The 952,122-nt window shown below is 42.8% G+C and overlaps 2 protein-coding genes and 2 pseudogenes across 7 annotated transcripts; 2 read left to right on the top strand and 2 right to left on the bottom strand.

Moving 5' to 3' along the window:
* Window positions 1–1,668: 1,668 nt before the first annotated feature.
* On the top strand, window positions 1,669–928,242 carry ASTN2 (astrotactin 2). Of its 3 annotated transcripts, none has more exons than XM_037797191.1 (23): window positions 1,669–2,243; window positions 119,519–119,706; window positions 196,273–196,657; window positions 254,206–254,358; window positions 308,820–308,927; window positions 354,214–354,360; window positions 388,207–388,374; window positions 419,688–419,772; window positions 420,219–420,293; window positions 421,076–421,213; window positions 527,210–527,360; window positions 565,382–565,548; window positions 579,777–579,965; window positions 645,867–645,991; window positions 649,757–649,861; window positions 652,907–653,086; window positions 717,069–717,334; window positions 764,628–764,761; window positions 766,279–766,427; window positions 864,273–864,414; window positions 913,288–913,388; window positions 915,007–915,190; window positions 927,420–928,242. In XM_037797191.1, exons 1-23 carry the CDS (start codon window positions 1,781–1,783, stop codon window positions 927,655–927,657), a joined length of 4,041 nt encoding a protein of 1,346 aa, XP_037653119.1. In that variant the 5' UTR covers window positions 1,669–1,780; the 3' UTR covers window positions 927,658–928,242. The 3 variants fall into 3 exon arrangements, with proteins under 3 accessions (XP_037653119.1, XP_037653122.1, XP_037653121.1); XM_037797194.1 differs by having other exon boundaries at window positions 421,088–421,213; XM_037797193.1 differs by having other exon boundaries at window positions 254,209–254,358.
* Window positions 266,240–271,498, bottom strand: LOC119505085 (annotated as a pseudogene).
* On the bottom strand, window positions 675,243–692,622 carry TRIM32 (tripartite motif containing 32). Of its 4 annotated transcripts, none has more exons than XM_037797195.1 (2): window positions 692,573–692,622; window positions 675,243–683,785 (listed from the first exon to the last, which is right to left on the bottom strand). In XM_037797195.1, the coding sequence occupies exon 2, from the start codon at window positions 683,697–683,699 to the stop codon at window positions 681,738–681,740; it is 1,962 nt and encodes a 653-aa protein (XP_037653123.1). In that variant the 5' UTR covers window positions 683,700–683,785; window positions 692,573–692,622; the 3' UTR covers window positions 675,243–681,737. The 4 variants fall into 4 exon arrangements, with proteins under 4 accessions (XP_037653123.1, XP_037653125.1, XP_037653124.1 ...); XM_037797197.1 differs by having other exon boundaries at window positions 675,243–683,782; window positions 692,573–692,613; XM_037797196.1 differs by lacking the exon at window positions 692,573–692,622 and adding an exon at window positions 689,130–689,191.
* Window positions 826,602–827,548, top strand: LOC119505086 (annotated as a pseudogene).
* Window positions 928,243–952,122: the final 23,880 nt, after the last annotated feature.

Below are 952,122 nucleotides of genomic sequence, written 5' to 3' on the forward strand. Positions count from 1 at the left end.
GGTCAAGACTCTGGAGTCCCAAGTTCAAATCTCAGCCCCTGGCACTCATTAGCTATGTGACCTTGGAAAGTCCCTTCACTTCCCAGACCTTCTGATTTCAGTTTCCTCATCTAGAAAATGGGAATCATAATACCCGCCTCCTTGAGTTATGGCTATGTGTTAAAGCTAACATATGAATATGTCTAGCACTTGGAAAATATTTTATAAACAGTCTTATGAAGTTCAAGGTCACAAAACAGATTTTGCCTTTTTCCTTATTTTCAGCTCTTTGCCTTTATCCAAAGGCATAAAAAATGTAAATAAAATATGATAGGAGAGAGACAAAGGCAATTCATGTGAAGGGTTAAAGACAGAAAAGGTAACCAGTGCAGAAGAGGGAAGAGTTAAGAAGAGAGAAGATAATGCACTAAAGCCTTACAAAAGTGCAGGTAGGCAAGAAAGACAGAGATGGGAAATGGCTCACAAATTACAGATGAAGCATTTATAAGATTAAAGTCAAGATGAGGAAGAAGGAAATGAGTGGAGAGATGAAAGAAAACAGAGAGGAAAGATGAAGAAAAGTTGGGGATTGGGGAAGCGGGGACAGACAAGTCCTGGAGAGGTGACCCTTCTCTTGAGGCTCGAAGGAAACGTGGATCGGAGATAGAATAACCCAAGGCCAAAGGGGGTATGTGTCTGAGGACCGAGACTCACAGCTCAAATCGAATCCAGGAGAAAAAGTGGGGGTGAAGAATTGGTGAGCAGACCCCTCCCCTGGGAATGAGGCTGAGAATGTGGGAGCCAGGAGAAGACAGAGTAGTAGGTCTCTACCTCGCACCCTTTTCAGGAATTTCACACCGAGAGAGCAGAGGCAGCTAAGTACAGCGGCTCCAAGCTGGGAGTAGGGATCCAAAATAAAAACGCATGAGTGGGCTGGCTGGCTGGGCGACAGCTAGAGGGCCAGAGCAGCCTGGCCCGAGTCAGTCAACTTGGGGGTGGGGTAACCGGGTTAGAGTGTGGAGCTCAATACCCCTCCGCCCATTACGGTTGGTGCACACACGGGGACCTGGGTGTAGGGGAAACATAGGGTCGTGACTGTGGGAGAATGAAGGCGTGATTTGTGGGCAAGTGTGTGGGGAAGGGGCTCTGGGGCTAAAAGGGGTTATTTCAGGGACTAGAAAAGAGTAGGGGTTTCAAGACAGGGCTTGTTCTTGCGCCTGAAGGGAGACGAAGTTAAGTCTTGGCCATACAGGGGCGCCCCTACCCCCAAGAAGATGGGTTCTTCAGCAAGGCTGGGCTAAGGCGCGCCCCCAGAAACAGCCTCTGGGCTGAACCTCGGGTTGGGGCGAAGCAGGGCGATATGAGAGCGCCCCGTGGGAAGGCGATTCGGGGAGGTGCGGGGTGGGGGGGAGGTCCCTAAGTCTTAGGATTTGGAGAAGGATGATGTGGCTGAAGAACGTTGTGGAGGCGGCATTGGGGGATCCTGGGAAAGGGGAGGGGGTGACTGGGACTGGCACGAGGCCGGGCGGAGCCTCCGGAACGCCTGGGGTCTGCAGGGGGAGCCACAGAAGGAGGGCGGGCGGCGGGGCCCCGGGAGGCGGTGCGGGGGGGCGGTCCAGGGCCGATCGGGAGGCGGAGCCCGGAGCTGGGGGCTGCTGGCGAGCGGCTCTCTCGGCTCCTTAGCTCCGGCGTCTGGTTCGCTTCGGGGTCCACCGCCGCCGTTGCCTCCTGTTCCTCGTCCTTCGCCGCCGCCACCACCACCACCGCCGCTGCTGTCCGCAGCGCCGCAGCCCCTCCCGCCATGGCCGCCGCCGGCGCCCGGCGCAGCCCCGGCCCCAGCTCGGGGCTCCGGGGGCGGCTGAGGCTCGGCTTCCACCCGGCGCCGGCGCCACCGCCGCTGCTGCTGCTGTTCCTGCTCCTGCTGCTGCTGCCGCCGCCTCTGCTGGCCGGCGCCACCGCCGCTGCCTCGCGGGAGCCGGACAGCCCATGCCGGCTCAAGACCGTCACGGTGTCCACGCTGCCCGCTTTGCGGGAAAGCGACATCGGCTGGAGCGGCGCCCGTGCCGGGGCCGGGGCCGGGACCGGGACCGGGGCCGGGGCCGGGGCCGGGGCCGGAGCCGCCGCCGCCGCGTCCCCGGGTTCCGCGGGCTCCTCCAGCACAGCCGCCGAGTCGCGCCTCCTGCTCTTTGTGCGTAACGAACTGCCGGGTCGCATCGCGGTGCAGGACGACCTGGACAACACGGAGCTGCCTTTCTTCACGCTGGGTAAGACCAGGCGCCCGCACACTCGGGGTCCCAAGGCACCCTGCGCCCCTAAGTAGGGCCGAACGGACGGGGGCGCCCTGGGGTCTCCGCCCCGGGCAGCACCGAGCGGGGTTGGGTGAGGGCAGCTGAGGGACCCGGAGGGCACACAGGTGGCTGGAGAGGCGGGAGGGGCAGGAGGTCCCGGGGAGCGCGCGGCTGGAGCCTAGGGGCGTTGCTCCTCTTCCGGCAGTGGGACCTGTCTCTCAGACTCACCGTCCAGATGCTGAGCTCTGCCCTGCCCCGTCCCAGTTTCCCGGTAGGGTACCAGGTCCTAGCCCACCGCCCACTGTTCCTCCGGGTCACTAGCCGCCTGCGGTTCCCAGCCTCTCGCTCCGCCTGGACGTTGGTTCTGCCCTTAGGGACAAATTTTCTCGAGAATCCGAGCGGAGTAGTTCCATACAGTAGTTCCCGGCCTCCGAAAGCACGGTTTCAGCATGGACCGAGTGACCTTGGGCACGTCGTTTTCTTTCTCTGGGCCTCAGTCTTGGACATCGATGAAGTGGGGTTGGGGAGGATTGTTTTTTTGAGGAGTGGGATTCTGAGAGGAAGGTCTTCGCTTTCGATTCTTTCCCACTGCCGTTATCTCCTTCGCCTTGCTGACCTCTCCCAGCGGAGAGCAGGTTTGTCCACGCAGCTCATTCACTAGGACAATAATAATAACTTGAAGACAAGAAAAAGGAATTGGAAAGGAAAAGGACGGGGGTCGGGGGCTCAACCGGAAAGTTAATCAGAAAGTTCGCCGGCAGCTTGCTGCCTGCTGGTTTCCGGCGCGAATCCCGGAGGAGTCGCTCCTTCGGTGGAGCTGTGGGAAGCGCGGCTGATTTCCCACCCGGGTAATTGATAGCTTAATTATCTCGGAGAGCGTTTACAAAAATGTTGTTCCCCCTTAGCTCTCCCGCGCTCGCTGCTCGATGGCTCTCCCCTCCCCTCTTGGGGGCGCGGGGCAGGATTGGTTGCACGAGTCTGACCAACAACAGCGCCAAGAAGGCGCCTGGGGTTCGCCCTGAGACTCCTGAGCTCCTTTTCGCCAGGTCCCTGCTTTCGCGGGATCCCGGGCTCGGGCATCGCCTGGGATGGGGCGGAAGGGCGAAGGGCGGGGACCGGCCCTCGCCATCAGCGCTTTGAGGATCCCGGCCTGAGCGTCCGGGTTTAACTCCTTGACTGCCCGAGAAGCCCCAAAGACTACGCAGTAGACGCGACTCTTCTCTCACGGGAGCGCTAATACTGTCTAATGTCTTTTTGTGACCATCTCTCCCCACCCCCACTTCTTGCTGATGGCCTCTGGGGATTTGAGCGAGCGCGGGGCCCTTTCGCAGCGTGAGCTTGAAGCTGCTGGTTTCTGGCCCCTGGGCTCTCCCCAGCTGGCTGTAACCTGAGCGTGCTGAGCTTTCGGAGGGCGAGGCGGGAAAGCGCCTTGCAGGCTCCCGGGGGACTTCCCGCGGCGGCGCGTCTGGCGTGCCACGCACATACACACACGCTCACACCACACCACACAAGCATACGCACGCACACACACACACACCATCAGCCTTTCCCACGTGCACCTATGGGGCTGCTCATCTCCAAGGAAGTGGATGGGGCTGGAGGTGGGTTTCCTTAGGGCACAGAACTAACCTCACCTAGCTCCCAGGGCCTCCCGCGGGGAAGATTCCCTCCCAAGATACTGGGAATGTCGGTCCCTGCGGAGCCACTTTCAGCCCCACCCTTTCCCCTCCACCCTCCCCGTCTCTCCACCCCAGGTGCACTGAGAGTGAGAATATTAATCTCCCCAAGGAGGAAATCCCCCCAAATGGCCATTCCAAATGACAGGCAAAGCGTGTTGAGCCTTGGGTATGACTTGGAAGCCAGCACTTGAGAGCATTGGAATTCCCCAAGGATGTGGAGGACTCGGCCCAGCCAGTATAGGGCATCACCCCAGAATTCCTGGAGCTGACAGTCCCTGCTTTTTTTTTAAACTTTGGCTTTCAGGAAGGGATGAGTGCCCTGGGTGAACTGAGTGAGGAGCTGGGAGTGTTGAATCCCTCAGGACCCGGTCGACAGCTTGAGTCTCCTCTGGCCTTCCCTTGGAGTCTTCTGCCTTTTCTGAGACACCTGCTGCTAAGCCTGGCGGCTTGGAAACTGCCTGCCTTGGGGTGGTGGAGTGCCGTCCTCCTTGGCAGCACTGAGCCCTTTGGATGCTGACAAGAATCGAGTTCCTGCCTCTGTTCCCCAACCTCCCCCCCAGCGCCCTGGACTGGCAGCCCGAGGCACTCCCAACGAGGATTTGGCTAGCGAGGTAGTCACCAGATGGCAGGGTATAGCAGGAGCTGTGTAGAGAGACGTGGGCTTTTTATTTGTGTTGGTCTTCGACTGTTTGCATGTAAACATGGAGTGCACAATCAGCTCTGGGAGGGCCAGGCTGGCTGGAAATGAGGGTTGGGGGCAGGGAAGATGCCATTTATGGCCATGTCTTTCCCAGGGTCCCAAGGCAGTGTATCCACCCCCAGACCTTTTAGCCAACCTTGCTTAGAGTTTGTCTCCAGAGGGGTGGGTTACCCTTTCATTACTGGCTTGTTAGTTCAGGGGATTTGAACACTGTGGTTTCACAGCTGGGCTTGCAAAGTGGATAAAGGCCAAACCTTGCCAGTGGTAGGGTGTGTGGAGCTACTGCTAAGAGGTGATGTCTTCCAGAGCAGAGCCTCCAGCTATGTTCCTGAATCATGGTCCCAGAGTTGGAGCTGTGTAAAATATCTCCTGGCGCTAAGGGGGCAAACGAAGAATTAAAATGTAAAGTCCCCATTTGACTCTAAGCCTGATCAGGGAACCTCAAGGTAATTTGGCACACACTGCCTACCATCCCTATCCACCAAAGTCATCTCCACACCTGGCCCTGCCTCCATCTATTCTACCTCTCTTGGAGTTATCTGCTCTCTTATTGGTAATGCCCAGGCTGAAAAGACTTTTCTTTGGGCTTCTTTCTCTTAATATTTCTACTTTCCCTGTCATTTTCCAGCTTGCTTTATGTAGATGGAAGTTTGCACCAAGTTTCTGTGTCTGGGCCTCTTCTTTAGACTCTGAGATAAGCCAATGGCATTGACAAAGTGAATTCTCTGAAAGTGATTGAGGAATTGCAAGAGCTAAGAGCTTTATGATGGCCTTTTATTATTTAATTCCCATAAAATATATGGGGTGAGCACTACTGTTATTACTATTTTACAGATTAGGAAGTATCCTTAGACAGGTCAAGTACCTAGTCCAAAGTCACACAGTAAGTAAACAGCAGAGCTGGAATTAGAATCCCAGTCTTTTGGAGACATTCAATCTTGATAATTGCCGAACTCTCATCCTGAGCCAAAATGCATGTAGGCACGGCATAGTGCTGAGTCTTGTAGGGCAATACAACAATCATCACCAGGACAAGAACCTTTCTCCAGAGTAAGTTCAGCTACATTGGTTAGCTGCAGTATGAGAATTTGAAAGTAAGGCATGAGCTTGATGACCCTGCTAGCCTGGAGTTCCATGACCCATGGGATGCCAAGGAGCATTCTATTTAATGGTGCCAGTGAGTTATGGAGATGATACACGCTGTGACATCATGGAGGGAACTCATCTCTATAGACTTGGACAAGGCTAGGAAGACTTCTGGATAGGAAAGAACCTGAGCGAGGCCTTGAAAGGATGGACTAGTTTGTAATCTACAAAAAGAGAAGAAACTGAATGCTAAAATGCATTTTGGGAACTAAACATTGGTTAGGATCTGGAAATCTTAGCTCTGCCTCAATGTGACCTTGAACAAGTCATTTATTCCCCAGAGCTTCTTTTCTTTGTGCTGTAATATTTGTGGGTAGATGAGCCCTAAAATAATTCTTTGGTGTAAAAATTCTATGAACTTCCAGTGCCCTGACCCACTCCATGACTCTAATTAGCTCTTCTTGCTTCTCCTTGTCTGTTTTCCTTTGCCTATAATATGGGGGTGTTGGGAGGGACTAATTGAAAAGAAAGAACTTGAACAGGAGGAACTGCCAGCAAAGGGCTTCTGAGGTGAACCTATACATCACTGAGTCCTTAGGTACCCCCAGGCAGCCCCAGAGTCTGCTTGTGGATTTAGTTTTCATGCCCACAGGTAGAGAAATGGCATCCTTCTTCTGGTGCTTGATAGTGGCCAGGCCAGACTTTATCATCAGCCTGGATTCAACACTAAGGAGGGGGAGTGGGTATAAAATTGAGTAACCACTTATTGTCTTACTATTTCTTAGTGATTTGCTTTGTCATGTAAATCAGGCAGTGAGAAGTATGCTCTGTATTTAGGAGATGGAGTGTGAAAAAGGAAAAAACACCCAGGAGTGTGTTTTTAAATGCACCCAGGTGACTAATACTGGCAGTGACCTGAAGATCTGTCCCCAAATAATGCTCTTTTTAGGAAGCTGATTGGCCCAAGTGGAAGAAAAAGACACAGTCTGAAATGCCAACTTGGTTCGGCCAGTACAAGTTCCTTAAAATACAGATAAAAATGGGTACCCAGAGAGAAAAGCCATTGAGAGGGGCCGGGCACCAGATTAGAAGGACCAGAAGAGAAGTCCATGAAGGGCTGGAGGAACTTCCTTCAAACGTCAACACAGAGTAAGGAACATGATTTTTTTGTGTGTATCTGGTTCTAAGGAAAGTTAAAAGGGTGCAAACACTGAGTCTGAGCTCAGCCTCACCCAAGGGTGTGTCCCCTGGAGCTATCCAGCAATCAAATGTGCTGATCCCTTATGGTGATAAGAGCCATGTTCCAGAAAACGTCTGAGCAGATACTATACATCTATTTGACAGGCATTCAGAGAAAGAATCCAAGCACTGGAGACGTTTGCTCTATATGCCCTTTCTGACCTCTGGTTTGATTCTGAAGGTTGATACCTTTCATGTGAAGGAAGGAAAGATGGTTGCAAATAGTCATAAGCTGTGTCTTCTGTAGAGATTCATTAGGATGAATTCCAGTGTTCTTTTCTGGATGAATGAGAGAGAGATACTGGGATGAAAGAAAAGGAGAATTTGATGTCTTCAAACAAAGCTACATTTTAAAAAATATATGTATATTTCCTCATTTGGGGCACCCAGTCCCTTTTCACCAAATAAGGCATTTGTGTGGGTCTCCAACCTCAAGACTCGGGTAGGGGCCTTCAGTGATCTCTGATATGAGTCTTCTCCCCTTTACCCATCTCTTCCCACACTCCATCTTTCCCCACACCTCATGCCAGCTAAAATGTGATGAAACCTACTTCATACTTACTCAGGGCAGAGGAAAATGTGTTGTCTGCCCTCGGAAAGCACGTTATGTTGTTGAGAGAGTAATGGGACAGGGAGAGAGGAGGATTCATTTCAGCTGTTAGAGAGACTCAAATTTGGTCAAGGCCAGCTGGAGTTGTTGTATCCAGGCGTCAGCAATAGCAGCCAAGACAGCAGGGCCCTGCAAGCTTTGGTGTGACCCAGAGCCCAATCATTTTCCTGAACTGGGCCCTTAGGTCGCAAGATCAGTTTATAATATAAATTTACAGTGAGTCCGGCAAGAAGTTTGACCAGACCTCTGGCTGGCAAAGCCTTCTGCCTCTCACCTCCTTGCTTTGTTGTAGACTAGGCCTTGACTGACTTAGGAAAATGTGAGCACATGTGCTGGAGGGATAAAAGGATGGAGATTAACGTCATGAAAACTATTACTATGACCATCAGCTTTGATGGGCCCACAGCAGCACAGACTTTTGGAGCTCACTGAATCTAGCCCTCCTTTTTTCTATGGTAACACTGAGACAAGGGAAGAAACTACCCAGGGCCATAGATTTCAGACTTAAACCCAGTGGTCTTGAACCTCATTCTGTCCCTGTTTCTGTCACACCATTGGCCCTCTCACACAGTGCATCAGGTTTAAACACATCTCAGTGTCTGCAAGTAGTTGAACGTTGTAAAGTGCATCCTCCCCTGGCCAAAAAAAAAAAAAAAAAAAAAAAAAAATCTTCCGAGGGAAATTGCATTTGTTCTGCTACCCAAGTATCCAGCTGGTTGACTTCAATTTCTCTTGAGAACCTGAACTGATGGGTTTTGTACTGTGGGAGGAGTGAGCCTCGCTGCATTTCCCTGCTGGCTGCTTTTGGGGGTGAGTGGAAGACAACTGCTCTTTTACAGGAAAGGAAAGAAAGGGTTGGGTTTAACCTTGGGGTGGAACAGCATTTGGGGAGATCCTTCCTTAACAGAGCTGATACTTCCCCAAGTTCTCATACTGACCAGCTAGTGGCAACAGAAGATTAACTATAGTGAGAGAGATGGTTTTTCTTTCCTTCTAGCGGAGCTTACAGCGACTCTGTTCGGGAAGGAGGCAGACAGCAGTGCTTGGCAGGACTTGCTCTCTTCTCCGTCGCTAGCTCTCTCCTCGCACTGACTTTTCTTATTCTCTGTAATTCTTTTGGGCAAGAGTTCCAATGAAGCTCCCCTCCCGCCATGGTTGGGTGCAGGGTGGGGGCCCGGAACTAAACAATGTAAGATTTAGGATTGGAATATCTATAGTTTCCTTACTGGCACACTAGAACATGCAAGCAGCCCAGTGTATGAATCAAAACACTGACAAGGGTGCTGTATTATAAACTGCTATGGATTTAACCCTGAGGAGGAACTGCTTTTCCGTCCCCATTACCACTGGTGGGCATGGGCCTTAACACTTTTCTCTACTACAATTTCAAGAGGCGGATTCACCTGTCTGCCTGCCTCTAGCCTGATCCTTTCTAATCTATCCCACACTAGAAGATAGAGTGATTTTTTTAAAAGCCCAAATCTGATAATGACTATTCTCTTGTAAATCACTTCACTGTTCCCCAGAGTTCTTAGGAAAGAAAGTTGAAGCTCCTTATTATGTTATACTGGATCCATGATCCGGCTTCTCTAGACCATCCTATACTAAGAGCTCTTCCTTCTCATTCCGTTACTGCCCCACCACTCCCTGGGAAAATTCCTTCTCATCTTTCGAGATTGAATCCAAGTGTTACCTTATCTCTCACATTGGAATTGAGAACACCACTATCAATATTAAGAACCACTATAACAGTAGCTATTTGTTTAAGAAATATTAAGCACCTCTAAGTGCCCGGCACCTGTTTTAGGTGCTTATGATACGTTAGAGAGCAAGACAAAGACCCCTACATTAGAGTGCTTATATCCACGTGAATGTGTGGAGTGTGTGAGTGATGGGGAGGGGACAATGACAGTAGTGGCATAATGAATAAATAAATTACGTACTATGTGGAGGTGATGAATTCTATGAAAAAGTAAAAAAGATGTAACAGAGAAAGGAAAATAGGTTTTGATATTAAATGGTGTAGGCTGAGAGGTGCTTATTGAGAATGGAAGAATGGAACAAAGACTTGAAGGAGATGAAGGAGTTAGCCAAGCAGATATCTAGGAGAGCAGCAATCCAGGCAGAGAACATCTCCTCTAAAAACTTGGAGTTAGAAGCATGCCTGGAGTGCTCATGGGAAAGCAAGAAGGCCAGTGTGGCTGGAATACAATGAGAGGGAAAGAAGGGAAGGAGGTCATGGAGGAAAAGGGGAGCCAGTCACATAGGGCCGTATAAGGTATTGTCAGAGTTTGGGCTTTTATTCTGAGTGATAAGGAGAGCCATGAAGTATGTTAGGTCCAAGGGAGTCAAGATTTGACTTATGTTTTCAAAGAATTTGTCAGATTGCTCTGTTGAGAATAGAATAGAGGGAAGCAAAGATGAAAGTGGGGAGAAGACCCATAGGACTCTGTTCATGTGAGAGGTGATGGTGGCTTGGAGTAGAATGGGAGCAGATCTTATTACACTAGTTTCCTTGTCTGTCCCGCACTACTTAACCATGAGCTCTGTCTTTGTTTGTCAGGTGGCAAATACCACACAATGGGTTGGCTTAAACAATGGGACTTTATTGTCACAATTTTTTTGGAGGCTAGGAGTCCAAAATCAAGGTATCAAGCAGCCAGGCTTTCTCCAAAGTCTGTAGTGTTCTCTAATGGCCGTCCTCCACCACATGGAGATCTCTCTCTCTGGCTTCTTTACATCTGGCTTCTTTTATTGTGCTGACTTCTGCATCTGAATTTTCTTTGCTTATTGGGACTGCATTCATATTTATTAAGGCCACCCTAATTCAATTTGGCCTCCTCTGAATAGGATCTTTGAAGTTCCTACTCATGAATGAATCCATACCTAACTAATAATGTCTTCAAAAGTCCATTAACAATGGGTTCACACCCACAGGAATGCAGATTAACACTTGAACATGTCTTTTATGGGAGGCATGATTCAATCCCCAACACACTCCTTAAGGGCAGGGAACATACCTCATTCATCTCTGGGGCTTCAGTGACTCATGCTGTGCTTGGCACTTCATAGATGTTTAGGAGATTTTTAGATAACTAGTTTTCCCATGTTTCATCCCATTAACCATACTGGGAAAACCATAGAGGTGTTGACATTCCACTCATCCATTAAAGCTGAGCTCAAATGCCGCCTCTTTTAAATACTTCTGTCTTCTGAACTCTTATAGCTATTTCCTCTACCTTTATCTGCCTTCTAATTATTCTGTTTTGTTTGTTTGTTTGTTTTGCAGGTTGGGTAATGAGCCCAGTTTTGATTAGAGGAGAGTGTTGGGTTTGGGGAAGCCTCATCTTGAGAATCTTAGAAGCCCTTTGGATTTGGCAAACAGGAAGGCATTGAAAGTTTTGGGGAGATGATTCACAGTGGTTCTGAGATTATTGAATGTTGGAAATGGAAAGAATTTAGGACATTATCTAAATGAATGCCTTCTATATAAAGATGGAGAACTCAAGATCATGATCAGGTTGTGATTCCAGATCTACTGACTTCCATTCCAATGCATCTTCCCTCCATCCTACAGATCAGCAACCAGGCAGCTGGGGGTTGAGGGAGCTGGCAATCCAGAGGCATAAGGTAACTGACTTTTGTCATCTTGGCATAAGGCAAGCTATGAAAATAGCTACCATTTATTGAACATCTACCATGTCCAGGTGCTGTACTGGCACATCTCTTATACTGCAACACTGAGAGGTAGATATGATTCATCCCACATTACAGTGAGCACTGAGCTCAGAGAAGTAAGGGAGCATACCCGTGATCGTCCAGCTCTTACACAGCTGATCTGGGTCCAGATCTTGATCTGCCTGGTTCCAAAGCCTATGCTTTCTCTGCCTTGCATGCACTGTACAGAATTAGGAGTGTTATTGGGTTTTCATCTCCTTGGTAACCTCTTTTAATTCTTATCTCTTCCTTTTCCTATTACCTAGAAGTTACAGACATTTCTCATTTAGGAACTTCAGGTGTGAGAGCCTCACGGGCTCAAGGGAATGAATACCTCGTTCCTGTGTTGCCAGGAGCTGACTCAGCACCTCCTCAGGCCCTGTCACCTTGCTTCTTGCTGAATTGCCAAGAAAGCACCAGGTCTTCTCTTCTTGTCTCTAGACATCTCTTGTTATCCCTGGCCCTACTTGACAAAGTAAATTCCTATGTTCTGTGCTTTCTTGATTTTTCTTTCTCCCTCCCTTCCTCCTTCCCTCCCTTCTTTCTTTCCTTTCTTCCTTTCCTCTTCTCTCCTTGCCTCCCTCCCAAATTTTCTTTCTCTTCTTCCCTCCTAGTACTTAGGGAGTTACCACCTTGTCTTAGGCAGTGTTATATTAGGGGACTTGTGATCTAGGCCTTCAAGGAATTTATATAAGCTCTATGTCCTCATTCCAGAAGTTGTCAGGGCATCTAATGTTTGAGATACAGTCCCTGTTTGACTAGGTGCACTTTCTTGTCACTCCTTTGCTCAATCCCAAGTTGAATATTGTCCAGCTAGTGCTGCTTAGCAGCATTGGGCAATTTTGTGTCCTCACCTGGAACATGGGATCTATATTAAATCATCTCTACACATGGGATCTATATTATATTATCTTTATATGTGAAATCTATATTATATCATCTGTATATATGGCATCTATGTAATATCATCTATATATACAATATCTATATTATGCAATCTATATATATAGCATTTATATTTTATTGTCTATATATGGCAACTATATTATAATGTTGTAACAATCCAAATAAAGTGTATACTTCTCCCTAAACTATCAAAACTAAGTAAAATAATGCCTTTAAGATCCAACCCAACTCCCTGTTTACCTAGAAAAGGAAATGACACTTTCTGAGGTCCCAACAGCAAATCCAAAGCAAAGTCCAGTCCATAGCCCAACTCCTTTGACTGCAGTGCAACAGTATTCCAGTTCTGAGAATCAAAAATTCTAGGACCGAATCCTGGATACACTACTTCCTAATTGTGGACTTTAGTATGCTACCTCACCAAATCTGTTTGCCCGTCCATCAATAAAGTAACAATAACATATTAATACCTCCCTGGGTTGCTGTGATGATTATTTTTGGAGAGCCCTCCAAAACCCAGATTTTACTCAGTGCCTGGCACTGTGCTCAGTTTTTACTTACACTAAGCCATATGATCCTTACCAGGGAGAGTGTGTGTGCAAAGCACCTAACAGCGTCTGGCATGCAGTTTTGTGTCTTGCCTCTTAGCCACTTGGAATCCTTTATTGGGAGTAGGTGGAGCTATGAATAAATAATGCATGTGAGTTTCTTTCCCCCTCCTCCTCTCTCCACCCAGCAGGCTCTGCTCACCACCACTCCCTCTTCCTGCCAGCAAGGGAAAAGAGGATGAAATTGACCATTGATCTCTGCTAATTCTCCAGGAGCTGGGGGGAGGGGGGATTCTGGGGTTGTCTGAGGACAGTTTGGACAGAAAAGCTCTTAGAGTCTGAGTCTAAGGCAGGTGGGTGTTAGGGGAGGCAGGCGGGAAAGAATCTTCTCCCTTCTGGTGGCGGCTGGCAGACAAAGCCTTGCTCTCATGCACCCAGGGAAGTCACGAGTGGCTTTGCGAGCAGCCGAAAAGGGAAGGAACATTTCCATTAGTGGAATCAGCTGTAAAGAGATTTCCAGTCACAGTAATAGCTGCATTTTGGGGAATCATTTCAGTAGTGGTTGTGGGCATAGGAGGGAAGGGGGCAGGATGGCAAGGAAAGGCACAGGAAACTTCTGTTCTACTTGTGCTCCGAATGAGAACCAGTTGCCAGACGCAGAGTGACAATTCAGGAATGCAGCTGGTCATTGGACAAACATTCTGGATCTCTTACTTGCCTCCAAATGGACAGAGCTCCATTTTAAGTAGTCTGTGTGGGAGGCTGCCCGCTTATTTTTTGCTGCCTTTGCTCTGGTTACCTGGATTACTCTTGTGCAAGATTTTCAGAGCCAGCGGCAACTTCCTAGGCTTCTGGGATTTGTAGGGAAGAATTCCTAGATTGTTGAGCCCAGTCTTTATTAAAGGTGTCTATTCATCAGAATCACCTTGGAGTCCAGGTGCTCACTCCCAGACCTGCTGAGGTACCCAGGGAGTGGCCTGGGAATCTGAACTTTAACAAGGGTTCCAACTCCGTGGCATGTCCCTGGAGGATCTCCGCAAAGTGGCCCCTCACCTCCTGACATTCCTTTTCTCACTCATCGCTCTAGCCTCACGGATGACTTGCAGCATGCACACTCCAATCTCCAGAACGGGCTTGCTGTCCTTTCTGCTTGGAATGCTTTTCCCCTGGCCCTGGTTCACCTGGACAACTCGTAGACTTAGCTCAGGTGTTGCCTCCTCTGAGAAGCCTTTTCTTTCTCTCTGTCAGGCTTAGACGTTCTTCTGAATGCCCACAGCTCCCTGGTAGAGTTGCTAGGTTTAGCAAATAAGAATATGGGATGTCCAGTTAAACCTGAATTTCAGATAAACAATGAATGTGTTTAGTGTAAGTATGTCCCATGCAACATTTGTGATATACTTATGCTAAAAATTGCTTGTTTGTCTGAAATTAAGATTTAACTGGGATTTCTCTACTTCATCTGGCAATTCGCAGAAGCCATGTGCTTCTTTCTGTCCTGGCAGGGATCATATTATGGATATGTAACTTGTCCCCCAAACCTGTTCCATCTGCTTTTCCCCATCTCAGGAAATCAAACTACTCCTTCATCCAATCACTTAAGGCAAGGAGTCATCCTTGATGAATCCTTTCCCTTGATCCTCTTTCTCATCCTGTTGGCCTGCAAAGCCTGTGGGTTTTACTTTAAAATTACTTTCAAATTATTCAAGTTATTCACTTTTCATAATTTCCGCTGTCATCATTCTTACATAAGCCACCGACCATCCACTGATCTTTCTGCTGCTTCTCTACCATGGACTAGCAAACTACGACCATGGGCCAAGTTGAGCCACTACCTGTTTCTGTATGGTCTATAAACTAAGAATGTTTTTTTATATTTTTAAATAGTTGAAAAAAACAGAAAAAGAGTATTTCATGACATGACAATTATATGAAATTCATATGTCAGTGTCCATTAATAAACTTTTATTGGAACTCAAACACACTCATTCCTTTGAACATTGTCTGTGGCTCCTTTTGCAGAGTTGAGCAGTAGTGACAGAGTGTGTGTCCCAAAAAGCTTAAAATATTTACTACCTATCCCTTTACAGATAAAGTTTGCTGACCCCTGCTCTGTACAGTAGCCAGATTGATCTTTCCTAAAAAGCAAATTAGATCTCATCATGCCCCTCTGTAAAATCTTTACTTGCTTCTCATTGCTCTTAATATCAAATCCTAATTCCTTTTCAGCATCTACAAAATCCTAAATAATCTGTTTCCTTTCCAGGTTAACATTCTGTCACTTTCCCCCTTGCCTACTATGCCACCCAGGTTTCTTTTCTTTTTCCTTTTCAGTACACCAAGGTCATTGGTTTCCCAAGGGTTTGCACTTTATACTTGCTGTTCCCCCTGCCTGCAATGCTGTTCCCTGTTGGTTGGAGTTGTTCAGGAATCCATACAACGCAGCGAGTTAAAGTTTAAGTATAAAGTTTAAGGAAGAAAGCAGGTGGGAGCCAGCAGAAAAGAAGAAAAAAGATAATGGCTCCCGCTTTCTATATGAGAGCAGCATTTTTTAATGAAAAAAGGAACCCACGTTGGGTAGGGTGTTTGCTGTGATGTTCTGTGCCTCAATTGGGTAAGTGCCTATCTAGTTTTGGGCTGATTGGTTGGTAGAATTCTGAGACAATATTCTTTTTAGGAAAGCAGCTGCATTGTCTAACTAGGGAGAGCAGGCCTTTTTGGTTGTTCATCTTATGGATATATCTGACCTTGCCTTACCCACCTTTGAGGCACCACTGTGGCTGGAACAGCCTTGAACAGCTTTGAACAGCCTTCTTTCTTTCATTTATGGGGCACCTGTTTTCTGTGAGATAAGCTGCGGGGCCCCTGGGTTAGAAACTCCTTCTACATGTTAGTTTTTTCTTCTGGGGTCTAACATTCCCTTAGCCCTCTTCGTGGCCCACTCCCTCTACTCCTTCAAGTCGCAGTTTAAATTTCGACTCCTCCAAGAAGTCCTCCCTGACCAGAGTAGTCCTATTGCACTCTGCCCCCATTGCTTTCTATCCCATCATTTAAAAATCTGTTTAAACATTTTTCTGGCATTTCCTCGAAGGTCTTGTTCACCTTTACGTCCCCTGAAATGAAAAGTGCAGGGCACAGATAGTAGTGGGGGCTGAGTGGGTATTTCCTGAAAAACTAAACAAAAGATGGGCAGGAATTGGAGTCAAGATTTGTGAACACCACCTTAGGGGGTACTCAACTCCTTGGGTTGTTAGGGTGTTTATTAGGAGATTGCTCCATGAGTTAAAGTGTGTAAAGCATGTGGAGCAGTGACTGCCTCTTAGTAAATGCTACCTAAGTGCTTGTTAAATAAACACAAATAAATAGGCCCTAGTACCACCCCGTCCCCACTGTGTCTTCTCTGAGGTTAGAAGGAAGGAGGGAGTTTAGGACAATTCAAAGGAAGTGAATTCAAAGGAAAGGCTTCGTGGAACCTAAAAGGCAGGGTAACTGGGGGCTAGGAGGCCTGGGTCTTGGTCCCAGTTGTGCTGTGTGTTGTTGAACAAGCCCCTTCCCCACTCTGGGCTTTGCCCATTTCTAATGTGATGACATTAAACCAAGTCATCTGTGAGGTTCTTCTCAGTCCGGGAAGCTCAGCAGGAGCCCAACAGGGAGGCAGGGGTTCTCTCCCTGAACCGCTGAGGCTAGAAGCTGCCGCTGGTAAAGCTGACTTTTACCTTCCTCGCTCTTGGTGTATTTCATGGGGCGTCTGAAGATCAAATCCTCAGCTCCGAATCCAGGTGCGATTGCGTTTCCAAGTCCCGTCTCACACTAATTTGTTGGGAGCCTTCTTCAATTACTTCCTCTTCGGCCTCCCCCAGGGAAGGAGACTGGAGAAGCTGAGGGCCCAGAGTAGCCAATTACCTGCCTGCCAATCACTGGGCTCCTCCTGTTGCCCCCTCCCCCATTTTCTTTTCTCTTTCTGCTTTCTTCTCCTGGCCTCTCTAAACCACCTCTTTCAACCACAGAGGTCCCTGGGGAGTTGCCTCCCCTTCACCTGCAGGGAGCAGAAGGCCTCCCATCCTCCAAGAGAGGCAGCGGGTGGGAAGTCTGGAGGCTGAGAAAGGACAGCAGCCTCTTGGAAAACCAGACAGGTTTTGCAAGTCTGCTAAGTACAAAACTGTGCTGGACTTGGAGGTAAAAACCTTGGAGTCTGCTCCTGGTTCTGTCAAAGACTTGCCTTGTGACCCCATTATGTGACCATCCTTTCTGGGGCCTCAGTCAATCCAGTTAAGATTTAGTTGAGTATTGCCAGATCCAGCATCAGAGAGGAGAAACTTTCCAGTCTTGTTTGTTAATTGCTGGAATCCCGGGTGCTTAGAGTTGAGCCGATCACATAGTGGGCACTCAAGTAAAACATTTGTTGGATGAATGGATGGATGGGTGATGGATGGAAAATGTGTGTGGTCATACTGTCACTCTGCCCTTTTGTATCCATGACAGATATTGCTAATCAATCACTTAATGACAGCCTTCTCAATGCAATGCTCTCATCAGTCACTACTAATCAATTGGGGTTAGCATGAGAGATGAATTCTATTCACCTTCCTAGACTGAACCGGTTCACCTGAAGAACCCTACTCCCCATTGCTGAGACCAAGCCTCTTCAGTCATTATTGAGTGGTTCTTCCATGCAGACCCTGCGTTCCATCCCTGGGGGCACAGAATACAAAGAGCTCACAGTCTATTTGCATTTGTACTTTTTGATTTATAAAACTCCTTTCCATGGGTAATTTTAGTGTCCCCATATTACAGATGAAGAAATGACCCTTCAGAGATTTCAAAGTCAGTTGTACAAGGTCACAGAGTAAAGGGGATTAGCTGTATTTCTTTTTTTTTTTTATCTTCATTTTATTGAGATATATTCACATACCACGCAGTCATACAAAACAAATCGTACTTTCGATTGTTTACAGTACCATTACATAGTTGTACATTCATCACCTAAATCAATCCCTGACACCTTCATTAGCACACACACAAAAATAACAAGAATAATAATTAGAGTGAAAAAGAGCAATTGAAGTAAAAAAGAACACTGGGTACCTTTGTCTGTTTGTTTCCTTCCCCTATTTTTCTACTCATCCATCCATAAACTAGACAAAGTGGAGTGTGGTCCTTATGGCTTTCCCAATCCCATTGTCACCCCTCATAAGCTACATTTTTATACAACTGTCTTCGAGATTCATGGGTTCTGGGTTGTAGTTTGATAGTTTCAGGTATCCACCACCAGCTACCCCAATTCTTTAGAACCTAAAAAGGGTTGTCTAAAGTGTGCATAAGAGTGCCCACCAGAGTGACCTCTCGGCTCGTTTTGGAATCTCTCTGCCACTGAAGCTTATTTCATTTCCTTTCACATCCCCCTTTTGGTCAAGAAGATGTTCTCCGTCCCACGATGCCAGGTCTACATTCCTCCCCGGGAGTCATATTCCACGTTGCCAGGGAGATTCACTCCCCTGGGTGTCTGATCCCACGTAGAGGGGAGGGCAGTGATTTCACCTTTCAAGTTGGCTTAGCCAGAGAGAGAGGGCCACATCTGAGCAAGAAAGAGGCATTCGGGAGGAGGCTCTTAGGCACAACCATAGGGAGGCCTAGCCTCTCCTTTGTAGCAACCGTCTTCCCAAGGGTAAAACCTGTGGTAGAGGGCTCAACCCATCAAACCACCAGTCCCCTATGTCTGTGGTCATGTTAGCAACCATGGAGGTGGGGTAGGCGAATACCCCTGCATTCTCCACAGGCTCCTCAAGAGGGCACTGCATCTTTTTTTTTTTTCCTTGTTTTTCTTTTTTTTTTTTTTTTTTACCTTTCCATTATTTTTTAAATCAACTGTATGAAAAAAAAAGTTAAAAAACTTTTTTAAAAGAACTTTTTTAAAAGAACATTTCAAAGAGACCATAACAAGGGAGTAAGAAAAAGACAACTAACCTAAGATAACTGCTAACTTCCAACATGTTCCTACTTTACCCCAAGAAAGTTACCTAATATAGCAACATTTCTGTGAACTTGCTCCTACTATATCCATCAGAAATTAACAGACTATAGTCACTCCTGGGCATCCCCAGAACGTTAAATAGCTTATCTGTTCTTCTTGGATTATTGTTCCCCCTTCCTTAATTGCTCTCTATTGCTAGTTCCCCTACATTCTACATTATAAACCATTTGTTTTACATTTTTCAAAGTTCACATTAGTGGTAGCATATAGTATTTCTCTTTTTGTGCCTGGCTTATTTCGCTCAGCATTATATCTTCAAGGTTCATCCATGTTGTCATATGTTTCACGAGATCGTTCCTTCTTACTGCCGCGTAGTATTCCATCGTGTGTATATACCACATTTTATTTATCCACTCATCTGTTGAAGGACATTTGGGTTGTTTCCATCTCTTGGCAATTGTGAATAATGCTGCTATGAACATTGGCGTGCAGATATCTGTTCGTGTCACTGCTTTCCGACCTTCCGGGTATATACCGAGAAGTGCAATCGCTGGATCGAATGGTAACTCTATATCTAGTTTTCTAAGGAACTGCCAGACTGACTTCCAGAGTGGCTGAACCATTATACAGTCCCACCAACAATGAATAAGAGTTCCAATTTCTCCACATCCCCTCCAGCATTTGTAGTTTCCTATTTGTTTAATGGCAGCCATTCTAACCGGTGTTAGATGGTATCTCATTGTGGTCTTAATTTGCATCTCTCTAATAGCTAGTGAAGCTGAACATTTTTTCATGTGTTTCTTGGCCATTTGTATTTCCTCTTCAGAGAACTGTCTTTTCATATCTTTTGCCCATTTTATAATTGGGCCGTCTGTACTATTGTCATTGAGTTGTAGGATTTCTTTATATATGCAAGATATCAGTCTTTTGTCAGATACATGGTTTCCAAAAATTTTTTCCCATTGAGTTGGCTGCCTCTTCACCTTTTTGAGAAATTCCTTTGAGGTGCAGAAACTTCTAAGCTTGAGGAGTTCCCATTTATCTATTTTCTCTTTTGTTGCTTGTTCTTTGGGTGTAAAGTCTAGGAAGTGGCCGCCTAATACAAGGTCTTGAAGATGTTTTCCTACATTATCTTCTAGGAGTTTTATGGTACTTTCTTTTATATTGAGATCTTTGGTCCATTTTGAGTTAATTTTTGTGTAGGGGGTGAGGTAGGGGTCCTCTTTCATTCTTTTGGATATGGATATCCAACTCTCCCAGCCCCATTTGTTGAAAAGACCATTATGGCTCAGTTCGGTGACTTTGGGGGCCTTATCAAAGATCAGTCGGCCATAGATCTGAGGGTCTATCTCTGAATTCTCAATTCGATTCCATTGATCTATATGTCTATCTTTGTGCCAGTACCATGCTGTTTTGGCAACTGTGGCTTTATAATAAGCTTCAAAGTCAGGGAGTGTAAGTCCTCCCACTTCGTTTTTCTTTTTTAGAGTGTCTTTAGCAATTCAAGGCATCTTCCCTTTCCAAATAAATTTGATAACTAGCTTTTCCAAGTCTGCAAAGTAGGTTGTTGGAATTTTGATTGGGATTGCATTGAATCTGTAGATGAGTTTGGGTAGAATTGACATCTTAATGACATTTAGCCTTCCTATCCATGAACATGGAATATTTTTCCATCTTTTAAGGTCCCCTTCTATTTCTGTTAGTAGAGTTATGTAGTTTTCTTTGTATAGGTCTTTTACATCTTTGGTTAAGTTTATTCCTAGGTACTTGATTTTTTTAGTTGCTATTGAAAATGGTATCTTTTTCTTGAGTGTCTCTTCAGTTTGTTCATTTCTAGCATATAGAAACATTACTGACTTATGTGCATTAATCTTGTATCCCGCTACTTTGCTAAATTTGTTTATTAGCTCTAGTAGCTGTATCGTCGATTTCTCAGGGTTTTCTAGATATAAGATCATATCATCTGCAAACAATGACAGTTTTATTTCTTCTTTTCCAATTTGGATGCCTTTTATTTCTTTGTCTTGCCGGATTGCCCTGGCTAGCACTTCCAGCACAATGTTGAATAACAGTGGTGACAGCGGGCATCCTTGTCTTGTTCCTGATCTTAGAGGGAAGGCTTTCAGTCTCTCACCATTGAGTACTATGCTGGCTGGGTTTTTCATATATGCTCTTTATCATGTTGAGGAAGTTTCCTTCAATTCCTACCTTTCGAAGTGTTTTTATCAAAAAGGGATGTTGGATTTTGTCAAATGCTTTTTCAGCATCTATTGAGATGATCAATTGATTTTTCCCTTTTGACTTGTTAATGTGTTGTAATACATTGATTGATTTTCTTATGTTGAACCATCCTTGCATGCCTGGAATAAACCCCACTTGGTCATGGTGTATGATTTTTTTAATGTGTCTTTGGATTCGATTTGCAAGGATTTTGTTGAGGATTTTTGCATCTATATTCATTAGGGAGATTGGCCGGTAGTTTTCCTTTTTTGTAGCATCTTTGCCTGGTTTTGGTATTAGATTGATGTTAGCTTCATAAAATGAGTTAGGTAGTGTTCCATTTTCTTCAATGTTTTGAAAGAGTTTGAGTAAGATTGGTGTCAGTTCTTTCTGGAAAGTTTGGTAGAATTCCCCTGTGAAGCCATCTGGCCCTGGGCATTTATTTGTGGGAAGATTTTTGATGACTGATTGGATCTCTTTGCTTGTGATGGGTTGGTTGAGGTCTTCTATTTCTTCTCTGGTCAGTCTAGGTTGTTCATATGTTTCCAGGAAATTGTCCATTTCTTCTACATTATCCAGTTTGTTGCCATACAGTTGTTCATAGTATCCTCTTATAATTTTTTTAATTTCTTCAGGATCTGCAGTTATGTCACCTTTTTCATTCATTATTTTGTTTATATGGGTCTTCTCTCTTTTTGATTTTGTCAGTCTAGCTAGGGGCTTGTCAATCTTGTTGATCTTCTCAAAGAACCAACTTTTGGTGATATTTATCCTCTCTATTGTTTTTTTGTTCTCCATGTCATTTATTTCTGCTTTAATCCTTGTTATTTCTTTTCTTCTACTTGGTTTAGGATTGGTTTGCTGTTCGTTTTCTAGCTTCTTCAGTTGATCCATTAGTTCTTTGATTTTGGCTCTTTCTTCCTTTTTAATATATGCGTTTAGTGCTATAAATTTCCCCCTTAGCACTGCTTTTGCTGCATCCCATAGGTTTTGGTATGTTGTGTTCTCATTTTCATTCGTCTCTATATATTTAGCAATTTCTCTTGCTATTTCTTCTTTAACCCACTGATTGTTTAGCAGTGTGTTCTTTAACCTCCAGGTATTTGTGAATTTTCTAAGTCTCTGATGGTTATTGACTTCTAATTGTATTCCATTGTGGTCAGAGAATGTGCTTTGAATAATTTCAATCTTTTTAAATTTATTGAGGCTTGTTTTATGTCCCAGCATATGATCTATTCTGGAGAAAGTTCCGTGAGCACTAGAAAAGTATGTGTATCCTGGTGATTTGGGATGTAATGTCCTGTATATGTCTGTTAAATCTAATTCATTTATCAGATTGTTTAGGTTTTCAATTTCCTTCTTGGTCTTCTGTCTGGTTGATCTATCTATAGGAGAGAGTGATATGTTGAAGTCTCCCACAATTATTGTGGAAACATCAATTGCTTCCTTTAGTTTTGCCAGTGTTTCTCTCATGTATTTTGTGGCACCTTGATTGAGTGCATAGACATTTACGATTGTTATTTCTTCTTGCTGAATTGCCCCTTTTATTAGTACGTAGTGGCCTTCTTTGTCTCTCAAAACATCCCTGCATTTAAAGTCTATTTTATCTGAGATTAATATTGCTACACCTGCTTTCTTTTGGCTGTAGCTTGCATGAAATATTTTTTTCCATCCTTTCACTTTCAGTTTCTTTGTGTCCCTGTGTCTAAGATGAGTCTCTTGTATGCAACATATTGATGGTTCATTTTTTTTGATCCATTCTGCGAATCTATATCTTTTAATTGGGGAGTTTAATCCATTTACATTCAATGTTGTAACCGTGAAGGCATTTCTTGAATCAGCCATCTTATCCTTTGGTTTATGTTTGTCATATTTTTCCCCTCTGTCTATTAATAGCCTTTATTGTACCCCTACCAAATCTCTTTAGTACTGAACCTTTCTCCAAGTCTCTCTGTCCTTTCTTTGTTTCTCTGTCTGTAGGGTTCCCTTTAGTATCTCCAGTAGGGCAGGTCTCTTGTTAGCAAATTCTCTCAGCATTTGTTTGTCTGTGAAAAATTTAAGCTCCCCCTCAAATTTGAAGGAGAGCTTTGCTGGATAAAGTATTCTTGGCTGGAAATTTTTCTCACTCAGAATTTTAAATATATCGTGCCACTGCCTTCTCTCCTCCATGGTGGCTGCTGAGTAGTCACTACTTAGTCTTATGCTGTTTCCTTTGTATGTGGTGAATTGCTTTTCTCTTGCTGCTTTCAGAACTTGCTCCTTCTCTTCTGTGTTTGACAGTGTGATCAGTATATGTCTCGGAGTGGGTTTATTTGGGTTTATTCTATTTGGAGTTCGCTGAGCATTTATGATTTGTGTATTTATGTTGTTTAGAAGATTTGGGAAGTTTTCCCCAACAATTTCTTTGAATACTCTTCCTAGACCTTTACTCTTTTCTTCCCCTTCTGGGACACCAATGAGTCTTATATTCGGACGTTTCATATTATCTATCATATCCCTGAGGTCCATTTTGATTTTTTCAATTTTTTTCCCCGTTCTTTCTTTTATGCTTTCATTTTCCATTCTGTCATCTTCCAGGTCACTGATCCGTTGTTCATCTTCCTCTAGTCTTGTACTATGAGTGTCCAGAATCTTTTTAATTTGGTCAACAGTTTCTTTAATTTCCATAAGATCATCCATTTTTTTATTTAGTCTTGCAATGTCTTCTTTATGCTCTTCTAGGGTCTTCTTGATTTCCTTTGTATCCCGTACTAGGGTTTCATTGTTCATCTTTAGTTCTTTGAGTAGCTGCTCTAGGTGCTGTGTCTCTTCTGATATTTTGATTTGGGTGCTTGGGCTTGGGTTATCCATATCGTCTGGTTTTTTCATATGCTTTATAATTTTCTGTTGTTTTTAGCCTCGTGGCATTTGCTGAACTTGATAGGGTTCTTTTAGGATGTGTAGACCAATTGAAGTCCTTATCTCTGATTTATCAGATCTACAGCTTCGTGGAGTACACTTCTCTAACTAACCAGCAGGTGGCGTCCACGAGCCACCTGTTCTCCACAAGCCAGTTCTCCCCTGTTTAGCCTTTTTGGTGAGTGGGTGAGTGAGTCTTGTGGGGTCCAATTGGTGTACCAAACTTGCGTGTGTAGTTGGTGTTGCCTGCCCTGTATATGGGGCGTGTTTCTGGGCAGTCAGGGATGGGGGGTGGCTCTAACAATCAAATCTCCCTGGCGATCCTAGAGTTTTAAAGCTGCTGCAATAGTCTAATCCTTCAGTTCAGTCCTGCCACAGTTTGTCTCTGCCACTGACCCACAAGTCCTTGGTATTGGCGTATGGCTCCTGAGACTTGCAAGTGGGCCCCTCTTCCAGGCCGTGCACCCCGGGTCCTGTGTTGAGGGATGACTGTGCTATGTCACAGGTGAGTGCCGTCCCTCCAGGGCAGTTCTGGGCTGCTGGGCTGTGTACGGAGGCTCCCAGTCTGCTGAAATGATGGCTGAATGGGGCTTTGTTAATTCACACTGCTCTACCTTCCCAAGTCTGGGACAATCAGCTGAGGTTGCAGGGAAGGCTAATGTCCACGCCCAGTTTTGTGGTGTGTGCCTGTTATTTGAAGCACTTCTGTCACACTGGGTTGTCTGGAGCAGCTCTGGGTTATGGGGCTGGTGATGGGCAGGAGTGTTTCCTGTCCACCAGGATGATGGCTGTGAGTGGACACCCCCCTTTTCTTGGGAAGTTGTGGTGTTTAGTGAATTTTCTCAGCCACTGGATTATTGCGTTTTGTCTCAGAGCTCTCTTAGCTCTGCTCTTGACTTGACCTGCCCAAATTGCTAGTCTTTGAAGCTTTCTGTATTGGGCTTAGATTTCGCTGATCTCAGCAGTTCCACGTTTTCATGAGTGTTGTATGAAGTATGCCCAAAGTCAGATTGCTCTGTGGTGTCCAGTCCACGCAGTTCCTGGCTTTCTACCTACTTTCCTGGAGGAGTAACTAAAACATACAGCTCACCAGTCTGCCATCTTGCCCCGCCCTCCTCTGGAAGTGTATTTCTTTTTAAAAGGAAACTTTGTATCACTCTCACAACTGAGAATAACTTGCTATACTTGGAAGGCAGTCTATAAAAGTAAGTATATAACTATTGAAGTAAAAAAAAAATCATTCATGTCCCCCCTAAATTCATCTCTCTTATCACAATTTGGAAAACATTGGTCTAACCCAACCACTTAGACAATTTGAATTTCTGAAATTTAAATTTCACCTACTTAATTGCCACATTCCCCAATATATACGTTTTTAGATACCTTTCTTGCGTCTATTACCAATCTTTAAGATCAAGCTTGAATGTCCCCCTTTCTGCTTCTAAGAGTTCCCTGGCTTACCAAGCAGAGCTATCTCCCAAGCACTTTGTAGATTCAGTGCAGACAGTATTTTTGTGGAAATACTGTGATTGCTTAATTGTCTGCCTCTCTTGCTATTCAGTAAACTTTCTAAGTTAAACATCATGTCTCTTTAATATCCGTAACTCTAGCAGCCAGTGCATGCATGTTTATTGAGTTTTTAACCTTAAATATATTAACCAAAAGAATGTATGCTTGCTGTAACAACTTCAAATAATACAGAAATATTATCAAGGAAAAAGAGAAAGCATCCCCTCCTATCCAATCTCATTCCCCAGAGGTGATCACGGGTAACAATGTGCTGGTATCCTAATGGAATGTGGAATAAATATGTGCCTGGACAGCTGTGCTGGGGCAACAAATATATAACAAATATGTGTCTATGTTGGGGCAACAGAGGGGAGTGATTTGTCCAAGGTTGCTCCACAAACTTCTGGCAGACAGATCAGGATATTAATGGGGTAGTCTTTTCATTAGGGCAGTGTTTTTTGTTTTGTTTTGTTTTCCATTAGCGCACTGGGTTCATTAGACCAGGGGAGTTTGAGTGGCTCTGGGCATCCCCTAAAGAGATACGTCATTTTAATCTATTTATAACCTTTGAGTTCCAATTGCATTTCAACAGACGCTTCCACAGCTTTAAAAAAAAGTCTTCCAAGCACTGTACTATGCTTGTATCACAGCACCATCCTCCATGTTCCATGTCTCAATATTGGAAAAGAGATGGTTAATGTTCCTGCCATCTATTATAGATGTAGGGTGATTGGAGAAGCTCACTGGGTTCTTATGATGTTCAGTATTAAGCCAGCTTTACACAACCGCCATGCACATGGTCAGGCCCCAGAACCAACCTCCAGATTTACTCCAGGCCTCATGGAGTCCTCTTCTTTACCGTCACCTGCTGGATTCCTGCCTGTTTATCCGTGCACGAACATATACATACACGTGTATATCTATATAGATACATATGCATATATACGTACATATACATACATATAGATGCATATGGGGGGGGCTATGACAGTGATTCTTCTATCTGGAGAAACAAAAGAAACTGAACCCAGCGAGGGAAGAGCATGAAAGGGGAATGATTATCACAAGGAGTCGGGGGCGGGGGCAGGTGTCTCTTTCTTTCTGGCACAGTATTTGACATGATTGATAAAGCAGTTCTCCTATTCTCCTTCCTTAAACTTTTCACTTGGTTGGGGAGACAGACTGCTGCTCAGGGGAGGGCTACCTGGTTTAGGTTGAGTTTCTAACCCTGGAAACCCTCTTCTCTGAAGCCATTTGGCATGGCAGTTGGTCAGTTAATAGAAAAAGTCTATTAAAGTAGGGAATCATAAAAAAATAATAGATACCCTTTAAACATTTCATTTTAACTTAAAATATGTAAATGTGCATTCGTTTGCCAATTATTTGATGTAGGCCCGAGGCCTATGCTTTGAGTCTGGGTCAGCTGATGGGAGTTCCATGCCATCTTTCTTGCATAAACCATATTCATCATATTCATAATGCACCAGATATGATCTCCAATGTTGGTTTCTTTAAAGGGGACTGAGGACTTAAAAATGCTTGCCAAGTCATTCTTCTAGAGTTTTATGATTCCTTTGTAAGTTTTTATAGTTGTCGCACCTGACCTAACTCAATAGCAATATTTAAGTGACTTACTTGTTTTTACAGTAGAATCATCTTCGTCCTTGTAGAAACTGCTTTCTTTTGGAACTCATAAATTTTTAATTTGCATAATATTTTATTAAATTTTGTAATGATAAGAAACACAATTGGCATAAGTGATTATGAGCACCAAAATGGCTCTGCAAAAATGCTTCTCAACCGGTAGCCATGTCCTGATGTGGACTGGAGAGGAAGTTCCTCAGTATCCGTGAGCATTCGTGGCTTGTGAGCTTCTTTGTTGCACGGAGATAACGCAAAGCACTGGTTAATCCTGCAATTAGTGGAGAGGAGACCAGCATGAAGCTTTTGGCTGGCAGAGGTATTACTTCATAGACATTTCAGTGATTGAGCCGTTTAGATGCCTTCTTGCCCCAAACTCTGATTTAAAGAGAAGGAAACCAAATCCCAGGATGAGTTAGGGACTGGCTAGAGTTTAACCTCATGTCCTTGGACCCTTGGGGTACATGGCTTCTACTAGGACTCTACACTGATATTCTCTTGTTTTGGGGTGAGTGACCTTCTGAGGGAGGCATCCCAAAACTTTTCTGGCTTTACAGGGAGGGAAACTGAGGTTTCCTGCCACAGGAGACAGAGCAAGTTAGGGCTGCAATTAAATTTCCAGGTCACACTGACTTCCATAAAACCATTCCACATATATTTGTATATTCTTTTGCTCAGGGGTAGCTTTTCAGTATACTTTTAGAGTAATTAAACATTGTCAAAGATCTTTTTTCTTTCTGTGACCTCACCAGAACTTTTTATCACCTTGAGAAGGAATTAGGGCAGAGATTCCATTTCAAGTTTCCTTGCTTTCACTATACACTCATAGCATGCATGCACACACTGTTTTATAGGGGCTGTTTGTAACTTGGCCTGTCTACACCCAATTCTCCGGATCATCCTAATTTAGAATTTGCAGGGCCCCCAGGCCTCATCCAGACCAGCTCTCTTCTTACACAGAGGGAGCCCAAGGCCCAGAGACAGCCAAGGGGCTGGGGCTGCTTGAGAATGCAGATCTCTGAACACACAGCCCAGTGTATTTTTGGCCAGCAAGGCCATGGGTTTCCCGGCATGCCTACCTGCTAGGGGAGGGTTGGTCGAGTGATGAGAGGCCAGTGTGTGTGAGCAGGCTGCCAGGAGTTCCTGTGCTTTATGAGGTGCAGAATATAATTCAAAACCCATTTTGGGGACGTCTCGCCCCATAAAGTCTCCTCCAGCAGGAATGGCTGGGAATTTGTTTAGACTTTCCTAGCACATGTTTTTTAAATACCTCTTTCCTCCATCTCATTTTCCTCTTCTTTCTGCTTCCTTTCTTCTACCCAGTTCTCAGGGGCCCTGCTTATGAGGGGACATAATAAATGGGGTGACATTGTGGGGAAAGACCCTGCAGTATGGATTAATGGGCTGGGCTGTGAAAAATCTTACTTTTCTGGTACATGATGATTCTTCCTCTGCAAAGACGTTGGCTCAGAAAATGACTCTGTAGAGGGCCCTGCCTGCCATGATTATAGTTAGACTTTTCGAGGCTGTTCTTATTTTAGGCGAAATAAGGTTCCCATACAGCCCTGTGTCTTATAATCCAATAGCAGCTGCTCCTTCCACATTTCCGTCCTCCATGTCATACCATCTCTCTCCCAGCCTCTTGCAACAGTGCTCCAGTTTCTTCCTTGCAGTAGATAAGTAGATACTTCACATGCTGCCTGAGGGATCAGCCCCAAACCTTGTTTCCCCTTTACTTAGAATCCGCAGTGGCTCCCCACTGCTGACAGAATTAATGGCAAACTCCCCGGCATCTGAGGTCTCTACCTAAAGACCCCACTCACCCTGCATCCTTTTCTCATTATTCCTCTGCCTCCACTTCAAACTGGCCTTTTAAACTGCTCCTGGAAAACAAGCTCCACTTGCTTCTTGCTGACTTTGCTTGAGCTGTTTTCTCAGCCAGGAATGCCCTTGCCGTCTTCCATATCTGCCAGTAGAGTCCTTTCTATCCTTTATTTGTTACTTTGTTCATGGAAATGTTCATTTCTCATTCCTTCCTCCTCTTCCCTTCCTCCCCTAATTCAGATTTGGATACATTTATTCAGAAAACTTTATTAGGTCACTCTTAGGCCACTTCCCTCATAGTAAAATATATATGAAAATTCCCATGTCTTATCTTCTCCTTCTCTCATTGCACAGTTCAGTATGGTGGCCACGAGCCACACATGGCCATTATTTGAACTAAAATTAATTAAAGTTAAAAATCCAGTTCCTCAGTCACATATAGGTAGTTGTTACCATGTTGGCCAGCACAGATAGACAACATGTCTTTCATTACAGAAAGTTCTGCTGGACCTGCTGTCTGTAGATTCTTGAGGGGAGGGACTGAAGTTTTGTCTTTTCTGTTCCTTATTGCCTCAATCAGGGCCTATTTGCAAATAGATGTTCAATCAGTGTTGGTGGAATTGACTTTCTGAGCAAGCTTATGTAACGACTAATTCCAAAGAGATTCAATTTTATTTAAAAATAAATACAAAGCAATTTATTTTTAAAGTACACCAAGGTTTTCTAATAAAAATATTGCTTCCTAAGCTTTATTTGCAAGGTCTGGTTTATCTTATACTACAGTGTGTCTGAGATTAATTCATGAATTGATATGTAGGAATTCTGGATCCCTGGTGGGTCTTTTCTCAGCTATCTCTTTCCTTGCCCACCTCTTTCTCCCTCCCCATCCCAGAGCAAGCCCATCCCATGCAGCTGGGCCCTAGAAAGGGGGGCTTCAGGAGCTCCCAGTCTCTCGGAGACAGGTGTGGACAGAGCTGTCTGACATGAATGCACAGGTTTGTGCCTCCCTGGGTGTCTCGTGGAAGATTTATGAGTGTTTCTTAGAGAGAGAATCCTGAAAATTCTCATGTGTGAGTAATGGGATGAGAGTGGAATGAAGAATATCTCCATTCATTTTTTTCTGTCCCATTGTTGTCTCATTTTTTCCTGCTCCTCCTCAGTTTCCTCTTTCTTCCCACTTTCTTTTTCATGTACTAGCTTTTCTCTGCTGTCTTTTATCCCTTCTCTTTTCTCTCTTCTTCTTCACTGTCTTTCTCTTTACTCTTATTTCTTACCTCTCTGTATGTGTGGGTCTGTCTGTCTGTCTCTTTCTGTCTGTCTCCCCTTCCTACCCCAAGTACCCCTGGGAATCCCAGAGCATGAGAACATGACACTCCTGTCTGCCAACCCCTTGTTGACCAACGTGGCCCATCCACAGCTCAGAGCTGGCTCCCTTGGGTCAGAGCCAGTCCTTCCGGTGTCGTATTTGGAGCAAGGAGAGCAGAGCAGCCAGACTTTTGGCCACGGTGGGCGGGGCCTCCCAGGATGCAGTATAGCCTGGTCTAGGGCTAACCCCTTCACTGCCCCTGCTGTCAAATGTGATTCCAAATCTCCTGAGTGACCTCAGAGGCTTGCCTGACTACTTGGCCCACCTTGTACAAATTTAACCATGATGTTGATTTTTGGAGTGAGGCAGGGTTTTGGGGAGCAGCTGGTAGAGAGGACCTGGATGTCTTATTCCTGTTTTGCTCCATATTCAAAGATCTTTTTCTGTGACTGGTGAGCTCCTCTTTCTCAGCCTCCTCTGCTGCTTTTGTGCTATCCATCACCAGCTCCTTTTTAAAGCTTGTTTCCTCAGGGCATTAGAAACATCTACTAGAGAGTTTCAGAAGAAAAGTTGCAAGAATGATAAACCCTCTTAAGAGCTCATCCCTTCTAAAATTTCAACCCTTGGCTGTAACCAGTAATGAAAGGCATTTGAGCCCAACTAACCAATCCCTAAAATCCCATGAGTACTTCTGATGTGGGCAGAGATTGTTTGACCTTAAGGGCATATACCCAATTAACTTGCAAGGGTTTAGTAGTCCTTTAAAATAGCAATTGGTGTTGGGTTGAGAGGAACTCTTGTTTCAGACAAAACAAACAAACAAAAGAAGAAGAAGTCAGAAAAGAGCAGGCTTTTTGTGCTTGTCTGCAGTGTAGACTGACATTTGCTTCTGGAGCCAGATTGGAAGTATTTCTTGTAATCCTTGGATTTCCCCCCTTGTTTCCCCTCATTTCAACATTAAACCTGTAACCCAAACGTATTGATTCTCCTTCTAACATATTTGTCAATGCCATCCCTTTCTTTTTATTTCTACCCTGGTTCAAATTACTATCACCTCTGACTTGTGATTCAATAGACTCCCAACTGGTCTCTCAGATTCACTCTTGCTCTGACTCCCCACAAAGCCCTCCCCAATCCACTCTCCATATTCTGCTAGAATGGCTTTTAAAACATGTGCATCAAATCATGCCTCTTCTCTGCTTAAATTTGTGATGACTTCCCCATTGCACTTGTAATGAAATGCATGGTCCCTAACCAAGACCTATTAGGTGTTCAACCTTAGTTGCACTTAAATACTCGGGAAACTTTGAAAATACCAGGACCTGGGTCCTATCCTAGGCCAATTAAAACAGAATAACTGGAGGTTGAGCTTATGCATTGTTGCATTGTTGTCCTGTTTTGCTTTTGTTTGTAAGCTCCCCAGGTGAATTAGGTGATTCTAGAGTGTGCTGGGTTTGAGAGCCTCTGCCCAATGGTCTCCTGCTTCCCTCCAACATCACCCATGCTCTGCTTCTCTTGCTTGCCCAAGGACCCAGAGAGACCCTCCCTGGCCATTCAATGTAAACTAGGGTCCACTTTCACCCCCCTCTTCCACAGTCTTTCGCACAATATCCTGTTCTTTTTTTGTCACTCAGTTATCCAGATTGCACATGGAGATTTGGTTTGTACATGTTTATTGTTTGTGGCTCCTCTCGACTCCAAGATCTTTGAGGACAAGACTGCGTCTGTTTTGTTCAATACTGTATAGACCCAGGGATTCTCAAACTGTTTGGTTCACAGTTAGTACTTAGTAAATATTTACCGAGTGAATGAATGGACAAATGGATAGATAGATCCTGAAGTTTAACGTACTCCTCCCTCCTTACCCCATCGTCCAAGTCAGAACAGACCATCTGGCAGGCATGGTGGGGGCTGCAGCTAGGTAAGGTGATGCCTACCCTCTTCCACTCCCACAGGGGAACTATAGAGCACAGAGAAGTAATCGTCTTAGGGACCCCTGAGCATCCCCCTCTGGCCTCTTTGCTCTGAGTCCTCTGTTTAATAAGGGAATGGATGAGTTTAATTTGTCTGTCTCTCTGCAATGAAGTTAGGGATTGCTTGGTCAAACTGCAGCATAATGCAGTTAGACCTGTGTGTTCCCATCCCCTTCAAGTGCCTTGGGATCGACTTCTGCTCCTGGTGGGAACAACTCTGCAGCCAGTGAGCAAGCTGAGACAAGGAAAACCAAAAGCCCTATTTCCCCCACTGCCAACCCCCTTTGCTGCCCCTCTCATATAGGATATTAAATTGCCTTTAGATTGTGAGCAAAGGAAAGAGTGACGTGAAAACAAGGTATTTACAGTTACTTTCTGAAGCAGGGATAATTGAAAAGATTCCTTTAATCTTTGCTCCGGTGGCAGGGAGAGACACACACACATAACATCGGAGTAACATGGTTAGGGTGTGGTTAAGTATTTATCTTGTTTTTGTTTGGCATGAGTTCCAGAGCCTGGCATAATATATGTATTCACTTCTCTGCCCATTCAATAAATTATTTGATGGCCAGTGAGGAGTGACTGATGTTAGATTTATGATGAAGGAGCTCGACAGCAGGATAGCCTGTGAATTCTTTTGGATAACACAGGGAGGTGGGGGGCAACTGTATTCCTGGTTCCCAGGAGATTTAGGGAAAGAGTCTGGGAAGATGAGACAGAACACTAAGGATTTAAGGATCCGGTTAACATGGAGCTGCAAAGAGCCATTAGTCCAAGTAGCCCCAGGCTGTAAAGAGCTCTGATTTCTAAGCTTGGCTACCATTCTAGCTCACCAGGTGCCCTGAGGAAGTTACCTTTCTCCTTATAGTAATTTCAGTTAAGAGTCTTGGGTTGCAAGCAACAGAAGCCAACTCTGTTTACTGAAGCAGAAGGGTGTTCCTGGGAAGGATTTGAGATGGCTCACAGAAGAATGGAAGCACTGAGTAAGCAGGCTTAGAAAGGGGATCCCTGAGATTTTGGAAGCAGGAACCAGTGCATGGTCTCGTTGGAGTGTTACTCCCAGGAAGAATGAGCTCCAAGCATTTGTCCATCCTTTCCTCCTTTGGTTTGGCATTCAGAGCTACTGGAAGCATCTGATTCACCCAAGATGACCCATTCTCCCATCTAGGGAGAAGGGGACGTCCAGATTGACATTCCCTGTAGGCTGCAAATGGTTCGGGGAGAGGTATATTCTGAAAAGTCACTCAGGGGGCTGATACCAAAATGTCTGCTGGGTAACTAAAGTAACACATGTCCTCATCAGGGGCCTCAAGGTTCTCATCTGTAAAATGATAGCGGTTTTCAAAATCCTCTTTTAGCATCAAAAGCCTTCCTACAAATGGGATCTTGGGCAGAAGCCCACTGTAAAAACCAGTGGAAAGCAGAACTGCTCTGGGTGAGAATGGTGTGAGGATGCCCAAAGCCTTTCCCCACAGCTTCCTCCTCCCCTCCGTGAGGGGTCATTGAGACACCCAACCTAGAGCTTGGTGAAGTACAGTTAGAGACCACTGGGCTATGTAAGATCACCAGGGCCTTTTCAGCAATAGCCTTCACAGCAACAGAGAGCCTCTAAGTTGAGGGCTCTATAAAGAGCTGATGTCAAGGGTGATTCATGGAAGTCATTACAGGACTTAGTTACCTCTGATGTGCCTGGCAAAGATGACAGCCTTCCAGTACAGCTCCCATCTGGAAGACTCAGGACTCTGCATCTCCCTCCAGAAAGAAGGAGGTTTTGCATTAGAGAAAGTGTCCTAGAATGTATTGACTTCTGGGTTCAAACTCTGTTTATGTCTCCAGCCTTAGAGCCTGCTGGCCTCCTGGTTATCCTCTAAACTTCTAGTCCCACTGGTCTTCCTTCATTGTCTTGAATGAAGAAATAATTAACCCTCTTCTGCCTCAGGACCTTTGCAGAGATTCTATCCTTTGCCAGAAAGCTCTTGCCTCTGACTCCTTTTGCCTGGCTGACTCCTGCTAATTTTTCGGATCCTAAGTTAAATGTCACTCCCTCTTGGAAGCCTTCCCTGACTTCTCAGATTAGAGCTGGTCTCTATATTATCTATAAACTCCTGTTATTGGTAGCACTTAATCAGAGATTTTCATTATATATTGATTTCTTTTTGATGTGTCTCTTTTCCACTATACTGTAAACTGAGTGAAATGCAGGGATCATGTCTTTTACTGGCTGCTAAAAAGATGTTTGTGGAATGAAGAAATAAATGCGGGACACAGTACAATGCCCCAAGTATTGGTTCGGTTCAGCCAGCCTTTTGAATCCTGTCTGAATACCAGTCCTCTGATAGAGCCTGGGGATGGAAATCTGAATAGGGCATAGATCCAGTCTGAGTTGCTCCTTTTCTTGGGCAGGGGAGTTTTTCTCTTTTCCCATTTGCTTCACACCACTATCCCATGAGGCCAACAGGGTGTCGACTGTGTGGCCCAGAAAGGTCAAAGGTCTGGCCTCGGGACACACAGCGAGTTGGTGGCAGGGCCAGGACTGAAGACTGAGTTTCCTAACTCCTGGCCCGGTGTTCCTCTATTTTTCCAATTTTTGCGGAAAGCAATATAATTAGTGAAAATGGCTTTCCTTGCATACAACACAAAGTGCTGCCCTTCTTTCTTTAGTTTTGGCTAGGCAAGGATGAAGTGTTGGGGTGCAGGAGGAGGAAAATAAGGGCGTACTTGGCAAAGGAGGGTGTTGCAGTACACGTGGGTTTCACACAGCTGCTGATTATACCCAAGGCGGCTGAAGGATTGAGCTGGCATTTCAGAGCGGTGTGCCCTCCGCTGAAGACATGGAGACAGTCGTCTGGGATCTTGCAAGTACTGTGACCTCCCAGAGCTCTCTTTCCACGTCCCATCCCTGCTCCCTTCCTACTTCACCCCACTTCCTATCTCTTTCTCAGCTATATTTTCCTCCAGAAGTGCAGTCTGGAGGCAGGCCTGGCAGAGATTGCACCACCATAGCTCATGCACCAACCTGGTCCAAGCACCGTTGACCCCAGATTGGTGATTCCTGATGCAGTGTAAAGGTGGTACCCACTGAGTCTTGCCCCTGCTGGCTAAAAAGGGCGCCATGCTTCTGGGTCAGTGAGGCTTGCCAGACCGTGGCAGCAGAATGGGCACCACCACCGCCATTCTTCCCAACTTGCCCGTCTTACACCGCATTTAACCTGGCTGGATACTGTCAGCAGCTCTCTGTTAACTGGGAATTGCTGCTCATTTCCAGCTCCCTCCAAACTAGTGACAGAGGGTGGTTCTGGTAAAGGCTTGGTCTTCCCTGACTGCAGGCAGAATTTCTATGATTGTGGGGCTGGCTTTATTATTTTATTTTTGTCTGAGTATGAAATGTCTGCTTTCATTTTTTGCTCCCCTCCTGATCTTTTTCAAAGAGTGGCGGCTTCTCTAATTAGGCAGTTGAGAAGGTAACCTTAGCAACTTAGAGCTGGCAGGGGAGAAAAAGACAGGGTTCCAGGTGCCCCACTTGCCCCAGCCCTGGGCACTCTGGGTAAGGCACCATTGCCCCCTTCATCTGTTACCAATCCTTGCCCAGCTGTGGCTGGCTCCAGAGCTGCCTGGACATTCATTGCTACCACTGTGACTCAGCCTCAGGCTCATCCTTTTTACAGTCAGGTGCCTAGATGCAGAGAAGATACTACATCTCTCTCTGTTCGTTCTCTTCTCTGTTAATCTCTTCTCTCAGTCCTCTTCACCACCTCTTCCTCAGGTTGTCCTTTCCCTTGTTGCCTCTTTTTTCTCTCTTCCTTTTCCTTCTTTCCCTCCCTCTGTCTTTCCTAGGACAGGCAGAGGCTAGAGATTTATGTACTCTTTGTTGGTCCTACTGTCACTGAGCCACCCCAGCCAACCATAGCACTCCTGTTTGCTTAGTCTCGATCAAGCAGTTTGTCTGTATACCCTTTCCTCCTTCCCTGTGTCCCCTGCCCTCCTCTGTGTTCAACCCTGTCTTGCTCCTGCCCATTCTTCAAATCCCTTCTCTGGAAAATCATTTCCATTGAGTCCCGCCCCCACCATTCCCCCATCCTGTCACCGCTCCTCCACACCATTCCTACAGATTTCTTTCTCCCTAAAATTCCTCTTTCAATGCTTGTTGTCTGGACCACGTAATCCTGCAAATGCTTTTTGTTAAGAAAATTTAATTATTTTATTTTTTACACTGCCTGGTTTTCTGGATCTAAGTATGCTTCTTAATAGGTGGAGGGATCATATATTCCCTTATGTTCTTTTCACATTTAGCATATTAATAAGTATAATGTATGCTTATAATTCATGTGTTTACTCTGAAATAAAAGGAATGCTATGGTGCCTTTCCTGAAGCAATGACTTCAGAAGGTTTCAGAAATTATGAGACCACATATGTAGTGGAATTTGTCATAGTGAGTGCTCGGTATATTGGAACTGAACGATGGATAGTAAAAAAGGTGTTGAGATATTGCTTGTGGATGTCCTTCCTCCCATTTCCCTGTTCTTCAATATTACCACATGGCCTTTCATTCATTTTTATATGCACTCATTCTACCATTGACTTATCCATCATCCAGCCAGCTACCCATACAGCCGGATAGCCATCTCCCCATCTGCCCCATATCCATCCACCCATCCATCATCCATCCATCGTCCATCCATCGTCCATCCATCCATCCATCCATCCATCCATCTGTCCTCTTTGCCAAGACTTGTGGGGCCAGTGCCCTTCAGGGATATTCAGGCTAGCAGAAGTAGGGACAGGAGGGATGATTTGCAGTCAACTGTAACCCGAGGCATAATCTGACAAGAGCAGTGAGATCAAATGCTCTGGGTCTTCTGAGTAGGAAAGATCATAGAAATCTAAATCTGGAGGGCCTGTAGGGATTGTCACATTCAACCCTCCCAATGTATGAATGTGGAGATCAGGGCCCAGAGGTGAAATGACTTAATCAAATTTACTCAAAAAGTTAAGTGTAGAACCAAGGCTGAATTAAAAGAACTTCAGAGCTGGAATAATTTGCTTAGGTTAACTGCTCTTCTCTTTTCACAGATGGGGACATAGAGGCTCAGAGAGGGGAAGAGACAAGTACCTCTCTACTCACTCTTCTGGCAGCAAAGCCAACATTGAGCAGAGGTCACCTGACTTGGTCAGGCTCAGGCATGTTTTATTCTGCAAAAGGACCAGTGATCAGTTCAGGTTAAGGTTATGTTAGATTTTACTTGTGTCTTTTATCACTAGTCCATTCCAATACCTGCTGTAACCACAACCCCACCCTATCCCTGGATTTTCAATGATACCTTGAATTCTGGTGTTTGGGTAAAACCGGACCAAGCATCTATCCTTTTCTCTTGCAACCCACAGTCATCCTATGTGGCCACACTGTCCGCTCACCTTCCTGGGACTCTCACTGGTACTCAGCCCAGCTCAGCCTGGCCCAGCAGCCCAATCCCACTGGCCAGATTTGGGCTGTTCTACTGATATTCTCAGGCAGTCTGAGGCTGGCAGCTGATGCCAGATCCCAGGCGCCGAGGAGACAAGGTTCTTGGCCGCCAACAGAAGATAAGTGGAGACATAAACGGTGATTTTCTGGCCTGTGAGCCCCTGTTTGTGGATTTCATCTTTTAATGGAAGTGCAGTAAATAAAAGCCATTTTCACAATATGGCAAGCAACAGGTCAGGACCATCTGAGCTGCTGGAATTGATAGAAGGGAGCTGAGCGTAACAAATCTCCCCAAATTGCACCCGGCTCCACTTGTATCAGCTCCCAGACTGCGTCCCCCAATTATTGTGCAAGGCAATTATTTCTGAGCAAGAGCTTTTGGAGAATAAGGCATGTGGCTGAGGGTATATTTTCATTGCTTCTTGCCAAATAGGAATTTTTTCCCATTTGTTGTCAGTGTTTGAGCACTGATTGAGTCTTCTGTTTTCTCCCCTTCAACATTTCCTTTTCCACCTTGGAGACTGAATTCATTCTTCAGGGCTCATTCCAGTGACACCTCCTCCATGCAGCTATCCCCGCCTCCATCCTCTCTAGCATTTCAATTTAAAGCAATATTTTTAAATTGTGGCTGAATTTACATACAGTGAAATACACTGATCTTGAATGTTCGATGCAGTAAGTTCTGACAAATATACCCACCCATGTAACTAAAACTCCTTTCAAGATATGGAACACTTCTATCACCCCAGAAATTTCCCTTATGACCCCTTTCTATCAGTACTCATCCACTCACAGACAACCACTGGTCTGATATGTATCACTATTGATTAATTTTGTCTATTTTTGACTTCTTTATAAAGGGGTTAATATTGTGTAGGGGTCAGCAAACTTCAGCCCACAGGCCAAATAGAACCCATTGCCTCTTTTCATATAACCTGTGAGTTAAGAATGTTTTTTATGTTTCTAAATGGTTGGGAAAAAAAGAATGGTTTTTACATTCTAAATGGTTGGGAAAAAAAAATCAAAAGAAGAGTAATATTTCATCACACATAAAAATTATATGACATTCAAATTTCAGGGTGCATAAATAGTTTTATTGGAACACAGCCACGCTCATTTGTTTACATATTGTCTATGGCTGTCTTTGCGCTCCACTGGCAGAGCTGAGTATGTGTGACAGAGACCGTAAGGCCTTCAAAGCCTAATGTCTTCTGGGCCCTTGGTAGGGTATCCACTCTTTCGTTTCTGGCATCTTTGCTTGGTATAATGTTTTTTGAGATTCATCTATTGTTGTGTATGTTGGTGGTTCACAGGTGGGCAATTGTAATCCCTTTAGCTAGATGTTTTGTCTTCTTCCTTTGAACTCGTGGAACAGGGATGGCAACTGTGGTGCATTCCCCCCACCCCCATCCCCTCGTCCTTCTGTGGCCACGGCATGCATTCCCATTCAGCCGTAATCAATTTTCCTGCAGGGCCTCGGCTTAGTCTTAGAATTTGTCTCAACTCAGTGCACCAGGCAGTCACTACCAATAGATTAGAACTGGGCCTATGTTGAAAGTCATTTGCCTTCCCTGGCCTAGAAGTGTTACATTGTAGAGCAAAAATGTAAAGAGCTCTGGCATCAAACAAGACTGGGTATAAATCCTCTGCTGCCAATTACCAGCCCTGTCTTACCAGCCCTGTGCGTTTGGGTAAGTTACTTAGCCCTTTTGTCTTAGTTTCCATCTCTAAACAGTGGTTTCATTGGTTTGTTGGGAGGCTTAAAAGAAATGATGGATGTAAAATGCCTTGATCAGTTGCTGGCATATAGTTGGTGCTAGATAAATGTCTTTTCAGAACAGACTTGTTCTATTTCCCCAAATTTGCTGCTCCTCCTGTCTTCATCAGTAAAATCAGAATCCTTCCAGTCATCTACTCCCAAAACATCAGAGTTGTGGCTTGTTCTCTCCATGTGCACCCCCTTTGCACCCTCCCCCCATCACCCTATCTGCCATCTTCTCTTGCTTGGATCTGTGTGACAGGTCACCTTCCACACCCTCCTTGAGTCCCTCCAGTTCACAGTGCACGATATAGGCAAAGTGAAGGTATAATACAGAATCCGATTGTGTCCTTTTCTTGCATATAACTCCCCACCAGCATTCCATTGTTCTGAGGATAAAGACCTAAAGGACCACACTGATCTGTCCCGTCTGTATCAGTAGGCTTATTTTGTGCCACCACTTGCTCTTGCTCTGAAGCTCCAGCCACATTGACCTCAGTTCTCCCAACAAACCACGTTTCTCCTCTCCCAGTCATTTATCCAGTGTCTTTCCTCTGACCAGGACGCTATTCTCATTTTTACCCTTTTCACCTAGTTCATTTCTTTTTCTAGTGTGTGTTTTTATTAAGGTAGAATGTGCATACCATAAAATTCACCCTTTTAAGAACAATTCATTATTTTTTAGTATAATCACAAAGTCATGCAACTATCGCCACAATCTAATCCCAGAACGTTTTCATCGCCCCCAAAAAGAAACCCTGTAACGCTGTTAGCAGTCACTCCCCATTCTCCTCATTCCCCAGCCTCTAGTGACCACTAATCTCTGTTTTGTCTCTATGGATTTGCCTGTTCTGGACGTTTCATATAAATGGAATCATACAACACGTGGCCTTTTGTGTCTGACTTCCTTCACTTCACAAAATGTTTTCAGGGTTCATCCATGATATAGCATGTATTGGTACTTCATTCCTTTGTATTCCTGGATGATATTCCATTGTACACATTGAGCACATTTTGTTTATCCATTTATCTGTTGATGGACATCTGGGTTGTCTCCACTTTTTTTGTGCTATCATGAATAATGCCGCTATGAACATTTGTGTACAAGTTTTTGCATGGACATATGTTTTCATTTTCTCTTGGCTTTATGCCTAGGATTGGAATTGCTGGATCATATGGAAACTCTATTTAACTTTTTGAGAAACTACCAAACTGTTTTCCTAAGCAGTTGCACCATTTTACCTTCCCATTAGCAGTGTATGAAAATTCTAGCTTCTCCACACCCTGGCCAACACTTGTTATTGTCTTTTGATTTTAGCCCTTCTAGTGAGGTAAAATGGTATCTTCTTCACCTCAGTCATTCCTAGGCATCCTTTAGATCCAGATCATATGTCATTTCCTTAAGGAAGACTTCCCCAGGGACCCCACCCCTAGACTAGAACAGGTCTTTCTATACTTTAATTCCATCCTGTGATCCCCAGGAACCCCACCCCTAGACTAGAACAGGTCTTTCTATACTTTAATTCCATACTGTGACCTGTTCCTTCAGAGTAATGATCATACTTTGTGAATTATACATTTAATTTTATGAGGTTAGATTTCTGTGTTGACCCTCACACTCAACTCTAAGCTCAAGAAGAGTAAGATCCTTGGGTTGTCCTTTGAGGTCCCAATGTAGTATATAGCAGATAGTAAATGCTTGAAAAAAATCTGAATAAAAATATGACTGGATCCCCTTGTCTTTCTCCTGAGCTTACCTTCTCCTGCTATATCCAGTCAACACCTATATGCTGTTGCTTCTTGATCTCTAAAATCTTTCACATTAGTTTCTCATCTTTTCTTCTGGCCTCTATCCTTGCGCCATCTCACCTGTCTTACATTGTGCTGTCAGACTGATCTTTCTAAAATAATGCTTTTTAAATCATGCCTTCCCTTCCCTTCACTCAGAAAGCATCCATGATTTTCTATTAGGTTCTAAATAAAGTATAAAACTTTTAGCTGTTGGGTGGAAGTCCCACCCCCTCCCCCAGGTGATAAAGTACTATGGCTGAGCTCAGTAAATCATGCAGAGAACAATTATGAAACTTTTAAAATTTTATTTTTATATTTTTTTCTTGCTTGTTTTAAGTTATTTGGCACAGTTTACTGTTCCTAATGAGCTATAAGCTGCTGGAGGACAGGAAAGTATCTTATTCATGTCTGGACACCCTACTAGGCCTTACAAGTGCTGGTTTTAAAGTAACTGTCAGTGAATGTTTGTTCACTTGAATTAAAGTTTATTATTCCTCCCAAGGGAAGCATTTGCATGCTAACAGAGGCCTGCAAAGACTTAACTGGAAGGATTAATGGTGGAATTCTAGGCATATTAGGCAGGCTTGTTGGGGAGATGCTTTTGGAGCCAGGCAGTCACCATCACGTTACTCTGTCAAGGCCGCCTCTTCTACTTGAACTTGGGGCCAGGTCTCATTGGGTCTCCTTTCCAGCTGCAGATGACCACTGAGTCCTTTTATTGCTCCAAGGGGTGTCTTGCCTCACAAGCCCTTCCCTCTGCAGACCCTCTGACTCCAGATTCCAGTGATGAGTGAGCACATCAAACCCTTTGGGCCTGATGACAGCATTTTTGACCCAAAGACATATTGATTTTTTATCCTGGTAAGTAGGAAGGTCTTGGTGGCATTCAGAGAATTTGGGGAAGTGGAAGTATGGGGAATATTTTCAGATTTTCTCAGATGCTACCAGGTGGGTGAAGTGCAGAGCAGACAGTTGAACCCTAGTTTTGGGACACCCTCCCTGAATTCATCCCTCCACTTCTTCAATGAGTGGAATCCCTCTAAGGAAAGAAGGCAGGGAAGGAGTATTTCTTAGAAAGGTGGAAAGGGAATTAATAGCTGATGGTCATAACATCTCTATGAGAAAGGTGTTGTTATCCTCACATCCCTGGTAAGAAATTGGAGGCTCAGTGGGGAAAAATGACTTTGCTGAGGCCACAAGCTGACAAGTGGCGGAGGTTACATCTTGACCCTGACTATTATAACATTCTCCTGCCATGTGGTCTGGTAGTAATTAAAGCTCCCCTGCTATGCAATGGGAGTTTGTATTCGCAACCTGGACACCTAAAGACTCCAGACCTTGAAGAGGTAGTGGAAATAACTTAGGACTGGAAGCTAGGAGCCCTGGGTCTACTCATAGAACCCACTGTGTGACCCTGGAAAAATACCTCCCTCTGTCTTAGCCCTCCCCACCTGAGATATGAAGGGCTTGAAATTACCTGCCGAGGCTCTTCCTGCTCTGATCCATTTGTGGGAAATGCATTTCATTTTTAAATTTATACTTTTCAAAATTATATAAGTGTATATAAATTAGTTCTTTTTGTAACAATGCAAACAAAATAAAATCAGAGCAAAAAGTGACAGTGTCTCTTTAGCACCTTCATGTCACTTCCCTACCCAGAAATACTGATGACTGTTGCAGTGTATCCTTCCCAGTCATTTTTCTTCTTATTTATATCCCCATTTAGTAAATCCAAATACATATCTATCTTTTCCCCCATACACAGGATCATTACCCCATGTATTATTCTGCAACTTGTATGTGTACGTTTTTCATTTAGAAATATTTGGAGTTCTTTCAGTATCAGAACATGAGGCTATACCTCATTATTTTTAATGACCTTATAATAGTCTGTATTGTGGATATACTATAATTTATCTAACCACTTTCCTATTAATGGGCATTTTTGTTTCTAATCTTCCAATATTAAAAACATGCTGCATGGAATATTTTTGTATATGGTGCTCTCTGCCATGGAGTATTTCTCTGTGTTACATACCTAGGGGTAGCATTACTGGGTCAAAGGATATGGGCATTTTCAATCTGTAGAGATGCTGCTGAATTGGCCTCCAAAAAGGCTCTACTGATTTATGCTCAAAGATAAGAGTACAGGTGGAATTTTGATGTGATGACAAAGATAAGGGGGTTTTTAGGGGTCTGGAACTCTGTTCATTGCCCTTCAAATCACTCTGTGCATGCCTTTAGCGGTTCTGTTTACGGGTGAGGCAGGTCCTGCCCTGAGCACCTTCTGTACCTGGTTTCCTGCAGTTCAGCGCTTGCCTGACTCCAAAAACAGGGCTTCAGGAAAGGCTTTCCAGAATGGGGAGGGGGTGTGATTAACCTCCTGTCTTGCTCAGAGCTCTGGGTTTCCTGAAAAGGTCCCAGTGGATCGCCAAGGGCTGGCAAACAGCTGACTAATAGGGGCTGTGGCATCTGGCCTTGCTCGGAGAGCAGCCAAGTTCCGAGGAGTTCAAAAGACCTCTCCAGCTCCCTCCTCCATGCCAGCAGAGGCCCACCAGTAAACGCCCTGAATAATGCATTGTATTTATCCTCTCTTGGTCTAATAGATGGCTGTGGTTTTCCTTCATTCTCCTGCTCTCCCTCCTTTGTCTGCATCATGTCTCTAAGACTTCAGCCTGAACTTTGAGCACAGGCAAATGGAGGCAGTGGTTGGGTTTTTTGTTTTTTGTTTTTTTTTTTAAACTAGTTGCATAGCTAGAGGTCTTTCTTCAAAGGCAGCCCCAGTGTCTTTGTTTCTTGCTCTTGAACCTGAGTTAGGACAGAAGAGGAGAAAAATAAAAGTGTCCATCATTTACTGAGCTTCTACTATGCACTGGATGCCATGCTGGGCAGCACCCAGGCATCATTTCGTTTACTCTTCCCAAGAAGGCATCTTCGCCCCTATTTTCAAATGAGGGGAGGCCAGTACAGCAAATGTATATAGGCAGAATACTGCTTATGCATATAGGCAGAAGATCTGGGGCTTGAAATCTCTATTTGTCTGCCTCCCTAGAATAGGGTTTTTTTTCACTGTTTGGTTGCTGAGAAGGAGAAATTTTACCCTTATCCACACTCATCTTTATTCAGCTGTCCACCAAACATATATTTCTGGGTGTTTCCAAAGACAGCGAGGAGAGGGGTATGTAAGACAAAGCAGCAGATCATCCACAACCATTTCCCACCAACCCAGAGAGGATTCAATTCTGTTTTGAGGACTTTCCTGATGATTATTCATTATAATTTGGTGGCGTATACACTTCAATCTAACAAATGATTATCTGTCTGTAACATTTTTCTGCAGGCTATGTGCTGTGGGAAGGGGGGAAAAGGACTTTGAAGTTAGGCCAATTTGGGTTCAAATTCTCATCTTGTCCTTTAAGTACATGCCCCAAGAGTCACTTTACCTCTCTGAACTTCAGTGTCTTCTTTAGGAAAATAGGCATAATAGTCATGGTTTCTATTGTGGTGAAGTATGCTTCTGCCATCATGTGGTAGGCTGAATAATGCCTCCCCCCCAAAAAAGATGTCCACATCCTAATCCCCAAACCTATGATTTGTTGTGGAGTATCGTAAAAGGGACTTTGCAGAAGTGATTACGTTATGGGTCTTGCGATGGAGAAATTATCCTAGACTGTCTGGGTGGGCCCAGTGTAATCATAAGGGTCCTTATAAGAGGGAGGCAGGAGAGTTAGAGTCAGAGGAAAGGTGATGTGAAGATGGGCACGCAGAACAACTTGAAGATGCTAAACTTCTGGACCACGGGCCAAGGAATCCAAGGAATGCTGCTCTAGAAACTGGGAAAGACAAGAAAATGGATTCTCCTCTAGAGCTTCTGTAGGGAATATGACCCTGCCAACATCTTGACTTCAGCCTAGTGATACCCAGTTTGGACTTCTGACCTCCAAAGGAGTAAGATAATAAATTTGTCTGAAGGCACTAAGTTTTTGGTAAATTTGTTATGGCAGCAATTGGAAACTAATACACATCCCCACTAAATCGTGGGCTTCTTAAACAATAAGGCAGTAGACTTGAGCTTGACTCTCTTGCTCCTCTATGTACAAGCTCTGTGACCTTGGGCCTCTTTGCAAAATGGGGATAATGATGACTCTTTAATAGGATTGGTGAAGACTGAATGAGATCATGTGCTGAGCCAAATGCCTGGCATAGATGCTCAATCATGAAAGTTGTTGTCATAATCCTTGACTTACAGCCGTGAACTGGTGGGATGGACATCTGTTATGGAAGGTTTGGTCAACTTGTGTAGGAGAGTAGAGAACACATGGCCTTTTGTGCCAGAGAGACCCAATTTTGAATGCCAGCTCTTGGTATTTGCTAACTCTGTGATCTTGGACAATTTTCCAAACCCCTTTTAAACAATGATGAATCTTCCAAACATAAATGAAAGCAACATTAAATGAAAAGGCTAGGTAATCCATGATTTAAATATTCCCCTCTAGAATTAACTCCTAGAGGACAAGGTGCAAGACCCCACCTCACCCTTCTTCTATCCTTAGGACCTAGCACTGTACCTGATGTGTAATTGTGCATGGGGGAGTTTGTTGTATAAAGTGAACCATACCAGGATGGAGTTCAGTCTAGTATTATCAAAGTAAACTCAGATCTTAGAGGGTGGGCTAGGTAAGGACTTGGGATCAGGGACATCCAAGAAGAGGAAAGATTGGCTCTAAAGATGGACCTGCTGGTTGATCAGTTGGAGGGGCCAGAGTGGGAACCACAGAGGCTGGGCAAGACCTGACATTGTGGATTGAATGGTTTTGGTTTGTCCAGATATTCAGGCTTCTGTTGCATCTGACTCATTCCCCCTTTCTGCAACACCCCACACTCACATTTACCTTTTACTGGGTTTCATGGTGAGAAAGGAAACTAATCCTTGTTGTGCCTTTCTTTTTCTGTTAACCGCAGGCTTGCTTCATCCAGGAAGCCTCTACTTTGCCCAGGACCTAGCCCAGGACTCATTGCCAAGTGGCGGGGAGGATTCATAAAATATCTTTGAGACAGAGGGGCTTTGGGTTCTACCAGGCTTGGTGCCTTCCCTTGTATTTGAATTCTTTCCACCATTATTCTTTGTTTACTGCCTTTGAGCTATTTTTCGGAACTTGTAGTTATGCAGCCTCTCCCAGTCTATTTAAATTAATTTTTGAGGAACGTTTTTGAGTGATTGTGGTCCAGATTAAGTCATCTTTTGATCTTTTCATCCACCGTCTTTGTAATTCTATTGAAAAGCTATCATGTTTGCAGGCTGTGATCTGTGCTTTTTTTTATAACCCTGGCCTTATGCAGCCTCATAATTTCTTTGTTTTCCTGGATTGTATCCAAATTGTTAATCCTTGTTGTAGAAGAGCAATAAAAATGGCAAGGCCCTGCCAGAGTCAGGGAGAGACTGGGATTGAGTCCCGGCTTAGGCAATTATTAGCTGCAGTCCTCAGAAGATTTGCTTCCTATCGGGAGTCCTGGCTTCCTGGTCTGGGAATCAGGAATTATCCAGGCCTGGCCACCAAGTAGATGATAGAATAGATGCTTAGGTGAAAATGCCTGGCACGTGCCAATTGGGAAGTTCCCCCCACCCCTTAGTAGCCCCTACTTGGTGTATTTTTCTCTTCTGTCTAAAAGATCAATATGACATTTGATGTTTTTAAAAATTTAAGTCGATGTTCCTCTGCTGTTCCACTGTGACTTTTTAGAAATAACTGAAAGTGTTTCAGTTACTACATTAGCTTGTCCCTGGAACACCTTAGAGTACATGCTGTCCAACCTGCTGATTTGTGTTTTTCCCTAAATAATTAAATATTCCCTTCACTGCTTTCTGTCATAGCTGTTTCAGTGAGATCTTAATTACTTTCTAATTGTCCACAGTTCTTTTCTTTCTTTCTTTATTTCTTTTTCTGGCAAAAGACATTATCAAAGATGGGTGTAGATCTTTAGAGTCATCATTAATTTCCTTTTTCCCTCATTATGAAGGCAGGAGTATATTCCAGTTTGCTGTCTGATTTCCCACCTGGATTCCATCTAAGAACTCTTCTTAATCTCAGCATCTCTGTAATCACATTTCTCCTTCAAATGAGGCCTTTCTGAACCGATGTTCCTAACACTCCACTAGCATATTCCACTGGTTTGCATCTCTCAGCTTGATCTAAATGTTTTTTTGCTGAAATGAACAAAAATACAGTGATGTCAATTAAATGCAAGGCACCAGGTGAGGTACAAGGGAGACAGAAATGAAGATAACCCAGTCCTTGGTTTGAGCACATAGTGGGATAAACTTGTGTTCAAATAACAAATAGCCATGTTAAAATCATATTAGCACCTAAGGGATTGCAAGCAAGGAGTTCGAACAGCTGGGAGTCAGAGAAAGCTATGGAAGTAAGGTTTTACCAGTATCTTAATTAGCCATAATTTATGCATCTGTGAAATGGAAGGATTAACCCTAACTTTTCATTTGGCTATCAAACAAGGCAAATTGTGAAATGCTTGGCTCCTACTTAGCACTCACTAGTTGTGACTGTCTCTTCTCTGCTAACAGTAATGATAACAGACAGTGACAATGTCAGCAACAAAAGTTGTATACCAACTTTTCCCATGTTCAATTTCAGGTAGTGGGACAGGGAATGGCAACATCCCCAGTGTAGAAAGGAGGACACAGAGTCTCAGAGAGGTTCAGTGACTCACCAGACATCATATTACAACTATGAAGTGTTATATCCGTGGGAATTGAATTAAATTCGTCTGGCTCCAAATTCAGGTTTTCACTTGATGCCTCTTCCTTCAAATATGCTTGCAAACAAGAACCTCCTTGATGAATTTGCAAAGAATTCCTCCATGTAGCCAACATCAGCCAAGGATTAGCAGAAAAGAACAGGCAAGCTCAAGATTTGGGACTTATATTAGCCAGTACATATTTTAAAAATTATTTCTCACGATACATGCAGTTTATTCAGCACCTGTTATGTGGCAGGCATTGTGATGTATGTTTTGCATTTATCATATTACTTAATTCTTGCAACTATTGAGTTAAGTACTATTATTCTTCCTAATTTACAGATGAAGAATCTGAGGCTCAGTAAGATGAAGTGTGTTGGCTAAGGGCACTTAGCTAGTAAGCATCAGTACCAAGATTTGAACCCTCCAAATCCAGGATCCTACCTTTTGACTGTGAAACGACCCCTCAACTTTCAAATGTGCATAGGAATGGGGGTCCTTGTTTTCAGGTAATCACCAAGTCCCCTTGCAGCCATCCCACAGGAAGCCTTAGTAAGACTTATTAACTGGTACCTCTTTTGACCCACAGGAGAGAGGGTTCTCTCCTTCCCTCTTCACCCTTTGGGGTAAGAGCTGATGAGCCATCCAAGGATGGATGCGAATGTGCCCTACTGGCCCTGGGGATTGCAGTCTGGCCTTGTGCAGCTTTGGATGGGGGATGCTCAACAAGACATTGGAAATATTGTAGCTGCTCTGCTAAGTAGTATTAAGGATTCCCTGAAAACTGCTCAGCCAAGGGCAGCCCATCACCTCTCACGAGTAAGAGAGGGAAAGTTCTTTTCAGATGGACCATCCTATGGGATTACGGGCTTTGGGGAAAGCTGGGAAAATGCAGCAAAAGACTCCCATTTGGGCATAAGAGACCCGTCACTGTCTGTATGAGTGATCTGGAGAGTGTGGACAGGTGGGGTGTCTTCTCTCTGAGCCTCGGTTTTCAACCTCTGTTGAATCAGGAAATTAGACTAGATGACTCCACAAAAGCCTCTCTGATTTAGCATCCTATGATCCATTGGTATTTTGCCATCTAGAAATAATAATAACAAAATTTTATGAAATGCTTTCCATCTTCCTGATATTGTCTAAGTGCTTCACGTATTTTCTCATTAATCTTCACAACATCCCTAAGAGGTGAGGTATAACTGCTATCCTGACTTTATAGATCAAGAAATTGAGGCACCAGGAGGTTATAAAACTTGCTCAAGGTCACATGGCTAAAGATGCTGATGCTGGGATTCAGTTTTACGTCCTCTGGCTCCTGAGTTTACATTTTTGACCACTGGGCTTTACTTTCCTTCAATCAGCCTCCCTTGGAAACATTGCCCCGCCACCTGGCTGTTGGCAGCTGAGAGGACACTTTTACAGGGATAGCACTAGGGGAATTCATGGCCTTGCTATTTTTGTTCAGGTTTTTCTTGGATGAGGTACGGGAGGCAGGAAGTAATGTTATGGTATTAAAAATATAGTGAAACTTTTAGTTCATATGTTGGGAAGAGCTTGAATTAGAACGGGAAAACCCCAATTGTGTGTGCAGAATGTCCAGTGAAGCTTAGTCTCCGCTCTCTCTTGGGGTCCTCAGGAGTATTTGGTAATGCAGGAATTAAGAGTTTGCCCTACAGGGTCAAAGAGACAAGAGTTCATATCCCAGCCACTTACTAGCTGTGTGATGTTGAGCAAGTTTCTTAATCACGCTGATCCAGTTTCTCATTTATAAAATAGGGATTAAAATAGTACCCACCTCAAAAGGCTTTTGTGAGAATTAAATGACTGAATGTAGGTCAAGTGCTTTCTTAACTGTAAACTTTTCTTTGAATGATTGAAGGTTGCCCGGGATATAGTTAACCTTTTGTGGTCCAGCTGTTTCTTGTCCTGAGCCTCCTCTTTCTCAGCGTCACCCTCAGGAGGGTCCCTCAGCCAAGAGGCCCTGTGCCTTTGGTGTTCCCTGGAGCATTGCGAGGCCGGGGAAGAGAAAGAGTGTGATTGATTTGCTTTGCATTGACTGCACACGATGAAAAGTTGTTTTTCTTCTTCTTTCCTTCTTTAGTCCTGAGAATTATATTTTCTTAGAGTGTTGTTAATGGAAAGCACTGAACCACATTCCTTCAAATTGAATTTGGCTGTGTGAATTGTCAGCTCTCCATCTATTTCCTCTCCCCGCCATTCATCCCCAGATAGGAGCCTCCGTATTTATACTTGTAGTCATTCGTGTGCATCCAAGCTGGGCTGATGGGAGGATGGGGTACAGATGGAAGTAAGCAGTATTTGGGCTTGTCCAGCAGTGTACCATGATACAGCCCAAGTGCATGCTTGCAAGACAAAAAGAAGGCAACCTGGGCCTATGGATGAAAATGAAATCAGGAGTCATAAGGATCAGGATGGGATCCTGTCACTCACTAGCACTTAGCAGCTGTGTGCCTTCCATGTCTCACAACCTCTTAGTGCCTGTTTTAGTTTCCCTGCTGCTAAAGCAAATACCATACAATGGATTTTCTTAAACTATGGGAATTTATTGGTTCACCCTTTTGAGGTTAGGAGAAGTCCAAAATCGAGGTGTCAGCAAGGCAAAGCTTTCTTTCCGAAGACTGTGGCATTCTGGAGTTGGCTGCTGGTGATCCTTGGCCCTTGGCTTTTCTGTCACATGGCAATGCACATGGTGTCTTCTCCTGGCTTCTCTCTCTGTTTGACTTTTACTCTGCCTATAAAGGTCTGCAGTACTCTGGATTAAGGTACAACTTGATTCAGTGAGCCACACCTTAACTGAAGTAACGTCTTGGAGAGATCTTATTTACAGTGGGCCCACACCCACCAGAATGCAGACCAAGACCAAGGACATGTCCAGACGGGAGTGCACAATTCAATCCACCACAGAGCCTCTGGATCCCCATTTGTTAGCAGGGAAAAGACAAAGTAATCTCCTTGCCTCAGAAGAAATGTAAGAATTCACTCACTCACTCATTCACTCACTCACTCATTTGTTCATTCATTCATTTAGCAAATAGTCAAAAAATATCTGTAGTGTTCCAGGCACTGTACTGGGATTACAGCTGGATCAAGGTGCATGTCTTGACTTCAAAAAAAGCATTTGCTCTAAAAGGGTGACAGATACTAGATAGTGGGCAGGTATTTTTAAGATCACATGAAATGCTGTAGTTGGCATGAGAAGAGCCTAGACCTCAGAATCAGACAGGCATGAGTTCCAGTCCCATGTCCACTACTCATCAGCTGTGGGACCTTAAGCAGGTTCTTTAACCTCTAGGAGCCTTTGTTTCCTCCCATATAGAATGGGTGTTACATCCTCCTTGTAGGACTGTTGTAAAGATTAGAGATACTGTGTTTACTGTTCACTGAACAGTGCCTGGCTCCTAAAAAGCACACAATAAATGGTAGTTATTATTAATAATAATGATAATATTAATAATGGATGGGAAAGTGCTTTCTAAGCTACAAAACTCTACACAAATACAATGAATCATTATAATCACGTTACATAGAAGACTCATTTCCCAAGAGGTTCTGAGAGCAATCAGGATCACTGGTGCTTAGAAAAGTAAAATAATATTGTTAGCAACAAGAAGATCTTTACATTTTTGACAGATAACCATGGCATGGAGGAACACTCAGAGGATTTATTAATCTGAGATGCCCATACTTTTGTTGACAAGAATTACCCTGTGTTTGTGGTAAGATTTTCTGTCTTTATTAATAGCACTTTAGTTTCCCCTAAGTAAATGAAAATTTGTATAAATTTGCCCCCTTTCATTTTACCTAAGTTCAGGAAGGACTATTATTTGCCAACACTTGCAACGAAGGTTCAGGGCAGTTCTTAAGCCTTCAGATGATTATTTTTCCTACTGTGTTAAATACACAATAATCCTCCTCAGTGGGGACTTGGCCAACTGTGGCTTTGTGATAATAGGATTTTATATTTATAAACCAACATGTTAAAAATTTTGTGTTTTTTCATATATGAGTTTTGCAGATCTGATCTCTTAAACAGCACATGACAATCATTTTATGATCCCCTGGAAACCAAGGTAGTTATATGAAATAGAATAGGAGAAAAGAGAGCTGTCTGCTTTTATATTTCAGTATAGGTATATATATATGTGTGTGTGTGTGTGTGTGTGTGTGTGTGTGTGTGCGTGCGTGTGTGTGTAGGGCACCTCCATATGCCCTTGACCCAGTGAGACTTGAAAAACTTATCTGTATACACACTGGGAAAATTAAGAAGGGAAATTGAAGGTGTGATCTTAATGCTTTAACCTTCTCCAAGCACATGCAAATAGTTTGTTCTAAAATCTTTAGAATAGAGTACAGACTGCATATGGAATACATGCATGAGAATCTCCTTCAACAATTCTAATCATTGTAACAGTATTTCCCGAAGTGAACAGGTAATTATTTGGGATATTAGCTACTTAGCAGTTTTCTTTTCCTTAACTCTTTATGTCTCTGTTTTTGTTTTAATTGATGTCTTCTTTAGTTTTTATTGTGTCAAGATGTTAAGAGTCAACCATGAATGTGTGTGTGTGTGTGTGCATGCTTATGGTATGTTTCCTGCAGTCCCCTGATTGAGAAGAATTCCAGATCTCTCAGATCTAATCTTGTAAACTCTTGTACTTAACTAGAATGTAACTTCCAGGGCCGATGAGAAATTACTACATAAACCTTACACCATCTTTGTGAATCCTTTGTCCTTAGTAGCTGCTTAAGCCATGCCCACTTCCAGCTCATTAGCTATAGGAAAGCCATTTTTAGGTTGCCCCTCACTTTTCTTGTGGGTACGTTGAGTCCTGGGATTACTGTGCTATTTTACAAATGAGAAAATGAAGAACTACAAATGGAAGTTCTTGTTAAAAGAACACATTAATTGTGGAGGAGAATATTGTCCAGAACTCACTATATGCAAATAAGACAGGGCATGGCAGAGATAACTGTTGCAAATATGGTGTCTTCAACTCCCTCCTTCCTCAATGTTTCTATGTTTGTAACAGAACCTAAAAATACATTGGTGAGAGGTAGCTGAGTTCTGTATGTCTGAGAAACAAGAGCCTCGGTGGTCTTGCACATATGTTCAGTGTCACCATGAACTCAATCAAGTCACATAATAATTGCAAGAGTTTGTAAAGCATCTACCCTAGCCCAAACACTTGATAGACTCTGGGAAATCAGCCGTGAACAAGCAGGGAAGACCTCTGCCTTTGCCAAGCTTCCCATTTGGAGGGGAGGCAGACATGATGTAAGTAGTTCCTGTGTTCTGTGCTTTCTGTTAGCTGGGCCCTCTGCAAAAACTTCATATACATCCTCTCCTTGATGCTTTACAACAGTCCTAAGAGGCTCGTAGCAAGTCCCTGTTTAACAGAGAAAGAATTTGCATCTTAGAGCTGTTCAGGACGTGCTGAAGGTCAAAGAACTAATGAATAGCTGAGCTGGCCCTAGAATCCAGAATTCCCTGGCCCATGCACTTTACCAGTCACTATACTGCCTTTTCTGTCCTTTAATCTCCAGAGACCTCATGCTCCCCCAGGAAATGGGTGGCCCTGCTTCACCCCCAGAGCTGTTACAGGGACTCACTGAGAGAAGTGCATGAGTTTGTTGTAGTTTGTTGAGTTGCTGTATAACTGTGCACACATTGACATGCAAATTGAAGAAGTGATGAGTCTGCATAAGACCCAGGCTCCATTCTGCCCTGAAAATGTCCTCAATAATTAAAGAAGTCACTGAAGAAGAAGATGAAGTTGATGCTATTTGTGGTTCAGAGCAGGTGTGCCAGGGAGCTGGCGTTGCTGGAGCAGGTAGGCAAAGTAGGGACTGTGATGGGTACTGAGAGCTCAGACAGCAAGGCTGAGGTTGTGACAATGGCTCAGGAGTCTAACCTGGACATGCAGGGGAAAATTAGGTCTACATATTACAATAGGGGCCTATTCCTGTATTATGGGAGGAGTCAGGGAGAGGAGGAGAATTCTTATAAAAGATCATGAGCAAGGAATGAAAAGACCTAGCTCTACATTAACTAGCTGTGTGTGTGACCTTGGGGAAGGTCCCATTACCTCTTGGGAACTCTGTTTCCTCATCTGTAAAATAGGGAAGGCAATCTCTGTTCTGCTTCCCATGTGGGTTATGAGAGCATCAAGATAGAGAATAGAGGTGAAACGGAGTTGTAAATTTGAGAGTGCTCCATACAGGTTATTTTTTATTAATATTTATCATTTTTTGTTATTGGCTGACCATAGACATCTTCATTGCTGTCATCATATGTATTAATTGGGACTTCCACGGAGCTGACTAGGCTGACTCCAGAAAGTCATTGGTTCCAGGAAATTTATTCTGTTCATTTATTAAATAAACATGCAGCTAGTGCCTCTGGTGTATAAAGAACTGTGCTAGGTGCTGTAGGGAATTTCAAGATGACTAACACAAGGCCTCTGCCCTCAAGGAGTTTACAAGGAAAAAGGAGCAGAGGCCTTGGATACCTGCAGATAAAGGCTCAGTTACATAATGTGTCAGAAGCACAGAGTAAACAGAGTGCTATGTTAACTTGTCCCTGTCTGCAAATGTGAATCTGCTGCTTGGAAAGGGTTGTGAAGGAGCTCAGCAGGTGTCATCTGTGCACAGCAGGAAGGCAAGTGGCTTGTCCAGGACACATCCAGACTCCTAGTCCAGTGCTTCCCACAGATGAATCCAAACTGCCTCCACCCTCTGCTAAACTCAGATTATAGCTAATCTCTGCATATCGCCAAAACACAGCAGGCTTTCCTGGGACAGTCTGTTGGCCAATCTGTTTGGTCAAGTATTTCTGATTCTTCTCCTTTCTGGGTCCATATGAGGGTTGGACTTGCTGGCCTCCTTCCAATTGGATGGGTTCTGTACTAGGTGGTGAGTGGAAGCAGTGTGACACTCATGGGCCAGAACAGTAACGTATCAGGGGGAGACTCTCCAGAGCTCTTTTTACCTCTTTTTTTTTTTTTGGTGTTTATAAAGGGATTTTACTAGGTTACAAATTTATGGTTCTAAGGCCATAAATGTGTCCACCTAAGGCATCACCAAGGGGATACCTTCAACGAAGAAAGGCTGATGGCATCCAGAACACCTCTGTTAGCTGGGAAGGCACATGGCTGGCATCTGCTGGTCCTTTGTTCCCAGATTCTGGTTTCAAAATGGCTTTCTCCAAAATGTCTCTGGTCTTCTGTCTCTCTTAGCGTCTCTCTTTCAGCTCCTGTTCATTCTTGCTTGTTCTCCCAGGGCATTTCTCTCTAAGCATCTGTGTGTCCCATCTCTTAGCTTCTCCAGGGCAAACTCTAGGCTTCATCTCTTAGCTTAACATCTCCAAATGTCTTACTGTCTGCATCTTCAAACATCTGGGTCTGTGTTGGTCCCTGAGCTCTCTTAAGGACTCCAGTAAACTAATCAAGACCCACCTTGAATAGGTGGAGTCACACCTCCATGGAAAATACCGAAACTAAAGTTCTCGCCCACAGGTGGGTGGGTCACATCTCCATGGAAACAACCTAATCAAAATATCCCACCCATAATAAGACTGGATTAAAAGAACATGGCTTTTGTGTGGGTCATAATAGGATTCAAACCAGCACACCACACCCATTTAATGAAATTTAAAAACTGATACAAGAATAAAATAACATGACAAGATAAGTTCATTCCAGGAATGCAAAATGATTTGACATTAGGAATACTTCATTGTATTAGTAGTTTTTTTTATACATTTTTAAATTGTGAAATTTAATTTATATACACAACAGTGATAACTTTCAAAGTACAATTTAAAAAGTAGTTAGCAAATTTCAAAGAATGTTATGGGTTACAGTTCCACAATTTCAATTATTTCCATATTATGAAATATAATGTATATACAGAAAGGTGATAACTTTCAAAGTACAATATAAGGAGTAGCTATAGGGCAAATTTCAAAGAATGGTATGGGTTATAGTTCCCCCATTTCAGTTATTTCCTTCTAGCTATTCTAATACCCTAGCATCTAAGAGAAAAAAATATTTACATAAGGATTCAATATTCATAATCCTTTGTTAAATCCTATCTTGTCTGTTGCTATCCCTTCCTCTCGCTTAATCACTTTCTCGATCTTCAGGGATGTCTAGGCAGTGACCACCTTACCTCATTCATATTGAAAAGGGATATCGACATTATGGAGAAGGGGGCTGCATCTGGTTGTTATTTTTTAAGAGGCTGTTGCCTCTGGGTTTTAGGACTTGTCTGTCATAGGCACACTCTTGTGGATTTAAGTTTCTGAGAAATAAATTTAGTGAGTGAAACCTTTATAGAATCTCAGATAGGGAACTAGGTATTTGGGGACTGCTGTTGGTTAGGGCATAGCGTACTGTGGCCATTTGGGATGTCTAGCTGGAGCTTGCGTAAGAGTAACCTCCAGGATAGCCTCTCGACTCTATTTGAAATCTCTTAGCCACTGTAACCTTATTTTGTTACCTTTCTTCTCCCTCTTTTGGTCAAGAAGGCATTTTCAATTGCTTGATGCCAGGGCCAGGCTCATTTTCTCTCTTGCATGGAGGCTGGCAAGGTTTGAGATGGTGGTTGCTCCATCTGCTTGGGTCACTGAAAGACTAGTGTAAGCCGAGGCGCCTGCCAACCAGGGATGAACTCGTAGCATGAGTGAAATATCAGTCTTTATTGTTTAATCCCCTGAGGTTTGGGGGTTGTTACTGAAGCATACTGTAACTAGTGCTAGCAGATAGACAGAGAATGCTGGGACAGTGGGGAAGAGAACACAGAATGCATGATGTTTTTCTTTTGTTAAAATTGTTTGTACCCGTTTATGGGGTCCTTGGTGCGATAAGAGGACACAGAGCCCCTCATACATTTTCATAGCCCATGTTTAAGCCCAGCTACTTCTGTAAGTCTAGGATGCTCATCTTGGGTTTACTCACTAGCAAAGTTACCATTTTGAAGCTGCCAGACTTAACTGCCTCTGATTCTACAACCACATTTTATTTCTCGGCCCCGAGTTGTTTATCTTCCTCTGTAATCTTCAGCAAGGTATCTCATCAACAGCTTTTGGAAAAACTAAGTAAATCATGCCTGCCTTTTATTTTGTACTTGATTAAACTTGTCAGAGAATTCAGGTGAGTTCGAAAGCCTCATATTTTTCTTTGCTTTTAGAAAGAAATACCCACCTGGCCCATTCCTTGTTTCAAACTTCCATCTGTGGTGCCAGATGGGGGTATGCAAACTACAGCCCATGGCCTGCAAAGGAGCCTTTGGCAAGGAGTTCTCAGAGTGCACCTTTACTGGGCCGATGCCCTTAGGGAGCCAATAGTCTGACTTTTCATAGGCAAATTCCTTGCATCTTATTTTGACAGAAATCTCTCTATTGCTAGAACCTAGTTAGATACCTAAAATGTGCGTTACCATTTCTTTTCATCCAGAATTGATTGAGTAAAATATACTTATTCCAGATATAATAGATCAGTTTTAAAGATGGTGTTTGCCTTTCTTGAACCCATAAAAGGGAAGAATGTCAAGTTTATACGTGGTTTTCCTGAACACAGCCGTTGTTCCTATTGGATTGATAATAATAATCATTCATTGTATTTGCATTGCATATGGTGACTTAAAGTCAATTTTTGCTTTCTTTGATCTTCAAAGCATCCCATTAAGGGTTATGCCCTTTCTTCCCATTTTCCAGATGGGAATCTGAGCTCAGTGGTGTGAAGGGACTTTCCCCAGGCACAACATTAGGAAGGAGTAGAACTGGAGCCATAATCTAGGGATCCAGAATACATGTTTGATACTCTTCCATTAGCCAGTGTTTGTTATTGAATCTCTGACTTGTGTTGCATAGAACAAAGGATGGAGAGACATGAGGGACCAACCAGAGGTTTTCTAACACAGTAATGATGTGTTGGATGGAATTCAAACCATGCTTTAACTTTCCTCCAGTTCACAGGTGATGAAGATTGAAATTCCAGGATGAAGGGTGGTGGGAGACTATTGGAGAATGGTGGGATTTACAAAGGGAAGTTTTGAAGGATAAGTAGAATGTCAATTGGTAGAGATGGGGAGAGACATGACAGAATGAGAGAAGCAGAGGAAAGGAAACTGAAGATTTTGGGGGGAACTGTTGGATGTGGATGCAAGTAGAGGAGAGTACATTCCTCTAGCAACCTTGTGAGCTTTCTTCATTTCCTTGCTCCTGGGACTACTAGAAAACAGATGCTGAGAAAGTCACTTTCAGACAGACACTGCCTGTCATAAATAATATGATAATTCCTATACTCCATATCTGTGCCACAAGAGGCTGGTGGTCCACAAGTTTGTGATTAGAAGTGGTGCCCAGAGTGATGTAAAGACAATTGCCCCCAGTTTAGTGTTGGCCCTTTTCTCATTCAAATGATTGGAAATGAAATGGGATTTCCCATTCAGCTGTCATGCCCAGAAACAGAGTTTGCAACCCCAGGACTGAAATATTTGTAATGTGATAACTCATGCAAGGGATATAGCCACCCTTTCTAACCCTGTACTGTCCTAAGACTTGAACCTGGCATTGCCCCTGATTTGTTCTGTAGCCTTGGTATGTGTATGTATGTACAATTTTGTGTATGTATGTATATGCATGTGTAGATATCTATGTGTGTGTTATATAACCCATCTGACCTTAACTTTCTCTACCTCTGCAAATTCTTGGTAATGATACTAGCCTGTACAGAAACTCATAGACATATCCTGGCTTTTGAATAAACTAGAAGAAGGCTTCTTAAACACAAAATATGATCATCACTATAATACTGGTTTTACTCTAAGGGAGTGGTGTGTGTTTGGGTCATTCATAGATCTCATGTGTTCAGTATTAAAGGGACCTTCAAATTTACATATGCCAGTAACTCTCTTTTCTCAGGTAGGGGAAACTGAGGCCTAAAAGGGGAAATAACTTGCCCCAGGTCACATACACTTTAAGAATGAATTGTTGCTACAGTCCTTGCTTTCTGATAGCCATTCAAGTGCTCTCTCCATCCCTCCAAGGGAATGGGGTACTCAGACTGCCAAAAGGACCTCATTACCAGGAAAACTTCACAATTATTTAAAAAAAAGCAACATTTGTAGATTTTCAGTCTTAAAAAATTAAAGATTGTAGCTAGAATAGGCAGGGTTTGAGGTAGGCAAGAAAAACCTGTCTTAACAGAGACTGCTTATTCATTCCAATCTCCAGGGTATCATTAGATCCCAGGGACCTATAATAAGTGTGATTCTTGAGATGGAGAAAATGAAAAAGCTAAAAGGTACTTTAATTCAGCCTATACTGTCCAGCATAGCCAAAGGGGAAATGCCCACGTGCACCCAGGAGGATATTTCTAATTCCCTTGGTAAAACTCAGAACCTTACTTCTCTTCATGATAACCCCATGTGAGAGCTCATCAGAACGTCACAGAACAGTCTGCCCAACCCCCTTAATTCTCATTACCACATTTTCACTCCACACCCAAAATCAATGCATATGGCTCCTTTATGACTTTTGAAGGCCCAGGCACTTCTGCCTTTGTAAGCTCTTCCCCCCCCTCCTCCAAAATTGTATTTTACAACTATGTTGGCCTAAGGATGACTATATTAATATTATACATTAATATATACTCTTTGGCTTAAAAGTGCTTTTTTTTGTTTTTTGCTTCTGAGTTGAAGAAAAATTAAAACATTTTCGTTAGCACCTAAAAGTAATTTGGGCCCTGGGCACTGAGCCCGAACTGTAAGTCAGTCCTGCTAGCACATGCTTTGTATCCCATTCTTTTATCTTTCCCAAGCTGTTGTGGAGAGAGAACTTCTACTCTCTTATTCTCCTTACCTTCCTTCAATTTTTCTCTAAATGTTGCTTTCCTAATAATTTTTGACATAATCCAACTTTCTTTTCATATTTGAAGCAACCATATTTTACATGGCAGTCCATTAAAATTACCCCATGTCAACTGGCACACTTTGGAAATCAGATTGAACAGAAGTGGTGCCATTGTCTTTATGGTAAAGCAAATCCTGGCATATTGCTTGAAAGAGGGTAAAAGAGGTACCTTTCTTCATTGCTTTCCTTCTCAAATTCTCAGCAATCTCAAAAACTTGGGTCTGGTTTTAAATGCTGTCCCTGCCACTTTCTGTAAGTGATTTCATCTCCATGAGCCCCACTCAGTTTCTTCATATCAAACATGGGAGAATAATCTGAACTAGATGGTCTTTATGGAATGCCTACTGGAGCATAGTAGCTGTCCAAGAAAAATCCAGCTCTGTTTTCATTTCCCTGGGAAAATCCAACCCTCTCTCTGTCTTTTGAGATTTTGACCTGATGTTGGAAACTCTTGCTTTGGATTGCAAGATACTTTGAAAGAGAGAATCAGGCAGAATTGGTTTCTCATCTTGGCTCCACCACTCATACCTTGTAACTCTCAGCAAGACATTTCCTCTCTACTGACCTAGATATGTACGTCTATGAAATGGGGGTTGTAATAACTGCCTCAGTCGGGTTTGAGGGGAGGATCTAATGAGAATGTAAATTGTAATGCTTTGTAACCACTCACACTCCCTGCAATTGTAAGGGATTCTTCTCATTACACTCCAATTCCACTTCCTCTGTCGCCTGCCACCTGCTTTAGGCTGCTCCCTTTCTCTGGGTTCTTTGGGGGATGCATTTTTGTCAGCAGTGCAGGGAATGGACAAGTCTCCCACTCTAGCTGCAGCCTGATGCTGAGCTGCTCCCCTGTCCCCCAGTGTGACCCCAGCAGCAGAGCAGCCTCTGCCTCCACATTTCCAGTTCCAGCTGCCCAGAGGTAGCCAGAGGGTGTTTGATTGCTGACAGACTCTGGCATCACAGCAAAATCCAATCAACTCCCTTTCAAAGGAAGAATCTCCCTTAGATTGTAATCAGGGTCCATTCTGTCTCTCCCCACCCAGCTCTCGTCCCCAGGAATCCTGAGAATTTATTTTGCTTCTCTGTCCTGGCAGCCTCTCGGGCTCAACTCCCTCTTAGCCTCTGCGTGGGAATGTCTGATTGGCCACTAGCTTACCATATTACATTTGGTGGGCTATGTCACTTCGCTAAACCCCATTTCCCATTTCTAGAAGTGCTATGTATTATCCAAAGCACAGCATTGTTGAAATAATAAGGTGAGATAGCAGACTTGAAAAATATTTGGTAAATGAAAAGAACTGTTGTCATCATACTTAAAATTACTATTTTTATCTTCATTTGCAGCAGCCTCTTTAATCTGAAACTGCATATGGAGCTGAATATTTCTACCATTAAGGAATGGAGCAGTCCACTTGTGCAAGGATTTCTGAACTTTTCATTCATTGTTATTCATTCAACAAATACTGAATTTTCTGACCACCCCCTAGAGAGAAATAAAATTGCAGTAATTTCACAAATAATTAGTAAGCATCCACCGAGATTCACAAATTATTTCATTTAGTCAATACGTATATATATATATACTAAGAACTTCCTAAGTGGCAGGTACCATGGATAAAAGTGGGGGGTGGTGGGGGAGGGCAGGACGAGAAGTTCTTACACCCTCAAGGAGGGGATAAGAAATAAACAAATGGTCTCACAATTATTTAGAAACATTTGTTGGAAGGGAAAAACCATTGAGTATTTTGAAACTTATAAAAGGAGCTTTATTTTAAGCTAGGAGTTCTGGAAGTCTCCCCTAAGAGGTTGTGTTTAAGGAGTTTGAGTTAATTGTGGGGAGAGGGTTCTAGCAGGAGGAGAGGAAAGGTGTGAACCCCTCTGGCAGGGAGGCCCTGTAGGCTGTGCCTTCTAGCATGGTGAGAAGACCAATGTGGCTGTGGTGAGGGAGAGGGGAGTGACAGGACAGGGGGCTTGGGAGACTTCCTGAGTTCATCTCAGGCCAGGCCTGGTGGGGATGAGTAACATCCTGAAGAAACCCAGAGAGGAGAGACAGCTCAGTAACAAAACAGTGATAAAAACTGTGATAGAGCTGATTATTCAAATATGGGTACACAAAGGAGGAAGTGGTTAACTCAGTTTTCATGGCCCTTAATACAAATAAATATTAAAAGAGAGGGATTTGGGTATTGAAAGATATGAAAGTCTGCCAGGCAGTTGTAGTAGAAAGCTGAGGAGCCTTCAACTCAGAAGGAATAGCATATGTAAAGGCCCTTGTTGAGTTTAGGGAGCGGACTGTTCTGGTTTGCTAATGCTGCCATTATGCAAAATACCAGAATTGGATTGGCTTTTATAAAGGGGGTTCATGTGGTTACAAATTTACAGTCTGAAGGCCATGAAAATGTCCAAATTAAGGCATCAGCGCAAGTATACTGTGCCAGTTTGAATGTATTGTGTCCCCCCAAACGCCATTATCTTTGATGTAATTTTGTGTGGGCAGATGTTATCAGTGTTGATTAGATCGTAATTCTTTGAGTGTTTCTTTGGAATGCGCCCCACCCAGCTGTGGGTGATGACTCTGATTGGATAATTTCCATGGAGGTGTTGCTCCACCCATTCCGGGTGGGTCTAAGTTGAATCACTGGAGCCATGTAAATGAGCTGATGGACAGAGGGAACTCAGTGCAGCTGTGAGTGATGTTTTGAAGAGGCGCTACAGCCAAGAGGGACACTTTGAAGAAAGCACAGGAGCTGCAGATGAGAGACAGTTTGAAGACGGCCGTTGAAATCAGACTCTTGCTCTGGAGAAACTGACAGAGGACAAATATCCCAAGTGCAAGTAAGAGTGATATTTTTGAGAAACTGTGGCCTAGAGGGGAATGTCCTGGGAGAAAGCCATTTTGAAACCAGAATTTTGGAGCAGATGCCAGCCACGTGCCTTCCCAGCTAACAGAGGTTTTCTGGACACCATTGGCCATCCACCAGTGAAGGTACCCAACTGCTGATGTGTTACCTTGGATACTTTATGGCCTTAAGACTATAACTGTGTAACCAAATAAACCCCCTTTTATAAAAGCCAGTCCATCTCTGGTGTTTTGCATTCCGGCGGCATTAGCAAACTAAAACATATACCTTTACCAAAGGAAGGCCAATAGCATCTGAAAAATCTCTGTTAACTGGAAAGGCACATGGCTGGTGTCTGCTGATCTTGGGTTGTGTTACAGCTCCTCTCTCAGCTCCTGTGCATTCCTCAGAATGTTGCTCTTGGGGCATTTTGTCCTGTCTTAGCTTCTCCGGAGCAAACACTGGGCTAGTATCTCCAAAAAGTCTACTTTCAATGCCTGTCTCCAAAATGTCTCTGTAAGCTGCAGCTGCTCTTCAAAATGTCACTCTCAGTTGCTCTGAGGTCCTTCTGTCTGTGAACTCCTTTATATGGCTCCAGTGATCCAATTTACACCCACCCTGAATGGGTGGGGTAACACCTCCATGGAAATTATCCAATCACATGTTTCACTCAGAGTTGATTGAGGCACATCTCCATGGAAACACTCAATCAAAGGATTCCAATCTAATCGACACTAATACGTCTGTCCCCACAAGATTGCATGAATGATAATGGCATTTTGGAGGACATAATACATCCAAACTGGCACACTGACCCTTGAGATGACTGTGGAGAGGGAGCAGTGAGAAGGGAGATTGGAGATGGGTAGGGGCCAGTTGATGACAGATGTCCTGAGCCATGGGGTGGTGAGTTTTAATAGTGCTTTAGTTGTTAGTGGGGTTTTCAGAAAGTAGATGACATGATCAGGTCTGCTATTTTCAAGGCTACTCTGTGATGGGTGGCATTTAGGGTATCAAAAATGTCTACCACTTCCACAACACAACTTCTGACACCAACTGCAAATACTGCAGTAATACAATCCAATTCAATTCAGTTTCTTAATTACCCAGAGTTAGGCCAGACTCCAGAGGTTAAGGACAATTCTCTCCAAGATTGTCCTTCAGTCACAAGTCACAATTTTTGGGGGGCAAGCCACTCACACTTCTGACCAACTGGCTACAAATTCAGGGATTCCTACCACCTCCTTGAGTTCAGTAATTTGCTAGAACAACTCACAGAAGTCACTGAAAGTGCTGTACTTAAATCGTAGTTTTATTACGGTTAAAGGATACAAATAAGAAAAAGCCAAAAGAGAGATACATAAGGTGAGGTCTGGGAGAGTCTCAAACACAAGCTCTAGGTAGAGTGAGGAGCTAGAGCTCACCAGGCAGAGATGTATTTTGTCAACCATGGAAGCTCCTTGGAGCTTCAAGTAACCGAAATTTATTTGGAGTCTCATTATGTATGCATGGTTGATAGAATCAGTATCCACCTGGTTGAACTCAATCTGCAGCCCCTCACCTTGCCCAGAGATCAGGGGGTGGGTTGATATGATGTGGTTCAAAGCCCCACCCCCAATCACTTTGTTGGTCTTTCTGATGTGGCCACCTCCCACCCTAAGGCTGCAGGTTTGGCTGGCCCAACAGGTGCGCTCCTAGGTCCATTATGAAGAACAAAAGACACTTCTATTACAGGAGATTCCAGAGATGCAGAGGTTTCTTCCCCAGGAACTTTGACAAAGATTAGCCAATTTTGTCCTTATACCACAGGTGGATTGGGAGTGGGCTGTGGTGGTAGTCTTTGGATCTTTGGGTCTACAATTGCTAGAGTGTCATCATTTTGATATAGTTAATGACTTCTTAGGAATTTATGTTTTGACTCTTCCACTTGACCTGTGCTTTCCAGTGTGTGGTTATTATTTAAGTTTAAAGTGGCTAAAATTGAATAAAATTAAAATTTAAGTTAAAAAACACTACTCATATTTCAGGTGTTCAATAGCCTCATGTAGCTAGTGGCTCCCATATTGGACAGTGTAGACGTAGAATATTTCCATTATTGCAGAAAGTTCAGTTGGATGGTACTGAATTTAAATTTTTGAGTATCTCTTTACAGTTGCTGGAAAGATCATGGATTTTAGTCAGGCAGATAAGTCTCAGACTGCTGTCAGAACATTTATTAGTGACAGAATTTTGAATATTCTACTTCATTATCTCTGAGTTTCATTTCAGTATGGTGGGTATGTTAGTTCTTAAACCCTACCATTATTGTGAGGATTAGAAGACATACCAGAGACAAAAAACTTGGGATAAAGTTTCCAGTTCAGTAATTGTTAATTGTCCTTCTGCTTTGCACCCACTGCGATCTGCCACCCTCTTGGTACGTGGATCCCTGTCGCAACAACTGTTTGCCAATTGCTGATTCTCTCTGGGCCCATTAGCTCAGCTCTGATTCTTCGAGTGTAAAATGTAAGGAGAATATTTTATTTGACCTCTGCGTGCTTAATGTGTGGGAGGTTTCAGGTTGGTGGAGATAATACCTCTCGAGTGTCATAAGCCCCAGGAAGCAGATGATGGCCCATGTTTCTCATTAAACTAATACTCCTCTCAGGGAAAGCGCAGCAACAATCATCACTTGACATTTAAAGGTCATAAAGAGATGATGACTTGGCCTTGGGCAGCGTTTCTTGGGTCAGATTAGAAATACACATGAGAGAATAATTGTTTTCTGGGGTCAGACCCATGGTGTGTCTAGCCCAAGGCTGCAGGCATGACGCTAAGGGACAGTTTCTCTGATGGAGGTACCTTGAGAAAGCCAGGTTTTCCTCTCCAAATTGTACTCAAATGTTAGGAAAGCCTCACATCAATTCAATTAAAAAGATACTGAGGTGTGTCTTACTTAGGATACTTTTACTTGTGCTCTAAGGGCTTAGGCAATGAGGACATTTGATTATTTCCTTTGACAAAATGTCTGGAGATTAAGGGCTTGGAAGTTCAAGATGTGAGTGCCCTGAATTGTTCTCTCTTTAGATGTCCTGGCCTTCTCCTTGGTGTTACAAGATGTCTGTAGCACCCCAAGATTCATGACCTAACACATCATCTAAAGCAGGGATGAGCAGGGATGAAGGGAAGGCAGGCAGAAAACAGAGCTCCCCTTAGGAGCATTTTTGTTTATTGGAAGAAACATCTATTCAGGAAGTGCCTCCAAAGATTTCACCTTATGATGCATTAGCCGAAAGTGAGTTACATGGCTACCTCTATCTGCTGGGAAAGTATCTTGCTTTTTCATCCTTTAAAGGAGGGGTTAGGTATGGAAGAAATGGGTAGGAAGTGGGTATTGGGCAGCCAACCAATACTACTTACATCAGCTGTGGAAATGCAGAGACTGATGAGGCATGGTCTCTGCCCTCAGGGAGACATGTATATCCCTGTTAACCACAAAAATAGTAAAATGGAGTAAGTCCTAAAAGAGATGAATGAAAAGTTTGGGTTGTAGAAACTTGAAGGGAGGAACCATTGGAACTCTGGGTAGTCAGGGAAGCCTTCATGGAGGCAGTGATGTGAGTGAAATATTGAATGATAGTGTAGGATTCTGGCTCAACCAAAGGAGGCTTAGGCTGAGAAAACAGCTTACACAAAGGCACAGGAATTAGATGTTCAGGTTTCTTTCCTTCCTTCCTTCTTTCCTTCCTTCCTTCCTTCTTTCTGTCTTTCTGTCTGTCTGTCTTTCTTTCAAGGTTGGAGTACCTGTAGTAAAATGTAACAAGAAGGGAAGGGAGATTTAAAGGTAGTTATAGAAGAGGAAAATAAGCCATGTGTACAAGGCTATGGTGTTTGGACTTTACTTTGTAGACAGTGGGTAGATATTAAAGGTTTTTTAAAGGTTTATTAAAGGTTTCTGAATTGAGATTGCCATGATCTGTTCACCCAAATTCTGTTTGTGACTCTGTTTCTTGGTTGCACCCAATTGCTCCTATCTTTTCTCCAATGCCAGGTTGCTTACTTCTGGTAAAGAGAATAGCAGAGTAGATGTGGTTGTGAGAGGAGAGCAAGTGGGATTCCACCTCCATGCTGTCAAGTCAGAAGCATGACAAGCATTCCACTTTCTCCTGTCATGGAGTCATGTCCAAGCAGGGCCCACATAGTGATTTTACCTGCTGTTTTCCCTACTTTGTGATTTTAATACTGAACATGACTACCTGGTTGTCTTTGCCAAATCTGACTTTTAGACATTTTGTTCATATCTGACAGGTTTCTCTTCTGTAAATCCTTCACTGACTCATTAACCTTCTTAGCCTTAGAAGGCTCTTTATGCTTTTGTCTCTGTTTTCCACCCTCACTCCCCTTACCCAGCATGCTTTCCAGCCACGTCAAGCTATATAAGGTGCTACGAACAAATTCTTTACCTTCTGTAATTGTTTTCCTCTGACTGCCTTGGCTTTCTCTGATTTCCCTCTCATGCCTATTAATCTCTCAAAACCCTTTTTAAGCATCATATCCTTTTCTTTTTTTAATAGACTTTAAATTTTGGAATAGTTTTAGATTTACAGGAAAATGGTACCGAATAGTACACAGACTACCTATATACCCTTTAATGCCAACATTTTACATCAGCATGGCATATTTGTCAAAAAATCAATGTTGGTACAACTCTACTAAAGACTACTCAGGTTTCACCAGTTTTTCCATCAATGTCCCTTTTTCTGTTCCAGGGTCCAATCCACATTGCATTTAGTCATCATGTTTCCTTCACCTCCTCTGGTATGTGACAGTTTCTCAATTTCCTTTCCTTCCTTCCTTCCTCCATCCCTCCTTCCCTTCTTTTCTTCCTTCTTAAGAGTTTCAGAGAGCACTGATCAAGTATTTTGTAGAATGTCTCTCAGTTTGAGTTGGTCTGTTGTTTTCTCATGATTAGACAGGTTGTATGGATTTTGGAAAGACCACCACAGAGGTGAAGTGCCCTTCTCATCATGTCTTGTCGGGGAGTATATGTTATCAACCGGCGTTGTGACATTGGTGATGTTGACCTTGATCACTTGATTAGGGTCTGCCAGGTTTCTCCACTGCGAAGTTACTATTTTTCCCTTCCTTAACTTTTCCATTAGAAGTGAGTTACGAAGGAGAGGGTAATTAAGCTCCACCTCCTTGGGAGGGTGGGCAGCCGTCTCCTTTTTAAAGCCCTCCTGGCTCTTTAAGATTAGTGGCTCATTCCCGCTCATTGGGTGTTCCTCTGTCAATGACATGAGTAAGTTCACTTCTCTTTCTTTCCTCCACTAAACAGTGGATTTCTGAAGGCAGAGAGCTGGTCTAATTTACCTGTCTCCTCAGAATTTAGTCGATGATAAATTTTCAGCAGCAACTTTGACCTAAACTTAACTTCTCCCAAATAGGGAGGCAAACCATGCATGCTCTCTGGCCTGTATAGTTCCCATTTAATAAATGAACAGGTTGTACTCAATGACCTTTGAGGCTAGGCAGAGATGGTCATGTACTCCCCAGTCCTTCCTGGGACTTTGGAGGGGCTGGAAAGGGGAGGACTGGGTCTCCGTCAGCCCTCTCAGCCTCCTATCTGCTCCCCCTGTGTGTGTGCACCAGCTTGCCATTTGGATTTCAGGACGGAAGATAAAATCCTCTTTGACCCAGGTGCCTGATGATTAGTGGGCTCCCTGGCATGCTTCACTGCCCTCGCCTAGCTCTTTCTATGGCACCAGTTGGCACTCAATAAATCCATAAAGAGACAACTCAATTGTTTTGACTTTCGTCCACCTTTTCCAGTGATTCTTCTTTTCCAAGTTAATGGGGCAGAGGGAGGGAAGGCACACAATTAGAAGCTACATGCATTTTCCTTTGGACAGAGACAAATGCCTCTATGCACTGACAGGATCATAAAACATGAGTTAGGAGATCAGTTATTAATGAAACACTCCAACCTAATATCGGAGCAATGAAGCCCTTGGCTTTACACAAAGTGTTTGGCACTTATCAAGTAAAAGCGCAGCTGTCTTCCTTCATCTCTCTTTCTCCCACCGATAAAGTAGAGCTGGAAGAGTCTAGGTCAGAATTGCACAAGCTGTGGTCCAGAATAAACTGTGGACAAATGGCCACCTGCACCCAAACAAATACACACATTCACAATGAAGATTCACAGTGCAAATCAGCATATCCAGGGATCTGAGGAGCTTTACAGTAAATACTCTTTTCTCTTTATCTCAGCATTCCCTAAATTTATTTAACCACGGAACACCTCATTTTGGCCACAGAACTTCTATTAATATCTGATGGATGCAGTGTTCCTTGGAACGCATTATGAGAAATAAGCATGCAGCTGACACTACCCAACACCTTCTGGATCATGTCTATGCAGACTAAGAGTGGCAAATTGAAATAAGTATCTGTGGAGTTAAAAGGGAGATACAACCATCTCCTAATATATATATATATTTTTTGCCCTCAGTTTTCTTACTTCTTCAGTCAGAGTGGTTAATTTTAGACTGAACTACTTGGAAAATTGCCTTGAATCCCTGCTTCATTTTCCCTTTAGCCAAATTGTTAATTCTCTCCATCATGGGAACAGGCTCAACATGCCCTCCCAGGCCAGGCTGAGCAGGCCTCCCCAATTACCTACCTACTTACTTATAAATAGATTATGCTCCTCTCTGCTTTTAAGCTTGGCACAGTGTTGGTTGAAAAGATTAAAAATAATGAGAATATAAGGTAAGTATAATCTTCTGATCTGGTAATAGACTCTCTGATCAGCATTTTGTTGTTGTTGGTTGTTTCCTCTAAAGTCTGGCTAAGCTACACACACAGGGCTTTGGAGTCTAAATGACTATGCCATCTTAATCTTCAGAAATCTGGACATATAGTCCCTAGGTCCTTTGGCCTTTGCTGCCCTTTAGCGTACCCACTTGTCCTCTAGTGCGAGGACTGCACAACAAGAGGTGTGAGGTCAGAGGCATCTTTTTGTTCCCTTTCAGCATTTCACACCTTCTCTGCCCTCCAGAGCCTGCCTCTGTCTTATAGCTACTGTTTCTCAGTTCCTTTTTATTACCTTATTTCTGATTTAAGAAATATATTTATAATTCATATAAGGAACAGAAAGTTGGGTATGGAAAGGAGAGTTTCACTAGATAAATCAGAAAAACTTACTGGCTAGCTGTGTGATTCTGGGCAAATTCTTACCCTCTCTGAACCATGATTTTTTTCATTTATGAAGAAGGGCTAATAATATGACCTATGCACAAGGTTGTTGTGGGAATGTCATAAGACTCAGTAGAGTGCTCAGCATATGGGATGCTTGGTGAATATCTGGCTCTCAAATTATACGGACAACCTCACAGGTTGCTGGTAAGATCAAATGAGTTACTGATCTAGGGCGCTTCTCTCATTGTTCAGAACCACATGCCTCTGAATTGTCAGTATAATGCACTTATGTGGCAATTCCTAAAGTGTCTCATTCCAATAACTCACCTCTCCATGAAACCTGCTGGTTGTTGTAGAGGGTTTCCTCGGTGACAGACTCCTTAATGACTTTGGAGAATTGTTGCGTGCGCCTTTTAACCTTGACCTCTCCTCTTTTTACAAATTTCACAGTTTCCACTTCAGGGCCCCCACCCTTTCTAATGTCCAAGGGTACTGTGTATACCAGGCCATCCCTCTCCAGGTAACACACAGCACTGACAGCAGCGGATACATTTTAGGTTGTAGGTTGAAGTTAGACTAGTAAGCCCCTGACCAATTTGATGACTCTGACTCTCATCAGTATCTTACATTTCCCTCCAAAGTCAAGGGGAGTCCACATACATTGAGCACGGATTATTTGTTAGGTATTATGTTTGGTTTTTCAAATGTCTTCTCATTTAATCCTCATAACAATTATGGTCAGGTTTCGCAGTAAAGAATTTGAACTCAAGGCTATGTAATTCCAATACTCATGTACCACCTTGAGAGAATAGAGGTGACTGAGGGCAGATTCCTTCACACCGCTCTGGGGAGAAGAAGGAGAAGAGCTTCTCCTTCACATATGAGGGCAGAGTTATTTTTCTTTGCGTTTAATTGCGTTTAATTGCTTATTCCTGTTTGATAATAAGTATCAGGAAACCTGGATTCTGTCCTCGGTTTGGTTTTACTTCCCATGTCTGCAAAATGAAAGGATTAAACAACCCTTCCTGCACTAAGACAATAAGATTCTTTAATAGGAGCAAAAGTGAGTGTGTTAGGAGTTTGGTTGGTTGGACAAATGCTCTCTAAATGGATGGTCAAGTTCTAGATTCAGTAGGATATAAAGATCTGAGTTCTACTTGGGGAGCTAATAAATGTTGTATTTGTGATACTCTGTCTTGTAGTTTTCTATGCCTTACCTTGATGTGAGATCTGGAAATCCTTTTAAAAAGTAACAAAACCCCCAGTGGAATAGCATGATGCACTGTACAAAGAGTCAGGACACACAAGTATTGCCCATGGAACTTTGGGCAAATTTCTTAATGCCTCTGAGCCTTCACAGGGGGTTGGACAAGATAGTATCTAGAAGATGCCTGGTGTAATCCTTCCCATTTCTCCTTCTCTTTCTCTGCCTCTCGGTTTACCTATCTGTAAAATGGGGATTAAAATATAGGCCAAAACTGGATTTACAGAAGATCTGAATTAGGGGTGGAATTAAGAAACGGAAGAAAATACAATCTGCAGAGCTGCATCTGCAGAGTTTGAGGATGCTGGTGATGGAGAGAGGGAGAAAAAAGGGGTGGGGTGGAAGAGAGAGAATGTAAAGTAAATAAGAATGGACAAAGGACACATGTATGGATTCCTGAAATCATCTTTTCTCATGTTTTACACGGGGCTGGCTTCTCATCTGCCACCTTCTTCAGTTTAAACGTCACCTCCTCAGAGAAGCCCTCTCAGACCACCTTGTCCAAAGGAGCTGCCTGCCCCAGTTATTCTCTGTCACTGTGTCCTGTTCATTTCCTCTACAGCACTTAACCTCAGTTGTAGCTACGCATGTGTTTTCTTTTGTTTTGGTTTATTTTCGATAAGGGTATGGGTTTTGGAACTAGCCTGCCTCAGTTTGAAAACCCAGCTCTGCCACCTACCTGCTTTGTGACCTTGGGCAAGTTCATGGTCTCTTTGACTCACACTTTCCTCATCTATCACCTGGGGATTATAATAGGAATTTGTGAGGATTAAATAATTTGTTTACGTGTAACCTGTTTAGAATTGTGCAGGATACACTGAAGCATCTCAAAAATCAGCTGTGCTTGTGATTAATACTTATATTTGTTTGCTCCTTTATGTTGTAAATCCGTAAGGGAAGGGATTTTATCTCTTTTCTTCTCATTCGAACACCATGGACCTAGTCTACGTCTGGCATGTATAGGGTACTCACTATATTCTGATTGAATGCATAAAAGAATGAAAGTAAAACAGAAACCAGAGTAGGCACCCAGAGCAAGCCTTGCAGTCTGGGGGTTCCAGAGCCCCAGAATTGGCTTCAGATTCACCTCCTGGGCTCCTTTGTGCTGCAGAAAACTCAGCTTCCAGTAAAAACAGAACTGTTTTATTCTGATGGCTGCACGCACCCCTACCCTGGCTTCCTGAGGGTTCTGAGCCCCTTCATTTAGTCACATCCTGTCCATGTCCCAGAAGAAAAAAATCCCCTTCTCTTACAGGCATGTATGTCAGTGCCGCTATCCACATTCTGGAGGAAAAAAAAAATAAAATTAATATATGTTTGGATGAAAAATACACTGGGGCCCTTCGGAAAAATGAGCGATGGGAGGGCAGCCTTGGCATTCTTATTAGCATACAATACCTTCTCCCAGGTGCTTTCCCTCCCCGGCGCTCCTCTTGCCTCACCCTTTTCATTACTCTCAGGTCTAGAGTTGAAACCTGTGTTCATTCTTTCCTCTTTCTATAGCTTTAGGCTCAGGAATAAAGAAGTGAAAACAAAATAAATCATTGCAGAGTGGGGGAGGGAATTGCATAGAGGAAACCCTGCTTCCCATACCGGAGAGGAATGTCGTCTATGATTCTGTGTCACTCTATGGGGTGTGTGTGCCTGGGTTGTGTGTGGCCACTCCTTGGCACTGCTGTCTTCCAGAAACGGTACGTGGGACCGAGATTTAACAGAGCCCTTTTCTTTTGGGGGATGCCAGGTGAATAAAGCTGGGGAGGGTCTCCAGGGAGGGTCCTGGGCTCATTTGCTTAGCAAATCTCCACATTGCCTCTGCTTTCAGCAACCTGAGCTCTGGGCTTTCTTGTCCTCCTCACTCCTAAAACTGCCTGCAGGATTCATTTCCATATGAAGTGGGCTTTGAAGTCTTATTAGCTGTGCCATGGTGTAGGATTTAATTTTCTCCTGTTAATGTTGCTTTGGGGGATGGGTTTTTCCCTCTGCATGCATGTGTGGATGGTTGTGTTGTTTTGCTGGCTTTTTTTTTTTTTTTTCGGTCACCCTATGCTAGTTGGTCTCTCTTGCGCTCTCTCTCTTTACTGGAATTAATGATGGCGCCACCTTGGGAGATGCTTTTCCTGCTTCAGGAAATTTTGGAGTAACATCTTAAGAGGGAGAGGTTCTGGGTGATATTTTCTGAGTATTTACAGCTTTCCCCACCCTCCTTCTTTCTATTGTCTACTTCCTCTTGTCCTCCCTTCATCCCTTAATCTCTTTCTCCTTTGTTTTTTCTTTTTATTTCTTCCTCTCATCCTCCCTTCATTTCTCATTTATTCATTCGTTTTCTCATGAAAACAGGGATCATGCCACGTGCAGGAGGGCTATAAACACGCAGAAAGCACCAGCTCTGCCTTTAAGAACTGTGCTTTCTAGTAGGAAAGATAAGCCTGGTAGAGAACTAACTAATGTGAGGTAACATGGGCTTAGGAGAAAGGCAGTGAGTAGGAGAGTAGACATTGTAGGCTGGGTTGAGAGTTTGGCTCTTGGAACCAAACTGGCTGGAGTTGGAATGCTCTTTCCACCCCTTGCTAGCTGAGCAATCTTGGGCAAGTTACTCAACCTCTCCAAGTCTCAGTAGTCTCATCTACAAGTGGGTGTGAAAATAATAGTATCTACTTTGTAGGATGCAATGATATAATTCATGTAAAGTATTAGCACAATGTCTGGTCTTATTTAAAAAATCATCTGTTATTACTATTGTTATTATGTGTTGATAACATCATGGCAGCTCAGCTCATGTTTTTTGTGTCTCTCCCAGGGAAAAGTTAGTTTAGGCACTGGGGTGACATGAAAATAACTTGGGTGAGTTAAGCTGGTCCTTAAGAGTAAGTAGGTTTTGTACAGGTGGTTTTTGTGGTGAGAGCAGAGTGTAATTTGAAATAAGGGTGGCTGGAGACCGCTTTTGACGTCTCTAGAATTTAATGACATTCCCTGGGTGATGATCAGGTGCACCTGTCTTTATCTTTGAGGTTTGCCCTGTGACTGTGAATGAGGAATAACAACGTGGTGGACTGAAAAATGGCCCTAAAAGATATCCATGCAGTGATCTGTGGAACCTGTGAATGGTACTATCTATGGAAGAAACACCTTTGCAGGTGTGATTAGGTTAATGATCTTGAGATGGGAGGTTAATCTAGATCATCTGTATGGGCCTAAAACTTACCATAAGTATCCTTATACGAGAGAGGCAGAGGAAGATTTTACTTCAGACAGAAGAGGAGAAGGCAACATGGTTGCAAAGGCAGAGAGGTCAATGATGTGGCCACAAGCCAAGGGATGCCGCAGCCTCTGGAATCCGGAAGAGGCAAGGCACAGATTCTCCCCCAGAGCCTCCGGAGGGAGTACAGCCTTGCCAACACCTTGATGTTGGCCCAGTGAAACTGATTTCAGAACTGTGAGGGAATACGTTTCTGTTGTTTTAAGCCACCAAGTGCATTGTAATTTTTTACGGCAGCCATTAGAAACTAATACAATCAGTAATGATTTTTGCAGATGTTTGTATTTCCAGCACAGCCCAGGGATGGCCCTTAGTAGATGCTCTGACCATGTGTGGGGAATGAAGCAGCAGTGGACAGGGCTCCTGTTGGCTGTGTTTTGTTTTTGGAAGCATTGAATTTCTCTTCAGGTCTCAGGGTCTTGGTTTTTCTGCAGAGACAGGGAAATAGCAACAAGGGGGGACTGTCTCTCATCTCCAGCTTGATCAATAGCCAGATTTGAAAGCTAGGTTCAGAAAGGAGCTGTCCACCAGCGAAGCTCCTGAAACTCCCACTCTGCTCTTAGTCTTTGGCTGTGCAGAATGTCAGCATTAGACAGAACCTTGGATGTCACTGAGGCTGTGGTTTCTCAGTGTATTCCAAGATGCCCTGATTTCCCCAAAGGAGTCTTAGCTGCCACTGCAGGTAGTCATAGGCACCCACCTTTCATATCCACTCTAATGTGCTATGCATATTCTATTTCTATATTAAGCCATGTTTGAAGAAAAGATCTTATTCTAAAAACAGAGTTGAAAATGCTAAATTCTATATCCATTCTGACTTCCTCACTTTTTAGGCAAGGAAACAGGGCCCAGTGAGGTGAGACGAATGACCTAGGGTTCTTGTAAATGAATAGCAATACCAGGAGTAAATTTAGGTCCCTGGAGCCCTCTTCCTGGCATAGAAAACCTGACGCTCTAAGTTCCACCAAATTGCACATAGAGGAAGGCAGTGCAAAAATGTCTTCTCTTTGGGAAGCTCCAACTCCTACTAACTGGCATTTCCAAGTTCTCTATAATTCCCAATAGGCTTTTCACTATTCTTGCCACATTAAATTGAATTATTCCAATAAACACATTATTTTTGTTAAATTTTTTAGCTGACAAAACAAAGTTTCAGTGGGGCTAAGTGACTTGCCAGTGGGCAAGCAGCTGGAAGTAGCAAAACGGGGGATTCAACCTCCTGACCTTCTGGAGCTTGAGCCTGTACGTTCTTTCATCTCTGGACCTGACTGTCCCAGGCACAGAACAAGCATAGCTCTGTGGGTGTGGACCTTTCAGGGACCTGTGTGCGGTTAACATCAGCTAATGAATAGCTGTGTGCTGCTTTGTGATCTACGATGTGAAATGGAGATGTTAAATATTATCTCTTCAACCATGGGGAGAGGTGGTCTTTGACCAAGTCTCCACCTGGCCATTCATAAGAAAATAGCCATGGCTATCACTGCAGTTGTGGTCCACAGTTCAACTTGAGTCAAATAGCTCATGTTCTTGTTTCCCTAAGTGAAGGATGCACTCAGGCAATTGAAAACAACTTCGGGGACAATCTTGTTCCATTATGTCTAATGGAATTGAGTGTATGTGGCACACAGTGTGTGCTAGTATTTTGCAGAAACAAGGCAGGATTTTCCCATTACTCCGAGGATGGATGAGACATGAAATGAACTCCTCAGAGGCCCCTTGCTCTGTCATAACAGAGCTAGTGAGTCACTTTAGAAGATTTGGGGAACAAAACACTTTCTTGGTTCCTGCCTTGTATCCTCCTTTTTGCTCCACTCCTCCCATTCCATGCGTTTCTCTCTCCACTAATGAATTTGGTGGCAAGAGGCCCATAGAAAGGGATTAGTTGTGCTGCTTAATAAGATGTCAATGCTGTTTGGAATATAAAGAGCCTGATCTGAATGTGGCGTTATCTTCTGCCTGATCTTTTGCTACTTTATGCATGTTTTTTCTTTCCTTTTCTTCTTTTTGTTCTCTTAACCTCCTGCTCACAAAGAACGAAGAACGGGAAAGTTTCTGCCTCTCACTTAGAGGCTGTGTCTGCCTCTGTGTCTCACCATCTGTCTGTGTATCTCCATCTCTTGTGTGTAAAAATGTTTTGGCAGCTCATCCCTGTCTCAGTGAATAAACTGCCCATGACAGAACGGAAGGCAGCGACCAGAAAAGAAACTACTTGATTCACGAGCATCTCCTTTCTCTGGGGTCTGTTTCTACCTGGACTATTTCCTTCTTTCTTTCTGTCCTCGCTTTTATTAAGTTGTTTTCTCCTCAGAGCATGACATGAGATTTTCCTTGCTCAAGGACATTAAGAGCCACAAAATGTTAGTGCTACAATAGTTCTGAGATCGTCCAACCCCTTATATCTTTCCACCCCGATCTTAATCAAGGAGAGTCTTGGGACCCTGGAGAAGCCAGCACTGGGATGGAGCTACCTGCCTGCCAGGACTTCTCCTCAAGTCTCCTCCGGGTTTTCAAAGTACCAGCCCATGCCATGGTCCCAAGGTGGTGTCCGGTGGTCCAGGCTGGCAGTGCCACCGAGAGACAAGTGGACAGAGGGCCTCGTCCTGGGTCGCAGAGTGGGAACTGGTGCCCTGGCCTGTTGCTCTCACTTTCCACCTCATCATGTGGACAAGGATGGGGATGCCTTACAGAAACAGCAACATCGCGCCTTTCATAGCACTTCCCAGTTTATATTAGAAGCTTCCCTGCCCATGATCTCATGTGACCATGGTGGCAGTGCTTCTGTGAGACGGGCAAGGGCTGCTGTTATCCTCTCCTTTTCACGGAGGCAGGAGGTGAGGAGCGGTCCCAGGCTCCACATCGGGAAGGGGCAGAACCAGACTGTTCCTTCTCCCCCTACAGGCTGCAGGTGGTGATGGGAGACAGCGCGGCCATTGGGCATGACTGCTTCTTTAGAGGGGGAGGAAGAATTTACCAGGGACATGGAGCCTTATTCTTTTCTCATCACTCTTCTCGCCAGCCTGCCTCTCTTGCCCCCCGACGGCCACACCTCTCCTCCTCTCCCATGTCACTTTCTCTAGGCGTGGAGGGTGTGGGTGGGGAGGAGATGCTGTCCCAGGAAAGGAGCCATTTGTACTCCCCATTTAGAGGTCAGCAGTTGTGCTCCGGGCCCGCTCTTTTCCGCCACAAGCCTCAGTTCTCTTCCTTCTCAGTAAAATGTTACAACATCAAGTAGAGCCACTTACAAAAAATTGTTTTTGGTAAAAGAGAATATTTCCTGACTTAACAGATCAGTGTATTAAAATCCATAAATATTTGATTAGCCTGAGGCTGTTGCCAGAATAGCTGAGTGGGGGTGTGTGCCTCTCTGCCCTTTCTTCTCCCCACTTCACCTTCCTCCCCCACCCCAACCCCAAACATTTGGGTAATCTATTTACTAATGAACTCAATATTAATGTATCCATTTTTCTCTGTTAGTGTCAGATTTCATTAGGAAACATGGGAGGCCTGACATTAATCGGATGAAAAATGGGTCTCAGGGAAGCTCTTAGGCTCTTGCTTCTTAACTGGGAGAAAGTTTTTTCCAGGAAAAGGGATGGCGTTTCTCTTCTGTGCTCTTTGTAAGTGCGGCGTCAGGGAAGGGGTTCCTTTTTTGGCATCAGTTAGATCAGCTTATTTGGTGATATCTGAGGCACTGCAGCAACAGATTGTGTGTGTGTGATCTCACCGTACACACCTCCAGGCGTGGAAGTACGAACCACCTGTCTCTGCAATACACAAACCCTCTGTACCTCACATCCTCAAATCATGGCTCAAATGTGGCGTGGCTTGTCAGAAAGCACCCTCGTGGTGGATTTAATTTAATTTAATTTAATTTAATTTCCTGTCCTGACCATGCCACCTAAAAGCTACGTGACTTTGAACAAAATCCGTTCCCCTTTCTGAAGCTCGGTTTCTCACCTGCAAGATGGGGACTACTAATACCAGTATTTAATAGGAAGATGGAGGATTTGACTGTATTGTAGCCAAGAACCCAGGGATGGCAGAATCCAGCCCTACCCATGACTTCTCCTCCTTATGGGCCCAAGAGCACCTTGAGGATACATGGTGCCGAGTTCAGGGGAAAGCAGGGATGAAGCCAGCAGCTTAAGCAGCAGCCCAAGTGGGTTCTAGAAATCCCCCATCACCATCCGCCGGGGTCTGTCTGACTGTTCTCTGGGTCACTTCATTGACTTGTGATTGATTAGAGAGAAAAATCAAAGCTAATGACCGAATTTACCCACCCACCTGTGAGGTCAGTAGAGGTAGATAAGAGAGTTCCCGTGGATGGGCATGCTGTTTAATTCTGTGCTCCAGCCTGAGAGTGAAGGTGATCAATCATTATCTTAAGCTCTGATCATGCCGTTTAAGAGTTAAAGCTTCATAGATGAATGGTGGTGATGGGAGGGGGATCAGAAACTCCTTCCCCTCTACTTATCTCCCATGGCTGATTTACTCATTGCGAAAAAGTAAGTAAAATGATAAACAGAAGGTGTCCTGCCACATAGTGGGTGTTTAGTAAATGAAAGAGCTCTCCTGCTGTGAGAGCTGCTTGATCTCTTTCTCCAGGTTCTGAACTTGCACCGGGACATGACTTTATCTTTACCCCTTTTGTCTATATCTCAGAGTATGTTGTAAATATGATCTATTTTCCCATGTAATTGCTAAGCCTCTGGAGGAATGGACCCCATCTCATGTGTTTGTATATCTGTTATGATTCCCAGCATAGAACAGGCCACCTGAAAAAGGGTTTGGAAAATTTGCAGATGGGACAACGTATGAATGGATAGATTTGACACATGAATGGACAGGAGCTATAGGGCCGACAAGGCTTATATGCTGAAGGAAAGGAGTTTTTAGTTGTAGATCAAAGAAGGTATAGAGGCTAAGGTGGTTTGTTTTATTTGGGGGATGAAAAGATTTGGAAGTCATGTTGAGGCTGGGGCTGGTTTGGGAAATTAGCAGTCCTGAAGGATAGCTTGGATATAAAATAATTATGCTTTGAAAAGTATCCAAATATTGCATAGAGAACTGATAGTCTCACTTTCCCATTTGCAAAATGAAAATCTTTACTATTCTTCCTAGTCTCTTTGGGTATTCTAAGAGGATGAGAGGGTGATTGGGAAGTATTAAACACTGCAAAATTTAGATAGATTAGATAGATAGAATGGACTTCATAGATTCCCTATTTACCTTATTTGTTCATATGAATAAGAACAGAATTAGATTCAGATAAATCCATAGGGTATAGATTTTTGGTAATAATTCTTGCGTGGTAAAGCATGATCACATCTGTTACTTTGTTTGCTGTGTGAGGAAAAGGAGCCAATTTTTATACCCATTTGACAGGTGAGCAAGGTGACACCCAGGCTGTTTGCCCAAGGTCATGAGCACTCACTGAGCCCATTAGTCTCCCCATACCTATGCGTTGGATATTATATTAGTTGTGCATGTACCTGCCTTCTTCTCTTGGCTCTGAACTCACTCAGTGTGTCCCACGCGGTTTTGCACTTAAAACATGGTCTATACGTGTTGGTTCTTTGAAGAGGAGTCCCCCTTTTCCCTCATGATGCCTTATTATCTGATATCTGCATCATGAAAGGAAATCTCAGCAGTAAAAATTACATGTTGCAGAATTAGAAAAATGCATAGAATACACTCAAGACTTGTTTCACTTCCAAAAAGTCACTTTCCCTCTCTAATCCTCAGTATCCTCGTCTTAAAAATGAGTGTACTGCTTTTACTTCATGGGATTGTTGTCAGAATTGAATGAGACAAATCTTGCAAATTACCTAGTCTAGTGTCATGTACAAGATCATGTGCAACATATGGTAGGTAATAAAGAGATGAAAATGACCTTCCCTTTTCATTGCTCCTTGTTCTGCCTTCTCAGAGATCATTAGAAGAGCCTGGGTGTGCAGGAATTTTGATCTCTGAAACCTAGAAGTCACAGGTAATGTCCTTGCAACTAAACAATTTTAATTCCTTGGACAAGCCATTTAACTTAGGACTCTCCTCTGTGGACACATCTGTAAAATGGGAACTCCCCACATCTCTGAAATTTTTTTGCAGCTAGCTAGAGGTGCCACAGGTATACATATGATTCCTTGGGTTACTCATATTAAATGTGATTGGAATATAATGCATTTTAAAACTCATTTTCATTAATTCATTGTTTGCATTATTTGTTCTTATTTGTGTATTTATTTATTTGTGTTATTCCTCTTTCCAGAAATAATGTTGTATGGTATATTTATTCATACAAACAGCGACAGCAAACAGATACACAGCTAAGGAAGAAAAGAAAAAGGAAGGTCATTTTCAGTCTGAATCGACTGGTGTTTTGCATTTATTTTTAAATTTTTATCTTGCAGCTTTTCATAGTGGCTAAAGCTTCCAGTTGTGGAGGAGTGGCCTGATATGGCCTCTCTGAGAGCACAGACCACGTGGACCTGGAGCTTCTGAGTAGAGAACAGTGAGAGTGGGAGGAGTTTGGGGAATAGCCCTATACTGCTAGAAGCTATTTGGCTGGAGGGCAGAGATCAGAGACATCCTAGGTAAGGTCAGGAGCATTGTAGAAGACTTAGGCTGGCTGGGACTTTAATGGGGGCATACTGTTGGCAATTGGTGTGGTGCATGTAAAGCACTTAACATGGACCAGGCACAGAGTAAATATGAGCTATTATTATTACTTACCAGGATCTGGAGGCTGAGATGGACTTCCTCCTTGCAGACAGGAGCGTATGTGATCTCCCCTTTGTCCGCGTAGGCGGGCGCTGCAGCAGGTGCTGATTCCCCAGGCTTCCAGCCCCCGAAGTCCTGACTTCCCCTTTTCACCTCTTGGAGAACTTTCCTTAATTCTTCTGCGATCTCCCCAGTTGAATGTCAAGGAAACAAAGAGCAAATTAATCCCGGCATGAGTGGGGTAGAGGTTAATTTGTATGAAAGATGAGTGACATCTTACGAATGGATTATTCCCCATGCAGTCTCTTGGGAGTTGTGTGCACACACGCACACACACACTCCATGATGTCACCTCCTTCAAGATTTTACCATACCCTAGCACCTCCTATCTGTGCCCTTGTTTTACAGACAGACTTAGAAAAGAGCAGAATGCAAAGATTTTGTGTGCCTGGTGGTTTTTTTTTTTTTATTATTTCTCTCTCCAGGCCTCCTGCCTCCTTAAGCTGCCTCCACTTGCTGCCAGTTTGTTCAACGAAGCTGTCGTGTGTTGTTAATACTGTCAGGATTTATGAGCATTGCTAAATGTGTGCCTGGAATAATTTCTTTTCCTTTTCTGTTTTTCTCCAAAGAGCAGCCTAGAGGGGGAATAGTGAGATTCCATATCTGGGTACAAATAGACCTAGGTTCTAATCTTAAATCTGCCACTGCCCTACTCTGTGATCTTGGGGAAGTCCTTTTTTCTCTCTTGCCTTGAGTTCTCCATCTATATTATCAGAGAGGTGATTTCTAAGTGGTCTACTTCTATGATTTTATGATTTGATCAATTTAAGAGGTTCCTCATTCAACGAGGAACAAGGCCATGGGAAAGCCCACTCTCCTTTTTGAGCCTCCATTTCTCCATCAGCAAAATGGAAGGAGGGGTGGCGTTCAGGGAGCCTGGCAGGTCTCATTTAACGTAGAGATTAATTAAATGACCTTCCTACAGTTTGGGTGCAATGCCAGCTCTTGGCAATCAATGTCATTAAAGACCCAGGTAATTCCACACACAGGATGAAATCTCCGCCTAATTGAGGGAGACCTCATTAGTTTGACCTTCCTAATATGAGGGTGTTTGTGTTATATAAAGGCCTACGAAGTCTCAAACATAGGTGCTCATGGTGGAGCAGGTAATTCAGAAAATGATAGCAAACTGGCTATCATCATTCCTTCCTTTTTCTTTCAACAAATATTTAATGAGTACTTAGCTTACTGTTTTCCAGGCACCATTCTTGATTCTAGAAAATCAGAATGATCCAGTAAGATCCTTGTGGAGCTGAGAAGGAAACAGACAATAAGCTAGTGAATAGATACAGAAGTGATGAATCTCAGTAGAACTTTCAACTTCTATAAAGCCCAGACTGCTTGGAATGGCTTCCCAACCTTCAGTTTCCCTTTCAACCTCCAAAAGGCAGTCGCTCTTTTCTTCCTCTCCATGAGACTGCTATTCCTTGCCCATGACGTAAGGGATTTGCCAGCACTTTCTTCTCGTGGCTTGGTCCATTCCCTCTGTGCCTCTCTGGCCTGGCCACCCTTGCAGCAGGTGATGAATGGCTGGAGAAAGGCTCATGTTCCAATCCTGAATCAGCCGCAGCCCGGCTGTGTGACCCCGTCAAGCTTCAGCCCCTTTCCGTGCCCATTTCCCCTGGATGAAAAATGAGGCCACTCAGCAGTTCCTGCCAGGCACAGGGGTGGTGAGGGATTAATTAATAACAGTCATCAGGAAAGTGCTTTTCCAACAGCATATAGAACACCCAGAGAACACCAAGGAACTCAGTAATTAAAATAATGAAAGTGGTAGCAAACAGCAGTAGCCATTCAGCCTGGTTCTGGAAGCTGGCAGATCCAAGCTTAGCAGTTCAGAGTAGCCCCTAAGGTTCTTGAATCTGGCTCTCCTCCCCTTCTTTTTGGCACTTGATTTTCCAGCTACAGAGATTCTGCATATTCTAGACTCTCTCCCTCTGTCCCAACTTTCCCCATATGATTATCCTTCCATTCCATATATGTCCTTCATGACATAGAACTTTGGAACTAGCTCAAGTAGTCCCATTTTGTAGATGTGAAAACTGACCAACCTCCAGGCAGAAAAAGGGGATTGTCTGAGGTTATATAACTTGTACAAAACTCAGGACGGAACCCCACAATTCTGATCTAAGAATCAGAGATCCTTCATCTCACCATGCCTCTTTCCCCTTAGCTTCTTCCCATCTGTTCCTGTCTCTGAGTTCTCCTGGAATTACTCATGGTCAATCTTTTCACTCTTTTCCTTTGGGCCTGTTCTGTTAGGTGGAGTAAACACCCACTGAGCACTTACTGTATGCCAAAATCTGTGCTCTACTCTGAGGAAAGTCTTTGTCCTCCAAGAACGCATGTATGTACAAGGTGCACAATAAATGCTGAATGATTGTCTTATTGAACGTGGTATCCTCACGTCCTAGCATGGGACCTGGCAAATGATAGTTGTTCAGCAAATATTTGCTGAATGAGCGAACTCTTAGCAATCTCCCGAGGGGCTTCTGTTTTAGCTCTTGTCTTCCAATTTACTGGATACATACCGCCAGATGAATACTCCCCAGACACAACACCCATAGTAACACCAAGCTCCCTTCCTTGCTCACAAACCTTTAGCAGATGCCAATTTCCTACCTAACAATATACTTGCATCTTTGCTTGGCACCTTTGGCCCTCTTAGATCTGGGCTTCTCTTTCCTCTTCACCCCTTCTGGAACAGACACTCTAGGTACAATGACCTCCTCTTTCCAGCTACATACACTCCCATGCCTTTCCATCTCAGGCGTGCTTCCTGGAATGCCATCCATCAGGTCTCAGAATGTTCCAATCTTCTCTGTCCTTGAACTTATGTCATATCCCCTGTACCCCCATCGACTGGTAAAATATTTTCCCTTCAGACGCCATCTCAAGTGCCATCTTGTTTTTGAGAAACTTTGTCTCCACAGAATCGACTCCCCTTTTCCTTGGCCCACCCCGTTTCCTGAATATACTTTTTTTTTTTTTGGCACTTGTAGTACTTTATTACCCATATAGACATGTGGGTCTGCCTCTTCCAATCCTGGTCTATGAGCTGCTTAAAAGTCGGAACCATGCCCATATCCCAATCTCAGTCTCCTAGTATGGAGGTGGGTGCTCCAGAATGTTTGTGTTGAAACAATAAATGGTCCAGTCCCTTTTGAATGAAGCCTTTTGTCTACCCTTCCCCTCCCCAATAACCAATACTTAGAAGTGATTTCTTTATTTCTCTCTGCAGAATTTTCTCTGTGCTGTTTGCTATTTCTATTTGCACTTGGCAGTATTATTTATGCGTCTGTTTTATTCCTATGATTTGTGATCAGCCCCCTGTTTTTTGTATTGGGAAAGGTGGGAGGATGGGGAGTAAAAGCTCTTTTGAGTCTTGGCTCCATCATTAACTTGCTCTGTGACCTTGGGCAATTCCCTCTTCATCTCTGAACACACATTGAGTTTCCATGTCTTATAAAGAAAGTGTTGGACTAAAATTAGAGATCATAAACCGGCTGCCCAGAAGCCACATCTGGCATGCAGATAGCATTTTTGTTTGGCTTGTAAAATATTTTGTTTTAAAAAGAGCGGGTAGGTTTCCAAAGTGGAAATAAAAAAGAGAGAGAAATTTCACGCAACAGCTGGATTTCCAGCTTCTCTTGAAAAATGAGAAGAGCTGCCAGAACCGGGCTTCCTTCTTACATGGCAGTGCGCTGATGGCGCTCAGTTGTGTTATTGCTTCTGAAAGGGGCAGGAACCCTCTAGTTTTCCATAGTCCCCACCTGTCCCTCACAGAAACTCCCTAAGGCTGATGTCAGTTGTTCTTTATCATCATGTCACATTCGTTTTGTTGTTGTTCTTCCATTTGTCTCTCTCCACTTATTTATACTCCTGGCCTGATGGCTGAAGTCTTTGAATTTGGGATTTCTCAATTGGATGATCATTAAGGGTCTCTTCTTCTCTGAAATGTGTAGCCTCCTTCCTTTTTCCATCTCTCTTTACCTTACTCCCCTTCCAGGTTCTCCGTCTCTAAAGCTCCCAAGTCCTGCTACAATAAGTTAGTGTTGTAGAGGGGGTGGAAGGAGGCGGTATGACATTATCTCGACAAGGGAACATTTTTCCCTCCCTGTAATCCCTGCATGTCCATCCTAATTGCTTCCTTATCATCTCCATGAGGACATGCAGCAGGTAATTAGTGGGCAATTGCTGATACTCTTCATCATTAAGGAGTCTGGTGGGAGGGGAAAGGTGAAGAGGAGGCTCCGAATCCGGGAAGGAGAGTGGGGTGCCCAGGCCCAAGCACCCGGCTCCTGTGTCACGCGATCAGTCCGGGTCTGCCCAGGTCCGACCTGGGACTGGCTGGGCTCGCGGCTCTATTGAAGAACAGCAGAGAGGAGAGCCCGTGGGATGGAGGAGACGGAGGAGGCTGTGCTGTGTGCCTCTGGTAGGGCCAGAAGATGAGCAGTGAGCCCCTGCTCTCTAGCTGAGAAATCCCCAAGTGGACAGTCCGGAACAATCTTGTACTCTCTGGAAGGAGGAGGCCAGATTCAGTGCTGGACAGGCAGGAGTCGGGCCTGTCGTCAGCCTCTCCTTCAGGGCTTGGGGCCAAGAGTCTATACCTCAGGTGGCGTCTCTTGTCTGCCTGTTTTCTTAATAAATAAGTTACACGGATGATGCCACCATCTCTTGCCAACCAGCTGCTCTGGCAGTGTCTAACTCCCATTCTCTCATGTTCCATGCTACTGAAACACAGCACACAGTGTCTCAGACCCACTGCTTCTCAGGATCCCCAGCCCATCCCTGCCCCTCAGAACCTCCGGCTTCTGGAACCCAGGACAAGTCTTTCTTCATTCATTTAGTTTCCCTCCATACCACTCCCTCCCTCCCCTGCCTGCCTTTAAGTCAGATTCCTTCCTTTTGGAGGTAGAGAGAGGGACAGTCTTCCTAAGGTACATAAAACCCTTCAGCAGCTCTCCTTGTATGTCAGGGGAAATTTCAAACCCAAAGGAGGACCTGCAAGGCCTGGCCTGATCCAGCCCCCACTCACCTCTCTTGTTACGTCCTGTTCCTGCTTCCCTAAGTATAACACCCTCTATGCTGAATTTTTTCTAGTTTTTTGAAGGGATCTTATTCTCTGTTGCTTCCTGAGTGTTCATACCTGTATCCTCTGGCTGGAACACTTCTGTCCTTCCTTTTCCCTGGAAAAGTCTACTCATCCTTTAGCTCTCAGGATAGACGCCAAGTCTTCCCATGAAACTGCACGACTGTGGCTGGTTTGGATCTCCTCCTTGGGCCCTGGAGCTGCCCTGTGCTCACCCCATGGAGCACTTTTCACATGGTTTTGGGCATCAGAAAGGCTGATTCGCTCATGTTTCTCCCCGGTTAGGACGGCACATGGCCCTGTACATCCTGGTTTTCACTGTGTCCCAGTCTAGCGTGGTATCCAGCTGATAACCACTCTGTAAACATTTATCGATTGATTAAATGATGGCATTAAATAGACATAGATTGAACTCAGTTTCACTCTGAATCTTTATTTCCTTACCTAGAAACAGTATGTCATAATATCTGCCTGGCTACAAGGAGGATTAAAACTGAAAGTGTGCATTAAAGAAAAAATAATTAGAATGTTTGCACCATGCTTCCATAGGAGGGAAGAGAGTCCATCCTGTAAATAGTTCACACTTCAAGCATTGCTGATGTCTCATGATGAAATTCTTTTTGTGGTCACTGAGTCCTCCCTGCTCCCCAAACATTTGGAATGGATTCAGGGCTGGCGATTCAGGGCGAGGAGAGTGAGAGCAGGAGGTGGGGTGGTACCTGCAGGGTGTGGGTGGGAGTGGGCCCCTCACTGCAGACATTGGGAGGTTCCTAGGTTGGCAAAGCCATGGACCATTTTGGACGCTAAGGTCCATATTCTTGGAAGAGGCTCTGTCTGGGAAGGGCCAGAGCCAAGAATTTGAATCCAGAGTCTGAGTGAAAGCAGGTAGGATAAAGTGGTGATGGTGGTGGTGGTGGTGGTTGGCAAGAGGGAAGGTCCTACAATGTCAGTTCACGTTTGGGGTGGACTGACTGTGCCCAGATCAATTTAATGCAGCTGATTTTCTGTTTTTGAAAAACAGAGTGTGCATTTCGAGCTCTGTGCATGTATGTGTGTGCATAAAAATGACTCGCTTATTCATTGCACTGGACCTGTTATGGGAATGGTTAGATTTCAGCCCCCAGGACTGTCAATCTAACATCAGGGCTAAAACTAAATTAAAAAAAAAAAAAAAAAAACAAAAAAAAAACAAAACCTGCAGAGAGTAGAAGTTGGAATACCTTAATATTTTTTCCCTTTATTAAATTCTGGACTTGGCTCTAGGAGAGTAGGGGGAAAATGGATTGTTTTTATTCCAGCCTCCAAAGGTCCCCATTAGTGGGTAGGTGGAAGGAGTGTAACAGCACTGCCAGAGACAGGAAGATGTTTTAAAATTTTCCACAGTCTTCTCTTTTGGTCCAGGGTGCTGTTTGGAGAAATCTCCCTCATCCTGGGTCCAGCCTGCCTGGCTGAGGCCGGGCACAGATATTGAAACCATTCACATTGGCTGCTGCTTTTCTTCCCGGAGTCAAAAGAGATTAGGGGCCCATTGAGGAGGAAGCAGTGTCTGCACTACAGGGCTCAGGGGCTGAAGGCAGAGGGCTCTGTGGTCGGGCAGCTGTTGGAAGCAAGGTGGGGAGAAGAAAAGTGTAGCAGTGTGGGAAGGTCAGGGTGGCAGCGTGGGAGCCACACCGACTTAAGGTTTTGTGCCCAGCTGTGCCATGTGCTGCCTCTGCGATGGTGGAGGAGTTATCTCTGCTCTCTGGAAGTCAGTTACTCTCCGGAAAGTGGGGGTAATAATAGCATATGGTACAATATCAACATGAGGACATGCTGAGATAGGATGCCTGGTGGGACTGACACATAGTGGGCAACCATTGCATGTTGTTAGTGTTTCAGTCAGGCACTTATTTATTCAGGCACTGCGCTAGGAGCCAGGAATTTCAACATGACTAACGGAACCCTGTGCTCAGTGAATGCAGGGTTTAGTTCATGGGGGGCAGAGGAAGTAGCGCAATGTAATGGAGGGATGCAAACTTGCTTTCAAACAGAGGAGGCTTTTATCTCCCACCCATTTTAGGAAGCTCTGGAAGCCTTCACAGAGGAAGTGACCCCTGAGCTGAGAAGCTTAGGCTCACCAGGTGGTGAGGTGGGAGGGGAATAGGTGGAGAGAAGGTTCCAGACTGAGGAAATACAATGTGCAGGGCAGGGTAAGAGACATGATGGTGTGTTCAAGAACCTGGAGTTCATTCTGTATTATGCAATTGGCAAATGAATTTTTATTGTTTTCATTCTAAAACAATGGTTCTCTACAGGGGGTGATGCCCCTTCCCTAGGGAATATTTGGTCATGATATTTGATGCTATTGGCATGTGTCAGGTAGAGGTCAGAGATGCTGCCCCACATCCTACGATGCACAGGAGAGCCCCCACAACAAAGAATCAGCCCCTAATGTCAGTAGCTCTCATGTTAAAGGACCCTGTTCTAGAACATCAGGGCAAATAAGGTGGTTATCTATTTGATTTCAGATTAGGCACAGAACCTCCCCCCACTGTGGGAGGGGAGGACTATTCCCTAATCCTGCCACAGTGCTGATCACTGCCCATTTAGAATTTAATGTGCATGACAACGAGTGAAATACAGATGCTGTCTGACACTTGGTTCCACCCATCTGGACTTGTTACTAGCAGTCATTTACACTTCAGCCTGAATCACTTTGTCAGATTACCCAGTCATCCAACAAAGAACTGCAAGCCTGGGACACAGAGCCTTGCATGAGGGCCTGGAAATTTCTGGAACTGGGTTATTTAGAGGGCAGAGAAAGTCAGAGAAGGGCCTTATGATCTGGCACTAATTCCTGCAACCAGAGATATTTCAGTGGTTTTCCCAGGGACAAAAATATTTTGTTGAATGTTAGGTCTGGAGCTCGTACTGTTCTAGGCATGTCTTTACATAATCTCTTACAAACCCCATGGTGACCTTATTAATTCTTCCATTCAGTCCACAAATACTCACTGAACACCCACTGTAAGCTATACACTGGGTGAACTGCTGTACTGCATGGTTTGACTGTTACCACCCTATTTCACAGGTAAGAAAACTGAGGTCCAGAGAGGGGACACCACTGCAAAGGGCACAGAAACTGGACTATCATCAAGGGTCCCTGATTCCCCATCAGATTGCCTTCCCATGGAGTGGGGTAGCAGTGTCTAGAACCTTGGTTTGGGTCTGTCTGGGACAGCATTAAGACAAGGAAGCTATCGGAACAATGCATGTCCCTGCTGGACGGAGTGGTGTTTGAGATATGCATTTTTATGCATGTAGAATGTGCATGAGCAAACAACAAGCGGGAACATCAGGCTGTCCATCTACCCAGGATGCTTCTGCATGTTGCACATTTTAATTTCCAAAGGCTTCCTTGGATTCTTGCTGTTGTGTTTGTCCCAGGCAGAGATGTAAAGAGGAGATGGGATACTGCTCCCCGATTGGCTGTACTTCTGTCATATGAGGGTGGGTGGCAGTTAGGGGAAAATGGAGGGTGGAGGCAAGAGACCACCTCTGGGGTTAGGCTGTAGGTAAAGAAATCAAAGAGCTGTGAGCGTGGCAATTAGCACATCTGACGTTGTCCAGAGTCTGGAAATATAACAGAGGTTCCTCTCCTCCAGCTGCCTTGAAGAAAGGCAGAAGGTGATGGCTCTAGTCACTAAGAGGGGCAGAGTGACGTTATGGAGCCAAAATGGACTTTAAAGCTAGACCAACCCAAGGTTTGGAGGCCAGAGTTACCACTTTCTAGCTCTGTGACCTTTGGCAAGGTTACTTAACCTCTCTGGGCTGTTCCCTTACTGGTGGAGTGAGAATAATAATCCTTACCTCTCAGATTCCATATGGAAAGAGCCTGGCCTATGATAAGTTCTTTTCATTTTCTCCTTAAAGACCCATGTAGAGCAGTTTCCTTCAATGATTCTCAAACTTAAGTATGTATAGAAGACACCCCAGGCAGGCACTTATTAACATGCAGAGTCTTGGGCTCCTGCCAGAGTTCCTTTTTGAATCCATCTAATCTAGGTCCTGGGAATCTGCATTTCAGTGTGCATCTTATTTTCTCAGTGGTTAAGAAGGAAAACAATCCTTAATAGTCCTTTAAATTCATGCATCTCTTCACTGTTTACAAAGTAAGCTGACTTGGTTGCTGTGGGGGTTTGAATCATGTCTCCTGCAAAAGGCATGTTCGGGTCCTAACCCCTGGTCTTGTGGCGTGAACCCCTTGGCAAATAGGACCTTTGAAGATGCTATTAGTTAAGGTGTGGCCAAACTGAATGAGGGTGAGCCTTAACCCAGTGTGGCCGAAGTCCTTATGAGCAAAGGGAACTGGACTTTGGAACTTTAAGAGAAGGCCACAGGAGGAGCTGGAAACATGAAATCAGCAGAAACTTGGAAGAGAATGGAAAAGACATCACCATGTGGTGGGAGAGCCAAGGACCCCAACCTGGGAGGAAACAAGCCTTCTAGCCTCTGAATCATGAGCCAGTGCATCCTTGTTGTTGAGCCAACCCATTGTGTGGGTTTTGTCTTAGCAGCCTGGAAACTGAGACAGTTGTTTAATTTGACTCTCCCAGCTACCCTGTGAAGTAGGTATTGTTATTGTCTCCATTTTGCAGATGATGAAATAGGTTCATAGAGTGATTTAATACATGCCTATACTTGAATCAGCTTTCAGTGCCTCAATTCCAGTGTTACTAACTGGAGCCCATGGTGAAATTATGGGGCTGGGAATCAGGCCCCATTAAATGTCAGGTGGGTCCTGGGCTTTACCATCTTTATGTCCAGATCTCTGGGCCTCACTTTCCTTATGTATGAAACGAGGGCAGCTGACAGGGAGTGAACCAAGAGAACTCCTTTAGTCTTCATAGCATCCTGGGAGGTAGGCTAGGAAGAATTTCTTATTCCCATTTTATAGGTGAGTAAGGTAAAGTAACTTGCCTTAAGTTCATAACAGTTATAAAAAAGTAGAATGCAGGTTTAATTATTATTATGCTTTTTCTACTGTGCTAAATGCCTCACTGTATTACTGGAAGGACACACTGGGCTACAAAATATGTGAAAGCTCTTGGAGTGTTAGACTGTCACATGGAAGGCGTGACTGTAGGCTTTGCTCTATATTTAATAAAAAAGCAGGTCCAGAGGGGAGCACAGCCCTTAATGACTGCTTCAATCTTAACGGAATAAATGCTTCTCTTAGAGCAAGTGGCTTACCCCTGGAAGAGAAGGAATTTTTCCCAGGAGCCTTGGGAAAAAGCAATTTTATAAGTGGTGCCCTGTATAAAACAAATGTCCCTTAATTTGCCTCCCACAGTGACTAGTGAGTCCCCCCGGCTTGGAGGAGCAGCCAAATCAGCGCCAGGCTGGGTCCTTCTGGAGTAGTTTATTTTCACAAAGTGCTTTATAGCAACAAGGCCTCGGGACCTCTGTGGCCCAAGCTAGCCCAGGGCAGCACTGTGTAGGGGAAGCAGCAGTGTGTTGCTGAGACGCAGAACTGAGGTTATTGCCCAGCGTGGGCACAGGCGGGTGACCACAGGCTCACCCCTTCCCCACCACTGGGGGCTTCGGTGTTCCACCACGAAAGGAGGGCATTGGATGTGTTCATTGTGAAATCCCCACCTCAGCTTCCAATTTGGTGGCCATGCTAGCTCATGTCTACCTGCACCCTGCCTGGGAGAGCCCCAAGCTGGGCCAGCAGAAAAGGGGCCCCTCATTCCTCAGAGAGCACAGCATGGCTCAGTTAGCCTCGACTTCAATTCCTGCCTTCCCTTGTACCAGAAACTTTTCAGCATCTGGTGACTTTTCCAAGTCTTCCTTCTCTGGGCAGGAGAAAGAAAAGTCTAGATGGACCAAGCCTCATGTAAGGACCTGGGGAATTTAGAATAATCTGAACCATAAGATGACTGTGGTTATGGTTGGATTCACAGGCTCGGTCATAGTAACAGCTAACATTTATAAAATGTAGATTTTCTGCCAGATATAATAATGTATGTAATTCTCATAATGATATGGGCATTATTATTACCGTCATCTTTCATATGCAGAAACGGAGGTTTAGGGAGCATGAGCAGCTTTCCAAGGGCATATAAATTAGAGAGTGGACAAAGTGGGATTTGAACCCAGGTAGGCTGGCTCCAGGGACCACACCTTTATCTGTGTGCTACATTGCCCCACCAATGGGACTTGGCAGTATAGCCCCTTTCTGCTTGCATTCCACTGTGGCTCAATAAGAGTCTAAAAGAAAAGATGAGTTCACTCTGGGAGGGACTGGTAATTTCGGACCCTTGCATCTGATGCCCTTGCTGGGTCAGCACAGCTGACCAGGCGTATGACTGCCAGGCCTGCTGGCTCTCTGCCTGCATCACAGCTGCTCTCTGGTGTGCACAGATCAGGGCTGGCACTTGTTCTGCCTCCCTTGTGAGTTGGGCCCTGCCAGTGGTGTGGCAGATGAGGGCTACCCATGCAGCAAGGACTGGGTTCCCTGGGGAATCCTCAAATTAGTTTCCCAGGTTGGCTGGGGATATGATCAGGCCATCTCTGCTGTGGTGTTAACGGTTGGCAATAAATGGATGTGCCCTCCTCCCTGGAGAATCTGCAGGCTCATAAGGTGTTTTCAGTGCCTCAAATGAAAGGTCTAGTCTTGACAGTCCTGATGGTGTGGGGAGTGGGAACTGAGCTGGGGGTCAGGAAATATAGGCTCAAGTCCTGGTTCTGCTGCTGCTTTACTGTGATCCTGAGCAGGAGTCTTCGCTGCCTTGGAACGTTGATTTCCCCGCCTATAAAATGTAAGCTCTCTCATTCATTAATTTATTAATCCAACAATCCATATAGAGGACCTGCTATTTCCCAGGCATTGTTTTAGGCTCATCTGACTCAGAATGGCTGAACAGGGCTACACCAAGTTATCTTTCAGTCCTGGCATTCGAGAGGTCCCTGGTGTAAGACAGACCCTTAAGGTGGGCAGGTGGGGAAGGTATGCAGAGGCAGGGATATGGGGAGACTTCCTGAGGCTCTGAAATCCCATCTAGTGATGCAAGGCCATTTCAACAATATAAAGGGCCCAAATTTGTCTTTGTGTGTGTGTATGAGAGAGATAAGGGGCAATTACAGAGGAGGGGAAATGGAGCAAAAATAGGAAAAGGGGAAGGAAGAGGGGAAGAAAGGAGGAGGAAGTAGCAAAGGGGAGAGGTGAGGAGAGGAGAGAAGAGGGGAGGATAAAACAGAGTCATGGGGCTCTCTGTTTATGCCCCTGGAGCACAGATTTACCCAGAGACAGTATCCTCCCCATCTCCATTCAGCCCCACCCCATCCTCCATGGACTCTGGGACAGCTTCTGAGCCCCTGTGACCCCAGGGCCAAAGGGAGTCCCAGGCCAGGTATCCACCTGGCGTTTGGATGGCAGGAGGCTGCCCGCCCCCCACTGGCTGTGGTTTATTTCCTTCTCCACAATGCCTGCAAGGAAACCTGAAAGTGGGCGGCCCAGCTATGTTCTGATTTGGGGAGTCAGAGTGTTCCAGCCGTTCAGTACGGGAAGGCTGGGAGGGACACAGTCCTCAGAGGGCCCCCAGGCGGATAGGGTATCTCCCCTATCTTTCTCGGGGAGGGCTCCCACTCCTCCCTCCCCCCAATGCCCACCCCCAGCTCCCACCCAGAGAGGCTGTAGGGAGGCAGAAAGTAAAGATACTGTCATTTAGCGAGGCTGCATCATGAGCCAGCTTATTTTTCATACACCGCATTGTGTTTTCTTTTTTAATCCTTAATACAGTCCTGTGACTTAGGCGTAATTATCCTCAGTTTATAGACAAGAAAAATGAGGCACAGCAAGAGAAACTGACTTGCCAAGAGGCCCTCAGGTAGTCTGCTTTGGAGCAAGACTCATCATAAGGCTTCCCAGTTCCCAAAGCCTGAAATCTGATCTAGGAAGCCAGAGGAGTGGGTAACTGCACAGCTGGACAGACAGACCTGAGTGATGCCTGAGCTGTGCAGTGGATAGTTAGTTGTGTTTGAGCCCTTGAGTTTCTTCATCTGCAGAGTGGAATTTTGTGAAAGTCACACAAGAAGGTTCACTTGGGTCACCTAGAAGAGTGGTTAGTTAGCACATGCAAGCACTCTATAGACTTTACCTGTTATTATTGCCATCTGCCTGCGATTTTGTGTAGAGTAGAACACCTAATACACACATGCCTAGAAATTTACTCCTTATAGCTCTTTTATGTTCAAATGATGTTAGCATTTTGTAACATTTTCCTCGTAGGGAGAGGGAAATGCAAATTAAAAAGTCCTGCAGAAAGAGATGAACCTCAAGGGGTTAGTATCAGAGGAAGAGCTGACCCATTCCATGATGGCTGTATTTCAGAGACCAAAATTTAAACATAATGAAAAGTTCTGCTCATGTGTCCCAGAAAGCAGTTGCACAGAATTTTGAAGAAAGGAGCCAGAGAACGAACATTTACTGAGAACAGCTCTGTGCCAGATTCCTGAACCATGCAGAAGGCGGCACAATTATCCCTGCTTTATAGATGAGGAGACTGAGCCTTAGAGAGTTAAAGTGATTTGTCCAAGTTCACGCATCTAGGAAGGAGTCCAGCCGGGATCATAGTCTGGGCTGACTGCAGAGACATGCACTTGCCATTTACCCATGCGTGGTTATAAGTTGGCAATTGGGAAGCTGGCAAGGCAACGCACCTTCACTGTTTTAACAGTTCAGCTAAGTACATAGATGCCTCTGGATTGTTATTCTTGAAGAAACTGTAAGGTAAGTGCTGCAGTTTCATTGCTGAAGATTTTATAAGGACTTTTTAAACATTACTGTGCATATTCCTTGGCAACGCACCTTCACTGTTTTAACAGTTCAGCTAAGTACATAGATGCCTCTGGATTGTTATTCTTGAAGAAACTGTAAGGTAAGTGCTGCAGTTTCATTGCTGAAGATTTTATAAGGACTTTTTAGACATTACTGTGCATATTCCTTGGGATGTAGAAAAGGGGAGAAGACAAACTTGCATAGGATTTTAAAGTTCATAAAACTTTTTTTACATACCATGGATTATTTAGGAAGGTGTCCCAGCAAGGCTAGAGAATCTAAATTCAGGGGATTTTAGCCATAAACAACAGAGTATATCAGAGTAAGTTTTTGGTTTTGGAGTCATGAATATGCTTTGAAGGGACCAGCCCAAAGGTATCCTGCTGAGAAATTCTTCTCTCATGGGTCTGCTGTTGTGTCTTAATTCCGTACCACTCATAGTTCTTTCTATTGGGAAACACTTGCCAAGAATGTTCTTTACTAACACAGGTGGACTCAGGAAATTCTAACGTGAAATGTTAATCAGTAAAAATCTGAGCCTCCACCTATAAAATATCAAAGATTAGGACACAGGAAGGGCTGGTTTTGACTGCAGGTAGAGAAATTACCTACCAAGAGAATTATTCATTAAATGAGGGGTGAATACTGAGTAGGGGGACACATTGAGAAAACCCAGGCAGTTAAAGACGGCAGCCATAGGGTGCCTGGTCCTTGGCTCAGTGTTTGTAAAGGGGAAGAGGGTTATATTTGATCTTTGCAAGACCAATTTGAACTGAATTTGGGGAGATGGAACTGCCCCTCCAGGTTTGGCTACAGACTCCCAGTCTCTGTGCCCTGCATCTTTTTTTGCTGATAGAGGCCCTGGTCCTCCCGGGAATCTGTTTCCAAACGAATTAAACTTTCCACCTCATTGTCACTTCACTTCAGCATTCAGGAGGGGGGGCACGTAAAGTAGTTCCGTGTGTATCTACATGCGAGTGAAACAGACATGTTCTTAGTGGTATTTTATGAAAACAATAAAATCTAAAGCCCCAATAACTGTGGATTCTTTATTCTTTTCAGTTCGATGTCCTTGGGGATTCGGGCCTCAAGGAGTCGTCTAGCAGTGCATTAGAAATCTGTTAAAAGCCTCCGCCTGTTAGTTAGGGAAGTGATACATAGTGCTTTTGTTTTGTTCCTGAAAAGGAGGGGATTTGTAGGAAGTTAGAGGTGAGAAGGACAGCTTTGGAAAACAGGGACATAAGTGTCAAAGCATAAAGGGGAAAAAGAGGTTCAGGGAAAATTTAGAAGTCTAAAGAAAGACAGGTCTCACTGGGTCTGGTTTCAAGGTTTCCTATACCCTTTTCTACCCTGCCTTGTGACTCTGAGCTCCTGCTCGTTGCATGTCCATGACTGTGTCCTGAACCGGCTGTTCACACGTGGGCCCCCAGGTGAGTCCTTCCTGAGTGTCAGATGTCGGCCAGGACTGGGTGGGGCTGGAAGTCATGGCTTGGAAAGGTCTGGTGGCTTTACAGTGCCCCCACCTCTTGAGCCAGGGGCACCGAGTGACATGTTTATCCTCAACATGGAGTTTCACACGTCCATGCCCAGAAAGCTTTTCCCCACCTTCACCTGGCAAACACCTGCCCATTCTTCATGACTGTCCAGGGGACCTTCCATCATTGCCCCTTCAAGCAAGTTCATCATCCCCTTCTCTGTGCTACCTGCCTGTCAGGTGCACATACCACGAGCTGCACTCTCCTTGCTGCGTTCTGTGTATTTGATATGCTGACTGTCCCTCCCACCAAACGTGGCATCGTGAGACAGGTGGAGATTTTGATGTTTCCTCCTGACTCTTGGGCATACATGCTTACAGGCTGCCTCAGAGCTGGAGCTTGGCAAATAGGAGATAATCCAAACAGAAGAGCCAGGTCAGAAGCAAAGTCCAGGTTTCCCTTTTCCTTAGAATCTGCCATAACCACAAATGTGTCCTCCCTGAGGCTCTTTCCTTCAAAGCCTTGCACCCCAGACTGAAGTGCAGACAGGGAGGGGGTGAATGAGTTTGAAGGTGCCACCACCTATGTGTGAACATCTTGAGTGTTAATAATGAGTGAAGTTTCTAAACTGGCTTTATTTCCTTTGTCAGGAGCTAGGCCCGGAGAGGGGAAGCAACCTAAAAAGTGAAACTGTGTTAATAAATAATCGGGTGCCAACAAGTCTTGGGAGTTTGCAGACTTTCACCTGGGAATGAGACATCATGGAGACAGGCGGGGCGGCCTCGTGGGCTTGATGCATTTCCACGGGTTTATTAGTTTTCTTTGGCATCTTTCAAGGATTCAACATATTTCAAAGCTGGAAGGGCCTTAAGAAGCCTTGGACTTCTGATCCCTTCATTTTAGAGCAGGGGGGACCGAGACCCAGGGAGGACAATGGGCTTGACCCCGTCATGAGCATGTCCTAGGGCCCTACTGAAACAAGATGAGGCTAGAATTTCAGGGCCACTCTCATTATGTTGGCCCTATCTTCATTCTCTTTTTTTTTGGCTTTCTATTTTAAAAGTCATATTCGTATTGTAAAAAGAAACCTTAATATCATAATGGTAAATGGAAATCCAGCATCCCTTTCTAAAATTAGAAGGCCACAATAAAAATAACTACATGGAAAGCAAAGCAGTGCTACTACATTTTAGCCGGCTGGTGCTAGCAGCCAACCTGGGTTTTGAGCCGCACGCCTGCTCTCTCTGGGTTCTAAAGAATGATGGGCAGTAAAAATCATGGTAACACCTGCTCACACTTTCTCCTTTATTTTAATTAAAGGGCTGCGAGAGACTGGAAAGAATGAACTTTCTCGATTTGTGATTCTCTATTAATTCTATGAAATGTATGCAAGCAGTCACCCTCTACCCATGCTAGTGCATTTTCCCACACTTTGGACAGTTTCTTATAACATGGTAGCAGTGTGGGAGAAATCTTAGGGGCAGGAGGGTCTTTTTATTCTTGTATGTATCTTTTTTGCCCCAACAACAGCTAACATTTATCAGTGCTCACCTGGTGCTCAGTGCTTTACATACTGTACCTGCTTTGATAAATACTGCCAGCTGTCCCCAAAGATGTGGAGACTGAGGGGTAATAACCTGCCCAGGGCCTTTCGGGGACTTACGAGTGGAGCTGGGGTTTCCCTTGGCATTGTGGCTCCAGAGCCCCCCCTCCTACCCAGGCAGTTCTCATCGTAACGGGGGCAGGTGCTGAGGCCCTTTAGAATTTATGTTCTCCTAGAGGCAAGCTAGGAAGAGCTTTAGCAGAGACGCATGATGAGGGGCCTAGAAAGAGTCAAACACTCAGGCACTTACTGTGTGCCAGGCACTCGCTGTTCTAGGATCCTGGAAGCTGGTGGTGGAGGGGTGGCACAGCTGTGACCCAATCAGGCAAAAATCCCTACTCTGACTGGGCTTATTTTCATGTGAGGGGTATTGGGTGGAGGGGGCAGGGAGAAGCAATTAAAAAGAATGAATAAATGAGAAAATGATGAGATTTATTTGGTGAGTGGGTGGCAGGCTACCTGATTTCTTGTTCTGGTCTTGCCCTTCATATGCTGGGTGACTTTGGGCATATTTCTGACTCTCCGTTTCTGCATCTGTAAAACAATCAGTCATAAGATGACTGATCCCCCAGCTCTGAGATTCTGGGGGATTTGTGCTCCCTGCCTGCTGATGAGGACAAGAAGGGAGTGGGAGGCAATTCCATCAGCTGGGCTGGGTTCTTGGAGCCAGAGTGACTGGCATCTGCCTCTGTTGGGAAATGGGGCCCTGAGAATCATTCCTGACTGGTCACAAGCAGGGTCTGCTGGAGATGATTTCATTAGGAAGATAAATTTAGAAATCAATTATAAATGTTCTGTCGTCTTTCTCATGTCTTCTCGTAAAGTGGCTTTTTTTTTTTTTTTTGGGAAAGCCTACCAGTTATTGAGGGCTTGCGTCTATGTCTGATGCTGTATTAAGCATTTCACATGCATTATCTCAATTAAGCTCACAGCGGCCCAGTCCTAAATTGGGTTCCCCAGAAGCAGACCCTGAGATGAGAAGATGAGTGCAAGTAATTTATTTGGGAGGTGGTCCCAGGACACCCCCGGTACGGGAAGTAAGGCAGAGCAGGGAAGGGAACCCAGGAAGGTTATATAATTGAGCAGGGGTGCTTGTGATGGCCTGGAGTTACATAACCTGGGAAAAAAACGTGTTTTTAATCTTAACCTGTTCCTGTGGGAGTGAAACCATTGCAAATAGAAACTTTTGATGAGGTTATTTTGTTTAAAGTGTGGCCCAGTTGAATGAAGGGTCTTAATCCTGTTACTGGAGGCCTTATGGAAAAAGCCACAGAGAGAGAAGCCACAGGGAGCAGCCAGAAGTCAGAAGTGAACAGAATCCAGAAGAGATAGGAGAAGATGCCACCACATGTACTGTCACGTGATGGAAAAGCCAAGGAACCCCAAAGATTGCTGGCCAGCCAGAAGATACCGACCCTGGGAGGAAGCCAGCCTTCTAGCCTCTGAAACCTTCTAGCCAACAAGTTCCTATTGTTAAGCCCACCTACTACATGGTATTTGTTTTAGCAGCCTGGAAACTAAAACAGGACTGCTATGGGCAACTGGGGCCCAGTTGCACGGGGAATTCTGGAAGACAGTACAGAACATGTTCAGGATTATTCCAGGCTGGGGACTTTATCCTCCACCCCCTACCTTTCCTTGGCTGAGGGCTCCTGCTATTGGGGGGATGGGGGGCATTAAAACTCCCTGGCATTTCTGGTCTGCCATGCCCAAGGGCTAGGAAAACCTTTGCAGGAGAAAGCTGTCCCAGCCTGTACTGGAAAGGTGACTACCAAGGACAGTGTGGGCAGGGCACAGAGAGCACCAGTTACACACCCTGCAAAGTTGGCACCATCATTAGCCTCATTTCAAAGTTGAGGAAATTGAGGTTCAGGACAGGAAAGCATCCAAGACAGGACCACCTGCATAATTTTCAGGGCCCAAAGCAAAATGAAAATGTGGAGCTCCTTGTTAAAAAATTATTAATTCTGGTTCTTTCTGATGTAAGGAAAATGTTCAGAGATAGATTGTGGTGACGAACGCATAACTATGTTATCATACTGTGGACAGTGGATTGTATATCATGGATGATTGTATGGTGTGTGAATGTATTTCAATAAAACTGAATTTAATAATAATAAAAAAAAGGTAAGCTACCCCCCAAAAAAAAAAAAAATTATTAAGATGATGACACCAGAGCATTAAACTAAGCCTGGGGCCCTTCTAAGCTTCCCAAGACATACACCTGGGCAACTGGCCCTGATCACACAGCCCAGAGCTAGGAAATGGCACTTCTGGAGCCACTGGTCTGCCTCTCTCCAACACTCGGGTTCTTAACCTCCACGTTCAGTTGGTTCCAGTGCAGGTCAGAGTGAATTCTACAGAGAGGGACCTGGATTTTGTTTGAGAGGCCTGCCCTGCCTTTTGGTTAGGCAAGTCCCTTCTCCTTTCTGGGCCTCTGTTGGATGATCTGTAAAATAGAGTTGCTAATCCTGTTTCCTCAGAGATGAGACAGGTGCTTTTTCTCTAGCACCTTCTCCCTGACTGGGGAGAGGAGAACTCGGGGGCATCTCCATTCCTATAGCTGCCTTCCTACCTGCCCAGGTCTGCAACCACAGGTGGCGAGTTTGCCGTTCTCGAAAACACATTGCCTGCCATGGCACCTTCTAAAAAGGGCGCTGATCTTGGGGCAAGAGGCTGAGTCCTAGTCCCAGTCCAGACACTTCTATACGGTGACCTTGGCCAAACCATGTCACCTTCTGGACCTCCGTTTTGCTATCTCTGGAGTTTTTCTCAAGGTCGATCCAGCTCTGCTGCTCCATGCTAAATAGTCAGTGTTGTGGGATTGGACAGCTTCCTCAGTGAGAAACTGTAGCTCCAGGAGGGGAGGAACACCTCAGAGCAAGGACCCTGTAGTTAGGCTGTATGGGTCTGAATGCTGCTGTGCTGCTGTGTGAGCTGCACTAGTGTCTTCATTTCCTAAGCCAAATATGTATGTATGTATATATACATACATATGCATGCACACTTATGCATATATGCATACATTTGCACACACATGCATGCACGAATAAATAATGGGATATAATAATTGCCTTAAAGGGCAGTTGTGAGGATTATGTGGGAAAATGTGTGTCAAAGTCTCGATGCATAATTAGTGGTGGTTGTTGTGAGGAGAATTGTGGTAGGGGCTGAGGTATGTTGGAGGTCATTTTTCCATCTCTCTTTCCTCATGGATTTGAAAACTAATTATGCAAATAGTTTTAAGACATCTGGTCCAGCTTGAACATGCTCTATGTAACAGGCATCAGCCCCTGGTCTCGGAGTTCCCCGTCAGCAATCCTGTCTTGTTCCCCTAGTTACCACCTGCATGTCTTACAGACCCGGCACAAAGAAGGGGCTCGGTGCATGTCATTAGAACAAAGAAGGATGACCATGTTTGCCCTCTCTTAACGCTGTTTCTTTACTTCTCCGTTGTTTCTTCCTCCCCTCTCCTCATCACATTGCATTTTCCTTGCTTTCTCTTTTCTTCCTATTGTTCTCCAAAACTTTCTCTCCTCTTCTTACCCAGTTCCTTGTTTGCTGATCAGGCTGGGAAAATATTTCTGCAGTTTACTTAGTCTTCTTCTGGATGTGCACTTGAAACAAGGAAGATTCCGGAGGTTAGTCAATACCACATGACTGGCCAGCCTCCTTCCAATTTTCCCTGAGCTTTGAAAAGGCTTTGGAGACAAGCCGGCCTGAATTCAAACTCCATTTCTGCTCCTTACTAACTGCAATGCCATAGACGAGTGCCTTCACCTATGGGAACTTCACTTTCTTTCTCTGTAAAATGGGTTTGCCTGCAGCTCCCTTGAGAGTGTTCTAGGGATCAAATGAATTACAGTGTGTGACCCTGCCGAGCGGTGTCCAGTCAAAATAGAGTGAAGGATATTAACTCGTTATTTCTGCTTTCTCTGGCCCTGGAGTCCAGGTCCCTGGCATTGGCTTTTTGGCCAGGCTTCCTGCAGGGTACTTGGGAGGCAGAGTCCCATGGGAATGTCCCCAAGGGCCACCTGGGGCCTGGCATCAGAGGGCCTCTTTCTGCCTCGTTTCAGTCTCTCTTTCAAGGACATCAGACTTAGGGGATGAAATAGCAAATCAGTGGAAAGTTTTCCCCCATAATAAAATCAGAAAGGATTAAGTGGATGGACAGCCCGGGAACAGAGGCTGCTCTCCTCTCTGCTCCGTGACAGGCTGTCAGTCATACTAGAAGAGGGGAAATAAGCTCTCAGAAGATTGCACAGGAGAGGATTTGGTCTTTTTCTTTAAGTGTAAAAGGAGGCCTTTTGGAGGACAGATCCAGAGATATTCTAGGGGACTCAGAGGGACATTTCCTGGTGTCAAGGTGTGTGCCTGTGTATGTGAGTAAATAAATGAGGGCTTGGATATGTCCTTGGTTAAATGTACCTGTATCTATGGACGTGTGCATGTCTGGGCACACATGTATGTCTGCCCACAAATGTGGCCAGATGCACCTGTGGGTAAAGACAACAGTGGACATATATGTGAGTTTGAACATGCATGATGGAACAGACATGGTGGATCATACATGTCTGAGCATATATGATGGAGCATGCATAGAAGAACATGCGTGACAGAGCATATGTGATAGAGTATATATAGGGTGAATCAGGGATAACACACTCTGTGTGTGTGTGCATGTATGAAGGTCTCACATATGCCTGTGACTGCTGTGTTGTCCATGTGCCCACACAAGCATGTGTAAATGTGCATGAAGATGTGTGTTTATATATGTCAGGGAATACCTCGCTGTGCATGCATGCATGAATACTCACAGTATCAGTGTAAGGAAGGGAGCAGTTTTGCAGACATGCATATGTGAGGTGAAATGCAAAAGCACATAGTTTCCAGCATTGATGTCTGCATCCCTAAATGAAAACTTTGATATGCTCACTGTGCTTTGGAAGCACAGGCTTATCAATGTGTATACTCTCCTGGCTGACATCCTTGCAGGTAGAGGGTGTGCAACCATGACTTCTTGTGTACCTCTGACTTACCTGGCCTGATTCTTTTCATATGCTCTCCAGAGATGGTTTGTCTGAAATTAGCCCTCAAACTCCTAATGCCATAAAACGGCCTGGTTCCTCTCTGATAGGACACCTTCCCATCACAAAGGCATTCCTCCTCATGTCCGGTGACAGGGTACCTTCTAGTGCATTCCATCCTGCTGTGGACAGGAACCTGGTGTGGTGATGGTTGTAGGAAGTGCATTAACAAGTGGTAAAGAGAAATATTTGGAAGTGGTAAAAGCCTGTGATGGAAAGGTATGGGGTGAGTGGGTGGGACATGGTGGGTGTGGGCCTTGCCTCTTCCAGCTCCCATTTACAATGATCAAAAATGTGATGGAACTGATGTATGTGACTGAGCTACATCTTTCAAACTGGTGTGCAAGTCCTAGTTCTCTGTGTTCTCTGATAGCATGATACTTTTCTTTAAGATAGAGAATAAGATCAAAGCGCTTTTCCTGATAACCTGCTGCAGATGGCATGAGTGTTCCCATTTTGCCAATGAGAAAAGTGAGGTTCAAAAGCAAAGTATATTTCCCACAGTAACACTGCAAGTCAGTGGTGGAGACAGGAGACCCCACAGTATTGGACAGCTAAAGTAGGAGTCTGCCCTTGAGGTCACAAGGCTGGATTCTCGACAGCCCCAACCCAGACTTACTGTGTAATATGGGACAGCTCTCTGCCGTCTCTGGGTTTCAGTTTTGCTGACTCTGAATAAGAAGTGGAGACTCAGGGAAGTGATGCCTGAAAGCCTCCAGCAAACGGTCTGTTGCAGTGAAGTTTCCCTAGAAACATTTGCTGAGTTGACTCATCTAAGTTTAGAGTTTCTGTGGTTCTGGAAGTGGAGCCAGATTGGGGAGGGGGATACAAGGGTTCTGAGGTCATGATCCCCCAACCTGACACCTGAAGACATTACTGTTTGTCTCCTTAGGGCCACGAAGAAGGCATTCCCCTGTCATGTGATTCCTAGCCTCTAGGAATTTATAACTGAAGAGATTCCCTGGCACTTTAGATCAAGGGATCCTGTTCCGGTTTGCTAAAGCTGCCGGAATGTGAAATATCAAAATGGATTGGCTTTTTCAATGGAAATTGGTTAGGTTACAAATTTACAGTTCTATGGCCATGAAAATGTTCAAATTAAGGCATCCAGAGAAAGATACCTTGATTCTGAAGAAAGGCCGATGGCATCTGGGGTTCCTCTGTCACATGGGAAGGCACATGGCAATGTCTGCTGGCCCTTCTCTGCAAAATGTCTCTGGGCTTCTGTCTCAGCTCCTGTGACAGAACAGTCCCTGCTTGTTTCTCCCAGGGGCAAACTCTGGATTACATATTTTAGCGTCTCTCTTTAAGCATCTGGGTCTGTGTCAGCTTTGAGCTCTCTCTCTCCCTGAGCTCTCTTAAGAACTCCAGTAAACTAATTAAGAACCAGCTTGAATGGGCGGGGTCACATCTCCATGGAAATAATCTAATCAAAGGTCCCATCCACAATTGGGTGGGTCACATCTCCATGGAAACAACCTAATCAAAAGATCCCACCCACAATAAGTCTGCCCCTACAAGAATGGATTAAAAGAAGATCGTCTTTTCTGGGGTACATAACATATTCAAACCAGCACAACAGTAAAAGTGAAGCATGGAGGTGGTGAAGTGCGAAGTGGTACACTTCACTCACTGCTGCAAGCCTTATTGACTATGTGTTGGTGCCAGCCCTTGTGCTACACTTTATTGTCATGAGATTAACATATGCAAGCAGCTGGGAACAGAGCCTTGCACATAGTAGACACTTTAATAAATGCCATTCTATCAGGTCTTGTTGCAGGCACTGAGACGCGGTGATGAATAACACAGTCCAGTTCTTGCCTTCCAGGTGCCCGCTCTCCAGGGATTATTATGACATCACTATCCCCAGTTTATATGCAGAAAGTGAAACCCTGAAACTTCAGTGACTTCTTCAAGGTTACTCAGCTAATTCATAGAGTGGCAGGAAAGGGAACCCACGTGGTGTGGCTTCAGGGATCACACCCTGATCTTGTCCTATACTGGGGAGGCAGGGTATTAAAAAGTGGGAGGGAGTTTCAGCTTTTCCCATTGAGCCACTCGGTTTTCAGATGGTGAGGCATTTTCCATGAGGTTAATTAGTGTTAATCAGAACAATGACTTTCTCTTAGAGACCACTTGATTCAAGGCACTTTCTCCTATATTTCTTCCTCCATTGATTCAAGGCACTTTCTCCTATATTTCTTCCTCTATTGCCTCCGATGACCTAATGAAGGAGATGGGAGGGATGAGTCCTCCCACTGGACAGATGAGAAGGCTGAGGCCCAGACATGGAAAGTGCTTATCCTAGGGTCCCAGAGCCATGAGAGAGTGGAATTTGACTTTCCTGGCTGCCAGCCTGGCAATATGGGAACACCATTCAGGCGTCTCGCCTGGGCAGAGAACCTGGCACAGAAACTAGGGACGAGGACTATGGCCCAGGGAATAAAAAGCGCCCCACAAACAGTCACATTCCCCTGCCTGACTCTGTCTGAGGAGGTTGTGACTTGCCCTCACCCAGGTGCTCAGTGTCCTGGTGAGGATGGACATTGGACAACCTGATGGTTTTTCTCGTCCTCCTCTGACTCAATGAGAAAATCAAGAACTCCCAACCCCCACCCACAGTCTAGCATCCTCTAAACATCCGTTCCCTGCCACGGGACACCATCTGTGGCCGGTCTAAATTGGACTGAACGGTGTGGAATTGCAAGTCAAAAGGGTCCTGTAATCATTTCATCGATAGCCTGGGGCTCTGTGCTGCAGCGTCACGTTATAAATAAGAGTAATGGAGTGGAGGCAGAATTATAATCAAGGCTGCTATGAAGACACTGAAGAGGCACTGAGCTTATTTAAGGGCTATGGAGGCATATTATGCTCCTGAAGCAGTGCAGTTGGAGCCAATCAATATGCTCTCACTCCCTCAAATCAGGCCACGGAGACTTTGATGATGAGGAGGAGGAGAGACTGAGGGAAATAGGATAGAATCCCACCTAGGAGAAAGCACCCATTTGTTCTTTTCTGCTTGTGTCTGTTGAACACTGATTCTGAGCCAGGCGTTGGGGAGATAGTAGACAGCTGGGGAGAGGAGGCCTTTGAATTGCAAGGAGCTCACAGACTTGGGGCACAGAGAGCCAGGTAAGGTGTGACTAACTAAGGCCATGATTACAATACAGTGTGATAAGCCCAGTAGTGAAGGGAACCCAGCCCAGGGACACCCTGTCCTGACTTGGGGTTAGGGAGGCTTTGCGGAAGAGGAGATACCTGGGTTGTTCCTCCAGTTAGCTATTGCTGGGTAACAAACCACTCCAAAATTTTGTGGTGGAAAACTATTCAGCTCACAATTCTGTGGGTTGGTTATTTGGGTGATGCCCAGTGGGCATCTCTTCTTCTGGTCTCAGCTGATCTCTGCCGCGTTCTCTCATGTGCCTGCTGGTTGGCAGGGTGACATGGACCACTGGGCCTTGCTTCTGTCATCGTCTGGCAGGTTAGTCCAGGCTTCCGCACATGAAATTTTCAGAGTTCCCAAGAGCAGCAAGAAAAGGCAAGCCTCAGTTCACACACACTTTTCAAGCCTTTGCTTGTGTCATTTTTGGTATTTGCCCATTGGCCAGAGTAGTTCACTTGGCCAGCTCAAATTCAAGGAGGAGAAATAGACTGACCTCTCTGTAGGAGGATCTGCAGTGGCATATTACAAAGGTGTAGATGTAAGGAGAAGAATTGCTGGCTGTATGTTTAGTTGACTTACCGCTGAGATTGAATGATTAAGAGTTAGGCAGTCAAAAGAGGAGAAGTACAGCCTAGTTGCACTCACAGAATACTGTGAACAGGAACACGGAGCTACTCGCATAAAGGCAGGGGAACAGGGAGGGATTGACACAATGGAGATGTAGGCAAGGCATGGGCATGCTTGTTTGCCATGGTTTGACCGTATTAAATGCCATGTCATCCAGGTTGGTGCTTTTTGGATCGATGCTTTGGGGGCTATGCAGTAGGGTGGGGTGGGGGTGGGTGGCAGGTGGCCCCATGGGTTCTTATTCTCATGGGCTTTCATCTGGTTCCCACCACTTCTGGATCTTGATCTCTCTGAGTACCGTTTCCATCCACTGCACCTCGGTATTCCCATCTGCATCCTTGGAATCTGGAGTCTCACCATGCTGCCTTTTCTTTGGCTTCTATTTTAATCTTCTAATAAGTTTATATTTGAGAAGCACATGCTGTGGGAAGAAAAGCTAAGCTATCTGTCACAGCCCAAGAGGGCCATGCCAGTCCAAAGGCCAAAGAAGACAACGAGCATTTTCCTGGTACATGAACTTTTATTCAGGGCTTACTTACAGGGTGAGAAGTCGTGGAGAGAAAGGGCAGAGAGCCTTTTATAAGGGTTTAAGACAGAGGCCCTCCTAAGGGTAGGGGAGCATAGATGCAGGAACAGGTTATTTTGACCTGGGAGGTGGTGCAGGAAGGACTAGAATAGCACTTGAACAATTACATTTTGCTCTTTTTGTGAGACTAAGAGTCTCACTTCCTACCTGCTTGCATAAAGTTACATTTTAAGGTCAATTTACCTTTTTTCTCTTTACTGGCTTAGAAAGAATAGGTTAAACATTTAGCTGCCTAAATCATGCAGACTGCTGTGCACCAAAGATCTGCAGGCCTGTTTTGCTCAGGCCACAGGTTGCTATGCTATCTGCTTTTACCTTTCTCAGAAGACTGTCATGAGTTAACCAAGAAAGTGAGACCTATGTGTGGGTGAGATAACTGAATGAGGGAAGGGAACAGAAATTTGCCAGAGGAGTTTAGAGCTCAGAGGAAGGAAAGGTCATTTTGGGTTGAGCTTTTCAAAGGGGGCACTTCAGCTGGGGTTTCAAGGGTGAGTAATGTCTGTCTCTGCAGAAGAGGAGATTTGGGCTTTCCAGGCGGGATGCACAGTGTTAACAAAGACTCAAGGACCAGCATGCTGCTCATGGCCAGGGGACTATGGCATGGATTACAGATGCAGTGGGTTCAGTCCAGTTGCTGACATTGGGGATGAATTCTTTACATAGCGGTTTTCCTCCAAGTCCAGCTTCTCCTACCTGTCTATGAATAGTTGGTTGAGTTGGTGCCCGGTATGTTCACTCCCCTAGTCTCCATTTGGCTGCTGGGATTTACAATTTCATTTTTCCCCACCATGCTGCATAGTGCCATGCTCCCCTGACTCATCATATTTTATTACCTGTCAGGTCTGAATCAGATGTCGAGCCCCCTGGGTTAGGGTGGAGGATGGGGGCTGACAAGGCAGACTCAGCAACAAAGACAAAAGGAACCCTCTTGGCAGCATCTTCAAATGAGGCTGAGGAAGCACTGATATAAAATGGGACCCCTTCCCCGACTCCATTCTGCTAAATCAGTTTTAGGAGTTCAAAAGATTCTGCCCCTCACCTCTCTCTTGGATTCTCTGTGAATCCTTGCCTGTTACAGGAAGGCAGGAAAAGCACAGGATTATGAGGCTATGTGACTTAAGGCAAGTTACTACCCCTCTCTGGTCCTCATTTTGCCCATTGACACAATGGATGGGTTAGATCACATTCTCTTTCTGTTGTGGTTTTCCATGATTCTGAGTCATAGCTAAGGGGGATACTTTAAAAAGTGGGGGACACTGTGGACCAGGTGGAAGGGTCTTGGACACTGTTTGCAAGTGAAGTCCATGTCCAGGAAGTTTCATCTCTGTTAACCTCTCCTTCCTTCTCCTTTATTTTCAGTACTTTATCTATGCCTCCCCTCCCCATCCCCCATGGCTCTGAAGACAACCTGATTCCTCTCTTCTTGACAGTGGTGAGATGGAAAAGAGTGAAGAGAAGACGGACAACTGACAGTTAGGGATGCCATATGCTCAATGCTAGCTCCTTCAAACACTTTATCTACCTTAATTCTCAAAATCACAAGAAATTGATTTTATGATTCCCACTTTACCTATGTAGCATATGTTTACATATGTTTCTCTCTCTCTCTGAGGTGAAGTGACTTTATTAAAGGTCACTGAGTGAAAGAAGGAGCAACATGACCACAATCACGCATTCACTGTAAGGGACGTGTCCTAGGCCTCTCTCCCAGGATATACATGCACGACCACATGGATGGAACCTGAAGACATCACATTGAGTGAAAGAAATAAGACACAAAAGGACAGAAATTATATGATCTCACTGATGTGAAATAATTAGTATGTACAACTTGATAGAATCAGAAACTAGAATACAGTTTACTGGGGGCTGGGGTGTGGGTAGGAAATGGGGAGTTAATATTTATTGAGTACAGAGTTTCTGTTTGGGGTGATAGAAGAGTTTTGATAATGGATGGTGGTGATGGTAGCACAGCATTGTAAATTAATTAACACCGCTGAATTGTCTATGTGAAAGTGGTTAACGGGGAAAATTTAGGTTGTATATGTGTTACCAGAATTCAAACAAAACAAAACGAAACATAGGCCCGTACAGCACAAAGAGTGAACACTAACTTACTATGGAGTGTCATTAATAGCATAATTATAATATTGATACATCAATTGTAACAAAATTGCCACACTAATGCAAAATGTTAGTAAAAGGGAAGACTGTGTTTGTAGGGGTAGGGTAGTATATGGGAATTCTGTATTTTCTGAATGATTTTTCTGAAAACTACAACTACTCTAATTAAAAAAAAAAATAAGGGAGAAAAAAACCCTACAGGGGACAACACTGAACCATAGAAAATGACTTAATCGTGATGGAACGTGTAGACGGGACTTGATTGACCCAGGAGGATACCTGTCTCAGTGCTCATTGCATCACCACCCCCCCACCCCCACTGTGGATTGGTACTTCAATGTTTCTATTCAGATGTGCCTAATCCTTTTCTCAGCCCAGTTTGTACAGCAGTGAGAGCACTGGACTTGGAGTCAAGAGTCCAGGGTTTGAAGCCACTCATTAGCTGGTAGATCTTGGGAAAGTCTAGTCATCTTTTGGGGTGTCCAATATCTCAGCTGTAAAATGGGTATTCTGCTATCTGTCTTAGTCCCAGGGTTTCTCATGAGGGATAAACAAGGCAATGAAGGAAAGCCCCTGGCCCAGTGCCCGGCACATAGGTAGGTGCTGCTGAGACATGTTAGCTCTTGTCCCCATTCTTTGAGCATCCTCTCTGTGCCTCAGCTTGCAATGCTGTGGGGTTGGGGAGGGGATGAATGAAGAAAAACTCATTGACTGTGGAAGTGCATTAAACACACACACACAAATACAGACACCAGCAAAGACAGAAAAGCCAAGGGGAGGCTAAATGAAAAAGAAAGACCAAGTGAAAAAATGCAGCAAGGAGGGAGGGAAACGGTTCAGGGGAGAATAACTAGGAGTAATGAGAATCAATTCCATCAACCCTCCGTCTATTTTCAAATCTAATCTGAAAAGAAATGCTTTTCTCCCTTGCCAATATCTCTTAATTCTTCTCTTCCCCTCCCTATTTAACTGGTATAACTGTATTATTTATCTCCACCAAATGGCTTGGGAAAACAGTTTTGTGTGAAAAACCCAATTCCCAAAGGAGGTGGAAATGGGTAGCTGGGAGGCAGAGGCAGAGGGGCGTGCTGACAGCGGGGTGGTTGGGTGGGGGGAGAGGAGGCGGGGCCTGTGGTGCTCCTGGGAGGCTCCTCTCCTGCTGCTGCGGGGCCTTGGCTGTGTCACGGCCCTGCCAACCCTCCTCCTCCTGCACAGCACAGGAGTGCCGTCGTCCTGCAGCCATTCAGCCTGGCCTGCCATTAGGATCCCTTGGAATTACAGACTCTGTCTGCTTGCTTTGTCCAAAGCCCTGATAAATGCGGTGCATTAACTGATCTCCAACACGTGATCCCAATAACATCCTATTTTGTGGCTAGTGCCACTTGATTTTCACCTTCGTTGATTTTACTTTTTCTGTCCTCCTAGACTGTAATTTTCTTGAGGGCAGGGAAATCAGGAAATGTTCTTTCAGGGATGCATTGATTCAATACATATTTGTTGAGCACCTACTGCATGCCAAACAATAAGGATAACAATGAACTAAACAGACATGGTCTTCTGCTATGAATGAATGAATGAGTGAAAGAATGAATGGAGAAACTGAAGCAAGGGAAGAAGCTGCTGCTGTTTAATGGGAACTAAAGAAAATCCAGACCAGACTGGAAGGCCTGTGAGAGTAGCGACCATACTTACCTTTTCCTCCAATCTATCTTCAGTATCTAAAATTGTCCCTGGCACATTTTAGACAGTCAGTAAATATTTATGGAAGGTATATTGTTGAATGCTGAAGGTAATTACTGTGTTTACTTTCAGGACTAACTGCAGGATTTGCAGATTACTAGGCATTTTCTATCTTTGGCCTTACTTAGTCTCTCAGTTCAACATTAGACGTGATTTAAGTAGGGTGGAACATGAACCCCATTTTAGAAATAAAGAAGTTCATAGAGACTCTATGATTTGCCCTCAGGTAAACCAGTGTGCAGACACCACTGAAATCAAGCCTCTGGACTCCAAATCCAGTGTTCTTTCCACTAACGCAGGCTGTTTGATTATTGATTAGCTCAGAAAGATGAGGCTGTATCCGTCCATCCATCTAACATCCATCCAACCATCTTGTTTTAATTTATGGCATGTGGAGGGCTTAGGCTCTGAACTAGGCTTGATCTGATTGCATGACGGAGCCCCAAGAGGGACCTGGCACTTCCTATTAGGCTGCAACGTGATGGTCTGTGAGTAAGAAGTGGTTGCCCCTTTTCACTTTCCCCTCTACAGACTTGATATAGCAAGTCTGTTGCTTCTGTAATGAACATGCTCTGTATTTGCTGCTGCTTCCTGCCATTGCGTTCTCCTTGCCTTTGTGCCACTCCTCTCTCTGAAGTGCCCCTGCTCACCTGACCGCTTGCTGATTATCTTGCCCATGAGTCCATGAAGATGTGACTCAATCAACTAGGCAAGACCTTTGATTGGATAATTTCCATGGAGGTGTTGCCTGACCCATTCAGGGTGGGTCTTTATTAAATCACTGGAGTCTTATAAAAAGAGTTCACAGAAGGAGCTCTGAGCAACAGAGAGTGACATTTTGTAAGAGCTGCAGCAAAGAGAGGATAAAACCCCCCAAGAGCAACATTTTTGAGAACACCATTTTGAAATGCAACCAGGGAGCAAGCAGACACCAGCCATGTGCCTTCCCAGCCAACAGAGGTTTTCCGGTTGCCAATGGCCATCCTTCAGTGAAGGTACCCTGTTGTTGATGCCTTACCTTGGACACTTTATGGCCATAAGACTGTGTCTTTGTAACCAAATAAACCCCCTTTTGTAAAAGCCAATCCATTTCTGGCATTTTGCAAAACGGCAGCATTAGCAAACCGGAACACCACCCTACCTCCTCTAAACTTCCTATTTTGATATCTGGCTATTTGATATCCTCCTGTTTGATATCTAGTTATGTCTTCTCAGCTCCTTGGACTGAGCTCCCAGGGTCAATATCAGGTCTCCAAAAAGATAGCTTGAATCAATGGACATTTAAATCAGGCATGTATTTGCACTGCTGTATAGATAATATATGTTTATTGTAGAAAAATGAATCAGAACATGATTAAAATCACATCTGATCTCACCTTTAAAGAGTAGCATTTTTAATCTCCCAATGTATTTCTCTCCAGCCGAATATACACATACTTATATCTAAAGATCACACATGATATTGTACATTGTCTAAATAAAGTTCCTTTATTTCCATGAGAGTGCAAGCTCCTCAAAAAGTAAAATTCTTTCTTTTCATTTACATTCTGTAGTGTGCCTAACCTTGAGCTAGATCTTAGATATTCTGCAGAATATCTGTATGGGAATCAAGCCATCACCGAAGTCCCTAACTTGCCATCTCTTCCCTCTGTCCTCTGGAGATGCTCATCTGAATTTAGATGTAAGGACAGCTCAGTTCAACTTACTAAACATTGACAGAGCCCTCCTCTGTGTTTGGCACTCAGCCAGGCACCAGGATACACAAATGTATCTGATATGTTCCCCTCCTTAGAGTCCAATGAGTGAGGTCAGCTGTATAAACATGTCATTTTAACATATATAAAGACGAAAATAGTGGTAAAACAGGATGCTATAACAATGTATGTGAAGTAATAGGTAAGAAATGTATCTGTGCAGTGCTTACTAACAATCAGGACCATGTTGAGAGCTAATTTGTTTGTGGTACATCATTTGATTCTCCAGATATCCCTGTGAGGCAGGGGCTATTTTACTTGTTCAATAGATGGGGAAACTAAGGCACAAAGAAGCTAAGTAGCTGGGCCAAAGACATACAGCTTGAACACGGTGGAGCTGGTATTCAAATTCAAGTAGTCAGTCCCAAGAGCCTGTGATCTTATGCACCAGGCAATAGTTCCGACTTAAGGAAGGACAGAGGATTGCCTAGATCATGTGGGAGTCTGGGAAGGCTTGCAGAGCAGGGGCTTGGTGGAGCCATTGCAGGCTGAGAAAACGTATCTTTGAGACACTGACCTAGGAAATAGTATGTATATGGGAAATTATGTAAATATTTTATCAGATTTAAGATAATAGTGCAAGGTAAAGCATCTGAGAGGTGAGTCTGGGGAGAAAAGCAGATCCCGGGTCCTGAAGGGAATTGGGAGCTATTGAAAGGTTTTAAGCAGGGGAAGGGCACGGTCAGATTGACAAATTAGAAATTTCACCATGGTAGTCATTTGAAGGATTGATGGGGAGAAGGAAGCCTGGAGTTGGTGATTCCAGCTGACGCCTTCTCCTTCAGATCCACTCTCCACTCTCTTGCACCCCGCTGTGTGCCATGGAAGGCTGACCTGTATGAATTGCTGCACTTGGGCACCTTTGGGTGTTTGGTTGGCATTGGCCGGTGTGAGGCACCTGCCCGTGATTGGAGGTTGGCAGGGAAGTGGGGTTGGGGCAGTGACTGCTTTATTCTACTGAAGGCCATAGCTCCTGCCCAACTCTTCCCTACAGCTGTGGCTTTCTCTGGGTTTGAGAACCACTCCTCCCCCTCTGCCTTCAGGCCTAGAGTAGTGACATCTCCCTGTCATCGCCACCCCTGGGGTCCTTTACCACCCCTTATTGATTTGCCTTAACCCTGCCCAAATGTTTGTCAATGGTCTCTTCATTAAGCACTTCTCATTGACTCTGCTGAGTGGGCCATGTCTTTCCTAAGAGACCCTGACAGCCACAGAACCATTTGCAACAGTCCCCAAGAGAGATGGCAAAGTTTTGAATGAAGGCAGCCATAGAAGAGATTAAAATGAAGAGTGAGTATTTGAAATATATCTCATGGGCCCAATCAGCACAATATAAGGCCGGGGCAAATGGCTTCAGGTAGAGCTCTGCCTGTGAATGCTGGAACAGCCAACAGCAAGCATGACTGGAGCCATGTCACTGCGTTTCCCAATTCCAGCCTAGGCGGTGAGTTCATCGCCCATAATGTCCACTTTGCTCCCACTGAGGCAAACCTCACCCGATGCACCCCCTGACCTTCTGCAAGTAATGTGCTGGAAGGTCAGCTGCTGTTTGGAAAGAAGAGGCAGGTTAGTTAGCCACTTGGGAGATGTTACCAAGACTAGTGATCAGAAGAGCTGCTTATTTTCATAATGCCCTTCAAGAATTAAATAAAAACATGAGTGCTATAAATTAGTTAGAACAAGCCAATTAAAAGCACAACATGGCTTCGGGATATTTTAGTTCTTTTCCAGGAGGCTGAGAGGCATCAGTGGCCATGGAGGCAGGGTAGCGGTTTACCCAGAATCACTGATGAAGGCTGAATCCTCTCGCTTCGATTAAGCAGGCGGTTGAGGAGATTTGAGCCTGTTGAATATTTTACGAGTTGCAGCCCATGGGGGGAGAACAGTGGAAGGTGAAAAGGCAATCCCTGTGTTTCTTGATGATTCCAATATAAAGCCGAACCATTCGGGGTGGGAGGGAGGCAGGCACTAGAGTCAGCCCACCGCTGGAAGGCATGGCGCACCAATTCTCCCACTTTAATATCTGCTGTTTCATTTTATATTCATCATGTCAGCATAATCTGCCTTTATGGGAATCGTCTTGGTTCCCGACCAAATGCATTTAGCCCCCTTTTGCTTGAAGTTTGATTATAATATGACTTGAAGACTTCAATGAAATGTTTATATGGAAGGACTAGAGGAAGAGAAAAGGGAAAATGCAATTGGAAAATCAATCAGCAGGGAGTTTTAAGAGCTGACCTTGGTTATACTACTGTTTCTTTGACCTGTTTTTAATGGACACTGGAGTGACTCTCTGATCGAGTGTACTCTCCTGGTTCCCCACTGCATGATGAAAAGAGTACATTTTATCCCAGGCATTCAAAGCCCTTAACTGTGTCCAAACTTTATCTACAATCTGATATTTTGCTGCTTTCTTACCTGCACATGGGGCTTCACCGCCCTGAGATAACACACTCAGGTCAATCTGTAGATCTCCTTCTCTCCTCTTGGTGTCTACAACATACCTGCCCTCGACAGTGCTCAGGCCACCACCTTTTGGGAGTAGTTCTTGGTCTTCAAGCTTGGAGGATCCTCTCTCACCTTTGAGTTCCTGGTAGACCCTTCCTTTAATTCTCGAATGAGACATAATCCTCTCCACATCCCACTTTTTACTTCCTCCACCATCTTATTGAAGCGTGTGTGTATGTGTGGGGAAGATGTACTGCACTGTATCCATAATAATTAAATAATTATCTGTTGAGCACTTATTATGTGCCAAGCGCTTTTAAATGTGCTTAAGATATAGCAGGAAATAAGATGCACAGGTTCCCAGCTCTCCTTGAGAGGCAGGCATTAAACACATGTACAAGAAAATACATACAGTAAATGTCTAATAGTGATAAGTGCCATCAGAAGTTTTGAAAAGTGGATATAATCGAGAGTGGCTGTGTGGGTGGAGAGGAGTGCTTTAGCCGGAGGGGCCAGGCAAGGCCTCTCTGAGCAGGTGTCCTGTGGTCTGAGAGGCAAACAGCCTGTGAGCTTTGGACGGGGAGTTCCAGACAGACCAGACCAAAGTACTTATGTTCTGAGACAAGAGGGAGTCTGGCCTCTTTGAGGAGCATTTATAAGCCCTGCAGGGTTGGAGCACTTCCAAGGGGGCGATGATGGGAGATGCCCAGTCTCCTGGGCCATGATCAAGGGATAGTATGCATGTGTGTGCACGCGGGGACACAGGGGGACACGGGTGGACTTTCTTCTCCCAAAGGACTGTGAGCTTCATGAAGGCAAGACCCAGTTGCATTTCACTCTGCATTTTGAGCTTGTAAGTGGTGTCTGGAATTGAATAGGTCCTCAGTAAAGTGTATTAGAAGAATAAACAGACAAACATATGAACTCATGAATGACTGAGTGAACGAATGATCAAGGCCTTTTGCTTCCACTAATGCAATTTTCTCCTTGAGGTCTCACATCTCCCCCGCCCCACAACAATTTCTTTTCTCTTCTTTGTAATAGAGTAAGTCCAGAGCTATTTTCTGTGATTCAATATTTACTGTGTTTCACACACTGTTATTATCATTTAGTGTTTACTGTCTGCTGACTGTGCACTCATCACTGTAGCAAACAAAGAGCTCAATCTAGTTTTGGTTCATGGGGTAATTTAGTCAAGAAAAATGAGACAACGTAAAATCTACTGGCATAGTAGAAATTGCACGGACTGGAAATCCACTGGGTCCAGGTGGGTACAAATTCACTAGTAACCTTGAGCAAATCACTAAGCCTCTGTGACCCTTTGCTTTCTAATCAGAAAATGGGGAGCGTAGGCTCTTTACTGGTGGGGTTTCAGGGACAGGCTGGGGAGAGCTCCAGGAGTAAGGAGCTCAAATTTTGGGAAGCATCCCTCTGCATACCGTGCCTCTGTCTGTGACAGGCTGGGTCAACCAGGATGTCGTCTGCCTTGGGGCTTTCTCCCAGTGCCACTCCAGGGGCTTCTCAGCATGTCAAGTGCCCACCCAGCCAGCAGCACATGGGCCCTCCTTCTTGAGCTTCAGAATTAGACACAACTATTTCCAGGGGCAACTCTCAGCCCTGGGTTCCCTGGGCCTCTGGTTCTGGGCTTGATGCGCTGAATACAAACTGAGTTGCTGAGCAAGGTCATTTACCATAATGTCATCACCTTGCCTTGTCCCAGCTGGCTGATGGCCAGAGAAGCCAGTGCCAAGGCCTCGGGTGCTGAGGCTGAAAGGTGGGGTGGTGGGGTGAACAGATCTCCAGGGAGGCTCTGGAAGGAGAGAAGGTGCTCGGGAGAGATCTGCTTCACACACTGGGCACCCAGCCAGTCTTCACTTCCTGGGCACGGCAGTGGGTTCTCAGGTCCCTTTGGGGCACATATTCTAAGAGCTGATGAACTTCAGTGATGATCTGTGGCCTTTTCAACTATTTACATAGCAAGGCAAGTCCAGGAATGTTTTCACTTGGACTGATAACTTGCTGTGTTCCAGCTACCTTGTCTTTTATTTGGAATGAGGTAGAAAGACATTGGAAGGTTTTGAGCTGAGGAGTGATATGAGCTGACTTACGTTTTGGCTGGTTTCTTCTGGCTTCTGGGTTGAGACTAGCAGAAGGGGGCAAGGGTGGGGAAAAAAGAGCCAAGTTAAGAGATACTTGCAGTAAGCCAGGCAAGGAGGATGGTGTTATTTCCATACGGTTGCAGTGGAGGAACTGAAAAGGGTTGACTTTTGGATTTATTCTGAAGGATTTGCTGATGGATTGCAGGAAGAGTGGGAGAGAAAGTGAACAGTCAAGGATGTCTCAAGGTTTTTTTCAAGGCAGCTGAAGGACAAATTCAATCCTGTCCCTATTAGTAATGATAATGATAATAAATGTTAATAGCTAACACTTTTTAGCATTTATTAAGTGCCTGACACTCTTCCCCTAAGAACTTTTAGTCATGAGCCTCAAGGAGTCGGAGTCTGTAGCGAATGTGTGATACAAGAATAATTTGTTAGAATTTGGTGAGCAAACATCATCTCCTCAACTCCTCAATGCTTGATTCCTTTTCTGGGGCTGCAGTGGGACATAGGGAGAGCTGGATTGGACAAGGAGTGTTTTTAACTCAGCTTGCCCATCAATCCTCTTTAAGCATGTATGTGTGCACATGAGGCCTCTGGAGATATAGGCATGCTGTCTTCAGGTCAACTCCAAGTCCCAGGAAGGGGGCTCAAAGTTCCAAGCCTTAGCCACTATGAAGGGTAGTTGTCTATTGATGGATTGGCTCTGTCTCTTATGGAAACTCTCACTTGGTGCAGATCTGATAATTTACCAAGAATTCCACCACCCTTCTCCTTTGTTTAGAGAAAGCATTCTATTCACCTTGTCCTAAAAGGACAGAGACATTATCCCTTTAGTGGAGGGTACTTTGAGAAGATCTGTATGATCTCCATTCAATGACATTTTGTTACCTTATGCTATAACCCTTCTTACCCCATAAGAGACCATACTGGTGTGATAATAGTGAATACGATTAAAATGATAGTTATATTAAGGCCTTTAGAGAGAAAGACAGCATAGAGGCAAGAGTTAGGAACCTCAGGCCAAGCAACCTAAAGTCCTAACTAAACGTTGGTCATATGAGAACACTGGCAAAGTGGTGGTGAAGTGGCTTTTCAAATATTTTTATGCTACAGGAACATTTTTGCTATCACTCTCTTACTTGGTAGTGCAGTATATAAGCTACAAAAATGGACTGCTCTGATAGAAGCAGACGGAGGGGGTTCAGAACAACCTCCTTGCCAAGCTTCCTTGTGGTGCAGGATGACATGAGGTACCTCGGCTGGGTTGGGTACTCTCTTGAGCCTTTTCAACTCTGAGATTCTGCAGTTCTGCCGTGAGTACTTCCATCTCACTTTCTAAGGAATTCAAACTCTGAGCTCCCATTCATCTTACTAATTTCCTCCCTTCTTCTTCTTCTAGTTCCTTGGCCTCAGAAGACTGTAAGCCCTTTCACTCTCTTGCTTCATTTATTTCCACTGTTTGAGTAGAATGGTTTATCTTATAATGCATGATGCCAAAAAAGGGGGGTGGGCAGACAACCATTTGGCACCAGATCCAGATAGATGTTAGTTCAAATTCCGGGCTCTGCTGCTTACCAGCTCTGATACTTGGGGTGATTCTTGGCCGTAGTTGATCCGTCTGTAAAATGGAAGTGATGATCCCTGGTTCATAGATTTGATGGAAGGCAAGGCATCTGGCCCAGAATTGGTGCCTTATGTACTCCTGATTACAACAGGGCTCCTTCCTTCCCCAGAGCACCAAGGCCAGGCATGCAGCTCACCCAGTGCCTTGGGTCTTGTCTTGCAGAGATGTCTGGCACGGCGGCGGACATCTCACTGGTGCACTGGAGACAGCAGTGGCTGGAGAATGGCACCTTGTACTTCCACGTCTCCATGAGCAGCTCTGGGCAGCTGGCCCGGGCCACCGCCCCCACACTCCAGGAGCCCTCGGAGATTGTAGAGGAGCAGATGCACATCCTGCACATTTCTGTGATGGTGAGTGAGTGGGACATCATAGGAAACCGGGGGTTGGGGGTGAGGCAGAGAGATGGAGGTGGGGGATTTCCTGCAGATGGAGAGAAAGAACTGGCTGTGTGTGAGAGGTTAGAATGATAAAAAGAAGGTCAAATGGATTCAGTGGTGTCACTTGGACTGATACATACCCATCCATCATCTGTCAGCTGTGACAAACTAATTGTGCTTCAGAGGGAGAAAATAAAGGGTCTCCAACTCCTTGGCCTTTTGGCCGACATCTCTGGGAATAGCTGCTTAACATCGGTCACGTGCTTGGCCTGCCTGGCGGGGGACAGAGGTTCAGTGCTCCAAAATATAACTGGCCTTTCCAAGAATGACTGAACAATCAAAATTGGAACGGGCTGCCCTTTCCCATGTGCCCTTTGATGTGCTAGCTGCTTTAACCCTCACGATAACTCTTGCAGTATAGGTACTATCTATAGGTCTCTGCATAGCCTGAGCATTCACACATGGAAACCTTCCATTATTCTCACTTTATAGTCATGACTACTGAGTCTGAGGGGCAAAGATAGTTGCCCAAGGTCATAGCTAGTAAGAGATGGAGGGCTCTTGAGTATTCAAACCCAAGCGTGTCTGGTTACAAAGCCTGAACTATGTCCTCTGCAACCTGTTTTCTCTCAATGGAAGAATTTATTGAGTATCTACCATTTGTCAAGCACCATGCTGGGCTCCTTTTGGATGTTATCTCATTACACTTGGCCAAGTTTGCGTGTACCTGGACATTTCACCTCCGTGTTAGAGATGTGAGCACAGAGAGGTGAAGTGGCCTTCAAGCTTTAGAACTCTGAGTCTGCTGCCTCCTCAGAGAAGGCTGCTAGGGCTGAAATCATTCTGGTGACAGTCCAAAATGTATCTAGGCTCATAGTAATGGTTTCTCTAAAAGCTGTAATTAATGGCTTTGCATGGTAGATAGAAGAAAACAAATTCAGTGTGCAGAAAGTACAGGGACTATTCAGTTCAGCAAGAGACATGGTAATAGGTGTCCTGAATACTTTTCACTCCTCAAAGCCACTCTTACATTATTTTCTCCTTTTCAGCACAGTCACGGCAGATACACAAGAGTAGGGACTCTTATCTCCAACCTAGGTGTGTAGAAAGTACAGCTTAGGTGGGTGAAATGATGGGTGAAAGGCCACTCAGCAAAGTGGGGTTACCTCCCGACACCTTCATTTTTTCCTTCCTTTCAACAGTCAGCAATATTTATGGAGAAAATCTTTGTTTTAGTCTCTGTTCTTGTTCGTCTTCAACTAACACTCGGCATTAGACATTCTGATTAGGGCTGAGTAAGAGCTTGGAAGTTTTCTCTTTTTGGAAAAACGCACACATACTCCAGCCCGACAGCAACGTTAATTTTGGACCTAACGCATGCTCATCACGTGGAGGAACAAATCAAGGCCTTTGTGTTATTCATGGAATGAGTGTGATACACTTTTTCCATGTATATATTTAGCGAATGATGCAGCCACACATTAAGCCAAATGGGTGCCTGCATGCTAACTTTTGAGTGCAAGTTGATAAGCACCATCTTGGTGTTATGGCTGAGTCCCTCAAGAGGACCTTGGCACGCCTGATGTTAAGAAAAGTCAAGGTGTCTTGGCTGCTCTTCTTCTTCTAAAATTTGGTAGTGAGATGCCGTTTTGACAGATATTTATTAAGCATGTTTGTTGTTCCAGGCACAGCATTTATTTGCATATATCTTCCATATAACCCAGTGATCTAAATAGTGTTATCTCAATTATAAATGAGTCTTGAATGGGCCTTCTCTGCCTCCAGGCCCAGTGGTAGTTCTATGTATTGGACTTTCTCCCCAGGACTGTAGACGTTCCTCACCTTTCCCTTCTGCTCAGTGAGCTCAGTTTGGAAAGAAGAGTTCGCTAAGACCTGGCTGTCCCTGAAATTCCCTGTAATTCAGATTTGACTGGCACAGTTGGCTGGGTAGAGCTTGGCACACTCCAGAAACTTGTTGCTCATCTGCTAAAGTGGCCCAAGACTCTATCACCTTTTGGTTCCACCAGTTCTGCCCACCGTCAGGGTTCCAGAGCCCTTACCCTCAAGGGGACAGAGTGATGTCTGGGACCCTGGCCACCAAGGTGTCTGTTGATAGAAGCCCAGTCTCTCGGAGGTGGGACATGCCTCTAAGAACACCGTCCTCTGTCAGAGGCAGGAGGACATGGAGGTCCTGAGTGAATACCCTGGAGCCCGAATGCCTGGGTATGAAGCCCCACTCTGCCTCTTAAGCCTCTGGGTGATCTTGGGCAAAGCACTTAACCTCTCTCTGCCTTGTTTTTGTCACCTGTTAAATGGAAATTGTACTGAATGTATCTGGTAGGTATACCAAGGATGTAGATCATAGGAGCTCAATATGTAATATTGCAATGGTGCATATAATATTATTAGTTTTTATTATTAGGGGCACCTCATTTGAAAAATTTGAGATGCACTGATTTATTACACCCTTTTATTTCATAGATTGATAAACTGAGGTCTGAAAACAGGCTAGGACTTAACCAGGATCTCAGAGCCAGTCAACTGAGCTTGGCCTAGAGGCCAGGCTTCTCACCCTATACTTGACATTCTGTCCACAGACAATTGAGCAAGAACTAGAGTGGTTGCTTTTTTTCCCTAGAGCAACCATTCAAGATGGTATTGAAGGTGGCTGCGAGCTGTCTCTCCATTTCATAGGTGAGACATCTGAGACTCAGGGAGTTTACCTGACTTGCCCCAGACTCCAAGGCTAATAGTAAGACAGTTCTGGCTTTCTTCAAGACTCCAAACATAGGTCACATGGTTGCTCAAGACATCATGGCTCTGATGCTGCCAAATTCCCCATTTTTTTTCATCTTTGGCGAAGACTCAAATCTCAAAGAAATCTGGAACCAAGGTCGATAATCCTTTATTCCCTTTTTGCAGCACAAATCTCCTGCCTGTCCAAGCAGTGAAACCAGCTCCTTGCTCAGGCCCTGGAACCTGCCACAGTCCCTGCCTATGGGAGTGGAAACAGTATGCTACTGGGGGCTTGTTAAATCCTGGGGTGGGCAGCTACACTGTCCCAGATGGTGGCATCATCTGACTATTAATATCTGAAAGGCTGATGCATCAGGGAGGTAATCGGTGAACCCTAGGCCAGAAAAAGAGAGTGGAGTAGCCCCTACCTCAGTTTCAGCTACTCCAAGCCCTCTCACTGCAAAGGTGAAATGATGCAGTGACAAGAGCAGAGGTTTGTGACAACAGACCTGGCTCTGAATTCAGGCTCTCTTGCCTCCTACTTCCTGATGGTTTTGTCCTGGGCAAATCCCTTCACCACTCTGAAGCTCAGCTTCCTTACCTGTGGAAGGAAACTAATTATACCAATTGTACAGGATTGTTGAGAAGAGTAGAGGCAGAATATAAATAGTACCTAATATCCATCCTGGTGCATCATGTGAACACTGTAATAGGGGTTCTTAATATTACCCCTGCACCTTAAAGGACTGCCATCTAGGAGGAGGAAGACATGGGCTTAGTCTTATTTCTGGTGTATTCTTATGTTTAATCTAGAGATATAATGCCTAACCTTAATTGAGTATTTATTCTATGCCAGGCACTATTCTATATTTTTATGTATATTATCATATTTAATCCTCACAACTTATCTTTCAGTGAATATTATTATTGTGTTCATTTCATAGATAAAGGAATTGAGATGTTGATAAAATAAATAGCTGTTGATGTGACCTGGGTCATTCAAAGGTTAAATGGTAAAACTGTATCTCATTCTATATAGGCTGATTCCAGGGACTCTGTACTTCATCTACTTGGTAGACACCACTTTTCTTCTCTGTGCATCAGTTTAGCTTAAGTCATATGATTTTATGAGTGGATTCTTACAAAGACTCACACCCTTAAATGGAATCCATGTGTATATTAAGGGCGTTTATAACTTGGAAGTCAACAACAAGGTCGAACAATTCCTCACTTGCTAGCTTTATGACATTGTCCAAATTAACTTCATTATCTGTAAAACTGAAATAATATTCCTCAAATCTTAGAGTTTTTCCAAGTGTCAAGTAAGGTCACACATGCAAGTGTCCTGCACGATGAAAATAATCCCTGAGCTTATGGAGGACTCGTGGTGTGCCAGGCACAGTGCTAAGTGTGGCACATGCATCATTCCATTGAATTGTTCTAAGACACTAGGTACAGCCATTGTCCTTGATTTTCAGATGCGGAACCTGGAAGTTGGTGAAGTTATGTAACTTGCTCAAGTTCACATTATCAATGAGTGCTGATGCTGCAATTGCAACTCGTGTCTGTTCTAACTGGGTACAATTCTGCCTGGCATGGTACCTAACATTCAGTAAGTGCTCAAAAAGAAGTGGCTATTATTTAAAAGTTAGCTGTACAGGGCAGTTCCATCATGCTTGTTATTTATGGAGTATTCACTTGGGGTGTGCAAAAGACTTGATAGAACTTGGAAAATTATCAGTTAGTGAGAGAGGATTTGCTATGCCAGCAATTTATAGATAGATAAAAAGAAAATCAAAGGGGCTACGTGACCTGGCTATGGGCACAGAGAGTCAGAAGAGAACCTGTGGTCGGAATCGTGTAGATGTTCTTTGTATTGTTCAGCAATACAAGCTGTCCTGGGCATCTCACTGCCTGCTAGCTCAATATGGAAGCTAAATATGCAAATTTGAGTAGTAGAGAAAGAGGCCTCGTCAGTTTCTTTATTTAGAAAGTGGGGAGAACTTATTTGTTTCAGAAAGCAGTGAGGTTAAATGCAAAGAAATCCTAGCAAATGTGATCAGAGCTGCTTATTTCTTCTCTGCAGTTGGGTGTAAAAGTTTTGGGTTTCTGTGGTTGCTGTGGTTATATTGATATTTCAAGATATGTTTTACTTTAGCCTTTATCAAAATTTCTTTCAACAAAAATAGTTATCGCTTGTGGCTCAGAGTCATAGAACTCTACACCCTGGTTTTTTTTTTAACAGTGAGAATTATCATTTCATATTAATATGGGTGGATCTTGTCTTTAGAGATTCCCACCAAAGTTATGGGATAGAAACTTCCAATGTGGCCCCTTTTCTTCCCCTTTTTGTCTTTTTGGTGATTAAATGTTTTAAGAAAGGGGATGAAAGAGGAAATTTTCTTAAAATGGTAGAAGAGAAGACATTTGAGGACACATTTTTTTCTTAAGGGCCATTCACACAAAATGCTGCAGATTTTCCCTGGGGGCTGTAAAAGCTTTAAGACCAACTACAAACTTAGAGAGAACAATCCTCAAAACTTTCTCACTTTGTGGAAAGAAAAACATTCTCAGTTTGATAATTTGCTAGAAGAGCTCACAGAACTCACTGAAAGCTCTTATCCTCAGGTACTGTTTATTATAAGGAAAGAATACAGATTAAAATCAGCCAAAGGAAGAAACACAGAGGGCAATGTCCGGGAGGGTTCTAGACACAAAGCTTCTCTTGTCCTCCCCCCGTGGAGTTGGGATGTGTTACCCTTCTGGAATCTGTGTGTGACGATATGCACAGGAAACCTCACCCAAGCCTCAGTGTTTAAAGTTTTTTAATAGGGATTCCATTAGGTAGACATGATTGATTGATTAATTGCCCATGTGGTTGATCTCAGCCTCTGGGTCAACTGATATCAGGCAACCTGCAGTTCCCCCACCCCCCAGCTCACATGGTTGGTCTTTCTGGCATGGCCAGCTTCCCTGCTGTGATTATCAGGCATGGCCCTCCTCATCCTCACTCCAATGTCTGGTGTGTTCAGCCCCTAAACCAAGACACACCTATCATGTATGACGTAGATTAACCTCCCGAAAGCTGAGGGCAAAGGCCAGACTTCTCTTTTGGGCAAGGCCAGATTCTTTACTGCAAGGGACCCCAACAAGGATGATGACAAGGGACCAAAATTCTGATCCATGGAAGGACAAACCTTTCGAACCGTTTGAGTTGTCCAGAAGTAGAGTGAACTAAGACAGCAGGGAAGGAGAGTGAACTAACACAGTAGATAATGAGTAATTTGTCCCTGGAAGCTAAGGCTGGAAGCCCTGTTCATTGGTATTTGGAAAGAAATTCATCAAGTGAGTAGTTAAATTAGATGACAATTGTAGTTCCTTCAAATGTGTAGAAAATCTATAATTCTATGATATAATAATATAGAGAAAAGTACTTTGAGGATTATGAAATGCCACCTAAGTGTATGATACTGGTGTTACCATTCTTTATCAGTAGCTTTGTTTAAAGAATCTGCATGAAATTGGGGTAATGCTTTCTAAAGTTTTCTGTGAAAGTGGCTTTAGATCATTTCCTCAAACATTACATTTATTTATTCCCAGCATTTCACTCATTCCTTCATTAATTGATTCAGTCATTCAACCATGCAAAGGTTTACCTTCCTACTAAACCTAACAATAACATTCTAGCTGCTAGACAAAAAGAAAAAATAACACAACAGCTTTTTAAAAAGCAACTAGAAGTTCAGAACAAGCCACCTATGGGATTTGACTGGTAACAATGGTCCTACATTTAAAGTTGCATTAACAGAAAGACTGGTTTTCTGACTAATAGAGGTTCTAGATGAGACCAGAAATACTGTGTGTACTTCTGAAGGTTACATATTAAGAGAAATGATAAGTAAATAGAAAAAGTTATAAGAAAATAATCGAGACAGTGATGATTATTTAAATAATAATGAGGAACTCTGTTACAGTGCTTAGTACATTTTAAGCACTTGACACATTTAACTCATTTAATTCTTACAATAAATCCACCTTAATTATTATTGTTATTATTATTACTGTTATACTGTTGAAAAAGCTATGCGCAGAGAATTTACTAACTTGCAAGAAATATTGGACTTGCTGTCCGGGGGTCCACATTCTGACTTCATAACTGTGAAATCAGAGGCATTTTCTCTCTCTGCTTCCATTTCTCCGTCTGCAGTGGGATGATGATGGAAGTGCCTACTTCAGAGGGTAGCTGTGAGGACTGCCCAAGATGATGCCCATAAAACACATAAGCTAGTGCCTGATACGCAGTCAGTGCTTTGCCAGTGTGTGACTCTGCAGTGTATAAGTTATATCACCATGTTATTTATGAGTAATATTATTGAAGGGCACGCAGGAGGCAACCAGGGCAAGGAGAAGCCAAGAAATTATAGGCTGCAAATCCCGAAGACCTTTCAGAGAGAAGGCATAGTAGTGGAAGGACAGACCTGACCAAGAGGGATTAATCTTAAAAGGAAGGTGGCAGAAATACAGTGGTAGAGAAACCATGTGATACACATAGCACCAAGACCTATGGCCTGGGGCCCAGCTGTCCCAGCACTACCACTGGTGTGCTCCATGACCTTGGGCAGGTCACATCCCCTAAATTAAGACCAAGCAGCTTATGGCAGCTAAGAGACATGATGAAGTCTGGTGATGTGAACATCCCAAACACATTTATACTCCATAAATCTCATTTACTTTTTTTTTTCAGAATGTGCATGAATTTTGTGACTTGGCCTTGACTTGTCTCAACAACAAGGATTCACTAAAAGCCTACAGGGTCCCTAGCCAGGCTGACGGGCAAATCAGGAGAATAAGCCATGACTTGTGCCTATAGAGGACACGGCTTCTCTCCCACAACGTTTAGTGACATAGCATAGGAAAGTAGAGAGAGTGTAGTGTTTGGAGTTAGGAGGCTGGGTGTCTGGCTAAGACTACCACATGCAGCTGTAAAGGTTTGGACAAGATATTTCACCTCTCGAAATGTCTCATTTGGTCATTTGCAAAGTAGAAATAAAATTAAAATTGTAACATCGAACCGAGATAATGCACTTGAAAGCATTTGGCTAAGTTTTTCTAAAAGCAATAGAGCTATAAAATATGGTCGGAATGTTAGAGCTGGCAGCACCTTAGACCTCACAGAATCCAGCTCTTCTAGATTAGTCAGCATTTGCTTGTTTATTCTACACAAACCACCGCAAATCTCAGTGACTGGCCAAACAATGCTTTATTTTTCATGCACATTATATGTCAGCAACTGCAGTTGCCATGGCTCAGCTCTGCATGTTTTTCATTTTGGAAGTGTTTGGCTGAAGGGGCAGCCTCAGTCTGGGAGGTGCAGTTTTCATGGTGGAAGCAGAGCAAGAGCGCTGGCAGAAATCCAGGATGCCTTTTAAAGCTGATGCTCAGACATGGCTTCTCTCACATTCCATCAGCCAAATCACACCATATGGCCGAGCCTAAAGCTAATGGCAGGGTATGTGGTCCTTTACAGAGAGTGGGGCTATGAACAGTTGCAAAACTAATAGACTGTACCTGATCCTCGTTTTACAGATGGGGAAAATGAGGCTCAGAAAGTAGATTTGGCTTGCCAGGAACAAACAACAAGACAATGCCATAGAAACCAGGGTTTCTGATTCCCTGGGGCTGAATGCTCTTCAGTTCTAGTTCTGGACTACCTTCTCCTCATGGTCTCCATCTGGACCCTGCTAGCCCGGGTCAGTGATCAAACCCAACCATATAAAGGATTGAGCCAGAGTGGGGTGACCAAGTATCCTGGAGGTGGACGGAGGCAATTTGGGGGAGACCTGAAGGCAGTTCCTTTGAACCTTCTGGCTGAGGCAGAAGTGTAGGATAGGAGCGTGTTTAGGAAACAATAAATCTGCGTGATGGGAGACAGAAGGAGGCAGACATATGGACAGGAAAAATAGACATGGGCCAATATTTATCGAGCAACTATTCAAGTCTATGTGTATAGAAATCACCAGAGATGGAGAGAAATGAAGAGAAGCCAAGAAAAAGGGGAGCCAAGGACAGTGAGATAGATGTGGAAAAATAAAGGGATATGGGCAGGAACAGACAGAAAAGGATTTAGCAATAGAAGCGGAGTCAGAGAGAGGAAACAGAATAATAAAAAAAAAAAAAACATGGAGGAAGCAACACACAGGCAGAGGTGTTAACAGGAAAAGAGAGAAATGGAGCAGACTAAGATGGACAGTCAGATATAATCCAGTCCAAGAAAGAGTGGTGAATGGGCCAAGGAGGAGGCTGGAGCAGGAATTAGGGAAGACAGAAGCAGCAACCAGCAGAGGCCAAGTCCAGGGGCATGGGGAGTGGGCAGCTAAGGGGATCTGGAAAGAGACTGGGAAAGGATCTTGGCCTGTGCTGCAGCACCCAGCCCTGCAGAAGGGAAGGAAGAAGGGAGATCCAGAGCCTTCCATGTGGCAAAAGGGGAGAGGCCAGGCAGTTTGGCAGGAGAGTCAAGGGAACTTGCCCTCAGTGGCCATTCCCCGCTTGCTCCACTGCAGCCTCTTGTTCCATATTTTATTTTCCTTCAAGAACCTGGGGACTTTGTATGTTATTCTAACAACACCACCAAATGTAGTGGTGTGTGTGTGATGTTCTGGATTCATGCTGTTTATTCCCTTTATCATATGCCCTGGGTCAGTCCACAGTAAAGATTGGCAGTGAGCTTAGTTTGGGACATATTTGAACTTCCACCATCTCCTTCAATTAATCCCCCCTTTTCCCTTCTCCCTGATGCTCAGAAGGCAGCTTGGTTTGGTGAAAATAATATGGTTTGGGGACAGACAGAGGGAAATTCAAGCCATGACTCTTCCTCTTATTGCTGTTTGTCTTTAGGCACATAACTCAAACTCTCTGATCTTCACTGTCTCCTGAATTTTAAATGAGGCTATTGATACTGAATTGATGGGGCTGAGGTGAAAAATAAATGATTAAAGGCACGTGAAATGTCTTAGCACCCTGCTCAGTGAAGGTTCCTTTCCTGTCCTTTTGCTTTTAAGAAAATTCCATCCTCGTCTGTTCTTGTGCTTTGCCTGCACAAACATCTTTTGATCTTTGCTGGCCAGAAGTTATTAGGAATATTGACTCTAAAATACTGATATAAATAATTGACTAAATAGATAAGTGGGTAGAAACAAGAGTTCTTTCTTAAAGTAGAATTCCAATAATCAATGTAGAAGGAAAAAGGAAACTAGAAAATCACCATTAGGGAATCACCACAGCGATAAGTACTCCAGACAAGATCCACAGTGGGTGAGACTTTGAGGAGAAACAGGAGATTTGCAGAGTTTCAAAGTATCCTCCCTGCTAGCTTTCATTAAGTACAAAAGGAGAAGTGTATCTATAGAGTGGAGGAGTCTGGCAGATACCTCTTTTCTTAGTTTCCTAGGGCTACTGTAACAAATTAGCACAAACACGGAGGCTTAAAACAACAGGAATTGATACTCTTGCAGTTCTGGGGACCAGGAGTCGCTGGACCCCACTCTCTCTGGGGGCTTAGAGAGAGCCCATTCCCTGCCCCTTCCAGCCTCTGGTGGCTCCTGGCGTTCCTTGTGGCCACATCACTCTAGTCCCTGTCTCAGTCTTCACATTGATTTTCCTCTCTGTCTTGGCCTCTGTGTGTCTCTTATAAGGCCACTTGTCACTGTATGTAGGATCCAGCGGATAATCCAGGGTGATCTCCTCTTCTTAAAATCCTTAGCTTAATCACATCTGCAAAGACTGTTGTTTTGCAAATAAGGTTGTATTTGCAGGTTCTGGGGATTGCAATGTGGGCATGTCTTTCTGGGGGCTGCATTTCAACCCACCGCCCCACCTTAGCCAGTGATTGAGGTTAACATCACTAGTCATAAGACACATCATCATCGAGAGTCCCCTGAGATGGTGCGTCACTGTCGGGGTGCATAACCTCATTCCAATCATGAGAGAGCATCAGACAAGCCCAGAGTGAGGGGCTTTCCACATAATCAAGGACCAGCACTCTTCAAAACTTCTGTAAGAGTCATAAAAGACTGTTCCAGATTGGAGGAGGCTAGGGAGACATGACCACTAAATGCCATGTGGATCCTAGGTTTGAGCTGGGCATAGAAAAAGGACAAGAGAGGAAAAACCGGTGAAATTTGAATAATGAGTAGTTAACAGGATTGTATCAATGTCACTTTCCTGGTTTTGCCCATTTTGCTGTGGTTATGTAAGATGTTCACGTTCGGGGAAGCTGCGAGAATCATATCTGGGAACTCTCTAGACTATCTTTGAAACTTCCTGTAAGTCTATAATTATTTCACAATAAAAGGGTTAAAAAATATCACCTCTGGAACCAGACTACCTGGGTTGGAATCCTGGACCCACCACTTAACTTGCAGTGTGACATGGGTTAGGTAACTTAACCTCTCTGTGCCTCAGTATCCTCCACTGTAAAATGGTGAAAACAGGGTGCTTCCAGCATGGAATTACAACGAAGTGCATCTGTAAACTCTGTGTAACTGTTGGATCATTAATGTCACTGATATTTCTGCTGTTATTGTTCCTACTTCACATAATGAAACTGAGTCCCCGAAAGCTGAGACGACTCTCTCCTAAGATCCCACAGCCAGTTTCAGAGCCCAGAATAAACTTAAGTTTCTGATTCCAGTGATTTCTCAACTTTATAATATTCCCTGCCTTCCAGGGGCAAATACCTTTTAGAAGCCCATCTCCATCATCAATCAATCACTTGGAGTCTGTGTGTCGTTAAGGCAGCTCTAAGCCCGTGGAAGAAAACAGCCATTTCTTCCTGGGAATGTTTAGAAGTGATGGAAGCAGAGATTTCTAGTAATTCTTAAAAAAAAAAAACTTAACAACCAATTAGTCCATTTTAGAGTGAAAACAAATTTAAAAATGAAAGCAAACTATCTAGAGCTCAGAGTGATTTGACCAAGGTTTTGTAGCAGGTCAGTAACAAAGCTGGTCTCACCCAGCTGTGTGTGTGTGTGTGTGTGTGTGTGTGTGTGTGTGTGTGTCCCACGATATCACACTGTTCATTTCTCCTCCAGCTGTGGTGTGCACTCAGCAAAAAGCCTCTTGCTCCATGCTGCAGGAATTGTCGACAGTAGAGGCTCAGCACAACTATATTTCACTTCATTGTGGTAATCATCCTGTCTGCAAATCCACCAATACAGTCAAACAATTACCCAATTCAAACTTCTTCTGCTAATGTTCCCCAGCTCAAGGGCGTCTTTAATAGCAAAATAATCCTTGTTTTTTCTTCCTTCTCTTTCTGTTTTTTCCTAATCTCTCCCCAAAGAGACATAACATTAATTACAGCTGTTAACAGAGATTCTGTCTCCATTACTGCCTGCCACCTTCTCCATCTTGGCTTCTGCCTCCAAAATTTCTCTCCTGAATGAAGGAGGAAGATGGGGGGATATGCAGATGTGTTATTGTATTTATTTGCCTTTTCTCTGCCTACCTCTTCTGCACTGAATCTTAAGTCAAGTAGGATCAGTATTTTCTCTGGGGGTGTGCATGAGTGTGAATGTGTGTGTGCTGTTTGTGTGTTCCTGCTTCATAATCTAGCTGTCATTTTGAGCTAATTGTGTTGTTTCCTCTTGTGTGGAAGGAAATCTTATCTGTTTTGGATTAAAATTCAATGAAGGTCATAGCGGCTGGAAAACTTACCAGACTGCTGCAATTAATGTTCATTTGGCTTTGATAAATTGGAACGTTCCCCTCAATAGGACTGGAGTGGATTTCCGAAGCAATAGTTCTTCCATTAATTCAGTGGTTCTGCCTGTGATGGAGGATCTTGTCCTGCTTTTGTTTGTCATCTGTCACTTGGAGGAGCTCGGCATATGTCGGAGCTGATTTACCATGATTGCAGCGTCTGCTTGTATCAAAGCATTTAAAACCACTAATTATTTTTCCCCCTGTAAATTGCTTGATTGAACACAATTGAAGTTGGAATTCAGGTAAAATAATTTGTGCCCCTGTTTTCACCCCTGTGTATCCTTAGTTCTGGGGTTATAAGAAGTTCCTTTCAAGAGCTAGGTGAAAATGAATCTATCGTAGGGATGATACTTAAAATTTACTATATGCCAGAGAACATGCTGAGTGTTCTACCTGAATTGTTTTACTTAATTCTTAAAACAATCCTGTAGGGTAGTTGTGTCCATTTTACCCGGGAGGAGATGGACGTCCAAGCCATTAAATGTTTTGGCCGAGCTAAAATCAATTGTCTTGATTCTAAAGCCCTTGCATTATCACTATGCATTAGAAATTTTTAAAAATTGTCCAGTATTATTAAGTAGTAAGTTCACTGTCGATGTTTTGCAAGATGTGGAGCAAGTGTTTGTTTAAAAAGCACTCCTGGGCCCCTTCCCAGGTACCTGGGCTCTGAGCTTCAAGTGTGGGGCTCTGGGGAATCTGCATTTTGACAAGCTCTGCTGCTAACTTTTCCATTCTCTAAAGGTGGAGAATCAGTACCCTTCAGCTCATTGAGCCTGACAGTGGGAAAGACAGTTTCAGTTGCTAATTTTAAAAATTACTGTTTTTGCATTACTGATTCCTTATATACATGATTGATTGCACTTAATTCTCACAAATCCCTTCTGGACAGACCCTGCTATTTCCATTTTACAGATTGAAACATTGAGGTTCACAGAGTTAAATGACCTTGCCCAAGATCATAGCTGGTGAGAGGCTGAGCTGGGATCCAGACCCTGCATTTGGCTCACTGGCTGCAAAGCTCTTACGCTTGCCCACTAGCCCTGTCACATCTGCCTCTGTCTCTGACCTTCTGTTACCCCAGCTCTCCCTTTTTAAAATTTCTGCTGGGGCACAAGCAAGAGCGGCTCTCGGCTTTCCCCATGGACACCCTCTTCTGTTCCTATTTTATCACAGTCCTTATGTGTCCTAATGTTCCCCTAATGAAGCGTCTAGAGGCCTGCCCTGTCTCGGCCCTTCTTAATAGGGAGTGAAATATGGTGGTGGCTGTGCCAGAGGCTTTGTTCTGATGGTGCTCAGAGCCACTGAGGCTGTCTAGGGGGAGGTGTGGACAGCTTCCCCGCCTCCTCACACCCCCCCCCCCCCCCATTGCAGGCGATCTCAGGTGAGTGAGGCTTGCCTGCAGGGCAGGTCTGGGCCTTTGCAGGGATAGTGGCAGCATGGCTGAAGGAAGAAACAAGAGTCCTCTGGACCTGGAGGTGTCAGCCTTTTGCTGACTTTGTGATCTTGAGCTAGCTACTTGCCCTCTCTGAATCTTGGTTTCCTCAAATGCAAAACAGGGATACCAATAATACCTCCTTGCTAAAATCTTGGTGAGGAATGAAAGCATCTGTATTAAGCACTAAGCCTGGTGTCTGATAAATAGCAAGTTTGCAGTTAATTGTTGCTGTCCTTAAAGCCCAAACACCCTTGACCCACTAAAATTAATAGAATGATCCCATTTAATATCTCATTAAAACCTCCTGACAATATATTAATTAGATGTTCTTGTTAGTGGCAGATGAGAAGCCATGCGCTTGGAATCCCTGCCTAACTGGGTAGATGGGGCCATCGGTGGACACTTCCTTAAAGTCCTGTAGATGGGTAGCTTAAGGTCCAGGGTGCTCTTGGTTCTGAGACTGCTCTTGCTTCTGAGACTCAGAAGGACAGGGAATTGTCATCAGAACCTCCCCAACCCCAACAGCTGAGAATACATCTCTTCCTTCTAGGCTTGTCCCCTTTTGCTCCTGGGATAAGGGGAAAAGGAGTGACAAGAAGTGGAAAGAGAAAGTGACAGCAAAGCAGGAAAAGAACAAGGTGGAAAGGAAAGAAAGGTGAGAGAGACCAGAGAGGTTTTTAGACAAGATAGGAACTGCTGGCATGTAATAGCAGCTCAAATCAACTGTTAGATGAACGGATGGGGAAATAGAAGGTTTGATAATCTTGTTGCGTTATATTTTATAGTCTTTTCCTAATCCAGTAGTATTGAGGTTGCAGGAAAAGGAACTGATATGAGCCTCTATTTAGTTAGAGCACCATTTTTCTTGGAGTGCTATTTATGCCAGCATGGTCCTTCTTGCATATGAAGTCATTAAATTTCATAAAATCCCTGCCTTTTAATGCTTATTCACAGATAAGGTATGTAAAAATATTCCCATTTTATGGGCAAGGAAACCGAGATTGCCCAAATTCACACAGCTGCCCAAAACCTGAGTCCTGAGTTTCTGGAGCCCAAGTTCTTCTCACTAGCATATTGATTAAGACCCCTATGGATAGGAAATCAGGTAACCTAGAGGATAGGGGCCGATACTTTGTTAAGTCTCTCTTCCTCCACTTACTACCTACCTGTATGATTGGAAAACAGTTCTCTGACCTGTCAGAGCCCCACAGTGGTGGAGTGAGACCTCAGAGATGTAACATGAGTGAAGAGCCTGGGAACGTACCCCATAAAAGGCAGCTCTAGAGCTATGGAACCTTGGACAATTCTCTTGATATCTCTTATAACCTATCTCCTCAACTTTAAACTGGGGACAGTACCTCGTACCTTAAAAGTCTGTATTGAATGAAATGAGATAACTCCAGGCAGAAGGCCCAGGATAATACGTGGCATGTAATAGATGCTCAGTTCTTGGCAACTGTGGTTATTACCTGTGGCTTCCCAAACCCCCTACAGGTTAGAATCCTCAGCCTGGGAATCTTTCAGATCAACCAAAGACCAAGCCCATGTTATTCTGGCCTGGTCCACCCAGGCTGCCACGGGGGTGCACTTGTGTGGAGGAAGGCCTGCAGCCAGGGGAGGTGACAGCTGGGGTCTCAGAGCCTCCCAGGGACCATCTCCTGCTCCCCGGAAAGTGACGGCATGGCTGGCCTCACCGAGGGGTGCAAAGTGAAAAATGAGGTTGTGAAGCAACCACAACATCTATCTGCATCAGGAGGTCAACTGGCTTCATAAACTGGGCTACTGCCAGAGTGGTCTTTGTTTAGGAATTAATTAGGAACAGCAAAGAACTGCTGCTCTTGCAAATTTCTGTATCTGGAAGTTACAAAAAGCAGATGGATTTAAAGCAAATGCATTTTTTGCCCTTGAACACTATGTGAAAGGGCATATATTAGAGCAGTGGCTCAGAGGAAATGGACATTGAAAAGGGACACCTGAACCCTCCTGCTCCACTTTGCTGCACCTATGGACATGGCCCCATCCTTTCTGCAGCTAGAGTTTGGTTGTGTGTTGGTAAAATTTTGGTATTAGTAATAGTGTAGTCTATTGAATCTTTCTATATGCTAGGGACAGTGCTAAATTCTTTACACACCGTTACCTCATTAAATCTCCAAAACAGCTCACTGAGGAGGCTGTTAACCTCCTATTCTTGTGAGGAAATGGAGGGTCAGAGGGAAAAAGTCTTTTGCTGGACCTGACAGAGCTCGGACTTGAACTCAGGGCTTGTAAGTCTAAGATCTGTGCCTTTAACTGATGGGCTGTTGCAGTGTTTCCTCACCTTCCCAATAAAATGCTGCAAGTATTCATTTGAAAATATCTATTAAAAGCCAAGTGAGGGGTTTCAAAAATGGGCTCTTGTAAAACTTGGGGATTCTCATATGTGGGCCAATGAGGACCATTTATGCTTTCATGAATCAACTCCATTTGATGACATAGAAGTTACCCTCAAAGAGGGCATTCCTTCTGAGCAACCATAATAATAACTCTAGCTAATATTGTACAGTGCTTGGCAGTTTCAAGACAATAGTCATACATCTACTATTACATTTTATTCTCAAAGTCACCCTTGTCTATTTAGACATTGATGTTGTAGTTACCATCATCCTCCTCCTCATCATTATTGTTGTTGTTTTTGTTGTTGAGCCTGTTTTAGAGAGAGGAGGCTAAAGCTTAGAGAGGTTCAGCATTCCAACATCACACAGCCACTCGATGGTAAAGCCATACTCCTTACTGCAGACATCTCAGCATTCCCTGGGGATAATTGAAAGCGTAGGAATGACCTGAGGTGGCAGATAGGGAAGACCTTATGTCAGAGAAGCTCATAAAATCATGGCATGTTAGAGGTAAAAGGGATCTTCAAGATCTCTGCTTACAAGATCTTCATTTTGAAAAAGAGGAAAACCAATGTCAAGAGAAGAGAATTCACTTCTTCAGACTCACACAGCATTGGGGATGAGACAGACCAGTTTGAATTTCAATCCCAAATTTCCTAGCACCTCTACAGGTGACCTTGGGCAAGATAATTAACTTATCTGAGCCTTGGTTTCCTCTTCTGTAAAATAGGTAAAGCACTACCAAACGGACAGGAGGATTCAAGCAGATGATGTATGTGGAACTAGTGGCCTAATATGTGGCAAATTAGTGAAAACTTATTGGGACAGAGGATAAGGTGGGAAAACACTGGCTTGACAGACCAGGATTTAACTCCATGCGCCTTAATTATTAACTAGTGACCGTGGGGAAAAAATCACTCAGATGCTCCAAACCTTAGTTTCCTTCTATGCAATTAGAAATAATTTATGAGAAGGATCCTCCCAGGGCCTGACCCACAGACAGCCTCAGCTCTCTTAGATCCCAGGGTGTGCAGGGCTCTTCCCATCCCATTGTTTTCCCTCTCAGTTAGATGTTCTTCAAGCAAACAAAGAAAGCCCCTGGCTGCTTCCCTGAAGCACCACTGTTGATATTTTTTCTTTGGGGCCCTGGAGCTGAGAGGCAGTTCTGAATTCCAGCCATTTCTGGAAAAACCTTCCCAACTTTGTGGGGTAATGCATCCCCTGCAAACACTGAGCTGGAGGGAGAAATGGCATTAAGTGTAATTAAATATGCACTCCTGCCTTGAGGGGATGCGTTGGGGGGATTTGTCTTTAAAGTGTCATTCTTTTAGCAAAAACACCTGTTATGCTAATGGTGCTTCCTTAGTCTCTCCACTGGGGGCCTGGCTGTTTTCTTAGCAGAGGTTCTGTGAATGCATTACGCTGCATGCTGCACTCTGTGGTCTCCCATCTTTTTCCTTTTCTCAAATGTAAGCACCTTGGATTCTTAATTTGATGTCTGTAATGAAGCACATACATGGCTGGGGAGAAGTGCTTAAGTTAGTCCCCTCACTGGAGAGACCACCTAATGGGAGAGACTGGCAGGGAAACATTTCTTGAGCTATTGCTATGCACCAGAAGTTGAGCTGAATGTTTCTCTGTGTTCTGCTATTTAGTCTCACCACAGCAATGCAAGGTGGGTATTTGTATTGTTCTTTTACGGAAAAGAGACTGAAGCTCAGAGAGGTTACATATAAGTTGTTTATTCAAACGCATATTTGAATTAACTGTTTGATTAACTAATTAACTAACTAACACACTGTGTTGTCAACCCCCTAGTATTGCTAGACCCATAGTATTGCAATTTGGTAATGTGGTTTATCAACTTTATTAACAAACAGGCATACTTGAGATTGAAGGCCCAGAGACTTTAAGCATGTTGTCCAAAATCAGAGTAGATTTTGATCCCTTTGAAACCAGGGGACCTGGAAAATACTCATTCTCTCCTTTGCATGCATTGGGTAGCTCATATGCAAAAGGCATTGTGTGAAGCACTGCAGAGGATTCCAAGAAAAAGGTTTCCATGCCCTAAAGGAGTTAACATTGGGGTAGGGGTGCTGAGACAAGTACTCAGGGAATTCTAGGCAGCACTGTATCAGAGACACAAACCAAAGACAGTGGGAACCCAGGGAAGGAAGAGGTCACTTCTAGCAGGAGGGGCCAAGGAAGGCTTCCTGGAGGAAGGGAACTTGATCCAGGCCTGAAAACGTGGCATGGATTTGGACTTGGACATCAGTCACTCATTTATAACTAACTACTGACTCAGATACAGTCTCTTTCCTGTAGCTGACCCTGGTGAGACTTTGGGGCCAGGCATGTGTCCCATCCAATTTATATTCCAGTGTTCCCACTGATGTCCTCTTTCTGTTCCCAGATCCCATTCAGGATACTCTATTACATTTACTTGTAATGTCTCCTTAGTCTTCGCCTCCTCAGTCTTTCCTTGGTTAGTATCATCTTGACAATTTTGAAGAGTCCTGGTCAGGTGTTTTCTAGGGTGCTCCTCAGTTTGAGTTCATCTCATGCTTCGATGTATCATGGTTAGCCTGGGATTGTGGATTTGGGGGAAGAATACCACAGAGGTGAAGCATCCCTCCCTTTGCATGGTATTGGGGTGCAGATGTCCACATGACTTGTGACCGCGGATGTTAATCCTGATTTCTTGGTTAAGGGGGTGGCTTCCAGCCTGGTCCACTCTCAAGTTATTCTTTGTCTCTTTCCATAGTCTAATCAGTAGAGATGAGGCAGTAAGTCCAGCCTACCCTCAAGAGGAGGAAAATTAAGTTCCATCTCCTCAAGGAAAGAGTGTCAAAGAGTTTGTGGACATACATGAAAACCACCACCGTAATTAATAAATACTAGGAGAAGATTATCTGAATCTATACAAATATCCTGTATCTCCGTAAGTTTTGCCCACTAATTTTAGCATTAATCTGTGTCTCTTGCCTGCAATGATTTATTACTGTAATGGAGAAAAGGGATTTTTAAAGAAAAACAAAAACAAACATACAGTTGACAAAATTTGAATGTGGAGTGTCGATTAGATAGTAGAATTGTTATTAGTGTGAAGTTTCCTGATTTTGGTTATTTGAAGGAATGTTATTGGGACATACATACTGAAATATGTAGGGTAAAAGGGCGAGATGTCTTCGTCTTTGTCTAAACAAACATATAAATATATATATATATAAATATATATATGGAGAGAGAGAGAATGATTGATGAAGCAAATGAGGCAAAAATATAAATACCTGGGAAATTTGGGTAAGCCATACATGGGAGTTGTACTATTCTTGCAACTTTTCTGTAAATTTGAAATGATATAAAAATGTAAAAGTTATATAAGAAAGCAAAAAAGCAAAAAAAAGCAAAAAAAAAAAAAACAAAAAAAAAAAACCAAAATATGCAAAGGAAATATTAAAAAAAGAAGCTAAGAAAGGAAGAAGAAGAACAGTGCACACTTGTTAGAGCCAGACTCTTTTCTAGGTGCTAGACCTGGGTCAGGGTAGGTGTCTAGGATAAAAGGGCTGCACTGTACTTACCAGCCTGGCTGACCTCTTCCCAGCATGGGGGCCTTCTAATTGGCATCACCATCTCACTAAGGAGCACACTTTGATGCCGAGAGAGGCTCTTTTAGCTCTGTTAGGGAAAGGTCCATATTGAGCAATGCATTAACATGTAACTTGTCCAGTTTTTCCAGATTTCATCTTGAAATACATCTAGTTTCGGAAGATGATAAGGATATGTCTCTTCATCTGATAATTTCTTTACACTTCTGTGTGCATGTATGTCTGTGTTTCCTTTTTGCTTTGTTAGTATGTTTATTACTGGGTTCTGTGGAGGAAGGGAATTACAGATCCTTCCGTTGGCTGTGTCCTTAGCTTGGAGCAGTCATTTAGAGCAGCTTGAATTCTTGGCAAGGTTGCATAAGATATTGATGCTAAAACATAGGCTGACTCCAAACTGAAGGATAAGAATGCAGAGCAGTGTACATACTGCCAGCAACTGGCACAACCTGTGGCTATCTGGGGTGGATCACTGCTTGTTAGGCACATTGGGCCAGCTCTCATAGAACAGGTGAACTTTCAGATGGTCCTTGAAGGATTGAATTTTCAGATGGTCCTTGAAGGACTGAGGTATTCCAGACAGGGGACAGAGTTAGCATGCAAGAATCTAAGACTGTCAGGAAAGTTCTTACCCATTAAAATGTTAGGGAATTTCATTTCTGATTTCTGATTATGAGGAACTATTGCGTAGGTGAGTGGCTGTTTACAGCTGCTGTAGCATGACCAAGCACTTGAATGTTCTCTCTGTACCTTCAACATCTTAGGACACCAACATAGTTGGTATCAGTAATTGCTTCTTACTTGTTTTGTGTGTTGGTTGTTGGTTAGTTGGTTGGTAGATTTAGGTTTATTCAGTGACTCTGTCTTATTAACGTTTGTATTTTGTAGCAGATGCTTTTGATGTCCAGTTTGTATCTTCTCAGGCCTTAACCCTTTCTGTAAATGCTGGCTCATTCAGCGGCCAGTACATAAGATTCCTTGGCTAGGGGCTCTCTCTGGCTGCTGGAATTATTGACCCTTCAAGGACAGGGCTTAACTGATGATTGTTGGGAATTGGTTAATATGTACCTCACCACCCCCTTGCCACCCCAGTAGAAAATTGTAAGGTATGTTTCTTTTCTCTCCAAGTTCCCCAGCAGAATTAAACCTCTGTTGTGCACAATAGTATACAACTTAATAACATATCTTGTATTGACTTCCTTTCCTTCCCTGCCTCATGTCCCCAATCCCTATCTTCTGAACTGCTTCCTAGAAAGACAAACTTAAATAGCCCTCATCTAGCTTCTTTGACCAGGGAGTCTGGCCCAGAAGTCAAACAAAATGACCCCAACTTCTAGCTGTGGCACTGAAGCGAATTTGATGGGTGAAACGGGGCAACGCACTTTTACTTTCTGGACTTATATACCTTTCTTGTCTGGGAGAAAGATTGGCTTAGGTGTTACCAAAGCCCTTCCTGAAGTTTTAGTTCTAGGGTAATCAACTTTCAGAACCTTCCTTTTCCCATTATGTGTATGATTTCCAGGAATTTATCTGATGCTTTCTTAAGGACATTTTTATGCTAACTGCCAATCGGGTCCCTTCTATACAAACTCTTAAGCTTAACGCTTCCTATATTAAGGAGGTTTGGACATAGTGTTTTCTAGGAGTTCTCTTCTTTGACTTTGGTTGTAATCCCAGAATATGGGAAAGGCTAGTCAAGTTTTCATTCCTCCTTTTCTTTTTTGTTCCTTTCCCTGCTCTAACTTCTCTGCTTGCACGTTTGGAGGAGGACCATCCTGAGATGAAAAGCTCTGACCTGTTTGTTTTTTTTTTTCTGACCAGATGTAATAATAGGTACCATTTTTTTGAGAGCTTATTATATGCCAGGCACTATATGCCAAGCACTCTCCATGCATTATCTTATTTATCCCTACAAGAGTCCTATCAGGAAGGTACTATTACTATCTTATCATGAGGAAGCCAGGTTTGGAGGAGTTTATTTAATAGCCCAAGGTCATTCAGCCATTAGCGATGAAGCCAGGTTTGAATCCAGACTTGCCTGAATTGAAAGCCTATATTTTACTCACTACCTACCTTTCTATATGATGAAACTCAGTTGGTATAACTCACAAGACCTATAGGTAATTTAAAATCATGATTTGTAAGAACCGAGTGAATGTAGAGGGAGGGGCAGAGAAAAGACTCAGCTGCACCTAGGATAACACATGTGGATTTTATTGGACATTAAGCTCTGAGTGAAGTAATGGTGTCATGTAGATACCAAGAAAAGTTTTTTTTGTTTTTTTTTTTTAATTTAAATTTCATCAATATGTGTCCTACCAACAACAGGAATGTTCTCTCTGGTTCATCATTTCTTGGAATCTTATGCTTAGTTGTGTTATTATCTTTAAGGAAAACATGATCAGAATTGAGTGTATCTAGAGAAGAATAAGCACATGATAGTGAAATAAATAGTTCAAACCATACCACCATAACTCTGAAAATAACTGCAGGATTTAGCCTGGAGAAGAGAAGACATGGGGACGTCGATGGGAATTGCTACTTCAAAGCCTGAATATTTTTCCAAGAGGAAGTGGGAGTTGAACTTGACCTGTGTGGTCTCAAAACATGAGACTCAGTGGGTAGAAGCTTCATGGAAGCAGATCTCAGCTTTATTTTAAAGAGAAACAATAACTAAAGGATCCCAAATTGGCATGGTCTATTTCAGGAGGTGGTGCCTGTGTTAGGATATTTTTTTATTTGCAAGTGACATAAATCCAACTCAAATTGGCCAAAGAAGAAATAAGATCTTTTTTCCCCCAAGGAACTGAAGTCTGTAGGGATAACTTTAGCTTCAGCTACCATTAAATCAAAATGTCCACACAAAACCATCAGGAATCTGTCGTTATTCCTTGGCTCTGGTGTCCTCTGGGTAGATTTCATTCCTGGACAAACGCTCCTCCAGCTGAGATAAGATGACTGTCTATGGTCCTATAGGCTTAAAGAGGCTTGTATTATACCAGCTTAGCATCTCCAGCAAAAAGAGAAAAAAGAGAGAAAAAAAAAAAAAAAAGATGAGAGAGATGAGAGAGATTGATTCTTATTTTTAACCAAAGTTCCCAGGCAAACTGTTGCTTGCTCATGTGTCCATCCTATATTGGTGTTCTATTAGAGCTGTAACAATGTAGCTTAGTGACGTAAAACAATACAGATTTACTAACTTGTAGTTCTGTAGTTCAGAAGTCCAAAATGGGTTTCACTGGGTTAAAATCAAGATGTTAGCAGGGCTGTATTTTTTTCTGGAGACTGAAGGAGAGGTTTCCTTGCCCTTTCCAGCGTCTGGAGGCCACCGATGCCTCATGGCCCTCTTCCACCAACTGTCAACTCAGCAGCAATGGGTTGAGTTTTTCTGATCTCCTGTACTGCCTCCCTTTTCCATTTTTAAGGACCCCCGAGATTACATTGGGCCCACCAAGATAATCCAGGATAATATCCACATCTCAAGGTCTAATAACTAGTAAAGGTAATTCAATCTGTAACCTTAATTTTCCCTTTCCACAAAGCTAACATAGTCACAGGTTCTGAATAAGAGCATGGTCATCATTGAGGGGTGTCATTACTCTGCCTACCACAAACCCTGAATAATTACTATGATGCTCAAAATGGTCAACTCTGGATCAGGTCTAGTCCTGGACTTGGACCAGATGGACCCAGATCATTTCAACTGAGAATGTTGAAGGAGCATCATCTAGTCCCTCAAAGAAAAATTAGGTCCTTGTTGCAAAAGAAGAGGGGAGGGGGGCTAAGGAGGTAAAAAACAACCAACCAGTGTGCAGTTGGGTTATTCAATATTAGGAAGGGGATGGAATAAAGACTGCTCAGACTTTTTTATTCATGTTCTGATGTTTGAACACCATGTTCTATGGCTCTCTCTAACCACAGGGAAAGCAAAAATAGCTGAGTACCTCTAATGATATAAGTTCTCCCCTCTATTCCTAGATGAGGCCCTGTAAATTACTAAGTTCAGATTTACGATCTTGTTTATGTGGTGTTCTGATTCCTAGATCATGGAGGACATTAAAATAATGCTCATCAGAAAAAGGGTTGAAATAAAAATAATTTAAAAGGGCACTATCTTCCACGCTAGAAAAGATTATTTTAAAGGCCATTTTCCAAATGATTCCCTGAGAGTACTGGGCAAAATAATTATAGATGGGCAAAGTTCCTTGGGGGAACAATGACAAGAAAAACCCATCTTCTAGAACTTTGCTTTGAGGAAAGTAGAGAATATGGGGCTGCCTGTAACCTAATGTTTTCCTCTCTTTGCCTGCTGCTAGCTGAAATTGGATGGGACCATGAAATCCTAGCCAATTTTGCTCCATCATAAGTACCTTGAGTGATACATTTCCAGTAAAATGCAGAGTTTAGGGCTCCAGAAGGTAGAAGAGATAGAAAGTGGAGGTAGGAAGGAGGAGAGAGTCATGGGGAGTATTTTAGGAGAAGTGATGTAGTATTATTTTTTTCCAGACATTAGAGTCCAAAGTGTTCAAGCAGAAGTTTGGCTGGGCACTTATTGGGGAATCTATTGCCTATGTAGGTGAGCCCCGAACAATTTATCCTTGAAAGTGTAATCGAGTCCTGAGTACACACCTTGAGAGCTTTGAAGCTCTGTAGGGTCCTTAGGCCCAGGTCAGAATGAATTGATCAGAGGCCCCAGCAATGCCTGAAGCTGAGCTAACCACTGGGGCGCTGTCCCAGGTGCTGAATCAGCACCTGGCCTTCCTGCTGTTTGTCCTGATATCTGCTGGAGGACACATCCTCAACTTGCCTTGGTTCATATTGGCGATCAAAGACTTATCTCTAATTATGTCTTCATAGCTGTATATTGAAGCCCAGATTTCCTTCTTTGACTCCCCAGAAGTGATTTTTCTCATCACTAGAATGTAAGCTTCATGAGAGCAGGGACATGAATATGTTCACTGCTGTGTCTGCAGTGTGAGAGCAACATCTCAATTATATGAAACATGATAAATTTGGATCAGAGAGTCTTTTCATCCTATTTTGCTCACTTTCCCACTTGCTGACTGGGATAACACACACACACACAGACACAGGCATACCCACCAATAATCAAAAGAACCACATGGTATTTCTATACACCTTTTGTAATGTATGGATTACTTTCATATTCAGTCCTCCTAGAACATGTAAGCTTTAAGTTACTTGTCTCTGCATCTCTGGTGCTGAACTCAATGCCTGGAAGGCACATGGCAGATGCCCAGTATATTTTGCTGAGCTGAACGAGGCTAATTTCACATAAGAGAAAATGAAAGTAGAGGAAATGACTGAACCAAGGTGTTGTGGTTAATTAATAATGGAGAACTGTGGCATTTCCCCTACCTCCCACTCTCTGGACCTTTCAACTTCCCCTCCTTGGTGATTAAATTCAGAGACTACCTCAAGAAATCACAATTCCTGACTTTTTGACTCTTTCCAACATTGCTATTTCAATGATCACAGGTAGAGGGTCGATCCTTTTTATATATATGATTTCTGATGATTTTTCATTTATGTGCTAGAGGATATGAACTGTGTTACCAAGAGGTGATGTTTGGAACTGAAACTGCATTGCTCCAGATCAGCCCTCAACTGGTACCTGTTTACTAGGAGGGAGAGTGGAATGCTGAGCTGTGTTTTTTGTGATGGATTTTTAGAAGAAGAATAACAGGGATTCCCAATTCCCTTAATTAATAATAACCCTCTCATCCTCTGTTCACATGGCAGGCAGTTGGCTCAGAGGAGTTCTAAGTCCCCCACCACAAATAACAGTTGGCAGGGGTAGAATCACACAGCCTCCCTGCTTTATAGTTATCTGTTCTATGGAGGGGTTAAATGACTCCAGAGTTGTGTCAGGGTCTTCAGAGGTTGAGATAGGCTATGCCTAATCCCCTCTACCCAAGGCTATGAGAATTCCAAAAAGGAATTGGTCAGTAAGAGAAGTGAAAGAAGTCAAGAAAAAAGGAAGGGTAGGAAGTAGAAGAGGCATATGAGATATAGTAAATAAAGGTGGAAAATTTTAAGCACCCACTCTTTATCTCATCCTATGAGAGTCACTTTCACATTCATTGTTTCAATAATTTGCATCTGACATATATATTGAAAACAGGAATGAATGTTTTTAATCTTCCCATCATCCTATGATTCAGTATCCACTTGTGATAGGTTGAATTCTTCCCAACATATGCGTTATTAATCATTATCTGTGTCCCATTGGGTGTGAACCCATTGTAAATAGTAACATCTGAAGATTTCAGTTTTAGTTAAGGTATGGACACCTGAAAAAGTATTTTTTTAGAAAAATTCAGTTTTATTGAGTTATATTCACATACAATACAGTCATCCATTGTGTGCAATCAACTATTCACAGTACCATCATATAGTTGTGCATTCATTACCACAATCAATTTTTGAACATTTACCTTACTCCAAAAAAACAAGAATAAAAATAAAAGTAAAAAAGAACACCCAAAGCATTCCAACCCCCACCTCACTCTAGGTTTCATTTAGTTTTTGTCCCCATTTTTCTATTCATCTGTCCATACAATGGATAAAGGGAGTCACAAGGTTTTCATAATCACAGTCAAACCATGCTACACAGTTATGCAATCGTCTTCAAGAATCAAGGCTACTGGGTTGCAGTTTTCACAGTTTCAGGTATTTCCTTCTAGCTGTTCCAACACACTAAAAACTAAAAAGGGATTTCTATATATGCATAAGAATACCCCCCAGAGTGACTTGTCCACTCCATTTGAAATCTCTCAGCCACTGAAACTTTATTTTGTTTCATTTTGCTTCCCCCTTTTGGTCAAGAAGATTTTCTCAATCCCATGATGCCAGGTCCAAACTTATCCCCAGGAGTCATGTCCCTTATTGCCAGGAAGATTTACTACACCCCTGAGATTCATGTCCCATGTATGGGGGAGGGCAGTGGATTTCCCTGCCAAGTGAGCTTAGAGAGAGAGAGGCCACATCTAAGCAACCAAAGAGGTTCTCTGGGTGGAGACTCTTGGGCAAAATTATTAGTAGGCTTAGCCACTCCTTTGCAATAACAGGCTTCATAAGGGCCAGCCCCAAGATCGAGGGCTTGATCTACTGAATTGGTGGTCCTCAATGTTTGTGAGAATAACAGTAATAAATGCATTTCTGCATTTTCCCCCAGTTCCTCAGGGGGGGGGGATGCAAATACATTTTCATTGTCTCCCCAAATTGCTTTGTTATGTAAAAAAGGATGGGTTTTAGTCCATATTACTAAAGAGAAGAAACTGGGAGCTAAAGTGAGAGAAACACAGAGTAGCAAGAATTCACAAGTCAGCAGAAACTGAATGATACAGAAGAAAGTATTGCTATGTGATGGGAGGCAGAGATACACATCTTGGAAACCCAAGGATTGCTGGCAGCTAGCACCAGAATTCTACACATTTTGGGGAGAAAGCAAGCCTTTTCAGTATCTTGATTTTGGACTTCTTCCAGCCTAAAAAACATGAATCAATGCATCCCTGTTGTTTAAACCAATCCATTAATGTAGTTTTTGTCATAGCAGTCTGCAAACCAAGGCAGTTTTTGGTATCAAGAAGTGAGGTGCTACTATTAAAAATACCTAAAAATGTGGAAGTAGTTTTGGAATTGGGTAATATAGGTAGAGGGTGGAAGAATTGTGAAGTGCTTGATAGAAAAAGCCTAGATGGCTTTGAAGAGAACATTGGTAGAAATATGGGCATTAAGGGTGCTGCTGATGAGGCCTTAGAAGACGATGAATGTGTCATTGGAAACTGGAGGAAAGGTAATCCTTGTTATAAAATGGCACAGTACTCGGTGAATTTGTGTTTTGATGTTTGATGGAAGGCAGAACTTCTAAGCATGGACTGTGCAGCCTGTTTTCTCCTTGCTGCATTTGGTAAAATGCGAAAAGGAAAGGATAAACTGAGAAATGAACCCTTATGCACAAAGGAACCAGCAGTTGATAATTTGGGAAATTCTCAGCCTATTCAGATAGTGTGCTCTGAGACAGGGCCAGAAGTGGCTCTTTCAGGGCCCTCTCTAGCTCCTGGGAGGTGAGCTCCATGCAAGGGTTTGACTAAACAACCTTTCACTGAGAATAGGCATATGACTTAGGGACCCAGTCGGCCATCACTGAGGACGTCAGAACTGGAAATGCATTTGTCTAGGAAGGCTCTGTGGAAAATCCTTTTTGTCTGATGATTTGGACCTCCTTGGACTGCGTGCAGAACCAACAAGGTTTTTGAGAATTTTGTATGAGCAGAAGCACTGCCAGTCTGGACTGAAAGGGACAAAGATGGTATCATAAAGTGAGGTGCTACTATTAAAAATAAGAGAAAATGACTTTAAGGATAGAACCATGGGGTCAGAAGCCTGAACTTCAGAGGTCTCAGATCAAGGGAGAAGGGCTTCTACTTGCACCTTTGGATGTGGCAGGGTTTCTGTCCTAGTGCTTGGAGGGGGTAGGCCTTCCACCCCAGTGTTCGGGAGGAGTTCAGCTGCCACCCCAATGCTTGAAGGGGTTTCTACATATGACGAAACTGAGCTACAGAGAGAAGTTCAGGGAAGCTAAGTGGAGGGTTTTGTCAGTGTGAGATTTTCCACTGACAGTTTCCCCCAAGAAGGGCTCTAAAAGGCACTAGGAAGGTGGAAGGGTCCGAAAGGAAAGTGTCCTTCATTAGTAGCCACAATATTTGTTAGGAGCCAATTTTATTATTTTTCTCATTTTCTAGCTGAGAAAATACAGCATCAGAAACTTGAAGTGTTTATCTCAAGTCATTCATTTGTTCATTCATTCATTCATTCATTCTACCTTTATTGACTACCTACTGTGTGCAAAAGTGAAATAGACAAACCCTGCTCCTTAAGGATCTGCTAGTTTGGTGTCGCCTTTTTCTGGAGCAATACTGGCCTGTGGATTAAAGGACTGCAGATATAGGTGAGATGGGGAGAGGAGGGCAACAAGCAAAGAAAGATATTCCAGGCAGAGGGCATAGCCGTTGCAAACACACGGAGGCTTCAAAATGCAAGGGGCAGAGTACGTTGTCAGGAGTGGAAGTAGTTTGTTGTGTATGTTTGGGGAAGCTTGGTGGAAGGCAAGGCTAGAGAAGATAGATGGTAAAGACCTTGGCTTTTATACTGCAGGCTCTGGATAGTCAGCAGGTCTTCATTAGCAAGGCCAAAGCATGGGCTGTAGGAGCACGAGTAGAAGGTGGCAGAGCAGTGCCCATTCTGGTCTTTGGATGGGCCTGTGTGAATTCTTGCCACCACACTCACAAGCTACCTCCCCTGCTATAAGCTGTCGGGCAGACAATGACCAGGCATGTGCTTTTGAATGAGAAAGAAAATGAAACAGATGAGTAACCTATTTGAGTCTGAGCTGTGGTTGAGAGGCTGAGTCGCATGGTAACAGTTTTCAACATTAAATTGAAATGGGGTCTGATTGGCTGGAACATATATGGCCTACGTTAATGCTGCAGGAGACTTTCCGGGTTGGATTAAGCTGCAGATTTTGCTGGGCCCTTCCCAGTGATCCATCATTATTCATGTCAGCACCAGTGCTGTCATCCTCCCTCCACCACCAAAATTAATGACTTGAACTCCATGACCCATACATTTGATGGGATGAGAGTCTCTAAGTCAGCACAAGGCCATGGGGACGGGCCATCATTGTTCCTTTCTTCTGATCTCCAAAGGAGAGGCTAAGTTATTCCCCACTCTTCCTTTTACTTTCGCCAGCTGCTGAGCTGGCATCAAGAGAGGTGGCAATAGGACACAAGCGAAAGGCAAGAAGAAATACCTAGAACTTGAGAATTGTAGTAGTACTTGGGGGTATAATCCATAAGGCTGTCCTGGGAAAACAGACCATGAGAATAGAAAAGAGCAGGGACTAAAATGAATCTCTCATTTTCTCTGTCTTCCTGTACTCTTTTATACCTTGATTCTTTTTCTGATCTGCCACTTCACTCCTCATTTCCCCTTTTTTTCTGAAAATGGCAGAAGGTCTATAGCATCCTTCAATTTGCAAGTGGAACCAAAATTCAGCATCTCTATTTTTTCCACTGAGTTGTATGACTCAGAACTCAAAGCCAATATTCCTGTGGTAGCTGCTGTCATGGGGTAAAAAATGAGCAGAGACATTAAATTGTGTCTCTGGACTGGAAAGAAACTAAGAAACTGCAATTCTGTCTACAGTATCTCTATCCTATCAAGTGATCTTCAATCTCCAGCTTTCATGGCTCCAGTGACAGGGAACTCACTACTTCCCAAGGCAATCTTTTTATTTTTGGACTGTTTTGTCTATTAGAAAGACCTCTTTATGTTGACCTAAAATTTGTTTTCATACAGTTTCAACCCTTTGGTAATAGTTCTGCCATCTCTAGTGGTGGAGCACTTATCTATTTATTCCTCCATGTTGGAGGTCTTTGGATTGTTTAAGCTAGCTGTCACGCTGCCCTGAAAACCACTGTTTTTTTTTTAACTCCCAAACTCCAGTTTTTGACCCATAAGTAAGATATATGAAATCCATTTAATGAGTCAGGGACAACATTTTCTGCTACAAAATAAAATTGATTCAACAGAACAAAATAGAGAATATCAGAATACATTGTAGAAAGTAAGGGTGAGCTTTGTTTCTAAAACTGTTGATGTGTGTTTGCGTGTGTGAGTGTGTGTGCATTGAGACCCTATGAAAAATGTTTACTTACCATCAATGATGCTTAATATATTTCCAGGAATACTGTTCTAAGTCTGTTCTTTTTTAGTGAAACATCTTTTGTGTTGGGTACCATTTCAGGATTGTAACTGACCACCCCATCCATGCTTTTTAACAATTAACTAATTTTGTTGAACCTCAGTCTCCCCAAGTATTAAGTGGATAGATAATGACGTGGGTCCTCTCTCCTTCACTGCATTATTTTGAGGCTCAAATATGATGTTGAATGTGAAACTCATTTAGAAATTGAGAAGTTTTCAGTTAAAATATTAGGAGTGGAATAGTAGTAGACTTGCAAGAAAGAGTAATAATAATTTGTCTTCCTCCTTTATTTTGTTTTCTTTTTCTTCTTTTTCTCCTCCCCCCTCCTACTCCTTTCCCTTCTGCTTCTACTTTTTAATTGTTATTTTTGTCCAAGTCTGGATTTTTCATTATCATATCTTAAATCAAGGAGCATTATGATACGGTGAGATGGCAGTGGGCTTTGTGAAGAAACAGACCTAAGTTTAAATCCATCCTCTTCCATTCACTGGTTCCATGACTTTGACCAGTATTTTAACCACTCTAAGCCTCAGTTGCTTTATCTTTTAAAATGGGAATCCCATTGCCTAAACGTTAATATGGTTTCATGATTGAATGTGTTATCCAACATGCATGGCACATAATAGAACTCAATAAATACTCAGTCCCTTTATCTTCTCACCCCACCCCCAACTCCTCATCCTCAGAAAGAAGCTCATCTACTCATAGGTTGAAGTCGATTTCTTCATTCAGGACTGGGCTGAGTCCAGATCTACTGAAGGGAAAGGGAAATGTGTCTGAATCTCTCTTTGGTGACAAAGTTTCTTTCTGATGCTGTTTGGAAAGTGTGGCATTTCTGAAGCATGTGTCAGTTCCAGGTGTCTTGGGATTCCAGGAATCAGCATGTTGTACTCCCTCTCTTTTGTAGCAGCCCCTCTGCAAGGAAAGGGGAACAGATTCCCAGAAGACATGGGAAGAGGGAGCACAGGGTTAAAGCGTGAGCCCTTGGTGAAGTTGCCCTGTGACTTGGATCCTGGCACCTCCTGACACCGAGTCTCTTTCTCCCCATCATCAAATAGAGAAAATAGCCATCTCTGCTCTCCCTACCTCACAGGCCTGGAGTGAGCAGCAAATAAAATAGAGGATGAGACAGCGTTTTGTTAGTGACCCAAATGGCAGGATTTTGTATGTGTGGACACCATTTTAATTCAAACCAAATATACTTTTTATTGAATTGATGGCTATCTCTAGATCTGTGCTTTCAAAGAAGTAATTTTTTCCTGCCATGAACTATGCCCTTTTCACATTGCAGCTGAATCTCAGTCTCTGCCAGAGAGCTGTCAAACCTGCCCCTTTTGTGTGTGATTTGCCCTCAGAGCACCCAGCCAGCCACTGCTCCTAGAGGATGCTGTGTCTCCATCCTCCTCCTTTGACCCTGATCTGCACTGATTTCAAGAGCCACTGAAATTCTCTCCCTGTGCTCCAAAGTTGGTTCATCCAGGTTCTCCCAGCATGCCGTGCAACTCCATCCTTTTTCTTACAGTTTTTTCATACTATTCTGCTTCCTTCCTTCCTTCCTCCCTTCCTTCCTTCCTTCCTTCCTTCCTTCCTTCCTTCCTTCCTCCCTCCCTTCCTTCCTTCCTGTTTGGTTGGGGTGGGGTTGCTTTCCTTCATCCCTGCAGAGAGATTTATCTCAGAAACCACCGCCTCTGTGAGCTTTTCTCAGACTCTCCCAGCTAGAAGTACATAATCTGAAATTTAAACAGTATGTACAATAAACCTTACATTTATCAATGTGTACGACCTTGAGCTACTTCCAAACCAGTTTCTTTATCTGTGAAATGGGCATAACAGAAATTGTCTCTTAAGGGGACAGTGGGGTGTAATGACGTGATGTGATGTATATAAAGTACATTAGTACATAATGGACATTTGATATGCATTCAGTGAGCACAGGAATCATCTTGTTTCCTGCTGGGTCCCTAGCCCAGCATTGGGCCCAAAATACAGTAAACATCTGATAAATATTCACAAATAAGCTGTATTAGTTAAAAATGTAAATTATTCCCCTTCTGTCTTTCTTAGAAGTGCTTTCTCTGGAAGCCTAAAGGGGCATCTTTGTAATTAAGATCAGCCCTAAATAGGCCACACCAATTCCTAGGGGCATGGTTGGGGAGATGACCAAGCAGTCAAAAGTCTGGGCCCCCACCCCTCTTCATCCAGAATTATTCCATTTATTTTTGTTTAAGATATTAACGTTTGCTGGATTTAATTTCAAGCGAGTTCCCCAGCTGTAAATAATTTGAAAACAACTTCTTTATATGAGTATTTTTTTGAGTGGTGGGTTGATGCCATTTAATGTATTATGAAATATTTAGTGGTTCATAACAAGCATTTTTAAGTGAAATAGAGAATAAAAAAGAATAAGGTGGAATGGAATGGAAGATTTGAATCGAATGGAATAGAAAGGAACAGAACATTTTGGAATACTTCAATTGTCCTAAGGGCGAATTTGAATGTGAACTTTTAAGTCAGTTATATATACATACATACACATATGTACAACTATATGTACTTATTAAATGCTACTGTATTACATCATGGTGAGTCAGCTTTGTTTTTATTGCCCAACTTGATAAGCTACCTGAGCAAGACAAGGACCATAATTGATCCCCTTCTGGGTCTCCCCATCCCCTAATCCTGTTCCCGGTCCTTCAAAGGAGGAGCTCAGGATCTGTTGGTCAAATGGAGTGGCTGAGGAAACACTACGCTGTGTGGCAGAAGCCCCTATGAAGATGTGATGGCTGAAGCGTACAATGGATGTAAAGAAAAATATTGATAGTGAACACCACCAGTACCTGCTATCTAAGGACACTGACCACTACTTAAATGTTTACAGTAGGGCCTGGCACACTGTGGGGCTCAGTACCTGGCTTCCTTCACATTATGACTTCATTTCCTCAGTGACTCCCCCTTCACAAATGCCTACTGTGTACCTACTATGTGCTTGATTTCATCTTGACATTTGTTCCTAGCACCATGCTTCTGAGGCAGATATTAATACCCCCAGTTGACAGATGGGGAAAGCTGAGGCTTAAAGACACAGACTCATGAACCCAAGGAAGTAGAGGCAGAGCTGGAATTGGACCCTCACCCCACCCTCATCCTCTCTGCCAGACTCATGAGCTCATGCTCTTCAAGCAGTTCAGGAGCCTCCCCAGTGCAGGTGAAATAGGTGGGCCTTGAGTATTCAGAAGCCACCAGAAAGGCTTCCTGAAGCTGGCAGTTCATTCTGATGACTCTGGGTGTGTGGCTGGAAGGGGATGGGGAACAGAAGGCATGGGAGCTCATCAGGCAACTGGATTTCCAAGGCTGGTCATCTTAGCAGCTGAGCTCAGCTTCATTCCAGGGCAGGAGGGCAGCAGAGGGGAACTGAGGGTCTTCACAGGCATGCCCCCCCATCATGCCCTGACTCCCCTGTCACAGTCGTTGTGACATTGACAATGTCACATATTGGCTGGCCGGCAGAACAGAGGACAAGCAGTAACTGTTGTTGAACTTCTCTAGCTTCTGGGTCCTTGTTCTTAAGTGGAGCAGGTAATCCCCATGTTTTAGAGATGTGATGAGAATAAGAATGGGAACACAGACAAAGCAGGAGGTGGAGGCCCTCACTGCATGGGGGTACCCTCACCCTTTGGTGGCAGCGCCTAGCAGAACCGAAGAGTCTGCATTCCTGCTACCCCCACTCTTTTTCTAGCCCAGTGGGTCCTTACGGCAGGAGGGAGATGGCCTGGAGGGTGGCCATGGAAGGGTCTTCGGGAGTGCCCCCTAGCCTGGAGCTCTGATTGCCACAGGGCATTCTGGAGGGCACTGCTGCTCTTGCCCTTATTGCCCAGATCCAACACCCACACTGCCTTCCCCTTATTGCAGAGAAGCTGGGGATGGCAGAACAGAGCTGCGAGATTGACAAGGGATTGACAAGGGCCTCTGAATCAGTAGATCCCAGGTGTGGGGAGGAATACAAGCCTCATCAAGGGCCCGTCCTGTGTCCAGCTCCAGGTTTGCCCTCCAGCTGCAGGTGCACACTTCAGTGGTGGTTAGGGGCCCTGACCCTGCCACCTATGACCACCCAAAATGCTGGGCAGCAACTACATCATCTCTTTAAATCATCGTAATTCCCACCAAAACTCTGTGACCTGTTAGTGTTCCCATTTCACAGAGGAGGATGCTATGATATGAAGCATCTTGCCTATTAATAATATAGCAGCAGCAGCAGATGACATCATAGGTATTTACTGAGAGTCAGGCACTGCCCTAAGTCCATCAGGCCACACTGTGGGGAAGCCAGCATTCAGGTCAGGGCTGTCTGACTCCTGAGTTCAACATCTGCAGAGGTATGAGACTACTTTGGCAAAAACATGACATAGGTTCAAATCCAAGCTCCCCCACTCCAGACTGCATTGTCTTTGGCAAGTTCCTAAACCGTTCTGAGCCTCAGCTTCCTTATTTGACAAACGAAGGTGATGGTAATTGCCTTAGAGTTGCTGATAACATGGTACAAGACATGTCATGCCCTTGGCAAATATATACTCTAACAGCATAATAGATGAGTTTTTAAAATGGGCCTTGTGCAAAGAACATGGTCGGGGGACACTGGGCCATTTGCACCTTGGGGATAGAGACTGGGTCTGACTCTTCCCTCTTCTGTCCTCAGTGGTTTGTGCTTTGTTTGTCATCAGTACTTATTAGTTGAATGACTGCTTTATGGATTGATTGACTGAAGGAATGAGTGAGTGAATGGCAGCAATTGGATATTTGCAGCATCTTCTTTGTTTCTGCCCTGGCTTTTTGGGAGTGAGAACTGCCATCTGCCTCTCCAGACCTGGACATAGATGGGCACGTATGTGCACAGAGCAGGAAGGCTGCAGCTGCTGTCTGGAGCAGCCTTCTATCCCTCAGGTTCCAGGCTCCATCCTCAGAGAAAGCTGCCTCTCTGACTATCAAGTGTGCCTGGCCTTGACTTCTATATGGTTTAGGCATCTATTTAGGAATTCATCCCCATCATCACTAGCAATGAAATAATTTCCTTTTTATTCTTTTCCAAAGACACCTCTCCTCTAACCCAAAGAGAATATAATTTTATTTGAGATTGTTCTGGAGGAATTTAATTTGAGAAATCATTTTAACTGCTTGCATGTGTAATATTAAGAAATAGGTAGAAATCTTCTGTCCTGGATCAGCCAGTCCTTTCACGTCCCCCTTACTTGGTCTAAGTGTGGGAAAGGCACAGAAACAGCAGATGGGACCTCCCACTGGGGTCACAGACTATAAAATCTCTCATAGCAGTGCGACATAACCCCACGGTTTGAAGACCCAGGGGACATGGGAGGACATTTCAAGTCCCAGGTCATTGTGGGACAAAAAGTCTGAGAAAACGTGGACAGAGACTGTTTTTCTAGCCCTGAATCCAAAAGCCCTTCCCTAAACTTTGAGGTAAGCAAGATTAGGTTGCCATTTTCTTGCGTGGGTCATGGCTGGAGGACTGGGTCAGCTGGGGGAGTCTGCTTCCATAGGTGGAGTCCCGCATTGAGCCAGATTTTAGCTGGCAAATTGAGGTTATAGCAGTCCCACAGTTTCCACTCACCTATCCAAACACAGCCTGTGCTTGGAGGCAAAGGAGCTTCTGAGGATGATTAAGTTACCAAACAGTGCCATCTTCTGGGACCTCAAGAAGGTGCAATGTAATTGAAACACTTTCAAAAAGATTCTCCAGACTGTTTCTTAGGACCACAGGAGGTGGTATACATGCCCTGCATGCAAACATGGCCCTGTTTTGGCTGAGAAATATGGACAACCCAACTCTTAAAGCATGGCTTTAAAACAAATCCAGGTCTTGGCTGGCCAGCAAAACCACACCACTACTGGAAGCCTGCATTTGTTTTACCATACACAGTGAACTTGCTAGGGTGTTCTGATCCCCATGGCAGGCTGCGGTGGACACCTAAATTTGGGGAAAAGATGGAGGGGGTGAAGCTAATCTGACAACTGGCCCATGAGAGAAAAAAAGAACAGCTAGAAATCAAAGACAAATAACAAATATCCGTAGGCAAAAGAGAGAAAATGACCTCTGAAATAAACTAACCAAAAAATGAGATGACTAGACAGCAAAAAATCATGACTCCCACCAGAAAACATGAAGATTATGGCCCAGTCAAAGGAAGAAAACTAACACCTCAACTGACATTCAGGAGCTGAAATGGCTAATTAAAATGTTCAAACAAATCTTATAAATCAAATCAATGAGTTGAAAGAAAATGTGGCAAAAGGGATGAAGAATATAAAGAAGACACAGGGTGACCATACAGAAGAACTCGAACACTTGTAAAAAGAAATGACAGAACTTATGGGTGAAGGGCACAATAGAAGAGCTAAAAAACATAATGGAGACATACAAGAGCAGACTTGAAGAGGAAGGAAAAAGAATTAGTGTTCTAGAAGATAGAACACTGAAATCCCTCACAAAAAACAGAAAGGGAGAAAAATGGAAGAATATGAGCAGGGTCTCAGGGAACTGAATAACAACATGAAGCACATGAATATATGTGTTTTTATTGTCCCAAAATTAGAAGAGAAGGGAAAAGGGGAAGAAAGAATAATGGAGGAAATAATCAATGAAAATTTCCCAATTCTTATGAAAGACATAAAATTACAGGTCCAAGAAGTACAGCCTACCACAAAGACAACTGATTCAAATAGACTTACTCCAAGACACTGATCAGAATGTCAGATGTCAAAGAAAAGGACTGAATTCTGAATACAGCAAGAGAAAATTGATCCATCACAAACAAGGAAAGAGTTATAAGACAGAGTGCAGATCTGTCAGCAGAAACCATGGAGGCAAGAAGGCAGTGGTATGATATATTCAAAATACTGAAAGAGAAAAACTGCCAACCAAGAATCCTATATCTGGCAGAACTGTCCTTTAAAAATTAGGGAGTCACCTAGGTTATTAGTGATATTCTCACAAACATTGAGGACTACCAATTTAGTAGGCCGAGCCCTTGATTTGGGGGGCTTTCCCTTATGAAGCTAGTTACTGCAAAGGAGAGGCTAAGCCTACTTGTAATTGTGCCTAAGGGTCTCCCCCAGAGAACCTCCTTTGTTGCTCAGATGTGGCCTTTCTCTCTCTCTCTCTAAGCCCACTTGGCAGATAAACTTACTGCCCTCCCCTCTACATGGGGCATGACCCCCACGGGTGTAAATCCCCCAGGCAATGTGGGACATGACTCCTGGAGATGAACCTGGACCCGGCATCATGGGATTGAGAAAGTCTTCTTGTCCAAGAGGGGGAAGAGAAATGAAACAAAGTTTCAGTGAGTGAGAGATTTCAAATGGAGTCATGAAGTTACTCTGGAGGGTATTCTTATGCACTACATAGATATCCCTTTTTAGTTTTTAGTGTGTTGGAATGGCTAGAGGGAAATACCAGAAGCTGTTGAACTGCAACCCAGTAGCCTTGATTCTTGAAGACGATTACATAACTATGTAGCTTACACATTGTGGCCATGTGATTGTGAAAACCTTGTGGCTCATACTCCCTTTATCCAGTGTATGAAAAAAAAAAAGAAATGTAAACAGTTCTACCTTCATGATGTATCCTTCTTTCTCTCCCCCCTCTTCTCTTAGTGGGATCCTGACTCTTGGGCTGATGGTCTAACTTGGGGGCCTTTCCTACCAATCACTCTTGCTCCTACCTTATCTAGGTCATTATCATCTCTGGCTGGGATTTGAGTAGCTGCCTCTTCATTGTTCTCGAAGATTTGCCTCTCTCTGATTCATTCTCTGCATTTCCACCAGCATGGACTTCCCAAAACCAAATCCTGTCATGCTGCTCTCCTTCTAATAATAATTAAAAAGTTAGAGGCTCCTCATCCACCACAGGAATTCAGTATAGCTTTGAGTATCAGAACAAGGGCTTTATATAGATTCAGATAAATTTCATTCATTCACTCACTGACTCATTCATTCATCAACATTTATTGAGTTCCTTTCATGTACCAGGCACTATGTCAGCAGCAGATATATAGCATGAATAGAACCAAATCTGCCCTCATGGAGCTTATGTTTTAATTAGAGAGGAAGACAATGCACAAATAAATTTATATTATCCAACAATAGTAAGTGCTGTGAGGAAGAATGAAGTAGGATAATGGGATAGAGAATGACATGTGGTTCTATTTTAAATATGGTGATTACTTCTCTAAGAAGGTTGCATTTGTTTGAGTCTTAAATGAGCTCAAACCATGCAGATATCTGATTCGGGGGGTGGGCAGAAGGACAGACTGGTTGCCCTTCTTTATCCAAGGTCAGTTTGTGACCTTGGACAACACTTCATTTTCCTGTTTTTTTCCTTTGTAAAATGAGGATGCTGCAATAGTTCCGACTTTTTTAGCATTGTTTCCTGCGTATTCCTGACCCAGCCTCATCTCAGCTTGGTCCAGCCACAGTGAACCACTTGTAGCCTCTTAACATAGCTCTTTACTAAATCTGGATATCTTCTCCTTTCCTCTCTCTTAACCGTAACCCATTCCCTTCATTGGAACCACTCCAGTTCAACCTTCAGATATTAGCTTACCCATCACTTCCTCCTGGAAGCCTTTGGTGACCCTTGTACCCCAAGGCCAGGATGAGTATCCACAATGTGCTTCTGTATCATTGTGTTTCCTCTGTTCATAGCATGGCCCACAGGGTTGATTGTGTCTTCTTGGTCTCCCATGAGGCTGTGAGCTGTGTGACAGCTGTCAGAGCCCAGCATTTGGCCCAGAGTAGGTGCTCCCTGAGTGTTCATAGAGTGAATGAATGAATGGAGGGATTGATTTTTGGTAGAGGGCAGACCAAATAATGAGTAGAAAAGTCTGTTGCAAAAAAAGTATATATTAATAAATTAATAGATAGACAGAAATACTTGTGACTATTAACTGAAATTGGCGAAATCTGTCCAGTGGAAAATGACAAATTTACCAAATTACATAATTCCTTACTTGCATGAAGTACTAGTCCTTTTGCCTCCCTTATCTCACTTGGTCTCCACAACAAACTTGTGAGACAAGAGGGGAATATTTAAGATGGTGGGGGGTAGGTGTGTGTGTATCAAGTAGCAAAGACACTAGTGTCCAGCAAAGATCTGCAAAGTTGAAAAAAATGGAACCAGCACTAAAAACTGGTCTTCTGACTCGTTGCCCTGCCAGTTTCTTTGACCTATATTACTAAAGACTACAGACATGAGTATATGTGCACACACATGGTGGGGGGTGCACAGAATTCAGAGGAAACCTTCTGTTCCTGCCTTGGCTCAGAATTCCTGCGGGGGTAGCAGGTAATGGAAAAGCCCCAGGCTCTGAGAACAGGTCTGCCACATTAGGTGAAGCTGATACATCGCCTTCCATAGAGCAGGGCTGGCACTGAGTGTGGGCGGTGAGTGAGTTGATTCTCTAAGGAAAGGGAGAAAAGAGATGAGTAGGTGGTGACAGTCTCTGAGGAGAATATCAACTTGCAGGAACTTGAGGCTGGGGTCTCAACAGGCTGGGACAAAGAAAGCAGATGGGACGGGGCCTATGTTTTGGCCCAGGAACCTACAGACTGGAAGTTTGGTCCCAACTCTGTTGTTTTCCAGAAGTGTGACTTGAGCAAGTGTTCTCTTCAGTCTGGTTTCAGTCTCTCCATCTTTAGAATGAAAATAGACCAGGTCAATTGTTTTTTAATCATGGTCCTTGGAACTTCAGGTGTTCGTGGCTGTGCTTCAGGGCCAAGGGGAAGAGGTTGGAGGACTGAGGAGAGGAGCAAGCACACCAGGCTTTATGTCCTTACTCTTATGGAAACTTTCCCTTTAGAGGTTTGTGTATTGGCCTTTGAGAATAAAATTTTATTTGAACAAAGGATTCTGCTATGCACTAAAGTTTGAAAACCTCTGGGCAAGATGATCTTAAGCGGCTTTCTACTTCGGACAGTCTGTGAAAGGAGAATCAGAGTGAGAATAAGGCCTTCAATTTCAAGTGTGCAACTGAGGAAGGGAAGAGGACAGGCCGCAAGGAGGCAGATGTGGGATTAACAGAAAGGACAGAAAGAAACTGCTAGCATTCCTGCGGCTTCGAGATTTAAGACTTGAAAAAACAGACTCCCAGGGAACCCCCATATTTCTGTCTTTTCCTTTAGGGTTTTATTGCATTTTTCTTTCTTCTTCTTCTCCTCTCCAAGCGGCTGTTTGAAGAACTTTATAGGACTTTGGTAGTTATAGTCACCAAGCCATAGCTAAATTCTTTCCTTCTTTTACAAAGTGACTTAGAGAAGTTGGTCATGAGCACAGATGCTTTAAATACTCCCTGGTTCATTGGAAAGTAGGATTTATCACATGCCAGAGGTGGACGCAACCACAGAAAGCTTTTGGACCAATCTCCCGTTGTACATATGGGGAAATTGAGAGCCGTCTCAGGGAAGAGGCTTGCCTAAAGTCACATCGTCAGTAGTGACGCAGTCCGATAGTCATGCTCCCAGGGTCAGCCCCAACTGGAGGACACAATACCAGATGGTTTGCAGGAGGTTGTGGGAGTTGCCGAGCTTGGATTTAAATGCAGATTGTTGGCACTATGGCTTACATGTTTTTGAACTTCTCTGCCTGGCCTGTTTGGGTCTGCGCTATATGCTGCCTTCCTGCTTTTTGAACAAATGCATGACTGTGTAAACTATGTGCAAATTCTGTTCCTGTATCTGGAAAGGTGTGATTGACAGGCGCCTATTCCTGTCGATGTCAAGAGCACTGGACAAGGGTGGAGGTGCCAGCTCAGTCACTGAACACACACCTCTTTCTATCTCTGTCCTGCTTGGAATGTTCTAGTGGCTCCCATTCCCTTAGGAATTACATCCCAGCTCTTTGGCCTCACCTCCAAGACTCTGATCCAAATCAGGAAGCTTCTCCATCCACTTCCTCTCCCTGCCCCTCCTGGTCTCCTATTTTATGTCTGTTCTAGATATTCTGAACTTCTCCCAGCATCTCAGATGCTCCATGATGTCTTAAGCATGGATCTAATCTTGTGCTGTTCCCTTTATGTGGAGCACTCACTCCTCTTTTTATTGGATTCCACTTAAGCCAAAGTAACTACTGCTCATTGTTCAATGACTCAATTCAAGTCTCAGCTCTTCCTAGGAACTGTCTCCACCGACTGAATTGTACAACCCTCCTACATGTGTATAACCATCTCACGTTTATTTTCACCGTAACAGTTAACTCCATCTAGTCAAGTGCACATCTTCCTGTCTGTAGCCCCTTGGAGCAGGGAACGTTGGCACATTGCCTGGCACATAACTGTGTGAGGTAAGTAAATCTGCACACGATAGCCTTGGTGAATACACCCATGACACTTTGAGCCTCACTTTCCTGGTCCGTGGAATGCTAAGGCTAGTATGACCATTGGGCAGGTGTCTCTGAGAGGAGTCAATGAGACTGTATGTTAAATGGCTCCTAAATCGTGCTTCACGTGAATAAAGGAGTTGTCAGTATTAAAACTCACACACATCAGTTTTGTCTCAGGAGCACCCAGCTGACCCCAGGGCCTTGTGCTAGGCCCTGAGTCCTCCAGGAAGAGGATGGCATAGTGTTATCTGACTCCTCTACCTTCCAAAGGAGGCTCTATGTTTTATTACCAGAATGGTGGCTCACCAGCTCTTGGAATCTGGCATAGATATGTGGGCAGCTCCTGGTTATATCCATGGTGCTGCCTCAAATGGATGGAAGGAGCTAGCTGCTCCTGTGATTCTTCATTTGAAATACATCAGAAACCCAAATTAATGCCAGGCCTCCAGTGGGGCAAATTATTCCATCCGCAGGACCTTCACATATGGTTTTTCTTGCCTTCAATGCTTCTTATCCATCTTCTGGTACAAATAGGTGGAAAAAAAGGGAAATACCAGTTCAGGGAGCTGGAGGGAGAAGAGACTCTAGCTTACACCTTTACCTACAATTGAAACTCCCCAAGGAAGGAGAATAAGAATTCACTATCTAGTGGAAAAATTATTTTTATTAGCGACGTCTTGCTCTTTAACTAGCGTGTGGCATGTGCTCTTATAAATGAGAAAACTGAGGGGCAGAGTGGTGCAATGTTTTTCCCAAAAGTGTGTATCACATGACTGGCAGAGGAAGGATTGGCACCTAGGACCCTGTCCCCAGCCCAGAATACTTTTCTCTGGACCACAGAGGGTTACTGCTCTGCCACTCATTCACTGTGGGCTTTGGAGCAGTCCCCCTTCCCATCCCTGGACCTCAGTTTCCCCTTCTTGGAAAATGTAGAGTTTGATTACCTGGTATCTGAGATCTGTTCCTGCTGCACGCTATGGTATATATCTCTGTGTTAGTTCATTTTGTATGACACTAGTGGTTTTGATATTAAAATATGCTCCCAGTCATGCATTCGTTGATTCATCTTCTGTTGAGTATCTACTAAATACCATGAACCATCCTAGGTATAATGATGTCCAAGGCAGTGTCCTGCTCCTCTTATGGAAAAAACTCTACCAAGCTCCAACATGGATTGATTTTAGATCCAAACAGAATTAGGATGACCTTAAAAATACTGACAGGCCAAACAAACAAACACAAATCACTGAGAAGTTTGTTTTATGCTTTTATTTTAAAAAACAGCCTAGCCAAAAGTGTTGTGTTTGTACTATGGGAACATTTTTTCATATATTCTCCTTTGATTATAATAAAGGCTCCTTGTGAAGTCAGCAGAATTGAGAGAATTTTCCCATTTTACTGATGAGGAAACCAAGGATTAAAGAGATGAAGGCATTTTCTTTAGGTCGCCACAGGTAATTAATTCTTGGCATAATAAGGCAGAAACACAACTTGCTTGATTTTTATTTTTTATTGTGAAATAAATCATATATACAGAAAAGTGATAACTTTCAAAGTATGGTTTAACAAGTAGTTATAGAACAAATTTCAAAGTATGGTATAGGTTACAGTTCCACAATGACATTTATTTCCCTCTAGTTGTTCTAATACACTAGAGACAAAAAAATCTATATACTGATTCAGTAGTCATAATCCTTTGTTAAATCCTATCTTGTCTGTTGCTACTCCTCCCTCTCATTTGATCACTGCCTCAGTCTTCAAGGATATCTGGGCAATGACCGCTTTAATTTGTTCATATTGAAAAGGACAACTTACCTGATTTTTAGAGCAGGTCCAGATGATGGTACAGGAGGCAGGAACCATTTAGTGGCCAGCTAGGCTTTGGGAACAAGACTAAACAATAAGACTCTGCCTGCATCTGTCATCAATGGGAAGATGCTCTTGCAAGACATAGGACCAGCCTCTGATCAGAGCTCCAGAAGCTGGCTGTAACTGGGACAGAAGAGGTGCAGGTTAGCATGAAGACCCCAGCTCTCAGCAGGACCCAGGCTCTTCCCCTCTCAGCCTCAGGTCTTTTATCTGCATAATAAGGATGATGCTTCCCTGCCTACTTCCCAGCACTGTTGAGTGTCCAATGAGACATGGCAAGCTTCTTGAGTGTGACTCTATGCAAAGCATCATTTTCCTCCATGCCCATTGCAGAATAATTATTCAGTGTTTTGCTGTGCCTGGGTCAGGAGTTGGGCACTGAGATGGGAAGAAGGACAAAAATGTTCTCCTCCATGCTAGGCAGTAGATGAGGTATTCTTCACATATGCTTTGCTTGGACCATCCCTTCAACCCTGTTGCTCTCCCTTTATTACAAATGGAAGAGCTAGAGATCAGAGAGGTTGAGTAACTTTCCCCAGCTTGCTCAGTAGGGATCCAGCAGGGCTGGGATCGGAATCCACATCTGTCTTCAGTGATAGTCTTCCTGATAGTGACAGGGAGATCTGTAGGTTTCTGTCCTACAGGCGGGAGTGCAGCCTGAGTGATGAATGGGGTGGACAGTGCTTAGCCCCAAAGGCCTTAAGATAAGGAGGCAAGCCATTAATCCTTGCTTTCCCTGTCTTTATCTTTACAAGTTTCCCATTAGACCTTATTTCCTCACATTTTCAGTTAACATTCTTTCCTAACACCCTTTTATTTTTCTCTCCTTTTCTGTAATCTTTTTCTTACGCCATTCTTCTCGCTAAAATCCTGGGTAAACTCTATTGGCCTCCTCTTGTGATCTCCTTACCTATTTCCAGAGTATTTTTTGGACAGGTAAGTCATACTGAGTCATTCTCCTGCTCAAAAATCCATCACCAGATGGAATCCATGTCCCTTTGCCTATTGCAGAGCTCCTTCAGGATTGGATCTGGCTCATTGCTCCAGGATCATTGTCCACCACCCTCCATTCCAGTAGCTCACAGCTCCATGGAGATATCTTGCTGTGCTGTAACCATTCTTTTTACCTCCCTGCCCACTGTCCCCCAGTCACCAGATTGGAAGGTCTTTGAGGGGTGTTCCGGTTTGCTGCCAGAATGCAAAATACCAGGAATGGATTGGCTTTTATAAAGGGGTTTATTTGGTTACACAGTTACAGTCTTAAGGCATCAAGTGTCCAAGGTAAGGCATCTACAATAGGGTACCTTCATTGCAGAAAGGCCATTGGCATCCAGAAAACCTCTGTTAGCTCGGAAGGCACGTGGCTGGCGTCCACTTGCTCCCAGGTTGCATTTCAAAATGGCGTTCTCCAAAATGTTTCTCTTGGGGCATTTTGTCCCTCTTAGCTGCAGCTTCTCTTCAAAATGTCACTCTCAGTTGCTCTCCAAAATGTTACTCACAGCTGCACTGAGTTCCCTCTGTCAGCTTGTTTATATATCCAGTGATTTAATTCAGACCCACCCCAAATGGCGGGGTAATACCTCCATGGAAATTATCCAATCAAAGTCTTTCCCACAGTTGATTGAGTCACATTTCCATGCAAACAATCAATAGGTTCTAACCTAATCAACACTAATATGTCTGCCCCGCAAGATTGCATCAAAGATAATAGCGTTTTGGGGGACATAATACATCCAAACTGGCACAAGGGGAGACTATACTTTATTAACCTCTTATTCCTAGTCTCTAGCGTACTGCCTTGCACATAGTAGATGCTCTAAATATTTACTTAATCAGTGATGAAATTTATCAGACACCCCACATTCCCCTTTATCTCTATCCTCTTCACCAGGATTTAGGGATCTGAAATCAGAGTTCCAACATCCGCTGCCTGCATGGGAAGATGCCAGCAGAAAGCTATTGAGGTGACACTTCCATAGCATTTTACAGATCACAAGTCATTTTAGACACATTAAATCCATTTGGTTGTTGCAACAATCTTATGAGCTCAGCGATGGCAATTTTTATTCCATTGTACAGAAGAGGACACCAAGACTCAGAGAGAGGACACTGAGACTCAGAGGAGCCCATGACTTGTCCAGGGCCACACAACTAGTGTGCCATGGTGCCAGGATTTGCACCCTGCATTCCTTCTGTTGCTCTAGACCTTGGTTTCTCCCCAGTGAAGACATTCTGTCTTAATTACAATGAATGAGGGAAGGAAAAGCCTGAGTAATTATTGGTGACACATTGAGCAAGTGTGAAGCCCTTGGAAGAATTGAAATGCCTTTAAAAAAAAAAAAAAAAACAGTTTTATTCACGTACCATTCAGTCCATCCAAAGTGTACAATCAGTGGCTCTTGGTATAGTCACAGAGTTGTGCTTTCATTACCACAATCAATTTGAGAACATTTTCATTGCTCTAAAAAAAAAAAAAAAAACCTATACCCCTTATTGCCCCCTATTATTGACCCTTAGCATCAGTCTGGCACCTTTGTACAATTGATGAGAAAATATTACAATATCACTGTTAACTATAACCATAGTTTGCATTAGGTGTATTTTTCCCATATACCACCCTATTATTAATACCTTGTAATAGTGACATATATTTCTTCTAGTTCATGGAAAAACATTCTTCTATTTGTACTATTAACCATGGTCATCGTCTACAACAGGGTTCACTGTATTTTACAGTCCCAAGTTTCTTCCTCTGGCTTTCTTTCTAGTGACATACATGACCCTTAACTTCCCGTTTCAACCACAATCACAACCATAACCATAATTCAGGGCTGTTAATTACATTCACAAAAATGTGCTACTGTCACTTCTATCCATTTCTAAACAGTTGCAATGACCTTATTAAAAATTCTCAAAATGCTTTCTTTTTGTACTGTTTCATTATTCCTAATTCTTTACATTTGTCTATCAATTTAGAGGTTCATAAAATTATTTTTTTAATCCCAGATTCCATTTGCCTCTTGCTCAATTCAGTGGAATAGGTGAAACAGGACTTTAGTAAACACACTCATATTTTGCATTCTGTAAGCATCAAGGATAGAATCTTGAGCAAGTTAGATGTGACCTCTGCCATCCTGCAGCTTAGAGTTGAATGGGGGTGGTGGACTAGTGAATGCATAGTTACAGTAACGTGATATTCATTAGGATCCTGGAAATACAGGATTCTGTGCAGCACTGGGAGCCCTAGGCAGGGGTTGTCTGGAGAAGTTTTCCAGATGAAGCAGAGCTCTAAAGAATAGGAAGAAGTTAGCCTGGCAAAGAGGGTGGGACAGAATGTACCAGGCAGGGAGAGCTTGTGCAAATACCAGGAGGCAGAAGTAAGTTTGGTGCAAGATTATTGTGCCTACTTTCCAAATGAGTAAATTGAAAGCCACCATGGGGATGGGACTTGCTTGAGCCACCCAGCCCCTTAGAGTGGACCTGAAACCATAACCGAGTACTCCTGCTTTCCACCCTGTGCTCTGTTCTGGCTGCTAGGAGGGTCGCTACCTCTCAGGAAACAGAAGGGCAGGTTAGAGGAAGCGCCCGGGCCACCTGGTTCCAAACACAGAAGGGGCAGATTAGACAGAGCAGGTTCCAGCTGCCGAGACCTTGGCACCCCTGAGCCCCATCCCTCTGCTGCTCTGCAAACTGGGCCTCCCGCCACTCGAAGATTAGTCACAGATGCTGCGATAGCATTCACAATATTGTGTCAAAAAAGCCGTGCCACTGCATTCAGATAGCCGGCTTATTAGCCTGTTATTATCCATTTACACAAATATTCTGAATAATCAGCCTTCAGATGGGCAGGATTAATTGGTTACAATCCTAGCACTGGTCACGTCTAATTGAAATGGATGCCTTCGCCTTTCAGAAAGGACAGCTTATCCATTGCCATTACACAGAGTGTATGCCCCTGCTGTGGATTTCCCTGTCGGGGCTGTTACAGTGCAGGCCTCGAAAGGATGAATGGAGCCCCTTTCTCACTTTTGTTTGTGGCTGTGGCCACCTTCTCCTTGGGTCATCATTATCTGTTGGCTGCGTATGCATGTCTGCTACAGAACTGTGAACTACACGAGGGCAGATCTGTTTTAGTTAACATTAGGTTTGACTGCACATATTGAAAAAGCCAAAATAGCAGTGCCTTAAACAAGATGAAGTTTATTTTTCTTTCATATAATAAAAAGTCTGATGATAGGAAAGCCAGGGCTGACATAGGAGCTTCACTGTGTCTTCAGGGACCGGTTTTCCTTTCCCTTCCCTTCCCTTCTCTTCCTTTTCTTTTCTTCCCTTCTCTTTCCTTTCTTTCCCTTCCTTCTTCCCTACAGTTGTAATGTGTAGTCTACATTCTCATGGTCCAAGGTAGCTGCAGGCAAGTTGGCCATCATGATTGAGTCCCAACCAGCAGGAAGGCGGAAAAGAAAGGGTGAAATGGGGCAAACCTCCCAGATGAAGCAGCTCCCTTTAAGGAATTTCACCAGAAGTTCCTCACAACATTTTTGTTTGCATCTTACTGGCCAGAGCTTACTGACATGACTGCGATGCAGTTGTCAGCTGGGAATACACCAATTCAAATAAAACCAGGGACTGTTTCTAAGGAAGAAAGGGAGAGTGCATATTGGTTTGGCACTTTGAAGTCTTTGCCAGAGTATCTGAGCCTGATTCAGCTTCGTTATCCCTCATGAGGCCTTCCTTGCACATCACAGGTTAGGGCTAAGAATTGGGGTTAAGAATACAGGTCAGGTAAACAGTGGTATAAATGCTGACTCTGCTATTTACTAGCTGTGTAGCTTGGACAAGCTTTGTTTAACTTTTTGAGCACCAGTTTCTTTGTTATGAAAATAGTCACGCTTGCTTCATAGGATGGTTGAAGATTAAATGAGTGAATTCTATTAGAATGCCTAGCAGGGCTCCTGGCATATAGGGAGGCATTAATAATTGATCACTTCTAGGATTATTAATGGTTGTCATTTTCATTAAAGGAACCAAAAAGGTGGGTAGTATCTTCTATTTTAAAATGTTCTGGCCTTGGAATGGAAAGACCAGTATTTGAGCCTGCTTATTCTCTGTACGGCCTCTGGCAAATCACTTAACCTGAGACTCAGTCTCCTTTCTGTAAAATAAAGATAATTAGATTTGCTTCCAGTTATGAGAATCAAAGAATTACTTTCTGACAAACAACAAAGCACTATGCTATTATGAAGGTAGAGTTGTATAGTAAAATAACCATAGGCTCTGCCATTTATTAGATTAGTGACCTTGGCCACATCATATGACCTTGCTGAGCCTCAGTTTCCTTATTGGTAAAAGAGAATAGCAATTTTTTTCCTTGCAGATTTCCAGTAATAATTGAAGGGAATTATCTATGCAGAGTGCCTGAAACAACACTGAAGACTGAATAAAATGACAGTGATGATGGTGATGATGATGATGATGGTGATGATGATGATGATTATGATGATAATTCACTCAGTATTTATTGAATGAATAAATGAGCAGACTACTACCCTGGAGTTAGGGTCCTTCCTCCACAGAGTTACACACAGGAGATACACTAGACCCAAGTCTCCTGTGGATTCCCCAAATTGGCTTCCGTTCTGGGCCGCCTTACTTGGCTGGTTCCACACACCTATAGAGACTGCATGATGTGGGCTGAAGAGCTCCCTTAGGGAAGTCTTCTCATCACGATCCTACCCAAACATCACCTGCAGTCATCCTCGGGCCCTCTCACCACCTCCTTCAGAATCAACTCCCGGCTACAGCTGGGCCCTCAGCTGTGTCTCCAGGCCACCTGCAAGGATACAGCCAGGCAGAGCACCATAAAGCATGTATTACTAGAGGGTAATTTGATAACATTACTTGTGCTTTTTGCTTCTAACAAGAGGCGATAAAACTGTTATTGTATCGGCAGCCCTGTACATCCCTGTTGTGTTCCCGTGTTATTCTTGCTTTTCCAAACTCCCTCAGACTTTCCTCCATTGAGTACATCAGGTACTGCAGACTCACAAAGCTCATTTGGTACAGGGAAAAACTCAATTATGTCCAACAGCAGAGTGTAAAAGGAATGGATGTTTGAGATATATTTATAGGTTATAGCCTTCAGGTGGAAACTTGCCAATTTTCAGTCTGGCAATCTATAGGAATGCTTAGGAGGAGGCCGTCTAAGACCGGGGGAACCTTTTCCAAATGGGAAACACTCTCTAAGAGGATTTATAGTAATGCAAATGCCAAAGTTTGCTCCAAGTTAAATGAAACTAATTGGACCCTATAGAACAGAGGTTATAAATAGGGGGAGGAGTGGGCAATCACCATATTTGGGCCACAGAGGAGTCGCATTTGATCTATGTTTGGCCTCCCAGTTTAAAAGAAAAAAAAAAAAAATTGGTTGCCCCAAATTTGAAAGTCAGATTTCATATGAAATTGCAGATTGTTTTCTTTTTCTTAAAAATTGCATCATCTGTCTACAGTGGGTCTACATTTCTAGAAGGCACCAATCAGCTAGAACTGAGTAGCTGATACCCCTTTAGAAAGATCACTTGTGCTCTAGTTTGCCACAATCCCCACCACTCCCTCAATGGCCTTTTGTTGTATTCCACTTACTTCCCTATTTATATTCCCTGTAGGAATTTGCATTTGGTTCCCATGCTGCAGCTTCATAAGGTGCTTCTGCACACTGCTTGCAGTGGTACAAATGTCAAAATGACTTCCAGGTGAAACCTGGTAGATCCTTTAAAAGATACTCCCAGTTTGTAGGAGCGCAGTTGTCATAGTTTTTTCTAGCTGAAAGGGGGCTCAAACTAATCCATGAGAAAGAACTCATGAGTCATGCAGACTCTGAGCATCTAGTGTGTCAACTCTGAAAAGCATCAAAAGGACAAATTCACCTCAGTGGAGTTTCATTTGTTTGGCTCAGTTGTTGTCAGCACTGATGATCCCACTGGCTTTGAATGGCCTTAGGCTCAGACAGAGCAGCTGGCATAGAGAGAATTTCCTTTTCTCTCTCTCATCTGGAGTGACTCTTTTTTGACGGACAAAGGGGAAGCCCAGAAAGGCTCAGGTGGAAAGGAGAATTGTGTCCAGGACTCCGGAAGAGGAGACTTGCCTTATGCTAAAAGCTCATAATGTGCAGAAAATGTGGGCTGAGGGAAGATGGTGTGGAGTGCTGAAAAGAATGTCAGCCCTGAAGGCAAAATGCCTGGGTTGATTCCAGCGTTATATCCCTGATGCACCATGTGGATCTGGTCAGCTTCCTTCCTTTCTCTGGGCCTCAGATTGGGGATTACACTAGAGAAGCCCAAGAAACTCCTCCAAGAATTCTTATCAGAGCTGGAGAGAGGTGTACACAGCCAAGAAAGGTGTGGACCGAAGGCCAAGTCTGGAAGATTTGTCTAAGGGGAGCCCCGTGTCTGATCTGAATTTACAACAACCACACTTGATTGTTCTCATTGCTTGGCTCTTGGCCCTCCACTCTGGCTGCTCATCTTCTCCTCTCCCCCTCCGTCCCTCTGCTCCAGCCACACACCCTCATGTTCTGGGGACATCGAGGGCGTTTCCTCAACCTCCAATGCTCTTTTCTTTATCTTCTCTACCAGGAGGAGTTCCACTTTTAGAGGCTTAGTGCCTCTTCCTTAAGGCTTCCCAATGCCCTTCCACCATCCACACATCGTCACACCCGAAGTTGCCTGGCTTCGAAATCCCAGACACAGCTTCACATCCAGGCTCTGTCACTTACCAAGAGTGCCAAGAGTTTGTGGGGGAGGCAGGGCAAGGAAATGGGCGTCCCGACTCTTTATACCCAGGCCCTGACTTCTCACTCCACCAGTGGCCCATCTCCGTTGCCGTGGTGACCAGAGAGGGCTTACTTGACTTCTCTGAGGCTTGACTTCTGCATCCATAAAACAAAGATGAAAATAACACTTCTCTTATAGTGTCGAGAGAATTAAACGAAGCAAGCTTACAAACCACGTGGTACTCTGCCTGATATTTAGTAAGCATGCATTAAATGCTTTCTTTAAATATAAAGATAGGGTTGCATTTGTTTCTGGATTCACTTACAGCTCATGCCTGATCCTGGCACACGGAGGGATTACTAGTTGAGGAATTGTGGAACTTTATGTTAGAGACCTACCCTCCCCCAGCTCTGTGATTTGGGGGAGTGGCTTAACCTCTCTGAATGTCAGCTTTGTCTTCTAAGAAAGGGAAATGTTTCTGCTCTGCTTCCAGAAAGCTGCTGTCTGCCCCACTTGGGCTAATGAATGGGGGTGGGAAGGGGTGGGGATGTCTCTTGAAACAGAAGAAAGCACTGTGCAAATGTTAGCCCTTTTTTATTATTCCTAACAGCTCCTTTTCTCCACCAGCATCCCAGAGCCACTTGCTGCCCCGACAACAGTGGCACAGATGTTGTCAGCATCTGTCTGCTTCTCTGGGCCTTTTACACAGAGAGAAGGAACAAAGGAGTGAGGGAGGATTGTATTATAGACACATGTGGGTGAGATTCCCCAACTCCTCCTGCTGCCCCGCCCCTAACTCTAGCCACCTGGGAAGATGGACCACTTATAGTTCATCTCTGTGCTTCAAGTGCTCAGCCCAGTGCCTGGCTTTTGGAGATGCTGAGAAAGGAAGGGCTGAGTTGATTGAAGGGACCCAGGGCTGCCTTTTGCCACTGGGGTGATGATAATCAAGCCAAGGGTGGCAGAGCCAAAGTGGAGATATGACCTGCTTAGAATTCAAGAATCCAGGGTCTGCTGCTGCTTTGCTGGGTGACCTTGGGCAAGGCAGATGAACTCTCTGGGCCTTGATTTCCACACTGATAAGACAACGCATCTGTAGATCTATGCAGAAGAACTCTTTGATCCTTAAGCCTTGTGGGACATCAGACATCTAGAAAGATGGAGCAAATTTAAGGTCTGCATGTGAATAAAATATCTTTTTTTTTTTTTTTCTTTTAACTGTTCTCTTTTACTTGGGATGGTGGCAGCTCAGCAACTTGGAGAATAATAGCCAGTAGTTTTGAGTTGCTACTGGGTGCCAGGAACTTCACACATTAGCTCATTTAATGTTTATAACAATCCTTGGAAGTGAGCAATGGCATCCTTATTTTTCTGATGATTAAATGGAGACTCAGAGAAGAGAATTCACTCTCTTAGGTCACACAGAGAGTCAGTGAAAGAGTCATCCAAAATTCTTTCCAGATTGCCATGCTACCAAGAAGTAATGTTTTCCTTGTCACTGAAGGTGCTCATTCCAAGGCAGGAGGACCAGTTGAGGATGTCGTCGAAGAGATTCAGCCAGGGACTGGGCCCAGACCACAGGTACTGGATTCGCCAAGTCATAGACTTGTGAGATGTTGAGGGGGAGGAACTGGCGACAGTCTGGTGCAATCCCCTCTTTTAGATGGGGAAACTGAGTCTCTGAGAGTGGAAAGGATTTGACCAATGCCACTCATCACGGCAGCCTCCCTGATTCAGGTAGACCTGGGTTTAAATTCTGTCTCTCTCGCCTGTACCCCTGATATCCTGCTGTCCCTCTGTGAGTACCTTGCAAGGGAACTTAGCCCCTTCCCCATGGTCATAGGCACGCATGCCTGGGCAGGGCGCCACGGGTAAGTACTGGGGAACCAGCGGGGCCTCTGTCCAGAGCCTTGGGAAGCTGAGGCCTCCGCAGGTGTGCCTCTCCCCTTCCTTCCCGCTTTTAAAGGTCTAGCGGCTGGTGGTGGGAGTATCTCTATTAAAATACCCTCTCCCCTCCTTGCACAAATCTGGGTTGTAATTGAAGCTGTGTGGTACAGTGGGGTTTCACTATGTTGCATCCCCTGTGCCCACCTTCCCACAGCCATGGCCAGTGGCAGCCTCTGGCCCGGGGTTCCTTGGGAAACGCAGTTCTGCCCCCAGGGTGAGGGAGCAGCCCCTGCATGTTGGAGAGAGGAGGCACCCTGCACCAGCATCTCCTCTCCCAGCGCCGCATAGGCTCACGGGCCCACGGAGGGGTGGAGTGTGGAGGGAGGCAGCACGGCACAGCTGTCAGAAGGTGGCCTTCAGAGATCCTTGGGTTCATTTACAGGCCCTTCCCCTAACAACCTTGAGCAAGTTACCTAATCTCTCTGGGGCTCAATGTCCTTTATCTGCGAGAAGGTGTTAATAACAAAACCTACTGCACAAGCTTGTTTAAGGGTTAAATGAGGTAATGTATGCAGAGTGAGTAGGGCAGGGACTAGCAGATGGAAGGTGTCAGACAAGTGGTATTCTCCCTCTTGGTGGTGCTAAGCCTTGCTCTGCCTTTTGTAATCTAAAGCCAACCATCCTGTCTGCACCAATGTCAGATGCAAAAAAGAAGAGAGCAACTAGCTATAATTTGTATGCATTTCTGTGCTGACTTTCCTTATTGACCTTTTGCCCAATGATCACTAGCACCTTACTGGCCACTTTTTCAAAGACTTGATATATATGAACTCATCTTACTTGCACACACCCGTATGAGGAATGTACTATTATTGTTTTCATTTTACAGATGATGAAACAAGGCACAGAGAGGTTGTCTGGGATCAGTGGCAGAGCTGGGAGTTAGATTCAGGGGCTTGTGCTCACCCCCCTCTACTGATTCTTAAATTGTTAGTCCATCCATCCATCCACCCATCCACCCATCCATCCATCCATCCATCCACCCATCCACCCATCCATCCATTATTGAGTGCCTACTGTGTGCTGAACACTGTTTCAGGTACTGGAAATATACAGCAGTGAACAGAGCAGATAAGGCCCTTGCCCTCATGGAGCTTACAATTCAGTGCAGATTGAGAAGCCCACGTCAGGACCAGCTCCAGGACCTCACATCCCCTCTCCTTTGCTCATGACATTTTTTGGACAAGTTTCTGATCATCCAACAGCCTGAAGTTTTTCCTCTGCCCACCTAGTGTCAACTCGAGCCCAGGGCAGCAACCTTTGTGATTTCATCAGGGTAGTATTGGACAGAGAGCCTGGTTATCTTTACTGCAGGACCCTACCTATCCAAGGGTCACTCATCACCTCAGTGCTTCTGCATGTGATTCGGGAACATTAGAACCCTCACATTTTGGCAATCATGGGAGGCAGTATGGGTGTGGGGGCCTGTCAGAATTGAGTTTATTTCTGAGCTCTGCCACACAATAGCCTTAGGTCCTTGGACAACTCATTTGGCATCTCTGGTCTCCATATTCTTGGGTCCGTCATGGGACTTACATCCATCCCCACCCCCATCACACCTCCATCCCAGATTACCAGGGCTGAGAAGCCCACAGCTGGACTAAGTAGAGCTCAAGACCTGGAGTCAGAGAGGCCTGCCTTTAGTGTCCTGAAAAATGTTGACATCTGAAACTCACTTTCCTCATCTGTAACATTGGTACAAAAACACTTTCTCTCCTTATTTCAGAGGGCTGCAGACTGCCAGGACTAGGATGAGGGAGTGAGTGCCTTGCTAGACCTTGGACACAAAATTTAAGGGGCATGAAAAAACCCGGGAATCCAGATTACTAATATTTTAATGCAATATCTTTAAAAATTAAAATTAATGCCAAAATGCGTGATGAACAAAATATCAAAATTTTAAGTAGAGACAGTCTCCAGTGAAGCCAGGATGAGGATGAGGTGCAAGTGCAGAGTCAGGTTCTACCATTATTTAAAATTCTGATATTGTTGATCATGATTACTGAGTTTTTTGCATCCAAGGCAATTGCCTTACTCTAGTCTCAGCCTATCCTATAATGCAGAGCTTCTCAAATGAGGTACTGATGCAGGCGGGAGGCTTTTAAAAACAAGTGCTTTGCACATGGCACTGGCTTATTGCGGTGGTTGTTTGCTTCATATTGCTGTTTGTATTTACAATAATTCGCTTTTAGTTGAGAGAAAGTTGTTCTGGAGGGTAGGAGAGTCCCTCTCTGATTATCTACTGAGTTCTGCAGGTCTGGCTTCTAATAATGGTTATTATCTTTGTAACCTGGAGCAAATTGCTTAACCTCTTTGAGTTTTCTTATCTGCCAAATGGGTATATTGGCACCAATGTCACAGATTCCCAGTGAGGATTGGTTTAGCTAGATAATGTATTTAATACTAATCAGTGCTAATGAATGGCAAGTAATAGGGGCTTAGAAAATAGGATTTCCTATTTCTTTGTCTTTCTAATATCCTGTGAACACCAGTGACTAACCTAAAACTGTTGAAATCACTGATACATGGATCTTCTCTAAATGGCTTTCTAGCTTGTGTCTGATTGTGGAAACAAGCCTTGGTTGGCAGCAGCCAAGGAACCAGGTTCTAGTCCTGACTCTGCCACTAACAGGGTGGTGACTCAGAGAAGGCCCTTGTCCTCTGTCAGCCTTGATGTTTCCATTTGCAAAATGGAAGAGTGCTTTTATTTCTAATTCTGCTCCATGGAGCTGCAGAAATTTCAGGCCCCCAAACTCCACCTGCACTAGAATAGCAACATTATTTTATGTTTTTATTTTCAGAAATGAGTTTGCAATTAAGATTTTCATTAACAAAAGTGTTCAAAAACGATAATGATAATAGTGACCCTGGCTGACCTCCGGATTTCCAAGCTTCCGTCCATTTCTGACATTTGGAAAGTTGGGATTTCAGTTCAGAGTGAAGAACATGTCAGCCTCCACCCGGTTTCCCTTCAGCCCCCACTGAGCATCTGTTCAGCACGTTCTGAGATCCATGGTCCGCTCGGGGCATTAGCTGGCACTGGGGGTCATGTAGGAGAAAGGATAGGGGGAGGAGTCACAGCACCATGGTCTGGACATCAAGCATGGCTGTCTCATCTCGGCTGAGTTATTAGTCTTATCCTCCAACCCAAACATAATCCATCCATGCCTGAGACTCCCTTCTCAGCCTGGTGGCAGGCAGCTGGGCAGCACGGCCACCTTTGCTGGTTGGTGGAGGAGAGGGGTAGCTCCCAGCTTGAGGACACAACCTCGCCTTACTCTATAACCCTCTCTCCCTGCTACCCAGCCCTTGGGTATAATACTCTTCAAAGATATGTTCCTATTTCAGAGAAATATGGCTCTTCATCATTTTTAGCAGAGAGCTATTGGTCCAGATGGAATCTTATAGGGATCTCCTTTTTTGTGAGATATAAATAGCATTTTATAGCAATGGGATCCTACCCTATGTGCATTTAATTTGCATGAATTAACCAATATGCATTTTTTATGAGAGAAAAGACATACAGTAACAGACAGAAATGTAAGGAGTTAGGTCACTTCCCTCACTGTTGCTCATAATGAGCATCTGTAATCCAGAGCGAATGGGAGATGGGAGTCGTGAACCTGCTCTCTGCCTTGGGGGGCTCAGCGCCCACTATTCAAAGTGAACGCTGCTCTGCCCTCAGTATGATTCTCTTGTTTCAAAATGTCCTTTTTTTAAAAAGAAAAAAAAAAAGCATGACCCTGAATAAAAGCCAATTCTTTCATGTACTGCTTCAAATAAATAGCGAGAGGCATATTTCAGTGGGATTTTGAAGGGCGTGTGGGAATTTATTTAGCAGTTTCAGAATTTGTCTATAATATAACATAGTTTTGAGAGTATTTTAATTAAACGTGCACACACATGCACACACACATACACTCACAGGTACAGAGCACTTAGTAATTTTCAAAGCCTTTTCACATGCATCATCTCATTTGATTCTCCCAACCACCCTGGGCATCATAAGGTAAATTATTGTTGACATTTTATTGATGAAGAAAAAGAGGCTACGGCAGGTTGAATGACTTGCCCAAAATCTCATTAAGAAGATTAAGTTCCAAGTTCCTGGCTTCCACTGAGGGCCTGATACTGGTTTAGGTCCATCAGTTTTCCCGATAGAATCTGCTTTTGAGCAAGGATCGGGCCCTTTCCAGAGAAACTGAGACAGAGCCTTCTCCCCGAATAGCATCCTTTCCTGATGTCTTCAGGATTCCCGTTTGCAGCCTGCCCTCTGCCTCTCCGAAGTACTGTACACACGGCCTGGATCCAGAGAGGCTTGGCGACCGGGACCCAAGAAACACGAGATCCCAGTCAGTCCCCAGAAAGCTGGCTTGTTGACAGCAAAAGTGGCAGCTCCAGAAAGCAGGCACAGATAATGGGAGGAAGAGATTAATGCCAGAACACTTCCCTGAGCTGGAGAATAGAGCAAATGCTCACACTGAAAGGGTCCATCAAGTACCAAGCACGATGAATGAGGAACAAAAAGGAAAAAAACCCACACATAGTGGCATTGTGGTGAAATTTCAGAATTTGATAAAAGGGAGAAACGTAAAAGCTTTCAAAGAGAGAAAAAAAATAACAGTTCTTTACAAAGGAAAGACAGGCAGTGGGGTTTCTGGTGAACAAAATAATAACAGAACAATTTATAGAGGACTTTCTATGGACCAGTTGATGGGCAAGGGATTTGAGGAAGCCCCGTATTTTCTCCACCTGAATTCAAAACAACTTGAAAGATGAAATAAAAGACAAAAGCAGATGGGGAGTAACATTTCATCCTCATTACTGAGAAAGGTTAGTTTGGAGGCTGTGGCAAATCAGGGCACCCCTCTACTCCAGGTAAGTGCTGGGATACGGGTCCCTACCCACATGGGACTCTGTCCCCATGAAATTGCAGGGGGTGGAGGAGCAGAGCAGAGCCTACTTCCGGAGGGCAGCTGGTTCCCAAGAGAAAGAGGGAAAGGAAGGGACAGAATTATAATGTCCAATTCTTTATTCCAAACTCAGTAGTCAGGTGATTCGGAGGCCAAGCTTTACCCACAAAGCTATATTTGGCACAGGTAAATAAGAAACAAACAGGGAAGACACATCTGTAGGTAAATGTGTGCTGAAGAGGGGAATAAGGGCCGTTTTAGATGATTATGCTCTTGGTAATCATAGCTCTCCATGACTAAGAATTCCCATTGTTTCAGGCACTCTGCTGGGTGCACTGGCTCGTTTCATCCTAGAGTAGAGAGTGCCATTAACATCCTTGGAAGATGGAGAAACAGAGGCACAGAGAAAGAGTTGACCTGCCTGTGAGAGGTGGGATCTGAATACCTAAACCTGCTTAATGATAAGGTTCCCTGGAGATACGATTGTGTGGGGCTGGGTAAGGCCCAGGAACAAGTATCTTTTAATGAGCACCCCCAGGTGATTGTTATGATCGGGCAAGTTTGGGAAAGGTGTTATTGGCCATACTAGGGGCTGTGGAACAGGGGATGATCTGCTCCAGCTGGGAGCATCAAGAAGCAGACACATGAGCTGGGTCTTAAAAGATGAGTTGCTTGACAGGCAGGGGGTACCTGTTTATTTGTTTCTCCAAAGCCATCTCCCTGGAATTTCTTCCCATTGGTCCTGATCCCCCCTTCACACAATGCATGCAGTGTTTGCCTCCACTGCCTCAACATAGCCAGGTATGGGAAAAAGGATTTTACTTCCATCATCTCTTTGTCCTTTTCTTTCCTAGTAAACCTCTTTGGTTCACCTGCTATCCAGTATTGCAGAAACTCCTGTATCTAAATAATGGACCCAGACATCCTGCCCACTTCCATGTAGTGTGTTTAATAGAGCCCTCCCCCAAATTCATGTCCTCCTGGAAGCTCAGCATGTGACTTTATTTGGGAATAGGGTCTTTGCTGATGTAATTAGTTAAGGATCCAGATGAAGTCATCTTGAATTTAGGGTGGCCCTCAATCCAATGACTGGTGTCCTCGATGGCAGAGAATAGAACACAGAGCAACGCAGGAGGACAGGCGGCGATGTGAAGATGGGGGCAGAAACTGGAGTTGAACTGCCACAAGCCAATGACCACCAGGAGCCACCAGAAACTAGAAGAGTCAAGGAAGAAAACTCTAGAAACTTTAGAGGGAGCAGGGCCCTGCTGTCTCCTTGATTTTGTACTTCTGTCTTCTTGAACTGTGAGAGAATAAATTTCTGTTTTTTACCCACCCAGTTTGCAGTAATGTATTGTGGCAGGCCTTGTAAACTAATCCATCAGCTTCCTGGGAAACCCAGGACCAAGATGAGGTTCAGAAATTGATACGCTCTAAGATAGTCCCTATCCCACCTGCACTTGCTCCTCCAGGACATTCTGGTTGGTTCAAGATGCACAAGGTTCTGAAGAGACCTGGAACCCAGGCTAGCTGTTCTGGAGTGAGCAAGGCTTCCCACCAACATGGAAAAGGCGTGACTCTGACACAGGCATTGAATCCAGCCCCTCTTCTGTAGCTTAGATGGTTCCTGGACTCTCCTGGACCTTATCCTTCCAGCCTCAGGCTCTAGTAGCCCCACTAATGATTTGTCTTCCTGGGTAGCTGGTTTGAGGGAGCTATCAATGAACTCTCTAAACTTAGACAGTCTAGAGACAGACTTAGACAGTTTGGAGCTTGGGCTTGACCCTGGACTTGAGCTAGGGACACTGTCCAGTCTTGAAAACACAGCTGGGGCTGGATCCAAGGGTGGACCTTAAAAGGACGTAGATGCAGAATCTTAGGGAGGGGCTGAAAGAATAGGATCTGGAGAGCAGCCTTGGGAATGCCATCTGGCAGCCTGGTATGTGATAGCAGGGTCTCAGGAAACAGATTTTCATGTATTCAGTACTCATGTCATTGGAGGAGAAGAGTATCTATATTACATTTGAGATGTTCCCTGAACCAGGAAAGAAAGCATCACCTCCCAGCTTCCCCTGGAGCCTGTACCCTAGGTGGTCTGACCTCTTGGCAACAGTGTAGGGGTCTCTGAATTCAGGGGGGTTATTAAGAATAAAGTGGTAGGTGACTGAGCAGTTCTCTTGGCTGACATGGGGTACTCAGGAAATACTGAGTTCTGGTTTTTAAAAACTCAGGAGACATGAGACATGAGGTGAGGAGGAAAGGGTCAGCCTGGTGGGTGAATCCTGGACACTGACCACTTTTGCTTCCTGTTCCTGCCATTGAGTGAAGCAGCCCCCCTTGGAGGCAACTCTCTTCCACCTCTTCACCACTTGGCATCTTGTGCTTGACTCTCTGCGCCTAGCAATGAACTTTTCTGGTGCTTGCCTGAACAGGTGCGGTAGGGGAGGTTCCCGGTCCATCACAACATGCCTTCTAGACAATTGGCAGCTCTGTCACCCATGCTGGGAAATGGCACCAAAACTGTGCCTCTGAAAGGCCCCTAGTGTGTGAGCTGCAATAGGTTTGGAAGAAATCTGATGGATAGACGGATAGAGGCATCAGAAATACCGGAAAGCCTCTGGATTTGCAGCTTTGCTCTTTGTGGCTTCGGTTATTCTCTGCCCAAGTTACTGCTGGTGTTTGGTTTTTTCTTTGTCTTTAATGTTTATTTTACCAAGCACTTACTTGTTTAGGTGTGTACTTTTATAAACCACTTCTGCAATGTAAAAAGTTCTTTTATAAATATAATTTTCAACAATGTCCTCACACAAAGAGGAAAAGTCACCTTTTATCGTGATCATTTTAAAATTGAGGAAACTGAGGCTTAGAAAGACATAGTGGCTGACCCAGAGCTGCACTTAGTTTGTGCTGGCCCAGAAGTTGAACCCAAACCCAGTGCTCTTTCAGCTACATGATGCTTGTTCCCTTTCTTTCATTTCAAGTTCTATTATTTCCATCAGATAGAGTAATAGACATAGCTGTCAATTTGCTTTCTTTGGAAGGTGACTGCACTTGGATAGTTTGATCTGATGTCCCCTTTACCTCCTTACCCTCTTGCTTGGTTTCTCCTGAATATTTACAGATGAACAGACAAACAAGCTTGGAATTCTGACCTTTTCCCTTTGTCCCAAATTAGCAGATGTAAGTAGTCAGACAGTTACCACATTTGCCTGCTAATGACTCCAGTAACCAGCATCCCCTCCCCAGAAAGAGACTAACAGCAATACTTTTTCTATTCACTGACTACCTTCCAGTCTTCAAGCCCTGGGCTATCTGCTAAGGACTCAGAAGATTCAGATCCAGCCCTTGCCCTTACAGGGCTATCAGGCTGTTTGGAGAGACATCTGTGCATCCACTCATTCTTCCATCCACCCATCTATCCATGCATCCATGCATCCAGCCAGCCATTCATCCAAAAACGTTTAAGCACTGACAAAACATTAAGTGCCATTCTCAGCACTGAAGATATAGCCATGAATCAAATTAGTCCTGGACTTAAGGAACTTCTATCCATTGGGGCCTTTAACAAAGTTAACACCTGAAGTATGGCATAATGGCAGAGAGAGGTAAGTGCTGTAAAGAAAGTAAGTGAAAGCAAAGGAAGGGGATGGAGATCCTGCGGTGGAGACAAAGGTAAAGGGACACTGCCCTGGAGGGGGTAAAAAAGGAGGGTCTTCACTGCCAAGCCTGGGTCTTCCTCGCAGACCAGCACTCCCTCTTTCATCCCCACACCACGTTTTCCTCTTCCTCACCATGCTTTCTAAAGAAGCCAGCATCAGGCAACTTTTATGCTGCCTGCTCACTTCAGAAGCTCCGTGCCGGTTTGAAAGTTGTGTGTGTGTTAAATATCAACCAGGCGTCAAGGTCTCAGTTACCTCTGGCTTCCTATGGAGTCTGAGCACTTCTTCTCACCTCAGAAGGCTCAGTGTTGTTGGCACAGATTTTTAAGGTGGGCACAGTATTAGGGATCTCTCCATGGGCCCGATGGGTCAACATCTCTTGAGAGTGATGCACTGAAGAAACGCCACAGGCTTCACACACCTCCATCTCTTCCAAGTGACCGAGAATTCCAAGATCATTACAGCAGCATGTCGCAGAAGGACTTTGGATTCTGGAATCACTTGTGTGTCCTGACACTAACTGGCTTTGCATCCTGGAGCAAAATTGCCTCCTGGAGGCTGTTTCCTCATCTGTTAGATGAGGGCAGAGCCATAACTAGCACTTAAGTTTTCTGGTTGCTTTCTCAATATGTTTTTCATCTGTTAGAATTTTTTAAACCATTGAGCACTAATAGTGTTCTAGACATTCAACTCAGTTCCTTTTGTGCATTCACCCATTTAATTCCCCAGTAGCCTTATTCACTGCATACTGCTATCCCAATTTTCTGATGAGAAAGCTGAGGCTCAGAAAACTGCAGTGACCTACCCAAGACCTCACAGCTGGTAAATGACAGAGCAGCTACTCAAACCCAGGGCCAACAGCTCCAGAGTCTGCACTGCTAACCCACTATGCTGTTTAATTGGTTATCCAGTCTTTCCATTCTGTTTGGCTGTAGTATACTTGATTAGTTGAGACAGATTCCCCCCACCGCCACCCTACCTTAGGACCTGAATGTAATTGGAATTACAAGGACATACATGTTATTCTCACTTCTATGCTTTGGAACTTAGAAGCTATGAAAAACTCTTTGCTCCTTACTCTGCTTCTCCCTGGCATAGAGCTTAAAGACCTGTGTTACAGTAATTATTGGCTTATTTACCTATTCCCCAAATGGACCATGTGTTCTTTGAGGGCATATTTGTGTGTTACTAATGCCTAGCAGAAGGTTGGCACAGGGTCAGGGTGTAACAATAATAGTAACAATTATGCCAATAACTTACTGTGTATTGCATGTTTTCTGTAGATGAAGGTCTGTAATGCATTTTTCATTCATCATTTTATTTAATCCCCATAACTCTTTTTGGTGAATGGTATTATTCCCATTTTAGAGTTGTGCAAACTCAGTATCACAGAGAGTTGTTTAAGCTCACACCACTGGTGAGTGGCAGAGTGGGAATTTAAACTTGGGTCTGCCCAAGTCTAGGCATGTCCTTAACCTGGTGATTGAGTAAATCAACAAATGAGTGCAAGGCTCTTCCCAGGCCATCAGGTTTATGACTTAAAGACAGGAATAAAATCAGTCCTCTTATAGATGCTTTCTCCTATCCTCTCCATTCATCCATCCTTACAGCATGATTTGAGACAGAACTTGAGAGGGACTCTGAGGATATGGTGTGGCATCCTGATTTGTGCTAAATGGCTCATGCAGATTATCTTTAGCCCCCTCTCACACACATGTAAAATTTCCAGATAGAGGTAGGTATAGTTAAGAAACCTGCCTTCAAAGAGGTATTGATAATGGAGTCATTCATTCAATTCATTCATTCATTACTTTGAACAAGTAATCGAGATCTACTATGTGCCATGTACCGTTCAAATTCATTCAAAAATATATAAAACACTGTCCTTGCTTTCACTCTCTCTCAGTGTAGAAAGGAAATAAACACATAATGAGGCCTACTTGGTGATGACCCTGGGCTAGGTCTTGGGAACAATGAAGATTAAGTATCCACTTAAGGGGACACTCGGGGTAGTGGCAGGATGGTCAAACTGCAATGCTGCTTGCTGTGTGCTCTGGCAGAGGGGAGCACGAGTCAGCATGGGGCCTGGGAAGTGGGCACTTAACCCAACCAGCGAAGGGTTATTGAGAACTCATGACCCAAGAACTGGGGCATGAGGGACTAGACAAAAAAGTGGGGGGATTGCGTTTCAGGCAGAGGGATTGGCATTGCGAAAGTACAGAGGCGTGAAATGGTATGAGGAATATAGGCTGGTTTAGTACATGCTCATATAACTGTAATACCAAGCAGGATATCATAAGAATATATATATTTATATTTCATTTGGGCAAAAATGCAGGTGATTTAACCTTTGCCTTTCTAATATCCTAAAATGTTGGAGCTGGAATAACTATTAGGAATGATCCAATTTCACTCATCCCAAGACAGGGTAAAGGACCTGGTCAATGTCACACAGCTTGGAACCTGTAGGAGGAGAATAGGTGTAATCATAGGAAAGTGTTGGGAAACTGTAAGGAGAATATCTCGTATCACAGTGTAGGGAAGCGGTAGCTTCACCATGATTTCAAATCTAATTTTTCAGGAAATAAGGCTGTTCTGGTTTGTTAATGTTGCCCTTATGCAAAATACCAGAAATGGATTGGCTTTTATAAAGGGGGGTTATTTGGCTACAAATTTACAGGTCTATGGCCATAAAAGCATCCAAACTAGGACATCAACAAGAGGATACCTTCACAGAAGAATGGCTGATGGGGCATCCAGAACACATCCGTCAGCTGGGAAGGCATGTGGCTGGTGTCTGCTGGCCCTTTGTTCCTGGGTTGTGTTTCAGAATGACTTTTTCTAAAATGTCTCTGGCTCCTGTCTCTCTTAGCTTCTCTCAGCTCTCTGCTTGGTTCTCCTGTAGTGTTTCTCTCTAAGCCTCTGGGGGTCCTTTGTTAGCTTCTCTGGGGCAAAGTCTGGGCTTCATCTCTTAGCTTAGCATCTCCAAACGTCCTTCTGTCCACATCTCCAAGCATCTCTGAGCATCTCTGTCAGCTTCCAAACACCTAACGTCTGCAAGTCCTGACTTACCATATCCTGGGGCATTTTCGTCTCTCTTGTCTCCATGTGAGCTCCCTTTAAAGGACTCCAGTGAACTAATCAAGACCTACCCTGAATGGGCGGGGTCAAATCTCCATGGAAACATTCAATCAAGATTAATAAGTCTGCCCCACAAGACTGAATTAAACATAGTTTTGTGGGGGACATAGTATACCCAAAATGGCACAAAGGTCTAGTGTTAATAATAAAGATACGAATATTTCCTGAGGGCCACTACTTGCCAGACATGATGATGTGTATTATACAATGCAGTCTCATTCAATTCTCCCCAACCCTCTTTGTTAGAAGTTAATAACCCAATTTACAAATGAGGAGACTGAGGAAACTCAAGTGACTTACCCAAAGACACAGAACTAAAAGATACTATGTGTTCCAGTTTGGTAATGCTGCCGTTATGCAAAATATCAGAAATGGATTGGCTTTTATAAAGGGGGTTTATTTGGTTACAGATTTACAGTCTGAAGGCCATGAAAATGTCCAGATTAAGGCATCAACATGCATATACCTTCACTGAAAGAAGGCCAATGGCATCCGGAAAACTTCTGTTAGCTGGGAAAGCATGTGGCTGGCATCTCTTGATCCTGGGTTGTGTTCCAGCTCCTCTCTCAGCTCCTGTGCTTTCTTCAAAATGTTGCTCTTGGGGAGTTTTGTCCTGTCTTAGCTTCTCTGGAGCAGAATCTGGGCTAGCATCCCCGAAGTGTCAGCAAAAGTCTGCTTCCAGCAGTTGTCTCCAAGATGTTTCTCTGAGCCGCTCTGAGGTCCTTCTGTTTGTGAGCTCATTTATAGGACTCCAGTGGTTAAATCAAGACCCACCCTGAATGGGCGGGGTCCATATCTCCATGGAAATAATTCATTCAAATGGTTTGCTCACAGTTCATTGAGTCACATCTCCATGGAAACAATTAAAGGATTCCAACCTAATCAGCACTAATATGTCTGCCCCCACAAGATTGCATTAAAGAACATGGCATTTTGGGGGACATAATACATCCAAACTGGCACATTACAATACTATAGCCATGACTCAAACTCATGTCTGTCTGACACAGTGGCATTGCTGGTGACCCAGTGTTCCTTTGCTTTCCCCTTGATAAATTTCTATAGTATTCTGAATGATCTCCCAGACTGACCTGAAGATCTGATGAGCTAGGGCTAGGGCATAGGGGGATGAAAATTTTCCAAAGAACAATTACATTTTTACTTTATTCCCTTGGCATAATCTTGGAGGAAAAAATAGTTTCTCTAATAGATATATAATAGGTAGATGGCTTGTTTAAAATTTTTAAAAAGTTTCATTTTCTATAATGGGATCTCTTTAAATAGGTTACTCTATATCTGTCTAGAGGCAAAGAGATAATTATAGCTAACTATAGACATATAAAGATAGGTGTGTATGTTTATACAGATGTGAATGTGTGTGTGTGTGTGTGTGTGTGTGTGTGTGTGTACTCACACGCAGATCCATATGTTGGTGTGCATTTATCTTCACCTAATTGTATACACATTTAAATGTATCTCTTCACTTGATTATGTGCTAGGATCTTGCAGCAACCTTCTGGGACTTTACCCAGAAAAAAATAAACACACAGCTATATTGCTCTCTAACCCAGTGACAGAATCAAATTTCAGTATCACTGTCAGCATCTTCTTCTTCCTTCCTTTTCCTTGCCAACCAAATACCAAGTCTGCTCATCCTGTTGTCTGTGCTTTATATCTTCCCCATTGTTTCTAAATCTCTGCACAATTGACATTTGGGGCCAGATAATTCTTTGTTGTATGGGGCTATCCTGTGTTTTGCAGGATGTTTACAGGTTTTCTGGCCTCTACCCACTAGATGCCAGTATGACATTCACCCTGAGTATGACAACCAAAAATGTTTCCAGATATTGCCAAATGCCTCCTGCGGGACAAATTGCCCACAGCTTTGAATTGCTATACTAGACTACTGTTAACAGCTACTCGATTGGTCTCCCTGTTTCCAGGCTTCCATAACATCCAGTGTGATCTTTCCAAGGTTAACAGGTGATTTTGCCACCAAACTGGTTAAAAACGAAACAAATAAACAAACAATGAAAGCCTCTCTGCATCTTCAGTGCCTGAAGAATGGCCATGACCTTTGCAATCTGATTTTAACCTGTGTTATCTTATTCTCCAGCTGCTCCCTCAAGCTCTAGTGGAGATGCCCACTCCCTCTGAGTGTGGCCCTGCAGTTCACTGGAAACCTCCCTACCTGGGAGACCTTATCCCGTGTATTTGCTCCCTAGTTGTACGGTCTCAAGCAAGTTTTTCCTCTGATCCTCCACTTTTTCTTCTGTGCAGTAGGTATAATTATCTAGTAGGAGAACTAAATAATGAACATCAATAACTCCAATACAAGGTGGAAAATGCTAAGGCTTCTTAAGTGAGGGTAAGATGAAGTGCTGTCAGAGTTTAGAGGACAGAGGGATTCTTTTTGGTTGAATCTGAGGATGGGAGATTCCAAAAGAGTTGACAGAGGAGGTTGCGTTAAGTTAGTGAAGTCTGGGTGATAATGGAACATAAGATATGCGAGTGGGGAATAAGAAAGAGGGAAGATTCTAGACAGAGGAAATGAATATAAGGTCATTCATGGGACTAGGGAGATCCAAAGTGGTTGGATATTTAGCACCATGTCTGCTATTTAATAGGCACTTGGTAAGGGTTGGTTGTACGGATGCATGAAGCCTACATTTTGAGAAGAATATTAGACTAGGTCATCAACAAAGTGACCAGAAACTTAATTGTCAAACTGCCAGATTCCCTTGCTGAGTCAGTGGGGAGAGGGCCTGTTTCCCCTCTCCATTGACTTAGACATGGATGGGAAGACAAGTTGGTGGATGGGACAATGAATTGAGGATAGTGGGGAAGGAAGATTAAAGTCTGGGTGATCATTCACAGTGTGTTAAAATTATCACAGGTGAAGGCAGAGAAGACTGGACAGTAGGCCGGCAGTAGGATGGAGAGACAAGGAAGGTTGTAGATTGAGTTGTCAGGATTTGCATGATGTTTTAGCAGCTTTGGAGGAGCTACACATTCTGCCTGTAATCTCATTTTAGGATATTCCATGACCTTGATCAAGTCATTTATACCCTCTGAGCCTCAGTTTCTTTATATGTAACACTAAGGGTTCAGACTATTTTCTAAAAGTCCTTCTAGCTTACACATAGACTGGAGCCCAAAAGGGGAGTTGTCAGGGAACTTGGAGCCCCAGCACCTTTTGCTGTTAGCTCCATCACTCAGCAAATACCCACTGGGCATCACCAATCCCCAGTCATCACGGGGCAGGCTGCCAGGGACCAGCAACAAACGGCTAGAAGAGAATGACATTATTTGGAAGAATATGCATGTTCACAGCTCTGAGGATTAAAGGCCCATGTTCTTATCACTGCTAAACAGAGTATTATAAATCCAGTCTTAGAATACCAAATCCCCTTGCGGCTTGGCCATTGTGGGGGAATATTAAAAAGGCTGGAGATAGAAATAATCAGTTTCCGAATGACACATTGTCAAATAAAGCATTTCTCGCATAGTCCCTTTCTTTCCTTTCTCTGGCTCCTTCTCTTTTGCCTGGATATTTTAACATGAAAAATAGAATAAAATAAGGCCTGGGTGAATGATGTTCTGAGTTTGACTTTTCGGAAGGCTTTCCCAGTGTGGTGGTTTGGGGGTGTTGTTTTCTTATCTATGTATTTTTTTTTTTTTTTTTTCAGTTTTTGGTATTGTGTATGTAAGCAAGCCAGCTGAGGGAAGTAGCAGGAGGAAAAAGGCGGAACAACTAAGAGGGTCAGTTGCTAAAGCCCTGTAGATGCTGGGGTCAGAACTAATATAAGGACTTTGGATTTGCATTCCTTTGGCAAGTCTGTTCAAGATTGGAGGCATATAGATATTGGTTAAGCCCCTTCTTTGGGCCAAGCACTGCTGGCCCAAAGCATGGCTGGGTAAATGAGAGAGAATGTGAGAGTCAGACCCCTGCCTTCAGGGAGCTCAGGACCTCACGTGAGAGAGAGACCAACCAGCAGTGGGATCACAGCAGTACATCAGATAACTGCTAACCATGGGGACTTGAAGAGGCAAAGAAGCTCCCTGAGCAAGTGATCCCTCAGCTGAGAAGGCAGGGTGAGTTGGCATCAGCAGGTGGAGGGGATTAGTTTCCTAGGGCTAATAACAAATGACCACAAACTAAGTGCCTTACAACAACAGAAATGTGTCCTCTTGCAGTTCTGGAGGCCAGAAGTCTGAAATCAGGGTGGCGGCAGGCTTGGTTCCTTCTGGAGGCTCCGAGGTTCCATGCTTCCGGTTGTAGCTGGCCATCTTTGGTGTTCCATGGCTTGTATCTGCACCACTCCAATCTCTGCCTCTGTCTTCATGTGGCCTTCTCTTTTTGTTTCTGTGTGTCCTCTCCTCTTCCTACAAGGGCACAAGTAATTGGATTTTAGGGCTTATCCAAATCCAGTTTGACCCCATCTTAATGAATTACATCTAAAAGTATCCTTGTTTGCAAAGAAGTTTACATCTGAAGTTCCAGATGGATGTGACTTTTGGGGGACACTATTCACCCAACTAGAGGAGTTATGGAGACAGTGCTCCAGGCTGCGGGAACAGCCAGTGTGGAAGAGGGAGCACCACACTTTGAGGGAATGCTAATCGCTCAGTGTGGCTTCAGGTCATGCGATGACATGGGCTTGTGGGGAGCTGAGGCCAGAGGAGGAGGCCGGGACTCAGTCATGAAAGGCTGTGGGTGCCGGACTAGGAAGCCTGGATGGTATTCTGAGGGCCCCGGGGAACCAGGAGAGGATTTTAAGCAAAGGGAGTGAAAGGACTTGGCTTGGGGTGGAGGGACAGGAAGGCTGAAGGAATGAGGCTAGTGGTGGTTGGCTGCTGTTGTGGCAGACCTTTTCTCTCACTCCTTTTATTGTGTGAGAATTATCAGCCCCATTTTAGAAGTAGCCCAAGTGTACAGTCTCCCCAGCTTGTCCCAACCCACAGCAAGCCCAGAAGCAGGAATTCACATGCTAGCCTGTATGCGCCACCCCAGACACCTAGCTGCCCCATCATCCCACTCTGCCCTTGACATTTCCCATCCTCACCTTTTCCTGGCTCCACTGGAGAATCTGAGATCTACTGTTAGTGGGAGATGAAGAGGAGTGGGCTGATCCTACTCTAGAGAGTAGATCTAGTAGGGAAGGTGCCAGAATATATGGGGACACACATTCTTTGTCATCTCCTCCCCACTTTCTGCCTGAGAGCTTAGTGAGATTCTTAGACTTGTAGGTGAAGGTGAAACCAATTGCCTCAGACCTGTGCTGCTTGCAATCTCACAGAAATAAGCCCCTAATTAATAGACTGGCATTTTCATTTCTGGAACTCACTCCACTTCGGTTTCTTGGACAGCCATAGAGTGAACACAGCCCCAAGCAGATTTTGCATCTGGTCGTCTCTGAGGCCAGCAGATCCTCAGCCTGCCACTCCTTGAGCCTTGGCCGTGACTTAACTTGCTTTTAAAAATTCATAGTCTTGTCCACCACATCTCTTCCTCTTCCTCAGGTCCCCTCTTGCCCTGCAGCTTTTCTCCCACTGGGTCCTGCATTTGCTCCTGAGGTGACACTGGATGCTCTGGCCCTGCTCACCTCCTGATTGATTCCTCCTGCTTCTCTATTTGCTTGTTGTTCTGAAGGAAGCTGATGAAGAAGTGGGAGTGTAACCCTGTTGTATAGACCAGTGCAGCAGCCTGGGCCGATCTAGGTGGACACAGGATGCGGTTTCTTCTTGATTCTGAGTTACTCACCTGCTTTCTTTGGGTGGAATCTCCCACTAGGTCAGAGCTTCTTTCCTGGTGCACAGCACCCTTGAGTTGCTAAGGTGTTGGGGACTGAATTATGCCCCCTACAAAAGACATATTCAGATTCTAACATGTGTACCTGTGGTTTTGAACCCACAGGACCTTTTGATGATGTTGTTATTATTTGAGGTGTGGCCACACTGAATCAGGGTGGGTCTTAGTCCATGTGACTGGAGGCCTTATAAAGAGAGGAAGCTATAGGAAGAAGCCAGACACCAGCAAAAATCGGAAGAGCCATACAAGGAGAGAGAGTTCACCAGGTGGCCTGTGAAGGGAGGCAGAGATGCAAGTCAAGGAACCCCAAGGATTGTGGCAAGCCAGCATCTGAATGCTGCAGCCTTGGGGAGAAAGCATGGCCTTGCCGATGCCTTGATCTTGGACATTTAGCTTCCAAAACCGTGATACAATAAGATTCCTGTTGTTAAGCCAGTCAGTGTGCAGTATTTGCCATGGCAGCTCTGGCAAACTAAGACATAAGGGATGTCACACGCATTTCCAGAATTTAATTTGCACAACAGCCCTTGTAGGTACCTGTGTCACAGGTTTACCATGTTTCAGGCATGAACTAAGCTCCCTTCATCCATATAGACCTCCCTTTATAAGGAGTTTTGACCAGATTTTGTGGATGAAAAAGTAGTATTTTGGACATACTATTTCCTTTGCCCAAGCTCACCCAGCTTACACTCAGCAGCATGAGATGTAAACCAAGTATTTCTAACTCCCCAGACTGTACCCTTAGCCATATGCTATATTATTCAGTGCATTCTAAGTCCAATTTACAGAAAAATCAATTGAGGATCCAAAGGGGATGTGGGCAGCCCAGGGTCACACAGTGAAGAAACTTGAATCCAGAGCCTTTTTTCCTGCATGTCCTGAGACTACCCAATTCCCCATACTTGACTACGTTCTCAGGGTCTGGGAAGGGAGAGCTGGCAAGAGGGGTGCTTGTGACATAGCTGATATTGGGTGAGGCCTGCTGAATACCCTCCAGGAGTCCAGCTTGTGGACATCTGTTTCAGTAGGTTCATGATACAATAAGCTCCTGATGCTGGGATTCTCCTTTAGCCAAGTTCTCATAATGATTCAACGATCTGTGGCAGAAGCCACATGGCCAGGGCCTCAGCAGAGGTTGGTGTGAGCTGAGTTCAGGGCAGGCCTAGGAGTGAGGCCAGGGAGCCTGTGCCCCAACGAGAAGGCCAGAGCCACTGGCCTGAGCTCATATCATAAGGTAAAGCCAGGGGCCATAGAATCAGTGAGTCATTGAGCCAAAGGGATCCTCATACTCAGCCCCTGACAAAGCAGGGTTCCCTCTGCCACCTCCTTCTGAGTGTTTCCTTATGCTGGAAAATCTCAGCCTGGAATTGCCGAAGTAATTTTGAAGAGGCAGAGATGAGAGCAGGGAGGCGCTAATTAGGACTCTGATGCTCCTGTCCCTTCCCCATCCCAAGCATGGCTTTTGAAGTCATGCTGAAATCAGTCTGAATCTCAGCTGCACAGCCTTGGGTATGGCTCCTGTCTCTTCCTCAGTTTCCCCACTTAATATGGGACAGTGATACCTAATATGCATGAGTGTAAAGGTGCGTGATAGAGCCTGATAGGTCCTGATTGAGAAAGAGTTAGAGAACAAGACAAGTTTCACAGAATAGGCTTTTAGGAGCTGAGAGCCAAGTCATTCATTCATTTACTCATTCCTTTATTCACCCATTCAACATTAAATGTGCACTTGCTGAATGCTGTTGACAGTAATAACAACTAATAATTTGTGAGCAGTTACTCTGTGCCCTATATTGTACTAAGTTCCCTACAAGCATCATGTTTAGCCCTCACAATGACCTGTTTAGATGACACTGTGCATATTGCCCTTCTTTAACCAATGAGAAAACCAAGGATCTGAAAGGTAAAGTGACCTATTCAAGGTCATACAGCCTCTAAGTATTGAACCCTGGACTAAAACGAGATTGGTTTGACCCCAGCTCTTAGCCGCTATGCCAGATACTCCTGGAATACTCTGGGAGCAAAGGAGAGGGCTGTCTACCTTCCAGGAACTTCCAGTGTGGATTTATGAGCAAATCAGTGCAATTCAGGACTGCTGGGCTTTGAGGGAGGTCTTGCTGGGAGGTGATGGGGGCCGAGAGGGCAGTGGTTGTATGTGGATGGAGTTGTAAGACCTCATCTTTTCCAGATCAGCATTGGGCCTGGGATCTGACCATGGGGTCAAACCATCATAATTAGGTTGACAGAGAGGGGCAGGGGCTGAAGGGTTCTGGGACCAGGCACGGCCTAACCTTCACAGAGAATGAAACATGCAATGGTTAGCAAATAGGGAGTTCAGTCATGCAAGAGAGTTCCCTAAATGCAAAAATGGATCAGAAGTAAAGGCATCTCGGAAGAGGCAGTCTGTAGATGGGGCCATTTCATCCTGGATCTGAAAATAATGTTTTCCCTTCTCAGGTCATGTACCATCACCATCTTCTCCTCCTTTCCTCTTTCCCTCCCTTTGGTTAGTGGGAATCGGTATGCTGGATTCAATGCCTTTGGAATGGAGAGGTGTTCAATCATATCTCCATCATTTCCTGGTGCTTTGAACCCAGCTGAACCTAGGATTACATCCTGACTGTGTGATTTCAAGCAAGTTACTTAACCTCTCTGAGGTACTGTTTCCTCCTTTATAGAACAATAATTATAATTCCTATCACATAGGATTGTTTTGAAGAGTAAATCAAATAGCATTAAGAAAAAGAGGCAGAGAAAGGGCCTGTTGCTGCATTTATTAAATGGCAGTTTTCTCCCTTTTCTCTTTCTCCCCTCTCCTATCTTTCTTCTCATTTTTCTTCACCCTCCCTCCGTCTCCTTCCTTTCTTATTTCTGATGCAAAAATATGTACATAAATAAATGTAATACCATGTCATACATGATTTCAAAACACAGAACAGTCACTGTCATATGTTCTGTGGAGGGAGAAAGGATCTGTGATTGATTTTACTAGGACTTAGGAGATGAAAAATTATACATACATGTACAGACATTTTACAGATATTTACAGGTTATACACACTCACGTACCTATACATAAATACACATGCCTATAGCTTAGTGTGGTTTGTGTGCTTGTTTTCCAAGTTCTGACATCCAGAAAAACCTTCCTGGGGATCCCACGGTAGCTCACTGCCAACGGCAAAGCTGGGCTCTGACTCCAGCTCCAGTTTTCTTAGCCATTCCTGGCCCCATCTTAGCTCTCCAAGTTCCTGAGGTGGAGGTGATGAGTTCCAGGTTAGTGAGCTGATGGCCTTGCAGTCAGAACATGGTGGTTTTCCAGGATCAGTGTGTTCAGGAGGAAAGCTGAGTCATTTAGTGTTAACACAGTTCTTTCTGACCTAAACAGGTATCCTTAACAGCGGTCATGTGCTTCCCCCAAAATGGTAGATTTAGGGTTGACATCTGTCATCTTTGCTGGATGCTATACAGATAGTTTTTATCAGAGATTGACCTTGCCTTTAAAGAGATTATAGTTGAGGAAAAACAACCAACCACACAGGTGTAGTAGAAAGAAGGTAGGTATTGCAGACGAAAAACAACAGACAAACAACACACACAAGTAAAATGCACGGCTCAGATCTTGCTCTACTTCTCAGCATCTGGGTTTCCAGGTTGCTTGGTTTCTCTGACCCTCAGTGCTACTCCTTCTGTGCGAGGAGGGTGATCCTTCCCACCTTCAGGATTACACAGCAGAGGCCCAACAAAGTGGCTTCCAATATCCCGAGGGTGAAGCAGTACATAAAGCAAAGCAAAGCAAGATACCTGACAGGGGCCAACACTTGTTCGTGGAGATGTTTCTGAGCACAGAGAGGATAAGGGGGACTAGGAGGAGAAAACTTTCCAGCTCCAGCCCTTGACACGTGCTGTAGGGAATGCAGACATGCTGGGGAATAGTCCCTGCTCTCAAGCAACTCACAGACTAGGGTGTTTCATGAATCGTGTAAAACTGTTAATAAACACTTCAGCCTATTTCAAATAACCTGTGGTAGGCAGACACAATCAAATATTTACAAGTTGGATTTATTAAAAAGTAAACTTCAGTTTACCTTACATTCCTGACTAAAGGGGCCCTAGAAAGGTGCCTTTTTCATTCATTCATTCATTTATTCATTCATTCATCCATTTGAGAAATATTTATTAAGCACTTACCTTGTCCCAGGTCCTTTGGTAGGAATCTCAAAATAAAAGACTGGAGTTTCTGATAATAAAGAAAACACAGACTGTGCAGAAATTATGTTTCAGTCAATAATGTCTACTATTTGCAGCAGGATTGAAGAAAAGCCACTGTCTCTTGAGCTCTCAGGGGACTCATTCTAGAAATGAGGAAATACCGCAGAGAGAGCATGAGCATCTTGCCTGGGGTAACATAGCTGGTGGGAGGCCGATTCCAGTTTCTCTCCTCATCTGTGTGAACCACAGCCCTGGCTCTTCCCAAATCTTAGCCGTCTGGATTGCTCTGTCAGGGCCATCATCTCATTTACTCTTCAAGGCAACCTCCTGAAGAAAGAAGGGCAGGGATTCTTATTCCATCTTTATACATGTGAAAGGTGGGGACAGAGAAGACAAGCTGTTTGCCCAGACACATGGTTTGTTGGTGGGAAAGCTAGGTTTGGAAACCAAACTGGTTTGGATTATTATGTCCCCCAAAATGCCATGTTCTCTGATGCAGTCTTGTGGGGGCAGACGTATTAGTGTTGATTAGGTTGGAATCCTTTGATTGTTTCCATGGAGATGTGACTCAATCAACTGTAGGTGAGAGATCTTTGATTGGATAATTTCCATGGGGGTGTTACCCCGCCCATTCAGGGTGGGTCTGAATTGAATCACTGGTGTCCTATAAAAGTGTTCACAGACAGGAGGAGGTGCAGCAGCCAAGAGGGACACTTTGAAGAACGCACAGGAACTGAGGGTGGAGCTGGAACACAACCTGGGATCAGCAGATGCCACCCACGTGACTTCCCAGATAACAGAGGTTTTCTGGACGCCATTGGCCTTCCTTCGGTGAAGGTATACTTGTGTTGATGCCTTCATTTGGACATTTTCATGGCCTTCAGCCTGTAACTTTGTAACCAAATAAACCCCCTTTATAAAAGCCAGCCCATTTCTGGTATTTTGCATAAGGGCAGCATTAGCAAACCAGAACACTGTGTTTGTCTGACTTCAAAGCCGTAGCAGGTGGTTCCTGAGGTCTGTCAGTCAAACCCAGGGATCTGGGCTGAGTGCGGTGGAGAAGAGAAGCCCCCCGCCACTCCGCCTCAAAGAACAGAAACCCATTCGCTTGTTCTCCTTCCCTGCTCCAGGGCGGCCTCATCGCGCTGCTGCTGCTCCTGCTGGTGTTCACCGTCGCCCTGTACGCCCAGAGGCGCTGGCAGAAGCGGCGCCGCATCCCCCAGAAGAGCGCGAGCACGGAAGCCACTCACGAGATCCACTACATCCCCTCGGTGCTGCTGGGCCCCCAGGCCCGGGAGAGCTTCCGCGCCTCCCGCCTGCAGGCGCACAGTTCGGTCATCGGCGTGCCCATCCGCGAGACCCCCATCCTGGACGACTATGACTACGAGGAGGAGGAGGAGCTGCCCCGGCGCGCCAACCACGTCTCCCGCGACGACGAGTTCGGCACCCACGGGACCCACACCCTGGACAGCCTGGGCCGGCCCGGCGAGGAGAAGGTGGACTTTGAGAAGAGAGGTGAGTTCCTCGTGGCATTCCATCCTCCTGGGGGCATTTTGGGGAGCAGGGTGGGTTGGGAACACTGCAGGGTCTTCTGGGCCAAGCCATTTTGGATTTATGGCCAACCTCCCTGTTGGCTGTCAGAGTTTGTCTTCTTTCAATGTGATGGGAGGAAAAAAGAGCATCAGGGTTCCTGGCATTGGAGTTGTGAGGGACATCATGGTTTTCTGATGCCTCCCTTGACGGTGTTTTCACTACTCAGGAGAGACCCATTACTGTGACAGACACTACTGCTGCCCAACGCCCCGTGCACACATGCTGCCTCAGCCGGGCCAAGCTGCAGGTGGAGAACAGTGGTCATCCCCAATATGGGGAAGGAGGTGGGAGAGGCAGGGCCACCTGTAGTAATCTCTTTTTCTCCCTCCCTCCCTTCATTCCTCTTTCCTTCTTTTCTTTTCTTCTGTCTTTCCTTCCTTTCTTTCATAAGCTGGAAGGCAATACATTATGAAGATAAAGAGTTTGCACTGGGGAAGCAGAGAGAGATGCAGACTTAGTTTCCTTCCCAGTACTACTAACTGTAACTATGGGCAAGTCACACACTCCTTTCCCTTCGGAGGGACGTCAGACTACTGTCCTGCCTCACAGTGTTGCTGGGAGGTGTATACAAGGTAACGTGTGAACTATCTGGTACACAGTCAATGTCCAGTACCATCGGTACAGCACGATGGTTCGGTGGTGTTGTAGTTGTTACCATAATTCAGGCCACTGATCTTCAGAGTTGTGGCGCTGTGCCTCTTCCCCTCTATGACAGACCCTGGGATAGAGGAGAGGAAAGCAGAACTCCTGCCTGAAGTCATCCTGTCAGGAATTGAATGGGGTGGGGGTGGAGGTTAGGAAACCGAATCCCAGATAGAGCCCTGGACCTCTCCGTGTCACCCAGCAAGGCTGGGGTTGAGCTGAGGGAGGAGCCCAGATCCCTGACGCCAAGCCCCAGCTACCTGGCCAGAAAGATCCCTTGCTCTAAGCGGCTGCCACACGCCGAAGGGGCCCCAGCACCCTGGTGAACCGGACTGTCATGTTGGGGATGGGAACCTTCCGGAGCCTGTGCTTCTTAAAGGGCACACAGTCTTGCCGTTTCAGTTGCTGTACATTTTGGCTGCCTGTGGCATCTCTGAGGTGACTCGTGGCTGAGGGGTGGATACCAGACCATTGCATGAAAGAGACAGCACAGGGTGCAGAATTGCGCTGCATCCAAAGGACACCCTAGGCTGACTCCTGAGAAGCAGGGGAAGATGCTCTTGGCATTCTCCCCACCATAGGGTACTCTAGGGCTTGCGTATTTTTAGACCAGCCCCCTCACGTTGGTTTCAAGGTGATGCAGTCCCTGTATCTGCCTTGCAAGCAGAATTCTGTTCAAATGATAAACAAAACCAGGCCCTTCTTCTCTGAAATCTCAACACTGGTGTTAAAGGCACAAAACAGAAGCTGTCCAAAGAGCACGAGTGGTGGGTACATGAAAAATGAGACACAGTCCTTGCAAGGCAGTTGGTGGAGTGGAGGCAGGAGAAGGCAGACTTGAATCCCGCTCCTCTGCCGGCTGCGTGGCCTTGGGCGAATCTCTTAGACACCCTGTGTCTTTGTTTCCTCACCACACGTTTTCTTCTAACCAAAGTGACTTTTTTTTAAGCCCCCCCCCCCAATGGGCTTTAACACAAACAAAGTGAAATTTGGAATAAAACAAAGGAAGCTTAGATCCAGTAAGGGCAGGAGAGGAAGAAATCCACGTGGCTTAGTTTTGCTGTAGTGAAGGACCACAAACTGGCTTAAAACAACAGAAATTTATTCTCTTGCCGTTTTAGGTACCAGAAGTCTGAAATCACGGTGCAGCAGGGCTGTGTTCTCTCTGATAGGTCTAGGGACGACTCCTTCCTTGCCTCTTCTTAGCTTCTGGTGGTGGCTGGCTGTCCCTGGCTCGCCGTGGCCTGTCCCTGCATCGCTCTGCCCTGTCTCCATCATCACACGGCCTCCTCCCTGTGTGTCTCTTCTTATGAGGCCACCAGTCACAGTGAGTTAAGGGCCCACCTACTCCAGGATGAACTCATTACATCTGCAGTGACTCCATTTCCAAACACAGTTACATTCTGAGGACCTGGGGTTTAAGACTTCCACATTTGTTTTGAGGTGGGCCCGATTCAACTCATAACACTAGGCAAGATCAAAGTAGAGAGCACACCTCACCTGATCCCAGGCAGGGTACTGCTTACTCTGGCCATGCTGCGGTGGGTCTTGGGGCTGTTGTCGTGGCCTATGGTCCTGAGACCCTCACCCCCTGTGCCTGGACTGAAGAGGGACAATTCTACTGGCAGATTGCAGCAGGTGGAACAGCGGCAGCTCAGACGAAACTTAGCCCAACAGCTTGTTGTGTTGGCTCAGGTGGCCCTGGGGGTGAGAACCATGAGGCCCTCTGTTATGTGGAGCTCCCTGGGTGTAGTCATGGGTTGTGTCAGGAGTGGGCAGGTATTTAGAAGCTGGGCAACCCACGTAAAAGTATGCCACAGTCCTTTGAAATTATATTGTCAAGGGCTAATTCCACTTGTGCATTTCATACTTAGAATTTGCCTGTAAATTCAAACTGGTTCATCCTACTGGAAATTTACCAACCTGCTTTTCTATTTAGACCTGCAAATAACATAGGGAATGGCTGGAGACCAGAGAGAGAAAGTTGTATTACAAGGTGGCTGCTTCTCAGGGTCCCAGGCCTCAAAAGCGTGAGACTGAGCAGGGCCAACAATCAGCTGATACACACCAGTGTGGATTGCAAGATTTCTTTATCAGTTGGTGAGTAGCTCACTGCCATGTTCCCCCCATTGCTTTCCTGCTACCTGGCAGTCTCAGCCCCTCTCCAAAATCCTCCTGATTTTCCCACTGTCCAGCAGCTGCGTGGCTTAAGGACGCCGCTCCAGTACTGCAGCTGGCGTCCTTTCTACCTAGTTCGTGTCCTAGAAATGGTCAGATGTTTTGCATATCTGATGTCACCTTAGCAAGATGCAGAGAACTTAATTGTGTCAATATGTGAGTGCTCAGCACTCTGCTTTGTACATAATAGAAATCCAATACGTTTTAATTGCAATTCTCCTTATCACCTCCTGAATTTTAGGTGTCCTTCCCTAAATATTATGCATAGAAGTTTAAGGAATGGAGAGGGGGATGGCTAAATGGATGTTGGAGTTTCTCAATTTTGTTTTATTATATGAAAGAAACACATGCTCTTTGTAACAGAAGGAAGGGTGGAGGGAGGGAGGGAAGAAGGAAGAGTCAGAGGTATAAAGCAATAGCTGAAACTGCTACCCATATTTCCATCCTATTCCCACTAATAGGACCCAAAGGTAATAAGGGGTAATAGTTTGATTTAGATTCTTCTAGACCTTTTCCAATATACATATAACATACATATATGAGTATTTGTATCCAGATATACACAAATGGGGCCATCTTACCCACTTATATTCATTCTGCATCAATTTGGTATTTTTAAGTAAACAATGGTTGAATGTCAGCCATGCATCTCTACCTTATTCTTTTGGAAGGCTCTACAGGATCCCATAATGTAAACATGCCAGGACTCATGTAACCACCCTCTGTTGTTGACCCTTATCTCAACGTTTTGCCGTTAAAAGCAATACTTCAATAAACATCCTTGTACATGTATTCTTGCAAAGTGTGAGAATATTTCCAAAGGAGAAATAGATACACAAAAGCAGAATCACTGCATCATATCAAAAGGTAGATCCATTTGCAATTTTGGTAAGATCGCCATACTTATTCATTTTTTTATTGTGGAATATAACATATATACATAAAAGTGATAGCTTTCAAAGTGCGATTTAACAAGTAGTTAGAGAACAAATTTCAAAGATTGTTATGGATTACAGTCTACAGTTTAAACTATTTCCTTATTGTGAAATAAAACATATATTCAGAACGGTGATAACTTTCAAAGTACGATTTAACGAGTAGCCATAGAGCACATTTCAAAGAATATTATGGGTTACAGTTCCACCATTTCAGTTATTTCCTTATTGTGAAATATAACATATATTTAGAAAGATGGTAACTTTCAAAGTACAATTTAACAAGTAGCTATAGAGCAAATTTCAAAGAATGTTATGAGTTACAGTTCCACCATTTCAATTCTTTCTTTCTAGCTGTTTCTAATACCCTAGCAATTAAGAAAAAAATATAAAGATTTGGTATTCGTAATCCTTTGTTAAATTCTGTCTTGTCTCTTGCTACCCCTTCTTCTAGTTTAATCACTTTCCCGATCTTCAGGGATGTCTAGGCAGTGACAACCCTAACTTGTTCATGTTGAAAAGTGGTGTTGACATTATGGGAAAGGGAACCCATCTGGTTGATGTTCTTGAAGAGCCTTTACATTTGGGTTTTGAGACTTAACTGGCATAGGAGCTATCTGGAGGATTTAAGTTTCTGAAAGATAAACTTAGTGAGTGAAACTTTTAAAGAGTCTCAGGTAGGAATCTGGGTATTCTTCAGGGTTTTCAGGGCTAGTGTTGATTTGGGCTTGTCATTCTGTGACCATTTGGCATATCTAGCTGAAACTTGCATGGGAGTAACCTCCAGAACAGACTTTAGACTTTATTTTAAATCTCTTAGCCACAGAAACCTTATTTTGTTGTCTTTCCTTTACCCCTTTTGGTCAAAAAGGCATTTCCAATCCCTCATGCCAGGGCCAGGCTCGTTCCTGGGAGTCGTGTCCCATGTCACCAGGGAGTCATGTTCCACATAGCGGGGAGGGTAATGAATTTATTTGCAGAGTTGGGCTTAGAGAGAAAGGCCACATTTGAGCAACAAAAGAGGTTCTCTGGGGCTGACTCCTAGGCATAATTATAAGTAGGCTTAGCCTCCTTTTTATAGTCATAAGTTTCACAAGAACAAGGCTCAAGATCGAGCGCTTGCAATTTAGTGGGCTGAGCCCTCCATCTGGGGCCTTCCCCTCTGAGGCTAGTTGCTGCAAGGCAGAGGCAACACGGGAAATGACTCCTGGAGATGAGCCTGAACCCAGCACTGTGGGATTGAGAGGATCTTCTTGACCGAAAGTGGGGAGAGAGATAAAGGAAAGTAGGGTTCCAGTGGCTGAGAGATTACAAAGGGGGTCAAGAGGTCACTCTGGAGAGTATTCTTATGCGCTATATAGACATCACCTTTTAGTCTTTAGTGTACTGGAATGGCTAGAGGAAAATACCTGAAGCTGTCAAACTGCAACCCAGTGACCTTGATTCTTGAAGACGATTGTATAACTATGTAGACTGCGTAATGTGACTGTGTGACCGTGAAAACCATGTGGCTTGCACTCCCTTTATCCAGTGTATGGACAGAAGAGTGGAAAAATGGGAAAAAAATTAGATGCAGAATAGGGTGGGATGGAAGGGATGGAAAGATTTAGGTGTTCTTTTTGGCTTTTATTTTTATTTTGGAGTAAGGAAAAGGTTCAAAAATTGATTCTGGGGATGAACACACAACTGTATGATGGTGCTGTGAATAATTGTACACTGTGGAAGACTATAGGGTGTGTGAATATATCTAAATTAAACTGTAGTAAAAAAAGTAAATGAACAATGGGGGAGGAGGGGAATGGGTTGTTTTGGATATTCTTTTTTATTTTAATTTTCACTTTATTTTTGGAGTAATGAACATGTTCAAAGCACATTTGAAAATTGTGATGAAAGCACAACTATATGACGATACTGTGAACAACTGATTGTACACTTTGAATGATTATATATTATGTGATTATATATCAATAAAATTGCAAATAAAGAAACAAAACAAAACAAAAAAAAGATCGAGGGCTTGACTCATTAAGTAGGAGGTTCCGAATTTCACACAGCATATGTTCTGTCCAAGATAAACTATCAGTATCTCACATTATCTGTACTTAGTTGTACAATCATCATCACTCTCCATTTTAAACAATTCCCATGACCCAGAACACCCCAAAGCTCTTAACAGTCCTTAATTATTTATCCCTAGTATTTGTGTTGTACTAGTAAGGTATTTCTATTAATTATAGTCCCTGGTATGCAATAGGTGGTTTTTCCCATATACCAGCGTCACACCTTAGAAGTAAATCTTGCAAGCACTTATTTATATTTGTAGTGCTAATTTATGGGATACATGCCTATAATCAACCTGTTTCAATCATGTTCGCCTTCAATGCAGCTCTGATACTTATAATCCCATTAACGAATTGTCACCCCATCCATTTCCATACTTTTAAGTTCACCATCATTAACATATCTGAATGTATGAGATTGTAATTCCCCCTTCACTAGCTTCTGTCTATCTCTAGGTCCCCTATATTCTACACTATAAGACACTGATTTTACATTGTTCAGGGAGTTTATAGTACTGGTGACATACAATATCTCTCCTTTTGTGTGTGACTTATTTCACTCCACATTATATCTTCAGGGTTCGTCCATGTTGCCATATGTTTCAGGACCTCATTCCTTCTTACTGCTATGATTGGTTTGTTGCTTGTGCTTTGAGTGTAAGGTCTAAGAAACTACCTCCTATTACTAGATTTTGAAGATATTTCCCAAGAATTTTATGGTGCTGTCTTTTATATTGAGGTCTTTGATCCACTTTGAGTTAATTTTTGTATAGGGTGTGAGGTAGGGGTCCTCTTTCATTCTTTTGGATATGGATATCCAGTTCTCCCAGCCCCATTTGTTGAAGGGACTGTTCTTTCCCAGTTCATTGGATTTGGGGGCCTTATAAAATATCAGTTGACCATAGATCCTGAGGGTCTATTTTTGAACTCTTGATTCTATTCCATTCATCAATATGTCTATCTTTGTGCCAGAGCCATGCTGTTTTGACCACTGTGGCTTTATAATAGGCTTTAATGTCAGGAAGTGTAAGTCTGTCCACTTCATTCTTCTTTTTTAGAATATTTTTGGCAATTCGAGGCCCCTTTCCCTTCCAAATAAATTTTTTAACTAGCTTTTCCACATCTGCAAAGTAGGTTGTTGGAATTTTGATTGGAATTGCATTGAATCTGTAGATCAGTTTGGGTAGAAATGACATCTTAATGACGTTTAGCCTTCCTAAACGTTTAGTAATGTTTTGTAATTTCCTGTGTAGAGGTCTTTTACATGCTTGGGTAAATTTATGCCTAGGTACTTGATTTTTTTAGGTGCTATTGTGAATGGATTTTGTTTCTTGATTGCCTCTTCAGTTAGGTCATTACTAGTGTATAGGAAGATTACTGACTTATGTGCATTAATCTTGTATCCCACTACTCTGCTGAATTTGTTTATTAGATCAAGTAGCTTTGTTGTCAATTTCTCAGGACTTTCCAAATGTAAGATCATATCATCTGGAAGTAATGACAGTTTTACTTCTTCTTTTCCAGTTTGGATACCTTTTATTTCTTTGTCTTGGCAAACTTCTCTGGCTAGAACTTCTAGCACAATGTTGAATAATAGAGGTGACAGTGGACACCCTTGTCTCATTCCTGATCTTAAGGGGAAAGCTTTCAGTCTCTCACCATTGAGTACTATGCCGTTTGTGGGTTTTTCATATATGCCCTTTATTGTACTGAGGAAGTTTCCTTCAATTCCTACCTTTTGAAGTGTTTTTCAGAAAGGGATGCTGAATTTTGTCAGATGCTTTTTCAGAGTCTGTTGAGATGATCATTTGTTTTTCCCCTTTGATTTGTTAATGTGTTGTATTACATTGATTGATTTTCTTATATCGAACCACCCTTGCATGCCAGGAATGAACCTCTCTTGGTCATGGTGTGTAATTCCTTTAATGTGCCTTTGGATTTGATTTGCAAGTATTTCGTTGAGAATTTTTGCATCTATATGCATTAGGGAAATTGGCCTGCAGTTTTCCTTTCTTGTAGTACCTTTATTTGGTTTTGGTATTAGAGTGATATTAGTCTCATAAAATGAGTTAGGTAGTGTTCTTTTTTCCTCCATTTTTTGAAAGAGTTTGAGCAGGAATGGTGTCAGTTCTCTTTGAGAAATGTGAAGCCAACTGGCCTTGGACTTTTATTTGTAGGTAGATTTTTATGACTGATTGGACCTCTTTGCCTGTGATTGGTCTATTGAGATCTCAGGTCAGTCTAGTTTGTTCATGTGTTTCCAGGAAATTGCCATTTCCTCTAGGTTATCTAGTTTGCTGGCATACAGTTGTTAGTAGTATCCTCTTATGAGTTCTAAAATTTTGTCCAGATCTATAGTAATGACCCTGTTCTCGTTTCCGATTTTACTTATTTGGGTCCTCTCTCTGTTTGACTTTGTCAGTCTAGCTAAGGGTTTGTCAATCTTGTTGATCTTCTTAAAGAACCAACTTTTGGTTTTATTTATTTTCTCTATTGTTTTTTTTTTGTTTTCCAGCTCATTTATTTCTGCTTTAGTCTTTATTATTTCTATTATTCTACTTGCTTTAGGATTAGTTTGCTGCTCATCCTTGTACAAGTATTCTTACAAAGGGTGAGACTATTTCAATAGGACAAATAGATACGTAAAAGCAGAATCACTGCATCATATCAAAAGGTAATCAATTTGTAATTTTGGCAAGTATTGCCAAATTTATTCATTTTTGAAATGTGTTTTATACTCTCCTGGGAGGCTACATACAGTCTCCCCTACAGAGTCACATAAACGACCCACCACCCCTTCACAGTGATTATTTTTATATTATCATAGACCCTTCCAGTGTATATCCATATAGTTGCCATCATTTTGTATGTGCAGTTCTCATCTGAATTTTTTTTTCTAATTGACATTGGTCCAAATAACTTTCTTGGTCAAAAATCATTCTCCATAGTTACCTGCATAATGATTATTTTGGTGAAATGAGGCACAATAAAAGTTTCCCCTGTTCCCCTATGTCAGCTCAGGACTAGGGTGGAGGGAGGGAAGAGAAATGGCATCAAATACCAGCAGGGGCCGTGGTGCTAAATGGGGAGGGGTCACAGGCTCTCTGACATGGGCCCAGCAGGCTGAACCTGGTGTTGCTCACTGAATGCAGAGCAGGAAGCCTCCAGACTGAGTGGAAACTTTGTTGAGAGGTTGCAGGTAATGGAGTTTGAGGGCCTGTCATTACTCAGTTCCTATCCTACACATTATCTCATCCAGCCAGTCATAATCATCCCCAAAGGGAAGGGGGTGGTTGGAAGGGTTGGCCGGGAAACCAAAGTCACTGCAGCTGCTGCCAATGACAGTTGAACTTTCCTTACATATTACTGTGAGCCAGGTACATGGAAAGAGCACTTTCCATAAATCATGTCATTTAAACCCATTTCCCTATGAGAAAAGTACTAATAGTATGTCCAGTCTACAGAATAGAAGACTGAAGCAAAGGGAGTTTAAGTAATTTGTCCTAAGTCATGCAGCTAGAAAATGGCTGAGCCAAGTTGACAACTGTAACATCAGGGCTTTCGTGGTGAGGGGTAGAGCTGGGATTTGAACACACTGCACTGCACTGAGGTTTGTAATCCTTGAGAAAGCCCGAGTTCTTGAAATTCCGGGGATGGCTAAAGTATAGCAACCATGGCCTTTCTTCACTCACATATCTGGGAAGAAAAATTGGATAATTAGCATCTGTTCTGTGAGGCAGGAAGCTGTTACATAGTAATTCTGAGCTCCTAATTTGGCAGAAGGGACTTTCCAGCAGGGAGATCTGATTTCTTTGCAGTGTTTTGAGTAGTCCCCAAGGGTGCAGGGAACTCATGTTTGGTGTCAGTAGAACTCTTTAGGGTGACAGGGAACTGAGAAGCTGTTTATTAACTCACCCTTCTGACACTCCCTGTGACTGTCAGCTTTGTGCAGCACTTTACCAAGTTTCAGATCACTTTCATAGTCAACACCCCATTTGGTGCCTTAGTGTGGCATTCCAGCTTCTTCACACAGAGGCTCTAGCCTAAGTTTCTAGCTGCCTCATCTTCATCCCTGTCCTCCTGCCTGTGCCTGTCTGTCCCGTCTTCAAGCCTCATCAGTCTTCTGGAATCCCTGCAGTCACCTGTTCCTCACACACCTCCTTATTGATCTTGTTTTCTTCCTGATTCCCTGCCTGCCCTCCCATTCTCCACACAGACCAACTCACAAGAGTCCCATGCTTAAGGCTTTCTTATAGTTCTGCACTGCACTTTGAGTAAATCTTCTTTCCTTGTTACAAGTTTCAGCATGTGATTTACCTCCCCAACTTCACATCATTGCACTTGACCCTCACCCTCTTTGCTCCAGCTAAGTTCTTTTCCACAGTCCTTTGCATATGCCGTGAGTCCCTTGCCTGGAAACCACCCTGCCCACTTTCCTTCCCTAATCTGTCATGACATGCTGACTTCTTGACATTCTGATCTCAAGTTAAATGTTGCTTCAGCAGAAAAAGCTCTTCTTTATGTGTTGTGTGTTCTTCTCTTGTGTTTTCAGTCATTTCCCCTGTTTGCTTACACAGTAACAGTTTTCATTTTTTGTATTTACTTATTAAGCATTTTAATTCTCCTACTGGACTGAGACTTCCATGAGATTGGGTCCCAGGTCTTCTTGGTTCACTCTGTGCCTAATAGGGTGCCTGGCACGTAAGAGGATCTCAGTAAATCTGTGTTGGGGAGTAGGTGAAGGAATGGAAAGTGAATGATGGATACATGGTTATGTCAGTAGCTTTCCTGTGGTCAGTCCATTGGTGCCATTTGCCCAGCCCTCTGACTCGCTGCTTCCATCATCTCCCCTCTTTTCTCTCTATTGAAACTACTCAACCTGCCCTGTCAAAGTACACCTCTATCTTCTTTTCTTAGGACACTCTTCCCTCTCCAAAAACCAAACAAAACGGGGGAGGCAAGATCTGTGTTTGCAAATAGGGACCTTAGAGCTAGCCAGCCTTGCAAATAAACAAACAAAAAACCAAAACCCTTCTACTTTGCTCCCTGTCTGGGCAACACTACCCATCCTTAAGCTGCAGCTTAACACTTCGCACTTCCCAGCAGTCCTGGAGCTGCAGATGGAAGTTCTCAGAGTACGTGGGGAAACTCCCTTATTAACCTCAGCTCATGTATTGACAGCATTTTAAGAGTTTTTAAACCTTTGAGTGTACTGCCAGCAAGAGGAAGGCAGACTGGGCAGAATTGCTTTAACCAGAGCAGGGCTGCTATAAACTGGTTTACATATTGGGGTTCCAAAGAAGAATGTTTTTGAAAGATTAGTCATCAGTTTAAAAAGAAAAAGACTTAGAGATCACTTCCAGGTACCAAAGTGCCCTGATAAAGTGATTCTCTCCCCTCCTCTTGTTCAAAAGACTTTTTGAATGCTGCGTTGTACAATATCCCTTTCGAAAGCCTGTTTGGTGCTCCCTGGACCTCTTCTGCCCCAGGGTCAGCCACCTCTGCAGACATAGCCATCCATATGGGAGGTGGGCTGAACATTTAGTCCCTGCATCTTCCCTTTGGATACACCTCTAGATCATTGCTCATTCACTCATTTCACTTACTTAATAAATGTTTACTGAACACCTACTATGTGTCAGATGCTGTGTTTATTGGAGAAGGTGATAAGCAGAAATGGGAAATAGCCTTGTCCTAGAAGCTCACAGTCTTGGGTATAAAAGTGTAATTGCCTCTTTATTTTATATAGCCCAATAATACTTACAGAATGGCTTCATAAACATTATATGATAAACTCTGTGTGTTACCATACCCTTGTGACAGACAAGGGATCAAAGAAATTAAGTCACTCATGCCATGTCACATAGTGAGTTTGGTGGTGGAGCTCTACTTAAGCCCACATCCCTGGAGGTCCAGTTCACTACTCAATTTGTTTGGCCATGTTGTAGTTATCCCTGCAGCATCTTGAGTTAGCAATCAACTGGTTGTGTCTACATTGCCCACCTCCCACTTATTCATAAAGATGGGAAGCTCCTCATCTTTGGAGATACTCAAAGACTAGGTAGCCCTTTGTCAAGAATGGTGTAACAGGATTTGAGATTAGATGCAATTTCAGTAATCCTTTTGAATTCTGAGATTGCAAAATTTGAGCTCGCACTGCTTCCATTCTATTTTATTCCTAGGGCTTCTTGGAAACAGGGGAGGCAAGATCTGTGTTTGCAAATAGGGACCTTAGAGCTAGCCAGCCTTGCAAGTATTCAGAATTGGAAGTTTTCTTTTTTTTTTTCTTTTACTTGTCTCCCCAACTGAAGGACAGAGCAAAGGCCACTTATAGAAAGATACAATGTTCACTTTTGCTCCAACTAATTATACCACATGGTGAAGTTAACAAGGCCACGCAAAGCCAGGCCATGACTCTGCTGCAAAGCTTCTTCCTTTGGCTTCTCAGCCCTTCCCCTCCTCCTGGACTTTGGCCTTGGTGTCTACATGCCTAGACTTGGGCCAAGCAGAGGGAGCGGCGCCTCCGTCAGAGAGGAGCATCCCCAGACAGCCATCCTCTGTGCTGTCTCCACACTCTCTAAAATAAGATATAGACAGAGATTTGTCATAGAATCACAAACAGGAATGTCACCAAAGCTGTCACCAGAGCCCCTTAAAATGTCACTTCCCAGCATTAATTGCCATGATAGCAAAACAAACGGGCATTCTCCTAACATTTGCTCTTTCCCCCTTCTCCCTCAGGATCCTCTCGGCGTCTCCCTGCCTCCCTTTTCTCCCTATACCCTCAGAGCCCCCACTGCTCTCTTTCTTCAGGGACCCTCGGACATTCTGACTGGATTAGACCATGTCCCGCTGCACAGTGACAGATGAGGGTGAGGGAGGCTTGATAAATGTCAGGGGATGAAGCTCCGGTTCCCTGATTGATCAGCACTGGAGCAATTTCCCAGCAGGCAGAAGGCTCTGCCCCTCCCATCATGGCCTCCCATGAAATGGCTGGAAATCAGCGGGTGGGGGCCTGTGGCAAAGAGATGGCTCAGCCCCACTGTGTCACTGTTCCCACAGGCAACCAGCCTGCCTCTGGCCCTGATACTGTCATCCACCTTGAGAATGCAATAAATTGCCACCATTATCCACAATTGTTTTCCTAATATTTCCTAATTATAAAAGTTGTGCATGTGCATTGTAGAAAACGTAAAAAAAAAAAAAAAAGCATGAAGAAAAAAATTAGCAAGTTTTCAGAATGCCTCATCAAAGAGCTATAGTAAGTTTTTACAGTAACTTTTTAGTAATTTTTCCTATCTTCTTCCCCTCATATATTTTCATATTGAAAGTAAAACCCTGTTTGTTGTTTTAGATCTTGCATTTTTATTTAATATTCTACCACAGGCATTCAACATGCTTATGACAACTTCATCATTTATTTATTAATGGACATTTCAGTTGCTTCCATTTTTTTCTGCTGTTTTGTAGTCAATAGCAACAAACATTTTTGGGCTTACTTTTTCCTGCCATTTTGTATTGTTTCCTCACTGTATATTCCCAGGGGTGGAATTAATGGGTCAAATGATCTGAATAGTTTAAAATTCTTGGTACATGCTTAGCACAACATCCTTGTGTCAGCAAGTCTCAGTAAACACTTGTTCAATAAGGAAGCATATTTGTCCATTCATAATTCAACAGGCTTCAATTAAGTGCCTACTATGTGTCAGGTACTGTTTAGGGCCCTGGGGATAAAGCAGTGAATAGAATATAAACAGATCTCTATTTCCTTTGAGCTTACTTGCTAATGTGGAAAGACAATAAACAAATTAACAATAAAATGTATATTATATCAAACAACAATAATTGCAGTGGGGAGAAATGAAATAAGGAAGGGAAATGGGTGCTCAAGAAAGACCTCACTGATGAAGTGACCTGAGGAACTATCTGTAGTAGATGAAGAAGTGAGCCCTTTGGATGTTTGAGGAAAGAGCTTTTCAGGCAGAAGAAATGGCAGGTGCAAAGGCCTCGTGGTATCAGTGTACTTGGAGAGGTCAAGGAATAGGAAGACGAGACATGACGGAGAGAGCAGGAGAATAAATTGCACATAGGGACATTGAAACAAGCTCATGCAGGGCCTGGTAGACAAGGACATTGGCTTTTGTTGTGAAATGGAGAGATATTGGAAAATGGAGGAATTAATTTCTACCAAAGTGGTAAGCAGTTAGGAATAAAATGGGAAGTAGGGATTTAGAAACAAAGTTAATCATTCAGAAGGGAGGATTCTGGGGAGGCCAGAGAGTACAGGTTGTAGTCTGGACTCTCATGGGTAGAATTCAACGGCCAGATATGATTTTTTTTTATGTGTTTTGATTTTTTGCATACAGAGGTTGTTTTAAATTTTTGAATAAATTTTCAAAATTTATGACAGGAAATTTCACATCAAAATCCATGTTTTGTCTGCCTTGGTTATTAGAAGATCTGGAAACCCGAGGCCCGTTTTCTTGCCTGCCGACACTTGGCAGGAGCTGAGTGGTGGCCGCCTCCTTTGGAAGGCTGCTCTCTGCATTTCATCATGAACCCACTTCCTTAACCAACATCCTTCCTGGCCCTTGCAGGCTCTTGAACGTAACTCTTCTCCCAGAAGAAGGAGAAATTGAGAATGTCGTGGAGGTCTGAGCAGTGGGAACAGTGAAGTCCATGGATCCATAGATCAACTCCCTATTTCATTTTTCAAAAGTGGGAGATGTTAGGATCTCTAGAAATTCCCAGAAGATGTGGGTTCAGGGGCAGGGATGCCCATGTTGGTGGCAGGAAAGGACCCCACATTCTCTTGTCTCCAACAATTTTAGTTTTATGTTTCCAGCCAGACAGAGGCAGCAAGTCCGAACTCAAGACCTTTGAAACTTTTATCAGCAGAGCAGAAAGTAGTGCAGAATTCCTCTTGAATCAGACATACCTTGTCAGGTCTCCCCTGCAAGTCACTAACACCTCGGAGACTCAGTATCCTCACCTGTAAAATGGAGACTATATTACTTTTATTGCACAATTCTTGTGAGAATTAAAGGAGATCTGCTATGTGAAGTCCTTAATACCATGCTTTGATTCAATAAATAGAAGCTATTATTATTATTATTTTGTCTAAAATGTTCATTATACTGAGCAGAGGCCCGGAGATGGGAGGGGATTTATCTGAAGTTAGAGAAGTTATCACTCTGTGTGTAATGGGGTGGGGGACTCTAATATGGATCCTTACTCTCTGGCCAATGTCATGTTATTGTTACCGCACTACTTCTGAAGGGGGCACTATTTTCTATCCAAATCTTGGATGTGGGTGTTGGTCCTCACACATTGTAGGAGGTTCCTAAGGACGGGTAAGATGAATGAATGAATGAACGATTCAGTAGATTTCTGGCTAGAAGGGACTAGTTGGTCCCTGGGGGGGAGTCGGAGAGCAGCTCTCCTGAGCCTTTGCCCTCCCCCGAGTACTGTCATTGCACTTGCTTCCTTTCTTCACAGCCGGGGACCCCCTTGTCTTTCATCTCCTCCTGAGAGGCACTCAGTGCTCAGGAGGTGGGGTCTCCTTTCTGGGATTGTCAGGCTGTCTGTTGGACCTAGCCTTCTGTCCCACTGTCTCAGGCATGAGAGGGGAGAGAGTATCTGGATTCAGTAAGCTGGGTGAGCCCTGGGGGCTGCCTCTGAGGCCCCGGCTCCTGGGGAAAGGGAATCTGCTGTTAACTCACTCAGCCGCCCGAGTGGCTGCTCCCAGCATGGTTAGAGAGGCCACCCACCCTGTGCGAACAGATGATCCCCTGGAGTGCTCCTTCTCCTCCCCATTTTACAGCTTTGTTACTGCAGGCAAGTGGTTTACTCTCCTCTGTGTATGTTTTCTCATCTATGGTAAGAATGACGAAGACAAAACCACCCCCCATACTTGCCCAGGGCTTGCCTGCTTTGGGGGTTCCCTGGACAGGCAGGAGCCTGGTTTCTGAAGATTTCTCAGCCACCAAGTTTCCTCAGTATCTGGCAGTGACACCAGAGTGGGACGATAGGCATCTTCTTAGCATGGCTGTTCTGTACTGAGTAGAGGCCAGCAAAATGGAGAAGAACCCCACTCTTTCCCTTCATCCTATGTTCCCCCAGTACCATCCATTACACTACATGACACCTTAAAAGTATTAAAACACATGGGTGACTTCTGAAAACACTGCATGTGGTGGAAAGGGCGAGAGGGTCTTAACAGTCAGGAGATCTGGTTCAGAATCAAACCCAAACTGCTATCTACTGCGAGATCTTGGACTAATCACTTCATTACCCTGAGCCAGTGGTTCTGCAACACAGATAATTTTGCCCTCTCCCCTCCCCCACTCAGATACATGTGGCAAAGTCTGGAGATACACATACATACACACACGTATGTATTATCATGACTTAGAGGACTACTACTGGCATCTACTGGGTAGAAGCCAGGGACGATGCTAAACATCTTACAATGCACAGGACAACCCACCAAACGAAGAATAATCCAGCTCAAAATGTCTGTGGTGCCACAGCCAAGAAACCCTGCCCTGAGCCTTCATTATCACATTCATAAAATGAGATAATACCAGTCCTTCTGGTTTCGTAAGAATGTGGGGAGAGCCAAACAGTCATGGAGATGGATGCTCATAGAAACTGTAATGTTCTACACAAATATAGGATGCCAGTGTTATTATCAGATTGTTACTTTTTTATCATTGTCATTGATAAGAATTTATTTTGAAGGATCTACCTCAGGGCATTTGCATCACTGTTCTCTCTTCTCCCAGATGTCTGCATGGCTCATTCCCTTACTCCTGCTGGGTCTTTACCTTATCACCAAGGTCAGCCCTGACCACCCCAGAGAAAACAGCACAACAGAATCGCGTGTGCACACCACGCTTTCTCTTCTCCTTCACCCTGCTTTCTTTTTCTCCATTGCCTTTGTCACCTTTTGACCCATCATATGTATTTATGTATCTATCTATTGTCTGTCCCTCATAGCTATGCAACCTCCATGATAACAGGGATTTTGACTGTTTTGTTCAAGTCTGTATGCTTGATGTTTAGAGCATTGTCCAGCACAGAGTAGGCAGAAAATAAATAATTGTTGAGGGAACAAATTAATTGAGTGAGTAATTGAATCAATGAATGACTGACATGGAGTGTTTAAATTCATCTTGTTCAGGTTTCAAAGAATGGGCTGTTTAGTTTGGCTAATGGCGGTTTGTTGTTAGTTGCAGTAGGAGTAATATTAGCTACTAGGTGTGGGTCAGGCTCTGTGATCAGCACTTAATAGATATCTACATCTTTAATCAGTACCTCTGATTGTTCTCTTTTTTTCACGTGAGGAAACTGGAGCTGGGGGAGCTCGGGTAACCTGCCCAGGATCACGGGCCCAGTCGTTTTAGAGCCAGGATCCCCACCTAGGTGTCTGGGACCCCAAAGTCTGAGCTCGTCACTGATATTCTATCCTGCTCTTACTTTTCAAGAACATGGGGACCAGGGATGATCAGAAAACAGGCTTCATGGAGAGCCGTTGTTCAGGATATAGCAAGAATTGGCACATTGTTTTCATTGCAAGTAGTCTTCTTAAATTAATGGAGTGATGTCTTTTCCTCTCTTTTTGAGCCTTTTGCCTCCTTCTGGAGATGACCTGCCATCTCCTAACCTGTGTGTGGTTGATTGAATTATGTACCTCAACAAAAGTGTGTTCTTAATCTTAATCTGAATTCCTGTGGCTGAGACCTCATTTGTACATAGGACCCTTTCAAGACGTTTTATCATTTAAGGGGTGGGCTCATTTGGGAATAAGGTCTTCTAAGATTCTATTTAGGTGTGGCCTAACTGAAGGAAGGTAGCCTCAGTCCTTATTACTGGAGGCCACATAGAGAGGAGCCAGAAGCCAGAACTCAGCAGAAACTAGAAGAGCAGACAGAAGGACAGAGAGAGATCACCATATGACGAGAGGCAGAGAGGCAAGTCAAGGGACCCCAAGGATTGCAGCAACCAGCACCAGAATCCCACAGACTTGGTGACTTCTAGCTTCTGAATCTGTGAGACAATAAAATCAGTATGTGGTATTTGTCATAGTAGCCCTGGAAAACTAAGACACCATGCATGCCCATGGCTGTTTGTCCCCCACAGCCTCTCATACTACCTCCTCTCTATTCCTCAGGAGACTTGCTCTCTCTGTCTCTGCCTCTCTTCCCATGTTTCTTATCCAAATACCCAGAGAGAGTTTGTCACTCTCCAATATTGAGTGTCCTAACAGGCAGATCCTGACACACACCATGTCACTGTCCACAAGCTAATCTGAGGCTGTCAGCCTCCACTCAGGCTTGGAGCTCTGGTCCCATCACCTTTGTCCAGGGTGGGGGAGTCTCAACAAGCACCGCCTGGGCTACAAAGCCCCTGCAGCTCCTTTTCACTAATGCAGGCGACTGCAGGCATGGCAGCCCCTCGGTGCATCACGTCCTGTCCAGAACAGCCAGCAGTCCACCTGCTCAGAGCAGGGCTGGTGTGCCTTGCTTCAAAAGAACCAGGTTTGTGAAATCTCAGCTTAGCAAATAGATGAATCAGGAAGTGACTGATTATTTTCCTAAACGGTTCTTTATTTTACAAAAGCATTTGCCACAGGGTTCCTTTCTCTGTGGAGCACCCCACCAGAGCACTGAAAAAGGGAGGGATTTATGCAACTTTTAGCTTCCCAAAATGTTTAAAGACAAGCAAGTCTATACACCAAAGCAAAACCATGATGGCAGAGTTTCTGGGAAAATGGCAGTGTTTGAGGATGGAGCAGACATGTTTGAATCCTGTTCTCACGGAGTACTTTGATCTTGCACAAGTTAACTCACTTCTTTAAGCTTCAGATTCCTCATCTGTGAAACTGTATAAATAATAGTTTGGCTCTTAGGGTTGTTTTTGAGGAGAAAATGAAATAATATATGAAAAAGTCTGGACAGAGGCCACCAGTCATAAATATTGATGATCTTGGGAAAATTATATCCCCATCCTGGGCCTCAGTCTTCCCATCTGTATAAAGAGTGGCTTAGAATCAGTATTGCCATAGAAGCCCTGCAAGCTAAACTCCTACATTCCTCAGTTTCTTGCCCTTCCTGCCAAACTTCTGGGAACATGAATATACATATGGCATGTAACCAGTGGAAGTAGAGCCAGAACTCAGTGCCATATGCCCAACTGGCATGAATAATGGTATGGGGAGGGAGGAGGAAAAGGAGGGGGAGAGGAAGTTATTAGAAAAAAACAGAGAGCTCTTTAAGAGGAAGGGAGGAAGACTTTCTCTCATGCAGACTCTTATCTATTCATACCTTCTTGGACATCCTGGGGAAAACCAGAGTATGCATCATCCAGTTGTCATAAGGACTAAATGAATTAATTATTATTAGTTATTATTATTTGTCAAGAGTCCTCTGCAAATATAGCAGGCACTTTATATGCTACTTCGTTTAATTCTCACAACTATTCAACAATTCATTAATTCATGCATTTACCAAACATTCATTAAGATAGAGCAGTAAAAACAGTCAATGAGACCCCTGCCCTTTGAGACATTATTTTCTGTTGGGGAAGGAAGACAGATGTGAGACTTGAAACCTGAACCAACTCATCACACACAATTATTAATTTAGTTACCACAAAGCAGCCAGCCAGGAAGGAAATGTACCAAGTGCTCTGTGAGAGGAAAGTGGCAACTTGACCTCAGTTTGGGTATCCTTTCTGGTGAAGGAATATTCAAGCTGGAGTCAGAAGAATATGTCGTGCTTAGCAAATGAAGACCTGAATAAAGAGAATTCTACAAAGGTAGTGGTCTTTGCAAAGAGAGCTTGACCTGTTTGAGAACCCAGAAAGCCAGCATGGCTGGAGAACAGGGAGGGAGACTGGTCCATGGTATTCTATTGTTCCAGTTTGGATGTATCATGTCTCCCACAATACCATTATCTTTAATGCAATCTTGTGGGGGCAGATGTATTAGTGTTGATTAGGTTGGAGCCTATTGATTATTTCCATGGAGATATGACTCAGTCAACTATGGGCAAGACCTTTGATTGGATAATTTCCATGGAGGTGTTACCCTGCCCATTCAGGCTGGGTGTTAATTGGTTCACTGGAGTCATATAAAGGAGTTCACAGACAGAAGGACCTCAGAGCAACTGAGGGTGACATTTGAAGAGGAACTGCAGCTAACAGAGGACAGAAACGCCCCAAGAGAAACATTTTGGAGAACACCATTTTGAAACGCAACCTGGGAGCAAGCAGACTCCAGCCACATGCCTTCCCAGCTAACAGATGTTTTCCAGATGCCAATGACCTTTCTGCAGTGAAAGCACCCTGTTATTGATGCTGTAGCTTGGATACTTTTATGGCCTTAAGACTGTAACTTTTTAACCAAAGCCAATCCATTTCTGCTGTTTTGCAAAACGGCAGCATTAGCAAACCGGAGCGTCTATTCTCTACACATATGGGGAAACTGAGGCATAGCAAGCTGAAGTGGCTCCCCAGAGTTTGCATAACTGGGAGTGAAGAAGCTGGTGGTCAGCCTGAGATGAAGCTTTTTCTTCTCTGCCCAACCAGACTGAATGTCAGGGAAGCTGATTCTGGTTTGCTTTTACAGGGGTTAGGGAGAGCAGCTGCTTCTGAGTTGAGGGATGGTGTAGTCTGAGAACAGTGCCTTGGAAGATGGTGGGGCAGCCCTTGAGTGCCCAGCTGCATTTGGGCCTTATCAATTCTAATTTTTCTAGGGTCACAGGGTAGATTAATTTCAGAGGAAGTGCCCACGCTCCAGGGTTTAATATCCGCTGTGTCCCCTGGGTCCTCCTAGGTACCCGCTGCTCTGTCTCTGCTCAGATCAGTAGAATAAAATGTTATCAGTTTTTCATAATTCTATGTGTGTGTGTGTATGTGTGTGTCTCATTTTCTTCCTTGAAGCATGCAGAGTTCACTGAGGGAAATGGACGGGGCTTGAATGAAATCTTATTTATTTTTTTGGAAGGCATGCAGTACAAAATCATTTCTCTCCCTGCATAAATATGCATGAGGCTGGCCTGCTTTCTGCTCCTCAGAAAGTGTGGGCAGGGAAAAGAGAGCCCCGTGTTACTGGTGTCACACTCTGCCCATGGCTGCTGGCACCCCATTAATCAGGGGGAGCAGCAACATCATGAACTGTGAAATTGGCAGCCCCCTGACAGCTTGGGGGCCCAGTCGAGCAGGGACTCCATTTCACAGCTGGAAGGTGGCAGCATGGAATGGGGAAGGAGGGCACCGAGCTCAGCGGGCCAGAGCATCCCTGGACCCTGCAGCCTTCCCGGCCCTGTGTGGGTCTTGCTGAGAGGACACGTCTCTTGATTAAAGGTAGAGGGGGAAGAGAAGCCAGCAAGAGAAGGGACACGCTGAATGATAATAGCCATCATAATGTACATTTTTTGAGTATCTGCTATTTATTGAGTTCCAGGAACTAAGCGAAGCCCTTTTTATGGCTTGCTTTATTTAGTTCTCATGGTTAGCCTATGTGGTATTCTCATTAGCCCAATTTACAGACCAGAAAAAATGGGTCTCAGCTTAAACGTTTCAGGCACTAAGATGTGGGGGAGCCAGGATTAGACTCCAGAGTCTGCATTTTGTAACCACTGCACTATCCTGCTATCCATCATGCTATGAAAAAAGAAATGGAAGAAGAGGAATGCCACATTCATCTAGGGGCCATTTAGAAAGTCACCCCCCAAGTAGAGAACCATGTCACTGTGAGTTCATGGTTGTATGACAGAGAGTTGGATATTCAGGTCATCACAGCAATATGACATCCTTATGAGAGTGTGATCAGCATACAATCCTGGCACTGCTGTTTACCAGCTGCTTGACCTGGGGCAGGTTATTTAACCTCTCTTGGCCTTGGCTTTCTCATCTGTGAAACAGGTTTATGAGGGTACCTATCTCATGAATTGCTGTGAAGATTACATGAGCTTTTCCACATAAGGTGTTTATAACAGTGCTCAGTATATAGTAAGCAAATGATAAATATTGCTGTGAGGATGCTGGAATGTGGATATGCAAAGGTGTTCTAGGAGCACATGGGAAATGGCATTGAGAAGGGCCAGGCATGCCAGGAAGGCTTCCCTTAGCAGTTTACTTGCGAGCACAATCTTGAAGATGAGAAGTTCACCAATAAACTCAAGGGACAGAGGGAGGGCGTGTGCAAAGGCCCTGGGGAGAGCAAAGGAGGAAGGAAGAGAGGGAGTGAATGGCACGTTCTAGGAACTACAGGAAGTTCAGAGTGACTGGACAAGGGGACATGCCCAGGAACAGCAGACCGAAGTGGAAGACAGGCTAGATTGCAGTGTCCTTGGAATTAATCTTGAAGGCAATGGGGAGCTCTTACAACATTTAACTGGGGAGTGTCATGCCCAGATATTTTTCTTCCCAGATAAAATGATTCAGGTGGCAGTGATAAGGTCTGATTATAGTAGGGGCAGAGAGATGAATGAGAGACCACTGCAGTGATCCAAACGAGAGATGAGTAGCTAGCATGCCCCTGAATTGGTCTGGGAGCTGGCTTCCCTGTGTTTTATTCAGAGCTCTGCTACAGACCTGCCATGGTGACTTAGGTTCCCTACTCTGGGCCTCAGTTTCCTCATTAAATGAGACCCAGTGACCTCCAAGTGTCCATTTACCTCCTACATTTTCTATCCATTAGTAGATACATTAGAGAGGAAGGGAATGTCTGAGGTAAACAGAGAGCAAAATAAAGGGGTTGGGGCGTAGGTTCCTAAACACTGATTTTCAATCTGAAGCAGCGTGTGGAAGGGAAACCTGGGTTTGGGGCTTTAAGACTAAGGCACACCCCTTGAGGAGCCTGTGGAGAATGCAGGGGTATTCACCTACCCCACCTCCATGGTTGCTAACATGACCACAGACATAGGGGACTGGTGGTTTGATGGGTTGAGCCCTCTACCATAAGTTTTACCCTTGGGAAGACGGTTGCTGCAAAGGAGAGGCTAGGCCTCCCTATGGTTGTGCCTAAGAGCCTCCTCCCGAATGCCTCTTTGTTGCTCAGATGTGGCCCTCTCTCTCTGGCTAAGCCAACTTGAAAGGTGAAATCACTGCCCTCCCCCCTACGTGGGATCAGACACCCAGGGGAGTGAATCTCCCTGGCAACGTGGAATATGACTCCCGGGGAGGAATGTAGACCCGGCATCGTGGGACGGAGAACATCTTCTTGACCAAAAGGGGGATGTGAAAGGAAGTGAAATAAGCTTCAGTGGCAGAGAGATTCCAAAAGGAGCCGAGAGGTCACTCTGGTGGGCACTCTTACGCACACTTTAGACAACCCTTTTTAGGTTCTAAAGAATTGGGGTAGCTTGTGGTGGATACCTGAAACTGTCAAACTACAGCCCAGAACCCATGAATCTCGAAGACAATTGTATAAAAATGTAGCTTGTGAGGGGTGACAATGGGATTGGGAAAGCCATAAGGACCACACTCCACTTTGTCTAGTTTATGGATGGAGGAGTAGAAAAATAGGGGAAGGAAACAAACAGACAAAGGTACCCAGTGTTCTTTTTTGCTTCGATTGCTCTTTTTCACTCTAATTATTATTCTTGTTATTTTTGTGTGTGTGCTAATCAAGGTGTCAGGGATTGATTTAGGTGATGAATGTACAACTATGTAATGGTACTGTAAACAATCGAAAGTACGAAAAAAAAAAAAAAAAAAAAAAGACTAAGGCACAAAGGCCCTGACACTAATCTTTGGCCCAGCAGTCTGAAAGTATAGCCACCAGGCCAGGGAATCCCTGATGTCCTTAAGATTGTACTTTTATTTATTGTGGGAAAGAGGCAAGTTAGATGGCCAGGAGGAGGCTAAGAAGGGGAGTCAACAGAGAAGAGGAAGAAGAGACATCCTCTTAGGAGCAAGAAGAACATTGCTGATCCCTTTCCTATTATTACAAATGAAGGAGTCTCTTACTAGGATGGGATCTCATCTTAAATAATACAGTTTACTTCTTGGAGACTCCATTCCACCATATGGGAGATGAAAACGATGACATGTTGGATCGCTTATCACCAGCTGACTATCCCTATAAAATACATGATATTTAGATATATTTATATGTATGGATATATATATATATCACATATTATACACAGACATGCATGCATACATGCATACATTTATGTGATATATATGTGCATAGTCTTGCCCCTCACTGAAATCACTGAAATAGAAAGTGAGCTCTATGAGAATTTGAGAGTTTAGGTCTGTTCGCACACCCTGTGTCTGGTACTTAGAGTATTTCCTGGCACTCAGTAAACCCTGAATACATATTGTTTGAATAAATAAAAGAAATAAGCTAATAGTGTGCAATGTAGGCTGTTGTGCAAATTTAAGTTATTGCTGTTAGTATTTTGGGGGGCTGGGGGAGGAACTGCTTTGCCTACCATGTTTAAAAATAATAAAGGAAGAAGGAGAAAGAGGGGAAAAACCTTTGTACAGAAGACTGTGAGAGGTATGGAGGCAGTTTGGTCCATATTCTCAGTCATCAGCTCCCCACGGAGCCAGCCCTGTCTGTGGGTGGTCCCCCATGGAGCACCTGCTGCAGTGGTGTGGGTATGCTAACTCATATAGTGCCAGTGCCGCTCTGTGCAGCTCAGGTAGACCAAGCCCACTCCCCCTGCAGATGCTGCTTTGTCAATGCTTTGCCCTTTGATTCCCCTGCCTGCTCCTTCTCTGTGTCTCTGCTTATTTACATCTGGGTGCATAGAATCTGGCACCAAGCTGGGCAGGCCATGAGGATCCCACCCTGCCCTGCCGTCAGGGATGAGAGACCCATGCCCCTTCTGATTTAGTCCCCTTGTGGCATTAAGTGATGTTCCTTTACTGCCTGCTCCTCATCAGTTAGGCAGGGGTGTTGGGGAGGTTACTGCTGTTTCTGAGGACTCTCTGTGCTGTTCCCTTGTGTTTGGCATGCATCTTTTCTTGTCCTTATGTGCTTGGGGGTAAAGACAATATACCTTGCAGAGCTGTCAAGATGGAGCACATGGACACGTCTAAAACAGTTCCCAGGAATCACAATCATAAGAACCAGCTAATATCTCTCCCTCTTTCCTTTCTTCTGTTCGCTTGCAGTCATTGAGAACCTATGCTATGACAGGCTCTTTCCAGATGGTGAGGAACAGAACAGTGATCAAATGAGAAAATGAGACAAGTCCTTATCCTCATGGAACTTAAAATCTAAGGGTGGGGGCATGGAGGAGGGAAAGGGGGACATGAATCATACAAACCCATTAATAGACATTTTGATGCAGGGTACTGGTAAGTGTTCTGAAGAGAACTGAAGATGGGGCATGGCGGGGGGGTGTGTCTTAGTTTGCCAGAGCTGCTATACCAAATACCACAGACCAAAAGCCTTTAGCAACAGGAATGTATTTTCTCACAGTTTTGAAGTACAGAAGTCCAAAATCAAGGTGTCAGCACAACCATGCTTTCTCCATAGCCTGTAGCGTTCTAGTGGGGGCATGCCAACAATCAGTAACTCCATCTCTGCCTCTGTCACATGGCCGTCTCACTCCCTGTCTGTCTCCTCCTACAGTATTCAGATTTCTTCTGTTTATAAGGATGGCATCATACTGGGTGAAGCCCCACTCCCAGCCCCCTCCCCTGCTGATTCCATTTAGCCTCACCTAAACTAACACCATCTTCAAAGTTCCCATTTACAAATGGGGTCACGTCCACAGGACCAGAGGTGGGGCTTTGCTGTTCTAGAAAGAATGGGCAGTCAGAGAACATAATTTCCAAGGCTTCAAGATGGGCACACACTGGAGTGTCACTCAACACACACTGGAGTCCCCTGAGCAAGGAGGGTAGTGGGGATGGAGCGGAGTGAGAAAAAGGAAGAATTAAGAGCGACGAACTCGGACACCTAGCATGGAGCCTACTGATGTACCCTCACCTTAGAGGTGATGGTGAAGAGCTGAGATTTTATTCTGTGTGACTTGAAACCATTAGAGGTGTGGAGCAAAAGAGTGCCAGGTTCATAGTTATGTTCTGAAAGGGACCCTACTACTGCTAATTGGAGCATAGAGTGTGTAGAAGAAAAGTATAGAAGCTGGGAGGACAGTTAGGAGATTGTTGAAGATAACAACGACAATCACTACTATAAACACAGCTAGTAGTTATTGTGTTCTCTATGTTAATTGCATTCATAATTCTCCCAAATTAAGGGTGCCTATTGGTGAGAATTGGTATTCATGGCTCAGTAACTGAAAAGATAGTTTGCTCAATCCTCTCTAGATTAGGATATTTTTAAATGTGGGGTTCATGTTTGAGTTTTCCCTTGAATTATTTGCAAAATTTGGGGCATCTGCAATTTCCTGGAGAGAGAGTCCATGGCTTTTTCACACAATCAAAAAGTTCTCCAACCTATGCAAAGGTAATGAGCACTGGTTAAACTGCTCTAAAAATGGAATTGCTGGAAAAACCAGACCATCAGACAGCCACATACCTGGACCACTTTACTTTGAGGTCATGGAGCTGCTTTTGTGGAACTGGGCTTGCTATAGTGACATTAACAGAGGGTAGTGGAGAGACAGACAAAGTACCTAAATTCTGATCCAAGTTTCCCCACTTCATAGTTGTAGGATTGTCCCTCAGTTTCCTCTTCCATGAAATGGGGATGATGATAAAATAATTCATTGTAAGTGCTAAATAAGTTATAAAGCATAAAATGTTTAGAACATTTTAATAAAAAGAGATACTTATTATTTGACTTTGGCACAAGTCACTCAAATTCCAGAGTGGGTGTTGTTGAAATCATGAAGAGCTGACACCAGGTAGGGGACGTGAATGTTGCGGTCAGGAAGCAGAACCAGGACTTCTGTGTTCTCGGGCCTGATGGCTCCTTCAGTTTCAGGCACATCTGAATCTTATAACCATTTTTCTCTCTTTGTGCTATATTCTGGGATGCTCAGAGTCTACTTTGAAGCTGAAACTATAGAAAGTGTACCAGGCTGTGACAGCATAAATTTTGAGTGCAGGTCTTTCCCTTTGCCTCTTTTTTCTTTACGTCTTTTAAAAATAGTCTTCCTAAAATTTATTTTAAAGTGTGAGTTACTAGTGAAGTTGAACATCTTAAGTTTTCTTCTTTTGTGAGTTTCCTGATAAGATCTTTTGTCCATTTTTCTGATGGGTTGTTTCTCCTCTTTTCTTATTGATTGCTACAAGTTCTTTATAAATATTGATAGTAGTCAAAATTTTAAAGTTACATAGCCTTTGTAATTTGAAAATATCTTTTTCCAGTTTTTGATTTATACTTTAATTTTGTTGGGAATCATTTCCTGATTTCAAAGATTTTTCATTTTAATGCTATGAAAGTATTTTTTTTCCTTTTTAGTTTATGCTTTTTGTGGATTACTGAAGAAGACCTCCACTATCCTAACGTCTTAATAATGCTACTGTATTTTTTTCCTAATTTTTAAAAGATTTTGCGTGTCCCATTTAGGTCTTTAACCATAGGATGTCTTTGTGTATAATACGATATAGAGATAGAATCAGCTTGATTTTTTCAGGTTGATACTGGTCTATCATCTAAAGAGATGTCTTTACTCCACTGATTTCTAATACCTCTGTCATGTGACAAGTCCCCATGTGTATCGGGGTCAGTTTATGAGCTGTTTCTTCTTTCAGGCCTATTTATCAATCCCTGTTCTAGTAATAAACTACTTTTAATTATTATTAGCTTTATAACTTCTTGGTAACGGATAGGGCAGGACCTCTTTATTGGTCTTCTTATTTAAGTGCCTTAGCTATTCTTTTCTCTTTATTCTTCCATGTGAAGTTTTGGATAAACTTCTCTTATTTTATGAAAAGCCCTGCTGTGATTGTGATTGCATGAATTTATAGATTAATTTGCAAAATTCATAAAACTCAATCTTCCAATCCATGAAATCTATTTCATATATTAAAAAAAAAAGAAAATATATTCTTTTTTTAGGCCTTCTTTTATGACTTTGAGTAGAGTTTTAAAAATTTTATCTATACACATATTACACCTCTTTTATTTTATCTAATTGCTAGGAACTTCACCACTTTGGTTGCTATTACAAATTGTATTATTTCATTCTGATTACATTTTCTAATTGTTGTTTTCTTCTGTATAAAAATACTATTTTTCTTATATCTTGAAGCCAGATATGGTGATTCATTATCTTATTACTTCTCACCTCTAGATTTGTCCTTCTTTTACTTTCCATGTGGAAAAATCATATTATTTGCCAGTAATAGTCATTTTGCAAATCTGTACATCTTGCGTTTGTTTTATCTTGTGTTATTGCACTTATAGGCTGGGCCTCCCATTCAGTGTTGAATAAAAACAATGACAGAGCGTGTCATTTTCTTGTTCCTGGCTTTAAAAGGATTGGTCTTAAAATTCTGTCATTGTGTATGGTGTTTCTGTTGGTCTTTGGGAGATAATCAAATAGTAAAGTATAGTAAGCTTTGACAGTAAAGACATTTCCCTTCTATTCTTAGTGTACTAAGAATTTTTAAAATCATAAGTTGGGGCTGAGTTTTTATTAAATACACTGTCTGTATCAAGTGAGATGGTCATGCTTTCTCCTTTAACCTGGTTGTGTGATGTATTACAGGAATATATGTTCTACTAGTAAACCATCCCTACATTTTCTAATGTATTTGGCAAGTTTCAATATCAACATCATCCTCGCTACATAAAGCACGAGTTTTACACCACCTTCCCGTGTATGCTATGATGCTATCCAGCATAAATATTTGTATAGCTGTTGTATGAAATGGAGACTATCTCATAAAATTTGCTAGAACTTATTCTCAAATCTCTCTGGGCCTGATTTTTTTTATTGTTTCTTGGCAGATTTCTGTCCTCTGGTCTATTTATACGGTTATTTTGGTTTTCTATTTCTTCTTAAGCCGTTTTTGGTATTTGACACTTGCCCTGAGAATCATTAACTTTTGTCTAGTTTCCCATTTATGGACATAATATTTTGCCTTTTTAATAGTCTCTGCTAAATGTTTAGCAAATAGCATTATATATGTATGTGTGTATCAATATACATATCAATATGCATGATAATTATGTATATGTGTTTATGTGTGTGTATCTGTGATCATGCCCTCATTTTAAACCCAAATATCAATTTACTTGGACCTTGTCTCCCAATCTTGTTCGCATTTTATCTATTTTATTAGTATTTTAAAAGCACTAGCCCATGGTTTGTTGATACTCTACGTTGTTTCTTTTCTATTTTGTTAATTTCTGCTATGTTAATTATTTCCTTTCTACAAACTTTGCTATTACTGTTGTTCTTTTATAGTTTCTTGAATTAATTGTTTAGTTCATTAGTTTAAAATCTTTCTTCTTTACTAATATCTGCATTAAATGTTATAACTTTCTTCTAAGTATTGCTCTATCTCTAGCTATGTCGGACAAAGTTTCCGTATGTACCCGTTAGAAACTATGGGCTCTTACTATTGTAAATTTCTATAGCTTCTTTTTCCTGCTTGATTTTTTTGTTTTGTTTTGTTTTTGTTTCTGTTTAAGACACATTTGTTAAAATCTTCCACTCAAATTATACACTGGTCAATTTCACTTATTGCTGGCAACATCTGTTCCTGTATATTTTTGGGCCACATTGCTAAGTGAATAAAGTTTTTGATTGCTTTTTCTTTGTAAAGAATTGATTTTTATCGTTATGTAATGAGAATCTTTATTGCTAATACTGCTTTTTTAATCTCAAAATCTATTTGGTTTGATGTCAATATGGCAGTACTCACTTTCTTTTAACTAGTATTTTCCCTGTTTATTTTCATTCATTACTTATCTTATAAATGAAAGAGCTAAAGCTCAGACAAACTAGTAGGCTAGGAGGCTCAGAAAACAGGAAGATTCACATTTAGGATTATATGACAGAAAATGGGCAACCCACAGATGCTTAATCGGGTCTGATTTCATACAATTTGGCCAGTGGCCAGAGTCACCTAAGGGATGTGAAATTGGGGCCAGATTGTAAGGTGAGCAGAAATTTTTAATGTAAGCTCCATGAAAGTTGGGGTTTCTCCCGCTTTGTCTACTGCTCAATTTCAAGTGCCTAGAACAGTGCCTGCCACTTAGCAGGTGCTCAATAAATATGTATCAAATGAATGAATTCTTGAATGAAATCATCTCAGCAAGCCATTTTGTGTTCTTTTCCCTGTTGGTGAGTAGAGGAGGCTTGGATGGGCGCGTAGCCTTCCCTATTGTTTGCAAACGATGTGACTGCTCACAAATCATGTCCCCTTCTCTGAGCCTCCATTTAGCCACTGCAGAAATGGGGGCAATAGCAATTGTCCTCATTACAGTGCCTTTAGTTTGTGAAGAACATCTGAGGTTATGCATGTAAATTAATGAAACTGTTGCCTTTGAGGGATAACACATATACAGTAAAGTATATAAATTGCACAAATCTTAAGTGTCTCCTTGATTTTTATTTTACATTTGTGTGCACTCTTGAAACCAACATCCAGGTCAAGATAATAGACTTGGGCTGCTCAGTACATTGACCATGAAGTGCACATGGCTATTTAAATTTAAATTAATTAAAAGTAAAACACTTAAAAATCCAGTCCCCCAGTTTCACAAGCCACATTTTAAGTACTCAATAGCCACGTGTGACTCACGGCTACTGTATTGCACAATAGAGAATATGAACAATTCCATCATCACAGAAAGTTCTTTGGGGCAGACCTATAAGAAAGTATTTTCAGCACCCTTTAAGTGTCCTTCTCATCCATTCCTAGACAATACTCACACCTCAAAGGTAACTGTTTTTCTGACTTCTCTCATCATTAGTTGATTTTCTTATTCTTTACCTTCCTGTATATGGAATCCTATAGTGTATGTTCTTGTGCCTCTGGCTTCTTTTCACTCAACATATAATCTTTGAGATTCATCCATGTTGTTGTAGGAACTGATGATTTATTCTTTTTGAGTGCCACATAGTGTTCCATCATATGAATTTACCAAAATGTATGTATCCATTTATTGGAACACTAAGTAACTTTTATGATAGTTTACTCCAAGCCAGGTGCTGTGTTAAATAGTTACCCAGGTTAATGCAATTTATCCTGACTTCAGTCCTTTGACATAAGAACTGTTATTAACCGCTCCCCCCTTTTCCTAGATGGAGAAACTCATCTGCAGAAGGATTAAGGAAATTTTCCTAAGTCACAAACTAGACCAGGAACCCAGGCTGGCTCCTTCTGGAGCCTCTACTCTTTAAACATGACTCCAGGTCCCCCTCTCTCCAGTACACTGGCAGACACTGTATAGCTGTGAGCACTTCAATTTTCCATTCCTTTTTTGTTGTCCTTTTCTGCTTTTGTTTCTGGTCCTATTTAGTTTGAATCCCTCCTGTGAAGCCCTGATGTCAGAGATCTTTCCAAAGTTTTTGCTCCTGGATGTTGCTGAGAGCTCACATCCTGGTAGAACTCAAGACCCGAGCACAGCTTGGTGGGCACTGAAGTCACCAGTCCCTCTCAGCCAAGCCCTCTTCACGTGGAGCTGGCGGCAGAGCACACAGTCAGGCTTCTGTCTCTTTGTAAATGTATTTGTGGAATCTAATGTGGGCACCAGATATATATCACCTGGCACGGTGCCAATTATTTTTATTAGTGTGTGGGAAAAAGCAGAGTTGTTTTGCAAAACGAAACCATTCTGATGGCTCCCTCCTTCCCAAAGGGCAAAGTGAGAGGTGGTTTCAGATCATGCTCGTGACTCAGAGCATACTCACCTTCTGTTCCTCCTGCAGGGGTGGGAAGCTCTTCCCTTAGATGCCCACCTGGCTGCTCAGTGACCTCTTCAGGCCTCTGTGCATGTGTGCTTTCTCCACAGGGCCCCCGCTGGCCTCCCCATTCTAAAGAGCGTTCCTCTCACCCAGCACCTCCTGTTCCTCCTCGCTGCCTTATCGTTCTTTTTATTGTTTAGCACCATCTGACATAGCCTGTATTTTACTTATTAATTTGTTTATTGCCAGTCTTTCCCCCATTGGAATGCAAACTTCATGCAGGTAGGTTTTGTGTGTGTGTGTGTGTGTGTGTGTGTGTGTGTGTTTTGTCTTTCTTCTTTGTTGTGTCCCAAGTGCCTGTACCAGTGCTGTCACATAGTAGGTGTTTATTCAATGTCTAATGAATGGATGAATGAATTAATGGATAAATTCTGAAGCAGACCAAGCCTGGGACCAGGTAAAGCTGATACACTTAATAGGATAAGGAGAGTATCAGTGATACACAAGCATATTGAAGTTGTGGAGGGGGACTGAAAGGTAGGTACAATTCAGAGTCAAACTAATACTCTCAAACAAAAGCAAGGAAAATGGAAGTATTATTTATTTAGCACCTACTATGTGCTAGGCCCGAATTATTACTATAAATATTTACTCTTTAATGAATGCTCACCTTGTGTCCAGGATTTCACATGAATTTTCATATTTAATCCTTATAATTACCTTGCCAGGTAGGCATTCTCACACTTGTGTCACAGGTAAGATGGCTGTGACATGCCCAAGATCCCTGAGCCAGCTTGTATGGTGCAGGGATTTGAACCTAAGGCTGCCTGGCCCAAAAGATGCTCTCTTTCCTCATAGTGGGGTGCCTCCTAAGGGGGAATCCTTCCTTTCCCCCATCCCAGGGCACTTTGTTCAGAGGACTTTGTCTCCCTTCTTGTATTCTGGTGTTTACATTCGTCAGCTCCCTCCTTTCCCTGGAAGATGAATTAGAAACTGTGTCTGATTCATCTTTGCCATCTTTGCCACCAGAGGTGTCTGGCACAGCCCTCCAGCTGCACATAGTAGGCAACCACAGCATGTTTGTTAAAAATGAATTTTGCCAAGGATTGGCTCTGCTTGAAAGCATGTGTTGGCAATTCTAAGCCCTTTTTTCTGGTGCCTTCCTTCTGCTGCATCATCCTGTCATTGTTTGGGGGCACAGTGTGGGCTGCTTTTTCTGGTCTGTGTGTTAATAATTAATACCCTCTGCTTGGAAGTGAAGTTCATCCAAGAACAATCATAAGCAAATGAAAGCTAAGCTGTGAAATTGTGGCTGGAGAAGGAAAACAAGGAGTCACTATAAATAAACTCCAAGCCCACATGCTTTTTTTTTTCTTTGACTCACACACAAAACTATAAATGTTTGATAAAGCATTTTACTTATTTATAAATCCTGTCACAGCAAACAGAGACATTTGCACTGAATTCTTCTCTCCATAGCAAATAGCTACATTTGGAAGACAGAAAGACCCCCTGGGTAGAAAATGAATGAGAATATTTTTTTTCCCTTTTATTTCTTGTATTTTTTTTTTTTTTGTAACTCCTGCCAAGAGGGATTTAGTTATGCTCTAATTCCCCAATTAACAGCCGCTGTTAATAATCATTACTGTTTGTTGAACATCTATTCTGTGCAGGCAGTCTATTTAGTGCTTTCCCATTAATTCTTAATCCCTTATTTCCCTCAGCTCTTAAAGTAGACATTATTATCCCCATTTTACAGTTGAGGAAACTGAGGCTTAGCAAGGAAGTGCATTTTCCAAGATCACACCAGCAATCAATTGACAGAGCCAACACTTAAATGTATGCTTGTCATTCTCTGAACGGTATTTTTCAGACCAAAATTAGAATCAACCAGGTGGGAGCTAGATAGCATTTGAAAACATGAAATGACAAACTGCAATAAAATAAAATAGACAATAGTAGAGTAGGAGAGATTTGGAAACGTTATAGTTGTAATACATTAGTGTTGCTTCATGCAAGTTTTGTTCAGATGGGTAGCAATATAAACTACATATTTTTATTATGGGTTATAGGCTTGACAAGTTGGAAAGGCACTGCCTGCTCTAATGACTAAATTCTTTCTACCAAATCTGAAGCTACTAGCCTGGGGCCCATGATGGACATCAGGACATATGTGCCTAGAAACTGGTAGGAATTTCAGAAAATAGTCCTGCATGTAGCATTTTTTTTAAAGAAAGGACTCTGACTTTCATTATGTTCTCAAGGGTGCTGAGGTCCCATCACCAAGTATCAGTTAATAACCGCCATAGAATATCAAGTCACTCTTAAAAGACCATGAACATAGGCCATCACACTATTCATTCCCTCATGGAAATGAATATATTAATAAAGGAACTTTATTTCCATTAATTTAAATAATGCACATAGGATTTTCAGGTTGTGAAGTGTTTCCACGGATCATTTTCTTTGTTTCTCCATCCTCCACTTAGCCCCTCCCACCATCATCTTAGCTCCTCCCACCACCCTCATAACTCTAGGTAGCAACTCTGCACCAGAAGAATGACTGTAACCCGCATTTTGAGGTGAGGAAACTGAGTGTCAAAGAAACTGACCAGGTACTGGTCACTGTTAGTCCAAGTCAGATGCCACCTCAGATAAAAATATTCTTTTCTCAGGAGAAAGTTTGCTGATCTCCCAGAACATGTCAGATTTCTCTGTTTTATGCTCATCGAGGTTCCTATGTAGTGCATATCATTTGTGAAGTTACTTATGTTGATGTCTACCTCCCTTTCTAGAATGAAAGTTGCGAAAAAATAAGATCAATGTCTGCCTTGTTCAGAGCCTAGTATATAGTGAGTTCTTAATGTTTACTGGATTAATTTTTTTCCTGATTTTTTTCCTGATTCAGTCTGTTGTGTTTACCACACTTGGGTTCATAAGAGACAATGATATTTCTAGCCACATTTTCAAACTCTCAGAAAGTCATTTCTTGCTTATGAATACATTCCTTGCATTATTTTCAGCGTTTACTGTATTTCAATTTTGGGCATTGCATCTTGTTTTAATTGTGCATTGTATTTTGGAAAGGAGGTTAAATAAAGGAAGAAAAAACAGTGGTTTTAGAAAATTTATTTGAGTCACTCCAAAGTCTGTAAATATCAAAAAAGGACTTGCCAAATAATATTTTTACAATTTAGCTGCAGATGATTTAGGATTATATGGATTTCATTTCTCCTTAAACTCAGAATTATTTAGCAATTAGGGGGAAATGTTTGGAGGGAAAAAAATCTTTGATTGTGCTCAGCATGATATAGATAAATGGATGGATGGATGGATGGTTGGAAGGATGATGGATAGGTAGACAGATTTAGGTATAGATGTATATAAAGAGAGAGTAAGAAAGGAAGGAAGGAAGGAAAGAAATAAAGAGGGAAAGAAGGAAGGAAGGAGGAAGGAAAGGAAGGAAGGAAGAATTAGTGTATTTCACTTGCCAAGGAATTTTTAGGGTTTTAGGCTTCTTACTGATGGGATTTTTCTAAATAAATCAATCTTACCTGGTTATCTTTTGGTTTGGTTTGGTTTGGTTTTACCTTTTCAGGAAATCTTTCTGAGTTTAAAACAAACTTATTTAGGTCAAATATCTGCTGTGTCAATATCAGTTGAAAGTTTTAAAATTACTCTCTCATGTGTGTATGTGCTCTTTTGTCTTCATACCAACCCAGAGTGGCACACAGAAGGGTTGTTACCAATATTTACCTTCTAAGAAACTAAGACAGAGGAAGGAAAAGAGTCAAACATCGTATTATATGCCTGGCCATGTGCTGGGCTCTTAGCCGCAGGCTGTCTTCTTTGATTATAGGGGAGTTTGTCATCTCTGGGTAGAAGACATTGAACAACAATCAGTTATAAGAGGAGAATTAGGTAGTGCTATGGGCCATTTAACAGGGACACTCGTCTAGTCTAGTGGATCAACAAGGACTTCCTTGAGCAGCTGATTAGAGAGCTGATTGGAAAATCGAAGGACGAGTAGCCTTAGCTAGGGGCAAATGAGGGTCTGGAAGTGCCCGACAGAGTATGGAGCGTGGAAAGAACTGCGAGAAGTTTGGTTTGTCTGGGTGTGGATCATAAATGAATGGAGAGTGGCAAGTGATGAGGAGGTCATAAAGGGTCATACGAGCATTTTACTTTGTCCTGTGTGCAGTGGGGAACCACTGATGGTCTTAAGACAGGTGAATCGAAAGATGATATTTGCCCTTTTGGAAGATTACACTGGCTACAACGTGGAGGATGGATTAGAGAGAGTGAGACAGGAGAGGAGAGAGACAGTGGAACCAAACCAGAGCCTTTACAGTGTCAGAGAAACAGCCCCATATGTCCTGGGCTCCTCTCTGAGACTTGACCCTTTAGACTCCACATCTGCATCTTTGTGTTTGGTCTCCTTCTCTCCATTCCAATCTGACTAAATGAATGCACTTTGAAGCTACAGTGTTATGCAGATGTTTGATGTTATCATCGACATATTATTATGAACTTTATCCACAAGACCTAATGCCCAGGTATTGGGTAGCCAGTTAATGAAGCAACATAAGAACTGTTTGTTATAAGTGCTAATAAGCAGATACATCTGTTTTTGGTTTCATCCCAGAAATATGTTTTACTCCATGGTTGTGTTCCAGAAGTTTAGAAACCTCAGCTAATCAATATTCTGTTTCAAGTGCAAATGTTCCTGTGATAATAGCTTTCAAAAAATATTGGATGCTGACGTTGTGTTCAGCATTGTACTAAATACATATAGTTTTTCATTTCATTTTCAAACCAGTTTTATGGGGAAGTGGTGTTATCGCATTCTGATGGACACAGAGAGTAGATTTCAAGAAGCGTCAAGAATCTTGCTCAGCAACTCACAACCTTCAGCTGTGAGTTGAAAGGGGAGATGTTTAGCTAGTGGAATTGTAAGTACCCGTAGTGTGCAGGGTAATGAGCTAAGGACTTGTGGGGAATGTTGAGTGAATGTGCATGGTCCATGCTATCCAGAACTCATGGTCTCATCGCCCAAGGAATTCATTCACGTGAGTTCCTATCAAACAGGCCTGTTCCAGAATGCCGAGTTCCATGAGAGAGGAGCGGGGAAAGAGGAGTGGAAGTTCAGAGGTGAGGGACTCGCTTCCACCCGGGACGATCCAGCAAGGCAACACTGTGGCATTCTGAAAGGAGCCCAGGCCTTGCACTCAGATGCTTAGCCTCGCTTCTTGCTGGCGAGGTGACCAGGAATTTAATCCACCTCCCTGAGCCTCAGTTCCCTTGTCTGTGAGGCACGGGTAGCAATACCTACCTTGCAGAGGGTGAGGTGCTGACAGTGAAGGGTTACGAAGCTTAAGGCTCTGAAGTCAGACTGTGTTAAAATACTTTCTCTATCCTATGTTAACTGTGTGACCTTGGGGGAATTATTTAACCTTCCTCAGCTGCAGCTCCTTCACCCATAAAAGGGCCATCGTGTTATTTATTTACCCCATAGGGTTACTGAGGGACGTAAATGAGACAGCCCAGAGATGCGCTTAGAGCAGTGTCGGCACAGGGAAGTCGCTCAGTAAATCCTCGCCATCACCTTTTGTCCTTCTCCAGATCTGCTGAGAATCAGATGCACAGGTGGGGAGAGGGGACTCCCAGCAGAGTTCATAGCAGGAGGAGCAAGGCATGTAACAGGACAGTTTTACCAGTGTCTGGCGCCCTGCTGCAGAGACAGGGATCTCTGTCTCCTGTGCAGGTAGGGACTTCAACTGCCTCGGCGCAGGCTCATGCCTCATGAAGATGTTTCATTAACTGCCTTAAATCCAGCCATGAATAACACAACTTCAGGGCCCACTGGCTGCCTGGAGGGAGTAGGGGCTGGGGCTTGGGGAGACCGGGTTGCTGGAGATCTGTATTGACTTGATGGTTATTGATCTTTCTCCAAATGTCATGCAACATTAGGTTGAGATGCTGCCTCGTGCTCATTAATGCCAGAGTAGAAGCTTCCTCCAGGCTCTTGTTCACTTTTCATTTACACTTGGTGACAGGCTCACCAGGTGATGCCCCATAGTGTGAATCCATAAAAACAATCAGTTACGCGGGGCCAGAGGGTTCTTTAGCTGGCTCGGTGCAGAGGGACGACTGGACATAGAGGTGGGCGCCTGCCTGTGTGCTCATCCTGGCCTTGCCCCAGATATCATTTGCATTCTCCGGGACTCAGTTTACCCATCTGTGAATGACGGTTTTGAAGATTTCATTTACCTCTAAAAGGTGATGTTTCTAAAACTGATTTTAAAAGCCAATTGAAGCGATTTTTTAAAAAATTGACAATGTATTTTAAGACAGAATTTTAGGCATTAAACTAATCATTTACAAATAGTTACTAATCAAAGATCACTTCTTCCAAGAAGGTCATTGTGTTGAAACGCAGAGTGGAGGTGATGAGTCCCTGATCATTAACTCATTCATTCATTCACTCGTATCAAACATGTAGTCATTGCCCACCATGTGCCAGGCAGTTCACTGTAGAAACAGTGGTTAATTATAGAAACATGTTCTTTGCCTGTATGGAACTCATTGTCAATTGAGGAGGGTAGAAATCGTGCATCATTACAAATATGAAAAGTATTACAACAGCAGGAATCCAGGATAAGATGTAAGCATATAGCAAAAGGACCTAACCCAAGTGAAAAAAGGCTTATTAGTGGTCAATCCAAATTTGAGCTAAAGGAAAAAATATGCAATAATTAGAATCATAAATTGTATGTAGTGATTATCTCTTAGTGATGCAGAATAGTTCATGAGTTTAGAGATGTTGATTTAGTCAAATTCTCCCACTTCCCTGCTGAGTAATTTTCATCTAATGATATCTTATAATGATTATATGAAGTTTTTAAGAAGTTAAATCCCTGAGTAAGGTGGTATAAATGTAATAAAATAGTAACTGTAACCAAAATAGTATTAGGAAGTTGTAAACTAATGTGCTTTACATAAATAATCTTCAGTTTTGTCTCCTGTTACCTCTATTTGTTGAGCGGTATTAGTTTTCCCACTGCCCCTGCATACAAATTGGGCAGTCTCATGACTTTTGTTGTCAGTGTTAGGTAATACTAAGTCCAATGTAGTCACTTCATGTGGCAAAATACAGCCTAAATCCAGAAATGTCCAATGTCATATAATGATCAACCCTTCATTCAAAGGTGAGCCTCCCTGCTGTTCCCTAACAAGGGCTGCAGCTATCTTGGCAGTTGACGAAAGTGCTTTCTTCTCTTTTTCTCATTTACCTTCTCCCCTACTTTTCAGCTACTGTTTCCTTCCTCTCTGGGTCTGGGGTGCAGATTAGGTGAAAGGAAAAGTAAGAGAAGCATGAAAGGTCTTACTTGATGGGCGCTGTCATAACTTGGCTTCCACTGGTGAGCCGAGTAGATGTTATAGGTGGCTCTTGGCATCGAAGCATTTTCAAGGGCTCCTCAGAGACCATCCCCATTGCTAACGATCCCTCCCTTGAGATACCTCAATGTGGTTGGATCCTTCTCTTTTTCCATGTGTTTACTCACTCTCTAAGAACCCAGTGGTTTCTCTAGCTTCTCTCTGAGGTCTCTTGGCCCCTCCAGGCAGCCTTATTCTGCAGACCTTAAGACAGTTTTACTAGCTAACACTTGTATAGCACTTAGAGTGTGCTAAATGCCTTACTTATTTTTTTACTCATTTAATCCTCACCACACCCTATATAGGCACTATTATCACCCCTATTTGACAGATAATGGAGGTGAGCCTAAGATCTCACAGTGAGAATGTGGAAGAGGCAGAACTGAACCCAGGCGGTCTGGTTTGGAGACCTTGCTCTTAACCGTTACTCTGTAGGAAAGCCCCATGCTGATGCTCTCTGACTCATTGCCCTTCCTGGGCCATGCAGGACACTCTGGAGTGCAGCCTGATCCTCACACAGGCACCGCTGCCTTACCCCACCAGAGCAGCGGACCAGCCCATCTCTCGCCCTTTCCATTTCCCTGGTGAAGCTGGGCACCAAACCACTGGGCAGGGACCACAAACAAAGCAGTCTGAGTGGTCCTATGAGAACCCTTCTTACTAGGTTTGCCGATAGGGTAGTACCCCCGCTCCTACATTCCCTCCCCAAGAAAGAGGTGGGGCTCACAGAAACCTTCTCCCAAGGCATCCCATTTCTTCCGAAGTCACTCGTCATTGTCCCAATGGCGTTGAGTGGGTTAATAGTTCACTAGCTCTTTCTTAGCTACCTGCTTTTTCACATGGTCTACTGGGTGATCTCTCTCTAATCCATTTAGATACCTGATATGTGTCATTTTGGGGTCTCAGCTGACATTTCCGTTTCTCATCCCATTAAAAAGTTAACTTATGCTCTTTCTTTGGGCCTTTGTTTCCTCATCTATAAAATGGTGATAATAATTATCCTATGTATTATGCATGGTTATTACAAGGATCAACTAATACAATAAATCTGTAATTGCTTAGAGAAACCAAATGGTTCTAAAAGAAGCATGATAATTATTTGAATAGTATAACTGTTACCTGTGCACTTCTCTCCTTCTATGCGTTTTCTCATTCTGTTTCCCCTTTCTGGGATTTCACTCCCCCATCTCTGCACATGAGAATCTTAAGAGTCAGTTCAGAAGCCACTTCCTCTATGAAGCATCTCATGTTCCCCTCAGATAAAAATATTTCCTCCTCCTTTGAATTCTCAGCACTTTGCTTTACCCCTTACGAAGTTTATCGCTTCCTGTTTTTATAAAAATTATTTTATATGCCTCCCCCAAGGAAAACTGCAAGTTTAGAAAATGCCCGACGTCTTCATTGTCATTGTTGTCATCATCATCATCTTCATCATCATCTTAGTAGCTACCTGTTTGTGCCAGACACTTTAATGGATTATCTCAAAAACTTGAAGCAAAGGCTGTATGCTTGAACCAATTGCATATACAAAATCACTGAGAATTTGCAGAGGTTAAAAGTCCTGCCCAAACTAAATAGCTGGTGAGATATAGAACTGACTCATCAGTATTTTTTTATTCCAAGTTCAGGGAGCTTTTTAATGTGTTATTCTTTATAATTTCAATTATCCTTAGTACCAGTATCAAACCATCACCACCACCGTCACCATCAATATCATCATCGTAATTCAAAAAAATCTTGTCATCTCTTCAGGGAATAAGACAGAAATTAGCTTGGTGCAGGTCAAGTTTTTTGTGTTACATGTACAGGGTATTTATAAGTTGGGTTTCCCACACTTTGTATTTCAGTTTTCATTCATTTGAAAAAGAGATTTGTTGAGCAGCCACTATATCTCAGTCCGTGTCCTAGGTGATAGGGATCAAACAGTTAATGCAGTAGATAGATTTCACTCATTTAATTTATATTTGCTGGGATGGAAAGGAAAACAATAAATAAAATAAATATGTAATCTGTCAGGGAATGATAGGTTTAATGAAGGAAAATAAAGCAGAGTAAGGAAATGGAAAATGAGCATAACAAGAAGCATTCTGATTTTTAGAACTCTGTTATAGGCATCTCAGTCACACTCCAACAGTCTTAGTAGGAAGATGGAGACAGTATTGTTGCCATTTATACAGATGGGAAAAGTGATGATAGGGAGCGTGAAGTGCCTTGCTCCAGGTTACATGGCTTGGTACCACTTCTTTGTCACCACTGCCACCTCCCTTTGACCCCACCCTGCCTTTAGAAACTTAAGCTCTAAGTGGTAGGGTCGTCAGGGTGTAATGGAAACTTCAGAGGATTTAGAGGTATGAAAGCTTGCCTTATTGTTCAGCAAATATTCACTCCTCTGTGGGCAGGGTTTACTCTCCTGTCCCCTTGGTGTTGGGCTCATCCATGTGACTTACTTTCACCACTGAGATGTTAGCAGATGTGACACAAGCACAGCCTTGAGATGGGCTTGCACAGTGCAGTTACCTCTTGTGCCTCTCATGTCTCTGTGGGAACCTTCCATACATAGCCTCCTGGTGCAAAGAGGACGAGACACATGTGAGTAACCCCGAAGCGAGCCTTAACTGTCTGATCCCTACTTCATCCACAGCCCAGCCCAGATAATCTGATCCCTTTTTGACCCACAGACACATGAATGAATAAAATCATGAATAAATGGAAGTATTATTGTTTTAAGCCATTGAGTTTTGGAGTGGTTCTTAAAGACAACAGCTAACCAATACCAGAATCAAAGAGTAAATCTCAGCTTGCCCATTAGAGCCCTTCCTTTTGGTAACTTCCTTAACCTCTTAGGCATTCACTTTCCTCATCTGTAAATGATAAAGAAAAACAAATTTTATGGAGTTGCTTTGATGTGGAAATCAGGTCATGTCTGTGAAGCACTGGCATATAGTCAATGCTTTCTAAATTTCTTATCACCCGAAAGCTATAAGCATACTTCACTCGCTAGACATGGACTCTGGCCAGGTTTTCTGGACTAGCCTGGCCAGTTCCTTGCTGAGACTTTGCCAACCTCCATTCTTCTCCCTCAGTGGTGACTAAAACACATTTTTTTCCTTGAGAAATTACAATAAGCATGGAGCACTTGTTTGATAGTCCATGCTCCGATTTGAGCTTCCAATATATGTTTATAATTATGCCGCATTATCTTAATTACAGTGGTGCAAGAAAGGGAGTTGGGGGGGGGGTGTTAAAAAGAAAACTGTTCAGGAGAACGTTCCATGAAAAATAACCCACAGTTAGTGGACGACAGGCCTGCAATTGTGGTCATAATTGGAAATGGCAATATTAATACAATACTTATTCATTCTATATAATAAAAAAATGGAAGCACTTTTCACAATTACCCAATTCCAAATGAAATTAACATTCTGTGGCATTTCCCATAAATGGTTCGTTTGCACACATCGCTAGAGACAATTAGCTTGGAAATAAATGAGGGCCGTGACTGGAGAGAGGACGAGATAGGGACAGTCAGGCACACCCGGGAGGACAAGGGTAAGAAAGAGATTCAGGCTTTACTGAAAGTGGGCACACGGTGACAAATGAGAGCAGGCAATATGTCTGGTGTCCTGGAAGAGTGGAGAGGCTACAAGTATTGGACTCTAGCCACGGAAATATTCATGATAAGACCATTGAAGAGGTGAATGTGAGTTGTGTTAACCTAAGTTTCAAGGTCAGTTTTCCACAAGCTCTCTTGCTCATTTACCCAGTTCCTTCCTTGGCTGTCAGCCAGAACTCTCCAGTCCTGCCCAAATTCCAGCACCCTGGGTGTGGTCTTATCCCGTAATCTCTCTTTTGATGCCACCTGTCCATGAAGATTGATGATAGGATGCAGATATTTCTTGATGCCGTAACATGTTTTGCTTTTCTGTCGTGAGCATTTTGATTTAGTTCTATATGCAGGTTGATCATGGTCAGTAAAGAAAGCATCGCTGACAAGCTGTCCTTCTGTAACTGAGAAGCAGAACAGTCAGGAGACTTCTCAGTGTTTTGGGGCATAGCAAAGTGAGGAGGACTTAGTCAGTCCCTCAAGTCAGACAGTTATATGGCATTCCTGGAGGAAAACTAGGGTGCTTCTTGACTTTTCTCTTGTTCCTCCAGCTCATATCCAAGTCTTTTCATTCCTGTCTACTCTAACCCCTAATTTTTTTCAAATATATATCCTTTCTTTCTATTTCCTTTGTCATTGCTGTACTCAAGACCTGCGTCTTCTTTTGCCTGAACTTAAATAACCTCCTTGGCCAGTTACTAGATTTGGATGTCGGTTTGTAGTTTGGCTTCACAAATGATGGACCCTGAGGCCAATTGGAAATATAAGCTTAAAGTATTTTTCTACAACAAGGACCTCATTGAAGTGCTTACCTCGTGTGGTTTTTTGATTATTAAATTGGCTAATTCAGGTAAAACGCTTAGCACAGTTCCTAGCATATGCTGAGTAGCTCAATAGATTTCAGCTCTTTTTATCATTATTGCTATCACCCATTCTTTTCCCTAAGATCTCTCTTCCTTGACTCCAGCATTGATCTTTCTTAAATACATCTCTGTCACTGTCACTCTTCTGCTCAGAATCTTCCCATATGTCCCTATTAAAGAAACTAAAGTTCAGATGCCTAGCTTGGCATTCACGCCCCTCTATGATGTGGTCACAGCCTTTTCTCACCCCCACAAGGCAGCATCCCTCCAGGCTCACTGAAATCTAGCCATAAATGACTCACCATTTTCTGAATTGAAGATGAGTTTGAACGTCTGGATCTTTAGATATACTGCCCAAGAAACTTTCTCCTCCTTCTTTAGCATACCACACCCAGCGTCAAAATGTTGGCTCGGTCCCTGTGTTTTGGCAGGTGACTGCTAAAGTCTGCCAGACAGGTAGACGTCTCTCTCCACTTGGCTTTCTGGATAGGGGATTCCCACACTTTCTTCTTATCTTTTTTTCCCAGTGCTTGAGTTGCCAGGTGATTGAAGAATTCTTTTTGATGTCCAGCCCAACTCATTCCAGCTTTCATTTAACTTCGTCTTAGTCTAATTCCTTGCATCCTCATGTTCTTTGAGAACTGACTCTGAAATGCCACCTGGATGATTGGCTTCCAGCAGGTTTTCTCCTGACTTGGATCCATGTGTCTTTTTTCATTCCAGTGGCTAATTGCTAGAGATGTGCATGTCTCCCCTTTGTTTACCTCCTTGGTGTTCATATGCAGCTCACTGGGTAGATGCTCTGGCTGTGAAAAGAGGCAGGAGGGAGGCTGTGAATTTCCCTGCTGTCAGTGTCCGCCTTTCTTGAAGTCATTAATTTATTACAAACCAGGGAGACTTGCCAGTTTGCTACACAGCTGATACCTTGCTATTGTATTTCAGCTTTCTTCTGCCTAGCCAGGTAATGGGTCCATTGTTTCTGAGCCCAGAGGAATGGACACAAGAGTTTCTGTCTGTGTGCATGTGTGTGTTGAAGGGGTGAAGAAAAGGAGTTGGGAATGGCATCTTTCCAATCCTGCACAAGTGAAAACAAGCTGAATTGTTTGTATTTCTGCTAAGGAGAAGTTTCAAAATAAGAATTTTTCTCCTCCACAATTACTAAAAAGCATTTAGAATAAAAATGAGAACCTCAAGTTTTAAATTCACAGAAGATGGACTTTAATGGTTGTACGTGGTCTTACCTGCTTTTAGGCCACCTTTATCTAATACTTGAATCCCTTCCATGTCATTTCTGCAGTGTGTCACCTCTGCCTGATTTACTTCCAGTTTCAGGGGACTTACTAAGTCTGTAGGCTCTTCTTGGTGTATTTAGAATGCTCTGTCAGATAGTGGGAGCATAAAGTAATGATAGTAATTATTATTGTTATGAATAAGATTGTTTTTAAGATCATGGGTCTTGGTGTCAGGCAGACCCGAGTTTGAATCCCAGCCTGCCCACTTACCAACTGGGTTACCTAGGTGCGGTGGTTCTCACTCGACCAGTGGTGATTTTTGCCCGCAGGGGACAGGTGGTAAGAATGCTGGAATCACTTTTGGTTGTCACAGTTGGGAGTAGGGGGAGGAGCGACTGGCATCTGGTGGGTGGAGGCCGGGAATGCTGCTACGTACCCTACAATGCCCAGGACCTCCTCCACAACATAGAATTATCTAGCCCCAAATGTCAGTAGTACCAAGGTTGAGAAACCGTGCCTTAGTAAAAACCTTAACCTCCCTGGGTCATTTTTCCCATCTGAAATTGAGAGATATAAATAGAGTTTGCATCATTGAAATTTACCTGGAGTTATGTCTGCAAAGCACTTCAGCAGATGACTGACCCAGTGTAAGCACTCAGAAATATTAATTCTCGTCATTATAATAACATGTATAATGAATGTATCGTGGTGCCTGGGGCGTAGCTGTGCGTTATTTGAAGTTGTGCTGGAACTCAGCCCTTCTCTTCCCTCAAAGGGTCTTATTGTTCCTCATGTGATACCATTTTAAGCCTTTATATCAAACCATTTTAAGCCTTTATATCGAACCAGCTTCTCACATCTGGACCTGCTCTCCTTTGCTAATCATCTTCTTAATGTGACATTTGGATCTCAACGCAGTCCTCTAGTGTGGTCTGAGCAATGCAGAGTGGAGCTGTCCACATTTTCGTTCTAGAGTTGACACTTCTGTTAATGTGACCTAAGAATACATGTTGCCTTCTCAGCTGTCACCTTACGATTAACTTGTATTGAGCTTTCCGATGCCCAGATTCTTGAATGAAGGTCACATGAGTGAGGAGGGACACCCAGCTGAATGTGTGTTCGTACAATGTACATTATTGGTAAGGACTCAAAAAAACGCTACTTGGATACCTACCTCTAATCAAGGCATATGGTGGCCAATTTCTGCAGGTTTAAATCAGGAGGTGACTGATAGAGAAAGAGTAAAGAGGAGGAGACAGACCCTCAGAGGAGAGGGACAGCACATGGTGTCTCTAATCCTGGACCATTCCCTTATCAGAACAGGGGTGGGAGGGTGAGCCTCCTTCCAGGGCTATCAGAATAGCTGGTGTTGCTATGAGACGAGATGGGCTTGGAGGTTCTGTCACAGTCCCCTGCCCCCTCTGCTTCCTCTTTCTCTTATCACATTTCTCTACCTCATTGTGCACATCTAGCAAAATGAGCACATTCCTCAGGACTCATCTGCCCATGCAGGCAAATGGCTCCCTAGGATGGATCTCTATTATTTTACCAAAAAACATCAGAGGAGGAATTTGTTCTACTCCGCTAAAGACATGATTTCCAGGCCTCTCAGCTGCCTGAGCTCAGTTTTGTGGCTGCGCCCTGGAAAAGGGATAGAGAAGAAAGGAAGTATCTGTAATACTTAGCTGAGCCAATTTTAACCAGGACTGAGTAAAGAAAGAAGAAAATTCAGCATTATCGAGCCATGGAATGGAAAGAGTTCCCGAGACGCCTATGTGACCCCATACTCACATGGCAGACCCCCAGAGATGCTTGAGATAGCCCCAGCACTCTTCAGGTTGATGCCTTCTCTACTCTCTCTGCAGCCTTCATTTGTTCCTCTTCCTATTTGCATCATTTCAGCAGATGGGGATACTAATGTCACCCATTCCCCATGCTTGTGTTGAGTGGTATATGAGGTCACATTGCCTGGCACAGAGTAAACACTCAACAAACATGACTTAATGTTGTCACCATTGTGCTTATTTAAACCTTCCTTGTAAGGTGTCCTTGTCTTTATTTTTTAAATGAAGAAAAACTGTGGCTCAGAGAGGCGATGTCATTCTACCCAAGGGTCAGCAGATGTTAGAAGGCAGATCCAGAATTTGAAACTTGATGTATTGAATAAAATGAATTTGCACCACATTTTAAAACATTGTTGTCTCTCACCCTTTTGCATTTGGACACTACATGTTTGATTAAGACGTGAAGAGCCAAATTTACAACTCCAGCCTTTACCAGCAATAGTTAAGTGGCAATATTTCAAACTTTTATAATAGCCCAGCTTTCCAAATGCTTGAACGCACATCTTACAGAAATGTTTATTTCCTAAGGCTCAGAGAGGCTTAGTGAAATGTCCAAAGTCACATAGCAGCTGAGCAAAACTTAAAGCCTGACCTTTTGCCTCCAGATGTGCTGCGTTTCCAATTCAGGATTCTCTGCTCCATCCCCAGAGTTGCTTGCTAGGTTTCTGCTTGAGGTTTTGTGTGGTGGTAGCATATAATTACGAATAATAAAGCAAGCCTTCTCTTACTGTCACGTAGAAATGGGAAATTGAAATTATAAGTCATTAAATGGAAAACCCCAAGCCTTACAGTAACGCCAACTCAGCCTCAATCCATTATTGTCTATATATTTAGCCAGTCTATTTTTTAAGAGTTTAATATTGAAAAATAGGACATATTTATAATGTGGCTGCATTAATTTCACTCTGAAATCCCTGCCATTTGCTATAGTTGACTTACATATGTTTAAATTTATAACCACCCTGTTGCACTGGGAAGATTTGCTTTAGCTTAAAGGAAATGAGAGGAAGATCTGCCAGTTGAAGTAGTGAGAGTTGTACAAATTCCATATTCTGTTCTCTAATCAGTCCTCCCTCACCCCTCCTGTCACAGAAATGTACCCAAGTCACATTGCATATTTTCCATACCCCTCATCCAGGGTACAGTCAGATACTTCCTTGAAACATTTGTTCATTCATTCAGCAGAAGACTGGCCCTGAACGGTATGAACAGATGTGCATTGCCACTGAGGAGGGGCACTTCAGTTTTGTCTGATTGTCATTTCTGGGCTCATCCTCAGAATTATCACTGATACTGTCTAAAAGAAGCTGGCTGAAAGGTGGATGCTTTGGACCCTTCCTCTCATCTACTCCAGTGTGGATGTCAGTTCATTAAATTGTGTTTATTGGTCCCACTGCAAAATAAGCCATGAAGTAGCATTTCAAGATATTTTTCTAGTTCTGCTGTTTACAAGCTACATATGACCTAATTAATTAAAAATTGACCTCTGTGTGCCTCATTTTATCCATTCGTAAAACGGAAAATAATCTTATGTATCTTGAGAGACTGTGTGTCAGTCAATCATTGCACCAACAGGGATACCTAAGAAACAATTACAGAATCCCAGTGGCATCCAACAATAAACTTTGATTTGTTGTGTGTTGTGCTCATCTCAGTTGGGTTTGCTCAGTTTAGTGACCTAAGCAGCAGGGGCTGGGATGACTGCTTCATGCTGCACTTCTGGGGGTGTACCTTGTGTCACCCATCATCTTTGGACCAGCAGTCTAGCTGGTGGTGGCAGATAGAAATATGTGAGCAGAAATATGTGATGCTTTCTGAAGCCAGGGCTCATAACTGATATGCACTGACTTTCATCCACATCCCACTGGTCAAACTATTCATTTAGCCAGGTAATCACAATAATATTTACTTACTCCTCCCCCAGTGATGCTATAGCAAAGGTGTGGATATAGGAAGGGGTGGAAGAAATGACTCTAATACTTCCATCTACTACAGGTCATTGTGAGTACATTAAATGATTGTTGTGTTTACCTTAAAATAATGCCTGTTACAAGGACAACAGTCTATAAATGGTAGATGTTGTTATATGGCTATTGTGATTACCTGGCTAAAGCAATATTCTTGGTAAATTGGGCTTGGGACATTTAGGCATACCGTGTGAACAAATCAATCGAGGAAGTTCCAAACTACCTCTTTAGGGGAAGGAGTGAAATCAGAAAGAGGTTAAGTGTGGGGGGAGGAAAGGAGTAATTGGGTGTAATAGACTGGTATTCTCCCCTCCCTGCCAACCAGATGCCAAAGAAACAACTTATTCTGGCACGTAATGATGGTGCCATACCTTGGTCAGCAGCAGATACATATATTCCCAAATGTTTGCCACAATATACCTAAAAGTCAGGAACTGTGATCTCTTTAGAGGTCAAAAAAAAATTGATTAACATGACAGAGTAAGTTATAAGAGTAGAAAGAGGACCATGAGCAGAAGCTGTATTTCCAGGAGTAACATTGCAGCAAGATCCTGGGTTGTGGCAAGATCCAGGGTGGAGCCATGATGGGGGCTGGCTGAAGTCGAGTGGAGATGGAAGCCCCTGGATGTCTCAAGGCCAGGGTTGATGGTAACTTTTAAACCTGAGATTACAAGGAGTCAGCGTCCACTGTTCTTACCCAAGAAGAGCTTGGGTTACCTGGAAGGGATGTGAAAGACCTAGTATTTATTGAGCTTTGACTCTGCACAAGGTCCTCTACAGGCTTATCTCCCTTAAACCAGTTAACAATAATGGTACTTGGTTGAGCACTTAATCTGTTTTGGGTCCTGTGCTAAACACTTTGCATATATTATTGCATTGAATATCAATAACAAAATATAATTGTTGGAGGACCTGTATGCTCCAGGTTTTACAGATGAAGAACTGGGACTCAGAGAATTTAAAGAACATAGCCAAAGTCACATAGTGAGTAAGTGATAGACTGGAGGTTCAAACCTTGGTTCATCTGACTCCTACTTTCCACCCACAGGTACCCAGTGTGCTCTGTGTATCTGGGACTACAGTAACAGGCACAGGAAAGGGTGGTGAGGCTGGATAACAGGGATGTCAGAAGAGATGGGCTTTTTGAACTATGGAGGAAGAGATGGAGTCTGGGAAATGATTTGTGTGTAGAGGAGTAGGGTAGAAAAACCTGGCCTTCCTTCTTAGCTGAAAGATGGATTTTCTTGGTAATAAGGTCATCTTTCATTTTAAGTGCTATAAGAACCAAACCGCATGGGATTAGCTCTATTCTCCTTGTCCTTTGGCCCTCCTCCTGCTGTTCTTCATATTGTCTTCCTTACCTGGTCTCACATCCTTTAAGGCTCGGACCAGTTGGCATCTCCTGTGGGAAATTGCCATAACCTGAATACTCCCAACCCGGTGCCAGTGTCCCCACCGTATCTCATCTTGCACTTCTCTTCCTACCTTGGCATTTAGCATACTCTATTTTCATTGTAATCTTTGCCTGTTTTTCCACTAAACACTGTATTCCTTAAAGGAAGGGACAGTGTCCAGTTCATCACTATGTCCCCAGTGCACACCCCTGGGTACAGCACCCACTTATGGTGTTGAACGAAGGACTCCAGTTTGATAACACAGGTGCCCTCCAGTCCCAAGGTGTGCTGAGCCCCATGACATGGCCTTCTGAGAAGTTACAGAGGGATGAATCTTGGAGAAGAATTTTGCTGTGGCTGTTTCTTCATATTCTGTATATACACAAGCCACCAGGTCTGGACCGAAGATCTGGATTTGCTATGACTGATGCTTTAATACCTTTTTGGTGATAATAATAGTAACTTCCATTTTTAATGTGCTAACTGTGCTTATCAGGACTGTGATAAGCATTTTAATATCATCTCATTTAATCCAAAAAGAGCTCTATGAAGTTGAAATAGCAAACCCCATTTTAACAGTTGGAGAAACTTAGACTGTGAGTGGTTAAGTGACCTACCCAGTTCCCAACAGCTGTAGAAATGTGGCTGGCATTCCAAACTGTGGCTGACTCCAAATCCTTTCCATGGCCACTGCTTACCATCACACTGATAATAATGTAACTAAGAAGTCTTGGACCCAGCCTTTCTAGCTACAGTGACCCTTGCTCCCTTCCACAGGAGTTGTGGGACTGAAGTACCAACTCCATCCGAACTTTTGTAAATACCTGGTTGGTTGTGAGGATAGCAGGAGTTGAGGAATGTGACTGTGCTTTGCAAATTGAGGAGTGTGGTTCTTGTGTTCATCTGATTGTCAGCATGTTCTATTTAGAACTATAGGATGATGGAGCCATAAGGAATCTCAGAGACCATCTGTGTCCTGGCTAGGGACTGTTCAACCAGCTCCAGAGACCATGGAGGACATTGTGTTCTTACCAGAACAGAGGAAACTATCACTAAATTTAATTCATTCCATCATTTAACTCAATGCAGTTCTTCCATCAGAAATTATGACCAGCCTACAGCCTGCAGTATTAACTGACAGGCACAAGATCGTGTGTATAAGAAAAGGCTATTCCCAAGTTTTCCGATTTATATTTGTTGCTATTTGTTCATTTGTCTTGTCTGCAGGCACTTGCTTAAAGATAAGCGGTACCAAGCACCAAAGGTTTAAAAAAATGTATGAGAGAAAAAACTAAAAAGTGAGAGAATTCTATCCATCAGCTTTTATCCCTGAGAATTGGGAGGAGATGGCCATTTTTTAGTGTGTAAATGGGTTTTAAATTTCTTCTAGCAGTGGAGCGTTCTTATCTGACTGAAGAACACTAGCTTTTTAGTTTATTCTTTTCTTAGTGCCTGCCTTCCTTCATTCCTTCCTTCTTTTCTTTTCTTAATTCTTTTTTGCTTTCATGAAGAGGAAATGCCTCTATTAGATGGAAGGTTGGAATCAATGATTGGCCTCACAACTTCAAAATAAGATGTTTCTTCTTGTTTATGTCAGGTCTTCTCAGCTGAGCTGTACTAGAGGACTTTGATGTCTTCTCTAATCACCTTCCCGCTCAATTCTGGCACTTGAGTGTACCCTTATTCAAAGCCTATGGCACAACTTGATGTCTGAGATTAAAATTATCCAGCAGTTGAGAAAGCAGGGAGGCATAGTGGAAATAGGAGAATTTTCCCAAGGTTGCTGGACCTTGGTCTGCTGCTGACTTTTATATGACTTTGTCTCTTGACATTTCCATTGTCACATCAGAGAAATGGGGGAAATGTATAACCTATGGGAACATTTCCAAAATGGAAATTTTATAATGCAGATGATGTTTAAAATGAATGAATGAACACATAGATGAATGAATGAATGGAGTAACCAATCATGATGCTGAAGGGTTAGTGGCAGGAAGGTGCGTAATATCTGTTCTTTCTTGAGCAACTTACTATGTTCTAGATTCTCTGTTGGAGATTTTAAACATTGTAACATTTGATCCTCCCAACAACCCTGCAGGCATTTCACAGAAGAGAGAACTCAGAGTTGGAAAAGTGAAGGACATGGCTCTAGGACATGCAGCAGTAGATTTGACATTGGCATCCAGGGGTGCTTTCTCATGTGCACTAGGCAACATGGCCAGGTAATGCCCCACCTGTTGCTTGGTTTTCTGAACAAAGTGACAAGACAGAGCTGGTGAAACAGGACACGAGCTGAGCCTGAGACTTCTAAGTTGGACAGTCTTTCCCATTGGTATTGAGTAAGGTTTCTCTGTTATAGCAGGTCAGTTTCCAATTAAGCCAAGCTGTTGGCTCCAGCCTGGGCCAGATCATCTAGAGCTCCTTGCCCAGATGATGTAAGGAGGGCTGGCTCATCAGAGTGCCTCCCTAGGTCTGGAGAAGTCACATCCAAACTCCAAGACAGCCCAGAAACAGTCTGTTTAGGGTGGTGCAGTAATGGAGCCAGGTGTCGGGATCACTGTCATGGGTTCAAATCCCAGCTCTGACATTTCTAAATGGCATGACCCTGGGAGACTAACATCTGTGAGTCTGGATTTCCTCATCAACTGTTGAAATACCAGGCCCTTTGACATGGCAAGAGTTGGTGCTCAAGAATTGTGAATGTTCTTCTTATGTAGATTGAATAAGTCTTTAAAAAAAAAAGAGAAGGTGGTAAAAGTGATACAGTTACTTGAGTCCAAACCTATAGGCGTTTCTGCAGAAAATGACAGGCTGGGTGGGGAAGGCAAAGCTAGATGATAGTTTTGAATGTAGAATTGTTATGAATCGAGTAGATACAGCAAGCAATGCCCGCCCTGCAGGGGCGAATACCGGGCTGATGCTTGGTATCTGAAATCCCACACACTTCCCTGTTCCTTTGCAAAGTGACTCAGGGTCCACCCTCTTTTCTGCCTTCCCCCTTCTCCTCTCTTGCCTTCTTCTCTGTCTCGTCTCCTATCCTTTCCTGTTTCTCTGTTACCTCTTCTTCATTTTTCTTCTGACTTCTCCTCTCCTTCCCATTCTTTTATGCCCCCCACCTTCCTTTACCCCTGCCCTCTATTGCCAGCAGTTTTCTTCTCCACAGATGTTTTCTCTTCCTCTTCCTTCCCTTTCCTTTTTCTCTTCTTGCTCCTGTCTCTGTTGGCTGGGGAACCAGGGATCCTCCCCTCAGGCCCCAGTGGTTCATTCTCATTAAGCATGACAATCTCTCATCTGTCAATTAGAAAGAGGTACTCCCCCTCTCCCCCACCCCCTCCTGGGCCTGCCGCAATGCTCAGATCAAGCTCCATCTGTTGCATTCATCCAGGCGACGGGGTGAGCATTTTGCTGCTCTGGAGAGGCAGAGCTCAGTGGGTACCAGGAGGTAGCGTGGCTTGTTTGGACAACTTGATAGATTGATATTGATAGAGCAGCTGGATGGGGCCAGGAGGGATGCGGGGGTCCCCAGGATGGCATCACCACAGAGGGGTGGGCACCAGCACTTCCTCTCTAAGCCTGCCTGGGCTCTTGGCACTATTGCCGAGGCGAGAGCTGCCAACCAGATGGACAGGGTTTGCTACAGCTGGGATCAGAACCCCTTGCAGCTCAGGGGAGCAAACTTTCCATCTCTGTGTGTCCATCTCTCCCCCCAGCCAGTCATCAGCTTAGGAGAAAGTAAAGCAGAAACAACAAGATCGGAAGACACTGACCTTTAGGAATTGCTGAAATGTCAGAGCCGTGAAAAAAAAAGGAATGGTGTGTCAGTCAAGGCCCCAGCTGGACAAAGAAGGCACCCTCAAATGGAATTTGGAGGAGATTTCCCTGAAAGGACTATTTATAAAGTGTAGGCAGGTTTAAGAGAACTATCAGGGACAGATGCAGAGGCACGAGGGACAAGAAATATCATGAAGCCAATACTAGCCCCTGGAACTAAAGGGGCAGGGAGAGGAAATTGTTTTATTAGAGCCTGTGAGACCTGGAGCTGTGGAAGAGGGGCCCCCAACAAAAGCTGTAATTGTTGAGGGTCACAGTCTCTATTAGCAGTATGGAGCAGAGGCAGGAAAAGAACAAGAGAAGAAATAGCCCCAAATTCTCTTTGCTCCTGCACTCCCATATCCAGCCAGAGCCTCCTGTTGGCCAAACCCAACCAGATTTCAAAGAGCAGGGATCCAGTCTATGGGATCTGTCTTCAGAGCACTGAGTAGAACAGAATGAATCTGGGGGTAGACGATCATTTGGGAGGTGCAAACGGAAAACAACCAGTACAGGTGAGGAAAGAATACATGTTCTGTTAGCCACCCTGTGCCAGAAGCTCATGTTCTTAACCAATAGGCTATACTGCCTCTCTGCCTTGTTCAAGGAATGCCTGTAGAAAGTTTGCATAGAGCCTAGCTCTCTCTTGAGAGTGGCTGTCCCATATACCTTACTGTCCATTCAACATCTCCACTTAGACATCACAGTTTTCATATCTACAACCAAATTCATGTTCTCCTCTCCAACACAGTCTCAGTGTTCCTCCTCTCACTGAGAGGTACCATCACTCAGCTGCACCACCCGGAAAACCAAGATTCATCTTCATCCTCAATACCTCCCTCTCCCTTTTCCACTTTTTCCAATCAGTCCCAAGATTCTGATGGAGTTTTACCTGCAAAATAACTCAAATGTGCCCACTTCTCTCTCTCTTCCAATCCTACCCTATTCCAGGCTACTATCATCTCCTACTTGGACTTGGGCACTACTGTGCCATCTTCGCAGCCAAACCAGTCTTCTCACTTCCATTCCTGTCCTTCCCCAGTGAATTCTCTCTGCTGCCAGAGTGACCTTCCCTAAATGCTAATCTGATCAAGTGGCTCTCCTCCCCGAAACCTTCAGCGACCTGAAACCATCCTTAACAAGGCCCCAGACGCCCTCCTGAGCTGTCCACCGCCTAACCTCTCCAGCCCTACCTCGGGCTGTTTGCCTTCAGTGTCTCATCCACAGTGGCTGGCTGCTGCCCCACCCGTATCCCTTCTCCCACCGGCCTTTCCCGAGGCAGTTCCTTCAGTCTGTGTTGCCACACTCACCTCCCCTCTATCTCTCCCCCACTACTTCCTCCCCACTGTGATTGACTCATCCTCCTTTCAGACCTTAGCCACACCACCCACTTCCATGATTTCCCAAGGCTGGGTCATGTTCCTCTAATATAGTCTCTTACACCATCATTTACCTCTCCTGTAGAGTACGGGTCACTTACAAGCTTTACATTGATATGTCAATTGTTTCATTAATATTGGTCTTCCTGTCTATATGGAAACATTCATGAGACCAGATGCCATTGCTTTTTTTCCTTTGTTTTTCTTTCTTTCTTTCTTTCTTTCTTTTTTTTTTTTTTTTGCCATTGTCGCTCCTGTGCTCTACACAAGTACATTATTGTTTTTCCGATATACTTGCTGAATGGATGAATGAATAAATTGGTAGAAAATGAATGAATGTTGGAAGACTTTTGAGGGGTCCTGGAGGATTCCAGACTTGGCTTGCTATGAGCTTGTGACCACTGTACAACTTGCCTCTTACAATTTTGGTCAGGTCCCTCTCCTCCCTGGGTCTAATGCATCAGAAGTGGGCGTGGTATTGCTTCCCAGAATCGCACTGTAGATACTGCAGCCTCTTGCTGGAGGGCTCTGTGTCACAGGTTTGGAATAGGGAGGGACTGTGTTTGGACTCTTCTTGGTTCACCTTCAAGTTGAATTAATTGAGATATGTGGGGAACAAGAGAGAAAGAAAGGCAGGAAAGGAATCTGTAATGCCACCAGATGGTTCATTTGCATTCTCAAATGTCTTTTTCTCAGCAAACACAGATTCCCCCAACTTCCCAAAGATGGGGTTTCTCGCAAAGCCCAATGCACAGGCCGGCCCTCTGGGTATGAACTGCCTCGCTGCTACATCTGTCTAAGTTGATAAGCTTTCCTAGAAAAATAGGAGCGCCTTAAGAATTGGTGTCGGGATGTTCAGGTGCCTTCTTTGCCCCGTCTGGTAACCCCCTTCAAAGAAACAGGAATCTTTGGCACATCCTGTCTCTTGCCATCATACAGCATGCAGCTCAAATGGAAGAAGAAATGTTCTAGCCTCTAGAGGAAGAGATGGAAGGAGGGCTGAGTTTGAAGATTTCAAAGTCGGGGCTCTCTCTGGGAATTTCTCAGAACAAAGACACTGAGGCCATTCAGCAAATTTCCTTTTCTTCTTTCTGGTTTCCTCTCCTTGCCCTTTATGTTGCCTCTCGCCTTCCTTCTCAAGCTTTTCTGCTTTGTTTCCCTTTTATCTTCTACCTTTTCCTCTCTGCCCTTCTGACCTCACTCTCACTTTCTCCATTCTCTGGAACTTTTCTACTAGTCTTAACTTTAAAACTTTGTGGAACTGTGGCTATTAACAAATCATATGAGGTGTTGCTGGGACTGGAACGTTGAGTTGGGAGTTAGGAGACCTGCATCCTAGCCTTGACTTGACTCTGCCACTTGTTATGTTGGAGCAAGTCACTCCTTTTTTGGGGGATGTTGGCTCAATCTTCCCTGAATAAAATGGGGATATTGTGCGAAATGGTCTGCATATCCGGAATACTCTCATTCTAATCTCCAACAGTATTGTTTGAACACATATTCTTCTTTTACTTTCATTGTTACTGCCCCGGTTCAGCCACCATTGCTTATGCCTGGCCACTGCAAAAGTCTCTGTTCTGGCCACTCTCTCTGCCTTTACTTGCATTCTTTGTACTGTAGGTCGTAATTGTTGACAAAATGACTAACTTTGAACATGTCCATTTCCAGTTTAAAACCTTTCAGTGATTACATCTTGCATTAGGGTAAACTGCCCATTCCTAAATGGAAATGAAGAATTGCAGCCTTATCTCCTATAGCTCCCTTTTTGCTGCAGCCACAGTGAACTGCTTTCAGTTGCTCCAAGCCCCATGCTCTTTCTGGCTTCCTGGGTTTTTTCCCAGGACACTCTCCCCACATCTCTCTGCCTTGCTTTGCTAACTTCTGCTCCTTCTTAAGGGCCCAATGTAGAAATTGCCTCCCCGGGGAAGCCTGCCTTGACCTCCAGGATGGGAGCAATGACCCATCTTTTTGCTCTCCTATTGCTTCCTCTGAACTCTCCTGTCATAGAATTATCACACAGTGTTGGAATTGCCTGGATATGTGTCCTACCAAATATGAATTTCTTGAACCATGGGTTGTGTCTTAACTTTTCTCTGGCATATATAAAGGGCCTCGGACAGTGCCAGAGAAATAGGAGTTGTTGAATAAATGAATGAGTAAGTCCACAAGTGCATCTGTGTGGGAACAATGCGTTGTGACTTTAATTCATCACTGGGTCAGAAAGGGATTGCCAGGGACTCAGGTGGCCAGGCCCAGACCCTGTCCTCCAGGGCTGGGGGTGGGCCAGACTTTAACCTCAGCCCCATTGCCCACCCTTTAGCAGCAGCTGAGGCGGCGCAGGAGACCGTGGAGTCCCTGATGCAGAAGTTCAAGGAGAGTTTCCGCGCCAACACGCCCATCGAGATCGGTCAGCTGCAGCCGGCCCCACGCAGCCTGTCGGCGGGGAAGCGGAAGCGGAGGAGCAAGTCTCGAGGTAGGCGCTCCCGGAACCCGTTGCCAGGAGGTCAGCAGGCTGTCCCAGGTTCTGAAATTCCTGTGGAGAACCGTTTCCTCTTCTCTTGCTTCCCCATAGACGTAGAACTCCTGCCACTAGCTCCCGCAATGAATCATTTCAGCAGAGACCCTGGAGACAGCAGACCTGTGACCCTGGGTGCAACTAACCTCTCTGAGCCTCATCTGAGAATAGGAATGGATTGTCCATCATTTAGGGCAATTGAGATGGTTAGCAAAAATATGTGGAAATCACCTGGCTCAGGGTCTGTGCACAGTAGATGCACTTTAAATTGTAGCTAATATCATTCTGGAGAGTCCAAGAGAGGCAGAAATTCTCATGGGAGACATCTGCAGACTGGAGCCAGGAACACAGCATTTGGGCCTATTTTTTGTTTTTCCAACTCAGTTTTATTGAGATATATTCACATACCCTACATTCATCCACAGTGTACAATCAGTTGTTCACAGGACCGTCACATAGTTGTGCACCAAAATCAATTTTTGAACATTTTCAATACTCCAAAAAATAAAAAAATAAAAATAAGAATAAAAATACAAGTAAAGAAGACCCAAAATATCCCTTCCCCCCATTATTCATTTAATTTTTGTTCCCATTTTCCTACTTGTCTGTCTAAACACTGGATAAAGGGAGTGTGAGCCACAAAGTTTTCACAATCACACAGTCACACCATGTAAGAAACATAGTTATACAATTGCCTTCCAGAATCTAGGCTACTGGATTGTAGTTCAACAGTTTCAGATATTTCCTTCTAGCTATTCCAATACACTAAAAACTATAAAGGGATTTCTGTATAACATATAAGAATACCCTCCAGAATGACCTCTTGACTCCATTTGAAATCTCTCAAGCCACTGAAACTTCATTTTGTTTCATTTCTCTTACCCCTTTTGGTCCAAGAAGGCTTAATCAATCCCATGATGCCAGATCCAGGCTTATCCCGGGAAGTCATGTCCCATGTTGCCGGGGAGATCTACCCTCCTGGAAGTCATGCCCCACATAGCGGGGGAGGGCAGTGAGTTTACCTGCCGAGTGGGCATAGAGAGAGGCCACATCTGAGCAACAAAATAGATTCTTTAGAGGAGACTCTTAGGCACAATTATAAGTAGGCTTAGCCTCTCTTTTGCAGCAACAGGCTTCCTAAGGGCAGGCCCCCAAGATTGCAGGCTTGGCCTTCTAGATTGGTGGTCCCCAATGCTTGTGAGAATATCAGTAATTCCCCAGGTGGGGAAGTTTAATATTTCTGCATTTTCCCCCAGTTGGGCCTATTTTTTAGTGAGCTGTATAATGTAGTGGTCAAGAGCAGGAGCTTTGTAAATTAGCATGGGATTCAAATTTGGTTCTGCTGTTCACCAGCTATGTAACCTTCGGCAGGTCACTCTACTTCTCCAAACCACTCCTTCTCATGGGTTATCATAATGTCTTAGCACTCTACCCTAGCATGCAATAAAAGCAGATCTTTCCCTCACCCACTTTCTTGTCTTACACCTCTCTTTTCCTCTTCCTACATTATCATCATTTTCTTTCCCTGACTTTCTGTGTGACTTTGAATATGGCAGGAACCACCTTACCATTACCCTATTTCCAGTCTCCATCCTTTTTCTTTCAGTCCACTCAGTAGTCTCCAACTGGCCTCCCTTCCTCCTGCCTCTCACTTCTCCAGTTCCTATAACTCGGTTCTGATAATGGCTCTCCCTTCCTTCTAAACTTCAGTGGTTACCCAGTACCTTCAAAGGTGCTCAGACTTATGAACCTGACATTCAAGGCCACCACAGAGCTCCAATACCTCTGATCTCTCTTCTGAATTCATGTGCTTCCACTTTCCTGCAGTTTCCCATTCCAGATTCTCTGCATGAAATTCCCTATTTGACCACAATGAAGAGCCATTTTCATTTACTGAGTGCTTACTATATTCCAGGCAGCAGGCTAAATGCCATATGCATCTTATCTCGTGGGATCCTCACAACAACCTTATGAAGCAGATGCAGTGATAATTCCCATAACATAGATGAGGTCACTAAGGCATGGAGAGCTGCAGTAAATTGCCCAAGGGGTTACTGCAGTAAGTGGTGGCAACAGGAAGAACCGAAAAAATGAGTCCTGGATCTTCGATCTTACCACACTGCTCTATACTAGGAAAGCCCTACTTACCTTTCCAAGCTTAACTTGAATAACACGTTTCCACAAAGACATCAGGGATTGATCGTCACAGTCAAAAATCACTCTGAATTCTCCTCACTTTTCTTTATATATGTGTTAAGCACTGGTTTCCTTTCTGGCTGTTGTCTGACCCCTTTGTCAGCTAGACAGAGAGATCTTTAAAGGTGGAAACTGTTTTGTTGTTTGATTGATCTTTCTATTTCTGGGCCAAAATCAGAGCCTGACACATGGTGTATACTTGCTATTTGGTGAGAGGCTGTCTAGGTCTTAGTCCTGTAGTGTGAAAACCAAGATTTGCTTGTTAAGCTGGGGTCATAAATGGGGCAGAGGGAGACAGTTGGAGTTCTTTTTTGGAACGGATGTGATAAAACCCGAGGTATGAACCACTGTGTAGTAATGAAGAGGTGGGAAAGTCTGGGTGCCAATCCCCACCCAGTCAGTTTCAAGTTGCATGGCTTTGGAAGTCATTGGACCTCTCTGAACGTCAGTTTCTCCTTCTATGAAATGGGGATACTTTGAGGACCTAATGAGATGATACACATAGACCACCTTCGAATGCTCATCTGGTGTGTATCAGGAACTCAATAAATGCTATCTTGTGTTTGTTTTGGGTTGGGCATTTAGGGATACTCATAATCTTGCTCAACCTTGCCTATCCATCTTTATTCTGTATTCCTCAAAAATCCTTTTCCTGCTTTCTCCCTATATACACACAGAGAGACACACACCACACACACACTTTTTCTATAAACTCCCCCTCCACCACTGCCAGCCTGAAATCATTGCTTCATGTCATGTCCTAAATGTTCACCATTCTAATATTTCACCATCTTTAAATATATTGTTGAACAATATTTCTAATCTTTATGATTATAAACAATGCCACTTTGAACATTTTTTGCATAAAATTTGGCCTTTTGTTACATGAAATTTTGGAATATATTTTCCCATCTTGGAGTAAAATTCCATAATTAGATTATTAATGAAAATCTGTTTGACCTGAACTAATTGAATATCAAGTTATTTTAATCTACAAGTTAGATGGAACCTTAGAGAACTAACGAATGAAAGATTTCTCTTGTATCTCCAAAATGTATTTCAAATTGGTGCTCCCTTTCTTCATTACCATTACTACCACCGTGATCTCTCAGCTGGACCACTGTGGTTGTATCCTCCCTCCTCCCTGCAAAAACCCTCCTTGGGAGTCAGTCTCCCAAAGCAGCCAGAGTAATCTTTTTAGAAATATAGACCAAATAAGGTCACTCTCCTGCTTAAAATCCTTCGATCTTTTCCCATTCTCCTTGGAATAAACTCCAAACTCCTTGCCATGACTTGCAGACCCTGTGCAATCTGCCTTCTGCCTATTTCTCTAATGTCACTGGGTCGACAGTTCCCTGTGCTCTAGCCAAACTGGCTTCCTCTGTGTTGTGTGATCCCAGCAAATGGTTCCCCTCTTTAGAGCCTGAGAGCTAGCCGTTCCTTCTCCTTTGCAGTCCCCCTCTGCCCCCCAGCTGCTCTCCTGGCTGGCCCCTTCTCAGGCTCTCAGCGCAAATGTCAGTAACTCAGAACTGTCTTCCAGGACTACCCAATTCCAAAGTTTTGCTCTTCTCCATTCCTGACCTGCTACTCACTGTTACATAATGTTTTATTTTTTTAACTTCTTTCATAGCACTAGTTTATTCTAAAATTATTTTTGTTTGCTTGTTTACTATCTTCTCTAAAATATAAGCTTCATATTCATAAACCTGATAAGTAAAAGTGCTTAATAAGTAGTTGCTGAATAAATGAGCGTGTTAACACTAAAGGTCATTGGGATGTGTGGCTCTGTTTTATAACTTTCAAACTGATGTTGAAGGATGTTTCCATGGTGAACCCAAAACCTCCTGGCACAGACCTCTAGGGAATCCTGTTTCCCCATTCGATAGAGTCACTGACAGCACATTAAATGTGCTCAAGTGGATGCTGTTAAAGCAATTTTTAGAATGGCTTAATAAATATTGGCTTTACTTCCACCACCGGATAATAAGATTTTTATGGGAGAGGGGTGAGGATAGTATTTGTCAGTCATGCATTTCCCAGTGTGTTTACCACGGGTCCTCAAGATTGTCTTGTACAAAAGGCCTCCGTAATCAAAAATCGTTTTGGAAATTCTGCATATTTCATCTTCCTCTTGAAGATTACCAAATACATCCTAGTCTAGTAAATATCCCAGGAAGCCCTGCAGTACAGAAAGCTGGGCTGCTTTGTTTAGCTCAATGTCTGTGAAACCATCTTGACCACAGACTCTATTTTTCCCCATTAGGCATTTTATTAACATCTGCAGGACAGAGTCTCCATGTACACAGGATTTTGGAAATGTCCCTTTTGCCTGCACTGACCATTCAATATCCCAAATATGATGATGACGTTCCCATTCTTTCATGTCTCTCTCCTCTGCCACAGAGGTGGCTGTGGCCCGTCTGGCCCGGGCTGGGAGCACCTGGCCTCTCTTTGCTTCATTAAGCTCCACGCCCAGTTTGTGGTGCCCAGTGGTTACCAGCAGATGGAATGAGTAGCTGAGAACTGATGTCATGGAACTGAGCACATGGTTAAAAGAGCTCCAACGAGTGTTTACAGCTATGGCTTCCTCTGGAGAGGCCTGGTAGATGCTGAAGTGCATCGTTCTTAGCCAGAGAGAGGAAGGCTGGTGGAGGTGGGGAGTGCACTTAATTTGTGCCTTCGTATTTGTGACAAGGTTTTATGAGGCAGCTGCTAAGTAGTCATTCCCCAATGTCTGCAGGCCATGAAAATGAGATCTTGGCATTCAAATAAAGCAAAGAAGGGTTTGTTTGAATGTGGGGAAGAGCTTCTTGGAGTTAAGGCATTGTAGATAGGGAATTTTAAGGCAGGACTTTAGATTTAGAATTTTACTCCACCATTGGCAAATTGAATAGGAAGCCCTTTTTAGTTTCTGTTTCCTCATCCATAAAACAATGCCAGCATCACAAATGGGTTGTGGTGTAATACATGCAAAATGGTTAGCCCTGTGCCTGGCGTATGGCAACCCTTGATAATGAGTGGCTGCTAGTATTGTTAGTTTTCAGGGTCCTGCCACTTGGCTTCCAGGGTTTCACAAATCCATCCCCTCATTCCCAGGCCCTTGCCTCTGCCTTGGTTGAAATCTCATTATTCCTCACCCAGGTTCCTGCTACAGCCTTTTCATCTGGCCTTGTCACTCACAAATCCATCTACCATTCAGGTGCCTGGAGTGCGATCTTTTGAAAACACACTCAATCTGGGTATGTCAGTCCCCTGCCTAGACCATTTTTCCAATAATCTGTCCCTTGAGTTGGGGGCTTCTCAAGCTTTTGCAAGGAGATCATCCTAAAGGCGGGTGAGAGTGAACATACCCCCACAGGGTTTACATCTGTGTTTGAAATACATCCGTCGTAAGCCCCCAATTCTGGATTCCATCTTAGAAAGATAATCTGTGCCATTCTATTTCATAATTTGAGCATGTTTATTTTAAATAATGTAACATTATTTTTCAGTTTGATAAACATTTGATCAACTCTTAAAGTAATATTGAAATCCAGAGGGAAGCACCATTATGCTGATCACACTGGAGTGATAATGGTGCCCTCTTCGAGGGGTTTCCGTAAGACTGAAGGAGACAGTACCTGTGAAGCCCAAAAGGTGCTTGCTGAACATGTGGGGCCTGTTAATTTACTTTTCTTAGCACTCCTGTTTTATTATTACCCTTATTTTTGTGATTATTATTATTACCCCTTAGGGAAACATTTGCCCAATTTGCCACTGTATTTGGCAGCCTCCAGCACAATGGGCCATTTCCCCATTCCCTCAGCATGCTTTGCTTTCTGTGTCTTTGAGCAGATCATGCCCTGCCTGAAAACCCTCCCTTCCTCCACCTTCACCCTTTCTTCATGCAGCAAATTTCTACTTATCCTTTGAAATCCAACTTCCAAACCTTCTCTGTCTCACTCCCGGCTCACCCTCTGCCCTAACCGTGCTGAGTGAGCCTCTTCTTTCTCTGGGCAGTCACAGCCTCAGTGCTCCAGTGTGATGAGGGCTCCATCATCACATTCCATATCTGGACACATCTGTTCCCCCTCTCAACTCTGTCAGTCCCATGAAGGAAAGAACAGTGATTTATTTCTTTCCCTAGCCCAAATACCTAATGCAAAACTGGCATAGAATAGAAATTGGCTGAGTGGGAGAATTTATGAATAGATGAATGAATGAATGCATGCATGAACGAAGGAGGTAGACGGGAGCCTCACAGAGTGCAAAGGGCTAACGAGATGTGGTACAGCTAGCACCTGTAGAGCACTTAGTATGTTCTAGGCACTGTGCACATCACATACCTTGTGTCGTTTAAAGCTCCCAATAACTCCACAAGGCAAGTCCTGTAGTTATCCCCCTTCTACCAAGGAGCAAACTGAAGCTTAGATAGGTTAGATGACTTGTCGAAGTTTGCTCAGCTAGTAGGTTGTGGGGGTATGATTTGAATCCAAACAGTTTGAATTCAGAGCCCAAATGACTCCAGTACTAGTCTTAGCTCCCTCGCAGAGATCTTCCAGCCATGGTATTATGCCACACTAGTCCCGATACTAGAAGGGAGTGGTTGTAGCTTTGCTTGCATCGGTAGGGGGTTCTGTACATCGGAATCTCAAGAGTTACAGGTTTCTGGAAGGTGAGGCCTCTCCTTCTCTGGGCTAACACAGGGCAGCCCTGTGCAGGCTCTGTCTTGCCCCAGGGTTCCAGTCCTGTGTCCTCAGAGCAGATCCCAGTGGTCATGTGCTCTCTGATGCTCTGTGCCATTTGTAAGGCACTCACCCCATCTCTTTTGCTGTGCCGTACATTCATAGGATGAGCCACCCAGATGTGCCCACCAGTACTTCACGCTGTAGTGGAGGAATCCTTGATTTAAACAGTTGCACCACGATGGGATACAGGAAAGTGATGTCTGCTGGCCCAGGGTGTTTACCACACTAGGAATTTAGTTAAAGACAGCTTTACACAGGAAATGACTCTTGAAGAATGCGCTGGTGCTAACCAGGAAGAGAGTTTGGGAAAACATCACTGGTAGAGGAAAGACATGGGGTGAAACTGCACAGGACATGATGGGAATATCTGGAAAGAACAATGTGCACAAAGCAGATGCTGGTGGGGTGGGAAGACCCCTGATCCACCATCAGAGGCAGGCCCTGGACCTGGCTCCCAAGCTTCCCAGCCATGCCCCCATGGTGGGGAGGAGACATACATTCTGGCTCCTTTATCCACTCTGATAGATCAGCCCCAATATGTTCTTTTACTGTGGAACATTGTCTCCAGTAGACAAGCTTATGCTCACACACATATAATTTTTATTAGTAACTGGTTATAAATAACTCACTCAGAGGAAAATATTCCGAAGTATTAATGGTTTAAAATTATTCATCTTATTGGGTTGTTGCTGTGCTTAAACATTGAACAGGCAGCCCCAGGACTGGTCTTTGCCCTTTTAGCCCCATTCTTGGTTCCTCCAACCCTATAGCCCTCTGAGCAGCCTTCCCGTCCTACCAAGGACTTTTGGGTGGGCTCCCTGCCCCTCTTGCCAAAGGAAGTTTTGAAACTGTATCATCAAAATGAAATTAAACTTGAAGCCATGAGATAGTTATACAGATTGGAAAGAGAACTGGGCGAGGAGTCCAGCTACCTGGAGTCTGGCCCTAAGTCTGTGATGAAATAACCCTTTTCTCCACCTCTGTGCTGTTTCTCCCACTTGATCCCCTCTCCATTGCCATGTGCCAAAAGCCTGCCCTTCTTTCAAAGCAAGGCCCTAAAACACTTTCTCCATGAAGCCTTTTCATATCTTTCCCAAGTGAAAGTCGTGCATACTTCATCCAAGCTTTGATAACCTCTCCTCTATCTTCCTTGTGATACTTGTCATTTATTACCATTACCTTTCATTAGAATAATTTATGGTCACCTTTCATCTTCTCCCTTAATTAATCTCCTCAAGTGCAGCAACTATGTCCAGGTCATGCCTGTGTTGCCTTTGACTAGCCTGGTCCCTGGCACATAGCAGATGCTCAATTAATGCTTGATGAATTAATGGCCAATTAATCAAACTGGCTGCCTGATCATGGGTGGGACCTCTGGCTCCCCAGGCCTCAGTGTCTCCTGGAAGAGGCAGTGTGGCTTTGTGATGACCATCCCAGGTTCTGGAGTCAGTTGGATGTCAGTTCATATCCCAGCTCTGCTACTGTCTTGCTCAACTGAGAATGACTTATGCGCTAAGTCTTCCTTACCTTATCTGCAAAACCCGCATAATTGGCCACCTCGCAGGGAGGTTGGAAGGATTAGAGTTAATGTATGTAAAGTGCTCAGCAGGCTGCACTGAACATAGTAAGTACCTAATAAATCTTTGTTGTTGTTAATTTGGAAAGCAAAGGTGATGGGCCAGATAATTTCCGTAGCTCTCCTCCAAGTCATATAGTCTTGGATTATAAATGTGTCTGAGAAGCGCTGTTTAGTGAGCAGTCCAGAATTTGGAGTCAGAAAACCCAGGTTAGAACCACAGCTCTGCCTAAAGTGCAGTGAGTCTTCAGGGAAGCTGCTTAGTCTCCTCCGGCCTCCATTTCCAGTACGTGGGGACAGTGGTAATATCTGCCATTGGTGTTTCTCAGGGCTGTTGTGAGCATCCTGTGCTAGAATGCTTGGGGGAATGCTCTTTTAAAGCACCGTACAGATAAACTGCATGCTGGAATCAGAGCCTGGGCATCTTCAAAGACAGGGGCTGACATGCATCTTTGATCTGAGAATCTTTTCCCTAGGGCTCTCGATTTCCCTCTCTTGACAGTGGGCCCCTCCCATGAGGCACTGCTGGGCCAGTACTGCCACCAGCACAGAGATCCCCGGGTGTGTTGGACAGAAGCATGGCAGGGCTGTTTTGCAGTCAGAGCACACAGCTGCCTCCATAAATCTTCCCTGACGTGTCTTTCAGAGAAGTTTGCGTTCCTGAAAGTATATGTCTCCTCCAGGCAGTTTTGCTTATTCACCTGAAATATGTCAATTCTGTGTGTCCTGGCGGGGAGGAGAAGCAACCACAAGCCAGAAGCTTAGGACTTAGCAGAACGCTCTGAGACCAGGTCCTGGTGGGGCCTGGGGACCTGACTCTAGGAAATTTCTTTCATCATAAAGGCACAATGATATTATGTCAGTTATCTTTACCTACATAATAAAACATCCTAAAACTTGGTGACTGAAAGCAACAGCCATTTATTTAGGTCACAATTCAAGCCAAGCATTTGGGCTGGGCTCTGTTGGGCATTCTTGTGGTCTGGGGTAGGCTCAGCTGATCTTAGTCGTGCACCTGCAGTCAGCCACTTGCTCAGCTGGGGCCTGGCTGACCACTGGCTAAGAGCATCTTGGTTCTTCTCCAGGTGGTCTCCCATCCTCTGGCTGGCTATCTCAGTCTTGTTCACCTGCACGAGGGTTTGAAGAAAGCAAGAAGAGGAGTGTAAGGCCTTTAAAGGCTTGAGTTTGGAAGGCAAATAGCATACTTTCTACTACCTTCTTTTAGTCAAAGCAAGACATGAGGCCATCATGGACTCAAGGGGTAGAGTCCACCTCTGGGTGGAAGAAGTTGCACATGATTCAGATGATTTTTGCAACCTACAAGTGCTGATATTTTATTGGGTCCCTATTTTATAGGAGAGCATGGACTGATCTTCACAACCCCATGAGGTAGGCATAATGTCTCCCAGTTAGTTGATGCAGAAACTGAGACTCAGCGATGTGAAGGGAATTCTTTAATGTACAGCTGGTCAGGAGAGGACCTTATCCCTAATTTTATCCCTTTTAGAGCTGATCGCCTCTGACTCCTTGACTCTCTTTAATAGTGCTGAAGAGGTTTAGAGTCCAAGCCTCTGTTTAGATACTGAGACTGGGTTGTAGTGCGTGGAAGGAAGGTAGGTTTTGATCTCGATTCCATCCTTGCAAGGAACTGTGGTCTAGTGCTGGGAGCATTGGCAAAAGTTTTCTCTAAAGGACCAGATAGTAAATATTTTAGGCCTGTGGGCCAAGAGGTAAACTCAAGAATACTACATAGGCACATATATAACAAGAGAGAAAACAATTTCCGCAAATTTTTACTGATGAAATTCAAGATATAATAATAATAATAGAGTATCATTTTTGCAATACAGGCCTGCTAAAGAGAAGAATGGAATTTATTTATGGATACTAAAATGTGAAATTCAAATAATTTTCATGTCTTGAAATATCTTCTTCTTTTGATTTGTTTCAATGATTTAAATACATAAAAAACTATTATTAACTTGAGCCATGCAAAAATAGGCAGTAGGTTGGATTTGGCCTGTGGCCCATGGTTTGCAACTCCTGGTCTAGGAAAGCATCTCAGATTTGGAGTCAGAGAATCCTTGTTCTAACACAGCATTAATTGCTGTTTGACTTGGGGTCAGTCATGTTTGCCCCCAGGCTCCTGAGCACACAATGGGGGAAATCAATTCCTTATGTTCTCATAGTCCAGCAGAGATGGAAATAAGCTTCGAGGTCATCCCATCTGACCCACCTGTACATTTGGAAAATAATGGAGAGGGGAGACTCATCTATGTCACACAGAGAAGCTAGCAGACCTAGGAGTGGAATTCAAGCCCCTAACTTATAAAATAGTCCTCTTTTTATGCCCTTTGAACCTGTAAAACTGTGTGGGTAATATTACCATTAAGAACTGATTGTTGGGTAATTTTGATACATTGTATAAGTTAGAAGCTAGAAGTTGTTTTCTTTTCTAATTCAGTGAAATAAGTGGATCATTTAGAAGATTACAAAGAAAAGGCTTTGCATTTCCCCATTTTGAAATGGGTATGGTTAATCATACCGAGAACCTGGGTGGTGCGCATGAGTCATTAGCAGGGGTTTCCAACTGTGTCCAAATAGGTGCTCAGGGAAAGAATGGGCAGGAGTTGACTGAGCAGGTGGAGCTCTATTACCAAGCGCCTATTCTATATTCTAATTTCTCAGTTCTAGAGTATATTTTTAAATGCTGATATAATAAAAGTTTCTTTTCCTTTGCAGAAAGAAAGCAGGCAAGGAGTATAGTAAACTTTCAGCAGCATGGTAGACAAAATGGCACAGGCATCTTCCTTTTCCATATACACAAGAAATGCTGGATAAAATACAATTTAACAACTGCAAGTTCATCTCAGATGTGAATAACAGAAAATCCTCAGGTGTCAGGAATGAGGAGGGAACGCAATGCCCGGGTCATGAGTTTAGGAACAGAAGTCATGGTGACTCTAGGTGGATGGTGGGGTGGAAAGTAAGAGAAAGTAAAAGAAAGTACAAGCAAGGAAAAACAGAAAGATAAGGTGGTAGAAATAAGTCCAAAAGCATCAGTAATCACAATAAATATAATTTGCATGTAAAATTCAGTGTGACGGTTAAGGTTCATGTGTCAATTTGGCCAGGTCAAGCAAGCACTGGCCTGATTGTCACTGTGAGGACATTTCTTGGACTTAAATCCTCAGTAAGTTGATTGCATCTATGTCTGGTTACATCTACAATCAACTGAGGAGATTATCTTCAACAATAAGAGAAGTCTGAACCAATCAGTTGGGGCTAAAAAAGGAAGTGATGACTTCAGCAGCCAGGAGGAAGCATTTTCATCTCTACTTCAGCCAGCCAGCTTCTCCTGGGGAATTCTTCGAGGAACTTCATGGGAGTTCCCAGCTTGCAGCTTGTCCTACGGAATATGGACTTATGCATCCCCACAGTCGCATGAGACAATTCTTATAAAAATTTCAGATATCTCCTGTCACTTGTTTCCCTAGAGAACCCTGACTAATAGATTCAGAGAATCTCAGATGACTTTAAACAAAGTCTAGCTATATGCTGTTTACAGGAGAGCCTCCTAGAATATAAAGATACAAAAAGCTTGGCAATGAAGGGAAGGAAAGAAATACCTAGCAGTCAAATACTAATCAAATGAAAGCTTGTGGAGAAATATGAATAAATAGCAAAATAAAATTTTACAACAACGAGAAACAAACAATCCTTAGGAATACAGCAAGCTATTAATTAATTATAAAAGAACAGTTCCCTAACAGACAAATGAAACTGAACTTGCATACAACTGACAACACAGCTTCAAAATGTATAAAGAAAAAAATGATAGATACAGTGATAAGTTGATGAATACATAGTCAAAGTAGACTTTTTAAAACAGATCTCTTTCTAATAGATCAAGCAGACAAAACCCTAATAATAATAATATAGAAAAAGTGAACCATGCTATTAAAACTATAGTAATAAAAATAGAATTCTGCTCTCAAGAATAAGAGGTTAAAGATTTTTCTCAAGAAGTGAGAAATTCTCTTTATGAGTCTTGACACCATATGACCTCAATTTTCTGGCTCTGACCCAATTTCCTGAATTTTTACTTTATTTTCAGCGATGACTCTTTGCAACATTTATGACTAAATGTGATTTAATTTTTATATGTCTGAAAGACATTTCATCTAAATCAGGTCTGGGGGTAGGGAGGAGAAATCTATATGCACTGATTTTATTTTGTTTCTGCCTTATTTGGGGAGTGGGGTTGCAGGGGAGGTTGTGGTTGAAGGAAGACACTTCCAGAAAAATGATTTCTACCAAGAAAAGTGATATCATTTTGTTTCAATCCGTATTTCTTATATTTCTTCTTTAGGACATGGAAACAGTTCATTTATTCAGAGTATCCTCTGGAAAGATACCGATGCATGATCTAGTTGGGAAGAATTGGGGGTAGCAGCTGTAATCCTGACCTCCTATATCTTTGTCAGCCATGTTACTTTGCCAAGGGAGTTGGCTGAGAACAGAACTGACAGGAGATGTCTTCAGTGGCAACTTTCATAGATTCCTGAATAGGGAAGGATCATGAAGTCATTCTGCTTTCAGGCAGGATGACATGGAACTAACTCCACAGGTTCTTGAGAGAATTGGGCAAAGCATAAAGAATTCAAGTCTAGGTAATTACACACATAATCAGCATCCCAGAATGTCTAGGGTCTCCAGTAATCTTCCTGCCCTCATTCTGACCAAAATCAGCTTCTGTGATCTAAGCACAGCCCATAAGTCAGAGCAGACAACCCTGCCATAGGATGAGAAGCTTCCTAAGCGTTCTCTAGTGCTGCTGCTACCTGATCCCCATTGCTCAGATTCCAGACTCTCCTGCTACTTCTGTCTGAACTGACATCCCTGCCCACGGTCTCCAACCTGACTTCATTCAGTCTTTCAGCTGAGTGCCTAGTACCATGCTAGTTCCTGAGACTGTAGTGACAAACCAGACACATGAAGTTCCCATCCCTATGGGGCTCAGGATATAGAGGGGGGAAATGGGCCATCAGTCAGTCAATCAAACATCCATGTACAGAATTAAAAATTGTTATAAGTGCATTGAAGGAAGTGATGGTGGTGGTGACTGTGCTAGTTGTCCACTGTGCTGGTTTGAAGCTGTTATTTACCCCATAGAAGGCCTTGTTCTCTTAATCCATCCCTGTGGGTGCAGACCTATTGTGGGTGGGACCTTTTGATTAGGTTGTTTCCAAGGAGAAGTGACCCACCCAGTTCAAGGTGGGTCTTAATCCTTTACTGGAGTCCTTTAAGAGAGCTCATGGAGAGAGAGAGTTTAAAAGGAAAACGCCCTGGAAGGAGCAAGAAAGATCCACCGAAACTGAGAAAGCCGTTTTGAAAATAGGGTCCAGGAGAGAAGGACCAGCAGACATCACCATGTGCCTCCTCTTGTGACAGAGGAACCCCAGATGCCAACAGCCTTTCCTCAAAGAAAGTAGCCTTTTAGTGATATCTTAATTTGGACATTTTCATGTCCTTAAAATTATAACTTACAACTTAATAAATCCCCATTGTTAAAAGCCAACCCATTTCTGGTATATTGCATTTTGGCAGCTTTAACAAACCAAAACATCCTCTAAACCTGTAGTGAAACCAGTCAGACTTCCTACCCCATTGCTTTGCTTTTTCATCCAGAAAAGATGGGATTACATCTTCTGTTTTGTTTTGTTAATACCAACTTTATTGTTTCACTGTTGCAAAAAAAAATTGTGATAATTGTGTGATGCAATTTTTTTATGCACGTTTTATTGAACACCTTACATAGGTATGGGGGGTACCTATCAGTGGGGCAGGGACAGCCTCAGTGGAGTCATGGCACATGGCATAACCACCCATGCCTTGACAACTTTGGTCACCTTTTTCACTGCATCTGCAGTCATGTTGGAGTGGTACTCGACACTGAGGTGACGCAGTGTGTTGTCTGCTGATGGCAGCATGGACATGAGGTTGGCTATATTCCTGCCCACTGCTTCGGCAAATGAGTGCTGGGCACCCATCTCAAAGACTGCATATCCTGCACTATGCCAACTCCCCCAACCAGGCAAGCATCCAAATTGTTGATAATGTTCTCTAAGAGATTGGACATCACAAGCACATCAAACTGGTAAGGACCCTGCACCAGCTGCAGGCAGCACTTGTCTATGACCACTGTCTCAAACTTGATTTTGGGGTACAGCTCAGCATCTTCCTCACAGCACTGCTGGAACAACCCACTGCCAGATTTCATAATGTTGGTCTTGTGCACAGCCATGGCCTGGCCCTGTCCCTTCTTGGTGGCATAGTGAAAGGTGAATTTTACAATCCGCTCAGACCTGGTTCCAGTGACAATCTTCAAGCACTCGGTTGTGCCCTATGCACTCTTCTGTTCCAGAGAGCTATATTCCCCTCTGTCTGCTCTTTTATGATCACCTAGTCTACACTGTTGTGTAGAGTCTTGTACCCGGGAAGTGACATCACATGGACCACATTGGTAAACAAGTCCGACAGCTTCAGAGGCATGTCACGGGAAGCCAGTTCCCCCTTGCTCTCCATCGGGGCAGGGATCTTTCCAACGATGGCCACCTTCTTCTCCTTCATGGGACTCAGTTCCTGCTCCAGCTTCTCCTTGGACACCAATTCTGCATCTCACTCAAGTGGTGCTCCTGGAACTCTACCAGGTCAGAGGCAGCCTTCTATACCTCCTTGAAGACGTGCAGCAGCTCAGACTCCACGCCGTCTCCCAGCCTCATGGTCACTGGAAAGTCTCCCTCCGCCTTCCCATCCTCAGCCTGGGGTTGGAGCCAGCAAAGCTAGAACTGGGGCAGGAGCAGGTATCCATCCTGGCTCACCGAGGCACTGAGGCTACCACCATGGAGGAGGTGCCCAGGCCCACCGTGCCCCAGAGTTCGGGATGGCAACTACCACCAGTGCAGAGACACATAAGCCTGTGAGGAATCCTGGTGGCCTTGCCCTCCTTAGGAAACCCCAGAAGGAACCCACCACTCCACCACCTGTCTGCTGCCCAGCGTGTTTCTTTTTCTTTTTGTTTTGGGGGCAAGGAGAGAATCCATGTTTATTATTTCCAGTGCACCCTGCCTCCCCCACTCTGTTCATGCCCCCAGGTTGGAGTGAGAAGAGGGACCCAGAAGAGCCGGCTTTGGGCCACACTCTGAGGGGCAGCAGGCAGGTTTCAGGCCTTGAGTTTCTCTGCACAGGATGGGGCCTACAGCTGGTCCTAGTCCTCTGCGGGCAGCTCGAGCAGCGGCCAGGGTAGGCTGCTGGTGCCATCAGCTCTCTGATGTACTCGCAGCTGCTGGGCTCCATTGTGCAGGTCACCGCAGTCTCCTTGCTGCACAGGAGCTGCAAGACAGTGAGCAGTTGATACCCTGCAGGCAACCCATGTCCTGCTCCAACTTCATGGTGCAGAGCTTGTGGTGGTTGGGGCCAGCCTGTGAGCCCTGCTGTGCCGAGGTTGGTGACAGAGCGTACCTGCCCCCGGTTGGGTTTCTGCAACAGGAGCTTGAAGGGGCTGAGCAGGTAAATGAACTTGACAGTGGTGAGCTGGTAGCGCTGGTTGTACCGATAGGCAAACTCCCCACTGGGGCCTAAGTCAAAGGCTAGGATTGCTATTTGTTTTGTTTTGTTTTGTTTTTTTTTTAATATTTTCCTACTTTTGGATATATATCTAATAAGAAACAAGAATAATTCTTGGCCACCTATTTTGTGCTTGTGACCTAATAGGTGCTTTCACATACATTATTGTAACAGTCCTCCTTTAACCCTTATTTTGCAGAGGGAATTGATGTTCAGAGAAGTGAGGTGAGTTGCCCACGCACACACACTTAGAGGTAGGGCCTGCATGCAAACTCTGATCTGTCGGCTTCCAAGGGTCGCTCTCTTTTCTCCTTCATTGGGAGAGTGCCTGTTTGTAGCATTTGCCTCCAAGACTTTCATTCGCATCACCTTTGCGGGTCTTTGCACATACATAGGCCTTAGAGTTTAGATTTAAATTAGCATGAATGAAGGTAGCAACCAAAAAAAAAGCCCTTTCTTGAATCCCCTAATTATCCCAGTGGGATTTGCATTCGTTTTCTTGCCTAATTATTATTAAGAATATGCCATCTGTGTGAATTAGATTTTGTGGTTTTTGTTGTAAACTTTTGTGCAGTTTAACTTTAAAAAATATTACCTTTAATCTCATTTCATGTTGGAAAACTTGGGTTGGATGTACAAGGTCTAATTGTCCCCACCATGTGTTAGAAATCCAAATGTAGCTAAACATTAAGGTTAAATGATGATATCACAACTGACTCACATTTGCATTTTACATCCAATTGAAAACACAAACCCCTTGCCTCATTAATCTTTTGCAATCCAATTTTTCCCCCCCTAAATGAAACGATCCTTTTGGGACACATTTATATCCTTTTAACAGCCGCCTGACAGTTCTGCTGATGGAGTTTGTATCCAACTTTGTTACTGGATAGTGACAACTTGCCCTGATGGATATGTGTACATAATTATTCTCTCGCAGTTAGATTTAATTAATGCTAACCCTCGTCATGATCTTGCAGCCTGTGAGCTCTCTCTGCAAGCAGTTAATGGCAAAAGGATTTGTTTTTAGCCAAGAGAGACCCCCAAAGGGCTTTGTAAAACTCTCTACTTTTTTTTAATGTTTTAAAAAAAATGCATCCAAGCCTGTTTCATTTCTTCCCTCTCCAAGTTCATGCTACCTGTGAATGGATTTGAGGCTATGTATAGGATTGGGATTGTTAAACCTTATTTCAGACCAAATATAGCTAATATAGGCGGTTCCAACAGACCTACCAGGAAGATGAATATTTTTTAATATCTTGGCTTAGAATCGAGGTTCCCTGGCTTCATTCTGTTTATGTCTCTGTACAAAATATGTGCATTTGTGTTTTTCTAACTGTATCTTCAAATGCCACCCAGAGTTCAGTAATCAATTGCTATGTGAGAGAGTAGATTCTTAAGAAGAAATGACAGGAGGAACAAAGGAAGTTTGGCGATAAGATTTGGAAAGAGATTATTAGGAAGTTCGTAATAAGGAGAGAGATTGTGTACTCATAAATCCCCATTAGATGGGAATACTTTACAAATAATCTGTCCCAGTACATGCTTGTGAAATATTCATGTGCCATTTGCTTTCTGTTACCATAATGGCAATGCTTTGTGTTTGTAGAGAGCTTAACAGTTTACAAAAAATTTCCACATCCATTATCTTGGATGATCTTTGCTACAAACCCTGTGCTCACTACATTCACAAATGAGGAGGCTGAGGCCCACACGTGTTGAGAAACTTGCTCACAGTGACATAGCTACGAAGTAAAATAAACTGGTCTTGAGGTCAGGTCTTCTGATGCCAGATCTGATGCCATCTTCACTACATTTTGCTACCTCCCTTTAACGTTGAAAATGCATATAGGGAAGATTTAAAGCCAGTGACTCAGGGGAGTCCCTGTTTGCCTTCATTTGTCTTGTTAAAGCATCAGCAGAACTCTCAGCTAAAGGATAACATCTGAGCTGAGAGTAATATGATGCTACTTATTTTATAGATTGCATGATAAATTGATGATCATTATTGCTGTGAGTTGTTAGAGGAGATTACATCCAGCAAGACCCCAGAGGCCCCCACTAAAGCGTGGCTGCTTCAGGACAGAATGAAGCCCTCTCTTTCTCCCATCATGTTGGACACTGCTTAAAGGCTTGTCCTTGAACCCCAAAGAAGCCTAAAACACAAAGAGTGAACCCTAAGTTAAACCACGGACTATCGTTAATAGTACGGTTAATGAAATGTGCTTTCATCAGTTGTAACAAATGTACCACACCAACGTAAGTTGTTAATAATAGAGTGATATATGAGAATCCTGTATTTTATACATGATTGTTCTATAAACCTACAACTTTTCTAATTAAAGAAAAAAAAAATCCCAGAAATTAAAGGCTGCGGGTACTAAGATATCATCTCATAGTACAGATGGGAAAACTGAGGCCAGAGGAGGGAAGCAACCTCTCTATGGGCCCTCAGCCCTCCTGTACTGACTCTGTCCACTACACCATAGCTGTAACCGTAAGCTTGAAGACGCCTGAGAAATGCCCTTTTACAGGTGAAAAACTTTGGCCTGGAGATGGGGAGTGAGTGGCTCACCCAAAGTCACATCTTAATCCAGTGGAAGAAATGGACCTGAAATCGCAGTCCCCTTAATTTCTATAAATTCAGTTCAATTCAACAAATACTGCTGTGAGTATATTACATGCCAGACATTATGCTAACCACTGTGGCTACTTAAACCTACAAAAGCACGGAAGGGCATGTTATAGAGAAGGCAAGAGACAATATTGCTACTCTCTCATCTGGCAGAGAGCTTTCTGATGGCCTGTGGGTAGAAGAATATGAAAATGATTTCCAGGGAAGTCCAGGCCCAAATATTAACAAGCTAATCTTGGAGAAGAGACCAGAGGAGCAGTGGGGTGGGGAGAGGGGAGTTACAGCCCAATTACAGAAGGAATCTTTTCTAAGTCTTAGGAGATGAATATTTGAATTGAAGAAGGGCTAGAACTCACTAGAATACAGTGTCTTACATTTGGCCAGCACTTTAAAGTATATAAAAACACTAGCATAATCCATTGTCATTGTAGCCTTATTTACCAAGGGCTTATTACATGCCACACACTACACCTGGTTTTTGTTTTTTTTTGTTTTTTTTTTCCCTGTATGTTATCTCATTAAGTCCTCACAATATCCCTGCAAAATAGCACTTATTAGTAACCCCCATTTTACAACTGTGAAAATTGAGGTTCACCAGGTAAGATCCACTTGCTAAAGGTCACTTAGCTGGTCAGCGACGGAGTCTGGATTTGAATTCAGATCAATATCAAACTCCAAAGCCCAGGCCCTTGACTGTACCTCATGAAGCAGGCTGCTAGAGTGCCATGTTGGAGCCGGGAGTGGCTCCCACAGGGCTGCTTCTGAGTCCCCCACTGGCATCAGTGATTCTAAAGAGGTGGGTCCTGAACCTACAGCCTTAGCATCCACTGAGAACTTGATAGAGGTGCACCTTCTCTGGGCCTGCCACTCTGGGTGGGGCCACAAAATCTGGTTCAACAAGCTTTCCAGGGGATTAGGATGCATGATGAAATAGAGAACCACTGTCCTAGGAGAGACACCCCACCCTGGGCCCCCTGGGTCCAAGAAGACCCTGCAGGTCACTGATTGCAGCCCCGTTTGGAGATCTGTCCTGCTCATCTGGTGCTATTCTGTTTTAAGTGGATAAGCAAAGTAAACTTAAAGGTGGTTAAGGGCTGAGAGCTTTGTGAGCAGGCTCTGCAGAGCTGGGACTTGTTTTTCATGGAGCACTGAGTTGTGGCATGTGTCTGAATCACTAACAGTGAAGGGAGAAATTCCACACCAGGCTCTGGGTGCTTTCTCCTCAATAAACCCACTGCCAGTTGATAACCACGGCCAGGGCTGCCGTGTGGGCTTAAGAGCTGTTGTTTAAGTTGGTGTTGAAGAAGCAGGAGTGGAGATGGAATCATAGAAGCCCTGTGGCTCCCCCTTGCCCACAGAATCAAGTCCCCAACATCCTGACCCCCACCCACCTCTCAGGGCTCCTACCCACCCATACCTTGCTTCGCTGATTATTTTTATAACAGTAAACCACCCATGCCAGGCTGTTGCTCACTTCAGGGCCCCTGCTATGCTGCTTCCTCCACACCTTCCTTGACTGTCTTAACAGCTGCTGGCTCCTCAGACCTCATGCCTGAATCATTTCCTATGGAGAAACTTCTCCAGGAAACAGACTCTGTGACAGGAACTTATATGTAAGAGGTTTGGTGGGATGCATTCTCTGGGAGAATTAGGCAGGATGAGGCAGAGTGAGGAGGTGACTTGCACTCCATTTGTAAGAGGGGCTTCAGCTGATCCCATAGGGCCATTAAGGGTTGTCACAAGTCATGGCAAGGAGAATAGTACTTTGTACTCTTGCACTGACAAGTCTTTGGATATATGGGCTAAACCCTGAGAAGGGAATGAAACCGTGGGCAGTGCAGCTCCATTCAACCAAGGACAATTCCCCAAAAGTGGCTCAGCCAACACTCCCAGCAGGTGAGGGGATGAGTACCTGGCCCTGAAGGGTACATGTGGGCAGCACAGAATAGTATCCACTGTAGTCTACCCCATATGCCACCCAGAACCAGTTGCTTCGTATAGTTGATCTGTTTTTTTTCCTGGGGAAACATAGAAGAGGAAGTTTGTTGGGATGACCCATTGCCATGCTATAGCAGCTGATCTTGAAGCCACGTCTGTTACTTTTTATGCCCCTCCCCTTTTACTTGTGAGCTCAGCCTTGAAGTACCTCTGCTGATCTAGGTGGTTTACCTTGTGGCATGACCCAGATTCTCATCCCTGAGGGGTCTGAGCCCCTGCTACTTTTGTCCATTTACCATCAAAATTAGGTAGAGTCATTTCAGGGGGTCACCTAGGTCTCTGCCCCTGTTGTGTAACAATAGCCCTACTTCCTCTTTGGCTACAGTCAATTGCCCCTGACCATATGGCAACTCCTTTCCTTGCCTTCTGGTCTCCTGGTATGACTTTTCTGCAGTAACCAGGTGACTAACACAGGTTTAATGGAACTCTAAGTGTATCCCCTAGTGGAAGGATTGCCCTTCTGGAAAATAGAACCTCAAGATCCACATAGCCTAAAGTTGTCCAGATAGAAAGCACACATTCCCCAAGTGGGTCACTGGGAATGATAGTAAATGGGCCACTCTTGGTTTCTAGATCCATGTATTGTACCGACTGGGGGCAAAACACAGTGTTACTTATTTAGGGTATATACCACACCCTGAGGATGACACCCCATTCAAGTTGTCTTCTCCAACTTGGTGTCTTAGCTATGGCTTCAAAAGGTCATTCCACCTCTCTGTTTGAGAGACAGAATTTCGGTGGTGAAGCATATGATAGGACCGGCAGGTCCCAAGGTCATAGATCCACTGTATTTGCTGTAAAATGTATACCTTGGTCCAAGGCAGTGTTACATGGGATCTGGCACTGGTATACCAAACACTCTGTAAGCTCTCAGATAGGGGTGATGAACAAGGCCCTGTGCTCAGGAAACGTAGACTTGTACCCAGAATATGTGTTGATAACAGTCAGGATGAATCTCTGCCTCCTCCAGGTTAGGAGAGCTGCAGTATAATCAATTTATTACCAAGTGGCTAATTGGCGTCACTGAGAGATGATGCCATAATGGCACTTCAGCACTGCTCTTGGATGCTGTCATTTCAGACATGTAGCAGCAGTAGGATCTAGTCCAGCCTCGATGCATGGGAGCCCATGCATCACGTCTATATGTGTGCCCCTTGTGCCAGCATGAGGGTTTCTGATGATGGAGGCTGGCTGACATCAAATCATTGTGCCTACTCGATTAATGCCTCTTTTGTGGCAGCTGTTCTATGGTGGGCATTCATAGGCAATGTAGAGATCTTCACTCTTCACGTCCTTTCGCATAACTCTGTCCACACACCTTTTCCCCAGATCTCATTGTCCCAAGTCTTCCAGTTTTTCTCTTTCAAGGCCTCTGCCCAGCCAGTCAAGTCATATATTAATGTATATCTTACCCAAACCTCTTCTCTTTCCACACAAATTGGATGACCAGACTCACCCTTTGAAGTTCTGCCCATAATGCATCAGCGGTCCATTTTAGGCTTGTATCCATGTATAGAGCCAATACCTTGTGAAATAAGCTTGGCCTTTTTTCTCCTACATCAACAGATAATAAGCCCTCAGAGATTCATAAATGCAAGCAGTACAACAGTGGTGGATGACGTAGGACCCAGGCCATCTGCTTGTATAGTTTACCTGTGCCCACTGATCTTGCTTGGTGCCACTTCCATCTTATGAGGAGACTGACATTCTGCCATGTGACTTGGAGAGTCTGACAGATTCAGCTCATCATGGGCAGCTGTGGCTACATGGTCTCTTGCTAGGGCCCAGTAGCATATCAGCAGGTTTTATTTTTTCCAGCTGCATTGTTTTGTGAGGCAGATGGCATGGACTGACTCCAGAAGCTTGGGGGTCTACAGTTTGAGTCTTCTATGGGCACTTGCCATAAATACACACAGTGTCTTTTACCACCAGAGATACCTCTTATAATGTACTTCCACTGGAAGTAGATCATCTGTGCAAGTGACAGGGCTGTTTGAAGTATAGCCTGGCCTGATACCCAGCTCTTTCCTTCCCTGTGATTCCCCCATAGCTGGCAGCCTTCCATGCCACTAGGAAAATTCCTGAGCATGTAATATGGTGCCTCCAGAATCCAAAGAGGTCTTCCAAGCATTCTGCTTCCTTCCTGGTGGTATGAGGTGAAAGATACAGTAATGTGTTCATTACTTTGGAGGAGCTATTCTGGCATGCTAAGACCACTGAATCCTAAAATCTTCACTAATGTGGCAAATGCCTGAATCTTCATAGGATTTATCTTGCAACTTCTGGAGCACCTTATCCAGTTCTTGAACGTACTTTCCCTTTCTTATTCATCTCCTCCAGTTAGCATGATGTCATCAAAATAGAGGACCAGTATGATGTTCTGGGAAGTGGCCATGTGGTTCATGTTCTTTCAGACTATATTGTGACAGAGCTGGGGAGTTAGTATAGCCTTGGAACAAGACTGTAAATGTGTACTAGTGCCCACTCCTTGTGAATGCAAATTGCATCCAATCCTCCTTCCAGATAGGAATTAATAGAAACCAAAACCTGTTTCTCAAATCAATGGCCAAACACTATATACCTGTGGCTATTTTAATTAGCTGTAGCATAGACACTACATGTGACACAGCAGCTGCAATTGGGCTAACTATTTGTTTGAGTTTGTGGTAGTTGACTGTCATCCATCTGGACCCATCTGAATTTTGAACGGACCAGACTGGTGAATTAAATGGGGAGATGATGGAGACCACCACCCTTGAATCTTTTAGGTCTTTAGGGTTGTGACAGATCACCTCCATTATCCTCAGGAAGATATACTGCTTTTAGTTTCCTTTCTTTGTAGGGGATGGGGACATTTTTACAAGCTCCTACTTGACCTTCCCGCTATGATAAAAAAAAAAAAAAGCCAAAGATATTAATGGGAGGAGAATTCTGACAAATATTAAATGTTTCCATTTCAGTTATATCTTTGGGGACTAGGAAAATTACCATTACACTGTGAACCAGAACTAGATGAAGTCTCCATTTTAATATCCAGCATCTGTATACCATCCCCTCAAGAAGGGGGCTATGATTATGCCCTGGGTTTGTGACTGTCCGTGTCAACATGCACGCTGAATCCAACTGCCTTTGGAATGTCTGGCTGTTCCCCTTAAACTAGTGTATGGTTACACAGATACATGCCCAAAGTCCCTTTGGGGAGGGCCTGAGGAGCCATAACTATATATCCTTGATCTTACAGGGTTCTTCCTCTTGGGGACCTAGGCTATTCTCTAGTCAGTGGTTTCAGGTCTGAGAACTGATTAAGGTCCAGAAACAGGGAATATAGTAGATGCTCAGCAAATATCTGCCATCATTATATGATATTTTAGAGGAAGCGTTCAGTGTGTGTATGAATAGGTGGGGTTTTCTGTAGTTCACAAAACTGAGATATGATAAAGTTTTCCAATGGGCCACCATCTGCTTCCATACCAGGATTTTCATCCCTTCTCTGTACCCAATAGGAACCAAGACATTTTGCATTTGTTCAGCATTTCACAATCAAAAAATCTCTGGATACGCATCATTTCTTTTAATGTGTGAGGAAATACTTGCGGAGTTGTGATGGAGTTATATTTTCACGTTCCAGTGTCATTTTATCCATTCATATGTATCTTGTAAAATCTATCCACAGAAAAGTTTCTAAAAGGCCCCACAGTTTCCTGTGAAATCCAGAGAAAGGATATGTCTCAGTGGGATCCCCTAATTTGTGTCAGTCTCCTTCAAATGCCTTATCTCAGAGAAGAGCTGGCAAGGCAGAAATCAGTGCCCCTATCTGTCATATTACCAAAATAAACAAGCAAAAAGATTCAGAGAGGTTAAGCAATTTGCTTAAAATCACACAGCAAGGAAGAGACTGAGTGCAAATTTAGTCCTCTAAATTTTGTTCTTTCTACCTCTGTAAAGGTAGACCATTAATAACTGTGGAATGGACATATACTGATCACACTGTCAAACACAGAAGAGAAGGAGCAAGTTCTGAAAGCAGCAAGAGAAAAGCAATTCACCACATACAAAGGAAACAGCATAAGACTAAGTAGTGACTACTCAGCAGCCACCATGGAGGCGAGAAGGCAGTGGCACGATATATTTAAAATTCTGAGTGAGAAAAATTTCCAGCCAAGAATACTTTATCCAGCAAAGCTCTCCTTCAAATTTGAGGGAGAGCTTAAATTTTTCACAGACAAACAAATGCTGAGAGAATTTGCTAACAAGAGACCTGCCCTACTGGAGATACTAAAGGGAGCCCTACAGACAGAGAAACAAAGACAGGACAGAGAGACTTGGAGAAAGGTTCAGTACTAAAGAGATTCGGTATGGGTACAATAAAGGATATTAATAGAGAGAGGGAAAAATATGGCAAACATAAACCAAAGGATAAGATGGCCGATTCAAGAAATGCCTTCACGGTTTTAACGTTGAATGTAAATGGATTAAACTCCCCAATTAAAAGATATAGATTTGCAGAATGGATCAAAAAAAAATGAACCATCAATATGTTGCATACAAGAGACTCATCTTAGACACAGGGACACAAAGAAACTGAAAGTGAAAGGATGGAAAAAAATATTTCATGCAAGCTACAGCCAAAAGAAAGCAGGTGTAGCAATATTAATCTCAGATAAAATAGACTTCAAATGCAGGGATGTTTTGAGAGACAAAGAAGGCCACTACATACTAATAAAAGGGGCAATTCAGCAAGAAGAAATAACAATCGTAAATGTCTATGCACCCAATCAAGGTGCCACAAAATACATGAGAGAAACACTGGCAAAACTAAAGGAAGCAATTGATGTTTCCACAATAATTGTGGGAGACTTCAACACAGCACTCTCTCCTATAGATAGATCAACCAGACAGAAGACCAATAAGGAAATTGAAAACCTAAACAATCTGATAAATGAATTAGATTTAACAGACATCTACAGGACATTACATCCCAAATCACCAGGATACACATACTTTTCTAGTGCTCATGGAACTTTCTCCAGAATAGATCATATGCTGGGACATAAAACAAGCCTCAATAAATTTAAAAAGATTGAAATTATTCAAAGCACATTCTCTGACCACAATGGAATACAATTAGAAGTCAATAACCATCAGAGACTTAGAAAATTCACAAATACCTGGAGGTTAAACAACACACTCCTAAACAATCAGTGGGTTAAAGAAGAAATAGCAAGAGAAATTGCTAAATATATAGAGACGAATGAAAATGAGAACACAACATACCAAAACCTATGGGATGCAGCAAAAGCAGTGCTGAGGGGGAAATTTATAGCACTAAACGCATATATTAAAAAGGAAGAAAGAGCCAAAATCAAAGAACTAATGGATCAACTGAAGAAGCTAGAAAATGAACAGCAAACCAATCCTAAACCAAGTACAAGAAAAGAAATAACAAGGATTAAAGCAGAAATAAATGACATAGAGAACAAAAAAACAATAGAGAGGATAAATATCACCAAAAGTTGGTTCTTTGAGAAGATCAACAAAATTGACAAGCCCCTAGCTAGACTGACAAAATCAAAAAGAGAGAAGACCCATATAAACAAAATAATGAATGAAAAAGGTGACATAACTGCAGATCCTGAAGAAATTAAAAAAATTATAAGAGGATACTATGAACAACTGTATGGCAACAAACTGGACAATGTAGAAGAAATGGACAATTTCCTGGAAACATATGAACAACCTAGACTGACCAGAGAAGAAATAGAAGACCTCAACCAACCCATCACAAGCAAAGAGATCCAATCAGTCATCAAAAATCTTCCCACAAATAAATGCCCAGGGCCAGATGGCTTCACAGGGGAATTCTACCAAACTTTCCAGAAAGAACTGACACCAATCTTACTCAAACTCTTTCAAAACATTGAAAAAAATGGAACACTACCTAACTCATTTTATGAAGCTAACATCAATCTAATACCAAAACCAGGCAAAGATGCTACAAAAAAGGAAAACTACCAGCCAATCTCCCTAATGAATATAGATGCAAAAATCCTCAACAGAATACTTGCAAATCGAATCCAAAGACACATTAAAAAAATCATACACCATGACCAAGTGGGGTTCATTCCAGGCATGCAAGGATGGTTCAACATAAGAAAATCAATCAATGTATTACAACACATTAACAAGTCAAAAGGGAAAAATCAATTGATCATCTCAATAGATGCTGAAAAAGCATTTGACAAAATCCAACATCCCTTTTTGATAAAAACACTTCAAAAGGTAGGAATTGAAGGAAACTTCCTCAACATGATAAAGAGCATATGTGAAAAACCCACAGCCAGCATAGTACTCAATGGTGAGAGACTGAAAGCCTTCCCTCTAAGATCAGGAACAAGACAAGGATGCCCGCTGTCACCACTGTTATTCAACATTGTGCTGGAAGTGCTAGCCAGGGCAATCTGGCAAGATAAAGAAATAAAAGGCATCCAAATTGGAAAAGAAGAAGTAAAACTGTCATTGTTTGCAGATGATATGATCTTATATCTAGAAAACCCTGAGAAATCAACGATACAGCTACTAGAGCTAATAAACAAATTTAGCAAAGTAGCGGGATACAAGATTAATGCACATAAGTCAGTAATGTTTCTATATGCTAGAAATGAACAAACTGAAGAGACACTCAAGAAAAAGATACCATTTTCAATAGCAACTAAAAAAATCAAGTACCTAGGAATAAACTTAACCAAAGATGTAAAAGACCTATACAAAGAAAACTACATAACTCTACTAAAAGAAATAGAAGGGGACCTTAAAAGATGGAAAAATATTCCATGTTCATGGATAGGAAGGCTAAATGTCATTAAGATGTCAATTCTACCCAAACTCATCTACAGATTCAATGCAATCCCAATCAAAATTCCAACAACCTACTTTGCAGACTTGGAAAAGCTAGTTATCAAATTTATTTGGAAAGGGAAGATGCCTCGAATTGCTAAAGACACTCTAAAAAAGAAAAATGAAGTGGGAGGACTTACACTCCCTGACTTTGAAGCTTATTATAAAGCCACAGTTGCCAAAACAGCATGGTACTGGCACAAAGATAGACATATAGATCAATGGAATCGAATTGAGAATTCAGAGATAGACCCTCAGATCTATGGCTGACTGATCTTTGATAAGGCCCCCAAAGTCACTGAACTGAGTCATAATGGTCTTTTCAACAAATGGGGCTGGGAGAGTTGGATATCCATATCCAAAAGAATGAAAGAGGACCCCTACCTCACCCCCTACACAAAAATTAACTCAAAATGGACCAAAGATCTCAATATAAAAGAAAGTACCATAAAACTCCTAGAAGATAATGTAGGAAAACATCTTCAAGACCTTGTATTAGGCGGCCACTTCCTAGACTTTACACCCAAAGCACAAGCAACAAAAGAGAAAATAGATAAATGGGAACTCCTCAAGCTTAGAAGTTTCTGCACCTCAAAGGAATTTCTCAAAAAGGTAAAGAGGCAGCCAACTCAATGGGAAAAAATTTTTGGAAACCATGTATCTGACAAAAGACTGATATCTTGCATATACAAAGAAATCCTACAACTCAATGACAATAGTACAGACAGCCCAATTATAAAATGGGCAAAAGATATGAAAAGACAGTTCTCTGAAGAGGAAATACAAATGGCCAAGAAACACATGAAAAAATGTTCAGCTTCACTAGCTATTAGAGAGATGCAAATTAAGACCACAATGAGATACCATCTAACACCGGTTAGAATGGCTGCCATTAAACAAACAGGAAACTACAAATGCTGGAGGGGATGTGGAGAAATTGGAACTCTTATTCATTGTTGGTGGGACTGTATAATGGTTCAGCCACTCTGGAAGTCAGTCTGGCAGTTCCTTAGAAAACTAGATATAGAGCTACCATTCGATCCAGCGATTGCACTTCTCGGTATATACCTGGAAGATCGGAAAGCAGTGACACGAACAGATATCTGCACGCCAATGTTCATAGCAGCATTATTCACAATTGCCAAGAGATGGAAACAACCCAAATGTCCTTCAACAGATGAGTGGATAAATAAAATGTGGTATATACACACGATGGAATACTACGCGGCAGTAAGAAGGAACGATCTGGTGAAACATATGACAACATGGATGAACCTTGAAGACATAATGCTGAGCGAAATAAGCCAGGCACAAAAAGAGAAATATTATATGCTACCACTAATGTGAACTTTGAAAAATGTAAAACAAATGGTTTATAATGTAGAATGTAGGGGAACTAGCAGTAGAGAGCTATTAAGGAAGGGGGAACAATAATCCAAGAAGAACAGATAAGCTATTTAACGTTCTGGGGATGCCCAGAAATGACTATGGTCTGTTAATTTCTGATGGATATAGTAGGAACAAGTTCACTGAAATGTTGCTATATTATGTAACTTTCTTGGGGTAAAGTAGGAACATGTTGGAAGTTAAGCAGTTATCTTAGGTTAGTTGTCTTTTTCTTACTCCCTTGTTATGGTCTCTTTGAAATGTTCTTTTATTGTATGTTTGTTTTCTTTTTAACTTTTTTTTTCATACAGTTGATTTAAAAAAGAAGGGAAAGTTAAAAAAAAAAAAAAAAAGAAAAACAAGGAAAAAAAAAAAGATGTAGTGCCCCCTTGAGGAGCCTGTGGAGAATGCAGGGGTATTCGCCTACCCCACCTCGATGGTTGCTAACATGACCACAGACATAGGGGACTGGTGGTTTGATGGGTTGAGCCCTCTACCATAAGTTTTACCCTTGGGAAGATGGTTGCTGCAAAGGAGAGGCTAGGCCTCCCTATATTTGTGCCTAAGAGTCTCCTCCTGAATGCCTCTTTGTTGCTCAGATGTGGCCCTCTCTCTCTGGCTAAGCCAACTTGAAAGGTGAAATCACTGCCCTCCCCCCTACGTGGGATCAGACACCCAGGGGAGTGAATCTCCCTGGCAACGTGGAATATGACTCCCGGGGAGGAATGTAGACCCGGCATCGTGGGACGGAGAACAACTTCTTGACCAAAAGGGGGATGTGAAAGGAAATGAAATAAGCTTCAGTGGCAGAGAGATTCCAAAACGAGCCGAGAGATCACTCTGGTGGGCAATCTTACACACACTTTAGACAACCCTTTTTAGGTTCTAAAGAATTGGGGTAGCTGGTGGTGGATACCTGAAACTATCAAACTACAACCCAGAACCCATGAATCTTGAAGACAGTTGTATAAAAATGTAGCTTATGAGGGGTGACAAAGGGATTGGGAAAGCCATAAGGACCAAACTCCACTTTGTCTAGTTTATGGATGGATGTGTAGAAAAGTAGGGGAAGGAAACAAACAGACAAAGGTACCCAGTGTTCTTTTTTACTTCAATTACTCTTTTTCACTCTAATTATTATTCTTGTTATTTTTGTGTGTGTGCTAATGAAGGTGTCAGGGATTGATTTAGGTGATGAATGTACAACTATGTAATGGTACTGTAAACAATCGAAAGTACAATTTGTTTTGTATGACTGCGTGGTATGTGAATATATCTCAATAAAATGATGATTAAAAAAAAAAAAATAACTGTGGAATGAAAAACTCTGGATCCAGTGGGTGAAGGATTAAGATGAGGAAAATGTTGGATAGAGGGGCAGAGGTCTTTAAATAAAGTTAAATGCATAGAAGTGAATGAAACGCATGTTTTCTGAAACTAAACAGCTGATTCACAGCTTTCTGACTGAAACTTGCACTTCAGCAGTGATAGTAAGTCAAGATAAGTGCATAGAAATCTACCTTCCTATCAGAACACACCGTGAGAAAGCTTGTCCTGTCTTCACTAGGGGTTTCCTGCCCTGCCTACAAAAAACCTTGGCAATTTCATTCCTAAGCCTGAACCATTTCCTGGGAAATCCAGAGCAATATGGGGAATAACATACCTGGCCTAGTAAAATGAGATTCGTTTCTTTCATTTCCTTCACTTCCCTAGAGATTCCTCACTTAACCAAATAGGTGAGTTCCTGCAAAGTTTATGTATTTGCCAGAGATTTACAAAGGTGTGCATAAATCCTTTCCTCTTTGTGGTAAGCAGGCAGTGCTTATAATTTATAAATTTTCCTTGAGCTGTGCACCTTAGAAGTTTTCTGCATTTTTTTTCATGTGCATTCAACAAATATTTACTGTTGCCTACTAAATGCCAAACCCTTAACTGGGCATTCTAGAGTATGGTGATGGAAACACAGAGGCCCTGACTTCCTAAAGATTCTATTTTAAAGAAACAGGCAATAAAGAAAGATATATAATCTCAGGCAGTAATAAATGCTATGAGAAAAATAAAGCAGGGTGTAAGGGGATAGAGAGTGATGGTGGTAGAAGAGGACATCTCAGATAGGGTAGTCAGGGAAGACTTCTCTGAGGAGGTGACTTTTGATGAGAGCCCTGCATGAAGTAGGGAAAGAACATTCCAAGCAGGAGAAAATATCATAACCCTGAGGCAAAGACAAGGTTTTTGTATTCAATGACCAGCAAGATGGCCAGGGTGAGTGAGAAGGAGGGAGGATAAAGGTAAGATTGGAGAAATAGCCTGAGACTCTGTGATTAGTTTCCATTGTGATGACGGTTTTGATGTATTACTCTAAGACTGATGAGCAAGTCATTTGTGATTTTTCAGTCACATGTCAACTTGTCTAGGTGATGGCATCCAGTAGTTTGGTCAAGCAAGCACTGGCTTGATTGTTAGGGTCTGGATATTTACTGGATTTAAATTATCAGTAAGTCAGTCACATCTATGGCTGATTACATCTACAATTGACTGAGAAGATTGCCTTAGCAATAAAAGAAGTCTCAGCCTATCAGTTGAGGCTAAAAAGAGAAGGGATGATTTCAGCAACCAGAAGGAAGTATTGTCATCTTTACTTCAGCCAGCCATCTTCTCCTGGGTAATTCATCAAAAACCTTCAGTGGAATTCCCAGCTTATGGTCTGCCCTGTGGAATTCAGACTTGCCCATCCCTATAGTCACATGATCCAATTCCTATAATAAATCTGATATTTATATATGTTCACTGTTGGTTATGTTTCCTGGAGAACCCTTACCAATTTACCATTGAAGACTTTTGAACAGAGGAGTGACATTTGTAAATGACCTTTCTAGCTAGTGTGCAGAACAGCCTTTGGTAATATAACGGTAGAAACAGGGAGGGGGCAGAATGCTCATGTTGTGGTCAAACAGGGAGAAGGTGGCGGCTTAATCTAAGCTTATAGCTGTGGACGTGGTGAGAAATTATCAGTCGAGGATATGTTCTAAAGTAGAGATGATCAGAATTACATATGGGATCAGCTTTTCTCTAGGAAAAAAGAAAGGGGTCAGTGATGGCTCCCATGTTTTGCTCTGAGTAAGTGGATAATTGGAGATACTATTTTCTGAAATCTGCAAGACTGGCAGAGTAGCAGGTTTAGGAAGGACTCCCAAGAATTTTGGCTTGGCCATGTGAAGGTCTCTCATCTGAACCAAATAGTAGCTTTGAGAAATATATGGGGCAGGTAAAATTATTTTTTCTTTTGTAAGCAGAGAAAATGGAGAAGTTAAATGACTTTCCTGAAGCCACATGACAAGTTCCATAGAACTAGGGTTAGGATCCAGGAAAACTAAATCCTGCCTCATGAGTTTTTCCATATAACTTGGAGTGAATCCATTTGAATGACATTGAAATTGCCTGGCTCTTCTGCCCTTGGTGGAAGGCAGGGTTATGTTTTTTTACATAATAGTTTTTTTTTAAAGGGGTTCCACCTGGATTTTGCCCTCCCTCTCTTAAGATACAGGAATCTTTGGGTAGGATCTTTCACCCAGAAGGCTGCAAAGTTCCCCTTGATTTGCCATATCTAAAGAAAATGAAGGTGGCACCAGTTTTGAAAAGATGCTGTTTTCTTCTGGGATGGAAATGGGGGAGGGCGAAGGGAAAGGAAAAAGCAGACTCTCAGCACGTGGTGGAATATTTCTATTTGAGAAGATTAACAAGGTAATAAATCAGTAAACAGTATTAAATCAGAGAACATCTTTGAAACATCTGCAGCACCATGGGGGGTGCTGGTGAGAACTACCTTCTTGCTTCATTCCTTCTGGCCAACATTTGTTAGTGCCTGTTTTGTGCCATGTACCATACCAAGGGCTAAGGGGAGGGAAAAGCTCCTGCCCACGTTTTGAAATGGTGTGAGGGAACACCATGCCCAAAAAAGCCCCCCCACTCTCCCCCCCACCCATTCTCCTCAGACAGCTTTGGTGGGATAACTCTGAGTATTAGAGCTGCTGCGTTTTTCTTTACCTTGTTTTTTTTTTTTTTTTTTTTTTTTTTGGTCATCCACCCCTCCAGAACTATTTAAATTTAAAGCCTTAAGTTTCCTAGGGAAGAAAAGAAGTACAAGTAGCAAATTGAATTTAGTCCATTTCATTGGCTCTGAGCTAATTAAATTTAACATTTGTATAGAGAGCCCTTCTTGTGGTCACAACAAAGGATAACAGACCTTTCCCAGTTAAGGGGAAACTGACATTCCCTATCACAAATGGGTGTCCCTATCCTATCTTTTTTACCTGCCTGAAGCCCTGATTACTCTGAGAACCTCACCATTATCTCTACCAGTCCCCATTCTTAAGCGTTAAGTTGCCGTCTTGTCTGGAAGAGGTATAGAGGAAGAGTGCTGGGTGTAGAATTCCAAGAGCTAGTTTTGAATTGGCTCTTTTGCTGTCATCTTCGAGACATATGGCCTTACATATCAGTGATACAACATTCTGCTCATCGTCAAGCAGTTAACTGGGCTCAATTAAATGATTAATATGAGAATTCATTTTTCTTTTCTTTTTTTTTATTGCTGGTGCAAAAAAAGGTTGAATTATATACTCCAATGTAGATGTGTTCTTAATCTGCATTCCTCTGGGTATGAACCCATTGTAAATAGGGTCTCTTGAAAATATTATTTTTGGTTAAGGTGGGGCCCAAGTGAATGAGGCTGGGTATTAATCCAGATTACTGGAGTCCTTTATAAGCAGAAAGAATTCAGACATAGTCACAGAAAGCCTCATGGAGGAGCTGGAAGCGGGAACTCAATAGATCCCAAAATAAAAAGTAGAGGGTATCACCATGTGAGGTGAGGCAGGGATATAAGCCAAGGAGCCTCAATGGTCAGTGGAAGCCAGCATCAGCATGTTGCAGACTTTGGGGAGAAAGCAATACTTTGCTGGCTCCTCAATTTTGGACTTCTCCTAGCCTCAAAACCAGGAACCAATAAACTCCCGTTGTTTAAGTCAACCCATTGTGTGGTGTTCTCACAGCAGCCTGGCAAACTAAGGTACCGCCTCTTCAACCTAGTAGACTCAGGTTGTCAGACTTCTTCAGTGGTAACTAGCTGCCCTCAGAGCAAGCCTGCCAAAAGAATCGGGTGAAATTGCATGCCCTTCCCTCACCTAGCCTTGGAGGACACATAGCATCACTTCTGCCATTCTCTTTTGGTCCAAGTGGTTACAAATCCATCCAGGTTCAACAGAAGGAAACCTAGACTCCGCCTTTCAATGGGACATGTGTCAAAGAATTTGGGGCCGTGATTAAACCACCATGGTAACAAAAGAAACAATACATAAACTCAGTGCTGTTTTTACTGCTCCTTAATGGATATATATGATGAATTTTGAATGTACAAAATAAGCCAGAGATGATGCATTGTATCATTGAAGGCCTCGGTTCCCAGGTGGCTGCAAGAAAAGTCATTCTTCTAAAAATACAATTTCTCATCAATTATTGAGTGTTTTCTGTTCCAATTTTGTCTCCAAAATGAATAGAAGTGAGGCGACTTACCTTGGGATTACCTCTCTTAAGTCTGACCAACAAGAAGAGAATTATTTGGTAACAAGTTGGTTTAGATTAAAATGCATATCTTAGTCATACATTTAACCCAGACCCAAGATGCTAGTCTTAATCTGATAAATGCTGTAGACATTTTTTTCAATTTAAAATGATTCATTCACATTAAAGGAAGTTTGTAAAATTACCCAAAGATGAAATAGGAAAATTAAAATTTCCTATAACTCCGTCATCCAAATACTACCAATGTTTAAATTTTGGGGTAGTATCTTTCCAAGCTTATTTATAATTTATGTATAACAAACTGTATCCATATAAAATATAAAATTCAATGAGCTGTGGAAGATATATATACCAGAGTACATTTCCATCACCCTGAAAAGATTGTGACATTTTGTAGTGTATCCCTCCTTCCACCCTCAACTTGAGGCAACCACTGATCTGCTTTTGTCAGTATAGTTGGTTTTGCCTTTCCCAGAATTTCATATAAATGAACTCATACAGTATTTATTCCTTTGTGTCTGACATCTTTCATTCCACATAATGATTCTGAGATTCTTCTATATTGTTGCACATATCAGTAGTTCTTCTTTCATGCTGAGTATGGTGTAGATATGTTCCATTTTGTTCATATATTCACCTGCTGATGGACATTTGGGTTGCTTCTAGTTTTTAGCTACTGTGAATAAAGATGCTATGAACATTCATGTACAAGTCTTTGTGTGGACATACGTTTTCATTTCCTTGGGTAAGTAAGTAGGACTGGGATGTTTGGCTCATATGGTTGTAGTAAGCTTTACTTTTTGAGAAGCTGCCAACTAGTATTTTCAAAGTAAATGCATGAATTTATGTTCTCATCAGCAGCATATGAGAGTTTCAGTTGTTCCAAAACCTTTTCGAAATTGGTACAGCCAATCTTTGTATTTTTTTATTTTTTTAAAGTGTAATAGACCATATTTGGTAAGATGATAGTTGGAATTTACAATAACCCCTGAAAAAAGAATGAAAATTGAATTAAATTGAAAAACCATAGCATCACAGCTATGGAAGCTTGTGGTCTTCTTTACACCAAATGTAAAGTGAATATAATGAATTAATTGCTTTTTAAGATTACAGAAATTGAATCCCTTGCTTAAGCCTTCCAGAGAGAAAGACATATACTCCTTCATTAAAATCAGTAATCCAAGTAGCAGAGAACAGCCTCCGTCCCTAGAGCACTACTCTGGGGGAAAAGAAGCCAGTTTTCATTTCAAAAGTAAATTTTTGTTTTAAAAAGTAAGCTTTAGAAGTTGTTAGGCTCAGTTAGGGCATTTACATGTCCCTACCCATGAACCCCAAATGTTCTGCTTCTGTGACCTGGGAACCTAAAATTGTCAAGGCTGAGCAATAGTGCCACATACAGGGCCAGGCAACAGATGCTGTTTCTCTTCCTCGTTGTACAAAAAGATATTAAATACATGAATGCATGTGATATATTAGTTCCATTCCTTTTCCTAATCTAGGTCTTCTCTTTTTCCCATTTTTTCAAAATTGTGACCTTTAACATATATACATAACCGTGATAACTTTCAATGCACAGTTTCACAAGTAGTTAGCAAATCTCAAAGAACATGATGGGTCACAGTTCACAACTTCAGCCATTTGCATTATTGTAAAATGTAACATACACACAGAAAGGTGTCATCTCTCAATGTACAGCTCAAGAAGCAGTCATATAGGTAATTTCAAAAATTGTTATGGGTTACAGTTTCACAATTTCACTTCTTTCCATATTATGCAATACAAACGTATATACAGAAAGGTGAAGACCTTAAGGCACAGTTCAACAAGCAGCTATAGAGCAAATCCCAAGGGATGCTATAGGCTACTGTTCCACCATGTCATTTACCTCCTTCCAGCCATTCCAACACCCCAGTATCCAAATATATAAAGTTTCAGTATTCATGACTTTTGTTCAATCTTATCTTGTTTGTTGCTACGCCTTCCTCTCACATAATCTTTCTCCATCTTCAGGGGTGACTAGGCAGTGAGCACCCTAACTTGTTCATATTAAAAGGGGGTGTCGACAATATGGGGAAGGGGGCTGCATCTGATAGTTGCCTCTGGGATTTAGCATTTGTCTGGTATGGGATCACTCTAGTGAATTTAAGATTCTGAAAGATAAAACTTAGTGAGTGCATATTTTACAGAAAATCAGGTAGGAATCTAGGTATTTGGGGACTACTTTTGGTAAGGACATGGAAGCCAATCTTTTTAAAAATTTTAGCCATACTAATAGTTGTGTTTTGGTATCTCATTGTGGTTTAATTTGCATTTCCCCGATGACTAAGGAGGTTGAGGATCTATTCATGTGCTTATTGGCATTCAGGTGTTTTCTTTTGTAAATATTTCTTCAAATCTTTTGCCAATTTTTAATTGGGTTTTCTCTCCTTATTATACAGTTATAAGGTTTCCTTATGTATTCTGAATATGTCTTTTCTTAGATATATTTATTACAAATATTTTCTCCCATTTTGTAGCTTGCCTTTTCCTTTTCTTAGTGCTATATTTTAAAGACCAAATAAATTTCCATTTTTATAAAGTCCAATTTGTATATTCTTTATTTTATTATTCATGCATTTGATTTTGTATCTAAAAAAATTTTGCCTGCCCCAAAGTCAACAAAGATTTTCACCCTGTGTTTTCTTCTAGAAATGTTTATAGCTTTAGCTTTTACATTTAGTTCTATGATCCATTTTGAGTTAATATTTCTATGTGGTATTGGCTAAATGCCTATGTTCATTTCTTTTTACATATAGCTATCCAGTTGTTCCAGAACCATTTGTTGAAAAGACTTTCCTTTTGGCAACTTTGTCAGAATTCAGTTGTGTGTATTTCTGAACTCTCTTTTCTATTTCATTGATCTATGTACCTCTCCTTTAGCCAATACCACAGTCTTGATTCCTATAGTTGTATAGAAAGTCTTGAAAGCAGGTATTGTAAGTTCTCCAGTTTCATTCTGTTTTAAAATCACTTGGTTATTCTAGGTTATATGCACTTCCAGATAAATTTTAGAATCATTTTGTCAATTTATACCAGAAAAACAAAAAACAAAAAATGCCTTCTTGGATTACAACTAGTATTGCATTTAATCAATAGATAAATTTGGGGAGAAATAAAATCTTAACAGTATTGAGTCTTACAATCCACAGACAGGGTGTATCTCTCCATTCAGTTATATTTTTCTTTAATTTCCCTTGGCAGTGTCCTGTAGTTTTTATTGAAGAGATCTTACATGATTTTTGTTAAGTTTGTTACTAAGTAATTTAGGGGTTTTTGCCCTATTGTAAATGGTATTTTTTTTTTGAAATTCCATTTCCCAATTGTTTGCTGCTAATATGTAAAAATACAATTAATTTTTATATTTAGTCTTTTGCCCTTCAACTAGGCTAAATGCACTTTTAGTTCCAATAGTTATTTTGTAGATTCCTTCAGATTTTCTTTATAAATAATCATGTTACCTGCAAACAAAGATATTTTTATTCTTCCCCTTCCAGACTAAGCTTTTTATTTCCTTTTCTTACATTATTGCAAGGGCTCAAGCAAGTAGTCTCTGTAAGTTTAGTTTTCGGCAGTCTAAGTATAATGTGCATAGGCATGTTTCTTTTGCATGTGTGTCCTGTTTGGTGTTTCTTGAACTTTGTGAATCTCTTAGTTTATATTTTACACTAAATTTGGTAAATTTCAGTCATTATTTATTTAAATAATTCTCTGCTCTTTTTACTTTGCTCTTCCTCTGAGACTGTAGTAGTTATCTGCATTTAGACCTTTTGATATTATTCTGTGAGTCCCTTAGATGCTGTTCAATTTCTTTTCAATCTTTCCTCTCTCTCTTCTTCAGACTGAAAAATGTCTATTAATCTCTGTGCAAGACCGGTGGGTATTTTCTCTGTCATCTCCATTCTATTAAGCACATCCCATTTTCAGTTCTAAAATTTCCATACAGTATATGTATAGGAGTGTGTATGTATAATTTCCTTGCTAATATTTCTTATGTTTTTTTCAGTGCGGGCATATTTTCCTTTACCTACTTGACCACAATTTTAACAGTTATGTTAAATCTCTCTCTGATAACTTCAATCCTGGGTAATCTTAGGGTTGGCCCTTACTAATTGTCTTTTCCCTTAAGAATAGATCAGCTATAACTGGTTCACCATATGTCAACTAATTTTGGATTGAATTCTGGGTATTCTGGATTTATTGTATGAAAACTCTTGGGTTCTTTTATATTTCTCCAAAGAGAGTTGATGTTTTTGTTTTAGCAGGCAGTTAGCTTGGTTATATTCCAAATGCAAACTGTCTTACCTGTAGTGAGTAACAGCTCAAATCTCAATTGTTTTATTATCTTTAGTTGGGCTGTTTGGAGTCTGCCTTGCACATGTATGGCTCAGAGTCTCTATATAAAATATTAACATTTTTATTAATATGAATATATGTTTTAATCCCCTTTCATGAATTAGTATTGCATAACAAGTATTTTTTATAATAATATTATATCAATCAAGGTCAATTTAATACTCTAATATCATTAACCAGTCCCCTAAAGTTGGACATCAAGGTTATCTCCTATTTTCCAATATTTATAAGTAATATTGCAATCAGTATAATAGTACATAAAGCCTTTCCTGGATTTAGGATGGTCTCCTTAGGGTGGAGTCCCAGAAGTGGGTCAAAGGGATGGACATTTTTAAGGCCCTTTTTATACTGCCAAATTACTTCCCAAAAGGGCTGTACAAATTTGCAGTTCTTGCAGTAGTTTAAGAAAATGATCCTTTCACAAAGCCCTTGCTAGCACTGGATATTATTAAACCAAAAAAATTGCTGATTTAAAAGATGAAAAATTATAACCAAAAATTTATGAACACATATATACATAATGTTTTAATGCCAGCAAAGAGATCTTTCTGGCTCCATGTCTAGAGACAAATGAAATATGGTTGTTACAAAGAAGAAGACTCTGAAAAATGAAATTGTGAACTGAGAATCATAGGTGGTTACAATGAGAGAAGAAAAGGGTTAGCATAAAGGGAGATGTATTTTCACAGGAAACTAAAAGATGGAAAAAATGCCAAAAGTGCATAACAATTTAGTTCAAATCTTTGAGAGTATTCCCAGAAAGGCTGAGACTTCAAATTTGTTCAATGCATGGTGGGCAAATTTGAAAGAAAACAAAAGTAAAACAAGCTTTTAATATTGCTTTTGGAAGAGTAGGAACAAGAAAATGATTGTCCCATTGCATGAAACAACTGAAACCTTATTACCAGATGAAAGTATAAACTAACTTTATTCTGAATCTGCCAGATCTATCATATATCAACAAAAAATCTAAAAAGTAGGAAAGGGAGACTAAAGATGTTTCATAAGGAATGGAGTTCTTACACAGAGAGGAGATAGTAAGTATTTACTTCGATGTATCTGCCTCAATTTAAGTCTCCAGACCCAAGCAAACTACTTTTCTAGGTGCTAAAATAATTTGAAGACATGTTTTCAGAACCACAGAACTAGTGATAATCTTGGAGAATCAAAACCGGCAGAAGGTTTCCAAAAGCCCAAAGAAGGATAAATCTTATCCTGTGTTCAAATAATTAGTAAAGAACTCTTGAAACTTGCTTTTGATTCCCAACAATGAGGTCAGTTAGTAAAATTTACATGGTGATCATGGGAAGGGAAGTTGGGAGTGCTAGAAACCATCATAGATTCACTGAGAGTAAGTAAAGCCAGAAAAAATTGCCTTTCTACCTTAGAATTCTTTCTTATACGGGCAGGACCAGAGAGAAGCCATATACACATGATATCTGATGTCAGCAAGATATTCAACAACATTTCTCATAGTAGTATTAATTTTTGCATATGTTTACCCATATATTCTATCTTCCCAATTAATTGGACGCACTATGATGGTGGAACGTATTTCTTTTTCACTTATCAGTCCATATCCACTTCTTGACACATAGCAAGATCTCAATAGATATTTATCAAATGAACAATGGATTTTGTTTCCAAAGGGGAAAATCATAAGATGCTTGATATTATATTCACATGGATTTGTTTTTACACAATTAAATGTTCCCAAAGAGCGTTCATTAAAGCACCTATATCAACATGAAGAGAGTTCTCCAGCCATGAGCTATCAAGTTATATTTTCAGTCTAGTTCTCTTCAACGTTGATATTCATGCCTTAGGTAAGGACAGACCTGGCATAGGATAATAGGAAAAGCAAGGACCACAGTTAAACTTCTCCACCCAACCCTTCTTACTGTCTCTGTGACCTTGTCCAAGACAATCTCTTCAAGCATCAACTTCCTCATATTTAAAACAGGGATATGAGCATCAAGTTGATTGCACTCATTTGTATTAAATGATTTTGACATACATAAACTATTCCTGTTGCTTGGAATGTATTTTGCCCTTGGAAACTATTCACTTCTTTTCTCACCTCCTTCTCCTTTTCATATTTATCTAATTCATAGAGGGAAGAAAGTCAGGGAACAGTGAAAACATGAGATCACAGGCTTAGGACAAAAAATATCTTGAGAGACTAGAAGAAAGGCCTGAAATATACAGATACAATTTGGTAGTACAAAATGTTCTTTACCTTGGTTTAGGAAAATCAATTCCACAAATACGTGATGGAAAAGACCAGATTTATTTGCAGTGCATATGAACAAAGAACTGAGGGCATAATGAGTAGATGTCAGCTGCCAGGAAAATTGAAGCCGTCCTGGTCTGCATATTATAAGTTTCATTTTCAGAGAAAGAGAGGTGATAATCCATTTCGGCTCTGTGCCAGTCAGATCACACCTGGATTGTCATTCCTAGTACTGAACATCAAAACTCAAAAAGGACTTGAGCAAATTGGAGTATGTTGGAAAGAGTCTAACAAAATGTACTTGGAACTTGCGGTGCATATAAAAATTACTAAGATTTGAAAACAATGGCGTAATACTCGGTGTGAAGTGAAATAGTCACTCTCATATACAAATGATTGGAATGAAATTGGTATAACTTTCCTGGAGGGTAGCTTGACAATGTGGGTCAAAACCCTTAAATGTGTCAATTCCCTTTGGCCTAGCAATTCCTCTTTTTATTCCCAAGAAAATTCTACACAGGGATATATAGGGATGTGTAGAAAGATTTATCAATAAGAATGTCTGATACAATATTATAGTGAAAAATTGGATACAATATAAAATTTAGACAATGTAGAATTGGTTAAATGATGGTACACAGGACACTATTTTACAGTCATTAAAATTATGTTGGAGGTGAATGCTTAATGACATGGGATAATGTTTATGGCATCATTTATTAAACTTTTATTAAATTCCACAAGCAATCTCGGCTCATTTTCCAAAAATTAGAGAAAAAAAAATGATCTCACTATTCAGAGAAAATTACTGTTAACATTTTGGTGGATATAAGTATAGATAGATAGATAGAAAGGTGAATGAAGGTATTAATAGTCACATAGAACTAGATGTAGATCTAGATATGTGTACATATACAGACACATATATGATACATGTTAATAATACAACAGCAAAAGTATCGAGCAGATAGTTGGATCACAATATATACTTGTGATATAAATGAACAAACCAATGTATCATAGGTATTCTTCTACAAAACTCACGTGGTGTATTCAATTAACAAACAATATAACCCAGCTGTAAAAACATGCATAGAAATGCGTGGTTAAAAACTAGAAGTAACAAAAGTCAGTTGCAAGCAACAGTATTTGACTTTATTTTCTTTGTGCTTTTCTTACTATTTTTAAATTTTCTATAATAAATATGGATTGCTTTTGTAATCCAGAAATTCGTAAGTTTTTAAAACATGATATGAGGAATGGTTGAGGATTTGTAGGAATATTTTGCTTGGATGGAAAGATTATGAATGAACACATGAATAATCATCAGACAGCTGAAAGGTCAGATCTTCAGACAACTAAAGGGCCTTATCTTCAGACTGCTGAAAAACCATCCTGTGGGTGAGGAAATAGCTTGACTAATGGTTCCAAAAGGCAAGACTGAATCTAGAAGGTGGAAATTACCGGATACTCACTTCTTAGCCAACTTCGTGTACTCGGATTTGCTCTCTTACTTTATTGTACCTTCTGGATGTCGCCCTGTGTTCTACTCTGCTAATTAATGAGCTATATGACCTTGAGCAAGTCATTTGTAGTGTCTTCGAGCCTCAGTCTCCTTATCTTTCAAATGAGGATAACTGTGTCTATCTTATCTAATTACTAAGAGTGTCACTTGGGTTGCTGTCATTGGGAAGGAAGTGTAGGTGTGGAATGCTATGCAGTGTTTGCTGGAAGTCAATGTCTTTTCCAGTTGTGCAGTAAGTTAGTAACGGGACACGCCTAGGACTTGGATCTCTGCACCCAGTTCATCTTTTCCATTGCCCAGGGCTGTGATATGGGGTCAGTGTGGAAGGAGTGTGGATATCTTTGTCAATGGGACAAGGGGAGTATTCTGGTTACCTACTCCTGCATAATACATCATCCCGAACTTAATGCCCTAAACAGCAACAATCTGATTATGCTCACAGATTCTTGGAGTCAGGGATTAGTAAGGAGCAAAGGGGATATGGCTTGCCTGGTTCCACAGTGTCTGAGCCTCAGCTGGGAAGCATCAAACATCTGGGAGTTACGCAGCTGGCTGGGGCTGGAATCAATGGGAAGCTGCTTCTCTCGTATTTCTGCCACCTGGGCTGGGACGGCTGGAAGGCTGGGCTCAGCTGGGACTGTTGACTGGAGCACCTATACGTGGCCTCTCCATGCTGCTTAGACTTCTTATGGCAAGGTGGCAGGTTTCCAGAGAGGGAGTGTCCCAAGAGCCAGCATTCCAGGAGTCAGGCAGAAGCTGTGTTGCCTTTTACAACCCAGCCCTGGAAGTCATGTGGCAGTTGCATCTTCCTGATTACAAACTCATCCCTAAGGCCAAGCCAGCCCAGCCCATGTTCAAGGAGAGGGGAATTAGACCACACCTTTGATGGTGGTGTGGCAACAGTCATATTGCAGAAGAGCATGTGGTACCAGAGACTTGTGTGTGTAGGGGGCGGGGTCACCTTTGGAAAATGCACTGGGAGCAATGGGATATTTCAGAATATCTCATTATCGTGAGATAATGAGTTAAGCTTTGTTGGAGACTTAACACCTCTAGGTAATTCTTTGAGCCAAATCTTGGGGATAAATTGGGATGCCTTCATTATTGGATGATGGGATGATCCCACTCTGTCTGAGATGGCTAGATTGCACTAAAGTTCAACTGAAGAATAGCTGAAACTGCAGCAATAAAGATGGTTTATTTTAAAAAAAAGCCAAAAAAAAACTTTTGTTATGACTACTAAAATATTAACAATTCATTGGAGGAAAATTATAAAATATAATTAGTAACAATAAGAAAATTGTTTGAAATATTCCAGAGCTTACCATTTAGAAAGTAACTACTACATTGTCTTATTATATTTTTCAGTTTCATATATATATATATATATATATATATATATATATATATATACACTTTTGTATGTATATACACTTTCATTTATATTTTTTTATGTGTGTTTTTGTGTGTGTATTTAGGGTGCTTTTGTACTTACAGTTTTATAATAGACTTTTTAACTTTAGTTCATAACTTTAGATCATGAATACTAGGAATAACTTTTTACTTTTTAAATTAAAATATATTTATTTTTTCATTACAAATACACACATACAGTGGCCTTCCCACCAAATGTCAGCAAGCAGAGATAAATGCTATTAAATTTGGGTGAACAGCTATTCAGACAACTCTAAAAGAGTGTGTATAATTTTGCATAGGGAGAATCTTCCATTGCATTCTTCTCTGTACACTTTTTCACTCAATAATATATCATGGAGGGGTTTTTGTATCAATAAATATAGATTTATATCACTATATTTAGATTTAATAATCTCATGAAAGTCTAATTTAGTGATAGGTCATCATTTTTTTAATCAGTCCCCCATAAATGGAACTCTAGGTTATTTCCGTTTTTTCTTCTGAAATTATAAAGCCATGTTTAATAGTACTTTTACCATAAAAATGAACTTCTGAAGTTCCACATGAATCCCGAGAAAGCTGCAGACTCTTCTTTCCTGGGGAATCAGACAAATCAATACAAACCACAGTTTGGCTGCCTGTCCCTTCCTGGGTATTTGACTGTAGATAAGGACTCCATCTCTTGCAGCCTCTGTTTCTGCATCAAGAGGGTTAGGTATAGTCACCTATGTAAAGGGTCTGGCTTAGAAGAGGTGCCTTATGACAGGTAGCTACTATGATCAAAGCATCTCTAAGAGGTGGATGCTTATAAACGTCTGTGGTTTAGTCCCAGAGCTCATGGCAATTGCAAGTCATATGGTTTAGGGGACATGGGAAGTTTTAGCAGCTTCTGTCCTCTTCCCATTTGTATTCCCTGGGTGCTTGGGGGTCAGATGGGTTTTTGCATTCCCAAGCCACATATTTCTCTATCTGGCACAGTTCTGGGCAATCTAAAAATGCAATATCGCTGTCACCAGCTCGAGGAAGACATGGAGCCTGAATAATTTAACATGTCACCACCATCCATCATGATAGCGAGAGTGGGAGATGGAGCATATGGGGGTTGGCCCATCAGAGGCTGGCAGAGCAGGTCTGTGGATGGGGCTCCCAGACAGAGAGAGTAATATGCAAAGAAGAGCTATGAGTTAACTCTCATAGATCCAGGGAAGACTGTGTGTCCTAGCCTAGCTGCTATTCCAGCCCTCCCCATAATACAACTTTCAAGTGGTTCACATGCCCTGATTTGCCCTAGAGCCAGCCTGGGGGAAGCCACTACATCTCTCTCTCTCTCTCTCTCTCTCTCTCTCTCTCTCTCTCTCTCTCTCTCTCTCTTTCTCTCTCTCTCTCTCAGTTTATCAGCAAAATTGAGATAATAGTTCTGGTGTAGAAGGCTTAGCATAATGCCTGGAATATGTTAGATGCTTCCCCACCAGAAAGTCAACTCTAGGAAGTCAGGAATGTTTGTCTGCTTTATTACTGCTTTATCTTTAGTGTCTAGAGCAACATTTGATAGAGTGGCACTTAATAAATAATTGTTGAATGAAAGAATGAAAAAATGGATGTGTGCTGTTTTGTGATTATTTGAGGTGGACCCAGGATGGACTGAATAGTCACCTCTCAAACACTGGGCTAGGGAGGACCCAGGAAGCCAGCCCTTGGCCCCTTTCAGTGTGGCTCTGTAATGTCTCCACTCTGCGACCCAACTTTCCCTCTCCCTTCCTCTCTCACAGCTCTTCACATGCCCCATGCTGCAGTTCTGTCACCAGCATTGTGCTCTTACAAACAGAAAAGAGGGTTTTTGGTGAGGTGTAGATGGGATATTGTATATAAAGTGCCCAGCTCAGTTCTTATCACATCGCGGTGTGTGCCTAGCCCATCTTCTTGTGCCATCCCAGACCATTTAAGACCAGAAGAACCAGGGGCCCAGAAGCAATGACAAAGAAGATGCTTGTTCCAACAGATGGGTTCCAGCCGACAGATAATCTCTTCTTTTCTCTTGTCAGGCTTGGACCACTCTCACCAAATGGAAATTCCTGAGCATCCTTGTCTAATTAATGGCTGCACTTTAGTGCACTAAATCACCAATTTCATATTAAAATACTGACAGAGGGAGACCTTTTCCAACCATCTGAGTCATCTCCAAGTCAGTCCACAATTGCCCTGTGGCCCCTTCAGAGTATGTGGACACTCGGTACCTCCGTGCCTTGGATAGCTGCCACCTCCCCAGCTTGTCACAGCAGGCAGGGAGGCTGCTACCCACACAGCAGTGCACTGTTTTCTTCTCCTAAGTTCAAGCACTCCTTGAGTAAATGAGGAATGTGCCCTTCATCCCTACTTCCTTGGTCTCTGTGCTAAATATTTACATTGAAATTTACCATTTTCCATGTGAGTTATGAGTTAAATGACCCCCTCTTAACGATGGGTTTAGGGAGGTTATGTGTCATGTCCAAGGCCATACAGCTAATAAGTGAGAAATAGGATTAGAACTCAAGTCTGACTCTCACACCCTAATTTCTTTCTATTGACGTTCATCACCTCTCATGGCTCATGGATTAAGCCAACATAGAAACAAACTAGACTGTAGGTACCTTTTGGAGAGGGACCGTGGCTATTGCCATTTAATGGAATCCCAATTCTATCATTTTTCATCCAAGTCATATTTTAAAAAGATTTAATGTCTTAGTGGAGGCTGCACCTTATTCACCTCTTTCTCCTGTTCCCATATCCTGGCCCTTAAGTGTGGTCAGTAATATTTGTTGTGCTAGTGCCTCCAGAACTGAGTTGTCCAATATGGGGAGCGTGTGAAATGGGGCTAGTCTGTACTGAGATGTGCTGTGAGCATAAATTACACACTGGATTCCAAAGACATTGTGAGCAAAAAGAATGTAATATATCTAAGCAATGATATTTTATGTTAATTACATGATTAAATGTAGTATTTGTAATATATTGAGTAAAATAAAATAAATTCTGAGAATTAATTTTATCTGTTTATTTTTTACCTTTTTAATTTAGAACATTTAAAACTACATGCATGGTTTGCAAGCTATTTCTTTTGGACAGGCTAGTCTAGAGGCATCCTCTCTCAGCCTCAGTTCTACTCTATAAAGTGTAAGTTAATACTTACATGAGAGAAGTGAGGATCAGAAGGAGTTTGGGAAGGCAGGGATGACCTGAAGAAAAAGTCCTCATGTTGGTTGTAGGGCATGATCTTTGTGTGCTTGGAGACATGGAATGATGAAGGAAACATTAGCATCTGGCTAGGCCCAGTTGAGTTCCCATGAATAGTGAATTTGCACAAGGCCCAGGAGAGAAGCAGCAAGAATTGGAAATGTGCCTTGGCCTTGGAGCTCGACAGGCATGTTACTCTTCAGTGGTCAGGTATTAAGTCTTTGCTCCTGACCCCCCTGCACACACACACATACACACATTCCCAGATTATTTTACCTATGAGCTATTTTAGGCAGGTAGACAGGCCCGATTCCAATCCCAGCTCCCCCACTTACTACCTTCCATCACCTCTGTGAGATGCAGTTTACTCATCTGTAAAACAAGGATTGTGATGCCTTCCTTACAGGGATTGTTGTGGATGTTAAACAAGGTATTTAGTCATTATAGTGTTCACTAGCATAAGAACTGTGGAAATAGACCCTGTAGCCACTGGCTGGGTTCGAGTTGTGGTTCTACATGTAAGCTGTGTGACCCTGGCAAATTACTTCCTTTCTCTTCGTTTCCTCACTCATTGAAATGGAAATGAAAGTAGCAACCTACCTTCTATGGTTGCAAGGATTAAATGAGTTAATATATATAAAAGGTTTGGAGCAGTGCCTGGTAGGTAGGCAGTGCTATGGAAGGCGTAGCTTTTATTGTTGTCTTGGAATTGCCTGGTGACCTGACTGTCACCCTCACTCATCTGCCACAGGAAGGCAGGAGTCACGTTTACACATTCACCAAGGCAGGCAAATAAATGATAATTTGTTTGGGAAAGGAAGGAAGATAAGAAGGAAGGAGAAAAGAAGAAATGGAGGATTTTAGTGGAATGTTTAAAAGAAGAGTACATGTGTGGGGTACTTAAAGGGAATGTGGGTAGGGTCTGGGGTGGACTCCTGATAGGGACAGAGTCTCCCTTTTTCCTCTGCTGCCCAAAGCAGAGCAGGAAGAGTGACAGATGCTTCCTGTACATAAGGGAATTACTTTATTGGACGCCTTTGTTTTCCCCTTGACCAAGAGTTACACCAAGATGAACAGAAGTCTGTCTTTCCTTCCTCCCCTCCTTCCCCTCCCTCCCTCTCTCCCCTCCTCCTTCCTTTTCTCTTTCTCCGTCCACTTCCCCACCACAGCATATAGACCAACCCATACCACCCCTTCCTTCCCTCCTTATGTTTTTCCTTCCATTCTTTTTTTGTAACAGTCAAATATTTTGATGACAATTTAAAAAGCTCTGTTGGCCCCTGGGGACATTTGTTTTCCTGACTCTTCCAGGACCTCCGTGGGGTCCCTGCCAATTCCATTTCAAATGCGAGCCTTGAGACTGGAAACTGCCTCTGCAAGGGACTGCAAGGGGTGCAGTAAGGAGCAGGGCAGGCCACGGCTAGGGAAACGTTTGGGAGCAAAGATCAAATCTTGCTGTCTCTTGCACTTCCCTTTCTATTAGAATAAGCTGTCTCAAGGGAGTGGGGAGATGAATATTAATATTTCCATTTTGTGGAGGAAACAATTGAGAGATGGTGTCATTTAGTGGTTAATAGTCAAACTTGGGCATCAGTCACACCGGAGTTCAAAGTCCAGTTTCACTCCTTATTAGAAAATCCTTTTTTTCTTTAAACTTTTTAGTTTGAAGTCATTTCAAACTTATGGGAGGGACAGTTGCAAAACTAATGCAAACTCCATACAGAGAACTCCAACATACCCCACTCGTTGGATACCCAGATACACCAGTTATAACATTTTGCCACATTTGTCATTTATTTATTTATTTAATTCTTTCTTTCTTTCTTTCTTTCTTTCTTTCTTTCTTTCTTTCTTTCTTTCTTTCTTTCATTCTTTCTAGTTTCTGAGCATTTTAGAGTGGGTTGTATACCTACTTTTTTAAACTTTTAATTTTGATATAATTTCAAACTTATAGGACAGTTGCAAAACTAATACAAACCCATACACAGAATTCCAACATAACCCCCCAGAGATCGAGATCTGCCAGCTGTTAATTTTGCCATATTTGCTATATCCATCCATCCATCCACTTATCCATCTATTTGTCTTTCTATGTCTATCTATTTATGTATTTCCTAACCATTTGAGCATAGGTTGTATACATCATGCTCCTTGAACATTCAATACTTCGTGTACATTCAGTACATTTCCTAAGAACAAGGATAATGAGGTATGCAGCCATCTTAAGTGCAGTTATCAATTTCAAGAAATTTAACATTGATATAAAGCTTACTGTCTGTATTCCAATTTTTTCATATGTCCCAATAATGTCCTTTTGGGTCTTTTCTCCTCCCTTATTATATCCCATTCAAGATCACGTTACATTAAATTGTCATTGTCTCTTTAGCTGCTTGCCCTTTCTCCCTCCTTCCCTTCCTCCCTTCTATCCTTCCCTCCCTCCCTCCTACTTTCCTTCCTTCCTTCCTTCTTAAGGGTGGGGACAGATGTACAACATAAACTTTCCCATCTCCACTACTCTCAAACATACCATTCAGTGGGTTTAATCACATTCACAATGTTGTGATACCCTCACCACCATTGTTACTGGAAGTTTCCCATCACCCAAAACTGAAACCACATACCTGTTATACATTAACTGCCCAATCCCTCTGCCACCTGCCCTCTATTGTCTGTCTCTGTGAGTTTACATATTCTCCAGTATTTTCTTTGTGGTTACCATGAGGCTTAAATTTATCATCCTAAATATGTAACAGTCTCATTTAGTTTGATATCACATAACTTGGCTAACATACACAAAGCTTTGTTCCTATATCCCTCGTCTCCCCACCTTTATATTGTTCTTGGCACCAAGCATATTTATACATTATGAGTACAAAACTATTGATTTATCATTACATTTTATGCATTTGCCTTTTAGGTCCTGTAGGAAGTAAAAAATGGAGTTAAAACCCACAAACTCCACTGGCATTTACATTTACCCATGTCATTACCTCTTCATGTGGCTTAGCTCTATTGTCTAGTGTCCTTTCTTTTAACATTCAGAACTCCCTCTGACATTTCTCATAGGGCTGGTCTAGTGGTGACGAATGCCCTTAGCTTTTGTTTTTCTCAGAATGTTATATTCTTTCTCTCATTTTTGAAAGACAGTTTTGTTAGATATAGATTTCTTGGTTGGCAGTTTTTTGCTTTTGGCACTTTAAATATGCCTTCCCACTGCTTTCTTGCCCCATGGTTTCCAGTGAGAAATCCACGCTTACTCTCATTGAGTCCCCCTTGTGCGTGACACATTGCTTCTTTCTTGTGGCTTTCAGAATTCTCTCTTTGTCTTGATCATTTGACAGTTTGCTGTCTCTGCATGGGTCTATTTGGGTTCATCCTGTTTCATGTTTGTTGAGTGTCTGGATGTATATATTCATGTCTTTTGTTAAATTTGGGAAGTTTTCAGCTGTTATTTCTTCAAATATTGTCTCTTCCCCTAACTCTCTTTCCTCTCCTTCCAGGACTTCCAGATGCATATATTGGTAAACGTAGTGGTGTCCCAAAGTTTCTCCAGGCTCTGTTCATTTTTCTTCATTCTTTTTTCTTTCTGACTCTTCAGTCTGAATGATGTCAATTATCTTATCTTTAAGTTCACTGATTGTTTCTTTTGCCAGCTCCAATCATTTGTTGAACCCCTTTAGGGAATTTTTTATTTTTGTTACTGTGTCTTCAGCTCTGTTTTGGTTCCTTTTCACAATTTGCATCTCTCTATTAATATTCTCTTTGTGTCCATCTATAATTTTCCTTGTTTCTTTTAATTCCTTGTCTATGTTTTCCTTTAGCTTTTTGAGCATATTTAGGACCATTTTTATAGAAGTCATTTTAGGGATTCCCAGGTCTGACTTTCTTCACTGATGGTTTCCAATGCTTAACCTTCTTTGCCTGAGCCATCACTTCCTGTTCCTTTGTATTTTTGTAATCTTTCCTTGAAACCTGGGTATGATATTTTAATGTGTTGACACTGGGGTTCTCTTCCAGTTAAAATTATGACAGAGATTTCCTTAACAAAAGAGAGAGAGAGACAGAGAGAGATTGAGAGAGAGAGAGAGCGGGAGAGAGAGAAGGAAATAAAGAAAACGTCTTTCCCGGTCTTGGTGGTTGGCCTGTGTGAGTGCTCTCCCCTAGGGCTTATCCACACGGTGTGTCTAGAGAAGAGCTCCAGACAAAAGTGTAAGGTCCTCCCTGGTCCTTCTGCACATACCTCTTAACCTGGGCGTGTGCACATGACCCTAGGAATTCCTCCATTTGCATGGATTGAAATGTCCCCTCTTCCCTAGGAAACTGCACTTCCTCACAGTCTGAGCACTGCTCTATATGTCCAACAGCCAGCAAATCTTTGCCTCAGGCAGCTGAATTTGAATGTTATCCTGCAGCATTCTGTAGAAGAGCTCTGTGAGTTACTTTCTACACATAGGACAAATTCTGGATGGCAATCCCTTGATAAGTGTCCTGGTTCAGTCCTTCAGGCTGCCACCAGACAGACTGGCACAGACATACATGCTCCTAATACGTCCCTCCGGAACCAGGACCAGGGCTTGGTGGGAGCATGGGCTGGCTCCATGCTGAGCTGGTCAGGGGATTGGGGAGGGGCAGCAAGGGGACCACCAGATCCTACCATTTTTAAGTTCCCTTTTTAAAAATTCAGCACCCACCCTTTTACTGCAGTGTTTTAACTGTTTTCTGGAGCTTTGAGAAAGGTGTTTCTGCCAGTTCTTGTAGGTTGTTCAAAGCTTCAGTGTGGGGATGGAGGCCTGGAGGGTCTCACTCTACCATCTTGATCAGGGCAAGGCATCTATTTTTCTTTTCTGAATCTCTTTTGCCTCGTCTGCAAAGTGAGAATAATGATGTCTCCCTCCTAGGGGTACCGTGGTTGGAAATGAGATCATGCATGCAAAGCTCATCCCACAGGGCTTAGCACCTTGAAGCTTGAAGGACAGTCTGCTCCCCCAGTGTTCCCTCTTTAGTTGTTTCCAGAAGAGCAGTTTGTGTGTGAGAGGTCCAAGTTTGGAGCTGAACAGACTAGCCCTGAACCCTGATTATCCTTCTCATCAGCTGTCTAACCTTAGGCAAGTAACTTTGCCCATTCAAGTCTTAATTTCATTTTCTTGTTTGTTAATTGCACCTCCTTATAAGTATATCATCATGAGGATTATATGTACTAATGTATACAAATCTTCTAGGTGCATAGTAGATTTCTCAACAATGTTGCTGGAATGAGCAAATGGGTAATAACCATACTGCGGAAACAGTGGTTACAAATAGAATTTCTGTGTACTGAATGCCATTTCAAATACCCTACAGGAGAAAATTACATAGTAAATCCTTTGGTGAATTGAATTAACTTTTCCATCTAATGTGTGTTTTCTTTTCCTCAGGCAGAATTTTTGAATAGGTAATACGTTCACATGGTGCTTGATTCCAAAGATTCAAAGGGCTTATAGGGAAAAGAAGCCTCCCTCCCATCACGGTCCTCTAGCCACTTAATTCTCCATCCAGCAGACAACCACTTTTATCAGATTCGTGAATCTCCTGCCAGAGGTAGTCTATTAATGTAGGTGTCTGAAGCCCCAGCGACTAAACCATTTTCAAAACCAGGGTCCCTGTTTTCCCCTCCTACCCACTTGCCCCTCAACTTGTTTGCTCACCGATTGCCCTCCTACTGTGAGCTCTCACATCCCTGTTTCCTCTCTAGGGTAAATTGTCAACGTTTACAAATTCTTTAACCCTGCTTTTACTACATCCTGTTCTTTTTATTTTAACAATTGAAATGAAAATTACCTATACTTCCTTCCTTCCTTCAGAATAATTACTATCATTATTTTGGCATATTGGCTGTTTGCCTTTTTTCATCATCTTTTTTGTAATGAAGTCATAGCATGCGAATGCATTGCCCCTTCCCCCTCCCCTTACCCCCATCCGCTCTACCTCATCTTCCCTGCCCCTGACCTAGCCCAGGCTTTCATACCCTCTCACCTGGGTGGTCACTGAGCCTCCTAATGGCTTGCCCTGCTTGGAACCAGAGTGTCCTTCTTGGTACCCACACATTCCAGAATGATAGTTCATTCTCTTGCTCTGGAACTTTCCGTGGCATGCAACGTAAAGCCCTCAGTCCTTAAGTCAGCATTCTGGGCCTTCCCCTGTAGCTCCAGCATATCCTTCTCAGTCAGTACTTGCCTCGTTGTTGTCTCAGATCTCTCACATACTCCATCCCCTTGGCTTTTGCTTTAGCATTTTCCTGTCCTTGCAATGCCTATTTCTATCACTGAAGCCACATCCATCATCTTTCAAGCCCTGGCTTAAATCTTCCCTCCTCCATAAAGGCTTCCCAGATCCTTCATGTCATATGGATTGCTCTCCCCCATATTCCCATCACCATATTGTGCAGACAACACACACCATGAATTAGGTTTAAGAGTTCTTAGGATCCTATTTGTCCCCTCTGACCAGGATCCCATTTTTCCTAAGGATCCCATTTGCCCCACTGGCTGCCAAGGGCTGGGCTGTATTTATTTTTGTTTCCCCAGAGCCGGGCATATAGTAAGCACTTGAACAAAATTTTGGTGAAATTAAGTTGCTCACAACATTTTGTTAGTGGTAGGCTCATCATACTTAGCAGCAGTAGCTGTCAATTACTTAGTGCCCATTATTGACCAGTTATTTTATATATCATATCTCTTTTAATCCCCAAGGCAACCCCACAAGATTAATAGTTATTATGAGTATTTTATTGATAAAGAATCCAGGGCTTTGCAGGGTGAGGTGTCTTCTCAAGGTCCCACAACCAGGAAGCTACAAGGCCATGGTTGGAACCAAGATCTGCTTCACTAAGAAGCCTCAACTCTTTCCATTAATCGTGTGGCCTCCTGGGTCATTTAGGAGTTACCTAGAGAAGTCTGGAGATGGGGTTACTGATCTGGGGGATATGAGGTATTTAACAAGCCTTTGGAGGCCTCCAGGACTGACTAATGGATTGTGCTTCCTCCCAGGGGGAATCAGCTTTGGGAGAACCAAGGGGACGTCGGGTTCAGAGGCAGATGACGAAACGCAGCTGACGTTCTACACGGAGCAGTACCGCAGTTGTCGCCGTAGCAAAGGTACTTTGGCCTGCGTCCCTACACCTTAGAAAGGCTCAGAACCAGAGTTGGTAGGAGGAAACAGGTGATGTGCTCAGTGACAAACCTGCATCTGTTCCTCTTCACCCAGGTTGCAATCTGGTTAACACTTAGCGCAACATCTGGGTCTGCCTATGGTGGTGATGCTCCTATATCCTTTCCCCCTCCATTCTTCATTTACTTTCTGTCCTACCTCATTCTTCAGACAATTTAGGGGCAATTTTCACAAGTTTATGTGATTTAAGAAAAAATCAGCACAGGAAACGAAATAACTCAGGGAATCAGGTTGAAAGAAAAATACAAATAAGGAAAATGTTTCCAGTTCAGGTTGGGTCCATGCAGGTTATCCATGCCATACTTGTTATGTAGTTCTTACAATGAGCTTCCTAGAAGCCAAAGTGCAGAAAGAAACATACTGAGCAGTAACATATGCAAGATCTATGGGATACAACCAAGAATTTTTTCAGGAAACTCTACCTGCTGTTGAGATCAGAGACGAAGTTTTCCAATTGGTCCCTATTAATAGATCACCACGTGACCTTCTAGACAGTGTCTTCAATAGATGAAATTAGTTCCATGCATAACTATTTCTCAGCATGACATGCAGTGTAACCTACTGTCAAAATGCTGAAGTAGAACTCCAGAAAAGGCTGAACCTTGTGCCTGGGCTCACAGTTCAATGATAATTAAACATGCTCTGAAGGGGAAATATAGCATATATGCAACAATATCCTGTGAATATAATTTCTCATTACTGAGTGTTTTATAAGGATGGGAAAGTGGCAAGTTCCAGGTTGCATACTTGGAAGAGAACCTGGAGTGAAAATGTGTATTCCCATGCCAGTGATGAAGAGCAGATCCAGGGGCTTTGGTCACCAACTGGCAAGAAGCTAACATCCTCTTGCAAACATGCAGAGAGCTAATCAAGGCATGTAGCAGGCTGTTTGGACCTTCCTCCTCTGCCCACAAGTGGGCTGAAGAGGTGCCTGGGGCAGTGAGGAAGTTGTGTGGTATGGGGTATGATCTTCCTCACAAAACTATTTTGCCTGCACTCCACCCACAGAAGAACAGATGATGAGAAAGCAGCACAGATCACATAGCTTCCTTTTCGCTCACCTGGGTACTGAGGGAAGGGAAGCATGAAAGTTAAACTCAATGGCTGTGAGGCCCCTTACAGCTCTGAAAGATCTATGATCCTATTAGGAATAACAAGAGTCTCTCTCGTCCAACCTCACGATAGGGTTTCCCAGATTAACTGAAATGTCTTTGGCAAATCTTAGAGATTTTCATTATTATAGTTGAGCAGTGGTTGAATTGACAAGGAGTTTGGACTACCAATTTGTAAGCTCTGTGTCATAGTTCCCAAAAAAAGCAGCATGATATCGCAGGAAAACGATTTGAGTTAAGAAACCTGAGTTGAAAGTGTAGTTCTGCTGTTTATTAGCTGTAAAATCTTAGGCAACAATAAGTTGTTGCCTACTCCTCAGTTTTCTCTGTAAAATGGGCCTGACAACTACCTCGTAGGGTTGGGGTGAATTTTAGTTATGTAAAAACAATGTATTATGGTGCCTGGTATGTTATACACTAAGGGTGAAATAAGGCAGATATTATTGTTAGTTAATTCTCACTGTTGTTTTCCGTATCTCACTACTCCTGGCTCCTATCACCGAAGAGGCTCCGTGTGGAGCGTCTCCCCTGACACAGCAACTAGGAAGGTTTTGCTGCCTCTGCAGCCATTAGAATAATTGGGCCAATCTCACTCCCTCCCTTCCTGGCATCTGCTGCCTTGGAGATTTAGAAGTTGGTGATCAATGATTCTGAACCTGTTCTCTTCCTTCCCCAAATCGGGCAGCCAGAATTAGGGCTGGTGGTGTTGGTGGGCCCTCTGAAGGGCTGGGCTATTTACAGCTAATTGGAAAAACATCCCTCATGAGCATGCCCCTCATAAATCCGAGTTAAAGTTAAAGAAAAGCAAAAGCAAGCCATGAGGCTGGAGATAAACGATTTGGCCCTGCGCCTCCACACTCCCCAGAAAGCCCGGCTGTGAATCCAGGTTCTGGAGGACAGCAGGGCCGGGCTGCCCGCCCCCATCTCGCCCTGCCTGACCCTCCTGACAGCTGAACAGCAAAGCCGCCTATGCTGTCTGTCCTGGCGCTTCGCACCCCCTCGGTTCCCTGTTTCCACCACGTCTTCCTCTTTCTTCTCTCTATTCTGAGTTTTTTCTATGTTTGTTTTTCTCTCCCTATTTCCTCCTAAATTTTTAAAAATATCTTTTTCTTCTTCCTCTTCTGTCCTCTCTTTGCTACCTTCTCTATCACTGTCTCTACTCTTTGTTCGTTCCATCTTTCCTTTTATTCTCTCCTCTTCCTCTCCTCTCTTCATCTTCTCTCTCTCTTTATTTTCTCTTCTCCTCCCCCCACTCCCATCTCTCCACCACCCTGATCTTTTTTCCAGCTGTTCTCCAGTCTGTTCTTCCCCTTCCTTCTCCTCTCCCACCTGCTCCCTCCCTCCCTCCCTCTCTTCCTCTTTCCCTTCCTTCTGTCTTCCTTCCTTCCATACTTACCATGGATGCTTGTTAAGCACTAACGACATGTCTGACACTCTTCTGGGTACTGGGGACACAAACCAAGCAACAGTTTTTAAAAGTCCTGTTCTCCTGGAGCTTGTGTTATATTAAAATATAAATATATTCAATGGTGACGAATGCTGAGGAGAAAAATACAACAAGGGGGATTGAGAGAGTTGGGGACACAGGGGCCTTGCTCTTGATGCTGCATTTGATGTGCTAAGGTTGTGAGTGTGGCTGCTGCTGCATGGTTGTATGTTGAGCATAGGGCAGGAAGCTGGTACTGAAAGAGCCTCCACTCCAGCTAAGTGACCTAGAGCCAAAGGTCCACATCTGCAGAATCCACAGTCCCCGGGAAAGGGCTGTGGCAATGCTTTGCTATTTCTTTTACCTTGTTCTGGAGTTGGGACATAGTCAGCACTCATACCCTAATGGGAAAAGTGCCTGGCACAAAGGTGAGCCAGGGGAGGTTCTGCAGTCCTTGGGGATGAGAGAGCTGCCTCCAAAAAAAAGGGACTATGAGCATGGATTCTGGTGGCAGCTGCCTGGGTACAAATCCCAGCCACACCCCTTACTATGTGCCGTCTTCAACATATAACTTAACATGTATGTGTATTACTCTTCTAATCTGTAACATGAGAATCATAAGAGTAAATCCCTATGAGGTTGTTCTAATGATAAAATTTAGTATCTGTAAAGAATTCATGTAGGTGTTTAGGAGAGAGAGAAGTTGTTGGGATAGAACTCTACTGCTGAGGAAGGAGTGGGGTTAGGGGTCTGGGGCAAGAGCCCTATCTCAGATCTCCTGCCAGCTTGCTCTGTGACCCTGGTCAAGTCACTCTACTGGCCCCAGTCTCTGTTTTCCTATCTAGACCGTGGGAGAGCAGAGGGGATGAGGGCTGGTTGAACTTGATCTCTGGGGTTCCTTCTCCCTCAAATGCCAATGGGTCTATCTGTGTATCTGTGAGAATCTCCTGGTCTTGAAATGTACCTGATGTCCACACCAGTTCCCTATGCAGAGACTGCTCACTGTGAGGATCCTATTTGCTTCCTTCATACCCAATGCTTCCCCTTTTCCTGCTTCTTTTCCTGGAGAGTGTCTCTACCCCTGAGCCAAGAGTGGCTTGTGGGCCCCTTTGCCTCTGCTGATTGCCCTTTCTTCTCCTCCCTTCACCCCCAGGCCTGCCTGAACCCCTATCACCCCCAGCTCTCTGCCAACCACTGCCCCAGCTCCTTTTCAGAAATGTAGTGAGTCAGCAGTTCTCTGTGGTCTGCTCAGGGCCATGAGGATCGGGCTGGCTAAGCACTATGGAGTGCTTGAGATGGGGGAGGAGAGAGACAAAACTGCAGGGAAAGGCTGATACCTGAGCCAGTTGAGGATGCTAATCTCATAGCACTCAGAACTCCATATTGATTTACTATCCCCCTTCAATGCCATCTGAAAATGGGATATGAGTTCTGTTCCCCAAATCTAAGAACATGGGGTTGGATCAAGGCATTCAACCATTGTGATATCTGAAGTGCTTAGAAGGAGATTAGCTCTCTGGTGTCATCTGAGGATGACAGGACAGTGGTTTCCAGTCCCAGCTTTGCCACCACTTTTCTATATGACTTGTCCAACTCATTGCCAGCCTCTGAGTCTCACTTTCCCAATCTACAAGTATAGGCTAGAGAGGGTTGCTGTAGAGCAATTCATAAGCACGGCTATGTTCTTACAGATTAGGCCTGCACTAGGGTGGATGACATTGGTGAAGATGTTAGAAGACTTTGGAAGACAAAGTATAACCAGGTGTTGGACTGAGTGGTTCAGAGTTTATCAGAGAAGATAACAATCAAGGAACACTAGACAAATGAGGGCTTCCTGGAAGAGTTGAAGCTGGGAAGTGACCTGGGTTCCAGATATGGCTCTGCCACATTGCATTTGTGTGGCATGAGCCAGTCATCTTAATATTCTCATCTTTAAAATGGGGTAGCAACACCCACCTTGCAGGGTAGTTGTGAGGATTAAATAGGATGAGGAGCATCTCCTTTGAAGCTACAACTTGCATCATCAAGTTCTCCCGTTCTCTACTGCCACCATCCTTGTCCCTGTCACCAGCACTCTTTGTTTACATGCTGCTAAAAGCACCTTCTCACTGTTCTTCTCACTAGCTGTGTCCAACCCATTCTCAACCCTGCAACTTGAGTGGTCATTTGAAAACTGTGTACAGGTCATGTTGTTTCTCTGCCTAGAAGCTTTCAAAGCCTTCCCTTTGCATTTTGGATGAAATCTAAACCCCTTACAAGACCTACAAGACACTGAGTGGTCTGGACCTGCTCATCTTCCCAGGGTTCAGTCTACTCCTGCCACCTGGGCCCCTTCCCCAGCCATCTGAAGCCCGTCCTGCCAGGACCTTTGCAAGCATTCTCTCTTGGAATGCTCTCTCCTGCTCTTTGACTAACGCCCACTCACCCTGAGATCTCAACTTAAACGTCATATCCTCTGCAAAGCCACTCCACATCTAAATATGACTTCCCTGTTTTATTCTATACCATCGTCTATGCTCTTCCCTCTTTGTAGCCTTTATCACCGCTTATCATTTTATATTTACTGGCATGTTCTCTGGGTAATGTGGGTGTCTTATACTGAACTGGAAGCTTCATAACAGTAGACACATTGTCATTTGTGTTCAGCTTTCTATCCCCAGCACCAAACCCAGGGAATGGCCCGTAGTGGGCACTGGGTTGATATTTCTGAATGAATGAAGGACCAATGAAGGAAAGAAGGAAGGAAACACCTGGCACAGTGTCTGGATTATTGTAAGTGCATCGTACAGATGCTGCTTTTCTGTCTGCTCCCTCCTGTTTTACCTCACTCCTTCCCCACTTCCTGGAAACGGGTCTAGTCTCTTCACATCCCCTTCCTGCTCCTTGGTGAACAGAACTGAGGCCTGAGCCCTCCCCTTCCTTCTAATTCAAGTTCACCAGGGAAGGACATGTTCAGTACTAATAGAAGGGCCTAAACACCAATATTTGAAAGCCTGACTCTTGAAGGGCTGAGTGTGTAATGTTCAGGGACGTCATAGGGCCAGGAGGCTCCGTGACAGACAAGGATATACCTGGGGCTGATGTTGGGGTGTACATGGAGTACAAGAGGAGAGAGGAACCTTCCAACAGGTTTTCCTACCTAGGTCTTTCCCTTTAGCCTGTCCTGTGAGGGAAATAGAGCTGGCTTTAGAATCAGCCAGACCTGGCTGTGAATCCTGACCTCATCTGTACCCTCTGTATGGCCATGGATACTAAACTTAGGGTACTTCCCTCTGTATAAAATGGAGCTTTTGACTCAGAGTGAGAAGTCTAGAGATAGAAAATTCCAGGGCTCACCCAAAAGTACTCAAAAAATACTTGTTCTTTTCTCCAACCTTCCCCTTCCTAAGCCCCCAAATAGATCAGCTAAAATCCCATTTTTGGTAATAGGATCTATTGGATAAGAGATTTACAATCTAGGCTGGTAATGACCCTGTCTCCCCTGGGCCTCAGGTCTCTATATGGGACATGGGACTGTTGTGAAGGGTTCCTGGTGTGGCCAGGCAGAACCTTGCCCAAAGCAGAGAACTGTAGTGATAAATATGGTTGGGGATGGGCAGGAAGGAGAAGACAAAGGGATTGAAAGACAGATACTGAGAGTCTGAGAGGCACATATATGGTAGGATTCCTTAAATCAGGGGTCAGCAGCCTTTTTCCATAAATGGCTACTGAATGAACATTTTCAGCTTTGGAGGCCGTATACTCTGTTAACACTCGGTTGCAACTACTCAGTTCTTCTGTTGTACCATGAAGACTGCCATGAGCAGGTCATAAATGAACAAGTGTGCCTGTGTTCCAATAAAAATTTATTTGTAAAAACACATGTTGGGCCAGCTTTCACCTGCTGACCACAGTTTGCCAACCCCTGCCCTAAACCATGCTCCTCATATAGGTGGCTGTCACCTGTAGGTCGAGTCCAGGAAGCATGTGTGAAATTTCTTCATGCCTCATGAAAAGAATCTGATCTCATATCTTATGTGATTTATTGCCTAAAAGTGTCTTATTTGCAAAGCAAAGAGGTTCTATTTTTGGTCAAGTAAATTATCATCCAATATGTCACTGGTCTGGGGTTTGCCAATTCTGATGGGATTCTCCAGAATTAACTAATGAAGTAGCTGATGTGATAGGCAGTAGCACTTCACTTTTATTAGGCAGAGATGATACTACATACAGCAAAGAACAGTGGACAGTGGACAAACAATCAGGAGATGTGTGCTGCTGCCACCTGTAATTCAGTGACCCTTAGCAAGCTTGCACCCTCTCTGGGCCTCAGTTTGCCTGTCTGTAAAAGAAGGGTATTTATGTCTTATGTCATTAAGTCTGAAGTTCATTCTGGTTTAACCTGTATTTGTGGAATAAAGTGCCTTACTAAGCATGATGCCCGGCCTCTGGCCTCAAAGAATTATAATCTCCTTGGGGGGGATGTGGTTCATCCAGAGAAGCAATGCTGGTCAGGATAAGCTGGTGTAAAATTGAAGGTCCAGATGAGACGTGCAGATGGCGTGTCAGCCCCAGGCAGCGAGCTGAGCCGGAGCCAAAGCTGCCGCAGCTGCAGGGTGATCTCAGCGATGCGAGCACCCAGCGTGAGCCTCCTGCCCTGGCTCGGCATGGGTGGCCATGTGACCTCAGGAAAGCCTCCCTGCCTCTCTGGACCTGACTCTTCTCATCCTCTGGCTGCTCAGCCAGTTCTAGAAACCCAGGTCTCTGGCTCCCAATGCTGGTGCACTTTCCTCAAAGCCTTGCACATTGGCCCCTCTGCAGAGAGAACCAGGGCACAAATGCCCCCTGCTTTTGCTTCTTTCTTTAGTTGCTTGTTTAATTTGGCAATTCTTAAGCTGAGATTTTCTGTAGTGATAAGAACCCTTGAACTGTGAGCCAGACTTTGTGCTAATGCATATGTATGTGTGAGTTTTTCTTTCATGATTCTCCTTCCCCAACACATGCACATATGTAGAAGGTTTAAATCTGTTTTAGAGGAAAGGAGACAGGTGAGGGAAAATTGAAGCCACCTCTGCAGAAAAGCAGGCTTTTGGGGATTGAGAGTAGGAGATTCTTCTCACAAATCATCTGAAAGTGCTGAGATGGAACAGAGACTCCACGAAATGGGGGTGGGGTGAAAGCTGAGCATCCACAAAAAAGCACTGGTACACTGGGGGTAGGGATGGGGGAGCCACAGTCAGAAATTGGGTAGAGCTCAATCTGTGACTGTGAGAATGATGGGACATGAGCCTGGAGAACTAGGCAGGGGCCACATACCTTGCTCACTGATGAAGTTGCCCACCCTGCCCTTTGTTCATCATTTCTCATCATGCCACTGGCTTTTTTTCAGTCCTAAAGGTAGTCACATCCAATATTCTATTTTATGAACCTAGAAACCAAAGCTCAGACAAGAGCAGCGTTTTTCCCAATGTTAAAATGGCATCTCTTCAAATGATAAAGCACAGGGGGTAAAATGTTAACCATCGTTGAAGCTGGACAAAGGATATATGGTATTCTTATGAAAAGTTTCTGTAAGTATGCATCCTTTCTGTAAGTATGAAATCATTTCCAGACAAAATCATTAAGAAAACAGTATCTCTTTCAGGTTGGATATGGGTTTTTGTAATCAGCAGACATGGGTTCAAAATCCTTGCTCTGCCATTTCCTTACTGTGTCCCAAGGCGAGAACCTCCCTTCTCTGAGCCCTGGTTGTTCATGTAAATGAGGAAAAATCTCATGTCTGTCCTTCCAATCTCCCTTAGGCTTGTTGTGAGGATTAAATAAAAGAACAAGTGCAAAGGAAATTCTGCACCAAGGAAATTCTTCCATGTGATCAGTTCATTAAATAGTAGCAGTTGAGCAAACCACTGCCTGAGTCAGGTGTCACTCCAAGGCCTCTTTCTGATGTGCTGACCTGCAAATTGGTTCTGCTACTAAGAAAAAAAAGATGGATATTTTAAGAAAGAACATGAATTTGGCGGGTCTGGCTTCTTGGGAACATTGTGATATGGCTTGTCCCTTTGCTGCCCTCTGCTTCCTGCCTAAAGACAGCCTCTCTCAAAGACGCATCTATCCGCTGCCCTCTGCTAGCCCTCAGGGCACACACCTAGGACCTGCTTCTCAGAGAAGAGTAAACACTGGAGACAGATAGATCTGTATTTCATCAGCCTCTAAAACCCTTGTAGCCAGAATGACGTGAAGGAGATGTCTTTGGAGGGAAGAAATAGTGTCAGAGATATGGGGGAAGGTTGTCCTGGTGTGGGGGAGATTCAGGACAGAAGCAAGGCTGCTGGGTCCTTATTTCTCTTGCACTTTTTTACCCAACTGACCTGCTTCTCCCTTCTGTCCAACAGGGATCCCTCTGAGCACAGTGTTACTCACGACAAAAGGTCAGCTCAAGACAAAGGGTGAGCTGGAGGCCCCCTAGGTGAACTCATCAGCCCCTTCAGGGAGCTGGGTTTACCTGGTTTTCCTAGAGCCTGGGCATAAAAGGCAGAGGTAGGTTAGGACGGGGTAAAAAGCCAGGGAGAGGGAGGGCTGGGTGAACCTACAAGGAAAGGAGGGAGACAGGGACTGAGGAAGGAAGAGTCAAGCAAATAATATGAAAATACCGGGAGGCCTAAGACTTGGATTCTAATCCCGGGATGTATCCTTGTCTGGATATGAGATTTTGAGTTCTTCTCAGCAGTATGGTTCCAAGATTCCTAGACAGCAATGTAGACAACAAGGAAAGGAGAACGAGGAAAAGAACAGATGAAACCACATTCAGTGCATTGAATTGTCTCTATGCTGGACTACATCCTTTATATGCATCATCTCATGTAATTCTTAACAATATCATGAGGAAGAGATTATTTTTATCTCTATTTTCTAGATGAAGAAACAGATTTAGAGGGGTTACTTTCCTGAGGCTACCATGAGATAACAGAGCTAGGAACCAAAATCTGGTCAGCCAGCTATAAAGACGAATGAGATAATACATGTCAAGTGTTTACTACAGTGCCTGACATAAGGTCCATACTCAACAAGAGACTGGAGGAGGACACACATGTCTCTCCTGGCACACAGAGCCTGGTCAGGTCTCTGAGGACTTCTTAGGTCAACTCTGTGACCCCTTCACATGGGTCAGTGTGGGAGGGTCTGGGACAGGATTTGCTCTCTAGATCCTAATTTTCAGCCGGAATTGATAACCATCACTCTGCAGTTTCTTGACACTTTAGTCAATAGCATGTTGCTGTTTCCATTCAGGAATTTGGCTCCCATTAAGTGTTTTCCCCTTTCGCAGTCCAGGAACTTCAATAAACATTATAAGAGGAACAACAACTTCACAGCAACCATCGGTTGAGTGTCCTTTATGTGCCAGGTCCATTGCAGATTCCCTCATTTTTCTACGAGATCAGTTATTGCCGTTGTCTCCATATTTGAAACTGAAACCAGGCAGAGTAACTTTACCAAGGTCATAGAATCAGTAATTGGCAGGACAGGGATTTGATCCTGGGTCTGATTGACTCATAAACCCCAGGAGTGTCCTCTGGGAGAGCTTTGTAGATCACTTCTCTCCTATTACCAGAGCTCCTGCCCTGGCCCTGGGGTTAGCTGTGCATGATTTGCAGTAGGTGGATATTGGGATGGGTATTTGCCTCCAGAGGATTTTAGTAGCTTACGCAAGCTTTCTGGAGAATTGCTAGTTTTCCTCACTGGGAGATGAGACTGGGAGTTTGTATTCCTAATTCTGAAAGAGCAGTAAAATGCAGAAGCCTAGCTTTTATCTAAACTACATTTGGCCCTATTTAAAGAGACATTAAAGAAAAGAAAATCATGTATTCAGAAATTGTTATGGGCCAGAAAAGCTGCTGTCTGATGTCTCATTTCTCTCCCTTCCCACAAGTCTCAGAGGAAATAAACTGTTTTTTTCCTCTTAAAGGTCCCTCCTGGACTGTCTCTACCCAAACCCACAGAAACATCAAGCAGTCTTGGCAAATGAGGGGTCCTTGAAGGCAAGGGGAGAGTCAACTTCAAAAACTCCCTCCCTCAGCCCGTGATGGTCCCTGAAATATTGTTGACATTGTTTGCAGTTCCCCTCCTTCTATGCGATGCCTACCAGCTCAGCACCTGACAATCCGGCACTGAAGGGAGGGAGACGGCTGTCAGGAATCAAATAGGAGACCAAAAGCGATAAAGCAAACATGTCGTTTTTAGTTGCTTACACTAGCGAGAAGGAATAATCATTCCCTCTCGCTTTCTTGTTTTTCAACTAAGCTCAGCAGGATTTCACCCCCTTTTTGTTAAGATGAGAGACTGTGACTGTTTATTTTCTATCCCAAGGATGAACACTTTGTCATCTCTTTTCTTGCCAATCCTCTGGGATGGCCAGGAGTCTCTTACTCCTGCAAAATCCTTTCCCAGATCAAGAGGCAAACGATGGGTCATGAGCCCCTGCTGCATGTTCAGCACTGTGTAAGGCGTGCTGCATGCATGGCCTTATTTAATCCTCATTCTGCCATTTTTAGCTTGGTTACTCTTGGGTAAGTTACTTTACCTCTGCAGGCCTTGTCTGCACATGACAAGAAATGGGAGAGATAATCTCACTTTTACAAGGTTTTTGTGATGACTAAACGGAGTCATGTGTCAGTAGAGTATACAGTATATGGAGAAAGATGGTGAGGAGAGAACCTGGGAAAGGTGAGTTGAGCCAGACTGGGACAGGCTTTGAATGCCACCTTCATTCATTCATTCATTCATTCATTAACTCTTGTTTATTAAATTTCTAATTCTGTTGAGACTCTATGCTAGGGACCAGGTCTGTACTCAGTGGGAAATAGACTAGTAATGTTTCTCACCTGGTGAAACATTTAGTCTTGCCAGGGGCTAAAGGGAAGGGAGACAGATAGTTCACAAATAACATGAAAAAATGCGTCATTGCAAATTGTGATAAGTGCCTCTGAAGAAAAGGTACTAATATAAGGGAGTCACAGAAAGCCTCATTGAGGAACTGACTTTAAAACTTATACCTGAAGACTCAGTGGGAGGTAGACAGTGCTAAACAAAGGACAGAGCTTGGGCTTGAACCTGTGGGGAGTTCCAGAAGGATTTTGAAGAAAATGGGTCCATCATTCTGTTTCTTTTAGGAAGATCAGTCTTTCCACTGTGAAAGAACTGAAAGCAGGAGAGATTGGGGGCTGGGAGACTAGTTAGGAGGCTATTGAAAGAGAACGGAGAGCTCAGGGGGAGCATGGATAGGGCTGGACATCTGGAACATGTTGAAGGTGCTGTTAGCAGAACCGGATGACTGATTGGCTTTAAGGTGAGCCACTGAGGACTGCTGAAGATGAGCCCGGGTTTCTGGCTTAGGAGCCTGGGAGAATCGCCAAGCCAGCAAAGGGGGCAGATTTTCAGTGAAGAAAGGATGAGCTCAGTTTTAGAGCTGCTGCCTGTGGGACATTCACCAGCCAGGTCAGAGCTCAGAAGTCTGGCTGGGGAGAGAGAGTTGGGTGTCCTCATTGTATTCGTTTCCTATGGCTGCATAACGAATTACTACAAACTTAGCAGTTTCAAACCACATATGTTTATTATCTCATGGTTCTGTTAGGTCAGATGTCCCCAGTCATGGCCTGACTGGGTTCTCTACTCAGGATTCCACTCAGCTGAAATTAAGTATGGGCTACTTCATACTTATTGGCTTCTTCAAAGCCAACAGGAGAGTATTTCTCTTAGGTTTGAGTCTCTTCTTGAAGAAGAGCCCACTAGACTTTACAGGTCACTGATCAGGTCATTCCCACCCAGGAAACTAATTAACACTAAGTCAACTGATTTGGGACTTTAATTAAGATCTGAAAAATCCCTTTGCCTTTTTCATATAACATAACCTAATCACAGGAGCAATAGTCCATCATATTCACAGTCCCATCCATACTCAAGGGGAGGAGATTATATAGTGTGTTAGAGGGTGGGGATCATGGGACCATCTTAGAATTCTGCCTCCAAGGATGGTAAAGAAAGGCATAAGAGGAGGAGATTATCCTGAGAGAAGGTATAGACTTAAAACTGAAGAAGCTCTGGGAGTGCCCCTCAGTCATGGATTCTAAGTTGAAAATAATTTACTTCCCTCAACACTTTAGGTTCAGTTGAACCACTTGAAGTGAGGAAAGGAGAAGCAACAGCTCCGGGGCATTGGTCATGAGAGCATTTCAGACATGTCATGAGAACATGCAGGGCCTAGGGACTCAGCGGGGATCCATAACAGACAGCGGGGATCCATATGCAGTGTCTGAGTCACTGAGTCAAATCCATTTGGTGTTGGACTGGCCAAGGGCTTTTCCTTCATGGCCTCCATTGAGCAAATTTGCTATGCATTTGCCTCTTCTACTTAGAGTAGGCTTTAGAAAAACTGGGATCAAATCTGGCTCTAGCACTAAAATGCCAGGGAATCTTAAGCAGGTCCCTTTGGCTTTCCTTTGTTACACTAGGGTATTCAAATAAATTATCCAAGGCCTATTCATCTCTGAGATTCTTTGATTTTACACATTCAACACATACCGTCGACACAGGAACAATGCTGGTTTCTGGGGAAGTAGGGGTTAAGAAGTCATGGCTGCAGTCTTCAAGAAGCTTCTTCCTTGGTTTCTGCCTGTGGGAAAAACTAAGACCACAGACTCCCAACCAAGCTCATCTCCCCATTGAGATGTTCCAGTCCCATTGGTGGTAGTACACTCATTTTTTTTAACTTTTTTCATTAATGTAAAAATAATGTAATATTACCACTAAAGGGAAATAGAAAAATAGAAATAAACCCAAGCCTTCTAGACCAAAGAGCACATTTCATTCTTTCCCCATCCTTTTTAATATATGTATTCTCTCCCACCATGGTAACTGTAATCAACACACGTTTGTACTTTTTTTTCCACTTGACATTATATCACAACCATATTTTTTACATGACATTATACATTCTTCATGAAGTTTTAGGCCTGAAGATAGTCATTGTAACATTATCTGTAATATTGAAAAATTAGAATGAGCCTGAATGTCCAACACTAGGGGAATGGGTAAGTAAATTATGATGTGTCAACTTGGTGGAATATTATGATGTCAGATAATTGTGAAGAATGATTTTTTTAAGAAGGATGGAGTTTACAAACCACAGTCATTACTTTAAAACAAATAGAACACTTCATTAAAAAAAGTGTCTGGGTGAATCAAAACAATGTGTTGTGTGTGTATCTTTGTGTTTATTAATTACACCCTGCCTGTTCTCAAAATGGTTTTGAGGTGGGTGAATTTGCTGGAGGTAGCCCAGTGTAAGTGTTTAATTTATGGTCTTTGAAGTCAAACCTAATTTTGAGTCCCTTCAGTACGATCTTGGGCAATCACTCTAAAACTCGGGACCTCACTTTCTTCAGCTGTATATTGGTGATACTTGCAGTTACTTCTTAGAAGAGTGGTTTTCAGGTTGGAGTGAAATAATAAAGTAAAGCACCTAGCACAGTTGTCAGGCATGTGGTAACTGTTGAATAAATGGTAGCTTCAAGTCCACCCATTTCACTTTATACATGGGGAATCTAGGTTAGATGATCTCAGAAATCCATTATATCTTTGTGATGATTCAAAATCTTGATAAATGCTGCTCATCGCCCTTTCATTATTCATTCAAACCCAGACCCATTGTGTTCTGGGGCTGGGGATCTCTGGAGCTATGAAAGTATTTCATCTTTAGCAAATGGGGAAAAAAATGAAAATAAAGAAAAATCAAAAACAAATATCCAGGTAGAAATGGCCCTGGGCCATAAGATTGATTTCCTTGTACTCTGTCCTTGAAGCATGATGTCTGAGTAAAGGGCACTTTTCCCTTTTAATCTGGTTCTCTATCTACATAGTAAATACACTTTAGTTCAAAAAACAAATACCAATCTTTGGACCTCAACCTGGAATTTGATTTAATAGGTTTGGGGTAGTGCCTGGGCATTTTTGTTTTTTAGAAAACTTTCCAGGCGTGGCTACAGTTGAGAATCACTACCTTAAACAACTACTCCAAAGATGGGTAAGACTGTGGCCCCTGCCTTCACGCTAGAAAACAGAGCCACAAATAATGAAAAATATTAGATCCATCAACTTCTGTGGCCTCAGGTTCTCTCTGGTTAAGTAGATTATAATTCTATAATGTCCTTTTTGGCTGTACCATTCTGTGATTCTAATTACAATGTACTTTAAAAAAAAAAAAGTAGGATAATAAAGTGTAAGCTCTGTCAATGGCTGGGGAGATATGGAATGAGAACCTTGGGATATATAGGGTCCATACGCCCAGGATGGCTTTCCAGAGGAGAAAACTTGGACGGAATCGCATACAGGAATAATGGCAGAGAAGGACACCTGGAGAAGAGGGGTCTCTTCTGGTCTCTTCGAAGAGACCTCTTGTAGGGGTCCTCCACTTTAGTCCAAGGCAATTTCAGTTCCTAAGACTCCTCCTGAGAGCCTGCTTTGTGGCCCTGGGAAAGCAGGAAGCACAGTCTCTTCCCCTGTAGCTTTCACAGTCTGGAAGGGGGAAACCATCTAAAGGGGCAGTTTACTATCGAGTGTGAAAAGGGCTGTGGTAAGAGGGAAGTAGTGAATTCCATGGTGGCACAGAAACAGAGCATGGAGGCTCACAGGAAAGGGAGATATCTGAGCTGAGCTTTGAAGAAGGTGTGAAAAGCTTATCCCCGACAGGAGGACTGTGTTGATAGAGTGGGATCAAGTCGAATGCCTGGTATACTTAGGCCTTTATTCTTTACTGAATAAAGAAACAATAGGAGGGGAGAGAGGGAGGGAAGAAGAAAGGAGGAAAAGAAAGGAGGAAGGGAGGGAGGAAGAATGGGAGGGAGAGAAGAAGGAAGAGTATGTCCAGTTCATTTCACTGAATATAAAGTTTGAGGGACAAAGATGACACTGGCTCACTAATGAGGACTTCATCGTGATGGCAATGAGAAACCATGAAAGCGTTTCAGGAAGTGGTGTTCTCGTATTTGTGTGGATGGGAGACCACTTTGGCTTCAGTGGAAGCTAGGATGGAGTGGGACAAGGGTTGCCAGAGAGACCAGTTAAGAGGCTGTTGGGATAATTTAGGTAAAAAACACCATCTGGGCTATGACAGGGGCAGTGGGGATGGAGAGAGCATCACCTTTACTACAGGGTGTCGCCACAGGCCACACCCACCTACCTGGCTCTTGTGGTGCAGCCCCATCGCCATAGCAACAGCCTCTTTAACATCCCTGGCCAGAGAGAGCGATAACAGCTCTTACATCTGTTCCTGGAGGTCCTGCATCTATTTTTTTTTTTCTTTGTTTTTCTTCTTTTTTCCCCCTTTGATTGTATCTGATCCAGCCTCACTGGGTAATTGAGTGTTTGAGAGTGAAAAATTATCTCAGCTGCTTGGCCCTTATCTTGACAGCGAAGCCGCACTTTTAATTTAATTTTGTTCGGAGACGCATGGGTAACAAATTTCACTAATCGCCCGACTGTCGCCCTCCGCATGGTAACGAGCCGTTTGTTACCAGGCAGCCCAGCGTCAATACATGTGGGGGAGCAGGCAGAGGAGACAGACAGGGGTTGAGGAAGGAAGGGACAGCTGCCCAGATTGGGCTCTGCCATCGGTGTGGACTCCCAGATGGGGAGCACAAAGAGAGGCGCTTTCGACTCCCTGTGGCTCCCATCCTTGTTCTGCCTCCCTCTATCTGGGCTCAACCTTGAGCAAGCAACTCAAACTCTCTGAATCTTGGTTTCCTTATCTGTATAGTAGGAATTCTAATACCCTTACCTCATTGGGCTGTAGTGAAATTTAAATGAGAAGCTATATAGTAAATGAACAATACTCCTAAGTATTATTCCATGATATTTTCAGGGCTGGTAAGAACCCTATCCCCCCGTCCAATGTTTGAATCTCTTTGAGAACATCCTCCCAAGATTATTGTCCACCTTTTCTTGCATTCCTCCAGCAATGGGCAGCTCACTCACTATTGAGGCAGCCAGTTGCTCTGTCCCTCAGAAGAGTCTTCTTATGCTGGTGTGAAATATGCATCCCTAAAGATTCCATCCGAATTAGCCCAGCCCTGCCTTCTGGACCCCTACAAAGAGTAAATGTGCAGCCTCCTTCGAAGCGAAGTGAGCCCCCTTCGCCCATCTGGATATGGAAAATAATATTGTTTCTCCCCACGCCCAGCCTTCTGTCCAGATAAAAATATCCAATAGAAAACCAATGCCAGAAAAGCCCTTGTAGGTCATGTGGCAGAAGTTTGCATTTTACACATGGAGAAAGAGGCTCAGAAAGAGTAAATGAAGTAAAAATGGCTGTTATTTATTGAACATCCATTGCACATTAAGCGCTTTACTTCTGTTTTCTCATTTAGTCTTTGCAATAGGAAGTATTGGTCTGTTTTTATAGATGCAGAAACTGAGGTTTTAGTTCGAAGTCATGGAGCAGAGATTTGAACTGGAGTCTGCAAGATTTTCCATTATAATTTCTGCCTGAATTTGCACAGCAACTCAGTGTATAGAAATTAGAAATTAGATTGCCTGACTTCTAGTCACATAGCCATGCTAGAAAAAAGGTACATCCCCAGGCATTTCTCTCCACAGGGTGGTCCAAATTCCCATCCTTCCAGTAGTATCTGGACCAGAAAGCAGTCAAGATGGTGAAACAGCAAAAAGAATCAAGTCAGTCTGTCCCTCCTGCCCACCTCCAACCCCCTGCCCCCACATTCCCCTTCACCCGCCCACTACTGCCAGACTCCAATTGATGGGTCCTTGGTTCTAGATTTATGAGCCTTCTCGGTGTCTTTCTTTCTTTCCATCCAAGAGAGCTTGACTCTTCCCTCTCTCAGCTAATTAAAAACCTCAGTCCGGGCTGCCAGCCTTGAGCAGCAGGCTGCCGGGGGACGCGCTGATGCCGCACGGATAAATCACTCTCTGGGGCCGGCGGAGGCAGGAGCCTTTGTCAAAGGGGCTAAGTCCATCCTCTGCTCCTCTGGGAGATCTGGGGATGGTGACAAATGGACCATGTCCACCCCTACTCACCCCAGGAGGGGATTTCATTAGGAACAGGAAGGTAGGAATTGCCAAAGCCTCTTGGGGTACGAGCGGGACTGGAGTCATCTTCTGAAAACATTTGTTAGATATCATGTCGTTGACTTAGATACCTTTGATGGCTCCCTCTTGGCATCATGATAAATTCTAACCTTTGTAGCCTGACTCTGGGTGAGGTGTCGCACAGTATTTAAAAGCATTGCCTTTGTAAATGGACAGACCTGGTGTAGACACTGACTTCACTGCTTACTAACCTTGGACATGTTATCTAACTCTCTTGTTTCATGTTCTTCACTTATGAAATGGGAATAACTCTGTGTGTGTGTGTGTGATATGATTCACCGAGGTATTGTGTACACAGCACAGCCCTTGGCACTCTACTCCCCCAGGGCAGCTACTGCTGTGGTCCCTAGACCCCCACCGTGCTGTTGCCTGTGGTTGGTATTAGCCATCCTTCCCTCTCTAGTCTAACTTCCATTTCGTCTTCTGCTCACACTCCCACAAACACACCCTGTGCCTCTTCTGTTAGCATTGACTGTTCCATCAGCCTCAACCCAGCTCTGTCCAACAAAACCTAACCGTCATTTTAGGCCGAGATGGAATAAATGCCACTACCCTTTGAAGTTTTCTCTAATCCCTCTAGACAAAGTACCACTGTGGCAGTTATGTGTATCTCTCTTATCATTGACTCCATGCCTCTGTCTTTTAAAATTAATTTTATTTACACACACTCCATAGCCACCAGACACACCCTCCCTTGCCCACATCTCCTTGTAACCTCTTGGGGGTCTCTTTTTTTAAATCCTGGTTACTCACGTATGTGTCTGCTCCCCCTGTAGAGAACCAAAGAACAGGGCAGTGATTCACACATAACTTTATCTCTAGAGCCTGGAATCATCTTTGACACGTAGTAGGCGTTCAATGAATGTTGTGAATTAGAATGCGAATCCCGGATAACCTCGTTCCTTGTATTCTTGAGGTCTTTGCTTTCCTAATAGATCAAAATGCCCTACTGCTCATTCATCCTTCTGTCCCAGGCAGCTGAAGCCAGCAGTACCCATGGCCACCTCTGCCTGGGCTTGTGTGAATGGAGTGAGCTGTTGTCCTGCAGTGATGAGTGAATTTCCAGGGCAACAGACCTAACCAGCTCCATAGACTAGAGTCAATTCTTTTGACTTTCATTTTAGTCTTTAATCTACCAGGATAGCCTTTGTTCCATTCTCAGAGTCACCTGGTGAAGTCTGGAAGGATCTCTCCAATTTGATATTCTTGCCTTCTCTGTTTTGCTGAGGTATTGGTAGCAGAGAGAAATTCTACTCTTAGCTGCTCCCCCAGTGCATCCCTGAAATTACCCAAGAGTGCCCCCCAGTGATTGTAGAAGTAATTTTTCACTCTTTCTGAGAGGAGGCATTCTCTGGCCTGTCTATCCATCCAACCGCCAACCCCCCCCATTCATTCATTCACTCATTCATTCATCAGCCATGCATTGGGTGTTTATTAAATTCTTTATCCTGTGATAAGTGCTGGAGATACAAGTTATATCAAACCCATTTCGTGGCCCTGGGAAACTTACGGTCTGTTGTGGGGAAGATGACATTAAAATAGAGATTTACAGACCACTGTGATAAATAATATGATGGGGGATTATGGATGTCATGGGGATACAGAGGAGGGTCTCCCAACCCTGGATGGAATGGAGGAAGAGGAGAGGAAATAGTTTACTGAAGGAGGTGAGATTTTAAAGGATTAGGCGAAATGAGCCAAGCACTATCCAGGAGAGGAGAGAGAAAACGAAAGTATAGTCCAAGCAGCAGGCACCTTCATTTGTCTCTTTTGGATTTTTGCTGAATTATATCGCCTTTGACTTTCCTTTTTTTCCCACACAATCTCTGCCCCATCTTCATATTTTCCATCTCTCCTCTCCTCTTTTGTAGATGCCATCTTGTTCTCCCCCCCACTCTATATTCTTTGTTTCTCTCCTTGGCCCTCTCTAAAGTCTTAACTCTTTCACCTTCCCTACAAAACTTCTGTTATCCATTCCTTCATTTTCTGTTCAGATACCGAACCAAATAGGAAATGGAGCTAGAGAGCCCTGGATTAGAAGTGAGAGTTCCTGGTCTTCCAATACCTTGATATGACTTAAAAGTGAAGTCACTTAATTTCTCTGTCCTTTAGTTTCATCCACTATTGAAAAAAAAAAAGGGACTATGTCACTGTCACCATATTCCACAACTCCAAGAGCCACCATTCAGCTCCTTGGATGCCAGTCCACAGGTCCATGAGAATGGGTCCCCTGAAACTGTGCTACGAGGGCCCTTGAACTGGGTGAACTCTAAAGGTCTATTCAAATTGATGCTTCCCTTGTCTTTCTCCTTCCCCTCTCGCTGTCTCATTCTTCTCCCATCTTTGCCCCGACCCTGGTGCCTCTATTTCCTCTCAGTTCTAACTAGTGCCAGACTGCAAGATATCTGCCTCCAAAGGAAAATTTTTCAAAGTAGAGAGAGTGATCTGTAATTGAAAGACGCTGTTTGGGCAGAAGGCATTTGTTTTCATACTCCCAGCATTACAATTCACAGTGTCTCAAACCAGCTGAGACTTGAGGAGACTAGTATTTGATGTGGATTTAGAGGCCTCCTAAAGAGGCTGAAGACTGAACAGGATAAATTCAAGGATGCAAGCACTTCTGGAGAGGCTTCATTCTTGGAAACAATGGAATGATATTTATTACTCAGTAAATTAATTGGGGCAGTATCTTATTGGGGCCATGGGGAGCCCTTGGATTTTGTATAATATGGTGCTTTAGGGCCATGGGCTTGGATAGTCTTGGGTTCAAGTCCTGCACTCTCACCTACTGTCTGCAAAATCCTGAGCATTTTACTTCTCTTGTCCTGGAGATCTTAATCTAACAAATGGCAATGATGGTGCTTCCCAAGAGGATTTATTGTTTGGTGTGAATTTATTGACTTGTTTAATCTTTTACCTAGACTTAACATATGAGAACTCTGAAGTTCCAAGAGGAAGTGGCAGAATCAGGTCATACACATGGGTATGTTTTGCCCCCAAAATTGTGGTTGTATCTTTGCCATTATACCGTGGTTCTATAATTGGAAAGGAAGGATTTAAAACAAGGATTAAGTCATTCATTTATTCTCACACTCATTCAACAGGTATTTTCTAGGCACCTTTATTGGCTCTAGGGCTCAAAAATAAATCAGGCATGGCCCTTTCCGTGTCTGGTAGGAAGGACAAGTTACAAAAAAGTATTACAGATGCTGAGATGGACTTTATGGAGTTTATATACTTACGGACACCAAGAAGTTTGGGATCAGTTCTATCTGGATGTTTAGTCAGGAAGGCACACATACACACACACATACAGCTGATCGATACCAAAACCGAGTCTTGAAAGAAAAAGAGGTTCTTATCACATGGGAGGGGTGAGGAAGCATATTCTAGGAGGAGGGGACAGCAGGATAAAAGGCTCAGAGGTGTTGGAAGACTTGTAGATAAGGGCCCTAGCCCAGTGACCAAGAGCTCTTGGAAACATCTCAAGGAGCTTGGTTCCTTCGTGCTGGGTAATGCTGGATCACCTCTTCTCTCTAGACCTCAGTTTCCCCATTTGAAACAACAGGGACTCAGCTGTGAAGACCCTTAACATCTTTCTATGTGGATATTCTGGAACTCTGAGACTAAGTCAAAGATTATTTAATGTTCCCAGTAGTTGCCCAAATAGCAATTTGGATGGGAGCTGGGCTTTTAGCAGTTTGGAGGAAACGGAGGTCATCCCAGAGGCCCTTGCTGGACTGTGATAGCAGCTAACACCACTGTTAATCTTTAATTGGTATTTGATTTGATTTAACATGATCTTTCTCTTGTAAAACACCTTGAGATGTTTCTGTGTTGTGAGTGCATCCTGGAAACGCTGGTTTATTGTATTAACAAGTCTCGGCCTGAACATAAAGGGAGACAATTAGAAACAGCAAAGTCCCTTGACACACTTGGGGCAGCCAAAAAGCTCTCGGGAAAACAATCCTTTCAGCTGCTTTCATGTATCCAGGAAAAAAAAGCTGTTGGAGTAGCCCCAGTGAATAAGAGAGCTTGTTAGGGTGACGCGGCGTGCTATTTATAGCTTGAAGTGAGCTCTGCTTTTATTCAGCTTGTGATCTGGCGGTAAGTCCTTGCTCTGTAGCCCCTAGGACCCCAATTTAGAAGCCCATTGGGTTGCCAAAAATTTGTTTTTAAGATCTTCTGCGCATGGGCATGTGCTTGCTCATAGAAACAAGCATATAAACAGGGACAGGGGTTCCATGTTAGCCCACAAAAGTCAATTTACTTTCTAATTGCTCCAAAACCTTATAATACTCTCAAGGTATGCAGGTCTTCAGATGAGCCCCAAACAGTTCTTTAGCCTGAGAAAATGTCCCTGAAATGTGGCAAGGTTATAAATTGTACCTATTTTTAAGAATAGCCCCAGTTGACACTTTACCATGTGATATATTTGAATTAGAACTACATGACTTAGTCACATGGTAGATACCTAATGAAAATCTGCACAAACCAATGTGGTTGGGTTCCAAGCCTATTCCTAAAGATTTTACTTAATCTGGAATGCATCTGAAGTAAGGAAACTATTGAGGCTTCTGAGGCTGGCCCACAATATTCTCTGTAACCTCTATTCTCCTATTTCTGAGGCATGGCAATAGTAAAAGTGGCAATGTGGACCAAGGCTAGAACCCCCCAAAAGTTTTCTGGATATGTAGCCTTCCTGCAAATTGATAGGGTTGTGAACAAGGATTATGTCTCCGGGCTTATCTATGAGCCTAATTAGCCTGTTATATATGAGAAAGATGAGTAGCATTGCTTTGATAGCACATAAATATCCTTTACAAAGTTAATTTTAAAGAAATACATCTTCTGTGTTTCTGTAGAGTGTGCCAGGAGAATGCATGTGCATGTATGCACACACACACACACTCACACACACACACACTCATCACCACCATTGCTCTGGACGCATCAGCATCCACGGCTACTTAAAGGCTTGGCCAGGATCTTGAGCCATGAGTGTATAAAGTCTCACTCCATATTTTTTAAATATTATTGTGGTAACACACACACACACACATATATATAACATAAACTTTGCCTTTTTAACCATTTTTAAGTATATTATTCAGTGGCGTTACTTACTTTTACAGAGCTGCGCTACCATCACCATCATCCATTACCCAATATTCCCTATTACCCTGAACAGAAACTCTGTATCCATTAAGCCATAACTATCCATTCTATAAACCTCCAGTCCTTGGTAACCTGTAATCCACTTTCTGTCTCTGTGAATCTGCCTGTTCTAGATAATTCATACAAGTAGAAGCATACAATCTATGTGGTTTTAAAATGATCTTTTCTCTGATTCTCCATCTGCAAGAACAATAGTAAAGTAGCTTGCTTAAAAATTGGTTTTCTACCCAGAAGCAATAGCCTCTTTAAGAACAACATTCAGATGTAGCCCCTTCCCCATACTATCAACACTCCCTTTTAATGTGAACAAGTTAGAGTTCTCACTGCCTAGACACTCCTGAAGATGGAGAAAGAGATTAAGTGAGAGGAAGGGGTAGCAATAAACAAGGTAAGATTTAACAAAGGTCTATGAATACTGAGACTTTATATAATTATATATATATATATTTTAGATGCTGGGGTGTTGAAATAGCTGGAAGGAGGTAAATGACATAGAATTGTAACTATAACATCCTTTGAAATTTGCTCTGTAGCTACTTGTTGAATTGTGCTTTGAAAATCTTCACTCTTCTGTATATACCCTATATTGCATAATAAGGAAAGAAGTGAAACTGTGGAACTGTAACCCATAACAGTTTTTTTAAATTACCTGCATAACTGCTTGTCAAGCTGTACATTGAAAGTTAACACATTTCTGTATGTATGTTATATTTTACAGTCACAGAAATAGCTGAAGTTGTGGAACTGTGATCCATGATATTCTTTGAAATTTGCTCCCTAACTACTTGAAATTGGACTTTGAAAGTTATTACTGTTATGTATATATGTTAAAGTTCACAATTAAAAAATGCATTTACAAAATTGTTTCTAGGCCCACCCTCAGAGATTCAGTAGAACTTAGGTGATCCCCTGTACTTGCAGCAAGCTCCATAAAGGAGTCTGAGCCAGGGAGCAACGTGGTATCTGCTCAACAAGGCTGAGGTGTTGTTGAAGGAGAACTCCCCTTCAGGTTCTAAGTCTCAGGAGCAGTTCAAGTGTGGCTGACCAGAGGCGGTGGCAAGCCCTGTTCTAAGACAGAAGAAGCTCCAACAGTGACTGGATCCTGAGATCGGCTGGGGGTAGGAGGAGGGTGCTGCTGACGCTTCGGTGAATCCATTGATATGGCATTGGGGGTAGTCTGGGCCTTTCAGGGTTCCTGCTGGAGCTGACCTCAACCCAGGTCATGCTCCTCACTGTGCACAGTTAAAAGTACTGCTGAGGAGAGGACTCAACCTTCTAGCTCAAACCTGGCTTGAAATCCCTGCTCAGTCACATATAAGATCAATGGCCTTGGACAAAGCATACAGTTTCATTGAGCCCCTTGCTTGATCTGTAGGAGTACTGACAGTGTTGTGATGAGGTTTGAACAAAATAATATGGGTAGATATACTATTGTACTCTGAGACACATAGTAGGTTACCAGATATTTCCTTCCTCCCTTCCTTCCAATGTTCTCCTTCACTTCCTCCTTCTCTCCTTACTCAGGGACAAGGCGTTCTTCTGACAACTGTGAATTGGAGACCTTCTGTCTCTCATCACTCTCCCATTGTGAGTACAAGGATAGCAGCATTTATTTCCTTGTTCAGAGAATGTAAACAAGGCACAGCCCAGACCAGAATTGATAATTTATACAACAAATCACATAATGTGCATTTGTAATACACTATTTACAGTCTCCCACTAACTTCAGGATTTACCCATTTGACTCCTTCCCACATGTCAGGGGCTCAGGCCGGACACTTAAGATGCATCTAAATTATCTGTTTGCAAAGATAGCACCTAGAAACAGACAGGCAGCATCTCCCAGATGAGGCTATGCAAATGTTTGAAATAATAAAACTAAACCACAAATCAGCAAAGCAGATTTTTTTGGGCCTATCTTTCCATAAAGAAAAATAATAAATTGAATTGGAATTGGACTGAATTTGCATAAGCCAGAATCCATGATTTGTAAAACCCTGGGGTTCCCAGGGAGGCTGCTTCGGAGGAAAGTAATAAATGTGAAAATGGGCTGCTCCAATCTCATAGTACCACATAGCCGAGTCCACTGGGGTCTCAAAAGAAGTCACATTTATTTTTTCTCAAGTCAGTAACTTGTTGAGCACTTGAAATGTGCCAGATGTTATACTAGATACATATGTCATTTTATGTCATCCCCACAACAACCTATGAGGTAGGTGCGGCTGTTATGCCTCCTTTCACAGATGAGGAAACGGGTAAAGTGGGCTTTAATGGTGAGCTGAAGTGGCCCTGAATTTTGGACAATGCTGACTCTTCTCTTTGCACAGAACGCATGCTTCTTTTAGACAAATGGTTTGACATCTTGAGCCTCAGCTTCCTCCTTTTAAAAAGAGCACCTGCTACTTGTTGTACTTTGCTGTACATGGTTGGTATGTGCAGTTCTGTTTCTTATTCATTTTCATGTCCCCAGGACTTACAAGGCATGACAGGGCATGGAAAGAATGATGTTGCCTGCTTTGTCTCATGAAGCTTTATTTTTAGCTTTTATGTATTTTACACATGTGACATATTAATCAATTTAATCTTTGATAAAAACCTATGGAGTACAAATATACAAATGAGGGCACTGAGGCAAAGAGAGGCTATATATATTGCCCAAAGTCATGCAGCTAGAAAACATCAACCTGGGATTTGAACCCAGGTCTTATGGTTCCTGAGCCAGTGCTCACCTTTCACAAGTTCATCAAAATTTATAGTATATCCTCGATGGTTTTGGTCTGTGAGAATTTAACCTGCATGTAGCAGGTATTTGCTTAACATATTAAATTAATGAAAACTATTGGTAAAGAGTCAAGTTAAGAAAATGGGTTGCATTGAAAGTTGTGAGATCCCTGTTCCAGGAAGTGTGTAAGTGAAGGCTGGATGCTTCTAAGGATACTCAAGACTAAAATGGGGTCAGAGGTTAGACTAGAAAATAGGAAAAAGAAGAGCAATAGTAGTAACAGGTATCATTTATTGAATGTTTACTGAATGCCAGGCACTGTACAAAGCACCTCAAGTATTGTAGTACATATAAATTATCTCCATTTTAAAGGTGGGGAAATAAGGATCAGAAAGGCAATGTAATCATCAGTAAGTCCTGGCTGGCAGCAGGACACAAACTCAGGTCTGTCTGACTCCAAAGTCTATGATCTGGCCCTGAAATTCTTGGAATTCTTGAAGAAATTATTGATATGTGGTTTGTAACTGTGACCTAGGTCTTTGCACATATTTCTACCATCCCTGAACTTGGAAGAGAAGTCTGCAGCCTCATTGAGCCAACCTGATCTCTCCCAGTGATATGCTAGAAAACCTGATTTCTAGAGTGGTTGTGACACTGGTGGGGTGTGGGTAGGGGTAGGGGTGGAAGTATTGGGGGAAGGGAGAAAGACCTATTTATAGCATTTGCCAGTTTCCATGGTGTAACTTCTCTTACCATAGCCAATATCAAGCCACCAGATTTAACAACTGCCATGTGACATCCCTGGGCTGAATATTTAGCAATCAACTCTTGCCAACCAGCCGGGGCCACTCCAGCATAGCATTGTTCCAGCCCCACCAGTGAACCTGGGGTACAACTCATAGGAATGACCATCTTGTCCTTCTCTGTATCTCCAGTGCCTACTACAGAGTTTGGCCTATATAGGAACTCGATAAATGTTTGTTGATTAAAGAATAAATAAACAATTAATGATAAATGAATAATAAAAATTAGAGTAGAAGGTATAGAATACTGTCTTCATGTCTGGATTAAGGACACAAAACCTTTTTACTAGTAGATTCTCTGTACTTAGCTGTATCTCATGGTTCTGATAAGATGACCTGCTGAAGAAACTCTTCCTTGGAGTAGAGTTTGAGTACAGATGTCTAAACACTGCTCTTCTCTTGCCTTACCCCTTCCATTTTCTACAATGTCTGATCCATGACAAACCCAACAACTCTACCTCCAAAAGCACCTTGTGTTTGATGACTTTTCTCCATCTTCAATGTCACCACCCTAATTAAATCATGCCACCTCCTGTTCCTCGCTGTCACTGTGGCAGTGATGCCGTTCTCCCCCAGAATCCAGAGTGGGCGTCAGGATATATGACCTCATCATGCTGCTTCTTTTGTCAGTACCTTTCAATGGCCCCACTTCTTTCTTGGTAAAAGCCAAACTCCTTAACGTGGCCTTCACGGTCTTGCATGGTCCTGCCACCTCTTCAGCCTCATCTCATGTTTCTCACCACCGTTTTGCTACATTCCTGCCTGCGTGGCCTTCCTGCAGTTCCTTAGGTGTGTCTGTCCTCAGGTCCTGTGTACATGTTTTTCCTGCTGCCTGAAACACCCTTCCTTCCCACCATCAGTACTGGGCCTAAACGCCTCTGCCTGAAAAAGGTCCCTCATCTTACCCTCTTCTTCTCCATCCTAGCATGAATCAGAAATACACAGTACCGTATTCATCTCTGAGAATTTCCACTCCTGCCAGGCTAGAAAATTCATGAGTGTAAGGCCATCCCTATTTCTGTCTTGGTCCCTGGTGCCCAGCAATGTCTGACTCAGTTTCTTCTTGAAGAGTTAGCTACGTCTGGAGGTATCCTCTATTGTCTGTTGCCTGGGAGTTAGAGTGGCAGAAGGTCCCAAGAGGCTGCACTCCAGGACCAGACATCTTGGGTTCAAATTTTGTCAGCTCTTTGGTCTTAGGTGATTAAACTTACATGGACTTAATTTTCTGTTTTGTAAAATAGTAACAGTAACTCCGTCACAGGGTTGTTGTAAGGATTTGATGAGTTATTTCCATGTAAAGCACTTAGTTCAGGGCTCAAGACAGAGTAAGCACTTAAATATGGTAGTGATTATTGTTTTTATTGTGAGACCAAGCACTATGTCATCTGAAACTCATGCCCACCTCATCCCCAGCACCAAGGGGAAAATGACTGGGTTTTATTTTTACTTTTGGAAAGATCCCATGCAGCCTGTTCACTCTCTGTCTGAAGTAAATGATTGGTAGAAGGCTTGTCCATTCATTCATTTGTTCATTTATTTATTAACCAAGTATTATTTGAGCTGCTACTCAGTGTCATGTCCTGCATTAGAGAAAATAAGGAAGACCACTCTCTGTTGAGGAACATAGACTGACACGCAGAAAGTCATTTCTACACCCCCCTCTACCTGGTTATAGGACTTCAGTAAATTAACTTTGCAAATGGTCAATTGGAAGATTATTCCGTACAGACAATGAACGTTTATGAATTCTGTCCATTGTACTTTAAAGTATGGAGGCAGGGAAAGGAGTGAGGGAAAGAGGAAGGCACCATTTGGGTAGCCCAGGCTCCACACTAGACTTTGAGTAGGACCCACCTGTTATTATGCCCATATGATAGTTTGAGGAAACTGATATTCCAAAAACAGAACTGATCCACCCAAGGTCATGCAGTCAGAAATTGGTGAATGTGGGAATTTTAACCCTACTGACTTTTGCTATGGCATTTTCCATTATTTGAGCTGCTGACTACTAAAAAACCAAAAAGGAGGCAGCATTGCCAATGCTGGTCCATGTTGATGATTGAAATGGAAGGAAAAATTCATAGTTATGGTTCCCAGGGCTGCTGTTATTTCTACTCTAAGCATACCTACATCCTGATCTCAGTTCTTCTACATTTACACACATATTCATGTCCTCAAGCATATACGTAGATTTCTATGAAATTTAGTAGGATTTCTATTTTAGCTCTTCAGTGTGTTCAGGTGTCGTTATTTTAAAAATAAATGTGTGCTAATTTTGTTACTATTATTGCTGCCCCATAAATTTAGTGGCACCTACAGGAAGTTCCAGGTGTGTGTAGCACCTGAATTATGGTTTCTTAGGGAACAGCACTACCTTGTCCCTACCATCTCGGCCTTAATGACGGCTCGACACAGCTTCTACTGCAGAAGGAATATGTGTCCCTCCACTCTAGAAGAAGGAGCCAAGAGTCCCTCAGGGTGGGGTAGCGAAGCATTTTTATAAATAGACAAGGCTATGCAACTTGGCTGCAACATAGCTGGCCAGTCCTTAGTCTAGAAGGGGCCATAAGAATTTGCTGGTGATAGGGATAATAGAATAGCAGCTGACAATCATTGAACACTCAGGGCTTCACATTGCATAAAGAGGCATAAAGAAGTTAAGTAACTTCCCAGTAATAAGCTAACAATTATTGAGCCTGTCTTACATTGTCAGGCACTCTCCTGAAAACACCTTGCTTTGGTTCAGATAATCATATGAAGTAGGTGTTTTAATTATTCCTGTTTTACAAATGGGACAGTGAAGCTTAGAAAGATCAAATTACTTCAACTAGTAATTGACAGCGCTGCTGTTTCATCCCCCCCACCTTGGTGGTTCTCCAAGGGCCATGTTCTTAGCTCTTCCTTTATATTGACTTCCAAAGTTCACAGTGTTAAGGGATTATTGAGCTGAATTTCAAACTTAATTTGTCTGATTGCAGAGCTCACATTCCTTCCATTTCACCAACTTCACTTGGTGAAGTTGATGTGTGAAATGAAAGTCTTCTGGTGGGAGGATGTCATTGGGTTACAAAATCCCTGCTATATCCCCGGCGCTCAACACAAGGGAGGCTCTCAGTGGGTACTTAACCCATATTGGTGATGGAGTGGAGTGAGGATATGTTTCAGGTTGATAGTGCTGGGCGAGCTGGCCTGGAAGGACTGGAGACATCATATAAGATAAAATACACTCTTCCTGCAAAGGACCATGAAGTCCTTTGTGAGCTGATTCCCACCTGCCTCTCTGGCCTCTTCTGCCAACACCCCACTGTGTATATCTGATGTGTCAGCCTCTCCCATTTGTGGGTAGTAACCTGATTTCCATGGACCACAATCCATTTCTCTACCCAGCTAACTCTCATGTATCTTACAAGCCTCCACTCTTGGGAAGCATTCTTTCACCCCAAGCTGGAGTTAGGAGTCCCCTCCTCTGTGCTGACCTCTGCCAACATGGTAATCCCCCTGTATGCTAATTCTCTGTCCAGGGGCCTGCTATCCCACCAGACGTTGAAACTCTTGATACCTTTGATCTCTGTATCTCCAGCTCCCAGATTGCTGAACTCATAGTGGACCCTCAATAAATATTTGTTGAATGAATTGATTTTTTCCTGTTACAGACAGAAGTCCAGAGAGAGGAAGGGATTTGCTCAAGGTTGCACAGTGATTGATAGCAGAGCACATATTCAAGTTTGGCCTCCAGACGCCAGAACAGAGCTCTTTGCAAAGCCCCAAGGCACTTCTTTGCTTCTGAAGAACAAGACAGAAAGTGGGTCTAGAATGCCCCTTGGGCTAAGACCACTGTGGTCCTTTGGGAGGTGGCATGTTGTACCCCCAAGCCCTGGAAAAGTTTAGGCCCAGGATGTCAGCCAGAATGGGTAGAGGCCTCCATGTGGAAATGTATTTGGGCAGAAATGCTTCACAGGACATTTTTTCCTCTCTTATTTTTTTTCTTCTTTTATCCTCCTTTATATTCCCTCCTCAAAGGTCTAAAGGCAAAGCTGTTTATCTCCAGATGGCTGTTTAAACACAATGCAAACGTGCTTTTGCTGAAATTCTAGCAGTCTGAAGAGGAGGCAATGGATTGGAAAACCAGAAAAAAAAAATGCCCCTCTATTTAAAGGGCTCAAGAAAAGTGTGTTTATTCTCGTAAAGTCCCCAGATGCTTGTAAGCCAGACTTCTACGCCCAGGGGAGAAGAGAGTCCTCTGTACCTTGCAGGGTCCCAGCACCTGGCTTTGCCAGGGTCAGGGTCTGGGCCATGAGCAAGGACCTTGTACTGTCCTAAAGCTGCAGGAGGCCTTGTTGGTGAAGTATCCTGGATATGAGGTGAAAAGAGCACAGATGTGGTTGGGGTCAAGCAGACAGGGTTTACCAACCTGGCTCTGCCTCTGATGATTTGTGCAACTGGGACAAGCTTCTGGTCTCTCCAAGCTTCAGTTTGCTCATTTATAACATGGGGGTAATGGTACTTACCCCATTAACTCTGAGGGCTGTTTTAAGGAGTAAATGAAATAATGTAAGTCAAGCACCCAGGCTAGCTCACTCAGAATATCTGTTTCCTTTCCCCTTTTCTAATGTTTGAATGTTTGCTATATTATGCCTCTCTGCCTATCTTCCTTGCTTCCAGCTCTCTATCCTTGTCCTTCATCTGGTGTCCTCCTCTGACATGCTCTCCAGTCCAGTCCTAATTTCCCTCTTTAGAACATGGACCACTTTGTGTCTGTCCTGTTTAGAGAAGCATGCAGAGCAGAGATGGGTTCCCTTCCCTACTCTGTAACTTATTGGATATGCAATTTTGAGCAAGCCTCTTCTTGTCTCTGAGCTCATGTTTCCTAGTCCATAAAATGGAGCTCTGGGAGTTGTGAGAAATAAATTAAGGGGTATAAAGGACTTATTGCAGGATTGGCACAAAATAGATGCTTTGCATGTATCTGATGCTCCTTTAAGGGCAACTTGCCACCTCTTTGCCACACAGTCTTTCTCTTTCTTCTGACCCTCCTGAATTTATGCTGGTGGTTCTTGGGATACAAGGGTCAGCTGCTACATTTACTGGTCTTAAATTTAGTAATAGTGATGATAATGATGATCAAAGTTACCATTAATTGTGTACATTACTATGCAGCGTATATTATCCTATTTACTCTTTCTAATGGCCCTATAAAGTAGTTATGATTTCCATTTTATCGGTGAGGAAACTGGGACTTCGTTGAAGGTCATGCAATCAAAAAATGACAAAGTTGGAATTCGAACCCAAGTTTCTCTAACTCTAAAGTCTATGTTCTTTCCATTTCCTTAATTAACTATGCTTTAAATTTTGCACCAAACTGTCGAGGTCATTATGTGGGAATATTTGGGTATGCTTTGCCTTGATCATGCATTGGCATTGCCCAAATTATCCTGGTTGGACCCATTTGACACTCAGTTGTTTGTGGGATACAACAGCCATTGCCACAGGGAATAAAAGAGGTATAAACCACCCAGTCTTTGTTCTAGGAGTTAGTAGTTCAGGTAGGAAAAGAAGACAACTTCCCCAAGTGGTGAACTATGGAAGATTGTTCTGGGAGCTGGGCAGATGGGATCTAAGCCTGGCTCTGAGTTATCTGTCCTCCTTGTCTCTTCAGCGTAGTGAGTTAGACAAACTGAACTAAATGCACTCCAACTCTGCTTTTCCTGTTTCCGTGATTATTTCCTTCATGGGGAAGTCAGATAGCAGAAGCTGTGTCTGTATCTGTCTGGAACAAAGGAAGATGAGGGAACCATCCCGGGACCCACAGGACCGCCTTGGAGAGCAGGGATGGGGGTGAATTTGTGGAACTCTCGAGGGCATGAATATGTTAAGCTGATTATGGTTCTGGGAGTAGATTTTCATTCCATGTTGAAAGTGTTCTCATACTGAATGTAGTACAGCAGTGAATAGAGTACAGTGTAGAGAACTTTGGTATCCAGATCTGAATTTGAATTTGGTCCTTGCTTCTCAGTAGCTTTCTAGCCTTGGGCTACACTTAGTTTCCTCATTTGTAAAACGAGGCACTAACAAACCTTTATGACTGATCAAATGAGGTAATGTATGTAAAATATTTAGCACAATGTGCATACTTATTACTCCCAGAAAGGTTATCATCATCATCATCATCATCATCATTATCATTAATGAAATAGGTTTTCTTTTGAGCTAACATGCTCCCAGTTTAGATGCTATTTGAACACAGGCTGAATAACCAAATAAGGAATATTATAGAAAATTACCTGAATTGCATAATAAATTAGGGTCAAAACTTTTTAGTCCCCTGTAATTTTGAGACTCTTCGATTCAAATTAGAACAGATGATGCGTATGATAGGAGTTGAGAGGGATGTTGGGTCCCTGTGAGTCATTACGGTTAGGACCGACTTCCAGGAGGAGGGAATTGTATCTTTAATCTTGAAAAGCAGATCTGCTTTGAAGATGTGGTGGGAAGTAGGAAGGGCAATGTGGGGGGTTAGGGAATGCATAAAGCTTGTTACAAGGAAAAGAGCAGGCAAATCTGATGGCAGTAGAGGGCTAAAAGACAATCAGGCAAAGCCCCACTTCCCATTACGTTTTAAGTACAGTCTGAGAATCAGGAGAGAGAGAGGAGAGAAGGAGGAGATGGGGATTTCAATATACCCCCTTCCATAAGATGCAATGTGATGTAACGGAAGAAACATCGAGCTTGGAGGTCAATAGGTCTTTGTTCAAATTCCATCACTGCCCCTTCCTTTGAGCAAGAGACTCAAAGGGACTTTGAGCAAGTCAATTAAACTTTCCGAGCGTCAGTTTCTCCGAAGTGAAATAACGACAGCATCACGGAGACTTATGATTGACGTATGGAATAAAAAAGGAATTCTGTAAATTAAATGATATCACAGCAGACCTGGCAAGTACTAAATCCCCCCAAAAAACATTATTTCCCTCCTTCTGCGTTCACAAACCTTGGACCAAAGCCCAGTGACGTCTTTTAGGAAAATGAAACAGTGACTTTTTTCTGTATGCTCTGGGAATAAAGGAGCTAGAAATGTGCCTTTCATGGAGATGGGGGTTGGAGGGGTATGATTGGCCCTGAGCCTTCTGGGTAACCATGAGAACTTGTGGCTGCTCTTTTGCTCTGTCCCTTAGCACACACTACTTGCACCCTAACCCCTCTTTGCCAATTCCTTCTGAATCGTTGTTGGGTGAATGTGCTAATGTGTCTAAACAACCTGTGGTTTTAGAGGGCTCACATGGGGATCAGGCACCAGTGTACCCCCTTAAATTTTTTTTAAGTTAGTAGCAGCTGTTGTTCACCTGTGAATATGAAACCCAACCATCACCTTTCTCTCTTCCTTCTTTCCCATCTATTTCTGAGCTTCTCTAAGACTGTAGTTCCTTGAATCTTCTCCACTGTTTTTCACCTGCACATGCAATTTTGTCAATTGAGTACAGCATCATTTCTCTTCTCCCTGATGCTGTCCTTCAGCCTGCTAAATATGAGTCGTAGAGTCTTTAACCTCCTGAACTGGCCTTTCACAACTGCCTCTTTTTCTTCTTTGTACATATTTTTTTGTGACTGTAAAACTCTATTTTCTTCTAACAGTTGGGAAGAAGAGTGCAAACATTGGAATAAGACAATACTGACCATGAACGCTTCCTCGAACACTTCCCAGCAGTTGACTTGTTTTTCCCATTTTTAAGTGGAGGTAGTAATCCCTACCTTGTAAGGCTGTTGGAAAGGTTAAAGAGGATAGTGCACATAGAATTTTTAACACAGTGTCTGGACAGAGGCAGCAATTAATTATTGGGAGCTGTTATTATTACTATTGGCAACCTTTGTATGATTTATTAAACTCGCTTATTGTTTTCTCTATTTTGCTGCATAGTATCATAGTTCTAAAATATATCGAAACCTTTGGGAAACATGAGGTTAAATCCTGCTAAAAAGAATTGCATGCAGACCTTTTCAGAGATTTTAATGCCAGCTACAAAGTCTGGCGCATAAGAAGGGAATACAGAATGTAGAATGTTGCAGAATTTTTTGAACATGGAAAATTTTTTTCAAGATACGTCTTTTTTGTGGGAAATACTGCACTGGCTTAATTGAGGCATTTAGGTACTTTTATGTGAGCACTGGATCAGGAGGCAGGAGGTGTGAATTCTAACCCTAACCTTCACACCCCAGCCCATGAGACCTTGGCTGGCACTTGCAACACAGTGTCATGGAAAGAGCACTGGGCTATGAGTCAAGGAATGTGGCTCCAACCTCAGTTACTCGTCCGTTCTGTGAACCTGAGTTCACCATCAAGTCTCTAATTCCTCATTTACCTATTAGGGGTAATAACAGCACCTACTTCCTAGGGTTTTAGTGCAGAGTGAATGAGATAGTTAAGAACAGTTTGTAAACTATTAAATACTTTAAAAATATGAGAATAAATAAATAAATAAAATGTGACACATTTTGTGTTATATATATTTAAACCCAATTAAAAACAAACATGGGGAGGATTGTGGAAAGAGAGAGTCGGAAGCCCCAGGAATTATTCCCTCCACCAGAACAATTATTAACAGGCAAGAACTGTCTGAATCAACCATTTCAAAACCCTGGAGTCCAGTGAAGCACCACTCAGAATCCAGGGAAGAGCATGAGGAAGAGGATGATAAATTACGGTAACGACCAATAAATTGCTTTCTGGCACATGGGTACTGGTGCCCGTCCCCCACTCTCACGGCAGGCCCCGTGGGGCCTGGGCCCAGGTGTAGCCTACTGGTGCCAGAAAGGACATACAAATCCACATACCCAAGTCCGGGTGGTGGGAGTGGGTGTTGCAGGCCGACTTTTGGTCAGCGACTTCAGGTCCCTGGGGCCTGGCTCTGAGGGTGGCCACTCTTCCAACCCTCCCCAGACAAGGCAGGCAGAGGAGATGTAAAGAGGTTCACTTCCTCAGAGCTGCAGAGGACAGTTGAAGGGCTGCATTTGCCGGCAGGTCGAGACAGCTCAGCTCCTGGTGCCCTTCCCGGCCCCTCCCTCATCCTCTGTCCAGGGCAGTTTGGCACTGGCCGGCATCCCCTTTGTGGGTCACTGGCCTTGTTCTGGCTGGGAAAGACTGACTTGGGAGTCTCCTCTCCAGTGTGTGCCCCTTCCCAGAATTTGCCCTCCAGGCAAAAGCAGCTCGAGACAAGAAATTCAGTGTTAAGAAAATGATTGCAGAAGACAGGCTGGGCAAGGGCTTACCGCTTTAAGTCTGGCAGTGAAACACCTGGAAGAGGGAGAAGGTCGGGGTCCTGGGAAGTAGAAGGAGCACTCAGACGCCTGCTAGTTAACTTCTCATCCACTAGCAAGCAGGCGGCCAGGACAAAACACAGACCCAGAAAAGGCAGGTAAGGACCCAGCACTTTGCATTCACATTCAGCGGCTCTTCCTGATAGGAGGACTGACATTCAAGATCATCTCTGTCATATCACCAGATGGTTACAAGCACACAAATCAGACCATCTCAGAGAATAAATCACAGAGTTAACATTTTAAAATATTAAAATGTACGTTGTGCAACAAAACAGTGCAAGGTAAACAAGGAAACAGGAAACGACAGTCCATCCAAAGGAAGAGGATGAAAATCCAGAAAAAATCAATGAAGGATACCAGACTGTGAATGTACTGAACAAAGACTTTTAAAAAAATGATCTTCAGTACCGCCAAGGAGATGAAGGAAATTACAGAGAAAGAACAAAGGAATATCAGGCAAACAATGAATGAACAATATAAGAATCTCAGTAAGGAGATAGAAATTTCAAAAAGGAACCAAACAGAACTACTGGAGTTGAAGACCACGATAACTGAGATGAAAAGTTCCCAGGAGGGTTTTAACAGCAGATTGGAGCTGGTGGAAGAAAGAGCCAGCAAACTCGAAGACAAGACAATTGAAATGAATCAGGCTGAGGAGCAGAAAGAAAAAAGAATTATTGAAAGTGAAAATAGCCTAAGAGACCTCTGCGACACCAAAGGTGGGACAATGACGAGAGAACTGTGGAGCTATAATCACACAGGGTCAGGACAAACTGAGGTCTGCAAGCAGCTCAGCAGTAGTAGGGCTCTTTCTGTCCTGTTCAGACCACATCTAGCATGTTGACAGAGACCTTGTTGAGGGTAGAGGCTAAGAGGTTTGGCTTTAAAATAGGGCAGTTTTTCATTTCAGCTGTATTATATTTGAGCTGCATGACTCTTGTCAAGTGGTGGCCTCAGCTTCCTCATATGTAAAATGTGGGTCATAATGGCTCCCATCCCATGAAGCTCCTGTGATGATTGAATGAGACACCACTTGCATGGTCTGCACATAATAAATTACATAGTGGTGGTGATGGTAGTGGTGATAAGGATGATGATGAGGATGAGGGTGATTTTCTTTACTAGGAAAGCCATTTCAAGAAAAGCAAGTCTATATAAAGTATCAAGTATAGCTGCCCTAGAGAGGAGGAATTCGATGCATCCTGTTTGACTTGGACAGCAGAACTCAACTGGGAGAATGAGATTCCAGGAATGCTTACTTAGCACATTAGACTGTCTGAAAGTGGAATTGCTATTTGGTAGAGGCTGAGTCTGCTGTCTCTGGAAGTAGGGAAGGAAGGGATAAATGAACACCTGGCATGGATCTTGTCATGGAAAATCCTATAAAATATTGGAGAATGGGAAAATTGCAAGTGATTAAAGGAGACCAGAGATTTTAGAGTCCCAAGGTCAGAGAGCAGAAGAGACTCTCCATGACAAGAACAGAGATGGGGAGAGGTGGAGAGACCTGAGCCCAGCAGGGCAGGAGGGGCGAAAGGAGACCCCATGTCGAGACATCACACTGAAGACGTGAGTGGGGATTCCAGGCCTAAGAGGCAGGCTGAAGATATGGGGCCACACACCCTAGAGTTTCTGATCAAGCCCCAATTTCAAATATTCTTTCCTCCTGCCTCTAGGTTGACACTTGTACTTGTCAGACAGTGTGTGCAAATTTTAGTTTCCAGAAATACTGCCGAGAAGCAAGGAGGGCCTGGACTCAGGTGTGGCAGGAATCCCAAGAGGCAGTCAGTGAGGTTAATGAGGCCTGCCAGCAGTCCACAGTGGTCACCCTGATGTGCAGGCAGATTTTTGGCTTCAGCTACAGCTTTTTTTTTTTTTTTCTTTTCTTTTCCTCTTCTTCTTCTTATTTATTTTTTTTTTTTTTTTTTTTAACAATTATGGCAGGACAGGGTCCAATCTTTGCCAAAGAAAGTGAGTGAATACATTTGAGTAGAAAAGCACCAATAGTAGTATTCCAATACTGACACCTCTTGGTAGAAAAGGAGAATGACAGTCAAATATTCGTAAGTCTTTCAACAGATTTATTGAACACCTACTATATTCAGGCATGTTTATAGGCACTGGGAATATAGCAGGACAGAAAATACAAGGTCAGGCACATAGTAGATGGATATTAAATAACTCCTCATTGAATGAATTATTTCCCAGATAAGTACATTGAAGATCAGAGAACTAGGACAACTTGTCCAAGGTAGCTGGCAAGTAAGTATAAAAGCCAGACTTCCACCTTAGGCTAAAGCATCACATGGACTGCTGATGCCCATACAAATGCGAAGTGTTGGGCAGTGGAGTTTTGAGGATGTGAGAGCCCTAGCTAGGTGTCAAAAACTATTCTCAGTGCTCTAATTAAACCACGCAGCCTCTGTACTGGCTAGGCAGTAGCACTGTCATTTTATAGATTAGAAAACTGAGGCTCTTAGAACTTGGGCAACTTGACAAAGGTTAGACAGCTGTTAAACAGAAGAGTTTTGATTTAAACCCCCACATCTGGAACCAAAGCCAGGCTCTAACTCCTAGTCTACCTCCTGGGCTCCCCACCATGTATCCTGGGTTCCTGGAATCACTGTCCCCCACCTCTCCCAACTCTGTACACCATTTAAAGAAATAAATGCTTTCTCAACCTATGACCTGGTCTCCCATCCCTCAGGGACATCTGGGGAAGGAATCAATGGGAGAATAGCAGCTTTAAGTTTCCCACACACAATGGCCTGATGGGGTTAGATCTATTTTCTTCATTGTAAAATGTGATTGATTCAATTCCAGATTTAACTTAAATTTGATTTTGTTCTCTCAACCTGGCATTTCCAACCTGAGAATCAATCAAACCCCAAATTATAGGCAGCGTGAGGATCAACAATGCTGAGTTATTTCTGGTCGAATTTCTCAAGCATTGCATTCCATGCCGTTCTTTTCTGCCATGAGAGGGGTTCAGGGGTAGGAGGGAGGGGAATTGAAAGGGAAATTAGATTATTAACTTTCTCCAGTCCCAGCAATCGATGCACCCTGGTGGAATTCTATTCCTACTGCACAGCTCATTCCGCTGTAAGCAGTGGGGAGAGAACTGTAAACCAGGACAAGAACCAGGGACAACCGTGACCTTTGCCATTTGAGGATGCTCATATTATTATCTGGAACTATAATTTATTGAGCTCTTTTTTTGGACAATTACATACAGTATCCTACTTAATTATAGACAGTATCTCATTTTATCCTGAGGTCAGCTGTGAAAGGAGATCACTGTTCCCATTGTCTCAGGGGGAGATATTTTGTCTTATTAGGGTTAAATCAATTGACAAGTGTTATATGGAGATTTTCTGGATAAGCAAGAATTTGAAAATAGGTATGTCTGGCTTTAAAGGTCATGCTCTTTCTGCAATTCTGTGAGGCCAGGCTCTCCCTTATTCTCTAGTCCAGTGGAAATGGTTTGATATGGAGGAAAGGATGGAAAGAACTGGTTTTAATCCCGTCTCAGATGCATACAAGTTGGGTGACCTTAGACAAATCACATTTAATCTCTTTGCTCCTCTGTTCATCTGTAAGATGATGTCAGTAACAACAATTTGCTGCGAGTGATTAAATGAGGCAGTTCTCCCCTTTTAAAATGTAAACTTCAAGGGCATTGGCTTTTTTGTTCACTATCACGTACAAAATAAAAAAATTGTTTGAATTTTTAGAGACTGAAAAGACAAGCCACAGTCTGGGAGAAAACAATTGCAAAATACATATCTGATAAAGGATGGGTAGCCACAAAATACAAAGAACTCTTAAAACTCAACAATAAAAAAACAAATAAACCCAATACAAAATGGACAACAGATGTGAACAGATACCTCACCAAAGAAGATATTGAGATGGCAAATGAGCATGTGAAAAGATGCTCAACGTCATTTATCCTTAGGGACTTGCAAATTAAAATGACAGTAAGGGAATGCTGCTCACCTATTAGAATGGCTAAAATCCAAAACCCTGACCACATCACATGCTGGTGAGGATGATGATCCACAGGAACCCTTGTTTTTACTGGTGGGAATGCAAAATGGTACAGACACTTTGGAAGACATTCTGGTTATCTTAGGTTAGTTGTCTTTTTCTTACTCCCTTGTTATGGTCTCTTTGAAATGTTCTTTTATTGTATGTTTTTTTTTTTTTAATTTTTTTTTCATACAGTTGATTTAAAAAAGAAAAAAAAGTTTAAAAAAAAAAAAACAAGGAAAAAAAAATATGTAGTGCCCCCTTGAGGAGCCTGTGGAGAATGCAGGGGTATTGGCCTACCCCACCTCCATGGTTGCTAACATGACTACAGACATAGGGGACTGGTGGTTTGCTGGGTTGAGCCCTCTACCATAGGTTTTACCCTTGGGAAGACGGTTGCTGCAAAGGAGAGGCTAGGCCTCCCTATAATTGTGCCTAAGAGCCTCCTTCCGAATGCCTCTTTGTTGCTCAGATGTGGCCCTCTCTCTCTAGCTAAGCCAACTTGAAAGGTGAAATCACTGCCCTCCCCCCTACGTGGGATCAGACAGCCAGGGGAGTGAATCTCCCTGGCAACATGGAATATGACTCCTGGGGAGGAATGTAGACCTGGCATCGTGGGACGGAGAACATCTTCTTGACCAAAAGGGGAATGTGAAAGGAAATGAAATAAGCTTCAGTGGCAGAGAGATTCCAAAAGCAGCCGAGAGGTCACTCTGGTGGGCACTCTTATGCACAATTTAGACAACCCTTTTTAGGTTCTAAAGAATTGGGGTAGCTGGTGGTGGATACCTGAAACTATCAAACTACAACCCAGAACCCATGAATCTCGAAGACAATTGTATAAAAATGTAGCCTATGAGGGGTGACAGTGGGATTGGGAAAGCCATAAGGACCACACTCCACTTTGTCTAGTTTATGGATGGATGAGTAGAAAAATAGGGGAAGAAAACAAACAAACAAACAAACAAAGGTACCCAGTGTTCTTTTTTACTTCAATTGCTCTTTTTCACTTTAATTATTATTCTTGTTATTTTTGTATGTGTGCTAATGAAGGTGTCAGGGATTGATTTAGGTGATGAATGTACAACTATGTAATGGTACTGCGAACAATCGAATGTACGATTTGTTTTGTATGACTGCGTGATATGTGAATATATCTCAATAAAATGAAGATAAAAAAAAAAACAGGCACACAAATGTTTATAGCAGCTTTATTCATAATTGCAAACCATTGGAAACAACCAAGATGTCCTTCAATAGGTGAATGGATAAACAAACTGTGGTACATCCAAACAATGGAATATAATTTGGCAATAAAAAGAAATGAGGTATGAAGCTATGAAAACACATGGAAGAATCTTAAATGCATATTGCCAAGTAAAAGAAGCCAGTCTGAAAAACCTACATACTGTATGATTCCAACTATACAACATTTTGGGAAAGGCAAAACTATAGAGAAAGTGAAAAGATCAGTGGTTGTCACTGATTTATAGGGGTTGGGAGATGAATAGGTGAAGCACAGGACTGTTTTAGAGGAGTGAATCTGTTCTATATGATAGTGTCTTGGTAGCTATGTGACATTATGCATTTGTCAAAACCCATAGAACTTAACTTCACAAATAGTGAACTCTAATGTGAACAATGGATATTAGTTAATAATAATGTGTCAATATTGGGTTTATCAGCTGTTAACAAAGATACCATGCTAATGCAAGAAGTAGGAGGAACTGGGGGGAAAGGGTAGGGAGGAAGGGTAAATGGCAACTCTCTGTACTTTCCGTATAATTCTGTGAGTCTAAAACCTCTCCAAAAAATAAAGTCTATTTTTTTAAAATTGGTTGAATGTATGAATGGATGGTTCAGTGGATGGATGTAAATGCTAGGCACTCAACAAGCAGAGCATCCCTTCACCGCAGTGCAATACCGAGCCTGGATCGGGAGGGGTGGGCGTCTGGCATGGGTAGTTGTCATCTTCCTCTGTCTGTCGCCCTGACTCAGAGCTAAGTGCCGCCCTGGGGCAGGAATGCTTAAGAAGTCACCTTTGTCTGAGTCCCACTGTGAAGTTTCTGTGAGGTCCAGTTGCCATAGCAACTTCCCAAGCCCCAGCGGCTGCTCCACGGGCATCCAGACTCAGTCCAGGTTTGCTTTGTGCATTTCTTCTTCCTGGACTTCAGAGACAACCGTGGAGAACCAGGCGTTTTTGGAGTAAATGGTTGCCCCAGGACACTGCTCATTCTCACTCTCTTCCACTCACGCCGTCTTCCCTCATTTCACTAGCCTCTCTTCTTGTCTTCAATCCCTGTAAAAAAGAATTCGATTCCTAATACATTCTGCTAACGTGTTGGGCAAAGAGGTAAACAAGTCCTGGTTTGTGCCACCAAGGTGCTTAGGGTCTAGAGAGGATGGTGAGGCAAGGATGTATCCCTGGCTTGTGAATGACCGTTTGCCAAGTTTCGCCTACGGGCCAGAGACGGTGCTGGGCTCTTGACATTCCCTGTCTCACTTCATTCTTACGATGCTCTTGAAGAATTTGTCATTTTGTTCCTATTTTGTAGGTGATGAAACTGAGGGTCAACAAGCTAAAGTGACTTCACTCCCCACATGGGCCCTTAAAGACCCTGGGTCGCTGTGAAGGTTTGGATGACACAGGGCATGCCATTAACCCACCATGGTCCCAGGGGGTGTTGTGCTCCCTTCCATTCCTGTCCTCAGCCCTCTCCCCTAGACCAGCAGTTGGCTCTTGTGGAGCCTGGATGGTATTTCCGGTGGGCAGTTAATTGGTGAAAAGAATGCCTTGGTCACATCTGTTACCGCTGCCATCTGGTCCAGGTCTGAGCGCTACCTTCTCGGGGATCCACAGGGCACTGTTGTTCGGGACTTGCTGTTCAGGGCACCTGTCTCTCCAACCCCAGGAGCCTCTACCTACCTTTCACACCTCATCCTCTGAGTCTGGTTCACCTCCCCAAGAATTTTAATGCTGGACTTATCCTTACATACTTGTCCCCTGGAACAGACTCAGCTGAATCTGGAGTAGAAACTCAGTACTCCTGCTGACTGCTATTTGGGGTGTTTCTGGATTTCTAGGCTTGGAGTAAAACATTGACTTTTTGGGGCAAGATTTGTGCAAGGCACCAACTCATAGTCCATACTCTTTTAGTAGAGAGCATTGAGGCCAACTTGTTTATGCTATTTAGTCACTAAAATATTTATATATTTATGTTACCAGAGTATAAAACAGCTTCTTGTGACACTCGGATAAGAGATAAAACTCTTTTTTTTTCCTGTGATCCTTTTAGGTTTTAGTGATTTCCCATCTCCTGACACTAGAACCATATTTTAATTTTACCTACTTCCATTTAACAATCATTCAAAACCAGCAAATATATGAATTGTCCCTTCTATAAGCCATGCGTTATCCTATAACTGGGAATGAAGAGATTAAAAAATTAACAGAGAGTAGGCCCCTATCCTTAAATTAAGTAATTTCTAAATACCAGGCAGTAAGCTTGATGTGAGAGACACAAACGTGGTGAAGTCGTGATCCCTTCCCTCAAGCATCTCACTGTTTCTTAAGAATTACAGACATACACACAAACAGTCCCAAAGTGGGCTGCCATAAGGGTCCTTCTTCAGAGGGGACCCACTTGTGTGACAGCGTTGGTTGTTTATGTTTAGCATGCTCTCAGCTTGGTCAGCACCTGTGCTGTGCAGGCTGCTAAATAATGTTACTGTCACTCCTGGATGTTAAAATGCTGTGTGGTAAAGGCTGCATTTACTGAGCTCCTACCATGTGCCAGACACTGTGCTAGGCACTGGGGTGCAGCGCAGAGCAAAAGAGAACTCACCTGCTCTCGTGGAGTTTCCCATCTAACTACTAGACTCTAGTATTCAAATAAGGTATTTGGGGAAACACAACAGAATTAGGCAATATGTCTGCCTACAGGGTGAGGAAGTTACATTGATGGTGAATCTCAAAAGAGTGAAGGTGGATGAGGAAATGAGTGCAGTTGTATGCAGAAAAAGGAACACCTGCAGTAGTATTAACATGATGAAGAACAATCATTGATGGAGGGTGGGAGTGGGGGCGCTGCATATAATGCCGCCATGCCAGCACCTGGCTCAGGTGGCGAGCACCAGAGTTATGAGACTAAAGAACATGGATTACATCCTCTAGACAAATGCTGTGAAACAGCTGAAGGGATTCCTCAGAAACCGAGGTGGTCGGATGTGCCTGCACCTCACTCATCCCACAAGCAAACAGTGGAAGCCATGACAATAGAAGTGACTAGGGGAAAGAGGTGAAAATGCTAAAGACATAGAATAAACAGGACCTCGTGTCTGTTTGGAGGCTGTCAACGAGGAAGACAGATGACTGAAAGATGACATCTAGATTTTTGGCCAGTCTAAATGGTTGTTCGTTCAACAAATTGGGGAACCCTGAAAGAGGAGGAGACTTTAGGGGCAAGATAATGTGTCTAGTTTTGAACTTGGATTTGACATGCCCATGGGACATACATAAAGAGATATCCAGGAAATATGAGGGTAAAATAGTTTATTACTCAAAAGAGGAGCCTGGAATTTTATAGTAATTTGGGAGGTATTGCTTTAAAAATGGTAATCAAAGCCTTGAAAATAGATGTGAGTAGCAAAACTGAAAGAATGAGAAACAAAGGCGGCTTACAACAAATTCCATCGAATTTCTTTGCTGGCCCAATGCTCTCTTGGCCATGCAGATCCTATTTAATCATTCCATTGTATCTGTGAAATTATTTTTAATTTTTCCCAAGCAAAACTCCTCTCCCTATCCTCTGCCCTCTCTGCTAGCTCTTAACACAACTTGCCTTGGATTCTAAGTAGCTGTGGATAAGCTTTGGCCCCTAGGCCATAAGCTCCTGAGGAGCAGGTTCTATGCATCTTTAGTTCTGTATGTGTCTCACATAATAGGTGCTCAGTAAGGGCCTGACAACAGGTACTATACATACGTATGCCATATAATTATCACAACAACCCTGTGAGATGTTTATTATCTTCTTCATACAAGTAAGAGAACTGAGATTCAGAGAATGAATCAGGTCATAGCCAATGAGGGCTAAAGCATAAATTTGAACTCAAAGATTATCTAACTATAAAGTCATGCTCATTCTTCTAGGCCCTACTGATTTCAACAACATGGTATATTATCACTTGCTTCTAAGGAGAGTAGAGAGTTTTATATCATCTAATTATTGTCAAAAACAAACAGCCTGATTGGGAGGGGAAAAGAAACAGGAAGCTGTTTCTTTTATCTTTACCAAAAGGAATCATAAGCCTGTTTTGCAGAGTGTTAGAGCCAGACCCAGCAAGGAGCCACTGAGTTGTCATTGTAAGAACAGAGGTTGGAAAACATGGTCTTTCTTTTCAGCTTCCAATTTGGAAAATAACAGGACTCCCAATCTTCATTCCACCTCAGTTACTGGCCTTGTGGAATTATGTGCCTTTGTGTGCTTGTGCTTTTAGGTTTGCTGAAAAGCCCAGTGAACAAGACAGCGCTGACGCTGATTGCTGTGAGCTCCTGCATCCTGGCCATGGTGTGTGGCAGCCAGATGTCCTGTCCGCTCACTGTGAAGGTGACTCTGCATGTGCCCGAGCACTTCATCGCAGACGGTAAGAGCTGAGCATCGGAGATGCCCCAAACCTACTCAGCGTCTTGTGTCCCTGGTTGGTCAGTTGTCCTTCATGCATGCCCAACCTCAGAATTACATTGCAGAAAAAAAGGAGCATCCAAACTCACCTTGGAACAGGCCCTTATCATTTAGAGTCCTGAATTATTTGAATTGAATAAAGGCTGCTTGTATTTTATGGGCAAGAATAAGGTTTGTTTAATAAAGGAAGAGTTCAAATGTGATTGCAGAAGTAATGGTTGAGTTTCTTCAGAGAATCTACTGGTTCTTACAATGCTTCTGGATCCTTTTCCAAACCAACAATACTCCACCCCCTGAAAAGAGTATTTACTGATTAGAAACATATGGTAGGGAAGATAGCATGTACTTGGTTGGAATTTCCTGAGTGTCCTGGAGAGTACTCATATCTCATTTCCTGCAAACGTACTTTACAAGTATCTTATATTCTACCCTTTACTCTTTACCCAATTAATTTGAATTAGTGAGACACTGTAGTTACTTTAGTCATTTGCAAAACATGATGCAATAGACTGATTAAGGTACTTGATATCTATCGCTAAAGTGCCCTCCAGAAAAGTTGTTCCAGTTTACATCCTCCAGCAGGATATATTGGTGCCTGTTTCTCTGAACCCTTGTCCTCACTCAGCATTACTATCTTTAAATGTATTGAAGGTCAGCATAAATACAATAAAGAAGATGTATCTTAAGTGTGCAGCTTAATGATTTTTTACGGAGAAGTCCACCCAGATCAAATTATAAAACATTCCCAGCACTTCAGAAGGCCCTCTTATGCCCCATCCCAGTTAATGGCCTCCCAGAGGAAACTGCCATTTTGACTACTGGTACCATAATAGTACCATTATTTTTTAAATACTTTACTGTTGGAGATATAATGCATGCTTTTGAGATCCTCACCCTATATTTTCAACCTTATCTCAATGTACCCCAGTTTTATCTCCAACTTAAAAATACAACATTCAGAATTCAGTACAATCCCTCCAGTATTTTCTGACCAGAGAAAAGTGGAACTTTTACCCCTTTTCTCTAAAACACCAGAGTTCTCCTAATTCTGTTTATGATTGCTCCTGTTTCACCATCATGAACAAGCCCCTACTTGTTTTTCAGTAGAACTACAAAAAAGTTCAGTGTTTCTCATCTTATATACATTCAGTTGATTTTCTGACTTAAGGACAAGGCATTCGTTTCATAGCAAACATATTGTATGTACACATAAAGCAGGCAGATGTGTGAGTGTGAGATGACAGCAGGTGGGCAGGGGTGGCAGAGGGAACAACCTTCACACAACTAGGTAGGCAAGTAGGTTCGTGGATCTCATGATTGGAAGAGTTCCCAGAATCTGGGTGGGGATGGGGGAGTGGGAATGATGGACACTGACAACAGAAAAAGCAATAAGGCAAATTTTGACAACTATTAATAAGCCTACCTTTTATCCCTCACCAGTTACCATGCAACAGCTACAGAACATTAGGCCTTAGATAATTCAAGTGTTAAATATGTAATTTCATATGTGTAGAAATGGAAGTCGTAAGAGGCTTGCTCAAGGTCATGGTAAGATAGTCTAATGGCTAAGAGCACAGGCTTTGGAATAATACAGACATGAATGCAAACACTTCTTCTGTCATCTGCCACTTCTGTAGTCAGGCAAATGACTTGTCCTCTCTGAGTCTTGGTCTCTGCATGTTTAAAATGGAATAGTAATAATACTTACCTCATAGGACTATTGTGAAAACTAAAACTCCTTTTTCTTTTACATGTTTATCAGATTTTCAGATGGTTTGTAGCTGGGAAATAGCAAAATTAATGAATCCCCCCATAGAAGTCACAAAATGATCTTGATGTCTTGGAAAGATACAGAAAATGTGTTGAGTAAAAGGTGCTCTTTCTCTATGTTCCTATTCTGACTTCTATCACGGACTTAAAACTTTATAATTTCCTGGGGACTTGTCTGCTTCCCCCACTGCTCTGGAAACTCTTGTGCGGACAGGAGTTATAGTCTTTTGGGAAGAATGCTGCATCTTGCTAACACGCACAGTACCTGGTCCATGGTGGATACTCGGTATGTGTTGAATTAATGAATGGAACCTGAATTAAAGCAGAGTTGTGAACAGTTCCATGGGATTCTTCTGCTAGATGTCTAAGCAGAAAGGGAGAAAATTAAGGAAAGCTAAGTCCTCAGAGACTTCATTGAGATCAAAGAAAATTGGAAATAATCATGGGGTAGAGAAATATTGATTTGATGAAGCAAGCATAGCAGGCAGCCTCAGGAGGTGGTAGCCTGAAGGGTGATCTCAGTATGAAGGCATAATGGAATCTCCTGTCCCAAATGCTCTGGTGTCTTGGTTAAGAATGTAGCCTTTGTAATAGAGAAAGGCTTGGGTTCAAATCTCAGTCCCATGGTATAGTTACTGTGAAACCTAGTGGAGTCAATTAAGCTCCCTGAGTCTCATTTTCCTCATCTGTAAAATGGAGGTTATTTTGAGAAGATTTAATAGAGTAACATATATAAAATTTCCATGTCTAAAATATTGTGCTTGCTCAATAAATGGTAACTATTACTGTTAAACAAATTCACAGAGGGAGAGACTTCAGAACCTGGGACATTTCAGGGCAAGAAAGTATAGAAAGCTAAGTAGGTGAGAGTAACTGTTCTCAGGGTAATTCAAGAGGATGTCCATTGTATGTCCCACCCCCACAAAAGTTACTTTCATACTTGAAGATGTTAACACTTGAAGACCCTCAGTCTTCTGAGCATCAACAGGAGTGCTAAGAACAGCCAGTTCTTGAGTTCAGGCAGAGGGCTGCCTTGTAGTTCAGTGAAGCAGGCCTTACCCAGCCTGATGCTAGTGCCTCCTATGGGCAGATACTCTGATGCACTGCTCATGCCACTCCTGCAACAACTCTCCAAGGGGGTCTTTTGACAGATGAGGAAAGTGGGGCTTGGAGAAGAAGAGAATCCAGTCTTCTGTGGGGGTGGAGAAACTCTAGTACAGTCCAATTTCTATGTGTTGGACTAGTGGAGTTTCTAGCTCTAGATTCCTGGAGATATGCAGGTGTTATACAGAGGGGCAAGAGGAAAAGTGATGATGGTGTCTATTTTCCTGAACCCTTATCATCACATGGCATTAATGTTTATAAATGTATTGCAATATAACATAAATGAAGTAAATAACACATATTGTAAGTGTACAATTCAATAATTTTTTACATATATTTGTATACTCAGATCATCAAATAGACTTCTGCCCAAGACTGCTAGTCAAGTTAAAACAAACACACATAATCATCAAAAACATATCACGGTCATAAAGCCTGTCAAGATGAGAGCAACCCCCTTCAAATGGGGATGGTTCCACTTGAGACCAGATCACCTAAGGACCCTGACCATGACAGCTCTCAACCTTTCTCACCTTCCCCCAAGCTAAGGTGCTGAGGCCCTTTCTTAGAAGAGAGAGTGCTTAGCCATCCTGAGTAGTGAGCTCTCCGTGGTGCTGAAGCAATGGAGGAGGCTAAGTAATGGGGCCCTGTCTTCTGGAAAAAAATGAAATCTGCCCTTGTGTTACTGCATAGTTATATTCAAGGCTTACTACTCATTATGGGGAAAGGTCAGCATGACACAACACTTGTCCAGAGCCCAGCTGGCAAGAGCAATACACACCGATAGCAACCCCCATCACAGCCCTTGGCAAATCTTCCTTTCTCTGGGCCTCCTCAAGGCCACCATTAACTTTTTGACCTTCTAAGCACACGGTTAAGAGATGGATATGTTCAGATGCAACTTGCTGGATTTAGTATTGTTTCTCCAATGGTGGTCTATAGGTCATCTACATTTGGATCATCTGGGCTGATGTCACCAGAACTAGTGAATCAGACTCTCTAGGGGTGGAGCCCAAGTAGTAATATTGTTAAAAAGAATGCCGAGTAGTCTCTTAACAATATTTTGAGATCTGTATTGAGATCTATTTAAGAGTTAACTTTCTTCCATCCAGCAGCTGTGATAATTCCTTGAGGTTCCTTGGAGCCCTGATAAGTGCTTTGTTTTCCTCCATTTTTTACTTTCCCGATGTCAACTTACTGGAACTGCCTCATGGTACAGCTCCATTGGCTTCACATAGCATTGAATACAATATGAATGGTCCAGCTGTGAGTTTTGTAACATAGCAGCCCTGATCACATGGGTTTGAACCTCATCAAAATTGCTGTGCAGGTGGCATTATTGATTACTCATTATGACTCAATTTTTTAAAATTCAGTTTTATTGGGATATATTCACATAGCATATAGTCATCCATGGCATACAATCACCTCTTCACAGTACCATCTTATAGTTGTGCATTCATCACCCCAATCTATTTCTGAACATTTTCTTTACACCAGAAAGAATCAGAATAAGAATAAAAAATAAAAAGAAAAAAAGAACACCCAAATCACCCCCCCATCCCACCCTATTTTTCATTTAGGTTTTGTCCCCATTTTTCTACTCTTCCATCCATACACTGGATAAAGGGATTGTGAGCCACCAGGTTTTCATAATCATACTGTCACCTCTTGTAAGCTACATTGTTATGCAATCATCTTCAAGAGTCAAGGCTACTGGGTTGGAGTTTGGTAGTTTCAGGGATTTACTTCTAGCTATTACAATATATTAAAACCTAAAAACTGTTATCTATATGGTGCATAAGAATGTCCACCAGAGTAACCCCTCAACTCCATTTGAAATCTCTCAGCTACTGAAGCTTTATTTCGTTTCATTTTGCATTCACCTTTTGGTCAAGAAGATGTTCTCAATCCCATGACGCTGGGTCCAGTTTCATCCCTGGGAGTCATATCCTGCGTTGCCAGGGAGATTTACACCTCATTATGGCTTAATTTGAAAAGCTCGTCTTAGCTGAGACTTTAGTTAATGCATCCTCTGAGGCTCCTAAGGTAAGTCAGGATATAGTCACCCAATATCCTTGCCCTACAGTAGAATAAACTATTTTGAAAGCAGTAAGCTGCCTAGATTAAGGGAATGAAGTTGTTCCACTCCAGGATAGGCAGTTAAAACTACACGTAGAGATGTCTGTCTTTTATGTTCTGAGAATTGTATTTTGAGGAGGTGAGTGATACATTGGGGCATGTCCAAAGGAGAGTATTTGGTATTCAAGAGATTGTAAAACCATTGTAGACACCTAATGACATCTTTATCAATGGTAGAGGAGAATAATTTTATAAGAAGAGTTGAAGGAGCCTAGATATCTGGCAGTTTTTTTCAAAGCACTTTACATGGATTTCCTCTTTTAATTTTCATATAAAACCTGTAAGGCAGGATTTAGCCCTGTGTTTTATAAACATGGAAAATAGGGCTCAGAGATATTAAGTGATTTGGTCATATTAACACATGGGATTTCATCTCTGGCTTCACCTCTTTGTTTACCTTACCCCCAAATCCAAGGTCCTTCCATGCTCTAAGAGTCAATCTACATGATCATGATAATTATTATTTATCTTGAAAAAGGAACTGGTTTGTTATGGGAGGTCCCAGAAAGCAAAACTAGGGCTATATAGATGTTGAGGTTGGACAGGATTGGGTAAAAACAGAACCTTGCCTGGAAATGTTTTCCTCTGCCACTGGCTGTGTGACTTCATGCTAGTCACTTAAACTTTCTAAGATTTAGTCTCATTATCTTTAAGGTGGGGATAATAGCAATACATATCTTACAGAGTTATTATAAGAATAAATTAAATAATGCCATAAAGCTTTTAGCTCAGTACCTGGGACCTAGTAATGACTCAATAAATTGTATAAATGTTAGTCATTGTGATAATATTTTTTTAATATTGGAAGGGGGTCATGGCAAAGTAATGAGGTCCCCATGGTAGAGAATTTCTTGAGAATAGATGACCGCAATTCTTTGAAGCCATAAAGATAACTGAAGGGATGGGTTTGGCTTAGGTACATGATATTTTGATTCTAAGCCATTTTATCAGAATGCAAATTTTTAAACCACATCTTTTAGGGATTTCAAAATCTTTTTGTATGTTCTTTACTATTTCGTTCCTGAACTTCACATACTCTTGGCCTAGGCTTGGAAATGGAGTAAGACTCAAGAATAGGTGAGGGCCAGGGAGGTCTCTTAAACTCTTTGCTTCACTAAATGCTACACACATCACATACATACACACACACACACATATGAAGCCATTTTTTTTAAATGTTGATATTGCCATTGCATCAAAATACCTATGCCAAAATGTCTCTTTGTTCAGGTCAAGTTAAGCCAATGACATCATCTTTTGAGCTGAGCTAAGATGGATTTTAAGTCTTCTCTGATCCCTACGAATGAGGTATTAAGGTCTGAGGGTTCCTTCAGTGCCTATGCAATCATCAAGTAGAAGTCACCCATTTTAATCCATACATTAGGATGGCCTGGCTCATTAATATGCCACCTGTGTAGCAGCTTTTGAACATAAAATCTTGGTCTACATTTGTTTCCTTCTATTCCCACTTCATGTCTTTTGACCCAAAAGAATAAGCTAATTTGTGGCTTTGTGCTTCTGAGAAATGAAGCTCATAACTGGCTGTAGAATTTGTTTTCAGTGATTTGAGTACATGGGAAGAGTATTTTCAACTCTTAGAAGGGAAAATTATACCACGCCAAAGGTTGCTGTCTAGATACAAACTGCCAAGCAATTTATCTAAAAACAGGAGTTCCCTGGACATGCTGTCCTCTGGAATCATTTGGGGCTTTAAAAATATTCAGTGTTAATTGCAGATCTTTGAGCACCATGGAACGAGCTCAGGTGTGGAAGTGATATATAATCCAGCTTCTGCCTTTTTCTTCCTTAACTCCTATGCTTGTGCATAAAGCTGTTTAGACAAATGGGCTGTCTTACCTTGTGTCTGCCCCACTCTTACTGTGCTGATGCATTGCTCTCTACCAGAGATACCCTTCCTCATTCCTCTATCTTGTATCCCTACTCATTTTCTAAGGCCTAGCTCAATTTTCTTCTTCCCCCAGTAAACTTCCATGAGTCCTCCAGTCAGGAATGATCTTTCCTTCCTCAAAAATTCCACAGAACTGTATTTGTACTTTTCTAATGATTCTACATTCTTCCTTTTATCACTGCTATTGTTATGTGTGTTATTGGAACAACCTCCATAGTCCTGAGAACTGGCCTCCCTACATTAATTCTAACTCCTCTTTTAAAATGAGTCTCAGCATGTTAAGCATCTCATAAAACTGTTCACTGGTTTCTAATTGTACTTGTTTTAAAGACCAAACTTCTTAATGTTGCCTTCAGCCCCTGCAAGGTCAGGCCCCTGCCCTCTACTCCAGCCTCACCTCATGCTACTCTCTCCACAGTGGTTCCTTGAATACCCTCTGCTGCCTCCTGCCTCGGGGCCTTTGCACATGTAGCTTTCTCTCCCTGAAAGTCTCTCCCCACCTCCCCACTTTCTCCTGGACAAATCCAATTTACCCAACAGTGATTGACCTCCCTTTTAACACCCAAGCCTCTATTAGGTCCCCTTAATAATTATTCTCCCCAAATCCTGATCTTTTCCTTTATTGCACCTATCTCAGTTTGTCATTATATACTTATCTTGTTTTTCTTGTTTTCTCTCCAATTGTAAGCACCATAAGGATTTAGATCATGTTTGTTTGTCTGCACATTATCTTTAACACCTAGGACAGTGCATAAATCAGAGTTGGTGCCCACAAAAGCATTCACTGAATGAAAAAATAAATAAATAAAGTGATTTCAGTGCCTAAATTCAAATTTCCTCAAGGACAAGGGCCACAGCTTATTCATGTCAGAACCATCTGTGATGCCTAATGGAGGCTCTGACTCATAGTAGGCGTATAATAAATAGTGTCTGTGAAAAGAATAATAGGGGGAGAAAGAGAGAGAGGGGGGCAGGCAGGTAGACCAGATGCCCCATAAAGGTATATTCTGGAGAATGACAGTGCAAGAAATTTGAGGTTGTCTTTTTGTCTCTAATTGACTTCATTCCCCAAGGCCTTGCTTTTATCCCCAGAAATGAGATACTCCAATCAAACTCACCTTCCTCCCCCAACACCAAAATGTAACAAGCTTTATCCCAGTGCTCAGGAAGGAAGGAGAAGTATAGACTGAGTTGTGATAAGGAACACCCAGGGGGAGGAGGCAGTGAACTACCAATATACTACATTAATATGCTAAAATCAGGAAGAATAGGTTGAACTCCAACCCAGACTTAATAACTATACACAAAAGAATGCAGGGAGAAGACGAGGCAAGACTTCAGTCAGAATTAAAGTGAAATCTGTAATGAAATTGGTGATATTATTATAAACTGTGAAAACTTTGTTCCCTTCTTCCTCTTCTTGCGCTTAATGGGCGACTTAGACAACCATGGCCTGGAACTGGTGCTGGGAGCTGTGAATACCCCCTAGAGTAGAATCCATTTTTTTTTCTCAAACCTCTTCATTAGGAAAGTACATACATAAAATCATGGTAGGAAAAATACTTCATACCATTTCTTTCTCAAATAGTGACTGATACCCAGGTTGAAAGGGACAAGGGATTGGGTGAGAAAAAACCCAGGAAACATTCTAAGTAGCAGAACATATTCAGGCTTTTAAAGCTATCACTACAGCCAGTTGGGTTGGGATTTTTAATGACACTCTGTGCTAAGATGTCAGCTTGGCTTCCTACCAGAATGAATTGTTACTAATTTTCCTCCTTAAAAAAAGGGATAACTGAGTTTGACATCCAAAATTGGAGACTAATTTCTATGTTTTGATAGCAGATTGGGTCCAAAAATATGCTCCTAGGAACTGGGGGCAGAGGATTTTTGCAAGGTGTAGAGAAACTGAATTTCCACCAATTAATAATTCCATTCTACGATTGTGAGTAAAAGTCCACTTTACCTTTGAGACTGAGAGGAGAGAATGCTGAGTAGGGGTTCTGATGAGATGGGGCTTGAGTCTATAGAATGATGTTCCATCATTAGTGACTTGGTGTTTGCAAAGTGGGGTAGGTTTGAGTGGGGCAGTGCATAGGAGAGAGAAAGAAGCATGGCAGAGAGACAAGCACATTGTTCTGGGACCCGAGAGATGTGGGTTCTAGTCCCAGCTCTTCTGCTTTCTAGATTTGTGATCTCAGGTATCATAATTTACCTTGCTGAGTCCCAGCTTCCTCATCCGAAAACAGTGTTAATACTCCCTGCCTCAAAAGAGTGTTAGTGGACCAGTGAGTGTGAAAGCATTTTGTCATCTGTGAGAACAGGTCTGATTATGAGGACGTTATTTTTCCCTTGCTCTTTGTTTATAGCTTGATTATTTATAGAGACAATACAGAGTTGGAATATGGTCTTTGTAGATAAAGCCAGGTAGGTAGAAGGTATAATGTTAGGGAAGCTTAGCTTGGCCAGAAGAAAGAAGCTAAATGGTTAATAACAACACTTCTTAATTCTTATACAGTCCCTCTTTCTTTCCCTCCCTTCCTGGGATCTTCAGATTTTGCACATCACCTTCTCTGTGGCATGCTCAGATGTTAGGATGCAGAAATGGAATCAACACAATCTCTGGCCTTAAAGAACCTGCAGTTTCATGACAGTTGGAAGACACCCAGCAAGTTCAAAGGAAATCCAGTGTGGTAGGAATCATAAGGGGTTTCCAGAGTACTGTGGAATCACTGATGAGGGTCAGCCAAGTACTCTGAGCTGGTGATGGGGAGCAGTGCTCAGGAGAGAATGGCTTGAGGTGGTACTATTTGAGCGAGGTCTTAGAGCCACTAACGTTTGTCTGGGGGTGTGTACTGGATGATTGCAGGCCTTCTAGAGTGGGGCATGGGCACTTTCACTGCATTCACATAGATTCTGCTGTCAAACTTCCTGATGATTATGATAAAAATAACAAGAAGAATAAGGGGCGCACTTTTAGAACACATGCCAACTGCCAGGCCCCATGCTAAGTGCCTTACGAGGAATTTTCTCGTTCATTCCCATTACCTCATGAAGGGGATCTGTTATTACCCCATTTTAAATTTAAGGGAAATCAACCCTAGGGAGGTTATGTGACTGCCTCTGTGTCACACAGGCAGGAAGGGGTTGAGCAGAATTATTTCAAATAGTTGCCACAGGATGTAGTAGAAGGAGAATTAGATGACTAAGCTCAGTTCCAGCTTTGCGACAAATTCACCTTGACTTTGGGCCAATCTCTATCCATTGTAAAATATGGAAGAGGAACAAGATGGTACATAAAATTTCCCCCTGCTCTGACATTCTAAAAGTAGAATGAGAAATACTGAGGTTCCAATCTGGCATCCCGCCTTTACTTATCCCGTCAGCTACAGGACCTCTTAAGCCTTCATGGAACCATCGCATTGGAGGACACCCCCCGCCCCAAAGTCCTCTCTCTCCAGACTCATCAGTCTGTGGCCAGGCAGCCCACTGAGCAAGGATGTTGGGCTCAGAGGCAGCTAAGCAAACCTTTCACAGCCCACAAGTTGCCATTTGAGGAAAGCTTAGAAAGATTACAGCCAAGCTTCTGCAGGATCTTCCAGCTCCCAAGGCTGTCTGGATGAAAAAGGAGGTGGTTGGGAGCTCAGCCTTAGTGGGAAAGATGCCTCCTCATCTCTAGCTCCCACCTAGCCTTAGCTGCCTTCCAGGGGACCCCGAACATCTCAGATTCCAGCAATAGTATGAGGGGAGGATAGTGGTCCTATTTGGAGGAGAAATATAGAGATGAGAGAAATAATTAAAACCTATCCTCCTCCACCCCCAGCCCTGGTAGTCAGCAGAGCCTTGCTCTCCTCCGCAGCCCACCCCTCTGGATTAAACCAGCCAAAAACATCTGCAGCTGTTCAGCATTGGATTTTCTAGCAGCTGCCAGTAGTGTTCTGAGCCTCTGCTAAGTCCAAGGCTTTTCTCCCTCAGCTAGAGTCATCCCCAGGGCCTGAGCCATCCCCTGAACCTTTCATTTATTTCCTCTTCAGCTTTACCTTGGTCCCCATTTGGGCTTTTTCAGTGAATCCATACATTCCAGCTTTCAGCTGACACTTGCTGAGTGCTTGCTCAGGGCCAGGACTCACACTCTGGAACAAACTCAGACACAGTCAGCGTTAAAGGAGAATGTGGTAGGGGAAAGAACACAAGTTTTAGAATAAAAAGTTCTCAGGTTCAAATTCATGCCTTTCCACTTACAAACTACGGATCTTGAATGAGTCACCTCACCACTCTGAACCATCAATTTTCCCATCTACATAAGTAAAGCTAATAGTCCCCACTTCACAGGGTTTTGATGAGCACAAAATAGAGAGTGGTATGAAAATACCATAAATAGGTGCTCAGTAAATGCTAATTTTGTACTCAAAAGAGATTTTGCATGGTATTTAAGGAGATAGGATGGCCATAAAGCAAAGGCTATGGTAAAAGGCAGCAAGTAATCTGGACCATGAGAGACATATAAGCTGTAAGCAAGAGTCAGCAAGTTCTTCAACCTTCCAAGAGAAGCCTGAAGTATTTTCACCCAGGCAGGTATGGGTAAAGCTTCAGGGAGCAAGAAGGATTTGACCTGGATCTTGTACCATTGGAGAAAACTGGACAGGCAGGGATTGGGGATTGAAAGTGTGTGCTTTTGTTGGAGATGGGGGTAAAGAATAAGGATGAGAGGGAGGATCTTCCAGCCAACTGGAACAGCATGGACCAAGGTATGGCAGGAGCAGATAGTATCTAGAGCAGCTAGGGCTCCGGGGACGTGAGTCAGACTAATGGCAGGATCAGAGAAGAGTACTAGTAGAAAGAGGCGAGTCCCCATAAAGAGGGCTACAAGAGCTACTAGGCTCAAAAAGTTAAACATAGAATTACCGTATGACTGACAATTCCACTCCTAGATATAGACTGGAAAGAATTGAAAACAGGGACTCAAACAGATAACTTGTACACCATCGTTCATAGCAGCTTTGTTTACAATAGTCCCAAAAGGTGGAATCAACCCGTGTCCATCGACAGGTAGAAGGATAAACAAAATGTGGAATATAAATAATATTCAGCCATAAAAAGGAATGAAGTTCTGATGGAGGGTACATGGATGAACCTTGAAAACATTATGAGTCAAAGTGGCCAGCCACAAAAGGACAAATATTATAAGATTCCACTGATATGCAATGTCTAGAATAAGAAAATTCATAGGGTCAGAAAATCTTACCGGGGGCTCTGGGGAGAGGGAGATGAAGAGGGATTGCTTAAAGGATACGGAGTTGGGGTGATGAAAACAATTTGGTAATGGATGGTGATGAAGGTAGTATAATATTGTGAATGTAATTAATACCACTAAATGGCATACTTAACAATGGTTAAAACATTATGTAGATGTTATGCCATCTATATACTACTCAATAAATTTTTTTTAAAAAGGGCTGCGGTCCCTCCAAAAAAGTAAGAGCTGTTTGCTTCAGGTAATCCCACCACCTTAGAGGGTAAATAAACAAATTAATTTTCATTAAGAAAAAAATAGCTACCAGGCTTTTTTCATGAGAGCAATTGGGGATCGTGAAATCACTGAAGGATTTTTAAGCAAGTGAGTGTCAGGGTCACAGTTGCTTTTACAAAAGTCAGTGCAGGATGATTCAGATTTCAGGCTGTATATTTGGACATATCTGGGTTCATTTCCTGGTTTAGGGAATTGCTAGCTGTTTGGTGTTAGAAATGTTACTTAACCCTTCTGGATTTTTTTCTTCATCCATAGAGTAGGCATAATAGTAATACTATCACCCCCTTAGGGTTATGAGAATTAATTGAGATAATATCTGTAAAGTATAGGGTAGAATGTTTGACAAGTAGGAAGCACTCAGTAATATCAGCTTTTATTGGCATCATCATCATCATCGTCGTCACCACCACCCAGCTAGTCTAAGTTAGGACTTCCTATTAAATGGTCCTATGATAATGTCTGAGCAAGGGCTATAGAGGTGAGGAGGAAGATATGGAGCCCTTATAGAATTAAAACCAAGGATATTTAGCAACTAATTTCAAGTAGGTCAAGGAGGAGCAGAAGACAATGCTGACTTGGCAGCCTGTCTCTTGGGATCTCTGAGAAGCTGGTGACCCCAGGCATGGAATTAGGAAAGCCCCAAGGAGAGTAATCACCCCTTTTGCAAGGCCATGGAGTGTGGCAGTTGAGAACGTGAATGCTCACTCCTGACAACATGGATTCAGATCCTAACCCCACCTTCTCCAAGGCTCAGCTTCATCTTCTGGAAGGTGGGGACGCTGATTGCGCCTCAACTCCCACTGTTGTTGTGAGGATAAAGGGGTTGTCAAATGCAAGCATCTGGCCCAAGGTAAACACACTCAAGTCTGAACTTTTGTTACTATTCTGCTCACGTAGCAGCCTCCCTATGTGAGATAAAGAATCAGATGCCTACGTCTTGGCGACATTCACAGGAAAAAGAAGGAAAAAATGCAAGTAACTTTGCAAAACACTATTAGGACCTTTACTGACCTTGCTTGGATGAAAATTATTAGGAAAAGTCTTCACTGTGCTCTGTGAGCACAGATCCCCGAAGACTGCTCTTCTGAAGATTTGAATCATTCAAGCGGCATTTCCGGTGACGTTTCACTGTGGTGTTCTGGCCAGTGTGGAGGATGGAGAAAATGATGAGCTCCTGGCCCCCACACCAGTGCCGACATGACCTGTGCGTGTGAAGGCTCCAGGGATGGGCCATTTCCTGCAGAGACTCAAATGCAGCATTAACAGGCTGGACAGAGGACCTACTGCCAGAGCGGAAGCTGGAAGGGAGGCCCAGGGGTCTGTCTGGTGATTGGAGCTGGAGTCACCTTTGGAATATGGAATCAATTTAAAATGGCAGCTTCTACCACCTCCAAAGGGAGAGGGTGGGTACAGAGGTGAGGGCACGCCGTGGGCACGATACAGAGTGACCAGCTTGGCAATTTCCTAGATTGTAGAATGATAGAGATATTTTTGGCCTTATCTTTCCCCATTCCCCAGCTCTGGCTCACACTGGCTAAATGAAATGGTTGTTTCCTGAATGCCCAGACTCTCTTTTGTTTCTTTATGAATATTCCTTTGCTTTTGTCTGGATATACCCTTTGCCCCTCTGCTCTACCTCGCTGCTGCCTTGTATTGGTTCAGCACTCAGCTCAGGTGTGACCCCTTTTAGGAAGCACTCCCTGACTTTGCAGGTGAGACAGGTACCCCTGCTCTGTGTTCCCATAGCTCCCAATTTTATCTCCATTGCAACCTTGATGATGCTCTGTTATAACCGTCTGTCTAGTTATCTCCCAACTGAACCATGTGTTACTCCCAGGCAGGGACTCTGTTTTCCACCTTTATAGCCTCCACAAGTCTCACAGTAATGGCCTTAGAGTAGGAGCTCAATATATTTAGATCCATTCCCCTTCCAAGGCAAAACCTCACAAAATCAGTCTGGAACATTTCATATCCTTATTGTGATTATGATCCTATTGCAATTTGATTTTGAAATCCAAAATTGGGTCACATAATTTAACAATGAGATGGATTCTCTAAAACTACTCTTGAGCACAGCAAACATAAACTGCATTGTCTCCAAAGCTACATCAGGAACAGGATGGAAGACAGAGAAAATAATTCTCACTGAGGGAGATCGCAAAGGACTCTTGGAGAAGAAAGAGGTTGAGTTGAACATTAGAGCGTAGGATGGGCTTGGACAGGTTCACCACCCATCTTGAAGAACTCTTTTGAGGATGGTGTGGGCTTGGTTCATGTAAAACGGAACCAGCTTCAGCCTCTTCCCAATCCCTGACCCAATTGCTACAGCAGCCCTCAGCAGCACCCAATCCCACCCCCTCCCCATTTTCATGCTCCCAATAGGTTCTGTCTATGCAACCACCATATCTTTGTGGCAAGTTAGGGGTTCCAAACACGATGTGAGGACAGCAAGTTGGCATTTGGAGCTCTCCAGTCCCTTTTTCAGTTCCCATCCTTCTGTCTTTCCAGGAAAAATCTTGCTATTAGTATTTTAATTAACATATTAAATAATTATGAAAATAACAGCTAAAGTCAACACATACCTCTGATGTGCCAGGAAGTATACTAGATGTTTTGCCTACATTATCTTATTCAACCTTTACAGAACATACTCATTTATTGAACAAATACTTATTGCCTGCTTGTTATGTGTCCTGGAGTGGTAGAGATGTTGGGCTGAAAAAGACAGACAAGGCCTCTGGCTTCATGACACTTTCATTTTTGGGGAGGGGGTAGGGTGAGGGGGGCAGGCACCAAAGCAAATTGGGAGAATAATTACGTGGTGGAAACATGTGAGAGCTTCTGTGAAAGAAACAGATGGTGAAAAATAATACAACAAGATGACAAGTGGGATGTTGTGCTCAGACGCGGTGGTCAGGGAAGACTTCTCTGAGGAGGTGGCATTTAAACTGAGATGTGAAGAGTGCAAGGGAGGAAGCATATTCCAGGCAGAGGGAATAGCAAATTCAAAGCCCCTCAACTAACAGAGGAACTAGGTCAGTGCCTTTGGGGCAGAGTGAGCAAAGTGGGTTCGATGGGTGAGCAAGGGCCACAGTCTACAGAATAGGCATTGTGCTGCCTTTGCCATGGGTAAGGAAACAGGCTCAGCGAGCCTGAACTGAGGGCATTGCTCCAACTCTGTCTATTTAAGTTAAGCTGATGCACTCCATGTGCATGCTCATGAAAAATTTCAATATTCCAGTTCGGATCAAACCAAAGCCCTACTTTTTTTCTTCCCTCATTTATTGCTGTTGGCTCGTTTCCTGCATCTTCCTGCTTCCTGACCTAGTTTTTTGCTTCTTCTTCTGTGTCTCCATGCTCTCCCGAGAACCAGGGGACAGACTGACCACTTGGTCCTGCCTCCGAACGCCGTCTCAGACACTGCCCCCTGCCCCCTGCCCCACTGCCCACCTGACTCCGTCCACCGGGGCGCTGCAGCTGGCAGCTCCTTTAAACGTCCTGGAGCCCAGTCCCCAACTCCCAGCTAACAGTCGACTTTACCGGGCCCATTCTTTGAGGGCAATTCACATTTACTAAGCAACTTGAGTATTTAACTTTATGAGGATAACTGAATTGGTAAGGCGGAATTTCTGGCAGTGGGTGACATATTCTTTTTTTTTTTTAATTCAGTTTTATTGAGAGATATTCATATACCATACAGTCATCCATGGTGTACAATCAGCTGTTCACAGTACCATCACATAGCTGTGCATTCATCACCCCAATCTGTTTTTGAACATTTTCCTTAACCAGAAAGAATCAGAATAAGAATAAAAAATAAAAATAAAAAAGAACACCCACATCATTGCCCCCTCTCCATCCCACCCTATTTTTCATTTAGGTTTTGTCCCCATTTTTCTACTCATCCATCCATACACTGGATAAAGGGAGTGTGGTCCACAAGGTTTGCACAATTGTACTGGGGTGACATATTCTTTTAAGAGATTTATCTACCACACATACTACACAGAGAACTCCTCTCCTCCCCCGTTTAAGTCTAGTTATCAAAGTCAGTGTCCTTCTGTGTTGTCATAGAAAGTGCTACCTAGGGAATCTCAGGACACTTTCCCATAATGGAAATGAGAAAATCAGAAAGAAACACACCAGCAAATAATGTTCCTTTTTGCCCTGGGATGCTGTTCACGATCATTCCTCAGAAGTGATCTGTAATTGTTTCATCTAAAGAGTATTCATCTCCTTCACTGACGGTCTCCTCACAGAGGCTTGTGAATTGCATCCAGCTATTAGCAGCACTTACTAATTTCCTCTGAGTCTTGCTGGCTGAAGCGCCAGGCTTGGAACAACTTTTAATTTTGTTTTTAATTAAATTTCAGTTGTTTCAAATCACTCACTTTTAATGTCATTTCTCTGCAGTCCTCAGAGGCAACAGTATCTGTGTGTTCTGTTTATGCGCATACACAATCTGATGTGTGTGTTTCCGCGGCATGGCTCAAGACTGAATCCTGACTGAGGTCTTAAGTAGGAACAGGCAATTAGGGAAGTAGAAATGAGTCACAGAATGGGCTTTTGTTTACACTGCTGTTTCTAAAGCTAAAATGTTGCTTAAACAAGGAGTGTTGGTTATTGTGTTTGCTTTTGCCAAACGGTATTTGAACAAGGCAACATTTCTGTTTATTTCACAATAGAATTATCAAATATATTTAGGTAGAAATAGTATAAGAAGAGCTCACATTTATTTAGCATTTATTACTTGCCAAGTACTGTTGTAAGCACTTTACATGTAGTACCTCATTTACATTAAAAGTGAGTAATTTGAAACAACGGAAATTTAATTTACATATATTACCTCCCACATTTCCGTAAGATTATTATCCACATTTTCACAGCTGAAGGACTGGGGCCTATTTAACTGGATCATTATCACTTGGATAGTTAGTGGCGGGGCCAGAACTTGATTCCTGGCTGCCTGATGCAGTTTTCCTGCTCTTAAACACTATGCTAGACTCTCCCTTTATACAGAGGAGCTTCATCATCCAAATGAGTTTAGCAACAACAAAGAAGGTAGGAAATTGACTAGTTCTTTCCAAAAGTGAGATTATGTTAGTGTAAGTTTGCTCTTTTACATGGCTTCTGCTAATGCCCATTCCTGTTGTGTAAATTTGTGAGATTGCAGCATGGTTTTGATTCACAAATTCATGGTTTGGGTATTTAACTGAGCTCTTTCAGATACTTAGCATCCCCAAAAGGACAATTATGTTTGCAAGCAGAAGCTTACATATACACCAGATACCCTTTGTGTCCCCTATTTTACCTATCATCATTTTTTCTACTGTGAGTTCGTACTGAAAACAGAACCCAACGTATTTTCTAGTTTAGCAACTTCACTTTGCAAGGAGCATTCCAGTATTTTGCTACCACCCTCCTTTCCCCACCCTAGTACACACACACACACACACACACACACAGACACACACACACAAATTACCTGTTGGATTTCCCAATAGCTTGTTCCTTTCTCCACAGCACTCTTTTTATTTATATCCATAGAAGTGTTAGTGTGTTTACTTGTTGAATGCTCATTTCCTACCCAGCATTGTACACTGTCTGTGGCCAAGGGCTGTGTCCTTTTTGTTCCCTGCTCAATACCCATTACTTACAATCAGGACTGGCACAAATGTGGTGCTCAGTCAAGATTAGTAGACTATATAAATAAATATTTTCAGAAGTTCAACAAGATAATTATCCTGTTAAAAAGGAAAGTGACAGGAGAGGAAGCCCAGTACCTGGGGTCTGGACATCTGGATTCTAATCTCAAGTTTGCAATTAAATAATTATGTGCAACCTTGGGCAAGAAACCTCCTTTACAGCCTTCAACTGCTTTATGTGTGATATGGGAATGATAATCACTCCCTGGAACATATATACATATACTGAAAATTTAATCTAATTGAATACCAACCACCATAAAAATTGCATTACATGCATTAACTTATTTCTTCCTGGCAGTAACTCTATGAGGTAGTTACCATTATTTTCCTCATTTTTTTCCTTTTTTACAAATCCCAAAGAGGGCAATAAATTTTCCCAAGGCCACACAGCCGCTAAACAGATATGTCTGGTTCCAGAGCCTCTAATATCTCTTGCCATGAGGATCACATGAGATACTGGATATAAATTTATGATTCTCTTAAATGCTAAACAAAAATTGCTGATTATTAAGGCCCATTAGTGAGTCTCAATGTGAAATTTGAGACAGCACTGGAAACTGTGGGAAGAGAACTGTGTGGTTTGCTTCTTTTATTTCCATTTGATAATATCGAAGGTTATCTCCAAATAGTTTATATCATCATTCATTACCTATATGTCCATTAATTCAAAAATGTTTACTAGTTGCCTGCTAAGTGCCAACCACTATGCTTAGATATGGGAATTCAAAGGTGACTTAGATATGGTTTCTCCCTTTGAAAGTTCACTCTCTTCTGAGGTAGGTAACACATCAGCATGCTTATCTGCATAGTGGATGCTCAGTAAGTGGCACTGAACTCAGGTGCATCAGTAGTGACTCTGCAACATAGGAGAGAGATGCCTGTACTATACCAGGCTGTTGGGAGTGCAGTAGGCCATTTCCAGATGAGAGGACCATGTAAAGAAGAGGTTGCCTTTGGCTTGACCTGGGATGATATATATGATGAGGAGGATAGATATGATCAAGGGACAGCCTGAGCGAAGACAAGGAGGTGGGGCTATGAGGACACACATGGGAGGAAGGCAATGGCACCATTTAGTCAATTGCTACCTCCCTTCTCCCCATGCCTCTCCCTGTTCCAAGGGAGAAAGACCAAATTCCTCAGTTGCCAAGAACAAAGAAGGAAATAATAAGTACTTTGTTTGATATAATTCCATAATATTATATATATTCTATGATTTATTTCTATACAAATATTCTGAGGTTGACGGTGTTTTAGTAGCAGAGGTAGTGATAGTAGTGGTGGTGGTAGTAGTATCATGAGACAATGAAGTAAACACTAAATGGCCTAGTGTATTAGTTTCCAAGGGCCGTCATGACAAAGTACTACAGCTAGAAGGCTTAACAAATAGAAATTGATTCTCTCACAGTTCTGGAGCCTTGAATTCTAGAATCAGATTTCTTGGCAGGCCAAGGTTCTACTGAAGAATCCTCCCTTGCCTCTTCTACCTTCTGGTGGACACAGACACTCCTTGGCTTGTAGCTGCATAACTCTAATCTCAGCCTCTGTCTTCACGTAGCCTTCCCTGTGCATTGCTGTCTTCTGGTGTTCTCCTCTCTGTGTCTTTGTGTGTCTCTTCTCCTCTTTCATAGAAGGACACAAATTACACTGGGTTAGGGCTTACCCTCATTCAGTATGTTCTCAACTAGATTTCACCCACAGAGACTCTATTTCCAAATAAGATCACAGTCACTGGTCATGGGGGTTAGAACTTCACCATATCTTTTGGGGGGACCCAATTCAAGTCAAAACATTGTCTTTCGTATTACCAGTCCTTGTCCCTTGGGTTGACAACTGGTTTTGCTGTAAAAAGCCTTCCAGTATTTTGCTACACACGTGCACACAAATGCAAATGCACGTGGAATTGCCATTTGCCTATTTTTTTAACCTAAGATAAGATCCGATATATTCTTTTGCAACCATGGACATCTTTATGTACCTTTACACATAGGAGAGTGTGGTAGATACTATTGTCCCCATTTTGTCAAGGAGGTAGTACGACTGGGGTTCCAGTCACTTCTGTCTGGCTTCAGAGGTGGCTCCCTCAGGCTACACACCACCAAATCCCTCCAGGAACACAATGGAAGAATTCATCCCAAATATATCACATATTAGAAATGGAGATCTCAGACACACTACAGTCTATTTGAGCCCCCACGGCTTTCAGTTGGCCCTCAAATAAAAATCTTATTCTTTCTCTCCTTATCTTTCCAATAATTCCTAGTAGAGTTTGGCTGGTGAAGAGCTGATAGCTGATCTCCTTTATTATGTTGCTCCAGGTACCAATATTATATATTTAGACAGCTGTTCTCATCTGTGCCAGACAGTGAAATCTGTTCCATCACTATGACTTGAATCCTCTGCTTTTTGGAAGCTTTGTCCCATGTAGTCCTTTGTAACATCATAAAACAATTAGATTGAAGCTTAGCATTAATTTGAATTATTGTCCAGTTTCCAGAAAATATCTCCTGGAAATGTCAGGAGGATGTATTACATGTCTTTGGAGAAAATAAGTATTAAATTACAATATTGGGTCACCCTCCCGCTGCCAACTCTCTCCTTGTCTTTCTCTTTTAACGTGGTCTGATTTGTATTTCAGCACCACTATTAGGAGCTCAGTATTTAAATAGCCAGAGATGAACTTTGAAAGAAGCCAAAGGAAAAAAAAAAAAAAAAAAAAAAAAAAAAATCTACCAGTATGAATGGATCTTCCTGAAGCGAGAAGAACCAAAGGCAGCCTGGCGTTATAGACAGAGCCCTGTGTTCAGGGACAGGCAGAACTGAATTCTAGTTTTGAATCATCAATTTACTTGCTGTGTAATCCAGGGTATGTCACTTCAACTCTTCCATCCTCAGTTTCCTTGTCTGTGAAATGGAGATAAGAGGAATGCCTGCCCTCCAGAGTGATTTCTAAGATCAAATAGATTAATAGCAGCAACAGAAATAGCATCTCCCATTTGGTAAGTGTATTCCATGAGTCGGGCACATGCCCAGTCACATTCAGTATTCATGCAAACACTGCAAGGGAAGTTATCATTCATCCTCTTTTAGACGAGCAAGCTGAGAAGAGAAATATTAATCATTTACCAGGGTCACCCAAGTGGTAAGTGGTAGGATCACCTTTTGAATCCAGGTGTGCCAACTCTAAGGACTGCATTCTTCCCACTGATGCCATTTCTAGATGAAGGAGAAGAGAATAGGGGGTAACAGATGCACAGAGAAAGGAACACATGTGAGTGCACACACACACATGCACACTCAGCCCGAGACTACAAAAGAAGTCAGGTGCCTGGGCCTAATTTGATTGTTTGGCACTGAACCCACCCTATAGTAATGAAACAGAGCTGGGGAAGCATTGCTAATATGGTTATTCTTAGTGCTCACAGTTGTGAATTGTCTTTGCCAAAAAGCCCCTAATGTTTGTGCAGATTCCTTGGGAAAGCATGAAGAAATGCTTCTTGTAGACAAGGGCGGGGGGCTGGTGAAGAGGTGGCAACAGGGAAGAGAAAGTAGTTAAGGTAGTGGGTCAGGAGCATCCCAAGATGCATTCATTCTTGTATTCAGTCAGTCCGCCAGTCATATCTCAGCCACGCATTTTGTATTTTCATTCCACATTTTTTTAGCCTAGTATGTGCCAGGAATTCTGCTACAGCATTCATAGTGTTTCCTCAGTCCTGCAACCCATCTTGAAGTAATAGGATCCCCCTTTCCCATTCTACCCATTTCACCCAGGGATATTGTGAAAATCTGAGGAGATGTGCCAAGATGAGCCCTGGGAGTCAGCCTAGCAGAAATGAGCATAACCTGCATAGGTGACAGCAAGGGGCTTTTTTTTTTTTTTTTTTTTTTTGATAAAACTAATATTTCACTGTGCCCCAGGCAGAAATACCATGTTGCACAACTCGAGGAAGTACCATCCACAGAGGATACATTTACTTGTAGAATTATGCATGTTTATATATGTATGTATGTTTGCATAGGTATGCTTAACTACATAGATTGTGCAATTATACGATTATATACACATATATAAAATATTCAGTAACACATATTGTAAGGGTATACATACAATTATAAATAGAATGCATTGTCTGCTGTGTAAATTGTGCTCCCTGGTATAGTACAACACAGAAGCCTTAGCCAAGGACTCTTCTGATCTTAGGCAATTTAAGTGCATTTAACTTAATGGTCCCAGACTCCCTATGAAGTAAGCACTATTTCCATTGTACAGATAAACAAATAGAGGATGCTTACCAAATTTAAGTGATTTCTTTTCCAGAGTCACACAGCTACTTAGTAGACAGCCCAGGATTTAATTCTAACCTGTATGACTCCAGAGTCCAGCCCATTTCTTCCCATATAAACTCATATCATATTGAGAGGCCGACAGAGACGGAGATTTTTCAATAGTATGAAATCAGAGCTAAAGGATCTTTGAGTTTTGGGAGCAACTGTCCACCATGTTCATTCAAGAAGAAATCCCACATTGAGATTGGGTCCAATGCATAAATTCCCCAAAAGAAATGAGGAAACTGAAAATAAAATCAATAAGGGTATTCTTAAATAAAAGTAAATAGCTACTTTCAATCTTGAACTAAAATTCTTCTTTAAAAATTTTGTAAGCGAGTAAAACACAAATGTGAAGCTTTTCATGACTTTGTTCTTTTCCCTGTTACCTAGCTCGGTACCAAATTGTTGAATCTCTAGGGAAAAAATAATATTTTGAAATGTCAAAACTTCAAACATCATTTTTCCAAACTCAAACACCCATAACTCATCTTTGAAGCAAGACCCAGGATACATTAAGGCATGTGGAATTCTCTGGCAATCTGTTCTAGCCAGACTTTGATCACAGTTTGAGGTGGGGAGGATAGAAAACTGTCTGGAACAAATGCGAGTCTGGCACTTCAGGTAAACCTCCATTTGCCGGAGGGGGCCTGGGACTTCGGGACAGCTTTACCTGGAAGCAACTATTTTTCTAAATAAAACACCCCAAATGCCAGTGGCCTGTGCATTCCCATGCTTCTCTAACCAGGACGGCTCCTGATGAGTTCTGCAGTGTTTCTTCCACAGACCCCTTGGTTATCAGCCCATCCTTCTCCCAGTGAGGAAGCTTACTTACTGCCCCCCCCCCCCGCCCCAGGATCTGTCCTTCATTGTCCCTGTGACATAATGGAAGGGGCTCTGAGCTAGAAGTCATGGCATTTGGGTTCTCGTTTGATCCTGGCACTTCCCGGCTTTGTGGCCTTGGAAAGTCAGTTGAATCTCTCTGACCCTCATTTCCCTTGCAGCGCTGAGAGGTTGGGAGTCACAAAGCCTAGGTTATACTTGTGCATATTTCACTAATCCCAGTGGGATTGTGGACATATCCTTCCCCTTTCTTAAACCTCAGTTTCTTTAACTCTAAAATAAGGGGATCTAACTAGAGTATGCATTCTCTATGGGAACTTCATTTCCAAAGGGGCAAAAATCAATTTTTAGGGGTAGAGGCAAAAGATTTTACTCTTTGCATGTATGTAGGACATAGATACATACAGTAAATAAACAAATAAACACTATCTTTATACTGTGTATTTGTGTATTAAAATTTCATGGGGGTCAGTGATTAGGGGAAAAATGCCTAAAAAGGCTGATTAGGGGTTGAGAAACCCTGGGATAGAGGAATTCATTGTCTTCTAATATTCTTTAAAATTAAATATATTGCTATCTTAGCATCATACAATTCTGTTCTATTGTATGATTGTCATAAGAAGATTCCAATCTTAACCAAGTTTCCATCTTCTTCAGAGCTTTAGAATAGTATTTTCATGTAAATGAAAAAAAGGAAAGAAGTTGACCCCCTTTCAAAATAATCCCTTTGGATGAACTCATATTGGAATTTATCAGTGTTTGCTTAGCTGCCTTCTTTCCTTTGTCATTTGCATCTCATTCACACACTTTGGCAGTATTTCATATTATTATAATCACTCTGCTTCTCCTTTGTCCATCCAGTGACATCGAAGTGTTTGGAACCAGGTCAGGCAGCAGGCTGAGCATCTGGGGAATGGATGAAAATAGTTTAGATCATACCAAGGTTTTTATCCTGGGCTCCATGAACCTCATAGGGGTCCACAAATAGGATGATGTTTCATCAATTGGTTTCCTTTTCAATACTATGCATTTTGCTTAAACATTTGAAAATTTTATTTTGAGAAGGGATTCATAGGCTTCACCAGACTGGCAAAGAGATCCATGACACAAAATAAAGGTTAATGGAGCAAATGGCAAGTTTAAGAGATATTTGTTGTCAAATTGTCCCGGCCCGCGGGACGTTCAACGGAGGCTCCGAGTCCTGTGAGGGAGGAATGGTATGGGACAAGAGACACGAGGAATGACAGCAAGACAGGTTTCTGATCAAGCTGCAAAATTTTATTGAAGAGGCAGCGTATATATACTCTAAGGGTGGAGGGAGTGGCTAGTAAGGACGGGTGGCGATCTAGGATTGGCTGCTGCTGTTCCTAGGGTGGAAGGCAAACGTAGGGGGATTGGCGGTTGCTGTTGCTGGGGGTCTGGGATTGGTGGTAGCTGTTGCTGGGGTGGATGGTCAATGGGCGGCTACTGTTTAGGCGGGAACTAGCTATTGCTTGGGCGGGAACTACTGTTACGTTCTAGAAGAAGGCTAATTTTATAGCTTAGGCTGTTTTTGCATTAGGTCTGGTGGCTATGTTGCATGTTACCGGTATCGCTGAAGGTGAATATTATATATGCTACCTTAATTGTCCCCAACATCAAAAGATGCAGAAATAGGGAGAGTCAGAATAGAAGTTTAAAGTTGATCCAGGAAAAAGGTGGGCAGTGGATGACAGGAGGGAAGTGAGCTGGAAGGGGAAGACAGGAGGGGAAGATTTAGAGATGGGTGGCTGATCATCTTCCCAGAGACACTGGTAACAGAACCACCCACCACCAACCTGCACATGATGACCCTAGAGAGTTACTCTCTCAGACCGAGAACTCACAGCCATCCAGGTTGTCTCTGCCCACTCGCACAGACCCTCAAGCTGTTAAAAACAACCCTTCTCCACTTTCGCAGATTTTGGTCTCTCGCTCCTTAAATAGCTTTCCATCACTGGTAGGTGGGTGAAATGTTTTCAAGCCTGACTTGGGGATCTGTGGCCTCAGAAGAGGAGAGGGATGGGAGACGGTGTTTTCTTCATGGGTCTTTTGGGCTAATAGTAGAAGGGGTTCTCATTTCCACTTTCATCACAGTTTGTTTTTCACCCTGTGCCAAGCAAAGACATTTCTCCCAGTCAGCGACCCTGACAGATGGGATCCGGGGGGATACATGATGGAACAGTAGGAAGGGAACCTTTAATCATTTTGTACCCAAAGAAAGAAAAAAAGGAAAGCTGAATGCTCTTGGCCAAAAAAGTCCCTGTGCTTCCTTTGTGGAGACCATCACTCACCCATGCAATCTTTCATTCCTTAGCTCCCCATTCACCACTGTGACCAGAGCCGTCTTTTGAAATCTTCTCTCCATGGTTCTCAGAGGTCTGTCTCATGATTCGAGGTGTAATGAAAGGAATTTGCTGCTGCTGTCTGGCTCTCCAGGCAGTTCTGTCTGGTGATACCTCCTTCCTTGGTATTTTTAGTTCTCATCCATGAGCTTTCTCTTTCTTTGGGGGCTGATGTGCCTCTGGCTTTGCAGAGAACACTGTGAAGTGGCCTGAGCTCCTCAGCTCACCCCTGATCTATGCTGCACAAATACAGAAGCAGGCTTATAATCAATGTAATTGAAGATCAGAGTTAATGAGGACCTCGGTGCCCGTGCAGTCCCCTGAGCAACACCAGGCTTCAGATGCTAGATAAGGAAATGATTGGGCTGAACTGAAAATCCATTTGGCTAATTAGATGATGTATATTCCCACAAGCCACTGGTAGAGAAAAAAAAAAAAAAAAAAAATATATATATATATATATATATATATATATATAGTTTTTTAACTAAGGAAACATGACATATTGAAGTTTAGATTTGGCAGAGATTCATTTCAGAGTCATTGCTCTCTGGGGAGATGAATTTGAACACAGAGCAGATTCTCAGAGACACCCCAAAAGGGGGGATACTTTTGATCTTAAGTCAGGAAAATGAAAGAGTGCAGAGGAAATTTGTGACCTATGGAAGAAGGCATTTTCATTCCTTTCCTACATAGATTTTATTCTCAAAGTAAAACTTGAATTTACTCAGGGAGAGTTGCTTACCAGTCTTTGACTTTGGTCTCTTTCTCTCTTCCTCTCTTCTCCCTCTCTTTTTCTTTCCCCTTCCCTCTCCACACACCCTTGCCCCAAGAGGCTCTAAGTCTTCTGAATCTCTGCTACATTCTAAACACTGATGGTTGCAGAGTTAAATGAATCATGGTCCTTGCCTTTGAGGACTGCACAATCTAGATGGGAGAGTGAGAGAAGAAACAAAGAACCCACTCAGACTTTCCCTTAGGTTTGCCGTCTTTGATATCCCTTTCGAGACCATAAGAGGCATTAGACAGAGACCAGGTTTTGGTCATCCAGAGCCTGGGACAGCACCTGGCATATAGTAGTTGATCTGTTTGTTAAACGAACAAATACACAAATGATTCTTGAATCCAGCATATGTAGGTGCTAGTTGAGTGGAACTCCTAGTAAATATTAAAGTGACTAAGGGGACGGTGGACCAGGTCTTGAGTCAAACATTAAGGGACAAATGCCACATAGGTTGCCGCACAGTGTCAGACAGTTAGTTCATTGTGCCATGCTTCTTCTGTCTCAAACTTCACCTAATTTATTGTTCTCTTTGACATCCTTCAAGGTCAAGTTTAAAGACCAGCTCTTTCGTGACTCCTCTTGGATCCCCTTTTTACTTGCCCTTTACCTTCAAAGGCAATGCCTTTTTCTTGAGGGTTTTGGCCTATTTCTCATTCATCTCTGTGGCTAGTTATTCCACTGGCCAGGGTTCAATGTTGGTGAAGTGACCACATGTATAGATTAAGATTGGTGACTAAAGTTTGCAGAGAGTAACTTCCTGTCACTGTGTGATACCTCCGGCCACATATCCTTGGCCCTCCACACTGAGTCCCTCTACCCGCCTCCCTGCTTTTCCATCCACATCACAGGCCCGTGTGGTGAACAGAGCTTAGGAGACCTGAGAGTGAAGTTTAAGTTTGGGATTGGACCTGTAGAGACTCTGAGAGCTAATCTTATGTTCTGGCTCTCACAGAAGAAAAAAAGTAAAAAAAAATAAACTCTGGGATCAGTGTAGAGGTATTCCTGCTTTATGACCCCACGATGAAGTGAGATGACCGTCCCTCTCTTCGGGCATGTGACTTTGGTTTCATTAAATCACTCAACAGATATTGACTAAACTCCTAGTGTGTGTCGGGCATTTTACTGAAGGCTGAATTGATAAGAGTTAATAAGTCAAGACCTCTTTCCTATTGGAAATCACAGTCTATGAGAGGAAGCAGGAAAGCCCTCAACACTATTGGACAAGGCACTAAAGAGGAATGAATGCACAGAACACCAGAGAAGGGGTGAAAGAACCATAGGAAGCAACCTGTCTGACACCTAAAGCCCCTGAGTCTCAAGACAGCCTGGAGTAATGGGCAGGAACCAGTTTTGGAGGCTGAAAACCCTGGATTGTTTCCAATTTTTTCACTTACTAGCTCCTCAAATTTGGCCAGATCAATTTCTCTCTGAACCTCATGTTTTCCTTCTGTAAAATGGGGTAAATACTTGCAAAGCTGCTGTAAGGATTAAGTAATCAGAATGTATAACACATTCATCTCAGGGATTGGCACAGAGAGGATTCTCAAAGGATAGTGGTCCCCTTCTTCCATTCAGCCAGCAGTATGACTTTGGAGAGCATCTTTTTAGAAAAGTTAAGGATAACCTGCTTTTGAGCCAGACCCTTCCAAGTAGACTTGTGTTTGAGAGAGAGCCGTTAACTTTGTTGCATGTAAAGCTTCCAAGTTCATAAAGAATCCAAATCATAATAAAAATAGCTCCTGTTAATTGAGATTTCACCACACGCCAGACACTTCACATACTGCAGTGGATGCCATGGTGCTGTGCTTGATCCCCCATAGGACCCCGACACTCATTCCCCCCATCACTAGGAAGATTTGAGGTGGCCCCCTCTCACCTGAGCCCTTCTTGGGGAATTGTCCTCCACTGAATGGGGCCACTTTACCCAAGACCATGCCCCCTCCTCAGGGATAGCCCACAGGTTAGGACTGGTTAATGTAGAAGTGCCAAGCCTGGTTCATGTAGAGGCGCAAATCACCGTTGCCTCAACTGGGGACAATTCCAAAGGACCACCCCAGCTCCAGAGTTCCCCATGGAATCAGTTGGGGCTTTGCTGCAACGGCATGGCAGTTGAACTTCTCCCTCTGCCCAATCTCACTTTGCTCTTTCCAAGTGTTGTTCCCTGGAGACCTACCCCCCCCCCCCCCCATATCCTTCTGCATGCCATTCTCTACCTTTGAATGTGTTTTCTAGGGAATCCTATTTAATCTTTATGTTATCCCTGTGAAAGGGGAATTAGTATTCATGCTTTTCATATGAGGCAAATGAGAATTTATTTTCTTGCATAAGTTTAAGGAGCCAGTAAGCAGCAAAGTAAGAATTTGAATCTGTGTCTTGCAGACTCTATTCTATTCATCACTGCACTGTGTATCGTTCTTGAAGTACTGGGATTAGCCAAACTCAGCCCTGGAACACAATTCAATATCCATCCCTTAATCTTTAGTGAGAATAAATAGAAGAATTATACATTTAAACAGCATGGCTGTGCTTTTTAAAATAAAAATATGTGGTTGATACTGATGTTCAATGCCTTATACAAAGATCCATGTCCCATGTTTGTGTTTGGGCCTAGGTCCAGGCAGGGGGAATGTGGTTTTACAGATAGATTTGCATATTTTCTTGTGCCAGAAATTTGAAATACGGAATCCAGCATACTCCTTTTTTTTGCTTTAGCTGCCAGTGGCTTTAGGGCCAACTTCAAATGTGGTCAATTCCTTATCTCAGAGCTTTATACTGTTATCTAATTCCTTCTGCTTCACATAGACTCCTCTTTCAGCCTCACTAAAAATCATGTTGTCCATTGTGCTGTTTCATAAGAGCTCATTCCATGGCATGGATATAAATCACAGTATCTGTGCATTAGAGAAGATACCCTTGTCTTCCATGCCCCTGCCCTTTTCAGAGAAAAGTACCCACCCAGTCTTAGACCTTCAGGTGGCCAAATAAGGGTCCCTGTGACCCCACCTTCCTGACCATTACCAGCCACATTACCTGACCGCACCTGGGCAGCAGACCCTAGAGGATCCCAACCATGGCTCACCCCGCAGAGTCTGATGGGCTCCGTCAAACCCATATGATGCTTATTAACTGAGCCCGTTAGGTCCCTCTTTGGGAAATTTGAATTGCATGCATGGAAAGATTTTGTTGGTTGACACTGAGGTAGATGGAGGCAGACACAGGAGGAGAAGCTGAGTCACTTTAATTATGAAAAACAATTTAAGATCTCCTGCTGCTGAAGTCCCTAGGACTGCCATGAATTTAGAACCATTCTCCAATTCCAGCTTTGTGAAGCCTGGCCCTGCCTGAGCTCTTTTTCTTCCCTCATGAAATTCTGCCTTTGCATTATTGCTGTGTACATGCACTCCCCATTTACCCAGAATGTGCAGACACTCTGGATGGGCATCTATTGCTTGCCAAAAGATGTGTGTATGTGTATGTATGTATGTGTTTGTGCATATACGTGTGTGTATAATATATGTTATCTATATATAGTATATCATATACACATGTATATATAGAAATGTGTATATACATATGTGTACATATGGATTAATGAGAGCATGTTGGAGAGAAGATTGCAAAATGAGGTCCTCTGTTTGCCTTACACCAGCTTTCAAGAGTAAATTTTAGCAATATTTTAAGAATTGGTTGATTATAATAAAAATTAGAATTTTAAGCTTCTCTCAAAGAAAATCAAAACAAATGACAACACAGGACTTGAGTCCCAGGTAGAAAGAACTGGTTGGGGCTGAGTTGCAGATGCCCCGCTATGATAGAGCGTGCAGTGTCCAGTTCACCCCAAACTCCTCCTCCCCCTATTGTTTCCTAACACCAAGGCCTTCTTTTTCCCCAAACACTCCCTCTGACCCCCACCTTCCATTCCCTGGTAACCTCTAATCTACTTTCTGTCTCTGCAAATTTGCTGTAAGTGATATCATACAATATTTGTCCTTAGGTACCTTACTTTTTTCACTGAGCATAATGTTTTCATGGTTTTTCCATGCTGCAGGATGTCTCATAACTTCATTATTTTCTTCTGGCCAAATAATTTTCCATTGCATGTATGTCCCACATTTTGTTTATCCATTCATTTGTTGGTTATTGTTAATAATGCTGCTATAAACATTGATGTACAAGTATCTGTTTGGACCCATTTCTCACTTTCTTTGAGAAATGGAATTGCCAAGTTGTACGGTAATTCTATATTTACCTTTTTGAGGAACTGCCATATTGGGTTTCCACAGTGACTATGCCATTTTACATTCCCATCAACAATGCAGTAGCATTCCTATTTCTCCATATCCTCTCCAACACTTGCTGTTTCCTCTCTCCCTCCTTCCTTCCCTCCCTCCCTCTCTCCTTTTTTCCTATCTTCTTTCTTTCTTTGCCATCCATGTGATTGTAAAGTGGCATCTCTTGGTTTTGATGTGCATTTTCCTGATGACTAATGATAATGAGCATCTTTTCTTATGCTTATTAGCCATTTGTATACCTTCTTAGGAGAAATGTCTAGTCAAGTTCCTTGCCCATTTTTTAATTGGGTTGTTTGTCTTTTTATTGTTGCATTGTACAAGTTCTTTATGTATTTTGGATATTAGAAGCCCTTATCTGATATAAAGTTTGCAACTGTTTTCTCCCATTCTGTAGGTTGTCTTTTCACTTTCTTGATCATTTCCTTTGATTCCAAAAATTTTAAATTTTGATGAAGTCACGTTTATCTTTTTTTTTCTCCTTTCATTACTTTGTGCATTTAGTGTCATGTCTAAAAATCCATTGCTGAATCCCAGGCCTTGCAAATTTACCCCTATGTTATTTTCTAAGAATTTTGTACTTTGTATTCTTATATTTAGATCCTTGATACATTTTGAGTTGATTTTTGTATATGGAGTGATGTTAGGGGTCTAAATTCATTCTTTTGTCTGTGGCTGTCCAGCTTTCCCAATGTGATTTATTGAAGAGGCTGTTCTTTCCCCACTGCATGTTCTTAGCACTCTTGTCAAAAATCAATTGGCCATATATATATGGGGATATTTCTTGACTTTCTGTTCTGTTCCATTGGTCTATTTATCTATCTTTATGCCAGCACCACGCTGTTTGATTACTGTAGCTTTGTAGTACAATTTGAAATTGGAACTGTGAATCCTCCAAGTTTGTCCTTCTTTTTCAAAATTGTTTTGGCTTTGCAGGGCCTCTTGTAATTCTATATGACTTTGAATGTCAGTTTTTCCATTTCTGCAAAATAAGGATGTTGAAATTTTGATAGAGTTTGCATTGAATCTGTAGATCATTTGACAGAATATTGACCTCTTAACAATATTAACTCATCTAATCCATGAACATGGTATGTCTTGCCATTTATTTAGGTCTACTTTCATTTATTTTAGAAGCTTTTTGTGGTGTTCAGTGTAAAGGTTTTTATATCCTCAGTTAAATTTATTCCTAGGAGTTTTATTCTTTTAGAAGCTATTGTAAATGTGGTGTAATGAAATCTCCAACTATTATTTTAAAAACTACAAAAAAAAAAAGGAGAGAGAGAGAGAGAGAAGCCAAAAAAAAATACTAACAAACAGACAAAACAACCACACACACACACTCAAAAAAAAAAAAAAAGTGTACTGCCTCTCCAAGTCTCTTTGTTAAATGCAAGTAGAAAACTAGAAGTTCATGTTGTTAAGGCTGAAAACCCCAGCGTCCATGCTGGTCCCAGAGGGATGTGCCATACCCTCCCCCAAAATCCACAGAAAACAAAAAGAGAAAGGAAAAAAAAAAATGATCACCTCCACCCCTCCCCCCAAAAAGAGTTGTACTGACCCTTTATTTCTGTTAGATGCTGAACGTGAGGCCAGAAGCTGCTGCTGCTTAGAGAGCAGAAGCCGACACTAACGTCAGTGCTAGGCCTTCGGGGATTCACCAGACCAAACAAAACAAAAAAGAGAAAGAAGAAACCTGCCTCCCAGGAAAGGTGCACCAGCCTTTTACTTCCCAGTAGATGATGGTGTGAGGCCAGAAGTCACTGCTTCCCAAGGCCAGCATTTGCTCTGGGCCCTCAGGGATCAGCCAGACCAAGAAACACTCAGAAACAAAAGAAAAAGAAGGTGCAGTGGCTCTTTATGCCCTGGGGGATGCTGGCAGGAGCTGGAAGTTACTGCTGTCTAGAGGGCAAAACCCAAGGCTAACGCCCGCACTCCCTCGGGGATCCCCCACACTGACCTTGAATCTCAGCCCCAACTTTTGGAGGGAGAGGTTTCCTCTGCTGCTCTGCACCCCCCCCCACCCCTCACCTTGGTGGGTCCTGGAATGGGGTGTGTGTCCACTGCCTTTTCTACAGCCGCTGCCGTGGGGTCTGAGGAATGGGGACTGGTCACAGGTCATGCTCTCACTTACAAAACAGGAACTCTGGGCAGCCTCTCGCTCCTTGCAGCCTTCCTGTAGCTGTTCTAAATGTCCATTCTGATTCCAAGGTTGCCACCTAGTCAATTCCAATCTCTTTTCCATCTCATTTTTTTAGTTGAGGGAGAAATCCATAAAACTTCCTACTCTGCCATTTTGCACCTGTCCCCAAGGCCTTTTTTCATTGTACGGGTGCTAATATTTTCTTTACAGATTTTTCCTTAGAGATTCCTTTGGGCTCCTCTCTCTCTTTCTTTCTGTCTCTCAAAAACAGACTAACAACAACAACAACAACAAAATCTAGGCTGAAAGGACTGGCTGCAATTTCCCTTACTAGTCCCATCTCTCTCACTGATGCTACCCACCTGGTCTCTGTTCTAGAGGGAATGCCTGGGACAGGGACATTAGCTTTATCTTTTCTCTTAAAATTTAATATTCAGTCATTTCTTTATTAGAACAAGTCAGGTACCAGACAAGCATTTGGTCTGCATTAATTTATTTCATTCATACTTCAACCATATGAGGTGGGTTCCAGTAATATTTCCCTTTACAGAGCGCGAAGGCATTGAGTGACTGGACCAAAGCCACATGGCTATTAAGAGTGGAGGTGGGATTTGAACCCATGTCCACCTCTGTCCTAGGTCCTGACTCTTAACCACTAGACGGAAGACCTTTTTCTCATGCCTGATTTGTCTCTGTCCCTTTGGGTCCTGACGCTATGACTGGCGTATTGTAAATGCCCAGTAAATGTTCATAGACAAGTGAAGACAGGCCACATGTGGTGGGGGTGGGGTTGCCTTGGATGCACGTGTCTGTTCCTGGCTTGCAGCATCAGCAGTGACACATCAGTCCCCTGAAAGTGGAGAGAAAGTAGCTGTCTTTCTCTCTGTTTACCCACAGGGAGCAGCTTCGTGGTGAGTGAAGGGAGCTACCTGGATATCTCCGACTGGTTGAACCCGGCCAAGCTGTCCCTGTATTACCAGATCAATGCCACCTCGCCCTGGGTGAGGGACCTCTGTGGACAGAGGACGACTGATGCCTGTGAGCAGCTCTGCGACCCAGAAACTGGTGAGCCATGGGGGGTGGGGGGTGGGGTTGGGGATAGCGGGGGTGGGGGTGTGCACTGAAGGATGTCTAAAGAACCATAGATTCAGAGTGACTGACAAGACACCCCACCATGGGTACCCAGGGAAAGAGCTAGAAAACAAGTCATATCTTTTTCTGTAAAGGTCAGCAAGCCAGTTGGTGCTTGCTCCGTGTGCTGCAGGTGCCTGGCAAGGGAGGAAACGTAAAAGACCCATAGAATCTCAGAATCAGCAAGGGAGCATCCAGTCTAACTCTAGCAAAGCACTTGACCTGTCATCAGCCACTCCAGAGTCCAGATGCTATCTCTGCTGCTTACCACCTGGATGTCCCTTAGCAAAACACTTCCTTGCTCCATCAGTCTTGACATATGCAAAGTGAGAATGAAAAAAGCACACAACCCACAGGCCTGTGGTCATGGTTAAATGAGAGAATGCATGGAAAGCTCTTAGCATATTCATTTATTTATTTGTTCAACAGATACTTCTTGAGTACCCAGGCCCTTTTGTAGGCACTGGGGACACAGCAATGAACAAAACAGGCAAAATCCCTGCCCTGATTAAGCTTTCATCCTAGTGAGGGGGTCACTAAACCTGCACTGTCGAGTATGGTGGTAGCCACTAGCCACATGTGGCTATTTAAATTAAAATTGAAATTAACCACAATAAAATAAAATAAAAATTCAATTCCCCAGGCACACTAACCACATTTCAAGTTCTTCATAGTCACATGTGAGCAGTGGTCATCTTGTTGGACAGCACAGATATAGAACATTTCTATTATTGCAGAAAGTGCTATCAGATGGTGCTGCAACCGAGAAGTAAATGCTGGGGGTAGAGAAATAAAGCAAAGTGCAAGGAATGTGGTGTGCTGGGAGTGGTGAGGCGCTGTTAGTACACAGATGGTCACCAGGGAAGGTCTCTCTGAGGAGGGGGCTTTGGGGCAGGCACCTCGAAGGAGGTGATGGAGGAGCCATGCCACAGTCTGGGGACAGTGACGGGGAGAGCTCTGTGGCAGGAGCTTGTGAACGTGCCATGTGTTCAGCACTAGCAGGGAAGCCAGCATGTCCATTTGGGAGTGAGAGGGGAGGAGTGGGGGGTAAAATCAGAAGCAGAAGGTTGGAAGGTGGGGGGATTCCAGGATCCTCATAGAGCAGTAAGGATTTTGCATTTTCCTCCAAGTGAGATGGAAGTCACTGGAGGATACCGAGTAAAGGTGAAACATAATCTGACCTACATTTTAACAGGACTGCCCTGACCACTTCGTGGCGAGTCTTAGAGGACATTCCAGAGCACTATTTCTCTAATATTGTTAAGAGTTGGTAGTGGCTTGGACCACAGTGGTTAGGAGAGGAGATGGTAGGAAAGTAGCATATTCTCCATGTATTTTGAGTGTAGATTTGACAGAATTTGTTATTGGATGTGGGATGTGAGAAACAGAGGAATCAGAGAAGATTCCCAGTTGTTCCGTCTGAACAGCACAAATAGATTCATCCTTTAGTAAGACGGGGGAGGCTGCAGGAGGGTCAGGGTTGGGGTGAGGGGAGTCAAGAGTGCTTTTTGGATATAATAAGTTTGTAGTGACTAAGTGAAGATGGAGAATGGGCATTCGGATGCATACGTTGAATTCAAAAAATATCTTAGCTGAAGGTTAGAAATCTGTGCGTCAGCAGCATGTAGATGGTATTTAAAGCCATGAGACTCTATCTTATTTATAGTAAGTGCTCAGTAAATGGACAATATCTTGTTCATAGTTGTTGCTCTGTAAATGGTAGTTATTGTTACCCACAAATAGGGAAACAGGAGTCAGAGAGAGGAAGCAACTTGCCAAGGTCACAAAGCAAGTTAGAAGCAGAGCTGGAATTAAAACCCAGGTCGCCTTTCTCCCTGTCTCCTGCTCCTCCCACAGTCCCATACTGCCAGGGAGTTTACAATTTATATTAGTTGCTTTTCACCAATACAGATTCCATTAACAAGAGTCTGGCCTACTTGCCTGGCAAACTCATTGCACCAATGTCATAGACACCAGCCCCTGTGTAGAGCCAAAGGGACCCAGCGGCCTGGATCTGCTCCCCCTATCTGAGCATCCTCCACTTCTCAATGGGGTCAGAGTTCAGGAGGAAGGGCCAGGCTGACCCAGGCTGACCCATGCATCTCTGCAGAGTGGAACCAGGACTTGGCTTTCTGATCACCTTCCTCTCTTGTCCTCTAGTCAGGAGCTGGCTCAGAAGCATTTTTGCAGTCTTCACATGGACCTATTAGGGAAAAAAATGGAAAATGCATTGCAGCTCTAGGGTGACACATGACCAGATGGCTGAAACTTCTTTCTCTTAATCAGTCTTTACTCATTTAAAGCACTGTCAGGTGAGCAGATATTTTCTCACCCCCAACACACAGACACACACATACATACATATACACATACACATACATATACACATACACACACATTCATTGTCCTCTACTCAACAGCCATGTTTCTCTGGATCTGGACTCTGAGGTTATGTTCTTCTCCATTGGCTGCCATCCTGGGTGTATAGTTCCAAATAGTGAGTCATCCAAGGAGCAGGCATGTGTTAGTTTTGAAGATGATCACTTCTTCCACCAATGTCACCTAGAATTAAACAGACAGACAGACAGACAGACAGACACACACACACACACACACACACACACACCCCACATACCTTAGACCTGGGAATGTCACTAGAATCCACTGGGTCCCCCTCCTTAATATTATACTTGATGATTTTGATGCACAGAGAAGAAAAGTGACAGGACCAAGGTCACACAACCAGGAGGTGGCGTACCCAGGATTTGAGCCCAGGAGCCTGTACTCTACATCAGTACTTCCCAAGCCTCAGTAGGTCCCCAGTGGGACCTGAGGTAGGTCCTGTATTTGTAACCTGCTGCCAGCCACTGCTGATGCTTCTGGCCCAAGGACTACACTTGGCGCAGCAAGGTTCTAAACATTCTTCCCCCCAAATAGTACTCTCATGTTCTCGCTCACAATAAAAGGCCAACCTGCCAAATTTGTAAATTTAATTGTCCTGGCAGAATCACATTCCTTTCTATCCCCTCATCTTCTGCCTCTGTTTGCCACACACCCCTGACTCGAGCCCACCAGCCCACTGGAGCTCCCCACAGGCACCTGGCTGTCTCATGCCTCCATCCCTTCACGGGTTGTCTCCTCCCCCTGAAATGTCTTTCTCCCACTTCCACTAGAAGATTGGGGGATCCTTCTTATTTTTTCTCATTAAACTCAAAGATCCTTCCTCCTAGAGGCATGCCCTGATCCCCCTACCCCTAGTCCCAGCTGGATTAAGGGCCCTCTTCTGTGCTCTCAGGGCCCTCTGTGCTTCTGTGTGTCATGGGTCTTGTTTCTCTGCAGTCGTTGTTCTTTTCTTTTCTGGATCTATCACCATAGTATAAGCCTTTGGGGGGCAGGAGAAGGGGGGGCAAACCTATGGTTTGCTCATCTCTGTATCTCTAGAATTTAGCATAGTCTCTGACATATAATTAATGCACAGAGGATAAAGAAGGGAGGAAGAAAAGAAGGAATCTTCTCTCCCCACTCTCTTTGAAAAACAGTTTTTTACAGAAATTTTAGTTCTTCCGCTGTGACCACTTGCACATGAGCTCAGATTAAATATTCTCCAACTCTAGATAAATTGGGCCACCAAGCCAGTCATCTGACCTCTAAGATTATCTGGTCTCATCCTGCATTTCATCCACATCCTAAGAACATCCTCTTTGCATTCTTCACTCTGCTCATACTCACAGTTTTCCCCTAAACACAAAGTCTCACTGTCTGAGTCCAGGCTCCTCTCTCTTCCTGAAGTGCCTTCCACTCTTTAATGATCTGCCTTCCAAAATCCTTACCCACTTACGCTTAACCACCTCTCATCCCCTCTAGGTAGAATGGATGACTTCTTCCACAGTATCTTGAGAATTATTTGTGGACTAAAAACTGGATTAACTTGGGTTATTCTTTGGAAATGTGTCTCTCTGCTAAACTGTAATCTCCTGAAGCCAAAGATGGTATTCTTATTTATCCCTGTATCCTTCCCATATTTATGCCCAGCAAAGCCCCTTACTTTTATGAGTCGTTCAGTATATAAATGGATGAGACTTATCTACAGGTAAGAAACGGAAATGGAAACATGCTATTGCTGGATATATTTTCGTGCGGCTTGTGTCAGACCCACTTTGTAGAATTTACTTCAATTTCTTTGATTCAATTCCAGCAAGATTTTCTGAATTCCACAACTCATAAGTCTCTATGTTAAGTGCTATGGGAAATCACAGCCAAATTGGAAAATGTTCCTACCTTCATGAACTTCACATTATCTTGAGAGTAAAAGAATCTGCTCATAAATAGCTATTATAAAAGCACAATGTGGTACAGATTAAAAATTAAGTGCCTCTTATATTTAGGTCTTTGATCCATTGTGAGTTGATTTTTATGTGGTGTGAGGTAGAGGTCATCCTTATTTTTTTTGCAAAAGGAGATCCAGTTTTTCCCAGCACCATTTGTTGAAGAGACTGTTCTTCCCCAATTGAGTGGTCTTTGCCCTCTTGTCAAAAATCATTTGGCCATAAATGTGAGGGTTGATTTCTGAGCTCTCAGTTAGATTCTATTGGCCTATATGTTTGTCCTTGTGCTAATGCCATACTGTTTTTATTACTATGGACTTGTAATAAGTTTTAAGATTGGGAAATGTGAGTCCTCTGACTTTGTTCTTCTTTTTCAAAATGACTTTGGCTATTATGGGCCCCTTTCCCTTCCACATAAATTTGCTGGTTGGCTTTTCCATTTCCGCAAAGAACATTGTTGGAATTTTGATTGAGATTGCATTGAATCTATAAATCACTTTGGGCAGGATTGATATCTTAAAAAATACTTAGTTTTCCAATCCATGAACACAGAATGTCCTTCCACTTATTTAGGTCTTCTTTGATTTCCTTTAGCAGTGTTTAGTAGTTTTCTAAATATAAGTCTTTTACATCCTTGGTTAGATTTGTTATTAGATATTTGATTCTTTTAGTTGTTATTATAAATGGAATTATTTTTTCTGATTATTAATTGCTTGTGTATAGAAACCCAACTGATTTTTGAGTGTTTGTCTTGTACCCTGCCACTTTGCAGACTTCATTGATTAGCTCTAGGAGCTTTGTTGTGGGTTTTTCAGGATTTCCTGTGTATAGGATCATGTCATCTGCAAATAGGGAAAGTTGTGCTTCTTCCTCTCCAATTTGGATGCTTTTTATTTCTTTTTCTTACCTAATTGCTCTAGCTGGAACTTCCAGTCCGATGCTGAATAACATTTGGGAAAAGGCACTTCCTTGTCTTGTTCCTGATCTTAGAGGTAAAGCTTTCCATCTTTCACCATTAAGTAGGATATTAGCCGTGGGTTTCTCAAATATCCTTTATCATGTTGAGGAAGTTTTCTTCTATTCCTAGTGTTCTAAGTATTTTTAACAAGAAGGGGTGGTAGATTTTGTCAAATGCCTTATCTGCATCAATTGAAATACTTCGTGGTTTTTTTTTTCCTTCATTGTATTAATGCAGTGTATTACACTAATTGATTTTTCTATGTTGAACCACTGTTGCATACCAGGGATAAATCCCACTCGATAATGGTGTTTAATTATTTTCATGACCAGAACTGTCTTCTTATAAGAGCCAGGACTATCACACTCATGGAAACAAATGCAGGGAGGCAGCTTCAGGACCTTGTGTTTGGCAATGGTTTCTTAGACTTTACTCCCAAGGCACAAATGAAAAAGAAAAAAAAAAAAAAAACAGATAAATGGGACCTCATCAAAATGAAAAACTTTTGTGCCTCAAAGGACTTTATCATGAAAGTAAAACTACAACCTACACAACAGTTGAAAATATTTGGAAACCACATATCTAATAAAGGTTTACTATCCAGAATGTTTAAAGAAATCCTTCAACATAATGGCAAAAATACAGACAACCAAATTTAAAATGGGCAAAATGCACAAATCTCCAAAGAAAATAAACAAATGGCCAGGAAGCACATGAAAAGATGCTCAACATCATTAGCCATGAGGGAAATGCAAACAAAACCAAAATGAAATACCATTTCACACCAGTTAGAATGACTGCTTTAAAAAAAAACACACACACACAGAAAAGTACAAGTGTTGAAGAGGATGCAGAGAAACAGAAATACTCATTCATTGCTGGTGGGAATGTAAAATGGTTGCAGCCACTGTGGAAGACAGTTGGGCAGTTCCTCAGTGTGCCGGTTTGAATATATTATGTCCCCCCAAACGCCATTATCTTTGATATAATCTTGTGTGGGCAGACACATTAGTGTTGATTAGATTGTAATTTGTTGAGTGTTTCCATGGAGATGTGACCCTCCCAACTATGGGTGATGACTCTGATTGGATAGTTTCCATGGAGGTGTGGCCCCACCCATTCAGTGTGGGCCTTGATTAGTTCCCTGGAGCACTATATAAGCTCAGACAGAAGGAGCGAGCTTGCTGCAGCCAAGAGGGACACATTGAAGAATGCACAGGAGCTGAAAGAGGAGCTACAGTTTACAGACACATTTAGGAGATGGCCTTTGAAAGCAGACTTTCGCTCTGGAGAAGCTAAGAGAGGACAAACGCCCCAAGAGCAACTGAGAGTGACATTTTGGAGAGAAGCTGCAGCCTAGAGAGGAACATCCTGGAAGAAAGCCATTTTGAGACCAGAACTCTGGAGCAGACGCCAGCCACGTGCCTTCCCAGCTAAGAGAAGTTTTCTGGACACCATTGGCCATCCTCCAGTGAAGGTACTCGATTGTTGATACGTTACCTTGGACAACTCTATGGCCTTAAGACTGTAACTGTGTAACCAAATAACCCCCCTTTTATAAAAGCCAACCCGTTTCTGGTGTTTTGCATTCTGGCAGCATTAGCAAACTAGAACACTCAGAAACTTAAGTATGGAATTACCATATGACCCAGCAATCTCATTATTAGGTATATACCTCAAAGAATTGAAAGCAGAGACTCAAACAAATACTTGAACACTGATGTTCATAGTGGCATTATTCATGTTTGCCAAAAGATAGAAGCAACCCAAGTGTCCATCAACTGATGAATGGATAAACAAAATGTGGTATATACATACATGGAAAATTATTCAGCTATAAAAAGGAATGAAGTACTGATACATGTGACAACATAGATGAACCTTGAAGACATCATGTTGAATGGAATAAGCCAGACACAAAAGGAAAAGTATTGTATGATCTCATTGATATGAAATAATTAAAATAAAGTCATAGAGTCATAAACTAGAATATAGGTTAACCAAGGTATGGGATGGGTATAGGGAATGGGAAGTGAAGGCTTAAAATGTACAGGATTCCCAAGTGAAATGATAGAAATGTGTTGGTGATGGCTGTTGATGTAGTACAACATTGTGAACATAATTAACAGCACTGAGAAATATATCTGACTATGGTTAAAAGGGGAAATAGTAGGTTGTATATATGGTAACAGAATTAAAAAAAAAATTAAAAATTCCACGGAACTGCACTACACAAACAGTGAATCCTAAGTTAAACCATGAACTATAGTTAATAGTATGATTAAATAAATATGCTGTCACCTATTGTAGCAAATATTCCGTACTAACATAAGGTGTTAATAATAAGGTATATGAGAATCCTGTATTTTATGCATAATTGTTCTATAAAACTACAGCTTCTCTAATAAAGAAAAAAAAAGCACCTTATGCCTGGAGAACAGGGAGGAAGGTATTCTAGAGAGGGATTTCAAGAGATATATCATTGAGGAGCTGACTTTTTGGCTGAGCCTCATGGAATCAGTAGGTAATCTGAGATAGAAGAGTGTTTAGGTAGGGAGATCTGTACAATTAAAAAAAAAAAAAAAGATAGGAGATTAGAAAGTTTAGAATAATTCCAGGGACTAGAGAGCAGCGGGGTTGGGCTGGCATCCAGGGCACATGCTGGATATGAGGTGGAAACAGAGAGCTGGCTCAGTGGCAGGAATGAGTTTAGAAAGGTGACATGAAGATTGCTCAGAGGAAGATGGGCATCTGAAGACTCTGAGAACCACCAAACCTATGTCAGCCACAGAAACAAAAACTGCCCTCTGCATCTATCTGGCTGTTTATGGAAGCATCTCATGACCTGATGGAACAAATAGGCCTCCCCACTTGGCATTCTAATAGGAATTAGAATTTGAGGGAAGTTAGGGAAAAACCAAACCCTCAAACCTCTGTACACATTCAGGTCTTAGATCTGTCAAGTGACTTAACTTCCCTTAAAGAAGTCCCTCCTTTTGTGGGTGGGTGGCCGGTAGGGTTGGTCGGAGGCTTAGAGTCAAAGCATTGATCGTCATGCCTTAAGGCTTTTTTGGAATGTGCCAATTATAAGGATCATTCCATCCAAGTGATAGGGAAGGAGGACCAAAGTGGGGGAGACGACACTGTGAAGATATATAAGTGCCCTGATGCATGGGTGAACCTGGCCGAATATTCCTGGCTGTGTTTCACAGCCTAGCTCAGGTGTGTTTTTCCATGAGCTTCAACACTGGTACCAACCACAGGGATGACGAGGAAATGGGATCTGTGGTGTGCTGGCCACTGCTCATATGGATTCACAAGAATTGATCGTTAGCATCTCTTCCCAACTTTGTATTCAGTGATGTCACATTGGTAACTTGAAAATTGGCTATGATTCACGAATGAAATGGCCAAATGCTACAAATCAGGGCTTATTTTCTTTAGAAAGCCAGTTGTTAAATAGCACACCACTGAATGGGATGAGAACAAATCAATCAAGGACCAAGGCAGAGAAGGACTTAGGTAAGGCCTGAAAATGTCATCAGAGAGTCACATTATGCTCTTTCCAGAATAGGCTACCATTACTCTTCACCTCTTTGAGGACAGAAAGTGAACGCTCAAGGACTACCTGCTATAATTCCATAAAATGCAGCACCAAACAATTCAAGTAATTAGGACTTGAGTCTCCTCATAGATAATGTCTTATTGTGAAACAGCTTCCCTGAAGTCCTACTATATGTAGTATTGTGCTAAGTCTGTACAGGAAACGTTTCGCAATATGGCCCAATCCACATGGGGCATGTGACAGCAGAACACTAATGTATGCAATCACTATTTCACTATTCCATCTATTTATTTTCAGTCAGCATGAATTAATTAAGCATTGGGTGAGCCAGAGTAAAAGTAGAATACCCTCTGGAATCAGGAAGAACTAGGTGCAAGTCCTTGCTTCTCCATGTACTGATGTGGGACTTTGGACAAATCATTTAGCATATTCAAGCCTCAATATTTTATATATGCAAAAATGAGGGTAACGATTCCTATTTTTCAGGGCTGTTGTGAGAATGAAATGAAGAATAAAATTTAAAATACACTTAGTACAGTGTTTAATATATGGTGGACACTCACTATGTAGTGTCTGATGTCATTTTTGTAATGAATCATTTAGTCATTTATGTGTTCACATATTAATTTAATAACTATTTCACTTTTAAACCAGTATCATCCAGCTGTGTTAGATTGTGTAAGAAGAAAATAAGATATATTTCCTCCCCTCTAGTTGCTGATCACCTGATGGAGAAACTTACAGTATGTTAGACATTCCTAGATACTTGTCTTACATTTGGTCCTGTGTGGCTTTTGAACTGGTACAATGAAAAGAGCCACAAGTTGTCACTCTTGTGAATTTCCCATTCAACCTTGGATGTGTCACATACTGTGAACTTCGGATTCCTCTCTTCAACAAGAGTATGAGGAAAAATGTAATTTTAGAGCTAGAGAGGTCTCTAGGATCATCAAGTCTGGTCTATAAGCAGAGACTGAGAACCACTGAGGCTATGAAAGTTGGCCAGTGTCACTCAGTGAATTAGTGGCAAGATACAAATTACAACCCTAAATATTTCCTAAGATATTTTTCAACTCAAAATTCATGTTTCTGTGGCCTTTTAAGCACTGATAACTCAGAGCATTAAGTATGATTGAAGCAATTTGTAAATGGCATTTAAAGCAGATTGAATTTTCTTTTCACAATTGACATGAACTTCAGGCATGTTCGCCATCACATTCTGTTTATTTTCATGTCTTTAGCAGCCACTTTTCATTTAGAATAGGATATGAAATGAGAATACAGTATGTGCAGTTATGCATATACTGTCTCATACTAAATATTTCTAATGTTTATAGACTGTTTCTATTGTTTGCTGAGCTCTGTGTTACTAAAGTTTAAAAGGACACAAGAACTTTATGAAGCTCCAAAGTCCAAGAATGCACAGGATGGAGGACGTCCTTGGCTTGTAGAATGTTGTAATATGAGAGGTTTGTAGGGAGTGTTGCAGATACGTAGGGTTCAAGTGGGGCAGTTTGTAGGTAAGATGTGCATTCAAATAAACTGAGGTCTATCTATTGAGAGCCACTTTTCAGGCAGATCAGAGAGGAGAGATTTGTATATGAGAATATGAGATTTATAAAGACAAGGACTTACCTTGTTTATTGCTGTATGTCAAGGACTGAAAGAGTTTCTGCATCAATATGTATTTCATTGTTTGAATGAATGCATGCATGCATGAGAAGCAGGTTCCAGGTGCTGAAGCGGGCAGGCTTGGTCATTGTGCCGGGTGTTGGCTGGGGCTCCAGCATCGGCACAGGGATTGCTCCCAGAGGTAAAAGATACTAAAGGCTTTTATCTGGACAGCTAATTCTCTTCTGAAAGTTGTCTCCTCCCCTGAACTGGCACCACTAACTAATCTTTATTGAACCTAAAGAAAGCAAACCCTATCCTTTATCTCTTCAGGTTTAGCCCATACCCAACTTTGCTGCAACTTCCACGGACTTCAACTGGGAAACTGGGTCAGGCTGATGGTCGGAATCCATAACGTCCCCTACCTTCCCATTCCCTGGTCCTGACTGGAAACTTAATCAAGCATGACTCCCCTTAATGAATTGTCAATTGATGAACCTCATACTATTCATTTAGACATATAAAACAATGGAATCAAACCTTTTAAAACAATTTCCAACCAAAGCATCGGAAACACAATGACAAACCAAGATTTTTTCTGCTAAAATTTCATGAAATGAATCTGTCAGAAAGCCCATTTCTCCCATCAGGTTGATCCATTGGATGTACCTTTGTTCTCTCTGTAGAGCAGGTGGTGATGAATAAACAGTGACTAGAGCTTCCATTTAAAAGAGATGTGGTGGAGTTTTGGTGAGATATCAGGAACAGCTTGAATACAGGAATAACAATAGCAGCATCTACAATTTATTATTCTCATACTGTTTACCAAGCACCATGCTGAGGCTTTATGGAACCGTCTTGACCTTCACAACAGCACTTGTCTGTGGTTGTTATTGCCCCATTTTGCATAGAAGAAGCTGTACCTTAAAGTGTTTGATTGACATTGCCAAGGTCATGTGTTTACTAAGTATCACAGCTGGGATTTGGACCCACACTGAATGGCAGGACACTGTTTTGTCGAGCCAGAGTGTGAGAGAGAGTTCACTTAGCATTGAGAAGAGAGAGGTATTCTTCCTTTGATGGACAGTTGCAGAGAATTCTCAGGCAGGCGTGAATCTTTTGGACAAAGAATTCTCAGAATAAGTTGACTTGAAAATATGAAAGGATCCAACTGGATTGGGGACAAAACAAAAATGCAGACCCAAGAGGTGGAATTGTGACAGTGCTTATGAGTTGTGGAACGGTTGTGGAGAAACCGTTTTACATCCCTGTCTTGGGGAGTTGCTATGTTTGGGTTAAATGTGTTGTAGAATGTTCTTTCGTGGAAGAGGGTTGAGGTCCTTTTAAAAAATAGGACAATCTGTGTCAAAGATGAGGTCATAATATTTCAGAGAGCCCACAGTAGCATGCAGCAGTACTAACTGTTCAAAAACTGGGGCGGGCAGGCATGTTAGAATGGGTTACAAAAGAGACTGAAAACTTTTCCTTGTTGGGACCTTGCCAATCCCACTGAAAGTCCAAAGTGATTTTTCTTCTAAACTTCAAAGAAGGAGGTTGTGAGAGATCTGAACTCTTATATCTCAGATCATCTCTGGGGTAGATACCAAAAAGTAGGCGCTGTCAGCTTTCAAGACTAGAGTTTATTATCATAAATATAATCTACTGTCATTTAAATTAGAGACAGTTTATTTATATTCAACAAGTGGGTTTAAAAGAAAAAAAAATATATTGAGTTTCTAAAAGCAGTATATGTCCTACTGTTTTCCTATAAAAATTGTTTCAGGAAGCTTCTGATTATATTTTTAATACTTTCCGATTAATGAATTATCTATATGGGAAAGGAAGATGATGGTAAAAGTATAGGTTAGAGTTTGGGTCTTAGTAGTGTACAAAACTCTTGTTGTGAAGTGTCCCACGCTTGTTAACCATGGGTCATGTTCTCTCCAGCAGGCTTTGCAGGTGCTGCCCCCTGTGCACGGAATGGTCTGTTCTCCACCCACCCCCACTTCTTATAAACGCCAGTCTTCATTTGCCTAACTCCTCTTCTCTTTCATGTTTCAGGTGAAATGTCACTTCCTCGGGGAGGTTTCATAGATCTTCTAGACTAGATTATGCTCCATGTTTTATAAAGATCCGTTATTGCCCTCTGTTTTTCCTTTATACTAATTCATAATACTAGCATTTACTACGTGGCACTATTTAACAGGCACTCTTCTAAGCATTTCACATGTATTGTTTCATTTAATCCTCTCAATAACCCTATGAGGTATATTCAGTCACATTTTAACAAACCAAGCCACAGTTGCTGACAAGATATACCATTATTTTATGTACCACTAAGAAAAAAATGCAGCCATTCAGAAGCGGATAGTAATCATTATAAGATGTGTCTTGATTTCAGGGATGTTAAAATGTGAAAAGCTGTGTGTCTTAGAATTAATTAAATACCACATTATTATCACCATTTCACAGATGAGGAAACTAAATCACAGAAAGGTTAATGGATTTTCCCAAAGTCATGCATGTATAAAGTGGTGGAATCTAGGTTTGATTGTGTCTGTATTATTCACGGCTTTATCTGCAAACCCAGTAGGCTCTTGATATTTAATACTGGAAAATGAGATAAATGAATGAAAGATGAAATAACTAGATTTGGAGACAAATTCTGTGGGCTTCACTCCTAGCTTTGCAATTTACTTATGGTGTGAACTTTGACAGGTCGCTTTGTCTTTCTGGGCCTCAGTTTCTCCATTTACAATGCAAGGGAGTTTACTCTAGATTTTCTTTAAATACTCTCTTGCTCTGAAATTCCATGTACTGTAAATCTGTATTGGAAGCCAGTGGTATTCCCAACTCTGGCTTTGAAGGATGTAGAAAGAAGATGAATGCTTCCTGGTTTCAAAAAGCACCTTTGGCTTATACGCACACACAGGGGGCTGGAACCAGCACAAGCACCCATGCTTGGGCTCTAGATTCAGGTGGACCAGGATTCAAATCCCAGCCCCTCCATTTAGGACCTGCACAACCTTAGAGTGAGACTTTGCTTACCCTTACTGCACCTCTGTTTTTCTCAGTAGTAAAACAGAGGTAATCATATCACTAAAACAATCCTCAGAGGGTTGTTATTAAGGTTGAGCTAGGTAAAGAATGTTAAGTAACTTCGCATAATGCCCACACATAGAGTTCAATGAACATCTGCTATTATTATAGTTGTAGTCAAAACAGAGACTGAATGAAATGGATATTGTAGGATCACAAAGAAAAGGACAGTGACTGTGAGCCTTAGCAGTCATTGAAGGCTTCCTGGAGGTGGAGGCACTAGAATTTGATCGTGAAACAAAAGGATGATTGTGCTAGAGCTATTCTGTCCAGAATAGTAGCTGCTAGCCATGCATGGCTATGTAAAGTAAAGGGTAAATTGATTAAAATGATATAAAAATTGAAATTCAGTTCCTCGATCATACTCATTTCTATCAGACAGTATTGTGATAGACAGTGAAAAGTGGAACTACATTTCATTCATCCAAAATATTTATTGAGTTGCAATGCTGTGCTAGGTACTGTGCTATATGCTGGGATTCAACAGAGTGAAAACCCAGACCCAGTGCCTGGCCTTCTAGAGTTTACATTCTAGTGTTGGGGTCAGAAAACTGCAGCCTGAAGGCCAACTGCAATTTTGTAAATAAAGTTTTATTGGAACATAGAGATGCTAATTAGTTTATGTATTGCCTGGTGCTCTTTTTGTGCTACAAAAGCAGAGTTGAGTAGTCACAACAGAGACCCTACGGCTCACAAAACCTAAAATATTAACTATGTGGCCCTATACAGATAAAGTTTGCCAACCTCTGCTCTAGTGGATGGATTTAATGCCTTGGTATCTGAGTTGAAAGACTGGCTTTGGTATTCATTCATTCCTTCAATTTGTGTTTGTTTAACATCCAACAGGTATTTCTCAAGCACCTAATTTAAGCAGGATGTCAGGCACTGATAGAATAAATATAACGTGAAAATCTCTGCCATCGTGGAGCTCATATTTTAGTTGAAACAGGAGAAACAGATGATTAAAATACATATAATAGTAAATAAATACACCCTATCACATGTTGGAAGATGATAAGTGTAAAGTGTCAGGGAACAAAAATGCTGAAGGAAGAGGGCTGTGATACGAGGAGGGGGTGGTTGCATTTTAAGCAGACTGGTCAGGGGAGGCATCAATGAAAGGGTGGGGGAGCAAAGCATGCTTTGTGGATGTCTGGGGGTAAGTAGCTCAGCTGGAGGGGACAGCCAGTGCAAAGGCCCGAGGGGGACTTGAGCCTCACATATTTGAGGAACAGCACGAGGGGAGTGTGACTAGAAGTCCAGAATCAAGGTGTCAGCAAAACTATGCTTTCTCCCAGAAGTCTGCAGCCTTCTGGTGCTGGTTGACCACGATACTTGGGGTCCCTTGGCTTGCTTCTCTGCCTCCCCATCACATGGTGATTTCTTGCTTCTTGTGTCTGCATGTCTGATTTCTGCTGACTTCTGACTTCTTCCTGGTTGGTCTTCTCTGACTTCTCTTTAAAAGCCCCGTAGAATATGGATTAAAACCCACCCTGATTGTATGGTATGCAACTATATCTCAATAAAATTGCATTTTAAAAAAACACCCTGATTCAGTTGGGCCACACTTTAACTAAAAATAACATCTTCAGAAGGTCCTATTTACACTGTGTTCACACCCACGGGGGCACTGATTAATATTAAAATGTATTTTGCTGGGATACATAAATAATTCAGTCTACTGCAGTGGCCGCTAAGGGATTTTGAGCAGGAGGGTGTCATCATCTGACTTATATTTTAACAAGATTACTCCGGCCATTCCATTGAGGGTAATCTTCAGAGATGGAGACAAGCATGGTAGCATGGAGCGTAGTTAGAAGAGTGGTGCGACAATCCAGGCCAGAGTTGATGGTGGCTTGGACCAGGGTGTTAGCAATGCAAGAGGGAAGAAGTGATCGGAAGCCAGATAACACATTTCACTCATGCCAGTTATTTAGTGAGCACTAATTATATGCAAGCATTGGACTTAATATTGGGCAGGGTGAGCAAAAGAAGGTGCACTCTCTGCTCCTTAGATCTTCCTGTCTAGCAAATTGACTTCATGGTTTGACATCAGAGATGCGGAATCCATGGGCTATGGCCCCGTATGTGTGTGAGCGACATACCCAGTTTTGACATTGCCTCTAAAGATCAGACTCACGAGAAGAGGACACCAACGACTGGGATGAGAGGTGAAGGAAAACAGTGAGACAAGTATGTGACGCAAGTGAGGGAGCTGAATAGAGTTTTGCTGAAGTGTTACTAACTTCATGACCACAGGTTATGCCAAGCCCGGCTGGACCTAGAGTGAACCTGGTGAGCAAAATTTAAGGAGGTGCTCACTGTCAGGTGCCAACCCTACACTCGCATGACCTTGAGAGTGCTCCCTTAAATTTTGCACCCTAAATATGTCTCTCACCTATCCCGAGTCCTGGCCCTCACGTCAGTTGAAATATTCTGTATGAGTCTCTAGCTTACTCCAGGTTTGCGGAGTCTCTGGAGTGGGAAAGATCCTAATTCATGACAGTTGTCTCTCCAGCCCTCCTCCTGAGAGGCCTTCCAGGACTCTCCTGCAGTGTCAAGTTGGGGAAGTGGGGGGTGATGTTATAGAACAAATAGTTCTGGGGCTTGAAGGGAATGCACAGATCATCTAGCCAGATCCCTTCATTCTATACATGATGAGATTGAGGTTCTGGGAGGGTCAGGGCCTTGCCTAGCACCAGAGCAGAGGTCTCCCAACTGCTACTTGGTTTCCCTACCTCTTGCAATCATCTTAAGCAGGAAAAGCATTTTATCCCAGCTGCCACCTAAATCTCTTCCTTCTGGAGTCTTTTACAAAGTGTGAAGGAGGTGTTGGCTTTTGGCAGGGCTTTTTCAGGTTTGTCTTGCAGGATTATGTTCAAAAAGTACACTCTTTCATGCAAATGAACACTGCAGTGCATGGTATCTGAGCATGGCGTGACCCCCAAAAGCCTTTTTTAATATCTTCCTTTCACCAGTATTGACTGAGCCCCAAGGCTGAGCCAGTGACCAGGGAGAGAAACAGAAGGGACACTGACAGCACTCTCAAGGACCTCCTAATCAAGCCATATTTATGCAGGGCTCTGGTGTGTTTTTGGAGATGAAATCAGAGCAAAATGAAAAGGGTTTAGGTTTTGAAGTCATGCAGGCCTGGCTTAAAATCTCAGCTCTACTCCTTGCTAATGGTATGATTTCAAGATCTCCTAATTTCCCCAACCCTCAATCCCCTGCTCTTTTTAATAAGAGGAAAAAGTATTCACCTTCACTGTTACTGTGAAGATTATAATCAGTACAAAGTACCTGCTACATTATATGGCATATACAAGTGTTCAACAAATGGGAATTATTAAATCAGGGGCAGAAAGAACCCCTGAGTGTTGGCAATTCTTAACCCGCAAAAGACTTTGATTGTGATGGAAGGGAAGGCATGATGACAGATTTCTGAGCAGAAGGGGCCTCCACTAAACCATTTAAAACACAGCACTTAGAAATAGCACTAGCTTTTCCTAACTATTTAATACCATGTGTAGGGAGCCAGTGCACTGTATTACCCTATCCTCTCTCCTTCTACTTGACTGAAAGCAGTGTTCATTTCAATGTCGATGATTACAGACCTCCAAATAGAGGAGGGCTGTGTGTGTCCCAGGCTTTTGGTTATGGTGTGGAGTGGTCTCTTAATTAAAACTTAACTAAAGGAGTTTCTATCAGGCAACAGAGGGTGTGCTGGGTTTTATGCTGATGGCTTCAAGACTCTCCGTCAGGACAGGATGTTCAGGAGGCCAGATCAGGCCTCGCCGTCCGGCATGGACAGCCAGCTGCAACCCCTGGAATGGCCGCGGACGGACACGACAGTGGAGCCTAATTCCCAAGTGAAGCCTGGCAGAAGCCATTAGGTCATGCATTGCTTCGTTTTAATGATTACGATTCTCCATCATATACCAGTAAATGTACTGTGAAATGTTTTGTAAAAGAATGTGAGTCTTTGTCCTGGGTCCTGTGCTGTTCTGCAGTTGAATCCTTGCCAAGATGTGGGGGCTGCCTAGGCCCACCAGGGGCCATGTGGGGCTGGGGTGTGGGCTGGGGACAAAGAGAGTGGGGCAGGTGGAAAGGGAAAGAGAAGGGGTGGGAGGGAGTGGGAGAGAAGGGAGGGGAGGGGAGGAGAGGGGAAAAAGGAATGTGAGAGAAATCAAGAAAAAAGCAGAAGAAAGGAAGGAGAAACAGATTAACAGGAAACGAGTGTGTTTGTTGTCCTAAGCACCTTTACATACCGTATCTTATTCAGTCTTAAAGTCAATTTGGATTAGCTAGACTATACATCTTTTATCTCTTATTTGTGGGTTAGGAAATTAAGATGGATCTGGAAATTTAACTCAGGCTGATATGACTCTAAACTCACTTATTTTCACTGCAAGTTGCCATAAGAGAAAGAGAGACAGAGAGAAATGGAAAAACGAGAGGAAAATAAAGACAGACACACAGAGAAAGACAAAGGCAGAAAAGCAGACACCAGAGAGAGAAACTGAGACAGTGACAAAAACGGAAAGACTGAGAAATTAAGAGAGACAGAGAGGGAGGATGAAAGAGAGAACCATGAAAGGAAAGAGGGAAAAGGAGGAGAGGGGAGAGCAAGAAAAATGAATATAAATATAATCAGGAATGAGATTGGCAAAGTGAAAATGAGTTGGGTTCAGCTGAACTTACACATTATGTAAAATTTTATGATATTCCAGATGGAGGGGCCTGGAAATGACAGTTCTCCAGTTTCCCTGGGAAGCTAGCTGTGACGCTGACCATCTGCCTGCAGCTGAGGCCCAGGTCACTCCCAGGAAGGGTCCCCTCCAAAACAGAGTGCAGACCTCACAGTCTATCCAGACTTGCATTTTCCACAAATTTCAGGCCACCAAAAGGCACTGGTCCCACATTTCTCTGGACTCCCTTGCTTCATGCCATTGATAACACGGGCGGGAAATGAAGTTATGGCAGGGAGCACATCTGGGAAATCATGAGTCTTTTTGCTTTAATTTTATAAATGAAATTTGATTTCAAACTCACTAACTTGGCTGATGCTTGGGAAACAATCCAATGAGTCCCTTTTGCAGAGTGAAGAACCCTTTTGCAAAATGAGTAATTACCCTCTGCTTAATTTATTTTGTATATTTCACTTTGCTCTTTCAGGTTTTGTTTACACGGGGTAACAGCTGCATTATTAATCACCATGTGTTCCAAATGGCTTCAGTATATGTTTCATCCTCAGAGCATCCCTGTGAATGAGAGAGGGGCAGGGCTTATGTTCCCTGTCTCCCAGGTTAGAAGGATGAGGTTCAGAGACGAAGTGGCTTGAGCAAGGCCACCCAGCAACTCATAGGAAAACCACCGCTCCCGGGTCACATGATGTTGACAACCACATCCATCACCTCATCTCTTAAAGTTCATCCTTTAAAGTTCAACAGAGCTTTAAAGCTACATCCCTGAAAGCTACATCCCTTAAAGCTCACCAGGGGTCTGGGAGAGGCCAGGTAGGGTCACCAAGGTGGGTCATTTTGAGCAAGACTCACATGAGCTGGGGAGGCTGTGCAGCTCGAGTCAGGAAGACCTGGGTTCAACTCCTGACCCCCATCAGTTTTTGGCAGTGTGAACTGGGGCCCTCATTTAACTCCTGGGGACACGCATTTCCTCATCTCTTAAAATCAGGACAATATTAGCACCTGCTCTGCAGAATCGTTGAGTGGAGTAAAGATGAAAGGGTGGGGATCACATGCATCGTGCAAGTGTGCCTTAGCCTTTCCCTTTTTCCAAGTTGTAAGCAACTTGGCCAAGGGAAGAGACAGTCGAGAAAGACCATTCAGCCAGCCAGCTGTCTAATAGTTGTCGTAGCCATCGCAGGTACTGTTTTTGAAGCCCGGACTGGGAAGTGGGTCCTCTTCCTTGTGTTCAGTGAGGGCAACCTCATTTTAGAAATGAGGAAACTGAGTCTTGGCCAGAAACAGGAAATCTTCTCACATCACAGAGCGTTTAGGTGGCAAATGCGGAGTTCAGAGCTCCATGCCTACTCCAGTGCCAGCCTTCTGTGCTTTAAACTGCCTTTCTCCACCCACAACACTTGGATTCAGCATTTCACAATGACTGTTTTGGTGGAGGGACGGCGGGGTTCCCAAGGGTTGCTCCCACACCCTGCCGAATGAGGGCTGGATTCCTGGTGCCCTGTGAGTCGCCCGACTCTGCCTCCGGTGCACCCCTGCTCCGTAAGCCCTAGGATCCAGTGAAAGGAAAGGTCACCTTTCCCATGTGCCCTGTGACCTGCCTTTGGACCTGTTGTTCTCTGTATCTTCAAGGGAGGCCATCCAGCTTGGGGAGTCCTGGCACAACCTCGGAACAGGCTGGCTGGATTCAAATCCTAGCCGTGGCACTGTTAGCTTTGTGACCTGAGGCAAGCAAGTTGTGTGACCTCTCTGTGTCTCAGTCTCCTTGTCTATAAGATGGGGTTAGTCATACAACCTTCCTGTGTGTGGATTGTGAGGCTCCTACGTGTGGATATAAATAAATAACTTAGAACACTGCCTGGCACTTAGCAGTCTCGCTTTGTGCCCTCTTACTATTATTATTCTCCTCCCTCTCTGGCCTATCCCCTGACCCCGGGAAAGGGTTTGGGGCTCCCTCCTCCAGCTCATGTGGCACTGTGCATACACCCCCCTCCAGCCTGAGGCCTGCCTTGTGCTAGTGCTGGTTTCCTTTTCAGTCTCCCCTGCTTGCAAGCCAGCTGCAAGAATGAGATGGATTTATCCCTCACCTGTGCTGGGCACGGGAAACTGCAGAGAACAGCAGCTGGTCTAAAGGTGTAAGGTCTGGATCAGAGATGAAGTGGGAACCACGTAGCTGGGGGAAAAGGGAGGAACTAATACAGCAGGAAGGTGGGAGGGGACCTGTAGCTGAGAGGGGCAGGGCCCTGCATCCTGGAGGACATGGGCCTGGGGGGCCCGGTCTCGATGACAGCAGCTGAGGGGCTGGCATTGCTGGCATAACAGCAACAATGTTACCGTTTGCCGAATGCAAATGCAGCCCACAGGTCTGACAGGGATAATTGTTGGTAATACATAATCTGCAATCCTCGGGACAGTTTTAGAATTTAGGCTTCAGATCCCTATTTTCTGATGAGGAAACCGAGGTCCAAAGAGGTCCAATGATTAATCCACACCTCAGAGTCAATATATAGCAGACTGAGGATTCTGCTTCAGATCTCTTTGGTTTCCAAGCTGATGCCCTTTCTCCTTCACCAAAAGGCTTCCTGTAGCTTCCCAAGCCCCTCCTAGATTCACCTAAGAAGCTTGGAAAGGCAGGGCTCTGGGGTGAAGGTGGCGGTGGCTGTGAGAGTGCAGCCACTCCCCCAGCAGGTGTGGCTGTGTGCGCCTGCGTTAGGCATCCCCATGTTCACCAGCAATAGCCAGCTCCTTCCTGATTGTTGGAGATGCCTGCATCGGTGTCCACTCCAAGTTGTCAGTGAGTTATCTTCCCCCTCCAACTACAATTGGCCATGATTTTGAAGAAATCATCTTCCCCACATGCTTTTCTCCCAGACTCTAACTTATAGATAATTGCATGTATGGTGCACTCAGGGCTGGAGGAGGCTCAGGAGAGGGGGAATGGAACCAGTGGAGGGGGGTTGCCTTGGCTGAGACCCCGAAGTAGGGCCCCTGGTGCGGCCTGGCTGGCAGCCTCTCAGCAGCTGGGGCCACCCTGCACGACTACCCACATGAGCCGAATCAACACCAACTAGGCCCGGTGTAGCCTTGATTAAGGACTCTGATCTCCATCAGCCCCGATCACCAGCCTGTGCCACCAGAACCTCTCAGTCTCTGATTATTTTTTTCTCCTTGCTCTCAGAGGCATGCTCATGAATGGCAATGAGGGGCTTGCAGCTAAAATGCAAGCATCTGAGTTAGTCTCAATGCTTTGTGAAGAACAAGGCTGAACCATCTCACTCCAGCAGTATAAAAAAGGAAGGGAGATCAAGCAAGCTTACTTAGATGTCATCAGGACCAAGCTCTCTGTATAGATAGAGTAATTGGGTTCCAGAAAGGGATGGGACATGCCCTGGATCACACAGCACATTTGGCTGAGTAGCCTTCTAAAAACGTGTTCCTCACTTCATAAAGGCCCAATTATAGCGTCTTACTTCAGTTTGATCATGGATCTCTATCTCTAAAGACTCTGTTACCCAAAGCCCGAACCCTCCGCCCACATACCCCTGCCTCCCAGTCGCCTGGGAGATGCTGACCTCACATTTCAAGCCTTAGTTAACAGCGGGAGACAAGGCCATATCATGTTAGAGGAAGAACCAAGGATGGAACTTAAACAAGATTTCAAAGGGCACTTGGAAATCTCTGAGTACTACCTGATCATTTTCAGATGGGAAGACTGAGGCCTAGAAAAGGAGAGTGACTTGTCCCAAAAGGTTGCGGAGTTATTTGGGGTTAGAATTGTAAAATTCCTGCCTTGATGACTTTCAAGTCATCACAACTCTCTAAATGCTCTCATTTCCTTACTTAATATTTTGCCACTTAATTTTCCCTTGGCACCCTACTTCCTCTCAACCTCGGGTCCCTCTCCTCCACTGACCCCATCCTTCTCCATTTCTCAGGTACTGCTTTTCGTCAAGGAGTAGGATCAGGGCAGACCTCTTGAAAGATGCTTCATAGCATCTGCAAGAAACTCTGTTTTCCATGTGGGTCTCAAATGACCCTTTTCTTATCCATCAACCCAGAGCAGGTTAGAGCAGGAAAGTTACAGGGAGAGATAATAATTAGTTAAGTTTGGAAATATTTGCAGGGAACAATCATGAAGGTCCTGGATGCTAGACCAGGGTGTATGAACTCTAGCCTGAAGGCTTTGGGGACAGGCCATGGATGCAGCTGGCCTTTGAAAAGATGAGTGGCCGTAGTCAGATCACATGGGGGGTCACTTAAAGCAGGGTCACCAGTGACAAGACTTTTGCAATAGCACACATATACAGGACTGGAGCCAGGGAAGTGGCAGTGTGTAGATAGATACTGGAAAGAATGGATAAGAGTGACCCTAAAGAGGTACAATCAGTGGGATTCAGGTACCATTTAGATGATGGCAGTGAGAAAAATAGGGTTCTTTTAGAGATTTTTCTGGATTTCCAGATTGGGAAGAAAATAAGGCCATTAGTTTGGCTATGGGTTTGGGGTACATTAGCAGTTTTTGCCACAACAAATAACCGCACAATTTCATTGTCAACAGCTAGAAGCATTCTTTCGCTTTTTGCCACATCTATGAGTGGACTGATCTAGCCAGGATTCAACTGTACTTGGCTATAAGCTTGGTCCAAATCAACTCCACGTGTCTCTCATCCTCCTAGGACCAGCTGCTCCCTGTAGCATGTTTTTCTCATGGCTAAATGCAGGAGTGCAAGGGAGCAAAGTCCAAACACCAGACACACAGTACACAGTTCAAGCTTTGGTTCATAGCATGTCCACTACCATCCCATTGGCCAAAGCAAGACATATGCCAAGCATAAAGACAAAGGGTAGGGAAGAAACTTCACTCTACCCACCATCAGCCATGGTGAGGAGGTCAATGTATAATACCACTACAAAGAAATGAGAGCTTGAGACCAATAATTCAATCAATCACAGGGTTACTAAGCTTTCCTTCAGCATCTCCTGACCCCCCTATTCCCATGCCCTTTCCTGCACTATCTTAAAACATTTCCTCTTAGAGAGGTCTCACATGGTTTGAGGAGAGTCAGAGATCTGAGCTTGGATGTTCATTCTTGAGCAGCTTGCTAACCCTCTCCAAGTTTCAACTCCATAATATGTAAAGTGGAGCCAATAACATCTTCCTCCCAGTGTTGTCATAGGTACCAGAAATTATTTAGGTAATTTCAGCATACAGTAGGTGCTCAATTAGCCAGAATTATGATGCTACTTTTGTGGGTCACCCTGCTATCAGGAAATCAATCCAACCACCCTTCATTTCAGTTATGATGAATTTATGACAATCCACACATAAAGTATTTGCATTTGAACAGGGGAAATTGGAAAGAGCCATGCTTTAGAAATCAACTGGAAGGCTGCTAATTTAAATGTGGAGAGATTCGAGGTCCCTACTTCTTCCCTAACTCTCAGCACATGGTAATTAAGTTAATGCTGGCTCTCCTTTTTACAGTTGTCCCTGTGGTTGTTTTCATTGTTGTGATGTTTGTGGTGCCTTAAGAAAACCTGAGCTTTGAAAAGCTGACTCTGTGACCCTGGGCAACTGACTAGCCAAGTCTGAATTTGGTTTCCTTATTTTACAGTGAGGACATTAGTACCTTCCTCATGGTACCAATCATGGGGCGACAGCACTCCTAGCACAAATCAGGCCCTCAGTAATGTTATTTGCAGCCCATTCCACCCTACCACGTGCTGGCCCGGAGCTGGTCTCCAGTGACGTAAGAGGGGGAGAGGCCCAAAGTGGCCCCCTTGGTTAGAACAGGGAAGGATGCTGGGCTTATTTCTCCGAGAACCCAGAGAGATGTCTTTTCAAGCCACAGTGACAGGAAGAGTAAATAGGAAGGTGAACAGCAGGCAACATCCCTGGCCTGTGATGATAAGTGATGACTGAGTTGGAAGCAAGTGAAAATGGAATCAGAAAGAGGATGGCAGGGTGGGAGGAGGGGAGCCAGACAGCCAGGCGGACTTGGGAATAAGACTTTGCACTTATCTAGCACCCTCCTGGGCAGAGGAGGCAGCACGTTCTGGCTGATGCCCTGGTGCATGTCTGTGCTATCTTTAGAGGAAGGAGCCACTGACAGAAGCATTAGGTGTTACTGGTTCTGGGAACATGGGGGGCAGCCTTGGGTATTATTTCATTCAGGTAAATTAAAACCCCCTCGACTTTGCAGAAGTTATACCATGGAATTGGTACCATCCTTCTTCCTAAGCCCCTTTTCTTTGCTCTAAAACAAACTGATGAATTGGCTTCTCCCATCCAGGGCCAATAATATTAAAAACTAACAGCTATGATGTTTTCAGCAAGAAAAAATGTGGCAAAGCTGGTACTGAGTGCTTTTCAAATACGTCACTTGATCTTTCCAGCACACACGTGATATCAGCCTCTTTACAGATAAAGAAACAGACTCAAAGAGCTAAAGTGACTTCATCAAGTTTATGCAAACTCTAAGTGGCAGGTCTAGGATTTGAATCCAAAACACAGTGATTCCAGGCCCCACACTCTAAATCATTTCACCAACTGCCAGCCTTATGTGATTAACATGAAGGCACTGTCCACTTAGAAGTGGTTTAGGAAAGCACTCCTCAAGATAAATTGGATTATTCATAATCCAGAGGTCTGGTGTTTTCACCCAAGAGTTCATGGAGTGAGGATGAAAGTAACATAAAATGAGAACTCAGTCAGTGGGGCCTAGGAGGCATAGATAGTAAACATTTTGAAAGCAACCCAACTTGACTATAACTGATAATTCAGAGTTCCAGTAACCAGCATGGCAAAAAAAGTTAAGTGAATTCCTTGTGACAATCACTTTAATAAAGAGACTAAACTCTTTTTTTAAGTCTGTATTATCAATTGCCTATAAATGTATGTTTTTAATGTGCTCATAGGTATTTCAAATTCATTTTACATTTTCTTAAATTCCTTTTTGTAAATGTAATTCATTCTCATTATAGGAAACTTAGAAATGTCAGAAGAGTACAAAGGGGAAAAAACAATCCTAAAAAAGTCTGTTGGGTGCATTACAGGATTGATGCCATTGGTGCAATGGAAAGGACAGCAAGGCAGCAGTGGAGAGCTCTGGGTTCTTGTCCTGGCTGGCCCAGAGGTCTGTCCAGTGACTTTGGCCAACTTCCTTTACTCTCTGACCTTCTGTTTCCCTTTCTGGAAAATGAAGCTGTGAAGATTTGAACTGGATGGTATTTAAGGGCCTTTCCTGCTGTAATGAGAAATGGAATTCTGTTTTAGACATTTCATCAGTACTTACATTTACACTCACCATTTCCTTGGTGAAGACCTGCCATTGATGTGAGAAAGTTCTTTCCAGTCTTCACCAGAATCATCATCATTCAAAATGAGCTCATGAATTATAGTGTCTTTATATATTCCCTAGTTCCTTTATTCCTCCCTCCCTCCCTCCCTCCCTTCCTTCCCTCCTTTCTTCCTTCCAACAAATAAGTCACCTACCCTGTGTCAGGCACTATACTGATTGTTGTGATACAGAAGTGATTAACACAAGGTTTCTATAATCAAGAAAGTCAGTTTAGTGGGGAAAATAGGCACAAAAAATAACTTCCCTATCTCATTGGCATAGGCATTACTGTTGAGAAATATATCCCTTATTTCTTTCTTCATCATTTATTTACTGAATATCCACTAGGTACCAGGCAATGCAGAAGGTGCTGGGAGACAGTGATGAGAAAGATGGGTGCAGTCCTTTCAAGGAGCTTCCACTGTCACGGAGCTTGTAGTGACAAGACTGAGGGAGCACCGGTGTTCGCAGCCAGTGTGTGGAAACCATGTCTGCATGCTTCTCTAGAGAGCCCTGGCTGCCCTGGGTGTGCAGAAGCAGGTTGAAGGAAGGGCTCACCAGGGAAAGGGTTAATACTCAGATCTGGCTGTCAGAGCCTTTGCATCTTGCAAGAAGGAAGTGCTTTTTTGCAATACTGGAGCATTGGCTGAACCAGCGAAATGGGAAACAGGAGTCAGTAAGGCCAGTGGCCTTGGCGTTGATGTCGATCTTGCCAGAGACACTGGCCCAACTACTAAGAGTGATCACAGCTGTGGCTAAAACAAACAGTGGCCAGAGTGCAGAGGTTAGGGATTCGGGAAGGCAATGCGACAGCAGACAGAATTGATGACCACCTACTCCAACCTTCCATTTTGTAGATGGAGAAACTGAGACCCAGGGAGAAGGAAGTTAAATGGCCTGATGTCCTTAGAGTTACTCTGTGAGCTTATATAGAACTCAGTCTTGATACTATGTGAGCACATTTCAGAACCATCTTGGAATGAAAGGGAAAGGGGAGAGAAGGGATTTATTCATCATCTACTCTTTGTCTGCTTGAGCCATGAGCTTTACTCTTCAGTACTTCAATTTATTCTTACTTTGGCTCTGTGAGGTAGATGCTACCGTTATTCTCATCTGATAGATAAGGAATGGTGCCAAAGGGGTGAAGCGACTTCCCCAGGGCCACACCGCCAGGAAGAGGGAGAGTGAGGATTGGAATCCAGGTCTGTCTGCCTCCAGAACTCATGCACTTTTCCTCTGCCTCACTTCCTGTTCTACAGACAGCCGCAGGAGGCCCCCAGGGTGGATGCCTCTCGTTTGCAAAATACATATTTGTTGCATAATGTGTGTCAGTAATTAATGATCCATTCTGAGGTAGGGAAAATTGCAGAGTAAGCACACAAGGAGGAGAGAGAAAAATATAGCAACACCCTTTTTCTGAATAGAGTTCTTATTCTCATCAATATTCCCAAAAAGAGGGAGAAGGGGAGAAATGAACTGTGCCCTTTCCTCCAGAGACACTGACACCGGAGCTAGGACCCTCCGCCTTTGCCCTTTCCACAAGGAAGAAAGAGCCCCCACCCCCCACCTCTCTGTGCCCACCCCTGCCTGCCAGAGGCAACCACTTTACCTCTCCATTATGAATCACGAGGCCTGTGGCTTGTGGCAGATCATAAATCAGTCCTCGGAGTCTCGAGGACAAATCCCAGGACTTTTAATCTTTAATATTAGACGTGTTTAAAGTGGTGAATATTTCATGAAGGGACTGTTGCATTTCAACACATCGTTAGTGAGTCCCTCTCCATCCCCCCTTTGGTAAATTATTCCCATCCACATCTCAAGGATCTCAGCCCTTTCCCTGCACTTTCTTTACCGCTGGTGGGAGTCAGTCCATGTGGGTGCACACTCCATGGAAGACCCCGCGGAAGACAGCGTGTTGGGGATGAGGGTGACAGGGAGCACTCCTGCTCACAAGCAACCCCTCATTATTTACCAGGTACCCAGAGAAGAGAAAAGGGAGCGATCTCCTCCTCTTCCTCCTCTCCTTTCTCCTCTCCCTCCTCCTCTCCCTCCTCCTCCTTCTGTCTCTGAACAATCATATTCTGAAAATTTTGAATATGATCTCTGACCCCTTCTTTACTCTGTATTCTCTCTTACTACCATTTCAGTCCAAAAAAATGCATTTTTTACGCCCAGGTTCTTTGCCAGATACTTGCTGGGTGCTGGTAGTACAACAATGAATCAGCATTGCAACATATATAACACATTAGAGTGTTTTCTGACACTCGAATGCCTTGTATAAAGTCAAATGTATATAGTTAATCAAAGAAAACAATAAGGTTATTTGACGATGCAAACATTTTGACATCAGGAGTTATGAATGAGAGTTGCAGAACCCATGTTACCTTCACATCCTATTCATTGTCAGGTTTGTTTTGGTTTCACGATGTCGAGAAAATGCTGATCCAGAAGATGTGTAGTTGCAAATAGCATGATTTTGTTAGCACCTCAATCCGCAGTCTCTGTGTCCTCCTCGATGAAACAAGGATGACAGGACAAAATATGTTTTTTTGAGGCCTACATAAAGTAAATTTACCTGGCAACCTCAGGTAATGTGATGATGCATTCCAGTGTCCTCATTTCTGGCATGTAACATCTGAGTGTTTATCCTTCACTTTTATTTTTAAAGAGATTTAAATATACAACTTCTAAAGGGAAATTAAAACCTAAAATTTTCAAAGTCCCTAAATCTCCCCCAGTGCACTGTCTCTCTCTTTGGAGGATTGTTGAAACTCTCTTGGGTCAGGCCAACTGGAATCCCTGTTGAAATCACACTCCTGCATCTGTGTGTGTGCATGATTGTGATCACCAGAAAATGAGAGCTGATAGCCATAGTCTGGAAATTTATCAGAGCCTTAACAGGGAGCTAATTATTCATTCATCTCACACTTGTTGAGCATCTATGCTGTCTAGGTGGTGGGCTAAGCCAGGACAGTTCCTACCAATGTTTCCACATAATGCTAATCTTTTGGATCACTCCACCAGCAAGCCCCCCAAGGTGAGTTAAGTTTGGGAAAAACTAAATACCTATGCCACCCTCATGGAGAATCACGTTCCACTGGTTCTAAGAAGCAGTGCAGTATTTTCCAAACTTATTTTTAGAAACTATTTTTGGTAAAGCATCTGTGACTATTCCAGAAATATGTCTAAGGAAAAGCCAGTAATTCACTGAATCAAAAAATATTCCTCAACCTTACGGACCATACAGTGGAGCAGGATGGATAACAGCCAGGGGTAGGATAGAGAACTTCAGAAAACCACTCCAGGATTCTGAATTTGAAAGACATACTGGGAAGTGGAGCATGTGCTGGCCAACAGAAATGAGCTTGGGCAATGGGAGAATATACTTAAGGCATCACTGGGCCCTGGCAAGCATTCCTGAAATCAAGGATAAGACGTGGTCAGACGTAAAAAAAGATGGATGGTTGGGTGGACGGATGGATGGATAAATGGAAGGGAAGGAGAGGAGAGTGGGAAGAGAAGAAAAGGGAGGATAAAAGAAGAGAGAAAATCTAATTTAAAAACAAACAACAAAAACAAAACAAAACAAAATAGTTTTTCCAAAAGGGGAAATCAAAGGTTTCTTAGAGGAGGTGACATTTGATTTGGGGCTGTTACCGTTTGCTAGAGCTGCTGTTATGCAAAATATCAGAAATAGATTGGCTTTTATAAATGGGGTTTATTAGTTAACAAACTTACAGTTCGAAGGCCATGAAAACATCCAAATTAAGGCATCAACAAGAGGATACCTTCAGTGAAGGAAAGTCAATGGTGTCTGGAAACACATCTATCAGCTGGGAAGGCAGGTGGCTGGCTTCTGCTGGTTCTTTGCTCCCAGGTTCTGGTTTCAAAATGGTTTTCTCCAAACTGTCTCTGGACTTCTATCTTTGCTCCTCTCTCTCAGCTCCTGTGTGTCCTCACTTCTTGCTGTTTTCTCCCAGGGCATTTCTCTCTAAGCATCTGGGGCTCCTCTTGTAGCTTCTCTGGGGCAAACTCTGGACTACATCTCTTAGCTTAGCACCTCCAGATATCCTTCTGTCTGCATCTCCAAATGTCTCCAAGTGTCAGCATCTGTGTTGGCTCTTGAACCCTCTTAAATACTCCAGTGAATTCATCAAGACCCACCCTGAATGGGTGGTTCCATACTTCTATGGAAATAATTTAATCAAAGGCCTCACCCACAGTTGAGTGGGTCACATCTCCATGGGAACAGTCAATCAAACTTTTCCATCCAACAAGATTGGGTTAAAAGATCATGCCTCTCCGTTTGATGTGCTGAGCCCTCTATCATGGGGCTTGCCCTAATGAAGCTACTTATGGCAAGGGAGAGGCTAGACTTGCATATAATTGTGCCTAAGAGTCTCACCCTGAGTACCTCTTTGTTGCTCAGATGTGGCCCTCTCTCTCTCTAACTAAGCCACCTCAGCAGGTGAATACACTGCCCTCCCCACTGCATGGGACCTGACTCCCAGAGGTGTAAATCTCCCTGGCAAAGCAGGATATGACTACCAGGGATGAATCTGGACCCAGCATCATGGGATTGAGACTATCTTCTTGACCAAAAGGGGGATGCGAAATGAAATGAAATAAATTTCCAGTGGCTGAAAGATTCCAAATGGAGTTGAGAGGTCACTCTAGTGGACATTCTTATGCACCTCTTAAGTTTTAATGTATTGGAATTGCTAGAAGTAAATACCTGAAACTATCAAACTCCAACCCAGTAGTCTGGACTCTTGAAGATGATTGTATAACAATGTAGCTTACAAGGGGTGACAGTGTGATTGTGAAAATCTTATGGATCACACTCCCTTTATCTAGTGTATGGATGGATGAGTAGGAAAATGGGGACAAAAACTGAATAAAAAATAGGGTGGGATGGGGGGATGATTTGGGTGTTCTTTTTACTTTTATTTTTAATTCTTATTCTGATTCTTTCTGATGTAAAGAAAATGTTCAAAAATAGATTAGGGTGATGAATGCATGACTATATGATGGTACTGTGAACAGTTGATTGTACACCATGGATGATTGTGTGGTATGTGAATATATTTCAATAAAACTGAATTTAATTTAAAAAAAATAAAAAATAAAAACAAATTAAAAAAAAGAAGATTATGCCTCTTCTGAGATCCATAGCAGTTTCAAACTGGCACAGGGGCTTATGGATAAATAAATCTGATTAATTCAAGGGAAGATAATTCAATTTTCCGGTTATAGTTTATGTGTAAATTTACTTTATCATTATGTAAGCACTTGAAAAAAGAACCTCCATTTGTAGCCACTTGTTAAATCCTGATTCCCTCATTACGTCGTGAACTCTTTGAGAGTCTGTGTTGTACCTGTGATCACTGTATCCCCAGAACCAGGCAGAGAACCTGGCAGAGCTTGTGGCCCTGGCTTGTTGAATGAATAAATGAGTGAATGAGCAAATGAATGAATAAACTCGTCAGTAATCACAGTGGCCTGTGGACCAGAACCCCCTCTTTCCATGGGCCCTTTCTAAAACAAGGCAGCTCACTTTATTTCCCAAGAAAGCAAGGAAGTCAAGGGAGATGCCTGTTTCTGGCAGACAGTATTTCAGAACATTTTCTTTTCTCTTTTCTCTTACAGGGGAATGCAGCTGTCATGAAGGCTATGCCCCTGACCCCGTGCACAGACACTTGTGTGTTCGCAGTGACTGGGGACAGAGTGAAGGGTAAGTGAAAAAGGACATCTGATGCCCAAATCCTGTCTGCAAAGGGGACTCTTTCTCTGCACCATTGTGTTCCTGCAAAACCCGATGGGAAGTGAATCCTGCTTGCCCAATGAATCCATGTTAATACTAAAGGTACATGATTGATGAATGTTTTAGGGAACAAAGGCTAAAGTTTAAATCACTCTCCCAAATAGTAAGTATTTACTATTTGGAATAGTGCTTAATTTACTATTTGGAGAGTGCTTAATTGAACCGACAAAGAAAGAGAATCAAGTTTTTGTACATGAACTCCTAAATGGACAGGTAGATTTTAAAGCAGTGAGTAATATTACTCACTAATTACTTCTGTGAAATTTGGTTGTTTGTAAAGCTACTCTTGAGCAGTGCCCACATGTGGATCCCACCTGCTTCTGACTAATAACTGGCCCCTTCTACTCTCCCAACAGACCTTGGCCTTACACGACACTCGAGAGGGGCTATGATCTGGTGACAGGGGAGCAAGCCCCTGAGAAGATTCTCAGGTGAGTTGACAGTCCTATTGGTGCATGATGCTGGGGAATGAAGAGGGGTCTGATAGGGAGGTGTGGTCCTGCATCCTCATTTGATCAAGGCTGTGGACCTCTGGGCTGCATTGAATACTGGGGAACTTTCGGTAGCATGAGTGCACCCTCATGGCCCAGTTGATGTGGAGAATGTATTCCAGTGTGTCTAGACTTATAGACTCAGATGATTAAACTGGAGGAGACACTACTGAGTATCTAGTCCAGTTGTTTTAAAGTATTGTATAGCCATAGAACCTCTTCCCACCACCCTCATGAAAGCTTGCATGGACCTTCAATACTTAAGCCAATAAAGATATAAATAAAATTAAGTAGCAGAGCTGGGAATAAGATTTTGGTTCAAATTGATTGAGCATCCTTACTCTTAACCGTTTTCCTAGACTGTTCCTGCTCACTTAACAGTTACTTATGGAACTCCTGGTGGATATCAGGACTCTTGGGAAGGCAGAACTGAACTAGCCCCCATCCTCAAAGGGTCCATTCTTTACTAGGGAGCCAGGACTTCCATCCAGGAAAAGAAAACTAGCAATACAAAGAAATGCATGGACCAGATGACTAACAGATTTAAGAAACATCTGTCCAAATCTAAGTAAAGTTGGTCAAAATTGTGCCTTGGAGAATGTAAGAGACTGTTGGGTGGGAAAATGAGAAAAAATCCCAAAAGGACTGGAAGGAGGGGCCCCTCTTTTGTGTTTTCTCTCTGCTTCCCAGGGAGTTGCCCAATGGAAACTCTTACATTGCAGGTCTACTTTCAGCTTGGGCCAAGGCCTCTGGCTTCCAGTCAGCAAAAGTTTCGTGGTTCCGCCTGTGGAGCTGTCCATCAACCCCCTGGCCAGCTGCAAGACTGATGTTCTCGTCACAGAAGACCCTGCAGATGTCAGGTAGGGAGATCATCTCCAGTATCCTGCACCAAAGACTTGTTGGAGCACTGAAAGGCCCTGTGTTTCAATAATACAGGGGCTCTTAGGAAGAAATATTCTCTATATTGCTGAAGTAGGCAGCTGCTTAGTTGATGATGTCAAGAATATTGTCAAATATGTCATGCTTCTCCAAGTTCCCTCCAATGGTGTGCCTCATTGCCTTATATTCCAACATTATTGCTCTCCCTTTGGGTTCACATACGATACAAGAGAGGCCAACAAATTATTTGACTCGTCATGGAATCATTAATGATCTTATCTTATAAAAGATTATTATTAATGGTACATTGGAGGATCATGAAAATAAAAGATTGGAATTCTTTCAATTGTGACTCTGGTTCAAAGCCCAGGTTCTTTGCCAGATAGATACTTGCTAGGTTCTGGAGGTACAAAGATCAACCAGAATTGACAATAACAAATATTGGCAAAGATACAGAGCAACTGGAACTCTTCTACACTGAGAGTGGGAACATAAATTTGTATTAACATTATATAAACCTGTTGAGCAGTGTCTACTAAAGGCAAATATATGCATTACCCTACAATCCATCAGTTCTACTCCTAGGAATGTACCTACCAGAAATGTGTATATAGGCACCACAAATGATACATGCAAAAATATCAATAGTATCACTTACATATAGCTGGAAAAACACAAATATATGTCAATAAAAAAAGCATATAAGTAAATTATAGAAAAATTATACCACATAATACTATTGATAATGAATATGAATGAATACAACCACATACAATATCATGGGTGAATCTCATAAGCATAATATTGAATTATGGAAGCCAGATAAAAAATGGTGTGTATGCTTATATAAAGATCAAAACAGGAAAAAAAAAAAAAAGGTCTCTGATGTTAGAAAAAGGATAAGGATTACGTTTGAGTAAAGGAGGGGCAATGACTGGGGTGGGCGGAAGGAATAAGGGGGCTTATGTGATGCTGGCAATATTTGATTCTTGATCTGGGTGGTAATTACATGAGTGTTTTCATTCTGTGAAAATCCATCAAGCTGTACAAATATGAACTGTGCATTTTTCTCTATGTTTACTATATTTTTATTAGGCATAATTTCATTAGTTCATTTTAAAAAAAAGCATAGGCTATGAAACACAACTGAACTGTCTGAATTCAAATCCCAACTCCACTACTTGCTTTACTGCATGAACTTGGGAAAGTGACATTATTTTCCATAGCTGTGTCCCCTTGTGGATAATGGGAATAGAAGACATTGTATGTCATGTAGCGGAGCAGTGTGGATTAAAGGACATAATGCATGTGAAGCACTGTGTTTGGCACAGGCTCATCTTTCTATGAGCGTTAATTATTATGCTTGTTGTTATGGCATAATGGTTTTTTGTTGTACTTCTAAAAAATTTTTTCTCTTTCTTCTACATTCAATCTATGATGCATCTTAAAATCTTAGAATCGAGGGCTCACATAAAACCCTTTGTTGTGGGGTCTTGGGGAGACTTAAATGGGTATGCAAAGTCTAATGAAACATGGTAGGTCTGGTGGCTTTATGTACATGGGCGTATTTGCAGAGTGAATGAAGAGTCACCTATGGGGGAAATATGGAGTGTGTTGGGGTGTTGGAAAAGGAAGAGGAAATTCCTGACTGAGAGAATTATGGAAATATTTGCTGGAGGGAGAACAGTGGCAATTAATCTTGAATTGTGGATAGGAATGGCCATGTGGAATCTAAGGCAGGAGGGACGTCTTTCGAGGTGAGGGACCAAGGTGCAGAAGAGGGGAGTTCTCCGCTGGGCAGCTCCCATTCACCATCCTGTCCCTGTAGGAAGCTGCTGGGAGTGAGATATTTAGTATTGAAGGCACTAATGATATCAGCTACAAAGGAAGAGGGAAAAAAAAACCAGCTGCATTGCATACAGGTGCCTTTCAATTCTGAAAAGCCTAGCTGGGACCCCCCCCCCCACCATGTGCCAGGCACTGTGCCAGTCCTGCAGGAATGCAGAGATGAATCAGGCCCACCTCTGCTTTTAGGAATCTCACGGTGTAGCAAGGAGCATGAAACAAGAGACTGACTTGAGAGATGAAACAGAAGATACTTGTGGAGAGAGAAGTGTGGCAAACACACACACACACATACACACTTATTGCTACCTACTGGGCTTTCTTTGCAATTTCACCTTGAGCTGGTTCTTCTTATAAGAGTGATGCGAGAATAGTTCTTATAGTTGGAATAATAATCATTCACGAAGCCCTGCTTTTGGAGCCCCTCGGCGATTCTTCTGTGTTCTCAAATCAATGAAAATGAAATGGTGAAATACTGTTAATTCCTGCACAATGTTGAAAGAATAATGGGGATATCAGAATGCAAGCTAACATCACTCACTCGGTGACAGCTTCCCGGTTGAATTCATCTGAATAGAATTAACAATGTGTCCTTGTTCTTTTGGCCTTGCATTTCCAAGCGCTGAGAATTTATTGAACACCTACTATATGCCAGGCAGTTACTGGAGATGCACAAATGGTTAAGGACAAGAGTCTCAGTCTATTGTGCGAGACAAAATTGTAAACAAGATGTCATACTTTGTGACAGTTGAGAAGGATAGAGGGAAAGTTCAGGTTGGAGAAAGAACACAAAGAAAGGGGCGGCCAGCCTCACTGGGAGATAAAGGGCAGCCTCCTGGAGGAGAGGCCCTCTGAGCTGAGTTTTGAAGCCTGGGCACAAAGGCACTAGGTCAGTGATTATCGAAGTGTGGTCCCTGTACCAGTAGCATTGGTTTCGCCTGGAAACTTAAGAAACACTCATTTTCAGATTCCTCTTGAGGGAGGATGATAATACCCTCCCCCCAAAGGAAAAATCCCTGGAATCTGTAAATGTTACCTTATTTGGAAAAAGCATCTTTGCAGATGTGATTCAATTAAATGATCCAGAGATAAAGAGATTATCCTGGATTATCCAGAAGGGGCCCTCAATATAGTCACAAGTGTCCTCGTAAGAGAGGAGCAGAGGGAGATTTGACAGGGACAGAGGAGACCGTGTGAAGCTGGAGACAGAGATTGGTGTGATGTGGTCACCCTCTGAGGATACGCCAGCAGCCAGCAGAAGCTGGACGAAGCAAGGACAGATTCTTCCCTCAGATTCCCTAGAGGGGGTGTGGGCCTGCCCCCACCTTGATTTTGGCTGAGCAGTACTGATTTGGGACTTCCGGCCTCCAGAACTGTGAAGAGGTGAATTTCTGTTGTTTTCAACTATCCAATTTGTAGGATTTTTTATAGCAGCCACAAGAAATTGATACACCATCCAAGACCTACTAAATTGAAAGGTGGAACCCAGAAATCTGTTTTAACAAATCTTCTAGGTGATTCTGATGCCAAGTAAAGTTTTAGAATTACAGCACCAGGTAAGACAGAATAAGAAAAGGTTTCACCTAAATAAAATAAAATTTTATAAGGGATATTAAGGCTCGAAAAACCCAGCTGGCAGTGGTTTGGGGCATAGCAGGGTCTGGATGCTCTACATTGTTATTGGATCTCAGTATCTCTGTATCTTTTCATCCTGCATCTCTGGCTTTCTCAGGGTTGGCTTCCTTTTCAAGCAAACTCTCACCAGCAGCTCCAGGCTTACATCCTCAATTTAGCATTGCCATGGAAAAGAGATGACCTCTTTCCCATTGGTTTCAAGAAAAGTCCTGGCACCAAGTGACAAAAATAATAGCTCATCCTTATGTGGCACTGTTCTAAATGCTTTATGAAATGAACTCATTTAATCTTCATGACAAATTAGCAGTGTTTAATGCATGAGGGAACTAAGGTACAGAGAGGTACATCACTTGCTCAAGTTACACAGCCAATTGTAGAACTAGGATTCTGAAACCAGAGTCTGGCTCCTGAGTCCACCCTCCTCATCTGTAGGCCACAGTGCCTGTTTCTTCTGTATGGGGACATTTTCTGGTGTCCCAAATCAGTACCTGGAATGGCAAAGTGATCTAATTAGCCAGACCTGGGTCACTGACCCACTCTTGAAACCAACATGGTGAAGCAAACCTTGACCACATGGATTGAGATTGCAGGCAAGGTAGTTTCCCAAGGGAAAATCAGAAGAGGAGGTGAATGGATGTTGGGCAAGAGAAACTCATAGATGTTCTCTTCATTGGGAAGACATGGGATCTTGAAATAGTGTGCCTGATCAGGGAGATTCCCGTTCAATTTGTTGGGAGTGCAGTGCCAAGAGGTGAATGGCAGAGCATCTGGCGAGAGGAGGAGATGAGACAGAACGTGCATGATATTTTCTCCCCTCTTGTTTTTCTTTTCTCAGGTGTGGTGAATCTGGACTGGTAGAATCATCAAAGACTCCAAGGGCACTTGAGGATAGTGTATTCACTGCTACAGGGTCCCCATCACATGCTCCCGTGTGAGTGGTCCAGATACCCGAATCTAGCATAGACCCAGGCATTGCTCCTAGGCAGACACAGTGCATTCTGGAAATGTGGGAAGGTGAAATCCTGGTTGTGAAGGAGCTCTCCTACTCAAGGAACACATACTCTGTACTTCCCTGTGTGAGAGGCACTGAGCTAGGCTCTAGAAACATGAAGACCATAAAGGGGATCAGGGATAGGAAAAATAGAGTAGGCTTTGGAATCATACAGACCTGGATTTGAATCCTGGATCCACAATTCATTACCTGACCTTCCTGGGTCAAATCATTTTACCTTTCTGAGCTTCCATTCCCTAACCTGTAAGATGGAAGTTACAAGCTCTTCCTTCATCTGATTGGTTTAAGGATCACATACTATCCATAAAGTACCTAGGATTTGTAACCCATGCTCATTAAATGGGAAGTTCCAGTGATAGTAGGAATTGTAATGCAAATAAGGAGGTAAGCATATGGTGCAGGGTGATGCATTTGATAAAAAGATGTAGTTCACAGTACAGAAGCAGTAGAGAGAAGGGATGAGTGTGTCCTTCCCCTTGATCATGTTAGGTATCGATGGCCGAGGCAAGGGAGTGTAAGAGCAGCAGGATGTGTGGGGTCAGCAAGGGTGAGGCTAGGCCAGAGCAGTTGATGTATGACACTGGGACACCTGGACTGGGTGGTAACTGGGCAGCACAGTTGGGGGAGAAGGTTCTGGGTTCAGGTCTTTTGTTACTTGATACTCAAGGATGCCTCCCACCCACTGGAGATGAGTACAGCTCAGACTTCTTGCCTCTGCCTTCCCCGCAACCTCAGCAGATTTTGTGAGTGAGGGTATGTGTGATGGGACGTGCTATGGGGCAACCTAAATGTGCTCTCCCAGTCCTAGTAGGAATGCTGGCACAGGATCAGGCCTCACTGGGTAGAGCCTCAAGCCCATCATGCTTCCTCCTTCGTTCCCCTTCCTTATCAATTGTTTGCACAAATGTTCCTCTCCCCATGAACCAGAGAACTTCACTAGGCAACCTACTTATCTGCTCAAAACACAGACTGGAGGAGCAGTAGTTAAGTTAATATTGAGGCCTCTAGAGCCAACCTGCCTGGGGTCGCATCCCAGCTCCATCACTTCCTAGCTCACCTTCGACAAGTTCCTTACACTTTCAGGGCCTCAGTTTCCTATCTGTAAAGGTAATGATAATTGCTAGTATATCTTTGGATGTTTGTGAAGATTGAATGAGATAACACATTTAAACTCTTAGCCCCATAGTCATATTAATAATGACTAAAATTTATTGAGCACTTACTTTGTGTCAGGCACTAAGTGCTCAACTTGTATTAATTCATGATTACTCACAACATTCCAGTGACATAGTTACTACTATTTGGGATGAGGAATTGAGACAGAGAGCATTTAAATTCCTTTTCTCATGTAATACTGGTAGTAAACAGCATAACAAGGATTTGAACCCAGGCCATATGATGAGCACTCAGTGCATGTTGGCTATTGTTGATGCAAGAGATTCTCCATGGTCCTCAGTAAGAGAGGGGGTTAGTCTCATTCGGACTTTCTGTCTTTGTCTTTATTGACCATTTAGTATAATGAGTGCGTGTATTCTTTGTACAAGTGGAAGATGAAATATTAAATGGGGAAAGGTAGAATGTGAGTCTGCCTGGCACTCATTGCTGGGCTCCTGGAATTTGATCATTAAGATATAGCTTTAGAATTTGCCCTCTGCCCCCACATCTCTCTTCTATCAGGAGAATGTATCACGCCACCTCAACCCCATAAGTGTTACTGTAAAGGTCTCCATACCCCTTACCAGATGAGTAGATCCATTCCCCATCCATGTTTCCTTACAGCCTCACTGCGTGTCATTCAGCCAGTGGGCCTGGAGACATATGTTTTCCCCTATTTTAGTTTAGCTATCATAATAAAAGTGAAGTCTATTAGGATGAGTTTCTGCCCAGGCTCAGTAAATCTCTTCCAACACTATTCAGCATCCGATTTCTGTTAGTTTTGGCCGCTGGGGAGGCTGTAGCACGCACTGACTGTCAGCTCAGGCTCAGGGCCCAAGACACAGCCTCTGCTAAATGAAACTCAAATGGAGACTTTGGAATATAAATATTGAAGTGACCCAAGTTGGATAAAGGGGAACCAGTTAGCTAAGCTTCTATCTTACATGCAGGAGATGCTAAATTATTAAAACTTTAATAAATGTAATAATAAATATTTGATGTTGAATTATAGAAGGCTTTGCAGATACAGTGAAACTGAGAAATGACTAGTTGTATCTGCATTAGAAGTTAAACATTTCAAATGAGACTTCTGGTGTTGAAACAGGTCTCAGATCTTTAGACTAAAAGAGAAAGAGAGAGAAGGATGTGAACTTTTTTTTTGGCAGGAATGCTGGACTGGGCAGGGGTGGGGGTCAGGATACTTGGGTTTGAGAGTCCTGACTCTGCAAAGAAGACAGTAATGAGAGACATTTTTGACAGTCTATGCAGAGACCTTCCATCCAGCTTCTCAGATGTGATCCTTACAGTCATCTTCTGAGGTCCAGGCTAATTTTGTCCCTTATTGCATAGATGAAGATGCTGACATTCTAAGGCATTGAATAACACAGGCATTAAAGGGAGGAGTTGGAATCTGAACACAGGACTTCTAACTTCAAGACCTTTGTACATCCATCTTGCCACCATGCCTTCCTCACTTGTTGCGTAAAAGCCTTTTCTGCTCCGTATTAGTCAGGGGACAGAAACCCAATTCAAATTAGGTTAGCTTAATGACCTTTGGAAGGATGCTGTGGGAATGGCAAAAGATCAGCTCAGCCAAAGGGATGAGGGAATTTAAGGGGATTACATATCAGGAGTCTGTCTTTTATCTATGCATCACTCTATGATGGCTTCATCATCTTCTATTGTGAAACAACTTCCTCCCCTACCCCTGTGGTAGGGGTTGTAATAATCATGAGTCTCTAAGCCTTTTGTGGCTCTTACCATCAACGAGTGAATGCTTCTCTTCCTTGAGTAGCAGTTTGAAAAATCCTATAGAAAGAATCTTATTGGCCTGGCATGCGTTAAGAGCCCACCTTGGATCGGTCTTCTATGATTAGGGAGGCAAGATTGCAAAGTACAGACACAGCCACGGAATGGAGTGGGAAGGTCATGAGATCAACATCTATTCCCATTCCTGTCTTCAGAATCTTCTCTGCGTTCCAGTATACCCATCTGTCTCGGGTTGGGCTAAATCGGAGATGGCAGCTCTCAGACATTGCATGTGCTAACTCAGTTAAATGGATAGGGGCTCCCTAGGATATTATGTTGGGGAGATTTCTGAGGCTACAGACTCTGCTGGCAAAAGTAGCATAATCATCTCATGATACCTGCCTGGGTATCTGATGGGGAGTTGTGACCCAAAGGTCAGGTATTTGCCACCTCTGAACTTGATGGAATTTATGGGTCCTGCCAGCATTCCATCTGATGACTTGATGGTATGTTTCCCTGTAAGATAAAGGTATCTCATTTGGTTAATGAGATGGAGGGTGAAAGGATAGACATGTGGATGGAGGTATTGAGGATGAATCGGAAGTGGGGCTGTCTTACCCAGAAGTTTTCATCCATTGACCTGTTATCTCAGGGGTATCTTTGGATAATTTCATTTTGATGCCAATATAGTTCCTGAAATAGATTTCTGGATTGTAGCAGAGTTGAGGTCTCCATGTTGGTGCTTCCTGGATATTGTCTGGCACTATGGTTGTCACTTGTATTAAAAATAGAACACTCTAATTTAAGCTCTAAGTAAACCACCCACATTACAGGAGTCTTGAACTGGGTCCTAGAGTTCCACAGATACAAACTACCCACCTGGAAGGGACCTTCTGAATCATTTTTTCAATCCCCTGCCTTCACAATCCTAAACTGATAGAATCTACCCTCTGCCTACAGGGATTTCAGAGCTTCCTGCTGTGTCCCCTGCCATGGTCTCACAGTGCTCCCTGGAAATTCTGGCTCTGGTCTCACCTAAACAGGCCAGGTTGTGGATTAAGCAGACAGCATCTCTGGGGCATCACCATAAAGAAAAACTAAAATGGGGGCTGCATAAGACCACATGTTTCCCTTAGTGTATCTTAATCTGCCAGATAAGTACCAACCTCCACTCCACTGACTACTCGTAACAGACACACACACACACACACAGACACACACACACCAGTCCAGTCCTATCTGGTCCAGTCCTATCTGGTCAGATGATTTGGATATTTCAGTGAGTAATTAATTGATCAGTACATTAGGCTTAACTCCTTTTTATCTCACTAATCAGTGAAACCAGTATCAAATAGGATCCCAGCAGTAAAAGATGGTGTGCTCACCCTGGGAGTGTTTTAAGAGGGGCCTATTCACAAAGTTTGGAAAAGTCTGGGAAAAACAATAGGGAATATGTAGTATAATCTGGCTGGTGTCAGTAGGTCAAGGTGAGGGTGAGGTTATCAGAACATGGAGAGAGAAGTCCATGGAAAGAGATGCCTGACAGGAGCTGTGGCTTCTACTCAAGGGGCACAGACAACCCATGGTGCCCCTGTGAGAAAGGATCCAGGAATAAATGCCTCAACCTCACTCAAACACCTTCCTCCAAAAGTTCTGCTGATGCTGCCTATTGACTGACCCCAAAAGGAAGCCAGTAAGAAAGTCCATTGAAGTCAGCTTCCTGAGGAACAAAGCAGGGTGATGGGAGAGGACAAGAAAAAGGTCAGTCTGGAGGGGCAAATGGAAGAGATCCTGCATAAACCTCAAGTATTCCATCCTCCCTTCAGAATATCCTGAAAATGTCTATGCGTCTCCATCGTCACTGACCTCCCTGACTCAGATCCTCATCTCCAAAATGATTTCCTTGCTTTCAGTGTCCACCCCACCACCACAACCATGCCCAATCCATTCTCTACACAGAGGTGGACCATGCCTGTCTCCTGCTTAAAACCACTTAGAGGGCACTGTTTCTTCAGGATAAAAATCTAAAATCCCTCACCTGGCATATGTTCACACTTGAGGATTTGGCCACCACCCCCTCCGTGGTCTCATCTCCCCCATGTCCGCATTTGCTACTTCCTCAGAACGCCATACACTTTTCTATCTCTTTGCCTTTGTCTCTGCCATCCCTCTTCCTGAAATGCTGTAATACTCACGCAGTCTCTAAGTGTTCCTGGAAATTAAGGATTGACTCTTAACCATCATTTCATTCCCAGTGCTAAGCACAGTAAATGGGTCCAAGAAGGGGTACAGAACATTTTGATGACAGCAATTTGATGTGGCCATGTTGGTACAGTTATGAAAATATTTTGATATTACCAAGAAGTTACCCAATAAACTTCCTTATTCTATCTGATTGTCGCCTAATCCCTTTATATAATAATATCCCTAGCATTAAACAATCCATGGAATTGTACTACATAAACGGTGAACCCTAAGTTAAACCATGGACCATAGTTAATGGTACAATCATAAATGTGTGATTTTATCATTTGTAGCAAATGTATGCCACACCAATGCAAAGTGCAAATTATAGGTTGTATATGGGAATCCTGTATTTTATGCATGATTGGTAAACCCACAACTTCTCTAATTAAAAAAAAAAAACTGTGTAGGATGAGTCAACTTAGTTGGACCATTGCAATAAAAGTTCTGTGTAATTCAAATAAAAGGATATCCCACAAAAATAATAATAATAATAAAAAAAACTTTCAGCCTCACAATGTCTATTGCATATAACAATCCATATCTCAAAGCAGTTCCAATAGAACTAGTACTTAGGGGGTAAACATAACAAGATTTTTTTAAAAAAGAGTGTTCCCCTGTTTAAAAGATTTGAGAAAACCCCAGCATGAATGAAGTAGCAGCTTTCCCAGGGTTGTTAATATGTAAATGAACATCCTGAATCTTTAAGAAGAAAAGTCTACACCCTATAGCCTCCCTAATACTATCGGCTAGCAGCAGATTCAGGACTAAGTTTCCTTAAGACACACTTCAAGGAAATACCACATTAGTCTGCTGAGGCTCAGAGGCTACACAAGTTAAACTAAATATCAGAAAGAAGGATTTGGTATCCGGGGTGCCTCTTTAAAAGTTCACATACATTTTTGGGGAGTGGAAGTGGGGAGCTGGCCCCTCTCTCATGGTGTATTCGTCATGTTAGCTGCTAGGCATCTTCTAGCTCCTGGACCTTGCAGAAGGTCTAGAACCCACATGGGGAATGTGGGGTTTGATATTCCAGAAGGAGAACACATTTTAAACTGGCTTTTCCAGATAGGAATCATGATTCATGCCTCTTTTCATATTCCATCCTCCCTTCATAAGGCTTTGCATTCAGTAAGTGCAGGATGATTAAGCCATTGGAGTGTGACTCAAAGATGTTTCAAAAAGGAATTAGAGCAAATGGAAGAGAATGGCTGGATGGGAACCTGCTTGCCCATCTTAGCCTGTTCCAGCAAACCATGCCAAACACTGAAGGTGTTCTTGTTTTAGGGTCCCTGGAGCAGAGAGCATGGCTCCACAGCACAGCTCTCCCTCCTCCCATATAGAGTACCATTCAGCCCTGCCACCAGGCTCTTAGATAGGCCAGGACTGGGTTAACTGCACTGAAATGGAACCTCCTGAGAGGACTTGTGAAATGGATCTGATTCGCACACTGGAGCTGCACAGGTACTTGGGGACAAGTCTTCTGTGAGGGGCTGCAGTCCAGTGGGAGGAACACGGCATCTAGAAGGCCTGCCAGGAGACAGCTAGGGACATCCATGGTTCTGTACATCCCCTGAGGGCCTGGTCTTGGTGGGGAAAGATTTGGTTGCCCATGAAAGCTGAGAGTACCCTAGGTAAAAAGCAAAATCCTCAGTTCCCTCATCTGTAAAATGGGTTTCATATAGTTGTTGTAAAGATACTACATCTAAAATGGTTAACAGTGTCTGGCACGTAATAGAGGTTAAATAAGTGGCATGTAGATACAACTTTAAAAGCTTTTAAAGGCCAAATTTGAACAGAAACTTACTAGAGTCAAAGCAGGAAGAAGGACCAAGAATTCCTAAGGCATGGTAATAAAACAAAATTGTATGGACCAGACTTTGGCTTGCTCCTTTTTGGAGGTTTCAGTTCCTCTTACTTTGCTTCTCCTTCTATATTACTTCGAGTGCCTGGGGTTAGGGCTCTGACTGAGGTGTCCAAAGGCAGAAGAAGCTGAGAAGTGTTAGAGAAATGCATGGTTGGCATCTGCAAAGTGAGGCAGCAAGTAACACAATGCTGGTACCAGGCCTAGGTCTTAGAGACAGGGCTTTAGTTTGTGAGAGAAGAATAAATGATGAAAAATGGAAATGTATACGTACTCAGCTGGTTTTTGGTGCCAGCAGTTTATTGAGCACTTGATTCATGTCCTCACATCGATTTTTTTCAACCAGGGAGGATTTGCTCCCCAGGGGACATTTGGCAATGTCTGGAAACATTTTTGGTTACCACAGCTGGGAGGGTGCTACTGGCATCTAGAGGTTGGAGGACAGGGATGCTGCTAAGCATCCTACAATGCACAGGACAGACCCCCACAATAAAAAGTTACCTGACCCAAAATATCAGTAGTGCTGAAGTTGAGAAACCTTGCCTTAGATGAAGGTTTGTTAGCCCCAATGAACAGATGAGAACATTGAGGTTCAGAAGATTTCAAAGCCATGTTTTTTCCATTAGACCCTTCTAGAGACGCAGTCCTAGAGGGGCTGGTCAGGTTATTAAGCAGGAGAGTAAAGCATGAAGGGAAAAGCTGGCATGCAAGATGCAGCCTGGGGAGATAGGACCAAGAATTGCTCTCAGGAATCAGGAAGTACCCTGGCCCCAGAGATGAGCATCAACCTCAGGAGTTTGAAACCCTGTGCACTTGGGATCAAAGCGGAGTTCTACAGGGCCTGGCTGCATTAGTCCAGTGGCCCCAGCTATAGGGAAAAGAGGAGCATCTCAGGCAGGAGTCAGCCTAGGCCTGATAGTAACCCATTCCCTAAAAGTGAGCCTGAGATACCCTGTCCTCTCTTGCCGTGACAGATTTTGAACATAAAAAAAAAAAAAAAGTTTACAATCCCAGCCGGGCAGGCATAAATCAGAGCACCTCTGTGCAGCAGCAGCAGCAGACATGACTTATGGCCCCATCACCATGGCAACGGAAGTGCAGCCAGCGCAGGCACAAAAGCTCCGCTCCCATGTGACAGGCCTTTGTGGGGCCCTGATGGAGAGGTAAGTGTTCTGGGGAAAGAATGTATTCTCTGGAACTCATTGCCCATTTGTCTTCATTCTGCACCAGAGTGAGCCCCTTGCTTTTCCCCTCCTCCTCCTCTCATCCCCAGCCAACAGGTTGTTTTCCTCCCTCTCTTCTGCATGAGAAGGTGTTTTCTTTTAACCTGACCCCCAAAGATTTACAGAAACAACCCCCATTAGAGCTTGCAAAGACCCCTGTCGGTCTGTCTGGCTATTCTCCCTGAGCTGGGAGTTATGATGGTAACTGTCACATGTTGTGCATCAATATGTGCTGACACTGTGCAGATATTTCCTCCATAACATTCAAGAATCAATCTCCTCCATTTTCTTCCAGCCTCCCCACTCCCTGCTCCCCAAGTCATCCTCCACAGGAAGCTGGAGCAATTCCTCTGCAAACCTGCTCTGAACTCATTCGTTGCTCCCCATGTCCAGGACCGTGAAGATAAAGCCCAAACTTCGGCAGCATGAAACTCACTGCTCTTGATGATCTAGACCCCGCTGCTCTCTCCAGTCACATCCCCCTGCTTCCTCCTAGAGGCTCCAGCCTTCTGAAGTACTTGTAGTTCCTCATGCCTCTTGTTCCTTCTGCCTGGAAGAGAGGCATCCTTTGCCTCTTCATCTGGTTGCCTTTGTTCATCCATCTGAGCTCAGCACAAATGCCACCTCCTCCAGGAAGCCTTTCCTGATCTCACAATTCCAGGAAGAAGCCCTTTCTCAGTGTATCCCACAGTGCTGCTGCATCCCCCACCACCAGCCACTGCCCAGGTCAGCACATCCTCTCTCTCTGTGCACTGCCGTTACTTCCTCACTATACTCCCTGACTTCAGTCTTATCACTTCAAATTGATTCCCCACATTGCAGTCAAAGGGAGATTATTTCCAACCTGAAACCTAGCTACGAAATTTCCCTGATTAAAACCATTTCATGGTTTTTCCTGGCCCTTATAATAAGCCCAAACTCCTTGCATGTCCCTTGCCTACCCGTCCTGTCTGCATCCTACATTGCATTCTGTGCCCTGGCCAGCTGAACTTGGTTCATTTCTCTTATGATGCATAATGTTATTCCTACCCATCCTTTAGGCCTCAGTTTAAATGTCTCTTCTTCCAAGAGGTCAGGTCTTACCTTCTTAGATTAGGTTAGGTGAGTAGCTCTCAAACCTGGCTACATTAATATAAACTATTAAGCTTTTAAAAATCATGGATGCAGGCTAGAATTAGTGGGTGAAAAATTGAGGAATAAAAGAATATTTATATAGTTTCGAAGCATCTCTACACAAGTTACCTATTAATTACAAAGTGTAAAAATGATAACCTTATAGCAGAGAAACCTGGCAATGACCCCATAACCAGTGATTAGAGTTAACATCAGAAATCCAACATCATGTGCCTCCTGATGTTCTGCAAGGAGAAGATCACAACCTCACTTCTGTGATACTCCTGCTGAAAGTATATAACTTGAATCTAATTTTGAGGAAATATCAGACAGACCCAAATGGTGGGACATTCTGCAAAATAATTGACCTATGTCTTTAGGAATGTCAAAGTCATGAAAGATAAAGCACACTAAGGAACTGTTCAAATTAAACGAGGCCAAAGGGATCATGACAAAGGAATGCACTACATTATTTAGGATTTTATTTTGCTGTAAAGAACATTTGCGAGATACTTGAAGAAATTTGCATAAGACTTGCAAAATAGATAATAGTACTGTATCAGTGATATTGTCCTGATGTTTGTAATTGTACTGTAGTTATATAAGGGCATGTACTTGCTTTTAGAAAATGGACACTGAAGTATTTAAGGGAAAATGAACATCATCTCTGCAATGTATTCTCAAATACATAAAAATATGTGTGTATACCACGCACACAGTATTTATTTGTATGTGCATATGTGTGAAGGTAGGTAGGTATATGGGGGGCAAGAGAAAGAGAGGGGGAGGAAGAGAGGGAGGGGAAGAAGCCAATGTAGCAAATCTCAATATTTGGGAAGAAGGTTATGCAGGAATTCTTAATTCATTTTTTTTAGATAATGACGTCATTGAGATATAATTCATATACCATAAAATTCACCCTTTTAAAGTGTACAGTTCAGTGGATTTTAGCATATCCATGGAGTTATGCAACTATCCCCAATATCTAATTTCAGAACATTTTCATATCCCATATTCATTAACAGTAATCCCTCCACTCCCCTCCCCTAGCCCCTGACAACCCCCAATCTACATTCTGTCTCTATAGATTTGCCTATTCTGAACATTTCATATAAAAACAATCTTACAATATGTGCAATATGTGGCCTTTTGTGTCTTGCTTCTTTTGCTTAGCATGTTTGGAGATTCTTTGATGTTATAAAATTTATCAACAGTTCCATTTCTTTTTATGGCTGAATAGTATTCCACTGTAAGGTATATCACATTTTATCTGTTCATCAATTGATGGACATTAGGGTTGCTTCATCTTTGGGGCTGTTATGAAAATGCTTTGATGACCATTCATGTACAATATTTGGGTGGACATATCTTTCGTACACCTAGGAATTGAATTGCTGGGTCATAAGATAACACTATGTTTAACATTTTGAAAAAACACTAAAATATTTTCCACAGTGGCTGCAGCATTTTACAATCCTACCAGCAATGTATGAAGGTTCAAATTTTTCTACATCCTCACCAGGACCTGTTATTATCTTTCTTCTTGATTGTAGCCACCCTAGTGTGTGTGGACTGGTATCTCATTGTAGTTTTGAGTTGCACTTCCATAATTACTAATGACATTGGACATCTTTTCATGTGCTTATTTGCTTTGTACGTCTTGGAGAAATATCTTTTCAAATCCTTTCCTCATTTTTTAATTAGATTGTCTCTGTATGGTTGGGTTGTAGGAATTCTTTTTATTCTGGATACAAGTCCCTTATCAGATATATTATTCTGAAAATATTTTCTCCCATTCTGTGTGTTTGTCTTTTCACTTTCTTGATGGTGTCCTTTGAAACACAGTTTTTAATTTTGAGGAAGTCCAAATTATCTATTTTTTTTCTTTGATCACTTGTGCTTTTGGTGACATATCTAAGAACCCATTGTCTAATCCAAGGCCATGAAGATTTACTTCTGTGTTTTCTTCTAAATTTTTATATTTTTTGTTCTCACATTTATGTTAATGTTCTATTTTGAATTAATTTTTGTATATGGTGTGAGATAGGAGCCCAACTTCCTTCTTTTGCACATGGGCATGCAGTTGCCCTAGTTCCATCTTTTAAAAGACTATTCTTTACCATTGAGTGTTCTTGGCACCCTTGTCAAAAATCAGTTGACCATTGACAAATGGGTTTATTTCTGGATTCTCAGTTCTTTTCCACTGATCTATATATCTGTCTTTATGCCTGTATTATGCTATCTTGCTTAACTTGTTTTGTAGTAAGTTTTGAAATCAGGAAGTGTGAGTCTCCAATTTTGTTCTTTCTTCTCAATATTGCTTTGGCTATTTGAAGTCCTTTGAAATTCCATTTGAATTTTAGCATCACCTTGTCAATTTTTACAAATAAGCTAGATGGGTTTCTGTTAGGGATTGTGTGGAATGCATAGATCAGTTTTGGGGGTATTACCATCTTAACATATTAAGTCTTCAAATCTATGAACTTCGGATGTATTTCCATTTATTTAGGTCTTCTGTAATTTCTTTCTTTGTAATCTTCAGTGTAAAAATCTTGCACTTCTTTTGTTAAATAAATTTTTATCTAAGTATTTTATTCTTGTTTGATGCTATTGTCAGTGGAAATGTTTTAATTCCATTTTCAGTAATGTTCATTGTGATTTTATATAAAAACAACTGATTTTGTACATTGACCTTGTACCCTGCAACTTACTAATTTGTTTATTAGTTTTAATGTAGGATTTCCTATATTTAAGATCATGCCATCTGTGACTAGAGATGTTTCTATTTCTTCCTTTCATATTTGGATGTCTTGTATTTCTTTTCCTTGACTAATTGCCTTGACTGGAACCTCTAGTGCAGTGCTGACTAAATTTGGCAAGAATTGATACTTTTTCTTACAACGGTTATGTAAGACTGAAATTGTGTTGAAACGAAAAGCTTTTTTTAAATGCTGATGCCAAGGCCCCACCCCCAGAGATTCTGATTCAGTTGGTCTCAGTGACACTCAGGCATTAGCTTTATTTCTTAAGCCCCAGTTGGTTCTAATATACAGACAGGGATGAGAAATTCTGGATTAACCCCTCTCTCTAGAAATTGGTCCTTGTCCTTCCCCTTCATAGCACACGTCACAGTTGATAGTTTTTTCTTGTTTGGCTTTCCAATTAAACAATAAATCCTGCATGAGTAGGGATTGTTTCTCTCTTGCTCACCATTTTATTCATAGTCATAGTGTCTAGTGGAGAATAAACTGGAAAAAATAATTGTCAAAGGTTGCTAGTCTTAACACCTCATGAAATTTTTAACACTGGTCCCACCCCATTTTATAGAAGGAAAACTGAGGTTCAGAAAGGTGAAGAAGCTTGCCCAAGGCAATCATAGAGCAGAAGAGGGTTCCAATCCATGCCCATCCAGATCCAAAGCTGGTAGTGTTTCCTTCTCTAACAGAACCTCAACCATACAGTGCATCTTCTAGGTCCACATCCTTCCCAGAACATACAACTCAGTTTTATAACTACTGGCAAACATTTGTTGGAGTTTTAGAATGACCATAATGGTGGAATGGGATGTGCTAAGTCTTCACTGAGCCTTTGAAACAGATAAGCGAATGACTGTGCAAGTGTTTGGGTCACATTGTATCTGTGCTCGTCTACCACATATGCCCTCAAACTCACAAGCTTCTAGGGTCTTCCATGATGGTTTATACCAGTCCATCTGTGAGTATTTAGAGACCTTTTCTGCCTAATTCTGATGATACTGGTTTCCATTGCAGGAGCACTTACTATGAACTGAGGGTTAGACTGTATGCTTTGTAGGCATCATCTCATTTCATTGACTCAACTTAAGAGACAGACACTTTTATACTCTTTTGTTGTTGCTTTTGAAAATGAAGAAACTGCAGTTCATTCAGAGAGACTAAGCTACTTGTCCATTGTCACAAAACTAGTTAGTGAAAGAGCCAGTATTTGAACACAGGTATGTCTTCTCATTCTGGCGTAAGTGGAAGACACCAGGTCTTGCCTACATTTTGGAAATGCAATCCTTTCCTGGGTGTTCTCAAACTTTATCACACATCAGAATCACCTGGAGGGCTTGATAAAACACAGATTGCTGGGCTCACCCCAATATTTTATGATTCTGAAGGTCTGGGGTAGGGCTCCAGAATTTGCATGTCTGACAGGTTCTCAGGTGATGTTTATGCTACTAATCCCTAGACCTCTGTTTGAGAACCCCTGCATTAGATTATTCAAGGTGGTCAACATGAAAGGACAATGAAAGGGGCTCGTAGAAGCTAACTGATCTGGAAACTATCTCAAGTGTTGTCAGACTATGGCCCAAGTGCCAAACTCAGCCAGCTACCTGACTTTTTGTAAACAAAGTTTTACAGAACACAGCCACATCTACTCATTTATGTGTTGATGGCTGATTTCTCACTACAGTGGCAGGGCTGAGTAGTGACAACAGAGATGGCATGATCTGCTAAGCCTAAACAGTTTGCCATCTGGCTCTTTATAGAACAAGTTTCCCAACACCTGCTCTAAATTCTAGAACCTTGCTACTCAAAGTATGATCTTTGGAACAGCAGCTTTGGTATCCCCTGCTTATTAGAAATGTAGAATCTCAGACCCCAATTTAGATAAACTAAATGGTAAGCGTCATTTAACAAGATTCCAGGTGATGCATCTGCACAATAAATATTAAGAAATATTGCTCCTGAAAATCTAAGTAGCTGAGAACTTTAAAGCCACAGAGGCCTAGGATTGGATTCTAGCTCTGCATTCACTGACTTTTTGACCTGAAGTAAGTTACATCACTTTTCTAACCGCGGTTATCTAATGGGATACAATGATCCTTATATCATGGGCTTGTTTTTTAGGGATTGAAATGGGATGAAACATTCAAAGTACTGACTTATAATAAAAGTTGAATAAAAGGTAGCTGCTGTTATTAGGACTCTTGCTATTTTACAAATGGGGAAACCATGGCCAGGGAGGAGGAAAAATGACCCATCCGAGCACATAAAGTGGACAAATCAATGGTGTGGATCAGTACAAGGGCTTCTGGTTCTGAGCCCATTTCACCACCCATCCCACTTTACTGGAATTGCCCAAAATACCCCACAGATGACAGATGGATCCAAGGTTGAATTAGAGCTCTGCAACTAATAAGCTAGATGACTGTGGGCAAGTGTTTTATTTTTTCTGAGCTTTAGTTTCCTCATCCAAAAATGTGAGCAACTAATTGCACTAGGTTGTTGTGAAGCATAAATGATAGAGAACCCCTCACACAGTGCTGAGTACCTAAGCAGAGGGCCTGGCATGCAGGAGATGCTCACTGTGTCTTTTTTTTTTTTAAGAAAATATATTTTTAAGAAGAAAAAAGAGATCTCATAGGCTGAGCTAGCCCAGAGGACACTGAAAAGCCTTTCAGCATTCTTGGCTAGTTGCCAGACACCATAACTCAAGTCCTAATCAGGTGCTTTGAAAATTCAAACCGGAAACTCAGAATGCATTTCATACTGGGCTCCTCTGGGCCTCCCTATCTTCTTTCCTGCAGAACTATCAGGAAATCGGCTTAGTTAGAATGTCTTAATGGCCTGCCCTCCAGCCTAAAAGAGTCCCAGTGGAAAGATCAAGAGTTTTGGAGTCAAGCAGGTAGGGATTTAATCCTGTCTCTAATGCTATCTCTCTGTGTGGCTTTGGACACCTCGTTTAGCCTCTCTTGGCTTCAGTTTCCTCATCAGTAATCTGTAATAATTATACCTTCTTTTCGCTTGTCCTGAAATGTCAGTGAAATGATTCATTGGTGCCAAACAACTGGCAGTTAATAAATGCTATTATTTGCCCCAGTGGATAGGGGAGTTAAAATCACAAACATTCCTCTAACAGATTTGCAGAGATTCTATTGGGTCAGAGTTGGAAGGGATCTGAGAGATCATCTCCCCCATTCCTTCCTTTTATAATAGAGAAGTTGAGGCACAGAGATGACATGGGGGCTGATCCAAGGTCACACCATGAGATAGTGAGACAGGCTACCTGGATCCCTGTCAAGGGACTCTTCATGTTTTGTTAGGCTGCCTCTCACTGGCCTAGGTCAGCATAGATGTCCCTTCTTTCTGGGTTCCCCTCATTGGAGGTTGTAATCTAAGGCAGCCTTGGGCTTTGGGGAGGCAGCTCCAAAGGCTATTGCTCAGCCAGCTGAGGCAAAGGCTTGAGGCCAATATCAGCGGCTCTGGGCTCCTGACAGCAGGTGTAGATGATGAATGGGCAGCTTCACATTATGGAGCAAATTGATCATTGCATCACTGACCACAACTTATTCATTTCTGCAAAGAGAGCAATTCATTACCCTGCATGTCACGCTGCCCATGCCATCACCAGAGGTAAAAGCCTGAGGCCTCACAGCTTGGACCTCTCATCTTCATCTCACCTCTTCTTAATGGGAGAGGGAGGATGCTGAAATAGAGCTCTAGATGCTGAATGCTGCTCCATGATCCTTCCTACCCTTGTCAAATCCTGGGAGCCATATCTTCTTTACCAGAAAAGGAACAGGGACAAATCCCAAGAGCTTTTAAGCCAACCAACTATAACAAATTAGTTGCATGTTTCAGGGCAATTTCTTATATTGAGAAGGATTCTGAGGTTACATGTAAGTTCAATGAGAAAGAAAGCCAGAATTGATTAGTGATGCCTGCACTGGATGTAAAATGAGTAGTCAGAGATACACTGTGATGACTGCCCTCTTTCGTACAACTTTCAAGTTTTGTCAAGTTGTTTAACAGCATTAAGAATAAACTGAAAGGCAGTTAAAAATATTCTACAGAGTTATAGACAGTAAATGGAATGCTTACATCTTACTGTTATTTCTGTGAAGTTCTTCTCAACAATAGTAGCACAACCCACAGCTTTGTCCAGATCTGTTCTTTGATAAGTTACAAAAAATATAATACTGACACAACTATATGGTGGTATGGTGAACAATTGATTGTATGTGTTGGATGATTGTATGGTATGTGAATATATCTCAATAAAATTGAATAAAAAATGTAATTTAAAAAATATATATAATACAGAGAATAGTCCAATTCCACAAATTGCTCACATTTTCAGTATTTGCAACTCCTGGGTCACAACCAATACATATGTTCAAACAGTGTTTTGATAAATTTCAAAAAATATAATAGTGGTAATAATCAAATTATTCAAGTATGACAATATTTTCTCTTTTGTAGGAATTTTTAAAATGTAGTGGATGCAAAATTATATGTAAAATAGTAGCCCTCACTTGCATTCTGGAATGCTTTCTTGAGTGGGAAAGGGGGGATGACAGTGAACATGCTGATGGTAGCATACTTACAAACCTCACTAGGCTTATCTGTGGGCTCCATCTACACCTAACCCTCTCCCACTGATCTCGAGGATGTGTTCCCCTTCCTGTCTAAGTTAAATTCCTCTGCCTGGACTCTGGAACATCTGCCCTCCAGCTTATTAAATGATCTTGTTCTATTGATTATACCCTCCCTCTCCTCTATCTTGATGATTGAATAAGACTTTTTCAGTCCTCAGTGGCAGAAATCAACCCCAACTGTCTTAAGAATAAATGGGAACCTATTAACAATAAGCAGGAACTCCATGACTGGAGATGACTATGACAGAGATGGGCTCACATTTGGCAGTCTCTGGAGAATCAGAGCTTTCTCTTTATTCCTCCTTCACTTATCTCCTGTCTCTGTTGACCACATTATTTCCAGATCCTTCATAGTGTGGGGTGCATGGATCCCAAGAGCCCTGGAGACACATTCTTACATTTTGAACGTGAAGGAAACTAAGTGCCTATCTTCTTTGTATGTTGTATAAAACCTAAAGGAAGGATTTTGATAGAACCATCTAGGAGCTTATACCCATTCCTGGGGCAATCACTGTTAAAGAGGACCAGGGGCTATGATTGGCCAAGTCCGGCATATGCTATAGTAGAGGGTACTATTTTTGTCCTCATCAGAGTTACATGGGAGGTAATTCTGGAAAGGAAAAAAAAAAAAGAAAAGAAAAGAGTGGAGAGGAGTAGAATGGACGGGGAAGGAAGGGAGGGGAGGAGAGGACAGAGGAGAGGGGGAGAGAAGGCAAGAGAGGAGAGTAGAAGAAAAGGTAAAGGAAAGAAAAGATAGGATGGTGCAACCAGAAAAAGATGGAAAGAGATGCTTGTCAGATGAAAACAACAGCTGCCCATGGCAATCTTTAACTTCTCCTTCAGTATTGGCCATTTTCTATCAGTGTTTAAATATGTTCAACCATATCCTATATTAAATATAAATAATAATAATAAAAATAGCAATAAAATCCTCTCTTATAAAAAAAAAAATCCTCTCTTATTCACACTCCTTCTAGCTATCCACTAATCTCTCTCCAAATGTACTGAGTAGGTGTCTAGTTTTGTCATTTCCATTCTTGCATCTCCTGCTCCTTCTTAGCTCACTGAGAAATGGTTTCCTTCAGCCCACTGATTCTCAATCCTGGACGATTATGCGTCTCCAGTGGACATTTGGCAAGATCTGGAGACATTTTGGTTGTCACAACTGAGGGTGACAGCAGTGCTATTAGCATCTGGTGAGTAGAGGCCAGGGATGCTGCTAAAGATTCTACAATCCAAAGCACAGCCCCACATAACAAAGAATTATTCAGGCCAAAATGTCCGTAATGCTGAGGTTAAGAAACTTGGCCACTTCTAGAGCTCTTTCTTTTGCTCTTGATGGCCTTAAATCTTTTGTAGACAATCCTAAGAGACCATCCCATTGCCCAACCAAAAAAAAAAAAAAACAAAACAAAACATACACACACACACAAACAACAACAAAACCCTGCTATTTATTGAGCATTTACCATAATAATAGGTTAAGTGTGTTTCATTCGCTTGCCATATTTAATCCTCACAATGGTCTTATAAGATAGGTACAATTATTGTATGTAAAGGCACAGAGCTTCCTCAGATGGAAAATGAAGTTTCAAACTCAAATCTGTCTGATTCTAAAGTCCATGCCTTTAACCACTAAGCAATATTCCTCCATAGCCCACGGAACCAGGAAGCTCTCAGAGCAGGCTTCATCTTTCCTCCTCCTAGACTGGCTCACTTGGACATTAACAGTTTCTGGAATTGGGCATGACTGGACCTTGCACCCTGAAAGCTCACGATCATAGTCTCAAGCTACTGCATCCCACAAAGACTCATCCAGGCAGGGCCAACACCTTCATATCAGCCTCCCTCAGCTCTGGTACAGTCTTAGCCCAACAACTCTCTTTATCTTCAAGAGGAAAAGGGTATCTCAGCATTCCATGAAGCAGGAGTCTATGAGTGAGAGAGAGTGGATCAGTACTTCTCTCATATATTTTTACTGATGGCAAATATGTTGTGGAGAATTCAAGTAAAACTTTAAAAGAACATATATTGGTTTATATGTCTCAGAAGCAATAAATAATTCTAGCACTGTGTCTGACATAGCATAAATATGCGCTATACACCATACAAACCTTTTGGATGACCACCAAATGCAGGAGTGTATTTAAGCCTGAGAGAAGTCCAGTGTATGCCAAACTTATTTAACCTTGAATCAGTTTTTTTCACAGAATGTTTATTAACAGTTTACTGGAATACATTTTAAGAAGTGGTAATCTAATTGCTAGTTGTTATAATACAAAAAGCAGCCAAAATATATACGTCTCTCTCTCTCTCTCTCTCTTTCTCTCTCTCTCTCACACATACACATGCACACACCCATGCACACACACATGTACACACACAGAACACAAGTAAAGCTCTGTCTACTGAGAGGGCCTGGGAGCAGCTACCCTCCCCCACCCCAGTAGCCATGAGCACACTTCCAGAACTTGGCTTCTGAATACCATTGTCACTAAAAGGTAACCAGGATCCTTGAAGAAATGACTGATTCCAGGACTTGGGCAAGGAAAATAAAAGATAAGCCTGGAACATCTTGTTGCATCAGAAAGATGAGGATATGTCATAGGACACAAGGACCAGCTTGAAGACGTTTCCACCGTCCAAATTTGGCACAATTTGGACATCAAAATGAATAATTATAGCAACATATTATAGCTCAGTCAATACAGATATAAATTAATAAATTAATACATTGAACACTTGGTAAGGAAAGAGATTTTACACAGTTTTGAAGTACTTCCCCACAAAAATCCTTAATAATAACAAAGGGGGTATGAATTAATACTTTACAGTAGAGAAGACTCATAGACCAGACCTTAATTAAGTGAATAAAGTGAACATGATCAGAAATGGAACAAATCAAAATCACATGCCACCTGATAGGAATCCCTGAGAGAGTAGCGTGGCTTCTGTGATATTCCAAAATATCTGAATCTAATCATAAAGAAACATCAGACAAACCCAAGTCAAAAGAGGTTGCTATAAAATGATTGACCTGTAATTTTCAAAACTGTCAAGATCATAAAGGCAAGGAAAAACTAAGGACATTGTCTAGATGTAAGAAGACTAAAAGACATGGTATATAACATCAACTCATGATTCTGATCTGAATAATTTTCTGTAAATTACATTATTGGGACACTTTGCAAAACTTGAATGGGATCTGAGGATTCCATGACAGTAATGTATGAGTGTTAATTTCTTGATTTTGATGGTTATATTATTGTATTTATTCGGCTGTTAGACTGTTTTTATTTGTAGAAAATACCACTGAAGTGTTTAGAGTCATGGAACATACGGTTGGCAACTTCCTCTCTGATGGTATATGGGATAAGATTCTTTGGTCTCACAATAAGTATCACAATAATATATGAAGCAAAATTTTGTTCTTTGGGATTGAACCTGTTTCTCTACTGGCCACATTTAGGCCAAATAAATCTGTGTCTAGATACCCTCAGTATTAACAAAAAATGCAACTTATCTCTCTCTCATCCCAATTCTTAGCAGAGAGAGTCTACAGAGCTGATGTACACAGTAGCAAAAAAATAGAGAAAGTCGTTGAGATGGAAAATCAAAGTTGTTTACACAGTAATTACTCAGTCAGATCTGCAATGTGTTCCCTTTGGGAAGTGAGAAGTATCTTCCCAGAAGAAATAACAACCTCATCAACTAACTTGGATGTCTCTATGAGACTGCCACATTCATTATCTCATTTGCTTCTCAAAACAACCCATAAAAGCAGGATGAAAAAAGATTATGCACCCCGTTCCACCCAATAAGAAACTAAGCCCTCCAGAAATTAAGTGACTTTCCAACTCATGCAGCTGGCCAGGGGATGGTTCAGTGAATCAAACACAGAACTGTCTGATTCCAAAGTCTTTTTACTCCACCCACTGTCTTCCAAAATATACATCTGATAGAACCTGAGAGATTGAAGAAATAGCAATTGTCAGTCTATATCTTCTGGCTTCATTTCTCTCCTCTTTCCATATCTTGCATTGGCTTACTACAGGTGGAAGAACTTGGTCCTCCTTTTCCCTACCTGGACATTTAAGGCAATCTTATTTTTGATCCAATACATCCCTGTGGCTGATCACTCAGGCTAGTGAAGACTGGGGTCCCAATTCCAGGTATGGAGGTTGGGGGCAATGTGAGGAAAAGCCTTCACAGAGAAAGGGTAGCTCATTAGGCCTCTGGCCAGCATCACTCGGCCCTGTCCTCTCCCCCTCCTGCTCCCTGCCCCACAACCATCTCACCCCAAGCCCTTCACTCTGAGAAGATTGTCCTCTCTTTCTCAAAGGCTCATTCCTTGACCTTCCTGAACAACAGTCCTGGAATAGACAGAGCTGATTCATTCCTCTCCCCATTGCCTTCCTCTCTGTTGCTGCTTCTGTTTTATTGTCTTCATCCTTCATCGCAGTACTTACAGTCCAGGATCATTATTAGAATTTGAGAAAGTTGCACAGCTGATCATTATTAGATTTTGAGAGTGTTGTGTGGCTGAGAAATGTATTAATTTTGCCCTTTGGCTACAGAAAACCAATAATCATGATCAGAGAATTTTAACAGAGAGTGAAAGGAGAGAGGGATTTAAGTTGGGGGTTGGGAAAATAAATATACACCATCTACTTCTGAAATGCTTTTAATGTCCACAGAATCTCTCATAGGCTGCCTTTCCATTTACCCACACCAGGTTCTACATGAACTGGCAAGCAGCCTAAGGTGGAAGAAAGAGACCACTGGGTGCTAGGATGTTCACACAAGGCTTCATGGAAGGAAGAGGTGGGACGGAGCGAGTTGAAGGGAGAAGACTCATGGACACATATGATGCAGGAGGAACAGTGTGTGTGTGTGTTGCTCAGGACTGACTCCAGCACTAAACATAATATTGAACAAATAATTAACCAAGATTTGCTTGGTAAATATGATGTTCAATAGAAGGAAGGGAGGGAGGGAGGGAAATGATCTTCATCTGCAGAAATGTGCAATCACAAGGGTATCAAGAAAATGAGTCTGCCTTCTTTTTTCTTCTTTTAAAGAGCTTTATTGAGCTATAATTCACATACCATAAAATTCATCCATTTTAAGTGTACATTTCAATGAGTTTTAGTAAATTTACGGAGTTGTATAACAATTACCAAATCTAACACTAGGAGATTTGGATCTGGCTTTTCTAGCAATGCAGCTGGGCTATAGATACTCTCTTGTGAGCAGGCCATTTAGAGGCCCAGTCTCATAGATTAGGCCAGAAATGAAGGTGGTAGCAGTAGCAGTGAGTATTTGTCTCTCTCTGTTCCAAGTGTGAGCATTGGAAAGTGTGATCCTCACCTCGCCATCCCTGTCCCAACTGGTGCCCCCAAAATACCAGCCCCTTCAAACTTCCCTTGTCATCTCCCAGTTCCAACATTTGTGCATAATTAATTACACAAGTATTTCCATTTGGCTCCCTCCCTCCAGTCTGTGAGCCCCTTGACATTTATGACGAGTCCTGATTCATCTTTTCCCCTTAGTTCACACCTTACTGGCAACAGGACCTGGCAGCATCGGTGTAAATTTAAGATGTTTGGGAAACTCAAACACATTCATTACAACTCTGGCTTCCCCTCAGCTGTGTAAATGGACTGATGTTCCTGTAGTGTGTATTTATCTATCCAGGACAGTGTATGGAAATGGGACAAGAAAGAGGAAAGTCATGAATACAATGGGTTTGAGTTATTACTGCCCATTTGGCAATTAAAGGTCAAGTGCATCAGATACACAGTCATCTGCTGTCGTTACCTCTCAGCAAAGGTCACCTGGCTGTTCCCTGAAGCTCATGCGTTGTGTTGTGCTAAACTTGGCCGCTCATTCTTTCAATCTTCTTCATTCTGCAAGACATCTAGAAATGTTCTCTAAATGTCACACTACTTGTTCCTAGCTAGCTTCTTCAGTTGCAGAATGGAAACCTATCAGGGATGCTCTCACAAGCTGTTCTTGACAGTGTGTGTTGTGTGTGTGTGTGTGTGTGTGTGTGTGTGTGTGTGCTCATGTGCGTAGCAGCCGTAAGTCAGTGTCTAAGCTTGTGCAAGAGAGGCAGAACTTTTGTAGCAGGCACGTATTTCTAAAATAAAAATGATGATGGGATGAGCAGTTTGGAGTTAGAGGCGGAGCAGGGTCAGTATCCTGGACCGCAGGGGCTATCTAGGTATAGTACCTAAGAGGTCCAAGGCAGAGGCACAGTATGAAAACTGGTAGGAAGAATTAAGAAACCACAGGCCCCAAAAGGAGGCTGGAAGGGCAGGAGCCAGAGTCTGGAGGCTCAGCTGCAGGAGATCAAGAGAGGTGCGTTCAGAGGGAGTGAAAGTTGAACAGACATGGAGGCAGGGATAGGGGCTAGCTCTTGCTGGAGGAGAGCAAAGGCTTGGACTTAACTTACCAACACTGAGGTCTGAGGGCCTCAGTGACAGTAATCTTGTCCAAATTGGCAAACTCTACTGAATAGGGAACTGGACCTCAGAACAGCGAGAACATACTGGGTCAGTGTGTGTGTGTGTGTGTGTGTGTGTGTGTGTGGAGTGTATTCTCCTTGCATTTCTATAGACTTTTCTAGCCCAAAGGGACTTCTGTGGCTTATCTAATTAGATTTTTTTTAGGAAAATAAAGAATCATAACGGTGATACAGTTTGCACAAGGACTCAGAGCCTTTTAGTAACAAAGCCAGGATTGAAATCCAAGTATTTAGTCTACTGGGCCACAGTTCTTTCTACTTCACTTTGATGCTGTGTGGCTGGATACCTTGTTCTGCTTTGGTAGCTCAGATCCACTCGTCCCAATGTGGGTGACTAACTCTGGGCTATTTAATGTGCATAGAGGACATTCTAATGAAAAGGCTATTGGCATACAAATAGAATCTGAGGTTTGGTTAATAGCTATCAGTCCAATGTTAATTTCTTAGTTTTTATAGATGTGCATAGTTATATAGGTTGTTAACATTAAGGGAAGCTGAATGAATGGTTTATAGAAATTCTCTGTACTAACTTCACAACTCTTCTGTAAATCTCAGTTTATTCCAGAATAAAAGACTTGGGTGTTGGGGGAAGAGTCGGGCCAGAATCCCAGTATCCCAGATCATGAAAATTCCCCAACAGAGAAACTCTGAAGTCCTAAAAGTGAAAAAGGGTTTATATACAGTGCTAAACAATCTGCTCCAAGCAAATCCTCTGGATCCCATACTAGTAGCCTACGTTTTCTTCTAGTTGCTAATCACTTCCATCTGAATCAATGCAAAAACTAGCTGCTGTTTTTCCTATTTATTCCTGTCTCCCTGGCACCTTGGGGCTGTGAGCTTAATGAGTATGGGGATGGTATTTTATCTGTCTCTTCCTCTCCAGCACTTAGCCTGGGGCCTTCACACAGTAAACTTTCATCAAAGTTTTTTTTTTTTTTCCCCCATAATTTGGCCAATTTTTTTTAAAAAAGAAAAAAAAAGTGAAATGAATGCTTTTATTTTTGTCCAAAACTGTGTCTGTCTAAAATACACTCAGCCAACTTTTATTGCAAATCAAATGAGTGATGAGCCCTTTGCTAGACATGAAGGATGGGGGCTTACAAAGGGAAAAATCATGCCCTCCTGTTCCCAAGGGATTGGCAGCCTTGAGGTTTGTGGAGGGCCAGCATAGTTATAATAATAATCATAATCACAGTTATTTTTCCTGAGCATTTACTATGGGCTAGCCACTAGGATTTTCCATACATTATCTCATTTCCTCCTTAAATAATGCCATGGGTTGATAGTGTTGTTGCTTTCATTATACCAGTTGAGAAAATTGAGAGCCTGTGAGGTTAGGCCACGAGCCAAAGGATACGATGAAAGTGGCAGAGCTGGGATTTGAACTGTTGACTGACCTGCCAGCAAAGCCTGAGGTCTTTATGACCTTTCTGCATTACTGCACCTTTTCATACATCTGTCTTTTTTTAATAGAATGAGTAGATCCCTAGGGGAAGTCTACCAGCGTTATTCACCTTTGTTTCTTCAAATCTTAACACAGTGCTTGGCACACAATAAAGAAAAGAAAAGCTTTTTGAAAAGAATTAAGGAAATAAAACTTAAGGAGGCATGGAGAGCCAGAGGGAATCCCTTCCTGGGAATATCTTTTTTTTAGTAGCAAGAAATATCTCAGAGCGATGATCAGTTCTCCTCTGGAATTACCCCCCTGTGTACTTAAAGCAATGAATTGTTGCCAGTTTAAAGAAAACAATATTGTGATAATATATTGAGGCCCAGATAACGTGCTGCTGTTTGGGCCAATGTGCTTTCCTCAAATGGGGCCAAGAACTGGCCACAGTCTCCAGGGCCCCTTCAGATATCAGCTGAAAGAGGAGTAATGGATAAGGACCTGAAAACAAACTTAATGTAAGTGCTGCTTGGGGACAGGGGGTTACATAAAGGCCCCCTGGGGCTTGTGCAGCTGCCATCATCCTGCTCTCAGGTGGTGTCATTGATTCTTCCCTGGGAACGAAATATCAGCATTTCTGGTGGGCAAAAAGAGTTACGTGCGTGGGACTGGAGACGCATGGTTTTGTAGGGTGTATTGATAAAGTACAAGGAAAAAGCCCCACCATTCAGGAATGAAACCTGGATTCTATTTCTGTTTGCTTTCATGTATAACCTGTCCACATGTCACCTCACCTATAAAGGTCTCAGTTTTCCTATCTGTGAACTGAAGATTTTATTAGCATCCTTGTCTACACATAAGCAGTGCTGAGACTGAAATGAGGTAATGTGCATGAAAATGATTGCAAGTATACAAAGTGCAATCCAAATGTATTAACAGCACAGTGGAGTGTGAATTAAGGTGGTATAGTAAAAAGAGCACAGGTTTTCAGGCATGTCAATTCATATTTCTATTACTCCAATGAATGATTAAATAAAGGAAGGTCACCAACTAAACTTCCCTGTGCTTCTGTTTCCTCATATTTAAAAAATAGATCAGTTCCTTCCTTGTAGGTTGCCGAGAGAACTAGAAATGATTTTAGAAAAAGCCCTGGTACAAAGTAGATCCCCAAACAACTGTTACCTATTTTGTGAGCTTAGTTTGGTGTATCTGCCACCCTCACTAGATGGTAGCTGAGCCCTGAGGCAGAAAAGATGTCATATTTATCTTGAGTCCAGCACATTGCTAGGCAATTCAGAGGAAGCTGAGAAGTATTTATAAAATGAATTAAATATAGTAGCAGGATCAGCTAGGAATCAGAGAAAAACAATGATTATTAATAAAACAAAAATTTTACCCCAATTTTACTTTTATTTTGTCCCGTAACTTACTTGCAGTTCTTTTGACCCACTCCTTTCACTTCCATCCCCCCAAAAGTAATTGCACTTGTTAAACTTGGAAATGCTAGTTTATTATTCAATCAACCAATTTAATATTTATGAAGAAACCACCCACTCTGTGTCAGGATCCAAGCTAGGTGGTGGAGGTAAACACTACACACTACACCCAGCCTCTGACTTGGAGAGATAATGGAGAGTAGTAGTAACTAAAGGTTTAGTGAATGGCAGATTATCCAGATTTGAACAGACCAGGTGGGCTTCCCAGAGGAAAGTGGAGTCCCAGCTGAGATCTGGAGCAAAAGCAGCAGCTAGAGGAAGCCAAAGGGAAGCAATCTGGCATGTTTAGGGAAATGCAAGTCATCCTGGATGACTGGATGGCAGAGAGGGAGGGAGGGAGGATGAGGGAGAAGGAAGACGAGGGATGATGGTGGTCCAGGGGCCAAAAATGAGTAGCCTAAAAGATGATGTTCAGGAGTCTAGACTTTCTCCTGAGGGTAATTGAAGGTCATCGGTGGATGTTAAGGAGGACAGAGAATTGCTGGATTTCCATTCTATAACCATTGTTCTGGCTTAGTGTGGAAGAAAGAAAGAAGGGGAAAGCAAGGTGGTTGGCTGAGAATTGACTGAGCCCAAGATTCTCCCAGGAGATGCTAGGCCTATGTTTATAAAATTAAGCCAAATTATAAACCTGAGACATACAATCCAAACAATGATGGGACATTCAAGGCCCCTCAATTCTTAGTTTATCTGTCATTGAGTTCTCACATCCAACAATTTGTTCAGCCCTAAGGAGAGAGGCAGGATCTGCTGTCCACCTTTGCTGATCATTCTTCTTTTCCAAAGACATAAACAAAGTGCCAAGCCTTGGGCAGAGCTGTGCTAAATGAGAGCAAGGTGGCGATGTGTGAGGGTTCATTTGTCATCTGAAACCACTGGATTCACCCTTCACATAAGACAAGGGACAGAGATTGATTCTCAGGTGTGCAAGGGCTGTCAGAAACCCAACCTTTACAGCTTGAAAATTCTGGAAGAGATAAATGGCTTTTGCTGAATGTCAGTTATGTGTTTGATGATGTGATGTGTGCTTTCCCAGTTTCGCCAGTCTGATGAAGGGCCCATGAGTGTGGACTTTGGGTCCAGAGAGACCTAGAATCAAGCCCACACAGTGGCCCTTGCTAACTGAGTGACCTTGGGCAGGTCACTTAACCTGCCCACAGGGTCATTAAATGAGTCCCTGCATGTAAAGTGCTTGACCCCTAACCAGTGCTCATTAAATGTGGTGGGGTTAGGGTTGAGATTGTGGTGGTAGCGGTGTGGTTATAATTGTAGTTGTAGTGGTGGTCCTGGTGGCTGTTGTGATTGTGGTGGGGGGGGGGTGGTTGTGGCCACACATCTTGGTGATTAAGAGCACATCCTATATTCTAAATATAGACTATACTGTGATCAAATCACACTAACCATGTGACCTTGGGAAACTTAATATGTCTCTCCGTTTCATCTGTAAAATGAGGGTAATAATAGTATCTACCTCAAAGGGTTGATAGGAAGATTAATTTAATAAATTAAAATTATAAAATGTAAGGACAGTGCCTGGAACATGTTAAGCACTAAATAAGTGTTAAATATCACATATGGTATTTAATGCTCAAAAGAAAAAGGTAGAGTGTAAATTGTCCCAGCCACATAGCAAGTAAAGGGTGGAGATGGAATTTGAATCCTGTTCTGCCAGGCAGCAAGCAAGACTGATGCTTTAGATTGTACGACTGGAAGTCTTATTCTTTGTCTGGCTCATGCCAAAGTACCATTATGACCCGAGGAGTATTTGCTTCTGGAATAATTAAAGTCCCTTTACAGCTTGCATTTATTCATATCTAATAATCACTAAGCCCATATGTTACCTTATATAATTCTCACAACAACCTTGTAAGGTAGGCAACATTATCCCCATGTTAAAGATGAAGACAGTGAAGCTCAGAGAGGTTAAGTTATTTGCCCAGGATCACACAGTTAGAAAATATAAAGGACAGGACTCAAATTCAGGTCTGTAGAACTCTAAAACTTATGCTCTCAAGCACTGGGCTCTCCCAGCCTTAATCCCAAAATGCATTGAATGGTGGGGTGATCCCCATGGAATTCAGTCCAGTATATCTTACTTAAAGTGTGAGACCCAGAAGTGTGTGTTCAACTAGTACATATGTGAAGACTGCTAAGGGGAATCACCATTAATTCACCCCTTCCATAATTATTCTTTGCAACAACCGAGCAGAGTGTCCATCACCCCCTGCCACCTTTACAGATTAGCAAAATTGAGGCTCAGAGAAGTTATGTAACTTCTGCAAGTTTGCACATCTAGAACAGGAAAAGCTTTGAAATATGAGACCATAACAGCCTGACTCTAGAAAATGAAACCTATTTCTCCAACAGCTACCTTATATGAGGGTGCATATAAATGTCAGCAGAAAATAATGGAACAAACATCATTTGTCTGTGCCATGTCTCAGCCTGCGGAGCTAAATGAGTTCAAAACCCATTTTTTTTTACAAGGCCATCGCTTAGGTGTTTATCAGCCTGACTAACTTCATTACGCTTCGAGGCTTACTTGGGAGTATTGCCTTCCTCATAAGGTTGTCTTAATGGCACACTCAGCTCTGTTAATTGCAAAGTGTTCTGTGTGCAGTAGCTGCAGCTGGCATGGCTCTTGATGGGTACTTAGGGCCCTTTAGGGGGCTTGTTAGAAAACTCGCAGAACATTGGCACCTCTGTGACTGTTGAGAAAAGAAATGGGGCTTGTTTGATCCAAGGCATCAAAAGCACCTCTTTGGAGCAATAGCTTCTCTTTTATGGAAGTGGGGCTGATATTCAGCAGGTATGCAACAGTACACTGTGCTGGATGTTAAAGTATTGAAGGGCGTCTGGACCAGTTCTTAAATAGCTGCTGCCCAAGACCCATGTCCCTGGTCACCTTTGCTAGGAATCCACATACCTCCCCAGAATCCAGAAAATAAAGGACTAACACTTGGCACAAAACAGGGCTCCAGAACCCTACCATATTCCTTTTGGTTGGTTGGTGGTGCTATCCAAGTACCCATTTACTTGAATTCTTTGACTGTTACCTCTGCCTGAAGACATTATTTACTCTGAAGCCAGAGCAGTCAAAAACAGTTGGGCAGACAGTCCATATCATCTCTTCACTATAGTTTTTGCCTTTTCTAACATCCTGTACAGATTCATGTGGATTACAACATAACTGGTATGTTCTACCTGTTATATTTAAATGATGCTATTTTAGTAAATGCTGAATTTTTCTTTCTTTTTTAAATAAATAAAATGCAGGAACAATCTTTGCCAATAAGCAATAGCTTCAATAGAGTTGCCACCTCTGTTTGGTTAGGTTCTGTTTTCTCTGCATCTCCTTCTCCCTTGTGAAATGAATGTTCTAGTTTAATTGCTTAAGTGTTCTTGTTTCCAGTCCAAACTTGTTTTGGCCTGCCATCTCATAAACATGAGGCTGGCTCTCGTGACTTCTTTGTAGAAGGGACTGCCTCATGCTCACCTTCTCTCTGACTCCTCTGGATCCTTAAAATGGGCCAGAGAGGTGGCAATGGAAACACAAACAAAACCCTCCTCCCGTCTCATAGACAGCCAGTCTTACCCATGTCTACAGCATCGAGATCAGAGGTGTGGAAAGCTGGTAACAAGAAAAAGCCAAGAAGGGAGCTCAGAGTCAATGTAAGAAATTGTCTTCAAGTATCCAGAGTTACCTCCTCTCTCTCTGAAGTGCTTGTAAAAACTTCTCCCTTTATTATCACTTGTAACTGTTAGGATTCAGTTAGCACAATATCAGAGACCCAAAATAGAACCTGCCTCTGCATGAGATGGAAGTCTGTTTCTCTTTTGGGTAAAAGTTCAGAGGTAGGCAATCCAGGAATAAAGAGCTCCTCTGAGATCCAGGCTCCTGACAGCTTTCTGCCCCTCCATCCCTAAAGTCTTGCCTTCATCAGTGTGCTCCCCAGTTTTGAGTAGGAGGAAGAGCAGCAAGATGTAAAGCCACTGTCTATGAAGGAGAACCATGAAGCTGCTATAATTTTTCCATGTATACTCTGCTAACCAGAAAGTAATCTCACAGACACACCCAGCTTCAAGGAAGGTTGGATGATACAATCTTTATTCTGGGCAGCCAGATTCCAAACTAAAATATCTATTACTGTAGAAGAAGGAATGAACAGCCATTGGGGTCCACCAGTTGTCTGCCTGTCCTTATATTGTACCAGAATACCCAGCTGTATGTCTGTCTACACCATTAGACTCTTGTGAATTCCAAGAAAGTGGTGACTATATATATAGTTCATCTTTGTACACTCACCACCTGGCACTGGGGTCTCACATAAAAGAAGTGCTCAGTGGTAGTGTAAAAGCATGCACATCAGTCATGCCATTCTGCTGTTCAAAACCTACAACGGCTTCACATTGCCCTTGGCATCAAATCCAAGCTTGTTACCATGGCCTCCAAGGTCCTATCACTCCAAACTCACATTTTACTAGGCTCCTCCATCCTTTAGTACAACTCATCCTCATTTCTGTTCCTGGGAATTGCCAAGCTATTTTTCTTCTCAGGTCCTTCATGCTTGCTCTTACCTCTGCATGAAATGCTCTCCCCACATGTTCCTTTAGCTGGCTTCTTCTCATCATTGAGGCCTTGGCTCAAATCTGCCTCCATAATATTTCCCTGACATCACCCAGCCCCACATATGCCTGTCACCCCATCACTGTTGTGACGTCTTCTCTATAGGGACACAGCCTTCATACTCCTTATCATTTTCTGAACTCATTTTATTTATTTACTTTTTTATTTGTTGGTTCTTTGCCTCCCAAATTAGAATATAAGTTCCCTGCGGACAACAATCTTGCCCATTTTGTTGTGCATGGTATCCATGTACATAAAACAGTGTCTTGTACCATTAGTGCACTGTCAAAAACCATTTATGGCATAAATGTTCAGTTAGCAAAGTAGTGAAGTTATGTCTTCAAGAAGTTAAATTCTGTCTTCTTTTTTCTGTTAATTTATTTTCCTACAAAGTTGCAAAACAAAACCTGGAAATCAGCTTTAAAACCCATCCAAATTCTCAAACGTGTTGCCCACTACCTCTCCCAGGGTAAGAATCTTCCTTCGTGCCTTCTTCCATGTGATGGGAGGGAATTCCCCATTTTAGGGAGCGACTCCCCACCTGTGGCCATGTTGTTAAATGTTGCCTTGGCATCCAGCCTTCTCCCCTTTGGTCCCACAGCCTCTGTCTAAATCATCATAAAATGAATGAGATCAAGGGATAGGCAGATAAACAGAAGGCAAAACCTGAAAATGTATGTATATGTATATATAAAACAGCTTTTAATTCTTCAAAATCTTTAAAAGCATTGTGATTACTTTAGGTTAGTCTAAAAAAAATCAGCAGGAATGCTGGGGCTTAGGGAAGAGAGACTCAAGAATAAGGAAACTACCATCTTCTATTTGCTAGAACCTTGCTAGGTACATTAGAGCAGGCTGATGCCACTTTTCAGAGATGATGAAACAAAGGCTCTGAGAGGGTAAGGGTTCCCCCAGGGGCATCGCTGCTGGTGTGCTGAGGAAGAGTCTGAATGCAGCAGAGTGAGCTGGGGAAAGTAATGGGAGATGAGGTCAGAAGGATCACGGTGGTGGGGTGGGGAGTGAGGAACAGTAGTGCAGAAGCTCATAGGCCATCTGAAGGTCTCTGCCCGGAAATAAAAATGAGCCAGTAACTGGCAAGGAATGGAAAGGCTTGGGACTGGAATAGGAGAAATGGAGAAGAGGAAGAGAATGAATTCCTAAAGCGTTGTTGAAGGAGAATCCATGAAACTTAGTAAGCAGTCTGATGGGGTGGGGTGGGGGGAAGATGGACAGTTGTGAAGAAGAAATAAAGTTTGAGATGAATGCCAAAATTGTCTGACTTGGAGTCTGCACAGGGAACTTGAAGTTCCTATCATGCATATGAAGTGTTCAGTAAATATTTATTGAATCAAATCCAATCTCTCTCCCTTCCCTGCCCTTCTACTGAGTGTTCCCTTTGTCCCAGACTAGAAATAGGGCTCCCTGTTGCCCAGTGTGGGGTGGCATCCTCTCATAGTCACCCTCATTCTTGCTAAATGAGAACTGATATCTCTCGCATCTACCACCAGCATGATTGGTGCTGGAGTCAGGCCTGAATCCTAAGGTATTAGCCAGCATTGGAGCCTGAGTCTGGGTCATTCTGAGCCCAGGTCATTTGTCTTAAGATATGTAGCTTCTCATGACTGTTCATCAGTGTTCTGGTTTGCTAATGCTGCCATTATGCAAAACACCAAAAATAGATTGGCTTTTATAAAGGGGGTTTATTTGGTTACAGAGCTACAGTCTGAAGGCCATGAAAATGTCCAAAGTAAGGCATCAGCAATAAGGTACCTTCACTGGAGAAAGGCCATTGGCATCTGGAAAACCTCTATTAGTTGGGAAGGCATGTGGTTGGCATCTGCTTGCTTCCAGGTTGCATTTCAAATGGCATTCTCCAAATGTCAGCTGTCAGCGGCCGTCTTCAAAATGTCTCTCTCAGTTGCTCTCTAAAATGTCATTCACAGCTGCACTGAGTTCCTTCTGTTTATCAGCTCATTTATATGTCTCCAGTGATGAATGGGTGGGGTAACACCTCCATGGAAATTATCCAATCAAAGTCATCACCCACAGTTGGGTAGGTCATATCTCCATGGAAACATCCAATCAAAAGGTCACACCCTAATCCAAAAGATTAACCAATCTGCCCCCATAAGACTGCATCAAAGAACATGGCTTTTTCTGGGGGACATAATATATACAAACTGGCACAATCAGTCACCTCCTCATACCCATCAACAACCAAGAAACTCCAAACACACATCCTGGCTAGTAAGCTCTCCAAGTCCAGGCCAGCAGTGACAAATACTGAACATCAACCAAGTAGGCCATCCCAGTGGTACCCACCTGAAGCCGTGATGCCATTCTGGCTGTTCTCACGTCTGTTCCACTTGCCCATCTCTTTTCACTCTCATCACAGTTTCCCCATTAACTGTAGCAATGGAAGTCACTGACCTTCAATGTACAGCCAGCCAACCGGACACCCTGGACCTCCAGCTAGCCTCTTTCCCAGTACATCCCATCGGTCCCCATTAATATTCGGGGCTGACAGCCGAGATTGACTGCCTCATTAGCAGGCGTCGTGTGGAACTCTGACAATAATTAACAACTCAACAGTCTCATTTGCCGGCCTATCAGAGAAGTATTCAATCAAAAATGTAATTTGCCTGATGCCTTCATTTAGCATTGGAAGACTATTCCTTCAAAGTTTTAAATAGTCTAATTAAGAGGGAAGAAATAGAAGGGGAAAAATTATTAACAGTATAGGTTTAATGTGAAATTGCTGGAGCGAATTAATAATGCAATAACCATTTTTAGCATCTGTCTATCAGTTTGTGGGCCAGCGTAATTCAATTAGTCAGCAAAGGGCTGTTCACATTAGACAGAGGGGAATAAATGCATTCCAGCTCCTGAAGGTGCTGTGGACTTTACTTTGCTGAGTTTGGGAGAGATCCATCAAAACTCTTCAAGACTGCACAGAGGCAATGTCTGGGGAGCAACTGTGCTTTGTGGTTGGAGCAAGCAGACTTGCTTTCTTTCTTCTAAGGGTTCCTCTAAAATAGTCTTGCCTTTCCTCCAAGTGTACTTCCTGGAGCAGTGACTCTGCAGGGTCATCACCCTTGATTCAAAGCAAGCATCTATCCTAGTCAAGCATCCTAGCCAAATTTAGGATTCTGGCCACATCTGCTCCTCACCACCTATTTGGTTTGCTAAAGCTGCCGGAATGTGTTAGACCAGAAATGGGTTGACTTTTACTATGGGGATTTATTAACTTACAGTTTACAGTTCTTAGGCCATGAAAATGTCCCAATTAAGGCATCAACAAGATGATATCTGGACCCTCAAGACAGGCTGCTGGCATCTAGGACACCTCTGTCACATGGGAAGGCACATGGTCAGCGTCTGCTTATCCTTCACTCGTGGCTTTCAGCTTCTGCCTCCAGTGGTTTCCTCTCTGAGCTCCTCTGGGGCTTTTCTCTATAATTAATCTCTCTGGGTTTTTTCTATCTTTTATCCTCTAATAAAGGACTCCAATAAAAGGATTAAGACCCACCTTGAATGAGATGGGTCACATCTCAATTGAAAGAACCTAACCAAAAGGTCCTACTCACAATAGGTCTGCCCCCCAGGAATGGATTAAAAGAACATGGCCTTTTCTGGGGTACATAACAGCTTCAAACTACTATACCACCTAAGACCACAGCCCCCACCAGCCAGTGACTTTTTCTTTTTTCCATGTGTATTCCTCACTTCCACATCTGCATGCCTTTACTCATGAAGACCTTTTTACAGAGAATGTCTTCTCAGTGCCCATGCACTAAAGTCCTACCAGTCCTTCCAGATGCAGCTCAGATCGTATCTGCACAAAGCCTTCTCTATTTCCCCCAAACAAGCATTCTAGTCTCAAGGTCCTTCCGATTCACATTCATCCAATTCCTCTTTCCCTGTAAATAGGGATAAAAAAGGGGATCCAGGTGGAAGGTGCAGACCCAAATGTGAGGAATATCTGAAATGCGGGCAGTGAGTCTAGTGGAGAGAGCACAGCTTTGGAACCCTGACAGACCCAGATTCTAATTTTGACACTTAATGGCTGTGTGCCCTTAGGTTGTTTTTTTCCACATCTCTGTGCCTCAGTTTCTTTATTTGTAAAATAAACATACAAATTCCTACTTTGCTGACTTCTTGTGAAGATGATGGATAATATTTGAAAAGACCATAGTACATAATAGGTGCTTGAAAATGGCCACTATTGTTATTAAGGAACTTATACTACAGTGTCAGGCTTACAGAGTCTGCCCAATAAGTGTCAATCTCCTTTACCCTTCCTTATGCATTCCTTTCAATTTTCACAAGCCTTTGTCTCTTAAGAATATTTTAAAAGTCAGGACTTTTAATACAGCTTTTTTTTCTCCTTTTCTTTCTTTTTTCTCATCTCCCTGCTCCTTCGTAAACTCATGGAGGTTATGATTTATATCATATGCACTTTGCCCCCTGAGCAGAGCACAGTACTTTGTCTCACATAGGAGGATTGAGTATCTCCTGCAGAAACTGGAATTATGTGTGACAATAAAGGAGGAAGAACAGTTACCATGAAGACTTGTGAGTAAATGCAAGATCAGGGGTGTTTGATGGTCTATGAGTATTTGAATCTATATGTACAATTTTGTTTGAGTATCTAAGAAGGTTAATCAGTGCCTCTCTTTGAAGGTAAAATATAGTAGAATGGTTTAACTGTTGGACTGTGATGTTGGTCACATCTGGGTTTGTGTTTCAGCTCTATATTTCAGGCCCATAAAGTCACCTCCCTGTACCTCAGTTCCCTCATTTGTAAAATAGTAATAGATCTACTTATGGGGCTATTGCAAGGCTCCAATGAGGTTTGTCTGTAAAGCATCTGGCACATTGTAGATACTCAGTAATCGGTAGCTGGTTTAACATTATTTGGAAGAGAGAGTCAGTTGGGAGGCCAGGCACGGTGATGGGAAAGAAAGCTGAGATGAGCTGTGGAGTGTCCTGGAAGTGCTGAACTCTAGCAAGTCGAAAGCAAAGGGTTGGGGGGGGGGGCGGGGCGCGGGGTTTGAGGTGGATTCTTGCAGAGAAAACTGTGGCCAAAATTAAATTGGTGTGATTTCTGAAGGAAGGAGGGAATTAGTGATACCAAGAGCCAGTTGATTCTGGCAATAGGGCAGTACCATGGTGTTTGCAGTCACTACTTATTTATTCCAAGAACACTCCTTTAACATCTGCCACAGGCATGATTCTGGGGTAGGGACTATGTGAGGAACAAAGATGCATCAGAAAAGACCCTGCCCTGAGAGACCTATGTTGAGAAGGGGAGAAAACACGTGGGCACTTGCGATGGTTTGAAGCTATTATATCCCCCACGGATCCGTGTTCTTTTAATCCAGTCTTGCGGGTGCAGCCTTATTATGGGTGAGATCTTTTTGATTAGGTTGTTTCCATGGACATGTGACCCACCCAACTTTGGGTGAGACCTTTTGATTAGATTATTTCCATGGAAGTGTGACCCCGGCCATTCAAGGTGGGTGTTGAATAGTTTACTGGAGTCCTTGAAAGAGCTCAGAGGCCAACACAGGACACAGACACTTGGAGATGCAGACAGAAAGACATTTGGAGATGCTAAACTAAGAAATGAAGCCCAGAGTCTGCCACGGAGAAACTAAGAAAGGACCTCCCTGACACTTAGAGAGAAACACTGTGGGAGAACAAGCAAGGATACACAGGAGCTGAGAGAGAGAAGCTAAGAGAGACAGAAGCCCAGAGACATTTTGGAGAAAGCCATTTTGAAACCAGAACCCAGGAGCAAAGGACCTGCAGACACCAGCCATGTGCCTTCCCAGCTGACACAGGTGTTCTGGATGCCATCAGCCTTTCTTCAGTGAAAGTATCCTCTTATTGATGCCTTAGTTTGGACACATTTATGGCCTTAGAACTGTAACTTTGTGGACTAATAAAGCCCCCTTGTAGAAGCCAATGCATTTCTGGTATATTGCAATTCTGGCAGCTTTAGCAAACCAGAACAGGCACGCAGGAAGTTAGAGCCTGATGGAGCCCAGACTCACGCCTTGAAGCCCACAGGTGTCAGAGAGAGGGGTCTCTAGTACAGACTTCTGTTGCAACTGTGATCCTTTCACTGCAACTGTGATCCATTCACTGCAGCCAAGACAAATCCAATATATAGGCTGAGCCTTCCAAAGCATGCAATCTTTGAATACTCACAACTGTGTTATACAATTGTATTACTAGAGCTGGCTGAAGAAGAAACCTGATAACCAATGAAAGCCGGGAAGACAAGCTACACCAGCTTCCTGTAAGTAACAACAAACGTAAAAATAAGAAGCTCCATGATTACGGGGCAAGTAACAGGTCTGCATTTATCACCAGAGGATCATGTGACACACTCACATGCTAAGGCTCCCCAGGCATTATCTCCTTTAACAGTAGAAGCCAATATTGTGGAAAAGAAGTAGAGGGCTCCCTAATGAGAGGTTCTGATGAGGCAGATGATGAAGACCTGACCGAACTCTGGACTAGGTGCTGATGGAAGGATTTTGTAGCCATCAGAGACCGCCTGCCACCTGTGATCTTCAGCTGAGCCTTCAGAGTTTTCTGGACAATACATAGCCAATGAAAACAGTTTTCTTTAGTGTACCTTTCTGCCTGCTCAAGGACAGACAGTCCAGGCTGACCTCTTTCCTCGATTCCAGCTAATTAGTTTACTTAAAACTTCATGCTTCACTGTTCTCAGAACAGGTTTTTGTTCTCTCTTTTCTCCTTGCTCTCTTATAAACCCTGCTTTTATTTCTGGATAATAGCCTCATGGCTGTTTACCTCAAATATAGTAATCTGCATATAACGAACTAAATGTCTCTGGGTTGTTGTCTGACGAAATGATTGGGAGCTTGAGTTTTGGATTTGGCCCTGACTGGGTTCAAATCTCAGTTCTGTCATTCTCTGGTGACTTTGTATGAGTGAGGTTAACATCTTCAAGCTTCTTTTTTCTCATCTGTAAAATGGGGATTAAAATAAAGCACCCACTAAGAGCCTCCTCCCGAATGCCTCTTTGTTGCTCAGATGTGGCCCTCTCTCTCTGGCTAAGCCAACTTGAAAGGTGAAATCACTGCCCTCCCCCCTACGTGGGATCAGACACCCAGGGGAGTGAATCTCCCTGGCAACGTGGAATGTGACTCCCAGGGAGGAATGTAGACCTGGCATCGTGGGATGGAGAACATCTTCTTGACCAAAAGGGGGATGTGAAAGGAAATGAAATAAGCTTCAGTGGCAGAGAGATTCCAAAAGGAGCCGAGAGGTCACTCTGGCGGGCACTCTTACGCACACTTTAGACAACCCTTTTTAGGTTCTAAAGAATTGGGGTAGCTGGTGGTGGATACCTGAAACTATCAAACTACAACCCAGAACCCATGAATCTCGAAGACAGTTGTATAAAAATGTAGCTTATGAGGGGTGACAATGGGATTGGGAAAGCCATAAGGATCACACTCCACTTTGTCTAGTTTATGGATAGATGAGTAGAAAAATAGGGGAAGGAAACAAACAGACAAAGGTACCCAGTGTTCTTTTTTACTTCAATTGCTCTTTTTCACTCTAATTATTATTCTTGTTATTTTTGTGTGTGTGCTAATGAAGGTGTCAGGGATTGATTTAGGTGATGAATGTACAACTATGTAATGGTACTGTAAACAATCGAAAGTACGATTTGTTTTGTATGACTGCGTGGTATGTGAATATATCTCAATAAAATGAAGATTAAAAAAAAAAAAAAAAAGACATGGAAAAACCTTAAATGCATCTTGGTAAGTGAAAGAAGCTGGTCTGAAAAGGCTGCTTGCTGTATGATTCCAATCATACGAGGCTCTGGAAAAAGCCAAACTATCCAGACAGTAAAAAGAGCAGAGGTTGCTATGGGCTTGTGCAGGGTGGGGCATGAATCTGTGGCACACAGGGCATTTGTAGGGCACTGAAACTACCCTGAATGACACCGTGACGGTGGATCTGGGACCTTATGCATTGGTCAAAACCCAGTGAACCCACAACACACAGAGGGAGCCCTAATGAAACCATGGACTTCAGCTAATAACAATGTATCAATTTTAGCTGTCAGTTGTAACAGATGTGCCCCACCTGACGCAAAGGTTAATAATAGGGGACCCTGTGTGTGCAGCAGGAGAGGAGGTTTATGGGAATGCTGTGCTTTGTTTGATTTTTCTATAAACCTAAAACTGCTCTAAAAACCAGTCAATTAATCTTTTAATGTATTTTTTTAAAGCTGTAGCTGTAAAAAGGGAAAGAGAAACTTGCATATAGAGCATGTGACATGGCAATCGACACAATAGGTGCTTAATAAAGAAATAAAAAGCAAAAAAAAAAATTTATAATTATGAAATAATTATGTACAGCATAGAAATAAAAACACATAGACTGATCATCACAATTAAAGGCGTAAATTTAAAGTGTACTAGTTCGTCTTCATATTCCGTTAAACCAACACGTAGGTCAAGAAACAGGTTTGTCCATTGAAACATTTGAGCCTGACTGATACCATGAAACATCTTAACTAGGTCCTTTAAAATATTTAGGTTATCTATAATTGTGCTACACTTATTAAAATAAAAGCAACATTGTAAAAAAAAAAAAAAAAAAAAAAAAAGCACCCAGCTCATAGAGATTGTGAAAGATTTAAATAAAGCAGTGCATATAAAGTCCTTAAAACAGGGCCTGAAGCTCATGAATTAAATGTCTTATTGAAATTTTTATCAGCATGGTCAGGAATATTCTTATGCAAATTGGTCAGACATCTCTTGTAATAATTAAATATAATAGCAATGCCAAAATGATCTACAGTTGTTTTATGACAACAATGGTGTTAAAATGGGACCTGTTAACATGAAGGTAGGGGAGAAAAAGAGGAAGAAGGAGGGAGCAGAGGTTTCTGCAAGAGCCAACGCTATCGAATGTACCAAAGAGAAATATGCATCCAAAAGAATTATCTGATTGAAAGGTGGGGAAACCATGGCAACAGTTACGGCGTCTGCATAAATTATTGGGATCAATATGTATTTTGAGGCAATTTTTGAAACTGGCTCTGAGAGCTCGGATGCGAAAGGGGTCATTTACATCCAAGGCCTGGAACATCATACATGGCTTCCTGGACATTGTGACATTTGAACTAGGCCTTGGCGAAGGGACAGGGGAGGCACTCAGGCAGGGGACATAGCCTGAGAAAGAGCTCACAGGTAGGCCTGGCTGAAGCATGAGGAACATGATAAAGAATAGAGGAAGTATGTTTTGGAAGGCGGGATGGGACTTAATCATAAAGGGCCTGATCAGTCTTCAGGCTAGGGAGTTTCAGATTTACCCTAAGGGCTATGAGGAGGCATTGGACACTTTAGAATGCACGTGTATGCATGCCTGTGTGTGTACATCTGTGTGTGTGTGTGTGTATAGGGGGTGTGTGTATTTTTGTGTATGTGGGTTGGAAAGACAGTGGCCAGTGGTGCAGGGATGGGTTGATACATCCAAGCTGGACATCAGAAAGCAAAATCTCCCTTAATCATGGCCTATAACAGCTACACACACAAAAAAAGACAAAAAGAAAAAGCAGCGGGACTGGATTTGGCTTTGTTTGAGAAACTGAAAAATTTAGGGACTCCAGGTGATGCTAAATGGAGCCTGCTTTTGATATTTCTGTCTGTCTGTATGTCAGGGACCCTATGTGAATAAGTGCATGTATGCATGCAACATACATCTACATTTCCTTTATGGCTCAATTCTCCTATTGCTCCAAGACTACCAGCCTTAGATGATGAGATCTGGCAGGAAAAAGCACATCATCAGCTCCCATTAAAAAGCTACTTGAAAGACAACTCTCATGATAGGCGGGCATTCCTCCTCTCACGTTGAGAGACTCCTCCCTCCTTCCCTGGAGGTTCAGAAGAGGCAGTTATTAAATGCAAAACCCTTAAAGGAATGCCTAGCACATAGTAGACACTTAAGGAATAATTGCTATTCCCTGATGATGACAGTGATGATGATTATTAAGCAGGGGCTATGCGACCAAGCAGAGTGTACTTAAAAAGAAATATCTGATTTTTGGTAATTGGGGAAGAGGAAATGATTCCTTATTTTCATATTGAAGAAGCAAATGTGGCTGTATTCTTTAAGCATGGACTTGGATTTTATGGATCTTCCCAGCTCATGCCTCCTAAATACTTGGGTGACTTCTCCCAAGTCAAAACACTAGTCAGGGGCAAAGCTTCCAGCCTTTTCACCTCCAAATCCTGCTCCTTAGCCCATAGGAAATGGTTTCAGAGGATGCAGGCCTTGGCACCGCCAGCAAAACTTCATTCTCCTCATTAGACCTGTCCAATGATGGAGCACGTACCATTGTGAGGTGCTGAGCTTCCTGGCACTGGAGCAGAATCTGTTGGCTGCTCTGCAAGAAGGCTCCAGAGAGCTCCCTCGTCGGGGGCAGAGGTTGGATTAAGTTGTCTCTGCTAAGTTTCCTCCAACCTCTGCGATTTAAGGATTCCAGTGTGAATTTTTGTTCCCACCCTCTGTTTCCTCTTGAAATGAACCCTTCCTCAGTTGAAAATAGCCTCCCATCCCTGGCCTGAAGGAATTTCCATCCTGGGGTCGAAATCTCAAGGTTGGTGGACTTCTCTGGCAAGCCCTAACATTGAATACCAGGTTAAATCATACTCTTTCTACAGCTTACCTCTTCGCAAAAAAAAAAAAAAAAAAATGCAGATGGCGCCACTCTTCTCCAGCAGAAGTGTCATTTTGCCAGGACATCTCTATCTCTAAAGACAAGGGGATCAAGAGGAGTGGTGAAAGTGCTGGCTTGAGCCATCAAGGAGTGAATCTCTCCCTGTGGAGTTAAAGAGTGTCTGGGAGCAAAGAAACAGAAAGGAAGCCCCTGGCCTCCAAAGAGAAAATTTGGGGTGATAACCTCTGGATGCGAGAAGCAATTAGAGGAAGATACAGTATAGGAAAGAGCTTTGGGGCTCCTGGCCTCCAGCTGGGTGAGCCTGCACGTGACATTCAGCAGCTCCAGGTCTTCATTTCTTCATACAGAAAATGAGGAATTTGACTGGAATCTAAGTGTTATGCTCCTGGGAAGAAGGGGACGAGCTTGAGATTTTAGTGAACACGTTTGAAACTGAGCTTTATTATCCTCATTTGTAAAGTAGCAGTGCTGAACTTAACCTCTTGGGTTTGTGATAGAGTTTTGGGTAGAATATATGCACAGAACCTAATATGGTCTCTGGCAGATAATGGATACCCAATCAATATAAGCTCCTTCCTGCCTCTGCCCCTGTAAGGTCCCTTTCAACCTTTGTGTCCTATGAGTCTATAGTTTGAAGTTACCAAAATTAAAAAAGAACAAAAAGCATTATTGGAATAAAAGATCAGAAATATTCTTCACTCCCCAAACTTACAGCCCACCCAGAAGTACACACTGCTTTACAATTTGATATGCATGCTTCCAGAATTGGTGGCATGAAGTTACATAGGCAAATTTTAACCCAAATGAGATATCACTTGGTAATTCTTTTTCTCAAACTTGCTTTTTCTACTTAACACAAAGTCTTAAAGATATCTCTGGGTCAGTTCACACAGATATGTAGTATTCTTTTTCAGAGCTGCATAATATTCCACATTACAGATGTATTCTGAGCTGTTGACCCCTTCAGCCTTGTGTCTTGAAGTTATTTTATAAGCAATACTACAGTAAATGACCTCTTACATGTATTTTGTGAACATGTTTGAATACTTTTAAGTCCCTTCAAGTGAAAATAATATGTTAAAGAGTAAAACTGTTTTAAAGTTTGATAGGTACTACCAAATCTCCCTCTGAATCAATGATTGCAAGGATGAAGCTAATCATTTATTGAATAAATACTGATTACAAACTGAGTATGAGTCAGGCATTGTGGCAGTTCACAAAATAAATCAGACACGGGGCCTTCCTCAAGACATTCAGAATTTGTTATATACACTTTGTAAACAATAATAATTCCAGTATCAAGTACTCAGGCACAGCTCAGAGTAGATAATGAGCTGCCTCTTGGGAAAGGTGACTTTCAACTTGGTAAAGGACAGGAGGGCTGTGGGTTATGCCATTCTTAGAGGACTCTCGTCTCCCAGTGAAGTGGTCATGGAAGACTTATAGAAGGAAGTGGTCTAGTAGCAAAATGACATGAGACTTGAATAGAGAAGTAGAGAGAGATGGGCATTGTCTGTAGACACATGATGTAAGATAAGGCAGGCTTTGAGGTCTGGATCTACTTCTGACCAGCAACCTGACCCTGGTTAATTATTGTCCATTATTTCACCAAATACTTAATGAATACTGTGGTGGCTTGGAGGTGTATGTGCCCCCAGGGAAAAAAAAAATGTTCTTATACTTAATCCAGTCCTGTGGGTCTAAGTAGGACCTTTTGATGAGGACCTTTTGATGAGGTTACTTCAGTTAAGGTGTGGCCGACCTCAGTCAGGATGGGTCTTAATCCTATTACTGGAATCCTTTATAAGAAAATGAATTCCGACAGTGAGCGGGAAAGCCACAGAGGGAGCAGTCAGAAACCTGAACATCAGCAGAACCAGCAGGAGAAGGGAAAGGCCAGGAGACACCGCCAGGTGACAAACTAAGGACTAAGGATCACAGGATGCCAGCCTTTGGGAAGAAAGCATGGTCTTGATGCCTTGGTTTGGACTTTCTTTTAGCCTTAAAACCATGAGCTAATAAATTTCCATTGTTTAACCCGACCATTTCATGGTATTTGCTTGAGCAGCCAAGGAAACTAAAGCAAATGCATACAAGAGCTCTGGTGCTCATCTAAGAGATGAGGATTGTAGAAATAAATGAAGACCACCCAACTGAGAACATGCAAAGGCTATTTATTCAGAGTTTGCTATAGGAAGGACTCAGCCACCATCACTTGGGCTTGGCAGAAACTCAAAGGCAGGCAGAGGAGCTGAAAAGCTGTGTGGTGGGAAGAAAGGAAGGCTTCAGGAATGCTGTTCTAGTTTGCTAATGCTGCCGGAATGCAAAACACCAGAGATGGATTGGCTTTTATAAAAGGACGTTTATTTGGTTACACAGTTACAGTCTTAAGGCCAAAAATTGTCCAAGGTAACACATCAGCAATCAGGTACCTTCACTGGAGGATGACCAGTGGTGTCCGGAAAACCTCTGTTAGCTGGGAGGGCACGTGGCTGGCGTCTGCTCCAAAGTTCTGGTTTCAAAATGGCTTTCTCCCAGGATGTTCCTCTCTAGGCTGCAGTTCCTCAAAAATGTCACTCTTAGTTGCACTTGGGGTACTTGTCCTCTCTTAGCTTCTCCAGAGCAAGAGTCTGCTTTCAACGGCCATCTTCAAACTGTCTCTCATCTGCAGCTCCTGTGCTTTCTTCCAAGTGTCCCTCTTGGCTGTAGCTCCTCTTCAGAATGTCACTCACAGCTGCACTGAGTTCCCTCTGCCCGTCAGCTCATTTATATGGCTCCACTGAGCAAGGCCCACCCAGAATGGGTGGGGCCATGCCTCCATGGAAATATCTCATCAGAGTTATCACCTACAGCTGGGTGGGGCACATTTCCATGCAAATCTAATCAGCACCAAAACATCTGCCCCACAAGACTTCATCAAAGCATATGGCTTTTTCTGGGTGACATAATACATTTAAACCAGCACAGATGCTCTGATTAGAGGCTATTGGCATGTGGAAAATGGAAGAGGGCTCATTAGAAACGGGCATCCTGTGGGATGCTTTCTCTGACTGGTCCTAAGTTGGAAGCAAGGGCAAAAATTAAGGTAGCTGTCAGTTATTGATTAAGTCCTTGCCATTTAGGGCTGATTGCTCTAGAGATTTGACTCTTGGCTGGTTGCTGCAGGTTGTAGGTCAGGTCCTAATTTTGTATATGGTCTGGCCATTCTCCATTTGTATATTCAGCCTCACAGGATGCAACAGTGAACAAACCAGTGAAAACTCCCCTGTCCTCAGAGAGCTGACATTCCCCTTGTGAGGGTGAAATGAGGTACTGCCTGCTCAAGAGCCTAACAGAGGATTCACCTTTAAGCTATTAAAGGCAAGAACGCTTCATGAGCATAAAGGGGGCTCATGGGAGACAGGTGGAATGTTGACCCAGGATGTTTCCATGGATCCTGAAAGCTGCTTGTTCTCTCTTTTCACATTCTTTTTCTCTTTCCGTCTGCCTCAGTCAGGCTCTTCCCTTTAAAATTATTCTCCATTAATGTCGCCTCTTACAGGGGCTGGAAACCAACTCTTTGGCTTTTATGCCATTAAGATTATTTAGAGCTTCGCCATGAGCAGAGCCAGCTGGACCCGCTCCTCCAAGCCTGGCAGATTGACTCGGGGGGAGGAGGGCAGGGAGAGAGGCTGCTTCTGAGGGGGCCACATGCTCAGGAGAAACGTCCTCCTTCATCCACTGAAACTGCTTCTTTCTGGAGGAGTGGGAGACTGTTCGAGCTCAGAAGGCCCTTAGAGAGCATATGGGCTTCTCCCCTCATGCATAGTACGGTGCTGGCAAGGATACCAAGAACTCAGTATTTGAAACAGGAGTTGCCAATTGTAAGGCCTGAATTCCGAAGAGCAAAGTGGGTGCGTTTGCCAGCTATGGACTATGGACTGCCACACCCAATTCCTAACACATCAAAAGGGCTTTTTTTTTTTTTTACACTGAGACATTCTAAGAAGTTCTCCCAGAATTGCCGTGTTGACAGCAGGGGAGGAGGGACCTTGTAGCTCTTAGGAAGCAAAGATCAGACCCCTGACATCAGCAGAGAGGACAAGATGGAGCGCCCATTCATCAGTCAGCAAACTTCCTAAAGTCTAACAGACATTTCAAAAAGGTCATAGATTTTGTCCCATAGAATATTTGGTGTGAGTATCCTCAGTGTGAATTCCAGGGGAACTGAGGTGTTACATTTTAGACATGTGACAGGAAGTTCTGTTGATGATGGAGCCTGCGTTCTTTCCTCAACATTTGGGGAGGCAGAACTCCAAATACAGAAGGAACTTGCCAAGGTCACACTGTCAGTTAGGAGCAAAGTTAATTTCAAAGTTCGGGACTTCAGATCTGGGACCCCTTCCCCCAGCCACCATTCCTGCCACAGCAGACATTCCCATCCTTTGATTCAAACCTGTACTGAACAGGTAAGTTGGGAATGGATCAATGACCACAGAAACTACTATGTGTTTAACTCTTACTGTCATGCCAGGCTGTATGACAAGCATGTGATGGACATGATCTAATTTATTCCTCAAAACACCCAGTGCAGGATGCATAAACACTGACCTTGCTTTACAGATAAGAAAACCTTGGCTTGGGGAAGTGAGCCAACTTGACCAAAATGACATAGTGAATAAAGGGCACGTATTTTTAATTTGTGATGTTTATTTTTTCCTGTTTTTACAAGAGGTCTCTAGCCATAAAAAAAATAGAGAAAAAGAAAATAAATATATTTCAAAGGTCCCTTGCAAATATAGACACTGATACATTCAGGGGTCTTGCTTTGATTTTTTTTAACTATATGTAGTTTTATTATATATATAGATATTTTAATTTTCTTAAGATTGTAATCACATGTCCGTACAATTTTATACCCTGCTTCCTATTATAACTTAAGTCTGTTTCATGTTATCACCCAGTCTTTGAAAGCATCATTTCCAATAGCTGCATAAAGGCCACATAATGGATGTACCATGTTGATGCTAGGAAGGAAAGTGGTGGAAGAGAGGGAGAGAAAACATAGAGGGAGACAAGAAAAAAAGTAGAATATTGACATATGGAAGCAGAGTGCAAATGAGGAAAGAGCTGGGGAGGCTGAGCAAAGGCCATGGAATTTGGCTGTTATTTGGTTCACAGGATGTTTTAGACAGGTCTCTCAGGAGGGCACTGGCATGCGGGAGAGAGTGGGAAAGCCTCCAGGGTGGCATAAAGCCCTGCATGCCTTTCTAGCCTGGATTATTGCAACAGCCTTCATCGGCCAACTCTAGCCTGGTGACATGTGAGAGGGAGTCCCCTTGATTATGGAGGCAGCCCCTCTCCACCTCCCACTCAAAGACAGTACCTCCCTTCCCCCCAGACCGACCAGCAGCCCCTCCCTCTACCCCAGTAGCTCTGGATGTTCTGCCCATCCAAGCAGATCTCAGGCGCTCCCTTACTTGGAGCAGGCACCAGGTCTATCGGGTTAGTCCCAGGGTCTAACATAGTATTTGGTCCATAACAAGTGATTAGATAATTTTATTTTTTCCTGTTTATGCAAGAGATCTCTAGCCAGAAAAAAAAATGAAAATAGAGAGAGAGAAAGTAAATACATTTCAAAGGTTCCTTGCAAATATAGACATTGTTTGATACATTCTTATTATTTCATTAGCACGGGCTACCTTACTCTTCCACCTTCTTTTCTCCTCCACAGTGCTTATTGATCATTAATGTGCAAATCAGTCGCCCAAGGATCTTGTGAAGATACAAATTATGATTCAGAGGTTTGGGATGGGATCTGAGATTCTGCATTTCTAGAAAGCTCTGAGAAGAAAGTTAAGCCTCTTTAAAGCACAGTTAGAAATTCTTTCTGTTGTCTCCAGACCCAGGCAGGGGTTTTATCATCCTGTGCTTTAATTCATTCATTTATTCATTCATTCAACAAATATTGACTGAGCATTTACCGTGTACCAAGCCGTGCCCTTGGAAATGGGAACTCAATTGTGATCCAAGTAGCTGTGGTCCCTGCCCTCTTAGAGCTTATGATCTAGTGTGGGGAGTGGGGGCAGCATTAATGCAACACCGGACATTGAGTAAGGAATCCTCAGAAACTAAGCTTTCTGCTCGAAAGGAAAGGAGTCGGACGCTGTGAGAGTTCACTAGATCAGGGGATCTCAGCAGAGGTCTCTGAGGAGGTCACAGTTGATCTGAGATATGAAGGATGAACAGGGTTACAAGGATAAGAGGTGAGGGAAAGCATTTCAGACAGAGTGCAAAGTCCCCTGGGCGGCGGGAACATGGCCCACATGTCTAGAGTCTTCACGATCCACAGGAGGGCCCAAGGATCTCTTGATATTTATACAAAAAAAAAGGAAAAAAGAAAAGAAAAAAAATGGTAGAGGAAAAACAAAAAGGGAAAAACAATCCCATAAAGAAATCATCACCTTTGTTGCCCAAATCACTGGGACAATGACATTTCCTAAACTATCAAGAAATCTTGGATTAGTAGGAAAGGAGGGCAGGGTAGTTGAGACAGAGAAGACTAAATCTAGTTTTTCCCTAGCATAGGAGGAAACATGGTGAAGCCAAAAGAGACTCATCCAATGACCAGGATTCAAATCTTGCCTCTGTGATTACCACCTACCTTGGGCAAGTCTTTTAAACTTTCTGAACCTGATTTCCTCATCTGCAAAATGAGAATAATAATCCAATACATACCTTGTAGGGCTGTGATTAGACATTTTTGAGCTAATTGGTACAAAACAGCCCCAGGGCTTCACCGGCACTTTTCATTGTTGGGTGATCAATGGGGAGGAGGGGGATAGGGGAAGCAGGCAACTTCTACAATTAAGGTGACATTTTGAGGAGTAAATGGAGGAAAATCAGCTTCTAACCCCTGTGTTGGAATGATCTTCTTTGAAGGACCATGGAAAAGATTAAATTAGTGAAAATTAAACATCTCTACTGTGCTCTGTCTTCAGAGGTACCATCCTTGGTGTGGTAATGTGACACAGCTGCCAGTGAAGGCAGGGATGTTGCTTGGTCCTGTCACTCAGCGCTGGGGGCTCAAACGATCCTTGTACCTCTCTGAACCACAGAAGTGAACTGGGTCTATCTGTTGGACTTCTGATGATAATGAACAAGATGATGAACCAGATGATGTAGATAAAGCACTTTACGGTACCTGGCACAAGATAGACCCTCTGTCAAGGGTAGCTGTACTGTTTTAGCATTATTGTTGCTATTATTGTTGTTATCATTTAATTAACAGGGACTCAGATAAGCTTACTTTAGGGTTGGCCTGCATGGCCAGTAGAGAAAAAAAGACTCAGGAATTACATGTGTTCTGCTGAAATGGCTGGAAGTTAGAGCTAATGGCCTTTGAGCCACTGAAGATTTACTTGGATCATCTATTTTTATCCTCATTTTACAGATAAAGAGCTGAAGCCCAGGAAAGAGAAGTGTCTTTCCAAGTTCACACGACTAGTAACAGCCTGAACCAAACCTGACTTGCAGTCCAGCAATGTCCTTTCTCCCACACTATTGCACCTCTCACTCAGCATCTTTCTTGGTATCCAAGAAACCTCCTAGCCAAGGCTCAACTTGTCCTTCCAGGCATTCCCCCCGCGCCTTCCCTAACAAGAACACTGCCCCAGCCAGGCTTCTCTACTTACCATTCATTGGAAATCCTGCATGTTTTCCAACCCCCACACCTTTAGCTGTGCTCTTCTCCCTGTCCAGAAGACCCACCCTGCCCTTTACTTAAGGAAACATTGCCATCAGTCTGTTCCTTTCCTCCTCTTCTGAGCCCTGAAGCTAGAGAAACAGCCACAGAAGTAGACCAAGAAAGAGTGAATTTTCAGATCCTACCAAAGCACAAGCCCCCCCTGATTTCCATGAGGCATGGATATGAAGAACCCCAGTCCACGTGGCTCCACTCACCTTCTCGCACACGCCCGAGAGTTACGAGCGGTATAGATTATTTTAATGACAGTATTGCTTCCAACTGCATCTCTTCCATCTGTTCTTCCCCAATTACAAATACAGAAACTCAGCATGTGTCTCCATTCTGGCAGTAGAGAATGAAATATAAGTGCAATAAAAGAGAGTATATTCTTTGAACAATACACTTGGCACCTGTGAAGCTTGCCTGGTGTTTCATACCCTCCTGCGTTTTTGAGAGGTTGCTAGAGTCTCCTTCCAGGAAATGCCACAGCATGCCCGAATCACCCCCTCTCCGCCCCCACCCAAACCCAGAGAGAAACGGCAAAGTCAGTGGGATTGTGTGGAGTCCGAGTAAAAGCCTGTGATTCTTGTAGAAATGGCCCAAACCAAGGTGAGAAGAGACCAGAGTAAATGAAGGGCCTATTTGCCACATCAGATGCAGAAGGTAGAACCTGAGGCTGGGAGAGCTTAGAAGAACAGCCTCCATGATTATCAGCAGAATTTAAAGGTACAGAAGCACGTCAGGCAAAGCAAAGCAAGAGGTATTCCCATTCTGTAGAAGTGGAACCAAAGGCTCAGAAAGGTTAAGTTACCTGCATGAGATCACACAGTGAAGAAATGGCAGACCTGATTTCAAACTCAGCTCCAGTAGGAAGTCCATGCCCTTAATCATGGAGCTCCTAATAAAGTGAACCTGCCTTCCAAGTCCCAGCCCCAGGTAGATTGACAATGCTGCACGCACAGCCATACTGAGCAAAACCCTAGCTCGTATCGCTTACCTCTGCCTCAGCAAAGACAGGATTAGACACAGAAAAGAAAATAAAGAAAGGGCAGCCGAGTCTTAGATTTCAGAAAACAAATCATTCTCTGGGTGAAATTAGACTTCAGGGGGAAGAAATCTTTAAATGTTTTATTAGAGGAATTCAGCAACTACAAATATTAACAGCAAGGCTGTGAATTATTTAGAATTCAACTACCTAAACCAGCCTATAAATTAAACATGAAAGGTTCTTGTCAGAAGGGAAGAGGCTGGGTGAGCTCTTTAGAAGAAAGAAGGACGACCTCGTGTTTACTGAGCACCTACTATGTGTCAAGTGGTCTGCCTTTCTCTGTATCCTGTTTGAGACTCACTCCAACCCTAGGAGAAGGAGAGTTTATCCTATCAGTTGCATTTTACAGATGCAGGAAACCAAAGCTTTGAGATGGAAAGTGATTTCTCTACAGACTCACAGTTAATAAACAGGAGGCGGAGGCTCAACCAACGTTTGCTGGATGCAAGTCATCTCTCTGTGTGTAAAAAAAAAGAAAGCAAAGGAGACCTTAGTCAAGGTCTCATTGAATGCATGACAATGACCCACAGATCCCACTCCCTGCACATCACATAGGAGGCAAAGCGGAGTGAGAATGCTGGGGAGGTTGTCACTCTGTTGTTACTGCAACAACCACTGCTATTGTTACTGTTCTTTCTAGGGAAACTTATTTTGAACTAATTTGAGGTTTACAGAAAAGTAGCAGAGGTAATACAGAGTGTTCATATATACCTCACCCATTTTCCTCTAATATTAACATCTTATATTAGCACGATACATTTTTTGAAACTAAGAAACCAATATCGGTACCTAACTATTGGCTGACTCCAGGCCTGATTTGGATTTCATCATTTTCTCCACTAATATCCTTTCCTGTTCCAGGATCCCATCCAGTGCACCACATTGCCCTTCATCATTGTGTCTTCTTAGTCTCTGCTGGTCTGGGACAGTTTCTCAGTCTTTACTTGTTTTTCCCAACTTTGAAAGTTATGTGTAGTATTGGTCAGGCATTTTGTAGAATGTCCCTCAATTTGAGGACATTGCTTTTTACCAGCTGTGTGACAATGGGTGAGTGATGTAACCTCTCTGTGCCTTGGTTTGCTTATCTTCTTGTGAGGATTAAATGAGATAATGCATGGAAAGCCCCCATCCACATCCAGGATCAATACCTTCAGCCATCACAATCATTATTTCAGTGGATTGCTTTTACTCTTTTGTGAGTGAAAGTGCTATGGAATAATTTTACACTATATACTGAGGGTTTCAGGTTGCTTTACTGTAAAATCACAGAAATTCAGAACAAGAGGGACTTAGAGAATCATTTGGTATGACTTGCCATTGCTGCTTGAATGTCCATTACAAGCCGATACCTCTGGAGACAAGCAGCCCACTCCTTGTTGGATCAGTCTTTTTTATTTTTCCTCTTCCACATCTACTCCAATGTGAGGCTCAGGGGAATCCTAGTCTATTTACTCTATTGCTCTCCAGAATGGCTCTTTCATTCCTTCCCTCTCCACGAATCTCCAAAACAGCTTCCTGCCACTACCCTCTCTTTGAAGGCCCTTACTTCTCGTTGCACTGAGAAACTATAAATAATCAGAAGATTCAAATCTATTAACTTACAGCATCTATACCCTTGTACTCTTGTTCAGTGTTGGGTGCTGCCCCTGCTCCAATCTAAGTCCATCCCCTCTACTCAGGAAGAGGTGGATTTACTGAAAGCTAGGAAGGCCTGAGCTTCAGGGGATTTCACTTTTCTGGCCCATATCAAAGCTGGGGGTTACTGGGGATTGCAGAATGTTTGAGATGGGAGCCAGGGAGCCAGATTGTAATCAGGAACATTAGTATGTAAAGATTTCAAGTAAATTGCCTAAAGTAATGGTACTCAGGGAAGGAGTGCAATGTTTGGAGACATTCTTCGTTGTTAGGACTGGAGGAGATGCTACTGGTACCTAGTGGGTGGAGGCAAGGGATGCTGCTAAACATCCCACAATGCTCAGGACAGCCCCCCAACAGCAAAGAATTAGTTGGCCTCAAATGTCATTCTTGCTGAGGTTGAGGTATCCTGGCCTAAAAAGATCTCACAAGAATGATGTGTGTTCTTTTTTTTTTTTTTTTTTTTTAATCATCATTTTATTGAGATATATTCACATACCACGCAGTCATACAAAACAAATTGTACTTTCGATTGTTTACAGTACCATTACATAGTTGTACATTCATCACCTAAATCAATCCCTGACACCTTCATTAGCACACACACAAAAATAACAAAAATAATAATTAGAGTTAAAAAGAGCAATTGAAGTAAAAAAGAACACTGGGTACCTTTGTCTGTTTGTTTGCTTCCCCTACTTTTCTACACATCCATCCATAAACTAGACAAAGTGGAGTTTGGTCCTTATGGCTTTCCCAATCCCACTGTCACCCCTCATAAGCTACATTTTTATACAACTGTCTTCGAGATTCATGGGTTCTGGGTTGTAGTTTAATAGTTTCAGGTATCCACCACCAGCTACCCCAATTCTTTAGAACCTAAAAAAGGTTGTCTAAAGTGTGCGTAAGAGTGCCCACCAGAGTGATCTCTCGGCTCGTTTTGGAATCGATCTGCCACTGAAGCTTATTTCATTTCCTTTCACATCCCCCTTTTGGTCAAGAAGATGTTCTCCATCCCACAATGCCGGGTCTACATTCCTCCCCGGGAGTCATATTCCACGTTGCCAGGGAGATTCACTTCCCTGGGTGTCTGATCCCACGTAGGGGGGAGGGCAGTGATTTCACCTTTCAAGTTGGCTTAGCCAGAGAGAGAGGGCCACATCTGAGCAACAAACAGGCTTCAGGAGGAGACTCTTAGGCACAAATACAGGGAGGCCTAGCCTCTCCTTTGCAGCAACCGTCTTCCCAAGGGTAAAACTTATGGTAGAGGGCTCAACCCATCAAACCACCAGTCCCCTATGTCTGTGGTCATGTTAGCAACCATGGAGGTGGGGTAGGCGAATACCCCTGCATTCTCCACAGGCTCCTCAAGGGGGCACTACATCTTTTTTTTTTTTTTTTCCTGGTTGTCTTTTTTCTTTTCTTTTTTTTTTTTTTAACTTTCCCTTCTTTTTTAAATCAACTGTATGAAAAAAAAAAGTTAAAAAGAAAACAAACATACAATAAAAGAACATTTCAAAGAGACCATAACAAGGGAGTAAGAAAAAGACAACTAACCTAAGATAACTGCTTAACTTCCAACATGTTCCTACTTTACCCCAAGAAAGTTACATAATATAGCAACATTTCAGTGAACTTGTTCCTACTACATCCATCACAAATTAACAGACCATAGTCATTTCTGGGCATCCCCAGAACGTTAAATAGCTTATCTGTTCTTCTTGGATTATTGTTCCCCCTTCCTTAATTGCTCTCTACTGCTAGTTCCCCTACATTCTACATTATAAACCATTTGTTTTACATTTTTCAAAGTTCACATTAGTGGTAGCATATAATATTTCTCTTTTTGTGCCTGGCTTATTTCGCTCAGCATTATGTCTTCAAGGTTCATCCATGTTGTCATATGTTTCACCAGATCGTTCCTTCTTACTGCCGCGTAGTATTCCATCGTGTGTATATACCACATTTTATTTATCCACTCATCTGTTGAAGGACATTTGGGTTGTTTCCATCTCTTGGCAATTGTGAATAATGCTGCTATGAACATTGGCGTGCAGATACCTGTTCGTGTCACTGCTTTCCGATCTTCCGGGTATATACCGAGAAGTGCAATCGCTGGATCGAATGGTAGCTCTATATCTAGTTTTCTAAGGAACTGCCAGACTGACTTCCAGAGTGGCTGAACCATTATACAGTCCCACCAACAATGAATAAGAGTTCCAATTTCTCCACATCCCCTCCAGCATTTGTAGTTTCCTGTTTGTTTAATGGCAGCCATTCTAACCGGAGTTAGATGGTATCTCATTGTGGTCTTAATTTGCATCTCTCTAATAGCTAGTGAAGCTGAACATTTTTTCATGTGTTTCTTGGCCATTTGTATTTCCTCTTCAGAGAACTGTCTTTTCATATCTTTTGCCCATTTTATAATTGGGCTGTCTGTACTATTGTCATTGAGTTGTAGGATTTCTTTGTATATGCAAGATATCAGTCTTTTGTCAGATACATGGTTTCCAAAAATTTTTTCCCATTGAGTTGGCTGCCTCTTTACCTTTTTGAGAAATTCCTTTGAGGTGCAGAAACTTCTAAGCTTGAGGAGTTCCCATTTATCTATTTTCTCTTTTGTTGCTTGTGCTTTGGGTGTAAAGTCTAGGAAGTGGCCTCCTAATACAAGGTCTTGAAGATGTTTTCCTACATTATCTTCTAGGAGTTTTATGGTACTTTCTTTTATATTGAGATCTTTGGTCCATTTTGAGTTAATTTTTGTGTAGGGGGTGAGGTAGGGGTCCTCTTTCATTCTTTTGGATATGGATATCCAACTCTCCCAGCCCCATTTGTTGAAAAGACCATTATGGCTCAGTTCGGTGACTTTGGGGGCCTTATCAAAGATCAGTCGGCCATAGATCTGAGGGTCTATCTCTGAATTCTCAATTCGATTCCATTGATCTATATGTCTATCTTTGTGCCAGTACCATGCTGTTTTGGCAACTGTGGCTTTATAATAAGCTTCAAAGTCAGGGAGTGTAAGTCCTCCCACTTCGTTTTTCTTTTTTAGAGTGTCTTTAGCAATTTGAGGCATCTTCCCTTTCCAAATAAATTTGATAACTAGCTTTTCCAAGTCTGCAAAGTAGGTTGTTGGAATTTTGATTGGGATTGCATTGAATCTGTAGATGAGTTTGGGTAGAATTGACATCTTAATGACATTTAGCCTTCCTATCCATGAACATGGAATATTTTTCCATCTTTTAAGGTCCCCTTCTATTTCTTTTAGTAGAGTTATGTAGTTTTCTTTGTATAGGTCTTTTACATCTTTGGTTAAGTTTATTCCTAGGTACTTGATTTTTTTAGTTGCTATTGAAAATGGTATCTTTTTCTTGAGTGTCTCTTCAGTTTGTTCATTTCTAGCATATAGAAACATTACTGACTTATGTGCATTAATCTTGTATCCCGCTACTTTGCTAAATTTGTTTATTAGCTCTAGTAGGTGTATCGTTGATTTCTCAGGGTTTTCTAGATATAAGATCATATCATCTGCAAACAATGACAGTTTTACTTCTTCTTTTCCAATTTGGATGCCTTTTATTTCTTTGTCTTGCCGGATTGCCCTGGCTAGCACTTCCAGCACAATGTTGAATAACAGTGGTGACAGTGGGCATCCTTGTCTTGTTCCTGATCTTAGAGGGAAGGCTTTCAGTCTCTCACCATTGAGTACTATGCTGGCTGTGGGTTTTTCATATATGCTCTTTATCATGTTGAGGAAGTTTCCTTCAATTCCTACCTTTTGAAGTGTTTTTATCAAAAAGGGATGTTGGATTTTGTCAAATGCTTTTTCAGCATCTATTGAGATGATCAATTGATTTTTCCCTTTCGAGTTTTTAATGTGTTGTAATACATTGATTGTTTTTCTTATGTTGAACCATCCTTGCATGCCTGGAATGAACCCCACTTGGTCATGGTGTATGATTTTTTTAATGTGTCTTTGGATTCGATTTGCAAGTATTTTGTTGAGGATTTTTGCATCTATATTCATTAGGGAGATTGGCCGGTAGTTTTCCTTTTTTGTAGCATCTTTGCCTGGTTTTGGTATTAGATTGATGTTAGCTTCATAAAATGAGTTAGGTAGTGTTCCATTTTTTTCAATGTTTTGAAAGAGTTTGAGTAAGATTGGTGTCAGTTCTTTCTGGAAAGTTTGGTAGAATTCCCCTGTGAAGCCATCTGGCCCTGGGCATTTATTTGTGGGAAGATTTTTGATGACTGATTGGATCTCTTTGCTTGTGATGGGTTGGTTGAGGTCTTCTATTTCTTCTCTGGTCAGTCTAGGTTGTTCATATGTTTCCAGGAAATTGTCCATTTCTTCTACATTATCCAGTTTGTTGCCATACAGTTGTTCATAATATCCTCTTATAATTTTTTTAATTTCTTCAGGATCTGCAGTTATGTCACCTTTTTCATTCATTATTTTGTTTATATGGTTCTTCTCTCTTTTTTATTTTGTCAGTCTAGCTAGGGGCTTGTCAATCTTGTTGATCTTCTCAAAGAACCAACTTTTGGTGATATTTATCCTCTCTATTGTTTTTTTGTTCTCTATGTCATTTATTTCTGCTTTAATCCTTGTTATTTCTTTTCTTGTACTTGGTTTAGGATTGGTTTGCTGTTCATTTCCTGTATGTGGGGCGTGTTTCTGGGCAGTCGGGGAGGGGGGGTGGCCCTAACAATCAAATCTCCCTGATGATCCTAGAGTTTTAAAGCTGCTGCAATAGTCTAATCCTTCAGTTCAGTCCTGCCACAGTTTGTCTCTGCCACTGACCCACAAGTCTTTGGTATTGGCGTATGGCTCCTGAGACTTGCAAGTGGGCCCCTCTTCCAGGCTGTGCACCCCGGGTCCTCTGTTGAGGGATGACTGTGCTATGTCACAGGTGAGTGCCGTCCCCCCAGGGCAGTTCTGGGCTGCTGGGCTGTGTTGGGAGGCTCCCAGTCTGCTCAAATGATGGCTGAATGGGGCTCTGTTAATTCACACTGCTCCCCCTTCCCAGCTCTGGGACATTCAGCTGAGGTTGCAGGGAAGGCTAATGTCCACGCCCAGTTTTGTGGTGTGTGCCTGTTATTTGAAGCACTTCCGTCACACTGGGTTGTCTGGGGCAGCTCTGGGCTATGGGGCTGGCGATGGGCAGGAGTGTTTCCTGTCCACCAGGATGGTGGCTGTGAGCGGACACCCCCCTTTTCTTGGGAAGTTGTGTTGTTTAGTGAATTTTCTCAGCCACTGGATTATTGCCTTTTGTCTCAGAGCTCTCTTAGTTCTGCTCTTGACTTGACGTGCCCAAATTTCAATTCTTTGAAGCTTTCTGTATTGAGCTTCTTAGAGTAATTGTTTTAGAAAAAGCAAAAAGGATTTAAAAAAAAAAAAAAAAAAAAAAAAAAACGGCCCACCTCAGAGATCTAATGGGTTATTGAAATGCTAATAGACAAAGCAACCAGGGCCATTAAGGAAAGGTGCACAGGGCAGAGAGATCAGCTTTGCTTCGGGATTTGCATATGCGCCTCAAGGCCTGATCTCTGCCCTTCCCCTTTCTGTGTTCACCAGAACTCCAAAAATCCTCTGCTTTTATTTTGGAGTTTTTCGTGTTGTTTTTTTTCTATGCCTGTCTCCTCTCTGCTGGGCTGGCTGCTCTCAGAGTCTCTGGTGTCTGGTCTCAGTCTATCTATGGTTGGAGTTTGAATCAGTAGAATGAGTTTCTGATAAGAGCAGCCACTGCAATTCTCCCTTCTCCTTCCCGGAGCTGACAGCCCCTCCTCCCCCGGGACTGAGCCTGGCAGGGAGGGGCGCGGGTCCCCTGGCCGCAAAAACTTACAGATTTCGCTGATCTCAGCAGTTCCACGTTTTCATGAGTGTTGTATGAAGTATGCCCAAAGACAGATTGCTCTGTGGTGTCCAGTCCACGCAGTTCCTGGCTTTTTACCTACTTTCCTGGAGGAGTAACTAAAACATACAGCTCACCAGTCTGCCATCTTGCCCCGCCTCCTGCCCCTTTTTGATGTGTGTTCTTTTAACATGCAGTGACTTGTTGTGATTTCTTTTCTCATACTAAATAAATATTCAATTCCATGCCTAATTTTGAATTCATGCTGTTGTATTCTTTTCTTAAAGGGGCGTCTCCAAACTGCATCACTCAGTTCTGCAACATTTGAACTGTCCTTGCACTCAGGCACCGGACCTCCATACCAGTGACAGGCTTTTCTCCTGCAGTTTCACCCTTCTACAGGAAGGTCTCCCATCTTACAAACAAAAGCAGGTCCCTTCCTGGACCTCTCCAGCTCCACTCTAATTCACTGCTGTCCTTTAGAGCATGACTTCTCCAAAGTGTTGTCTGTATTCACTACCTCCAAATCTCACACTTCATTCCAGTTGAAACCTCTTCATCCAACCTCTTACCCCAGAACCTCTTTGTCAATTTCCCCAGTGACCTTCCGTCTTGCCAAATCCAATAATTAATTTTCAGTCCCCACTTGCTGGATCCTTTAGCGTGCATAACATAGCTGGTCACTCCTTCCTCCTAGAAGCATTTTCTTTCTTTGGCTTCCCAGACAGCACACACTCTCCTGGCTTTGCACTTGCTCATTCACCAATGCGCCATCCTCCCTACTTCCTGACCTCTAAATGTTAGGGGGCACCAGGACTCACTCCTCAGACCTCTCACTCCCGTGGTGATTTTATTCAGTGCGTGGTTTTAAATGTCAAATAGCTACAGCCCCCAACTCATAAATCCCTCCATTTGGATAGCTAATAGGCATTTAAAATTTAACATGTTGGAAACTAAAGTCTCATTATCCCTCAACCTGCAACTCCCACAGTCTGTCCCGGCCTGGAAAATAGCACCCACACGCACCTTATTACTCAGGCCCAAGCACTTGGAGCCATCCTTGACTAGTTCTGCATCCACATCCACACCCTCACCCTCAGCAAACCTACCCTGAAAATATATCGGTTATTCAAAAATTTCTCAAAACCCCCATCAGCCTCCCTGGTCCAAGCCACCATCATCCCTCAGTTGGGGTTTGGCTGTGGCCCCCTGACTGGTCTCTGCTTTCCCTCTTACCCATCCTCCCCACAATCTGTTCTCCACACCATAGCTGGAATTATCATTAAAAAAAAAAAAATCAGATCATGTCACCCTCTGCTCAAAACCTCCCAGTGGCTTTTCCAACACAGCTGATCCCTGATCTTTCCTTTGGGGCCACATAGAAGAGAGCCTCCTTTTGCTCCCTTAGAGATTTAAAACAACAAAAAAGAGAAAGAGAAAGCATCTTTATCTAAAAGTGGTGATGATGTTGATGATGATAATGATGATGAAGGTGTTTTAGATGATGAGGAGGAGGTAATATATTTATTGAGTCAATTGTATGCCAGGTTCTGTGCTAAACATTAAAAGATCATTATTCCGTGTAATGCTTACAGTAGTTCTCAGAGGTCAATTTTTTTCAGTTATTTCTTTATTGTGAAATATAACATATATAAAGAAAGGTGATAATTTTCAAAGTACAATTTAACAAGTAGCTATAGAGCAGATTTCAAAGTATGTTGTGGGTTACAGTTCCATCACTTCAGTTCTTTCCTTTTAGCTTTTCTAATACCCTAGCAACTAGGAAAAAAAATTATATAAAGATTCAGTATTTGTAATCCTTTGTTAAATTCTATCTTGTCTGTTGCTCTCCCTTTCCTCTAGTTTAATAGCTTTCCTGATCATTAAGGAATCTCTAGGCAATGACCCACCCTAACTGTTCACATTGAAAAGGGGTGTCAACATTATGGGAAAGTCCTCTGCGTTTGGGGACTTATCTGGCATGGGAGCACTCTGGAGGATTTGTTTCTGAAAAATAAACTTAGTGAGTGAAACTTTTACAGAGTCTCAGATAGGGACCAGGGTATTTGTTAGGGTTTTGGGGACTACTGATAATTTGGGCTCATCATATTGTGGCCATTTGGCATATCTAGCTGAAGCTTGCATAGGAGTAACCCTCCAGGACAGCCTCTCAACTCTATTTGAAATCTCTTAGCTACTGAAACCTTATTTTGTTACCTTTCTTTTCCCCCTTTTGGTCCAAAAGACATTCTCAATCCCTTGATGCCAGGGCCAGGCTTATTCCTGGGATCCGTGTCCCATGTCGCCAGGGAGACTCCCTTACCTGACAGTCCTCTCCCACGTCGGAGGGGAGGGTGATGAATTTGTTTGGTACTAGTAAAGTATTCCAATTGATTATGGTCCCTAGTATGCAATAGGTAGTTTTTCCCATGTATCACTGTGTTGTTAACCCTTTGTACCAGTGTCATAACTTAGAAGTATATCATGTAAGTACTTATTTCTATTTGTAGTGCTAATCTGTAGGATACATGCCTTTAAACAACCCCTTTCAATCATGTGCGCCTTCAAAACAGCTCTGTTACTTATAATTCCATTAATGAACAGTCATCACCCCTCCCCATTCCGATACTTTTAAATTTACCCTCATTAACATATCTGAACATATTAGGTTACCATTCCCCCTTCACTAGCTTTTGTCTATCTCTAGGTCCCCTATACTGTATTCTATATTAAAAGACACTGATTTTACATTGTTCAGGAAGTTCATAGTAGCAGTAACATACAATATCTCTCCTTTTGCATCTGACTTATTTCATTCATCATTATATCTTCGTGGTTCATCCATGTTGCCATATGTTTCAGGACCTCATTCCTTCCTACTGCTGCATAATATTCCATCCAAAATGCCACGTTTTGTTTATCCACTCATCTGTTAAAGGGCATTTGGATTGTTTCCATCTCTTGGCAATTGTGAGCAATGCCAGTATGAACATTGGTGTGCAAATGTCTATTCATGTCACTGCTTTCAGATCTTCTGGGTATATACCAAGAAGTGGAATTGCTGGTAACTCGATGTCTAGCTTTCTGAGGAATTGCTAAACTATCTTCCACAGTGGCTGCACTGTTATACATTCCCATCAGCAATGAATAAGAGTTCCAATTTCTCCACATTCTCTCAAGCATTTGTAGTTTCCTGTTTGTTTAATGGCAGCCATTCTTATTGGTGTGAGATGATACCTTCTTGTGGTTTTGATTTTCATTTCCCTAATTGCTAGTGAAGGTGAGTATTTTTTCATGTGTTTTTTAGCCATTTGTATTTCCTCTTCAGAAAAATATCCTTTCATACCTTTTGCCCATTTTATAATTGGACTGTTTGTACTATTGTCATTGAGTTGTAGGATTTCTTTATATATGCAGAATATCAGTCTCTTATCAGATACATGGTTTCCAAATATTTTTTCCCATTAAATTGACTGCCCTCACCTTTTGGACAAAGTCTTTTCAGGCACAGAAGCTTTTGATTTTGCGGAGTTCCCATTTATCTATTTTTTCCTTCATTGCTTGTGCTTTGGTATAAGGTCTGAGAAACTACTTTCTATTACTTGATCTTGAAGATGTTTCCCTGTATTATCTTCTAGGAGTTTTATGATACTGTCTCTTATAACAAGGTCTTGGATCCACTTTGAGTTAATTTTTGTATAGGATGTGGGGTAGGGGTCCTCTTTCATTCTTTTGGATATGAATATCCAGTTCTCCCAGCCCCATTTTTTGAAGAGACTGTTCTTTCCCAGTTCAAAGGATTTGGGGGCCTTATCAAAAAATCAGTTGACCATAGATCTGGGGGTGTATTTCTGAACTCTCAATTTGATTCCATTGATCAATATTTCTGTCTTTGTGCCAATACCATGCTATTTTGACCACTGTGACTTTATAGTAGGCTTTAAATCAGGAAGCATAAGTCCTCCCATTTCATTCTTCTTTGCTAGAATGTTTTTGAGAATTTGAGGCCCCTTTTCCTTCCAAATAAATTTGATAACTAGCTTTTCCAAGTCTGCAAAGTAGGTTGTTGGAATTTTGATTGGAATTGCATTGAATCTGTAGATCGCTTTGGGTAGAATTGACATCTTAACAACATTTAGCCTTCCTATCCATGAACACAGAGTATCTTTCCACCTATTTAGGTCCCCCTTGATTTCTTTTAGTAACATTTTGTGATTTTCTGAGTAGAGGTCTTTTACATCCTTGGTTAAGTTTATTCCTATGTACTTGATTTTTTTTAGTTGCTATTGTGAGTGGAATTTTATTCTTCATTGCCTATTCAGTTTGGTCATTCCTAGTGTACAGGAACATTACTGATTTATACTCATTAATCTTGTATCCCACCACTCTGCTGAAATTGTTTATTAGCTCAAGTAGCTTTGTTGTTGATCAGGATTTTCCAAATATAAGATCATGTGATCTGCAAATAATGACAGTTTTACTTCTTCCTTTCCAATTTGGAAACATATTAGATTACCTTTTATTTCTTTGTCATGACTAATTGCTCAGGCTAGAACTTCTAGCACAATGCTGAATAATAGTGGTGTAGCGGGCATCCTTGTCTCATTCCCAAATCTCAGGGGAAACCTTTCGGTCTCTCACCATTGAGTACTGTGCTGGCTGTGGGCTTTTCATATATGCCCTTTCTCATATTCAGAAAGGTTCCCTTAATTTCTACCTTTTGAAATGTTTTTATCAAAAAGAATGCTGGATTTTGTCAAATGCTTTTTCAGTGCCTATTGAGATGATCATTTAATTTTTCCCTTTTGATTTGTTAATGTTTTGTATTACATTGATTGATTTTCTATTGTTGAACCACCCTTGCATGCCAGGAATGATCCCCACTTGGTCATGATGTATAATTCTTTTAATGTGCCTTTGGATTCGATTTGCCTGTGTTTTATTGAGAATTTTTGCATCTATATTCATTAGGGAGATTGGCCTGTAGTTTTCCTTTCTTGTAGTATATTTATCTGGTTTTGGTATTAGAGTGACATTAGTTTCATAAAATGAGTTAGGTAGTGTTCCTTTTTCTTCAATTTTTTGAAAAAGTTTGAGCAGGAGTGCTGTTAATTCTTTTTGGAAGGTTTGATAAAATTCCCCTGTGAAGCCATCTGGCTTTTATTTGTAGGTAGATTTTTGATGACTGATTGGATCTCTTTGCCTGTAATTGGTTTGTTGAGGTCTTCTATTTCTTTTTGGGTCAGTCTGGGTTGTTTTTGTGTTTCCAGGAAATTGTCCATTTCCTCTAGGTTATCTACTTTGTTGACGTACAGTTGTTCATGGTATCCTTTTATGATTTTTTAAATTTTTTGGGATCCATAGTAATGACCCTGCTCTCATTTCTGCTTGTATTTGGGTCTTCTCTCTTTTTGACTTGGTCAGTCTAGCTAAGAGTTTGTCAATCTTATTGATCGTCTCAAGGAACCAACTTTTGGTTTTATTTTATTCTCTTTATTGTTTGTGGGGTTTTTTTTTGTTTGTTTTGTTGTTGTTTTTGTTCAGCTCATTTATTTCTGCTTTAATCTTTGTTATTTCTTTTCTTCTACTTGCTTTAGGCTTAATTTTCTGATCATTCTCTAGCCTCTTCAGTTATTCAGTTAGGTCTTTGGTTTTAGCTCTTTCTTCTTTTTTGACGTATGCATTTAGAACCATAAATTTCCCCTCAGTACTGCCTTCGCCGCATCCAATATGTTTTGATATGTTGTGTTCTTGTTTTCATTCATCTCTAGATGTTTACCTATCTCTTTTGCAATTTCTTCTTTGACCCACTGGTTGTTTAGGACTGTGTTGTTTAACCTCCTTATATTTGTGAAAGATCTGGTTCTTTGGTGGTTATTGATTTCTAGTTGCATTCCATATGGTCTGAGAATGTGCTTCGTGTGATTTCAGTCTTTCTAAATTTATTAAGATTTGTTTTGTGCCCCAGCATATGATCTATCCTGGAGAACGTTCCATGAGTGCTAGAGAAGAATGTATATCCTGGTTCCTTGGGAGGTAATGATCTATATATGTCTATTAAGTCTAATTCGTTTATCACATTGTTTAGGTTCTCAATTTCCTTATTGGCCCTCTGTCTAGTAGTTCAAACTGTAGAAAAGAGTGGTGTATTGAAGTCTCGCACTATTACTGTAGAAATGTCTATTGTTCCCTTCAGTTTAGCCAATGCTTGTCTCATGCATTTTGGAGGTCCTTGATTGGGTGCTGTGTCGGTTTGAATGTATTGTGTCCCCCAAATGCCATTGTCTTTGTAGTCTTCTGGGGCAGACATTTTGGTGCTGGTTAGATTTGCTTGGAATGTGCCCCACCCAGCTGTGGGTGATGACTCTGATGAGATGTTCCCATGGAGGCATGGCCCCGCCCATTCAGGGTGGGCCTTGATCAGTGGAGCCATATAAATGAGCTGACTCAGAGAGAGGAAACTGAGTGCAGCTGTGAGTGACGTTTTGAAGAGGAGCAAGCTTGCTAGAGAGGAACGTCCTGGGAGAAAGCCATTTTGAAACCAGAACTTTGGAGCAGACGCCAGACACGTGCCTTCCCAGCTAACAGAGGTTTTCCAGACGCCATTGGCCATCCTCCAGTGAAGGTACCCAATTACTGATGTGTTACCTTGGACACTTTATGGCTTTAAGACTGTAACCGTATAGCCAAATAAACCCCCTTTTTATAAAAGCCAGTCCATCTCTGGTGTTTTGCATTCCGCAGCATTAGCAAACTAGAACAGGTGCATAAAAATTTATGATTGTAATTTTATTAATATATAGTGTCCTTCTTTGTCTCTTTGACATCTTTGCATTTGATGTCTATTTTGTCCAATATCAGTATAGCTATCCCTGCTTTCTTTTGGTTGCAGCTTGCATGGAATTTTTTTTTTTCCCATCCTTTCACTTTCAGTGTCTTTGTGTCTCAGGGTCTAAGATGAGTCTCTTGTGAACAGCATATTGATGGGTCATACTTTTTAATCTATTCTACTAGTCTGTGTTTTTTAATTGGGAGTTTAATCCATTCACATTCAAAGTTATTACTGTGAAGGCGGTCTTTGAACCAACCATCTTATCCTTTGGTTTTTAATTGTCAGATCTATTCCACCCCACCTCTCACTTTTTTTTTTCTCTTTAAGTTACCCTGACTAATGTTCTTCATTTTTGTGCCCTTCTCCAGACCTCTCTCTCCTTTCATTTTTCTCAACCAGTAGACCTCCCTTAGCATTTCTTGCAGGGAAGGTCTCTTGTTAACAAATTCTCTCAGCATTTGTTTAACTGTGAAAATTTTAACCTCTCCCTCAATTTTGAAGGGGAGCTTTGCTGGATAAAGAATTCTTGGCTGGCAATTTTTCTCTTTTAGAATCTTAAATATGTCATACCTGTGCCTTCTCAGCTCCATGGTGTCCCTGAGTACTCAGTACTTAGTCTTATGTGGTTTTCCTTGTATGTGGTGTATTGCTTTTCTCTTGCTGCTTTCAGGACTGTCTCCTTCCCTTTGGTGTTTGACAATCTGATTAGTATATGTCTCAGAGTGGGTCTATTTGGATTTATTCTGTTTGGAGTTCATTGGGCTTCTCTGATCTCATATTTATGTCATTTAGAAAGGTTGGGAAGTTTTCCCTGACTATGTCCTCAAATAGTCTTCCTAGTCCTTTACTCTTTTCTTCTCCTTCTGGCACTCCAGCGATTCTTACATTTGCATGCTTAATGTTTTCCTTCATTTCCCTGAGATCCATTTCAATTTTTTTTTTATTTTTTTCTACCATTAGTTCTTTTGTTTGTTCACATTCAATTGCTTTGTCCTCTAATTTACTTACTCTTTCTTCTGCCTCTTCAAATCTATTGTGTGTCTCTAGTATATTTTTAATTTAATCTACTGTACTCTTTATTTCCATAAGATCTGCCATTTTTTTTAACCATAAGTTTCACCTGAGCAAGCCTCAATATCAAGGGCTTGACTTACACAGTAGGGGGTTCCTAAGTTCACATAGCATATGTTATGTCCACAATAATCCATCCATATCTCACATTATCATCACTTAGTTATACAATCCTTATCACTCCCCATTTTGAACAATTCTCATGACCCAAAACATCTCATAGCTCTTGTCAGCCCTAATATTTGTGTAATACTAGTATGGTATTCCTATTAATTATAGTCCCTAGTATGCAATATGTAGATTTTTCCCATACCCTTCTGTTGTCAACTCTCTGTGCTAGTGACATACCTTAGAAGTATATCCTGCAAGTACTTATCTGTATTTGTGGTGCTGATCTGTGGAAAACATGCCTTTAAACAACCCCTTTCAATCCTATTTGCCTTTAGTACAGTTCTGATACTTATAATCCCATTAATAAATAATCATCACCCCTATCCATTACCATACCTTTGAATTCACCATCATTAACATATCTGAACATATTAGATTATCATTCCCCATGCTAGCTATAGTCTATCACCAGGTCCCCAATATTCTATAAGACATTGATTTTACACTGTTCAGATAGTTCACAGAAGTAGTAACATATAATATCTGTCCTTTTGTGGCTGACTTATTTCACTCAGACCTATATTTTCAAGGTTCATCCATGTTGCCATATGTTTCAGGACCTTGTTGCTTCTTACTGTCACATAGTATTCCGTCATATGTATATACCACATTTTGTTTGTCCACTCATCTGTTGAAGGACACTTGGATTTTTCCATCTCTTGGCAATTGTGAACAATGCTGCTATGAACATTGGTGTACACATTTCTGTTCGTGTCACTGCTTTCAGATCTTCTGGGTGTACCAAGAGGTGGAATTGCCAGATCATAAGGTAATTCGATATCTAGGTTTCTGAGAAACCGCTAAATGGTCTTCCAGACTGGCTTTACCATTATACAGTCCCACCAGCAATGAATAAGAGTTCCAATTTCTCCACATTCTCTCCAGCATTTATTGTTTCCTGTTTTTATAATGTCAGCCATTTTTATTGGTCCGAGATGGTATCTCATTGTGGTTTTGATTTGCATCTCCCTAATAGCTAGTGGAGACGAACATTTTTTCATGTGTTTTTTAGCCATTTGTATTTCCTCTTCAGAGAAATGTCTTTTCATATCTTTTGCCCATTTTATAATGGGGCTGTTTGTACTATTGTTGAGTTGTAGGAAGATATGCTATTTTTTAATTTACTCTTTCAAATTCTTCTTTATGCTCTTCTAGAGTCTTCTTGATGTCCTTTATGTCTTTAGCCAATCAATGAAGTTGTGTTGGAGATTTGTATATACTTCTTTGATTAGTTGCTCCAGATTCTGTGTCTCCTTTGGCTTTTTAATTTGGTTGTTTGGCTTGTTCATACCTACTTGGGTCTTCTTCATATGCTTTGTGATATTTTTCTGTTGGGTTTGGGACATTTGTTTATCTTGATATGGTTATTTTGAGATATGCAGTATTATTTGGGCATTTATATATAATTTGGCAGAGCCACAGCTTGCTGGCCTGCACTTTCCCTGTCCTCCCAGCAGACAGCACCCTTGAACCACCTCTCTCTCTCAAGCCAGTTTTCCCGCAACTTCACCTATGAGCTGTGCAGGGTCCAAACCAGGTGAAAATCCAATCAGTGCACCAGTTCTCCATGTGCACTGGGGACTGCCAGCCCTGGGGGTGAGGGGTGGCCCCTGTGCAGCTTGGCAGGGAGTCTGCTTAAGGGCACAGTGAGTCTAGTAATTCCTGGGCCTCCTAGTGGACCACTCTCAGGCTTCAGGGCTGTACGTCTCATACCCTATCTCAGATGTGTCCCGGATCCTGTCTGCCACGTGCCCTCGAGCCTCTGGGGTTGGGGAAGGGCTCCTGGGGCTTCTGTGTGTTGCCCTCTCCTCTCCCCTGTGCACACTACAGGGATTATTATGTGAAAGAAGCATAAATGCAGTCACCACAAATTTGCTGAATCCCAAGTTCCCTCACGGGAGCTCCCAGACATAGGGTTATAAAGGGTTATCTCCCCAGCCTGCTGAAATGGGTGCACAGGTGTGGAAAGCTGCATCCTTTTGCACTTGGCGCCTGGCTCCAGCTGCCAGTCCTGGTCCACACACTCACCCAGTGCTTTCAGGAGCGGTCTGTTCTGGGCACTCTCTGCCCCTTCTCTAGGCCCGTGCTGTATATACAGCCAGTATGCTAGGAGTGAAGATTCGGTCCTCGAGAGGCTGCTGCACAGGTCCTCTAGGGATTTGTTGGGGTGCCTGAGTCTGGAGGGACCTGATGTTTGGGTGAGGAGGGGCCACTGCTGCCACCGCTGCTGCCACCACCACGACTGCAGTGCCAGTCTGGTTCTTGCTGCAGCTGCTGAGACTTTCACAGCAATATCAGTTTACTTTATTTTGATTTATCATTATCAGTAAGGGCTAACTCTTCGCCTCATCTGACACCCGATCCTCAAAATCAGCTGTCTTGGAAGCCAGTCCAGGTTAATATTTTTGTTTCCATTTCACGGATGAGGAAGCAGGCAGGCTCAGAGAAGAAATACAGTGTGCCCAAGTTTCCGGAACAGAGTGGTAGAGCTGCTACTCCTGTTCTGATTTGTTTCACCCCAGCCTGCTTCTGGTTTTACCCTAGGTCCTTTCATCTTTTCTTCCCTTTCTGAAAATGTGGACTCAGAGGTGTTAACCTGCAGGATCTGTGGAATTGCTGGAACCAAGATCCCATCCAGTTCCATAATTTGAGCCCTTTCCATTATCCCACATGCCTTGGCCTGGAAACATTTTTGCTCAGTTTTGAGGTTCCAGAACCAGAGGTACTGGCCATTCAGAATGTTCTGGACATTCACGGAGGACGATCTAGTCTGGTTTGGGGGTGAGGTTGCTCCAAATGGTGCCCCTGTAGCCCTGGGTAACTAAGCCAGATGAGGCCTTTGAGGCCATAGGCATCTTATCAATGGTAAATCTGAGACCCAGGGAAGGCGGTTGACTTGCTCCAGCCCCCTGAACTAGCATGAGAATTGGGGCTCTGGACCCAAGTCCTTTGGACCCCTGAGCTCCAGCAGGACAGGACTTCCTGCAGATCCTGGATGTCCACACCTCTGTGCCACCCCCACCGCTGCCCTCGTCTCCCATTCTTCACCACCTCCACCACATTTTGTTTTCTAGTTCAAATGGTAATGCTCTTGCTCTTACATAGTCCCTTTCTGTCAAATAGAGCCCTGTGCACAGTACAGGTATTGGTAGTGTATATTACCAGCCAGCCATCTTTCTTAATCACACTCTGCTCCTGAAATGCAGCCACTTCTAGGGTGAAATATGGTCCCCATTTAGCCATGCTTTATGCCAATGGGAGAACCCACGAAGGTAGGCCTGCTTTTCCAGACAAAGGCAGCACACACAGAAACAGAGGTCAGAAAATTGCGCTGCATCTGAAATTTGGGTGAGCTGTCACTTCTTGAGTTGGCTTCAGAGACCTTTCTGAGGGGCTGCCCCTCAGTCTCTGGTACCCCTTGGGGCCCAGACTGAAGACTGAGGTGCCTTGGCCCCCCAAGGGATTCTCTGGGCAGAGGCCACCCAAATTTCAGGCCTTTGAGCTTCAGTGAGAGAAGTGCATTGTCTGGTTCTGTAACTTCAGGACAAGGAGAATGGGAACTGGGCCTCCAGATTATTGAATCCATCACCTGCTCTTTTTAAGTAACCAGTAAATATAGGCAGTGGTCTCTAATGCATATTTCACCACTTCATAGCTGAGTGACCTTGGAGAAATCACTTAACCTCTCTGAGTCTCAGATTCCTCATCTGTATAAAGGGAAACATAGTAACTACCTGATAGGGCTGTTTTGAGGATTAGATGAGAAAATGCATGCAAACCTTTTAGTAAGGACCACATAATTGTTGCTAAATAAATGTTGGCAACGACTACTATACTATAAGTCAGTAAAAGACTTGATAGAGCAATGCTAAACAGAGAAATGAGTAGAAAATACTAAATGGAGAAATTTAAACGATTCTATGTAGATATTTATTGTGTTTATTGATATAGTAATAATCGTAATCAAAATAATCTTAGACATAATGTAAAGCTCTCACTTTAAGGTATCTTTGATTTCTCATTGCTGCTTTTTTCTCTCTGGTGTTTGTCCTTTCTGGGACATCTTACCCGCAGTTTTCAAGCATCCCACTAACTGGCCGAATAACCTCCCATAAGTTACTTTGCATTCTGGGCTGGCATCTCTTCTTCAAACCATCTCAACTCACACTCCCTGAGTGGCTGCCATGTGCCAGACTACAGGGTGCAAAGATGATCAAGTACATATAAGCTGTATCCTATAAATTGGTAGTCTATAAGGAATAATGGGAACATAAGCAAATAATTCTTCTTCCAAACTAAAGAGATTGGACCAGAACAACAGTGTCATAAAAAATGGTGATGGGTACACATTATGAATGTACTTAATACCACTTAATTGTACACTTTAAGATGGTTTAAAAAAAAAAGAAGAAGAAGAAGAAGGAAGAGGGGCTTCCCAGAAACCTAGCATTCTATGGAGAGGCCTTTTACCCAGGAGAGAGACAAGTCTGGGAGACTGGGGTCTCTGTGCCCCAAACCCAAGCTGGTGGACCCCGAGAGAGAGCAGCTCTGCTTTCTTCAGTTTCACGTGTCCAGATTCCACGTAAAATGATATTTGAATAGATAATTCTGCTACTCTTATATTCTAGCATTGAACAAAAAAGATTCCTCTGGTCCCTTCCTGAGCTGACATCCTAGGGTCTGCTCCCCAGATGACAGTTTTATATATTGCCTATGTTGTTTGGTCCGTCTTAGCACATGTTCTAGTTTGCTAATGCTGCCGGAATGCACAGCACCAGAAATGGATTGGCTTTTATAAAGGCGGTTCATTTGGTTACAAAGTTACCGTCTTAAGGCCATAAAGTGTCCAAGATAAGTCATCAACAATCAGGTACCTTCACTGGAGGATGGTCGATGGTGCCTGGAAAACCTCTGTTAGCTGGAAGGCACGTGGCTGTCATCTGCTCCAAGTTCTGGTTTCAAAATGGCTTTCTCCCAGGACGTTCCTCTCTAGGCTGCAGCCTCTCAGTTGCTCTTGGGGCGTTTGTCCTCTCTTAGCTTCTCTGGAGCAAGAGTCTGCTTTCAGTGGCCATCTTCAAATGGTGTCTCATCTGCAGCTCCTGTGCTTTCTTCAAAGTGTCCCTCTTGGCTGTAGCAAGCTTTCTCCTTCTGTCTGAGCTTATATAGTGCTCCAGTAATTTAATTCAGACCCACCCTGAATGGGTGGGGCAACACATGTCCATGGAAATTATCCAACCAAAGGTCTTCTCCACAGTTGATTAAATTACACCTCCATGGAAATGCCCAAAGGATTCCAAAATCTAATCGACACTAATATGTCTGCCCATACAAGATTACTTCAAAGATAATGGCATTTTGGGGGACATAATACATTCAAACCAGCACAGCACATGTGTTATTTTAATAGCTCACATGGGCCTGGGTGTCTGTGGGCTCCTTGGAGGCAGATTCCATGCCACCTGCCCAAGGACTGAACCTGCCACACAGGAGGCCTCTCCCTGGATGTCGGCAGAAATCCAAGGCTTGGATGCTCAGTGGAGAGCAGGGATCTGCTCCCTCTGAGTGGCAGTGGCGGGCAGGAGTGAGTAGGTAGAAGAGACGAAAGCTTGAGAGAGACAGCTTTGGGCCCCCAGGCAGAAAGCATTTCCTCAATGTCTCCTCATGGGGACATTTAGTTCCTAGGCTCTTAAAGCCAAAAAAAAACAACTAGGTGGAGAATCACTTAGTCCCATGCTTCCCGGAATTATCTTGGTGCTCTGGGCTCTGTGTACTTTGGGGGTTGCACCTCTGGGCCAGGTTCTGATCCAGAACTCCAAGCCTTCCAGGCTGTTATGAAGGTATATTGGTCAGTTTAGGAGAATAAAATACAGTTATTTAATAGTAATGTGTAAGTCCTAAATATCCATCATAACATGCATTTGTACCTTGCCCTGTGCTCTGTGAATGTTAGGGGCGGGCCCATCTGCTTAGGGAGACAAAGAAAAGCACCAGAGTGGGGGGCCCCAAAAGAAGGCCCACTTGGCCTTCTGCACCTGTTCAAACACTCTCCTCCACACTGGAGGAAGGGCGGCATCTTTGAGAGGATAAGGACTGCGCATTCGGGTGGAGTGATTGGCCGTCCTGCATTCAGAGCACGTTGCTTTCCTGGCGGATTCGTCGGCCCTCTGTCTCCTTTTATAATCCTGTGCATGTCTTGGTAAAGTGCTAAGTGTTTTGTGCCGTTACAAATGCCCCTTTTGTATCACACCAGCTCCTGCTGGTGGCTCCTCAGAGCCTACAATAGGTTGTACATTTATTTCCGCTAGGACTTTTCAAAAGGAACATGCGTCCTTCTGTACAGGGAAATCTGCCTCTCCCCCACTCCTGGCACCCCCAGAAGTAAAGCCCAAGATTAGCTCCCTGGGCGGCCTCTTCAGTTTCCTGAAATAACCGAGGCTCCAGGAGGAAGGAGGTGGCGGCACGAGGCCTCCAAGGAGGGGGGATGGTTGCAGAAGGCTGGTCGTGGCCCTTGTTCTCTGCAAAAGACAGGACCGGGGCCCTGGGGGGGCCTTTATAGGGCTTGGGAGAGGTTGGGGGTGTGGCTGTGGGTGGAAGGAGGGCGTTTGGCCTGGACCTCCTAGTCCCCAAGAGCCGCAAACATGGAGCTTTGACGTTGCCACCAGTTAGAGTTCTGGAACGTACAATTACAGACGTGCTCAAGCAGGATTGAAAGATGTTCATTACACAGCCTGAGACCTGTGTTTATTTTTGTCATCCTGTTTTGTCATGTGATTTTTCCTTTTTTTTTTTTTAATGTAAGTGGCCCAGGCCTCTGCTGTGGGGAGCAGCTACGGGCAGCCCTCTCCAGGTGATCAACGACAGCTGACAGGTCTACAGCACAGAAACCAGGGCAGAGTCTGTTACTAGTGTTTTACATGGATCAGCTCCTTTAATCTCTGAGATAAGTGATGATGTTATTCCCGTTTTTTCAGCTGAGGAAACTGAGGCCCAGAGAGTTTAATTGCCTAAAGTCCTACAGCTAGTTAATGGCACAGCCAAGATTGGAGAGCAAACAGGCTGCCTCCCAGGAAGCAGGGAAGGGTCACGCACAGCACAGCCCCTGGAGTAGGAGCACCTGGTGAGACTTGGGGTGAAGAACTGCAGTCCCACCTGCCATCGCATGGGGACCTCCCAGACTCGACCAAATGAGAAACCACCCCACAGCACCATCAACCCCATGGCAGAGTCAGTCCCATGACACTATCACCCCATAACAGCATCAGCCCCCACCCCCACCCCCAGGACAGCATGTACAGATGGTCCCTGGTTCATCCATTTGTTCCACAATCATTTACTGAGCACTTACTATATGCCTGGCATGACATTAAATATACTGGGAGATGTGGTGATGAATCCAAGCTGGCTCCTGCTCTCAGTATGGTTCATGTACATAAATATGTCATAGATGGGGAGATAAAGTAAAAATTACCATGTGAAAGAATGCAGCTTTGACACACACACACACACACACACACACACATACACACACACAGGATTAGTGGTCCAGAGGAGGGTCTTAGAGTCAGAATTCAGTTTGAATTGCAACCACGGCCAATCATAATGTGTTTGATCTTGGGCATATTTCTTCACACCTCTATCTTGATTTTGAGGAATTCTAGTTAAAAAAAAAGAAATTCTTTGATGTGGTAAATCATTTTGCACAGCCACCCCCCCACCCCACCCCCACCACCTCCCACAAGCCAAATGCAAACGGGGTTCTAAAGAGAAGAACCAGGCTCCTGGTTGCCTCACAAAATAGCTTTCTCATCTCCTCACACTTATTTCCTCTGGATACTGAGAACCAAAAGGAGGTAGACAGGAGAGGGCAAGGAGGAAGAGAGAGGAAGGAAGGAACTGAGGAAGGGAAAGAGGAAACAGATGAGGGGCCGCTGAAGCTGGTAATCAGAGACGACTGTCCCCACCAGAGAATTCACCCAGGTAGCTTGTGGCTCACTCTCTGAGGTCCAGACAAAAGAGGAGCCCCTTGGGACCTTGTGATGGAGATCATTCTAGAAAGTCCTGCATTGTGTGTGGGGTGACTTCCTGAGGCTTTTGCCCTCCCCCGCTGGGTGTAGCACGAGGTGCTGCATTAGTGGCCAGGGTGGGTCCTCCTCATCTGTTCTTTGGGATTCGCTGGAATCGAAGGTGGGCCTCCTTCCTTCTCTACATTCTGGGACCCCTGCTTTGAAGAATGGTTCTTACCTATTACTTTCAATAATTTCACAGGGCTCTCTGTTTTCTCTCTGGCTTGCACATTAAAACTTTCTGTTTCTAAGGTTTAAGTCCTGGGAGCACAGCCCGCAGCAAGGAAAAACCCTGAAAATGATTTCTTTCTCTATAAATCATGTATCACAGGAGCCAAAGATTCCAGGAAGCCATAAAGGTGGTCAATGAACACTGGGTTCACATCCTTCCACATCCTCTGGGCTTTGGTTTCCTTATCCAGAAGATGAGAAGTTGTGTGCTTTGTTCTCAGGATTGCCATGAGGATTAGATGAGATAATAAAGTCAAGAACCAGCATGGTGTCTGGTAACCAACACTGGCCCCTATAAATGGTAGCTATGATCATCATCATAGCAATTGTCATTCTTATGGGGGTGGGGCAATTTATCCATGGAGGCACATGGAGAAGATGATTTAAAGAACATTAGGATATGGCCATGTGTATGTGCAGGGAGGCCTGGCCTAGGTAAAAGCCTGAGACCCAGAGAGCTTACATCTTCCAGTGACGGGACTTAAACCATGCCCTTCTGAGTCAGGGCTATCATGTGACCCTTTGACTTAGACATCACCTCCAGTGTGGTCATTGTGGAAGGGCTTGTTAATATTCTTTGGTACCACAAGCAAAGCAAAAGGGCACATTCAAGTTCAGCTGAAACCTTGCTTAGTTCTAGTGCTGAATGACACTCTGGCAATTAAGACAACATTAAATACCTCTTTAATTTACAGTTCATTAATTCCGATTCCTGATTCCATGGGGATTAAGCAGGAATCTCACCTTTCAACTCAATAAAGGAACGATTTTTTTTTTTCCTTAAGAAACAGCTAAAAAACCCATGCCCTGTTTTCAAGAGAGCAGGGATCAAAGAGTAGGTAAATGCAAATTATGCCCCAGGCAGAAGACACCACAGGTCTTTTCCTCATTGGCACACAGCTTTCTAAGGCCTATATCTCATGTTCGTTTTGCACCTTGGGGTGCAGAAGTTCTTAGAGAAGTTCTTTGCTAGGATTACTAAATCCTTCTCACTCCATTTTCCAAACTCTGTCTGCATTACCAGGTGGCTTCCTGAGTTATCAGGCTGTGTACTAAACTTTGTTTTTTGTTTGTTTTGTTCTGTTTTTGTTTTTACTTCCAAGAATAATGCATTGAATCAATTCAGATTTTATAAATTAGAGCAATGTCACTAAAGCTAAACCCACCCTGACCAGCCCACTCTCTTTTGTCATTGCTAGTCCTTTCCTTCTCTTGTCTTGCTTTCCCGTCACCCAAAAGTAGCCACTCATATACATGTGGTTTTTATCTTTCCAGATCATTCCAAAACAACTTAAACTTAAAATGAGTTTGTGTTGTCACTTTTCGGCCCTTTAAATAATACTTTTCCAGACATATAAACCTCCCCATAGGAAAGCAATGATGCATGTGTGTTTTCTTAAATGGTGTCAAACTAAATATATATATATAACAGTCTGTATCTTGCTTTTTTCAGAAACATTTTTTTGAGCTCTACCCATGTTGACACATACAGATTCAGTTCATTCTCTTTAACTGCTGGAGAACATTCCAGCATATGAATATATAGATTTTATTCAGCTCTGTCCTGATTGAAGAATATTTAGGTCATTTCCAATTTTTTGCCCTTACAAACAATTCCTCGGTGATCACCTGGAGCATATATATCTCCATGTGCATGTCCAGATACCCGAAAAGCTCACACTTAAAAGCAAACAAGTGGAATGCTCATTCTTGATCATTTTTATCTGTGCAAGAAGCAGTCTCCTAAGGGGCCTCTGGTCCTCAATTCTGTTCTCTGACCAGAATCACTGTTCTCAGTTCAAAATCACTGAAACTCGGTCTTGGAGGGAATGTGAGGACCCAAACCCCACTTTCAGGGGTTAGAATACTGATGCCCCAAGAGGTGAAACGACCTCAGCCATGCAGCCCCTCAGCAAGCATCACTGCTTGCCCAGGGCTCCTCACAGCTTCCCTGGTCTCCTGCAGCTTCCCTGGGCTTTCCTCAAGTTCCTGAATCTCTCGGCAGGAGGGCTTGGGGAGCAGTGCCCCTAGGCACAAACCTCAACAAATGAGGGACCGGAAATTCATGGAAAAATATATCCCAGGTCCCTTGCCCCTTGATGGAGAGCTTCTGAGAGCTCTACCCAGTCTCTCAAAGGGCCCCAGGAAAATTGAGCCCCTGTTGCCCACCATGATAACCTGGTCATAAAGACACCCACCCTTCTTGGCTCTCCTCATTTTCCTGTGTGATATCCCTGTCCTTCGCCCAGTTCCTAGGATCACCTCACCAATCAACAACGGGTACCCAAATCCTTGACTCACCACCTGCCCTTCTCTGAACTCATTCCAAGACTCGTGTCTATACATCAATCTCTGAGCAAGCAAAGGGGCTGCAAAAATGAATAATGTATGGTTTTCTGCCCTCAATGAGTCATTTGATCCAGGTCTTCTGACTCCAAATACAGTGCTCTTTCTGTTGGGTCATATCTGTGCATTAGTTTAGTGACATTCTTTTTTGAAATTATTATTTAATTGGTCTTCTCTGCAATCAGTCCAACTAAATTAAGTTTTACTGTAATAACTTAATTCTAATCCCCTTTTAAAAAAAAAATAACAGACCTGACTGAAATATTCATCCTTAAACACAGAACTTAATTGGAAGTCAAGCTGTCGCCCTGATGTTCTATTGGCATTTCCATTTTTTTGATATATATGTTTCTCCTCCCTCTGCTCTGAGTAAATGTTGATATTTGGTTCACCCTGATCAGTATTTAGCTCTTCTGGTCAATTTATCTTATCTATTGACCCGAGCAGAAAATCAATATAGTCTTCATTTGCCATTCTGTTGAATACAGGCAAATTCGATTCTGTGAAAACTAGGTCGAGTCATTAAGGCCTTGTAAGATTACCACCTACCCCTGAAAGCCTTCCAGGATCCAGTGGTAATTACCCTCCCTTCCCCCTCCTTCCACTCCCACCCATTTGAGACTGGAGACCATGTGTCCCCATAGGCTCCGAGCTGAGACTTAATTCCAGGTGAATGCACCGTTTGCTTTCAGAGTGTGCCGGCCCACTGACAGGAAAACTTACACAAATGCACAGGGCAGTAAAATGCCTTTATGATAAATAAATCACACGACTAAGAACACTTCTGAAAAGCCAGTCGCTTTGCATCCTAACAGCTACTGCAGAGGATCAAGTCTTGATTTGTTGTGGGGAATTTTGGCCTGAGATGGCCCTTGGATTCTAATCCCAGCTCCTCACGGATTAACCCTGAGCAAGTTACCTACTTTCTTGGAATTTCTGTTTATTCACCAGTAAAATGAGAATAATAATAGTGCATTTACCTTCAGGATTGTTGTCAGAATTACAGATAGTGTGCATGTGTGAAACTCGCAGCAGGCTGCCATGCTCCCATTGTTGTATGATTGCTGCCTTTTGCTGTTCTTTCTTTTCTTTCTTTGGTTTGGTGTTCTTTTGTTTCAAATTGTAATGAAGGCATTGTCTTTTTAAAAAGAGCTGTTTACTATTATTTTGGCCATGATCAAATATCAACTACCATTCATCCCATCCCTACCCACCACTTCAAGAGGGGAAGAATCCGAATAAGTCCAACCAAGCCCCTGGTCCAGGTTCAGAAAGAAGGCCCAGGTGTTTTCCATGCAGAGACTGGCAGGTAAGCATCGATCTTGGTGAGAGGCTCTCCCTCTGGCTCCAGCAGCACTGGCCAGAGCAGGCGCTCGGTCAGGATCTCCTGTGGTGGAAGGCCGGCAGCCACTGCCCTGGAAGAGCTCACTCGCCGACCGTGAGAAACAAGTGTCCGGGCAATTGTAAAGCAAATGGGTGGGTGTTCTGATGGCGGAAATGTGGGCACCCAAAAGGGAGCTCTAACCAAGCCTGGGAGTGGGGGATGGGTATCAAGAAAAGCTTCAGGGGCTGCGCTGGGCGTCTGGAAATCAGTGGGAGTTAGTCTGTGGGTGGGCTTCGGGGAGAGAGGGAATTATGGCTCTGGGAAGCAGGGAATTCTGGCAGGGTGGCGGTCAATGGATCTTGCCTGTTGGGTAAATAGAAATAATTATTAAAGTGAGGAGAGATAGAGAAGAAGGGAGGAAGACAGGAAAAGAAGGGTGAAACTAGTAACATAGTAACAATTCTTACCGTGGGCTCACCATGGACCCAGGCCCTGAGCTAAGGAAACTTTGCACTTCATTTCACTGAACTCAAAACAACTTGAGGACGCAGGTTCCATTAGCATCCTGCCTTACAACTAGGGGAAACTGAGGCCAAGAGAGATAATGGCTTGTCCCAGATCATAGAGCCGGTAAGAGGTTAGAGCCAGAATCACTTTTAGATCCCTCCAGCTATGGAGTGGATGAAATCTTAACCACCAAACTGTCCATCAAGGAACTAATTACATTTGCAAAAAAGTTGTAATAACCAAATGTTCTCTAATAGGGGATTGGTTATAATTTAAAGAGGGGACTTTGAAGTAGAATATGAAATAGCCAAGAATATCATGGTTTTGAATGAAAAAAAGTGGGTAGAAATGTCCATGGAATGATGTTAAGAAGAAAAAAAGACGTCTACTATATTCTCTCTGTGTGTGTGTGCGCAGGCATGCCGGGTATAAAGGATATTGCCAATACTTCGATTAGTAAAACGGATAAAAATCCATGACCCTGCACAATTTGTATTTCAATGGGAAAAAGCAGAAAATAAATAATAAATATGATAAAATAAATTATATTTGGTGTTAGAAGATGACACGTGCCAAGGAACAAAAAACAGATAAAGGCAATTGGGAGTGCAGGAGGAGGGGGTAGGGGTGGAGATACAGTCGGCACGGGGTAGGGTTGTCAGGGAAAATACTGAACACACAGCTAAGTGTGAATTTCAGACAAGCACTGCCTATTTTGCACATGTTTATACTAAAAAGCATTCATTGTTTATCTGAAATTCACGTTTAACTGGTGTCCTGTATTTCTATTTGCTAAATCCGACAACCCTCCCGTGGGCCCTTATCCGATGACATTGAGCAGGTGACATCTGAGTCACGAGCAATCTGGCGAAGAGTGTCTGGGCTTGGATCAAAGATACCAAAACAACAATTGTGGCTTGCTCTGAGCAGCAGGATTAGCGGATTTGTTTTTCTTTTTACTTTTCAGTGTTGTCTAAATGCCTTACAACAGCAATGCATTATTTTTGTAATAAAAAAATAGAAGTTCGTGAGCTGGACATGATGTGGTACAGCTTGACTCTCAGCATCGCCTCATCCTCCTGCTCCCTTCTGCTTTCTCCTTCTCACTCTCCAAAGGTCCAGCACACCAGGCTTCCAGCCCCCACCCCCCAGTTTTACTTGCTGCCTTCCCCTTTCCCTCATTAAGGGGAAATCATCCACCCTCAGACCTCTGAACCATAAATGTTTGTATATAAGAGCAGCATCTACCCCATAAAACCCTGCCTGTGGGTGGCTTCTCACCATGTATTGCACAGGAAGGGTACTTTCTCAGCTAATTTATTTTAAACAACTGCTTGGGAGGACACATTAGCCTCGATCAGAAATTATATGTGACTAGTTGGAATAAAATTGTTTTATTGAAACGAGGGTGTGAACACAACCAGTATTTCTAAATTTACTTATTTAGTATTTGTGATCTGTGATTTTAAATAGGTATGAGTGAATAAAGTAACATGAAATACTGTACGTAGATATCTGGCAGTTCATCTGCATTTCTAAACAAAGTTCACATATTCAAGCAGATCAAACAACTCTTTAAGAAATCCTCTCAGGAAAATACTCAAGAATGTGTGGTGATGGACTTGACATCCAAAGCTTTTCCATCTTAGCTGTTAGAACACTTTTCCATCTTAGCTGTTAACAATAAATAATAGCTAACATCTTAAGTACTTACAATGCGAACAATGCCAAATGCTTTTTCTGTATTCATTCATTTAACCCTCACACCAACCCAATGAAGATGGTGGTATTTTATCCTGGTTCACAGTAAGAGCTTAGGCAGGCTGGCTACAGAGCCTGTGCATGTGTGTGTGTGTGTGTATATATATATATATATATATTTATATATATATATATATATATGTAATGGGAATTTTCAAACATATACATAAGTAGAAACAATAATGCAATGGATCTCTGTGTGCCCATCAGTTAGCTAAAATGACCACCATCTCATGGCCCAGAACGCAACCATTACTCAAGCGACATCGTCATCTCACAGCTCATCGTGGAGCTTGCCTGCATTCAAACTCTAGATCCTCCACTTACATGCCGTGAGACATGGAGCATGTCTCTGTATTTTGTTAACGCCTCAGTGTCCTCGTCTATAAAACGGGTAACACAGTTCCTACATCATGGGGTTGTCCTAAGATAGCATGTTACATGCCTAGTACCCTCTTTGATAACATCGTTAACTGCTTGATAAACAATATTATCAAATTAATGTTCATCTTCCCTATTTTATGGAAAGCTGCGAAAGGGCTCCCAGCACCTGAATTCCACAGAATAGCGGGTATCCATTAAAATGTTTGTTGAGTCAATGCAAGTGAAATGTCTTGTGCTGCAGCCCGAAAGTTCTACCGTATATGGCTGATTATCTTTCGCTAGAGATATTTTCCTGCCTGAGTGAATAGTTAAAACTCCTCAAAACCTTTTCAAAACATAAAGTCTTTAAGAGAGATTGTTTACTAATGTAAATGTCAAGGTACTGCTGGCTACTGTTAGCAAAATAAATTGAACAATGAATGCATTAGATACATCAATGCCAGGCATTTAGACTCTGAGAACATTGATTTCATGCGAAAGGCCACAGAATTATTTCTAGATGGACTGGAATTGCCTTGTTTATGTGAAGCCTAGTGGAGTGCTGAATTCTTCCTATACTAACCTCAAGGCCACTGCCACCAAATGGGATTTTAGACCAGGCACAGGAGTAAAATCACTCATAAGACTACCAGCCTGGAACAAGTCCTTTCCCTTCCCAGGGCAGGGTTGTCTTGTCTGTAAACCGGCGATGCTGATGGCCATCACGAGGCTGGTTATGAGATTTAATAAGATACTGTATTAGAAGTTTCCCTCCACTCTACAGAGCTGTAAGCATGTTCTCATCTGTTACCTCATGCCTTCTTTGTCAGCAGTGCCGTTGTTTACACTGTATCACTGTTCTCACCAGAAAACTGATGCTCAGAGAGATTGACTCACTCAGAATCACACAGCTTGAACAAAGGACTTAATTTCAAATTCTGCATGCCAACAGACTGTTTTTCAGCTAAGCACTTGCGTGTCATTTAAGGCGGGGCCAGCGAAGAGGATCCCCTTTGGGTCTGTGCATGGAGTTGAGATGCCTACAGTTCGGGGGGAGTAGATTGAAATATGTACCCCAACGAAGACATGTTCTTAATCTTAATCTGCGTTCCTGTTGGTGCAAACCCATTTGTAAATAGGACCCTTTGAAGCTGTATTATCTGATAAAGATGTGGACTCATTTGTCAGTAGAATCCTCTAAGATTCTATTCAGATGTGGCTAAACTGAATGAGGGCAGGCCTAATCCTCATGACTGGAGAGGAAATTCAGACAACAGAGGAGCTGGAAGCCAGAAATCAGAACCCGGAAGAGCAGCCATAAGGAGAGAGTTTGCCATGGGAGGGAGAGGTGCATATGTAGCCAAGGAACCCCAAGGATTGCAGCCAGCCAGCAGCAGAGCACTGCAGGCATCTGGGAGAAAACAGGGCCTTGCTGACACTTTGAATTTGGACTTCTAGTCTCCAACCACGAGAGCAAATTCCCGTTGCTAAGCCAACCAGCTTGTGCTATTTGTCACCGCAGACCTGGCAAACTAAGACACTGGGGAAGTAGGTTCCCGCGACAATATCTTATAGTAACCGGAAGATTGCCTTTTAACTACCATGATGAGCTATTGCTGGCAATTTAAAATGTCTATGTGAGTCCAGACAGCTGATCAACTGGGTGGCAGGTGCAGTTAGAAACATGGAATAAGAAGGGAGTTTATTTATAAAGGGCCTGATGAATCCCCAAAATGTACTTGTCAGTCAACCAAAGAAATGTAACTGAAGGAACAGGAAATTGATGATTGTCCCCCTTGGCAGAGACAGGCACTCGGGATGGCAGGGGTATGATTTGCTGGCTGTCAGCACAATTCTCCTCTCGCCCTGCTTGGTTGCCAGTTATTTCTGTCAATAAAAACTCAGTTCAATACCTCAGAAATGTTGATCAATAAACTCAACCCTTGCTGGTTGAAATAAGCTTTAGCATTACCAGGAAAAGGAGGAGAGAATTGGATTTCTTTCCCCCCTCTTTCTCCTCTCCCCTCCTTTCTTCCACAAACATTTATTACACTAGCCACATGTCAGACCCTCTGCAGATCACGGAGGATGCATAAATAAGTGAGAAGACTGGACCCCATGAACACTTAAACTCAGAGAGATGTGCCTCGGGAGAGATGGAGTCGGAGCGGGGAAGGTGGCAGGTGGTGACAGCTCAGCCTCAGTGGGTGGTGGAGGGAGGGCTTCTGGCTCCACAGAGGAGGTGGTGTTTGAGCTGGGCCCTGAGATGTGAATAGGAGTCTTCCGAATAGGCTTATGAGGAGAAGATCAGAGCCACATATAAAGAGATATAGTGGCAAGAAATGGCATGTCCCCACTCTCCTTGCATTTTTCCTCTTTTTTTTTTTTTTGGTTGTCTCCTCCTTTTCATGAATGAGCCTCTGGAATGACTTTTAACCCTGTCACTTTGAGGGTAAGAAAGTGAAATATGGATATTACATTATTTATATAATAAAATATCACATTATAGTATATAATATATAACATTTCATATCAAACACTAATAACTGATAAAACTATCAGAAGGTCCATGAGGGCAAGAATCAGTGACTGTTTCTTTCTGCACACATCTAACAAGTCTTCACACAGTAAGCATTTAATGAATATATTTATTTTAGAATGAGTGTCAGGTACTTGATATATGTTATCTCTGCTCTCATGACACACCATGTTATTATTACCATTTTTCACATGAATAAATTGATACATGCTATGTTACCTTTGTCAGAATTATCCCTTTAAAATCCCTTTATAATATAAATCATTGCAGTCCCTGCTCAAACCCTTCCCATGCCTTTGCTTTACACCTATAATAAAACCAAAAGTCCTTCCAGTTGCCCCCGAGGCCCTCTATGATCTGGCCTCTGCTGCTCCTTGAAAGGGGAACCTCCCCCCTCCTGCCTCTGGACCTGTGCACCTGCTGTTCCCTCTGCCTTAGCATGCTTTTCCCAGCCTGGTTCTCGCCTGCACTGCCTTCCTGCCTCTGCCCTCCTCTGCCCTGGGTGGTCCTTCCCTGACACACAACCCAAAACAACATCACCTTTCCCCCCAGGGACCACTGCCTCAGCCCCTGCCTGCTGTCCCTTCTCTCATCACTCTGCCATGATAGTACAAATTTATATGCTTGCTTCTGTCTGTCTCCCCTGGCACACAGCTGGCACTCAATAATTGTCGAATTAATTCTATGCATTTCCAAATTTAACTTATTCAACCTATGATGCAGACATTGATGTCCCTGTATTTAGATAAGGGACTTAGAATACAATTAACAACAATAGTAACAACAGGACGACAAGTTTTGAGCAATTGCTCTAGGCCAGATGCTCTGCTGTTCACTCTGTGTTCATTATCCCACTTGATTTTCTCAGTAACCTATAATGTAATGATCTCATCAGAGAAGAGGCCACCCCCTGACCACCTTACTAATCCAGCACACCACTCCTTACCCGGATCCCTAGCCCTCTCTGTCATCTTAACTATTTAACATTTAAGCCATTGAACTCTTTAATCCTTGTTCATTTCTCAGAAGTCTGTCTTTCCCTGCTAGACTGTCAACTCTAGCTGACATGTGACTGTGATGGTCTAGTGGAGAGGACTGTCCTTTTTATACCACCCTCTTCGCAATACCTACAACAGTGCATGGCATGTAATAGATGCTCAGTAAATACCTTTTGATAATTCTGAAATGTCAAATTTTGTCCCCCACCAAAATAGAAAAAAAAAAAAATGCAGGAGGGTTCAGTTTTCTCACTTTGCTTGTGTGCATTCTGCATTTGACATGCTTCACAGGCCAGCACTGTGTCCACCCCTTCCTCACCCACACACTTTCTTTTCCAGCCCCCAGCAGGCCAAATGGTGGTCTTCTCTAGAAAAACCTGACAGAGCAGGCCTGTGGACGGTAACTGTATCTTCACATAGCTGTAGATCTCTCTGACAGCAGGCCTGTGGCCAGGACTTTTTGCTGCCTGATGTTTCAGGTTCTCCCTGATCCTTAGGAGGTAGAGGCAAGGGGGTGATGCCAGAAATGAGGGCTCCACTGCTCCCCCATCCTCCCTGGACAGTGCCACAGAGAGCCTACTCACCCTTTTGACATATGAAAGGACCAATTTTCCTTTTTTTCTTGCACAAGACAAAACTAGCAGTAAATGATAGCAGTAGACATTTGTTGATTAACTGAATGAATGAATGATCATGCTTTCAAATGAGCGAGTGACTCTGTTGACAATAGAAAAACTGAGCCTCAGAAAAGGGAAGTGACTGCTCAAGGACTCTCATGTCAGGAGCAGAGCAGAGAACTTGAACCCACTTCTAGTTCCAGGTTCAATGGCCTTCACCTGTGCTCTGTGGACTCCCTGGTCACACCGGTCCACAGGTTTAGGCCAAAGATTTGTAAGTGATATGGACTTCTTGATAAAGCCTTCCTGGCTAGCTGGTTGGGAGACTGAATTTCTCAAGCAGCTTTATTAACGTTAACCTCAAGGTGCACTCTTTGCTTATTTTTACTCTTTCCCTGCTATTTGCCCCCTGCTCTTCTGGACAGAGACAGGGCCATGATGGAGGAGGCCCTTCCTCCTTTGCCTTCCGCCTCTGCTGGTCTCAGATGGTACCAAGTGGCATTGTTCCTGGTCTTGACCTCCTGGAACTCAGCGTCCTCTCTTAGCCTCTTCTCCAAAAAGCCTGGAACCTTTGTCTGGCTCTTGTGTTGACAAAACTCAGGGCACATTGAACCAACCTGAATGCTCTGAACTGAAGTGTTTCTTAGCAATGTGTAGACAGGATCAATTTTGTCATTCTCCTGTCCAAAGGCCTCCGACAGCCACCCATGGAGGCCCACAACAATGCTCAGCTAAGTGATGTGGACCTACCATGCAGGGCCACCTTGAAGAACTTCCAAGGGGTACATGGGCATGGATAGTTTTGAGAAATTTATTTTCAGATCCTGGAAAAATATCCCTCTGCTTAGGATTCAGATTCCCGGGAGTAAAGATCTGATTGGTCTGGTTGTCAGTCCACTCGTGCACTTGTAGGCCAGAGGAAGGCAAGACACCTCAACTGATGAACTGACAAGGTTGTATCCAATGTATAGGTGTGTAAAGAGGATGGGAGGCATGTTAATTTCCACAGAATTAAATGAGGATGCTTTTACCAGAGGAAGGGGACAGGGATGTTACATAAACAAGTATAAGGGCTGCCCACTTTGTTGTCTCACCCCCATCCACAAGCTTCCAACCCAGTTAAATGCCACCTCCTCCTTGAAGTCTTTTTTCTCCCATTATAGTGCATGTGTGTTTGTGTATATATTTTCTTAGTTCAAAAAATAACAATATTATAAGATAACTTTTTACATATAATGAGCTGTACTTGGAAATCATGATTTTCAATTTTCACATAATATTCTGTTGTGGAAACAAACCATAATACTCATAAGCATATCCTCATTAATGGATATTTTTTCCCCACTGAAGAAAATGCTGTTATGAACATCTTTGTCTGTACAACTTCACCTGCTTTGCTCATTTTTTCTTTTGAATTTATTACTGATTACTGTGGTCACTAGGTCAAAGTATATGACCCTTTCAAGAATTTTGATATATTTTGCCAAATTGCTTTCCATAAATTTTGGTAATTTATACTCCCACAAGTAGACTAGGAAAATGAGCACTGAACTACGCCCTCATAGGTAAGAATTACTGTTTGACAAAAATATTCACTAACTTGGTTGTGAAAACTAGTATCCTCTTGTCAAATAAATGCAAATTAAGATATAGGCAAGCCTTTGGAGAATAGTTTACACTTAAGGTTTTCATTTCTCAAGCCCACCTTGTTTGTAATCTAGTCTCCTTATTTTTTTGCCTTTTGCTCCCCACTCATGACACTAGCTCATACATAAGGGCCGGTTTTCAGCCCATGATCCTCTGCTCCTGCCCCCTCATTTTCCTCCTCTTCCTCCTCCCATAGAACCATCATTGATGTTTTTAAAATAATTTACTTTTGGTTAAGCATATACTCACACACAGTTCAAAATTCAAAAGATCCTTGTTGACGTACACACCAACTCCTACTCACTCCCCTAATCCCAAATTGGAAGTGACCTCCCTTCCTGAACTCCTACAGACCGCTCACAGTCTTTTCTCCATGTCTTTTCTGTTCTTCAAGACTGTTGGCTTTGTCAGGGCAGAGACCACAGTTTATTCCTAGCTGTATTTTTGACTGCTTGTCACACAGGGCTGGGCATAGTAGGTGCTTAGTAAATATTGTTGTGATGGATGGATGGATGAATGGATAAATGGATGGATGGATGGATGGATGGGATGGATGCATGGACAGATGGTTGGATAATTATTTAATAGCTCCTAGAGAAATTAGGAATCATCTTTTCAAGCTTTGGATACCTACTGGTCTTGCAATTATTGATGATCAGAGGGCAATTACCTGGTGATTTTCATTATATAAAAAAACCCATTCATTAAACTGTGCTACAGATAACCCTGATGCTTCAAAGTGGTAATATTTCTTATTCAGCAAATGAATTTACTAGTGTTTAATTACTGTAACTCACTGTCCACTATACAATTTTTTTTTTCTTTGCCATTAGCTGAAAGACTGGACACAGCCTTTTCCTGCCTAGGATTTCTGAGATACAGGATACAATAATTCTTTGTTGGCAGGTAGAGGTGCCTGTGTTTCATACAAGCTGGGGTCTCTTGGGAAATTGCATTTTCTCCTAACCTGTCAACACCATGAAAAGACAGCAACCACTCCAGGTGGTGACTCAGAGGTACAGTAAAAGGGAATTTACACTTGCTGGACTCTTGATCTATGCCTGGCAATGCGTGAGGTGCTTCATATGGCTTACCTCCTTTTGTTTTCATATCAGTCCTAAGAGGTAGGTGCTATAATCTCCATTTGAAAAGTAGGGAAGCTGGGATCAGAAAAATCGAGTGATTCTCACAAGATCACCCAGTAAAGTACAGATTCTAACTCAGTTTCTTTTCACTCTGACCTTGAATAATATTCCTGTGCTCCAAACTGTGTTCTTTCCCCATTTCTTCCTTGCCTTTATTCTAATAACACTTGGAATCGTATCTGTTCCCTACATCCTTGTAAAATAGAAGTCTGTTTCCCAGGGTCCCTTTCCCTTTGCTGGCATGTGGTCCCCTCAAATGCTCTCTTGTCGTCCTTCTGCCACCTTTAAGGCCCAACTCAAACTCCCTCCTCTGGGGAGACCCTCCTGGTTCTGCAAACTGTGGACACTGCCCAAGAAATCAGGAAGTTGTGTTTTAAGCAAGGAATTCAACCTCCCAGAGACTCAGTTTCTTCACCTGTCAAATGGAAACAGTGAGACCAAGGACAACTTTGATAGCCCATTAAAATGATGTCTGCAGCATCACTTTGAAAATGACACAATGCTACCTTGCAGAGGGTCGTTAAAACAACAAGCACTGCACTGGTTAGGGTTGATTTGGCCCTCAATCACAGGCCGTCTGCCATTAGGTAATTTTTGCACGTTGCATACGCTTCTTTCCCACCTAAATCCAAGTGCTTTGAGGACAAGGAACATCCCTGTGCACCTCCACAGGCCTAGGACAGTGCCTGGGATATGGTGCTCATTAAGCATAGCCTAAATGTTGAATGAGCAGGGTGCAGAGGCAGAACCGAGCTGAGCTGTGGGAAGGAGGCCTCAGACTCCTGGGCAGGCCTTAAAAATTTTCCAGGCCCTTGTTCTGAGAAAGTAGGGTCTTCTACCAGCATAGAGCATCAGGGCACTTCCTCCAGGGCCCACAGGGAACAGAGCAGCTGTGTCCCTGCTCCCTCTTGGGGAGCTGCAGCAACTTCTGAAGCAGTTCACCTTGAAAGCAACCTGAGGGAACATTAAGCCCAGCCTTTTCTTCACAGATGGGGAAACTGAGGCCCAGAAGGAGATGGGACTTGCCCCAAATCACAGTGAACTAGTGGCAGAAACAATTTGGAATCTCTCAGACTCTCAGTTCAGTACTCTTTCCACTATTCAACTCTCGGCCAGCTTGCTCCTGAAACATTTAGGGGTTACAAGTGACTGTCTAGTTCCTAAGCTGTCTCTGTTACCCCACATTTCCTAGAAGGCTTCAACCCACTCCCGTCCTGAATCTCTGCTGAATTTTGCCCTGGTCATGTGCACGGCTGTGGCCGTCTACAGTCAGGAGGTAATCATGGCACGAGGGATGGTACTACAAAGCCGCTTTAAAGGACACATGTGAAGAGAGAATGTCCAGCCTGGTGGCTGCTCTCTGAACTGAAGTCTGGGGTGCATCATGACCCTGCGCGTGGCGTGGGAATTACCAGGTCTTAAGGGGCTGAGAGTTTCACACTGATCTTCATTTTCATCATCTCATCTCCCCATGGGGAAGGCATCAAGGATACAGGGCCTTCAGCTCTGGAAAGCTTTGATTCATTTAAAAGCCTATTCACCAGAAAATTGGGCCAGAGGTGGGCGTGAATTCCACAATGTGTTCTCATTGTTGTTTATGCAGCCCTCCATTCATTCAAGCATTCAGTAAATATCTGACACACACACACCCCACCATTAAGTATCGTTGTGCTAGGCTTTGGAGGGGCAGCGATGAGAAACCCCAAACTCTGCCTTTAGAAACTCAGTCTAGTGGGTGCAATAAAACCCCACCCGTCCTCTCCTACTTTCCCCTCCCTCCTCTACCTTTCCTCCTCTGCCTCTTTCCTTCTCTGCTTAGACATCCACTATACCCTTTTCCGGGGCAAGTCCTGGGCTGCCCTTCTGATTGCTCACAGTGGAGCTGGCTTGTAAACATTTACCTTGTGAAATAGGTTGGCAGTAGGGTCAGATAGCATGGAAGTCAAAAGCACCTCCAGCTTCCATGGCCGACAGAGTGGGGTTTGAATTTTGATTAACTCTGTGACCGGAAGCAAATCTCTCACTTCCGAACCTCAGTTTTCCCATCTGAGTGGGGTTGCACATACTTCTTTCCCAGGATGCCTTGCATGAGAGAATGCAGGTGGAGAGCTCCCCATAGTGCAACATTGGATTTAAGGGAATAGTATCTTGCTCATCACCCTGTTATTAGTCTTAATAAAACACTCAACATTGAGTGAGGAGGCTGTGGAGAACATGATTAATTTAGCTTGAATAGGTGAAGAGAGGAGAGGTTTTGAAAGACAGTGGGGGAAGTGGTTTCCAGGCCCTTTATCACCCAAATGAGCCCGATATGCACTGGCCAAGAGAAGCTTATGAGATTGTAAGCCAGAGTCTCTACCTGTCCCCATCCTTCTAAACACCTCGTATTTTTCAGAAACCCCTCACCCCTCCCTCCACCTGACTCAGATGTGGCCAGCAGAGCTTGTACTCTGGGATTCACTGCAGGCCTCAGCCTGTCCCCGGGAGGAAAGCAGGAGCACAGGCCCCTAGCAGTGTCTGGGTGTGAGAACACTCCCCCAGGACCGTGGCTGCTGGGTGACAGCTGTCTGGAGAGCAGGCTGTGGCCACTATTGTCACTGCGCTCACCATCAATGCTCCCCCCATGGACTGGTGGCTGCAACTGGCAGGATAGTAGGTGGGGGGGGGGGGAGGGAGGCAGGTGTGCAAGGCAAGGGAAGGGGAGGAGGGTTGCATTTGGGGAAAATAAGCAGCGTTTGCCCAATTGCCAAAGTTCTATTGCTCAAGCTGTGCGTTCCAGATTCTGACATTGGGTGACTTTTCTGAGAATGCAATCTTTTCTAAGTGGCATTTGTTACCACAACGAGAAGAGAACGTGGACTTTAGAGCCACACTGGCTCCACCTTTAAGAAAGCATGTGATCGTAGGTGTCTTTACTACCTCAGGTTCCTTATCTGTCAAATGGGTTAATAATATCTGCCTTACGGAACTGACCTAGAAAACGCTGATGAAACATCTACAGCAGAACCCAGCAAGTTTCCGTTTCTCCTGCCCACTGCACACCATTATAATGGACTCGCTGCCTGCTTCTCCTCCCTCCTCGTCTCTTCTGCCTTTTAGCCACTCTGCATAGTGACACTTTCTGTGCCTTTCTCCTGCTCCTTCTCTCTCCTCTTCCTTCTCATCATTATCCTCATCCTCCTTCAAGGCCCAAGTCACCACTTCCTCCCCTGGGAAGCCTTCCTCAACCACCCAGGCAGAATTCACTGCTTCCTTTTGGAGGATCTCACAGCTTGTCCTTATGCATCTGTAATGTATTTTGCTCACTGGGCTTCATAATGTAACTCTTTGCTTGCTGTCTCTGCCCACAGTCTGCACACCTGAGGACAGGGGCTTTGTTTCGGCTCCCCCAGATGCTGAGTATATAGCAGAGGGCCTGGCACCCACTGAGTGCTCAGGAAATGTGGAAATAAATCCAGCCAGCATACATTCAGCAGTCCAAGGGATAGGTGGCTGGAATAAACTTCTCATACCCTAAAAGGAACAGAGGGGAGACAAAAAGAAACTAACCTTTGCACATTTGCACAGGTGCAGTGCCTTGCTCTCAGCCAGTCCCCCAGCTGCTCACACTGCAAGGAAATGTTGCAGTGGCACTTTTACAGATGGGGAAACTGAGACTCAGAGAAGGGAGGCCACTCATGCAAGGACAGCCCAATAGCTTTTTAAAACTTTTTTCTGAAACCAGTCTCTTCTTTCACCACATCACATGTGCCTCACAATGTTATTTGGTGTTTTCATAGCTGAGTTTTAATTTCCTGTCTCTTCATATCTGAATCTGAGCTTCTGATGACTTTCACAAAGCAACAGATATTTGGAGGGAAGCATCAGTCTGGGCAGGGGTTCTTCACCGGAGTCCATGCTGGAGGGCCATGAACTTACTTGGGAAAACAATTATATCTTCACTTTCACTCATCTTTCATTGGAAATTAACATTTCCTTCTATTATAAACACGGGCAATCAATGTGGATATGTTAACAGTAACTGTGACTTTGTCGCCAGGAGAAATCACATATAATTCTGTTTCATATTTCATTTGTTGCAAATGTCTGGAAATGTAGTTTATGCTCATCAGTATTTTGAATTTATTGTTGTTATTACAACTGCTCCTAGATCTTTTTATTTCATGTGTGATTAACAAGCATATGTATTATCATATCAAAGTTGGCTTTTTAAATACATATTTTGATAAATGGTTTCTTTTATGTCCATCTGTGAATTGTTTCTTTTCACATTTGGTTTTATGCATCTCAAAGCATTATTCTAAGATGTGGCCCTTTAGCTTCTCCAGGCTGTCAAAGAGGTCCTTGGCACCAAGTTACAAACCCCCTCCTCTGGGCTTGAGTTATTGTTAGCAAAACAGAGACCACAACAATAAAAACCACTGTGTATTGGTCTTTGTTATGTGCTTGGTGCTGAATGGCAGGATGTTTCACGTAAGTTTTCATTCATTCATTCATTTATTCATTGTCCAACAAAGATCTGGGCATCTGTACCAGGTGCCGGTCTCTCTTCTAGGCGCTGGGCACTGGGCATGCCACAGTGAGCGTGACAAAGCCCCTGCCCACAGGGAGCTCTTAGTATCCCATGCAATCCTCACATCAACCTAAAGAGCTTTAAGAATTGGTTATTAGGTTTATTACTTTTTACTCTTAGGTCTAGTATGAGTCCAAGCCTTCTTCATGGTGACTCGGTTGTATTTCTTATTTCCCTGCCAACTGCATAAATCCCTTGATTTCCTCAGGTATAAAACAAAGTAAATAAATTATCTCTCTCTCACTCTCTCTCTCTCTCTCTCTCTCTTTCTCTCTCTTTCCTTATCTTTGAACATGAAATTGACAGTTGGGAACACTGTCAGCCTTCTTGGGAAGCCACAGAATGCTATTAAAAACTTGAGCTGAAAGGACCTTTATAGGTACAAATAGGGAATCTAAGGCCCAGAGAGGGTGGAAGGTCACCCAGAGACACACAGGAGATTGAGGCAGAGCTGGACCCATATCCCAGGGCTGTGTAATACAGGGCAGTGCTCTTCCTGGCCGAGGACATGGCCTTGTCTACTCTTGAACGTTGGCTCTCCCTGCTCAAGGCAGCTCCCGCTGGGGCCCCAGGTTGTCAGGCCACCCCCCTTGCTAGGCAACAGGGTGTACCCCCAGCTTGGGGAAGATACTGGCTTTCTGTGCAAACCCTCCTGAGAACCTCGTATTCTCCTGCCTCTGGAGACCCATCGTAATGAGCTGTTCTCTGAGATGAGAGATGTGAGGCACTCTCAATGACTGCATGTGGGTATTTCATGAATAAATGGCCCCCCGTCCGCAGCATTTGTCAGTGAACCTCTTTTTCTTTCCATTTTTTTTTTTTTTAATAATGACTGGATTTATAAGGGGCAAGAGAAAGGGGGGTGGGTGAAGAGAATTTCTTGAACAAGTACAGGGAGTTGATGATAGCTTTTGCTGGTGGGACGGTGGTCAAGGAGATCAGATTGACTCATGGTTGTATGCACAGCGGAGGGGAAAGGGGCACTTGTCACGGCACTTCCTGGGAAAGCCCTGTTGTGACCGAGGCCACAGGATGGTTTGCTTTCAGAACCTGACACTCCACAGGGAAATTCTCCCCACTCCATACAGCAGATTGGTCCTTCTGCCATAGGCTGGTGCAATACCCTGTATTTTTTAAGCATCTATCATAGTTTGTAATTACAGATATGGAAAGAAATGTAGAGATAGTGGTAGAGCTAGAGCTACAGGTAATCGAGATAGACAAACAGAGGTGGGGCGATGGGGAGGTGTAGAGGTAGATGCAGATACTGTTGAGTGATCCTGTTATATTGACTAGGCTTTAAGCTCCAGGAGAACAAAGTCCACATCTGATTTTCTCTCTTCTGTACCCTTGACATCCAGCCTCCATGGGAAGTTCTGGGTAAATATTTGTTAAATGATCAAATGCATTGACAAAACACAATGGCCCTTTATTGAGGGCCCCACTTTGTGTCCTGCTGTGATGAGGGGCTTTTCCATCGTTTCTCTCATTGAGTCCTCACCATGACCCTGTGAGATGTATCTTATGGTCCCCATTTTGCAGATGGTCTGTGGACACAATCATTTTCTCTTTGTTCCCAAGACCACACAGTTGATGAGCCATATTTGTCACCCTTCCTCCTTCCCTGCCTGCACTTATTCAGGGAACAGCTGCAGCCAGCTCAGGGTGCTGGGGGCTGCGAGCGAGAACTTTCAATACTCAGGGCGCTTCCAAGCTGCTCAAAGGCACAAGACACTCCCAGGGGGTCATGAGACCACTCCGCACAGCAATACGTATTCCTGGCCTCAATTAGTGCAGACCGTAATAGCTAGGGGATGGGGAATTGTGTCAGCTGGCATGTCAGTCCCAGCATCTCCAGGTGGGACGGGATCTTAACGGGGAAGGCAGGATGCCAGCAGGATTGGAGTCACACACCCATGGGGTGGAGGTCTGGCTCCGCCGCCTGGGCTCGTGATGGACACGGAGCAGGTGCCCTCACCTCTGTGAGTCCCGGGTGGTGTGTGTGAACGTGTGCATTTCCTTTTTAATCGACAAAATGGGGATAATAATAGCACCATCCCATCAGCTATGACAAGAATTAAGTTAAATAATCTGTGTTCAGCCAGAGTTCTCATGTCATAAATTCTGAAGCCATTGCTATTGTCCTATCACCACGTTGTTGTACATTCCCACCCTGGAAGCTTGACTCTGCTCCACGACCATCCTGGAAAATCGCCATCCATCCTCTGCAACCCGCAGCGGTCAGCAGAGGTACTTTGGGAAGTAGCATTCCCATTGCTGAATAGATCAGACTTTTGAAAAGCCCAAATCAGCCTGCCTGTGGCTTGCCCCAGCTCATTCCTCTCTTTATCAATGAATCCTTATGAAGCAGTTACCAGGGGCCAGGCAGTGTATTAATGCTTCACCTACAGAATCTTCACTGGTCCCAACACATTTCTTGGCATACTGTAAACGCTCATTAAACATTAACTATTGTTGTTATTATTATGATGATTTTTATAAAATATAAAATCTATGTTCTCCCTGTGGTGGCAGCCCATAGCTCCCAGGGTGAAGTCCAGAATCACCCCCTCAAAGCCTCTTCTCACCTGGCTCAGTGGATGCTGCTCCGGCCATCACACCCCACTTCCACCCCACCACTTCAGCCTCCTCGCAGGGCCTGAAGTTCCGCATCAGGATCTACCTTTTCCTACCTCTAGGCCCTATCACTTTACATCCCTCTGCCTGGAATACCCTCACCCCACACCACCCTCCTTCATTTGGCTAATTTATTTTCATCCTTTATGCTTTGGGTTCAATATTGCCTCCTCTCAAAAGCCTTCTCAGACCCTTTTCTTCCCAAGTTTGTGTTAGGAGCCTTATCTTTCTGGTCCCATGGCACATGTTGTAGTGCTAGGTTAACATATTAGGATCAATGAAAATGTTAAACAATTCGAGGTCCCAGATCCTCCTTCCCTTCCACTTCATTGAGCTCCTTACATTCTCAAGGCACAATATTTGCAACTTAGGGATATCCAGACAGTACTAATTACTATCAGTTATTAGGCACTTGCTATATGCCAAACATTTTACATACATTATCTAACTTAATACTCACGCTAACTCTGCTAGCCAGGTATTAAAATCCCCTTTTTTTCAGATGAGAAAATTGAAGCTCAGAGAGTCTAAGTGACTTGTCCAAGATCACATAGCAAGTGAAGCTGGGATTCCAATGCAGGACAGTCTGAGGCCAGACAAACCTGCCCTCATATCTGCTATTCTACACTGCTGCTCAGGCCCTTGGTTGCTGAGAAGTCTCCACGAACCCCAAGATGGGGTGGGGCAGAGGGAAGCTTGCTTCTTACCAAGCGGCTGTCCGTGGTTGCTCCCTGCCTCTGTGCTCTGCAAACAAGGCTGCCCTTCCTTTCCAGGGAATGATTAGTCTGCATCCATGGGGAGCTTGTCACTGTCTCACCCTGAGCCATCCATTCCCACCTCTGTCTGAGTGACACAGACCTTTCCTGGTGTTTATTAACAGCCGGCCATGTCAGCATCTGTTCCCAGCCGCCCTGCCTAATGCTCACCCTGCGTGGGGCTCAGGCTGACACGGCCAATTGAGACCCAAATGATGTATTTGCACTTGAGCAATCAGGTAATAAGAGGATGGCAGCCTCACCCAGCCTGGTGGGGTCTGGCTGTCTTGGTTATGAAGGCAGCATTATTAGGAAGGAAAAAAGAGAGGATTAGGCTGTCAGAGCTGGAATAGTACTTGGAGAACATCTTGGACAATGTCTGAACTTGAACTTAGAAGTTGCAGCAAGAGAGGCACAGAGAGGCCAAAGCAGAGCCGGAATAGGAAGCAGCTCAGTACCTGATATGCAATGGGTGTGCAGATCATTGCTGAATGAATGAATATATCGAGTAAATTTGCACTGGGTTTTAGAATATGCAAAATTCTTTTATGCATTATGTCACTTTGTGCTCACAATAATCCTACGGGTTTGAGAGTGGGACAGAGTGTTTTTCCCATTTTACAGATGAGAAGACTGAATGAGTTCAGAAGAAACTTCATGTAGGAGATAAAAAGTGGGTTCTGGAGTAGGGCACACCTGGGTCAAATCCCAACTCCAACACCGACTAGCTGAGTGAACTTAAACCTGTGCCTTAACCTCTTGGCACTTCAGGTTTTTCACATGTAAAACAGGAAATGTCAATATTCAGCAAATAGCCTGAGGGCCAAATCTAGACTTCTTTTGGAACACAGCATGCTCACTCTTGCATATTGTCCGTGGCTGCTTTTGCACTACAAAAGCAGTGTTGAGTAGTTGTGACAGAGATTCTCTGCCCTGTGAGGCCTATTTACTGTCTGGTCCTATACAGAAAAAGTTTGCCAACACACATTATGTGGGTGATTGAGAGGCATGGTTGAGAGATGAAAAGTCCGCTGCACAGCACCTGGGGTGGGGTAGGTTCTCCACTAATGTTGGTCTTTTCTCCTCTCAAATGAAGGCTCAGACTGCATGGAAAGTGGCTGCATCTTAACACTTTTCCTAAGATTTTGCAAACCTTGTGTATTAGTTAGGGTTCTCTAGGGAAACAGAATCAACGAGAGATATCTAAGAATGTAAGATTTATAAAAGTGATTCATGCAACTGTGGGTATGCACAAGTCCAAATTCCGTAGGGCAGTCAGCAAACTGGCAATTCCAATGAAGATGTTCAATGAACTCCTCAAGAAACGAACTGGCAACTTTGACGAACTCCTCAGGAGATGAACTGGGATCTTCGACGAACTCTTCAGGAGATGAACTGGGATCTTTGACGAACATGTTCAATGAACTCCTCAGGAAACGAACTGGCAACTTCAACGAACTCTTCAGGAAATGCTTCTCTGGTCAGCAAAGAAGTGAAGGTCTTCTATATGTCTTGCTTTAAAGTCTTCAACTGATCGATTGGATTAAATCCTGCCAACTGCATTCTCTCATTGTGGAAGACACGCCCTTTGGTGAGTCATCAGTCACAGCTGCAGCCAATTGACTGATGATTTAATAAACCAGCCTGTTAGTTTATTAACCAGGCACAAATGTCCTCACAGCAATGGTTAGGCCAGTGCTTGCTTGACCAGACAGCTGGGTATCATCACCTGGCCAAGTTAGCACATGAACCTAACCATCACACCCTGTAAATACCATAGTGGACCATGAAAAGTCAGGGGTCGGAAGGCCGGTGTGCTGAAGGAGCACTGGAGTGAGAGTTGAGGACAGTGCCCTAGCCCTGACTCTGTCCTGTGAGAGCTGGAGGACTTCCTCAGAACTGTGGGTAGGGGTTGACTCTTACTTCCCTCAAAATTCATGTTTGTCCAGAACCTCAGAATGTGACCTTACTTGGAAACAAGGTCTTGCAGGTGCAATTAGTTAAGATGAGGTCATATTGGATTAGGGCTGGCCCTAAATCCACTGGCTGGTGTCCTTACAAGAAGAGGGTGGGACCCACTCAGGCATGCACAGGGAGGAAGACCATGTGATGACAGAGGCAGAGATTGGAGTGATGTAGCCACGAGCCAAGCAATGCCAACAATGATGGGAAACCACCAGAAGCTGGATGAGGCAAGGAAGGATTCTTTCCTAGAGCTTTCAGCAGGAGCATGGACTTGCCGAACTATGAGAGAATCAATTCCTATTGTTTTAAGCCACCCAGTTTATGGTGCCCTGTTATGGCAGCCCCAGGAGATGACACCATGTGGCCCCCTTTCACTCTACCGTGGATTGGGGCTATTGTGAGCTGCACACACATGGGTACCTCTGGAGGTACACAAAAGACACATGGGCTCTGCCCTTCTGGTTCCTCCTCTAAAGCATGAAAGGAACAGACACAGATTCCCACCCACCTTACCGTTAGGAGAACTCTGACTTGCCCAAGGACACAGAGCAAGTTAAAGAAGCTTAATCGTGGCGTGGAGAGCTTAGAACCAGAAGCTAGGCAGATCTGAATGCAAACTCTGGCCTCACTGCTTTGTACCAGGACAAGTGACATAACCTCCCAAAACCCAGCTTCTCTAAGCTGTACAATGGAAATAAAAATGTGGACTTCATAAGACTGTTGTACAAATTACAAGGAACAGTACAGATAAAGGATTCAGCACAGCTCTTGGCACATGTCAGGTGCTAGGGAAGCATAAAGGATGAAGACGGTGTTGGCAACGATGATTATTTCTGGCAAAGCAGGGACTCTTACCCAGGTCTTCTGGTTCCCCACTGTGGGACCATGCCCGCACCCCACCACTGACCCCAGTGCTGTTCTGTTAATCCCTTTGCCTCCTATTGAGGTGCCTCTAAGATCCTAACATACCCTAAACCCTGGATTTGGCAGCTGAATGAGGGATTAAGTCCCCGAGTTAAGAAAATAGCAGCATCTGCCTTAAGCTCTTTCTCTTCTGCACCCAGATTCTTCATTTGCTGGCCTGACACAATCACTTCTCTTGACTTAGTAACAGCCCCTGTGTCAGGTCTTTGCGTTTGAAGTAATGTTCCCCTCATGTAACTGATGTTTATGCAGAATCCATCCTTTTAACAGCTAGCAGCCTCCTTATTTGTGTAGCCTGAGCTGTCTTTGGTTTCTGCTGGAAGGTGACATTTTTTGCTTGTTTTCTTGCTTCACTTTCTTTGTTTCTTTGTGTTATCCTCTGTTTCTGCTCTGTATTTCTTTGTGTGCATTCTTTTCCACTCAATCTTTCTCTTCACTTCCATTCTCTTTCTTCTTCTGGTTCACTCCCATATTCCCTGTGTTTTTACCATGCTTTTCATCTATATGTACACATTTGTTCTCTTTACCTCTCTTTCTCCTCTTTTAATCTCTGCTTCTTACTCCTTTTTCTCCCTCTTTCTTCCTCCTGCTCACTCTCTCTTCATTTATCTCTCTTTTCACTTATTATTCTCTGCCTCCATCTCCTTCGCTTTTAAACTCTAATTTGACTCCTGTGTTTTTCTTTCTTACTGTCTCTGTTTCTTCCTCTCTTCCTCTCCTCTCTCTCCCTCTCCCCCTCTCTCCCTCTCCCCCTCTCTCCCTCTTTTCTCCCCTTCTCTTCACCTCCCCCTCCCCTCCCCACTCCCTCTCCTTCTCACTCATCATCTATCTATCACCTCTGGCTTACTGTGTGTGATCCTGTCTTTCTGTTTCTCCTCTTTCCATGTTTCTCTCTTTTCTTACTCCCTCACTTTCTCAGATCATCTCTGCTTCTCTCTTTGTCTCCCCCTGTCTCTTTCCATTTTTTCATGTCTCTCTAAGGGTGTTAATATTTTAATAGCTTTAATGTCTTCCCAGGACCCTCAGCCCTTTTCCATGATTCAAAAGTGGCAAATCTTCCATGAGCTCCATTTCAGAAACTGTTGATTGTCTCTCCACCCTGCACCTGTTGTACTCACTCTGTACAAAGTTAGGAAGCCAGAGGTTTGTCCCCACATCTCTTGTCATGCCTTCTCCTTTGAATCTACCCCAGCTCTGAACCTGAAGTGTTTGTACTGGTAGCCCAGAGTTGGGGAGCAGGGATCCTGTTGGAGAGACTACAGCCTACTCTTGTTAAATCTGCTTTTTGGTGGAGACTGCAACTCTGCCTTTAGATGCTTCTTTATTTCATTTGAAAAGTACTTACTTAGCACATGCTCCTTACCAGGCCCTGTGCCGGGGGTGAAAGAGGGATGAATACATTTTTAGCCCTACCTCTCTAGGAGACCATAGAACTGATAATTAATGTCATTGAGATCATAGGTTTAGGCAAAGCACTCAAAAGGAAAAGGACTTAGGTCCAGCTGGGGAAAGGAGAAGGTTTCACAAAAGAGGTGACAGTAAGCCAGGTGGAAGTAAGATCTTCGCCAGGTGGAAATAAGGTCTTCATCCGACATCACTGCTGTATCCCACATGTCTAGAACAATGCCTGGAGCATAGTAAACACTTAGTAAATATGTGCATATGAATGACTGAATGAACTAAAATGTGTGAATATATGAATGACATATGAACAGAGTTTGGAAGAATGCCTAGGATTTCATCCAGGTAGATATATTAGAGTTGAATATCCTAGACAAGGAAGAGCATAATTAGGGATTCTGGGAGGTGAAGGGGCACCCAGATCCCCTCTTCAGGGCCAGCCTATCTGACCCCCAGCTGTGAACGTCAGCTGCTGATGGCCCACAGCTGAGTCTCTCATGGGGCATTGCGTTCAGCCACAAGGAACTGCCTCACCCAAGGATATCCACCTCCCAGAAGGCAGCCCTTGGCCAACGACTGGCTGATACGCAGATGCAAAGCCTGGATCCTTTGCCTCAGTTCCTGATATCCTTGAAGGGCTGCCCCAGCTCCAGAGCTCCCCGCAGGATTAACTGAGGCTTCAGATCCAACCACATTGCAGGTCAGCCTCTCCCTTTGCCCAATCCTGCCTTCCTCCCCTCCTAGAGGTGTATCACCCAAGAGGCCACCCACTGTGTGCAACCCTCTATCTTAGCATCTGTTTGCAGGAAACTTGACCTACAGTTGTGTGTTCAGGGGATGAGAAGAGGACTGTGGCGAGCAGAAAGAAAATGGGTGGGCAGGGACCAGATTATAAAGAGCCATGACTACCAGGTTAACATATTAAGATTTTCTTCTCTATGTAATGGGAGGGATTGTGAAAAGAGGTATCTGATCAGAGCTGGGATTTACCAAATTCCTGGCAGTCAGGATGAAGGATGGACCAGAAAGGAATAAGACCAGAGGCAGGGAATGAGCTAGGAGACTCAAACCTGGAGCTCCAAGACTGACGAAAGGAACAAGAGAAGGCATGGAGGATGCCAGTGGAGTCCATGACCTTTCTGAGAGCTGTTGCTACCAGTATTGAAAGTGTGACTTGTATGCAATAGTCTGAAAACGTATATACTGGGATATTAGGACCAGTTACTTCTGTATTCTCTCTGGGCTCTGTTTATAGACTGTGTGATTTGAGGCAAGCACCACAACTTTTTTAATTTCAATTTTATATCCATAAAGTAGCAATCATAGTAATGTGCCCATTTTGCAGAGTTGCCATAGGGAGCTGTTGACTATAGAAGCAGCTATGATGCAAGTTAAGAGTTGGTAAGTGGGAAGAGCTTTGTCTTTGGATCCAGATGGAGCTTGGTACAGACTTTGGTTCTGCCACTTTACAAGCTGGGTAGCTTTTAGCAAACACTTCACCTCTCTGAGCCACAGTTCACTCATCAGTAAAACGGAAATCTAATACCTACCTTCCACAATTATGAGGACAAATGAAATAAAGGGTATAACTCTATCACAACTACACTTAAGCACCATGGCAACTGATGGCATACTGTTTTATTTTTCTTTTTGTTTTTCTTATTATTTTACTTACAAATATTTATTTGTATTGTTTTCCTGATTACAAATATATTTTAAAAAATTGGTTTTAAATGTAGCAAATGAATATATAATTTTTAAAATTTAATTGCTTGCAGATCTCTCTGGGCTTTAACCATGCTCTTTCTCTCCAAGGGAAGAGGCAATGCTGTCCACATACTTTGAAACCATCAATGACTTACTGTCCTCCTTTGGGCCGGTTCGTGACTGCTCGCGGAACAATGGGGGCTGCACCCGCAACTTCAAGTGTGTGTCTGACCGCCAGGTGGACTCCTCGGGATGTGTGGTAAGTGCCCATTGGCCCAGGAACCTGCACTGGCCCAGGTGCCAAGGCCAGTTGGTGGAGGCTCTGTCCTCTGAGTGGGAGCTGGTCAGGGAGGATCATTCTCCTGTTTCTTGCTTGTATGGCCTTTGGCAAGCCAGGCTGCTCCTTTGAACTTCGGTTTCCTCATCTGCAATGTGGGATCATTAAACCTACTTCATGGAATTTTTTGAAGAATAAATGAAACATTACAGATTGAGTACCTGACAGATTGTAGGTCCTTGAGAGACCCCGGCCTCAGAAAGCGTCAACCCATTTGGGAATGAGGTAGGGCATGTCTCATCTCTGTGAACACAATGAGGGGCATCCTGGTGAAAGGTAAATTATATAGAGAGTAGGCATTTTGGTGTGGTCCAGAAGTGGAAGTTTCATTTGAGGCCTAGGGTTTGTAGAAGACTTTCTGGGAAAGTTGTTGTTGGAACTGGCTTCAAAAGCTGGGTTCATTTGCATGAGGAAAAGAGTGGTGATGGCCAAGGCACAGGTGGGGAGATGGGAAGATAGCATTTGTTTGCATGGCGTTTTAGTATCTGATGTAGAATGAGGACACAGAAGAAGATATATAAGTTTCCCATTGCCTACAGAAGGAGGTCCCAAACTTGATGATTGTTCTATAAGACTCACCTAGGGTGTTTATTTAAAATGCAGATTCCTCAATTCTATGACTAGAAGTTTTGATTCCTTAAAGGAGGGTGGGTTCCAGGCATTTGAGTTTTTAACAAGTGTGTCTGTGTGTGTGTGTGTGAGTGTGTGTGTTGGTGTGTCTTTAAAGCATGCTTGAGAAAACCTGCCCTACAGGATAAACTTCTTAGGCTGACATTCAGTGCCCTTCCTAATTTGGCCCCTCCCCCACCTCTCCAGCCATATTTCTTAACCACTGTACTTCATTCTCCGCTAGAGTCAAATGGAGCTAATTAGATGTAGTTCCCTGAATATGTGTGCCTGTTTAATGCCTCAGGGCTTTTGCCCGTGCCATCCTTTCTGCCTAGAGTGAATTGCTTTGCCAGCCCATGTAGCGAACAAGTGGACATCTTTCCAGACTTGCCCCCTTTATGAAGCCTTTTCCCTTTTCCCTTGGAGAAGTGTCCATGCTATTCTAGGGATCATTACTGTATTCTGTACCCACATCTGGTATATCACCTATGACACTTCATAGCACAGACTGGCTCACAGTTAATCTTTCTTAATAAACAGAGGGGTCACTCAGTGACTGTGATTCAGCTCAGTACCCCAACAGTACTCATCTCAGTAAATAAGGAAGAAAGGAAAAAAAAGAAGAAGGGAGGGATGGGGCCAGGGATTGAATCTCTGCTCTGGGCTAGGCTCTCTGAAAGAGATCCAAGGGAAGGAGAATGCAGGCTGCCCTTAAAGCACCTACACCAGCCAGGGAAATAGACAAAGGCCAGGAGAGCAGTACAAAGTTCCTAGAGTATGAGGTGTGTTCTAGTTTGCTAATGCTGCCGGAATGCAAAACACCAGAAGCGGATTGGCTTTTATAAAAGGGGGTTTACTTGGTTACACAGTTACAGTCTTAAGGCCATAAAGTGTCCAGGGTAACACATCGGCAATCAGGTACCTTCACTGGAGGATGGCCAGTGGTGTCCGGAAAACCTCTGTTAGCTGGGAGGGCACGTGGCTGGCATCTGCTCCAAAGTTCTGGTTTCAAAATAGCTTTCTCCCAGGATGTTCCTCTCTAGGCTGCAGTTCCTCAAAAATGTCACTCTTAGTTGCACTTGGGGTATTTGTCCTCTCTCAGCCTCTCTGGAGCAAGGGTCTCCTTTCAGCGGCCATCTTCAAACTGCAGTTCCTCTCTCGGCTTCTGGGCATTCTTCAGAGTGTCCCTCTTGGCTGTAGCTCTTCTTCAGAATGTTCACTCTCAGCTGCACTGAGTTCCTTCTGTTTGTCAGCTCATTTACATGGCTCCAGTGATTTAATTCAGACCCACCCTGAATGGGCAGGCCAACACCTCCATGGAAATTATCCAATCAGAGTCATCACCCACAGTTGGGTGGTGCACATCTCCATGGAAACACTCAGAGAATTACAATCTAATTAACACTGATAGGTCTGCCCACACAAGATTACATCAAAGATATTGGCTTTTGGGGGGACATAATACATTCAAAGTGGCACAAGGTGATGCAACAAAACTGTGTTTCAGACTCAAAGATCAACAGATCTTCAGATTTGGATGGACAATTGAAGATTTTATTGGTTAGCTATCTTAGGGTTACAAGAGACAGAAACTCATCTCGAACTAGTTTAAACCAAAAGAGGAAATATATTGACTTGAATAACTTTGGAAGTCCAGACACTGTTGGATTGAGGGGCTCCGACAATGAAATTGGGACCCTGTCCCTCTCCTGCTTTTAACCCTCTCTACTCAGGGAGTCCTGCAGGACAAGTACACCTCTTTTCTATACCCTCCAACCAGAGTCACAGGATCTCAGCTCACAGGGCCAACTTGGTTCTCATGTCCATCCCTGTGCCAGTGTCTGAGCTCTGAGGCTTGGGCCAGGAGTCAGCTGCACAGGAAGCATAGCACTGAGATGGCCGAAGGCATGGGCTCCCAAGGACTCCCAAGGACTCCCAAGGAAAAGTGCGCTGTTATCAACAAGTAAAGGAGTTACAGGTACTGAATTGGTATATAACTGTGGCTATCTACTTCGAAGTACTGCAGCCCATCTCTTCATTTTGCATATTAGAAAACTGAGGTCCAGTGAAAGAGCAGGGGATTTGCCCATGTCATAGAGCTATTCAGTGACTACACAGGACTCAGAGCATGCCCCCAATCAGTGTTGTCTCCCAAACATGAGGGTGACTTTTCTGAAAAGATTAAGCTGTCTGCCTCTTTCATCTTTTTCCCACAAGTTCTCTTTCCTCAACTTTTTAAGCTCCTTATCCTTGAGGATTTATGTCCACGAAGAACGAACCCTTAGAGTTCAGAGATTTTGTGTTTGTATGTGTGTGTCTAGGCAGGGGTTGCCTCCCCTTCCCACACATTAATTCCATGTCTTCATAATAACAGGGTAACATCCACTTTTACACTGAAATTTAAAAATCCTTTTATTTCTCTGTAGACTTTCCATCATGTCTGCAAAAAGAAACTTAGCTCTCATAGCTCTTCCTTCTAAAAAACAACTCCATCCTTAAGTTTTTATAACACTTCAGAGTTCATAAAGCACGTCCACATCCAATAACATCCTCACCACAACCCTGGACAACAGGTTCTCTCGGTGATTTGGAAACTGGGAGTCAGAACTTCCAAGGTCTCGCCACCAGGTGGCAGGATGGAGGATCAAGACCTGGTCTTACTGCAGTAGCACTCTAAGCTGCTGGGCCACTTTGAGTTGCTCTCTGGGGGGAGCTGAGACAAGATGGCAGCAAGGATCCATGGGACAAAGGCCAGTTGGAGTGAACTGGGCTCAAACACTGACTTTGGTGACTGACTAGCTCTGGAGTCTGTGTTGACTTCCTTAGCTTCAGATCCTTCATCTCTTTCAAAAGGAAGTAACAGCTCTTGAACTTACTGATTTTCCCGAAATCATAGAATATAACTGGCAATGATTTGGAATCTTCAAAGTGTCATTTATGTATGAGATGATGATATCACAATTACTTATGTTTTTATGAGGTGGGAATGATATTTGGGGCCACACTACTTCAGGAGTGTATGTCTAATTTTCTATAGTTTTTCTATAAGTGAATTTCATTTTTGTCCCAATGCATCCATTGGTAGTAGAAATTAATTTTAATCAGTTTAGATTTTCTAAGTTCATCGAAGTTCAAGAGGGCTGATCTCCACTAAGATATAGGAGCTTGGTGGAGGGTGGGATTGGTACTGGGCCATCATCTCTCAATTCTAGTGCCTCCTCTCTCATCAGGACCCCGGCAATCACTCCCCTTCCTTTCTGGCATGTGCTAGGACCTCTTATCCCACCTGATTTACAGCTCTGTAGTCTCCGGCTTGTATTCTTCATCCCCACCACAAAGTCATCTAGGGCCAGCTGGCTCAATCTGTCAGACAGCTTTTCCACCCTTCTCAGGGCATGAGGAGTGTCCTGCAGTTCTTCTGCAACATTCAGAGGCCGTGGGGAGCTGACGAGGACTGTCTGAGGGCCTTCGGATCGTGACATGCCACGCACACATTTGTAGTCATGTGCTTTCATGCCGGGGACGAGCACTTAACTATGCCTGCCATCCACCAGACGTTTTCTGGCAAGTAAGGCACAGATCCCTCAACCCTACCCAATTTTCTGTAATCTCTTATCCTCTTCTATCGCCCTCATGTAATTAGCCTGGTGGGATAGAGCACAGGGTCCCTTTTAAGGCTATTCACTAGTATTTAAAGGGTCATCTTGTTTGCCTTCCAAAATCCCCCTCTCATCCCCTAGCTCAAATGATCTTTACTTCCTTTTGGGTGGAAGGGGGTCTAATTCTTGTACAGATCACAGATCTTCCCATTGCTTTTATTAGTATTTACCTTATTTCTAGACCTCAATTTCTGAAGCCCAGAATAAAAAATAAATAAAATTGACTTTTTCTTTTTTGCTTGGCATTTTGTTTCTGCTGTAATAATCTTCCCCTGGGATGATGCAGACCCCATCACATTGGGGACGGTCGTAGGGTGTGTGGTAGCCAGGATAATCAGACACACATATCGCCTCCTACACTGCTGTCTGTATTCTAATCCCCAGAGCCTATGGATATGTTATGTTACCTTACAGGACAAAAGGAAATTAAGTTTGCCAGTGAAGTTAAGGTTGCTACTCAGCTGACCTTAAATAGGGAGTTTATCCTGGATTATCAGCGTGAGCCCAATGGAATCAGAAGGGTTGTTAAATGTGGAAGAGGCAGACAAGAGGAGACCAGAGTGATGCAACGTTCGTAGCTCAGAAGATGGAGGAAGGGGGCCACAAGCCAAGGGATGCCTCTTGAAACTGGAAAAGGCAAGAAAATGGATTCACCCCTAGACCCTTCAGAAAAAGCATAATTGTCAACACCACAATTTAACCCAGTAAGACTTGTGTCAAATTTCTAACCTATGAAACTGTAATGTGATAAATTTGTGTCCTTCTAAAGCACCAGGTTCGTCATAATTTGCCACAATGGCAATAGAAAACTACTATAAAGTGAAAGATAATATGGGGAAGGGGGTGATACAGTAGGTAATATATAAAAAATTATCCTATCACTTTCTGTTTCATTCATTTCCTGGGAGATCCTCACCTCTTGACCAGGGATGGAGAAAGTAATGATGAGTGAAGCATCAGAAAAGAGAGATGTGTGTTCTCCTTCAGCATCTTAGAGAGTAAAAATTGTTATCTATTGGGAACATTATAAAAGACATGATGATGTCAGCAAGACACATTTTGAGATGTAAGCTACGGTTCCATTTATTGTGTGTGGCAGTATAAACATTGCAAAATTTTAATCAAGATAGAGAACAGAAACAAAGAAAACTGTAAGCACTTAATCATAATACAGTGTGGAGGACGCTGCCACCACCATCTCCAAGTAAATGCTGCCTCCTGACATGTTTCCCTCTTGCTTTGTGTTGTTCTGGTTTCCCAAGCACGGGAAGGAGCCTTCTGATTGACCCAACCCCAAACAATCTGGTGATCAAATCCAGCCTTCTCAACCCCTTTAGAAATATCATTTCACAACTCACTTTCACTGCTGCAGTTATCTATTATTTCGTAATAAACTACCCTAAAACCCAGTGGCTTTAAAACAACTATTTTATTTTGCTCACAATTTTGTGGATGAAGCATGGGGGAAGGACTCGGCTGGGTGGTTTGTCTCTGATTCGCAGCTGGGGTATTTGGAGCTGGAGAATTCACTTCCAGGTTGGACCCTTCACTTCCTTGCCTGGTGCTGGGGCTGGGATGGCTGGAAGTTGATACTCTCTGATTCTGGGACCTCAGCTGGGGCTGTCGACCAGAGTGCACGCACATGGCCTCCATTTGGCTTGGTCTTCTCACATCCTAGAGGCTGAGTTTGCAAAGAACATCCAAGTGTTTCACAAGCCCAGGCAGAGCTGCAGACTTCTTAGAATCTTGCTGCAGAAGTCCCAGAACATCATTTCCACCACATCCTATTGTTTCGAGCAAGTCATTAAGTCCAGCCCAGATTTAACTGAAGGGAACTGGAGTTGATCTGTCAATGTGAAGAGGAGCAAAGAATGTGTGGCCATCTCTAACCTGCCCACTTACCTGTAGTCATGGACTCACAGGTAAGGGCTGCCAGAGCACGAAAGGGCCCTAGGGATCTTCTAACTCAGGCTAGCACCTCTCACATTATACAGACAGAAAAACAAAGGCCTAGAAAGATGCAGAAATTGCTCAAGTTCGTGTAGGGAGGCAGTGATAGAATCAAGATTTAATCCCAAGGTTCCTGCCTCCCAGTTGCACCTTTGTAGTGTATTGGCCTTGTAGCCCCAGCTTTGCCACTGTATCAGTCCAACTATTTATTTAGTCACGTCTGTACAGGGCGTGTGAATGGAACAGAAAGTACAAAACAAGAGCCTGCCTTGTTTTACAAGCTAATTCAGAAGTCAGGATAGCGTTTAGCAGGGGTGTAGTGTGACCTTGAATGTGTCATTTTGTTTCCCTGAACAAAAATATCTAAGAGCATTGTTGTGAGTACAGGGGAGAAGGGAGGTGTGGTAGGAGAGAAGTGACACTCACTGTTCTGGTTTGCTAACACTGCCAAAGTGCAAATACCAAAAATGGATTGGCTTTTACAATGGGGGTTTATTAGTTCACAAATTTACAGTTCTAAAGCCATGAAAATGTCCCAACTAAGGCATCAAGAGGAGGATACCTTCTCTGAAGAAAGGCTCATGGCATCTGGGGTTCCTCTGTCACATGGGAAGGCACATGGCTGGAGTCTGCTGGGCCTCTCTTGGGGTCAGCTTCTGGTCTCCATTGCTTTCTCCAAAATGTCTTTGGGCTTCTGTCTTAGCTTCTTTCAGCTCCTGTGCATCCTTGCTTGTTTCTCCCAGGGTATTTCTCTCTAAGCATCTGGGGGTCCTCTCTTAGCTTCTTCAGGGCAAACTCTGTATTTCAGCTCTTAGCTTCTCTCCTGGTTTTCATTTCAACAGTTGTCTCCAAATTGTCTCTAGGTGTTTTCTCTAGAAGCATCTTGGTCTGTATCAGCTCTCTTAAGGACTCCAGTAAATTAATTAAGACCCACCTTGGATGGGCAGGGTTACATCTCCATGGAAATAATCTAATCAAAGGGTCCCATCTCCATGGAAACAACCTAATCCTAAGGTCCCACCCACAATAGGTCTGTCCCCAGACCTATTGGATTAAAAGAACATAGTCTTTTGTGGGGTACATCATGGATTCAAACAAGCACACTTACTAAGCACCTACTATTTGTTGGTTCACTTACGTGCATGAGAGTTATGTTTATGACTCTTCCTGGATTGGAATTATTATACCCACTTTACAGAAAGGGGAACCTGAAGAGCATCACCCATGCACCAATGTGTGCCATGCCCTGTTCTAAGTGCTTTCCTTACTTTAATTTATTTAATATCCACAGTACTACTAAGGTTGGTAGTATTATTACCTCCATTTTACACTTAAGAAAAATGAAACCGTCTGGTAGGAAGCCAGGGTGTGTGGAGAGGCCTAGTGGGAAAGAAGTCTGGAAGGGAGGAGCAGTGCTAGGCAGTTGAGGACCTTCATACAAAGTTAGGACTGGGGAACGTGCCTATTTGCGTTTTCACTGGAACTGAGGGAGTGACTGCAGCTTTTAGTAATTGTCTTAGTGTCAGTTCCCAGCCATGCTTCTGAATTCCAGACCAATCCCAAACCAATACCACACTCCCCCACCCCCTACACACCACCCACTCACCTTCACACCTCTTATCCTCTTTTCCTTTTTCCATTTGACCTAGAAAGCTGTCTGGCCTCCCAGGTATTAGGAGGGACCATAAGATCCCTGATTGCCCTGAGATGCTGAGAGGCAATTATAGATGCTGCCTTTTTAGAAGTCAAGATGAATAAAGGTAGAATTGTGAATTATTATAGGTCAGGCACCTCTTGTCACTACTCAGAGGGAGGCAAAAGCTGGAATCCAGTTTAGTTAGGGAGAGAGAGGCTGCTTCTCTCCATCCTTCAACCTTTCCCAATCTTTAATGACTAATAGGGCTGTAATTAAAGGAAACAAAACTCGGGAGGAGCAGGGAAGACAAAGGGAGAATCGATGGGGTGAGGAATCACTCTGGAGCATTTCGCAGGCACTGGTGACCAGGGGAACTGACCTCCCCCTGTGTTGGCCTCCAGCCTTCCTGGACAGGTTGGGCAGGTGGAAGGACCTGGGGGGTTTGGCTCCCGGGTGTTCATCATCCCCAGAAAGGGACTGAACTCTTGCGGATTAGTCCATCCCTGCAGATGTGTGATGAGGGGGCGTGATGGATTCAGAATGCCGTGAGGATGGAGTTTGCCAGAATCCAAAATGGGAGGAACGATGCTTGCCATATTTTTCATCTTTTAAATTTTTAGAAAGATGCAGAAATCAGGAGGCAGGCAAGTTTGTGGAAACTGTTTCTAGGATTCTTGGGTTGAGAAACAGTATTTAAAAGATGGGGCATTTCTTACATGGTAGCCTCCTCAAAGTGTTATCTGTCCTCTGATCAAAGTACATAGACCTTTATGTACTTTCATCAATAATACTAGTACAGATATTATTAATAGTATTATTAATAATATATTATACTATATTATAGTATTACTATTATTACAAATAATACCATTATTAATATACTATAATAATTATATAATAGTTTTATATACTTATAAAATTATAATCAACTATGATAATTATATTAATAATGCTAAATAGCTATTAATTGCGGTCGCAGTTGATTCGTCTGGGAGAGGGTGGCGGCCGGTTGCTAAATCCTAGGCTCCCAGGATTGCTCCGAGGGTACCGGCGGCGGGGGCTCTTTCCCGGAGGCGAGGGCGAGGCGGGGGACTTGGCCAGGTCCCCGGCGGGAGGCGTGCAAGTATGGAGGGCGGCGAGAAAGGAACAGGCGGGACACGATTTCTTTTAAGGATGATGAAAACCAAGAGAGAGTTTATTAGGGGAGAGTACAAGTTTATATCGGGCATTTAGAGGGCGGGGTAGCTGCAAGGGTTAAAGGCTTGGATTGGTTCTGAGAGGGCGCGGAGGTTGATTGAAAAGGGGCGGGAGTTGCTCCGGTAATGGGGAGTGGGTGGGCAAGGTAAAGGGGGCGGTTTTCTCCGGCAAGCCCTCCCCAATGGTTTTTACTTTGGGGTGAGGAAATGGGGCCTGCATTCGGCTCCACTTTCTCAGGCCCGGGGGGCCGTGGAGGGCGCAACCACCCGTGCCCCACTACCTTTCCTAGGGGCTGATCAGTTCCCCTGGCCCAGGCCCGCCAAGTCAGAACTCGATAACAGTGTCCCGCAATTAATGTTATCAATAATAATATCAGTACTCGTGTTACCAATGAAGGTACATCCAGACAGTTTTGAGTGCTGATTATGTGCCAGACCCTGGAATAAGAGCATTAAATACATCATCACATTGATTCTTCCCAACCACCTTGTGAAGGAGGCTCTATTGTTATTTTTTTTTCTATCCATGGAGAAACAGATTCACAAAGTTTAAGAACCTTGCCCAAGTCCAACCAGCCACGTAAAGCAAAGCAGAAATTCAAACCCTGTCTATCCAATTCCAAAGTCCATTTTCTTAATAGCTCATTAGGTAGTAACTTCCAGAGACTAAGGACATTTCCCTAGGGATAAAGCAAAGGTCCCCAAGGTCAAGGAGCATAAAAGGAGGTGCACTTGCTTCTCCCTGCCCCCTTTCCATGCCCAGGCTGTGCTCTTCCTCCCCTGAAACCAAGAGATAGAGGGGGAAATGAAAGGGGATGATTACTGGAAAAGAGGGATAGGGATAGTCAGAAAAGAAGGGAATTGGAAATGTGTCCATTCACCCTTTTGGACACAGGGCTCAAACTTTGGGGATTTTAAAGGGAGGGAGTTGGCACCCAGGCTTCACACTAGTGAAAACTGCCATTTGCAGAATGGCTAATGCGGGAAGGGACTCCCAAGAGGGAAAAACAAACCAGAGCCTGACCATGTTGCCTATCAATACAAATTCCACCTAAAGATTTTTAGCCAGCATGCTTTTGCTGGGGGTACAAAAATCCATTCTGGTAAGCCTAGGAAATTGGGGTTTATCTCAATTTGTAGCAGAGACCCAGAAAAACTGGACAACAGAGATAAATGGCCCAACTGCCATGACACAGCTGAACAATATGCATTGACTTGTGGCTTGTTACAGGTCAGCTTTCTCATGAAATGAGATGGAGATCTACATGCAGGAAATTTATTATCTGGGAGTGCTTTTGGGATTGACACCTGTGGGAGCATGAAGGAAACAATATTGGGCAATGAGAGAAGTTGGGCTGTGACACTGTTTTATCGGAGGCTTCAGTTAAGCTCATGTCGAGGTCTGGATTTGAGATGGGCCTTCAGAGTTGTCCTGAATGAGGCAAAGGGACCAGGGCTTTGCACCCCACACCTCGCCTCATCTACTCATTAACCTGTCATCAGATGTGGGTGGCAGCAGGGAGGGGATGTGATTTTGGGCAGGGAGGCTTTCTTCAGCCACTGGCAGTCGCTGGAGGGGAACCAGCTGCAACGTCCCTGCCTTCAATACTCCAGCTGCTGGAGGGACGAAAGCATCAGCCCTGAGTGTGGAGGGGGGATCTGGTGTCACACCAAATTGTCCACTAAATGGCTCACTTGAAGGGGGGTGAGGCTGGTGGTCAGCTATTCAGTGAGGATGATAGGAGAGGAACAATAAAGCATGACAAGCCAGTGTTTGGCACTCAATGGGCATTTGGTAAATGCTAGCCCCTACCCCCACCTCTGTGCAATCACAACTCTAAACCCAATTGGACTTTTGCTCTTCTTTGCTTTTGCTTCTGCTGTTCTACGTGTCACATATGCTCTTCCCCAGCCCTCTCCCTGTCAGCGTCAGACCCACCTATGAAGGTCTGGGTGGGTGACCCCTTTCTTCAGGAAGATTATCCCTGATATGCTGAGGCAGAGTCGACTTTGCTCTCTTCAGGAATTGATTACTCTGTTGTGGCGCTTAAACTTAACATAGTGCCTTGTAGACTGTGTGAGTGTCTGTGTCCATTCCCAACTTCTAAGCACTCAATGAGCCCTGACCAGGTCGTCTTCTTCCGGCACGTAGTAGGTGCTTGCTAAATGTTCAATGAAATGATTAGACTCAAATTGGCCCCAGTGTGTTGTCTCTGTGTCATCGGTTGCTGACAGCAAACCTGCAAGACAGGTAGCCCAGATTTAGAATTTCAGAGGGTCACAGTCAAAGGGCCCAAGCCTGGGGCATACTCAGGAAGTGGGGCAAGCGGAAGGTCTTGGCCTCTAGCTAGTCTCCACAGTAGCCCAGCTCCAGAATCAGAGCCCACCCGTCCCCAGAGGGCCCTCAGCTGGTCCATGAGATGAGGCCCCTACTCCCCCCCCCCCCCCAGGCCTGAACTCAGTGAGGACCGGGCTGATGGGAGATTTGGCCTCAGGGCTCAAAAGGACAAGGCAGGGAAGGCAGACTTTTCACAAGTTGATGGAGTTCCCCGGGAACCATGACTAGTGTCAAAGCGAGAAGGGCCTTAGCGAGGTGGAGATGCACAGATGGAAAACGAGCCCAGAGAGGGCGTGATTTATCAAAAGCTACCCAGCAAGGCTGCCAGTCTCCTGCTTCCCTGCGCAGACCATTTATTCCTCTCCTGACACTTCAAATCCGTGCTTCCGTTCTGGGAGGCACCTGGGGGGAGGGGCAGCTAATGGGGCTCCGGAATAATTTAATACACAAAAGCTTTTACTTGCAAAACCAAAAGCCATGACCTGGAGAGTGGGAGGACCAGAAGTCTAGAGAACATAAATATGCATCAGCAGGACCAGCTACATAATTAATGGAGCCCAGTGCAAAATGAAAATGCAGGTCCTCTTGTTTAATATTTATTAAGAACTTCAAGATGGTGACAGCAGAGTGTTATAACAAATGCATGGCCCTTCTGAGCGTGGTGACCTGTGCACAGGCTGACCCTGCACATCAGGGCACAAGCTGAGCTTAAATGTGAATTGGCTTCTCCCCAGTTCCCATAGAGTCTCCAAGCTTCCACTTGCGCATGCCCAGGCATTTTTAAATGTTTGCTGAGGGTTGCACAGGGGCTGCAGAGGGAATTTGGTACTGGGGAGATTTGACAAGTGTTCTGAACTATGAGCATTTGGTTGCCCAGCCACCCCCTGTGGGACTGATGACTCTAGGTCAGAATATCCTGTTTTCTCAATCTTCAGATAAGGACCCCTCCCTCCAGATTGTCGTTTGTTTGTTTGTTTGTTTATGAGGGGATGGGGGTGCTTAAGCCTCACTCTGCCCCTGGGTTGGGAGCTGCACATTTGCATCTCTCCTTTGTGAACTCTTAACAGACCCCTCCTCCATTCCAGGTGGGCAAAGGGGGCTGTGGTGGAGTTTCCAGAATTATAATGTGTGGCATTCTCAGAAAGCCTGTGCACCTTTTTATGGCATTACATATTTTATTCTTCCCATGACATTCAAAACCTTCTCTCTCCCTCCCTCCTTCCCTCTCTCTTTTTTTCTCATTTCATTTCTTTGGGCCCTGACTCGCTGGGTCTGATGGTATTTCTGGTCAGCTGGATTTATTGTGGGAAATCATTATCTGTTAAAGCCAGGGAGCAGACCTCGCCCTTCCAAAGTGATGGGTTTTACCCTTGGACTCCTGGACTGGTGTTTTGGAAAGGAGGCCCAAATTGGAGGTAGGAAAGGGGAGCTCCAGACCTGGTTCTGCCACTTGTTGGCTGCAGGCCCTAAACAAACCACTTGGGGAAAGGCAGCTGCCTGTAGGTATCTCCTTGGAATCCAGAGAAGGAACTTGGGGCCAGCCTGGAGAGGGGCTAAACAACTGCTGAGCTTCCTTTCAATCCCATCAATTTGTGACTTCTGGGAGGGTAGTGGTTCTAACATGGGGAGAGCCTGAGGGTAGGGAAGGGTAGCAGAGGGTAGAGGGTGGATCTAACTATTTCTAATTTTTCTAACTATAGAAAAGCAAATATTTGGAAAGTAGGGGACAGAAAGATGGTGGAATCTCCATCCTTTTGCCTCTCTAAGCATCTGATCATGGACAATTTTTTTTTTTTTTTTTTTACATTTAAAAGATCTCCTAATTATTTGCCTGTTTTTTTTTTTTTTTTATTTGAAACACTTTTAAACTTACAGGACTGTTACATAAATAATACAAACTCCAACATATCCCTATCCCCTCCACCAATACCCAGATCCACATTTGCTGTTTCCTCCCCACCACTGCCTCTCTTTTCTGAATACTTGAGTGTATGTTGTATGCATCATGCTACTTGAACACTTAATACTGCCATGTACATGTCCTAAGTACAAGATTATTCACTTATGTTATCACCTGAAGTGCAGTTATCAGGTTCAAGAAATTTAACATTGATGTAAAGCTTATAGTCTATATTCCATTTTTTTCATGTCCCATTAATTTTCTCTTCAGACTTTTCTCACCACTTGCTATACCCCATCCAGGATCATGTATTGAATTTAATAGTCATTGTGTCTTTAGTTGCTCTTTTTTTTTAAATTATGGTAACATATATACAATATAAACTTTCCCATCTCAACTACTAGCAAGCATATCATTCAATGGGATTAATCACATTCACAATATTGTGGTATTCTCACCACCTTCCATTACCAAAACTTTGCTATCTCTCTAAACAGAAATCCTACACCTATTATGTATTAACTCCGTATCTCCCCTGCTCCTTACCCCTGGCAACCTATATTCTAATTTCTATATCTATGAGCTTAGATTCCCACAATATATTCTTTGTAGTTACCATGGGGCTTAAGTTTAACATCCTAAATCTATAAAAATCTTGTTTGTTTTGATACCAACTTAACTTCAATAGTATATATAAACTAAGTTCCTATACCACTCCATTTCCCCACCTTTATGTAGTTCTTGTCACAAATTATATGTTTATATACTGAGCGCCAAACACTGATTTCTCAGCACATTTTATTCATTTGTCTTTTGGATCCTGTAGGAAGTAAAAAGTGGAGTTGCAAAGCAAAAAGACAATAGTACTGGCATTTGTATTTATGCCAGTTGTAACCCTAACTGGAGATCTTTATTTCTTCATGCAGCTTCAATCTATTTTCTTTCCAACCTGCAGAACTTTCTTGAGCTTAAACTCCCTCAGCTTTTATTTGTTGAGGAATGTCTTAATTTCTTCCTCATTTTTGAAAGACAGTTTTGCCAGATGCAGAATTTTAAGTTGGCAACTTTTTGCTTTCAGCATTTTAAATATGTCATCCCACTGTCTTCTTGCCTCCAGGGTTTCTGATAAGAAATTGGAACTTAGTGTTATTGAGCCTCCCCTGTACGTAACATGTTTCTTCTCTCTCATGGCTTTCAGAATTTTCTCTTTATCTTTGGCATTTGACAGTTTTATTATAATATGCCATGGCGTGGCTCTATTTGGGTTTGTCCTGTTTGGAGTCCATTGAGCATGTTGGATGTTTATATTAATGTCTTTTGTTAAATGTGGAAGTTTTCTGCCATTATTTCTTTAAATATTCCTTCTACCCCTTTCTCTCTTCTCCTTCTGGGTCTCCCAGGGTGCATATATTGGTACATTTGATGATGCCCTACAGGTTCCTCTGGCTCTGTTCACTTTTCTTCGTTCTCTTTTTCTTTCTGGTGCTTAGACTGGATGATTTTAATTGTCTTACTTTTAAGTTCACTGATTTTTCTCTTCTGCCATCTTCAATCTTCTGTTGAACTCCTCCTGAGAATTTTTAGTCTCTATTACTATGGTCTTCATCTCTGTTTGGTTCTTTTCTATAAGTTCTACCTCTATATTGATAGTCTCTTTGTGTTTATCTATAATTTTCCTGATTTCTTTTAGTTCTTTATCTACATTTTCCTTTAGCTCTTTCAATATATTTAAGAGCATTCTTTAAAGTCTTTGTCTGGTATACCCTAAATCTGGTCCTCCTTATGGAGGGTTGCTAATGCTTGATACCTTCTCCTTTGCATAGACCATCATTTCCTGTTTCTTTGTATGTTTTGTAATATTTTGTTGAAACCCAGACATTTTGGTATTTTAATCTGTTATTGCTGGAATTTAGACTCTGAGGCATCTGTTCCTTAAGTTTGTATCTAGCTAGTATTATGACACAGCTTTCTCTTAATGCCAGGAGCTAACATAAATTAATTAATTAATTAACTAATTAATTAAGGAAAAAATAAAAAGAAAACACCTTTCCCAGTCTATGCAGATTGACCTGTGTGGATGTTCTCCTTCAGGGTTTATCTATACAATGAGTTTAGAGAATAGCTCAAGGCCAAAACATATGGGCTTCCCTGAATCTTTCTGCCTATGCCTCTTGAAGAGCTTGGACATATGTGGTGGCCCTAGGAATCCCCACATTTACACTGTTAAGAGTGTCCCCTCTTCCCTAGAAAGCAGTGTCCTCACAGTCCTGGGCACGGCACTGAAACTATAGCCATCAATCTCTTCCCTATGCAGCATGGCTGCTCTCTCATGGAGTTCTGTAGGCGAGCTCAGTGAGCTGCTTACACACAGGACAAGTTCTGGAATGCTGAATCCTTTAGGCCATCACCAGACAGATTGGGCCAGTTATACATGTTCCCAGTGTGTATCTACTGTGTTCTCTCTGCTGGGGTCAGGGAGCCATGCTGTGGGGGTGGGATGGCTCTGCACTAAGCAGTGAGGGGTGGGGAAGGGCCAGCTAGGATGCCATGAGATGCTGCCTCTTTTTAACTAGACTTGTTCTTGATTTGGCATGTACCCTCTTACTACAATCCTTTAACTGATTTCTGAAGCTTTGAGAAAGTTGTTTCTTCCAGTTCCTTCTGATTGTTCTGACTACTGACATGTTAATTGTGTGTTTCACATGCCTGTATCAGACAACTTTTCATCTTTGGAAAAGTGCCCCCAAAGGCAAAACAACCACTCCCCTGCTTCCCACCCCCACTATCAACCTGGATCGTTATGAGGTCAGTGTAGTGCTTAAGAGCACCATTCCTGACATCAGAAAGACCTGGGCTAAAAGCTAGCTCTGCCTCTCACTAGCTGTGTGACCATGGGATTAGGTACTTAAGGCCTTTGAATCTCAGGTTGCTGTTGAGTAAAATGGGAATAATGATGCTTACCTGACAGGGCTGCTGTTAATTAATTAATGCATACATAATGGGCCAGCTTGTGGCACAAAGATGACAAGCAGTCGGTCACTATTTTTATCTGATATCTCATGCAGGGATGATGATAATGATACAGTGGTGGTGGTAGTGATGAGAGCTGTAATGGTTTGGGTGTTCACTATGTTCCAGGCCCCAAAAGCCTCTGTGATGAGTCTCATTATTATCCATTTTCTTAGAGATGGGAAAACTGAGGCAGAGAAAACTTATATAACTTGCTCACGATTGCATAGCTACTAAGTTTTAGAGTGGGGAATCTAAGACAAGCAGCCTGATGCCAGTGTTCTCACTCACATTCTTCATAAACATATTCATAATGGCTCCCTCATTTTCCATTGAGGGGAATATACCATAATTTACTTTATCTTATTGTTGGGCATGTCAATTTGCTCCAAGTTTTAGACTATTGTAAATAATGTTGCTCTGAGCAACTTTGGGCAGAAGTCTCTGTGTGTTGGGTTATTGCCTCCTGATAGACTCCCAGGAAGTCTGTAAGCGCAGTTTTCAAATTGCATTAGTGTTCCATAATTTGAGTGAAGGTGTGGGATGGATTTAAAAAAAGAGAGGGCAGCATTGTTTTTGGTTTTCCAGATTACTCCAGTTTTGGTGTGCTGGTTTTCTTCTAAGATGCAGTTCAGAGGTAGGCTAGGGTGTTTGGCCTCAGGTGTCTGTGCACACTGGAGTGATAAAGTAGGGAGTGGAGGCTGGGCAGGCGAGCAAGATGCATGTGGGGGAGAGTCCAACACAGGGGATGGTGCAGAGATGAGAAAATGGGACACTGGGGCTGCCATCTCCTTTTCAAGGACACGGGTGGGGTCAGAGACAGTGACTGCCAAGTTCTTAGTGGATGTGGCCACCAGCCTGTGGAGAAGGAATCCATAGGCATTGGAATGCTCATAATTGGACACTTTTTCTTAGCTATGAAATGAAAAGCTGAAATAACTGTTCCTCTTGATTATAATAGAATTTTTGCTTTTCTAAGCTATTTTTCCCCATCCAGCCTTCAGTCTTCTTTTTCTTAATTTTTTTTTTTTTATTCTAAAGTAGTTCATATTTGTCATAAAGTAAAATAAAACAAATTCAAACATGGCTGAAATGCATAAAGAAAAAAATCAACGTTCTCTTTCTCTACCCTCACCCACTTTAGAAAATAGTGCCACAGTTGGTCTATATATATATCCTCCTATATGTTTTCCCCTTATGCATATGCAAATACAAAAGCGTTTATATATGTAGGTTTAAAAATGGGAACATTAAAATCACACAGTTGGAGGAGGGGCAAGATGGCGGCATAGAGAGGAGTGGAAGCTAAGCAGTCCCCCTGGAGCAACTACAAAAAACCAGAAACAACTAGTAAATAATCCAGAATAACTGCGGGGGGACAAACGAGACCATCCACTCATCATACACCAACCTGAATTGGGAGGAATGCCCGAGAACACAGCATAAAATCTGTAAGTAAAACCTGTGGAACCAGGTCGGGAGACCCCCTCCCCCATAGCCCGAGCTGCGGAGCCACGTGGTACCAGAGAGACGCTCTCTCTCAGCAAGCGAATACATCTCAGCTGAGCTCCAACTGGGGTTTTAAGTAGCGAGTGTGAACTGCCCACTACAGGTACGCAGCCCCAAAAAACAGACAGAGGCTTTGGGTGACGACTGACCTGGGAGAGCCAGAGGGTCGCCTTGACTGGGTCTGAAGGGGACTATCTGTTTCTTTTTCGGCTCAGTGGAGAAAGCCCCAGTCATTTTCAGTTTCCAGGGCTGTGACTCGGGGAAGGGCGGAGACAGCACAAGCAGAGAGCGAGACCACTGAAATGCTAATGACCTCCACCTGAGGGGTCTGTCTTCTCTAGGAGGAAAGGGGTGGGGCCCTTTCCATTCAGAACCAGACCCCAGAGCCTGGGGGAACACGGCCATACCTCCTCACACCAGTCAAGAATTATAGGCTAACAGGCGTCACCTGCTGGGCAGAAAAGCACAGTGACCCGAGGCATCAAAGGGTGGAGCAATTTTCTAAGACACACCCTCAGGGAAACCAGATACTGAATATTTCTTCCCTCTGTTCTGGTCTGGGAAAACCTGATTTGGATAAACAGGGAAACCATGCCTAGAGAACAGAAAATTACAACCTACACTAAGAAAAACAAAGTTATGGCCCAGTCAAAGGAACAAACGTACACTTCAACTGAGATACAGGAATTTAAACAACTAATGCTAAATCAATTCAAAAAGTTTAGAGAAGATATTGCAAAAGAGATAGAGGCTGTAAAGGAAGCACTGGACATGTATACGGCAGAAATCAAAAGTTCAAAAAACCTACTGGTAGAATCCATGGAAATGAAAGTCACAACACAAGAGATGAAAGACACAATGGAAACATACAACAGCAGATCTCAAGAGGCAGAAGAAAACACTCAGGAACTGGAGAACAAAACACCTGAAAGCCTACACGCAAAGGAGCAGATGGAGAAAAGAATGAAAAAATATGAGCAACATCTCCGGGAACTCAAAGATGAAACAAAGTACAATAATGTACGTATCATTGGTGTCCCAGAAGGAGAAGAGAGGGGAAAGGGGGCAGAAGCAATAATAGAGGAAATAATTAATGAAAATTTCCCATCTCTTAAGAACGACATAAAATTACAGATCCAAGAAGCACAGCGTACTCCAAACAGAAGAGATCTGAATAGGCCTACGCCAAGACACTTAATAATCAGATTATCAAATGTCAAAGACAAAGAGAGAATACTGAAAGCAGCAAGAGAAAAGCAATCCATTACATACAAAGGAAGCTTAATAAGACTATGTGCGGATCTCTCAGTAGAAACCATGGAGGCAAGAAGGAAGTGGTGTGATATGTTTAAGATACTGAAAGAGAAAAACCACCAACCAAGAATCCTGTATCCAGCAAAGCTGTCCTTCAAATATGAGGGAGAGCTCAAAATATTTTCTGACAAACAGACAATGAGAGACTTTGTGAACAAGATACCTGCCCTACAGGAAATACTAAAGGGAGCACTACAGGGTGATAGAAGACAGGAGTGTGTGGTTTGGAACACAATTTTGGGAGATGGTAGCACAACAATGTAAGTACACTGAACAAAGGTAACTATGAATACGGTTGAGAGAGGAAGATGGGGAGCACGTGAGACACCACAAGAAAGGAGGAAAGATAATGACTGGGGCTGTGTAACTTGGTGAAATCTAGAGTATTCAACAATTGTGATAAAATGTACAAATATGTTCTTTTACGAGGGAGAACAAGCAAATGTCAACCTTGCAAGGTGTTAAAAATGGGGAGGCATTAGGGGAGGGATGCAATCAGCATAAACTAGAGACTGTAACTAATAGAATCATTGTATTATGCTTCCTTTAATGTAACAAAGGTGATATACTAAGGTAAATGCAGAAAAGAGGGGGGGATAGGAGAGGCGTGTTAGACACTTGACATTGGTGGTATTGTCTGATTCTTTATGGTGAGCAATGTCCATGATCAACTGTACAAATACTAGAAATCACTTCATGAACCAGAACAAATGTATGACAATACAATTAGAAATTAATAATAGAGGGGCATATAGGAAAGAACTATATACCTATTACAAAGTATATACTACAGTTAGTAGTATTTCAACATTTTTTCATAAACAATAACAAATGTACTATATCAATACTAGGAGTCAACAATTGAGGGGGGTTGGTTAGGGATAGGGGAGGATTAGAGTTTCCTTTTCTTTTTTTCTTTTTTCATCTTTCACTTTATTTCTCGTCTGGAGTAATGAAAAGTTTCTAAAAATTGAACAAAAATTAAGTGTGATGGATGCACAGCTGTATGAGGGTACCCAGGGGCAAGTGATTGTACACTTTGGATCTTTGGATAATTGTATGGTATCTGAACAATCTCAATAAAAATGAAAAAATGAAAAAAAAAAAAAAAAATCACACAGTTGCGTTTCTTGGGAACATCGTTCTATGTCAGGAATATGTGTTTTTATAAAGAACATTTCCTTTTTCTCTTTTTAGGACAGCCAGCTCCCTACCTTGATATTAATCACATACAAACCCCTTTTCCTTATGTCAAAATTTAAGGATTATCAAATTGAGGGCAAAGAGCATAACAGCTATTCATGGCTCAAACCAGGTGTCCAAATTCCCCATCTGGGACCCTCTCGACCACCCAGTGTAACATCCTTCCTTTATGATGGGTCATGGGGTTAAGTGGATGATAAATGACATCATCACCATTATTGTTAGTCCAAAAAGTGTGGTAGGTTGAAAAATGCTCCCACCCTCTCAAAAAAAGACATCCATGTCCTAAGCGTGTTACCTTATTGGAGAAAAGAGTCTTTGCAGGTGTGAGTTAAGGATCTTGAGATGAAGAAATCATCCTGGATTATCCAGGTGGGCCCAAAATGTCACCACAAGTGTCCTCATAAGAGAGGGATTAAGGGTAATTGCACACACAGAGGGGAAAGTGCCATGGAGATGGAGGTGAAGATCAGAGTGATGTGGCCACAAGCCAAAGAATGCTGGCAGCCACCAGCAGCTGGGTGAGCAGTGGACTCATTCTCCCCTGGAGTCTCTGGAGTGAACACAGCCCTGTTGACACCTTCATTTTGGTCCAGTAAAACTGATTGTGGATTCTTGGCCTCCAGAATTATGAGAGAATAAACCATCTAGTTTGTGGCACTTTGTTACAGCAGCCACAAGAAACTAATAAAAAAAGTTATCCTTTTCCTTGTATTTTCCAGCTTCTCCCTCACGCCTACTTTAATAAGCCTTTACCCTCTAGCCTGCATTTTTTTAGAGACTATTCAGATGGTCCCCAGATGGCAAATGGTTAGTTTGGAGTGCAGAAAAGAGGAGGCCAGGCTTTTGCTACCTGCGTTTATGGTGTAGACCCTGGCCTAGACTGCTGCTTCCCCTTCTTTTTATCTTTGATGCCCACACAAGCGTATTATTTTTTCTCCATCTGGTCCAAAACCTCCCAGGCACATTTTAAATGTTCTCAGGCACAATTTAAAATGTTGCATCTTGAGTTCATCCCTGGTGAGAGGAGAACCTTTTGGGCAGGGGGTGGATGTAGAGAAAGGAAGAGAACAAATGTCTACTTTAAGTGTAACTTTGGAATTTTGCACCCCAGCAAAATAGTATCGGCATTTCCATTTTGTGAGCATGGAAGCTGACTCTGGAAGGGAAGTGACGTACCCAGTGTCACCCAGATAGGAAGTGGCAGCATCAGGATCTGAACTCAAATTTGTAGGACTCCAGTAACCTCTAGATTAGGTTGATGAACAGGTTGACAGCCCTGGTCTGGGGTCAGGTTTTCCAGTGCACCCATCCTTGCTGCATTAGTGAACACATTGGGTGATTACTTATCCGTTTCCTCATATGTACAAGAGCACCCCAACATGGGGTTCCTGTGAGAGTTAACTGGGACTTAGCTCAGTGCTGGCCAGTATTTAGTACTCTAAATGGTAGCCAGAGGACAGGGTCTGACACACTATTTGGGGGGCCTTGGAATTAAAATCTTGAAGGGTCTGTCCCTGGGGCTGGGCAGTTAGTGCCCCACTGTGGGTGGCATGAGAGGGTCAGAGTTGATGCCTGATTGTCAGCACTTATGAGTTTCCCTCCTCCCCGCTTCCTTCTGGAACACTGGACTTGGGGGAACCTTGTTCTCTCTAATCCCCAGAGGGGCCAACATATATGACATCTGTCTCCATTCGGGGACTGGGATTTCTTTTTCTTCTTTCTTTTAAATTGCTCTCTGTGACAAAAACTAAAATATGCACACTGCTCAAAGTTACACTCAACATAAGCTGAATAAATATATACCCACAGAAGCATATGCTCAATGGCTACTGCTCCATGCTTTTCAAAGCCAACTAGCTTATAACATCTTTTCTCACGCAGAATCTGGGTGATCAAAGAGGAGGTGCAGTGTGAAGACGCAGCTTTGAGCTGCAAATTGAGTTTTTACTTAGAAATGATGGGGAAGGAAAACCAGCCAGTGGAACCCAATAGGTATCAAAACGTCATGTCTGATAAGGGCTTGGCCCAGCACCCTGGATGAGTAGCTGGCTACAAGACACAGCAGAGAGTAAGAGGGGAGGGGGTTTGGAGTCAAGCTGCCTGGGTTCAAATCCCAGCTCTGCCAGTTACTATGTAATGTTGGGATGGGTCGCTTTAACCCCCTGTCTCTCTTAGTCTCCCACCATATAAAAAGAGTAGGATAATAGTATCTAAGTTAATGTGGTTGGTGTATGGGAAGTATAGCCAAATGGTTAAGAAAAGAGACTCTGCTGCCAGACTTCTTGGCTCTGCCACTTTCTGGCTGTGTGACCTTGGGCAAGTTAATTAAGATCTCTGCGCCTCTAGTTCATCATCTGTTGCCCTGAAACAAGTCATCTCTCTTCTCCAAGCCTCATCTCCCCATCTCTGAATGGTAATATATCCTTTTCTGAGTGGTTGGGAAGATTGAATAAAATCACGAAGCCTAGCGGTGTGTCTGGCATACAGGGAGTGCACCATGGAGGTTTGTTTCCTTCCCATTACCCTTCAGTCACAAAGTGCCTGAGCCCAAGGGGGAAGGCTGCCAGCACCTTGGCCTTGGCAATGGAGAGGGCTTCTCCACTGAGCCCTGCCATCAGCCTGGCGGGCTCAGCTTCAGGGTAGGGCTGACCTGCCTCAGTTCCACCCAAAACCTACTCTCTGCTTGATCTTGCTTCCTTGGGAAGCCACCTGACATCTCTGCACCTCAGCATCCTCTTCTTCCACATGGGATCTGAATCTCCTTCTTACAGTCATGTGATGTTGGAACAATATAATGGGTGGGAAAGTACTTCATGAGCCTTAAGGTGCAGCCTGGCATGGACTGATATCCTGGTTCTGCCATGTGCTTGCCCTTTAGCCTTGGGGGAACTTACCCCAGCTGCCTATGCCTCAGCTTCCCTCTCAGTAAAATGAGGAGAATGGGAATACAAATGCCATCAGGCTGTTGTGAACATTATGAGTTAATATTCATAATGCATTTAAAACAGTGTCTGGCACACGGTAAGAGCTATTAAGTGTTAGCTATTATTATTATTAATGAGCTATGCAAAGGCTATTTATTATCATCAACAGACAGTTATTGAATAGACATTCTTCAGGACTCCTGGCAGGTTTTCTTGGGAAATCTTTCCCTGGCCTTCCCTCCCTGGGCCCTCGGTGCTTATTTCTGCCATATTAAAACCTCACAGGTCTATAAAAATGTGGTTAACTTACTGATCACCACCCCCATCCCCACTCATGTTAGAATAGTTACTCTTTGAAGGTTGAGGCTGAGGTTTCCTAAACTTGATGGTCCATACCATAGTTCTGAGCAGGTGTTTGTTGAACTATGCAGATTTGTTGTTCCCTTCAGGGTCTGGGGGTAGGGGAGTGAGGAGGGCTCCAGAGTGAAGTGCCGAAGGCTTATTCGCTACCGTGGGAAGGTTGACCAGCTGCATGAAGAGGTGGTAGGGGTGAGCTGCAAGTGCTCTCAAGCTGCTGTGACTTGAGCAGCCCTTCTCCATGGTTCCCTAGCTCATGTCCACCTCCCACCAAAACCTTTACCTGACCTGCCGTAGAACTCCTGTCAGCCTCCCACAAAGCACCAGGGGCTGTCCAAATCAGAGGGGCCCTTGTAGACCAGCTGTCCCCTTTCTCATTGGACAGACAGGAAGACTGAGGACCAGGCAAGGGAAGGGATGTGCCCAAAGCGGGCATCATAACCTGTGTTGGCCAATATCCTGAGGATGCCCTAAAGGGAAAGGCAAGCAGCCGTATATTTTGATATCCATGATCATTATATATCCATGATCCACATGTATGTGAGCAATCCAGCTATGCAGTAACGTATTGCCATTGTGTCATACTTCTTGAACATAAACAACCTTGAATCATGACTTATCTCACTCCTGGGGTTCAGCTAGTCTAGCTTCTCCTTGAGCTCAGGGCCCACCATACTCTCCACTTCTTAGTGTCTCCGTAGGAAAGGCGTGGTGCTGTGAGAGCATGGGCTTGGAGTCAGACGCACCACGTTTGTACCCCAGCTCTTCTCCTCACCAGCTGAGTGACATGGAAAGGCATGTTGGTCCCTAAGCCTCAGTTTCCTTTTCTGCAAAATGAAGCTAATAATAGCAAGCTCACAGAATTGTTGACATTCAGCAAAGTGTTACAAAGAAAGCACCCAGCAGGTGTTCAGATCACTTGAATTTCTTTTCTGGTGTCTTCAATAGCATGTGTTGGACACTGCACAGCTGGCTGGCAGGAGGGAGAATGGGCTGTTGGTATTTCACCAGAATACAAGCCAAAACTAAACAATGTAACCAGCCATTTTATTACATGGCAACAAATATTTACTGAGACCAAATAATGAGTGATACTAATCATAGTAACAATAATCAAGTGTCTACTATGTGCCAGGCACTATGCCAGGTGTTTTCCTTATTAAATGTCTAATGTTTTCTTCCCCAAAACAATTCGATTGAGTGGGTAAAATTAAGCCCATTTTATATTGAAAAAATTGAGGCTCAGAAGTGTTAATGTTATAGCCAGCTACCTTGACAAGGATAGTAACTGGCAAAGCCAGGGCAGGATTCAGGCTCACTGCCTATCTGACCCCAAAGCCACACTTCCCTTGCATGCCAAGTTGTCCTTCTCCCACGTGCCCACCCTGGAGTGGTGCTGAGAAGGGAGGCTGCATGTATTACTCCCCTCTCCTCTATTACCCATTAACTCATGGAGGATAGTCTGTGAGCCCCAAACCATCCCACCTGGCAGAATGCAGTTTACTCTGGAAAAGGGGAATAATCCACGTGGCAGAGAAGGAAAACTGATTCTTTCTGATTTGGGTCATCAAAGGGAGGAGGAAAGACCACCCCGGCATTTCTCAGATGGCACCGAGTGCTCATGGCAGCCCCACGAGGCAGTTATTATCAAATCTATTTTAAAGATGGGGAAACAAGATCAGAAAGGTAGAGTAACTTGTGCAAAATCACATAGCTAGGAAGTGCAGCATCTGGATTAGTTGTCATGCCTTTCTGTCTCCTTAGCATCCCTCTGTTTCTTGGGGTCAGGAAGATATCCTCTGAGGGGGGCTGCCTGAGCCAAAACTTATAGGATAAATAGGATTACTGAGATCAGACCCTGCAGGGAGTGGGCACTGTTGGGTTTTGCTTAAGTGGAGGGACAGATGTGGCTGGTTGGCGGGTTGGATTCTGTGCCTGTAGCTCTGCTGAACCCCTGCTTTCTCCATGCTGAGGTCTGGCTCCCCTAGTGGTGCCTGCCCTGCAGTCCTACATTACCCACACCTATTGATCCCTGTAACCCTTTTTACATCCTAGCCTTCCTTCCCTGTCAGCACTGCAGTCCAGTGCAAATTGAGCAGCTGAATTGGCATGAGTTGATTAAAACTCCCAGTAATTATAGGCTCTCAACTGGCCTGATTGTCCAAATCAATGCCGGCAGTAATAACCGGGTTTGCTGCCTTGTTGACAGATTTGGGCTCCGTGGGGAGAGGGACAGGGGCTGGGAACTGGCTGAGCCTTCCCCCTTCACTCCCATTCCAGGTAGTAAGTAACCAGAGGCTTCAGGGGACAAGGAAAACCAGGCCCACCCAGCCTCCAGTCGAAGGGAGTTCAGCAACCCTTACTTAGCTTGTGTGATTCTCAGTAGCCTCCGCTGTAAAGTGGTGTATCTTAGAGATGTGTGTATTCAAAGAGATCACATATGGGAAAATCAATCAATATCCCTTTCATTTCCTTCCCTCCCTTGTCTCCTTCCCAGTATGCTGTGTCTGATCTGGATATCTAGATTCTGCTGCCGGCAGCCTCTCTGTCCCCCAAACACCCAGTCCTGTCATAACCCATCATAGGGTTCTCCTCACAAGGTTCTCAAGTCCCTGTGTGGCCTTAGCCAGGTGGAGCTATTCCTGGCACCATGTGGAGCAGGTGATGTACATGACAGGTGATATGCATGACATTCACAGTCTAACACTCACCTGCTGTGTGACATCAAAGCAAGTTACCTGGCCTCTCTGGGCTTTTCCTCATCTGCAAAGTGGGCAGGAAATGCTGGTCCTCCCTTAGCCCTGTTGAAAAGAGCAAAGGCTGTCTGTGACAGTATTTTGCCTACTCTTCCCATGTATGTGCTATTCTTTCCTATTTTTTGAAAGCAACAAAGTAGCAACAGCAGAAGTTAACATTTTTTGAGCACCTTCCGTGCGTCCGGTGTGGTATGTCCATGATCTCCTTTGGTTCTCCCACAAGCCCAGTGAAGTAGGAGTGACTGTCTCCAATGTATAGATGTGAAAACCGAGTCTCAAAGAAGCAAGGACACACACAGGGGGAAGTGGCTTGGCCAGCCATCACTCACAGTCATCTGCCTCCTCTGGGGCTGGCCAGCTGCTCTGCCTTTCAAACACAGCTAAACTACTGTTGGCGCTTTGTCTCACTCAGTCTTTACCGTGATCCTATGAGGCAGTAATGTTGTTAGGAGGTAGTACTATTATCACGCTCATGCTGGCGATGAGACTTAGAGAGATCAAATCCTTGCTCCAGATCACACAGCTGAGCAAGCCCTAGGAGGAGGTTGGGCAGAAGTGGAACTCTGCTCTTCGGGCAGCCAGGCACATGCCTTTATCCAGGGCCTGCAAGGATCTGGTTTATTGTCTCACTTGGAGATTGGTATTGTCATTATTAATCTTCCACATGAAGAAATTGAAGCTCAGAGAAGCCTAGCAACTTGCCCAAGATGACACAGCCATGTTGGTGGCTGGGTCCAAGGGTGGCTTCTGTCCTTTACCCCGCCCTGGCTCTCAAGCCTAGGATTATGTAAGAGAATAGACACTGTCTCCCAGGGCCAAGGGAGGGGCACAGCTCATCCTGCTGCGCAAGGAAACCCCCAGGCTTATTTACTTTATGATTCAGTCAGGCCCCAGGAAAAGTTGCTCTGCTTTTGCAATTCAGTTGTTTTTCCTTCCCCCGGCTCAGAACAGCTGGCTCACCTTGGAGACCTGGGGGTGGGGTGGTGGAACTGCTCGTTACAAATTTTGCACTTGGAACAATTTGCATTTCATAATTAATGAACATTAAAATGCATAATTACAAACAGAAACAAATGGCTGGGTGATGAAAAATCTGGGTAGGAAGGAGCAAGAGCCAACGCGGGAGACGGAGGAAGAGACTGGGGAGGGTGGTGGGAGCATGGTGGGGCTAAGCTGTGGCGGGAAAGCTGGGAATCTCCCAGGCACATACCCCTCACTCAAATCCTCAAGGGCTTAAGGCTCAGGGACCCAGGCTGAGCATCTTCCTGTGGCTCGTGGCCTGGAAGTGGGGCAGAATGGCGGGGGTGGGGGTGGGGGATGGGGGTGGGGGTGTGAGGCGAGGCTCTGGAGCTGCACTGACCTGGGTTACACTCTCCAGGTGTCTTATCTACTTCCCATAAAACTGCAGGCAAAGAAGCAGCCCTCCAAGGGATGGGGTCATTATTAGGTGGACCTCCCCTTTCTCACAGGCACTCAAGTCCCACAGAGCCTGCCTCACGAGGCTCCTTTTGTGAACTCTGAGAAAGTGCTTAGAGATAATTGATTTCACTACCTTCAGTAATCTCTTCAAAATAGCAAATCAGATCAGTTTACTTCTCTGCCTCCAAACCACCCAATGGCTAAAATCAGGGATCAGCAAACTTCTATTAAGGACCATATAGTAAATATTTTAGACTTTGTGGGTCACATACAGTCTTTTTGTTTTGTTTTGTTTGTTTCGTATTCTTTTTATGTTTAACAACCCATTAAAAATTGTGCACACTATTCTTAGCTCTAGGGCTATGCAAAACAGGCCTGGAGGAATAGAAGTACTTTTCTCCATTCCTCCCACTCAGTACAACTAAAAAGCCTGGATGTTATACGTAAAACAAACATAAAAATACTGAAAGATGGAGAATAAATATTCTAAGAAAAATGTTCAGTAACACACAGGAAAGCAGGGGGGGGGAAACGAAAACAGAAAGGTGAAAAACAGAGGAAACAGTCAGAAAATGGTAAATAAAAGCACAGGTTTAAGCCCTAACATATCAATGATAATAGCAAATGCAAATGATTGACAAAGTAGATTAAAAAACATGACCCAACTATGTGCTGTATACAAGGAATTCACTTCAAATGTAATAATATAGGTAAGTTGAAAGTAAAAAGATGGAAAATTATTTATCATGCAAAACAAAAGAAATCAGGAGTGGCTATATTAGTATCAGATAAAATATACTTCAGAGCAACAAAAATTACCACAGAGGGGCATCATATACTGATAAAAGGGTCATCAACCAAGAAGCTATGGCAACAGACAAAAAAGCTGGAAAATATGCAAAGCAAAAAATGGTAGAATAGAAGGGAGAAATACATGAACCCACAATTATAGTTGGAGACTATAACACCCTTCACTCATATGAGGAGAACATCATGTGAAGATGGGGGCAGAAACTGGAGTGATGCATCAACATGTCAAAGAACACCAAGGATTACCTACAACCAGAAACTAGGAGAAGGATGTGAGACAGATTCTTCCCTGGAGAATTCAGAAACCACATTGCTCTGTTGACACCTTGCTTTCAGACCTCTAGCTCCAGAACTGTGAGAGAATACACTTCTGTTCTAAGCCATCCAGTTTGTGGTAATTTGTTTCAGCCACTCTAAGAAATAAATACACATGATAGTATCAATTGATGCAGAAAAAGCATTGTGCTTATCTGAATCTGTTATGTACCCCAGAAAAGACTGTGTTCTTTTAACCCAATCTTGTAGGGCAGACCTATTGTAGATGGGAAATTTTCATTAGGTTGTTTCCGTGGAGATGTGGCCCATCCGATTCAAGGTGGGTCTTAATCCTTTACTGGAGTCCCTTAAGAGAGGAACTAAGAGAAACATTTTGGAGAGATGATAAAATATATGATCCTGAGTTTGCCCCCAGAGAAGGTAAGAGAGAGAGCTAAGACAGAAGCCCAGAGACATTTTGGAGAAAGCCACGGAAACCATAAGCTAAACCTAGGAGAGGACCAGCAGACTCCGGCCATGTGCCTTCCCATATGACAGAGGAACCCCAGATGCCATCAGCTTTTCTTCAGAGAAGGTATCCTCCTCTTGATGCCTTAATTAGGGCATTTTAATGGCCATAGAACCGTAAATTTGTGAGCTAATAAACACCCTGTTCTGGTTTGCTAAAGCTGCCAGAATGCAAAATACCAGAAATGGACTGGCTTTTACAATGGGGTTTATTAGTTCACAAATGTACAGTACTAAGGCCATGAAAATGTCTCAGTTACAGCATCAACAGGATGATACCTTCTCTGAAGAGAGGCCAGTGGCATCTGGTGTTCTTCTGTCAGAAGGAAGGCATATAGCTGGAGTCTGCTGGGCTTCTCCCGGGGTTAGCTTCTGGTTTCTGTTGCTTTCTCCAAAATGTCTCTGGACTGTTGTCTTAGCTTCTATCTCTCAGCTCCTGTGTGTCCTTGCTTGTTTATCTCAGGGTGTTTTTCTCTAAGCATCTGAGGATCCTCCCTTAGCTTCTCTGGGGCAAACTCTGGATTTCATCTCTTAGCTTATCTCCTGGTTCTGGTTTCAACAGTTGTCTCCAAAATGTTTCTGGATGTTTTCTTTCTAATCGTTTCAGTCTGGGTCAGCTCTGAGTTCTCTCTTAAGGACTCCACTAAACTAATTAAGACCCACCTTGAACAGGTGGGGTCACATCTCCATGGAAACAACCTAATCAAAATGTCCCACCCACAATAGGTCTGCCTCCACAGAAGTGTATTAAAAGAACATAGTCCTTTACGGGGTGCATAAAAGATTCAAACCAGCACACCCCTGTAAAAGCCAATCCATTTCTGGTATATTGCATTCTGGCAGCATTAGCAAACCAGAACAAGCATTCATAATTAAAAAAAAATCTTTCTGGAAAATAAGAATAGAGAAGAAATTCCTTAACTTGACTAAGAATATCTACAAAAAAACCTACAGCTTATATTGTATTTATGGTGAAAAAGTTAATGATTTCCATTTGATATGGGAACAAAGCAAGGATGTCACTCTCACTACTCATATTCAACATAGTACTAGAAGTTCTAGCTAGTGCATTATAGCAAGAAAAAGAAATAAAAGGCAAACAGATCAGAAAGGAAAGAAATAAAAGTGCCCCTATTTGCAGTTTTGCCCCTATTTGATGTAATTGTTTACATAGAAAATTCCAATGACTCTACAAAACAACTCCTAGAAGAAATGGGTGAATTCTAGGTTACAGGTACAAGATAAACATACAAAAATCAATTATATTGCTATACACTAGCAATAGGCATGTGAATACTGAAATTAAAATTACAATACCATGTATAACCATTCAAAAAATCAATTATCTAGATATATCTCTACTGAAACGTGTATGGAACATGTATGTTGAAGTCTGAAAAATTTTGATAGAAATCAAAGATCTAAATAAATGGAGAAACATATTATGTGCATGGGTTGGAGAATTCAACTTAGTAAAGATATCAGTTTTCCCTAAATTGATATACAGGTTTGCTACAATTCCTATAAAAATCCCAGCAAGGTTTTTTGGCAAATATAGACATTATTTTAAAATTTATATAGAAAGACAATAGAACTAGAATTGGTAAGATATCTTGAAAAATAAGAAAAGAGTGGGAAGAATCAGTCTTCCCATTGTAGATGTATTATTTAGCTATAGCAATCAACACTGTGTGGCAATGATGCAAGGACACATGTATCAATGGAACATAATACGAAATCCAAAAATATATTCATTTGATTTCCACAGAGGTACAAAAGCAATTCAGAGGAAACAGAGCCTTTTCAATAAGTGGTGCTGGAGCAATTGAACATCCGTAGGCAAAAAAATAAATTTCAACTTAAGTCTTGAATCTTATATAAAAATTAACTCAAAACAGATCATGGTCTTAAATGTAAAATGTAGAACTATAAAACTTTTAGGAAAAATCATCTTTGGGATCTAAGACTAGACATCTTAGGGCTTAGGTTAGACTTGACACCAAAAGCATGATCCATAAAAGAAAAATGAAAAAAGATGATAAATTGGACTTCATAAAATTTTAAAATATTTGCTCTGTGAAAGACCATTTGAAGAGGATGAAAAGGCAAGCTACAGAGTGGAAGAAAATATTTGCAAACCACATATTAGACAAAGGACTAGTATCCAGAATATATAATGAACTCTCAAACCTCAAGATAAAGTTTTTTTAGTAAAAGGGCAAAAGACCCCAAAGAATATCTCTTTGAAGATGATATATAGATGGCAGATAAGCACATGAAAAGATATTCAGCATCATTAGCCCCTAGGGAAATGCAAATTAAAACCACAGTAAGATACCACTACACACCAATCAGAGTAACTGAAAAAAAAAAAAAAAAAAAAAAACACCAAATATTGATGAGGATGCAGAGGAACTGAATAACTCATATGTTACTTGTGGAAATACAATATACTGCCACTTTGGAAAAGAGTTTAGCAGTTTCTTTAAAACAAACAAACAAAAGCACTAAACATGCAAGCTACACCACAACCCGCCAATTGCAATCCTTGGCATTTACTCCAGAAAAATGAAAACATGTTAACAAATGTTTATAGCAGCTTTATTCATTATAGCCCCAAACTGGAAACAATCCAGATATCCTTCAACAGGTAAATAAACAAATTGTGGTACATCCAAACCATGGAATACTACTGTGCAATAAAAAGAAAGTCACTGTGGATGTATGTAGCAATCTGGATGAATCTGATAATTATGCTTAGTGGAAAAAAGCCAATCCCCAAAGGGCACATGCTGTATGATTCCATTTCTATAGTATTCTTGAAATGCCAGAAATTATAAAAATGAGAACAGATTATTACTGAATATTAAGGAGAGGGTGGGGTCCAGGGGAAGTGGATGTGGCCATAAAGGGAAACATGAGGGATCTTTGTGGGGATGGAAATACCCTGCATCTTGACTTCATCAATGTCCATGTCCTGATTGTGATGTTTTACTGTAGTTTTGCAAGATGTTACCATCAGGGGAAGCAGTGCAAGGGTACCCAGTGTCTTTCTGTATTACTTCTTAAAATTGCATGTGAACCTACAAATATCTCAAAATAAGAAGCTTAATTGGAAAAAAGAAAGCAGGCCATGGGATGGATGTCTGCCCATCCCTTGCTTAAGTGGTTTGGTCAGTGCCTTTGTCACACAGCTTACCACGTGGTACCCTCGTTTTCCCTGCCTCACTGAGCTGCAGCTAATTGACCTCCTCCTGTTCCAACTTCAGGATCTTCATGTGTGCTGTTCCCGCTTGGCTCACTCTCCCCACTGATACCCGTACAGGATTCTCCACTCATTATTCAGGTTTAGCTCAAATGCTCAATTTATCTCCCTCTCGTCCCCTCCTCACTCACTGGCAGCACATTATACTTTTTACTTGATGACATAATCATTATATCTGTTTACTTATTAATCATTTGTTTCTCTTTAGAATTTAAGCTCCATCAAAGCAGGGCTTATCCATCTTGTTTACTATTATATTGCCAGCATCCAGCACATTTACTTAGAAATGAGTAGGTGTTCAATATCTATTAGGCGATCTGATGAGGGAGTTGTACAGATGGGAAGGAAAATATCAGTTAATAGTTCCAGTTAATTATTTTTTTTAATTGGTGGGGGAGTGGTCATTTGTTTATAATTTGTTTATTCATCCATTCATTCATCATGCCTTTATTGAGGGCCTATTATGTGTCAGGTATGTTTTCTCATTGTGTCTCCAGAAATTCCTCCAAGGGAGGCATTATTATTCCCATTTTACAGGTGAGGAACATCGTCTTGGTGCTCAGTGACCCGGAGCCTGCATCAGACTCCAGGCCCATCTCACTGCAGTCCCAGCTGACTCTCCCATTTAAAGAAAGGAAACCAAGACCCATACAGGTTCAAGGAGTTGCCCAAGATCACAAGGCAAATTAGTGGTGGTGCCTGGGCAAGAACTCTGAACTTCCTTTTTCTCGTACACAGAGGTGCCTCCTTTCTGCTCCAGTCACAACTCCTCCTCTAGGAAGCCTCCCTGACTAAAGCCTCCTGACTCTGATATTCCCTAGCCACTCACATACGCAGTGTTTTCATTTTCCCATTCAAATTGTACTGTACTTCTTCCTGTTTGCTCTATAACTAGTTCTCTCTCTAACAGATGTGTATATTTCTTATGTCTCAAACTAGATTCTAAGCTCTTTAAAAACACCCATAACAGCAATTGCCATTTGCTGTGCCCCGTGCTAAGCACTTACTACATTTTCTCTCACTGTATTAGTTTTCTACTGCTATGTAACAAATTATCCCCAAATTTAGCAGCTTTAAACAACAAGTTTGTATTATCTCACAAAAGGAGGGTTGGCAGTTGGGAGTGGCTTAGCTGTGTGGTTCTGGCTCTTATAAGGTTGAAGTCAAGATGTCAGCTGGGGCTCGACCAGGGCTGGAGGATGCTCTTCCAAGATGGCTTCCTCACATGGCTGTGGGTGGGAGGCCTCAGTTCCTCACTGGCTGTTGGCTGGAAACTTCAGTTCCTTGACACATGGGACTCTCCACAGGGCTGCTCACAGCATTCCACATTCCAGCTTGCTTTCCCCAGAGTGAGTGACGAGAGAGAGAGACAGACCAAGAAGGACGCCACAGTTTTTATGGCCTAATCTTGGAAGCTATATGCCATTCCTTCTGTCCCATGCTATTTATTGGCCACACAGACCAATCCTGGTTAGTGTGGAAGGGAAGGTGGGGAGCATCAGGAGCCTTCCCCCAGGCTGGCTACCACATTCATTTACCCCTTCCCAGTAATGAGTTGAAAATAGGAGAGGCTAGGTCACTAACCAGATGTTACACAGCTTGGAAGAGGTGGAGTTTGGGTTCAGACCGAAAGGTAACACACGGACACACTAAATATCCTGCCTGGCACTCAGCTGGCTCATTCAACAAAGAGGAAGCCAAATGCTTTTCTACTTGTGAGGTACAGCTGAGGACAAGCCAGACAAGGTCCATTCTGTTACGAGGTTTGCATTTTGTTGGGGAGACAGATGATGAGCAGTGGAATAATTGAAATAACATACAAGTGATCTCGGACATGACAGTGCTAGATCTCATCTCCCCACACCCACCCCCAAGTCACAAAGCATGAAGTTAATGATGGAGGAAGGAAGGATTATAAGGGGAAACTAGTATACCCACTTCACTTATTCAGGATGCCTCTGCTATGCTCACAGATCAAGTCAAGGTTTAATTCTAGCCCTGTATTTAGTTTGCTCTGTGATGTTAATCATATCCCTTCACCTTTCTGAGCCTCAGTGTGCCATCTGTAATCATCTTGGGGAGGAGACTGAAGTGTCTCCACTTTCGTCTCCAGCTCTCAAATGCTTTAACCTAAAGCCAGTGGGTGTGTTGGTCAGAGCATGGAGCGGGGGCTCGGGGGACCTGGTTTGCATACTCCTCTCTTCTGCTGAGTGATTTCAGGTGAATGCTCTTCCGTCCTCTGCCCTCAGTTTTAAAGAAAGGAGGTGAATTGGTTTCCTCAGGCTGCCTGTAACAAATTATCACAAACTTGATGGTTTAAAACAACAGAAATGTGTTCTCTCGCATTTCTGGAGGGCAGGAGTCCAAAATCAAGGTGCCAGTAGGGCTAAGATCCCTCCGAAGATTCTGGGGAGAATCCATCCTTGTGTTTTCCAGCTTCTGGAGGCCCCAGGAGTTCCTTGGCTTGTAGTGCCTAACTCCAGTCTCTGCCTCCATCTTCCCATGGACTCTTCTTCTCTGTCTCTTACAAGGACACTTGGCACTGGATTCAGGGTGCACCTGGGTAATCCAAGATGATCACATTGTGAGATCCTTAATTTAATTACATCTGCAGAGACCCTTTTTCCAAATAGGGTGGTCACATTCACAGGTTCTAGTAGTTAAGACCTGGAAATGCTTAGGGGGCTGCCATTCACTCCACTACAGATCTGCTCTAAGTTCTTTCTTGCTCCCACTTCCTATTTTGGGAAACCTGTCACTGCGTATCAGCAGGGTGAAGTGACTTATCCAGGAGGTGGTCAAGAGATACTGAGCCAGGAATACTGAGAAGCCCTGCCCTGCCACCTTGGAGCTGTGTGACCCTTTCCTCAGTTTCCTTCTCTGAAAAATGGGGATAATGATAGTCCCTACCTGTACTAGTTTTCTGTGGCTGCTGAAACAAATGACTACAAACTAAGTGGCTTAGGGCAACAGAAATTTATTCTTTCACAGCTCTTGAGGCCAGAAGCCTGAAATCAAGGAGTTGGCTGGGCCACCCCCAAGGCTCTAGGAGAGAATTCCTTTCTCACCTATTCCAGATTCTAGTGACTGCTGGCAATCCTTGGCTTGTGGCCACATCTCCCTCTACTGTGTCTGCTCATCACCACCTCCTCTGTATGTGTGTGATCTCCTGCTTCCTCTCTCTTATAAGGTCACTGTGATGGCACTGAGGGTCTCCCACACAATCTAGAATAATCTTCCCATCTCAAGATCCTTAATGATCTGCAAAATCTTTACCATATAAGGGAACATTCCAGGTTCCAGGGATTAGGATGTGGAAATATGTTTAGGAGCCATTGTCAGACTACCCCACAACCTAATACATTTGCTATAGGATTAAACATGTAAAAACATTAATGTCTGATTTATAGTACACACTTTTGAAGAAAAAAAGTGGTAGGGAATGAGCAGGAAATGGGAAAGAACTGTGACTGATGGCTGTCCGAGTATCTTCCGTTATCTAGTGAGGTCAGCCTTTCTTTCCAGCACTTCCCTGAGTACCTGCAGACAGTAAAAGCCCAGCCCCCAGAACAGTAAATGGCCCCAAATGACCCGTGACCAGGTGCCCTCCTGTCTGACCTTGCGTGCTCAGAGATAAGCAGGGCCTGGCTCTGAACTTGTATTAATATGTATGGTGCTTCACTCACATGGAAAATTGATTTTTCTTTTTAAGCACAAAATGTAGCAGTTTTATAACCTTTCTGCTGCTCGACAAAGGCCATTTATAACCTACTTTCTTCTGGCACCAGTCTTGAATGTCTCAGCGAGCCCTCCCATGCATTTATAATTATGAGTTCTTCTTAGGCAAAATTTAATTTCCAAGGGGGCTGACCTTTTTGTTGTTGTTGTTATTGTGTGTGTGTGTGTGTGTTTTAATTAATTTGCATGTGTGTGTGTATGTATGTGATTTGTTATTGATGTTGTTCAGGACCATCGTACATTGGGGATAGTACAGTGGGAGGCCATTTTAATCAGCAGTGTCCACTGATGGATGGAGAGGGCTGGGCTCTGGGTGTTAATCTCTGTGGACAGGAAATGCCAGCAGGGAGACTGAAATTAAAACCTACTGCCTCATTTTGTCTTCGGAGAACAGGAGAGCCGGAACGACTTCTCCATCTGCTGGACTGGAAAGATGAGCCCAGCCTCATCAAATGATGGAGAACTAAATTAAATAAATATCCAGTTGTGCCCACAGTATAAGCTCTTCCATTCCTGTATTATTTAGCATGTACCAGGCATGTTGAGAGGAGCATTCCAGCTGAGGACCTCCAAAGTGTAAAGACCTGGAGATTGGAATCAGTGGGCTTTGCTTAGGAACCAGAGGGCAGTCGGTTTGGTTATGAGCAGGAATGTGCACCTGGCTGGGCAGAGACTTTAAACCCTACTGCAGAGGAACTTGACTATCAGCTTAAGAAAGATTCAAGTTGTTGTTGTTGCTATTGTTTTAATTCATTTATTGTCTAAGTGGGGGAGTGATGTAATTTAGAAATATTCTGGTGGCTGATAAGTTTGGAGGAGGCCAAATTGGAGGCAAGCAGACCACTTAGGAGACTTTTGCATGTTCCAGTTGTATTTGGGAATTTCATATAAGGCTCCAAAGACCGATGGAGAAGAAGAGACGAATTCAAGACAGGAAGGGAGGGCATTCATATTTTATGAGTAACAAATTATGTGCCAAATTCTGAAGTAAGGTATGCACCTGCATGATCCAATTTAAGCTTCAGACAAACCCGTATGTGTAGGTATTATGACTTTGACTGATGACAACGTCGAGGCTCAGAAAGGGCGAGGAGCTTGCCCCAGATTGCACAGTGAGAAGGGAAAGAGCTAGGATTTGAACTCATATTGGGAGGGGCTTCTTAAAATATGTCTGGCTTCCTCCCTAATGACCTTTATAGCAGCAGACTCTATAGAACAATAATATTGAAAATAATGAATGGTGATGATCCCAGCAATATCGACATTAATGGCAGTTTTCATTTGCTATGTGCTTACAATGTGAGCCTCAGCGTGGAAGTATTTTGCCAATAGTATCTCCCTTCATTCTCACAACTCTACACGACAGATGCTCACAGAAGTCCCATTTTACAGGTGAGGGCTCTGAGTTTCAGAGAGGGAAAGAGACTTGTCCTAGGCCACACAGCATGAAGTCACCAATCAGAAAGCTGAATCCATGTCTGTCGGAGGGGAGAACGTGATGGCCCCTCCCCATCCCACCCTAACCACCCCCGCTGTAACCACCCTGCTGCCCTCTCTCCGAGCAGTGCCCCGAGGAGCTGAGGCCCATGAAGGACGGCTCTGGCTGCTATGACCACTCCAAAGGCATCGACTGCTCCGACGGCTTTAACGGCGGCTGCGAGCAGCTATGCCTGCAGCAGACGCTGCCTTTGCCCTACGACGCCACCTCAAGCACCATCTTCATGTTCTGCGGGTGAGTCTGCCCCCAAGGCCCCAGCAACCCCTCTCGGTGGGGGATCGGGGAGTTGGGGGAGGGGTGTGTGTGAGAAAATGGGCCTGGCCTTGACTTTCAATGAAATGGCCCTTGGCCTCTCCTGTTCAGCCCAAGAGACAAATGGCAAGAATATAACCTTCTGTTGGGTATTGGGGAGAAAAATGGAAGAAGAAAATTAGTCAGTTAGTTAATTGATTAATTGGCAGGCCCTACCCTTTCTCCTTCTGCTCCTGGAGCCCCCGGGCAGTCTAGGTTTGGAGACACCATTAGGTACCTTAAAGGCAGTCACTAAAAAAGCATCAGGTGTGGTGCTTAAATTCTCAGGTTTAGTCCGGGCTTTGACTTCTTTTTCTGCGGGAAATCAGCAGTGAGTCCAGTGTTGAGCCTTCCTGTGCCCTAATGCTTATAGCTGCAAGGATATTTAATTGGGAGGGGAGAAGTGAGGTGTAAAGGAGACAAGGCAGATAAAGCTTGTAATGCAGCTTCTGGCTTCTGCTAAGAAGTCAAACTGAGTTGTGTTTTGTTGTTTTATTTTTTTAATTTCGAACATAATTATCAAACTGAGTTTTAATATTAGTGTGAGACTGAAATGGGCATGCACTTTGGAGCCAACTTGCTGAGTGATCTTGGACAAGTCACTTCCCCTCTCTGGGCAGCAATTTGACCACCTTTTAAATAAGCTCTTTGGACACTGAGGGCCAGTGTTTCTTCCAGCTGACCTTATTTTGCATATGGAGTATGGCAGTGGGCATCACACCCGCCATCCCCAGCACCTAGCTTGGCAATTGGTCCTCAGCAGTCACACGCAAAAATGGCAGCGCATTTCCTTCTCCCCTTCCTTTCCTTCCTAATTATGACTTCTTATTAGAAATTTCACTCATCTTTTCACATTCTATAACTCAGAAAGATAATCCTGTGGCCCTGTGGGAATGTCAATCATTAAAGTATGTTCAGTGCTCTCTTTAATAAGATAGACCATACTCAACAACCTCTTCAATCCTAAGAATTAAAAAAACAAAACAAAACAAAAAACACACGCCGGGGAGGGTGTCATGGGTTGAATCTCAGTTTACCAGAAAATTAATTTAGCCTGTGGTCCATGGAGCCCAGTTCTCCTTCTGGGCTTATTTTTGGGTCTCCTCCCTACCTCAGTTGCACTTGAGGCTTCAGGTGCATTGGCGATGGTGTTGGAGCAGCTCGCCCGGAGGCTCTAGATATGTTTCAGTAAAATAAATAAGAAATAAATTAGTGTATGCAGACCTGAATTTATAGCGTCTCTCTTCAGCTTAAGTGACTGCAGGGCAGTGTTGAGTAAATTATGCATGGACTTAGATCTGCAGCCTTGCGTACAGAATCATCTGTGTTCTTATCACTGTTATTTTTCTCCTTGTGTATTTGGGGAAGGTAGGTGTCCTTCTGTGAAAATAGCAGCCGCAGCAGCAGCAGCAAAAATGGATTTTGACATTAAAAACAATCACCATCTTCCATCAGCAGTATACTGCAGTGGTTAGAGGGGACTTTGGATTCAAGAGATTTGATTCTATCCTAGCGCTGCCTCTAACTCTGTTAGGCACTGGGCAAGCCTTTCAGTCCCCCGAGCTTCAGTTTCCTTAGCTGTAAAATTTTAATAATAATAACCCACCTCAATATAATGGTGGTTATGAAGAGTGCAAAGTAACTGACATTCAATACTCCACTAAGGTTAAGTAATTTGCCCAAGGTCATACAGCTAGTGATGTAGCTCACAGGCTCCCTGCTGTGTGACCTTGAGCAAGTTACTTAATGTCTCTGTGCCTCTATTTCCTCATGAGTAAAATAAGGATAATAATAGTGTGTGTCCATAGAGTTGTTATGAACTAAATGCTTCAATATTTGTAAAGTGCTTTAAACAGTGCCCAGCATAGAGCTAGCATTATGCGTGTTTGTTAAATAAGATAACTAAGGTGAAGGATGGTGGCCTCCCCACCTGCTCGTGAACTGAAGTGCTGGACCTCTTGGTTTTCAGGTCTGTGAGACCGAGTAAGTAACCTTCTATACAGTAAAAGGTCGCTGAAGGTCTTAAATAAGATTGAATGGGTGACAGTGTTTTGTGAGCTGTTGAAGCCCATCCAAACGCTGATGAATAGGACTAAAAAGAAAATAAAATCCATGTCTCCTAAAACTAACTGAAGTTTCAACACACTTTAGAAATTGTCTATTAAGGATGCAAATGAGAAGTAAACCACACTTGTTAGAAGCACCATAAACAAAACAATGGAAGCTATTAGCAGGTACTTGTGAGAAGTTCAGCTAGAGAAATGGGATGCTGTGTGAATTAATCAGGGAAAACAAACCCTTGCTTTAGGGAACCCGCTCAACTTGCTAAAACCTGTGTGACCTTTCTCAGAGCCCCCTGGGTAGTAGCAGGTTTAGTAAACCCACTTGCAGCCAGGTTGGTAATAGCAGCTAATGCTTATTAGGCGCTTCCTGTGTGCCAGGACTGGCAAAGTGTTTATTTCTCATAATGACTCTTCAGTGATCCCCATTTTACTGTCAAGAAAACCAAGCACAATGACTTGCCCAAGGTCACACAGCTGATAAGTAGGGGCATCAAGATTCAAATCCAGCCAGTGTGGCTGCAGTCTTAGTCAAGACAGATCTGATGTCATTCCCAACTCCTGGCCACTTCCAGCTGTGTGGCCTTGAGTAAATTGCTCAGCTTCTCTGAGTCTATGTTCTTTCCTTTAGAATCACTTGGGAACGTAGCACCATTGTGAGGAGTAAGTGAAATTATGCATTCACAGGAACTGGTGTACAAATGCACTGCGCAAACCTAGTTATAATTACTCCTATAGGTCTGAAGTTGTCTCATGTATTCATTCGGTTATTGAATTGTGTGTCTTGATTACTGCTCCAACCCAGCACCTATAATAGTAGGTGTTCAGTTGTTGAATGAAGCTCGCTCCTTCATTAACATGGTTAAGGAAACACTTCCCCGTCTGACTTTCCCAGCTCCATTTCTATCTTTGCCCCTCTTCCTGAATTAGGCCTCTTGGCTTCAGTTCCTAGAGGTTTGCAAACACTGTTCCCTCTGCAACCCTGTCCCCTTTTAGCATGGACAACTGTTTCATCTTCAAGTCTCAGGGCAAGCATCACCTTTAATAGCGAGTCTTCCCTGAACCTCACAGGGGTACAGGAGCGAGATATGCAGTTACCATGGAGCTGGGTGATAATACCCCAGGCTTTCAAATGGACACTGTTTAAATATTTGTTCAGTATTTATCCAAGGGGAATGGGGCTATGCATAGAAAGAGATTATTTTTTCTTGCTTTATTTATTTATTTGTTTGTTTGTTTGCATTTCTTTCCATAGGGCTCTCTTACAAGGGAGAACCACACTTATATTTTGCCTTGACTTCTCATTTCTCCAGTGAAATCTTGACAGCTCTTACAGAGGCAGCCTCTGGCTAGCTGCCCTGATTGCCAGCCCTTTGGCAGACTAATTCCCTACAAACAGTAAAGTCTCCTTCCTCTGGATCTTGCAGCCCCCCCTGCCATCTCCCTGTGGTAGCCTCATCGCTCTGTTGACTTGACTCCTTCCTTCTCTGTCACCATCACACTGAGAATTGCTCAGGAGCAGGGACTGGGTCTTAGTCGTGTGTCCCCATTGCCATTCCCCATTGCTTGGCCCAAGGGCTTCATCAAAAATTCCATTTTTGAACTAAAGAATGCATCTACCCAAGATTTGTTGCACCTGCTCGGTTCCCAGTCTCCCGCGAGATGCTGAGAATGTGAAGTGTTGAACACAAGTCCTTGCCCTTGAGGGGCAAAGGGATCACCAAGGACAGGTAGCTGAACCTCCTTTGGTCCTGCTTGATATTGATAGAGCACAGATACCCCTATGGTAGAGAGAAGCAGATGAGTTCAAGTATCCAAAATCATTGGATACTAAGATGAGGCATTTAGAAGGAATTTTACAGACCTTGGCAAGTTACCTAGCAACCAAGTTTGTCTCTTTTGTGTTTGTATGTGTGTGTTTGAAAATGTATACCATGCATACTTCCAAAGGAATTTGATTTTATTCACATAAATCCAACAAATAATAAAACTGTTAATATGAAGATAAGATAGGACTGAACTGAAGATGTTTGTAAGGAGGGAAAGGGAGAAAATTGTTTCAGGAGCTTGAAATGGGATAGTTATTGAACTTGAGATAAATTTAGCTCTGTACTTCTTGGCAACCAAAGTAAACAGAAGAACATAGTGGAATAGATAGTTGTCCTTGCCTGAGAAAAGGAAGGTTGCAGGGTTTGGGTTTGGTTTGGTTTGGTTTTCATGGAGATACACACCTTCCTGACATTATTTGCTAGGAGAGTTAGCTCCTGTCCTGTATATTCCTGTGTAAGAGATAGAGAAGTCATCAACCATTTTAAAGTTTCAGGATGTCTCAGCTCATTTAGAGGAGGAAACTGAGGCTTTGAGGGGTCTCCCAACCAGCTGGGAGGTCAAATTGAGGTGGAAGCTAGAGGAATCCTAAACAGCTCTATTCCACATCAAATTAAAATGTATTTAAAAACATGAGTTCAAAATTGTTCTTCCTAGCCTCTTTACGGTCATCTTTATGTGATTTTAGAAAAGGAGAGGAGAAAGTAAATGTGTTCAGTAGCTAACTGGAAGCTTCTTGCTCTTGTTTTCAAAAACAAAAACTGCTCTAGTAATAGAAAACACTGACCTAGAGAATGGAGACCACAGTTTTAATTTTGACTGCCAGTAACCAGTTGCAAAGTTGAGGAGAGGCACTCTGTCAGGCTCATATTTTGTTGTGGTTTCCTAACTTTTAGGATGGGGCCCTCACCCTAGCTGCTCCGCCTTCTTGATGAAAGGAAGGGGATTCTGCCTTCTAATAGTTAACACAGGATATCTGCATGCCAGGTTCTTTGCAAGCATCATAACTTTGTGCTCTCTGCTTGGATGTAAGGAATATTCATGTGCAATTGAAGCATATAAAGTCCATCCATTCTGTTCGATTTGTGTTTTCCTGTGTAGCTTCTGTGGAATATTAGTTCTATGAAATGTTCAAAGATTGGAAAAAAAAAAAAAGGCTCAGTGGCTCAAATGGGAAAGTCTACATTCTGTAACTGCCCCATGTGGGTTCACATGCACCCGAGAATAGCAAAGGCTCTAAGAAGTTTGGCAGTAGAGAAACATCATGCTTCATTGGTTCTAAATAGTCCATATTTTCCACATGTTAACATCTCTGAAATTCAAATGCACCTTACTATCAGTGGTTTGACAGAGTTTAACTGGCAGTCTTTTTCTTTCTTTCTTTTTCTTTTTTTTTTTTTGGTGGTATGTGAAATGCAAGCGTTTTTACAATTATTGGTGGTCTTAGGGTAGATAAGAAATGATATATAAATTAGCACAGAGTCTCCCATGGACTTTTCTTTTTCTTTTCTTTTATTTCCCTTCCCTTGCCTTCCCTTCCCTTCCCCTCCTTTTCCTTTACTCTCTTCCCTCTCCCTTCCTCCCTCCCTTTCTTTTTCTTATACCCTTGAGTACATTACTTTCAAAATGGCTGCTCTAGAAATTAAAGTTTGCCCATGAGTGAATCCAGACCCAGACTATCTGCCGTTGGTCAGTCAGAACAGCTTTACTGAGCTTCATTTGGTCCAATATCAGGACAATCCCAAGGGCCTTCATGAGAAAGACTTCTGTGATGCTGGTTTTCAGAGTTAATGTATCTGAGCGTCTTAGCTGCTGTGTCACAGAGGGTCTAGCCCTGATGACTCACGGGGAGGGACTTCTCACAGGTGTTAGGATCAGCAAAGCTGAAAAAGAGTGTTTCTCTCTTGCCTTGGTGATAGGATGCTTGGGTTCATCCCTAACATTGGCCCAGGACTGTGTGGGGTACAGATCCTAGAGCTATTCTTATTCTTAACTTTTCTCTCATCTTATTTTTTTTCTTGGATTTGAGTCTCTTCCCTATTTTAAAAATCTTTTCTAGTATGCATATGTATAATGTGTATATATAATGTATATATAATATGTTTATATATATAATTTTATTTATTCCATAAACCTTCGAGGAAAAAAATGAATAAAGGAATGAATATGAGAATAGCTACTCCACTTCAAGAATCTGTGTACAAGGCCATTTTGTTCTGGGTCACAGTTTCCTCTTTTGGATATCAAGCCGACTGAAAGGAGTTGGCTGTGCTGAAACGGGACGTGCACTGGCTTGGGGTAAGAAGATCCAAGTCAAGGTCCCAGCTTTCCTAAACTACTCAAGCAACCTGGTCAAGGAGCTTAAATGTCCCATGGCTCGGGGTCCTCATGGCAATGTTGGACTGAAAGTACCCATCTCTCAATAGGGCCATTGGGCTTAAATAAAACATGCTCTTGCCTAACCACACATAAGGTTTTATGGTGCAATCTCTAAAGTGCCATCTCATTCTAGTATTCTCTAAAATGTGGCAGGTGTGTTAAGGGCAACATGTTCGTTGCCTTTAGCCAAAATGCCCAGTTGGTATCTTTGTGCTTATATTTTATGTTTTTCATTTTGGCATATGTATAAATATAGTTTCATACAGATCTTGGCTCGTTTCCTGCGAGCCTACGCGCTTTAGAATTCCTGTAAGAAAATCTCCCAGACGACAGAATGTTCTAAAGGAGCTGTATAATTATATGGCATGGGACAAAAATAAAACTAAAAGAAGAAACCAACAACCAAATAGACCTTTGCATACATCATCCTGTGCCCTGAGGTGGCTTGGGGGAGAGAGTTGCTCATGTTTCAAAACTCAGAGGATCATTTGCCTTTCTGAGTCCCTATTTTTTTTTTTTTTTTTTTCTGTTCCCTGCATCCCCAGGCCTTTTCTCTCTCCCTCCTTTCTCTCCTGCTAAATCCTAATCCTTTCCAATCCCCAGGCAAAAGAAAATCGTCAGGAGCCTACAGTTGGGATGATATGGTTAAAATCATGCAAACACTCACATTTACGAATACTCATATGCCTTAAAATATTAACACACCTTGAAATATTAACTCCTAGGTTTATTTCCACACATCACTGTTGACCAGGTATATCTTCCTGGTTAAGTCACTTAACTTCACAACCCTCAGTTTTCTCATCTGAAAATGGAAGCAATTCCTTCCAGTTTGGGTTGTGCATTGGTTTCCTATAGCTGCTGTTACACAAACTTAGTGTTAAAACAATATGAATGCATTACCTTACAGTTCTACAGGTCAGGCTACCTCAAATGAAGGTGTCAGCAGGGCTGTATTACTTCTAGAGGCATTGATGAGAATTTGTTTCCTTGCCATTTCCAGTTTCTGAGGCTGCCGCCTTCCCTGGGCTCATGGCCCCTTGTGCTGTCTGCAAGGCCAGAGGCATAGCATCTTCAAATCTCTGCTTTTGCTTCTACCTCCCTCCCTCCCTCTTCTCTACTTCCATTGTCACTTCTGCTTCTCTGAATCTGATGCTGCTGCTTCCTTCTTATATTCTTATCAGAACCTTTGTGATTACATTGGACCCAATCTGATGACTCAGGATAATCTTCCAAGCTGAAAAATTTTAACTAAATCACATCTGCAAAGTCCCTTTTGCCATGTAGGGTAACATACTCACAGGTTTGGGGGATTAGGACGTGGGCATCTTTGGGTTACCATTCATTATTCTATCTACTACAGGTTGTATTAAGTTGCAAATCAGATTGTATATTAAAAAAAAGAAAAGAAAACCTCCAGAAGACTGTGGGATCTTGAAGGCAGGAACTGAGCCTTGCATATGCACACACACACATACATATTACATGTGTATAATAATATAATAGTCACAGTGCTGATGCATTAATTGGCTACTATGTGCTAGACGCTATTTTATTCATTACATCTATTACCTCAAATTCTCACATCAGCCCTATAATAGGGATTATTATTAACCCTGTTTAATAGATTATGAAACTGAAGCCTATGGAAGTTAACAAACTTGATCAGGATCATACAGCTGTTAGGTAATATGGCTTCTATTTGAACTCAGGTCTAACTAGATCAAAATATGGACCTTATATCTCCCTTAAGTAAGGGGGCATGAAATCTCAATAATTGCAGTAAATTCACCAAAGTAGAAATTATACAAGCTACATTCTCAGACTAGAATTCTGTAATATTGGAATTAATAACAAAAGGGGAACAAACAAATCTAGCTGGTTAGGAATCCAAAAACAAAGCAAAACAACCTTCCAAGTAACACTTGGGTAAGAAGAAATTAAACTCAAATTGCCACTCTTTAGAAATGGACAGAAGGAAGAAGGCTGCATGACAAGCTCATTGGATACAGGCAAAGCAGTAATCACTACCTCCATGGCATTTATTCGGTGGCAAGGAAGATTGAAAATAAACAAACGAAGCATCCAACTCAAGAAGCCAGAAAAAGAATTACAAAACAAAGTCTAATAAAACAGAAGGAAGGAATTAATACAAATAAAAACTGAAATAAATGAAAAAGAAAAAAGGAGTCTCATCAATAAAACTCAAAAACCTGTTCAAGGGAGAGAGAGAGAGAACACAAATAAACAAGTTAGGAATGAGCTGGGGGCATAATCGTAGGAACACAGAAGATAAAACAAATTTAGTGAGAATATTATGTACAAGTTTATCTCAATATATTTGAAAGTCTTGGTAAAATGCATTATTTTCTTAGAAAATATAAATTACCTACTTTGACTCAAGATGCTGTAGGATATCTAAATAGGCAGATAACACAGAAATAAACGATAAGAAAGCTAAATAGCTACCACTGGAATAAAGATGTTAAGCCCAGCTTTTATAGTTAAGTTATGTCAAATCATCAAGGAATGTATAACCTCTATCTTATATAAACTGACCCAGATTTAAAAAAAAAAGGAAAGGGCATTTTTCTAATTTATAACATATTCCTAGCATAATTCTAATCTCAAACTTGATAAATATATGCCCATCCATAGAAAAATCTGGTAGATATATTAGAACTGATGAGTTCTTTATGTTGGTAGGATGCAAGATGAAGTTATAAAATCAGTAATTGCTTTCCTCAATATCAATAGCAAATTATAAAATATTAAGGCCAAAAGAGATACTATTCCTGAAGTCGGCAAGACCATAGTGATAGAATTTATTACTCTACAAGGGTTTACTACACTCCAGGTATATCTCATTTAATCCCCAAAGTGGCTCTGTGGGATTGGAACTTCTTACAGGTAAGCAAAGGAAGTACAGAGAAGTTAAGAAATTTGACCAAGGACACACAGCTGTTAGGTGGCATAATCAGGAAAGCTTGTAACCTCTAGAGCGTAGTGTTCCATGTAAACGCCTATGAATAAACCCCACAAGACATGGGCAAGACCTTTACAAAAACAAATGTTCTAAAATTTTACTGAAGAGTTGAAAGAACACCTGATAATGGAAATACAAACTATGTTCCTGAATAAGAAGACTCCACGCTGCAAAGCTGCTGTTTTAGTCAGGATAAGATAAGCTACATTGTGATCACAAATGAAGCCCCTCAGACCAGAAGCTTGCACAGAAAAGTTTGTTTCTCATTCATGCAACTTCTGATGTGAGTCAGGCAGCCCACTTCCATCCTGTAATATGCTTTGGGAACACACAGTCTCCAAGCTTGCCATAGGAGGGGAAGAGAGGGCTTGAGAATCACAAAGGATATTTTTTTTTAATTATTATTTTTTAAATTCAGTTTTATTGAGATATATTCACATATCATACAGTCATCTGCAGTGTACAATCAGCTGTTCACAGTACCATCATATAGTTGTGCATTTATCACCCCAATCTATTTTTTGATCATTTTCCTTATACCAGAAAAAGTAAAAATAAGAACAAAAAATAAAAATAACAAAGAACACCCAAATCATCCCCCCACCCTATTTTTCATTTAGTTTTTGTCCCCATTTTTTCTACTCATTCATCCGAACACTGGATAAAGGGAGTGTGATCTACAAGGTTTTCACAATCACACTGTCACCCCGTGTAAGCTACATTGCTATACAATCGTCTTCAAGAGTCAAGACTACTGGGTTGCAGTTGTATAGTTTCAGGTATTTACTTGTAGCTATTCCAGTGCATTAAAACCTAAAGACCTAAAGAGGGTTATCTATAGGGTGCATAAGAATGCCCACCAGAGTGACCTCTTGACTCCATCGGAAATCTCTCAGCCACTGAAACTTTATTTTGTTTCATTTCGCATCCCCCTTTTGGTCAAGAAGATGTTCTCAATCCCAGGATGTCGGGTCCAGGTTGATCCTCGGGAGTCATATTCTGCGTTGCCAGGGAGATTTACACCCCTGAGAGTCGGGTCCCACGTAGTGGGGAGGGCAGTGAATTCACCTGCTGAGTTGGGTTAGCTGGAGAGAGAGGGCCACATCTGAGCAACAAACAGTTATCAGAGGGAGACCCTTAGCTGCAATTATAAGCAAATTTAGCCTCTTCTTTGCAGTAATGAGTTTCATAAGGGTAACACACAGGATGTTTTTTAAAGAGCTAGGTCTGGCAGTGACTTATATCACTTTAGCCCAGAATCCATTGTTGAGGATCCAGGCACATCCCCCCCCAGACCAACTGCAAGGGAGGCTTAATCTACATTGTATGTGCATGACGGGGACACAGTATGGGAAACAGTGACATGGTCTCTGTCTCAGTTGTTGGCAATGCCTAGCACAGAGTAGGCCCTCAATATATAGTTCTTAAAGGAAATTTAAAACTCTCCTCAATTTAGCCTACAGATTCAATAAAATACCACCCAAAATCCCTGTAGGATTTTACATTGAATTTGACATGCTGATTCTAAAATTCATCTCATGGTAAAAATAAGTAAGAACAGTCCAGGAAATTTTGAAATAAAAAATCAGTGGTGGTGATAAGAAGAAGACTTACTATACGATATTCAAAACACACTATAAAGTTATACTAATTAAAATAGCATAAAATTATTAAAGGAATAGAAAGACAATTAAATAGGAAAATATCCAGCCATATATTCATAGTAATTTAGTCTATGATAAAGACGGCATTTCAAATTAGTTGGCGAAAGGTTGGGATGAAAGGATGGTTTTTGGCTAGCCATTTATAAAAAAATAATTAAGTTAAAATAACCCCCTCATCATGCACAAAAATCCATTCCATACATATTAAATAACTGAATATGAAAAAAATATGTAAATATGTTTAAAAAATATATACAGAGGAGTATTTTACCATCTTGTGGTTGTAGTAGCATTCCTAAGCATTGCAAAAAATGCAGAAGCAATAAAGGACCAGTCCAGATAGGTTATACATAAAAGATATCAAAAAGAAAATTAAATGCAAGCACAAATTAGAAGAAAAAAATCCCAATATAAAAGGCAGATGAAGGATAACTATCCAGAAGATATGCAGAACATATATAAAGCAGTAAGGAAAAAAGGCAAAAATCTAAATAGAAAAATATGGGCATAAGACATGAATGGACATTCCACTGTAGAAGAAATACTAATGACCCTGACATGGAAAGGTACTGAGCCTCACCAGTAATCAGGGAAATGCAAATCCAAACAAAAATGAGTTATTTTTTTCCCATTCCATAATGACAATAATGAACATGAAATATGTGGGGAAATGGGCTCTGTCATTCATCAGTGATTGGGTTGTAAACTGGTAGAGCTTCTACAGATGATCATTTAGTACCTATCAAAATTTTAAAACCCATAAAACATTGACCCAACAATCCCTCTGCTAAGAATCTGTTTTATGGAAATGCACACATGTACACAATGATATATGTACAGAGATATTCATTATGGCACCATTCTTCATACAAACAGCTATAAACAACCAAAATGCACATCAATAAGGATTGGTTAAAAGCATTAGGGTGCATTTATACTGAGCAATGCCAAATAGCCATTAAAAAAGATAGCTCTATATATATACTGACTTGAAATGATCTCCAAAAATAGTCTTAGGTGCAAATATGTGTCTCACAACAATGTACAGTATAATTCTGTTTGAGTTTATAGTTATGAATATACATGTGTATGTGTGTGTATTCACATGTATCTAAATGCCTTGAGAAAAACCTAGAAAATGTATAACAATTAACAAGGATGACCACTAGAATGGGAGGTGAGAATGTGTGTGGAGTAGGAAATGAAGAATGTCCACATTTTTATTCTGTAGCCTTTGATAATGTTTAATAATTTACAGCAAAAATGTAGTTATTTCTTAATATTATAGAGAGAGCTCACAAGGTTGTGTGTGAGAAAGGAGAGAGGGAGAGAGAGAGAGGGAATACTCTACCAGTAAACCATTTCTCTGTTTTTGCTGGGAGCCTCCTGGGATAAATGGATGAAACTAGACTTTATTGAGTACTTGTCATAAATTCTGCACTTCCTTATACACTCACTTCATCTGCAGTGCAACCATGTGAAGGGGGAGTTACTTCCATTTAACAGATGCTGAAAGAAGGGAGAATAGACTTGATCAAGGTGCTTCTGCAAGTAAGTAGAAGACCAAGACAGGGCCTCCTTCCATGAGTCATTCAACTGTGCTTTGGCAGGAGCTTGTGAGCATCAGTGCATCAGTGCAGTGCACTAGAGATCAGGTGGCAGTGGGGAGAGACTGACAGCTTGCTTCATGCATGAGTTGTTCCTGGCTTTTCACTAGAGGGATCTTGGGTCAAGCTTTCACCTCTGCCTGTCTCCTTCCTGCCTTTGCTGTGTTCTGTCTTTGGCATCAGCTATTTGTCCCTGCAATCTGGGTACACTTTCTTCCCAAACACCTTGCAGAGCCTCTCCCATCTCCCATATGAGCTCCTGATTCCCTTTGCAGTCAGGCTTAATGGAATCTCCACTCCACCCCATGGAGGAAAGACAAGTAAGAGACTGCCTGCTTCATACTCCCTCCAAACAACACAACCTCCCAGGGCCAAAGCATGCACATAGCAGCCACAGGAGTTGGAGGAGACGGGAGAAAAAAAAGATGCCTTTGTTGTGAAATAGACCTGAATTTGAATGCCAGATCTGCCATTTTCTCACAGTGTGACTTGCTTCATTTCTTGACTCCTCATTTTGCTTATCTGTAAAATAGAAATGGTGATACTTCCCTTTTCTTCATGGTTAGAAAATAAATATACTAAGTGCCTAGTGGATAATGTATGCTCACAAAACAAGCTGCTGTTACTCCCACCACTATCACCACCATCACTACTGCTACTATAATTATTTGGTAAAGTAAATTGCAATCCTTAACTGTTTTCACAGCCAATGTATTATGTTACCTCATAGCAACCTAGTGAATTAAGATAGTTTAGGAATATTTAGTCCACTTTACAGATGAGGAAGCTTGGGTTTAAAGAGGTTAAATAACTTGCTCAGGTTCACACAGGTCAAAAGGAGTAAAGATGGCATTTGGACTAGATGTCTCCAAATGTACAGCCCATGCTCTTGTCTGTCTTATTTATTCATGTGGACTTACTCCCCACTGCCTAGCACAGGACCATGAACTCAGAATTCCAGTTTCTAGATTGATTTTTCATAGGCCTTGTCTCTCTTTCTCTCACTCCTGTCCATCTCTAAGGCAGTCTTTTTCCACTTCAAACATTCCAAATTTGCAAATATTATTTCCACACCCCACTTGGATGGCTGTTTGCTCCTTACAGGAGCCCGTCCCTGCCTCAGAGGCATGTCAAGGGCACTCTGGCTGTCAGGATTGGGTGATTAGAGACCTACAGAGGCTGCTAACATTGCTAATTGAACATAAGCAGTGGCTGCTGTTCTATGCACTGTCCATGGTCCTGGATTGTTTTTGCTACTGTCTTTAACCTTGATCAACAAATCCACTGAGAATAGATTCTGATTTGAGAAACTAGTTGATAATTCCCCGTGAATTGGTCTGTCATGCTTTTCAAAGTCCGTGTGTGCGTGGCCAACAGTTCTTTAAATTTGCTCCATGTACAGATGTGCATCCTGGTTTCCCCTCCACTCCTTCAAGATGTCACAAATGACTTTCCTTGAGTTTAGCAATTTGTAGGATTAATGTGCTTTTCTCCAGACACCTGTGTCCTACATAAACTCCAGCCAGAATAGCTGTATCCACTCCTAAACTCTGACCTGTTTTACAGGTTCGGGAGCCTTGTTTTAGGTCACCCCCAGTGAGGACATCCAGGATGTGGAGCTAACTCTCAGCTCTGTTTTGTCATACAGTTGTGTGGAGGAGTACAAGCTGGCTCCAGATGGAAAATCCTGCCTGATGCTCTCAGATGTCTGCGAGGGCCCCAAGTGCCTCAAACCTGACTCCAAATTCAACGACACCCTCTTTGGAGAGATGCTACATGGTTACAACAACCGGACCCAGCATGTGAACCAAGGCCAAGTCTTCCAGATGACATTTAGGTACGTGGCAGACACTTGCACACTCGTCTGAGTCACTGACCCCAGATCTGGGCAGGGGGAGGAACCCCTGGGCCCTGTGGGATAGAAGGCTGCAGTACTGGCCAACATCTCCCCATACTCACTGATGCCTGCCCTTCTCCCCTGGCCTAGTCCTTATTTTCCATTCCCTATTTCCCTGACTCTTTTCATATATTTTTAAATCCAATAAGTATAGTTAGTGGAATTAAATTTTTAATTAAGTTTTTTCAGTCTATTGAAAAAGGCAAGTATCCTTTCTTGGCTCTTCAGGCAGTTCAAAAGTAAAGTCATTTAATGAAGTGGAAAATATAGATCCCACCACCCAGAAATATCCAGAATTAACATATTCCTGAACATTTTTAGAACACTTCTGCCTCCTTATCTTTCTGTCTCTGTATGTATGTGTGTATGTACGTATGTATGTATATGCACAGACACCACATCCCAGTACAACTGTTTAGAAAACTGCTTTTTCTTTTACTCCACGGTATACTAAATTTGTCTTTCCATCTTAATGAATACATAGGTACATAAGAAATTAAACAATGAGACTACTCTCAGATGAGAGGGAATAGAATGGTTATCAGTTTGCCAAGTTATATTTAAAATAGGAAATGCAGGCAAAGTAGGAAAGGCTGCCTGAGGACAGTTGAAGAGGCTCGGGTCGGTGTGCCTGGAGAGGGGAGACCTGGGGTGGGATTAGTCATAACTCAAAATCTGAAGAAATATGAGAAGGTTGAGTGAGAAGTCTTGTTCCATGTATAAGATAGAACCTTTGAAAAAAATTAATAACTATACTTTTATGCAGTTTTGCAAGAAAATGGAATGGGATATTATTTCTAAATGCTGCTCTCCCTATCATTTGATGTCATAGTGATGGAAGTCTGAACTGGTAAGAAATATCACCATTATAATTGGGCACACTCCCATCCCATCATCTTGTTAATAATAGTGATGACTATAGTAAGAGTGGCAATAATGCCTGCTATTTATTGAGAATTACTCTATATCAACCTTTTTATGAAGTATTTAATACTTTAATATTATTATTATTAATAATAATGATAGTAATAATAATAACGATAATGGCAGCTAACCTTAATTCAGCACATGCCAAGGCTGCTCTAAGCACTTTCTATGCATTAGCTCACTTAAGTCCTACAATGGCCCTGTGAGGAAAGGGCTGTTATCATCACCTTTCTATAGATGAGAAACAGAAATTTTAAGTAACTTTCCCAAGACCATCATCCAGAAAGTGAGAAAACCTGGATAAGGCTATTTTAGCTTCATGATTAGAACCCTTTGAGGCACTGCAGCCTGCTTAAACTTGAAAAGTCAACACCAGAGAGGTTAAGTGACTTCCTCAGGGTCATTACCTAGTGAGACGCAGATTCAGCATTCAAATGTAAGTCTGGCTGACTCCAAAACCTTGCTCTAATTTAACATACCCCTTTATTTCCAATTTTATGGTACTATCAAGATCTAGAATGTAGACGTGAATTCCTCAAAACCACTCATACATGCTTTTTGAGCACCTACCATGTGCCAGGTACCATGCTGGGTAGTGGAAATACAATGGGGATGAGATAAAAATGGGCCTCAGACACTGTGATTCTTAGGTATAGTGACAGGTAGGTTGGGGAGGGCGTGTCTGATGTATTTCCTAAAAATTGTGGTAGTACTCTGAAGTCAGGGTCAGAGTTGCAGGAAAATGATTAATAGTAGAATCTGATTTAGTTAGAACAGAATGGGGGAGGGCATCTATTAGATTAGGAAGCAATAAGAAGGCTTTAGAATCTACTTTTTGGAAAAAGTGTTATTTAGCTAAGATCTCAAATGTAAATAGGGGTTAGAATTGGAAAACATTTCAAGCAGAGAAAATAGCAGATACCCATGTTCTAAGGAGGAAAAGAACTTGGTTGGTTTCAGGAAATGAAGAAAGCCACATGTGGTTAAACTGAGTAAGTAAGGGAGGAATGCTGGGATATGAATCTGGAGCAGGGAACAGTGGCAGATCATGAAGGTCTTGCAGACCAAGTCTCTGCTCTAAGGGCAACGGAAAAACTATTAAATGGGTTAAAGGAGGGAAGCAGGTCATGGGTGCATGGCATTGTACAGCTTCTTGGTGGCCATGTGGAAAGTAGATGGATGGGAGAAAGTGGAAGTGGATGTAGGAGTCCATTGTGGAAGCCAAGAGAGAGTTTGGTGGCTTCAGACAGGATGATGGAAACAATATTGGAGAGAAAAGAGGATTTGGGAAGATAGTGGGGAGACATAATGGACAAGATCTGGTGTATGGCTGGAGGTGAGGGTAAGGAGGGTTCAAGGGTGACCCGAGTGACTGGCAGCCCCACAGTAATTTAGTGGCAGAGTCAGGTTCTCCAGTTCCCAATAAAGGGCTCTTTCAACTCAGATGCTCGAGGAGAGCCTGAATGACCCTTTGTTGAAAAAGCTTTGGGAGAACTTTAAGGACAGCCTGGATGAACTCTAGATTTACTTCAATGCTGACATTCTGTAATGCTAGTTTCTATAATTGTAATAGTCTATGAGACTCTGTCTTGAGCATCATGATGGATAAAACAATGCTGCCTGGAATCCAAAAGAAAAAGTAAAGAAAATGTCCCTGCCTCCCGGGAAAGAATTTACGAGCTTGCAAGATGACATACACATCTGAGAAAAAAAAAAATAAAAAAGGAAAATTTAATTTGCAAAGCAGTGTTCCAAGGAATAGCAGGGTTTCCAAAGAGTTCCTGTGCAAAGCCTTTTGAAAGAAATTAGAAGGGATGATGAAAGGCTTTACAAAGGAAAAGGTTTGTGAACTGGAGTCCGAAGCGATAGCAAAGAAAAGCTCCTCTTGGAATGGTAAAGAACTATAAGGCCTTTTTATTCTCCAGAAGAGCCTGCAGAGGTCCGGATGTATGGATAATCAGGAGGAGGGAGTCAGGAAAACAGGTCTCTAGATACACCCTGCTCCACATCTGCCCACGGTCAGCCTATGTCTTTAAAAGCCTCATCTTTAAAAGGGGGAATTTTTTTCACATGCAGCCGCTATATAGGCAGTGCTTGATTTATGAAGTTGGATTTCTCACAACTTCTATTACTGGTAGATGATAAATGATCTATTGTGTTAGTTCCTGTCTTCTTGTGTGAAGTTTAGTTTGGTCAAAAGAGAGGTTTTGCATAGGTAGTAAGATGCTGGATCCTGAACGGACCTAGGCATCATGGAGTCCTGGGATCTGGTTTTACTAGGGGGAAGGGACTTGGCTGAGTTCACAAAGCACGTCATTGCAGTGCTAGCTAGCCCATGATCTCAGATCTCCTGATTACCCTGTGTGGTTGTCTCCCATGACCAACAGACTGGTCAATAAGGAGCATGGTGCCTTAAATATTGACCTGAGGATGCCCAGAATCAGAGAGAATTTTAACCCCATTAGGAGTCTTTATTCTGCCTCACTCTGCTCATTGTTCCAACCTCTCGATCTTGGGGTGTCTCTGAAGAGCCAGTATCTGTGTACTCTGGATGGGGGTATGGTGAATAGAGCAGTTTTCTTCTCTTGATAACAGCCTCAAGATTTAGGGATCCTTAGACTACCATTATATTACAGTAGCCTATCTCTTTAAGCTCTCCTCCCTGGCCTCAGAGAAACTTTCTTTGCAATTATTTCCATCCCCAGCCCATGTTGCCTCTTGGAGCCACACACTAAGTCATTTGACTCCCCACCGTGGGAAGGTGAGCAGCTTCTGATGAGTCTAAATTTATCCCTTTCGAGCCTCCTTTCCTAAGGCCCACACAGGGGGGAGGCTGAGGCTCCTTTGTCCTCCAGGTTCCAGAAGGCAGGCCTGCAAGATTTTCAGCATCAAAGGCAGTTGTCATTTCTCACCTCCTCCTCCTTCCTTCCCTCCTTGAAGTAATCTCCGGTCCAGCCAGCCCTTGAGAGTAGCCAGCAGGCTCCACCACCAGCCATATGCTCATTTGCTGACAACTGCCTGGCCTGGGATTTGAAAATCTCTACGAGCTAGAGAGTCTCCTGTGCGACAGTGGCAACTCGGCTCTATTCTCCGCCCTGCCCCAGTTCCTGCCTAGACAATACACCCAGCAATCACTGATAAAAGCGAGGTCTGTGTTTTCATTTCCCCTCTTGAGCCTTTGAAAGAGCAACCTGGATTTCTGCTTCATTAAAAGCCTCAAATTTAAAACCAGCGACTCTGAATTAGACGAGCACTCAAAGATTAAATAGTTGAGGCATAACCCCTTATTGTATGGATAGGGAAACTGAGGCCCAGAAAAGGATTTAACTTGCCTCATGCCCACAGTGATTTGGGGTTTCTCCAAGACTAAAACTTGGAATTCCTGACTCTCAAACCAATGCTCTTCTGATTTCTGGTCCTTGGATAACAAATCTAGGCAATTCCTTTCCCACATTAGCATGTGATGAGGAGAGCTACCTGTCCTGTCCTTTCTCTCAGCAGAGAGGCGGGAAGGACTGAGGGGCCACAGGGGTCTGCCAAATACCTAACCAAAGAGGAACCTTGGGCAGAGGAAAAGCCCATGTGAAGCCACCTGCACAGATTGCCACATGTGGCTGGAGCCCATCTCGGGGGAGGAGTAGGTGCAGATGCTTAGGGCCCTTGACCAGTGCAGGGTTTGCCCACCGTGTGTGAAGATTAAGTATGGCAGGCACTAAGAGACTCACACAGAGAAACAGGAGAAGAGAAAACAAAGAGAAACGTCAGAGAGACAAAGCAGAGATGTGGAGAGAGACAAAGACGGAGGAGATGCCAAGAAGAGTCTGAGTGATAGAGGAGGAATGACAAGCGGGAAAGAATTAAAAAGAGAAGTGTCAGCTGAGAAAAGCATTGACGAGATAAGAAAACAGATGAAGAGAGGCAAGGAAGCTGGGAGAGGGTGAAAGATGGAACGTTTGGAGGAGAGAGAAGTAGACAGAGTTGATACCAAAGTCACAAGGTGATTTATTCCTGGGAAGGAATTAAGGGTTGTTTTAAGATTGTGTAGACCCGAGAAAGCGCACTGATTAGGAATCAGGGTCAAATGGACATTAATGGACACGAAAGCCTTCAGTAAAGTGTCAGGTTCTGAGAAAATGTGAGAAACCAATGATCTCACTTCAGAATTTCCCTTGAACTCAGAGCAAGGCTGTTTCTAATCCCTTTGGGTGTCCTGTGTTGGTCTTAATGACCCACGGAGGATCACAATCCGAATCCCCTTCTCTTAGCACTTGATCGATGTGGGAATTGGCAAAGGCAGTTGAAGTGGGAAGTTGGTGGTGTTTGATTTTTTTTTTAAACTCCCTTCCCTCTCCCATCCTCATTCATCCTGCTTTATTGCCATAAAGAGGAAGGGTGAACTTTGGGTATTGATTGCTAGGATTTAGATAACTATCAAGCCAGAACTATTATTAAGCCTGGAGTCTCAGAAATGGCAGTGAGGAGAGGCTGCTTGGGAGTGGGGCTGAGCAAATTACACTGTTGATTTTGCAAAAAGCCTCATCAAAAATAAGACTCTTCTGCCAGCAGCAGGCGTTTGCTCACAGGCCTTCAAGAATGACCTACAAAGATGAGGAATTCGTGAGAGATTTACTAGGAAAGCACTCTGCAATCTGGTCTCCTTATCAGATGTGCATATTGTACAGCATAAAGAGGACAGTTTTGGGTAAAATTTGGGATTTCAGGATTTGCACCCCAACCCATGCCTAATGAGACAGAAGGGCTTGCTTTAAGGATTTGAAGAAAGCTGACCTTTGTTAGTGGTGCTTTCTTCGCCAACTGAGGATACTGAGTCAAATTTTATAAAGTGGCCTTCAAAGCTGTCCTGGCTTTCTTGTAGTTCCTTCCTGGGAAATGGTTAATTGTGCATGCTTCTTCTGTATCCCCATCCCACCCCACTTTCCATTTTATCCCCTTCTACCATATGAGTATTTTTAAAATATCTATTCCTTTATGTGTTTTCTCATTTAGTCTTTCCTAATACCTTCTACAAACAGGGTATTAATAACTTGGCTTTACAGTTCTGACTGAATGTATCAGTCAGAATGTATTAGGTTGTGCCTTGATAATAAAAACCCCCAAATCCCAAATGGCTTGATGCAAAAGAGTTTATTTGTTCCTTGTACCACATGCCCCTCATAAGATGACAGGGGCACATCTCATTCTAGTATTTGGAAATCTGGGCTTGTGGAAGCAACATCTTCATGTTATCTTATAAACACTGTAATGGTGAGAAAGAAACTTGGTTTTCATTACTTCCTCCCAGAAGTGACATTCTACTCACATTTCTTTGGTCAAAGCAAATCCCATGATCATAGCTCCTCTCAAAGGGTTGGGCAGGGAAATGAAATCCTACTATGTGCAGGGAAACAGAGACCTAGAAATATTTGTAGGGCATGAATCATGTCTACCACACGGGCAAAAAGAGATTAGGCTACTTCTAAGAAATGACAGCGCCTGGTTCAACACCAAAGCCCATTTAGCAATAGTGTCTCCCTGGCTCCCAGCTCTCTCCCTCTTCAAATTGCCAACTTGAACACTACACAAGACTTCCTATTCTCTACCTGTCAATTCCCTTCATTCCATTCCCCCAAAAATACAGATGTTATAGCTGGAAGAGATCTTGGAGAACATTTTGCACAAAACCTCCCATTTTGAAGTTGAGGTAACTGAGGCTCAGAGTGTTGAAGTGAATTACCTTAAAGCATGTAACTAGCAAATAAATAGGCCAGCCCTCAAACCTCTAGTCTGTTGGGCTGCACTATATCCACTCTCCCTGAAGACTTGGAAATCAGAGGGTCCAAACCCCACTTCTTACAGATGGTAACACCAAGGCCAAGGGCCCGTAGAAGATTCTGGCATAGCCAGGCCTAGAGGCCCTTTTTCTGCACTCCCACACCTGGGTGCTTTGTAATACAGCACGATCTTATTGTAACAAGAGAAAGCCAAGGAGGCTGGTAGTGGAGAGATTATTAATGGATAGCTGGCATTACCATCTGATTTTCAGGGCTATTTCTGAGTCTTGCAGTGCAGCAATATTCCAAATCTTGGCAAAATCTTCAACCTGTCTCCTGGAGACACAGTTGTATGCTGTCTTTTCTGAAGGACCTTTGGCAAGATCGTGGATGTGGACTGAGAGCAGCAATTGAAGTTGGATCCCAAGAGTCAGAGGGCAATTTTCCCTCTGGCTGGATTCAGAGGACACTGTTTTCTGTGCCTCTGTCTTCCAAGGTTTCTGGCATGTTTTTCAGGGGGTTACAAACAAGGTGTCAAGTGTGTCCATAAGGCCTGAAATCTGAAACCTGAGTTTCTGTTCCTGTTTTGCTGCTTCCTGTTGAATCAAGCTTGGGTATTCGCCCCTTCTTGTTTCCATTACCTTGTCTGTAAATTAATGAGGTTGGGGCAAATCAACGCCACTGAATTGTACACATAAAAATGGTTAAAATGGAAAATTTTATGTTATATATGTTAGCAGAATACAAAAAAAAATGCAAAACCCTCAGTGGCTCCCCACTCTCAAGGATACTAGACAGGATACTAGTTCCTATCCTAATGTTTAACAATAAATATTTGCCAAATGGATCATTGGGACAAAAAAAAAAAAAAAAAAAGGAGGAAGCAGGTTGGGAGTTGGAGCAGAACTTCCCCAAGGACTGAAGGTTTCTGATCAAGAGCACGGTTCTCTTTCTACTTAGCGCATATGGCCAGGGACTTGGTGAAGCCTTTCCTACTCGCCTGGTCATAAGAATCACTTGGAGCTGCAACAAGACCTACCAATTATTTCTTCCCAGCTAGCGATGTGGCAAAGTGAATTTTTCACCAGGATTCCCAGGTGGTTCTTATGTCCCAACAGTTTTGGGATACATTGGCCTGGTGTTTAAGAGCCCACTCTGGAGCCAGAGTCCAAGTTTGCCAATTGTGAACTGTGTGACCTGAGGCATGTTATTTAATTAAACCTCAGTTTTCCCATCTGTAAATTAGGGAAAATATTAATATTGATTAAATGTGATGCATTATCCTATACCCGTTCCATGGTATGGTGGTTAGGTGCATGATTCTGCAAGAACTTGATTCATTCCCTGGGTGGGACCCAAGTCTGGCATGTGGAGTTGTGAAGGGATAACAGGGTCCAAATCCCACTTCTGTTTCCTAGCTGTGTGGCCTTGGACAAATCTCTTAACCTCTTTGAACCTCAAGGTCATCAATTATAAAATGAATTTTTACCTCCGAGAGTCCTCAGAGGACATGGTGAGTATTTAACAAACTAATAAGCAAAGACCCTAGCACACAGCAGGCTCTCAATAAACATTGTTTTCTCTTCTTGCATTTCCATTCGATTTCCCGAAATTCCAAAAGCCATGCAGTAGGTGAAGAATTTTTTTGTTGTTGCTTTCCTCCAAAACTCATCTCTTAACTTGAGCCATGTTTACCCTCTCACCTTCCTCCAAAACAAGCAACACGTTTTTGGTGAACATAATACTATGCTGAAATGCCGGGGTAGAAACAGAAACATAGCCCTCTATGCTTTGTGGGTCTGTGGGTGGTGGGCAGCCGAGCCAGTGGTATGGAAAGGGTACCAGTTGAGGGTCTTCTCCTTGCTGGGTGTTGATCCCAGCCTTGGAAAAGAGATAACCTCTCCAATGTGTGCTGGACCACTGGTGCCCAATAGGACTGCCTCTTTCTGTCTGAATGGCCTATAGTGAAATTCATCTAATTGGGAATGTGGAACTTACATGCTCATGTGTGTTGAGTAGAATTTGATAATGGGTCTGGGCCCAGATCCAAAAGTTCCAGTGGTGTGTTAATCTCCCACCTCTGGGGTGATATATAAAATATTTAACAATTAGCACAGACCTGGTACTGACCGGTTGGAAAGGATGGCATCCAAACAGAATGAAGCCTAACCAGTAAGCCCGGCTAGGCTGAACATCGATCTTGTTTACCTCCTACCTTTCCTGACTCCTTCCCTTTATTATCACCTCATCACATCCTCTGGTCCATTTCCCAGTACCCTTAAAAGTGATTGATACTGTAGAGCTATTTTCCTTTACTCCCCCAAACCTGTCTTTGAGGGGACATAGACAGATTTTTTCTCCTTTTACACAGTTGGAAAGAGCAGATTGACTATCGCACTTTTTTACACGAGGAAAGTGAAAATCAGAGGCATGGCATCACATCCAAGCTCACAGAGCTGGTAATTATGAAGCCAGGATTCAAGACCTGCCCTCCTAGGCACTCTACAGCCCTTAGATAACATATGTGCATACACATGTATGCATATTTATGGTCTCAAGCCATATGATCTCCAGGAGAGAAAATAATAGCTGGTAGTCATTATTTTTATACATAAAAACCCTAGTTAAGGGTACGAATTTTCCCTGTCTTACCCTTTGCTCAGTCAGAACTAAATACACATGAATTACACAAGTGCTTTGCAAACTCTAATGTGCATACAAATCACCAGAGGATCCTGCTAAAATGCAGATACTGATTCGTAAGTCTGGGTCAGGCCTGAGACTCTGCATTTCAAATGAGCTCCTGGGTGATGCCAAGGCTACAGATCCCAGGATGAGGCTCTGAGTAGCAAGGTATTAAACCGAACATTATGCAGAATATGAACTGCATCTACTTGGATTATGTCTGAGACTGAAGAAGGATTGTGGCCCCTTCATTTGCCTGTTTGAAAGCAGAAACCAAGTTCCAAGACCCGTGGCATTAGGGAGCCCTGGAGCTCCAAAGGCGTTTCCCTCCATGATCCTCTCCAGAGGGACTAAATGCAGGAATGTGCTTCCAGTTTGCAACAGCCAGGGTAGACAGTCCTGTCCTACAATCCAACAGGCCCCTCTTGCATAGTGTAGCACAATTTATGCTCTGCGTCTGTCGTCTGCCCTGTGCACTGATAGGGTTGGGGTTGCTTGGAGCATCAGTGACACCAGCTCCTGACTGGTGATCCAAAGCCACAGTTGCGTGCCCAGATTAGAACCTCCTCTATGTGCCCACGCTGCAATTTCAGCCGTCATGGGATGCAGCGGAAACGTGCTTGCCAGTGGTGAGCTGGGCTGCAGTCTGCTTCAGCTCAGAAGTGGAAGACTCACTCCTGGGAAAAGCAGAAAGAAATCCAGTCAGGAGAGGACATCGGCCCAGGTGAAGCTTTATTATTCTTAAGCCCTGACCCAAAGTCTCACACCATCAACCCTCATTAGTTTAACTGGGGTCAGAAAGAAAGTAATACAATGGAGACTTAGTGAAAGAGGCCTTTTATTTTTTGTGGAGAGCAGGGAATTGCAATCCACTTTAAATCAAGCTCTGTCTAATCTTTCCCCCTAATTATAGTAAGAGAGGGAAGAAAAATAGCCACTTTTTGTTTTAATTTTATTCTTCATGCTCATATCTCTAAATATACCAAACACGGTCACTTTATGAGCAAAACAAATAATGCATATCATATTTTGAATGTTCTCAAACTAACCTAAAAATATATCTCTTGTCTGCAGAAGGTGCTAAAACAACAAAAGCAACAAGGTCCATTTCAATTCTCTTGATAGCCCCCCTCCCCTCTTTTAGTTTTATTTTTAATTTTCTGGCTCAAAATCCTTGACTATGTTCTTTTTCTAGGAGGGGGAACACAACTGAATCACTGAGACATCTGAAGCATCTGAAGCAGAGACAATTTTTAAAGAACCGCAATTTCATTACACACAAATGCAGGCAGTAACTCAAGTTGGTGTAAGTGTTCAGAGGGAAAAGTCCACAGGAAACCTACCGAGCAGATAAGGATAGATTGTAATTAGCACAGTAATTGTAATTAGCAGAGCAATTGTAATTAGCACAGTGATTGTTTGTTCATGATGGGTGCTTCCAAAGTGACTCCAGGCAGTTTGTTCTCTTAAGTATCTTCTGCCATTTCCCTGTGATCTTGTTTATTCTGCTGGTGTACTAATGTGCTTAGCAATCTCTTTTATAAATAAACACTCCAAAGGTACAAGCCAGTCCAGCCCCTGGGCAAGTATTATGCATCCTTAATTAATGGAGTCCACAGCACTGAAATTTTACTATATTTGCATTATGCTAAAGCAACATTGGTATATTACTCTAAAAAAATCACATCTCTGGAGTTATTTGTTTTTGTTATTGTTTTGCTAATTATAGGAGGCAGTGTGGTTGTGAAAGGACTGCAGTTGAGGTCAGAGGTTCCAGTTCAGGCTTTACCACTTGGTTTTACTTGTTTTTTTTTTTTTTAAACACATTTTAATTGAGCACATGTTGTGTACTGGGCCTGTATTAAGCAGTGGAGAGGAAAAAAAATGAACAAAATGGTCAGGGTCTCTATTCTTAAAGAAGTGGACCACTGAACAAGGGCGCATTGTACTGTGCTGTGTGCCATGATGGAGCTAAGGGATCAGAGCGGAGGCACCTCAGTGTGGGTGATCTGCAGGGCAGACTTGCTGTAGGAGATGCTAACTGAGACCTGAACGGCATGAATAGCAGTTAGCGATGGGTGGGGTGGGGTGGGAGTGTTCTAACAAGTGAGAGCACAGACAGGCATGTCAAGGTGACTGATGGACAGAGCCAGAGGGAGGTGGTGGAGGTGGATTGAGAGATAAGCAGTGGTGGAGCATGAGCAGTCAATCAGGAAGGGTATTTAAGCACCAAAGAAGTGAGAAAATCAGAAGATACAGTTTGCTCATCACTAAATCAGGGAACTTAGTAATACCGACCTCATGGGAGAATTAAGGCGGGGAGAGAAAGGTGATGGGAAAAGTCATGTTAAAATTTTCTGTGAAGTGTAAAGACATGTACAGATGTTAGCATCCTTTTCCTAACCTGAATTGGATGCTCCATGAGATACCACTTAACTCTGAAATTCTGTGTCGGAGTGCTTATCCCATCACACTCAAAAAGATTGTGTCAGATGCAAATTCATCGTTACTTCCTTTGTATTCCTTCCAGGAAAATCAGAAAGTTAGTCTATTCTAAGCTCACATTAATAAGCCTATGCATGTGTATCAAGAAAATTAATTTTTAGGGAAACATTTCCATTTCAGGGAGATGCCCTGAATAGGAATGTATTTAGTGGCAGCTCTAATGAAAGAATACGTTCAGAGTTCATTGGATGTGAATTAATACAGAAAGCTCCAAGGGCAGTGGCAGGGGGGTTATGTAACATCACCACTGAATAATTGCTATTAATGGTAATCTAGCAGAACACCTCAGAGGTGGCTTTTAAGAGTACAAAATGAGCATTTATTTTTATGTCTCCTAAGATTCTCAGAGGAGCTTATTAAGTGGGCTGTTAATTAGCAGGCAGAAGCGGGGAGCCAAAGCTGCAGGCATTTGGGTAGCCCAGCCCTGGTTAATTCAGTGTGCACCTGATGACTTTGAAAAAGCTTCACCCTGGAGTCAGCCAGCCCATTCTCTGGGAGGTTCCCAGCTCTTCCTGTGAACTTGAAGCTATTTCAGTTAATGTTGGCTGCTTTGTAGACTAGGAGAAAAGAAATAGGATCAAGGAATTGGTTTTCCTTGGCATGCCATAGTTCAGAAAATTAAAGTTGCTCCAAAGGGGAGCTGGGGCACTCCTCCAAGTTTCTTTTAATTCCCCAACTATTTCTTAAGTAGCAGTGAGGACACAGCTACTGGGTATGTTCAAGCCCAGAGGCCATATAGGCCTCTTGCAGCGGTATTTGCAAAGGAGGTAGAAACATAGCTTGAAAATTAAGCTGAATTGCAGTTAAATTCTCCTTCAGCCTCGTGATTCATCCAACATGGTATATTTATCAAGTGCCAGGTTTTAGAGATACAAGCTGAGCAAGACTCCCAAAGTCTAATGTTGGTATAAACATACTTTTTGTGGTATTATCTAAGTTAGTGTTTCTTAATTTTTTCCTCTATGAACCTCCTAAGGAGATAAATTGAATTTAGATTGACTCTCCCCCGTGAGAAATATTAAATACTAAAGAATATGATTTTGTCGGGTAGGGTTGAGCTTTGGAGGGCCACAAGCCATTGCTATGTCTAAGATTTGTCTGCCCCCTTGGGGGTGATAGTGCCTCTACTGAGAATGCGTGATATAAGTGGATCTAAAAGTGCCATTTTATAGATGAGGAAACTGGGGCTCAAAGAAGTTCAGTGATTTGCCTGCAGTCACTCAGCTAGTGTCAGAGCTTTGTTGCCTAGGCCTGTTGGACCGTTTGATTGTCCTCTGCACTACGGAGCCCTTTGCACACCCTGCCCAGAAATTCAGCAGGTGCAGGCAAACATCCTGGCTAAGAAGGACCCTCTCTGGTTCAGCCCTTGAATCTGATAGCAGGTGTTCTCTGCCTGGCGATTAAGAAGTCACTTGATTATGACCTGCACATGGGAGAGAGGGCACCGGGAGCAGAAGCTTCTTTGTTCTTTCTCCTTCCCAAGTGGGGACTCCCCACCAAAAGCAAGCTAATTAAAAAAATAAATAAACTTTTAATTTTAAAAGACTTTCAAGTTTACAGAAAAATTACACGGATAGTATAGGGGGTTCCACATATCCCACACCTTTGTATTAATAGATTAGTATTGCTGGTTGTTACAATTAATGAACCAATATTGATACATTGTTACAAGCTGAAGTCCATACTTAATTCAGACTGCTGTAGGTTTTTTTTTTCACATATAAGACTTTTTCATTTTGTCTGAAATTTAAGCAGATTCTTGGACTGGTGGCTCATAACCATCAGCTCATTCCAGTTTAACACCCATCTCATTTTCAGTTGCTTTTCCAGAACTACTACCCTCACCGTGAAGCTCCATGAGTTTTCCCGATTCAAACTTGGGATTCTTCAGCATTTTTACTTTTCTAACAAACGCATCATTGAGAGGATAGATAGATTGGCAAGCCTTTTCTACATCTTTACCAATGCTGTCTGGAATCCTCACTTAATCCACATAAAACCTCATGTAAGTTTTATTGCCCCTACAGGTGAAGGTTAAATGAAGTGACCTGTATAACTCTTTAGTGGCGATATTAAGCATTTGAGTCTTCCAATTCCCACTCTCATGCCTGTTCCATTACACTCTCCTAGCCAACTGGAGAGGACATGGGAACATCACTTAGTTTTTACCTAATGGTCTTTTTTGATCCAGAATACCATATATGTAGTTGTCTATCTCTTAAGTCTTCTCTTGGCTGTGACAGTTTGGAATGCTTATTTAACTGACATTTTATAGGTATTGCCTTCACAGAGTCCACAAATAAAAACTGTAAAAGACATCCAATGAGGATGTCTTGTTCCCTTTTTTCCCCTTTACCCCTAGCTCCTCCTTTTATTCATTTCTTGGGTATCTTTCCACTGTTTCTTTATATAAACACAAGCAAATAAAATTAAATGTTGTTAGCCCATCATTCTTACACAGAAGGTGCGTAAAATATATTGTGCTGCACTTTTTGTTTCCAACTTAATGATAGCTCCTAAAGATTTTTGCAGAGATGAAAGACTTTTTAACAATAACCCAGAGAGTATTCAGACCTAGGAGCTTGGGCTCTCACTGGTTAATATCATGCCACCAATGAAAGAGTCAAGGCTCCCAGGAGGCAGAGGGACCTGGGTTTAGGAGGCAGCTTGGGCTGTTGGACATCACACAGGTGATCTTACCTCTTTGTCTCCACGTCTGTATAATAAGGGTAATTATATCATTGTGCTGCTGTGAGGACCCCTGAGCTAAGAAATATAAGGAGCCTAGTCCCAGGAAATGTAGAGTAGTGGTAACAATATTAACAATAATAACTACAAATAAACATACGACACCTACCTGCACCAGGCACTATCCTAAGTACCTTGCATTCTTTCAATCGGAAATCTCTACTGAGTACCTGTCAGCCACTCACTGTTCTAGAAAACTGGGGATACACAAAACACTGTTATAGAAAACTGGTGGATACAACAGTGAACAAAACACATAAAATATCTACCCTCATGGGCTATGTTCTAGTGTGGGGGCTGACAATCAACAAAGTGCTATATGCTATGCAAGTTGCACCTGCTATAGTGGATTGCGGGGTAAGGTTAAGGACTGCTGGGCAAGGGCTTCTATTTTGTACATGCTACCCAGGGAAGATCCCCTTGATGAGGTAACATTTGTGCAGAGACCTTAACTAAGTGATGGAGTGAGCTATGCAGGTACCAGGGAAGAGCCTCCAGGCAGAGGGCATAGCAAGTTCAAAGGCCCTTGGAATGTTCCATGAACAAATAGGAGCCCAGGTGTACATAGCATAGTGAAGGAGATGGAGAGAAGTAGGAGAAAATGTTACAAATGAATGGGTAGTGAGTGGTGAGTGAGAGAGTAGAGCAATTTGTGTAGAGCTCTGCGAGTCTCTTTAAGTAAAGTACTTTAGATTTCACTCCCAGTGAGAGGAGAAAGACATCAGTGCATGGTCTGAGCAGAAGAGGGCCATGATCTGGCTTGTTTTAAAAGGATAATTCTGGCTGGGATGTGAAGAATAGACCTTAGTGGGGAGGGTGGAAGCAGGGAAGGCAGTTGTGAGGCTTTTGCAGTGGTCCAGGTGAACAATGATGGTATGTTGGAGCCTTCCGGTAGGAGTTGGTGTGGTGAGAGGTGGTCAGTTTCTGGTGTATTCTGAAGTTAGGGTGACAGAACTTACAGAGGTAAAATGAAGAGGCAAGGGTGGCTGTTAGCCTGAGCAATTGGAAATATGGAAGTGCCTTTTATGGAGATGAGAAAGACCTCAGGAGAAGAAGGCATAAGGGAGGCACATGGAAATAGAAATTTGATTTTGACCATGTTATAAAATAAAGTTTTGATTGTGGAAAATTTCATTCATTTATAAAAGTAGACAGTGGTGTAACAAAATCCCAGGTACCTGTCACCCTGTTTCAATAATTGTCATCTGATCATGTCTAATACATTATCTTCATGGAGATATCAGGGAGGCAGTTGGATATACCAGAAGGGAGAACAGACAAGAAATGCAAACTTCAGTCATTTAGCATATAGATAATAGAAAAGAAATGAGAGGAGATGGACTCAATAGGGATAGATAGAGAAGAGAGCACAGCCACGAACCCAGGCAATCCCATGTTTAGAGGTCAGAGGGATGGTGGGCCACCAGCAAAGGAGGCTGAGGAGGAGCTCCCAGTGACATAAGAGGTGAACCCAGGGGGCAGCTTCACATGTTGAAACTCTTCTGTCCTTACAGCTGTAATCAGAGACACTATCAACAGCCCTTCCCTTAGTTTTAACAGATGAGGACACTGAGGCACCAAGACATATAATTTGCCAACCTCATTCGGCTGGTCAATGCTGGAACCAAGATTTGAATCTAGACAATCTGGCTACCAAACTCATCATCAAATACCATTCCTCTTCCCAATTCCAACCACACGGTCATGCATTCTGCTCCATCCCTTTTGCTATGTTAGGTTGAGGACCTGGAGGTTGATGGTGGGGGATGGGAGAAAGTTAAGAAAACAGGTCCATGTATGATGTACCACCAAATTCCTTTCGTCAATAAGTCGATGATGATGATGATGATTGCTAATTACTGAGCATGTTCCATGAGGCAGGCACTCTGCACAGTGCTTCAAATGCTGTTTCTTCTTTAATCTTAACAACAAATATATAGAGAGGAGCCAATGCTATATCCATTTTGCATATGAAAACGTTGAGGTTTAAAGAGCTTAAAGAGTGGTGGTGAGGGATTTGTTCTGTTCCACCAAAGGCAGTGTGACTGAATTGTACAGGAGCAAAGGGGGGTGTAGGGGAAGAGTGACAGGCTTCAGGGTCAAGTAGATCTGGATTCAAATCCTAGCTCACTGCAATGTGATCTTGATCATTTATCCACCCAAGCCTAAGTATCAGTAAAGAGAATGACTGAGAAACTCTATTCTGGTCCTCATTATTATTTTTCCTCTGAAATAGTTGTGAAAACCTAAATTAAATCATGTTTGTGTAGTTCTGTATTGAGTATCTACCTTCCCTGTTGAACTGGGTCAGGGACCAACTTTGTTCATAATGAAAAAATCCCTGAGACCTAGCAAAGTGTCTACACAACTAAGGTCTCAACAAATGGTGGCTGTAAGTTAGAACGTGATATTGTTTTTTTTAAAAAAAGGCTCTGGATAAAGTATGTGAGATTCAATGGGTCAGAGAAGCTTCTGTGCAACTCACGGACTGAAAGTTTCCATCCATCATCGTCTATACCTGTTGCCCCAGCGTCCTGTCCAGTTGAGCATTTATCCCAGATGAAAATGGCCCAGTTTAGATGATAAAATAAACTGTCTGAGCTCAAAGACTAACAAAAGAAAGATGCTTATTCAAATGAAATTTAATAAAGTGACCGCATGGGGTGTCGTGTGGATATCTGAGTGATTGCAGAACAAACACAGGGACACACATGGGGTTCAGGATCCAGGAAAATGCTTCTCGGGAAGTAATGTCTAAGCTGAGATATGAAGGATTAGTAAGCGATTGTTAGTTAAGGGAAAGAAGAGGCAGACTGTGGGAAAGCAAGGGTGCCGTGAGCTGATAAGAGCTGCCACAAAGAACGCATTGCTCCAAATGCTAATTTGTTGAATCCACTGTCATGGATCGTCATTCCAAATATAACGTCAACTCAGGTCATTGTTCAGAATGTGGCAAGAATATGGGGTCTCTTTCTTGGTCTGTGTTCATTCAGCATTCAGCCAGTCCCTGAAGGGGAGAAGCAATCTCTGATTGACTTTGGCACCCCGCCTTGGTGGCAAAGCTCAGGGAGATGGAAGGAGAATGGAGGTTTGTGAAACATGCACTCCTGGGTTGGCCCGAGGGACCTGTCACAGAGGTGTGAAAAAAGGCAGGGAGAAGAATGCCTGTCTCCCCAAACTTAGCTGCTCTTGAGAAGACAGAGGGTAAGCTTTTGTTCTGACAAAGTTATGTTAATATTGTCAAGTTGGTGCACTGGGTCGCTGAACTGGTACTTGGGGACTGTCACAATATTGATGGGAAGTTTGGCAAGTTAATTTTAAATCTGTCACTTCACTCGTCTACAACTCTTGCTCCTTAATAAAACTCCACAGTGATTGTGGGCTCAGCTGACAGCTGGGGAGTGATCTTTGCGTCTGCAACTGGCATTAAATGATTCTTTCTCCTCTCCTTTCCTCCTCCCTGTCCTCTTCTTTTCTCCCTTCCCCAAAATCCTCAGTTGCCCACCTGAAGTGAGAAATCTCTTTCTTCACAAAAGAGATCCCAGTGTGGAGGGCAGCATGGGGAGCTGGAAAGAGAGTAGGTTTTGGAGTTAGACCAATCAGGTTTGAATGCTGGCTGCCACTAACTAGCTGTGAGACCTTGTGAAAGTCACCTGAAGTATCTGATCCTCTGTTTGTTGTGATAAAACAGAAAACATGTCAAAGTACCCAGTCATGCAGCACATGCCAGCTTTCTTTATTCCTTTAAAAAATGTGCTGGATGTGGACTGCAGATATCTGGTGCTGGACTCAAAGGACAAATGATGAAGCCATCCCTCCCCAAATACCTTTAATAGATCCCATGCTCAGACTGCATCAGGAAGCCCATGGAGGAATCAGAAGGAAGGTAATTATAAAAAATGTGCAACACTTGAGAGCCCCAATAAGTTTCTAATGAGCTTTCTTGCACAACAGGCTAATAACAATTCTAATAAAACCCAACCCACTGAAGCTAAAACCTTCATTTTCTCCATACCCCATGAGCCCATTTTCTCTGCTGGGGCCCCTGGTCCAAGGCATATTGCCAGGAAATTGTGTAAGTGTCCAAAGGATGGAGGCATGGCGTTTGCCCCTTGGGTCTAAGTTTGCTGTGCCCTGTCTAATCTAAGATAACCTGCAAACCTGCTTATGTCCCCAAGTTGGATTCTGTCTGCTCTTTATGATTGAAATTCCTTTTTCCCTGTTTTTGAAGCTACACTTTTCTCACCAACTTTGACTTGGTTTCTCCTTCTGGCTATCACAGTCACTCCTTCCTAACACCAGCCTTCCAGGACCCAACTGGTTATCCTGACAGCTTGGTGGACAATCCTGTTCTGAGGCCCTCCTCTCCAGGCAGTGTGTGAATCCATTTTGGAGCACTTGAATTTCATTCTACAGGCATTAATTTAACAACTATATGATGGCCGTCCCTGTGCTAAGGCCTAGTAGTTAGAGAAGTAAATAAAACAGCTCACAGTCTTCCTGGGGGCAACAGAATTGAAGACAACCAAGGGAAGGGAAGGGAACAAACCTGCAATGATAGACATGCTTGTCTTTACTCATGAGACTGTTCCAAAGCTCAGTTTAGGATGCAGTCCTAAGCCCCTTTTCATTTCCAACCTTCTCTCTCCTCCCCTGGAGGCACAGACTCTTTGATAGGAAGTAGTTACTCTTTCCACTTCCACACTTCCCAATTGCTTCTCACACCTTTTCAATTTGATTTCTCCCACATCACTCCCCTGAAATACCGAAGTCTAAACTGAGGTCACCAATGATATTACCAGTGAATATTGCACAGTGGTTAAAAGCTTGGAGTGTAAAATCGGACTGCCCGGACTTAGGTCTCAACTAAGTCTATTTGCTAAGTAAAGTCTGTTTTGTCATCTACCGAAGTAGTGCTGCAGGTGGTGGTACTTTTTACCCAGGAAGTGAATGTAAAGTAAAATTCTGGGCATGTAATAGGCATGCAATTACTACTGTTAGTTTTTTGCTTTCCAACTTCTTGCCCTCCTCTGCTTTGCCCTGACCAGATAACATTTGCAATTATTTGTTCACTTTGTCTTCTTGACGGGTTTGTGAACACCTCAAGAGCAGAGGCCACATCTTACCCAAATCAGTGTCCGAGTCAGATCCTAACCCAGAGTGATCACCCAGTGAGCATTTCTGGTTGTTCAATGAGTAGATGAATGAATGAATGTGTGAATGAGAGAATTGATTTGTGAATGAAAGATGGTATGATCTACTCAGTGGATGAATGTATATATGGGAGAATAAGTGCATGAACAAATGAATCGAAGAATGGATTAGTGAAATGATGAAGGAATGAATGGTAGAACAGATAGCAAGATTGTGTGCAGGAGCTACTGAGGGGGTGAAAAAATGACTGAAAGAAAAGATAAATGAATGAATAAATTAATTTATGACCTAGCTGGTCCTGGGAGGAGCTAGACCTGGTATTTGTCAAGAAGAACCATAAAAGGCATATGGCTTTGGGGAAAATTTATATTATTCTTGGAAAATCGACAAAAGAGGCAAGAAAATGAGCAAAACTAGTGATGGTTTTTGTGGAGTTTGGGGAACATTAATAAATGAATATTTAGAGTTTGCCATTGTGCTAGGCACTGTGAGGGACACAGAGATGAAAGGTCAGGAAATGGTGGAGAAAACATGAGAAGTAGGTGGAACTGGCACACATAGGGGAGAGCGGTAGGAATTAATTGAGGCTGGGAACTTACGTGGGGCGGGGTCCTGTTTGTTACAAGCCATTTCATTTCTATTGCACCTCACAGTATACAATAGTCTCTCTTTGCTTTTTCCCTCCTGGGCTTCCCAAATGCCTCAAGGGGTGGCTGGGCAGGAGCCCTCACTCATTCCATTTGCACTTAATAGTTCAGATTTAGGCTTCATCTGTGCTCTCATAAAGGAGTTTAGATGAATGGCAACCAATTGCATACATATAGTGAGGTATTTAGAGCAGAGGGATATACTTCATTTTTAAGTTTGATCATGGAGTGATTCCAGGACTCTGAGCTAATAAAATCACTATAAATGGTGCTGAGAAAACCTTATCAACAGTGGGGTATATTGAGCTCAGCTTGTGCCAATCATCAAGGGGGAAAAAGATTAGTCAGAGCTGCATCCCAAGAAAAATTTCATCCCAGGTCTTCCTGAACAGGAAATGTTGAACAGCACCACAGGGCATGTCTTCAGCATTAATTTTTGAGAGGTTCCCAAAGTATTTTCTTGTGGATGTTTTTCTGATCCTCAAATAAAAGTTTGGGCATTAAAGAATAATAATCAAGTAATAATTATTACAAGAGAATAGTATTTTTGTGCATATAAGCAAACTGAGTCTTAAAGGGGTTAAAGAAATTGCTTCAATGATCAAGCTAATAAAAGAAGGGCCAGGCCAGATTTTGAACTCAGGAATTCCCAGTTAGGTCCTTCCTGCAGCTGTTTTTCTCTTTGTTGCATTATGGTTTCTCTACTGTTGGATTCCAGAGTAGACTTAAATTGTGGTGCTGTCTCTCTAGATTTCTCATTTGCCAACATCTTGGCATAGGCATTCGCTACACATGGTTGCAGAAGAGCAGTAAGGACATCGCCCGGGAGCTTATTAGAAATGCAGAATCCCAGTCTTCTTTCCCCAGAAGGTCCACTCAATCTGAATTGGCATTTTAACAAGGTCCCCAGATGATTCATATGCAAATTATGCCTGAGGAATATTGAGCAGTATGGTGTCTGGACCAGGAACATCAGCTTCTCCTAGGAACTCCATAGAAATGCAGATTCTCAGGCCTCACTCCAGAGCCGCTCTGGGGATAGGACCTGAACAATCTGCTTTAACAAGCCCTCACGTTTGCCCCCCACTGCCACAATTCTGGTGCACATCAAAGTTTGAGATTCCCACTAGGCAAAGAGAAAAGTACTCAATCATTAGAATCAGGCACACCTGGCTAGAGCTTCCACTTCCTGTCTGTGTATCTTTTGGTAAGCTACCTGCTCTCTGACCACCAGTTCGATATAAGCAAAAATGATGAAATGATGATGGTGATGGATGATGACAGTGATGATGATTGTGGTGGTGATGCCTACAATGATAGGGTATTTGGGACAATCAATTACTTGTAAGTGTCCCTTTCCCCTTGGTGCCCCAGGATCCTCTTCTGCTTTATGATGTCTCCATTCCTTGTCTGTGGTCCCACTGGCCCTTCTGACAACATGCTCCAGACCACTGGCAGAGGCAAGGAGGTCTCTGGCTCCCGGCCTTTGGAGCAGTGCCATGGACCAGCATCTGATGGCTTTATTCTTCAACCAGATTCAATAGTAACACTAATCCACATGACACAGCATGAACCAGAGGCAATTTGAATTAATTTGGCAAGTTGAACATCATACACAGCACTATTCAATATTTTGCTGGAGCTCAGATCCGTAGCCTTTACTACATCTCCTTCATCCACTAATTTTGTAATTTTGTCAGGAAAAGCTATCAAGTTGTCCAGGATGATTTGTTCTGCATGAGCCTCCAGTGCTTCTTATCGCTCACTATTCTATTATCTGCTGAATGCTTACAGATTTTCTGTGGGCACATTTGTCCAATTATTTTGCTAAATATTGACACCAGACTTACAGGGTAGTGATTTTCAGGATTACCTCTCATTAACCTCCCTGGAAGACCAGTTCTGCATTTGGTCAGTTTTGCTGCCACCCTTCCCCGACCCTGCCGTCTCTTACTGAGACCCATCAACTCCTGTCAGGGGATTTTTGCCATTGTTAGACTTGAATAGCAGCAGTTTTCCTCTGCCCCCCAAACCGCAATAACCAAGGTCATTTTGCATATAGACTCATGGAAAATAAGAGGTGGAAAGCGCCTTAGAGAGGTGACATGTTATGGGGAGAAAGAACACAAGCTTCAAGCCCAGACACCCTTTTATAGCAACTCCCAGCTTCTCCACTCATGTGTTTTGTGACCTGGGGCCTCTCAACCTCATTTTTTATTTCATCTGCAAAATGGGACTGGATAAACCTCAAGTGGAATTTCTGAAAGGATGAAATTAGACAAATGCTTCATGCTTTCATTACTCTGCCTGGCAGGACACCTATGCCCTGTTGTTTCGGTTTGCTAAAGCTGCCAGAATGCAACATACCAAAAATGGATTGGCTTTTACAATGGGAGTTGATTCACAAATTCTAAGGCCATGAAGATATCCCAATTAAGGCTTCAACAGTACAACACCTTCTCTGAAGAAAGGCTGATGGCATCTGGGGTTCCTCTGTCACATGGGAATGAACATGGCCAGAGTCTGTCTCCTCTCCCAGGTTTAGCTTCTAGTTTCTCTGGCTTCCTCCAGAATGTCTCTGGGCTTCTATCTTAGCTTCTCTGACCTCTCTCCAAAATGTCTCTGCCTTTTGTCCTCTCATAGAGGACTCCAGCAAGGGGATTAAGACCCACCTTGAATGGTTGGGGTCACATGTCCATGGAAACAACCTAATCAAAGGTCCCCACCCACAATAGGTCTGCCCCACAAGATTGGGTTAAAAGAACATAGTCTTGTCTGGGGTACAATAACAGACCCAAACCGGCACACCTGTAATGGCCGTCCCCTTCCCCTGCACCTTACCTAACACCCTCCTTTTCCAGTGGAGGGACTATATCTAAATAGAAAACATGAATGATTGCAGTGTGTGATCCCCACAGAACCCATGTCTTCCGATTCCGATCTGCCTTCGGCTCCTCCTTGTGAATTTTATAGAGATGGATGCAGTCCCCAGCCAGGACCAGAGAGTGTCCAGCAGAGTGTGGTTTCAGTCCACACTCTGGGACCCCCATGCAGAGAACAATTGTATATGGAGAGAGACCTCGCATCTTCTTCTCTGGCATGGAAAATTCTGTCTTAAAGCCTGTTCCAACCCTGGGATCCTCTGCTCTGGGCCCCTTCTTTTGTGATGTCAGAATCAAATGTGCCTGAAGTTCTGGCTTGTTTTGCCTTTGCCCTTTTAGGTAAAGACGCTCAGTGGAGGCAAGATGAGCAGGTCTTTGGGGGCATCTCACAGAATCACTGTAGCAAAACAAACGTAAAGGATGTGTCCACGTTAAATTAATCTCATTGACTTTTTTCTTCCTCTCCTTTGAAACCTCAGAGTGTGGAGGTTGTAATTGGGCCGTTTATTATCCTCTGCTGAGGGACTTGGCAGATCCCGCTCTCTCCGGGGGCCTGGGGCTCCTTGTTTACATATCACCCTTCAGAGCCGGGTAACAGATAGTCCTACTTTCCGGCCCTAGTCTCATTCCATTCCCTTTTATTATCTTCCCCACAATTCTATTACTTGTTCACTGTCTCAGTGACTCAGCCACAGTGGCTGCAGTAATGATGGCTTTCAGAGCTCAGCTAATGACGCAGGCACCGAGGTGTCTCCAGACCCAGCAGCCGGCAGAATCTCAATTTAGCAGGATTTGAGACCACAGCATTATGCATTATACATGAGCGCGTGCCCGCATGTGTATATGGGTGCGTGTGTGTTTGTTGGAGGGAGGGTAGGGGGTGCACATTTATACCCAAGACCCTGAATATTGACAATCACGGTAAGGAGAATGAGATGTCTGATCGTGCAGAGCACTTGCTGGGAGATTGGCAGGAGGAGAGGAAAGGATATGTTGGTATATATGAATGAGCTTCCAGCCTTCTCTCATCCCAAGGATTTTTCCTGCTCATTGGAAGGCAGTATAGCAGACTGGTTAAGAGCTGGGTTCTGGAGCGAGATGGCCAGTGATCAAATCCTACTGCAGCTAGTTGGGTTACCTTGGCAGATAATTATGATGAGCTTCCTTATTCACATAATGGGGTTGTAATCTGCTGAGAGCGCTAAATGGAATAATGCAAGGAAAGCTCTTAGCACTGTGCCTAGAAGGGGCTAAATAAATGTTGGTTGTTACTATGATTCCCTGCCAGAAGTTTCTATGCCTAGATCCACATAGCCTGCCTGTAAAGACACAGGACACCTCTTCCTCTATTCTGATGACTATGACTTGGCCACTCTGCAGAAGAGAGAGCTCTGGAGACAAGGGATGTAGGTGCTTGTCCCTGCTCTCACACAGTCATGGAGTAACCGTGGGCAAGCCCCTTCCTGACTCCGTTCCCCAGCCTCCTCATCCACAAATGAGGGGTGGGAGTAGGTCAGACTGCAGTCTTTGGGGAGGCAGGGGCATAGGGCCCCAGGGAGGTGGAATTGGGGCTGGAGAGTGCTGTGCTGGTATCCCTTTCATATGTTGGAATTCAAAGATTCTGCTACAAATAAGGAAAAGAAATGTGGAAAACACTGGTCTAGCAGATCATCGTCATGCTTATAACTTTGAAGGCCTGTGATTCTATAGCTTCCACTGGAAGGAGCCAGACAAGCAGAGGGGAGAGTGGTCTCTCAAACTACAAAAGATGGTCATTTCTCAGGAATCCTGGGGATAGAAGGCTAGTTGAGGGGCAAGGCATGGCTTGACAGTGTGGGGACACCCTGAGTCTGTCCATCTAGCCTAGAGATCTGGTTCTGTTAGGGGGTGGGGGTGGGAGGCTTCACAGTGGAACAGAGCTGGTTCAATTCCAGGCTCTTCCCCTAATTTTCTTGGTGATTTTGAGCAAGATTGTTAGCCTTACTGAGCCTGAGTTTTCTGATCTGCAAAATGGGAATAATGGCTTCTACTGCAAGGAGTGTTGGGAAAATATATATATATATATATAAAAATTTGTATATATATATATATATATATATATATATATATATATATGACCTCATATTGCCTCATATTCAGTGTGTATATATATATGTGTGTGTGTATATATATATATATCATGTTTTTAATTATTTTTTTAATTAGAAAAGGTGTAGATTTACATAAAACTCACATTAAAAAAAGTTCCCACATACCCCCCACTTGACACTTCGTGTTGGTGTAGTACCTTTGTTACAACTGATGAAAGAATATTAAAATATTGCTTTTAACTGTAGTCCATAGTTTACATTAGGTATATTTTCCCCATATACCATCTGTTATTAACACCTTATAATAGTGACAAACATTTGTTATAATTTAGGAAAGAACATTCTTTCATTTGTACGATTAATCACAATGTCATCCACAACAGGTTTCACTGTGTTATACAGTCCCACGCTTTATCTTCTAACTTTCCCTCTGGTAACATACAGGATCCAAAATTTCCCATTTCAACCACATTCGCAAACATAATTCAGTGCTGTTGATTAAACTCACAATAATGTGCTACCATCACCACTATCCATCTCCAAACATTTGCAATCAACCTAAATAGAAATTCTGCACAAATTAAGCATCAGCTTCCAATTCTGTACACCCATTCTATCCCCTGGTAACCTATATTCTAGATCCTAACTTGATGAGTTTGCTTATTATAATTAGTTCGTATCAGCAAGCTCATACAATATTTGTCCTTTTGTGTCTAGCTTACTTCACTCAATCTACTATCTTCAAGGTTCATGTTTTTGCATACATCAGGACTTCAGTCCTTCTTACAGGTGAATAATATTCCATCATATGTATATACCACATTTGGTTTATCCATTCATTGGATGATGGGCACTTGAGTTGCTTCCATCTTTAGGCAATTGTGAATAATGCTGCTATGAACATCAGTGTGCAAATGTCTGTTTGCATTCCTGCTTTCAGCTCTCCTGGGTATATACCTAGTAGCAGGATTGCAGAATCACATGGCGATTCTATACTTTAGCTTCTTGAGGAACTGCCAAACTGTCTTCCACAGCGACTGCACCATTTTACATTCCCACCATCAGGGAATAAGTGGTCCTCTTTCTCCACAACCTCTCCAACAGTTGTAGATTTTTGTTTGTTTGTTTGTTTTTTAATAATGGCCATTCTAGTAAGTGTGAAATGATATCTCATTTTGGTTTTGATTTAAATTTCCCTATAGCTAGTGATATTGAGCATCTTTTCATGTGCTTTTTTTGTTATTTGTATTTCCTGTTTGGAAAAATGTCTATTCAAGTCTTTTCCCATTTTTTAATTTGGTTGTTTGTCTTTTTATTGTTAAGTTGTATGATTTCTTTGTATATTCTGGATATTAAACCTTTATCAGATATCAGGTTTCCAAATATTTTCTCCCATCCAGTAGATTGCCTTTTCACTTTTTTGACAAAGTCCTTTGAGGATAAAAGTTTTCAATTTTGAGGAGTTCTCATTTATCAATTTTTTCTTTTGTTGCTTGTGCTTTGGGTGTAAAGTCTAAGAAGACCTACCACAAGATCTTGAAGATGTTACCCTACATTTTCTTCTAGGAATTTTATGGTCCTGGCTTTTATATTTAGGTCTTTGTTTCATTTTGAGTTAATTTTTGTATATGCTGTGAGAGAGGGGTCCTCTTTTATTCTTTTGCATATGGATATCCAGTTCTTCCTGCACCATTTATTGAAGAGACTGTTCTGTCCCAGTTGAATGGATTTGACAAGCTGTTTCAAAAATCAGTTGGCCATAGCTGTGAGGGTCTATTTCTGAACTTTCAATTTGATTCCATTGGTTAGTATATCTATCTTTATGCCAGTACCATGTTGTTTTGACCACTGTATCTTTCCAATATGCTTTAAATCAGGAAGCATGAATCCTCCAGCTTCATTCTTCTTTTTCAAGATGTTTTTGGCTATTTGGAACCCCTTACCCTTCCAAATACATTTGATAATTGGCTTTCCCCTTTCTTCAAAGTATACTATTGGAATTTTGATTGGGATTGTGTTGAACCTGCAAATCAATTTTGATAGAATTGACATCTTAATGATCTTAAGACATCCAATTCATGAACTATTTATTTAGGTCTTTGATTTTTTTGAGAGCAATGTTTTATAGTTTTCTGTGTACAGTCCTTTACATCCTTGGTTAAATTTATTCCTAGAAGTTGCTACTGTATATGGATTTTTTTTTTTTTTTATTTCTTGATTTCTCCTTACTAGTGTATAGAAATATTACTGATTTTGGCATGTTGATCTTGTATCTCGCCACTTTGTTCAATTCATTTATTAACTCTGGTAGCTTTGTTGTAGATTTTTTAGGACTTTCTATATATAGGATCATGTCATTTGCAAATAAGGGAAGTTTTACTTGTTCCTCTCTGATTTGGATGTCTTTTATTTCTTTTTCTTGCCTAATTGCTCTAGCTAGAAGTTCTAGCACAGTGTTGAATAACAGTGATGACAGTGGGCATCCTTTCTTGTTTCTGACCTCAACAGGTAAGCTTTCAGTCTTTCACCATTGAGTATGATCTTAGCTGTGGCATTTTCATTTAGGCACTTTATCATGTTGAGGAAGTTTCCTTCTACTCCTATCTTTCAAAATATTTTTATCCATAAAGGATCCTGGATTCTGTTAAATGCCTTTTCTACATCAATTGAGATAATCATCTATTTTTCTCTTTCAATTTGTTAATGTGGTATGTCACAGTTATTGATTTTCTTGTCTTGAACCATCCTTGCATAACTGGGATAAAGTCCACTTGTTCATGGTGTTTAATTCTGTTAATGCACTATTAATTTTGATTTGCAAATATTATGTTGAGGATTTTTGCATCTATATTCTTCAGAGAAATTGGTCCGTAATTTTCTTTTCTTGAAGTATCTTTATCTGGCTTTAATATTAGGGTGATATTGGCTTCATAGAATGAGTTAGGTAGTGTTCCCTTCTCTTCAGTTTTTTGGAAGAGCTTGAGCAGGATTGGTATTAATTCTTCTTGGAATGATTGGCAGAATTCCCCTGTGAAGACATCAGGTCCTGGGCTTTTCTTTTTTGGGAGGTTTTTGATGATTGATTCAATCTCTTTACTTGTGATTTGTTTGTTGAGGTCTTCTGTTTCTTCTAGAGTCAGTGTAAGTTGTTTGTGTGTCTCTAGGAATTTGTCCATTTCATCTAAGTTGTCTAGTTTGTTGGCATACAGTTGTTCATAGTATCCTCTTATGATCCTTTTTATTTCTGTGGGGTCAGTAGTAATGTCCACCCTCTAATTTCTGATTGTTTTTATTTGCATCTTCTCTCTTTTCTTTTTGTCAGTCTAGCTAAGGGTTTGTCAATTTTATTGATCTTGTCAAAGAACCAGATTATGGTTTTTAAATTTCCTCTATTTTTTAGTCTCAATTTCATTTATTTCTGCCCTAATCTTTGTTATCTCTTTCCTTCTGCTTGCTTTGGGATTAGTTTGCTGTTCTTTTTCTAGTTCCTCCAGGTGTGCAGTTAGGTCTTTGAATTTAGCTCCCTCTTCCTTTTCAATGGAGGTGTTTAAGGTCTACAAATTTTCCTCTCAGCATTGCCTTCTCTGCATCTCATAAGTTTTGATATGTTGTGTTTTTGTGTTCATTCTTATTTACTGATTTCTCTTGCAATTTCTTCTTTGACCCACTGATTGTTTAAGAGTGTGTTGTTTAACTTCCATGTATTTGTGAATTTTCCATTTCTCTTCCTGTTGTTGATTTTGTTTTGTTCCATATGGTCAGAGAAAGTGCTTGGTATAATTTCTATATTTTTAAACTCATTGAGGTTTGTGACCAAACATGTGGTCTGTCCTGGAGAATAATCCATGTACACTTGAAAAGAATGTATATCTTGCTGTTTTGAGGTGCAGTGTTCTGTATATATCTGTTAGATATAGTACTTTTATAGTTTTTTCCTTATTGATCCTCTGTCCAGATGTTCTGTGTATCGATGAGAGAGGTGTATTGAAGTCTCCAATTATTATTGTAGAAATGTCTGTATCTCCCTTGAGTTTTGCCAGTATTTGCCTCATGTATTTTGGGGCACCATGGTTAGGTGCATAGAATTTATAATTGTTCTTTCTTCTTGGTAGTTTGCCCCCTTTGTTAATAAATAATGTCCTTTTTGTCTTATAACAGTTTTAATTTAAAGTCTGTTTTGGCCACTATTAGTATAGCTACCCCAGCTATTTTTTATTTACTGTTTGCATAGAATGTCTTTTTCTAACATTTTGCTTTCAATCTAGTTGTGTCTTTGGGTCTAAGGTCTATGCTTGTAGACAGCATATAGAAGGAACTTACTTTTGTATCCATTCTCCATTCTGCCAATCTCTGTCTTTTGATTAGGGAGTTTAGTCCATTAACATTCAATGTTATTATAAAGGCAAAACTTCATCTGTTTTATCCTTTGGTCTTTATATTTCATCTTATTTTTGTCTCTCTTTTTACACTTTTAGCTACACTTAATGATAATCTTCATTTCTACACTGTACTCCAAGCCTCTCTCTCTTGTCTTTTCTTTTCAGCCTGCAGAATTCCCATTGGTATGTCTTATAGGGCAGGTCTGTTATTGATAAACTCTGAGTTTCTATTTGTGAATATTTTATACTCTCCCTCATTTTTGAAGGACAATTTTTCCAGATAAAGTGTTCTTGGCTGGCAGTTTTTCTTTCAGAACCTTAAATATATCATGCCACTGCCTTCTTGCCTCCCTGGTTTCTGATGAGATATTGAGACTTAATCTTATTGTGGTTTCCTTGTATGTGATGGATTCTTTTTCCCTTGGTACTTTCAGGATTCTCTCTTTATATTTGACATTTGATAATCTGATTAGTATGTGGCTTGGAGTAGGTCTGTTCAGATTTATTCTGTTTAGAGTATATTGTACTTGCACTTCTTCAACATGTATATTTATGTCTTTCATAAGAGTTGGGAAAATTTCAGTCCTTATTTCCTCAAATATTCTTTCTGCCCCTTTTCCCTTCTCTTCTCCTTCTGGGACACCCATGATGCATTTGTTTGTGCACTTCATGCTGCCATTCAAATCCCTGAGACCCTGATCAATTTTTTTTCCAATCTTTTCTCTATTTGTTCTTCTGTCTGTAAAATTTTGATTGTTCTGTCTCTAGTTCTCTGATTCTTTCTTCTGCCTTTTCAAATCTGCTGTTGCATGCCTCTAGTGTATTTTTAATCTCTTCTATTGTGCCCTTCATTCTCACAATTTCTGTTGTTTCTTTTCATACTTTCAAATTTTTCTTTATATTTAACCTGTGTCTTCTTAATATCTTTTATCTCATTAGCCACATTTTCCTTCATCTCTTTGAATTGATTTAGGATATTTGTTTGAATGTCTTTGATTAGGTTTTCCAAATTCTGCATCTCCTCTGAAGTTTTAATTTGTTCTTTGACTATGTCTTATCTTCCTGTTTCTTAGTATGGCTTCTAGTTTTTTTGCTGATGTCTAGGCATCTGATTATCTTGATGAGTTTACTCTGAACGTCTCTCCCTTGCCTAGGGTTTTATTGTTGATTGACTTCGTTTTAAGTCTCCTATTTATCACTTGGTTCAACTTGTTCTAGAGCTATGAATTGCCCATGTTTACATGATCAGATTTTTTCAGCTCTTCTTTATCTGATTCTTGCCCTTGATATGCAGTGCAATTTTTAAGATTCCTTTATTTGTGCAATTGTTTCACTCCCAGGAGAAAGCTTTCTTTCTTCTGTTCCTTTTCCAGGAATCTTTATCTGTTCTATTTTTTGCTTGTTTGTTTGTTTTTGGTTTTTGTCCCTATAGTCTTTCTTTACACTCCTTTTATTGCCTTTAGCTGCTTTTACTTGGAGGGAAAATTCTGGGAGGTGGCCACTCCTGAGAGGACTTTTCCATGTCAGTATTTCCCAGCCATAACAAGGCCAGAACCCAAGAAGGGGGCACAGACAAGCTCCAAAGAGCCCAGGGAGAGGGTAAGGAAAAACACCAGAAGGCCTTTTTGACAGCTTCCTGACGCTGCACTTTCCTGGCCTGCCCAGCAGGTGGCACCCTTCTGAAAACTGTTCCCCAGAGCCCTAAGGAGGTACTGTGTCTTTAAACTTCTACTGGCTCAGCTTCCTGGTGGGGACAGGGTTGAAACAATGGCCACCATGGTCCCTGTCTGGGGCAGGCTAAAATAGCAGCTCAGAGCCAGGACCCAGCAGTCCAAATTCACTGACCTAAAGCTGTGATCAGTAATTAGCCATGCCCCCTGCCCCCCTTCTTGGGGAAGGGACTTAGAATCTCTCTCCCTCTGCAGCTGAAGCCCCCCACCTTTAGAGTGGGGACAGGCGCTGGCAGCTGCCACAGAGCAAGCTACTCATGGTTCTTAACCTCAGTTTCTTAGTCTCCTCCTCCTGTTCTTCCCTCATCACTGTACAGTGCTCCCCTGGCCTCCAGAGCCCCAGAACAGTTGTTTCCCACAGTTCCTGCCTGTTCAGTATCTGGTTTTGGACGAGGAGTGAGTCCTGGAGTTCCCTTCCCTGGCCATCTTTCCCAGAAGTCAGGGCGGGTATTATTTTCCTCTCTTCCTCACCTGAATTCGGATTTCTGTGTGTATCCCAATTCCTCCAGGCTTGTCCTTGAGTGAAGTGCCCCTTGTGATGGAGGCATGGCCCCACCCACCTTCCCTGTCAATTAGCTGTCAGACCGTCTCTGCAACCCCTGCTCTCCCTCATGACCTCCCCACTCAGCTACATTTTCTCCCTAGAATCCACAGAACTCTGGGGAAAAGTCTTAGTAGGAAAATAGCTCCATGGCGGGAGACTTCCAGGAAGAGAAAAGCTTAACTCTAACAGGTTGGGAAGTCCAAGACAAGCCCCCAAGGACATTACAGGTATATGTGGGCTCACAGTTGGGACCCAGGTCTGTGTAGTGGGAACCAGGTATTTTCCAAAGGCTGAAGGCCCAGATATGGGAAAGAAATTTAGAGATAGAGTTCTAACTCCTAGAGGGAAATGAGCAGGGATCAAAAGAATATTAACTGCTGGGCACATTTTCAAGATAGCTATTTGGGAAAATAGGTTGGAGGCCCAGGTCCAGAACTGTTTCCTAGGATGAGATTAAAACTGTCAGCCAGCCTAAGTTTTTCCCCTTCCATTCTTTATTTTTCCTTCCCTTTTTCTTTCATCCTCACTACTTCTAGGAAAGCCTCAGGCTAGTGGAAAAGATGGGCCTGTAAAGAAATAATGACTGTATCACTCAACGAGTGCTTTAATGGACTTGAGTACAAGGCACTGATCTAAAACTAAGTCCCCTGAGTTCTGACCTTGGAGTTCTTAAATTTCCTCTGATTACAACCAGGTGTCCACTGACTGCAGCCAAAATGAGGCTGCTGGCCAGAGGCATCATGGCTCTGGCGTACATGGGAAGAGAACCAGAGATATGGTGGCTCAGGGGAGGGGCAGTCCTGGGAATGGGGCTGAACAGTTAACCCACAATCAGCCTTTGACTGACGGACACAGTCTTCTGAGGGGTGGCTCACATGGCAGTGCTCTAATTGCTGACTCATTGACTCAACTAGACTGCTGGTCTTTGTCTGACCTGGCAGCTGCTTCTTAGCTCATAGTCACCTGAAATCTAGTCTTTGGGTTTGCAGTCCTCTAATTGTGTTCTTCATCACCTTCCCCAGGGCTGCTGGGAACCCAAGAATCCTGATGTTTCTGAGAAAGGGTAGTATTTCATTTATTTCATAAATGTAATGGCGTGGACACCAGACACACAGAATGGAGCCTGAAGCTGTCAAATGGACAGTTAGTCATAAACAAGTAAAGGTTGTAGCCATGAGTACCCGTGGAAGTTGAGCTCTTGTGCAGAGCCCCCACCACTCCATGTGACTTAGACCCTCCCTTGTCCGCCTGGCATCTTGGCCTTGAACTCTTCTAAGTGGATGTGACTATATTCCAGCTGGGCACAACTGCCACCTCTGTCTGTGGTCCTGCCCGGAGCCTGACGCTTGACCCCATAAATCTCCCAATCATCAGTCAGTCCTTGGGGAGGCCACCTGCCCTTCAAATGAAGAAGATCTATTTTCCCCCTTATCTTCTCTTACAACTTAACAGAAATGAGACAGGAAATATCAGATAATGTGTTTCCCAAGGGCGGTACATACTGAGATGCCTTAGATTCATGGATTCATCTTGTTATGAGCCCTACTGTGTGCCAGACTCTAAGTGATGTGTTAGAGTTAGGGACATAGATCAGATGCTGTCCCTGATCTCTTGGAACTCATGGGCTGGTGGGGAAGATATAAGGAAAAACTAAATATAGTACTCCATGAGAAGTCTTACAATGATAGCTACCATTTATTATGTGCCTAGCACTGTGCCAATTGCTTTGTGTGGATCAACTCATTTCTTCTTCACAGCAACCTTAGGAGGAAGGTATTCACTATCCCCATTCCTATAGCTAAGAAAATAGAGATATCGAGAGGTCAAGTGACAACGGCTATAAATCCCCGAACCAGGTCTTCTCTAGTCTGACTAAAAAGCCCATTTTCCCACTTTCTCAGTCTTTGTCCTCTGCTGATTCCAAGAAGAGCAAGATTCAGGGTGCATCTGATCTAGCCTGGGCCCCTTGGGAAGGTTTCTAGGAAGAAGTGATGCCTAAGTTGAAATGTGTAGGGTGAGTGGTCATTATGGAAGAACTGAAGAATGGATATTTCAGGCAAAGAGATCAGAAAACATGTAGACTGTAAATGGTTTGGCCTTTCTGGAATGTGGGGGTTGATTTTGAAGGGAGGGCTAGAGAGGTGGTCAGGCACCGTATAATGCCCAGCTCTGCCCCCTTGGCTCCTTGAAGGATGTCTTTGATGGCATATTGGTTTAGGGAAGAAACTAGATTGAAGCATGTGAAAGTGTCCTTAGGGAAAATGCACCAGAGAGTCCTGCTCAAGAGCTTTTTACTGAGGAGCCTTGGCTTTCCCGTAGGGAACTCATTATCACCTTGAAAAAAGTGTGTGCGAGTACACATGTGTGCGAGAATCATAAACTGAAACTGGAGGAGAAGCAAGGCAAGTGCAGGGCCTGGAAACAAGGTCCCATAAGGAAGTGTTCAAAGCCTGGAATTGTTTATCCTGGAGAAGCAAGAGTTCGGGGGAGGAGGGGTTAGAATGAGAGCTGATGCCAAATCTCAAAGGTTGTGACAAAGTATAGAGCAGGGAAAAGAGCCAGGGCTTTGGAGACAGATGGGCTTGTGCAATCTTAGGCAAATTATATCACCTCTCTGGTCCTCAGAGGTAAAAGGGGGAATGCTTAACAGTTGTGCTGCACTATCCTGATAATTAGAGATGCTGTTTGTAAGGCACCTGGCACACACCAACACTCAACAAGTGGTGGCTGCGGCTGCCAGTCATTGCTGTCCTGGAGAAGAGGCAGATGAGGGAAAGACTAGTCTTGTCTAGAGCCCCAGGCCATTTTCCTTCCATCCCAGGGACAGCTGCATGTAATTCGAATAATCCATACCACAGTGCAGATTGGCATCAATGCATATCCAATACACCCATGTCAGCCAGGCACTCGGCATTAGTAGACAATTCTCCTGTCCCTCCTTTGTCAGCCCTTTCTGGAGCGGCTCTGTCCTCCTTAAGCCTATGGAGACCACCAAGTTCATCCCCTGCCCCATGCTCGGCTCTGACATCTTGAGCAACAGGTTGGATGAAATTTGGATGACATTGACCAGCCCCTGGACCACGGCAGCCTTCAGCAGCTGGTGCTCAAGAACTTCAGAGCCAGGGAGTCTCGGATCAAGGATTCTCATGCAAAAAGTTCACCCAGAAAGGGTGAAGATCGGAGGTCCAAGAAGTAGTTAGCAGTCTGAGGGGGATGGGCCACATTTGTACAATAAGCAGAGAGAATAAGCGTCTTGTTCGGTAACCTCAAAATAAACAAAAAAAAAGGTGCTGTATACATTCTCTCCATCCACACGTGGCATGTTTGACCCTCACATGCCTTCCTTTAGAGCCCCAACATGACCTCAGCCTTCCTTTCTCTTCCGTCCTCTATTTTAAAGAAAAAATAGATTATCAGGCAGAAAAGGGCGTAGCTTTCAAACCTCCTTCAGATGCACCTGCATAGACATACACATACACATTGTTATACCCACCTCCTGCCTTAGGAAAATAGGTATATGTTCTATTGCCTAATACTTACCACTCCCCTCCCATTGTTTTAAGGACTTGACCCCATCAGTCACCCCCTTTTATCCTAAATGTCTCCCTCTCTCCTTATCCTTTCACCTCAGCCTGTAACTGCATTCATCTCTCTGATCTCGGCCCCTCCCCAAACTTTGAATTGCCTTCTAGCTACCACCTTATGTCTTCCATTCACAGCCAGCCTTCTAGAGAGAGAAGTCGGTGTGAATAGTCTCCCCTTCCTCACTTCCCACTTACTCCTCCACCCACCACAGTCTGGCTTCTGTATCCTTCCCTGCAAAGAAACTGCCTCCACCAAACATGGGCCTGTTCACGGTGGCATCCAGTACTTGTGTTTCATTCTTCACCTCACACCAACTCTTCTCTTCATTTAGCACCATTGTTCACTTTCTTGACACTTCTTCCCTGCCTTCTGTATACACCATACTCCTGCTTTTCTCTCTACCGCTTTGGACACTTGCCAGCCTTCTTGGGGCTGTATCCTCAGTACTTACGTTTTTACCCCTTATACACCATCCCCACCCCGGGCGGCAGACCCACAGGGTATCCCATGAATTTTTATCATCTAAATCTGCATCCCAGGCTGAGTCTCTCTTTAGAGCTAAGTATAACTGAAGTTATAACTCTACTTGTTATAACTCACCTCTCTAAGTATAACTCTACTTGATGGATGCACATGAATCGATGTTGAGTCCCCAACTAACCCATTTGGTAGTCATCAGCATATAGATGATCTTTAAGTCATTGTTTTAGATGAGATTAATCAGAGAGAGTATAGGAAGTGTCAAGGACAGATTATTTAGAGATGGGGACAGGAGAAGGAGCTATCTAAGGTGACAGAGCAGCAGCCAGAAAGGGGGGAGGAAACCCCAGAGGGTGGGATGTCAGGAGGAGGGTGTGGTCATGTGTGTCACATGCAGCCTAAGATGAAGATGGGGAACTAACCGGTGGGTTTGGCAAATCGGAAGCCATAAGTAGCTGTGGTCATTTGGAACGAATGTGAGAAAAGCTTAATTGGAAAGGGTAGAGAATGAGAAGTGAGATATTTGGGGCGGTGGGGAGAACTCTTTTTAAAGGAGGAATTTTGCTAGTAAAGTATGGACAGAGAATTGGATTTGAGGAGTTTACAGTAAATTATACCTGTCTTTTTACTTGTATGACCCCCATACTAGACTCTTAATGGCTTAAAGACAGTTTCTGTTTTTCTGCTTTGTTTTGTTGTATTTTGATCTTTAGTTTATAGGGTTAGTCACAAAGTAGGTGTTTAATAACTTCTTGTCTTGAAAAGAGAATTAGAACCATCAGCAGTTGCAGAGTTTGTCTATGAAGATAATGAGCCCCCCCCTTACTATAGATATGCAAGCAGGGAAAGGAGCCTTTTCCTCTTTCCCTCCTTCCCTTCTTCCCTCCTTCCTTGCTCCTTCCATCTCTTTGTCCTTTCCTCCCTCCGTTCTTCCCTGCCTCCTTCCATTTCTCCCTCTCTCCTCTCTTCCATTCCTTCTTTCCTCCCCTCCCTCCTGTCCTTCTTCCCTCCTTTCTCCTCCCTCCTTCCTTCCTCCCTCCTTCCCTTCCTCCCTTCCTCTCTCCTTTCCTCCCTTCCTTCCTTGGCGAGGTATTTACCACGTGACTCCATTGCATTGTGCTCTCCAGTCTTTTGACCCCCGAGGGTTCTCAAGGACGTACCTGACAGTGTTGGCTTAGGGACCCACCCCTGCTCACAGAGGGGTTCTGAGCACAATTCAGCAGGAGTTTCTCTCCCTGTACTGTGATGTCTGGGGGACAGAAGATGCCAGAAGAAAGGCTGTAGTCTCTGTCTCTGGAGCTGTTCAGCTCACAGATAAACTCCTTATTAGCATCTCCTTGTTACTGTGCTATTAGGAGCTGTCAGCTCCCTCCGTTCCTAATGTTCTCCTCTGCTTTGAAATGTTTTGTCAGGCCTGTATACGCCTAGAGAACAGGGTTCCAAGTTCAACAGCATGTCTCTTACAGTGCATTCTCCAAGCCTGTGTCTGGGTGTCATGCTTAATTAAACCCCAACAATCACCCTGCCTCCCCCAAGCTCCCCTCCCTTTCCTCACAGAGAGACAATCTCTAAGAGCCAGCAAAGAGCAGCTGGAGCCTCTGTGCAGAAGGGCCCTGGGTATGAGCTGGTAGGGACAGGGTGGGTGCCAGTGGGGTCAACTCTGCAGGCTTACCCTTTCCATCTCAAGGCCACGTGAGTCACTGTGGGAGTGTTTGTAAAGGTGTTTATGTGTAACTGTGTTTGTGTGTTCATGGGTATGTATGTGTGCATATGTGTACATGTGTTTATGTGGATGTGTTTAAGTTTATATGCCTTGGTGTGTTTGTGTGTATCTGTTTATGTGTATATGTGTGTGTGTAGAAGTAGAAGGGATGGAGATTGGCCTCAGTTGGGTTAATATCTCTTTGTCATAGTTTTAGGTCATGTGTCCACGATGTCTGCCCTATCCCTCCTATTTTATAAAAAGAAATATTAATGCTGACCAGTTATTGGGGCTTGCCATGTGTTAGGCTGTGTTTAAGCACATTGGAAACATTTTTAATTAAAACTTTCAAAGGTCTTACGTATAGGTTATATCATCTGCTCCCCTTTTCATTAAGGGTTGAAAGGGAAAATGATTTGCACAAAGTCACACATCCTTTATTTTTCCCCATAAAGTTAACATATATTCCTATAGAAAATCCAAGCAATATTTAAAAATTAATATGTTGATCTCCTGAAGTCTTATCTGCTGGTGACCCCCTTCACATTTTAGTGAACCTCCCTCCCAATGTCCCTCTGTATTTGTAACCCCATATTATATATAGAAACATTTACATAACTAGGATGGCACAGTATATGCTTTTATTTTTTCCACTTACAAATATACCCTAAAGATCTTTCCCCACTAATTTATAAAGATCAGCTGTGTTTTTTTATTAATGCCTTCACAGTATCCCATTATCCAGACTTATAATTCATTTAATCAATCCCCTATTGATAGACATGTAGATCATTTCCAGCTTTGCACTATCATCAACTATGTTGTGATATGCATCATTGTAAATGCAGCTGTGCACGTTAGATTGACTATCTCCTTAGGATAAATTCCCAGAAGCAGAAGCTCTTGGGCAAAAGGTCTGCACATTTAAATGTTGACACTCAGTGCTACTGGGAAGGTTGGACCAGTTTACACTTCAGGTCCCTGAGTAGGGGCTTAAGGAAGGCACGGAGCTAGCCAGAGGGTAAGCAGTCCATGTCCTCGGGAGCCCTGATTTTACTGCAAACACTGGTTGGGGGAGAGGGCTTTGATCGCCCAGGGACCCAGGCTCGTCTGGGACCCTGGGGCCAGGAATCATCTACAGCTCAGCTGCGGAGTGCCGGGAAGACAAACGCAGAGAACAGAGGGAGAGCGGAGCTTTCTCTGCAAGGAAAGGTTCATTAGGCTGCTCTGCCACTTCGAGGAGGCACTCAGGTAGAACTTGGCCTCCGCTCAGGAGAAAGCCTCTTGAGCTGAATTACCCTAATTCAGCCCCATGCTGTCTTGGTTCTCAGATTTGCCATTAGCAAGCGTGCTGTAGAGGCATCTGCATTTCACACAGCGTCTTTTCAAGATAAAGAGGATTGTTGCACAATTAAATGAGGAAGAAAAGGGAGAGAAAAGCCAGCCAAGTGGCATGTCGGCTGAGCATGTAAGCACAGGCAGACGCAAAGGGACAGTGGGACAGTGGGGCCTCGCAGAACTGAGGATCAGATCAATGCCTGCTATAGGCCATTATTATTATTATTTAAACTTTATACCATCCTCAACTTCCAATTAAAATAGCAGAGGGCAGTTAAAATGCCCGGATGTCAGAACTTACATCAAGGTGAGGAGATAATTATATCAGAGACAATACATGTAAGTTTATTGGACTCTAAACTCCTTGGAGTCAGGGCTTAGGAAGAGGATCACAATTCTTGGAAGGTGTTTCAAATATTTGTTTTAAAAATGAATGAATGAATGACTTAACTAGTTGTGAAGTTATCCACAGAAAGAAGTTAAAATTGGGAACTAAATAGACATGGGTTCAAATATCAGCTCCATCACTTACTTGCCAAGGAAGCAGAATCTGAGCTCAACAAGCAGGATGCTTATTACAGAGTACCCTTGGGGTCAGCCCATGTGGAAGGAAGGGCTTGGAAGCAGGTCTGGAAGGAGACGTCGAGCTGCAGTGCAGCCCCTACAACAGCCCCAGCTGACCCCACTGGGAGTTCAGGGCTGAAATGCCCTTTGGCATTTCCCAAATTGGGTCAAAATGTCAAGACTTATTCCCCTGCAATGACTAGTCATGGACGCTGTCCATGGTCGAGGCTCTCTCTGCAGCTGAGGCAGTGTCTGAAGTCCCCTTGCTGAGAGCACTTCCAGCAGCTGCGACAACCCTCCCTTCCTTGAAGGCAGAACTGGGTGGTACCTCATAGCCTCTCCCACACCAGCTGTGTGACCTTGGACTGGTCATTTAATTTCTCTTATCAGTTTTCTTATCTGTGTAATGAAAAGAAGACTCCTTATTTAATAGGACTGCTGTAAAGATAAAGAAGTATGCAGGTGAAGTGTCCAGCGGGATGTGTAGCCCCCAAGGGAACCCTAGTAAAAGGTACATTCTTGTTTTCGCTTCCTCTTCCTCTGATTTCAGCTGTAGTTATGTGGTGGTTCCTCTCCTCACCCCACCCAGTGCCCCCACTCCCAAGAGCCCAGACCAGTGCTTTTCATATTGTGGAAAAGGAAGTCCAGAGGCACTCACTGAGGATCTGCTATGAGCCAGGCACTCCCAGACACGTTCTTCACCTCTCATCTTGCTTTTAGTCTTCTCCAGAACCCTGACAACTGGCTTTAACATCCCCATTTCATGGATTAAAAAACATGAAACTCAGAGAGGTGAAGGATCTTGCCCTAGGTCACACAGCAAATCCCTGGTAAACTGGAACTAAAATCCAGGTCCACCTGACTCCACATCCCCAAACAAATACAGTGTGTCCTCTTGCCACTCCACTCTAGTGGATGGTCTCCTGCATGTTGTCAGGAAATCTGAGTCATGGGGTTTGCCTGGAGGAGTAGAAATCCTGGGTATTTGAAAATGGCCTTCAGGCACCCTGAGCCACCATATAGCCAGAGGAAGGGATGGGTGGGTATTGATCGCAGGAGCGGGTGCAATAAAAACAGCAGGTGCCGACTGACTGCCGGGCTGCTGTTGAGAAACTGTGAACAGAGGGTGTGCTGAAGTCTCCAAATTGCTGCGCTTGGGGACAGATTTACACTCATTTCCAAAAAGGAAAAGGAGAAAAGGAGTGTATCTTATAAATTTATGGCTGATCCCTGAAAATGCTGGAGGAAATATGATAGAGCCGATTGGCTGCTCCCAGCCTCGTGTCATGTCCCAAACAGCAACAATTATCTATTAAGCCCCTACTGCATGTCAAGTGCCATGTGAGATACTGTAGAAATAGGGATGAACCAGAGTGTCATCTCTGCCCTTGCATAGCTTGTGGTCTGGTAGGGAGGACAGCCATTGATCCCAGAACTATTGGGTGCCCTTGGGGAAGAAGGAAAATTGGCTCCTTATGGGGGCATCAGGGTGAAGTGGAAAGAGAATGGGGCTTGGGAATAAAGTAATCATAGAATTGAAGCTATTTTCTCTCTGTATCACTTTGGGCAAGTGATTCAATTTCTCTGAGCCTCAGTTTCCTCACCTGTAAAATGGAGAAAGGGAAAAAATCCCTAATTCACAGGGCTTAAATAATAAGATATTTAATGTAGCTAAAGCAGGGGTCAGCAAACTTTTATTGTGAATAGCTATCTAGTAAACGTTTTGGGCTTTGCAGCCATATAATGTTTGTCTCAGTGTAGTGCAAAAACAGCCATAGACAATATGTAAATGAAGGGTATGGGAGTATTCCAATAAAACTTTATTTATGGATGCTGAATTTTGAATTTCATATCATTTCCCCATATCACACAAAATATTACTCTTCTGATTTTTCCCAACCATTTAAAAATGTATAAAACATTCTTAACTCATGGTTCATACCAAAACAGATGGCAGGCTGAATTTGGCCCACGGGCCATAGTTTGCCAACCCGGATCTGAAGTGTAAAGCCCATAGAAGGTGCTCAATGGATGTGAGTTTGCATCCCCTTTCCACCTTATGTTGCTAAAGCTTCATGTTTCTCAAAGCAGTTGAATGTCAGCTATCCAGATTAGTCCTCGTGGGGACTCTGCAGAACCAGACAAGGAATAGAATATTATCCCCGCTTCAAAGTTGAAGACACTGAAGCAGAGAGATCCAGGGGACTTCCCAAAACTCCAGATAGTAAGTGTTAAGACAGGACCTTGAGGCTCTAATTCTTTTTCTGAATATCAACTATGGAAATGAAAGACAGCAGAGTGAAGTAATGATTAGACCCGATAGTACAGCTGTTATTAAATAGCTGATAACTCATATTTCTACAGTGCCTTAAACCTTGTGGGTCACTTTGACACACATTATTTCATCTGTTCTTCACTGAAACTCCATAACAGAGGTATTATTAGTAGCCCCTGAAGCTCAGGTAGCTGAGTTATCTCTGCAAAGTCACAGAGCTAGTTAAATGGCAAAGCTGCACATGTCTCTGCTGGGCCCAGAAATTGTTCCCTTCCCACCCTTCTGGATATTGCATAAGGGCCATGCAGGCTCAATCTGGAGTTCTCAATCTGGAGTTCTCCCCTTACTCATCTCCCAGGCTTCATTCTGAGCCCATTTTAATCCATTCTCCATGTAGCAGTCCAGTAGTCTTTCTCAAATGCAGATCAGACCATGCCCCTCCCCTGCTAAAAACTCCCCATTGTGCACAGGACAAAATCCAGTCTTCTTAGTCTGAGGACAAGGCCTATATACTGGGCCCAAGCTCCCCCTCCCAGGCTTTGCTGTCATCTCTCCCTGTCCTCCCTTTGCCCTCTACAGTCCATTTCTACCGAGCTGCATGGAGTTCCCTGAATTCGGATTCCTCGTATCTCTCTGACTTTGCACATGCTGTTCCCTCTACCTGGAATGCCCTTCCTGGGTCTCTGCCTAAAATGCTCTAATTTGTCCTTGGTTTACATGAAGGGTCTGTCATATGCTCCAAGATCCATCCTTGAACACTGCTTCCCCAGAAAGGCTAAGTGGTCCCCCTCTGCTCCCCTCTCTAGGTGTCTTTAAATGGGGGGCCAGTTAATGTGTCTGTCTCCCCAACTAGGAGGGACAGTAGGTACTTCACGAATAGGCATTTAATAATTAGAGGAAAAAAATAACAGAACTTCTTGAGACCAAGGAATGTCTTATTTCCTCTGTATCCCTAAGGCTTAGCTTCATGCTCTACACACAGTAGGATCCAGCAAATGTATGTCAGGTTGATACATGAATGAGTAGAGGGATGCATGCAGGTGCAGGTGAATGGATGGATAGATGGGTAAAGCCAATGCCCCAACCGAGGATAACGGCAGGCACAGGGAGTGCTGGATGGTTTTCTTTGCCCCACTGTGCCATGCAGAGGAGGCATCAGCAGAAACTTCTGGCTCCCAGCCACCCTTCCAGCAGCTCAGCACATCTCCTTTCCCTAAAACTCCTGAGAAGCTGCGTTTCCCCACCTCCGCGTGCTCCCCTCCTCCCCCCACCCCTGAGAGTAGGTTTGGTGTTCCTACAGATGTTTGTATTCTCTGCAGCTGATGAAAATATTCATTATCTTGTTAGCGGCTGCGGGGAAGGAAGTGCAGATTTGCATTTTCCCAGCTAATCAGGGTGGCGCCAATGGTGCCTGTCACCCAGGCTGGTTCCCAGTCACCCCCCACCCCCTTCTGCAGGCCCTAGAAGGGGATTCCCTACCCTGCAGACTACCTTTCTCCCCTCCCCTTTCCCCAGGCACATTCTAGAATGGAAAAATGGAGCCTTGAAGGCCCAGTCTGTCTACACGCACTGCCAGATTCCCTTCCTAGATATGATCCCTTAGTGTGTCCCTTGGCTCCCAAGTGTCAGTCAAGTCTGAACTGCTTGGCCTGGCTGTTATGCTCCCAAGATTAGGACTTTACATCTGTGTTAAGCTTTATACATCACCAAGTGCTTTCAAAATCATGGCCTCGTTCAATTCTAGCACTTGCCGTCTAAGATTGGTGTGGACATTACTTCTATTTTGCGGAAGAGGCAATCAGGCAAAGTGACCCAGTATCATGTGGCTACAAAGTGGTGGTGCCTGAAAATCTGCATCCTGCCTCCCTGCCCATAAATGGTCTTACCTCAACTCTGACTTTTCTTAATTCTTCTGGGTGGATGGCCTTGGTGCAATCTACAAAACCTGCTGGAAAAGCTCCCTAAAGATCAAGACTCATCTTCTGTCCAGCATTAGCCAAAGCATTCGTCCCTGGAGGCTGACTTACTTCTTAGCCTGGGTGGGCTCTGTCTCCCTCATCGTATCAGTGACCCGTCAGAGCTCGCCCATGCCTCTCCTAGAGCATGGAACTCTCTGAGCCTGGTGCCAGGACTGTGCTACTCAGAAAGCAGCAGCATGGCCTGGTAGGAGGATCCCTGCCTTCTGGTCCAGGGTATACCATAGACTGCCCTGTTCTTTGGACAAAGTTCCTTCCTTAGCTAACAATGTTTTCTTGTTCTGTTACTATTTGCAACAACAATAGCAACTATATTTATTGAGTGCTAAGTATATTCCAGCACTCTTCAGAGAAGTCTACGCATGCCGTCTCTTCCAATCTTGAAACAACCCAATACAGGAAGTTCTTTCTTTATCCCCATTTTACAGATTAGGAAACTGAGGCACAATATGAGAGTGGGCTATATTCTAATCTCTCCAATTTCTTCCAGTTCTGACATTCAGGAACTCTTTGATTTGGTGATTCATTTGTTCATTTATTCATTCAACAAATTCTTGTTGAACACCTGTCATTATGTCAGGCGCGGCATGTACTTTATCTCATGTAATTCTTAACAAAATGCTAGGATGTAGCTTTTATGAGCTCCATTCTACAATGAGGAAACAAAAGCCTAGAAGGGTACATTCATTCAGAGAACCAGTCAGCCATCGTTCTTGGGCACCTTCTGTGTCACACCCCAGCCTGACGTGCTGGGGAGACAGTGGTGGAAGGAACAGACGTGCTCTGTGGAGAGGCCAAGGAGGACATTTGAAGGGTAGTGACCATGGACCGAAACCTACATTCTATCATGCAGGGAGCTTGGCCTCTTTCTGAGGATGCCCATCACTGCCCACATATGGAGAGCCCCTTGTATCCTGGTGTCTGTCCCAGCCGTGAAGCCACCACTATAAAGACCTCATCCTCAGCCTCTCAAATCACCCCTCTCCATGCTGCATTTCTCAGACTCTCAACCACCCCCAGCACCCCATGCCCCTGAACCCCATGCCCTGTGACCCCTGGGCCCACCATGCTCCCAGGGGGCCAGGAGCTTCCCCTGGCTTCGGTAATTAAGTTCATACGTTCCCAAAAGAGAAATAGCATCACAGATGCGGTCGCAAATTTTAGCTAATTAACCATATGGTCTGGATTGCTGACAGAGCAGGGAGGCACTCTGGGTAAGTGCTTGTTTCCTGGGAGGAAGGAGGACTATTAGGTGAGTCACCACATTCCCCAGCGCCAGGGCACAGACACGCCAGGCTTCCCACCACCTGTTTGGAGTCTTCCCATCTGTCTCCTCACTAGGAGCTGCCCTGGGAGAAGGAAGTCCCCAAAAGTGGGAAGGTGGGGGTGAGGGAGACTGGCCTTCTGGACAGCAAACACCTTCACTCAGTTCAGCAGGAGCTAAGGGTGGAGCGTTCTATTTTTGGGTGGAGGGTTTGTGGACAGGCAGGTCCAGCAGGTGAGAAACAGTGAGGCAGAGTGGACAGCACATTGGAAACATGGCCTCAAATCCCAGGGTGGTCGCTTCATAGCTTTGTGACCTTGGGTAAGTTACTCAGCCTCTCTGAAGTTAAGACACTGGGTCTTCCTTACGTGCCAAATAGCAGAACTGGAGTCAATGATCACCATGTTTTTTTTTTTAGTTCTAAGTGTCCCACAAATGGTCAAAGATACCAAGGAATGAGAGAGGGAAGTGGCTGGTACGAATTCATTCAATTAGTGCCAGAGTTGAGTCTTAAAGCATATTTCTCAAGGTCCCCCATAGGCACTGAAGAAAAGGAATCACTTAGACTCAAAATTACTGGAGAAGACAAAACAGTTAATGATAGCTGTTTTGGTTTGCTAAAGCTGTCAGAATGTAATATACAAGAAATGAGTTGGCATTTGCAAAGGGGGTTATTAGCTTACAATTTTACAGTTCTAAGACCAGGAAAAATGTCCCAATTAAGGCATCAAGAGGAAGATACCTTCTCTGAAGAAAGGCTACTGGCATCCAGGGTTCCTCTGTCATATAGCAAGGCACATTGCTGGGTGTCTGCTGGTCCTTGTCTCCTGTGTTTCAGTGCTTTCAGCTGCTGGCTTCAGTGGCTCTCTCAGCTCCTCTGGGGGCTTTCCTCTTAGCTTCTCTGGGTGTTTCTCTCTCTGAGCTCTCTGACTTGTTTCCGTCCTTTATCCTATCATAAAGGACTCTAGTAAAGGATTAAGACCCACTTTGAATTGGGTGGGTCACATCTCAATTGAAACAACTCTTCAAAAGGTTCCACCCACAATAGGTCTGCACCCACAAGAATGGATTAAAAGAGCATGGTCTTTTCTGGCATACATGACAGCTTCAAATGAGCACAATAGCAATCATCATTGTTACTTATTGAGAACATTAATAATCTACTTTATTCCAGAAAGTGTGTTCTTCATTTTATCTGTATCATTTAAAATCTTCACAGTAACCCTAGAAAGCTGATAATTTTATTCCCACTTACTGATCAGGAAATTGAAGTTTAGATAAGTTATATGCCCAAGATCACACGGACAAATTTTGAAGTGGAGATGAAAGCTGAATCCTAGCTGATGCCAAAGCTCATGGTTTACAGGGTTTTTGGAGTGTAGGTTCTATTGACATGTTTCTGTCCCTTGGATGAGCCAGTGGTTAAATGGCTCTCCAGATTCTGCTTGAGAACTGGGTGACTCTGGAGGGGAGGGTCTGCAGATCTGACTAAAGCAAAAATTGTATTTACCCGAGAAAGTACATGTGTTGGTTTCTGATGGCTGCAGTAACAAATTACCACAAACTTGGTGGCTTAAAACAACACACATTTATTTTCTTACAGTTCTGGAGGCCAGAAATCTGAACTGAGTTTTACGGGGCTGAAATCAAGGTGTTGGCAGTGCTTCTTTCTAGAAGCTCCAGGGGAAAATCCCTTCTTTGTCTGTTCCAGCTTCTGGTGGCTGACTTGTGGCCCCATTTGCCAAACTTTGCCTCTATCTTTACAACGCTTTCTACGCCTTCTGTAGTCAGATCTCTCTATACTTCCTTCTTAAAAGTATTAGCATTTTAGGTTTAGCCAGATTATCAGGATAATCTCCCCCATTTTAAGATCCTTAATTTAATCATATTTACAAAGTTCCTTTTGCCACAAAAGATAACATGTGCAGATTCCAAGGATTAGGATCTGGATGTATTTGGAAGGTCATAATTTAGCCTACTACAGCACATTTCAGTTTCAGTGGAGCTCCAGGGGCCAGAGCTGTGGCTGGGGCACTTGGGTCCTTCACTGAAACGAAAACTCAGACAGTGAGGTTTGGGCAGGATGATGAGCAGCAAGGTCAGGAGTCAGGGAGTTCATAAGCAGGATGGCATTGGGTCAAGAAAAGTGGTACATGTCAAAAATTGATTTGGGTGATGAATGCACAACTATATAATGGTACTGTAAACAATTGAATGTACGCTTTGTTTTGTATGACTGCATGGTATGTGCATATATCTCAATAAAAATGAATTATTAAAAAAAAAGAAAAGTGGTATAGAATGAAGACTGAGTAGTAAGATGAGTAGATGCCCAAGTTCTGCTCAGATGTGGTATTTCTATATCACAAAGGGTGGGCTTAATAGGCTAAAGGAACAGCAGACAAGAACAGAGGCTGAGTTTTTTTTTTTTTTGGGTCTAGATTTTGGTATGCCTCTTTTTTTTTTTTTTTTTTTAATCTTCATTTTATTGAGATATATTCACATACCACGCAGTCATACAAAACAAATCGTACTTTCGATTGTTTACAGTACCATTACATAGTGGTACATTCATCACCCAAATCAATCCCTGACACCTTCATTAGCACACACACAAAAATAACAAGAATAATAATTAGAGTGAAAAAGAGCAATTGAAGTAAAAAAGAACACTGGGTACCTTTGTCTGTTTGTTTCCTTCCCCTATTTTTCTACTCATCCATCCATAAACTAGACAAAGTGGAGTGTGGTCCTTATGGCTTTCCCAATCCCATTGTCACCCCTCATAAGCTACATTTTTATACAACTGTCTTCGAGATTCATGGGTTCTGGGTTGTAGTTTGATAGTTTCAGGTATCCACCACCAGCTACCCCAATTCTTTAGAACCTAAAAAGGGTTGTCTAAAGTGTGCATAAGAGTGCCCACCAGAGTGACCTCTCAGCTCCTTTTGGAATCTCTCTGCCACTCAAGCTTATTTCAATTCCTTTCACATCCCCCTTTTGGTCAAGAAGATGTTCTCCGTCCCACGATGCCAGGTCTACATTCCTCCCTGGGAGTCGTATTCCACGTTGAGAGGCTGAGTTTTGACATCAAGATTAGCATGCAGAAGTTCACATTAGTCCAAGAGATGAGACTATGGGACTGTCCCTCCCAGGAAGATGCAGTAGGAAGGATTTCAGCATTTATTAGGTGATTGAACTAAATGACTTCTAAATGTCTTTATCAGCCTGTATTAATCAAGGTTCTCCAGAAAAAAAACAGGACCAATAAAGAGATTTATTATAAGAAATTGGATCCCATAACCTTAGGGACTGGCAGATCCAGCCTCCATAGGGAAGACTGAAAGCTGGAAATTCCAATAAAGGTGATGTTGAAGACTTTAATGTGAATTTACAAAGTGGAGCTGATGCAGAAGTTAAGACAAAATTTCTTCTGACCTCTGAAATCCTCAGTTCTGGCTTTTAAGACTTCCAACTGTTCGAATGAGGACCCTCCCCACATTGCTGAGGGCAATCTCTTTTGTTGATTGTAGATGCAGTCAGTTGATTATATATGCAGATTGCATCTACAAAATACCTTCAGTGTATCAAGCAGGCCAGTGCTTGTCCAAACCTAGCCAAGCTGACACATGAAATTAACCATCACACCAGCCTAACAGTCAATACTCTATAACAGGAGTCGGCAAGCTTTTTCTGTTAAGTGCCAGATAGTAAATACTTTTTGACTTTGCAGGCCAGGCAGTCTCTGTCATAACTACTCAATTTATATTATATTAAATATATGTTTATATTAATAAAAACAATAGTTAAAATTTACAGAGCACACAGTATGATATGCCAGGTGCTTTGCCACATGCATCATCTCTTAACTCTACAACAGCTCAGGAACACTGGTACTATTATTTTGTCCCTATTTCAAATGAACAAACTGAGGCTTAGTAAAGTATAGCAACTTGTCTAAAGTTGCAAGAGGCAGAAGTGGTAATTAAGCCTAGGTCCTTCATGGTAAATAAATAATAATCATAATAGTAACTACCACACATTTAATATACTTGTCCCTTTTAATCCTCATAATTGAGTCTATAAAAGCAACCATGAGTAAATAACTTCCACATGATCACACACCTAGTATGAGGTAGAGTTCCAGATTCCCTCACAGTATGTGTGAGTGGGGTCATTACAGGCAAACCTGAGGCTCTGTGAGATCATGTGATTACATGTGATCACATGACCAGTACTAACCAAACTGGGAGCTAGATCCAGCAGGGTCTTGAACTAATTGGGTCTTAGGACTAGATCCAATTTAGGTCCAACTGCATTTTTTCTTTTTCTTTCCTCCTTTCTCCCTTCTTTCTCTTTTTTTAAAAAATTTTTATTGTGGTAACACATATAACACAAAATGTCCCATTTTTAAGTGTCAATTTAGTGGTACTAATTACATTCACAATGCCTTGCTACAGAACCCCAAATAAATTCTGCACACATTAAGCAGTAATTCCCTATTTCCTCTTCTCCCCAGCCCTGGTGACTTCTACTCTACTTTCTGTCTCAATGAATTTGCTTATTCTGGATATTTCTTAGAAGTGGAATCACACAATATTGGCCTCTTTTAGTTGACTTATTTCACTTAGCATATGTTGTAAAGATTCATCCACATTGTGTCATGTATCAGACCATGCTTCCTTTTTATGGCTGAATACTATTCCATGGTTTGTATATGGCACATTTTGTTTATCCATTCATCTGTTGGTGGACACTTGGGCTCTTTCCACCTTTTGGCTATTGTAAATAATGCTTCAATAAACAGTGGTGTACAGTCCAATTGCATTTTTAATGTCAGATTTCGAAAGGCTGAAAATCATTTTCATTAATTGGGTTTTTGTTTCCCTCAGTCATTTTAAGTCTGGATGTCCATTGGTTTTAAGGGATACTTAAAAACAATTTCCAACTGTCCTCTCACAGCATGCACACTGCACTTTGGTTGTGATGGGAACTGGTTAATGTCCTCACAGACTGGGTTCTCAATTTGGCTGCAACTGACGTCAGGTCTGTTGGAACTGAACAAGGAGGGGTAAGGGAGATGGTCAGGGCTCCTCATTAGCACAGCGTTGCAGAAGGCACGTGCAACTATTGCTGCCTTTCTACTGCCTTTAGGTGTTTTCTTTATTGCTAAAAACTAATAAAAGAGAGAGAGAAAGAGAGAGAGTGGGGCAAGAAAGCAATTGCTATTACATTTTCTTCTGCTGCAGAAGGTTTCTCATTTTCCAAAAGCTCATTAGAGGTGGCTGCCTGGAAAGATTTCCTGGGCAGAATGGGGAAGACAAAAGAGAAGGAGAAAACCTTCAGAGACGTGACCCCAGCCGCAAGTTCATACCTGAACAAGCTGTTCCCCAGGCCATTGCTCTGATTCCAAATTCTACCTCATGGCTGAGTTGTAAATGGTAACATTAACAAAAAGTTTCAGCTTCTCTCACTAGTACCAGGAATAAAATTACAAATGAATTGATGCTGCATGGTCAGTTAAAACGTGGCTTTGATTTTTCCTGTCTGTTGCTTTCAGTTGCTAGGAGTTCTGAGACATGTTTTTTCCTTTAATTTGGAAAGGAAAGTCTGCTGAAGGTTCAATTTCACAAACGTTTGTTGAGCATCTTCCCCGTGCCAAATGCTTTGCTAGGAGCAGGAGAAGGAGAGAGAAGACACACTTAGTCTCTGCTCTCAAAGTGGGAGAAATAGACGCTGCCACAGCATGTCAGTGGCCGTAGGAAGAGGACTGTTCAACCTAGGTGCTGCGGACGTTGCTTTTAGCATTAGCAACTCTACTGGGGCAGGGAGTAGGCTGTGAGGTTAGAAAAAATCACAGCTGTCAATGAACACAGGAATCGGTGACCTAATAAGAACCCCAAATTAGTAGCCACAGATCCTGGGTTCTAATTATAGTTGTATCATGTGATTCAAGAAAACTGTGTCTATTCTTTGGCCAAGGGTAGCGGAAAAAGGATTTGACGTCCGTCCATTCCAGCTCTAAAATTTGCATCCCTCTTATTCCTAATCAAGCCTGGTTTGTTGAGTGTGTCAAATGAAAATGTGCCAGAGCAGTGCCAGAGCAGCAATAGCCTCCATTAGTTGAAAGCCTACCATTCTCAGGCCTTCTGCTAAGAAATCCACATTATGGACTCTTTTTTGGGGAAAAAAAATGTGTAATTTGCCATTTTAATCACTTTTGACTGTATACTTCAGTGAAATTAATTACATTTACATTGTTGTGCTTCTATCACCACTGTCTATTACCAAGATTTTTCATGACCTCAAACAGAAACTGTATACCCAGAAGCAGTATCTCCCCATTCCACCCTCCCCTTGGCCCCTTTAACCTTTAATCTATATTCTGTCTCTGTGAATTTGCTTCTTTTATATATTTCCAAGTATTTCATGTAGGTAGAATCATACAATAGTTGCCCTTTTGTGTCTGGCTTATTTCACTTAGCATAATGTTTTCAAGGTTTGTCATGCTGTGGTATGTTTCAGAACATCATCCCTTTTTATGGCTGAATAATATTCCATTGAATGTATATGCCATGTTTTGTTTATCCATTCATCTGTCGATGGACACTTGGGTTGCTTCTACTTTTGGTTCTTGTCAACACTAGTACTATGAACATCTGTGTACAAGTATCTGTTGCAGTCCCTGCTTTCAATTCTTTCAGGTACATACCTAGAAGTGAATTTGCCAGGCCATCTGGTAGTTTCTGTGTTTAACTTTTTGAGGAGCCATATTATGGATCTTTTTAATCCTCACAGCAATCTTGTGAAGCAAGAATTATCATTTTTCTCACTTTTCTGATGAAGAAACAGGTCCAGAAAAGGTTAACTGTTCTGCCCTACCAAAGCCACACCATGGGTGGGAGTCAGAACCAGGACACAAATCCAGGCATGTCTGACTCCAAAGACTGTTTCCAGAAAGATGAGCAGGGAAACCCAATGTGCCCCTTGGGAGCAGAGGCTCCCCTTCTAGGGAACTTCCTCAGCCCTGCCTAGTAGAGCCATTACGGGACAACCGAGTTACTGAAAGAATGAGTCAGGGCTGACGAGGTGCCAGAGATGGGGCGTGGCTTTCCCATGGCTGCAGTGAGTGACAGCACAGCTCAGCTGAACTCTGGCGTCCTGGCTCCCAGTCCAGGGCAGGGCCGAGAGTGGGTGGGGACTGGAGAGAGGGCAGCGCATGGGATTCGGGTGGGTCCGTGGCCTCTGCCCTCAGACTCAGTCAGCAGGTGCCTTTGAGTGCACCTCTTGTGCTAGACCCTTGAGACCAGACCTGAACTGAGGCCAGGCCCTGCCCTGGGAGAGGGGTGGAGGGGCGCTGAGAACAGAAACAGCCCTGAAAGCCAGATCTGAGGATTCTGATTGGTCCCAGAAAGTTTTTAACCGCCTAGGGCTGTTGGCGTCTGCCCTTGACAAGGATCAAACAAGCAGCTTGACCCCTAGGGGACTGAGAGGTGGGGTGGGGGACTGGGAGGCTGCTGTCCCTGTCCCGGGGCTGGGGGCTGGATGGAGAGGGCAAGGCTCAGAGATGCCCCCCCACACCCCGCCACCCCCACCCTTCCCCCCATCCCATCAGAGAGCTCCGCTGGCTCCTGGGGCCAGGGAATTCTTAACTCAGACCCTGCAGACCTGTGTCAGGAGGCAGCTTCAGGTTCGAATCTCTATTCAGCTGCCTCTTGGCTGTGTGAACTGGGACAAGGTGAATGACCTTCTTGAATCTCATTTTATAGCATCTGAAAAAGAGAGAGAATGATAGCGCTTGGTCAGGAAAAATACAGGGGTTGGACCTAGTGATGTCGAAGGTCTGTCTCCGCCCCCACCCCCGAAGTTGGCTGTAAAGGTGTTGGGGACTTTTGATTCCACCCCTTGAGAACTGAAGGGAAAAGTTCGAAAGGACTCTCCAGAGGTCGCAGCTTGTTAGGACAGGACAAGGAATCCTGGTGCTGACACATTCAGGCAAGGAGATGGAGGGCGAATGGCTGAGGAGAAGATAATGTTTTTCTAGCCTGCAATTTCTTTCAATTTCAGGGATTGCAATTACCAGGGCAAGAGTTAGTAACGGCTGTGCCTGGAATTCTTAGATGAGTTTGGTGCCAGTGGTGGAAGTAGGTCTGCATTTAGAGAGAGAAGACGTGTGTGTATACCTGTGTGTGTGCACATGCACCTGTGTGTGAATGTGGGGAAAGCAGGTGGGACAGACAGGTGGCAGGCGGGACAGGCAGGTGGCAGAGGGAGCCAGACGGCTCAGATGACATCACAGGTGAGCCTAGCAAAGTGACCTTACCTCTCTGAGCCCCAGTTTCCTCCACTCCATAGTCTAGATAATAATACCTACCTCACGGATCAGTAAGATGGATGGAAAGAGCACCTAACACTGTGTATGTTCAATAAATGGCAGCTACTATTAATAATGCTGTTATCCATCTGGGACATGGGTGTGTTCAAGGAATCAATTTTGCTCTTCAGCATTTCATTTAGGGGCAAAAATAAATATTGACCAACATATTTTTTTCATAGTTCTTAAAAACGTGGAGTTAGACTGTTCAAATCCCAGTTTACTAGCTCCATGCACAAAACCTCTCTATGCCTCTTCTCCCTCATTAAAAAAAAAAAAACGAGAATAATAGTACTTACCTTATGGAGTTGTTGTGAGGGTGAAATGAGATATCTTGTGCAAAGTCTTTAGACTAATTCTAAACAATCAGTGGATACTAGCTCTGATAATTATGCATATTATCCTGCATGCTACATGCCCAGGGAAAGGGGAAATGGGTAGGGAGGCAGAGATGAATCAGTTATAGGCTCAAGCCCCACAGGAGGATGATTGCAGTTTTGTAGCTGAATGGGTTTCTCCCCTACATTTCCATTCAGCTAAGAGGCATTCATTCACTCATACATTCATTCATCTAATAAGCACTTACTGAGCCCCAGTGTGTGTTTCAGCCGCTGCATCAGTCTGGATGCACAGCAGTGAATGAGAAGGATGTCATCCTTGCCCTCAAGTGCCCACGGTCCAGTGAGGGAGACAGCTGGTGTCCTGGAAATGGCAGCCCTGGTGGATAGGAATGGCAAAGGACAGGTGCCAGGGAAATGCAGAGAAGAAGCATCCAACTCCCAAACGAAAGGAGGGGGAGCACAGAAGGGGAGGGGGACTGGCCTGGGGTAGACAGAATAATGGCTCCAATGATGGCCACATCTTCATCCCCAGAACCTGTGCATATGTCACCTTACACTGCAAAGGGGAATTAAGGATACAGGTGGAATTGGAATTGATGTCACTAATCACCAGATCTGGAGATAAGGAGATTATCCTGGATTATCCGAATGGGCTCATTGTAACCATAAGAGTTCTTGAAGTGGAAGACGGAGGCAGAGGAGTGGGTCAGAGTGATGTGTTGTGAGAAGGGCTTGCCTTGCCTTTACTAGCTTTGAGGATGGAGAGGAAGGGAGCCACGAATGAAGAATGTAGGTGGCCCCTAGAAGCTGGGAAACACAAAGTAACCTTCTCTCCTCTAGAAACTCTATAAAGGAACACAGCTCTGGGGACACCTTGATTTTAGCCCTGTGAGACCACTGCCAGACTTCTGACCTCCAGGCCTGTAGATGATAAATGTGAACATTATAGGCCACTAAGTTTGTGATCATTTGTTATGGAAGCAATAGAAAACTAATACATGGAGACAATGATACATTTGAATTAGGGCCATTGTTTTAGGAAATCCTTCTGGCCGCAGGATGAATGGGTTGGAAGGGGCGACACTGAAAGTAGAGAGCATTGTCACCAGGCTGTGGCATCGCAGCAGGCCCTTCGAGAGAGGACGGCAGCCTGAACCAGAATAGACAGCCATCGTGTTCTGGGTCTGTGTAGACACCAGCCTCTGGGTATGGGAAGGGGAGGATTCAAAGCAGAACCAGCCATGTCTCTGCAGCAGAGCATTCCAGAGTCTGAGGCAGGAGACGGACATGCAGAGAGCAACCACACCAGCCAGGTGTGGTGATCTGAGCTCAGAGCCAAAGCCAAGTGCAGTGGAAGCAGAAAGACATTCCTTCCCAGGAAGAGGGTCAGGGTGGCTTCCTGGAGGAGGTGACGCAATGAGATCTGTCTGTGAAGCCCCTAAAAGGCTCTGTGGAGGTTGCAAAGATGAATGAGACCCAGCCTGTGCTTTGGAGGTGCTCACAGTTCAGAGGGGGGTTGAGGTTGTGCCAGGCATGTGAAGTCATCGTTCTTACCAACCTTTGAGGACAGGCAAGTGGAAGGATCCCTGGATTAGAAATCAAGAATACAGGTTGCTTGTCAGTCCTAGCCCTGCAAATAAAGAAACAAGCAAAGAACCTGAGAGCCCTTAAAGAAGGCCCTTCTTGGCCCTGCCCCTTTCTCCTCTCCTGCCACGCTGGAAGATTAAGGATCACCATTTCCATGAGGGTCGGCTAAGAATGGCCACAGCCAGTAATGAAGCAACTTCACATCCGTGTTCCTGACACAGCCCAAGAAGTTTGGGTCATGTGCTCCTGCTGCTGCTGAAAGAAGGGGCAGCCCTGAGAGCCTCCATCTAGGGAGGCTTGCACAAAGGGCTGGAGGTCTTGTTCAAAGTCTGGCCCTCTTCCTGTGGATCTCCCCACACAGCAGGTGAACCAGAGTAGGCTGACGGTGGGCAGAGGCCGAGGACTTCTTTGACTTGCGTGATCTGGTGCTTAGCAGTGGGGGCATCTAGGAGAGCTGACTCTCTGGGGTGGGCACAGGGGCTCAGTCTTGTCTGCTTGGGCTCCAGACTTCCTGACATCCAGGCATTGCTGCAACTCCTTCCACTTCCCAGCACATGCAATCCCTGACGGAGACAGCAGGTTGTTTCCCAGTTCCCACTCAAATCTGTGCCTCTTCTCTACATTCTGTTATACAACTACTCCATGGATTCCTGTCGGGGTTACTGCAAAACCTCACAATTGGCCTCCCTCCCTTCAGCCTTTTCCTTTCCCAGTCCATCCTCCACCCTGTAGCCAGGCAGTCTTTCTGAAGCTCCAGTCTGATGGTGTCAGACCCTTTCAGTTGGACTCCTTGCCCTCAGAATAAAATCCACCTTCCTTAGCATGGCTTAGAAGACCCTGAAGATCTGCTCTCCACCTGCCCTTCTCAACCCTTTCCCTGCCTTTCATTCTGAGCTTTAACATCTTGACTTTTGCTTCTTTCAGTTTCTAGAATGTGTATATGTGATTGCTCTTTCCTCTCTCCTCTCTCTGTCTCACTCATGCACACACACACACACATACACACACACACACATTTTCAGGCTTTTGCACATGTTATTCTTTCTGTTTATACCCACCTCCACTTCCTCCTTTCCCTGCCCTTTACCTGGATAACCCCTCTCAGTCAAGTCTCACCTCCTCACCTCCTCCAGGGAGCCTTCCTGACTGCCTGTGTTAGGTGTTCCTGCTCTCTACTCCCTTGACCCTGAACTTCCCCTATTAACCTTTATCACCCTAACTGATACCTATCTGCTTACCTAAGGAAAGGGTTCAAAAACTTGTTCATCACAACGCAGATATACAAAACACTGCAGTTTTCTTCACTTTCCACAGCTGACATGATCTCACCCTTAAGCTTCCATCCTACAGATAGCAACAACAAAAAGAGTCTGAATTGTTCTGTTTAGGGTAAAATAGGGTAAATATTTATTTACTCAATTCAAAGTTAAACTCCCAGCTCCGTCTCTCCCTTATCAAGCATCTCCCCTCCTCTCCAACTCAGCATCAGGATGCAAGTGGAGGCTGATGGGGGAAGGGCTCTGGCAAATGTGATCATCCAGGTCCTTGCTGGTATTCAGTATGTGGTTTCTTGTCTGAACTTGGCTCTGGATCTCTGCGCTGGCATCCGTTATGATAGGGAAGGGCTTGGGTGGTCTTTTAAGAACCATCAGAGTGCAAGTTCTTGAGGTCTACACTCTCTGAAGCCCTCTTATTCTCATCTTAGATATCAACAACTCCTCCACCAACCCTGCCTCCAAGGAGCAGGGTGGCCTCTATGCCAGGAAGTCTCAATGGCTCTCTCCTCTGTACCCTGTGGGTGCAGGACTCGGAGCTGACTTCAGCCACCCTCACCCACTGCCACCCCAACATGGGAGTTCCTGTTGGCTTAAAGGATACAGGGACTCACAAACTATTGAGTCTGGAAAAGCAAACCTCCTTGCCCCTGCTCGCCTGCTCTGAGCTTTTCCCCAAACCCCATCGTGGTATCTTTGGCACTTGTGGGCACTACCCTCCTGGTCGGGGTGAGTGGAGTAGAGGGTTGACTCGGAAAAGGCTGGAAGGAGGGTGATTGAGGCGCTCACATCTACCTTCCTGCCCTCCTGCCCTCCTGGCCTTCTTTCCCCAGCATCTCCTCCCAGAACAAGTGACAGAAAAGAAGGACTTTCTACGTCCTTTTCCTGTCTGGTGGGAACTCCTCTTGGGTCATACCCTGCACCATCTGTACATTAAAATGAAATACTATGATCTGAGTCAGCCAGGGCTGGCTTTTTATAGATAAGGAAACCTTTGCTCTCTGCACAGGCTGGCTTTCATAACTGTCGCCTAGCTGGAGACACTACAAAGGTTGCTTTGAGATGCAAAACTGAGCAATGACTCTTTTTTCTTTTCTGGGTGGTATCTACTCTTCCACTGAAGGGATGGATGCCATTGATTTAGCAGAAGGGGAACCATAGACTGATGTGATTTATGGGGAATGAAAACTGCTTCAGTTTAATATTTTCAAAATCATTCTTCACTTTGCACACATTTGCACACATATATGTAGGAGACATTTGTACACTTGTGTGTCTCTTACCAGACTATGCACAACTTGAGGACAGAGAATGCTGTTTTGTTTTTTAGTTTTTTTTCATGGTAATCCCAGTGCCTGGCACATAATAGTAAAGATTTGTTGAATTAATGAATGAACTAATTAAAGAATGAGTAAGTCTGGGGTGCTTGACCAGAGAATGTAAACTAAGACCCATAATTAAGAAGAACATTATACGAGGACAGAGTTTGTAACTGCTCCCTGAAGACAGAGCCTGAGGATGGGCTCGGACGAGCAAATGCTAGTGTTAGTTTAATCTCCATCAGACCCTGTAGACTCCTGCCCCCACAGATCAGCTACAAAATCCAGCCCAAGCCTCCCAACCTGGGGTTCAGAGAAACAGATATTTTAAAGCAGCCCCCATCCCTCCCAGTTCCAAAAGGGCAAGTGATTTCACTAAACCACACAGTGAAGCAGTGGCGAGCTGAGAGGAGAACACAGGTCTCCCATCTCCTTGGCTAAGGAGGAAAATTCTCAGCTAAAGTCATCCCTCTCAGTTGGCAGAAAGGCTCGGTTCAGTTGGAGGGGCAAGGTGGTGCATGGATGAACAAGGGAGAAGTCCTCATCGGTGTTGGGCGTCTGACAGAATCCTACAGAAGACTTCTGGGCAGCCTGGAGAGAGCCAGAGAGCGGGGCAGGGAGCATGGACCCCTTCCTTCAAACTCAACTCCCAGCCGAGGCTCCTGGCTCCCCCCACTCCCCACCACCACCATCACCACTGAGAAAAGGCTGCAGACAGCTCTGGCTGGCTCTAGGGTGATTTACCTTCCTGAAATACCTCAATTTAAATGCTAATTTCACCGGAACTGAGGGGTGATCAGCTCTTGCCAGCTGGTGGCTGAGTATTAATGTATCCACTACACTCACACATATTCTTAAATGGAGGGGAGAGGAGTGAAGACTTGGGGAAGGGGTGGAGGAGGGTTGGGGAGAAGCCTGGCTCCCCTCGCTTGCTGTCCTTTGTTGGCAGAAGCTTATCATAAGGGAGCTAGTAGATGTGTTCTGTCCTTGGGAGAAATGCTTTGTAGGTTTTGTGTCATTTAGGTTTATAGGCAGTGTGGGGGTTCAAGGGGCCTGCCCCTCGCCTCTACACCAGGTTCAGCAGATGCTGATGGCACGAGGACTGGGAGCCAGGCACTGTGCTGGGCTCTTGAGACATTCAGAGTCTGTTGAAAAGGAACTAACATTCAGAAAAAGGAGCTAACATTTAAGACAGCTTTACGTGAATCATGTCAGTTAATCCTCCTACATACCTATTGAAAGAAAACTTGTTATGCCCATTTTACAGGTGAAGTCAATAGGCTCATAAAATGTTAAGTGACCTCCCCAAGGTCAGACAACCAGAATAGGGGACCGATGTCTATGTGACTTCCAAGTACGTGCTCCTTCCACTGCTAATGCCCAAGGCCACTTCTGGAATCTATTCACAAACAAGATGCTTGAGAGAATAGTGATAGGGAAGATTTATTCCCACTGGGGAAAACGGAAGGTTTCACGAAAGTGGTGGCTTTTGAATTGGGCCTCTTGCTTCCTGCTGGCATCCCTCACCCCTCCTATCCCAACACACATGTACACACATGGCAAATGCTCACTGTGATTGGGAAGGTCTGACCAGCCTGCTCCAGGAGATGTTTTCCTGAGTTCACATCAGCACAGCGGTCCCTGGTCCCTTCTGGCCAAGCTCCATGGTAGCCAGTGTGTCTGAGGTCTTAGGAGATTAGGGGTGGAAAGCAGGGATTTTAAATCCAAATACTCAGTATCCCTTGGACTCTGAAGCATGCTGGGATACTGTGGCAAAACATTGTAAAAGGCCCTATTAAAAGATGTAGGTTGTGGATGCATTATTCTTTCTTAGTGTCATTCCTTCATTCTTTAACAAATGTTCATTGAGCACCTACTTTGCCCCAGGCACCATGCTGGGCTCTGGGGAGACAGCAACAAATTAGACAGGCATAGACATGGCTCTTATGGAACTTATCTTCTAGTGGGAGAGAGAGAGAGAGGAGGTCATCCATGACTACGACTATGGTTAGAAAGTGTGACGCCCTTCATGGGAGAAAAGAGCAGGAGAGTTTGAGAGTGAGTAATGGGGGAACTGAGTCAGGGAAGAATTTTCAGAGGCTGTGCAATCATTTGTGGTCTGAATGATGAGTAGGAATTGGCCAGGTAAAGGGAGGGGGGAGAATTTTCCAGACAGAGGGCAAATCCCAAGTGAGGCTGTATTAGTAAGGGTTCTCTAGGGAAATAGAACCAACAGGAGATAATCTGTAAATATGAGAGTTTATAAAAGTGTCTCACACAACTGTGGGGATGCACAAATCCAAATTCTGTAGGGCAAGCAGTGGGCTGGCAACTCCAATGAAGGTCTCTGATGAACTTTTCAGGAGAGGCTGGCTGGCTGAAGAAGTGAAAGTTCTCTCTCTTCCCCATTAAAAGCCTTCAACTGATTGGGTTAAATCCAGCTGATTGAATTATCGCATTGTGGAAGAAACTCCCTTCTTGATGTAATCAGCTACAGATGCAATCTGGTTTATTAACCAGACACAAATGTCTTTGCAGTAATGGTTAGGCCAGTGCTTGCTTGACCAGACACCTGGGTACCATCACCTGGCCAAGATGACACATGAACCTAATCATCACAGAGGCCCTGGGTAGGAAGGGCACATGTCCCATAAGAGGAATTCAAGGGCAGTCATTATGACCAGAGAAGTGATGGCCAGGGGCAGTGCCTCTAAACATGAGCGGAAGGAGCAGGCAGGGCTAAATCTGGAAGGATATTGGAGACCTGAATGTGGCCTTTGGATTCTCTCCTGGTCTTCATGCATGTTGGCACCTCCTCTGCATTTCCACTGCTTCTCCCAGTGCCCAGAACAGCTCCTAATAACAAGGCAGTTCCTCAATTGATGCCTGTGGAATGAACGAGACATCTCCCTCCCGGAGTTCCCTCTGAGTCCCTGGGGCCCAGGATCTACTTTTTTTAAAATGTGATGAATCTTTTCCATATAATGTCAATTGAGATTGAACCATTTTTATAGACACCTTTTGGGAGATGCTTGTCTAGAGAAACATGAGCCCTGTTGCTATTTGGAACGTAATATTCACATCTGCACATTCACACAGACATGCATGGACAGCCACATCCATGCACAGAAAAGCACAGTCCACCCTGGAGATGAACAACCACAGGACTGCCCAGTTTCATCTCTAAGTAGGTCAGGCCAGCTCAGCGATCAAAGCATGGGCTTTGGACTGATTCTTTGAACATGTGCTTACTGAGTGCAGATGCTAAGCTGAGAGCTAGATAGGTTAGAATATGCTCTTGGCCACTGCCCACTTCCTAACTGTGGACTTGGGTTAGGCAAGCTACGTAAGCTCTCTGAATACCCATTTCTTCATCTATAAAATGGGAATAATAATAGCAGTTATCTCATAGAGTTATTGTGAGGTTAAAATGATGGTATACATATTTAGATACACATTATCGATCTATCTATCATCTATCTATCTATCTAATCTTGGCATAGCACCTAGAACATAGCTGATAGTAAACAAATGTGAGCAGTAAATCTTAATAAATGTTACAGTATTACTCATTCTTCTCCCTATTATTAGGGTTAGTTACCTACTGGTTTTTACCACACACACACACACCCTGAGAACACCCCTGCTTGCATCCCTGGTCACCTTTCTCCGATGAGTGATTCAGAAGCCACCTTCTGGGCTTCTGAGGCTCTCAACCAAATGGAACTTTCCGGACTGCTGTCGCCATCCCTGTTTTGCCTCCTGGGAGAGCCGCTTGATGCAAAGGTCCTGGGCGCCCTCTGCTGGCCGAGGCCATGCATGGCTCGTTTCCATCTTTTGAGAAGCGGTGACGAGGCCCAGTGTCCCCTTCCCCCCAGCCTCTCTACCCTGGCCTGCTATCTCCCACCCTTCCTTCTTCTCCCTGCTGCTTGTGCTGTCTTTCCACGTGCTTCCTCAGGACCCTCCCTGCTCAGAGAGCTCGGAGAGAAACCTTCCTCTAAGAAGAAGGGACGGGCCCCCCCTGAGGTGGCCGCTCTGCTGCCTCTCATTGTCCCTTTGAAGTCAGAGTTGCCCACAGGCCACCAGGCTTTACCAGAAGGCCGAGGGATAAGGAGGTGTGGGACATGCCGCCCTCCTACCCTCCGTTGCAACTATAAAAACATTTTCAGATAAGATTTGAAAGGGAGATTTCAGGATATTAAAGTGAAAAAAACAAAAACAAAAACAAAAAAAAACCCTAACCTTGGGAATCAGATAAATTTGGCTGCAGGGCTCTCTTCCCAAATTTGTTCAGTGTGTAAATTCAGGGGAATCGCCTCAGAACTTATTGTATCCTCTGTTTCCTCATCGGTTAAATGGGGAATGTAATTGTGTCCATCCATGGCTTTGCAGTGAGGGTTCGGTGAGGTCCCGTTGAGAGCTACCCAGAGTCCCTGGTGTGCAGACGAGCCGTGAGCAGCAGGCCCTTCTCTCGGCTGCAGGGTGCCTGTGCACGCTAAGGCTCTTCCAGCTCTGACAGTCCATGGTCTCACAGGCGGGCCTCCAGCACCTCTGCCCCCACACAGCGCTGAGAAGTTGACTCGGGAGCCAGACTGCCTGGGGCCTCGCACTTCCCAGCTCTGAGGCCTCAAGTATTTCCATAACTTCCTTGTGTTTTATCTTCCCCATCTCTATACTGGGGATTCTAATTGCATCTACTTCATAGGGTGGTGCTGAGGACTAAACGTCAAGTATTTGAACAGTACCTGGTACATAGTGGGTACTCAATAAAAAATTATTATTGTTATGCCAGTTCACTAAGGCAGGCTGAGTAGCTCTTATGATCCCCATTTTACAGATGAGAAAACTGAGACTTGAGTGTTTTGCTTCAGGGTACATGTAGTGTGGGCAGAACTGGAGCTCCAGCCATCAGAGACATTGCAGCCTTCTCGCTGTTGTCCTCTTCTACTCATAAAGCAAGTGTGTAGGGTCTCACAAGGAAGGGACTTTTGCCCAGAAGCACAGAGCCCATTCAAAGTTCTCAATACCCCTGACACACTGATTGTTCCCCATGACCAATTTTGTTGTCTGTCCCAGTAGGCTGGCAATATCTTGAGGACAAGGGGAGAATCTGATCTATCTCTGGGTCCGTCCCACTAGTACAGGGCTCCACCCCGAGATTGTGCTCCATGCATGTTAGTTGAATGACTAGGGCATGGGAACACCCCTCCGCCCCACTCCATCTTTGAAGGGAGGGATGCACCCCACCTCACAAAGAAGACATAGGAACTTGGTCCCTTAAACTCTGTTTAGTGTGACGTGGTACTTGGTGGCACTTCCATTGCCCTTGACCAAGCAGGCTGTCTTTTGGGGTTCACATTGCTGTGCCACATTCCCAGGTTTGCAGACAAACCAAAGGCCAAGCACAAATACCCCGGCAGAACCCATAATCACATGTACCCATAGACATTAATGAGCACAACTCCACATACAGACATGGGCGCCCACACACAGGCACATAAAACAGCATGTTTAAATGTACAGGTGTGCACCGTCATACAAGTGTCTGTGTGGCAGAGTCCCAGACCCTACCCCTTTCTAACCAGTCCCTCTTCTCTTCTGATTAGTAACACCAGGTTTGGAGTCAGACAGACCTGGCTTCTAATCCCAACTCTACCACCTGTTGACTTTGAACCTCATTTTTCTCATCTGTAAATGAGGATAATAATAGCATCGTTATATTATTGCGTGATTTCTTAATTTGCCTGAGCTGCTATGACAAACACCACAGGCTGGTTGGCTTAAACAACAGTAATTCATTGGCTTATACTGTTTTGAAGGCCAGAAGTCTAACATCAAGGTATGGGTAGGCCATGTTTTCTCCTGGAATCTGTAGCATTTGGGCACTGGCTTGCCAATACAGCTTGGCTTTCCTTGGCTTGCACCTCTGCCTCCGTCCCATGGTGATGTGCCTCATTCTCTTGCTTGTTACTTCTGGCTTCTCTGACTTCTGGTATCTACTGACTGACTGCACATGAATTTTCTCTGCTTGTGCGGACTCCAGTCACACAGATTAAGGTCCATCCTGATGGAATTTGGCCTCATCTGATGGGATCTTTGAAAATCCTATTCACAAATGAGTCCATGCTTTAGCTAATAATAATGTCTTTAAAGGTCCTATTTACAAATGGGTTCACACCCAGAGGGTGGAGTTTGGGATTTGAGCATGTGTTTATGGGAGGCATACTTCAATCCTAACACAAGGTGGTTGTTGTTGTGAAGATTAAACGGTAAAACATATGTGAAGTGCTTAGCCAGATCCTAGCAAACTGTAAGGATTCAATAAATAACAGAGATGATGATGATGGTGACAATGGCAGTGAGGATTATGGCGATGGTAGCACCTTCCTCTGACTCTGACCTCGCTCGGGGGCAGACACCATGTCTGGGAAGGCTTTGGTGCTAGACATGAAGAAAATGTTCACTAAACGGCTGAATCGCTGGTGAGCTTTGCCGGTGCCTGTTTTTGAACTGCCTGAAACCCAGGCTTCAAAGGCATTGCTCTGGTGTCGCGTGTTTTTGTTTTCCTTTTTCTGATTTTCATTTCAAGGTTACCTATTCCAGGTGGCAAACTAAAGTGATAAAATTCTCCTCCCTTCCTTCTCCTTCCCCTCCTCTATGCCCTCTTCCTCCTCTCCAGATGGTAATTAGTGTCTCCAGCTCCAAGGATCTGTGACTTCAAAGTCATATTTTAATACAGAAATGCCCTTGACAGCATCCACACCAAGTGGAAGTCAAGTTTCCTGCTTGCACGCCACCAGTAACAGGAAGCTCACCATCTCTCTTGGCATCCTGTTCTGTTTTTTAGGCAGGTCTGTTGGCTAGAAAATTAAAGCCTGCCTCTCCCCTTAAGACTACCTTTGCCAAGGGTTCTGTCCCCTGAGGTCATCCAGAAAAGATCTGTCTTCTGTCCCTGGGGTGGCCCTACAGGGAAGGGATAAAAGCCGCTGGAGAAGTTCAGACAGGGGAATTAGCACTAGCCCGGGAGTCAGGAGACCTGGGTTTGAGTCTAACCCATTAGTTGTCCTCCAGCAAGTCACTCCCTTGCCCCAGGCCTCGTTTTCCCATCCTTAAAAGGAAGAGTTTGATCCAAATGATCTTTTAGGGCCCTTCCACTTCAACATACAAAAATCCATTCTTTTAAGCCTTTCTCTCTCCAGCTTCTCCTGCCTGCCTTGTGTTTCAAGTCCTCCTCGCTGTTTTCAGTTTCCTCCCTTCCTGGTTCACATTGTCACAGCCTAGACAGGAAGACATGCAGCAGCCCAATGTACAATTTATAGAGTGTCAGACAGTGTCTTAAGCAATTATCAGTTTTATCTCATTAAGTATTTACAGCAACCCTGAGATCTAAATCTAGTTTATAGACAAGGAAGTTGAGTCTCCCAGAGGTACAATGGTTTCCTTGAGATCATACAGCCAGTATGTGGTGGGGCCAGAACTGCCCCCAGCCCATCTGATTCCAGGGTCCGGATTCACTGTCCGGTTCTCAGAGCCGGGGTTCTGGGAGGGGAGCAGAGGCACCACAGTGAGGCCACCACAGTGGGGCGGGGATCGCTCTGCCCGGGTTCTGTTGGGGTGGCAAGCTCCCCGGCCCCTGCCCCGCAGCCCTCCAGCAGCCTCCACTCCCTTCACGTTGGCAGTCTCTCTGCTCCTCTCCACAGGGAGAACAACTTCATCAAGGACTTTCCCCAGCTGGCTGACGGGCTGTTGGTGATTCCGCTGCCGGTGGAGGAACAGTGTCGGGGGGTCCTCTCTGAGCCCCTCCCGGACCTCCAGCTGCTCACGGGTAAGACAGAACTGCCAGGCCCCTCCTCGGCCTCCCTAACGACACTCCTGTCCCCCAGGGGCATATCCAACATGGGCCCATCTGGGGCGCCCCTTTGCTGGGCAAGGGGCCTGTCATTTCCTGGGTTACAGGCTGTGCCAAACTTGGCAGGAGCTGTCTGGGAGGAGAGGAGGTCTCTCCCGGTGAGGAAAAGCATTTTTCGCCTTTCATTGACCATTTTCTGACTTCTTATTTTTGCATGTGCACTTTTATTATTTTGTTTTGTTGGTTTGTTTTTACATCATTCTAAATTAAAATCAGTGGAATTCCCTACCAGGAGCTTCTCCCAATTGAACATTTCATTTACACAGCTTGTCTTTCTGCATGGCCCCGAAACAGCTGGCAAGGTGGGTCAGATTAGCCCCATTTTATAGATGAAGAATCTAGACTCAGAGAGGTGAAGGAAGCAGGCCCGGGTCACACAGCAAATCTGCCAGGAGCGGAGCCAGGTGCCGTGGCTCCGAGTCCTTTGCCTTCCACTGCACTCTGCAGCTTTCCCCTCACACCTGGCTCCCTCTCTTACCATGAAGCTGTCTTTTGTAGGCTTTGCTGATGCTCTGTTCTTTATGTCCTGCCCTAGGATACTCTTCTGTTCCTCTTTGTCTTTTCCCAGTTCCTCTCCTCCCTTTTCCCTCAGCAACCTTGGAGGTCAGGGCCCTTTCTGCCTTTATGATACAGAAATCCAGTGTCTCATCCCCTGCCCAGGGAGAAAGATGACCCTGATGGGTGATTCTCCCCCAGGAAGACCCTGCAATGTGGCAGACTTAGGTTTAAATCCCTGCCTATCACTTGCAAGCTTGGGTGACCTTGGGCAGGTGGTATAATCTCCATGTGCCTTTCCTGTAAAATGGGCAGGGGAGAGACCCCTGCATGTGTGCCAGGCACTTTGCAGTCAGTTTGCATTTGACTGTGCAAAGCTGTTATTGTTCTCTTACTGGCTCACAAGGTCATGTCACTTGTCCAGACCAGGACCACTTTGCTGGTCTCTAGTCAAGTCAGGATTTAACTCAGTCAGTCTTGACTCTAAGGAGGATGTCATATCCACTCTCCAACATCACCTCTCTGCCCTGTCATGTTTCAAAGAAGGGCCCAGATGTAGAGCACATGAAACCAGGGATATAAAAAATGCTTTGTAAAATGTGTCTAAAAATCATTGTACCCACCTTAGCTTTCATTTTCACAACATCATAAAGTTTCAGAGCTGAGAAGGATGACTGTAAAAGACACCTAGTCTAATCTTACTTACTGATGAGGAAATAGGGTCTATAATATTCCTACTGAGTGATTATCTCTCTTTGGATACCCCCAATGATGGGGAGTTCACTACCTCCCAAAGCAGACATTTTGATGGTCCATGGAGAGCTCTTTGTGCTCTGAAAGAAAGGACTCTGGATCTGTGTGTCCTTGGGCAGTTTCTGTCCCTGAGCCTGTCTCCCCCTCTGAATAAATGGGAGTGTAACTATTATTTTTCAGGATTGTTGTGAGAATTGGAGATCATGGATATAAAATGTTTTGCGGTTCTCTGTGAGTGGTAAGAATTGTTGTAATTGTTTTGAGTTGGGGATATTTAGACATGTCCTAATAAAGGAACATGTCCTAATACAGAAATGCCCTTGACAGCATCCACGCCAAGTGGATTTCCAGAGTTAACTTTCCTTTTAATTACCAGGAAAAATACCTCCCCGCACCCCAGATCTTCATCCCACCTCTAATCGCAGGTAGGGATCTGGGATGGAGTAGAGCAAGGTGGGAGTCAGGGGCAGGTTTATAATCAGCAGTGAGATGAAAGCGAGTGAGGAAGGCCATAGGGATGTTTTGGTATTTTAGGCAGATGAAGTGGAAATAACAGAGACCGAGGTCTCACCCTCAAGAAGCTACATTCCCCTAGAGAAGCTTATATTCCAGGTCAGAATCCAGGAAAGACTAGGGATAGAGGGAAAGGAGGGCAGGAGTGATATCAGTTGCGGGGGAGACCCAAGGATGTGGTGAGGGGAGTTTTCCTTTTGGTCACCCTCCCTTAAGGAAAAGAGCTGCATCAACAGGCAGCATCCAGATGTGCTGCTTTCCTCTCTTGGGGTTGGTCCTGCCTCAGTTCCCAATACTCTCTCCAACCCTGCTCTAAATTGGGGTGAGCAGTAGCAGATGGGGCAGAGGCTGCCTGGCCCTGGTGTCCAGTCCTCCTGGTCAAGCTGCCTGCTGTGCTCCACATCAGAAACCCACACCTCCCCTTCCCTCCCCAGCCTCTGCGAAGGACAGACAGGAGAAGCAGAGCAGAGAAACAGAAAGGACATATTTATAACAAAACCACCCCGCTCCAGTGGACATATCTTTGGGGATCATGAATATTTTACTTTAAAATGAAAGCCTCTAAAAATTATATTATTCCTGAAGAGGTTAAGGAGAAGAAAGAAAAAAGTTGACAGTAATGGACAACTTTAATACTGCAGTAATGTCCAGGAAGAAATCATTTGTTCCAATGAGATTCTCATTTTAATCTTGGTATCAAATATCTCTTTAAGTGCCTCCTCACCAGGGGACAAGAGAAAAGGAGAGAAATGTGCCTGCCGTTTGCAGAGGTGCAAGAAAGCACAGATTCATAACAACAATAATAATAACTGCTGATGTGACTAGCATTTCTTTTCCATGTTTTTTTTGATTGTAAAAGAGAGAGTTTACAATACTTAGGGTAGAATTTTAAAAATGGAGATGAATATAAACCAGAAAACAAGAATCATTCATACACTTCCCACCCGAAGTTAACTACGTGTGCACATTTTGTTGTGTTTTTTGTTTATTTTTTGTCTATACTTGTGTTTCCCAAAGTGCATTCTATAGAACCTACATTCTATTGGGCCCTCTGTAAAGAAGGGATTCCATTGTGAAAGGAGGTTGAGAAATGCTTCACACTGCCCTTCCATGGAGCTTTAAAATGCACATATCCTATAAAAGGGGCTGAGAAACTTTTTTTTTAAATCTTGTTTAGCTTTGTTTAACCAGTACTTCTCCTTACTTGAAATGGGAACCTTGTATGTATATGTAGATGTGTTTTGCATAATACGTAGGAACATCCCATGTTTCCACATTGGAAAGCAGTGGTCTATACCAGCGGGTCAACAAACATTATCTGTAAAGGGCCAGACAGTAAATGTGTTCACTTTTGCAAGTGGTACAGTCTCTGTGGCAACTACTCAACTGTGCGTAGTAGTGCAAATGCAGCCATAGACAATATGTAACAAATGAATAGCATGAAAGCAGCCAAAGACAATCTATAACAAAAGGGGCCATAGTTTGCTGAGCCTTCATCTGCAAGTACAGCATTTCTAGATTTCCAAAGTGCTTTCACTTCTACTACCTTATTTGAATCTCACAACATGCCTATGAACTCAGGTCTGCAGAAATGGCTGCCCTATCAAATGGGGAAACTGAGGGGCTGAGATGGCTAGCATCTCATAGCCATTTGCCAATGGTGTTTGGATTCAGAGGGACATAAATCTGACCTGAGGTTGCTTGTAGGGTGATGGAGACTTGCAAACTGTTGAGCAGAGAGACAACGGAGAGTTGGGGCTGAGCTCAGAGGTCAGGGAGTGGCCTGGGGGTGGAGTTCAGATGAAGTTTTCAAGTGCCCAGGCTTAGGGATCCCGTACCCTCCCAGAGCTGTGGGGTGGGGGTTGTGGTGAGAGCCTCTAAGTGCTGGGATCATGTGACCATCTTATTCCTTCCCCCCAGGAGATATCAGGTATGACGAGGCCATGGGGTACCCCATGGTGCAGCAGTGGCGGGTCCGGAGCAACCTGTACCGCGTGAAGCTCAGCACCATCACCCTCTCGGCAGGTGAGGACCCCTGCCCGGCAGCCAGGGGACGTGGCATCATTCAGCACAGGTTCCCAAGGACCTAGCCTGGGCCATGCCTGGGGCTGGCTGGGGACACTGAGGGAGTTAGGCAGTGCCCTCTCTGCCACCAGGGAGCTCACAGGGAGGGCAGGCGGATGGATGGGTGGACATGTAGACAGACTAATCTATTGATGTGCCGCAGTAGGGTCAACCCAGTAATGGGGCAGTGGGGGCAGGGCAGAGGGAGTCAGAGAGGCTTCCTGGAGGAAGTGATTTCTGAGCAGGGTCTGGAAGGATGAACAGGAGAGAAAGAAGAAGTGACAAAGTCGCATTAAGTTCTTCAAGTCTTTCAGGTTTGTGAATGATAAATTCCTCGCAGATACTGACTCCTATGTTCTCTCCTGGCTGATTTCTTTGCTGCCTATCTCCTACCCAACAAACACACATATTCTCCAGCCTCATTCCTATGCCCTGTTCCCACCTACTCCCACCCCCACATTAGACTCACAGGGACTCTGCTCTAACTGATGGGGGTGATCTGTGGTTCCTGAAACGGGGCATGTTCTTTCATGCCTCCATGACTTCGCATATGCTGTTCCATCTTCCTTGATTTCATTGTCGGGGGAATGTCCCCTAAATGCTCTGTGGCATCTCCCCTGTTACTCATTGCTGTCATGGAGAATAACTCAAGGAATTTCCAGTGCTCTGATCACCTTTGTGAAAGCACTGACAAGAGCTTGTTCCATACCTGAACCTTGTCTGCCTCCCCCACTGCCCTGAGAACTGTGGGTAGTGCGTGGGTCTTACTTATCCCTGTATCCCCAGACACCAAGAGAGGATCAGCACATTGTTGGTGCTCATGTTTGAGGGAGGAATAAAAACATGAATGAAAATGGAAGAAAACATGATGAATGAATGACTGGAGAGATGAGGCCTAGTCTAGAGTTTTCTATTCCAGCTCTCACTCATAACGCTGGCACTGGTTTATCATCTGAGTGTCCCCTAATTGTCATGAGTTCTTATCTTTTTTAGTCTCACTTTGTTCATCAGGAAAATGGAGCTATTTTAGCCTGGAAATTGGAGGACTTCACCCTCTGGGAAGTACAAACAGTAATTATTGCTGACATCTGTCAAGCACTGTATAATATTTTTATATCTCATGACTTACAACAGCCAAAGACATTACTTATCTCTGTTTTTCTTCAGATAAGGAAACTGAGGGTCGGAGAGGTTAAGTGACTTGCCCAAGGTCACACAGCCAGGGAGCAGAGCAAGGATTCAGTTGCAGTTTTGTCTACTTGGATAAAGAGGCATGGGGCATCTCTATGGCATTGTTATTTATTACTTAACAGAAACCATCTCATTATTAATTCTTTCATATTAATTACCAGTTGCAGGAGTTAACAGGTTGATGGAGAGGAGTCGTTCTAATCAAGTGCCCATGCTCTGAATCCTCTTCTGGTGTCCCTACCACCCCCTTACACTGCACCTGTGAGTGATACTGTGCTGTTCCTATTAGAACTAAAAAGGTGTATCTGCTTTAATTAATCAATAATCACACTCCTGAAAACCCCCTTGTAAATCAAATGCTGGCAGATTGGAGCTCATTTTTAACATTGGTGAGGAACTTGCTCTTTTAGAATTTACTTTGATGTGGCACAGAATCGGTTGTTCTTGTAATAATCGTGGTTGGTTGGTGTCTTTGCCACGTCCCAGGAATTGTGCCACGTACTTGGTTGGGGTGGGGGTACAGGGAGGACATGTGTGCAGATTCAGAGACGGGTGAGACAGGGCCTCTGTCGTCAAGGGGGTGCGTGTTTAAGGTGTGGAGATGGGGGCTCCTGCCCGGGGTGATGTGAAAGGCTGCTCGGGGGAGGGGTGACTTCCTGACATCTTGAAGCATAAGTATAACTTGGGGAGGAAGTGGGGATGCCACTTCAGGTGGAGGGTGGATGTAAGTGTGTGTGTGTGTGTGTGTGTGTGTGTGTGTGTGTGTGTGTGTTGGGGTAGAAAAGATCTTAAGTGAGAAGGGGGGGGTGGAAGTACCGGGTGGAAAACTGATTTGGTTGGAGCTAAAGCCTGGTGTGGATGGCTCATGGGAGATGACCTTGGAGGCCTTGAATGCCCAGATAAGGTCATTGGGCTTTACTCAATAGCAGGGAGAGCCCAGGAAGGTTCAATACGCCTGGAAGAAGAGCTCAGCCATGTTCATGTATGAGGCGAGAGGAAGGGGAGCAGCTGTTAGAGAGTGATTGCCGGGCAGGCCCCATGCCAGGTGCTGAGGACTTTGAGGTCTCTTTGGCATAGGATTAGAGGGAAATAGAGCAGCAAGGAGTTCCCTAGCAGCAACCTAGGGAAAGTAAGCACACTAATTTTAGGAAGGCAGTATCAGAAATGGAAAGAGCTGTGCTGTTACAGGAAGTTTAGCTGTACACAGAGACTCTATGCACCTGGGTGAATGGTGGCTCTAGGGCTCCAGCAACAGACTGTTGAAGCTCTGATTTATGTGGTGCAGTGGAAAGTTCAAGGGTTTTGGAGTGAGAACAGAAGTAGGTTTGAATCCCAGCTCCTCTAGCTGGAGGACCAAAGCAACTCACTCAGCCTCGGAACTTTAACTCGCTCATCTACCCGATGGGGATTGTTATTGTCTGGGTTATAGTGTTGTGGCTAAGGTTAACTGAGATGAAGTGGCTGAAACATCTAGCAGTGTACTTGATACACTTTAGCTGGTCAATAGATATTAGCTTTGGCTTCCTGATTGTGATTTTCAAGTCTCCATTGTCTAGGTCACAGAGCATTAGTGGGTAGACTATCTTCTATTGATCCCTTCTTGATGGTGGGGCCTTGTGTGTCCACCAGAGAGAGCAGTTCGTTGATATGTGAGAGTGAGAATGATGTACATGTTTGGACTAGTGCAGCCAGTAGGCTGCCACGATGGTGAGGCATAAGACTCCAAATCCAGGCTAATAAGAGCCACTTGCCTCTTTAATTTCTTGGCCACCAGCCTCACAAGTCTGACACCTCCACCTGCTCTCCCCTGTCCAGGGTTCACCAACATCCTCAAGATCCTTACTAAGGAGAGCAGTCGGGAGGAGCTGCTGTCCTTCATCCAGCACTACGGCTCCCACTACATCGCAGAGGCCCTCTATGGCTCTGAGCTCACCTGTATTATACACTTCCCCAGCAAGAAGGTCCAGCAGCAGCTGTGGCTCCAGTATCAGAAAGGTAAGCCTGGGGGAGCTTTTTGGAGGTGGTGGTCAGGTAGAGTGCAGAGGGAAGGAGGCTGGGGAGAAAACTAATCTCCCTTAAGATCTAAATCCTGGCTGCACCACAGTATAAGCTCTGTGGCCTTAGGAAAGTCCCTGTCCCCCTCTGGGCTTCTGTCTGACCATGGGCAGAAGGAGGGTGTCATACATGATGATTTCTCAGGATTCTTTGAGTTCAGCTATTTTCTGAGGCCCCATGTTGGTGTTCTGGACTCCAGAACTGTGACCTTCTACAGCAGGGTCTTTATTTCCCACTCCTCCTTGAAACAACTGTTGGAAGAGTGTGTGGGGGGAAGGGAGGGGGTAGGGAGGAGGTGCTGTCTTCTTGACACCTTTTTCTCTCCAGGCCCAAGAAGGGCCCCGGTTCCTTGGAGGATACCACCACATTTCTAGAGGGACGGTTTAAAGTCTCTTCCACTGAGAAGCTTTTACCCTTGGGGTTGGGGAGGTGGTCACCAGATCTTACTTCCCTCTGATTCTCCTCTATTATCAGAATTGCTGTCTCCCAGAGCAGGGGCAGGGGCCAGTCGCTGCCACTCACCTTGGGAAGGTCATTTCCCTCCTACCGCAGTTTTCTCTTCCTATGGAATGGACTTTCCTGTCTACTTCCCACATTAAAGGGAAGCAGTTTCTTTAACAGCATTTTGAGAAAGTTAGAACTATTCCACATATGTCTTTTTGCATTTTTAATAGGCTCGTATAGTCATACCTCCATTTCACATGTGAGAAAATGAATCTCAGGCATATGAAGTGTCCATAGACACACAGCTAATAAAGAGCAGGGCTGGCACTGGAACCCAAGACTGGCTGGCTGCAAAACCACAGGTTCTTTTCCTCTTTCGATTACACCTCCTATTGCCATTATCACCATTATACTCAGTTAATTTAAAAGGAAAGGCTCTCAGGTGAAGGAAAGGAGGAGGAGCAATGTTAGAGACTTGTTTGCATCTTCATATAGCCCAGCCACCCTGTCTCCAAGAACTAAATCGACAGAGATTGTGGGAGAGAGAGGGGACTTCAAAGGTTCTCAATGGAGCTCACCGCCCCAGTTTCATGGTCGGGAAGGCTGAAGCCCAAAGGGGAGCAGGAGACTTGCTCAGTCTCACATCCCACCTGGCAGGCCAAGACAGAGCTGTTGGTGGGGAGGGGATGAGGGACAGGGGGTGACTCTCCATCTAGAGCTTTCCGTGCCACGGCACATGCCCGACTGGATGAAGCCCTTGATTGACCTGCCTTCACCATCTCCAGAACCCTTCCCCTTTGCACCCTCAGCCGTGGTCTCACCCCTGCTTGCTGTGTGCAGTTGTGTGGGGTGTGGGGTGGATTATAGGCATAGGGGACATAATTGAGTTGTCTGGAAATAGCTCTGTTTTATGGCTGTGACAATGATGGTCTTTAAGGAAGTGCATTAAATCAATAGAAGTCTCTTTGTGCTACCCTATAAATAACGTGACACATCATTAAGCAGGGCAGTAAGCTTCCGGACTTTGAAGTAATACAATTAGGTTATGTTTATAAACACCCTGCACTCACTATGGCCGTCGAACTAATTTGCTTCATCCCACGTTTGGGGCCTGGGACACCACTGTGATGCCTAATCCTACGCCCATCTCCCGCCTTGAATGCTTCCAGGCTTTTGTTTCACTCCAGGAAATCCTGTTCCTTATCTCATGGATGCATGGAATCTATTAAAAGTAGGACTGGAGGAAGGGCTGGAAAGAAAGCTGAAACAGCTGGGGCCCTTGGTTCAAAACCTGCCTTTGCCACAAAAGTGCTAGGTGAACTTGGTGTGGTAACTTTCCCTCTCGGCAGACATTATTCTTCCTTCCGCCATCCATGCTTGCTCCTATGAAAAGGATGAACAGTAACTTGCAAGATACACTGAGACAACTCAGTCGCTCTGTATGTATTTCTTCCTCCTTATCTCCACCTACCATGCCCACCTAGAGTGTACATCAAGCACTCACTATGGTTTTATTTTTTAGATTTGGGAGTGATGCTAGGGAATGGGGAGGCGAGAGGCTGATAATTAATCCAGTAGAACTGAAAGAACCAGTTGGACTCAGAGACGGTCACTGTCCCTCCTTTCCCCAGTCATCATTGTGTGCCTTTGACACCTGCTACACAAGAATCCATTGGGAACCAGATGTTTTGGTTTCCTGACTGCTAAACTCAAATACCATTCAGTGGGTTGACTTAAACAATGGGAGTTTATTGGCTCACAGTTTTGAGGCTAGGAAAAGTCCAAAATCAAGGCATCAGCAAGGTGATGCTTTCTCCCTGAAGGCTGTGGCATTCTCAGGCTGGCTGCCAGCTGTTCTTGGCCCTCAGCTTTTCTGTCACATGACAGTGCACATGGAAGCATGTTCTCCTTTCTCTTCCGGGTCCTGTTGACTTGCAGCTTACAGCTGCTCCCTGTGGCTTTTTCTCCATGTGTACGAATTTTATTCTGCTTATAAAGGACTCCAGTATTAGGATTAAGACCCATCTTGATTCAGTTGGGCCACACCTTAACTGAAGTAACCTTATCAAAAGGTCTTGTCTGCAATGGGTTCACACCCACAGGAATGGATTAGGTCTAAGAACATGTTTTTCTGGGGTACATAGCTCTAAACCACATCAGGTCAGGATGAATCTGGGTTTGGAGGCTAATAACTGTGGGGCAGAGGAGAGAGAATGCAGTGTTGGAGTGGGACAGACAGGATTTCAAGTCCTGATGCCTCTTCTTACGTACCTGCCATGAAACCTAGGGCAAAGTAACTTTTAAGCCTTAGTTTTTTCATGTCTTAAATGAGGAGTCGTAATTCCCTTGTATGGCTTTGGAGAGGGTGAAATGTGATCATGCAGGTAAAATGGGTAAAATGCCTGGCACATAGTAGGTACATGAAAAACAGTAGCTTAAAATCAAACAAAAATTGTGGACATCATCTGAGGATTCTAGACTTGGCCACGCCCCTCGCACATGTGTGACCTCAGCCCCTTATTTCTCCCTGTGAACCACATACATTCAAAAAGAGGACAGTCCCAGTCCCTGCAAACGTCCTTTCCATTCTGGCAAGGGGTAGAGGGTCCAGGCTCTTTGAAAATCTACATTTAGCCCCAGGCAGTGACTAGGTTTCTCCTGGACCATGTGGGCCAAGGCTGGAAGAGAAGATTGGGGTGAAGAGACCAAATAGGGCATGGATAGCAACCATAGATAGTTGTACAACCTTTATAGTTTACAAATGTTCTTCCTTTGATCCTCCCATCGACTCTACGAATCAAAGAAGGAAGAGTCTTCATGCCTCATTTTATGGAAGGGAAACCAGAAGCCCAGAAAAGGGAATGGACTTGTTGGGACCACACAGTTCATGAGTGAAGGAGATGGTGTTCAAATCCCAACCTGTGCCCAGACGCTTCCGCCACCTGAGATCTGGGGTACCCAGACATCAGAAACAAATGTCCCAGCCTTTCTAGGTTTACTCATGATGTGGGTTTGGCTGCTGTCATGATCAGGGGCAGCCGAGGGAAACTACTAGAAAGCCAAGCAAGACAGGGTGAATGAGTCTGAGTGGAATATCCCCTACAAGAGGTTTATTTTATTCATATTCCCCTTAGGGCTTCTAAGTAATGTATTCCACAGGGAAAAAAAGGACTTGTATGTATCAGTCATTCTTTGGTCCACTGAACTCCTGGGTGCTTCCTCTCTGCAGGTGCTGGGGTACAGCAGTGAATAAAATGTGGGCCCTGGCCCTCAGTAGTTCGTTAGCAGCTGGTCTTAGCCTTCCAACATTTCTCATTTTGTCATCGACTTTTTTTTTTAATCCACTGGTAGGCAGCGGGGAAGAGGGAAGGGGCTAGAAAGCAGAAGGAATAGTAGGAAACACAGTTGCCATGATAAGATGGCCCTCAGGTTCATCAGAACGGGCCAGTTCTGATCCGTTGGGAGTGACTGTTGGAGCACTGAATGGAGAATTCCAAGAGGTCATTGGGATCAATGGAAATGAGAGCTGTGATCATTGAGCAATGCCTTCCCTAGATGCAGACAGGAGAGTGCTGGTCCATATCCCACGTATTTTCTTCCCTGCAATAGGAAAAATGCTAGAATAACAGACCCAGTTTCAGAAGCCAATTCTAGAGGGGCACTGGGCATGCCAAAAAGGTCCGGGAAGATCCAGGCAGGGAGGTAAGGTTTTCTTTCACCAAGAGGGGATTCTGGACTCTCCACCGGTCTGGAGGGGCTAGAGCATTGGGAAGGAAAATTAGATGGAACCTGGCAGAAACCAGGGAGAGCTGGGCCTTAGGAGGTAACTAGAATAGTAGAAGTTATTATCCCCAGAAGCTCTAGGCCCAAGCACTTCGTGAAATTTTTACTCTTTTGTCCTGGCTTAGTACTTTTGTGCTCTTGATATTCTTGTATTTTGAGAAGCTACCTTTCTTCCATTTGGGGTTCTACTTCACCCTCTTGACTTGATATCCACACTCTCTCCCTAGCTGTGTCCAAGCCTCTGTGACATATGAGGTTTAGATCATGATTAAGACTCTCCATATCAAGTCATGCTTCCTCTGCTACCTTGGATAAAGACTTCCTCATGTGGAGATAAAGCACAAACTTTACGGTCATATAGACCCTGGTTCAAATTCCCATTCCACCTCTGACCAGCTGCATGATCTCAGACAGTTCCCTCTCTGAGCTCCATGTCCCCATATGCAAAATGCAGGGTCATTATGTGGATTGAATGAGCAAATGGGTGGGTCTGTGGATGGACTGATCTGAACACTGAGCTAAGCACCTAATTATTATCTTGATCCAACTCATTTCCTCGCCTCAGGGCTGCCAGCCACATACACTTGTATTACCATATTCCCTAATGTGTAGGGGTGGGAATGGGAGGGAGCTTATGGCCACTAATTTACTCCCATCCCTTGTCAGAGTTTATCCAGGACTGAGCACATGGGTGGACTGGCCTGGGTTGGGGAGGGGACGCAGTGAATTTAGTTGCAGGGGTGGATCTAGTGGAGGGAGGATTGCTGCGGAGCTGGGCTAAGTTGGTATCACAAGAGCTCTGTGACCCTGCATTTTTTTCATCCTCTGTCATTCTATACCCTGATAGGATAGGGATGGTGCCAAAGAACTTATCAGCCTGACAGGTTTCCTGAATTTTCAGTTGCCTTCTTTTTCATGGAGAAAGTTACTGTGGAAGGAGAAGGGTATGTATATATATGTGAAGGGATTGTTCATTGTGTGTGTGTGTGTGTGTGTGTGTGTGTGTGTGTGTGTAAAGGAGGGAGAGATAGGCAGAAAACAAAGAGGGATAGACAAAGGCAAACCAAAGTCCACAAAGAGAAACGGAGAGACAGAGAAAGTCTAGGGGAGAGCAAATATAAGCAATTAATACACCTTTTCCATGGTCAGAGTCTTGGTGACCTCTCTGGAAGGATGTTCTCCACTGAAGGTTGCACTACTCCTGAGTTTAGATTGGGAAAGTCCATGGTGTAGAGATGACTCCACAGATAAATGCCTGTTGCCATCTTTAAAGGGTGTTTTTTCTCTGTTATAATTTCCCATCACTGTCCAAGGGAATGAATTTCCATTTGAATTTGAATGTACTTTTGAATGTCAGCTGAAATATTTCTAGATTACTTTTTTTTTTTTTTTTTTTTTTTTTTTTTTTTGCAATCGCTGGATCGAATGGTAGCTCTATATCTAGTTTTCTAAGGAACTGCCAGACTGACTTCCAGAGTGGCTGAACCATTATACAGTCCCACCAACAATGAATAAGAGTTCCAATTTCTCCACATCCCCTCCAGCATTTGTAGTTTCCTGTTTGTTTAATGGCAGCCATTCTAACCGGTGTTAGATGGTATCTCATTGTGGTCTTAATTTGCATCTCTCTAATAGCTAGTGAAGCTGAACATTTTTTCATGTGTTTCTTGGTCATTTGTATTTCCTCTTCAGAGAACTGTCTTTTCATATCTTTTGCCCATTTTATAATTGGGCTGTCTGTACTATTGTCATTGAGTTGTAGGATTTCTTTGTATATGCAAGATATCAGTCTTTTGTCAGATACATGGTTTCCAAAAATTTTTTCCCATTGAGTTGGCTGCCTCTTTACCTTTTTGAGAAATTCCTTTGAGGTGCAGAAACTTCTAAGCTTGAGGAGTTCCCATTTATCTATTTTCTCTTTTGTTGCTTGTGCTTTGGGTGTAAAGTCTAGGAAGTGGCCTCCTAATACAAGGTCTTGAAGATGTTTTCCTACATTATCTTCTAGGAGTTTTATGGTACTTTCTTTTATATTGAGATCTTTGGTCCATTTTGAGTTAATTTTTGTGTAGGGGGTGAGGTAGGGGTCCTCTTTCATTCTTTTGGATATGGATATCCAACTCTCCCAGCCCCATTTGTTGAAAAGACCATTATGGCTCAGTTCGGTGACTTTGGGGGCCTTATCAAAGATCAGTCGGCCATAGATCTGAGGGTCTATCTCTGAATTCTCAATTCGATTCCATTGATCTATATGTCTATCTTTGTGCCAGTACCATGCTGTCTTGGCAACTGTGGCTTTATAATAAGCTTCAAAGTCAGGGAGTGTAAGTCCTCCCACTTCGTTTTTCTTTTTTAGAGTGTCTTTAGCAATTCGAGGCATCTTCCCTTTCCAAATAAATTTGATAACTAGCTTTTCCAAGTCTGCAAAGTAGGTTGTTGGAATTTTGATTGGGATTGCATTGAATCTGTAGATGAGTTTGGGTAGAATTGACATCTTAATGACATTTAGCCTTCCTATCCATGAACATGGAATATTTTTCCATCTTTTAAGGTCCCCTTCTATTTCTTTTAGTAGAGTTATGTAGTTTTCTTTGTATAGGTCTTTTACATCTTTGGTTAAGTTGATTCCTAGGTACTTGATTTTTTTAGTTGCTATTGAAAATGGTATCTTTTTCTTGAGTGTCTCTTCAGTTTGTTCATTTCTAGCATATAGAAACATTACTGACTTATGTGCATTAATCTTGTATCCCGCTACTTTGCTAAATTTGTTTATTAGCTCTAGTAGGTGTATCGTTGATTTCTCAGGGTTTTCTAGATATAAGATCATATCATCTGCAAACAATGACAGTTTTACTTCTTCTTTTCCAATTTGGACGCCTTTTATTTCTTTGTCTTGCCGGATTGCCCTGGCTAGCACTTCCAGCACAATGTTGAATAACAGTGGTGACAGCGGGCATCCTTGTCTTGTTCCTGATCTTAGAGGGAAGGCTTTCAGTCTCTCACCATTGAGTACTATGCTGGCTGTGGGTTTTTCATATATGCTCTTTATCATGTTGAGGAAGTTTCCTTCAATTCCTACCTTTTGAAGTGTTTTTATCAAAAAGGGATGTTGGATTTTGTCAAATGCTTTTTCAGCATCTATTGAGATGATCAATTGATTTTTCCCTTTCGAGTTTTTAATGTGTTGTAATACATTGATTGTTTTTCTGATGTTGAACCATCCTTGCATGCCTGGAATGAACCCCACTTGGTCATGGTGTATGATTTTTTTAATGTGTCTTTGGATTCGATTTGCAAGTATTTTGTTGAGGATTTTTGCATCTATATTCATTAGGGAGATTGGCCGGTAGTTTTCCTTTTTCGTAGCATCTTTGCCTGGTTTTGGTATTAGATTGATGTTAGCTTCATAAAATGAGTTAGGTAGTGTTCCATTTTTTTCAATGTTTTGAAAGAGTTTGAGTAAGATTGGTGTCAGTTCTTTCTGGAAAGTTTGGTAGAATTCCCCTGTGAAGCCATCTGGCCCTGGGCATTTATTTGTGGGAAGATTTTTGATGACTGATTGGATCTCTTTGCTTGTGATGGGTTGGTTGAGGTCTTCTATTTCTTCTCTGGTCAGTCTAGGTTGTTCATATGTTTCCAGGAAATTGTCCATTTCTTCTACATTATCCAGTTTGTTGCCATACAGTTGTTCATAATATCCTCTTATAATTTTTTTAATTTCTTCAGGATCTGCAGTTATGTCACCTTTTTCATTCATTATTTTGTTTATATGGGTCTTCTCTCTTTTTGATTTTGTCAGTCTAGCTAGGGGCTTGTCAATCTTGTTGATCTTCTCAAAGAACCAACTTTTGGTGATATTTATCCTTTCTATTGTTTTTTTGTTCTCTATGTCATTTATTTCTGCTTTAATCCTTGTTATTTCTTTTCTTGTACTTGGTTTAGGATTGGTTTGCTGTTCATTTTCTAGCTTCTTCAGTTGATCCATTAGTTCTTTGATTTTGGCTCTTTCTTCCTTTTTAATATATGCGTTTAGTGCTATAAATTTCCCCCTTAGCACTGCTTTTGCTGCATCCCATAGGTTTTGGTATGTTGTGTTCTCATTTTCATTCGTCTCTATATATTTAGCAATTTCTCTTGCTATTTCTTCTTTAACCCACTGATTGTTTAGGAGTGTGTTGTTTAACCTCCAGGTATTTGTGAATTTTCTAAGTCTCTGATGGTTATTGACTTCTAATTGTATTCCATTGTGGTCAGAGAATGTGCTTTGAATAATTTCAATCTTTTTAAATTTATTGAGGCTTGTTTTATGTCCCAGCATATGATCTATTCTGGAGAAAGTTCCGTGAGCACTAGAAAAGTATGTGTATCCTGGTGATTTGGGATGTAATGTCCTGTAGATGTCTGTTAAATCTAATTCATTTATCAGATTGTTTAGGTTTTCAATTTCCTTATTGGTCTTCTGTCTGGTTGATCTATCTATAGGAGAGAGTGATGTGTTGAAGTCTCCCACAATTATTGTGGAAACATCAATTGCTTCCTTTAGTTTTGCCAATGTTTCTCTCATGTATTTTGTGGCACCTTGATTGGGTGCATAGACATTTACGATTGTTATTTCTTCTTGCTGAATTGCCCCTTTTATTAGTATGTAGTGGCCTTCTTTGTCTCTCAAAACATCCCTGCATTTGAAGTCTATTTTATCTGAGATTAATATTGCTACACCTGCTTTCTTTTGGCTGTAGCTTGCATGAAATATTTTTTTCCATCCTTTCACTTTCAATTTCTTTGTGTCCCTGTGTCTAAGATGAGTCTCTTGTATGCAACATATTGATGGTTCATTTTTTTTGATCCATTCTGCGAATCTATATCTTTTAATTGGGGAGTTTAATCCATTTACATTCAACGTTAAAACCGTGAAGGCATTTCTTGAATCGGCCATCTTATCCTTTGGATTATGTTTGCCATATTTTTCCCTCTCTCTATTAATATCCTTTATTGTACCCATACCGAATCTCTTTAGTACTGAACCTTTCTCCAAGTCTCTCTGTCCTGTCTTTGTTTCTCTGTCTGTAGGGCTCCCTTTAGTATCTCCTGTAGGGCAGGTCTCTTATTAGCAAATTCTCTCAGCATTTCTTTGTCTGTGAAAAATTTAAGCTCTCCCTCAAATTTGAAGGAGAGCTTTGCTGGATAAAGTATTCTTGGCTGGAAATTCCTCTCTCTCAGAATTTTAAATATATCGTGCCATTGCCTTCTCGCCTCCATGGTGGCTGCTGAGTAGTCACTACTTAGTCTTATGCTGTTTCCTTTGTATGTGGTGAATTGCTTTTCTCTTGCTGCTTTCAGAACTTGCTCCTTCTCTTCTATGTTTGACAGTGTGATCAGTATATGTCTCGGAGTGGGTTTTTTTGGATTTATTCTATTTGGAGTTCGCTGAGCATTTATGATTTGTGTATTTATGTTGTTTAGAAGATTTGGGAAGTTTTCCCCAACAATTTCTTTGAATACTCTTCCTAGACCTTTACCCTTTTCTTCCCCTTCTGGGACACCAATGAGTCTTATATTCGGACGTTTCATATTATCTATCATATCCCTGAGGTCCATTTCGAGTTTTTCAATTTTTTTCCCCATTCTTTCTTTTATGCTTTCATTTTCCATTCTGTCATCTTCCAGGTCACTGATTCGTTGTTCAACTTCCTCTAGTCTTGTACTATGAGTGTCCAGAATCTTTTTAATTTGGTCAACAGTTTCTTTAATTTCCATAAGATCATCCATTTTTTTATTTAGTCTTGCAATGTCTTCTTTATGCTCTTCTAGGGTCTTCTTGATTTCCTTCATATCCCGTACTAGGGTCTCATTGTTCATCTTTAGTTCTTTGAGTAGCTGCTCTAGGTGTGTCTCTTCTGGTCTTTTGATTTGGGTGCTTGGGCTTGGGTTATCCATATCGTCTGGTTTTTTCATATGCTTTATAATTTTCTGTTGTTTTTGGCCTCGTGGCATTTGCTGTCCTTGATAGGGGTCTTTTAGGGTTTGTAGACCAGTTGTAGTCCTTATCTCTAATTTATCAGATCTACAGCTTCGTGGAGTACACTTTCTCTAACTAACCAGCAGGTGGCGTCCACGAGCCACCTGTTCTCCACAAGCCAGATCTCCCCTGCTTAGCCTTTTTGGTGAGTGGGGGAGTGAGTCTTGTGGGGCCCAATTGGTGTCCCAAGCTTGCGTGTGTAGTTGGTGTTGCCTGCCCTGTATGTGGGGCGTGTTTCTGGGCAGTCGGGGAGGGGGGGTGGCCCTAACAATCAAATCTCCCTGATGATCCTAGAGTTTTAAAGCTACTGCAATAGTCTAATCCTTCAGTTCAGTCCTGCCACAGTTTGTCTCTGCCACTGACCCACAAGTCTTTGGTATTGGCGTATGGCTCCTGAGACTTGCAAGTGGGCCCCTCTTCCAGGCTGTGCACCCCGGGTCCTCTGTTGAGGGATGACTGTGCTATGTCACAGGTGAGTGCCGTCCCCCCAGGGCAGTTCTGGGCTGCTGGGCTGTGTTGGGAGGCTCCCAGTCTGCTCAAATGATGGCTGAATGGGGCTCTGTTAATTCACACTGCTCCCCCTTCCCAGCTCTGGGACATTCAGCTGAGGTTGCAGGGAAGGCTAATGTCCACGCCCAGTTTTGTGGTGTGTGCCTGTTATTTGAAGCACTTCCGTCACACTGGGTTGTCTGGGGCAGCTCTGGGCTATGGGGCTGGCGATGGGCAGGAGTGTTTCCTGTCCACCAGGATGGTGGCTGTGAGCGGACACCCCCCTTTTCTTGGGAAGTTGTGTTGTTTAGTGAATTTTCTCAGCCACTGGATTATTGCCTTTTGTCTCAGAGCTCTCTTAGTTCTGCTCTTGACTTGACGTGCCCAAATTTCAATTCTTTGAAGCTTTCTGTATTGAGCTTCTTAGAGTAATTGTTTTAGAAAAAGCAAAAAGGATTTAAAAAAAAAAAAAAAAAAAAAAAACCGGCCCTCCTCAGAGATCTAATGGGTTATTGAAATGCTAATAGACAAAGCAACCAGGGCCATTAAGGAAAGGTGCCCTGGGCAGAGAGATCAGCCTTGCTTCGGGATTTACATATGCGCCTCAAGGCCTGATCTCCGCCCTTCCCCTTTCTGTGTTCACCAGAACTCCAAAAATCCTCTGCTTTTACTTTGGAGCTTCTCGTGTTGTTTTCCTTCTATGCCCGTCTCCTCTCTGCTGGGCTGGCTGCTCTCAGAGTCTCTGGTGTCTGGCCTCAGTCTATCTATGGTTGGAGTTTGAATCAGTAGAATGAGTTTCCGATGAGAGCAGCCACTGCAATTCTCCCTTCTCCTTCCTGGAGCTGACAGCCCCTCCTCCCCCGGGACTGAGCCTGGCAGGGAGGGGCGCGGGTCCCCTGGCCGCAAAAACTTACAGATTTCGCTGATCTCAGCAGTTCCACGTTTTCATGAGTGTTGTATGAAGTATGCCCAAAGACAGATTGCTCTGTGGTGTCCAGTCCACGCAGTTCCTGGCTTTTTACCTACTTTCCTGGATGGTTTGGCAGATGGTTGCTGAGGACATCAGTGGATCCTTCCCAAATCCGGTGTTTTACTTGTCCTAGAGGATTCCAGCCTAGTTTCTAGATTACTTTTTAAAAGTCAGTTTTGGATATTTGAAAGGCAGCCCAGGGGCTGTGGGTAGGGGAAGGAGAAGAGAAAGATGTAGTCAAATGTCACCTCCTCTGTTGAGAACAGGTATGGCCAAGGGGCTGATGTAAGCTGGAGAATTCAGAGCTTTTAGTCTCCTGAGGGAACTTGCTTTGAAGACAGAGACCAGATATTACAGGGGGCTATCTCAGGAGCTGATACCTGCACTGATAATGTTTTACTTCCCCAGTGATTTAATTACCTGGGGGTGTTTTCCAGTTCCCCTCTCGCTTGACGTTTCCACAGCTTCTGTCAAAATGGACCATTTCCTACTTGAGGCACTTTTGGTGTTTGCTTCCATGGTGCCAGTTTTTCCTCCCCCCTTCTTGGTTGTTTCTTCTCCTTCTGTCTCCTCTGCAGGCTCGTCCTAGTCTGTCAAACCAGGACATTTTGGTGTATCTCAGGGCCTGTGCTCTAGGTCCCTCTTCCTGGACTGCTTCTGTTACCATTCCTGCACTAATTCCCACTTTTTCCCTCCATTTCCAAGCTGTCCTCAGATATTCACTAGCACACTATCTCCCCTGCCTCCTAATACCCCCACTCCTCCCCACAACTTAGTCCTTTTCATGTGTTTCCCATTTCATTGAAAAACTTAATTATCCGTCTAGACTCAGAGCAAGAAAGGTAGAAGCTGTTCTTGATACTGCTCTCTCCCTTGTCCCGCCCTTTACAAACCATCTCAAGTCCTATCCATTTTAGTTCCCAAGTAGCTCTTGAATTTTCCTACTTCTTCCCTTCTCAAACTGCCACCCTAGCGCAAGCCATCATCATGGCTTGCCTGGAGCCAGCATTGGCCTCCTACCTGGTCTCCCCATTCCACTCCTGCCCCTCTCTACTCCAAACTGCACAGGAGCCTTGGGGATGCTTCTAACATGAAGATCCCATCATGCCACTCCTCAACTTAAAGTCATCATCCTCAGAATAATTCCCAAATTCCTCCCCTTGGTCTCAAGGCTCTATCTGACCTAACCTCTCTCAAACCAACTGTGTCAGCCCCATCTCCCCCCATGCTCTCTGCCTTTCAGCTATATTCCTTCTCTCATGTCCTTTTTTGTCTAGATCACTTCAGATCTCAGGTCAAACTTCATGTCCTCAGGAATCCTTTTATGGAAGCTAAGGCTTGGTCAAGATCCCTTGTTACATTTTCTCAAAGAAGGATGTTCCTTTGTTACACAATACTAACCTCAATTTGTAATTTCACATTCATTAGTGGGATTATTTGATTTACATCTGACTCCCTAACTAGACTATAAATCCATGAAGGCAGGCACCATGTTTGCTTGGCTAAACATTGTGGCATAATGCCTAGGCAGTGTCTGGCACATAGATAGTATTCAATAATATTTATTGAAATTAATGGATGAATTAATAAACCTCAGATGGTCATATATACCTTAGTCTTACAGGTAAAATGTTGTCTCTCTGCATTTGTGTTATATTTGGGAAGAAAGGTTCCATAGCTTTCTTGTAGTCTCAAAGGTTTCTGTGATCCCAGAAAGGATAGATAAACACCACTGATATAAAGAAGCGCTTGGCTGAAGATCTGAGAGCCCTGGCTTTGGGTTCAGATACATCTGGCTCCTCTATTCCAACTGTGTGACCCTAAGCCAGTCACCTCTGAACCTTATGCTCTTTATAACACAGGCTAAGATCCCAGCCTGGCCAGTGTTGGCCTAAGCTAGGGTCCCAGCATTGTGGTGGGAGTTCAGAAGAATCTTTTTCCCCTCTGCCTCGCACCTTGGCTCCTGTGCAGCAATTTGTGGGACTGCACTAGCTCTGGGGTCATGTTTTTTCTTGGCGGGAGAAGGGAGACTAGAGGAGGTTAAATGTGAGCTGGACACTGTAGCTTGCAGCATGCCAGAGGAGAGAGCCAGCTTATTTCTCTTCAGAATCTTGCAAAAAGACGATACAGGATGTGGTTCATTAAACACAAATAGGCCCATGAGACTGCCATTTCTACCAGATGAAATTACCAAAAAAAGCATTTGTTCACAGGTTTAGATTAAGTCCATCTGGAATGGAACACCCTCGTCTTTTTCCTGTTGGTGCACACCAAGAATAATAATCCCTTGCATGTGCTCAGTGCAGTGCATCTTACAGAGCACTTTCATGTACATTATTTCATCCCATTTACTCCTCTCAACAAGTCTGTAAGGTAGTCGTTGCTATCTGCATTTCATGCTTGAGGAAACTGAGGCTCGGAGAGGGGAGGTGACTTGTCGAGATTCACCCTAGGGAACTTGGCCAAGCAGGGATTTGAACCTAGGTTGCTTTAATCACCAAGTCAGTGCCTGTCCAACTATACCACAGCAGCCTGAGAGAGCTCTGTTTAGATGCTGGCATCAAATCCAAGGGCAGCATTATTTGCCTATTTGGTTTCTCTTATCCACGGTTGAGGAGAACTGTAGAAAGCTAAGACTCATATTTTAGGCCCTCAGCTTGAAGCAGGGGTGAAAATACTCTCTTTACTCACTAATAATCTCCCCCTCCCCCATGACTTGCTTCCTAACCCATAGCTTAGGGATGGCTTTATGAGGTAAACCAAGCCGTAAAGAATCAGGGCTGGAAGAGGTCTTAGCAAGCATCTAGACAGGCTTGAGGTTTTTTAAATTTTTGTGTTGTTCTTTTTTTTTTTTTTAATGTGCTAGTTTTGTTCAATGGTTACTGTGGAATACTAGGTTGAATAATACTGATTCTGAATTAGGACCAGGCTCCATAGGAAAGGATGCAGTGATTGGTTGGCAATGTCTGTCCTGGGTGTGAAAGTGGGAAACAGTGACTGGTGTGCAAGGTGTTTTCCATTCCCTTTCTGGGCTAGGTATTCCCAATCTACAGATGGGAATGTTGAGGACAGCTTGTGCAATCAATTAGAACCTGCATTTATGAAGCGCAACTTTTAATAACCAGCTAGAAGCATTTTTTTGGTTTTCCTCATCCTGATAACTTAGAGCAAATTCAAAGAGCCCTGGTTGCCAAAGCTCCCCCTGCCCCATCCTTATAAGATGGCAGACTCACTGGTTGGTGGCCTGCCTATTTGCTTATTTCAAGGCACATGCACAAACACACACAAATACATTATCACCTGAAGCACTGGAAACTGTCACCATTGTCCTTCTTCTTAGGGGAAGAAACAAGAGATTGGCATTGTTGTAAACCAGTTATCCTGATTCCATTCTAAACACACTCGTACTGTTCCCATGTCACAGTCACAGTCTTGGGGCATTCAGAGGCTGAGGAAGCAGGATTGTTAGATACTGCCCTTCTCAGCTGTCTTGCACTGAAGAGTGTGGAATTTCCCTGGAGTAGTATAGAATCTCTGTTATCTCTCTGGCTTCAGCTGCTTAGTAATAACAAAATGGTCTGGAGGGAACACAGAGACACAGATTGAAGCTTTTGCTTTATCAGCAGGTCTAACCTACCAGCCCAAGAGAGGCCTCACTGACAGTTCTCTGAGATACCACACTGCAAGGGTCTCTTTCCCCTTCTGTCTCTCATTTCTTTCCTTCCTCCTTTCTCAACCCTCCATCATTCCAGAATGTTATTTTGAGCCCTAATATATGCCAAATCCTATATGAGGTGTTGAGGATGCCAAGGTAAGTCAGATACTGCCCCTGCTTTCAAGGAACTCACAGTCAAATGGGAAAGACTAACAGGTGAACAAACATTTATAATCACTTTGATAAATGCCATGACAGAGGAAAGCATAAGGTGTGTGTGTGTGTGTACGCACACATATCACAGGATGAAGGGGCAGTGCTGAAAGATGGGACCCTAATCCACCTGGGGTAAGCTGGGATCCCCTCACCTTCGCAGGTGCACCTGAGGATTGCCTAGAAGCATCCTATCTAACAATCCCACGCCCTCAGTTCCTGCATCCCCTAACTGTGACTGTGACAGGGAGTCGTGACCTTGAGGAGAAGATGCCTCAGCAAGGCCTTGGGGGTGGGGGAGAGAGTGCGCATTTGCCAACTGGAGAGGTGGAGAGAAAGGGAATTACAACTCAAGAGGCACTGGATGCAAAGCTGGATGTGTAGGAAAGCCTGGCACCTCTGGGGAATGCTGAGTCCTTTAAGACCAGTTAAGAGCAATAGTGCCTGCATCCCCTCAGCAGCTCAGGTGCTCCTAAGGAATTCTGTTGGCTTCTTTGTTAGGCCATTACATGTCTTGAATGGTTTCGTGCTTCACTTACCCGAGTAGTTACAGAACCTGCCATTGCCTCTGTCCATAGCTGAGAACTGTCACAAATAGGGGAGGCTGATTCTCTAAATACTTCAGATTAAGTTAAAACAAAGGGAGGTACCTGGGGAATAGCTGGAAAAACATCTGGATCTTACAGGGTTGTTATGAAGATAATATGAGGTCATGTGATCAATCCATAGCAGGAACTCAAGCCATGTAACACTGTTGCCCTCTCCTACTCACTGGTAAGTTTCGGCAAATAAGGACACATATCAGGCCGTGAGTCATTTCTCCTATTTGAAAGATGTATGACTTAGGGCAAGGCATTTTATTTCCGAGTCTCAATTTCTTTATCATTAAAATGGGTATAATAATGTTTGCCTCATAGTATTGTTCTGAGAATTAAATGAAACAATATGGGTAAAGTGCTTACCACAGCACATGACATATAATAAATGCTCATAAAATTATCATTTATTATTATTATGAGACATAATTATTTTAATGATTATTATTCTTAATACTCGTTTTGCAAACAAAAAGCAGAATGATGCGGCTCCTTCCAGTCTTGAGTAAACACTACAAGCCTTCTCCCTGCCAGGCTTCTTAAAGTAAGCCATGACTGCTTTTCCGTTGTTAATCTGCCTGCTTGCAAATATGAGTCCCTCCTGAACCTTGATTGGGAATGGATTGGGAATAGAAGTCAAAGTTATCAGAAAGCACAGCTGGGAGCCCAGCAGAGGGGCACAGAGGGGTATGTTTGCACAGCTAAATACCAAGCTTATAGTGTCAAGAAGAATGTGGGTTTGTGTGTGGGGAGTGACAGAGAAGGCAACAGTGACTTAAATGTGTTGAGCTCTTACCTACTATGGGAAAATTAATCACATGAGCTCATATGTTTATGACAACCCTGTGAGATCCAGGTTATTATCCCATCTTCCAAATGAGGAAATTCACCTGCTCAAGGTCCCATGGCTAATAAGAGAAAGAGGCGGGATTTTGTCTGAGGACTGACTGACTCCAAAGTCCACAGGCCTTACTGCCTCCCTATAATAACAGATGCCACGATGTGAGAACCCATGTATGCCAGGAGGCAGGCTGGGCACTTCACATACACAATCTCATGCACAACCTTCTAGAATTTATGCCTAGGAAGCTGAGATGGGTGGTTTATGATACATAATCCAAAGGCATACAGCTGGTAAATGATATTCTCTTGCCTTCTTTCTCTTCTATGTTTTCTTGTTCCAGGCCTCTCACCACTTATATTTTGCTAGTACTTTACCACAGTGCACATGCCAAAAAGAGTGTTCTTTCCAGGAGGCACTTCTCTTCCCCCTGCAATGATTAGAAGTCGTTAGTCAGGAAGAATGAGAAGAGAGGCACACAAATCAGCATGAGTCCAGCCTGCATTATGAAAGCCAGGGCCCTCCAGACCTTTGTTTCCTAGAAACACCTTGATTCTGGTCAGGGTGCAGACTCTGAGCTGGGACTTGAGATTGACTTTTGATTCCTTGGGTTGGAACTGCCCCTGGTTGTTCACATCAAACATTCCAGCCCTAGACCGTATGGATGCCACGTTAGGATTGTTGGGGACTGCACCACTTCTGCTCACTTCCATTCCACCGGTACCCAGGGAGTTGGAAGACTGATTTTGGAGATCTTGGCTTAAGAAGTCCATAAGATCTGGGACATAATAATTATTGAAATTTGCAACTGGAAAGATCCTTAATTTAATACATCAAGTAATAAAGATGGGGGAATGGAGTCCCGGGGAGAGGAAGTAATTTGCTCAAAGGGACCTACCTATAAATTAGCAACAGAATTAGAATTTAAACTTGTTTTTCCCTCTGCCTCCCCCATCCAAGGTGTGTTGAGAGGCACTTCAAGAGACTATGAGTCCAAAGTTATCTTTTCCTTTTCTTTTCCTTTTTGGTAACAGCATTCTTGAGATATAATTCATATACCATACAATTAAAGATATTATTTTGACCCTTCTCTCTCAGAGGTGATTTTGCACCAAGACAAAGTTTGGGTTGAGTCCAGAAGGGAACATGACTTAAGATTATTTTATAGCGGAGAAGAGTCAACAAGGAAAAGCAAATCTGAGGGAGCTACTCCTCCTACTTATCAACCCCACCCTATTTTCTATTGAGCTAGAGTTAGTGATTAAGGGAGACAGCTGGTGGGAGGGACAGGAGGTGGCATAATTAGCTCATACTAAATGTCATCCAAAGTGTTCTCATATGTCAACATATGAGCTAAACTGACCTCCTGCCCTGGTTTTATTCAGCAATAATTTTAGTGCCTGGTATGTTTCGGGTACTATCCTAGATGCTATGGATGCAGCAATAAATTAGATATTGTTCTGCCTTTACAGAACTCAGTCTAGATTGGGAGAGAGATGTCTAACCGGGAAATGACATAATACAGTATGTACATGTATAAGAAAGAAACCAGAGGATGGTTTGGACACCTGACACAAACTACATGGTGGGTCAGGAGAGGCAAGCCAGTCCGCAAGAGCCCAATATAGGTGAGTCAGGAGAGGGGAAGTGTTTCAAATCATGAGAAAAGTATGTCCAAAAAGGCACTGAGATGAGAAGAAAAAAAATGTGAAAGGAGCAGAGTGCTAGGAACCAAACTACACTGGACTTGTAGACCATGTTAAGGGATTTGTACTTTACTAGGAGCAATGGAAGGCCATTTTAAGGTTTGGTGTATTTTTATTATTTGTATTTGCATTTTAGAAATTGACTTTAGCTGGTGTGGGAAAGGGCTGAACTTGGAATGGGAAGAAGAGTATGTGGGATGCTAGATTAGAGTCAGGAGAATCAGTTGCCAAGTTGTAGGAGTGTTCCAGGAGAAAAATAATCCAGCGTAAAATCTAGTAGCCTTGAGGCTGAATAATAAATGGGTATAAAAATATTAAGTTTCTAGAATAATCAGAAATTTATGATAGAATGGAGGTGGGGGATGGGGCAAGGGAGATGAAGAGTTGGTGTCAGGGTTTCTGCGTGAGTGGATGCTGGTGTTCCTTTGGTGAAACAAAGGAAGAGCAGCAGCAGGTATGAGGAAGTTGAGTTGAGTTTTGAATATGCCAAGTCAAAGGTTCTTAAGGGATATACAATTGGCGATAAAGAGTGGGCAACTGGATCACCAGTCTGGTGAGCAAAAGGGAGGTAAAACTTGAAAAGTACAGTTTGGGTACTGAGTGATATAGGTAACTGAAGTCATAGAAGAAGATGAGATCTTCAGAATAAACATAAAATTCCCCTTTAACAACTGGTTTCCATTGGGGGGATAGGCCTAGTACGTAGGAAGTTGAGATCTAGTCCTAGTACATATGAAGTAAGCTGGAGTTAATACCCCCATTTTATTGAGGAAGAAAACAGGCATATGTGCCCACAGTCAACGGCACAGCAGGGAAGAACACATTTGGGGATTTTGCTTAATTACCCTTAACACTTAATTACCCTTCTGTGGAGGGTCCAGAGTATATGTGATCATTGGTATACAATATTTTTCCCAACAAATCAATCAGTGCAAATTTTATTCTCTTGACCTTGAAGGTGCTGCTTTGTGACCCAAGGCATAATGGGCAGGTGGGTATAGAGAACCATGGGCTCAGGCTCTGTGACCACCAGTCTGTTTCCAAGAGAAGCCAAGTACATAGTCAGCAGTTGCACTTTAATGGCTTCTAGTATCAAGGAAGGCAGTTTCTTGCATTAGAAGTCCAAAGGCAACTTCTGGCCATCCTAAGTGGTCTAGAGATTCAAGGAGGCATGAGAGGAAGTTGCTAAAGCTTCTATTGTGAAGGAGTCTCTGGGGGAGTGCCTGTTTGTATTGCAATTTGGGCAGATCCTAGAGCCTTTTGTTGTACGATCCCTAGTCAAGGTGGGCCAGTTTGTAACAAAATGAGATAAGTAAAATTTGTAATTGAGGAAGGGGTGTTGCTTCCAGAACCCAAAATGCCTAAAATTAAATTTTGGGCTTGTTTCAACTTTGTGGGTGCTGAGAGGATCAGCAACTGTTTCTTGATAGTCTCCAGGATGGATCAGCTCTCAACTTATGAAATATAATTTTCAGGAATCTAATTGAGGTGTGGGACCTTGTACTATGCGTGAAGCAATGACTCATCCCTTTTGGAAGCTCTTTTGTGAACATTTGTATGTCCTCAATGAGTGTGTCGAATCTCAGAGGAGGGACAAGGAGGATGTAAAATTGTGGCTGAGAGGCTGTTGAAACAGGCATTGAACATGACATATTAGTCAAATACATGACTGCAAAGTATTTACTAGGTGTTTACTAAATGTGGTCAGTAATTACAATAATATTGGCATGGGGGCTTTAATGGACGTGACCCTAGCATTTAAGTTCTGGTACTCCACTGTGAGTCCCATTCATTCTTTGCAGGTTTAAGAGCAGGTCAAATTGGGCTGATAGATGGCAAAGTGGTGGGATTAAGCATCCTTTCTCTAAATAGGTTTTGTGTATGGGTTTCAAACCTTGAAGGCCCTGTTTTAATTTATTCTGGGCCATATTAACTATTTTAACTGGGGCAGAAAGGGGAGGGAGAAGCCCTTGGGTCCCATTTTGGCAAGCTGTTGTAAATGCCAAAGACTTAATTCAATTTTAATTTATTACTCGTTGAGTTAGAGCATCCATGCTCACTATGGGATATGTTAGGGCAGTGGTGCTATCTATGGGGAATTTAGGCAAGGCAGTAGTTCTGATAGTTAAGGTGAGGCATAGCTGTTTGTTCTCTATTTTATGTCTAGTTAACTCCCCTAAAATTACAGGGAGTATCTTTTCTAAATTTAATGGAATCTCCAGGTATAACTGTAATTTGATTATAGCTCCGGTATTGATTAAGACCATGAAGATTTGCCAATTGGCCCATTTCAGCAGACGTTAAAAGTTAATTCAGAACCCATATTGTAGCAGCACAAAAGCTAATCAATACTGTATTTTTTGTTATATAAATTCTTTTAGTAAATTTTGGCTTTCCAATTGGCTCAAATTATGGATCTTAGTTTTTTTGTTTCTTCCCCCTGTATCCAGGTTTGTTTGCTGTTGTGTTTTTCCCCTTTGGGGATGGGGTAGGGTCCTTACTGTATATACTTCAGGAAAGGGGTTCCTCTCCACCCTGCTCATATTTATAAGTTTCTTTCTCCAGAGAGTTGCAAATTGTTATCATATAGGTTAGGGGCCTCCCCCATGGCAGTGGTTGCTTTATAAAGTCTTAGGACCCTAGGATTAAGTCAGGTTTGAATTAGCTATACCACAAAGGTGCCATGATGTTTCCTCTTTAGCTTTGAGGATCAGGATCATTTTTGGCGACTAAGACATAGGCGGCAGCAGCAGCAACAGCAGCAAAGGCATTTTGTAGACTCCTTGTGATCCATCTGCTTTTAGGAATGTGCATCCCAGCATTCCACATGCTATATACTGCATATATTGCATGGGGTATCAGTCTTTTCTCTGATTGTTTTGTAGAATAGGAGCCAATGCTTGGCTGAGGCACAGAGCCTGCAAAAGATGAGAGTCATTCTCTTGAGCCTACCATCATTCACTTCTTATGCTCGAATTAAGAATCACGATTTAATTTGAGGCACAAAGATAGGTCCAGACTGAGATACACGACCCAGGGCCACTTTAAGGAAGTCCCCAATCCCATATTCCTGTCTCTAAATGACAATTATCAAAACTTCCAAATTAGGTCCATTAAAATCTCTAACAGAGGAATGGCAGGACTCAGTAAATGCAGCACAAACCGGCACAGATCAAACTGCAGGCTTGCCAGCAGGCAGCAACTCAAAAAGCATGCTAGCCAGCAGCAGAGCCAGTTAGCAAACCAAAGCAAGAGAAGAAAGACTCCCAGTGATGGGTCTTTCACCAAGAAACACTGTTCATTGCACCAATTGTTGTAGACATCCTGCAGAGTTGGGCTGAACTCCCCAACCAAAATTTGGTTCAATGATGAGAATGATAATGTCACATATGCAACAAGTCGGTATGAAAAGGTTTATTACTCACATACTGGAGTTTTCTGGGGAGAGCAGGGTAAGTTCCCAAACAGGTCCAAAAATGGCTTGAGAGAATTGGAAAAGGTGACTGGGTTGGCTTTTATGGTGAGCAGGGGGTTGGGCTTGGAGGAGAGTTCCAGTGCTTGTGCTAGGGGTTGTGTCATTTGAACTTCCTGCTGGTACCAAATAAGGAAGCACCTGGACTTTATCAGCTTGCCCAGATTTGGACTGGGAGAGAGAGAGGGGAGTGGTGGATCTTGAAAGCTGTCTAGTCAAACACCAAGAATGGAGTCAGAATCTTTATTACAAAGTCACATCGAGGTTGCAAGATTCATTTAGCTTATTTAGCTTTTTTGGGGGGAGAGCAATTTCAGGATTTAAAAAAAAAAGGCAGAAAAATTTATTTCTGAGAGTGTCATACCAGTGATTCTCTGTCAGGAGCTATATTAGAATATTGGAGGGAGGGGTCATTTTCAAACTGCACCTTCTCGCTCCACCTCATGTTCCTCTCTAACCCTGCCCCACCCCCAGACTATTAAGAAATTCTGATTCATACACCACCATAAGAATGAAAGCCTCACGGACCCATGATGGAAGTGAGTGATGTAGCTTAGAGCAGGAAAAAAGAGAACCACCTGCATTGCTACATAAACTACTTAAAGGGCGGGCCATGGAAAAATAGGTAATTTTTTATTTTAAATTTTCCAGTGCCCCTCAACTAAAATAAACCTCTCATACTTCCCCTTAACATTTAACTTTTGTTCATGATGTTCTACTTCCAAGGCCCTTCAGCAGCTAGATCCTCTCAACTAGAAATGGTCTTTCCTTAAACACTTGGAACTTCATTTCTATCTTGCACCCATTTTTTTTTTTTATTTGTATTATCTGTTTACGAATCTTATCTCTCCAGCCAGACCATAAATTACCTGACTGCAGGATTCATGATGGATTCATCTTTGCCCTTATTATTCACATTATTACTGCTAATAATAAACAGTAGATGTCTTATATGTTTACTGAGTGAATGAATGAATGAAATCTCAGATCTCAATATTCTGTGTGCATTCTGTCTTTAGAGTTATAACCAGGTAAGCTGAGTAAATCACCAAAACAAAAATCCTAGTTGTATTTTGTATGTAAAAGACAAGCATTGGACATTCACACACACTGACACACACAAACTTTTCAGGTTTTCAGTCAGGATTTCAGTGAGTTACTAAAGAATTATCCTTTCGGAGGAAATAGACTTTTTCCCCACCAGTTTTGTATCATCCTTCTATCACAAAAATGAGAGTAACTTTCAAATACATTTAGCTTACTGTAACTTCGAAATATTAACTACACTGAAGGTTTATGAAATGCCTGGTAGTCTAAGTGTTTTAAGCCTGTCATCTCTTCACAATAATGTAATAAAGTAGGAAACAGTATCTTTATATTTCTAATAAGGAAACTGAGGCTCAGAGGGGCTGAATGACTCAAAAGTGATAGAGCTAAAGTGTGTGTGTGGGGGGGGGGGGCGGGGAGGGGGGATGACCAGGACTGAACAAAGGCCTCCCTGCTTACAAAGCCCAAGTTTTAATCACATGTAGTATTACCTACACCCAACAGTGAAACTTGTGGCTTATTTTTATTTTTGTAATTATTTGAGCTAATGAATGTTGACTTGAGGAAAAATCCTTTTAAGTTAGTCATTTACAGGAATAAACATGTATGTTTCCATGTATTTTTAATATATATGTGTATATATACATATATATATTTACCTTGACTCCATTTAACCTCTCAAAGAGTCAAGATACTATTCTAATTACTTTAATCAAATAATTAGCCTTTAGGTTTTATGTGCTGGCTTTCATGGTGGGATACATTGCTGTGAATGAGTTTTGCCTCTGCTTCTCCAGCAATCCCTCTGTCTTTTTCATTAAGAAGCCAAACACAGCTGAATGTGCCGCTGCATCACCAGTCTATGTCTGAAATCTCTTCCAATACTTGAAGAATCTGCATCAGACCGACATGACATGAAAGAAGCCCTTGCACCCTACAAGGCAACTCACATTTTCTGAGCACCTCATATTTTCTGAATTAGGTATTTTTACATATACTACCTCATTGAATTCCTTTTGGGTCGCACATCAGCCTTTTAAAAACAAGCTGTCATTTCCTTTTACTGGATGAGGACACTGTAGCTCAGCAGGGTTACAATGGCTATTAAGTGACCCACAGTCACACTACTAGGGGCAGAATAAGCTACTAGACCAAGATAAAGCTGACTCCAAACTGTAGGTTCTTCTTACTACTCTAATGTAAACACAGAATAAGACTGTACAAAAATATTGGGGGAAAGCTCAACCAAAATTCTATCTTAACAAATTAATTTAAATTAGAGCTAGGAGGGACTTCAGTAATAATCTAGTTCAATATCCTTATTTTATAAATAGGGAAACAGATGTACAGAGGTATGGTAGTCACCTGAAGTCACATAACTATTTAAAGAGACATAGCTGTGATTCAGGCCCAAGTCCAATGACCAGTGACCTTGCAACTAGAATACACTGCCAGTCTCTGAGCTTCCAAGCTAACTCCAGACTTGGCCAGGGTCCCATGAATATTAATGATATTGAGAAAAATCCAAAGGTCTGGAGTCTAAGAATGTAGTTTTGCTACAGCCTCCTACCTCACCACCACCCTGCTTGTAAAATTCATCCAGGCACCTGCTAATTCATATTTGTAATTTGTTCTGAGATCCCTTGAGGGGCTGCATGTCCTGAGTGCAAATCAGCATCCTGGTCAGGTGCAGGATAAAGCCCTGAATTTCGTACTAGGGTCTGCCTTCCATTTCATCTCACAGAGGTAGGTAACATTCAATTTTAAGAGGCAATTAATTAGTTCTAGATTAAAAGTACAACTGCTTGAGCCTTACCTGCCTTACCCACAGGATCACTATAAGACCCAAGCCAAATTTATCCTACTGATTGGAATAATGGAGTGCCCCTCTGCTGACTCAGACTGGAGTGTCCATTAGGGTTGACACTCACAGTTATTCAGACACTTCCTACCCATGGCCTTTGAGGAAGTCCAGAGCAATAGAAGGATACTAGAGTTCAAATACTTCACACAGAAAAGACTGTGAAATAGTTTCAGAGAAAGTAGATACATTAATGACATTTATCATTAGATTAAGATTTTTTTTCATCTCTGATACCTAACATAGTGCCTGGTCCACAGTAGGTGTTCAATAAATAGTGAATGCATGAATGACGTGAGGCAGTCCATCTCATTGGTCCAAAACCTTAAAAGTCTTAAATTCATATATATATATATATTACTCAGAATGACAAATGGGAGAAGAGGCTTAGCTAATCTGTAAGTAATTTGTTTGCCTTCAGCTTTTAGAAACCTTATAAAAAGGCCTGTCTGGGAATCCCTTTTTATCCAAAGTAAAGATGCTGTGCTAGGAAGACTCAGTAGTTCACTGGAGGGCCCACAAACACCATCAAATCAATTAAATAGCTGAGCCAATTAAATAACTGAGGACATACTCTGTTATCAGTCAGGTGCCTGGATGAATGTTATAAGCAGGGCAGTGGTAAAGTAGGAGATTATAAGGAAATACACACTTAGACCTCAGACCTACGGCATTATCTCATCAGTATCTTTATTATTCATGGGACCCTGGGACCCATGAAGAGGAACAGGAGACTCAGATTTATTTGGAGACTTGTGGTCAGGGGAAGGAAATGCCTGAGAGATTCTGATTGCCAACTAAGAACCTGTAAGACTAGAGGGAAGGTATTGTTTGGCATGGCTGGACATCCTCACCACCAGGCACTCCTGAGCAATTCAGCAGGAAAAGGTAATAACAGCGATCATTTACTGAGTACCAACTCTATGCCAGGAACTGAATCAGGTATTTTCACATCTATTATCTCTTACTTCTCACACTCTACACGAAGCAGGGATCATTTTCATGACTTTCCATTAAAGGAAGGGTTAAGTGACCTCTCCAAGGCTCTATGATTAATACAGTGGAACAGGAAGTTAGTGTAGTTCAGTGGTTTTCAGAAAACGTCCTATAGATTCACAAGTTTTGCAATGGTACCACAGGAAGTTAGGAGGTGAGAGGAGAAAGCAACTTGTTCACCAGGCTCAGAAACCTGCTTCAACCAGAGCAGCTGCTCTTTGATCTGTTTTACATGATAGACTTGTATGTAAGACTGTATTTGAGGAAGGTTATTGCTGCTTAAAAAAAGAAACAAACAAAAACTGCTGTTATTGAGCAAATTAGTTTCTTGGGACCATACTCTGCAATTTAGTCAACATGGCTGATAACTGAAAATTGACTACTATGCACAGCCTAAAATATTCACATCAAAGGGGAAAAAGAAATAAAAAACACTCAGACCACAACTTACTTCCATTTTGAGCTGGCAGACACCTAGTATACTTGAGGGCTGAATCATGAGTATGGTCAGATATGGGAATAGATATAAATGCTGAATGCCAATCCGTGTTAGCACTTCCAGAAGCACTGGCAGCTGGAGAACCCCTGGTTTTTTTACCTCAATACAGCCCACAATAACGTATTATATTCATTTCTCAACTGCAAGTCATGTGCCAAAGGCCTCGGCAGTTGTTAATGCCTCAGCAGGTCCTCCACTGACAGCAAAGAAAGATCTCCTGCTGCTGTGTGCCACCACAGATAAAGTGGCTTTAATAACTAGTGGAGTCATTTGTGATGCACTTTTAATTGAATCAATTTCCTCTCAATTACACAATCTTTGAAAACCAGACACAATTTCATAATCAGAACATGGGTTTTTCTCCAGGTGAAAAAACAAACTAGTTCAGCATCACTTTACCTCCTTTCCTATCCTTTGGCAGTTGTCACAACAGAAGAACAAAACAACAACAACAAAAAACAACAAATAACTACCAGTTTTGAGTAGCTCAGCCTAACAAATTATGTTTCATTGAAAGCAAGGGAATAGCTCGTTGGCTTGCCATCATCTCTGCACCTAAAAAGCATGATATGTTGCTTATAAACACCAAAGCCCGAAGAACCGCATCACAAATTCCTTTACCCATAAGCTTGTCTTCTTAAAAGCACAAGGCTCTCTCGCTTTTTTGAACTGTAATCATAAGAAAAAAACAGATGGTGAAGGCTCAATTTAAAACAGAGTGTGTTGGTGATTCTAACCTCCAACGCAACACTGTACACATGTATGTAGGAATGAGATTTGGATTATCTTTATATAATGGTACTTTTGGCTGGCTTTTCATCTGGGTAGATTCCTATGATCTCAAAGAATGCACAGTCAGATAAGGAAGCAAAACAGTACAATACAAATTCTCTCTCTTCTCATCCTCCAAATCCCATATTTAATTAAGAGACATGAACACCAATGGTGAAGAAAGAGTTATCAATTATTTAATGTTAGATAGAGGAATGGAAATAAATCTCAAAACCAAATATTAAGCATTCACTTGGGGGAAAATACAGAATGAGGACCCAGCAGTTTGGGTGGTTGGTTGTTTAGAAATGAAAATGAGGTGTGTCCTACCTCCCAGCTTTGTTGGCCCTGGGCCTATGTTGTGCAATTTCTTAGACAACTCTTAGCACAGGTCAGTGGAGAGATGTAATATGAAAAGTGATGAGCCCTAGAGACCATCCAAGAGTATTTTTGGACTACATTAGCAATCAGGTTTGCTTATTCCCATCATCCTATGCTTTGGCATAATTCCAATACATATGCTCCTTCAAAATGCAATCAATTTCCAGGCTGAAGTTTTCAACACCAACCAACTACAGTCAATCCGTTTTCTGTCATATCTGCAATGAGAGACCAATCCAAGATGGCACAAATCTCCCAAGTGAGAGGCACTGCATTCCAAAAGGACTGTATATATCCCTTGGTGGAATTAAACGAATGAGCTTTCACACTGGTAAGGATGATCACACCTGAGACATCATGCCACAGGGATATGATGTCTGAAATGTCACTGAAAAGTGGAGCAGATCTCATTGGAGCATGCACACTGAATGCAGCCAGAGTTGAAGAGAAAGTGTCACAGATGAAGCACATCCTAATAAGAAGGAAACAACAGACCAAGGACATCAAAGCCAAAAGAGGGGAAAATCAACAAGGAGTCAATATAGGGAATGTCTATCTACCAAAAGGCTAAAGTGGCACTCTCTACTGAAGCCCTGAAAGTGCCTAATTTCTAATCAAACTTCAGCTAACTCCACGTATCATGTATCCTACTGGAGCAATACATCTATTAAAGCTCTAAATTTAGGAAAAATACAAATAAAAAACACTGACAGACAGAGCTTCTAAAATTCTAGGACTAACCAGCTGGAATCAGGACACAGGCTGCATCTACTCTATAGTGCCACCAACAACTAAGGACTAAGGGAAAGGAAGTTGGCTTGAAAGCAGAAGAAACTGCTATTTCTCTTCCCCTAAGGGGTGGAATATCTTCTTAGATGGTAGCTGTAAATCTTGATGCAATGATCCCAACAGTCCAAAACCAGCAGCTGCCCCTTAGGAGTGAGGGCAATGCCCACTGGACAGGTGAGTCCCTCTCGAATGAGGACACTATAGCCTCCACCCTTAGGAAAGTGGAGAATTTCCTTTCGACTACTATCAGCCACGATGAGGTCACCACGGGCATCCACACACATGCCAGCAATGCAGCGGAAATCCTCGTTCTCTGAGAAGAAGTGGCTAATCTGGCGACCCAGCTGCCCATCAGGGCCCACAGAGCCAATGGAGAAGCCACCTTCCAGGTGGTGCTCATTCTGTCGATTCTCCAGATTGAGGCCCAAGCCCTGGGTGAAGTAGACAGTGCCCTCAGCATCACAGGTGACAAACTTGGGCCGCACAGCACTGCAGAGGCAGCTGTATTTGACCACTCCTGCTCCTCGGTCGACAGTGAAACACCAGAGCTTTCCACCTTCCACATCAGTTACCACAAACTGGCCAGATGGCAGGGCTGTGATGCCCCATGGTTTGCTCAGCTGACACCGGTGACAGGCAACACAGTGGCCATCCAATGTGTATACCTTAAGGGAGTTGTCATAGCTGTCAGTCACACCAATCAGCCCTTGGCAGTTCATGGCCACTGAGAGAGGAGTGAGATTGGGCAAATCAGCCCCAAGGAAGCTCAAGACAAAGCTATCAATGCCGCTGGGGCTGCGACGGAGCTCCTTCAAGAAGCCTTTGCGGGTAAAAACCTGTATACGGTAGTTGCCACGGTCAGCGACCAGCACCTCCCCTTGACTGGTCACATAGAGGCTGACTGGAAGGTTGAACATGCCTGGAGTGCTGCCTTTGGCCCCCATCTTCTTGAGAAAGAGGCACTGCTGGATATTGGTGGCAGTCTCAGGACCCCGCTGCTTAGCAGGTGAGGTCCTAGGGCTGGCAACCACTTCCTCAGGGCTCAGGTCCATCTCTTTAAATGTAACAGAGGTGGAGGCAGCAGAGGCTGCAGCCTCCATGGCCCAAGAATCTTCCATGCTGACTGTCCGGGGCTTCTTAACAGCTTGACCAATTTGGAGGGGGCCGACATGGCCCACCTTGAGAAGCTCCACATCCTGCAATGTAAGTTCCCGGGGCAGGCTGGCAGTGAGCTCTGGCTCTTCCTCATCAGCCGTTTCCTCCAGTAGTGCTACATCTGCTTGCTTCATCTTGGCCAGGAAGTAATCGCAGCGAGAAACAGCTTGCACCTCTGCAATGTTAAGCAGGTAACTCTGTTCTTCTACCACTTGACTATTGGACTTCTCGACTTCAGCTAAAGAGCCTGTGAAGAACTTCCGAGAGCGAGCGAGCTCTTCCTGGACCCTGCGTTCCTCGTGCCCATACTCCTGGAGAACTGCTTTATACCTTGCCTGAAGGTCCTTGGAGACACCTTCCAAGGCTACCTTCCGCTGCTGCAGCTCTCCCATAAGCTCCCGCAGACGGGCTAACTTTTCTCCAAAGTCCCGACGCCGCTCCTCAGCTGCCTCCTTGACCAGGAGCGTGCAGTGGCCAGGAGGCTGGTGGTCTGCCTCTCGGCAAGGCTCACATAACACCACACCACAGCTCCGGCAGAATTGCCGAGGCAGCCGCCGCCCACAGGACCGGCACATGAGCAGTCCCACAGCCTCACTGAGCCCAGCTGTGTCAATGATCTTCAGCACTGTCAGGTTGTCCGTCAGCTGGGTCAGGCTAGTTATGCGGGTGATCTTGCTGCAAAAGGGACAGCGGACACCATTGATGCTGCTGGCCAGTAGCTTCTCCAGGCACTGGCGGCAGATGGTATGGCCACAGTGCAAGAGCTTAGGCCGCAACTGCTCCTCTGTGAAGGACTCCATGCAGATGGGGCATTCCAGCACTTCCCGGAGGGCATCCAGGTTCAGGTGAGAAGCTGCTGCTGTAGCCATGGCTCTTCCTTTAAAGGGTCCTGTTAGCACAGCCCAGACCTGAGAAGTTTACCACCTGTTTTCATACCCAGCTGGTCAAATACCTGCTAAAGAGAAAAAGAAACCATTGTTCATTTCCCACTGCCTATGTGAATTAATTCATTCAAGAAACATTTAGAGAATGACTACAGCCACACTATATATTTTATGGGGGCCTAATGTGTAAGGTCATGGTGAAACACAGGGAAACAAAACAGGCACTGCAGGTAAGAATTCAGGTTTGGATATCATACTTCATATACCCCTCCTCTCTGACACTTAGTTTAGTGACTTTAGGGAAGTAACCTAAACTTCCTAAAGCTTGGCTTCCCCATCATCCATCTGTAAAACAGTTTCAGATGCCCAAACTTTCGTAGAGAAGAAAAGACAGGTAGATAAATAATAATCAAAGCAGAAAGTAGTATCACAAATGAAATATAAACTAAGTTTGATAGAGGTCTAGAGGCAGAGGAATTCATTCTACCTTAAACGAAAAAAAAAAAATTTTTTTTGGGGGGTGGGGTTGTCATTTGATACGAGCCCAAAAGGATGCATGGGTAAGTGAAGGTAGAGCAAAGGGAGTCCCCAGGCAGAGGATGCAGTCTTAACAAAGGTTGGAAAGGCAAGAAGTTCAAAGTATTGGTAAGAACACAAAACATTTAATCTGAGTTTTAATTTCCTTTTATGTAAAATGGAAATAATACCATCACAGGGTTGATGTAAGAAATAAATATAAATAAATATTTGTATTGTGTAGAATGCTAAAATTTGGGTCACCACCTAAAAAGCCATAAATGATTTTTAGTTATTTTTTCTCTCATCCTTAGGTTAGAATTGTGGGAGAATACAAGGAGGGTAAAGTAACATGTTTGGAAAGGTAAAGTGGGGAATGATTTTACAAGATTTTCAGAGACACAATGAGACTTCTGAGCTTCATTCTTAAGGGAATGGTGAGGCAATGAATGTTGTGGAACAGGAAACGATGTCATCAAATCTGGATTAGAGTCGGGGGAAAATCAGAGAAACTAGTTTGGAAGCTTCTGCAAAATGGCCTGGGAGAGATAATGGGGCACCTCAACTAGGGAGGAAATGGAAAGAAGATGCCTTTGAGCAATATTACAGAGGTACAATCAGTATGATTTGAAAGCTGAGTGGATTAGGTTAGAGTCGAAGGAAGAGCCCAGAAGGCCAAAGACTCAAGCCTGATGATTTAGGAAGTGGTAGTGCCTTATTAAGACAGTTTATTTCTGGCTTGGGTCACCCCTGCTTCACCTAGTACATAAGACAAATATTCCCACCCTCCTCAATCCACGTCTACTTGTCAAGTAGAACCAAAGAGATCCTGGTGCTCTGCAGCTTACGTCACTGTCAGTTTATACCCAAAATTAGAATGAATAGATCTAGCAAGTAAGGCACATAGATAAATTGAGCACTTTAGACTCAAATCCTACAGCTGCACTTGTGCAGTCTCATGATATCTGTATGGTCAGCCAAGGAGAAGGTGGAGGTGGAGGGCAAGTTAGCTTGGCCCCAAGCTGAGACAAGCTTTGCAAAGGTGATCAACTCTTTCTCCAGGCAAATAGAAGTCAAAGCAAAGATACATATTTTAACAAATTTTCCCCAAATTTAGCTTTGGAATGCATTCTAAAACATTCAGCAATAGACTTGCACAATTTATTTAAACTCAATCCTACCTCCCTGCAGTCTTGACGTATATATTTAATGCCTATTATGTGATGGATACCACACTAGATGCTTCATATACTTAATCTCTTTTAACCTCATAATAACTCTATGGGGTAGGCATTGTTTTTATTATCCTATTTTACAGATGGGGAAACTAGGCTCAAAAAAAACTGGCTCAAGGTCACTCAGCCCAAAGACGGTGGAGTCAACATATGAACCTGGGGTCTTTGTGACCCCAACGCATTGCATTCCCCTTACTCTACAAGCCAGAACCCAAGTCTGCAGTGAGAGCAGAGGACCTAAGTGAAAACAGATAATCTGTGCAGGATTTGAATGTTAATCATCAAAAGCCCCAAGGATTAGGTAAACACCATCAGTTCTGAATACTTCTAAGAAGTAGTGCCAAAGTATATTCTGTAAAACACAAGTCCTTCCCAAAAAGAAGGTGCTTTGGTCAAATAGGTTTGAGAAAACTACAAAAAAAAAAAAATGCCCTTCTTCAAAATGCACATTAGCAACATTAAAAATTTTGAGAAATCCTACAGTACAGGCATCTTTAACTTTGTTTAGTTCAACATTATCTAAAGCCTTTATTTTTTTTTAACTGTCATATAACTTTTAATAACCAGTGTTCCCTAGATCATGCTCTGGGAAATACTGCCTTATAGCATATAATATTCTCCACAAGGGAAAGGGAACAAGAGTACAATTATGAGATTCAGCTGCTAGAGCATGGGTTCAATTGATTTATTAGCTGAGTGACCCACTCCTACATTACCAGCCTTGCATTTATGACTCAAGTCCATGCCTAAACAAAATAACAAATTACCACACATGAACCTACAAGGTCTCATGTGAATATATGAAACTGTGAATGCTGAAATCTTAAATGCCATGTATCTGGGACAATGGTATAGAAATGTTGATAGAAACTTCAACTCAAGATCAAAACAAACCGTCTCAATTCTAAATAGCTTTAGCCCTCTCTTCTATCATCTGAGACACTAAACTGAGGGCACCATTTAGTGTTCAGATACAGAGCATGTTACCTTACAATGCACAGGGACATCTGTTCTTCCCAGAGTTGGCATTGCAGATCAGCTAATTAAACAAGGCTGCCAACTTGTTCTCAACTTAAAAAAAAAATTTACTGTGCCCACATCCATACCCCAAATTATCTCAGCTGTCTGCAGCTTCACCAGGCTGTCTGAGGTAGAAGAGAATGTCAAGGATTCCTGCCTTTGAAGCTGCTATGCTTTTGCAGGTAAATATGAGTTCCCACCACTAAAGCATCAGGCACGTAGACTCAGACCTAGAAAAAGCCAGAAACACTCCTCCCATTACCACGACTTGGGAACTCTGCTTTCAGAAGGATCCCTGCTTGAACTGCAGCTATATGACAGGTAAATGCAGTTGATCTCTTCCAGACATGACATCTGCTCATTACTGTTAATTATTTTGAATGACTCTGACAGAGAGTCAGTTTGACCTCAGCTTCCCCAAAAAGACTAAACAGGTAAAAGGAACTGTCTTACTGACTTACCACATCAAGCCTTTAAACTAGCTGTCCATTTTCTGCCAGCCATACAACCTGCAACCAACCAGAATGAACTTCCAACATGCTCTTCATGATCTTGGCTGCCTTCATTATCCCTTGAACTTCTGTTTCCTATTCTGTACTCTGTACCCTCAACTCCTGATCTCCCACCTCATCTCAATCACCTCAGCTTATCCCTACCCTCACCCCTTAGATCTGATGCACTTCTCATACTGATACCAACCCAGCTCTTCACTCCAGATAAGCACCTATTACCCCTTAAGCTGTGTCTTCTCTGGCTGCCCCAAGACTCAGGAAAACTCTATAATCATCCCAGCCTGATCTAGCTGGCATCTGGCACCTCTGGATTTTCCCAGGCCATGAAATAGGTAACCAGAGTGGTAGGAAACAAACAAAACAAAACAAAGATACTCATGAAACTTGGAATTATACAAAACTGGGTTCAAATCTTGCTTTCATTTGCAAGCTGTGGGCAAGTTACTTAACCTCTCTAAACCTGTTTTCTTAATTTATAAAAAGTTTACTGTGATGATGAGACAAAGTGCATAAAATGGGCTTATCCTGGAAACTGGTAGGTAGGCAATAAAAGATTGCTATTCTATCATCATTTTAGTAACAAACAAATGGAATTTTGAAAGGATAAAAAACCTTTCCTTTTGTGGCATATAAAGGCACATAGATATCAATAAAAGGACTAGTCAGCTTTAGAGGAATTTGACTGAAGGTATTAGATATTCAGGCTAGAAACTAATGGGAAAAACAATTCAGAACTTTTCCCTGGAAAACAAGCTTTTGCAGCTCCTTCTAGCAGGTACTAGAATGGAATGCTAAAATGAGAAGTGATGTCAAAGAGGATCTTACGCCCATCTCCCCATTATATAGATGAGAAAAAGGGCTTATGGTTTACAGCTTATTATCCCTCTTCTGGATAATAAGCCCTCATAAATCATATGGCAGAACTAGGACTAAAAGTAGGAGCTGGGGGTGGGCATTATTTTACAGATTAAGAAACTGGGCTCAGGAATCAGGCTTTCTGGATTTGAATCCTAGCTCTACCACTTATTATGGTGACTTGGGCAAGTTAATTTCTCCAGTTCTCAGTTTATCTATGAAAAGAGGTTTTAAAATAGTACTACTTCACAGGGTTATTGTAAAGATTAAACGAGATTATGTATGTAAAGTACTTTCTTAGCACAGTCCCAAGCCAGACATACAATTAACTGTGCAGTAAATAATAGCTTGTAGTAGTAGCAGCAGCAGCAGCAACATCTGCTACAGCTGCCCAGTCTATGAGAAGAAACAATAGGTACTTTTCAACAGGAAAACCACACGCAAGGCATCAGATACATACCTTTCAATAACAAAAATCCTGAGCCTTTGCTGGATATTGCTTTACCTAATCTTGGAGTCAAAGGATTAGAGATAACCTAAATTTTTAAATCTCCATCCAATGCTTGAGTTCCCACCATGGGGCAGTTCTCCAGATGGCTCTACTTCTTATATTGGTGTCAGCCCCTCAAGACCTAAACCATAAGCAAACCTGTAGAATTTTAATTAATTAAATAAATATCTACTGAGCACCTACTATGAGTTACTGTGCTAGGCACTGAGGATATAACTTTGAGCAAAAACAGACATAAACAGAGCTCTTCACCTAAAAACTAGAAAAGATGTAAAAGCAGTACTGCATTTCTTTTCACAAGACATCCTACTACTGACACACTTCCCTGGTTTGACTGTTTTTTGTTTGTTTTTTTAGCAAGCTTTATCACATTTCCTTTTATGTCACATTTATTCCCCTTGCATTTTAACAGAATGCTAATTAAATACATAACCATCTCCATGCCACCCATGGTTACTCTCCGATAGTGGCTAACAAGACTGACATTAAGGAGATTAGTAAGGACACCATCTGACACTCACCCAATCTTGTGTGTTTCAGAGGATCTTGATGAAGTCTACATTACTCAGAGCATTTAAGGCAGACAGTTAAGATAAACTCAACAAGTAGGAGCTTATAGGGCAACACAGGAATGATTCCAAAGTTATGCCAGTCTGAGACACATAAACAACCCAGAAGGAAATGTATTAGTGAAAAAGGAAACTTTAGCTGAACTCTGTCAATGGCAAGTTAAGTCAATAATAGGGTTTGCTGGGAAAACACATGCCTCTTGCCTGTTCTTTTCTTCCTCTAAAACCGGAGGACTTGGAAAGGTTCCCTTGAATCATCCACAAACACTGGGTAACAACAACGCTGCCAATAAATAAACAGAAAAAAAAAAGTCAAAAGCAAAATCAACAGCCTTCTCTCAAGGGACCTCAAACTCATCTCAATCCACTCAATTCTCCTTCAGTTCCTTTCTCTGCATTCCACATTTGTTCTCAGGAGATTTCGACTAAAACATCAGTAAGCAGATCCTGGGAATGGAATAAAAATGGATGAGAATCTTGGGGAAAATGACAGAAGGCCACCGAATTCTGATAAAGCAACATCCTTCCAGCATTGTCTTCCTCTTATAATTGCTACCTCTCATAAAACAACTTGTGTTTAAGTGTCAGGCACCTTTTATACATTATCTTTCATTTTCATAATACTGTTGTAAAATATGTGTTACACATCTTTAAAAGTAAGGCGATCAAGGCTCAGAGAAACATAAACCTGTCCAAGCTCTCAAAGCTGGTAAGCAATAGAACTGGGTTTCAAATCTAGGTGTGTCAATTCCAAGCCATAAAACCACACCGACTCAAAATACATGTGAGAGTTCTCTGGCTGATTAGGTTGCCATTACCTCTAGGGAGAGTTTGGCTGAGAGGTCAGAAAAGGTACTTAGGAATAATTTTTATATCTGATTGTTCTACCAGAAGTCTATATGGGCAGTGACCTACTTCAAGGATCCTGTGTATCAACCACTCTCCAGAAACAGACATATGGGCTCTCAGAGTTACAAAACCTTTCTAGTAAAGTGTATAATATAACTGTGGGGTCAGACACAACTGGGTCCTCATCCCAGCTTTGTCACTTGCTCTGTAGCCTATTAGTTTCCTCATCAGTAAATGGGGAATAACACCTACATTGTTGGCAGGATTAATTGGGATAATGGACATGATATGCATGTTCTTGGCACATACTAAGCACTCTCGTTAAATGGCAGTTTGCATTTTTAATAGACTGAGGCTGACAAAGCAAGTGCTTGTCCAAAGTCTCATAGTAAGTTAGCAGTAGAGGACTCTGGGCTTCAGGCCTCTGATTCCCATTACTGTACATATTTTCCTTATGGGGAGGAGGGAGTGGGATATCGTAGCTAAGTCTCTGGCCCTCAGATCTGAACTGGCTTTAGCAATGCTGTAGCTAATCTTTGAGTTGACAGGGCCAAAGCTGCTATTCTGTCTCGGGAAAGATGCTTAAAAAAGATCATTCAGACCAAAGTAGTTGCTCTCCTTTTGTGTTTGACTGCCTTCAGCCTCAGTCCCTGCTATGAGGGGTATTCTCAAGCCAGTAGCCTCCAAATCTCACACCTTAGTCCCTTGTACCCCATTCTGCCTCCTAACCTCAAAGGTCCTCCTTTTATCTATCCACTGCTCCTGGTCTAAGAGCAAACCAAGAACAAAGTCCAGTTCTCCCTACCCAATCAGATAGATTTACCTGCCCCCCCCCCTTTAGAATTCTATTTGGTATTGGGTGATCCTCCTTTACACTAGAGAGGAATGGGCTGAAATAATGATGCAGGTCCTGTTATTAACACCTTTTTACTGATGAAGAGCAAAGGTATAGAGAGGTTAACTAACTTATTCAAGAAATCAGGAAAGACAGAATAAGGATCTGAACCCAGAATATCTGGCTCTAGAGCAAGGTTCCTCAACGTCCACCCGATTGTCATTTTGGGCAGATATTTCTTTGTTGTGGAGGTATTATAGGATGTTTAGCAGCATCCTTGGTTTCTACCCACCAGATGCCAGTAGCACCCCCTCTCCTAGTTTGAACAACCAGAAATGTCTCCAGAAATTGCTAAATATCCCTTAAGAGACAAAATGTCCCCTAGTTAAGAACTATTGCTAAAGCTGAGCCTGGCACAGAACTAAATGCTTAGTAAATGTGGGTTCGCTTTTTCTAGTCTTGCTCCCTGCCCAGATACCTCACTGACAAAGCCACTCTCTTTGAGCTGTAATGGTCCTTATATATGATCTCACTCAATCCACTTATTTAGTTGATGAGGAAAAGACAGGTTGAGACAATGTTTCACTCATTCCCCTGAAGGTCTCACATATATCTCTAGAACCTCCACAGCTTAGAGGGCAGGGAAGAGACGGCCAGGATGACCTTGCAGAGCTTTTTGCTTCATCCCTTCTTTGATTACTCTCTTGGTGGACTTGGTGGCAGTACTATGCCTGCCTCCATGATAAGGGAACTTTGGTGAAGGCAATTATGCCTCTCATAGGGAAAGCCAGGCTCCTTTAGGAGCCCTGATCTCTGCAGACTTAGGACTTCATTCCTGAACCCCTGAACTGCTAAACTTCATGTACTCATATATACATATACATTACCTCTAGGTCCTAGGATAACCAGAACTCTCTCTGCTCCCCATGCAAAGACTTCAGGAAAATTCCTTTCACAATCCGAGACACCAACCCACCAACCTATTCAGTTTTTTAATTCTACATCCCAGTTATGACCCTTTTCTCCTCACTCCCCTTCAATCCTCTCCAAATCCTGTTCCCAACCCTTTTACAATACAGAATTCCAACCGCTGGGGTCTATATTGCAACCTTCACCAGTTCTTCATCCTTGTGCTCCAAATTCAACTAACACAGGTCCCTTAATCCCTGCTTCCAGTCTCTGCAGCCTTCAGCCCTGCACGCCTGCTCCTTCCAAACACCCAATCCTCACCTTAGATTTCTGACCTCCCTTAATTTTAGCCCCATCCTCTGCATTCCATTAGATATTGTGTTGCTCCTTCTTCTTATCCACCCCATGTGATGTGTTGCCTTCAAACCTTAGCCAAGTCCCTTCTTTTAGCTACCAAGATACTGCTTCCCACTGATTCCCCCAGAACTCACCCCTCAATTTTTTTCTGAATTCTACTCAGGAAAATCCTCTCTCTTTAGCAATTAGAATCGTCCCTGCTCCCTATGATCTCAGAACCTGCCCCCCCCCCCCAAAATAGCACCCCCAGATTCCCTCAAATATCCTGAGATAATGCACCTCACAAATCTCATCAAGGCCCCCAAATTCCTCCCATTTCCGACATCTGACACTCCTCATCCTTCCAGGGCCCTCAGATTTCCTCACATCTCCCAGATGCCGCACCCGTCTCCCCTCAAGGCCCCCACATTACCTCATAGTTCCCGAGATGCTGCAACACAAACCTTCCCAGAGCCTCCACAACCCCCGCTGCATCTCAGAGCTCCTCAGCCCCATCGAATCCCTCCCGAGCCTGCCCCTCGTGCCCCACCCCCACCTCGGTCCTACCACTCTGATCCGGTCCCCAAACCCTGCTATTTGGACGCGGGCTCGGCCGCTACACGCCAGCACGGCACCTCACCCCACCGCGTAGCCACCGCCCAGGACTCCAGCCCGGGTCCCTCATTCCCGACCCTCTTTCCCGCCCCCTACCTGACCGCCCGCGGCTCCGACGCGTCCACCGCCGCCAGCCCACCCTCCTGCCGCCCTCTGCGCACGCGCCGCCGTGCTCCCCTTGGCGAGCGCCAATTCGCAGAGCCGCCTGTCCGTCATTGCGCCCCGCCCCCTAGGCATGCCGGGCCTTGTGGCGCACAGGCCTCAGTGCTCCAGCCCTGCGGTCTGGCAGGGACAAGTCTCAGCTAAGAACTGGGGTGGGGGCCTTAGGGACACCTTATTCAGCTTTCTGCCCCCGTTGCACAGATGAAGACGCTGAGGGCCACGGGCGAAATGGGCTGGCCCAAGTTCACGCAGTGAGTCGGTAGCTAAACCAGCACTTGTGTCGAACTCCAAATCCCAGTGTCATAAACCCCTTCACTAAACTGACTGCCCACAGTTGTCCCCAGCAAAGACTTGGCAGCTTGCAGAAAGGCCTGTCTAACCCTCAGCTTTCCCACCTGAGAAATGGGCCAAAGAAAGAATGTTACTTTCGATCTAGGGCAGGCAGGGACGCTTACAAGGACGCTGCCTCAGGTCTCATTTATCCCCGTGACACACGTAATACTAGAGACATGTTTATCTGATGAACACTTTGCCCTTGTGAGGGAGTTTTTTGCCTACTCGGCTGAGAGGCAAACAGCAGAGGTAGATATAGAGAACATACCCTGCAGTTCCTGTCCCTGCAGAGTGGAGCTACCCAGGAACCCAAGCCTAAGTCTAGCTTTAGGGGAAAGGGATGGGGAAGGTGAGGGTCTTCCCAGACAGGAGGTGGTCTGACCTGGCTGGCCAGGACATGCGGCCCTTTGGGTTGTTTGGGACCAATTACCTGCCCTGCAGGTGACCGTACTATATAGTTAAGGAGTACAAAGAGGCTTTGAAGTGTAATGGGCTTGGGTTGGAAATTCCGTTTAGTTATACAACCTTGCACAATGATTGTCTCAGTTTTCCAGGCTGCTATACAAATACCACACAATGGGTTGGAGTAAACAACAGGAATTTATTGGCTCATGGTTTCAGACCCTAGAAGTGACTTGTTTCCTCCCGAGGTCAATAGTGTTGTCTCCAGCTGGCAATCCTTAGGTTCCTTTGTTTTACTCCAGGTTTTTGCTAACTTCCAGATTCTGGCTCCTCCATGTGACTTCCTCTATGCCTGAATTTCTTCTGCTTATGAAGGACTCTAGTAATCCAGATTAAGGCCTACCCTCATTCAATTGGACCACACCTTAATATTAAAATTAACATCTTCTAAAGGTCTTATTTACAATGGTTCACACTCCTAGGAGGGCGGATTAAAGTTTTAAAAATGTCTAACTTGGGGTACATAATTCAGTGGACCACAATGATAAAACAATAGACAACAATAGCAAAACCAGCACCTTTAACTTAATGTCTGGCTGCAGCTAAACACTTCACATGCATAAATCACTGTAATCCTTATAAGGATCCCATGAGATAAGACAACTGATGCCCAAATGGTTAAATAACAAGGCCAAAAGCTCATTGGTGGGGCCCAGATTTGAACACAGTTTTGAGAACCCCCCCTCTTAATCCTGTTTAATCTCTCAGACCATTTCCTTATCTGTGAATGGAAATGATGCTTGCCCTGAGGATGAACTGAGATCATGAATGTGTAATGTTTTGCACTTAATAAATAATAGTTACTTTAAAAAATTAAAATGAGCTCTCACACCCTCTGGGCTCCTGTCTACAAAAGCCTCAGCACCCAGTATTTCAGATACTTAGGGCCCCAGGAGGGTAGCTTGGTATGCTTCATGGCATTCTTTCATCAGGCCTGGGGGTTTTGGACTCCTGGGTTGGCACAGGGCTCTGGGAATCTGAGACCTCAGTGATGTACTTCCAGTCCAGGGCCAGCTACAGTTTGAGCAGAGAGGCCAGGAATATGTAGAATGATGACTGGGCTAAGTAGGGAGCACAGTTTGGGGCTGAAGGGCCTGGCGCAGGTTTTGCTCAAAATTGACAGCTGGTGGGTATGGGCAGAACCTACCAGGGTCGGGGAAGGAAGGGTGCTTGCTTCTCCCACCATCCTGGACTCCTGGGAACTCTGAGATGCTCAATGCATGTTCAGAATGTTCCAGGACTTGCAATTTGATGATTTCTTACAAAGTTTGGTTGGCTTTTATCATCCACGTACCTGTGCTATTCTCCATTGGACTGTGAAGGCTCTGAAGATCAATGCCTGTGTGTAGTCACATCTGTTAACACAGAGTCCAGCACAAAAGGGCTGCTGAGTCAATCAGACTCTGTAATGTGACCTAGGGAAATCTCATTCCCTGTCTAGAGTGGAGTTATTTTAGCTACAGAATAACTTGGTGGGGTCAGCCAGCTAAGAACTGCCATTTTTTGAGTACCAACAATATGCCAGGCACTTTTCATATATTGTCACCAGTCATAATCTACTCACCAGATATTCAAGTAGATAGTAGAAGAGCGAACAGAGGCACGGAAAGATTAAGTAGCTTGCTCACAATCACCACCTGCAAAGTGATAGAGCTCGGGTAGAAACCCAGGCCTGTTAGGCTAATGACATGCTCCTAACCACTATCCAACATTTTATGACACTGGCTCTCTATTTTATTGAGTAAGGTTTAGTGTAAGACTCAGAACAGATAAGAAGATGACAATGCTTAGGAAGTCAAGAAATGTGGGACCGTCGTGACTGTCATTAGGACTACAGAGCATAATCCTGTCAAGCAAAGTGCTCAGATGAGCTGTTCTGAGCAGCGGTGCCAGAGAAGAGTGGAAGTTGCCCTCTATCCTGGTTTCCTGCCATATGAGAGACTCAGTGAGAACTGTTTCACCAGCAGGGCCCTAGGGACCTCTCCCAACCCCTGTATTGTAGGTGGGGGGTAGGGCGAGTTACTGTCAAATGGTTTCTTCCCAGCCCTGAGACCTAACTTGTACCCCCTTCTTAAACCAGGTGAGAGGACTTCGCACCCTGTTGCTGAAAACCACAGTTATAAGAACAAAGATATACACAAAGTCTTAACTCAGGACTGTTTATATTTTTATATGTCTTTTCCCCATTCACAGAGGAGAGCTAAGGGTACTCCTGAAAGTCTGGGGATATAGCTTAAGTATGCCATTAAAAAAAAAATAACTCTTTTTCCTTAAAAAAAATAATATCTATGTTTTGTTTGGCTTTTTTTTTAAAATATGAATTACTTACCAGTTAATTAATTACCACACTTGCCCCAAAATCTCAGAGTAAAAATAAACATTCTGGGGAAATGCACTCATTTTTATCTTGTGGCTTCATATACCTTGGCATAATATTAGTATTCTGCATACATAGGGACGTTTTAAAAATACATTGTGGAATACACACACACACACACACATTCAGCACTTTAATATAACGTTTTCTCATCTAACATTTCAACCACCCTATGAACAAGTATTGTTTTCACCGTTTACAAAGAAGATGCCTAATTTAACCTCTCCTTCATTGTCTTTAAAATGAGGATAACTGTAAGTAACTTCCAGGATTGTTGTTAGCAAAATAAGATATTGGATGTAACACGATGTAATGCACTTAGAACTTTGCCTAACATGTAACAATGTTCATTATATTGCAATTATTATTATTATGAATTTGCTAATTAAGTGCACCATTGTGTACATGAAAGAATAAGGGCTTTGGAGTCAGACAGACCTGATATAGAACCCCAGCTCCACCCTCCTAAAAGGTTATTTTGAGGGAATATATGAGAAGATGATCTGAAGTAATGCTTGGTAACTTGTTGCATCTGACAAGCTTAGGCAAGTTACTTAGCCTCTCTGTACCTCACTTTCCTCCTCTGCAAAATAGGGATAATAGTTGTACGTACCACATGGGGAAGTGTTCTAGTTTGCTAATGCTGCCAGAATGCAAAACACCAGAGATGGATTGGCTTTTATAAAAGGGGGTTTATTTGGTTACAGAATTAGTCTTAAGGCCATAAAGTGTCCAAGGTAACACATCAGCAATCAGGTACCTTCACTGGAGGATGGCCAACGGTGTCCAGAAAACATCTGTTAGCTGGGAAGGCATGTGGCTGGTGTCTGCTCCAGAGTACTGGTTTCAAAATGGCTTTCTCCCAGGACGTTCCTCTCTAGGCTTCAGCTCCTCAGAAATGTCACTCTCAGTTGCTCTTGGGGCGTTTGTCCCCTCTTAGCTTCCCGGAGCAAAAGTCTGCTTTCAAAGGCCGTCTCCAAAATGTCTCTGTAAGCTGAAGCTCCTGTCTCAGTTCCAGTGTGTTCTTCAAAGTGTCCCTCTTGACTGTAGCTCGTCTTCAAAATGCCACTCTCAGCTGCACTGAGTTCCTTCTGTTTGTCAGCTCATTTATATGACTCTGCTGATCAAGGCCCACATGAATGGGTGGGGCCACGCCTCCATGGAAATTATCTCATCAGAATTATCACCTACAGTTGGGTGGGGTGCATTTCCATGCAAACAACCTAATCCAAAATTCCAACTTAATCCCCACTAATATGTCTGCCCTACAAGATTGCATCAAAGAATATGGCTTTTTCTGGGAGACATAATACATTCAAACCGGCACAGGAAGATTGGGACTGTTAGCTGATTTAATCAATCTGAAGTGTTTAGAGTGCTGCCTGATAGAGAACAAGTGCTATATAAATGTTAGCTGCCATTGCCATTTTATTATTATCATTATTACCATTCTCGATAAAATATTCTCTTTTTTCCTCTCATTAGCAACTGAAGGCTGAGGAGGAAAAGAAATTTCTTGCTTATAGAATGTAGGGGGATTAAAACTAATATACCCTAACAGAGTTTGTCTGAGTCTAGGAATTTATAATTACTATAACTTTCATATCTACCCATCTATCTGTATTACTTAGCTATTACTGTATGACAGATTACTCCCCAAACTTTGTGGCTTAAAAAAATTCTCACGTATTATCTCAGTTTCTGTGAATCAGGAATCTGAGCACAGCTTAGCTGGGTCTTCTGCTTCATGGTCACTCTCAAGGCTGCAGTAAAGGTGTTGGCCAGGTCTGGGATCTCATCTGAAGACCTGATTGGGGAAGTGGACAAGCTCATTTATTTGATTGCTGGCTAGATTCTGTTCCTCGAGGTTTGTTGGGCTTAGGACCTCAGTTCCTTGCTGACTGTTGGCTGGAGGCCACCCTCAGTGTCTTGTCACATGGTCCTTTCCATGACAGCCTGCTACATCAAAGACAGCAAAACAGCCTGCTAGCGAGACAGAAGTCACAGTCTTTTGTGCCCTAATCACAGAAGTAGTATCCTCTCTATGTTGCCATATTCTATTAGTTAGAAGCAAGTTACACAAGAGGAGGCAATTACACAAGGCAGTGACTACCACAAAGCAGAGGTCATTGGGAGCTATCTCAGAAGCTCATTTCCTTCTTCCCTTCCTTCCTTTCTTCCGATCCTTCCTTCCTTCCGACCCTTCCTTCCTTCCTTTCCTCTTCCCTTCTTGCCTTCCTTTTTCCTTCCCTCCTTCCTTGATCCCTTCCTTCCTTCTTTCCTCCCTCCTTTCCTTCCTTCATTCCTTCTCTTCTCCCTCTCACTATCTGTCCATATCTGTCTATCTATTATGTACACATCATCTATGATCTGTCATTTTTCTATCTGTCTACTTTCTGTTGAAACTCTGACTCTAATCTCCATATGCCTTTATCAATTCCTGTGTGGTTCTCAGTCTACCCTACATCTGGTACATGATAGATGCTCAATAGATGTTTTAAATCTGTTTAAATGTACAACATAAACAAACATTTAAAAAGTCATCTTTTCTACCACTTCAACATAACTGTTTCTATTTTTAAAAGTTCCCCTTTAATCTGTTCATGTTTACTTATAATAGTGCTGGGTATTCAACAAATAAATTTTAATTTTTTATTTACTTATTATGGTCAAGTGCTTGAAGTCATTTTTTCTCTGGCCTTCATAGTGTCATACTGGGTACATAAGAGTTCATCAAGTTGGCAAGCCCATCTTTAAGCATTTAATAATCACAAATAAGATGGCATAAATGCCCTTCTGCAGGGGGGAGTTCTTTTTGGTTTATTTCCTTAAGCTGATATGGAAACCATTGGTTGAGAATTTTGAAGCCTTGGTTTAATTTATTTTTTTACCATCATATATATTTATGTATAACTGGCTAGATTCAACTTATAATGGTTTGAACTAATGCAGATAGGAAAGGTTGGCAGTAATCAAACACTGGGTAAGTAGGTGCTTAGTAGATCTTAGTGGCTTTGAAGACTTGTCCAAAGAACATTTCCTGGGTGTCGACAACCTCAAATCAACTCTATGCTAAATGAGGGCTGCACAGAAATTTCCTACAGGCCTTATTTTTGCTGAGACCCATATCCTTTCTCAGTCCTGGACCAGATCTCCTGGTTCTCTTGGCTCCAGATTTCAGCCAACTTTTCTCTTTTTTGGTGGCTACCATTTTCCATCCCACCGTTTGACATTTGTGTCCCCTAAGGCTGAGAAGGAAACAGTCTCTTTTCCCCTATCACCATCTACCACCATATCACATATTACACATTCTTTTCATTTCACTGCTTTCCCATTTGTTTTAGTTTCCTTGTCTGATAAAGCAAATCATGAAATGGGTTGGGTTAAACAATGGAAAATTATTAGCTCACAATTTGGAGACTAAAAGAAAATCCAACTCAAGGTATTATCAAGGCAATGCTTTCTTCCCAAAGACTGGCTATCTGGGGCTGGCTGCCAGTGATCCTTGCTCCTTGGCTCTTCTGTCACATGGCAGGGCACATGGCCGCCTCTCCTGGCCTCTCTGTTTATTTCTGGGTTCTGTTGAATTTCGGCTTCTTTCTTTCGTGGCTTTGTCTATCCGTCTGAGTTTCATTCTGCTTATAAAAGACAACAGTAATAGGATTAAGACCCATCCTGACTGAGGTGGGCTACATCTTCACTGAAGTATCCTCCTCAAAAGGTCCTACTTACAATAGGTCCACACCCATAGGGATGGATTACATTTAAGAACATAGTTTTTTTCTAGGGTACATAGACCTCCAAACCACCACACCATCATTCTATGTCATCCCCCACCCCCAAAAAAAGACATTTTTATTGCTAGTTTTTATTTAAAACATTACAAGTGGTAGATGGAAGAAGATAGTGGCATAGAGAGGAGTGGAGTGAGTTAGTCCCCCCAGAACTAACTGGAATAACTGCTGGGGGACGACCGTGATGGTCCACACATCATGCATCAACCTGAACTGAGAGTAATGCCTGAGATCACAGAATGGAATCTGTGAGTAGAAACTATGGATCCGAGCTGGGAGCCCTCTTCCCCCACGGCAGCCTAAACGGCAAAGCCTCACTGAGGTAGAGAGCAGTACTCTCTGAATAAGCAAATATATCTCAGTCCAGCTCCAACTGTTGTTTTAATTGGCAAACGTGGACTGCTCAATGCAAGCTGCAAATCCCCAACAAGCAGACAGAGTCCTTTAGTGATGACTCACCTTAAAGAGCCAGGGAACTTCTCTGTCTCGGGAGGGGGAGCCCAGAGGACCGGGGCTATCTCTGGCTGATGGGTGAAACTGGGGGCTGTGGACTGACCCTGAAAGGGGGCTTTCTGTCCCTTTTTCTATCTCTCAACATGAGCAGCTCAGTGGAGAAAGCCGCAGCCATTTTCAGCTTGCAGTGCTCTGCAATGGAGAAAGCCTCAGCCGTTTTCAGCTACCAGTGCTCTAACCCAGACAAGGGTGGAGATAGCAGAGTTAGAGAAACAAACAACCTGTTTAAATGCAAATGAAATTTCCCTGGTGGGGGTGGGGTGGTGGTGGTGGTGGTTCTTCCCTAAAAGGAAACAGGTGGTACCCAGCTCTACTGCCCACCTTCCATTCAGAACCAGACCCCAGAGCCTGGGTGAAAACAGCCACAGGCCACACCTCCTTACACCAGTCAGGAGCTACAGGCTGACAGCTGGGCAGGTTAGGAAAGGCACAGCAGCTTGAGGCCTCACAGTGTGCACCAATCTTCTAAGACACACCCTCAGGGAAACCAGATACTGAATATTTCCTCCTTCTGGGACCTGAGCCTGTTCTTCAAATATGAGGGAGAGTTTGAAATATTCTCTGACAAACAGACAATGAGAGAGTTTGTGAACAAGATACCTGCTCTGTAGTAAATACTAAAGGGAGCACTATAGACAGATAGGAAAAGACAGGAGTGAGAGGTTTGGAACACAATTTTGGGTGATGGTAGCACAGCAATGTAAGTACACTGAACAAAGATGACTATGAATATGGTTGAAAGAGGAAGGTTAGGAGCATGTGGGACATCAGAAGGAAAGAGGAAAGATGAAGACTGGGACTGTATAACTCAGTGAAACCTAGAATGCTCAACAGTTGTGATAAAGTGTACAAATATATTTTTTCATGAGGAAGAATAAATGAACGTCACTTGCAAGGTGTTAAAAATAGGGAGGTATTTGGGGAAAAATACAATCAATGCAAACTGGAGACTATAGTTAACAGAAACATTGTATTATGCTTCCTTTAATGTAACAAAGGCAATATACTCAAGCTAAATGCATATAAGAGGGGGGCATAAGGGAGGGATATGGGACTCTTGGCATTGATAGTGTTGTTTAACTCTTTATTCTACTTTAGTTTAATGCTTTGTTTCCTTTTGGTGCTTCCTACCAGTCATGTTTTTGTTGTTGTTTTGGTTTGGTTTTTTTCTTTTGCTTTTTTCCTTTTCTTTTGTCTCTCCACCTTCTTTTTTTTTTTTTTTGTCATCCTGCTTTCTGGAAGAAATGGAGATGTCCTTATATAGATAGTGGTGAGGGTGGTGAATACATACATATGTGACTATACAGGGAACTATCGAGCGTTTACTTAAGATGGAATGTATAGTGTGTGAACAAAACAGTCTTTAAAGAAATGGGTTGATGAAGAAACCTTGAGGGCACTATATTGAGTGAAATAAGTCAGACACGTAAGGACAAATATTGCAGGGTCTCACTGATATGAACTAATTGTAATGCGTAAACTCATAGACATGAAATATAAGTTACCAGAATATAGAACAAGTCTAAAGAACGGGGAGCAGTTTTTTATTATGAGCAGAATGTTCAACTATGTTGAACTTAAATGTTTGGAAATGAACAGAGGTGATGGTAGCACATTGTGAGAATGACTAACAGTGCTGAATGGTGCATGAATGTGGTGGAAAGAGGAAGCTCAGAGTCATGTATGTCTCTAGAAGGAAAGTTGGAGGTTAAAAGATGGGAATGGATAAAACAGTGAACCTTGTGGTGGACAATGTCCATGATCAACTGTACAAATATTAGAAATCTCTTTCATGAACCAGAGCAAATGTATGACTTTATAAATAGAAGTTAATAATAGAGGGGCATATAGGGAAAAAATATACGTATTGCAAACTATATATTATAGTTAGTAGTATTTTAACATTCTATCATCAACAGTAACAAATGTTCTGAGTTAACAATTGAGGGGGGTCATTAAGGGTATGGGAGGATTTGAGTTTCCATTTTTTTCTTTATTTCTTTTCTGAAGTAATGAAAATGTTCTAAAAATTGAAAAAACAATTGTGATGGATGCACAGCTGTATGATGGTACTGGGGGCAATTGATCGTACACTTTGGATCTTTGGATAATTGTGTGATATGTGAACAATCTCAATAAAAAAAGTAATTTATGAAAAAAATCACAATGAGATGTCACTAACGTACACTAGTTGAACTTAGGTGACGTTAAGAAGTCTGACGACGTAAAGGATTGGCAAGGATATAGAGAAACTAGAACTCTCATATATTCCTATGGGTGTGTGAACTGTTACAAACACTTCAAAAAACTGATTGGCAATATCTACTAAAGCTGAACACGTACATGCCCAGCAATTCTATTCCTGGCTATTTATTCAACAGCAATAAATGCATGTACATGTGCCCTTCAGGTTCACAAATGTTCATAGAAAGCTGTATTCAGGGGAGCCAAAAGCTGGAAACAACTCAAACATCCATTAAACATTAAACATTAAAGCTATTAAAATATTAACACCCTGCTGCAAAGGAGAGGCTAGGCCTCCCTGTAATTGTGCCTAAGAGCCTCTTCCCGAATGCCTCTTTGTTGCTCAGATGTGGCCCTCTCTCTCTAGCTAAGCCAACTTGAAAGGTGAAATCACTGCCCTCCCCCCTACGTGGGATCAGATACCCAGGGTAGTGAATCTCCCTGGCAATGTGGAATATGACTCCCGGGGAGGAACGTAGACCTGGCATCGTGGGATGGAGAACATCTTCTTGACCAAAAGGGGGATGTGAAAGGAAATGAAATAAGCTTCAGTGGCAGAGAGATTCCAAAAGGAGCCAAGAGGTCACTCTGGTGGGCACTCTTACACACACTTTAGACAACCCTTTTTAGGTTCTAAAGAATTGGGGTAGCTGGTGGTGGATACCTGAAACTATCAAACTGCAACCCAGAACCCATGAATCTCGAAGACAATTGTATAAAAATGTAGCTTATGAGGGGTGACAATGGGATTGGGAAAGCCATAAGGACCACACTCCACTTTGTCTAGTTTATGGATGGATGAGTAGAAAAATAGGGGAAGGAAACAAACAAACAAACAGACAAAGGTACCCAGTGTTCTTTTTTACTTCAATTGCTCTTTTTCACTTTAATTATTATTCTTGTTATTTTTGTGTGTGTGCTAATGAAGGTGTCAGGGATTGATTTAGGTGATGAATGTACAAGTATGTAATGGTACTGTGAACAATTGAATGTACGATTTGTTTTGTATGACTGTGTGGTATGTGAATATATCTGAATAAAATGAAGATAAAAAAAGTAGAAGGGATATATAAGTTATGGTATATTCATCAGTGGAATTCTTTATTAAAAAAAAAAAAACATTACCAGTGAAAATTCATTTACAAGAAATAGTCAAAGCAGTGCGTAATGTAGAAGGTGAAAAATCCCTCCCTCATTCCACTCCCCAGCAATAATTGCCTTTACCAATTTTATGTTTCCTTCTGCTAGCCCTCTTTTCTCAATGTTTTACTAAGGAAGATTTCAATCACACACACACAACATACACACACACACATACAAGGAGAGAATGGTATGGGGAATCCCTGTGTGCACATCATCCAACTGTAATTGTCAGTATTTTGACAATTTTGCTTCAGTTATCCCTCACCCCCTCCAAATTTGTTTTTTTGCTGCTAGAATTTTTAAAGCACATCCAAGATATATCATTCCTCCTGTAGATACCTCAATATGTATCTCTAACAGAAAATTGTTTTTAGTATAATCTCAATGTCATCCCACCTAACTGCTCATATTCAAATTTCCGTAACTGCCTCAAAAATCTCTTTTTACATTTGGTGTATTTAAATAAGGATGAAAATATCTACGTGCTGAACTTGGTTGATATGTCTCTTAGGTATCTTTTAATCTACAATGGTTATTCCTTTTAATTTTATTTATGCAGTTATTTGTTGAAAATAATAAACCCATTTATCCTTTAGAGTTTTCCACTTTGTAGATTTAGCCTAGTGCTTCCTTATGGTGTTAATTTACCCTTTTCTTCTAGGGATTAACAATATTTTTTGACTCCTGGACCCCTTGTAGTCTGATGAAGACTATAGATCCTTCTCAGAGTAATGCTTTTAAATGCATAAAACAAAATACATGGGGACTACAAAACACACACACACACACACACACAAATTATATCAAAATATAAACAAGTAGTATCAATATGTGCTGCTTTTTAATGACAATATTTATTGGCAAGTCTAATACTTAACTAAATTTCTAAGTAGTGTTGAGTATACATAGTGTTTTGAGATATTTGTAACAACTCTAATATGATAGAAATATGTGTGAATTCTATTGTGTCAAAATCATAGGAAGTTCTAATACTACTGTAATTTGTTGCCTGCGTTCATTATTTAAGGACGTGCTAATTTTCAGTAAGCATAGTGAAAATGTAGGGCTATTTTTTTTTCTCTCTCTCTGAGTTCCCTGACCCCTGAAAGTTCTATTCATGACCTCTGGAGCACCACATGAGAGGCACTTCATGGCTGGTTGTACTACTTTTAGTGATGTTAAGATTGATCAGCAGGTTCAGGTGCTATCAGCCTGATCTATTCATTAGAAATTTCACTTCAGCCTTTCTCCTAATGGTTTTCTGGTACACTGATAATAGTTTTCTAGATCTATTATTTCATTAAGGATTGGAAGGCAGTTTTCTAATTCTATCATTCTCTTGGCCTTTATTATCTGCAATACTTCCATAAATAAAAATATGTTTACCTGAAATATGGTTCATATTATAAAAGCATGGCTAATGCTTGATTCTTTCCCTTCAGTTTGTCAGTTGTCAGAATAATGAGCTGAGCTCCTAGCAAACTCCCATATGACCAATGAGCTTTGTTTATTTGTTGTATTTCTTTGTTCAGCTTGGTTTGAGGAATATTATTAATTCATGGAAATTTATTTATTTGATCTATTTCAATCAGTTGTGGTGATTGTTCTTTTTAATTTTCAAATTATTCAGTCTTAGGCCAGTGCGAGTCCTCTTAAATTGGCTCCTATGTCCTTTTGAAATGACCCCACTAGTCTTTGACAGCCTCCTTGCTTTTTGGCACAAGAAGATATCCTAAGCTCAGCTTGTAACATATCTGTTCCAAACTTGGAACCAGGAATTTTCCCAAGAATCCATTTTCCTTTTAGTGAGAATTGGTGTTTAGAATACAGAGTCTGGTCATTAGAGATATTTTATTTCTTGTAGGTTGTCATTACTTTGAGGCTTTTCAGTGGACAGAGTTATAAGTTGTATTGCTTTTCCAATTGAGATTTCTGTTTTGGAGAATTTTTCCTAACTTCTTTAACTTTATACTTGTATCCATTGTCTGCTGTGCTGAAAATCTTAGTTCCTAATGACTGTAGCATCATAGCTGTTTTGCTCTAGCCCACAATACACAACAATAGTTTCATAATAACTACAGATACTACAGCCAGAAATAAGACCATTGCATTTAATTTAAGATGTATTTGCAGATCATTTTGTCTTTAATACATTTCTCACTAAGCATGTAAAAGCAAAATACAGTGTTTTAAAGCTATTTGAAATAACTCTTTGTGTGGTTATACCAATACCTTGATATAAAGTTAAACAAGTTTATTTGTATATCATTTTGTAAAGATTGTTTTTAAGTTTCTCTTTTGATTTTTAAAAACTTGTGAAGTTTTCATGCAGTTCCAAAATCAAAACTGTAAAATGAAGTATACACAAAAAAGTCTGGCTTCCATCCTTTCCCCCTCTACACTGTTTCCTCCCTCCCCCATAGGTAACCATTTTTTATTAGTTTTAGTTAAACTTTTCATGTTTCTTAGTGAAAAATATAAAATATTTATCTCGTATTTGTGTGTATATATATAATTTATACTCTCCTGTCTTTATTACACAAAAGAGAGCACTAAAAACACTGCTCTGCACTTTGCTTTTTTCATTTAATAAATATGTTTTTGATTACTCCACATCATCCGTAAATATTGTCCTAATTCCTTTTTAAACACATGGTACCGCACTGTGTGGATGCACCATAGTTTTTCAGCCAATTCTATATTGATTGTCGATAGATTCTTATTTTTTCTTGGTAATCACTAGGATGAAATGGCAGAAGTAACAAAAACTGTGCATACAATTTCCAGTATTTATAACTTTCTAGACCCGAATCTCTAGTAAGTAGCAGAGCAGGAGGCAGGTTCACATAGTGGAAAATGGCTCAGAAATAAGCAGGTGGAGGTGGCCCGCTCACCCGGGACCACTGAGTTCACTTCTGTGAGCTTCCATTTCCTCATCTGTATAAAGCAATAATGAAACCTACCTCTCATTGTTAGGATTTTTAGAGACCAAATGAGGGAATGTATGCAAAGGACATAGCAGGACATCTGACCTGGAATATGTGCCTGTAAAATTGTAGCTATTATTGGTATTAATTTTATTGATTTCCTCAAAGATAAGGCTGAGTATCCCTCATGGGTGCAGCCCTTTATTTTAATTTTATTTAGTATTTCTGGTGGGAGGCTCTTTAGTCCCTCTCCCTGCCCCTAGAAACACAGCTACAGGGAAGAGGGGAGCTCGTGGGAGAAGTAAGTCCCCTTGAACATTTTCTCCAAGATGCCTTTTGACATGTTTGAAGGTGGTCTTTTAATCTGAGTATTGTTAAAATTTTGATGAAAATAAAGAGTAGTGTATAAACAAGGCTGTGAGCCCTCTGGGAAAGCAGTCAGAGGATGATAGTTTATTTGCTGATGGTTCCTCTAACCAAAGCCTCCACAGCCCCCAGCTGTCCCCACCCCAGAGGCTCACTGCCCCCTGAATGTTTGAATCTGGCACCCTCTCCCTGGCCCTTAGATGGCCCGGTATGACTTCGTGGTCTGCTCTCCTGCCTCAAGGTCATGTCCAAGGAGGACCATCAGGTCATCTTCATGTAAAGCAGGGCGCTTGCATCTCAGAGGCCTCTGGTTCCCTAAGCCCTGTCCAGGAATGATTCCTTCTGGACATATCCTCCTTGGCTCCTAACCTAAAACATTGCTGGAAGGAGAAGGAAGGAATTGGGGAGGAACTAATCTTGTAATCTCTCCCTGAGGGGGTAAGTTTTGAACAGTCTTTGAGTAAAACGAGGAATTAGATTTCAGGGAGAAGAAGGCAGACTTCCCGGTAATGATGCATCTGCCATCCCCTTAACAGAGAAAGGGATTTGGAATCAGACCTGAATGCCTAAAGGCCTTTGGCCACAGTCTCTTGCCTCTTAGAACCTCTGCTTCCTCGGTTGTAAAATATGGTCATAAAATTTGGAATATTCCTTGTTCAAAGCACTATTTGGAGGATTCAAAGAGATCTGCAATGCTGTGTGCTTGGCAAAGAATAGAAACTCCAGAAATGTGAGTTTCCTCTCTACCCTCTCCCTTTACACACTGCTTCTTAAAAATAAAGCTGTTTTGTTATAGTAGTACTAGTAACAGTAATAGTAAGAACTACTTACTAAGCATCTGGCATGGCCATACATTAGCTCGCACTGTCATGACAACTTTGAAAATGACAGTGTGTGATAGTCTTTTTTTTTTTTTACTCATTGAAAGAAGGCAGAGGCTCCAAGAGAGCAAGTAGTTTGCCCATGGTCACATTCAGGGCTACAGCTAGCCTGTAAATCACCTTTTGTATGAATTAGGAAAAGGTGAACCCTCCAGATGGATTTGGAGGTGGGGAGTAAAGCTGAGGTTGGATTCAGTCCCCACTTACCTTGCCTTAGCACCCTTGTGCAGTGCACAACTTGCATAACTGTATATATGGAGCTCCTGGTTGCATGCTTCTGTTTGTTTTTTTAAAATATAAGTACATTTTAAATATTTCTTTGGGTTAGACTAGTAATTTAGTTCTGACTTTTTTTAATGCTTTACTCACACTTTCACAAAGAAGATTTCATATATTGACTGACTTAACACTTAAAATCTGTGTTTTTACTAAATTTATTTCAAAATTTACAAACAGTCTGTACCCACCAAGCAACAACTCCCTTTCCCCCTCCCCACATCCCCTGGTAACCTCTAATCTACTTTCCATCTCTGTGAATTGGCTATTTCTAGAAATTTCACACGAGAAATCATACAGTATTTGTCCTATGTGACTTGTTTATTTCACTCAGAATAATGTTTTCAAGGTTTATTCCTGTTGCAGCCTGTAGCACCCTTGGTATGTTTAATTTTTTTTAACACTCCCTCTATCCCTTTATAACCTTTAATCTTTCTCTCTGTGAATTTTCTATTTCTAGTCATCTTGTGTAAGTGATATCATACAATATTTGTCCTTTTGTGCCTTGCTTATTTCACTGACATAATGTTTTCAAGGTTCTTCCATGTTGAGCATGTCTCAGAACCTCATTCTTTTTAGGGCGGAATAATATTCCTTTGTGTTTTTTTACCATATTTTGTTAATCCATTCTTGTGTTGATGGACACTTGGGTGTTTCCACCTTTTGGCTGTTGTTAAAGCTGTTATAAACATTGGAATACAAAGTATTTTTGTTTGAGTTCCTTTTTTACTTTCTTTGGGTATACCTTCAAGTGGAATTGCCAGGTCCTATGCTTAGTTTTGAGCTAACTGAAATTCAAACACAAATCTGTCTGACTTTCAGAACTGGAATTCATCTTCTCCTGTCTCCTTCAAGATGCTGCTTCATCGATTGTCTATTCTTTCTGCCATAACTTCTGTCTCTCCTCTTCTGGCTTTTCCTTCCCATCCAAAAGATTCAATGAAATCTCTATATTTGAGTACCACTAGGAATGAAATAAACCGTTATTCATATTTCCACCTGCCCCAAACCTGGCGCTGAATAGATCTTTCAGCAGATGCTTGTTCAGAACTCTTTTAGTCATTTCGCTAAAAGACACATTTCCTGTACTATAACAAAGCCGTCACTATGCTGCCCATCGCGCCTAGCAAGTTGCTTTGCACATAGTGAACATTGGTATGGAAGGATCAGGACTAATGAATATTTTTCCCCAAGAGCAGTCATCCTAAGCAGGCACTAGAGGGCAGCAGGAGATCACACATTGCTCTTTTTGTTTGTTTTTCAGTCCTCCCAGTGCTTGTCTCCCAGCCTACCTTGTCTCAAGAGGCAGGAGACAATGAGTCTCTTCAGTGCTGACTGCTCCCTGTCTCTGGCCAGGACACCAGCCGCTGGGCTACTGAGTGGTGTCTAGGGGTCCCTTTCTTGACCCCACAAGAGGATGACCTCCCTCAAAAGAATAACTCCCTACACCTGGAGACATGTGTCCTCTTGTAGGTTATATTTTATCACTCTGAACCTCAGTTCCCTCATCTGTAAACGAGGGTACCAATCCCTACTTTACAGGGTGTCGTGAGCACCATCTGAGATCATTATGTGTAAATCACCTAGTGTACCATTTTTCATTTGCTTCTCAAGCAGTGCAATGAGTAATCCATATCCCCATTTTACAGATGAGTAAACTAAGTTTGGGGAGGTGAAGTGACTTGCCCAGGACTGAAATCAGGTAGTCTGACTCAATAGATTTGAATTTAAGTGTTCCATTCTACCCTGGTCTATTGTGTTCCAATAGGTAGGAAGCAAGTAGTTTAAGGAGAAATTCCTGACAGTGTGATTAAAGCACCAGGCAGGTTGTAAGAGATTTACAGATTCATACATGCACAAGAATTGAATAATGCTGAGATGAAGGCCAAGAGATGGACCAAATGAGCTTTGACAATGCTCTGGACGCCCTACAATTTATAGATTCTTTGGGTTCTGGGTCTCATTAATCCTCCAGATAATCCAAGATGTAGGTGGTAATATTACCCATGTTTTACAGATGAGAAAACAGAGCCTCAGAGAGGTTAACCAACTTGTCCAAGGTTGTAAAGTGGCAGAGCTGGGATTTAAACCCATGCAAGTCTCTGTGCTATAGCTGCCCCCTTTATGATTGTGTTTATAACTTATGCATTTAGGAAAGAGGCCATAAAATTAGATTAGATCAGGAGATTAGTTGTCCTAGGGTTTGGAAGTTTTGTAGACCTGTCTTGTCCTTTTTGCAGTCCCCACTATTACCTCCTCTTCTATTCTCCAAATGTGCCCACAAACAAACCCACACGCAGCCACACACTCAGACATATATACCTTATCAGAAGCCACTCAAAAATGCCTCACAGTTCCTGGGATAGGCATTTCATTCACCTCATCTGTTGGTTAATCTTAGTCTGACTCCAAGTAGGGGGCAGGCTTGAGTGCTGCAGAGAGGGTATACAAATAATAAAGTATGTAGCTCTGAGTCAGGGTACAATGCTAAGGATAAGCTATGCAGTTTCTGGATGGGCAGCTAGTCCATGTTTAGTACAGCTGTCCCACAATGGGACTAGACGCTTACACAAAGTAATGAGTTCCACATTATTAAAAGTGTCCAAGATGTTGGAGGATGATCTGGTGGTAAATGAAATATTAGACGGAATTTCTGACCAGGTGACCTTTAAAATGCCCCTATCTATGAGACCCTATTAACCCATGGAAAGGAGTGGGAGAGGCTGGGGGTGTTGTCTAGGGGGTGGCAGGAACAGGGAAGGCCCATGTGTTTGGAACAGAGATGACCCTGTGCAGGAGTGAGACTTAGTGTTGAATAGTTTGCAGAGAGTAAACAAGCAATAAAATGGAGTGACTGGAAAAGTTACTTCACTTCTCTGAGTTACCATTTGTTCATCAAAATAGGACTACCTGCTTTTGGGACTGTGGTAACAAATTGAGATACTGGGTTTGAAGTCTGATATATGTTGTGTGAATGGAAGGGATTAAAGGAAAAAAGGGGTCAGATTCACATATTTCATCTACTCATTAATTCTGATATTGGCTGCAAACTGTCTACACTATGTCAGACACTTGCTGGGAATGGAAATGGTCATTAAAACTGGCCATGTTCCTTGCTCTCATGGAGTACACTGTTGAGTAAGGAAGACAGATAATTCAGCTAGCATCTTAACTCGAATCACAAATGTGATAAAAGCTATGATGATGGTGAAGATGATATAAATGTTGTTGATAACAAATGGAGAATAATCAAAATGTAGTTTATATATGTACATGTGTATGTTTGAAAGTATGCATGTGAGTTGGTTCCCACATTTCCTTCAACATATTCACTGGGATAATCTTCCTCTGCCCAAGATGAAAATTTTAATGTCACATCTACTCTATTATCACCTTTATGTAATAGATAGTGCTATAGAAATTGGGTTGTTCTATCCAAGATTTTAATAAAATTTCTAAATTTGACAGGTGAAATCTCCTTCCCCTTCCCAATGGGAGTGTTAAGAGGTGAGGCATGGTTGGTCTTTATTCTGTTTCTCACCTTGAACTTCTTCCCCTCTCTCTAGGGTCAAAGGAGGAGGAGGGAAGAGTGGTCAGCAGTAGGAAGGTGATACTTTCTCTGGTGTCCTTGTACCCTGGCCCTGCATTCTTCAGTCCTGGCAGATCTTTAAAGTTGGCTCTTTCTCTTGGGGAATTTGTCAGGAGCTTTTCAGCAATCCCATTGCTAGGAAATTCTCGCAGGACCTAAGATGATGTCATTTCCATTTGGCTAGCTGCTGCTGATTCTCCTCCAGCATCTGTTTCTCTGACTGCCATCTCATGGAGGTTCTCACTGAGACCCCTCACGCTCCGTCCTCTTGGTCAGGACTCCAGACAGTTCTAGGCCAGCTTGTTCCCCCAGGAGGCCCACATCTGGTCTGTGGCAAATACTCAAGCATTAGTCACCTGGGCAACCTCAGGGAGTTTGGGCTAATCCCAGTGCCACCCCTTCTGTTCTGCGGCCACAGGCCACTGGAGCTTTTTCAGGGGAGAAAGACACTAGTCCATCATCTTCCCAATTGCAGAGAACACAAAGCAAGTTCTCCAAGTGGTGCCCTTGGGGCCCTCTCACAAAACATGGGGGTTAGAAAGTATCAAGCGCCACATGTCCCCCCTGCCTCTGGAGTACTGGGGATTCCAAACATGGCAATAGATCTCTTCCCCCCCAAAATCGCTAAATCTTCCCAAGCCTCTCTGAACTTCTTTTAAATCCTTGTTCTAGTGGAGGTTTCTAGAGTGTGAAACTACTTAGGACTTATCTCCTTTGCAAATTCTGCATAGAAGGCAGGCTTTGTGATTTCACTTCTGTTATGTCTTGGTGTCTCAGTAGGAATGTCAGTTTTAACATCCTGCCTCAACACCAGCAGTGAAAATTACAACAAGCACAGCAACAGTGACAATCAGAACAAATATTGAGGAGTGCGTAACCTGTGCCAGGCATGTATAGAATCCTCATGATAACTCGCCTAGGTTGGGACTATTATTTATAAAGTGTACATAGATGATGCTGGGCTTTGTCTGTTTGCCTGATAAGTTCAGATTTCACAACACAGAGGTGCAGGCCTGGCCCATGGTGCCTCAGCTGGCCACTTTCCCTTTGTTAAGAGCATTTGTATGGGCCCTTGAGTCAGGCCTCAGAGCAATTGCTTTCCTCCAACAGGAGACAGTAACTCCACCTAAGAAATGATCCCATTTCAGCAATTCCCAGGAGGCCACTGTTGTCATAAAGGCCATTCTTTATGATATAAAAGTCTCACCCTCTTTCCCCCACCCTTGGTGTTTCTAATTTGAGCCCCTCTGGTCCCTGTGGAGCCTTTAAAATGCTTTAAGTGTAAGCCTGTTGCCAAAGCAAGCCTGTCTGACCAGGGAGGCAGCGCCCTGTGCTGTTGCTGAATATTGAACAAACATCCGCACAGCCTTTGCTCTCCCAGAAGCCCTTAGCCTGCGTCCTTTGTTTTGTTTCCTGGATGAGGGCAAGCGGTGCCATCACCTCCTGCCGAAAAGCCCTGGCTGCCCTCCCAACAAGGAGTTGTCACTTCAACTGAGGCTTTTTTTTTTTTTTTTTAGTGGCAACAAAATAATACCCAGCAGGAATTTGGGAGGAGAAAAAAGAGAGTTCAGTTGGCAGATTCTCAAATGAATGGGTTGGAGTGTCATTGGAACTGAAATGGGCTTGAAACCAGACATGATCCTATTTTGGAAGCATTGTTCAGAGGGATGGGAAATGTGAACAGAGGATAAGTCTCTTCAAAAATGCTCTTTATCCTTGGCCCAATAAACACAGGCTGTTTTAACCTAACTCTCCCATTCCCTCAATGGCAAGGGTCTATGTGAAAACCTAGAGGAGGTCTGAACAACTGGCAAATTGATAACTGTTCATCTGTTGACCTTTCAAATGGGAGAGCTAATTTTACTTTGGGAAGAGGTTGTGTCTTGACCACATGCCATCAATTAGTGCAGTCATCCTTGAAATCCACAAATCTTGGCTCTGAGATTCATCAATGCTTTGATAAGAAAATACAGTGATCAGGGTTACAAATATACTATACATTCGGTAAATATTTTTTGAAAATGTTATTGAAAGCCTACCATGTTCTAGGTACTTCGTAAGGCAGAGATGGCAATCGGCAAAACTGACACCGCCTTTGCTTTCGTGGAGCTTGCAGTCCTAGACTGCGATGTCAGAGAAAAGATGCCATGAAGATCTTTAATATGATGCCCTAAGGTAGATTGGTGGCACATGGGTGGAGTTCAGGGAGGGCTTTCTTGAGGACTCCAGCATTTGAATTACACTCTGAAGGATGAGTGGACATTAGTCAGGAGAAGGCAAGAAGGCAGGGGCTGGGGCTGGGAAGTGGGAAAGCACTCTGGGCAGAGGGAAGAGCATGTGCCAAGACCAAGAGAAAAAGAAACAGGATGTATTCAAGAAAATTAAAGGCCAATGTAATTGAAAGGAGAATTAGAGTAAAGGGTTTGGGAGCAGGATAAGAGATCAGGCTGGAGAGGCAGGCAGTCTCTAGATCTCACAGGGCTCATTTGCCTTCTTAAGGATCTTGGTCTTTATCCTAAGAGCAGTGAAGTGCCATTGAAGAGTTCTAAGCAGGAGAGGAATATAGGGTTTGCCTTTTGAAAAGATGATTCAGACACAAAGTGGGTGTTGGGTCAGAAGCAATTAGTTTTCACAATTGTAATGTCTACAGAGGAATAATTAATGGAGTGGCTAATGGTCTTCCTTGCTGTAACTCTCACTCAGGTAATAACTTAGGCATGGCAAAACCTTTATGAGAAGGACCATTATAAATAAATGTGTATGTGACTTAGAGGTAATTTTCCTTCCTGTTTAGGTCTCCGGTTCCTCACTTGTTAAATGATGGGGTTGGACCAAATAATACCAAATAATACCTCTGTTTGTAAAACCAGCCTTTAAGTTCAGTCATGAATTTTATACTGCTGCTGAAGGCAGTTTTGAGCCTGGAGTGTCAGCTTTAAGCTAGTGAGGCAAACTGCCCATTTTCTCCTACTTGTTGGGATGCTAAATTGATAGAGCAAAAGATTTATTGGACAGAAGCAGATTAGCAAAGAACTATAGATTGTTTTGTTGTTAAATGGATGGTTATATTTTTAACCTAAAGGCTATGAGTATTTGTATGATCAAGATAATTTTTACTCCTAACCCTAAGTTACATTCCTTTCCAGTTAAGTTATGTGCATATGGCAAGGTGATATGAAGGGCATGCCATTTGCATTTTAAAATAGGAAATATCAGTAGTTTGATGAATTGGTTATCAGAAGACTGAGTCATGTGCTGACAGGATCACTAGTTTCCTATATTACTTGAAAATTATTTTCCTCCTTTGGAATACAGTTCCCTTTTGTTTAAAATGGGAGGGTGGTGTTAGATCAGAATTTTCAAAAGATTGTTCTTTCAATCAGTTTTGAAAGATGGCTGCCACTGTAACCATAGACACTACATAAATGAATAGATGTGACTGTGTTCCAATAAAACTTTATTGACAAAAACAGGCAACAGCCTGGGTTTGGCCTGTAGGCCATAGTTTGCTGACCCCTGGGCTAGAGTGCAGGCTAATGGATCCTTTATCTCATTTGCAGCTCTCACGTCCCTCTGAACAACTCTGAATGGCTCATCTCTCCTAAGTTTGAAATCACCCTTCTCCAAAACTGTCCCTTTGGCTGGCATTTCCAAAAGTCGACATCATCTTTCTTTGACGTGTCTGTATATGCGACTGTCTCCCCAGCTGCTGAGATGTCTTCTTCACAGCCTTGTTTTGTTTATCTTAGTAACTACCCTTCTTTAATCCCTCTGAAGGATTGGTTAGCTGGAATTCGCCCTGTCTTTCTCCTCTGGAGCCTTTGATCTGGTGCTCATAAGCATTTGCTGACAGCCAGACAGAAAAGGTGGAGCCCAGATCCTGGGCCCAAGGGCCTGGAGCATAATGAATGAAGCCTGCGTTTTATTTGTATTTCTAATTGGCATGCCCATTTCTAGATCAGCTGCAAGTCAGTGCAAGCCAAGAGCAAGGGCAAGAGACAGCCCTTCTCTCCAGGCCTTGGTGCCCAGGGTTCCTACTTCCATTGAGGCAGGAGCTTGCCTTGACTTCACTAGAGAAGGTCCAAGTTCTGCCCCTCAGTACAGGGCCACCCTGTTTTGCCACTTGAATTGTGCCCTGCACAACTTTGAGGATATCATTCACATAAGGTAAATGGAACCCCCAGGGTTGTAAAAATCGCTTTGCTTCTTCATGTTTTTTGATATAGGCATAGAACTCTTTCTTTTGATGAAGTTTTATATAGAAGGCCAGTCTATAAAAGAGATAAAAGTGGAACTGCTCTATTTGAAGCTGAGATGGAGTTTTAGAGTAGTACCTGCTCAGTTTCCCTCTTACCCTCTGGAGGGGTTTCCTGGGATCCTCAGAAGAATTTGGAAGCCATAGATTGGATCATGAGTACAGCTGTAGCTATTAAGAATCCTATCATCTTCTTCTTTGAGTCTCAAGTACTTCCCTAACACCATGCCAGGCACTAAAGTGGGAGCAACAGTGAAATACAGTGGCCCTGGACTCCAGGAGCTGGTAATGTGGTTGGAGAGGTCTGCAGAAACTGGGAAAGGAAAATGAACTTAAGAAATAAGGCCCTATAAGGAGAAATAATTATTCAGAGAAGAGGAGCTAGAGCAGTGAAGAAAGACTTTTCAAAGAGGGTAACATGGAAATGGGGCATTGATGGACGGAAAAGATTTGGAGAGGCAGAGGGGGGAAAGCAGGGCAGTCTAGGCAGGAGTAATTTGATGAGCACAGTAGCAGAGGAAGGAAATATTCTTTATATGGTTTGAGAGAGGAAGGCACCAAATGGACCATGCATGGATCAGATCTCAGTGCACATGAAGAAAGAGGCAGAAAACTAAGTTTAAACAAGGGAGCATGTGAGCAGGGAAAGAAAGGGGAATTGATTTATTGCACATAATCTGTCTCCAGACAGTTAACCTCCTATCCCATTTACCACTCACGGCAAACTGATTCTGTTAGTGTTATTAACCCCATTTTATAGGATTAATTCCTAGAGGCTTCTGGATATTAAGAGACTTTCCCAAGGTTGCAGAGTTATAATGAAGCAAAACTGAAATTCAGACAGCAATGGCTTGACTCCAAAGCTTGTGTTTCCCCTATTATATTGAGGTTCATGGAAAATATAGGAATGAAACAAGTTTTTAAAGGAAGGGTAAGATTTGTGCAAATAGGCAGGAGATAGAAAGGGATTTCTGGTTGGAAATAAATCCTTGAATGTTTAGGTCTTTGGAGAATCATCTAGTTCAACCTACCCATTTTAAACATGGGGAAAATGAGGCCTAGAGAAGGAAGGGAAAATTTAAAGTGAATAGTAGAACAAGATACATTCCTCTCTCTGAACCCTCAGGCTACTGTTATTTCCAGGGCATCGTGAGAAAACCGTTTCCACAGGGATACCAGCTCCTTAGCACATGTTCTTTGTGGGACCTAGAGTTTGCTCTTTTGGGCAATATTGAATTTATCTCTCTCTTCTTCTATCTCACCTATCCAGAGACCACAGAGCTGGGCAGCAAGAAGGAGCTCAAGTCCATGCCCTTCATCACCTACCTCTCAGGTCTGCTGACAGCCCAAATGCTGTCAGATGACCAGCTTATCTCAGGTGTGGAGATCCGCTGCGAGGAGAAAGGCCGCTGTCCATCTACCTGCCACCTCTGCCGCCGGCCAGGCAAGGAGCAGCTGAGTCCCACACCGGTTTTGCTGGAAATCAGCCGCGTGGTACCACTTTATACCCTCATCCAAGACAATGGCACCAAGGAGGTGAGCAACCCTGGCACAGCCACTAAGTCAAAACTGAGTTATGGCCCTTCCACCTTCTGCCCTGTGGACTCTTTGTCCATCATCATTGCCATCGTCACATCATCACCATCATCATCATCTTCATTGTCATCGTCATTGTGATGACTAGCATTTACCAATGTTCTAAGTTTATACATACATACATAACATTAGCTGTTATAACAGAGAAATTCTCAAATCTCAGTGGCTTAATACAATAGAGGCTATTCTCTGTTTGTGTAGAGCCCCAAATAGATGTGTTTGATTGGTGGAAGCTTCACTCTGAAAAGTGATTCAGGGACCCAGCCCATTCCATCTTGTGCTTCATCTACATGATGAAGAAAGAATACAGAGGATTGCATGTGAGAGGTTTAAATGGCCAACTTTGAGAGTGGCTCACCTCATTCTGGTTCCCAGTCCATTGGGATGAACTCAGTCATTGGCCACAACTATCTGCAATGAGGACAGGGAAATATATCCTAGTTGTGTGCCTATGAGAAAAAGAAATGTGTTTCATGAGCATCTAGCAGTTTCTGAGTCTCTGTATTTGAATCATCTCATTTAATCCGCCTTCCAGACCTCTGATTTACTTATAAATATTGGGTTAACTCATGAAATTGCTAATATTTGATCTTTTTTATTTATATAAATGGCAGTTCCTCCTGGTGGTTCAAACTAATATGTCCACTTTACAAGAGGTTTCACAGGAAATCTCAAAGATGTTAAGTGACTTGCCCAAGGTTGGTCTGACTTTAGATCCTAATGCTCAACCATTAACTTATATTTTCTCTTTTCCTGTTTCTGTGCCTCTCACTTTTCATCACAGAATGCAGGGCTTGAGAGTCTGTTTGAATCATTTGGTTCACTGGTTTGCAAAGTCATACTCATGGAACACTTTTTGCAAATGCAATCTTTCATGGACCCCAATCCATAAACCAGGAATAGTGAAGCGACTTTAGTTGCAGCAGAGAAGAGGAAGATGGATAAAGCATCTCTTACTTGGTCCCTACTCTTCCCCTTGCAGCAGCTCCTGTAAAGCCCTGGGTTCTCAAAGACAACAAGCTGGTAGAATACTGATTGAGTCCAGTAAAATGCTATGGATTGTGTGCCTCTCCCATAGAACTTTATTGGACTGAGTCTGTGGTGGAGAGTGGTGAGTGGTCAGGTAGAGCTTCATAAAGAGCAAAGAGGGACTGGGGATAAGGAGATGGAAAGTGTGAGAAACAGAGGACCTGAGGCAGAAGAGAACATGGTCTGTACAAGAACTGAAAGAAGTTCCCCATGACTAAGACCAAGAGATGGAGGAAGAGCAGGAGACGAAGCCAGAGGAGTTGGAAGGAGCCTGATCTTTTAGGATATTATAAGCCAGGTCATGGAGTTGAGACCATATCCTGAGAATAATGAGATGCTGAAGAAACATGATCAGCAGGAGACTAATCATGTTTAGATTTGTGTGGCAGAAGGATCCCTCTGGAAATAGCCCAAATTAAATGAGGGGAGAGTAGTTAAATGAGGTATGGAGTATGCAGCAAATGAAATACTCTACAACAGTCAAAAGGAATGAACTATAGTGATACAGGCCAATGTGAATGAACATATTATTAAGTGAAACAAGTAAGCCCCAAAGATCATGTTACCTTTCCCCTTTTAAAGTTAAAACATCTATGTCTATTTATCTGTCTGTCGGACAGATAGATATTTATCTACCTATCTACATACATATATGGGAAATGGATCATTCATATCCTCACTCAGCAAGTCCTGGAGAGTCCACCCCCACACATCTATCTAATGTGCCACTTTCTCATCCTCACCAACACAACACTGGTCAGACTACCCTTGTTCTTCACTGGAAGCTGCAATGTCCTCCAAACTGACATCTATCTACCTACGTACATATCTAATCTATCTATCTACATACACATATATACACAAATACAGTACCTTTTAGGAATAAGTTCAGATGCAATAAAACTATTTTAAAAGGAAAGCAGGAAATGATGAATATAGGATTCTGGATGATGATAACCTTGGAGAGAGAGATGCAGGGTGATATCATGAGAGAGCCTTTGTTACACATAGGTAGTCAAGTACCTACCTAGTGTTTGGGGTGGTATATTTGTGAAAGTTTATAAAACTATTAAAACTAACTAGCTAGCTAAATAAATGAATGAATTAATAAATAAAGTGTAAGCACACATGTCTCAGCAGTGAGCTTGAATCATGAACCAAGCATCATGAATAATCTAATTCTATGCCCCAGAGGTCCTCAAACCAAGAGAAAATAAATGAACACATACACACACACATCCATACCTGGCTTCAGGGTAAGAACAGATTGTGGAAATAAGAGTAGAAGCAGGGATGTCAGTTTGGAGGTGATTGCACCTTCCAATGAAAAACAAGGGTAGTCTGACCAGTGTTGAGTTGGTAAGGATGAGAAAGTGGCACATTAGATAGGTGTGTGGGGGTGGACTCTCCAGGACTTGCTGAGTGAGGATATGAATGACCCATTTCCCAGCTCTGTGAGCTTGCCCCAACGACTTGCCTTTCTGGGCCTCGTTGTCCTCATCTCAATGTGGCACTGTGCTAGCTAGTCAAGTCTCAGGACTTGCGCAACATGTTCTCGGCACATGTGCGGTAGCAGGGGGCGAGATGATCCCTTACCTCTGTTTAGGAACCAGATTCCCCGAGGTCTGGAGTCTATATCAGTTTCCCTCAGGATCATTGAAATCTTTAGTTCTTTGGAAATCCAGTGGGGTCCTTCTGAGGTAGATTTGTGGTACATCATCAGAGAATCCCCAGACTGTGAGAGTGGTCGCTAGATGTCGCTGTTCTCCTTAAAGGAGACCTGGGGTGCCACACTAGCCATTCATTCATTAATTCAGTATGTAATTTTTAGCACCTACTGTAGGCCAAGTACTGTGTGATACATTGGGAAATTATTAGTATGACAAATGTACATGGTCTTTATATTCATGGAGTTTACAGACTTGGGGAAAAGACAGATATTGATGAAATGATCACAAACATAAGTAAGTGCAGACTGTGCAAAGTGCCACAGTGAAGTCCAGGCCAGTGGGTTGAAAGTGTGTAACTGGGGCCTTGTGTGGTCAGCAAAGGCTTCCCTGAGGAAGTGACGTTTAAACTGCGTCCTTAGGGGACAGTGCATAAAGTGAATGTGGAAGACTGTGTTCAGGGGAGGGAGAAGAGCAGGTGAGCATTCCAGTTTGAAGGCCCAGCTTCTGCAAAAGCCCGAAGAATGAGCAAACCTGGCCTTTTGGGAGAACTGAATGAAAAATAGCATGCCCAGAGCAGAGACGGATAGGGAGCTCCATTGGCAACACTTAAAGAGGCAGGCAGGGCCCGAGCAAGCAGAGCTATGGAGGTTGTAGTGAGGAGTTTGGCCCCAGAGTAATGGGGAGCCATGGAGGAGTTAGGGCAGACAAACAGACACGTGTGCAGTCTTCTCAGCTCTGGGCTCCCTCCCTCGTAGTGATTCCTGGAAATAACTTTTAGAGCCCTTGGTCTAGAGCTGACTTCCTCTAGTTTCTTGTCCCCCTCCTCAGACCCCAATGGCAGCCTTGTCTAAAGTTCCATAGCAGCCCAGGGGCTACAGGATATTAAGTATTTTCAAGGGAGCCAGGTTATGGTAGGTGTCTGGAAATGACTCTGGAGTTAGGAATATGACCACCAAGAGAGGTTTATGTGAGGAGAAAGTAGCCACTCTCACTTTCTTCATCATTTATTTTTTCACCTCTGCTTCAAACCGCCATTGCCCTCCTCCCCCATGGCATTTTCATCTCTTTGCTTTCTCTGCAGCCCGCAGTCCAAGGCCACCTGGATAGAAAACAGTGAGTCTAGGGGCCTGGGCTCTGATGCTGGCTCATAGCGAGGCCTTGGGCAAGTCAGTTTGCCTTTCTGGGCTTCTCTTTTCCCACCTGTAAAACAGATAGGTTGAGTGAGTTTCTTTCCGAGTTTCTCTCGGAGTTTCCTTCCAGGAACCTTGTCTAAGTGGAGGCAGACAGTGCAGGCTCTGTGTTCTCACCAGCTTGGGATGGAATCCTGCCTCAATTCCCTACACTGGGGATGCTGAATGATCTCTCCAAACCTCAGTTCCTACATCTAAAAAAGTGTGGTCTCGTGATCCCTACTATGGGGATCAAAGAGATGGTAAATGCCTGCCACCTGGCACATAGCATGTGCTGAACAAATGTTGTCAGTGATGAAGATCAACATGATGTTTGTCTAAAAACATGCCTCTTCGTTGGCCTATGCTTTCTGTGGTCCCATCTCTTTAAGGTAGTACTTAATAACTTTGCTGATGCTCAAAGGACTATACGGACATGACATTTTTGAGCAGGATCCATACTTTATATGGGAGATGCTAATGGTTAATCCAAAAGGGCAGACCACAAATGGAGGGATTTTAGGAGCATTTTGTCACTTCATAAAGCATTGCCGGAACTCTTGCTCTCTGAGCCAGGGATACCATAGATGGGGTTACATAGGAGTAAGAGGAGTTCCTTCTCTTACAGACCTTCCAGTGCAGAATAGAGCCATACTTCTGGGTGAGAACCTTTGACTTTGAGTTATCTGAAAAACTGAGTCAACTCCTCAGTTCCGTTTTGTGTCAGAGTCACTGCATCTCAGAGAAGAGGTCTGGCTTGCCCAAGGTTTGATGAGAAGTTTTGATCCCAGATTCTGGACCAGGGTCAGGCTGTGCTCTGGACGGCCTTGGGGACTGCTGGGCACTAACTGGCTCCTTGGGTTGGCAGGATCTCCTTGGGTCCATCCCAGTGAATGCATGGAAAAGGATTATTCCTTCAGCTTCAACTGGAAAGGAGCCCTTAATTACACTTCCTGCTGTAGTTTTGAACAAGCAAAGCAGGAAAAAAAGTATTTGTAATGAAGAATCTGATTAATGTGTAAATCTCTTGCCTCCACCTGTTAAATGGCCCTTATACACCCCAAAGCCGAGCTTGGCTCAGCACAACCAATGCTGCTTAATGTATGAGACTTTGTATGGTTATTAATTTAGCCTGTGGGTGAAGAAGAGGTGTAGGGGAGACAGAATCTTTCATTGTGAAAAGGAAGGCAGTGCTGGGTAGAAGCCATCTCTGCCATTTACTATCTGTGTGATTTTACTTTTACTAGTTTGTAAAGTAGGTATTGTAGTATCGGTCCCTATACATTTGGGGTTTGGGAGTTTTCTCTAGTAGGATGAGAGAACTGGGACACCTGGAATCTGAGCTAGGCCCCATTCTTAATTGCTACAGGGCATTGACCGTGATGTTTCTACCATCTAGGTTTCTGTACTTCCACAGAGCTTTGGCCGTGAGAGGGTCAGAACTAACTCTACTCTGGATATAACAAGGGAAATATTGTGAGTTTGGAAGAGGCATCCTCTGGCCTTGAATTTATATCGCATCCAGAGAAAGATAGACATATCTTGTAACCCCTCTCAATGATACAACATTTATTTATAAGCAGATAGGGATATTAGAATCATACCCTGTTTACAAAGAGTAAAACTGATGCCTAGAGATGAGACTTACTGTAGGTTATGCAGCCAAGTCTGGATTTGACATAGTCAGTGTGACCCTCAGAAATATCTTTCATCAATCTGAGACTCAGTTTCCTTGTTTATTAAGTGGGCCATGGTAACTTTTCCTAAAGGGCTCCCAGGTAGAAAAATTAAGAGATCATTAGCAATCACGTTTTGAAAAATGTAAAATACCCTATGGATCTGGATGGTTCTTTTCTAGTCCTCAGGTCTCCTGACTTAGATTCTGTAAGGTTTTTGTTTTGTTTTGTTTTGTTTTCTCTTTTTTTTCTTTTCACTCTGCCCTAGGAATAGGTGTGTATAATTTTGTCATGTAGTTGTCTGGACTTCTGGCAGATCTCGCTCTGCCAGAAAGATGCGTCTGCTCCATTTACACTTCTTGACTCAAACTGACAAGAGAATTTCAATAACTAGTCTTTGAAAAGAAATTAATAGCCAAGGCCCCTGACCCCCTCACCATTATTATGGCACTACCATCACCACCACCACTATCCCTGCCGCCACCACCAGTACTCTGCCACCAGCACTATCATCACCTTGCACCGGTGCTTAATGCTTACCAGATACTGTGCTAGGAAATGTGATACAGAGGGAATAAGACACAGGCTGAGCCTTCAAGGACCGTGCAGTCTAGTGGTTGAGGCAGAAGCACATAAGCAACTATAATCACTTTCATATGCTACAATTATGCGTGATTTATTTAAAATAATACAATAGACATTCCAACAGTCTTAGGAGAGAGAGACAAAGAAACTCTGAGAGCGAGAATCTGGAAAAGATTCTTGGGGCAGGAAAAGTGAGTACGGACAGATAGTTGAACAGCTTGAGGCAAATCTGTTGATTATGAAGATAATATCTACCAGATGTATGCTGTGAGCCAAAAACTGTGCTAAGGGCACATTGCATGCTTTATCTCATTTAATCATCTAAAACTTATGGGGAAAATACTATTATTATCCCTATTTAACAGATGAAGAGACTGAGGCTCAGAGTAGCTTGAACCCAGGTCTGGAAAACTAGTCTAGACCAGAGGTGAGAAACTAGAGCCCCCGGGCCAAATCCAACCTGCCACCTATTTTTATAAATAAAGTTTATTGAAGCATAGCCACACCCATTTGTTATATACTGTCTATGGCTGCTTTCTCGCTATAAATACAGAGTTGAGTAGACATTGTGGCTCACAAAGACAAAAATATTTACTGTCTAGCCATTTAGAGAAAAAGTTGGTCAAACCCTTGTCTAGAATAAGGGATACAGGAAAAGAAAGAGAAAAAGTTACAAAGTCAAATACTGACTATGTGTCAAACATATAAGATAGAATAATAAAACCCAACCAATTACTGAGTGCCACCTATGTCCTAGGTACTTTCAAAAGTGCTTTGTGTGTATTAATATATGTTCTCTCATTCTACCCCCTTACAACACCTTTGAAATATATGCATTTGAAGTATGCATCATTTTGCCCATTTCACAAGTAAACAAAACAAAACTGAGGCTACTAATGTGTAAGGTCAAAATTTGAAGTCAGGATATGTGATTCCAAAGCTTATATACTTAATCAGTCACTCATGTAACAGGCCTGAAAGATTTGAGGGATAAAGCTAGAAAAGTGATATGCAGAAGGCTGAGTTGTGGGCAACATTGAGTGCTGTGTTGCGGGATTTGGGTACTGTCTAAGCAATAGGGAGCCTTTCAAGGCTTTGGATCAAGGGGAGACACATAACTAGATGTGAGTTTGAGGCTAACAACCATGACAACAGTCAAAGGGTGAATTGCAAGGCCCAAGGCTGTTTTTATGGCAAGGGTTATTAGTTTGGAGTCCATGGATCACTGATTTTAGAAGATCTTTGGATAGCCATACTCAGAAAATTTATGCAGAATTTTACATCATTTAATTTTTATTCTGGAAAGCAGATCGATGGCATCACCACATTTTTGAAGCGTTCTTGACCCAAATGTTTTTGAACCACTAAAGTAAGAAGTCCTGTTTATTTGGAATCTACTGCAGAATTTCATATATGAGATGGGTAGGGAGAGTGGGGATTCAAGTCAAACAATTTTATCAAATATTTATGAAGGGCCTTTTTTGGGCCAGTCGTATATCCCCACTCTCTAACTTGTTTTATAGCAAGTTTTCCGCATAGTAAATAATATACTCTATTAGGAGTTGATGAGAAAAAAGAAGAGCAGTATAAAATAAATCAGGGGCACCTATCTAGTTGTAAAGGGGGATCTGGATTTCAGTGTGTTTCAAAGTGAGTCAGAATCATTTGGAGTGGGGATGGGGGAAACACTTGTTAAAAATGCCGATTCCTGACCTCCTCAGACCTGCAGATTCTGTTTTGTTTTGTTTTTTTTCAGGGGTGGGGTGGAGTAGGGTAGGGTAGGGAGGAGCAGTGCTGGGAACCTTCATTTTAACAAGTTGCTCAGGTGATTCTGATAAATGCCGTACTTGAGAACCACTACCGTGAAGCATGATTCATACATCCTTTCTCATTCTTAAATTCCTTCAGGGAATTCCTTGCTCAGAGATTAAGAGAGTCAAGTATTTTTTATAATCTAGCTTAAATCTTTTCTGCTATTGTGGATCACTTCCTCTCAATCTTGGTTTATTCTGAGAAGGAGGTGAACTGGCCAGAACCAGGCGTCAGGGAAGATCAAAGAAAAAGAGGGAGAAGTAAGCCACGTATTACTCAACACACTCATGGTCAATTACAAAAGAGGAACTTAATGCTTGGCTTGTCTGCTTGCCAAACTGGAAAATGTAGCTATTCCGTGGGACCAGAAGACTCTACCAGATTCAGTAAGGCATGCAAGACATACAATCTTAGCAAAGGCAAACATTTTTGCATGTCAGAGAGTAGAGCGTTGCTTTTTTAAAATTTGTTATGGGACATTGAATTCAGTTATTAAATGTGATTAAAAAAGGAGAATGGCAGAATGTATTCCCCTTGTACTTTAAATAATAACAGCCATTCACTGAGCACTTAAGTTGTGCCTGGAACTCAGCTTAATGTTTTACATACTGAGATCATTGTCCCTTGTTATCAACTCCCCATGGTGGGTACTATTATTGTCCCTATTGTCAGAATGTGAAAACTGAGACACGGACTAATTAAGTCATTTGCCCAAGGTCTCAAAAATAGGAACTAGTAGGGTCAGGACTTAAACCCAGGTCTGTCTTGTCAAGCTTTTCCTCATTTTGATATAGTCTCTAAGTAGCCACTTCGCTTCAACTTTTTAAAGTGTGGTAAATGGACATCTAATGTGTACTGAAGGCACTATCACTGAATTCTATTACCTCCTTCAGCTACTTTCTCTTCATCTCTTTACTTAATGGCCAAAAATCTCGAAAAGAATTTTTCTACACTTCTCCACACCTCCCCATTTGTCCCAGGGTTCACTCTGCCTCATTTGTCCCTTGCAGAGCACTCTACTCTATTTGCCATGAATGACCTTGCCTTTCTTTCTGACAGTGTTTTCTGTCTTATAATCTAGAAACAAAGGAGACATCTTCAACTCCTCTCTTTCTTTCCTGCCTGCGTTGCCTTCCCCCCGCAATACAACTAATCAATGAACTCTGCAGGTTTTTCTTAACTATTTTTCAAATATGTTCACTTTTATCTGGACTGTCCAAGTCACTCTTGCCTGGGCTACTGCAGTAGACTCCTGGCTGGCTAATAATGGTCTTTGTCCCTCCAACATGTTCTCTTCCCTGCATCCAGAATGCTATTTTCACAACTAAAACTTGCCCATTTTACTTTCCTGATTAAATCCCTTTACTGGCTTCCAGTTGCTCTTATGGTCAAGACCAAATTCCTTCCCCTGGTTTACAAGGGGCTTCATGGACTGCAGGAGTTATCTCACACCCCTACCCCCTTGTTCTGTGTGCCTGTCACAGTGATCTGCCAGGCTCTGGAAAGCACCATGTTTTTTCCTGCCAAAGAGCTCTTGTACGTGCTATTTCCTCTATTTGGACTGCCTTTCACCCCTCCCCTTCCTTCTTCCACAGAGTTAGCTGCTACTTATTTGTCAGATTGCAGACTGTCCTAGATTTGATCAGCCCTCCCTATTTGTTTACTTACTTTCTTGAGTCTTTTCATCTTTCTTTCATAGCAGTTACTATAGTTTCTAACTATACTTTTATTTTGTGTGTGATTCTATTAGTGCATAAACTATATGGGCCAAAGACTGGACCAACTTTTGCTCAGCATTGCAAGCAACAGCTTCTAGTGCAAAGTCTTACACATGATCGAAATTCCATAAATATATATTTTAATGAGAATAAATGAATGAAGGAAGGAAGAAAGGTAACCAGTGTACACTGTTAGATTTACAATGTGTTTCACATAAACTTGCTTCCCTCATCCTCTCAATAGGCCTATGCAGATAGCAATTTTACATTTTTTAGAGAAAGAAACTGAGGCTCAGAGAAGGTATGTACCACCGCCTGAGGTCCCACAGGGTTAACAAATGCCAGAGCGAGGGCTGGAATCCCTTTTCCAGCTGCCCAGTATCCACTCATTCATCACACTACCATCATTTATCTGAGGTGTCATGCAAAGATTGTCCCAGCCAGGGTAGCACTGGGCTTCCAGGAACAGAGAAAGCTGCACGCCCCGTCCCTGATGGATCTTAGCCCTGTTCACAGGGGCCTCTTCTTGGGTCATTAGGCAACTTCAGTCAGGGGTGATGCTAAGGGCCCAGAGAGAATTTGCAAACAATCCAACTCTCTCTGTCTCTATTTCTTTCTAATCTGAGAAGGAAAAAAAAAAATCATTCTAGATGTGCCTCACGATTTACCAGGCAGATGCCTTTGAAAGGAGCATGTGCTTGTACCATTACACAGCTGATCATGTTATGCTGTGCCTTCTCTGGTCAGCAGAGACATGTCATTCCTAGCATCCCTGAGTGGAAGGGTTCCAGGCCATAAAGGCAAGTCCTGGAGGGAGGGGGCAACCCACAAGGAATGTGGCTTTCTCCTCGGGTCATGTGTTTCTTGTCTATTTTTAGCATCATCTCAAAATTATCCCTTTTGGGGGAAGCACTGTCAAGTCCCCAGGTCTTCAGCTACTCACCCCAAAACCAATTTAGTTTAGAAAATTGTAACATATATGTTGGTAGAGAGAACAGTGTAATGAACTTCCATGTGCCTGTTACCTTCTGGTGTCAATCATGATCAACTCATTGCCAATATGGCTTAACCTACTCTACCATCAGCTTCCCCAATGTCTGAGTAATTGTGAAATGTTTCTCAAACATTATATAATTTTATCTGTAGATATTAAAGTCTGTATCTCTAAAAGATAAGCCTTCTCAAAATAACTTCAATATCATTACTGTACTCCCCAAATTAATAATTCCTGCATATCATCAAATATCCAGTGTTCACACTTACCAGATTCTTATGTTTTTTAATACTGCTTTGTTTGTTTGAATCAGGATCTAAATAAAGTCCAAACATTGCAAGTGACTGACAAGGCTTTTAATTCTCTTAGAATCTGTAGGGTTCCCCTCCATCTCCATCTCTATCTCTTTCTCTCTTTTTTTATTCCATGTGTTATTTTATTAATAAAACTAAATTCTTTGTCCTGTAGAGTTTCCCACATCCTGGACTTTTCTGATTGCATCCCCATGGTATCATATAGCGTATTCCTCTACCCCTTTATTTCTTGTAACTTGGTAATTAAGTCTAGCGACTTGACCAGATGCATGCTTGAATTTTTGGCAAGCTGCCACAAATAAGTATTGCCAGACCTGTAGACTAAGATGATCTAATTGAACAACTTGAGCTTTGTACCCTAGTAGTTAATAGTGTAAGTTTGAGGCTAGTCAAATCTATCAAGTCCTGTTTGTTTCCTTTCCAGCTATGTGGCTTTAGTCAGGGCTTCTGAGTCTCAGTTCCCTCAGCTGTGAAGGGGAGTTAATAATAATACCTGAGTTCTGAGGCTATTAAATGATATGGCACAAGGTTAAGACAAGCTCCTACTCCTCCTTCTCCTTCCTTCTTGTTCCTCCTACTGCTTCTCTTTTTCCTCATTTTATTATTTTGTTTTATGATCACAGCAATGTCTATAAGGAAGAAAAAGCAGGTGAATTCAGCAATGGAAGGGATTATACAAGCTTCTAGTACAACTCTATCCTATTGTTCAATTCCTTTTTACCACATATAAAAGAGGCCGTGGTGCCTGTGTTTGAATTCTCCCAGAAACAGCTTGCTCAGTGAACCCTAAGAAGCCTGATTTCTTCACTACAGGAACATCATTCCTTATACTGAATTGAAGTATTTCCCTATGCATTTCCCATCCTCATTTCTAGTTCTGCCTATTGACATTATACCAAACAAGTCTTACCTATCAATTTATTAGACTGAGCATATGTTTTGAAGTCAGAGTGATATGGTTTAAAGTTATTAGCTTTACCAAAAATTTCTGCATGACTTTGGGTAGGTTACTTGTTTTAAAATTTCTGTTTTCTCATCAGTAAGAGGAGATTAATATCTTCTGCCTTATAAAATTGTTTTGCAAATGAACTGAAATAATCCATATAAGGTGCTTAACAAATGTTTGGCACATCAAGATTTTCAATAAACATTAGTCCTCTCCCCTGGTTCTGACAGTTTTTTAGGAATTTGAAGACATTTTAGGTCTTAACTGGATTTTTCTTCTCTCTTGGTAAACATCCCCAGTTCCTTCAACAGTTTTTCATCACATGAGTCTAAGTCTTACAACAGATTCAGTCTTACTCCAGCCATCCTGATTATTAGCCTCTGGAACTATGTCTCCACTCTAAGTCCTTCTTAATATATGGGGTACAATTTATAAAGAAAGAAATTAGAACACACAGAGACTGGTTTCATTTACCTATAGGGCTAAGGGTAGACTCCAAGTCTATCAGACTTTTGGATATTTTCTGGTTCAACAGCCTCTCTCTTCAGGGTCATGCATACAAAAAAACATTCAAAACGAGACTTTCAAGTGGATAAAGGAAACTGAAGCTCAGAAGGACTCTTATCAAAGTCACTCAGCCAGTCCATTGTGGGGCCAGGATTTTGCTCAGGCTCATATGGTTCCATAGCATGCAATTTCAACGGTTAAGTTCTAAAGTCTCCCCCCTCATTGGCTCTTTCCTCTGCCCTTTCATGTGGACAGTCTTGCTCTCTCATCAAGTCACCTTCCTTGGATTTTAGAGTCCCTCCTGTCATTATTCTGTTGTTCATTTTTCTTGATGATAAAACTTCTTGCTCCTTTCTTATCTCTTAGTCACTTCTCAGTATCTTGAGAGCCAGGTTCTGGTCCATGTAACTGAAGTTTCTGATTGAAGACCTAACAAAGACCTTCTGTTACCTCAATCTAGAAACCTCTTCTCAACCCTTTGTTGTAGAGAGCAATTCTTATCTGCCCAGAGTCTCAAAAGACTTTGAACTTGGATCCTTCAACTTTAACTTGCCCCAGCCTCAATCTATTCCAGAAATTATTGCTTCCCTTTGAAAAAGAGAGGGAACACCAAGAAACGGAAGCATGGTGGCTGCTTGGGGTTGGGGATAGGGCATACGTTAGTGAGGCTCAGTCCATAGCTCCACAGTACTTCTCTGGTTGTTGTTTCTCAAATGGACAGATTCTTCTTTTGCATGGAGCTGGAGGAAATACAGGTATCACTTCCTTGCTGCTCAAGAAAATACCATGCAATGGATTGGCTTAAATAATGGGAATTTATTGCCTCATGGTTTTGAGAATAGGAAAAAGTTCAAATCAAGATGTCATCAATGTGATGCTTTCTCCTGAAGACTGGGTTTCTGAGGCTGCCAGTGACCTTGGTCCTGGGCTACTCTGTCACATGGCAATGTATATGGCAGCCTGTCATGCCCTCTCCTTTTCTGGGTTCCGTTGATCTTCAGCTTCTTGCTTCCCTTGCCCTTTTCTCTTTATCTGTCTGAATTTCATTCCACTGATAAAGAATTCCAGTAATAGGATTAAGACCTATCCCAATTGAGTAACCTCTTCAAAAGGTCCTTCTTACAATGGGTTCACACCCACAGTAATGTATTAAGTTTAATAACATGTTTTTCTGGGGCACATTGCTCCAAATCACCACAAGTATATATGTAAATATGGATTTAGTTATTTAGTTATTTTAATATCTAGGAGGGAATTAGCAATGTTCAAGGTAAACAGACTTCTCAGGGAGATTTGGGGGAAATTTTAGAGGATTTTGATGAGATGTCATAGAAAGAGTCCATGTTTTGGTGTCAACCAGATCTAGACTTGGATGGTATTACACAGATGACTTCACCTACCTGAACTTCACTTTCTTTTCTGTAAGTTGGGATAATAAAGGACCAGTTTCACAGAGTGACTTGGGTTACTATATAGGATGATGGATATAAAGAAAGATGGTTCAAGAATCAAGTTTATATTCCCACTTTATTACATACTATGGAGTCATCATTGGTTTCTCAGAATGTCAGTGGGTAAAATATTAGTAATTAACTTATGGGGTTGTGGGTTAAATAAAATTATGCAATAAAGCTTTTAGCAATGCCTAAAATGATTAAAAATTTGATCAATATTAGTTCCAGCTTCTTCTCTCTTCTTTTTCCTTATAATTCTTCATCTTACCCCTCAGTATCTTTCTTCTCTTCCTTTCTTCTGCTTCTGCTCTTGCTTCTAGCATCCAGTACACACCTACATTTGGATGTAGAATATATAGTAAAACCCTTACTCTTGGTCCACCCCTGATAAAACAATTAAAAGTGTATTCAGTTCACAGAGACTAGGAAAGGCATACTTCCCCAAAGGCAAAGATGATCTTAATATCTCTGACAACTGGTTCCAGTGACACATCTTTTCCAGTGGAAAAATATTAAAAAGAATAAGAGTAATTCTGAGTGAGTGTATGTTCTGGTTTGCTAATGCTGCTGTTATCGAAAATACCAGTTGTTCTAGTTTGCTGATGCTGCCGGAATGCAAAACACCAGAGATGGATTGGCTTTTATAAAAGGGAGTCTATTTGGTTACACAGTTACAGTCTTAAGGCCATAAAGTGTCCAAGGTAACACATCAGCAATTGGGTACCTTCACTGGAGGATGGCCAATGGTGTCCAGAAAACCTCTGTTAGCTGGGAAGGCACGCGGCTGGCGTCTGCTCCAAAGTTCTGGTTTCAAAATGGCTTTCTCCCAGGATGTTCCTCTCTAGGCTGCAGTTCCTCAAAAATGTCACTCTTAGTTGCCCTTGGGATATTTGTCCTCTCTCAGCTTCTCCGGAACAAGAGTCTGCTTTCAATGGCCATCTTCAAACTGTCTCTCATCTGCAGCTCCTGTGCTTTCTTCAAAGTGTCCCTCTTGGCTGTAGCTCCTCTTCAAAATGTTCACTCGCAGCTGTACTGACTTCCCCCCGTCTGTCAGCTCATTTATATGGCTCCAGTGACTCAACTTAGACCCATCCCGAATGGGCGGAACAACACCTCCATGGAAATTACCCAATCAGAGTCATCACCCACAGCTGGGTGGGGTGCATCTCCACAGAAACACTCAAAGAATTACAGTCTAATCAATGCTGATAATGTCTGCCCACACAAGATTACATCAAAGATAATGGCGTTTCAGGGACACAATACATTCAAACTGGCACACCAGTAGATCAGCTTTTATAAAGGGGGTTTATTTGGTTACAAATTTATAGTTCTAAGAACATAAAAGTGTCCAAAGTAAGACATCAACAAGAGGATACTTTCACTGAAGAATGGCTGATAGCATCTGGAACACCTCTGTCAGCTGGGAAGGCACATGGCTGGTGCCTGCTGGTCCTTGCTCCCAAGCTGCATTTCAAAATGGCGTTCTCCAGAATATCTCTGGGTTTCTCTTAGCTTAGCATCTCCAAACGTCCTTCTGTCTGCATCTCCAAGCATCTCCAAGCATCAGCTTTCAACGGCCATCTCCAAAATGTCTCTCTCAGCTTCTCTTGGGGCTTTTTGTCCTTTCTTTTCTCTGAGCTCTCTTTAAAGGACTCCAGTGATATAATTAAGACCCACCCTGAATGGGTGGGGTCCATACCACCATGAAAATAATTCAATCAGAGTTTCCATCCTAATCAACAGACTAATCAGTGTGCTCCCACAAGATTGCATTAAAGAATATGGCTTTTCATGGGGACATAATATACCCAAACCAGCACAGTATAGATGTGCCTAGATCTCTTTTGTGTGTCTGGCAACTTTATTACAATGATGTTCATTAATTAGTTTCCATCTAGAGACTGTCCAAATTCAGAGGTTAGTCAATACTCATTTAATTATCAAATATATGTTTGTGTGTATATGGGTATATAGATATGTAATTATTTTAGTCACTTTATAAATAATCCTCATAACATACCTTATTAAGGTAGGTATTAATATATCCCATTTTATACATGCAGAAAGTGAAGAGATTTCGCTACTTGTATCAGCTTGCTTAATGATAGCATTAGGAATCTGTTGCAAGACCATGCTCTCAGCCTCTATGCTTTGCTGCTCCTCCATCATATGTAACATTCTCAGAGTCCTACTTACAGTGATGGAAATGTGCCACAGTGAATATGCCTGGAATCTTCCCTTTCATAACTTCCTCAGCCAAATTTCCAAGGCTCCTTTTCAAAGACAAAGGTAAACTCAGTATGGATCTAGATTAGATTGTGTCCCTCTCTGTCCTCTAGACTTTTCTCTCCCTGCAGCCACCCATAGTTCCAACAATAGAAGCCCCACCAACAGAAGAAACTACCTCCCTCAGATACCTCCTAAGAGAAAATGGACATACTAGAAAAATAAAGTCACTAGTGACCACAAAATGGAAATTTTGTAGTCCTTTACTCAGGAACTCACCATTAACTTGAGCTAGCATTTAGCAATGTATACTTGGAAATCTAGGACAAATCCTCTGCTTGAAACCTTCCCACCTGCCTCCCATCTCCAAATGTTCTGACCGCAGGGGAGAGGAGTTATTATCTATCAAAGAACATCAGACCTTAGGAAACAGCTCTTTTCTATTGGGTGGGACTGAGATCCTTGGCTAAAGGCTTCCCTTAAGAAAAGCGTGTGAGCTTCATCAAGGTTTCCTCTTCCAGGATTGAGCAGTCCAGGAGCAACACCTTGTGCAAGACAGGCCAAAAGGAGGAACCGTCCTCTGAAGCACTTGGATTTGCACAAGACTAAGAAGCCCTTACAGTTCAAGGTCACAGAGCAAGATGCCCTGGGAAGATGACCCATGATTAGATGGATGAGTCTACTGATATGGCTGCATCTTCTCCATGGAATTATAACCTCTGTTCTTATTGTTCATAATTGGTCTGCTGTTAATACTTTCGCAATTACTATCAGCTCAATGGCAGGCAGGACAAATGGTCTGGAGACAATTTGGAACAATGTAAGCACAATTTAGTATCCTGCTGACTGAGCAGGTCTACTAGGATCACATAGATTAGACATCCAAAGAGCTCCTAGTCTTCTATTTCTCAGATTTTACCACTCATATATTCTCATACTTACTCATGCAAAAAATATTTATGGATCACTACTTTGGCCCAGGCCTTGTACAAGGAGCTTCTGATATACATCAGGCAAAGAACTCATAGTCCCATAGAGACCCAGACATAGAAATGAATAATTCAATAAAATATGATAAGTTCACTAACAGATGTTTCCAAAGGGTAGTGGTAGAATTTGATTCTGCTGGGAAATCGTGGAAGGGTTTCCAGAGAAGGTTGTGGTTATAGTGAGTCTTAAAGAATGAGTTGGATTTGATCAAAGAATGAAGGAAAGATATTACAGGCTGAAGGAAACAATGTGTAAAGACACAGTGGATAAAACTTTGTTGTATGTCTGGGCCATGACAAGTGGTCCAATATAGATTGTCTGTGGGTATGTTCCTACGTACATGGGGCAGACTGTGGTGGTAGGATATGAGACTAGAGGGATTATTTGGGATCACCCATGAAGGGTTCTGTCTGCAGGCTAAGGAATAGAGTCTTTACACTTGTCTTAGTCAAAGTTCTTTAAGTTTTCTAAACAGAAACCCATTGAAACTTTCTAAGCAAAACAGGAAATTATTAGAATGAAATAGTGATTTTTCGAGGGCAGAGAACACAGCTGAGCTATCAACATCTGGGAAGCTACTCTCAACAGTAACTCTAGAATCAGTCATCTTTGCTTTTCTGTGCATTTGAGTTCTCTTTCTTTGTCTCTCAAGTTTTCTGATCTCAATGTATATAGTTAACATCACAAGCCCAGCCCATTCAAGTCCTGCTTTACGAATCATACCAGTTCAACCGCTCAGAGAGACCAATAAACATCTGAATCTAAATTCCCAGGGGGAAAAAAACTGATTGGCCCTGTTTAGGTCAAGTAATCAACTTTGGTCCAGTTAGTCTTGGTCAAAGTAAAAGGGTTAGTTAGTTCAAATATTATTGAGAAGCTGTACCCTTGATTCTTACACCTGTGTGGTATCTATTACAATCCTGTAGGTAATTTAAAAAATTTTTTATTAGAGATGTTGTAGGTTTACTAAAAAATCATGCAGAGAATACAGAAATCCCTTACAGAATTACCCCCCCCCACATACACACACAGTTTTCCTGTTAACACTTTGCAATAGTGCAGTAACTTTGTTACAATTGATGAAACATTATTATTACAATAATACTATTAACTGTAGTCCCTAGTTCACATTAGAGTTCACTGCTTGTGTTATACAATCATGTTTTATTTTATTGTTATTTTAGTAAGATATTTACAACCTAAAACTCCCCTTTTAACCAATTCAAATACATAATTTAGTGGTATTAATCAGATTCATGATGTTTTCCTATCATCACCACCATCCATTACCAAAACTTTTCCATCACCCTAAACAGAAACTCTGCACCACTTAAGCATTTGTTCCTCATTCCCTACCCTGCCGTAGCTCTTGGTAACCTATATTCTACTTTCTGACTCTATGGATTTGCTTATTCTAATTATTTCATGTCACTGAGATCATACAAGATTTGTCCTTTTGTGTATATCTTATTACAGTCAACATGTTGTCCTAAAGGTTCATCAATGTTGTCAAATGTATCAGAACTTTATCATTTTTAATATTCTTGAATAATATTCCATTGTATATGTATACCATCATTCCGGTTTGCTAATGCTGCCTTTATGCAAAATACCAGAAATGGGTTGGCTTTTATAAAGGGGGTTTATTTGGCTACAAATTTACAGTTCTATGGCCATAAAAGTGTCCAAACTAAGACATCAACAAGAGGATACCTTTTCTGAAGAAAGGCCAATGGCATCCGGAACAAATCTGTCAGCTTGGAAGGCATGTGGCTAGTGTCTGCTTGTCCCAGGTTGTGTTTCAGCTCCTCTCTTTCAGTTCCTGTGCATCCTTGCTTCTTTCTCCCAGGGCGTTTCTCTCTAAGCATCTGGGGTTGTGCCAGTTTGGATAATTATGTCCCCCCAAAAAGCCATATTCTTTAATGCAATCTTATGGCGGCAGAGTTGTTAATATTTTTGATTAGGGTGTAACCTCCTGATTGAATGTGTCCATGGAGATTTGACCCCACCCATTCAGGGTAGCTCTTGATTAGTTCACTAGAGTGTTTAAGAGAGAAGCTAAGCGCTGACATGGACCCAGATGCTTGCTGACACTTAGAGATGATTGAAGATGTGGACGGAAGTACATTTGGAGATGTTAAGCTAGGAGATGAAGCCAAGAGTTTGTCCTGGAGAAGCTAAGAGAGACCCAGTGACATTTTGGAAAAAGCCAATTTGAAACAATCTGGCAGCAAAGGAACAGCAGATACTACCTTTGTGCCTTCCCAGCTGACAGAGGTGTTCTGGATGCCATTGGCCGTTCTTCAGTGAAGGTATCCTCTTGTTGGCGCCTTAGTTTGGGCACTTTTATGGCCTTAGAACTGTAAATTTGTAACTGAATAAATCCCCTTTATAAAAGCCAGTCCATTTCTGATATTTTGCATAATGGCAGCATTAACAAATTGGAACAGGGAGTCATCTCTTGGCTCTTCCATGGCAAACTCTGGGCTTCATCTCTTACCTTAGCATCTCCAAACGTCTTTCTGTCTGACTCTGACTATTTAGGGCCCTTTACCCTTGCATGTCAATTTGATGATTGGCTTTTCTGTTTCTGCAAAGAAGGCTGTTGGAATTTTGATTGGGATCGCATTGAATCTGAATTGCTTTGGGTAGAATTGACATCTTAACAATATTTAGTCTTTCAATCCATGAACACAGAGTGTGCTTAAATTTATTTAGATTGTCTTCGGTTTCTTTTAGCAATGTTTTGTAATTTTCCATGCGCAAGTCCTTTACATCCCATGTTAAATTTATTCCTAGATACTTTATTCTTCTATTTTCTATTATAAATTTTCTTTATTTCCTAGTCAGATTGCTTATTACTATTGTATAGAAACACTACTGATTTTTGCATGTTGCTCTTGTACCCTGCCACTTTGCTGAATTTGTTTATTAGCTCTGGTAGCTTTGTAGTGGATTTTTCTGTATTTTCTCTATTTAGGATCATGACATCTGCAATTAGGCAAAGTTTTACTTCTTCCTTTCCAATTTGGATGTCTTTTATTTCTTTTTCTTGACTAACTCCTCTGGCTAGAGCTTCCAGTACAATGTCAATAACTGTGGTGACAATGGGCATCCTTGTCTTGTTTCTGTTCCTAGAGAAAAAGCTTTCAGTCTTTAACCATGATGTTAGCTGTGGGTTTTTCACATATACCCTTTATCATATTCAGGAAGTTTCCTTCTAGTCCCAGTTTTCCACATGTTTTTATGAAGAAGGGGTGCTGGATTTTATCAGAGTTCTTTTCTTTGTCAATTGAAATGATCATGCATTTTATTTTCTTTGGTTCTATTAATGTGGTGTTTTACATTAATTGATTTTCTTACAGTAAAGCACCCTTGCATACATAGGATAAGCCCCACTTGATCACAGTGTATAATTATTTTAATGTGCTTTTGGATTCAGTTTGCTAGAATTTTGTTGGGTTTTTGCATGTATATTCATAAGGGCTATGAGTCTGTAATTTTCTTTTTTCATGGTATCTTTCTCTGGCTTTGCTATTAGGGTGAGGTTGGCTTCATAGATGAGTTAGGCAGTGTTTCCACGTCTTTAATATTTTGGAAGAGTTTTCACACGATTGGTGTTAATTCTTCATGGAATGTTTGGTAAAATTCACCAGTGAAGCCATCTGGTCCTGGGCTTTTATTTGTTGGGAGGTTTTTGATCACTGATTCACTCTCTTTACTTGTTATTAGTCTCTTGAGATCTTTTACTTTTCTCGAGTCAGTGTAGGTAGTTTGTGTGTTTCTAGGAATTTGTCCATTTCATCTAGGTTACCTAATTTGTTGGCATATTTTTGTTTATAATATCCTTTTATATTCCTTTTTTATTTCTGTGGGACCAGTAATAATGTCTCCCCTTTCATTTCTGTTTTTAGTTATTTGCATCATCTCTCTCTTTTTTCTTTGTTAGTGTAGCTCAAGGTTTGTCAGTATTATTGATCATTTCAAAGATTCAGCTTTTGGTTTTGTTGACTCTGCTTTTTTCTTTTATTCTCTATTTCATTTATCTCTGCTCTCATTATTTATTTTCTTCCTTCTAGGTGCTTTGGACTCAGTTTGCTCTTCTTGTAGATCCTCTAGTTGTGAGGTTAGGTGTCTGATTTGAGATATTTCTTCTTTTTTATTGTAAGTAGTTAGAGCTATAAATTTCCCTCTTAGCACTGCCTTTGCTGCATCCTGTAAGTTTTGGTATGTTGTGGTTTTGTTTACATTTGCCTTAAGGTATTTCTTAATTTCCCCTGTGATTTCTTCTTTGACCCATTGGTTTTTTAAAAGTGCATTGTTTAATTTCCATATATTTGTGAATTTTCCAGTTCTTCTGTTACTGATTTCTATCATTATGCCGTTGTTGTTGGAGAAGATACATTGTATGATTTCAATTTATTTTCAGTTTATTGAGACTTATTTTATGACCTAATATATAGTTTATCCTGGAAAATTATAATTGTGCACTAGAGAAGAATATGTATTCTGCTTTTGGATGAAGTGCACTATATATGTCTGTTAGGTTGGTTTATAGTATTGTTCAAGTCTCTTGTTTCCTTGTTGCTCTTCTGTCTGGATTTTCTATCCATTATTGAAAGCGGTGTATTGAATTCTCCTACTATGAATGTAGAACCGTCTATTTCTTCCCTCAAATCTGTCAACAAATATATTTTGAGGACTTGCAAATGAGTGCATATATATTAATAATTGTGTATTTTAATAAACTGACTCCTTTTTCAGTATATAATGACCTTCTCTGTCCCTTGTAACATTTTTTGACATAGATCTATTTTATCTGATATCAGTATAGCTACCTCAGCTTTCTTTTGGTCACTTTTTGCATGGTATAGTTTCACTATCCTTTCATTTTTAGCCTACTTTTGTCTCTGAATTTAATGTGAGCCTCTCATAAACAGCATATAGTTGGGTCATGCTTTTTTTTTTTTTTTTTGATAATTCATTAAAATTTTAATCATAAAGCAGAAGTTGAACTTTATTTTAATCTTTCAAAAATCATATAAGAAAATGAAGAAATATAATTCTACAAGGAAAATATTAATATAAATTAAAGGAAAACAAATCACTTGAAGTTAAAAAATATATCTAATAACAATTGCTTAGGTTTAAATGTAAATAATCAAATATAGGAAAACAAAGACAATGTACTTTCTTAAAAATACATTGAATAGTAGAGAATATTAAAACTGCAATCCTGCATGGTTACAGACATTTTTACAAGGAAATATTAGAACCTACCTGAACAAAATTTATGGTCTGTCACAAAATTTGGATTATCAGTTCTTTTTTTTTTTTTATTAAATTCAGTTTTATTGAAATACATTCACACACAATACAATCATCCATGATATACAATCCACTGTCCACAGTATGATAACATAGTTATGCGTTCATCACCACAATCTATCTCTGAACATTTTCCTTACATCAGAAAGAGCCAGAACAAGAATAAAAAATAAAAGTGAAAAAAGAACATCCAAATCATCCCCCCATTCCACCCCATTTGTCCTTTAGTTTTTATCCCCATTCCTCCACTCATCCATACACTAGATAAAGGGGGTGTGATCCACAAGGTCTTCACAATCATACTGTCACCCCTTGTAATCTACATTATTATCTAATTGTCTTCAGGAGTCCAGACTGCTGGGTTGGAGTTTGGTAGTTTCAGGTATTTACTTCTAGCTATTCCAATACATTAAAGCCTAAGAGGTGTTATCTATATAGTGCATAAGAATGTCCACCAGAGTGACCTCTCGACTCCATTTGAAATCTCTCAGCCACTGAAGCTATTTCTTCTCATTTTGCATCCCCCTTTTGGTCAAGAAGATACTCTCAGTCCCACGATGCTGGGTCCACATTCATCCCTGGGAGTCATACTCTGCGTTGCCAGGGAGATTTACACCCCTGGGAGTCGGGTCCCACGTAGGGGGGGGGCAGCTAGTTCACCTGTCGAGATGGCTCAGTTAGAGAGAGAGAGGGCCACATCTGAGCAACAAAGAGGTACTCGGGGAGACTCTTAGGCATCATTACATACAACTTCAGACTCTCCTTTGTGGTAATGAGCTTCATAAGGGCAAGTCCCTTGCTCGAGGGCTCAGCACATCAAACCGCCAGTCCCAATGTTTGTGACAACATCAACACCAGTCCAGGTGAGGATGTCCAGCACATCTGCACCTTCCCCCAGATCCTCGGGGCTGGGGAGGGGGAGGCTGTAAATATGTTTTTTATTATCTGCCCAAATTACTCCAGGATGTGTCACTATTTCACTCCAGCCTATACTAACCTACCGTATCTCACTTCCTATTCAAAGTTCCATGCACTTGTGGTGTTTGAACAAATCGACTGTAGAGTTGTACCGTTTAGAAAATTTAGATCCTGTACCAAATAGATATCTATTCCCTGGGTCTCATATGAAAGTTGAAGTTTTAAAACACAATCAGTTTCAACCTTTATACTTTGGCCTGGCTTGCCCTGGTCTTAACCAGACCTGCTTCATTCATATCACTAATTGAAGTCTGGGCTCTTTTTCAGCTTTTTTTTTTTTTTTTTTTTTTTTGACAGTGGCTGTATGCACTAATACTGACATTCATATCTGCCGAGCTCTAGCTCTGAGTTTCAGGTGTCTCAGAGATATGCATTGTTCCAGAGACCTATCAGGTTATACGCTAGGGGATCAGCATCTCAAAGTTTAGAGATAGGCCTTACAATTCAGGGATAGAGTTAACTGCTGTAAGAGCTTACAATCTAGGGACTATTACAATTATTGTGTCCACGTTAGGCTATGTTCTAAGATTCAATTCTGAGTTTACACATTGTAGTTAGTCCATATTGGTGAGGCATCATCCCCCTCACCATGTTTTCTCCAACACTTTTACTCCTATATATATATTTTCCTACAATTTTATAGAGTTATATTCACATGCCATACATTTATCCACAGTGTACAATCAGTTGTTCATGGTATCATCATAAAGTTGTACATTTATCACCACAATCAGCACTTGAAAATACTGATTACTATAAGAAAAAAATTTTTTTAAGCAATAAGAAAAAATGATAAAAAGAAAAATAACATGTCATACAATACAATATACTACTAAGGACAGCAAATAACACCACTACCAAGAATCCCATATTACTCCCCTATATCCCCCTCGTATACATTTAGCATTGGCATATTGCCTTTGTTACATTTAATGGAGGTATATTACAATGTTACTGTTGACCATAGACTCTAGTTTGCTTTGATTATGTTTTTTCCTGAATACCATCCCTTTTTCAAATTTCTACATGGTTGACATTCATTTGCTTTCCCACATGCAAAAACATTTTTATATTTGTATATTTAGTAACAGTCATTGGCCACTCCAGTTTTTGCCAGGTTATACAGTCCCAGTCTTTATCATCTATCTTTACCTCTGGTGTCATACATTCTCCTTTCCCACCTCTTTCAGCTTTACTCACAGACATCTCTGTTCAGTGTACTTACAATACCGTGCTACCATCACACAGTATTATGCTATCTATTTCTGGATCTATGCAATCAATCCTAAACATTCTATAGTCCTTCAGCATCAAATGGCTGATCTCTGCCCTCTTTCTATCTCCTGGTCACCTGTGTTGTCAGCTTTTAACTTCCAAAGTTTGTTCATTAATGTCTGTTCATATTAGTGAGACCATACAGAATCTGTCCTTTTGTTTCTGGCTAACTTCACTCAACATAATGTCCTCAAGGTTCATCCACATTATTACATGATCCATGTCTTTGTTCTGTGTTACAGCTGCATAATATTCCATCATGTGTATATACCACAGTTTGTTTATCCACTCGTCCTTTGATGGACATTTGGGCTGTTTCCATCTCTTGTCAATTGTAAACAATGCTGCAATAAACACTGGTTTACAAATGTCTGTGTTTTAAGTTTCAGTTCCTCTGAGTATATACCCAGCAATGGAATAGCTGGGTCATATGGCAAATCTATATTTAGCTTCCTGAGGAACCTCCATACTGTCTTCCAGAGTGGTTGCACCATTCTACATTCCCACCAACAATGAATAAGTGTGCCCCTTTCTCTACATCCTCTCCAGCGCTTATCATTTTCTGTTTTTTGCATAATGGCCACTCTGGCAGGTGTGAGATGATATCTCATTGTGGTTTTGATTTGCATTTCCTTAATAGCCAGTGAAGTTGAGCATTTTTTCATATGCTTTTGAGCCATTTGTATTTCCTCTTCAGAAAAATGTCTGTTCATGTCTTTTGCCCATTTTTTAATTGGATTGTTTGTTTTTCTGTTATTGAGATGCAGGATTCCTTTATATATTCGGGATATTAAACCCTTATCTGATATGTGGTTTCCAAATATCATCTCCCATTGTGTAGGTTGCCTTTTTACTTTTCTGACAAAGTCCTTTGATGTACAAAAGTGTTTAATTTTGAGGAGATCCCATTTGTCTGTTTGTTCTTTGGTTGCTCGTGCCTTGGGTGTGAGGTCTAAGAAACCACCTCCTTTCACAAGATCTTTAAGATATTGCCCTACATTTTCTTCTAAGAGTTTTATGGTCTTGGTGCTAATGTTTAGGTCTTTGATCCACTTTGAGTTAATTTTGGTATAAGGTGTGAGATGGGCATCCTCTTTCATTCTTTTGGAAATGGATATCCAGTTCTTCAAACACCATTTACTGAACAGGCTGCTCTTTCCCAGTTGCTTCGGCTTCACTGCCTCATCAAAGATCAGTTGTCCATAGATGTAAGGGTCTACTTCTGAACACTCAATTCGATTCCATTGATCAATAGATCTGTCCTTATGCCAGTACCATGCTGTTTTGAGCACTGCAGCTTTGTAATATGCTTCAAAGTCAGGTAGTGTGAGACCTCCCACTTCATTCCTCTTTCTCAAGACATTTTTGGCTATTCGGGGCACCTTACCCTTCCAAATAAATTTAGTTATTGGTTTTTCTATTTCTGTAAAGTAAGTTGTTGGGATTTGAATTGGTATTGCAGTGAATCTGTAAATCAGTTTAGGTAAAATTGCCATCTTAACTATATTTAGTCTTCCAATCCACGAACATGGTATGTTCTTCCATTTTTTCAGGTCTTGTTCAATTTCTTTTAGCAGTTTCTTATAGTTTTCTATGTAAAGGTCTTTTGTGTCCTTGGTTAAGTTTATTCCTAAATACTTGATTCTTTTGGTTGCTATTGTAAATGGGATGTTTTTCTTGATTTCCTCCTCTTGTTGCACATTACTTGTGTATAGGAACACTACAGATTTTTGCGTGTTGATCTTGTAGCCTGCTACTTTGCTGTATTCATTGACTAGTTCTAGTAGCTTTGCTGTAGATTTTTCTGGATTACCTACATATAGAATCATGTCATCTGCAAATAGTGAGAGTTTTACTTCTTCCTCTCCAATTTGGATGCCTTTTATTTCTTTTTCTTGCCTAATTGCTCTAGCTAGAACTTCCAGCACAATGTTGAATAGCAATGGTGATAGTGGGCATCCCTGTCTTGTTCCTGATCTTAGAGGAAAAGCTTTCAGTCTCTCCCCATTGAGTGTGATGTTAGCTGTGGGTTTTTCATATATTGCCTTTATCATATTGAAAAAGTTCCCTTCTATTCCTATCCTTTGAAGTGCTTTCATCAGGAAAGGATGTTGAATTTTGTCAAATGCCTTTTCTGCATCAATCGAGATGATCATGTGGTTCTTCTGCTTTGATTTATTGATGTGGTGTATTACATTAATTGATTTTCTTGTGTTGAACCAGCCTTGCATACCTGGAATAAATCCCACCTGGTCATGGTGTATAATTCTTTTAATGTGCTGCTGGATTTGATTTGCAAGTATTTTGTTGAGGATTTTTGCGTCTATATTCATTAAAGAAATTGGTCTATAATTTTCTTTTTTTGTAGTATCTTTGCCTGGTTTTGGTATTAGGGTGATGATAGCTTCATAGAAAGAGTTAGGTAGCTTTCCCTCTTCTTCAATTTTTTTGAAGAGATTGAGCAGGATTGGTACTAATTCGTTCTTGAATGCTTGGTAGAATTCACATGTGAAACCATCTGGTCCTGGGCTTTTCCTTTTTGGGAGCTTTTTGATGACTGACTCAATCTCTTTACTTGTGATTGGTTTGTTGAGGTCATCTATTTCTTCTTGAGTTAATGTTGGTTGTTTATGCTTTTCTAGGAAGTTGTCCATTTCATCTAAGTTGTCTAGTTTATTAGCATAGAGTTGCTCATAGTATCTTCTCATTATCTCCTTAATTTCTGCAGGGTCGGTAGTTATATTTCCTTTCCCATTTCTGATTGCATTTATTTGCATCTGCTCTCTCTTTTTTTTTGTTAGCCTAGCCAGTAGTCCATCGATTTTATTGATTTTCTCAAAGAACCAACTTCTGGTTTTGTTGATTCTCTCTATTGTTTTCCTGTTCTCAATTGCATTTATTTCTGCTCTAATCTTTGTTATTTCTTCCCTTCTGCTTGCTTTGGGGTTAGTTTGCTGTTCTTTCTCTAATTCCTCCAGGTGAGCAGTTAACTCTTCAATTTTTGCTCTCTCTTCTCTTTTAAAATAGGCATTTAGGGCAATAAATTTCCCTCTCAGCACCACCTTTGCTGCATCCCATAAGTTTTGATAAGTTGTGTTTTCATTGTCATTTGCCTCAAGGTATTTACTAATTTCTCTTGTAATTTCTTCCTTTACCCACTGGTTTTCTAAGAGGGTGTTGTTTAGCCTCCATATGTTTGTGAATTTTATGACCTTCTGCCTTTTATTAATTTCCAACTTCATTCCGTTGTGGTCTGAGAAAGTGTTTTGTATAATATCAATATTTTTAAATTTTTTGAGACTTGCTTTGTGACCCAACATGTGGTCTATCCTAGAGAATGTTCCATGAGCACTTGAGAAAAAAGTGTATCCTGCTGTTGTTGGATGTAGTGTTCTATAAATGTCTGTCAAGTCTAGTTCATTTATCATACAATTCAACATCTCTGTTTCTTTAGTGATCCTCTGTCTAGATGTTCTATCCATTGATGAGAGTGGTGTATTGAAGTCTCCAACTATTATTGTAGAGGTATCTATTTCTCCTTTCAGGGATCGCAGTGTTTGCCTCATGAATTTTGGGGCATTCTGGTTTGGTGCATAAATATTTATGACTGTTATGCTTTCTTGATGAATTGACCCTTTTATTAATATATAGTGTCCTTCTTTGTCTCTTTTAATTGTTTCGCTTTTGAAGTCTAACTTGTCTGATATTAATATAGCTATTCCCGCTTTTTTCTGGTTGTTGTTTGCATGAAATATCTTTTTCCAACCTTTCACTTTCAGTCTATGTTTGTCCTTGTGTCTAAGGTGAGTTTCTTGTAGACAGCATATAGATGGGTCCTGTTTTTTAATCCATTCTGCCAGTCTGTGTCTTTTTATTGGGGAGTTTAATCCATTTACATTTAGTGTTATTACTGTACGGGCAGTACTTTCTAGTACCATTTTGTTTTTTGGAATTTATATGTCATATCTTATTTTTTCCTCTCCTTTTACCTTTCCTGATAATCATCATTTCTGCACTCTTCTCCAACTCTCTCTCTCCTGTCTTTTCCTATCAGCCTGTAGCACTCCCTTTAGTATTTCTTGTAGTGCCGGTCTCTTATTCACAAACTTTCTCAGTGTCTGTTTGTCTGAAAATGTTTTAATCTCTCCCTCATTTTTGAAGGAAAGTTTTGCTGGATATAGAATTCTTTGTTGGCAGTTTTTCTCTTTCAGTATCTTAAATATATCATGCCACTGTCTTCTTGCCTCCATGGTTTCTGCAGAGAAATCTGTACATAGTCTTATTGACCTTCCCTTGTATGTGATGGATTGCTTTTCTCTTGCTGCTTTCAGAATCCTCTCTTTGTCTTTGACATTGGACAATCTGACCAGTAAGTGTCTTGGAGTAGGTCTGTTGGGATCTATTCTATTTGGGGTACGTTGTACTTCTTGAATCTCTAATTTTCTGTCTTTTATAAGAGTTGGGAAATTTTCAGTGAATATGTCTTCTGTTACTCTTTCTGCCCCTTTTCCCCTCTCTTCTCCTTCTGGGATACCCATAACACGTATATTTGTGCGTTTCATGTTGTCACTCAGCTCCCTAAGACCCTGCTCGTATTTTTCCATTTTTTTCACCATCTGTTCTTTTGTGTGTATGAATTTGAATGACCTGTCTTCCAGTTCACTGATCCTTTCTTCTGCCTGTTCAAATCTACTTTTGTGTCCCTCCATTGTGTTTTTCATCTCCATTGTGGCCTTCATTCCCATGAGTTCTGCCATTTGTTTTTTTAAGTTTATGAATTCTTCTTTATGGTCAGCCAGTGTCTTCTTTATATCCTTCAGCTCTTTTGCTATCTCTTCCTTCATTTCATCAAATTTATTTAGCATTAGTTGCCTCCACTCCTGTATCTCAGCTGAGCTATTAGTTTGTTCCTTTGGCTGGTCCATGTTTTCATGTTTCCTGGTATGGCTTGTTATCTTAAGTTGTCTAGGCATCTGATTTTCTTGATTAGTTTATTTTGGAGCTTGTTTTCTGTCTTTTACCTAGTGGTTTTCTTGTTGGTTGGCTTTGTTCTCTGGCCTCTGTTATTCAGTTCAACTTATTCTAGACCTCTAACTTAGGTTCTATTTAGTTGATCAGAATTTTTCTCCTCTTGTTTTTTCTGTTTCTTGCTCTGCCTCTATGTAACCTTTTTGTGAGTGGGTCTCCTCAGATATGGTCGACCCTAGTCAGATTTTCCCAGTCTGGTGAGGCCCAGGTCTCGCTGGGAGGGTATGGAGTTTTCCTGAGAATGAGACCCTCCTATGAGGCCTTTAGAATTGGTGCTTTTCCTCTCCTGTCCAGCAGGTGGCGCTGGCCAGCCCGCAGCTCCCCCACCAGTGTAAGGAGGTATGGAGCCTTTAGTTCTCCTGGTGACTCTGATCCTGTCAGGGACATGGCTGACCGAAGCCAGAATCTGAATTCCAGCCCCTGGGGTCTGAATTCCCAGAAGGAGGACTGCCAGTTGAGCTGGACCTCCCTCCACTCTTCCAGTCCTCAGAACTCCGGTTGTCTCTCAGGGGCACTATTCCCTTCTTCTCTCTCCTCTTTGGGGCCTCTCCAGGTAGATTCCTTGGTCAGCCTGAGTTGCCAATTAAAAATGGGGGTGGAGGCCTTCAGTAGTGAATACGGAACTCAAAGACACTGTGGGTACTCTGTCTCCCCCAAGCCCAGCCTAGTCCCTCAACCTGGGCTTTCCGATAGAAAATAACCACATATATTACTTTTAGATTTAAAAAAAAAAAGTAGAAAAGAAATCAAGAAAAAGAAAAAAGGGAAAAAAAAAAAAAGTCTCTTTTAAAAGTCTTTCCCCAGCCTGGAAGTTTTGTCAGTGTCAGAATAGAGCATTTAAAGATATGCTTTGGGCTATTGTCTGATAATTACTCTCCAACCACTTCAGTTCCACCCCTGCCGGGGGCTATTGAAATGCAAAAAGATAAGGGATCAGTGAGAAGCCAGAAGCTACAAAATGTAGGGGAAAAAAAATGGCTTTTTTGGAGTCTGGGAATGGGTGCCCGCTTTTATGTGCCCCCACTTCTCGGAGCCCAGCCCTTCTTTAGCACCCCAGCTCCCAAAGTTAGTTAATTAATTTGTTAATTAATTCTGCAGTTGAGGCTGGGTTGAGCCTCCCTTCTTGCCCTCAGCAGATTGCTGTTTTTTGGTTTTTTTTTTCCCCCCTTTCAGGGAGCTAGCAGCAAGACAGTCTGTGAGGTCTGGGTGGGGAGGGGCGCCAGACCCCTGGTCCGGGGAACTTACAATGTTCGCTGCGATCTCAGCTTTTCCTCCAATTCCAAACTTATGTCCGATGTGTGACTGGTTACTGGAGACCCCGAAAACACTGTTTCATATAGTTCTTGGGTAATTGCCAGCTGCTCTAGGGGACAGATGAAATTCTGCTCCTCACCACTCCGCCATCTTGCCCCGCCTCCGGATTATCAATTCTTTGCATTGCAACTTTTCTCTATAAAAATTCTGGGAGAGCCAGAGGGTCACCTTGGACTGGGTCTGAAGGGGACTGTTTCTTTTTTGGCTCAGTGGAGAAAGCCCCAGTCATTTTCAGTTTCCAGGGCTGTGTGGGTCATGCTTTTTAATCCATTCTTCCAGTCTCTGCTTTTGACTGAAAAGTTTAATCCATTTACATTTAAAGTTAACTACTAATAATGCAAGATTTTCTTCTGCCATTTTGCTGTTTTGTTTTTGTAAGCATTATATCTTTTTTGTCCCTCAGTGCCTATTTTCATATTTATGTAATTTTTTATTGTACCATTTTGAGTCCCTTCTCATTTTTTTCTGTATATATTTATTTCATATACTTTTCTTGTGATTACCATGAGCCTTAAATTTGATATCCTAAATCTATAACAATCACATTTGAGTTGATACCAACTTAACTTCAATAGCATATACCTTTGTTGTTGTTCTACTCTTCCATGCCCCTCCTTTTTGGTGTACTTTTTACAAATTATATATTTATATATTGTATGTCCAAAGCCATATATTTATCATTATTTTTATGCATTTTCATTTCAATACCTGTAAGAAGTAAAAAGTGCAGTTACATTTCAAAAAACATGATATAATAGTGCTGGAATTTATAGCCATATACATGGTTACCTTTACAGGGGGCTCTTTACTACTTTATGCCATTTTGATCCACTGTCTAGTGTCTTTTCCTTTTCTTTTGAAGAACTCTCTGTAACACTGTTTGTACGGCAAGTCTAGAAGTGACTGACTCCGTCAGTTTTTGTTTATTTGGTAATGTCTTGACTTCTCCCTCATTTTTGAAAGTCTCCTAAATATAAAATTCTTGGTTGGCAATTGTTTTCTTTCAGGACTTTATATATTTTGTTCCACTGCCTTATTGCCTCCATGGTTTCTGATGAGAAATCAGCATTTAATTTTACTGGGACTTCCCTTTTACATAACACATTGCTTATCTCTGGAAGCTTTCAGAACTCTGTTCTTGTTCTTGGTATTTAACAGTTTGACTACTGTGTGTCTAGGTATGGGTCTCTTCAAGTTTGTCCTGCCTGGGATTTTGTTAGGTTTTTGAATGTGCCTATGCATGTCTTTTGTTAAATTTGGGGAATTTTATGACATTATTTTTCTGAATATTCCTTCTGCCATTTTCTTTCTTCTTCTCTTTCAGAGACTCCCATTAGGCATACATTGGTATGCTTGATGGTATCCCACAAATCTCTTAGGTTGTGTTCACTTGTTTTCATTTTTTTTTTTTTCTTTTTGCTCCTCAGGATGACACATTTCAATACTCTTGTCTTTGAGTTAGTTCACTGGTTCTTTCTTCTGCCAGCTCCAATCTGCAGCTGAAACTCCCTAGGGAGGTTTTCTTATCAACTATGGTGGTTTTTGACTCCAGTTTTCTGTTTGGTTCCTTTTTAAAAACTTCTGTCTCTTTATTGAGATTCTCATAATGTTCATTCATTGTTTTCCTGATATCCTTTTGTTCTTCCTCTGAGTTTTCCTTTACTTCCTTGGGCACATTAAGGATCACTTTTTTTTTTAATTCTTTGTCTGTTATGCCAATATCTCATCTTCTTTGTTGATGATTTCTGAATTTTTGGATGGGCCAACATTGCCTCTTTCATTTGTCTTGTACTCTTTTGTTGCACACTGTGCATTTTAATATTTTAAGGTGTTAACCCTGTGATTTAGTCTCTAAAAAGTCTATTTGTATCCAGATAGTAAAATCATAGAGATTTTATATCCTGAGTGCCAGGAGGTAACAAAAACAAGCAAACTAATGCAAAACCATGTTTCACAGTTTTTGTAAATTCCCTCTGCATTTAGAGTTTAGTTTAAAGAACATCAGCCTGAGATGAATGTGAAGTACAGGCTCCTCTCTTTCTTTTCTATGCCCACTTTTTCTCTTGGGCTTATGCTTGTGGCCTTTGAATTCTCCTTTTTACAGAAGTTTAAATTTCTAGTTCTATTCACTAGGAATAGACTTCCTCCCCTTCCAAATGCTCTGTCTTAGGACGTAGTACAGGTAATCCTTTGTCCCAGGTCACTTTGACTTAAATTATTTCTTAAATAATATTTAATTAAATAATATTTAAATAATATTTAATTAAAAAATATTTGACTTAAATTATTTCTTACACTGTCCACAAACTGCTTCTGCATGCAGGGCAAGTTCTGGGATGGCAAGGTAGAGACAAGTTTCCTGGTTCAGGTTTTCAGGCTGCTACCTGATAGATTGGTCCTGACATACTGGAACAGCAGTATGCCATAGGGGTTACTCTGTTTCCTCCAGAATAGGGCCAGGGCTGGGTCCACAGACTGGATTCTCAATGCACTACAAAAGGGGAGGGGAAGGGGCCTGCAAATATTCATGAGTTTCTCCTACCATTCTTTTTTTTAATTCAGTTTTATTGAGATCTACCATTTTTTAAAGCTCTATTTTCTTGGTTCTGTACTTGCCCAGTTTCTTCAACCCTTTAACTGTTTTCTGGAGTTTTGAGGCAATGGCTTTGCCAGTTTTTGTTTTTGTCCAAAGATTCTGTCGGGGAATGGCACCCTGGAGTGTCTTACACTACCATCTTGGTCCAAAATCTTGTAGGGTTTTATTTTCAAACTGGGTACTCAAACCTAGGGTGATACACTGTGGTGTGCTTGGATCTACCCAAAGACATAGCTAAATAGACCAGAGAGTCTTAAACATACTAGTATATAAGAAAGGATAGTATGGGAGTTTCTTAAATCATAGACGCTGCATCACCTCTTCAAGGAAATATGGTTCAGTACAGTCTGTGTTGGGCTTGGGAATCTGAATTCAGAAATTTTGCACTTCTCTATTTTTATATCTAGAGTTATTTTAAGAAAAGTTTGAAAAACCCTTCATATTACATTGGAATTTGTTGAAGGTTTTTAAGTTAATAGCTTTAGCTCAGATCTCTTGGGCTTACGCCAGAGTGACACTAGTGTCTGGCAGGAAGATAATAGACCTAAATGCCCAGGGCAGAGTAACAGTCTGCCTCTGCCACCAACAGGGGACACAGGGGAAAGGGGCAGAGATACAGCAGGATTAGGATTCCTGACATTAATTAATTTATTATTTATCAATTGACTGATTAATTACTGAACCCCTACTCTATATCAGGCAATAGAGATTAAATAGTAAACAAAACAGACAGGGCCTCTAACCTCAATTTGATGACTTTAACAAAATATACAGTAAAATATAATACTGTAAAATAAGTTTTGTGATGGAAGGAGATGGGGGAAGATGCTATGTAAAGGAACAAATTTACCTCAGCTTTGGGGGATGTATCAGAAATGGTTATCCAGAAAAGTAGCAGAACCATTAGGATATGTGCATATATATATGTATACATGTATCGACACACACAGACACACACACACAGAGGAATTGTTTCATGTGATTGTGGGGGATGGCTAGGCTGAGATTTGTAGGACTGGCTGGCAGACTGGAAATTCAGGCAGGAGCTGATGCTGCAGTCTTGAAGCAGAATTCCTTGGTTGTCAGGAAACCTCAGTTTTTGCTCTTAAGGCCTTTCAACTGTTTAGATTTATCCCACTCACCTGATCGAGGGGAATTTCCTTTACTTAAAGTCAATTGACTGTAGATGTTAACGACATCTACAAAATACCTTTATACTAAGGTAGATTAGTATTTGATCAAATTACTGGGTACTCTAGTCTAGCTAAGGTGACACATGAAACTAACTATCACAGCAGATCTGGGAATGCTGTCTCAAAGAAATGGTCTCTGTGCTAAGAATTTCTGGGTTAGTAGGGAGAAGAGTGTTAGTGAGAGAAGAATGTTACAAGGAAAGGAAATAACATGTAAAAAGTCAAGAGCTGAGAAGAGTATGGCTGGAGCAGAGGGTATGATGAAGAGTGTGTTGGGAAGATGTGGGGCTGGATGCAGCAGTAAAGGCCAGAGATTTGGGGGAGCCTGACATTATTAGCCCAGAAGCATCCAGTTGACATCTTAAGAGTCAAATATGGTATGGTAGAATCTGTGGCCAGGGAGGCCAAAGTTATAGTGGGCTCAGGTAATCAGAGCAGCCCAGGGCATGGTCTGGAAGCCAGAGCAGGCCTCTGAGCTGGGCGTCTTGGAGAAGTTTTAGGAGGAGTTGGGCAACATCATTGGAAGCTACATTTGCTTCTTGGTGTTGCCAGCAGGTCAGGGCCTTAGTAATGATAACTGAGGCCCAGAGAGGGAGACTGGCTTGGCTAAGTTTGCACAGTTACTGAAACAGCTGGAATGAGTTTTCCTTCTGGACAGCTCTTGGCTACTTTGTGTTCAGGCTTCAATCTAGATTAGCATATCCTGGAGGGAACTCTACAGAGAGCTGCATCCCCAGATGGCATGTGGAAAGAAAATAAAGTTCCTTGAGACAACTATGTTTGAAAAATGTTGCATTCTATATATTACTCTCTTAGGGCTTACCTAGTGCATATTAGCATATTAAGAGTTCTAAAAAGTCCTATAGTAGAGCAATTTATTAAGTTTTGTTTAATCCAATTTTTCCCAAATTTATTTGACCACAGGGGCAAACTTCTCCTCCTTATATATATGATTTTTAATCAATGTTAGTTGTTGTCCCACTGAGTTCATGTCTCTGAAAACACACCTAAGAACATTGTACTAGACTAATAGGGACTTGGATGTGGCCAAAACAAGGCTAACCAGTCACCTTGTCTCTTTCTGAGGATGTGCTATGTCCCTTATCTCTTACTTGTCTTCATATATAGGAAAAAAAGACTAAGGCAGAGAAAAGGACTCAGTCTTTGGAATCAGACGTGTGCTTGAATTCTAACTCTAAATTTTCCTGCATTGTGACATTGAGAAAGTCACCTGATCATCTGAGCCTCCAACTCTGCGAAGTTTAAACTTTTTCAAGGATTGTACAGAGACAGTGCAACCTAATATACTGGTTTTTATGAGAATTACATTAGCTCATAGGGGTTAAGCATGTTCAGGCATTGGATTTCAAGAAACATGCTTTTGAATTTTGCTCTGCCAGATTTTGTTCTGTCATAGGAAAGGAACCCAATCTCCCTGGGACCTCAGTCTCATCCTCTATATAGTGGGAATGATAGGAGTAGCTAATTCTTAATATTGTTTTGCAAATTAAATAACTTTCTGCATATAAAACTTTGAGCACTGTGTCTGGCGTATAGTAATTCTCAAAATCGCTCACTGTTATTTTAAATGCATTAAAACCTAGCACTCCATCCTTCACACAAGATGGATAGGAACTGAAATATGGGGCTAACTGACAAGAACAATAGTTCCTTGCCTAAGGATCATATAACCCTATCATCTTGACTCTGTACCTCTTGGGAAACAGACAGCTGATGGAGCCCTGTGCAGGAGCATCTCAATGGGTTGTGTATTTATTTCTCTAATATTTTTTCATTAGCAGAGCTAAGTGTGGCAAGAAGGAGGTTTGACTGGCTCAAAATGTCTTCTTTCTGTCACCCAGATTAACAAGCTATTCTGTTGGGCTCTCATCAGTCAGAGGAGAATGGCTTGAAAGGTGAAACTTATCCTGACAGGGGAAATCAGGTGTCATTTCTGTGATTTATAGATCCATAGATGAAGCTGCACAATTTTTCCTATAGGTAATGTATCCTTGCCAGTTAGTATTTCTTAACTGTGCAGCTTTGTGATTGGAGGGGTCTAACTCAGAGGCTGAACCTGCGCGATGGGATTGGGGGAGGTCAGGGGCATAGCTTAGAATTTGGAGTTAGTGTCTAAAGTAGATTCCCAGCTCTACTGCTTTTTATTTCAGTGACCCTGGGCCAATATCTTCTCTAGTCCCCAGCTTGCTCACCTGTGATTTGGGAACAGTAAGAGCTGTTATTTCTGGAGGAAGCAGGCAGATCCCATAGCAGCAGGCCTGGAATAAAGAGATGCTGAATAGATGTCTGTCTTCTTCACCTTACTCCTCATTTTCTTCAAGAACTATCAAAGACAATTTCCTCATCTGCGTAACCTCCTCTGCAGCGAGTATGTTAGCTTGCAGGAATTTTTAAGGATTCCAGGCAGTATATCTAGGATGGGAAGTTTTAAAGAGGATGGGAACATTATGGCCAGTTTGGAGAAAAGGCAAAATCCAGAACATAGAGCAGAAAATTATCAGAACTAGCAATGCTGTGATCTGAATATCCAATTTGAAGAAACTTAAGGTGATATCAATAAAGCCCAAAGAGAGGAAGAGATTTACCAAGGACACAGAGCAAGTTAGTCAGAATATAGTATTGTTCCCTGGGATTCTTGTATCTTAGGCATTCTACTATTTTCATGTTCTGTGCCTTCTTCCTTTCAGGTTTTACTCACTCTTGTGGCTTCTATGACATCGAACCATATGAACTCGCTGCCATTTGATTTACAAATTTCAGAGGGCAATTTCATTGGTCCTGTGTACTGTGAAAAAGCCCAATATATGCTAAAGGTGGGGGGAGGATGGGTGTATATAACTCTTTTTAAAATGGATTGTCTCCCTCAGAGTGTTTACTTGGAGGCTTTATAATGTACTAGTTCAGAGCCCAGGCTTTGAAGCCAGATTCCTGGGTTCAAATCTTAACTCTGCTAGTTACTAGCTATGTGACCTTGGGTATATGTGTAAAATGGACATAATAATGGTATCTACCTCATAAATTGTTTCAGAAACAAGATGAGTTTCTGTATCTAAAGTACTTAAGATTGTTGGGAGGAGTAATAACTGTAAAACATTTAGAATAGTGCCTGACTCATAGTAAGTATTCAATATATGTTATGTGATATCCTTTGGTGCATGAGAATATTGCTTGTAATTGTAGTGGTTAAGCGAATGAGATTTAGAATTGGATGGCCTGAGTTCAAGTCCTGGTTCTACCTCTTTCTTAGTTGGGTGACCTTGAACAGGCTATTTCACCTCTCCAAATTTCAGTTTCCCATCTGTGAAATGGAAATCAGAATCCAGCTCATGAGGCTATTGACAGGGCTTAATGAGATAACTGTGTTAAAGTGCTTAGCACACTCTCAATACATGCTGTTATGTTTGTTTCCTGTCAATTGACCAAGTAGGTTAGTGACTTGAACCCAGGCCTGAAAGTAGGAGCCTGATGTGGTGAATATTAGTTGATATGAGGACTTGGTTTATTCTCTGCCAGCTTCTTAAGGTATGAACTTGGACAAGTCTCTTCCTTTCTCTGGACCTCCTATTCTGTGAAAAGAATGTGAAGGCTGGTATCACCTTTCAGGATCCTTCTAGATTTGGAATGCTGGTGCTCTATGACAATGAATATGCATGTATGTGCTTTAGTGCCATCTGGGTGCTGGCATGTGTATGTAGTTCAGGGTTACTACTTCCCTTTGTTCCGGCTTCTCTCTAGTTCCTGCCTCCTCCAAGCAATCTTTCAGGATTGTTCAGAAGTAAATTATCATTTGTTTCAGTTAAGTATTGCAGTTCCAGTTAAGTATTGCTACATGACCCCAACAATTAGAGACATAAAATATCAAAAATCATTTTATTTTTCTCTCTGGCAATTGACTGGGCTCAGCTGGGTACGTGGGCTGGGATACTTACTTGTGGCCTCTCCATGTGGCTTGGGCTCCCTTGCAACATGGTGGTTGTGTTCCAAGAGTGAGCATCCCAAGAGACAGGAAGTGGAAGCCGCCAGTTTCTTAAGATTTGGGCCTGGAAATTGCCACAGCATCACTTTTGGTCAAGCCCAGATTCAAGGGGGAAGGAACTTTAATTCCACCTCTTGATGGGAAAAGTGTCCAAGAATTTTAGGTTCATGTTTTAAAGTCACCACACCTGCCTTACTGCTGTCTTTGGGAATAAGAATTAAGTCAACTAACACTACCCACTTTTATCCCCAAATGTGTTCTCACACCTGCTGTTTAATTATGCATTCATTGATCTGTAACAGTGTATTAGTTAGGGTTCTCTAGGGAAACAGAATCAACAAGAGATATCTATAAATATAAGATTTTATAAAAGTGTTTCACGTAACTGTGGGTATGCATGAGTCTGAATTCTGTAGGGCAGGCAGCAAACTGGCAACTCCAATGAAGATATTCAGTGAACTCCTCAGGCAGCAAACTGGCAACTCCGATGAATGTATGCAATGAACTCCTCAGGAAACTAACTGGCTTCTTTGATGAATTCCTCAGGAAACGTTTCACTGGTTAGCTGAAGAAGTGGTGAAGGTCCTCTGTCTGTCTCACTTAAAAGTCTTCAACTGATTGGATTAAATCCAGGTGATTACATTCTCTCATTCTGGAAGACACGCCCTTCGTCAATGTAATCAGTCACAGCTGCAGCCAATTGACTGATGGTTTATTAACCAGCCACAAATGTCTTTGCAGTAATGCTTAGGCCATGCTTGCTTGACCAGACACCTGGGTACCATCACCTGGCCAAGGTGACACATGAACCTAATCATCACAAACAGGATGACTAATCAATCTTCTCACTGTCAGGACACACCAGCATGTCTCGGTCATTCCAAAAGAATGGTGGTTCCAGCCCTGGTCTTCAACTCCTGTAGCTACTGGGGAAGTGGATAATTTGGTTATCTCCTGCCACCACAAAGGGTGTGCTGATGATCAAATGAGAGGTGGCCTAGCTGGGTCCTTTCCAAGAGTTCCATGCTGGGCTAGAAACTTCTATTTCTGCTTCTGCACAGGTACTGCTCTAAAGCCCTCTGCAATCCTTCCTCTGTTCATTAATCCTGATCCTTCCTGACCATCCAAACCAAGTCAGGGATTAGTCTCCCTACAAAGCTAAAGCATCAGCCATTTTCCTTTCCTCTACTGTCTCTCCAGGACCCTTTGAGTTTCTTATTTTAGACCTCTGGCACTTCCTGGGGAAAACAAAAACAACCACCACCAACCCACTTTCCTTCCAGGAGTAACCCCAATTGCCTCCAAAAGAAACTCCTCCACACCCAACCCACTCCCACTTCAGTGATTTCAAGGTAATTTACTCCTTGTATGGTAAACATTCACATTCTGGAACATCTTGCTAGGAAAGAAAAATAATAGTAACTACACAAGTTTAATCCCTGGCAGAGCATCCTATAATGTAGCTATGGAATCCAACACACATTTTTTAGCTCCAACTGTGTGTTAAATCTTTTGCATGGAGCTGAGGACACAGATTAATCATAGTTATGACCTTGCCCTGGAGAAGTTCACAGTCTAATAGGCAAGAAGGACACGTAAACAATCAAAGTGCAAGGAAATGTGAAATGTGCAAAAATTGAATGAGAGGAGGGTAGGACAAAGTATCTCAAGGTGTGGCAGCATGCTAGTGAACAGGAAAAGTTTCCTGGAGTTCAGCAAGGAGTAAGAAGTGGGGAGAGGGCATTTCAGACCGAAGGCACTACATGTGAAAAGGCTGGGGGTGTGAAAGCACATACCATTCTAAGAAGTTGGGAGTCCTGTATCAGAGAGTGGAAGCAGTGGGGAGAGGAGAAAAAAAGAGACTGAAGAACAAAGGGCTTGGGATGTCAGGCTAAGAAGTGGAGGCTTTAAGCAGATGGTGGTGGAACTTTGAAAGGGTTCAAGCAGGGTGTGGAATAAGCAGTTAAGTTTTAGAACATTTCCCCAGGCAGCCATGAGAGGATGTGATGGAAACCTTGAGATTGGAGTGTGAGGCCAGTCCAAAGGCTACGGCAATAGTTCAGAGAAGAGGCATTACTGGCCTGCACCAGGGAGAGAGGGCAGAGGAACTAGCCAGGGTAGGTTGGTTTTGAGACATGAGGGAGAAGGAGGAGCCCAGCGTGATTCCCTGGTTTCTGATTGGAGGAATCAATTTATGGGATCCTTGGTTGACATGGAAATACAAGTAATCTTGAGGAAGAATAGGATCTCTCTCACATGCATATTCTCCTTGCTTTTTTTATTTATATATTGGTTTGTTTCATTCAGCTTTCCATGTGAGCTTTTAATTCAATTTAACAAAAATTGACTAACCTCTGTTACATGCTAGGCACTGTGTTAAGCCTTATAAGGGAGCCCGGGTGTCAAAAGATAATAGTCTTTTATCTCTCGAAGGCCTTTCCCCTCCTCATTTAGTATGGGTTGGGAAACCAAATGACCAAGCTTTTTAATACAGTGGAGAAAACAAAACCCTTTAGGCTTTGAATGAAGACTTAAGGGCATCCCTTTTGAAGTCAAAAAGACCAGAACTATCTTAATATTATAAATAACAAACTTAGTGTCAGCTCATAAGTCTTAGTTTTAATTTTAAAAATACAGTCACTGTAAATATAGAGTATAGCATTTAATTTATGGGCTTAGAGACATTCTATATAGAATATCCCAAATGCCTTAATCAAATATAGGGTGTTTGCTTAAAAGTTTAAGATTTCTAAGCCATAGTCATAATGTATTATATATTCCCACAGCCTCCTGTGTGTATTACTTCATAACATTTGAACCATAGTGATTATAATTGTATGCATGTGTCCTCACCATTAAATCATGAGTCCTTTGAAGTGAGGGACTGTGTCTTGTTCATCTCCCTTCTTAGTATCTAGATAGCACAATGCACAGAGTTGGAAGTTCAGTGAATGTTCATTGAATGGCACTAAACCTTCAAAAACATACCTTCTGCCCCCTCATTTTTACAGGTGGGGATAGTGAGGCTTAGAGAGAGGGGTCACTTATTGCAAGTTCACATAGAAAAGTAACAATAGAGTCAAGAATGAGCCCTAGTTTATTTTGATTGCTTAACATTTTTGTGGCTGCTTTCCCCTCCTGCCCAGCTTGGTTTGCTAGCTAATTAGCCAGAAGTTGGAACTATTTACAAGTTGTGGAAATGCAAACCTTCTTTGTTATGAAAACCAATGGCCATGCAACTGTTGCTCTTGTATTAAGTACAGGATTTATTTCTCAAGTCCCTCCAGTTACTAAAAGCCAGGAGTCAACAATACCTCCAGTGTATGGTTTCATTTTCCTCTGAAAGCATACACATATGCACACACACATGCACACATATGCACAAATGCGTGACCTAAGCAGAGCGGCTGAAAAATGATGTTTTGGATGAAATTTTGGCATTTATTGTTCTTGTGTAACCTGGAAAGTTCAAGAATGCCAGGATTCAGATGGACTTTAATTCAATCCCTACTCCTCCGTGGTCATCTGTAAATGGGAATAGAGCACCCATCTTAAAGGATTAAATGGAGGAATAGAGTAGTTTTATCATGAAGTTGCTCCATCACCTTGGACCAGCCAGTTAGTCTCTCTGGGCCACTGAATCTGCATCTGTAAAATGGATTAGATGATTTACAGAGTCCCCTTGAACTGGAACAGTCCATGTTTCTCCTCCCCTGGGATCTAATTGGACTCTGGATAAAGTGTTGCAAGGACTTAAGACACAAGGAAAGAGCGATCCTGTGCTGACACAACGCTGGCTTCTGCAGCCTCAAGAGGGCTCCCTGTTTGATGTTGGCCTTTTATCAGGGTGTGTTTGTGCCCTATCCAGGGTTTGCCTGGCCATTGCACCAGTCCCCATTTTTTCCCTCAGGCTTTTGGAAGGAGCCAGTGGATACAGAAACTCAGAGGCAAGATTTCTTCCCAAGAGCTGCCTGGCTGGTGAAACTAACAAAGTCCAGAGAGATTTCCTGTTTTGTTTTCCACAAACTCAAGCTCCTGTTGATTACAAAAACCACACACACACACGCACACTCAAAAACAAAAGCACATCCGTACACCAACCAGGACGTTGTCTCTGCCCCTTGCTGGAGTCCAGTGCAAGCTCCTACCATTTGTGTCACTTTCACCCATGGGCCCCTGGATTTCAGCGTTATGGTAATTAAGCTCTTAGCACTGGTTGGAGATGTTACAGAATCTTAAGCCACCAACAGTTGTGCATGTTAATTTCACTAAGAAGGGACTGCAAAGCGAATGAAGGAGAAATCTGGCAGTCAGTATGACCCCATGTCGTCCCATATGGTTTCTGTCCTCATGAGCACCTCCCACTGGTGCTGGTAGCAGAATGGACATTTGCTCCCACCACAGGCTCTGGCACATTGTCGGAATAGTGTTCTTCCTGTGTGCCAGATGCTGGGCCAGACATTTTACTGACTTTCTTGAGCTCTTTAGCCCCAAAAGCTTCATTTTCCAGGTAAGAAAACTGAGACTCAAAGAGGTAAAACCACTTGGTTACACGGCTCATATGTGGTAGAGCTGGGATTGGATCCCAAGCACGTTTGTCTCTAAAACCTAAACACTCTCTGCTACTACATAATAATTGCTGACATTTTTTGAGCACCTATTATGTGCTAGGCTCTGTGCCAAGATCATTTACATGCACGATCAGATTTAATCTTCCCATTCAACTCGATGATAAAAGTTCTAATGTTAGCTTTACTTTTTGGAGTTGCGGGCATAGTAACATGAGTATACAGTGTCTCCAAGGTCAAACATCTAGTAAGAGGCAAAGCACATGTGCCTAAACACTCTCCTATTTTCTCATCTGCTTTATAGAGCCCTTCAGAGTTTAGCAGCAGACGCACTTCAACCTGTCAACCTGACGTTCACATTACTACTACTGTTAATATCAGCAGCATCATTCGCTTTGTCATTATGCTTTGCAATTTCATATTATTTTCTAACGTGTATTTTATACTAGGAAGGACATTAGACCAGGATGGTTGGATTGTGGAGAACACAAGAGTTTTAGGCCATCAAGGCCAGTTCTTAGTAGTCAGGCCAAGCTACTTTTGACCAACTCTTCTTCAAACTAGTTTCATCTCTTTTGTTGCTCCTAGTTTCCTCATAGATAAGCTAAGGGATAGGAGCAGAAGATGTGTGGGATACTTCCAATTTGAACACTACCTCAGTCTCACAGTTCCTTGAAAAAGCCCCTCTCCCCCACAAACACACCCACAACTCCTCATGTCTATAAAGTGAGGGAGGATGAATTTGCAGATTTCTAAGGTATCTTCCAGGACTCTGAGTTGGTAAGTGTCCCCTGTGTTAGTTTCCTGTGGCTACTGTAACAAATTTCCACCAATTTGGTAGCTTAAAACAAGATAAATTTATTCTTTCCAGGTTCTGGAAGCCAGAATTCCAAATCAGCTTCATGCAGCTTAAATCAATAGGTTGGCAGGGCCACGCTCCCTCAGGAACTCTAGGGGAAAATCCCTTCCTTGCTTCTTTCCACTTCTGGTGGCTGCCGGCATTCCTCGACTTGTACCTGCATCTCCAGTCTCTGCCTCTGCCATCACATTGCCTTCTCTTCTTCTTCCAGGTCAAATCTCCCTCTGTCTCTCTCTTCTAAGGACACTTTTGATTGAATTTAAGACCCACCCATATAATACAGAATAACCTCTCCATCTCAAGATCCTTGATGTAATTACATTGGCACAGACCCTTTCTCCATGTAAGATAGCATTCATAGGGATTAAGGCCTGATATCTTTGGGGGCCATTATTCAGCCTACTACGGTCCCTTTATTCCTGAGTACCCAGTGGGGAGAAGGGAAAAGTCATATTATTTCATCTTCTCATCAGAATAGAATCTTGAGAGGAAGAAGTTATGCCAAGATGCCTTTGTGGCCCCTTGGGGTTGGGGCAGCCAGATAAAATACAAGGTGTCCAGTTAAATGTGAATTTTAGATAAACAATGAAGGTTTTGTTTTGTTTTTTTTTTTTTTAGTATAAATATGTCCCAAGTATTCCAGAGATGGAAAAGTTCTGCCAGTCTGCATGATCTCATGTTGTCCCATCTGGTATCTGTCTTCATGAGAGTGTTTCCCTCTGGTGCTGGTGGAAGGACAGACATTTTTTCCCAGCAGTGTTCCTACTGTGTGCCAGAAACTGTATCAGATAGTTTACATGCAAATGTTGTATACATACTTATACTAAATTCAAACTTAACTGGGCATTCTGTATTTTTATTTACCAAATCTGGCAACTCTATTTGGGATTAATCTCACTTCCCTGCCTTTTTGGACAGAGAAGACATGTGTTTAGGAGTCATAAAGATCTGAGTTTGAATTCTACTTCCACAATTTACTTTGCTTTGTGATCTTGAGAAAATCACTTCACCACTATGATTCATAGTTTTCTCATAAAATAAGGAACATAATATCTGTATCTCAGGACTATTGTGAGGACTACATTTTTTAAATGCACATCAAGTGCCTTGTACTGTGTCAATAAGTGCTTCATGAACATTAGCTTTCATTATAATTAATTTTTTATTCTTTTGGGTCACTATACTTACCTCAGGAGAAATTAGGATATTTGTTCATTCCCTAGGAGAAGATATGGAAAAGAACATGGGGCAGGAATAACTGGAGCCACTTTTTCACAGGCTCAGGGAGAAATAGGAGGCAGGCTTAAACAATAACCTTTTTGGTACACACCTTCACCTTTCAGATCTGTTTTCTGGGTTGCTAAGAAGGCAAAGCCCAGCTGTGCTTTACCCACATATGCTGCACTTGAGTCTTTTGAGCAGTGCACAATGGAAAAAGTGACACCTGGTTGAACAAGTGTCCCTGGTCATAGGCAGTGTGAAATTTTCATTTCTAAAGCACAAAGTTAAAAAAAAAAAAATAAAACAGCAAGCACATGGAGCCTATTTCCTGGTAAAGGAATAAGAAATCAACATTCCCTAGAGTTCCTAAACTTTAAAGGTATCTGTCAGACATTCTAAACCCTCAGTGCCTTGAAATGCCAGAGAGAATGGAATGAATTAATCCCTCCATTCCTCAGGCCTCAAGTACACACTGAGGGTCTCTTCTGAGCCTAAGGCAGAGGAAGGACTTGAGACCTATCCTAAGCTGAACTAAAGAAATAGCTTCCAAATTCTCTTCACTGCCAAATTATAATGATCAATTTTCCCAGTGTCCGTTCATTTACTCACCAGTTATTGACTGTGTAACTATGCTAGGTCCCTGAGGGTAGTCATGATTAAGGCATGGCCCTTGCCCTTGGTGGGATCCTAGTCTGTTGGGTAAGACAGGCAAGTAAATGTAACGGTGGGTGTAGTTTAGTTTGTTACGGTGTCCAGAACAGGAGCATGATCCCAGGCATGGACCAGCCAAGGAAGGTTTCTCAGAGAGACCAAAAGAAGGAATTGAAGTGTGAGGGAAGAAATGTTCTAGGCAGAGAGGATAAACTGTGTTTTAAAAAAAAAAATCAATGAAGTACATTGTAATTAAGTAGAAAATTGATCATCATTTAGAGCAGGGGTCAGTAGACTGTGACCCTCAGGCCAGATCCAACCCCCCCCCCCCGTTTTTGTAAATAAAGTTTTATTGGAACACAATCATGCCCATTCATTTAAGTACTGTCCATGCTGCTTTCATTCTTCAAAGGCATAACTAGTAATTTTAATAGAGTCTCCCCAGCCACAAAGCTGAAACTATTTACCATGTGGCCCTGTACAGAAACGTTTTGCTGTCCCTTTATTTAGTACACAGTTTAAATAGCAGGTTGGTGAAACTGTTAGTGGTTACATGAGGGCAGATGGTAGAGTGCGAAGGTAACTTAGGGTTGTGCTGAGAGCTGAGACTAGAGAGGTGGCCAGGAGCTATAGCAAGGAGTTGAGACTTTATCTTGACGGTTGTGGGGAGTCTCTAAAGGTTTCTAAGCAGGGAACTGTGATGGTCAGACTTCTGTGAGAAGCTGTATACCAAGGCATTGAAGAAGGCAGCCTCTGGAGTCAGACTGCCTGGGATCAGATCCCAGCTCCGTCACTTACTAGGAGTGAACTTTACGCAAGTTACTTAACTTCTATGTGCCTCAGCTTTCCAATTTGTAAAATGTAAGTGTGGTGGTGGTGATGATGATGAAAATAATATCATCTTTCTTGTGGGGTTATTATGCTGATGAATTAATATGCACAGAGTACCTGCCCCAGAGGAGGCTCTTGATGGATTATTGTGTCTCATTTCTTAGTGATCATTCTGACTGCTGAGTGGAAAGTGGCTCAGGAAGGGAGAACCTGGTTGTAGGGTGCTAGTGATTTAGTCATGAGATAGCCCTTTCACTCTTTCTACCACTGCCATCATCATCTCTTCTGTCCTTTATTCCAGGCCTTCAAGAGTGCACTGATGAGCTCTTACTGGTGCTCAGGGAAAGGGGACGTGATCGATGACTGGTGCAGGTGTGACCTCAGTGCCTTTGATGCCAGTGGGCTCCCCAGCTGCAGCCCCCTCCCACAGCCGGTGTACGTATGTATGACCCCTCCTCCTCTGGCCACCCCTTTTTGTGGACTCCCCCCTGTCCTGCCAGCCCAGACCATGACTTGCTTCTGTTCTCAGGGTGCTTATCCAGATCCCTGAAGTCTCTGGGGCCTACCTCCCTACCTCTTCCCTTGGGAAAGAAAAGAGCTATGATGGAACAGAAACATGGCTCAGGAATGGATACTGATATTGCAGTGTGTTACTTTGAATGATGCCACTCATTCCATCATTGCCTCCTTCACCCATCCAATCAGCACAGTTTTACTGAGTGACTGACTCCTGTTTTGCCAGGTCCTGTGCTAGACACTGGGGCTACAGAGAGAAAGTGCAGAACCTCTCCTAAGAAACCTTATTTTATTCATTCATTCAACAAATAATTTTGAACACCTCCTGTGTGCCAGGCATGGAGACACATCATTGAACAGGATAAGCACAATCTGTGCATTTAGGAAGCTGACAGTTTATTGGGAGGGGGGAGAGGGTGGGAGTGTTGATATGAAAGCACAAAACAGGAAATCTTAAATAAGGAAAACCTGAAAGAAAAACAAATTGATGCCAATGGATAGAATAATGGAGGGACATGCTTTAGTTGGTGGGGAGGGGGAATCAAGGAAGCCCCTGATGAGACTTGACTTGCAGCAGGAGTTAGCCAGGGCAACAGTGGTGAAAATCACATTTCTGTCCAAAGGTTTGGCATGTAGGAAGCACACAGGTAACTAAGTGAAGGAAGCTCATCTTTTTTGGATGATTATGATTAGGAGGGAGAGCAGTATGGGAAGCACAGGAGATGCTAGTATTGGTAAAACCAGAGTCATTGAGGAGGTAGTGCAGTGCAATGGAAAGAAAGAAAGAGATATGGGCTGGAAATAAGTGGAGTCACCATCATGGGTCTGTCACCAACTTGCTGGGTAACCTTGTGCAAATCATTTTCCTTTTCTGAGCCTTACTCTCCCCTTCTGTGAAATGAGGGGATTCTACTTCACTATTTCTAAGGACCATTCCAGTTCTTACCTTCTGCTATTCCTTGCTTTATAAAAAGATTCACCCCAGGATTCCTGCCCCCTTCAAGAAAATGGTGACTCAAGAATATTAAACAGTTAATTGATAGATTGGGGGATGGAAGAGAATGGCAGAGAGATTGAAAGCTACAGTGTCTGAAGGCACTGTCAACTTAATTGAAAATGAAGCGTCACTGATACTATAGTTTAAATAAATGGAAAGCTAATCAACTTTCAGTGAGCACATATTGCATGCTTGTATTACTTGATTCACATCGATCCTGGAAAGTAGCTCTTCTTATCCCCATTTTATGAATGAGGAAAAAGAGGCTCAAAAAGGTGAACTAATTTGCCTAAGGCCCTACAAGGGCTTGGTGGTGGGTGGAATCAAGATTTGAACCCAGGCTAAAGCCTTTGCTTTTAATATTGACATATGCAGATCCCTTTGGGGCCCAGCTGATGCTGGATGGCAAACAAGCAACCTTCCCTGTCACTCCCTGTAGGCTACGGCTGTCCCCAACAGTGGAGCCCTCCAGCACTGTGGTCTCCTTGGAGTGGGTGGATGTTCAGCCGGCTATTGGGACCAAGGTCTCTGACTATATTCTGCAGCACAAGAAAGTGGATGAATATACAGACACTGACCTTTACACAGGTAGGTAGAAAGCCCATGACTTCCCAATTCTGGGTGACAGTGTAACAGAGGAGGGACGCTGGGATTTTCTAATGCCTGTGGAGACTTGATGTCCTCTGCCTTTGGAAGATATTAGAAGGTTTCATTGATTAACCATCACCTGGTGATTAGTCATCACTTGGTGCCCATCTCTGTACTTTTCTGTATGATTTTTTTTTTTTGTAACTATTAAAAGCTTTTATGAACCAGATAGTATAGCATAGGCATGTAACGCACACATACACACACACGAATGACAGAAACATAAATTATACCAGGAAATTTGGAGGCTATTCTTAACTGATAATTCTTCCAGATGACATTTAGAATCATTTCATCAAGTTCTAAAAATTTCTGTTTGATATTTTTATTATGATCACATTAAACTTACATATTAACATGGTAAGAATAGACACCTTTATGTGGCTAGGTTTCCCTATCCAGGAATATGGAACATCTCTACATTTATTTAGATTTAAGTGTGTCCCTTGTTAAGTTTATAATTTTTCTTCACATTCGTTGTGCAGATTTCTTGATAAATTTATTCCTTCATATTTCACTTTATTTACTATTACCATAAAAGATATCTTTCGCCAAATATACTTTCTTTTTTTTTTAATCATCATTTTATTGAGATATATTCACATACCACGCAGTCATACAAAACAAATCGTACTTTCGATTGTTTACAGTACCATTACATAGTTGTACATTCATCACCTAAATCAATCCCTGACACCTTCATTAGCACACACACAAAAATAACAAGAATAATAATTAGAGTGAAAAAGAGCAATTGAAGTAAAAAAGAACACTGGGTACCTTTGTCTGTTTGTTTCCATCCCCTATTTTTCTACTCATCCATCCATAAACTAGACAAAGCGGAGTGTGGTCCTTATGGCTTTCCCAATCCCATTGTCACTCCTCATAAGCTACATTTTTATACAACTGTCTTCGAGATTCATGGGTTCTGGGTTGTAGTTTGATAGTTTCAGGTATCCACCACCAGCTACCCCAATTCTTTAGAACCTAAAAAGGGTTGTCTAAAGTGTGCGTAAGAGTGCCCACCAGAGTGACCTCTCGGCTCGTTTTGGAATCTCTCTGCCACTGAAGCTTATTTCATTTCCTTTCACATCCCCCTTTTGGTCAAGAAGATGTTCTCCGTCCCACGATGCTGGGTCTACATTCCTCCCCGGGAGTCATATTCTACGTTGCCTGGGAGATTCACTCCCCTGGGTGTCTGATCCCACGTAGGGGGGAGGGCAGTGATTTCACCTTTCAAGTTGGCTTAGCCAGAGAGAGAGGGCCACATCTGAGGAACAAAGAGGCATTCAGGAGGAGACTCTTAGGCACAAATATAGGAAGGCCTAGCCTCTCCTTTGCAGCAACCGTCTTTCCAAGGGTAAAACTTATGGTAGAGGGCTCAACCCATCAAACCACCAGTCCCCTATATCTGTGGTCATGTTAGCAACCATGGAGGTGGGTTAGGCGAATACCCCTGCACTCTCCACAGGCTCCTCAAGGGGGCACTACATCTTTCTTTTTTTTCCTTGTTTTTCTTTCTTTCTTTTTTTTTTTTTTAACTTTCCCTTCTTTTTTAAATCAACTGTATGAAAAAAAAAGTTAAAAAGAAAACAAACATACAATAAAAGAACATTTCAAAGAGACCATAACAAGGGAGTAAGAAAAAGACAACTAACCTAAGATAACTGCTTAACTTCCAACATGTTCCTACTTTACCCCAAGAAAGTTACATAATATAGCAACATTTCTGTGAACTTGTTCCTACTATATCCATCAGAATTTAACAGACCATAGTCATTTCTGGGCATCCCCAGAACGTTAAATAGCTTATCTGTTCTTCTTGGATTATTGTTCCCCCTTCCTTAATTGCTCTCTACTGCTAGTTCCCCTACATTCTACATTATAAACCATTTGTTTTACATTTTTCAAAGTTCACATTAGTGGTAGCATATAATATTTCTCTTTTTGTGCCTGGCTTATTTCGCTCAGCATTATGTCTTCAAGGTTCATCCATGTTGTCATATGTTTCACGAGATCGTTCCTTCTTACTGCCGCGTAGTATTCCATCGTGTGTATATACCACATTTTATTTATCCACTCATCTGTTGAAGGACATTTGGGTTGTTTCCATCTCTTGGCAATTGTGAATAATGCTGCTATGAACATTGGCGTGCAGATATCTGTTCGTGTCACTGCTTTCCGATCTTCCGGGTATATACCGAGAAGGGCAATCGCTGAATCGAATGGTAGCTCTATATCTAGTTTTCTAAGGAACTGCCGGACTGACTTCCAGAGTGGCTGAACCATTATACAGTCCCACCAACAATGAATAAGAGTTCCAATTTCTCCACATCCCCTCCAGCATTTGTAGTTTCCTGTTTGTTTAATGGCAGCCATTCTAATCGGTGTTAGATGGTATCTCATTGTGGTTTTAATTTGCATCTCTCTAATAGCTAGTGAAGCTGAACATTTTTTCATGTGTTTCTTGGCCATTTGTATTTCCTCTTCAGAGAACTGTCTTTTCATATCTTTTGCCCATTTTATAATTGGGCTGTCTGTACTATTGTCATTGAGTTGTAGGATTTCTTTGTATATGCAAGATATCAGTCTTTTGTCAGATACATGGTTTCCAAAAATTTTTTCCCATTGAGTTGGCTGCCTCTTTACCTTTTTGAGAAATTCCTTTGAGGTGCAAAAACTTCTAAGCTTGAGGAGTTCCCATTTATCTATTTTCTCTTTTGTTGCTTGTGCTTTGGGTGTAAAGTCTAGGAAGTGGCCGCCTAATACAAGGTCTTGAAGATGTTTTCCTACATTATCTTCTAGGAGTTTTATGGTACTTTCTTTTATATTGAGATCTTTGGTCCATTTTGAGTTAATTTTTGTGTAGGGGGTGAGGTAGGGGTCCTCTTTCATTCTTTTGGATATGGATATCCAACTCTCCCAGCCCCATTTGTTGAAAAGACCATTATGGCTCAGTTCAGTGACTTTGGGGGGCCTTATCAAAGATCAGTCGGCCATAGATCTGAGGGTCTATCTCCGAATTCTCAGTTCGATTCCATTGATCTATATGTCTATCTTTGTGCCAGTACCATGCTGTTTTGGCAACTGTGGCTTTATAATAAGCTTCAAAGTCAGGGAGTGTAAGTCCTCCCACTTCGTTTTTCTTTTTTAGAGTGTCTTTAGCAATTCGAGACATCTTCCCTTTCCAAATAAATTTGATAACTAGCTTTTCCAAGTCTGCAAAGTAGGTTGTTGGAATTTTGATTGGGATTGCATTGAATCTGTAGATGAGTTTGGGTAGAATTGACATCTTAATGACATTTAGCCTTCCTATCCATGAACATGGAATATTTTTCCAACTTTTAAGGTCCCCTTCTATTTCTTTTAGTAGAGTTATGTAGTTTTCTTTGTATAGGTCTTTTACATCTTTGGTTAAGTTTATTCCTACGTACTTGATTTTTTTAGTTGCTATTGAAAATGGTATCTTTTTCTTGAGTGTCTCTTCAGTTTGTTCATTTCTAGCATATAGAAACATTACTGACTTATGTGCATTAATCTTGTATCCCGCTACTTTGCTAAATTTGTTGATTAGCTCTAGTAGCTGTATCGTCGATTTCTCAGGGTTTTCTAGATATAAGATCATATCATCTGCAAACAATGACAGTTTTACTTCTTCTTTTCCAATTTGGATGCCTTTTATTTCTTTGTCTTGCCGGATTGCCCTGGCTAGCACTTCCAGCACAATGTTGAATAACAGTGGTGACAGCGGGCATCCTTGTCTTGTTCCTGATCTTAGAGGGAAGGCTTTCAGTCTCTCTCCTTTGAGTACTATGCTGGCTGTGGGTTTTTCATATATGCTCTTTATCATGTTGAGGAAGTTTCCTTCAATTCCTACCTTTTGAAGTGTTTTTATCAAAAAGGGATGTTGGATTTTGTCAAATGCTTTTTCAGCATCTATTGAGATGATCAATTGATTTTTCCCTTTTGACTTGTTAATGTGTTGTAATACATTGATTGTTTTTCTTATGTTGAACCATCCTTGCATGCCTGGAATAAACCCCACTTGGTCATGGTGTGTGATTTTTTTAATGTGTCTTTGGATTCGATTTGCAAGTATTTTGTTGAGGATTTTTGTATCTATATTCATTAAGGAGATTGGCCGGTAGTTTTCCTTTTTTGTAGCATCTTTGCCTGGTTTTGGTATTAGATTGATGTTAGCTTCATAAAATGAGTTGGGTAGTGTTCCCTTTTCTTCAATGTTCTGAAAGAGTTTGAGTAAGATTGGTGTCAGTTCTTTCTGGAAAGTTTGTTAGAATTCCCCTGTGAAGCCATCTGGCCCTGGGCATTTATTTGTGGGAAGATTTTTGATGACTGATTGGATCTCTTTGCTTGTGATGGGTTGGTTGAGGTCTTCTATTTCTTCTCTGGTCAGTCTAGGTTGTTCATATGTTTCCAGGAAATTGTCCATTTCTTCCACATTGTCCAGTTTGTTGCCATACAGTTGTTCATAATATCCTCTTATAATCTTTTTTAATTTCTTCAGGATCTGCAGTTATGTCACCTTTTTCATTCATTATTTTGTTTATATGGGTCTTCTCTCTTTTTGATTTTGTCAGTCTAGCTAGGGGCTTGTCAATCTTGTTGATCTTCTCAAAGAACCAACTTTTGGTGATATTTATCCTCTCTATTGTTTTTTTGTTCTCTATGTCATTTATTTCTGCTTTAATCCTTGTTATTTCTTTTCTTCTACTTGGTTTAGGATTGGTTTGCTGTTCATTTTCTAGCTTCTTCAGTTGATCCATTAGTTCTTTGATTTTGGCTCTTTCTTCCTTTTTAATATATGCGTTTAGTGCTATAAATTTCCCCCTTAGCACTGCTTTTGCTGCATCCCATAGGTTTTGGTATGTTGTGTTCTCATTTTCATTCGTCTCTATATATTTAGCAATTTCTCTTGCTATTTCTTCTTTAACCCACTGATTGTTTAGGAGTGTGTTGTTTAACCTCCAGGTATTTGTGAATTTTCTAAGTCTCTGATGGTTATTGACTTCTAATTGTATTCCATTGTGGTCAGAGAATGTGCTTTGAATAATTTCAATCTTTTTAAATTTATTGAGGCTTGTTTTATGTCCCAGCATATGATCTATTCTGGAGAAAGTTCCGTGAGCACTAGAAAAATATGTGTATCCTGGTGATTTGGGATGTAATGTCCTGTATATGTCTGTTAAATCTAATTCATTTATCAGATTGTTTAGGTTTTCAATTTCCTTATTTGTCTTCTGTCTGGTTGATCTATCTATAGGAGAGAGTGATGTGTTGAAGTCTCCCACAATTATTGTGGAAACATCAATTGCTTCCTTTAGTTTTGCCAGTGTTTCTCTCATGTATTTTGTGGCGCCTTGATTGGGTGCATAGACATTTACGATTGTTATTTCTTCTTGCTGAATTGCCCCTTTTATTAGTATGTAGTGGCCTTCTTTGTCTCTCAAAACATCCCTGCATTTGAAGTCTATTTTATCTGAGATTAATATTGCTACACCTGCTTTCTTTTGGCTGTAGCTTGCATGAAATATTTTTTTCCATCCTTTCACTTTCAGTTTCTTTGTGTCCCTGTGTCTAAGATGAGTCTCTTGTATGCAACATATTGATGGTTCATTTTTTTTGATCCATTCTGCGAATCTATATCTTTTAATTGGGGAGTTTAATCCATTTACATTCAACGTTATAACCGTGAAGGCATTTCTTGAATCGGCCATCTTATCCTTTGGTTTATGTTTGCCATATTTTTCCCTCTCTCTATTAATATCCTTTATTGTACCCATACCGAATCTCTTTAGTACTGAACCTTTCTCCAAGTCTCTCTGTCCTGTCTTTGTTTCTCTGTCTGTAGGGCTCTCTTTAGTATCTCCAGTAGGGCAGGTCTCTTGTTAGCAAATTCTCTCAGCATTTGTTTTTCTGTGAAAAATTTAAGCTCTCCCTCAAATTTGAAGGAGAGCTTTGCTGGATAAAGTATTCTTGGCTGGAAATTTTTCTCACTCAGAATTTTAAATATATCGTGCCACTGCCTTCTTGCCTCCATGGTGGCTGCTGAGTAGTCACTACTTAGTCTTATGCTGTTTCCTTTGTATGTGGTGAATTGCTTTTCTCTTGCTGCTTTCAGAACTTGTTCCTTCTCTTCTGTGTTTGACAGTGTGATCAGTATATGTCTCGGAGTGGGTTTATTTGGATTTATTCTATTTGGAGTTCGCTGAGCATTTATGATTTGTGTATTTATGTTGTTTAGAAGATTTGGGAAGTTTTCCCCAACAATTTCTTTGAATACTCTTCCTAGACCTTTACCCTTTTCTTCCCCTTCTGGGACACCAATGAGTCTTATATTTGGACGTTTCATATTATCTATCATATCCCTGAAGTCCATTTCGATTTTTTCAATTTTTTTCCCCATTCTTTCTTTTATGCTTTCATTTTCCATTCTGTCATCTTCGAGGTCACTGATTCGTTGTTCAACTTCCTCTAGTCTTGTACTATGAGTGTCCAGAATCTTTTTAATTTGGTCAACAGTTTCTTTAATTTCCATAAGATCATCCATTTTTTTATTTAGTCTTGCAATGTCTTCTTTATGCTCTTCTAGGGTCTTCTTGATTTCCTTTATCTCCCGTACTATGGTCTCATTGTTCATCTTTAGTTCTTTGAGTAGTTGCTCTAGGTGCTGTGTCTCTTCAGGTCTTTTGATTTGGGTGCTTGGGCTTGGGTTATCCATATCGTCTGGTTTTTTCATATGCTTTATAATTTTCTGTTGTTTTTGGCCTCGTGGCATTTGCTGAACTTGATAGGGTTCTTTTAGGGTTTGTAGACCTATTGAAGTCCTCATCTCTAATTTATCAGATCTGCAGCTTCGTGGAGTACACTTTCTCTAACTAACCAGCAGGTGGCGTCCACGAGCCACCTGTTCTCCACTAGCCAGTTCTCCCCTGCTTAGCCTTTTTGGTGAGTGGGGGAGTGAGTCTTGTGGGGCCCAATTGGTGTACCAAGCTTGCGTGTGTAGTTGGTGTTGCCTGCCCTGTATGTGGGGCGTGTTTCTGGGCAGTTGGGGAGGGGGGGTGGCCCTAACAATCAAATCTCCCTGATGATCCTAGAGTTTTAAAGCTGCTGCCATAGTCTAATCCTTCAGTTCAGTCCTGCCACAGTTTGTCTCTGCCACTGACCCACAAGTCCTTGGTATTGGCGTATGGCTCCTGAGACTTGCAAGTGGGCCCCTCTTCCAGGCTGTGCACCCCGGGTCCTCTGTTGAGGGATGAGTGTGCTATGTCACAGGTGAGTGCCGTCCCCCCAGGGCAGTTCTGGGCTGCTGGGCTGTGTAGGGAAGCTCCCAGTCTGCTCAAATGATGGCTGAGTGGGGCTTTGTTAATTCACACTGCTCCACCTTCCCAACTCTGGGACAATCAGCTGAGGTTGCAGGGAAGGCTAATGTCCACGCCCAGTTTTGTGGTGTGTGCCTGTTAGTTGAAGCACTTCCGTCACACTGGGTGTCTGGGGCAGCTCTGGGCTATGGGGCTGGCAATGGGCAGGAGTGTTTCCTGTCCACCAGGATGGTGGCTGTGAGCGGACACCCCCCTTTTCTTGGGAAGTTGTGGTGTTTAGTGAATTTTCTCAGCCACTGGATTATGGCCTTTTGTCTCAGAGCTCTCTTAGTTCTGCTCTTGACTTGACGTGCCCAAATTGAAAGTCTTTGAAGCTTTCTGTATTGGGCTTCTTAGAGTAATTGTTTTAGAAAAAGAAAAAAGGATTAAAAAAAAAAAAAAAAAAAAGGGCCCTCCTCAGAGATCTAATGGGTTATTGAAATGCTAAGAGACAAAGCAACCAGGGCCATTAAGGAAAGGTCCACAGGGCAGAGAGATCAGCCTTTCTTCGGGATTTGCATATGTGCCTCAAGGCCTGAGCTCCTCCCTTCCCCTTTCTGTGTTCACCAGAACTCCAAAAATCCTCTACTTTTATTTTGGAGTTTTTCGTGTTGTTTTTTTTCTATGCCTGTCTCCTCTCTGCTGGGCTGGCTGCTCTCAGATTCTCTGGTGTCTGGTCTCAGTCTATCTATGGTTGGAATTTGGATCAGTAGAATGAGTTTCGGATAAGGGCTGCCACTGCAATTCTCCCTTCTCCTTCCCGGAGCTGACAGCCCCTCCTCCCACGGGACTGAGCCTGGCAGGGAGGGGCGCGGGTCCCCTGGCCGCAAAAACTTACAGATTTCGCTGATCTCAGCAGTTCGACATTTTCATGAGTGTTGTATGAAGTATGCCCAAAGACAGATTGCTCTGTGGTGTCCAGTCCACGCAGTTCCTGGCTTTCTACCTACTTTCCTGGAGGAGTAACTAAAACATACAGCTCACCAGTCTGCCATCTTGCCCCGCCTCCTCTGTATGATTTCAAGCAAGGGGAGGTAGCAAGATGTAGTTGGAGGGAATTTCTGAAACTCTGAGTTGGACCTTCAAAGTCATATATCAGAGGGTTGTTGATCCTGAAGAGGATTTGACCTTTCCCTGCTTGGGAAGGCCTTCAGGTCACATGTTACAAGGCCTTGAGCTGCAACTATGTTATGTCCGGGACTGAACTATGGGAATTCATGCACTTAATCGTAGTCTTTGTTAGCTGGTGCTGGGGAAAGGGAATTGCAAATGATGCTGGCATGCAGGAGAAGATGAGAAGCAGGGCTCCTAAGAGAGCTGCAATTGGTTACAACTCAAGAGTGCTATTTCTGACTTCTTCTAAATCCCCGGCTCAGCCAAGAAGCTGAGCATTCACCATGAGCAGCACCAGGAGCTTACGTCCTCTGCTCTTTGTTGAGACTTACATTCAGTTATTTTGTTTTCCAAGCCAGAAACCATCAACTGGGCATTTACTTCCTGTGCCAGGCACTGAGCTAAGTCTTTGTTAAGCATATCATTGAATCCTCACAACAACCTTAGGAGGTTTGTGTTTATTGAGCCCATGTCACAATGTAGGAAATTTAGAGTAAGCCCAGGTTATCCATCTGATGATATCTCCTCAAGCTCTCAACATTAATCACATTTTAGAGAAATAAATGAACCAAGACTGGTATTGAAGAAAATAAAGTGTAATTATTTGGTTACTCGTCAGTATTTATCTGTTATTATATTGTAAACTCAAAAAGGAAAAATAAGTTTTTGCCTTCATCATGGTTGAATTCCCAACACTTACCATAAAGCCTGACATTCATATATTTGTTTAATGGATGAATAATGAATGAATGAAATTACCTTTATTGTTTTCTTTCTTTCTCCTTCTCTCCATCCTGTCTTCTCTTTCTCTCTTTCCTCTCTGGGCTATTTTTGCTTTGCTTCCTCTGACATTGGAAGTGAAGTGGTCAAATGAGAGAGAAAAGGACCCAAATTATGGACGACAGGAGAAGCCAAATTGGCCAGTGCTTGGTGCACTGGGATTGATGTGGCTTGTTAGATGGAATTGGCTGGAAGGGATAGGACAGCCTGGAGTGGACCTCACTTTCACTGAGGGGCTAGTCATGGAAGAGTAATTGGGCAGTTAGCTTTGCCACATCTTTTGGACTTCGATAATTCTTTCCGTCTATTGCGTCTGCGTGTATATGTGAATGTGTGCTTGTGCAAGACTTCTTGAAAATACGTGTGTCCAAGTTTATCTGTGTATATTTGCTTATGTGTGTTTTCATTTGTGTGCACTTTTATATCTATATGGGTGAGATTTGTGTATTTTTTATGTCTTTGTCTTTGTGGAGTGCTATTTTATAATGGCAGAGCTTTGTAGGCCACAGATCACCAAGGGGAAAGAAAGGCCTCCAGTGGTGGGTTTACACTTCACAACAATGCTTCACATCTCTATAGTACATCGTTCTTTTCAGAATTTAAAAAAAAAAGAAAAGAAAAGAAAGACAGTGAAAGGCAATGATTACTAACCCCTGTTTTAAAGACAAAAGAAAGTGAAACCCAGAGAAGTATGTGAATTTTCCAAAGTCCCACAACCCGATACCTAGTAGAGCCATGCTTTACAACCAGGCTTTATTCTCAGCACAGTGCTTATTCTTATATGCTGTGCAGTTTCTAAGTCAGACTCAAGTGCTGCTTCTTCTGGAAGGCTTCTTGACTCTTTTAGCACCAAGTTTTTTCCCTCTGTTCTCAACTTAGGCCACTCATTGGTTATACCATTTCTTTAGCCTACTCCATTCATTTCCATGAAATACTTTTTGTAATATCAGTGGAAAATTTCAGGGTATTAAGTATCCTAGAGATCACTGTAGTGCTGTTCCCTTTTAACATTTTAATACATGCTCTAAAATCCACTTTACTTACATGCCTCCAGTGATGGACGGCTCACATCCTCAAGTCAGCCACTCTCTTGTTGGGGCTGGTGTAGTGTTGGGGGAGGCAGCATACTGCAGTGGAAAGTGTAGAGGCTTTGGAGTCAGACACACCTGGATTCCCTGCCACCATTCCATTACTTACTGATTCTGTGAACCTGAGAAAGTAACTGTTACTCTGAGCCACAGGTGCCTTTTCAGAGGTGGGGAGAAAGCAGGGAAAATCCCAAACCCACAAGATCACTGTAGAGATAAAATGATGTAAATGCTTGGAACACCTAGCATAGTGCCTGGCTTATATTATACTCAATTAGTGGTTTTTGCCCAACTCTGGTAGACAATTCTTTTTAGTAAACAATGTATAAAAGTATAATTGACCCAGAATAAAATGCACATTTGTAAAGTGTACAATTTGTAAGTGTCCATCAAGATACTAATATATCCGTCACCACCAAAAGTTTCCTCATGAACCTTTGTGATTTATCATCCTGCCCCTCTCCCTGTAATCACTGATCTGCTGTCTGTCACTATACATTAGTTGAAGTTGAAGTTCAGCATAATTAATTTGAGATTCACCCATGCTGTTTCATATATCAGTAGTTCTTGCCTTTATATTGCTGAGTAATATTCCAACCTGTGGAATATCACCTGTTGATGAATTATTTTAATTGTTTCTAGTTTTTGGCTATTTACAAATAAAGCTGTCATGAACATTTGTGTATAGAGATTTGTGTGGCTATAGGCTTCTTTTTCTCTTGGGTAAATACCTAGGAGTAGAATGGCTGGAACATATGGTAGGTGTATATTTTTTTCAAGCAACTGCCAAACACTTTTCCAAGGTAGTCCATTTTATGTTCTCGGCACTGTATCGCAGCTCCAGTTCTTACACCGGCTGGCCAGCACTTGGCATGGTCAGTCTTTAGACATTCTAATAGGTGTGTAGTAGTATTCCATTGTGGTTCTAATTCATATTTCCCTAATAAGCATCTTTTCATGTACCATTTTTTGACATCCATATATTTTCTTTGGTGAAGTATCCATTCAGATCTTTTTCCTATTAAAAAAAAAAATTGCATTGTTCATTTTCTTTTGATTGAGTCCTGGAAGTTCTTTATATATTTGATATATGAGTCCTTTATCAGATAAATGTTTTGCAAATATTTTCTCCTAGTCCAGCTCATCTTCTGATTTTCAGTATATTTTCTCGTTTGTCTTTCTGTTTTCTATTTTTTTTTTTAACTCTGACCTTTATTTATTTATTATTTCCTTCCTTTGGCCTAGTTTGGGTTTAGTTCTTCTTTTTCTGGATTTTGAATGTGGTGCTGAAGGTTATTGATTTAGATTTTTTTTTTCTCAAAAATGGGCATTTAATGCTATACGTTTTCCTCTACCTACTACTGTAGTGGCTTCCCAGAGATTTTGATAAGTTGTGTTTTCATTTTCATTCAATTCAAAATACTTTTGAATTTCCTTTTTAATAACTTCTTTGACCCATGGGTTATTTAGAAATATGTTACTTAGTTTTAAAATAGTTGAAGATTTTTTCAGATGTTTTTCTCATATATTGAAATACATTCACACACCATACAATCATCCGTGGTATACAATCCACGGTCCACAGTATGATAACATAGTTATGCGTTCATCACCACAATCTATCTCTGAACATTTTCCTTACATCAGAAAGAACCAGAACAAGAATAAAAAATAAAAGTGAAAAAAGAACACCCAAATCATCCCCCCATCCCATCCCATTTGTCCTTTAGTTTTTATCCCCATTTTTCTACTCATCCATACACTAGATAAAGGGGGTGTGATCCACAAGGTCTTCACAATCACACTGTCACCCCTTGTAATCTACATTATTATATAATTGTCTTCAGGAGTCCAGACTGCTGGGTTGGAGTTTGGTAGTTTCAGGTATTTACTTCTAGCTATTCCAATACATTAAAGCCTAAGAAGTGTTATCTATATAGTGCATAAGAATGTCCACCAGAGTGACCTCTCGACTCCATTTGAAATCTCTCAGCCACTGAAGCTATTTCGTCTCATTTTGCATCCCCCTTTTGGTCAAGAAGATACTCTCAGTCCCATGATACCAGGTCCACATTCATCCCCAGGAGTCATATTCTGCATTGCCAGGGAGATTTACAACCCTGGGAGTTGGGTCCCACGTACAGGGGAGGGCAGTGAGTTCACCTGTTGAGATGGCTCAGTTAGAGAGAGGGCCACATCTGAGCAACAAAGAGGTACTCAGGGGGAGACTCTTAGGCACAATTACATGCAAGTTTAGACTCTCCTTTGCAGTAACGAGCTTCATAAGGGCAAGTCCCATGATCGAGGGCTCAGCACATCAAACCGCCAGTCCCAATGTTTGTGACAACATCAACACCGGTCCAGGTGAGGATGTCCAACACATCTGCACCTTCCCCCAGATCCTCGGGGCTGGGGAGGGGGAGATTGTAAATATATTTTTTATTATCTGCCCAAATTACTCTAGGATGTGTCACTATTTCACTCCAGCCTATACTAACCTACCGTATCTCACTTCCTATTCAAAGTTCCATGCAATTGTGGTGTTTGAACAAATCGACTGTAGAGTTGTACCATTTAGAAAATTTAGATCCTGTACCAAATAGATATCTCTTCCCAAATCCTTTTAAATTTAGTGACACTAATTTTATGTACCAGGATATGGTCTATCATGTTAAGTCTTCAGTGCACACTTTAAAAGAAGGAGTATTCTGCTATATGGGTAGAATGCCCATTAGTTCAAGTTGGTTGATTATGTTATTCAAGTCTACTAAATCCTTGTTGATTTTCCAAATCCTTGCTGATTGCTATATCAGTAACTGAGAGAATGGTAAAGAAATCTCTGACTCTAGTTATGGATCTGTCTGTACCTCCTTACAGTTTTATCAGTTTTTGCTTCATGTATTTTGAAGCTCTGTTATTAAGTACATAAACATTTAGAATTGTTATATCCACTTGATGAATTGGGCTCTTTATCATTGTGAAATGATCTTTATCCCCATGATAGTCTTTTCCAAGGAATCTATGTCTGATTTTAAAATAATTACTCCAGCTTTCTTTTGGTTTACATTAAAATGGTATCTCATTTTCTATTATTTTACTTTTATTCTATTTGTGCCTTTGTATTTAAGATATGTTTCTTTTAGACAGCATATAGTTAGATCTTAAAAGAAAATCAAATCTGACATTGTTACTTTTTTATTGAGGTATTTAGACCATTTATATTTAATGTGGTGATTGCTATGATTAGGTTTAAATTTATCATCTATTAGTTTTTTCTTTGTTCCCATCTTTCTTTGTTCCTTTTCCCTCTTTTTCTGTCTTCTATTGTATTGAGTGTTTTATGATTCGTTTTATCTCCTTTTTTTGCTTATTGACTATAGCTATTTTGTAGTTTTAGTGGTTACTTTAGCATTTGTAGTTTACATCTTTAACATCTCACAGTGTACTTTCAAGTGTATTATACCATTTCACATACAGTATCTTGATCTTATAATGGTATGCTCTTATTTCTTTCCTCCAAGCCTTTATCTGTTAGTGCCATACATTTTTAACCATATATATGTTATAAATTCCACAATTCACTGTTATTTTTCCTTAGTCAGTTATCTTTTAAGAACCTTTAAATAGTAAGAAGGATAATCTTATATGTATATACCCACAGATTACCATTTTGGGTGCTCTTTATTGCTTTGTATACATCCATATTTCTATCTGGTGTCATTTCCTTTCTGCCTAAAGAATGTCTTTTTAACATTTCTAGTATTGAAGGTCTGCTATTGATGACTTGTTTCTGTTTTTGTTATTGAACAAGTTTTAATTACAATTTTAATTTTGAAATACATTGTATACAGCATTCAAGGTTGACATTTTTTCTTCCAGTAATTCAAAAATACTTCCCCTCTGTCTTCTTACTTGCATTGTTTCCAAGAAGAAACCTATCATCATTCCTGTCTGTGTTCTCTGTACATAGCAAGCCTTTTTTCTTTGGCTGCTTCTAAGATAGTCTCTTTATTATTGGCATTGAGTAATTTTATTATTATGTGCCTTGATGCATTTTATTCATATGTCTTGTGCTTGGAATTTGTTGAAGTTCTTGGATCTGTTTGTTTATAGTTTACACTTCGTTTGGAAAATTTGGGGCCATTATTTTTTCAGTTTTTTTTTTGTCCACCATTTTTCTTCTCTTTCAGTGACTCCAATTACATGTGTTATTTGGCTACCTGAAGTTTTCCCTCAGTCTGCTGATGTTCTTTTCATTTAAAGAAAAAAACCTTTCTTCTCTCTGTTTCATTTTGGATAGTTTCTAAATGTTAGTCTTCAAAAATTTTTGTTAATCTCACCAGTGCATTTTTCATCTCAGACACCGTAGTTTTCATTTTATAAGTTCAATTTGGGTCTTGTTAATATATTCCACATCTCTACTTAACCTTTTCAACATATGAAATACAGTTATAATGCCTATTTTAATATCCTTGTCTACGGATTCTAATGTCTCTATCAGTTCTAGGACAGATTCAACTGATTGATTTTTCTCCTCATTATGGGTCACATTTTCCTGCTTCTTTCCATGCCAGGTAATTTTTTCATTGGATGCCAGACAATGTGATTTTTGCCTCCTTGGGTGCTGGATATTTTTGTATTTCTATAAATATTGTTGAACTCTGTTCTGGGACACAGTTAAGTTACTTGGAAACAATTTAATTCTTTTGGGTCTTACCTTTAAGATCTGTTAGTTGGATCCACAGTGTTTGTCCACAGCTAAATATGCCCCACTACTGAAGCAAGACCCTTCTGTGTGCTCTACACAATGGCCCATAAATTATAAAGTTTCCCAGCATGGCTTGTAGGAACAGACACTATTTCTGGCTCCTGTATGAGGACCAGGCACTGTTCCCTGTAATCCTCTTGATATCGGGAAGTTTCCTCATATGCAGGCATTGATCTTTACTCTGCTGAATATTGAAGAGGAACCTTCCATAGATTTCTTAAATTGTCTGTTCAGCTTTCTCCTCCCCCATTTCATTGTCCTGCTGACTCTAGCCACTTTGGTTTCCCTAGAATCAGAGCTCTGTCTTCTCCACTCTGGGAGTCTGTCAGTCTCCACCCAGGTTCCCTCTCCCTGCACAGTGACTAGAAACAATGGTAGGGATCATTTTTAATTTGTTTCCTATCTCTTAGGATCTCTGTCCATCACTGCCTGATTTACAGGGTCTAAATAACTTGTTTTATATATTTTTCTGGTTTTTTGTTGATTTGTTTGTTTTTTACTGTTTCAGGTGCGAGGATAAATAAATCCAGTTATTATTCCATCTTGTCCAGAAGTAGAAATCTAAGATTCCTGCTCCTGATTCTCCAGTAACCTGTTGTCTGGTCCAATAGTTTTGTGGTTTTGTTTGTTTGTTTGTTTGTTTGTTTGTTGGATGGGGGTAAAATTTGTTTCTTTTTATCATCCTGTTCTGGGGGCACCCTACACAGATCTGACCCATTCTTCTTCCTGCAGCCATTCAGAAGATTGAAGATGACGACATGTCTGCCTGCATTTTTGCAGGTTCTTTTACCTCTTCCCCATGGGACTTGACTTTCATGCTACCCACTCTCTGATTCTTGAAATTTTGAATGGGAAGTTATCCTTGTGTGGATTGTGAATTTCCCAAATGAATCTTATATCTTTATAATGTTGGGTCTTCCCATATTGCTTAACATACACAGGTGTTCAATGTTCATTGAATTGAATTCTATATGTATAAGATAGTCGGGTCTTTACTTTTCAACTCTCACATGAACTCTTTAAGTGCTGTGATCAGATGAGGTCTTATATAGTCGTAGAGCCTGGCAGTGCACTGAGTCCATACATAGGGCTCATTGCAGGCCTTCTAAAACATATAGCGATCAATTTATGCTACAGATGATTGGCGATGGATCAGTGTTCACTCTATCTGTTTACCTCTGTGCCACCTTTACCACTTTTCAACCATGTGGGAAGTGAACTTGGACCAAAGTTGAAGCTTCTTACTCATTTAGTTGAGTTTTATTTTGGAAGATATAAGCCTAATGAAAGTGTATGCACTTGGAAAAACCTGGCTTCTGGTTCCAACTTCTATTTCTCACAGAGAGCTAGGGCCAGTCAACATCTTTTCTAGGTCTCAGTCTCCTTATCTGTGGAATGGGAGAAATAACTCTTACTCCACAAGCTGTTTTATGAACCATTCTAGATACATATTAAGTATTAATAAATTTTAGTTGCTTCTTTCTCATTTCCATGAATTAAAAACAAAAATTAAGGGGAGAAATGTTTGGCAGAAAACAACAAAATGAGGTTTAAGACTTATTTTGTATAGAAAGTTAGGATTACTCACACATTTGGTCAGGTGAGGCTGGAATAAGGGAACATGGGCTTCCTCTTCGATCCCTCTGGATTTTTGCTGGCAGCCAACTCCAGCCCTGGAATTGTTTATTTATTCACGAGCTCCTGAATGCATGTGCATAGGCATACATGCATGCATACACACGCACACTCCCACACACACCCACTGACTCTCACACTCACACACACACTTTAAAGCTGCTGTCTAACACTCTTTGAACTATTGAAACGCTGTCTCCTCCCTCCCTGTCTCCTACTCCAGCCCCCCACCTCTGGGTTTGGCACCCTTTTTGTTTCCTTCGGAGAAGCCATTGCTTTGTCTGTTCTCAGATCCTGTTGGGAAAGCCAAGCATAAGTAGTCTCCTGTTCCAGTTGTTTTGAGCAGAAATTGGGCTTGTTTTGGGGGGTGGCTGAATTCCCCGCACGCTAATCTGTCATCAATATTAAAAGCAGACATCTGGTTCTCCCATGTGGCCTCATCAGAGCTGTTGGCATGGTTTTCATCCTCTTGGGCAGGGATAGACACGGGGTTGGGAGTTAGAGTGGAGGCCAAGGCACAAGCAGATTTAATGAATCCAAATCCCTGTTTGACCTATGGAGACAGAGGCCCAGGGAGTGGAGGGACTTTTCCAAAGGTCATATACACAAAGATTTAGTGGCAGGGTCAGGGCTAGAACTGGGCTTTGGTTGCTTTATCTGTCCTACCCACCAAGTCTAAAGATCTTTCCACCAATCCATATTACTTCTGGTGTGGTTTGCTTTGGCAGCATAAACTGAGTCAGATGGAAATAAGGAGCTATAGTACATCTTTGTAACTGGGGTAGGATGGGGTATCTGGCTTCCTGGATGGTAGTTAGAGGGCTCTGACCTTCTAGAGCATGTAGGCCTTCAGAAACATTATTCTTTGTCTGTTTAAATATTTGCCAGCTTGTGAAAATCCCGAAAGTTCAGAGAAGGACCTTAAGCACTGAGTTCAGCTGCTTCCTTTTAAGGATCAGAAGAGTGAGGACAAGAAAGGGAAGGGGCTCACACAGTGTCAAAATCTTCTGCCTCCCATTCTTGTGATATCTCCACCATACTCCCCTGACTTTTCTTGGGTCATCTTCTGCTGGAATTTTTTTTATACCTTTCAAAAATCAGAGGCCTTCTCTCTTTCACCATGGGGGGCCAGCTAGCTCTGTTGGCTCCCACACAGGTGGCAGGCCCTCTCCATCATCCCCCTACACATACTTATGAAAGACAATAACATCTGGAGCCAGTTAGTACCCCTTTCTGTCCCAGCTACTCAGTGCCAGGCTTCCCTCCTGCCAACCCTCAACTCTTGTCTCTGTTTCTCTTTCTTTTCTCCTTTTCCTCTCTATCAGCCTGTCTTTTCTTATCTCTGTTTCCACAAGCTGGTTCAAATATGAGCTGCCCAGCCTTCTCATCTGGACTCAGAGTTGAGTCAAGAAGATTTGCCAGAATGGTCAAAGAACATTTCTGTTTACCCCCTACCACCTTCCCTCACGCACTCTATCCCTTTCTTACAACCTCTCCCTTCCCTGTTTCCATTAAATCTGATCTGATCTATTCTACAGTTAAAAAGAAACCCTTCTCCCCTGTTCCCCCAGCCCAGCCTCATGTATACCTCCCATCTTGGACCTTAGACTGAAGACCTGCTCAAGTGAAGGGGAGATATTATGGAGGGAGATGAATTTGTGTGGAAAATAACTCAGGGTGAGGGTCAACAACCCCCAGCTAGCCAAGAAGATAGAGGTGGTAGTGGCAGTGGCTGTTTTGGAGCTATTTATGAAATCATGTGGAAATTATTCATAGCTCCTCAAGCAGTGTAGGCCATGGCTGAACCATATTCTCTGTTTGAGAAGTTAGAGGGGCCTCACCTGCTGGCTGGCTACCTGTCCTGGATTAGCTTGAGAGAGGTGATGTCATTGGAGATTGGGCACCATTCTTCTAGAGCAGAGGGAGGAAGGGGCTATGAGGGAAACATGTTTTACAGGGTGAGGTACAAACCAACATGACTGCAAACATCTGGAACTGATATTAGGACCTCAGAAAATGTTTTCTGTCACTCCAGCTGCTCTTGGGATGAAAGGTTCCTAAAGTCAAAGTCCTCAAAAAGGAGAAGGTATCTGAGGAGTCTTAAATCTCTCCATTCCCCATGCCACCCAGTCTGACTTCTAACTCTCAGAGTTCTTTACAGTTCACAGAACTATACTCATTCATCCTGTTAATATGTACTGAGCCCATACTGAGCACTATGGTAGTCACTGAGCATGGAATGGTAATAAGACAGGCATGATTTCTGCCTTCATGGAACTTACAGTCTACTGGCAGAGATATGCAATTTTGCAAGAAATTACCATATAGAACAATAGGTGCTGAGAATAACTCAGATGCTGTAGAATCACAGAAGAGGAGCTTCTAACTCAAGCCAGTGGGATCAGCAAAGGATACTTAGAAGTGAGGCAACTGTTTGAGATTCTGGTCCTGGTAATTAGTCAACCCCTCATACTTAAGGTTACCAGCCCCTACCTGGAGCTCACCCCCTGGCAGAAAGCACTGATCTTCAGGTCTCACATCCTTCTTGCTGCCATCTGTTGCCATGTTTGCCCTTGCAAGCAGCTGTCTATTATTGCTGCCAAGAGAAGAAAAATTACTTTCTCTTCTACAGTATCCAGAAATCCCTTTGTATTAGGCAGAATAACAGCCCCAAAAGATATCCACAACCTAATCCACAGATTCTGCAGCTGTGTTACCTTACATGACAAAAGGAACTTTGAAGGTATGGTTAAGTTAGGGTTCTTGAAATGGGGATGTTATACATGATCATCCAGGTGGGCCAAATGTAATCACAGGGATCTTTGTATGAGAAAGAGGGAGACAGAGGAAAGTCAGAGGCAAAGAGAGATTTGAAGATGCTACACTGCTGGCTTTGAAGGTGATGAAGGGGTCCAGAAGCTAAGGAATGCTGGTGGCTGCTAGAAGTTGGAGAAGGCAAGGAAGTAGATTTTCCTTTAGAACCTCCAGAAGGAATGCATTCCAGCCAACACCTTGATTTTAGCCCAGTGAGACCAATTTTGTACTTCCAACTTCCAGACCTGTAATATAATAAATTTGCATTGTTTTAAACCACTGAGTTTGTGGTGGTTTCTTATAGCATCAGTAGGAAACAAATACAGCTTCCAAGGCCAGGGACTTTGTCAAGACTAAATCCATCCTGCTTTATGCCCATGTTTTCTTTGATCATTCTCCGAAAGGCAAGGTCAAACAGAATTCAGCGTTCACCTTATTGCTTCAAATGAATCTGGTTCTGTAAGTATTTAAGTCCCTGATTTGGAAATTTTTCTTCATTTTGTACTCTTAGCATCACAATAGGTGATATCAACATCCTCCTGGATGCCCTGCCCAATAATCCAGTCTCACTTCCTTGACTGCTAATCTCTAATGAATGTCCCTCCACTCAATCTCAGCCATTCAATCCTAGGTCACAATTTGGACCTTGTCTTCAAAGTCCCATCAAAAAATCATTAGTTATACCATCTGACTCTCTGACCATAATCTTTTATCCTGTCAGTTTGTAAACCTCCCACTCCTATAATACCTGTCCTTTAACTCATCAGGGATTTCTGTCCTTGACATTGCTACTCTTTCTTCATCTTATTTTGCCATTTTCTTTTGTCGTCTCTCTATCCATGGTAGGGTCCATGGTTCATCTTTCAATCACTTTTTCCATCAGTCTCCTGATATCACTTAATTTCCTGTTCTTTAATTGTCCTGCCTGACCACTTACACTAGGTGCAGCTCTCCATCTTCACCTGTACTAGTATACACAATCAAATAGCCAGAGAAAACAATGTGGTTGAGAATTTTGGTAGCAATGTATCATTAGTCATCAATTTAGTTGGGCTTTTAATGCCACCGTACCATAATTCTAGGTTTCTCATGTCAAATTGCTTTCTTCTTTATCATCCTTTATCTGTACCCCTCTTTCAGTGGATGATGTTTTCTCCTCATTCACAGAGAAAATAGGGAGTAATTCAATTTCCTTCTATAATACTTTTTTTTTTGCAGTTTATATTATTTTTTAATTCAGTTTTTTCGAGATCTATTCACATAGCATAAATCATCCACAGTGTACAATCAGTTGTTCATAGTACCATCATATCATTGTGCATTCATCACCGCAATCAATTTTTGAACGTATTCATTACTCCAAAAAAATTAAAATAAGACTAAAAATACAAGTAAAAAGGAACACCCCAAACATTCCTTACCCCCGTCACCCCTATTATTCATTTGTTTTTGTCTCCATTTTTTCTACCCATCTGTCCATACACTGGATAAAGGGAGCATGAGCCAGAAGGTTTTCACAGTCACACAGTCACACCGTGTAAACTATATAGTTATACATTCATCTTCAAGAATCAAGGTGACTGGGTTGCAGTTCAACAGTTTCAGATATTTCCTTCTAGCTATTCCAATACACTAAAAACTAAAAAGGTATATCTATATAACACATAAGAATAACCTTCAGAATGACCTTTCGACTCTATTTGAAATCTGTCAGTCACTGAAACTTTATTTTGTTTCATTTATTTTCTCCCTTCTAGTCAAGAAGGCTTTCTCAGTCCCATGATGCCAGGTCCAGGTTCATCCCTGGGAGTCATGTCCCACGTTGCCAGGGATATTTAAACCCCTGGGAGTCATGTCCCATGTAGGGGGGAGGACAGTGAGTGTACCTGCTGAGTTGGTTTAGAGAGAGAGACTACATCTGAGCCACAAAAGAGGTTCTCTGGGGTGACTCTTAGGCACAATTATAGGTAGGCTTAGCCTCTCCTTTGAAGTAACAAACTTCATAAGGGCAAGTCCCAAGATTGAGGGCTTAGCCTTCTAAATTTGGTAGTCCCCAATGCTTGTGAGAATATCAGTAATTCCCCAAGTAGTGAAGTTTAATATTTCTACATTTTATCCCAGTCCCTCAAGGGGGCTTTGCAAATACATTTTTGTTTTTTGCCCAGATTACTTTGGGTTATATCAGGGCTTGACACTAACCTGCACAAACCAACCAGATCTCACCTCCTATTCAAAGTTCCATGTAAATGTAGTTATGTTGTTTGAATAAACTGACCATACAAGTTAAATTAAATAGCATGCTACAGAAAATATAGATTTTGCACCAAATAAACATCTCTTCCTTTGGTCTCACACAGAAGTTGAAATTTTAAAACACCATCAATACTGTCCTTTACCTTTTAGTCTGATTTGCCTTGGTCCTAACCAGATCCACTTATTCATATCTCTAATTGAAGTCTGAACTCTTTCAGCTTTTTAAACAGTTGCTCTATGGGGTAATGCTGTTCTATAACACTTTTAAATCTATAAACATCTTTATGCATACTCTTCTCCTTACCTCCTCATATAATGTAAGAAATGCTCTTTCTCCTCTTTAAAGTTAATCCTTTTGTATTAGGTTCACTAGGGAAACAGAACTGATAGGAGATATCTGTAACTATTATGAGATTTTAATAAGAATTGTCTCACACAAAGTGGGGATGCACAAGTCTGAATTTCATAGGGCAAGCTGAAAGCTGGGAACTCCAATGAAGGTCCTCAGTGGAGAAGCTGGCTGGTTGAAGTAGAGATGGAAATTCTCTCTTCTGACTGTTGAAATCATCAGTTTTCCATTTAAAGCCTTTAACTGATTGGATGAGATTTCTTTCATTGTTGAAGGCAGTCTCCTCAGTTGACTGTAGATGTAATCAGCCATAGATGCCATCAACTTACTGATGATTTAAGTCCATGAAATGTCCTCATAGTAACAACCAGGCCAGTGCTTGCTTGACGAACCAACTGGGCACCCTAACCTGGACAAGTCGACACATGAACTTAGCCGTCACACCTTTTATTACACCATTTCATATAACATTCTACATTCTTAAGAAACTAAATATCAGTTACCTCTCTCTACTCTGTATTTTAAATCTCTGTCTCTTAAAACAAAGAAACAAACAGAAGTACCCCATCTTTCACTTTCATAACTCTCTCTCTCCTCTCCTTCATAGACATACTTTTGAAAGTATAGTCTACAGCTTCTAATTCAGTTTCTTCACTTCACACTCATTTCTTAACTCACACCAGGCTACATCCTGCTCCCACCAAGTCACTGAAAAATGTTTCTCCATGAACATCTGTGACCTCTGTGTTATTAACTCCAATAAGTTTTTTTTTTTTTTTTGGCATAAACTTACTTGAAATCTTCAAGGATTCTACAGAGTTAACTATTCTCTCTGAAACATTTGCTTTCCTTGATTTCTTTGTCACCACACTCTCCCGGTTTTCCACCCTGCAACTCAGCTTCCCTTGTTGGCTCCTATTTACATTTATATACTTTATATTTATATATACTGTTATATATACTGAAATATTTATATATAGTCATATATTTGCTTATATACTATTATTTAGATATAAGGGTATAATATATACTCTTTATATTTTAAAGCTCCTTAGGGCTGAGTCCCATATTCTCTTCTTTCTCAATCTAAACTTTATCTCTGGACTACCACATCCAATCTCATTACTCTTATATTTATATCTCCACTTCATTCCTCTGAGCTCTCAACCCATATCCAACTAACTATAAACATTTCTAATTTGATGTCTCACAAGCAGTTTGTACTCAACACATGAAAAACTGAACTTATCTCCTTGAAAATTTGCTCATTTCCCAGTTTTTATTTACTCTCTCTATAACTGGTACCACCATAAACTCAGTTCCTTAAAGCAAAACCTTTTACTCTTCTCTCTTTTTTACCTTCCTATTCAGTTGATAACCAAATTATTTTGTTTTGAAATTTTAAACATGCTCTTTTCTTTGTTTTTCCATTGCTACAATCCTAGTCTAAGCCACCATCATCTCTTGCCATCATCATCTAATTAGTCCTCATAATAGCCACTTCTTTTCAGTTCTCAACACTAAAGCCAGAGTGACCCTTTAAAAATACAATTTTTTTTTGTCATATCCAACACCTAGCACAGTTCTGGCTATCCAATGGACACTCAATAAATATTTGATGAAAAAGTATCAGAATTTATAAGTGATACCCTCCTGATTTAAACCTTTCAAGAGCTTCCCATAACTCTTCTAATTAAATAAAGAAAAAAACGTCAGATGTGTCCTGCAAGTTTCTTTATGGTTGTTCTTACCTACCTCTCCAGTCTTCTCTCTGCTCTTGAGAACACTGATTTTCTTTCCTGTTGGGCCCTTACACTAAAGTCTCAGCTAAAATGTGACTTAACTGAATCCTTAAATTAGATTGGGCCAACTCATTGATTATGCAAACTTTTGGCATTCTGTCCTTCTCCTTGCTCTCAATAGCACATATTAAAATTATAATAAATGTTATTTTGATTTGGAGGGGAGAGGGATTTAGTGTCTCCCTTTCTCGTTAGAAGATTAACTACTCCAAGGTAGAGGGACGTTCATCTTACTCATCACTCTATCTCCAGTGCCTACCATGATACGTGGCACACAGTAGGCACCCCCAAAGTTCGAACAATAATTCGTGAGATAAAGTGAAGAGTCTTCCAGGTGGGCAAACAGCATGTACAGTGGCCTTAAGGAATGAAAGGTAGTGTGACTGGAGAATAAATTTTAAGGAGTGGAACTGGAGGGGAGGAGACTATAGCTACAGAAGGCTATAGAATGGAGAATTGTTTAAGGCATGTTAAAGAGCAAAAGTTTTATCACCTTTTCTGCTGTATGGAGAATGAATTGAAAGATGCCTAAATCCATCATCTCATTTTATCCACAAATTAATCCTTCTAAATAGTAGGGAAGTATTTTGCCATTTACAGATGAAGGAATTCAGGCTCAAGCTTGTGAAATCTATAGTTGAAAGTCAAATATTTAAGAAGGATAGAGCTAAGAACTGAGTTTGTTTCTTATGACTGTTTAATCCACATTTATTTCCATTGATCAATACCAGTGTATTGCCAGTCAGAGGCAAGAAATCCCTGAATCTGGGGATCAAGAAGAATAGCTGAATGTTCTTTTCTTTGGAACTTCCTTGCCCCAAGAAAGGATTCTGTATAGCATCAAGGAGTGGACTAGTTGACCCAGTCTGAAGACTAGGGTTAAGCTGCTGTTGCCCAACTGTAAGGATGACTGATACGGGACTGAGCAGAGGCAGCAAAGAAATAGCCAGAGGGACCAAGGTAAAGAGAGAAGATAAGAGAAGGATCACAGCTATAAGGTTCCTCCCTCTTCATCTGACATGGGGGAGATGGGAAGGAACTGGACTTCCCTTCCAGGATAGTATTGATTGACTCTTAACAAATATTAGTCAATTACTTGTCCATTATGCCTTGAGCCTGTCCTTGCTTCCTTCCCCACCTGAGCCAGCCTAGATACTTCCACTGTGACTTCCTCACCAGGCCACCCTGCCTCTAGTCTTGCCCTTACAGTCAATCTTTATCATGCTACCAGAGTTATATCTATCTCTAGCAGTGGTTTCCAAAACACGTTCCCCATATATCAAAAGTATTAGGAAGAAAAAACAACCAAACTAAACAAATAAACAAAACTCTATTCAGCATTGTCATGACAAAGAAAATAATGCATGATGTATGGAAGATGCTGAGCACTTAAAAAATATACAGTACTTATTCATCCGTTTCCTTTTTCCTTGCCTTCCTCACTGAGAATATGTACAATGTTCTTACTCTGAAATAATTGGCCTTGAACCAGAGGTAGCAAACCAGTGGCCATATACTGTTTTAAAATATTTGAATAGGTTGCCATCATTTGAAATCTGGAAGTTCTTACATGAAAATCTGGATTTATGCCTTTTGTTGAAAAAGATTCTGGCAACCTCATGCTCATATTCCCACATGACAGCAGAAGACAGGAGTTGAGTAGCAGCTACCTGCTTTAGAGAAGGCATACAAACACTACTGTCCCATAGTCTCCCCTCTCCCTGTCCATGTTGTCTGACATCCAGCCTGCTACATTCATGTGTGTTACCTTCCTGTCTTCTGTAGACATTTGGAGATGTCATCTCTAACTTAAACCAAGGACAGAGAACATTTGCCCTTGAGAATTTCGTATTTGCCATGTCTTGGAATATTTCTGTCTGCTGTTTGCTTATAACATGGACAGTGACATTTGAGTGGATTCTATTAAGTGATGACAGAAATGCCTTGTTAAAAGTGCTTCCAGTTTTAAATTTTTACTAGACTTTTTACTAGACTAGTATTTTTACCAGCACTTCTAGCTCTGGGAATGTATCTCTCTAGTTCATGACTGTATGAATTTGCTCACCCTCTACCAGCTTAGAGTCTGGTTAATGGTAGAAGCCTTGTGGCTAACCACTGAATGAGTGCACTGAATGAATGAAGTAGAGAGGCTGTGTTAACCTCAGTTAATCCTTACAATAATTCAATGGTGAAGTTACTGCTATTGCTCTCATTTTTACAAAAACAGAAACCAAGGCCCAGGAGTTTCTTACTTAGTCACTTGTTTCTAGAAACCCAAAAGAACATACTTTCAAGATCTTTACAAATCAGTAAGCCAAACCCCTCATTTCATAGATGAGGAAACTGACTCCCAGACCAAGGAACTTCAACAGTCTCCTGGTGAGTAATTTGGGTCCAGCAAATAGGCAGGGTGTCCTGCCTCCCTGCCCATCACTGGTTCCCTGTATCTCTGCCTCTGGGAGTGTCCAGGCTTGAGTTTCTCCACCAAACCTATTCCCGGTATTCAGTCTTTGTAAATTTCCTGTAACCAACTTTCCTCTCCCTGAGTCATCCTGTCTCTCCCAAGGGAGAGATTCTCAGTACATCCCTGGAGCCATCTGAGATGAGATCAAGGAGTTGTGCTCACCTGACTTCAAACTCCCCAGGGAGAACTCAATTACCCTACCCTGATCGGGCCTCACCTATCCTAGTGGGAAAAGGTGAGGGTGGAGTCTCCTGGAAAGAGGGAGTTTGGTTATTAAACAACAATGAAGCAGGGCTTATAAGAGAACATTTATGGGCCATGTTATAATTGCCCTTTAATCCATAATTGCTCAGGTTCCTCTCCAGCTCATCTCTGTAGACTGTTGACCTGTTTAAAAGCCTCAGGCAGAGCTGACATCAGTGATGTAGGAGAGCTTTCCAATACATCAGAGTTGCCAGGGAGTATTCACTCCAAAATTTCAAATGGCATTATAGAATCACAGAAAATCTGGAAAGAGCCATAGAAATCAGAGATAGCCCCTCTACCCAATTAATACAACTCACCTCTCATTCACCTCATACAGATGAGGAGTATAACTCAGAAAAACATGAATTGACTGAAGTCATCCAAAGTTCATGAATATAATTCTGTTCTTAGATGATATACTGAGTCCCAGAATAATTCCTGTCCTCAACATGGACCATTCAAGTGCCAAAAAGTTGGATTACAATGCCCTTGGCATTTGGTTCACTTTCTGATTATCCCAGACCCTGGGAAATGGCAGAAGTCATTCTTCAGGGGATTCAGGGTTCTGGTGAGAGTAACCTCCATGAAAAGAGCATACAATTCTCAAAAGCCAGAAAAAGGAGCCCATACATTCTGATTAGGCAAGAAAATAAATCCTTTATATAACCATCCTTGGGCGATTCCTTCTATTTATTAAGAAAAGGAAACAATACAATCCAAACTCTACTCTTCTTTAGTTGGCTTTCAGGAAACTGATGACTAACTTAACTAGCCTTCTTTCTCATACTTGGACACACCAAGCTACTTACTTCACGTCTATTTCCCTCTGCTTAAAATTCTCTGCCTCCAGTTCTTTGGATTGAAAACTTCTCCATAGCATTTGAGTCTTAACCCAACTGTAATCGTAACAGAGAGACCTCCCCTGACCACCCAAATATAAGATTGCTTCTCTACCAGTCCCTGTTGTCACCCAATATTACCACACTCACATCACTTATCATTCTCTGAAATTATCTCATTTATTTTTGTAGCTGTTTGTTCATTTTTGGCTTCCCTGCTCTAGAATGTAAGCTCAATAAGAACAAAGACCTTGCCTATCTCATTCCATGCTATATCCTTAGTGTGTACAATATAAATTGTGCTATTAACAAAGGTCATAAAACCAAGCAGTCAAGCCAAAAGCTAAGAAGCAGAAAGGTATCAAGTATAAAGAGAGCAAATGCAAGAATGAGGCGAGAGGAATAGCATCTGTTAAGCACCTGCTGCATACCAGAAAATTTGTAAGCATTGTGGTAAGTGCAAAGCTAATTAAAGGGAAAGGGAACAGAATCAGCATTTATTGAGTACTTAAATGCTAGGTGCTTCTGCATATTTTTAATCATCAGAATTATTCTGGAAAGTAGCTATTATTATCTTCATTTTGCAGATGGAAAACCTGAGATTTAGAGGAGCAAAGACCTTGGCCTAACGGCCTATAGTTATTAAGTAACAGAGTTAGGATTTGAGCCCAATACTTTCTCACTCAGAAGCCCATGCTCTTCATCCACCCTCTTGATAGTCTCCAAGGAACCCCTTAAGGTGGGAAGATTTTTCTTTAAATGAAAGAAAGGAGGACAATTTAATGAAAAAGAAATCAAATTTTAGAGGGTGTGCTTTTGATTAGGGAGGTTGGGGTTGTTTACAAGGGAGATATCAGGTGAAATTTAAGCTCTGAGGCACTTGGGTCATATCCTGAGCCAGAGTTACCATGTTTCACGCGTTGGGTGCAGATGTGCTGTCATCATGCACATGATGAATCACACCTTAGAAAAGGCAGATCTGGCTATTCTGTAGCAGCCGAGCTTCTCAGTGGAATGCTGGGCCTGTAGCATAAGAAGACATGGGGCAGTAGAAGTAAAATCCAATGAGTGTGGTCAAGTGGCCAAACCTAAAGTGAAAGAGCAAAATTGAATGTCGCAACGATTGGACTCTGTTTCTCTCCTAGAATTAGCTACATGGACAGCTACCTTATTATGTAGTTTAGAAGTGGGGCTTTTCTCCACATGCTAAATTGATACTAGTGGCTCGTATTTTTAATTCCTTTCTAGATGACTGTCAGCTATGTTCTGAAGTTGCTTCCAGGCCCCAGGGAAATAACAAAATAAACAAGATCTGGTTTTTGCCTTGAAGGAGCTTATAATCTTATGGAGTCAGAAACAGACCTACCTGTAATTCAAGATAGAAGACATGTTTTCATAAATTTTCTTTTTTTGTTTGTTTGTTTTTTTTCCATTTTGATTCCTCTAAAAACAAAGCCTAAGCAAAGATTGAGAGTAGGTAGTTAATTTGGCAGGTATACACAGGAAGCAGGGGTGAGGAGGGTGCAGAGTGAGACCTGAGGTAGAAAAAGCCAGTACAAGGGTATGTTCACAAGGTTATTGTTGAGGTGAGGTAATGTGGCTCAATTCTACTGGGACCTCCTGAGAAGGGGACAGAATGCTTCCCAGTATTGTCACCTGAAGGACACAAAACAGAAGTGAGTGTGTACTGGATCCCTTCCCCATGGTTTGAAGATGGTCATCCCATCCCCTTCACTTCTGGGCAGTACTTGCCCATGTCAGCTGAGAGAGTTTCCATGGCATCAATAGAGACTCCGGGGCAGAGGGTAGAAAGACATACCTGACATGTGCTTGAGGTGGGAGTTGTCAGAGTAACACAAAGTCAGTCTGAGCCTACACAGAACTGTCTCCTGCAATTGAGGCTGAAATAAGAGGCTAGAGGATATGCAGAGACCCAGAGGATTCCCTTGCAAATTCATTCAGAACATGAATATACTGAGCAACTACATGTGTCAGGCATATTGCTGTGTTTTGGAAATCAATGGAGAATCCCTCAATCTGGGAAGCAAGACATGAAAAATGGGTAGTTGCATGATAGTATGGTAAAAATGTGACTAAATACATGCAGAAGTCTACAGTAGAGGGGGTTGAGAAACTGATGATCAGGGAGGCCTTCATGAAGGAAATGGCCTTGGACCTCATGCTAGAAGGATGAGAACGATTTTCATACTGGAGAATGATTAAGAGCAAATTCAAACAGGGGGAAGAACATAAGCCAAGAAAGTCATGGAAATAGGAAAGAAGGGTGCCTGGAGGAGTGTAGTATGAGAGAGATTGGAGTTTGGGGTTAAGTGAGCCTTAAAGGCTTTGTTAAGGTATTTAGATTCTATTCTTTGGACAATGGAGAGGGATGGCAGATATGTATGGGCCTAAGTAGTGTTTAGAAACTATCTTCTCCTTCTCATTTAAGAATAGCTAGATGTAGGTAAGGTATCATGGGTGGTTGTGTAGAATGTGCCTCACCAGTCTTGGCTTGAGTTGAGTATTGGCAGCAGATCAGAGTATCTAATTTGGACAAGTGGAATCAAGGCAGGGACATAAAGCAGGTTAGTTCCCTCCAGACATTCTCTGCCTTTGACGTCCACATGGAGAATGACATTAACATTCTACTCTACCAACAGGGACAGTTTGATAATTTTTATTAATGTGTGGCCTGGTGAGTTGCCTCAGCCTTCATCCATCAAATGCTGCATCATGCCTTCAGCAGCAGCCCACACCCAGTGCCTCAAAAGCCCATATATCATGCCTTGAGGCAAGGAAGCAGACTTCCTTTTATCTCCCTTGCTAAAACGCAGATGTTTGAAATGTCAGTAAATGCACCCAGGCTTCTCTGGGGTTCAGGCACAGCTTCTCCCTGGATGACCTCCTTGGAATTCTCATTGCATTGCATTCCAGGCAGAAAAACCCTCCTTTTGTTCCTTCATTCAAGAGCTGCCTCTGCTCCACTCTTCCAACCCATGTGTCATGGTCAACACATTTGTCCCAGCTGCTGAGGCCATTTGCAAGGTGGATATTAATCAACATTTGACAAGTTTTCCACCTTGACATCCCCCTAAACCTGATGCATGGCTCATCTTTAGACTATGCCCACGTCTCCTCTTTATCCTCTGTAGAAAGGGGGCAATATTGTTCAAGGGCAAAAATCCATGGAAGGTGGCACGAGACCTGATTCTGACACTGAGTTCTTATGTGACCTTGGCTAAGTTACTCCTTTCTTTTGGCCTCAGATTTCCTATCTGTGAGATGAGGTGCTTGAACCAGATCATCTCTGAGGCCTTTCAATTGCCAAAATTTTATGACTTCAAGCATCTTGGGCATATACCATCCTCTCTTCTTTCATTCTTTTGTGGCAGAGTACCTTTATTTATTTTATGAACTTTTTATTGAAGTATAACATTCATACAGAAAAGTGCACTAATCACAAATGTACAACTTGATGTACATTTTTACCCAGATCAGGAAACAGGACATTACCAGACTCCCAGAAGCCCACACTGTGTTTCCTTCCAGTCAGAACCTGTCCCCCTAAGGGTAAACCAAGATCTTGGCTTCTAACTTCTCACCTCTTCTTGTGCCTGTTTTCTAATTTTATACATACACGCGCTCACACACACACAAATACAATAAGTATTCTGTTGTGTCTGGCTTTTTTTTGCTCACCACCATATTGTGAGCTTCATCCATGTAGTTGGATAGACCTGTAGTTTATTTATTATCATTATTGTTTATGTTGCTCTCAAGGGAAGTTGCCATTTAAAAAGTTTCCAGCTGTTTTTATTATCTAGAGACAGCAAGTTAGCATTCAGCTGATTTTTTTTTTTTTTTTTTTTTTTTTTTTGCCTGGGAAGGCTCTCATGATTGACCTCTCTTCCTCTCTTGGTTACATGACGGTAAGTTGATGCATTCTGTAGCCTGAAAAAGTCTGCCATTCAATGACCTTTGGTATGTAGAGCTCAAAGTTCTCTGAGGTGCAGCTATGAAAATTTTATTTTAAATCCAGGAGCTCCTGGGAATAAATAGGTAGAAGATCTTGATCATCTTCCCTTGTGAGGTACAGCATTATTAGAATCTCTCACATGGGTTGAGATTGTCCCAACACATAGGGAAACTGAGCATGAGGGAAAAAGTCTGATTGATACATCAAGCTGAAAGCTGTAGTATGCACAATCACCTTGGCACAGTGGTCATGACCTGAGAATGAGAACTAGGACTTAAACTAAAGAGTCATAGACCTGAGAGCCTCTCTTGGCTGAAGAAGTGAGATTGTCTCCCCTGGAGAACCACTTTGGCCATTGTAGGACTGCTTTCTAATGCCTCCTCCTCCACCTTGACCTGGCAGAAAGCCCCATACAACCCATGTCTTCCTCGTGACCTCATATGGCAGTGGCAAGAATTATAGGCAAAGAAGCGAAAGAGGCTCACTGGAGAACTTGATACTTTTCTCTCCATGGGGCAGTAGGAATTCTTGATTGAGAAAATCTCTGGAGTTATTTTACAATAGAAAAGGAGAGGTGGTGTCCCCAAGAGAGACATGGCACCTCTTAACAATGTGTGCATGTGGGACTGAGAGACCAATGAATCTAAATATTAAAAGAGATGTTTGCACTCCAAGTTAATGAAGTTGTCTATACGATCACACATTAAATCATTCACCCATTCAACAGTTATTTATTGAGTTTCTGTTAACACACTACTCAATATGCTTCTTACCTTTAGAACTAATACATCTTCAACTACAACCTATTCTTCCTAGCAGTACTCTTTCATTCCTCCTGCCTTTCTTAATGCAACTGGCATGTTGGCTTATGATTAGAAGGCTCCTTGTAGCTACAACCCCTTAGAGGTGGTCATCTATCTGTTAATGAAGAAGCATTTTGTGGGGAGGGTTTTCTTTCTGGGACACTGAATAGATGTTTGCTAATTATTGTTATCTGACACTATAGAATTATATGACTACCCAAATCAATTCTCTGGACTTCAGTTTTCCCAATGAAAGTAAAAGCAAAAGTTGTTGGGTCAGTTAATGTCTAAGTTATCTTCTAGGTGTTTCCTAGATCCCAGAAGTATTATTCCTTGTCCTTTATTTATCTTGTCTAAATCACTATTGGGTGGTTCTCCATATAAAAATGGATAAGCTAGTCATTTTCAAAAACTTTGAGGTATGAACAATATATATTTAAGATATGTACATTTTAGTGTATGGAAATTATATTCCTCAGTCAAAAAGTCAGTGTGAGCAGGTGGTGGAGAAGAAAACTACCATTTATGAAGCCCTGTGTCACAATAATACTCATAGCCATGACATAGAGTATGTATCATCCCACTTTATTGATGAGGATGATGCAGTTCTGAGAGATTTAGCAACCTATATCCAAAGTCAATTGTGTTCAGTTATAACCTATCATAATTCCAAAGCCAACAGTAGTCATAACTTGTTCCCACTTCTCCATGAAGTCTTTCCTGAGTCCCATCGCAGCACTCTTTGAGATTCCAGATTCTGAGATATCTTGCTCCAGAAACTCAAGCAGAGTCGCCATCTTGTCTGCTGATGCTGCCCCCACTATCTGTGCTTTGTGAATTAATGGAGACCATTGGTTCCCAAGACTGTGAATCTACCCTATTTTATAAGTCCTAAACTTCCTGCTAATGTGTTTTGCAAGATACAACCAAACAAATACAAGTTTTTAAACAGAAGGTCACAGTCTGAAAAGGACTTTTTGAGTTTTAACACTAATGCTGGGCATCAAATTCATCTTAAGCAGAGCTGAATTTTCCCTCTGGGTTAGAGGGATGGGTTCTCAATGATCAGTGTCATTTGGGATCCTGGAAAGCAGAGGGTGGATATTTTTGGCATGGTTTATGCCCAGTGCCTCATTCTTTAGTTGACTCAAGTTTCTGGGTGGGGTTTCGGTTTTGTACTAAAGCCCAGAGCCTAGGACAACAGTCTGGCCAATTTCCCCTCAGGTCACTCTAAATGACTAGAAAAAATACTGGTAACTTTTTCACAGGGCAGAGATGGAAATGGGACCTTCACATCCTTGTCTACATGGAAATACCGTCCCTTTGAGTCTGGGAGGATAACAGGAACAGGGAGAGATTGAGATGCTTCTCTAAAAGGGCCTGGGCATAGAAATGAGTATATAATGCCTTCATGTAATGCCTTCCACTTTATAAAAATCTTTTACATACATTCTCATCAGTTATCCAATAAAGGTGGAATTTCCTTGGACTAATTTTCTGGATGCTCAGAGAAGGAAATTAACACAAGGATATAGTGAGAGGTACAGTTGAGACTTAACTACTAAGGATTTCTGCTCCTGTTGTCAACCAGCCACCCTGTAAGAACTTGGAGTTATCACAGTCAATCTTTTTAGCAATCCCTAGAAATCTATATCATCGTACTTACTATATAAATGGGGAAACTGAAACCCAAGGAAGGTAATGTTTGTGTCCTCAAATTAATTGCATAGCTCAGTCACCAGTGGAAGTTAGTCTATATATCCTAGGTTGTCTAGCCCTGAGTCCATACCAAGGTCCCTTTTAGTAACCTTCTGCATAGAGAAAATGGTTCCCTTACAACCTGGCCTGAGATCTGGATGTTCTGTAACTGTGCAGATTTAGTTGATTTTAGGAAAGCAGGATGCTATTTACTGCATGTGTCTCTATGCCAGGCACTATGCTTAGGACCTCCGATATACTCTCTCAAATCCTTGCAGCAATTCTATGAGCTAGAGATTGTTATTCCCATTTTAAGGAAGAAAAAACTGGTGCTGAAGTAGGTGAAATTGCTTGCCCAAGCCATAACTGGGATTGAACTCAGGTCTTTCAGTGTCCCTAACCTCTTAGGTATACCAGGCTGCCTTTCATTGCTGAACCATATTCTATTGGTGTTGAGAGGGACTTTAGATATTATCCAGGTCAACTCCCTATCACCATCTATTTTAAGGATGGGGAAATTAAGGCCCAGGGAAAGAAAGGGACTTGTTTGTTAAAATAATTTTTCCATTCTGCATGTATTCCCCAATCCAAGCATGTTAGCCTAATTGAGAATTTTGGAGGCTGGTCCTTTCCTCTTGGATTCACTGGGCCTGGGTATAAAGTTTGTTCATTGACATCAGGGCAATGGTCCAGGGAGGAGTCAGAATGCACCTGGAGATTACCCAGGGATTTGGGGGACATGGAGAACAGCCATCTTCACCCCCATGGCTCTCCTAAAACTAGGGTTTTGCCTTCAGCTTGGTCCTGAGGACTGGAAAACTGAGATTTGGAGGGCCACACCACTCAAATTTCCCTGGAAAATTCCTTGTAATGCATGACCCACCCATTCTCTCCCAGCTCCTCTGCTTCTTCCCGAATGAGACATAATCCTAGCAACTGGGTTATGTCACATTTCACTTTGTTTGGAGAGGATAAGATTTTCCCTCTTCTTAATTGGGTGATTGAGCCTTTGTGAGCTCACCGATATAATCTTGAGATGCAGGTGCATTAAATTTGGTTATTGAGACATAATAGGAAATAGAGTTTTGGAGAGTTTGGAAGAGGGAACGATTGAATCTTTCCCAGTCAAAGGCCTTGTTTGGGGGCAGGAGAGAGTTTCTCCCACCAGATGGGCTCCTATAGCTCTGGATTAGCACACTCTGTGACTCTGTCTGATGTAAATTCAGAAACAGCCAAGGCTGGGAGACACTGTGTTTAAGCCCAGCTGTGTGCTCTTTTCCCTGAGACCATAGCTTCCTGGCCATTTCAGACTTAAGGGTTATGAATGGGTGTGGTACAGCAGGAGTTCAGGGCATCATACTCTTGTGTTCTGACTCCAGTTAAGCTACCAACTTGCTTGTGGCCTCTGAAAATTTGCTTCTCTTCTCAAGCTCTGTTTCCCCAAGTGAAATAAAAAGTGGGGAGAACTCCATGTCTGCCACAGTCTCGTTTTGAATTCTGCGTGAAGATGATTCAATCTAACCAACATATTTAATGATTGCCCACAATGTGCCAAACACTGTACTAAGTGCTAGTAATTCACTGGTGAACAAGATATACAAAAACCCGGCCTTCTTGGAATTGAGGGTTGAATAGGGGAGATAGACAATAAGCAACCATCTTTAAGCCCAGTGACTGCTGTGGATGGGAAGCGTGGCATTCTCTGGTGGTATTAGCAAGAAGTTGTAGCCTATTGTTGAAAACTGTTTTGAAAAATTTAGTTATGGGAACAAAAAGAGTGTTCTCTCTTTAAAGCCAGATATCTCTGCTTGATTAGTAGGATAAAGCACATTATGAAAAGGGCAACTGATCATCAGATGAGCCCAAGGAGAACTGCATCATATGCTTACTAGGTTGGAAGCATCTGTTGGAAAGGGGAACCCTACATCTAGTGGGACTGGTCCACAGAAACCTCGCAAGAATGTCTAATTCTGTACTGTAAGATCATTTAATTAGTATCTGACTTTCCTCTAGGCTGTAAACTCTAAGAAGTGGGGTCTAAGTAACTCTATGTCATTCAACATTGCATTCCAAGACTTAGTACTGTGAATGGCAACTGGTTAGCACTTAACAAATATTGTTGAATGAATGAGGCTGACAGGTGGTGAGACAAGGCCCAGATCATATAGAGATTAGAAAGCAGGCCAAGCTGTTTGGGCTTTATCCTGCAGGCAAAGGAGAGCCTTTGAAGCCTTTTAAGGAGGATCAGAAATATGATCAGAGTGGTGCTTTGGAAAGAAAGATAATTTTTCTGAATCTCCTGGTCATAGTTCCTTGTTTCTTTAGCCAAACTATAAGCTTCCTGATGGATCTCTTTTCATGCTTCCTTGTGTTTAGCACAGTTCCAGGCACAGATTAAGTACTCAGAGACTGTTTGTAGCATGAATGACCAAATAAAGGCACAATAACAACAACAAAATGGCTGGATAGATGGTGAGTATCGTGTCCAACACAGGCTTAGAATCAACTGGCCTGAGGTTTGAAATCCCAGTTCTATACTTATTAGCCTGGTAACATTGGATATAATATATAATACTAAAACTTTTTGTGTGTCTCAGTTTATCTCTTCACTGGGGATAATAATAATGTAACTAGGAGCTGACAAAGTAGAGGTAAAATACCTGGATTTACGTTAGTGTGTGGAGCATAATGGGTACTCAGTAAATTTTACCCATCGTTATTACTATTCCTCCTTTCATGGGGGAAGATGCATGATCATCTAGGGAAGCTGCACAGGAGAATTGCTGGATCCCTCTTTCTCTTTCTGCATAGTTTACAATAAAGACCTGCAAACCTTACGCTTGTAAGAGCCCGTGTAAATTGCCCAGTACCACTCCTTCATTGTATAGATGAAAGGTTTGAGGCCTGGAGAGAGAAGACACTGACCCCAAGGATCCCAGGTCATGCAGTGAGTTAGAAGCAGAGCTAGAACTTGATCTCATACCTTCTAGTTTGTCATATGGACAGAGCAATTATCAATGAAACTGACCTTATGATTTCCATAAGTATTCTGAAAGTGGAATGGTACATGGGGCCCTTAAACATTCCTTAAGTTCAGATGAAATTGTTCTTTGAACATGGCCTTGGCCATTCCATTCCTTTTGCTCGGAAGATATAGTGATATTTTTTCATTTCATTTCTTTTTCTTGAGAGAGATAGGAAATCAGAAGAGGAAGAATTGGTGAAGATAATACTCACACCAGAGGTAGCTCTTGCCCCTATAAACTTAAACCCTTCTGGCACCAGCTGCCGATTGGTCCAGTGATGATGGTAGACTATAAGTGAGCCAAGTAAAACAAGAAGAGTGGGTAAAGGAATATGATCATGATTGAGTTGCACAGGATCATAGCAAGGGCATACTCAAATACCTTCTCACCCAACTTTCCCATTTTGCACAGAGATGGGGAAAAATTGGCTGAGATCATGCATGTAAGTACAAAGTTCAAATCAACTAGACTCAGTGTTGGATTATCACTGGTGAGGGAGAAAGAGGTTTCAAGGATAATACCTGTGTGGATAGGGATGTATTTCCCTGAGAAGAAGGCCTCAGGAATTGGGCCTTGATTAAGGTGGAAGATCCTGAGTCCAGTTTTGGATATGTTGAGTCTGAGGTACTAAAGAATGTCCAAGTAAAGATGTTAGCAAGACAGTTGGATATGAAGAATGGAGCCAAGGAAGGAGGTCTGGCCTGGAGATAAAACTTGGAGCATTACCAATTTGTTGATGAAAGGTAAAATAATGTGTGTGGATACATTGTCTTGATTAATAAAATCAGCCAAGAGAAGAAGCAGGCCTTGGACTGAGCCTTGGGCAGCTCCAACAACTAAGTGGCTAAGTAGCTGAGCCTAAACTTGCTTTTAGACTAAGGACAAGTCTAAAAGAAACTAAGAAGGAACAACCAGGAGATTGGTGGGACTGGGCAGCCAGGAAAAGAGAGCTTCAAGGAGTCAGAGAGGGGTTGTCAGAGTGGAGGTGTGAACTGCCCAAAGGGGGGTCAACAGAGTGGAGCTGTGAGCTGCCCAAAGTCACTCTGGTGGCAAATGGCAGAGCTAGGATTTGAACCCAGGCCTGTGATTCTAAAGGCCATGCTCCGTCCCAAAAGCTGTGTTGCCACCAAGCTTTCAGACAAGCCAGATGGTAAAGTATCCATGATTGGAAGCAGAACTGTCCTCTTCTTCCCTGACTCCCTGGCTCCCTAGACCCCGAATGCCCTCGGAAAAGTCTGAAGCTTAACGGAAGGAAGGTCAACCAGAACTTGAAACTCATTCCAAGAACACTAAGGCTCTTTTTTGCCAAACTTTCTCCCCACCCCCATCCCCAGGGAAAGGAGTCCAACAAAACTTCAATTCACTTGTAATTGCTCCACTCCCAGAATTAGAAGGATTTTTTTGTTGTTAGCCTCCTAACACCCTCAACTGATGCTTTTACAAAACTTATTTTAGGGCTGTTTGGACTTGTTTTCTACATAGCTCTTGTTTTCTATTATTTCTCTCTTTTTCCATGGTTCAGACTAATTAAAGGAAGTGTAAATCACACCTCGTTTGCACAAAATACCTTTCATGAGGTCTGGAAGCAATTTAGCTTCTGTTTGCCAAAGATCTTTAGGAAAGAAAAAAAAATCCCCTTTGGTTTAAAAAGATTAATTTCTTGGTGCCAGAAAAAACCATTAAGTGTACCTCCCATTTCTGGGATCTTTTATGGTTTTCATGTGAAAATGGCAGCCAGGGAAAGAGAGAGGGAAAGACCAGGCTGACTCTGCGATTGTTTCTGGCTATCCTGGGCCACCAGCTCAGCTGTTTTGCATCAAAAACCAGTGTTAGAACTCAAAGTGTTCTGCAGGACATTCAGAGTGATTGGAGGTCTGTCACTTGCTGTCTTCTGCCTCCCTTCCACTGTCCCAGGTTCCATCCAGTCCCCAACTGATGTTTTTCCCATTCATGCCATGCATCCATGATCTGGAATAAAGCTAGTCACTGAGGCTCTGGACAGGAAGGCAGAATTGTCATCTTGGAATCCCACTTGCATCCTCTGTCAAGAACCTACTTCCTATTTCAAGTCCTGTTGCTCCCTCTAGGCCCCATCTACCTCAGCCTCCTCTGTCCTATATAGGGTCACCTTTCCTCTGGAAATTTATTCCCTGCATTTCTTCTGAGCCTCTGAGGGCTTAACATGCTAGAATGGGAAAGCAGGGAGGACCCCTAGTTACCTTCTGACTCCTGCAGTTTGCAGATGGTTAGACTGGGTGCCAGCAAGTGGGAATGACTCACCCATGAACTTACACCGTTGACCTAGAAGAGCCTGAGTTAGACCCCAGAGCTCGACTCTCAGTTTCATGTCCTTCCCACTTCTTCAGAAAGCTGGTCCTTTAATACAGGAACTTCAGACTGCAAGGTAGTGGGAAACAATTGTAGGCTTGGAAGGGGTTTGTGTTGCTCCCACTGTACTCTGACAGTTGCATATACTGCCTTCTCAGAAAAGCAATTATGGGGAAAGAGAGGGATGAGCTAGGCTACCCATCCAGGAGGATGGGTAAATTGCAGTAGAAAGAAATAAGGTTTTGTGCCAGAAAGTGCCTGTGTTTGACTCTCAGCTCCCTCCATTTCCATTTGCATGATATTGTGCAAGTCACTTCACCTTTCTAGGCATCAGTTACCCCATCTGTAAAATGGGGATGATAGTACCACTTGCCAGGATTTGGGGGACAATTAAATGAGATTATGAGTATAGTAGGCCCTTCGTTGGGGATCAATAATTGGAGGCTTCGGTTGTTCCAGGTGTCTTACTTCTGGAGAGTAAACTGAAACCTGTGAATATGGCCACTTCTTGGCTTCCCTTTCCTCCAAGTGTGGAAATTACTTCCTAAGAAAATAAGTAAATAATAATTGAGAAATATTTGGAACTTGTTAAAGCGTGAGATTTCCAGGCTGCTTTTCTGCTAATCTAAACCTTCTGTAATTCTTCTGAAGAGGAGTAGGCTCTGTGGAAAGAAAGAACTTTATTCAAGAATATATTGCATACTATATTTCCTCAATCGATATTTTTTCCATTTGAAAAACCCAACTTGAAAAAAATTGGGGGTGGAGGAAGATAGGGTATGAGGGAGAATAAGCAGTGATTCTGTTTCAGGGATCAGTATGCTAGAGTAGAAAAAAAACCAGGCTTTAGAGCTGTCAGCCTGGGTGCAAATCCTGGCTCTGCTGCTGCCTTTTTAAATGAACATATATACATTTGCTTTTCCAAACTTCTGATTTCATAGTTTCAAAATTAAAATGATAAAAAAGTCATATCTGGGGATTGTTATGAGAATAAAAAATGTTCTTAAAACATGTAGCAGGATCTGTACACTATAGTAGATGCTCAAACTGATAAATTGTAGCAGTGTGTGAGGAAGAGAAGATTCTAGGAGAAAGGATGTAGACAGAATCAGAAAACCAGAGTTTGAATCCCAGCTCTAACAAAGACTGGGACTTGTCTTTCTGAGTCTCAATTGACCGGTCAATAAAATGGAATTCAATGAAACACCTTGAAACCTGTCCCAACTTCTCTAGATACACTGCCACGAACTTAGCCCCTTCCTCACCTTTGCTCTCCTTGATTACTACAAGATTTCCCTAAGTAGTCTCCCTGTCTCCATTCCTCCTTCCCTTTTAGCCTTCTCATCCACTCTTCACTTTGCTCTCAGAGGGATGTTCCTAAAACCTGTCATAATTCTCTGTAGCCTTCAGAATCGTGTTTCCGTTTCCTAGCATGGTTTAGAAGGTCCTCTTCAATCTTACCCTTCTTGTCCCTCCGGCCTCATCTCTCTTCGCCAACCCTGGCCCTTCCCTCTTCTCCCTGACCTCTGGCCACTGCTCAGGCAGTGGCTGAAATGCCTTGCATGCCGACCCTTTTCCAAGAACCCCCAGGGGCTGTGTTAGGACCTTCACCCATAACCCACTAATTTTTGGATTTATAATTTAAGTCAAGTTATTCAACCTCTCTGAGCCCCGAATCGCTCATCTGAAAGATGGAGCTATTGGTTCCCTCTGCACAGGATCAAAGGAGGAATCAAATGAGAATGAGACAACAGTGTAACTCACCTTTCCTAGCTCCTGGCATTTTTTGTGTGGTTCACAGGGTTGGTCCTCCCTTTTTTCATTCTCATAGCTTGCTTTTTAACACTGCTTCAGACTCAGACTTTGTGCTCATCACACTGGATCCTAACAACCTATTCCTGTGTCTTTCTCTTTCACTAGACTGGGAGTTCCCTGAGAGTCCGTGTGCTTCTGCACTTAGGTTCTGATTTCAAATCCCAGCTCCATCACCTATTTAGAGTATGGCTTTGGGTGAATTAGTCTGAGCCTCAACTTCCTCATCTCTAAAATGGGAATAACAACAGCATCTGTCTATCCCACAAATTTATGATTAGGATTAAGAGGGAAAAAAATGCATGTAAGCATTTAGCAGAGATGCTGGCACATGCTGGCACAATGTTATCGTTGTTGCTGTTTCCTTTATCCCTAGTACCTGGCACAGAGAAGATATTCAGTGATTGTTGAAAGGATGAAAGTGCTTTATAAGGGAGGGGAGTGCGGGATGAGCTTTCTGATGGTTTTCAAAGGAGAGTTGGTAGCAGATCCAAGGCAGGGCTGCTTAGCATGGTTATGCGATCAGGCCAGGGCACCCCTGTTCCCCTGAGCCCTCCTCTCGCCCTCTTTTGTTGGAGACTTGGGAAGGGGGTGAGAAGGGGCAAGTGCCTAAAACATTCACAGTGGGGCAGGCACAGGCACACAGAGAACCAACAACACGTGAGCTGGCAGCTGTCCTTGCCAATGGGTCATAATCCTGTCCTGGAGCGTTTCCTGCATTTCAACCTCAGCCTGGCATTCTCCCACACCCTCCTTGCTGCCATGCCAACCAGCCGGGCCATCCCTTCCCAACCCTGGCCACCTGTGGTGGCTGCTTAAATCATCTTGCCTTTTCTCAGTCTACTTGGAAGCTTCTTTGGAGTTAAAAATCCCAGGGGCCTGGGCAGCAGACCCTCCTCCGTTTGAATTCCAGCTGTTTACCGGGTTTGTAATTAGGTCAAGTGACTCACTGTCACTGAACCCCTGTTTCCTCACCTGCAAAATAGGAACATTAATCTCCATTCACAAGGTTGTCATGAGGGCTAAAAGAAACAACCTGTGTAGGATGCAAGTCAAGTCAGTGCCTGGAATACTGTAAGTGCCTCTTAGGGGATTAGCCCCCTCTTCCTCTTCAAACTGTCTACACTTGCCTCCTGGACACTGCTCCACACCCAGTCTCCTGGGCATTGGAAGAGTTCTCTGTAACTGGGAGGATTAAAGGTGGAAAGAGGGGCTGGCTCAGTGACCTTTTGGGTTCTTCCAAACTTGTAATTCTGATATGCTCTAAAATGCTTCCAAGTTTGAGAAGGTCTGTATGAGGACAAGGGGGCCCACTTACCCTCTTCCTCCAATTCCTGAATGCCCTGGGATTTTCCCCTTTTAGTCCATTGCCAAAGAGTCACCCTTTAAATAGATAACTCCCCAGCTTGTATCTTTCTCATTTCCCTCATGGCTTACTGTGGAAATAATCTATTGCAGCCCCCTGCCTGGCTTCAGCACATCTTCTGGTACAGATGGACAGGAGCTCAATAAATGTTTCGAGGGGGAAATGGTTCATTCAGGAATTAGTTTATGGGACCATCTGAAGGGAACCAGCCTACCTGAGCCATCTACTCACATTCTTTCTCACACAATGCCTTTCCTATATATGAACAATATTATATTCATTTAACAGTTATCTGTTGATACTTGTTATCTGGGGATATGCTATCCACTGCTTTTTCTCCAGCAATCTATAAATCAAGGCTCAATGCAACCTACAGTATTTAGGGTGCTCTGGTCCTAAATTTTTCCCCATCTGGATCTCCTATCACTCCTCTTAAGAGATCCTTCAGTCAGCCACACCACAGCTGCTGCATTCCCCTGAAAAATTGCCATTTTCTCTATCCTCACCTTTCCAGACATTACCACCCATCTGAGTTTTTTCTTTTTTCATTATAATTTCTAGAATGTTTGGATCTTTTAAACTGTAAGTTTGCATTTTTATAACAATAAAAATTTCATTTCATTTTGGAAAACAAAGGAAAAACAAGCCAAGCAAAGTGTTACCACTCGTAAGAAATGTAGTAGCCAGATTATGGTGATTTAGAGGGGAGAATGGACATCTTCACAAAGCAGGAGGACTTAAGAGCTGAGCCCTGAAGGACAAGGTAGGAGTTGGAGGAAAGGAAGGAAGGCAAAGGGCATTCCAGTGCAACTTGTAAATCATGCACAGGAACAAGAGACACAGAGACAAATGTAGGCTGGCTGGAATAGGTGCTGAAAGGAATAAGTTTAGAACCTTAGATTGAGATCTGATGTACGGTGCCTTAAATTCCAGGCTTGGACACTTGAATTTGATACTGTTTTGAGTGGAGGGTCATAATACCTGTGGCTTGATATGCAAAGGAATAACCACTGGACCCGTGCTCAAGAAAGAATAGGGATGTTGTTCTGATATGTTACATTTGACGACATTAGGACTTTGCAGCTTGGCTTGGTTATCTGCAAAGGGGCAGGTGGTCCACATCCAATGTGTAGAAACAGCCAAGCATTTTAGGACTGGCCTAGACTTCTTAATGGACTAAATCCAGGTACATGTTCACAGGGCCTTCCACTGGGATCAACAAGCTGTTTATTCAGCTTATCTCAAATGCAGGCAGCTTTCTCTTTGAATAGCTGCAGTAAGCTCACCCTTCAGGGTTTAGAACACAGTTGAGGTGGGTTTGGGGTGGGGTGGGAGACATAAAAAGAACCGTATGAGCAGGTCCAGGGGCCCCTAGCATTGGCCCTTGAGTGCACTGCTTGCTGTTTTTGTACAAGATGCTCCCCTAGCCTGGAAAGGCCCCACTCCCTTCCTCCCTCCATCTAACTCAGGGGTTGGCAAACTAGGGCCCATATTTGGGCTGCCTGATTTGCAAATAAAGTTTTATTGGAGCACAGTCATGCCCATTCATTTATATACTGTCTGTGGCTCCTTTTACCCTACAACTGCCAAGATGAGTAGTTGCAACAGAGACTGTATGGCCCTCACAGCAGAAAATATTTACTATCTGGCCCTTTATAGAAAAAGTTTGCTGGCCCCTATTCTAACTCAACTTTCTCCACTTTTGAGCTTTAAAGCATAGCTCAAATTTACCTCCTCCAAGAAGCTTTCACTGACCATCTCAATTTTCAAGGAAAGTTCTTTCCTCCCATGTACTCTTTATTATCCACTATCTTTTTTAGCATCATATCTTTTCCCTTTTTATTTATATTAAAAAATAGTATCTGAAGTACAAATGTATGGCTCTTGTGGGTAGGAACTGCATTTTAAAATTTTCGTAAAATCACATCCAGCAGTTGTTAGCAACAGGAAGAGTACGTGTTCTGAAAAGAAACATCTTCCTCTTCCACTGATCAGTGCCATGACTTGGGATGAGCAGCTTCACTTCTTGAAGGCTCCCTCTGTCCTTATCTGCAACTCAGCACAGTAACATGTGCCTCCCTATCCAGGTTATTACAAACTTCAAAGAGATAAAGCAAATGCACAAAAAAGCAAAAACAAAAACCACTATTCTTTAAGTTAGTGGGAATTGAATAGTGGGCTACTTGGGGGTCTTGCTTTGTCAATGTGTACATTTAGAATTTTCTCCTGAAATATGCTGAGACAAAGGAAAAAAAAGTCTATTATCCATATATTTTGGGATACAACGTATGTAGTCTCCCCCTTTCTTGGAAATTCATAGCATATATTATTAAAGGCTCTGAGCTAGCCTTTGGGAAAGAAGTCTGTTTGACTTTAACCCTGTATTCAAATTTGTTTGGCCACACCTTGCAATAACCGTGAACATCTCGTGGGAAGTAACTTTCTGAAAAACATACTTTGAACCCAAGGAACCAGGGGTTCCTTCAGTCATCCTGCAGCCCAGTCATACTGAGTTTATAGAAACAGCCGCTGCTTATCAGAGCTCCTCTTTAATCACAGCAAAAGAAATGCAATGAAAACTCCTATTTTAACATAAAATAGTGCATTTTAGGTCTGTTTCTTCTCTAAGTCAAGAAGTAGTAAATGTGAATGTCCGTAAGCCCCAGGGATGTCAGCCACGATAGCTGTTGAGATTCTGCATCCTGTTGTTTGTGCATATTGCACTCATGTGCACGTGTCCCCTTTCTCCGTGTATGGAGGCTCCATGAGCTCTTAGAGTCATACACCTGGGGCTTATACCTAGGCATATCCATGAGTATTCCCTTTTCGTCTACTATGTGAAACCCTCTTGTAAGGGTGCCTTTTATGTCCTTAATGTTAAGTCCACTAGGAACTTTTCGGTTTGCATCTTGCAGTTGATCCCTCCCTCTTTCTGGAACTGAGAACCCTGCCTCTCAACTTTGGCCCCTGCTGCAAGGGGAAATTGAGTGCTTGGAGAATTATTCCTGGGGTGGGGGTGAGGGGGTCAAGCATGAAGTCACCGGGAAAGCTTGCAATTGAGAATTTACCTCACTTGAATATAAATCCAAAGTGGCTATTAGTTTTCACTAGTGAGAGCTGGCATGTGTTTTGCAGACTTATTTCGGCAAATAAGTCAGTGGTCAGGGGAGCCTTCTTTACCATCTGCTCAGGACATGTCTAATATATGCTTAGTGTCTCAGTACAGTTAATAGTGTCCTCTTTCCTTCTCAAAGGTGTCACGCTTTGAATGATAAATCGTATGGTCACCGCACCCATTCCCTTTCTAAGGCCCTTTATTAGCAGACTGCAAGTCTCAGTGGTCATCTAGAAAGGGAGAAGGAAGCACCAGTCCCCAGGGCCAGTTGTCCGCATGGCCAACAGAGGGCGCTCCCACACCACACAACACCGGGGTTGAGGGAGCTGGGGGCCAGCCCTGGGAGGAGGCGGCCAGCTGACCTTTCTCCAGGCTGTTCTCGGGTTGCCAGAGCAGCGGAGGTGTCAGCTGAGAGCGGTCACAGCCTAGGGAGAGAGGGGAGGGAGGGAGTCTGGGGCACCCGAAGGGGAAGAAGAGCTGGCAGGGGAAATACAGAGACACACAGACACGAATTTCACAGGGACAAGGACACAGGGAAACACATAGAATATGCACAGTGTGCATATTCAAAAATATGCACAAACAATAAATCCAATACACCCACCCAAACACAGCATCCAACCAAGAAAGAACAAAACCACACAGAATGCAGAGCCACAACATGAATGCAATCCATCACACTCAGATACATGCAACATAGTCATCTCACCCAGCTAAGCAACAACAAAGACAGCCCTCAGACATAAACACATGTGCATGCTCATAACCCCACAGGGGTTCAAGCTATGTACAAACACAAAAGGCAGACAAAGACACACATGATGCACAGTCACACACAAACACACAGATGCATGCAATGAACCTGTAACACTTACTGGACACACAGCATGGGGCTGGCATACCACACACAGACAACACACAGCTCTTACACAACACACGACAGACCTTCCCAGAGGCAAATGAATAGGCAAACGACAGGAGCACACAAGATGCATAAGCACAGATGCCTCCCCCACAGGCGTACTATCCCACATGCATTTAGATGCATCCAGCACAAACAGGCACACACTACTCATGATGTGTCCTACAGCTCAGGCACTCACACAGTACACACACTACCCAGCACTCACTATATGAGCACAAGTTCACATGCATCAAAAACACTTGGGATTCAGGTAAAGTTTCCAGAAGAGAAACGAGAGAGAGGCCAGGAATGGGGAGAGAGGAGAGAGAGTGGGTTAAGGGAAGATAGAAAAGGGGAGAGGAAAAAAATGTGAGTGAGGAAGAGACAAAGGGAGGTAGGGCTGGAGACCAGATCTAGTCCTCAGCTCAGCTTTTTCTCCACTCTCCACCTCGATCACTATCGCAAAGAAAAGCTGGTTTTGGGTAGTAGCCTTGGGGAGGCCACACAGACTTGATGTCTACAGCAGGGGCTGATGGTGCCCCAGGGGGAGGGAGCCACGAGCTGGGGGCCAGGCTTGGGCCTCAGTGTCAGTTGGGGCAGTGGTGCCAAATCACATCTCCCTGCCTCCCTGCTGCTTCCAGTGCACTCCAGGGGACCTGTTTCCCAACCCACCCCATCTCATTTATCCTGAACTATGAGTTGCTTGCAGTCCACAGCCCAGCTTTCTCCAGGCAGCAAGAGCCACAAAGAAACAATTATCAAAACTATCAGGATACATCCCCTGGCTTCTTGTCAATTTGGAGAAGACAGAGCAGATCTGGATGGTACAGGGCTCTGCGAAACTTGCTTATTATATAACTAAACAAGTAAAACTCACTTCCTGGGATCATAGGATTTTTAGTGATACAGAAATAAGAAACTCAAACTCTGCTTTCCAAAAATAGAATCTAATGGGGGATAGAGATATAGAATGTAAAATCTATAAAATGTGTGGGGTGAAAGATTAAGTAAATATATAGAATTTGTTTACTTTTATATTTTTAAGAAAAGAGAGGGCCAGAGGAGGAACATTAATTGAGAATGTACTACATTGACTGTTCTGAAAATTGAATATCCAGTATCTCAGTTAAAGCTCAGAAAATACACACTGGAAAATAGGGATTATTGTCTCCATGCCTCAGAGGAAGAAACCAAGGCTACAAACGTGCAGCCACCTGCTCAAGGCAGCACAGCTAGGAAGTTCAGGTTCAAAGCAAGCAGTCTGACTTCAAATACCTATGTAATTTCCACTACGTGGCAATATGCATTTCCACTGGTTTTTCAGATATTGAGCAAAAGCCAATGGAAAGGGGAAAAGACAGTCAAGGCAAAAAAGAGACCCTGAGTTAGACAGCATGGCACTTTGCACTCTCCCCCCAGTAAGAGAAAAGCTTGAGTGGCAAACTTGCTGGTCATTCCCCAAAGCCTGGAGGAAGCCTGGCGTGGTGAACTTGCTGGTCATTCCCCAAGAGCTTAAGTCCTCCAGCTTCTGGTCCTGGCATCAAGTCTTAGCTTAGGTGCTGACATACTGGTTCGCAAAGCTCCTGGCAAGGCTCCCTGTCCTCCTGTGATTCAGCCCTTGGCTCTGCCATCATGCTACCTTCTGTATAAGCTGGGTGTCAGGGATGGATCTCTGGCTTCCTGGGTTTCCTAGGTGGAGAAAGGAAGCGGCAGTAAACTAGTGAACACAACTGTGGACTGAGGTTGAAGAGAACTGAATTAATCTGTTCTCCAGTTCACACGACCTGGAGCACATCTTTCTTTACTATCTCACTAAGTGCCCATTGTGGGTTGTCAAATAACAGGAGAGTTGCAAGGAACATTTGGGATCATCCTGAACAGTGACCTCATTTTACAGGTAGGAGAGGTGAGGTTCAATAACATGCCTTAATTTATTACTCCTATGTTTTGATTTATAATCATGATAGAAAACACCGATTAAGTACTTAATATTGTGCCAGGAACTGTGATAAGTGGTTTCCATATATTATCTTATTGAGTGTTCACAGTGCTTCTGTGAGACAGGCATGATATTTGTCATTTTCACATATGAGCACACCAAGACTCAGAGACATGAAGTGGCTTGCCTGGGGTTGCACAGCTAGCAAGTGACAGCATTGAGAAATAAACCGGGCCTGCCTGGCTCTTGGCTCTCACTCCTAACTGTTTTGCTCTGTTGCCTCTTATACCAACACTGGGACAAAATGCCTGGATTACAGATTCAGCACCAATTGTTAAACTGTTGAATTACATCTTTACAATGGGATGATAGTACTCACCTCATAGGGTTGTTGGGGGATATCCCATACAGTAAAGGCTCAGTGAATGTTAGCTACTATTTTTGTTGCCTCTTTTTTTTTTCACTAATTATTATTATCATCACCATTACCATTATTATTTAATGCACAGTCTCTCTGAGGCTCCGTTTCCTCATCTCAAACATTGAGATAATAATCCTCACTTTAGTATTTTGGGGTTGTGTGTGAAGTGAGGTGATGGATGGAAAATGCTTAGAGTAGATCCTGGCAGGTAGTAAGGGTTCCCTAATTAGTAGCTATGGTCCTTCCTCCCTCCCTCGCTCCCTCCCTCCCTCTTTCCTTTGTGAAATCATCCCGACCCTACTGCCCTTCATCCAGGCTTCACATCTCTTATTTAAGCCACCACCACTGTCTCTTACTGGTCTGGCTGTCTTCAAACCATCTTTCACATCACAGCCAGAAAGATCACCCAAGGTGACCACAGACCTTGTCTAAAAATGTGACACATGACTGCTCCCCACCTAGCAGAGCCCACACTTCCAGGGACATGAGAACCCCCACCTGCTCCCTGGGCCTATGGAGAAGCTTCATGTGCACAAGTTTTCCAGCCCAGGGACCCCAGTGATAGGCTGGCTGTAGGGCCCCCTCCCAAGAAGAGCACTCAGGAATGAAGCAGAACCCAAGAGGGTGGGCAAAAGGTTGCCCAGCAGAAAGACAGAAACCTAGGCTTGCAGCCTTGCAGAGGTGTGCTGGAGTTGGCTTGCCCCGGCTCATGAGGACGAGTATGTGCACATCGGTAGTGTGAAATTGGTCATGGTAGAAATATTTACACCATGGAAATCAGCAAATGCTACAAATCAGTGCCTTCTCCCTCACATACACACAACGAGCCTTTGTTCAACACTTACCAGTACACTACTGAACCTCAGCCTCATCAACTGATCACAAGTCATGTGACCTCTCTGAGCCTCATTTCCTTCATATAATGTTTACATTGTGGATAGTGGGTTAGTCCAGGACCTCCAAGAAGCAGATGCTAAGATGGGATTAAGCATCCAAGGATTGTATTAGGGAAAATGCCTGTTTGAGAGAAGATGAGAGAGAGCTGTGGGAGACTGGAAGAGGCGTTAGACCAGAATGCCAGTCTGATCCTGAGTGAAGGAGAAAAGGAAGGAAGGTTTTGTGGAAATATCCTAGACTGCAGTGTAGCCTAAGGAAGTTTGCAAGGCCATTGGGAGTCCTCATGGCAGAGTCTACCATCTGAGAAGTCCTGTGTCCCCCAGGATGGGCCTGCCTCAATATTATTGTCATGCCCAGTCCTCATTTGGGAGCAGCCTATAGGGACCATAGCCTCAGTGAAAATGCAGTGATGGATTTCGAGGCGCTCAAACTGAGGTCTTTGTTAATTAAATCTCTTGTAGTTGGATTTCTGCAAGGCACACTCTCATAGCCACCACAGATATTAACACATAAAATCCCTTTGGATATTATCTAGATCACATAATACTCCTTTAAAAACATTTTCTAAGCACATAATCCATGCCAAACCCTGCGATGAGTCCTGGGGATGTAGAGATGTTTGTGACATGGTCCTTGACTTTGTGGAGCCCGTATGGGAAAGACTGACACATAAACAGACACATGCAGGATAGTGTGAAAAGTAAGAGGATGTAGATGAGACCTGTTGACAAAGCCTTCATAGAAGATGAAGCAATTAAGCTGATCCTCTAATGAGCCCAGTGTTGGGTGGAATGGGAATTCTAGGCAAGGAATATTGTAAAAACCTAGAGATATGTAAGGGCATGGGGCAATCAAAGACTTGCAAGTGATTCAACATGGATTCATCTTAAGGTACAAAAATGGAATTAGTGAGATATGATTCTGGAGAAGGGATCAAGGCCAAGCAAGACAAAGTAATTACCTACGTTTATTTATTTTACCCTGTAGACAAGTGAGGTGCTATCACAGACTTTTCATCAAATGTATATTTTAGAACAGTCACTTACTGCAGTTTGGAAGATAGATTGGAGGGGTAAGAGAGGGACTGGGGAAGGAGGGAGGGTCAGTGAGTCCAGAGAAGGGGAGTCAATCAAGAGTCATTTGAGAAATAGAATCCATATAAATAGGTAGCTTTGGATTTAGAAGATGGTGAGAATAAGGAGTCTAAAAAAAAGTTCATGTATCTAGCACATATTATACATTCTTGTAACCAAGTCTCTCTCTAGACCTTCTGGACCAGAGATTTCATGATTCTGGTCATGACTCATTAGTTTGTTGTGAAATCGACCCGCTGGATTGTGGCCAACATAAAAAAGTAAAAAAAAATAAAAAAATAGAATGCATCATATTGTATTGCGTGTAGGAAGGGTAAATATTGTTTCATGAAGCTTGTGTTTCAGTCATATAGGCATTCATGTGTGTACTAGGTTTGGTTATAAAATATATGAGTCACAGTTGAAACATTTGAATAACACAATTCTATACTATGAGCTTTTTTAATGATGGGGCTGTGGCTTACACATTTTAAACACGAGGAATTGGAGAATTAGAGGAGGCCTTTGATTCAAAATGGCTTGGAAGGTTTGTGCCATTCAGGTCTCTCTCTATCTCTTGCAGATGGAAGAATGATGCTTGGAGAGGTTATGTGATATCTTCAAGATCAGATTACTCTTATAATATCCCTTACAATATCCAATTTGATTAAGAGAATGAGTGGAAGAATGCATGCCTTTATGAATGAATACACAAATGATTAAAAATTATAAATTAATATAGAAGCAAAAAATGAGTAAATGAATAAATGAATGAACAAATGGATGAGTTCATGAATGAATGACTAGATGAATATATGACTGAACAAATAACTGGATGAATTAGCAAAAGAAGGGAGGGAGGGAGGCAGGGAAGGAGGGAGAAAGAGAACTCTCGAATCCCCTCACAAACACTGTGAGTCTGTAGACTCCCAGCCAAGGAGAAAAGGATTTCTGAATGACCCCAGGCAGGGGACCACAGCCAGTTGGAATTAATCATGTGGCCGGCACAGAGATCAGCCAAACTTGACCGAGTGATGACGGCCTTGAAGTAGACTTTGTTACGCACCCGTTTATAGGGTGAGCTATTAACTGGCCCAGCATGGGGGTAGCCAGGCGCCTGACATCAGAGAATGAATGAGGTGTTTGGGGTGGGGAGATGTGGGCTCTTTTCCCCAGCTCTGGTCCGCTGAGTCATCCCTAGCCCTAAGGGCTGCCATTCTATTATTCATCAGTCCATGACTAAAAGCCAACCAGTTCCATGCACTTAGGGCTACCTCAGAAAGCAGCATATTCAGTTCAGGAGAGAAGTGCATTGAGGTAGGTGTAAAGGAAGAAGCTAAGATCCCTGAAAGTCAACCAGGTCTAAGTCATTTTAACTATTTGAATCAGATCTAGGTTTGAAACTAGACTTCTGTACTTGTGTTGTGGCACTGGGTAAGTCACTTCACCTGTCAGAGCCTCAGTTATCTCATCTGTAACATGTACATAATATTGACCTTATAATATTTCTGTAATTCTTTGTGCTTCACAAACAGTTTATGCTAAATAAATGTTTGTTCTCTCTCTTCTTTGTCTTTCAAACATCTTGTGCTTTTTATTCATTTCATCAAATATCTATTAAGTGCTTGCTAAGTACAAAGCACTGGGATGCTGGAGATACAGCAGTGAACAAAAGAGACAAAACTCCTTACCTTCACACAAGTATAGGGACATTACTACATAAGCTCTAAAGGATGACTGTAGAAATAGAGAGGCAGAGAGCAAAATAAAAACAAAACAGAATATATGCTTTATCAGATGGTGGTAAGTGCTTCAGAAAAGAAGGAAAGCAGAAAAAGAGAAAACAGAGTGTAAGAAATGGTAGGCTATATAATCTTAAATAGGGAAGTCAGAAAAGGACAATATTTGAGCAAAGACCTGAGGAGGTAAGAGATGAAGCTGTATGGATATCTGGGGGAAGAGTATCCTAGGTAGAGGAATGAGCAGGTGCAAAGTCCCTGAGGTAGGAGAGAGTCTCCTTTATTTGTGGCAAGGAGGCCATTGTCCATGCTTCTCCCCCTATCCAAGATCCCTCTACTTGCTCCTCTTTTGGGAGAATTCCTGCTTAACCTTCAGACCCCAGCTCCTTCTCCTTGACCATGCCAGACAGAGGAATTGCTCTGTGATGGTCTGCTTACATCTGGCTTCCTCCTCCAGAATGCAAGTTCCATGAGGACAAGGCCCATGCCTCCCTGTTCACCCACGAGTCATCAACACCAAGCGTGCTCCCTGGCTCAGACTGGTCACTGGCTGAACATGTCTTGAACAAATGATTAAATGAACAAAGGGCCTTCTGAACCTTCCCTTTCTCTTCTGTCTAATCAGTGCCTCCTCATCCTTTGAGGTCCTGCATAAGCCTTGCATCCTCCAAGAGGCCTTCTCTAACTTTTCAAGGTTATGTTCATCTCTCCTTGACCTGAACTCCAAATTGTACACTGGAAAACAGTGCTATGTGATGCTAATATGTGAGCTGTAGAAAACAAAGAGTTCCTGGGATCAATTAATTTGGAAAATGGTGGGTTAACCAAATTTAAGTGTGTTTCTTTATTCAGTGACTTCTCAGAGACTTTGTTATAATAAAACAGCATTGTGAATCTCAAAGAGAGTGATTGTTAAGGAATGTCTCCTAAATGTATTTTACTATGGTGCATCTTTTCCCAGATGAGCATCTGTTAGGAACCCACTTTGGGAAACACTGGGTTGAAACTTGACTTGATTGGGCACTCTCCCATCTTCTGGAATGTTCTTTGGTTTAGCCTCACCCAACCTAGCTTCATGTCCTTCTAGCTTCATGGCACAGGGTAGCCACTTTGGTTTTGGTTTCTGCCTCCTGCTTGCCTGCTGAGAAACAGGCTGCTCAGAAGGAGAAATTACCTCAGACTTTAAAATTTTCCTGGCCAGTAGGGAACCCCTAGTGAAATATAAAGAGGCACAATTATGAGAATTGGGAGAAAGCCAAGGGAATGAAAAGGGAATACCTATGACCCAGGTCTGTGGAAGAAGAGGGCATGGCTTTTTCCTCCTTACCCTCCATAGCTACCTTCTCAAGTAGTCTCAACAATAAAAGTTTGGCAGGTCAGTTCATACCGTAAAAATTAAATTAGTGGTGGTATGTAATAGATGCAGCTTGATAGCCATAGGGATGGGATCTTTATCTTTGCTCCTTGGGGCTTGGGGGAGCCGCCAACAAGCCCCTCCAGATTTTGACAAGGAGCCTCTTGTTTTTTCTCAGTCTCGTTTTGTCTATCTTTCTGAGTTGCTCTCTATTTTTGTCTTTTTCTCTTTGATGGTCTCCTTTGTCTCATAAATTTGGAATGACTTTCTGATCCGGAACCTGATGATCCAGCTAAACTTTAGGAATTGGAAGATGATAACAAGTACAGTTGAGAGATAAGAAAAGTTAAATTCAATTCACTTGGCTTCAATTTACTTTACTTCACTTTAGTGTAAATCAGTCACTACTTCTTGAACTTTGACATCAGCCCGTATAATAAGCACCGAGGAGACCAAGAGGATTAAGGCATAGCTATTGTTCAAAGGAAGTTTCCAGCCTAATAGAAGAGACAGACGTAAAAAGTTAATCAAATGCAGCATTATGCATACTGGATCAGAGGACACAAATGGGAGGAGACCCTGGGTGGGAGTGTTTGGAGGATTTGTGCTCATGGGATATGAGATTGAAGCACACACTCATTTTTTAAAGCATTGATTTTCAACATGAACGAGACATCCAGACTTATTTCCCCAAAACCCTCTCTCAGCTTCATTTGCACAAACTACTCAGGGTTCATTCTGGACCTCTCTATGTTCATCCCTTCTAGCACATGCACATGCTGTTCTCTGCCTCTATGGTACCTTTCCTTGCTTCTTTGCCTTGCAAGCATGAAGCATGATTCATGGTTTTTGAAACTCTCACTTTTCTGAAAATCACTCTTAATATCTTCTCTCCCTGCCTCCCATCCAAGCCCAAATAGTAATACTTAAATTCTGTGTCTGTTACACAGGGTTTATGCCTTCAATTATTCAACAGATACTTGCCTCACAGGTATTAGCCCTAACCAGTCCAGGTGTCAGAGATGAAGGTTAGAGACACTTATGTCAACAGGAAAAGCCGTATCCCTGTCCTGATGGCTCTCACAGTCTAGTGGGAGATAAATATATTAATTGAATGTATAAGGAAGTACATTCTAAAGAAAAGAATTCTCATGTGCTAAGGACTTTGAGACTGTAGGATGATGGGTGAACTAACAGAAGGTTCCTGGATGTGAAAGAGAAAGTTAGGGGGAAGAATGGAAAAGAGGAGGAGTAAGGGTAGGGACGTTTAGACTACCTGGGTCTCATCTTAGGCTTTGGGATTTTTGTTCTAAACATAATGGAAATCTGGGGAAGGGTTTTAAGCCCCATGAACGGCAAGGCTTTGGTTTACTCATTGCTATCTTTTTAGTGGCCAAAAAGTGCCTGGCATGTAGAAAGTGCTCAATAAATGTTCATTGAATAAATGAATGAATGAGTAAATTAATGAATTTGTGGAACAATCAGATTTTATTTTTATAAACGTCACTGGGATGTTTATGGAGAACGAATTGGAAGAAGCAAGAGAATGAATGTACCTAAGCCAAAGAAAAGTGCTATGTGTATGTGTGATTACAGCACCTTTTGGATCTCACTGGGTTTGGCAGTATAGTACAGTAGCTACGAGTAAGAACTTTGGAGCAGGAGAGTCCTGGGTTCAAAGCCCAGTCCTGCTATATATTAAGCAGCAGTGACCTTGACTATGTTACTTTGAGCAATTCTTTCTTTACCAACAAAATAAGGACAATAGTAATAACTACCTGTTTAATTGTTGTGATGATTAAATGGAAATAAAAAAGAATATAAAATGTCTGCTACAAGTTAGTTGTTTAAGGAGTAAGAAAGGCAGAATAATATAGCCAAGAACACAGCTTCCAAAGTTGGCTTGTCCACTTTCAAACCCTGAAACAGATACTTACCAGCTGTGTAACCTTGGGCAAGTTACCTAGGTTCTGTGCAGCTCAGCTTCCTCATCCATAAAATCAGGGAAATAATACAGATCAACATTCCCTTATCCCAAATCCTTGGTGCTCAGTGTGGCTCAGGATTCAGAAATTTTGTACTTTTAGAAAAATAATGTAATGCATATACTGTATATTTTGTAACATTCTCACTGGGTTTAGAGACAGCACTCCTATAATCAAACTTCTTAATATTTCTGCAGCAAACCGTCGACTTACACAAGTATGCTAAGTGAGGTTAAAAACACACACACGCACATTTCACAGTTAGTTCAGGTCAGAATTTGCCACCAAACAAGTTGTGACAAAAAGCTTACAGTTTTTATACCCTTTTGAAATTTGGAATTGCAAGTAAGAGATTATATACCTAGAGTACCTACCTCATAGAATTTTGTGAAGCTTAAAGGAGATTATGTGTATAACATCCTTAGAGTCCTGCCTGGTGAAAAATAAATGTTCTCTGTTCTAATGCCTACCATTAGTATTAATCGAAGCCTGCCTCCCCACTGCACTGGGGGCTTCCTGAGGGCAGGCAGGGTTCTTTCCATCTTGGGTCTCTACCACCAGCAGCACAAGGCCCCACTTGGTGATGCATTCAGCATGTGTTTCTTGAATTCCTTCTCCCTAGGTTATTTTTCTATCCATCTGGTCTGATGAGATTTCCAGGGTCTGTGTGGGATGGAGTAAGTTTAGGACAAAGGATTTACAATGGAACAGAGTCCCCAGAATGGAGTTTCCACGGGTCCTTCTGAGTGCAGTAGTTAACACTTATAAGGATAGGAGGAGGGGTCATTTCCAGACCCACACTGTTTGAACCTACACAGCATGCAAACCCCTTTGTCACTGACCATCAGAATGAATGTAAGGAGAGTAGTGTTACGACTGCCTCCCCTACCCCCAAAATGTAATCTCCACCAAGGCAACAATCTATTGTTTGTTTCATTGACTGGTCTATTCTAAACACCTACAAGAATGACTGGCTCATGGTAGCCACTCAATAAATATTTACTGGATGAATGGATGGGTGGATGAGAATTAGCAGTTATTAAATACCTACCATGTGCCAGGCAAATTCTCATAGTTTCTTCGATCCTCCCAGAAGCCTAGGGAGTAGGTAATATTCTCATCTCCATTTACATCTGAGAAAACTGTGGCCAAGACAAACTCACATCATCAGAACCCACATCTAGGCCTCAGCTCTAGCTCTGTCCTCTGTGTCCCGTTGCATTGGGTGCCTTGTGGAAGACACACTAACCTGGTATCTGCAGGTGCCTCCTGTCGGACAGAGCACCCAGGGCAGGGCAGTGCAGTTGGTCTCTATAGATAGAGATGTAGACTGAGCTGGGAGGGTCTGAGTCAGTGTAGCCCAATTAGACCCCTGATTCAATGGAGGCAAGTATGGAAGATTTTGAGGACAGATCTGACTTTTTCAGACTTATTGTTCCTGGGTTGCTTGGGTTCACTTCCTGATCTGAACTTCCTGGACCAAAGCCATGCCAAGTCATGCTGAGAAATGGTCCATGTCCTTCCATAAGCTTTCTTGTCACACAGAGGAGGCCTTCTAACTCACTCACTCACTGACTGCATGACCTTAGGCAAGTCACTCTCCTGCTTTTCTCTTTAATGCACTAAGAAAGGGGTAACCGTCCTTACCTTGTAGAGGTGTAAAGAGAATCAGAGGCAGTGAATATCAAGTGTTCAGTGCAGTTTCTGTTGTAGACGGGCCTTGAATGGGAGCTGCCACTACTGCCGCTATTCGTATTGTTATTTTATCTGAAGTTCTTCAGCAATTCACCACAGTGCCAGATGAATTGGAAACTCAAGATGGGATGAGGGAGGGGGCTATGCTGACAGTAGTCAGGGTGCTCTGAGGAGACAGAACCTGTGTCCTTTATCGCAGTCTTCTTCACATAGGACGTGGTGCATAGATGGGCCCAGAACTCATTTGCTGGAAGAGATACTGACAAACAGTGTTAGCAGGACCCTTGTGTCCCTGTGCTTTTGGCTCAGTAATGGGACTTCTGCAGAAACAAAAATCAAAACAATGTGTATTCAGTCAGGGCCTCACAAATGTGGACAGTGCCTAAAGCAAATGCAAATTCAGGGCTGCTGAGGAAATAAAGAACAGAATGAAAGGTGTTTGCTGAAGATTTTTTCTGTCTGCATTGTCACTCTCCTTTATATCATGGGTGTTTGTAATTGCTCAGATACAGAAAATACTACGTTTGTTTCCATATTCTTAGAAAAAAGTATGAAAAGTATATACCATGTTAGGAGAGGTTATTTTGAAGTAGAGTGATTACAGATTATTTCATTTTTTTCTTTCTCTCTAAATCTCAGTTCTTTCCTTCTCTATCAACATGTGTTTGCTTTACAACAAAAAGTATCAATGCCCTTCTCTGACCTGAGAGTCAAGAAGGTGGCCATCCATGCCTAGCTATTGAGGAAAGGACATAAAGAGAAAGAAACTATCATCTATGGACATCCATTTCCTGCTACACCTCATGCTAAGTGCTTTACATTCTCTCATTTAATCTACCCAAGAAAGCTGCAATGTTAGGCATTATTCCTCCCATTTCACAGGTAAAGAGATCAAGACTTAGAAAAATTGAGTACATTGCCCCCAATCACATATCCAGGAAATGGTAGTTTTTTAATTTTTAATTGCAATTATTCATTCAAATTGTCTGCCTTCCCTGCTAGAAGGAAAGTGCTAGGAAGACAGGGAAAATGTTCAGACTGTTCGGCACCTAGCACAGGGCCAGGCACACGTAGGTGTTGAGTGCAGAGTTGCTGAATGGATGATTGGATGGATGAGTGAATGCTTCCATGCTATGAGATTACAATGTGTCCACAAATGGGTCAACACACTCACTCACACATCAGCATCCCAGAACTAGCAGCCCCTAACCCAAGATGCTGATTATTCTGAATAATAATCCATTCCTCCCCAGGCCCCCACACCCTGAGGCATTTCCTCATTCCACAGCCAGCAGCTCCTGTCATTCAGCTGTCAGATCTAGGGTTGGGATTCTTTCTTTCTTTTTATTCCGCTGACCCCACTTATTGTTCGGTGAATGATAAATCCGTGGAGAAATCCATCTTCCTTCCTCTCCCTCCAGAGCTGGGGACCTCCTTCTCCTCAGTGACTTCAGACGCCGTCTAATAGCTTTCTTCTGTGATCTCTGGTGGGAGGGGAATGGAGTGGGCTTAGCCGGGAGAGAAAAGCCCATCCCCATCCCACTTGAACCCCTTCTCTGCAGTTTGGGTTGTCCTGGTTTCACCTTCTTGATCTGCTGTATTTCAGGCTGGGGTGGACTGAGGGGTGCAGGAAAGGGGGCCTGCATCCAGGCCCCTGACTTGCTTTGACTCAGAGAGCACGGCCATGCACAAGTGGGCTGGGCCGTGCAGCTGGCCTTGCTTCTCTCCTTGGCCAGGGAGCAGAGAGGCCCAGGCTAGGAAGCTCAGAAAAATCACAGGGCCTCAGTCTGTGGCTGGGGTGGCCTCAAGGCAGCTGGGAGCTGTTTCCTGTACCCTCCGAAGTTAGTGGGCACATTACTCCTTCCAGGACCTCTGTAGACCTACTTTTCTCCCCGAAGAGGAACTGGTTGAGGACAAAACCTGCTCGTGAATGTTCAGATGTCCCTTTATATAAATTTATTTTCCCAGAAATTCTATCCCGAAAACCACAGTTCATTTGATCCCCATTAGAATGTTTGGGCTGGCAGTTTCAGGTTTTGGAAAACACAGATAATCTCAGAGTTTCCTTCCTGGAAGGACCCTGGAAAATCATGGAGCTGTTTGTCCTACACCACCTGCAAATATCACCTTCACTATTTTACCACAACTGGGACATCATTAACTTAATGTGTTCTTCTTTAAATCAACTCTTTTTGTTGTTAAAATCAGTGATTTAAAAACAGAAATTTTATATCACTACCAGTAAATGGAAAACCAGGATTACTTGCCATAAATAGGAAATAACTCTGAGAATCAATACAATGAAAAACAAAGCAATTTTTTAAAATTCTAGGCGAAAGCTTTTGCCTGTGGAAGGTTCTGAGCCAGAGCCTTGCTCTCTCTTTTTTTTTTAAAGAAGGAAAGTTGGAACATTCCAGAGGTATCAAGAACACCTTAACACAGAGGGGAAGGAAATGGTGGTGCTAAAAGGAAACATCTGGGTCAGGCCTGGCTGGGGCTCCCGCTGCTGCTGCTGCTGCTGCTGCTGCTGACCACGGCCCTGGCCAGAAGCTCAGGAACTGCTTCAGCTGAAGTGTTTGACCCGGTCTTGGGGGACACAGCATCTTGCCACCGGGCTGGTCAGTTGACCTATCCCTTGCATACTTACCCCAAGGAAGAGGAGTTATACGCATGTCACAGAGGCTGCAGACTATTTTCAGTTTGTCAGTTTGAGGATAATGGAACTGATTTAAATCAAACCAAATCAGAATGTGAATCTGCATGTACAGAAGCATATTCCCAATCTGACAAGATGGTAATGTGCTTGCCATCTTGGTTGCCAGAATCAGCTGCCATTCGCTGAACCGAGCCTAGAACAACTAATATCCCTGATGTCAAAAATGCGTCTACTCTTCCATCTTACTCTAGTGAGGTCATTCTGGAGTGACATGATGGACTCTGCACAGAGCTTCATAACCTCTTCGTGGAATTTTTATCTCCAAGCTGATGGTGGAAAAATAGTTCTATTCTAGTCTAAGTCAGAATTTCAGTATGCACCACAGTGGGAACAGGAGCCCACAGACTTGAATCATCTCTAAGCAAAATGCCTGTCTGCAAATGAGAAGTTCAACAAGCACACAGGAGCTATCTTGAAGATGGAGAAAGTGATGGCTTTTTAAGATGCCTCTTTCTTAATTCTGGGAGGATTTTAACCACTATTCTTGTCCTCTTGGTGTTGGTGTTGCCCTGGATTTGTTGTGCAACTGTTGCTACAGCTGTGGAGCAGTATGTTCCCTCTGAGAAGCTGAGTATCTATGGTGACTTGGAATTTGTGAATGAACAAAAGCTAAACAGATATCCAGCTTCTTCTAGCAGGGCCTCTACCTACAACAGTGAATCTTGCTCATTCAGATATTTTTAGCTTTTTTTTTTAATGAAAAGTATAATAGATACCTTAATTTCCCTTCCTGATAGAGCTTTTAAAAATGGTTTCATTGGATATAGAGCTTAAGAAATCATTATAAGATGCAAATAAAGTTACCCAAATCTGTGTAGACTGTATTTGCTGTAACTTTACCTGTGTTTTTTTCTAATAATTTAAGAGATGGGGTACTTGGGATTGTATTTTTATTTTACTAATATCTGTAACTACTTTAATTCTCATTTGCATTATTTTTTGTCTTTTTGCTTTTTTCTTTTTTTAACCACGTTCTATGAGCTGATCATTCTTCATCCCCCACCTCCTACCATGATAACAGTCAATCACCTTAGTTAATAAATTGAGTACGTGGTAGGATATGATGCTTCTGCTCAGAGAGGGCCCACAAACCTGTTATTTGAAGTTTAGCAGGAGATGCCCTTTAATGGCATTACCTTTTCAGTTGTAATGAATGGAAATCACTAAAATTTTATTTGAATTTAAAAAGAAAAGAACACGAAAGAGAGCACATGAGCACTAAACCCAGCCATTTCCATGACTGAATTTGAAGGATTGAAAGAAAATCAGAAAGGACCTTTTTTTTCCATTAAACTATTTAATTCTAATGTGTCCAACACTTTGGGAAACACCATGCAGCCCAATAAAACAATTTCTACCAGGGAAGGGACTGGCTTCTGGTCACACAGGAAATCAGTAGCAGTGGTGGTGGGACTAGACTCAGGATAGCGTACTCCAGGGCTGTCCAAAATCCCACCCCCTCAGCACACCAAGATGCCTCTTTAAAGGGGACAATTAACTTTTCAGGTGTGGGGTCTCAGAGGGTAAGGATTTCGTCAAGAAAAGGTTTACATTATTTTTTTCTACTACAACAATCAGTGTTTGTGGTATTGTTAAAACAGACGTTAACTTGTCAGCATTCTAGCTACCGCTTCCTTTCTCCCTTACTTAAGAAAATACCTTGGAATTAAGTGAAATAAAGTGACTAATGGCGATAAGGTGATAAGATAGAAAACTTAAAAGTGAATCAGTCACAAGCATGTGAACTTTATTAATAGTTTAATCATTCATTCATTCATTTGTTCATTCAATATGTATTGAGTCCCTTACAGCTTTAAATGCATCCATCTATGGCTAGTAGAAGACTCTTCAGAACCTCACATTGTGTTCTCCTACAGCAATTTTCTAAAACTCTGAAATAAAAAAATAAAAAAATAAAAAAAATTCAAATTTTTCTCAAGGTCAGAGAGCCAAGAGACAAGATCACTCAAAATTTGGCTGCCCCAGGCTATGACCTTTGTTTAGCACTGACAATATGTTCAGGGCCATGTTAGGTAGATGTTATTTTCCCCACCTTACCTGTAGAGAAGTAGAGTCTTAGCTGAAGTGTTTTGCCAGCCTGGAAGGTGGAAGTCTGACTTCTTCCCAAAGCCAGTGATCTTTCCGCTGCATCTCAGAGGGACCTGCTTATAAGCATTTTTGAGAGTAAAGAATTTTTCTCACATACGTTTACTTTCCATCTGAGGGCCTAATATTGTGCCCTACAGTTGCTGCTCAGTAAACATCTCCTGAGGATAATGGTGATGTAACAGATAGAGTCCAGAAGAGGGTCCAGAAGCATGTCCAGAAGAGGAAAGTGAAGAAAAAAAACACTGACCCCTGGACTGGTCTTCTCTGAATGTCACGACCTCACATAGGGCTCCATGAAGTGAATGCTATAAACATCTAAAGTTGTATTTTTTATTTATTTTTAATTTGGGAGCTAAAATGAAGTGAGGCCAGACTGTTTATTGATCAGTCTTGTTTTAGAGTCAAAGGTAGATTCCTTGGCCTTTTCGCTGGCATGTCCTCAGATTCACAGAATCTTCCTCAAACCAGCAGACCATTAAAAATAATAATAAACAAAAAAGGAAAGGAAAGTATTTGCCTGAACCAAGCTCAGAGACCTCTTAAGACTCCCAGTCAGTGGATGCTTTCATCTCTCTCTGTTTCACCTAGTCCCATCCTCTGCTGCTTCCTGAATCTTCTTTGTACTGGGATCCATTGCCTTCAGTCCTACTGGCTGCCCTTTCTGGAACCTTTCCCATTCTTTGTGACAATGATAATTTCATAGATTTCCAAAGGAAGCTGTAAAATCTCAGCACAAGCCCTTGTGGTCGGATATGCTCGTTGGCTGTGCCCCTGGTGGATTGGACAAGAGTAACTAGCCCAACCCTGGTTCCAGGTGATACCAAGTTTCAGGGAACCAGGTCTTGGATCTTCATCTTTCTTTTTGACTTCTGAGTTGGGTTTATCATCCCAGCACACACAGCAGCCTCACTTGGTGGGTGGAGTATGGGTACAGGAGTCAGGATTCAAAGATTCAAACCCCACTTCTACTATAGCTTACCACAAGAGCACCAGAGAGCTCTCTCTTTCCCTCTCTGGATCTCAAAATAAGGAGTTTGGACCAGATCAGTAGTTTTAAAACTTTGTTATGAGAGCCCCAGGGACAGCTTGAGGCACCCCGGGAGGCACTGAGGGAGGCAAGTTCAAGTGGACAGGAGCCTGAGTCCACTCACCTCCTGCTGGTGGCAGAGTAAATTACCTTTATCTGTTTGCTTTTCACAAAAGACTGTATTAGAAGGAAATGATCTTTGTTTAAATAAAACAGTTTGAGACCATAAGTTTTCAGATTCACTTCCAGCAAAAATAAATACTTCCCCTAAAAATACAAAAAGAGCCCCAAATATGGTGAATGAAAACAAACAAAATACCCTCTTTATTTCCCTAGTAATATGCCCATTTTACGTGATAGATTAACTAAGGCAAGGGAAGGAAGTTGAGAAAGAAAATGCTTTGCCTCCTCACTCACCCCTTCACACATCACATGAGGAAAGAATCTTAGAATCTCTAGTCTTGTGTGCCAGCTTTGGCCTCTGTGAGCTACTGTAAGGGATCAAAGTCTTCATGGTTGTCTTTTTTTTCTCTGAAAATTATTATAATTAAGTGTGCATGGTATGTGTGTAGATATATCAGAAAACAAACATTTTGTTTTCAAAATCTGTTGCCACATCATTCTACTGAAAGGATCTACAAACTTGCTTAGACATCATCTACCTTTTAGCTGCTTCCCTCTTATTCTCTGTACCTCTTCCTATTTCCTGAGAATCTGAGATTAGAAGCTCCTTTGCTCTATAGCCTGATTTCTGACTCCTCCTACCTTACTCTCCAGCCTCACTGAACTGTGGTACTCTAGGGAGAAACTTGGACTAAGCTAGAGTGATGGCTGTGAGGATGGAGGGAGGGTGGAGGCTGTGAGAGGTGGAATCCACAGGACATTGGTGGTGAGGGGTGGGGGTAGAGAGTTGCTGCAGGGAGAAGACTGAAAGGGCAGAGTGAAAGCTGACTCTGAGGTTTGAGCCAGAACTACTGACCATTGGAGCCAGTCTGGCAAATGGAAGGGAGTAGAGGAGAAGAAGAAATTTAGAGGAAAAGAAATACAATAACTAAAAGAACTGAGTACCAAAGGAGGCTTCAAGGACCTGGAACCCATGGATAGGGGCTGGTCTTACAGAGGGGGAAGAATGCTATTGCTCTCTCAGATGCACCCCCCTAGTCTAGGAAATGATGGTGATGGCAGAAGAAAGGGATTGAATTAACCGTGTTCTCAGTAAAAGTTAATTCTGAAGGAGGGGCAGGCCAAGGTGGTAGAGAGATCAGGGAATGGGTGAGAGTGGCTTTCAATGTATGGTCCATTGATATCAGAACAACCAGGGAGAGCAAATTCCTGGGTTGACCCCACAACTACTGAATCAAAATTTCTAGCAATCTTTTTTTTTAAACTCTCCCCAGGTGATTCTTATGTTTACTAATGTTTGAGAGTCACAATGGTAGGAAATCTACTTGGGATGATGAAACTCAATAAATGTCTTCCCAAAGAGTTCCCAGGCCCTTTGAGTGCCCCTCTCCTGCCACACTACCCCCGTCTTTCTCCAGGCACCTGTGGAAGGCAGAGCAGGCAGGATTTCTCTGAGTACATTCAGCTTCCTTTAGGACACAGTTGGGTTCATTTGTGCCAAAGTCTGACATCTGCTCATCATGGGGGCCAAGGCTGCTGCTTTTCTTGGCAGGCAGCAGAGCCTCAGAGCAAGGCCAGGCATCGCAGTGGTCAGGAGAATCTGGGTTCTAATCTCACCTTGGCCTGGTCCCAAGCTACCATACATCAGGATGTAGTCCCAGTAACTTTCTTGGTTTTGTAGGGACAGGGATTCCTGCCTATTTCATTGGCTGTTTTGAGGAGGTCTTGAGTGTGAAACTACTTTGGGTCTGCCTACCTCAGCTTCTTCATTGGTAAAAGAGTATGACAACATCCTAGTAGCCAGAGCATTGGAGGATTTATTCTTGTTTTCTCTTCCTCCTCCTTTCCCAATCTCCTCCTCACCCACACCACACTCCAAAAGCAAGTGAGCTTCAGTTAAGTAACGAGAGCCGCATTCCTGAGAGCTGCTCAGGGCCAGAACCCGTAGGGGACCTTGTGAGGAATCACAAAGAGGACTTGTGACAATAATAAAGTCATGGTTTTTTAAAGCCTTTATTTTGTTACAGATGCTTCCCACATATTATCTCAGCTGATGCTCACAACAATTGTAGGCATTAGGAATTGGCATCCCTGATTGGCAGTATGGAGATTATGCCTCAAAGCACATAGATGGCAGCTTGTAGAGCCAGACTGAACTCAGGTCTGTTCAACTCCATCCACAGCTTAGCCACAGGGATTTTATGCAGAAAGAAATCCAGCCACCTGGGAATTCCCAATTGAAGGCCCAGTGTGCTAAGGCTTGGCATGCAGAAGAGGATCAGGAGACTTGATATGGATTTATAGAAGAAGGAGAGAGTTATTCTGACTGTGAAGACCTGATAGGGCCATTTGGAAAGACTGGGATTAAATCAGGGACATTTTCATTTGGATTTTTTTAGTGGGATTTTGAAGGATGCCCATAGGTTCAGTTGAATGGGAGAGAAGGCACATCATAAACAAAGGTGCAGAAGTAGGAAACTTCGACTCACATTTGGGGAAGCAAACAGATTTACAAGTAGTGTAAAATGCATGGTGAGTACGGAGATATTATTGGGCCAGAGGTGGGAGGCCTGGAATGTCATCTTGGAGAGGGGGGTGCCTTTGGAAAGAGCCTTTCAAGAGGAAGTGAGCAGTGAACACAGGCCTGGAGGCAGGAAAGCGCAGGACTCTTTGGAAGTCATCCAGTTGTGCTGTATGTCAGGAGCGCAGGGTCCTCTGCCCCATTTGTTCCCTGGCCCTGGCCAGCATCCATTTGTAAAGGTTGCGGGCCCTCGTCTGGGATCACCCTGCAAAAGAGCATCCATCCAGCCTGCTGCCTGAATTGAGCAAGAGGCTGGAAGCAGAGTGAGGAAGCTGCAGCTGTGAGTCAGAAGGCCCCCACGCAGGCTCCAGCCCCAGGCCTGAGGCCCCCGCTGGGATCGGAGCTCTGGCCCAGGTTGGGCTTGTCTAACACACACTGTATAGCCAAGGCGGCTTCCAGCTGCCCTGACTCCCTGAGAATAATCTGAGTTGCTCGTGCCCCTTTTGTGGGTTGTGTTTCTCTTTTTCTTCCTCCTCTACGTTTCTGCCTTGTCTTCCTTTGACCCCTCTTCTTTTTTAATATTTCATTCTCTTTGTTTTCTTTACCCTATTCTTTTTTCCACTGCCTTTCCTTCTTTCTTTATTTTCAGCACCTTCCTCTTCCTCTTTCTCTGAATCCTTTTAGTATCTGTATTGTTGTTATCTGCATTGTGATTCCAGAGACCTAGGTTCTAGACCTGGTGATTGTTGACTCACTTTGGATTCACTCTTTCTCTCTGTTTCTCAGTTTCCTCATCCATCCATGAGGCAATTTGATTAGATGGTGTTTTAAAGACAAAAAGCTTTCAGGGTTTTTCATTCTAGAATTCTCTGTCTCTACTCTTTCACCTCTTTCATCGAATCGTTACATGACAGAGCTCATGGGGCTCTTAGAATTCGTTTAAGACCATGGATCTAGACCCTGATGTCCTGCTAGATTCATCTATGGAGCTTATAAAAAACACTCTTGCCCAGATCCCATACCAGTCCAATTAGATAAGAATTGATGGAGGGGGGGGGCCCCAGGCATTCATTTATATAAAACTCCCCAGGTGATTCTCTTGTGCATCAGGGAGGGAGAATTTCTGATTCAAAAGGAGCTGCCATTTGGTAAAGATGGAGAAGCTGAGGTCCAGAGCAAGGAAGGGACACAGCCAGAGTCACATGGTGAGTCAGTGAACACAGGACCACAACCCAGCCTCCTGCCATCTCCACCCCCTTAGCCTTGACTTTGAATCACCTTAAGCAAATGCCACCACCTCCAGTGGAGCCAGGCAGGAGAGCAGCCTCCCACTCTGCCAGAGCCTGGCTTGGAAACAGGGCCCAGACACAGCCCCATTAAGCCAGGCAGTGCCTTACGGGAATCGCCCCTGGCTCCAGCTTAGAAAACAAACAGAGTGCTTTGGTTTTCCTTGGCTGCTTCCAGGGTTGGAGAGCTAGGAGAAGAGCACCTGAGGACGCAGGTTTGCTGTTCTTCTCGGAGGCAAAGCAGGGCTGTCAGAGGCTAGGCCTGGAGACAGGTGGGCAGGGCCACTTCTGGGGGTGAGTTGGGGAGTGCATGCTTCCCAAAGCTGCTGCCAAAACAGGCTGCCTGAAAATGCAGCCCACACATGGGATGATGCCTGAGGGGGAGGGAACGGAGACACAGAACCTCAGGTTGGGTGGCAGCAGTAGGTAAACCGCACGCACACCTTGCCCTGCCCCCAAACAGACCCCCTCAGGTGTATGCAAGCTCCATTCCTTCCTCCCAGACAGTGATTATGGAGAAAAGAGGCCCCTATTGGAATCACAGCTGAAGTTACTGTTTATTGCGAGCTCCCTATATGCCAAACTCTACGATAAGCTCTTTATACAAATTATCTCATTGAATTTGTCACAGTTCGCTGAAGGGAAGGAATGATTAGTTTGCCCACTTTGCAGATGACAAAATGAGATGGGAGAAATGAAATCCACCACCCTAGGTATACAGTCCAGAAGGTACATAGTAGACCCAGAACTCAAGCTCAGGTCTGCCTGATTCCAAAGCTCAGCCTCTTAGCCACTGTGACACTGCTTTTGAATGAATTGGCAGGCCTAGAATGAATCTCCACACCTTTAATGACACGCCATGGGTCTTTAGCCAAGTTAATCGACCTCTCTGAGTCTCAACTTCCTCCTCCATAAATTGGCTCTTGCTCTGCCTATTTCACATGACTGGTGTGAGGATCGAATGCAAGCTGGACGTGAAAAAAGTTAGTAAACAATCAAGGAATGTACAAATGTAAGAGATTATTGCTGTTATCGCCAAACACAGCTGTGTCCTCACGTGGGGAACCACCGTCACACATACACCTGTCCGTACTTGTGACCTTGGTCATCCCTGGCAACCTCTTTGGTTCCCAAGGACTCAAGTGGAGGAGAAGGGAAGGGAGGAAGTAATAAGAACCTGTTTATAAAACACTTCACATCTCTCAGATGAAAGCTTCTGGATAAATATCACGGCACCACATAAATAAAACATGAATGAAATCATATTATTCCTCCCCCCTCCAGCCGACATGCCTGCAGATGCTCTCCCCCGTGCTGAGGGCAGCTGGGTGAAGTACAAAGAACAGGAGCTTTGGAGTCAGAATGACTGAAGTTCCACTCCTGCTTCTTCCATGTGCTAGTTGCACGGCCTGGAGCTGGTTACTTAGCCTCTCTGAGCCTCAGTTTCCTCCTCAGAGAGTTGGAAATAACAAAATATCCATCACTTAGTTTGCTAAAACCATTAAACAAGCCCCTGTATGTATCTCTGGTTCAGCACAGTTCTCATGACACTGGATACTACTTACCTCTTTACATGCCTGTTTTCCCCAATCTACTATTAAGTTCTAAAAGTAGATACAAGATGATGGCTTATGCTCAATAAATTTCAATTCCATTCTTTTATTCCCCCAAAGTCACTCCATCTTTACACTCCCAGACCAAAATTCAGACCAATGCTTGTCTCTAACTCAATATATTACTCAACTGGGACAGACACTGCGGTATTTGAGATTCCTGACTTACTTAGCTGGCCAGGCTGTGCTGTCCAGGTATCAGTTGTCTGACCTTGGGCAAGTTAGCTTACATCTCTGAGACTCAGTTTCTCTACCCCTAAAGTGGAGGACAATAGCTAGGAGGATCACATCTAATGCAGGCAGAGAAAATGCTTGGCAAACTATAAAGCATTTGGAAAGCATAAAGGCATGTCATCTGTCATGAACCTTAGTATATGTCAACCAGAATATTTGATTTTATAGTGTCATTTCTCCTAGCCTCTAGGTACCCTAGCTCTGGAGTCCTTTCACACCATCATCATCTGACTCCACATTTTCAGCACTTTACTTTTGGATCCAGAAGACTCAGACAACACCACCATCCCTACTATTGTAATCTCATCATCATCTCCTTGCTGACTTCTTCCATAACTCAGCAGTCAGGGAATGTAAAACAATGCTCAATTAGAAGTCAGGACGCCAGCTCTTGTCTGGGTTTTTAGTCTGCTATCCCACTCTGGAACCCAACTGCTTTTAGTGTAAAATGAAGAGATTTCAGATGACAAAAATTATCAGCCCTCACATAGCACTTTTCACTTTACAAGTACCTATAAAAACAGGGACTCGGGGAAAGTGACTTTCCCAAGGTCACTGGGCAATAAGGCATAATTTAGTGTTAGAATTAAATTTTTTTCCCACTGCCTGGCACAGTGCCTGGCCTGGACCCTGTGTTTAGGAAATGGCTGTTAAATGCATTCTGATACCACCTACACGTGAACTTACTTTAAACAAACAACTTTTCCTGCAAAATTATTGGTGATTTTAAAAACTGAATTTGATTTTAAGAAAGATTTGAGCTGTTTATAAAAGTCCTTAAACTATGGTTTTCAGATACATTTCTGAGAGCTTAAGGGATCTGTGGCTAGGCCTTAGGGCATGGCAAGGTGAGCAGGAGGACTGCTGTCGGGGGTGATGGGCTGGATACCATCTGATGGCCCCCCTCTCATCTATTGACATATAGGACATATGCATAAAGTTTTTTTGGTAAGGTAGATTCATTTGATTGCTTTGAAATGTTTGAAAATAACTGCTTTAAGATAATGAGAAGGAACTGGGACATCCCAAATGAGGCACTGAGTATCAAGATGTGGGCTACATATGAAGACTCCAACCCACAGTTCATTCTCCAATTTTGAAAGCACCATTTTACATATAAATCTATGGGGCACTTCCTCAGCCATTTCAGGACCAGGTGCAAAGGTATACAGAAACCCACTGGCACCCAGCTCTGGGCTAAAGCTCCAGGCCCTCTCAAACTGTTTTCTCAGGGATAGCCCATAGCCCCAGGCAGACAGCCCCCCATGCCAGGTCTGGCATCCCTGGCTGTGAGTTGGCACATCTGGGCCCTAGCCTAACTGCAGGTCAGAAGCCGCTGATGCTGTCCAATAAAATCACTGGGAGGCTGGAAGGAACTGTCCCAGAGACTGGGGAGAAGCAGGGTCCGTCATGTTTTCTCAGGCATACAGAGGAACCAGTAGCTGGGCAGTAGCAAGGCACTGCCATTCTCACCGAGGGTCTTCTGGTTCCCATTCCAAAATAAGCTAGGGAGGATGTTTCTGCAGCTGGGAAGAAAGATGGGGGAATCCCACTAAGGCTTTTTTATGCTTTGTAACCTTGTATATCCTTAAGACGTTCACAAAAATCTCTCAGCTTCATCTTCTTTGCCATGTTACCCACTGATTTGGCTCCTAGAAAATTGCTGTTGTGTTGCTGCTGTGATTTATAGGCCCAGCCCCCAATGCCTAATCCAGAGTGTTACTTTAGTGTCAAAAGCATATTGTCCGTGTCCTTACTGCTTTCCAGTATAACTTCTGCTATTCCTAAGAACCAGTCAACCAAATCATCAAATGACAAAAAAGGTGTAACTGTCAGAAATGTGATAGAACCTCACAAGCACGTAAAATCAACTATGTAAATAGAGAAGTCCAAGTCACCCTTTCCTTTTTTTCTGAGATGTGTAAACATAGCAAATTGCCTAGGAAAAAAAAAAGGGGGGCCATTTCAGGGAAAGTCCTAACACCATCATGTCTAAGATATCTGTGTCCTTTGTCAGTGATTAATTTTTTTTATTTTTTTTTTTTTTTTTTTTTTTTTTTTTTGAGGAATGGGAGTGCTGTCTTAAAGTGAGTCACTTGATTGGACATGGAGGCCTTGGGGCTACTTCCCCTCTCCTTCCCATGGATATCTGGAGATACTCCATTTTTCATTCAGATATCTCACTTCTCCCCAGACACTGCATACACCTTAGTATGACCTCCTCAGTGCAAATTGCAGGGTTGATTAATCATGGAATATTAGAATGTCAGAGCCATGAAGTGCCCATGGAGAGTTTTGAGAGTAATGCCTTCCTTTACAAATGAGGTCCTTTCTGGCAGCCCCTTCCCAGGAGCTTCTGCAGGAAATTTGATGTTGCTAACCCATTCCCCAGTCTCTCTGTTAGAACTAGACTATGTTATGTTTTTCAGTGGAGAAAGAGATGATGAAGGGGTTTAGTTACGTACCCCAGGTCATGTTGGCTTTGTTAGGGGCAGTGACAAGAGGTCTGAACTCCAGGTCCTCATCAGTGCTTGTCCACTGTGCCTCGTGGCTCCACAGAAAATACCCACAGGAGTCTCTCAGAAGATTCATCCCAATGTCTCAGATAGTTCTGGGGCCAGTGGGTTTGTCAGCAGAACCCTGCAAGGAGCTTAGAAGCTTCTATCAGCTCCAAGTTCACATGAGAGGAAAACAAAATTCCATCATAATCTTGACCATCTGTGGATGAGGATGGTTTTTCAAGAGAGGCCATTGGAAAGGGGAATAGGGGAATGAGGAAATTAAAGACTGTTTTCCTAAGGGAGCATGATTTGGACAGGTTCCCTGGTTCAACTAAGCAACATAGGATATGGCATAGTAGTAAATTGTTCTACCTTGTTGAGCTCCTGCTCTTTCAGTAATTTTAAGCTTCTGTTTTATGGCAATCTGTTTCAAAACTATGTCATGATTAACAATAGAGTATCAGATGCCTCTTATGCTACGATCCTGAAACCTATGAGTATGAAGAACTCCCTTCTTTTCCTTTAAATTGTTTTCTGTGTATCAGAAACCTTGCATGATTGTCCTTCGGGTATGTATCTAGCAGAGCTAGTATTCATTTTAAACGGAGTTCCAAAAATGCAATATTGCTGTCTAACACAGATACTATCTGGCATTTTTTTTAAGACTAGATGATTCAAAAGATGAACTATCAAGGTTATTCCAAAAATCATACTCTTAGAACAACACTTTGATAAATGGGGCTGATGATGGTCTTTAATAACTTCAATATGTTATCTATTTTTTTTCCAGAATTTATACCTTGGCTTTGTTCAGATTCTTCTAAGTTATTTTAAAGTTCACACTGAAACTACTTTTTTTTTCTGACAGTCTTACAGTGATCTTTGACCAAAAGCAATATACATATTAACTTGAACTGATCTGATATTAAAACAGCATAATCAATTGAAGTGATAGGATTTATTAGGCCCCATATAGATAGTGGATCTTAAAGGATATTACATACCAGCAGAAGTTGAAGTCCTCTTTTTTTTCATTAAAGATCACATAACAATATTTAGTAGACACTATTACAAATTGCTGATGGTAAGGTAAATTAATAAACTATTCTTAATGACAAATTACCAATGTGTATTGAGGAACTTATTTTAGAAAATTTTTTCATACAAGATTTACATGTAAGGATGTTCATGACAGGGTTTATTAGAAAGCAAATTGTAAAACTCGTCTAAGTATTATTAAAGAAAGCAGTTTACAAGATAGTATATAGGGTGCCTTAATAAAAGCTCATCTAGTTATAGGGGTGTATGTATGTTTATTGAGAGCTAAAGGGGAAATCTCGTAGAGCAAGAGACACTGGAACTGGGGAGGTGTTAGGAACCCCAGGAGCTATCTTCTGGAAGTTTTGGAGACCATCAGCTCTTATATCCACATTTCCCTCTATTTCCACCTGCTCATGGTAGCAAATTGCTGCCTGAGCTCCAGTGATTTCAGCCAGCTGGCTGTCTTTCTAGTACTTTGGTATTGCCAGCTTTAATTCCTGGGAGGAAGAATATTATTGGACCTCTGTGGGTTAAGTGTTTACTCTTGGTCCAATGGGCTTTGCTTAAAGGGGCAGCATTACATTGGACAAACATGGCTAAAAGAGCCTGATGCTGGGTGTTTGGGGAATAGTTCTCAGCAAAGGCTGGGTAGATCTCACAGTGACTCATACTATTAAGGATCTTCTTTGTGTGTGTGTGCATGTGTGTGTGTGTGATGTGTGTGTAGTCTGTTGATTCATGCAAAATGACTGAAAGAAAATATACATGTTATATATATATTTTCATGCTATCAGTTGTTTTCTTTTTCTTAGGTCTGGCAGATCTGTGTTTTCCCTTTTCCCTAAATTTTCTATAATGAACATGTATTATTTTTGCAAGAAGAAACATGCTTAAAGTGTCATAAAATTAATTTTTGTGATGGAAAATGGTTTTTCCCACCCATTATAGAATGGAAATGCAGAAACACGGACAAATCATTCAGAACTCTACCAGTCTGAATGATCATGGTTGTGGTGTACCTCCTTCCCAGTCAATGCATATTCCTCATATGGAGGAAAACATAAGGGGTATTGATTTTTTTCTGTTTTTTTTTTATTAGATACAGTATTCAAAAATTTCCTCATAAATTTCACAGACATCTTGTAAACATTTTTGATTCTATACTGTATCATAATGTAGATATTTCATATTTTACATAACATTTTTTCCAGTATTGGACATTTAGGCATTTCCAACTTCTCACCTGTTTTGAAGATTGCTAAAATAAGCATGAGTACTTACATTTTAGACAGAAATAATCTGTTGTGAAGACTGGCATCTAAAACTAATTCTTTAATATACTAAAAAATTCCACTTTTCCAATGGCATTTACAAGCACTTCTCTTCTTCCATCTTGTTTCTTTTCTTTTTAAAAGTTCTGTCTCTGCATGAGTTGCATCCTGGATTAGTGACTTTAGATGGCCAGTTTGATGCTCTGCCCACAGATCTTCAGGAAAACACCTGTAGGCTGGATGATTACACATCAAGGAGAACTCATCCTAAGGTCAAAGCTACAGCCCAAGCAGTTGGCTGCCATAGTGAACACATTTTGACCAGAGGTCCAGAGTTCCTTTCTCTAATGTGCTGTTTCAGTCATCCCCAGTTCTCTGGGAATCTGGAATTCAGAAAGGTTTAAGAAATGAACCTGTATGGATAATCAGGGGAAGAAGTACAAAAAATAATTTTACCTTTCTCTTCTAGCATATCCCCTAGAGTAGAAGATAAATTTAGATGGGTATGATATTTTCCTCTTTTCCTTTTTTATTGTCAAGCCTATGATCTGGTGCAGGATCTAATGAATGGTGAATTTCCTATCAGACATGAATAAAAATTTTAATTAGAACTAGAGTTACTCAGAGCCAGGAGGCTCCTTAGAAATAAATCCTCTATAAAGATTAGAAAGCCTAGAAATAAGGAGGGAAGTGATGCATCCAGTATGTCACAGGTGGTCATTGGCTGGGCAATTCAGCCTCAAGTGACTGAGACTTATGCACTGTATTTTATCACACCAAGCAGCCATTGGTTAGAAGATGCATCTTATTTTAGATGCCTCTAAGAAAGAAAAGAAAGTGCTGCCAACTAAACTATAACCCAATGCTTTCTATCAATTAAATTTTTAGATTTTATACTTATTGAAGAGATTGTTTTATTCTTACTTAGCATAGAATTTTATACCCTTTTTTGATATAAAGCCAAATAAATGTTCAAATATTCATAAAACTTCTTTACATTTAGAGGCTGCCTTTCTGAATCACTTTTTTTAAATTAAATTCGGTTTTATTGAGATATATTCACGTACCATACAATCATCCATGGTGTACAATCAGTTGTTCACAGTACCATCAGATAATTATGCATTCGTCCCCACAGTCAGTTTTTGAACATTTTCTGAATCACTTTTTGACCCAGGATCATTGAATTGTATGTTTTCCCATACACTGTTTTCCTCTCTGCTATTCAATAGATTGGTAATGCTGCATTTATTTATTTTCTTCCTCATAGTTTTTATTTTTTATTTTTAATTTCAACAGATTTATTGAGATATAATTTGCATACCATATACGCATCCATTTAAAGAGTACAATTTACTGGATTCTAGTATATTCATAGAGTTGTGCAACTAGCACCACAGTCAGTTTTAGGACTGTTCCATAGAAATGAAATCCTATACCCAATAGCAGCCTTTCCCATTTCCCCTCAACCTCGCAGCCCTAGGCAACCACTAATCTACTTTGTCTCCATAGACTTTCCTGTTCTGGACATATTAATGGAGTCATACAATACATGGTCTTTAGTCACTGGCTTCTTTCACATAGCATAGTATTTTCAGTGTGCAACCATGTTGTAGCATGCATCGGTACTTCATTCCTTTTTATTGCTGCATTTCTTAAAAAATGATTCCACCATGATCTCTGGGATTTTCCTTCAAGTTTTAATGCCAGTGATTTCTTAATTTTACCAGGACTTGTCAATGAAGTTTGTCAGACAACAGTCAGGGTTCATACTCCTTCTTCACTTAGTTCTTAAGTAGTTTGTAGCCTGAAATGTTGATGATTGTTCTTATCCAGTTGTACCACTGGGAATGATGGCTAAGCCCACACAGACACGACAATGCCGACTGCTGCCTGGCTGACAAAAACTAGATGGCAGCATCCCTTGTAAGAAGCTGTCAGTTTCAAAGATACTGAAATGAAGGGGAAAAGGCGTGCATTTTGGGATAAATAAAGCATGGATTATATTTTTAAGGACTTTTCCTTAGATCAACAGGAAGGGATTTCGCTCTGAGCACCAACAAGCAGAGAGACTTGGGACATACAGCCCAGAAATTTGAAGGAACAGTAAAGGTCACAAGTCAAACACCACAGTGACAGCAGGAATCCCCTATGCATCAGTGGTTCTCTGCCCTTGAGCACAAGAATCACTTGGAGAAGTTTTAAAAATATGAAGTCCCAAGTCACAAACCGAAGATGCTTTTTTTAGTAGGTCTGATGTAGAACCCTAAATCTTTGTTGTTGTTGTTGTTGTTGTTGTTGTGTGTGGCGGGAGTATTTATTTTTTGTTTTGTTTTTTGAAAGTAGCTTATCTAATACTGGGAACCAGAACCAGAGCTCTAGATCATTCCTGACAGATCAGGCAGAGACAGCCCAAGCCTCTCCCAGGAAGCATTGGGGGATAGTGGGATCAACACTGAGTTTGGAGTCACACAGATCTGGTTTCCAATCCTGACATGGCCACTTATGACCAATGCATCATTGAGCAAATCACTCAGCCTCTCTGAGCCTCAGTTTCATCCTCTTTAAAATGATAGCAGCCTGGAAGGGTTGTTGTGACAGCTATGTGAAATACACATGAAATTCATTGCAAATGATACTTCTCCCAATCCTAGCTGCCCTGGCTCAGATCTTCTCTGGCTCAAATCATTGCCGCTCCGCCCTCAGTACCTACCTCTTGAAACGTGATTATTCTACATGATTATCCTGTTTTCCACCTGGCATCTGCCCCGGCTTTTCTGATTCTGTGATAGTCGATGGAGTTCTCTGATTTCACAATTTGCAGTGGATACTCTTTCCAAAGTCTGAGCCTTTGAAAAACTTGCCTCCAGAAGACTGCTGCGTTTTCTAGCTTTGGAAACTCATGGGCAGTCACCTTCCACAATGCTCAGTTATTTACCTTCCAGGGTTTCCTGTGTGTTTGCAGTTTACAGTTTCACCCAATGTTCCCACCACACATACACATTACACATGCCACTCTGTCCCATATATTGTCCCTATACCGCAGATGGAGGGGAAATCTTCAGTTGTCAGAAATGCAATCGAACTGTCAAATGAACGTGAAGTCACCACAGTAGATTGTGAAACCAAAATTACAGCTCTGTTGGTTCCACCATTGTGTAACATGAAAAAGTTTTGATAAACAAAGATGCCAAATAAAAGAAAAAAATCTATGGGCCCTGGCAAACAGAAGGGCATTGGACCACATGTCAGACAACTTCACAATCATAATTATTCCCTTTTGCTATGTTTCAGCATCCAGGACTACATTTAAGACATAAAGACAAATGAAAACTGGTTCCATTTTGAAGATCATAGCCCAGTAAGGAAGGAGAAAAGGACACAGGCAAACCGAGTACAGCATGATAACTATTTCCATTGGGGGAAAATGGAACAGACAATGGGAACTCAGACTGGGGCTACTAATCCAGACTTGGGGATGGGGTGGGGACAAGACAGTTTCTTTATGCTAACATATAGTTGCTGAATGAAAGCCTACACTTTGATTTCACCTTTCATCTGGGCATGATTTTCCATTTTGATAAATAAACAAAAAAATCTGTGCATTTATTCATTTAACAGATACCTATTTAGCACCTGCTACATGCCACACACTGTTCTAGGTGCTAGATATTCATTGAACAAAAAAGAAATGACCTCCACCATTGCAGCTTCTCAAAAGGAGCTGGCAGCTGTTAAACCAGTAAACATACAAATAGGCAATTCGTATTGTGATAGGTGATATGAAGGGAAAAATTAGGTGTTATAAGAAGAAATATCAGGATAGCCCTAATTTAAGTGATATGAAAGAGTCATTTTCATATTGAGGGGATCATCTGCTCTATTTCCTGCCTCTGATTTGACTCATTTATTTATTCATTTACTCATCACACATTTTCTAAGTACTTGCTCTGGGATCTGAGTAATTGAGATACAGATATGAATCAGAGTGGGCTCACCAGGAGCTTAAAACCCCAGGTAGGGAATCATATTAAAAGTCACAAAAATGAGTGCTCATATTTCTGAACTTCAAATTTGCAGTCGTATCTGTTGTCATGTTTGCTACTCATACCAGTCCATGAGGTAGGTATTATGATCATCACCTTATTACTTGAAAGGAAAGAGAGGCTCTTAGAAGTTTCTGTGACATGGCACACATACATGGAAGGGATACTAGAGCCTGTGTATGGACCTGAGCCCTTTGATACCTTATCCTGTGTTGACCTACTTCACCAGGATGAAATCAGCACCAGAAAATAGAGGTGCAACTGTGGATTAGAAATGAAGTAACAGAGAGATGTGGAGGAGCTGTTGGATAGGAGAGGCTTCCCAGAGAAGGTGACATTTAAGCTGGGCCTTGAAAGGAGCAGGATTTCAGTAAGAGAGAATATGTGGGAGGGGACAAGAAGATTGGGGGAAGTGGCCTGTTGAGTTGAGGGAACAGCCCAGGCAAAAACATGGAGGTATGAAATTGTGAAGTCTGTGTGAGGATGAATCTGGAGGACGGTTTGTGGAGAGAGTCTGGAAAGGCTGTTGGGACTGCATTGCTTAAGGCCACTCGAAAGAGCTCTGACCTTTTCCTTCGGCCCATGGGGAATCATTACAGACCTTTCAGTAGAGGAACTGTGTGACAAGAGCTCTGCTTTTAAGGCTGGCATCTGCATGTTAAAAGAGCAGGAAGCCTCCCTTGGCGCATAGGGAATTTTTAGTATTTCCTTCTGCCACTGCTATTGAATGCAGGTGGCATACCTTAATAATTCTTCCCTGTCTACTGCCCTGGGCCACCATTATCACTCAAATCCAAGGACCAGGGATAGAAATGAGATGCATAGCTTTTGGATGCTGATTTTAATCTGATACTTGAATTATGACCACATTACAGTGGCCATACAGGGCACAAGCCTCCAGTGGTGCTTAGATGCTCAGGCTGGACGAGGGGAGAGGAGGTAAGGAAATCCCACCTTCTGAACTGAGCAGACACCTGTCCCTATACTCTGGAGCTTCTTCTCATGACACACCTTCCAAATTCCAACCTGTGCTGTCCTCCAGGAGGGCCCCAGCAAGAGCCTAATCTATACCACATATTGTGTACATATGTTGCAATCACCATTCCCTTTTAGTACTCTTTTTCTTGGAGCTTATGAATTTGGGAAGTTGAAGCTTTCAGAGCAGAGACACCCAGGTAGCTTAGAGACAGAAGCAGGGGCATCTCCACGGAGAGGTCTGAGGATCTTGGACATGTAACCATGAGGGATAAATGACAGCTTGCATGTATAGTTTATGTTGTAAGGCTCACATCCCAACAGATTGGAGAATTACTACCAACTCTTTAAAGTTATGCAAGGGGCTTTACAGTTTTCCAAAGTGATTCTGCAAACATTATTTTCCTTTACTTTTACAATGACCCAAGAAATAGGACTTTTCATGCCTGTTGATAGATAAGGAAACTGAGACTCAGTGATGTTAAGGGTCATTCAACTAATAGAGCCAGAAACTGGAACTGGAACTCATGTCATCTCCCTCTAAATATAGGACTCTTTCCATTACACTGTGCTGCCTCACAGGAATCAGTGAAAGGCTGCTGGGGAAAGGTGTTTCTGGCACTGTGGCACCGAAGGGAACTCTGATCACATTTTCCCATGGAAACATTTTTACCCATGGTGGTTCAGATCTCTGGTTCAAATAGTAAAGTACTGTGTTTCAGCAATTCACTTGCCTTCCAGTCATTCTAGCTACATGTCACATAGCACCTACTAGGTGAGGCTATGCAAAATGAAAAAGGTATTTTTCCTATTCAGGTGGGAGATATAGATATATGCAAAAGCCACACAAAAAATAGGAACCCCCAATCTTTTCCCAGTCACAAGTTGCTTTTCTTTTCCTTTCACCAGGGGGTCCAACCTTATATTGAAAATATTCTAACATAGGGGTAGCATCCATAATGGCTAGAGTTTTATAGTGAAACAGACCTCAGTCTGAGCCTAAGATATGCAACTATGTGATTTTTTTTTTTTTACATTTTGGCTTTTCTCTCCTTGCTAAAAATCCAGGCAACACTGGCCATAAAATATATTCCATGCATCACAGCCCCTGGAGAATGCATCCTCGTGGGACTCAGCTCTGACTCTCTGCCTGCCTTGTGGAGGGCCGGTTCTCATTACGGGAGGCTTTTGAAACAGCAACATAATAATTTGTGAAGTAAGGCCCATGAACTGCTTGATTTAGCAAATTATGACTTTAGGAATAATATTCGAAGCTGGCGTCAAAGACCTGGTTATGTAGGAAGTGTCTATGTCTACCCAAGCCACACTTGGTAACCCTCCTGTCTGAGCCTCTTCTGTGCCTCCTGCCTCATATGTGTTGATTAATAGAATGATCCTGAATGATTATCATTATCAAAATCACAGGAGCAACCTATTATTTAGGGCCTACTTTGGATCAGGAAATATGTATTATCTCCAGTACTCACAATTCTGCAAGGAAGCCATGTGACCTTCAATTATAAAGCTGAGGAGATAGAGGCTCAGAGAAATTTAGTAACTTATCCAAGAACACCATGCTTTTTTTGTGTGGACAAGGGCACTGATGATGCCTTCATAGATCAGGGCTTCTGAAATGCTGGGTTTTTAGGACACACACCACGGACTGTTGACTGAAGGTATCTGCTGGTCGGTTAAAAGGATGCATTCAAAGGGAATTGAAGTTCTAGAAGAGTGAGTGAAGCATACTGTAACTCCTACCGACTGTAGAACTGGGTAAGATGATGATGATGAAGATAGTCCTGACAGCACCTCTACCATGTAGAGAGATCTGATATGTGCCTGAATTAAACGCACCTGACATTTCTAATCCTCAAGGCAGCTCTTTGGAGACCTTGTTACTATCTCTGTTGTAAAGATGAGAAAACTGAGGCTCAGAAAAATCTTGGAACTTGCCCAGTTTATACACTAGTAAGGCCTTGTGAACTGAAGTAGAAGGGAAGGTTGTGGGGAAGCTAAGGGGAGTGAGCCTTAAACTGGGGCCTGAAGATTGAGATAGTAGTAGAAGAACAGAAAGGACATGTCAGACATGGAGACAAGGATACAAGTGTGGACAAAAATGCCACTGCGGGGAGGTGCCAAGAACAGAAAGAGGAGAAGAGCGATTCTGTCCTGAGAATGCATTCATTCATTCTGTCATTCATTCATTCCGAAATATTTTGAATATCACTAGGTGCCAGCACTGTGCTAGGCCCAGGGCATACCTGGGTTCGGAGGGAGGCTTGGAGGTGTGCTTTTCCTAAGAACTTTCTACCATAAGACCAAGAGGCCACCTATCCTCTTTTCAGATAGGGTGACATGTTGGAATTTGGGCAACCACTGACACATTTGTTCACTTCCTAGTTCAGTAGAAAAATCTGGCTTGGTTCTAATTAGATCCTGTTTTTCACATCCCTTTTCTCTTTGTGCCTATCTCTATGTCTGGGAAATGGAAGATGGACTTCACTGGTATCTGGGCTCCAGTTCTGACTCTGAACATGTTAGGTAATAACACCCCAGCTCTGCATTTGAAGGAGGACAATTATTAAGAGCCTTGGTAGCCCTTGATTCTAATTTCAAGACTGTTGCTCACTATGTGTGTGAGTTTGGAGATGCTCATTGATTTGCACCTCCATTTATTAAGCTGAAATCAGCATAGTAATGACAACTTCACAGTATTTCTCTGAGGATTCCAGAGAGTCTGGATGTAAAGCTCCAAGCCCAACATCCTGCCTATAGCACAGGACTCAACACATCATACTTGTTTTTCTAGACACCATCTTTAATGCCCTTCCTGAAACTACAGAGTTCCTCTAGGCCCAAGAGTTCTTTTAATAGATGAGAGAACGGAGTCCAGAGAGGGCAGGTTAGTCACAAAATAAGCCAGAACACAGCCCAAGTCCAAGCCCAGTTTCCTTTCCTCTCCAGGGAACCAAAAAACCAGTCAGCCCTCCCTACTCTGCAGGGCTTGGCTGTCCCTAGGAGGCAGATGGAAACCTCAGGGCAATGAAGTAAGTCATCACCTCTTTATAGAGCGGAAATTACTCTGAAAAGGTTATTGGACTTTGCCTGCCTGGCACCGTGGGGATGGCTACAGCCATCTCCTCCCTGCCCTCTTCCCACGTTCTTCCAACTCCATATCAATCCTGACCTTTTTCTGGCACCTAGTGGCTGATCTGGAACATGAGTTCTCTGCTGCTAATTCCCAGTCATGGGTCAGGGCTAAGGATTGGTTTGCCGATGGGATTACCCTGTTGTTCCGGTTTGCTAATGCTGCTGTTTTGCAAAACACCAGAAATGGATTGGCTTTTATAAGGGGAGTTTATTCGGTTACAAAGTTACAGTCTTAAGGCCATAAAGTGTCCAAGTTATGGCATCAACAATAGGGTACCTTCACTGAATGATGGCCGATGACCTCTGGGAAACCTCTGTTAGCTGGAAGGCACGTGGCTGGCGTCTGCTCTGGAGCTCTGGTTTCAAAATGGCTTTCTCCCAGTATGTTCCTCTCTAGGCATCTGGGGGTGTTCTCTTGGTTTCTCCCAGGCAAACTCTGGACTAGCAAAAGTCTACTTTCAATGGCTGTCTCTAAAATATGTCTCTCAGCTGCAGCTCCTCTCTAAAATGTCACTCTCAGCTGCTCTGAGGTCCCTCTGTTTGTGAGCTCTTTTTATAGGACTCCAGTGAACTAATTAAAACCCACCCTGAATGGGCGGGGCCACATTTCCATGGAAACTTTCAATCAAAGGTCACACCTTAATCAAAGGTGTCACAGTTGGGTGGGTCACATCTCTATGGAAACACTTAATCAGAAGGTTCCAGTCTAATCAACACTAATATGTCTGCCCCCACAAGATTGCACCAAAGAACATGGTGTTTTGAGGGACACAATATATACAAACCAGCACACCTGTTAAAGCCTGTGCCTGGGTGGAGAACACACCAGGAAATCACTCCTAGAACCTAAATCTCCTTGGGAAGACTCCATAAATACATTATCTAGATGGTTCCATTCATCAAGAGGCTCAAAGTAATTAAAGGAATGAATAGATTATCAGATACTGGAAAGCACATGGAATGCAAGGTCAGAGATTTGTTTTCATTCTTGGCTGGTACTTCACATGGTGTGAATTTAGGCAAATCAGTCTTTCTCTCTGGATTTTAATGTCCTGTATGCAAAGTAGAATATCTCTGTTGTGCCAGGATGGTCAACATTTCTTGAGTAGGTAATGCTTTTTAGTCCCTCTTCAGCAGATGATACAGTATCTCTGACTTTACCCTTTCCTCATAAAATGTAAATCTCAGCTTTGTGATTTACTGTTTGGGTGACCTTGGATAAGTTACTTCACCTCTCTGAATCTTGACATCTTCACCTGTAAATTTGGAGAAATAGTGGTAGTTAACTCATAGTGTTGTTGTGAAGCAGAAATGAGAGGAGCTACATAGAATACTAGGCATAGTACTTAACAGATGGTGAATGCTTAAATTATATGAATGATTGTTGTTATTGTTAATATCATTTTTATTAGTTGAGAGGGCAAGATGAAAGTACAAGCAGTAGAGACATACCTCACCTTCACAGGGTTACTTTAAGAATAGAAAGGAGTAAGTACTTAATAAACGCCAGTTGTTATTATTCTCTCAGCCATGTACTTTAGGTGAAATTGTTGTTTTCTTAGAAATAGCAAGCCAGGTTGGTCCCTCCCTCATTGGACCTTCCCATCCCTCTCCTGCCCGCCTCTCTGTCCTTACTTTGCCTGAGCCCCATCTCAGAGATACCATGTGTAGTTGCACAGGTTTTGCAGCACATGGTATATCACATCTAAAAACTCACAATTCCAATTGTAGACCCTGTAGATGTGGTAATCCTTGATCAACTGTCTTGTTTTATTACATCAGAGTGTTAGGACAATCTTCAGATATGTGGAAGGAAGGGATTCCCAAATTTCCCTTCATTTTCCGAGAGGCATCATGTAGGCTAGCAGTGACTCTCTGAGCCTTAGTCTTGTAAAAGGTTTGTAAAATGAAGCCATGAAACTAGACAGTGCCTTGGGCTCCCCTTGGCTTTGGGTTCTTGCAGCTCCTGAAGTGGACACTTCCCTACTTGTGCTCATAGAATTAGTCCATGTGACTGTGGAGAGAAGGAACTGTGATATGGGCTGTGACCCTTTAGACACTTGTGGTCCTTAGACCCTTTATCTTAACCACAGGCACCCATAAACTGGGGGTGATAATCCTACCCACCTACCTCAGAGGGTTATTATGAGAATCAAATGAGGGAAACAGAGTGCTTTGCAAACCCTAATGAGCTGTACAAATTTGAAGAATTACTTACATGCCCCCACATGCAAATACTCGCACACGGAAGTTGGCTTGTCTGTCTCTTAGGCCTGAGTTATAGTCAGTTTAGACAAAATACCTATCAGTAGATTAGGCATTTGACCATGGTGTGTACACACTCATATATGTAAGTATTTATATGTATGTGTATGTGTAAATAAATATATATGTGTATATATAGATGTGTATATAAATATTTGTGTATATGTAATACATATATATGTATATCATATATGTAAGTATATGTATGTGTATATGTAAATAAATATATATGTATATATATAGATGTGTATATAAATGTTTGTGTATATGTAACACATATATAAATTATATATATAAAACGTAAAGCTGTAAATTCATAGGGCTAGGTATGAATTAGAAGCTTATAAAATATGTTTACTCATTCAACATAACCCAAGGCGGGTATTAAACAGTAGGAAAAATTGACCAGCCACATTTTCCAAGTTTAAAAGTCCCTTTATAGCTTTCATTGTGGATTGAAGAGAGAACTTGTTTCTCCTTCTCTATTTAAAGGAAAATTTTAATATAAACGGGGAAGCAAGGGAGTCATTTTAATAGAGCATGAAAAAAAATTTGTGTGTGGGTGGGAGGGATAGATGAGGGGAGCTGGGTGAAAATGGCGGCTACCTACTCACTCTTCCCCCATAAGTCCAGATCATTCACCTCTGGAGAGATGAGACCAGAGGTGACCAAAGTTCTCTGGTCAAATGCTCAAAGGTGTCCTTGGTTTTGAATCAAAGCTGAAGAGGGACGTGAGCAGGCTCCACACTCTGGGTCCAGGGTCTGCTTCATCCACCTATGTTGTCTATTTCTGTCTCACTCTGTCTTTGAGTATCTCTGGCTTGGGCTTTTTCTCTGCCTCTTTCTCTATTCCTTCCTTTTTTCCTTCTCTTTGGAACTGTACCTCTGTCTGCCACCTCCCAGGTCCCACTTCCTTCTCAATGATTCACCTCAGCCCAGCGGAATGGTGTTGTTTGCACGACCAGAAAACCTGACTCATCTTTGCCCAGGCCTTCTCCCTACCCTTCAGGAGGATCACTGCTATAGGTTCTGGGCACAGGGATGGATTGTGTGTTTGTGTTTGTGTGCATGTGCAAGTGTGGTGGGGGAAGTGGGTTGTGGACAAGAATGAGCTCAGGATCTCGTTAAATCCCCCTGGTGTCTTGATGGAGTCCCCAGAGGCTGTCCTTGGAGGGTCTTGATCAGATTTGGGTTTGGAGCTTGGCCCCACCCTAGGGAAGAAAAGGAAAGACAAACAGGCTACCTTATCTACTGTAGCTATCCCTCTATCCTCCTATCTGCTAGCTACAGGCTTTGAGGTTTATATTTAGAAAAGGGAGGGAAACTTTGGGAATTCAGCAGTTTTTAATCTCCAACATATAGTTTGTAGAGCTCTGATTTGGGAGTAGCAAGAGGTGCTAAATTTGTGAGGATAATTCACTCTCCCTGGTTTGCTGAATTTCTCCTCAATACTTGCCCCATTCGAATTTTTCCATGAATTCTTAAGTTTTCATAATAAGAGTGATAACAACAATAAAGCAACTGTGTATTGAGTGTTTACTGTGTGCCAGGCAGTGTGGTAATTGTGTTGCATATGTTATCTACATTAATTCTCAATATGATTCCTTTGATTCCATTGAGGTAGGCATTTTTAATGCCCATTTTACAGATTAAGAAAATAAGGTCAAGAGGGGTTAAGTAACTTGCTTACAGTCCTTTGGAAAAGCCAGGATTCAAACCCAGGGCTGAATACAGCATTACCTTTTCTGCTACTTTTCCCTCCGTCAAGAGGATTTTCTCCTGGTGTAAATCAGTACAGTAGGTAGAGGGCCCAGTTAAGTGTGGGGCCTCATTAGGCACTGCAGGGGGTGCTGTAAAGCTGCATCAGTCCGCGCTCCACTTCGTAGTCTAGTTAAGGAGACAGCAGCCCAGGGTACCACTACTAAAATGCTGAATAATATCAGGAAATGTGCAATCCAGTCCCTGTCCTGCCTCTTCAGGCAGACACATTCCTTTCCTGAGCTTCAGTTTCCCCTTCTGGAAAATGGGAATTTTCACTTCCATCTCATGTTGCCCCAGCTCACCAATTACTTGTGAGGCTTAAATATGAACATGCCTTGTAAACTGTAAAGGGCTTTACAAATGGAGAGGGCTGTGGAAAGAGAAAGACAACCCTTGTTGTAAAGGGGGACAGGAATTAGGGTTGATGGAAGGCAGAGGTGATGCAGCAGAGGGTTCTGCTGGGCAAAACTCCAGGGTTGGGCAGAGATAAAGAAGTAATGATGTTAATTAGGGAAGTTTTCTGGGAAATGGGGACCAGGCTGTTGGACCAAGGGCCAAACTGAGGGAGCACATTGATATGGAAATGTGAGGGAAAATGGAGAGGAGTAGAAACCTTGGATTAGTCGCAAGATCAAATCAGGTAAAGGCTGGGAGGGTGCTTGATGGACTTTTTTTTTTTTTTCTATTATGGTCATTTGCTTTGGCAGAGAGAGGTGGACTGAGTTGTACAGAGTCTCACATGGAGGCAAGAGGCACCACCATGTCCCTTGACTCTCAATTCAATGCTCTTTCAAAAAGATCTGCTGGTCTCCTGCAGTTGTTCTTCTCAATACAATTCAAAGGTGATGCACAAGGAAGTCGCAGCTCCTCACTGCTGTGCCCTGGAATCCTGCAGTTCTACAATGGAAGAAGGCCCAGAAAGGAGCAGATAACTTTCGGCAGGGGATGCATCAGGGAGTGCCAAGGAAATGGGAAGGCCTTCTTGCATCTGAGGGAGGAATCCTTGCTTCTTCAGCTACCCAGTCATTCTGCACATGCCCAGTTACTGGGCTCAGGTGGTAGTACGACAGACCAGATCCCTTTCCGCAAGTGTTCCTAGTCCAGGGGGATGGAAGACAAAGAAATAGATAATTACAGGACAATGAGGGAAGGGAACAGGGCACTGTGGGGGCCCAGAGGAGTAACGGGAGTGAGGGGTGGCAAGAAAAGCTTTTGGACAATATTGAGAATCAATGAGAACTTAAAGGACGCTCTGTTTACAAATCCTTGGCTGAATCATTAGTTGCTTACCTCTCTAGCATCATCCCTCCTTCAGTTCATTCAATGAATCTTTAATGAATGTCATATTCCCCATATTTGGCTATATCCTTGGAGGATGATAAACAATATGGACTCAGGGAGCTAACATTTCAGTAATAAACTAGAAAACAAGGAGCTAAGTAAACTAAATAACTATAGATTGTCACTAGTGCTTGGAAGAATGAGGGATGATTGAGAGTGGGCAGGATTTGTCTGCTTTAGATAGGGGGGTGCAGGGGTGAAGTTCTGAGGAAGTAGAACTTCAACTGAGCTGTGAAGGAAGAGAAGGAGCTAGCTCTGCAAGAGCTGGGGGGAAAAAAAGTTCTGGAAGCCCATATTCCCAGGAAGTAGGCCATAAATTTTCCTGTATTACAACATCCTCATTGCCCCAACTCCTCTCTTTCTGCATGGAATGAGTTAGCTCATCTATGTCACTGATGAATGTATTTCCAGGTTAGTAAAGGTTCTTTACCACAACACGGTGTGTCCTTGGGACGAGACACTGACTTTCTTTGGTACCTTCCTTCCCCACTTCTACCTCCAGAATTGCCCATGTGACATTTTCATTATCTTACCTGGTACTTTGTGAATTTCCCTTAACAAAGATCTCTTACGTATGCATCATACTTTGCAGATTATAAAGTACTTTTGTGGACTTAATTTAAGTCAACCTTCATGAACTTCTTGCAGACTAGATACTGATATTCATGCTTTAGAGGTAAGGAGGCTGAGGTTCATAGAGACAAATAATTAGAACACAGGAAGTGTTGCAACAGAAAAACCACAAGCTTTAGAACTGGATCAACCCGGGTTCAAATTCTAGCTTTGCAATATAGTAGCTGTGTAATTGGCCAACTTGCCTCAATTCTTTGAGCCTCTCTTTTCTTGGCAAAATGGGAATAATAACCCTGGCCCTGCCAGATGATATGCTTTTTTCATCACAGTTTTGGACAGAGGGGCCACTGGGGCCCACCATCAGCACACGTGGTTTCTGCCTTTTTGCACAGAGAGGGAGATGTTGAATGAAGTGTTTGGCCCAGAGAAAGTTGATATTGTTAGAGGAACTGAGAATCTGATGAGAAGCACATTTTGTACAGTTAGATCTTTTCACTTCATAATAGTGCAACGTTTGGGAATATGATTTTAAAAAAGGAAAGAAAAAAGCAAACCCTCCGTGAAGGAGGTTAGCGAAGGCAGTGAATACGTACTGTGGTCCTTGAAGGGGTAATGGAAATGGGTTGGTGTTCTTTTTCCTCTCCAGTCTGCTCCCGAGATCAGCTATCCTTAGACATGTTGGCAATACCCACTAGAGCCAAATCAAATGCATGAGTATCTTTTGTCCTCAAGATGGATGACGAGGACTTATGGCCCTAATTAGTCCAGCTGTAGAAAAGGGCAGGCTCGGTTAGCCAAGTGCATATTAATTCTGAGGTTAATATTACTAAGTTCCGAATTAGTAATAAGTTGCAGGACTCTTAGTGGGTCACTCGTAAAGTAACTTGTCATTCTCCCTTGCTAAACTGTGGGCACCTAAGGGAAGAGGCTTTGCCTGTTTGGTTCAGAGCCGTGTCCACACTGTGTAACCCTTTCCCTCACACCTTGTGTTTGTTCAGTAACTGTTTGTGGACTGTTTGAACAGTTACACTAATGAGTTTGTCCTAGATCTCAATGAGGAAGGGCATTGTCAGCTGCTCTTTCTACAGATTCCTCAAAGGCAGAGATCAGGTCTTCGTAGCAGACACCTCTGGTGCTGTGTCATATCCTCTTGGTCCATGTCTGTGTCTCTGCAGCTGTGATGGACAGGTGGTACACACTCAGACTCACCCTGTGCTGCCAGTGACCCATCTCAAGTGCATACTACCTGTCCCTGCACTTCCTGCCCCATGGCGTTCTGCAAGACTAAGGGAGCTCCCGAGACCCATGTGCAAGCACAGCTAAAAAGTGTGGTGAAATTAACACTCCTGAAGGTGGTCCTTAACCAGTGGGGGTCAGGAGTCCATGGATAAGTGTTCTAGCCCCCGACTTTCAGCCAAACAATTCTAGAAGGCATGCTGTTCGCCTCTCAGGGCTTCTCTGCAAAATTGAGCCCCCGTCACTCACAGCAGCAAGCTTGAAGATAACACCTTTATATTCCCCACCCCACCCCCCTTTCCTGTCTCATTCTTCACTTTCCTTCACTTCTGCTCTCTGGGATCACCTCCCAAGTCAAGCATCCACACCCAAATCCTTGTCTCTTAGGTTCTGCTTTCCAGGGAATTCTAACTGAAACATTCTCCCTTATGTTTGTGTCCCCAGCTGTCAGATCAGGGACCACTACACAGTAGATACCTCTACTCATTAGACAAGTATTTGTGGGGAACCTGCTGTGTACAGGCTACATTCTAAGTGAGCAAAGTCGCTTCCTCATGGAGGTTACAGTGGGGGATACAGACAATACAGTAATTCCTCAATCTATGAGAGACAGTAATACATTTCCTGAAGAGAAAGCAGAGGGGGAGAGAGAGGATAGAGGGTGACAAAGGATACCACTGTCAGTTGGGTAGCTGGAGAAGGCCTTTCTGGGGAAGTGACATTTAAACAGGGAATGGATAAGGAGAGGGAGCAAGCCGTGCAGAGATATGGGGAAGAGTTCCCAGGGGACTATGGGTGCAAAGGCCCTGTGGTAGGAGCATGCATGGTTTATTAGCAGAGGAGGGAGAATGCCAGCATGGCCGGAGCAACTAAGTGAGGAAGGGAGCACAGGCAACGAGGTCAGAGAGGAAGATGGGGCCAGAGGAAACAGGACCTTGGAGATACTCAGTGAATTCTTGTGGAATAATAGAATCTTTGTATTCCCAGCCCTAGGCGATGTTTTATGATGGGAAAGGCTCAAGTTTTAGAGTGTGACAGCTCTGAGTTTGAATTCCAGCCTTGTTATTTAGATGGAGTGTGACCTTGGGCAACTTGCTTAAGATCTGTGGACATTTTTTTTTTTTTTTTTTATTTATAAAACGGCAGTCATAAAACTTACCTCATAGGATTTGTATCTGGTAAGACCTCCTGGTTTCGAGTAACAGAAAACAAGCAGAAACTAGCTTTGGCAGGAAAAGGAAAATACTGACTCCTATAATCTGCAGTATCCAAGGGTAGAACTAGCTTTTGACACAACTGGATCCAGGTCTTCAAATGATGTCTTCAGGGTTTGGTCTGATTGGCCACGTCTGAGTGCATCTCTTTCTGGGCTCCGACAAGAGAATACACCTAGCCATTGATCACATCCCCATCTCTGGAGTATGGCAGGGCCCCTTGCTCCACCTGAATCATGTAGACTGAGACTGGAAGAGACCTGGTTTGCCCATGGAAAACAAGTGCTGTTGGTAGAAGGAGGAATGGGTTCAGAGCAGGTCAAACGAATAGATACTACTAGAGGCTGGTATGAGAATGAATTGGAGGTTGCAGCACAATACCCAGCACATAGGAGCTCTTGATAGATATTTGCTGGACCACTGTTGCCCTTCCTTGAGCTCTTCTTTTTTTTTTTTTTTTTTGGCAGTGCCTTCTCTCCTGTGCCGCATGAGTCCTATGCACTCCCGAAAGAGGCCACAGAGAAGGTAGCCTGGGTCTTCCAAACAAGAGTTTCTAGTGCCAGGTACTGGCACTGGGGAGATGAGGAGGATGCAGGCTTCAACCATTGAAGTGAAGCATCACAAAATTCATACATAGCTACATGGCCAGCCGTGTGCTGGGTACTATGACATGGACGTGACCAAAGCACAGATTTGTTTTTGTTTTCCATGCATGTCTTTATTTAATTATTCATTTACCCATACACTGGATAAATAGGGTGTCAGTCCCAAGGTTTTTACAATCACATGGTCACAAGATGCAGTTATTATCAGAGATCAAGGCTACTGGATTACAGCTCAACATTATCAGGCATTTCCCTGGCTACTCTAATACACTAGAAACTAAAAAGAAATATCTATATGAGTCAGTAGTCACAATCAGTTGTCAAATAGTAACTTCTCCATTACAACTCCTCCCTTTCATTTGATCATTCTCTCAATCTTCAAGAATATCCGGGCAATGACCATTCTAACTTCTTCGTCAAAACACAGTTCTTGTTTTAAGCATCTCGCTGTCTCAAGACAAATGTGGTTTAGTATGAAAAGCACAGGCTTTAGATCCCAAATGATCTGATTCTGGCCTTTACCATTCCTAGGTGGATGGTGATGATGTTAGGCAAGTTATGTAACCTGTTTCCTTATCTGTAAAAGCACACTTAATCTACTTCATTGGGTTATATTAAATATTAATCAAGTCAAGTGTTGTTTTGAGTATTTAATCAATACAATGTAGGTAAAAAATGTCTAGCATTGTTCATGCAAAATAATGAGTTAAATGTTTCTCTTGCTTCCTATCATTTTTTTCCCCTCCCTCCCTTCCTTCCTTCCTTCCAAAATTACTTCCTTTTGCAAAAACCAGAAAGTTTCTAGGGAGTTAAGTATTACATAATGTCTCTAAAATCAATTGAGTTTGACTACTATAAATTTTGACATCAGAAAAATTGATGAACCCTGATGGGAAGTGGGGTAGCAGGGACAGATTTACATTTGTAACTATTATCTCGTTTATTCCTTGCTCTATTCTCTGAAATAGGTATAATCATCTAGTTTCTGGAAGCAGATTTCCAAGAGTTTAATTATCCTGTCCTAGATAATATGGTTCTCAATAGGTGGAGCCTGGCTTCAAAACCAGGTCTTGTCTGCCCCTAACCCCACTCTCTCTCCACTACTTCATCCTGCCACTACAACTAAGGTGACAGTCATTACACACTGGTTCTTTTCATTTACAATCATACCACTTTTTGGAAGAAATGAACCAACTGCAGCTGATAGATGGGGTGTCCCAAAAATGCCTTTTATCCCTGCCAGGGTCTCGGATTTATTTCCACATCTGCCAAGTAAAGGAGAGATAGGGGGTGGGGTGGGAGGTGGAACAAAACCCTGCTTCTCCATGGGCACCATAGACTAGAGAGAGGCCAGGCCCAGAAGGGCCCGTAATCCCCCTGGCGTTTCCCCGAAAAGAGTGTGGAGTCCTGAGCTGGGGACCTTTCTCCCCACCTGGGCGAAATAATTCACTGTACCCGCCCCTTCCATTTTGGAATTTCTTTGCTGCTTTTCTCCCAACCTGTTTTCAATTTGCTTTTGTGGCCAGCACTGACTGTGACCTCAACTCAGCCAGAAGCGAGAGGGTGAGGGGAGAAGGAGAGGGAGAGGGAAAACAAGGAGAAAGAGGCTTGAAGGAGAGAGGAAAGGAGAGGGAGAGAAAGAATTGAGACAGGGGTGGGACCTTTGAAACAATTGCTCTGTGCTCGGTTGGGTTGGTTCTGAAGCTTCGGCAGAATTTTCTGTGGAACATAATGAGAGCAAAGGCTCGAGGCTGAGTGGATAAAGAAATGGGGGGGGGGGGCGGTTCTGGCCCGAGCCCACTCGGGTTACAGCCCCAGAAGAGCTGTAATGGGGAACAGGCACATTCCTGTACAAGACTCCCAACTCCCTATCTGTTTTCAAGGAAAGAAAAACAGAAAAAGAATGTTGGAGACTTGGACAGACATGGGTGAGGCGGGAGCAGCAGCCTGGGTCCTGGGAGGGTTGTCACTCGGCTGTGACCACATGCAAGGGAGGAGGGGACAGGGCCATCCTCAGCAGGGTGGCCTGACGGAAGGCACCAGGACTCAGAGGCCAGGGAGAGGGTTTGGTTCTGAACTCTGCCCCATCGTACTTGCGAACTCTTGAATGAAGGCACAACATTCCTAAGCCTCTGTATTCCCATCAGGAAATGGGGCAGGGTTCTAGGATTCAACCTTTCTAAGCCCCAGGATTTTTAAAATCAAGTTTGTTATTTTTGTTTTGTTTGCTTTTTTAGTTTTTTTTTCAAATTAAATTAAACATGGACCATCAATATGTAAACTAAATCAAACTAGACTTGGTCTGGTTGAAGGTTGGTGTGGTTACGGGAAAGATAGGACCCCAGCCCCTCGCTCATTGCTCATTTTGTGCCCTCCACCCCCACCCCCAGAGTTCTGTATAGTATAATTTGCAAACCATTGTTAGAATATATTATATATTGGAAACCTACTGAGCTCCTTATGGTTCTCCTAGACTTTTCATCTTTCTCAGAGATTCTCAATTTAAGAAGATTGAAGGGTGGAACTGTGTGCCTAGCACAGTGCCAGGCGAATAGTAAATACCCAAGTTCATAAGCATCAATATGTCAAATTCATGTTGATAAAGGTGGAGCAAGGGCTCCTGGGGCAGCTTTGAAAGCTCTTCAGTTCTCAGCGAATTTTATCATATAGGCTGGCTGCTATCAACTGTTCCAAGAGTCAAGAGTCCCAGTTTTTGTTCCAAACCTACCTCTCACTTTCTGTGGCCATAGACATGCCACTTTCCTTCTTTGTGTTCAGCACGGATTAAAAAAATCATTAGTAAAGTCCTTATCTCTTCACTCTGTTATGATGTAAACTTCCATAATACCAACTATAATAAGCAACAAAACCAGTAATGAGAGCCAATATATTTTTGAGCTCTTACCATATGCCAGACATGGTGCTAATTGATTGGTATACAATATTTTATATGACGGTTGCAGCATAAGGATACCATTATCATCCCAATTTTACATATGAGAAAGCAGACCGAGCATTTTTAAGGAACTTGTCCAAAGCAAGCTGTAAGTGAGGGTGAACCAGGACTTAAATCCAGGGGCTGTAACTTCTGAGTCCAAGTTCTTAACTACTGCACTATGTTACTGTTTATTACATTGTACAGCTGCCAAACAGAGCTGGTATATTGTGGAATCACAATGCATGTGTTGATCTGTGTATGTGCAAAGAGAAGCACCCACACCTTCCCTAGTCCCCCTTCACCTCATTCACCCGCCTCCATCTAAGTTGCATTTTAAATCTTGGGAAATAGAGTGCCAAGAAAAGCCATCTTACAATTTACTTTATGGGTCTGCTCTTGTATTTAACAATCCTTCCTGTTGTCAGATTACAAGCTGCAGAAGGTCAGGGACCATTTCCTTTATTGTCTCATTCCCCGAGTCCATAGAACTAAGAAAGTGGCATGAATTCAATTGCAAATTGAATGGAATTGAGCAAGTTCCTTTCTATGGCTGTCATTTTTAAACTGACTCTAGGAGGCGATAGAGTGTAACAGAAAAGGTTTGCCTTTGGAGTTAGAAGGACATGGGTTCAAATCTCAGCTCTATCCCTTACTAAATTTGTGAGCTTAACCTCAACAGTACAATGGGGAAAACAATACTTCACTCGTTAAGTTGCTGTGAAGATCCAACAGAAAAGAAAAGAAAAAGGCATGTTTAGTCAGTCCCCTTCCTTTTAACTTTTATCAGTTGAAGGTCATTATGTGTATATAGTTCCAGATAGAACTGGGCACTAAATATCTTTATATGACCTTAATATGACAAGCTATATACTCCAAGTTATCCAATTTCTTCACTTGAACTAAACCTATAAACCTTAGAGCTTTGTACCAATGTCATTGACCTGACATGCTTACGGAGCTTTTATCCAATGTCCAAATTATTCTGAAATTCATGAAAATATCTGGAAAGGTATGCCCATTTGAAAATGAATGTCAGCCGTTTTTTGGCTTCAAGACAGTTAATTAATACAGGCCACAAGTAGACTAAATTCCCCCATGAAGGGCCAACTTTTTCAATGGCTATCTTGAAACAAATTGAAAAGCAGACAGACATGGATCCAAGTTCAAGGAAAACAATTATAAACAGCCAGACTTGGAATCCTGAGAACCCAAATGTAATAAAGCCCTTGCTCCATACAACAACAATCCCATGACTTTTTCCCTCTTTTCTTAACTTTTCATCCCACCTTACATTGCTCTACTTTGGTGCCTATTGGAAAGGAGATGTTGTTGGATTATGGTTGCATTATAGCAGAGGCAGACAAAAAAGACTTACAGATGAAATGTGGGGTGCCAAAATTTGCAAGCAAAAATAATTTCATTTACCTCTTCATTTTCTGGTAAAGCCTCCGGTTCTAGAAAAATAATTTCTTTCTAGACTCCAAGTCCATAAAGTAGTTATTATTAACCCTTCACTACAAAGGAAAACTGAGACCTTGAGAGGTTAAGTGACTTGCAGTGAGTGGTGGAAATACAGAATTCAATCCCAGTTCTGTCTGGCAGTAGAAGCTGAAATTGCATGTTATTAACATTAGCCTGATTCAGACATTTGTTCTGGCATCTACATATCAAGTCTATGACCTGTATATTGTCTTTGTACAAAGTGGAAAGCACAAAATAGAAAACACTACCTATCAGTATTGGACCATAGGGACAAATATGTTATACAACTTGTTTGACCTAATTCCAGGGCCATTCTGGCAATTCGGACAGACAAATGTCACATGATTCACTTGCAAGTGAAGAATGAAAGTTTTCTTTTAAAGAACAACAGGAAGTGCTCTGTATATCCTGCCCATTCAGTTTCCTGCTAGAGAGTCAACAAGTGGCTTTTCTGGGTCTCAGTCTTCATAGACTGTTGGCCAACATTATTGTTCCACGATGGTTCCATTTTGTTGGCTTGTCCTCACATCCAGGTAAAGCAGATATAGTTGAACTGACATCCTCCAGTTAAGCTGGAGACATGGAGGGACTCCACATCAGGCATGAAGCAGAACAAGAAAGCAACAGTCATGAAGCCTTCTATTATTTCATGCAGTGTGATATAAAATACCCCACATGCCAGTTTTGCTCCTAAATCATCCAATTTTAGAAATGGAAGGGAAGTTAGAGTCCATTTAGTCTGGCTCACTTGCTTGATCTATTTTTCAGTAATTTTTATTGATTTTTTTCCCTTATTACGAGACAATACATGCTCATCATAGATAACTTAAAAATAGAGGTAAATAAAAATAAGGGAGAAAAAGTATCCATTATCTCACTCTTCAGACAGAGCCACTGTTAAGCATTTGCTCTATTTTCTTCTTTCTTGTTCTAAATACATATGTAAACAAGATTTACACCAAAAATGGATTATTCTATAGAAGTGTAACCTGTTTTTTAACTTAGCAATATGTTATTAATTTCTTTTCATATAGCTTCATATTTTCCCACAATACTATTTTAATAGCTATAACATATTCCATTGTATCATTGGACTGTACTTGATATGTCATTATATTATGTTTCTAAATTCTTGCTATTATAAATAGTACTGCAATATTTATCCTCGTAACTTAATCTTTTTACATATCCATGTTTTATTTTCTTTTTTTTAAAACATCCTAACAGTGATTCAGACACCTTCACTTTGCAGAGGAGAAGAGTAGGGCTCAAAGATGGCAAGATGGCAATAAAGTTTCCCACAGCTATGCAACAATTCTTAGCAGAGATAAGGCTAGACCCCAGGATTCCAGATGTTCAGTTATTCTTTCTAGTCTTCACTTTCCAGTCTTCTTTACTAGTGTTCTTTCCAGTGGACTGTAGCTGCTTCCTAAAACCAAAGGCCTGGACTTTGGCTTTTAGAAATCATGACGTTCAGGGATCAATCTTTCACTGTTCTTTTCTGTAACCATGATCTTCATTGCTAATCAATCACGGAACTCTTTCCCCCTTAACTGGACTGGGTCTGCATGTCTTTCTCAACCTAATACTCCATGAATCCAGTACCAGTGCATAAGAGTGGGCATGTGACATGAAACCTATTTTACATCCTTAGCTAGTTTACCTCCTTCATTATACAAAGACAAAGAAGGAAAATGCAATTCTGAGAAAGATAGACCTTGCTCAGGAATTTAAGAGGAAGTTGGTGGCAGTGCCAAAGCCAGAGTACTCTGGACAGAAAGAAAGCACAATCCCCTTGTTGCCTTTTCATGCATTTTTATTATGCAGTACTTTACCAAATTTGCTCCTCACTGCAATCTTATACAGGTAGGTACCAGTATCCCTGCTTTTCAGATGAGAAAACCGAGGCCTACATTTAAATGAAGAGTCATCAGGGCCTACATGCTAACCTGCATAATTTTTATATCCTGTAATTTTTCTGTCTACCAATCCTCCTGATAATAAGAACCAGACAATTGATGGGTTTGGATGACAGCAAGAATGTCTGTTCATCATGGCCAGAGCTGGGGAGCTCATTTTTCTTTATCTCCCTCCAGGAGAATTCCTGAGTTTTGCCGATGACTTACTCTCTGGCCTGGGCACATCTTGTATAGCAGCTGGTCGAAGCCATGGAGAGGTCCCTGAAGTCAGTATCTACTCGGTCATCTTCAAGTGTTTGGAGCCCGACGGTCTCTACAAGTAAGACATGTTGGGTGCATGGGGAACACGAAGCACACAGGACAGTTGTAAGCCTGGAAGGGAAGGCATGAGTAATTCTGCCCAGGCCAGTCAAATGTTTCATTGTCTGGTCTGAGTATGCACCTAGAGATGTTAAGGTTTAGAAGTGTCCAGCAGGAAAGCATGGCCATGATGAGTCACAGAATCGCACAAGGCTAGTGCTGAAGGGTCCAGGGAGGCCAGAAACTGAAAACCCTTCTTCCTACTGAATTGGCAACCCAGAGAGACAAAGTGGCTTGCTCAAGAGCACAAAGCAAGTCAGCAAGGAGGTCTGGGACAAGAGTTCCTACCTGCCGTTCTTTTCTCTCTATCATGCTGCCTCCTCTGAAAAGTATTAAATTAGCATATCTTTAGTATATATCTTTTAAAATTACTAGCTCCAATCAATCCCTTGGAAATAGTGCCAATGTAGAAAGCACTGGAGTCATTCCATCCAAATTTCTAGAGATGCAAGAGGAAGTCACTCTGAGACTCATATGTCAATCTCAGAAGGGAAAGGAGGCTTGCTTTCTTTTGTTTCCCACCTTAGTAAGTGTTGCCACATCTGGATGTATCCATCATAACATAGAGCTCTAGAGATCAACTCTGCTGATATGCCCTAATTATGAAACCACAGACAACCTCCCTTGCCAAGCTATAAAGCTACAGTTGTTAAAAAGTATAACCTCGTTGATCAGGTATTCAACTCGCTCATTTATTCTTTCATTCTCTCGTTCAGTGATTCATTCACTCATCCATCCATCCATCCATCCATCTCATCCATCTAATCATATACTCTTATACTCATTCATCTACTTATTCATTTATCACATTTTTCAAGCTATCATATTTTCATTTACCCATTCATCACTGATTTACTTAGTCAACAGACATTTTTCTGAGGATTTCTGTGTCTCAGTAGCTGTGCTAAGGACTGCAAGTGTGAACATGCCTAAGACAAAGTGCCTATCTTCAGATAATTTATAACCTGATGTTCATATGAAAGGCTGCAGACTGTGGTTTCAAATTTGACTTAGACAGTTTTAGTTGTGTGACCTTAGATAAGTCACTTTACCTCAAAAAGCCTTAATATCAGCCTTTGTAAAGTAGAAATAATAAAGCCTAGATTGCAGAGTTTGAGAAAAAAAAACACAAAACAAAACACCCTAGCACAGTATCTCAAAGTATGTGCTCAATAACTGTTCGTCTTTCCACAGTCTGGGAACTTTCCTCACCCCCAAAACAAATCTCATTCCCCCTTTCTTTCTCCATATCTGAAGTGTTACTTTGTTAAAGATCATGGTGCTCTTTTGAACACTTGACAAATTTAGGCTTATTGATAACTGATACCAGTGCATTTGTGCACCTAACTGAGGAATATCACAGTAAGCTGGGACCCTGGTTCTGCCACTCACTGTCTCTGAGATCTTGGGGCCTGAATTTTATCTTCTGAAAAATAGCAGAAGCAGTCAGGGTTGCAAGTACTCTAGAAATGTAATGCCCAAACTACAGTAGGCTATCAGATCTCTTTTGGCAAGGCATCTGAATAAACTTCAGAAAGGAGAAAACACATGCCTTGGGTCTTAAAGGATGACTGCAATCTTAATAAAGAGACGTGGACTTGGGATCTAGACCCCTACAGAATAACTTTAGAACCTGTTAATCACTAAGCTCTGATACCAACCCCTTGGGCCTTGGGTCTCCTCTTCTGTGAAAGATAAGTGTGCTGTTAGGTGAAGGTCCATGATGTCCCCTGTAACTCTAAAAGTCTACAAATAAATGAAGAAAGTGACAGTTTTGAAAGACTGTTGATGACTGGCTTCTGGTTCTTCTGTCCTTCATTAACGGTGTAGACTGGAGGGAGACAGAGTTAGGTTCAATTCCCTGCCCTGTGCCTTATCAGTCCTGCGATGTTGAATGAGTTTCTCAACCTTCTGAGCCTCTGTTTCCTTCTCTGTGAAAATGGAGATAATATGGTGTTGGCTCACTGGGGCCCCAAGAGGATTTGATGAGATAATGCAAGAAAGCTCTCCACTGGGTGATGAGTTCCCAGTAGGTGCATAATAAGTGTTAGCTGTTATCACTGTTGCTATTGTTGCTCTTGCGTGGTAATTATTAATTTCAACTCCCCCCCCCCCTCCACTCTCTAACCCCTGGGTGAGATGGCATCTAGCAAAGAGGGACAGAGCCTGGCAGGTGGTTCCTGTCCACCAAGACAGAGGTAGTAATCCTGTCTCTGGGTGATATTGTAGGGACTGGGCGTTAGCTAGGCTGGAGTCCCACAGGCCCATTATATAGAGAACAATGAAATGTTTTATGGAACCCCAAAAGCAATTAAGAATGAGAGCTGGAAAATCAACTGCCATCTCTTAAAAGCGATGAACACTTACCCTCTCCCCTTCTCTCCCTCACTCCCTGCCACCCCTCCTTTCCCACCTCTTAAAGTCCGGAACATCCTTTCTTCATCTGTCCTGGAAATGTGCTTGTCATGAACTTGTCATCCTTAACTCTGAACTCTTCTTCTTCTTTTATTTTTTTTTTAATTTATTTTATTTATGGCTCTGGGATCTGGGCCACTCTGACAAGAAGCCAGGGTGTTGTTTGGAACAGTCTCTTATCCCACTGGCGGCTCAAGTAGGTCTCAAGTTTTAAAATAATTCCTGTGTCAGTTCTTAGGGCTTCTCATTTTCTGCTTGCTTCTGCCCATACCAAAATTTGTTTTCTTCCTCATGGGCCAAAAAGGCGATAGGTGGTAGTGAAAAGAGCACAGGCTTTGGGGTCAGGCTGAGCTGGGTGTAAGTCCTGATTCTGCCACATACTCATAACTTGTCCTGGGGCACCTTACTTTTCATTACTCTATGCTCCGTGCCTTCCTCTGGACAAAGGTAATAGTCCCAATCTCATAGCGTTGCATGAAAGAGGATTAAATGAGAAATCCAGGAAATTGGGTTTACCAGAATGCTGGGCACATTGGAGACCTACAGGAAATGTTATTCTTCTTCCTGCTTCTCTCTCCTTGACTAATCCCTGGTTATCAGTGTCTCTTTCTTCCAGAACGAACCTGGAGGAGCTGGTCTCTATGAGGTAGGTGGTTGTTCCACTATCCCTGGAAAAAATGGTCACCTAACATCCATGGAGGAAGGCATGAGGATGAAAACAGAGAATGGGTCCAGAGGAGAGAAGGCTCAGAAAGAGTAGAGTTTTAATTAAGCCCAGTTGGATGTTGAATTCCTAATCCATACTGCCAGAAAGCGTAGTAGAGAGACTTAAGGGGCACAGGGCATGGAGGATTGTTCTCTTTGCCAGGAGGTCTGAGAGGTAGGGTTCATCGCACTCCTACCACCTCGGCCTCTGTGACCTTGGGCAAAGCATTCATATCCTCCATCTGTTCTTCCATTTCAGTGTCTTTAAATGGAGGTGACATTAGGGCCACTCCAGCCTGAAGGTTCTGGGAATATGTAGTTTTGCCATGAGATATGTTCTCATTCTCTCTCCTCCTCCTCCTCTGGGCTCCCACCCTTCCAATTTCTCTCTCTCTCTCTCTCTCTCTCTCTCTCTCTCTCTCTCTCTCTCTCACTCACTCACTCACTTTTCTTTTGCCTTTCAGAATCTCCTTGTTTCTTGGTCTGTCTCTTTATCTTTTATTCTCTCTGTTTAAGTATTTTCTGTGTGGCTCCCTGTCTTTATCCATTGTCTTTTCTCCCTACCATTCCTTCTTTGCCTTTCTCAGCTTCTATTTGTCATTCTCTTAATTTCTGTTTGTGTGTGTGTATCTCAGTCTTTCTGTCCAGTTTCTTATTTGACTTTTGGTGTCTCTCTCCCTCTCCCTCTCCCTCTCTCTCTCTTTCTCTCTGGTCCCCCTCCATCCCTACTCCCTCTCTCCACCCCACCTAGGAAGGCAAATTGCTTTTGTAGCTCCTCCATCCATGTAATTTTACACAGCACCACAGGGTGAGACAAATCGGAGAAGTGACAGTCAAGGCTGATTTTCTGTCCTAAGCTCACCCTGGTGTAACAAAACAGAAACATCAGCACCAGGGTCCTGTTTAAATTTAATTTCCTTGTTTATTTCATTTGTTTTGCTTTTGAATGAAAACAAAGAGCAGCAGTGTGGGGGGGGGGGTGTCCCCTGAAGGTCTGACAGTAGGGCCAGCTCCTGCTCTCTTGGGTTTTGGAGTCCAAGGGTGACCCTGAGCTAGAGTCCCCACTCAGGGTGACGGATCAGGCAGGCCAGGCTAGGCATCCGTGGTTCCTGTCCTTGCCTGGTTAGGGTCCTAGAGACCCTTCTTGTAGCTGCTTCCCAATTTCCTTTTATCAAGGTAATTAACTTCTGTCTTGTCTTGGCTGCCTTGCCTTTTTCTAACGATGGGACTGTTGCCAAAAGGTACTGATTGAACATGCCAGCAGCCAGGCCCAATTCTTAGAGTGGGGCACTCAGTTCCACCCATTCAGAGGCTTGTCCCAGGCCCACCCTCACCTCCCTGGCCTCAGCTCAGTGAAAGGAATGCCAAGGGGACCTAGGTACTTAAGACGAGTGTCAACATCCATGGTGGAACTGAGGCTTAGGGGGAAGGCTCCTTCTTAGCAGGGGTGAGTGGGATTGGAGGAATAAAAAGAAAACCAAGGCACTGGAGAAAGGCGAGTATGGTGAAGAGCCTGAGGTCAGGACTCAGACCGCAAGCCTCATATTTACTCTCACTGTGACCTTGGGCCAGTCCCTCCACCTTCTCTGGCCTTGGATGTTTTCATCTGTGAAATGGAAAGGTTCAACTCAATGGGCTCTAAGACTGAGTTAGGGAGGGAGTCGCCAGAACATCCCTAACTCTCAGTGATTTGGAATCTTTCTTGGAAATAGTAGTAAAAATAATAAATTTTTGAGCATTCACTATGTGCCGGGGACCATGCTGCAGATGTTACATTTGCTGTCTCATTTAATCTATACCATAATCATGGACAGGTAGTATTATTTTTATCATCTCCCATTTCACAGACAAGAAAACTGGGGCTTCAGGGAGTCAACCTTTTGCCCAAGGTCCCATGACAAAAAAAGGTTAGAGCTGGGATTCACACCCAAGCAGACTCTAACCCCCACCCACTTCCCCCCTCCCCCACTCCCCATGCAGTCCATGGCCTTGTCCACTTAAGCGTGTGGAGTAGTCCAGAGTACCTGGTGACAGTATGATGCAAGTGACAGTGTTTGCAATGGAAAGGACACCAGACTTGGGGCCTTGAAGACCCAGATTGCAGCCTAAAGATCCTGAGCAAGTACTTCATGCCTCATCTTTCCCATCTATAAAACTGAGACAATTAATCGTAATTCCCTGGGTTGTTGCAGAGACTGGACTGGATAATAGATGAGAAAATGCTTTGAAACTTGCCTAAGACGGTGTGCACATGAAGGGCTATCATTACTACACTGTATTTGTCAAAGAAAGGCTAGGGGAAGAACAATATTCTCTTTGACTCCATGCACCCACATACTCATACATGCATTTTAATTAGGCTTTTAAATAGGTTTTTACCCGGCTCCCACACCTCCCCACTGGGTGACCTTGGGCAAGTTCCTTTACCTCTCTGTGTCTCAGTTTTTCATCAGTAAAATGGAATCATAATAGGACCTATTTCATAGAGTTGTGAGGAGTCAATGAACTGAATCAGTTGAAGAGCTCGAGATAGTGCCTAGGTCATTATCAGAGCTGAATACATGGCATGAAGGAAGTGGGAGGAGGGACAGCTGTTATTACTATTAGTGAATACTTTCCCTAAGCATTCCCCCCTGGGGTTGCCTCTGCTGACACCATCATGTTCAGTGTCTCAGTGAAAGAGTGGGCTAAGTTTCAGAATGTGCCAGTCCCTTCCTTCTTCAAGGGCTCTGCCTCTGCTGTTCCCCTCCCTGACATGCCCTCCCTCTTGTTCTTCCTGTGATTGGGAACTTGTGACCTTCAGGTCCATGATTAAGTGTCATCTCCTAGGAAGGGCCTTCCTCGACTGTGTCTTCTATAGATCTATGGGATCCTGCCCGCCATATATGCAGACACACAAAACCATGGTACCTACCTAGGCTGCAGTGATTTAGTATCTGTTTGTTGCCCGTCTTCTCTTACTAGAACGTCGCCTGCTTAACAGTAGTGTCTGTGTCTGTCTTGTACAGCCTGTATTCCTGGTGCTTAGAACAGGAACTGATACCAATAAGAACCCTATAAATATTCATTGAATGGTTCAAATAAATTCTCAAGTCATTGCCGAATTCCTAGCAACACTGACTCCTCTTCTTCCCTCACTCACGAATCCTCTAACTCACTTTCTTGCAAAATATTTGAGGTTGCCCACTGTGTGACAGTTTGGTCTAGTACTCTATATGTATGTCTATATCTACATCATATCTGTATCCAAATCCATGTCCATATCTATCTATTATCTCTGTCATTTATCTGTATCAATCCTCTATCACCTATCTGTATGTATTTGTCTAATCTATCTATACTCTATTTACCTATTACTTAGTTTAATCCCCAAAACAACTCCTTAACGCAGTTTCTATTATTCTCATCCAACAAATGAGGCTACTAAGGCACAGAGCAGTTAGGTAGCTTGACCAGGGCCACAAAGCTAGAGAAGTAAAGTGGAGAAGCCAAGATTTGAACACAGACAATTAATTCCAGGGCCTGAACTCATAATTATCACACTAGATTATGAGAAGAACTAGACAAGTCAAAATGGCAAGGACAGGAAGGTAGAAACTATGAAAAAGGGTCTTTTGTGCAAAGACTCATCTCCACATGGGTTGGAAATTACATGGAAAACAAAGTTTCAGCTCTCACACCAAAAGCTGATTTGGCTACTATTGGGCTCCAAACTTCATCCTGTTCCTCCAATCCCTGCAGTGCCACACAAACCTTAACTCTGTGTGAGGACTCTGGCTCCTCCCTGGGGACATGCTCCTGAAGTCACTTTTGAGATGCCCATGCTCCCTACCTCTGCTCTGCTGCTGAGTTGTCTCCCAACATCTCCAGACTTCCATGTATGTTTTTGCAGACCAATCCAGAATCCTAGCCCAAAGACACTATCCCAAAGGGCCAGGGGCTTAAGCCTTGGAAGGAGCATTGCTGGCCTCCCCACCACCCCCCAACACTTCACCACCCCTGGACACAGCTTGGGCAGCACATGGCAAAAGCGGCCGGGGCCACCACCATGGATATGATGATTATATATAGAATGGAATCCCAATGCTTCCCTTTATTTACATTCCTACCCTACCCTCTTCATTTCCTCTCCTCATGCCAAGCATCAGCACAGAATTTACTGGAAACAGCATGAAAGTCAACAGGAGCCCTCTAGGGCTGGCTTTAAAAGTGTTTGCCCAGAAGATGGGAGATCCCAGATGATGAAAAATTATCCTGCCCTGTCCCTCAGAGGCTATGTGGCCTTAGGCAAGTCATTTCCACTTTGGAAGCCTCAGTTTCTCCATTTGTAGAAGAGAGATCAAATGGGGCCATCCCAAAGGGCCTTTCCCTGAATTCGGAGGCTATGCATCTCAAGAGATAATGAAGTCAAAGGGGCTGGTCCAAGCCCCTTGCAATTGGACAAGGGCCTGAGTCCAGTTGAAAGAGCTTCATTCAACTTCACTGCTTTCGGCTTTGGTGACCCAATATGTTCAGTGGGCCTCCTGAGCCAAGTCCCAGATGTGACCCGGGCAGTTTCTGAGGGGACTTTCAGCTCCTTTGAGAAGGGAGATGTGCACAGAGGAAGCCTTCTGTGCTGACCAGGGTCCTGGGCTGCAGCCCCTGGACCAGCGCAAGCTGAGGCTGGGGCCCGAGGTTGATCCAGGACATGCCATGGAAAGAAGCCAGGAAGGGCCTGACAGAGTTCCTGTCCTGCTCTTTTCTGTCTTTTTCTTTCCCACTGTGAAACTTTTTCATTCCCTGTTTTGTTTTTGTTTTTGTTTTTTTGTCCTGTCCTTCTCTCTCTTTCTCCCTTCTACCTCTCTTCCGCCCCTCCTTCCTCCCTTCCTCCCTGCCTCCCTTCTTCCTCTTTCCTTGCATCCCCACCCACATTTTCAACATCTCTTCTTTTCTTTCCCCTCTTAGCCATTTCTTTTTTTCTGTTTGATTCTTTGCTTCTTTCCCTCTCTTTTTTCTGTTTTCCTTTCTTATTCTCTTTCTGTCTTGGTCTCTCTCTGTGTCCATCTGACTTTCCATCCATCTGTCTTTTTGTGTCTGTGTGTACCTCTCTTATACTTACTCTCTCTGTGTCTGTATTTGTCTCTTTTTCCTCTTCTTAACATTTCTCAATTACTGCCTTGCTTGGTCTCAGGATCTCTCTTCTTCTACACCTCTCTGGAGTTTTCCCTTCCCTAAATTATCAAACTCCCCTCTCCCCACCTAAGTACAAAGGTCTGTGCCTATAAGATGGCTCTGGGGTAAGTAGCCATTTGGGTGTGGCCAGGGGTCCCAGAGCTCAGCAGAGGCGGGGGACTCTGTTGCCCCCAGACTTGGGGGAAATGTGAACTTTCCTGGTTGTGATGTCCTGTCCTGTTGGTCTGGGGGTGAGGGCACAGGGGGCAGCCTCACAATCCAGTTCCATCTAGTATAGGTCACACTGACCTCTCCGAAGTGCACAGTTGGGGCCCCAGAGAGGGGAAGAGCTGTTTTCAAGCCAGAAGCAAATACAGCAGTGAGTCCGAAGCCAAGAGAGACTTGTAGAGGAAAAATAACGCTGTTTTTTAGCTGACAGACAGTAAGGCTCCTAAAACCTGCTGGGGACTCTCAGGCAGACTGTTTCTTTCCTCAAACTGCGTCAGGATTTCATCCAGGAATGGGATGCGAGCCAGGGTTCCAGAGGGACAGGGCACAGACTGCTTATGTGAACTCATGGAGGGTGCAGGGACTGGAGCAAGGCTGTGCTGGAGGCCTAGGCTTTCAATGCCAGGTGGAGGAGCTGAACTTTATCCTGCAGGCAGTGGGGAGCCAGGAAAGGCTTTTGAGGAAGGACAGGTTGTATTTTAACCTGTGTTTTGTAGTGACAACTCTGAAGATGGGGAGGACAGGCCAAGTTGAGCTGAGAGGCCAGGAGTCCATTTGGTGCGGGTACAGGGGACCCAGTAAGTTGTGCCCCGGGTGGGGCATGTGCTGGGCCAAACTGGAGCAGCATGGCCTTAGCTCAGTACTAGAAACTTCTGGAAACAGATTCTTCCTATTCTTCGTAGCTGACTGCAGTGCAAAGTGCTCAGGAATGGACGTATTGTCTGCTGACACCTACAGTGGGTGTCACACTAAGCTAGGCACATGGGATGAGCCCTCGTGGAGCTTAGTCATGGTCGGGGGATAGAGGAGGAATGGGAAAGCTCAGGGGCTGAGGTAACACTGAGGAAGGGCCACTAACCCAGAAGGGGGGATCTCTCCTGGAAAGGTGAGGACACGAGGGGAAGTGTGAAACTAGATGAGGAATGTGGGGGGACAGGGAGGAGAGAGGAGCTGCAGAGGCAGTCACGGGCCTCGTCAGCCACCTTGGGGCTCCCGGGGGAGCCATAGGGAGGTCCATGAACCAGCTTTCTGGCTGCAGAGAGGATTTGATTTGTGAGGGGAATACCAAGCATCTGAACAATGCCTGGAAGAGAACAAGCAGGTCACTGAAGGTGTCAGAAATGATGTCGCTGAGAATCACTTGAGTGACCTGGGGCTGTCTGTGCAGGTTAAGAGAAGACGTGGGAGGGTGAGCCCACTGTCTTCCGCCCTCTGTAGAGCTTTGCACAGTCAGCAAGCACAGGTGTGTTCACTGTGACCCCACAGAGCAGGCTGGGGTGAAAGGCTGCAAGGGAGGCAGATTTCAGCTCACTCTTCAGGAAGCATTCCACCACTGGCCCTCAGTGGGCTGGCCATCTCAGGGGGCAGCCGGTGCCCTGTGTTGGGGGAGAGGGGAGCCAGTGGAGACCAGCCAGCCAAACTGAGACTAGCTGCTCCGCCAGCTTTGTAAGGAGGAACTTGCAAGTGATGTCAGTGAGTCAAGGTGGCCAGACACTTAAAACTGGAAACAGTGGGGACTGTGGTAAACTAGAAATTGAGCAGAGGAGACTCAGCTTCAGCTAATCATGTGGGAATACAGATCCCTTGCTGATGCATCTTCCAAGCCAGAAATCTAGATGTTTAAGGAAGATCTCATTATTAGTAAATGTTGGCAACCCATTTAAAACTGGTCAAATAAACTTCTTTTGTAGGTCTGAATTAACCTTCAGTATACTAATTTGGGGTCTCTAATCTAGGCAAACCCTCTCAGTATACAGATGAGGAAGCTGAGGTCCCGAGACACCCATCGGCTTCATAGTCAAGGCAGAGCCAGGATTAGTACACAGAGGTCTTGACATTGATCCAGGGCTCTTACCAGCAGGCTATGACCGCCTTCTTCTGTTAGGGTCACCTAGTTAGGGGGAAAGCACAGAAAGCACATACCTGGGGTGAGGTCGTGAGCCTTGCCCGGGCTCTGTGCTCAGCTGTGCTGCCCATCCACTCGGAGCCTTTGGGCAAGGAGCTTCTTCTTTCTGAATCTCAGTTTCCTTCTTCTTACAGTGAATGGGTTGGATGGAGGAGTCCCTTCCCCAGGAAGCTGGCATAGGAACCTGAAGATAGGAAAAGCCCAGGCTAGAGACCAGGCCTCCCAATGTTTCCCACTTCCTGTTGTCTTGGATGTGGGTCCATCCCTGCACTCTGATGGGCTTCTCCCCCCCACCACACCCCTGTCTGCAAAGGAGGCTGTTGCATTAGCAGTCTTGAGGTCATCACTGGAAAGGTGTTTGCGACTGCAGGGGATCACCATTAATGATGTGTGGAGAGTCAGAGGCGAGACAAAATGCAGACTTCTGGCATTTTCTTTCTGCTCTGTTCTTCTTTCCCCCAAGGACTGACTCCACCATCAACCAAGAACCCTGTTCTGCTTTCACATTTGAATCTTAAAATAATTGAGTTTGGGACCTCAGACATCATTGACCTGAATCCTTCTCTCTTGATAGGAGAAAATGAGGCCCAGGGAGGGGCCAGGGCCTGCCCTAGATCCCTCAGAGAGTGAGTGTCAGAGCTCAGGTGGTGGACCAGAGCTCTTGACTTCCCCACAGGCAACCAGCTGCTCCTTTGTCCCAGATGCAAGCATGCATGCACCCCGATACCCTTGGGTGTCTCAAAGTCTAGGATCATGGGCTGTTTGAGACAGACTATCTTAGGGTCAATTCAGAATCAGTCACTTTCTTGCTGCACATGATACTTATTTTCACTGGCTCTCAATTTCCTCATCTCTAAAGTGGGGGTACTGCTCCTCTCTAAATTACAGTTTTATTGGGAACACAAATATAGAGTAGTTAACACCTGCAAAGGTCCCAAGCACAGAGTGGCCCAGCACACAGCAGGTGTTCAATAGGCAATGCATTCCAAGTGCATATGAGACCTCTCTTTGGTAGGTCTTCATGAGGAGTGACCAGGAAGGGGCATCATTATGATGCAGGGTTAGCTCATCATCCTGCCCACCGTGCCATGGCTCACATTTCTCTGTTCTCCTTGAGCATCTCCCAGGAGCCTTTTTGAAAAAATTTCATCATTATTGAGATATATTCACATACCATTCAGTCATCCAAAGTGTACAATCAATTGTTCATAGTACCATCATATAGTCGTGAATTCATCACCCCGATCTATTTTTTGAACATTTTCCTTGTACCAGAAAAAGTGAGGAAAAAAAAAGAATAAAAAATAAAAGTAAAAAAGAACACCCAAATCACACCCCCACCCTATTTTTCATTTAGCCTCCTGTCACCATTTTTCTTCTCATCCATCCATACACTGGATAAAAAGACTGTGATCCACAAGGTTTTCACAATCACACTGTCACCCCTTGTAAGCTGTATTGCTGTACAATCATCTTCAAGAGTCAAGGCTACTGGGTTGGAGTTCGACAGTGTCAGGTATTTACCTCTAGCTATTTCACTGCACCAAAACCTAGAAAGGGTTGTCTATAATGTGCATAAGAGTGCCCACCAGAGTGACCTCTCAACTCCATTTGGAATCTCTCAGTCACAGAAACTTTGTTTTATTTCATTTTGCATCCCCCTTTTGGTCAGGAAGATGTTCTCATTCCCACAGTGTCGGGTCCAGATTCATCCCCAGGAGTCATATCCTTGTTACACCCCTCCCAGGAGACTTTTGGACATGAGATGTGGCTAACTTGGAATAATTTTCTCCAAGCATCTGCCATGATAGGAGGTGCCCTCCCTCCCTCTTTTGATCTCCTACTGTTTCTTGAACACATCTTTAATGTAGTTCATGATCATAGAGATCCAAGACTGTCCGTGTTCCAAGGGTAGGAGAGGTTTTAGGAGCCCACGAATCCCTAATCTGGACATAGCCTGGCACATAGTAGGTACTCAATCCAGTAAACACCGAAGTATTGCAGGCTGAATGGATGGAGTTAGTATTCCGTTGTAAACATTTGTAGATATTAGTTGAGGACATAGTGATGACATGGTTCCTAACTGCCAATCACTACCATCACTGACCATTTATCGAGCTCTTACCACAAGCCAGACATTGTGCTCAGATATTTATATCCACTAACTCCTTGAATCCTCCTGACATGATACCCTATAAGATAAGTAATATATTTCTCTCATTTTATAAATAAGGAAACTAAGACAGAAAGACTAAATAACTTGCCCAAAGTCAGACAACTAACTAGTAAGTGGCAGGACCCTGATCCTAGCACAGGATGTCTAGCTCCGGAGTATGCACTTGTATATTCTTAAGTATTCCTCTTTTAAGCAGTGGCCAAGGTGGAATTTGAAATATTATGGCTCATCTCAAAAGAGCTTTACCCACTGTTGGGGACAAATGTGCATGAAGCTCATTCTCCTGGGAATAGAGGGTGATCTGCCCCATAAAAAAAGGCATGGGAGTTCAGAAGAGACTGCAGTCTCTTACAGCCAATGTACCTTGGAGGAGGTACATTTGAGCTGGATGTATTAAAATGGATAACATTGAACATTCAGAAATGGGGAAATACTTGAATAACAGGCAGAGGGAACAGCTGAAACAAAGGCAAGGAGGTGGGAAATTTAAGGGACATATATGAGAAATAGCAGAAAGTTCAGGATAGTTGAACTATATAGTACATGAAGTTGGAGAGGCAGGCCTGCAAAGCCTTGTAATACAGGCTAAGGAACCATTGGTGGGTTTTGAGCAGCAGTGAGAAGGCCACATTTGGGATTTAGAATGACCTCTGTGTCTGCTGGTTGGAGTATGGGTTGGAGTAGGAGAGCTTGGAGGTAGCGAGACTAGTTAAGGGGCTGTTATAATAGTCCTGGCAAGAGATGATGGATCAGAAATTAGAACAATGACAAGGGGATGAAGACAAGGCGGTGAATGTTGGGAGTCAGTAGGATGTGGGTTTGTTGTACCCACAGTTTTCTTTGGAAATATATGAAAGGACAACCAATATGCCAGCCTCAGTAAGAAGACATAGCGTGGGATTTGGGGGAAAAAAAAAAAAATCTGGGTTCAACTCCTGGCTCTACCATTTTGTAGCTGGGTAATCTTTGAAAGATTGCTTAACTTTTGAGACCAAGCCTTTTCCTGCGTCCAGAAAAAATGGGAGTCATAAATTCTATTTCAAAATAATGTTCACAACTTGTGAAATTTAAATAAAATAATTTATATGTCCATTTCTGACACCTAGTAGGCACTTTATTCATGGTAGTTTCCTCTCATTCTTTCCATTTGCTCCATTCTTGTTGCATAAGCATTCATATTTATTCTCTCCCCTTCCCTACCCTTTCTCATTGCCCAACTTCCCTCTCCTTGTCCCTCTTTCCCCTGGGCACCCGAAATGAAATAACATTCCTTGCATATTTGTTCTAAAGCTCCTGGCAGTCTTCCTGAAGACCCCTGGCTGGGTCAGGACTGATTTGCATTAGCATGTGTGAGGCCAGAACGAAGGGGAGGGAGAGACCTTGTTTTCAGGGAGTTTCATCAGGCACCCAGCCAGAAAAAGGAGAAGTTACTATTTCTTTCTGGGAAACATTCACAGATTAAAACAAGCAAGGAAGGCCAGGGAGCTGTCTGGCTTGTGGAAAGGTTGGTGGGTGGGTGAGTTGCCTGTCTGACTCCAACGACTGTCTCCAACTCTTTTCACCCTTATTATATTGACCTGCCCCCAGAAATCTCTCCTCCAGAGTGTGTAATCACTTAATACCATTGAATAGATCTGTTTTAATCATATCTATGGCTTGTAACTGGGAGAGGAGAGAACGTGCAGGAGCAAGGAAGACAGTCACAGGATAGAAAGCAATTTTGCTGGCTTCTAGATGGAAATTAAATCAACAACAGCATCTTACTTAAGGAAATAAAAAAAGGCAGAAGTAACCACCTCACCATCCCACCCCTGCCATGAGATTTTGTTTATTTTTGCTTTAATCCTGTGGATTTTTGAATAGTACGTTGTCTTGGAGTCAGCACTGTTTTCAAGGAATCTCCATACTTTTGTCCAAATCTAGATGACCAATGGCAAGCTAAGGGGATTTCCCTGGAGCTGTCTCAGGACTGTCATTGGCTTCATAAACGTGCTGTCCCTACAGACAAGGATCATACCATTTTACAGAGAGGCACACCAAGTCCCTGGGACTCCTATTAGACAGCCTCCCATTATTCCCCAGTATTCTTTTTAGTTCTTAGCCTGAATGAGTCTTCTCCAGGCAAGACCTTCACCTTCTTCTTCATGAAAATATCCATGTAAATACTTCCAAGTACAAACCAAAGCATAAATGATATTAATGGCTGTAATTTAAAGAGTGCTTTCAATGTGCCAGGCTCTGTTCTAAATGCTTTGCATGTGTTAATTCATTCGATCCTCTCAATAACCCAGTGAGAACAGTATTTTATTATACATCTTCTACAGATGAGAAAACCAAAGTCTGGAGAAGTTAAAAAATTTGCCTCAAGTCATGCAGTTAGTCACTAGCAGTGCCAGGATTTGAACCCAGACAGGCTGGCTCTAGAGCCCAAGCTCTTCCCCACCAAAAGTCACATTATATCATTTTGTGAGCCCAAATGATAGATAAATAAATGAATGCATGCAACATTACTAATCATTGTGACGATAAAGGATTGTCACAATGGCAATTTTATTTTCCTGACTTCTGGGATAAGAAACTAAAGGCTCACAGAAGTTCAGTAAATTGGCCAAGGACACAGAGAATAAGGGGAAGAATGAGTATTTTGAAAACAGGTCTTCTGACCTCAGAACCCATGTTTTGAACCTTTACACTCTATTCCCTCCTGCTAAGGAACACACAGAGAAGTGAGATACGATGCCCGCCCTGAAGAACTCCCCCTTCTCCTGGGAGAAGCCAGATCTATACACAAACCACTATACCCCAGGTTAATTAAAATTGGTAAACTGGGTCTATAACAATATGAGCTAAGGAAAAATGATTGGGGGAAACAGGACCATTTTTGGCCGTCTGGAATGACCTTCTTCAGCCTTTCTTTAATTATCCAAAGCACACTTACTTCTAAGGGTCTTCTCAAATGTGACATCTTCCTTACATGCACTGGTGTTGATTCATTCCATTATTGCTTGATTGTCTGTTACACTGTCCTGTCTCCATGGAGTTCACAATAAAAGTGACCAATAATATAAGAGCTTGGAGGAGAGAATACCTCTTAGCCCAGTGAAAGATTGTCAGAAAGGGTGATATTTTAGATAAGTTTTAAAGGATGAACAGAGATCAATTAGAAGAAGAAAAGGAAAGAAAGAGAAAATGGTTTTCCAGGGAAGGGGAGTCATATGTGCAGAGTTATTGAGGAGCATGGCAAGTTCACAGTCAGTATCCAAGTCACAGGGCACTGGGCATATTTGAGTGATGAGTCTGAAGAGGTTGGCAGAGTTTAAATCATAAGGGGCCTTTGGTGCCAGGCTAAGGAGTGTGAAATTTATCTTGAGGGTGAAAGGGAGCAATTCAAAGGTCATGAGTCTGCTGCTCAAATTGGCACTTTAGGAAGGATGCTCTGGCTAAAATATGGACAGTAGATTGGAGGTGGGCCTGAACTAGGGGAAGCAAGTTAGAACACTGTTTCCAAGGCCTGGGTGAGAGGCAATGAGGTCTAGTATAGGTGAGAAGGAAGAAAGGCAGGCGGTGAAAATCTACAGTGTCAGATAAACAGTGAGAGAGGGTGGGGGATTGAGCCAGAGACAACTTCTCAGGGAACATGTGTTTATTATCCTGTCTCATGTTTATTGGTAAGAATGCCACATCAATCCCTTGCCGCTTAAGCTGACCCAAAGTACAGCATCGCTGATGAAAACCAGGAAGCATTTATGGAGCATCTACTATGAGCTATAGCTGTGCCTCTGGAGTAGGAAAAACATCCTAGTCGAGCTGGCTGAAGTCCCCAATATTCCCTTTCTAGTTCTTAAGGCTACTTGTCTCTCATCTGTTTTTAAAAGGAAAAAAATTTAGGGGGCGCCACTACCATGTGAGAGGCTGGAGGGGTTGAAAGGAGAATGAGATGAGGTTTCCTTCTCCCAGAGAGCTCACATGCCTTTAGGGAAGACAGCAATATAGGATTGATGATGACAGTATCATTCATGGCTTCATGTCCCAGGTACTAAAGTGTTCAGAGGAAGGAGCAAGCAGTCCTGTCTGAACAGATATGCGTCCTTCCCTAGAGCCTGCCAGGGGCAGAGAGATTTGACCAAGGTCTCATGACTAGGCAGTGGAATGGGTTTTGTTTGCTCTCCACTGTGCCGAGCTGCAGAGCCTAGCAGAGGAACAGTCTTCCTTTGGGGACAAAGAGTCCATGACAGTGTTATTAATAACAAAAAATACCCATAACCACCATTTCTTGAGTGCTTAGAAATGTGCCAGATACTATGCTTTGTGTGACTAAAGAACGTTATCTTGTTTAATCTTCATAGTAATTTTCTGAAGGATATTCATATTAGTAGGGACTCTTGGATGCAAGTGACAGAAACCCAAATCAAACAGCTAAAAAGAAAATGGAATTTATCTGCTTCTGTAATTGGGAAGTCCAAGGGGTGTGCTGACTTCAGCCACAGCTGAATTCAGAAGTTCAAATGAGGTCATAAGGATTCTGTCTGTCTGTTTCTGTGCTCAGCTTTGCTCTGTGTTGGCTTCATCCTCAGATGGGCTATTCTTAGAGGGTAGTGGAGATGGACCTGGCAGTTTCTGAGAGTATGGGTCCTTCTTGCCCATAATCTCAGAAAGAGAGAGACACAAATTGTTTTCCTAGCATTCGCACTCATCCCCAGAAAAGAACTCTGGTTGTCTTGCCTGGGTTATGTCATCACAGCTATGGTGGGAGGCAGGGATATGAGATGGACAGTCCCACCAAGTCACACAATTGAGTGGTGGAGAAACAGTTCTCAAATGGAAATAGGTATCATGCTTCCAGAGGAAGGGGTAAGAAAGGCTAAATAAACTAACAAAAACAAAAACAGAAACTCTTCTCCTAACAGTCTTATTGTCCCCATTATATGGATGAGGAAATGGGGGCTCACAGGGCTGAAGCATGGTGCCCAGGGTATCACGGAGCAAGGTTCATAGCTGGGTCATTCTGATGTCAACACCCTTCACCTGTAACCACTGCAAATACTGCCTCACCTCCCACTTGATGTTCTGTCAGAAGATGGTGGGAGTGTGGGAAACCCTACTCGGGTACAGCAACCAAAAGGAGTAGGTACAGCAACCAAAGGGTCACAGAGAGAATGGGCTGGTGTGAAGTGAGAGGCAGGCTGCCACAGGGAACTGCTTACAAACTCGAGCCTCCTATCTAGGCCTCAGTAAACCATTTGTTGGAACAATGGAGAGCAGAATAAGGTGAAGGTGACTAAGGACTGGCCGAGAAGCTGGAGCTTAGAAGTGTCTTGGTGCCATCTTAGTCCTTGGAGCAAAGCAGACCTCACAGAGTTTTTTCTGCAAGTAGGAACAATTTTGTCTTCAAAGTCAAGGTGAATGACGTATGGGGGGCCTTCAACCAAGTTGATGACGGGTTAGTTCTGTCCCTCTCCTGGAGGTGCCCTTGATTAAAAAGCCACCCCCATCCCCACTGCCCTCCTCGCAAACATCAAATTCTCTGAATGTAAAATGTGGGCAATAAAATCTGCTTTGGTTCCTTTCAAGGTTATTTGTGTAATAAGGTTTGCAACGTGTAAATTGATAGCTGTCAGAGGTGTGTTGGTTTGTTTTAATCATGACAACTAAAATAAAATGCAGAAAGTCTGGAGACAGTACAATAAACAGCCATATAGCTGCCCTTCAGGACTAACATGTAAGACTACTCTGTCATGTTTGCTTAAGATCATTTTCTTTTCTCCTAAAAGAAATTAAAATTAAAGATACACTTGAAGACTACTTCATAGCCCTTCACCAGTCTTATTGCATTCCCCACTGTCCTCCTAAGAGAGAAACACTTGTTCAGATTTGTGTAAGTTCAGTCCATAGAGCAAAGTGGATTTATGTCAGTTTGTTTGCTTGCTTGTTTTTTAATTTGTACCCTCATTTCTAGTTTCATATGTTAGTAAGTTGAAACTGTAGCTGCTTCCAGCTGACACTTGCAGTTTTTATTGTCATTATTTATTATTAATACTAATTCAATTTCTGTAAAAACCTTGTATTCAAAACCAAGGCACAGAGAGTCCTGCTGGGTCTTATCTTTCCTGGGAGCTTTTTTCCTTTTTATGTCAATACCTGTAAGAAAAATAAATAGATATTCTAATAGTGTATCCTTCTAATCTCGTGCTTACGCAAAGTCTTACGTCTCTGAAAGCTTGTCCAGCCGTGGCGAGGCCTTATCAGAGCCAGATGCCCCAACCGTGCCCTGCCAGCCCAATGCCCCCATTCTGGTAACTCAAGGTTTCTAAGGCCAATGTGTCCAGTCAACCAGAGAGGCTTATCTTCATGGAGCAAAGGGAGCTGGATGGTGGCTGGGGCTCTGCAGGCCTTAGACAAAGGCTATGTGTTGTGGCCTAAGTCCAAAGCAGTGATTAGAGCTGCTGTCTGGAGCAAAGAGGGACACCAGGTCTCAGGCACGTGTCCTTCCACCATCACAAGTTACTGCACGGCTCTGTACCTGTTTCTTCAGTCAGTGCACGGGGGAGGGAGTGGAACCTCCCTGGCAAGTTTTGCGGGAAAATAAGGATCAGGCATGTAGCCCCCCTAGTGCCTGACACATACTTAAGTTGACCACCCCAGTTGTAATGGCTGATGGGAAAAAGGGAAAACTGGACCATGTGGTTTAGCAGAGGCCAGAACAGTGTGGCCCAGGGAGTGAGTGCTAAAGGAGCAAGAGGGGGCAATAACAAAACAAAAAATCTCCAATGTAAAAGCTCCCTGGAGCCTCCATTGACAGCTCGTGGAAGTGGAGAGAAGGCAGGGCTGAGACTTGTGGGGGGATAGCTGTGAGAGAAGTCCCAGGTCAAGCACTCTTCTTTCAGCCCTGCCACTTAGTCTTCCCTGTGCATCTGCTCACTGCAGTAAGTGTCTGAACAGTATCCTTGGATGCAAGAGGCCTGGGTTCAAGACCTGTTTTTGCTTTTAACCCACTGTGTGACCTAGGACATGTTGATAGTCTTCACTGAGACTTGGTTGGATAAGAACTTGAAAAGACTGTACCCCGGTGCTAAAAATTGCTCAGCTTGTGAGACCACTAGGGGTTCTCTTTGGGAACTTGGGGCTGATAAAGGCAAGGCTTCCATCTCCTCTTCCCCTTCTACCTCTCTGGGGAATCCTTCTGAGATATCTCAAGTCCAGTGTTCACTGGAAGCCTGGATTGAATTTACTCTTTGCATGGCCTAACTTTATGCTCAATTGCTTTGACCTTCATAAATCATAAACCTTCATAAAAACAACTCTCAACTTTCACATAGGGAATGGCTTTGCCAAACCCCTTAAAGCTTCTCTGAGCAGTTTTAACAATGTCTAACTTTCTATTCTGTCTTGTTCTTCATTGTTTCATGTGACCGTGTCTTAGCTATTCAATTATGATTGGATTATAAGTGCCTTTTGGATTAAGATTAAAATGCTGTTAATTCATGGTGAGGGTACTATGTAACAGAAAGACCCCAGGTTTGAGGTCAGTTATGTTCTGGATTTGAATCCTGCTCTGGGACTGACTACCCATGTAATTCAGGCCTCTCATTTCATCTCTTGGAGACTCCATTTCCTCACCTGTAAATATAGGTAATATTACCTATGTCTTAAGAGTGTTTTAAGGAGTAAATTAGATAATATATAGGGAGTGACTGTCAAAGATGAGCTGCACAATACTGATCATTCCCTTCTAGGTCTTGTTCACAATAAATTTCATATATGTATACACACACACACACACACAGAGCACATACATGTACACATATATATGTGCATATATATATTCATGTTTATATATAATCTTGCCTAGACAAGTAAATTGGGAGCCCCTTGGGAAGCAGGGACTACGTTTTCATATTTATTTTTAATTTCTTCTCCCATAGTGTCCATTGGTGCTTAGGGATGCTGGACTGCACCTGCTTTTATAATAGCTTCAGCCAAGGCACATGGATGCCCATATGTGTCTAGAAAGACAGTAGGGGTAAGAAAATGGCCATTCTCATCATCCAGAGCAACTAGCCTTCCTAAGTCTTTGAGTTTGTGAAAAAACTATAACTCCTTCTCTTCTTCCTCCTTTCCTCAGCCTTCAATGCTGACTGTAGGAAGAGGGATCCACTTTTGCCCTGAAAAATGCATATCACCTTTCACTCCCCACACCCACCCACCCCCATGCACACATAGACATGTGACCAATGAATATGCAGAAATGTGCTCTTCTGCAATCATATCTATACATGAGTGGACACATAACTGCCTCCAGTGCAGACAACTATAAGAAACATATTGAGTGGCATGCACTAGTCACTCTGTTAAGCCTTTGTTTATATTCCTAATGATTGCAGGAAGTAAATAATGTCAGTACCCATACATTACAATTAATAGAAGTGAGTCCTAGAGAGGTGACTTTGTGTCCAAATCTCACAATTAGTGAAAGCAAATATGCAATCTGCACAGAAATCGGTATGACTCCAAAAAAAGAAAAAAAACTAAATGCAAAACCATTGTGTTCCGTTGCTGCTTCAGTTATGCATGACCTTGCACTCCATACACATATGTACCTTCCTGCATATTAGCATCAGATTCAGGCATATACACACTTGAAATGCCCAGAAAAGTATATGTAAACAAACACACATACTCTGAAAACTATACTTTCAACCATGAATTAATTAATTTTTTTAACAAATCTATCTTTATGCACCTCTGTGGAGTATGAGATGCTGGCAATATAAAGACAGGTAGGAGGCAGCCCCTACCTTCAAGACTTCATTGTTTAGTGGAGGAGATATATAGGAAACATATAAATGGGGCCATGATGAAGTTCCATGCAAGGCACTAAGAAGAACACAGAAGAGGGAGAGACCTTCTTCTCCACATCTAAGACCATGCCCCTTACATCTGCTGAATGAGTTATGGCAGACTTCCCATAGGAGGAGACATTTGAAGAAGGAATAAAAGTTCCCCCAGACAGTGAGGGAAGTGTGGGTATTGTAAACAGAGAGAAGACTAAACAGGAATACAGTATAAGCCCATAAGCATGAGGAAATATGGCTTGTTTGGGAAGCAATAAATAGCTTGGTGTTGCTCAAGCATGAAGTGGGGATGCTGAAGTTGGGGGGAAGCTAGATAGCAGTTAGGAAGGTAGAGACCAGATCCCAAAGACTCTTGGAGACCAGCCCAAAGAGAATTGATTTAATCCCTTGGCTGGTGGAGAGAGATCAAGAAAATTTGGACAGAAGTGTGATATAATCAGATGATCAGTTACTCCAAAAAGAGTTCTTAGGAGAATTGTGGATACTAGATCAAAGTGAAGGTGAGATGCAAAGAGGGGAGCCCTAAAAATTGTTTGGGAAACTGTTAGAATTTTCCAGGTGAGAAATGATTATCTGGACTAGGGTTACCGCAGTTGAGAAAAAAAAGTGGATGAATTTGAGAGATGCTCAACAGGACTTGGAGACTGACTGAATGTGGGAATGAGGCACAGAGAAGCCAGATAACCAGGGTACAACTAAATGACAAGTGGATGACACTGCCATTCACCAAGATGAAGGATATGGGAGGAAGAACTGTTTTGGGGGATTATGAAGAGTTTAGACAACTATAGACCCACATCACTTTCACACACAGACCACTGGAAGCAGTTGGTTATACAAGTTAAGAGCTTATTTTAAGGTGTCATAGGTAAATTATATATATAGTTAGATATGCACACACATACACATGCACACTCATACACACCACATTGCATCCTTAAAGAGTAATCCTAGAAGGATAAAGCCTGTTGAGGTAAAAAGCTAGAATCCTGCAACACAAGGAAGAAAACATTATCCCATTGTCCCCATATTATAGCCAAACCAACTGACCTCCTGAAAGATTTATTGGCTCAAAGAATCAGGGAGTTAATAGTGAATTTAAAGCAAAATCCCAGACTTTCATTCCAGCCACTGTGTTTTCCTAAGTATAATCCTAGCCCTTTCCCACTACCCACACCTCTTAAGGCAAGAAATAGCTCTTTCTCTGTCCTTTCTCCTGTTCTTGTCAAGAGGGTAATGGAATTATTACCTCATGGCTTGGAGTGAGATGAGAAATCCCGAAGAATTGAGATGCAGCATGGCAGAGGGTTAAGAGCCCTGGCTCCAAAGCCCAGTAGCCTGGGTTCAAGTCTCAGACACAGTAGGCAAGTTACTTTACTTCTCTGTGCTCCAGTTTCTTTCTCACTAAAAAGAGGATGATAATAAAACCTATTTTATATGATTGTGGTGAAAATTAAAGGGGTTTCCTAGAACATCTGAGTGTAGTACTTTAAAACATCCCATGGAAGCATCAAGTTGTAGTGGAAAGAGGGTGGTCTTTAGAGTTAAACAGTCTTGGGTTTAACCATGCTTGCTAAATACTGATTGGGTGAGTTTAGGTGAGTCATGCCAAACTACAGGTTTAGTTTTTCAACTATAACCCTTATTTGGCAGGACTATGGGAGGATGAGAGTCAATTCATGTAAAGTTCCTAGCAAAAAGCATGGCCTAAAATATGTACAAAATACATGGTTGTATGATCTACAGTATCCCATTTTCTTCCATCCATTAATGAGGCACATATAAGTCAGGATAGGCTAAGTCAGACCGAGTTAACAACACCAGAATTTTGGTGCACAGCACAACAAAAAGTTTAATTTTATCACACTGAACATATTCAACACAAGTTGATAGGGGGCTCTATTGCACCATTTACTCAGGAATGAGTGGAGGTTGATGGAAGCGTCATCATCTTTTCAACGTACCTGCTGACGTACATGGCCTATGGGGTTCCTATGGAAGGTGAAGAAAGGGGTGGACAAGGCACACTAGCTCTTTGCTTCTCTAGCCTAGAAATGACCCACTTTGCTTTCACACACAGACCATTGGCTAGAAAGAATCAAATGCCCCCAACTGAAGAGGGAGAAAATCGTGTCCTAAGGATTGCGGTCACATGGATAGTTTTCATATAGTGGAGTGCCACAATCCAAAACTTGTTTTGACAACTGCTCTCAAGTGCACAGATCTGTTATTCATTCATGCATGCATGCATCTGTTCATTCATTCATCCATTCTACAAACATTTATTGAGGACCTACTTTGTGTCTGGCACAGTGTTTTGGTACTGGGGAAATATCAGTGAATAAAAGAGACTAAATCCTTGTTCTTGTGTTTTATATTCAAGTGGGGGGTGGCAAAACATAATCAATAAATATAAGTAAATTAAATAATACATAACATATTAGAAGAATGTAAATATTATAGAGAAAAAATAGAGCTGGGTAAACGATATTAGAAGTGTGGCAGTTGGGATGTGGTTGAAATTTAAAAGGAGGCATTTGCACAAAGATTTAAAGGAGATACGGGAAGGAGCTTGGGGAGAACACACCAGACAGAGAAAGGAGCCAGTACAGGTTGCTGAGAGCATGCTGAAGGTTCAAGGGGAAGGCCCACTGAATTGAAAACAGTGGTTCATTTCTGTTTAGCAAAGAAATAGGAAAAGCAGATGAGGATCATTAAGAATAGTAATTCTAACTCTATATTGAGCCCTTAACATCAGTCAAGCATTGGGCTAAGTGCATCTTATCTACTTTGCTGAAGCCTCATAACAGCCCAGTGAGACAGGTGGAACTATGTTTATTTAATTGACAAGAAAGCTGAGGCTGGAGAAAGCTAAGTATTTACAGAGCTCGTAAACAACAGAGATGATATTTAAAATCAGGACTTGCCCCACTTCCAAGTCCATGCCCCTAAGCTTTGCTCTGTACTGAATATTTGAACAGTTCTGCTGCACTCCGAAGATTCCTGTACTTACAAATAAACCAAAGCTTTAACTGTCCACTTAAGGTTTCACTGAAGGTCCCCTATTGTCCCTTTATGGATCCCTTTCTACTTACAGAATGAAATATAGTACAGGGGTTGGGGCAGGAGGTGCTTGGTCAAACCCAGAGATCAAAAAGCTGAAAAAAAAAAAAAAAAGCACAAAACCCCTGCCAAGGCACTATTATGTAGGCAGGATCTTTCTAGCCTGACTATATTGATTATTGTTTGCTTGTTTTTTATAGAGCTTTTTTTTTTGAGCTATATTTCACATGCCATAAAATTTACTCTTTTAAAAGTATGCAATTCACTGGAATTTAGGATATTCACAAAGTTATACAGTCATTACCACTAATTCCAGAACATATCTACCACCTAAAAAAGAAACCCATACCTATTAATAGTAACTCCCCATTTCCCCCTCTCCCAGTCCTTGGCAAAAAACAATCTACATTCTGTCTCTAGAGATTTTCTTACTCTGGACATTTCATGTAATTGGAACCATGCAACATGTGGCCTCTGTGACTGATTTCTTTCACTTATAATGCTTTAAAAGTTCATTCATGTTGTAGCATGAATCTGGACTTCGTTCCTTTTTATGGCTGAATAATAGTCCATTATAGAATATACCACCTTCGGTTATCCATTCATCATGGGCATATGGGTTGTTTCTACATTTTGGCTATTATGAACAACATTGCTGTGAACATTTGTGTACATATGGATATATATTTTCAATTCTCTTGGATGTATACCTAGGAGTAAAATTGCTGGGTTATGTGGGAACTCTGTTTAATTTTGAGAGGACCTGCCAAATTGTATTCCAACGAGGCTGCTCCATTTTACATTCCAAACAGCAGTGTATGAGGGTTCTAATTTCCACATCTTTGCCAATACTTGTTATTTTATGTCTTTTTGATGATAGCTGTCCTAGTGAGTATGAAGTGGTTCTCATCGTAGTTTGATTGCATTCCCTTAATGACTAATGAGATTGAGCATTTTTTCATGTGTTTATTGGTCATTTGTGTATTTTTTATGGAGAAACATATATTCAAATCCTTTGCCCAGTTTTGAATTGTGTTATTCATCTTTTTATTATTGAGTTTTAATAGATTTTTATATATTCTGGATACTATAAACTTATCAAATGTGTGAATTGCAAATATTTTTCCCCTTCTGTGGGTTGTTTTTTCACTTTCTTGATAGTGTCCTCTGAAACACCAAAGTTTTAAATTTTGATGAAGTACATTTTATCTATTTTTCTTCCATTGCCTTTGCTTCTGGTGTCATATCTAAGAAACCATTGCCAAACCCAAAGACAAGAAGATTTACTGCTATGTTTTTTTCTAAGAGTTATATAGTTTTTTAGCTTTCACTTTTAGGTCTTTGATCTTTTTTGGGTTAATTTGTGTATACGGTATGAGGCAGGGGTCCAGCTTCATTCTTTTGCATATGGATATGCAGTTGTCCCAGCACCATTTGTTGACAAGACTCCTTCCTTTCCCCATTGAATTGCCTTAACACCCTTGTTGAAAATCAACTGACAATAAATGCATGGGTTTATTTCTGGACTCTAATTTTATTCCATTGATCTCTGTTTATCCTTATTCTGATATTAGACAGTCTTGATTCCTGTAGCTTTGTAGTAAATGTAATTGGGAAGTGAAATAGGAAAACAGTTATGTTCTCTTTTTCAAGATTATTTTGACTAATCTGGGCCCCTTGCATTTCCATATGAATTTTAGGAACAGCTTGTCAATTCATGCAAAAAAAGGCACCTGGGATTTTGATAGGAATTGTGTTGAATCTTGTAGATAAATTTGGGGGTATTTCCATCTTAACACTATTAAGTCTTTTAATTCATGAACATGGTAATCTTTCTATTTATTTTGTTCTTCATCAATTTCTTCCAATGATGTTTTGCAGCTTTCAGTGTGTAGGTCTTACACTTATTTTGTTAAGTTTACAACTAAGTATGTCATTCTTTTTGATGCTGCTGTAAATGGAATTGTTTCTTAATTTCATTTTCATATTATTCATTGCTAGTGTATAGAAATAGAATTGATTTTTCTATATTAATCTTGTATCCTACAACCTTGCCGAATTTGTTTTTAAGCTTTATAGTTTTTTTTTTGTTGATTCCTTATGATTTTATACATACAAGGCCATGTCATCTGCAAACAGATGAATTTGTATATTTTCTTTTCCAATATGGATGTATGTTATTTCTTTTTCTTGCCTAATTCCCCATCTAGAATCTTCAGTACTGTGTTGAATATAAATAGTGAGAGTGGGCATCCTTGTCTTGTTCCTGATCTTAAGGGTAAAGCTTCTAGTCTATCACTATTAAATATGATGTAAGCTATGGATTTTCCATAGATGCTTTTATCAGGTTGAGGACATTTCCTTCAATTCATACTTTGTTGAATGTTTTTATTATGAAAAGTTGTTGTACTTTGTCAGATGCTTCTCTATGTCTATTGAGATAGCCGTGCAGTTTGTGTCCCTTACTCCATTAATATGATGTATAACATCGATTAATTTTCATTTGCTTAATCACTCTTGCTTTCCTAGGATAACTTCTACTTGGTCATGGTGTACAATCCTTTGTACATCTTGCTGGATTTGGTTTGCTCGTATTTTGTTGAGGATGTTTGTGTCTATATTCATAAGGGATATTCGACTGCAGTTTTCTTCTCCTGTGATGTTTCCATCTGGTTTTAATAGCAGGGTGATATTGGCATTTTTTGGGGGGGAAGATTTTCTGAAGGATTAGTGTTAATTAGTGTTTATAGTTCATAGAATTCACCAGTTAAAACATCTAATGACCCCATCATTTTTTGGGAAAAGAAAGCAAGGTCCTTGGAGGAAGACTTTACCCAAGGTCACAGAGTTGCTCAGGATTAAAGCCAGGACTTGACAGGCTGTCCTGGATTCAGACCCCAGCTAGTCAGTGCCTCAATGTGGGCATTGTCTTTAATTCTAACAACTTATTTTGAAAATAGGTATTGTAGCTATTTAACAGAGGGGCTGTGACTTGCCTATAGGCCCAATGGCTGAACTAGGGTTCTAGTCACATCCTATGAATCACAAAACCCTCATTGCTTACAACACACTTAAGGACCACTGCCTTTGCCCAGTGGTTTGACTTTCAAGAAGCACCGCTTGCATTTTATTCCACTTGAGTATCATGAATATGCAAGACAAGAAAAGACAGTAAATAAGTATGCCAAGCAATGTTCTACATGGTTTACATGTTATTTCATTTTTACAACTATCTCATGAAGCAGAAATTATTGACACCATTTTCCAGATACAAAAACTGAGGTTCACAGAGATAGGAGGAACAGGAAATGGACAGAGCTATGATACAAACTCAGCTCTTCAGAGTCCAGGTGCAGAATGTGTTCCATCTCCCACCCTCTGCCCTGCCCTGACTCGTGGGAGGGCAGCGCTCACATAGGAGGTACGGCCTGAGTTCAGTTTGAAGTAGATAAGAACCGTCTTGCCTATATTATTCCCTAACTTAGTGTCAGGGGTAAATCCAAGTTGGTAAACTCTGCTTGACCTCTCCCCTCTGGGCTCAGCTTTTGCAAAATACAATCTAAAATGGCACCATGGAAGAAGAGAAAGACTTTAAGATCAGATGTGGGAAGAGCAGTGTCAGTGTTAAAAAGGAGGTGATGGGTGTTGGTGTTCCTGTGGTAAAATTTCTTCCTTGCCAAAAGTTGGGAACATGGAGTTCATCCTCCTAATGAATAGTGAACTCTAACTTCCTCTGAACTGCATGACTCAAGACCCAGTTGGGACCAACGAATACTTATTAATTGCATCTATTTGGAAAGAGCATTGGACTTGGATTCAGGGTCCTGGCTGAACTACTACTACTATCTGCACAGCCTTGGGAAAATAAGTTCAAATCTCCATGGCTTACTTTCCTCCTTGTGGAATGGATTTAATAATACATACCCCTTAGGTGGTTGTAAAGAAAACAGAAGATGACTGTGTAAAAGCTCCTAGCACTGTTTCTGATACAAAGTAAGAGCCCAGGAAGTGTGTGTGGAATCTTTAAGGCACTTTCATACCCATTATGACCATTTGGTCCTCATAGTATCCCTGTAGGCTTATCTAACAGTAACCAAGGCACAGAAAGGTCAAATAATCTTAGGAAAGCTATGAAGTAAGTTAATGACAAGGATAAACCTACAATTCCACATACTTCCAAATTGTGCTTTCCTGAAAAAACATTTCTAACTGAAGTCATTTAAAAGTATTGTTTTTATCTGAGTTTCAAAGACCCAATGCAGTATGCAATACAGATATAAGAAAAAGACAACAATTTTCTTTAAAGATCCCAGGAATACAAGTTTGGCTGGAATAAGTAGGCATTCCTTGACTTGGAACCATAAAATTAGGCTTTGTCTGCTTTATCCTAAAACAACCTATTAAAAGATGAACATCCTCCAACTAAAAATCAAGGTCAGTCCATCTCTGTGTTATCATGTAATCTACCCCTTGAAAGGAGGAAAAGAAGAGAAAAGGGGAGGGGGGAAGGAGAAGAAGGGAAGAAGAAGAGGAAGAAAAACCAGCAGGAGGATAAGAACTGCTGTTGAACACAATCCAAATCTAACCTGAAATTTTCTTTCTAGAGGAGTCAGATTGTACTAAATGGGTCACTGAATGACTCCAGAGAGACCATTTGCATAGTATTTGAATATTCCAATCCCTTGGTTTATCCACTTTTCAAAGGCTTTTATGGGTGGGGAGAAGAAGAATTGCAACTTTTTTTTTTGCAGGATAAAATGAGATTCCTATAGATGGTTTGACACTCCCAGGGTTTATGCAGCTGACGGGGTGGGGGGATGGACGGAAAGTTCCAGTTGGATCTTGAACTAGGATCCAAGGCTTGGGTCCATTGCTTTGAAAGAAGGAAGAAGGGATGCACCAGAAAACAAGAAAGCAAGAGTAGGGACAAGACAAACCACTATGGAAGGACTCATAGCATTGTATCCCGAGTTTGGTTCACTTGACTGTTCCCCACACTCTTCTGAGAAGTTGTTTTGTTCTTGGGTGTTTCTTCATGGTGCTTAGCAGAGTGCTCAGCAGGTGGCAGGTATAACACTGATGACGGGCACACACAGAGTGGGGCTGCTGTGTTAATCAATCCCTCTTAGCCAAAGCACCAACTTTGCTTTACAGACTTGGCCTTCCTCCAGAGCTCTCCCTGCCGACTTTACCCTCCCGATTCTTTACCTGTTACCTCATTCTGCTGCAGGCGGTGAAGGGAGTGAAAGTGTGGGGTGCTGGTTGTTGGAGTCCAAACACAGACTGCCTCACTTTTGTCCTCAGGCAGTATCTCCCAGTTACTCCTCAGTCTAGGTTGTTCTGAAAGTAGAAACCAGGACTGGAGTCATTAATGCCCTGACGGTCTCTCTGTGCTGGACACTGGAATTAGATATTTATGTGGGCCAGGAGCCTGGTTGTCAGCCCAAGCTGGGAGATGGGAAGGTTAGTTTCTGGGACTCAGGGGTGCGTGGACTGCACAGGAAACAGAGAGGGGTCATTGCAGCTCCTGGCTCCCCGCTCTCCTCACTTTGATACACCTAGACTAAGGGGAAACAGAGTGATTTTTGCCTGGTAGCCGGCACCCAGCTTGGGGAAATTTTGGACCTTTGAATTCTAGCAGCCACCCAAGACTATCTTCCGGACTGGGAAACCGAGGACAGAACAGGGTGAGCCTCACCCAAGGCCACAATGCTCATTCAGTGTCTGAACCCAGTGGCAATCCAGTTCTTCAACAGGCAGGTATAGTGTTAGACCCAAAGTCAGAAGAGCTGTGTGGCCTTGATCAGATAAAGTCGCCTCAACTCGCTGAGCCTGTCTGTAAAATGGGAATTATTTCTCATCCTGGGATCAATTGAAATAATGTAAGCAAGAGTGATTATGTTGAATACTGTCAGAACTCTAGATCAGGAGTCAGCAAACTTTTTCTCACAAGTTCCAGACAATGAATATATTAGACTTTGTGGGCTATGTGGTTTCTGTACCAACTACTCAATCCGGTCGGTCTAGGAAAATACATTTAAAAAGTGAACATGGCCATGTTCCCTTAAAACATTATTTATAAAAACGGACAGCAGGCCAGATTTGGCCCATGGGCCGTAGTTTGCTGACCCCTGCACTAGATGCTTGGAAGTTTTTCGGTTACTATTGTTGTCATAACAGTTCACCCCAAAACTTGATGGCTTAAAACAACCATTTTATTATGCTCATAGATTTTGTGGGTCAGGAATTCAGACAGGGCACAGCAGGCTGCACTGACTCTGCTCCATGAAGTCTGGGACCTCAGCTGGAAGGATTCAAAGGTTGGGGGCAACTCTACTGCTTGGGCTGAAAATATCTGACGTTACTTTTCTCATCTGTGTGGAGCCTGGGCAAGGGTTGATTTGAAGACTAGGACTGCTGAAGTAGCTACACCCAGCCTCTCCATGTGGCTGTCTTCTCCACCCCACAGTGGCCTCAGGGTAGTTGTATTTCTTACATGGTGGCTCAGGGCTCCAAGTGAGAATGTTTTATCAAACAAGGCAGAAACCTCATCACCTTTTATCACCCAGGCTTGGAAGTCACATGGCCTCCTTTCCACTGTGCATTTCATCAAAGTACTCACAAGCCCACCCAGATTCAAGGTGAAAGGCCATAGACCCCACCTCTCAATGGCAGGAATACCAAAGAATTGGAAGCTACATTTTAAATCCATCACAGAAGAGATTTATGATTAAAACATACACTGCACACATTTTAATAATAATGCCTACTTAGCACTTACATGTGCCAGGCCCTGTTTCAAGTTCATTACTGTGCCCAATATCCTTTTGAGGTAGGTAATATTATCATTCACACTTTAAAAACAAGAAACACTGAAGAAGAGAGAGGTTAATTAACTTGCCCAAGGCCTTAAAGATAGCAAGTTGCAGAGCCAACATTTGAACTCAAGCAATGGGGCTTCAGAGTCAAATCTGCCACTACAAGCCCTTCCTCGTGAAGATCATGAAAGCGAGCATGCTCTTCCTACTGCTGCTGTCCCATATGAAGGTTTGAGCAAAGTTGGATTGAGAAGACAAGTCTTGGGACAGCCACTATGTCCAGCAATCTTGCCTCCAAAAATCAATACAAACTTTACTGCCTACCTCTTCTGGGTCCAGACTATTTTTGGCATCATGGGCAGAATAAAGGAAGACTGATGGTACTCAATTCTGTTCACAAGAAACCTAAAATATGGGTAGGGAGATTTAATTCTGATTTAATTCTCCCAACCCCACAAGAGATGGAAAAACTGTCTGCATTTTACGGCCAAGGACACTGCGGTGCAATGGTTAAGTTGCTACTTGCCTAGTTGCTGGTAGAGTTCAGGTTCAAACCCAGAGTAGTCTGATTCACAAGCCCATGATGGAGAAAGATCTTCCATGGATGACACCAACTCTTTAAATGGAGAGTCCTTCATCCCTAGAATATCAGATATAACCAATCCCTCAGAGGTGATCTTGGTTCAACTCCCTCCCTATAGAGATGGGGAGACTGAGACCCAGAGAAAGGCAGTTAGATGGGCCTGGCCATATAGTCACACAGACCCAGAGTTGGATCTGAGACACAATTATTTTCCCACCACCCCTGATTGCCGCCTTGTGCTGGGAATGGCAGGGAGGGGAGTGAAGGTTGGGGGGTGGGGGAAAGTGGGTGAACTAACGGGAAGTTGTTTGCCAAAGCTGTGTGGGGGGAAAGAGCCTTTTACAAGACCAGGGCCTCTGGCCTGGAAACATCTGTTTCCCTTCAAATCAGCAAGGAGAATTTTGCTTCCCCGGAATGCCTAAATCATGTGGCGACTGGGGAAGAGCAGGCATTGGCCTGGAGACTTCAAACGCATTCTCCCGTACTCTCGGGGACCTGGGTCTGACGTGGGCCTCTGGGGCTCTGTCCCTGTTCTTACCCCCTGTCAGATCCGTGAGAAGCTCTCACTGCCAGTTAACTTCTTGGTTTCATTCTCTCACCCCTGCTGCGAGGGGTTCTGGGGGTCTTGGATGGGACCAACAATAGCTTCCTTTCTACCTATCCTCCCCTGATCTCCACTAGAACAACTAGTCTGGGGTGGGGTGGGGTGTGAAGTCAGTGCTTTGAGCAGTGGCATAATAATAATGAAAATAACAACAGTAGCCGTCATTTATTGAGTGCTTAGCATATGCCAGACATCACTTTCCATACAGCATCTTTTTTTATTCTAACAACCACCTTATATAGGGGATTTTAATTATGATCCCCATTTTACATGTGGGTAAATTGAGGCAAGGCCAATAAATAGGGAGCCAGAATTTTAAACTATGTCTGTCTGATTCCAAAACCATGCTCTTAGCCACTCTGCTATTCCGTCTTCTTTAACGACCATTCATTTTTATTACATTTATTCATTTTACAGATGAGGAAACTGAGTTCCAGAAAAAGGGAAATAGTATCTCTTAATTGATTGATTGATTGATTCAGTCAGTCCCTCATTGGAGCAAGTACTGTATTTGCTGAGTGTCTGTGCACCAGGCAAAGGTGCTTGGGATATAGAGATGCACGGAGCAACAGTCCTGCCCTGAAGATGCTCACATATACGTGGGGCAAGAGAGAAGTGAACGGGCACTGGCCTAGATGTGTGACACATGCTGTATGACAGGGCATTATGAAGGGAGAAGTGAGGATTAAGAAAGTCTTCAGAGGAGTTAAAAGGACTTTCCAGAGGAGATAAGGTTTGATTGATGCTTTAAGGACAAAGTGCAGAGAGTCAAGTAAAGAAGAGGAAGGACATCTCAGAGAGAGGGTAAAGCACGTACAAAGGCAGAGATGTAGGATGCAAGTTCCAGAACCATTAGCAGTTGGATATGGCTCTATTATGAAAAAATAGGAAGGGAAAATTGGCAAAGGAGCCTGGATCTGTGGCTGGAACTTACTTGGAGCTCAATGATAGAGTATTGTGGAATGAATGAATTAAGGTGCTGGATCAGGGGTTCCATGTTCAAGAGTTTGGCATTCGTTCTGAGAATGATGACAAAGCTTTGAAAAAATACTTTGCATGTGAGTAGCCAGTGCCAAGGCACTTTCCAAAAGTTTTTAATTTCAACTTCCCAATACACTAAGACCTTACTGTCTTTGGAACCCATGATCTCACAGCCAGTTTATGGAAAAGCTGGGACTCGAATTCAGGTTTTCAGCCACTTTAACCAGTGTTCTCTCCCTTGAAACAAGGTTAAGATTAAAATTAGCAAAGGTGTGGGCCTGGAGCTCCAGGTTCCCAAATAGCCCATCCAACTATAACTTCAGAGCCACCACTTTTCAGTCGTAAGTCAGCCAGCTGTGTAAGAGGTAGGGTAGTATAATCGAAGGAACAGTGGAGGAAGAGTCAGTAAAGCCAGGATCTTCATGCTGAATGAATTGTCAGTGGATCCTTGTGTAAGACTCTTCACACTCTGAGCCTCAGTTTCCAGATCTTTAAAATGAGGATGTGGAGTTGGGTGATTGATGAGGAGTTCTAGTTCAAATTAGCAGAGGACCTTGGCCTGCCTCAGAGGGAGAAAGAAGATGATAGACTAGCTGATCACCTTCTTTCCTTGATGCCTGAAAAACACAGAAGTCTGACTGTGCCATTTCTCCCTCTCTGTCTCTGTCTCTGTCTCTGTCTCTCTCTCTCTCTCCCTCTCCCCACTCTCCCCCTCCCCTCTCCCTCTCCCCTCTCCCCCCTCCCCTCTCCCCCCTCCCCTCTCCCCTCTCCCCTCTCCCCTCTCCCTTCTTCTCCCTCCCCCTCAGTTCTCTGGGTGTGCATGTGGTGTATACGTGTGTGTGTATGTCTTTCAGTCTCCCTCTAATCCCCTTTCTTCTTCTCTCCTTCTTCTCCAGATCAGGGCCAGCACTTTCTCCCATTGACAAAGTGCCCCTCAAGACCCTGTCTGGTCCCCTAACAGTTTTCAGATGTGTCTCTGCAACAGTTCTACAATTATAACTGAGACAGGCAGAAAGCGCATGGCCCTGTGACTTTTGACCCACATCTGTGTGGTTCACATTTTCTCTTTTCTCCACCCTCTGGCAGGGTGGCCTGAGGCCTCCTCCATCTCAAGGCCTCCACTGACAGATTGGGTTCCTCTAATAACAAAATAGAACTACCTTTTAGGGAGCAAAGACTGAACCAGGCCTACTGTGATCATTATATCATTGAGTCTTTATTCCTAACTTGTAGGATATGGACAATTTCACCCTGTTTTACAGATGAGAAGATTGAGGCTCAGGGAGATGAAGTGACATCCCAAAGAGTGCTCAGCTAGCAACTGGGGAAAGCAAGGATCTTACCCAAGTTGTATAACTTGAAAACCTGAGACTACTTCATCCCCAGCATGCTATAATTCATGCTGCTTGGCTAAGCAGAGAAGTGACTCCAAACCCTTTTGGTGGAGAAAATGTATAGCAGAAACAAGAGAAACAGAAGTGGCCAATGGGAAAGCAATGTTGGAAAAATACACCAAATCCTCATACTTTGAGGCTCCCTCACGTGCTCGCCCCACTACAAAGCATTCCACATTCCCCAGAGTTGAAATGCATCTCCTTCCTTTCTGGTTTCCAAGAAAGCACTTTTTAAAATGTGAACTCTTAACATGAACAAGTGGTCTTTATAATAATCTGCAACTTATATACCACTTCCTTATGCACCACCCCCATGTAATTCTTGAGAAGCCACACACTGTTGGTACAGTCATCCCAGTTTTGTTGATGGAGAAACTGAAATCAAGAAGTGAGATGCGATGTGCTCAGGTTCATTCATTTACACCAATATTTATTAAACACCTACCATGCACTCCATACTTTGTTAAATGCCAGAGATATAGCTGTGCCCAAACTGAAGAACACGCTCTCTGGGACCTGTAGAAAGGGTTTGATCCTGGCTCTGCTACTTTCTAGATGGGTTGTCACGAGAAGGGTAAGTGCTTTATATGTTACCCAATACTGTTATCTGTTCCCCCACCTTGCAGCTCACTTATTCCATCCCTGAGTTTCTTTGTGATCTTGCTTCCAACCCTCTCCTCACAGCCTTCCAATGATTAACTTACATTGTACAGAGATTGCACTTCACATGCATCCACACTGAACCCTGTCACCTGGGCAGCAGCCTCCATATCACAGATGCACAGTGCAGAAAGGTGAAGTGAATGCAGAGAGGTAAAATGACTTGTCTAAGGTCACAGAGCAAAGGAATAGAATTGGAATATGAACCCAAGTCTGATCATGCATAAGACTAGGCCCTTTCCTCTGCCTCTGTGCTTGTCTTCACCTAGACAATGCTGAATGTAGTAAGTGCTAGAACTGCACCCCACTGATAGTGCTGTGATGAAATCAGAGGAGAGAGATGATGCCTACATGCAGTGTTACTGTTCTCACACCAAAGGCAGAAGCTGGAAGCCCCAGAAGACATCCTTGTTCTGAAGATGGAACTAAACTATCCCAAGTTTTGGCATCTTAAGATATGGATATTGATGCAGGCCCACACATCCTTACCCTTCCTATCCTTGTGAGTCAGCTAATGAAAGAAAAGGTTGTTAAGTTTGTGCAATGGTTAAAAATATGATCTCTGGATTCAGCTAGACCTAGGTTCATGTTCACTGTTGCTACTTACTTAAGATGTGGTTGTTAGGCCAATTACTTGATCTCTTTGGAACTATCTTTATCTGTAAAATAGGCACAATAGTACCCTACTTATATAGTATGTACAAGGATTAATGAGAATAATACATATAAAGCATCCTGCATCCAGTGAACACTCATTAGCCATCACAACCAGACAGTTCCTTGAATTGTTTCTCCCATTTCACATATGAGGAGACCGAAGCTCAGAGAGGATAATCAACTAGCATAAAGTCTCACAGCTAGTTGAGGCCCATAGCCAAGATTTGAATGCATGTCCATTGGGCTCCAAGGCTTCTTCCACTTCCCCACATCTTTGCCACCGGACTTGCAGTGACCTGATTCCTGCTCTACCCTTCACCCAGACTTCTTGCAGCAGGCAGTCAGGACATCTTGGGAATGACATTCTTGTGCTAACTCAGGGTGCACAGCCAGCAAGAGTTGTTCCCAGAGGTCTGTCCTGGGCCTCACAGCACAGCACCATAGCAGCAAAGAAATGTGGAACATCCACGGTTACCAAGATCACTGCTGGTTGGCTCTCGGCATTGTAAACACAGGCAACCAATGCTTTGTGGGAGGTGGCCCTGAATCCTTTTGTGCACCAAAAAACACCAACTTCTTATTGCTTTACGTATTCATTTGTGGCAGAGAAGACAGGATGGTGCTAATTTATGGTCTTAATAGCAATGAAAACCAGAATCATTATCAAAGAATAAGCTAGAAACACATCCTTGGCCTTTTGTGGATGGCATGAATTCCCTCCCCAGTTCTTAAGTGAGAAATTGAGTTATTTTTTAAGAAGGGGATTTTCATACACTTAGGTTTTCATACACATGTTTTTTCAGAAATGTACTGGCTTCTGGCTGTTGTGAACCTTATACCAAAAAGTTCCAATTCATGCATGGTGCCTTTTATTTAAAAACAAGATCAAAACCATTGAGGTATCAGGTTATGGATAACAAAGCTGGGAGGACCCTTGGAGATGACCAAGTTCAGACCCTCTAGACCAATGAGTGGTAGAGCTGGAGCAGCAGAATATAAGCTAAGAACAAAGAGTTTTAGAGAAAGACAAACCAGAGTGCAAGTCGTGGCTCTTTCGTTGTCTAACTTGGGACAAATTGCCCAATTTTTTGATCTTCATTTTCCTCTTCTGAAAGATGGGGATAATGAGGGTGATTATTTCCACTGGTTTCCATAAGTTTAGAAAAAAATGCAAGATAGGACCACCTCAACATATCGAGGCTCAGCAGCTGTGGCTAGTGGACTTATATTTATATAGAATTGGTATCCACAGACCTTTGAGCAGAAGGCTGTAGCTGACAGTGGTTAAATGCATGGCTTTGAAGTCAGACAAATCTAGGTTTAAATTGCCAATCCCAGTAACTTCTATGTGATTCTGGGCAAACTGCTTCCCCTTTCTGTGTCTAAGGTATAAAATAGAGTAGTAGTACTTATCTTTTAGGATTGTGTGGGGAATTAATTGTGATAATGCAGATAAAACTTCTTAGCTCAACTTAAGACTCATCTTAAGGTCATAGCATATATTAATGAATATGTACAGCCAACTCGTTTATCAAATGCCTAACGTGTACAGTCAATTAAGAACTTGCCTTTCTGCAATTTGACAATTGTAGTATTATAAGATACGTTGAGGTGCTGGGAAATGAGGAAAGGAAATAGGGCCACTGGTGTCTTAGACTCTTCCACTCGACACAGGGGCCCCTTTATCTAGTCTACACTCTGGCCTCTGCACTTGCACTGGTGAAGGAGGATGCCATGGCAAAAGCAGGACACTTAGGCTCTCCAACATTCTATTCAGACTGTTACTGGCTTTCAAGGCTCACCTCCTCTTGGAATTCCCATCTGCTCACTCCTTAGGCTTCGTTTAGAGTCACAGAACCTGGATATCTGGAGAGATGAAGGGTCACAGAGCCTCCCTGAGGAAGGACAGAGGGCAGATATAGGAAGAATTTATGCCCTGGATTGGGCCTGAACCCACCAGGTCTGCACTTTACCAGTTCTCTCCCTCAAAGACCACACAGGCTACATCTCCTCCTGCCTCTACAGCATGGAGCTTCGGATGCTGTCACGGAAAGGTGGAGACATGCCTTGTACCTGGAATAGCTCCCAGCTTCCCTGTCACGGCCCACAAGGTCCCCACCAACTTTCCGTCTCATCTCGCTTTGTTTTCTTTCTCCCCAGGGCCTTTGTACTTACTGCTCTCCCTGTCTGGAATGCCCTTGGCATTCAGAACTTAGCTCACACCTTCCCTCCTCAGGGAGAACTTCACAGACAATCCACTCTAATGTACACCCTCCCCACCACACCACAAACACACATGCATTATCTTTTTTTTTTTTTTTTAACTTCATTTTATTGAGATATATTCACATACCATGCAGTCATACAAAACAAATCGTACATTTGATTGTTCACAGTACCATTACATGGTTGTACATTCATCACCTAAATCAATCCCTGACACCTTCATTAGCACACACACAAAAATAATAAGAATAATAATTAAAGTGAAAAAGAGCAATTGAAGTAAAAAAGAACACTGGGTACCTTTGTCTGTTTGTTTGTTTGTTTCCCCTATTTTTCTACTCATCCATCCATAAACTAGACAAAGTGGAGTGTGGTCCTTATGGTTTTCCCAATCCCACTGTCACCCCTCATAAGCTACATTTTTATACAATTGTCTTCGAGATTCGTGGGTTCTGGGTTGTAGTTTGATAGTTTCAGGTATCCACCAGCTACCCCAATTCTTTAGAACTTAAAAAGGGTTGTCTAAATTGTGCATAAGAGTGCCCACCAGAGTGACCTCTCGACTCCTTTTGGAATCTCTCTGCCACTGAAGCTTATTTCATTTCCTTTCACATCCCCCTTTTGGTCAAGAAGATGTTCTCTGTCCCACGATGCCAGGTCTACATTCCTCCCCGGGAGTCATAGTCCACGTTGCCAGGGAGATTCACTCCCCTGGGTGTCTGATCCCACGTAGCGGGGAGGGCAGTGATTTCACCTTTCAAGTTCGTTTAGCTAGAGAGACAGGGCCACATCTGAGCAACAAAGAGGCATTCGGGAGGAGGCTCTCAGGCACAATTATAGGGAGGCCTAGCCTCTCCCCTGCAGCAACCATCTTCCCAAGGGTAAAACCTACGGTAGAGGGCTCAACCCATCAAACCACCAGTTCCCTATGTCTGTGGTCATGTTAGCAACCATTGAGGTGGGGTAGGCCAACACCCCTGCATTCTCCACAGGCTCCTCAAGGGGGCACTAGATATTTTTTTCCTTGTTTTTCCTTCTCTTTTTTTAACCTTCTTTTCCTTTTTAAATCAACTGTATGGAAAAAAAATTAAAAAAAAAAAAAAAGAAAAACATACAATAAAAGAACATTTCTGTGAACTTGCTCCTACTATATCCATCAGAAATTAACAGACCATAGTCATTCCTGGGCATCCCCAGAACATTAAATAGCATATCTGTTCTTCTTGGATTACTGTTTTCCCTTCCTTAATTGCTCTCTATTGCTAGTTCCCCTACATTCGACATTATAAACCATTCGTTTTACATTTTTCAAAGTTCACATTAGTGGTAGCATATAATATTTCTCTTTCTGTGCCTGGCTTATTTCGCTCAGCATTATGTCTTCAAGGTTCATCCATGTTGTCATATGTTTCACGAGGTCGCTCCTTCTTACTGCCATGTAGTATTCCATCGTGTGTATATACCACATTTTATTTATCCACTCATCTGTTGAAGGACATTTGGGTTGTTTCCATCTCTTGGCAATTGTGAATAATGCTGCTATGAACATTGGCGTGCAGATATCTGTTCGTGTCACTGCTTTCCGATCTTCCGGGTATATACCGAGAAGTGCAATCGCTGGATCAAATGGTAACTCTATTTCTAGTTTTCTAAGGAACTGCCAGACTGACTTCCCGAGTGGCTGAACCATTATACAGTCCCACCAACAATGAATAAGACTTCCGATTTCTCCACATCCCCTCCAGCATTTGTAGTTTCCTGTTTGTTTAATGGCAGCCACTCTAATAGGTGTTAGATGGTATCTCATTGTGGTCTTAATTTGCATCTCTCTAATAGCTAGTGAAGCTGAACATTTTTTCATGTGTTTCTTGGCCATTTGTATTTCCTCTTCAGAGAACTGTTTTTTCATATCCTTTGCCCATTTTATAATTGGGCTGTATGTACTATTGTCATTGAGTTGTAGGATTTCTTTATGTATGCAAGATATCAGTCTTTTGTCAGATACATGGTTTCCAAAAATTTTTTCCCATTGAGTTGGCTGCCTCTTTACCTTTTTGAGAAATTCCTTTGAGGTGCAGAAACTTCTAAGCTTGAGGAGTTCCCATTTATCTATTTTCTCTTTTGTTGCTTGTGCTTTGGGTGTAAAGTCTAGGAAGTGGCCGCCTAACACAAGGTCTTGAAGATGTTTTCCTACATTATCTTCTAGGAGTTTATGGTACTTTCTTTTATATTGAGATCTTTGGTCCATTTTGAGTTAATTTTTGTGTAGGGGGTGAGGTAGGGGTCCTCTTTCATTCTTTTGGATATGGATATCCAACTCTCCCAGCCCCATTTGTTGAATAGACCATTATGACTCAGTTCAGTGACTTTGGGGGCCTTATCAAAGATCAGTCGGCCATAGATCTGAGGGTCTATCTCTGAATTCTCAATTCGATTCCATTGATCTATATGTCTATCTTTGTGCCAGTACCATGCTGTCTTGGCAACTGTGGCTTTATAATAAGCTTCAAAGTCAGGGAGTGTAAGTCCTCCCACTTCGTTTTTCTTTTTTAGAGTGTCTTTAGCAATTCGAGGCATCTTCCCTTTCCAAATAAATTTGATAACTAGCTTTTCCAAGTCTGCAAAGTAGGTTGTTGGAATTTTGATTGGGATTGCATTGAATCTGTAGATGAGTTTGGGTAGAATTGACATCTTAATGACATTTAGCCTTCCTATCCATGAACATGGAATATTTTTCCATCTTTTAAGGTCCCCTTCTATTTCTTTTAGTAGAGTTATGTAGTTTTCTTTGTATAGGTCTTTTACATCTTTGGTTAAGTTTATTCCTAGGTACTTGATTTTTTTAGTTACTATTGAAAACGGTATCTTTTTCTTGAGTATCTCTTCAATTTGTTCATTTCTAGCATATAGAAACATTACTGACTTACGTGCACTAATCTTGTATCCCGCTACTTTGCTAAATTTGTTTATTAGCTCTAGTAGCTGTATTGTCAATTTCTCAGGGTTTTCCAGATATAAGATCATATCATCTGCAAACAATGACAGTTTTACTTCTTCTTTTCCAATTTGGATGCCTTTTATTTCTTTGTCTTGCCGGATTGCCCTGGCTAGCACTTCCAGCACAATGTTGAATAACAGTGGTGACAGCGGGCATCCTTGTCTTGTTCCTGATCTTAGAGGGAAGGCTTTCAGTCTCTCACCATTGAGTACTATGCTGGCTGTGGGTTTTTCATATATGCTCTTTATCATATTGAGGAAGTTTCCTTCAATTCCTACCTTTTGAAGTGTTTTTATCAAAAACGGATGTTGGATTTTGTCAAATGCTTTTTCAGCATCTATTGAGATGATCAATTGATTTTTCCCTTTTGAATTTTTAATGTGTCTTAATACATTGATTGATTTTCTTATGTTGAACCATCCTTGCATGCCTGGAATGAACCCCACTTGGTCATGGTGTATGATTTTTTTAATGTGTCTTTGGATTCGATTTGCAAGTATTTTGTTGAGGATTTTTGCATCTATATTCATTAGGGAGATTGGGCAGTAGTTTTTCTTTTTTGTAGCATCTTTGCCTGGTTTTGGTATTAAATTGATGTTAGCTTCATAAAATGAGTTAGGTAGTGTTCCATTTTCTTCAATGTTTTGAAAGAGTTTGAGTAAGATTGGTATCAGTTCTTTCTGGAAACTTTGGTAGAATTCCCCTGTGAAGCCATCTGACCCTGGGCATTTATTTGTGGGAAGATTTTTGATGACTGATTGGATCTCTTTGCTTGTGATGGGTTGATTGAGGTCTTCTATTTCTTCTCTGGTCAGTCTAGGTTGTTCATATGTTTCCAGGAAATTGTCCATTTCCTCTACATTATCCACTTTGTTGCCATACAGTTGTTCATAGTATCCTCTTATAATTTTTTTAATTTCTTCAGGATCTGCAGTTTTGTCACCTTTTTCATTCATTATTTTGTTTATATGGGTCTTCTCTCTTTTTGATTTTGTCAGTCTAGCTAGGGGCTTGTCAATCTTGTTGATCTTCTCAAAGAACCAACTTTTGGTGATAGTTATCCTCTCTATTGTTTTTTTGTTCTCTATATCATTTATTTCTGCTTTAATCCTTGTTATTTCTTTTCTTCTACTTGGTTTAGGATTGGTTTGCTGTTCATTTTCTAGCTTCTTCAGTTGATCCATTAGTTCTTTGATTTTGGCTCTTTCTTCCTTTTTAGTATATGCGTTTAGTGCTATAAATTTCCCCCTCAGCACTGCTTTTGCTGCATCCCATAGGTTTTGGTATGTTGTGTTCTCATTTTCATTTGTCTCTACATATTTAGCAATTTCTCTTGCTATTTCTTCTTTAACCCACTGATTGTTTAGGACTGTGTTGTTTAACCTCCAGGTATTTGTGAATTTTCTAAGTCTCTGATGGTTATTGACTTCTAATTGTATTCCATTGTGGTCAGAGAATGTGCTTTGAATAATTTCAATCTTTTTAAATTTACTGAGGCTTGTTTTATGTCCCAGCATATGATCTATTCTGGAGAAAGTTCCGTGAGCACTAGAAAAGTATGTGTATCCTGGTGATTTGGGATGTAATGTTCTGTATATGTCTGTTAAATCTAATTCATTTATCAGATTGTTTAGGTTTTCAATTTCCTTCTTGGTCTTCTGTCTGGTTGATCTATCTATAGGAGAGAGTGATGTGTTGAAGTCTCCCACAATTATTGTGGAAACATCAATTGCTTCCTTTAGTTTTGCCAGTGTTTCTCTCATGTATTTTGTGGCACCTTGATTGGGTGCATAGACATTTATGATTGTTATTTCTTCTTGTTGAATTGCCCCTTTAATTAGTATGTAGTGGCCTTCTTTGTCTCTCAAAACATCCCTGCATTTGAAGTCTATTTTATCTGAGATTAATATTGCTACACCTGCTTTCTTTTGGCTGTAGCTTGCATGAAATATTTTTTTCCATCCTTTCACTTTCAGTTTCTTTGTGTCCCTGTGTCTAAGATGAGTCTCTTGTATGCAACATATTGATGGTTCATTTTTTTTTTATCCATTCTGCGAATCTATATCTTTTAATTGGGGAGTTTAATCCATTTACATTCAACGTTATAACCGTGAAGGCATTTCTTGAATCAGCCATCTTATCCTTTGGTTTATGTGTGTCATATATATTTTTCCCCTCTCTCTATTAATATCCTTTATTGTACCCATACCGAATCTCTTTAATACTGAACCTTTCTCCAAGTCTCTCTGTCCTTTCTTTGTTTCTCTGTCTGTAGGGCTCCTTTAGTATCTCCAGTAGGGCAGGTCTCTTGTTAGCAAATTCTCTCAGCATTTGTTTGTGAAAAATTTAAGCTCTCTGTCAGATTTGAAGGAGAGCTTTGCTGGATAAAGTATTCTTGGCTGGAAATGTTTCTCACTCAGAATTTTAAATATATCGTGCCACTGCTTTCTCGCCTCCATGGTGGCTGCTGAGTAGTCACTACTTAGTCTTATGCTGTTTCCTTTGTATGTGGTGAATTGCTTTTCTCTTGCTGCTTTCAGAACTTACTCCTTCTCTTCCGTGTTTGACAGTGTGATCAGAATATGTCTCGGAGTGGGTTTATTTGGATTTATTCTATTTGGAGTTCGCTGGGCATTTATGATTTGTGTATTTATGTTGTTTAGAAGATTTGGGAAGTTTTCCCCAACAATTTCTTTGAATACTCTTCCTAGACCTTTACCCTTTTCTTCCCCTTCTGGAACACCAATGAGTCTTATATTCGGACGTTTTATATTATCTATCATATCCCTGAGGTCCGTTTCGATTTTTTCATTTTTCTTCCCCATTCTTTCTTTTATGCTTTCATTTTCCATTCTGTCATCTTCCAGGTCACTGATTCGTTGTTCAACATCCTCTAGTCTTGTACTATGAGTGTCCAGAATCTTTTTAATTTGGTCAACAGTTTCTTTAATTTCCATAAGATCGTCTATTTTTTTCTTTTGTCTTGCAATGTCTTCTTTATGCTCTTCTAGGGTCTTCTTGATATCCTTTGTATTCTGTACTATGGTCTCATTGTTCATCTTTAGTTCTTTGAGTAGCTGCTCTAGGTGCTGTGTCTCTTCTTATCTTTTGATTTGGGTGCTTGGGCTTGGGTTATCCATATCGTCTAGATTTTTCATATGCTTTATAATTTTCTGTTGTTTTTGGCCTCTTGGCATTTGCTGAACTTGATAGGGTTCTTTTAGGATGTGTAGACCAATTGAAGTCCTTATCTCTAATTTATCAGATCTACAGCTTCGTGGAGTACACTTTCTCTAACTAACCAGCAGGTGGCGTCCACGAGCCACCAGTTCTCCACAAGCCAGTTCTCCCCTGCTTAGCCTTTGTGGTGAGTGGGGGAGTGAGTCTTGTGGGGTCCAATTGGTGTACCAAGCTTGCGTGTGTAGTTGGTGTTGCCCGCCCTGTATATGGGGCGTGTTTCTGGGCAGTCAGGGAGGGGGCGTGGCTCTAACAATCAAATCTCCCTGGTGATCCTGGAGTTTTAAAGCTGCTGCAATAGTCTAATCCTTCAGTTCAGTCCTGCCACAGTTTGTCTCTGCCATTGACCCACAAGTCCTTGGTATTGGAGTATGGCTCCTGAGACTTGCAAGTGGGTCCCTATTCCAGGCCGTGCACCCCCTGGTCCTCTGTTGAGGAATGACTGTGCTATATCACAGATGAGTGCCGTCCCCCCAGGGCTGTTCTGGGCTGCTGGGCTGTGTAGGGAGGCTCCCAGTCTGCTGAAATGATGGCTGAATGGGGCTTTGTTAATTCACACTGCTCCACCTTCCCAGCTCTGGGACAATCAGCTGAGGTTGCAGGGAAGGCTAATGTCCACTCCCAGTTTTGTGGTGTGTGCCTGTTATTTGAAGCACTTCCATCACACTGGGTTGTGTGGGGCAGCTCTGGGCTATAGGGCTGGTGATGGGCAGGATGATGGCTGTGAGCGGACACCCCCCTTTTCTTGGGAAGTTGTGGTGTTTAGTGAATTTTCTCAGCCACTGGATTATTGCCTTTTGTCTCAGAGCTCTCTTAGTTCTGCTCTTGTCTTGACCTTCCCAAGTTGCAAGTCTTTGAAGCTTTCTGTATTGGGCTTCTTAGAGTAATTGTTTTAGAAAAAGAAAAAAGGATTAAAAAAAACAAAAACAAAAACAAAAAAAAAGGGCCCTCCTCACAGATCTAATGGGTTATTGAAATGCTAAGAGACAAAGCAACCAGGGCCATTAAGGAAAGGTCCACAGGGCAGAGAGATCAGCTTTTCTTCGGGATTTGCATATGAGCCTCAGGGCCTGAGCTCTGCCCTTCCCCTTTCTATGTTCACCAGAACTCCAAAAATCCTCCGCTTTTATTTTGGAGTTTTTCGTGCTGTTTTTTTCTATGCCTGTCTCCTCTCTGCTGGGCTGGCTGCTCTCAGATTCTCTGGTGTCTGGTCTCAGTCTATCTATGGTTGGAGTTTGGATCAGTAGAATCAGTTTCCGATAAGGGCTGCCTCTGCAGTTCTCCCTTCTCCTTCCCGGAGCTGACAGCCCCTCCTCCCACGGGACTGAGCCTGGCAGGGTGGGGCGCGGGTCCCCTGGCCACAAAAACTTACAGATTTCGCTGATCTCAGCAGTTCCACGTTTTCATGAGTGTTGTATGAAGTATGTCCAAAGTCAGATTCCTCTGTGGTGTCCAGTCCACGCAGTTCCTGGCTTCCTACCTACTTTCCTGGAGGAGTAACTAAAACATACAGCTCACCAGTCCGCCATCTTGCCCCGCCTCTCCGCATTATCTTTTTCACATTATCCTGTCATAGTCTCCATTGCAATTATCATTATCTACTTTTTTCTTTACTTTTTGATTAGCTTTATAAAAGCAGGGTCCTTGTAAAAGTGTTGGAGAAAACATGGAGAGAGGGATGTACCTATCTACTGTTGATAAGCAGGCAGAATGTATAGCCTTTCTGAAGGTCAGTGTGGTGGCTCCACATAAAGCTAAGTATGTGGGGACCATAACGTCCTGCAGCCTCATTGTGGGGTATGTATTTGGAAGATCTGAGAGCAGAGACATGAATGGACAGTTGCACACTGATGTTTATGGAGGCAGTATTCATGATTTGCAATGGGTGGAGGTGGCCTAAGGGTACATAGACTGAGGAACAGAATGGTGAACTGTGGTGTACGCATGCAATGGAATATTGCGCAAGTACAAGGAGCGAAGCTGTAGGACAGGCAACGAGGTAAATGGATCCTCTACACAGCATTTTGAGTGAAGTACACCAGAAACAAAGGCAAACACTATAATGCCTCACCAGTATGGACTAACTACAATGTGTAAACTCAGAATTGAATCTTAGAACACAGTCTGAGGGAAGCGATTATTATAATGGTCCCTAGATTGTAAGCTCTTACAGCAGTCAAATCTGTTCCTGAATTGTAATGGCAGTCTCCAAACTTTGAGATGTATAACCCTTAATGTATAACCTGATTGGTCTCTGGAACAATGGGTATCTCTGTAACACCTGAAACTCAGAGCTGGAGCTCAGCAGATATGAATGTTAGTATTAGTGCATACAGCAACTGTTAAAAAATTAAAAAAAAAAAAAAAAGAAGCTGAAAAAAAGCCCAGACTTCAGTTAGTGATATGAATGAAGCAGATGTGGTTAAGACTAGGGCAAATCAGGCCAAAGGGTAAAGGTCGAAACTGACTGTGTTTTAAAACTTCAACTTCCCTGTGAGACCAAGGGAAGAGATGTCTATTTGGTGCAGGATCTATATTTTCTAAACAGTATAACTCTACAGTCAGTTTGTTCAAACACCACAATTACTTGGAACTTTGAGTAGGAAATGAGATATGGTACGTTAGTATAGGTTAGAGTAAAATAGTGACACATCCCAAAGTAATTTGGGCAGAGAATAAAAATATATTTACAGGACCCCCCTGAGGAGCTGGGGGAAAGTGCAGAAGTGTTGGACTTCCTCACCTGGACTGATACTGATGACATTAGGACTGGTGGTATGATGTGCTGAGCCCTCTATCATGGGACTTCCCCTTATGAAGCTCATTAACTGCAAAGAAGAGGCTAAACTTGCGTATAATTGTGCCTAAGAGTCTCCCCCTGAGTACCTCTTTGTTGCTCAGATGCTCTCTCTCTCTCTCTCTCTCTCTCTCTCTCTCTCTCTCTCTCTCTCTCTCTCTAACTGAGCCACCTTGGCAGGTGAACTCACTCTCCTCCCCACTATGTGGGACCCAACTCCCAGGGGTGTAAATCCCCCTGGCACTGCAGGATATGACTCCTGGGGATGAATCTGGACCTGGCATCGTGGGATTGAGAATATGTTCTTGATCAAAAGGGGGATGCAAAATGAAACAAAATAAAGTTTCAGTGGCTGAGAGATTTCAGATGGAGTCTAGAGATCACTCTGGTAGACATTCTTAGGCACTATATAGATAACACCTCTTAGGTTTTAATGTATTGGAATAGCTAGAAGTAAATACCTAAAACTAGCAAACTCCAACCCAGTAGTCTGGACTCCTGAAGATGACGGTATAACAATGTGGATTGCAAGAGGTGACAGTGTGATTGTGAAAACCTCGTGGATCACACTCCCTTTATCTAGTGTATGGATGGATGAGTAGAAAAATGGGGACAAAAACTAAATGAAAAATAGGATGGGATGGGGGGGTGATGTGGGTGTTCTTTTTTACTTTTGTTTTTTTATTCTTATTCTGATTCTTTCTGATGTAAGGAAAATGTTCAGAAATAGATTGTGATGATGAATGCATTACTATATGATGGTACTGTGAAAAGTTGATTGTACACCATAGATGACTGTATGGTATGTCAATATATTTCAATAAAACTGAATTTAATTAAAAAAAAAAAAAAAAGCAGAGTCCTTGACCCTTTTGTTCATCTTTATAAACTTATCACCTAAAATAGTTCCTGGAGCATAGCTGATGCTCAATAAGTATTTGATAAATAAATAAATGAATGAATGGATGAGTATATGAATGTTTATGTTCAGGCATACAGGGGTTCACATCTCACCCCTGGTCAGTCTTCCTGGGTTCAAACCACTGCTTTGTTCCTCAGTAACTGTGCAAACATGGAAAAATACACAATCTAACTCTCAGTTTCCTCATTGGTGATGTGGAGGTGGTAATAATCCTTGCCTTCTAGGCTCGTGTAATTGAAAATTAAGAGATTAAATATAAAGTTTTCAAAAGCAGTTGATGTTTAATAAATATATAACTTTATAATTATTTTTATGTTCTCAAATCTTTTCTCCTGCAGCCTAAGCATCCCTGGGTGTTTTCAACCACCACTCCTGTGCCTTGGTTTTGTGTTCCTTCCTCCAACTTTTAGGGCTTTCTCTGAAGTCACAGTTTGGTTCTCTGTTTTCTTGCTGCTACAGGTTCACTCTGTATGCTGTGGATACACGGGGACGGCACTCAGAGCTCAGCACAGTGACACTGAGGACAGCCTGTCCTCTGGTGGATGACAACAAGGCAGAAGGTAGGTGACCCACTTCTTCACTTCCCAAGTAATTCCCATATTTCCCCCCTCTGAGTTCAGTACGACCCCACGCACACCCCCACTACCCCACACATACATTGGCACAGAGAGAAAAAAAGTGGAGAAATCAAAACAATGAAGGAAATCGAGATTCACTAGCAATATCTTTGCCCATAGAAAAACATGTTCCTCTTTGGTAGAGCTTGTCTATGTTGTGACTTGGAGGCAAGGATTCGTGGAGTCTCATGCCTAACGACCTGCCCCTTAGTCTAGGTTTTTTTGGAACCAATCACATTCTCCCACTTTATTCTATGCTAGAGATGGTAAAGAGATGGCATCCAGAAGACCATTTCTACTTACTTTGCCCATGCCAGACATGACTAGCTGATTACAGCATTCTTTCTGATCTAGCCAAGTGGTAGCCTCGGAATCGTCAACCCAGCCTGGGACTATCAGTCAGGGTTGGCGTGCAAAGATTAAAACTTTTTCTGTTTCTGGTCCATGCAGTTATTAAATTCAGGCAAAAGCATATGAAAAAACAAATCCAACCAATAAATCAGTTCCACCCTATACTTAGTTCTTGTAGATGCAGAAGTAGATGAAATGTAATGGTAGCTCATGAATCCTGGTGGTTCACTTCAAATTGAGCAAATCTTTCCTAAGTGCCCTGTAGAAGCAATGCAACGGAGGCATGGTCTCCACCTTTAGGAGTTTACCTTCTAGGGAGAAAGACATAGATTTCCAAAAATGGCTCTGATAATCTCAATAATAAATGTTTTGTGTGCTACCAGATAAGAGGGGATTTGAGATGGCTTCCTGGTAATTTTATTTTTAATTTTAAAATAACACATGTACATGGTTACAAAAATGAGAAAAATAAAAATCAAAGTGGAAAATAGTATAAAGTAAATGTTCCATGCATCCTGAATCCAATCCCCCATATTCTCCCAGAGGCAACTGTTGTTAGCAGTGATTTGGGGACATGCATAGATTTTGATCCAAGTCTTCACAGCTGCAGGAATGTGCCCTCTAGTCAAGGGAGCAGTCGACAATGAATCTGAGAAGTATCAGCTAGTAGGAATGGCTGTAGGAGTAGAGGTGGCCTTGAGTGGCATGCAGAATAGTCTGGATTTCTTTTGGAAGGTTTTTGAATGGAGTCCTGATCAGATCCAATCACAGAAATGTGTTGGAAATATTACAGAGGTGAGATACTGGAAGCAGGGAAACCTAGAAGGAGGCTATTGAAAGGTACTCAAGACATTTTATTTCAGCATCTGTAGTTGTTTGGAATTTTCTGTTAAATCGTGGGTGCAATAATTATATTAATGTCCAAGCTAGCAATTGTTGTGTACTAATTGTGTCTAAAACCTTGTCTTGAGTGCTTTACATCCATTTTTACAATTTAATTCTGACAGTGCACCTCTAGAGTAGATATCACCATCTCCATTTGATAGGTAAGAAAACTAAACACAAAGAGTGATGACATATTCAAGATGAAAGTAAGGTCTGCCCACCTCCAAAAACCACACAAGTGAAATACTCCAAGACAATGTTGCAAGCCATATTTCCATCATTCCCCACTGCCCAGTAATCTATGCCTCCACTTTTTCCCTCTCAGAGATAGCTGACAAGATCTACAATCTGTACAATGGGTACACAAGTGGAAAGGAGCAACAGACTGCCTACAACACATTGATGGAGGTCTCAGCATCCATGCTGTTCCGAGTCCAGCACCACTACAATTCTCACTATGAAAAGTTTGGTGACTTTGTCTGGAGGAGTGAGGATGAGCTGGGACCCAGGTATGGGGGTCTAAGTGTTAGTGGAGGGGTAAATTCTTTCTTCCATTTGACTTTACTGGACTGTTGTTTCCCACAGACTGAGAATGGACTTTATCAACTAAATAAGAGTGATGGACACCTTAGTCATTTCAGGGTTACAGATAGGAGAGGGGCAAGGAGAATGAAAGGATCTTGGAATTTTAGTTTCTTGGACTAATGGAATGTCACGTAGGAGCAGGACATTGGTGCTCTTTGTATCAATGACTTCTTGTCCCTCTTCCCACCTCTACTTATACATATAGAGAAACAGGCTCCTTGAGGAGATGGGCTCTAAACAAGATCACAGCACTCTAATCCAGAGCTCTTCCTGCTCTTCCCACTCTTTCATACAAATTTGAGTTCTTCTGGAATAAATAGCTATGGTTTTAATTAAAGCCCATTCTTGACACATACTGTGCCTCTTACATGGTAGTTGATGATGATGAAATAGTAACATGGTAGAAACTGTTCCAACCTATGCATAGCTCACTGTTGACTGGATGATACAGATAACTAAACAAGCAATTGTAACAAATAGGAATGGTAAGTGTCACTATAGCATAAGAGCAAGGCCTTTGGGAAACATGAGGCATAGGCACCAACCCAGTGGAGGTTTCCCAGGGGCTGAGACTCTGAGGCCTAAAGGGTAAGTAGGGGGTTAGGCAAGTGGAGAAGGAGGAGGAATGTTCACAGCAGAGAATCAGAACAGGAGTTTTCCTCTCAAATTTTGATCATTTGCCTCTAGTTTTGTGATTTTTGCCATATTGCCATACCATAGGCACTTTATTTATTTGGTATTTCTTTCTTAAATAGAGTCACTTCCTATTCAACATATATTTGGAAAGAAAACACTGTATCATCTTGGAAAGGGAAAACCAGCACCATCTACCCTTAATAGAAATTTAAACCTAAACATTCAACACAGCGGAAAAAAGAGTAAAGGGGGGAGAAAAGCAAACAGTCTGTCCAATCCTAGTGGAGTCTGATGCCATCTCTTTAAAAAGAAAGAACAGCAGGTGTTAGAGACATGTTAAAAATGCAACACCAAACCAAGACTTTCTTCTTAAAGTTACCCAAAGGAGGGAAAGAGAATGAAAAAGGGAATCTCTTCTTGTGTGGCTCATTGTTGTTTAATACTTTGTCTGTGATCATCTTAAGTACCACCTAAAATCCTTTCCGTGCCCCAGGGGAACTCCTTCTACACTTTGGTTAACACCCTGTTTGGAGGAACTGAAAGAAGTGGGAGTGGTAAGAAATAAGAAGGGAGAGGTCAGCAGGGGCCAGATCCTGAATGGCCTTTTAAGTCGGGTTAAGGAGTTTGGATTATCTCCCCAGGGTAATGGGAAGCTTTTCAAGTGTTTTTCACAGGGGTGGGGGGTGAGGTTGATGTTATCAGGCCTTCATTCTGGGAAGGTCCTCTGTTGAAAGAATGGTCTAGATGAGTCAGGCAAGAAGAAGGCAAGCAGGCCCTAGCGGCTGCTTTGATAATAATCCAGGGCAGACAGTTGGTGCCCTGGACCAGGTCAGCACCAAGCCACTGGGGAGAATTGCATGCCTTCCTGAAATACTTAGTGGGCAGCACTGCAGGCTTCAGAAAACTTAAAAATGACCCTGTCAACTGAGAAGTAGAGTATCTTAGACATTTTATGATGATAAGGAAATGGAGGCCCTATGCAGTGAAAAGAGCTGGCCAGGGTTACAGAGTTTGATATGGAAGCTGGTTCTCCTTGAGCTCTCACCCTGAGCCCTTACCATGCTCCCTGCAACAGCCTTCCAATAATTTAAGGCCTCTGCAGAAAGAGATGAGAGTTTAGTCAAGGGAAGAAAAGGATCTTTCCCTGGGGTGGGCCTGTTCAGCCCTGGACTGCCACTTTTTCCCTCTCACATGAAAGGAAGGTTCTTTAGATTAAAGGCTGAAAGAGGACAGACAGTCAGGCAGAAGGATACAGCCCCAGATGAAAGCTGCTGTGTGAGCCATTGCAGCTGCCATCTTGCCCAGGGGCAGGGACAGTCATTCCACTTTATTGGGCTTTCCACAGGGCTTAGCGAGTTTGGGTGGAAGCTAAACCAGAGCTTGACTCCTGACTTTCACTTTACAACCTGCTGGGACACTTTATGACCCTCTAGTACATAAACCTCCTTTGGGCAGCTCATCTGGCTGCCCAAAGAATCAGGGCATCCCACTCTGTAATGAACTGTGATAACCTGCTAACCTATGGTGAACCAGTCACCAGCCACTGTCTGCCAAGCCCCACCCATGTCTCCTAGCTTCTCCTTCCCTGGTCTTTCTAGCCTCCTGGAAGGGATCTGAGTTTCCTCCATCCCACATTAACATGTCAGCAAGAATCAAGTGAGCTGCATCCTAATCCATCCTAGCACTGCTAATAAACTGACTGCGTGGGCTTGGGCTGTGTCCTACTGGAGTCCTTAGTCTCCTCACTATAAAATGATCAGGATAGACTAGAGCAGTTTACCTCCCCCTCTCCCCTGCCCCCAATAAGAATCCCTTACAAAGAGCCCCAGGTCTTAGAAGGAATGCCACCTCCTCAAGAATCCTCTCAAGTTTCCACCCATTTGCTTTATTGCACACTCATGTTTTAATTCTCTGCATCATACTTACTAGTTTTAGTATCTTATGTTGCTTCTGGGTTTATTTGTGTACCATCTCTCTTTCCCACTACAATGTAAATTATATATAGTCAGTGACCCTTTATGTCCTAGCCATTCTTGCAAGTAGGTGCTAAGTAATTATGTTTTGAATAATTGGATAATTGAATGAGTGAATATGTATACCAGATGAGCACCTGGTTGTTCTGGTAGGAGCTACAGTGGATGACCTGGAGTTCTACCTGCTAGATCTCCTTTTCAACTACCACCAACATCAAGGGTCATTTAGGTCACGGCTGAATTCAGTGAACTGTGAGGGCTTTCTAGCTCAAAAACAACAAAACAACATTCTAAAAAATTCAATGGTCTTACAAATAATGAGGAACTTGAAGAGACCTCCCTTCATTAATTTATTGTCATTAATTCATTTAATGTGCTTCCTATGTGCCAGTCCCTGTGCTGGGGGGTGGAAATTCTGGAGTGAACAAGACATATCTTGCCCTTACAACACTCAGTATTTAGTGAGGGAAAGACTAGTCAGCCAGGTAGTTGCTGTGAAATATGTAGCATGGTACATGGTGTAAAGGGAAGTACCAGAAGGCTGGGTTAGAGCAGGGCTTCTCAAACTTTAATGTGCATGCAAATCACCTGAGAACAAGTTTAAAAATGCAAATTCTGACCCAGTAGTCTGGGCTGGGCCTGAGATTCTGCATTTCTAAAAAGTCCTCAGGTGATGCTGATGGTACTGCTTGAAAAAGCACACTTTGAGCAACAAGGTTCTGGATTCAGATAGCTGGAGCAGCTAATCCAGACCAGGGAGGCAAGAAAGACTCTCTAGAGGAGAAAGTGAAATTTATAGATAGAACCAAAGGATGAACGGGAGTTCTCCATGTAGAAGGGAAGGGTGTTCTCATCAGATGGAACAGCATGTGCAAAGATGAAAGAAGATGGGGTAAGAGAACATACTTCAGGAAATATAAATCTTGTGGAAAGAGATGATAGTTTGGTACAAATACGAAACAGAGAGCTCAGGTGAGAGGAAAAAGGAAAGGAAAAAAAAAAAAAGACTGGAGAGATCCACCAGGGTCAGATCATGATGGGTCTTGTGAGCCTATTCAGGGTTTTTTCTTTCTTGCAAAAGCCATATGAAGGTTCTAAACAGGGGAGCATTTTGGTAAGTTTGCCATGCCTCTTAGGGGTTAACAAGTGTGCAGCACAACAAAGTGTAAAGGAGAGCCAAGAGACTGGGGGCTCAGGTCCTGGCTTTGCCACCCACTTGCTGTGTGACCTTGGACAAATTCCATCCCCATTCTGGGCCCCATTTGTAACATGAAAGGGCTGGATTCCAAAGTCCTTTCCAGCTGGGAAATCAACAAAGGTCATAGAGACCAGAGAACAGGCTCACCTCCCATCTAGCTTGTCCTGTTTCTCAGGGACCCAAGGGGACTAGGGTGTTAAGAACTTTTCCCAGGAGCTCCCCGAGGGCTGATATTTTTAGACAGCCTATATTTGGATTAATTATCTGGGCATATGGGCACCAACCCCCAAAATTATTCTCAGTTCCTCCCTGGATCTATGGTCACATACCCCATAAAACTTAGTGACAAGAGGGCATCTCTTACCTTTGCATAATAAATCAGGCCCAGAGCCTGGTTCCCATGACAACCACAGGTTACTGCAAACAGCTGCTCAGAGAATACCCACTGACACCCAGCTGACCCAGCCATATGGTTTCTATTAAGAGTCTTGAAAAACTGAGCTCATAGGTGGCCAGGGACCAGAATTTGCTTCAGCCAGAACATCCTTGACTACTCTTGGGCTTCTCAATCCTCTTAGTCATGTTTGATTAAAATGATAGAATAAGGAGAAGAGAGCAGGCACTTGAAGAGATTTTGTTTTTGTGAAATTGATCTGTCTAGACAAGGAATGGTATATTTATGGTGCTACCCCCTCTTGCTTCCATGGCCGACATTGCTAATAGATCACAGAAGGCAATGACCTTGGTTCAGCTGGAACTTTCTCAACATAGCACCACAGCATCCTTTCCAATGTGAAATGAGTCGGTGCATCCTTAAGCATAGTTGCCATATCCCTAGTGAAAATAAGCAAGCCTAGGATGTCACTGTACATTTTTTTTTCAGTCCAAGATTGTCATAGCAGCTTCCCTTAGATTTCTTGGATTAACTCTCTTGGAATTTCTAGAACTTTTGGAACAAGAGCAGAATTAGGCTTCTTAGGTCTTGTTCCTAAAGTCTGTGATTCACTTGTAATATTTTCCCACATGTTTTGACATTTCTGAAATCAGGTGGTATCTAAAATGGATGTGAACATTAGGTGTTCTATTATTTCTTCTTTTCTTGAAAGGTTATTATTAAGTCAATGTGTCTATTATAATTGAAGATATGTGGGAATGGAGAAATACTGGATTTAGCCTAACTCATGGTTATTCTGTGCTCTCAACCATTGGGGGAGGGGTGGAGGGGGGTAGAAGGGAGCAGAGCTGAAAACAAGAGAACTGAGTTTCTATTACAGCTCTACCAACAAAACACACTGTGATGTTAAACGAGTTCCCATGAATCTGTTTCCCCACTGACAGCATCCCTACCAGCTCCAAACTGAGATAGTTTGAGGTCAGTCATTCTCACCATCAATAGAGGAATGAATCCTTGGGAAGATCTCATGGTCTTCTGTGAGGGAAGGAAGTGGAGAGGAAGCTAAATGCAAATGTTTTCACTGGTCACCTTACAAATCACACACCAAGCCTGAAGTTGGGGATACTTGCCCAGGTGGCAATACTTAAGCTTTTGGCTTTCTGTTTGGTGGTCTGAGGCTAAAACCTGATGAACTGCTGGGAAGATATTAAACCATGGCTTTATTGCACAAATCCAGCACACCAGCTTTAAAGCATCCATGAGTGTGTGTAATACATCATTTCAAAGTGGAAATACCTTTATTATAACTTGTTCAAGAAGCAATTCTTGCTTGTTTTATAACATCCAAATAAAATAGAAGTGTATAAAATAGAAAGTGAAAATTGGATACTTCTGAACCGCATAATACCAACCCTAATCCAGAGATAAAATTGTTAGCAGATTTAGATATAGAAATAGATATGGATATGGAAATGGATATGGATATGGATATGGATAAGGACATGAAGGTGCATCTATTCAGGGAAACAGATACAGTCTTAAGGGTATACCTATATCTAAAACCGCATTCCATTATCTCTGCTACATTTAACAAACATGTATTTTATATTCTCTTAGCTGACTTTTTCCACTTACAGTATACTGTACAAGTCTTTTCTCATAGATACATCTGTAAGTGTATTTTGTTTTTTTGAAGGGCCCTTTAGCCATCCAATTATATAAATGTATCACACATTAATTTAGTCTTCTACTAAAGAAGAACTAGGTTTCTTCTAATGTTTTTACTAATATAAATGAATGCATAATCCTTTTACCCACTTGTCTGATGATTTCCTTAGTTCACATGATGCTCTTGTGCCATTTCATTCCCTTTATTGACTCTTGCTAGCAAGGTGCTGTGTTTTGAAAGCTAAGGACTGAGAATTTCCTTAGTTTAAGCAGAGTCACATTTATTAATCCCTTTTTCTGCACAGTCAGGAGCACCTGGTATTCCCCAGGTGTACCAAGGGAACTGTGCACAATCCAAGAACCTGCTGGGAACTATTAGTTGAGCACCTACAATGGCCCAGTCATTCACATCTCATTTCATCCTCTGAACATTCAGTTTGGGAGATTAAGTAACAGAGAATCAGAGTAGTTGAGTAAATTGTTCAAGATCACATAGCTAATTAAGTATCAGAGCCCCAGTTTCAAAATTATGTCTTCTGATATCAAACCAGTGTTTTGTCTAGTATACTACATTAAGTCCCACAGACAAATAAATAGCTAAGACCTGAGAAAATGTGATATGACTCTCAACATAGGAATAAGCAAAATGCTTCACGAATAAAAAGGAAAACATGATGTAAGATAACTGGGAAAATCTGGAGGAATTCCTGAGGAAGATGAAATTTCCTCAAGACTCTGTAGTATGATGAGAACCTCAGCAAATGTGGTCTTATTTTAGGAAGTCAGGGCTTAGGCAATTGTATAACACCAAGCTCAGTGCTCCTCAGATGCACATCAGATGGTATTTCTCTGTGAACCAAGGCTCCAATTCCTTTTAGATAAAACAAACAAACAAACAACACAACAAGAGCCTAGTCCAGCCCATACTACCATTAGGAAGGATTTTAAAGCAATACTTGCTTTGATCAAGAGGTGGGGAACCCACTGCTATCTGGAAGGACTTGTTCTATGTTTAGAGGAATCTGGTTTTATATTTTCTCTTGCATTATGTCAAAATCTGCCTTCTGTTAATTTTAGAGCGGCTTTATCAGTAACACTTGGTGAGATGTGAGACCTGTTCTCTAACTCTAGCACCCTGTTCAAATCATGTGACTGGCCCAATACTCACTTTTACCACCTGTGTGCTGGGAATAAAGTATGCACTGTAGAATTGTGATGAGGATTATATTTAAGATGATGTATTTGGACCATTTCTGGCATGTAGTAGGTGCTTAATCATTCATAGTCATTCTTATCCTTGATCCACAGTTTGTGCTCTGCTTTTTTCCAGTTACTAAACAATATAACCATTTGCCTAAATCCTCTCTTCAGTGGACACTTTCCATTCCTGCTTTCAGCTCTTCCTCAGAAGGCTTTTGAGATGTCCTTCCGCATCATGGTCTGGCTACAGTTTGCATGTGTCCCTCTTACCAGAAATGAACAGTGTGCTCCAGATGGGGCCTGACCAGGGCAGCTCCAATGAAGTCATTACTACTTTCCTTAATCTGCCCTCTGCATTTCTGGAGGTTGTGTTCCAATTTTTTTGCAACCAAGTCATGTTCTTGACTGTCATTAAGCTTGGGGTCAGCTAACACAGAGACATTTAAGCTCAGTTCAAGGAGGCAGAGAGGAGGGAAAGAGGCCAACGGGAACATTTCCTTTCCTCTTTTTCTCCATCCCAAGGCCCCCTTAGAAATTAGGTCTTTGTCCAGTCACTGTGTCAACAGTTTACTGGGTAATGGTGCTAGGAAGAGAGTGGTCGATCAGAGGTTCTGCAATTCCTGGAAAAGTGATATCCAGGCCCAGTCTCTGAGAATGGGAAAGGGCCTCCTTCATTAGCCATCCCCATTCCAATCTCACCTGCTAATATATTAAGTTCATGGGCTGTGTCCTTCTTTGCCACTTGCTTCCTATCCTGGTGGGCCTGGGTCCTGTGGCCAATGAGGAAGATTTCATTATTTCATTTCCAGTATTTGAAAAAAATGGTCACTCTGACCTGCAAAAAACCCCTCCAGGGAAAGCTTGGAGCGTGCCTGGCCTTTGGTTTATAGATCTCTTCTGCCTACAATTTATTTATTACCCCACTCTTTTGCCTTTGGTCCCTCTCTTAACACACGCACACCCCTCCTCTCCATCCCTTCTCTCCATGGCTCCACCTGCTGAGTGACCCTCTTTTTGTTGCTCAGTGCCAGCCAAGGTGCTGAGGCATTGTGTATGGTGGAGACAGAGCAGGGGACAGTTAAGGGAACTGTCACTGGTTCAGTACCTCTTACATGCCAGGTCCTGTGCTGGACACCAATGGTAGTTGTATCATTTCAGCCTAACAGCAGCCCTACAAAATCAGCATTGCTATTCCTACTTTAAAAGCACCAGAGAGGTGAAGTGATTTGTCCTGATGGGCTGTAAAGCCTATGTTCTTTCTACTATAATGTGCTTCTTTAAATCATGGCTAACATTTACTGAGAACTAAGCAAATCACCCATATTCTTTCATCTTCCCAACAACTCTATTATTCCTGTTTTACCCATGCAAATACTGAGAGTTAGTGGCACTGAAGAGCTTGCTCATAGTCCACATAGTTAAGTAACAGAGCGAAGATGTGAAGCTAGAACTCCAGAGCCAAACACTGCATCTCAACTCTATGTAGCCAGGAGCTCTGGTTCTAGCTTTATCTTTGTTCTAACTTGAGGTATTTCCTCTCACCTTAAGCCTCAGTTTCCCCATCCATACAAAGGGAGGCTTGATCCAATTAAGTGCCAAGATTTTCTCTGAGAAAATGGCTGGGTCTTTCGTGACAAAGTGTTTGGATGGGAAGTGGAGGAACTCCCCTTTCCAACCTCATTTTGCATTTGTGGCCTATCTTTGTAACTGTCTGGGTCAGACTGGGTCAGACAGTGGCTCTCCACTGACCAAAGAATAAAAATCCAAATAACTCAGGATAGCTTAAAAGAGTATGGGTAGTCTGATGTCTGCCAAGCTTACCAGTCTCCCACCCATTCTCTTCTCTGGCCATTTCAACCAGGTGGTGGCTTATGCTTTCTCCAGCCTCTCTAACTTTGAAGGGGCTATTTCCTCTGCTGCTCATTCACCTGAAAAGTTCATTTCATCATTGAAGACCTACCTTAACTGTTTCATCCTCTGGTACCACGTCTCTGAGTCCCCAAACTGATTAGGTGTCCACCTTATATACTTCCACAGCACACTGCATGTTCTCCAACCCAGCACTCTGCCACTGAATGAGGGGTTGTTAATATTTATGTCTGTCTCCTACTGCTGACTCATAGAGGCTTTTTAAGCCTTAAACCAGTTCACATCTAACCACAGTGCCTGGTACCCAAAGGGTATCTAATAATGGTGAGGATGAAGATGAGGATGAAGATGAAGATGATGGTAGTTGTGGTGGTGGTGATTATAATGGTGATTATATTTTCTAACATGTCTCCTGTGCTAACTGGACCAGACACATTTCTCTAACAGTTTTACATGTATTGACTTACGCAATCTTCATTTTAACCCTATGAAGTAGGCAATATGTTACTTCCTTTTTATACAGGAGGAAACTAGTTCAGAAATATTAGGAAGCTTTTTACAAGTACAGAGAGAAAATCATATCAACACTCCTAAGTACAATAATAGGAAACAGTCCACACATGATAGATCCTCTACCCGGTTTCTGGCCGCCAGTCCTGCCCAACCCAGTCAGTTAACCTCACAGCAGCCAGAAATATCTTCTAACACTGGAGTTCCAAGCCTGTCACTTTCCTACTTGAAACCCTTCAATAAACCCCCCACTTGCCCTTAAGACAATGATAATAGAATTCGTTTATTGAGGATTTATTATAGATTCATGATTGCTTGTTTAATTTTTAAAACGATGCTATGTGGTAAGATGGTTATTCCCATTTTATAGTTAAAGAAACTGAGACATAACTGGCTATGTGATCTGCTCAAGATTATGCTGCAAATAAGTGGCTAAACTGGGATTTGAACCTGAGCAGTCGGAGACTCAACCTTGTATGCTGCATCTTTACTCTTTATAACCAATGTTCTAGGTCCATAGCCCAGTAGTCTTGCTCCTGCTCACTTCTTCTGTTTCATACTACTGTGTCTCTACTCCCATGCTGTGTTCCAGCTATAAATGCTCAGAACTTCCATGCAGTTTTAGTTCCATGACTTCACCTATGCTCCCTGTTACATCTTTGTCCTCTTCTTTACCTAACTCCTGTTTGTTTTTGAGACTCAATGCCAGTGCCACTTCCACTAGCAATCCCTCTCAGATACCCCCTATCCTATGTAGGCACCTTCTCCTATTTTCCCAAAGCTCTCATGCCTCTCTTTATCATTGCTCTTGTCACATGTGTTGTAATTTTCCATTTGTCTGTGTTTCGCAGTGACCTGGGAGCTCTACCATAGTAAAGGCTCAGTAAACAAACAGTGAATGACTTTATCTCCTGTAACTTCACAATAGCCCCATTTTTCAATTGGGGAATCAGGTTTAGAGATGTTAAGTAAGTTTCCCAAGGACATTGAGCAAGAACTCAAACAAGGAGGGGTGAGAAATAAGCTACCCAGGCCCCTCTTGGGTTGGTGCTTGCCAAAGGAGAGAGAGGACTGTGGGTAGAGCAGCAACTTGAGTGTGATTATGAAGCTAGGAATTCTTGGCACCTCAGGAAATATTCCACCCAAGTGGTGAACTATACAAAGAGGACTTTTTGAAAGGCACCTCATAAATCATGCCCACAAAATGTACACACGTAAGCCTGGCCCTTTACCAGCCTCCACGCAGGTGCCTAACACAGTCTCCCATTTGTGGGGCTGGTTGTTGTAAATTACCTTCCCTCCCAGGGTCTCAGAGGGGCATGGACAGGACAGCAGGTGAGAGCCTTTCCTTTAGCCTGTCAGAGTTCCTGGGCATCTTAAAGATGCTGGAATGCAGAGAAACATGGTTTCAGCGTGGAGACAGACACACACCGAAGCTGACTTGTGGTGTGACCTGAGAGAAGGGCATTCCTTCTCCCTCCCGAAGCCACAGTTTCCACATCTTCAAAGCAAGTAGATCAGATTGGATCAGTGGTTCTCAACTGGAAGTGATTTTGCTCCACAGGTGACATTCAGCAATGTCTGGAGACATTTTTATTGTCATGACTGGAGGGGTGCATTGTCATGTCATGGGTAGAGGCCTGTGCTGCTAAACAGCCTAGAGGACAGCCCCACAAAAAGGAAGTATCCCACCCAAAAGGTCAAGAGTGCTGCTGTCAAGAAACCCTGGATCCTCGCTGGCTTGAATATTCTGTGCAGTCCTCACGTCTCCTTTTGGGCACTTTCCCTGGGGCTGGGTAAAGGGCTCTAGACAAGTCCCTAATGAGGACCACCTCCATGCAGCGATTCTTGCTAAGACCTTGTTCTTGAGGCAGCATCATAAGAATTCTCTATACTAGTAGCTGCTATTTATTGAGAGCCTACTCTGCACTCGGCCTTGGGCATGTTACATAATCTCACAACCCACCTTATAAGGGGAAGACAGTCAACACCATTTCAGAGTTGAGAAAAACTGAGACCCAGAGAAGTTCTGATTTGAGCACAGATATATCTAGATTTTGATCAAAGGGGAGAACCGAGGGTAAGGTTTCCAAATTTCCTGAGTGGAACAGATGAGTATTAAGAGAGACAGAGAAGGAGAACAGGAAGTTCAGAGAGGGGCTCTGCTGTATTGAGGCCAATGACCAACTCCAGCCTTTACTTGTTCTTTGACCTTGGTTTAAGCATTTCATCATTTCTCTGAGCCTTCGGCTCCTCACCCATAAAATGAGGATGCAAAGAATAATGGTGGGGCTGTGGTGAAGATTAAATAAAACTTTGTAAATGTTTGTAAAGTATTTACCTAGTGTTTAGCACATGGTAAGTGTCAATATATTTTAGCTGTTGTTTTCTTTGTTATTTTAATTCCTGTATGTCCAGGGCCCCCAGGCTGGTGTCCTTAGTGCTCCTAGGACTCCCACATCCTAGAAGTGAACATTCTAGGTCAGAGGTTCTCTCTCTTTCATTTTTTACACATCCTACAGTTGAAGGGACAGTTTCTATGGTAATTTTTGAATAGGTGGCTGAAATAGCACACTCAGGTCAGGAATGGCTAGGAAACTTGGGGACACGAAGCCCTCATTTGTCCGTGGAGCCCTCTTCACCACCCCCAAGGCCTCACCTCTGCTTCTGGGCTTCCTTAATCGCCGTCTCCTCCTCCCTTTCAGGAAAGCCCACCTGATCCTGCGGAGGCTGGAGAGGGTGAGCAAACACTGCTCCAGCCTCCTGCGAAGCGCTTACATCCAGAGCCGTGTGGACACCGTGCCCTACCTTTTCTGCCGCAGCGAGGAGGTCCGGCCCGCGGGCATGGTCTGGTACAGCATCCTCAAGGACACCAAAATCACATGCGAAGAGAAGATGGTGTCCATGGCCCGGAACACGTACGGGGAGTCCAAGGGCCGGTGAGGGGGGGCACTGCCTTCCGTGTGCACAGAGACTCTCCGAGGGAGGGGGAGCCGCACACAGGTGGATCCCGGGGCCTGGGTGGGCTGGGGACAGCTGAGGATGGGCCTGGCCGATAACGCTCGCCAGTAAGGCCAAAGCAAACTTTTTCTCCTGTGGATAGAGGACAGAATACTTTGTAACCACTGAAATTATTCATTTTTCTCTATCTTTTATTTTTTCTAAGATATTATTTGACTCTATCAAAGTCTCCCCTTTTTAAACCTTTTCTTATGGATGGTGATCGATCCAGAGGCAAGAGCTTTCAGGTGGAGACCAAGCAGCCTTTCCTCCACTTCCTCCCTCCTGCAAAACAGTCTCCTTCCAGCCACAGACCCCTGGAGGAGACCTACAGAGAAAGTTTGACCTCTTCAGCATCAGGAAGGAAGCTCCCAAGGATTGTGTTAAAGTGAGGTCTCTTGGGTCTTTAGGACTTTTTTTTTCCATTTTTTGGGGGACATTACTGAATTTGCAGGACCCCTGCCTCTTCCTGCTACCTGTGGGTCTGTCCAGCATTCCTGCAGGACTTTCAATGCATTAAAAATTCCTTTGGTCTCTCTTTCTGCTTGGGTGGTGTTTCTTACCAATGGAATGTATTTTGAGAATGTCTTTGTTCACTCAACAAATATTTATTGACTGTCTACTTTGGGTTAGGCAGTGGGCATAGGCAGAGAAACTGACTGTTCCCAGGGAACTTTTGGTCCAGTGAGTAGTAGAGAGAAGCAGTGTGGTGGTTTGGGGCTGTGATAGGGAAAGAACAGAGATTCTTTGAACTCATGTTGGGTTACCTGACACAAACTGAAGAGATCCCATGACACTTCCTTGACAAAGTGGTATTTATACCCAAAGGATAAGGAGACTAAGCTGGGCAGTGAGGTGGGAGGGATGGGATTTGTTCCTGGCAAGGGGACACCTTGAGCTAAAAGCCCAGAGATAAGAGAAAATATAACCAATATGAGGGCTGAAAACACTTTCATTGTGGATGGAGATCAAAGTTGGAAGTGGCTAGAGGTGAGGCTGGAAGCTAGGCAGGGCCTTGGAAGTTTTGGACAAGGGGTTTGACATTAGCTTGAAGTGACTAGGAGCTAAAGCAGGATATTAACAAAGGAGCAAAAATAATCAACTTGCTATTTAGGAAGAAAAGTTCCAGCTGCAGATTGGAGGATGGCTTGGAAAAGGCCCCAAGAGAGGGTGGCCTTGGTCATTTTCCAGGCAAAAGATAATGGCAGTTTGGATCTTGTGGTCACAGGAGAGACATTTCACCATTAGAATGTCCTTTTATATGGCAAATGTACTGCCTCAAATGTGATACTTGGGAGGTAAGAGTACAATGAGGCGTTATAGTTTATTGACACCCAGGTATTAACTCAGATAAATCAGCTTCTTATAGGAAGTGGGATGTAGGTCAGGTTTATCATAATGAAAGAATACCACCTGTTAAATAGAAGAAAGTAGGGCACTGTGGGAATTCAGAAAAGGGAAAGGCATTGAATATCAGTGAAATAGAAGCTATTAAGGATATACCTACTTCTCAATTTTGATGAGTATTGATGAGATCAGCGATCCCTTTTCTGACAACCTACATGTTGAAAATTTTCCCCTCAGACTCTGACCCCCATGGGGAAAATGGGGAAGGCACAGGAAAACACAGCAAAAGCTGAAGGAGACTCTGACAAATGCCTCAGGTACTTGGAGATCTGCTCAACTTTTAACAATCTAAGCTCAAAAGTGCTCTTTCTAGAAGTCATATTGGAGTTAAGTTTCTGAATGTGTATAGATGGAATTTAGACGAACAAATTCCCCATGCAGTGTTGATGACTATTCTCCTCCCAGGAATAAATTCAGAGAGAGAGCAACAATTTACAAAAAAAAAAAAAAAAAAAAAAAAGAAATAGTAATAGTTACTCATTGAGTTCTTGCCACAGGCAAAGTCCTACTATAAAAGCTTCTCATATATTCCCTTTCCTGAATTTCGGTCCTAGAACTTCACCAAGTCACCCCATTGCTGTAGCTTTCCATTGTCTTGACCCAACAGGAGGAAAATTTGAACTTAACAGTTGCAGGAAATTAAACTCCCCAACGTGTGGGGATTATGATACGAGCCTGATTCAATTTGAATCCTGGCTCTGCCGTCATTTATCAGCTATTTACCTTGGATAAGTATCTTGAGCTCTGAGCCTCCTTTTCCTCATCAACAAAATGGGATCATGAGAGTCCTCACTTTTGGGGTTCTTGTGAGGCTTGAGTAAGATAGTGGCTATAATATACCCAGTACAAATTATAGTAGGATTTTTTCTCTCTCTCTCACTTAATAGGCAATATGCATAATGCTTTGAATCTGGGGAGTTAGCTAGGAAAACTTGACTGGAAAGGTATAGAGATTTATAATTAAAAGAAGGAATTAATTTCTAACTGCTCTGGGAAATATACAAATTGTAAATGGTATCAAAATTTTAACTCAACGTGAAGTGGCCATGATGGTGGAACCTAAGGCAGTAGTGAGAAACCTACAGAGAAGTGTGTGCTTTTCTCTGTGGCTCTCAGAGACAGCTGTGGTCTCTGGATAGCTGCCCAGTTTGCCAAAGTTAGCTGGCCCCTGAGAACATCTGCCATCAGGCTGCCCCCAAACTCATTCTCTCAAGCATGCCTGTCTCTAGTTTTGACCTCATTTTCCTGGCACTGTGGAGTCTGTTGCCCTTCCCAACTGTCATAAGGCTCTCAAGAGTGGGAAATCAGAAGTCTGGTGAGATAAGGGTGTGTGTGTGTGCGTGTGTGCATGTGTGTGTGTGTGTTCCCTACCATAGCAGGACAGGAGGTTAGGCCAATATTTGTTAAGATGTTTCACTGGAAAATGAAAAAGAAAAATTGAAATGCAAATGAGGCTGCTGGGACTGATGCCCTGGGCTCTGCAAGGCCAGATTGATTCACATGCTGCCACAAAAAATGCCACAGGAGCTCATGCCCCTCTGCTCTGGCAAGAATATTATTTTTCATGTGGTCTCCACTGAAGGGTAAAGAAGTTGTGAACACACAGAGGTGCGTATCAGGGGGCACAGGAAATCGTCCCTAGATGACTCTTTCTGTATAGTCAACAAGTATCTTCCCTAGGAGGGCTCCATGCCAAAGAATGGACTGCACAGACAAATGCTATTGGCTACCATTTAGGAATCCCTCGTCACATCACAACTGTACATGCTTATCTCATGCTTACGTCACAACAGCCATGCACTATTGTTATTACCTCACAACAGTCATGAACTATTGTGATTTTACAATTAGAAGAAATTGAAGCTTAAGAAAGTTGATTAACCTGCCCCAAATCCCATAGCTAAATAAATGATGATGCTGAATTATGAGATCTGATTGTGGGCAGAATAAATAATCCAAACTGGTGAGCACTGAGCTTAATACCTGCCATGGAAAATGAGAGTAATGCCCCCTTTCCCTATTTTAAGTTGAAATCTCTCTCCCTCTAACTTCCAACCAATGCCCAACCAACTGATTCCTAGGTTTGGGGTAGTGAGATAAACAGGACCCAGCTCCTCCCCTTAAGGAACTCCAAGAACTGAGCTAACCAAATACAGTGAGATAAAATCAGACACTTTGGAGTGAAGCCAATCTGGGTTTAAATATTGGCTGTGACATTTACAATAGGGGGAAGCTGGGCCCTGAGAGAAATTTAGAAGACAGACTCAACAGGTCTTGCTAAGAGACTCAGATTAACTTAACCTCACCAAGCCTCACTTTCCTCATCTGCAAAAGGGGATCAGTACAGTACTCAGAGCACTGTTGAAAAGATGCAATTAGATAATGTATATAAAGCCATTAGATGCTTGGAAGACAAAAGCTCTCAGTTAACAGTTATTATAATGACCTTTAGGTACACAAGAAAGGGTGGGTGCAATGAACCCTGTCATTGGAAGGCAAGATATCAGGAAAGTCTTCATGGCTGAAGGATGTATGAGAGTTCAGGAAGTAGAACAGTAGAGAACTGACATTATAGGCATAAAGACCAGCATATCCCTGGAAGAGTGAGCCATATTGGAGGGATGGTGAGCAAGTAGGGTAGGAAGAGAGATGGGTGGTACATCTGGAGAGTCAGACCACACTGGCCATTGAGAGCCACTAGACTGAAAGCAAAGTGTTACATGGGCAGATAATACACTTTGAAAAGATCCCTCTGGCTGCGAAGTAGGAGGGTAGTGAGAAGGGAGAGAGCCAGTGGTGTGGAGACTAGTTAGGAGATGAGGTCAAGAGGGAGATGAGAAGCCTGAGTGAGGGCCATTGTAATAGACACGGTGAGAAGAGGCTGGAACTGAGAAGTGTTAGGCAGGAAGATTCAACTTGCTAACTAAGGGGTCCAGTATCTTGGATTTTCCTTTCCCTTCTGTTGTCGGAGTGTCAGACTGGATAGAACTAGCTGGGACATGACATGATTGATGGATCACACAGACTCAATGGACAGGCATGGATGGGGCATCATTTGCCTCATATAGATAAAGTAACTAGAGCACAAGAGTCAAGGATATCATTTAGCTATATATGGAAACCATGCATGGACTATGTGTATGTACAAATGTGTAAAGCCAGCGTAGAATATTGTGGAAGAGTTAAATACTAGTCTTTTGGAAAGAGTGCTGGATTCATCATCATTATCATCATCATCTTCACCACCATCATCATTTTTATCCTCATTCTCATCACCACCATTTAATTCATTGCTTACCATATGCCAGTTTCTTTAAATATGTTATTATTTCATATACTCCTCATAATAACTCTGTGAGGTATGAATTATCATCCCCATTTTATAGATGAGGCAATTGAGCCTCAAAGAATTTAAGAAACTTCCTGTTCTCAGATAGCTGTGAGCAGAAAAAAAAATTTAATCTAGGTCTGGTCAGACTCCAGAGCCACTGGTTTTAACTACTCTACCCTACTCCTGTAAGATCAAGAGCCCTGTTTTCCAGCTTGCCTCAGTAGTTAAGTGGCCATGGGACTTTGAGCAAGCCGTTCACCCTCTATGGGAATTGTATTCTCCACATGCCCTCAGCACAGTGGAGGAGATGTGTGTGCCAAGGACCTGAGGGTTATATTAGATATTTCATGTACAAAGAACACTTTTCATTCCTCTCTCCCTTTTATCTTCACAACTTGCGTCTGAGGTTGACAAAAGCAGAATGATTGGCTCCATTTGGCAAACTCTACTCTAGGGAAGGTGAAGGTCTCAACAATGTTGTGTCGGAGCCTGGAGAATAACTGGGATTCCTTGATTCCCAGCTTTTCCAGCACACCACAAACCCAGCCAACTCTACCACCCTAGATACAACCCCAGTCTTTCCCATGGTCACACACCCATGTTGCTAAGTGTCCAAGCACCCTGGACAAATCACTTAAACTTTCCATGCCTTGGTGTCCTCTGCTGCCAATTGGGGAAATAGAAGCACCTACCTCCATAGTGTGGTGAGGATTAAATGGGTGTTGATACATGTTAAGGACTTAGGGTAGTACAAATGTCTATATAAGTGTTAGTTGTTGTCACTCTTGCACTCAACACCCTACTCTCCATTCACACTGAACAAACTTCAAAAATGCCCTCTCATTTCCCCCCATCCACCTTCCCATGCACCACTCCCTCTGCTGAGAATGCCCTACCAACTTGGGCAGTTTAAACTCAAAGGCAGCCCTGACTCCCTGAGGCCTTGTGCCTCTCCCACAGGAGTCGGTAACTCTCTCCTTGGGGACTTAAGAGTAGGCACTCCCTGCCTCCATTCTCCACTTTCCTTAATCTCATTCTCCCCGGCAGTACTGTGAGCAACACAACGGCATGGCCTGAGTACGAGTCCCTCCATACCTTGGAGCCTTGCACTGGACCTCACTCATAGCTAGCACCCAGTAAAATTGTACCTGAGAGGGCCCTGAGAGAGGACCCCAGGCAGGGCCACAAACACCCAGGATTCCTCGAGAACAGTGGCCCTTCCAATTTGCACCATCAGTGCAGCATGCAAGGGACCTGGAGAGAAGGCCACAGCCAAACAAAACCCACATATTTTGTGTGTGGGTGTTTTTTAATTGGCCTCTGCTCATAAAACACCAGACCCTGAAAGGTGTCCACTGTCTGTCTCCCTTTGGAAACTTTGCTCCATGTATTTGTACACATTACGGCCAAAGCCAGGCTGCTCTGTTTTCCTGTTTTACAAGAGTTGGCAGCAGGGGAGGGTGCAGGGCCACAGGTGTGCTCTGCTGGACAAGTGGGCGTGTGTGCGTGTGTTTGTGAACATGTGTGAAAGAGAGAAGCGGAGACCAGGCAGGTTGGCAGTTCAGGGAGCAGAGAACACCCGAAATGAGAAATTAAGAACTCAGATTCTAGGCCCAGCACTGGCACTATCAGGATGTGGGACTCTGGGCCTGTCTCTCCCACAACTTGCCCTCAGAGTCGCTTCATAAACAGGTTGGCTGGACTTGAACTCACTGAGAAATCCTCCAGCTCTGATATTCTAGGATCCTCAAGGCCTCAACTGGAAAGCAGGGGAACACAATCCTACAGATTTGTAGGGGATATTGACATTTACAAAACAAACTCCAGATGATAGGTATTACTCATTCCAGGAAAGCTTCTCTGACCATACCCCCCAAATTCAGGTTAGGGGCTCCTCTCAGCTCTCAAAATCCCCATACTTCTGAGAGGTATTTACTTAGTCCATCACTGGATTCTCATTGTCCCCTTAGGTATCTATTTTCCCCTGCAATGTGAGCTCCTGCATAAGGTTGTGTTTTATGTCTCCAGGTCTCAGGACAAGTTGATCTACATGGTAGATCCTTAGAAAATGTGTGCTCTACCATATAGTTTCAAAACCATTTTTGTTTGCATCTTCTAGGATGAGGATCCTGACCTGCACTTTGTAGATAAGAAGACTGTGGCTGAGATAGGGATTTGTGTTCACACAGATTCTCCAAGCCAGAGCACACCATTGAGCTTCTTTCTTCTGACCCCAAACCAAGACTCTTTCGGCTATGTCTGGTGGCCCATTCGTAGGATTGCTGAAGAGACCTTCTGTACAGAAACTAGGAAAGTCTGTTCAAATGTAAAGCCTCAGAACTTTCTCCCTTGGTCCCAAGCTTCATCTTTTGGGAATTCAGATGGGAATGATAAATCTCAATAACAACAAGAGAAATAATTTCCATTTGTTAAGCCCTGTCCATGGCCAGAGGATGTGCCAGGTACCTAAGTTGCAGTATCTGACTTAGTCATCACCCCCTTCCACGTGGCTGTCAAGTCAACACCACCATTTTACAGATCAGGTCCTGGGGCTCAGGGAGGTTAGGCAATTTGCCTGGACTCTGGCAAATCTATTAGTAAGGGACTGGGATGCAATGCTAAATTAAGATACTGTAACTACAGCTCAGTTCTCATAATCGCTCCTGAAGCCAATCCGTCCATTTTAGAAATGGGAGATCGAGAGCCAGAAAGGAAAAAAGTACCTGTTCAAGGTCATGCAGCTGGCAGAACCAAGAGTGGAATATTCCCTGATTTTTATCTCTAGTGCTTTCCTGACCCTGAAGTAACCCCAGGCCCATCCCCTTTCCTGACGTCTGGGATAGGTAGGGAGGGGCAGAGAAGAAAGCCTTACTTCAGCTCAGGAATAAAGCCAGTGCCAAGTCAGGCTAGCCTCCCCAGGCAGTTTTGTAGCACAAATACCAGCCTGGTTGCAGTTCACCAGGTTTTATGATCAAGGATGACGTAGTTTCTTTACTCACTTACAAGCTATTCAACTCCACAGTCAACGAGCAACTTTCCTTAGGCAAAGCAAGAGACATGTGCTTAGGGGGGCTGTCAGTGGGGATCAGCAAGCTGGCCTTGCCTTGTCAGAAAATAAAAACATGACCATATAACTGGCTGTGAAGCCTTGGGCAAATTTCTTTCCCTCTCTCTGGATCTTGATCTCTCATGCAGTATAATTTGAACTGGGCTGAAATAGTATTTCCCAGAAGTGGCTGAACATCCAAATGATCTTGGAGCTTGAGGAGAATACATATTCCTGGACTCCAGTCCTTGAGAATTGGATTAAGTCTTGGAAAAGTCTTGGGAATCCTTTTTCTCCACAGGTTTCCCAAGGTGACTTTGATGCATGCCATATTTGAAAACCATAGGTCTGGGTGATTCCCATGGATCCTTTCAGTTAAAGCATGGATAGACTGTGAATTCACATGGAGATTATACCAATGCCTGATCCCACCTTCTGACACTGGGATGGTAAGCATTGAGCTGAAAGAGTGGATTCCTTCATAGTGATTCAAAGAGAATAAAGTGGAGACAAGGGGAGGTTTGCTTAGAAAGGGTTACTTTCTTTGTGGGTTGTGCTCTTTCCATCCCTAGAGAGATACAAATCAAAAGACAACCAGCTTGAGTTACAGCTCCCTATGACAAGGTACAAAATGCCTATGGAAAGAACTGTTAAGGTATAAAGTAATTCTGAGGAATAAATATGGGCCTTGGAGTCAGACAAACTTGGGTTCAAATCTCAACTTCCTCAAACATGGGAATTTTACAGACCTGGAACTCAGTTTTCTCACCAGAAATACAGAATCACCAGATTCATCCAATTCCCTGGGATGCTGTAGTGATGACATTATAAACATGGTTATAAAGTGAAGGGGCCTGGCTTAGGGCCTGGTGCACAGTAGGTACCCCAGAAAGACTTGTGGTTTTCTCTAGTTTTCTCTTCTTCATTCCCTTGGTGTCCCCTTGGTGAGTACCAGAAAGCAAAACCTAACTTCAGGGAGAAAGAGTTTCTCATCCAACCACATAGTCTGTTACATAAGACCCTGGGGTTTGCACTAAAAACAAAACCAACAAACAAAAACAGAACAAAGGGTGATTATTGGGCAACAGGGGATTCCGTGGAGATGGCTAGAGGCATGAGGCATGGGCCATAGATGAGAATTTTCAGCCCTTGTTCCTTTTAAGTCTTCAAGGAAATCTTCAAATTGGGGATAGGCCAAGCTCAGGGCCACTTAATACATCTGTAATTGGGTTAACGATATTTTGACATGTTTAATCTATTTATTCCGGTGTCTGTGGCATGCAACAGTCACAGAACACACTGCAGCCCTTTATGCTGGGCAAAAACAACACAGTATTTCCAAACAGCAGTGACACAGGGGAGGGCAGCATGGGATTCTGTAGCCTTCTTCATTATTCTAATCACTCCATTGTACAGAATCAAGTTTAAGGATCTCCATGTTCTTCCCTGTTCACATCCAGTCACTTTTTTCCTTATACTTAAGTAATGCCAAGCTGCTTGAAATTTCCTGCCCGTCCCTTATTTTTCACACCTTTGCTCATGGTTTTTTTCATAAGCAGGGATACTCTTGCCATCTTTTTTTATTCCGTCTAACTCTTGCCATAATGGACAGTTGTACTTTCCTTTTTTGGCCATTCAGCAATAGTTACTCCTTTCCAACAATGCCCTAAATTTTGGGGGGAGTGGGATGACCACCTTTGCCCCATGGGTTATATAGTCTTGGTGGAACTTAAAGGCAAGTATTATATTCTCCCACTCCAGAAGATTTATCTTATTACCCAGGCATCTGACCTGAGCATCACCACTTTGAGTCTCACTCCCAGGATCCTGAATTTTGAGCAGAGTGATGCAAGACAGGAATAGTTTGAGACTGTCTAGCTGTCAAGACTGGATGAGACTTTTTAGCTCTTTTTGCCACCATACCCTTGGAATTGCCTGGCTTTCTAGTCCTTCCAAGTCTTGTTCTCCAGCTTTCCCTTTCAAACTGTGAGCCTAGATTCCTCCCCACCCCCTCACCCAAGACTTACTTAAGTTCCCTTTTATGCCAAATCCTGTTGCTGCTGTTTTCAACCATGATTCAAGACTGTTTTCTTGGGGAAGCCTGCCTTGAACCCTCAGCAAAGGCTCATGTATTTATTCATTCATGGTTTTCCTATGAGAGCCTACTATATGCTTGGTTCTAAGCTGGGCTCAAGCACTGCAGAAGCTGGCTGGCTGCCTCCTCCTCTGAGCTCCCCAAACACCAGGGACCACTTCCATGTTAGCCCTACCATAGGATGTCGGAAAGCTCTGTTTTTTTTTTTTTTTCTGTGACTGTCTCACCCAAAGTCCGTATGATCTCTGACAACAGCACAATGCTCCATTCACCTCTGGGCTTTAGTCTTGAGCACAGTGCCCAGCATAAAGCTGATGCCAAATAAATGTGTATTGAACTGAATTGACTGACTTCTGGGGACTCCCTACAAAGCAGTCTCAGCCTCAAGTCCAATATTGCTTTGAGAATTAACCCAGACAGAGTTGTGTTTGGGAAAGCAAAGAGGAAAAATTGGTTGGGGAAAAAAAATTGCAATGGATGTGTGCTTTGATTCAATGAAACCTTCTTTTGCTGTTGCCCTATTTAAGAAAAAAACAACAACACATCACATTCTAGAAGTAGCCCTGACCCACTAAGGGCTTTGGTGACTGGATGGAAAGATTTCAACTAGGGCTGCTAGTAAAAATCCCAGTAAAAGGGATTCCTGCTCCCTCTCTCTCTCCACACCCTCCTCCTTTCCCATAAGAAGCCTTAATGGACCCGCAGTGCAACTCTGACATGATGGAAACTGCAAAGAGGTGGAATTTCCACACTGAACAGAGAACAAAAGAATGTTATTCTCGCTGCAACCCCGGGAACTGGCAAGCTGCCCCTGGGTGGGAGAAGGGGCTGCGCAGGGAAAGGAATTAGAGCAGGGAGGGGAAAGGGAGGCAGAGACTGAGGTGATGGCATGCCAGGCCTCCAGATGTTGGCTCCTCACAGATGTGTCTGTGATAGTTTGGCCTGCACATCTGGATGATAATCATCACCACAGCTCACATCTGGAGAGCACTGTACAGGTTACGAAGTCCTTCAGCTGATGTCTTTAATCAGATTCCCACAGCAAAGTAGGCAGAGCAGATTTTATTGTCCCCATTTTATCAATGAGCTCATGCTGTCACATGCCCCTAGCTCTGGCAGTAATGACGACTACTATGACATTGATAACAATGATAGCCGACATGTGTAAAGCGGTCGCTTGGGGGCACTGTTCTAAGCACTTTACATGTACAGTGCTAGTTCATTTAATCCACAAACATTTCTTCCCACTTTACAGATGAGGAAAAGGTATTACTCAAAGGTCTAGTCATTAACCCAAGGTCACATGGACAGCTGGTGGCAGTGCCAGGGTTTGAGCACAGGCAGTTTGCCTCCTTATCTGTATTGTTAACCACTGTTTCATTCCTGCCTGCCTATTGAAGCTGGGGACAGAAGCAAATCTGACTCCTGATTCCACTTCACTGCCTTCAGCATTATGTAAAGATACAAGTCCAATTCTGATAGGTGGCATTTATTCATTCATTTAAACATTTGCTGAGTAACTACAAGATGTCTGGCTCTGGTTGGTCAGTGGAGACACAAGGTTGAATGAGAATGGCCTGACCACTTCACTCTACTTCTTTATAAACACCATGAGCATGGCAACCGTTCTATCTCTAACTCCTGCAATAGTGCATGGCACATTTTGGGTGCTCAATGGGTTCTCCCGTTCTTGAGCAGTTCACAGTCTAGAAGACAAAATATATATAATATAAATACATATAATAGAGAGTGATGAGCCCTCCAGTGTGGTTTGGAGATGCAATGGATAAACAGAAGAGTGTGAGGTGTTTAAGGACACATCTAGTAGTTCAGCCCACATGAGATGGAGAGGTATTATAGGTAGAGTACCATAAGATAAGGCTGGACAGGTAAACAGGGACAGGTTATGAGGAGTTTGGGCTGTGTGACCAGGCAGGGGAGCTAGCAAACTTTTTCTTTAAAGGGCCTATAGTAAATATTCTAGGCTTTGTGGGCCAAACAGTCTCTGTCACCTCTGCTGGTATATTGCAGAAAGCAACCATATGTGGTCTGTAAATGAATGAGCATGACTGAGTTGCAATCTTTATGTATAAAAATAGATGGCAGGCTGGATTTGTCCTGTGGGCCACAGTTTGCTGATCCCTGTTATAGGGAGTTGGGTGCCATTGATACAGTAAGATCAGATTAGGTTTCCTTCCTTATTTCATTCCTCAAGTATTTATTGAACACCTACTTTTTACCTTATATAATAACAATCCCTTCCCTCTTGGAGCTTATAGTCCAGAGAAGTAGAGTCAATGACAACAGCCTGACAAAGTGCTATGATGGTTGGAAACAGTAGGGATCATGAGATCTGTGGTAGTTTGAAGCTGTGCATAATCAAGAAAAACATGTTCTTACATTTAATCCTCTTCTGTGGGTATGAACCCATTGTAAATAAAACCTTTTGATGAAGTTACATCAGTCAAGGTGTGGTCCACCTCAGTTAGGATGGGTATTAATCCTATTACTGGAGTCCTTTATAAGCAGAATGAAATTCAGACAGAGAGAGAGAGAGAGAGAGAGAACGTGCTACAGGAAACTAAAAGCTGAAATGGAGTCTGGACGAGAAGGAAGAGACCAGGAGATGCCACCATGTGCCTCGCCATGTGACAATCTAAGGACCAAGGGTCACCAGCAGCCAGCCCCAGAACACTAGAGTTTGGGAGAAAGTACTGCCTTATTGATGCCTTGACTTGGACATTTTCCCAGCCCCCAAATGGTAAGCTAATACATTCCCATTGTTTAAACGGAATCATTTCATGATGTTTGCTTAAGCAGCCTAAGAAACTAAAGCAAGGTCCCAGAGGAGTGGCCCCTAACCCAGATTTGGAAGGCTGAACGCAGGCTATGCTACTCCAAGAAGTCATATCTGAACTCTGGCCTAAATGATGAGTAAGGGTTAACCAGTGGAAGAGAGTTAATGGGGAAAAGGGGTAAACCAGATATGTAAAGGCTGAGACCCACCTTCCAAGTGAAACATGCTGGACTTGCTGTGTGGGTGGGCTAGTATTGGCTTTACTTACCCTTTTACAGGTATTCAGATGACCGTCTCTCTGCCCCTATTCTCCACCAAGCATCAAATCTTTAAACATTAACTTTCCACTCAGTCAAACAAACTGACCTCCATATTTCATTCCCTTCACCCAATGCTCAGGCTACTGGGGTATGCTAAGGGTTGTAATTACTGAATACATATATTTTTTTTAACAAATCAGGTTTTCAATCTCTAAACACATATTAATCTAGGAAGCCTTTGCAATTAGAGGTCTTTGGGGTACCTGCTTTAATAAACAAATGAGGAAGATTTCTAGTTGGCGTATCATTTTTGTGTTAGTGGGCATTTCCAAAATGCTAAAAAAAACTTTGTTCTCAAATTGTTTTACTTGCAACCTGTAGTTTATATCACTTATAACTTAACACTTATGTGTTTTCTTCATGGATAGTACTAAACTGTCCAAATTTACTCATTTGTTCCTCAATCAAAGAAGACCTACTGTGAGCCAGGAGATACAGGTCAAAAGGGACCAATATGCTTCTGAGGAAAGGATGACGTAAACAACAGTTAGTATAGTATGATTAAGGGGACTATGAAGGAAATAGGGGCTGGTGGGAATCCACAGGTAGGCACCTTGCCAAGCTTGGTGGGAGTCAGAGAAAGCTTTGCGACTGTGGTAAGTATCGCTGTTTGGAAGTTCAGAATCAGATCAGACTGCCTGGGCTCAAATTCAGATAACACCCCTTGCTAGGCATACAGCCTTGGGGAAAGTTATCTAAAATTTCTTGCCTCAATTTCGTCACCTGTAAAATGAGAATACTGATAATTCTACCTATTTTAATGGGTTATTGCCCTTTAGTGTCTGGTATGTAACAAGGCTTCATCGATGACAGCCAGAATAAAAATTATTAACATAGATATCTAAGATGAGACCTGAAAAATGAATCGGAGTGAACTATGTGTAGATCAGAGAGAAATGTTCCAAGTAGAGGGAACATTCTGAGTCCAAAGCTCAGAACTAAGAGAACATGACATGCTCAGGAACTGAAGAAAGTTTAGTTTGGCTGAAGCACAAAGTGAGGGTGGTAGATAGAGGTGGTAGCAAGACACAAGTGTTGCAAGGTAAGCAGACTCCACCATGAAGAGCTTAGGCAAACTCAAACTTCGAACAGCTGCTGTATTCTTGAAGAAGTGAGCCTGTTTACAAATACTGGGCTCTGAAGACAACCTAAATTTACAGGTGAATGGAGTCCCAACAACTGATGCTTTGTATGTGCTAAAGAGAAACACAGGAAAACTGCAGATTTTTGAGATGAAAGCATTTGGCAGGAAGCTCTGTGGAAAATGTTTTAAAAGTATCAACACAGAGAAAAAAAAAAATCACAGCTCGAGGGAAAGCCATTCCACTAAGGGAAGGGAAATATCAAGGTTTGGATTTAGGTTTTCAATGGTGCGGTGGAAGTCTGGAAACTAATTCTCTGTTTGGATCATAGAAAGAGGTTTTGAAATTGGCCTTTGGGAACTCAGACTTCCTGAAATTCTGTGCTTGTAGAAAAGTTGTGTGTTTATCTGTGTGTGTGTGTGTGTGTGTGTGTGTGTGTGTGTGTGTACAGATGGATGGATGGATGGATAGATGCACAGTGTCTATGTTTCAGGGGTTAGAGAAAAGGGGACGTCCAGTCAGTTCCCTTCCTACATGTGCTCCATGTTACCTTGACTTGTTTTTAATCCTGGAAAGGAATGTGTTCTGTATGGTGCAAGGGTATCGAGGAGAATTGGTCCTTTGAGTGCAAAGCCTAGACAGGCTTATGTAAAGAGCCACAGGTGAGCACTTCACCTCCTAGACAAACACTCGTCAAAAGACACCACTTTAGTTCAAAGAGATAGAAGAAACGAGGGAGACAGTATAGAGTCCAGAAGTCAGATGGACCTGAGGTGTCCCCAGCCAGACTACTCTTCACCCCCTTTTCGAAAACCCTACATGTTCTTCAAGACTCAGTTCAGATGCTACCTTTTCTAAGAGGCCTTCTGGCTCTTCTTCAGCCGCATCCCTTGCAGATTGCCCATGTGTAGACAATGTTCTAACCACAACCAACCTTGCAATTCTCTAGGTGCATCACATGCGTTCTCCCACCCACAGGCCTTTATCCAGGTTACTGTCTTTTCTTGGACCACCCATCCCTCCCTTCTCAATCTGGCTGGCTGATATTCATGTTTCAAGACTCTACTTGGGCATCGCATCCTTACTCCCAAGTGTGAGTCCCTCTCAGAGATCCTTGGTCTTGGACATTTTTATTGTGTTCACTCTTTTGACTCTACCAACAAACAGGAAACATCTGAGGGTAAGAGCCAGGTTGTATTTGTTTTATTCATTTGGAAATCCCTATCACTTAGCAGAGGAGATGTGCAACTACATGGACTGTTGAGGGACTGGCATTTATGATTCTCAAAGTGTGGCCCTCCGTGAGGAGCAATCACATCACGGGGAAAGTTTTTAGAAGTGCAAATTCTTGGGCTCTATCCCAGAACTACTAAATCAGAAATTCTTGGGGTGGGGCCCAGAAATCTATATTTTTACAAGACCCCAGGGGGTTCTGATGCTTGCTAAAGTTTGAGAACAACTGTTCTAGGAGAAGGGAGGACAATAATGATGAGAATGCCCTACCTCCTAAGAAGCTCTGTTGACCCTTGCTTCATTAGAACTAACTCAAGGGCATCATGAGCCATGGAGAAGCAATCCTTACTCTGTTAGCATAATCCTGGGGACTCTCTTTACACCTTCTCTGGCTTTTGTTTGTTTGCCCTGGAATATTCAGTTGTTCATGTTCATATATGTGCATTTTAACTATATCATACCACCTCTTTCCCCCTCATTCCTCAATATCAAATCAATCAGTGATGCTATCCTACAACTTCCTACAACTCTCTTCATCCCAACTGCTTCTTTCTATCATTGTTCCATCAGGTCATTTCTTATTGGATCCCTGATCCAGCCTCCCATTTATTCCCAGTGCATCCTGGATCTCCCGTCCGCCCCTAGTTCCACCCAGAGGAATCTACCTCAAAATTGAAATTTGTTTCTGACATCCCTTTCTCTAAAAACTTTCATGTTTGCCCATCACCCTCAGAATAATGTCCAAACAGCCTAGCATTGTATCAGAACATTTTCATGTCCAGCTATAACTTCTTGCCACTTATGATGAGTATGATGGCCTGACATCCAGTAGTCAGCAGCTGCATCTCTTTGCCTAAGAAACTTCCCTCATGACTTGAGCCCACTAGCATGAAAGGCAAACAGGCTAGAGAGTTAATGCCCCAGAGGAAGCCCTCAACCGGTGATCGATAGGAGTGTTTGGATAAATATCCCAGCTCCCTGGTGTTTTAAGTGTGATGATTCTGAGGAGCTCACAGAGTTCCTCAGGGGGATTAAGTTCCAGTTTCCCAGTGATAACTGGCTTGATAAGGCGCCCTTTTTCAGCTACCTCTCCATACTTACCTCATGTTTCCTCCTCTCTACTGATATTTCCTGGGCTTAGCACCCAGATATAGTGCTTGCACTAAAATCCTTGATCAGTGTTGGCTTTTTAAGGGACCCAACTAAAACACACGTTTACAAAGCTCTTGACTTGGTCTCCATAAAACTCTCGGGCATCACATGACATCTTTCTTCTTTAATGTGGTTCCTCAGTTCTCCTTCTTCCCAACTCAGATCCTTAGGGCCTGAACTCTTGCCATTGCCTAAACCATGCCCAATTTCACCCTCCTAATCTTTTCACATGCTGCTTCCTCTGCCTGAAACATTCAACATTTTCCCTCTGGGTTGGCTTCCCCCATTTACAATACCTCAGATATGCATTCTAATAGGCTAGTTACTTTCCTATCTCTGTATTTGGACTGTAAGCTCTGTGTGGGCAATGGCTGTGGCTTGTCTGTCTTGGCCACTACTCTTATCAGTGTTTAGTCCAGTACAGTGCACATAGTAATCATCGATAAAAAATAGTTCAACAAATTGTTGAGTAAATAAATTCGTTTATTAATTTAGTAGATTTTTTTGAAATGTAAAGTGGTATGTATATGGAAGGAACAATTTGCTCTAGTATTTCAACAAGCTGATGTCCAGACATTGCCCAAGGGTCTTGGTCACCACTTCTAGAGCCTCTGGGCAGAATTATGCTTGGAGATTTATGGGTGAAAGAGGAAAATGAAACAGCTCAGCTGGGAAGGAGGCTCAAGCTGGGATATGCATTGTGCAGTTGCAGAGCATCATGGGGATAAGAAGCTCTTACCCCCAGGGTGGACCATGACTGGGCTGCAAGACAAGGTGAGAGAAAACGAGTATCTCAAAAACTACAGGCCTTGGCTGCCTCCAGACCGCACTCACTTTATTTCTGACATGGAGCCCAGGCTGCCAATCCCCACAGATCACTGCACCCCATCAAGATCCCTGTGTGGAGAGCCCCAGGTGCCAGTCAGCAGCAGGGGAAGACAGTCAGTGATGTCACTCTGTCCTCTACTCAGGGACTCCGGACAAGTGATAAGTTCAGGTTCTGACTGGCCCTCTGTCAATTTTCCCATCTGTAAAATAGATTAGATCAGATCAATGGCTTTTAAACCTACTTTTTGCAACCCCAGGGCTCTAGGGAGTTGTCTCTGGGGATACTCTAGGTTTGAGAAGATAGAGACGGGCAAACTAAGAGGGCCTCCCATCCCCTGTTTTATTAGAGAAGCTCTTTTGACATGTTGACATTTCATATAATATTGCAGTTGAAGAATGGATTACATAGCCAAAATGTTTGAGAACATTTGAACTGATGGCATCTAAGCCAGCTTCCCAGGGACACCCAGAGGCCCAGAGTGGGAGAAGGCAGAAGCCCAAATGGGATAGATGGTGGCAGGGATACATTATTCCTGCATAGAGACTCCCTGGGTGAAATTGATAAGGAAAAATTCTAGCTCTGTTTGGGTGTAGGATGGGGTTTCTGGGAAATAGGCTCCATTCCTTCTTTGCCCATTTCTCAACATGGCGTCCATTGGGGGTTGTATCTGGTTACTTAGCTTGAGAGCAGTGGACCCAGACTAGCTCATTCATCTGGGTCATAATTATCCCCATTGCCCAGATGAGGAATCATGAGGCTTAGAGGTGAAGTGGCTTGCCCATCGTCACAGTGCCCCAAAGTAGAACAGTGGAACTGGAACCTATGACTCCTAACCATTCTTACACAGTACTTATTCTTACACATATTGATCTGTGTTGTATTTTAAAGAATTTTCTTGCTAATTTGGGGGGAAATGTGGGTGCCAATTTCTTCTGATCAACTGAAGTGGGGCCTCATTCCACTTTCAAGACAAAAATATCTTTTTTCTATGGAGAACTTTTGCCAATGGCCCTTTGAAAGAACTTTTCTATGTACATACAAATACAGAAAAGTATGTGCATTTATCATAAGTGCTTGATGAATTGTCATAAAATGAATAGCTCCCCTCTTGTCCCTTTCCAGGGACTTCCCTTATTACCCCTCTGGAGGGTAACTGCTCGCCTGACCTCTTATAGCGTAACTGTTTTGCTTATTTTGTACTTCATAAAAATGGAAATCATACAGTATGTGCTTTTGGGTCTTGGCTTCTTTTGCTCAACATCATTTTTGTGGGATTCATTCATATTGTTCCATGAGATTGTCGATCATTGATTCTTCTTGCTGAATGGCATTTCAAAGCACTAATGTATTACCATTTATTAATTCATCATACTGTTGATAGGGATTTAAATAGTTTCCAACTTTTGGCTATCATGAATTTTACTGTTGTAAACATTTTAGAACATGTCTTTTGGTGAACATACATATGTATTTCTGTCAGGTGTACTTCTAGAAGTGGAATTGTTTGATCATAGGGCATGCTTGTCTTTAGCATTAGACACTGAAATGGCATATTTTTAATCAGGAGAAGACTGAATTTTTTTTTTATTTTTCAATCTTTTCTTCAGGAATAGGTACCTATCTACTTTTATTAAATATGGGAATTTAGGCAATTGGAAAAGCTAACATGGCAATTGGGTGAGCTAGAAATAACCCCAATGTTCCCCTCACTACGGACTGTGCTTCCTCATTATGCAAACCATCAATGCTCCTTTCCAAAGAGCACAAATGTTTCTCTACAGCTAAACTGGAATGACTCAAAAACTCCCATCACCTCAGTTAATCCCCCCTTAATACCCAGAAGTTTCCAGACTATCCATCATGGAGAATCACCAATAATGAGAGATGGAAAGTTCCCTAGAGACCACAAGTTCCACACTGTCATTTTGAAAATGGGAAGACTGAGGCCCAGAGAGCAGAGATTTGCTGTAGATAGTGTTACTACTGGAACAAAGCCCTTTCCCCACTTTTATTATGATAAAGAGGGAGGATAGCACAGAAAACATAATGAGTGTGGGTTCAGAAATCAAGTAGGCCCGAGCTGAAATTCTGGCTCTGATACTTATTAGATGTGAGATCATAGGCCAGTTACCTCATCTCTCTGGACCTCAATATCTTCATCCATAAAACGGACTTACAGAGACTCTCTTGCAGCATTGCTGTTAGGATGAAATGAAAAAATGAACATAGGTTGACTGCTATATAAATGGAGCTATTTTTAAGATTATTATAAAACTGGTCAGTAGTGGATGGGGTGGTTAGAAAAGTGCATATGGCCTATTCTCATAGGCTTAGAACAACACCAGTGCCCTTCAAGTACCAAGACTCTGCTCAAGAACCAAGACACAGTTGGTCATGGAAGATAACTTCTGGTAAAAATGCTCACTTAGTACAAGTCATGGCCCAAAGAGTTACCATGATCCTCTGGTTGGAAACTTGTACAAAGATGATTGGGACAGTATAAAGATGTCTTTAGTCAAGTTAAAGCAATAGGCAGCTTGGTAGAGGGCAAAGAATTCTGGCCAAGGAGTCAGAAGGGGGCTCTGTGGCTTCCATGGTGTGTGACCTTGGGGATTTGCCTCCTCAATCCCACTTTCAATCTTCTCATTTGCGAAATAAAGAGACAGATTGCACTAAACACAGAAAAGTAAATGCAATATTTATACTGCCACTCTCTTTTCCATGATAGGCAAATGATAGGCAGCTATGGGTGAAGAAACTGAATTGCAGAGAGATGAGATGAATTGTCCAAATTTGTATCACCCATTCCCCTGGAGCCTGGGTACATTGTGAGACTCCTTCTCAACCCAGCACTGAGGCCACTATCAGTTGATCTGTATTGACATTAATTAAGAAACAATTTCCATTGCTGAAGTGTTTAAGTAATAGTTCTTTGGGCTCAAACAGACTCAAGATAATCATGAGAAGAGAGAACCAGTATACTACATTATTGTAGTGTTTAAACCTCAAATAAATTGGTGCTTAATTTGGGGGCTCACTATAAAAATCACTTCAACTCTGAGCCTCAGTTTCCCTCATCTCTAAAAATGGCACTAATGATCCCTAAAATGCTGTATTTTTGTGAGAATTAAAAAACAACCTGATCTACTCCCATGTTTTAAAGAAAGAGATATCCACTCTCCTTTGCTCTTTAAATAGCACAAACCAGAAAGTAGAACAAGGCTGTTTTTAGTTTTTTTATTTGTCTTCGCTCTGGACCTGTTCAATCTCTTGAGGATATAACTGAGATTGTCCATTTTCACAGAGATGGAAACAAGTTTAATGGATTGCAGAACCCCAGTCCTGATGATGTGGAAGAGATGCACATTTTCTCCATGTAAACATTGAGAAGCCAGGGCTGGGTTTACTGCATTTTCTCCCCACCTCCACCTCCGCCTGACCACCTTACTTCTGCTGCTGAGTGCAGTTTGCTATGGGAGTCAGTTGTAAACAGAGATAGGATGGAGAAGTGGAGGTGGGCAAAAGGTTAGCAACCAACATCTACTGAACACCTGCTATATGAAAGCCCCCTACTAGGTGCTTTGCTTAAACCATGACACATTTTTCTTAGGACAGCCCATTGAAGATAGCAATGATGAATACTATTATGTAGATTAGGCTACTAAAACTAAAATAAGATGAGAGATGCCCAGGAAAACACAGAAGGTAAATGACTTTGGTCTCAGATCCTACCTGACTCCATTCTGGCTCCTTCCCCAAAGCCTTCCTCACGCTCATCTTGAGACTTCATCTTGACAAAACCACTGAGGGGGTCTCAAGAATATTACTTGAACTTTCAAGCCTACACATCTGATGACATGGTGTTTTAATTTCCTAGGCTGCTCAAAGCAGACACTGAGAAATGGGTTGACTTTAACAATGGGAGTTTATTAGCTTACAAGCTTACAGTTCTGAGGCCATGAAAATGTCCAAATCAAGACATCATCAAGACAATGCTTCCTTCCTGATGATAGTTGCCGGTGATCACTGGCTCCTCTGCCATATGGCAAGACATGTGGCAGCACCTGCTGGCTCCTCCCTTGTCTTTCCAGTTTTGTTGGTTGCAGTGTCTTGCTTCCATGGCTTTCTTCTTTCTCTCTCTGTATTCATTCCATTTATAAAGGAATCCAGTAAGAGGATTAAGAACCATCCTGAATGAGATGAGTCACACCTTAACTGAAGTAGCCTCATCAACAGATCTAACTTACAATGGGTGTACACCCACTGGAATGGGTTAGATTTAAGAACATGTTTTTCTGGGGTACATACAGCTTCAAACCATCACACATGCTGTGCTGATTTGGATATATTATGTCCCCCCAAAAGCTATGTTCTTTAATGCAATCTTGTGGGAGCAGATTTATTAGTCTTTTGATTAGGGTGGAAACTTTTGATTGAGTGTTTCCATGGAGTTGTGACTCATCCAACTGTGGGTGACACTTTTGATTAGATTATTTCCATGGAGATGTGGCCCCGCCCATTCAGTGTGGGCCTTGATTAGTTCACTGGAGTATTCAAGAAAGAAGTTAATTGCCAACACAGACCCAGATACTTGCTGATGCTTAGAGACGCTAGGAGATGTCGACAGAAGGATTTTTGGAGATGCTAAGCTAAGAGATGAAGTCCAGAGTTTGCCCCTGAAAGAGAGGAGCTGAAACACAGCCCGGGACCTGTAGATACCAGCCACACACCTTCTCAGCTGACAAAGGTGTTCCAGACACCATTGGCAATTCTTCAGTGAAGGTATTCTCTTGTTGATGCCTTCGTTTGGGCACTTTTATGGCCTTAGGACTGCAAATTTGTAACCAAATAAACCCCCTTTATAAAAGCCAATCCATTTCTGGTATTTTGCAAAATAGCAGCTCTAGCAAACTGGAACACATGGTCTTAGGTTTCCATGCATTCCTGACAACTGGTATTTAGGTCCTAGAAGAGCGCTAGATTTCCCTGCCCTAATATTTTGTTGTTTTAAAAGAAATTTAAGATCAGTCAATGGCAGTGACATTCAATGAGTTTCTAGAATCACAGAGTATTGAAGACCCTAAAGATCATTTCATTTATTCTTACCATGTAACAGAATGGAAAACTCTTCTGCTCACCCACTATCCACACTTGTGCCTGGTCATCATTTCTTTTCTGGATCATGCAATGTCCTCTTAACTCCCTACAACTGCTTTCACCTCTCTTCCTTCTCTCCTTCACTCTCTTATCTGAGGGATCTTTCTCAACCACAAATCTATGTTAAACCTTTCAACATCTCTACATTGCTGTAAGGTAATGATTGAAATCTTTAGTATGGCCCATGAGCCATGGATGGCTCAGTCCCCTGATAACCTCTCCATCCTCTCATTGGACCACCATTACCCCCTCTTCCTAAGTACACTGGCCTTTCTTCTGGTTCCTCCAAAGGTCCATGCTTTTTCTTACTTGGGATGCTACACCTGCTAGTCTCCTTTGCTTAAGCTCTCTCTCCTGCCTTTTTCTTCTTGCCAATTCCTCCTATCTTAGCAAAGGCAAGTGAGGATCCAAAGGTCACAGTGGCGGTATGTGAACCTGGTTGCTGATTCCTAACCTCTGTACAGCCTCTGTACAGCCGCTGCTATTATTTTTCACCTTAAAAACGCAGTCCTTCAGAGAAGTTTTAAAACATTCACCCAGAGAAGCAAGGCTTTTTCTAAGCCAAAAGCCAAAGTTGCTGTGTATTAGTCCTTGTTTCTTATTTCTAGCACTAAATGTTAAGAACGGGATAGATTTACCAGTTCAGCATAGCTGCCTCCCCCACCCCCCCCCGCCACACACACTCATTTTCTTGTTTTACTTTGATGTCATTTTCCTCAGGATAATTCTAAAACCTGGGTGACATATAAATAGGCCTAAATTCTGAACAGTTCTGCCTGTTTTGAAGTGAAAAATGGGTCATTTTTCCATTTGCTGGATTAGACAACTAAAGCCCAGTGAACTTTCCAATGTGTGTGTGTGTGTGTGTGTGTGTGTGTGTGTGTGTGTGTGTGTCGGCATGCTAGGGTTGGAGAAGGAAGGGAACACTAGAACTAAGATCTCGTGTCTTCCAAGAAAAGCTCTTTGCCCCATGACATTCTGTCTCTGCAGACAAAACTAAGGAGTATAAAGTGTTATATTAAGATGCCATCTCTTAATCTTTCTGTTTGGGAAAATATTTGCCATTTCTATTAACCTATTCTGTAAGCCTGGTTTCAATCTTAACAATGAATTGAATAGAACTGAGAAAAAAAAGAGACTACTCAATTATCTTTCTTTTGAAATAATCAGTTATCTGGAAGAATTTAGCATTTTTGTTTGTTTGTTTCCCCCATGACTCCCAGTGGGTTATATCTGAAAAGAATCTAAAAAATCTTGCTATGGATAGGCCTTGAGTTCTCTACCCCTGCCCTTATGTATAATTCACATTGATGTTTCCAAACTGCCTTTTTGTGCAGAAATCAGATTTACAAGTATCAGCAGAGAAACATATTTTGAGCTGCCTTGCCATGGTACTGCCAGCCAATAGCTCAGTGTACGGTGCCAAGAACTTTACTTCATGGCAATGCCTGTGCAAGTACTTGAATACTTTAGTGTATCTTGGTTTTGCTCTTTTTAAAAATAAGTAGAAATCAGAAAAAACTAGTGTACTAACGCTTGCCGTAAGAAGCCTCAGTCTCATAATAATCATAACAAGAGCTAATATAATCTGTAGCCGGAGCTGTTCTAAAACTTGGTCTATTTATTTTTATTTAATTCCAGCAAAAACCTTAAGAGGTGGATACTTTTATTATTCCCATTTTACAGGTGGGAAAACCAAAGCTTAAAATAATTAAATAACTTGCCAAAGATCACATAGCTACTAAGTGTTGATAAGATGAAAGATGACATGCATTAGACCGAAAGCAGTGACACTTTAGTCTTAGCTGTATGTTCATTTGATGACCTGGATGACTGAGGGTTCAATTATGAAGGAAAAAAGTGAAAATAAAGAATATGCTGGAAGTATATTGTTGAAGATAGCATCCAAAAGGCAAGATGTAATTGGAAACGCTGCATGTTTTAGCCCATAGAAAACTG

The sequence above is a fragment of the Choloepus didactylus genome, chromosome 10, assembly GCF_015220235.1.
Source record: "Choloepus didactylus isolate mChoDid1 chromosome 10, mChoDid1.pri, whole genome shotgun sequence".
Lineage (NCBI taxonomy): Eukaryota > Metazoa > Chordata > Mammalia > Pilosa > Megalonychidae > Choloepus > Choloepus didactylus.

Coding starts and splice junctions, on each gene's coding strand:
- ASTN2 (XM_037797191.1), top strand. CDS start 1,781: ATGGCCGCCGCCGGCGCCCGGCGCAGCCCCGGCCCCAGCTCGGGGCTC. Junction 254,359..308,819: donor GCGGAGGAGCAAGTCTCGAG/GTAGGCGCTCCC, acceptor GCTTCCTCCCAG/GGGGAATCAGCTTTGGGAGA. Junction 764,762..766,278: donor AGCCCCCTCCCACAGCCGGT/GTACGTATGTAT, acceptor CACTCCCTGTAG/GCTACGGCTGTCCCCAACAG.
- TRIM32 (XM_037797195.1), bottom strand. CDS start 683,699: ATGGCTACAGCAGCAGCTTCTCACCTGAACCTGGATGCCCTCCGGGAA.